We start from the raw sequence: 1,142,947 nt of genomic DNA on the forward strand, positions 1-1,142,947 counted from the left end.
TTAGCATAATGCTCTCCAGTTCCATCCATGCTGTTACAAATGGTAAGAGTTCCTTCTTTTTTACAGCAGCATAGTATTCCATCGTGTAGATGTACCACAGTTTTCTAATCCATTCATCTACTGATGGGCACTTAGGCTGTTTCCAGATCTTAGCTATGGTGAATTGTGCTGCTATGAACATAGGGGTGCATATATCCTTTCTGATTGGTGTTTCTGGTTTCTTGGGATATATTCCTAGTAGTGGGATCACTGGGTCAAATGGGAGTTCCATTTTTAGTTTTTTGAGGTAGCTCCATACTGTTCTCCACAGTGGCTGCACCAGTCTGCATTCCCACCGGCAGTGCAGAAGAGTTCCTTTTTCTCCACATCCTCTCCTGCACTTGTCGTTTGTTGATTTGTTGATGATAGCCAGTCTGACAGGTGTGAGATGGTACCTCATTGTTGTTTTGATTTGCATCTCTCGGATGATTAGTGACTTTGAGCATGTTTTCATATGTCTCTTGGCTTTCTGAATGTCCTCTTTTGAAAGGTGTCTATTTAGATTCTTTGCCCATTTTTTGATTGGATTGTTTATCTTCCTTTTGTTAAATTGTATGAGTTCCCTATAAATTTTGGAGATTAGGCCCTTATCAGATATGACATTGGCAAATACGTTTTCCCACACAGTGGGCTTTCTTGTTGTTTTGTTGATGGTTTCTTTTGCTGTGCAGCAGCTTTTTATTTTGATGTAGTCCCATTTGTTCATTTTCTCTTTAGTTTCAAGTGCCCTAGGAGCTGTATCAGTGAAGAAATTGCTTCGGCATATGTCTAAGATTTTGTTGCCTTTGGATTCTTCTGGAATTTTTTCTTCAAATAGGTTTTCAATATCTTGCTCTCTCTCATCTTCTGGCACCCCTATAATTCTGATGTTGGTACGCTTGAAGCTGTCCCAGAGGCTCCTTACACTCTCCTTGCATTTTTGGATTCTTTTTTCATTTTGCTTTTCCGGTTGGGTGTTTTTTGCTTCCTTGCATTTCAAATCATTGACTTGATTCTTGCACTCCTCTGGTCTGCTGTCGGGAGTCTGTATAATATTCGTTATTTCAGTCCGTGTATGCTTAATTTCTAGTTGGTTCCCCAATATAACATCGAGGGTCTCATTAGTTTTCTTGTAGATCTCATTAAGTTTATCGGCGGCTTCTAAACAGTTCTTGAGAGACCTTAAAAGTGTGGTTCTGAACTCTATATCTTCCATTGACAATTTTGTCCTGTTTCTTTTTATAGTTAAACCTTGATTGTTGTAGCTAATACCAGGGAGGGTTTGACCTCCAGGCCAAGTGGCTATGAGAATCAGCTGTGTCTGCAGTGAGAGAACTTCTGTCCTCTAGGGAGGTGCTAATCTAGCCTTTGCCTGAGGCTATCCGGCAAATGCCTCTGTGCAGGGCTTGGGCTGGGCGGGGCGGGTCGCACAGGATCAACAGGGTGGGCCGGAGAGAGCAGTTGTGGCGGCTCTCAGTCCTGTCCCCAGGGGCTCTGCCTCTCTGAGTCCCAGCACCCGCTGCAAACCTCGGAGAGAAAGCTGCACTCGCTCTGACCGAAGCCAGACAGTCCCGCTTCTCCCGTTTGAGTCTGGGTCCCTAAAGGCTCGCCCGTATCTGGAGCTCAGAGTCTGCGACTCCCTCCCGATTGAAAACGCCAACCGCGCCCTCCGCCGCCAGCCCGCTCCGCGCACTCCGCACCTCAGAATTTGACTTCAGCACTGCGCCTCCTCTGAGTGTCCGTATGCGTTTCTCTTTCCTCCTAGTTGTAGGACCTCCACTCAGCCAGCGTTCCCATGGTTCTGGGTGATGTCCCTTCCGTTTTCTGGTTTCACTTTTGAAGTAGTTGCTCAAGGCAGCAAACTCCGGCGTTAACCTGTGCCGCCATCTTGGTTCCCTCTCCAAACAGGACATTTTAAAAAAGAATGTAGCCGACTGCTGGCTGCCACCTCCTGGCGCCTCCAGGAGCCATGTCCACCTTGTTTCCCTCCCTCTTCCCCATGGGACCGACACTGTGGTTGACTCTGGGTCAGCCTGTGTGGAAGAGACAGCGCTGCCACAGCAAGAACAGCAGCACAAGCCTGGCTCCAGAGCCCCGCAGAGAAAGACACACCTGGGACCTATTGGCAAGCCGGCCTCAGGTCACTATGATGATGAGGAAGAGGAGGATGAGATGATGATGAGGATAGTGAAGAGGACTCAGAGGATGATGAGGACATGCAGGACATGGACGAGATGAATGACTCCAATGAGTCACCTGATGATGGAGAGGTCAATGAGGTGGGCATGGAAGGCAACGAACAGGATCAGGACCAGTGGATGATCTAAGTAGACAAGGCAGGGTGGCCTCAGGGAGATTCCAGGCCAACCCAACCTACCCTGTGACTCCTGCAGAACCAGCTGATCACCCAGTGCCTGAAAGTTCACCCTCAGGCACCTCCTCAGCTGCTGCCAGGACTTGGTCTCCTTGGCCCCTCCCAGGCCATCAACCTACCCTTGAATCCCCAGGACCTGAGTCCACCCCACCTTTCTAGCCAGAATCTCACCCCTTGAGGTGTACTTCTTTCTAACTCTCTTTAATAAAGACACAGGACTGATTCCTCCCTCCCGCCAAAAAAAAAAAAAAAAAAGAATACAGCCAACCAAGGGGGCGCTCTAAGGAAAGGCGCGAGCAATCCGCTTCCCCATTCAATCAATGCAGATTCAACCTCTTTTATGTCCTAGATATTAAAAAGGAAATTATTGGGTACTTATCTATTAATTATTGTTTTTCGTTGTTTATTGTTAGTTTATTAAGCATGACTTTAATTTAATTTAATAAGAAAGAAATGATAGATGGCCAGGCCATTGCTGAGTTTTCCCAGAACAAAAAAGAATGCAGGAATGGGGAGAGAAAGAATATGAGTAGTACACATGGCCAATAATACAGGTTATAGAAAAATTCCCTAGACAAAGGGAAGTAATTAAAAAATTACTAGGTCTCTTGGCGATCCTGTAAAATAGGCACCCACTCTCAAGAGTGTTATTAAGTCTCATTTTTGCCATGTTTTTATTTCCCAGTCCGTCATTTGAAATTTAGACAAATGAAACATTTCCCAGAATTTGGGGATGCATCTGGGGTTTCTGTACCCGTGAATAGAAAAGCAAGCTTAAGAAAATGCGCACGCTCTCCCCGACTTCAGGTGACTTCCTGAGCCCCAATCTCTTCACGGATACTACAGAATAACCCAGACTGTGTTTTCTTTAAAAAGATGGCCAAAAAATGACACAAAGAAAACACACAGGCTATGTTTGGACAATAGGATTAATGTTTCCATAATAATAGGTATTTTTAAAATAATAATGTACCACATTCCAAGGTTGCCTCCCAAATCTTGGGGCACTCCTGTTTTTCCACAAAATAAAAATAAAATAAAATATAATAAAATAAAATAATACTTTAGCACTGAAGCCACTAAGAGTCCACACGTTACCTCTGTTACAAAATTTGCCAAAATAAAATGCCTTGGATGGTAATTGGCTTTGAAATCTTAAAGTTGTTAGAACATAAATAATAAAAATAACTAAAATAAAGAATTTGTGGTAAAGCTTTTCAGTAATAATATATTAATGATAAAGGGCCATTCACTCTTCTCCCTGTGAAAGCAGAGAAGCCAGCGGTGGCAACAGAACCCTTACCTGTTATCTCTAAAAAAAAAAAAAGTGGTAATTTTAAAAATTCCCTTTCCCCTGTCTTTTCTCCAGAATCATAGTATTCCAAAGCCTTCAGTAACTTAAAACTTTAGAACATTGCTGAATTAAATAATAAAAATTATTAGATATCTGGATATTTTAAAATAAGATACTAAAATATTAATCTAAACTTAGCCAATCTAATATACTTGAAATCACATGGAAAGCTTTATCAAATAAAAATTAATAACTAGCCCTAACTGGTTTGGCTCAGTGGAGAGAGCATCGGCCTGCAGACTCAAGGGTCCCGGGTTCGATTCCGGTCAAGGGCATGTACCTTGGTTGCGGGCACATCCCCAGTTGGGAGTGTGCAGGAGGCAGCTGGTCAATGTTTCTCTTTCATCGATGTTTCTGACTCTATATCCCTAGCCCTTCCTCTCTGTAAAAAATCAATAAAATATATTTTAAAAAAATTAATAACTATATTTTACTTATATACATATCTTTTAAATGTTATGAAGGTTTTGGCCTCTAAGAAGGCCAAAATACAGTAACAATATATTTCTTAAATATACCCAAATTTTTCAACAGCAGAATTTTAAGACAGAATTTTAAAAGACAAAAGCCTCTAGCCACTTGCATTTTAAATAGGCTGGAGGGGGGACAGCGTCTGTGCCTTGTGAATCAGACAGTTTACTAAGTTTGCTTGCTTTACTTTTTCTATAAAAATACCCACTTTAATTACTTAAATAAATTAGCTTTTTAAAATATAATCAAGGTCTCATATAAATTAAGTTATATGAGAAGCCAATATTTTTTTTTTAAATATATATTTTATTGATTTTTTACAGAGAGGAAGGGAGAGAGATAGAGAGCCAGAAACATCGATGAGAGAGAAACATCGATCAGCTGCCTCCTGCACATCTCCCACTGGGGACATGCCCGCAACCCAGGCACATGCCCCTGACCGGAATCGAACCTGGGACCCTTCAGTCCGCAGGCCGACGCTCCATCCACTGAGCCAAACCGGTCTCGGCAGAAGCCAATATTTTTATAAGCAAACTGGATCCTAGTAAAGTCTTCTAAGAAAATTACTGAAACCTCCCATAATCCCTCTGTATATGCAAATTAACCAATATCTTTAAAAATGTAATTCTAAGCTTAACAAAAAGGAGAAATTTTTAAATTTTGAAATCTCTTCCACTACTATTTACGGAGTAAAGTATAAATTATTGTTCAAGCATTAAATCTCACCATTAACGAGACACCATAAATAAAAAGAAAGTTACTTTTGCTTGGAACGTATGCAAGGCAGCCTTGGCCAGCATCCAAGAAGCAACAAGTTCCTAAATGCAGCTCAAACATCACTCTGGGGGGAAATAAAAGGAAATGCTCTTCAGATATTTATAAACTGTAATTAAAAGTTAATATATTAGACCTTAAAAAGTAAAAATACAAAAAGAATTGTCTTAAAACCTTAAAATGACTTTCAGAAGTTATTCAAGGACATTAAATTGGTTAAGATCTTATCCAAAAACCTCTATGGAAGAAATGACAAGTCTGTTACTCAATGACCAATGACAGTGACACAAGCTGTCATTTCCAGCAATTTTGTAAAAAGTTGAAAATTCAGCACACTACAGAATTTCCAAAAGCCTCTTAATATTTAAAACAAAAAAGGGGGATTATGGAGAAAACGCCTATAAGTAGACTACACCAAGCCTTAATTACTTTAAATTTTTTCACTTGTGATGCCGATGGCAAGACACCCATGGAAATACACTGGTGTCAAAATAAGCCAACGGAAAATGGTTTGGGCACAATGGAAAGAAAGAATCCAAGTCTAGTTTATAGAAAAGATTCCTTTATTAACCTTTGGTCGAGAATATGTTTGTATATTTCCAGAAAACTCCTCCAAGCCAGTGTGGATTCCTGCAACAATGAATCCCTGAGAGGAACTGACCAGACTGCTCCAGCCACAGAATAGCAGTAGCCCCCAAACAAGACGCTAAAGACAAGAGGAGAAACAGTCCAGAGATGGAAGATGGTGAAGACGCCTTGCCATGCTAGAAGTCAGCAGCTGTGCGTCGCTGCAGGTTGCCCAGGACCAAGCCAGAGAAAGTCGGACCTGCATTGCCACCGCTTGTCCACCGTCCAGAACTAGAATGTCATTGCTGGCATGGACACATAAAAAACTGTTGGACATTGGAAGGAGGATTCAAAAAACTGCTGGCCCAGAAAGAAACTTACTACGGACCGATTCCTCGGGTGCCTGGCAGCAATTTAAAAAGGACATGAAAGAATTTAACCCCTTCCACTGGATCTCATTACGTTTGCCTCTCAGAATAACCACTATAGCAGTGATGGCGGACCTATGACACGCGTGTCAGGGGTGACACGCGAACTCATTTTTTTGGTTGATTTTTCTTTGTTAAATGGCATTTAAATATATAAAATAAATATCAAAAATATAAGTCTTTGTTTTACTATGGTTGCAAATATAAAAAAATTTCTGTATGTGACACGGCACCAGAGTGAAGTGAGGGTTTTTCAGAACGCGGACACGCCGAGCTCAGAAGGTTCCCCATCGCTGCACTGTAGCTTGTCTCATTTTTGTTCGCATATGTTTATGTCTAGTCTGCAGATGCAGAATGAAGAGTCTTAAAAGGACTTGAACCCCTCAGGCGGCATTCACTTTTTAGGACTTACTAAGGAAAAGAAACGGGGGAGATGGGGGAAGCCAGCCATTGTCTCCACTATCAGAGAAGTGTGAACAAGGAACCTTGAGCCCATGGCAAGGGCCAGAGCTATGCACCGATTGTCTAGTCCAGACAATGGGGGCTCAAGCAATTTCCTGACCAAATAGTCTCAGAGTAAATCCTTCTAATATTTACTGGCTTTTAAGATAGTCTGTCTGTTACCGCAATTACCTGCCTAAGGGCTAGATGTGTAGCCAAAATTGAATAAAAGTTTGGTGAGGCCTGGGCACCAGTGGAAGTCCTTTCCCTTGTATTAGGATTCCCACCTGGCCCCCAATATTTCCAAATTATTATTTCTTGTCTCCTCTCTGTCATTTGCACACGGCCCTTCTCCAGATCCCAAACCTTGAACCATGCAGGACTTGGATGCGCATGGCCCGCAGCTTGCACTTGGCAAAAACTCAAATCTGAGGCAAAGGGAAGAGTGGGGAAGCTGGAGCAGAGCAGGGAGGGGTGTGACATAGTCAGTGAGATGGAGCATATTTGCTCCCCACCCTTGGAACCAAGTTTAGGGGGTCTGTCGAGGGCAGGGTATTTGTGGGGGTGGAAGGGCCACACACACAAAAAAAGAAAGACAAAAGAGGGAGGCCCTCGGTTCAGTCCTGACTATGACTTTCTGGGCCAAGGCCGGCACGGCACACCTGGTCGTCGCCACCAGTGTGTGGTCTGTGGTTTCCAGCCAGGAACCCTCTGTGGGCCGCTGGGAGGGCCCTATGGATCACAAGGCAAACCCGAAGGAGGACAAAGTTCGGGATGCCTAACTCACGTCTGTCCGTTTCTACATGACGCAGCCGTCCATAGCGCCCAAGTGATGCAACCTGCATTTTTCTTCTTTTTTAAAAATACATATTTTATTGATTTCAGAGAAGAAGGGAGAGAAAGAGAGAGATAAAGACATCAATGACGAGAGGGATTCATTGATTGACTGCCTCCTGCACACCCCCCACTGGGGACTGAGCCCGCAACCCAGGCATGTGCCCTTGACAGGAATCAAACCTGGGACCCTTCAGTCTGCAGACCCAAGCTCCATTCACTGAGCCAAACCAGCTAGGGCGGCCTGCATTTTTCATGTCTGAGAAAGAAGTTTCCATTTCAGGTGCTGCTATGTGTTGTTTAACAATGATGTGTCTCCATGCACAGAAGGAACAGTGCTAGTGTGAGGAGCTCTGCTGCTCCTCTAGACTGCCTGCCACTCACTCCCCCGGCGGCTGACGGCGCCCCCCGTTTCCACCTGGCTGTCAAGGACGGACTCCCCCACAATGCGGAGGAAGAAGGGCTGTTGGTTAGACTTTGAAATTTCATCTGTGAGAGAATACAGGGCGATTTAGGAATTTCCTTGAAGTGAACACGCCCCTTGCCGCCTCCGCCGCCACCACCACCTGGAAACATCCCTAAAGATGGTAATAGAAACAGGAACGATAAGCATTGCAACGTGTTTTCTGGGGCTTTGTTTGTTTTAGAGACCTACAAATTTATAACTCTGTGATAAGCTTGCAACTTCACCAGCGCATTGTAAGCTATGTAAATGTGGAATCATGACAAGAATGTACTATTGTATGCAGGCTGCGCATTAAAATGAATGAATGAGTGAGTGAGTGAATAAATGAATGATTGAATGAATGAATAAATAAATATTCTGTCAACTTTATTTGCCCTTCTGCCCTGGCCGGAAGTGGGCACCTTATCAGAGGGCAGAGCCTCTTGATAGGTCGGAAAGGGGTAGCTGATCAGGAAGGCGGGGCCACATTATACGCCAGAAGTTATTTGGTGCAGTTATTGCTTCTCAATGTATAACTTCTCAATGTGAGGAAAGTGTGTAGAAAAATGTTTGTACAATGTGGGGAAATCCCTATCATAGCCAATCACTTCTCAAATAGAAAACAAGTGAAAATCATCTTTGAATGTGAGGAAAAGAGTGTAGAAACGTGTTTGAGAATGAGGGAAATCCCTTCAATACAGAACTAAGCACACTATAGCACAGTGTCAGAAACCACTGGGAAGTCACTGAAAAGCAGCAGTAAACTGTACGAAATAGTTGGAAAACAGGTGGAAATCACTGCTAAACATCAGGAAAGAGTGCAGAAAGCCGTTGTACAATGCGGGGAAAACCCTGGGAAAGAGCCGAAAGCACACTATACCACAGTCTTAGAAACCACTAGGAATTCACTAAAAAGCAGCAGTAAACTGGACAAAAGAGCTGGAAAACACGTTGAAATAACTTCTCGATGTGAAGAAAGAACATAGAAAAGTGTTTGTACAATGCGGGGAAATACCTGACACCACAGCACAGTGTTTGAAACCACCAGAAATTCACAGAAAAGCAGATATAAACTATACCAAATAGTTAGAAAATACTGGGAAATCACTTCTAAACATCAGAGAAGTATGAAGAAATGTGTTTGACCACTGGGGGAATGCACTGCTAAAGAGGAGTAAGTGCACCATAGTAAAGTGTTTGAAACCACTAGGAATTTAGTAAAAAGCAGAAGCAAACTGTACCAAATCATTCTAAAACACTTGGAAATCACTCGGAAATCTCAGGAAATATTGTGGAAATATATTTGACAACTGGGGGAAACCCCTGCTATCGAGCACTCTGCACATAGAACCCAGTGTTGGAAACCACGAGGAATTCAGCGAAAAACAGCAGTAAACTGTAAGAAACAGTTAGAAAGCAAGTAAAAGTCATTTCTAAACCCGAGGAAACAGTATAGAAGGATTTTGTACAATGAGGGGAAATCCCTGCTATAGAGCACTCTGCACATATAGCCCAGCGTCAGAAACCACTAGGAATTCACTAAGAAGCAGCAGTAAACTCTACAAAATAGTTAGAAAACTCTTGGAAATCACTTCTAAACATCACAAGTGTAGGAAGGTATTTGACAACTGGGGGAAATCGCTGCTAAAGAGCAGTAAGCACACTACAGCGCAGTGTTAGAAACCACTGGTGATTCACCGAAAAGCAGCAGTTAATTGTATCCAATAGTTTAAAAACACTTGGAAATCACTTCTAAAAATCAGGAAAGAAGGTGTTTGACAATGGGAGAAATTACTTAAACATAAGACGGGAAACCATAAAAAATATTAGAGGAATCCACAGGCAGCAAAATCTCAGACATATGACATACAGCTCCAAGGGCAATGGAAACTAAAGAAAAAATAAACAAATGGGACAACATCAAAATAAAAAGCTTCTGCACAGCAAAAGAAGCCATCAGCAAAACAACAAGAAAGCCCACTGCATGGGAGAACATATTCGCCAATGTTATCACCGATAAGGGCTTAATCTCCAGCATTTACAGGGAACTCATACAACTTAACAGAAGAAAGATAAACAACCCAATCAAAAAATGGACAAAGGACCTAAATAGATACTTTTTTAAAGAGGACATAAGGAAGGCCAAGAGACATATGTAAATATGTTCAAAGTTAGTAATCATCCAAGATATGCAAATCAAAATGACAATGAGGTACCAACTCATACCTCTCAGAATGGCTATCATCAACAAATCAACAAACGACAAGTGCTGGTGAGGATGCGGAGAAAAAGGAACCCTCGTGCACTGCTGGTGGGAATGCAGACTGGTGCAGCCACTGTGGAGAACAGTATGGACTTTCCTCAAAAAACTAAAAATGGAACTCGTATTTGACCCAGTGATCCCACTTCTAGGACTATATCCCAAGAAACCAGAAACACCAATCAGAAAGGATATATGCACCCCTATGTTCATAGCAGCACAATTCACCATACCTAAGATTTGGAAACAGCCTAAATGCCCATCAGCAGATGAGTGGATTAAAGAACTGCGGTACGTCTACACAATGGAATACCACGCTGTGTTAAAAAAAAAAAGTGGGGGGGGGGGGATTCTTACCATTTGCAACGGCATGGATGGAACTGGAGAGCATTATGCTAAGTGAAAGAAGTCAGTCAGAGAAAGATAAATATCACATGAACTCACTCATTTATGGAATATAATGAATGCCGGGGTTCATGTCACAGCATCATGAAGAATTCAGGAATCTGGAAAAGGCTGTGTGTAGATGACAGAGGAATCCAGAGACTAATAAAGAGTCCGGAGACGAGATATAATTTTGAAAGGCATTGGGGGTCAGAGGATCTTCAGCTAAAGGAACTGAAGACTCCCTCCTTGTCTAGGACCCCTGCTTTTATTAACACCATTTGTCCTAAGGCAAGTGGAGATAATACACTTCAAAGGGTAAGGTTTCAAAAGGTACAGAAGCATTGTCAGTTTGGGGAATTAGCCCACGGCTGCTCAGGTGTTTGGCCAGCAGGAGGCAATACCATGTAGATTAAGACGCCCTTTAACTGTCTGGCAGCCACAATCAGTTTCCTGTTCAGGTTTGGGGAAATGCCTTCAGCCATTCCCAACAGGTGACTACATGTGTGACTCAACCCTGTTGAGTCCCCAAGTTTCATCATCCTTTTGATGAAACTCTTGAAATTATGACATGCTGGCATTGGTCTACGGCGAATGAACAACATAAACTGATGAACAAAAACAGATCCAGAGACAGAGAAGCATCGATCAGACCTTCAAACCTCAGAGGGAAGGTAGGGGAGGGTGGGGGTAAAGGAGAGAGATCAACCAAAGGACTTGTATGCAAGCATAGAGGCCTAACCAATGGACACAGACAACAGGGGGTTCAGGGCATGGGGGGGGGGGGCGGGCGGGCAATGAGGGGGATAAGGACACATATGTAATACTTTAATTGATTTAAAAAAAAAAAAGAAGTATGTCAGGAACGGGTAGTTGTATTGGCTGGGTGTAAAACATGGGGAATTCTGGGTCTCAGGAAAGAGACCTCTATTCTCGGACCCTTAAAGCAATGCTCAGAGCTGGAGGGCGCTCTGTTAAGCATAGTCAGACTCTTGCTTCTTAAGTTTTGTTAATGAAACTCGCCCTTGGTTTCCTGAAGAGGGAGCCCTCAACATCCAACCCTGGGAAAAGGTCGGAAAGCAGCTGCGTGACCGATACACAGCAGAAGGTCCGGAGAAGATCCCTGTTCCCTCACGCCGTGGCATTTAGGGCGTGACTGCTGACCCGGCGCGCGCGGGCGGGCAGCGTGCGGCCATGTGTCACAGCCTGCAGGGGGCGCGCGAACCTCGAAAACACCACCTCCGCCGCCCGCCACTCCTGCGACCAGTCAGGAGCCCGCCTGATAAAGTTTTACCTCTTAATTATGAGCGGGAGCTAGAGTTTGAGGTGGAACAGGACGAGCATCACGGCGAGAGGGGACTCAGGGAGTGAGAAACGTTTGCTTCCAGCCGCGCAGCCTTCGAGGCTGGACTGGGCGCAGCCGGAGTGAAAGTGACTTCCGCGCTGACGGTCTCCGCGCCGCAGACCTTACGGGGGCAAGGCGGGCGCAAAGCACAGTTCCCTTTGCTGCAGGCTCAGGCTCCCCGTGGCGGCTGAACCTCCTCGAAGGGATTGAAAGAATTTCCCAGCAGCTGCCAAGAATTCTTCTTTCTCTCCCTCCCAGGCCACCAGGAACTCTTAGCCAGTGAGACTTCTGTGTGTCTGTATTGTAACTTTAATTTGCTTTTCTCTGATTTATGATTTTGCTGTACTCAGTTAAAATTTTAAAATTCTAAGATTAATTTGAAAGTGTAAAGTTTGTAAAGGTTGAAACCCAGGGAAGTTTAAACAAAGGCCAGCTAATTCCAAGTCTACCTGTATTAACAAACCATTATTTTCCCCACCTGAGGCAAAATGGGAGGGAAGAAGAAAAAAAAACGAGGGCCATTTTACTCTGAGCAAAAAAGCCCCCGAGGTTTCAGGTTCTAAAAGTTGCAGAATGAGCCGTAACCGGTGTGGCTCAGTGGATAGAGCGTCAGCCTGCGGACTGAAGGGTCCCAGGTTCGATTCCGGTCAAGGGCATGTACCTTGGTTGTGGGCACATCCCCAGCGGGGAGTGTGCAGGAGGCAGCTGATTGATGTATCTCTCTCATCGATGTTTCTAACTCTCTATCTCTCTCCCTTCCTCTCTAAAATATATTTAAAAAAAAAAATAAAAGTTGCAGAATGAGAGGGGATACTTGCCGAACTCAGCAGGGTGGAGAAATTTGCAAAGCCCCCCCACCCCCCACCCCCAGCATCATGTCCATTAAATATCCAGTTGGCAGCCTCAGTATTAAGGGGACCAGACTGGACCAGGGACCGGGTGGTCTGGTGCCTGACTGTGACATCACAAACATGCACAGGCCAGCCCTAGGGACACAAAGCAAGGGAATGGACAGGCAGTAGCTGTGTATTCCAAGCTTTTTCTCTACAATTCAAAGTATAGTGTGGAATTATTAAATTACTAGAGGTCTGGTGCACGAAATTTGTGCAGGGGGGCGGGGGGGAGGGTCCCTCAGCCCGGCCTGCACCCTCTCCAATCTGGGACCCCTTGGGGGATTTCCACTGCCGGTTTAGGCCCAATCCCTTCGGACATCCCTCTCACAATCCGGGACTCCTGGCTCCTAACCACTCTCCTGCCTACCTGCCTACTTGTCGCTAACTGCTTCTGCCTGCCAGCCTGATCGCCCCCTAATCACTCCCCTGCCGGCCTGATGGCCCCCAACTGCCCTCCCCTGCTGGCCTAATAGCCCAAAACTGCCCTCCCCTGCTGGCCTGATGGCCCCCAACTGCCCTCCCCTGCTGGCCTGATGGCCCCCAACTGCCCTCCCCTGCTGGCCTGATGGCCCCCAATTGCCCTCCCCTGCTGGCCTAATAGCCCAAAACTGCCCTCCCCTGCTGGCCATCTTGTGGCGGCCATCTTGTGACGACGTCACACGCTGCCACCTAGGCTTTTATTATACACTAGAGGCCTGGTGCACAAAAATGTGTGCACTCAGGGGCATCCCTTGGCCCAGCCTGCCCCCTCTAACAGTCGGGAGCCCTCACAGGATGTCCCACTGATGTCCCTGTGGGGAGCGGGCCTAAGCTGCAGTCTGGCCTCCCTCTGTGGAAGGCAACTGGCCGATCAGGTATATAGATACTTTCTGAAGGCAGCACAGACTCCTTCCTTATTTCTTTCCTCTGCGGTTGGAGAATAGGGGACTGAAAGGTGGACACAGAACTGTGGCCGGGCCTGGGCCTCTTGTCGGCAGCAGAAAGGAGAGGGCGGGGGAAAGTCTAGACACGGTTTTCTTCAATTGTCCTCCTTCCTCCGGGCCCCTCGCTCTGTTCTCTCCGTGTCGTGGTGGACGCTGGGGCCTCGGACTGACAGGAGCCCAGCGATGGTGGAGCTCAGCCCCCTCACTTCTCAGCTGAACATACAACCGCCTCGCATTCCAAGTGGAGCTGTTTTCAAGTGGCTACAGTGCTGGCAATTCATGCCTCCGGCCTTTCCCCTCTCGGGCTTCCTCCTTGGGTCAGGTGCAAACTTCACCGAGACACCGGAGCAACTCTGCCCTGGTAGTTCTGCACTGGTCCCTACCAGGGCCCGGCCGGGCATTCTTCCTTGAGGTCTCTGGGTCCACAGTCTGAGCTCAGGGAGGTCACCCAGAGCCCGTTCCCCCGGACAGGCGGGGCAGGGGGCTAGCTTGAAGAGCTGGAGGAAGTGGCAGAGTAAGAGTTGGTATGAACCAGCGCCTGCTTAGCCAGACTTCCTAAGCTCCCCACTAGGCCCAGGCCGGGCCCCTTCCCCACACCAGGAGGATCCCAGCTGAGGTCCCCTCCCTGAACCCAGCGCTCTCCTCCCTGTTCTACCACTGGGGGAAGGGAGCAGCTCACCTGCTCTGGACCCTGCCAACCTGGCAGGCTGAGGCACAGGCGGTACAGCCTAGGGTGCTGGTGGCTTCGAGCCTTCTCCCCCTCCCTGAAGCATGGGGTGGGGTTGCAGCAGCTCACAGCCGCCCCTGGGCACCATGCATGGAGATACCGTTATCCACTGAGCCACCGTCCGCCCAGGACCCGTGGGGGTTGGGGTGGCCTTGGGCTCCCACTGGCCCCACTGAAGCCAGACTTGGTTTGGCCGGCCACCCCTGCCACCCGAGGGCTGCGCATGCCCCATGGGCCTCATCGCCCTCATGAATCGCCGTGGTCCGGCTGTCCCATCCCAGGAAGTGGCCATCCCGATCCCCATGGCTCACTCCCCGGTGCAGTTGGGCCTGCCCAGCAAGCATGTAGGCAGGAGCTGGGCCTCTGAGGGGAAGGAGGAGGCATGCGTGGGCCAGGGCAGAAGTGGGGAACTTGGCGATGTAAACACAGCCGCCCCCCCCCCCATGTCGTGCCGGCCCCTCGTGCTGCATTCCCAAACCCCTGGGTGCCCCTGCCCAGCGCTGTGCTCTGGGGCCTGGGGTGGGGGTGAGGGACCTGGAGCTGCGGCCTGAAGGCAGCCCTCGCTGGCTTGGAATCACAGTGGTTGATCAGGGAGGGATACGGGGTGCCAAATTCCACCTCTCTCTCTAAATCTCTACCACCCGCCCCTCAGAGTGGGCCCCGCGTGTCTCCGGTGGGCGGGCGAGGGCTCGGGCGAGGCGATCAGCACTGCTTGCCTTTGCCCCCGCCCCCGCCCGCCCCCTGGTCACACACGGGGGCCTGGATGGCAGCTTGCACTGTCCTACCCTGCCTGCAGTATGCAAATTAGCCACCATCTTTTTTGGCCATTAACCACCATCTTAGTTGGCAGTTAATTTGCATATCGCCCTGCTTAGCCAATGGGAAGCATAGCGAAGGTATGGTGAATTACCATGTTTGTCTATTATTAGATTAGATGATAACAATTTATTAGCCAGATTGAAAAGAATTAATTCAGTGGTCCAAACTTGATGGCCGGAAGTAGACAGGTGATCAAGGGTGGGGCCACGTGATCATTCCAGGGCGTGAGAGATGTGGCCACGGTGGTGGGTTGGCATCAGGGACTTGTACCAGGTGGCACCCGGGAAGAGCCACATCTCAGAGAGCGAATGCAGGGAGTCAGCCAGTTTGTAGACCCCAAATCAATTTGTTTTTGAGGTAAAACAAAATCTGCCAGGGGAGGCAGCCGGGGGAAGCCAGACACAGGGAAAAATATGGTACTTTGGAATCTAAGCTACAGGGTGGGAGGGGAGGCCAGGTGCTCTACACACAAAGCCCAATGCAGGGGGACTGCATCGAAGTTACCAGCTGGGAGGGAGCCCGGGACAAAGAGAGCAGCGCCCAGAGGCAGAGGTGCAAATGAAGGAACTCTGTCCCCTGGGGATGAAGAAGGGAGCTGGGGGGAAGGGTGGAGCCCATCAGAGCAATGGCCGCAGGGTGAGGGTGCTTACCCGGAGGTCACAGGTAAAGGATTTACAGGCTGTGGGCAACCAAGGGTTCCAATTCTAGCTCAGTCCTTTGACTGCTGTGTGCCCATAAAGAAGTCGCTCTCCCTCTCTGTGCTGCTGTAGCCTCACCTGTACAATGGGCCACAGCTGCTGCTCCTACTGCCCCCCTTGGCTTGAGGGCTTTCCGCTTCCCAGTCAGCACACAGGCCTCCCCACTCTCCCCTCCCCCAGCTTTCCTGGGCACTGCAGGACCCTCTGGACCTCTTCCATGGACCCTGGACAAGCCACTGCTCTCCTGTCTCCTTTCCGATCCCAGCCGTCAGAGTCCCACACGAAAGAGAGAGCAAGCAGGAAGGATTTTGGGAGAGGACTTTGGCAAAGGGACTGTTGACAGGTTGAGAGCAGGGGCAGACTGCCAACCAGGGAGATGGCACCAGGGAAACAGAAACCATCCAGTGTTTCAAGGGTTTGAGTCCAGGTGGTCACACCTGAGTGGGCAGGAGAAAAAGGGTGCCTGGCCACGTGTTAGGCAGGACGTGTGCACCTGATCAAGGGGCGGAGCCACCTGATGGCCGGAAATGGGCATGTGATCAGGGGTGGGGCTACATGATGGCCTCTAGTGGGCACCTGATAAGGGGGTGGGGCCAGGTGACAGGCAGGAAGCAGGTAGCTGATCAGGGGGGTGGAGGAGAGATACCCACTGTCCCTTAGTCACAGGGAGTCCCGCGGCCTCAGGTTAGTGGGCCTCAGGGCTTGCCTCTGTCTCTCTCCAGCAAAGCCCTGGGCTGGCCGCTCTGCTCTCTGGATCTGAAGTGCGCAGTTGGGTTAGGACCTGGGTGGAAGGAGAGGCCTGCTCCTGAAATGCTCTCCTTCCCAGGGGCCCCTGCCCCAGCCCCTTCCAAGTGTGCGCGGCGCAGACGACAAGGACTTTGAATATTTGCTTCATTTTTCGTTTGAGAAAGAACAGTAGTGTGAATGTTGCTCTCCTGGTGTTCACACTGACAATGAACTGTGAGCTCCTAAGATCTAGTCACGCTGTTTCTGTCGAACCTGCGCCTTCTCTGCAGGTACTTCCTGCTCTGCTGCTGGGCGTCCTGTGTCTGCAGGTCTGCATCGTGTGCCTTCATCCCTGGGGGAGGCACGGCTGACGGTGAGCAGTTGTGGCAAGGACTTCAGACCCGAGGGTCCCCAGTGCGGGCCTTCTCATGTCCGTGGGGAGCTGGTGCCACACTCTCCCCGCCCCCACCCCGCAGAGGGCCCTGTGCCAGGGTGGTGCCCAATCAGCCCTACGCGCTGGCAGGCACGATGGGCAGCTTAACCCTCTGAGGACATTTAGGTGTAGAAAGTGGAGCTGGAGGCGAAGCAGCGACACATGGGGCGGGGGGGGGGGGGGGGGGGGGCGTTGATGTGAACGTTCCTGATGCCTCATTTCCGTTCCTGTGCGACCTCCTTCCCAGTTCCCGTGGAGGCTGTTCAACACCATGTGACTCCTCCACGGTTGACTCTGAGGGGAGATGCCTCCTCACACTCTCCTCTGGCCTCCAGGCTTCCTTCCTTCCTTTGCGGCAAGCGCCCCTGATGGAAAGGGCTGGACTAGGAAGTCCCGCAGGTGGCTGCTTGGGGAGTTTCACTTGTTGGCTTTCTTCCCCTGGGTGTGGTCCATACATTCATCCTTGTTTCTTTGCATTTCTTGTAATTTTTTTTCTTAAAAATGGATATTTTTTAAAATATATTTTATTGATTTTTTTACAGAGAAGAAGGGAGAGGGATAGAGAGTTAGAAACATTGATGAGAGAGATCGATCAGCTGCCTCCTGCACGCTCCCCACTGGGGATGTGCCCGCAATCAAGGTACATGCCCTTGACCGGAATCGAACCTGGGACCTTTCAGTCCGCAGGCCGATGCTCTATCCACTGAGCCAAACCGGTTTCGGCAAAAATGGATATATATATATATTTTTTTTATATTTTTTATTTTTTTATTTTTTTTAATTAAATCTTTATTGTTCAGATTATTACATTTGTTCCTCTTTTTCCCCCCCCCCCATAACTCCCCTCCTCCCAGTTCCCGCCCCACCCTCCGCCCTCACTCCCCACCCACTGTCCTCATCCATAGGTGCACGATTTTTGTCCAGTCGCTTCCCGCATCTCCCACACCCCTTTCCCCCCCAAGAATGGTCAGTCCATTCCCTTTGTATGTCCCTGATTCTATTATAATCACCAGTTCATTCTGTTCATCAGATTATTTATTCACTTGATTCTTAGATTCACTTGTTGATAGATGCATATTTGTTGTTCATAATTTGTATCTTTACCTTTTTCTTCCTCTTCCTCTTCTTAAAGGATACCTTTCAGCATTACATATAATCCTGGTTTGGTGGTGATGAACTCCTTTAGCTTTTCCTTATCTGTGAAGCTCTTTATCTGACCTTCAATTCTGAATGATAGCTTTGCTGGATAAAGTAATCTTGGTTGTAGGTTCTTGGTATTCATCACTTTGAATATTTCTTGCCACTCCCTTCTGGCCTGCAAAGTTTCTGTTGAGAAATCAGCTGACAGTCGTATGGGTATTCCCTTGTAGGTAACTGAGTTTCTTTCTCTTGCTGTTTTTAAGATTCTCTCTTTATCTTTTGCTCTTGGCATTTTAATTATGATGTGTCTTGGTGTGGTCCTCTTTGGATTCCTTTTGTTTGGGGTTCTCCGCGCTTCTTGGACCTGTAAGTCCATTTCTTTCACCAGGTGGGGGAAGTTTTCTGTCATTATTTCTTCAAATAGGTTTTCAATATCTTGCTCTCTCTCATCTTCTGGCACCCCTATAATTCTGATGTTGGTACGCTTGAAGCTGTCCCAGAGGCTCCTTACACTATCCTTGCATTTTTGGATTCTTTTTTCATTTTGCTTTTCCGGTTGGGTGTTTTTTGCTTCCTCGCATTTCAAATCATTGACTTGATTCTTGCGCTCCTCTGGTCTGCTGTCGGGAGTCTGTATAATATTCGTTATTTCAATCCGTGTATGCTTAATTTCTAGTTGGTTCCCCAATATAACATCGAGGGTCTCATTAGTTTTCTTGTAGATCTCATTAAGTTTATCGGCGGCTTCTAAACAGTTCTTGAGAGACCTTAAAAGTGTGGTTCTGAACTCTATATCTTCCATTGACAATTTTGTCCTGTTTCTTTTTATAGTTAAACCTTGATTGTTGTAGCTAATACCAGGGAGGGTTTGACCTCCAGGCCAAGTGGCTATGAGAATCAGCTGTGTCTGCAGTGAGAGAACTTCTGTCCTCTAGGGAGGTGCTAATCTAGCCTTTGCCTGAGGCTATCCGGCAAATGCCTCTGTGCAGGGCTTGGGCTGGGCGGGGCGGGTCGCACAGGATCAACAGGGTGGGCCGGAGAGAGCAGTTGTGGCGGCTCTCAGTCCTGTCCCCAGGGGCTCTGCCTCTCTGAGTCCCAGCACCCGCTGCAAACCTCGGAGAGAAAGCTGCACTCGCTCTGACCGAAGCCAGACAGTCCCGCTTCTCCCGTTTGAGTCTGGGTCCCTAAAGGCTCGCCCGTATCTGGAGCTCAGAGTCTGCGACTCCCTCCCGATTGAAAACGCCAACCGCGCCCTCCGCCGCCAGCCCGCTCCGCGCACTCCGCACCTCAGAATTTGACTTCAGCACTGCGCCTCCTCTGAGTGTCCGTATGCGTTTCTCTTTCCTCCTAGTTGTAGGACCTCCACTCAGCCAGCGTTCCCGTGGTTCTGGGTGATGTCCCTTCCGTCTTTTAGTTTCACTTTTGAAGTAGTTGCTCAAGGCAGCAAACTCCGGCGTTAACCTATGCCGCCATCTTGGTTCTCCTCAAAAATGGCTATTTTAAATAAAATAAAATGACAGCCCTGCGGATCAGAGTCTCAGCCTCCCAGGGTTCTGCTGTTGTAGCTTCGTCACAGCAGCAGTTCGTCGTGACTTTTCTAAGCCAACTCTGTGAACTCTGCTGTCGCTGAAGCCCGTGGGGTCACAGTGTTGGGCAAGGGTGGCCCAGTGTGGCTCCAGCTTTGCTGGAGGGGCCCAGCCCCCACTGTCCCCAGCCCTGCCCACCTCGGCCTGAGCCGCACTTCCTGCTTGCTCAGAGCCTGGGGATCAGCCAGACGGGAGAGTTCTGAGTCTTTTCCTGTCTTTCCTGAGCACCCACCCAGCCCTGTGCACCGTGTGCCTTTCTGGATCCCAGGGAGGCGGGAGCGTACAAAGGCTGGCACCTCGTGGCCCAGCTTCTCCTTTTACTCTTCTGCCCACTGTGCCCCCAGCTGTTACCACAGCCTCAGGCAGCTGCCAAGTTAATACATTGTCTGTAAGAGCCCTGGCTGGTGTGGCTCAATGGGCAGGACATCAGCCTGTGCACCAAAGGGTTTCGGGTTTGACTCCTGGTCAAGGGCATGTACCTGGGTTGCAGGTTCAATCCCTGGCCCTGGTAGGGACATGTGTGGGAGGCAACCAATTGATCTCTCTCTCTCTCTCTCTCTCTCTCTCTCTCTCTCTCTCTTCCTCTCTCTCTCTCTCCCTCCCTCCCTCCCTCCTCACTCCCTTCCACTCTCTAGAGACCAATAGGAACAATGCCCTCTGGTGAGGATGAGGAGCATTGTGTTAATTGTCTGGAATTGCTTTCAATAAGTGTCCGGGGAAAAGGCTTTCACACCAGCCAAGCCCTCACGGGTCAACACGGGTAGCTCAGGGAGTGGGTCCTGCAGAGGAACTTGCGCAGACCAGATGGGGCCGTGCTGGGGGAGGCCAGCCGGCCCAGCCCTCCCCGCCCGCCCAGGCTCCCGCTGGCTGTGCTCACTGTGAACACAGGCTGCCACGTAGAAGAGAGTGAAGATGGGCTGGTCGGAGAAATGCCACTCAGCTGGTGGCTCTCCAGGATGTTCAGCCATCTTCCTTCAGTGCAAGTTCCCAGATCGCGGCAGGATTGGCGATGCCCGCAGCTCAGGGAATGCCGACCGGCCGTCCCGCCCGTGCCCGCCTGCTTTCAAGAAGAGGGTTTTGGAGGTTCTTCCCCAAACACTGTTGCTGATGCCACTTAGAGATGTTCCTTATAACAGCACATTTTAAACCACACACGACTATTGAGCCTCAAACACTTGCTTATTTACATCAGAAGAAGAGTTCAGAAGGCCATGCATGCCTTGCCTGCGTATACACTGACAGCTAAGCCATGTCCACACCTAACAAGGGTGTGGCCCCAGCATATGCTAAAGGCTGACCCTGCCACCCCAGCCTTTCCAATGTCATCCACGAAGTGTAAACACCTCCGCAGGTCGCTGCTGGCCACTCCCACCGAGGACTCAGGAAAGTCCCGCTTGCAGGGATGGAAGGTTTGTGTGGAGCCTCACTCCTCTGCACGCATGTTCACGGCTCCGCAGTGCTTTACCCTCCTGTGACATTTTATGCCGCATAGTCTTTTATTGATCAATTAGTGTATACAAATTGGAATGTATATTTCCCCCAAATTTTTCTGGTGCCATAAGGTTCTAGGTATTAAAGAATGTCTTCTGGCGCTGGCCTGTATGGCTCAGTGGATAGAGCGTTGGCCTGTGGACCGAAGGGTCCTGGCTTGGATTCTGGTCAAGGGCATGTACCTCAGTTGCAGGCTCCTCCCCGGCCTGTGCCTGGTCGTGCAGGAGGCAACCAATCGATGTGTTTCTCTTACATCAATGTTTCTCTCTGTCTTTCCCTCTCCCTTCCATTCTCCCTAAAAATTAATGAAAAAAATATCCTCAGGTGAGGATTAACAAAAAAGAATGTCTTCTAGATTGAGTTATGATTACAACTATTAGTAGTACATAATTGATCAAAACATAATTATCAAACTGAAGTTTTTAAATGAAATTGCCTCCATTAATGAGCTTGATGGCTTGGACCACCATCAGCCCACTTGCCTTCTGCTGAGCATTCCTATTGCTAGAATGTGACAAAGCCTTCTTCAAATATGCAAGTAACTCATGAAGCAACAGTCTCCTTTAAAAGCAGTGCATAAATCGATATTTTATGAGTGGAATTATATTGCTTAATGAGCCAATCTATTATTTAAAGATTTTTGTTTTTTTACAGTAAAAAGCCAGCTGCAGTCGAGGTGTCAGCCAGGGTCTCATCTGAAAGTGGGCTGGGGAGGAATGTGGTTCTAAGCTCAGGGGGTGGCAGGACTCAGCGCCTTGGACTGTTGGACTCGGCGCTGCAGGTTCCTGCTGGCTCTCGGCCGAAGGCTGCGGGAGTTCCCAGCTGGTTGCTGGCTGGAGGCCACTCCAAACTCCTTGCCGCGTGCTTCATCACAGCCACAGAAAGTCTGCGGCAAGAAGAACGTTGCCGTCTTATGTAATGCGAACAGGAATCGGTAGGTTGTCAGCTTCACAGGACTCTGTTGGTTAGAAGCAAGAGGGAAAGGCAAGGGTGCTAAGGAGAAACATGTGGACTTGTTTTTGCTTCAGATCTTTTAAATCCATTGGGACTCTGCTCTGTTCACATGAAATGGGGCAGCTCACCCCACACATCTCTTCCCTTTCCATTTTATTGATATTGTACTGAAAGGGTTCGGTACCTGTTGTTGCATCTCATAGTCCCGGATTGCAATAAATGTGACTCTTTAATTCGACTTCTTGAGGCATCCTTCTGTGATTCGTGGGGTACATTACAACAATATGAATGCCCTCAGCCCTCCTTTCTTCCCGTTAGCTGTTGGGAACCATTAGAGATATTGGCCTAGACAAAGCCATCTTAAGAACAATAAGTTTCTGATAGGAACTCCTAGTTACCAGAAACCACCTATGTCCTGAGGTTTGGTCAGCAGCTAAAGATAATTATCTCATACCCTGAAGCAACTACCGCCACAACCGGAGCCTGCTACAACCCTGTTGATAAGCTAATAGACTTCTCCACCCACCCCCCATCCCTAAAACAGTATATATCCTGCCCTGGAAGAATAAAATTTGAGGCTTGATCAGGATCTTGTCTTGCCTCCATTTCTTCGCGTCTCCTATCCTCTCATTCCCTTACAGGAATCGTCACGGTACCCACGTTGCATGCCCTGCGGGTCGGGGCAGTTAGCCTTTGGTTTAGAAGTAGAGAACTGTGGAATATTAATATGTCATCTAGTCTTGCATCTCCCACAAAAGGTAACTGAATGCTTTCAGATGGTATTAGATTCTGTGACGAACAGGCTTCAGGAAGGTCCGTTCAGAAAGTGGGCTAAGAGCGTCACAGTGGGTCTTCTCAGAACGTGTAACAGGCCGATGACTGTGAGACTCTCCAAAGGCGCGCAGTGGACATGGTGTTGTTGGTGTTGTTGTTGCTAATCCTCACTGGAGGATATTTTCCCATGGCTTTTCAAAGAGAGTGGATGGGAGGGAGGAAGGGAAAGAGAGAGAAACATCGATGTGAGAGAGACACATTGATTGGCTGCCTCCCGAGCGCGCCCCGATGGGGCCGGGATCAAGCTCACAACCCAGGTATGTGCCCTTGGCCAGGAACCAAACTTGAGACCTTTCGGTGTGTGGGCCAATGCTCCAACCACTGAGGCACTGGCCAGGGTGAGAGTGGGCACTGTTAGCACAGCTCATTGAGCTGTCCACTTTTTTCATGTGACATGGTCTAGGGCCATGGTTGGCAAACTGCAACTCGCAAGCCACATGCGGCTCTTTGGCCCCTTGAGTGTGGCTCTTCCTAAGCCTTAGGAGTATCCTAATTAAGTTAATAACAATGTACCTACCTATATAGTTTAAGTTTAAAAAATTTCGGTCTCAAAAGAAATTTCAATCGTTGTACTGTTGATATTTGGCTCTGTTGACTAATGAGTTTGCCGACCACTGGTCTAGGGCCCCTGTTCTGCAGGGCTTGACCTTAGCCAGGCCTCTGTAACCACGGCTGCCCCAAGGGGCTGTGTGGGGGCTGCCCTCCTGTTCTTTCAAATGCTTCTCAGAGCACCTGGTCCTTGGCCTCCCTGAGCCAACTCTCTGTCCTGAGGGCAGTGCCCTTGGTCCTCGCACTCACTAGGCTGTGCTTCTGCTCCACATGTTCACACGTGAGCCCCCGGTGCAGGCTTCCCCACTGAGCACCCTTGTCACACACATTTCTGGCACACGCGAGTCCCCACACCCACACTCCAGAAAAGTGTGTGCACAGATTCTACGTTAGAGCCATACATTTAAGTAGAATGTGTTCCCTGTAAGAGCTGCATATGGAATTTAAAATTTTCTAGTAACTGTATTAGAAAATTAAAAAGAAAAGGTAATAATGTTAATACTATATTTTTACTAGAGGCCCAGTGCACAAATTCATGCACCGGTGGGGTCCAGCCAGCCCAGCCCCAATCAGTGCAGATCGGGGCCCACCCTGTCGGTAGGAGGAGAAAGCAGGAGGTTAGCTAGCAGGCCCCACCCCCTATTGAGTTGGGGGGAGCCAGTTGGGGGCGGGGCCGGCCATGGGAAGGGCCTTGGGTGGTGAGCTGGCCAGCTCCACCCCCCAAATGCGGGTGGGAGGATATCAGGGCTTAGCGGCTGGGGGAGGGGCTATGGGAGGTTGGTCAGCCAGCCCCACCCCTGACTGGTGTGAAGAGGGCTATCGGGGGCAGAGCTGGCTGCGGGGAGGGGCTGTGGGACAATCGGGATGGTGGGGGCCCATTGGTGGTGGAGCCGGCCATGGGGAGGGGCTGTGGATGGTGGGCCAGCTGGCCCCACCCCCAAATAGGGGGGCCAATTGGGGGACTGGTGGCCTGGGGGAGGGGCCAAGGGTGGCTGGCCAGCCAGCCCTGCCCCTGATCAGAGTTGGGGGGCCAATCGGGGACAGAGCTGGCTTGAGAGAGGGACTGTAGGCTGATTGGGGTGGTGGGAGCCCATCATGGGTGGAGAAGGCCACAGGGAGGGGCAGCAGGTGGTTAGCCAGCTGTCCCTGCCCCTGATCAGGATAAGGGGGCCGATCTGGGGTGGGGCCGGGTTGGGGGAGGGGCTGCAGGAGGTTGGCTGACCTGTACTGCCCCCTATTGAGGTAGGAGGAGGAGATCAGGGGTGGGGCCGGCAAGGGGGAGGGGCTGTGGGCTGATGGGGTGGTGGGGGCCCATTGGGGACAGGACTGGCTGGGAGGAGGGGCTTCAGGAGTTTGGCCAGTTGCCTTCCCCCTATTGGGGTGGAGGGGAGCGATCAGGGGTGGGGTAAGCTGGGGGGAGGGGCTCCAGGAGGTTGGCTGGCTGCCCCCACCCCTAGATTGGGCCAGTTCACTGGATACAGTGGGCGTCATAGCAACTGGTTGTTACAGCGTTCTGGTTGCTGGTTTTTTTATATAGAGAGACTAGAGGCCCAGTGCACAAAAATTTGTGCACTCGGCGGGGGGGGGGGCCCTCAGCCTGGCCTGTGCCCTCTTGCAGTCTGGGACCCCTCGGGGGATGACCACCTGCTGGCTTAGGCCCGCTCCCCAGGGCATGGGGCCTAAGCTGGCAGTCAGACATCCCTCTGGCAGCCCGGAACCCTTGGGGGATGTCCACTTGCCAGTGGGGAGCCGGCCTAAGCTGCAGTTGGACATCCTTAGTGCTGCTGAGGAGACAGGAGAGGCTCCCACCACCACCGCTGTGCTGGCAGCTATCAACCTGGCTTGTGGCTGAGCAGAGCTCCCCCTGTGGGAGCACAGTGACCACCAGAGGGCAGCTCCTGCATTGAGCATGTGCCCCCTGGTGGTCAGTGTGTGTCATAATGACCAGTCATTCCCAGTCTTTCTGCTGTTAGGGTCAATTTGCATATTACCCTTTTATTATATAGGATAGAGGCCTGGTGCACTAGTGGGGGCTGGCTGGTTTGCCTTGAAGGTTGTCCCGGATCAGGGTGGGGGTCCTGCTGGGGTGCCTGGCCAGCCTGGGTGAGGGGCTGAGGGTTGTTTACAGGCTGGCCACATCCCCATCAGGGTGGGGGTCCCCACTGGGGTGCCTGGACAGCCTGGGTGAGGGGCTGATGGCTGTTTGCAGGCTGACCACAGCCCCTTCAGAGTGGGGTTGTCCCGGAGGGGTGCCTGGACAGCCTGGGTGAGGGGCTGATGGCCATTTTCAGGATGGCCACAGCCCCTTCAGAGTGGGGTTGTCCTGGAGGGGTGCCTGGCCAGCCTGGGTGAGGGGCTGAGGGCCGTTTTCAGGCTGCCCACAGCCCCTTCAGGGTAGGGGGATGGTCCCACTGAGGTGCCTGACCAGCCTGAGTGAGGAGCTGATGGCCATTTTTAGGCTGGCCATGATCCCCGGCCACCCAAGCTCCCAGCCTCTCCTTTTTTTCTTTTTTTTTCTTTTTGTTTTCAGCGCCTCCTTGAGCAGAGGCCAGAGCGGGCTGGAAGCAGGTATCTGGGATTTATTTATCTTCTATAATTGAAACTTTGTAGCCTTGAGCGGAGCCCAGGGCCGGCCAGGGCAGGTGGGAAGCTTGGCTTCCTCCATCACCGGGGGCAACCCAAGCCTCCTGCTCACTCCAGCTCTGTGGCTGCCACCATCTTAGTTGGGTTAATTTGCATACTCACTCCTGATTGGCTAGTGGGCTTGGCTTGTGGGTGTAGCGGAGTGGCAGAGTGAGGGTTAATTTGCATCTTTCTCTTTTATTAGTGTAGACTAGTGGCCTGGTGCACAAAATTCATGCACATTAAAAGGGGATTAACTAGAGAAAATATTTTAATATTGCTATTTGCCCTTTCTCTATAATAGAAGTGTCAGAGATGAAATAAAATTAGTAAAATGTATATGAAAATCTTCCTCCTGTCAGAGTCTGGGGCGCACTGTGGGACCCAGAGTCAAGTCCTCAAACACCCGTGAGACCCATATCCAGCCGGCCCTACCCACAATGGGCGAGATCCAGACCCGGCCGGCCTCACCCTTGTCAAGCCCCGCCAGGCAGGGGGTGCACCCTCAGGTCCCCCAGTGCACCCTCAGGTCCCCCGGCTTGGCACTGCAGCGGGGGGCGCGGCCTGAGGTCCCCCGGCCCAGGTCAGGGGGCACACCTTGAGGTCCTCTAACCCATGCCAGGGAGCATGGTCTGAGGTCCCCCATCAAGCCCCGCCGGGCAGGGGGCATGGCCTCAGGTCCTCCAGCCTGGCACTGGGATGGGGGGCGCAGCCTCAGGTCCCCCCTCAAGTCCCCCCAGGTGGAGGGTGCAGCCTCAGGTCCCCTGGCCTGGCACCAGGGTGGGGGCACAGCTGGAGGTCTCCCAGCCCAGCACTGGAGCGGGGGGTGTGCCCTGAGGTCCCCCATCAAGCCCCGCTGGGCAGGGGGCATGGCCTCAGGTCCTCCGGCCCCGGCACCAGGGCACGGGGTACGACCTGAGGTCCCCCAGCCTGGTACCAGGGCAGGGGTGTGTGGTCTGAGGCCCCCCGGTCCGGCACTGGGGCAGGGGACACAGCCTGAGGTGCCACAGCCCAGTGCCATGCAGCCTCAGGTCCCTGCTGATTGCTTATTAAGGCTCGTTACCAGAACTTGGCCTCAGCTGTGGGTGTAGCTATCTTGACCCTTATGATGTGATGGTCAATTTGCATATTCCCTCTTTATTAGATAAGACAGCAAAATGTATATGAATTCAGTTCAGGTTGCCATGTAAAAGCTTACCTAATCATGAGTTCTTTTTCTAAAACAAGATTTGCTGACGGAGGCCCCTGCCTGATCCCCTGTGATGGGCTAGGAAGAGTGGGTGGGCTGGGGAGCCCACAGCCAGGGCGGGGCTCCGGCACAGTGGGTGCGCGGACAGTGCTCTCAGAAGATCCTGAGGAAGGTCAGGTGGCAGCGGCCTCTGCAGGCGCCACTCACAGGACAGCAGGATGCCCACACAGGCTGTGCCTGGGCCATGCCTGAGGCGCAGGCACTTAGAACTGGACACCTGAAACCTACATAATTTTATCAACTAGTGTCACCCCAATAAATGCACTAAAATAAATTAATTAATTAAAAAATAGGATTAAAAAAAGAAAACAGGGTTGAATGAAGAGCTTGTTGACAGAGGCATGGGCAAAGTCAGACACAGCCCCAGCCTGTGAAACACCCAGACGAGCACAGAGGAAGCTTTCACCCCCATAGCAGGGGCCAGACTGGCCTTCCCGATGGGGCCGTTTTGCCCTGAGAAGACTCTGAGGGTGTCCAGAGACGACTTCATTTTGGGGGTGGAGGCCAGGGATGTTCGGGGCGCCCCCACCACAGAATGGTCCTGCCACACAGACAATGTGGAGGCTGAGCGGGCGGCAGAGAGAGGTCCAAGGCCAACCTTTGTGAAAGCCCAGCCCAGAGGGAGCGCCCCTCCCCCCGGGGCGGGTCTGAGAGACAGGAGGGGTCCCGCCACCAGAGCTGGGCGGGGTCCTCTTTGTGGATGAGAAGAATGAATTAAAAACGGAAACTTTTCGGTGGGGCCAGAGCTGGTTTGGTGGCCGACCAGCTGCCTGCTGCTGGGCCCACTGTTCCTGGGGCCACGCCAACAGGCAGGGCCAAGGAGATTCCACAGAGAAGCTCAGCTGCTTACAGAGCACAGACAGCCGGGGTTGGGAGGTCTCATTGGCTCTGCGAAGTGGCTATGAGCTGGGCTGTTCTGTCCAGAGCTGGAAGGGGCTGGAGAGGCTGCGAGTGGGAGGGCTTCTCCGCTGGAAAGGGTGGGAGGGAGTGGAGAGAGGTCCTTTCGCGTCGGTGGTGAACATGCAAGACATACAGACCATGTACTACAGAGTGGATGCTGACCCGTATAACTTAGTAACCTATGTCACTCCAATAAATTAAAAAAAAATAAAAATAAATTTAAAAAAGAGTGGACAATTTCAGGCAAGCCCACCTTCCTTTGCGGGATGCCAGGGAGTTATCTGGCAGATGAGGAAATTCCAGGAGGACTGCTTTAAAATTTCCTGGAGAGGCTGAGCTGGGCCCAGGTGAGGGATTAAATCCTGGTGGGCTCAGGCAGGAGGCAGGACCCTCTCTGCTCCCACTGACCCTCCCTGGCCCTGTGCTGGGTGAGCTTCTCCAGGAACTCTTTCTGAAGTTACTCCACTGGGGTCCTTGGCTCAGGCCCTATCCTAAGACCCCTTTCTTTACCTGACCTCACACAAGCCACGCCTCCCTGACCATGCCTGGCACCTGTGCTGAGGCCACCACAGGTGGCAAGGAGAGCAGCCCTGAATGACCTGGGCTGTGAGGAAGGGCTCACCTGTCCAAATGTCACCTGGTGGCTGGGAAACAGACGCATGGTGACATAAGACTGACTAACACTCTGGAGAGCAGGCGCCCATTGTACAGGGGCAGGATCACAGCCTGTTCGTTCAGTCCTTGCTCCGGCTCCTCATTGGCTGAGGACTATTAGGACTGTTTCTTAATAGGTCGCCCAGGTCTTGCTATCTCCCATTGGGGTGTTTTTAAAAAATGTGCTGGGGCCTTTTCTAGTCACCTCCCCCTCCCTTGGTCTAGGGCCGGGGTCTGCAAACTGCAGCTCATGAGCCACATGCGGCTCTTTGGCCCCTTGAGTGTGGCTCTTCCACAAAATACCGACTTCTGCGCATGGGCCACGAAGTTTCCATCGCACTGGACGTGCGCGCCTGCACGTGGTATTTTGTGGAAGAGCCACACTCAAGGGGCCAAAGAGCCGCATGTGGCTCTCGAGCCGCAGTTTGCCAACCACTGGTCTAGGGCAGTGGTCGGCAAACTCATTGATCAACAGAGCCAAATATCAACAGTACAACGATTGAAATTTCTTTTGAGATCCAAATTTTTTAAACTTAAACTATATAGGTAGGTACATTGTTATTAACTTAATTAGGGTACTCCGAAGGCTTAGGAAGAGCCACACTCAAGGGGCCAAAGAGCCGCATGTGGCTCGCAAGCCGCAGTTTGCTGACCACGGGTCTAGGGGAATCTTCCTAAGACGTGTGCTGACGGCCATGTGCACAGCTCACACCTTCTCCTCACCCCACACCCTGTCTGTCTGGGGAGACTCAGTGGCCGCCTGGCCACATGCTGTCTCTCTTCTATGAAGATAAAACAGAAGCACGCTTCCTCCAGGACCGGGGTAGCTCCATAGAGCGGAAGAGGAGGGACGAAGGGAGCCAGGCATTGAGAAGCTGGTCCACCAGGAAGCTATAGCTTGTGCACACTCCCCGGGGAGCCGTGGTCATCCCTGCGCTGCTGGGAGAAGGATGGAGCAACACAGGGATGTCCTCTGGAAGCCAAGGGACCAGGGGAGGTGCTCCTACTCCATCTGCACAGTAGGAACAAAGACTGCGTCCATAGGGGGTGGAGCTTACTATGGGAAAAGGATTGGATTGGATAAGGGATACAGAAACCCCCAGAAGACCTAGGATATGGATTGGTTAGGGGGAAGGACCCAATGCCAGCCCTCCAAAGACTGGGAAGTTGATTGGTCCTACCCATAATATAATCCCAGCTTAACAAAAAAGTTCTCTTTCATTCTCTTCTCTCTCTCCCTCTCATTCCCCTCTCCCCTCTCTCATTCTCCTCTCCCTCTCTCTCTTTCTCTCCCCCCCTCTATCCCTCTCATTCTCCTCTCTCTCTCCCTCTTCCTCTCTCTCTCTTTCTCTCCATAATGTCCATGTGGCCTTACTTGGCCAGCGGCAGATGCGTGGACTCCAACTACGGGCCTGGACACAGTGCCGCCACAGCGCAGCAGGGAGCACAGCCTAAGCCAGCGGGCCCGGTGGGACTGATTTGGATGGACTGATGGCACAGAAGGTTTGGATACTGGCACCATTTCTTGGCCTAAGGAAGACAAGGCTGGACTTCTTTCAGGGCAGGATAGAGCTGAACCTGGGACAGTCCAGCTTCAATAAACCGTACAACTTCCCCTATGTGCGTCTCCGAAATGTTTTTCTCAGGGCCCAGTGAACGGGCCTCATTTCCACTAGCAACATCTCTGGCTCAGCTGGGTCCACCTGGGCCTGGGCCACTGGGAAGTGCCCTCTGAACTCTGAGCCCTTGGGGCACAGGGCCTGGAGGGTGTCAGCCTCAGGCAGAGCCGATCAACACAGAAGCACGATATTAGGGACATAATCAAATTAGTGGGTGGAGCTAGCAGATCCATCCAACAGTAAGAAACGGGACTCTGTCCTGGTTTGGACCCTGAGAAACATGGAATCACTAAACAGATTCCAAACAAAACCCAATGGCATCCTGGGAAGTCACTGATACTGCAGTCAGCCCGTGGCTGCGGGGGAAAAGCAAAGGTCCAGAAACACAGACTAAGGTATGAAATGCAGGGCACGCCAGTGCTGAGGCCCTGGTCGCCGAGGACGTGAGTGGCGAGTGCTGGGCTGAGGCCCGAGGCGGGTCCTGACCAGCAGCCCTGTCTCTCAGTCCACCTGAGAGGAGCCACGCAGCCGCCCGCGGCTGGTGCATTAACATAAAGCTCCACTGCCGGGTCCTGCTGCTCAGAGTTCTCAGACCCACTCCTGTCCCTGAGCAGCTCTGTGCGCACCTCAGACGTGTGGCCCGTGCTTGAAAAGACGGACACGGGCGCGAGGCCACTGTGCCCGGGTCCAGGGAACTTCGGGTGCAGTTCAGAGCTTTCAAATAGCCCCTGGATGAAAGCATGGCCTGGTGCCTAGCACAGGGACAGGGGAGGTTTGCAAACGTTCAAATACTGGGAGTCAATGTGAACATATTGTGAAGGCTTCTTCCTTTGCACGTGAGACATGGAAGGATTTTGGTTATTATTTAGAGCAATTCACAATTTATAGTCAGAGGAACCTGGGGCAGCTGCTACCTGGCCTTCTTCTCTCCAGCTGGGAATTTGCAAGAAGGTCCAGATAGTCTTCCTATGTCAGTCATAACTGGGTGCAGCACCTTGTCAGCCAGAAGAAAAGAGCAAAGTGAGAAAGATCTCTGCCCATAGCCTTCACCTGTTCTGCTCCTCGGTGTCAGAGATGCCGGAGCCGGGCCCAGCTGGGTCACTGTCATTAACTTTAGGCCAGTGGTCGGCAAACTGCAGCTCGCGAGCCACATGTGGCTCTTTGGCCCCTTGAGTGTGGCTCTTCCACAAAATACCGACTTCTGCGCATGGGCCACAAAGTTTCAATTGCACTGTACGTGCACGCCCGCACGTGGTATTTTGTGGAAGAGCCACACTCAAGGGGCCAAAGAGCCGCATGTGGCTCGTGAGCCACAGTTTGCTGACCACTACTTTAGACAAGTCCCTCCTTCTCATGTCCTTAACTTAAACTAGGGAAGTAATAAAGCCCCCGGCTTCATACAGTGGTTATGAGGGTTAGAGCAAATGAGTTCATTAATGTGCAGAGAGTACCCAGTATGTCAAGCACCTAATTAATTCTTAATAAGTGCATCCTGCTGTCACCACCAGCTCCATCACCATCGCCATCGGCCCTCAAGTGTTATGCCCAGATTTCAAGATCCCCCAAAGGACATCACCAGGGAGCGTGGAGTCCGATGCAAAAGCATAGAGTCTTTATTCAAGCCCGGGGCTTGGTCCCTCTGCCTCCCCTACCGACGCAGAGATAGGGTGCAAGAGAGCCCGGAGTCCCAAGAGAACAAAGAATTTATAGGGCTTGGGGGGGGGGGGGGCGGGGCACACTCGGACCACTGATTTGGCCGATTCCGGTTGGTTGAGTGAGGGCTGGGGGCTAGTGATGCAAGGGCAGGGTGCAGCTAGGGTCTGGTTACACAAAGACAGGGGGGGGTGGCTAGCATACTTTTGGCCTTGGGCTAGTTTCCCCCGCTTTCCCATTGGCCAAGATAAGGGCAGGCTGAGTAACTGATACATTCTGCGGCTTTTTCTTGGAAGAGGGGTTAGGGACACAGCTACAGTCCTGTTCTGTCCTTTCACAAGCACTTCACAGGCAGCAAGGCGTGGGGCTCAGAGGGGATGGGGGAACGAGTCTTCTACAGCGTCGTGCTTATGGGTGTGTCGTAACAGCATTTAAACTAAATTTCCTCAATTGTTTCCTGGAGATATGGGCCTAGAAATCAGAGTTCTGGGTTAAAGAGTCTATGATTTCTTTCCAAAGCTTTCACTCTGCCCTCACAAATGGTTCTACAGAAAGATTCGCACCCATGCTCACTCATGTTCACTCACACTCTCGCCAATGCTGGATGTTACTTTATTACCAGGGATTTTCCATTTTCATATCCAAAAAAAGAAACCATTTTTTAAAATGACATTACTTCTAACATTTTCAATAGTTTTATTTTAAACTACAAAGGAGAAATAGCACACCAAGTAAAAGCAAACTAAAGTAAACATCAAGAAAACATGATTCATGTTAATTCTAGAACTCCCAATGCATTACCACTATTTTTATGTAGATAAACATTTCAGACTCAAAGCTAAGCTCAAGGCTTTTAAGTCTGAAACATGTTTTCTTGACTCGAGGACATACTTCACCCTTCCAGAGCTCGGTGCCGAGGCTCTCGGCTTTCGGAGCGGCGCCCCTGCCCTTTCCTTCTCCGTTTTCCTTCTAAAAGCCCCTCAGTGCTTGGCTCTTAGTCACTGAGTGCATCTCAGGAAAAGGCAGACACTGTTCACACACAGAAAGTGGTTCCGGAAGCACCTCCGCCTTAGGAAAGGTTGTGGGTGGCTGGGATTTGAAGTATAATCATTAAACACCTGAGCAGAAAGCAAAGGAACTCCCAGAACCAAGAAACTCCAAGTAACCAGAGGTGGATATTTGAACGTATGTGTTCACAACCTTTAAATAAGAAACCTTTGTAATATATTTTAATGCCTACTCTTCCCTCTTGTAATTTAATTGGTTCAAACCTAAAGCACAGATTACTCCTTGAGAATTCTCATTCCCAAGCTGTCAAGAAGCTTGGAAAGTATCTTGCCTTGACAGTTTAAAAATATAATTTCACATCACACAACACTTTCTCAGCCCCAACTCCAGCCGTGACTGAGACGTCCTTTCTTCTCGGGCATTTAAGTCTCATGAGACAGACATCATGTGCCCAGGTGAGGAAGATGCTAAATAAACCTTAGGTACGGCGTGCGCGTCAGGGCAGCAGAGACCAGGAGACTGTACTGAGAACATCTTGAGGTCAAGAGTAGGGCCGGGAGGTCCTGTAGGTCCGGGCTTCAGCCTGTGCCTGGCCCAGGGCCTGGTGCCCATAGCGGGCGAGGAGCCGGCACACCCGCCCGCGCTGAGCGGTGACGGAGACACCGCGCCTCCTGCACCTGGAGCGGCGCCAGCAGGCCCGGGAAGCACGCAGAGCTGCCCTCGGTCTGGCCTCCTCCTGCTGAAGATCGGAAGACGAGTGGAGAAGCTGGACAGCTTTCCGTGCTTGGTGTGTCTGTCAAGCATGTACACATCGACTTGTCCATCCCAAAGGCATCAGATGGTCAAGTGCCCTGAGAAGATGGAAATCAGGGAAGTGACCAGGCCTCCAGGCCTTTCCCCCTGGGGTCACTGTGGGACTGGCCAAAGCACTGGGAAGCCTCCTGGGTGGGGGGTGCTATGGTCTGCGGCCCAGTGGGGGGGCCTTGAGAAGCCCCCACACTGAGTTGGGGCCAGAACAGGGTGACGGACGTGGGTCCGGCAGACCACCTAGTCACCACTGAGCTGGCCCCGGAGAGCTCCGGGCCCTGGCAGGACAACCCCACAGGAAGCCAGGAGGCAGGAGGCCCTCCCAAGAGTCAATTCTCCTGCAGCCGACGGACACGTGTTCTCAGCATGAAAACCACCACCATATTCTGGCCACGATGGGATGGGCGACATTGGACTCATTGTCCCACCTCAAACTGATAAAGAGAAAAGCTGAGTAAATACTCCAGCCTGCTCTGTGCAGGCCTTTGACAACAAGCAGCCTGTGGTCCAGAAGAGAAGAGACGCACACACCAGGCTCACGGCATCCTCGCTTTCTCCAGAGAGCATCTTCCAAACGCCAGCTCCGCGCGGAGGCAGGAGGCTCTCTGGCCAGAGGGACTAGGGCCAAAGCTCAGGGACTAAGGAGCCAGCCGTGGGCGGGTGGGCTGCTGCAGAGCTGAGAGCTGCGGGCAGGTAAGTCACAAAGTCTGCGTGCAGCCCCCATGTCCCTTGGTTTACTCTGAGCCTCAGACACACAGCGTCCTCTGAGGAACCGGCACGGGAGGCACGCGGAGTAGAGGTCAGAGGTCAGAGGTCAGAGCACGCTGGGGATGTGTGCCCCGCCAAATGGGAGGACTTTGGTGAGCACCTGGGCATTCAGGAGGGACCCCGGATGCAGCAAGCACCCCTGGGTGTGCCACGGGGTCGTAGGGACCAGCGATCTTTCATTACCAACTGTCAGTTTTTATTTTAGACACGGAGTGAACTTCGTGCCATTGAATTTTCTATGGCAAATGATCACTTTTCTCCTTCAGTGGGATTTTCTTTATGTTTAAAAATTGAATCGTAGTTATTTTGTTCCATTACCATGGTTTCGGCTGATAGGAGAATGTGAACAATCCTGTTTGTGCGTGTGTAGGTACCACAGATACACCTGAATGCAGCAATTCTAGGTAAATCGCAGGGACTTGAACCGGCTGAGTTTAGAACCAGAGTCAGAATCAACAGCACTGTTTTCCTAGACTTTGAGCTGAAATCATCAGGTTGGCATAAGGTCACATGTAGCTGCACAGTCTTCAGAATGAGAGAGACCGGGTTCAAATCTCAACTTCGTTGTGGACGTCGCTGTGTGACTCCAGGCAGGTCACTCAGCTCAGCCTGCTTCTTCACACAGAACGTAAGGGGAGGGACCTTTTCAAATGTCTGTAAAGCACAGTGTAAATGCTCAACACATGGCTTCTATAACTTTGGCTAAAATTATACTTGAAACCATGGATATACAATCTAATTAATTAGTGCACGTCAAAATTGAAACTTTATATCTAGTTATTTGTTCGTTTATTTGTTTATTTATTTTGACCTCTGACCTCTACTCCACGTGCCTCCCATAAGTTTTGTTTATCTTTATTGTTGAAAGTATGGCCTGGGTTCCCCTCCCTCAACTCTTAACCTCCTCCAGCCCGCCCCACCCCCATCCTTATTTAAAAACAAGTCCCCGGAGGCAGGCTGCCTGAGCTGGCAGAGCCCAGAATAGCAACGATGGTCTAAAACAGCCGTGGGCAAACTACGGCCACAGGCCGGATCCAGCCATTTGAAATGAATAAAACTAAAAAAAAAAAAAAAGACCGTACCCTTTTATGTAATGATGTTTACTTTGAATTTATATTAGTTCACACAAACACTCCATCCATGCTTTTGTTCCGGCCCTCCGGTCCAGTTTAAGACCCATTGTGGCCCTCGAGCCAAAAAGTTTGCCCACCCCTGGTCTAGAAGCTCACCTGCTTCTCCTGTTCCCGTTCCAAGCCTTTCCAGCTTATTAAAAAATATCTCCCTTTTTCAACACATGGCCACTTTTTAAAAATCCTCACCAGAGGACATTTTTTAAAATTGATTTTGAGAGAGAGAGAAACGTTGATGTGCAAGAGAAACACCTTCAGTTCACCCCGCCGCCTTTTTGGTATAAAAGATGATGCTCCAACCAACTGAACCACGTGGCCAGGGCCCTACATTGCGCTTTTCACACATTGATCACTTTATCTGTAAACAATTGTCTTTTCCCAGAAGTCAGCCTCAGGTGTGGCCAGTCTGGGGGAGACTTCTCTTGCTGCCTCCTGTGTGGGCTTTGGTGTCTGTCAGGAATGTCTGAGATGAACAAGGGAGGAGAGCATAACTGAAGTGGGCGCTGCTCATGTAAGGACAAAGGACAGTGCAGAGAACCAGCGGGGGGCGGGGGGGGGCACGCCTGGACCGCCCTCTCCCGGAGAATTCCCCGCTGGGCCTGTGCACAGCGCTCCCAGCCCCGCAGAGAGGTTTTCTTACAAGAGGACAGATTTCTAAGACAAATAAAACATCCTCAACCCAAGCTGTCATTTGCAAGTATCAAACTTATTTATTCGAGATACAGTATTTTGCATGATTTTTTTCCTCTTATCAAAGCCTTTTCTTTATATTATGATTGTGCACTACAAGGGGCTCCCTTTCATCCTAGGGTTATTGTGCAGAAGATATGATACATTTGAAAGTCTTTAATCATTTATTGTAGAGCACTAATTTTTATATTTACAAACACATTCACCCTTTTTTCAGAAAGAGGTCAATCTCATTTTTTGTTCAGTTCATTTTCATATTTGGAAGTCTTTCTTTATTTGAATCATGTGAAAACACGGTGTTTACACGAGTCTTGCTTGTACCTTTCACACGCAGCAGCACTGGGCCCAGAACAGGGTGGGTTTGTTCTGGTTCCGCACGGAAGCAAAACAGCAGATTCCAGTCACTGTGACCCCAGGGCGGGCCATGTTTTGAGTGATCACATCATGGTTTGAACCCTTCTTACCCGCCTCTCCTCAGAAGAGGTGTTCACACTTTCTCAGCATCTATGTCTGAAAATCAGACAGCCTGAGAGTTTGTATAACAGTCTCTCTTGCCCGCAAGCACGATGATTCTCACAGTTATCTCCAACAGGCAGCTGTAGCACCATTGAAAACTAAAAACTGCTCTTTGTGGACAGTATTTACATCAGAAATGCCAGCAAAAACAAGAAAAAGGAATAAAACGATCACATGACTTCAGGCCTCTGTGCCCGCCCCTGGCCCGGAAACTCCTTTCATGCTGTTTGCCCGCCCCCCCCCCCCTCCCCCGTGGGTCTGATCATTTTTCTGTGAAACCTGAGGATCGGGAAGAGCAGTGACAGTGACTGGGCGGGACTGCAAGGGAAGAGGGCAGGGCCGGTGTTGGCCTCGGGGGCGTTTTTCACTTCAGCTGCGCCCCCCACCCCCACCCCCAGGGTCCGGCTCCCAGGAGCAGCCGCCCTCTCCTCAGTGTCAGGGCTGCCGGTGGCCACTGATGGCAGCAGCTGGGCCCTCAGGCTGCCCACGCTGACTGGGCACTTTGAAGAAGAAGCCAGCCGTGTGCGCGCCCAGCACTGAACCAAATGCTCCCCTGTCCCCAGCGGTGGGCCTGGAGGACAGCGGCCCTCCCGTCCCCAGGAGTCCCAGCCGGGCCAGAGCCCTGAGACCTGGAAACATCACCCCGGGGACGCCAGAGCCTGCCGTGGGGGCAGACCCTACCCTGTGGGCTGAAGCACAAGGCCAGGCCTCAGAGCTGCGCCATGTCAGCTGGGACCTCAGGGTCCGCCACGGCACAGGCTGGTGGTGATGCCCCCTGCTAGGAGTGAGTGCCCCAGCTGCCACAGCCACATGGGAAAATGGCGAGTCCCTGACATTGACGTTTGGGACCTATTTGCTCTGTTTAACAATGGACAAGTTACTTTGATTTTCTAAATTGTATAAGTCATCCCATTCAATTGAATGCCTTATCGATTGTAACGTGACTATCCCATTGATTGTGATCTGACTGGTTATCGAAGCATTCTTCTGTACCTGGGAAACAGGACAGCACAATTACTCTAAATTACCTCGATTGCTCTATAATGAGTTCCTGGCAACCCAGTGGTCTCAAGACCCGAGGGCTCTAGATAAGGTGTTTCTGTCAATTCAGTGACCCCGAGACCCAAAACTGTAATTAACATGCTTAATTCTGCTTCTGTAAACTGCTTTTTTGCAAACCAGGTTCCTCATTCCAAACCTTGAGATGTAATCAATACCTTTGTGATTTTTGCCTATATAAGTCTGGTTTTGCCACCATCTTATAGCTATGAGATTTGGGAATGACCCCTCATAGTCCCAGATTGCAATAAATGTGACTCTTTAATTTGACGTCTTGAGGCGTCCTTCTGTGATTCGCGGGGTACATTACAACAACATGAGGGACAGGAGAAAGGGGGAGCCCAGGGCAGGGAGAAGGGGGGCCCAGGGCAGGGGGAATGGCGTGCCCAGGGCAGGAGGATGTATCCCCAGGCCACCAGGAGGGGAGAGGAAGCGTTAGCTGGGTGGACTTACTATGTTTGGTAAGAAGGGTAATCTGTCTGGTGAGAAGGTAATTTAAACTTTAGAACATTTCGATCCACTTTTGTTTTTACAATTTAATTTTAAAAAAAAGAAAGTAGAAGTTACAAAAATATGCTGGTGATAAAGATTTATATTTGTGTGGGCGAAACACATGTCCAGGGATCATGTATTACAGATGGATCGGTTTGTTGTCTGAGTCTAAGCCCAGGACTGCCGCGCCCCGCGCAGCACTTACATAAATAGTAGCGTGTGGCCAGAACGGCGTGGGAAGATGGAACACAGTCCGCGAGGGCTGATTTGTAACCCTGAACATAGGGGCAGGAAATAAAATAAATGTGGTCAATGGAGGTCAAGTTGGTTTCCTTGGCGAAGTTTTTGTAGCCCTGCCATTGCTATGCGTTATCATATTTTCAGGGCCGTCCTCACCTGATCTTGCTCATGGCCAGTCATGAACGCGTGCAGGCCAGACCCCGCATGGGCACCTGGGACCTTCGTCCCGCTGTGTGAGCAGAAGTGAGTCCATAGTTTGCAAGACTCAGACCTCCCACAGCTTCCAGGTAATGGCGCGCTGGGCCTCTCCACAGAATGGAAACAGGCCTCCGACTCAGGCCGGCCTGGGCCTGCAGTGCACTCGCCGGGCCTGTCCTCTGGCCTGCTCCTGTGGATAAAGGCCCCCAGGAGCACGGGGACGCCTCCAGAACACAGCCTGCTCCATTGCTTGTCTGAGCACAATTGGTGTCTCCGGCCGTAACTTCAAACCCTCGGCAGAGAGCGCTGCCTGGCCTCACTGTGCGGGGAGGTAACCATGAGTCGAGTTCACAGAAGAGCCACATCCAGGTTAGCTGTTTCCCAGCTTTGCTGCAACACTTTCTCTTCATTGTTAGTGACCCTTCAGAGTAAGCTAGAGCTAGAAATTAATCACTTTTTACTTCACATTTCATTGCCAAACCCAATCCTCTGTTGGCAAATTAACATATAATTGGAATTTCCCAAATCTGGTTTTCATAGCAAAAGTGAGTCTCAGCTAACAAGTAAGTGCTAATTCTTCTTACCAAAGGAAAAGGGCACAATGGCAGCATCGGTAAACTGACCATCAAGAACGCTCTTCCGACCATAACCAGTCTGGCTCAGTGGATAGAGCTTCGGCCTATGGACTGAAAGGTCCCAGGTTCAATTCCAGTCAAGGGCACATCCCCAGTAGCCGGTGTGAAGGAGGCAGCTGATCGATGTTTCTCTCTCATTGATGATTCTAACTCTCTATCTCTCTCCCTTCCTCTCTGTAAAAAAATCAATAAAATATATTTAAAAAAAAAAAAAAGAAAGAAAGCTCTTCCATGGTTCTTCTCTGTTGTAAACATTAGCTGGCTTTGCTGTTTTTGTTTTTTTTTTAAAAAAAAAAGCAAATATAGAGAATGTACCCAGCCACCCACTCTAGCTTCCTCCCGAGCTGCTATCTAGATAATCCCTAAATATGCAAGACATAAATACTCTGGGAGCATCACGAGGTACCATATTTCTCCGTGTACAAGACAGTTTTTTTCTGAAATCTTTAGACTGAAAGACCAGGGGCGTCTTATACACGGAAGTCAGCTGAGGAGGGAGCCATGTGGGTACGTAGCTGCCCATACCTTGTCAAACAGGCTTCCTCCAATCATGAGCCTTATTGTTACTGATGTCAGCTGATGCCGTAATTGGAGGTGGAGGGTGCGCAGTTGCAACAGGGACCAAGCATTCTGAGCCCATAAAGATGTCAGAAATAAAAAGATAAATACTGTAAGCGATTATCTTACTCTGCAAAATTCAAACTGAATGTAATTAGCTGTGCAAAAGAGCATGGAAATAGAGCTGCAGAGAGACAATTTGGACCTCCTCCCACTGAGTGTATGATCAGACAGTGGAGAAAACAGGAAGAACAACTCCGTAAGATGCCAAAAAGAAGAAGGCCTCAAGAGGAAAACCAGCAAAATGGGCAAACGTGGAGCAGAGGCTTAAGACTTGGATTATGGAGCAGCGCCAGAGAGGCTTGTGCATGTCAACCACGCTTATTCAGTGTCAGGCAAGGATGTTTGCCAGCGAAATGGATGTTGTTGGTTTTACAGGAAAGGCAAAGTGGTGCTTCAGTTTCATGAGGAGAGAAGGGTTGGCCATGAGAACACGAACAGGTTAGCTCAGAAAATGCCACCAGTTTATGAGGATGATCTCACATACATACACAGTGACTCAAAGACAGCAGTGACACAATAGAAGTTGGAGAAAGTGATGTGCCTGGAACTAACAGTGATGAAGAAGAGAGCAGTGATGCAACAGAGGCTGAATAAAGTGGTATGCTGCATAATAAAGTACTGGTATGTGAACATCTGCGGTAATTACTAAATAAAATGTGTTCTGTTTTATGTTTAAAATATTGATTTCTTAACTTGGGTTTGGAAAAGTGGGGGTCGTCTTATACATGGGGCATCTTATACACGTAAAAATAAGGTAATTTGTTTTCTAGAGCAAACACATGACATGAGAAGATATTGAATCTCTTGGGGGAAATGGGGTCTTGTCTCAAGTTCGTGGATAAAGCAGGCTGACCCGCTGTGGAAGCCTCATTTGTGTGGGCCAGTGACTCTCTCATGTGACAGGAACAGAGGACAGCCAAGGATTTGGGCTTCAGCAGACAGCCTCTCGGGATCTTTGGGTTGGCTGCCCAGAAGTTTTCCATTTCTATTCTCTGAGAAGTTGACTGAATTATAGGATTCTGTGCAACTTTCCAATTTATCTCTGTCTGACAGCCAGGAAGTCCATGATTCCTGGAATTTGTTGAACAAAATGCTCCAAAGCCACCTAATGTCTATTTGTCTACTTTAAGTCAAGTTCAAAATTGACCCTTCTCTGGGGAAAAAAGAGCAGGTCCCTGCTATTGCTCTGTTGTATTGAACATACTTGACGAAGCATGTAGTGGCCACACTATAGAGGCTCAGGCTAGCACAAACCCCAAATAACCCTTTTGCTCTTCTGCATCACCAGCACTAAAATAGTCTGAATTGGTCCCTGAAAGCTGATATGTGCTTTGAGTGAAATGGCTAGAATCCCACCCCAGAGCTGAGTGGAAATCAATCATTTCCCCATCTGTAACCTGGTGATAAGAATGCTACCTGCCTCTTGGGGTCATCATGAGGATGGATGACATGATACAGGCTCTGTGCCAAATCTTGGACAAGCTAATTGAATTTAAACAAAGAAAAGGCAGCTACATATATCAGAAATTATCTTTTAAACTAGAGGCCTGGTGCACGAAATTCGTGCACGAGGGTGGGGGAGGTTCCCTCAGCCCGACCTCCACCCTCTCCAATCTGGGAGCCCTTGGGGGATGTCCAACTGGCAGTTGGACATCCCTCTCACAATCCAGGACCTCTGGCTCCTAACTGCTCACCTGCCTGCCTGCCCTAACCACTTTGCCTGCTTGCCTGATCCCCCTAACTGCCCTGTCCTGCCACCTGATCCCCCTAACTGCCCTCCCCTGAAGGCTTGGTTGCCCCTATTAACTTTTTTTTTTTTTTAATCTTATCCCCTTCACACACAATTGTATTTGACTTCCTTATTGGCTTCTCCCTGTCACACAATTTTTCTCTCTCCTTTATGTAACACTTTTCCCTACAGACTCATCATTTATAAACTTTTCTTTCCTCCTTATTTCCTACTCTGTTCATCATCTTTCTTCCCATCTTTCTCCCCCCTCCTTCCCCCCCCCCCCCCCCGACATTCCTTCTTTCCCTGCCCTTCCTCCCCTTTCCCTTCCTTCCCACCTTAATTTTTTTCTTCACTTCCTCCCTCGGACCTGCTTTGCTCCTTCCCCCATTTCTTCCTTCTTCCCATTCTCCTTTTAAGCTCTATCGGCTCCCCTTTAAAACTTTTCTTCCCTCCCTCTTTCTCTCTCATCCACATTCTTCTCTACTTACTTCCACTGTTTTAATATCTATTTATCTACTTGCCTAATTATTCACTATTATTTATCTTTTTTCTTTACTGATTCCTACTTTTAAAATCTGTCCCCAGTACACAACTATACTTGATTTTCATTATACAGTGGGGCTTTGACTTACGAGTGTCCCGACTAACGAGTTTTTCGAGATACGTGTTGTCTCTTGGCCAATTTTTTGCTTTGAGTTGCGAGCTAAAATTCGGGTTACGATCCAGCTTCAGATACCCCACTGCTAGTTGGTGCAGTGAACGTCACAGTGAACGCCACAACATCAGCCCAGCATCACGCGTCTCACTCGTTCACTTTTTGATTTGACATACGAGTAATCTGAGTTACGAGCTCCATCACAGAATGAATTAAACTCGTAAGTCAAGGCCCCACTGTAACTCCTACAGTTCACTCACACATCCTCTTTCCTTTTTTAAACTCTGCTGTCTACTGACTCCTTTCTAAAGTTATTCCCTCTCTCCTTCCCTTCTTAAAGCTTCCATGTGGGGGGGGGGGCATTAACCCCTAGCCCAGGGCTCAGCCCTGGCCAGGTGTTGGCCGCCCCCCATTCCCCAGCCTTCCCACTGCTGTCCTGCTCCCATTCCCTGCCCGGATACCCGGCCCAGCGAGGGTGGCCGAGGCCCGCGCAGCCTGGGTGCTGCTGCTGCAAAGCAGGAGCACCTCCGCCCAGAAGGCCTGGGATTGTCCTCCACTCTGCCCCGGACCCATGGGCACCCCCCAGCCAATGACCGACACTGCCCTCCTCCTACATCTGGGCAGGGTTGACTGCACCCAGCCCCTCTGCCTGCCCCCCACCCCACCCCCCGTGGTTGCCACCCCCTTCCACATGCAGTTTCCTTCTCCTCCTAGTGTACCCTATCCTACCCTGGGCCTTGCAGCTGCCTGAGCAGAAGGCAGGGACGCAGCCTGTTGGTCCAGTCGTGACCTGTGACGCTGTAACAGACAAATTTGCATATTCCTCTATTATTAGATTAGATAAGTGGACCATCTTGGCGGGGGGGAGGGGGGCGGGGGAAGTTAATCAATTGGTGATTTCACTTAAATGGAAATTTAACAAACTTCAGTGAAACTAAGAACTATGAGTGGAGTTTTCAGCTCGCAACTCAAAGCAATTCTCCATGGCTATAGAATATCTAGGTATTCCTTAAGAATTGTTTCTGATTTATTCTTCTTCCTAAAATGTCCTGACATTGATTTTTTTAATGTTGAAATGACTAGAGACTCATAACAAGCTGCAAATATAGTAATGAGAGGCCCTGTGTACTGTAGTTAAATATCAAAACCAGAAAAAAGGACCTCAGTACATGTGTGTAACTCCCAGCCACGTCCTCACGTGCACAGGGAAACTCCTGTGACGCCACCCCATACGGGATGTCTCAAGTGCTCTCCTCACAGGGAGTGGCTGCCTGTGGCACCAGGGCAGCTAGGTCATTGTCTAAGGCCACGAGGACTGTAAAGTGTGACATCAGAAGCCTGCAGCCAGCCACTTTCTACTAATTTTTCTCACTTAAAATGGTTGGCTGCCCTGGCCGGTGGTGCTCAGTTGGTTGAGCGTCATCCCATGCACTGAAGGGTCACCAGTTCCTGGTCAAGGCACTCACCCAGTTTGCTGGCTTGGTCTCTGGTCGGGGCACATGCGGGAGACGGCTTAGCAATGTTTCTCTCTCACATTGATGTCTCTCTCTCCCTCTCCCTTCCTCTCTCTCTAAAATCTATAAAAACATATTGAACTTATGTGCACATATGCATAACCCATGGACACAATAGTGTGGTGAATGCCGGGGGGCGGGGTGCAGGGTGGAGGGAATCAATGTGAAAACAAGGGGGCATTTGAAATACTTTCAACAATAAAAATAAATTTTAAAAACATTTTAAGTGTTAAAATGGTTGGTTGTGGTGCATATTAAATGGCCTCACATGAAAGTCCTTCATGAAGCAGAACAGCATCAGGATGCCAAGCACTGCGGTTGGCTGGTGACCAGAGGCAGGAATAGAGCCCAGAATCCCTGAACCTCAGAGAACCTCATTTCTGTCCAAAGGAAGGGAGCCCAGGACAGCGGCAGGACACAGGCTTGTGGGTTTCTAATAAAATGATGCGGACAATAATCATTATTTTTAATTTGTTTTTATTGATTTTTCAGAGAGAGAAATGGAGAGGGAGAGAGAGATAGAAACATCAATGACAGAAACATCTATTGGCTGCTTCCTGCCCCCACTGGGGATGGAGCCTGCAACCCGGGCCTGGAATTGAACTGGCAACCTCTTGGTGCATGGGTCAGTGCTCACCCACAGAGCCACAGGCCAGGTACAGACAGTCTTTATTGAACAGAAGAATTTTTAAAAATACTGTCAGTTCAATATTTTTTAAATACTAATGTGTAACAGATGTGGCAGTGTTTTATAAAAATATAAAGCTTGCAAAAATGTACAGTGGCACAATATGCTTAATAATTATTTGGAGAAGTTAAAGGCGGGGAGAAAACCTGGACGAAGCCGTATCTGCCCACAGCTGTGCTCTGGGCCCGTCTGAAAGGAGCCGCAGGTCCCGGAAAGTGGCCACACTGTCCCATGAAGACAGGGGCCCAGGGACTGGTGTGGCTAATTGTCAACATTTGTGAGACTTGATAAAGATACTCTTTCCGCTACTCACTTGCTTCGGAATGTGCCCTCCCCCAGCCTGGGTGGGTCTCCCAGGGCAGCTCTGAATGTGCAAGTTCAGGCTCAAGAAGCAGAAGGAGCCTCTCTGCTCTGTGTTTACACTAGAACAAAGCCGCGGTCCCGGCCACCAGCACCTGCAGGGACCGAGTGCAGCTCTGTCCCTACACTCACGGCTCGTCACAAAAGCAGCCGAGTCAACAATTCCTAGGCCAGAGCAAGACAGAGGTGGGCCAAGATGCCTTCAAGCCAAAGCTCTGGTTTCTGAAGAAAAAGATTTATTTCACTAAAATTAGAATCTTTCCAAACTAGATTATAATCTGTAAGGCATTTGCTGTCCCAGCCTGAGAAGCAGGGCTCAGCGAGAGGTGGTCAGCTCTCCTCAAACACTTACCCAGGTTTTGTTGGACCATTGGATTTGGACAGACTTTCCACCCATCATACACTCCTAAAAAGAAAGTTCAGAAAGGTCTCAAGCACTTTCTTTTTTAAAACATTTAATTAATTAATTTAATTTATGTATTCTAATTTATTTTTTTATTAAATGTACTTGGGTGACATATATAAAATTACATAAGTTTCAGGGGTACAGTTATATATACATCATCTGTACATTGTATTGTGTGTTCACCACCGCAAGCCAAGTTTCCTTCTTCATCACCGTTTATCCACCTTTTTCTCTCTCCTACCTCCCCCAACCTCCCTTGCCCTCTGGCAATCACCGTACTGTTGTCTGTGTCTTTGAGTTTTCTTCTTTACCCTTTTCGCCCAGCCTCCCTACCCCTCCGCCCCCGACAGCTGTCAGTGTTCTCAGTATCAATGAGTGTGTTTCTATTTTGTTTGTTTACTTTGTTCATTTGATATCCCATATAGATGAAATCATATTGTATTTTTCTTTCTCTGACTGGCTTATTTCACTTAGCATAATATCTTCTAGGTCCCTCCATGCTGTCTCAAAGGGTAAAATGTCCTCCTTTTTCACAGCTGCATAGCATTCCATGGTGTAAATGTGCCACAGCTTTTATCCACTCACCTACAGATGGGCACTGGGGCTGTTTTCCCATCTTAGCTGTTGTAAATAACACTGCAATGAGCATAAAGGTGCATACATCCTTTCGGGTTTCTTCCGATGTATCCCCAGGAGTGGGGTCCCTGGGTCATAGGCAGAGCCATCTTTAATTTTGTGAGGTAACTCCATGCTGCTCCCCCCGGGGCACTCCCTCCAGCAGTGCACGAGGCTCCCTTCTCTTCACATCCTCACCACCACTTGTCGTTTGTTGATTTGCTGATGGCAACCATCCTGGCAGGTGTGAGGTAATATCTCATTGTGGTTTTAATTTGCATTTCTCTGCTGATCAGTGACTTTGAGCATCTTTTCATGTCTATTGGCATCTGTATGGCCAATAGAGAGAGAGAGAGAAAGGGAGAGGGAGAAAGAGAGAAAAACAACGCAGGCACGTGCCCTGACCAGGAATTGAACTGGCAACCTTTTGGTACATGGGGCAATGCCCAACCCACTGAGCCACACCAGCCAGGGCTTTGCCCATTTTTAAATTGGATTTTTTGTCTTCCTGGTGTTGAGTTTTATGAGTTCTTTGTAAATTTTGGATATTAACCCCAATCATTGACAAACATGTCCTCCCATTCAATAGGTTGTCTTTTCATTTTGTTGATGGTTTCCTTTGCTGTGCAAAAACATTTTGTTTGCTGTAGTCCCACTTATTTTGTTTGTTTGTTTGTTTGTTTGTTTCCCTTGCCTGAGGAAATGCATCAGAAGAAAATATTGCTAAGAGAAATGTCTGGGATATTACTGCCTATGTTTTCTTCTAGGATTTTTATAGTTTTGAGTCTAACATTTAACTCTTTGATCCATTTTTATTATTATTTTTTGTTATCCTCACCAGAGGATATTTTTTTCCTTTGCTTTTCAGAGACAATGGAAGGGGGGGGGGGGGAAGAGAGGCAGAGCTACAGAAAGAAACATGGATGTGAGAGACACGTGGACTGGCTGCCTCCCGCACATGCCTGAAACAGGGGCGGAGCAAACTGGCAATCCAGGTTTGTGCCCTTGAGGGGGAGTCCAACCCGAGACCCTCAGGTGCACAGGCTGACACTCTATCCACTGAGCCATCGGCTTCACCTCATCTATACCCAGCGGATTCCAGGAGTCCGGGCCGTGGCAGACACCCAGCGGTTTGCTTGTTTGGTATTTTGTCTGAGTTGACGTGCATCTATTTTTGGAACACAGAACAAATTTTGGAAGCATTCTGGCTGTTCAGACAAATCCCATTCAATGGGCCAAATTCAGAGGCTGGTGTGGGGCCTGAGGAGGCGGCGGTCCCTCTGAGCCTCAGCCCAGGGACCGTCTCCAAGGAGCCCAGTAAACACCCCTCGGTGGAGGCCAGACTGTCCTGCCGCAGCCCCGAGCTCAGCTCTCAGAACTCAGCCCCGTAGGGTCGGGGGCCTGCTGCCCTTGGAATGTGCTGAGCCCGCTCCTGGGTTCGGCCGTTCCCGTGCCACAGGCCGCGTGCCCTGGGCCTGCAACAGCCTTCCAGGGAGGTTTCAAATCCCGGGCGTATCTCCCTTTGGAGGGACGTTGCCATGGGCCACGAGGGCATCAAGCTGACACCGCCCGCCTGAAGCACCGTCTTATGTAAAAGCTGCTGTTTGACATTCTAACGCTGCATCCTGGCTTCTGTAGATGCTTGCTGGCTTAAATAATAAGGAAAATAAGACTACTCCCATTCCAGAGAGGCCATTAAACCTTCCCCAGACGAAGTTATCAGTGCTGGCGCCAGGCCAAGCCTTTGGCTGAGGTCTCAAAGCCCCAGCACATAGGGGCTCATTAAGAACTTGCAAAGGGGACCAGAAAACCCCATATTTGGGAGACAAAGAGGGTAAAATGGTATAAATACAGGAAATTTCCTGTGTGACTTTGCCAAGAATCCTAGAGACATTTTCCTCTGGACCCGCACATAATAATAATAAATGTAACTCCATCTCTCTAAGCGCTGCTTGGTTCTTCTCCGGTTTTCTGTAACAAGCCAATGGAGACGTCCCTAGTGCGGTCCAGGCCACACCCGCACCTCACCCCCCCTGCAGGAAAGGCCGCATCGGTGAAGCTCAGCTCCCACACGTCTTACAGGAAATGCGGCGCCTGGTTTAGTCCCATAAACTCATGAACTGCAGCCGAGGGTGAAGGTGAGGGAACGGGGGGCAGGGAAGGAACCAGATGGGGCACAGCCAGGAGGCGGCGGAGCCCGGGCGCTGCAGGGAGGGGAGTGAGGAGCAAGGCTGGCACACGTGGCCGGGCAGTCATCCAGGTGAGGCCAGACTGGCCCTCTGGGCAGGGACTCAGGTCCTCATGCTGAGACCCAGGACCAGGGCAGAGCCCAGCTTTGACAGAGGGGACGGTTCTGTCCCCAAGCACAGCGGCCAGCACCGGGTGAGTCTGAGCTGGACTCGTTGTGAGATCACTTGGCGCAGCTCCAAGTCAGTGAGGACGCCTCACCCCGCAGTTCCCGCAGCCAGGCCAGCGCGCGCCCATTCCCGCCCCCACCCCCCGCCCCCCTAGCCCCACCCCCACCAGCACACAGAGCCCGGCCTCCGCTCAGGACTCAGGAGGGACAGGACTTGGTTCTGGACACGCTGCCCTCTGTCTGGGAGGGACACAGGTCATCAGCGTCAGCAGCAAACAGGGCAGAGGCCACCTGTGCTGGGCTGTCGCTCCTGGTCACGGCTCTGCTGGCAAGCGTGGGGTGCGCAGGCAGCACGACACTCTTTTGGGTAAATTAATTTGAAAAGAACATTTTAAAGGAGCCCAAAACATAATCACAGAGTGAAACAGGGATGAGGGGTGTTGTCTCCAGTAGCTCAGGGTGCCAGCACCTCTGAACCCTCAGAGAGACAACAGAGCGACATGCGGGACCCGGGGGCAGCTGCTGCCAGGAAGCCGGGCACCAGGAGGGTTCAAGGCGGGAACAGCGAGGAAGAGCAGGCAGGCGCGGAGCCGGAGGTGAATGTCACCGTCACCGAGTGGCTGAGGGGCGGGCCCGTGCTCCTGCTCGCTCACCTGAAGGACAGACGCCTGAGGGAGGTGCTGAGCGGTAGGAAGTCCTGGTGCCGGGGTCAAACTCGCGGCCCCAGATCTGCACCTGCTTCTCTGAGGCCTGTGTCCATCACAATGTTTGGCAAAACGGTGACCACTGCACAAGGGAGCCGGTTCCCGACGTGACATCCTCAGCTCCCCGCGGACACACCAGCTGCAAGCAGCACCTGAGCGTCTGACTCTGGGGGTCTGGGGTCTGAGAACATTCTTTTCCAGCAGGTTCTGGTGATGCGGGCGATGCCCCATCCTGGGAACCACCTGGGAAGGGCGTGCCTGTGGCGAAGGAGCTGACGGGCGGCCAGTGCAGGGGACGCGGCTCCCAGCCATTCCGGCACCACGTACCGAGAAGACGTCTGTACCTGTTAACAAAACCGTGTTCTGGGGGCACAGGCGTCACCTGGGCGTCGCCCTGTTGGTTTCTTACGTTGTGTAGAAAAGAGGCCAATGTCCGTCCGGCGGGTGGCTCCCCGGGCACCACTTGCTGGGAGCACTGCCCCTTCCCAGCGGGAGGGCGGGCAGCGTGGAGCAGCTGGCGTTTACAGAGAATGGGTTCTCCGCCCTCCTGGGGGTGCCACACGGCTTAGAGGTTCTGCCGCTGCTCACACCTCAGTAATGGGCTGATGGGGCGAGGGCGGTCGGGCTCCCTGTGGGGAGCATGAGGAATAATGCTCTGTCTATCTATCGACGTAGGTTTATAGCTTCACTCCTGTGTTGTTGGGTTCTTCTGAATATCTCTCATTACGCTACATATTTTCATCAACTTCAAGTTCACAAACTTCCTGTCTTCAAACACTATTCTGTTTTGAAGGGAGAATATGTTCTAGTCAGGTTAAAAGTTCAAAAAGAAAACAACCGTATGCTCCCGCCCCAATATTGTTAGTCTTTTGTTATCAGGAAACTCGTTTCGAAGAAAGTGAGATGAGGCCCAATCTTTTGTTAATAAACAAGGCATTTGGTGGAACACGGCCGTGGCAGGAAGCTGGGCTGTGAATGTTTGTGTAACATCAGTTTATTCCCTTCATTCAGTGTGTAACTATTGTGTGAGCTACATGCTGGGAAACGTTCTGAGGACAGACTAATGAAATAAAATGGGCAAAAACCTTGTTTGTTTGGGAGAATATGTTCTAGTGAGGAGCCATTCTATATATATAAAACCCTAATATGCAAATAGACCAAACAGTGGAACAACCGAACAACCGGTCACTATGATGTGTGCTGACCACCAGGGGTGCATGCAAAACATGGCAGGTGTCAGCAGCGCCCATCATGGTGGGCGTCGGCTGTGGAGGGATGGTGGAGCAGGTGAGCGGGGGCGCCAGACCAAGGCCAGTCGCTGTCATCTGGGTGAGCCTCTGGTGGTTACTGAAATTCTTTGCACCCGCGTGCTGTGGTCCCCCCGGCACTCACACCTGCTGCCGGCACCCGCCCCCGCTCACACCCGCTGCCGGCACCAGTGCCAGTCACGATCACTCGGCGCTGTCAGCGGGTGCGAGCTGCGCCTCCGGCCCCGATCGCCCCTCAGGGCTTCCCCACCTCCCCTGCTCCTGAAGGGGGATCAGGGCAGCAACTGCTGTTTGTACATGTTGACGTTGCTGGCCCCTTTCGCACCCGCTGCTGGCGCAGGCCCCAGTCACTCTGCACCATCAACAGGTGCAAGCCGGGCGGGAGCCCTCAGTGCCTGGGAGCGGCAGCAGCTGGAGCGGGGCTGCGGGCAGACAGGGGACCGGAGCGGCGGGAGGGGCCAGGTGGGGGCGCAGAGGCTGGGGCAAGACCTGCCCCTGTGCCCGCAGCAGCCTCGAGGCCCACAGTTCCTTTCAAGGTGCTTAATAAGAGGAAAGGGTCCCACGCACCTGCCAGAGCACAAACTTGCCGTTCCCAGAACACGGGCACTTGGTAAAGAGGCCAGTTCGTGCTCGTGTACCCGCGTGGCTGGCCTGGCAGCCAGCCTGTCTCACCGGAGGCATGTTCTTGGCACAGCTGCCACCAAAAAGAAAATAGTCATTCTGTAATTGCGGCATATAACCCTTTCACCTCTGCAGGCTTACTAAATAAAATGTGATTGAGCAATATGTAAAGGCAAGGTTTTTTTGTGATTTTGCTTCCAATTTGTTTCAGAAAATGTTTTAGGAGCTCAAAACCGGCAAACCTTTCCACTGAATCGGTAGAGCACGGCCCCTGGGCCATCACGCGCTCCCGGCCACCCGCACACTTTGAGAAGCAAAACGTAAAGAGAAAACTATGAACTGTGGAGTCAGGCCGTGTCGGAATTCCAGAAATGCCACTTTTATTTCCTCTGCGAAGTGGGAAGAACTCCTCTTGGTATTAAATGGAACAAGCGGTGCAGAAAGCAGAGTCTGGCATGGTACCCAGCAGTCAGCGATCAGTAAGTGGCACCGTCACTTACTCCTGAGCCGTGTTCGCCGCGCCTCCTTCCTGTCAGCACCGGAGGAGCCTGGGCGGCCGCCCAGGGAGGGGTTTCTAAGACGCTCTCTTTGGGAGACGAGTTAACGCAGGGCCGGACAGCGGAGAGAGAACAGTGTGCTTTCCTCTGATACGTTTCCGAGCCGCTGTGGGAAATTTTGATCCACTCTTAACGCCATATTTTTTCCATCATCAACATACTTCCATCCTCATCTTTTCGCCCAGTGTCCTTCTCCCTCCCCTCACCCACACATTCCCCTTTTGTACCTCAGCCACGCGATCTGGTCCCCGCTGGTCACGTTAGGTCTGAGAGGCAGGTGTGGCGTGGGGCCCTGTCCCTCGGCTCCCTCGCTCTGGAAGCGGCGGAGGGCCACGCGTGGCGAGTCCTGCAACCTTCCGCCGTCCGCAACCCCGGCCGGCGGCAAGAGGGGTCCCAGTGACCCTGGCATTCCAGCCTGAGACCCACGGCGACGATGGCAGCGCATGTTTATCGGCATCATGGAAACGCCCGGGCGGGGCGCTGAGGCCAGCCTGGCCAGTGCTCACCCTGCTGCAGCGTCAGTGTCTCCTCTGTGAAACGGAGACACCAGAGCTGTCTGGGCGCCAGCAGGCTCTGTGGCCATCTCCCCTGCTTCTCTGGACTGGCTCTGGCTGCTCCGCCCTATTGCTCACGCCACCATGCTTCCTGCCCTCACCTTAATTTTTCTCTGCCACGGTCCCTACTGTGCCTGACAGTGACCTGAGCATGGCGTTCCGGGTGCGGCCTTGCCCCTGGAGAACTCAGGTTCCTCCAGGAGGTCCCGTCCTCCACCTGCACCAGCACGGGGTGGGGAGGGGCTGCCCAGGAGGCACCCACGCAGCCAGCCTGCTGGGCCTGCAGGTAGCTCTCCTTCTGGCCTCGGGGCCTGTCGGTGGCACCGGGCTGGGGGAAGGTGGGGGTGCAGCCTTGTCACCTTTCCTCGGTGAAGCCACAGCCACAGACGGAGCGCCCACCTTCCCATTTTCCGTCCGCACAGGCCCAGGACGGTGCTTCTGCCGCAGGGAGCTCGGGAGCGCTGCGCTGCTGGGGCTTAACGCTTCAGACTTGCTGTTTTTACCAGGATCTAGTAGATTTTCTTGAATGTCTGGTTCTCCATTTTCTTTATGGCCTTAGGACAATTTCCAGAGATTTTAAATGGTTTATTTCTTTATAATTTTCACCAGTGAAATGGTTGTTTTGCGGGGGAGAGGGTCCTCTGAGCACCTTATTCTCTCGTTCCAGAATCCCCCCGGCTGTTCCGGAAGGGCACCTTCTCCGGCTCAGTGAAGGTGGCCACGGCGCACGCCTGGCAGCGGCCTCCCAGCTGCAGCCGCTGTCCGACCAGCAGTGAGCTCTATGTGGAACCAGGCTGTGAATTGAGGTATCAATTATGACCAAATTTTTAAAAATAATAAACCATATTTGGTCACATTGCTTTCACCAAAATTACTATTGAGTGAGAGCAAACTATGTTTACACTGTTTATAAAGAAAAATTAAATTACTTTTTAAAGTGCCTATTGCTATTCCATCGCTATTTAAAATGCATTTCATGTCTTAAAATGGGCGTCCGTCCTGGTGCCACAGCAGATAAAAGCTAAACGAGCGAGCACGGAGTCCGCTTGGGCTGTGGCGCCGGGTCAGGCCCGCTCCGCAGGCCGCAGCCCACACACCACTGCGTGCGGCAGGCGTGTGTCACGGGGGCGTCGCGGGTGGTAAACAGGGCTCACATCCAGCGACACCAGGAGCCGCTTGACGTGTTTCCCAAAATGCCGGGCCCTCTGGGATTTGTTTCAGAAGCTGAGGTGCCCTGGCCTCCAAGAGCCTCCTCCCAGGAAACGTAAAACTTGGCCAAACCGTGGGGTCAGGGCGGCCTGGCTTGTGCTGCACTCACCTTTTGCTGAGTGACAAACGGGCCCTCACGCTGCCGTGTGAAGCATAAGCACGTGGCCGTGGACTGTGGGCTCAGCTGGGAACCTCCAACACGGCCCCTGACAGGCTGGGAGGGGGCACCTGGCACCTCTTCACTCCAGGCTGAGCCGACTGCCTGGCGAGGGCCCCTGCCATGTGCCGGCCTCTCAGCCAGGCAGCGGGGCCCTGAGCGAGGCCAGCAGGCGGCCGGCGCTCTGTGGCTGCCCTGAGGGGCACAGAGCTCATCCCGCTGAGTCCTGGGCAGGACGGCCGAGAGCCTGCTCAGACGAAAGGGGAGGGACGTCGGCCCACTTCCTCACTCGAGCAACATGAAAGAGCTTGTGGCCATCGTTTACGCAACACGAATTTCCCTGGAAAATGACATTGTGACTTCACATGGACATAGTGCAGAGAAGAAGCAGTTTTTCTATCACTTTGGCCAATGCTAACTGAGGCTCAATCATAAACTGTGGTATTAAGAACTTTCCAACGACGCAGAGGGCAGCTCGCAGCTCGCATTTCCTAAGGAAGCGGCGCAGGGCAGGTGCGCTTGTCGGGGCAGCAGAGAGCGGAGGTGCTCCCGGGATCACGGGGCACCAGGAGGGCATGGGTCCCACGAGGACAGGGACCCCAGGGCCCAGTGCCCTGCCTCCTAACTGCGCCCATGGCTGACTGGGAATAAATCAAGAATCCCCTGAATTCTTGGGCCAAAGTCCTGCAAATGTGAAAAAACTAGAAGTTCTTTTGTCTGGAAAATAACACCATACATCCTGGCCGTGCAGTCAGCCCACTCGCAGGAGAGGCACATTCGCTGCGTGGAGGATTGTCCCGGTCAGGGTAGGCCACGCGGACTCATTTGCGTCAGCTGAACATCACTGTAAATGTTATTAGCGTGCGCAGGAGTGAGTCCGTGGTGGGACTGCAAGTCATCTCGCGCCGTGGAGGCTCCTCTAGGGGCACTAGGCTCGAGGGCTCATCAATTCCTTTCCACTTAGCATTACAAGAACCACCGGAGGAAATATGCAGAGACATCAGTGCAGCTGCGGTTCACAGGGTTTATTACTCACACGGGGACCTTACAGACTCCTGGTGCCCTGGGCGCTGGCTCAGGGGACCCGCATGCTGTTGTGGGGCGGGCGTCTCTGGGTGCGGCTGGAAGGGCTCCGGTTCTGGAACAGGCTGTGCCTCCTTCCCGAGGGGCGGCTCAGCCAGCAGGAGCGGGCGTCCGACCCTAGAGACCTCCACGAGGCGCCAACTCGAGGGAGCGTTCCTGTCCCCCGGCCTCCGCAGGTGTCTTCCACCCAAGGGCTGAGCACAGCGGCTCAGGACCCCCAAGGAGAACTTGTGTGCGCTTCAGGTCCTCTTTTGTCGCCGGTTTGCTGGTATTGCCCACAGCAGCCCAGGCCTCCTCTGGGGGAACAGACGGTGCGGCCGCGCCCTGTGCCGTGTGTGGCCGGCCTGCTAACTGCGGCCTGTCAGACTTCACTCAATCCTAGAGCGCTTCCCAATGTTGAGGTTTACACTCTGTTACAATCCACACTTCAAATTCATACAACGTATCACTCTGTAATCAGATGGATTATCAGGGTCACCAGAAGCCGCGGGCTGAGCGACGGTTGCTGGAACACACTGCTCCCGGGGACCCCCCAGAGGAGACAACCCCGAGCCCAGGCCCCAGCGTTCCTGCCAGGCCCAGGGGAGCAGAGTGAGGACTGAGCCCCAGGCTCCGCCGGCCAGCGCCTCCACCTGTGAACAGGGCGTGGGGAGGCGCGCCCACGCGGGAACTGCTGAGGTCCTGGGCTGGAACGCAAGGGCGTTTGCGCTGAGCGGAAGCTGCTGGCACAGGGCTGCGCAGGAGAGAGGTCGCCGAGGCCATGGTGAGCACTGGCAAGGTCAGCGCCTCCTGTCCCCACGCACTTTCCTGCAATCGTGTTTATTTTCCTTTTTTACTCACTTCTTTGCGTTAAATCCTTGGAAGCTGATATAAAAATAAATAAATAAATAAATAAATAAATAAATAAATAAATAAATAAATAAAAGAAGGTCACCCGAGGGACTTCTCACATCAAATCGTGACGCACCTGAGCAGCTGGAGGCTGAGCGCTGTGCCGGGTGGAAGCTGGCCCTGCAGAGGAAGGCTCAGGAAGAGGCAGGGAGCGGGCAAGAGCAGTGGTGCGAAGGCAGGTGCCGCCAGGAGCCGTGAGCCCCACGGAGGCCACCAGTGCCTGGAGCCCATCTGCACGACCTGTGTCCATTACATTATTGTTCTCCTCACCATGTGGGGGGGGGACTCTCCACCTCCGAAGGGGAAGAAGCACCAGGACCGGACCTGCTGGGGACGCCCAAGTGGTGCTCCGGGCCACACGGTTTCCCCACTGCCAGCTCCAGCAACGGCTGCTCCCGGAGGAAAGCCTTCATGAATGATGCAATGCCATCAGCAGGCCGGGGAAGAGTGCAAACTCATCTGCGCTAACTAGAAAGTGTACCAGGGCCAGGCTTAGAGCCGGATCCCTGCTTCGTATGTCTGCTAGACCTCCTCTGTGCCCTCCAAAGTCATCCCGGCTGGTCAAGCCTCCAGCTGCTCAGTGACAAGGTCAGCTTGGGAACCAGGAGCAAACATCTTCCAGGGCCAACACCACGACCAGCCCCACACGTCTGGACCTGGGCCTGAAAGAGTAAGTCAGAGCGGCGACTTACATGTTTGGACCTTGGCCACACGCACCCCCAGGAAGGCCTCTCCTGCATGTATTTGGAGGCTGAACTGAGTTTTGGCTGCAAGAACCACTATAGAAAAATTTAGATTCAATAATTGAATCTAAAAATCAAAATAAACAAAAAAGAAATCTAATGAACAGAATAAACTGGTGAATAAAATAGAATAAGAGGCATGGAAATGAAACAGACTGACAATTCTCAGAGGGGAGAGGGTGGGGGTGGGGGTGGGAAGAGATTAAACAGAGACCTCATATGCATATATGCATTACCTATGGACACAGACAATAGTGTGGCAAAGGCCTGGGGTGGGGCGGGAACTGGGTGGAGGGCGGTAATGGGAGTGGGGGGAAGAGGGACATGTGTAATAAAGGGACATCTCAATAATAAAGATATTTTTTAAAAAGCACCATTGAGTTGAATCTGGAAACATCATTTCCCACACGCACGCCCCCTCTGCTCCGGTGGGTCACAGTGAGAAGACAGTGAGACGGGTGATTCTCGCAGGCCCCCCTTCTTACCTGTAGGGTTTGTATGGTTTTCTCCTGGCATCCAATTCTGGAGGATATTTTCTATCCAGTATTTTATTTTTTAAATCTTTATTGTTGAAAGTATTACATATGCCCCCTTTTTCCCACCACTGACCCCTTCTAGCCTGCCCCCACCCCACCCCCCAGGCCTTCATAGACCTATTGTCTGTGTCCATGGGTTGTACTTATATGCATACAAGTTCCCACCCACTCACCTTCCCCCCTTCCCTCTGGGATTCCACACTCTGTTCCATGCTTCCACGTCTCTGCATCTGTTTTGTTCATCAGTTTACTTTGTTCATTAGATTCCACATATGAGTGTGATCATGTGACTCTTGTCTTTCTCTCACTGGCTTATTTCACTTAGCATGATACTCTCCAGGTCCCTCCATGCTGTCCCAAAGGATAAGAGATTCTGCTTTTTTACAGCTGCATAGTATTCCATGGTATAAATGTACCACAACATTTTAATCCACTCATCTACTGATGGTCACTTGGGCTGTTTCTATATCTTAGCTATTGTAAATTGTGTTGCTATGAACATAGGGGTGCATACATTCTTTCTGATTGGTGTTTCTGGTTTCTTAGGATATAGTTCTAGAAGTGGGATCACTGGGTCAAATGAGAGTTCAATTTTTAATTTTTTGAGGAAACTCCATACTGTCTTCCATAGTGGCTGCACCAGTCTGCATTCCCACCAGCAGTGCACGAGTGTTCCCTTTTCTCCACATCCTCTCCAGCACTTGTCATTTGTTGATTTGTTGATGATAGCCATTCTGACAGGTGTGAGATGGTACCTCATTGTTGTTTTGATTTGCATTTCTCGGATGATTAGTGACTTTGAGCATGTTTTCATATGTCTCTTGGCCTTCTGTATGTCCACTTTCAAAAAGTGTCTATTTAGGTCCTCTGCCCATTTTTCATTGGATTGTTTATCTTCCTTTTGTTAAGTTGTATGAGTTCCCTATAAATGTTGGAGGTTAGGCCCTTATCGGAGATAACATTGGCAAATATGTTCTCCCATGCGGTGGGCTTTCTTGTTGTTTTGTTGATGGTTTCTTTTGCTGTGAAGAAGCTTTTTATTTTGATGTAGTCCCATTTGTTTATTTTCTCCTTAGTTTCCATTGTCCTAGGAGCTGTATCGGTAAAGAAATTGCTATGACATATGTCTGATGTTTTGCTGCCTATGGATTCTTCTATGATTTTTATGGTTTCATGTCTTATGTTTAAGTCTTTTATCCATTTTGAGTTTATTTTAGTGCATGGTGTAATGTATCTGTCCAATTTTCCCAACACCGTTTATCGAAGAGACTATCTTGACTCCATTGTATGTTCTCACCTCCTTTGTCAAATATTAATTGAGCAAAATGGCTTGTGTCGATTTCTGGGTCCTCTGTTCTGCTCCATTGCTCTATATGCCTGTTCTTGTGCCAGTACCAGGCAGTTTTGAGAACAGTGGCTTTGTAATACAGCTTGATATCTGGTATTGAGATCCCACCTACTTTGTTCTTTTTTCTCAAGATTGCTGCAGCTATTTGGAGTCTTTTTTTATTCTGTATAAATTTTTGGAGTGTTTGTTCTAGGTCTGTAAAATATGCCGTTGGTATTTTAATGGGGATTGCATTGAATCTAAAATTGCTTTTGGTAGTATGGACATTTTAATGATGTTGATTCTACCAATTCATGAACACGGTATATTCTTCCACTTGTTTATGTCTTCTATCTCTTTTTTCAATGACCTGTAGTTTTCTGAGTACAGGTCTTTTGCCTCCTTGATTAAGTTCATTCCTAACTATTTTAATCTTTTTGTTGCAATGGTAAATGGGATTGTTTGTTTAGTTTCTCTTCCAGAGAATTCATTACTGGTGTGTAAAAAAGCCATCAATTTTTTGGTGTTGATATTGTATCCTGCTACATTGCCAAATTCATTTATTAAATCTAGCAGTTTTTTGATTGAGTCTTTAGGGTTTTCTATGTACAATATCATATCATCTGAGAATAATGAGAGTTTTACTTTCTCCTTTCCAATTTAGATGCCTTTTATTTCTTCTTCTTGTCTGATCACTGTGGTTAGGACTTCCAGGACCATCTCTATATATAAAAGCCTAAGGGACCAAATGACCGGAATGACTGGAATGACCAATCACTATAATGCACACTGACCACAAAGGGCAGATGCTCAATGCAGGAGCTGTACCCTGGTGGTCAGTGAGCTCCCACAGCAGGAGTGCTGCTCAGCTGACCGACCCATTCTGGTGGCCCACCAGCCCCAGGGGCAGCAACTCACTCCCTCAGTAGTCCTGCAGGTCCAATCTCTGGAGAACAGGCCAGGCACCAACAGACCAGCACCGCCGGCATGATCCTGACAGTGTTGCCAGCATCCTGGAAGTTGCCCTCGGGCACTGCGGCCACTTCTGCTCCCTAGATGCTCCACAAGGAAGAAAAACAATATAAAGTGGCTGCCAGGTGGCTCCCAACAACCAGCGCAAATGTCAGCAGGATGGATCTAGATCCCAGGCCTGCAAGGGCGTCCCACAGCCCACCCGGAGGGCCAGTCGTGTCCTGGCCCTCCTCCCACCCCATGGGGACCCAACCTGTGCACAAATTCATGCACCGGGCCTCTAGTGTTGAATAAGAGTGGTGAAAGCAGACATCCCTGTCTTATTCCTGTTCTTAGGGGAAATGGTTTTAGATTTTTCCCATTGGAGTATGATGTTTGCTGTAGGTTTGTCATATATGGCCTTTGTCATGTTGATATATGCTCCTCCTATTCCCACTTTGCTGAGAGTTTTTATCAAAAATTAGTGGCCCAATGCACAGATTGGTGCACATTGAAAGGAAAATAGTTAGAAGAAATATTTTAATATTGCTATTTGCCCTTTCTCTGTAATGGAAGTGTCAGAGATGAAAGACAATTAGTAAAATGTATATGAAAATAATAAATAAATTTATTATTAATAAGTAAACAATAACATGATAGAACAACAAAGACATGATATAAAAAGAACAAAAACATGATATAAAAATAACATTGATAAAAACAATGACTGATAGATTGATTAAACTTATTCTAATATCTCCCTGTACACCACATTAAGAGTAAAGACACTTTCAGAGTGCTTGACTAATTTCCCTTGTGATGAAGTATTTACAACTTTAACATCACATGCTCTTCGAACTCAAGAGAAAGCAACATATAACTGACCATGTCTGAAAACGGGTTCAGGTAGGAATATTCCTACTCTGTCTAGAGTTTGTCCTTGTGATTTATTAATAGTCATCGCAAATGCTGGCATCATGAGAAACTGTCTTTGAATTAATTTAAATGGGAGGCCAGTGTCAGACAGGGACAAATCAGTTCTTAGAATCAGAACAACCTCTCTTTCTGCAGATCCTGTCAATAGTTCAGCCTCGATTATGTTAGGTCGCAATCTTCCTATATAATAAAAACCTAATATGCTAAGTTCCCGGTCATCTGTTCAACCAATCAAAGCATAATATGCTAATGATATGCTAAGGCTGCTCAACTGCTTGCTATGATGTGCACTGACCACCAGGGGGCAGACAGTCGACCAGTTGACCAGTCGCTATAAGGTGCAATGGCCACCAGGGGGCAGATGTTCTGACCAGTAGGTTAGCTTGCTGCTGGGGTCCAGCCAATTGGGACTGAGTGAAACAGACCAGACATTCCCTGGAGCCCTCCCACAGCTCCTCCCCAGGCCCAATTGTGCACCGGTGGGGTCCCTTGGCCTAGCCTGCACCCTCTCGCAATCCGGAACCCCTCAGGGGTTGTTGGAGAGCTGGTTTCAGCCTGATCCTGCAGGCCAGGCTGGGGGACCCCACCAGTGCACGAATTTGTGCACCAGGCCTCTAGTGTGATAATAAATCTAGTATCAAAGACCCCATTTACTATTAAAATTTCTCAGTAGCATGATGATTGCACCTACTTTCAATTTTAATTCATGACATGGCATTCCCAAAGGAGTAATTCTATTAAGAAATTCAATGGGAAAATTTCCCTTTTCAGCATCATCCGTTGAATTGATGGAATCATCATTCAAATCGGTATGAAAATCTCCATAGAGTATATCCAAAATTTCTTCATTTAATTTATGAACATGCTCATTTTTAGGACAAAGAATCGCATGTTTAGATATATTTTTAATAGTATCTATAGATATACTATCTCCAAAGGTAGCTTCAATAATAGGTCTGTTACAAATCATTTCACAGGGAATTTCAATAATATCCATTCCTAAATGAAAACTGCTATCAAGTTTGTCATTTCCAAGTTTTACTAACCATTCACTATAAGCAGAATCCTCTGATCCCATATTTGCTTTAAGAGACAACTTTCTGAAACATCCCCAAACATTGCAGTACTTTAAACTCGTTTGTACTATGGCCGATCGCATAGCATGCAGCACAACACTGAGACATTGTCGAAAATCCCCTCTGAGAAGGAGAACTTTCCCACCAAATGCAACATTCAAATTCATAATTTCTCTTAGCAATCTATCCATGGTGTTTATAGCATGACTGGATGCCATGGTGCATTCATCAATAATGAGAAGTTGGGCCTTTTCAATCGTTTTAGCAATTTCACTCTTTATATCGAGTCTAGAAATTTGTTTCATTTAATGGAATTGGTAATTTATATTGGGAATGAAAGGTGCTTCCACCGAGAAGTAAATTTGCAGCAATTCCTGTAGACACTGTGGATAAAATAGTACCGCCACGACCTCTAATATAATGTATTAAAACTTTATAAAGATATGCTTTTCCACTACTGCCTGGACCATCCAAGAAAAAGCAGTTGGGGTGTACAGTTTGATCTTCGATGGCGGAAGTTATAGTCTGAAAGGCTGCCAACTGTTCATCATTCAGAGAATTTATCAAAACCTGTGCCTGTTGTCGCTCGTACGATTCATCACATGTATTTGTATTCATTAATAAAGGATAGTCCGCAAGTTTGAAATGGGAACATTTCATTCCATGCAATGTGAATACTTCTTGAACTTCGTTAAGGGCATGCATTTCACAGTTCACACAGACACCTGCTCTTCAGTGTAATTTCCAACAGAAATCTTCAATAAAATGAGATTTATTCTCATCCCATAATTTGTCTGCATCAGAAGGACATCCAAACACGCATATATATGCAAAAAGTTGCTGTAGTTGTTTGGCATATTAAGGATGATCACATCATCAATCGTATCTTTCCAGATAGTGTCATCGATTAATAATCCTCGATGTTTAGCAGCTTCATGAAAAGTATCATAAATTACACCTCCTACAGTTTGCAGATCAGCAAAACTTACTGCACCTTTCACATGCAGAAGCAGAAGTCTAAGGTAATACCGTTCTGGTTCTCTAAAGCTCACCATGAACAGTCTACCCAATACTTTTTGGCATTTTCTCCATGAAGAATTATTAAACACATAGTGCTGTGGAATCTTCCAATAATAATAATTACGCAAGTTGGAATCTTCTCTATTCAATAAGAACCAAGCCATCAAAGTCGAATTATGCCTTCTAGTCCTATCTATAACTTCAGCAAAATCATTGCTATGAAAATACAAATTCTTGTCATTTGGCAAATGAATAGCTAATCTTCGCATTGCAAAAAGTCTCCAAACAGCCTCAGGTGTGCTCACATACCTGGAGTCAATGAAGTCCTGTACTTCGTCATGATTGATGTTTTTCTCAGAAATTTGAATATTTGCACAATTGTGCCCTTCATAGATGTATTTAAATAAATATTTGATACTTTTAATTGATGCACAGACTTCAACATTTATATGACAGTTATATTTAAGGCACAAATATGGGTTGTAAGAGACAATCCAAGTTATCAACAACTTTATTTCCAGTAGACATGGTGCTACCAGATCTTCGTTTGTATTTGGGATCTCCATCAATAGTTCCAATGGTCACATTTTGAAATTCTTTCGGATGTCCCTTTGAATATTTTCCATACATAAACTATTTGGATTTTGGATTCCATGTGGTCCATGTACCATATTTAATTTTACAATTTGAAAAAGTCGAGGACACTGGTCTTCATTTGGAATTTCTGCCTTAACTATACGGCCAATGTCATCTTCTGCTCATAATTGGATTCACTGAGCGTGAGGCAGTCCGTGTTTCTGAAATTCAATGACATGAATTTTAGCTGTAACTTTGCCAAATAAATCAAATTTACATATATTATTGAAAAGAGCATTCAGCTTAATATTAAAAACCCTGGCTACCAAGTCAGGTCTGTTTTCAACTTTTTGCCAAGGTTGTAAATTATTTGTAACTAGAGGCCTGGTGCACAAAATTTGTGCTAGCGGCTGCCAGCTGCTGGCTGCCGGCTGGGTACTCCCTCCCTTTCCCTAGCCAGCCCACCCCCTGGTCGAACTCCCAGAAGAACTCCATCAAGGGTACAATTTGCATACTATACTTTTATTATATAGGATATCTGCCCATTTGGGGTTGCATGTCATGGTTATGATTAAATTGGGCTTGCCATACTTCATTACAATTGCCATAGCATCCTGATATTGCTGCTGCATATTTCTGGGGCTACCCTCAGAAGATGATGGAAGTATTATTTTACCAATCAGCACATTGTCATTTTCAGATCTAGAGTGAGATAATCCATCAAACCACTGTATTTTTCAACTCTCAACTTAGATTGGTTTGCTTTCATGAAATTTATCCAATTGGCTTCCTTTTTAAAAAAAATATATATATATATATATATATATATATATATATATATATATCTTATTGATTTTTTACAGAGAGAAAGGGAGAGAGATAGAGAGTTAGAAACATCGATGAGAGAGAAACATCGATCAGCTGCCTCCTGCACATCTCCTACTGGGGATGTGCCCGCAACCCAGGTACATGCCCTTGACCGGAATCGAACCTGGGACCTTTCAGTCTGCAGGCCGACGCTCTATCCACTGAGCCAAACCGGTTTCGGCTGGCTTCCATTTTTTAAATATGAATTGAGAATATACTGTTGAGTTACTTTTCCTGCATTTAAAATAGGATTGAACGTGTCCCAGACAGAGAGATGAAATCCATAATACTGCATTTGTGTGACTCACGTCCTTACATTTTGTCTAGTATTATTGTTGATTACACTATTACCTCTGAGTCTTAATACAATATCTGTTCCCCAGCCTTTTTCACCATGTTGAAAAAGAATAGGATACGGCCTTGCATCTAATGTAGGAAACAGGATACTGATTTGTTTCATTTTAGTGGCATTTGGATTATTGGGATCTGGTTTACAATGAATGAGCAAGTCTCTTTCAAAAGGAGGTTCTCCGTCTTCGTTTCTGAATATGACAGCAACCTTGGTTACATGGGGAGAATTATATCTACCTGGGTCACTGTTACGATCGTATTTAATCGCCATTGTTACTTCTGTGGGAGAATACCTTTTGCTGCTGCTTCAGATTGGGCTTCCTTTTCTACCTCATGTAGCATCTTGTACAATTTTGTTAATTTATTTATGTCATGCATGAGGTTGTTGACGTTGATCATGAGTCTTTCTGAGCAGCCCTGGTTTTCTGGCACTGCTAATCTTTTACTTGTCGCTTCGGCTGTATCCCAAATATAGAGTTGAGCAAACTTCCGAGAAACACCATCTGAAGGGTATAAGGTCCCGGAACGGTGATAAACTGGTCCCTGTATTCTAAAACAGTATGGCCCATATCCTGATGGCGATGCGATATTAGCACCCATGGAAGCAAAAGCAAAAGAACTATTTATGGGATGAATATTTTCCATCAAATTTTTACTGTCAGAATCTTTGTTTATCATTAATTTTTTAAAAATATGCCAGCTATTCTAGAAAATTTATATCATTTGGACAAACTTTGCCTTTGCTGCAACATCGAGTAGATTTTTCATCAGATGGTTTTTCATCAGAGAAATTTAGTGATAGACAAAATTGACATGTAATAGTCATTCCACCACAACTATGTTCAATAATTGTATCCTCATTTACTTCATTTTCGCTGTGAAGGCAGTTCCTACCAGTGTTGCAGAAGACCGGGTTAAAAACCACACTTTGAGAAAGGGAGTTACATTTTATTTATAAATCCTGCAAAGGCCCAGAGAAAAATGTGTCTTTCAAATTCTGGGCTCCCAACATGGAGGAAACTTCTCTATTTATACTTTTTCCAGTCTTTTGTCTCCCAAATTTGGAATGAGACTTCCGGGCCTTCTGAGAAAGAAGGCCTGCGTGCTGGGAAGGGGCCATGAGACCATATGTCAAGGCCTGGCCTGGTGTCAGCACTGACAACTCTGTCTGGGGCATAGTTTACGGCCTCTCTGGAATGGGAGTAGTCTTATTTTCCTTATTATTTAAGATAGAAGCCAAAATAGCAGGGTTAAAATTTCAAACCGCAGTTTTTATATAAGATGGGTGCTTCACCAGTACTGGTAGTATTTGTCGCTGATAGTTTTTTAGACATATTCTATCAATGACGACACTTTTTCTTGTCCGCAGAAGTACATTGTGCCAATAGTTGATCTTCAGACATATTCTGTCCACAATGCCGGCTTCTTTCCGCTTCAGATGTACAATTGGGGCTGGATGGCCAGGGAGGGACCCCAGGAGATTGCCCTGCCTGGAAGAGATCGCAGGAGGGCTTCAGGGAGTGTCCAGCCCTGTCTTGCCCATTCCTGATTGGGGTGATTGCGGCCATCTCGCCCAGTCCCAATCAGAGCAATCGGGACTGGAAGCCCCAGCTCGCGCCCGCAGCCTCACAGCCCAACAGCCCCACCTGGCACCCTGCCTTGGCTTGGTGCCGCTCCCTCAGCTGCTCCACCATCCCACCTGCAGGGCGATTGGCAGAGTGATAAGACGGGCTCTCTCAGCACCTGGAAGCCAGGTGGTGGTCCCGCCCCCCGCCACTGCCACTGGTCGCAGTCTGCTGTGGGGCAATCAGCAGGGTCATGGGGCCCCCACCCGGCTCCCTCAGTTTCCCACTCGCACCCGCCTTGGCCTGGCACTGCCAGCTCACCTGCTCCACCATCACACTGTGGTCACGCTCTCATCAGAGCCCATCGTGGTAGGCAGCGCCTCCACTGCTGCCCAATGCCAGCGCCCCATCACCAATACCTGCCATGTTCTGGGCCCCCCCCCACCCCCCAGTGGTCAGCACACATCATAGCGAGTGGTTGGACTCCTAGTTGAGGGAACAATTTGCATATTAGACTTTTATTATATAGGATGGGTTTTGGATTTTGTCAAATGCTTTTTCTGCATGTATTAATATGATCATGTGATTTTTGCATTTCAATTAGTTTATATGATGTATCATGTTTGTTTATTTGTGAATATTGGACCAGCCTTGCATACCTGGATTAATCTCACTTGATCATAGTATATAATCTTTTTAATATATTTCTGGGTCTGATTTGCTAATATTTTGTTGAGGATTTTAGCATCTGTGTTCATCAGGGATATTGGCCTGTAGTTCTCTTTGTAGTGTCTTTATCTGGTTTTGGAATTGGGATAATGCTGGCCTCATAAAAGGGGTTGGAAGTGTTCCTCCCTCTTGGATTTTTTGGAATAGGTTGAGGAGTTTAAGTGTTAGTTCTTCTTTGAATGTTTGGAAAAACTCCCCTGTGAAGCTGTCTGGACCTGGGCTTTTATTTGCTGGGAGTTTTTTGATTACTGCTTCTATTTCATCTGTTGTTATTGACCTAATCAGGTTTCCTGATTCTTCCTGATTCAGTTTGTGGAGATTGTATTTGTCTAGGATTTTGTCCATTTCATCCACATTGTCCAGCTTGTTGGCATATAATTTGTTCATAGTATTTTTTACATAGTATTTATATTTCTGTGGTGTCAGTTGTTAATCACTGCTTTCATTTCTGATTTTATTTACTTGGGTCCTCTCCCTTTGTTTCTTTTTTTAAATATATTTTTATTGATTTCAGAGAGGAAAGGAGAACGAGAGAGAGATAGAAAGATCAATGATGAGAGGATTCCCTCATTGATCAGCTGCTTCCTGCAGGCCCCCTACAGGTGATTGAGCCTGCAACCCAGGAATCGAACCTGGGGCCCTTCAGTCCACAGGCTGATGCTCTATCCACTGAGTGATATTGCCTAGGTCTCTTTGTTTCATGATAAATCTAGATAAAGGTTCATCAATCTTGTTTATCTCTTCAAAAAACCAGTTCTTGAGGACAACCAAGACGGCGGCATAGGTAAACACCTGAATTTGCTGCTGGGCACAACCACATTAAAACTACAACTAAAAGGCAAAACAAATACCATCCAGAACCACAGTAAGGCTGGCTGAGTGGAAATTCTACAACTAGAAGAAAAGAGACAAGCGCATTGAGTCTGGTAGGAGGTGCAGAGGTGTGGAAGAGCAGAGGTACGGAGGTGCGGGAAAAAGGGGCTGGCAGCTGGATACTCCGTTGTCTTTTTCAATCGGGAGGGAGAAACAAGCTCCCAACTGCTCTGAACTCCAGTTCCGGGTGAGAATTTGGGGACCCAGACTCATACAGAGAGAAATTGGACTGTCTGGCGTCGGGCCAGAACGTGAGGGCGGCTTTCTCACAGACGCGCTTGCAGTCATTGTTCCTGCACAGGGCCGCAGGACACAGACCCCGGGACCTTTCTGAGGCAGAGAAGACTGGCAGACATTGCGGTTTGCTCCTCCCTGGTGATTCCCTGAGACCCCACCCCACCCAATTTACAACCCCACTGAAGCTGTGCACAGAGGCTTTTGCATATGAATGGCCTGGCTTTTCTCCGCCTAAAAACTTGGGCAGACTCAGTGAGCACCAAAGCCCCACTGAAGCAAGTCCTGCCCCATAAGGGTGTCTCCAGCACAGAAGTTCTCTGACTGTAGACACAACTGGTCCTCACAGCCAATTGGCCTGGAGGTCAATTCCTCCCAGTGACACAAACAGCAATCAAGGCTTAACTACAACAAGACTGTGCATACAGCCCACAAGGGGGTACACCAAGAGTGTCCACCTCAGGTAATTAGGGAGGCTGAGCCACTGGGCCCTATAGGACACCTAGCACACAAAGCCACTCTATCAACACAGGGAAGCAGCCAAAATGCAGAGACAAAGAAACAGGTCACAAATGACAGAAATGGAGGAAAGCAAACTACTGGATATAGAGTTCAAAACCATGGTTATAAGGTTACTCAAGAATCTTCTAGAAACCTCTGAGAAATATAGTGATACCCTCAAGGATATGAAAAAGGACCAATTAGATATTAAGCATACACTGACTGAAATAAAGAATAATATACAGAGATCCAACAGCAGACTAGAGGATCCCAAGAATCAAGTCAAAGATTTGAAATACAAAGAAGCAAAAAACACCCAACCAGAAAAGCAAAAGAAAAAAAGAATCCAAAAATGTGAAGATAGTGTAAGGAGCCTCTGGGACAACTTCAAGTGTACCAACATCTGAATTATAGGGGTGCCAGAAGATGAGGGAGAGCAAGATATTGAAAACCTATTAGAACAAATGACAGAAAACTTCCCCTACCTGGTGAAAGAAATAGACTTACAAGTCCAGGAAGCGCAGAGAACCCCAAACAAAACGAATCCAAAGAGGATCACACCAAGACACATCATAATTAAAATGCCAAAGGCAAACAACAAAGAGAAAATCTTAAAAGCAGCAAGAGAAAGAAAGTCAGTTACCTACAAGGGAGTGCCCATACGACTGTCAGCTGATTTCTCAACAGAAACTATGCAGGCCAGAAGGGAGTGGCAAGAAATATTCAAAGTGATGAATAGCAAGAACCTACAACCAAGATTACTCTACCCAGCAAAGCTATCATTAAGAATTGAAGGTCAGATAAAGAGCTTCACAGATAAGAAAAAGCTAAAGGAGTTCATCACCACCAAACCAGTATTATATGAAATACTGAAGGGCATTCTTTAAGAAGAGGAAGAAGAACAAAAAGGTAAAGATACAAATTATGAACAACAAAGTGACAAATATATATCTATCAACAAGTGAATCTAAAAATCAAGTGAGTAAAAAATCTGATGAACAGAATAAACTGGTGAATATAATAGAATCAGGGGCATAGAAAGGGAGTGAACTGACAATTCTCATGGGGAAGAAGGTATGGGGAGGTGCAGGAAGAGACTGAACAAAAATTGTACACCTTTGGACAAGGACAGTGGGGGGCATAAGGGCAGAGGGTGGAGTGGGAACTGGGTGGAGGGGAACTATAGGGGGAAAAATAGGAACAACTGTAATAATCTGAACAATAAAGATTTATTTTACAAAACAGTTCTTGGTTTCATTGACTCTTTTGTTTTGTTTTTTGTTTGTTTGCTTGTTTTCTTTTTTAGGCTCTATGTTATTTATTTATGCCCTAATCTTTATTATTTCCTTCTTTCAACTTACTCTGGGCTTTTCTTGTTGTTCTCTTTCTAATTCTTTAAGTTTTAGAGTTAAATAGTTTATTATTAATTTTTATTGTTTGTTGAGGTAGGCCTATTGTGCTGTGAATTTCCCTCTCAGGACTGGTTTTGCTGAGTCCGTGAGATTTGGGGTTGTTGTGTGCTCATTTTCATTTGTTCCCAGGAAGGTTCTGATTTCTTTCTTGATCTCATTGGTAACCCATTCATCCTATATAATAAAAGGGTAATATGCAAATTGACCCTAACAGCAGAACGACCAGAATGACCGCTCAACCAGTCACTATGAGGTGCACTGACCACCTCTCCGTTCCTTTCCCCAGCCTGAAGGCTCCAATTGCCCAATGGCAAACGGGGATCTGGGGGTGGGTGTCAGGGGATGCGGGTGGTGCCAGGACAAGGCCTCCGCCCTGCCAGTCACCCCACACATAGAGGGCAACCCATGGTGGGGGTGGGAACAGCCAATCTCTCAGTCCCTTCCCCCAGCCAGCAGGCTCTGATCACCCAATGGTGAATGGGGAATTGGGGGTGGGTGGCGGCGGGGAGCGGCGCCGGCTGCAGACAGCCGGGAAAGATGGCCCTGATTACAGGCCAAGCCTAGGGACCATGCCTGCACATGAATTTCATGTGCCGGGCCTCTAGTTGTTTAATAACATGCTACTTAGCCTCCATGTGTTTGAATGTTTTTGAGTTTTTTTACTGTAGTTGATTTCATTCCATTGTGATCTGAGAAGATGCTTGACATGATTTCAATCTTCCTGAACTTTTAAAGACTTGTTTTGTGTCCTAACATGTGGTTTATCTTTGTGAATGATCCATGTGCACTTGAGAGGAATGCAGATTTGGGGTGAAATGTGCTATAAATGTCAATTACATCCATCTGATCCTTTAGAGTCACTGTTTCCTTGTTAAGTTTTTGTTTGGAAGATCTATCCAGTGAAGTCAGTGGGGTGTTAAAGTCCCCTACTATGACTGTGTTGCTGTCGATCTCTCCCTTAAAATCCTCCAGAAGTTTTTTTATATGTTTAGGTGCTTCTATATTGCATACATATATGTTAACAGGATTATATCCTCTTATTGGATCGATCCCTTTAGTACTATGTAGTGACCTTTGTTGTCTCTTGTTGATGGCCTTCATGCTATTCCCTGCCGACCTGTAGAGTTTCTGGTGAAAAATCAGCTGACAGCCTTATGGGAGCTCCTTTGTAGATAACCAATTGCTTTTCTCTTGCTGCTTTTAAGATACTCTCTGTCTTTAATTTTGGGGATTTTAATGATGATGTGTCTGGGTGTGGGCCTTTTTTGGATTTTTCTTCTTGGGGTTCTCTGTGCCTCCTGCACTTGTGTGACATTTTCCTTCGCCAGGTTAGGGAAGTTTCCTGCCATTGTTTCTTCAAACACATTCTCTACCCCTTGCTCACCTTCTTCCCCTTCTGGCACACCTGCTATTTGAATATTGTTACGTTTCACATTGTCCCACAGCTCCCTTAAGCTGTCCTCCTGTTTTTTATTTTCTTTTTGGTTCTCAAACTGAGTGATTTTTCCTGCCCTGTCTTCTAATTCACTTATCCAGCCCTCCGTTTTCCCTAATCTCCTGTGCGTTCCTTCCAGTGCATTCTTTGTTAGTGCTGTGCCATTCTTCATTTCCAATTGGTCTTCTTCCAGACTTACTATATCTTTTCTCATGCTGTTGAGCACAGGAAACTGGGGTTGCTGCCTTCCAAGCTCAAACCCTAGAGCCTCCAACCCTGGATCTGCTCACATAGCTCTAGTCCACTGTGCCCTCCCTCTGCTGGAGCCCAAGGTGAGTGGCTGCACCTGAAATTTTGGGCATTGGCCCTTTAATAGGGTGCCTGTATTTCCAACTGTCTTTCGCTGGTAGACAGCAACTCTGCTGCTTTTCACAGCCAGATGTTATGTGGGCACCTTTTTTCAGTTCTGGTGCTCTGTGCTGGAGGGCCCAGTTTTGGGTTTAGACCCTAGAGTTCTCAGTGGTAACTTCCACAGCAGAGATATCCCTCTGAAACTTCAGCTTGTTTCTGTGGGAGCCCAGCCAGCCCTTTCACACCTCCGCCCCTCCTACCAGTCTCTGTGTTTGGTTCTTATGGTGCTCTCCAGCCAGTCTTCAGTTGATTACTCAGGATGGTTTTCCTGTATTTTAATTCTAATTCCAGATTGGTCCTGGGAGAGTGTCAGTGTCTCTATCCAGTATTTTAAATTCAAAGGCTAATGAAGTAATTAAATATGTGGAAGATGAGTTTTGCCTCTGATGTTTTTTGAACTCTTCTTTGTCCCTCTTGCAGGAAAAGTGTTGAAGTCCCTGCTGTTTCCAGAGTGAGGCTGAAGAAAACATGTCCACTTGTGGGAAATTGTTTATTGCCTTCACTATCTGATAAGCATAGACAGAGAACCCCCCGAAGTCTGGGTGCCTTTGAAGCCCTAGCAAAGGTCGGAGCTAGGCGCCACCTCTGTTTGTCCAGACAGTGGTAGCTGAAACTACTCCCCCAATTATTATTATGTAAATCCTTGCTGATGGGCTAGCCAGGGGTCACCTGCCTAAGGGCTATGCTATGGGTGCATCCCAGAATCAATAAAAGCTTGGTGCGGCCTGAGCATGGGAGGAAGTCCTTCCCCTTGAGTTGGACTTGCCCGCCTGGTCCCCCAATATTTCAAATTATCTCTTGTCTTTTCATTTTCATTTGTGTGCGGTTCTGCTTCCAGTTCCTGAGCCCTAATCCATGTGGGATGTGAGAAGGAAACACACAACATCTGGTGCCCAAAACGGGAAAACTGGAAGTGAAGGTTTCGCTAGAGCGAAAAAAGGAAGTTTCACTGAAAAAGGCGAGGGAGAAAGAATTCACCGAGAAAAGGTGTGAAAAAGTCACCGAAAAAAGGTGGGGGAAATTCACCGCACACAGTGCCCAGGATCAACCTCAGAAGTTGCGAGCTACAAGTAGGCTGGGAACGTTTTCTTTTGCCAGGCTAACGGGGCAGGATTTGGCTTTAAAAAAAAAAAAAGTAAGATACTTTATTATAGACTTTTGATTTGCATGCTTAAGGAATTAAAATTTTAGAGGGTAATCTCTTACAGTTTTTGCATGTTATTATAGAACAAGGGTGGGCAAACTTTTTGACTCGAGGGCCACAATGGGTTCTTAAACTAGACCGGAGGGCCGGAACAAAAGCATGGATGGAGTGTTTGTGTGAACTAATATAAATACAAAGTAAACATCATTACATAAAAGGGTACGGTCTTTTATTTCAATAGTTTTATTCATTTCAATAGGGCCAGATCCTGCCCGTGGGCCGTAGTTTGCCCACAGCTGTTATAGAACATAACCCGTGGTTTCTTGAAAAAGGTACATTAGACCTTAGAAGTTTGCCAAAAAGTTAATCAGAACTTGCCAAAAATTGTTTCCCCTTGTGGAAAACGGTATTTCATTTGCTAGAGCCTTTAGGAGAGGTCAAGGAGGATAAATCTCCTCCCCTTGCACCCCCCGCTCCTTAAGAGGAGCAGAAAGAAAAGAAAAAATGGGAGGAATGGCCTTCATGGCTCCCTCCACCTCCATGTCCTAATCCTGAAATGTTTAATTCTCCGTGAGTAGAATCACCTGTGCAAAAAGGCCAAATTATAAAGAAATTGGAATATTAAAAGGTACTCTTTTAAATCAGGCTAGAAAAAAAAAAAAAGAGTGCCATGGTCATCTTAATGTGGTATCTTGTCCAAATTAAAATCTTAATTTGTATTTGGAATCTAAAATCTGTAATAAAAAATGAAATCCCGCTACCAAATCCACCTCTGGTGTGGAGAGATTCAAAGGTGGCAAGAGAGAGCAGAGTTATAAGCTCTCCCACAATGATATTACTTAATGTTCTGTTTAAAAATTACCGGAGAACATGTTTGGAACACCTAAAGTTGGCTAAGATAACCTTGGGTGTGTGGACGGAAGGGGCCACATGCCACCCTGACAGCTCAGGGGAGGCCTGCATGGCGGTCTTGCAGACTCGGAGACCTAAAGTAACCACAAAGGATGGTCTGAAATTAAACCTTAACTAAAAGCAGTTATGGTGGGCAGTTCCATCCTAAGCCGATTATCTTCACTGATAAGGTCAACCTTTATGGTAACTGAGCCTATCTGTCTTTTTGCATCTGTGATAACATGTCCCTGGGATGTCTGGGTAACTTGTGACTTCCCTGTATCTGGAGCCCCTGGGGCACAGCCAGGTGTGCTGGGCCCAGGACAGATGCTGCAGATTCTTTCATTTATCATGTTAATTGTTCCTGCACCCACCTAAGTCTGTGGCCATCATTTTACTTTTTATCCTATCACAGAGGTTTCCCCGCTTCGCTTAATCCCACCTCCTTAAATCTGTCACCAATGAATTTCATGTATAAATACGGATGTAACCCCGCCATTCTCCAGACCACTATCTCAATTCGTTGAGGTTCTGCTTCCCGGCATATGTCGACAGTTTGGCTCAAATAAACTCACAAAAATTCTTTACAGGTTTCAATGGTTTTTTTACGTTAACATTAATTGGCATAGTCGGCAGGATTCCAAAGAGGCTCACCCAGGACCATCCCTTGGACTTTGACTCGGTGCTAGGATCCAGCAAAGGGCCTATGGAGCCTGCCGGTTCTCCGCCCACTGGATGAATGTGGGTGAGTTTTCTCTTGGATCTAGAACCTTCCCTTCCTTTGGTCGAAGGTCGGACTTTATTTGAGCTGTTTTAAAATCCTCGAGGTGGAACCAGGGTTGCTAAGACCCCAGGTTAAGGGTTCACAGCGGAACCCAGGGTAAGGCAGGATTGGAGGAAAAATGGGAGGCTGAGTTTGATTTCGGCTTTTTAATTAAAACGGCTTTTTGAGAGTCTGAGCAAAAAAGAAAACCTTTGCTGTATAAATGGCTTATCTAGGGGGCCACCTTAAGGCTTGGTCTGCCCAGGCCCTACACCTTTCCTGTGGTTTTAGACAGCCGGGAGAGAAACTGAGGTCACATTTGACCCACTGCATAACATGTCTAGAAAGTTTGCTCAGACTACAGATATTCAATTAATAATAAAAAAAATTAACATGGGAAATTGTGCCTCCAAGGCCAGAAGCTCCCGAGACACCAGCCCTCATTTAATACTCCTGATAGGAAGCCTTTACTTGCAAGTACTTTAAAATATTAACTGAGAAATGGCTAAAATGCAGTTTGTTTGTGGTACCTATGTTAATATTTTGCATGCAGAAATTAGAAAATGCCGGCTCTGAAATTAAACTGAATGAGTACATGGGAAGCATATCTTAATTTGGAAATTAGAAGCTTCTAGAGAAAAGCATAGGAAAAATTTATTCTAATAAGATGGAAATTAATAAAATTTTAGAGACTGTCTCAGAACTATTCTGAAGTTAATTAATGTCTACACCTTGTTTTTCCTTTAGCCCATTGTTTGTTTGTTTTTTGAATAGTCCATTGGGAATATACTGAAATTCTAGAGAGGGGAAGTTCCTGAACCAGGGACAAAAGACACTGCTTTGGTAGTTTCTAATGCTGGACATTCTTTGCTGTAAACTTTAGTGTGTTCTGTGCACCTTGATGTTTTTGTGTCTTTGTTGTAGTGAAATAGGAAAAAAAAATTTAAATGTCTTTCTATTAATCATGACTTTGGAAAAAATACGCCATTTGAGTCATTTGCTGAAACTTCCCCAAAGCAGGATTTGGGGAAGGAGAGAAAGGAACACATGGCGATCCAATATGGACGCCTCCTCCCCAAGTATTCTAATTTAAAGTCTCCTTGTAATTGAAAGTTTTATAAAATTCAAAAAAAAAATGCGTCTGATACTTCTGTTCATATGTAAAGAGAAAAGCTAGTTTAAAACTAATGTGCGCAATTGTCCTGTTTTTGGACATTTAGATAGAGTTTTGAACTGGAGTCTCTTCACACATGTACAGAATAAAACCCAAGACTGATTATTTCCTAAGAAAAATGGCGAATTTTACCCAAGGAAGGAATACAGGCTGGTCTAGCAACAAGATTGGTATTTTTCCATAATAAAGTGATTTTTGAAATGTTAATGAAGCCTGTTCCAAAGTTAACTCTAAGACCTCCAAAAGAAAAATTCGGTAAAATTGTCTCTGTTACAAAAATCTGCCAAAGTAAATGTCTTAAAATAATAATTGGATTTGAATCTCAAGAAATTATGTAGCTACAAGTTTGCTTCTTGACTTTCCCCAGAGAAAAATGGTCGTTTTAAAGTCAAGGGCTGGGCCAGGCCTGTTTGCCAGCCTCAGGTATGGTTTTCCAGAGCTGCTGGGAACTTGAGACCTTAAAGTTTACTGAATCAAATGATAAAAACTTATGTCTATGCATTTTGAAGTGACATAATACATAATATTGATCTGAGTGTGCCTCGTACGAAATCTAGAGGGTAGAATTGAATCTGTTGGTTGATTGTGTCTTATATTTTTGAAGTTTATTCTTAAAAATGTTACTGATTAAGAAATGCTAAATATTTGATTTGCCAACTAAAAGTTTAAGGTTCGGATTGAATTGGGAGAAATTGTGTAGTTGTGGTATTTTTAAAAAAATAATTTTGGCTTTCTCTGAAATAATTAGGAATTCAAAATGTGCTACTTATTGGTCTGATTTTTAAAAAAAGGATTAACTCTGTGATCTCAACTGAAATTTTAATACAAAAACCAGTTTAAATTTAATTGCAAAGAATAGTGTAGAAAGCCACCACTTTTGGCTGCGTGACTTGGCAGCCGCCATGTTGGCCACATGGATTGCCGCTCCCCCGGGGGCCGCCATCTTGAAACAGCAAAGGCCAACCCCTCCCTTTGAATTAGCCAATCAGGCAGAAGGAACTTGCAGAGCTTCAGAGCCAAGTTCAAACAGGAAACTCTCAATGGAGTAGGGTAGCATGTGTCCCATTAGGGACTGGGCAGCCAAGAGTCAGGATCCCCGTGGGGGCGTCTGCCAGTGATGCTCTGGCATTTGCTTTGCACAGATTGGAAGTTTATGAATTATTTTCAATGCTGAAAACACTGCTTGCAATAAGTCATGTGCCTCATTTTAAAATCCTACATATTATTTATTCTTTATGTGCTGAAATCCTAATTGAGTCTAAAGGCATACAAATTTTATATTCTCCATGTCATTGTACAGAGATTATTAGTTACCAAAAAAATTGTTGTCTTGGAATGTTAAAAGCAAAGTTTTTATCAAATCTATAACCATGCCACTTTTAAATTTTGTCATTTGTGGACAGTTTTATTCTGATGCATTTGTAGGTATATTATATGTTTGGGGAAAAAATCCAAAGGACTCTGACTTAATCTAAATTGCAGGCTTGTAAGCAGGTCATATTTTTGAACTGGATGAAGATTTATAGAACTTCAAGGAATAACTAAATTCAAAACCTACTGGCAAATAATCAGGATAAACAAAAATAACTATGGGACTAAATGAATCAAGGATAATTATTCTTATGACTGTTTAAAATATTGTTGACTTTTAAATCTTTTGTTTCCCAAATATAAGGAAAAGTAAAGAGCAGACATTCTGCATTGTAGGAACTAACAAATTGGTAACAGATTCATTTCACAGTGCACTCCCGGGTGATGAAGATTTCAAAGATCATGGCTTACAACCAGGAGATTTGGTGTATTGGAAAAGACACCAAATAAAAGAATCTCTCCAACCTCATTGGAGGGGACCTTACCAGGCACCTGACTGTGAATGGACATCTACTCCCATCTCTGACACCCATCTCCATCTGGAGCGCAGATCAAAGACTTTTCAAGGACGAGAAACAGCAGAGGTCTTTCAAGGATGAGAAGTTGCTGACCACGGAGGCAGACAGCTATCCCAAGATGACTTCAACAAGGCCTGTATACTCACACACTGATATTGCTTGCTGTGGTGATTCAAAGTTTTTAATGGGGAATGTTATCTGTCTTTATTCTTTAAATATGTCTTTGTTTTAAAATTATTTAGCTAGTGAAATTTCTGTTTGTGTCTTAAAAAAATATGAATGTATTGCTAATCTGAGGAATGTTAATTATTTACATGTCACCTAAAAATTAAGGCTAAGAGTCCTAACTAGCTGGAAAGCATGGCTTAGGTGTGATGGAGGAAGGTAAAGAGAAATACTTAATGGAAGGTCTGAGGCATGGCTATGCATTTTTGAAGGACACAGACAGAAGATTTGAAGGCTAATTTGAAAGTGTGAAATTTGTGAAGGTTTTGTATGTGATGAGAAAGAAAAGAGAAATGTTGAAAGAAAGTTGAATACATGATAGGCCAGTAAGCTGGAACAAGTAGAGTAGGGAAACTGAGCAGAAATCCTATCTTCCCTAAACCAAGGACACTGGGGAGTAAATGATCTGCACTTGCCTCCCTAAACAAAGGTTAAATCGTTTATGTCAATCTGATTAGCGTCAATTGCTGTCCACACCCAAGGACAAATGAAGTTAGAAAATAAGCCTTATTTTGATTAGTTCTTTTAGAATGTATGTTAAGGAATTTTAAAATTGCTCAAACCTTGCTGCCTTGGGTCCGGTTCTGCGTGTGTAAGAAGGGACAGAGTGAGGTTTAGCAGCAGGAGTGAAGAGGCAGGCAGGGCAGGAGCAGGCCAGAAGAAGCTGGCAGGGCCATCCAAACCACCCAGCCGCTACAGCCAGAGCCGCCTGAGGCAGGCCGCCTCGGACTGGCAACAGCTGACTCTGACTAGGACAGACTGGGCTCTTTCCAACTGGGCCCCCATGAGCCGATGGTCAAAATGAAGATCGGGGGCCAGACTGTGAACGTTATGGTTGATACAGCGGCAGAGCACTCGGTAGTTACTCAGAAGGTAGCTCCCCTCACCATTATTGGAGCTACCGGGACCACAGCTGCAGACTGTTCTGCCGCCCCCGCTGATGTCAGTTAGGCGGCCACCAGGTGGTTCATGAATTCCTGTATTTGCCAGAATGCCTGTACCCCTTTCTTGGACGTGATCTCTTACAGAAACTACAAGCCACCATATCCTTTGAGGGGGACGGAGCACACTTCACCGTGGATCCAAGGAACCCAGGCCCGGACCCATCCTCCCCTGGCCGCATTCTTCTAACCTGTCCTCTCTCAGTTGAATATCTCTTGCAGGAAAGGGCCACGGTGACTGCTTACTTGGGGAAATTACGTCTCTTTCCCATGGTTTGAGCAGAAAACAACCCCCTGGGGTTAGCAAGTCATCAAGCACCTGTAGTGGTCCAATTGCAAGCCGCCGCCGCTCCAGCCCGGGTTCGGGAATTCTGAGGGGCAGTTGGATGCTGCCGCCTGTGGATACCGGGGTTCGCGAGATTGCGGAACCTCTGTGCTCACGTGCTGGGGAGGCGCAGCCGTGAAACTGGACCGGAGTGGAGCAACGGGCCTTTGAGGAGCTAAGGAAGGCTCTCGTCTCAGCACCTGCCCTAGCTTTGCCAGACGTCAGGAAGCCCTTCCGCCTCTACGGGAGTGAGGTAAGGGGCATTGCCAAAGGGGTTCTCACCCAGACTCTAGGTCCCTGGAAGAGACCTGTGGCCTATCTGTCTGAGAGACTGGACCCCATGGCAGCAGGATGGCCAGCGTGCCTCCGGGCAGTGGCCGCCACAGCATTGCTGGTAAAGGAGGCAGATAAGCTGACTCTGGGCCAGGATGAATGTACCCAGTACCAAGCTCTTCTCCTGGACCAGCCCTGCATCTCATTCTGTAAGACACTGGCCATCAACCCTGCCAGCCTGCTCCCAGATGATGATCCAGGGGAGCCATCCATAACTGCATAGAGGTAACAGACGCAGCTCGCCCAGACTTGACAGATGTCCCGTTATCATCACCGAACAAGGTACTGTTATGTACAAGATGGGACAGTGGGAGGTGGTAGTCAGCCTAGACTGCCCAAGGAAACCGAGCTGCAGACCAAGCTGCCAAGGAAGCCGCCCCAAAACCAGTGGAGCCTTTACAAGAGAAGGTATTGGCAGAACAGAAGCATGCTCCCAGAGGACCAAATGGTTGGTGGACTCTACCAGATGGCAGGCTGTTGGTCCCAGAGGCTCTAGGTCAGACTTTAGTTGCCCAGTTACACCAGGCTACCCACATAGGTGTCACCAAGACTTCTGAACTTTTGTGAGGCAGGTCACAGGTAAATGCAAGGTAAAGAAGGTCCCCCTGGGAATTCAGGCCTGGGGAAACTCCCCAGGAGAGCATTGGGAGGTAGATTTCACAGAGATTAAGCCACCGACATCAGTGAACAAGTACCTGCTAGTTTTTTATAGACTCTTTCTCGGGATGGGTTTAAGCCTATGCCACCAGGACAGAAACTGCCTATACCTAGATTTGGGCTATCAGCAGTTATAGGATCAGATAACAGCCCCGCCTTGTAGTCAAGGTATCTCAAAGTACAGCTAAGGTCTTAGGCATAAATTGGAAACTCCATTGTGCATACCGGCCACACATTCAGGGCAGGTATGAACAGGACTCTAAAAGGACTTTAACTAAATTTATCCCAGAAACCGGTGAAAACTGGACCAACCTCCTACCCTTTGCCTACTTGCAGGCCAGGTGTACCCCCAACCGGGAGGGGTTCTCTCCTTTTGAAATCATATTTGGTAAACCTCCCCCTATCCTACCAAAGTTAGGGGAGAAATTAAAAGTTAAAAGTCATAACCCTTCCTTGCTCAAGTCCTTGCAGGCTCTGCAGTATACCCAGAGAGCCACCCATAAGCTTGTTCGAGACGCCCTGCCAGTGCCCACCTCAGACCCTGTACATCCTTTCCAGCCTGGGGACTCGGTGTGGGTAAAGAAGTTCAGGACCCAAGGACTCACCCCAACTTGAAAAGGACTATACACTGTTGCCCTGATGACGCATCCAGACCTGGCTACACCACTCCCAGCTCCTGCACCAGGAAACGGCCTTGATCCCGGCAGCCAGCGCCTCACCCGTGAGATCCCTAGCCTGGGCTCCACGCAGGCCAGGAGGAGGCTCGACGCCGCAGGAGAGGAACTGCACTTCGGTGAGGACAGTACTGACAGGGACCGTGGCACGAGGGCACTTGGTAACTGTAAGAACATGTTTTTTCTAGCCAGTGAGAAAGTCCAGGGACAAGTGGGGCTAGAAGCACAAGGGGACAGAAGAGCAGGAACAGAATAGAGAATGCCCCTAAAAGAAGTGGGGTGAGTAAATAAAAATTAAATGTGCCAAGCTGGCAGTTTAGAAAAATTAATTCGGTCAAACTACTTGTAGTTAGGGGGCAGTACCATCCCCTAACTAGTAAAGATGAGTCCATGATTTGACTCATGTACATAAAACCAGTGGGGAATGAAGTATGGTACCTATTTGCTTTGCTTAACAGTGGAAAAGTTATTTTGATTTTCTGAATTGTATACATCATCTCATTCGATTGAATGACTATCCCATTGGTTGTTATCTTACTGGTTTTGGAAAGCACATTCTTCTGTACCTGGGAAACAGGACAGCGCAATTATCCTAGGTCGTTTTAGTGACCACAGATAATGCATTCCAGTTGACTCAATGGTCCCAAGGCCAGGGCAGCGCAATTACTCTAAATTTAATGAGTTCCTGGCAACTCAGTGGTTTCAAGACCCAAGGGCTCTGGATAAGGTGTTTCTGTCAATTCAGTGACCCTGAGACCCAAAACTGTAATTAACATGCTTAATTCTGCTTCTGTAATCTGCTTTTTTGGGAGCCAGGTGCCACATTCCAAACCCTGGGATGTAATCAATACCTTTGTGATTTTTGTGTTCATGTAAATGTTATACTAGATGCAGAAAAAGCAAAACTTAAGACAAACAGCAAAAAGACTCGGATCATGATGGCTCAAAATTAGAAATGATCCAGAATACTTTTTAACCAGGACGTATAGGACCTGACTGCCTCCCATTTACCTGCCCTTTTTTAAATAATAATAATAATTCGACCTTAAATGCCATCTAAGGTTACGGTCTTGCCCCATCCCCAGTGGTCCACCTATTCAGCAAGACATGCTGACAGTGAGACATCCTAGGAATGAGCCTTCCTAGCACCGCGGGACTCCATTATCTAACCAAAAGTTTGGTCATCAATGCATCCTTTGGGTTGATTTATGACCAAAGGGGGATGTGTGGACGGAAGGGGCCACATGCTGAGCTGACAGGCTCAGGGGAGGCCTGCATAGCAGTCTTGCAGACTCAGACCTAAAGTAACCACAAAGGATGGTCTGAAGTTAAACCTTAACTAAAAGCAGTGATGGTGGGCAGTTACGTCCTAAGCCGATATCTTCACTGGTAAGGTCAACCTTTACAGTAACTGAGCCTCTCTGTCTTTTTGCATCTGTGCAATCGTACTCTTTAGTATTTACCCAAATGAACTGAAAACTTACGTCCGCACAAAAACTGCTCATGAACGTTCAGAGCAGCTTTATTCATAACTAGAGCCCTGATGCACGAAGATTCATGCAAGAATAGGCCTTCTTTCCCCTGGTTGCTGGCACCGGCTTCCCTCCAGCACCAGGGGCCCAGGCTGCTTCACTCCAGCCGCTGCCGCCACCCACCAGGACCCGGCTGCTTGGTTCCTGCCACTGCCAGGCACCCAGGCTGCTTCACTCCAGCCGCTGCCGCCACCCACCAGGGGCGTGCTCTGAGCCACGCTCCCAGCCATGATGTGGCCGCTAGGAGCACGCCCCCACCCCCTGGTGTGTGGCCGCTGGGGCTGGGGGCAGCACCGGTCCCTCCCGCCTATCTGCAGGCACAGCTCCTCCCGGGCGGTCCTGATGCCTGACTAATTTGCATATTACCTGTTTATATACTGTATATAGATTGTTAAGACTCAGAAGCAACCAGGATGTCCCTCAGCAGGTGATGGAGAAATGGTGGTCCTTTCAGGCAATGGAATAGTGTTCAGCTCTAAAAACAAATGAATAATTGAGCCACGAAAAAACATGGAGGATCCTTACCTGTATATGACTGAGTGGCAGAAGCAGAAGTGACCGCAGGCTGCGTACTTCACTGTGGATTCCAACTCTATGACAGTAGAAAAGACAAAACTGCCGACGGTACACCATGAGCCTGAGTTAGTGACAACACAGGCTCGTCAGCTTTAACCACATGTCTTCATGCGGAGTGTGAATAAGGGGCAACTCGGGGAGTGGGTACAGGAACCCTACTTTCCACTCAGTTTCGCGGTGGACACGTAACTGCTGTAATAAAGTCGATGTACGAAGCCACGGTTTCCCACGCATCTGACCCACCACCGCCTTCCTCTGAGGACCCTGGGGGACAGGTCTCTGCAGTTTCTGAAGGCCTCTGGCCGGGGCGAGGTTACCCAACAGAACATCCAAGGCGCTGGGTGGCTGTGTCGGCATTTGGCCCACAGGCGAGCACAGCTCTGATTAAATCCAGGGTTGCCTGCCAGGTGGGTTTGGAAGTTTGGCCTGAGTGCTCCTGCTGGGGGGCTGCAGTGACCCTTCAGCTGGGCCTGGAGAGGAGCTGAGCTCCCAGCAGGCTGCCTGCTTGGCCAAGCACAGGGTGGGTGTCATTTTCATGACACAGATGTTGGCTCGGCTTGAAGGTCTTTCTCCCAAGAGGCCCATCTGGACAGGGAAGGTGATCCCAACAGGAGAGAACCTGTGGGAGCTGCAGGCACCTGGAGGGGCACCCCTGCAGGTAGGGTGCCCAGCAGCACTGGGTGGAGAAAGGGGCCTGGCTGTGCCAGTAAGTGGGGCTTCCTGACCCTCTCCTAACCCTGGAGGTGGAGCAGGCAGAGACCCTAAGCTACCGCTGTGTCGGCCCCTAACCTGGTTCAGGGCCCCACACAGGACTGGGCTGGGGAAGAGCCTTTTTGTTTAAAGGGAGCAAGCGCTCTGCTGTCCCTTGGTGCCGGCAGTTTAAGATCCAGAAGAGAGAGCATCCCAGAGAAGGGCTCAGGACTGGGGCTTGAAAATAGGAGGGGCTGGAAGCCACTGGGCGGACGTGCCCTGACGGCGCTGACCTGCGGAGGCTGCGGGCGGCATGGGCGTCCCTCCTGCAGGCAGCACAGAGCAGGGCACCCCGGGCTGCACTTCGCTGTGGATGTAGGAACGTTTGCGAAGGCTTCCCACGGCACGCAGCGTGTCTCCAGGACCACCTCGAGCAGCAGGGCATATTGCTAGGAACTCCTGGGCCATGCGGTCGAGGCGACAAGCAGCCCTGTGCACAGAGCACCCGAGAGTGGGGACTGCCAAGGTGCCAGGAAGCTGGGCGCTGTGGGAACTGGGAGCACAGAAGACAGGCTCTCAGATGCTTCCAGAGCCCAGGAGGTACGGGGAGGGGGGGGGGGAGGCAGACGGGGTTCCAAGCGTGTTCCCTTGACCACCTGCTGACACCCCCTCCCCCGTCACAGCTGTGAGTGGGCAAAGGACCCCACGCTGCCATCCCCTCCGACACCCAGGCTTCTTGTGGGGAGAGGAGCAGAGCGCCCAGCCTTTTAAAAACCACCGGCAGGAGAGCCAGGCCGGTGGCGAGTCCTTCACAGGCGCAAGTTTTAAATGGCCTCACGGGGTGTGGACACGTCCCCTCCATCCAAGCAGATGTGGTCCCCAGAGCTCTTCATCCAGTGGGGCAGAGGGGCCAGAGGGCCTCAGAGAGTCGGTTACAAAGTGACGCTGCAGCGCCCTCGCTGTCCAGCCCCTGGCTTCCAGCTGAGCCCCGGCCCGGGCAGCACAGGACCGAGGCCACTTCCACCACCAGAGATGCGCTCCGTGCGCTCAGCCCAGGTGTGGCGTGCGCTCAGCCCAGGTGTGGCGTGCCAGGAGAGGGAGCTGGCCCGAAGCCCTCCCGCTGCCTCAGCACGCGGCTCAGGGCTGAGTGCAGGTGTGGTCAGAGTGAGGGGAGCTGGTGGGGCCTGGAGACTAGAGCCTGGCCGGGACCTTGCAGCATCTGAGGGGGGACACGGCCACACCAGCACCCCGGCCCTGAGGACACAGGCGCCCCTGCCTGCCAGGGGAAGGGGGGACTCCTGAAGAATGGTCGTGTACCCCAAAGAGACAGTCACCTTCAGTGACAAAGGTGAGTCCGCCCACCCCAGCAGCCGCGGGCTTCTCAGGAAGGTGGGGAAGGCAGGCTCTACAGAGCGTGCGCTGTCACTACCCCGGGCGCTGCGGTGCTGGGTGTGCCCTCTGTGAGGCCCAGTGACCTCCCATTCGTTCGCAGGCCCCTCCACACTCCCGGCACTCAGCACTGCCCTGCCCCATCCCTCCTGCCCAGGGCTCCCTCCCAGGACGCCTGCAGGCCAGCCTGGGTCTCATCAGCATCAGCGGTCCCTCCCGGCACTCACTCCGCCCCCCTCCTCCGCCCGCCCTGTACCCCATTATTTCACACGTTTCCTGGCGCTGCCCTGTCTGCTGGACCACGGACTCCACAGCGAGGGTCCTGTATCTCCTGAGGTCAGGGCAGCCTGTCAATCACCCTGACTCTCAGCTCCCTGAGGCGGAGGATGGGAATCGCATGGACAGACAGACAACCAGCTCAAAAGAGCTCCGTGGCTGGTCCAGGGAGGAACTGTGTGTAAAAGAAATGTTTGTCCAGTTGAACCCAGTCAGTGCCAGCTTCCAGGCCCCAAGCCACATACCTGGAGTTCAGACCTTGGCCCTGAATGCTGTTCCCACCAGACAGACAGGTAGATGACACATAGATGGACAGACAGACAGACAGGTAGACAGATGATAGACAGATATGGATGGGTATTTAGGGGGTAAGTGGTCACAGAGAACAGAAGTGATACTCGGTGAGGGGAGCGCTCACAGCCCAGTGGGGATAAAGACAGAGGGTGCTGCTGTGCTCATCTTGTTCTAACTGATGTGTAAGTTTGAAATTGTTTCCAAATAACTTACAACCATAACAAAAATTACCTGTTTTGTTTTTCATTTATGGTGATTTTCATTTCCTGGATAACAAATGACCTAGTTACAAAGCTACACGGATCCTTCCAGCGTTCACCTGTGCCAGCCCTGGAGGCAGGTCCCGCCCCGCCCACCCACCTCTGGGCCCAGGTCTGGAGTTCTGCAGGGACAGGACAGAGACCTGCCACCACGCTCAGCCCCCCCCACACACACACACAGACACACAGACACACACACACAGACACACACAGACACACACAGACACACACACAGACACACACAGAGACACACACACAGACACACACACACAGACACACACACAGACACACACAGACACAGACACACACACAGACACACACACAGAGACACACACACACAGACACACACACACAGACACACACAGACACAGACACAGAGACACACACAGACACACACAGGCACACACAGAGACACACACAGACACAGACACACACACAGACACACACAGACACACACACAGACACAGACACACACACAGACACACACAAAGACACACAGAGACACACACAGACACACACAGAGACACACACAGAGACACACACAGACACAGACACACACGAACACACACACACAGAGACACAGACACACACACAGACACACACACAGACACAGACACACACACACACACAGACACACACACACACACACAGACACACACACACACACACACGCATCCAATTTTCTTAATTTTCAGTTGCCCCAACACAACCTCACGGGTTCCGCAGGCAGCCCACCATCCTAACTGGGTTTCTGCGTCTTTCTTGGGTGTCTGGGCTGTTCAATGAGGAGCCTGCAATAGGCACATGTCCTCCGCGGTTCCGCCCGGCTGGCTCCCTGTCCCAACGGGGTGGAGGTGTCACTCCCAGCCGCTCTCTCCGGACCTCTCCGCTCCGACTTGGCGGCAATGCGCGCCCTTGGCCACCGGTGCGCGTTCCTCACCTGCTCCCCGGCTGCTGACCAGGGGGAGGGGGGCCTCGGGAGAGGGAGCGCGGGGTGGAGCGGGGGCCGTGGGGCGGGGCGCGGGCCAGGGGCGCGGAGGGGCGGGACCAGGCGCTCAGGCCGCGGGCGGCAGCTGCGGGGTGTGCGGTCCAGGGAGCCGCGAGCTGCGCGCCCATGTCCAAGCCGCGGAGCCGAGATGAGGGCGCCGGCGCTGCTGCCGCCCGCGCTGCTGACCTGCTGCGGCTGGCTGCTCGCCCCGGTGAGTGCGCCGCGCGCCCGACCCCCGACCGCCGCCCCGCTCCCGGGCCCCCCCGCCACTCACCCCTTCGCCGACCCCCGACCGCCGCCCCGCTCCCGGGGGGCCCCCCTCCCCACTCACCCCTTCGCCGACCCCCGACCGCCGCCCCGCTCCCGGGGGGCCCCCCTCCCCACTCACCCCTTCGCCGCGCCCTCCCGAGTCCGGGCAGCAGGACCCCCGGCGCCGCGAGGAACCGGACAGGAGCCGGGCGGGAAGCGGTGACCGCCTCCTCCCTGCCGCCCTCCCGGACCTGCGGGACCGGGACCCCGTGGGGCCGTGCGTGGGGATGGGCTGCGCCGCCGGCGGGCGCGCGTTTCGGAGGGAAAAGGGGGTCTCCCGCCCGGGAACCTGCTGCTGGTTTTGCTGTTTTCGTCTCAGCGAGACGCGATGGGCCCAGGAAACTTTCCTGTTGGAATTATTCTGCTTTGATTTTGTTTATTATTATATAAGAGCAGGAAATGATACACTGAGCTGAAATTTGTTCAATCTGTGCATTATATTACTTCTCAAGAATCGTCCTTTTCTTTGAAGACCTTTTAAAAAAAGCTGTAAGCTGCACTGCCCGGGGGTCACAGCCGGGAGGGTGGTCTCTAGCACCTTCTTAGCGCTAAGAAGCTGGAATTGCCAGACATTTTGGGATTTAGGGGTGTGAGCCTACACCCCCTGTGCTATAAGGCATCCATCCCCGCCCCCCAGTACTCAGTAAAAGCGGAATTTTGTTCAGACGTCCCCAGCCAACCCTGTGAGTACTGGGGACGCGGGGAGGGGGGGCGGCGGTCGGCGGTCGGCGGTAAGAAAAGAGAGAGGCTGGGCCGCTGCGCAGAGGACCGCTGTCCAGGTCAGCGCTTTGGAAAAGGCAGTTGCTTGGGTGGGAGCACAGCACCGGCACAGAGGAGGTGCCCTACAACTGTGCGCCTGAAACCTGTATAATTTTGTTAACCAGTGTCACCCCAATAAATTTAATAAAAAGGGGGAGCTAGTGTTAAAAGTACCCAGAATTATGGCTAATGCTGCTTTAACTTCTCAGATGCCCCAGAATAAGTGATCGCTCTGCATGTTCCACAAATGTCAGGCATTATGTCTTTTAATGCCTTAACAATTTTTTTTTCTTTTTTAAGTCAATAGAATGTCCCTAATCCTGAAATTTAAACCCACGACTGTTTACATGGGAAAAGCGTGGCCGATGGGAAGCCAGGCCTTTGTCCAGCTGGTGGCTGCCCAGTGCTGATCCTGGGGAAACCAGCTTCGGGCTTTTTTAAAAGATGCAGATGGACATGCTGAAAGCATCAGCATTCAGTTTCCTGTCCACTTCTCTTAGGGACCTTGTTCCTGGCGGGAAGCTTAATGGACTCCTTTCCATAGGGTTATCAGCAGTAGGGTAACGAAGCAAGTGGCTAGAGCAGCCGCGGGCAAACTACGCCCGTTTGAAATGAATAAAACTATTGAAATAAAAGACCGTACCCTTCTATGTAATGATGTTTACTTTGAATTTATATTAGTTCACACAAACACTCCATCCATGCTTTTGTTCCGGCCCTCCGGTCCAGTTTAAGAACCCATGGTGGCCCTCGAGTCAAACAGTTTGCCCACCCCTGGGCTAGAACGTGCCCAAGCGCATGACTTTCTTTAATAAAAGCAGAATTCTGTTCAGACGTGGGAGGGGTGCCCAGCCCCGGCCAGCACTGTGAGTCCTGGGGCGGAGGGCGGGGGGCCTCTGCACAGACGGAGCAGCCGTGTCTCAGGACAGAGGCCCTTAGACAGCGCGGCCTCTATCTGTGTCACGTCTCCGCTCCTCAAGGTCGTGTTCAGTGGCAGGGATGTGACTGTCCACCTGCCCTCTGCCCACCTCCCCTCTCATCTTTTTTGAAAAGCTCCTGCAGGCCGAGCGCGGAGGTGGAGTTTCTAACGTGGCCTGCGGCCTCAGGATGAGGTTATCCTGACGGGCCGTGCTGTGGCGGGAGGCGGCCCTTATCCACGGCTGCCGGCTGCTCGGGTGGTCTCGCCAGTGGACACGGATTCACTGTCAGTAAATCAGGGCCACACCACGGAGGACATGAATATTGAAAGGTCATTGGGTTAGAGAGCTCTATTGCCACCTAATCATACACTAACAACATGCCACGCGCTCTGTGAGTTGCTTCCTGTTCAGAAGACGTGCTGTTAGGTTTTATATCTGTGTTATGTTTCCTTCACAAAGGAAACAGTGTAGCTTTTCAAGATAATGCTGCCAGAAACATGCAGGTGATCGCTTTCAAATGAGTGTTAGTTTGGAAGCAGTTTAACACTCCAGTTTGGGGGTTTTTATGAACATTTGCTTGAGTGTCCGCTTAGGGTGGAATTTTTACTTATTTCTGTTTTTTTAAAACCTTGACCAGGTGAACAGCATTCACCCCGAATGCCAAATTCATCTGGAAATACAGGAGGAGGAAACAAAATGTGCAGAACTTCTAACGGCTCACACAGAGACACACAAAGGTAAGGCGGGCTCGGCGAGTGAGGTGCCCGTGATGGGCACCCGGGCAGGCAAACAGCTCACACCTCACTCTGCAAACAGGTGTTTCAGGTCACCTGTATCTTTTTTAAAAAGGTCTATTTTCACGCTTTTTAATAAACTTCTGGTAAAACTCATATGGAGGGGAAGTCTTTCACAAACTTTTAAAAAGAAAGCTTAAGTCCTTAACAGAAACTGTTTCCATGGTTTGAAACAATAGCAACTGTTACTAAAATAATTTCATGGATGTAGCCATGCTTTATAAAAGCAACTCCGTTTTCCAGGAGTGTTTATCTGATTTCTTGTATTTTAAATTCTTAGTGGCATCACAGATAATTTTGGTCCAGTTAAAAGCAATGGAAGCTTATCAGAACTCAAACAGGAAAAGGAGATTTTTATTCTCCTGAAGACAGGCCTAGTGTCAATGCAGTGAACATGGTGGTTTTATTTCCTTCCGGTCAGAGCAGAGATGCCGGGGCAGCAGGCCCTGAGCTGGCACATGCACACGGTGTAGCCTCAGAAGGTCTGGCGTGACCACAGGTTATAAACAGTAGCAAGCCCTTCCTCCTTTGGCTTTCCTTCTCTCTGGTCTGTGTCATTAGTTTATCCTCTTCAAGGAAAAAATTAAAGTCAAAGTAAGGCGATGTATTAGAACAGCCGGTGGGCTGGGAGGGCTCCGTGCAGACCGGGCTCCGTGCACACTGGGCTCCGTGCAGACCGGGCTCCGTGCACACCGGGCTCCGTGCACACCGGGCTCCGTGCACACCGGGCTCCGTGCACACTGGGCTCCGTGCCGACCGGGCTCCGTGCACACTGGGCTCCGTGCAGACTGGGCTCCGTGCACACTGGGCTCCGTGCAGACTGGGCTCCGTGCACACTGGGCTCCGTGCAGACTGGGCTCCGTGCACACTGGGCTCCGTGCACACTGGGCTCCGTGTAGACCGGGCTCCGTGCAGACCGGGCTCCGTGCAGACCGGGCTCCGTGCAGACCGGGCTCCGTGCACACCGGGCTCCGTGCAGACCGGGCTCCGTGCCGACCGGGCTCCGTGCCGACCGGGCTCCGTGCCGACCGGGCTCCGTGCACACTGGGCTCCGTGCACACTGGGCTCCGTGCCGACCGGGCTCCGTGCACACCGGGCTCCGTGCACACCGGGCTCCGTGCACACCGGGCTCCGTGCAGACGGCCCTGCCCAGTAAAAACAGAAGAGGAGCCACTTGGGTAGCTTTGGATTTTCTAGGGGCCACATTAAAACAAGTAAAACGAAACACATGCGATTAGTCTAACAAACATGTTATGTGCCCAAATATGTCTAAATTGTTACCATTCCCACTGCTGATGAATATGAAATGTTAAGGGGAATTTTTACATTTTCTTTTGTGTCACGTTGGGACCTGCCGCTTGTGTTGGTGCCGGCCTCGCTCGGGGCTCCTCGGCCTGAGGACGGGTCCACATCCTGCGGTGCCGGCGGCCACGCCTCCTCGGGGGCTCGCTGTGTCCAGGGAAAGGCTGATGGAGCGGCTCAGCTCACAGCAGACAGGGACTCGGTCCTGAGCAAAGCCACGGACGGACCGTCGGTCCTACAGGATCAGAGACATGGGTCCCGCCAGCTGGGGCCTCGTGACAAAGCAGTCGTCATGTCCACTGGGTCCGCTCCCTCAGTGGAGTCCCGGAGATGTAGGAAGAGGACAGACTGAGAGGAGACAGAGCCGGCGGTTAGAATCATCTAGTTCGTGGCCAGGGACCCCACCTCCTCTCCCCACACCCCAGTGCCGGTGGCGGTCGAGGGTCCGGCAGAACCCTCCTTCCTGTAGGTGAGCCAGGCCCTTTGTGAAGCCCCAGGGGTGGGGCGCCCCCTGACAGCAGCTGAGCTCCACAGAAGGCGGGGAGCTGCCCACACACGGCATGGATTTGCCAGCGCAGCCGTGAGAGAAACTTCTCCGCCCGGGCAAGTGTTTGAGTCCCTGCAGCCGCTCCCGGACACACCGCCCAGGCCCGTTCAGCTGGACACAGCCACGGCGGAGACGGCAGGCGGGGTGTCGCCGTGCCATCGCAGCCCGCGGGAGGCAGTTTTATGGCTGGTAAACTCAGCACACGGTCGAGCCCTCAGAGCTGGTGCAGGGGCTCCTGGGAGAATCTCAGTGTTTCCTTCCTCGTTTCTCTGATCTCCCGCCTTCAGCAAGCACATCTGGTCAACAGTAGTGCATTGTCCCCACGGGGGGCAGAGCGATGCCCAGGACGGTCCCTGAGGACACCTCTCGGAGGGGTCAGGTGGATGGGCTGCTGGTGAAAGCCTGTGCCATTGACGCCGGTCAATGCAAGAGACACTTGAGTTCTGGCCGCCTTGGTTTCTGGTTGGCGCGTGTGGATGGGTGTGGCATGCCGCTAACCTGTGACTCTGTGGGGAGCACAGCTGTGAGCCCGGGGCTGTGGCCAGCGGTTCAGGAGTGCGGGCTGTGGGCACAGGGCCAGGCGAGGGCTGCTGGCCCAGGAGGGGAGGGGAGGTGGCGGTGTGCGGGTGGGCAGGGGAGCCGACGGGGGCGAGGGATGTGGTGCAGGGGGGACAGGTGCTCCTCAGCCCGCGCTCATTACTCTGAGGAAATGCAGGCACCAAACTGTCCAGCTTCCACTTTCAGAAAACGTTAGAAATGCAAACTTTACATAAAATATTCCAAGCTCTTAAACGTGTGCAAGCGGCACTTAACCAGCTCTGTGAGCGGGTGGCAGGCAGGCCTGTGTGGCTGCGCCTCCCTGGTGCAGGGGACCAGCCTGCAGTCGGCTCAGCGCCTTCCCTGTCCTCACGCCCACCTCCCCAGCCCCCCAGCCCCCGCCTCGGGCACCGGCTGGGAGGCTTCGGCCTTCTCACAGTGACAGGCCAGTCCTTGGGCATTTTCCTAAGCGAAGGCTCTGTGCATTGAGGCTGGTGCCGCAGCGGAGGAGGCATGTGCAGCTGACCCACCTTCCCGCCGGCAGGAAGGGCATGAGAGCAGCTCAGAAGGACGTGGGTGCAGAACTGCTTTTCTTCTTTCACTGCTGACACTGTGCTCAGCCCAGATGCCAGGGGCGGCAGCAGTTCGGACCAGAACGGAGACCCTGGAGGCAGGAAGGCAGCCCCCGGAGCGGTGTGTTCCACGCCCGCGTAACACTGCTGGATGGATGTCCTGGACCGATCCTGGACGTCGCCAAGCCCTGACATAAATCTAGGGGAGATTACCCGTGAACACAGGGGGGGCCTGCCCCCATCCCCGCCCCCTCCCCCTCGGAGTCCCAGCCTCTGGGCCCCACTAGGCCTCCGCGAAGCTCCCCAGCACCGCCCACCAGAGTTCCTGTGACACAACCGAGTCCCAAGTCGGCATGGACGTGGGAGGGACGGTTTTGAGAATCTTCACTGTATTATCAGGAAGCAGGGATGGATGAAGGTGACACAGCGAACGTCCTGGGGTGAAAGGCACACGCGTCCTGGAAGCAGCTTGTACCTGCTCAGCTTCCTGAACAGGCGGTTGCGCCCCAGGCCCCCCGAGGTGTGTCCTGCAGCGCAGGCCTGACCGGGGCCCCACCACAGGCTTCATCGCGTCTGCTCGGCACAGCTCCTCAGCACATTTGGATGTTCAAGGTTCCTTGCACTCAGGGTGTTCTTCAAACAGACAGGTTCAAACTGGTTCCTCTCTGTTCCTATGAAAACCCTTGGCTCAGGGAGCAGCTTCCACGTCAGTTCCAGTCCCAGGACATGCTCCCCACAATAAGCCTTGCCACCTGCAGACTCGAGCCCTGAGGTGGTCATGCGGCTGCTCTTTGTAGCGCCCAGGGGAACGGGCCCTGGTCTTTCCTGGGAACTAACCACTTGGGGGTCCAGGAATGGTCAGGTGTTGAGGGGTCTCTCAGCAGAGAGTCAAATTAGCCAGTGTGTGCACTGCCCTGTGCAGGCCCAGGGCAGAGCGGGCCTGAGGCGGAAAGCCCAGGAGGACATGGGGTGGGTCTACAGCAAGCGTGGCAAGCTCAAAGGCTAACATGGCCAAACATACAAGGTGGAAGTGTGTGTGGCCACATAAAAACAGAAGCTTCAATTTTTCACAGAAGCATAGGTTTATTTCAAAAGAGACATGCTGAATACAAAGGGCTGAAATAAATGAGTCAATGTTAACATAAAATAATAGAACATTTTAATAAAAATTAATATTTTTTGAACGACAAATACACATCTATCAACAAGTGAATCTAAAAATCAAGTGAATAAATAATCTGATGAACAGAGTAAACTGGTGAACATAATAGAACCAGGGGCATAGAAAGGGAATGGACTGACTATTCTTGGGGGGAAAGGGGTGTGGGGGGTGCAGGAAGAGACTGGACAAAAATCGTGCACCTATGGATGAGGACAGTGTGGGGGGTAAGGGCAGAGGGTGGGGTGGAAACCGGGTGGAGGAGAGGTATGGGGGGGGGGGGGAAGGAACAACTGTAATAATCTGAATAATAAAGATTTAATTTTAAAAAAATTAATATTTTTTCTTGAACATTAACTTACCAGACACTGAATAACTGCACAAATTAATAAGCATAATGCAAATAAACCTATTTTTCTTATTCTCCGAAAGCAAATTATTTCCTGTTGTGCACACGAAACAAGTCAGTACAAGACTAAGGAGAGAACCAAGATGGCGGCATAGGTAAACACCGGAGATTGCTGCCCCGCACAACCACTTCAAAAATACAACTAAAAGACAGAACGGACATCAGCCGGAACCACAGGAAGGCTGGCTGAGTGGAAATTCTGCAACTAGAAGGAAAGAGAAAAGCACACTGAGACTCAGAGGAGGTGCGGTGCGCAAGTAAAATACAGAGGTACAGAGGCACATGCGGAGAGGGCTGGCGGCTGAGGTCACAATTGTCTTTTTCAATCGGGAGGGAGTCTCAGGCTCTGAGCTCCAGTTCCGGGCGAGTCTCTGGGGACCCAGACTCATACGGGAGAAACAGGACTGTCTGGCATCGGTCGGAACTAGAGGGCAGCTTTCTCTCAGGGGCCTCTGAGGACAGGCCTGAGAGCAGCCACACTGCTTGCTCCACCCACCCTGTTGATCCCTGGGACCCCCGCCCCGCCCAAGCCGTGCACAGAGGCTTTTGCATATGAAAGGCCCAGCCCTTTGTAATCTGAAAATTACTTAACAAACTACAGCTGCCCCAAGGCCCCAGGGCAACTTGCATTGCTTTACAGCTGGCTTCTGCTGGGTAGCCTCAGGCAAAGGCTAAATTAGCACCTCCTTAGATCCAAGAGCCAGTGTACCCAGTGGTCAGAGTGGGACCATCCAATTACAACTCCACAGATCCATAAGGGACACACTCAGGGGGCAGACTCAGTGAGCACCAAAGCCCCACTGAAGCAAGTCTTGCCCCAGAAGGGTGTCTTCAGCACAGAAGTTCTCCCACTGTAGACACAGCTGCTTCTCACAGCCAATTGGCCTGGAGGTCAAATCCTCCCAGTGATACCTATAACAATCAAGGCTTAACTACAACAAGACTGTGCACAAAGCCCACAAAGGGGTGCACCAAGAGTGTCTACCTCAGGTAATTGGGGAGGCTGAGCCACTGGGCCCTTTAGGACACCTAGCACACAAAGCCACTCTTTCGACACAGCGAAGCATAAAAAATGCCGAGACAAAGAAACAGGACACAAATGACAGAAATGGAGGAAAGCAAACTACTGGATATAGAGTTCAAAACCACACTTTTAAGGTTTTTCAAAAACTTTCTAGAAACCGCCAATAAATGTAGTGAGATCCTCAAGAAATCTAGTGAGACCCTCGATGTTGTGATAAAGGACCAACTAGAAATTAAGCATACACTGACTGAAATAAAGAATATTATACAGAGTTCCAACAGCAGACTAGAGGATCGCAAGAATCAAGTCAAAGATTTGAAATACAAAGAAGCAAAAAACACCCAACCAGAAAAGCAAAAGAAAAAAAGAATCCAAAAATGTGAAGATAGTGTAAGGAGCCTCTGGGACAACTTCAAGTGTACCAACATCTGAATTATAGGGGTGCCAGAAGATGAGAGAGAGCAAGATATTGAAAACCTATTAGAACAAATGACAGAAAACTTCCCCTACCTGGTGAAAGAAATAGACTTACAAGTCCAGGAAGCGCAGAGAACCCCAAACAAAACGAATCCAAAGAGGATCACACCAAGACACATCATAATTAAAATGCCAAAGGCAAACAACAAAGAGAAAATCTTAAAAGCAGCAAGAGAAAGAAAGTCAGTTACCTACAAGGGAGTACCCATATGACTATCAGCTGATTTCTCAACAGAAACTTTGCAGGCCAGAAGGGAGAGGCAAGAAATATTCAAAGTGATGAATACCAAGAACCTACAACCAAGATTACTCTACCCAGCAAAGCTATCATTCAGAATTGAAGGTCAGATAAAGAGCTTCACAGATAAGGAAAAGCTAAAAGAGTTCATCACAACCAAACCAGTATTATATGAAATGCTGAAAGGTATCCTTTAAGAAGAAGAAAAAGGTAAAGATACAAATTATGAACAACAAATACACATCTATCAACAAGTGAATCTAAAAATCAAGTGAATAAATAATCTGATGAACAGAATGAACTGGTGATTATAATAGAATCAGGGACATAGAAAGGGAATGGACTGACTATTCTTGGGGGGGAAAGGGTTGCGGGGGATGCGGGAAGAGACTGGACAAAAATCGTGCACCTATGGATGAGGACAGTGGGTGGGGAATGAGGGCGGAGGGTGGGGTGGGAACTGGGAGGAGGGGAGTTATGGGGGGAAAAAAAGAGGAACAAATGTAATAATCTGAACAATAAAGATTTAATTTAAAAAAAAAAGACTAATGACGTGGCCATCGGCTGCTTAAAATATTCGTTGCTAGTATTAGTGGAGAGAAATGGTGCACCTGTGCGTAAGGGAAATGAATGCAACATGATTATAGTAATCAATCATTAGTGAATGTTGTAGTTTATTATTAATAACTAGTGGCTCGGTGCACAAATTTGTGCACAGTGAAAGGAAATTAATTAGAAGAAATATTTTAATATTGCTATTTGCCCTTTCTCTGTAATAGAAGTGTCAACCAAATTCACGATCGGCAATGGCAGATGGAAACACACATGTGCAATTGGCGCCAGCAAGAGCATTATATGTGTCACACATGCTCGAGCCTTTTATAAATATAGAATAAACTTGCTTAATTAGACCTGTTTTCTAATGTAGCTAAACTTTTTCCAGCTCAGTGAAGCACCCCAACAGGTAATTGCCAGCAATACAGCAGTAAATATCAACATGAAGCAGATTATTATTGTAGATCACCCAGGGAGAACAAAGGGTGAAATATTTAACTGCAACAGTGTTTGACTATATTCTATGCAGTGAGAAAACCTGAAGTCATTTTCAAGGTCCACCATTTCTTATTTCTTTTCAGTTGGGTCAAGTTTCTAAGCTTTCTAAATCTCTGTTTTCCGGCTAATGAAAAGAACATAGGATTCCACTGAGTCTCCTATCTACCTACTCCAGGACTTCTGTGAGGATCAAATGAGATGAGGCACAGGAAATGCTTCACAGACATTTGGTTAAAGTGTAAAATGTTTCCACCTGGCTATAAAGCAAATCATGTTCCTGGGCTGAAGAAACTGCAAGGAGGCTAGTTGCGAGGGAGAGGAAACTGGGTGTTGCTATGTGATGTCATTACTGTTTCTGGACTGTGAGCTGCATTTTGCACCATGGGGTCTGGGCAGCGTCGGATGCAGTTTGGTGGGCTGTTGCTCTGGGGTGGTGGCAGGGCCTTTGTCCCACTTGGAGGAAGCCGAGTATTGCTTTGTGGGCACCAGGTCCACAATGCCATTTCTCTGTGTGTGTCACGGCAGCTCCTGCATTGAGCATCTGCCCCCTGGTGGTCAGTGCACGACATAGCGACTGGTCGACTGGTTGATATCTGCCCCCGGTGGTCAGTGCACGTCATAGCAACCAAACGGTCAGACACTTAGCGTATTAGCCTTTCATATATTGCTAGAGGCCCGGTGCAGCAAATTCATGCAAGAGTAGGCCTTCCTTCCCCTGGCTGCCGGCACTGGCTTCCCTCTCAGCCCAGGCTTCATCTGGGAGGTCATCTGGAAGAATGTCCGGTCTAATTAGCATATTATGCTTTTATTATTATAGATAGATTATGTATAATGGGTATTGTAAAAATTAAGTTATGAAATTTTTATTAAAATGTTTCTTACAGACTGTTATATTGGCTTTGCTACAAAATATTCGTTGTGGGCTGCATGAGGCCTGCAGGCCATGAGTTTGACATGCTTGGTCTATAGGCCCCGAGGCCCTGAGGGAGATGGCTGCGCAGGGCGCACGGATCTCCTGCGCAGGAAGAGGTCATAGAACAGGGCACCCTGTCTGTGGTCTTTGGACACCCGGTGCCCACTAACCTGGGGCATCTGCTGTGAGGGGTGCATGCTGTCCCGCTTCCCAGCCCCGGGCTGGAGGACAGGCCTGTGTTTACTGCTCTGGGCGCCTCCCTGAAGGGACAGGGCAGCAGACAGCACCTCCTCCAGGCCGCCTGCATCCTCCAGCAGCGGAGTCTGCTTGGCTGGGAGTCAGGTTCCAGCAAATGGCCAGGTTCACGGGGAAGGACATAGTCGCTTTTTAAAAAGGAATTTGCCAACCCCATTGGTGAGTCACTCCATCTGGCTCTGAGGCCTTTAGGTCGGTGGCAGGCTGGGGTTCTGGGACAGGAAGCAGCCAGAGGCGCTGACCAACCTGGAGGTCACTCATCTTTCTAAAGACTGTCAGGTCGGAGGACCTTGGGCATCTCCTTGTTCAGCCCCTGGTGGGCGGAGAGGAGGCCCCTCTGCTTCCATCCACAGAGGGACTCAGACCCCAGCCATCCAGACCCGCCTGGTGGCAGAAAGCGTGTGGGAACATCTGCTCAGCTTTGCTGCTGGTTTTTATCCGATTCAGGTTAAAAGGACGGAGGTGACTGAGACCAGCAGGCAGAGGGGCCAGCTGGAGGCCTTGCTGGACCGCGCGCGTGGCCCTGCAGCCCAGCCTCACTCGCCTCCCGGAGCCACCTCGCTCTCTCTGGGCCCTTCACTCGTGGCCTCCGTGGCCAGACAGGCCTCCCTCGGGGGACTCTTGGGACACCGCTCTGCGATTTGGATGTGACTCCTTAGGGAGGACGTCCTCACTGTCGCTCCCACCACACGTCCCACGACGGCCCCAAAAGCTGTTTGGTCCCTCAGGAGGTAGTGGTCCCCGGATGCTGACTGTAAAGCTGTTTTCCTGTGCAGTCGGCGGGGGGTCTGGCGCGGCCGTCACTGTTAGATTCTAGTTCACACTTTACTCTCTGTTGGCGAGTCATGCCTGGGTTTACTTCACGACTCACCATCACACACTGTCGGCCAGCATTCATGGGAGGGGCCTTCCCTTATCGCTGGACAAGGACAGGACAAGTCCAAGCCCTGGGGCACCTGTTAAGTCTGAATAACTAGACCCCCAAGGAACTCCCAACACTGTTTATGTCACAAATATTCTGGGTGTTGGTGGCTTGGAAATGGGGGTAATTGTGCTGAATCCACACCATGGAATATCAGGAAGCCTTTAAACATGAAGGTGCGCAGCATGAAAACACGTGTGACTCATTGTGAAGCAGGAGCAAGAAAGAGGTTGGTGCATACAATGCCCTGCTTTGTAAAAACTTCGATGTGTACATGGCATATAGCATGTCATAACGGCCCAAAGACAGGTCCCTCCCAGAGCTGGGACCAGGCGCCCTGCACTGGGGCGAGCCAGGGTCACTTCCCCAGCGGCCCCCCACTGGGGAGGGGCGGCTGGGAGGGCTGTTTGTGGAGAGGGTTTCTGTGGAGAGAGGGTTTGAAATGTTGCCTGTGGTTTATCACAACTCAGCAACTGGGCTCCTCTTGGGACTGTACTCCTGGCTTTGGTCAGGGCCTGGCCGTGGTCACCTGGACGGAAGTATTGGGGTTGCCGGGTGTTTACGAGTAAGTGCCTGCAGGTGACCGGCCGCGCCAGGTCCTGCACAGGAGGGAGCTCCTCGTCAGCCCTGCTGTTTGCAGGCGGGGGCTCCGGGAGGGGCGCTGTAGTGGCGAGGCTCGGGGCACCTCTGCACCCCCTCCATCCCCCCCACCCCGAAACTCTGCTTGTGGTTCTGGGTGGAGGGGTACTGGGGCATTTGCTCTTAAAAGTGGCCTGACATCTTGGTGACAGAAACAGGCCCAGGGGACCCTGAGCCCCCAAACCTGAGACACAGAGATGCCTATTTGATCACATCAGCAGGAAACATTTACTAATTCTATTGACGCTCAGAAGGACTGTGCGGCTGGCTCACTCGGGACTTCCTACCACGGACCCAGTGGTTTTGCAAAGCCAATGAGAAGGAGCACACAGCTATGGCTATTCTCAGTAATATCGTTGGTGCATGTTTATTTCACAGAAAAATAATTTGCAAGATAATTATCTAATGAACGGGCTTTCTGTTTGCAAAGCATTTGCACAGACCCAACCCTCTGGGGCCACTGTGCCTCTGCCCCTCACCCCCCGCCCTGCAGCCTGCAGCGGAGTCTGGGACAACCTCACGTGCTGGCGCCCCGCAGACATCGGCGAGACCGTCACGGTGCCCTGCCCCACGGTGTTCAAGGTGTTCCGCAGCCTCCACGGAAAACCAGGTACTTGGTCCGTGCGTGTCTGAGGGGCGCCTGGCGGTCGGCTCCTCCTTCCCTGCGGCCCCTGGGTTTAGGCGCAGGAGAGCTTCCGGCTGGGTCTCCCTCAGAGCAGCCTTAGGGGGAGGCGCCAGACCCAAGGACCAGAGCCCTGGAGTGGGCGTGGGGCAGGCAGGGGAGTGCAGTAACCTTGGCCATGACCCTGGAGGGAGGGAGGGAGGCGCGGGGCGTGAGGCTGGATGGCAGCGGCCTCGGCCCTGAGCGGGCTCTGAGACTCGAGCACCTGCCTCCCCCTGAGTCTCCAGCACCTGGGAAGGTGCCTCCAGGCTTCCTCGCTGCACGGCCTCTGGGCTGCTCCCCGGAAGGGGGTTTGGTTTGGCCTCATCTTAAACGGCCCAGATTTTAGTAACATGAAGAAATCTGTCTGGAAACATAGACAAGAGAAGAGCCCTGGAGTTGGGAGGCTGTGGGAACCTGCTCTCGTCCTGGGCAGGTGTTCAGGGTATAGACTCGGAGAACAGACCGCTGGCGCCTGTACAGTGTGTGTGTTGTGGGGGGGGGGGGGGGGGTTCGGACGCCGGCACTCTACCTTCCAGGGAACATCAGCAAGAACTGCACGAGCGCGGGGTGGTCACAGACCTTCCCGGACTTCATGGACGCGTGCGGCTACCGTGACCCCGAGGACAGGAGCCAGGTGAGGCCGAGGCCCCGCTGCCTCTGAGGGACCCTCTCCTCGCCCGGCAGCGCTGCCTCTCCTGGGCCGGACGCCAGGTCGCCCGTGGGTGGGGGCAGGAGAGGCAGCTCTCTCCACTGGCAGCCGTGCTGGGCGGCTCCACCTGCCTGAGATGAGCCCAAGAGCATCCTCTCGGCCACGGGGTTTCTCTGCCGGGTTACCCTCCTCCTCATGTGGGCGGTGAGAGCCCTGAGCGGCACGGAGACAGATCCCCCGTGGCATCTCTGTCGCCTGGAGGCTGAGTCTGTCCATCCGCTGGGTGGCTGCATCCTGGCCCGTCCCCTCTGCAAGCACCACAGGGCTGCACAGGTCCGGGGGCCAGGAGGTGGGAGCACAGGTCACAGGTCAGGGAGGCAGGAGGGGAGCACGGTAGCCTTCCTGCGGTCCTGTGGCCTCCTAGCACCAGCACCGGTCTCCCCCTGGTCCCACTGTGAGGGCGCCCCCAGCAAGACTGTCTGTAACACGGTGGGGCTCCTGAGGCCCTGCCTCGTGAAGCCAGGGCGTCCAGCTGGTGCACCCCATCCAGCTTGAAGAGCTGTTTTCTTCTTAAACATTTCATAGATTCTGCAAATTTCATGAACACACAGTCCCTGACGGATTAGAAAGTCCAAACAGTTTAATGTATGAAAGTGGAGAAAACGATGGCCCCAAACCAAAGCGATTGATTTTCTCCTGATGCAGCCTCCGTGGATGCTTTGAACACATGGCTGTTTGGGGCATCATTTCAAATGTGAAATCTGTGAGGTGCGTTCGCCCCGGGGCCAGGCCGATCCAGGGCAGGGGCGGGCCTGTCCGTGCCCGCCGGCTCTCAGTCCCCCTCACCTCACCCCTCACTTCTTCCCAGACGCAGGATTTCAGTAGGTTTCCTGCTCACACACAGCCAAACTCTGCCCTGGGTGTTTCGTGTGCAGTCTTTGTTGGGTTAATTAAGTTCAAGGGAAAACAAAACAGCTTCTCCAAAATCCCTCAGGGACAGCAGGCCCACAGCACGCGGGCACCTCTGCGGGCGTGCCAGGCGGTGCTCCCGGAGGCTCTGCAGTGTGTATGAGTTGCCACGGCTCTTGACTGAAGAACACATCTGCTAAATTTAGCTGAGAGCTGTCTGGCATTCCAGCCGACCCATGCATCAGGCGGACACATTTCTTCCATATTATGCCATAACCCTAAAAATACGGCCGCTTGCTCCCCGCAGCTTCCAGACACTGCCGTGACTCCCGCTCACCGCCACTGTCCCCTCCGGAAGGCCCCTCCCTGACCTGGAGCACACCACCCGCACCTGTGCTCTGTGTCCCCACGGGGCCCTTCGGGACGCGCCCGCCGGTGCCCAGCCGCCCGTGCGGGAGGCGGGAGAGGGCGGACTGGAGTGTCCTCGGACCTCACGTGGCTTCTTGCGGTTGCCGAGCTAGCTCAGCCATGGCTCAGGCAGTGTCTCTGCTTCGCTTCACGGTGAAGGCAGAGGAACGGCCGGCCCGGTGCGAGGGCCAGTGAGCGCTGTCCTCATGCGCGGCTCCTCCGGGCGGGGTGGCCGGGAGGGAGCAGGGACCGGGGGCGGACAGGACAAGGCCGGCAGGCGACTCGGATGGGATGGGGGTGGTGTCCGCGAGGACCGGCCTGCACAGAGCCAGTGTTCACACTGCCCGCTGCCCGCGCCGCACAGCCTGGCCCCCCGGGAAACAGCCGCCAGGCCCAGGCGGAGACCTGGCCAGCACGCGAGAAACAGTTCAGAAGAGTCAGGAGGCGCCATCGTGAGCCACGCCAGTCTGATTTCAGTGGAGCCAGAACAAAGACACCCTGGACTCGCCTGGAGGAAGGGCTCTTCCTCAGCTGGAGAGACTCGCCGCCCCCAGGATGGGGGGGCAGGCGTCCCATGGAAGGTGCTCGCCCAGGAGGGAGATGGAGGCCCGAACCAGAGCTCAGCCTCGCCAGGCGGGACTGCGCACGGAGCGTGTGCTGAGAGGGTGCAGGGAGGCCCAGGGGCTCAGCCACTGTGAGGGGACCCTGAGGGCACAGCCACCAGCGCCCCACTTGGACCCAGGCTCCCCTCCTTGGCTGGAGGCAAGGGAGCCAAAGCTGAGCCCAGAGCCCAGCTCTGGGGGAGCCCCACACTTTTCGGGGTGGCGTCGGGGGGAGCCGAAGGCTGGGCTCAGGCCTCTGGCAGTTTGTGATGCTGGGCCCTCGAGGTGCAGACCGGACGGAGGCAAACCTGGGCCTTCAGGGGAGAAGGGCTGTGACAGTCACCCCAGGGCTGGAGATGCTGGCCGCTGCCGCGTCTCGGGGGAGGGCGCCCCGGGCAGGACGTAGGCTCATGCAGAGTCCATGATGGGGACTGGACGGGGACTCAGTGTGGGGTCAGGCAGGGCCTCCGTGGGGGCTGGCAGCGTGAGGGGACCGGGAGCCCATCGCAGGCGCCCCTGCAGCCGGGAGGGCTGAGGAAGGAAGCAGCCCTTCCCCGCTCCCCACCTGGGGGTGGTCCTAGGGGGCGCATCGAATCAAAGCTCACACATGGAGCCCCGAGAGCGTCTGCCTGGCAACGCGGTGCGTGATGAGGACCCGCCGGGAGCCCGGACGTCGGGAGCCCACGGGCGCCGTCAGGCCCACACGCTTTCCGCACGTTCACACCCTCCCCTGAGCCACCCGGTGTCTGTGTGGCCTGAGCTTAAAGTGAGGCCTGGCTTTAGGAAAAGGACACATTAAAAATAGAGAATTAAGCATAGAAGTAAATGTTTGCTCAGGATGGCAAATAAGTCACAGGTTATGGGGCGTCGAGCCCAAGAGCCCTGGCTGAGAGCCCGCGGCCACTCGCTCTCTCCCCAGCGCGTGTTGCTGGCGTGGAACCCGGGGCCCGGCGCCTCCTGCTCCGGCTTGGTTCTGATCTGGCGGCTGTTTTGGGCCGGAATTTGTGCCGCAGGTTTGAGAAGAGGAGACGCCTCGGTCTGTCCAGTGGAGGAGAAAACAGTGGGTGTTGGGGTGTCACCTGCTCGGGGACGACGGGGCCTGGGTAGTTCAGAGGCCGCGTCCTTGGACAGTTGTGTCTGCGGAGAGCAGGCAGCAGCCGCCGCCCGACACACGTGCCGCGTGAAGGAACCAGCTGCTAGTCACAACCCCTCAGTCAGAAAATAAAGGGAAAATGGACAAAAACCTAAATTAGAATTTTAAGGACATTTTCCGAACCCTCGCCCGTCATCTGCTTTTCTCCTGAGACAAAGCTGGGAAGCAATGCAGCCAGGACGTCAAAGACTGACAGCTCCCCCACCCGTCACCTGGGCGGGAAGGCACCTCCTAGGGCTCCCACAGCCTCTCTTCTCTGCCAGGACCGAGTCCCGGGAAAAGTAAGGGAGAGGAGAGCACACATATGTTCACACTCACTCACCCACACAGTCACTCACACACCCACACGCTCACACACACACACAGTCACACACACACACACAGTCACACCCACACGCTCACACACACACACACAGTCACACTCACACACCCACACGCTCACACACACACACAGTCACACACACACACACAGTCACACACCCACACACTCACACACACACACCCACACACTCACACACACACACACAGTCACACACACACACACAGTCACACCGACATGCTCACACACACACAGTCACACACACACCCACACAGTCACACACACCCACACGCTCACACACACACACAGTCACACTCACACACACACACTCACACACACAGTCACACTCACCCACACGCTCACACACACACACACAGTCACACACCCACACGCTCACACACACACTCACACAGTCACACTCACACACCCACACGCTCACACACACACTCACCCACATAGTCACACTCACACACCCACATGCTCACACACACGCTCACACAGTCACACTCACACCCACACTCACCCACACAGTCTCACACACACACGCTCACACACACACTCACACCCACAGTCACACCCACACGCTCACACACACACTCACCCACACAGTCACACTCACACCCACACAGTCACACACACCCACACGCTCACACACACACACAGTCACACTCACACACACACACTCACACACACAGTCACACTCACCCACACGCTCACACCCACACTCACCCACACAGTCACACCCACACGCTCACACCCACAGTCACCCACATAGTCACACTCACACACCCACGCTCACACACACACACTCACCCACATAGTCACACTCACACACCCACACGCTCACACACACACACACCCACATAGTCACACTCACACACCCACACGCTCACACACACGCTCACACAGTCACACCCACACCCACATGCTCACTCACACACACATGCTCACACACAGTCACATGCTCAGACACACTCACAGTCACATGCACACTCGCACACACACACTCACAATCACATACATACTCATGCTCACACAAAAACACGCTCAAACTTACACACAAGCACACAGACATGCACATTCACACACCCACTCATGCACTCACACGCTCAAAAACATACGCTTACACAGACTCACACACTGACAAGCACACACACTCGCACACTCACACCCACACACTCATATATACATTCACACACACACCGTCACACACACATGCACACACACCATCACTCTAATGCACATTCACACCCACACACTTGTGCTCACACAAACTCACAATCACACACATCCACACTCAAACTCACCCCCCCACTCACGCACTCACGCACAGTCACACTCATGCACACTCACACTCACCCACTCACACACATGTGCACTCACACACACACAAATTCACACAATCACACTCACACACATACACACAATCGCATGCACATTCACACTCACCACATACACACGCACTCACACGCTCACACACAATCACACTCAGTCACACTCATACACAATCACACTCACCTTCATATGCTCACACACCACAGTCAACACTGACATGCGCACATAGTCACATGCACACACACACTCACATGCTCACACAATCACACGCTCACACAAACTCACACACAATCACACTCACACACATACTACAGAACATAGAAAGAGGAACATTTTCTTCCTCCCTGGTTTCTAATTGGAAATTGGAAATGGGTCATTGCTGTCAGTGGGTGGGCTTGGGGAAGAGTATGGGGTTCAGCCATGCCCCCCGCCTTTTACTGCTGGGTTCTCCTCTCTGCCTTTGGTATGAGTCACCGCATTTCAGAACCCTGTGGTCACCGGAGCGCTTGTATATTCCTGAGGTTAAAATGTTCACTTGGAGCTGAACATTTTCCTGTTGAAAGAAACATTGAAAGCACAGCAGGTGTTACTCCGGAGTGCAGACCCTGTGGGGACAGGGCTGGGCCGGGGGCCCCAGCCTGGGGTCTCCTGGAATGCCCTGCACACCCCTTGCTGTCCCTTCGGACAGACCTGCTTTACAGAACCATCCCAAGTCACCCACCGTGAACTTAAGGGAAAGGTGGTGTTGGAAGAGGAAATGTCACCTTGGGGTGGGATGGAGGTGGTTGGGAGGAGGGCAGCTCAGGCCGTCGGCAGCCGAGAGCAGTTCCTGAGCGAGCAGCGTCCTTGGCTGGGAGCTGCCCGGCCCCGCTCACAGATGCATGTCTGTCTTTGTAGATCACGTTCTATGCTCTGGTGAAGGCCACCTACACCCTGGGCTACAGCGTCTCTCTGGCTTCCCTTACTACAGGAAGCGTGATCCTTTGCCTCTTCAGGTAAGTAGCACAAATGAGCAATTCTGCGGGAATAGGAGATGGGGTTGTCCGTGTATGACAGCTGAGCCCATCTGGGGAGGAGAGGAGGCCACGGCCAGAGCACTCTGTGCTGAGCCCCGGCAGCGCCCGCCGTGCCGGAGTGAAAGGCCATGCCAGCGTCTATGGTTTTATTTCACTCTCCTGCACTCCTTCCACTGGCCTTCCACCGGCATTATTACCAAATACAGCGGCTGTGCAAATGCTGGAAAAAACAGAAGCAGCACTTGCCATTGGGCTGTCAGTGTTCCACTGACAGACACTGTAATGTGTTTGAGAATAAAAAGGTGGGTCCAGATTGCCTGGGTTCAAATCCTGGGTCCGTCTCTTAGCAGCTGTGTGACCTTTGGCACATTACTCAACCTCTCTGTGCATCTGTAAGCATGGGTTCCAGTGGAACCCACATGGCATGTGGCAGGCTCTCTACATTTGGCCTGTGTTTTCCATGTAGTGTGGCACCATCTAAACCTCTGCAGCCTCGTTAGTGGCGAATGGCATATGTTGTTTGTCAGGGTGTAGGGCAGGGACTTTGGTCCTACAACAGATGCTTCTGTCTAGAAAACGCTACCAAGTGTATTTAGGGTTAAACCCATGTCAGGCATCATTGGCATGAAGCAGAAGGAATGATATTGAGCTTATTTTAACAGGGTTTCGATCGTCACATATCTGATGACTTTTTGCTGAGATACAGTTCACATATTGAGATGAATACATGATATAACAAGTGGAACGTCTTTAGAACCTCACACACTTGATCAGATCTATGCTTGCCAGTTAAATAAGTGAATGAAGAATAGAGCTGCGGCATCAGCAAATGGCACTAAATGGTACTTACCATTTTTCAGGCCTCTCACCTATATCAGGTGGCTGGTAATTCTCAGAAAAAAACATGTACTTCGAAAAATGTGAGCAACATCTATCATATTCTAGTTCTTTAAAAAAAAAAAAAAGGCTGGTCCACATGAGCCTTTGTGTACTCTCTTCTATGTTTTACTACATATATGGATACATTTCTAAATCTTCATTGTTGAATGTATTACATACGTCCCCTTTGTCCCCCCATTGACCTCTTCCAGCCGTTCCTCCCAGGCCCTCACCACCCCATTGTCTTGTCTGTGTCCACGGGTTATGCGTACGAGCGTACAAGCTCATTGGTTGATCTCTTCCCACCCACCCTCCCCCTCCTTCCCTCTGAGGCTCAACAGTGTGTTCCATGCTTCCATGTCTCTGGGTCCATTTTTGTTCATCAGTTTCTTTTGTTCATTAGATTCCACATGTGAGTGAGATCATGTGATACTTGTCTTTCTCTGACTTAGCATAATGCTCTCCAGGTCCCTCCGTGCTGTTGCAAACGGTAAGAGTTCTTTCTTTTTCCCAGGCGAGTAGTACTCCATGGTGTAGATGTACCACAGGTTTTTATCCACTCGTCTGCTGCTGGGCACGTGGGCTGCTTCCAGACCTTAGGGGCTGTAAATGGTGCTGCTGTGAACATAGGGTTCAAATTCTTCAGCATAAAAAAGAAAGGGAAATGTTAGGAAAGGAAGCTGACTCAGGGTAACAAACTAGAAAGAAATATTTCCACCCTAACTGGTTTGGCCCAGTGGATATAGCGTCGGCCTGCAGACTGAAGGGTCCCAGGTTCGATTCTGGTCAAGGGCACATATCTTGGTTGTGGGCACATCCCCATTAGGGAGTGTGCAGGAGGTAGCTGATCGATGTTTCTCTCTCATCGATGTTTCTAACTCTCTATCCCTCTCCCTTCCTCTCTGTAAAAAAATCAATAAATATATATTTTTAAAAATAAATATTTCCCCTTATTTTCCAAGAGCTGAACAACCCCATGTTTTTGTCGTCTGTGGTTGCATTCAGATTGGCCTGTGTGGGGTGTTTACTGAGCCAGACTCCCAGTGTTTGGGAATTATCAGAAACATGGAAGTGACTCTTTCAGAGGCTGGAAGTGGCTTTATGCTATGAATCAGCCCTCTGTGCATGGCCATCGGCAGTCCCTGCTGTGAGACCTCTTGGTTACACAGACGCGAGCCGTGGCATCCTCTGCTGCTAACAGGGCCACGACTGCTAGAAACGGCTCCCAGGGCTGAGCAGACTTCAGCTCTGCCCTGGCCTGGGCATGGAAATGCTGTTCCCTCCCTGTCTCCATCTGCCGGATGGATCGGAGCCACTTCCCTGGACAGCTGTGGGAGAGGGGATTCTAAACTCCCAGAAAGAGAATTCTGTACTCTCTATCATAGCCCCACACACATCAACCTACCACCTCCTGGCTTTATGCAGAGAGAATGGGGGCCACTTCCCAGGTGCCTTGTAGGCGTGGGTGCAAGCACAGGCCTGGCCCTCGCTGGGGTCATGGCAGCGGCTGCCCTGAACGTGTCCTGTGGTCCAGGCATTTGACTTGACAGCTCTGATCCCCACCGGCCCACAGTAACAGCCGCGATCGCCAGTACGTCCTGCACGCTGTTTACAGGTGTTTGCAATGCAGTCCTCACGGCCTCCACAGCCAAGCGCGCCCAGTGCCCGGTGGCCCCACTAGCGGAGGAGGCCGTGTGCCCGTGCGGAGGCTGAGCGCGGCCTCCCCGCGTGGTGGGCGCGGTCTCCCAGTCCGCTCCAGCGTCACGGAGGAACAGGGCGCAGCCGGCTTATCTGGAAGCCACACTTTGCTCTCGTGTGTGTTGTTTTTAATATGTTTTTATTGATTTCAGAGAGGAAGGGAGGAGAGAAATAGAAGCATCAGTGATGGTAGAATCCCTGATCGGCTGCCTCCTGCACGCCCCCCACTGGGGACTGAGCCCGCAACCGGGCATGTGCCCCGCCTGGGAATCAAACAGTGACCTCCTGGTTCTTAGGTAGACGCTCAGCGGCTGAGCCACTCCGGGGTCCATCCGTAGATCCGAACTCAGAGGTGACATGTTTAGATGAGTGATGAGTGACAAAGGACGGAGCTCGGCAAATGGGATGTGTGTGCATGCTCGGTGACAGCGATAAACCCACACCCACTCGGTGGGAAGAAACAGGCGAGAGCGTGGGCAGGAGGAGAAAAGGAGAAGAGGCAGAGGAGGCAGTTTGGAGAGACGAGCGTCACCCCCGCCCCAGAAGCCCCGGGAACAGCAGCATCGCTGTGGGGACTTAGCCTTGGGGAGTTGGGCCCACAGCAGTCTCCTCGTGAGGGGCAGCTTCCGGGTTGCCCTGGAGACACCCAGAAAACTCACTTCGTACTCAGCGTCCTCACTGACGAAGGTTCCACGGAGTTTTGAGCCTCCGGGGAGTGCGGGGCTCCCGGCAGCTCGGCCTCTGCGAGCGTGCGCCCAGGGAGAGTGGACGCTGGTCGCCAGGAGCACCCTGCGGCGGGGCCCAGGCCAGCGCCCGAAGCAGCTCAGCCGGTGCCTGTGGTGCTTTGTCGCTCTGCGAATGGGTGTTGGAGTCATGCAAAGAGCACTCCTCTGTCTGTGGGTTCTCTCACCTCTTACAGGAAACCCATCCATCCTAAGTGCACACCTAAGATATGTGTTGTTTATACGTGTACACACTTACGGCAATGCTTACTTCACACGAATGCTACATGCACTGGTCGTAGACTATGCATGGGTTCAGTCTCTCTAGATCCTGCCCACTGATTTCCCAAAGTGGTGGCCTCAGCCATGCCCACCAGCTCGGGGGAGACTTCTATTCACGCCGCATCCTGTCGCCACCTCTCACCATCAGTTTTAAAACTAGCCGTCCAGGTGGGTCTATAATCATAACATAAAATCGTGTGTTAATTTGCATTTCCCTGTGGTAATGAGAGCATGTGTTTGGAAATCTTTTCTGTGCGCACTGTTTGGCGCTGGCTCGTTTGCATTCATGGTGTCTCTTTGTAAACGTGCTGTTAGGAGGCCTGCAGCAGGTCCTGTCCGACGCGGTGCTGGGAGTGTCTCCCGTCTGTAGTTCGGCTTTACACGCTCTTACTGGGTCTTCTGAGGAAGAAAAGTTGTTGGTTTTGACGTAATTCTTTGTTGGCTTTAGGTCGGTGCCCCACGTCCTGTTTAAGAAATCGTGGGCATATTCTTTTGTTATGAAAGAGACATTTTATTCTCACTTCTCATGGTGAGGTTATCGCCCGTCTGCCATTTGGTTTAGCGTGTGGCATGAGGCGGGGTCGGTCCTGCTTGTCTTTCCAGAGGCCCGTCAGGGTGTCCGAGCGCCCAGTGCAAACGGCCAGACGCTGGGCTGTGCCTGCGTCAGCACCAGCAGGCCCGACGCCCTGCTGTCCGCTTGTCTCCCCGCCCGTCCCTGCCGTCGACGCTGTGATTCCTGCGCCTTCACCTGAATCGGGATCCTGCTGGTGGGAGCCTGTCACCTTCCTTGTTCATTAGGGAGAGTTTGGCCGTTTGCACTTAGGTGTGAATTTTTAAAAATCAGCTTGTCAGTTGGCATTTTAAAAACCCTCTGCAGGGCTCATTCTGATGGCATTGAATTTATCGATCAGTTTGGATAGACTGGTTAGTATCTTTATAATTTTGAGTCATTCAATCTGTGATAATAATAGATCCTCCTATTTGTTTAATTTTCTTTCATTTCTTTCAGTAATGTTTTGTGATCTGAGGTAACGTCTGCCTCTCTTTTGATAGCCATTTGTAGGTATTTGTTTATTTTGTTTTATGTATTTTGTTAGATACCATTCCATTTCTTTTTTTCTTTTTTTTTAAATCCTCACCCGAGGATATTTACAGAGAGAGGGAAAGACAGAGAAATATTGATTGGTTGCCTCCTGCATGAGCCTCGACCAGGGCCCGGGCCGGGGAGGAGCCTGCCTGCCACTGAGGTACATGCCCTTGACCAGAATCGCACCTGAGACCCTCTGTCCTCAGGCTGACGCTCTACCCACTGAGCACACCGGCCAGGGCTTGTTCCATTCCTGGTTGCTTTGGGGAGGAGCTGATTTCTGCAAGTTAATCCTGCTCAGCAACCTTGCTGTGCCCACGCAGGGGCTCTAACATTCCTGCAAATTCACAAAATCCATGTCTGAGCATCTCCCTCCTCCCCACAGGCGGCTGCACTGCACCCGGAACTACATCCACCTCAACCTGTTCCTCTCCTTCATCCTGAGGGCCGTCTCGGTGCTGGTCAAGGACGACGTGCTGTACTCCGGCTCCAGCACCCTGCACTGCCCCGACCAGCTGGCCTCCTGGGTAAGGCCGTCCGGGGGGTCCTCAGAGGGAAGGTGGCCACAGCTGTCGGGGACCATTCGTTTGCTGGTTTCTCTTTACTTGCTTGTCTCTTGTGAAGAGAGGACAGTGGAAAAGAACAGAGAGAGAAGGGAGGCTGAAAATGGGACGAGGTAGAGGAGGCAGAAGGCAGGCAAGGAGCTGGGGCCACACATGCCCGCAGCTCAGGGTTCAGGCTACTGTCTCTGGGGGACTGCATGACACCTGCCATGTTGTGTCACCTTCCAGTGAGCTCTGTGCGCGGGCCGGGATGCGAGGGCCTCTCTGTGAGATGCACCCGCCGTCTGCGCCTCTGCTGCGTGTCCTGCTTCCTTACACGAACGCGGGGTGGGGGAGGGGGGGACGCTCTGTGTCCCACGGCGGCTGTGCCCGCCTGAGTGTGTGTCTCTGAACGGGACGTGCTCTCTTGCTCTGACGTTCCAGGTGGGCTGCAAGCTGAGCCTGGTGTTCTTCCAGTACTGCATCATGGCCAACTTCTACTGGCTGCTGGTGGAGGGGCTGCACCTGCACACCCTCCTGGTGGCCAGCTTCTCCCCCGGCCGCCGCCTCCAGGCCTATCTCCTGATCGGGTGGGGTAAGGCCGCCCCGCCCTCCAGCTGCTTGCCTGCGTGCCCGGCGCCCCTCAGCTGCCCACGAGCTCTCCAGGTCCTTGCTCCTGTCCCCTCGGGAGACACTGTGCTGCCCCATGAGGTGCCCCTCGGGCCACATGAGGAAGAGCTTTGCCAGGACAGCGAGGTCCCTGCAGCCAACGTCTCCAGGGAACCAGGGCCGAGTTAGGCTGGCCACGTCCACTGCTGAGCAAACCCGATGTGGGAGCCAGACAGGACCCTGAGGAGGCACACCTTTAGCAAGCCGGCCCCAACCGGGCTCAGGAAGGCGGTCAGGCCAGAGGACACCCACTCAGAGAGGGGCACCCCTCCTCCAGCCTGTGGGCACGTCTCCGTCCACCACACTTGCCAGGCATACTCACATGGGTCAGGCCGTGCAAGGTCAGCTTTCAGACATGTATGGCGTGACCGCCAGTGCGTAACAAGGAACACGCATGAACCCGTACGGGCTTGTGAGGAGTTTCTGCCTCATTTCCTGCGGACAGCCCTGGTCCTGGGCGGCCAGGCAGCGAGGGGCTGTGGGTAACGGGCGTGTTTCTGCAGGCATCCCGGCCGGATGCACGGGGGCGTGGGCCGTGGCCAGGCTCTGCTTGGAAGACACAGGGTGAGTGCTGGGCCTCTCGCTGGGAGCAGCACGGACGGTTCGCACTGGGCGCCACCTCCCGGTGTTGCTCACTGACCCCGCCTTGACCCACATGTCATGGGATTGTCGTGGGACTTGACCCACCCCTCGGGCTCCTGTGTGACCCTTGGTGTCACCTCTAAACATACAGCCGTGACCCCGCACGGGCCTTGGCAGCAGGAGGGACGGACAGGCCGGGTGGCGTCTGTGGGGAGGGCCACTGTCCTGCTGCTCCGAAGAGGGCGTCCCCCGGGCACGCGTCCTTGCGGCTCCATGGACAGACTCGGTGGCGATGTCATTTTCCTTCTCTCCTTCCTGCAGTTGCTGGGATACCAACGAGCACAGTGGCCCCTGGTGGGTGATCCGAACCCCAATTCTAATCTCAATTCTCGTAAGTAACCTGGCACGAGGCAGCAGCCGCCCTCGGGGGGGCCACACGGGCAGGGCCAGCCAGGCCTGCGCGGCCTGGAAATGGCTGTCCATCGGCCTTCCAGAGCCGCTCACAGGAGGGGCTCCGCCAGTCCTGGCCTCAGCGTCCCTCAGAGGGAGGCCTCAGAGAGCCTCCTGTGTCCTCCCGTGGGGGCCGCTGGGGCCACAGCCTGACCAAGGCCATGTCAGGGAGGAGCTGGTTCCGTTAGTCCTTTCGCGTCTCCACGTTAATTTACGTGCCTGGCTGCAGCCGGGTCGGAGTGCAGGATGCAGACAACAGACCGTGTCCGGCGGGACCTGGGGCAGCTCCAGGTGGGCAGGGCTCTGGCCCCAGCCCCGCCTCCGGTGCGAGAAATCGAGAACAAACGTTTGTCTCTTTTTGTGCAGGTCAATTTTATCCTTTTTGTGAGTATCTTACGGATTTTACTGCAGAAGTTGACGTCCCCAGATGTCAGAGGCAGTGAGCAGTCACAATATAAGTGAGTCTTGTTTCCATGGGCCCAGCTTCCCTCAGGGTCTCACAGCCTGGAAACCCAGAGGGAGGGGGCAAAGCCAGTGTGTGGGGGGCAGAAGAACGGGCCCCAGGCACGGAGTCCTGGGTCTGGCAGCCCGCGGTGGCCGGCCGGGCAGCTTGCCAGGGCAGGGCTTCAGCGTGGAACCTCAGAGCCCGCGCTGAGGTGTTTGCCACTGGCCTGTTTTCCATCTGACTTTTCTCCGTGGTCACACTGCATTTGTATTTTATGTCTATCTAGGCCCAGTGCTTGAACGCGTGCACGGGTGGGGTCTGGCCAGCTCACCCAGATTGGGCGGAACAGGGCCAGGCCTGCCGGTGATTGGCTGGTGGGCCCTGCCCCCGAATGGGGTGTGGGGGCCAAGGGGGGACCAGCAGCCTGGGGGAGGGGCCGCAGGGGGTTGGCCAGCCGCCCTGTCCTCGGCTGGGGTAGGAGAGGCTGATCGGGAGCGGGGCGGCAGGGAGAGGGGCCGCGGGAGGCTGGCCGGAGGTTCGCTGGCCGCAGTGGGCATCATAGTGACCGGTCACTCCGGTGGTCACGGCATTCTGGTCACTGGCATATGTAGACTCTTCCTCCCCCTCAGACCACAGGCTGTGCTGGCACTAGTGCCAGGCCTCACACTTCACAATGCAGATGATTCTGTGAATTCCTGACGAGAACCGGTGAGGGAGCCTGAAGTGCCCACTGGTGTAGTGCGGGCCCAGCCGCCGGCTGAGGTCAGGCGGGGGCTGGCAGTGCAGCTGAGAGCTGGGACCCTGGCAGCACCGCTGGCCAGGGTGGGCCTCACTGGTCTCCCTCCAACCCGGGGCGCGGAGCCCGATGGGGTGCACACCGCTGGAGCCGGAGGGGAACAGTTGTCACGAAGGTGGTGAGGGCTCAGCGCGTCGGGGAGAGTCCTCCAGGGCCGTCGCCGGGAAGTGCTGCGAGCGTGTGTACAGACACTGGGTGTGCCGGGTGGACAGACCGAGGCATTCCTTCTCTGCTGCCCCCCTGGCGCTGGGCTTCCCCGTGGGACAGTGAGGGGTCAAGGGGCGTCGCCATGGTCACACCCGGCCCCGCCGGCCCTCTGTCTGCAGGAGGCTGGCCAAGTCCACCCTGCTGCTCATCCCGCTCTTCGGCATCCACTACACGGTGTTCGCCGTGCTGCCCGCGGGCGCCTCCTCCAGATCCCGGCTCCTGTTTGAGCTGTGCGTGGGCTCCTTCCAGGTGCGTGCGGGCGGGGCCGCGTCCCTCCGTCCTGCCGCCCGCTGAGGTGGAGGCGCTGACCACCTTTCTCCCTGCAGGGCCTGGTGGTGGCCGTTCTCTACTGCTTTCTCAACAGCGACGTGAGTCCTGAGCTCCTCAGGGGCCAGTCCACACACGCGGGTTGTAAGGGGTTCCCTAAAGTCCCCCCAACCTGGACACTGCCAGCGACTGCGCCAGGCCCGTGGCCCGCCCCCTCCCCCACCCCCCCCACCCCCCGCCCCAACAGCCAAGGCCGAGCCCTCCCTCTGCACCATCTGAGCCCCTCCTTCTTGGCGTGGCCTCCCCACACCGAGCATCGACGACACCGTGAGCCCAGAGCGGCAGGGCGGACCCACCAAGGGCACCTGCTCCCTAAGCGCCTGCCCAGGGCGTGTCTCTCAGGCGGCCCTGCCCCCTGCTCTGTCCCGGAATGTCAATCATTTCCATGCTCCCTAGTGACACCTGAGCTGCGGGCACCTTCCCAGACTGTCCCATGGCCCCCCTTCCCCTCCCGTGAGGACCCACACTTCCCCACCTTTCTGCCAAGTTCCACGTCCTGAGTCCCCACCCAGCCACAGCAACGGGGGTGACAGTTTCGGCCAGGCCACCCAGCTCCTGCTCTTGAACCCCCCTCTCCGTTCACTGCTGCTGTGGCCCCTCTGGGCTCTCCAGTTCTGCAGAGGGCAGAGCAGGCAGCCGCCGAGCCCCCAGCACTGAGCCCCTCAGAGAGGGTGGCGACTGCCGGGGGGCAGGGGTGCAGGCAGGGCTCACACAGCCCCAGGCGCTGGGCCCTGGCCAGCCCAGCCCTGCCTCCAGCTTTCTCCTGCTGGTGTGGAGGGCCCAGCACTGCGCCTCCCAGAGCCCAGCCATGGTCACCTGCTCTCCCCGTCCTCACACCTGCCGGCCCCTCCACACCAGCCTCCCCTGACACAGGCTCGCTGGGGCTCCGCCCACACTCCCATGGGCCTTTGCTGAGGGTCTAGATTGCTGTCTGGGGTCCGGTGGGTCCACCACTGTCAATGGACTGACAGCACCTGAAACCAGCTCCCAGCCGCGGCTCCCACAGTCAGGACTTTCCTCGGCCCCGGGTCGATGTCCCCTTCCCTGTCCGCCCTCTCCCTGAGCCTGTCCCGTGTGTCCGTCTGAAGGGACATGGAGGGATGGCACCAGGAGGGGCAGAGGGAGAAGTGTGTTCTGCGGAGGGCACCCCTGCCTGGGTGCACCCTGAGCACCTCCTGACTGGCTCCTCTTGCTTTGCCCGGACCCCCAGGTGCAGAGCGAGCTGAGAAGGAAGTGGCAGAGCCTGTGCCCACGCCAGCCCTCGGGGTGGGGCGACCGGCTCCACAGCCTGTCCATCTCCAGGAACGGCTCGGAGAGCACCCTGCCCTCCCACCGCGGCTCCCACTCCCCGTCCTTCCTGCAGACTGAGACCTCGGTCATCTAGCGCCGGCCGCCCGCCCGCGAGCCGCAGCCACGTGGGCCGGGCGCCGGGGAAATCAGCACCGGCTCGGCACCCTGCCCTGCGCCGGCCCAAGTGGAACCGGCCGCCTCCTAACTGGACGGGCCTTAGATCGAATCCTCGTTAAACTCCTGCATTTACTAGTAGCTGGCTTTGCTCATCACGTTGGGCTGTGCAGATGGACCCGTTTTCAAAGAGGATAGGGGACACCGAGTGACCCTGAGCGAGATGTGCTGGCCCCACCGCTGTGGACGGCTCCCGCCTGGATGTCTGTCCTCGGGGAGCCGGCCCTGCAGGCCCGGCCCTGCCCCACCCGGTCCCCGGGCTGCGCTGGGCTGCGCTGGGCTGCGGACTCAGGAGCCAGCGAGGACTTCCCTGAAGCGGCCCTGCAGGCCCGGGGGACCCCCTCTCCTGCTTCGAGGCCACAGCCGCGGGGAGCAGCGTGCCCCCTCAAGGCGTCCTGCTTGAGGAGGCCCCTCAGCACTAAAGGGACACCGTGGCGTTACTTCAGGCCCCTCACCCAGCGGCCCCTGGCCATCGGGCAACACCAGAAACACGGAGAAGCCTGGTCTCCTCATGGACGTAGCCGGACTGCCCTCTGTGTAAGCGGAGAATTGTTTCCTGCGAGAAGTGTCCGGAGCACCTCTGTGCGATGCTGGCAGATGCGGCCCTGGCTGCCGGTCCGCCCACCTGGTGAACTTGGGGGCGCGTCTGGGGAGCGGCGGCCACAGGGCAGAGGGCAGAGGACTGTGCGACCACCCCCAGCCCAAGTGCCTGGCCTGCTGTGCGCGTCTTCACCCCGTTTACCACGCGGCCCCCTTAGCATGGAGGCTGTGGATCCTTCCCATGCATCCCAGACCTGTGAGCACGCGGCGACTGGGATGATGGTGGGAGCGGCCGGGAGGCCGCAGGGATGCCCCTGGGCTGCACCCAGACACCCTGCGCCGGGCCCCTCTCAGCCGTCCGGTGTCACAGACGGGTTTACCTGGAGCCGGGCTGCGCCCGGTCACCGGCTGGCAGTGTTTCCCTCAGCCTCCCCGCGGCCCACAGAGCCGCACAGGGCCTCTCGCCCGGGAGCGGGAGGGCGCTTCACTGACAGTCGGCAGGAGCGCGTGATCAGCCCCTGTCTCGTTTTAAAACGTCGTCAATGTGTATGTGGCCCTGTGCAAACAGCTCAATAAACCTGATGTCATATCTGTCCGCGTGTCAGAAGCCGCTCAGAGCCCGGGGGCCTCACACAGAGGACGGACCACCGCCCGCATCTGAGGCAGCGCTTGGACGAGGAGGGAGCGGTCGGGGGCACGCGCCCCGCATGGCCGTTGGAAGCAGCCCTGCCGCCCCCGAGCTGGTGCACCTGGCAGGGCATCCTGCTGGGCGGGTGCTCAGCCCTGGCCCTCGGGCTCCCGGTCATCTTTGGTCTGCGTGTAGTCACCCCTCCACAGAAGTCAAGCCTGTGAGTGGACGCAGGTGAACATGTATGTCGTGTGTGTGCACATCCGTATGTGTGCATGTCTGTGTGCAATCCGTGTGTGTGCATGTCTGTGTGTGCACATGCGTGTGTGTACATGTGTGTGTGCATGTCTGGATGTGCACATCCATGTGTGCATGTCTGTGCACATGCATGTGTGTGCACATCTGTGTGTGCGCATGCCTTGAATAACCCCTAACCTCATTTCTGCCAGAAGCAGAAAAAAATCTATTTCTAAAAAACTCCATGCCCAACCAAACTGCTTCATTTCAAATTGAATAGTGCCCGCTGCTAAAACTTAAATGGTCAGGAGAGGGTTAGATGTGAGTGGATGGAGCAGCCGCTGTGATTTCCCCAAGAGCAAAGCAGGTGGGAATAAGGAGAGAAGGCGCGGTCCAGCCTCGCTCCGGCCCCTGCTGATCAGCACTGTGTGAGCAGGAGGCACCTGGTGGCGGGCAGAGCGGGCAGCCTGGCGCCCTGCTCATAGGAGTGGCAGGTGGTTGTGGCTTTGTCTCCACGTTACCGATTGTACCGAAGAGGCTCACGCCTCAGTTACTACCGAGAGGGGGGACACGCTGAGTCCGCCCTGCCACCCGCCTCCCTCGGCAGGTAAGTGCTGCGAGTGACCACACTGCTCCCAGGGCGTCCCTCGACATCCGTGCAAACCTCTCCCTCTGTCCCTCTCCGTATCCTTTTTCTTCATGGAAATTAGGTCATGTTGTATAGAAATTTCGGCAACCAGCTTTCTCAGTTAAGACGAATGGTGTGGGCCGTGCCTGCACCGGCTGCTCTGCTTGTAACAGCGGCACAATATTCCACAGGGACTCGGCTGCGCCCCGTCCCGCCCGCTCTGCCCGCCCCGGTGACAAACATCTGAGTTGTTTTACCAGTGCTTTGCGTTGGCCCACCTGTTCCCACAGAGCAAGCCCGGAAGTGGACCCGTCACTGGGCATAAGCGTGGGCTCTGGGCGGTGCACCACCCCAGGCTGCAGTGGCTCCTCACCCTGACACCGCGCCCTGTCCCCGCACACGCGGCCGCCATCTGCAACCCTGAGGCATGGAGCCTCCCAACGCAGCCTTCGCTCCAGCTCTGGCCTAAGGATTAGCCAGGGGTGGGCAGACTTTTTGATTCGAGGGCCACAATGGGTCCTTAAACTGGACCAGAGGGCCGGAACAAAAGCATGGATGGAGTGTTTGTGTGAACTAATATAAATTCAAAGTAAACATCATTACATAAAAGGTACGGTCTTTTATTTCAATAGTTTTATTCATTTAAACTGCCCGCGGGCCGTAGTTTGCCCACGGCTGGATTAGACTAAACTGAGCCCCACCTGCTGCAGGTTCTCTTCCTGGGAAACGGGACGCAGCTCAGAGAGGCTGCGACGTGCGTTCTCGCTGGCCCCCGGCCGGCACGCTTCGCTGTGGACGTTACAAAGGATTGAGGGCGCCTTTTATATGAAAGTGTCCTTGGGAAGATGGAAAGAAAAAGACTCTCGCTTCCTTTATCTTCTGAAAAGGTTCAGCAAGGACAGTGGGGAGGAGGGTGGAGGGGCGGGGGCGCCTCCCGCTGGAAACAGCGCCGCCCGCACAGCAGGCCCAGCAGGGGCACCGAGCCATTGTTGGGATCTTTTCTGAGCCGACGTCCAACACCTGGAACCGAGGAACAAGGAAATAAACTGTGGTGACGTGGTCAGAGCAGTGGAGACTGGCAGGTCAATCTCTCCTTTTGAGGTTAGGGTTTCTCACATGTTGTGCTGCTTGAATCTAAGAAATAGCACAAAAACTCAGGCTTTCGTGGTTTAAATCATTACAATTATGTCTCTAAAATATGCAAGGTTGGTGATTTTCAAATAACATAATTCCAGTCCTCTCAGATATACTAGTAAAAACTGTCACACCCAGGAGTCCCCTTACAGAGTGGCTCACAATTCTGCAGGGGTTTTGTTGTTATGGTTAATCCTCACCCAAGGATATTTTTTTCTATTGACTTTTTTTGAACTATATTTTTATTGATTTCAGAGAGGAAGGAAGAGGGAGAGATAGAAACATCAATGATGAGAGAGACTCACTGATTGGCTGCCTCCTGGATGCCCCCCACTGGAGATGGAGCCTGAAACCCCTACATGTGCCCTGACCAGGAATCTAACTGTGACCTCCTGGTTCATAGGTCAATGCTCAACCACTGAGCCACACTGGCTGGGCTTCCATTGATTTTTAGAGAATGTGGAAAGGAGGAAGAGAGAAAGAGAGTGAAACAGCGGTGTGAGAGACACATTGCCACACACCACAACCCAGACTGGACCAGCCTGCAACCCAGGTGCGTGCCCTTGACCAGAAATGAAACCTGGGAGCCTTCAGTGTGCAGCCAACCTCCAACCTCTGGGCCCCGGCCAGGACAGCGCTGCAAATTTGACAGAGCAAGTTCCCCCAGGGAACCAACCTGCAGCGAAACCTTGGCTCCACCTGTTCTCAGCTCTGCAGAGGCCGAGACGTGTCCGGCACGGTCTGCACGTCTGTCCGACGCACACAGGAGGCGTGGCTGGCGCTCCCGGCGCTCAGGTGCCCACCTCCTCAGGAGGGGCGCCGTCCCACCGTCTCCCCCTCCTCCAGGGCCCGCGGGTCGCTCCAGGCTTGTGGGGAGGCCTGGCAGGAGGAGGGGGATGGGGGCCTCCCTGGGGGGGATGGCAGTTAGCAGATGGCACAGGAGACAGCGAGTCTCCCACAGACAGTGGCCTCGTGTGAGCAGAAAACACAAGTGGAAGACTTGCGTGCCTTAGTTCCTATGATGCTGGGCTTTGCTCTGTGGGTCACGGGGAGCGCTGCCTGGGTCCGAAGCGGCGGGTCATGGGTCGACTGGCACATCGGGCTCGCTGTGTGTCTCCTTACCTGTCCGTGTGTCCGTCTAACCTTGGGCTGCACATGGCCTTGCAGGAGACAGGCCCGGGATCAGCCAGGAAAGAAGGGCTTCAAGGAGAAGGTCTGGGGCTGAGGGGTCACAGGTCTGGCGGCTGGGGTCCTGGGGCCGCGCTCGCCTCAGCAGCCAGGCAGCCCAGCACTGGGAGCAGGGGAGCCGGTGGGCCTGGCGAGCGCCCAGGGCCTGGAGGCGGCAGGGCGTTTGCACGGAGAGGCCCGCAGCCGCAGGACAGGTGCAGCGGCCGGGCCGGCACTGTTCACGGGTGGAGACCCTGGGTTTGCTGACCACAGGCCAGACCACAGCTGTGGGCCTGAGAGGCGCTGCGAGCTCAAGCAAGGAGGGACATACCCACTGACCCCCAGGCCAGGACTATTATGCTTTGGGCTTATTTTCTTGAAAAATACATTGGAAAGTATTTAATTCTATCAGAGAAAAAAACTAATTTAAAATGAAGAGACTCCTATTTGTCCAGCAAGTGGCTTGGGCTCCTCGCAGAGGTGTGGTTGCCATAGCAACCAGCATGGTGCCTGCCTTCTCCCTCAGGGAATCTCTGCTTCTGTTCTGACCAGGTCTGTTCATGGCTGGTTCTGTTCAGCACCGCCAACGTCAAAGGAAGCACCTTCCCAGCCAAAACGCCCCCCCCCCCGCCCTCCCCCCCCCCCCCCGCCCCGGTCCCTCGTAACCAGCCACCGAGGGTGAGGTGGGCCGCCCCTCAGGGTCCGAGCTGCTGGACTGGAGCCCTGGGCAGACCTGGCTGGGGTCAGCGGCCCAGGCCCGTCAGGCCAGACGTCTCCTCACTCAGGCTCATCGCCATAGGCCCCAACTCCAGGCCCCGCCAGCCATCTGGGGGCTGGGCTGCGAGTGTGCGGAGGGACTGAGTGCTCCCCGAAGCCAGGCCTCCCGGTAGCCCACACGAGGCCCCGCCCCTACCAGGTGCTCATGGTGCCTGGCATCGCCAGCAGGGTCTTGAGGCTCCTTGGAATGGGGAGGGAAAATGATAAAAATTCATCCTTAAAACCAAAAAGGAAAAAAGAATGAACAGATGCTAGTACTTCACATTGTAGATAATATAAATCTCAGAGCGATTGAAGAGTTAAAATACACTAAAACCAAAACCAGAGATATTCGGAGGGGTGGGCCTAGGAGAGAAGGTAAGTCCTTCTTTCCTGAGTTGAGAAAGGTCTTCACCACACAAACGCTTCACCGCCCTGCACAGCGATGAAGGCCGCACACTGAACAATGGCGGAGAGAGCAGAACAATCTGTGAGGGCTAAGAAAAGGAGTTGCTGTTCCTGAGGCCCGTCCACGAGGGAACGCCCGGCTCCTCGGGAAGGAGCGACTTACACGGAGAGCCACGCCGCCCTCAGGCACGCAGCACTGCTGCCCGCTCCGGATGCCCACGCGCTCCATAAGACCTGGCGAGTGATGCTGGGTTCTGCCGCGCGTCCCAGGGCGGGAGTGGTGCTGACAGGATGCAGCTGGTCCAGAATTTCAAGGGAGCAGCTCAGTGAACACAGCAATGACTAGGAATGCTGTGGCCTCTGAGGAGACACTCACTCAGAACCTGTCCCGGGAGGCAGCGCAGCGTGAGCCCTAACTCTCAACTCCACCCCAACACGCCCACTTACTGGGGTGCAGCTTGACCAAAGACATTTATGAATTTTTTATGATAAAAGATAATATTTAGGAGATTAAGTTTTTAAAAGCACTCACATTGTATCTAGAATCCTTTGTTCATATAAAATGCATTGCAAATACCAAAAACAAATACACAAAAAGTTAAAGGGATTCTCCCTGGGGAGGGGTATTATTCGTTCCCATGATGCTCCTCCTCTTTCTAAGATGTAAGTTCCCGAACCATGTGCTCAGCGGTTGAGCTGCGAACTATGAACCAGGAGGTCACAGTTTAATTGCTGGTCAGGGCGCATGCCCAGGTCCCCAGTAGGGGGCGTGTAGGAGGCAGCTGATCAACGATTCTCTCATCATTAATGTTCCTAACTCTCTCTCTCTACCTTTCTCTCTGAAATCAATAAAGATATATTTTAAAGAATAAAAATTAAAATGTAAGTGCCTTCCATGGAAGAGGCAAGGTCCTTGAGCTCTGGGAACAGAAAAGTGGACAAAACCAAGAGCCTGCTGTGCTGGGCTGCATATCTGGTACTTTGGCCAGACAGGTCATATTGTGTTGTCTGTTCCTAAAACACATAGATAGGAAGGTACTGACACCAGGCCAGGCCTTGAGATATGGTCTCATGGCCCCTTCCCAGCACGCAGGCCTTCTTTCTCAGAAGGCCCGGAAGTCTCATTCCAAATTTGGGGGACAAAGGACTGGAAAAAGTATAAATAAAGAGAGTTTCCTCCATACTGGGGGCCCAGAATTTGAAAGACACATTTTTCTCTGGGCCTCCACAATATCCTATCTAATAAAAGAGAAACATGGTAATTAGCGTACGACCGCTACCCTTCCCATTGGCTAATCAGGGTGATATGCAAATTAACTGCCAGCCAAGATGGCAGCCGGCAGCCAGGAAGCTGGAAGCTAACATGAGGCTTGCTTGCTTCAGTGACGGAGGACTCCAACGTTCCCCGCCTGCCGCTGCCGGCCTCTGAGCTGCAACTCTAAGCAACTATGTTTCAAATATAGAAGCTAAACAAAACCCCAGAAACCTGCTTTAGTTGCCGGGCTTCAGCCAGCAGGATAGCAACATTGTTTCAAATACAGAAGGTAAACAAAGGCCAGAAACCTGCTTTCAGCAGCGGAGGCTTAAGAGCTGGAGCCTCAGAGCTAAAGCTGGCCCAGAATTTCAAAAAAAAAAAAAGAAAATAAGGAGCGGTTGGGAGCTTCAGTCACCCACCAGCCTGAAAACAGCCCTCAGCCCCTCACCCAGACTGGCCAGGCACCCCAGTGGGGACCCCCCACCCTGAAGGGTGTGTGACCAGCTGCAAACAGCCATCATCCCCTCACCCAGGCTGGCCAGGCACCCCAGTGGGGACCCCCACCCTGATCCAGGACACCCTTCAGGGCAAACCAGCCGGCCACCACCCGTGCACCAGGCCTCTATCCTATATAGTAAAAGGGTAATATGCCCCCCGGCACCGGGATCAGCGGAGCCGCGAGGCCTCCCGGCACAGGGATCAGTGTGACAGGGGGCAGGGCCCAAACCCCCTGATCGCCCTGCAGCTCTGTGTGACAGGGGGTGGGGCCACAACCTCCCTATCCGCCCTGCTCTGTTCCTGATAGGGAGGTGCTCCCCAACCCCCTGATCGGCCCTGCTCTGTGTGTGACAGGCTGCGGCGCCCCAACCCCCTGATCGCTCTGCGGCTCTGTGTGTGACAGGGTGCGGTGCCCCAACCCCCCCCCCCCCCCCCCGACGGGCCCTGCTCTCTGTGTGATGGGGTAGAGCCATAACCTCCCCATCGGCCCTGCCATGAGTGTGACAGGGTGCGGCACCCAAACCCCTGATCCGCCCTGCTCTGTGTGTGACAGGGGCGGTGCCCCAACTCCCCTGATGGGCCCTACTCTGTGAGTGGCAGGGGGGAGCTCCTCAACCCCCTGATTGACCCTGCTCTGTGCGTGACAGGGTACGGAGCCCCAACCCCCCTGATGGGCCCTGCTCTGTGCGTGACAGGGGGTGGCACCGCAACCTCCCCATCGACCCTGCCTTGAGTGTGACAGGGGTGGCGCCCCAACTCCCCAATCGGCCCTGCTCTAAGCCCGACCAGGGGCTGCACCTAGGGATTGGGCCTGCCCTCTGCCACCCGGGAGCAGGCCTAAGCCAGCAGGTCGTTATCTCTTGAGAGGTCGCAGACTGCGAGAGGGCACAGGCTGGGCTGAGGGACCCCCCCCCCTTCCCCTGGAGTGCACAAATTTTTGTGCACGGGGCCTCTAGTTTAATATAAAATGTAACTCCTATAGTCTGGGCTGCAGTTCAGCCTCTGCTTCGGCAGGGTGCTGTAACTGTAGTCAGCTGGCCAGCTTAATAAAGGCTCTTAAATTTAAATTCTGACTTGGAGGTCTATCTTGCTGAGTGAACCCACAACATTTGGAGGCCCCAGCGAGATCCCGGCAGGGGTGAGAGGGACCCCCTATTTAAGGCAGGAGGCTCTCCCCCATTTATTGCCGGGCACGCAGCGAGATACCCCACATCCCTGTGGGGAACGACTACCAAGGAGGCCTCCAGTCTCCGTCCCGGGTTCCAGGGAGGCGGAGGAGACTCCACCCAAAACTTTCAATTCAGAAACCGAGCCACCTGGACTCTCAAGAGAGGTAAGGAAGACCGGTCGTTAATCTGGAATTGGGACGTCCCACGGAAGGACCTATACGGAGGGCTGGACGCAGCAGTACTCCTGGTCCTGACCCGCGGCCACAACGGTGGCCAGGGTCTCTGGTTCGTGCGGCTGTAGGCTGCACCGGGTTTGTCTGTCTGGTGTTTGTTGTCTTTGTTCTTTGTTGTCTTTGTCTTTGTTAAAATGGGTCAGGGGCAGTCGTCTTTGTCGACCCCCTATCAATCTGGCCCACTCCAAGTGAGTGGAAGGGGAGCTTGATCACTTCCCAGGAAGCCATATAGCTCCCTTAGGCAATTAGTCAGGAATTGGTTAGATTGCTTAAACTCTGAGTAAACATTTGGTAGAAGTCAAAAAACTCAGACTGTCTGGTGTATGAATGTAAGTGTGAGAGTCTGTGTAAAGCAAAAGCTACTTTGTGCTGTCTGGCTGTACACATGAGAGTATTTGTTCTCTTTCTGTTGTTTGTTTAAAGATAGGGCAAACCCTCCTTTAAGGGGAAGACAGTAGAGAACTTTTAATTGCTTTGCTCTGATGTATGATTTTGCTGTGTTAGGTTAAAATTTTAGAAGTCTAAGGTTAATTTAAAGGTATAAGGTTGCAACCCAGAAAAGTTTAAACAAAGGCTTGTTAGGTTAAGATTAGTACATTTTCTCTTTACAGTAGGTCTCTGTTGGGGACAGCATCCGCTCTAACTGGGGGAGGAAGAGAGCTGAAGACTGCTCTGGAGCAGGTATGAGATGGGGTAGTGGCAGTAGGATTCGCTAGATAGGGTGGTAGGCTCTCAGCCTGCTGAGATGGAGGAGCCCTGGGCTGGTGGACAGGAGGATAGTCAGAGAGGTCAAAAGTAGTAGAAGAGGAGAAGGATTTGAGCCTCTGGGGCTTAGTGTAAAGAAGGAAAAATGTAGGAGGGAGAGCAGCTAAGGAAATGGTTAATGCAGAAAAGAGGGGGGCCATCGGCAGGGAAAGCAGACCAGAAGTTTTGTTGATTTTTACCTATCTGAACTATGCTGGACTCAAGGCTGCAAGCTGCTACTAAGCACAGTAAGTTTTTCTCTGTCCTGTTTTGTTCTCTTTAACCCTTCCAATACTAAATTAGACTGATACAGTATACTTGAAATTGCATAGGGAAGGAAGCACCTGCTCTTAGTAATCTAAGAAATACTGGCTGTAAAGGATTGAGGTTTCTAAGAATAAGGAATTACTGAGTAGAAGGTCTGAGGCATGGTTATGCATTTTTAAAGGACATAGAAGGTTTAAAGGCTAATTTGAAAGTATGAAATTTAGAAAGGTTGTGTATGTGATAAGAAGGAGAAGAGAAATGTTGAAAGGAAATTAATCAAATGGTACAGGCCAGTAAGCCAGAGAGAGTAAATAATTGCCAAAGTACTTAGGGGGGACTGATAAAAGAAATCCAACAGTTACTGTTTTGTTATAACTCTGGAGAGTCCTTAAAAAGGACTGACAAGGAAAATCAGAAGATCTTAAGGCACGTCAGTGGCTTTTTCTCCTTATGTAATTCCTCCAAAATTTGGCAATGCTAAGTAAGTCATGGAAATACATTTCTTAGCATAAATTCAATAATACTGGTTTCCAATAGTGGTTTTATTGACCAAAAACTTTGACTGGAGTATCATATTTTAAAGAGCCCTGTCTGAGCTCTGAAGACTTGAAGACAATAAGAGTGCCACAGAGAAAGCCTGGTATCTTGCTTGGGAGCCCTGAAAATAGCTGGCGCTGGAGCGTCAGGCCCATGCCCTACCATCACTGGCGGTTGGTCAGAGTAGAAGGGGAGCACGAAACCCCCACACACTCTGGGCCATGACGAGTAGGAGGGCTATTAAGATGGGTCTTAAAGCAAGGACAATGGGCAGCAGATACTGCAGGCAGGCCTGATGGCGGCTGTATGGCTTGGCTTCCTGGCCCTATGGGGCACATTAAGATTCAATCATGAAATTCCAGCAAAGGTAGTCAGTTACCATTCTTGTTGTGTTTATGCGAACAATCAGGCCAAACTGAATACAGTAAATAAGTTAGCATTTTAATAAACAGAGGGATAATTTTAAGGAGAAAAATTCTATTTCAATGGAGGTTATTAAAACTGAAATATTTTCTTTCCCTCCCACCAGACCATTTGTTACAGTTTGTCTCTGCCAGGTCACAAGCCCACCTCCTTCTGTGCCCAGGCCTCATCACCCCTCTGACAGACAGCAAGGATCTCTTGGTTCTGAGAGAAACTTCTGACCCTCCTCAGCATGAAGCAGTTACAGAAGAAATTCAACGCCCATTTTCCCTGAAAGAATTCAGAGCCAGGATCCTTGAGGTAATATAATAGGCAGTTAGACAAACATGAGCAGAGCAAGGACGATGGGCCAACTGGCACTGCCAGATGTAACTACGTCTTTCCACCTCTATGTATGTAGGACAAGGGAACTCCCCAGAAGCAAGAGGGAACTAGGCTGCAGACGAAGCAGCCCGGGAGGCTGCCCTAAAACCAGTGGGGCCTTTACAGATTCTAGTGACTCTTCCAGACCCTGAACTACTCATCTCACCAGTTTACTCACGTTCTTTCAGGCTTTACAGTCTACCCAGAAAGCAGACCAGAAGCACGTCCGAGATGCTCTGCTTGTATCCGGTTCATCCCTTCCAACCTGGTGACTCTGTTTGGGTGAAGAAATTTACCACCCAAGGACTGACTCCTGCCTGGAAAGGACTACCCCCACAGCAGTCAAGGTCGACAGGAACCTGATGTGGCTTCATCACACCTGGCTTAAGGCAGCCCAGGCAAAATAGAGAGTCCAGGACTCTTCAGACCCTCTGAAGATTACTCCTGGCTTTTATCTTATAAACAGGTGCACTGACTTTATTCGGCAAAGAATAATTCTCCTCAGGGGTCAATATAACTCCCTCCCAAACAATGACCCAAAAGAGTCAATGATTTGACTCATGTACATAAAACCAGTGGGGAATGTGCTGGGCTGCATATCTGGTGCTTTGGCCAGATGGGTCGCGCTGTGCTGTCTGTCCCTAAAACACAGAGATAGGAAGGTACTGACATCAGGCCAGGCCTTGAGATATGGTCTCATGGCCCCTTCCCAGCACGCAGGCCTTCTTTCTCAGATGGCCCGGAAGTCTCATTCCAAATTTGGGAGACAAAAGACTGGAAAAAGTATAAATAAAGAGAGTTTCCTCCATACTGGGGGCCCAGAATTTGAAAGACACATTTTTCACTGGGCCTCCACAATATTTAATATAAAATGTAACTCCTGTAGTCTGGGTTGCAGTTCAGCCTCTGCTTTAGCAGGGTGCTGTGACTGTAGTCAGCTGGCCAGCTTAATAAAGGCTCTTAAATTTAAATTCTGAGTTGGTGGTCTATCTCGCTGAGTGAATCCACAACACCGTCCTCTGAGAGACCACAGTGACAGGAACACAGTGCCCCGAGTCGGGGCGTCCACGCTCCCTGTGCCATCAGAGGCAAGGAGGATGGAGGCCCCCGCCTGATATTATAATCAGAGAGAAGAATACAGTGAACATTCCGGAAATGAAAATTCACGTGAGCTGCAGGGTTTTGCTGCAAATCTCAGCTCCTCAAGGCCACAGCACCCTGCCCGGGTGTGGCTGTGCCCGGGACAGGAACAGAGAGCAGTCGATCATATTCATCAAGATATGCATGCAGCAGTCGTGGCCCTCTCCTCGTAGTTTAAGTGGAAACGACAGCTTATCATTTTGATCAACAGAACTTGTCTCTTATGAAGTGATTCCCACCCGGAGCTAATCCCAGGCACTGGCTTTATTCATGCTCCACAGCCAAGCCTGTGGGGTCTGCCCCTGCACGCATCCCCACGCAGAACGGAGGCTACGCTCCAGCCTGAGGGAGTGGCAGGTGAGGGTCGAGGGAGGGGAAGAAGGGCAAGCTCCTGACTTTAGTGATAAATAAAGCGTTTGTTCACCTTAGGTCTGTACTCACATAGCATCCCTGTGATACTTCATGCACGTGGCTTCAGGGAGAGGAGCGCTCTGTTCCAATGGGGCAGGGATGAGCAGGTAATTTTGGAAATAGTAACCTATGTATTTTCTCACAGTCGAATCTCCTTCATATCATTCAGGTTGCCATCCATTAGATTTTGTGACAATTCAGATAAAAACTTTGTGGAGAGTATACCTGGCCATAGTCATTAAACTTTAAATCACTCCTCTAAATTATATCGACTTTTTGTGAATTAAAATACTTCTAAAAGCATTAAAACAAATTACATTTAAAGGCCAAGAATCAAGCTATCCTCAAATTTCTCTGCGAAACTATATCCAGATTTTATACCCAGCCAAAGTCTTTCTCCTGTGTGAAGACAGAGACGATATAAACATTCAGAAATATAAACGCAGATGCCCCCGGGACTCCGGTTTCTTTTTTAAGTGAAGATGTATGCCGGCAGCCTGACAAATGCAGAAAATGGAAAATCTCAAGAAAGTAATGGTATTGAAAAAACCCTGGCCAGCACCAGGTCAGCTCAAATAGAGAAGACCTGGATAATTAAATTGTGCTGTTAAATTAAATGTAAATGTGAAAACAGTCTCAATGTTGAATTACATTAGATTCTATAAAATAACAGCCGTGATCCTTTAAACAGCAGCTATTACCCAAGCGCTGGGCAGGGAGCAGGGACGGGCGCAGTGAGACATGCGCCTCCGGCAGCCGGCACAGGGGACCTCACTATGGACCCTGTCGCGGGGGAGCACAGACGGAAGGATGCCTTTAAAAACTAAAAGTCACCCCTGCTAGGTGTTGGTTACAGTAAATATTGCATGGAAAACACAGAGAAAACTACAGGCAAGAAAAGCCAGTCCACACACACAGAAGCCGCCCGCAGCCTGGTGGAAACGGTGGGAGCAATTAGAGCAGCGTGACTTTAAATCACTAATTGGTCAGTTTCTCTGTGGAAGAATAAACTTCAGATTGCATCTAAAAACAAAATCCAACTATGTCCTATTTTTAAAAATCACACCAAAGTAAACAGCATGAAAGCACCTTGGCAGAGTGCAGGCACATGCAGCGAGAAGTTCTTCAAGGGTGGACTCGGGAATGAGGAGGGTGGACACAGCGCGGGGGGAGTTGCTCCCTTACAACCATTTCCTAGTGCCTCCCGCACACGCACCCTGTATTTCTGAGAGGCCCCAGGGGGAGCTGCTGGCCCCCCAGTTTCACCTGCTGACCCGCAGCAGCTGGGCCCGGGGCCCTGTCGGGACTAGCACTCGAGTGGCCACTGCTCCGCTGGGCGGGTCAGGTCTCCGCGCTTCCCACCACTGAGGACGGGGCCGGGGGACCAGAGGAAGAGCCACTGGCTGGACCCGTTCCCTGAACACACCCACCCCGGCAGCGGCTGGCTTCTGAGCAGGGCGCCTGGAGGAACGCCAGGGAGGGTTCTCGGGAAGGAGGGCGACCTTGGCTGCTGTGGGGGGGAGAGGGTCTGGTTTCCGCGGGTATTTGGTGGGGGTCAGGCAGGTGACCACAGCTGGCGAGACCTCCCGAGACCCTGTCTCCCGAGCCTGCTCTTGTCTGAGAGTGTTTACTTTAACTGCTAGCTGAGCAAACTATTGTTCAGATAAATGGATTTTCAGGTGTTTGAAGCAAGCCATGCAGCTACTTGCAATTTCATCTTCCCAGGCGGTGTTCCCTGGGAAAGCGGAGTCCAGCTGCGGCCGCGCTCTGCCCGGGGCTCTGTCTCACGTGGGCTGGAGCCCGTTTCTGACCCCGTTCGCCCTCCGCGCAGCCCCAGGTGACCTGGCGCAGGGAGCACGCAGGAGCAGGTGGAGGGACCTGAGGAAACGCCCTCCGTCTCTGAGGTGCTGCCGTCAGCTGGGACAGACCCTGCCCAGGCCTGTCAGGTGCAGACACAGGTGGCGAGGGGCCCTCAGGGCCACCCAGGCTCCCTTCCTGGTCTGTCTTCCTGCTCCGTCCACCCCGTGGCTTCTGGGGCTGCAACTCACTGTCCGCAGTGGTCTCTGCGTGTCCCCTGGTCAGAGAGAGGCCGGGTGGGTGTGTGGTCAGGAACCACAGCTGGGCTGGCCCGGGCTGCTATTTGCAACAGCGCAGAGCCCGGCTGGCTCCTAAAGTGGGGCCTGTGTGCTGTGGGGCCCAGATGTGTCTGCGCTGGGTTCTCACAGAGAGAGCACGGGCTGTGGCCATTTAAAGAAATGCCCGAACCCGAAGCAGAGGGCCTGGGACAGCCTCAGCCTGACACACCTCAGTGTGGGGGTGGGGGTGAGAAGAGATAAACCAAAGCACTTATCTACACATAGAAAAGCCTAAGTGACCCAATGACTGAACGACCGAATGACCAGTCGCCATGACGTGCACTGACCACCAGGGGGCAGACGCCCAACGCAGGAGCTGCCCCCTGGTGGTCAGTGTGCTCCCACAGCAGGAGCACCGCTCAGCTGACTGACAGGGGCCAGACACAGGGCTCACTATGGCGAGCGCCCTTGGGCAGCGTGAGCCTCTCCCTCGGGACTGACGGTGGGAGCCTGCGGCAGGGGCGGCGGGCTGGATGGGCGGGAGCTGCGCAGCACCAGGCCTGGGCTCGGGCTCGCCCGCCGCCTGCTGCGGTCCGATCCCTGCAGGCCTCGCTGAGAGACCCCACCGGTGCACAAGCCCGTGCCTCAGGCCCCAGTATCCTTACAAGCATAGTCCATGGACACGGGCTGGGTGAAGACCTGGGGTGGTCGGGGCTGGGGGGAGGAGGGGCGGTGGGAAGCGGGAGTATCTGTGATACTAGCAACAATAAAACATACATTTAAAAAAATAGGAAAAATAAAGAAATGCCGGAATCTTCTCAGGGGAAATGGTGAACTGTGCAGAGAAACAGGGTGTGGCCCCAGGAATGCATTTGTTTTCTCTGAATTCCGGAGTCCAAGGGGACACACTGAATTTGTAGACACAGAGCAGCTGCCGGAGCAGCTGGTCCCGCAAGTCCAGCCGGGCCGTCCCTCTTGGAAGCCTGGCAAACCGCAGGCCTCCGTCCGGCTGGCGAGCAGCTGATGGAGCAGATGCAGCCGGTCCTGCACCGCGATGCCCGAGGGGCCGCAGGCCGGTGCTGACGGGAGCCGGCACCCAGCACCCACAGGAACAGGCGTCAGTGCAGCTGAGGTGGCCGCACACAGAAAACACATTCATGCCGCCCTCCGCCAATCACCCCACAGCCTGGACGGAAGGTGCTATCATTAACCCCCTTTCACAGACGAAGAAACCAAGGCTCAGAGAGGGCAGGCAGCTCTCCTGGGAGCGCCCAGCACATGCGTCAGCGGGGAGCTGGACCACAGCGTCTCGTGGCGGAGAGGGTGCGTCTCGCTGAGACACAGGTACTGGGTCAAAGGCTTTGCTTTGAGGTCGGGACTCCCGTTGCAGGGAGCAAGGGCTTTGGTGAAACGGCCCATTTTCACAATGGCGGCATAGTAAATATGGACATCACTCTTCACCATATTTCTGGGCTGCTGGGACACCCCACCCAGTCCTAATGAGTGACTCAGCCAGCACACACTCCTGGCGAGAGCGACCACCTGCCTGTCTCGCCCCTGGCACCCGTGCCGTTGGGGGCCCAGGGTTGCAACTTCTAACAAATGACCCCCAGCTCCTCGGGCTTTGGGGACACCCAACCTGTAGGGGGGCAGGTGCCTTGCTCTGAGTCTTCTCATCAGAGTGAGAAGCACACGAACTTTTCTCCAGGATTTATGGGGCCACCAGGAGGCTCTGGCCTAGTGCCCTTCCTCCGCTTCTGCCTGAGAACTGGTGCGGGGGTGCTGCCCGCTCGCTCAGGCAGCCCTCTGCAGGGGCCTCGCCGGCATGACCCCGGGGGACGAATGATGTCCCTAATTTTCTAAGAAGCCATCTGTAATTAAATCAAAAAGGCAATTCTATACTCAGCAGAAGTGAATTCTGGGCCAGCAACTTGGAACTACAAAATCATTTCAAATAAAACCAAAAACCACCCCAAGATGTGTCAGCGGCTGGGGGAGCCTGAGGGAGGATGAGCAGCTTGGAGCGAGAGCCGTGCGTGTAGACTGGCTGCCCCGGCTGCTTTTCTCTGCTTGGCCTACAGGGGGCTGTGCCATTTCCTGGCTTAAAAGTGGCCTCTCTGCCGGCCGGTGTGGCTCAGCGGTTGCGAATCAGCCTAGGAACCGGGATGTCATGGTTCAATTCCCCAGCAGGGCACAGGCCTGGGTTGCGGCTCGATTCCCAGGAGGCAGCTGATGGATGATTCTCTCTCATCCCTCTCCCTTCGTCTCTGAAATCAATAAGAATATATTTTTTAAAAAGGGGGGGGGCCTCTCTGAGAGATCACGGGAAGGCTCAGCTCAGCCATGACTCCGCCCCCTGCCTGGAGGTCACACGTGCCTTCTGGGGACTCACCCCCAGGAGCAGGGCTGAGTCAAGGGAAGTCAGCCTCACGGAGAAGCAGGCTCAGAACTCAACCTGTCAAAACGCCCAGGAAACATGCAAACGTGCAAGTCGCTCTGCCCGTCAGTTAGTGATGAAATAACGTCCCGTCTGTGCGACCACAGGCGGCAGAGAGGAGGGAGGTTCAAACTCCTCTCTCGTCTCCACAAGGGTTTTCACGTTTGACACCCTGCCTTCCTGGTGCCCTGGACACTGGGCTGCCCACCCACAGGAAACTGACAAAAACCTCACACTCTGCAGAGTCCGAGTGCGACAGAAAAGAGCCAAGCCGTCTCACGAAGGTGGCTCATGAGTGCGGACCAGTGAGGGTTAGTGTCAGCACAGGGAGCTTCCCAACGAAGGAACAACAGGACAATACGTTTCTTGGAGGCCACGGGCCCCCGTTTGGGCGGGAAGGTTGGCCACTACAGCGAGCGCTGCAGCCCTGCCCTGATGACCTCATGCGAGGCCCGGCTGGCTTCCCGTCCCTCAGAGGGGACACTCCGAACGGAAGGGCTACATCTGACACCCGGCTTTGCAGGCCCTGCCCCTCCGCCCCCACAGGGTCACAGCCCCAGGTAAAGGGAGGGTGTGACGTCACCACCACCCACACACCCGCTTTGGGGAAGCAATTTGAAATGAAGCGTTTACCAGACAGTTTCTTCGTGAAGGAAACTGTGATGCCTTGAGCCGGCTTGGTCTGCCCGTCAGACACTTCTTGAGAGCCTGCTGGCCACGCGGGCACGCTCAGAGCCTAAAGCCAGTGGGACTTCAGGGGCTGCCATCCTGGCCTAGGGTTTCTGGTTTCCGTGGCCATGAAGGGCTGTGGGCCCTGTTTGGTTCCTGCGCAGATCTCTGTCTGCCCCTCTTACTGGCTCTTCCTGCGCCTGCCTGTCCAGGGCACTGATCTCATTGGGGGGGCCCATCCTCATGACCTCATGACCTCCAGCGATTCTCAACCTGTGGGTCGCGAACAATGAAAATACATCCTGCATATCAGATATTTACATTACGATTCTTAACAGTAGCAACATTACAGTTATGAAGTAGCAATGAACATAATTTTATGGTTGGGGGTCACCACAACATGAGGGACTGTATTAAAGGACCGCGGCATCAGGAAGGTTGATAATCACTGTGAGTCGGACAGTGTGGGGGCAGCGGCTCCAGCAGAGGGTGCGTCCATCACACGTTCTGCTCCTCTTCAGGGCGAGCACTCCCCCCGGCTTTAAAGTGAGCCACGTGGCACTTCGAGCGGTGAGGGGACACCTTCGGGCGGGGCACCCTTGGGTGGTGCAGGGGCACCCTCGGGTAGTGCAGGGGCACCCTCGGGTGGTGCGGGGACGCCCTCGGGCGGTGCGGGGACGCCTTCGGGTGGTGCGGGGACACCCTCGCGCGGTGCGGGGACGCCCTCAGGCGGTGCAGGGACACCTTCGGGTGGTGCAGGGACACCCTCGGGTGGGGCACCCTCGGGTAGTGCAGGGGCACCCTCGGGCGGTGCGGGGACACCCTCGGGCGGTGCGGGGACACCTTCGGGTGATGCAGGGACACCCTCGGGCGGTGCGGGGACACCCTCGGGCGGGGCACCCTCGGGTAGTGCAGGGGCACCCTCGGGCAGTGCGGGGACGCCCTCGCGCGGTGCAGGGACACCTTCGGGTGGTGCAGGGACACCCTCGCAGGAGCTGTGCACGCCTGGCTGTCGCTGAGGCACGAAGCGTAAAGAGCTGGAATGATCTCTCCCCAGCCAGGGCGGAGGGGCGGGGCGGGGTGCAGGCTTGTTCCCCAAAGCGCTTCCCACACTCAGTGTCCTGCGCTTGCGTCCTTCCCATCAGGTGGATGAAAATGGCGCCTTGTTTATTTGGCAAATTTCCCAAAATTCTAACAAGTATTTCTTTTCCTGACTGTCCTGCCAGCGTCGTTCTGATTCTGGAGGAGTTTGTTCATCTCCTCTAGGCCAGAGCATAGTCTCAATGTAAGGAAACACACTTTTCATCTCACACGTTGCAGGTATTTTTCATCTTAGCCTTTGTCTTTTCATTTTATTTTTGGCATTTTTGTTGCACTGAGCTATTTTCGTCAGGGTTTCTGTCATTCTTAGATGTGATTTTACCACATATCAGAAAATGTGTTCTTCCAGTAATGACTTCTCTCTTTATGTTGAGGCCAGTGGTCAACATTGAATGCGTTTTGATGTACGTAGGGATGTAGGTCCCAGTTTACACTCAGAGGCACCCAGGAGGTGCCCGGCGCCTCCCAGCAGCACCGGTTGTGTTTTGGAGTCAAAGGCTCAGAGGCAGCGAAATGTAGGCTTTCTCTTCTGGGTCTGCGTTAGGGTAACACCTGCAAATGCGGAAGGGACGTGCACGGACTGTGTTCCCGAAATTCATGTGCAGAAACTAATCCCCCAGATGATGGTATTTGGAGGTGGGGCCTCTGAGAGGTCATGAGGTCATGAGGGTGGGCCCCCACAAATGAGATCAGTGCCCTATGAAAGGGCCCCAGGGGCCAACTGGCTCTTCCCAACCTATGGCCCTGGATCTCAGATGCCCAGCCTCCCACACTGAGAGCAACACATGTCTATTGGTATGTGCTGGGTCCGTCTGTATTGGTTACAGCCGCAGAGCAGACAGATGGTGGCTAGATGTTTAGCTGCGGTGGTTTCTACACCAGCACAGGAGTACCCCGACATGCCAACGAGCACCTGCCACGGCTAAGGCGTACCCCGACAGGCCGACGAGCACCTGCCACGGCTAAGGCGTACCCCGACAGGCCGACGAGCACCTGCCACGGCTAAGGCGTACCCCGACAGGCCGACGAGCACCTGCCACGGCTAAGGCGTACCCCGACATGCCGACGAGCACCTGCCACGGCTAAGGCGTACCCCGACAGGCCGACGAGCACCTGCCACGGCTAAGGCGTACCCCGACAGGCCGATGAGCACCTGCCACGGCTCAGGCGTACCCCGACATGCCGACAAGCACCTGCCACAGCTCAGGTGTACCCCGACATGCCGACGAGCACCTGCCACAGCCCAGGCGTACCCCGACATGCCGATGAGCACTTGCCACGGCTCAGGCGTACCCCGACATGCCAACAAGCACCTGCCACAGCTCAGGTGTACCCTGACATGCCGACGAGCACCTGCCACAGCTCAGGTGTACCCCGACATGCCGACGAGCACCTGCCATGGCACATGGCCCTGATGCAGAGATGGAGCCAGGCTTTTACCTGGGAAGGATCATAAGGTCCTGGAAGGCAAACAGAACCGCATGGCGACCAGCAGCGCTGCGCACGCACGCAGACCCGGAGACTTCCCGGAGACGGTCAGGGGGAGGCACCTCGGCCTGGCCAGCCGCCCGCCACCTACCTGCTTGCTCGGAGGCGCTGAGTCACTGAGCCTTTTCTTTTCGCATTGTTGTATTAGAATACAGAAATGTTTTTAAAAGTCTAAAAAGTGTTTAAAAAGGTCTTAAAATGTTTGAGTTAACTTTCTTGAAAGTTAAAGTGTGATATTAAGGACACAGTCCCCACTGCCCTGAAGCGTGTGTACCCATAGGTAAGGATTTGAACTTCAGTTACTGACTCAGAGTGACTGGCCAAGATAACCATTTGTGTGAGGGAGGTACTCTCCCCAGATAACCCCATGTAGCCCTCGCCCTGTTTGCGATTAACATGTGCGCACTGACGTAATTCACTGATAGCCACCTGAACTGCTGCGGGTGCGAACAGGCTTTAAAAATGGGTCCTGACCAGCCAACAGTGCTCGCCTGTCGAGACAGCCACAAAAGCACGTCCTTTTGTCAGTCCAGCAAGCGACACCACTCCACGTACTCTCTCTGCCAGACGACAGAAGAACAGCTAGTACCTCCTCATTGAGGCGCTACCAAGCTCTTGGGTGAGTAACACCAGCCCCTGCCTCCGGACCGGACCGGACCGGCCCAGCTGCCAGACCCCAGAGGACAGCACCACCGGGACCCCACCAAGCCTGACCCGCAGCATCAGGAACTGTTGTGAGTGATAAGGTGCTGTGTGATTTGCAACTGCATGTGTTTCAAGTGGTGTAATTCCTCCGGCAGTTAGGTGAATCATTTTGCGTAAGCTTAAAACTGAAATTTAAGCTTCTGGTCTTTTGGGTCCTAGGCCTGCCCTTGGTCCTGCTTGCGTAGCGTAGCCTCTTTCCTACCAAATACTTGGATGTCCCAACACCTGCAACGGTTAACGTTTATCTCAAGGGGCGCCTCAGATAAACACCCAGATCCTCTCCCGGGACCTCCTTGGGACACACATCTACACTGTGGGACAGTGTCCGCCCAGCGGCAGCTCACTGCTCCCTGAGGCACCTGGGATTGCTCTTCCCACCTTGAGCAGAAAGTGGCGTTTCGAGGCTAAATTTTCATTAGAACTTTAGAAAACTGGGGGGAGACGAGCGCCTTGTTCTGGTCACGCAGCCACAGAAGGCTCCGTCTCAGCGTGAAGAGGCCCCACAAGGAGCATCGCCGAAGCCACCGCGGGCCGGAGGGCAAACCCGGGAAAGGGCAGGCAGCTCCGGCCAGACGGCTCTCGGGGTGGTTCCTGAGTCAGGGAGGGGCCGGGTGAGGGGAGAGCAGGAGGGCAAGGAGTGCCCCCAAACCTGAGGTTCTGCTTGAACTTGGTGCCCAGTTCTCACCCTCTGGCTCCTGCCAGTCATGGAGAGATGGAGTCAGGCTCACAGACCCCAGAGGCGAGGTCTCCTCCAGCACACACAGACCCCGCCGGACGCTCCCCCCCACCACCACCATCCTGGCTGGCATCTGCGAGTCAACCTCACCACCACTCCATGGCCGTCGCTCGGCCGCAGGGGTAGTTCTGGAGAAAGCCCAGCACAGCTTGTGGGTACACAGCCAGATGCCGCTGACCTGGCCCGGGAGCAGCGCATCTTGGAGGGAAAGCCGAGCGCGCAGTGGCCCCCAAACGCTGCCAGAGCCTTCCAATGGCATGTTTACTGTGAGTCCCTCATTAAACTTAACATTCATTTTTAATTAGAGGAGGACATTGAGGTTCCAGCTGCCTGGGCGGGTTTGTGGACATGTTTTCTGAGTAATGAAAATCCAGGCTTCATTTCCAAGGACTTGAATCTGAGTGCCGCCTCATGGACAGGATGAGCCAGGGCTGTCCCGAGAGGGGCCAGCTTCGGGGACCGGGGACTTCCTGTGTCCAGCAAGAGCCGAGTTCTGCCCTGGCCTCAGGCCCATCTGGAGGGGGGTGGCCCTGCGGTTTCTGGGCTGACTGCTCGGGCCTCTGCTGCCACATTCGCATCGTGATGAAACGGAGGGAAAACGCCCCGAGGAGGGTGCGTGGGGAGGCCGCGCGGGAGGTGTGGGCGGAAATGCTGTCCTGCCAGCAGTGAGCCGGGCCTTCCTGGGGGAGGGGCAGGCAGCTGATGGACAGTGTCTCAGCGTCTGAACCCTGGGAAGACCCCCGTAGTAGCCGGGGCCTCGGGCTGAAGTGGGTGTGTGGCCTCGGCTGGCCTCGGGGAGACTGAGGACACTGAGTGATGTCCCTCTGGGGACATCGGCCTCCGAGGATGCCCTCCCCCCCTTCCATCCTCTCGGTCCTGCCTAGAGGGCAGTGGGGATGGTTTGGGAGTGAGGCCGTGCCACCCAGGGTGCATGAGGGGGGCGCTCTGTCCACCCACATCCATGCCAGGTGCACTGTTTGCTTTTGCCACGTCAAACGTTGGGTCCTTAAGGACATGCCCGCTGAGTTTCCTCCCAGCACGGCCAGGCCCTGTGGGCAGCAGGATGTGTTGACAGGGAGACAGACAGACGAAGGGCTTCCGTCCCTGAAGAGCTCGTGTCCACGCAGCGTCCGCCTCTTCCCTCTCAGAGGGATGCTCTCCTCCGTCTGGGCCCTGGGATTCCTCCTGGGTTTTCTTTAACATAAACAAAGAAGCTGTCGCTCTTTGCTGTGGGGCTTTGGGGCCAGTCGGCCTGGGGTCCACGAACGGCAGTGTGGAGGGCCAGCGCTTGGCGGCCCCACGCTGACGGGGGCTGTCCACCAGGGGCCCACAGCCTGCCCCATGTCTCACTGGGAAGACTGACAAGTTAACCCAACCTCTAATCCCAGCGGAGTGTGCGCACAACGCTCTGCAGGGCCTCTGCCACCACCATGAATGGGGGCGCTGCCCGGGTGTCAGCAAATGGGCCCTGGCCTCAGCTCTGCCCCGCTCCCAGATCCTTCCTAGCAGGAAGTCTTGAGCCAGGTGGCCACCCAGAGCACCTAGTATGCATCACCCACAGCACCTGGTGTGTGTCACACACAGCACCTGGTGTGCGTCACCCACAGCACCTAGTGAGGGTCACCCACAGCACCTGGTGTGCGTCACCCACAGCACCTAGCGAGGGTCACCCACAGCACCTGGTGAGGGTCACCCACAGCACCTGGTGTGCGTCACCCTCAGCACCTAGTGAGGGTCACCCACAGCACCTGATGTGTGTCACCCACAGCACCTAGTGTGTGTTACCCACAGCACCTAGTGTGTGTTACCCACAGCACCTAGTGTGTGTCACCCACAGCACCTGGTGAGGGTCACCCACAGCACCTAGTGTGCGTCACCCACAGCACCTAGTGTGCATCACCCACAGCACCTGGTGAGGGTCACCTGGACAGGTGGCTTTCCCTTCAGGTCTGGGCTGGCTGGGGGAGCCAGAGGTGCTTCGGCCCACCAGGAAGGCACTGGGTTGTGCAAACACTGAGCCACTCCTTCCCTCAAGGCCCGAAACACCCCCCCCACACACACACTCCTGCTCTGCACCCCAGGCCCACTGCTCAGCACCGATGGGGCCAGGCCTGACCCCTTTGTCAGGCCAAACCTGGCTGCAAGCTCAGGGGTGCCATTCGCAAGTGCTCCCTCTCGGGGCTCATGGAGTTCCCTGCGCCGCCCTTCCCTAGGCCCCTGCTTTCTCTTACAGCTGGGGTGACGGCTCTGGAAGGAAGCTCTTGGCAAGACACTCACCATGGTTTCCATGTGAATCTGCGTCAGCCTCTGTAGTGACTCCTGGGAACCTCAGTGGGAAGGTCAGATACTTAGACCAATTATCAATGTTCTGTTGTTTGGTCAGAGAGCCACAGGGCTGGCCACGGGGGCTGAGGCGCCCACAGAGGAGGCCCCCACGGAGGAGGCCCCCCCAGGGCAGGCCCCCCATGAGGAGGTGCCCATGAGGAGACACCGGGGCCCATGTCCTCAGGGGAACCTGTGGGGCGCGGCTACAGCGTTTGGACAGGTTCAAGCCTCGGACTGATGAGAGGGCACAGTCCTCTCGTGGCAAAGCCACGTGCCAGTCCCAGCTTGGAGGGCAGAGCCCGCCCAGCACAGTTATAGCCAACGGCTATGGCTGTGAGCTTGAACCTATGGTCCGAACACGTGGCCCACGTGCCTGAGTGACGCGGGCTTGATAGAGCTCAGGTGCATGTAGTTGAGTAGGATCGAAACCCAGGAGAATGTTGTGAACATGTTGGCCACGCCCTGACTTTGCCCCGTGGCATCTGCTATAAAACAAAGACACGGCTGTGGGCCGTGGTGCTCTCTCCATCAGAGGGGCAGCGTCCCACCCAGCCTCAGCTCTATTCTCGTCTGCCTTTTCTAATCCTTCGCCGCCCTACTCGGTTCACCCGTGGCCGTGCGGGCGCGGCACAGAACCGAGCTGTGGAGGAAGGAGGGTGGCAGAGGCGGGTGTGAGGCTGGATCGCCCTTGGCGGCAGCAGGGAACCTACCATCGATCCCCGTCTGTACATGAACTTCCAGTCTTCAAGAGCCCATGAGTCTCAATGGTGGCCCTGGAGGTGGTGAGCTGAGCAGGACGCACGCAGCCCAGGAAGGAACGGGGCCGCTGGAGCCTCGGCTGCAGAGGAGAGCAGGCTCCCCGTGGCCCTGGTCCCCCGGAACCCATGGGAACCTGTCCCTGCGCACTGACAGCAGGAGGAAAACCCTGGTGGATTTGGGGCAGCGTGCTGGCAGGGTCTCCAGCTTTCCTTGCCAGCACTGTCCTGCGACCAGCTGTCCCTTGCTGGAGTCCCTGGCTGCCAGGACTGCCATCCGGGGGACACCTGCTGCCGTTCACGCTGTCGTCCTGCCACACAGGCCCACCCTGCAGGCTGACCTCGTCCACCCAGGGCCCTCCGAGCTCCCATGTTTACGCCCGAACAATGCCTGGCCTAGAAACACAGCCAGAGACTTCACTGAAGTTTTGTTACCTTCTGTGATAAAAGGCAAATAAATGTTCTGTCATTTTAGAAGATGAATCCAAGCTGATGAGCCTAGCAACATGGGCAAGCCATGCAGTGGGGAGCCGCCCTGACCCGTGCTGGGCTGGCTCAGTGCCCGGTGGGCTAAAGCATTAGGCACACAAATAAGCTCGGAACTATGTAGGGAAGCCACGCAGTTCAGAATGGACTCTCTCAGCTCCGTGTTTTTAGGGACTCCTGAGAGGGACGCTCGCAGAATCGCAGACCAAATTGCCTGGTGACTCGAAGGGAACTCACAGCCACCAAGCAGACAGAGATGTGCCTCCGTGCTGGGCTGCGCCCTCGCCTGGTGTCCTCCTCTGGGTGGCGGGTGGCATTGTTTCCTGTTTCCTCTGCTTTCTGAGGGAAGATGGCCTGTCACCAACCCCCTGGAGGAGAGCAGACCCACTGGTGCGATGTGACCAGGACTCACACCTGAAGGGCCTGAGGGTGAGGCAGGGCAGGGATAATGGGCTAAATACAGAAACCTCACTCGCGACTTCAAGTCTAGATCCCAGCACACGGCTGTGTGACCCAAAATGCACTTGAAATTTTAGCAAAAAGTCACCTCCTCGGCAGGATTTGGGAGCCTTGCAGGCCCCTGGACCCCACATAGCTCCCTCCCTGGGCACATCTCTGGCTGCACCCCTACCTGGCACCTCCCAGAAGGATGACTGCAACCACCTGCACCCCCAAGGGCTCCGACCTTTCCTCAGAACCGAGCACACACTGGAGCCGCCAGAGGTGCCACTCACAGCAAGCCCTGCCGCTGTGGCTGGGGGCGGGGCCTGGGGGCATGCTGCAGCTAGCGCCTCTGAGCAATGTCAGGGCCCAGCGCCCAAGCACTTACCTCCCAGGAAAAATGAATCAAACAAAAGAACAGGGTGTGGAGCCACAGTGGACAATCCCTGAGACTTCGTGGGCACAAACACAGGAGGTGCAAAGAGAGAGGGACGAATGTAATTCTAATTTAAAGCAGAATCTGACAGTGAAACACCTACAACTCATGCCCACCTTTAAATAGCCCAGACCAGTCTCTGCGCAGGTTACAGGGAGCAAAGAGCGGGGGTGACCTGAGGGCTCCAGGCACCTGCACGCCCCTCTCCTGTCTGGAAGCGACTGACCGCGAGCGTTACGGATGCGGGGGGAGCCCAGTCCAGCGCTGCCTAACAAAGACCCACCGAGCGTCCCCTGAAGGCCAGGCTCTGCAGCAGTGCTCGGGCTCGAGGACCCCCAGGCAGGGAAAGGCCTGCGCCCTGATGAAGTCCCGTCTCATGCATGACTAAGAGAGCAGCTCATGGGAACACATGTTCATGGTGGACTGTTTACAATCTGGCAGTAGCCCAGCCGGTGTGGCTAAGTGGCTGAGCATGGACCTATGAACCAGGAGGTCATAATTCAATTCCCAGTCAGGGCACAGGCCTGGGTTGCAGGCTCGATCCCCAGTGTGGGCTGTGCAGGAGGCAGCCGATCAATGATGCGCTCTCATCTTGATGTTTCTCTCTCTCTCTCCCCCTCTCCCTTCCTCTCTGAAATCAATAGAAATAAATAAATAAATAAATAACCTACAGTAGCGAATGGGTAATATTTTAAAGCTGGTCTAAAAATAAGCAGAAATATTCTCAGGAAAGAGTGTACTGAGCATGACTGTATTTCCTTTGAAGTTCAGGACACACTACAAATGTTTCCATTCAAAAATAGTAATTTATTTGCCGAAACCGGTTTGGCTCAGTGGATAGAGCGTCGGCCTGCGGACTGAAAGGTCCCAGGTTCGATTCCGGTCAAGGGCATGTACCTGGGTTGCAGGCACATCCCCGGTGGGGAATGTGCAGGAGGCGGCTGGTCGATGTTTCTCTCCCATCGATGTTTCTGACTCTCTATCTCTCTATCTTCCTCTCTGTAAAAAATCAATAAAATATATTTTAAAAAAAATAGTAATTTATTTACTGGGAATATACCTGACATCCTGCAAAGTGAACTAATTATGTACAGAATACATGTGTTCTACTGCACACTACACACGCACATGGGTGACAGGCCCCTCTTGGACTGGCCCTTCACGTCTGGGTCCCCATGTGCTGTCCCCGACAACGCCAGCTGCTCACCCCCTAAAGCGCTTTCTGCAGAAGCAGCCGCAGTCTCCTCTGCTCATCCGCCACGGGGGTCGCCCACTTCCGCTTCAAGAACTGGACATCCATGTGGCCAGAGGCTCTGGCCAGCACCAGGGCCAGGAAGCCGCCGCTGGTCCTCTCTGGCTCGCCCACGACCGCCATGGCCACCAGCCTGGAAAAGAGGCCGCATGACTGCGAGGCTCCTGGGGCGTGAACGAGAGTCTAACCGCCGCCATGAGTCAGAACGAACGTCAGAACAGAAGCCAGCACAGGGAAGCCTCTAAAACCCATTTTGAAAACTCACTCCTGAACGAGAGGCTTGCTGCACGACCGCTGGTCACCGTCACTGTGAAGCATGAAGGACTTGCTCCCTGGACAGGCAAACCCACAACCCTGGGCTGCAGGCAGCCCTGCCCTGAGACCAGACCGGCGGCGAGAAGCCTGCAGCCCCCCCAGCAGCCCCATGCGCCCGCGTCCTTCCCATCCCCATCTGTCCAGGCCTCAGAGACAGTCTGGTCCTTCTGCTGGGCCCCAGGTCGAGAGCCACCGCATCACTGAGGGGCAGGGCAGGGAGGATGAAGCCCTCCTGAGCCCACAAAGGAACAAATCTTGAGAATTCCCACCCCTGAGTGTGTTAAGGCTGCTGCTTGGTTATTGCCACAAGCCGGGAACTCCGGGAACGATGCAGCAGGGGGAGGCCAGGGAGCCGGGAGAGCTCGAGGGCAGCACAGCAGCTCCCCCTGAACTCCGCAGACATGGTGAGACCCAGGGCGGAAAGGCCACGCAGCACTCCCAGGCCCGCTCACTATTTGTTCTTAATCTTCACCCAAGGCTATTGTCCCATTGATTTTTCTCCAGGGAGAGTGGGAGGAAGGGGAAAAGAGTGAAAGGGAAAGAGAAACATCGAGGTGAGAAAGACATCAACTGGGTGCCTCCCGCATGTGCCCTGGGAGTGAGCCTGAAACCCAAGTGCCTGCTCTTAACCAGGAATCGAACCCAAGACCCTCTGGTGCTCAGGCCACCGCTCCACCCACGGAAAACACTGGCCAGGGTTGTCAGAGCCAATTTAATGCGCTTTGAAAAAACATTACAATAAAATGTGCTTCCGATCTGGGAGCCGAACAGAATCCAGGCAGAGAGCAGAAAACCAGGCAGCGCCCGCAATAGCCTGAACTGAACTCTAAAAGGGCAAGTGCTTCCCTCTCTCAGCTCCTGCCCTTCAAACTCTAGGCCAGCGGTTCTCAGCCTGTGGGTCGCGGCCCCTTGGGCGGTCGAACGACCCTTTCCCAGGGGTCGCCTAAGACCATCCTGCATATCAGAGATTTACATGACGACTCATCACCGTAGCAACATGACGTTATGAAGTAGCCACGAAAATAATGTTATGGTTGGGTCACAACATGAGGAACTGTATTTAAAGGGCCGGAAGGTTGAGAACCACTGCTCTAGAGACAAATAATTGGGCACTTTCTTTGAATATTATCACTTCTTTAACTTAAACACTGCTTGCTGCTAACCTCTGAGGCAGGCGGTGTCTGGGAGAATGTTCTAGATCACGTCTGCCTTTTCTCCACTCCCTCGGTCTGCGCTGCTCCCTGCTGGCAGCCTCAGCCCAGCTGACTGACTGACCACCAGCCATGTAGGAGGGGGGGGTTCAGGTTCGGGTCAGGCGCAGTCGGCCCCAAGACCCCATGTCCCGAGTCTCTGCCAGACTTCCTCCTGCCCACCCAAAGCCCTGCCTCCCTCCGGCGCACACCTGGCCGTGCCTCCTCGTTTCTCCCACCCCCCTGGAACCTCATTTATTTTATTGTGTTTCTCACCCATCTGGCCCCTCAAGGATGTGAGCCCACTGACTGGTCCACCACATACCCTGGTGCCAGGCGAGCAGCAGGTGCTCAATAAATATTTGTTTTATTAAGTAACTGACAAGCCTTTTGGAATAAATGACATGCATATTATGTGTTTAGAAGTGAATCGCAGTCTGGATTTTGATGATGTATTTTTTTTAAATAATTAGAATAATGTATATACCTAGTGCATTTCAGATCTTATCAGTGTGTCCCTCACACCCAGCAAGCAATTCTGTCTCAGTCACTCTCCAGCTGGGTGGTCCCCGCCCGCCCCGGGCACCTAGAGCCGTCGCCGTCAGGCAGTTACTAACGAGAAATACAAAATCTCAGGGAAATAGTGAGCAGACAAGTGGGTCAGGAAAGAAGCCTTCACAGAGAAGGCTTTAGAAATAGTTCTAGTTCCCATGAATAAAACAAGACCATGATCATCTCCACGTCACCGGGTCCACACAGAGGCCGCACGCTGGTGTGACGGCGCCCCACTGTGGGCGGCAGAATGCGTCCACGCGACAGGGTGTCAGTGACGGACTCCCAGGCACGGATGCGGGACACTAGATGGAGGGCGGCCGGCGGCACATACGGAACCCGAGAGCATGACTAAGGGGCCCACACGTTTCTTCTTCTCTTTACTGAAGAGCAAGGATGGGGAACTGGTGCCGTGTGAATTCTTTAATCCACAGACTACTCTGGACTAAACTGAAATCAACATACCTTAAAGTGGTTTGTAAATTATCACTTAAATTGATACTACAGAAGCATTCCTTAAACAACAGAACACATGCTAACGTCACTACCGGGCAGCTCTGCAGGGGGGACTGGCGGCCAGCACGGTCCCTCAGACGTACCTGTCCGGAGAGATGGGCTGCTTGGCTACGGGACCCAGGTCGCTCTTCAGGAGGTCCCAGATGTAGATGCAGGAAGTGTCGTCCTGGACGAAAAACACCGCTGGCCGGGTCGGGGACCACTGCAGGCCGGTGACGGCGCGGCCCGCGGTGCCGAGGCCCCACTGCAGCACCGGCCGCTCGGACGCCAGCTGGTGGAGCCTGATGCTCCCGTCGCAGCAGCCGGCCTGCGGGCAGGAAACCAGGTCACAGCTGCTTCCCTCCAGCCAGCCTCACGGTGGGAAACACTTCCAGAGCGCCAACATTTTTCAGTTCGTGCAGCAAAAGTATCTTTTTGTTTTTGAAACATAGAATTCTAACATTAAATCTGTCCTAACAAATGACAAAGATAAGAATTCACCTGGGAGGTTCTGGGACATTTTGTACTCCTTTCCCTTCCCAAAGTGGCCAATAGGCAATGAATTCCGTGAATGTACAAGTAGGTGTTTATTTTTAGCTAAGTTGGATCTCAGTGATTCAAACACAGGGCATTAAGATTGGCTCCATGAAAATCAATAAGGCATCTTTAAAAAGATATGCATACATTTGCACCAATAATATACTGATACATCCCCTTGGGTTGAAATTTCCATAAAATAAAACGTAGCTGGTTTAGTAAAAGACCAACATTTAGCTAAAAAGAGAAGCTTGTGCTCTATATACTAAGTCAGTCCATAAACAAGGCAGAGGTGCGGACGGCATCGCGCGAGGCTCAGGGCGCTCGGGGGCCTGCGCACGTGGCCTGCGGTCGGTGTGTCCTGCACAGCGAGCACTTCTCACTGCCCGGGTCTTGGCCTCCACGTGTTTTGTCCTAACAGGAGCCGGGACTCCCTGGAGAAAGGGCTGACTCCAGGAACTTACTACCCCAAAAAGCAAAAAGGGCTCACAGAATGATGCCAGAGAGCAAAGGACCAGCTCCAAGGACCCCCCAGGGATGCTCTGAACAGAACAGGGGCAGCAAATGGCTGTAAGCCACTGAGGAGAGTAAGGAGCCATGTGCCCACACCTGCGTTACACATACATGCCTCCATACATAGCAATAAACATGCCTGCCTACGTGTACACCTAACATACATATTTACCTACTCCTACATAGCAGAAAAGACAGATAGCAAACTAGTAAACATGGAATTACCTACAGGATGCAAAGCCACCCTCGGAAATCACCAAATTCAGATGTCAGCGAGGATCATGAATGGATGCAGGTAAGAATGTGAGCACATAGATGTGGAAGTGAGGGTGCAGGTGAGGATGGAGGCAGGTGAGGCCCTGAGGCTGCAGGATAGGATGGGTGCAGGTGGGGAGGGCGCAGGTGGGGAGGGTGCAGGAGGGGAGGGTGAAGGTGAGGAGGGTGCAGGTGTGGAGGGTGCAGGTGGGGAGGGCGCAGGTGGGGAGGGCGCAGGTGGGGAGGGTGCAGGTGTGGAGGGTGCAGGTGTGGAGGGTGCAGGTGGGGAGGGTGAAGGTGGGGAGGGTGCAGGTGTGGAGGGTGAAGGTGGGGAGGGTGCAGGTGTGGAGGGTGAAGGTGGGGAGGGCGCAGGTGGGGAGGGCGCAGGTGTGGAGGGTGAAGGTGGGGAGGGCGCAGGTGGGGAGGGTGAAGGTGGGGAGGGCGCAGGTGGGGAGGGTGCAGGTGTGGAGGGTGAAGGTGGGGAGGGCGCAGGTGGGGAGGGTGCAGGTGTGGAGGGTGAAGGTGGGGAGGGCGCAGGTGGGGAGGGCGCAGGTGTGGAGGGTGAAGGTGGGGAGGGTGCAGGTGTGGAGGGTGAAGGTGGGGAGGGTGCAGGTGGGGAGGGCGCAGGTGGGGAGGGTGCAGGTGGGGAGGGCGCAGGTGGGGAGGGTGCAGGTGGGGAGGGCGCAGGTGGGGAGGGTGCAGGTGTGGAGGGTGCAGTTGGGGAGGGTGCAGGTGTGGAGGGCGCAGGTGGGGAGGGTGCAGGTGTGGAGGGCGCAGGTGGGGAGGGTGCAGGTGTGGAGGGCGCAGGTGGGGAGGGTGCAGGTGTGGAGGGCGCAGTTGGGGAGGGTGCAGGTGTGGAGGGCGCAGGTGGGGAGGGTGCAGGTGTGGAGGGCGCAGGTGGGGAGGGTGCAGGTGTGGAGGGTGCAGTTGGGGAGGGTGCAGGTGTGGAGGGTGAAGGTGGGGAGGGTGCAGGTGTGGAGGGTGAAGGTGGGGAGGGTGCAGGTGGGGAGGGCGCAGGTGGGGAGGGTGCAGGTGGGGAGGGCGCAGGTGGGGAGGGTGCAGGTGTGGAGGGTGCAGTTGGGGAGGGTGCAGGTGTGGAGGGTGAAGGTGTGGAGGGTGCAGTTGGGGAGGGTGCAGGTGTGGAGGGTGCAGGTGAGGAGGGTGCAGGTGGGGAGGGCGCAGGTGGGGAGGGTGCAGGTGGGGAGGGCGCAGGTGGGGAGGGCGCAGGTGGGGAGGGCGCAGGTGGGGAGGGTGAAGGTGTGGAGGGTGAAGGTGGGGAGGGTGCAGGTGTGGAGGGTGAAGGTGTGGAGGGTGCAGTTGGGGAGGGTGCAGGTGTGGAGGGTGCAGGTGAGGAGGGCGCAGGTGGGGAGGGTGCAGGTGTGGAGGGCGCAGGTGGGGAGGGCGCAGGTGGGAGGGCCCAGGTGGGGAGGGCGCAGGTGGGGAGGGTGCAGGTGGGGAGGGCGCAGGTGGGGAGGGTGCAGGTGGGGAGGGCGCAGGTGGGGAGGGCGCAGGTGGGGAGGGTGCAGGTGGGGAGGGCGCAGGTGGGGAGGGTGCAGGTGGGGAGGGCGCAGGTGGGGAGGGCGCAGGTGGGGAGGGTGCAGGTGGGGAGGGCGCAGGTGGGGAGGGTGCAGGTGTGGAGGGTGAAGGTGTGGAGGGTGCAGTTGGGGAGGGTGCAGGTGTGGAGGGTGCAGGTGAGGAGGGCGCAGGTGGGGAGGGTGCAGGTGGGGAGGGCGCAGGTGGGGAGGGCGCAGTTGGGGAGGGCGCAGGTGGGGAGGGTGCAGGTGTGGAGGGTGAAGGTGTGGAGGGTGCAGGTGGGGAGGGTGCAGGTGTGGAGGGTGCAGGTGGGGAGGGCGCAGGTGGGGAAGGTGCAGGTGGGGAGGGTGCAGGTGGGGAGGGTGCAGGTGTGGAGGGCGCAGGTGGGGAGGGTGAAGGTGGGGAGGGCGCAGGTGGGGAGGGCGCAGGTGGGGAGGGTGCAGGTGGGGAGGGCGCAGGTGGGGAGGGTGCAGGTGGGGACGGCGCAGGTGGGGAGGGTGCAGGTGAGGAGGGCGCAGGTGGGGAGGGTGCAGGTGGGGAGGGTGCAGGTGGGGAGGGTGAAGGTGGGGAGGGTGAAGGAGGGGAGGGTGAAGGTGGGGAGGGTGCAGGAGGGGAGGGTGAAGGTGTGGAGGGTGCAGGTGTGGAGGGTGAAGGTGGGGAGGGTGCAGGTGGGGAGGGTGCAGGTGTGGAGGGTGCAGGTGTGGAGGGTGAAGGTGTGGAGGGCGCAGGTGGGGAGGGTGCAGGTGGGGAGGGCGCAGGTGGGGAGGGCGCAGGTGGGGAGGGCGCAGGTGGGGAGGGCGCAGGTGGGGAGGGCGCAGGTGGGGAGGGTGCAGGTGGGGAGGGTGCAGGTGTGGAGGGTGCAGGTGAGGAGGGCGCAGGTGGGGAGGGTGCAGGTGTGGAGGGCGCAGGTGGGGAGGGTGCAGGTGTGGAGGGTGCAGGTGAGGAGGGCGCAGGTGGGGAGGGTGCAGGTGTGGAGGGCGCAGGTGGGGAGGGTGCAGGTGGGGACGGCGCAGGTGGGGAGGGTGCAGGTGAGGAGGGTGCAGGTGTGGAGGGTGCAGGTGTGGAGGGTGAAGGTGGGGAGGGTGCAGGTGGGGAGGGTGCAGGTGGGGAGGGCGCAGGTGGGGAGGGTGCAGGTGGGGACGGCGCAGGTGGGGAGGGTGCAGGTGTGGAGGGTGAAGGTGGGGAGGGTGCAGGTGAGGAGGGCGCAGGTGGGGAGGGTGCAGGTGGGGAGGGCGCAGGTGGGGAGGGTGCAGGTGGGGACGGCGCAGGTGGGGAGGGCGCAGGTGGGGAGGGCGCAGGTGGGGAGGGCGCAGGTGGGGAGGGCGCAGGTGGGGAGGGCGCAGGTGGGGAGGGCGCAGGTGGGGAGGGCGCAGGTGAGGCGGTGATGAGTGGCAGGAGCGTAGCAGAGCATCCACTCGTCTCCCCGCGGAATGGTCATTATCAGAAAGGGGAGACAGCGCCTCCTAGTGTTCCCACCTTACCCAGGAGCCATCAGGTGGGCGAAGACGGACAACGGAGTCTAACTCGCACACACTCAAACTGAGGACCCCGTTCAGGTTGTGAGAGACTGAGGAGGCGCAATAGCAGAGGAGCCGCGTGACCGGGGAGGTTACTGCAGCCACTCCCACTGGGGGGGGGGGGGCGGCGCTGCACTGGCTTCCTGCTGATGCGGCTCTGCCACTTAGGGTGGGAGTCCCGCCTGCACCTCTGGGAGGACTTCAGGACTAAGTGCACCCGCAGGAGAGGGCCGAGCCGGGAGGCAAGGGTGTGCCTGTGGGGCACCCACAGGCTGGGCAGGCAGGGACCCCCTGCTCCTCCTGGGAGTCCCCTGTAACACTGAAACTAGGCCAGAACGCCAAGTGTCAAGACCTGCACAGCTGGGAGGGGCTTTCAGGAAACCTGCGGTGACACGCGCGGACCGGCCGGCGGGGACTGTGGCGCAGTGAACAGCTGATGCTAAAAGCCGATCCGTCCCTGCAGGGCTTTGCTGCCCGGATGGAACCGGTGCTGAAACACAGACTCCTCACCAAGAACGCCGGCTCCCCAAAGGGCGAGAAGTCCACCGCGGTCACCTTCACCGGCCTCTCGCCGTGCTGCTGGGGTTTGAAGAATCTGGGAAATACCCTCAGGTCCTGTCTGGAGCCATGGCCGACAAAACCCTGGTGATAAACATACAACAGTGACGAAAGCCAAGGGCAGTACAAGGGTGGGTAAAGCTGTCTTCTCAAAACAGCTGAAGCAACATTGTAAAAGCAGTGAATTCATCTTTAGTGACGACACTGATCAAGCAACTCTAGGAAAGAAGAAGGTTCCAGAATGAAGTTTAGAATATTCCTCACCATGTTGGTGCCGACAATAAAGTGATTAGGATCTGAAGGCAAAAATTTAACATTCAGTGTTTGTGCAGCTCCCCAGCGTCCGCCGCCTTTGTGGGAAAGGCTGGAAGAAACAGCAGAGGTGAGCGGACGGGCCGGAACCGCGGGCCATGACGGCGCAGCACACGCATCACACATGTCCTGTGGCTGCTTCCCATGTTCTGTGCTCTGGAGAGTCTCCTCAGATACGTCTCACATGCCATGCTACTCCACATTCCCCTCCTTCATTCTCACGGGTCAGTCTCGCGTCTAGAACTCTCTCAGATGGTGCCGTTAGCTCCGCCTGCGAACCCGCGGGCTGTGCAGCAGGGTCTGTAGCCTCTCCTTCGGCTGCACTGGTCAGGCCTGTGATGCTGGCGCCTCAGCTGCGGACTCTGAGCTTGGGGTTTCAAGTCTCCTCCTCCGCCATCTCCTGGGCTGGGGCGGGGCTTTCTGGGTTCTCTCTCATGAAGGGACAGGAACCCCAGTGCTGTGCGGGGGTCCAGCCCCACCTTCCAGCCTCGGGCAAGCCCGCAGCACGCAGCCCGGCACGGGTGGAGCCACAGCAGCAGCGGGGCCCAGGGGCCCAGCCTCATCCTACACACACACACACACACACACACACACACACACACACACACACGGGCTGCCCCTGGCTCCAACCTCCACCCTGGACCTGGCACCGACAGACATTCCTCTCATTTAAAGACTTGTGTGCATAGTTGTAACAGCAGAAACCGCTCTGCCTGCGCCAGAAGCAGGAATCTGGCCACGGTCTCTCTCACCCACACTCAGGACTGCAACTGTCAAACGCACACCCTCCTATCACTCGCAGAACAGAGCTGAGCCCGCCCCTGCCCCCCGCCCGCCAGGCTGCCCAGATCCTGCCTCAGATCCACTCCTCCTCATCCGTGTGGGACCTGGACCCTGAGCCAGGCACTGGAGAGGGCAGGGCCTCCCTCTCACCATTCCCACGACCTTAGCTGAAAGGCACCCTCATCCCCATGACGGCTGCCGGGCCCTGACCCTGACCTTCCACACCGATCCCTGGATCCCTGCAACAGCCCAGGCGTCTCCGCTCCAGTCCCCGCCTCTGTTCCACACTTTCCCTCTAAGGCCCGAACACTCCCGATCGCCATCAGGAATGGAGGACCGTGGAAACCCTCATGCAGCAAACACTGACTCATCCTTCTCTGGACGGCAAGCCTCCGGGTCCTGCCCTCACTGTGTCATGGCCTCATGCCCTGGCTCCACGTCCTGCTCCTGCTGATCAGACACTCCTGGTCCACCTCCCACCTCAGGGTCACCTCTCCAAGAAGTCACCAGTCACCCCCACCATCACTCTGAGCTCCCACAAGCATGTGCACGTCCCACAGAGCGAGTCACGCATGTGCCATACCCATGGTGGACGAGGAGACATGCCGCCACCCAGGGTCACTCCCTCCTCAGACTCCCGAGTTCAGTGACGGATGGGAGAGAGGGCACAGGACCTGGCAAGGACACTCGGGAGCTCCCGGGCCAGGGCCGTCTGCGTCTGCGGGACAGTCACCTGCCCCTCACGGCCAGGTCTGTGCCTCTCCCCTTTGTAGGCACGGGTCCCGGGGGACCACCATGAACACCCCTCTCACTGAGCGCTATTCCCCTGACACAGGGAGCCCGCCTCCGTAACCACAGGGACTACGTGACTGCGTGCTTACAAGAGCCCGGGGTCCCACCAGCCCAGGGGCCACCCTGGGCATGAAGGACTGGGGTCTGCGACCACCGGTCCTGTTTGACTTCATGGTTGTATTAACACTGAGTGAAAAGCAGTCACATCGCACCGATCTGTACGATGGACCAAATTTTGATCAAAGAAAAGCAGGTGGCTCTCCATTTGCGATGCGCCTTTACACTGACTCATGAATGACCAGGCATTCGGCCACCATCTCCGTCGCCTCCCCATGTGGGACACGGGCCTGTGCTGAGGGGCTGCCTCCCGGGGGCACTTACCTGTCGCTCAGCCGAGTCACAGAGCTGTGCACCAGCTTTATCCTCCCTCCGGGGATGAGCCCTAAAAGCAGGGAGACGGGGACAGATGTGCCTCTGAGGACAGGCGGCCGGTCCCTGGAATCACGCTTCACCGCTCCACACCTGCGTCAGGGGCAGACCAGGAGGCAGGAGGCCCCCGGGGGCAGGTGCGGCTCCTGAACGCCCTCGGCGCTCAGCCAACAATAAGGGTCTGCAGTCAGAGCCTGGGGAAGGGCTGTGAGTCACGGCCAGGAAGCCCTTGCCTCTCAGACCTGATCCGGCAGCACGCTGAGCGGAAGACACACGAATGAAAACCAGCCTCAGCATCCCCCGCGCCCTCGCAGCAGCACAGGCCGGGCGCCCCCCTCCGCGCCCCTGCCTCCTCCCAACGACTCGCACACCACCCTTCCCTCAGCGCCATCATGGCCACAACCTGCCCCTCAGCCAAGCGGTGGCTTCGCTTCCTGTCTACTCCCAATGCCACCTTCCCGTTTGTCATTACTGCATCTGGAACCCAAATTCTGGGCAAGGCACTGCCCTCAGTGTGCCCATACGTAAGCTCAGCCCGCAGCCGAAGCCAGGAGACTGCCAATGCTGCCGTCACAGGTGGGAAGCCAGCCAGGCCCGGACGCGCCCGTCTGACCTGAGCCCCGGGGCCCTCAGCCCACACTCCCCATCCACTCACCTGCTTCCTGGCACCTGGGACGGGACCAGGTTGCTCAGAGAAGGCTCATCAGTGCAGGACTGGCTCCCACCACAGTGGGTGCTCTCTGACCGGCCCCCAATCTAATGCACGAGCTAGAGCCTGGACCAGACACTGGTCCCTGATGTACAACATAGGGATTCAAGGGACACAGACGCCAGGGCACGCACGCGCTCGGCCTTGCCGCCAGCACCCGGCCCGCACGCCCTTCCTCACTGCGGCCGAGTTGCTCACACAGTGGCCGATGAGGTTGCAAGACACGTGACCTTCATGTCCACCTTCCAGGTAGCCAACCGCTTATTTTCCAAGCAGTTAATGCTGTCTTTAATCTCTCATTTTCAGCAAACACTGACAGAAATTCATTTTTTTCATTTAATAGTTACCTAAATCACTTATCGAACCTGCAAGATCTGCCTTTGGTAATTCAACAACCACCTAAAAACAGAATATTGAGATGACCATTAACACATTTTCTAATGCGGGAGCCATCTAAGCACAGCACAGGTCTCACAGACACCAGCTGAGCGGGTGCTGGAAGCGTAACCGCCAGGCAGAGGGCCTCGCTTCAGAATCATCCCCGCGACGCTGCCGGCCCTCCCGCCCTCGCCCCTCCCTGACGTCCGGCCAGGGCCTCGGAGCCTCGCACATCCTTTACCCTCATCCCTGACAGCCCATCCCTGGTCCACGTGCGTCCGCGCCCACAGGACCCACAGCTCCTGGAACACTGCCCTGCCCTGCCTCCCCGTCACGAGGCCCTGGCAGCCTTCTCCCCAACAGCCACACTCTGCTCCCAGAACCTGGGAGTGCAGGGGCGCAGTGCCCGTGTGCCCCACTCACCCACACGTTGAGAACCCCACTCTCGTCCAAGGAAGCGATGTGGAACGACAAACCCGACATTTCTAACAGAGAGAGAGAAATGGCTCAGCGAGGAGCGCACAGGCCACAGCCTGAGTTCGGGGTTCGAGGGCGGTGCAGGGTCGCGTACCTTCCTGAGCAGAAAAGGGCGAGAGGACGAAGCTCTGTTTCCTGTGGCCAGACGCCGCGACAGGCTCGATGGCTTGCAGGGGACTGCGGTGGTTCACAGGGGTGAGGACGCCATCTGGGGAGGCACGGGCGCCAGGGAGCGATACGTTAGAGACACGCTGCCGTCGGGGAGGGGCAAACACAGGTGCTTCTGAGACACATGCTCCCCACGGGACCACGCGGAGGCTCCCCGGGGCCACTGCCTTCCGCATGACCACGGAGCAGACCACAGCCCCCAGCCACCTGTGAGAGGAACAGCACATCCCGCCTGCGGGTGGAGGGCCCTGGGACTCCCTCCCAGGGGGTGTGGGTCTCAAGGACGGACGGAGACCAGAGAGACAGCTCAGCTCCCAGGGCAGCCACCTGACGGGCAGGGCAGCCTGGAGCTGCTGCTTTGGGAGGGAGGGGCCACAGAGGCGGCCATGGAGGGGAGTCCGGGCAGACTCACCCCAACCCTGTCAGACCCCCAACACCTGCACTGACTACAGCCCCGGCCTACACACTGTCCAGGAGAAACAACCAAAGTCCACAAGGGCTCCTGTAAAAACAGCCAAAGCATTTCAGCCGATGAAAATTCTCCCCTGAAAACAGGCAGGAAACAGAAAACACAAACTCTACCCTGCATCTCACCTCCTCAAAAAGCACGTATGTAAAACAAACACACACACAGAAACGCCTGGAATCAGAAACTCAGAACAGAAATTTTAACAAAACGAGCAAGAAATAAAGAGAGAGCTGGGGCTGAGCTCAGCAAAGATGACGCATAAACGACAGGTCTGGAGCCGATGGGCAGGACGCAGGCGGTGCCGAGATGTGGCTCGGACTTCTCCTGAGGTCCATGGACCCCTCACTCCCCGGAGCCCACTGAAGCCTCGTAGGTTTGGGGATAGGACATGGTGGTGAACTCAGAGGTTAACCAGTAACATGGGCAGCACATGTGAAAGGTGTCTATTCCAACAGCATCACACTGACGAGGATCCTATTTTCCGCCAAGGGCTGTTTGGATATTAATAACATCATCTGTGGGCCACACCAGATCATCCACTTAAACATCAGCTGCTGTATTGGGTCAAGCATTTAATGCCTTGGCAGGGCCAGCCCAAATGATTTCACGGGCCTTACACGGCACATGGGCTGGAGGTTCCCCACCCATGCTATAGACTCACACATTCTCCCTCAAAGGGGCAAAAATTGGTTGTTAGGAGACAAAAAAAAAAAATACTTGCTCTTTTTATGTATAAAACACAGACACACATACAGTAAGATATGCCATGCATGTGTGGTGCTGACTCTCCTAGAGGGCTGAGCAGGAAAAGGAGTGTGAGAGAATGAGAAGACAAGCCCTAGCAGGGAGGAAATACTTGTGAAGACACATCTGATGAAGGGCTGGTGTCCAAAATGCACAAAGAACCCTTACAACTCAGCCATGAGAAAGCAATGAATCCATTTAAAACGTGTAAAAGACCTGAACAGACATATCTCAGACAGAAAGCAAGCAAGCACCTGAGGCGCTCCACACCCCTTGTCATCCGAGAGCCACCGTGAGAACAGCGGGAGGCTGCCACACGCCTGTCCGTGGGCAAAAACACTGACAGCCGCATGCCGCCCGGTGCAGACACCCAGAGTGCCTGCGAGGAGGCCATGTGGTGTGAGCATGCGGAGCCCACAGAACCGACAAAGCGCCTGGTGTTTCCTGGAGGGAACGGCCGCTCAGCAGCGGGAGCTGAACTGGGAGCTCACAAGAGCACAGGGGAGCCACAGAGACGCGACACGAGGAAAGAAGCCAGACGCGAGGGCGTATGCTCCACAGGGCCCTCGCACCTTCCATCTGGAGAAGCGGGACAGAGACAGAACGGACCAGTGATGGTGGGGAAGGGGGAAGGGCGTCAGGGTGGGGACAAGTGAGAGTGAGGACAATCGGGTGAGGTCCTGCGAGTGGAGAGCCCTCATCTCTGAGCAGCAGCGGTGGAGGGTGAGACGGCATTGAACACGATGCCTGGGAAGCACTGGAAAGAGCCCACACACAAGACTCTGCCAAGTAGTGGGGTGCTGCTGAGTGACTGGTTGGTTTTGATTGCAGTTGTGCTTGTTTGCCTGTGGTTATGGTTGGTTGTTTGTGGTTGGCTAGTTGTGGTTGTGTGGTTGTGTGGCTATGGTTAGTTGTGGCTGGGTTGTTTGGTTATAGTTGATTGTGGCTGTAGCTGGTTAGCTGTGGTTGCTTGGTTGTGGCTGTATTGGTTGGTTGTGGTTGCGTGGTTGTGGCTGTGTTGGTTGGTTGTGCTTGTTTGATTGTGGCTGTGTTGGTTGGCTGTGGCTGTGGTTGCGTGGTTGTGGCTGTGTTGGTTATTGTGTTTGTTTGTTTGTGGCTGTGTTGGTTGGTTGTGGTTGTGGCTGTGTTGGTTGGTTGTGGTTGTGGCTGTGTTGGTTGGTTGTGGCTGTGGTTGTTTGGTCATGGCTGTGTTGGTTGGTTGTGGTTGTGGTTGTGGCTGTGTTGGTTGTGGTTGTGGTTGTGTTGGTTGGGTGTGGTTGTTTGGGTGTGGCTGTGTTGGTTGATGGCGGTTGTTTGTTTGTGGCTATGTTGGTTGGTTGTGGTTATGTTGGTGTGGCTGTGTTGGTTGGTTGTGGTTGTGTGGTTGTGGCTGTGGTTGCTTGGCTGTGGTTGTTTGTGGCTGTGTTGGTTGGTTGTGGTTGTGTGGTTGTATTGGTTGTTTGTAGCTATGTTGGTTGGTTGTGGTTGTGTGGTTGTACTGGTTGTTTGTAGCTGTGTTGGTTGATGGTGGATGGTTGTGGCTGTGTGGTTGTGGCTGTGTTGGTTGGGTGTGGTTGTTTGGGTGTGGCTGTGTTGGTTGATGGTGGTTGTTTGGGTGTGGCTGTGTTGGTTGGTTGTGGTTGTGGCTGTGTTGTTTGGTGGTGCTTGTGGTTGTGTTGGCTGGCTGTGGTTGTGTTGGTTGGTTGTGGCTGTGTTGGTTGATGGTGGTTGTTTGGGTGTGGCTGTGTTGGTTGGTGGTGCTTGTGGTTGTGTTGGCTGGTTGTAGTTGTGTTGGTTGGTTCTGGCTGTGTTGATTGTGGTGGTTGTGTAGTTGTATTGGTTGGTTGTGGCTGTGTTGGTTGTGGTGGTTGTGTAGTTGTATTGGTTGTTTGTGGCTGTGTTGGTTGGTTGTGGTTGTGGCTGTGTTAGTTGGTTATAGCTGTGTTGTTTGGTGGTGCTTGTGGTTGTGTTGGTTGGTTGTGGCTGTGTTGGTTGTGGTTGTGTTGGTTGGTTGTGGCTGTGTTGGTTGGTTGTGATTGTGTGGTTGTGGCTGTGTTGGTTGGTTGGTTGTAGCTGTTTGGTTGTGGCTGTGCTGGCTGGCTGTGGTTGCTTGGTGTGCTCACAGTTATGGTTGCAGCTACAGCTGCCTGGCATGAAGTATTCTTGGGATCCAACCAAGGATGCTGCAGGTCCTGTTGTTCCAGTTCCTCTCGTCCCCCCTGGTGGAGGTAACTAAGCCAGGAGCACACTTACCAACATGCCTTAAGCTAATTTAAAACTAGAAACGTCATCTCACTGAGGATTTGGAATCCACACATTAACAAGAAAGATGTTATAATCTGTTGGCCACAGGCTAACCGTGGCCTGGGGGCATTTTTGTTTTCCTTTTTGTCAAAGGCCTCTTTTGCTCATAGGTCAGACCCCATCCTGTGGGGTAACCAGAACCATAAATGCCAAGACATTTCAGACACTCCTGGAGTCTGTCACACTTGTCTAGACACCTAAGGCCGGCGGGCCTCACTGACCAGTGGAAAACGTGGCTGTCCTGAACGTCCAAAAGCAATCGCTCAGCTTCACATAACGATGCATCCGAGAGTCTTCTCTCAGGTCCCACACGATGACCGAGCCGTGCACGGTTCCAGCAAACAGCAGGAAGGCCTTGAAGGGGCTCAGGCAGCAACAGGTGACCTGGGAGGACAGAGAGCTCTGCTGCCACGGCGCCCGGGGCCTCCCCGAGAAGCTGCAGACATGAAGCAGGTCTGGGTGTGTCTGTGTCGGCTTTCTTAGTGTGCGCCAGGCCCCACTCAGCCCCATTAGCAAAGCCATTTCTGTCTCTCCATTTACAGCCTGCATCACCAAAAGTTATCATCAAGCCCCAAAACTGACATCAGTAAAAGTTATTGTTCTCTACTGTTTTGGTGAAATCAATGATTCTGAGGTCAAGGAGCATGTAAACAGGGTGACCTGTGTGGCCACCAGACCACGGCCTGTGAGCCAGGGGCCAGAAAATGCATGAGACTACAGACTCAATCTCAAGCATTAAGAAACCTCTACCATGTCCAGGACCCAGACAGCACAAGCAACAAGTCCACTCTGAACCAGAGCCGTGCCCAGGGGCCGTGTGTTCACTCGGCCTGGAGCCCTAACTGATACCCAGTTCCCACAGTGTGTGCCAACCAGGCTTCACGCTGTGGGTTTCTTCTGAACTTAAAATTTTTAGAGTCAAAACAGACCCGCTCATGTCCTGTCATAGCTGCACAGACAGAGCTGAGGGAGGCCGGGAGGAAAGAGAAAGAAGCTGACAAGTCCCACCCTCCTGCTCCCTGTGGCCCAGCAGGCGCCCACCTGCCCGCCCTGCTCCCAAGTGATACCTGCGACTCGCACACCAGGACCTTCTGCGGCCCCGAGGGCTGCCAGATGTCCCACACGCAGAGCAGGTGCCTGCGGTCCAGCGGGGGCGTGCAGGCCTGGTCAGGAAGCCCGTGAACGGACACCACTTGCCTCTGTGCCGGAGAGGCGTGCAAGCTGGACACGTTGCGATCTGGGGACAGAATACGGCAGTGCCGCAGCATGGGAGGGTCTGCCAGAACCAGGTCAGATAACACACAAATGTCAGTGCATTTCAGCCTCATGAAGCAGCAGACATGGCCTTTCAAAGCTCCACATGCCTGAAATGCGGGTGGTCAACGGCCACCGCTCTACAAGAAAACTGTCAAAGCTGACATGTGGTTTTGCTAAAAAGTGATCCTTCAAACTCGGTACAACGCCGCCCGGAGCCAGGCCGCCTGTGGGCCCCGCAGTCCCCGAGGTGTCACCCCGCCAAGCAGCTCCGTCAGGGGCCCTGCCCCACTTTGTTTTCTCCCAAGAGCTTGTCCAGTTCAACCTACTGCACACGTCACTCATTTAGCAAGTTCACAGTCTGACCCACAAGGACTTCTGTCCACTGCTGACTCTCACCAGGCCCGGGACACTGGACACACGCTGCACATGGGCCAACGCAGGAACGAGGGGCGCCGGCACCACGCTGCTGCGCGGGCGAGCATTCCTGGGCGGCGGGAGCATCACTCCTTCCGAGGCCTCCTCACAGGTGTGACCAGCGAGCCCCAGACACCTGTCATCCATTCTCCCTTCCTCTGTCACCTCCGAGTTCATTTTACCAAAACGCAAACCCATGAGGAATCCCTCCCTGTCCTCAGGAGGGTCTCCCACGCCCCCCAGAGGCCAGTCCTGTGAGGACACGCATGCTCCTGTCCCCCACGAGGGACTCTTATGCCAGTGGCACTTGTACCAGCGCCTCCAGGCCTGCCGGTGCGTCACTGGGCAGCTCCGGGAGAAGAGGTGGTGTGGTGCGTGCACACCTGTTTTGAATTCCACAGATACAGTGATTTACTATTTCCCGACAGGATAACTCATATCTTTTAAAAATAAAAACACCGCCCCAAAACACAAGCTTTTTAAAGCTAAAATGCCATTTTTGTTTATGTGAAACCCCACGCAGCGACGGACAGAAGCACCCCCCGACTCGCCGCATCCCTCCTGCGCGGCCGCCTGTGGCCATCGTTCCACAGCAGAGCAGTGACCAGCCTCAGGCACTGACGGACTGCGCAAATGCAGTTTTTAAAACGGATCTAAACCATTACATGTGACCACCCTTCACGTCTGACAAACGTTTTGTGCTTTGAGGCCACGGGCTACCTGTGGGTCTACGGAGCGGAGCCGGCGCAGGCCGTGCGGCCTCTCAGCGCTGCGCTGCTCGGGTCTCAAAGGAACCAGGCGGCGCCGGAGCAGGGGCGGGTCCTGGCGCCGCCTCAGCAAACACGCACACCCGCACACAGGCACGCGTCTCAGGAGCGACTGTCACCCCCCCAACCCCCCGCCCCGCACGCGTGGGGCAGCGGAGCTGCAGGCTGAGCTCCGCCCGGCTGCACCTCACGTCACACAGGCGGCCCGAGACCGCGACGTCAGCGTCACGCGTGGTCCCACTTAGGCACCGGCAGGAGGCTCTTACGCTGGAGGAAGGGCAGGCTGGTGTTCAGCTGCCAGGCGCTGTCGCTGAGGGGCAGGGTGCTGTCCTGGGCCCCGGGGTCCCGGCTGGGGGCAGCTGCCATGCGGTCCTCTTCCAGCAAAACTGCAACCACCTTCCAAAGACAGTGAGTGCCCGCTCATCTCCCCCGCATCTCACAGGAGCGGCCCCCCGCCAGGCACCAAGGAAGAGACAGGGTGCAAGGACCCTGTCCTGCGGGCACAGCAGGGGAACAACTCCTCAGGAAGCTGGGATCTCAGGGCACACGCCACTGTTTATGGCAGAGACTCTGCTAAAGCACCAGGATGAAGACACGTCCCACGCAGGCCCCACGGTGCTCTCCCTGCGCTACGGGGACCCAGGAGGCGCAGGGAGCCAGCCACCGCTGCCCAGCCGCCTGCCGCGCCGCCCTGCGCTGCCGGCCCTCAGCCTCCCGGACTCACACCGGAGAGCCGCCCTCAGCGTGTGGAAGCCGGACTCCCTGGAGAGGGCACAGGGGGCAGGCCAGCCCGAGCCCCGCGCCAGCTGCTTTACGCCAGCGGAGACACGGGGGGCCAGGAACACAGACTCCCGACCCGGGGGCATTCAGAAGAGCAGGAATGTGGGTCCTTCTCTTTGGAGACTCAGAGGCTCGCGGGCCGTGTGGGCACTGCCCGTTTCACAGCAACAGGGAGGGTCTGTGGGGCTCAGAGGCGGCAGTGCCCGCGGCCTGCAACTGCGGAGGCGCCTCAAGTCCTCCACGTGCTCCCTGTCTCTCATGCCGCTTGACGTTTCCATGGCCAGTTTAAAAGTCATAAGTTTCTTAGTTTCAAATACTCTAGAGCTGTGGTCGGTAAACCGTGGTTCACGAGCCACATGCGGCTCTTTGGCCCTTTGAGTGTGGCTCTTCCACAAAATACCACGTGCGGGCGCGCACGTACTGTGCCATTGAAACTTCGTGGCCCATGCGCAGAAGTCGGTATTTTGTGAAAGAGCTGGTATTTTGTGGAAAAGCCACACTCAAGGGGCCAAAGAGCTGCGTGTGGTTCACGAGCCGCAGTTTACCGAGCGGCAGTTTGCCGACCACTGTGCTATCCCAGTGGTTCTCAACCTTCTGGTTCTTTAAATACAGTTCCTCATGTTGTGACCCAACCATAAAATTATTTTCGTTGCTACTTCATAACTGTAACGTTGCTACTGTTATGAATCGTCATGTAAATATTTGATATGCAGAATGGTCTTAGGCGACCCCTGAGAAAGAGTCGTTCGACCCCCAAAGGGGTAGCGACCCACAGGTTGAGAACCGCAGCCCTAGCGCTATGTCTGCCTTGCCAACTTCATTTGTGTTTTTCAGTCGTTTTTTATGTTAGTTGGTGGTGACCCAGGTGACGGGCCACATCCCAGGCACCTACCTGGCAGGCCGCCCGGAGGAAGCTGGACAGTCTCAGCGTGTCCACCTTGGGCACAGGCGCTGCATCCGAGGGCTCCCTGCTCTCACGCCCTAAAAAGTCACAGAAAACCACCAGGTGGGCTCTAAGCAGCCAGGTCAGAGTGCAGAGGCCACATGAACATTAGGAAGCGGGAAGCGGAGCTCAGGAAGTCCACGTTTACTCTGGATCTTCTCTAAACTGCACCTGATGGAGGAGGCTCGGCGATGAGCACACAGGTGCTGGGTCACAGCACCGCTCACCTGAAACTCGTCACCTCGTGAACCGCTGTCCCCAATACATGTAACTGAGAAAACCCACCGCATCTTGTTTTACATAAAGTCTGTGAACGGAACCCTACTTAAAGACGTTAAGGAAAGCACAGGTGGACAAAAGTAGATTGACAGCTGTAACACAAATAACCCACTCATCATGAGTACTAATACAAGAAACTCTGTTTTGCGTGCTCACAACTGTAAACTGCCTTTGCCCACCCCTGAGCTCCCGGCATCGGTGACGGTGTGAGTGTCACATGTCGGTGCCTGATTTCTCAGGGGGAGACTTCCTCAGAATCAGCTGCAACAGGAAGGGGACGTGGAGCACACAGGTCACGGAGGAAAGCCGCGAGCATGGGGCCCGCCTCGGGGACCTGCCATCTGTATTGACGCCACGTATCTGCAACCACACTCGTGTAGAAAATCTCTATTGTCAGCTGGTTGATTCCCAGAATCAAGAGTTTGCGGTTCGATTCCCGTTTGGGACACAGGACCGGGTTCTGGGCTCAATCCCCGGTAGGGGGCGTGCAGGAGGCAGATGAGTGATAATCGATATTTCTCTATCATCGATGTTTCTATCCCTCTCCCTTCCTCTCTCTCTAAAAATCAATGAAAAAGACATTTTAAAAAAATTAAAAACAAATCTCTATTAAGGAGGACAGATTATCCCAAGTCAAAAGCAAAGCGCGCTCGAAGCGAAGCCCTCACGAAGCTGCGTGTTTGGAGGGGACTCTGCCCTGCTGACCGGCCCAGCTGGTGCTCAGGCCGCTGGTTTGCCCCACCGAGAGGGCGTCCCCCGGGAGAAAGGCAGAAGGAGAAAGAACAAGCGATGCACTGAGCATAGCACCACAGGCGACGTGAAGAACCCGGCTCTCAGCGGGGAGCCCCTGCGAGCTGCTTACCCCCCGACGCGGCCGCGCCTTCCCCGGGGTGCTGAGTCCACGCCTCCCTGGTCTCCATCTCCTCTGTCTGGATGTCTCGCTCCACAGTCCCTTCATTGCACTGGACGTACGCCTTCAAAACCAAGGGCTGTGTGAGCACTCGACCGCAAGTAGTGCCTCGTTACTGACAAGAAAAGCGTTAGTTCTCAATGGCAGTCTTCTTGCTCGTCAGAAATAACTATCACGGCATAGATACCATCAAGCAAAGGCAGTCTGGGTCTTAAAAGTTTGCTGTGTTTACTAGGCCTGACTTTCTAAAGGGTTTTAAAAAAGTCACATCAAACAATTCAGCTTTGGTGTAAAAAACGACTGAGGAGCCCACCACCATCTATTTTTTTAAGAACATACTGACTTTGCAAACCAAAGGCAATCTAGCCCTAGCGGTTTGGCTCAGTGGATAGAGCATCAGCCCACGAACTGAAGAGTCCCAAGTTTGAATCCAGTCAAGGGCACCTACCTTGGTTGCAGGCTCGATCCCAGGCCCTGGTCGGGACACATGCAGGAGGTAACCAATGGATGTGTCTCTCTCACATCAATGTTTCTCTCTCTCCCCCTCCCTTCCACTCTCTCAAAATATCAGTGGGAAATACCCTGGGGTGAGGATTAGCAACAGCAAAACAGGTGCAGTAATGCGTGTCGTTACGAGCAGCTCTGAGATGAGGAAAGGGGCAGAGGAGAGTCAGCAGGACTCGCCCAGCAGTTCCTGCAGGGCCATCCCGTGACCTCCTCCTATTGTCACCGACTGAATGGACCCAAGTATGTGCCCAACGGCACCAACAGGACATAAGAAAATGCGAGAGACAATCCCTGCCTTCAACTTCAGGAAGGGAGGGCGAGTTAGTGACTGCAACACAACAGGGAGTCGGCTGTGTGGCACGGAGGTGGCGGCTTTGGAATAAGAGAGCTCAGTGTAAGTCATGAGGGAAGGCTTCACCTCAGGCCTCGACCCAGGTCATGGACAATGCGAAACACACGTGTAACAGGAGGGCTAGGCTCGGTGACAGAGAAAACACAGGTCAGTGACGGGGGCCTCGCACAGTGAGAGCGGGCACACAGGCAGGTGAAGGGACTTGGCACAGTGAGAGAGGGCACACAGGCAGGTGAGGGGGCCTGGCATAGTGAGAGAGGGCACACAGGCAGGTGAGGGGGCCTGGCACAGTGAGAGCGGGCACATAGGCAGGTGAGGGGGCCTGGCACAGTGAGAGCGGGCACACAGGCAGGGGACAGTCAGGGCATACAGGGGGAGGTGCAATGGAACAGAAAGGATGGGACGAGGGTGAATCACTTCAGGGGGAGCATGGGAATCACTGGGTGCACAGCACTGGGAGGCCCTGCACTATGACAGTCACACCCTCACTGGGACCCGAGCAAGGGATCCAGGGGACATTCTGCTCCCCATGCAGCCACACTGGGAGCGGGGAGCCGCCCTCCGTGTGGGCTTGTGGACACCTGCACACCGTTCAGGTTCACAGGCACCACGTGGTGAGTGAGGGGCCCTTCTCCCTCCCTCCTCCTCCTCCGCACATTCCCTGCCCTCAAGGTCCAGAGCGCAGTCAGTACCTGCTGTACTCACCTGCTTGGTGTTTTTTCTCCCGAAGTTCCTGATGTACATGTCATACTCATTTACTGGCGGCAGATCCAAGAAAGAGAATGTGAATGAAAAGTCCAGGTCAATGAGTCGAAGCAACTTCGTGCTGCGTGTCCTGGAAAATAAATTGGAAACAGACAAGTTAAACTGAGCAATGCACAGGGGCATGCGGGGAGCCTTTGGTGAGACAGAGCTGCTGTCCAGGACTCACCTGTCAGTGTCTGTCTGAGGCATTTAGCAGTCATGCGCGGACCAACGTGAGAGCATCATGAACCATGCTTCCCGAGTCAACACAGAACCATGTCAGGCTACGTCCCTAGAACTGTCACGGAAAGCAATTCACTTCACGACTTCGTGGGCCTGGACCAGCACTGCCTTTCTGTGATGTCGCTGTGCTGTGGTCTGAAAGGGCGTGTCATGTTCGTGCCGCCCACAGTCCTTGAAGCGCACACCTGTGTCCCACGGGACTGGACCATGCAGTCGCCTACAGCCAGCCGCCCTGCTGCCCACAGGCTGCCCAAACCCTGCACTTGGTCTTCCTCGGCTCACAGACTCCTATTCGACCGCCGGGCTGGTCTCCTTTCCTTCCGGATGCTAATGCCGGCGCCAGGCTCCCGGGCACCCCATCGCAGCAGCTCTGCTCTCCTCCCAGCTGGTGCTCCACCCACAGGTGTCCTTCCCACTCACTCAGGGTCATTACCCAAACCACCACCTTCCCGTCACCTTACTCCCTAGCCACCATCCCATCCTCCCAACTTACAGCTCCAGTCCGCCATCCCCACACATCTCCCACCACGGCACCCCCAACAGATGACCCACGGCTCACGCATGTAAGCCTTCACGGACATGAGTTGTCCACAGCGCCATCTTTTACCCTCAGTGTTGGTGGTAACGGCCTTTCCATTCCTGCTGTTGAGTCTTTGTGTCTGGCTTTCTCTTTTCCCTTAAGTCAGACTTCTTAGGGCTTATAAATTCTATGAATGTTTTTAAAGAATTTCTTTTGGCTTTGACAGCTTCCAACTTTATGGATTTCTGACATTATCTTCTATTATTTTGTTCCTTCTCATCTCTTACTGTCCTTTGCCTATTGAGATAGGTATGTGGACACTGGTTTGCAGCCTCTTCCATTTCCAATGTGTCTCAGAATAGCTTTAACTGCATCCCACAGCTTTCAAATGCTGTTTTCCATTATCTGTGGAAAACAGTTTCTAATTCCCATTTGACTTCTTTGACCCACAGCTTTTTGGAAGTATAATACTTGATTTTCAAACTTTGGGGTATTTTCTAATTACCTTTTTATTATTGATTTCTAGCTTAATTGCACTGTGGTCAAAACACATCTTCTGTATTTTTTCAATCCCGTGTCCAGAACATACGATTTTTTGAGAATGTTTCTCTGTATTCTTCAAAAGAACATAAAAATTGCACTTGCAGGTATGTGTGTTAGATGTAGTTTAACCACGCACTCAAACCTTTGTGCCTCCACTAAATTTCTATCAGCTGCCAAGGGACATGCACTGCCAATGCCCACCTGTGTCTGAGGCACCTGTGTGCTGCCCAGTGTGCCCTGTCCACTCTGTGCTCCAGCACTGGGTGCATTCAGGCCGCCTGGCAGGCTCATCTGCTGAGCTGACCCTCTCATTGTTATGAAGTGACTTTCTTGTGCTCTTCCTGCTTTCAAGTTTTCTTTGAAGTTAGTGACATCAGCATTGTCTAGTTAGTGTTTGCTTGGCATATTTCCTCTGTCCTTTCTCAACCTTTCTGTGTCCTGATATGTAAGGTTTGTCTCTTGAAAGTCACATATCTGGCAGGTCCCATTCAACATCTTTGCATCACACCCTTGAGACACCACAGGGGCCTGACTCTTCTCCATCTTGACGAGCCTGTGGGAACTGGTTTCCTTACACGTCATTTCACTCAAGTCACAGAGCTACTGATGATGTGAAGTGAGGCGGTACTGTGCTGAGTGGTTTTTCTCCAGTTCATTAATGTGTTAGGCAGGAATTTGTGGTTCTGGTTTAATCTCCCATCTTCCTGTTGTTGTCTCTGTTCCATGACCTTTGTTCCTTTGTTGCTCCTTTCCTGACTACTTTTAAAAAAATATATGTATACATATTTTTATTGATTTGAGAGAGGAAGGGAGAGACAGACAGAAATATGAATGATAAGAATCAGTGATCAGCTGCCTCCTGCACACCCGCTACTGGGGATCCAGACGGCAGCCCGGCATGCACCCTGACTGGGAATCAAACCATGACCTCCTGGTTCATGGTCGACATTCAACCACTGAACCCCACCAGCTGGGTTCCTGACTACTATTTGATTAGCCACATGTTGTTGTTTTTTATAATTCCATTAACTCTTCTACTTGCTTCTTAGTTATACATTTTTCTCATTATCTCTTAATGGTTACCCTAGACATTTCAACAAGCATTCCTGACCTATTAAAGTCTACCTTAAATTAAATACTTTTACCTCTTCCTGTCGGGACCTCATCACGATTTATTGTCGCCCTTCCCCTGCTCCAGTTCTTGGACTACGTCAAGGTAATTTAGTCCCATACACCTTTCAACCCCACGTGCAGTGACATGAGTTCCTACTTACACCTGCTGACCTTTCTTTTGCCACTGTTTCCTAGTTGAACCCGTGTGTTATAGGCAAGCATTCCTCTGCATTCTCATCACATAAGTAGCATCAGTTTTTAAAACCTCGCCTATTTCTAGAGAAGAAACTTACCACATTATTGTTTGAATAGCCACTTCTCTGACTGTTCACAGATGTAATTTATAGTGTGTGTGTGGGTGATTGAGGGACAGTTAGATCTTGCAGGAGTCTCAGGGACTGGCAGGTCAGACTCTCACGGAAGGGGAGCCCCTGCTACTGCCACAGGCACTCCCAGGCCAGATGTAGCTTTGGCGTAGAGCCCATGCTTCTGATAGAGGGGAGCAGCAGAGGCCAGGAGCGCAGCCACACCGACACCAGGACTGGCTCAGACACCATCCCGAGTCAGCGCAGGGAGCTGCTCACCAGCCATAACCCATGTGGGCCCACCATCACGCCTCGGCGTGAGTGGCATGGTACCGCGGACTCCCAAATGTCTGCAGTGAATGCACAACAGAGAGGCTTCCTGCGCCGTATCTCCTTGCTTGCGCGCCCGGACCCTGCAACCCAGGACCCTGCACTGTGAGTACAAGCCAGGGGGACCATGGACCCCACCATGCTGCCAGTCTGACCCAAAGCTGCCTGACACACACCCCACTCCGAGCCCCAGGAGAGCACTGCCGCTGCAACCTGGAACCACATGGAGGGCTCAGCCCAGGTCACAGGTCAATGCTATCATTGCAATCCGGAGACACTCGGCACATGCCCACCCTGGGCCACAGGACTGTGCTGCCGGTGCAACTCAGTGTGCCCAGCCACTGGTCCCAGGACCACATTGGAAGTGCACTGCCAGAGGGACCTAGGGCGCCACACTGCCGCAGGTGCCAGGGTGGCACAGTGAATTGCACACCAGAGGGCTCTGGCCCCCACAGGGAGTCACACAATAGAGGAACTGTGCACGTGCCCCCACAACCCAGAGCATCTGCAGCAGACAACTGAGGGACCAGGACCATGGTAGAAGTGGGTACAGCTCAGAGCAGAGACAATAAAGGCATGAGGCTCAGGCAGACCCAGCCTCTGGGCTAACAAGTTCCAGACCATTGGACCTCTAGGGACTTTAACCTCTTGGACCTCAATCAGGGTGCCCAGGGCCAGAAAGAGACAGCAAAAATGGGAGACAAAGAAACAATCCCCAAAGGAAAGAAAAGGAGAACTCATCAGAAAAGAAACTAAATGAAATGAAGGCAAGCAATATGTCACAGAAAGAATTCAGACCAGCCCTAACCAGTTTGGCTCAGTGGATAGAGCATGGGACTGTGGACTGAAGGGTCCTGGGTTCAATTCTGGTCAAGGGCATATATCTTGGTTGCGGGCACATCCCCAGTAGGGGGTGTGCAGGAGGCAGCTGATTGATGTTTCTCTCTCATTGATGTTTCTAACTCTCTATCCCTCTCCCTTCCTCTCTGTAAAAAATCAATAAAACATATTTTTTTTAAAAAATAATTCAGACCAAAGGTTATAAAGATGCTCAACCATCTGGATGAGAAATTCACCAACATGTGTAAAAATCAAGAGGAAATGAAGAATGACATCGCTGCAATGAAGAACACAATGGAAGGTTTCAACAGCAGACTAGAAGCAGCAGAGGACTGAATCAGCGAGTTAGAAAATAGCATAGAAAAAACACCCAATCTGAAAAGCAATTGTAAAAAAAAGCAGGAGAGTTTAAGGGAGCTTTGGGTCAACATGAAACGAAGCAACATCCTCATAATAGGGGTGCCAGAAGGACAAGAGGAGGAGCAAGGAATAGAAAACCTATTTGAAGAAATGACAGAAAATGTCCCTGACATGGGAAAGAAAAAAATCACACAAGCACACAGAGTCTCAAACAAGATACACCCAAAAAAGACCACACCAAGACACATCACAATTACAATGGCAAACGTTAATGACAAAGAAAAAATCTTGAGGGCTGCAAGAAAAAAACAGAGAGTTCCCTACAAGGGATTGCACATTAGACTATCAACTGATTTCTCAACAGAAACACATCAGGCCAGAAGGGCATAGAATGGAGTATATAAAATAATGCAAAGCAAGGGACTGAATCCAAGAATACTCAATCCAGCAAGGCTATCATGCAAAATTGAAGGGAAAATCAGGAGCTTCACAGACAAAAAAGGCGAAGGGAATTTATTACCACCAAGCCAGCAATGCAGGAAATGCTAAAGAGAATGTTGTAAAAATAAGAAATAGACAGGGAATAAGGAAAACAGGAATAGAAAATAAAAATGGCAACAAACTACCTATCAATAATAACCTTAAATGTAAATGGATTAAATGTTCTAATCAAAAGACATAGGGTAGTTGAATGGATAAGAAAACATGCCCCATATATAAGGACTCACACAGACTGAAAGTGAAGGAGTGGAAAAAAATATTTTAAGGCAAAAGGAAATGAAAAAAAAAATTGGAGTAGCAACACTTATATGTGACAAAAATAGATCTCAAAGTGAAGGCCATAACAAGAGATAAGGAAGGTCACATCATATTACTAAAGGGATCAATACAACAAGAGGATATAACTCTGGTAAACATATATGCACCCAATACAGGAGCACCAAAATACATTTAAAAAAAACTTCAGGAAGATATCAAGGGAGAGATCGACAACAATATTATCACAGTAGGGGACTTTAATACCCCATTGACATCACTGGATAAATCTTCTAGACCAGGGGTCCTCAAACTTTTTAACCAGGGGGCCAGTTCACTGTCCCTCAGACTGTTGGAGGGCTGGAGTCGGAGAGTGCGGCGCACATTCCACACATGTGCACTACGGACCTGGGACGAGTTGGCTGCTAAGCAACAGGCAGCGGCTGCAAAAACACCTGGTGGGCCAGATAAATGTTTTCAGCGGGCCACATGTGGCCCACGGGCTGTAGTTTGAGGACCCCTGTTCTAGACAAAAAAAAAATTAACAAAGAAACAGCAATCCTAAATGACTCACTAGATCAAATGGAACTAATTGATATCTTCAGAACATTTCACCCCAAAGCTATGGAATATACATTCTTCTCAAGTGCACATGGGACATTTTCAAAGATAGACCACATATTAGGATACAGGCTAAACCTCTTCAAATTCAAGAAGACTGAAATCATATCAAGCATCTTCTCAAATCACAATGGCATAAAATTAGAAATCAACTATAATAAAACCAATAAAAAAAAATCAAACACTTGGAGGCTAAATAACATGTTATTAAACAATGATTGGGTTACCAAAGAGATCAAAGAAGAAATTAAAAACATCCTGGAAACAAATGACAATGAAAACACAACAATCCAAAATCTATAGGACACAATGAAAGCAGTTGTGAGAGGGAAGTTCATAGCTATACAGGCCTACCTCAAAAAACAAAAAAAATTAATAAATTATCTAACCCTACAACTTAAAGAGTTAGAAAGAGAGCAACAAGAAAAGCCCAGAGTAAGTAGAAGGAAGGAAATAATAAAGATTAGAATGGAAATAAATGACATAGAGACCAAAAAATGATACAAAAGATCAATAGAACCAAGAGCTGGTTCTTTGAAAGGATAAACAAGATTGATGAACCTCTACCCAGGCTCACAAAGAAGCAAAGAGAGAGGACCCAAATAAACAAAATGAGAAATGAAAGAGGTGACCGACCCCCCAGAAATACAAAGGATTGTAAAAAAAAAATACAACAACTCTATTCCAAAAACTAGACAACCTAAATGAAATGGACATATTCCTAGAAAAATACAATCTTCCAAAACTCAATCAGGAAAAATCAGAAAATCTGAATAGGCTGATAACTACTGAGGAAATTGAAGCAGTCATCAAAAAGCTTCCAGCAAACAAAAGCCCTGGTCCGGACAGCTTCACAGGGGAGTTTTATCAAATATTCAAAGAAGAACTAACACCTATACTCCTCAAAGTATTCCAAATAATCCAAAAGGAACACTTCCAACCTCTTTTTATGAAGCCAGCATTAACCTAATCCCAAAACCAGATAAAGATGCAACAAAGAAAGAAAATTATAGACCAATATTCCTGATGAATAAAGATGCTAAAATCCTCAATAAAATATTAACAAATGGCATCCAACAATTTATTAAAAAGATCATGCACAGTGACGAAGTGGAATTTATTCCAGGGATGCAAGGATGGTACAATAGTCACAAATCAATAAATGTGATACATCACATAAACAAACTGAAAGACAAAAATCAGATGATCATATCAATAGATGCAGAAAAAAAAATTATATAAAATGCAACACCATTTCGTGATAAAATACTCTCAGCAAAGTGGGAATAGAGGGATCATAACTCAACATAATAAAAGCCTTATATGACAAGCCTACAGCAAACATTATACTCAACGGGCAAAAACTAAAACCATTTCCCCTAAGAACAGGAACAAGACAGGAATGTCCACTTTCACCACTCCTGTTCGACATAGTACTGGATGTTCTAGCCATAGCAATCAGACAAGAAGAAGAAATAAAAGGCATCTGTATTGGAAAAGAAGAAGTAAAACTGTCATTATTTGCTAATGACATATTGTACATAGAAAAATCCTAAAGACTCCATCAAAAAACTACTTGATTTAATAAATGAATTTGGCAATGTAGCAGGTTACAAAATTAACACTCAGAAATCAATGACATTTTTATACACCAATAATGAACTTCTAGAAAGAGAAACTAAAAAAAAATAATCCCATTTACCACTGCAACAAAAAAATTAAGATACCTAGAAATAAACAACTATAGAGGTAAAAGACCTGTACTTGGAAAAATACAGGAAAAAAGAGATAGAAGAAGATATAAACAAGTGGAAGAATATACCGTGTTCATGGATTGGTAGACTCAACATCATTAAAATGTCCATACTACCCAAAGCAATCTATAACTTCAATGCAATCCCCATTAAAATCAATGGCACATTTCACAGATCTAGAACAAACTCTCTAAAAATTTATATGGCATAAAAAAAGACCCAGAATAGCCGCAGAAATCCTGGGGGGAAAACAACAAACCAAAGTTGGAGGGATCACAATACCAGACATCAAGTTATATTACAAAGCCACTGTTCTTAAAGCACCCTGGTACTGGTGCAAGAACAGACACATAGACCAAGGGAACAGAATAGAGAACCCAGAAGTCGACCCAAGCCATTATGCTCAATTAACATTTGACAAAGGAGGCAAGAGCATACAGTGGAGGTATGCATGGGGCTGGACTGACCTGAGAAAATGTCTGGATTTCTAGAAGGCTTGAGATGCTCAGAATGCATTGCGGGGGGGGGGGGGGGGGGGGCGGGGGGGGGCGGGGACACACAATACTATTGCTTCCATTGCTGCTGGTGTTCTATTTTTTACAGGCCGGTGGATGATCATAGACGCAGCTGTCATTTACCCCACAATGGAAGAGTTCAACCATTCAACCATCGCCTTCCTAATGATTAACGCAGTATCGAATGGACAAGTCCGAGGAGACAGTCACAGTGAAGGTGGCCTGGGTCAAACAGGTGCTCGCATTTGGCTGTTCATTGGTCTCATGTTGGCCTTTGGCTCTCTGATTGCATCTATATGGATTCTCTTTGGTGGTTATGTTGCTAAAGAAAAAGCTGTAGTATACCCTGGAATTGCTGTATTTTTCCAAAATGCCTTCATCTTTTGTGGAGGACTGGTTTTTAAGTTTGTCTGCACTGAAGACTTGTGGCAGTGAAAACATCTGACTTATTGCTCCTGTACAACAGCCATGAGTGGGTTTGTTCTGTTGTGTTTGTTTTTTATTTTTAATAGTCACTCCCAATCTTTTGTAATGACATTTTCTAAACTTATTTCTGAGTGTAGTCTCAGCTTACATTAGTGTGATACTAAAATCATGAGAAATCGCTATTTAAACAATAACAACGAAACTCTATTGTGGTATGCATTTGATTAACTTATCAAATGTTAAGGAAAAGTATTCCACGTGAGTAAGTTTTGTTAAGTTTTATCATGGTATAATTGTAAAAATAAAAATAAATTAGAAAAGAAAAAAAAAAGAGCATACAGTGGAGTCAAGAAAGTCTCCTCAATAAATGTTGCTGGGAAAATTGGACAGATACAGGAAAAAAATGAAACTAGACACCATCTTACACCATACACAAGAATAAACTCAAAGTGGATAAAAGACTTAAATGAAAGATGGAAAACCATAAAAATCTTAGAAAAATCCATAGGCAGCAAAATATCAGACATATTTCATGGCAATATATTTACTGCCACATCTCCTGACCTAGGACAATGGAAACTAAAGAGAAAATAAACAAATGGGACTACATCAAAATAAAAAGTTTCTGCACAGCAAAAGAAACCATCAACAAAACAAGAAAGCCCACTGCGTGGGAGAACATATTTGCCAATGTTATCACTGATAAGGGTTTAATCTCCTAAATTTATAGGGAACTCATACGACTTAACAAAAGGTAGATAAACAATTCAATCAAAAAATGGGCAAATGACCTAAATAGATACTTCTTGAAAGCAGACCTACAGAAGGCCAAGAGACATATGAAAAAAATGTTCAAAGTTACTAATCATCCGAGAGATGCAAATCAAAATGACAATGAGGTACCATCTCACACCTGTCAGAATGGCTATCATCAACAAATCAACAAATGACAAGTGCTGGAGAGGATGCGGAGAAAAAGGGAACCCTCGTACACTGCTGGTGGGAATGCAGACTGGTGCAGCCACTGTGGAAAACATTATGAAGTTTCCTCAAACAAGTAAAAATGGATCTGCCATTTGACCCAGTGATCCCACTTCTAGACTATATCCCAAGAAATCAGAAACACCAATTAGAAAGAACATATGCACCCCTATGTTCATAGCAGCACAATTGTTCATAGCACACAATGGCTAAGATTTGGAAACAGCCTAAGTGCCTATCAGCAGATAAGTGGATTAGAAAGCTGTGGTACATCTGCACAATGGAATACTATGCTGCTGTAAAAAAAAGAAGGAATTCTTACCATTTGCAACAGCATGGATGGAACTGGAGAGTATTATGCTAAGTGAAATAAGCCAGTTGGAGAAAGATAAATATCATATGATCTCACTCATTTGTGGAACTTAATGAACAACAAACTGATGAACAAAAATAGAGCCAGAGACAGAGAAGCATCGAACAGACTGTCCAACCTCAGAGGGAAGGCCAGGGAGGGTGGAGGTGGGGGAGAGGGGGATTAGAGGGGGTAAGAAATCAACCAAACAACTTTGTGCATATGAGCATAACCAATGGACACAGACAATGGGGGGAGGGTGAAGGCTGTGGCTGGGGGGCTGGGGGAGGTTGTGAGAGGACAATGGGGGGAAAGGGGCATATGTAATACTTTTAACAATAAAGAATTAAAAAATATTGAATGAGATAACATATGCAAGGAATGTAGCACAGAATTTGCCTATAATAAACAATAAATAGAAAAATAAAGAAGATGTAACTTATTTTCATACATTTAATGACAGCCTAGCGTTTTCTACTGTGTCCTCACCATCCTGGGTCCCTCTGGTGGAGGCGGGGAAGCAGGTATGGGAATGGGCCGCTGTTTCTCTGCCCTCTCTGGCTGGGGTGGCTGCCCAGCCCAGCTCCTTGTCCTGCAAAGGGGCCCACAGTCCTGCTTAGAGGCTCAGTCTCAGCACCTGTGTGGTCACCTGCGTCACACCCTCACGTCAGTGCTCCGACGGTTCCTGTTTTCCTGCCTGGATCTCCAGTTGAACTGACTTCTAGTGATATTCAGCTTTGTATACTCACTTATTAAAACAGTTTGTGCATTAGGGATAGTAGACCCCTATCATTTTGCAAATATATTTTCCCAATTGGCCAATCACCTTTAAATTTGGTCAAGTTTATGGAGTACTGCACCTTACAGAAATTTAACATTTTATCTGCTTTTTAAAAAATATATTTTTTTATTGATCTCATAGAGGAAGGGAGAGGGAAAAATAGGGAGAAACATCAATGATGAGAGAAAATTATTGATGGGCTGCCTCCTGCACGCCCCACACTGGGGCTCGAACCTAACAGCCCCGGCATGTGTCTTGACTGGGAATCAAACCGCGACTTCCTGGTTCATAGGTCGATGCTCAACCACTGAGCCTCACTGGCCGGGCTTAATTTTCTTTTATTCTCAGAAACTCCTTTCCTGTCACTGAGAAAACCGCTATGTTGCCTGTGCTCTTTTATTCACTTTCCTCTTTACCTTTTATCCATTTGGAACTGGCCCTGGGGATACTGTAGGGCAGGTGGCTCTCTGCCTTCGCGTTGCTAGTTAATGCACTAAACTGACATCGAGTGGCATCAGCGCTATGCAGTTTGGATTCTTCTCCTCTGTGCCTTATTCCCTTACAGCACGATGACACACATCGATAAAGTGTCCCTACATTTTCCTCAAAAACTCTTAAATTATTATTTATCATTAAGCTATTCATGTTTCAGCCTTTGATTTTTTTTTCTTTTTCAATCTTTAATATGATTTTTGACCCAGAATAATTCATGATACGCATGAGTGGGATTCTGCCTCGGCCAAACTGGGTGCCTCCCGGTAAGCGCAGATCCCGCGCGTTAGAAGCTGCGCATCGGGACACAGCGCACCTGCGCTCACATGACGGGCGCCGAGAAGCAGCGCAGATAAAGAACGTGCAGTCAGCAGTGAGACAAAGCTCCGTTTTAAAAGTGTACTGAAGAAAAACACTGCAACTCCACAGACTCCGCCAATCCCCCAGGACACCTACTTTTGCTTCAGGGCCTGAGTCCGACTCTTTTGGCGTTGTGAGGCGGTTGCAAAATCCACAAAAATTCCACACACAGGGGCTCTGGAAGGTGAACTGTTTGCATCTGTACAGAAAAAAAACAACAATTTTTTGAAACAAATATTTCAAGGAAAAAATGTCAAGTCTAAAATTTTGAGAAGCATATTTAGTAATTGTAGCCCATGACTGACATTACTGATAAACACTGTTCACGAGCACTGAAGAGACCGCCTCTGCTACTTTCATGTAAACTTTCAGTCAACGAAGCACAACTTAGTGTGTGTGCGCCAGTCACACAGGGAGGGTTAGCAATGGTTCAGAACCCCCGCCATGCAGTCTACACTTCTCCCACGCCCCGGCCCCTCCAGGATGGATGCCCTCATCAGGGAGCTGGGACATGAACATACAAGCAGTGAAAACAGAGACGGAGGCAAGTTAATGTTGACCCTCTAGAGCAGTGGTTCTCACCCTTCCTGACGCTGCGACCCTTTAGTACAGCTCCTCATGTGGTGGTGACCCCAACCATAAACTCATTTTCGTTGCTACTTCGTAACTGTGATTTTGCTGCTGTTCTGAATCGTAATGTAAATATCTGATATGCAGGATGTATTTTCATTGTTACAAATTGAACATAATTAAAGCATAGTGATTAGTCACAAAAACAGTATGTAATTATATAGGTGTTTTCCGATGGTCTTAGGCGACCCCTGTGAAAGGGTCGTTCGACCCCCAAAGGGGTCGCGACCCACAGGTTGAGAACCGCTGCTCTACAGGCGCAAGTCCAGGGCAGGGCCCAGACTGAAGGGCGGTCTTGGTGGGAGCTCCTCCCACTGCCCTCCTCCCCCTCGGCCCTCCAAGGATTTCCGTGGTTTCCTGTGCAGATTTACTGCCACACTTGTTTGTTCAAATGTTTATTTCAATTGCATCTCATGCCCTCCAGCCGTTTTATCGGATCCCTGGGGCCCATGGGCGGGAATGCGCGGGATCTGGGTTGGGAGTCCTGCCGGTCACCTGCTGTGATCATGAGCAGGTTGTTCGCGGCCCCTTTCTCCTGTGCTGTGCGACATCCACACAGGACAGCACGGCACGAGGGTGAACGCAGGCGTGTGGACGAGCGCGTTCCGCTCGCTGTACCACATAGATGCCAGGAGCCTCCTGAACAATGAGGAGACTGGACGATGTTTCACGGCACAGGGTTAAGACGGGAATGAAGGCATCTTGCCACACGGCTCACAAATGCCAGGTGTCAGCACCCTCACCAACCAAGTACACAGTTCACCTTTCAGAGGTTAGAAACGCTTTCAAATGCCTCGGCATAACCTCGTGCCCTGGAAAAAGGTATTTACTGAACGGTTTCCTACTGCCCTGAGAAGGGGGCGAATAGGACCGTCAGCTCAGGCGCAGCAGGCAGTGCTCCGCAGTAACGCCAGCTCAGCTGGGGCTGGGCAGCAGGACACAGGGAGTGACCCCTCTCTCAGCCCAGGTGGTGGTGGCTGTTAGCACTAACAGTCACTGTGCTGAAGACAAGCACCTTACATGTACTAGCTTATTTAATTAACTCTCACAGCCCTAAAGAAGGCCTTGCCCTTATTTTGCAGGAAGGAAACTGAAGCACAGAGAGGGTAAGGTCCCACTCAAGACCACACAGCTAGTGACAGAGCCAGTGCCATTGAGGCCACTCCACAGCCCCTACCACAGGCAGGAGGGCGCTCCGCTGGGCCAGGCTGGCTCAGTGTTAAATGGGTCCTGGAGGGCAGCGCCACCTGTCTGGGTAGCAGTGTAATCATAGTGAATAATTCTTTCAAATAAAAAAATACAACAAAAATAATGTCTTAATGGGGGTTCTAAATTCTTGTAAATCAAGCTATTAAAGCCCACAGTGCCCGGAACAATAAAGGACATGAATAAAATTTTTAAAAAAAGGTAATTCAAAGGTCTGCTAAGAAAACCAGGAACTGCAGAACAAAAGCTCGCAGGCTCTCAGCCACACCACAGCAGGCCCCCAACCCACACCTGCTGCTGCACAGCGAGCGTCACCACCGCCCCAGGACAGCTGCTCCGGCTTCAGAGACACAGTTTAGCTGTGCATTTGGAGAACAGTCCATAATACTCAGGTTTTCTGCCTCTACAACAGGCACAGATGTGAGGGTAATAACCATTCTGTTCGACCTTCACTGGATTATTGCATCGCATCAACTATTAGTCATAATGAATTGTACCTATTACTTATGACTTATTTTACTAGATAATTTAAAGTAGCATACCATCCAATAATTTTAATATTGTCCTAGTTGACATGTTGTGTTAACTGTAGTATAAATTTATCAAGAGGCTACAGTTTTTCCCTGTAATTTAGAAATATTTACTCCTGCTCTTATAAGTATCATTATTATAACACAATGCCAAGAATTTCTGAGCAAAACACACTCTAACGTCACAAAGAAACCTCCTGAAACACACTCAACAGGCCCCATTCTGAACCTTTCCCACTGCGCCGGCTCTGCGGGTGCGCCTGAGCCTCCGGTGGACACGCGAGGTCGGTGGGCAGACTGACAGGTGGGCAGGACGAGCAGGATGTGACCCACGTGAGCACCTCTGCACTGACTGTGCACAGCCACGCTCCGGCCCACCTGGCCCGGGCCCGAGCAGAAGGCTGTTGGAGCTCCCGCTGCAGACGCCCCGCACACTGGTCTCTGAGTGCCGCCTGACGGGAGTCGCAGGGACGAGGCCCAGCTCCGGGGGCACAGACAGCAGCCCCGCCACGTACCGGCCCCTGGCTCCCTCTCCCGCTCCGGTCGACCTTGCTTCTGAAATAGCTTCGACGATAGCTCGCCAATCCTTTCATTTTCTGCATTGATGGCGTTTTGAATTTCTTGTATCTCCTTTTTTCTGGCTGGAGGAAGTTCTTCCATTTTCTCTCTTGGTTCTGGCTCATTCGTGCTATCATCATCACAAACCTCAAAGTCATCTTCATAGTCCTACAAACAATAATCATGTTTTCGAAAATGTAAGACAAATTGACTTTAAAGAACACAAAGCAAAAGGTGCAATTTATCATTTAAAATAGACAGTCGACATCAGCTTCCTGGTGGATAAAGAAGACCCCTTTGTTTGTCTCTCCCCTTACATTTGTCAGGCAGACATCTCTAATCCAACCTGGCTCCTCTGCCAGCTCACTACATCTTCAACTACGAGATATTTTTTTAAAAAATATTTTTTATTGATTTTTTTACAGAGAGAAAGGGAGAGAGATAGAGAGTTAGAAACATCGATGAGAGAGAAACATCGATCAGCTGCCTCCTGCACATCCCCCACTGGGGATGTGCCCGCAGCCCAGGTACATGCCCCTGTCCGGAATCGAACCCGGGACCCTTCAGTCCGCAGGGCGACGCTCCATCCACTGAGCCAAACCGGTTTCGGCCAACTACGAGATATTTTATACAAACCCATGGTAACCACAAAACAAAACCCAGAGCTGGGGCCAAAACATTAAGAAAGAGGAAATGAAGAAAAACATCACAGAAAACCATCTGACTGAAATAGCAGATAGAAAGGAAAGGGAAAAGAAACGGAGTCACAGAGCGGCCAGGACACAAAAGGTGAAAGGGCTGCAGGGAGTCCTCGTGTATCAGGCCTCACCCCAAGCGTGAATGGCTGAACTCGTGGATTAAAAAACAAGACCCACCAATATGCTGCCTTGCAGAGGCCGTCACACCTGCAGCCGCAAACTGGCTTCCAGTGAGGGGAGGCGACACTCCCAGCAAACAGTGTCCGGAGAAAGGCGGGCCGAGCCACATTCGTATCAGACAAAACAGATTTCAAGACAGAAAAGATAACAAGATGAAAAGATGGACATGTATACCGATAAAGGGGACAATCCATCAAGAAGACATAACGTTTACTAATATATATGCACCAAAGATACTTTCAAATGATACTTCCAACAAGGATTACTATCCAAAATGTATAAAGAACTCAACAACAACAACAAAAAATCTGCTTGAACAATGGGCAGAGGATCTGAATAGACATTTTTCCAAGAAAAACACACAGATGGCCACAGCCATATGAAAAGATGCTCAATGTCACTAGTCATCAGAGAAATTCAAATCAAAACCATGAGATACCACCGCATACCTGTCAGAATGGTTCTATCAAAAAGACAAAAAGAACAGCTGTCGGTGAGGATGTGGAGAAAAGGGAACCCCGTGCACTGTTAGGAAGAATGCAAATGGGTGCAGCCGCTGTCGAAACAGTGTGGAGTTTCCTCAAAAAACTAGGACTAGATAAACCATATGACCCAGCAATCCTACTTCTGGTTACTTATTTAAAAATATGAAAACACACTCATACATCTATGCACTCCTATGCTCGTTGCAGCATTAGTCACAATAGCCAGGACACGGGAACCACCTGGCCATCGGTAGGTGATCGGGGAAAGAAGACGTGGTGCACGTACACAAAAGAATGGACTCAGACATAGAAAAGATGGAACACTGCCATTTGTGACAACATGGTGGCTCCTGAATGTGTCATGCTAAATGAAACAGGCCAGACAAAAAGGACAAAAACCATGTGCTTTCACTCCTATGTGAAATATAAAACAAAAAAGTAACAAATGAACTAACAAAACAAACTCCCAGGCCAAGACTACGAGGACGTGTGTATTATATATGCTCTACATATACACACACATACAAATATGCATTCATATGCATACATGTATACACCCCTGTATACATGCATATACATATATATATATGTTTGGATGCAGTGCACTTAACAATGAATTATAATGTCATTCAATTACATCATATTGGTAAGCATTAGTAGACATATAACAAACTTTTTATAGATAACAGACCTAAATCAAACAGATATGGAATCTTAAGAGTAGTAAAGAGAGAAAAAAAACTGTTATTATACTTTAAGGACAAATTATGTTAAGCCAAGAAAAACTTAAATGTTTATACATACTTCAAAATCATCTTCAAAATTGGCCATGTAGTCAACATTTTCTAAGTCAATGTCTTCCTTTTCAATTTCCTATAGGTAAAAATCACACATAACAAAAAAGTCAATCATAAATTTGAATTTTGCAAATAGGTTGGGAAACCACATGTTGTCTGAGATTCACTTGAAATCACTAACTTAAAAATGTATTTATAAAACTAACAACCTACCTCCAAATTCTTTAAGAATTTGCGAACTAATTAATTAGTATGACCAAAAAGAGAAAGCAGTTAATAAACATATCCTTTCTGAGAAACTTTTGTAATTCTGATGGCTAAAGAAAAAAAGTTTTATACAAAGAAATTCCAAACTTTAGCACTGCCTCTCCCTAGTCTATGTCCTACCCATGAGCAGATCCCTGTGTTTGCAGTCAGGAGCACACTCACGCACGCACGCACGCACGCACACTCGGCAGCCCGTGTGAACTGCCGCGTGCTCCCGTGACTGAAATACAAGAACGAGCTCTCCAGTGAGGAGCTTACTCGGCACGCCCGCGCCCCCCTTCCATCAGGGGAGACAGGCTGCCCTTCAGCACCAACTTCAGCACCTGCAACTCGGGGATAAAGAGGGGGACCGGCCGGTGGCGGTGTGCTCAGTCGTGTCCTGGAGGCTGCACAGTCACCGGAAGGCCACCTGGTCTGGGTCTTGAGGATGAGCAAGGGCTGCAGGAATACCTCAGTCCCCGGGCTGCGGAGAGTTACCTAGAGCAAACAGTTCAGAGGAACAACTGCCCCACGAAAAGGTCCTCCCGGCACATGGTCATGTGCACTCACTACACTGTAGGGATGGCACACGACACTTACTGCACAGTAAGTAGGACGCCTGCTGACGGTCAGACACACCGGAGCCAACACCAGGCCCAGCACTGCCCTGCTGACCCACCGTGTGCAAGCTGTGTGACCCGCTTGCCGGCACCACGTCCGACAGTCTGCGCCCAGCAAACACGCAGTGCCCACCACGTGCCAGGCCCGCTGCCAGGGAGGACAGGTGACATCTCACTTTGCACAGCTAGAACCAGCTGGGGACAGTGACAAGACGGTGCCATCACAGGAGTCTGCCACGTCGGCAGTGCTTCCCCGTCAGTTTTGGAAAGAACTTCTGTGATCGGTCCTTGCGGTAAGAGGGCATGCCACTGCTGTGGTCCCTGGAGCAGCATCCATTTCCCAAGCGACCTGTGACCTGGAATCTCTCTCCCTGACATGGCCTGAATCTCATGTTTTGTGATGTCTCAATTCAGTTGCTTCAATTCTCCACAAACTTTTGAACTTAAATGCAGAGCAAGGATGAGGAGGCTGGCCACTCAGGCTTCCTGAACCTGTTCCCTGCTAAGCGCTGTGCAAAGCCTGTCCCGGGCCTGCGGAGGAGGGCCCCGCACTCAGCAAGCCCGTCTCCCCTCGAGCCCCGAGACCAAGGCTGCCTGCGACCCGCCGGAGGATTCTCAGACAAGCGTGAACATGAAGGTCATGCTCAGACCTCTCCCCCCTTCGTTCTCGTCTTCTGCCATCCAGAGGAGCACTCACGCCCCTAACGAAGTGATGCTGGGAGCGAGGGAACACGAGGGAGGTATGTCGGCCTCACAAGACGCACCCCTTACCACAGTGCCCTCACCTCCTGGCCTCGAAGCCAGCTTCCACACGGCGGGGCCCTCATCGTGGCTGTGCTGGGGGACAGAGCACAGCCAGGTCAGCAGCCAAGGGATGGTCTCCTGGGCACCCCCAGGCCCACCTGCTCCCCACCTCCCTGGAGGGGCTGCCCTCAGTGGTACCGTGCCTCGGTCTTTTCTCTCGGAAGTGAGGGGATGATGGTGCCTACTGCCCAGTGCCAGTGTGAGGGGCAGTACAATGAGACTGCCCAGCATGGCAACCGCTGATGGCCAGCTCTGCTGTGGTCACTGGTACAAGGAAGACAGGACTCCAAGCACCATAGCCCCAAACTACTCAGTGCATAACACTGGGGCCGCACAGTATCACCAGGAAGGAAACAGAGAGCTTCCATGCAGCTCTCTGCAGGCACAGGCTCTCTGCACACACAGGCTCTCTGCAGACACAGGCTCTCTGCACACACAGGCTCTCTGCACACACAGGCTCTCTGCACACACAGGCTCTCTGCACACACAGGCCCTCTGCACACACAGGCTCTCTGCACACACAGGCTCTCTGCACACACAGGCTCTCTGCACACACAGGCTCTCTGCACACACAGGCTCTCTGCAGACACAGGCCCTCTGCACACACAGGCTCTCTGCACACACAGGCTCTCTGCAGACACAGGCTCTCTGCACACACAGGCTCTCTGCACACACAGGCTCTCTGCAGGCACAGGCTCTCTGCACACACAGGCTCTCTGGAGACACAGGCTCTCTGGAGACACAGGCTCTCTGCAGACACAGGCTCTCTGCCGACACAGGCGTTCCCCAGGAGGCCAGGCAGTGCCACAGACACAAGACTCCCAGCCCAAGGAGCTGCCCAGGTCTCCAATGTCACTCCTGCAGGCTTTAGGTCGCTCTTCCGGTAAAAAGAACGTAAATGTCTCTCTGATCATTTCTTATATTGATTACATGTCAAAAGGATAATGTTTAAGAAATAGTGGATCGTGCTGAAATCGGTTTGGCTCAGTGGATAGAGCGTCGGCCTGCGGACTGAAAGGTCCCAGGTTCGATTCCGGACAAGGGCATGTACCGGGGTTGCGGGCATATCCCCAGTAGGAGATGTGCAGGAGGCAGCTGATCGATGTTTCTCTTTCATCGATGTTTCTAACTCTCTATCTCTCTCCCTTCCTCTCTGTAAAAAAATCAATAAAATATATTTAAAAAAAAAAAAAAGAAATAGTGGATCGCTCTTGTCGGTTCGGCTGTGGGGACTGAAGGGTCCTGGGTTCGATTCCAGTCAAGGGCACATGCCCAAGTTGCAGCTTGATCCCCAGTAGGGGGCGTACGGGAGGCAGCCAATCAATGATTCTCTCTCATCATTGATGTTTCTCTCTCTCTCTCCCTCTCCCTTCCTCTCTGAAGTCAATAAAAATATATTTAAAAAAATAAATAGTGGATCATATATTATTAAAACTAATTCTGTTTCCTTTTTAGTTTTTTACTGGGACTACTAGAAAATTTTAAATTACAAATGTGGCTCATATTATAATTCCAGTGACCCACACTAATCTAGAGCTTACCAAAAACTTGGGAGACATAAGGAAAATATTAAATCTATATGTTTTCATCCAACAACTCTACTTCAAGAACTTTATCCACAGAGAGTATGGGGGGCTGTGCCATTAGAAATGGAGCTTTTCCACATGACTGGGAGGAACAGCCGGCTACATGGGGGGTGAGAGGGCAGGTGAAACAGAAAAAGGTGCTAAGGTCCCAAATACACAACAACATGATTGAAAAGGATTTCATGAAAAAAAAGATCCTATGGGAAGAAGTGTGGGTCAGGCTAACTTTTCCTCAGGTGTGGTCATAGCTGGAGAGTGAGTGACCCCCCACCCCCAAAGGGCCCACACGCTGCACAAACTAGTTCATGTAAATTGTGTGTTTCTGTGTACATGCATGAAATAACAGAGGCCAAAATCTGCCATATTATCTATAACTAGAGGCCCAGTGTACAAAATTCATGCATGGGTAGGGTCCCTAGGCCTGGCCGGCGATCAGGGCCCATCAGGGCCTTCTGGCTGCCGGCCAGGGCCTCCTTCCCTCGCAACCCGCACGCTGCCGCTGCAAGGGAAACAGGAGGCAGGGAGGTGGGGAGGCGGGGAAGCAGGGAAGCTGATCATCGGCCAGGCCTAGGGACCCTACCCGTGCCCAAATTTCGTGCACTGGACCTCTAGTATATAGACAACAAAAAGCCTAGGAAAAATGGCTTCATGGCATTACAACTGGCGCACCACTGCAGCTACAGTAATCATGACGGAAACTGCTCCGTGTCTGCTCTTCTGACGGCACCAACATGGAGGACTGGGGAGGCCGTGGTCTCTGTCCTCACCGTGCTGATACCACATGACAAGGGAAGAACGTCACTCCCAGGAGAAACGGGCCATGAGGTCACCTGACCTGGGCTTCTCTTTGGGAAGACTTCCGTTTTTAAAAAATATATATTTTATTGATTTTTCACAGAGGGGGAGGGAGAGGGACAGAGAGTTAGAAACATCGATGAGAGGGAAACATCGACCAGCTGCCTCCTGCACCCCACCCCACAAGGTACATGCCCTTGACTGGAATCGAACCCGGGACCCTTCAGTCCGCAGGCCGACACTCTATCCACTGAATCAAACCGGTCAGGGCAAGACTTTCAACATTAATGCAATTTCTTACTCACCATAGGTCTGCTCAGACTTTCTATTTCTTCTTGAGGCAGTTTCAATAACTTACACCTTCCAGGAATGTGTCCCTTTCACCTGGCTGTCGGGCTAGACTGGAATGCTGTTGCTGCATCCGCTAGTGAGAGTGGGTGCTGCAGTCTCAATGACACACAATTTTCTATTTCTCCCTTTAATTCTGTCACTTTTGCTTCCTGTATTTTAGGGCTCTTTTGTGAGGTATGTGTTCACAGATAATTGTTAACCTTCCTGCTGAGCTAATTATTTCATCCTTATGAGACGTCCCTCCACCTCCTGATACTCTGTGTCCAGTCCCTTCTGTGACACCAGCACAGCCACTCCAGCTCTGTGACAGCTCCTGTTTGATGGCTTCTTGTCCATCTTCTTGCTTCCAATCTCTTCCAGGTTTTTAATCTGGAGTGTTTCTTATGTGCCTCCAGGAGCCACATTCCAGTGACCCATGAGGCAAACCAAGTGTCCAGCTAGCCTTACTGCACAGAGAGGTCGGCATGACATTCTTACCTTCCTTCTCGAGTCTTTATCTTTCCCACTGCTCCTCACTACATCCTCTGCATGCCTAGAAAGAAAATATGATCAAAACCAAAATTAATTTTAAAAAAATAGGTCGCTTTAGATGTCAGCAAAGGCTCTTCTCAATATTTGACAAGATGAAGTACTACTGTAAATGGCGAGTTTTCAAAGTGTGCTTTATCAGAACTGCAAACACCAAAGTGTTCCTAGCACTTTTACTATTTCAGGAGTAATCTAAAACACAAAATATCTTCAGGGGAGAGAAGAAACTGGGTTTTAACAAACTTGTGTATGAATCTCCAACCTTATACAAGTTCTAGAAAATTCCTATAATTTTATTAGTCAATCCCAAATGTTATTTTATGCTTAATATAATAGTTGGATTTCCAAAAGAAAGATTTACCTTACAATATTCTATTTGTTAATCATATGCTATATGTTAGTTGGGACCTAAAATTAAGGCTTTCAAATTTTCAAATTAATTCTCAATTTTCGGAACTTACATTCACCCCAGTTTGCTGTAGCATATGGTCGAGGAGGCCCACAGCTGAGCACAGCTTCCCTGTGTGTTCCAGCAGACTGGCAGCACAAAGGCCAAGAATTTGCACACCTGGGTTTAAGTGCTAGCTTTGCTCAAACTTGTAAAAATTTGGGCAAGGCATTTAGCCTGCATTTTCCTAATCTGTGAAAACGAATTGTCAAATATGGCTGCCATAAAGAACAAACTAAAATCTACAGCTTATATACAAAATGAGGTGATACATAAACTCTAATCTGTAATCTTCACAAAACCCACACAAAATAGGTATCATTTTTGTGAAGAAAAGGCTCTGAAGGGCCCCCAACATCCCAGAGAGAGGCAGACCGGCCACTCCTGCCGACTGGTGCCAACAGCCTTGCTCTAATTACTGCAACCACAGACCTGGGGCTGTGGATGGGGGGCCTCTCACATGTTTATCGGATGAGGACCAAGAGCCGTCCTGCAGACATTCTTCCCTCCAGGCTGGACGGCCCCCCATGGAAGGGCCATCTTCCAAATGAGTTACTCCCCCAGAGTGAGTTCTGATTCTCTAGCTTTGATGAGCAAATACAAAAAGGCAGAATAAGATCTATAATTTGTAGCAAGTTTCCAGTTCCCTAGTGTACTTCAGGTATGATTTGGAGGACTGAGTAAGTAAAGTATGTCTATCACTTATCGCCATTTCCTGGCTATAATTAGGCCCAATAAGAAAAATTCAGCATTCATCGTGTTATCTATACTAATAATAGAGGAATATACAAATTGTCTGGGATACTGTCACAGTAATAGTAACAACCGAACAGCAGGCTGCGTGGGGCAACCAGGCCAGCAGGGGGGTTAGTGAGGGACGACCAAACGACTGAACCAGGGGTGGGCAAACTTTTTGACTCGAGGGCCACAATGGATTCTTAAACTGGACGGGAGGGCTGGAACAAAAGCATGGATCTAATACATCCATTGTGTGAACTAATACATGATAACACCGCTGCTGGTGAAGGAGCGGAGGGGAGAGCAAGAGAACCCTCCGCTCTTTCGGCTCCGCGGGCCGGATAGAACAGCCGAACGGGCCAGATCCGGCCCGCGGGCTGTAGTTTGCCCACGGCTGGACTGAACAGTAGGCTGTGTGGGGCGACCAGGCCGGCAGGGAAGGCAGTTGGGGGCAACCAGGCTAGCGGGTGGGGGGGGGCTGTTAGAGGAGACCAGGCCGGCAGAGGGGGGCAGTTGGGGACAACCAGACCGGCACGGGGAGCAATAAGGGGCAACCAGAATGGCGGGGAGCGCAGTTAGGGGTGACCAGGCCGACAGAGGGGGGCAGTTGGGGGCAACTAGGCAGGCAGGGGGCGGGGGTAGTTAGGGGTGATCAGGCAGGCAGGCAGGTGAGCAGTCAGGAGCCAGAGGTTCCGGATTGTGAGAGGGATATCTGACTGCCGGTTTAGGCCCAATCCCAGGGATCCCCCGAGGGGTCCCGGATTGGAGAGGATGCAGGCTGGGCTGAGGGGACACCCCCACCCCCCTGGCCTGTGCATGAATTTCATGCACCGGGCCTCTAGTGCATAATAATTAGCCAAAGAACACGTATTCCTTACTGGCCACCAGTAACATCTCTCTTTGAACTGCCACCCTGGTTTCTGTGTTCAACATTCTGTAAAAGAAAAAAATTTCATAACCATTAATTAGTACATCAAAATGAATGGACTGTAATTAATAAACTGTAAAACAAGTATGGATTCAAAATTTAGCAGCAGTAGCTATGCCATACGTATTTTTAGTCAGTTAGGTAATTAAGAGGGATGAACAAAAGTAGATATATTAAAAGGTGATTATATAGTAGCTCAGTAAGTAATTGAAAGTTATACTTATCAATTTCATATTCTTTTTAGAAAAGTAAGACTAGTTCCTTACACTGCTTAAAATTAAACTTTCAAATATATGGAATGTGGCTATTTCACAGATCTATGCACCTGTAGAAAAAGAATTTTAATGATCTTCTCTTACATTAACAAATGGTTTAAAATAAAATGCATTAGATTGTAGAAATGGCCAAGGATAGGCAGGCTGACAGGGGGCCCTGGCCGATGTTGTTCAGTAGTTAGAGTGTCGGCCCACGCACCAAAGGGTCAATCTCTGGTTGAATTCCCGGTCAAGGGAATATATCTGATTGCAGGTTCGATCCCTGGCCCCAGGGAGGAAACCAATCAACGTTGTGTTTCTCACATCGATGTTTCTCTCTTTTCCCTCTCCCCCTCCCCCTGTTCCTTGCACTCCTTCTAATAATCAATGGAAAAAATAACCTCGGGTGAGGAATAAATAAATAAATAAAAAATATCAGCTTCCTCTGTTAAATTTCAAAATTTTATGACAGATCTCTGAATGTGTCAAAAATGCTTCCTACCTCCTAGGCCAGGAATCTCTATGTACTGACCATGCAACACAGACATGAACCATGTCTTACACGGTGATGACTCAGCACAGTCCCGCCGGGCTAGTCAGCCGTGCTCCTGCGACAGGGTGCCAGGGCAAGCAGCACCAGGACACGCACCTTGAGCTCTCTTTTCCTATGCTCCTCTTTCGATGACCTCTCTTTTCTGTCCATGCTACCTCGGTGCCTCTCGTCATCAAAGTGAAAGCCTTCTTTATGTGCTTTCTCTTTGTGTCTTCTCTCCCCTTCATTTTTGGAGAGCGAGTTGCTTTTTTCTTTTGAGTACTTCTCTCTCTTTTCCCTGGTGCTGCTTTTATCACGATGCTTCTTTCCTCGGTCAGCCTCTTTGTGCCTCCTGTGTCTTCTTTCACCCTCCTCTTTATAAAGCCAGTAATTAAGGGGGTTGTCCTTGCTGTCACCGTACTGCAACTATGAAAGGACACGGGGAAGGTGCATGAGCACAGGAGACGCACACACTGTCTTTCGTGCATGTTCTGACGAAGGCGAGGAAGGCCAAAACACACTTCCCGCAGCCCTCTCTCCTGCTGCAGGGACCTTCCACACACTCCCTGATGACACGACACGCTCCACAGAGAAAAGCCGCTGCTTCCCTGGCTGCCCACCTGCAGGGTGGCACAGCCCTGCAGCCCACCGCCCTCCTCCTGATGTGGGGACAAGACTCAAATCCCTGTACATCCAGACTTCTCTATGGGCCCCTCATCAATCTGTCATCCCCCCAACTCCAGCACATCCAGGCTGCACCAAGAGCAGGCTCTCCTGTGACAATCGCTCCATAGGCTGCCCCACAGGCTGTCTCTGAGGCAGTTCACACCCCTGGGCCTCACACACGGGGACATTTAAGACCAGGCGCCGTGGTTTCGCCATCACTGTACCTCAGACCACGTGGATGCTCAGTGGTAACATGACGCCCACCTCCGGCCGTGGTTGCTGGTACGCAGGACATGTTGTCAGTGTGTAGTGTTTGGGCTCAAACTCCCAGCTCTGGGAGCACCATGACCCCACAAACCTCTGCTCACACCAATTAGCACTCCCTGGTCGCCTGCTCCAGGTCCAGGCTGTTGACTGTGTGGCTCCCCCTCGTCCCCATCCCCCATGCTTCTCTCCTCTGGTGGTCGCTGGCAGTCCCCATGCCTCCACCCTGCTCATCTCCAGGGGACACGCTTTCCAAGAAAACATGCAGATAAGCCCTGGACAAAACTCCTCAGTTTCATCAATCAGACGCCTGATTGATGAATAAATTCTATGGGATTAAAGATTCAAGTGCTAAAATAATTATAAGGACCCAAAACAAAACACAGGTGACTATTCAATTATAAGGACTCAAAACAAAACACTTGGTGTGGGGAAGGTGCACTATACATCGATCACTTCATAACTTTATACTTAAAGTGTGAAAATTCCACAAACGAAATTCAAAAAACACAAAGAGTAGTGACAACAATGAAAAGCAGAGTTAATCCTTAAAGTGCCCTGAAATGAAAAGGACTTGAGATTAAAATGGAGGCGGAGTAAGTAGATGCTGCACAGACACACTCTCAAGACTAAACTGGAATTACAACTAAAATCCAAAAAGCTTCCTGAATAATCAACAGAAGAGACACAGGAGAGAACCCTGATACCTGAGGATGAAAAGCGGAGAGGGCATAGAGACTGGTGGGAGGGGCAGAGACTGGTAAAAGGGCTGGACGGGCACCCACAGACAGCAGATGAAGTCCCAGAGAGATATCTCAGCTGTGGGGGGAGCCACTGAGAACTCTGGGGTCTAATCCCCAAGCTGGGCCCCCCAGCAGAGAGCACCAGAACTAAGAGGGTACCCACCTAACATCTGGCTGTGAAAAGCAGCGGGCTGCTGTCTGCCAGGAAGAGAGCTAGAAATTCAGGCATTCCCTTAAAGAGCCAACGCACAAAATTCCCTGTGTAGCCACCCACCTTGTGCTCTGGCAGGGGGAGGGCGGACTGGACTGGAGCTGTGCTAGAAGCCAGGATCAGGGGCTCTGGGCTAAGAGCTCAGAAGGCAGACACCCCGGTTTTCTATGCTGAGTCACTCCCTCATGCTATGGAGGTCATCTTTCTCAGGAAGACATTTGCTATACAGATGGCTTTGCCTGGGGGAAGAGAGTTGACCCACCCTATTGGAAAACACCTTGCCCCACAGAGCAGAGAAGAGACTGAGAATAACAACTATCCTCCAGGTAGAAGCAATTGCCCCACCCTGTTGAACAAAACTCTCACCACACCTGTAGACAATTGCCTGAGTGCAATTCAAGACAAAATCCTATCAATCTGTAGACAGAGGCAATCTCTAGAGCAGCGGTTCTCAACCTGTGGGTCGCGACCCCTTTGGGCTCAAACGACTCTTTCACAGGGGTTGCCTAAGACCATCAGAAAACACATATATAATTACATATTGTTTTTGTGATTAATCACTATGCTTTAATTATGTTCAATTTGTAACAATGAAAACACATTCTGCATATCAGATATTTACATTAGGATTCATAACAGTAGCAAAATTACAGTTGTGAAGTAGCAACAAAAATAATTTTATGTTTGGGTGTCACCACAACATGAGGAACTGTATTAAAGGGTCGCGGCATTAGGAAGGTTGAGAACCACTGCTCAAGAGGCTTTGAATCTTTGCCTGATCTAATTAGTAAGAAATGGTGTTTGACACTGTCCTGCACTAGAGATTGAGAGGAGAAGCAGATCTACCTAATACATAGCCACAGGCAGCCAAAATGAGGAGACAAAGAAACAACCCTCAAATGAAAGAACAAGATAATTCTCTAGAACAGTGGTTCTCAACCTTCTGGCCCTTTAAATACAGCTCCTCATGTTGTGACCCAACCATAAAATTATTTTCATTGCTACTTCATAACTGTAATGTTGCTTCTATTATGAATCGTAATGTAAATACCTGATATGCAGGATGGTCTTAGGGCAGTGGTCGGCAAACTGTGGCTCGCGAGCCACATGCGGCTCTTTGGCCCTTTGAGTGTGGCTCTTACACAAAATACCACGTGCGGGCACGCATGTACAGTGAGACTGAAACTTCGTGGCCCATGCACAGAAGTCGGTATTTTGTGGATGAGCCACACTCAAGGGCCAAAGAGCTGCATGTGGCTCGCGAGCCACAGTTTGCCGACCACTGTCTTAGGCGACCCCTGTGAAAGGGTCGTTCCACCGCCAAAGGGGTCACAACCCACAGGTTGAGAACCACTGCTCTAGAAGAAGAGATAAATGAAATGGATATAAAATATTTATCTGATATAAAGTTCAGAGTAATGATGATAAAGATGCTCGGTAGTATGAGATAAGATATAGTAACCATGAAAACAGAAATAAAGAATGACATAGCACAAATAAAGAAGACATTGGAAGGAATACACAGCAGATTAGGGGAAGCTGAGGATTGAATCACTGAATTAGAAGACAGGGTTGAAAAAATCTATCAGAGAACCAAAAAGAAAAAAAAGAATTTAAAAACAGGAGAACAGCTTAAGGGAGCAATGGGACAACATGAAACATAGCAATATTCAAATAGCAGGTGTGCCAGAAGAGGCAGAAAGAAAGAGATATAGAACATGTTTGAAGAAATAATGGAAGAAAACTTCCCTAACCTGGTAAAGGAAAAAGTCACACAAGTTCAGGGGGCACAGAGAACCCCAAGCAAGAAGAACCCAAACAAGCCCATGACCAGACACTTCATAAAGAGAGAATCTTAAAGGCAGCAAGAGAAAAGCAAAATGTTACCTACAAAGGAGTTCCCATAAGACTGACACCTGATTTCTCATCAGAAACTCTACAGGCCAGAAGGGAATGGCATGAAGTACTCAAGGTAATGGAAAGCAGGGATCTGAAACCAAGATTATTATATCCAGCAAGGCTATCATTCAAAATAGACAGTCAAATAAAGAGCACCCCAGACAAAAAAAAATTTAAAAAAAGGTTAACAGAGTACATCATCAACAAGCCAGCATTAGAAGAAATGCTAAAGGGATAGCTGTAGTGAGAAGAAGAAACAGAGAAAGAAATCTAGTCATACAGAATTAAAATGGCAATAAATAAGTACCTATTAACACATTGTACGCGGGAAACGTATTTATATGTTTTATGTATTTATACATTCTATCAGTGTAGTAGAGCGTGGGACACGTATTAATACGTTTTTTATAGACTAGCGGTAGAATGCGGGTAATGTATAAATACGTAAACTAAAGTTATTGTAATTTTACTGAACGTTGCCATTTGCACAAAAAATTAGCAAAAATGGCCCGCGCCACCTGTTAGCGCGCGATGAAAACTACCCGCAAACAATGTGTTAATAATAACCCTAAATGTAAATGGATTAAATGCTCCAATCAAAAGGTATAGGATAGCTGAATGGATACAAAAACATGATTCAACTATATACTGTCTACAAGAGACCCACCTCAGAACAAAAGACACACACAGGATGAGAGTGAGGGCTGGAAAAAAGTTTTCCAGGAACATGAAAAAGAAAAAAAAAGCTGAAGTAGCAATACTCAGAGCAGACAAAATAGACTTCAAAATGAAGGGTATCACAAGAGACAACAAAGGTCACTACATAATACTAAAGGGATTGATCCAACAAGAGAACATAACCCTGGTAAACATCTATGCACCCAATAGTGGATCATCCAAATATATAAAAAAACTTCTAACAACAATACAGTCATCGTAGAGGACTTTAACACCCCACTGACTTCACTGGATAGATCTTCCAGACAAAAAAAAAAAAAAATATATCAATGAAACAGTGACTCTAAAGGACACACTGGATTAGATGTATTTAAATGACATTTATAGAATATTTCACCCCAAAGCTGGAGGATATACATTCTTCTCAAGTGCACATGGATCATTACCAAAGATAGACCACAAGTTGGAGCACAAAACAAGTCTCTACAGGTTCAAGAAGACTGAAGTCATATCAAGCATCTTCTCAGATCACAGTGGAATGAAATCAGAAATCACCTACAGTAAGAACACCCAAAACATTCAAACAGATGGAGGCTAAATAGCATGTTATTAAACAACTAGTAGCCCGGTGCACAAAAATTTGTGCACTCGGGGGTGAGGGTGAGGGGTGGGGCCAGACCCCTCAGCCCGACCTGCACCCTCTGTCCTGTTCTGGGACCCCGGCCACTCCTGGACTAGGCACAGGCCTACAGGCTTGGGGCGGCCTGGCTCCTGAGGCCCCATTTTATCAAGAGAACAAAGTCGGTGTTTGTTGGGGGCGAGATGTAAGCTGGCAAGGTCCTTGCACCTGCAGGGGCTAGCAAGGCTGGGACCCTTGCCCACACAGTTTTCCCAGAATTGTTTGGATGGCGATTATCAGTAGAATAAGAGCAACCTTTGTAGAATGAGAACAGCCTTTCATGGCTTACCAAGAAGTCTGTAACTATTTACTGAGATATGCTGTACTGAGAACTTGTCCTTCTGCTATGTCCCTCCCTTAGAGATTAAGAGGAACAAAGAATACATTCCTCTTGACAGACCTCCTATTCAGTGTGTTGTGTATAAATAGGATTGTATAGCTAATAAACTCACTTCAGTTCATCAAGAACTGGAGTCCTCCCAACCCCGCTTTCCTGTCTTTCTTTCTTTTCTCATTTCCCACCTCTCTACCTCAGCCCGGCTCAACCTGTCAGGCTGGCCCTGACAGGTGTTAGTTACAGCCCTCACCGAACCCAGTACACTGCATCTGTGCATACAACTGCCTCGTTCATGTGCCTGCTTCACCCTACTGAATTACTAACATCTTGAGGACATAGCTCTGTCTTATCCTGCTTCACCTTCAGTGCTTGGCCTGATGCCAGGGACCTGAGAGGGTTTGCTGAGTGAGTGAATAATGAGTGAGTGAATGAGCGAATGAATGAGCGAGTAAGTGAATGAGCAAGCAGCTAAGGGGCAGGAACTTCTGCCACGTTGCCATGGCAACGTGGCAGAAGTTCCGCCCCACCCCCGGCTGCCTGAAGCCCACCCCGGGAAAGTTCCTGCCCTGCTCCCAGCAGGGCCTGGCGCCCCTCTCCTGGCTGCATACTGAATTACTAACATCTTGAGGACATAGCTCTGTCTTATCCTGCTTCAACTTCAGTGCCTGGCCTGGTGCCAGGGACCTGAGAGGGTTTGCTGAGTGAGTGAATAATGAGTGAGTGAGTGAGCGAATGAATGAGCGAGTAGGTGAATGAGCAAGCAGCTACCGGTCGGGATAGTTCGCACTCCACTCTGGGCTGCCTGACGCAAACCCCGGGAAGTTCCCGCCCTGCTCTCAGCGGCCCAACTCCCCTCTCCCAGCTGCATAGTTCATGCAGGGCAAAGGCGGCCCGGGTGTGCGTGTTGGCAGATCAGTGCATTAGCACCTGCCAGCCTCGGATCCCTGCGGGAGGGCTGTTCGTGGGCGTGGCCGGTGGCGGATCTGTGCTTAGCACCCACCAGCCCGCGATCCCCACAGGAGGGCGTGGTCGGTGGCAGATCGGTGCATTAGCACCCGCCAGCCTTGGATCCCCACAAGAGGGCCGTTTGTGGGCGTGGCTGGTGGTGGATGGGTGCATTAGCACCTGCCAGCCTCGGATCCCTGCAGGAGGGCCATTTGTGGGCATGGCCTGTGGCGGATCGCTGTGGTCTCGCCCGCCAGTCCTGGGTCGGGTCCCATACGGGCCGCCTGCCGCCTGGGTTGCAGATAGCAGGCCCAGATGGCAACGGGGCAGGCAGGATGGCACTGTCCCGCCCTGCCTGCAGTATGCAAATTAGCCGCCATCTTTGTTGGCGGTTAACCGCCATCTTGGTTGGCAGTTAACTTGCATATCGTCCTGATTAGCCAATGGGAAGCATATCGGAGGTATGGTTAATTACCCTACTTATCTTTTATTAGGATGAATGGGTTACCAACAAGATCAAAAAAGAAATAAAAAACTTCCTAGAAACCAATGAAAATGAGCACACAACAACCCAAAATCTCTGGGACACAGTGAAAGCAGCCCTGAGAGGGAAGTTCATAGCACTACAGGCCTACCTTAAAAAACACGAAAAATCAACAATGAACTATTTAGCCCTACATCTTAAAGAACTAGAAAGAGAACAATAAGAAAAGCCCAGAGTAAGTAGAAGGAAGGAAATAATAACGATTAGAGCAGAAATAAATAATATGAAGAGTAAAAAAAAACACAAATAAAAAAATCAATGAAACCAAGAACTGGTTCTTTGAAAAGATAAACAAAATTGATGAACTGTTAGCCAAACTCATCTAGAAACAAAGAGAGAGGACCCAAATAAATAAAATCAGAAACGGAAGCAGAGAAGTAACCACTGACACCACAGAAATACAAAGGATTGTAAGAAAATACTATGAACAGCTATATGCCAACGAGCTGGACAATGTAGATAAAATGGACAAAGTATTAGAAAAATACAATCTCCCAAAACTGAATCAGGAAGAATCAGAATACCTGATTAGTCCAATAACAACTGATGAAATAGAAGCAGTAATCAAAAAACTCCCAGCAAATAAAAGCCCAGGTCCAGACAGTTTCACAGGGGAGTTTTACCAAACATTCAAAGAAGAACTAACACTATACTCCTCACTCTTCCAAAAAATCCAAGAAGAAGGAACACTTCCAAACTCTTTTTATGAGGCCAGCATTATCCTAATTCCAAAACCAGATAAAGATACTACAAAGAAAGAGAATTACAGGCCAATATTCTTGATGAACATAGATGCTAAAATCCTCAACAAAATATTAGCAAATTGGATCCAGCCATACATTAAAAAGACCATGACCAAGTGGGATTTAATCCAGGGATGCAAGGCTGGTACAACAGTCACAAATCAATAAACGGGATACCTCACATAAAGAAATTGAAAGGCAAAAATCACATGATCACATTAATAGATGCAGAAAAAGCATCTGACAAAATCCAACACCCATTTTTTATAAAAACTCTCAGCAAGTCAGAATAGAGGAAGCATATCTCAACATGATAAAGGCCATATATGATAATACTACAGCCAACATCATACTCAGTGGGCAAAAACTAAAACCATTTCCCCTAAGAACAGGAATAGGAAAGGGATGTCCACTCTTATTCAACATAGTATGGAAGTCCTAGCCACAGTGATGAGATAAGAAATAAAAGGCATCCAAATGGGAAAGGAGAAAGTGAAACTATCATTATTCACAAATGACATGAATACATAGAAAAACCTAAAGACTCCACCAAAAAACTACTAAATTTAATACATGAATTTGGCAATGTAGCAGGATACAAAATCAACACCCAAAAATCGATGGCATTTTTATACACCAACTAGAGGCCCAGTGCATAAAATTTGTGCACAGATAGGATCCCTAGGCCTGGCAGGCGATCAGGGCCAATTGGGGCCTTCTAGCTGCCGGCTGGGGCCTTCCTTCATTCCACGCCCCACCCATGGTCAGCATAAGTCAAGCAAGTGATTGAACTCCCGGTCTCCCAGTCAAACTCCTGAGGGAACACTTTGCATATTAGCCTTTTATAGATAGGAGATATGAATTCTCAGAAATAGAAAGTAAATAAGCAACCCCATTTACCATTGCAACAAAAAAAAATTAAATACGTAGGAATAAACTTAACCAAAGAGGCAAAAGATCTGTATTCAGAAAACAGATCTTTTTTCAAGAGGTTGAAAAAAGAGAAAGAAAAAGATATAAACAAGTGGAAGAATATACTGTGTTCATGGATTGGTAGAATCAACATCATTAAGATGTCCATACTACCCAAGGCAATCCACAGATTTAATGCCATCCCCATTAAAATACCAACAGCATATTTCACAGATTTAGAACAAATACTCCAAAAATTTATATGGAGCCAAAACAGACCCCAAATAGCTGTAGCAATTTTGAGAAAGAAGGACAAAGTTGGAGGAATCACAATACCAAATTTCAAGTTAAACTACAAAGCCACCTTAATCATAACAGCCTGGTACTGGCACAAGGACAGGCATATAGATCAAATAGAGGCCCAGTGCATGAAATTTGTGCACTGGTAGGGTCCCTAGCAGCTGCCAGCTACCATCGGGTACAACCTCTCTTGCCCCGGCCGGCCCCGCCCCCTGGTCATCATACTCCCAGAAAAACTTCTGGTCAGGGGGATAAATTGCATACTATACTTTTATTATATAGGTTGGAATAGAAGCGAGACCCCAGAAATTGACCCAAGCCAATATGCTCAATTAATATTTGACTAAGGAGGCAAGAGCATACAATGGAGTCAAGGCAGTCTCTTCAATAAATGGTGCTGGGAAAATTGGACAGATACTGGCAAAAAAATGAAACTAGACACCATCTTACACCATACATAAGAATAAGCTCAAAATTAATAAAAGACTTAAATGTAAGTCATGAAGCCATAAAAACCCTAGAAGAAATAATAGGCAACAAAATCTCAGACATCTCTCATAGCAATATGTTTACAGTACAGCTCCTAGGGCAAAGGAAACTATGGATAAAATAAACAAATGGGACTACATCAAAATATAAAGCTTCTGAACAGCAAAAGAAACCACCAACAAAACAAAAAAGGAGCCCACTGTATGGGAGAACACATTTGGCAATGATACATCTGATAAAGGGTTAATATCAAAAATATATAAGAAAGTCATACAACTTAACAGAAGGAAGACAAACAACCCAATGAAAAAATGGGCAAAGGACCTAATAGACACTTCTCCAAAGAGGACATACAGAAGGCCAAGAGACATATGAAAAATGCTCAGTCACTGATCAGCAGAGAGATGCAAATTAAAACCACAATGAGATATCACCTCACACCTGTCAGAATGGCTACCATCAACAAATCAACAAGGGACAAGTGCTGGCGAGGATGTGGTGAGAAGGGAACCCTAGTACACTGCTGGTGGGAATGCAGACTGCTGAAGCCATTATGGAAAACAGTATGGAGTTTCCTCAAAAAATTAAAGATGGAACTTCCATTTGACCCAGTGATTCCACTTCCACGAATATATCATAAGAAATCCGAAACACCAATCAGAAAGAATATATGCACCCCTATGTTCATTTATACTAATGAAAGGGTAACATTCTAATTAGACCAGGTTGACCAGACATCTTCTGGTTGTCAGTCCTCCTTCCGGACAAAGCCATGGTGGCGGGGTCCAAGGCAGAGGCAGTTAGGGGCGATCAGGCCAGCAGGGGAGCAGTTAGGGGCGATCAGGCCAGCAGGGGAGGGCAATCAGGTGTGATCAGGCCGGCAGGGGAGGGTGGTTAGGGGCGATCGGGCCATAGGAGAGGGCGGTTAGGGGCGATTAGGCAGGCAGGCAGAGGGGTTAGGGGGTGATCAGGTAGGCAGGCAGGCAGGTGAGGTTAGGAGCCAGCAGTCTAAACCGGCAGTCAGACATCCCCCTACGGTGCCCGGATTGGAGAGGGTGCAGGCCAGGCTGAGGGACCCCTGCTCCATGCACAAATTTTGTGCACTGGGCCTCTAGTAGCAGCATAATTTACAATAGCTAAGATCTGGAAACAGCCCAAGTGCCCATCAGTAGATGAGTGGATAAAAAGCTGTGGTACATTTATACCGTGGAACACTCTGCAGCAGTAAAATAGAAGAATCTCTTACCCTTTGAGACAGCATGGAGGGACCTGGAGAGTATCATGCTAAGTAAAGTAAGTCAGTCAGAGAAAGACAAGTGTCACATGATCTCACTCTTATGTGGAATCTAAGTAACAAAATAAACTGATGAATGGAGTGGATCCAGAGACATGGAAGCATGGAACAGAGTGCAGAGTCTTTGAGGGAAAGTCGGGGAGGGTGGGTGGGTGGGAGGTAATCAACCAAGGACATTGTATGCATATATGCATGGCCCATGGACACAGACAATAGGGCGGTGAGGGCCTGGGATGGGCTGGAGGGGATCTATGGGGGAAAAGAGGACATATGTAATATGTCAAAAATAAAGCATTTTTTTTTTTTAAAAAAAAAGGACTCCACTAGAAAGGGAACAAATGCAGCAGGTGGGTTTGCCACAGGTATCAGACATCAGCTTGCAGGACACACCTGCCACAGGAGTACAAATGCCACGCGCCTGTCCTCCTGAGTCAGGACACCACCTGGGACACATCTGCTGAGGACACAGGGACAGGACCCTGAGGACATAAGTAACTAAAGCCTTTATGTAAGGCAAATGGGGGCGTCTACATTTACCCCGATCCAGCAAGTTCGCTTCCAGAAATGATCATAAGGACATAATTATGACTTAATGCAGAACTTACCCCCTGGGTGTCTTCCCAAGCCCCAAAGTCTATGTTACAAAATTTCCCCAATGCCTCTAACACTGACATGTCATTGCTGTGCAGTGTTTGGGGCCTGGTATGCATACCTTCCTTTCTCGGTATCTTCTTTCTCTCTCTTCATCTCCTCTTTCAGAGTTCTCATCTCTCCTCTCATTCTCGTCAGTTCTTACTTTACTTACTATAAAAAGAAAACATACTTTTATTGTTTGTTTTTTGTTGTTAATCTTCAGCAGAGGACATTTTTCCATTGATTTTTTTAGAGAGAGTGGAATCGAGAGGGAGAGACAGAGAGAGGAACATCAATGTCGATTGGTTGCCTCCCGCATGCGTCCCAACCAGGGCCAGGGATTGAGCCTGCAACCGAGGTACATGCCCTTGACTGGAATCAAACCCAGAACCCTTCAATCACAGGCCGACACTCTATCCACTGAGCCAAACTGGCGAGGGCAAGAAAACATACTTTGAACATTCCCAAACTTCAGACAACTTGCTGCAGTCTTTGTAAATACTGCATTACAAAATTATGTATTAACACATGAAAACATATTCTTCTATTAGACCACATTCTACAATCTCAAGAATGGAAAGTCCTGGAATCTAAACTAAAAATGAATCTCAGAGAGACAACAGGGGTGGGTGGGTGGCTAGGAAGAGATTAACCAAAGACCTTGTATGCACATGTGCATACCCCCTGGACACAGACATAGTGCGGGGAAGGCCAGAGGAGGGGTGGGGGGGCTACAAGCGGTCAATGGGGAAGGGAGGGGGACATCTGTAATACTTTCAACAATAAAGATAAATTAAAAATTAAAAAATCACATACAAAAATGGAATAAAGGAGACGACAGTGGCACCTGCTAAGGAGGCAGCCTGGCAGGTGCAGCCTCGCTGCTGGAACTCGGAGGCACCGGCCCAACGCACGCACCTTCCAGCCCTGTGTCGCCAACAGAGGTGCTGGGGCAGCACAGCGTCCAGAAAAACACCCGCTGGGCGGACATTCCCGCCAGTGCTCAGCTGCAAGAGTCAATGCGACCTCTGGACGAGTGGAGGAGGGCGCCACCTATAGCCGGTCACTGCCCCCCCACCTGTGAGAGGCCAGAGACCAGCAGAGCCCCACACACCCGGTGACAATACACACAGCTCCCTCCAATAGTGAAAAACTAGACTTTCACTTTTGAATCTGCCAAGACAAAAGTCATTAGGCTTAAAATGAAGAGAATCAACATTTTCAAAGATAAGGACAAAATTAAACATTCGGACAAACTGTTAAATATTGCTTAAAATAAAACTGATACTTCTGAGAAATTCCTTTACCAAAGAGCATAATGTTTGTTTATCTACAATGTGGATTGAGATTTACGAAGATAATTAATCGGGAATATTTCAATAGTAAAGCTCTAGCACATGAGAAAATCGTTACTCCTTTCATTCACTGAAATGAGTTCTAAAATACCCAAAAGGCAACCATCTTGCAAAGCACACAGTTCAGCAGGGGCACAACCGAACGCAAAGCCAGGGCGAGGCCGACGTGGGGAGTGAGCCCCGCAGAGGGGCTCGCCCACATGCCTGGCCCCGGGACGGCCACAGCCCAGACACGCACCTGACCGCATCCTGTGCTCAGGCCAGTGGTGCCTGGCCGCAGGCTTGGGCTCCTCCCTCCGCACCCGGTGCTCTCCCTCACGCTCCCGGCCCCGCTCCAGGTCTTTGCCTCGGCTCTGGTGCTTCTCTGTGTCATGCTCTCGGGCCTTGTCCCTCAGCTTCTCTCTGTCCAGGTCCCGGGCGTCCCTTCTCCTCTCCCGTGGCTTCTCCTTGTCTCTGTCCCCACGAGGATGCTCCCTGGAGCCATGGCGGTCTCTGTCTGCCACCCTCTCCCTGCGCTTGGCATCCCGGTCTGGGTCCCTGGGCTTCTGCTCCTTGGACTCTGGGGCATCCGTTTCCAAGTCCTTATGTAGCTTCTTTTCCTTGTGTTTCTTATCTTCTCTAGGAAGTGTCGACTGTGCAGCCAAAGCAAGAAAAGGAAGGGTTTTCTGAGCGTGACAGCCTCCAAACCACCAGCTGCCACGTGTCCTGCTCTCCCGCCAGCAGGAAGGGCAGGAGAAGCCCCCACAGCCACAGAGGTGTCATACTTCGCATTTCTATGACTGCAGACCAGCGCCCACTTGGGAGACACATTCCCATGTGTTGTCAAGTCAAACCTAAAACACTACCCAGATTAGAAAGAAACAGGATACTGAAGGGGGGAAAAAAGAAATAGCAGAATAAATATGCAAATCAATGACTAAATGGCACACAGGAATGGCTTGTGGAAGCCCTGAGGTGAGCCTTGAGAACTCACAGCTTCTTTCAGTTTAGATTTTCATAAAGAAAAAAACATAGAGAACAAGGTACTGAAGCTGTGCCACAGTCTCTGAGACTAGGCCCATCCAGGTCCTACTCAGGAACAAGGACCTTCCTTATAAAACTCTCAGGGGATCTCTCTCAATCCCCAAGCCTCTCTCCACGTACGTACACACACGCACACAGAAACGCACCATGCACACACCACACATGCACACACACAGCCTAGGCTCTGAACCATGAAAGAAGCCAGAGTTGGGGGCATGCAGGCTGGGCTAGGAAACCCTTTCCCACCACAGGCCCAGAGCCACTAACCACATGAGTCGAGAACACCCCTGAAATGAGACACGTGGGAGCAAAGTTGTGTAGGGCTGAGAACCAGGAGAAACTCTCCAATCAGACCCCAGCTCAAATCTTTGAAATACATTTACCCAAAGGTGTTTTCGGAGGTCATCTGCTGTCCATGTTTCATCTTTGGTTCTTCTCTAAAAAGGAAAGTATAAAGTTGGAATTTTCCAAGTTTAAAATAATCATTTGGCAAGTTCTAGTAAGCTGCTTTTCATAAGGCCATTCTAGTCAATGGCAATTAGTCCTGAATACGCAAGAATTTACTGTCTATCGACCAGAATAAATGGTAACAGATATACAGAGTTTTAAAAAGTATTCACTAGTCTAAAATGACCTATAAATTATTACGGAATGTGTTTCTTTGGCTACTTCACAACATAAATGTCCATTCTGCCTCAAGGCTCTGCATAAGCATAGGCAACACAGTCCCCCCTTTTCCAGGCCCCTCTGGGGCCTGTCAGTGCAGTCCCAACACTCAGAAAGCTTACTTTAAGGAGGCTGGTGCTTCATTCATAAATATGAAGGGTCAGGCAGGCATTTAAGTAAATAAAGCTAACGATAAAGTTGGAGAAATCCCCCTAATATATCTATATTTTTAAAAAGGCAAAGAGATGGGAAATACAAGCCGCCAGTCCAACACTTAACGAGAGACTGAATCAGAGTTCTAGAGAGAGAGGACGGAGGGAATAAAAAGGGAGGGGTGGGGGGAGAGAGAGAGATCCCCGAAGTGAAGGTAAACGAGAGCTTTCCTTTGGAAAGTGATCATGAAATGTCAACAACAATGACATTCTCGGCCCCATCACACGTAGGTCTGCAGTGGATCCTGCGCATGTAATCATATAACATGATTGGTTTTCAGATTTAAAAATCAACCTACTAACAAATCACAGGAACCTGACGCTACAGGATAACTTAAGAAAACGAGAGGGGAAAGGACAGAAGACGGAGGTCGGGGAGCCCGTGCACGTTAGGCGCTGGGGAAAGGAGGCGGGAAGCCGCACACGGACCCCGGCCCATCCGAGTCCCCGAGGCGAAGCGGTCACGGGAGTCCGGCCCGAGCCCAGGGCCGCCGGGTGCCGGGACACTGGGGGGCCTGGGCCAACTAACCAGGGCCCGCGAACTCCCCAGAGCCCGTGCGCACCCACCTTCCCCGGCTCCATCGCCGCTCGCAGGGGCGTCGCCGACTCCTAGCAACCAGCGCGCTGCGACCGGAGCGCCAGCCACCGTTGGCCCGGCCTGCCCCGCGGCCTCCCCAGCGCGCATGCGCGACGCGGCTCGGGGCACCCGGGAGGCGCGAGCAGCGGAGCGCAGAGCGATCGCTGGCTGGGCCCGCCTCGGCCTGTGGCGCCCGGTCAGATGCCCGAGGAGCGGGGCCGACCCCGCTGCGGCGCCGGCAGGAGCGGGGCGAGAAGAGAAAAAGGAGGCTCGGCTGCCGGGTCAGCTGCCGCTCCACCGAGCCGGTGGCCCTGGGTCGTCGGAGGCCCCGGCCTGGCTCCCGGAAAGGCGGTGTGTCCGGGCTGGGGAACGCCGGGCCTCTCCGGTCTGCCGTCCGGGATGGAAAGGGCCGTTCCTCTGCGTGAGGCTTCGCACTTTACAGGCCGTTTCTCCGTTTGTTGTCACTGATAAAACACTTGTAAGAATGGCAGGAGTCGATGCATTTGAAAAGGCAGTCGTGAAAGGATGGCTTTTCATGCGACACGAGAGGCGAGAGCTGAATCCTGAAGGCGAGCGGCCTGCCTCTCGGGTTTATTCTCTCGTGCGGGACGGGGCGCGGCGGGTCCCACTCCCGTGAGGGGCCATGTAACGCACACCCAGCTGTTCCAAACGCTGTTTTCCACTTGTTTAGTATACAGATGATGCTTGCAAAATATTACACTTAATGCTCACACACACGCACGCGCGCGCGCACACACACACACGCACACAAACACGCGCGCGCACACGCACACACTCACACGCACACACACGCGCGCGCACACACTCACACGCACACACACGCGCGCGCGCGCGCACACACGCACACAAACACGCGCGCGCACACACACTCACACGCACACACACGCGCGCACACACACACGCACACACGCGCGCGCGCACACACACACGCACACAAACACGCGCGCGCGCGCACACACGCACACACACGCGCGCGCACACGCACACAAACACGCACGCGCGCACACACTCACACGCACACACACGCGCGCGCGCACGCACACACGCACACAAACACGCGCACGCACACACGCGCGCGCACACACACTCACACGCGCGCGCGCGCGCGCGCACACACGCGCACACACACACGCGCGTCAGTTCTCGCCCTGGCCGGGCAGGTGACGGGCAGAGCAGGGTGCAGACACTCGAAGTTCCGGGCTCAGTCCCCGCCCAGGGCACACACCAGAAGCAGCCATGAATGCATGAAGAAGTAGGACAACAAATCGATGTTTCTCTCATCTCCCTTCCTCTGTCTCTAAAATCCATAAATAAAAATGTTAAAAAAGAGTAAACTTGAAAATCATGTGTTAAGCAATACTTCAGTCTGTACTTTTGATATGGTTTTTCTATAGATACAAATTTTATTTTTCAGACATTGTATTTTTTAGTTATATACTATTATGAACCGGTTTACAGTTTTATGGACCCATCTATGTGTTCCAGATACAAAGGCCGTTTACTCAGTCCCTTGCCTTAGACAAAGTAACAGATCCATTAAGCCTTTTGTATTTAATTATACTCTGGATTTTAACATACCACTCCTACCTTTTTCATTTCTACTCATCCGCACTTAAGAAAGAACATAGAAGGAAGTTAGGAAAGGTAATCTTGGTGATAGCTATGATTTATTCAGGGACTGCTCCAAGTGAGGCATTTAGTAATTCATTCAGTTCTCCTAGCATCCCGCAGGAGCTAGGCATGTTACAGCTTTTCAGAGGAGAAGTCTGAGGACCAGAAAGGTTAATTTGCTTGCCTGAGGGCACACAGCTAGGGTGGTGGGAGATCTGACGCTGAATCATTCTCTTAACCACTGTGTCCTTCCGTCAACAAGAAAACAGTGGATACTGTTTCCACCTACACCCATACTGCAAGAATGACCCTCCTCCCTCACCTCCCAAGTGCAATCGCTAACTCTTGTCAAGATAATATGTCTTTGTCAACATTTTTTCATTCTAGCCCCTACCAATCCATCCTGCATTGCAGCCAGTCATCTAGCACATGAATCTCATGGCACTCCCTGCCTCTATCTTTTTCATCACCAAACAGGACAACTTATAGAGTCACCCAAATGCACCATATTCACAGGCTTTGCAAATGCTAGTTCCTCTTTCTCACTATCTCCCCCGTGTTTGCAAAATAAATGCCTATAGATGAAGATAAAACAATGTTTCCTCAGACTTCTTAAAACAATTATTTTCTAAATAACTCACTTGCCAATCAAATATTACATTTTATCTTGTAATATTATCTTTATTCAGGGGATACCTTACTGAGTTCATGTGATGACGTGGGACTATAGAGTGCTAGAGATAGTTAGTTAAAATACAGCCTGAGCCTCCAGGAGCTTGTAATTACTAGGAGAGAGAAATATGCACACAACTACCAAATAATCTGAATGAGAGTCAGAGTGCCTTGCACCTCTACAATGAAACCTCTGTAAGGGTGTAGGGGATGCAGCTGGGACAGGGAGAGGTAGACGAGATGGACAGAACAATTGATAAGGCCCAGATCTAGGCAGGAGGGGATCTACAACAAAGTGGAAAGAATTGAACTTAAACAGAAGGCAGCACTTTTTAAAATATATATATCTATTTTTTATTGATTTCAGAGAGGAAGGGAAAGGGAGAGAGATAGAAACACCAATGATGAGAGAGAAGCATTGAACGGCTGCCTCCTGCATGCCTCCTTCTGAGGATCGAGCCCGCAACCCGGGCATAAGCCCTTGCCTAGATTTGAACCCAGGACCCTTCAGTCCAGAGGCCGACACTCTGTCCACTGAACCAAACCAGCTGGGGCCAGAAGGCAGCACTTTAATCTGAAACCAGAAAGGATGAGAGCAGAGGCTGAACTTCACAGCTTGGTGGTGGTGGTGGTGGTAATCCTCACCCAAGGATATTTTTTCCATTGATTTTTATTTTTATTTTTAGAGAGTGGAAAAGGGGGAAAGAGACACAGAGAGAAACATTGATGTGAGAGACACACATTGATTGGTTGCCTCCCACAGGGCCCAGGCCCGGGGATAGAGCCTGCAACCGAGGTACCTGCTCTTGACTGGAATTGAACACACGACCCTTCATTCTGTGGGTGTACGCTCTAACAACTGAGCCAACCCAGCGAGGGCCACAGTTTTGTTCTAGAACGTGCACAATGATGCTCCCCTTTCCTCTGAGAAACCAGAGCCTTTCATTGGAAAACTGTTTGCAAAAAGAGAAGGAAAGAGGTAACATGAAGGTCATGGAGATTGAGGCGTATAAAGAATAAAATACTAGTGAGGACCTAGGGGCTGAGCTGGGCCTGTTATTGACTCGGTGCAGACAGATGTGTTCTGCCTCTGGTGTGACCACATGCAGGGACGTGGGCTCACAAAGGCAGCTGAGGCCAGGAGGCTGATGGACACTTCTCTTCGATGTATTTTACATCCCTAGGCCCCGGTTCAAAGACTTCATCGCAGACGTGCAGGATTCCTTATGTGGCTTGTGTTCACACAAGTCTTATCTATAGGATGTGATTCTACAACTCTTTAGAGAAAAGGCTCACGCTCCTTTGTGTTAACAAGGCAATTGCTGGTGAGGTCACAACTGAGTCATGAGTGGAGGGTGGCATCTGAGCATTAAACAGTTGCATAGGAAGAGAGTCGAGACCCACCACTTTACACATAGCGATGAGCAAAAGTAGGTTGACAGTTTTTCATATGGAAAATAGTGCAATAATCCTATATAATAAAGAGCTAATCTGAAAATGGTCGTCATGCCCTCACATCCTCACGCCATCACTCCGTAACTGCTCAGACACTCAACACTTGGGAGAGAGGAATGGGGACCAGCCAGGCTGCAGCCCGGGAGAGGGTCAAGCCGTCCGCCCATGGTCCTCTGTGGCTGCGGCCGGCCCAAGCGAAGCCGGCCCTGGTCCTGGGTGCCTGCGACTGGCTGGAGGAGGGAATCCTGGGTCTCTGGTGCAGGGCAAGGCAGAGGCGGTTAGGGGTGATCAGGCCAGCAGGGGAGCAGTTAGGGGTGATCAGGCAGGCGAGCGGTTAGGAGCCAGCAGTCCCAGATGGTGAGAGGCAGTCGGACATCCCCTGGGGGGTCCCAGATTGGAGAGGGTACAGGCCAGGCGGAGGGACACTCCCCCCACCCCCGAATTTTGTGCACCAGGCCTCTACTCTTCTATATAATAGCCTAGGTCAGTGGTCGGCAAACTCATTAGTCAACAGAGCCAAATATCAGCAGTACAATGATTGAAATTTCTTTTGAGAGCCAAATTTTTTAAACTTAAACTATATAGGTACGTACATTGTTATTAACTTAATTAGGGTACTCCTAAGCTGTCCTTTGCTAAAAACGTCCTCAATCTGATTGAGGTACGTTGGCTGAGGTCGACCCCTTCCAACTCCCCCATCCTCAACGCCTGCATGAATCGCACGCGCCTGCCCCGCGCTGCGTATCCCATTGCTGGACTGACCAACACCCCCCACTTCTTCTAACGCCACTTCTTCAAAATAGACTCGCCCAGGCCGAAAACCGACTTCTGCGATGGGCCACAACGTTTCAATCGCACTGTACCAGCGCGCCCGCACGTGTTATTTTGTGGAAGAGCCACACTCAAGGGGCCAAAGAGCCGCATGTGGCTCGCAAGCCGCAGTTTGCCGACCACTGGCCTAGGTGACCGTGGGGCCCTCATGCTGTGATGCCCTCGTGCCCTCCCAACCCATCAGCAGGAGGCTGCCTGCGCAGCGGGTGCGCGCTGGCGGGGGCTGTGCGAGGAGGCCCTCGATGTCAGGGAGGGGTGGGACCTGAGCGCTTGGTGTGGAGGGAATAGGACAGGCTCCCTGGGAAGGAACACAGGGTGGAGCTGCGAGCAGAGCTGGTTGTGTTCAGGTGCAGCAGCCTGGCTGAGAGGGAAGGGGCGAGCAGATGCTCTGAGTGCAGTCCCCCTGGACCACCCGGATGAGGGGCCTCCTGCCAAGGCCTGCCGCCTGAGCAGCTCGGAGCCCTCGCAAAACGAGGGGCTGCTGCTGCCGCCGCCTCCGCCGCCACCACGGCTCCTGCGACTGCCCCTGCCTCCACTGGAGCAGCGCCGAAGCTCAGCGGAAACGGAAGCGGCACAGGTGAGGCTGACCGGAAGGGGATGGGTTGCGCCTCACTCTCCCCCGCCGCCCCCCTGTCATTCTGCAGGAGGGGGGAGTGCGCGCACTTCACCCTGGGTGCCAGGTGTTGCTACTGGGATCCTGATTTTGAGTCTGGGTGTGGGGAGGCGCCCCCTCCCGCCCAGAGCCTGGAAACATTCTCTCCCGAGGAGGTTGGGGAGCGGGGAAGCCTGGAGATGGGCATTCAGGTTACGGAGCCGGAGCCATAGCCCAGCGGCTTTGGTGGAGAGGCCCTAGACACCTGTAGCAGAGGGGGATGGGAGTACCAGGTGTTAGCCGGTCTACAGGGAGAGGAAGAGGCCATTATCATAGTGGAAGATGACAGAGAGGAGGTGAAGGAGAATGTGAGGAAGAAGAGGAGGAGGAGGAGGAGGAGGAGGAAGCAGAGAAAGAGGCCTGGGGGGCGGGGGGGGGGGCCTGCGGCTCCAGCCTACCTCTTTGGGGCAATCCATCGAGGAGCCCCAGGGTCCCAGGTCTCGCGCGATTTTGCTTGTCGGATTACTAGTTAATAACTAATAATACAAGAACAAACTGTTTCTCGTCCTCACAACTGTAACCCTTCTATTGCCCATCCCTGTATTTACAGCTTACATAATGTACTTTAGTGAAGAGCAAGAAAGGGGAAACTACTTCCTTTGTTTGAGATTTAGTCCCCTCCACTGAAGTTGTGTTCTAGACCCTAGAGCAGCGGTTCTCAACCTGTGGGTCGCGACCCCTTTGGCGGTCGAATGACCCTTTCACAGGGGTCGCCTAAGACCATCCTGCATATCAGATATTTACATGACGATTCATAACAGTAGCAACATTACAGTTATGAAGTAGCAACGACAATAATGTTATGGTTGAGTCACAACATGAGGAACTGTATTTAAAGGGCCAGAAGGTTGAGAACCACTGCCCTAGAGCAAGGTTTTTATGAGAAATGTATTTATGTCTCCATAGCAACACATACACATGCACACATAATTATATACAGACTCACAGATGAAGGGAGGAGAGGTTTATTCATTCAGTACTTGCTATGTCAGGCACTGTGCCAGCCTGATGATATGCTGATAACCCTAATAAATATGATTCTTGTCCTCAAGGAACTTAATGCCTAGTGGAATTACTAATGAGACTTTGGCAAAGAGAAATGCATGCCAATGCTTCCCCCCACCTCAAATTCCAGTTAGGAAGTCTGACGTTAGCTGGGGCCGAAATTCCCGTGTTTAACACTCAGGTAAAAGGGCCCCATCCTGTTGAGTTTTTCTCATGTCTTAGCTGGCTGCGATTTCCAAAACAACACATCTTGCCCTCGCTGGTTTGGCTCAGTGGCTAGAGCCTCGGCCTGTGGACTGAAGGGTCCCAGGTTCCCAGCTCGATCCCCACTAGGGGCCTGCATGAAGCAGCCGAGCCATGGTTCTCACTCATCATTGATGATTCTCTCTCTCCCTCTCCCTTCCTTTCTGAAATCAATAAAAAAATACATTTTAAAAAACACACAAAAACAACACATCTTTATGCTGTGGCATCATCCGCACGACTAGAGCGGTAACTGCTTTGCTTTACGTTTTTTAAACCTGTTAAAAGTCTAAGAAACAGCTAATTCCCCAAACCTGCAGGTGGAAGGAACACGCAGGAGCGCGCACTTCTCCTTCCACACCAGCCCTCCAGGAGCCGCGCCCTGGACGATCCACCGGGCTCCGGCCCCCCAGGCAGGCGACAAAGCCGTCCCCAAGCCCAGGGCGCTCCGCAGTAGCCGGTGCCGCAAAGGCCACTGCCACGCCGCCAGCCCGGCCCGCAAAACTGCTCCGCAGGTTGGCAGCCGGACACCCCGGGCGCCGCCCGCCGGGACCCGGGCAGTGAGTCCCACGCTGGGCTCCGCCCACTCCCGGAGGCGGGCCCACCACCCGGTGAAGACCGAGCGGCCAGCCCCTTCAGGGCCGCCCACACCGCCCCGCCCACTCAAAGCCCCGCCCACATCTGCCTCACCGGCGCGACGGCCTCACGCACCGGCCCCGCCCACCCCAGGAGTGACGTGCCCCCAGCCCGGGCCCCTCCCGCCGAGGCCCCGCCCCATCGCCCTGCGCGCTGACGTCGCACGCCGCCTGCGGGCGGAAGCGCGCCCCGGCGGTAGCGGAGGCGCTGTGCCCACAGAGGGGCGCTGGCGCTCGGGTGGAGGCACCTCAGCTGGGACTGGACGCGCTGGCAGCGCGGCTGGGCGGCAGACGATGGGCGACGCCGGGGGCCCGGGCCCGGTGGCCGGCGCTGCACGGGCCGAGCCGGCTGGCTCGGCGCTGAGCGTGGACGTGGTGGGGCTGTTGGCGCAGCTGGCCCGCAGCTTCGCGCTGCTGCTGCCGGTGTACGCGCTGGGCTACCTGGGCCTGAGCTTCAGCTGGGTGCTGCTGGCGCTGGCGCTGCTCGCCTGGTGCCGGCGCAGCCGCGGCCTCAAGGCCACGCGCCTGTGCCGCGCTCTGGCGCTGCTGGAAGACGAGGAGAGCACTGTGCGCCTGGGGGTGCGCGCCTGCGACCTGCCGGCCTGGGTGAGTACGGGAGCCCGACCCGCTTCCTTCCCCACCTCATTCCTGCCCTGACCCTGCTCCTACGCCCATTCCTGCCTCCGTCTGGGGTGCGCGCCTGCGACCCGCCGGCCTGGGTGAGTGCCGGCGCGGGTCCCGCCCCGGACCCAAAGCTAGACTCGGCTTCCTTGCGGGCTCTAGTGCCCGCCCGGCCCTGCCCGCCCCCTGCTGACCTGTCCGGTCAGCTGTGCGCCACGCCTCTGCACCGCTGTCACCGGGGTGACCTGACCACCGCCTCCTCCCGGCCTGGTTGCGGCCGGTGTCTGTCCGGCTCGCTGTCCTCGCGCCCGCCGGGTATGAGCCGGCGTCCGCGCCTGTGGCCCCGCTGTCCCCATCCGCGCGGGCGACCCGCAGCCCCTCGCGGAGGCGCCTTCCCGCGCGACCTCTGCCGCTGCCCTGGGTCGGGGGAGGAGCCCTCGGGGCGGCGGGGAGCGGGGTTCCCAGGAGCCCGGCCCCACCTGCGCCGGGCGGAAAGGGAGTGGCCGCCGGTGCCTCCGGAGAAGTCGGTTTTCCTTCTTCCCCTGGAGACTCATTTCTTGGGTGTTTCAGACTAACTGAAGAGCAGTGTGGGTCTCCCCAAAGTTGCTGATGTTAAGATAATGGAAAGTTAGTTCTTTTGGAAGTAGCATTGCAAGACAGCACTTCATGGAAGGTGAACTGGGTCCAGGGCGCAAGGCGGGAGTTTGGGGAGAGCTGCGCTACTGGGAAGCGGCAGGGTATCGATCGGTGTTATTTTTACCTCGGGCCATTCTCTGCATAAGCTATTTATGCAGAATAGAAACGAATGGGGTTGGTTGGCTTCCTCGTCTTTTTCTCCTGTTTCCTAATGCTTTCCTAACCATGAGTTGGTGGCACGGTTTCAGACTTCCCGGAAATAGCATTATTTTAAGATGAGTAATGCTCACATCAGGGCTGGGGTGAACTTCGTGTGGAAATGGCCAGCCGGTGTGTCGGAACAGTCGTTTCCTCCGGGAGGAGAAAGGGCTCGGAGACCAGGCGTGAGCCCGAGGCGGGGCGGTCGGAGCCGCGGTGCGCAGGCCGCAGGGACCGGAGCTGCGGGGGGAGTCCCGTCGGGGCCCTGGGGCGGCGGCCCGGGCGCAGCATTTTGGAGAGTCAAGTCACTAGAAGCAGGAAGGAGGGGGCGCCCTGTGGATATGCGGGACTCTCAGATGGCGTCTAGTATCTGTCACACCTCCTTAGATGATGCCAGAAAGAAGCTAAATATAGAGAGTAGGTAAATCACCCAAACCCAGGCCTAATCGGGCTGAAGTTCACAGGAACCCATGTGCTGACTTTCATAAGTCTTTGGTCATCGTGCTGTTGGCTAATATCAGTTGGCTTATAAAAATCCTTGGGAAATGCACACTGTTTTCACATACGGAATGAACAAATACAGTTGCTACTACACTGGGGGCAAGACAAGTTCTGGAAGGGAGGGAGGGAGGGAGAGAGGGAGGGAGGAATTTATATTTTCTCGAAGATTTTTCACTTGTTTATTCCAGATTTGCATTTGCACTTATATCATAAATGCACACACACACACACACACTTAAACATACATGCATTACTTAGAAAACTTGTGGAAAGATTCACACGCAACTTGACAGCGAACACATGCAAGAAAAGCACTTAGGAGTTTGGAATTTGAGGGGGATTTTTTTTTAAGGGAAATAGTTTGATTCATAGCAGGGTTGGAAGCAGAGGAAAATATGAATCGATGTGGTACCCACTTCCCACCCCGCTTTTGGGTATGTTCACTTACAGTTTTTCATTTTATTTAGTAAAATAAAGATTTACACTGGATATGAAAAATGAGATAATTACTGTAAGAAAAAGTATATATTGTTTTGAATTAAGGCTACTAGGATGTGAAAACTACCTCTCGTTTAACATGTGATAATTCTGTAAGACTTTGGTCCTGCAGCTTCAGTGTAAACTGTTATTCATTCATCACTCCTTTTTTTTTTTTTTTTTTTTTAAACTCACAAATGGAGAAGGCCTGGCAGGTTTGGATTGATGGGTTGAGCACTGGCCTTTTTTGTTGGACATACCAGTGTCTAACCTGTGTTGTAAAGTTAGGACTGTAGGTGAAAAATATTCTTGAAGAGTTTTTGTGGAGATACATAAGAACAGTTTTCCACTGGTATTTTCATTTAGTTGGAAAATTAGAACTTGGTAGGGTGCAGTCTGCCCCTTTCCTGTTTTTTTTCTGCTGCCAATAAATGCTAATTCTATGGCTGCAGGTAAGTAGAGACCCGAGCCTGTCCTGTTAGTATTACTCAGTTGTTTTGATAGTTGGTCTCATTCTCTCATACTTTGATGATGGCGATTTAATGCTCTTCTATACTATTGTGTACAAGCTCTTCTGTGGAGGGAGCTTTCTTATCTGCATTCTGTGATGTTCAGGAGACTTGAACTCTAGCCAACACTGAATATGTATAGTCTAAGAACCAAATGAACAAAACAAAAGAATATATTCTGGTCTCATGTCATAGAAGGACAAATATTTGCTATTATTCTCAGTGTTAAACATTGACTTACACTTTATGGAAATTTTGTGAAGACAAAATAGTTGATGTAGCTAAATCAGGAACCAGTTTAGCTATTTTAAACTTGGTTGCAACTTTACTACTTAGATCCTAGAGCAGCCGTGAAATGAATAAAACTAAAAAAAAAAAGACCATACCCTTTTATGTAATGATGTTTACTTTGAATTTATATTAGTTCACACAAACACTCCATCCATGCTTTTGTTCCAGCCCTCCGGTCCAGTTTAAGAACCCATTGTGGCCCTCGAGTCAAAAAGTTTGCCCACCCCTGTCCTATAGTGATAATGTGCTTTGAGAAAAGGTTAGAGTCCTCCTCAAGGCTGTGAAGGGGACACGGATGCTCTTTGGATTTCTTGTTCACACACATGCTGCTGCTGTAATTCAGAGAGGGAGTGACTGAGTGTTGCGTTGCCATGTGGTCTAAATGCTTCATTAAATTAAAAAAGAATTCCCCAAGGTTGCTTGACATAAAGCAGTAAATATCTGCCTCACTTTACATTTCAAGATGGGAGAATATAGACCTAGGACTGAACTATAAATAATTTAAATAAATATGAGTTGAACACATGTAACCTGTTTAAACTAGAGGCACGGTGCACAAAAATTTGTGCACTGGGAGGGGGGGGTCCCTCAGCCCCGCCTGTGCCCTCTCGCAGTCTGGGACCCCTCGGGGGATGTCCACTTGCCAGCGAGGAGCAGACCTAAGCTGCAGTCGGACATCCTTAGCGCTACTGAGGAGGCGGGAGAGGCTCCCGCCACCACCGTTGTGCTGGCAGCCGTCAGCCTGGCTTGTGGCTGAGCAGAGCTCCCCATGTGTGAGCGCCCTGACCACCAGAGGGCAGCTCCTGCATTGAGCGTCTGCCCCCTGGTGGTCAGTGTGTGTCATAGTGACCAGTCATTCCCAGTCGTTCTGCTGTTAGGGTCAATTTGCATATTACCCTTTTATTATATAGGATTAACATATTACATTAATTATCCTAATATATAAAAAGCCATGGGCCCTCACGACCAAAACAACCGGGTGGACAACCGCGTGCTGCATGGGGCGACAAGGCCGCAGGGGGGTTAGTGAGGGATGACCAAATGACTGAACAGCAGGCTGCATGGGGCAACCAGGCCGGCAGGGTGGGCAGTGAGGAGCAACCAGGCCGGCAGGGTGGGGCAGTAAGGGGTGACCAGGCTGGTGATTGGGGGCAGTTAGGGGCAACCAGGCCGGTAGATGGGGGGGTAGTTAGGGGCAACCAGGCCGGCAGGGGGGGCAGTAAGGGGCGACCAGGCTGGTGAGGGGTCATTTGGGGGGGCGACCAGGACAGTGGGGGGGGGCAGTTGGGGGCGACCAGGCCAGCAGGGGGGGGCAGTTAGGGGAGCTCAGGCAGGCAGGCAGGTGAGCAGTTAGAAGCCAGCAGTCCTGGATTGTGAGAGGGATGTCTGACTGCTGGTTTAGGCCTGATCCCAGGCAGTCAGACATCCCCCGAGGGGTCCCAGATTGGAGAGGGTGCAGACTGGCTGAGGGGACCCATGCCCCCCTCCTGTGCACGAATTCCATGCACCGGGCCACTAGTATATTTATAAAATATAGATATCAATCCTGTGAAGAACCGACTATGAAAACCCGACTAGTATTCACTAATAATTTAGTGTTCTTGTTAGGCCTCCTGTACCTCTTTTCTATACTTTTCATGATTTCTATGTTGGTCAGAGCATTGAACCTTGAATAGACATTGCGACTACTAAAAACTATCGAATTGTATGCTTTAATGAGTGAATTATATAATATTTGAATTATATCTTAATAGCACTGTTAAAATGTAGGCATTGGATTTCTTTTAAAAATAAAGTGAAAAGGGTGACCAACTGTAGTTCAAAGAAAGCCACACATACCTTCTTGCTCATAGAATTCCAGCTAAAACTATTAAAACTTTTAAAAATTATTATGCTGCCCTGGTTTGGTAGATCATTTGGTTAGAGCATCTATTCTGTCCGATACTTCAAGGCTGCAGGTTCAATACCCGGTCAATGCACATGCAAGAATCAACTAATGAATGCATAAATAAGTGGAACAACAAATCGATGTGTGTGTGTTTTTCTCTCTCAAAAAAAATTTATTGTTCCAACTTAAATTTGGAGACATTTACATTTTAGAGAATATTTAAGGGGTGGGCTTATGAATTAAAAAGTAAGTAAATATTTTTACCTTAGACCTAATGTTACTTTAAACATTATTATATTGGCTAAACAAACAAATTCTAATTGAATAACAATAGAAATCATGCTTCGTAGATATAAACAGCCTAAATGTGTGTGTGTTTTTCTGTGAGTTATTCTAAACTCTTACCTTTAATTCAAGGTTATAAGTACAAACTTATCATGTCTATTTGAGAAATTGGTTTGTTTTATATTAGATACATTCGAATATAGCATGATTTTAGAATGCACTGTTTGTGGTCTTTTGCATTTCATTATGTTTTGTTAAATGGTTTTGTAGTTTCCACAGCTGTGCTGCCTCAGATGAATTTTCTTCCTGCATTTAAAGATCTGTGGAAGTACAGAGGTCCTCCTGCCCTCAGTGTACTAGCCCTCCCCACCACCACCCTAGTGTGAGGGGTGCATAGAGACACATTTGCGGACATATAAGAATAGAAGGGCATGAAATTCTACTAGGATTGAGAAATCAGAGGCATGTGCCAGTATTGCATGAGGCTCGGGACTTACTCTGAACCCAGGGCTGAGGAGTGGATGTGCCCAGACTGGCAGCCCTCCCAGTTCACAGGGAGCCCGCCCTGGGCATGAGTATAGAAGCTACTCTTGAGTGGTGGAATGGAGTCTGGTCATTGGAGGAGGAGAGAGAGTGACGTCTTCAGAACTAAGCTTGTGAAATCAGAAAATGGAAACTCCTGTGCAATGCAGTAGAGTTCTCATCTTGCTTCAGTTGCCAAAAAATTTGCAGCCAAGGCTGTTGCCAGATGCTGTGCTCTGTATCGTTGAGGTATCCGGAGGCACAGCCACCTTCCTGCCGATACACTTTTTCCTCCTGGGCCTTAAACAGAGTCACCTGCTGTTCTTTTGGAAGTGGGTGGAGCATAGTTCTTACACAAATAATGTTCATGGAAATACCTTTCCACTTAACATGTTTTATTTACAAGTTTTCTCTTGGTCTTTCTCTCTGCCGCTGATTTTTCTTCCTCATTTATTTTTCTTAAATAAATCAAACCACCCTTTGATTCATCTATTCACTCAGCCAACATTTTTTAGGCGCTTGCTATGTTCCAGGTATTGTGATAGGTGCTAGAGACACAGCATGAGTAAGACAAGGTGTTAAAGTCATAATTTACCAGCTAGCAATAATACAAACCTTAGGCCTTTCAGTTGATGTAATGGTGTGTTCATTTTAAAAATTATGACATTTAGAGCATTTTATACACTTACAAAGGTAATAGCCCAACTCTTTAAATCAGCCTATTATAAAAATAGATTTTGTTGCTGAGGATTAAATCTTTTCTTGGGCTTGTAGATCTAGCTATGCATAAGAGTCCAGTTTCATGCCCTGCTATCTTTGCCTCCTTTGTGAAAGGCACTTTATTACTGCTCTATGTGGACGACTCTGAGCCCTGAGTTCCCTGTTTCATGCTTTTTAAAAAAAAAAAAAATTTTTTTTTTGATTGATATCAGAGAGGAAGGGAGAGAGAGAGGGAGATATTAGCAGAAACATCAATGATGAGAGAGAATCATTGATTGGCTGCCTCCTGCACACCCCTACTGGGGATCCAGCCCGCAACCCAGGCATGTGCTCCAACCAGGAATCAAACTGTGACCTCCAGGTTCATAGGTCGATGCTCAACCACTGAGCCATGCTGGCCAGGCCTCATGTTTTGTTTTTTTTTTAAATCCTCACCCGAAGATACTTTTCCCATTGATTTCTAGAGAGAGTGGAGAGGGAGAGAGACACATAGATGGTTGCCTCCCGCACGCACCCCAACCAGGACTGGGTAACCTGCAACTGAGGTATTTGCCCATGACTGGGTATCGAACCCAAGACCCTTCGGTCTGCGGCTGATGCTCTAACCACTGAGCAACCAGCCAGGGCTGTCTGATGCGGTTTTAGTGGCGCACAGAAGGTTGTCTGATGACAGTATCTATGCAAAGTAGCAGCACCTGTGTGCCAGCAGGATTTTCCATTTTAACGCATTTCTGTGCCTGGGGACACACTGAGCGTTAGTGATAACCATGTATTTGTAAACCTGCCATAAAAGCTGGGCTTTTGAACTTTTTGTTTGTTCAATCACTTAGTGAAGTTCCCCTTATCTTTCTATTTTTAATGAACATGCAGTTGGATTTTTCTTTATTTCTTATGTTATAGCTAGACAGGTTTTAAAAACACTTTTTCCCAGTATCAGAAGAATGTATGCTCATTATATAGAATGTTTCAAGCTTTGGAGAAAAATAAAAAGTCACTAACTAGTAATAAGCATTGTTAACATATTGGTGATTTTCTGAATCTTTATGTGGATGCACGCACGTGTGTGTTATGTCCAGCTTCATTAAGCATTACATGTGGACATTGCCATTCTTTAGAAATATGACTTTGTTATTGCAGTATTATCCACCTTACAAGAGGCAACCAATGGATGTGTCTCTCTCACAGAACAAGATTGTTAGATATTCCATGCTCAGAAAAGATATAACTATAGAGTTTGAGATATTTAATTTTCTGCTCTTTCAAGTTATGAAAGATTATTTGCTTGAGCTAGTATTCATAGTATTCAGATCTGTCCAGGATATAGGAACCATTTTTGAACTCATGAGTAGCATGATAATTTTATAAGCAGAAGTCTAGCTTTGGAGGGCAGTGTTTGTTTGTTTTTTGTTAATCCTCACTCGATATTTTTTCCATTGATTTTTAGACAATGAAAGGGAGGGGAGAGACTGAGAGAAACATCGATGTGAGAGAGACACATCCATTGGTTGCCTCCTGCAGGAGACCAAGCCTGCATTGGAGGCATGTGATCTTGATGGGAATTGAACCTGGGACTCTTCAATCTACAGGCTGATGCTCTATCCACTGAGCCAAACCAGCTAGGGCTGATTTGAATGGTATGGTGTTAAAATGGGTAGATATATCCAGACCTCCTCTGATGTAAGTCATCTTTAGAAGAAAAGCATTCCTCCTGCGCAGACTCACAGCTTTAATAGCTTTTCTCCCTCTGCACTGAGTTGGGATATTGAAGTTTATTAACAGGAGAAATATCTCACACTGAAGTAGCGCTGTCCTAACTACTTTGCAGATGGCCTAGAGCAGCGGTTCTCAACCTGTGGGTCGTGATCCCTTTGGGGGTCGAACGACCCTTTCACAGGGGTCGCCTAAGACCATCGGAAAACACATATATAATTACATATTGTTTTTGTGATTAATCACTAGGCTTTAATTATGTTCAATTTGTAACAATGAAATCGGGGGTCATCACAACATGAGGAACTGTGTTAAAGGGTCGCAGCATTAGGAAGGTTGAGAACCTCTGGCCTAGAAGATAGTAACTCCCGCCTGGTACCAGGCTCACGCCTGAGGGCATCACTGCGCGGGCGCACACTCCGGAGCTGGCTCTGCATCTGCTGGGTGGAAGTTTCTGTCTGAGCGCCCCCTTCCTGCTGCCTGTGCTCCTGTTGGGCAGTCACACCTTGTAGACCCTTAGCTTGCTTCTCATTAGCGAGGCATTGAAATGAGCCTGTCGGGGTGAGCTTCTGAGGCTGGGCCAGCTGGCCCTGGGCCACAGGGCTGGGAGTGGTGCCTCCGGCTAGTGCTCCCTCTGCGTTTCCTGGTGGTGCTGCCAGCTTCCTGCTCCCCTGCTTCTCTTATCCACCTCACGGCTCCTGCCCCGCATTGCTGCTATTACACATTATTGCCATGACTGCCTACTGAAAGCGTATTCGTGCTGTTAACATTTACTAGGTGTACCAGTTAATAATGCGGATTCTTTTCAATGGATGGAGTTACACAGATGTTGAGATATATATATATGTATGCGATCTGATATGTATGCTATTTTGTGGTATTGACAGCAAGCTTCAAAACTTCACATGTCAAATTTGCTAAAGGTGTTAACATCATAGATATTTTTACGCTTAAAAATGTCAAATTTCATGCCCAAAAAAGAGCATTTGCGGGAAGTTTTAATTCATTACTTTATTTTGAAGAAAAAGTTATCGTATCCTTCGGGAAGCTTATGGTGAACCTGCTCCATCTCAAGATACCTGTGAGCGCTGGTTTAAACGCTTTAAAAGTGGTGATTTTGATGTGAAAGACAAAGAACGTCCAGGTCAACCGGAAAAGTTTGAAGACCAATGTCCCAATTATGCCCCAACTGATTAATGATCTGTCTAGTCTAGGGACAAATGCAGGTGACCAGGAGTCAGCAATAATGGCCTATCCCCTGGTACTTAAATGTCGAGCCGAACCAGAACACATAAACACACAGACAGAATTAGTATGCAGTCATACAAGGTTTATTTACCTATTCCTAGTGGGTCCTAGGCTCCAGCAAAGGCCACACGGCAGTGCACACCGAAGACGGACGACGAAGATGGAGACGGACAGGCGGCCGCAGTTGGGTCAGGCTCACACAGCAGGGCAGTCAGTCGGGCTTGTCTCACGGAGCGACATGGAGTCCTCCTCTCATCAGGCAGGAGACGTCCACTGGGGAAAATCTGGTCTTATATAGCCGGTGGTAAACAACTTGTGTCTTATGTTAGGAGCAGGGTGTTTACACTTTAAGGGCTTAGGGCATTCACATCATTTTGTGAATAGTGGGGCATTCACCACATTTTGGAAGTTACAGAGCATTGGGGTCTTCACACAGCAAACATTTCACACATTAATCATTTCACACAGTAATTATTTCCACACATTAGAGGGGTTTCCTTATGACCATAACATTATTATAACAACCAACAATGACAAGCATTATTGGATGAAGGTGCGTGTCAAACTCAAAAACAACTTGCAGAAAGATTAAACGTTGCTCAGCAAATAATTTCTGATCGTTTACAAGCAATGGGAAAGATTTTAAAGGAAGGAAAATGGGTACCACATCAACTGAACGAAAGACAAATGGAAAACTGAAAAGTCATCAGTAAAATGTTGCTTCAGCAGCATGAAAGAAAGTCCTTTTTGCATCGAATTGTGACTGGCAATGAAAAGTGGATTTATTTTGAGAATCCCAAACGCACAAAATCATGAGTTGATCCAGGTCAGCCATCAACATCGACTGCAAGGCCAAATCGCTTCGGAAAGAAGACAATGCTCTGCGTTTGGTGGGATCAGGAAGGTGTGGTGAATTATGAGCTTCTAACACCAGGTGAAACCGTTAGTACTGATCACTACCGACAACAAATAATCAATGTGAACCACGCTTTGATCATGAAACAACCAGAATGGGCCAGAAGACACAGCAAAGTAATTTTGCTTCATGATGACGCACCATCACACATTTCAAAACCAGTTAAAGACACGTTAAAAGATCTTGCCTGGGAAGTATTAAAACCAGTTAAAGACACGTTAAAAGATCTTCCCTGGGAAGTATTAACCCACCCGCTGTATTCACCAGACCTTGCTCCTTCAGATGACCACTTGTCCCGATCGATGACACTCGCACTTTCTGAGCAGCACTTCAAAGTGTACGAAGAAATGGAAAATTGGGTCTCTGAATGGTTTGCCTCAAAACAAGAAAAGTTCTATTGGGAGGTATCCACAAATTACCTGAAAGATGGGGGAAATGTGTAGCTAGTGATGGGCATTACTTTGAATAAAGCACTTATGATGTTTCTCTTGAAATTATCGTGTTTTCTTTGATTACAAATTCTGCCATTATTAACCAGTACACCTGGCAAGTGAATTCATAAGATCTGTTAATACTTTCTAAGTTACCGAGGACTGGGTTTTTTAAACCAAAAACCCAAATGTAATCCAAAACAAAAATGACAGTACCACTTCTAGGTACTTTTCACATACATTAAGATTTTGAAATCTATCCAGTAGCTAATAGAAAAGGTTGATTTTTACTCAATAGTTGAGTCAGATTTTGTGTTTTTAGAAATTTAATTAAGTTTTAAAAAATCCTCACTTGAGGATATGTTTATTGATTTCAGAGAGAGGCAGGGGAGAGAGAAAGAAACATCAATGTGAGAGGGAAACATTAGTCAATTGCCTCATATGCGTCCCAACTGGGGATCGAATCCGCAACCTCAGTATGTGCCCTGACGGGGAATCGAACCCAAAACCTTTTTGGTGTACAAGGTGATACTCCAACCAGCTGAGTCACCTGGCCAGGGTCTCAGATTTTAGTTTTACATTGGGGGAAATAAGGGCATGAACTTTGCTGTGTGTACAAAGGAGTTTTCAAAGGAATTGCCTGTAGATTGTAATTTCACAGTGAATGGAGCAAAAGGGGAAAGATTACAACCTGTCTTTGCTTGCTGCCTGCACTAGGTCCACTGTAACAAAATACCACAACTCGGTGGCTCAAAAAACCACCAATTGATCAATTTTATCAAAAACCAAAAATTACAATTTGGGAGGCCAAAAGTTTGAAATCCATCACTGTGGGCTAAACCAAGAAGTCTGCAGAGCTGTGCTTACTGTTTTCAGTATATCCACAAGACTGTAATTATTACCAGAATCTAATTTTAGAACATTTGTATCTTCCCAAAGACTCCATCCATCCCTGCTACACTCACTGCCCATTCCCTTCACATTTCTCACAGCAGCCCTGGACAACTGCTGAGTCACTTTCTGTCTTATAGATGTTCCTGTTCTGGACATGCCATGAAATGAGTCAGGTAGTCTGTGGTCTTTGTGACTTTGCTTGTTTGATAAACAGATGACAGAGAGATGGTAGAGAGATAGACGATCGACAGTGAGAGCTGTTAACTGACAGGTGGATGGATGGTGGTCGTCTCCCTGCTGCGATGCTGTGCTGTCATCGTGTCAGATGTGGCCATCGGCGGCTGCCGTGTCTGCCTCCTGGCTGTGATGTAGTGTATGATTACAGTTAATGACAAATCAACATCAAGGGGTATGTACTGAAATCTTGTTCCCAAAATCCAGTAAAGGTAAATGATTATATTCAGGAAAAAGTCCTAATGTTTTAAAATGCCTGGTTACCTATTGTTCTTCATGTATACAAATAAAAGGAGAAACAAGTAGATTTTTTAAAAAATATCTTTTTATTGATTTTTAGAGAGAGAGGAAGGGAGAGGGATAGAGAGAAACATCGATGAGAGAGAAACATCAACTTCCACCGGCTGCCTCCTGCATGTCCCCCACAACCCGGGCATGTGCCCTGATCAGAATCGAACTGGTGAGCTCTTGGTTCTTGGGTTGAGGCTCAACCACCGAGCCACGGCAGCCGGACACAAGTAGATTTTAAGTTGGCAAATTTCTCTGACTTAATTCTTAAAAGTCTTGAGATATTTACTGTCTGTGTGCAAGGATAAATATTAAGCTCTTATAAATATCATACAAACTGATTTTTTAAAAATATTTTTTTATTGATTTCAGAGAGGAAAGGAGAGGGAGAGAGAGAGAAACACCAGTGATGAGAGAGAATCATTGATGGGCTTCCTCATGTTGGCCCCCTACAGGGGATTGAGCTTACAACCCAGGCATGTGCCCTTGACCGGAATCAAACCCAGGGCCCTTCAGTCCACAGGTCAGTGCTCTACCTACTGAGCCAAACCATTCAGTACTAAACTGATTTCTTAAAAATGAAAAATTTCACTGTAAAATTTGAAACATGTGACTTCTGAATCCATGTAGGTGTTTGGTATTCCCGTTGGTTCTGTAATGCTAGAGGATTTTAACCCCAACTTCAGTCTCATATACGTAGTTTCTATTCTTTATAGTAGAAGAAAGCTGGCTTAATTTCACACAATATACAGAACATGTGTAATTACTTCAATGCTACAATTACACATCTGTCTTGTATTCCTGCAATTTTCAACCAATGTGCTCCAGGAATTTTAAAATGCATACCTGACCAAAAGGGCACTGACCTTTTCCCCTGAGATTGTCAGATTAAAAAATGACAACAGCCAACACAACAATAACTGTCTGGTGTGAATGCCCTGTCTTGAACCATAAATATGAAAGTCATATAATAGTGTTGCATCTTATTGGTCATATCACATAATAAGGTTGCATCTAATTGGTTAATTCTTGGTCCTAGAAATCCTTATACAAGTGTAGGCACCTGACTTTTTTATTTTTTGGAGCCAAAAGGGTAGGTAATTACTGTTATTCTTTTGTAAATCAATCAAAATGATACCTATTTTTTTTGTGTGAGATTGGCAAAAAGTATGTTTTTCAGTGTGCCACAGAATTTTAGTGATTTGCTTATGTATATCATGAGATGAAGAAGGTTGAAAATCACTATTTTAGTTCGTTCCAGTTAAAACATAAGTATGGAAATTTGAATAGTAGCATTTGATTTGGATTTAAAATGACAAATGACCAGATTGTCTTACGTGTTTCAGTAAAGGAGATGAGAAGGCATGTTTCCTATTCTTGGACTCATTTTAATTTGTGAGATAGATGAAGCTCATGCCAGAACCTCACCTTTAAATCAAGACTGTCAAATAATTATATGAATTTTCTTTCTTTTAGCAGTTACAGAATGTCTAGATGACTTTAGAATTTTAAAAATATGCTTCCAGTCTTAGAAAAATATCTGTAGACATGCATCTTTAGTAAGGTAGTAAGTCTCTCTCTTTTTTTAAAAAAAAATATATTTTATTGATTTTCTACAGAGAGGAAGGGAGAGAGATAGAGAGTTAGATGAGAGAGAAACATCTATCAGCCGCCTCCTGCATATCTCCCACTGGGGATGTGCCCGCCACCCAGGTACATGCCCTTGACCGGAATCGAACCTGGGACCTTTCATTCCGCAGGCCGACGCTCCGTCCACTGAGCCAAACCGGTTTTGGCGTAAGTAAGTCTCTTGACCTTAGTATTGTGATAAAGGGATGTTGATGGTTCTGTCGGGTAAAGTTAGGATGTGTCCCTGTGTTTACGGTGCCATTGAATGTTAGTCCTGGCGTAAGCTCCTTCCACACATACACTGAAACTTGAACCACCCTTCAAAAACAAATGGACACCCATCCATCTAACATAGAGTACATCTAACATAGCAGATACATTATCTGAAATTATAGAAGGCCTCCATAGAATTCCTTAGAAGTGTCCATTCTTTTAGAGAATTAGAAATAATGGCTTGTCAGATCATTCAGACAGCTTTGTTACTTATGGGAGATATGCTGGAATAAATACGCCCTAGTTTTAAATTTTCATTTTACTCTTTCCCAATTTAGAAAAATAGGTGGGGTCATCATATAACAAAGAGACAGTAGTGAATTATTTAAGTTGAACACACTTCAAACAAGTGTTTGTCAGAAGCAGCACCTAAATGTTCCCCCCGCCGCTCCTGCCGCCCTGAGCCAGAAGGGGCCTCGCGTCCGTGGTGGCGTGTGTGGCCGGCACGCTCTCAGCCAGCTCTCCGTCAGCAGCCGGTTCTGATTTTGAACGGTTAGTTTGAGATGACAGAAGAAAGCATCAAATGTACCCTGACTGGGAGCTTTGTGGTCAGTATATAGAGGGATCGTGGTCACTACCTGTGGTCTCAGACAAGACTGCAGGGATGTTAGTGCTTCTTCAGATTCCCTAGTGCAATTTCTTGTTTTTTTCTCACATAAAAGGCACCTAGGAGTTTCGAAAGTGTTGCTGGTAGGGAAACCTTTACACAGACGGATTTGCAGCACTGGCACTGTATTCAAGGTCTTTGTTTCCATGGTTGGTGCTGTGTCTTCACAGGTACAGAGCAATCAGAGTTCTGGTGAGGCTGTCACAAACCATTGAGAAAATGATAACTGAATTTTGAAAAAGATTAATTGCTTTATTTAGTCTTTGAATTGATTGTCTACTTTTATGTAGACTTGAAATAGAGACACCTAGTTATTTTGTGTAATTTCTTTTTGCCATACAAAGCAGTAATTTGACCATCTGTTAACATTTTATTCCAGGATTGACAGGTTCTGAGAGAGACATTGTCTCCTACCCTTTAAACCTTGAATACTTTCTTCTTTATAGAAGTAGCTGTTAGGAGAAAGCATCCCAGTATCTTAGGGAAAAACACGGTATTGAGATTTCTTGACCCTGTTTTTCCACTTTCCTTGTGCCCTGAAGCTGTGGAAAGGTGAGAGGGGCAGGCTGGGATTGGGGGTTTTGAGGAAAGAGAGGGATGGCTTACCTCACTCCTGTGGGAAATGGGTAAAGAAGTTTAAGTATAAAAAGGTCAGAAGGCACAAATTTATGTTGGTACCAATTTACATTTGAGTCCTTTGCTCCTGATACTCTGTAACAGCGAACCTGTGGGCATGCTCAGAGCTCTCCCCTGTGTGCCACAAAGAGGTAGCATGCACAGTGCCAATGGCTTAGACTTAAAATTTTAAAAAATCCTTTTATTTGAGGGTTTGGGCCAATGTCATTATTTAATACACATAATTACACAATGTGAAGAAATTGTAATGAGTTTCTCCAGGTCCCCTCCAGCTTATCTCAGCAGGCCACACACCTAATGCTACCTGTGTCTGTGTGCGTGGGAAGCACCGGTGTGGAGAGCTGTAGGTGTCTCACTGATCTGAGGCAGGTCCGCGAGCCAGGACCAGAGGCATGGGGCAACAGACAGGCAGCTGAACACGCTGGCCCAGCAATTGCAGCGGGTACAGAGGTCACCTCCCTAGAGATAGTATCTAGGCCTCAGTGGTATTTCAGTTCCAGGCCCAGAAACGCAGCAGAATCAGGTGGGCAACACCAGGACCAGCTGCAGTGACTCACGAGGCCCTGCCCTGGCACCGACCAATCAGTAGAGACCACGACCTGAAAGAGCACCCCTGGAAAACTGATGAATCTTCTGCTGCAACACTGCCCGAAACCTCCCCTAAGATCCCCGTCTGCAAGAGAGAAAAACCCTCCAAAGGACCCAGCACGTGCTCTCCTTCTGGGGAACACGCCCATGCCATTCCCTTCCCCTGCTTCTTCCCCCATCTTTAGGATGCATGTCCTGAACTCTGAGGGACCCCATGAGACTTGCAACCAGGGGAGCAGTGAGCAGTGGCAGCACATCCTGCTCCATAAGTCAGTGTGTTGACCTGTGTATAACTCACTTTGTGGCGTAGGAAGGTTGGTGTTTGGGATTGATGATGAGCGGACAATCCCCCTCAGGTGTTCTGGGTGGCGGGTGAGGCAGAGCCCCTGAACCTAGAGGGCCTCAGGCCCAGCTGACAGGTGGGTCTGTGTTAGTTGGGACCCTATCCCCAGCCTCAGAGGACACAGTTAAAATTGCTGTGCCAGGTGAATTGAATTCCTCTTTCCTTCTCCCCAGGATAGTGAAAGAATTCTTCCCCAGGGAGCTGATCATTGTTCCACTAAGAAGTTGGTGTTCATTTGTTTTTTTGGTTAATCCTCACCTGAGGATATTTCTAACATTGATTTTTAGAGAGAGTGGAAGGGAAGGGGAGAGACAGCGAGAAATATAGATGTGAGAGAGACACATCAGTTGGCTGCCTTCCGCACATGCGCCTCCAGGCACCAGGGATCAAGCCTGTAACGGTTTGTGTCCTCGATGGGATGGAACCCGAGACCCTTCAGTCCTTGGGCCCACACTCTAACCTCTGAGCAGAACCAGCTCTTCGTTTATTTTTCTTGGATGAGCACCTAAAGACCCATGCAGACGTGAGCAGAGCTCAACTCCTTCTTGGAACAAGGAAGAATACGAATAAATGAACTTGATATTGATAGACCAGTTTATTATGGAGGTTTAATGACATTTGGTTTCTAAAGTGATCATTTTATCCATTTTTCTTTTAAAAGTATTAAATCGTTAATGCTTCAGGTGTAAGAGATAATGTATCTTCATATTTTCTCAGACATGGATTGCCTTGTTCTAGATTTTGTTGATGAAGGAATGCATGGACAGCACAATTCATGCTGCAGGGAGGTTCTTAAAGGCTGCCCACGCCCCGCGACAGACCTGCTGTCCTGCCTGTAGCTGGAGGTGCTCAGTTAAGTCCACACAAGTGCTGTTGACATCGTTTTCAGGGGGGTGCTGTGTGAAAAAAGACAGTTCCTTTATTTAATTTTAAATGTTACCCCATATTATTTTTTAATGTTGAGAAATGGGAAACATGATTTCATCAGAAAATATTACTTAGGTGTAAGTTTGTCTCATCCTTTTACCTCAGCATGGTTTAACAGGGGGGCCTTAGGGCCTCGGGTCTGGTCCACTTATTTCCCCTGTGACTGAACAGATTTATTTCCTTATCTATTAGATGAGCCGCTAATTGTTCAGAGGGTTGTTGTGAGGATGAAACAAGATATTGCATGTAGAGTTCCTGGCATACAGTTAATGTTCTGTCTTTGCATATTTAATTAATCTTTTCTAAGCAAAACAACTTTGGTAATATCAACATATTAGAATCCCAAATATGCCTTTGTTCTTCTTAAAGATAAGATTTAAAAGATTTCTTGGGTAGTGTCAACTCTTAAATATAATCAAAACTTGAACAATCAAACTGATTACTTCTATTTTGTGGAGCCAATATAAATAAATATGAAAACTTGTTTTATAAGTGGACTTACAAGGGAGATTTAGTGGGGGGTTTTGTTTCTTTTTTTAGTTGAAAGATTAATATTTGAAACTAAGTGATAAGTGTTCATGCATTCCTATATGATTTAGAAACATTTTCTATTTCTCCTGTATATCCCAGTCTTTGTGATGTTTTTACTGTTTTAAATTCTGTTTTGTGGAACGTAAGCTGATGTTTATGCGTATATATTAGTGAGAAGTTGATTTTAAACATAGTTGAACAGAATTAAGGTTTGGTAACAGATTTACTTTCTTCAGTTTCCATATACTCTGTCTTTGGCGCTTCAAAACTTATGAGAGTTGAAGGTCGACTAGGTTCCATTCCCTAACTTACATACTTGTCTCTTCTACCACGTCCTCTCCCTCCCCAAGGTAAACAGTGTTTTAAAGTTTTTGTTAATTTTTTATTTTAAAAAATTACAAGCATGCTAGTGTATTAATACACACACACACACACACACACACCCTCTTCCCCTCTTGTGACGTGAATGGTATAGCCAATTGTATATGGTTTTCTCCATCTTGTATTTTCACTTTAAAACAGGCCCTGGAAATTATCCCATAGCGTTATCCAAATAATCCTGCAAGTGTGATGATGGAAGCCTTCCTCATTCCTTCCACTGCTGGCAGTACTTCGTCGTGTGTGTGCATAACAGCTTGTTCAGCCGGTCCACTGTTGTGGCTGCTTGGTCATTTCTGGCCTTTGCTATTACAAATGGCGCTGCACACACGTCATTTCATATTTCTGCCAGTCTGTTTCTAGGATAAATTCTTAGAAATGGGATTGCTGGGTCCCAGGGTGAATGCATATGGAATTTTGCTATTACTATTTAGTTATCATAGCTCTTTCATGTGAAGGAGTGGGAATATTAAGTAAAACCAGTCTTTACATCCTTCTCTTAGTCTTGGATGAAATATTGGGTCTGATAACAGTGGTTTAATGTGAATTGCTATTATGTTTGCTGGGCTTTTTCAGCTATTTCAGGACTTGTACTATATTTAACCTCTAGAGTCTAGATAAATAGATCACTATTAAACACAAAATTTCCTACTTCTGGCTGTCACCAGAACCTCGTACAATTTAAGGCATGCCATCTGAGTTTCAGGCTTCGCTCTTTGATTGGCGTGTCCCTGTGAGAACGTGGTGGGCTCTGTGGACTGTCTGTCTCCACAGCCTTGCCACGGGCTCAGTAACAAAGTGGCCGAGAGCACGGGCACACAGGGCTGGCCTTCATCCCCATTCTGTCACTGAGCAGGTGTCCTGTGAATTGTGGATACTGTTAGTTCCTGTGTGTACATTGTGAGAATGAGTGAGCTCAGATAATGGACGCGACAGAACCTGCACATGCCTGCGGTACACTCAGAAAATGGTCACTACTTTTAATATTTCACACAGTACAGTTGGGTGTGAAGACTCGTTGCCCTCGCTGGTCTTCCAGGAAGCTGGTCTCTGGTCAGCCTTCCCACGTCTTCTTCTGCCCCTTTTACACGAGAGGCTTTGAAGAGCTCAGCCTTACTGACCACCTGATGCCATGACTTTAACCTTCATGGTTTCTGGACCCTGTTGACAATCTAATGGTTTGGTCTCTAAGCGGTTTGCACACACAGTTTCTGCATGTGGGTTCCCAGACAAGACCCAGTCTGAGCCTTGCTTGGATTTGAAGTGGGTAGAAAACCTGGGCCAGTCCAAGCTTTCTCTGTGTGAGCACAGCACTTAGCATACCGGTTATGGGCTTTCAGGAGTGAACCAGAACCCGGTTCTTCAGAGAAACTAAGGCTGCTCTTCCGGTAGGGTATGACTGATACTGCCTAAGGAGATGACCCCCGGCCGTGTCCAGGCTCCCCTGGCAGTGTCCAGTCCCCCTCACCAGCAGTGTCCAGGCTCCCCTGGCAGTGTCTGGGCTCCCCAGCAGGTGTGATGCTTCAGCACATCTGTGGTCAGCCGTTTGCCAGACTTGTGAGACCACCTGTTCAGTCGTGCGCTATCAAAGGGCACTAGGGCACTCACTGCTCTTTCTTCTACTGCATCCAACAGAATAAACTAGAGCAAGTAGGGAAGGAATTGTTGAGAGCAGCACAAATCTTGAAGGAACCCAGAATAGCTGTCCAGCACAAATCTCTATAGAAAGCGTTCCATTACAGTGAAAAGCCTGAATGACATGCCCGCACCCTCCCGTCCAACCTGATCAGTTTGCCGGCTGAAAACAGTACCCCTTTTTAATGTGACGAGTGTCCCCGGGGAGCATGCCATGCAGTGACCACTGCATCACTGGAGGAAGAAGCCTTGTTCTGAATTAAAAATGGTCCTGTAGAGCTTCCTAAGCAAAAGCCATATACTGAAATTGGAAGTTAAGATTGATCCGTCGATCATGGGTGGAGTGATTGTTCGTACTGGAGAGAAATATGTTGATGTGTCTGCAAAAACCAATGAGCTGCAGACTGAGGGACAGCCATTGTTTTCACATGGTTTTTCAGTTGTTTATTGGGGATAAGGTAAACATGGACATATTCTGTTATTTAATAGTACTAGAGGCCCGGTGCACAAAAATTTGTGCATTTGTGGGGGAGTGGGGGGATCTCTCAGCCTGGCCTGTGCCCTCTCGCAGTCTGGGACCCCTTGGGAGATAACGACCTGCTGGCTTAGGCCTGCTCCCGGGTGGCAGAGGGCAGGCCCAATCCCTAGGTGCAGCCCCTGGTCGGGCTCAGAGCAGGGCTGATTGGGGAGTTGGGGCGCCGCCCCCTGTCATGCACAGAGCAGGGCGATCGGGAGGTTGCGATGCCACCCTCAGTCAACGCTCAGGGTAGGGCCGATTGGGGGGTTGGGGCACCGCCCCCTGTCACACTCAAGGCAGGGTCGATGGGGAGGTTGCAGCGCCACCCCCTATCACGCACAGAGCAGGGCCCATCAGGGGGGTTGGGGCTCCGTACCCTGTCACGCACAGAGCAGGGTCGATCAGGGGGTTGGGACTCCGTACCCTGTCACGCACAGAGCAGGGCCCATCAGGGGGGTTGGGGCTCTGTATCCTGTCATGCACGGAAAAGGGTCGATCAGGGGGTTGGGGAGATCCCCCCTGTCACACACAGAGCAGGGCCAATCGGGGTTGAGGAGCTCCCCCCTGTCACTCACAGAGTAGGGCCGATAGGGGAGTTAGGGCACCACACCCTGTCACACACAGAGCAGGGCGGATCAGGGGGTTGGGGCGCCGCCCTCTATCACCCACAGAGCAGGGCCGATCAGGGGGTTGGGGCGCCGCCACTGTCACACTCAGGGCAGGGCTGATGGGGAGGTTATGGCTCTAGCCCATCACACACAGAGCAGGGCCCGTGGGGGGGGGCGGGGTTGGGGCGCCACCCTCTATCACCCACAGAGCAGGGCCGATCAGGGGGTTATGGCTCTACCCCGTCACACACAGAGCAGGGCCCGTGAGGGGGGGGGGGCGCCACATCCTGTCACACACAGAGCAGGGCTGATTAGGGGGTTGGGGCACCGCACCCTGTCATACACAGAGCCTTAGGGTGATTAGGGGGTTGGGGTGCCTTCCCCTGGCACGAACAGAGCAGGGCGGATAGGGAGGTTGTGGTCCCGCCCCCTGTCACACACAGAGCCGCAGGGTGATCAGGGGGTTTGGGCGCTGCCCCCTGTCACGCTGATCCCTGTGCTGGGAGGCATATTACCCTTTTACTATATAGGATAGAGGCCTGGAGCACGGGTGGGGGCCTGCTGGTTTGCCCTGAAGGGTATCCTGAATCAGGGTGGGGGTCCCCACTGGGGTGCCTGGCCAGCCTGGGTGAGGGGATGATGGCTGTTTGCAGCTAGTCACACACCCTTCAGGGTGGGGGTCCCCACTGGGGTGCCTGGCCAGTCTGGGTGAGGGGCTGAGGGCTGTTTTCAGGCTGGTGGGTGACTGAAGCTCCCAACCGCTCCTTTTTTTCTTTCTTTTTTTATTCTGGGCCAGCTTTAGCTCTGGCTCCAGCTCTGAGGCCTCTGCTGCTGAAAGCAGGTATCTGGTTTGTTTGGGTTCTATAATCGAAACACTGTTTCAACTCCAGCTCTGAAATCCGGGCTGGCTGAAAGCAGGTTTCTGGGGTTTTGTTTAGCTTCTATATTTGTAACAATGTTTCAAACTGCAAGCTCAGAGGCCGGCAAGGCAGGCAGGGAACATTGGAGTCCTCCGTCACTGAAGCATGCAAGCCTCATGTTAGCTTCAAGCTGCCTGGCTGCCGGCCGCCATCTTGGCTGGCAGTTATTTTGCATATCGCCCTGATTAGCCAATGGGAAGGGTAGCGGATGTACGGCTAATTACCATGTTTGTCTTTTATTAGATAGGACTAGAGGCCTGGTGCACGAAATTTGTGCCTGGGTCGGGGGGCGTCCCTCAGCCCAGCCTGCACCCTCTCCAATCCTGGACCCCTCGGGGGATGTTTGACTGCCTCTCACAATCCAGGACTGCTGGCTCCTAACTGCTTGCCTGCCTGCCTCCCTGATCACCCCTAACCACCTCTGTTTGCTCCCCTGCTGGCCTGATTGCCCCTATCCATCTCTGCCTGCCTGCCTGATCGCCCCTAACTGCTCCCCTGCTGGCCTGATTGCCCCTAACCGCCTCTGCCTCGCCCCACACCCAGAACCCAGGATTCCCTCCCTCTGGCTGGCTGCAGGCACCCAGGACCTGGGACGGCTTCACCCGGGCTGGCTGCAGCTGCAGGGGACTGTTGGCGAGCTGGCTGCATGTGCCCAGGACCACGGGGCGGGTGGCTTGGCCCTCTTCTGGGCTGCAGACGTAGGTGCTGGCTCCCGGGACCGCGGGGCGGGCGGCTTGTCCTTCTCCTGGGCCGCAGGCGTAGGCACAGGCGCTGGCACCCAGGACCACAGGGTGGGCAGCTTGTCCCTTTCCCAGGCCACAGGTGCAGACGCAGCCGCTGGTGCCCGGGACCACAGGGCAGGGGGCTTGTCCCTCTCCCGGCCGCAGGTGGCTGGTCCCCATTCCTCTCTCTTCAGTGTTGAGTGTCTGAGCCGTGATGGCGTGAGGGCATGATGACCATTTGCATATTAGCTCTTTATTATATAGGATAGGATTTTCGGAGAAGAAAAGGATCTGAAAACAGGTAAAAGGAAGGCTTTCATGGCAGATTAAACTCATCTTTCTGTAATTCTATCAAAGGGCTCTTGACATTTGGGATATTTCTTTACGAAGTAGAGTAGGAGTTTATGTTTTCTGGAACTGATGTCATGGACTGCCTTTGGGGCCCTCTTGTCCAGTGGCCCTGTTCTCTGTACCTGTGGCAGAGGTGGTCAAACAGTGTCTCCCTGTGATAGTGTTTAGTGTGCAGTGACAGCACCGCAAACTACCCTGACACTGTGCTGAGGCTGTAGACTTGGGTTGACTTTTACAGTAGCGCCCAAACAGTAACTATAGTAATACTAGAGGCCCGGTGCACGAATTTGTGCACGGGTGTGGTCCCGAGGCCTGGCTGGCAATCAGGGCCAATCAGGGCTAGGCGGATCTGGGCCTGCTTCCCAAGGGGAGGGATGGGGTGTGGGAGGTTGGCCACCGGCCCTGAGGAGGGAGCCGCCCTCTGCCCCCCCACCAAAGGGGCCACATCCACTGCCACCCGCCCCCGGTTCCCCGTCCCAGCCTGGGGCCAAAGGGAGTGAGACGTGGGCAACAGCAGCATGCCTGTGGCTGGGGTGGACCAAAGGAAGGCAGAGGGAAGGTGGGGTTTTGAAGGCTTTGGTCTAGGTCTCTGGAACACGGGGCAGTGCTGAGCCCCATGGGAAAGCGATCGTGTAGAAAGGGCTCCATTTGAAATGCTTGTTGGGAAGGTCCAGGTACCCATGCACATTCCTCTGGACAGCAAGGCTGTGGGAAGGGCCTGGGGCATTTGCTGACATTCCACGCTTCTGCTTCAGGCTGTTCTTAGAATATAAATCAGAGAGCCCCACGGCCAGTGTCTCCTCCGAGGCCATTCTCCAGGCTTCAGGGCAGGGTGTTTAAAGAGGCTTTATGTAAACAGCAGGCCTGCAGTGAGAACATACGGGCCTACGTGACAGTCAGTCACATCCCTGTGCTTTCCTCTTAGGTTCACTTCCCAGACACGGAAAGAGCAGAATGGCTAAATAAGGTAAGAGCAGTGTCCCATTCCCGCTGCAGTGGGGCTGGGGCGGGACGCACCCTCCATATTTGGGAGTTGGGAGAGTGACACTGTGTGAACTCCTTTGGATTTGGCTTCTGCTCCCAAAAGAGCTCAGTCATAAATGAGACGTTACTTTCCTTTTCTAAACAGTGAAAACTGTCTTAGACGTGAGAAAAGTAATAAGCTATTCATAGTCGTATCTTGATCTTCTGTCTTCTTTCCCCATCGTCCATCCACTGCTCAGGTCTATTTTATGATAGTCGTACACAAAAATGTTGGAAACATTATTATGAAGAATGAATAACTCCCAAGAATTCTAGTAATAGATAATTAGCTAATTTTTTTTATGAAACTTCTGTTTTTAGATCAGTCTAGTTTGAAGTGAATCTCTGTCCCCTCACATTTTTTTAAAATATATTTTTATTTATTTCAGAGAGGAAGGGAGAGGAAGAGAGAGATAGAAACATCAGTGATGAGAGGGAACTATTGATTGACTGCCTCCTGCAGGTTGGACTGAGCTGCAATCCAGGCATGTGCCCCCAACCAGCATTGAACCTGAGACCCTTTGGTCCGCAGGTCAGTGCTCTATCTACTGAGCCAAACCGGCTAGGGCACCCCTCACACTTTATGTAATATCCTCAGAGCTGTGCAGGCAGGGATCACCTTGTAGCACGGGAAGGTAGTCCATCACTGAGGAAAACTCATTCATGTTTATTAAAATCTCTACAGTTTTAGCAGTTTATTTAGCAATGAGTTGAAACCACAGGGTTTTCTGATTTTTTTTAGCAATCATTAAATGTGCTGAGAATAACTAATTCCTGCAATATATGGTTAATTAGTAGTTTATTGTTGTGATACATTTTAAAATTTAAAATTTTATTGATTTTTGCATAATAAAAAGGCCCTCCCTTTAATTTTTAGAAATTCTGATAAGCTGAAGGGGCATAATTTTTACTATGACTTAAGTGCAATGTGTATTAAAATGTTTTGTCTTACATGAGTTCTTTTTCCTTTCAGACTGTAAAACATATGTGGCCTTTCATTTGCCAATTTATAGAGAAGTTGTTTCGAGAAACCATAGAGCCAGCTGTGCGGGGAGCAAACACCCACCTTAGCACCTTTAGTTTCACGAGAGTCGACGTGGGTCAGCAGGTCAGTTTCTTCTTAAGTATCCTTACATGTGTGCACAGTCAGATTGCTGTGGAAATTAAAAAGACACGTTAAACTACTCCCTGCTATTTCCCTGGATGGTCTTGGGGCGGGTTGTGCAGCCACTCCAGGTTCTGCCTCTCACGTGGTGCCCTCGCCTGGTCTGTCAGGGGTCCTCACCTGCCCTCACCTGTCCAAGGCGGCCTTTTGGCCAGTTCAGGTTCCCTGGGGGGACTTCCCTTAATTCCAGCGTGTCTTTCTCCCCACACTCTTCTGTCAGAATTACCTTTGCACAGTTTTCAACAATCCGTTCTGTTGGAAAGGAGTTTGACATGTGAACTCACACTGAAGGTTCAGAAGTTGACAACAGGCATGAGGTATTTACCCTCAAGTTGTTTAAAACAAGTAAAGACTCCAGTGCCAGTCTTGTAGGCATCACCTTAGTCACACAGGTGAAGGGATAGGTAGGTGTTGTTACTGGAACAATGTTACAGGCATACATCACTGTGTTGCTCTTTGCTTTATTGCACTTTGCAGATAGTGTGAGTTTTTTTACAAATTGAAGGTTTGTGTCAGCCCTAAGTCAAGCAAGTCCATCGGCACCAATGACAGCATGTTCTTAAGCAAAAAGTATTTTTGAATTAAGGTATATACATTGTTTTGTTTCGTTAATCCTCACCTGAGGATATTTTTTCCATTGTTTTCCAGAGACAGTGGAGGGGGGTTGGTGAGAAACTTCTATATGAGAGAGACACATGTAGAACTCCCGAACTCGCCCCGACAGGGGCGGGGAGTGAACCCACAACCCAGGTACGTGGTCTGGACAGGTATTCGAACCTGCGACCACATTCCTCATGTCTGTGGTTTCACGGTAACCTTGTCTGCATTTGAGGAACTGTGAGATAACTCGCTGATAGCGAACCGATCGGTGCACCACGAGGGCAGAGTTGTGATTCCCGTGGCCGGTGCCAGAGCGTGTCTCCTCATCTCGGTGCCGCCTGGTTGTTTTGCCATTTGGTTGTTGTGTTGTTTGTGTTTTTACCGTCCCTGCATTGAAAATAAGCCACTTCTCGCTCCAGCCCCTCAGGATCAATGGTGTCAAGGTATACACTGAAAATGTGGACAAAAGACAAATTATTTTGGACCTTCAGATTAGGTAAGTTTTCATTTGTGTCCTGCTTGTGTCCTAGTTAATGGCGTACAGTGTCACGTAGCTATTCCCGTAGGTGGATATACCTGATGTCGGTGGGTTTGACTGAAATCTTGATGAAGACCCAGATGTTGTGCTCGGGCGCTTAGACACTCTGTGCACTGCTCAGCGGGCCTCCGGCAGACGCTCTCAGGCAGGGCGAGACCTCCTGCATCTGGAGCCCAGGGTTGGGGGTCAATTCATACAGATTCCACCCAAAAGGTAGCTGCCATTTCATGGTTGTTTTAAAAACAAATGCAAGCCCTGGACAGTGTGTTCAGTGGTTAGAGCATTGGCCTGCGCCGGAAGGGTCCCGGGTTCGAGTCCCAGTCAAGGGCATGTACCTGGGTTGCAGATTTGATCCCCAGCCCTGGTCAGGGCATGTGTGGGAGGCAACCAATCAATTTGTCTTTTTCACATCCATGTTTCTCTCTCTCTTTCTCTCTCTCCCTCCCTTCCACTCTCTTTAAAAGTCAGTGGGAAAAATAGCCTCAGGTGAGGACTAAGAAAAAACAGCAACAACAAAAAACACAGATGCAAGTCTTACATTCCACATCACACTCATTCATGTTTTTCATATTAATGATTGAAATGTCTTTTTTTTAAAGTATTTTTTTTATTTCAGAGAGGAAGGGAGAGAAAAAGAGAGATAGATACATGAATGATGAGAAACATTGATTGGCTGCCTCCTGCATGCCCCTCACTGGGGATCCAGCCTGCCACCTGGGCATGTGCTCTGACCAGAAATCGAACCCATGACCTGGAGGTTCATAGGTCAACACTTAACCAATGAGCCATGCTGTCCAGGCTGAAATGTCTTAATCAGTGAGAAAAATGATGCCTCAAACAGATACGGTTTTATACGCTTCTAATCTTTTTATCCTCACCCGAGGATATTTTCCATTGATTTTTTTAGGGAGAGTGGAAGGGAGAGGGAAAGACAGGGAGAAACATTGATGTGTTTAGAGAAACACATCAATTGGTTGCCTCCTGCAACGAGCCCCAACTAGGGTCCAGGCTGGGGAGGAGCCTGCAACCAAGGTACATGCCCTTGACTGGAATCGAACCCGGGACCCTTTGGTCTGCAGGCCGACGCTCTGTCCACTGAGCCAAACTGGCTAGGGCTACGTTCCTAATCTTCACGACAAAGTCCATGAGCTCTGTTAGTTCTCTCGGGACTGGGGAGCAGATAATCTTCACTTTCTTGTTTTAAACAAGCATAGGTGTTTATAAAGCAAATGAAAACTACATTCCATCAAGGTGCTGCTCTGGCCTGCACGTTGGAAGGGGTATTTGTAGCAAACCCTTGGTCTGCAGGAGGCCTCCCAGGAGGTGTGTCTGCTGCCCGGCAGGGAAGTGGCCCCGCCACGGGGCACTGTGCCTGCAGCCTGTGCTGATCACTTTACTGTTTATTATTTTAGTCAGATTATATGCCTTGCAGGTCTGTGGTGATGAGGAGAATGTAATACAGAACTTTTTCTTTGCTAGTTTTGTAGGAAATTGTGAGATTGATTTGGAGATCAAGCGATATTTTTGTAGAGCCGGTGTGCAAAGTATACAGGTAAGGTTTTTTTTTTATTTCAGTCCTCTAAAATTTTCCATGCTCTCTTTGAAAAGAAAGTGACGAAGCTTTTATTAACCGAGGATTTCTTTGAAGTTAAGTATTTTTCTGCAGGTCCTACCTGGTGCAGCACTGGGCCGCCTGCGTCTCCATCCTGCATCAGGGACTGGCTGTTACATGTCTTGGTTTCCGTTTGCACTTAGATTCATGGCACAATGCGAGTAATCCTGGAACCGCTGATTGGAGACATGCCCTTAGTGGGAGCCTTGTCTATCTTCTTCCTGAGGAAGCCAGTAAGTTGATGTTTATTTTGTGTCTGTCTTCCTTCTCACTGACAAGCACATGACCATATTGGAGATATACACAGTGAAGGAGCAGTCCTCTCCTTAGCTCACTTCTTCCCTCTGATGTGTGAGTCCTGTAAGTTCCTACCTCTTTATGCCCTAGCGGAGGTTTCGTCTCTTCCCATAGACAACTTCTTTTCCTGACTATAAAAAGAATATGTTTGTTACAAAAATTTGAAAATAATAGACTGGTTTTTTTAGTGTGGGTTTGTAATTAACATTGTCAATGAGTACGATTTGTAGGTGTTTGCTCATTGACGCCTCATTCTCCATAGTGAATACCACATAGTTTCCATTTACTGACCAGGAATTGAGTCTAATCTTTCCAAGACCCCAAACCAGTAAGTCCGGGAGCCTGCACCCAGCCCAGCCTGCCGACAGGCTGCTCTCACCGTCCTCACTGCTGCCACAGGCAGAGCTGCCATCACGCTTGGCACTGCCTGGCCCAGAGCCTGCTTATGAACTGCAGTTAGTGCATGAGGGCTTAAAGTCATAGAGTCTACTTTTTTTAATAAGAATTGTCTCAGGTGTTTTGTTTTATTTTTAATATATTTTTATTGATTTAGAGAGGAAGGGAGAGGGAAAGAGGGTTGGAAACATCAATGATGAGAGAGAAGCATTGATCAGCTGCCTCCTGCACATCCCCCACTGGGGACCGAGCCCGCAACCCAGGCATGTGCCCTTGACCAGAACTGAACCCAGGACCCTTCAGTCTGCAGGCCAACGCTCTATCCACTGAGCCAAACCAGCTTCCGGCATAAAGATTCTTTTTACTGAATTATATTCTAACACTTGGATAAACCATAATAAATGTTATCACTTCACATGGTTAGATTTGTATCTTAATCCATTTTTTTGTTATAAGTAGTTAATACCTATTATTAGCCACAAAAATAAGACAACAAAAATATCATTCCTATCTAGGCTCCTCCTCACCTCAGCTCCTCCTCCTTTCACTGAGGCTCCTCCCTTCACTGAGGCTCCTCCTCTTCACTGAGGCTCCTCCCCTCCTGGAGGCTCCTTCCCTTCACTGAGACTCCTCCCTTCACTGAGGCTCTTCCTCCTTGCTGGGCTCCTCCCTTCACTGAGGCTCCTCCCTTCACTGAGGCTCCTCCCTTCACTGAGGCTCCTCCCCTTCACTGAGGCTCCTCCTTTTACAGAGGCTCCTCCTTTCACTGAGGCTCTTCCCTTCACTGAGGCTCCTCCTTTCACTGAGGCTCCTCCTTTCACTGAGGCTCCTCCCTTCACTGATCCTCCTCCCCTTCACTGAGGCTTCCCGTCACAGAAGCTCCTCCCCTAATGGAGGCTCCTCCCCTTCAGTGAGCATCCTCCCTCTCCTGGTGACTCCTCACCTACATGGCTCCTCCACATGGGTCCACAGCCTCCGAAAGGCATTCGACTTAGCTCTGTCCTCAGTAGGCTTTGCTCACCACTAGGGCTTCTTCCCAAGGTGCAAACTGACCACAGGGGGTAGTCTCTCGGCAGACAGTTATTGTGGTCTAGGTGGGGTCTCTGTCCTCCTTTCCTGGCACTGCCCCATGAGGATCCAAGTTCCAACCACAGGAGCACTGTAATGGGGGAGAGTACAACCCCTTCACCCCTCATCACCTCCCTCACCTGTCCTTCTCCAGAACGCTGCCCTCTGCCCTGGGCTGTCCCTTTCCAGTACAGAGGTGGTCAGTGTCCTCCTCACGCCTACACAGTCCTGTGCAGGTAGTGCACTGCTTGTGAACTGTTGGAAGGCACAGCCATGTCTGTCTCCACACAGCTCAGTAAGCATCTGATGGATGAATTGATCTGTTTCTCAAATAGCTCTTCACAAATGCTGCTCTGTTACCTTAGATGAGCTCTTTTGCAGGCACCATTGCTATCATGTATTGTTTAAAATGGGAATCTTTATTGTATAATTTGATGCAAATAACTTAATACAAATTGTTGTTGGGTTTATCTAGACAAATTATAAGTGGTACTTTTTTTGTATAAAAACACAAGAAGAATTAAGTATCTTCACTTTCTATTTCCACTAACATTATTATTCTCACTTGCCTTCTATTGCTTAAATAATGGGCTTATTTTGAATGTATTGTAATGACTATAGTCCCCCCTTATCCACAGATTTACTCTCTGTGGTTTCAATTACCTGTGGTCAACCTTGGTCTGAAAATAATTAAATGGAAAATTCCAGAAATAAACAAGTCATAAGTTTTAAATTGCATGCCATTCTGAGCAGTGTGATAAAATCTCATGCTGACCTGCTTCGTCCCACCTGGGACATGAGTCATCTTTTGTCCAGGTCTCCAGGCTGCATAGCTCTCCACCCGTTAGTCACCTGGTAACCGTCTCAGTGATCAGGTCAGCTGTCATAGTGCCTGTATTCAAGTAATTATTGTTGTTAACCTCTTACTGTGCCTAATTTATAAATTAAACTGTATCATAGGTATGTATTTTTTTAATCATCATCTGAAGGCATTCTTAGAGGAAGAGAGAGAGAGAAAAAAAATTGATGTGAGAGAAACATTGATTTGTTGCCTCCTCGACTGGGAGCTGAGCCCACAGTCCAGGTACGTGCCCTTACCAGAAATAGAACCTGAACCTGTATTTACATACAGGAAGAAAACATAGTATATACAGGGTTCAAAACTGGCCACCTTTCGGCGCACGATACAGCGCACCACCCAGCTGAGCCACCGGCCGAGAAAACAGTGTGTATACAGGGGTCAGTGGTAGCCACACTTTCAGGCATCCACTGGGGGTCTTGGAACGTAGTCTCCTCAGATTAGGGGGAATATGCACAGAACATGGTGAAATTCAAAAGCTACTAAGGAACTTTTGTGTTAAATTTTAATTTATTAAAATTTTGAGAAATGAAATCCATAAAAGATTTTATATCCATGTTTTTTTCACATACAAATTGTATAAAAGCCAGTGTATTTAAGAAACTTTCATTAATAAGTATAAAATAAAACACCTAATCTTTAGCAAATTGCTGAGTATTTTTAATTTACAAGGAATTTTTAACAATTTAATGAAGGGCTCCCTTTTTTTATTTTAAATTTCCAAATCTTTAAATCTCCCTCAAAACTTAGTAATACTCTTCCTTAGTGTGGATATTCTAGGTGTGTTTACCTTAAAAATAACATCATAGTATTAACTTCCAAGCGAAATTCTAATGCTGAGAGAAGGAAGAGGCTGTGAAAAGTCAAGTTACTCATTTATAATAATAAAAGCATAATATGCTAATTAGACCAGACAGCTGAACGACCTTCTGGATGAAGCCACCAGAGATGGTTAGGGGCAATCAGGCAGGCAGGCAGGTGGTTAGGGGCAATCAGGCAGCCAGTGGTCCCGGATTGGGAGAGGGATGTCTAACTGCCGGTTTAGGCCCAATCCCAAAGGGTTCCCCGATTGCGAGAGGGTGCAGGCCATGCTGAGGGACACACACCCCCTGCATGAATTTCGTGCACAGGGCCTCTAGTTTCCTTATATGGTGAGTAAAGTCACCACACATGCTTTGGAGAGAGGGAGTGTATTTTCAGTTACTTTCAGCTGGAAAATATGGGAACAGAATTCACTGCCTGCTGCCAAGTAATTCTTCTCACCAGGGGCAGTCCAGCCAGAGAGATTTGGGTTTCTGATTATCGAGATGATTTAGACTCGAAGTGTCAGAGAACCTTACGACGCCTTTGCACATCTTCCTGCTTGTTGGTTTCTTTGGACTAGTTTGGATAATGTGTTGCTTGTTCCCAAAAACTAAACAAAACCATGAGGTGCTGAGCTGTGGAGCACAGCTGTCTGATGGTGCAGCCAGCGCGGCCTTCACTCAACCTGGTTTTCCTCTCCTGGTTCTTTCTTTTCCCACTTTGTGCTTTGAACAACTGACTCATTTCTCTAAGCCTCAGTTTCCCCATTTGTAACAAGGGGATCACAGTAATACCTGTGTCACAAGGTTACATGTGAAGATTAAATGAATGTCAGTGGATGTAAAACATGTAATACAGTGCCTGGCCCATACAAGTTCTTGGATTTTTAAGAAATTACACACATTCCTACATGTAGGTTTAGCATTCTGGTGGGGTCCTGACATCAGAGATCAAGTACTGGTAAGCACACGCGCTTGGGTGAAGGTTCTGGTAGGAGCCAGAACAAGCCAGTGTCTACCCCTGCGCGGATCCGTGGACCTGGTGGCCACTCCCTCCTGCCATGAGGACCGTTGTCGGCATGGCCCCGGCACGCTCGTAGGGTGTTAGAATCCTCAGGTCTGTGGCCCCTGTCTCAGGAGGACTGATCAGACTAGAGTGAGTCCAGAACGTGTCCAGGAGACGGTTCATGTGCTCTGCGTGTGTTGACCCTCAGGGGGCTCCCGGCCAGCAGAGGGTGGGCCTCCCATGTTTGAACCAGAGGTTCCTTTCTTCATCTGCAAGATGAAAGTGACATCATTCTTTCAGAGTGAGCGGGAGAAGAAGTTGAGTCCCATTAGCTGGGACTCCAGCAGTTGAGGTGCCTTGAGCAAAAGAGGGGCTTTCTTTCACACGGTAGCCTGTATTGGGTCTCAGGAAGCCTCCGCAGGGGCTGCAGGTGGAGCCGTATGACATCTCCCCACCCATGTTCCACCTTCGCTCTGTTCTCTCCCGCTGAGGCCAGCGGCCTCTGGTCGCCAGTCCACATGCCACAGTCATGGCTGCCAGCGCTCCCAAGAGGCAGTGAGTCTTCCCACCTCTTTCCCTCCGTCCTTCTCTGCTGAGCAGGTCAGACACGGGCCCTAGACCGACGGGAGTGGGAAGGTTGCAGTTGGAAGCCAACCCTACAACCCTGGGGAGGAGGCAGCAGTGAGGTGGAGGGCAGGCCAGGCAGACAGACCCATGGGAATCCCCAGGCCAAGAGGGTCCTACCCACCGCTCACACTAGGTCCTGGGAGCATTGGCGGTGTGGGTCTGCCAGGGTCTGAGCATCTGGGTCTGTGGTGCTGACAGCTCTCACGATGTGGACAGTCTGGCCCCATCCAGTGGGGGGTGGGAGCTCCGCATTGTCCTGCCCGTGTTGGCTCTCAGGCTGGTGTCTCTCAGCGACTCTGCCCTCCTCATGCCGTGTCTCTGGGGGGGCATGTGCAGGTGGGTTTGCACATGTTGGTCCAGCAACATGGGACCTCTGGCGGGCAGGGCCTGCAATGGTGTCCTAACCTCCCCAAGGCACACATATGTCTTCTCTTTCCCTGTCCCCCAGCTGCAGGGGGCCTTACCTGTGTGTCCCTCCCCTGTGGCTTCTGCTTCTTACAGTGGAAAGTGGGTGCTGTCTTTCCAGCAGTGGCTGCTCCCGCCCCACCTTACCCCTGCAGCGAGTGTCGCCCGGGCCCCCGGCTCTGCAGCCAGCACACTCTGTCGCTCCGAGTGCTGGCACATGCCCTGTGTCTGGATCTCAGAGGGTTACACTGTCTTACCCACACTTTGCCTTTAGCACTTAAGATCTAACTGGAATAGTCCACCTCAAGCTGCCTGTGAGGAAGGGTTTCAGGCTGGCTGGCACCTGCCACCTCAGCTCCTGTGCATTGAAGAGTGATGCTCTTTCTGGTTTTCTGTATCCCAGGTGGAAGCTGCAAGTCCTGGGAGCTTTAAAACATAAGGAAAATATTCTTGACCTTTACCACTAGCCAAAACCCACTAATTCAGAAACACTGGAGAAGGGCGGGAGCCACAGTCTGTATTTTTAAGGGACTTCCCAGGTGATTCATAGTCTGTACCACAGAAATAATTCACGTAGGACGCCTGGTGTACAGTAAGTGCTGAAATAAACAGTTGCTATTGTCGAACTGCGTCCATAGGTTCAGGAGATGGGAGAGCAGGGGGCGGCGTGTCTGTTCTTGAAGCTCGCACATGGCTGTCCTGTTGCAGGTGAAGCGTGGCCGCTCACTGCTTGTTCTGTGTCTCGAGGAAGGGCCGCAGCAGCCCTTGGCGGTTTCCTCTCTTGGAAACACGACTCCCTGGCTCTTCAGTTTCCCGAAACAGCTCTGAGTCATCCAGGCTCGGGGGCGAGGCACTAATTTTAGTTGCTTGTCCCTCCTTGTGGGTTCCTCCTGTGTCCCTGTGTGGACTCTCCAGCCTCAGCTCTCAGACCTCTCACACTGGATCCCACACGCACTCACACTCATTCTCGCTCCCTCACACTTGTCCTTACACACTCACTCGTCCTCACTCACTGCTCCCTCCTTTATCCTCTCTGGGCCCTCCTGTCCCCAGCTCCCCCTTGCTCAGGGGCTTGTCAGCTCCCTCTTCAGGGCCTTGGACAGGGGCCTTCTGTCTGCACACAAATTTCTCTTCTCAAACCCGCTGAGCCCTGTTCCTCCACGAATCCTGCACTGCCGTCTGGCGTTCTGTTTTTCTGAACTCGGTAGCGTTTACACAGGCGCATCTCATCGTTTTGACAAGGGTCATGGGGTTCGGCCCTGTGTGGCCTGAGGAGTTCATCTCTCGGCCATCCTGCCAGGTGCCCTGCCCTTGACAGGGCCTCTCGTTAGCCGTTAGCTGTTAGCCGAGGAGCGTTTCCTGCTTCCTGGTTCTACCTGGTGCCCTGGGCCTGGAACGGCTGTTCCTCAAATCCCTGGTCCTCTTAGTGGGAAAGGCCTGTGGTGATGAGGGTGGGGCAGGGTGCTTACGCTGGCGTTGTTTTGCTTCTGGGCCTCCGGGTGGGGACGAGGGGAGCATGATCTTTACTGCTATTAGCCTTGCGAGTTTACATCTTGTTTCTCTTCTGCTGAAAAATCTCCGTCTTTCAGGACTTTTAAAACTAGTTGCTTTTTAGTTTGGTCTTTTCAAGAGAACCTGGACTCCTCTAGTTCATGCTTATTTAAAACCACTTCCCAAAGGGATTGGAGCCAGAATGCGATACTCCAGCTATATGGGTAATGAGATCATGCAGTTTCACTCAGCTTTCCCCCACAAATATAAAACACAAGTAAGTGCAGTATCCATTTTGATAGGAATAGTTTCTAATCAATAGTTTTTACCCATCCCCATCCACCTAATGCGGTGATTCCCAAAGTGGGCGCTGCCGCCCCCTGGTGGGCGCTGCAGCGATCCAGGGGGGCGGTGATGGCCACAGGTGCATTTGTTTTAACTTTTTTTGTATTACCTTTCTATTCTGAGTTCAATAAATAGTTTCATAATTTCAAACTTCAATGTTTCTAATTTACACCTTTCTTTACTATATTTTACGAAAAAGGTAGAAACATTAATACATATATCTTTCTGTTTAATTGCTATTAAAATTAAAAAAAAATTAATTTCCAGGGGGCGCTGAGTAATATTTTTTCTGGAAAGGGGGCGGTAGGCCAAATAAGTTTGGGAACCACTGACCTAATGGAATCATAGCCAACTGTGTAGGAATTATTGTAAGATAAATATCCACTAAAAAAATGAGCAAAACCCCCCCAAATGTTGAATGAATGGAACATGCTCCACTAATATCAGGAAAATGCAATTTGAAACAGTGATAAAGTACCATTTTTTAACGGCCAAATGGATTGATTCTTTTTTAAAAATATATTTTCTTGATTTTTTTTTACAGAGAGGAAGGGAGAGGGAAAGAGAGTTAGAAACATCGATGAGAGAGAAACATCGATCAGCTGCCTCCTGCACACCCCCTACCCGCAACCAAGGTACATGCCCTTGACCAGAATTGAACCTGGGACCCTTCAGTCCACAGGCTGATACTCTATCCACTGAGCCAAACTGGTTAGGGCTGGATTGATTCTTCTTTTTTTTTTTTTTTTTTACGATTTTTTAAAATATATTTTATTGATTTTTTACAGAGAGGAAGGGGGAGAGATAAAGAGTTAGAAACATCGATGAGAGAGAAACATCGATCAGCTGCCTCCTGCACATCTCCTACTGGGGATGTGCCCGCAACCCAGGTACATGCCCTTGACCGGAATCGAACCTGGGACCTTTCAGTCCGCAAGCCGACACTCTATCCACTGAGCCAAACCGGTTTCAGCTGGATTGATTCTTAATATCTCTTTTTGTTGAGGTTATGAAGAAGAAACATTTTCATACACTTCTGGTGGGAATATAAGTAGGGATAGCCTTTCTTTATGGTAATTAGGTGGCACTATCAAATAACAAAGTGAATATGTATCTTTGACCAGGACATCTACTTTTTTTTAAAATATTTTTTATTGATTTTTTACAGAGAGGAAGGGAGAGGGATAGAGAGTTAGAAACATCGATGAGAGAAACATCGATCAGCTGCCTCCTGCACACTCCCTACTGGGTATGTGCCCGCAACCAGGGTACATGCCCTTGACGGGAATCGAACCTGGGACCCTTGAGTCCACAATCCGACGCTCTATCCACTGAGCCAAACCGGTTAGGGCTGGATGTCTACTTTTTAAATGCCGGTTTGCATGCACAAATCAGAACATGATGTAAAAAAATATTCACTGAATATCCTAAGTGCCCATCCACAGGAGGGTAGATGTATAAATTATTATATGATTTTACTGGAGAAAACTGTGACATCAAAAAATAAAACAATAGGCAGCTCTCCATGTACCCACAGGGCACAATGGCCTTGATGGTTTACAAAGTGAAAAGCAAGGTGTAGAACAGTGTAATGAAACAAATCTCTGCCCTCGCTGGTTTGGCTCAGTGGATAGAATGTTGGCCTGGGGACTGAAAGCCCTGGGTTCGATTCCAGTCAAGGGCACATGCCTGAGTTGTGGGCTTGATCCCCAGTGGGGGCGTGCAGGAGGCAGCCGATTATGATTCTCATCATTGATGTTTCAATCTCTCTCTCCCTCTCCCTTCGCTGAAATCAATAAAAATATATTTTTTAAAAAGAAAGAAATCTCTGTGATTTGGTTTGATTTGATAATTGGAAATAACTTGGATAACATTTTTTGCCCTGCTTTTAAACAGCTTTTAGAAATCAACTGGACAGGACTGACTAACCTTCTGGATATCCCGGGACTGAAGTAAGTATGATGCCACTTGCTGTGTTAGTTTACTGATGGCGAGACATGCCTCTGGGCTCAAATGCTCTGATGCAGAGGGTCGTAGGACTTCAGACTACATCATTCACCCTTCCGTTCACCTTTTGTTCATCACAAAGCTGCCTTTCAGTATAAGTGTTTCAGAGTAGCGGCAGCCTTCTAATATCCCACAAATTAATTTTTAAATTTGGTTTTTCTTTTCCCAGAAAAGTAAAGACAACTTAAAAAGCGAATGAATGTTTCAAAACTAGCCCTTTCTGAGTTCTTTCAAGCTGTGGCCACGCCTCCTTGGGGGTGGATGTCCGTCCTGGGCCTGGGAGCCAAGGGGGAGGGAAAGCCTAGGTTCCGGCGTCATCCCTGGGAGTCCCTCCCCTCACTGGTAGCCATGCAGGGTCTTAGCGGGAGACTTGCCACATGAGCACGGAGTCCGTCAGCCTCACGTCCCTCCTGGGAGAGGTTCTGCTTGGGTCACATCCATCCGTCTTACCTGGTGGGAGGTGGCTGGCCATAGGACGTGGCCAGTGTGCAGCCCGACCTCAGCTGGGAACTGTGGCACCTACTGTGATCTCAGCCAGCCATCCTGTCTGTACTGACAGATCTCTGCCAAGCTGGATGGGCTGCAATTAGAGCCTCCAAACCTGCTTCTGCTGGCTTTACTAAGGGGGCACCATCAGGAGGTTAAAAGTGCCTTTCTGACATGTTAGAGTGGCCCCATGGTCCTCAGGTGAGCGCTCTCATCACTGCCCTGGACACCCACCTGGCGTGAGTGCTGCACTATTGCCCACTGAGTGGTGGTGGTGTTCCTGCTGCCCAGTGGGTGCTCTTATAGGTACAGTTACTTTACATCTGAGAAGTGGGATTCTCTTAGCACCTAGTAGGCCCAGAGGTGACTTCTGTCGCAGGGATGCTCACTTGTGTAGGTTGCAGAGGCATGCACATGCACGTTACCTGATTCTCACATTTACCCCAAAGAGTAGACAAGAAACATACTAAAAGTGTGTTTGTTTCTTTAGCCTCCACAATTTATTCAAATCCCTGAGTTCTCTGTGCAGTGTATATAGTATTTCAAAATTATTACAGTATTGAACCTCCAAATGCAGTGTGAAAAAAATCTGTAAATTTCTTTACTTCCCTGGGAACTATGCATCTACTTATATAAAAACCCTGGGTGTAACATCATGGCCAGAAGCGCGACCAACCGGAATGAAGTCAGTCCTGCAGGGGTCGTCTTGGAAACGGCTGCGCCCTCCCCCAGCTGTTTCCTGGAGGGTGAGGTTTCAGGCAGGAACCCGCCCTCAGAGCGGAGTGTGGAAGTGAAATGATTTTTAATGGATCTATTATTGAAGCTACCTTTGGAAATACTATATCTATAGATAAGTAGTTCTCAACCTTGGCTGCACATTAGAATCACCTGGGAATCTTTAAAATCCTGATTTCTGGGCCTCATCCTCCGGAAATTCTGTTTCTTTTTTTTTTTTAATATTTATTGATTTTTTACAGAGAAGAAGGGAGAGGGATAGAGAGTTAGAAACATCAATGGGAGAGAAACATCGATCAGCTGCCTCCTGCACACCTCCCACTGGGGATGTGCCCGCAACCAAAGTACATGCCCTTGGCTGGAATCGAACCTGGGACCTTTCAGTCTGCAGGCTGACGCTCTATCCACTGAGCCAAACCGGTTAGGGCCGGAAATTCTGTTTCTTTGTTACTAATGTTGTGGCCCCAACCCATAACAAAGAAACAATTTCCGGAGGATGGGGCCCAGGAATCAGAATTTTAAAAAGATTCCCCTGCCAAAACCGGTTTGGCTCAGTGGATAGAGCGTCGGCCTGCGGACTGAGGGATCCCAGGTTCGATTCCGGTCGAGGGCATGTACCTTGGTTGCGGACACATCCCCGGTGGGGGGTGTGCAGGAGGCAGCTGATCGATGTTTCTCTCTCATCGATGTTTCTGGCTCTCTATCTCTCTCCTTTCCTCTCTGTAAAAAATCAATAAAATATATTTAAAAAAAAAAAGATTCCCAGGTGATTCTAATGTGCAGCCAAGGTTGAGAACCACTGCTATAGATAATATTAAAAATATATCTAAATGTGCAATTCTTTGTCCAAAAAATGAGCATGTTCAAAAATTAAATGAAGAAAATTTGGGTATACTCGATGGAGATTTTCACACATATTTGAGTGATGATTCCATTGATTCCACAGATGATGCTGAAAAGGAATTTTTCCCATTGAATTTCTTAATAGTATTACTCCTTTGGGAATGCTGTGTCATAAATTAAAATTGAAAGTGGGTGCAATCATCATGCTATTGAAAAATCTCAATAGTAAATGGGGTCTTTGTAATGGTACCAGATTTATTATCAAAAGATTACAACCTAACATTATCAAAGCTGAAGTATTAACAGGATCTGCAGAGGGAGAGGTTGTTCTGATTCCAAGAATTAATTTGTCCCCATCTGACACTGGCCTCCCATTTAAATTGATTTGATGATGGTTTCCCGTGATGCCAGCATTTGTGATGACTATTAATAAATCACAAGGACAAACTCTAGACAAAGTAGGCATATTCCTACCTGAACCCATTTTCGCACATGGTCAGTTATATGTTGCTTTCTCTTGAGTTTGAAGAGCATGTGATGTTACAGTTAAAGTTCTAAATACTTCATCACAAGGGAAATTAGTCAAGCACTCTGAAAGTGTTTTCACTCTTAATGTGGTGTACAGAGATATATTAGAATAAGTTTAATCACTTTATCAGTCATTGTTTGCATCACTGTTGTTTTTATATCATGTTTTTGTTTTCATATCATGTTTTTGTCATTTTTATATCATGCCTCTGTTGTTCTTATATCCTTTTGTTACTGTTTATTTATTAATAAATTTATATATTATTTTCATATACATTTTACTAATTTCCTTTCATCTCTCACACTTCTATTATAGAGAAAGGGCAAATAGCAATATTAAAATATCTCCGCTAATTAATTCCCTTATTTTAAAAAATATATTTTATTGATTTTTTATAGAGAGGAAGGGAGAGGGATAGAGAGTTAGAAACATCGATGGGAGAGAAACATCGATCAGCTGCCTCCTGAACACCCCCCACTGGGGATGTGCCCGCAACCAAGGTACTTGCCCTTGACCAGAATCGAACCTGTAACCCTTGAGTCTGCAGGCTGATGCTCTATCCACTGAGCCAAACCGGTTAGGGCAATTAATTCCCATTTAATGTGCACAAATTTTGTGCACTGAGCTACTAGTATCCTATATAACAAAAGAGAAACATGCAAATTAACCATCCCTCTGCTACGTACAAGCCACACCCACAAGCCAATCAGGAGCGGGTATGCAAATTAACCCAATTAAGAAGGTGGCGGCCACGGAGCTGGAGAGAGCAGGAGGCTTGGGTTGCCGCAGGCAATGGAGGAAGCCAAGCTTCCCACCTGCCCTGGCCGGCCCTGGGCTCCACTCAAGGCTACAAAGTTTCAATTATAGAAGATAAATAAATCCCAGAAAAAAAGGAGAGGCTGGGAGCTTGGGTCGCCGGGGGGCGTGGCCAGCCTGAAAACAGCCATCAGCCCCTCACCCAGGCTGGCGAGGAACCCCAGCAGGGCCCCCCTACCCTGAAGAGGCTGTGGGCAGCCTGATCATGGCCCTCAGCCCCTCACCCAGGCTGGCCACACACCCATGGGGTGAGGGTCCCCCCTGGGGGGCTTGGCCAGCCTGAAAACGGCCCTCAGCCCCTCACCCAGGCTGGCCAGGCACCCCAGCGGGACCCCCCCCACCGTGAAGGGGCTGTGTTTGCCTTCAGGGCAAACCAGCCGGCCCCCACCCATGCACCAGGCCTCTATCCCAGTGGTCAGCAAACTGTGGCTTGCAAGCCACATGAGGCTCTTTGGCCCCTTGAGTGTTGCTCTTCCACAAAATACCAACTTCTGCGCATGGGCCACGAAGTTTCAGTCGCACTGTACATGCACGCCTGCACGTGGTATTTTGTGGAAGAGCCACACTCAAGGGACCAAAGAGCCGCATGTGGCTCGCGAGCCACAGTTTGCTGACCACTGCTCTATCCTATATAATAATAGGGTAATATGCAAATTGACCCTAACAACAGAATGACCGCTGGACCAGTCACTATGAGGCACACTGACCCTACCCCTCTTGGTCACTTCCCCTGGCCTGCAGGCTCCTATCGCCTGATGGCCACCTGCTGCGGGGGTGGAGCCGGTGAGCAGGCGAGAACGGCCAACCTCTTGGTGCCTTCCCCCAGCCATCAGGCACCGACGATCACCCAATGGCAAATGGGAACTGGGGGTGGGTGGCAGGGGGGATGGGGCTGGCTGCGGGCAGCTGGGGAAGATGGCCCTGATTGCAGGCCAGGCCTAGGGGCCATACCTGCGCACAAATTTCATGCACCGGGCCTCTAGTATATTATAAGAGAAACTTAATGTAATAAACATAGATGGAGTAAAAAGATATTATAGTATTCTCTTAACTTTTATGGATGTTTGAAATATTTTATGTTAAAGAAATTTAAGGAAACATATTAGTTACTCAGTATTAAATCAATGGTAGAATTATGTAGGAAATGTTATTTAGGACTTACAAAATGTAGCCAGGTGCTGCCTCTGTCCTCAGAATAAACCCTCCATAACTGCGGTGGTAGCACCGCAGCTAATGGACTGACCTGCTGGTTTTAAACGTGTTTTGGGGAAGAGACCGCTCGTACCCTGTAAATGGGGGGGGGGGGGGGGGGTTGTTGTATCACGTTTGTGGTGTGTTTACTGCAGAAGGTGCTAACGAGCATGGAAGTGTCTGATAACGGACTGTTCTTTTTCCTCCACCTCACAGCGGTTTATCAGATACCATCATTTTGGATATAATATCAAACTATCTGGTGCTTCCCAATCGAATCACTGTTCCTCTCGTCAGCGAAGTTCAAATAGCCCAGTTGCGGTTTCCGATACCAAAGGTAAGTGTGTCCTGGCCTCCGTTACCACTTACACATAGACGTACCCTCCCACCACTTCGCACTTCCTCCTCACAGCCCCTGGCACGCGGATCGTGGTGCAATAGGTTGCTTGTCGCACACTTCGTAGGACGTGGCCAGTGTGCAGCTCGACCTCAGCCTGGAACTATGGCACCTACTGTAATCTCAGCCAGACATCCTGTCTGTACTGACAAATCCTAACAGCTTCGTCTCAGTGATGGGGACGGCTTCCTCTCAGTCTGAGAGGTAATGAGGAGCACGGTAGAAGATAAAAACGCATACCTTCCTGTGCTGACAGCCAGGAATATGACCCAGCATGTTCTACAGAGGGCTCTTGGGGAAAGGCTGCCCTACCAAAAGGTGACCTTCCCATCTTGGTTTGCCTTGAAAGAAATGAGTGAATATTTCATTTTATCAATTAAACATTTTAGGAAAAGAGTCTGTGAATAGTGTGTATTGCAGAGTTTCAGTTTCCTGTCTACAAATAGGGTTAATGACAGCATTTCATAGGGTTGTTCTAAAAACAGGACAAAGTAATCTGCACATCACAGCTTGGGCACAGGTCTGACCTCCTGTAACGTAGTGTCACTTATGTGGAGTCAAAGCAGGACTGTCCTGTGGCCCACGAGGCCTGTTTGATCTGACTGCTCTGACCCCGCTCGGGTCTGGAGCGCAGTGTCCCTCGGGGCCTCTGCAGAAGTCGCTCACCCACTCCCCCCATCACTGGCCTCTTGTCTGAGGGGTCCCACCAGATCCTCTGTCCTGCCTGCTCCGTTTTCCCGACATGTCACATAGCTGTCAGCTCCGCGCTGCGCTCCTGGAACGGACGGCCAGCACCAGCCGTGTCCTGTCTGATGACCCAGAGAGCGGTGGCACTCTTGTCTTTTGCAGGGTGTTCTAAGGGTGCATTTCATTGAAGCTCAGGACCTCCAGGGGAAGGACACTTACCTGAAGGGACTTGTCAAGGGAAAGTCAGACCCCTATGGAGTGATTCGAGTCGGCAATCAGATCTTCCAAAGCAAGGTCATCAAAGAGAACCTGAGTCCAAAGTGGAACGAGGTGTACGAGGTAAGGCCTGCCTTGGCTGCCACGGCTTCATCCTGACCCGCGCTTCCACTCCCGTCACCCAGGCTATAGTTCATCTAGGTGGCGATTTAAATTCTCTTTGCTTCAAATTCCCATCTTTAAAAGGTATTGCACCTTCTGTCTTCCCCACACTACATTCTTGTCATACCAACACTTAACATTTTAGATCTTAATTACATAAAATGATCACAGTGAGTAATTGGCAAAATTTCTCATAATGTGAATGTTTTATGTTGTTATTAACACATACATACGCAAAAATGAGATTAGGTACTGTCTTGTAAATTATCATTTAACACCTGAACATTGATACATGCCAGTGAATACAGACAGACCTGTCCCTAACTGGTTTGGCTCAGTGGATAGAGCGTCGGTCTGTGCACTGAAGGGTCCCGGCTTTGATTCCAGTCAAGAGGGTGTACTTCAGTTGCAGGCTACTCCCCGGACTGGACCCTGGTTGGGGCTCATGCAGGAGGCAACCAATTGATGTGTTTCTCTCACATCGATGTTTCTCTGTCTTTCCCTCTCTCTTCCACTCTCTAAAAAATCAATGGAAAAATATCCTCAGGTGAGGATTAAATACACACACACACACACACACACACACACACACACACACACAACAACTAGTGGACCTGCGCACGAATCCGTGCGTGAGTAGCTAGCTGCTGCTTGCCTCAGCTGGCCGCCCTGCTCACCATCACTCATAGCCCACCCCCCTGTAGCTCTCCGCCTGCTGCCCTGCCCCCCTGTAGCTCTCAGCCGCTTGTAGCTCGCTGCCCTACCCTCCTGCTGATCAGTCATTAAGCATCGCAGTGTAACAACCATTTGCATATCACCTCTTTATTACATAGGATGTATATATATTAGTATGCTAAAGGCCCAGTGCATAAAACTCGTGCACTGGTAGGGTCCCTAGTGGCTGCCAGCTGGGTTCTCCCTCCCTTCCCCCCAGCCAGCCCTACCCCCTGGTCGAACTCCCAGACGAATTGTCTCCCGGTCAAGGGGACAATTTGCATACTACACTTCTATTATATAGGATAGAAACAGACCTGACTTACAATAGCCATTCACTGAGTAGATGCTGCCATTTCTTTTCCTGGAGAAAGCTCAGCTGCTAGTTCAGTAGGTACCTAACTGGTGCTGTGCAAGTGTCAGCCACCTTTCCCCAGGCAGAGCTCCTCAGCGTGGAACTGTTGCACCACAAGCTACACGTGCTGGAAGCAGAGCGACCCCCAGGTTTAGTGCAGGTCACGCTCCACCAGCCCCAGTCCTGCCTGTCGCCGAATTCCTTACCTCCGAGTGGTGCTTGTGGTGGTTGGTTACCCGAGGACAGCGTCTGGGTGGGACCTGCACATCTGCAGGCCTGTCCTATGCTGGAGCCATTGACCTCGGCCCCCTGAGACGTACCCCACCTGAAACAAGCACAACGGGCTGGCACTATGTGGGCGCACGTTTCCATGTGGGGGATGTACTCGGTTTACACTGAGAAAAGGGAAGTGCTTCCTGAGGACGTACACTGGGGCAGACACGGTGCTGTCGCTGTGACCGCCGTGCTCAGTGGGTGACACTGTTGGTAAAATGTACGTCACTGCCGTCACTAACCTTCCAGGCCTTGGTCTACGAGCACCCTGGGCAGGAACTGGAGATTGAGCTCTTTGATGAAGACCCAGACAAGGATGACTTTCTAGGAAGGTAAGTCCTTCACGACTGAGCAGAGCGCAGGTCACGCTTTGTTTTTAAAAATCTCTTAAAACTACCTTCACTAACAGATTTGTGTACATGTTGTGTGGGTTTTTAAGTGGCTGTTAGATATACCATTTGCCTCACTTAGGCTTCCTAACATGTTTAGGGCCTAACAAGTTCTTGTGTGAGTAAGAGAAGGCAAGCTTCTAGCTCTGTGTCCGTCAGCAGCCACCAGCATAGACAGCCAGTTCCGTTAAACTGACTGAAGTTAAACACAATTCAGAAATCGCTTTTGTGGTTGCACTTGCCCATTTTCAGTGCTCAGTAGCCCCGTGTGACTTTGGCCCTGCAGGCCAGGACAGCTCTCTGCACCAGACAGGCAGCCTTGCTGGGGCTTGTAGGAATGGGTTTTCAAACATTATTGTTAACGTAAAAACATTCAAATCTGTAAAGAATTTTTGTGAGTTTATTTGAGCCAAACAATTGCTGGGAAGCAGTATCTCAACAGATTGAGATAATGCTTTGGAGAATGGCCGGTTTTCATCTATTTTTATACATTGCAATCAAAGGAGGGGATTCAGGTGGTTTACATGCAATCCGTTGGTGGTAGACTAGAGAGGCAGGAGAAAACAAGGTGGGGTGGGCGGGGGGGGGGGGGGGGGGCGGGGGAGACCTCTGGGATCGGATACAAAGTAAAATGATGGGCACATCCTTAATGGGTGCGGGATAGCCAGCAGTCTGCTTCTTGATAAACTGTAGCATTTTGTTGCGTTTCTGAAGTCCTTTTTCATAGACAAATGCCTAAGGTCATTGGCTGAAGAAGTGTGCTTCTCTGCTCTGAAGTTGTGTGTGTTGTTTCTCTAGTCTCATGATCGATCTGACCGAAGTGGAAAAGGAGCGCCTTCTAGATGAAGTAAGTTTTTGCAAGTCTTGTTCTACTTGCTGAGCACTGGCTGTTTCCTGCCCCACCCCATCCTGAAAACAACATTTGCCTCTCAAATAGGAGAACTTAAGCTTGTTCGTAATAGCAAAGTAAAAGAAAAGGAGTTTAAGAACCAAATCTTAGCGTGCGTATGAGCACCTACCACACACGCTGGACCTTTCCTGCCGGCAGGCGGTGCTGTTCCTGGGGCAGGGCAGGCCGGCAGCTGTCAGGTCAGGCGCGTTTTAAAGATGCTGGCGCCACAGCAGGTGGCGCTGTGCTGTGATGGGAGGTCGTCATGTGAAAGTGCCTGTGAAGGCAGGGACTGCAGCGAGCAGATGCCCCTCAAGCTGGATATTGCTATTGGAATAAAAGTATGAGGGAGGAGGGTTTGTGGTGCTTGTAAACGGTGTGTGAGATTGGCCAAGGAAAGCGTCATTCACCAAGTCGCGCTGCGGTCAGAGTGGCCGAGCGCTCGTGGCCATCGCCCACCAGGGAGCGCGAGCTGCCTGTGTGTGCAGGGCCTGGGTCACGGCGGCTCTTCGAGCACAGGGCCTCAGCTGCCTTTGGTTCATTGCTTTGTGGTTTTTAAGCTGAAATAACTGTGTACTATTTTGCTATTAGTATATAGTAATGAATAAAAACAAACATGTTAACTTGTTTGATATTGAAATTCAGCATTTGGGTTTGATGTTATATTAGGCCCATAAGTTCTAGAAGCTGATGGAGCTGATAGACATTTGAATCCCTGCATATAAATTAGGGTGAAAGTTACCTCACAGGGCTTTGGTGGTATCGAGGAGTTAGTGTTTGTGAAGCCTTGAGATGGTCCCAGGCAGCAGGCAGGGGTGGGGGTGGGCCACATGCCTGTGGAGAGAGCTTGGGGCTGGGTGTGGAGGGTTCCGTCCTGGGCTTCCGCGAGCCGTGTTGGTGCCGCAGGCAGTTGCCTCTTGGGACATTATGCAGACTGTTGACTCGAGTGTCGATTCAGGAGAACTGCTAACCCTGCACCGTTTGTCTTTAGTGGTTCACCCTGGACGAGGTCCCCAGAGGAAAGCTGCACCTGAAACTGGAGTGGCTCACACTGACGCCACACGCTGCTCACCTGGACCAGGTGTGTGACGCGCTCCTGCCGGCTGAGACCCGCGCCTTTCAGAGGACTGCAGCAGCTCCTTGGCTGGTTGTGCTACAGTCACTGCAGTGGCCTCAGGGATAAATTAAAGATGATGGCATTTTTTAAGAGATTTGAAGGCCATTTACACCTGTTTTACAGGATCTTCAAATCTTGTGCTTGATGCGGAGCCGGGGTTTGGAGGGCCACAGAGCACTGGTCCTCCCTTTGATTTGTAGAGAATCTTTCCCACTTCCACTCTGCTTGCACGTATTGGGGTTCTCTGCTCCCTCCCTCCCGTTTGCTGGAGCGTTACAGCCATCATTGGGTAGCAGAAGTCTAACCATGTGGAAATGTGCCTGCTGAGACTCTTCTCCTCCCTGGTAGGTGCTGACAGACATCAGGGCTGACAAAGACCAAGCCAACGACGGCCTTTCTTCCTCCTTGCTGATCTTGTATTTGGATTCAGCGAGGAACCTTCCGGTAGGTAGCACTGTGGGAACTCGTGTGTCCTGGTGTCCACACTGTCACCCGTTCCTGTTGCTGTGTCTTCTCTTCACCCCAGCCCAGAGCGGTGTGGCGTGGGTGGTGCAACAGTGTGTTAAACTCCTTTTTATCATCAAGATGGCCCTTTACTCTGACATGTTTTATGAATAAATCTTCAATACAGAGGAGATTCATCCAACTCCCTAGTAGTTAGGGAAGAGGATGTTCTGTAGGAAATCACTGAGTAGTGACATTTCATTCTCTACTTGGGGTGGGAGTAAAATGAAGCAGCTCTGATGACAGACCCAGATTCATCCTGCAGCTGCCTGGCCAGATGGCGGCAGCCCAGTGGTGGGAGGACTGAGCACTGAGTGCCCTGGGTGTGGGGACACACTGCCTGGCAGGCAGACACGCACTGCCCCTGGCGGTCTCCTGCCGCACACGTGGCTTCTGCAGCCCAGAACAGTGCACCTTGTTAGCATCGGAATTGTTTTGCTCTTAGAAAAAACCATAAAGTACGGTTTTTATGAGTAATGACTATAACTTGGAGAAGAAAAACCATATACATTTTCAGTCGTGGGAGGCCTGCTCTGATCCCCCACCACCATAGTCTGACCCTACTGTTCATTATAAATGTCCTATTGCTTTGACATATTTCTTAAAATATATTTTTATTGATCTTAGAGAGGAAAGGAGAGGTGGAGAGAGATAGAAACATCAATGATGAGAGAGAATCTTGATAGGCTGCGTCCTGCACGCCCCCTACTGGGAATGAGCACGCAGCCTGGGCATGTGTCCTGACCGGGAGTCGAACCATGACCACCTGTCTCAGGTTGATGCTCAGCCACTGAGCCACGCCAGCCGGGCTGTTTTGGTAATTTTTTGAGTGCCCACCACTTGTTCAGTGGATGGCCATTCTTGCTTTCTTTCATTGTGCTGAAGGCCAGTTTTGTTGACAGAAAGACGGCTGCTCCCAGATGCAGTGCCCCCTCCCACGATGCTGATAATGCTCACCCTCCAGGTCATTAGTGTGTCCCCGTCCCTTCCCGTGGACACGCAGGGAGCAGCGTGCCGCTCGGCCCTTAGCTGCACCTCAGGGTTTCACTTGGCCTCCATTCTGGTCTCAGCTCAGCGGCTGGACGGTGTGTCCTTTCCTTCATGAAGTCACACACCTCATTTCAGGTAGGACCTCTCAGGGTTCAAAACTGTGCATTACTTGGGCTTTGTGCCACAGCACAGTCGTGTACTCAGTGTATCAGGACGCTTTATTTAAAGCTTTCACAATTACAGTCTGGTCAGTCATCTATTTTTTTTTCATATTGGGAACATGTAATTGAACTCTGTCTATGTCATTGTATATATAGTTGGCCCTTGACCACCATGGGGATGAGGGCTGCCAACCCCACGCCGAAAACCCACGTGTGGCCTAATCCTCCGCTGACGAGGATTCCCTGCCCCGACAGGAATCAGCGTCCCGCGCAGCCCGGGCGTGAGCACCGGCCCCGCAGCTGCTCGGGGCCAGCTGTCCTGTGTTCCTTGGACAGTTTCTTTACCGATGTAGCTCTGACTTTCTCTTAAAGTGTTCACCTTTTGGCCTGTCTTCCAGTCTGAAGTCGGTGGTTTTATCTGTTCTAGTTTCAAATTGAGGGAAGTTTCATTATTATTTAACCTTTCTACAGAATTTCTTGTATGGTAGAATTTTTTGTTTTTAACCACAATAATGTTTGTTATCAAATCTTTATCATGCCTGATGGAAATGAATGTGATATATTTTAGGATATACAGAATAGTGTATCAGAAGGGACTAGGCTGCTCTTCAAAACTGTGTTTTATTACATTAAATTAAAATTTGAATGATGTCACAGAAGCAAAAGAAGCAAGTGAATCTATTAACCTCTGTTAAAGGGCACTCTGTGCGTGAAGCGTGCTCTGGCCAACGGGCAAAGGGCCTCCGCGGCGCTGCTGCTGCTGGGGTCGCTCCCCGTCCGTGGCTCTGTGGCTGCCCTTTGCACTCCTGTTACTGGTGCTTCTTGTGTGTGTGTTGATCACAACCCACCATTCTTTGCTTTCTCCTCCCATTTCCACTTCCTAAGAGTATCTACGAGGGAAACTTTGGGTGTGGCCACTTAAAAGAGAGGCGGGCGTCGGGACTCGTGTTCTGTGAGAACACTGCCTCCGTCTACAGAGCACTGTTTGTGAGTCCCCCATGCCGTCTTCCTCGTGTGCTGGTGGAGACTGCGAGAATGCGGCTGCAACTCCTAGTGCTCTCCTCGGTGGGGGAATGGCGTGGCATGCGTTTCACTTTTCTTGCGTGATTTCGGTGACTGTGTGTGCTTGCTTGGTGCTTGTTTTGTAAAATGTGCCGCGCTGTGACTAACATTGGTGACTACATCTGATGATGAGATGAACAAACCTCAGTCATGAGGAAGCCCAGGAAAAAATAAAATAACTCTTCCATGGAAAAAGTGAAACCACAGCGATTCATTGGGTTTTCTTGTGGTTCATCTCACTGTGAGATGGAAATTTTCTTTGCAAGCTTTCAGAAACCTCCCTCCAGTCTGCTTTCTCCTCCTGACCAAGCAGAAGCCTTAGAACTTGGCTTTCTTGGAGCCCCTCTGTGCCCTGGGTGGTCAGTGCAGACAGACGTGCCCTCGGTACCCGAAAGCATGCTCTCCCTCTTGCGAGCCAGCTCCTCGGGGCGGACAGATACTGAGTGCGTGACTCAGATCCTCTTGGGAACGGAAAGCATTTCCTGGAGCGGACAGTGCGCGTCTGACCTTGCTTGGGAAGCTGATCTCGTTCTGTCTGTTTCCCAGGGTCTGGCTGTAGCACCTTGATTCATGGCACTGTTCTTGGTGCCTTTAGCAAACACTTATTTTAGTTTCTTCGGGGTAAAAGGAAGCCACCCATGGCTTAGTTACTAGTCCAGAGGGTCACCCTTTCTTGGCTAATCACTGACTTACTAGCAGCTCAACAGCTGGTGAGACTCTTCGAGTCATTGGTCCTGGAGGCTGATGGGGTCAGGCTTTGCAGCTGTGAGGAGTTCTCATTTCTGTTTCCACATGAAAAAGAGGGGCAGGCAGAACGTCAAGAACAGGTGTATTGTCAGTGATGGCGAACCTTTTGAGCTCGTCGTGTCAGCATTTTGAAAAACCCTAACGTAACTCTGGTGCCGTGTCACATATAGAAATTTTTTGATATTTGCAACCATAGTAAAACAAAGATTTATATTTTTGATATTTATTTTATATATTTAAATGCCATTTAACAAAGAAATCAACCAAAGAAATGAGTTCGCGTGTCCCCTCTGACACGCATGTCATAGGTTCGCCATCACTGTCCTAGGTCATAGAGGAGGAAAGTCAGGACCTCAAGGGGTGGGCGAGGTTCAGGCACCCCGACAGTATGCGCCCCTCCACCTGCACTGTGACCCACGGTGGTGCTCATGGCACCTATTTTGCACCTCTCTTGAGTAAGAGTTTTCTGTGGCAGAGCTCCAGGACAGCTGCGGGGCCGGCTGCGTGATGGCGGCGCCTCCGCCAGCGACCTGTGCTTACGTCTTTTCATTCTGGAAACGCTCTGCCCTGCGTCAGGGCTCTAGTCGCTTTGTCAGGTTCTGCTGTGACCCTGCTCCGTCATCAACACTGCTTTCCGCCTCCACTGTCACAACCACACGCTCTGCTTTGTGATTCCGATGTTGGCGGTCACAGGGTGCTCTGTGAACTAAATTTGAACAAAGTGATTGTATTTTTAGACCCATTGGTTTTCACTGTGAAGGTGGGTCTGTGTTTTCTCAATTTCCCTCATGCCTGAGCCCTTTCCTGTTTCTAGGAGAGGCCTTAGCTGCCTGCCTCTCTCAGTCCTACCTCCTACCTGCTCAGAACACTCTTAATTTCCACGCGTAAGTGATTACCACTTGGGACCCCCTGTGGAAGCTCTAGAGCAACAGGACTCTGTCCAGACGAGATGGCCCTTCCGTTGCTGCCTGGAACTCTGCTCTCCTCCTTTTGGTCAAGTCCTGGGCTGCAGTTCAGAGGGACGCCATGGTGCCCTGTGACTCCTGGGGGTCCCCTCTAGTCCTTTGGCTTCCTGAGAACTCGTGTCTGCACAGCACTTGCCAGGGGTTCTACGTGCACCGCTCCCTTAGGCTCAGGTAGGAGACAGCAGGGAGCTGAGGGACTGAGGTGAGAGCCAGGGTCCTGGCTGGTGAGTGGCAGAGCTGGGGGCTGAGCTGGCATGTGCCCTCCCTGCGCTCCGTCCTAGTGTGAAGGGGCCTCTAACTCGGCTGTGGACGGGGTTTACCCGAGATGGCGTTCACGCTCATGCCCACTGCCTGGGAAAATGCCAGCTGTAAGGTGGAGCCGGGGGGGTGGGGGGGGTTGAGGCTTGTGCTTCCTCACTAACGGGCACAGGTGGCAGCGCTGCCCTGTTTAAGATGAGTGGCCCAGGTGGAAGGTGCCGTCACGTCTGGAGGCCTCATGCTGGGCCCCTGCCTAGTGCACCTGGACAATCCAGCCTGTGCCACCCCCAGGCCTGTGCAGCTTCCACGACCTCACACTACTCCACTGTCTCCCACCCCACCCCACCACCTCTGGCCCCGCTTTGCCAACATGGATGCAGGTTAAAGTGATGTGTACATTTTGTACGCAGCCCACTGTCTAGAGAACTTCAGGGAGGTTCTTGTCATCCCTCACACCTCAGGGCAGCGGTTCCCAGCCTCACCTGTCCAGACTCCCCCCAGAGATGCACCTGGTGGGTCCAGCGCCCTAATGCTGAGCAGCTGGCCGCCCGGCCGAGGCTGGCTTTCACGTCCCATTCATTCCTCTTGGCCAGATGCTCGACCTCCTTGCCCGGCCCAGCCTGCCACAGTCCCATTTCTTCATTATAAAATCTACTCTTTATAAAAAAATAATAAAATTCAGTTTGTCACTTGAAGTTAATTACAATGAAAATGATAAAATTTTTAATCTTACATGTTAGTCTTTGAAGGAGCTTGCAAAACAGCTCAGTCTTGTCCTTTTGAGGGCCAGAAAGTAATGAATTTACAGACTAATATTTAATAAAAGCAGGACATCAAAACTTTAAAGCCAGGAGAAACTTGATGAGCTAAGCTGCCTCCCCGTTTATACTTGGGAAGGAAGGAGGGGCGAAGCAGAGAAGGCCCATCTCTGCTGTGGGCCGGCACAGAGAAAGGAGAAATGTGGCAGCTGCTCTTATAGGATAGAATTTGGCTTGAGAGTAATCTGGGCATCTATGGCCCATTGGTTGATATTTAGATAAAACCCAATTATAGATATTTTAGGGGTTCATTCAAGCAAAGGATAGTAAATAGAACCCTTTCTTAAAGTAGCACTTGGATTTTTCAATCCCGAAGTTCAGAGGAATAGTAACCACAGAGGAGAAGCACATAGGTTTGTTACTGACAGATTAAAGGTTCCTTCTAAGATAAAATCGTGAGCATACAGAAAAATTTTACAAATGGTTTTTTTTAATGTTTCTGTGTAATTCTTGCTGGTGTTTTTTGTTTAAAGATATTTTTGTTCGTTTGCATAAGTTTTCATGTCGTTAACCTTACATAATCTCCTCATTGCATGTATGATTAACCCTTGGTGTGTTCATCTTCTGCGGGAAAGAGTAACCCGTTAGGGTGTAACCCCGGTGTCTTGAAGAAGACTGCAGTTCAGAAAGCTTTAAAGGTAAACAAATGGCTTCCCTTTGAAAGTTCATGAAGACATATTGAAAGAGATGATGCTTCAACCCTCGTGGTGTATTACTAATTAGTAATTAGTGGTCGTTAGAGAGAGCCTACTTTTGTTGACCAAGAATTAGTAGAGAATTTAAGTCAGCTCTGAAGAAAAATTTTATAAAGTTCCAGTATGATAAATTAGCCATCGTCTTGTTGACCTTAGGTAGCAATATCTAAGGTGGTTTTAAATGACCTGTTTCAGTTGGATTTGAATTTGTGAAAATGATGAACTAGAAGTTCTGTCTAAAATCTTACCCTGTCTTCAGACCTGGTTGGCAGGTGCCCCTTGTCACCGTGGCTGTCTGTTTACACATCACCTCTGCCAGTATGCTGAGTCAGGCCGGCTCCGCGGGTGGCCTGGAGCTTCTGGCGCTGTGGCCCGGGGCCAGGTCTTTGGAGAAGCTTTGCATTTCATTCATGATGGCTACTGAAAACTGAACTCCTCTCCCTAAAACCCCGGGAACATGTCCTTTCTGGCTAAATTGTTGAAGTTTTCTATGACTTACGATGTTTTATTATTTTTTCTTTGATTTCTTTGAACATTCTAGACTTAAATATTTGAGGGGAGAGTTTAAATGTAATTATTTTAAGAAAATTCCATATAAAGGAATCAGGAATGTTTTTAAATCAGTTTCATCTGGAGGATAAGTTAAATTTCAAAAGGGGGAAACGCTAATAAAGCCTGTTTTGTTTTGTTTTTTGATCCTCACCCGAGGGTATTTTGCCACTGATTTTTAGAGAGAGTGGAAGAGAGAGGGAAAGACAGAGAGAAATACCGATATGAGAGAAACACATCGATTGGTTGCCTCCTATACGTGTGCCCTGACCAGGGCCCAGGCTGGGGAGGAGCCTGCAACAGAGGTACATGCCCTTGACCGGAATCAAACCTGGGACCCTTCGGTCCACAGGTCGATGCTCTATCCACTGAGCCAGGCTGCCCAGGGCAGATAAAGCCCGCTTTGATGTAGCTCTTATTAAGTCCTTGCTGCACCTTGTTCGCAGTAGCTGAAACACTGCCCCTAAAACACTGTAAGGAGTGTATCAACAGGCTTTCCTCCCATTTCTGTGTTATGGTTGGAACAAAGCTGAGAACTGAAGATGGCTTGGGTTAGAGTCCAGCATGAATTAATAATTTATAGGACGGAAGTGACAGTGTCTTCTTTGCTGGAGTAGTGAGTACGTTAAATGAGATCATGCATGGAAAGGATTCCATGCAGCTTGTCCAATATGTTCATTTTAATGGTTATTACTTCACCTCATTTACGCCTAACAGCTAGCTTCTGGAAATGGTATCATGCCCATTTTATAGAACTGAGAACCAGGGTTCAACTAGATGAACTGTGGGTCTCACTAATCAAGGGGTAAGGAATTGAGCTGTAAGTTCAGGGAAGTCGTGACTTAGCTTCATGATATCTGTGTCTCTGAGTTGTGCCAAATGTGGAATCATAGTAGAAAACTTAGTGATTTGGAATCTAAAATGTCATTTATTTTAAGATACATCATTACTTTACGTACCACAAAGAAAGAAAACATGTCAGTAAAGGTTTGTTAGTGTTTATTTCATACTTATTAAAGACTTTTTAGGCTTAGGATACACAGATTTCCACCATGTCACACACATGCACGCACAGAAGGAAAACGGAAGCAAGCTAAGTGGGCCAAGGAAGTAGCCATTCCCCCAATACCTCGATTTTCCCAAAAGCAGGCACATAAAGTCAGCAATTGTGAGTTTCATTGCTTTCAAAGTAGAAAGTTTAAAAAAAAAGTCTTATAAATATTATAAGTTTTTAGGAATGAATGGCTACTTTTTCAAAGATGAAGTAAGTATATTAGTTAATATACTCAGCTTCTGAGTCAGATTCAAGAGAAGTTTTGGTTTCAGCAAGAAGAGGTAACTTCCCTCCAGCATTCCAGAATCTGGCAGGAGCTCTGCCTGCTCGCTACCTCCATCCAAAAGGGGGTCCCTGGGAAGGGGCGGGAGATGCCTCCCCTTTTCAGGCCAGACTGCACCTGCCACACCTGACTGCAAGGGAGGTTCAGAAATAGAAGCTTTGTTTGCAGAGGCCTGGGCCCAGTTCACATGCCAGGGTCCTATCGTCCAGGGAAGAGGGAAAGTGGACTTAGGGGGCAAGCGGCATCTCTCCCACGGTAGCCTGTAGCTTTTGAATTGTTTAACAGTATTTATTTCGTTTTACAGAATTCATTCACATCAAAAAGATGAACCAGAAAATAGATTATCGCAGTAGGTGTGGGCTAGTAATATTTTATTCCAATAATCATGAATTTGATGCTTATTTTTATCTTTGCTGCAGTGTTGTGGATTGACTTTAAAATTGTTTAACTAAAAACATTTTTGTGATCTAATTAATTTCCACTAACAGATATTTAATTGAATCTTCTGTGAGACTAAGTTATAAATAAACCTCATGTCCCATATAGTTGTGTTTTACTATGTTTTCTTCTATCAGCTAAAATATATGCTTCTTACAATTTTTAAAATTATATTCATACTGCTTAATTTAATGCAATTCTAGATTGCTGTTTATTCTTCCAGTCAAAATTACTTAGGCGCTGGCCAGTGAGACTTGATATCTGATAGCTACATGTTTGAACAGAAGATACTAAGTTTAAAATGTGAAAACATGTTTCTGACACTTTGTAGTATTTTTATTATTCCAACTAGAGAACTGTTCTGCATTATATACTCTTTTTTTTTAAATATATATTTTTGTTGATTTCAGAGAGGAAGGAAGAGGGAGAGAGAGATAGAAACATCAATGATGAGAGAAAATCATTGATAGGCTGCCTCCTGCAAGTCCCTCACTGGGGATCAAGCTTGCAACCTGGGCATTGTGCCCTTTCCCAGTTACTCCCAGATAGTCCCTGTAAACTGCAGTCTCAGAAGCAAATAGCAATGACTTAGTGTAGCCAATCGTTTCATGATCAGCAGCCTCTGTCAGGGTATTTGTTACTGATTTTGTCTTTTTGTTTTTGGATAGTCTGGGAAGAAAATAAACAGCAGCCCCAACCCGCTGGTGCAGATGTCAGTCGGTCACAAGGCCCAGGAGAGCAAGGTGAGGCCTTGTGTGCTGACCACTTCCTGTGACGTCCCTGTCACTCTCGCCTGTCAGGTGGTGACCCGCGTCAGGGGATGGTGCAGGTGTTGAGACCCCCATTTTCCATATCTTTCTTTTTTCTCAAATCAGTCATTTCATAGATTACTAGCTACTTAATTTGGTAACAAATATATTGTTCACTTTAAAACACAACATTAAAAATATCATGAATATGCTTTTGCTTGATTTCATGGGTAGGGGAAAGTTTTCTTCGAATGTTCTATAAATATTTTGTTTAAAATGTAACAAATGCAATTCTGTCGGGAGTTGTTGAGAGGACATCGCCGTTGCTGCAGTAGGTCCCACTTTCCTGATGCGAGAGAAGCATTTCAGGAACTGTTTAAAGTTACAGGCCTTTGTTCACACTCACCTGCTCACAGTTCGTTAGAGAAGCTTCCTGAATGCAGAGCTGTGCAGCCACGGGAGCCCAAGGAGGGCCAAGCCACACAGGGGGCCTTTGCCACTGGGAGGGCACACGGCTGGGGTCTCTGGGGCGCTGCCCGGCACACTCTAAAAGCTCGGGACTGTCTTTTGCATACTTTCCACAGCTGATACATAACAGCACGTGCTCAGTAAGTATGTGTCTTGGAGTTAATTAAAGTCATCCCTAGCTTCCAAACACATAAACTGATAAACACAGAAAGGAGCCACAGAGCTAAAAGCTGATTGGGGGATATTTCTTTCAGATTCGGTACAAAACCAATGAACCTGTGTGGGAGGAAAACTTCACTTTCTTCATTCACAATCCGAAGCGCCAGGACCTTGAAGTTGAGGTATTTTATTTGCATTCTTAAAAGATTTATTGAAACATAATTAACATGCAATGAACTGCACATATTTAAAGTGTATAATTTATGGACCCATCACCATAATCAGTAATTTTTTTAACTTCAGACTGTTGATGGAATGTTACTGGTATCTAGAAATGCAGTTGATTTGTACGCTGGCATCATATTGTCAGCCCTGCTGAACTTACTAGTTCCATAGTGCTTCCGAGGATACTGCAGGATGGCCTTCTACACAGGGAGTCCTGTCGTCTGCTAAGAACGACACGTCTGCTTCTGTGTTTCCATCCCGCTGCCTCTGCCTCCCTTGTCTTGCCTCGCCCTTCCGGCCTCGGGCCTCCCTGTGAGGAGCCCCCTCTGCCTCCTCGGGTCCAGGGGAGCCTTAGACCTGCAGCACGAAGCCTGAAGTTTTAGGGCGTTTCCTTCTCCTGCCACTAGATTGCTGAGAGTTTTGTCATAGTGAACGTGGAATTTTATCAGAGGCTTCTCTGCAACTGCTGAGGTGTCATCTAGCTTTCCCAAGTTTGTAAATATGGTGACTTTCAGACGTTAAATAATGCACACCTTTATTTGGTTTTCAAGATTTAACATTAGGGAACCTCACAAGCAAACCTTTATTAGGGGATGAGTTCACTTGGTCATCACGTTGTATCCTCCTTATGGATCTATTTAATTTGCTAAAATGTTGTGAAGAATGTTTGCACCTGAGTCCAGAAGGACACTGATCTATCATTTTGTTTCTCCGGCTTGTGGATCAGGATGATGATTGTAGAAAGAGTTGGGAAGTTTTCTCTCCTCTTTATTTTTCCAAGAGTCTATGCAGAATTATAATGCCCACCTGACGAGTTGATTACTTTATCATTATAAAAATTTCCTTTACGGTTCAATTAAATGATATTCTTTACTCTGTAATCGACTGCTTGATATTAGTATAGCTATCCCATCTTTCTTTTTATTGAAGTTAACATGCTTATTTTTTTCATCTTTTTTTAAACCTACTTGTAATTTATATTTAAAGGTGATGTCTTATAGACAGCATACAGTTATTGTTGATGTGGTTGGATTTAAATCTGCTACCATGCTATTTGCCCATTTGTTATCTTTGGCTTTTTTAATCTGATTTCTTTGGGAGTGAGCATTTTGTATAACTGCACTTTACCTCCTTTTTGGTTTATCAGCTGTAGCTCTGTGCTTGGTGTCGCGTGAATTAGTGATTGCTCTAGGGTTCCGGTCCCTCTGTTCCACACACTGGCCTCCAGAGGTATAAGGACCTTCCAGGGCATGCTTCTGTTTCCACTCTCCCAGAATATATTTTATTATTTTTGCCTTAAACAGTCAATTATATTTTAAAGACCTTTCTGGAAATCTAGAAAGTAGTTCTTCCTATTTAGCCACATATTTGCCACTCAGGTTCTTGCTCTGTTCCGGCAGAAGCAATTTCCCTTCTACCCAGGCCCTGTCACTGTTCCTGCAGGGCCAGTCAATGGGCTCGTCCAGTTCTTGTGTGCCTGGAAAGTCTGTTTCGCCTTCATATTTTCACAAGATACAGCATTTTGGCTACCTGTTTTTTTCTTCCACTTTCTGCCCTCTCACATTGTTTCTGATGAGGAGCCTGAACATTCCTTCTCCCATTTTTCCCCTCAAATGTCTCACCTGTCAGCCCCATCCTGTGTATTGTGGCCTTCCCGGTGTTCATCTTAGAAGCTGAGTTTGGATCTTTAGTTTTCCATGTCTTTCCTCTGCCTTCCTGCGTGTGTGTAGCCTGGGTGTGACAGCTTCTGTGCATGTCACAATCCCATTGTCTGTGTGGTTGCTGGATCTGTGGATCAGATATGACTGCTTCTTTTTTTTTTTTTTTTTTTAAATAAAATATATTTTATTGATTTTTTTACAGAGAGGAAGGGAGAGAGATAGAGAGTCAGAAACATCGACCAGCTGCCTCCTGCACATCTCCCACTGGGGATATGCCCGCAACCAAGGTACATGCCCTTGACCGGAATCGAACCCGGGACCCTTCAGTCCGCAGGCCGACGCTCTATCCATTGAGCCAAACCGGTTTCGGCAATGACTGCTTCTTTGGTTGCCTGGTAATTGTACATGTTTGCGTGCGGGGTTAGTGTGTCTTTAAATATTTTGGAGCTCTATTCTCATCTGGAGGGAAGGTACTTGGGAATACTTGGAGCTTTATTAGGCAGCCCGACAGCCTCTAGCCTTGGGATCTGGGGGCCCTAATCTGATGCCCCACACGCCACCAGGTTTTCTGCAGCCCCACGTGCTCTGGGATTGTCCTCTGCTCCTCCTGGGCTTGCGTCCTCCTGTGGTTGCTCCCTCGCATGTGCCCATTGGCTGAGATGCAGGGGTCCTCGGGGCCTCCAGCTCTCTGGGGCTCCCCCCTCTCTGGCACCTCCTGCTCTATGACTGCTTCTCCCTGTGTCCTCAACACAGGGGGACCGCTGGCCTCTGTGGGATCCCCATCCCGGCACCATGGCCTGGACTCTCTAGGCCAGTGGCTCCCTACTGCCCCCTTTACTCAGCGCCGCCTGGAAATTAATTTTTTTTAAATTTTAATAGCAATTAAACAGAAAGATATATGTATTAATGTTTCTACCTTTTTCGTAAAATATAGTAAAGAAAGGTGTAAATTAGAAACATTGAAGTTTGAAATTATGAAACTATTTATTGAACTCAGAATAGAAAGGTAATACAAAAAAAGTTAAAACAAATGCACCTGTGGCCATCACCGCCCCCCTGGATCGCTGCAGCGCCCACTTTGGGAATCACTGCTCTCGGCAGTGACCAGGTCAGTCGTCAGGCTCACCTCACTTGTTTTTAAGCTGAGGTGGGATGGTGAATCGGTTCCTGTTACTCCATCATGCAAAGCAGAAATCACCTCCAGAAATGACACCCTCAGGAGGAGCTGGCGGGTGCTCCTTGGATCCCGCCTGCAGCCCCAGGCTGTGTCCGTCCTCCTCTCACCTCACCTTAGCATAAAGGACAGGGGGTCACCCAGCTTGCACGGTCACCCCAGGGGCAGGCGCACGAATACCCAGGCTCGGCTATGCTGGCTCCCGTGTTTCTTTTTGCAAGGCCTCCTTTCCAACCTTCAGGCTTTGAGAAGTTGAAGGGCCTCTGCTGTTATCTTGTGCTGCTCTGATGGGTTCCTCAGCCCCTGAGACCTGAGGCCCGAGGGTCATGTCCTGCCCTGGGGGCCTCACGTCTCCCCCACAGAGTGCCTGGTCACTGCCGTGTTCATTGTTCTCTGCGTGTTTTATGTTTTCAAATTCCCCCCCCCCCTTTTTTTTTTTATAGAAGAGAGGTTTTATTTATTTTTGTTATATTTTTATTGATTTCAGAGAGAAAGGAAGAGGCGGGGAGAGAGAGAGAAACATTAGTAATGAGAGAGAATCATGGATCGGCTGCCTCCTGCACGCCCCTTACTGGGGGCGAGCCTGCAACCCAGGCATGTGCCCTTGACCGGAATCGAACCCGGGACCCTTCAATCCATCCACTGAGCCAAACCAGCTAGGGCCACATTCCCTTTTATACAACATGTATCTGTCTAGCTAATTTTTGTATTTGTTTAGCTCCTTTTTCCTTCATAAGTTGCACCATCCTTAAAACAATCTGTATTAACTGGATCTTGAATTTTAAAAAATAGCTTTTAAAGTTCAGTAAACAACATCACAATTATTTCTTTTTTAAAAACTATTTTTATTGATTTCAGAGAGGAAGGGAGAGAGAGGTGGAAACATCAATGATAAGAGAGAATCATTGATTGGCTGCCTCCTGCATGCCCCCTACTAGGGATTGAGCCTGCAACCTAGGTATTTGCCCCAGGAATCAAACCATGACCTCCTGATTCATAGCTCAATGCTCAACCACTGAGCCACACCAGCCAGGCCACAGTTATTTCTTTTAAAAATGCTTTTAGCCTTGACCAGTGTGGTTCAGTTGATTGGGCATCATCCCATATACCGAAAGGCCACCGGTTTGTTTCCTGGTCAGGGCACATGCCCAGGTTACGGGATCAATCCCCAGTTAGGGTGCATGTAGTAGGCAACAAGTCAATGTTTCTCTCTCCCCCTTTCCTTTCTCTATAAAAATCAATAAAAACACATTTAAAAAATAAAAAAGCTTTTGGATTACAGGTTATAAAGAAATTAGCAATCAGGCATCTAGGTTTTCATCTTAGATAACTCCTTTGACCGTCTCATGTAGCCTGTGAAGGCTCTTCCTCTGTTTGGTTATGAACTGTTTTGTGTCTCTCTAGCAGGAGCGGTCTAGCAGGAGCTGTTCCTGCTGCAGAGGTCATGCCGCAGAGCATCGCTCAGGAGGCAGGAGTTGCCCTGCATTTAAAGGAGACACTATAAATTTTCTAAACCAGGGGTCCTCAAACTTTTTAAACAGGGGGCCAGTTCACTGTCCCTCAGACCGTTGGAGGGCCGGACTATAGTTTAAAAAAAAACTATGAACAAATTCCTATGCACACTGCACATATCTTATTTTGAAGTAAAAAACAAAACGGTTGGGGCGAAGCTACCATCTGTGGGATTATGACTGAACGCCTCTAAGTCAGAATCCCGCCCAGGCGGAACGATACGGCAGCGCCGCGGGAGCCTCGGTTGGCCTCGGATAGCTGGTCCCCCGCTCGTCCCCGCTGGTGGGCCGTCGCCCCCACCCCCACCCCCCCCCCGCGGGCGCGGTGCACCCCCGCCGCGCGTGGGGACCGGGGTCCGGTGCGGAGAGCCCTTTGTCCTGGGAAGCGGGGTGCGGCCGGAAAGGGGGCCGCCCCCACGCCCTTCACGCAATGCACGTTCGTGGGGAACCTGGCGCTAAACCATTCGAAGATGCTTCTGGGTCGGGGTTTCGTACGTAGCAGAGCAGCTCCCTCGCTGCGATCTATTGAAAGTCAGCCCTCGACACAAGGGTTTGTAAAAAAAACACACAAAAAAAAAACGGGAACAAATACAATATTTGTATTTGCATGTGGCCCGTGGGCTGTAGTTTGAGGACCCCTGTTCTAAACAAATGTGTAGATTTTGAATAGAGAAGGCTTAAAAAATACCAAGAAATTTTTTCTCCATAAACAAGTGTCATCAGTCAAACTTGACACATTATACAAATGTGCATGGTCATCATTTTCACAGGGTTTAAGACGTTTCTTTCTATTCTTCGGGTTTGTTCAGATTGCTGCCTCTTAACTAGAGGTTCTCCTAATGGACTCCTAACCATAGTGTCCTTTTTCGCTCACAAATGTGTGATGAGGAAGTGACAGACACATGTGGCGCAGATGCAGTGTAGCATCACTCATTCCAAGGTGCCCTGTCTTCCCAAGGAGGTTTTCTGTTATCATTTAAGGAAACACTGCCTAAGGAAATGGTTGAAGTGTGTTTTTAAAGACTGGATTTGGACCTTTCTACGTGTGTCTTTACCCGCGGAGGTCAGTGTGTTCTGTGGTGTGTTTCCAGGTCAAAGATGAACAACATCAGTGTTGCCTGGGGAACCTGAAGATCCCACTCAGCCGTCTGCTCACCAGCGATGACATGACCATGAACCAGCGATTCCAGCTCAGTAACTCAGGTCCAAACAGCACTCTGAAGATGAAGGTCGCCCTCAGGGTACTGTAGTCTCCCAGGGGAGCACGGGGTGCACGGGCACAGGCTACCATGGCAAAGCTCTCAGGTGCTCTTCCACAGTGGACAGTACAGCCACAGGGCTTAGGACAAGGTAGACATGGTGACAGCCATGGGGCTCAGGACAAGGGTGGACAGTGATCACAGTGACAGCTACGGAGCTCAGGACAAGGTGGACGGTGATCACGGTGACAGCCACAGAGCTCAGGACAAGGTGGACGGTGATCACGGTGACAGCCACAGGGCTTAGGACAAGGTGGACATGGTGACAGCCATGGGGCTCAGGACAAGGGTGGACAGTGATCACAGTGACAGCTACGGAGCTCAGGACAAGGTGGACGGTGATCACGGTGACAGCCACAGAGCTCAGGACAAGGTGGACGGTGATCACGGTGACAGCCACAGGGCTTAGGACAAGGTGGACATGGTGACAGCCATGGGGCTCAGGACAAGGGTGGACAGTGATCACAGTGACAGCTACGGAGCTCAGGACAAGGTGGACGGTGATCATGGTGACAGCCACAGGGCTCAGGACAAGGTGGACGGTGATCACGGTGACAGCCACAGGGCTCAGGACAAGGTGGACGTGGACATGGCACAGGGGAGCATGGATAACACTGCCCATGTGGGAACTCAGGGAGATGATGGAGGCCTGGACTCGACTTCCAACAGAAGCAGAGTGTCCTGGTGGCTTGAGCAGCCCAGGGGTCCGTTCGCCTTCAGGTGGGTGTAGTTGACCGCATTTTAGACTTTGGTCCAGAAAGTATGCTATCGGGGTCAGCAGAGTTTTCTGCTAAGATTAAATCTTCAATAGTCATTCAGAAGAGAATTTAATAAAATTCTACAAGATGGTAGAAATTACCCCAAATTTTTTGTCCAAAAGATAATAATTCATTTGTAAGCATCTAAGGAAGTATCTAATCTAATAAAAGAGAAACATGGTAATTGGCGTACGACTGCTACCCTTCCCATTGGCTAATCAGTGAGATATGCAAATTAATTGCCAGCCAAGATGGTGGTAACCGCCAACAAAGATGGCAGTTAATTTGCATACTCGCAATGATGAGAGGCAAAAGGGGAAGGACTGAAGAATGGTGATCAGCAACCCAGGCGGCAGGCAAGAGTTGGGGGGTAGGCAAAGGCCGCCTTTCCCCACCCCCCAGGCGGTGATCGCCATGGGAAAGCTGGGGTTGCCGGCTGGCCTGCGGCCCTGATCGCCATGGCAATTGGAGGGCAGGAGGGCCGGAGTGCAGGCCAGGTGGCAACAGACCCCCGCCATGGCTATCAGAGGGTGGAAGGGCTGGGCGCAGGCCAGGCATCAACCCCGGACCCCGCCATGGCAGTTGAAGGGCGGGAGGGCCTGCGTCCCTCGATTGCCAGGGCGATCGGAGGGAGGGTGGGCCGTGTTGCAGGCCAGGCAGCAACCGCGGACCCCCACCATGGCAATCGAAGGGAAGGAGGACGGGGCGCAGTCCAGGCAGCAACCCCGGACCCCCACCATGGCGATCAAAGGGCGGGAGGGCGGGGTGCAGGCCAGGCATCAATCCCGGACCCCCACCATGGCAACTGAAGGGCGGGAAGGCCTGCGCCCCTCGATCGCCATGGCGATCCGAGGGCAGGAGGGCGGGGCACAGGCCAGGCCGCAACCCGCACTCCCGGAACCTCTCTTAAAGGTTCTCTTAAGGCAGTTGGCAAGGGACCTCGGAGAGCCCCAGGGGGCCCTGGTGCCAACAAAACTGAGACCTGGGGCGGCTCTCCCCAGGAGGTCCAGAGAACAGCCACTGCAGCCCGCCCCCACCCCAGCGCAAGGCATGGCATGCTGGGCCCGAGGACCCACCCCCTCCCAGAGGCCTCTGGCTTGCTCATGCAGCCCTGGTCACATCACCAGAGCAGCTATAAGGCACAGAAAGCACCATGGACAGCCGCTTGCTCCCACTTGCATTTGCAAAGACAAGGCCGGAGGGTGTGAGGGCCGCTCACATCTCCTTCTCCCTCCTTTTGCTCCTCCTCTGGCTCCTTAGCTCGCCCAGCTTCTTATCCAGGCTCCTCTGCAGCTGGGCCCACTTGGCGGGGTCCAGGGACTGGTCCTTGGCCCCACTGCCAGTGAACAGCACTCCCTCCCAGCTGATTCTCTGCGGGGTGTGGGCGCGGGCCCTCTCCCCACAGCCATGGATCTTGGGCAGGCAGTGGCTGAGGCAGTAGCGGTGGCTGCAGTGTGGGCAGAGCTGTCCCGGATTACGAGAGGGATGTCCGACTACTGGTTTAGGCCCAATCCCTGTAAACTGGCAGGACATTTTTCAAGGGGTCCCAAATTGGAGAGGGTGCAGGCCAGGCTGAGGAACACACCCTCCCCCGTGCACGAATTTCATGCACCGGGCCACTAGTTAAAAATAAAACTGGCAAACATGAGAGAATGCTGAAACTCACTAATTTTAAAAATGCAAATTAAAATGGAGAACCACCTTTTTAAGGAATTAAGACAAACTTGGTGTGTGGGGTGCTGTGGAATGTGCTCCGTGGTCCCAGTCAGGACCTGGTGGGCACAGCCCCTCCTGACAGTGTCTCCAGGCCATAGGTCACAGAGCCCTGGGGCCAGACCCCCTGGAAATCGGACTTTCAGTTAAAATGCACAGTGTGGGGAGACCATGAATATGAAGCTGGCTGCTGCAGCTTTACTTTGTAAAAGCAGGAAAAACTTCTAGCCATCACAGTGACCGCAGAATGCAGGAGCGTATGGAGTCTAACTCTGCTCAGTGGACTGTTGTGTATGTTAAAAGTAAATATTAAGCCCAGTTTGGCTCAGTGGATAGAATGTCGACCTGTGGACCTAAAGGTCCCGGGTTTGATTTTGGTCAAGGGCACATACCTCGGCTGCAGAGTCCTCCCCGGCCTAGGCCGTGGTCAGGACTCGTGCAGGAGGCAACCAATTGATGTGTTTCTCTCACATCAGTGCTTCTCTCTGTCTTTCCCTCTCTCTTCCACTCTCTCTACAAATCCATGGAAAAATATCCTCGGGTGAGGATTAAAAAAAATAAAGTAAATATTAAAAACTAGCAAAGTGAATGTGGGCATGGGCTGCTCCCCCATCGATGCTAGGAATTTGGGGTAATTTTGCTGGGTAGAGGTGTCCATGACTCTCATCCTTCCCCAGGGTTGCTGGTGGAGGCGAGACTATTCCACCTGGGTAGGACGAGGGACCAGGCAGTGCAGGGCAGCAACTCAGGCTCTTCCAGTGATAACATCACCCACAACTGTGCAGAAATTTGTGCAAATGGAAGAGGCTGAAGAGAATACACAGAAATGATGTGTACATCATAGAAGTGATACTTTGACCACTTAAACTTTGTTTTTTAAAGCTTTCTGTAACATCGTATTACTTTAATAACAGAACAGGTGAACAGGTAGACCAGATTGTCCATATTGTTTTATGCTAAGTTTTAAATGAATTGGCAAGTGAATAGATCTAAAGCATTCATGTATCAGGCTATTACCAGTGTCACTGATTTTAACTTATTTATTTCCACCTCTAGGTACTCCACCTCGAAAAGCAAGACAGGTCTCCAGACCACCAGCACTCAGCTCAAGTAAAGCGACCCTCAGTTTCCAAAGGAGGGAGAAAAGTATCTGTCAGGTCTCAGGTGTCCATGTCACCAGGCGCTGGGGACAGCAGCCCAGCCCCGTCCACTCCAGTCCTTGGAGGCGGTGCGAAGTCCAGCGTGGAGGACAGAGCCCAGCCTGCGGAGACCAGCCCTCAGGGGCCTCGAGACCTGGGCAGAAGCGCCTCTAGCCTCCATGGCGGCGGCACCGGCTCCCCCAGCCACATCTTCATCAAGGAGCCCACCCCCAGCATAGCCTCGGACATATCGCTGCCCATCGCCACGCAGGAGCTTCGGCAGAGGCTGCGGCAGCTGGAGAAGTAAGGAGATGCTCTCTTGCTCTCACCCAGGCAGCGCACGCCCATGTGCTGTGAGGCTGTCTCAGCAGCTAAGAGGCTCAGGGGCGGCACCCTTTCAAAGGGGAGCCTGCCGTTTTCCAGGCCTCCCTTCGGCTCATTAACGGTTAGATGGCGATGGGGTCGCGGGTCCCCTGAACTGCAGAGGCTCTAGTGCTGCTGCCCTCAGGGCAGGAAGGCAGGTCCAGAGCTGAGCTGCCCGACAGTGGGAGCAGGCTCTATTCGTTCCGGTTTGCTCAGCACCCACTGCTGGTCCCCATCGCTTTTGATTTCTTACTTAAGCCCCACGATCCCTAGATAAGGAGGAAAAACAGTCTGCAGGCACCACAGCTTCAGATGGTAGTCTTGTCCCCTCAGTGGAAGGAAGGAAGGTGCCCTTGAGGTGAAGCATGTGTTCTTGGTGTCGGGAAGCAGGCATATGTGTGGCCTCTGTGACATGCTCAGTGCACTGGTCTCCTTCGCACCTTCTCACTGCCACTTATTTTTGAGAAAAGAAATCAGTCCCTCCCCTTCTCTTGCTCTAAAAGGAAATAGAATTTTAAATAAGAAACCGCTTTTTCACCGGAGCTGGTCTTGGGGGACCCTGAGCCAGGCAGTCATTGGTTACCTTAGAATCTGTGCTTTGACCTTGAGAAGCAGAAATTGAGGGGGGTGTTGTGATGTCACCGATGCCCTGTCGGCGAGCATCAGAGCCAGGATGAGGGGTTCTGAGAAAGGACGCGTAGATGTGGGCAGTGACGGGCCCAGAGGCCACAGCATCGGGGTTTGTAATTAGGAGACGACCATGCCTCCTTTTGCTTTGGACCTTAACTGAACAAGCTCTCAGTTTTTAATTATTAAGTTATGTTAACCTCAGCTGAGTAGGATTTGACTGGTTGATTTGTCCTCAGGTTCGGTGTGTCCTCTAGTCTGCATGAGTGAGCTTGGCTTTCCTACCGAGTCGGAGCGGTGACTCGGGGAGTAGGTCCGGGCAGAGCTGTGACTTCCCGCTTTGTTTCCTCAGTGGGACGACGCTGGGACAGTCTCCCCTGGGGCAGATTCAGCTGACAATCCGGCACAGCTCGCAGAGGAACAAGCTGGTGGTGGTCGTGCACGCCTGCAGGTGAGCGGCGCTCCCTTGGGGGCCTCCCTCCAGGGCCTCCCAGTGCTCGCAGTTGGATCTCCTGTGCCCACTGTTTATTCCTTCTTCCTTCTCAGTATTGCTTCCTAAACATTCATAACCACTGGGTTGCTTGGCAACACACCCTGGAACTGTGGGTACGTTGCTACTCCCTGCTATGGGTGTTTAGATGGTCTAAATACTGAGTACACTCAATAATGAATGTATTTTCTTTTATTGAAGTGTTCTTTGAGGGTTACATTTCTAGGAGTAAACTTATAAATTCAGAGGACCTAGCAATTGATGGGTCATGGTCAGTTTTGCCGTAGTCTTTCCAGGAGACCTGGGCACCGAGGGGCTTGGCTTGCCTTTCCCCCGTCAGGAAGGGGTGTGACGTGAGGTGACAGTGTGACTAATGATGATGGTCGGGAGCTATTTATGTGACTTGCCTGTCTCTGTAGTAGTTGTGATGTAAGTGTGTTTACATAAATATTTGATTCTTAAAAAGCTGTTAGAAACAGAAAAATAAAATGAGTGACATTAGGAACATGACTATATCGCTGTGGAGCTCAGCTCAGTGCGTATGTGTGCAGCACCTTCTATGTTCTCCTACTGAGATCACCACTGGGAAACACAGCCAGGAGCTGGGTTAGAGGACGCCAGCCCAGTCCCTGCCTAGATCCTCAGGTCTGTCAGCAAGTGGATAAGGTGAAGAGGCTGCGTACAATTGATACAAACAATAGTCAAGTTCCTGTGGCTTATTGCTGGTCTTAAAAACATCACCAAAGTTCTAAACAAAGACCCAAAACACTTCTAGGAAGCATTGAGATAAATGTGAGCTCTACACACATTTACGAAAGATGAAAAAAGTGAGATCATTAATTTCCCAGCCCGCTTATTCCAGTTTCAGGTCATGAGTGACCACATTGCCTTTCCTTGCAGCTCAGGGCACAAGGTGGGCACCAATCCTAAGCAGGATGTCCCTCCATCTGGGGGCCACTCACACCTGCACCTGTGCTCACTCAGACACGTTAGAGAGGCCACTCACACCTGCACCTGTCTCACTCAGACACGTTAGAGGCCACTCATTCCGGCACCTGTCTCACTCAGACACGTTAGAGGCCACTCATTCCGGCACCTGTCTCACTCAGACACGTTAGAGGCCACTCACGCCGGCACCTGTCTCACTCAGACACGTTAGGCCACTCACCTCTTGTGCACATCTTTGGGATATTGGAGGAAACCAGAGTCCCCGTAGAAAACTTATAAGACACAGTGCAAGCTCCACACAGTTCTACTGAGGGAATTTTTTTCTCGGGAACTTAACAGAACAACAGTCCTCGAGGACCTGCTGTAGAAAGTATGATGTGATGCTAATTGTCATCTTCCTAGAGTATAATGCCTGCTGTTCTTTGGTTTGTTTTACAAGAAACCTCATTGCCTTCTCTGAAGACGGCTCTGACCCCTACGTCCGCATGTATTTGTTGCCAGACAAGAGGAGGTCAGGGAGGAGAAAAACACATGTGTCCAAGAAAACACTGAACCCCGTGTTTGATCAGAGGTATGGACTTCACTTACCTGGGGCAGGTGTTGGTGTAAGTTAGGAGGGCCTCCCAGTGACGAACCATTGGCACACACCCAGCACTGAGAAGTGGAAACTCAGATTAGTAGGCGCGAATACTCTGAATTTCATGCAGAAGTGACAAGTTGTGAACATGGATGGCGAGACTAGTGATTAGATAAAGAACTGAGTTATACATCAAAGCCGAGAATATTAAAATGCATATATTTCTCAAAATAATAAACCTCTATAACATCTTAAAATATAACATTCTTATGAAAACAACCAGTTTCCAAAACAATTTAAAAAGTGAAAAGAATGGCATAATTGTTTCAGATTTGCAAATCTCTTTCATGGTCTGGCTTAACAGAGGCTCATATCTGCTTCTGTGGTCAGTCTGACATGGCTGCCCCTGAGAGGTGCTCAGGCACTTAAAGAGTCTCCATCTGCAAGTTTGGTGTCTTACTCAACAGTCCTGTAGCTCAAACCACCAGCATTTGGGGAAATAAGATTGCATGGTATTGATGTCTGCTAATTCAGTTTACACTTCCCCTTTAAAGGTACTAGACCCGTGGTCAGCAAACTGTGGCTCGTGAGCCACATGCAGCTCTTTGGCCCCTTGAGTGTGGCTCTTCCACAAAATACCACATGCGGGCGCGCACGTACAGTGCGATTGAAACTTCGTGGCCCATGCGCAGAAGTTGGTATTTTGTGGAAGAGCCACACTCAAGGGGCCAAAGAGCCGCATGTGGCTCTCGAGCGCAGTTTGCCAAGCCGCAGTTTGCCAACCACTGTACTAGACACATCATATTTTTACTGACAGGAACACACCAAATGCTGATGTGGGCACCTTGTATTTGTCAGTCTTCTTACTCTGCGGCAGCAAAGAATTTGAGATCCACGTGCAGCTTTGGGTCTCTAGCTGCCGTGGCGCCGTGGCAGCACCGGCCACGTCTTTGCCAGAGACCCTGCCTCATGCGAACCACACACACTGCTTCGAGGACCTGCCTCCCTGAAGGCATTTTAGTTTGCGGCCTCTCCCTTCAGCCCCTCATGAGGCTTAGAAGTTGCTCTCCTTTAGGCTTTAGGGAGAGGGAGCCTGGCCTTAGCTGTTGAGTCGAATATAACATCTGTGATCCCACATCCTAGCTGCCCACCTTGTGCATGGGAGCTGCAGGCCAGAATCTTCTCTTACGTTCTAAACCAGCCGTGGGCAAACTACGGCCCGCGGGCCGGATCCGGCCCGTTTGAAATGAATAAAACTAAAAAAAAAAAAAGACTGTACCCTTTTATGTAATGATGTTTACTTTGAATTTATATTAGTTCACACAACACTCCATCCATGCTTTTGTTCCGGCCCTCCGGTCCAGTTTAAGAACCCATTGTGGCCCTCGAGTCAAAAAGTTTGCCCACCCCTAAACCCTGGAAAATACTTTGATGTTGTGTTTTTATGAAATGCAGGCCCCAAACATCTAGCACAAGAACCCTGTTTTATAATAAGAAATGTGACATTTGGAGTGGTCTCGTAGGCAGGAGTGTCATGCTCAGTTACGGGAAACTGCAGCAAGATGATGGAGAAATTGAGGGAAGGGCCTCTTTCTCTGTCAGCTTTGAGTTCAGCGTCTCGCTACCGGAAGTGCAGCGGAGAACGCTGGACGTCGCCGTGAAGAACAGTGGCGGCTTCCTGTCCAAAGACAAAGGGCTTCTTGGCAAAGTAAGTCTGAGCGGACCCCTGTGAGACCTCAGCCCCTCCCCCTGCGCCTGGTAGACCATAGTACATAGGTAGGCGGGGTGAGCGTGCTCTGCGGTTAATAGTAGACCAGGAAGACTGCATCAGCTAAGATGTCAGTACATTGTGAAGACATTTTAACTGATTCTGTTGTTTTTACTCATTCATGTTATTGGCTTATTAGTCATAGTAATACCATGAACTTATAGTTGAAGAAAAGGTTATTTTAAAAATATTTTTTCAAGTATCACAGTGAAAGCAAACCCAAAAGGAACACATTCTCTTCCAGTTCTACCTCCTGACGAACCAGCTGTGGTTTTTCCTAACAAATAATTGGCTTTATTTCTTTGAATTTTTTTTTAATCCTCACCTGAGGATATTTTTCCATTGATTTTTAGAGAGAGGGGGAGAGAGAGGGAAAGACAGAAATACCGATATGAGAGAGACACATCGATTGGTTGCCTCCTGCACATGCCCCAACCAGGGCCCGGGCCGAGGAGGACCCTGCAACCGAGGCACGTGCCCTTGACCGGAATCGAATCCGGGACCCTTTAGTCCACAGGCCGATGTGCTACCCGCTGAGCCAAACTGGCTAGTGCCCTTTGAATTTCTTTTAGTCTTTGTCCATATCCACATGTAATTGTTGCATAAGAATGTACATTCTTTAATAATGTACACAGAAATAAGTTAGGGAAGAGAAGGTTTGAATTGCAGGTGCCATTTGTGGCCAGTGCACATCACCTTTAGTGCCTTCACTGGCCGTGCACCTCTGTCCCCGCAAAGGATCTCCCCTGAGCTTTCCTAATAACCTAATGTTAGACGGGTGGATAAGGCAGACTCTTGGGTAGGACCCCCCATCCTGGGGTGAAGCACACTGAAAGGTGAGAGCCTCACACTAAAGGAGCACACAGTGCTGATGAGACAGGGAGCTGGGCGAGAGCAGAGGTGCGGGTCCGAGGGAACGCCCCCACCTCTGACACACTCCCTCACCCACAGGTGTTGGTTGCTCTGGCGTCTGAAGAGCTCGCCAAAGGCTGGACCCAGTGGTGAGTGTCCTTTCACAGGCCACAACTGATAGACTGACTGTCTAAGGCCGCCACCCTGACCTGTCTGTCACTTCCTGTGCCCTCAGGTATGACCTCACAGAAGACGGGACGAGACCCCATGTGGTGACGTAGGCCACGCTGGTCAGGGAGCTCCCTGGGTATCTGCCACCCTGCGTGCTCGGAAGGCGCCTTCCCCACACACCAGTGCTATTTTTATACTTCATGTTCTTCGCTTATCGTTTTATATAACGTGGACATTTTAATCATATTTGGCCAATGTTACTGTTAACTTTTGTATGTCTGACTTCCTGTAGTATTTCAGCAGTTATCACTGTGTACAATAGGACGTAGTCACTGCGGTGTTGTGCTGGGCTGTGTCCAGGAGGCAGGTGTGTATATGCTTCGTTGTTACCTTGTTTTGTGTGTCACTGAGGCACACTGTGCCATGTACATAGACTCTATTTTTTATAATCTCTATAAACTTGTTTGAATTCAGAAAAAAATGGTTTAAGGAAATATATATTTTTTCTTCTAAGTCTTATTAAATTCTTATGACAAATAATCATTTTTGTCTTTGCAAGAAAAGTTCTCAGTGACTTATTTTGCGCTGTTTCTTTTTTAAAAGAAAAGCTGAAAGATTATTAAATATTTGTATATCTCTATCCATAATCAGTGAAAGAAAGTATTCAAAAAATTAACTTTCATAACTGTAAAATGTGTTATTGAGAAGTTGGTTGAAGTGTTTATAAGAAAAAATGTTATATATCTAAGTTGCATAGACTATTAAGAGAATTATCACGGTTCATTAATCATAGTGTCCTAATTTGAAACTTCTTACACCCATGAAAATGTCAAGTTTTTTTTTAATTGCTTGTTGTAACTTATTCATGAAATAGTGCACATAAACACAATTATACTTTTTCTAAAATATAATACAAATTTTCAGTGTTAGCTGTTAGGTCATTGTGAAATAGTCTATCATGAACTTTGTGGGTTTTCTGTGTTTCCCAGCCTGTAAAGAAAGACAAGCTTATGTTGTCACCATAAAGGTTGCGAGGTAAATCGGGGTGAGGAGATAGGAAATTGCATTAAAAGCCGATCCCTGGTTCATGCGTTCGTCAGTGTGACATCGCGCAGGACAGAGGTCTGAGCTGGTCCTCGGCTCCATTCTGCTTTGACGGGCCGCAACCAGGGTGTCAGCACAGCGGCGCTTGGATGAGAATCGCCATTTCCTGGTTTCCTTACTTCATGCCATGACTGACCTCAATATTGGAATATTGTGACACAATTATTTTGGAATATATTTTTCTTCTTAGATTATTAAAAGCATGTTTTATATCCTGAAGCGTGTCCTTGGGGGTCACGACTGTGTCGCTGTGCGCAGAGGCTGCGCTGTGCAGAGCAGGTGTGAGTGGTATGCGCTGCAGGAGCAGGTGCCTCCTTAGCTGTGTGAACATTCTAAAATTAGGCATAAGCATCTCGGGAAAGAGTTTGGTGGTTGAAGTGGGAGATCTCACCACAAATCCCAGGGGCCCTAGGTGGCTCAGGGGACCAAACATCAAAGTGCCTGTGGTGGATGCTGATGGTCCCTTCGCCCACACCTGCCTGTCAGTGGACTTTGCTTGCTTTACTTCACACACTGATCCATGGCTTTATTTATAACTAGAGGCCCGGTGCACGAAATTCATGCAAGGGGCTCAGCCCTAGCAGCCGCAGAAGGACATCCAAAAGGTCATTTGGTTGTCTGGTCTAATTAGCATATTACACTTTTATTATTATAGACTAGAGGCCCGGTGCACAAAAATTTGTGCACTCGGGGGGGAGGGGGGTCCCTCAGCCTGGCCTATGCCCTCTCACAGTCTGGGACCCCTCGGGAGATAACAACCTGCTGGCTTAGGCCTGCTCCCGGGTGGCAGAGGGCAGGCCCAATCCCTAGGTGCAACCCCTGGATGGGCTCAGAGCAGGGCCGATTGGGGAGTTGGGGCACCGCCCCCTGTCATGCACAGAGCAGGGCGATCGGGAGGTTGTGATGCCACCCTCAGTCACTCTCAGGGTAGGGTCGATGGGGAGGTTGCGGCACCACCCCCTGTCACACACAGAGCAGGGCCAATCAGCGGGTTGGGGCACTGCCCCCTGTCATGCACAGAGCAGGGCCCATCAGGGGGTTGGGGCTCTGTACCCTGTCACGCACAGAGCAGGGCCCATCAGGGGGTTGGGGCGCCGCCCTCTATCACCCACAGAGCAGGGCCGATCAGGGGGTTGGGCACCACCACTCTAACACTCAGGGCAGGGCCGATGGGGAGGTTATGGCTCTACCCCGTCACACACAGAGCAGGGCCCGTGGCGGGGAGCGGGGGGGGGGGGGGGTTGGGGCGCCGCACCCTGTCACACACAGAGCCGCAGGGCGATCATGGGGTTGGGGAGCTCCCCCTATCAGGCACAGAGCAGGGCTGATCAGGGGGTTGGGGCGCCTTCCCCTGTTACGAACAGAGCAGGGCGGATAGGGAGGTTGTGGCCCCGCCCCGTCACACACAGAGCCGCAGGGTGATAAGGGTGTTTGGGTGCTGCCCCCTGTCACGCTGATCCTGGTGCCGGGAGGCCTCGCGGCTCCACTGATCCCGGTGCTGGGAGGCATATTACCCTTTTACTATATAGGGTAGAGGCCTGGTGCACAGGTAGGGGCCTGCTGGTTTGCCCTGAAGGGTGTCCTGGATCAGGGTGGGGGTCCCCACTGGGGTGCCTGGCCAGCCTGGGTGAGGGGATGATGATTGTTTGCAGCTGGTCACACACCCTTCAGGATAGGGGTCCCCACTGGGGTGCCTGGCCAGTCTGGGTGAGGGGCTGAGGGCTGTTTTCAGGCTGGGGGTGACTGAAGCTCCCAACTGCTCCTTTTTTTCTTTTCTTTTTTTATTCTGGACCAGCTTTAGCTTTGAGGCTTGGCTCCAGCTCTTAGGCCTCCGCTGCTGAAAGTAGGTTTCTGGCCTTTGTTTACAATGTTGCGATCCTGCTGCCTGAAGCCCTGCGGACTAAAGCAGGTTTCTGGGGTTTTGTTTAGCTTCTATATTTGTTACATAGTTGCTTAGAGTTGCAGCTCAGAGGCCTGCAGCGGCAGGTGGGGAACGTTGGAGTCCTCCGTCACTGAAGCACGCAAGCCTCATGTTAGTTTCAAGCTGCCTGGCTGCCGGCCGCCATCTTGGCTGGCAGTTAATTTGCATATTGCCCTGATTAGCCAATGGGAAGGGTAGCAGTTGTATGCTAATTACCATGTTTCTCTTTTATTAGATAGGATGGAGTCCATAGCTTCACAACACAGTTCATGTAATCTGTTTCCCACTGGAGGAAGTTTACGAATATATTGATAAAACATGTGAACATATGTGCACACAGAGCACTTAACTGTGATGTTTTAGTAGCATGAGAAAGACAGGATACTGCGTACTAAATCTAGTTGCTGCCCATGACATTTGATTCATTGAAGATATTTTAAAAATTAGGTCTGTTGAAGGGCTTCTTGCATAATCTATAACAGAGAAGAAACACTCACTGAAATTTAGTCTGCCAATAGTTTCTGCTATCATCTTAAACTTTTGGCTTTTGCAACATGTGCTTCACCTATTCGATGTGTATTTTACTTGATGGAACACTTTATTTGACCATCAGGCCAAGTGAAGTGATGGAAAGCAAAAGGCCCCTGCAAAGCTGTGTGCCACTCGATGCCCCGCTCCTGACACAGTGACCTGCCTGCAGGTGCCCAGGCGACTCTCGAGGGGAGGAAGCAGTAGGGGTGGTTCTCAGGGCACTGAGACCCCTCCCGGGTGGGAGTCTGACTTATTGTGGCAACATGAGTGTTCAAGGGAAAACTCTTCCTCTGTGGGTCGTGTAGGACTCACCCTGGAGACCAGGATCAGCATGCCAGGGCCCTGGCGATGGAGGACACTGGGAGTCTAGTTCTTCATGATCAACATCTAGGAAAGGGGAACTTGAACTTTTATTCTACATGCAGCCAGACCAGGGGAGGGAAAGTCACTTAACTGAAGTTGAATTTTGTTGGTTTGTACATGTGTTGTGCTTGCCCTCTGCCTTACCGTACAAGTGTAACGGCGTTTGCAGCTTCCGATGAAGACAGGCCTTGTAGAATTGACCTTCTGCCCTGAGAGGCCTTCTTAGGGTCTCTTCACCCGGAGCTCAGCCCTGCTTTTTCAGGAACCGCAGCCAGTGCGGGGCTGAGTCTGCGTTTAACCGGCGGTCACCCTGACCCGCTTCCAGCGTATCCCCGATGCAAATGGAGCCTGCAGAGGGCCTTACAGAGAAGGCCCTGTGTGTTCCCTAACCTTACGCAGCGTGGCGTGTTTATTCAGTAGGCGTTTATGTTTGCTTGCTGGTGATTTGCTCCTCCTTGGCCTTTGAAAATTCTAATGTGGGACCAGATGACCTGAAAAGTAAGTAGAGGGTACTTTATATTTGCTCTTTGTGAATTCTTCCTTTTTTAAAAGCACTGCATCTCCCTGGCTGGTGTGGCTCAGTGATTGAGCACCGAGCTATGAACCAGGAGGTCACGGTGCGATTCCCAGTCAGGGCGCATGCCTGGGTTTGGGGCTTCAAGAGAGATCATCTCATACCTTGTTCATTTATTCAGAAAACATTTTCTTCCAGCATCTCAAATGTGCCAGAGTTAAGAGGCAGGCCCTGGGGAGACCCAGTGCGGGCCATGGTCCTGGGAGGGTGGAGCTGAGGGCGTTGGAGGAGGCTGGGAATCACAGTGCACTCAGGGACCCTAGGCACACTGCCTGCCCTGCATTGTGTGGCTGACAACAGTGAGGTGCAGAATCACTGAGTGGCCTGTCCAAGGTCACAGGGCAGCCGGGTCTCCCAGGCATTGTGGCTTCAGAACCCACCTTGTTTAATCAATTTCTTACCCAGGAACAGAGGCAGCGGGTAGAGGTAACTGAATGAACTGGGATCAAAAGAGTGGAAGAGATGGGATTCAGCAGAGGGAGGGGCAACTGCAAGATGGAAGTGGACACCAGGATGAGTGACAGCGCTGCGAGTGGAAGGTGGGCGGGACCTGAGGGGTGTGAGCTCAGGGATGCAGGGGAGGGGCTAGGCGGGGCCTGAGCGCGGGCGGGAGGGCGGGGCGTGTGTGCTGGGACCGAGCGTGGGCGGGAGGGCGGGGCGTGTGTGTTGGCCCTGAGCGCGGGCGGGAGGGCGGGGCGTGTGTGCTGGGACCGAGCGCGGGCGGGAGGGCGGGGCGTGTGTGCTGGCGGGGCCTGAGCGCGGGCGGGAGGGCGGGGCGTGTGTGCTGGGACCGAGCGCGGACGGGCGGGCGGGGCCTGTGTGCTGGGACCGAGCGCGGGCGGGAGGGCGGGGCGTGTGTGCTGGCGGGGCCTGAGCGCGGGCGGGAGGGCGGGGCCTGAGCGTGGGCGGGGCCTGTGTGCCGGGACGGAGCGCGGACGGGCGGAACGTGTGGACCGAGCGCGGGCGGGGGGGCGGGGCTCACCCCCAGTGGCCCCGCCCAGGAGCGTTAGGCTCTCGCGAGAGTGGCGTGGTGACGCGCGGGCGGGAGGATCGGGTTGTGGCGCGGGCGGGCGGGCGGGCGGTTTTGAATCTGCAGAGCGCGGGAAACGGCGGTTCCGAGGACGAGGTGAGCGGCGGGGATACCGGGCTCGGGACCAGGGGCCGAGAGATGGTGGGGGTCGGGCGGGTCATGCCCCAGCGACGCATCCTCCGCGTGGGCCGCGTTCGAACCCACGTCCCAGCTGACGTCTCTGAGGAGGCGCGACCGGCGGGCACCGGGGCCTGGGCGCTCGACAGCCGTGCTCCCTGGGACTCCAAAGGGCAGAGACGCCCGGGCCCCCAGAACATCCCCAGCCCGGGCCGCTGGGACTGATCCGGGGAGCAAGGACCCTCGCCCGTCCCCCCGAGGGCTGACCCCACAGAGCACCCCGGCCCGGCCCTGCGTCTGATCCCAGAGCAGTCCTGGTTTGCGTGCAGGGGAGCCTGCTGTCAAGCACCCCTTAGTTCTAAGATGAATGGCTTGCCCCACGGGGGCTCTGTTCTTGGGGGTGAGGGGCCCCGCACCCTGGAAGCCGGGAGGGGGATGGCTGGGTGGGGACGTGGGGGGCGGAGCGGCCGAGTCCCGCAGAGGCGCCGCGGGAGATGGGCTTCCTGGCGCTCGGCGACAGCTCTGGGGTGTTGCTGGCGTGCGGGCAGCCGCGGCCCCCGGGAGGCGGGAAGGGCCAGACTTCGCCGCACTTATGTGGGAGGTTATTTTCTACTTCCGCTGGTTTGGTGTAGACCCTCGGGTGTGGGACCCTGTGCTCACTGGGCTCTTCGTGCCCGGAGTGGCTGCCGCTGGTCCCAGCGATCTCCCTATTGCTCTGGGGGGCCATGCAGGTTTTCATGCATTTGTAAAGGGAGGAGCGCTGTGGCTTGTACGGGGTGGGCAAACGTAGGTTGAACGTGCCGTTCTTTGAGTTAGTAAAGCTATTTTTAAAATATATTTTATTGACTGTTTACAGAGGAAGGGAGAGGGATAGAGAGTTAGAAACATCGATGAGAGAGAAGCATGGCTCAGCTGCCTCCTGCACACACCCTGTAGGGGTACTGGGGATGTGCCCGCAGCCAAGGCACATGGCCTTGACGGGAATCGAACCTGGGACCCCGCTCTATCCACTGAGCCAAACCTGTCCGGGCAGTAAAGCTATTGTAATAATCATAGCCTGGTGTCTTTCCATACAAACAACTGTAAACGCACTTTTTGCCCACCCCTGTAGGTTGGCTGTGACTTCATCTCTGGGTTGGTGTTTCAGACAGGGCAGGGCTGTTTCGATGGAAAACACGGCTTATTGGGGGACACAAGCTGGGAAGGAGCTGACACAGCCCTAGTCCTTTGAGCTTCGGTCCCCACAGGGGCGGGAGCAGCGTGCTGGGCTCGGGCACACCTGCTGCTCACGCGGACCGCTCCCAGGGGACCCTCTGCCACACTGAAAAACAAGCGGCTGTGACTGGAGTCTTCTCGAGGCCCTCGGGAAGGGAGCATCTGCAGCATTGAGCGCCGGGATCTGCCCGAGCTTCGCTGAGCTGCACACCGGTGCCCACCTTGCAGAGGTACTGGGGCCATGTGGGTTTCTCTTTCCTTAGTTGGCAATTTCATGCACAATGTTATGTCGAGACTGTCCTCAGTGATGAAAATAAGGAAATTAATTTTTAGATATGACTTGTTTTATGTCAGAATATTGTTAGACGCTGTCTACCATAGGTATAGAGGGGTTTCTTTGCAGTTTTGGGTGCTAGCACCAAATTCCATTGTGCAGGAGAAGATGGAATTGCAAATGCAAGTGTCCATGTGCTGTGTTCTCCCCTAGGGTTACAGGATAAATGCACGGTTTCATCTGTCATGGAAAAACGCGAACTATTTGTTCAAGCTGTGTCTAAGGAGCTGATTGGAGAATTTTTGCAGTTCATTCAACTTGATGTAAGTTTTAGGTTTAGCATTATTGTGATTTTGACTGTTAATGTAAAACATTTTCCTAAAATTATGTCCATAAATGAAATATAGTCATTTCAGTGAATCCTTAGGGACCAAGATTTATTTAAAAAACCAAAGTCTGCTAATACAGACCTGTGGATGGATAGCTACTCACAAATTGTATTTCCTGCTTTCCTGCAAGAGACGCTGAAGGGTGCTCAGGCAGGCAGTGCACTGTGCTCTGTTTACTTACATGTTTATTGCTGTTTCCTGCGTGCCTGGTGGCATGGTGAGGAAGTTGTGAGCAAGACAAGATACTTCTTTGTCCTCAGGTTAGTCACAGTGGATCCAGGTGTGAACACAGCAGAGGAAGGGACGAGGATGGGGGATGGGGCAGATCCAGCAATGGGCTACTTCCCATCCCCTTGGGAAGGCTCTGGAAGCTCAGCTCTGGACGTACAGAGAAGCTAGCCATCCGTGGTGCATTGGGTTTGAGCAGGAAGGTTCGGTAGGGGTAGAGCACAGAAGGGCAGTGCGGGGCGGCAAGAGCTGAGCCCTGACTTTCTCTACCATGTGAAGGAGTTGAGACCCTTCCTGAAGGCTGGGGGCTTTCAGCTCAGAGTGACCTGCGTGCAAGAGAGCAAAGGGAGAGAGGACGAGTGGGCAGAAGAGAGAGACAGAAAAGTCGGAGCTGCCCTTTGGAAATGCCTCTTTGGCTGCACGTGGAAAATAAATTGGAGGAGAGGTACATAGAGGCGGAGAGCAGTGAGGAGCTGTGCCCTTCACCGTGGTGGTTGAAGTAGGACATGAAAATGGGAAGTGTGGCCAAAACCGGTTTGGCTCAGTGGATAGAGCGTCGGCCTGTGGACTGAAAGGTCCCAGGTTCGATCCCGGTCAAGGGCATGTACCTGGGTTGCGGGCATATCCCCAGTCGGAGATGTGCAGGAGGCAGCTGATCGATGTTTCTCTCTCATCGATGTTTCTAACTCTCTATCTCTCTCCTTTCCTCTCTGTGAAAAATCAATAAAATATATATTTAAAAAAAAAAAAAAAAAAAAGAAAATGGGAAGTGTGGGTGTCCTTTTGAGCTGGCGGGGGGCAGTGGGGGTGCCAGCGCTGTGGATTGATTGGACATGGGCCGGAAAAGGGCCCAGCGGGTCCTTGCTTTCTGACTTGCAGAGCCATCCGTGAGGTTGTGAACATGGGCAGAGGGCAGGTTTGGGGGAGAAGATGGCTCAGTTTTGGATGTGTGGGATGACTGCCGGGGGGACTTGCACAGGACATGTCCAATGGGTGGATGTAGTGTGTTTGAAGCCCGGGAAAGGCCTGGGCTAGAGGTAGTTTGGGTGTCATCAGGTCCAGTGGAAGCTGAGTCATGGGCGGGTGTGGAGCCCACCACCGGCTCTGAGGAACCCCAGCGTATACGGCACTGGCTCTAAATACTGTGACCTTGGACAGAAGAGGCACGTGTGGCTAGAGACCATGCACTGAAAATCAAATCAGTGATAACTCAGAGAGGAATCTAATAAATTTGTTGCTAGTAAAGATGTATGAAGTTATTTTTCTTTATGAGAGAAATGAGCTTATAAAATGATTTTGTGTTATAAAATGATGCCCTGTAAACTTAAAAATAACCAGCAGAAACTAGGCCACACTTCACCACCGAGGTGTCCATAATGGCAAACTGGGTAGATGTTCCATGTCTGGCTTAGCAGGAGGTAGGTGATTTGTCCGAGACGAGCAGCCCATGAGTGGTTTGAAGTCCAAGATTGTTGTTGCAAACAGTGCACCATAGTGTTAAATAAAACCATAAACTAAATTGATGATGATGAAGCTAAGTCAATATTAATTTAAAATCTAAAGGCAAAAATTAACAACATCTGGGTAGCATGGTGGCCGCAGGGTCACCCTGTGCTGTGATGACGAAGCATCGTTCCAGCTCCCCCGTCGTTCTGGGGAGCCAGGGGAAGAAGGGAGCTGCTTGGTGGCCTGTTCTTACGTTTGCCTTTGTTTAATGGTCTAGTTCCGTGGTTGCCAAACTGCGGCTCGCAAGCCACATGCGGCTCTTTGGCCCCTTGAGTGTGGCTCTTCCTAAACCTTAGGAGTATCCTAATTAAGTTAATAACAATGTACCTACCTATATAGTTTAAGTTTAAAAAATTTGGCTCGCAAAAGAAATTTCAATCGTTGTGCTGTTGATATTTGGCTCTGTTGACTAATGAGTTTGCCGACCACTGATCTAGTTAAATTGACTGGGAGTTTTGGCAGCAACGTGCCAGGGAGGCCCCATTATTGGTGCTGTAATTTTGTGACTTAGGGTGGGTATCCCAGATTTCTCCACTGAAGCTTCGCAATTAATAAGTAACCTGCAGGAAGTACTGAGACTAGGTAACCACCTGCTTCTCAACGGACTTGTGCACACTGGGTTTGGCACCCATTGACGATTCTTACATGAATCAGTTATTACTATAAAGGCACTAAAATTGTGATTTTTCCAACCCCATGTTCCTTCTGTATTTTTCCATTGGCATTCTGTAGTGTGCCAGTGCTGCTAGTTATTTGTGTGTGTATTATCAGTGTGGCCCCATGGATTCTTACTCTATTCATACACACTAAGTGGCCAGATTATTATGACCACGTGACGTTTGTAGGCACATTAGCCGTACACTGCATCGTATGGGATATGGAAGCCGAAGGCCTGTTCGAACACCTTTGCTGTCTGCAGTTACCAAGATAAAATGTCCCCAGGCCGCACAGGAACACAAGGATTGGACAGTCGAGCATTGGGAAAAAGTCATGTGGTCCGATGAATCACGTTTCCAGTTGCATCATGCAGATGGCAGAGTGAGAATTTGGGGGAAACAGCATGAAGCATGCACCCCACATGCATGAGTACAACCCTTCAAGCTGGTGGAGGCAGTTATGGTTTGGGGCATGTTTTCCTGGCATGATTTGGGCCCTTTAATTTGTGTGGAACAATGTGTGAATAGCACAACATACCTAAGTATCGTTGTTGATTAGGTTCATCCTGTCATGTTGATGGCGTAGCCCAATGGAGATGGCTTCTTCCAACAAGACAATGCGCCATGCCATGGTGCTCATGTTGTGCAGGAGTGGTTTCAAGAACATGAAGGAGACTTTACCTTGCTTAGGTGGCCCCCACAATCACCAGGTCTCAATCCAGTTGAGCATTTGTGGGATGAAGTTAAAAGAGCCATCAAGCAGCTGGTTCCACAACCATCAAATCTCACAGAACTGGACAGTGCTGTTCATCGGGCATGGTGTCAGATTCTTTGCATCACCTTTCAACATCTCGTGGAGTCAATGCCAAGAAGAATCGCCGCAGTATTGAAGGCAAAAGGTGGCCCAACGAAGTACTGATGGGGTGGTCATAATAATCTGGCCACTCAGAGTGTGTGTGTGTGTAAATAAAATACTGTCAGATTGGCTGATTGGCTACAGGGAGTCCCTCTAAGCTGTACTCTCTGTCCTTTGGTGATGGCCTCTATTTGCTATGTCAAAGAGGAGGTGAGGTCATCTGCTCAGAGTCAGAGGAAGTGGTGGTTGGATCAGCGGTTTTATTTATTTATTTATTTATTTATTCTTTATTAGTTAAGGTATTACAAATGTGTCCTTAAAAAAAAAGCATTTGGGTTAGCAGTTACACTTTTTCTTTGATGCCATTATGAAAAGGCTAGAACTAATATTTTGTGTTTGAAATGTAACACTTGCTATTTATTTTACAGGAAGATGCTTCTGACCCTTTCAACCTAAACGAATTACTAGATGAATTATCAAGGAAACAGAAAGAAGAGCTATGGCAGAGGCTCAAGAAGCTGTTAACAGAAGTGCTGTTAGAAAGCCCAGTGGAGGGGTGGCAGGCCGCGGAAGCCCAGGGAGAGGGCAGTATGGAAACAGACCACCATTCAAAAATGGTAGTATCGGCTTTCAGAAACAAATCAGAAGTCAAGAAGAGTATTGGAAGATTGTTTATTGTAGTTTTACCCTCTTGTAATCCTCCATTATTAATCTCGTAGTCAGTGTTGCTGCACTTTATGGATAACTGACTTGTTTATATTCAACTTTAATTCACTTTTTAGAATAAGCTAAAAGTGTGGCTTGAATTTTACATTGATTTTAATTCACTCATTTTGATTTTTTTTTATTTATAGAAAAAAACTCTAGAAATAACCCATGCAATTACAGCTGTGATTCTTGCTTCTGTGTCTGTAATAAATGAGAGTGAGAACTATGAGGCCCTACTGGAGTGTGCTGTTATATTGAACGGTAAGTTGCCTGTTGCCCTGAGGCATGTGTAGAAGAGGCGTCTAAACCAGTGGTCGCCAGCCGGTGACCTGCGGACCGCTGGTGGTCCGTGAGGGCTGGGAGGAAGCAGCGATGCTGAAGCAGAGTGGTGCTAGGCACCATGTTGCACTCAGGCTCTTTTCTTCATGCAGGAGCAGAGTGTTCTTTCAGTAATTACGTTAATTAACCTGCATGTAAATGTTCCACATGGTGCAAGCAAGCGTAGTTGAGCTGCTGACTGCTGCTGTGTGCCGGTTTTAAGGAAGGTCTCACCTGGTCTCCAGGACCAATGATAGGAGCTGATTAAGGGGAAAAGGTCTGATTCTGAGTGTCTCAACTGGTGATTCCTGCCTGATAGTTTAAATTTAAGCAAACAGTTGTGACATTGCACTTTTTTCTTTAAATATGTATGACCGTGTTCTTAGGAATACTGTTGACTCTTATGGGAGTTTTCCTATACTAAAATTTATATCATGGTATTTCTCAAGTTTAACTAAACTACAAAACTATAGTTATTAGTTTAGGAGGAATAGTGGGCTAAATTAAGGAGAAGATGTGATTATAAAATCTATATTATATAAAGAGGTAGTACGCAGATTTGTCTGGGACACTGTAACAGTCACGACTGGCTCGGGAGGACACTGCGTGCGCAGATGGCAGAGAGGGGACTGGTGCGCATGAGGCAAGCCATGGATGGTGCAGGCGCGCAGATAGCAGGGTGGAGCAGGCCTGCAGGGAGCAGGGCCTGCCAGTCGCCGGGGAGGAGCAGGGCCCGCAGGGAGCAGGGAGCGGGGCCTTCTTGTCATCTTATCGATAATGTCACTTTAACGAATGAGAATGAGCCGGGCAGCTCCATCTCAGCACTGATTGGCCAGTTTGATGAGACCAGGGATCAAACTAACCTCACAGTTGTTTCTCATCTTCATGGCACCCATATGAGGTCAGACTATCCTCCCTTGCCCACCATGAACCTAAAAATGCCCTTCAAGCATGACTTTCCTAAGGGAAAACCCAAGGCATCCTTACTCTGCTCAACGACTTCACTGTCAGCGCTTGGGCTGCCTCACTTTCCCGGGGGTGGAGTTGCTGACAGACAGGCCATATCTCCTACTTCAGCCAAAGTTGGGGGCGAGCAGGCTGGCAGAGTGGTTAGGGGCGAGCAGGCAGGCAGGCAGGTGAGTGGTTAGGAGCCAGCTGTCCCAGATTGTGAGGGGGATGTCTGGCTGCCGGTTTAGGTGCGATTCCTATGGGACTGCTGGCTCCTAACCGCTCACCTGCCTGCCTGCCTGATTGCCCCTAACCGCTTCTGCCTGCCAACCTGATCACCCCCTAACTGCTCCCCTGCCGGCCTGATTAACACCTAACTGCTCTCCTGCCAACCTAATCGCTCCTAACTGCAATAGTTGACAGGGACAATTCTTCCATCTTTGAAAATATCTACATCAAGTCTGTTTACATAGATTTTTCATCTGCATAATATAACACATCCTGACAAGACCACCACCACCAATGTGGTCAGTGTTGTGCCGATAAATGTTTAACAACTGGCTCTCAATCAAAGAAAATAAAACTCTGATTTATACTATTGGCCAATTTCTGTGGCATAAATTCTCCATCCATGGCTGATTTCAGCTGCTAATGTGATGCCACTAAATGCAGAGCTGAGGAGAAACATGCAGTAATACACTGTTACCAGAAAGACCCAAAAGACATAAATAATGTCAAGAGTCAGAACAGTAAAGTGTAGTAAATAATTGAGGAGTGATGAATTTAGAGTATGTATTACCTTCGGTTTTAATGTAATTTATTCACTTTTAAGATTATATAATTTAATTTTTAATAATGAACATGTTTAACAACCAGCTTACAAAATTCCTGAAAATTTGTGAGCCAGTAAGAGCAGGCTCTAGCACAATACTGAGTGGAGTGTAACGGTTAAATGGCATGGCTCATGGATTTGAAATGAGACTCAGCGACTTTCAGGTTTTACTGGTCAAGTTACCTGATCTCTCTGTACCTCAGTGTCCTCATCTGTGTCATTATAGTACCTACTGCATGGAGTTGTTGCAAAGATACAATGAAATCTGTGTATGACACAGCACAGTACCTGAAACAATAATTCACTCAGTTTTTTATAAACTGTTACTGCCTCAAAACGTTGTTAACAAAATTACTCATGCTGAAAGAATGAAATTTTATTGATGAGAAAAATGCCTTATTTTGCAATCTACATGGAGACAGTAAATTTTACCTCCTAAGCAGTAGATGGTAATCTATTAGAAACTGCAAGGGGAAAAATGACCTCAATCAACATGATTGAGGCAATGTATTATTAGCTGGATCATAAAGCAGAGAGGATGCCATACATTCTGGGATACATCTGCAGTAAGAGGCTTCACCTCAGGTATTAATTCTGATCAACTAAGCATCAGACTTGAGATGAATGGTGAGAAGGATTCTGAAGCTGCTTCTAGACTTAGAACTTTAATACATAAGCAACAGTTACTATGGTTAATGATGGCAAGAAAAAACACACCATGATCTATACTAATAAAAGGGTAATATGCTAAATAGGCTGCACGTCTTCTGGACGACCATCCACATATCCTTCCTGACGAAGCCGGGCCTGGGCGAAGCCACCTGCTGCAGTCCCGGGCACCAGCACCTGTGGCTGCAGCCAGCCTGGGCAAAGCTGGCCCAGGTCCCGTGTGCCTGTGGCTGACCAGAGGGAGGGAAGCCCAGGTCCCAGGTGCCTGTGGTCGGCTGGAGGAGGGAATCCTGGGTCCCGAGTGTGGGGCTGAGGCAGAGATGGTTAGGGGCAATCAAGCCAGCAGGGGAGCAGTAAGGGATGATCAGTCTGGCAGGCAGAAGCAGTTAGGGGCAATCAGGCAGGCAGGCAAGTGGTTAGGAGTCAGTGGTTCTGGATTGTGAGAGGGAAGTCCAACTGCCGGTTATCCCCTGAGGGGTCCCAAATTGGAGAGGGTGCAGGCTGGGCTGAGGGACACCCCCCTCCCCCCCACATGAATTTTGTGCACCGGGCCACTAGTAAACTAATATTTGCTTAGCAAACCTTTATAAGTCATCGTACTCTATTCCAGCGATTTTCAACTGGTGTGCTGCAAAAATTTTTAAAACATGCAGTACCTGACTGTTTAGTCAGGGACCCTGACTGCTTTTCCCTGAGATCTGGGGTGGGGAATATCTGGCCCACGGGCCGTATAAGGCCTGCAAAATCATTTGGTCTGGCTCTGCCAAGGCAACCACAGGCGGGAATCAAAATTCAATAAATCTAGGAGCTTTTTTCATAGCAACATAAATTTATATTAAGTGAATTATATTAAGCACATGATGTTATAAGTATACAAATGGCCCTTGGCAGGAAAAAAGGTTCCCCGCCCCTGCCTTAGATTGTCAAAAAAAAAAAATGACAATAGCCATCTAGTATTAATGAATCAGAATGACACCTGTTTTTTGTTAGATTGGCAAACAGTATTCTTTGGCGTGCCCCAGGATTCTAATGTTTAGTTTATGTGCCATGAGATGGGAAGGTTGAGAATCACTGCTGTACTGTTGAGTCTGAACCAGCATTGATTTTCCTTACCGATGGAACAGTTACTGGCTCTCTTAGGTATTTTGTACGCACTGCCTGAATCGGCACGAAAGCTGCAGAGCTCCATCCAGGGCTTGTGTGTGACGTGGTGGGAGAAGGGCCTGCCTGCCAAAGAGGACATGGGGAAGACTGCTTTCACCTTGCTGCTCAAGAAGAGCCTCCTGACGAAAACTGTATGTTTGCTTGTTTAATGTGTACTTGACTGAAGGGGGATGGCGGGGGGTGGGTGGGGGAGGACTGTTTCAGCCTGCAGCCCAGGTCTGGGGACCTACAGACAGTATGTTTGAAGGTTGGATATAACTTGGCTCTTTCTCATCCTGTAATCTTTGGTATATAGTTCAGAAATCCAGAAAAAGACACCCAAATCAGGAAAAAAAATGAGGAAATAAAAATCACCCATAATCCCACCACCAAGGTGATCATTGTTGTGTTGGGGATATTTAGGAATTTCTAGAAATGAAGTTGGTAGGTCCCTGGATTTGAACTCAGAGCTCTTCATGCACATTGCCAACAGTTTTCTAGAAAGCTCAGGCCTACGCTCGTTGCTCCGCCAGTGAGTGGCCTCCAAGGAGCAGCCAGTTTGATGACAGGACCCTCAGCCAGCTACAGAGCTTCTCCTGCTGCCCTAGGAGTGATGAACAGCCCTGTGCATGGCCGAGTTATCCTTAAGCCATCATCGATTTTTTTTTTAATATGTTTTATTTATTTTTTACAGAGAGGAAGGGAGAGGGATAGAGAGTTAGAAACATCGATGAGAGAGAAACATCGATCAGCTGCCTCCTACACACCCCATACTGGGGATATGCCCGCAACCAAGGTACATGCCCTTGACTAGAATCGAACCCGGGACCCTTCATTCCGCAGGCCGACACTCTATCCACTGAGCCAAACCAGTCAGGGCTGATTTATTGTTGGTTTTTTTTTTTATCTCTTTTCCAGCCATTTTTGTTTAGCTTTTAAATCACATCTTCCTAGTATTCGACACCTTCCCTGTTCACTGTGGTTGCCAGTAGTCACATGGGGCTATTTAAATTTAAAGTGAAGAAAATGAAAAGTTTGGTTCCTCAGTTGCACTGGTCACATTCCAGTTGCTCCATAGCCTGATGGGCTAATGACCCTCGCGCTGGACAGTGCAGACATGTTTTCACAGTCGCAGGAAACATGGGCAGCACTGGGCATCAATGTCTCTGCTGGCTTTTGCTTGTTTTAAAAAAGTGTTCTCTCGCTCTGGCTGGGTGGCTCAGTTGGTTGGAGTGTTGACCCACGTACCAAAAAGGTTTTGGGTTCGATTCCTGGTCAGGGCACATACCTGACCCGGGTTAGGGGTTTGATCCCCAGTCAGGGTGTGTAGGGGAGGCAATGGATTGCTGTTTCTCTCTGAAATCAATGTTTCTCTTTCCCTCACTTCCTCTTTCTCTAAAAAAAAAAAATCAATAAAAACATCCTCTGGTAAGGACTTAAAAAAAAAGTGTTCTTTAGAGTTGCAAGTGACATTTGCAAATTTTGGGGGGGGTTTCAGTGAACAGGTTTGATTTTTTTTTTTTGAGGGGGCCGTTGAGTGAGGCATTTGCAAATTTTTAAGTCTGTTTTCTTTTGTCATTCTTCCTTTTTGATAAATAATCTAGAATTATAATTATGATATAAAATATGTTTTGTTAACTTGAAATGTGACCTTACTGATTATTGAAAAACTCTACCGTTTTTCTTTTTTTGTCATTCCTAGGGTGCAGACATAACCCGGCTTTGGCATGTTCATCAAGCTCTGTATTGCTTTGATTATGATTTGGAGGAAAGTAGAGAAATTAAAAATATGCTACTTGAGTGCTTCATAAGTGTTAATTATATCAAGAAAGAAGAGGTAAATAGGATTTTCTTTTCTGGTATATTTGTGACTGCTTTTTTTTTAATATAGATATTTTTAATTGATTTCAGAGAGGAAGGGAGAGAGAGATAGAAACATCAATGATGAGAGAGAATCATTGATTGGCCTCCTCCCTCATGCCTCCCACTGGGGATCGAGCCTGTAATCCGGGCATGTGCCCTGACCGGAATCGAACCCAGGACCCTTCAGTCCGCAGGCTGACCCTCTTTTCACTGAGCCAAACTGGCTAGGGATATGAACTGCTTTTAAAATGGATGTTATCTCTAAGTTCACCTGATTGTTGTTATTACTGTGCCCAGTGTTTTAATGAGTCATCTTAGCTATCGGGAGCTATTTATTGCACAGTGTTTTCACTGTATGGCAGTACTAAGCAAACATTTTACAAGTCATTGCTTATTTAGTCATTGTATCAGATAGTAGCAGGGGCTGTCTGCAGAAACCATGGTTGCATTTTAAATCAAGAATGATTAAAAATAAGGTTGAGAAAGCACTTCCCCATGGATTAGGTCTGACTCTTCTCTCACTTAATTCCTAATTGGCATATACTCAAAACTGTCATTACAGTATTTTTTTATTTCTTTTTTCTGCCCATCTAATAATTCCAAAGAGAGGCTCTGCTTTGGCCCTCTCACTGTCCATTTTGGTGGTCATGCCCATGTGTGGCTGCTGAGCATGTGAAATGTGACTAAACTGTGGTCTTAAGTGTAAAATACAAATAGATTCAGAATTTAGTATGAATTATACCAACACATGGCCAGTCTTGTTTCCTCTGTATTCCTACCACTATCCACCCCAGTCTGGGATTGATCTGAAGCAAATCCTAGATGTCGACGTAGAATAGTGTTTTTTTTTGTGTGTGTGTGTGTTTTTAATTAAATCTTTATTGTTCAGATTATTACAGTTGTTCCTCTTTTTCCCCCCCCATATCTCCCCTCCACCTGGTTCCCACCCCACCCTCTGCCCTTACCCACCCCCACTGTCCTCATCCATAGGTGTATGATTTTTGTCCAGTCTCTTCCCGCACTCCCCGCACCCCTTTCCCTGAGAATAGTGAGTCCACTCCCTTTCTATGCCCCTGATTCTATTATATTCACCAGTTTATTCTGTTCATCAGATTCTTTATTCACTTGATTTTTAGATTCACTTGTTGATAGATGTGTATTTGTTGTTCATAATTTGTATCTTTACCTTCTTCTTCCTCTTCTTAAAGGATACCTTTCAGCATCCTATCTAATAATAGACAAACATGGTAATTGACCGTACCTTCGCTATGCCTCCCATTGACTAATCAGTGAGATATGCAAATTAACCACCAACAAAGATGGTGGTTTATTTGCATACGTAGGCGCAAAGTGGCAGAGCGAAGACTGAAGGTGGCTCCAGCCGGAGCGAAGGCCTGGGTCCCGGGTGTCGGAGGAAAACCGGTGCCAGCAGCCAGGGGAAGGGAAGGCCTATTGCACGAATCTTTTCATGCAACAGGCCTCTAGTTTCATATAATGCTGGTTTGGTGGTGATGAACTCCTTTAGCTTTTCCTTATCTGTGAAGCTCTTTATCTGACCTTCAATTCTGAATGATAGCTTTGCTGGATAAAGTAATCTTGGTTGCAGGTTCTTGGTATTCATCACTTTGAATATTTCTTGCCACTCCCTTCTGGCCTGCATAGTTTCTGTTGAGAAATCAGCTGACAGTCGTATGGGTGCTTCCTTGTAGGTAACTGAGTTTCTTTCTCTTGCTGTTTTTAAGATTCTCTCTTTGTCTTGGCATTTTAATTATGATGTGTCTTGGTGTGGTCCTCTTTGGATTCCTTTTGTTTGGGGTTCTCTGCGCTTCCTGGACTTATAAGTCTATTTCTTTTTATCTTCATATTTTTGGATTCTTTTTTCTTTTTGTTTTTCTGGTTGGGTGTTTTTTGCTTCTTCGTATTTCAAATCTTTTTTTTTTTTTTAAATATATTTTATTGATTTTTTACAGAGAGGAAGGGAGAGGGTTAGAGAGTTAGAAACATCAATGAGAGAGAAACATCCATCAGCTGCCTCCTGCACACTCCCCACTGGGGATATGCCCGCAACCAAGGTACATGCTCTTGACTGGAATCGAACCTAGGACCCTTGTGTCCACAGGCCAACACTCTATCCACTGAGCCAAACTGGCCAGGGCCGTATTTCAAATCTTTGACTTGATTCTTGGGATCCTCTAGTCTGCTGTTGGAAGTCTGTTTAATATCCTTTATTTCAGTTAGTGTATGCTAATTTCTAGTTGGTCCTTTTTCATATCCTCGAGCGTCTCACTAGATTTCTTGAGGGTCTCACTAAATTTATTGGCAGTTTCTAGAAAATTCTTGAAAAACCTTATAACTGTGGTTTTGAACTCTGTATCCAGTAGTTTGCTTTCCTCCATTTCTGTCATTTGTGACCTGTTTCTTTGTCTCCGCATTTTGGCTGCTTCCCTGTGTTGGTAGAGTGGCTTTGTGTGCTAGGTGTCCTATAGGGCCCAGTGGCTCAGCCTCCCCAATTACCTGAGGTGGACACTCTTGGTGAACCCCTTTGTGGGCTTTGTGCACAGTCTTGTTGTAGTTAAGCCTTGATTGTTATAGGTATCACTGGGAGGAATTGACCTCCAGGCCAATTGGCTGTGAGAAGCAGCTGTGTCTACAGTGGGAGAACTTCTGTGCTGGAGACACCCTTCTGGGGCAAGACTTGCTTCAGTGGGGCTTTGGTGCTCACTGAGTCTGCCCCCTGAGTGTGTGTGTCCCTTATGGATCTGAGGAGTTGTAATCTGGATGGTCCCACTCTGACTACTGGGTACACTGGCTCTTGGATCTCTAAGGAGGTGCTAATTTAGTCTCTGCCTGAGGCTACCCAGCAGGAGCTATGGCGAGATCTGCAGATTGCTTTTCTTTTTTGGGGGTTTGGAGGTGCCCAGATGAGGCCCAGCTGTGAAGCAATGCAAGCTGCTGTGGAGCCTTGGGTCTTCTTTTGGAAGTTCTGGGTCTCTCTGACCCAGCTGCAGTTTGTTAGGTAATTTTCAGATTGCAAAGGGCCAGGCCTTTCGTATGCAAAAACCTCTGCGCACAGTTTGGGTGGGGTGGGGTCTCAGGGAATCAACAGGGTGGAGCAAACAGCTATGGCTGATCCTACCCTAAGAGGCCCCGTGTCTCAGTGTCCCGGTAATGGCTGCAAGCACTTTTGAGAGAAAGCCGCCCTCTAGTTCTGACCGATGCCAGACAGTCCAGTTTCTCCCCTTATGAGTCTGGGTCCCCAGAGACTCGCCCGGAACTTGAGTTCAGAGCAGTTGGGACCTTGAGACTCCCTCCTGATTGAAAAAGACAACCTTGTCCTCAGTTGCCAGCCCTTTCCACATGGGCCTCCGTACCTCTGCACTTCACTTCTGCACCTCCTCTGTGTCTCAGTGTGCTTTTCTCTTTCCTTCTAGTTGTAGAATTTCCACTCAGCCAGCCTTTCTGTGGTTCTGGATGATGTCCGTTTTGTCTTTTAGTTGTATTTTTGAAGTGGTTGTGTGAGGCAGCAATTTCCGATGTTTACCTATGCCGCCATCTTGGTTTCTCCTCTCTAGAATAGTGTTTTTAAGGGGGTTTGGGGGGTGGGAGTGACGCAGCTTCTGTGATTGGTGATCTCATGTGGAAAGCTTTGAAAACACTTGTGTGACATGCTGGCTCTTCCTGCTCTGTGGGCTCCTAAATGAATGCTATAGCTGTGTGACCATGTGTGCCTATGCTGCACACAGCGCTGCAACCGCTGGGCGGCCCATCTGCTTTCTCCCTGCCCTCACGTGGTCACAGCCGCTCTAGTGCTCTAGCCCAAGCCTCTGGAGCAGGAGAAAGCAGAGAGGGGAAGGGCCTGTTGGCACTTCTACCTAATGTCGTCCCTCCGGGCTGGTTAAGTCACTGGTCCAGACCCCATTGTTAGATAGGGACACTAAAGGGAAGGAGAAAAGGGAAAAGGCTCTGAGATTACTGTCTCTTTACATTTGATTTTCAATTAAGAGAAAAAAATAATGAAGGTGCTCAAAGACTTCAAGGTGAAGTTTTACAAAACACACATACTTTATCAATCAAACCTAGGCCCTGGCCGGTGTTCTTAGCGGTTAGAGCATTGGCCCATGCACCAAATGGTCTCAGGTTCGCTTCCTAGTCAAGGGCACATTCCTGGGTTGCAGGTTCCTCTCATGTGTGGGAGGCAACCAATCGCTGTGTCTTTCGTATCGATGTTTCTCTCTACCCGTCCCCCCTTCCATTCTCTCTAAAAATCAATGGAATAAGGACACATATGTAATACCTTAATCAATAAAGAAGAAAAATAAATAAAAATCAATGGAAAAAATATCCTCGGATGAATATTAACAAAAACTTACTATGAAAAAAGGATCTAAGATGTCTCAATAATTTCATTAGTTGTTATATATGTAAATGATAATTTTTGGATATATTGGCTTACATAAACATTAAAATTAATTCTTTTTCACTTTTATTACAGTGGCCATTAGAGAATTAAAAGCTACGGAGTGGCTTGCATAGTTCTGTGGGACAGTGCTGACTTGCTTTCTCTGGGTCTTTCCATCATTGTTTATTCAGCTTTGACTGTGTGCCCTTGCTAGGGGTGCAAAGAAGACTTGCTTGTATTTAGGATGCAGCCTTTGCATTTGGTTACTTATGGCCCGGCAGGCATATGTTGGTGGCAAAGGAGGAAGTCGTCACTCCTCCCTGAGTGGGGTGGGAACAAACCTGCAGGAGGAGGAAGGGCTCCAGGTCAGAAGCTCCTTCATGGAGAGTGTGCTTGAAGCCTCGGCAGTCAGTGGGAGAGACAGGGTTTGACGCAGCCTGCCCCTCGCTGCAGCGCACCATCCCCGCCAGCCAGGTGCCTGGGCGGTGAGCGATTACTGACCACACTGACCAAGATCTTCGGCTTCTGGGGTCAGAGGGGCTGTGCTCAGATCCCTGTTTGCACACTTCCTGAGGGCGGGCCTTGATCAGACCACTCTCAGCCTGAGTGTTTCTTTCTGTAAAGTAGCGATAGTAGCTGTGAGGCACCGGCCGCGATGCATGGGGAACCTCCGCCAGCATCGCAGGTGCTGAGCTCGCGGTCGCGGGAAGTGCTCCGATGGTGCTTATTGCTGTTATCGCATCGCCTTCCTGTGCCTTAACCTCCAGGATTGTTAGGAAACTGGGAAGAGTAAAGAAGCTGAGAGTGGATTCAGACCATCAACTTTGTTTCCATTGGCTTACACATAGGAGTTGATGAGTTGCCTTTGTCTAACTTACATATGTATGTGTATGCATGTGTATGGCATAGACACACACCCGAGTGCTGCAACTCTTAACTGATGTGCCCTTTTGAATTTAAGATATCTAAACTTAGTTTCCTGATAATCATTCATTTGTTTAGGTCAGTTTTTAGTCATTCTAAACAAAACATATCTTGTATTCTACTGACAATGATAAGTATTTTAGTAAATACTTTAAAAAAACCCAAAAAACTAACTTGTTGCATGCATGGTTCCCCTGCCATGTGTGTGAAGGTGCTGCTTGGCTGTAGTTTCCATAGACTGCGTGCTGGGAGCAGTGAGGGGTGCTGTTCCTCAGGGAGGTTTTTGGTGGGTGTGTTCTATGCACTCTACGGAGGGTGAATATTCTTGCTTTTTAGGTTCATAGGTATAACCTAGTAACGTGAGTATAGTTAACACTGACTGTGTGCCCATGCTAGGGGTGCAAAGAAGACTTGCTTGTATTTAGAATGCAGCCTTTTGTGCCATCTAACTTGGGGACTGTGTTTATTTGAAAATTCTAGCTTAGCAGCTACTTAGCCTCTTAAATTTATAAGTCCTCAGTTTTCTCATTTATTAAAGATAAAATGGCATGGCCGATGTAACTCAGTGATTGTCGACCTATGAACCAGGAGGTCGTGGTTCAATTCCCAGTCGGGGCACATGCCCGGGCTGTGGGCTTTGATCCCCACTGTGGGGCATGCAGGAGGCAGCCGATCAATGATTCTCTTTCATCATTGGTTTTTTTCTCTCTCTCCCTCTCCCTTCCTCTCTGAAATCACTAAAAATATATTAAAAAAAAAAAAAAAAAAAAGATGAGCCCTAACCGGTTTGGCTCAGTGGATAGAGCATCGGCCTGCGGACTGAAAGGTCCCAGGTTCGATTCCGGTCAAGGGCATGTACCTTGGTTGCAGGTACATCCCCATTTAGGGGGCGTGCAGGAGGCAGCTGATCGATGTTTCTCTCTCATCGATGTTTTTCTCTATCCCTCTCCCTTCCTCTCTGTAAAGAATCAATAAAATATATTTTAAAAAAAGATGAAATGAACTAATATTCGATTCCATTCCCACCCCAAGTGGGAGATTTTGAGCATTCTTTACTTTAGGTTATGTGGACATCTGTGACAGCCAGGTGAGATGTGTATGGAATCCTTCGCTCCCCTCGGAGCCCTGAGTTGCTGCCTGTCTGTCATCCTGCAGTCGAGCAAGGGAGGAGCTCGGTGGTGCTGCTGCCACGGCGGCACTGCAGGGCTCCCTGTGCCCTGCCCGCACTGGAGGGGCCGCTCCCCAGAACAGCTCCCGTCTGGGCTCCAGGTTCGAATTGCAGATGCTTCCTGGTTGGGAACAGCAAACTTAAGTGTCATTAAACAATCAAAGAATTGTTCTTTACTTGCTGGGAACTTTTTATGTGGTTTCAAATTTATCATTATATCCTATTTTCTTAACTTGTAGGGAAGAAGATTTCTTAGTTCTCTCTTCAGTTGGAATACAAATTTTATTAAAATGATCCATGGAACCATTAAAAACCAGTTACAGGGATTACAGAAGTAAGTATTAAAGGTAATATTTTGTGCTCTCTTAATCTGGTTTTGAAAGTTTTGACCTGAGTTTTTGAAGTTATATTAATCTTTTGGAAACTGTAGAAGTTACCTCTTATTTATTACTAGAGGCCCGATACACGAAATTCATGCAAGGGCAGGCCTTCCTTCCCCGGCTGCCGGCACGGGCTTCCCTCGCAGCCCCGGCTTCATCCGGAAGGACATCGGGTTGAATTAGCATATTACGCTTTTATTATTATAGATGATCTGTTTTGTAACTGGGTAGTATTTTCCCCTGTACAGGAAATAATTCCTTTCAGTAATGACTTAAAATTAAGATGTTAATTTGTGGTAGTTCTTTAAATAGTCAGATTATTCCCAGTTAAATCTCAGCCTTAGTCACAGTAAAGCCTGTCTCACTAGCACATCTGCTACCATTTGAACGTCAGGTCTGCTCCTCACTCACTAAGCACTGAATTACGTGGGGGCGGAGCCCTGAAGGGAAGAGTGCTGAGACACAACCAGCCAGTCCCCCCCCCCCACTCCCCCAAACACACACACACACTCTGCGTTGCTCAAGGTGAGGGCTGTTGTCTGCGGCTGCAGGACCATGTTGGCGCTGCTCTGTGCTGGGCGCTAGTCTGCATTTCAGAATCAAACCCTCAGCCTCTAGAGGTGGCTTGCTGCTGCCTCCCCTCTGCCAGGCAGCAGTGTGAGTGCTGGGCTCCGACACACCTCACCCTCGCCCTGCTGAGCTCCTGCCACTTCTCAGGACGCATTGTTTCCTCATTTGCAGAATTTTGGGTTGAACCAGTGGAGTCCTAATTATTCTCTAAAGCAGCGGTTCTCAACCTTCTGGCCCTTTAAATACAGTTCCTCATGTTGTGACCCAACCATAAAATTATTTTTGCTGCTACTTCCTAACTGTCATGTTGCTACTGTTATGAATCGTCATGTAAATATCTGATATGCAGGATGGTCTTAGGCGACCCCTGTGAAAGGGTCGTTCGACCACCAAAGGGGTCGTGACCCACAGGTTGAGAACCGCTGCTCTAAAGTCATCTCTGGTATTTTAGGGAATTAGTAGCCTAAAAGTTTTGAAAATTTTATGTAGTTTTAAATTTTATTTAGATTTAGAAATTTAGTTCTAGGCTTATGTTCCCATAGTTTCCCAGAAAACAGTCAAGTTCTGGGGGAGCCTTGATTGAGAAGGAAGAACATAGTTTGATACTAAGCTCTCTTCTTTTTGTAGTTACTGCTGTGGGTAGCTAGCAGCTCTCCACAGTTACTTCGCAAAGCACTCCCGCGCCGACGCTCTTCCCTGGGGTAGGCGAGTTCCTAGAGCGATGCACATTAAAAGTGTAATTCTTTGCATTAAATTTTTTTTATTTTTAAAATAGATCCTTGATGGTACACATTGCAGAAGTTTATTTCAGAGCTTGGAGAAAGGCTTCCGGGAAAATATTGGAGGTATTTTTATTTTATTAAATGTTAACACTTGGTTACGTTCTCCTTGGGAGAGTGATTCAAAGCCTGTGCTGGAAAAAATGAAAATCCTGTGCTGAGGCTCTGTCAGTATTGATAGTTTGGGCATACATTGGGTTAAACAAAACATTGTTACAATAAATTTACCTGTTTCTTTTTTCTGTTTTTAATGTGGCCACTAGAAAACTTAAAACTGCACTTAGTCTCACCTATTTCTGTTGGATAGTGCTGCGTGGGAACCTCAGCCACTTGTTGTAGTTGCATTATTTTCCAGAATTTAAAGATATTCATTTTGAATGTGGCTCACCTTTAACGACTGTATAATATCTAAATTATGAAGGTATGGTGATATAATTCATAATCACAATTAAGTATTCAAAAATACCAAAAAGTATCTGTCTTATATCCTTTATATTTTTCTCATACTAGGTTTTCAAATGTGTTTTCTTTTCCTCTGAGAGTAAAGTTTTTGCTTTAAGTAAAAAAGGGGTCTTTCCTTTGGAGGAATGGGCCCTGAGTTAGTGGGTGGGGGGCCGGTTTGCAGGCAGAAAGGGAGGGTGCCTGATGCTTAGAGTTGATTTCTGTCTACTCTGCTCTGTGCCTGCTTATGCTCGGTTTATGTGGCTCACCAACTTCTACTTCTAGAAAACAAAAGATTATTAACTTCTGGAATAGTTTTATAGCATAATTTTTTGGAGAAAGGGCAAAACCAGGGCATTGTTATGCATTTTTTGCATTGTTTTATTACCACATGAAACTTACAGGAAGTAATATTTGTTCCCTTTTTCTCCAGTAATGGTTTAAAACATAGAAATTTATAATTAAGAACTTAATTGTTTGACTAGGTCTGTGCCAAATTAGTACCAGATAGTTCTGTTTCTGCCCTTCCCCTCTCCCTCCAAGTTTTTAAAGCAAATTCTGAACATTCATTTCTTGTCTATGTTCTTCACTATCCCTGTCTAGATAGGTTTATATGGTGCCATTGTCGCATGCAACAAAATTAACAATTCCTGAGGAGTCTTAGAAATAGTTAAACCATATTTAAATTTATCAGCTTTGTTTTAAAAATGTCTTTAAAAATTATGTTATAACATTTCCATTTTTAATTGATTTTTTTAAAGAGAGGAAGGGAGAGTGAGAGCAAAACATTGATGTGAGGGAGAAACATCGATCAGTTGCCTCCTGTATGCACCCTGATGGGGGATTAAACCCACAGCCTAGTACGCGCCCTGACTGGGAATCGAGCCCACCACCTTCTGGTGTATGGGACAACATTCTAACCAACGAAGCCACACTGGCCAGGGCCCAAAAATGTCTTTTTACAGTTTTTTCTTTTTTGCTCCAGCAAGTCTCCCAATGGCATTTGCTGGTTGTGTCATTTCACTCTCTGAGAGCATTGGTCCCTCCCTCCCTTTCATCTGTTTGATCCTGTGCCATTGGTATATTGAAGAAACCCGGTCATATTCTGGTTGTTGGCTTTAAAAGCCCAGAGCCCGTGAGGTGGAGCCAGGGATCTCCTATGTCATCACAAGTCGGCAGTGAGTGGTTGGTTCCCACTTATGACTGAGATTTGTTAGTGGCTTCAGGTGAGGAAATAGTTTCAAAGATGATGGAGAAGAGGTTAATACTAGCAGGAGGCTTCCCTTATATCTTTCCTGAAGCCATGGCATTTGGAGGACCACGGCTGCTCCTGGCATCTGGCCTTGCCTCAGTCTCCCCACTGGGGATCCTTGGTGCCCTGGGCTCCCAGGAGCTTCCCACAGCCCGTCTTGCCCGCCCCCTCCCTGCAGCAGCTCCGAAAGACCTTGTTTCAGTCCCTTTGGAATCCGTCCATCCCTTAGAGGTAGGTCAGTGTCGTTTCGGAGGTCCTTGGAAAAAATCCAGCCCTCTGAGGTTATCAGGACTACTCAGATGAGGGCTCCCAGCCTCACCCAGTCTTGGAGCCGGCTGGCTTGAACTGCCATTCATCACAAGTTAGTATCTCATCAGATAAGATCGAGGAAGCTAAGTGTCCTCTGGTGAAAATTAGAGAGCGGTGTCCACTTAAAACAGACGCTCTGATGGAAGGAGCCAGGTTCCTTCCTTGTGAGATGGAAGTTTGTGCTGGCACTGCTGCTCTGCCGGTCCTGCTGTCTGTCTGGAAACGCACACTCCGTGTCACTCCATCCGCTTGTTGTTCCAGACGATCGAAAGTGACTGCATCCAGGACTTCATGTACCACGGGATCCACCTCCCGCGGAGGTCTCCGGTGCACTCCCGAGTGCGCGAGGTGAGCAGGCCCTGGCGCGTCCACTGTCTCGCTCTTTCCTTTTGAGATCACTGTTTTTGTTCAGTTTAAAGCTGAAGTTAAGCCTCGGTGGCTCTCAGTTCTGGGGGAGTTTTCAGAATCTCGATATTGGTATCTGGCAGTTGTATCCTGCCACCAAAGCTCTAATTAGTGAAGCAAAGCAATGCTGTTACGGTGCCAGAACTTACTGAGGCCGCCTTAATTAAATTCTTTGACATAAATATGTCCAGAATCATCACTTTCTAATTTCCACTGCTGCTTTTTTCCCAGAACAGATGATAGTTGAGACTAATTTTATTATTTACTTTCATACATTTATATTCCCATTTTGGTATTCTGCAGACTATATGGGATAGTGTTTTGTTAGTTTCTCTTGGTAAGATTTTGTTTTTAAAAAGTCATCTCAGAATTTATATCTGAATTTTATCTTTATACTGGAGGCCCAGTGCACGAATTTGTGCATGGGTGGGGTCCCTCGGCCTGGCGATTGGGGCCGCTTGGGCTGTCTCGCCTAGTCCGGGGGGAGGGACCGTGGGAGGTTGGCTGTGGGAGCACACTGACCACAAGGGAGCAGCTCCTGCGTTGAGCGTCTGCCCCCTGGTGGTCAGTGTGCGTCATAGCGACCAGTCAACCAGTTGTTCAGTCCCTTAGGCTTTTATATATATAGATTGTCAATGGTGTGATTGAGTAAGGCTTGCTTGTCAGTGCCCTTGCCACACTGGTAGGTGCCTGGTGATGGTCGGACTCTGGCAGGAGGGCTGAGTCCCCTTTGTTATGTTGATCAGCTGTTGCTTTTGGCACCGAGTGTCAAGAAGCTAAGTGGAAAAGGTGCACTCTTTCCTTTGTGAACAGTGAAACTGCAGTTGTTTGTAGATTGTCAATATACTAATTATATAATGTTTGAATGGGTAAGGAAACATTTCTTTACGTTATTGATGATTTAGTTTGAGTTATCCAAAGATAAAGAGCCCAGAGATAACCCCCTCTCCACCCCCATCCCAGTGTGTTCCTCATTTAGGTGTGATCACACGTGTAGTTTGGTGTCTCAGGTTCTGTTTAGTCATAGGAGTGGCATCATGTTAAACTACAGATTTGTGACATGGGTGCCTCACACTCTTGGAACCAAATGACTAAAGACTCCTTTTCATATCTGTTTTTCCTGCTGTGGTCTCTGAGTAATTAAAATATTATGAGTGTAGATAAATTTATGGGAAAATGCACAGAAAGAATTAAAAGGAAGAATATTAGATTTTCCTTTTCAAATGAAATACATTCCTGGACTCTAAGTAATTGTTCTTGCTGCTTATAACACATAGTTTCTTCTTAAAATTCTTTTTTGGATAAACACTATATTTATATGATAAATTATTTTATCGATATGTTGAAAGAATCTTTGGGAAATGCTTCGGAAGTCTTCAGAAAGTAAAAGTCCCTGTATTAATGATGAAAGTCTTCTAAAACTGCATAGTAGCAATGGTTGGTCAACTTTGAATATACTAAAACCGACTGAATCGAACACTTTAAAAGAGTGACTTTTTTGGTATATGAATTCTCAATAAATCTGTTTACAAATGTTTCTGTGAACAAGTATACCTTGATACCAAAACTTGATAATATTGTATACAAAAACAGACTATAGACTCATATCACTTATGACATCAGTAAAAACTAAGTAAAGATGAACAACCAGAAAAATTAATCTTTAGACTGTAGTTCTTTTAGGGTAAAGATGAGTCAAGTTCACTTAAAGCACAGGCTGTTTTATAGCCTGTTTATTTTTCACTTTTTACCTATGTAATCAGTCCCCTAGAGTTGTGAATTAAGGAAGTGAGGCAGACTTGATTGTTGTTGGGGACAGGAGTCTGTGAGGAGTGGCAGAAACGCCCTAGCCAGGTGGCTCAGTTGGTTGGAGCGTTGTGCCTTATACCAAAAGGTAGCAGGTTCGATTCCCAGTTGGGGCACATACCTAGGTTTTGAGTTTGATCCCTGGTTGAAGCGTTTACTGGGGCAGTTAATCCATATTTTTCTCTCCCTTCTCGCTAAAATCAGTAAACATATCCTCCGGTGAGGATTTTTTAAAAAAAAAGTGGCAGGAAGATTCTGGCTGGGAAAGAAGGGAGCAGAAAAAGAAAGGCAGAGAAGCTCAAAGAGCAGTTGTTGCTGGGTGTTCAGAAGCACTTGGTGTCTGAGCTCAGTTCACGCTGTGCAGGACCCTGAGCAGCGGCACTCACCTGCAGGGACAGGTGGGCCTGTGCTGGGGGTCCAGCAAGGCCCGTAGACACAGCAGAGCTGTAGCCAGTCCGTCTGTACCTGGAACGCTGTGGAGACCATGTGCCTGACGCTGTTCTGTTTTACCCGGAAGGGTATGAGGTGTGTGGCTGTTGGTGGCGCCTTGCTCTGTACTTGTGCTGTGGGTTTCCTTCGCATGTGGTGCGGTCAGTGTGTCGGCGTTTGTCATCCTCCGGGAAGTCGGCAGACTCTCAGGCCTGGCTGCCTGTCCCGGTGGAGAGGGCCAAGCTCTGTGTTGGTTCTTCCAAACAGGATCCTCGATTCTTTCTACAGAATGACATGGCCTTGGTGTCCTTCTTTCTTGGCTCCAGGTGCTGAGTTACTTTCACCATCAGAAGAGAGTTCGGCAAGGCGTGGAGGAGATGCTCTACCGACTGTACAAGCCCATCCTCTGGAGAGGCCTGAAGGTGCCCAGGCCGCTGTCTGTCGGGCTTCGACACACATTCCAAACCGCGGGAGGGCAGCAGAAGCAGGCCTGGGAGGGGCTCGTGACATTTGGGATGAGTGTCCTTCTTGCATTGAATCAGACTGATCTGGGTCGGTTTAGTGCTGACCAACCCAGCCAGGAACCTGCGAGTGGGAGGGGAGGGGGGCTGTGCTCAGGAAACCAGCAGAGGTGGGGGCTGCAGAGCTGGGCAGGGTGTCCTGGTTCCTCAAGACCCCCTGCTGAGACTGGGCGCCAGGATGACAGCGCTGGGAGCATTCCAGTCTCGGGATTGCAGCACAGGGGACGTGTTGGGGTGGGACGTGATGTCAGTGTGTCTTAGTGACGCAAGTGGGCTTTGAGCAAGGAAGCGGTCTTCCATCTGAGCACTGAGCTGAGCTTGGCTGAACCTAAGGAAGGTCTCAGGGCGGTCTGTTTAAATTGTCTTTAATTCGTAAGTCAGTCTGTGCTGAGATGCCAGGAGCTTTTCTCAGACTCTCCACTGACGCCTTCTAGTGCCGTCCTCTCGGTGGGCCCTGACACACTCTTCCTTCATTATTACAGGCCAGAAACTCTGAAGTTCGCTCAAATGCTGCCCTGTTGTTCGTTGAAGCATTTCCTATTAGGGATCCAAGCTTCAATGCCATTGAAATGGACAGTGAAATTCAGAAACAGTTTGAAGAGCTCTACGTACGTATTCGTGTAGTCAAGCTCCTTATCACTTCAGCTCTGTCTGGCCTGGTGTGCGTCCCAGCTGTCCCCCGCATCTGCCTGTCCCTCCCCGCCCCCCTGGCCCCCATGGCAAGCTTTCCGGATGCTGACATTCTTCAAGGAAATCCATCCTCTTCCCGGTGACATTGTGGGTTCATAGTGCCCTTTTCTCTTCCTCTTCATCTCCTTTGGAACATTTCATTATTGCTTCATATAATTTTAAATGTTTTAAGTGTATTCTTATCTCTCCAGCAGAGAAGTAGTCTATCATAGGGGTTAAAACACCCCCAGGTTTGACTCCACCTGTGTAACTTTGGGTGACACTTCTCTGTCTTTTCACCTGTGAATTGTGGGTGGGGATACTGCCTACTGTGGAGTTGTGGGTCGTGTGTCTAAGGCAAACCTACAGGTAGTACCTGTTGCAGTTGTTTTTCCAGGTGACTGGGTTTTCAAATGAGGCGTTAGGACGTGAGGTGTGACATTGTTTCCTGGGTGCTGTGGCTCTTCCTCTCCTTGCTGGAAAGTGCTGCCCCTGCTCAGTTCTCCACACTTCCGCACGCGCAGGTTCCTAGCACAAGTAAAAACGTTAGTTTCCTAGTTAGTAGAAGAAAGTTATAGGCAGAAATAGGAAAAAAAAAAGCCATGATAATGATGGTTACCCATGGCACTCTTAAATACTTAATTTTGTTTGTTTTCTGACTAATTGTGAAAAATCTCAGACAGAAAGTTGAAATTATAGCCCTAGCTGGGTTGGCTCAGTGGATAGAGCCGTGGCCTGCAGACTGAAGGGTCCCAGTCAAGGGCACATGCCCAGGTTTCGGGCTTGATTTCTAGTGTGAGGCATGCAGGAGGTAGCTGATCAATGATTCTCTCATTGATCTTTTTTTTTAAATATGTTTTTTTATTTATTTCAGAGAGGAAGGGAGATATAGAAACATCAATGATAAGAGAGAATCATTGATCAGCTGCCTCCTGCACGCCCCCGACTGGGGATCAAGCCTGCCACCCGGGCATGTGCCCTTGACTGGAATTGAACCCGGACGTTCTATCCACTGAGCCAAACGAGCCAGGGCTCATCATTTATCTTTCTCTCCTCCCTTCCTCTCTGAAATAAATAAAAATATATTTAAAAGAAAGCTGAAATTATAATAGGATGTCCCTCTCCAGAAATCTCTCTTTTTATTTTTATTTATTTATTTATTTTTTAATATATTTTATTGATTTTTTACAGAGAGGATGGGAGAGAGATAGAGAGTTAGAAACATCGATGAGAGAGAAACATCGATCAGCCGCCTCCTGCACACTCCCCACTGGGGTTGTGTCCGCAACCCAGGTACATGCCCTTGACCGGGATCGAACCTGGGACCCCTCAGTCCGCAGGCCGACGCTCTATCCACTGAGCCAAACCGGTTTCGGCATCTCCTCTCTTTTTAAGCAAAATATATTTCTATTGATTTCAGAGAGGAAGGGAGGGAGAGAGAGAGAAACATCAGTGATGAAGGGGAATCGTTGGTCGGCTGCCTCCTGTATGTCTGCAACCCAGGCATGTGCCCTTGACCAGGAAGTGAACCATGACCTCCTGGTGCATAGGTCGATGCTCAACCACTGAGCAAGGCCAGCCGGGCTCTCTTTTTTTCCTTGCTATTTTTTGGTTGTTGAAGATGCCAAATTAATTCATTTGTTCCCCAGAGTCCTGGATTTACAGAACCCATCCCTACAGTGTCATTGGTGTGTTCCTCTGCCCTCTGTCTTTCCTGTGAATTGGTAGTTAAGTTTAGAGTTGAGGAGTCATGGTTTTGCGGGTTTTGCTGGTTGTGTTGGATTCTCCAGGTGCTCTCTTTATTTCCATCAGATACATAGGACCATGGTCTGGATTGAGTCATTGCAAGCAAAATGACTTTATTTTGGGCTCAGTGCATTTCAGCGCTTGGAGAGCTCGGGAGCGGTGTGCAGAGGCAGTGTCTGGTAGACTGGTGCTCAGGCCAGTGCTCTCAGCAGCGGAGCAGCCTTGGAGGCCCTGCGTCGGCCACGTCCTGTGGGCGGGATTGTCAAATCAGGCCCCGTGAGGGCTGCAATCGTCAGCTGTGGAAATGACACTTGACCAAAGATTGTGGGTCTGCGTGACCTGTAGTTCTGTAACTTGGAACATTGGATGAGTTGTGAGTGTCCAAAGTGCTTATGTGTAAAGCAGATGTTGATAGAAAGGGAACTGATTTAAGATTTTTAAGCTGTTTTCCCTCCTACTTCTAGAGCCTTTTAGAAGATCCATATCCAATGGTCCGTTCTGCAGGGATCCTTGGTGTTTGTAAGATAACTTCCAGATACTGGGAGATGCTGCCTCCGACAATTCTCATTGACCTCCTGAAGAAGGTGACCGGGGACCTGGCGTTCGATGCAAGCTCGGCCGATGTGCGCTGTTCTGTCTTTAAGGTAAGATTTTAAGTTATATAAGCGATGTTTATTTATTGTAGGATAGTTAGACAATACAGAGGGAAATATCTTAAAATATAAACATCATAATATCACTATTGACATTTTTTTGTATGTCCAAGGTAAGGTTTTACCAACCAAATTATCTACTTGAAATGGTCTTTCTTCAATGTGTGTGTGTGTGTGGGGGCGGGGGGGGGGGGGTATATACTTTTCATAAGAATCTGCAAAACTGTCCTTCCTCCGTTACTAGGACATCTCCATCTCGTTTCATCTGTAGTCCCACCCACTGTCTCCTAGAATTCCTTTGGAGCAAATCCCAGACATTGCATAATCTCATCTGTAAATATTTACCTATGACCTTTAAAATATAGATGTCTTTTAAAATAAGAAACCCATTTTCCTAATAACTGAAAAGAGAAGGTGGCGGGGCGTATCAGTCTTCCGACAAGTCGGTGCCTGGACTGAGCTTGGGCAGGTCATTTGGTCTCTATCTGAGGAGCTTGGGTCCTGCAGGGTGGAGTCAGGAGGTGCAGAGAAGGTGAGGGCTGTTTTCATGGATGAAGGACTCTATGGTCTAAGCTTTGGACACCACTCGACCAGCAGTGGTGCTGTGTTTCTTTAACTCAGAAGATTATTTTAAAGCTACTCTAATCTTGTTTGGGTGAAACAGTGGAGGAATAATGGTCAGCCTTTGAAACCATACTAATTCATTGAAAGTGTGTGTTAATGTGAGACCGTTTAAGAAAGTGTTATTTTCTACAGGTGTATTTACTTATTTCACCAGTGGAACCAGATGTTTTCTCACCTGAACCTTTTTAGTTTATGTTCTAATTTGAATCTTGTCTTTCTCCTTTCTTGCAGTGTCTACCGATAATTTTGGATAACAAATTAAGCCACCCATTATTAGAGCAGCTTTTACCAGCACTAAAATACAGTCTCCACGACAATTCGGAGAAAGTGAGAGTGGCTTTTGTGGAAATGCTGTTGAAAGTTAAAGCCGTAAGGGCTGCCAAGGTGGGGTAAATAGGGTTTTTCCTATTTAAGACATGAAGTAAATAAGTACATTTGTTTTCATCCACAAAAAGACAAAATTCAGCATTTGGCTAAACGTTAGTTATAAGGGTCATCACTATGGTGTGGTGTTATCTGTGAGTTTTTCCTTCCACACAATGGTTCTCTGAAATTTACTTTCAAAAAAGCTGTTTCCACAGCATTGGGGGAAGAGCTCACACGCCCTTCCGTGCAGGTCCGCCGCACAGCCCTGGGTGCGCTCGTGCAGTGACATAATGCTGTGTGGCCGTGAAAGAGTGAACTACACAGAAACAACTCTAAGATAGAAGAGGAAAAGCAAGCGTAGGAGCCAGCTGTTTGAAATGGGGAACACAGCATTACAGCCCATATTTGCTCAGATACAAATAAAACACCCTGGGAGAGTCAGGACGTTAGTGACAGCTGCCTGCGAGCAGGGATTGGGTGTCTTGGGATGGGGATCTGGGAAGGCCTTGTCACTGCTTAGGGTGTGTATTTATGCTTTTCAGATTTTGACCTGAATATTTTTATGTTTTAAAAAATAGTATATTTTGTATGACCTGCATAGTAAGAATACCTACATCATCCCCATTCTCACTACCTTGGTACTTGTGCTGCAAATCAGTTGATGGTGTGGTCTGTTTCTGGACTTGCTCTGTCTAGCCTTCCTGCTGTCTGTGCTGGGCCGGGGCCCCACAGCGGCCTGGGTGCGGAGGGCCCTGAGTCTGGTGTGTGAACCCCTAGCGTCCTCCTTCAGAGCCCTCTGCTGCTTGGGCCCGCTGCATGTCCATGACAATTTTAGAATCGGCATGCCAGTTTCAATAACAAAGTGGGGTGCAGTTTTGATTGGCTTTGTTCTAACAGCCTGTTAAAACGAGATTCTGAGTCTGAAAGGGAAGTGTTTGGCTTACTGTTGTTTGAGCTGTAAATATGCTTGCACAGGGTTCTGGAGGTGATGGCGGAATCGAGAGGGCGGTTGTTTCTGCTTTCCTAGTGAGTCTCCCCACGAGAAGGGGAAAGACCAGTAAGACAGAAAGAAGGCCTGGGACCGGAGTCTGGGCTTTGTCTTAATGAGGTGCTTCCTTTGTCTTGATCTTAGCTGGCTCTTAGAGGGAAGGCAGAGAGTGGCTCAGTGGTGAGGTCTCTGAAAGGTTTGTTCTTGAAAATCAAGGTCAGAGGTGGATGGGCCTGTGGAGAAGCAGCTAACAGGAATGGGTGATTGTCACCCAGTGGAATGGGGGGCAGCATGCCGCTGTCTGCTGCAGGTGGTGCTGGCACAGGCGCGGGTCTCCTGCACCCAGCTGGAGGAACATCTAGTTTCTTTTTTATTACGCTCTGGAAATTTTGCTTAAAACGTTAAGGTGACAGGAACCATTGATAGGTTCCCACTTGGTGCTTTCACAGTTTTGGAAGATCTGCCCCATGGAGCATATTTTGGTTCGTCTGGAATCAGATTCCAGGCCTGTGTGTCGGCGCCTGGTGAGCCTCATCTTTAACTCTTTCCTGCCCGTGAACCTCCCGGAGGAGGTGTGGTGTGAGCGCTGCGTCACGCTGCTGCAGATGAACCATGCTGCTGCCAGGAGGTTCTACCAGCACACCCACGAGCACACCGCCTGCACCAACATAGGTATGCATGCCAAGGAGCCTGGCCGTAAGCTCTGTGCTTGAATGCATTGCTGAATGGTTTCCCTTGGATGGCACTTGTAGTTATTTGGGATTATATTTTACTATTAAAAGGCAATTTTGTTGAAGAAACATGTGAACAAACTATTGGTTATCTTCAACATTATAGCAAAGCTGATTCATGTGATTCGCCGTTGCTTAAATGCCTGCATCCGGAAGGCAGTCCGAGAATACCAGGAGGAGGACGAGGAGAGGGAGAAGGAGAACGTGAGTGTAAGTAGGACACGGGGGCCTCGAGCCCTGGGCCATGTTACCCCTCGTTTCCATAGGCTGTGATGTGAGTGTCCGGGCCCAGCACAGGCCACCCCAAAAGATCCCAGTGGCTGAAGTTAGGAACCCAGGGCCAAAAGCCTTGATAAACAAACCGTGTTACCCCTTTACCAGTTACCAGCCAAGTCCTAACTTGTTTATGTTTCTCACTAAATAGCACCCAAACCTAAGTGTCTTTGTCCTGTCAGTTCTTCACAAATTTATTGTTTCTTTGTCTAAAAAGTATAGAAAGCTGCTGGTTCATCATTTTAAAGAGACCCTGTTGTGCACACATATTAAGTTAATCTGGTTTTAGATGAGTTTATTATTTGTCCAGGAGTGGGGGAATTCTTCCCAATCCCCAACTTTAGGAACATTTTGTCTATTCTTTTAGTATTGATATTTCAGCTAATTATTTTGGAGAATCATAATGTTTTTGAAAGAATTGTTGTACATCCTTTGTAGTTCATTGTGGAATTTGTGTAGGAGTTAATGCAGAGGAAATTTATTATTAGTAACACCCCGTCCTAGATTTTCTTCGCCTTAAGCTTCTCTGTATATTTTTCTGTCTGGGGGTGGCATATGCATACTGTATTTTAGTTAGGTGGTAGAGCTCTTAACCTCTGCTGTAAGATGCTACTGAAAACATTATGGGGTCGAATTTCTAGGACTCAGTTTTATTTAGAATTCTCTTAAATAATTTATCAGAAGTGATTTAACCCTGACCAGTGTGGCTCAGTTGGTTGGACATTGTTGTGTGCACCAGAAGGTTGCTGGTTTGATTCCTTGTGTGGGCACCTGCCCTGGCCGTGGGCTCGATCCCCGGTATGAGGCATGCAGGAGGCAGCCAGCTGATTGATGTCTCTCATACAGATGTCTCCATCCCTCCCTCTCTTCTTTTTCCCTCTCTCTCCCTCTCCCTCTCCCTCTCCTTCTCCCTCTCTAAAATCAATTAAAACATTTATATATATATATTTTATTGATTTTTTACAGAGAAGAAAGGAGAGAGATAGAGAGTCAGAAACATCGATGAGAGAGAAACATCGATCAGCTGCCTCCTGCACATCCCCCACTGGGGATGTGCCCGCAACCCAGGTACATGCCCTTGACCAGAACCGAACCAGGGACCTTTTAGTCTGCAGGCCTACGCTCTATTCACTAAGCCAAACCGGTTTTGGCCATTTTTTTTTAAGTAATTTATCAAAGAGATTGTTTGGCTGCTATTTCTTCAGAGCATAAGAAGAGAATGTTTAGGGCTTGGACACACTACTTGTCGGCACTGTCTTCAGCTTGTAACCAAACTTGCGTGCTCACAGACATTGAAAGTAGAATCTTAGGGCAGCTTTGAGGTGCTCATCTAGGTCAGAAGACTCGCCTAGTTTACACTGTTGCAGCGACATGGAACTGTGTGCTGGCCCGAGGCGAGCCCTGGCGCCGGTCCGTCTTGCCTTGCTCCTGCCCTGTGTCCACTCTGATACAGGCTGACAGGTTGCTCAGGGCTCCAGTGTGGCTTTGCTCAGTCCTTGGTCTCAGGCCTGTGTGGCACCTCCCCACCAGCCTTGTCCCTGCCCCAGTCAGGGACTGCAGGTGTGGGACAGAGAAAGAAGAGGGCATGAGACAGTGGGGCTGCATCGCATCGGAACAGCTGGCCTGAGGAGCGGCCGCATCAGTTCACAGGCCTTTTCAGCCTGGATTTGGGAACCCTCCGCTGAGAGCATTCAGACCTGGCCCTGCTTGGTGTCCTGTTGGGATTTGAGTGCCTCTCTTTAGGGCTTTTCCCTCCGTGTATGGATTGGGTGGGCAGGATTCTTCAGGAAAGTGATTCTATTGCTGCTAATCTTCAGAAACCTTAGCTGAAGATGCCAGGACAGTGAGCACCCCATCTGCAGGGCAGGGGCTGCCAAGTGTAGGTGGGCACCGTGAGGGGCCTGAGCAGGTGTGTGCTGCGGAGTGCCAGGGCTTCTGGGCCAGCCTCAGACTCATGCTGATGGTGGGGATGGTTTTGCAAAAGAGCAAAAGCGTATTTTATGAGGTAATAATAGTTGAGACTGTTACATTTTTTAAATATTGAAGGAATCCTCCAGGCTCATTATTAATAATTTAGACGTTAATGAGAGAGCTTGCATTTTGTAATATTTTAGATCATTTTCTGTACCATCAGAAAACACAAGGGTTTAGAAATAAGTAGTTCCATCGTGAGCTATGCTAGAAAAGAAATACAATTTGTCACATACATATTTTAAAAATATAAAGCTGAAAGCAAAAGGTTTTGAAGCTTTTAACATTTCCTCTTTGCTGTCTATGAAAAATCAAAGCTATTTCTGCTAAAATACAAAGTTGGCTTCCTCTTTTTTTAAAAATATATTTTATTGATTTACAGAGAGGAAGGGAGAGGGATAGAGAGTTAGAAACATCGATGAGAGAGAAACATCTATCAGCTGCCTCCCTCACACCCCCCACTAGGGTGTGCCTGCAACCCAGGTACATGCCCTTGACCGGAATCGAACCCGGGACCCTTCAGTCCGCAGGCCGACGCTCTATCCACTGAGCCAAACCAGTTAGGGCAACTTCCTCTTTAATGAGATCTCACTTGGGAATTTAGCACATTTTTGTAAGAAGTGATGGTTTCTGTGAGGCACCCGTGATAAGGCTGCAGAGCAGTAAAACATAGAATTAAATACAGAATGAAGTTTTGTTAATTTGTTATTTGTATTGTTCTCATAGTCGGCTTTGGTAGTTTTATTGCTTTTTAAATGTGACTGGCCATGCCTCATTCAGGGTATTAAGTGCCCATTGAAAAACGTCACTATATAGAAACGACTTTTGTCCTTTCTGTGCGCCCTCATTCACCAAGCTTACTTTCCGTCAAACTTCAGTAGAGAGCACAGCAGTACCAACACCTGCAGTGAGTCCACCGTGGCCTCTCCTGTTCCTGCAGGTTCTCCAGCTGTCTGCTGCAGCCGCCACAGGACTTGGTCCGTGTGTCTGCCGGGGCGCATATGTGCAGCTTGAGGCTATGGCAGGGGAGAACTTATTAGAGCCTTTGTGGTTCAGGCCCACATTCAGACGATAAACAGCAGCCATTATGGCTTGCTGCCAGCCTAAGTTGGGAAGTGTCAATGCGTATATTAATTTAAAAACAAGTTGAGGCCGAAGCCGGTTTGGCTCAGTGGATGGAGCGTCGGCCTGCGGACTGAGGGGTCCCAGGTTCGATTCCGGTCAAGGGCATGTGCCTGGGTAGCGGGCACATCCCTGGTGGGAGATGTACAGGAGGCAGCTGATCCATGTTTCTCTCTCATCGATGTTTCTGACTATCTCTCGCCCTTCCTCTCTGTGGAGAATCAATAAAATATATTTAAAAAAATTTTTAAAAATAAATAAATAAAAACAAGTTGAGGAAACCCATGAGGAGCAGGGTCGGCGTCACACCTTCCAGCCTGTAGATTGAGCAGTTCGTCCCTGAGTTTTAGTGTAATCGCATTGAGTAATCAGGTTTTACACCTCCCCACACGCACAGTCTGTTCACGTCGAGGTTTGTGATGAGAAGTGACATCCTTTAACAAATCAAAAGGTACAGTAAAAGAAAAAGCATGCTTTTTACTAGTGTGTTATGTCCCTAGGTGATGACAATAGGTTATACATTTTGAGGATTTATAATTCATGTAAATTGTTGATTGAAAGGATATAGGGTTAACGTAGAATGAGTTATTTCTTGGGTGGGCTTTTAGAAACCAATTTACTTCTGAGAGATTCTCAAATACAGAATAAACTCTTTTTCAATAGACATGAAAATAGACTTGATATTCTTTACATTTCTGCTTTTGTTCTAGAATTCTGAAGGGTGCTTTCAAAGACAGTGTTATTATCTTAGTAGTTGTTATGATTTGATTCTTTCACAGTAAAATTATTTGCTTCTTAGGTTCTGGATAAAACCCTATCAGTCAGCGATGCTGCCTCCATGGCAGGTTTGCTAGAGATCATCGTGATTCTCTGGAGAAGCATCCACAGAAGTCTGGAGAAGAACAGAGAGGCCAGGCTCTACACCGTTGACAAGTTCGCCGCTGTGCTCCCTGAGTACCTGAAAGTGTTTCAGGTGAGATGGCCACCTGCAAGCAAGCGTACTGAGGTGACGGGAGCAGAATTAGCAGAAGTGCTCGACACGTCTGCTTCGCCCTGGCGCCTCGTCTGTAGCAGGAGGGGCTCAGCCAGTTCTTGCCTGGAAGGGGGGTTGGCCACTAGCCTTCTGGGGGTGGAGGCCACATGCCTTTCAGCTTCATGTCCCCAGCACTCAGGGGAATGTCAAGGGTAAGCACTCGATTTTTCTGTCTCTGCTGGTCTGTGGCACTCCTTTAGAATCCAGTTTGCTTTCCAGGGAATTGAGAAGGAGGAGTTTGTGAACATGAAGGAGCGGTAGCACCTAGGCTGTGTGGGCAGCTTCCAGCATTTGATGCCGCACGAAAAGCAAATGGGAAGTGTTTGAGTTGTGTCTGTTATCGGGGCAGAGAGCCAGGGGTGTCATTACTTCTGTTTGGGTGAAGGAAGCCTTCTCATTCCTTGACTTTTTAATTTACTTCTGAAGGGAGTTCATATTCAAAAACAAATGAAAATAAGATCAATAGTTAAAAATGCAAATTATCCCCAATTATAAAGAGAGCATGGTCTGAGTGACGAAAGATCATAGGTCTTGGGAACCCCATTCTCTTGGAAAATGTACTCTTGGCTCATCTGTGAGCTGTTTCTGTGACTGACACGCCTCTGAAAGGCAAACTGCCCTGTCCATGAAAAGCCAGCAGCCTAGGCTGCCAAAGCTACCAGCACATTTAAAAGTTCAAGTAATTCCGTTGTCCTGAGACACCAGCATTATCTCGAGAATCTCAGAAGATAAACATAGACACCCAGAGGACCCTGGATGAGGTGGCAGCAGTGTGGCTGGGGTGCCTAGGAGCCCAAGGAGGCAGTTAATTAATTCCCTTTATTCCAAGTGATGGCGGCAAGAGAGCTTCTCTACCTGCAGGAGCTCAGAGGACCCGTGGCCACCTGCAGGGAATGAGTCAAGGGCGTTTTGTGTGGCGTCTAAGTGCTCGGTGGTGCAGGCGCTGCAGAAGTCTGATGTGTTTGCCGCATCAGCTCTCCCCACGCCTTTCCCATTAGCTGGCGGAGTCTGATTGGGAGGGATTAGGTATTGGGAGGCAGCTCCAGCAAACTCTTTTCCACATTTCCCATCACACTATCTCGTCTTCCTACAGAGACTCTGGATATTTTATTTAAAAATTTTCTCTGGTTTCATTCTCTTGAGTTTTATGTTCAAGATACCAAGCGTATACAGATAACTTTTTTTTCCTTTTATCAGCAATGTTTTTACAGCAAAAAAATTTGTTATTCTGGTTACTGATATAGCCCCACGTTCTAGATTGTTGCCTGGTACACAGTAGGTGCTTAATAAGTATCTGCAAAAAATGAATACATTACAGAGCAGCGAGGTGTTGTGTGCACTTTGAAAATAGTTGTCAAACATGAGGCTTTCCAGAAGGTGTAAGTTCCTGCTGAGCCACTTTGAAAATAGGAAGTTAAATGGGGAGCTTCCAGAACATTGTGGTGTTTAAATACCCTTTCTCTTTGTCTTCCTTTTTGTGCTTTTAGGATGACCGCTGCAAGATCCCTCTCTTCATGCTGATGTCCTTCATGCCGCCTTCCTCCGTGTCTGCCTTCAGGTACTCCACTCAGGGCAGCGGTGCAGGGGGAGCCCCATGTCACTGTGCTTGTTGTCACTGACGCTCAGCAGGCTGCCCCCCATCAGCTGTGACTTCTCAGGTGCTGCTGCTCGCTGTGCAGGGGACAGGGGGCAGCTTCCCGGGGCTCTTGCGTTGTCCAGGAGCCCGTGGTGACTGCGCGGAGCTAAAGCCTCTGAGCCTCTGAGCCTCTGAGCCTGAGTCGGGCACTTGTCAAGCCGACATGCTGAGACGCTAGCGCTGCGCTGTGTCCACGGTGACGCGTTGGCCAGTGTGGCTGCGACATGGGCAGCATGGCCTCGGGCACTGTGCTGTGCTGCAGACCCACGTGGACGCCGCGCCTCGGTGTGAGAAGGATATAAATGTCTCTTCAGTAGTTTCCTTTATTATATCTTTAAATGATGTTGTGGGGAGATTGGATACATTATTGAAATTAATTTTACCTGTTCCTCTTTTTTATTTTTAATGTGGTGACTACAAAATTTAAATGACTGACGTAGGGGCCTGTTTTTGTGTCTCACGTTTTATTTTTTATTTGATAGTGTTGGTTATTAGCTCAGTAAAAATTACTCGTTTTTATTCATATTTATGATACAATTAATATTTTGATGCTAAGCAAACATCGTTACCCCCAAATTTGGAATCTGCTCTGGAGTCTGATGGAGATAACAGGGAAACGGAGGGTGGGTTTATGTGGCATGTCAGGGAGGACTTGACCCTGAACCTGGCGGCACTGACGCTCCTCTTCCTAAAGCTGCTTCCAGTTGTCCTCGCCTTTTTTTTTTTTTTAATATATTTTTATTTTTTACAAAGAGGAAGGGAGAGGGATAGAGAGTTAGAAATATCGATAAGAGAGAAACATCGATCAGCTGCCTCCTGCACACCCCCTGCTGGCGATGTGCCTGCAACCCAGGTGCATGCCCTTGACTGGACGCAAACCTGGGACCCTTCAGTCCACAGGCCGATGCTCTATCCACTGAGCCACACCGGTCAGGGCTGTCCTCGCCTGTGGACAAGCGGGAGGTTGCCGTGGCAGCGTTTGGTCTGCTTTTGTGTCTGTGGTCTGTTCAGCTGCAGCGTGATTTCCACACTGAGAACCCGAGAGGAGGGGGCTGCGGAGAGGAGCTACTGCACGCTGCTGGACTGTCTCTGCTCCTGGGGACACGTGGGGCACATTCTGGAACTCGTCTGCGACTGGCTGCCAGAGGAGCCCCCCCAGGGAAAGGTGTGCTCAATCCCGTCTCTTTAGATCTGCTGGCGAGGGTGACTGTCAGAGCGGACGCTCTCCTGGGACAAGTGTGTCAGTTTGTGCTCTCCTTCTCTCAGACGAGCTCGGCATCTAAGCGGAAGGTGCAAGTCCACGCCCCGCGCCCCTTGAAGCCTGAGCTGGCATTGGTTTACGTAGAGTACTTGCTGACCCACCCGAAGAACCGGGAGTGCCTGCTCGCTGCGCCCCGGAAGAAACTAAGCCACCTTTTGAAAGCACTTGCAATGTCCAAGGTAACTTTATAGAACAGACACAGACCTGTGAGAGTTAGTGACGCGCGTACTAGCAGGAGTGACAAAGTCAGGTCTCAATGTTCGTATTTATGTGGAAGTTTTCCCAGCTGAGAAGGAGGGGGGAGCTGTCTAGTCCCCCCTCTGTGTGCAGACAAGGACATGAGGCGTGGGTGACTGACAGGCTTAGGAGGCGGGACTGCCCGTGGGTTCCAGGAAAAGTAGGGGAGTGTCCCCGGCACAAGTGACAACTGGCTCTGCCCCCATGACAGGCTGGAGGGACGTCCCTTCCCTCTGTGTTGCTGCCGCCAAACGGCCCTGCTCCTGTTAGGTGCACTGTCGGGGAGTCCAGCCTGAGGTCCCACCCTGCCCGCGGAGGAGAGCCATGTTCCCAGGGAACTGCTTTTCTCTTTCTTCTCTGTGTTGGTTGGTCTGTCTTGACAGGGCTATCTTTGCCCCTCCCAGAGGGCAGGTCAGAATTTACCCCGGGGCAAAGGCTTCACCAGGCTGAAGCAAGAACTTACAAGTGATGTTCCTATCCCCTCGTGGGAGACTGTGGGGCAGAGGGAGGGAAGGCTGCATTTCTTGGACAGCTTTGCGAGTTGCAGAGTCACCTCTGCTGCTCAGGCTCCCCCTCCTGGTGCAGTTATGTCAGGTGCTTCCCACCGTCCTCGCCATGCGTCCCCAGCGGGAACATGGCCACAGGCATTTTATTTTGCAGGTGGATCTGGAATCAATTCTGCAGCCGCCTGGTGGGAAAGCTGAGCACTTCAGTGAAACAGCTGCCCTGCGGGCCTTCAGCCTGCACTGTCGGCTGAGCATCCACCTTCAGCACAAGGTGTGTCCGTCTCCACCCCGGGCCAGAACGAGAAGCACCTCGCCAAAGCCGCCCGTCACTAAGTTCTCTTCTTGTCGTTGGGCAGTTCTGCACAGAAGGAAAAGTTTACCTGTCTACTTTGGAAGACACCGGGTTTTGGTTAGAAAGCAAGGTCTTATCTTTTATTCATGATCAAGACGAAGACTATCTGAAACGCCATCGGCTTATTTATCAGCAGATCATCCAGGTTAGCCTTCTTCACACAGGCCTTCCTCCTTCCGGGCCTGTCAGGTGCTTCAGGACTACGTTTCCTGCTTTCAGGCGGTAACTTGAGATGGCGGTGTTGCTCTCAATACTTACGTTGGCCTTTGAATGTCTACAGTTTATTCTTTTCAAAACATAAACGCTGCATAATTTTAATGTAATTTTATGCATTACATGTGATAGGTGTTTACTAATGTTTATGGCATTACATAAAATGTAATTAGATTTCCTATGGAAACATGAGAGTTAATGTATCTTTATGGCAGTTCCTTTATGAAACATCTTTGGAGATACCTGCTGTGTGTTCTAACTGGCAGTCCATCTGCTGTGGGGAGCTTTGTGGGCTGGGCTACCTCTTTGCTTTCTCTGGACTTTGTTGGTGAGTCACGTCTGCACATCTGTCTCTTACAGACCTACCTGACTGTGGGCAAAGATGTGGTGATGGTCGGCCTTGGCGATGGCAAGTTTCAGATACAGCTTTTACATTGGAGTCTCAGGATCATGCACACAGGTACCGCCATTCCGTAAAGGACTGGTTGGGACAGTTAATCAAAACCCGTCCCTCTCCCCACCTCACTGTGCTGGTCAGGGCTGTGGCTTTAAACAGACAGATACAGAACACGAGCAAGCTCACACCAAAAAAGGGATTTACAGGCTGATGCAGCCAGGGAGTTCAGAGGTGTTTTTAGCGTCAGACGTCAGTAACTGCAGTGTTTCTGACGAGGTCTTGGGGGAGTCTCCTGGCTGGGCTCGCCCGTTGTTGGGTGGCTTTGCTGTGTGTGGCTGGGCATTGGCCTGGCCGCCACGCCATCTGCTCCTCCCTGTTCTCCAAGGCAAGGTCACAGAGTGCTCGTCATCTGTCGGCCACAGGGCCTGTGAGTCGGTTGTTTCATGCCCCCCAGGACCACTGGGAAGTCGCCGTTTCCCCAGGGACTGGTGCACCTAGGAACGTATACCCCCACCCCACAGCCTGGGGAGCCACGTCCTGTGTGGACTGGCTGTGAACTTCTCCCTGTGCACCGATGCTACACATGCTTCCTCCTGAGATCTGTGGAAACTTGGGGATTGGCTTCTCAGTTTCTGTAAGCCTAAGTATTGCTGGAAATATAGAAATGAGATTATCATGTAACAAATTCAATATTGTGTTTTGAAAATTAGATTCAGTGAGTCTGTAACTCAGTCGACATGAGCTGCATGAGTCTTGACCCCATGCTGCGGACCCTGTCCTGCAGGGCCTTGTCCCCGTGCCTCCGCCACTGAGGTTGATGCTCGAGCTGCAAGGCCACTGCTGTTCCAAGCATGTTTCCTTAGATGAACCTGAATGACAGAGTATACATTGTGTGTTTAAAAGAGCCAAACTTAGACTAAATATTAAGTAGGACAAATATTATTGCTTTTAAGTTTATAATTTCTTTTATTAATTTGAGAGAGAGAGAAACATGGATCTGAGAAAGAAACATTAATCGGCTGCCTTGCACATGCACCCAGTATGGGATCGAACCCGAAACCTGGTATGTGCCCTGACTGAAATCGAACCCATAACTCGTATTTTCTATTGTGAAAATAGCATTTTAACCTTATGCTTAATCATTGAAACACTAAAAAAAATTTTACATTTTTCAAACTTTTTTTTCACTTAGGAATTATTTTAAAGCACTGAATCTATTTTTAGTATTCATAAAATTTACTTTTCTGAGGCGTTAACAAGAATTTTAGGCTGTGTATAAAGAGTAATTACAGGTAAATAGCAGGTACATTATAATTAAGGCACTTATCAAATTGTCTTTGTTCTTTTTAAGTTTCAATAAAGGTCAGTTCTATATTTTTTTTAAAAAAGAACTTTAGATCCTCCAGTGTTGCCAGTTTCACCATGAAGAGGTGTGTATTCCCCCAAACAGAGCCCTAATTTAGCGATTTTCAAATGGTGTACCAAAATAATTTTTAGAACATGACTATTAAGTCAGGGGCACTGACCTCTTTTCCCTTAGATTGTCAAATAAAAAAAAAATGACAACAGCCAACACAACAATAGACATCTAGTGTGAATTAATAAAAATTATACCTATTTTTATTTTTATTTATTTATTTATTTTTTAAATATATTTTATTGATTTTTTACAGAGAGGAAGGGAGAGAGATAGAGTGTTAGAAACATCGATGAGAGAGAAACATCGATCAGCCGCCTTCTGCACATCTCCTACTGGGGATGTGCCCGCAACCCAGGTACATGCCCTTGACCGGAATCGAACCTGGGACCCTTCAGTCCGCAGGCTGACGCTCTATCCACTGAGCCAAACCGGTTTCGGCCCTATTTGTATTTATGATGGGCAAAAAAATATTTTTGGTGTGCCGCAGAATTTTAGTAATTATTTTATGTGCCAGGGGATGCAAAAGGTTGGAAATCGCTGCTCTGAGCTACTGATGTGACTTCTGATCAACAGAAATGGTATTTGTACTTGAGCAAAGATTCTTACTTATCAGGATTGCCCAGAGGAGAGTCAGCTCTGTGGTCATTCCTGCAGTCCTGTCACAAGTGGCACTGTGCTGAGCAGTTTAGCTGTTCACTGAATTAATGAAATATTTTAATTAAAAAAAAGTCACCCGCCTGGCCGGTGTGGTTCTGTGGTTGAGTGTTGACCCATGAAGCAGGAGGTCACGGTTCAAAAATTTCCTGTTGGGGCACATGCCGGGTTGCGGGCTCAATCCCCATATCAGAGCATGCAGGAGGCAGCTGATCAATGATTCTCATCACTGAAGTTTCTATCCCTCTCTCCCTCTCCCTTCCTCTCTCTAAAATCAATTAAAAAACAACAACAACAACAAACATTTTAAAAAAGACACCTGTCACCCAAATATCCTAATATATAAAATCCCTGGGTCTGTCACGACCGGAGGCTCGACCAACCGGAAGTCAGTCCTGCAGTCAGCACTGGGTTGCTGTGGCGACCCAGCTCTGACTGCTGGGGCTGCAGGCACGGTGACCCAGCACTGACTGCTGAGGGACTGCGAATCAGGCCTGGAGAGAGGCCTGAAGAGAACCTGGGACTGATCCGTAGCCTCTGTGGCAGCTATTGATCAGCACTTGCCTCTCTCCAGCAGCGGCGCCTCCATTTCTCTCCAGGCCTTCACCAGGGCTGCTGATCAGCCCCACCTTTTTGATCAGGCCCTGTTGATAGGCCCAGAGATGCTGACTGGCATAGAAACTGACCAATCAGAACCAGGCCTGTAGGGAAGGGCAGTTGGGGGCCATCAGGCTGGCAGGGGAGGGCAGTTGGGGGGGGACCAGGCTTGCTGGGGAGGGCAGTTGGGGGTGACCAGACTGGCAGGGGAGGGTAGTTAGGTGCCATCAGGCCAGCAGGGGAGGGTAATTGTGGGTGAGATCAGGCTGGCAGCAGAGGGCAGTTGGGGGCAAGATCAGACTGGCAGGGGAGGGCAATTAGGAGCTATCAGGCTGGCAAGAGAGCAATTAGGTGTTAATCAGGCTGGCAGGGGAGCGGTTAGGGGGTGATCAGGTTGGCAGGCAGAAGCAGTTAGGGGGCAATCAGGCAGGCAGGCAGGCAGGCGAGCAGTTAGGAGCCAGCAGTCCCACAGGGATCGGGCCTAAACTGGCAGTCGGACGTCCCCCAAGGGGGCCCAGATTGGAGAGGGTGCAGGCTGGACGAGGGACACCCCCCCCCCCCGCACGAATTTCATGCACTGGACCTCTAGTTACTAATAATTAAGCATGACTTTCTCCAGGCAGCAGTGTGTCTTCCAGAAGAGATGTCCTAAAGCACACATCACCCAGATGTGAAAGTCCGAGCTCACAGAATCACAGGGCCTTCTGCAGTGACCAGCCTGCATCCTCCTGCAGTTAGGCAGTGACGGTGACGGGCTGTGGGGCAGCATGAGAAATGAGTCCTGCAGTCCCTAATTATAGTAGGGAAGGAAGGCTGTCTTTCTAGTAAAAGTTATAGCAAACACACAGCATTGTCTTGCATGGAAGGGGAAGGGCAGGAGTGATGGCGACCATGGCCCTGTGTGGAGTTGGCTGTGCCAGTAGGACCAGGTGTGTCTGAGCTCGAGGCTGCTGGTAACCAAACTCACAGTCAGGCTCATGCGCCCTGCCTAGCAGTGGCCTGAGTGGTGCACTGCAGGGCAGCAGGGGCGTCCTGTGTCTTCTGTCGCCCACACTGTGAATTCTGGCTATCTCCAGGACTTTGTCCTATTTACTGAACTGCTGTCTATGTGTATTTGGTTCTAAGGCATATACTGCTTGAATATAATGAAATCACTTTGAATTAAATTTGTAACTTCTCAGGTTTTTGTCAGTAATTGAAGGTATGAGTTAAGTGTGTGGCCGTCCCCACGCCCCAGGACTGCAGTGGCTCTACGGACAGACACTCCTCTTTTCAGGGCCCTGCAATCTCGCACACCGGCCGCTTCTGAGCTGTTTGTACTTCATTTGAGAGCCTCGGTGCTCCCTTCCCGTCTGTTCCCTGGACTGACTGACAGGCGTGGAAAGAGTGTGCCCCTTGCCTCCGTTTATTTATCTTTTAACCCTCACCCGAGGATATTCTCCCATTGATTTTAGAGAGAGAAAGAGAGAGAAAGAAAAAAATATCAATGTGAGAGAAACACATCCTCTGGTTGCCTCCTGCATGAGTCCTGACCAGGGCCCGGGCCAGGGAGGAGCCTGCAACCGAGGTACGTGCCTTTGACCGGAATCGAACCTGGGACCCTTTGGTCTACAGGCCAACGCTCTATCCACTGAGCGAAACCAGCTAGGGCCCTTGCCTCCTTTTAAATAAAAGAGGTTAGTTTCTTGAAAGTTTCTACTATATTTTCAAAGATGGTAGAAACTTGGTTGATTCTGGTAGTGCCAGAGAGACTTCTTGAACACAGTTGTTTCTTATACCTACTTTAGCAGATAGTAGCTTCTTACCTATCTCAAGTAGAGCTTGCAGTATCCAAAATGGAGGTAAATTCAAGATCTCCAGGGTGTGCTGCAGGATTAGGCGAACACTTGGAAAACATTTTCCCAAATCAACATTGCACAGTGAAGTGATTGGAAAGAGAAAGACAACCAATACACTACAGGTGTTAGAAATGTAACAGTTGGCCTGCGAGAGTGTGCCGTCAGTCATATTTTGAAAGCTTGTGGGCCATCGTCTCGGACTTGTGCTGTGGACCTGGTACTGATTGGGTGTCGTGTTAGAGGAGAAATAAGACACATTCTCTAACCAGGTATCCAAGGCACACCTGCCCATGTGTGCAGTGAGCACGGTTCTCGGTGCCTGAGTCAGCGATACTGTTCTTGAAGGTGTTGGTCTTACTGGTATCTTTAAAGGAACAAGTTTCATCTATTGAAATTTAGATTAATCTGATTAACCTGCTTTTGGCTTACTAGGGACAACTTCTGTAAAGTCACCATAATACACAATTATTAAGTAAGAATGTGTAATGTTTTCAACTAAATTATGTGATTAGATAACTGATTTTTCCAATTTTCTTTCTAGTGAAGGGATTCTTTTATGTTTCATTGCTTCTTGGCATTCTGAAAGAGGTAACTGAAAGTTCCTTAAAGCAGAAAACAGATTCGGACGAAGAAGTTGCAACGTTGTTTGATATGGTCCAGAAAGTCTTTCAGAAAATGTTGGAGTGTATGGCCTGGAGCTTTAAGAAGAAACCGGAAGAAGGCCTGCGGGTACTCACGTCTTCACAGGGTGGGGTGGTTAGACATCAGGTGGACCTGCTGAGCTGGCGGGAAGGGGCATCTGCTCTCCTGCAGGCTGTGAGCACTTGCTGTCACTGGGCTGCTGGGTTAGGTGCCGCGTGGCGGAGGAAATAGTGCTCGCTGCCACCTTAGGTGTACTTGCCACCCATCACAGATGAGCGTGGCACACTCTGGTATGCGGTGTGAGCCAGGTGTGACTGTCAGCTTTGGTACAGGTGTTCCTGCGTTGAGGGCACAGGCCAGCAGTGAGAGCTCACCAGCCATTCCCTGTAGATGATAAGACTTTCCCTGGTAAAATGCTAAATTCCACCTTAGCTCCCCCCTCTTGCAGCTCATACTCCTTCGGCTGTGAGAGGCCCGAGCTGGCAGGGCCGGCAGCTCCCTTTGCTGATTGGGTGCTGAGTGGCCTAGAGCCAGGTTTGCGTTGCTCCCAGAGTCCTGTTGTCATGGAGAGCACCTTGTTTTTCTAAGTACAGTAGCGGCTAAAAACATGGATGAGCTACTTTTTTTTTTTAAATCCTCACCAGAGATATTTTTCCATTGATTTCTAGATAGAGATGGAAAGGAGCGGGGGAGAGAGAAACATCTACCTGAGAGGCCTGCACATTGGTTGCCTCCTGCACGCACCCCTACTGAGGACGGGAGTCAGACCTGAGGTCCTTTGGTCTGAGGGCCAGCACTCCACCCACTGAGCCCACTGGCCAAGACTGAGCTACTTTTTAATGAAGATTTTAAAAATGTTTACGTGGGAGGGCGTTTATGAAATGTTGAAAACTTCCAGTTTCGTTCTGGTCCCAGCTGAGAGAGGTAACTGAAGGTTGGTGGCGATATTTTCTCTAGCCTGGTTTTTATTTGAGTTACATCGAAAGGTTTCTGTTTTTGATGAGTTGGTTCTAGTGTCGGTTGTGTAGTGTGATGTGTGGTAAGACTTTCCACATTCTCACCAAGCCTGTTACCATGGCTGCACAGCTTCATCCGAGCACATAGCTGATGTTGCGTTCAATGTCAGTGATTTTTCTTCACCTTTTCTTTCTTTCTTTTTCTTTTTCTTTTTTTTTTTTTAATATATCTTTGTTGATTTCAGAGAGGAAGGGAGAGGGACAGAAAGATAAAAACATCAATGATGAGAGAGAATCACTGATTGGCTGCCTCCTGCACATCCCCTATTGGGGATCAAGTCCACAACCCAGGCATGTGCCCCCGACCAGAATCGAACTCGGGACCCTTCAGTCCGCAGGCTGACGCTCTATCCACTGAGCAAAACCAGCCAGGGCCACCTTTTCTTTTTTCTCTTTTGATATTATTGATACTTTTGTTCTTGGAGGTTTTTTCTCTGCTTTGGGGCAAACAATGGCAGGCAGATAATTGCTAATTGCAAGTGGGCTTCTGCCTGGTCTGTCATCTTCTGGTCGCGAACTTAGCGATGTGAGTCAGCAGCCAGAAGGAGAGGCGGGTGGACAAAGGGCAGCCGGGGTGGGCACACTGCACCTGAGGTGGGGGGGTGGGGGAGGGCAGGGTGGCTCCCCTGGAAGGGCCTATTCTCTAATCACCGAACTGCCGATGTGCTTTTCCATAGCTCCTGCACTCTGTTCAGACTCCTCTGCATGAGTTTATAACAACAGTGCAGTCTTGGCATGTGGGCACACCCGTTCACCGCGGCGTGCTTTCCACGTTGATGGCGGCGTCTGTCGTTGAAATAAGTCACCAGCTGCGAAAGGTGAAGCCCATGGTTCTGAGACTTCTGTGTTTCTTGTTGACTATACCAGGTGCTCTTTTCTGCCAGCAGCGCATTTTATGTTTTAACTAGAAGCCAGGTGCACAAAAAGTTGTGCACTCGGTGGGGGGGGGGGGGACCCTCAGCCCAGCCTGTACCCTCTCGCAGTCTGGGACCCCTCGGGGGATGACCACCTGCTGGCTTAGGCCTGCTCCCCAGGGGATTGGGCCTAAGCTGGCAATCAGACATCCCTCTGGCAGCCAGGCAGCCCTGGGGGATGTCCACTTGCCAGCAAGGAGCAGACCTAAGCTGCAGTCGGACATCCTTAGCGCTGCTGAGGAGGCAGGAGAGGCTCCCACCACCACCGCTGTACTGATGGCTTGTGGCTGAGCAGAGCTCCCCCATGTGGGAGCACACTGACCACCAGAGGCAGGCTCCTGCATTGAGCGTCTGCCCCCTGGTGGTCAGTGTGTGTCATAGTGATCAGTCATTCCCAGTCGTTCTGCTGTTAGGGTCAGTTTGCATATTACCCTTTTACTATATAGAATAGAGGCCTGGTGCATAGGTGGGGGCCAGCTGGTTTGCCCTGAAGGGTGTCCCGGATCAGCGTGGGGGTCCTGCTGGGGTGCCTGGCCAGCTTGGGTGAGGGGCTGATGGCTGTTTGCAGCAGGTCACACCCCCTTCAGGGTGGGGGTCCCCACTGGGGTGCCTAGCCAGCCTGGATGAGGGGCTGAGGGCTGTTTTAAGGCTGCCCGGCGACTGAAGCTCCCAGCCTCTCCTTTTTTTCTTCTTCTTTTTCTTTTTTATTCTGGGATTTATTTACCTTCTACAATTGAAACTTTGTTGCCGTCACTGGAGCTGAGAGCCAGCTCCTGCTCGCTCCAGCTCTGAGGCCAAGGCTGGCTGAAAGCAGGTATCTGGGGTTTGTTTAGCTTCTATAATTGAAACTTTGTTGCTTTCAGTGGAGCTTAGAGCTGGGCCGCGGCAGGTGGGGAACCTTGGCTTCCTCCATCACTGGAGCAAGCAAGCCTCCTGCTCTCTTCAGCTGCGTGGCTGCCGGCCGCCATCTTGGTTGGGTTATTTTGCATATCGCACTGATTAGCCAATGGGAGGCATAGCGAAGGTACAGTCAATTACCATGTTTGTCTATTATTAGATAGGATAAGTATTTTTAAGAGCTCACACTTTAGTGGGGGGTTTGCTTCTCCAGCTCTTGGACTGCGTAGGTAGGATGTTGTCTTTCTTGATTATAACCAAGGTATTCCTTTGGGAAGGGGAGGGAGGGAGTGAGAAAGAAAGAGAGAGAGAGAGAGAGAGAGAGAGAGACAGAATGAGAACATTGATGTAAAAGAGATATTGACTGGTTGCCTCCTGCATGCACCCTGACTAAGGGGCGGGGAGCAAACCTGCAACCCAGTACATGCCCTTGACCGGGAATTGACCCCAAGATCCTTCAGTGTCTGGGCCGATGCTCTAACCACTGAACCACTGGTCAGGGCGAGCTGATACATTTCTTAAGATTCCTTTCTGCTGATGAGGCCAAAGTCATGGTTGGTGGTGAGCAGGTGCTGGACTCCTGGACACGGTTGGAGTAGTGCACAGGTGCCCCTGACTTTTCTAAGCACAGGAAATGCAAGCTCTGGCAGCAGCCTGGACACATGATGATTCGTTTCTACTCTTGCAATAGGCTGTTTTATGTAATTAGCCTGTGTGCTGAGAGATTGACATAATCAGGGTGATAATTTAACTCAAAACAAAAAGTGCTGTTTTTCTGGGTGGATTTGGTGGTGTTGAGGAAGGGCACGAACAGGGACTTGAGAAGATAGGTTTTCTCAGCCACAGAAGGTGGGATCTGATAGGCAACACCATTGTATATGAATGTAGACATATGGCATGTAATCTTGTATTATAAGATCATGAATTTTAAAAAAGTTAACTAAATTTTAAAACATTAATAGAATTTAAGGCCCTCCTTAAAACTTGAAAGGAAGTCATACATAGAATAAGAATTACAACTTATTTCCTCCAGTGCCTAGTAGCTAACAGTGATAAAGAAATTAGTGACTGGCCAGGTTTGGCCCACCCTCTGCTTTTGTAAATAAAGTTATTTTGGAGAACAACCACCCCATTCTTGACCTATTTTCTGTGGCTGCTTTGTGCTACAAGAACAGAGGTGAGTAGGTGTGAAGATGGTTTTGCCCACAAAGCTGAAAATATTTACTAATCTACTACTTTAGAGAAGGCGTTTACGGACCTCTGCCCTGTGCCCCCGCTGATTTTGTCCACCTGCCTGTCCTCAGTGAAGGTCAGCGCTGTGGACTTCCCTCTGTGTGCCCGGGGGCGTGGTCACACCGCGCATGCGCCCTGAGACTCATCTTGAGGGATTTGTCTCGGTCTCTGCAGAGCATCACAGTCTGGGCCCTGTGTTTCTCATTCCACACCACAGATCCACATGGGGGCTTTTTCCCATCCAGTCTTGTAATCTCTGCCTTTAAGTTGGGTTGCTTAATTCATTGACTTTAATGGAGTTACATATATGCTTGGGTGTAAGTTGACCATTTTGATGTTTATTAGTCCCCCTTTTTTTCCTCCTTTCCTGCTATTTGTACGGTTCTGTCTCCTCTGTTGAGTTTACATTATCACTTGTGTGTAATATTTTGCAGTTGCTCTGCATTTTGCTGCCCCTGCACTACAGTGTCCTCCGACCAGGCTGGTCATCCTTGTAGATCTGGGTGTGCTCAAATCTCCAGACACGTGTTTATGTTAACCAGTCATTTGTGTCATTGTATGCGAAATGCATTTACAGCAGTTAAGATGTAATGCATTTTCATGAGAAACAGTGCTATTTCATATGTAAGAGTGTCTGTAGAGGAACCCTGGGAGGCTTGTCAGGAGTGCTGTCTGGTTGTGCCGGAGTGAAATTCCCTAAGGCAGCCTCGAAATAGGGTAAGATAATGGTGATTGACATGGGGCAGGTGGGCGTGTGCACACATCACCTGCAAGGGCCTGGATCGAGACTTCCCCAGGGCCATGTGCACAGAGAGCTCACCACCAGAAATAGGTGACTTTAAATGAAAGGTGCTGATGGAGGCCAGAGGTCCAGACCTGAGGTCCTCACTGCTCCTCCAGAGGACATGGGCCACGTCTGCACATTTTTATTTTCACAGCCAGGGAGAGCTGCTGGGTGGAGGCCAGAGGTGCTTCTCAGGGCCTGTGGGGCACAGGGCACCCATAACAAGGAATTCACTAGCCCAAAATGTTAATAATTTTGAAATGGAGAAAACCAGATCTGTACTAATAAGAACATGTGTTAAATTTTCCCAGCATAAAACATTTACAGAAGGTAAATTAGAGACGACTGACAAAAGGTTTGTTGAGTGACATTATCTTTTTCTTTGCTCTAACTAAAGACATCATGTATATAAAAATAGATTAATCAAGGTTCTTGTAGAAATTTAGAGTTTCTGGAAAGCCTTTCTCAAGTTGAAGATAACCCAAAGCTGTGTAAAATAAGTTATGTCTCAGTCTCAACTGATAAATTACTGACTCCAAACTTTTTTTTTTAGGTTTCTGATGTAGAAGAGCTTTCCCCTCCAGAGTATCTTTCAGACCTGCCCCCATTTTCAAGGTGTTTAATAGGAATAATCATAAAATCTCCGAATGTGGTCAGGTAATCATTTTCACTGTCTGATACTCTTCCCGTGGCTGTGGCTCAGCTGGCTGTGCTGTTCCTTTCACTCTCAGAATTTCTCAGAACTGCCCTCTTTCTTTGACAGAAACATAGATTTTTTTCCCATTTTATCAGTGATTAAAGATATTTACATTAGATTATACATTATATTTACACTAGAGGCCCAGTGCACGAATTTGTGCACAGGTGGGGTTCCTTGGCATTGCCAGCGATCCAGGCCGATCGGGGCCAGCCAGCCAGGGGGAGGGACCACAGGAGGTTGGCTGTAGGAGCGCACTGACTACCAGGTGGCAGCTCCTGCATTGAGCATCTGCCCCTGGTGTCAGTGCACGTCATAGCGACTGGTCTACCGGTCATTCGGTCGACCAGTGGTAACGGTGCTTAGGCTTTTATATATATAGACTACACTGAAACACATTATACTGTACACTTGTATAGTATACTAATACATTGTAAATATTATATAAAATACCTACATTATACTTACAGACCCATTCTGGGGCTGTATAAGTATATATAAAGTAGAATTTCTCTAACTTTCTGTAAAATATATTCATCCAAATCTGGTTGTGCTTCTCATAACTAAAATTCACTTAGAGGGAGACATTTAGAATGTTAATGTGTTTTATAAAATGCTTGTTACTCTGGGTGAGGCATCAACGTGGCTTCCGCTCGTCAGCACACACCTGCATATTTCTCCAGCCACTTCATTCACCTGATACCCTAGGCTTGGCACATACAAGACTGAAGGGTTAAAGAAAGAATAGTTTTGCAGGTGCCTGATACCTGTGAAACTTTAATAGCAGATCAGTTCAGTGAGAAATTTAAAAAGCATCGTTTTTAGCTGCTGTGAATTACCTTTCAGAAACATACTAAGTTTTGTGGTGTGTATTGGGGCATACAGAGTAGCTTCCTTCACTTCACCAGACGACCCATTCTGATGGAGTGTCTCACCTGTGGGATTGGCATACCAGAGTGAAAGTGTGGGAACTAGAATTCACAGTGGTTAATGAATCTTACCTGTATTTGTCTTTCTACCAAGTATTAGGGTGCATGTTCTCAAGTAATTTCAGATGTTTGTTTTTTGCAGGTCATTTTTAGATGAGTTAAAGGTGTGTGTTAATTCTGACGATATTGAAGGAATTGTGTGTCTCACGGCTGTTATGCATATTATTTTGGTTATCGATAAAGGTTGGTTAAATTTCTATCACTTTGTTTGGGCTGTTGCTGGCCCTATCTTAGAACTGTTCTGGAACTTCTAGGAACTCAGCTCCCGTGTTCCATGATCCCCTGCTCTGATACTTATCTGCCCAGCTCCCTCTACTTGGCTGAGCCTGCACTGGGGGTAACCTGGCCTGAGCTTCCTTTTTTTTTAAAATATTTTATTGATTTTTTACAATAAAAGGGAGAGGGATACAGAATTAGAAACATCAATGAGAGAGAAACATCGACCAGCTGCCTCCTGCAAACCCTCCACTGGGGATGTGCCCGCAACCAAGGTACATGCCCTTGACTGGAATTGAACCCGGGACCCTTCAGTCCGCAAGCCGAACCTCTATCCACTGAGCCAAACCGATCAGGGCTGGCCTGAGCTTCTTAATGCACTTCCTGTCCCCATCACCTTTCCCCCCTGGACCCAGTACGTAGCGCTCCTGTGCCTCAGAATTAAATTTATTTGGTTTGTCATATATTACCTACTAGAGGCCCAGTGCACGAATTTGTGCACCAATGGGGTCCCTCGGCCTTGCCTGCGGGATCGGGCTGAAACCAGCTCTCTGACATCCCCCAAGTTGTCCCGGATTGTGAGAGGACACACGCCAGGCCGAGGGACCCCCTGGTGAATGATCGGGTTGGGGAGGGACGCAGAAGGTTGGCCAACCGGGGAGGGATCAGGGGAGGGCTCCAGGCCGTGTCCAGCCCGTCTTGCTCAGTCCCAGTTGACTGTACCAGTCGGAGGGTCTGCCACCTGGTGATCAGTGTACATCATAGCAACTGGTCGACTGGTTGACTGCCCCCTGGTGGTCAGTGCATGTCATAGCGAACGGTTGAGCAGCCTTAACATATCATTAGCATATTACACTTTGATTGGTTGAACGGCTGACCAGTCTATCGGGCACTTAGCATATTAGGTATTTATTATATAGGCTGTTTAAAAATCTGAATATATTTTGCTAATGATGGTATGTTTCGGTGTTAATATTGAATGTATCTGCTAAATGCTTAAGCCTTAGTTTTGCCTGTTGTGACTGTCCCAGCCAATTGCAGTAGTACTGGGAAATGCCTGGAGCTGCCCTAAAATGCTTCCCTCAGCGTACAGTACAGTAACACCCTGCAGTGCATTACCGTTAACTTTCTATGTTTTTGTTCAGTTTTAATAATGTCAAAATTATTAGGTAACATGTTATATCTAGAGAGTGCTCCTAGGACAATCTCCCCCATAAGCCCGAGTCTGCAGTCTTATGATAATGTTCGGTAACTGGTTTGCCTGAGGCCAGGCATCAGAAAAGCCTCCCCTAAGGGTGTGTCCCTAGTTGAGATCTGCAGGTCGAGGGGACCTGCTCTGTGTGGAGGGTGTGAGAATGGAGTTGGGTTGCTGATGAGCACCTAGGACTTCATAGGTACTTACGTATTTGCCAAGCCAGTGGTGGCGCTGCGGTGTGGTCGTTGTCATTCTCACGGAGGCACAGATAGGCACGCACTCGCTGGTGAACAGACACCTGGGTCACCTTCATCGGAGCTCTCTGCCTCAGAGCTGCGGGCAGCTTCGCCAGCATTGGACCCTCACGTCCTGTCGGGGGTCAATAAGTGGGCCAGCGCTAGGGGGTGGTGGGTGCTCCGTCGTGTTGAAATGGTGCCTGCATTGATGGCAGACATATTTTGTCTTTAACATACTTACAGGTAAGCATAGAAGTTCCAAAGTGAAGGATGTTGCAGCTGCCGTTCACAGAAAGCTGCAGACCTTCATGGAGATTACTTTGGAGGAGGACAGCAAGGAGAGGTAAAGCTTGGTCTGTGGCGGGCGGCCCTCTGGAAATGCTGGTTGTTCCACAGGTGCCTTTTACATCACGTGGTCCCTCTGCCCACAGCCAGGGGGTTAGGAAACGGGATTGTAAAGATAGAAACATTTTGTTGGCAAAACCCTTGGAACATATGTTTAATCGATTTCTATGTCTGTCTTCAAAAACAAAAAACTTTATTTGCAGAGTATTGCTCTAGAAAAGTGTATATGAACTTATCTTGTAGATTATTATCCTATCTAATAAAAGAGAAACATGGTAATTAGTGTACAACCGCTACCCTTCCCATTGGCTAATCAGGGTGATATGCAAATTAAATGCCAGCCAAGATGGCGGCCGGCAGCCAGGCAGCTTGAAACTAACATGAGGCTTGCTTGCTTCAGTGACGGAGGACTCCAACGTTCCCCGCTGGCCTTGCCGGCCTCTGAGCTTGCAGTTTAAGAAACATTGTAACAAATATAGAAGCTAAACAAAACCCCAGAAACCTGCTTTCAGCAAGCCCAGGATCTCAGAGCTGGAGTTATACATTGTTTCGATTATAGAACCCAAACAAACCAGATACTTGCTTTCAGCAGCAGAGGCCTCAGAGCTGGAGCCAGAGCTAAAGCTGGCCCAGAATAAAAAAGAAAAAAGGAAAAAGGAGCAGTTGGGAGCTTCAGCCCTCAGCCCCTCTCACCCAGACTGGCCAGGCACCCCAGTGGGGACCCCCACCCTGAAGGGTGTGTGACCAGCTGCAAACAGCCATCATCCCCTCACCCAGGCTGGCCAGGCACCTCAGTGGGGACCCCCACCCTGATCCAGGACACCCTTCAGGGCAAACCAGCCAGCCCCACCCGTGCACCAGGCCTCTATCCTATATAGTAAAAGGGTAATATGCCTCCCAGCCCCGGGATCAGCGGAGCCGCGAGGCCTCCCGGCACCGGGATCAGCGTGACAGGGGGCAGCGCCCAAACCCCCTGATCGCCCTGCAGCTCTGTGTGTGATGGGGTGGGGCCACAACCTCCCTATCCGCCCTGCTCTGTTCGTGACAGGGGAAGGCGCCCAACCCCCTGATCGCCCTGCGGCTCTGTGTGTGACAGGGTGCGGCGCCCCAACCCCCCCCACCACCACCACCACCACGGGCCCTGCTCTGTGTGTGATGGGGTAGAGCCATAACCTCCCCATCGGCCCTGCCCTGAGTGTGAGAGTGGCGGCGCCCCAACCACCTGGTTGGCCCTGCTCTGTGGGTGATAGAGGGCGGCTCCCCAACCCCCCCTCCCCCCCGCCACGGGCCCTGCTCTGTGTGTGATGGGGTAGAGCCATAACCTCCCCATCGGCCCTGCCCTGAGTGTGACAGTGGCGGCGCCCCAGCCCCCTGATGGGCCCTGCTCTGTGTGCCAGGGGGCAGCGCCCCAGCCCCCTGATGGGCCCTGCTCTGTGCATGACAGGGGGGAGCGCCCCAACCCCCTGATTGGCCCTGCTCTGTGCGTGACGGGATGGCGCCGCAACCTCCCCATCAACCCTGCCTTGAGTGTGACAGGGGGCGGTGCCCCAATCCCCCAATCGGCCCTACCCTGAGCGTGACTGGGGGTGGCATCGCAACCTCCCGATCTGCCCTGCTCTGTGCATGACGGGGCGGCGCCCCAACTCCCCAATCGGCCCTGCTCTGAGCCCGACCAGGGGCTGCACCTAGGGATTGGGCCTGCCCTCTGTCACCCGGGAGCAGGCCTAAGCCAGCAGGTCGTTTATCTCCCGAGGGGTCCCAGACTGCGAGGGCACAGGCCAGGCTGAGAGACCCCCCCCCCTCCCCCAGTGCACAAATTTTTGTGCACCGGGCCTCTAGTTTTTTTATAAGAAAGTTCATTTTTTTTAAAATATATTTTATTTTTTACAGAGAGGAAAGGAGAGGGATAGAGAGTTAGAAACATCGATGAGAGAGAAACATGGATCAGCTGCCTCCTGCATACCTCCTACTGGGGATGTGCCCGCAACCAAGGTACATGCCCTTGACTGGAATCGAACCTGGGACCCTTCAGTCCGCAGGCTGACAGTCTATCCGCTGAGCCAAACCAGTTAGAGCTGTAGATTATTTTTGATGGTTTGCTTTGCCTTTGAAGCCATGGGCATTCTAAGCTGGACTGTGCTGGTACGGGTGCTGGCTGTGACCTGCCCATGCTCCTCGGAATTGTGTGGACTCTCGGATCAGCCACAGAAACCATGTTTTTCCTGCTGTTTTGTCAACTTAAGTTTACAGAGCTCTGCACTAGGTAATCAGTTTTGTACATGCCTGGGAAAGTAGCCATTCTCTCCTTTGGAGAAAAACTTTCAAAATCCTGACTTGCTCATGAATGAGCGAAGACAGTTTTGTTTCCCCCTCCCAGTCTGTGTACCTCTCTTGCCCTTTCCTGCCTGACCGCATTAGCCAAGACTTTGGTTCACACGCTGAAAAGGGTGGCAAGAGGGCACCTCCCTGCCTTGTTCCTCTCTGAGTCTGAAAGCTTCTACTTTCTCAGAATTAGGTGTGATGAGAAGCCGCGGGTTTTATACACATTCTTTATCAGGCTGATGAGCTCCGCTCATGAGTTTTCAATATGAGTGATGGGTGCTGGATTTTTCAGTAGTTTTTTCTGCATGTATTGATCTGACCATGTGATATTCTTCTTAGCCTGTTGATGTGATGGATGACAGTTGATTTTTATGTGTTGAAACATGCTTCTGTCATCACCAATAGTGTGGGTAATTAAAAACTATGCATAAATATGACAGCTCTTTAATAAAAACATACATTGTTTCTTACATCGTTTTCTCCGAAAATTATTGCCTGCCTCGCTGTGGCTGTGGCTGTGGGGTGTTCTCCATCACGAGGGCACAGCCCGTGGGCAGTGGGACCCCCCCACCCCCGTGGCCGTGGCTGTGGCCGTGGCTGTGGGGTGTTCTCCATCACGAGGGCACAGCCCCTGGGCAGTGGGACCCTCTCACCCCCGTGGCCATGGCCGTGGCTGTGGGGTGTTCTCCCTCACGTGAGCACAGCCCCTGGTAGTGGGGTTGCAGGGAGGCAGGTTGTGAAGACTCACTCGGTTTCTGCCTGTGCTTAAAGACGTTTTGACTCGGGTCAAGTGTCTTGACCCACAGGAGAAGCCTGGCCCAGGGTTTAATTTGTCTGAGGTTTGCCCCTGTCCCTTCCAGCTCTAAAATTCCACATTTCATTCATTTTGTTCTTTAATATCCCTATTTCTTTGGTGTACCTAGTATAGTGAGCCTTTCCCCAGGCATTAGGAGAGTGAGTAAAATAGAGCTGAATGTTTTCAGTCTGAGGCTCCTTAGGAGTCAGGAGACAGACAAGCGGGGTTCGAACCCAAACTCTGCCCTTATCTGCTGTTTGCCTTGGGCCTGCCGGCCCTGGGTACCTCGCTTAGGACAGGAGCATGTGCGATGCCAGCGGTCTGTGTGTGCTGGCTCCGTCTCGGTCCCGGGGTGACGCAGTCATGTCTGTGCTAGTCTAGACGTAGGTCAGCGTGAGTGGCTGATGCCTAGAGTTAATCAGCTCTCCTGCCAAGGTGCCTGAATGCTTTTCCTTCTGGTCTTTTAAGGCCATGCTCACTTAAGGAGACAGTATTTTGAGTAAGTGGAGTGTTGGTGACTTGGTGTGTCCTGTGTCCCTGTCTCAGCTCCTGGGGGTGAGAGAGGGTGCTTTTCTCTCCCAGGCCACCAGGGATCTTGGGTCTGGCTAACACTGTCCCGGTCTCTGTGACTGTCCTGGTCTCTCTAAACCAGCGGTTCTCAACCTGTGGGTGGCGACCCCTTTGGGGGTTGAACGACCCTTTCACGGGGGTCGCCTAAGACCATCAGAAAGCACATATGTAATTACATATTGTTTTTGTGATTAATCACTATGCTTTAATTCTGTTCAATTTGTAACAATGAAATTGGGGTCACCACCACATGAGGAACTGTATTAAAGGGTCGCGGCGTTAGGAAGGTTGAGAACCGCTGCTCTAGACCCTAAAGAACTGACCTGGGTGGGAGGCGCTATCTTTTCTGTCACCGGGGCTGGAGGCCTTGGAGAGCTGAGGGGGCATCAGAGTGTTCTGGTGTTTCTTTTGGGGGCCAAGAGCCTGCTCACTGCTATGGCGGCAGCTTCCATGGCCTGCGCCTCTCACATCACCGTCTGTTTCCACCTGAGTGTCCACAGGACACAGACAAGAACCACCACACATGGGGTGGCCCAACAGTTAGAGAGGAACAGTCAGAGCCCACAAAGCATAGCAATGCAGCACTCAGGAGAGACGTCACTGCTGACTCCAGACTCCAGATGGGCAGAGGGAGCACATCGGAGGGATATGTCAAATTTTGTTGTTTCACTAAATTCTGGATGGGATTGATGACAAAAAATCACATCCAAGTGTTAGTAAAAATTCCTGAATTCCAGGGATAAAGAGAGAATTTTAAAATGTTTCTAGATTTGTGCTGGCCCCTATGCCGGCCACTCATCCCTCCTGGACACTGAGGACTCAGAACGTGAGTCAGCTGCGCTGAGCGGGGCATGGCAGAGAGTGCACACCGAGGCACGGGGACAGCATGGCCATGACTGTGTCGTCGTCAGCAGTGAAGCGGGGAAGGGGGGAGAGAAACTTTGATATGAGAGACACATCAATTGGTTGCCTCCTGCACGTGCCCCAACCAGGGCCAGGGATCGAACCTGCAATCCAGGTACAAGCCCTTGACCAGGAATCAAACCTGGACCCCTCGATGCTCTGGCAAACTCTAACCACTGACCCGCCCTAGCCAGGGCTGTCAGCAGTGTTTTTATATTGATGGTCGATTGCTGTCTTCTGGGTGTATTGAGCTAAGTAAAACGTTAAGATGCACGTCACCGGACTCTTTTGACCTCTTACTGTAGCTGCTAGAAAGCGCGGCTACACCTGTGCCTGCACTGACGCTAGAAGGGCTGTTGCGGGCCCTGCGGCGGGCCATCTCCACAGGGAGCAGCATGTGGCGCTCTAGCTCAGGAGACGGCATTTGTGGTAAAGATCGATATCTGTGTCTAGGCAGGAACTGAGAGCTTAGCTGGCTCGTGCATCCTCTGAGGGGAGTGCCGGACCCTGGTGGCATTTGGCAGCGAGAAGGACGGGCGTGTCTTTAAGGCTCGGAGAGGGGGTGCACCTGGCATGTGCGCGCTGCCCAGTCGGCTCTAGACCTGGAATTGACTGTGGTGGTCTCTCCAGGGCCTCCAGCCCCAGTGACAGAAAAGATAGCGCCCCCTCAACCCCCACCCAGATCAGCTCTTTTGGGTCTAGAGCAGTGATGGCGAACCTATGACACGCGAACTCATTTTTTTGGTTGATTTTTCTTTGTTAAATGGCATTTAAATATATAAAATAAATATCAAAAATATAAGTCTTTGTTTTACTATGGTTGCAAAGATCAAAAAATTTCTATATGTGACACGGCACCAGAGTGAAGTTAGGGTTTTTCAAAATGCTGACACGCCGAGCTCAAAAGGTTCACATCACTGGTCTAGAGAGACCAGGACAGCCACGAGGGACCCTGCAGGGCTTAGGTGAGGTCCAGCCCACATCGGCTGGGTGGGGCAGGCAGGGAGGGGGGGAGGCACGGGGAGGCCTGTCTACAGGTCTCAGGTGACGGAGCCAGTGGCTGCCATGTGGTACTGCATCCCCCTGTCCTTGTTTCTGTGTAGAAGGGAAAGCTCGGGATGCAGGTGCCAGAGGGGACGTGCACGCATGTGGTGGCGTCCGCTGAGTACCGAGTCACGGGCAGAGCCTCCCACACGCGAGCACCGTCAGGGAGGAAGCCGTCTCTCGGAATAGGTTGACTGACTAGTTTGATTTGTGTGGCGGGATCCTTGGGGACCCTGAGCTGCTGGCTGTGGGGAGTGATGGCTGCTGTGTTCACTGACGCTTGTCCACATGCTGCGTATCCGCTAAGACAGTGTGATTCTTCCTTCTCTGACGTACGTGCACTGGTCAGCGGGCAGTGACTGCTTGTTTCAACTTTCTTTTTAAGTGTATTTGGTTTTTAGATTTACTTTGTGAAAATGTACATTTGGACAATTTGGTCACTTATATTTATAGCTAATTCTTTCTTTCCTTGTGTTTCAGATTTCTCTACGAATCATCATCAAGAACTTTGGGAGCATTTTTGAATTCATAACCGAGCCAACATCTTTGGTTACGTAAAAATAGAGAAAAGGGACTGACAGGAAATGAAATGAGTGTGTATTTCCCTCGTGTTTTCAATATATCCCATGTAATAGGAAAGGTGGGATTTGGGGAAGTGTGTGTAGGAAGCTCAAAGTTCTTAAATGTTTGCCTAGTGCCTGCAAAATAATATAATTAATGTAAAGGGCTCAGGAAACCCGGTGTGCAAAGAAAAAGTCACCTTTCTAGCACCCCTGGTTGTTTTAAAAATGATACATGTATGTGTGTGTATATATATATATATATATATGTATATATTAGTGCTTGCAGACTGTAATAAAGCAAAGAAAACACGTATTCTGGGGAGCCTGTCTTCTACCGGACGGTGCTGTAGCGGAACCATGGCCGGGCACGGGGGGAGGGCCACGCGCAGGTCCTGGAGCCGCCACCCTGCGGTGGAGGTGGGCCTGTGGCTGCAAATACGAGCCCTTCAGTTGAGCTGAACTGTTAGTTGATCTTTTCTAACGGCGAGCTGTTCCATGCCCATAGATGGCTGGCGCCTGGCTTCCTGGCTGCATTGTCCATAGCCCTCTGTGCCCGTCCCGGTTACCAGGAAGTCACCACGCTCATCCCGGATCCCTGTTGGCTCCGGGTCCTAAGTTGTGGCCAGTCAGCACCTGCGGCCTGAGAGGCCACCTGGTGACAGGTGGGAAGGGAGACCCTCAGGCATGTGTGCATTCTGTCCTCAGACCCGGCGAGAGAGTAAAGCCGTGCCTGTGTCTGCAGGCCCCGGTGTCCCTGAGAAGCACACGGACTGCGCACTGTGGTTGGGCTTGAGGGCCAGGCTTGGTGCAGGGACCGCCGGGAAGTGAGGTGGGGCTTGTTTTAGGAGCTGTGAACACACTCGTATGGCTGCCGTATTTTGCGTTGGGTACTCGTCACCGTGGGCCTCAGGCTGCTCGTCTGAGTAAGGCACCTGGGCCAGGCTCGACCCCAAGAACGCAGGTCGGCAGGCTGTGGGGACTGGAGCTGAGCAGAGGCGCCTGCCGAGCCTGGAGAACTCGGGTGGAAGAGCTGGTTTGTGTGCAAGGCCTGGAGCCTGATGACATGCACCCTCCTCAGGCCCCTTCCTGCCACTCGCTTGCATGGGAGGCAGGAGACCTGGGAACCCAGAGGCCTCGGACAGCAGAGAGCCTCCACATTCAGGTGTGAAGAGAAACCGCACGGACTTCGCAAACTCATCACTCTGAGCCCATGCACAGTGTCGCCGCGGGAGCAGCTGTGCACCGTGTGTGACGGGCTCCAGGGTCGTGCCCAAGGGACGGGCTGGTGCCGGGAGTGGGGAGGTGTAAGCCAGGAAACATCCCTTCCTGGATAAGACCCCCCACAAGAGGCCGCACACGGACAGAGCCCTAACGTGTCAGGAGCAGAGGTGACACATCTGCAACAGCCTTTTTCAGAAATGCCCTTCGTGTTCAGGAATGAGCTAGAGGGTTTATGAAGTATGTTGGCCCAATAAGAATGGAATTACATTTTTTTCAAAAATTGGATTATTTCACCCTTTAAGACACAAAAGAGAAAACCTGACTATCCTAAAAACTCGTGCGTAACTGAAACTAATTACCCTCTTTCCACAAGGAAAACACCCACTCGGGTTTGGAGGCGAGTGGTCCAGCTGCCCCAAGGAACTCCTGTCTCAGGAGCTCCTGGGATCTGGAGACACCTCCGTGCGTGCCAGGAGGCTTGGCTGGTCATGAAACCGACTCACAAGGGCCAGGGCAAAGAAGAAATATAATGTGAAGTTTAGGATCTTGAGTTGGGGTTCATGCTGTGTGGGTATGTCCTAATGCCATCACATGACCTTGTGAGGGGCACAGAGGTGAAGGTGGGCACTGTAGGAAGCCATGGAGGTCCCCTGAGCCTTTGGGGGGTGCGGCCCTACCCTGCCTTAACTGTGACTGTGGCATCGTGGGCTTTGGGCTCTAGAACCGGACAGAATAAACTAGGATCAGCCCCATCCCAGCCAGGCCTAGACAGGGGAGGCTCTTAGACACGGGACAGAGGTATGGAGCGGGGGGGGGGGGGGGGGGCGGACTTTTTAGGGAGGGCAGTAGCTGCTGGGGACACAGCATCAGCGATGAGGGGAACTGGGGACATTGAGGGTCAGTAATCAGTTCTGACTATAGATGGACTGGGCTGAGCCATGACACTTCGCTGTCACCCCCACCCCAAAGCCTGCCCAGGCCAGCCTTGTAGGGGCAGGAAAGAAACCCAGTTAACGGCTATGAGAAGGCCGGCTGATGAGGGCCAGACACCAAGAAGTGTGTAGGGCTATGGGACAGGCAGAGTAGAAGTGAAGCTGACATTGGGCAGATGGACCCACAGGGTCAGAGCAAGCTCAGGCCCCTGCCAGATGCTGAAGCAGGTGGGATTGGGGCACAAGATGGGGAAGGGAGAAGACAGGGCTCTCTGGCAGGGCCATAGGATAACGACGATGATGATGGAGGGGTTAGGAGGTGAGGAACACACTCTACATCCTCACACACATGCACATGGCACACCACACCCCTCACACACATGCTCATGGCACACCACACCCCTCACACACATGCTCATGGCACACACTCCACACCCCTCACACATGCTCATGGCACACCACACCCCTCACACACATGCTCATGGCACACACACTACACCCCTCACACACATGCACAGAGCACACCCCTCACACACATGCTCATGGCACACACTCCACACCCCTCACACACATGCACATAGCACACACTCCACACCCCTCACACACATTCTCATGGCACACACTACACACCCCTCACACACATGCACATGGCACACACTTCACAGACCTCACACACATGCACATGGCACACACTACACACCCCTCACACACATGCTCATGGCACACACTCCACACCCCTCACACATGCACATGGCACACACTTCACAGACCTCACACACATGCTCATGGCACACACTACACACCCCTCACACACATGCACATGGCACACACTTCACAGACCTCACACACATGCACATGGCACACACTACACACCCCTCACACACATGCTCATGGCACACACTACACACCCCTCACACACATGCTCATGGCACACACTACACACCCCTCACACACATGCACATGGCACACACTCCACACCCCTCACACACATGCACATGGCACACACTCCACACACTCCACACACATGCTCATGGCACACACTCCACACCCTTCACACACATGCACATGGCACACACTCCACACCCCTCACACACATGCACATAGCACACACAGACCTCACACATTCGCTCACAACATATCCACGTTTGCTCTGATACACGCAGCTGTGCCAGGTCTTCAGGACGTAGTCTCCTGGGGCGTGCACGAGTCCTCAGCGCCCTCCCAAAGCCTGGCCAGTGGCCAGCACAGAGCCAGGCCACAGGGAGGAGGCAAGCCCCGGCAGGGCCCACCCCCACTGGGAGTCCTGACCCCTGACAGGAGCCCAGAGCTCAGGAGTGGCTTCCTGGCTCCAGCTCCCATTTCCAGATGATCTTCCAGGTGAGGATCCCACTAACCCCCACCCCTTTCCAGGCTGAGGACTCCCCTCCCCTCCTCCTCCCGATGCTCAGACCATGCACAGCCTGAGCTCCAGGAAGCCCTGACATTACCTGCTTCAGGTGAGATTCAGACCCAGGCGACTGCCAGGCACACATTTTTTGTCAGCCTCACCCAAGGATACTTTCCTACGGGATTTTAGAGAGTGGAAGTGGGGAGGGAAGAGAGGAAAGAGAGAAACATGGGTGTGAGAGACACACATGGATTGCTTGCCTCCTGCAGGCGCCACAACCAGGGTCAAGGATGGAATCTGTCCCCCCCCACCCCCCCCAGCGCCGGCCTTCGCTCTAACCACGAGCTCTGGCGGCCAGGGCACCGGCCACACTTAGGTGCTGGCGGCAGTAGCCGGTGGTCGGCAGAGAAGGGCCCCATCCATCCAGGGACAGGGTGCGGCGGGCCTTCAGGCACATCTAGCGCAGCCAGTGACGCCCTTCACCCCCACCCGGACCCTGGCGGGCGGGCCGGGCTTCCACTGGGGTCAGAGGGGTGGGAAGGGCGCGCGGGTGAGGCAGGGGTGGGGTGGAGGGAGGGGTGCGGGCTCGGGCCGAGGGAGGGACAGCGCGGGAGGCTGGGCGCCCACAGGTGGGGGGCCGAGGGCAGGGCGGTGGCGCGGGGACCGCGGGGTCGTGGGGGGGCGGGGCCGGGGCGGGGCTGGCGGGCGGACGCGCGGCGGGGGCGGGCCGGGGGCGGGGCCGGGGCGGGGCTGGCGGGCGGACGCGCGGCGGGGGCGGGGCCGGGGCTGGCGGGCGGGCCGGGGGCGGGGCCGGGGCGGGGCTGGCGGGCGGGCCGGGGGCGGGCCGGGGGTGGGGGCGGGGCCGGGGCGGGGCGGGGGCGGGGCCGGCGGCGCTGTCCGGTGCTGAAGCGGCGGCGGCGCGGAGCGGGGAGAGGCCGCCATGGACCGAGCCGCCAACCTGGGGCCGCCGCTCGCGCTGCCGCTGCTGCTGCTGCTTCTGCCGCTGCTCCCGCCCGCCGCGCCCGCGCCCCTCGCCCGGCCGCTCGCGGGGCTCCTGGGTGAGTGGGGGACGCGGGGCGGGGGTCCGAGGCAGAGGGGCGGGGAGGGTCTGCGTGGGGGGGGAGGGGCGCCGGGCAGGCGGGACGGGCTCCCGGGGCGGCAGGGGGTCGCGGCCCAGCGTCGTCGTCCCTGCCCGAGTCGCCCCCGCGGTCCGGGTCGCCCTGTGCGCTGCCCTTGCTGGTGGCGTGGGTGCGCCCCGCGTGTTCGTGCCGCGTGCGCGGGGAGGGCACGAGTGTGGGTCCCGCCTGGCACCCGGCTCCTCTGGCGTGGTCACCGCGCGCCGGCCTCCCTCCTTCGTGGCAGCCCCGGGGGGACAGGGCGCCCGAATCAGCTGGGCGCTCCCGGGGTCGGAGCCGGCAGGGCGCGGGCGGCTCCGGGAGGAACTGGGGCGCGCGGCGCAGCTCCCCGCCCGGTCCTGATGGGGCCACTGGGCTGCCCGGGCCCGGGCCCTGGCCGGGCGCCCGTGGCTCACCTGGAGGGAAGCTGGGGGCGGGGGAGGCCGGTGCTGGCGGGCAGGGGGCACCCCCGCGGGTCTGCACCGGCCCTGCCGGCTGGGGCCTCGCCACGCCGCCGGCCCTGCGCCCTCCTTTCGGGCTCGCGTCACCCGTGAGCTGTTTGTTCAGCGGCCGCCACCTCCACGCACGCAGCTCGGGCCGCCGCTGACGCAGCCCGGAGCCTCCTCGGAGCGGGGGCGGCGCCCTGGCGGGAGGCCGGTCCGGCTGCTCTCCTTCCGGCAGCTGCGGGTCAAGCATCTGCGAATCCGCGGCCGGAGAGGAAGGCGAGGGGGCGGCGGCGGACGTCCGGGCGGCAGTGGTGCTCTGAGTCCGTCCCCTCCATTCGCCAGGCTCCCCAAGGGGCAAGGCTGGGCCCAGACCTCGTTAGCAGGACCCAGCGCCTGGAGACGGGGACCCGCCAAGTCCCTGCAGGTGGGAGGGCGCACAGCGCAGCTCAGCTCCCTGCCTCCTGCCCGCCAGGCAGCTGCGGCCTGAACTCAGAACCCAGACCCGGGCTCCAGGAGGGCTGGGAGCCCTGGCACCCAGGAGAGGCACACGCTGCCCTCTCCCGTCCCTCCCCGCCCCCTTCCCCTCCCTCCCTCTCTCCCTCTCCCTCTCCCTCTCCCTCCTCCTCCCCCTTCCCCCTCCTCCTCCCCCTTCCCCCTCTCTTTCCCCTCCCCTTTCCCCTCCCCACTCTCCCTCTCTCTCCCTCTCCCTCTCCCTCTCCCTCTCCCTCACCTTCTCCCTCTCCTTCTCCCTCCTCCTCCCCCTTCCCCCTCCCCCTCCCCCTCTCCCTCCCTCTCCATCTCCATCTGGATCTTGTTTGATCACCATCACACCCTCATTATCCAAACAACAGCACAAATGAGAGCTGCACTTAGACTTGGCCCAGCCAGGCCCCTCATGACCTGCATGCGTGGCCATCGACACCTGGCTCCCTCGGTGAGGCCTGCGGAACAGCCGGCCCAGAGGCCCACGCTTCCAGTCCGGGCCCTTCCTGATCCCCGCCGCTCCCTTTCCCCTTTAATCCCTTTAGCTTCCGGCCCTGGCACCACCCAAGCGCCCATGTCTCTCTGGTGCACAAGCCTCCCTTCACAAACGCAAACAGTAATGCTCACCGAGCAGAACAGGGCGGGACAGGCCAGGGAGGTGCCATTCAACTTTGCTGGTGGCCCACATCCCACCCCAGGACCCGCAGCGGGCTCGTCCCTGCCCTCCGCCTGCCCGTGGCTGCTGGCAGGGCGGCCTTTGGTTGGTGCTCACTACTTTCTCCCTAAACCTGCCAAGGGCCAGCCCTTGTCTCCAGGCTGTCGGTTGCAGGAGGCCGGTGCCAGCCCGAGGGCGCTCACAGGAAAGACCCTCTTCCTTTGGGGAGAGGGGCCACTCCTTTCCTACACATGCTGCTTGGGGACCTACAGTCGCACCTCGCCGAGCACCTGTCTCCGAAGGCGGCTTCGTGTTTAGTTTGCTCCTGTTTGGCCTCCTGATTCGCTCACACATGCGTTTCACGCACCGGCAAGCCCTGGCCGAGGGGAGGGGGGCCGGCAGGAGCCCTGCCTTTGTGACCTCGGCGGCGCGATGGTTTATTTTTAAATCGAAGCACCCTTCCTCCTGCACAGAAGCGCAAAGCCATCTTTGCTTCTTGGGGCCCAGAGCCCGGGATCTTCCCTGTTGGTTGTGAGGAATGAGAACCGCCTGCCCCCGCTGCTCCCAGCCTTCGCGAAGGCAAGCCTTTCTCTGCCTGTGTCTCCTCCTCAGGGCCGATGGGCCTGTGCAGGGGCTGGGGCTTGGAAAGCCCTGGGCTTTGGGGAAAGGGAGGCACAGACAATGGGCTCGCCCACAAAACCAGGTGCGTTGGGTGGGACTCTCGACCTTCTCCTATGTCCAAAGATGGCTGTTCAGCGTGTCATCGTGGGAGGACCTGCGGGGATCACACAGGTGTCAGGTGGCTCCTCTCTGCCAGGTCAGCGAGCTCAGCGTCTGGCAGCTCTTATCCTGAAAGCCGTCGGCCTCACTCTGCTCACGGGCTCACCCTCCTGGTGCCGCCCGCAAGGAGGGCGCACTCTGCGTTCCTCCGTTCCTCCGTGGGGTGCTGGCCCCGCACTGGCACGTGCCCCAGGGGTTCCCACTCACCGAGCGTGGGCCTGTTGGGCGCGTGGGGGCAGCAGTGCCAGTGAAGCAGACTTTGGGCTGGCGCGGAACCCCAGCTCCTCACCCCAGGGCGTGTGAGCTCTGGGGCCGCCATCCATGGCGTCTCTAAAAACTTCTGCATTCTGGGTTCATTTTGCTGTGTTTTGAAGGCAGTATTACCTAATTTGTGAATGTGGTTATCCACCCGTTTCTGTTTGGATTTTTGAGAGCTAGGACCTGGGGAGAGGTATGTAGGAGAGATGGGCCGCTGAGCTGTCAACCTGCCGGGCTGAGTGTGGGAGGGTTTCCAGCCCTGGCCCATGTGGCTCAGTGCTTAGAGCACCAGTAGATCTCGGTGTCGATTTCCAGTCAAGGGCACATACCTGGGTTGCAAGTTTGACCCCGAACCCCAGTTGGGCATGTGCAGGAGGCAACCAATCAATGTCTCTCACTTTGTTTCTCTCTCCTTCCCTCCCTTTCTCTCTCTCTAAAAAAAAAAAAAAAGAAAGAAAAGAAAAAGGAAAAACATCCTGGGTGAGGATTTTAAAAAAAAGGTTTTCTATTAACATGAGCCCTTAGAGCAGCGGTTCTCAACCTGTGGGTCGCGACCCCTTTGGGGGTCGAACGACCCTTTCATGGGGGTCGCCTAAGACCATCGGAAAACACCTATATAATTACATATTGTTTTTGTGTTAATCACTATGCTTCAATTATGTTCAATTTGTAACAATGAAATTGGGGGTCATCACAACATGAGGAACTGTACTAAAGGGTCGCGGCATTAGGAAGGTTGAGAACCGCTGCCTTAGAGCATTGCCTTAGAATTTAAACTCCCTTATGAGAAGGTGTTTGTAACTAAATGCGGCCCAAACTAAAAAAAAAAACACCTTTTGAGCTTGGGTGGCCGGTATTTAAGCTGCCTGGGTATGTGCAAAATTGCTAGTTCAAGGATTGCTTGTGTGTGGAAAGGCACAAAGCTTAAGAAGTGGGCAGGAGTGTTCATTCAGAGGCACCCTGTCCTGAGGTCGCTGGCGGGCGCGGCGCGGCTGCGGAGACCTGTCCTCTCCACTTGCCGGGAGAGGGCACCCTGGGCGCCCATAGGCGCCTGCCAGCTGTCCTCACAGGTCGACACTGACCTGGTGGGCGGACACCCAGCTGGACGTGTGTGTTTCATCTTGGTTGATCGGAGGCCAGAACGGGGAGCCCTTTGGGCGCCTGGAGGCAGAGGACGCATCTTCCCCTCTGGCCGCTCCAGCGACGCCCCAGCCACTGCTTAAGCCCCCACAGGACGCGGGAAGGGGTGGTTCTCCTGCAAACACTTATGTTCACACAGGAAGTTCCGTGTTTGCTGTCTGCGTCTGTGTGGACAGGGCGTGACAAGGGAACTTTGGCCTGAGGTGTAGGTGTGTGAAACTCCAGGCCCAGCTGCCTTGCAAGTGTGAGCAGAGAGGGAGCCGTCAGGGCTTTGCGATGACCAGCTGGTGCTGGCACTCCTGCAGGAGGTGGGTGGAGGGTGTTTGACGACTTTATCTGTCCCCTCTGATCTATGGCCGGTGACTCCCTGTCAGCACGTGGGTCCTGGCGCCGGTGCCGGGCCGGTGCGGGGGACGCGCTAGTCGCTATAAAACGGAGTGCGGAGCTGTCTGTCTGTTTCAGTGGAAACTCTCGCTCGGTGAAGTGATCTGTGTGTGTACTGACCTATGCGTGGATTCTGGTGACAGGAGCTAGAAGCCCGTCACCCACACTCCTCTGGGCAGCCTGCCCGTCCGTCCCCTCAGCCCCGGCCACTCCGAGAGCTTTCTGCCTGGTTCCATGTACTCCCCAGAGTAGCGTCGATGGGCAGCATCCTGTCTGTTTCACAGCCGGAAGACCGGAGGCCGGAGGACCCGGGCTGGGTGGGGCCCAGCCTCTGGCCCCCGAGTCTCCCTTTCTCTCCCAGGAAGGGGGGCCAGCTGTGCAGGGTTCTGCCGAGAACAGGCGGCGGCTCGCGCTGCCACGGGACAGAGGCCGTTTCCACTCGCCACGCTGCCTGTCTCCACGGAGCCCCAGGGCCTGTTCTGGAAAGTGAGGAGCTCATTGGCCTTGGCCGCGCTTTCCCACGTGGGCTGTTCTGCGTGTCGGAGGCCGGCGTTTGGTTTGCCTCTGAAGGAACGTTGCTGTTTGGAGGGGAGGCTGTGTGGCACCGTCAGCCTCCTGCGATGCAGGGTGCAGGGCGCAGGGCGCAGGGCGCAGGGCGCAGGGTGCAGTGCCGCGACCGTGGAAGCTCAGAAGCTGTGGGCCCCCCGCAGCCCTCGGTCTCTATGGGCCTCTTTCTGTTTTGCTTTGTTTATTCATTTGTTCTGTTTTTAGACCCACATAGAAGTGACATCACACGGTATTTGTCTTTCTCCGTCTGATGCATTTCACGGAGCTTCCTACCCTCTCAGTCCGTCTCCCACATCGCCTGTCCCACTCAGCTCAGGCACCTCTTCTGCGTCCACATCTTGACAATGTAGTGAATGCTGCGATGAGCGTGTGGTGCAGGTATCGTTTTGAATTAGCATTTTTGTTTTTTTCAGGTAAATACCCAGAATGGAATTATGGGTTGTGTGGCAACCCATATGAGGGATCCCTATTCTGCTTCCCACGTGGCTACAATAGTTTGCACCCCACTGCCAGGCTCCGTCCCCACATCCTCGCCATCCTGTCGTTTGTGGATGTGCCGATGGCAGCCGTGCTGACAGGTGTGAGGTGACACCTCAGCGTGGCTTTGATCTGTGTCTCAGATGATCAGTGACTTTGAGCATCTGTTCCTGTGCCTGTTGGCCCCTGTGTGACTTCTGCCCATTCCTATGATTTATCTATTTATTCAGTATACTTTTTATATTGTTGGCACTATTACAGATGTCCCCCACTTCTCCCCTCTTTATCCATCTCCACCCAGCCCCCACCTACCTCCTCTGGCCTCACCCAGAGGAGGTGCCCATGGGCTATGCCAGGGGTGGGCAAACTTTTTGACTTGAGGGCGACAATGGGTTCTTAAACTGGACCGGAGGGCCGGAACAAAAGCATGGATGGAGTGTTTGTGTGAACTAATATAAATTCAAAGTAAACATCATTACATAAAAGGGTACGGTCTTTTTTTTTTTTTTTTTTTTTTTTTTTAGTTTTATTCATTTCAAACGGGCCGTAGTTTGCCCACGGCTGGGCTATGCCCATTTTTAATTGGATGGTTTGGGGTTTTTTGGTATTAAGTTTCATAGGTTCCTGAACTATTTTGGTTATTAGCCCCTTATTGAATACATCACCCAGAGAGGTCTTCTCCTTCTCAGCGCTGTCTTTTCATTGTGTTGTGGCTTCCTTTGCTGTGAAAAGCTTTTCAGTTTAAAGGAGCAGACTTGTTACAACAAAAAGCCCACTTCAGAGTGGGGACGGCAGCCGGTCGGCGTGGCGTGGGTGGTGGGGCGTCACCCCCTGCACTGAAAAGTTGCAGGTTCAATTCCCAGTCAAGGACATGATTTCCGGTTGGGGCACGTACAGAAGGGAACTGATGAATGTTTCCTCTCTCCCCCTTCCTCCCTCTAAGCATGCCTTTGGGTGCAGGAGGGGTTGCTGTCCTAAGAAAAGTTGGAGAGCAGCGGCAAACGGGCCACGGAGGCTCAGTGCAGTGCCGCCTCTTCGTGTGAGGTGTGCTGGCGGGTGAGAGGATGGCGCTGTCTCTCCCGTGATGCGGCCGTTCCGTGTCACCACGCGGTTCTGGAAGCTCATGTCGGCTTCGGGGGCAGTGCCCTGCACACAGCGGACGGCCGGGGTTTGGAAATGGTGTTTGGTGAGAGGCTGACCTGGTTTCCAAAGAGAAAAGGACTTGATATTAATGGTGCCGGTCAAGTCTGCCTCCAACAGCAAAATGCAGTCCACGTGCACGTGCATGAAGCCGCCGGTGGCGCTGGCGGGAGGCCAGGCTGTTCCTTCGGGCTGTGGCTTCAGTCCAGCTGAGAGCAGACACCCTCCTGTGTGGCGGCGGCGTGCGGCTCAGCGTGTGTGTTCTCTGAAGCACGCCTGCTGGTGTTCTAAAATAGACATGTATACATTTCTATTGATGTCAGAGGGGAGGGGAGGGGAGAGAGAGACATCAATGATGAGAGAAAATTACCGATCGGCTGCCTCCTGCACGCCCCCCACTGGGGATCGAGCCCACAACCTGAGCATGTGTCCTGACCAGGAATCGAACCGTGACCTCCTGGTTCATAGGTCGACGCTCAACCATTGAGTCACGCCGGCCGGGCTACTTGCTGGTATTTTAACGGCACCAGATGAGACATCCCAGGGAAAGTGCGGCTCTTCGTGGCTGCCAGGCACGGGGCTGGTGAGGAAGCAGCTGCAGGGCCTCTACAGGCCTCCCCGCCCCAGGTCCCCTCTGCCCTGCCAAGGCTCCTCGGCTTTTACCAGAACGCAGTCAGGACTCCTTCAGCCTTGTCCTCTGCTTCCGCCTGGAAACAGGCCGCCATCTCCAAACTCCCGTTGCGTTAGTGGCGTGAGAGCGGACGCAGGCACGAGTGAAGCCTGAGGGCGCGGCCGCTGGGGGCTCTGTCCCTGGGACCTGGGCTCTGTGGCCTTGCGCCTGCTCACCGGGCTCAGTCCTGGTTCCATGAGACAGTCAGCCTGGACAAAAGGAGGCTCCAGCACAGCCGAAACCCGGGCGACTTCCAAACGCAGGCAGAAGGCAGGCTGTGGGCCCGCAGACAATTCAACTACCAGGACCCGCTCAGTGCCGCTGGCGGGCAGGCGGGGCCCGTTCTTTCCAGCTCCATCATCGGCACCCCCAGCCGCGCAGAGCACTGCCGCTCCCCTCTGACCTCTGAGTGCGCGTCCTCGGGGCTGGGGGGGTGGGGGTAAGGGGCGGGGGAGGCCCTGCTGCTCCCAGAAGCCCAGGCTCTGTGCACAGTGTTGCGGGGAGGCCAGACAGGGCGGAACACGGCGTCACTGCAAATCATCTCACTTTGGAGGCTCCGGGTCTTAGCTGAATTTTTGCAGAAGAACGACCATTCGATTTTATTTTTATTCGTTTGTTTTACTTTTTACCTTTGATTTTAAGTAGTGACATCATTTATGTGTTTCTATTGATTTTTTGGGAGAGAGGAAGGTGTGTGTGTGTGGGAGAGAGAGAGAGAGAGAGAGAGAGAGAGAGAGAGAGAGAGAGAGAGAGAGACATCCCTCAGTTGCCTTCTGCACACGAGCCCTGACGGGACCGAACCCGCCACCTTTTGGTGCACAAAGGTGCATGGGAACGATGCTCCGACCACTGACAGCGCGCAGGGCTGAGTCGCGCTCTAATAAGCATATTTAACTGATGCAGCTAATCACATGGCAATAGCGAGGACGACGGTGATGACGCTGTCTAGAGTTTATCTCCTATCACCCCTCTTAAGAGCTAACAGCCGTGGAACGAGAGAGGTAGGGCTGAGGCCTGGCCCTGTGGCTCGGTTGGAGCGCCATCCTGTGCACCGAAGGGCGGCGGGTTCGAGTCCCACTCAGGGCACACACCCAGGTCGCGGGTGTGATCTCTAGCGGGGGCGTGTGTGGGAAACAACCAATCGGATGTTTCTCTCTTTCTCTCAAAATCAGTGCAAAAATATCCTCAGGTGAAGATATAGGGCTTAAATAAGAACCCTACGCATTCTCACACGCTGGAGTGGAAAGTGGAATAAAAGAGAATACACACCCTTTCTCAGACACACGGGTCACTTTCTTTTAAACGTGTGCCCTCTGACGAGGCAGCAGCCAGAGCACATTTGTCAGTTCGTCTGCCACGCGAGGCTGCAGGTGCTGAGGTGCCTGGACGTGTCTGTCACCGAGGCATGGAAACCATTTGGCGAGAGAGCGAGAGGATGCCCACACTCCGAGGAAGTGTGCAGGTCAGCAGTGCCAGCCGCGGGGCCGTGCCCGGGACGGCTGCTCGGAACGCCAGCCCTGACCTTGTGCCTGGGCCACGCCGGCAGCACCCTCCCGCCCAGCCCTGCGCCCGGGAGTGAGTGAGGCAGAGCCGCGCGCCTCCCGCCAGGGCTCCCGCAGCCCCCTCGCCCCGGGGCCTGGGGTGTGCGGACACCAAGGGCCTGCCCCACGCTGTCTGTCGGAAAAGAGGACCCGCCGTGGCTCCCTTTCTGACCTGGGGCTCAGGTCAGGGGCCCACAGGACCGCCCCCTGCAGGGAGGGGCTCTGACCCCCAGCGCCCCCCCGGGGTCCATGCCCCCACAGCCTCCCCTTCTGCTCGCCTGTGCGGCATCCGTCCCCCCAGTGCCAGTCCTGGCTGCAGGCAGATGTGGTCCGAGAGGGTACATGCCCGGGCTCCTGGGGGCTGCCGCTCCCGTCGATGCCGATGCCTGTGGTTCGCTCCGTAGGTCCCATTTCTGCCCAGCGGCCTTTTGCTCAGAGGACGGACCAGGGGAGGCACCGCCCTCCTGACCTTCCCAAGGCTCCTCGGGTCCTGGGACCCGTTTGTGGGGAGGGAGGGTCCGGAGTTAATGTGCACCCTCTGCCAGGGCCACCAGCTCTGACGTCCGAGTCCTCGATCTGCCCTTGTTGCTATGAAGGTGGCTCGTGTGGGAGCCTGTCACCCCCCAGAGAAGCTCCTGTTGTGGGTGGGAGGGCCGTGAGGCCCTCTTGCTGGGGGGGGGGGGGGCACACTCCGCGGTTTGCCCAGCGAGGACTCCACGTTCTGGCCCCTAATATCTATTTCACACCTGAGACCTGGAAGGCACCTTAGGACAAAGGCTGTGTCAGAGTCCAGCTGAACAGACAAACTGTGATGTCAGAAGCAAAACCGCGGAGACGCTCATTTCTGCAGGACCCACTTCGGACGGACGGAAACCCTCCTCTGGCCGGACACACCTGCCCGCGCTGTGTGTCACCGGGCACACGGCTCCCTCTCTGTGACCACACCAGGCTGTGGGCTCTCGTTTGCGTTTGCCTTATTTGGGGCAAAAAGCAAGCCCTTTAAGGGCTTCATCAAGCAAGGAGGATGAAAGCCCAGGAGATTCTCTGTTACAGGAGACTCCCGCTGGAGTCTGTGCCGGAGGAAGCCTTTTTAAGAGGAAAAAATGCTTTTCAGAGTCAAGATTAGATTCTGAGTTTAGTCCTCCAAGAAGCAGGGTCTACTGGCTTTCTCATTTCTGTGACAGCTTCCAACAGTCGTCTGTTCCCAACAGAAAAGGAACTAGGTTTCAGTGGGCCTCGGCACAGAGCGGGGCCATGCGGAGGGGAGGGACCCGCAGTGTGAGTGGCATTGCTGGTGTGCACAGAAGAAGCTCACGTGACAGGCAGGTGTCTGGGAGAACGGACCAAGGCAATATCAAAACGACAGTTTGGGAATGAAAACTTTGTTCGTAAAAAATATGGTGGCTTAACAAAATACGGGAGGTGTGTACGGGACTAAAAGGACATCAGTATTTGGTAATGAAATTAGATTCTGCTCGGCTGTATCTCTGGGAGTAAGAGGAAATTCTCAAAGAACATCTCCATGCAGGGCTGCTCTGGCAAGATGAAATGCGCAGTGAGGCTTGAGGTAGTGACACAGACGTCGCATCCACTGCAGGGCACACAAACTATGTATTGACACGTCAGTACATCCCTTAAGAAGGCTGTCTGTGATGTGAAAAGTGGTATGTTTAGTCTAGGTTGGCACTGCTGAAGGATGCATAGCATTTGTTTAGTGGTTAAATGTTTTCCTTAGGAAACCCGAAAGGACAGGTATCGTGGGCAAACTTAAAGTCAAGCATTATAGGACAAAGGGTGTTTGAGACCATTAGAGTTGATCTCACATAAAATAACTCCCACAGACTGTGTGTGAAATGGATACTAATTCCAAACTCAAAGTCTCCTTTGCCCAGGGCTGGGTGGGTTGTCACCAGGCCCCAAATGCTGTACTGATTCCTCCAGAACATCAGCAGCTGCTGGGCAGCCCCTCCTGTTGGACAAGGCTGAGGGGCCTTGGGCTGGACGCAGAGCCCTCCTGCAGGAGGCGCCGCGGGACAGGGTCTGCTCCCATCGCTGACCAGGACCAGGCGGCACGGCACGCGGAGGGAAGTCCAGGTTCTGACCTTTCCCGTTGCCTCTATGCTCACAGTCAACAAAGAGTTTCCGTTTTCCACTGAACTACACGACTAGCTGGGTAGCAAAGCCTCTGGTCAGGACAAGGGGCTGGGCACCTACTGTGTGCCAGGCCCTGCACCAGGCACTGGACATGCCAACATGAACAGGACCATGTCCCTGCCCTCTAATTCCCTCCCTGCCTTCCAGAACCTTCCCTGTGTCTAGAATCCCCCCTTGACTTCTAAAACCTTCCCTGCTTCTAGAGCAGTGGTTCTCAACCTGTGGGTCGCGACCCCTTTGGGAGTCGAACGACCCTTTCACAGGGGTCGCCTAAGACCATCGGGAAACACCTATATAATTACATATTGTTTTTGTGTTAATCACTATGCTTTAATTATGTTCAATTTGTAACAATGAAAATACATCCTGCAATCAGATATTTACATGACGATTTATAACAGTAGCAAAATTACAGTTATGAAGTAGCAACGAAAATAATTGTATGGTTGGGGGTCACCACCACATGAGGAACTGTACTAAAGGGTCGCGGCGTCAGGAAGGTTGAGAACCATTGCTCTAGAACCCTCCCTGCCTTCAGAAGCTCAGCAGGAACTTTATCCCATGGGTCCCTAGTGCTTGTCCTATAACGGAATTTCATTAAGTTAATTCACTTAACCCTGGAGAACTCGGTTCAGGAAGCTTTCCTGCGTCTCCATATGAGAAGACTTCGGTGAATAACGCTGCAGTTCCCGTGGGTATTTATTTTGTTTCCGAGTTCTGGCCAGGAAGTGGAAGTGGCACCTGTGAGCTTGGCTTTTGCCGGCGGGACCTTACGGAGTCGATGCTTTTCATTAGCTGGGCCTTGTTGACAATCCCACCTGCAGAACACAGACCCCCAAGCCTGCAGCTGGAGCGGCATGGGAGGGAGCGGAACTGGAGCCCAGGTCCAGGGGCGGCCGCTGGCTTCCTCCCTCCTCCTCCTCCTCAGGGTGTCTGTGACTTTGCCGTCCAGGGCAGCTGTTTGGTCAGAGAAGAAAGCTCTTGTGTAAACCCCTAAAAAGACAAAAGCATCGCACAATGGACTCCTTAGCCAGGAGCTGCCGGCGACCTCCACCCGCCGTCCCAAAGGCCCGCGGGCCAGCGCCAGGGGCTGCACGGCCAGAGGCTCTCTGCTCCTCGCTGTGCTCGCTCGGCTGTGTTGGCATCTGCGGGCTGGGTCACCAATTACCAGGAGGGAAGGCAGGAGGTGGGGTGCGAGGAGGGCCGTGTGGGAGGTGGCGAGGCCCTGTGCCCCGGGAGCGAGGTGGCCCGGAGCCCAGGCGCTCAGACGCCCTCTGCTCACTGCCTCGGGGTGTTTCCGATGCGCCAGGTTGAGGGGGCAGCACCCTGTGTCACGCCTGGCGGAGCAGGGGCCGCAGCAGCTAAGCAGAGGGGAGCAGGCCAAGGGCTCCAGTGACGGAGAGGGGAGACCCTAGAGGCGGGCTCACGGGGCACCTTCTAGGAACATCGCCGAGCAGGTGCGCTGGCCTCTGGCGGCGAGACTCCCCCCCAGGGATCCCCCGTCTCCCACCCAGAGCTCCCCCCTCCCTCCAGCGCCCCTCGCCTCGCCCAGGGCTCCCCCCCTGCCGCCCCCGTCCCCCCCTCCGCCCCCCCCCCTTGCCTGCCTGCCCCTTCCAGGGCTCTGCACTTCTGATGGGGCAAGAGGGAGGTGGTGGGGTGGTGGGGTGCTTGCTGGGGTGCCCTTAGAAGCTCAGAGGGAGGGGGGAGGGAGGCAGTAGCGGCAGGAGGCCCACGCTGGGAGCGGGGAGGACAGAGCAGCCCTCGAGGGGAGGCCGCGTGTCCGTGGGTCCTGAAGGTGCGGTGGCCGCTCTTCACAGGAGGACGGGGTGTCTGCGCGGCCTCGCCCGCCTCCCCCTGGCCTTTCACAGGGAGGCCCGGCCTGTCTCTGGGCAGCGCGGCGAGGTGGACACGTGTGTGCCGGGCGCCCTGGCTCTGGCCGCTGGCGGCGCGGCTCGTCCTGGTCGGTCCTCGAACGTCCTGGCTCTGGGAGCCCCGACTTCATCCTTTCTGGGCGCAGTGAGGGCGGGCCCGCACCAAGGGGTGGCTCCCCCGGCGGCCAGGGAGCTCCGTGGGGCCCCGCCCCAGCGGTGACGGGGGTTGTGGGGTGCGGGGGGATGGGGGGTGGGGGGGTGGGGGGGTGGGAGGGATGGGGGGTGGGGGGATGGGGGGGGGGACCTGGCGAGGAAGCGGCTGGCGGCTCCATGCGGAGGGCGCAGGGACCTGTCTCCATGGCCGGGCGCAGGCACCTTGACAGACTCTTTTATTTTTATTTATTCATTTTATTTTATTGCTTAAAGTATTACAAAGGGTATTACATATGTGTCCTTCCCCCCCCTCCCCAGACTCTCTATGTTCTTTTCCCTTCCCTTTCTTTCCCCGCCCTGCCACCCCGCCCTCTGCGCCCCCCGGGAGCCCCGCCCCTGTAGCCCCGCCCCCTGGAGCCCCCGCCCCCTGGAGCCCCGCCCTCTGCCGCCCCCTGGAGCCCCGCCCCTGGAGCCCCGCCCTCTGCCGCCCCCGGGAGCCCCGCCCCTGGAGCCCCGCCCTCTTCCGCCCCCTGTAGCCCCGCCCTCTTCAGCCCCCGGGAGCCCCGCCCCTGGAGCCCCGCCCTCTTCCGCCCCCTGGAGCCCCGCCCCGGGAGCCCCGCCCTCTGCGCCCCCTGGAGCCCCGCCCCCTTCCGCAGAGCGCCTCCCGCAGGACCGCTATGCAGTGAGTTGCCCGCTGTGGGGCTGGGTGGGAGCGGGTGTGGGTGCCGGAGAACGAGGGTCCTGCAGGCCTCAGGGCCCGGGCGCAGGCTGGGCCTTTCCCGTCCTAAGGAAACGCCTCCACCAGCAAATGCCGCCTGGCCGTGGGCCCTCTGCGTGGCGGGTGCGGACGAGTCGCAGGTCCGAATAAACACCATAAACACCGGGCTCACCGGGAAGGCAGGGCGAGCTGCGGCCATGCGTTAGTGGTCGAAGCCGTTGAGCTCCCTTCGATTTGGGGCCATCTCTGTGGTTGTGCTGCTTGCGAACAGTCCCGCCATCACGGCGTTGGCCCCAGGGAACCTGGGACACCCGGAGCTGCCCTGGGCCCGGGGGCTGCACCGCTGTGGACGCGGCCACTGGGGTGGCCCCGGACGGCCATGACGGGGGCGGGCTCTGTCTCCCCCAGGCCTGTCTGCACAGCTCCCGCCACACGCGGTCCCTGAAAGCCGTCTGTGCGCTGAGTGTGTCCTGGAGCCCGGGAGGCCTGCGTGCAGGGCCCCCTGAAGTCCACCTCGCAGGGTACCGTCTGCCCTGGGGCCTGCGTGTGCGTGGCTCTCTCCCGGGAGCCTCCTGCTGGCTTGTCTCCTGGCCTCTCCCCCACAGTGTGGTTCCCAAGCCAATCGGCTTCCATGAGCCGCGCAGAATTTGCACAAAAGCAGCACCAGGGACAGGGTCTCCCTGCTGTTTCTCCTGAAAGCAGGTCCCACTAAGAGAGGGGCCCTTGTCCCAGGGCCCATTCTCCCTGTCCCAGGCCCCGTCTCCCCTTGTCCCAGGGCCCATTCTCCCTGTCCCAGGCCCCGTCTCCCCTTGTCCCAGGGCCCATTCTCCCTGTCCCAGGCCCCGTCTCCCCTTGTCCCAGGGCCCATTCTCCCTGTCCCAGGCCCCGTCTCCCCTTGTCCCAGGGCCCATTCTCCCTGTCCCAGGCCCCAGCTCTCCCTGGGTTTGCTCCAGAGGCCTTCACTCTCGTTGGTGCTCCTGCTAGTGGCGGCCACAGGGCGGCTTTCCTGGGCGGACGGACTGATGGCTGCTGGATTGGCCAGGCTCTCTCAGCCTCACCCGCTTTGCAAATAAACACGTGCCACGTGAACCAAAAGCAAAGGGGTCTAAACCCACCAGGACACTGAGGCTCCGTGGGGGGCGCTCAGGTGGCTGCGGCTGGGCGGGCCGGATCCCGGCTCCTGCTAATGCCCCTCTGGGTGACCAGTGAGGGCACGGGGGGGGGGGGGGCTGACGAGGGTGTGGGCAGCCCCACTTCCATGCCCTGGTGGTGGGAGTAGCGTTACCTCCTCTTCTTACGGGGCGAGTGGCCGTGTCCCTCACAAAACACAAACCTCTAAACCTGAAGTCCCACGTCCAGGAATTCGCCTCCAACCTTCCTGCCCACGTGTGCAAGGTGCTTGCCCAGAGCCGGCGTTGCTTTCGTCTGGCCACTAGAAACAACTCATTTCTGTGTGACAGGGACGGTTACACGCATCACTGCGCGCCTATATGGGCCCCGGAGATGCACAGACGGGACCCGCCTCCAGAGGCGGTGCCAGCACCGAGCTGCGGCTGTTGGCGGGGCTGCCCCCCTTCACTGTCCGGCAGTGCTGTGAGGTGTGCCCCGTGGGCTCCCGCAGGCCTCTGTGACAGATCCGCTCTCTACTGGCAGGTGACGAAAACCGGCATGTGCTCTGTAAGTAGGAAAGAGCGTTCGTTTGTTGAGGGAAAAGAGGAAGGAAGGTGAGATGGCCGCGAGTCCTCTGGGCGTCTCCGGCCCCTGCTGTCCCAGGGTCAGGCCTCACTGGGCCTGGGTCAGGCCAGGGTTTGCAGAAGGGGGTGGGCCTGACCCGGCCGCAGCACGGGAGGGGGACAGGCGGAAGCCGAGTGCTGTGTGATCAGCTCCGTCGGGGAGAAGCCCAGGGCCTCGTAATGAAGCCACGTTGCCAAGGTCTGTGGTCCAGTTTCCCCGCTGGTGCAGCTGGGTGCTGGCAGGGGCTCCTCCTGCTTCAGGTTAGGAAGCGTCATCGCCAATTTGCAAACTGCTGCGTGAATGAGACCTGCCTTTCCTAATGCTCTCGGTCTGCTGCCACGCGGCCCGCTCCGTCCCACCCTTCCTGTGTCGGACCCCAAGCAAAGGCCTTCGGAGACTAGTTCATACCCATGGCCAGACACGATGCTGCCCACCGCACCCCACGCCCCTTTAGGCTGCTGCCTCGCCTGGGGGCAGGGCTCTGCTCTGGGTCCCCCACGCAGGAGGCAGCGAGCGGCTCTCTGGGCAGCAGGGCTTGGCCACAGTGGCGGAGCCTGTGCAGCCAGCTGGACACTGTCCAGGGAGCACTGCTGCGTCTCTGTGCTGGGCGGTGGGGACGGCCGTGCCTCTGAAGGGCTGCTCGCATAGAGAAGATTTTACATCTTGGGTTGGTATTTAGTTAACGCGCTTCTGCCCGCGTGTGAGCAGAGCGGGGCCCATTATGTTTTGGCTCGGGTCCCGTGGCGTCGCCACCATCGATCCGGATTGCCGGCGTCCAGCCCGTAGCTGAGGCCGGTGGTGCGGCAGAGGCGGCGGCTCAGGAGTGGTTAAGGCTCCGCTCTCACGGTCTGTGACTCAGCACATCCTTCCTCGCCAGGCTCAGAGCGGGTATGGCTCAGGGTGTGCTCTCAGTGCTAAGTGGACTATTAATCACAGGGAACTTGACGCCGCGCTCGATGTGGGAGGCGGGGGCCTAACACGCAGCCTGGCTCCCTGCGTTGACCTGACTTACTCTCCACAGTGGCTGCTGATCTGATGCCACGTCCCAGGCAAAGGGAAGGAGGGCTGTCAGCCCCTCTCCCCAAATCAGAGGACCCTCTACTGGCACCGGAAGAGCTCAAGCACTGGCTTCTGTGCCGGCCCGCTCAGCGCCGGGGGTCTCCCTGTTGAAATGTCTAAGGCAGTGGCTCTCAACCTTCCTGATGCCGCGGCCCTTTAATTCAGTTCCTCATGTGGTGACCCCCAACCATAGAATCATTTTCATTGCTACTTCATAACTGTAATGTTGCTACTGTTATGAATTGTCATGTAAATATCTGATATGCAGGATGTATTTTCATTGTTAGAAATTTAACATAATTGAAGCATAGTGATTAATCACAAAAACAATATGTAACTATATATGTGTTTTCCGATGGTCTTAGGCGACCCCTGTGAAAGGGGTCGAACGACCCACAAAGGGGTCGCGACCCACAGGTTGAGAACCACTGGTCTAAAGGGACTTGCCTCACGGGAGGCGGTGTGGCCTCGGCCCAGGCATCTGCCCAGAGGGCATCCTTGTCTGACACACGATTCTCACATCAGGGCGTGACCGGGTGGGTCGGGTGTGAGTTAAAATGCAGTTTCAGGGTCAGATTCCGGCCCTCATTCTGCATGTCTGGGTCCACACTGAATCCGCATGAGGTGGAGGGACTACGCGATCAGCCCCCTGAGGTTGGGCATCAGGGAAAAGTGTCGGCTTGAGTTACAGCCTTTCAGTGCACGTGTAAGACTATTTAGTCTTTTCACAACGTCTCCTGTACCCAAAGAAAATGTAGAGATTGGCGACTGCTGTGGCCAGTGTCCATGTCGTGTCCACATCGTGTCCACGTCGCACGGGGAGGGCTGTGCTGGGCCCCGCCCCAGGGCTGACCGGGCTTTTCCGCCGCAGCAGGTGCTGCGAAGCGGGGATTTAGGAAAATGTCCTCAATGTTCATCAGAATTGTTGGGTTGTTACTTCTGGAACCTTTGGGAAGTTCTGGCTTCCAGGAACTGAGGGACAAATGCCCGAGCCACGTGACCTCTGACGTCTGAGATTTATTTACGTGTCAGGTTTGCGAGGGGGGGATGTTAGCAAAACGAGGACCGGGCCGTGCAGCGCTGCCATTCAGAGTGCTGCTTGCGGGCGCAGGACGCACCGCTGGGCAGACCAGCCGCCTGCCGTGGAGGGACCCGGGACCGAGGTGCTGGGCAGACCAGCCGCCTGCCGTGGAGGGACCCGGGACCGAGCGCGTGCAGCTCCGGCAGGTCTCCGTGCGCAGACTCCCACCTGTGCGGAGCTCTGGCCCGGGAGGCGGGAGGAAGGGAGGCAGCTGCCTTCTCTTAAAGACATTCAAGTGGAGTTGCTGGTCCTTTCTTGGCGAGCCGGGTTATTTTCGGCTCTAACTGAACAGTGTGTGCCTGTCGGTTTCTGTTCTCAGAGCTGTGTCTTCTCTCTCCGCACCTGGTAGGGCTCCTCATCGAAAGTGAGGCGAGTGGGCGTCCCTGCATCCGAGTCAGTCAGAGTTAGACGAGGCCACCCCGGCTGCATCGGGGTCGGTGGTCGCCGTGGTGACCGGATACACTCAGAGGCTGTGCAGGTCGGTGAGGGGAGCAAGGTGGGCTCAGGGCACCAGGCACCTTAATTTCACACGATTTGTGTCCTGCACCTGGAGGCTCCCCTCCTGTCTGCCCACCACGGAGTAGTAGCTGGTGCCAGCCCACGGGCTGGGCACGGTACAGAGAGGCCCTGGGAGGCAAACCCTCGCCCACAGCAGGTGCGCCCGCGCCCACCGGCCCTCCGAGCTTCCAAGGTGGTGACGTTTCAGGCTTCTAATTGTGATCTCAGAGAGGAAGGGAGAGGGAGAGAGAGAGAGGAACACCAATGATGAGAGAGAATCACTGCCTCCTGCACGCCCCCTACTGGGGATCGAGCCTGCAACCCGGGCATGTGCCCTGACCAGAATCGAACCTGGCTCATGGGTTGGCACTTCCACTGAGCCCGTTGGCAGGCACAGCCTCTGATACCGACCGCGGGGAGTGGTGCCCAGACCGCCGGCAGCTGTGAGCACGTCCTCAGAAGCAGCTGTTTCTGTCTGTTAGATGCCTCAGTGCCCTGAGCATTGTGCCCGGAGATGCCTTCATTCCAGAGGGGCACACAGGGCCTGGGGCTCTGTGCAAGTGGCAGGTCCCGAAGCCGACATCTGGCGGGTGGGGTTGCCATGCAATTTGTCTTTCTAATCTGGCTGCTTCTGGGAGCAAAAGAGGTCAGGCCTGAGGTCAGACCCGCCCCTGGGAGGGTGCAGTGCCCCGGGGCCCGCTCCCTCCACGCAGGTCAGTGGGAGCCGCCCTTGGGAAGGAGGGCGCTCCCTCAGCCACGAAGCCCCGTGGCAGCCACAAGGACGGCGGGTAAAGCGGTGAAGCCTCCACCGGGAGGAGCCGCATGCCTGCCAGCAGGTGACGGGCCACCCCCGCCTGTCAGGGCCGCTCCTGTGGTTTGTTTACTTTGCTCTGAGGCCACAGCTGGTGCAGAGCGAGCGTTTTCCTGACCAGGAGGACAGCCTCCCAGGAACAAAGCCCAGAAGGCAGGCACCTGCTGGAAGCCACCCAGGGCCCGGGCACACACCATACGCCTGTGGTTCGGTGTCCCCCCGGGCGAGCTGGCCACCTCCTCAGCCTCCCTGGCAGTTCTCGTGGGGACGCTGTGTCCGTCCCAGAGCTGGACAACTCCCAGGACCTCTGGTGTGTGCACAGGGCCTGGCCTCCGTTCAGAGGCCGCCTGCCAAGCGGGGCCTCGCTCCGGCTGTGGCCGGGGCTGGAGCAGAGCATGGGGCGGGAGGGGCGGCCGAGGGCTTGGGCCAGATCACAGCTGCATCCTCTCGCAGGTGTTTGGAAAGGGAGCCCTCGCTGAGCCCCACGGAAGGAGCCCCTGCATTCAGAGCACCCCGGCACCTGCCCTGGCCTGCGGGGCTCACGCCCCTGTATCTTGTCTGTCCCCAGCGCGGGCTGCGCTACCGGGTGTGCAGGCGCCGCCCTTCCTCTGGCCAGTGGCTTCGGATGCAGAGGCCACAGCAACGGCTCCTGCCGACTCCCCGACTCCCCGAGGGAGACTCGTGTCCCGCTCAGGGTGAGGGAGGCCGGGGTCCCTGCTGAGCGGGCTCTGCTCTTCCCCAGCACAGGCCTGGGTCCCCTGGGACTGTATTTCCCTTGTTTAGTTAAGGGGTGTTTGTTTAATTAAGGGGTGTGCTCCGCTTCGGCTCAGAAGCAGCCATATTAGGGGTGCCGTGTCCTCCCCTGCCCCCCACGTGAGGGAAGCCGCAGATGGAGTTGGGTCTGTGTAGAGAGACAGGAGGGTCTTTCTGAGTTGCCATGGAGACCACACAGCTCTCGCCCACCTGCTGCCTCTCCAGGAGTTCCCATGGGGCTGTGGGGTTCCAGGGGCATTTCCAGGGGCGTCGCCTCCACGTGTGGTTGGCGGCGGCTCCATCAGGATGACACTGGAGCCTCAGTGCCAAGTGGGTTGGGGTGGGGTTTGGTGTCTGGGTCACCTGGTGCCAGAGGGGCCTTATGGGGACCGGGGTCCACAGGGGCCGGAGTGGGGAGCGGCCATGTCTAGGGTGCACTGACCACAGCCTCCCGGGGCCCAGGGACTGTGAGCCGGCGCTCAGTTTGCCAACTTTTAACCACCGCTGTGGCTGTGCTGGCCTTGGACCCCTGTGGGCTCCGCGTGGGTTTGGCCGACCGGCAGCGGCCGTCCTCCCGGCACCCGGCAGCACTGGGGGGTCGTCTGCTGGTGTCTGCGCGGCCTCGGATTCGGCTCGATGCTGTCGGGTAACGGACATGGCTCTGCTTTGTGCCTCTGGTCCCTTCTCCTGACCTGCGGGCCTGGGGGCCTGGGCCCCGCCGCCCTTGTGTTATTTACGGAGGAACTGGATCCGCAGGGAAACCTCCGGGGGACGAGGCCCTGGCGGTCCGTGTCTGCCTCCAAGTGCCCGCGCGGCTCTGCAGCGGCTCTCCGGGGCCAGGGTGTCCGGGTTGCTCCTGGCCTTGCCCTCCGGGTGGCTCAGGCACAGGTTCCACTCACGTAGCCAAGGGCTGGCACAGTGCCCCCCTCGCTGGGCACGGGGTTGGCTGACACGTGCCTGGCTTCCCCGGACGGAGCCCTGGCCAGTGTCAGGGACCCACTCGGCGACTGTGGAGGTGCCCGGGGTCTCCTTGCGGAGTAAGTGAAGCGAAGTCAATAGCGAGGAGAGGTGAATTCCCTGCACAGAACTGAGTGCCATGGGGCAGACCCTGGGTGTGGTGAGGGGTGAGATGGAGGAGGTCGGAGCCGGGGAAACGGCTTCATGGGGCCTTGGGCACCTGCAGCTTCAGGCCGTGGCCATGCCCGCGAGGTGTGTGTGTGCTGGGTGTGTGCTCCTGGGCAGGCCTGTGGGGGAAGGGAGCTCCCAGCCCAGACACACCCGCTGGGCTCGCTGCTCCCAGGCCTCAGGCGGAGGCGGCAGAGCCGCGGGGGAAGGAGCATGGAGTCTGGTGAGCGGGGCTGTGTGTTGAGTGTTTCCTTCCCACGTCCCGCATGGGTCAGGGTTCAGGAACTGGAAGCAGAGCCGCACACAAATGAAAATGAAAAGACAAGAGATAATTGGAAATATTGGGGGACCAGGCGGGCAAGTCCAACTCAAGGGGAAGGACTTCCTCCCGTGCTCAGGCCTCACCAAGCTTTTATTGATCTGGGATGCACCCATAGCATAGCCCTTAGGCAGGTGACCCCCTGCAACAGGCAGACTAGCCCATCAGCAAGGATTTACATAATAATAAATGGGGGAGTAGTTTCAGCTACCACTGTCTGGACAAACAGAGGTGGCGCCTAGCTCCGACCTTTGGGAGGGCTTCAAAGGCACCCAGCCTTCGGGAGGTTCTCTGTCTACACTTATCAGATAGTGAAGGCAATAAACAGTTTCCCACAACTGTGGTGTGAGGGACAGTGCCCGGGAGGGACAGTGCCCCTGGGGGACAGTGCCGAAAGGGACAGTGCCTGCAGGGGACAGTGCCGTGAGGGACAGTGCCCTGGGGGACAGTGCCCGCGGGGGACAGTGCCGCAAGGGACAGTGCCCACGGGGGACAGTGCCCGCGGGGGACAGTGCCTGCGGGGGACAGTGCCCGCCGGGGACAGTGCCGTGGGGGACAGTGCCGCGGGGGACAGTGCCCGCGGGGGACAGTGCCGCGGGGGACAGTGCCCGCGGGGGACAGTGCCCATGGGGAAGGGCTGTGCGCCTGACAGACCCCCAGCCGGACGTTCCCACCTGACTGCCCTTGGCAGAGGCCTGGGTGGCTCAGGAGGAGGGGAGACTGGTGTTCAGGCTGAGGATCAGGTGAAGGACACGGGACCCAGCCCTGGGGGAGTGCCAGTCGCTTCCTCCGTGCCGGCCCCGCCCTGCGTGGCTGGTAGACACCGGGGCTCACACACGCCTGCCTGTCCCCAAGGCAGAGACTGTGATTCCAAACGTTCTGCCATCTTGGCAGGAGTTAAAAATGTCTTCATTTTTATTTTTAGATGATGCAGTCACCCCTCCTGCCTTTTTGTCACGTGCAGGGCATTTTAGTTGCCATAGAAGGAACACACAGCCCCCGAGCCCGGGCGCAGGCGGGCGCAGGCCTGGCAGAGGGCTTTGTGAGACCAGACCAGCCGTGGGAGGCGGGCCTGTGTCTCCATCCCTGCCCCGTGGCCTCCGGTGTGAGGGCGCTGGAGGCCTGGCCTTCCCTGCTGGGCCGTGAGCTGCTGGCTGGCAGCCAACAGAGTGGTTAGCAACACGTAGCAGCACTGCATACAACAGTGCCTAACCGGAGGCCCGGTGCACAAAATCCACGCCAGAGCAGGCCTTCCTTCTCCCGGCGGCCGGCACCGGCTTCCCTCCGGCGCCCCGGCCCTGGGCTTCCCTTGCAGCCCCTGCTTCGTCCAGAAGGTTGTTGGGTCTAATTAGCATATTACCTTTTTATTATTATAGATACTTGACATGCAGAGGGTAAATGAATATTAGAAGAAGACAGAAAGATTTGCAGGATTCAGACAGATTGTGATCATTAGGCTGAGAAGGCAGGAGGGCTGAGGGCTGCTCCGCCGTCAGCTGGAGGGTGCCGTGGGCAGACCCTGCCTTTGCTGGTGGGTTCGCCCCCCACCCCCAGCAGCCCTGCAGAGCCTGGAGTCGCCGCCCCCTGTGTGTGCACTGCTCTTTGATGTCCCAGAGAAGAGGGAGAAATCAGTACTGAATATGAAAATAAGGGTCCTGGTTTCTTGGAACGAATGAAAAATCTAGAAAACAGACCCAGTTTTATTTTTTAAAGAATGTGACTGCAGCTACAGAGACACACTCTGTCCCCTGTTCTTCCTCAGGAATCTGTGCCTGTGAGTGATTAGATCTGAGCTGGCGGTTGTCAGTGAGGCTGTAATGAAGTGCAGCTGTGGTCTCGGGCATCAGCCAGGTTGTGTGCGATGCCCTGCTCAAGCTGGGCTCGGCTGTCGCTCTGCCTCCGGGCCCTGCACACCCCCCTCCTGTGCCCTGCAGCCCTTTCTGGTTCTCACCCCTGGAACCCTGAGCGAGTGTTTTGATTATCTCCCGTCCACCTGGCTGGCCCTTAGGAGAATTCACTGAAGCTCACAACTTGGTAGCCAGACTGCACAGAGCTTGTGCGCTGGCAGCCAGACGTGGACCGAGCGTTTCCTCCTGGGAATCGAGGCAGGTTTTCGGTCCCGACGCTGTTCCCTGTGCGTGCCCACCTCGCGGGGCCCCGTGCCCCGTCTGTGGAAGTGCCACTCATGCCCAGGACAGAAGGCGCCGAGAGGAGGGTGCCCGACCTTGGGTGGCAGGGCCGGGGCCAGGACGGGCAGGTGTCCACGGAGTCACGGTTGCCGCGCGGCATTCGGACTTTCAGAAAACGCTACCTGCTGCCGGCAGGCCAGACCCAGGGGCCACCGGCTGTGGCAGCAGAGTCCTCAGAGCAGCAACAACACCAGACAACACCAGCCGCTGCTCCCTCCCAGTGAGGACTTCCGATCACAGGGATCACAGGGCGCGGGGAGCCCGGGGCCAGGAGCGCCCTGACACCCACACTCACATGCGCGCTGCGCTCCCCAGCCGGGGCAGCCGCACTGACCCACACGGAAGCCGGAGCGCAGGCTCCCACAGCCTCTCCTGGTCTGTCCTGGCCACGTGGTCAGGATCAGACCTGGATTCGAATCCCACCCCGTGACTGGCTGTGCAGCCTCAGGCAGATCACGTAACCTCTAGCCTCTGTGTCCTCATCTGTAAGATGGGGGTCTCTGCCTCGCAGGCTGTTGTGAGGATGAAATACGGGCATTTGTGGAAAGCCCCTTCGTGGTCGGAACCCGGCCGGTGCTGGTCATGGGACATGTCGCCGGATGTCAGGGACCGACACTGAAGGGCCCCGGGAGGTGCGGGCCCAGGACACTCACTGCTTTCCCAGCGGAAGGAACCGCGCTCGGATTTAAGGGTGGATGAGGCGTCAGTGGCAGCGGGTGTGTCCCCTCTGCTGGGAGGGGCCCCAGAGATGCCACTGCCCCAGGTCCCAGGGCTCAGGGTCACCCCCCCCCCCACCCGGCGAGAGGGAGCCAGCCCCTGAGGGGAGGGGAGAGGCGGGTGGGGGAAGGGGGACCCTACTGGGAAACCGTACTTTCTCCAGGCACCAGAACGAAGGAGGACACCCAGCTGCCTCCAAGGCCCCTTCGCCAGCAGGGCCCCGCCCAGGCTCCCATCCCCAGGCCCAGGCTCGCCGCCCCCCCCCCCCCCCCCCGCAAGGAGCCTCCTGAGGCGGCGAGGAGGCCAATCAGGCAGCGCCAGGACAGTGGGCAGGGGACACCACAGCCTGGCTGTGAGGATTCCCAGACCAATCCAGCCTGGACCAGCCTGGACCCTCCCCGGTGGGTGGCTCAGCAGGGAGCTTCCCCAGGGGCCTGGGGCCCTGATACAGACAGACAGCGACAGCGATGGGCTCAGCCCGGACAGACAAACAAGTGAGCTTTGCGGGGACGACAGACGCGATGGCTTACCCTGAGCCGGAGCTGCCGTGTGTCACCCAGTGAGCTCACCCTCTTCCTCCAGAAGGCCCGCCCGCGCTTCTCTCCCTCCCAGAGGCTGGAGCCCAGGGGACGAGCTCTCCAGGACACACGCTGGGGCCTGCCATCGAGACCCTGGGGGCCGGGCCGGGGCTGGGCAGGTCCAGCCGCTCTCACGGGAGCAGCCCCGCGGGCGCTGAAAGGCAGCGCGGCCCGTTGGGGGTAAACCCGTGCTAATGAAACATGCGCAACCAGCCTTACTGTGACTTGCTGCGTATCTTCGATGTGGATGAGATAGTGAATCCACACCTTAGCGCATTTCAGTGTCAATTTCATAAGATTCTCAGGCTCCTTTGAATTCACGGTCCTATTTTTAGAGGAATTTGGAGAAACAGTTCCCTGGCTCGTCACTCGTCTGCATCTCCGCAGGGTCCGGCCGCGGGGGAGACCCGCAGGGAGCATCCTCTCCTGCGAACCTTCTGAGCCTGCAGTTTATTCTCTCAGAGCTGGACCTCCAGAGGGAGGCAGGTGCTCCCCGGCTGTGTCGCAAGGACCGCCCTCGGCCCCCAGCTCAGGTTTGGGAGTGAGCCCTGTGGGTCCTGCCCCGGCCTCCCCACCAGCCCTGCAGTTTGGGGAGGGAGGAAGTGGGTTAGGAGGAGGGGAGTTGCTCAGCTGGGAAATGGCAATGAAATGCCAAGTTCACTAACTGAATTACGGGACGATGTGCAGCACTGCACTCCGGGCGCGCCCCGAGCTGGTGTCCAGGAATGTCTGCCCGCGTCCTCCGTGGGGGACCCGCCGTGGGGAAAGAGGCTTCGACAGCAGAGGGCGCAGCCCGTGGCCTCGCTGCGTGGGGCGTGGGGATTCGTCTCGGAGGAATTCTAGGACCTGCCACGCGTGCCAGAGGCCCTATAAAGCCATCGCTCTGTTGGTGGAGGCGTAGGTGTGAATGTGCTCCCGGCCACACCAGAGCCATAAAGCAGGGCCACCTGCTTGCTCTCCGGAAGCTGGCCACTAGACCCTAATCGGGAACAGACAATGGAACCAGGACTTGAGGCGACTTGAGACTGCCCGTGAGTGGATTTCCACAGACTGACAGCCCAGCAAGGAGGCAAGGCGCTAGAGAGAAACCACGGAAAATCAATGTTTATACTTTTGCTCTCAATTATTTGATAAACCAAAGAAGAGTCTAGAAACTTTCAAAATGAGGTGCAGTTCCCAGACCTGGCTGCATGCTCCGTGGGGCAGCCTGCGGGGAGGCCGGAACTGCCTGCACCGAGTTGGACAACCCCTTGTTCTCCCCCCGCCCGGGAGTGTGCCCAGGGTGCCTCCTCCTCCCCTGGGAGTGTGCCCAGAGTGCCTCTCCGCCCCCCCCCCCGGGAGTGTGCCCAGAGTGCCTCTCCGCCCCCCCCCCCGGGAGTGTGCCCAGAGTGCCTCTCCCCCCCCCCCCGGGAGTGTGCCCAGAGTGCCTCTCCCCCCCCCCACCGGGAGTGTGCCCAGAGTGCCTCTCCCCCCCGCCCCCCCGGGAGTGTGCCCAGGGTGCCTCCCCCCCCCCACCGGGAGTGTGCCCAGGGTGCCTCCTCCCCCCACCCCCCGGGAGTGTGCCCAGGGTGCCTCCTCCTCCCCCCCTCCCCGGGAGTGTGTCCAGGGTGCCTCCCCCCCCCACCCCCGGGAGTGTGTCCAGGGTGCCTCTTCCCTCCCCCCCCGGGAGTGTGTCCAGGGTGCCTCCTCCCCCCACACCCCCCGGGAGTGTGTCCAGGGTGCCTCCTCTGTGCTGTGTGTGGGAAGCTGAGTGTTTCCAAAGCTGGAATAAATATTTTCTCTCACCAGCTCTAAAATGATGGCTTTTCTGTGTTTTCAAAAGCAGTTCTACTAGAATTTGAAGAAACTAATTAAATTTATGAGCTCAAGGTGGAACTAGCAAACATTACAGGAAAGAACTCTCGTTATCAGGGAGCTCAATGGGAGCCATGCTGTGCGCGCTGATGGGTCCAGGGCAGAGCAGGGTGAGGCCGTGTCAGGTGTCTGCACAGGAAGTGGAGCTGGGGAGGAGCCGGAGCAGCAGGTGGCTTTGCTGGGCCGTGGCCTGGGCTCACTGTCCTCCTCCACTGGCTCAGGCTGAGGCTGGTCTCTCATCCTGTGGTCTGGCTGCTGTCTGCTGGCGATGGGGTCACCAGGGCGTTGGGGAGGAGGGAGGATCGGGGAGGACCGTGTGGGCGTTGGGGAGGCGGGAAAATCAGGTTCCTTCCTGGGCTCCCTCCTGCGGTGATGCCTCCAGCTGGCTCTGTCCCTGTCCCCTGGGCCTCACCTTAAGACTGTGGGCCTTGGCTGCTAGCTCCTCACAGACCCAGGTTCCTCACACCCTCAACACTTCCTGTCCGTCCCACTTCCTGGCTGCACACAGCTGCCCACTCGCTGATCCTGCCCAAGTGGTGGAGGGAGACCAGGCAAGCCCTCAGGATGAGGAGGAGGAGGGAGGGAGCTCTGAGCCTGGCTGGGAGGTGGCAGGGCCTGCCGCTCTGTGCGTGGGGGCTTCTGGCTCCTGGGGGGGCACTAGTGTGTGTGGCTTGGGGGGCTGCAGGGCTCGGGGACTCATTGTGTTGAGAGCCTTGTTCCATCCCACTGACGGGCACAGAACCTGACTGCCCGCGGGTCCGCGGCCGGCTCGCTGCCTCCTCAGGCTCTCCGGCCCTCGCAGGGCTCCGGGCTGCTCCAGGTCCAGAGAGGGGCCTGGGGTGCGGCTGGCTCCTGGAGGGCGTCCTGGGGTATCTCCTGGAGCCCAGCAGTCTCTGGGGTGACAATTTGGTCCTGCCTCTCCTGCCCCTGATGGCGAGGCCGGGCAGACGGGTAACTTTCTCACGGTCACTGCTTTTGGGGAACAGAGGGGAGCGAGTCTCCCCCACGGCCCCCGTGCAGCTTGCCTGTCGGTTGTTTTCCCTTTTCCTCGTCACCCTCTGGAGGGCTGTGGTCACCAGGAGAAGGTGGCGGGGGGACGCGTGGAGCTGAGGCCCTGGTCGGTGCGGGGGTGACGTAGGTGAGGCGTGTTGAAGGGAGACTGAAAAAGGAAACGCGATTTCCAGGAGAGCACGTTGTTCTGGGAAAATGGAGCTGTCGCTTCAAGTTGTGGGGAGTCTTGCTGGATGAAGAGGCGCAGTCAGGCCGCCGCCAGCGCTGCAGGAAGCTGGGACTTCGGTGGCCCCGGGCCTCCTGGGCGGGTGTGAACATGGGTCAGGGCCCGCGGCCTCACCGCCGGCTCCCCCGGGGGATGCACACTCCCCCCTCTCTGCCTCAGGATGCCCGGGGGAGAGCAGCCTGCGTTCCCGCAGGAGACTGGGAGTGGAACTGCCGTATGGGCCGGCCGGTCGCTGCTGGGAATTTATCCGCAGAAACCGCAAACGCTGATTGGAAAGAACCTATGCACCCGTGTTCAACACAGCGTCATTCACAACAGCCGAGGTCTGGAAGCAGCCCGGTGCCCCTCCGCAGGCGAGTGGATAAAAGCTGTGGCACATCTACACATGGAACACTCTGCAGCAGTAAAAGCAGAATCTCTTACCCTGTGAGGCAGCATGGAGGGGCCTGGAGAGCATCATGCTAAGTGAAATAAGTCCGTCAGAGAAAGACAAGTGTCACATGATCTCACTCTTATGTGGGATCTAATGAATAAACTGAACTAACAAGCAAAATAGAGACAGACTCATGGACAGAGAGCTGGCAGGCAGCTCTGGTGGGGCTGTTGGGAGGGTGGAGGGTTGAACATAAAAGAAAGGAAGAGAAAGAATCATGGACCCAGACAGCAGGCGGGGAGGGAGGGAGGAGGGGGAGAGGCGGGGGATGAATGGTGATGGGGCGAGGATGGACTAGAGCACAGGACAGGACGGCCGCCGCCTCTGACGGATGCCCCCTGCATAGTGGTCCCTGGGGGGATCTGCACCTGTCTGTCTGTCTGTCTCTCCTCTGCACACGTGTCTCCCTCTGCCTCCTCTTTCTATGCTTGGAACAAGGCAGGCGTGTCTGCATGGGGCGTGCACACGGTGGGCGGGCGGGCACAGGAGGGCCTGTGGGTGACGGTGCCCACAGAGCCCCGCAGGCTGGCCCCAGAGGCTCCGCCAAGAAGGTGTCTGCGGAGAAGGTGCGCCTCACGCCCCCAGCTGTCCCCTGGAAGGTCCCGGCAGATGGCCGGAGGGACGGGATGTGTGCGTGGGCCTCGCATCCACTGGCCCCGGCGCTCTGGCTCCCAGATGACCTGCGTGTGCCGGGAGCGGAGGCCAGCTCACAGCTGCTCCGAGGCCTGACCCGCTGTTTTCTGTCCCCCCAGGGTGCTCGCTGGAAGACGGCCTCTGCAGACGGTGGGAGACCTGTGTCCACGGTGAGTGGGCGGCGGGCGGGCCTCCCCCACTACGAGCCCAGCCGCTCCCAGGGCCGGCGGTGGGCGGTGGGCGGGCCGCGCAGGTTCATTTCGCTTGGCGCCCGAAGAGCCGTGGAGCGAGGCCTTGCGGACACGCTGAGGGCGGACGCGGAGGGCTGGTGGGAATGAGCCGCTCCTCCTGTGCTCCTGTGTCTGTGTCCACGTGTGTAAGGCGATTCCAGACGACAGGCGGTGACTCCGGAGCCTGACAGTGACGGGAACTGCCTGCCGCTGCGCCCTGGCCGCGCCTCGGTCCCCTGAACCCCCTTTGCTCTGCCAGCGGGAGGCTTCGCTTCCTCTCGTAGGAGGAGGAGAGAATGTGGGCGCTCTGTGCGGTCCGGGAGGCACAGAGGTGGGGCCCGGGATACTGGGCGGGAGGCCCCGCAGCCGGCCAGCTCCCGCCCTGTGAGCCCCGGGGGTGAGCTCAGGACTCGCCTCTCAGAGGAGGAAAGCTGAGTGTCCTGGCCATAGGAGCCAGGGAACTTGATGGCTGCCCTTCAATTGCTCAGGGGAGGGGCCAGGACACCCACAAAGGAGCCCAGGCCAGGCAAAGGCTTTCCCTAAAGTCAAACGGGTTTGTCCCTGGGACCCGGCCCTGGGAGGCCCCGAGGCGCGGATTCTCTCCTCGCTCCGTCCTTAGTTTATGCTGCGCGTCTTGAGATCCATCCTGGATCTCGGGCAAACCTGGTGCCAGGGCACAGCCGATTCTCAGAGCCCCCTGATGCCGGGACCTTCGCGCAGGGTTCAGGCTCTGAAGGAGGGGCCGACACACAAATGAAAATGCTGGACAAGCAATAAGAATTTAGAAGGCGTGGGGGCCAGGGGGAGCCCCTTTCTTGAAGAGACTCCCTGACTTCTGGCCTGGTCCGCCTTTCATTCGCGGGAATACACATTTGCCCTTTAGCAATGCACACAGGCAGATCCAGGTGAAGTTTGGGAAACAGTGCAGAGATGAGCAGGCTGGGAAACCGCCTCCAGACTAGCGATCACAGGGGGGGGGCTGACTGCGGAGCCCGCTGGCCTCCCGGCGTTTCTTCGCTGCTGTTTGCAGCTGACTTCTCTGCCTGCACGGAGCCGGCCGGGCTGCGTGGCTGATGAGGGAGGACAGCAGTGCTGCCTGGATCCGTGTGGCCGCTGTGAAGGCGTGCAGCCTGCCAGCGGGCGGGCAGAGCGGGGTGGCGGCCATGGCGTGGAGTCCAGAATGTTCTGTGGTCAGACACTGGGTTCCTTTCTCTCTGTACTCTGTTCTTTTCTTGGGATGTAGGTAGAAATATATAATTTTATTAACCTCATATGTGTTTTTAAAAGCCCAACAGAACAACAAGTGAAATGCGTGGGATAAGATCCCGTGTCTGCAGGGATTGGCTCTGGGCCCCTGGGGAACCCAAATCCCAGGAGTCTCAAGGCCCTGCTATAAAATGGGGACAACATACAGCTGCTCTGCACCCATGACTCCCAGCATTCCCGCCTGCAGGTGGAAATACTGTTTCCCACGCTGGCGGGTGAGCTTGGTGGTTAGAGACCCAGCCCATGTTCTGAAGTTAGTCAGGGCAACACCTGGGTGTAGGTTCGGTCCCGGCCCCAGTTGGTGTGTCTCTCACATCAATGTTTCTCTCTCTCTTCTACCCCCTCCCTTCTATTCTCTCCAAAATCAATGGAAAAAATACCCTCGGGCGAGGATAGAAAGAACATGCTGTGTCCGATCAGTGGGCGGAATCCTCAGCTGGAAGCCAGGGATACAGGGGGCGACTGTGCACTGAGACAGAAAACCTGAGGCCGCGCGCGCCGCGCAGCGCAAACCGTGCTGCTCAAGGGCCGGCGGTGCTTTGTGAGGGTCGGGAGGCGGACGCAGCCCCTCACCGCGGGGCTGGCTGCTGTAACAAAGCCAGCAGACAGGCACTGGCGAGGGGGTGGAGACGGGACCCTCGCACACAGTGCGTGAACGTAAGACGGCGCAGCTCCTCAGAAAGGTAGGTGTGAAGTGACCATCTGTCCTGGGAGGCTCTGAGGATACAGTTGAACGGGCAGAGAGCAGGATGCAGGGACATTGCACCCGAATTCACGGCGGCATTACTCACGGGCATGGGCGGCAGCCAGTGCGACCGGCAGGTGAGGGGATGAGCTACGTGGTCCATGCACGGGTGGGTAGAGAGAGGGAGAGAGAGAGAGAAACATCAATGATGACAGAATCACTCCTCGGCCGCCTCCTGCATGCCCCCCACTGGGGATCGAGCCCACAACACTGGCATGTGCCCTGACAGGGAATGGAACCCTGACCTCCTGGCTCAACCACTGAGCCTCGAGGCCAGGCTGTGTCCTGGATCTTGATGGCAGTCTGCAGTCTGCCCTCCCCCTGCAGGGCCCGTGGTGTGTGCCCTCCCCCAGAGGGCTCCCCCCTCCCCCCTCCCACGGGGGTGCGCCTTCCATGTGGCCTCTGAGGAGTGCACCAAGGCAGGGGCTTTAAAAATATATATATATTTTATTGATTTTTACAGAGAGGAAGGGAGAGGGGTAGAGAGCCAGAAACATCGATGAGAGAGAAACATTGATCAGCCGCCTCCTGCACATCTCCTACTGGGGATGTGCCCGCAACCAAGGCACATGCCCTTGACCAAAATCGAACCTGGGACCCTTCTGTCCGCAGGCCGATGCTCTATCCGCTGAGCCAAACCGGTGAGGGCAAGGCAGGGGCTTTTGTGAGAAGGGAAGGGGTCCACCACCCTTTAGGCCCTTCATGTTCTACTTCCAAGTGGATCATGCAAATAGCATGTGCACACATTGTCATGAGCAGCACTCAGCCGGGAGGCGTGTAGAACAGAAGTTGCTTACTTCCTTCGTAGGCCTGCACCCGTGACGGCGACCGCAGCTGCGTGTGCCCTGCACAAGGTCCGTGCCCACTCACTCAGGCATGGGCACTGCTCGTGGCATTCGATTCAGGAGATCCGGCAGCAGCAGGAAAGGGCCCGCCTCCTGGCACCGTCCTCTGGGGAGTTAGCAACAGGCTGTCGCCCACGCTGCCCTCACAGGGGCAGGGCACCTCGCTGAGGCTCAGAGCCAGGGTGCGGGGCTGCCACGCAGCCTGACCAGGAGGCTCATTAGACCTCTGAGAGGCAGGGGGGGTGGCTCCTGAGCTGAGGACTGGAAGCGCCGTGAATGGGCCTCTCAGGAGAAGAGGAACCGGTCCTGAGCCTCCCTTCGTGAAGGGGAATGAGAGGCAGTGGGCCTAGCTCCGCGCACACACACACACACACACACACACACACACGTGTCCAATGCGTGGGCCTCACTGCAGGGGCACCAGGCTTGGCATGTCCTTGGCTCCTGTTACTGCATCTTGGGCTCTATGGTCGGGTCACGCGTCACACTTCTCAGCCTCGGGGGTGGGGCGTGGTCTGCATGACGGGCGCGCAGGGCAGGGCCCCTGAGTCAGGAGAAACGTGCCCCCCCTCTGAGTGGCTCTGGGCCCTGAATTCCCGTGGAGTCACCAGCTGATCCTGCCTGCCTCTGGGTGGACACTGCCAACCGTTAAAAGGCTGAGGACTGCTTTTGCGTCTTCTGGGGCGTAGGACACAGAGCCCTGTGCCACGCGGGCGTCGTGGATGCGACCTGCGCTTGTGGCTCCCGGTGGCTTTGTAACTGCTGGTGCTGGAGGGACTGCGAGTCGCTGTGAATAAGCAGGGAGAGGAGCGCAGCCGGGAGCACTCAGCAGGCCAGAGCCCAGGCGTCCGTGGGCAGGTGTGCATGGCTGCTCGGTGCGTCTGGGTCGAGCTTCCTCCCCATCACAGTGCGCGGAGGCAGGAGCTCTGTACTGGCTGCGCCAGGCCTGCTGTGGTGGCCGGGAAAGACCCCTCCCTGCAGGCTTCCTCTCGCTGGCGGCGGGGGCGCCCCTGCAGCGCTGAGGACCTGGGCAGGGTTTTGCCTGGCGTGTTCAGGCGGCGGGCCGGCGGACTGGCTGTCAGTCTCCTGTGTCTGGTGCCCATCACTGGTTCCAGCTAGTAATCTGATCGGCCCGGCTGGTCTTTGGCCTTTACCCCTTGAGCCACGCGTCTCCTACTGGCCCAGTCAGGTCGGGGTCAGGGCCTCGAGCTGCTCTCGCCAACTTCTCAGCGGGCCGCAGGCCCCTCCGCCACAAGCGAAGGCGCATCGACACTTTGTTTGGATTCTTCACTCTTTAAAAGAATCACAAACAGAACAACTAGGCCCAAACTTTAACGTTTGTTTGGTCTCTTCATTGTGGGTTGTTTTCATTTTCTTAATCTGAAAGCTTGATGTCATTGATTGGTATGTGTGTGTGTGTGTACGTGTGTACGTGTGTGTGATGTGTGTGAACACGTGTGCATGCATGCGGCGATGAACTCTGTGGTACAAACCTATTGGTTTGGGAGTCAGGAAAGTGGGGGCCGGTATGGGCTCTGCCACTGGCTGTTTTCTTGACTTCTGTTCCGGTCACTTCTCCATGGAAGGTGCCAGATTTCCCGCCTGTAAATGAGGAGTGTGGCCATATGCGTGGTTGCCGACCATGGCTGCCCATTGGAAATACTAGTATCTGTGCCAGGTGCTGCCTGACTGAGTCGAATCAGAATCTCGGGGCAGGGGTGGGAGTCAGGCCCCAGCCTCCTCCTTCTTCCTTCTTTCCTTCTCTTTTTAAAGCCCTCTGAAGGGGCTCTGCTGTGTGCTCCTGGCTGAGAACCGCGGGCAGCTGACCACTCACAGCTTCCCCCCTAAACATGCCATGGCATCTGCACCAAATGCCAGCTGTGCTTGTGCAGCAAACAAAGGGGTGTGAGGGGGGATTCAGCCTCATTGCTTCTACGGTTTGTTAGCGAGAACATCATTAGCATAAATTATATTTCTCTATGGAGATGCAAATAAATGCTAATGACTAATTTGCCATTTAAGAAATTGCAGGTTGCCATGCAAAACGGTCTCAGGTAAACAACCCCCTCCTAATTGAGTGGCAGCATTCTGTGTTTCGTTATTAAAGATATTAGCCCAAGACACTGAAAGACTGAAAAATGCTACCAATTATTGCTGATGCCTTTGCTGTTTTACAGTTTGTGGGAGATTCATATGCTTTATTTCAATTGAGCCACACAGTTCTGGGGGCGCTGTAGACTGGCTGCTCGCAAGGCTGTTATTTTGTCGGGAGGAAAGGAGAGGGCGGCAGGACCAAGAAGCGAAAGGCAGACAGTAGGACAGGTGCTGGCCGGCGCAGACTTTGAACTAAAGAATGGCGATTAATATGTTCAGAACAATGGTTGGCACATGGAGAATTTCAGAGAAGTGTCATCTATAGGAAAGAACCATGTGGAAATTCCAGTTCTGAAAAACACATGAACTGAATTTAGGAATGACGCTGGTGGGTTAGCAGCAGATCAGACACAGTGGGAGTGGGATCAGAGAGTGCGAAGGAGGCCAGAAGACCAGCTCCAGAGGTCAAGGAGCGATGGGAAATACATGGAGAGGGAGGGACATGTGGGCCTGCGTCAGAGATGGCACACTGTGATCGAAGTCCGCTCGGGAGCAGAGGGAGTGGCAGGAGCAATGTTGACGAGTTTCCAAAATGTATGAAAGACATCAAGCAGAACTCAGGAAGCACCATGGGTCCCAAGAAGAACATGCATCCACCTGGGACTTGGGAACAGGATGTGAAGTTGTTGAAAATACAAATTTAAGAAGCCCACAAGGGGTCAGAGCACAGGCGGCACCGAGCCTGCAGGCGAGACGGGCACAGGCGCAGCCCTGGTGTGCATGAGCCCTCCCGGCCTCCACTGGACCTGCCTTCTCTGATGCACCTTGGCAGCTGGATGAGGGTGGAAAATGGGGATTAATCCAGAGGTGCTGGCCCCGAAACTGAGAACCTCCCTGCCCCTCTGACATGATCATGCAGACATGAGCCAGCCCGCGGGCCCGCAGGAGGAGGAGAGCCACGGGGGCCGGCCTGCTCACAGTCAGCAAGAGAGAGTGCCCGGCTGTGGTTTCACACCCATGAGTTTTGGGGGTGGTTCCTTATGCAGTTGACAGACAACTTCAACAGGATTGGAGGCAGCTCAAAGGTCATGGAATTTAAGCTTTAAAGAACTGAAAGACAATCACTGCCAGCCGTTCTATACCCAGAGGAAGTATCTTTCTAACAGGAAATGGAAATAACACTTCCAGGCCACCAAAAATGGAAAGAATTTATCGTAGCTGCCCCGACTAAGCAAACAGTACCAGGAGTCCTCAGGAAGAACGGCGTGGCCGCCGGGAGCCAGTGGAGAGGCCGGAGGAGAGGAAAAGGAGGCACACAGCTCCCAGTCCCGGCACGAGGGCAGCCGGGCAGCGGTGTCCAAGGCAGCGGGACCAATACTGTAAACACATCAGTTCCCTCTGCATTAACCTTTATGTCTAGACCGGGGGTCCTCAAACTGCGGCCCGCGGGCCGCCTGCGGCCGCCGAAAGCATTTATCCGGCCGCCGGGTGTTTTTGCCGCCGCTGTGTGCCTAGGAATTCGTTCATGGTTTTTTTTTAAACTATAGTCCGGCCTCCAGCGGTCTGAGGGACAGTGAACTGGCCCCTGTTTAAAAAGTTTGAGGACCCCTGGTCTAGACAATCACAATGAAACATTCACCATTATTGTTTTGTAATTAAGCAACTAGCTTTAAAATGCATGAGGCTGATAGGAGGGTTCTGAACGGAAACCGTGCGGTGTGGACTGACACTCCCGGCTGTGGAGCCTCATGAGATGGAATATTGCAACCCGAGTGGCTGTGATCACAAAACAGATTGAAGGAAAAGAACAGAAAGTCTAGAAATAGACCGAAATGCATATAGGATTTTAGTATATGATAATGATATTTTAATCAGTGGGGAAAATGTATTATTCAATAATGATTTGGGGACAACTGGCCAGACATTGGGGAAATATATAGCTAGATCCTCCCAAGCTCCTTACCCCAAAATAATATCCAGGTGGCTCCAAAACTTGAAAGAATATGGGATTTTATAAGTACTAGAAAACTTGGGGAGAACTTTTTAAATAATTTTGAGAGAAAATTAATGTTTTTAAGCAAGACAAGAAAACCAAATATCTAAGAAAATTTAAAGTGCATACTTTTAACTCACCGTGTCCACTTGTATAAAATTATATGATGAATATGCTTAAGCATATGTGTAAAGAATCCAATGTAAAATGATTCTTTGAAACATTGGAATAGACAAAAACACGAATATCCTAAATGTTTTTTAAATTATGGTTCTTCTTCAAGATGGAATTATATAGGTGCTGATAGAGAAAGATCTCAAAACATTTTGGATGAAATTTGAAGATGAAGAACAGCTGTGATCCATATTAGAAAAAAATGAAATTAGATCTAATTTCTTTCAGAAGAAGCAACTATACGTTTGAAAGGCAAAACTATAGCCCTAGCCAGGTGGCTCAGTTGTCATCCCAGTGGTTGTGGGTTTGATCCCTGATCAGGGCACATCTAAGAATCAACCAATCCTATATAATAAAAGCCTAATATGCTAAATGTCCGGTCAACCATTCAACCAATCAAAGCATAATATGCTAATGATATGCTAAGGCCGGTCAACCACTTGCTATGACATGCACTGACCACCAGGGGGCAGATGCTCTGACCGGAAGGTTAGTGTGCTGCTGGGGTCCTGCCCATTGGGACTGAGTGAGGCAGGCCGGACACGCCCTAGAGCCCTCCCGCAGTCCCTCCCTGGCTGGCCAATCTCCTGCATCCCTCCCCGGCCCCAGTCGTGCACCAGTGGGGTCTCTTGGCCTGGCCTGCACCCTTTCCCAATCTGGGACCCCTCAGGGGATGTCAGAGAGCCGGTTTCGGCCCAATCCCATGGGCCAGGCCGAGGGACCCCACGAATTCATGCACCAGGCCTCTACTTAATGTATAAATAAGTGGATCATCAAATCAATGTTTCTCTTTATCTCTAATCAATAAATAAAAATTAAAAAAGAAAATAAAAACTATAAAGATTTTTTAGAGCAGAATATAACTTTTTCATGACCTGAGAGTAGACAAAGATTTTGAAACAGGACATAAAAAGCACTAATCACAAAGGAAAAGATTGATAATTTCATCTCCTCTATTAACATTGAGACCGTCTCTTAATAGGAAACACACTAAGGAGAAAGTTAAAGGAGCAGAGGCAGAATGGGAAAAGATATTTTAACACGCATAACCTACAAATTATTTTTAAAAAGACAACTAAGAAAAAATTGGCAAAAAATTTTAACAGGAACTTGGAAGAAATCCAAATGCCTGAGGACTATGCAAGGCAGTGCTCCATCTGAGGGTTAAGTCGCAGGCGTGGCCGGAAGCCCCTGGAGCGCAGGGGGAGGCTCTCAGGGAGAAGTGCGGAAAAGCAGAGCATTCTTGGCAGCCTCCGTGCAGAAGAGACAGAGCTGGACTCGCAGAGCCTCTCAGAAGGGGGCGCATACACCGCCCCCCCCCCCGCCCCCGTTTCAATGAGGTCCCCGATGAGTTACACCCTGGGTGTGCAGGTGAGCCAGGGAGAGCGCCCTATGAGAATGCGCAGGGCAGCCTGGATGGGAGGCAGGGAGCTGAGGAGGGAGGGGAGCCGGAGCCCCCAGCGCTCCTGCGGCGTCACACACGATGCCTGGCACTCGCGTTCTGTGGTCACGAGTGAACGTCCAAGACCAAGACATGAAAATAGTCAGAAGTGAGTCTGCAGACAGCTGTGGTACTTGTCACACATACATTGTGACAGAGCTGTGATTAATATGTCCTGGACGTGCAGGACAAGAGGGAAATGTTACCAGAGAAATGGGCTCTGTGCTCAAAACAATGAAACGGAAGGACCATCACTAGGTGTAGGGGTGTCAGGATGGAAGGACAGAGATTGGACATGGCAGAGGGAGGGCTGGTGACCTGGAAGCGGGTCAGTCGGAAGCAGCGCGCAGTCACAGCAGAGCTGGCAAAGCTGCAGAGAGTGCGTGAGGCCCGGGGTGCTGGGGCGAGTCCCTGCGTCAGGAGCTGTGGCCCCCGAAGAGGGAGAAAATGGTGCGGAAACAGTGCCTGGGATTTCTTTCCAAAACTGAAGAAAGACACCAAACCTAGGACTTGAAAAATTTCACAAAATAGCTGTTTGTAGGTAGAAAAGGTTTCCTGCTGGCAGTTTTATGTGGTTCAGCGTCATGGATTGAATTCAAAGAGAACCACCCCCTGAACTTCACAGGGAAATCGGGGGCACCCGGAGCTGGAGACAGACCTGGGACCCAGCGTTCCCTTTGCCAGAAACCGGGACAGAAGCAGAGGCTCGGCCTGGGGCGTGGCGCTCGCTGAAGTGAGTGTTTGGCTTTGAAGGTGAAATAAACCCACAAGACGCCATCAAGAGAAGAGTGTCCCTAAAACACGAGGGGCAGTTGTGCTGACAGATGGAAAGTAGCCACAGGGAGCCAGGAAACAGGGGATGGAGAGCGGGCGGGCAGGGGGTGGACACGGACCTGCTGGCGCAGGCGGCGTCCTCAGGGCCACACCGCCCGGGGTGAGGTGGCTGCTGCCCTGTGACAAGTCAGGGAAGATGACGTAATTACTGGGGTGACCACAAAAAGAGGAGCTAGCAAGCTAACAAAGGAAAAAAACAATAAAAATTCCAAAAGAAGGCCACAAAGGAGAGAAAAGAATAGGCGCAGCCCTGGCCGGTAGCTCAGTTGGTTAGAGCGTCATCCCCATACACCTAAGTGTGGGTTCAGTGTCCAGGCAGGCACATACAGGAAGCAATCAATGAATTCATCAATAAGCGGAACAACAAATCGATGTTTCTCTCTCCCCTCCTCTCTCTAAAAAAAAATCAATAAAAAAAGAGTAGACATAAAGCAGATGGGACAAATAGAAATCAGTGATAAGATGACAGGTGCAAGCCCCAGCGCACCAGCAATCCCAGGGAAAACAAAGAAGATCGCCGCTAGGAAGTCAGCCTTGTGATGTGCTGCTTACGAGAGGCCGCTGACCTGTCGGGACAGGAGAGACAGGAAACAGGAGGACAAAGGCCACAGCATGGCGCACCCACCCTGGGAGGGCTGCCGTCATCACACACCGGCGGCGCAGCTGCCGTCATCACACACCGGCGGCGCAGGGGAGCTCTGCTCCGAGCAAATCGACTCTGAGGACGCCTTCCGGGCACAGGACTGGTAAGCCGGTGCCCCTGAAGCTGCAAGTCCAGCCCGCACACAGCCAACGCCGAGAGAAAACAGCCCAGTGTGAGACGTTAGCATATCTCACTAAAGAACTGATAGAAAAACTGTCCCCAAAACACTAAAAACAAACCTGTAAACATGCAGCAGCTGTGAAGAACGAGATGCGCACCCTTCGCCGAACCGACACGGAACACGGCGGCCGTCCGAACCGAAGCTGCACGCTCTCCAATGTAAACGGAATATTTGCCCAAATTGATTATGTGTTGGGCAAGAGAATTTCTAAAGTTGACATCATCCAGAATGTTTCTATGGCTTAAGAAATTAAGGTAGAAACCAATAAAGACAAGATAACTACAAAATCTCCAAATGTTTGGAAATTACTCCCCTAAATACCCAATATATCAAAGAAGAGATCTCAATAGAAATTAGAAAATATCTTGAATCGGGTGACCATGACAACATGACATTATGGAATTTGTGGATACAGCTAAAGCTATGGTTGGAAGGAAATGGTTATCTTCAGTGCTTTATAGGAAAGAAGAAAAGTTGAAAACAAATGATTCAAGTATCTGTCTCAAGAATTTAGAAAAAGAACAGGAAACAAAGAAAGAGGAGGAAGGAAAAAGAAAGAGCAAAAAGGCTGTAGTAGAAACCAAATGTGTAGCAGAGGGATGAACAAAACCAACCATGGCTCTTTAGAAAAGATTTTAATGTACATTTCTGGCAAAACTGATCAAGAATAGAAGAGGGAAGGACCAAGTCACCAACACCAGGAATGAAAAGCGGACATCACTCAGACCCTGCAGACATCAATAAGACAGGAAAGGAACGTTATGGACAACTTTAGCCCATAATTTGCTACTGCAGAGAAAGCAGCAAATCTAGGCACATATACTTTTTCCTTATGATTCAGCAATTTCATCAGAAATGCACACTTAGAAATACAAAGGATGTTCCCAGCAGCTTGATTCACATCTGTGAAAGCGGAACAAATTCATTTATTGTGGTCCAACAATTCCGCTCCAATTGTATACCCAACAGAAACTCATACTTAGGCCCTAACTGGTTTGGCTCAGTGGATAGAGCATTGGACTGCATACTGGAAGGTCCCAGGTTCGATTCCGGTCAAGGGCACATGCTTGGGTTGCAGGCTCGATCCCCAGTAGGGGGTGGGCAGGAGGCAGCCGATCAATGATACTCTCTCATCATTGATGTTTCTATCTCTCTCTCCCTCTTCCTTTCTCTCTGAAACAATAAAAATAAAAATTAAAAATTAAAAAAAAAGAAACTCATACTTAGGTATACAAAAAAGAATGCCTAAGAATTTTCCTAGCAGTATTATTAAAAACAGCCCCAAACTGGAACTAACATATGCATCTATCACAAAGAAATGCGTGATTGTGGCATGTTCATACAATGAAATACTGTAGAGAAAAAACATCCTCTGTGGTTATAGAAACACACGCAAACCTGCTGAGCCAGGAGCCGGTGGAGGACACAGCGGGGAGTGACCGCCCGTGACTGGGGCCGGGGCCTTGGGCTTGGACCTGTGTGGAGGGCTGCACACTTCTGAGTCTCCTCTGTGGAGTGCTCGTGGTGTTTCAATAAAGCGTTTATAGAACAGCATCTCTACAGCCGTGCCTGTTCTAACACACATCGTCTTAGCGATCCAGCAAGGCTCTGGGGAGGAGGCTCCCAGCATTCTGGGAGTGCTTGTCCCCTCACCAGTGCGGGGTGGTCTGAGCCAGGCCCAGCGCCCCGATCCAGTTCCCGCCCCCTCCACACGGCCTCAGAAAGCAGCTCTGCGGGCCGCTCTGCCTGCTTGGGTGAGGGACATGCTGTTTCTAGTTTCCTGAGGGAGGGACTCCCTTCTGGACAACCTGCTCCCTCTCAGGCCTCACCAGACAGGACGAGGCCCCCCTGATTGATGTGCTAATTCCTCTCTAAACACCTTCACAGCCACGCCCACAGGTGTTTATCACAGGGCTGGGCAGCAGCCTGGCCAAGCACAGGCATACTGACCATCACGACCAGACCAGCCGTGAGCCCGAGCCAACAGGGACTCTGCTACAGGCGGGGCGCACGGCCTGTTGGAGGGTTGGAGGCCGGGGGTGTCACTAGGCTCTCCGCTCTAGTGACCAGGGTGGCAGGTGCCTTAGCCCTGCCCTTCGACCTGATGGCTCATGGTTGCTCATGTGTGTGCAGCTGTCCCGTGTGCTCACCATTGCGTAAGTTCAGCAGAGTTACGAAGGAGTGACTCAGGAGGGCCTGCCTTTTCTGTGAATCCTCACTGGAGGATAGTTTTTCATTGATTTTAGAGAGTGGAATGGAGGGGGAGGGGGAGAAAGGAGCAAGAGAAGCATCAGTGTGAGAGAGACACATCAATTGGTTGCCTCCCCCACACTCCCCAGCTGGGGTAGCGGGCCTGCACCCAGACGAGCTCTTTTTTATTTTTTTATTGTATTTTAATTTTTTTTATTTTTTATTTGTTTTATTGCTTAAAGTATTACAAAGGGTATTACATATGTCTCCTTTTTTTCCCCCACCCTTGACAATCCCCCGGCCTCCCCTACCCCCCAGTGTCTTATGTCCATTGGTTATGCTTATATGCATGCATATAAGTCCTTCAGTTGATCTCTTACCCCCCTCCCTCCTGCCCCCCTACCCTCCCCGGCTTTCCCGCTGCAGTTTGACAGTCTGTTTGAGGCTGCTCTGCCTCTGTATCTATTTTTGTTCATCAGTTTATAATGGTCTTTATTATCCATGAATGAGTGAGATCATGTGGTATTTTTCCTTCATTGACTGGCTTATTTCACTTAGCATAATGCTCTCCAGTTCCATCCATGCCGTTGCAAAAGGTAACAGTTCCTTCTTTTTTACAGCAGCATAGTATTCCATCGTGTAGATGTTCCACAGTTTTCTAATCCATTCATCTACTGATGGGCACTTAGGCTGTTTCCAGATCTTAGCTATGGTGAATTGTGCTGCTATGAACAGAGGGGTGCATATATCCTTTCTGATTGGTGCTGGGGTCCAACCCCAGCAGGTCCAGGGGTCCCCAGAGGTGTAGACGGAGTCGGCGAAGAAGGAATGACACGGAGACAGCGTTCAGTTGATCAGCAGCCTAGCCAGGATCTCTAGCCAGGATCTCCAGCCAAGTTCTGGTCTGGATCTCCAGCGAAGTTCTGCCTAGGATCTCCAGCCAAGTTCTGTGTCTAGGTTCTCTAACCAGGTTCTGAAGCCAGGTTCTCTAGCCAGGTTCTCCAGCCAGGTTCTCCTGCCATGTTCTCTCGCTAGGTTCTCCAGCCAGGTTCTGTCCAGGTTCTCCAGCCAGATTCAGTCACCAGGTTCGAGTCAGGTTCTCTTGCCATGTTCTATCCAGGTTCTGTAGCCAGGTTCTGTCTCTAGGTTCTTCAGCCAGGTTCTCTTGCTAGGTTCTGTCTCTAGGTTCTGTGGCCAGTTTCTGTCCAGGATCTTTTGCCATGTTCTCTCCAGCAAAGTTCTTCTGTCTCTAGGTTCTGTGTAGGTTCTGTGTCTAGGTTCTGTCTAGGTTCTGTAGAGCTGTTGTTACATCTGTATTTATACCAGTTGATTCCAATCCTATCAATCTCTGTTCCAAAGGTTAGGGCATTTCTTATCTCCATTCCAGGGAGTAAAGATTATGTACCTTAAGCATGATTGTTTGTAGTTAAAGTGATTAATTACCCGCCTGGCACTTAGTTAAGGGGTTGTATTCCCTCCCTAACTTCAGGGGAAAATCCCTCCCTGGGGAAACAACCTTTCTCAGAGAGGTAACCTTGGTTAAAACACATAGTGCCAAGAAGGTGAGCAAACATATTAAGAACAGTATGCCATATATGCCAGGTCCCTTGAAACAGCAAGGATGGACCGGCTCCCGGCAAATTCCCCCTTTTTTATTTTTTAAAAGCAGGCATTAAAAAGAAAAACCCCAAATGCTCTCTTGTATCCATTTTAAGAGTAGGATTGGCGCTTTCCGCTATACCTGAGTCCTGATCTATCACCCCAGGGAGAGCTTGCCAATCCTGCACTTTCCCCGGGGTGGAAAGGCTGCAATGGGGTTAAGGATAAGGCTCCTTGGGCCTACCTCCTCCCATGCCTTTACATTTACCTTTCCTTCCTCAGAAAAGCATGGACATATTTCTTGTATAAAACGTTCTGTCTGACTGGGAGTAACCTTAATTCCTCTGCTAGCAAGCATATGTGTTAAAAGATCAATACAGAGTCTTCTTTCTTTGGACTCAGTATGGCACATCTTCTCAATCTAAGTTCTGTACTATCCACCTTCTTACCCTACTTATCCTCTATAGGGGGGTCTGCAGTACCCTGGTGGAGTCCTATCCGTCCCGAGTGTGGGGTTCTCAATGGGAGGGGGGGCTTACCTAGGGGAATCCTGTTTCAGGAGTTTCCAGACTATCCACCCTCTTCCTACGGTGGAGTCTGCCAGGGTCCAACCCCAGCGGGTCCAGGGGTCCCCAAAGGTGTGGACGGAGTCGGCGAAGAAGGAATGACACGGAGACAGCATTCAGTTGATCAGCAGCCTAGCCCGGATCTCTAGCCAAGTTCTGGTCAGGATCTCCAGCGAAGTTCTGGTTAGGATCTCCAGCCAGGTTCTGTGTCCATGTTCTCTTGCTAGGTTCTCCAGGTTCTCCAGCCAGGTTCTGTAGCCATGTTCCCTCGCTAGGTTCTCCAGCCAGGTTCTGTCCAGGTTCTCCAGCCAGGTTCAGTCACCAGGTTCTAGTCAGGTTCTCTTGCCAATTTCTGTAGTCAGGTTCAGTCCAGGATCTTTTGCCATGTTCTCTCCAGCGAAGTTCTTCTGTCTGTAGGTTCTGTGTAGGTTCTGTCTTCTTAGTTCTGTGTTCAAAGTTCTGACTCTTGCTGTCTTATTGCATCTGTATTTATACCAGTTGATTCCAATCCTATCAATCTCTATTCCAAAGGTTAGGGCGTTTCTTATCTCCATTCCAGGGAGTTAACATTATGTAGCTTAAGCATGATTGTTTGTAGTTAAAGTGATTAATTACCCGCCTGGCACTTAGTTAAGAGGTTTTATTCCCTCCCTAACTTCAGGGGAAAATCCCTACCTGGGGAAACAACCTTTCTCAGAGAGGAGACCTTGGTTAAAACACATAGTGCCAAGAAGGTGAGCAAACATTTTAAGAACAGTATGCCATATATGCCAGGTCCTTTGAAACAGCAAGGATGGACCAGCTCCCGGCAGGAGTCCTATCCGTCCCGAGTGCGGGGAACTTACCTAGGGGTCCCTGTTCAGGCGCCAGATGCTGGGGTCCAACCCCAGCAGGTCCAGGGGTCCCCAAAGGTGTGGACGGAGTCGGCGAAGAAGGAATGACACGGAGACAGCATTCAGTTGATCAGCAGCCTTGCCAGGTTCTCTAGCCACAATTTCCAGCCAAGTTCTGTGTCCATGTTCTCTTGCTAGGTTCTCCAGCCAGGTTCTTCAGGTTCTCCAGGCAAGTTCTGTGACAAGGTTCTCTAGCCAAGTTCTATCCAGGTTCTCCTGCCATGTTCTGTTGCCAGGTTCTGTTGCCATGTTCTCTCACCAGGTTCATTTGCCATGTTCTCTCGCTAGGTTTTCCAGCCAGGTTCTGTCGCCAGGTTCTGTCCAGGTTCTCCTGCCAGTTTCTGTAGCCAGGTTCTGTCCAGGATCTTTTGCCATGTTCTCTCGCTAGGTTCTGTCTCTAGGTTCTTTAGCCAGGTTCTGTCTCTAGGTTCTGTGGCCAGTTTCTGTCCAGGGTCTTTAGCCATGTTCTCTCGCTAGGTTCTGTCTCTAGGTTCTGTGGCCAGTTTCTGTCCAGGATCTTTTGCAATGTTCTCTCCAGTGAAGTTCTTCTGTCTCTAGGTTCTGTGTTTAGGTTCTGTGTCTAGGTTCTGGGTAGGTTCTGTGTCTAGGTTCTGTGTCCTGTTGTCTTGTTACATCTGTATTTATACCAGTTGATTCCAATCCTATCAATCTCTATTCCAAAGGTTAGGGCATTTCTTATCTCCATTCCAGGGAGTAAAGATTATGTAGCTTAAGCATGATTGTTCGTAGTTAAAGTGATTAATTACCCGCCTGGCACTTAGTTAAGGGGTTTTATTCCCTCCCTAACTTCAGGGGAAAATCCCTCCCTGGGGAAACAACCTTTCTCAGAGAGGTAACCTTGGTTAAAACACATAGTGCCAAGAAGGTGAGCAAACATATTAAGAACAGTATGCCATATATGCCAGGTCCCTTGAAACAGCAAGGATGGACAGGCTCCCGGCAGATTGGTGTTTCTGGTTTCTTGGGATATATTTCTAGAAGTGGGATCACAGGGTCAAATGGGAGTTCCATTTTTAGTTTTTTGAGGAAGCTCCATACTGTCTTCCATAGTGGCTGCACCAGTCTGCATTCCCACCAGCAGTGCACAAGTGTTTCTTTTTCTCCACATCCTCTCCAGCACTTGTCATTTGTTGATTTGTTGATGATAGCCAGTCTGACAGGTGTGAGATGGTACCTCATTGTTGTTTTCATTTGCATCCTCGGATGATTAGTGACTTTGAACATGTTTTCATGTGTCTCTTGGCTTTCTGAATGTCTTCTTTTGAAAGGTGTCTATTTAGATCCTTTGCCCATTTTTTATTGGATTGTTTATCTTCCTTTTGTTAAGTTGTATGAGTTCCCTATAAATTTTGGAGATTAGGCCCTTATCAGATATGACATTGGCAAATATGTTTTCCCACACAGTGGGCTTTCTTGTTGTTTTGTTCATGGTTTCTTTTGCTGTGCAGAAGCTTTTTATTTTGATGTTGTCCCATTTGTTCATTTTCTCTTTAGTTTCAAGTGCCCTAGGAGCTGTATTAGTGAAGAAATTGCTTCGGTATATGTCAGATTTTGTTGCCTTTGGATTCTTCTAGAATTTTTATGGTTTCTTGTCGTACATTTAAGTCCTTTATCCATTTTGAGTTTATTTTTGTTTATGGTATAAGTTGGTGGTCTAGTTTCATTTTCTTGCATGTATCTGTCCAATTTTCCCAACACCATTTATTGAAGAGACTATCTGGACTCCATTGTATGTTCTTGCCTCCTTTGTCAAATATTAATTGAGCATATTGGTTCGGGCTGATTAATGGGCTCTCTATTCTATTCCATTGATCTATATGTCTGTTCTTGTGCCAGTACCAGGCAGTTTTGAGAACAGTGGCTTTGTAATACAGCTTGATATCTAGTATTGAGATCCCACCTACTTTGTTCTTTCTCAAGATCGCTGCAGATATTCGGGGTCTTTTTTTTATTCCAGATGAATTTTTGGAGAGTTCGTTCTAGATCTGTGAAATATGCCTTTAGTATTTTAATGGGAAGTGCGTTGCATTTATAGATTGCTTTGGGTAGTATGGGCATTTTAATGATGTTGATTCTACCAATCCATGAACACGGTATGTTCTTCCATCTGTTTATGTCTTCCTCTATCTCTTTTTTCAACGTCCTATAGTTTTCTGAGTAGAGGTCTTTTACCTCTTTAGTTAAGTTTATTCCTAGGTAGCTTAATTTTTTTGGTGCGATGGTAAATGGGATTGTTTTTTTAGTCTCTCTTTCTGAAAGTTCACTATTGGTGTACAGAAATGCCTCAGATATCTTGGGGTTAATTTTGCATCCTGCTACATTGCCAAATTCATGTATTAAGTCTAGTAGTTTTTTGATGGAGTCTCTAGGGTTTTGTATGTATAATATCATGTCGTCTGCAAATAAGGACAGTTTTACTTCCTCTTTTCCAGTTTGGATGCCTTTTATTTCTTCTTCTTGTCTAATTGCAATGGCTAATACTTCCAGTACTATGTTGAACAGAAGTGGTGAGAGTGGGCATCCCTGTCTTGTTCCTGTTCTTAGGGGAAATGGTGTTAGTTTTTGTCCATTCAGTATGATGTTGGCTGTGGGCTTGTCATATATGGCTTTTATTATGTTGAGGTATGATCCTTCTACTCCCACCTTGCTGAGAGTTTTTATGAAAAATGGGTGTTGGATTTTGTCAAATGCTTTTTCTGCATCAATTGATATGACTATGTGGTTTTTTTCTTTCAATTTATTTATGTGATGTATTACGTTTATTGATTTGCGGATATTGTACCATCCTTGCATCCCTGGAATAAATCCTACTTGGTCATGGTGTATGATCTTTCTGATGTGCTGCTGGATCTGATTTGTTAAGATTTTGTTAAGGATTTTGGCATCTATGTTCATGAGGGATATTGGCCTGTAATTCTCTTTCATTGTGTTGTCTTTACCTGGTTTTGGTATTAGGGTGATGCTGGCTTCATAGAATGAGCTTGGAAGTGTTCCTTCCTCTTGAATTTTTTGTAGTAGTCTGAGGAGGATAGGTTTTAGTTCTTCCTTGAATGTTTGGTAAAACTCCCCTGTGAAGCCGTATGCCCCCGGGCTTTTGTTTGCTGGAAGCTTTTTGATGACTGCTTCAATTTCTTCCATAGTTATTGGCTTATTGAGATTTTTAGATTCTTCCTGATTGAGTTTTGGAAGGTTGTATTTTTCTAGGGATATGTCCATTTCCTCCAGGTTGTCTAGTTTGTTGGAGTAGAGTTGTCCATAGTATTTTTTAACAATCATTTGTATTTCTGTGGGGTCTGTTGTTATTTCGCCTCTATCGTTTCTGACTTTGTTTATTTGGGTCCTCTCTCATTGCTTCTTGGTGAGCCTGGCTAGAGGTTTGTCAATCTTGTTTATCCTTTCAAAGAACCAGCTCTTGGTTTCATTGATTTTCTGTATTGGTTTTTTTTTTGTCTCTATATCATTTATTTCTGCTCTAATCTTTATTATCCCCTTCCTTCTGTTCACTCTGGGGTTTTCTTGTTGCTCTCTTTCTAATTCTTTGAGATGTAGAGTTAGATGATTTACTACCATTTTTTCTTGTATTTTGAGATAGGCCTGTAGAGCTATAAAACTTCCCTCTCAGGACTGCTTTCATTGTGTCCCATAGGTTTTGGATTGTTGTGTTTTCATTGTTATTAGTTTCCAGGATGTTTTTAATTTCTTCTTTGATCTCATTGGTAACTCAATCAATATTTAATAACATGCTATTCAGCTTCCAAGTGTTTCAGTATTTTGGGTTGTTTTTATTGTAGTTTATTTCTAATATTATGCCATCGTGGTCTGAGAAGATGCTTGGTATGATTTCAATCTTCTTGAATTTGGGGAGACTTTGTGACCCAATATGTGGTCTGTTTTTGAAGATGTCTCATGAGCACTTGAGAAGAATGTATATTCTGTGGCTTTGGGGTGAAGTGTTCTGAAGATGTCAATTAGTCCAGCTGATCTAGTGAGTCATTTAGGATTGCTGTTTCTTTGCTGATTGTTTGTCTAGAGGATTTATCCAGTGATGTCAGTGGTGTATTAAAGTCCCCTACTATGATTGTATTGTTGTCGATCTCTCCTTTGATATCTTCCAGGAGGTTTTTTTTCATGTATGTGGGTGCTCTTGCATTGGGTGCATATATGTTTATCAGGGTTATATCCTCCTGTTGTATCAATCCCTTTATGAAGTGGCCTTCATATTATCTCTTGGTATGGTCTTCACTTTGAGGTCTATTTTGTCCGATATAAGTATTGCTACCCCAGCTTTATTTTCATTTCCATTTGCCTGAAAGATATTTTTCCATCCCTTCACTTTCAGTCTGTGTGAGTCCCTTCTAATGAGGTGGGTCTCTTGTAAACAGCAGATGTATGGGTCATGTTTTTTTATCCATTCAGCCACTCGATGTCTTTTGGTTGGAGCATTTAGTCCATTTACGTTTAAAGTTATTATTGAAAGGTACTTGTTTGTAGCCATTTCTTTTTTTGTGTGGCTGTTTTCTTTCTGAGCTAAGTATTTCTTCTTTTTACACCTGTCCCTTTAGCATTTCTTGCATTGCTGACTTGGTGGTGATAAACTCCCTTAGCCTTTTTTTGTCTGTGAAGCTTCTTATTTCTCCTTCAATTTTGAATGATAGCCTTGCTGGATAGAGTACTCTTGGATTTAGTCCTTTGCTTTGCATCACTTTGTAAATTTCCGTCCATTCTTTTTTGGCCTGATGTGTTTCTGTTGAGAAATCATTTGATAATCTAATGGGAGATCCCTTGTATGTAACTTTCCGTCTCTCTCTTGCAGCCTGTAAGATTTTCTCTTTGTCCTGAACATTTGCCATGGTAATTATGATGTGTCTTGGTGTGGGTCTTTTTGGGTTCACCTTGTTTGGGACTCTCTGTGCTTGTGTGGCTTTTTCTTCCCCACCTCAGGGAAGTTTTCTGATATTATTTCTTCGAATAGGTTTTCTAATCCTTGTTCCTCTTTCTGTTGTTCTGGCACCCCTATTATTCGTATGTTGTTTCGTTTCATGTTGTCCCAAAGCTCCCTTAGGCTCTCCTCCTGTCTTTTAATTTTTTTCTCCAATTGCAGTACATTTTGGGTGTGTTTTGCTTCCTTGTCTTCTAATTCACTAATTCGGTCCTCCACTTCTCTTAGTCTACTGTTGATACTCTCAATGGTGTTTTTTATTGCAGCTATATCGCTCTTCATTTCTTCTTGCGTCTTACTTAAGTTGTTGATTTTTTCATCTGTTTCTTCTTGCTTCTTGCATAAGCTGTTGATTTTTTCCTCCATCCGGTTTATGCACTCTAGGACCCTTATTCTGAATTCTTTTTCTGTCATGTTGCATGCCTCTGTATCACTTAGCTGCTTTTCTGGCGAGTTCTCCTTTTCTTTCCTTTGGGGGTTTCTTTGTCTACCTATGTTTGATCTCACTGACAAATCTAGATGTTGAGTCATTCAGTGGCTGCTCCCTGGGTGGCAGTGGCTTTCGAGCTGTGGTTGCTGCTCAGGCAGTTGAGGTAGCAGCTGCTCCTCAGTTGGCAGCAGCTCCTCTGGTGGGTGCTGTTCACAGCTGTGGTGGCTTTTCTGGCTGGTTGGGGGAGGTTTCACGTACAGCTGCTGTTCCTCAGACAGAGGGTGTGGTGATCAGGAGGCTGCTGTTGCTTGGATCTGCTGTGTTGATTTAAAGGCACAAAATACAACTCAACAAGGCACAACGTACCAGGCACTGAACACAAATGTATTCACGATATTAATAACCCCAAATAAAGGTGACCACCCAAATTAAGAGAATTAGGGGATAAGGAAGAAAGAAGAGAAAAAGATAAAAGAGAAAAAAGAAAAGAAAAAAATAAGAAATAAAGGAGTGCAAACATGAAATTGGGAAAAAGGAGGGGGAAAAAAAGAAAAAAAGAGCGAAAAGAGAGAATGAAGTAGAAGAGGGGAAGAGACTATTTATATGAGGAGAAAACTCCGATAGAAGTGCCACTAATCCCAACAAATTCCAGCAACAGTTCCCTGGAGATGAATGCAAACTACAAACAACCAATAATATCAAGTGAGGCGAAGGAAAACAGAAGCACAAAATAACTGGGGAGGGGGGGAAGAAAGGGAAAAACCAGCAGAAAAAAATAAAAATAAAAAGCAAAACAACCTCACAACCAATCCTAAAACAAAACAAAAAAACCCAATATACTCAACAATCAAGCAAACAGCAACAAAACAATAGAAAGATAAAAGAAGAAAAAAAAATTTATAGAGAAGAAAGATAAGGGAGAGGTGTATAAGGATTTAGAGCAGTGGATTGGAAATAGGATATATAAGTAGGGTGAAATTTTGACAGGGGGTAAAAAGAAGGAATAGGGAAAATCTAAAGCAGGAATAGGGTAAGAGAAACAGGACAACAAAAGGGGAAAAGTGAGGTAGAGGGTTTTAGCATAGAGGTAAAATTGAGGTAGAGAAAAATGATGCTAAAGGAACGATGAAAATAGAATGTAGAACACTAATCCCAAAATAAAATAAAGAGAAAATAAAATGGCACTTTAAAAAATGGTAAAATGGTAGCAGTAATAATACTGGTTAAAAATTAAAATGTAGTAATTAAAAGGGTAAAATCAGGTGATGGAAAAAGAAAAAAAATTGGTTTCTTAGTTAAAAGGTGAAAAAAGAATAAAAAAAAATTTTGCAGTAGTGAAGGTCCTTCGGTTCTTCTACTCTTCAGTCTGGCTCGCCTTAGTCCTGCCAGATATTCAGGAGAATGTTGAATTTCCCTGCGATACACTGTTCCTCCGTGTTGTAAACCACAGTCCTGATTTTAAAGCAGGCCGTATTTGTGTCCCGGACTGCCTTAATTTGTGTTTACCTAAGAGTCAGTTTGTGGCTCAGCCTCTGGGTGGCAGTGTTTTTGGATTGGCCTCTGAGGCTATACAGCCTCTCTATCCAGTAGCAAGGGTTTATTTTCTCTATTGCACTTAAAACTGGTTTGGGGAAGTCCACTGCCTAGAGCTGGTTCTTTAATTGTTACCCTGCTCTGTGTTGTTGCTGGGACTCCCAGACGGGCTCTTGACCAGATGGAGCCTGAGACCCTTCGCATTGTGGGGCAGTGCTCTAACCACTGAGCAACTGGCCAGGGCAGGAGGGTCGTCTGTCCTTGATGAACTTCCGTCCCCGCAGTCAGGCCCCCTGCCTTCCACATGCACTCGGAGCCAGCCTGTCCCCGTGCCAGACTTCGGAGCAGTTTCTGAAATGATGCCGCACGTTGCTCTGCCTGCACTGCCTCCAGCTGAGAGGTAGTGGCGTCTGTTTCATCAGGGCTTCCCGGCTGCTCGGCGTCGTCGAGCCAGAGTGGAGAAGGGCTGCCCGGGGAGAGTGGACGATGCGTCCTTCTGCAGCCGGGGCCTCGGTGCCCACAGGCGGGGCCGTATGCCCGCACAGGCCTCCTGGACCCCCTGGAAGTGTGGTGCCTGTTCAGATGCCTCCCATCCTGGGCGGGAAGCTCAGCGGTGTCTCCATCCTCAGGTCCTCCAGTGTCGAGTGCAGGGGGTGGGCACCAAGTGAGCTGTGGCTCAGAGTACAGCGTGCAGCAGCGTTTCTGTGGTTAAAGCCCATCCCCAGTTCTCTGACCTGTGACAGTCCTGCCAGGCCTGTGCTCTGCCATCGCTTCTTCTAGGGGAGCAGGGAGCCAGCCGACCATCACCAGAGCCCCAGCTTCCCTTTAGGCTCAAACATATGTGCCCTGACTGGGGATCGAACCCGCAACCTTGGTGTATCAGGACGATACTCTAACCAACTGAGATACCTGGCCAGGGCACTCCTTTGCTATCTTAAAAAGTGACAGTATTTGAGCCTACTCAGTTTGGCTCAGTGGATAGAGCGTTGGCCTGCGGACCAGAGGGTCCCGGGTTCGATTCCAGTCAAGGGCATGTACCTTGGTTGCAGGAGGCAACCAATCGATGTGCTTCCCTCACATTGATGTTTCTCTGTCTTTCCCTTTCTCTTCCACTCTCCCTAAAACTCAATCGAGCCCTAGCTGGTTTGGCTTAGTGGGTAGAGCATCAGCCTGTGGACTGAAGGGTCCCAGGTTCAATTCCAGTCAAGGGCACATACCCGGGTTGTGGGCTCGATCCCCAGTAGGGGGTGTGCAGGAGGCAGCCAATCAGTGGTTCTCTCTCATCATTGATGTTTCTATCTCTCTCCCTTCCTCTCTGAAATCAATAAAAGTATATATCTATAAACCAATGGAAAAATATCCTCGGATGAAGATTAAAAAAAATGTGACAGTATTTGAGACAAATTTGCATTTTCAATATTTTTCTTTAATATTCACCTGAGGATTCATTTATTGATTTTTAGAGAGAGGGAGGGAGGAAGAGAGGAGAGAGAAAGAGAGGAACATCGATCGATTGCCTTCCATATCTGCCCTGACCAGGGCTCAAACCTGCAACCTCTTGGGTGTAGGGGATGGGTGCCCACCACGGGGCTGATTTTGCATTTTACAGTCCTCCCCTCAGGTTTTCTTGTTGCCTGTGCTCACTGTGGGGGAAACAACTCTGGGGCCTGAGGTTCGATGAGGTGGTCCCCCCAGGACGCCAGCTTGGCCCCACACAGGCCTCACCTCCTCACCTTCTGTGGACAGTGGACAGCAACTCCCACACTGGTTAGTCTTTCCTTCATCTCTGCCACAGAGAGTGGGTTGGGGTGCACGGAACTGCATTGCCTCTGGCTGGGGAACTAGGAGTGGCCCTGCTGCCAGGTCCCACTGGAGCTCCCATCACAGGCCCCGTGCTGTGTGGTGGGCCCCACGCTCCGTGGTGGGCCCCGCACTCTGTGGCGGGCGTCTCGCTCTTTGGTGGGCCCCACGCTCGGTGGTGGGCTCCGTGCTCTGTGGTGGGCTCCGTGCTCTGTGGCGGGCGTCTCGCTCCGTGGTGGGCTCCATGCTCTGTGGTGGGCTCCGTGCTCTGTGGCGGGCGTCTCGCTCCATGGTGTGCTCTGTGCTCTGTGGCGGGCGTCTCGCTCGGTGGTGGGCTCCGTGCTCTGTGGCGTGCTCCGTGCTCCTTGGTGGGCTCCGTGCTCTGTGGTGGGTGTCTTTCTCCATGGTGGGCTCCGCGCTCTGTGGCGGGCGTCTCGCTCCGTGGTGGGCTCCGTGCTCTGTGGTGGGCTCCGTGCTCTGTGGTGGGTGTCTTTCTCCATGGTGGGCTCCGCACTCTGTGGCAGGCATCTCGCTCCGTGGTGGGCCCCGTGCTCTGTGGTGGGCTCCGTGCTCTGTGGCGGGCGTCTCGCTCTGTGGTGTGCTCCATGCTCTGTGGCGGGTGTCTCGCTCCATGGTGGGCTCCGTGCTCTGTGGTGGGCTCCGTGCTCTGTGGTGGGTGTCTTGCTCCGTGGTGGGCTCCGCGCTCTGTGGCGGGCGTCTCACTCCGTGGTGGGCTCCGTGCTCTGTGGTGGGCTCCGTGCTCCTTGGCGGGCATCTCACTCCGTGGTGGGCTCCGTGCTCTGTGGTAGGTGTCTTGCTCCATGGTGGGCTCCACGCTCTGTGGTGTGTGTCTCGCTCCGTGGTGGGCTCCGTGCTCTGTGGTGGGCTCCGTGCTCTGTGGTGGGTGTCTTGCTCCGTGGTGGGCTCCACACTCTGTGGCGTGCGTCTCGCTTCGTGGTGGGCTCTGTGCTCTGTGGTGGGTGTCTCACTCTGTGGTGGGCCCCGTGCTCCGTGGTGGGCATCTCACTCCGTGGTGGGCCCCGTGCTCTGTGGTGGGCATCTCACTCCGTGGCGGGCGTCTCACTCTGTGGTGGGCCCCGCGCTCTGTAAAGGGCGTCTCGCTCAATGGGGCACCCCCACTCTGTGGCGGGCATCTCGTTCTGGCAGGCCCCGTGCTTGATGGTGGTGTCTCGCTCCGTGGCGGGCTCCACGCTCCAGGTGGGCGTCGTGGTGTTGGAGTGGTATCGGCTGCTTTGGGGGCAGCAGAGTCCCCGGTTCCCTCGTCCGCCTCATTCTTTGGGTTCACTGTTGGAGTTACACGAGAACGAGTGGCCTGGGAAATAGGACCTGGCGGACCAGAGCTCTCAGCTCAAGCACGTCTGGCCTGTAACCCAGGAAAGCTGGTGGTGTTTGGGGGGTACTGTTGGTGGTTTGCCTCCCTCCCACCCACATGTTCCGAATCTCCAGCCAGCGGCTCTGCCCCCGCGCCGCCCGGGCTGTCTCGGCAGCTGTGCACATCCCCTGGCTCAGTGGTCGCCAGCCTTTTGGACCTCACGGACCACCGGATGGCGACCGCTGCTCTGGCGGAAGCCTGCGTGCCGTTGGGTTGTTACCGCCCAGCCCCGTCCCAGCGCCCTGTCCTGGCAGACACAGAGCCTGCGAAATCAGTGATTCCAGCAGAACGGCGTTTGGATGGGGTGTTTCTGCAGGAGTCCCCGAGGCTGCGTGTTGGAAGTGCTTCCACAGGGAGCCTTGATTGAGGGCTAACGGCCACCCCTGCCGGCCGCCGGTCTCAGGTCGGCACCTGCTGGGACACACAGGTCTGGAAGGGAGGGGACCGAAGCGGTTTGGGGTTAAGACAAACTTTACGTACTTTTTTTATCCCACGCGTTCAGGGTAATAGCAATTCTTTATTTTTCCCACCAGTATTGACGAGTATGTGGCATAAATGTTTGATCACTACGTTTACTTTCATTTTAATTAAAGAATTTTAAAAAATTATTGATTTTAGACAGAGGAGGAGAGAGAGAGAAACATGGATTTGTTGTTCCACTTACTGTTGTTCCACACTCATTGGTTGACTCTCATATGTGCCCGACCAGACATTAAACCCACAACCTTGGCCTATGGGGACGATGCTCCAACCAACTGAGCCACCCGGCCAGGGCTGGTGGCAACTTGAAAAAAATCTTATTTATTGATTTTATTAAATGTATTGGGTGACATTGGTTATTATGATCATACAGGTTTCAGGTGTGGGTTCTATTTGCAAGATCTATATGTTGCACCGTGTGCCCACCACCCGGAGGCAGAGCTCCTGTCACCCTGTATTAGGACCCCTTCCCCCCTTCCCTCTGGCAACCACTACTCTCCCGTCTGAGTCCATGAGCTTCAGTTTTCCAGCCCACATATGAGTGAAATTGTGTGGTCCTGAGCTTGTTCTGACCGACTTCCTTCACTCAGCGTATGCTCTCAAGGTCATCCCCGCTGTTGCCAATGGCGTATTTCATCCTTTCTCGTGGCCGACTAGTCCACTGTGTACACGGACTGTCTTCTGCATCCAGTCTCCCTCGATCGCAGGGCATTTTGGTTGTCTCCATGTCTTGGCCACTGTGATCACTGTGATCACTACTTTTTATATATATATATATATATATATATATATATATATATATATATATATATATTATTGATTTTTTTACAGAGAGGAAGGGAGAGAGATAGAGAGTTAGAAACATCGATGAGAGAGAAACATCGATCAGCTGCCTCCTGCACATCTCCTATTGGGGATGTGCCCCCAACCCAGGCACATACCCTTGACCGGAATCGAACCCGGGACCCCTCAGTCTGCAGGCTGACGCTCTATCCACCGAGCCAAACCGGTTTTGGCTGTGATCAATACTTTTAAATGTAAATAGTTTAAATTTCAGTCCATCCCATCGATATCAAAAGAAACATCCGGCTCTCGAAGCAGCACAGGCCCGTTGGCGGGAAAGCCAGCCATTTGCTCCATTTCTCAGCCTCACTTTCCTTTCGCACTCATGGAACCGCAAGATAGTTCTCGTGTTTCAGCTCAAACACGTTTCTGAGCAGAGTATGTCCCCCGCTGTCCTGAAGCCACTGCTGTCGCTGTTCACACGTGAGCCCCCATCCTCCTCCCGCTCCTCTTCGAGGCATCGCACGGAGAGCCGCCTCTGGACGTATCCCCTTGGAGAAGCCACAGGGGAAACCATGCCCGCAGCTCGGTGCCGCTGGTCGGTCCCCTTGCGGGGGGTGAAAGCAGCAGCCCCTCAGGCTGAGAAGCCCAGTGCTCATTTCTCCGATTTAGAAAGTACCTGTGAAGCCTCCAAGAAACACAGCTCGTCACATTTCCTGGCGAGGCGGCCCGCGCACGGGCTCCGTCTTCCCTCCGCGCGTCCGGCCTGAGGACTGCGGCCCAGCAGGCGCCCGGGAGTGTTGCCTGGGAGCCCGTGGAGCAGCGCAGACATGGCGTTCACGACTCACTCATGACAGCCGCGTCTTTGGGAAGGAAAAGAGCTCAGAATGACACCCACACGTGTGAACGGATGGGGCAGTGTTCATGAGGCCTGTCCTTGTTGGAAATGCCTCTTTTTTAAAAAGAATGTTTTATTGATTTTTAGAGAGTGAGGAAGGGAGGGGAGAAAGAGAGAAACATCAATGATGAGAGAGAATCATTGATCGGCTGCCTCCTGCACACCCCCTGCTGGGGATCGAGCCTGCAACCCAGGCATGTGCCCAGACCGGGAGTCGACTGCGACCTCTCAGTGACCCCTCAGTGTCCTGGGGCGCACGCCAGCCTTGCAAACGTCTGCCGTGATGAAGTGGGAAGAAGTGCCGACGCCTCTGCTGGAGGCCCCCTGGGCCCCGCCTCCAAAAAGACAAATTCGACTTCTGAGAAGAACCCCCACGCCAGCCAAAGGCGAGTGCTGGGAGGGAGCCGGCAGCACCCTCACCGAGGGCTGGGTGGCTCCCGGGCTCCCAGGGCGCAGCCTCCTGGCGGCTGAGCGGAGCCCCGGGAAAGGCCATCTCCCTGAGATGAACCCCCTGTTTCCCGCTTCGGGAAGAAAACAAACAGTAGTCGTTTCGGGAGAGAAACCGCTTTCTCTATTCTTTCCTCATTTACCGAATTGTGTGGACGGGAATGCGGCAGACACGTCATAACACGCTTCTTCCCACACGGCTTCAAAGTCACGTGCACAGGAGCATAACTACCAACAAATTCAATGTTTGTTACATAAATAACAGTGGTACTGCCCGGCCGTGGCTCAGTGGTTGCGTGTCAGCCCGTGCACCGGGAGTTCACAGTTGGAGACCCAGTCAGGGCACAGGCCCAGGCTACAGGCTCCATCCTCAGTAGGGGGCGTGCAGGAGGCAGCTGATTGATGTTCTCTCTCATCAAGGTTTTTCTCTCTCTCTCCCTCTCCCTTCCTGTCTCTCTAAAAATCAATAAAAATCATAATAATAAAAGGCCAAGAGGCGTCATGACCAAAACAACCAAACAGCCGGTCACTATGAGGGAACCTCCTCCCCCCCCCCCCCCACGACTGGGGGCGTGGCCGGCCTGCAAACCACCGGCGGCTCCTCGCCCAGGCCGGGGCAGCGCTGGGAGCCGGGCGTGTGCGGCACAGTCTTTTATTTTATTTATTTTATTTTTTATTTTTTAAAAATATATTTTGTTGATTTTTTACAGAGAGGAAAGGAGAGGGACAGAGAGTCAGAAACATCAATGAGAGAGAAACACCGATCAGCTGCCTCCTGCACACCCCCCACTGGGGATGTGCCCGCAACCAAGGTACATGCCCTCAACCGGAACCGAACCTGGGACCCTTCAGTCCACAGGCCGACGCTCTATCCACTGAGCCAAACCAGTCAGGGCGGCACAGTCTTTTAGAAATAAAGAAAGATCCACTGGCGATCCGAGGCACCTACTGGCACTGGCCGCCCCGCCTCTACCCCCCCCCCCCCCCGCAGAGCCCCAGGCCCCATGGGGGTGGAGAGGTTCGCAGCCGTTGTTTGCTGGGGAGTCCGAATTGGACTGAATGGACTGCAGCTGGCGGTGCCGGCCAGGTTAGGCTCCAGGAAGGTGTGTTGTAAGCAGAGCGGGCAGCCTGTTCTCCCGGCGCAGTTCCATCACTGAGCGGGATGTGGAGGCCGCCTCCAGAAGCCACACTTTACGTGGCCGAGCAGGAGAAGAGCACTGCGGCTGCTCTCTGCTCTTCATGGGTCCATGCGCCTCCCGCTACCGGCTGGCACGCGTGCTAGCGGGGGGAGGACGCTGTCTGTGGCCAGGAGGCTGGCGAGGTTTGCCAGGGAAGACAGGTTGGCAGACCCATCGCGTGACCACAGCAGTGGCGCCTACAGGGCTGTCACTTCGTAGGCGTGCCCGGATGCGAGTGCTTCGGCCCAGTGTATAGTCTGTTTTGCCAGAGCCTTGAAGTCTGTGGAGGTGTACAGCGCCTGCAACAACGGCAAAGCCTGGAACCCCAGGGCCTCTGCCCCTCCCGCTGCACCTGAGGAACGTGCTCACCGGCTCAGGAAGGCCCTGGGCTATGGCAAGGGCTGCAAATACAACCCCACGTCCAGCGAGCCTGTGTGTGGGCCAGGGACACCTGCCCGCAGCATGGAGAGGGGGGGTTTCTCCAAGCAGAGGCGATGCTGACTCTGAGGCTCTGACAGCAGAAGGATGTTACTTTCCTTTCTTTCTTCTTCTTCTTTAATAGGAACGGCCAGAAAGAGAGGAAATGGATTGTGAAGTTGGTTTCCTGGTAAAAGTTAAAACAGCCCAACTTTCTGTGCTAGAAATTTGAGAGTTTCTTGAGTGGAGGCACCGCTGCTTCAGCTAAGTGTGTGATGCTGAACTGTGTCCATTTGCACTCTACAGTGGTCATGGGTATGGACGTGTCTGGCAGCTTTGTTCAATGAAGTAATGTTCTAAGGAATTACCTATTTTGTCATAGTATTTAAATCATAGTGTCCTTTCAGAATTCAGTTCTGTGAAATATTTTATTCGCTTTAAAAATGTATATTCTGGGTAGTTTTAATTGGTAAAAAATGTAATGGTGATTTAAGGTCTTATGAGCCAATGAAACTATTTCAAACTAAAAAACAAAACAAAAAACTTTGAGGCCGGTGGGGCTCTGCGTGTTCCAGGGCAGCCTGTTTATGCCGGGACCCGGGTGCACGGCCGCACACACGCGGTGGGCATGTGCTGGGAACGCGGCGCAGGCATGATATGGACGTCTGTGTGTGAAAAGGTGTGCACACACCTTTGTGTGCATAAATACCTCTGTTTCTCAGAAGCGTGCGTACCTGGAAAGGCGCTTTATCTGTAATAGCAGTTTTCAAAATGTAACCCAGAGCAAGCGATCTGTAGCAGAAACACGCCCACAAGGAAAGGCTTTTGATACCAAACACAGAGCTGTAATGGAAGTGTTTATGCGCAAATGCTCTGTGAATCAAACAGATGGTGATATTGATTGTCTGGTGGGTCTGCTTGAAAGGTTTGGTCGATCAGTTCTCATTTCACAAAAATAAGATAATGTAACTAAGTGATTACTAAATATACACTTCCAAGACAGAGTAGTTTACGCGCTGTGTGTACTTTGTGCTCCTGTGAGGCACATCAGGGCTGTTCATAAGTGTAACCTGGATGAAGTGACAATGGGGGTGGGGAAGGGGGTGTGGCCGGCTGTTTTAAAAATTAGGCACCTCACAGCTTTTAAGACAAACGTGTTAACGTACAATCCTCAGAGGGCAGGGCAGGGTCTTTGAAGACCTTTGTACAGGCCTCAGACATAAAATAGCAACTGCCTTTTAGGATGTGGCCTGAAAGAAACCTGCTATTTTCAGTTATTACTGTCTTCCAAGTAAAATAACATTTTGCAGCCTTTTTATGTGCTGCTTTTTTTCATACTTTCATTACAATATTTGGAATAGGTGTTGTCGTTATTTGAAAGCAGTAGTTGTTTCCTCTCAGTGTCAGAGACCTGAACTTTCACACACACACCCCAACAATGTTTATTTGCAGTAACTGATGCGTCTGGACTCCGGTGGCCTCATGAGCTCAGTGATTAGGCAGCTGCTTTTATGGCCAAGGTCAAAGGCTCTTTCCCCGATTAGCCCTGGAGAGGGGGCAGCCAGAGGCCTCCCTGACCAGCATAGGGACAGGGGGTGGGGCAGGAAGACCATGAGAGGAAAAGGAATAGGACGGGAAACTCCCTCCCAACCACCCTTGCGAGCAGCGGTGGGCGAGTGGGCAGGGCACGCGGGTGGGCGGGCGGTGGACTACTACGCGATTTCGGGCGCTGGGCCTCTAGTATTAAATAATAATGATAGCGGCACTGAACCCCTGACCCCGCTTGCACCAGGGTCCACCAGGGAGCTCTCGGTGTGAAAGCAGCTGTGAGGCCTCCACCTTCAGGGTGGCCTTTGAAAGAAAGGCGACTCCTGCGCCTGGATTTGGAGATAACGACACGCCAAGCTTCTCAGCACGTGGAGACGTGCTTCACACTCGTGGGGCCCTCTGGTGGTGCGTGTCGGCAAGAGTGAAGCAACCCGGCCTGTTCACCAGACTGTCCCCTCCCAGTGCCCAAGGCAGATGCGCCCCGTTCCGGCGGGCAGTGCACGGCTGCCGCTGGGCGGAGCGGAGGGGGAGGTGTGTGCCAACCATCGCTCTCCCCAGGAATGTGTGTGAAGCTGTGCATTTGGAGTCGTTAGGGCCCCACAAAGCGCTGGCTGGAGGCTTCCACGGACGTCCTGCGTCTGGTCAGTAATTAAAGCAGCGCCGGGAGCTGGCTGGTACTCCATGTGTAGTGTTTGCACAGCAGCCACTTCCCACTCTGCCCTATTGGCCACACGTGCTCATGTGGAGACACCTCGCCAGGCCGGGCTGTCTCCGTGTATCTCAGGAAGGGGCACAGGGGCGCATCGCCGTCTGTCCCCGGGGGCCGCGCTGCCTGGGCTCCGGGCTCCATGCCCACGGCCTCCCCGCGGCACTGGCCGAGGCTGTGCGCAGAGGCCTCTCCCGGCGCCAGTGAGGGTGCCCTCTGCCCGGAGAGGGGGCTCCAGGGGCCGGGCCCCGCCCCCGCGGGGGGACTCCAGTGGTTCCGTGGCCTCTAAAACGCGTGTAAAACCATCAAAACTCCCGGTGCTGTGAGAAACGTGGAGGGGACGCACCCAGCAGCGACGTGACAGACGGACGGACGGGCCACTGCGACCTGGTGGGAGGCAGCACCAGCCTCAGCCGCAGGGACAGCGGCCTCCCGCGCCTTCCCCGGCGAGGAGCGGCTCCTTCCCTCGCGGGGCCTCGGCCTGGGCCCGCCCCGCCTGTGTTCCTTGCACCGCGAGGTGTGAGCTCCCAGTGCCCTTCAGTGAAGGGGTATTTTTGCCAGCGTCACCTCCCCCGCCTCCTCACAGCCACATCCCTCCGCTGCGCAGACAGCACCTTCTCCATGTCGCTGCGGCCGCAGCCTCCTCGGAGGGCGCCGGGCACCGCGTCACTGCCCTCCCTGGTCACTGCTCCTGCCTTTGCTGCACTCTCCTCTCTCCGTCAGTGTGAGTGTGTATGTGTGTGCATGTGAGTGTGTGAGAGTGTGCAGGTGCATGTGTAAACATTTGTGTGAGTGTGTGCACATATGAGGCTGTGTGCGTGTATGTGATGTGTGTTTGTGTGAGAATGTGGGTTTGTATGTGTGGTGATTACTAGTATGTGAGTGTGCAAGAGTGTGCATGTATGTGAATGTGTGTGAGGATCTGTGTGTGTATGAGTGTGTGCATGTGTGATTATGTGAGTGCGAGAGTGTATGTGTGCGTGTGTGCGAGACTGTGAACCATCTCAGGACAACGGGTCAGGCTGGCAGAGGCTGATGTGCAGGATCCATGACCCACTCCCTCATCAGTGGGAGGAGGGGTGCTGCACACCACCGGCAGGGCTGCTCCCAGGGCCGCCAGCTGGGGCGAGCCATGGGGCGTGGGCCCTGTGGGGGGCCCGGGGCAGCGGGTGGGACCCAGGGCAGTGTGGGTGGCCAGGGGCAGTGTGGGGGGCCCGGGGCAGTGTGGGTGGCCAGGGGCAGTGTGGGGGGCCCGGGGCGGTGTGGGGAGCCCGGGGAAGTGTGGGGGGCCCAGGGCGGTGTGGGGGGCCCGGGGCAGTGTGGGGGGCCTGGGGCGGTGTGGGGGGCTCGGGGCAGTGTGGGGGGCCTGGGGCAGTGTGGGCGGCCCGGGCAGTGTGGGGGGCCCGGGGCGGTGTGGGGGGTCCGGGGCGGTGTGGGGGGCCTGGGCAGTGTGGGGGGCCCGGGGCGGTGTGGGGGGTCCGGGGCGGTGTGGGGGGCCTGGGCAGTGTGGGGGGTCCGGGGCGGTGTGGGGGGTCCGGGGCGGTGTGGGGGGCCCGGGCAGTGTGGGGGGCCCGGGCGGTGTGGGGGGCCCTGGTGGTGTGGGGGGCCCGGGGCGGTGTGGGGGGCCCGGGGCAGTGTGGGGGGCCCGGGCGGTGTGGGGGGCCCGGGCCGTGTGGGGGGCCCGGGCGGTGTGGGGGGCCCGGGGCAATGTGGGAGCCAGCTCTCCAGCCGCAGGGTCTCTGGCACCGCCTCCCCCCCTCTGAAGATGGGATAGAGGCATTTCAGAAACTGCTCCCCAGTCGCCGATTGTGAGCGAATGCAGTCGGTCACCTGATTTGCTTATTTTCCGTCAGCCTTCCTCCTTAGGATGCCACCAGGACCACCAGCACTTGACCAACGAGCCCCTTTGGGACCTTTGATGAGGGCCTCCTCCTTGGGGGGGATGCCACGGGGGCTGCCAGGAGTTACCCTGCGGGCGCTGTGGTGTCATTTGTGTCCGAGGAATGGGGGTGGGGCCCAGGGCCTCCTGCTCAGATCCCCGGGGAGCTTTCAATTCCGCCGCCGCCTGCCCACGGGTGCCTGAGGCCACAGGAGGCCCGGCCCCTGGTGGGAAGGTCCGGTCGCCCAGTGCAGCCAGGGGAGGAGGTGCGTTCCTGGCTATGACCCGCCGGAGGGTCTGTCTGTCTGGCCTTCACTCGCTGGACGCCAGCTCTCTGCGGCCGGAGCTGCCAGGGCAGTCATGGGAGAGGAAAACGAACTGGGCCCCGGGGCCCCGGCTCGGCCGTGTGAGAAGGGGACGCTGGAAGCAGCATTAGCTTCAGGGCCGCGTCCGTGGCCGACAGCTCTTCCTCCCCTGGACTGTGGGTGACTGCGAGCATTTTCCTCCCAAAAAACCCGCCGTCCAATTAGTTGATGGATGGGAGAGGAGCGGCCATCACCGCCCCCCTCCGCCCCCAGGGCCCCGGGTGTGAGTGGGAGCCGGGAATCAGGTGTGGACAGGGCGGGCAGACACTGTGCTGATTTAGGGCCTGGGAGAAGCTTTGTGGTCCTGTGTGGTGTGTGTGTGTGTGTGTAAGGTGTGTGTGTGTGGTGTGTGTATGTGGTGTGTGTGGTTTGTGTGTGTGTGGTGTGTATGCAGTGTGTGTGTGTGGTGTGTGTGTGTATGGTGTGTGTGTGGTGTGTGGTGTGTGTGTGTGTGTGTGTGGTGTGTGTGGTGTGTGTGTGTGTGTGGTGTGTGTGTGGTGTGTGTGTGTGGGTGTGGGTGTATGTGGTGTGTGTGTGTGGTGTTTGGGGTGTATGGTGTGTGTGTGTATGTGGTGTGTGTGTGCTGTGTGTGTGTGTGTGTGTATGTGGTGTGTGTGTGGTGTGTGTGTGTGGTGTGTATGTGGTATGTGGTGTGTGTGTGGTGTGTGTGTGGTGTGTGTGTGGTGTGTATGTGGTGGGTGTGTGTGGTGTGTGTGGTGTGTGTGTGTGTGGTGTGTGTGTGGTGTGTGTGTGTGGTGTGTGTGTGTATGTGGTGTGTGGTGTGTGTGTGTGGTGTGTGTGGTGTGTGTGGTGTGTATGTGGTGTGTATGTGGTGTGTATGTGGTGTGTATGTGGTGTGTATGTGGTGTGTGTATGTGGTGTGTGTGTGGTGTGTGGTGTATGTGTGGTGTATGTGTGGTGTGTGTGTGGGTGTTTGGTGTGTGGTGTGTGGTGTGTGGTGTGTGGTGTGTGTGTGTATGGTGTGTGTGGTGTGTGTGTGGTGTGTGTGGTGTGTGTGTGGTGTGTGTGGTGTGTGTGGTGTGTGTGGTGTGTATGTGGTATGTGGTGTGTATGTGGTGTGTGTGGTGTGTGTGTGTGGTGTGTGTGGTGTGTATGTGGTGTGTATGTGGTGTGTATGTGGTGTGTGTGTGGTGTGTGTGGTGTATATGTGGTGTATGTGGTGTGTGTGGTGTGTGTGGTGTGTGTGTGTGTGTGGTGTGTGTGTGGTGTGTGTGTGGTGTGTGTGTGTGGTGTGTATGTGTGTATGTGGTGTGTGGTGTGTGTATGTGGTGTGTGTGGTGTGTGTGTGTGGTGTGTGTGGTGTGTATGTGGTGTGTATGTGGTGTGTATGTGGTGTGTGTATGTAGTGTGTGTGTGGTGTGTGTGGTGTATATGTGGTGTGTGTGGTGTGTGTGGTGTGTGTGGTGTGTGTGTGTGTGGTGTGTGTGTGGTGTGTGTGTGGTGTGTGTGTGTGGTGTGTGTATGTGGTGTGTGGTGTGTGTGTGTGTGGTGTGTGTGTGGTGTGTGTGTGGTGTGTGTATGTGGTGTGTGGTGTGTGTGTGTGGTGTGTGTGTGTGGTGTGTATGTGTGTATGTGGTGTGTGGTGTGTGTGTGTGGTGTGTGTGTGTGGTGTGTGTGGTGTATATGTGGTGTATGTGGTGTGTGTGTGTGGTGTGTGTGTGTGGTGTGTGTGTGTGTGGTGTGTGTGTATGTGGTGTGTGGTGTGTGTGTGGTGTGTGTGTGGTGTGTGTGGTGTATATGTGGTGTATGTGGTGTGTGTGGTGTGTGTGGTGTGTGTGTGTGTGGTGTGTGTGTGGTGTGTGTGTGGTGTGTGTGTGTGGTGTGTATGTGTGTATGTGGTGTGTGGTGTGTGTATGTGGTGTGTGTGGTGTGTGTGTGTGGTGTGTGTGGTGTGTATGTGGTGTGTATGTGGTGTGTATGTGGTGTGTGTATGTGGTGTGTGTGTGGTGTGTGTGGTGTATATGTGGTGTATGTGGTGTGTGTGGTGTGTGTGGTGTGTGTGTGTGTGGTGTGTGTATGTGGTGTGTGGTGTGTGTGTGTGGTGTGTGTGTGTGGTGTGTATGTGTGTATGTGGTGTGTGGTGTGTGTGTGTGGTGTGTGTGTGTGGTGTGTGTGGTGTATATGTGGTGTATGTGGTGTGTGTGTGTGGTGTGTGTGTGTGGTGTGTGTGTGTGTGTGGTGTGTGTGTATGTGGTGTGTGGTGTGTGTGTGGTGTGTGTGTGTATGTGGTGTGTGTGTGGTGTGTGTGTGTGTGGTGTGTGTGTGGTGTGTGTGTGGTGTTTGGGGTGTATGGTGTTTGTGGTGTGTGTGTCTCTGTGTGTGGTGTGTGTGTGGTGTGTGTGTGTGTGTGTGTCTGTGTGTGTGTCTGTGTGTGTGTGGAGGGGGGTGGGCCCGGCTTCCAGCACGTTCACAGCCCCGAGCCGGCTTCTTTCGGGGCCTCTCCGCGGCCGGCCCTGGAGCTGACCCTGGTGCGGGGTCCCCTGCAGTTCCCTTCCCCCCGGAGCTGCCTCGCGGACGGGGTCCCGGAGGGCGTGCTGAGATCTATGCTGAAGGGATTTCTTTTCTCCTCCAGGGGCGGGGAGCCCTTGCTCACACCCTGCTACTCCCGGCTGTCCCGGGGCTTTCTGCCCCGGCCGCTCAGGTGCCCTTCCATTTCTCCCAGGTGGGCACATGCTGAGCTCCTCGTCGTCACCCGTGGGTGCGCCCACCTCCTTGCTCCCTGCCGGCCCCGCTCCGGGCGCTCAGGACTCAGCAGCCGATTCTGTCCATTTAAAAGCCCTGGTCTCCCCCAGGCCACCGGGCAGTCAGCCACCTGTGGGCCTGGCTTCACACTGAAGTGCTGGCTGTGCCGGGAGCAGGACATATTGGGTGCGGAGCACCGGCTGCCGGTGCCAGTATGCCGCGGCGGGCCCGGCAGGATCCCCCCGTTTCCAGGCCCCCGCTTGGCTGTGCAGGCTGCCTGGGTGGGCCGTCACCTCCAAGGCTGGTTACGGCTGTGTTTTCAGTGAGCGCCCTGAGCTGGTGAGAGCAGGCACTGCCCGTGTGGGTTTGCAGGGTGCACGGTGGGGGAGTCAGGGGCAGGGGAGAGAAGCAGGGGCCCTGACACTGCTGGCCCCTGTGGTCTCTGCTGCCATCCCGTCGCCCCAGCAGAGGGGCAGCGGGCGGGTGGCTCACGGGCCGGGAGGCAGCAGGCACAGCCTCAGGAACAGAAGACCCGGCCTCGTTGGGCGCAGGGCGACTTGGCCTTGGTGGCTGGCGGGTCCCAGGGGCCTCTGCAAGGACCAGGCCCCCACTGGGTACTCAGGACCTGCAGGACAGCCCGTGCCGACCATGGACAGAGGGGCAGGCCTCGGACAGCGCAGCGGCCAGCAGCCGGCTCGCGGGGAGCAAGCTTCGTGCTCCCTGCAGAAGGCGGGCCTTCGCTGGGGGTGGGCGAGGCCGGCAGGCGGCAGGTTCTGAGGGAGAGGAGCACACAGCCCCTGAGGCCTCTTCTGGGGCAGGAAAGGGAAGCTGGGCTCACTCACCCTGGAGACCCCACTGCTCTTCTTGAGATGCCGTTGCGTGCTGTGGCATTAGATTAGATTGTGCGGATGGTGAGGGCGATAAGCGTGACTACCCTCTGATGCTTGTTAAAAAAATTAAAGGGTAACGTTATTACTAGAATGGGTGGCAAATACGGGGATTAACTTTGTATCTTAAAATAACGTTTGCAGCCCTGGCCCAGGTGGCTGGGTTGGTTGGAGCGTCATCCATACACAAAGGGTCAGGGGTTTGATTGCTGGTCAAGGTGCATGCCCAGGTCTCAGGTTAGACTACCTGTCGGGGTATGTATGGGAGGCAACCTATCAATGTCTCTCTCTCTCTTCCTTCCTCTCTCTGAAATCATGAAAAAAAAATAAAATGAAATAACGTTTGCAGGAACATAATTGCGAATTACATCAAGCAAGCAAATAGAAACATTGCCGGGGAAGCTCAGGTCCATGTTAGTGTTATTACGTATGAACATCTGTGACCTGGGGTAAAACGTGCAGTTTGGACCGGCCCTCCTTCCCGTGGCACCTGTCCCACGGAGGTCAGAGGGCAGAGGGCGGCCACATGCTCAGGCGTGTCTGCAAACACAGGGAACACGTGGATTTTTCCTGGGCTCATTGAATTACCATTTTATTAATTTAACTCCGACACACTCAGTATTAACCCTAATTTTGCAGAACAAGTAGTGGGTATGGCTTTGTCCAACGCCACGCAGAGCGTAGGAGGTGCTTCTGAGCATGCTGAGCACTCGGCCTACTGGCTCTTTCATGGAGTGGGCAGCGGGGCCGGGGCGGTTTCGGCTTCCGCTGCTTTTTACAATTCTGTGTGAGGGAACTGCTCCAATCTGCCCCTAAAAAGGTGTGGCCCAGAAAGAGGAAACTATGCTTTATTCTTTTGGTTTATTAAAATTAAAAATATGCATTGAGAAACCAAGATGGCAGCATAGGTAAACATCGGAAATTGCTGCCTCCCACAACAAATTAAAAAATACAACTAAAAGACAAAACAGACATCATCCAGAACCACAGGAAGGCTGGCTGAGTGGAAATTCTACAACTAGAAGGAAAGAGAAAAGCACACTGAGACTCAGAGGAGCTGTGGAAGTAAAGTGCAGATGTATGGAGGCGCACGCGGCAAGGGCTGGCAACCGAGGACGCGGCTGTCTTTTTGAATCAGGAGGGAGTCACAAGACCCTGACTGCTCTGAACTCCAGTTCCTGGTGAGTCTCTGGGGACCCAGAGTCATACGGGGAGAAACTGGACTGTCTGGCAGCGGGCAGAACTCGGAACTCGAGGGCGGCTTTCTCTCAGAGGTGCTTGCAGTGATTACTGGGACACTGAGACTGAGGATCAGCCATAGCTGCCTGCTCCACCCTGTTGATTCCCTGAGACCCCGCCCCACCCAAGCTGCAGCAGAGGCTTTTGCATATGAATGCCCTGGCCCTTTGCAATCTGAAAATTACCTAACAAGCTGCAGCTGGGCCAGACAAACCCAGAACTTCCAAGAGAAGGCCCAAGGCCCCACAGCAGCTTGCATTGCTTCACAGCTGGGCCTCATCTGGGCACCTCCAAACCCCAAACAAGGAAGGGGAATCTGCAATCTCTTTGTAGCTCCTGCTGGGTAGTCTCAGGCAGAGGCTAAATTAGCACCTCCTTAGATCCAAGAGCCAGTGTACCCAGTGGTCAGATTGGGACCATCCAGATTACAACTCCTCAGACACACTCAGGGGGCAGACTCAGTGAGCACCAAAGCCCCACTGAAGCAAGTCTTGCCTCATAAGGATGTCTTCAGCACAGAAGTTCTCCCACCGTAGACACAGCTGATTCTCACAGCCAATTGGCCTGGAGGTCAATTCCTCCCAGTGATACCTACAACAATCAAGGCTTAACTACAACAAGACTGTGCACAAAGCTCACAAAGGGGTTCACCAAGAGTGTCCACCTCAGGTAATTGGGGAGGCTGAGCCACTGGGCCCTATAGGACACCTAGCACACAAAGCCCCTCTACCAACTCAGAGAAGCATAAAAAAAATGCGGAGACAAACAGGTCACAAATGACAGAAATGGAGGAAAGCAAACGACTGGATATAGAGTTCAAAACCACACTTCTAAGGTTTTTCAAGAATTTTCTAGAAACTTCCCATAAATTTAGTGAGACCCTGAAGGATATGAAAAAAGACTAACTAGAAATTAAGCATACACTGACTGAAATAAAGAATAATATACAGAGATCCAACAGCAAACTAGAGGATCCCAAGAATCAAGTCAAAGATTTGAAATACGAAGAAGCAAAAAATACCCAACCAGAAAAGCAAAAAGAAAAAAGAATCCAAAAATATGAAGATAGTGTAAGGAACCTCTGGGACAGCTTCAAGCGTACCAACATCCAAATTATGGGGGTGCCAGAAGAAGAGAGAGAGCAAGATATTGAAAATCTATTTGAAGAAATAATGACAGAAAACTTCCCCTACCTGGTGAAAGAAATAGACTTATAAGTCCAGAAAGTGCAGAGAACCCCAAACAAAAGGCATCCAAAGAGGACCACACCAAGACACATCATAATTAAAATGCCAAGGGCAAAAGACAAAGAGATAATCTTAAAAGCAGCAAGAGAAAGACAGTCAGTTACCTACAAGGGAGTACCCATACGACTGTCAGCTGATTTCTCAACAGAAACTTTGCAGGCCAGAAGGGAGTGGCAAGAAATATTCAAAGTGATGAATGCCAAGAATCTACAACCAAGATTACTTTATCCAGCAAAGCTATCATTCAGAATAGAAGGTCAGATGAAGAGCTTCACAGATAAGGAGAAGCTAAAGGAGTTCATCACCACCAAACCAGGATTATATGAAATGCTGAAAGGTATCCTTTAAGAAGAGGAAGCAGAAAAAGGTAAAGATACAAATTATGAACAGCAAATACATATCTATCAACAAGTGAATCTAAAAACCAAGTTAATAAAAAATCTGATGAACAGAGTAAACTGGTGAATATAATAGAACCAAGGGCATAGAAAGGGAGTGGACTGACAATTCTTGGGGGGATAGGGGTGTGGGGGTGCAGGAAGAGACTGGACAAAAATCGTGCACCTATGGATGAGGACAGTGGGAGGGTAAGGGCAGAGGGTGGGGTGGGAACTGGGTGGAGGAGAGCTATGGGGGAAAAAAGAGGAACAACTGTAATAATCTGAACAATAAAGATTTAATTTTAAAAACAAAAAAATATGCATTGAGATGTTCATATTAATTTCTTCATTACATATATATTTTAACATATCTTTACTGATTTCAGAGCGGAAGGGAGAGAGAAAGAGATAGAAACATCAATGATGAGAGAGAATCATGATCGGCTGCCTCCTGCACGCCCCACACTGGGCCTGTGCCCTGACCGGGAATCGAACTCTGACCTCCTGGTTCCTAGGTCTACGCTCAGCCCCCGAGCCCTGCTGCTGGGCTTCTTCCTTTTTTCGTTGGTGTTGCGCACTGCCTCTGGTGGTGTTTGCTTTTAATCCCAAGGAAAGTGTAGAGGTGTGTTCTCGTGAAATGCGTGCTCACAGAATCAGCCACAAAAGACCACCAGATGTCAGTGTAACGTCACAGATGAGACAGCCAGTGCGCCTCTGTCACAGTCTGTCACCAGGCTGCTTCCTGGCTTCAGCTCCCACCCGGAGGGGGTGGGGATGGGAGGGGTAGGAGAGGTGGGGAAGGGGGGACATACGCCCGCCCGCAGACTCAGCTGTGAACTGTGGGAAGTGTCTCACGCCTCCACTCCCTGGCAGGTTTCCCAATGAACGCGTTGCTACTTCCGCCTCAGGCACGACCGCTTTCCTGGGCAGTTTCTTTTCTTTTCTTTTTTTTTTTTATTGCTTAAAATATTACAAAGAGTAGTACATTTGTCTCCTTTTTTTCCCCCTTGACAATCCCCTGGCCTCCCCTACCCCCCAGTGTCTTGTGTCCATTGGTTATGCTTACATGCATGCATACAAGTCCTTTGGTTGATCTCTTACCCACGCCAACCCCCCAACCCTCCCCAGCCTTCCCGCTGTAGTTTGACAGTCTATTCGAGGCTGCTCTGCCTCTGTATCTATTTTGGTTCATCAGTTTATAATGGTCTTTATTATCCATGAATGAGTGAGATCATGTGGTATTTTTCCTTCATTGACTGGCTTATTTCACTTAGCATAATGCTCTCCAGTTCCATCCATGCTGTTGCAAATGGTAAGAGTTCCTTCCTTTTTACAGCAGCATAGTATTCCATCGTGTAGATGTACCACAGTTTTCTAATCCACTCATCTACTGATGGGCACTTAGGCTGTTTCCAGATCTTAGCTATGGTGAATTGTGCTGCTATGAACATATGGGTGCATATATCCTTTCTGATTGGTGTTTCTGGTTTCTTGGGATATATTCCTAGAAGTGGGATCACAGGGTCAAATGGGAGTTCCATTTTTTGTTTTTTGAGGAAACTTCATACTGTCTTCCATAGTGGCTGCGCCAGTCTGCATTCCCATCAGCAGTGCACGAGTGTTCCCTTTTCTCCACATCCTCTCCAGCACTTGTCGTTTGTTGATTTGTTGATGATAGCCATTCTGACAGGTGTGAGATGGTACCTCATTGTTGTTTTGATTTGCATCTCTCGGATGATTAGTGACTTGGAGCATGTTTTCATATGTCTCTTGGCTTTCTGAATGTCCTCTTTTGAAAAGTGTCTATTTAGGTCCTTTGCCCATTTTTTGATTGGATTGTTTATCTTCCTTTTGTTAAGTTGTATGAGTTCCCTATAAATGTTGGAGATTAAACCCTTATCAGTGATAACATTGGCAAATATGTTTTCCCACGCAGTGGGCTTTCTTGTTGTTTTGTTGATGGTTTCTTTTGCTGTGCAGAAGCTTTTTATTTTGATGAAGTCCCATTTGTTTATTTACTCTTTAGTTTCCAATGCCCTAGGCCTAGGAGATGTATCGGTGAAGAAATTGCTTCGGCATATGTCTGAGATTTTGTTGCCTTTAGATTCCTCTAGTATTTTTATGGTTTCCCATCTTACATTTAAGTCCTTTATCCATTTTGAATTTATTTTTGTATATGGTGTAAGTTGGTGGTCTAGTTTCATTTTTTTTTTTTTGCACGTATCTGTCCAATTTTCCCAGCACCATTTATTGATGAGACTATCTGGACTCCATTGTATGTTCTTGCCTCCTTTGTCAAATATTAATTGATCATATTGGTTCGGGCTGATTAATGGGCTCTCTATTCTATTCCATTGATCTATATGTCTGTTCTTGTGCCAGTACCAGGCAGTTTTGAGAACAGTGGCTTTGTAATACAGCTTGATATCTGGTGTTGAGATCCCACCTACTTTGTTCTTCTTTCTGAGGATTGATGCAGCTATTTGGGGTCTTTTTTTATTCCAGATGAATTTTTGGAGAGTTCGTTCTACGTCTGTGAAATATGCCGTTGGTATTTTAATGGGAAGTGCGTTGAATTTATAGATTGCTTTGGGTAATATGGACATTTTAATGATGTTGATTCTACCAATCCATGAACATGGTATGTTCTTCCAACTGTTTATGTCTTCCTCTATCTCTTTTTTCAACGTCCTATAGTTTTCTGAGTAGAGGTCTTTTACCTCTTTAGTTAAGTTTATTCCTAGGTATCTTAAATTTTTTTTGGTGTGATGGTAAATGGGATTGCTTTTTTATTCTCTCTTTCTGTATGCTCATTATTGGTGTATAGAAATGCCATGGATTTCTTGGCATTAATTTTGTATCCTGCTACATTGCCGAATTCATTTATTAAGTCTAATAGTTTTTTGATGGAGTCTTTAGGGTTTTTTATGTACAATATCATGTCATCTGCAAATGAGGACAGTTTTACTGCTTTATTTCCAATTTGGATGCTTTTTATTTCTTCTTCTTGTCTAATTGCAATGGCTAGTACTTCCAGTACTATGTCAAACAGGAATGGTGAGAGGGGGCACCCCTGTCTTGTTCCTGTTCTTAGGGGAAATGGTTTTAGGTTTTGCCCATTGAGTATGTTGTTGGCTGTGGGTTTGTCATATATGGCTTTTATTATGTTGACGTATGATCCCTCTATTCCCACCTTGCTGAGAGTTTTTATCAAAAATGGGCGTTGGATTTTGTCAAATGCTTTTTCTGCATCTATTGATATGACTATTTGGTTTTTATCTCTCAGTTTGTTTATGTGATGTATTATGTTTATTGATTTGCAGATATTGTACCATCCTTGCATCCCTGGGATAAATCCTACTTGGTCATGGTGTATGATCTTTCTGATGTAATGCTGGATCCGATTTGCTAGGATTATGTTGAGGATTTTGGCATCTGTGTTCATGAGGGATATTGGCCTGTAATTCTCTTTCATTCTGTTGTCTTTATCTGGTTTTGGTATTAGGGTGATGCTGGCTTCATAGAATGAGCTTGGAAGAGTTCCTTCCTCTTGAATTTTTTGTAGTAGTCTGAGGAGGATAGGTTTTAGTTCTTCCTTGAATGTTTGGTAAAACTCTCCTGTGAAGCCGTTGGCCCCGGGCTTTTGTTTGCTGGAAGCTTTATGATGACTGCTTCAATTTCTTCCATAGTTATTGGCCTATTGAGATTTTTAGATTCTTCCTGATTAAGTTTTGGAAGGTTGTATTTTTCTAGGAATATGTCCATTTCCTCCAGGTTGTCTAGTTTGTTGGAGTAGAGTTGTTCATAGTATTTTTTAACAACCCTTTGTATTTCTGTGGGGTCTGTTTTTATTTCTCTTCTTTCAATTCTGATTTTGTTTATTTGGGTCCTCTCTCTTTGTTTCTTGGTGAGCCTGGCCAGAGGTTCATCAATCTTATTTATCCTTTCAAAGAGCCAGCTCTTGGTTTTGTTGATCTTTTGTATTGTTTTTTTTTTTTTTTTTTTTTTTTTTTTTTGTCTCTATGTCGTTTATCTCCACTCTGATCTATATTATTTCCTTCCTTCTGCTTACACTGGGCTTTTCTTGTTGCTCTCTTTCTAACTCTTTGAGTTGTAGGGTTAGGTAATTTATTATCATTGTTTCTTGTTTTTTGCGGTAGGCTTGTAGAGCTATGAACTTCCCTCTCAAGACTGCTTTCTCTGTGTCCCATAGGTTTTGGATTGTTGTGTTTTCATTGTCGTTTGTTGCCATGATGTTTTTTATTTCTTCTTTGATCTCTCTGGTAACCCAGTCATTGTTTAATAGCATGCTATTTAGTCTCCATGTGCTTGCTTTTTTTGGATTGTTTTTATTGTAGTTGATTTCCAGTTTTATGCCATTGTGATCTGAGAAGATGCTTGATATGATTTCTATCTTCTTGAATTTGAAGAGACTTTGCCTGTGACCCAATATATGGTCTATCTTTGAAAATCACCCATGTGCACTTGAGAAGAATGTATATTCTGTGGCTTTGGGGTGAAATGTTCTGAAGATCTAAATTAATTCCATCTGATTTATTAAGTCATTTAGGATTGATGTTTCTTTGCTGATTTTTTGTTTAGAGGATTTGTCCAATGGTGATAGCGGGGTATTAAAGTCCCCTCCTATGATTGTATTGCTGTCAATCTCTCCCTTGATCTCCTCCAGAAGTTTTCTTATGTATTTGGGTGCTCCTATATTGGGTGCGTATATGTTTACCAGAGTTATTTCTTCTTGTTGGATTGCTCCCCTTAGTATTATGAAGTGGCCTTCCTTATCTCTTTTTATGTCCTTCACTTTGAGATCTAATTTGTCAGATATAAGTATTGCTACCCTGGCTTTTTCTTCTGCTTCCATTCGCCTGAAAAACCTTTTTCCATTCCTTCACCATCAGTCTGTGTGTGTCTTTTTTCTGAGGTGGGTTTCCTGTAGACAGCAGATATATGGGTCATGTTTTCTTATCCACTCAGTTACCCTGTCTTTTATTGGGGCATTTAATCCATTTACATTTAAAGTTATTATTGATAGATACTTGTTTGTCGCCATTTTTATTCTTTACCCCTGTGTTCCTTCTTTGTTTTCTATTTTTTCTTTTTACAGCAGACCCTTTAGCATTTCTTGCATTGCTGGTTTGGTGGTAAAAACTCCCGTAGTCCTTTTTTGTCTATGAAGCTCCTGATTTCACCCTCAATTTTGATTGATAGCCTTGCTGAGTATGATATTCTTGGATTCAGACCCTTCCTTTGCATGACTTTGTATATTTCATTCCATTCCCTTCTTGCCTGATGTGTTTCTGTTGAGAAATCAGTCGCTAGTCTGATGGGGGATCCTTTGAGAGACTTTCTGTCTCTCTCTGGCCGCTTTTAAGAATCTTGTTTTGTCGTTGGTGTTTGCCAATTTAATTATAATGTGCCTTGGCATTGGTCTTTTGGGGTTCATTTTGTTTGGGACTCTGTGAGCTTCTTGGATTTGGGTGAGTTTTTTCTTCCCTATATCAGGGAAGTTTTCTGTCATTATTTTTTAAAACAGGTTTTCTATTTCCTGCTCAGTTTCCTCTTCTTTTGACACCCCTATTATGTGGGTGTTGTTTTGTTTCGTGTTGTCCCAAAGTTCTCTTAGGCTCTCCTCCTGCTTTTTAATTTTTTTTTCTAGAAGCTGCTCTGCTTGGGTATTTTTTCCTACCTTGTCTTCTAGCTCACTGATGCAGTCCTCTGCTTCTTCTAGTCTACTGCTGATGCTTTCTATTGAGTTCTTTACAGCAGTGATGTCATTTTTCATTTCTTCTTCGTTCTTCTTCATTTCCTCTTGGTTCTTACACATATTGTTGAATTTGTTTTCCATTCTTTTCATCCACCTGATGGCCATTTCTCTGAATTCTTTCTCTGACAGGTTGCTTGCTTCCATTGCCTCCATTTTATTTACTTCCTTTTCTGGTGATGCCTGTTTATCCTTCCTATGTGGGCTGTTTCTTTGTCTCCCCATGATCTCTCTTCTCCAGGTATTTGGTTATGTAGTTCTCTCTCTGCTGCATTGATTTAAAGGCACAAAATACAACACAACAAGGCACAACGCACAAGGCACTGAACACAAATGTATTCATGATACTAATAACCCCAAATAAAGGTGACCACCAGAGCAAAGAGAATTAGGGGATAAGGAAGAAAGAACAGAAAAAGAAAAAAGAGAAAAAGAAAAAAAAGGAGTGCAAAAATGAAATTGGAAAAAGGAAAAAAAAGTAAGAAAGAAAAGAAAGAGAATGAAATAGAAGAGGGGAAGAAACTATTTATATGGGGAGAAAATTCCAATAAAACAGCCACTAATCCCAGCAAATGCCAGCAACAGATCCCTGGAGATGAATGCAAACTACAAACAACAACTAATATCAAGTGAGGCGAGGGAAAACAGAAGCAAAAAAAAAAACCGGAAAAAAGCAAAAATAAAAAATAAAAAGTGAAACAATCTCACAAACAAGCATAAAAAAACCCAAAATAATCAACAATCAAGCAAACAACAACAAAACAACAGAGAGAATAAAAGAAAAAAAATTTGGATAGTGAAGAAAGAGAAGAGAGAGGTGTATATGGATTTAGAGCAGGGGGTTGGAAATTAGATATATAAGTAAGGTGACATTTTAACAGGGGGTAAAAAGAAGGAATATGGAAAATTTAAAGCAGGAATAGGGTAAGATAAACAGTACAACAAAAGGGGAAAAGTGAGGAAGAGAGTTTTGGCATAAAGGTAAAATTGAGATAGAGTAAAATGATGCTAAAGGAAAGATGAAAATAGAATGTAGAACACTAATCCTACAATAAAATAAAGAGAAAGTAAAATGACATTTTAAAAAAAGGTAAAATTGTAGTAGTAATAATACTGGTTAAAAATAAAAATGTAGTAATTAAAAAGGAAAAATCAGGTGATGAAAAAAGAAAAAAATTAGTTTCTTAATAAATAAAAGGTGAAAAAAATAAAAATGTGCAGTAGTGAAGGTCCTTCACTTCCTCTACTCTTCTGTTTGGCATGCCTTAGTCCTGTCAGGTATTCAGGAGAGTGTTGAAGTTCCCTGCGATGCACTGTTCCTCCGTGTTGTATACCACAGTCCTGATTTTAAAGCAGGCCGTATTTCTTTGTTTCCCAGACTGCCTTTATTTGTGTTTACAGAAGAGTCAGTTTGTGGTTCAGCCCCTGGGTGGCAGTGTTTCTGGATTGACCTCCGAGGCTATAAGTCCTCTCTAGCCAGTAGTTAGGTTTTGTTTTCCCTATCACACTTAATACTGGTTTGGGAGAGTCGACTTCCCCAGAGCCAGTTCTTTGATCATTACTCCAACTCTGATTCCCAGGTTCCACAAAAACAACTTTCCCCTGCAGTCTCTGTGAGTGACCCCAATTGGGCGATCCTATCTATTGGGTTTAATAATCAAACGCAAAGATTTAAGGAGGAAAAAAAAAAAAAGAGCCTGAGTAGGTGCATGAGCTCGCAACCCTCCACTATCCAGCTCTGTGTGCAAATCTCCCAAAGTCTCTTCTGCATGTCCTCCCCGCCCCCCCCCCCCCCCCCCGGCACTAAGCAGCCGGCACACTGGCAAAATCCGAGGCTACCTTTTTGCACCCAGTCCAGCTATGGGCTGATTTTCAGAGTTCCCTTCTGCCAGCAGCCCTGCGGGACCCCTTCCACACTCGCAGATCACGCTGGCCCCAATGGCCGCGGACTTTGTGGGGCACAGACTTCACTCACGCACATTCCTCTCTCCAACCTGAATTACAAACCGCACCTGTATCTAGGCAAAATCTGACCTTTCTGTGAGGAGGAGCAGGGCTCGTCTGAGTCCTCGTATTTGCGCTGCTTGAGATCCGGTGTTCCTGGGTTCGTAGCTGGTTCCTGGGTGCCGTGGTTGCAGGGTCTCTGGATGTATATGCTTCCGATACCAGCCACTCAAGATGGCGCGGTCTCCGCTGCTGAGCCAGCCGCTCCAGGAGAGATATCAGCAGCAGTGGAGGCTGCCTGGGTAGGGGAGCCCGATCCGGAAGTCTCCAACAGTCCCCTTTCTTTGGGAGTCCTCTCCCTGCGCAGTTTCTTTGACCCACCGGTGGCACAAGACGCGGGCCTGGTGGTGCTGCTGGGCTCTCAGGGTCTTTCATCTGAATTTGGGGCCCGGGACCCGGAGGGCTAAGCTTGTCCAAAGTCTGATCTCTGGTGCAGAGAAATCTGCCAGTTTCCGTCAGGATGCCTGGTGGGCCTGCTTCTCAGGCCCGAGGCCGAGCTGACCAGGGCGAGGCCTGCACAGGGTGCAGCCTGTCCTGTGTGTGTCCGTGTTGTAACATTCCCCGTGCCGCAGGGGAGGGAAGTCACTGAATTTGCCTGCGGTCACCGTTCTGTCCAATTTGGCAGCCTGTCGTCCAGGCTGATTGCTATCAGGTGAGAAACAAAACCAGCTGAAGCACAACCTGAAACAAGAAATGACAGTCACTGCCCGGCCTGCGTGGCTCAGGGGTTGAGCATCAACCTATGCACCAGGAGGTCACGGTTTGATTCTGGTCTGGGCACAGGCCCGGGTTGCGGGCTCGATCCCCAGTGTGGGGTGTGAAGGAGGCAGCCGATCCATGATCCTCTCTCACCATTGATGTTTCCCTCTCCCTCTCCCTCTCCCTCTCCCTCTCCCTCTCCCTCTCCCTCTCCCTCTCCCTCTCCCTCCCCCCCTCCCCCTCCCCCTCCCCCTCCCGCTCCCGCTCCCCCTCCCCCTCCCGCTCCCTCTCCCCCTCCCCCTCCCCCTCCCCTCCCTCTCTCCCTCTCTCCCTCTCCCTCTCCCTCTCCCTCTCCCTCTCCCTCTCCCTCTCCCTCTCCCTCTCCCTCTCCCTCTCCCTCTCCCCCTCCCCCTCCCCCTCCCCTCACTCTCCCCCTCCCCCTCCCTCTCCCTCTCCCCCTCCCTCTCCCTGTCCCTCTCCCCCTCCCTCTCCCCCTCCCCCTCCCCCTCCCTCTCCCCCTCGCTCTCCCCCTCCCCCTCCCTCTCCCTCTCCCTCTCCCCCTCCCTCTCCCGCTCCCTCTCCCTTCCTCTCAAGTCAATAAAAATATTCTTAAGGAAAGAAACGAAAGTCAGGAACATGATTTGAGTGTGGAAGGTGCTGGTGGGAAGGGGCCTCGGAAGCAGGGCCCCAGGTGACGGTGGCTGTTTAAAGGTGGAGGACAGGGCAGGCGCCAGAGCAGGAGCCGGGCTCAGACATTCATGGAGTCAGTCACATATGGCGGTGCCCGGCGGGAGTCTGTCCCGGACGCCAGAGGGTCCTCTGAGGGAGCTGCTGCCATCACTGCCAGGCAGCGATGGCCCCTCAGGCGCCCGGGCGCACCCGACTCCCTTGCTGTGCCACCAGGGGGCTCGCTGGTCACGCGGGTCAGGTTCTAAGCATTTGCTTGAACTCAGAAAACTGCTCTCTGAGCACATGCGGAGGACACGGCTCTGCAGAGCTCGGGAGCTCACATCTGCAGCGGGGGCCGCGTCGGTAAATCGCCATTTGTTAGGAAAAGCCTCGACCTCGCGGCTTGCTTCCTGCCCGTTGGGAGGAGGAGTGACCGGCGGCGGGCGCTTTGTGCCCCATGAGAACAGCAGCCAGGCGGGCTGTGAGGGTCAGGTTGCAGCCCGCAGTCCTTCCCGACCCAATCAAGTGGTTTGCAGGGTTGGCCCTTGGCCTGCGCCACCTCCAGGACCGCGCCCAGCCTCAGCTCCTGGCGTCCACACTGCAGGGACCCAGGGATCCTGGTGAACGGGACACGGTGCCCACACGTGGAGGTTCCAGGTGCCACCGCGTCCAGGTGGTGAGGGCTGGGCTGGCTTGGGCTGCCTACCTTCCTGGGACAGGCTCCTCATGCGGTCACAGGCCCAGCAGAAACCTGGCTTTCAGGAGCCTTGAGTGGGCTCCCCTGGGAGCCCCATTCTTTTGTGGCCACAGACCCTCTCCTGATCCGCAGACAACTGGCAAAGGAGCCGCGTCCCTGCTGACGCGGAGGGGCCTCCTCATGAACAGATCGTGAATTGTCCGCGCTCTCAGCCCTGTGGGCCGCGGCGTCCACGGACGGCCGCAGCGGCTTCTGTCTGTGCCGCTGAGCGCAGCTTCCTGTCCCCGCGCCCAGGGTCCTTCATCACAAACACCGGTGCGCCCCCTCCCCATGGCTGCCCCATCTCGGCTGCGCCCCAGCGCCCGGCCACACATCCTGCGTCAGAACAGCCCACGTGAGCGCTCTTGAGGGACAGCGCCCCCTGATAAGTGAATTTTATAAAAGCGCTATTTCCTGTCATGGAAATGCTTATGTTACGGGCAGAGAACCCACTAATTAATAGGAAGACACGGCCGCTGTGACCTCGCCCAGCACCTGACTCTGCCCCCGTGTGTCCCTCAGCACCTTGTCTGGGGCACGGGGCTCACAAAACTGAGCGCACAGTGAGCTTTGTGACAAAACCCGTGGGGGACATTTTAGTCCCTCGATTGGTTGAATTTTTGTTAACCTAAGAGGTGAAGCACCTGTCCATTTGCCCCCTTCCCGTCACTGATGGTTTTCCAAGCGGTCATCCTGGACTCAGCACCTGGGAACCGAGAGAGCCTCCGTCCCACGGCCTTTCGGGTCCAAGCCAGTCTGAGTCCCAGCCCATCCACACTCCCTCATGAGGCGACACGTCCACACAGCCCCCACCCGGTGACATGTCCACACAGCGCCCACCCGGTGACATGTCCACACAGCGCTCACCCGGCGACACGTCCACACTCCCTCACCCGACGACACGTCCACACTCCCTCACCCGGCGACACGTCCACACAGCGCTCACCCGGCGACACGTCCACACAACCCTCACCCGGCGACATGTCCACACAGCCCCCACCGGGCGACACGTCCACACAGCGCTCACCCGGTGACACGTCCACACAGCCCTCACCCGGCAACACGTCCACACTCCCTCACCCGGCGACACGTCCACACAGCCCCCACCCGGCCACGTGTCAACACAGCCCCCACCCGGCGAAGCGTCTACACAGCCCTCACCCGGCGACACGTCCACAGAGCCCCCACCTGGCGACACGTCCACACAGCCCCCACCCGGTGACACGTCCACACTCCCTCACGAGGCGACACGTCCACACAGCCTCCACCCGGCGACACGTCCACAAAGACCTCACCCGGCAACATGTCCACACAGCCCCCACCCGGCGACATGTCCACACTCCCTCACCCGGCGACACGTCCACACTCCCTCACGAGGCGACATGTCCAACAGCCCCCACCCATAGACACGTCCACACAACCCCTACCTGGCGACACGTCCACACTCCCTCACGAGGCGACACGCCCACACAGCCCCCACCCGGCGACACGTCCACACAGCCCCCACCCAGCGAAGCGTCCACACAGCTCCCACACGGCGACACGTCCACACAGCCCCCACCTGGCGACACATCCACACAGCCCCCACCCGGCGACACCTCCACACAGCCCCCACCCGGCGACACGTCCACACAGCCCCCACCCAGCGACACGTCCACACTCCCTCACGAGGCGACACGTCCACACAGCCCCCACCCGGCGACACGTCCACAGAGTCCCCACCCGGCGACACGTCCACACTCCCTCACCCGGCAACACATCCACATAGCCCTCACCCGGCGACATGTCTACACAGCCCTCACCAGGCGATGCGTCCATACAGTCCCCACCAGGTGACCTGTCCACACAGCCCTCACCAGGTGACCTGTCTACACAGCCCTCACCTGGAGACGCATCTTGTTACGTCTCTGTGGAGACTCTCACTCTCAGGAGTTCGGGCTGAACTTGCACTTTCTTGGCCCCTGGATCGGAAACCGCTGCCAGGACCCTGGCGGGTAGGTCCCTGCCAGGCCTCGTCCAGTTGCCTGCACATCCCATAGCAACCCGCAGCCTGTTCTATGTTCAGCTGGGATGGGGAGGCACTGCTCTGGGTCCCACCGGGAATAATGTTTTTAAGGATCTCACAGGAAGGGAAATTCCCTGACACTGGTTTCTGTGTAATTCGCTGCTTTAGGCTGTTCACTTGGCCTCCTGGTGAGGGGCCCTGTCAGCCAGGTTTCTGAGCCTTGGCTGGGGCAGGTGCCTTCACTGGGTAGGTCTGCCTTGCAAACATGCCATGAGTTGAACCTGCATTCTGCCTGGTTTGCCAGCCACGTGCACATTGTGAAGGCATCATGATGCCTTTACGGGAGGTTTAGCCAAAACCTTCAGCTGCCTCCAGACCTTCCTCCAAGTTGCCTCACTGCAAAGGGTAAACGCCCATATGGTGCCTGGGGAAGGCTCGTGTGGGACATCCTGGGCGTGGGATGCACGTGGGCAGTGGAGCAGCTGGAAATGGAAAGGGTCTCCTGTGTTAGACGGAGAAGCGTAGGGCCAGGAGTGGCACAAATAACAAGTGGGCCGGCAAGCAGCTGTGGCTACTTTTCAGGTTTCCTGGGCTATGCTCTGCCATGGGCTGACTTGTGCCTCTTTCCAAAATTTCTGTGTTGACTCCTTATTTGCAGGTAGGGCTGTTGCACAGGTAATCAGTAAGATGAGGCCATTGCGGGGGGCCCTCATCCAGGGTGATTGCTGTCCTGATAAAAAGCAGAAATTTGGACACAGAGACAGAGGGACAACCACGTGCAGACACGGAGAGACGACCCGCCCACACCTTGGTCCTGGCCTCCCACCTCCAGGACTGGGATTCAGGCATTTCTATAGGCTAAGCCGCTGGGTGAGTGGGCCTGTCATGGCAGTGCCAGCAAACGCACACCGGCCTGCCTCCTGGCTGGGACTCAGCCCTGTCCATTTGGGGTTGTTGTTCTACCTCTTGCTTCCCTGGAGTTTACATGCCACTCAGCTGCATCCGATCTCTGAGCCCACACTCACTCCTTTCCTCACTCACAGCTCTTGGCCTCCTGGGCCCTGATCCAGAGAACTCAACTCTCCATTTGCATGTTAGACGAAAAAATGCTCATCTGGTTATTGCCCAAAGCAGCCTCCTTTTTTTAAAAAAAATTCTATTTAGTCACTCTTGAGTGAAAAGAACAGGCAAAACCTGTGGACTTCTCTCAGGAGCAGACATGCCCATTCTGGTCTGAGGGGAGCTAATCTCTAGAGGATGTAAATAGATGTGTGCAGAGGCATGGATTTAAGAGGGAGGAGGGGCAGTAGGGGAGGGGCTGGGTTGGACGAAAAGCACATGCTGTCTATGAGAGACTCACCCAAGGAGTCTCTGCCTGATCCAATTAGTCAGAAACAACATATGACACTGTCCTGCCCTAGAGACTGAGAAGCAAAGATGAGCTACTTAACACATGGCCACAACCCAAACAGGCAGCCAAAACGGGGAGACAAAGAAACAACCCACAAATGAAAGAAAAGGAGAATTCTCCAGAAGAAGAGATCAATGAAATGGAGATAAGAAATTTATCTGATATAGAGTTCAGGATAATGATGAGAAAAGATATAGTAACTATGAAAACAGAAATAAAGAATGACATAGCACAAATAAAGAACATATTGGAAGGAATACTTAGCAGATTAGGAGAAGCTGAGGATAGGATAAGTGAATTAGAAGATAGGGTTGAAAAAATCACTCAGTCAGAGAACCAAAAAGAAAAAATCAATTAAAAAACAGGAGGACTGTGGAGAGTGGCTATAGTGTTTGGACAGGTTCAAGCCTCGGACTGATGAGAGGGCACAGTCCTCTCATTGCCACGTGTAAGTCCCAGCCAACAGCTACAGTTGTAAGCTTGAACCTATGGTCTGATCACGTGGCCTGAGTGATATGGGCTTGATAGAGTTCAGGTGCATGGAATTGAGTAGGATCAAAACCCACAAGGATGTTGTAAACATCTTGACCATGCCCTTACTTTGCCTCGTGGAACCTGGCTATAAAATAAAGACATGGCTTGTGGTCCGTGGTGCTGTCACTAGCTCTCCATCAGAGAGGTTCTCCATCAGAGAGGACAGCATCCCTCCCAGACCCAGCTTTCTTCTCTTGTCTGTCTTTCCTCACTCCTTCACCACCCCCTCTCAGGGTCACCGAACCTGGCTGAGCTGGTGTGGCACATAAGGCACCCTGGGGCTGACTATGCCATGGCCGTGCTGTCTCACCACAGAGGACAGCTTAAGGAAGCTGTGGGACAACCTATATATATATAAAAACCTAAGTGACTGAATGACTGAACAACAGGTCGACCGGTCACTATGACACACACTGACCACCAGGGGGCAGACACACAATGCAGGAGCTGCTCCTTGGTGGTCAGTGCACTCCCACAGCCAACCTCCCCCTGGCTGGCCAACCTCCTGTGCCCCCGCCGGCTGGCCCCCATCAGCCCTGATCCAGGAAAGGCCGAGGGACACCACACATGCATGAATTCGTGCACTGGGCCTCTAGTGTGAAACATAATAATATTCGAAAGGCTGGTATGCCAGAAGAGGCAGAAAGGGAGAAAAGGATTGAGAATGTGTTTGAAGAAATAATGGCAGAAAACTTCCCTAACCTGGTAAAGAAAAAAAATCATACAAGTTCAGGAGGCACAGAAAACCCCAAGCAAGAAGAACACAAAGAGGCCCACACCCACATACATCATAATTAAAATGCCGAAAATTATACACAAAGAGAGAATCTTAAAGGCAGCAAGAGAAAAGCAAACTGTTACTACAAAGGAGCTCCCATAAGGCTGACACCTGATTTCTCATCAGAAACTCTACAGGCCAGAAGGGAATGGCATGAAGTAATGGAAAGCAGGGATCTGGAATGAAGATTACTATATCCAGCAAGGCTAGCATTCAAAATAGATGGTCAAACAAAGAGCTTCCTGGGGGGTGGGGAGGCAAAAGGAGTACTTTACTACCAAATCAGCATTACAAAAAATGCTAAAGGGACTACTGTAATGAGCAGAAGAAAGAGAGAAACCTAGCCACACAGAAATAAAGTGACAATAAATAACTACCTATCAATAATAACCATAAATGTAAATGGATTAAATGCTCCAATCAAAAGACATAGGATAGCTGAATGGATAGAAAAACATGACCCAACTATATGATGTCTATAAGAGACCCACCTCAGAACAAAAGACACATGCAGGATGAGAGTGAAGGGATAGAAAAAATTTTTCCATGCAAATGGAAATGGAAAAAAAATCTGGAGTAGCAATACTCATATCTGACAAAATAGACTTCAAAATGATCAAGAGACAACAAAGGTCACTACCCAATACTAAAGGGACTGATCCAACAACAGAACATAACCCTGTTAACATATATGTATGCAATATAGGAGCACCTAAACATATAAAAAAACTTCTGGAGGACTTTAAGGGAGAGATCAACAACAATACAGTCATAGTAAGGGACTTTAACACCCCACTGACTTCACTGGATAGATCCTCCAGACAAAAACCTAACAAGGAAACAGTGACTCTAAAGGACACATTGGATCAGATGGATGTAATTGACATTTATAGAACATTTAATCCCAAAGCTGAAGAATATACATTCTTCTCAAGTGCACATGGATCATTAACAAAGATAGACCACATGTTAGGACACAAAACAAGTCTCTACAAGTTCAAGGAGATTGAAAACATATCAAACACCTTACCAGATCACAATGGAGTGAAACTAGAAATCACATACAGTAGAAACACCCCAAAACATTCAAACACATGGAGGCTAAATAGCATGTTATTAACAATGAACAGGTTACCAATGAGATCAAGAAAGAAATAAAAAGCTTCCTGGAAACAAATTAAAATGAACACAAAACAATCCCAAATCTCTGGGAAACACAAAAGCAGTCCTGAGAGGGAAATTCATAGCACTAGAAGCCTACCTCAAAAAAAAAAAATTAATAATAAACTATTTAACCCTACAACTTAAAGAACTAGAAAGAGAACAACAAGAAAATCCCAGAGTAAGTTGATGGAAGGAAATAATAAAGATTAGAGCAGAAATAAATAACATAGAGGCTAAAAAACATATAAAAGATCAATGAAACCAAGAGCTGGTTCTTTGAAAGAATAAACAAGATTGATGAACTGTTAGCCAGAGTCATCAAGAAACAAAGAGAGAGGACCCAAATAAATAAAATCAGAAACAAAAGCAGAGAAGTAACTATTGACACCACGGAAATACAAAGGATTGTAAGAATATTCTTTGAACAACTATATGCCAATAAGCTGGACAATGTGGATGGAATGGAAAAATTCCATTAGAAAAATACGAATCTCCCAAAACTGAATCAGGAAGAATCAGAAAACCTGAATAGGCCAATAACAACTGATGAAATAGAAGCAGCAATAAAAAAACGCTCAGCAAACAAAAGCCTGGGTTTGGACAGTTTCACAGGGGAGTTTTACCAAACATTCAAAGAAGAACTAACACCTATACCCTCCCAAACTATTTCAGAAAATCCAAGAGGAAGGAACACTTCTAAGCTCTTTTTATGATTCCAGCATTATCCTAAATCCAGAACCAGATAAAGACACTACAAAGACAGAATTACAGGCCAATATCCCTGATGAACATAGATGCTAATGTCTTCAACAAAATATTAGCAAATTAGAGCCAGAAATATATTAAAAAGATCATACACCATGACCAAATGGGATTTATTTCAGGGATGCAAGGCTGGTACAATATCCGCAAATCAATAAATGTGATACATCACATAAAAAAGTGAAAGGCAAAAATCACATGATCATATCAAAAGACTCAGAAAAAGCATTCGACAAAATTCAATACCAATTTTTTATAAAAATTCTCAGCAAAGTGGGAATAGAGGGAGCATATCTCAACATGATAAAGGCCATATATGACAAACCTACAGCAAACATCACACTCAATGGCAAAAACTAAAGTCATTTCCCCCAAGAACAGGAACAAGATAGGGTTGTTCACTTTTACCACTCTTATTCGACAGAGTACTGGAAATCCTAGCCACAGTGATCAGACAAGAAGAAGAAATAAAGTCATCAAAATTGGAATGGACAAAGTAATACTCTCATTATTTGCAGATGACATGATATTGTACATGGAAAACCTTAAAGACTCCAGCAAAAAACTACTAGATTTAATGAAAGAATTTGGCAGTGTAGCAGGATACAAAATCAACACCTAAAAATCAATGGCTTTTTTAATATACCAATAATGAATTCTCAGAAAGAGAAAGTACACAAACAATCCCATTTACCATTGCAGCAAGAAATTAAGATACTTAGGAATAAACTTAACCAAGGAGGCAAAAGACCTGTACTTGGAAAACTACAGGACACTGAAAAATTAGAAGATATAAACAAGTGGAAGAATATTCCGTGTTCATGTATTGGTAGAATCAACATAATTAAAATACATACTATCCTTGGCAATCTATAGATTCAATGCAATCCCTATTAAAATCCCGAAAGCATACTTCACAGATTTAGAACAAATACTCCAAAAATTTATATAGAATAAAAAAAGACCCTGAATAGCCGCAGCAATCTTGAGAAAGAAGCACAAAGTTGGAGGAATCGCAATACCAGATCTCAAGTTATACTACAAAGCCACCGTAATCAAAACTGGCACAAGAACAGGCATATAGAGCAGAACAGAGACCCCAGAAATAGACGCAAGCCATTTCACTTAATTAATATTTGACAAAGGAGTCAAGAGCATACAATGGAGTCAAGGCAGTCTCTTCAATAAATGGTGTTGGGAAAATTGGACAGATACATGCCAAAAAAAAAAAAATGAAACTAGACCACCAACTTACACCATACACAAGAATAAAATAAAAATGGATAAAAGACTTAAATATAAGTCATGAAACCATAAAAATCCTAGAAGAATCCATAGGCAGCAAAATCTCAGACAGCTCTCATAGCAGTATGTTTATGGATACATCTCCTAGGGCAAAGGAAACTAAGGAGAAAATAATCAAATGGGACTATGTCAAAATAAAAAGCTTCTGCACAGCAAAAGAAACCATCAACAAAATGGAAAGGGAGCCCAGTGTATGTGAGAACACATTTGGCAATGATACATCTGATAAGAGTTAATATCCAAGTTATATAAGGAACTCATACAACTTAACAAAAGGAAGACAAACAACCCAATTAAAAAGTGAGCCAAGGACCTAATAGACACTTCTCCAAAGTAGGCATACAAATGTCCAAGAGACATGAAAAAACTAGTGGCCCAGTGCATAGATTTGTGCACATTGAAAGGAAATCGGGAACCCGCGCCTGCAGGCCTGGGAAGTTTCCACATCCTCGTGAGCTGCTGGGAAGTCGTGTGGGGAGTCTGTCTTCCTCCCCACAGCTTCCTGAAAAAAAATATTTCCAAGTGTCCCTTCTGCGGCCAGGGTCACGCCTTGCTGGCCGGGAGGTCCGCAGTGGACACCTTGGGCCATGCTGGACGCTTTCCACTGTTCAGAGCCGGATAAGAGACGCCCGAGGTGAACAATACAAAGTTGGGGATATTGGGGGGGGGGGGCCAGGGGTGCTCTGTTGCCCATGCCTCCACCCTTCAGATCCATCTCTCTTTCACTTTTACCCTGATTGTCAGTCGCCACCTTGTGGCCACTGTTATATTTCTACCTTCATCTGTAGCTCTTGGGCAATGGGTCAGGGATGAGATTAAATCTCGATGCCTGAGGCAGAGTTCCAGGAACCCTGCAGTGTTATCAGACCTGTCCTGGTTACTCTGAGTGTCTGCACTTCAACCATTCTCCGGAGATTGTAACTGCAGGCTTATGGGGTACGAGGGATGTAACAGTGTGCTAAGTGGCAGGCAGCTGAGGAGGAGCCTGAGCCCTGGCTGGGCACAGCACCACTCCCGCTCACCCCAGCCCCGCTGTGCCTGCTGCTGCCTTCAGTTGGTAGTGCTGCTGCACTCACCAGCCGTGAGCCCAGCTTCTGGCTGAGCGGTGCTCCTGCTGTGGGAGTGCACTGACCACTAGGGGGGCAGCTCCTGCGTTGAGCATCTGCCCCCTGGTGGTCAGTGCACTTCCTAGTGACTGGTCGACCAGTCGTTCTGGTAGTTTCGGTCGTTCGGTTGTAACAGTTGCTTAGGCTTTTATATATATACTAGAGGCCCGGTGCATGAAATTCATGCACTCTGGAGGTTCCCTCAGCCTGGCCTGCACCCTCTCACAGTCCAGGAGCCCTGGGGGGATGTCCGACTGATGGCTTAGGACAACAGGGAGTGGGCCTAAGCCATCAGTCGGACATCCTTAGCGCTGCCACAGAGGCGGGCTTCTAGCTGAGCAGTGCTCCCCTGTGGGAGTACACTGACTACCAGGGGGCAGTCCTGTGTTGAGCCTTTGCCCCCTGGTGACATCATAGCAACCAGTTATTCCGCCGTTAGGTCTATTTGCATGTTAGCCTTTTATTATATAGGATATAGATGCTCAAAGTTACAAGAGACTCATCCGAGATCCAAAAACACAAACAGGCGCAGGACTCACACCTACTCTCAGAAACCAGAACACAGGTGTGGGTGATGATGTGGAGAAGTTGGAGCCCTTGTGTACTGTTGGTTGGAATGTAAATGGTGCAGTTGCTGTGGAAAATAGTAAGGTGGTTCTTCAAAATGTAAAGACTAGAACTCCCATCTGACCTAGCAATTCAGCTTCTGGGCATGTATATGAAGAAAATGAAAATTAACTCAAAAAGATATATGCATCCCCATGTTCATCACAGCATTGTTTGCAATGGCTAAAATGTGGAAGTGACCCAGGTGTTCAATGAGAAATAAACGGATGAACAAAATGTGGTCCATCCATACAATGGAACATTATTCAGCCTTAAAAGGGACATCTACAATATGCCACAATGTGGATGAAACCTGAGGGCGTCATGCTTAGTGACATACCCAGTCACAAAGAGGCAGTTAGGGCAGTCAGCACTGCAGAGAAAGAGAGCGGATGGTGGCTGCCAGGCGGGGGCGGGGGTGGGGGGGAGGTTAGTGTTTAGTGGCACAGGTTTAGTTTTGCAAGAAGCCAGAGTCCAGCGAGGGCGGTGGTGGAGGTTCTACGTGTGAATGTAGGTAATGCCACTGACTGAACCCTTAAAAGGGGTGAAGATGGTGCATGTTATGTCCTGTATATTTTAATACAATAAAAACAACAAAATCAATGGTGCCTTTGTAAGGTATTGCGATATTTAGGTTTTGAGAACAGATTTTGATGAATTGCAAAGGCAACAGTCATTAGGGAGGAATCAATTTATGCTGCTTAATCTGACACAAGAATCTTCGCTAAAATGGTCTTAAATAGTCTTGAGTGGCTTGTCATTCGTGGGCAAACATATGGACAGAGAGGAAGGGGAGCAGTGAGATGGCCTCGTTAGCGCTGATGCTGGCCGTGGACAACGCGGGGCACACGCACGTCATGGTTACACGCCTGCATGCATGTGCCCTCTCTTCCAGGAGGGACCTTGTACTTAGAGCTCCAGAGGATTTATCTGCAGGCGGGGGGAGGTTACAGAGCAGGGCCAGTCGGCCTCGCCTCCCTGTCAGTAAACGGAGTTAATGAGACAGAGCTTCAGGCCGCCTGTGCCCAGGTTCCCGCTCCAGCATCTTACTAGCAAAGGGGAAGGAGTTTGCCTGTGAAAGCACCTGCCACCCCCACCCCCACATGCAAACCTGCTGCACCCACGCACCCCACATGCACACACACTCTCACACATGCCTGCTGCACCCCCACATGCACACACACTCTCACACATGCCTGCTGCACCCCCACATGCACACACACTCTCACACATGCCCACTGCACCCCCCACACGCACACACACTCTCACACATGCCCACTGCACCCCCCACACGCACACACACTCTCACACATGCCTGCTGCACCCTCCACATGCACACTCTCACACATGCCTGCTGCACCCCGACATGCACACACACACTCACACATGCCTGCTGCACCCCCACATGCATACACACTCCCACACATGCCTGCTGCACCCCCACATGCATACACACTCCACACATGCCTGCTGCACCCCCACATGCACACACACTCTCACACATGCCCGCTGCACCCCCACATGCACACACGAACACATGCCTGCTGCACCCCCACATGCACACACACTCCCACAGCTGCCTGCTGCACCCCCACATGCATGCACACTCTCACACATGCCCGCTGCACCCCCACATGCACGCACACTCTCACACATGCCTGCTGCACCCCCACATGCACACACACTATCACACATGCCTGCTGCACCCCCACATGCACGCACACTCTCACACATGCCTGCTGCACCCCCACATGCACACACACACTCACACATGCCTGCTGCACCCCCACATGCATACACACTCCCACACATGCTTGATGCACCCCCACATGCACACACACTCTCACACATGCCCGCTGCACCCCCACATGCACACACGAACACATGCCTGCTGCACCCCCACATGCACACACACTCCCACAGCTGCCCGCTGCACCCCCACATGCATGCACACTCTCACACATGCCCGCTGCACCCCCACATGCACACACACTCTCACACATGCCTGCTGCACCCCACATGCACACTCTCACACATGCCCGCTGCACCCCCACATGCACATACTCACACATGCCTGCCGTACCCCCACATGCACACACACTCCCACAGCTGCCCGCTGCAACCCCACATGCATGCACACTCTCACACATGCCCGCTGCACCCCCACATGCACGCACACTCTCACACATGCCTGCTGCACCCCACATGCACACACTCACACATGCCTGCTGCACCCCCACATGCACACACACTCCCACACATGCCTGCTGCCCCCCACATGCATTCACACTCCCACACATGCCTGCTGCACCCCCACATGCATTCACACTCCCACACATGCCTGCTGCACCCCCCACATGCACACACTCACACATGCCTGCTGCACCCCCACATGCACACACTCACACATGCCTGCTGCACCCCCCCACATGCACACACACTCTCACACATGCCTGCTGCATCCCCCACATGCACACACACTCTCACACATGCCCGCTGCACCCCCGCAACATGCACACACACTCTCACACATGCCTGCTGCACCCCCACATGCACACACACTCTCACACATGCCTGCTGCACCCCCACATGCATGCACACTCTCACAGCTGCCTGCTGCACCCCCACATGCACACACTCAAACATGCCTGCTGCACCCCCCACATGCACGCACACTCTCACACATGCCTGCTGCACCCACCACATGCACGCACACTCTCACACATGCCTGCTGCACCCCCACATGCACACTCTCACACATGCCTGCTGCACCCCCACATGCACGCACACTCTCACACATGCCTGCTGGACCCCACATGCACACACACACTCACACATGCCTGCTGCACCCCCACATGCACACACACACTCACACATGCCTGCTGCACCCCCACATGCACGCACACTCTCACACATGCCTGCTGCACCCCCACATGCACACACTCACACATGCCTGCTGCACCCCCACATGCACACACACTCTCACACATGCCTGCTGCACCCCCACATGCATACACACTCTCACACATGCCTGCTGCACCCCCCACATGCACGCACACTCTCACACATGCCTGCTGCACCCCCACATGCACACACACACTCACACATGCCTGCTGCACCCCCACATGCATACGCACTCCCACACATGCCTGCTGCACCCCCACATGCATACACACTCCCACACATGCCTGCTGCACCCCCACATGCACACACACTCTCACACATGCCCGCTGCACCCCCACATGCACACACGAACACATGCCTGCTGCACCCCCACATGCACACACACTCCCACAGCTGCCCGCTGCACCCCCACATGCATGCACACTCTCACACATGCCTGCTGCACCCCCACATGCACGCACACTCTCACACATGCCTGCTGCACCCCACATGCACACTCTCACACATGCCTGCTGCACCCCCACATCCACACACACTCTCACACATGCCCGCTGCACCCCCACATGCACACACACTCTCACACATGCCTGCTGCACCCCCACATGCACGCACACTCTCACACATGCCTGCTGCACCTCCACATGCATACACACTCCCACACATGCCTGCTGCACCCCACATGCACACTCTCACACATGCCTGCTGCACCCCCACATGCACGCACACTCTCACACATGCCTGCTGCGCCCCCACATGCACACACACTCTCACACATGCCTGCTGCACTCCCACATGCACGCACACTCTCACACATGCCTGCTGCACTCCCACATGCACGCACACTCTCACACATGCCTGCTGCACCCCCACATGCACACACACTCCCACAGCTGCCCGCTGCACCCCCACATGCACGCACACTCTCACAGCTGCCTGCTGCACCCCCACACGCACACACACTCCCACAGCTGCCCGCTGCACCCCCACATGCACACACTCCCATAGCTGCCCGCTGCACCCCCACATGCACACACTCACACAGCTGCCTGCTGCACCCCCACATGCACACACACTCACAGCTGCCCGCTGCACCCGAGCACAGGCATGCCCTTTGCAAAGGCCACCTCCAGGGGGGAAGTGGGAGGTGCGGAGCCTCCCACAGCTCACCGTGGGAGCAGCCCAGCTTCCGAGAGCTTCGCTGGGGAGCCAGCGCTGTGCTGGGTAAAGGAGGACAGACCGCCGTTGCCTGGAAAGCTGGAACCTTAACTTCCATGGGGCCGGAAGCTGCCTGGGCAGGGAGGCTCGCTCTCAGCTGCCGGGTTCCCGTGGAGCCGAGTCCATCAGCACATCACCAGTGTGTGAAAGCCAACAGCATACGGAGCACCTGCCCATCCAGGGGGCTGCCCAGCCCGGACAGGCCCTGCGACGCCAGCGGGGCTCCTGTGCTTCCCACGCTCCTCTCCACCAGCTCAAAAGGCCACCGCAGTCGGCAGGCCCTGCTTGTGGGGAAGGGCACCTCCAGCCCTCACGTGATGAGCCTTGGGGCCCAAGTGCAGTTTGGAGGGGATCAGTTGACTGCCTGCTCAGCTTTTACTCAGAGACAATCCTGGGCCCCAGGCACCGTCCGAGGCCAGGGGAGCGCGGGGAGGACCTGAGGGGCTCCCCACGGCGGGGAGCACCGGACGGTGCGGCAGGGAGCAGGGCACCTGCTGTGTGAGCCCCTGCAGGACGTAAGGCCGGACTCGGAGGCAGCTTCCCGGGGGACGAGAAAACACGCCCGTCGCCCCGCCGCGGGAGAGGGGCCTTCCCTTGGGCTTCACGGGAGCCAGAGCCCTTGGCTGCGCGGCAGCTGCTCCGATGGCTCTGCGTCCGGCAGCGCGTGCAGTGGCGGCTCCTCGCGTCTCACAGCGCGAGCCCGCTGGGCTTACGGCTCACTGTGTTGGATACAAAGAGCCTCTCCCGTCAGGTGCGAGGGGAGCTGCCTGCCTGGCGAGCATCCAGCGGTAAATCAAAGCCAAACCAAACATCAGCACCAGCCTCGCGTGCGATGAGAGGAAGCCCGGGGTGTCTGCAGGGCCTGCTCTGCCCTACAAAGTCCCGTAACAACGCGACCCGCTCGTCAAAGGGGACCTGGGCATTGGCGTCAGAGGAATTGTTGATCGGTTGTCTTTCCTTCTGGCAAAGCTGAGGAACTTGGGGTAGTGAGGCGGCAGGTAGGTAGAGTGCCTAAGCATGAAGTTCCAGGCTAGGGCAGCAACGGGTACTCTTTTGGAATTCCTTCCTGTGTGGCTCTTTGCCTCCCGGGTTATTTATGTAGAAGTTCCTACGTGAAAGAGGCACTTCCTTACCTTCCTTAGCCCTTGATAAGAAAGGCTGGGCAGGTGCAAGGCAGGCGTAGTTTTGTTTTAAGTGAAGTGTTACAGTCAGAGCCTGTCTCCACCACCACAGGCCGCTGCCAAACCAGCAGGGTACCCGTCTGGCACACGCGGCCCCTTCGGGACATGCCCACCCTGCGGTCCTTTGGTTTGGCGCCTTTGTGAAGCTGAACATGCCCCTCCCTTCCCTCTCATGACAGGAGCCCCAACCGGCGGCGAGGGAGGTGTGAGCACCGCAGCCTCCACCGGGCGATGGCTCTTGCTGCATGGTCAGTTTGGTGCCCAGTTTCCCCAGGTTAAGCTCTAGACACCCACAGTGCCTTCCCCGTGTTCTCCAGCTCAGGTCTCAAGCGGCTCTGGGGGAGGGCAGGGGGGCCTGCCGACCTCATGGGGAGCAGTTCCAGGACACCGGGCAGGTCCCAGCAGCATGCCAGCATAGATGCATGCAAGGTCTTTGGTTGATCCCTTCTCACCCACCCACACTCTCCCCCCTTCCCTCTGGGATTCCACACTCTGTTCCATGCGTCCATGTGTCTGGATCTGTTTTGTTCAGCAGTTTATTTTGTTACTTAGATTCCACATGTGAGTGTGATCATGTGACACTTGTCTTTCTCTGACTGGCTTACTTCACTTAGCATGATACTCTCCAGCTCCCTCCATGCTGTCTCACAGGGTAAGAGATTCTGCTTTTTACTGCTGCAGAGTGTTCCATGGTGTAGATGTTCCACAACTTTTTATCCACTCGTCTACTGATGGGCACTGGGGCTGTTTCCAGATCTTAGCTATTGTAAATTGTGCTGCTATGGGTATAGGGGTGCATACATTCTTTCTGATTGGTGTTTCAGGTTTCTTGGGATATATTCCTAGTAGTGGGATCACTGGGTCAAATGGGATTTCCATATTTAATTTTTTTAATATATATATTTTTATTGATCTCAGAGAGGAAGGAAGAGGGCGGGAGAGATAGAAACATCCATGATGAGAATCATGGATTGGCTGCCTTCTGCAAGTTCCCCACTGGGGATCGAGCCCACAACCCGTGCATGTGCCCTTGACTGGAATCGAACCGGGGACCTTCCAGTTCGCAGGCCGACGCTCTATCCACTGAGCCAAACTGGCCAGGGCCATATTTAATTTTTTGAGGAACATCCATACTGTTTCCACAGTGGCTACACCAGTCTGTATTCCCACCAGCAGTGTACTAGGGTTCCCCTTTCCCACATCCTCGCCAGCACTTGTTTGTTCATTTGTTAATGGTAGCCATTCTGATAGGTGTGAGGTGATACCTCATTGTCATTTTAATTTGCATCTCTCTGATGATCAGTAACTTGAGCATTTTTTTCATATGTCTCTTGGCCTTCTGTGTGTCCTCTTGGGAGAAGTGTCTATTAGGTCCTTTGCCCATTTTTTCATTGGGTTGTTAGTCTTCCTTCTGTTAAGGTGTATGACTTTCTTATATATTTTGGATATTAACCCTTTATCAGATGTATCATTGCCAAATGTGTTCTCCCATGCAGTGGGCTTTATTGTTGTTTTGTTGATGGTTTCCTTTGCTGGCAGAAGCTTTTTATTTTGATGTCGTCCCATTTGTTTATTTTATCCTTAGTTTCCTTTGCCCTAGGAGATGTATCTGTAAACATACTGCTATGAGAGCTGTCTGAGATTTTGCTGCCTATGGTTTCTCCTAGGATTTTTATGGTTTCCAAACTTACATTTAAATCTTTTATCCCTTTTGAGTTATTCTTCTGTATGGTGTAAGTTGGTCTAGTTTCATTTTTTTAATATATCTGTCCAATTTTCCCAACACCATTTATTGAAGAGACTGTCTTGACTCCATTGTATGCTTTTGCCTCCTTTGTCAAATATTTAATTGAGCAAAATGGCTTGGGTCGATTTCTGGGGTCTCTGTTTTCTGTTCCATTGCTCTATATGCCTGTTCTTGTGCCAGTACCAGGCTCTATTGCTTACATTGGCTTTGTAGTATAACTTGAGATCTGGTATTGTGATCCCTCCAACTTTGCTCTTCTTTTGTTTCGTTTTGTTAATCCTCACCAGAGGATATATTTTTCTTTTTTTAAAAATATATATATTTTTATTGATTTCAGAGAGGAAGGGAGAGGGAGAGAGAGAGATAGAAACATCAATGATGAGAGAGAATCATTGATTGGCTGCCTCCTACACACCCCACACTGGGGATCGAGCCTGCAACCTGGGCGTGTGCCCTTGACTGGAATCGAACCTGGGACCCTTCAGTCCGCAGACTGACGCTCTATCCACTGAGCCAAGCCAGCTAGGGCAAGAATATATTTTTCCATTGATTTTTAGGGAGAGTGAAAGAGAAAGGGAAAGACAGAAAGAAATATCGATGTGAGAGAAACACATCGATTGGTTGCCTCTTGCATGAGCCCCAACTAGGGCCCAGGCTGGGGAGGAGCCTGCAACCAAGGTATATGCCCTTGACTGGAATCAACCCAAGACCCCTTGGTCCCAGGCCAACGCTCCATCCACTGAGCCACACCAGCTAGGGCAAACCTTGTTCTTCTTTCTCAAGATTGCTGCAGCTTTTCAGGGTCTGTTTTGGTTCCACATAAATTTTTGAAATATTTGTCCTAGATCTGTGAAACATGCTGTTGGAATTTTAATAGGGATTACCTTGAATCTGTAGATTGCTTTGGGCAGCATGGACATATTAATGATGTTAATTCTACCAACCCATGAACACGGTATATTCTTCCACTTGTTTATATCTTCCTCAATCTCTGTTTTCAACATCCCATGGTTTTCCAAATGCAAGTCCTTTACCTCCTTGGTTAAGTTTATTCCTAAGTATCTTAGTTTCTTTGTTGCAATGGTAAATGGGACTGTTTTAGTTTCTCTTTCAGATAATTCAATATTGGTGTATAAAAATGCCATCAATTTCTGGTTGTTAATTTTGTATCCTGCTACATTGCCAAATTTTTAAATTAAATCTAATTTTTTTTGGTGGAGTCTTCAGGGTTTTTTATGTACAATATCATGTCATCTGCACATGAAGAGAGTTTTACTTCCTTCTTTCCAATTTAGATGCCTTTTATTTTTTCCCTCTTGTCAGATCTCTGTGGCTAGGACTTCCAGTGCTATGCTGAATAAGAGTGGTGAAAGTGGACATCCCTGCCTTGTTTCTGGTTTTAGGGGAAATGGTTTTAGTTTTTGTCCATTTAGTATGATGTTGGCTGTAGGTTTGTCATATATGGCTTTTATCATGTTGAGATATGCTCCCTCTATTCCCACTTTTCTGAGAGTTTTTATCAAAAACTAGTGGCCTGGTGCACAGATTTGTGCACATTGAAAGGAAATTAATTAGAAGAAAGATTCGTGCGGTAATTACATTACTGCAACAAATTACATGTCAAAATAGTATATATAATATAGTATTATAAAGTTAAAATACAAAATATTTTAATATCTCTGTTTGCCCTTTCTCTTTAATAGAAGTGTCAGAGATGAAAGAAAATTAGTAAAATGTATGTGAAAATAATATATAAATTGATTAATAAATAATAACAACTTGATATAAAAACAAAGACATGATATAAAAATAATAAAAACATGATATAAAAACTATAAAAACATAAAACAACATTGATAAAAACAATGACTGATAAATTGATTAAACTTATTCTAATATCTCCCTGTATGCCATATTACGAGTAAAAACACTTTCAGAGCGCTTGACTAATTTCCCTTGTGATGAGGTATTTAAAACTTTAACTTTAACATCACATGTTGTTCAAACTCGAGAGAAAGCAACATATAACTGACCATGTCCGAAAATGGGTTTAGGTAGGAATATTCCTACTCTGTCTAGAGTTTGTCCTTGTGACTTATTAATAATCATTGCAAATGCTGGCATCACGGGAAACTGTCTTTGAATTAATTTAAATGGGAGGCCAGTGTCAGACGGGGACAAATCGATTCTTGGAATCAGAACAACCTCTCCTTCCACAGATCCTATTATTACTTCAGCTTCAATTATGCTAGGTCGCAATCTTTTGATAGTAAATCTAGTACCATTACAAAGAACCCATTTACTATTAAGATTTCTCAGTAACATGATGATTGCACCTACTTTCAATTTTAATTTATGACACGGCATTCCTGAAGGGGTAATAAATACTATTAAGAAATTCGATGGGAAAAATTTCCTTTTTGTCATCATTCACTGAATTGATGGAATCATCACTCAAATAGGTGTGACAATCTCCATCCATTATATCCAAAATTTCTTCATTTAATTTATGAACGTGGTCACTTTCGGCTTCAGAGGTACGTTGTGCCAATAGTTGGTCTTCAGATACATTCTGGCGTTGCATGCAATTGGTGCCAGCGAGAGCTTTATATGTACCCACATGCGCAAGTCAATGTTTATTTTTAAACTAGAGGCCCAGTGCACGGGATTTGTACACTGGTGGGGGGCATAGCCTGCAGGGATCAGCCCGCTGTGGGAGCGGCACTCATCCTGGTCTGAGTGGCTATGGACCCACCCTCTGAGCATCTGTTCCCACTGTGGGAGTGCTGCTCATCCTGGTCAGCCAAGTGGCGCTCCCACTGTGGGAGCGCACTGACCACTAGGAGGCAGATCCTGCATTGAGCATCTGCCCCCTGGTGGTCAGTGCATGTCACAGTGACTGGCCGACTGGTCATTCTAGTCATTGCGCTGTTTGGTCGCTGGGCTTTTATTAGTAGGATTGTCAGTGTGCGTCACATGTCCTGGCCAGTCACTGGTGCATAAAATTCGTGCACGGGGTGGGGGGTTGTCCCTCAGCCCAGCCTGCACCCTCTCCAATCTGGGACCCCTTGGGGGCTATCCCTTTCACAATCTGGAACTGCTGGCTCCTAACCACTCTGCCTGCCAGCCTGATAGCCCCTAACTGCTCCCCTGCCAACATGATCATCCCCAACTGCCCTCCCCTGCCAGCCCGATCACTTCCAACTGCCTTCCCCTGCAGGGCTGAGGGGACTGGGACTCGGGCTTGATGAGGTGGGGCTGAGTGCCACCATCCTTTGGCTGGGGGCGCCATCTTCTTGTGAGGGAGTGACAGTCAATGAGATTATTCCCTCTTTATTGGCTGTGGGCACTAACATCTTCTGAGGGCATGATGGTCAATTAGCATATTCCATCTTTATTAGATAGGATAGTTGTTGGATTTTTGTCAAGTGCTTTTTCTGTGTCTATTGTGTCATGTGATTTTTGCCTTTCATTATGTTTATGTGATGTATCACGTTTATTGATTTGCAAATCTGGTACCAGCCTTTCACCCCTGGAATAAATCCCACTTGGTCATGGTGTACACTCTTTTTAATATATTGATGGATGCGATTTGCTAATGTTTTGTTGAGGGTTTTAGCATCTGTGTTCATCAGGGATATTGGCCTGTAATTCTCCCTCTTTGTAGTGTCTTAATCTGGTTTTGGGATTAGGGTAATGCTGGTCTCATAAAAGGGGTTGGAAGTGTTACTTTCTCTTGGATGTTGTGGAATAGATTGAGGAGTTTCGGTGTTAGCTCTTCTTTGAATGTTTGGTGAAACTCCCCTGTGAAGCCATCCAGACCAGGGCTCTTGTGTGCTGGGAGGTTTTTTGTTTGTTTGTTTGTTTGTTTTTCTGCTTCAATTTTATCAGTAGTCATTGGCCTATTCTGGTTTTCTGATTCTTCCTGATTCAGTTTTGGAAGATTGTATTTTTTAGGAATTTGTCCATTTCATTCACATTGTCCAGCTTGTTGGCATATATTTGTTCAAAGTATTTTCTTACAATCCTTTGTATTTCTGTGGTGTCAGTTGTTATTTCATTACTTTCATTTCTGATTTTATTTATTTGGGTCCTCTCTCTTTGTTTCTTAATAAGTCTTGCTAATGGTTCATCAATCTTGTTTATCTTTTTAAAGAACCAGCTCTTGGTTCCATTGATTTTTTTTGTAGTTTTTTAATCCTCTATTACACTTATTTCTGCTCTAATCTTTATTATTTTCTTCCTTCTACTTACTCTGGGCTTTTCTTGTTGTGATTTGTTAATAGTCATTGCAAATTCTTTCTAATTCTTTAAGTTGTAGGGTTAAGTAGTTTATTATTAATTTTTCTTGTTTTTTGAGGTAGGTCTGTAGTGCTTTGAACTTTTCTCTCAGGACTGCTTTCACTGTGTCCCATAGATTTTGGATTGTTGTGTGATCATTTAAAAAAATTTTTTTTATTGGTTTCAGAAAGGAAGGGAAAGGGAGAGAGAGAGAGAGATAGAAACATCAATGATGAGAAAGAATCATTGATAGGCTGCCTCCTGCATGCCCCACACTTGGAATCGAGCCCACAACCTGGCATGTGCCCTGACCAGGAATTGAACCGTGACCTCCTGGTTCATAGGTCGATGCTCAACCACTGAGCCATGCCAACTAGGCTGTGTGATCATTTTCATTTGTTTCCAGGAAGTTTTTTTATTTATTTCTTTATCTCATTGGTAACCCATTCATTGTTTAATAACATGCAATTTAGCCTCCATGTGTTTGATTGTTTTTGGGGTGTTTTTACTGTAGTTGATTTCTATATTATTTCACTGTGATCTGAGAAGATGCTTGATATGATTTCAATCTTCTTGAACTTGGAGAATTGTTTTGTGTCCTAAGATGTGCTTGATCTTTGAGAATGACCCATGTGCACTTGAGACAAATGAATATCCTGCAGCTTTGGGGTGAAATGTTCTATAAATATCAATTACAGCCATTTGATCTAGTGTGTCTTTTAGAGTCACTATTTCCTTGTTCATTTTTGTCTGAAGATCTATCCAGTGAAGTCAGTGGGGGTGTTAAAGTTCCCTACTATGACTGTGTTGCCTTGACCTCTTCCTTAAAGTCCTCCAGAAATATACATATATATTTAGGTGCTCCTATATTGGGTGCATATACACTAAGTGGCCAGATTAGTATGACCACCTGACGTTTGTAGGCAAATTAGCTATAATTTCGTGCTGAAGTTGCTAGAGGGCCAGACCATTATAAATAGGGAAGCAGGTGGTTTACCACGACAGTAGAAGTGATTTTTTTTTCTGAAGATATGGGTAAACAATGCGATTTAACATTGGATATACACTGAGTAGCCAGATGATTATGTCCACCTGATGTTTGTAGGCAACTTAGCTATAATTTCGCGCTGAAGTTGCTAGAGGGCCAGATCATTATAAACGTCTGAATAGCACAACATACCTAAGTATTGTTGCTGATCAAGTTCACCCTATATGTTGATGGCATATCCCAATGGAAATGGCTTCTTCCAACAAGACAATGTGCCATGCCATGGTGCTCATATTGTGCAGGAGTGGTTTCAAGAGCATGAGGGAGACTTTACCTTGCTTAGGTGGCCCCCACAATCACCAGACCTTGATCCAATTGAGCATTTGTGGGACGAAGTTAAAAGAGCCATCAGGCAGCTGGTTCCACAACCATCAAATCTCACAGAACTTGACAGTGCTATTCATCAGGCATGGTGTCAAATTCCTTGCATCACCTTTCAACATCTCGTGGTGTCAATGCCAAGAAGAATCGCTGCCATACTGAAGGCAAAAGGTGGCCCAACGAAGTACAGATGGGATGGTCATAATAATCTGGCCACTCAGAGTATATTTACCAGGCTTCTTATATCCTCTTGTTGGATCGATCCCTTTAGTGTTATGTAGTGACCTTTGTTGTCTCTTGTGATGGCCTTCATTTTGAAGTCTATTTTGTCAGATATGACTATTGCTATCTCAGCTTTTTTTTGTTTCCATTTGCATGGGAAATTTTTCCAACTCTTCACTCTCATCCTGTGCAAGTCTTTTGTTCTGAGGTGGCTCTCTTGTAGACAGCATATGGTTGGGTCATGTTTTTGTATCCAGTTGTGATCAGAGCATTTAATCCATTTATTTTTAAGGTTATTATTGATAGGTACTTATTTCTTGCATAAAATATTCTTTATACCTATGTTTCTCTATGTATTTCTTCTTCTCAATACCCTTTAGCATTTCTTGCAGTGCTGGTTTGGTGGTGATAAACTCCTTTAGCCTTTTTTGTCTGGGAAGCTCTTTATTTGACCATCTATTTTGAATGATAGCCTTAATGGATATAGTAATCTTGGTTTCAGATCCTTGCTTTCCATTACCTGGAATACGTCATGCCATTCCCTTCTGGCCTGTAGAGTTTCTGATGATAAATCAGCTGACAGTCTTATGGGAGCTCCTTTGCAGGTAACAAATTACTTTTCCCTTGCTGCCTTTAAGATTCTTTCTTTGTCTTTAATTTTCAGCATTTTAATTATGATGTGTCTGTGTGTGGGCCTCTTTGGGTTGTTCTTGCTTGGGGTTCTTTGTGCCTCTTGAACTTGTGTGACTTTTTCCTCTACCAGGTTAAGAAAGTTTTCTGCCGTTATTTTTTCAAACATGTTTTCTAGCACTTTCTCACTTTCTTCACCTTCTGGCACTCCTATGATATGGATATTGCTGTTTCATATTGTCCCACAGCTCCCTTAAGCTGTCTTGTTTTTTAATTCTTTTTTTTTTCTTTTTGGTTCTCAGATTGAGTGATTTTTTTCCTACCCTGTTTTTAGTCTTCTAATTCACTTATCTGATCCTCAGCTTGCCATAAAGTGCTGTGCATTTCTTCCACTGCGCTCTTTATTAGTGCTATGTCATTCTTCATAGTTACTATATCCTTTCTCATGCTGTTGAGTATCTTTGTCATCATTATTCTGAACCTTATGTCTGATAAATTTCTTATCACCATTTCATTAACTCTTCTTCTGGAGAATTCTTTTGTTGTTTTATTTGGGGCTTGTTGTTTTGTCTCCCCATTTTGGCTGCCTTTTCGGGTTTGTGTCTGTGTATTAGGTAGATCTGCTATGCCTCCCAATCTCTAGTGAAGATTTGTGACTGACCCTGAGTACCCTGTTTGGAGCTATCAACAGCCCATGGCTTATGGCTCCCTCTGCTGGGGCTGGGATCCTTTGGAAAGGACCAAGATGTGCACCAGGGTCTGCTTTTCCTAGCCTCGGGTCCCAGATTAGATCAGGCAAAGCTCAAAGCCTCCAGAGACCTACCTCTTCCTGCAGTCCCATTGACACTCAGACTTGCTTAGTCTCAGGCTGTTGACCACAGGATGGGGAGAGAGGTCTTCCAACAGGGTGGGGCAACTGCCTTCCCCTCAGGCAAAAACCACCTGGATAACAAAGGTCTGTTGGAGAAAGATTTCCTCTGCAGTGTGAGGGAATGACTCAGCACAGGAAACTGGGGTAGCTTCCCTCCAAGCTCCAACCCCAGAGCCCCCAATCCTGGCTTCTGCTCACACATCTCCAGTCTGCTCTGCCCTCCCTCTGCTGGAGCCCAAGGTGAGTGGCTGCACACGAAATTTTGTGCATTTGCCCTTTAAGAGGGTGCCTGCATTTCCAGCTGTCTCTCCCTGGCAGAAGCAACCCTGTTCTTTTTCACAGCCAGATGTTATATGGGCACTTTTCTCAGTTCTGGTGCTCTGGGCTCAGCTTGGGGATTAGATCCCAGAGTTCTCAGAAGCAACCCCCCACAGCTGAGCTATCTCTCCAGACCTTCAGCTGCTGTCTGTGGGAGCCTGGCTGGCTCTTTCATGCCTCTGTCCTTCCTACCAGTCTCTATGTGTCTCCACTTTCTGTCCTTGGTTATCAGGGCTCTCTCCAGCTAGTCCTCAGTTGATTTTTCAGGGTGGCTTTTCTGTATTTTAGTTGTATGTCCAGTTTGGTCCTGGGAGCGTGTCAGTGTAGCTTCCACTTAGTCTGCTGCCATTTTGGAATCTCTCGGCAGGCCCTGCCTTTGGAAGTTGAGGAGCTGTCTCTGGCCCAGGATTTGGTCAGCAAGTTTCTAAATCTTGTTGGGTTTGAGAATTATGCAGGCAAGAAGGAAAACGCCGAAATTTAAGTTTGGAGAGTACAGGCACAGTGCCATCCCTTCCTAATCCTTGAAGAGGATGGAGGGCAAGCCGTCTTCGGGAGGTGGGTACCTGCAGGGGCATGGCTGTTCCCAAACACCGAGAGCCGAGTCTTCCCAAAGGTCTCGTCTGCCTGTACTTTCCTCTTTTCTTGGGAGTTTCAGCTTATGGGGGCTGTTTTGGTGGCTGCTCTGAGTTGTTTGGCATTATCACAGCTGTGAGGGCTGAATCTGGGTGTTGATCTTCGGCCTCTGAAATTTGGGGCAACGACACACATGGCCAATTTCAGCTCTTACATCAGAACCGTCTGTATGCATTTCTGAAGGACTGTTTGCTGTAGTTCATTTTGTGTGGTTGGAAGAAAATATATAGAATAATTATTATGATACTTTTGTTTCAAACAGCTTCTTTTTTTTGGTGAAAATGCTCAAAAGATCTTTGATGCTGTTGGTGAGAGTACCAGCCCTGGTACAGAACAGCACCTTCCCTGGGAAAGATGCCCTCAGCCCTGAGGGCCTCATGATCTGCACGTGCCCGAGCTGTGTCCTCGAGCTGTGTCCCCGAGCTGTGTCCCCCATCTGTACCCAGGCTCTGAAGGGGCAGCATCGGCCTCCTCTTCCACCTGAGACACGGCCAGATCTGTCCTGGTGTGTGGAGTCCACAGCCAGCCTGAGGGCAGAGTGTCTGGGAGGGAACTGCCCACTCAGCACTCACCTTGGACTCATGGTCACTATCTGAGCAGCTTGAAACGGTCCCTTCCTGAGTCCATCACAAGAGGCTCTGCCTCGTGGTTGGCGGGTCAGTGGTGGGAACCTGCCGGCACCCGGTGAGAGGGCAGAGGCAGGAGTTGAATTCCTTTCTACCCGCAGCCCTGGGGCTGGGCTCTGGGAGAAGCGGCCCTGTGAGTCCCACACCCACTCCCCTTGTCCCACTGGGACCAGGGGGACCAAGGGGCAGGGTCACCTGGACCCATGGGGCTGGGGCCACGCTCACTCCCCCCACAGGTGTGCTGGACCTTACCTGGGGTTTGGGACAGAGGCCTCTCTTCGGTGCCATTCTGCATCCACTTTGTGGTATGGCAACCCTCCAGCCTTCTGGGCCGCCCTGCAGGGCCCTGGTCCTGGGTGGCTCCCATCCTGTTTGAGAAAACTGGGCTGAACTCCATTTCTCAGAGTGTGAATTGAGAGCGTGCCAAGTACACCTGGCTGTTCTAAATCATAAGCACAGCATTGAGGTTTCTTGGGTGTTTGCAGAAATGTCAAACTCGGATCTGGGAGTTAAAAGAAACTACTGGGGTGAGGGGGAGGGGTGTGGACCGCGTTAAAACTGTGGCATCGACTGCTCCGAGTTCTGTTCCCTTTCCACTCCTGGCTCCCTTCTGACCCGTCAGTCAGTGTGACCAGGCCCCCTTTCTTAGGAGGACCCTTCCTTCCTCCTCTTCCCGGTTGTTTCCAAAATTACAATGAAGAAGTGGCGGAGGGGGGTGGGGGCGGCGGGGCGACAACTGAGGCACAGGAGGAGCTCAGGACGAGAGGCCGTCAGGGCCCCGGCTCAGCACATTAGTCATCTGCTCTGCTGTCCTTACCGTTGCCACGGATGGGTCCTGGCCGGCTGAGTCCTGAGGTCCCTGTGAGGCAAGTGAGGGCTCCTGGGACTCTAACCGGCTGTGGGTGTCTGTCCTGGGCCCACTGTGTCCTGTGGAGCCATCAATTCCGCGCATGGGGTTCCCCTCTGTCCCCTGAACTGATTCCTGGGAACCCACTTCTGGTAGAAGGAGCACTGCCCCAAGGTGACCCCCACTGTGTTAGTGGCTGTGCTTGGGGTGCAGCCCACCCCTTACGTCCACACCCACCCTCCTTTTCCCTCCCGCCCTCCTCCTGCCACCTCCAGAGCAGAAGGGCCTCACGCCTGGGTCTGCCCCCTCCTGCCCCACGGCCCCGGCACTCACTCACCGCGCCCTCCCTGGTGGTTCTTGGGGAGGCAGCGCCTTCAGCACTGCACCTTGGTGGGAAGTGTGGAAAGTGCCTTCTCGGGGGTGCTTGGGTATTCTAGTCATAGAATGAGCCATTTTACGCCTGGCGGGGTGATTTGGAGCTGCAGAAAGGGGGGCGTCCTGCAGTGGAGGAGCCCTTTCCCAGCCTCCCAGCAGTCACAGCCAGGCTCAGAGGTCACGGCCGGGCTCAGAGGTCACAGCCGGGCTCAGAGGTCATGGCCGGGCTCAGAGGTCACAGCCGGGCTCAGAGGTCATGGCCGGGCTCAGAGGTCACAGCCTGGCTCAGAGGTCATGGCCTGGCTCAGAGGTCATGGCTGGGCTCAGAGGTCACAGCCTGGCTCAGAGGTCACGGCCGGGCTCAGAGGTCACGGCCGGGCTCAGAGGTCACAGCCTGGCTCAGAGGTCATGGCCTGGCTCAGAGGTCATGGCCGGGCTCAGAGGTCACAGCCTGGCTCAGAGGTCACAGCGGGGTGGTCCACTTTGGGACCAGCAGCGGCAGGACTGTCTCCTAGATGGGAGTTGAAGTCGGGAAGACGGCAGTGCAGCCAGTGTTCGGGGTGTCTGGGGTGTGCCCCACTGGCTGGGATCTCAGCCTTAGACATGCACACAGGTCATGGCTGCGTTGGGCTGTCTGAGGACCCCACCTGTGACTGGGCTGGAGGGGGAGGTGTCTGAGGGACAGGCGTCTCCACGCAGGGCCCTAGGGCTGAGCCAGGGCGAGTGGGCAGCTCCCACAGCCTTTCCCTGGGTTTTCAATCTCCTGTTCATGGTGTCGAATGTTAACGTGACTCTTGCGTGTGGGTCCTGGCATCACACTGTGGGAGGTCGTTTGAGACGGTGAGGACGTTGGTGTGGCCAGGGGACTGGCGGCTCTCAGGGGCCGAGCAGGGTGGGCCCGCGGGATGTGGCAGGGATGCCACCCCGTCCCCAGAGCAGCTCGGCCAGACGGGCAGCGTGGGCCCCGCTCACCCCATCAGGAGGGGCGCTGTCTGGGCCCTCAGTGCAGTGCTCCCCGCTCTGAGGTTGTTAGTGTGAGTGGATCACACAGGGACAGAGGGTCCCCATCCCGTGGTCTTCCTCTCTTCTCCCCCCGCCCGCCTGCTGGTGGTTCCACTTTACCTTTCGGGGGAAGGCAAGTCCATCTTCACTCAGACTCTCCCTGGACGCTGCCTCTGGAAGGCTTCTCGGGAAGACCCGGCAGCCCCAGGAGGAGGCTTCCCTCGCGCTGCGGGCCAGGCTGCAGGACACGGGGACACGGCCCCGGACGATGTGCGTGGAGCCCGGTGACGCCGCGTTAGACATGCGCAGCGCACGGGCAGCGGGTGACAGGGCGGGCAAGGAGGCCGAGGGGGGCAGGAGAAAATGGGCCTGAATGCAAGTGGCTGAGCCCCTCTCAGGCCCCCTCGTCTCAGGAGGGGCGTGCCTGAAGGTCGACATCACCAGGGCCTCCCAGAGGGAGGACAGCGACTCGCAGGCAGGTGCTGCCCGCGGGCCCGGGCCCGGCTCCTCCCGAGGAACCTCACAGCCTGCCAAGGGCTGGGACCCGCACCGCTTTCATCTGTGGAAACGACGAAGATGGCCCGGCGCCTGGCTCAGTGGCTGAGCGTCACCTATGAGCCAGGGGGTCAGGGCTCGATTCCTGTCAGGGCACATGCCCGGGTTGCAGGCTCAGTCCCCAGTGTGGGGCGTGCAGGGGGCAGCCGATCAATGATGCTCTCTCATCACTGGGGTTTCTATTTTTCTCTCCCTCTCCTTCCTCTCTGAAATCAATTAAAAAAAATATTTTAAAAAGCAAAAAAAGCAAACAAGAACAATGAAGAAGCTAAGGCAAGGAAGGGAGCAGGAGGGAGAGCAGATTGGCTTCCACTGAGCCTGTTTCCATCCTGGGAGCTATCAGCCACAATCTATAATAATAACAGTGGGATATGCTAATTAGACTGGACATCCTTCTGGATGAAGCCGCGGCGGGTGGAGGGGGAAAGGAGGGGCTGAGGCAGAGGAGACAGAGGGCCCTGGCTGCCATGGCGGCAGGGGCCGGCCGAGCCCCTTGCAACAATTACGTGCATCGGGCCTCTGGTCTGTAAATAATAGACTGAGTATTTACATATTTATTTATTTTTAATACTAGAGGCCCGGTGCACAAAAATCTGTGCACTCGGGGGGGAGGGGGTTCCCTCAGCCCGGCCTGTGCCCTCTCGCAGTCTGGGACCCCTCGGAAGATAACGCCCTGCTGGCTTAGGCCTGCTCCCGGGTGGCAGAGGGCAGGCCCAATCCCTAGGTGCAGCCCCTGGTCAGGCTCAGAGCAGGGCTGATTGGGGAGTTGGGGCACCTTCCCCTGTCATGCACAGAGCAGGGCAGATTGGTAGGTTTCGATGCCACCCTCAGTCACGCTCAGGGTAGGGCCGATTGGGGGGTTGGGGCACCGCCCCCTGTCACACTCAAGGCAAGGTCGATGGGGAAGTTGTGGCACCACCCCCTGTCATGCACAGAGCAGGGCTGATCAGGGGGTTGAGGAGCTCCCCCCTGTCACTCACAGAGTAGGGCCGATAGGGGAGTTGGGGCACCGCCCCCTGTCAAACTCAGGACAGGGCGGATCAGGGGGTTGGGGCGCCGCCACTCTCACACTCAGGGCAGGGCCAATGGGGAGGTTATGGCTCTACCCCATCACACACAGAGCAGGGCCCATGGGGGGAGGGGGTTGGGGTGCCGCACCCTGTCACACACAGAGCCGCAGAGCGATCAGAGGGTTGGGGAGCTCCCCCCTATCAGGCACAGAGCAGGGCTGATCAGGAGGTTGGGTGCCTTCCCCTGTCATGAACAGATCAGGGCGGATAGGGAGGTTGTGGCCCCGCCCCCTGTCACACACAGAGCCGCAGGGCGATCAGGGGGTTTGGGCGCTGCCCCCTGTCACGCTGATCCAGGTGCCGGGAGGCCTCTTGGCTCCGCTGATCCCGGTCCTGGGAGGCATATTACCCTTTTACTATACAGGATAGAGGCCTGGTGCATGGGTGGGGCTGGCTGGTTTGCCCTGAAGGGTGTCCTGGATCAGGGTGGGGGTCCCCACTGGGGTGCCTGGCCAGTCTGGGTGAGGGGCTGAGGTCTGTTTTTAGGCTGACGGAAGCTCCCAACTGCTCCTTTTTTTCTTTTTTTTATTCTGGGCCAGCTTTAGCTCTGGCTCCAGCTCTGAGGCCTCTGCTGCTGAAAGAAGGTATCTGGTTTGTTTCGGTTCTATAATCAAAGCAATGTATAACTCCAGCTCTGAGATCCCAGGCTTGCTGAAAGCAGGTTTCTGGGGTTTTGTTTAGCTTCTATATTTGTTACAATGTTTCTTAAACTGAAAGCTCAGAGGCCGTCAAGGCAGGCAGGGAACGTTGGAGTCCTCCGTCACTGAAGCAAGCAAGCCTCATGTTCACCTCCAGCTGCCTGGCTGCCGGCCGCCATCTTGGCTGGCAGTTAATTTGCAAATCTCACTGATTAGCTAATGGGAAGGGTAGCGGTCATACGCCAATTACCATGTTTCTCTTTTATTAGATAGGATATTTTTATTGATTTTGTTACCAAGAGAAAGGGAGAGGGATAGAGAGAAACATGGATGAGAGAGAAACATCGATCAGCTGCCTCCTGCATCCCCCTACTGAGGATGGAGCCCGCAATCAAAGTACATGCCCTTGACCAGAATCGAACCCAGGACTCTTCAGTCCGTGGCCGAGGCTGTCTGCTGAGCCCCCGGCAGGCTGGGCTGTGTGCACAGAAACAGTGCAGCCCCCACTGGGAGCCAGGCCCGAGTCAGGCTGGTGACTGTGGCGTCCCTGTAAATGGGTTTTCTTCTGTATCAACCCCTCACGGGCCCTACTCTTTTTAACTGATGAACTAGAGGAGCACTGGTCTCACAATCCGGACCAAAGCCGTGATGACGCGTGCACGTTAGAGGCCTGGGGGCCAATGCTTTCTGTTCCCCAGTGACCAGAGAATCAACCGAGGCGCCGCCGCAATGCGCCCCTTGCGGCCGTGCATGGACCTTCAGCCCAAGCACTGGGTGCCGTGGCCCAGGCGCATCTCCTTGGGTGGAGCGCGTGCCGCGAGGTGTCCTCAGGCGCTTGCCGGCGTGCACAGTCATCGGAAAGACAGCTTGACACCAAGGAGGCGTCTGGCCTGGGCCTGCTGCGCACTCAGTGACTCCCTGCCGCCCGCCCACGTTCGGCAGCGTCCTCGGCCGCCCGGTCCCTCAGGCCGGGCGAGAGCCGCTTCTGTGGGGTCTGGCCACCCCGGGGTAACCCTCCTTCAGGGAGGTCCCGGCCGAGCTCAGCGCCGAGACCTGAGAGGAACACAGAAGCCCAGCAGGTCCTGTGTGTGCTACGTTGAAAAGATAGGTGCGGTCTCTTTTTGAATTAACAGACCATTTTTTTAGAGAAGTTTAGATTCACAGCAAGATCCGCGGACGGGGTGAGTTCCCACACAGCCCGCCGGCAGCAGCCAGCCTCCCGTGCACCCTGGTCTGCGTCGGCGGACTCACCTCCCAGGCACCTGTCAGAGCCCACAGAATGAGCAGGTGCAGGGTGAGCCTCAGGCGGGCCTGGACCTGCGGATATTCTGTCTTTGCCGTGGGCTCCTGTTCAGCACCTGCCAAAATGCTTGGGCTCTGAGTGACAGTTAAGTGTCCCTTGGATGCTAATGCAATGGCCCGTGTCGGCGGCCGGGCTGGCTTCTGATGGTCCCAGAAAGACCACGGCATGATTAGAGGGTGGGACTCCCAGCCTACCCTTGACCTCCACGGAGGGAAGAGGGGCTGGAGGTGGAATCGGTCACCAATGGCCAGTGATTTAGTCAACTATACCTACACAGTAGAACCTCCATAAAACACCAAAAAGCCCCTAAACCACAGGATTTAGAGAGCTTCCTGGTCGGTGAACATGTGGGTGTGCCGGGAGGGCGGGGCTCCGGTGATGGGTGTGCCGGGAGGGTGGGGCTCTGGTGCTGGGTGTGCTGGGGGCCTGTGCTTGGTGGTAGGAATCCACAGTGTGGACACTTTAAAGAGCACTGAACTCTGGGAGCAGATTTTTGGTAGGAAGTAGGTGATCTGAATTTTCATGAGAATGGCCTCAATTTCCTCCTTATTTTCTAATATAATCCAAGTCTCTCCCTGTCTACGGTGCATACCTGAGGAAATTGGAACAAAGTTACCTCTCATTTCATGGTCTGGGGTCTCCTGGGGAGTTGGGGACACCCCAGACATCACCACGCAATAGCCAGCATCACCTCAGCATGTTGGGCCATCGTTTTGGCCACTGTTACCCTGAAAAGGACATTACCTGAAACTCGTATATTAGCGATGAAATGATTGGCATCTCAGTCACAGAAAACGGTTAAGGCCTTGAAGGCGGCAGCTCTGATGTTAGTTAACTCGGAGTCTGACGTTTGCCCGTGAATCTGGTTTCCATTTGATCGCCTCCAAATAGCTCTCCCTGGTTGCTATGCGACAGGCTGTCCTTCAGGGGAATGAAAATAGAAGGCAGTTCTGTCTTGCTTGTTTTGTGTTTACCTTTGGTGTTTCTTCAAATGCCTTTAAAGCTGGAATTCCATCAGAGCAAATTTTCATGGGTGCCGGTAAAAAATACATTCTCTGGGAATGTTCTGCTGGGGCTGTGCTGGCGGGTTGGTGCGGCGACCATCCCTGCGCAGCCGCACGCCACGGGGACCTGAGCTGGCGGGGACGCTGGAGATGCCTCCCGAGGACTGTTCCTCCGTGCTGGTCCCTTTGGTAGCTTCCCAACGCAGGCATTTTGCAGAGTTGGATAGACTAGTTTTTTTGATAAATTAACTTTGTTATAAGCCTCCTGGAGGGCCTCACTGATGCACATGCAGTTAGGGTGGTTTTTGATAAAGTAAAGCTCTCCTTTGTCCCACTAACATTTTTCTGGCTGCACCTCCTCTGAAGTCAGGCCCTGTGTCCACAGCTCGCGTGATGCGTCCCCCGGCCCTCCCAGGACCCTGCACGCGTGGGTCAGCTGCAGAGCCCTCTGTCGGAGCCCGGCCCTCACGCAGGTGACGGGCTCCCGTCCGTGTGCAGCTTCAACTCATCTCACCCCTTTTCAGAAAAGGCGCCACTGCTCTACAGTCCAGTCCAGGTGTTTCTCTGGCGTGTGGCCTGGCAGCGTGGGTACTAGCTCCTGGTGGCCCTGTCTCATAAGCTCGTGCTGCGGGCCACGTGGTGGGACTGGCCGTCACACAAAGTCGCATTGTGCATGGTCCATCACGCAAAGTCGCGTTGTGCACGGGCGGTCACACAAAATTGCACTGTGCATGAGGCCATCATGTGAAGTCACACTGTGCATGGGCTGTCACATGAAGTCGCACTATTCACGGGCTGTCACACGAAGTTGCACTGTGCACGGGCTGTCACGTGAAGTCGCACTGTGCACAGGCTGTCACACGAAGTCACACTGTGCGCGGGCTGTCACTGTGCACGGGCTGTCACACGAAGTTGCACTGTGCACGGGCCGTCACGTGAAGTCGCACTGTGCACGGGCCGTCACGTGAAGTCGCACTGTGCACGGGCCGTCACGTGAAGTCGCACTATTCACGGGCTGTCACACGAAGTCGCACTGTGCACGGGCTGTCACGTGAAGTCGCACTATTCACGGGCTGTCACACGAAGTCGCACTGTGCACGGGCTGTCACGTGAAGTCGCACTGTGCACGGGCCGTCACGTGAAGTCGCACTGTGCGCGGGCCGTCACACGAAGTCGCACTGTGCACGGGCCGTCATGCGAAGTCGCACTGTGCACGGGCCGTCATGCGAATTCGCACTGTGCACGGGCCGTCATGCAAAGTCGTACTGGCTTGAACGTCTGGCTCTTCTGTGCCTGGTCGCTCCCAGCCCCATAGGTACAGAGCCCTGCCCTCCTTCCCTGTGGTCCGCATGCAGCGCAGGCCTGCATCCCGGGAGCTCGGTGCTGTGTGCTGAGGAGGAGTGAACCGACCCTGCAGACGTGCCGGGCCCTCGGGGTGCCTGGCCCAGGGCCCCTCCAGGAGTGAGTGTGGCTTTGGTGGGTCAGGAGGACGAGAGCCCTGGCGGTGCATGCCCCGTCCGTGTGCTCTGAGCTGTGGCCGGAGGGCAGCCTCAGTGTCCAGAGCAAGTGACCCCAGGACAGCGTGGCCGCTGGGACCTGGGCGGAGGGCTTCCCAGCCTTCCTCTGCTCACCGAGGCCCTCCCAGGCACCTGCCTCGGCTGGGCCTGCGGCCTTCCTCAGGAGCATGAGTCACGCCCGAGGCCTCAGACAAGAGGCCGGCAGGCGTGTGCTTCAGGGCGACCGGCGGGCGTGGTTGGCAGCCCCCGCACCGAGGCTGTGGAGCGCAGCGTTCAGCGCAGTAGGAGCAGGGTCCGTGGTCGCTGCACGGAGAGCTCTGCAGGGCAGCCTCGCAGTCCCGCGTGTGGAGCCTGATGTGTAATCGCCTGTCCGTCCGTGTCCGTGTGAACGCGGTGCTGAACTTACACGGGGATCTCTGCCTCTTCACTTCCAGGCCCAGATCGTGGGCCCCACGTAAGGCTCATCGGCTGTTATAAACGGGAAGAGGAACACTGGCTCCGACAGCCAGGTGCCAAGGTCAGGTGGCCGCGGGCCGAGGCCTGTCAGGGCGGAAGGGAGCAGGTCTTTCGTGGCCTTAGTTCCCTCTGCAAACCCTGGGACCAGGGTCAGCAGCCGTCGCCTTCCGCTGCCGGAGAGCCCGGCGGGGTGGGGCTCAGGGCCCGCGAGAGTGCGCTCTGTCGTCGCAGGTGTCACGTGTGTGTCTGTCTGTGTGAGTTTCTGTGTGCACATCCGTGTGTCTATATGTCTCTGTGTGTCTGTGTGTCTCTCTGTGTGTTGGTGTCCATGTGCATGTGTGTCTCTCTCTGTGTGTGTCTGTGTGCACATATGTGTGTCTGTGTGTATCTCTGTGTGTGTCCATGTGTGTGTCCCCGTGTGTGTCTGTGTGTGTATCTGTGTGTGTCTGTGTATTTCTCTGTGTGTCCCTGTGTGTCCCTGTGTGTGTCTGTGTGTGTATCTGTGTGTGTCCCTGTCTGTGTCCCTGTGTGTGTCCTCGTGTGTGTGTCTCCATGTGTGTGTCTGTGTGTGTCCCTGTGTGTGTGTGTCCCTGTGTGTGTGTCCCTGTGTGTGTGTCCGTGTGTGTGTGTGTCCCTGTGTCTGTGTGTGTATCTGTGTGTCCCTGTGTGTCCATGTGTGTGTCTGTGTGTGTCCGTGTGTGTGTGTGTGTGTGTGTGTGTGTGTATTCCCTCCCTGGTCTCATCAGAGGCCGCTGCTATCTGACAGTCACACCATCTTGGTGACGTGTCCTTCTCCTGACCTCCCAGGTGGCGTCTGTGGCGCCCAAACACAGCGCCCGCTCCCGCGTGAGGCACAGGAGGGAGCAGACAGAGGCCCCCGCTCCCCCAGCGGTGCTCACCCACCGGGAAGGCCGCGACCAGTCACGCGCATCCAGGGCTCCTTAGGGCGCTCCTGTGGGCCTGTGGGCCTGGGCTTGAGTCTTTATTTATTTGAGGCAAAATAATATTAATTTAACAAGTAACACAGAAAGTGAGCAGAGCCGCTCGGGGGCCTGCCGTTCTGTCCGGGGTGGGGCACACCTGCAGGAGGGGACCCGTGCTGCCCGGGGGGGAGACCCCGCTGGGAGCCCCCAACCGCACTCAGAACCGAAGCACAGGGGCCGCTGTTTGGGAGCATTTTCCTCCTCACAGCCTGTCGCTCACGGATCAGACACTGAGGATGTTTTCTTCCTTTTTCTTCAATTAACTGTTTTGGCTGGTCACCTCTTCTGCATCATGCTCAGTCCATCTCCTGGCCTCTCTCAGTGTCCTGAGCCTGCCTGTGGGTGGACACAGTGCCCCCTCCGTCCTGCCTGTGGGTGGACACAGTGCCCCCTCCGTCCTGCCTGTGGGTGGACACAGCGCCCCCGTCCTGCCTGTGGGTGGACACAGCGCCCGCTCCGTCCTGCCTGTGGGTGGACACAGCTCCCCCTCCGTCCTGCCTGTGGGTGGACACAGCTCCCCCTCCGTCCTGCCTGTGGGTGGACACAGCTCCCCCTCCGTCCTGCCTGTGGGTGGACACAGCTCCCCCTCTGTCCTGCCTGTGGGTGGACACAGCGCCCGCTCCGTCCTGCCTGTGGGTGGACACAGCTCCCCCTCCGTCCTGCCTGTGGGTGGACACAGTGCCCCCTCCGTCCTGCCTGTGGGTGGACACAGCTCCCCCTCCGTCCTGCCTGTGGGTGGACACAGTGCCCCCTCCGTCCTGCCTGTGGGTGGACACAGTGCCCCCTCCGTCCTGCCTGTGGGTGGACACAGCTCCCCCTCCGTCCTGCCTGTGGGTGGACACAGCGCCCGCTCCGTCCTGCCTGTGGGTGGACACAGCTCCCCCTCCGTCCTGCCTGTGGGTGGACACAGCTCCCCCTCCGTCCTGCCTGTGGGTGGACACAGCCCCCTCCGTCCTGCCTGTGGGTGGACACAGTGGCCGCGGAGGCTGCTCTGTGAACGTGTGGACAGGTTGCCCCTGGCGCTCTACATCGAGGGTCTCCAGGGCCCTGGGTCGGAGAGGATGTGAGCATCTGTTAGTGCGTCTGCTTTGTATTCAACTCGCCAGGGAAGGAGTGGCCGGCCCCAGGGAGGGAGCAGCGCGGAGGCCCTCCTCGGCTCGGCTCTGCTCAGGCTGCCACTCTTCATCATGTTTTAATTTTCAAATAAATTGCTTCCATTACCCTTCAGTTCACAGCGCCGCGCGGGCCTCCCTGCTCATTAACGGCTCCCGGCGCTCGGCCGCCGTCGGCTTCTCCACTGTGGCCGCGGCCGGGCTAAGGGCCATCTGTGCGGTTTGTGGGATGAGTGTTGTTGAGTCTGTGAAAAAGCCGCCGAGAGAGCTGCTGAAATGGGTGCTTTGATGGCAGCTCGCGGCGTCTGAGGCCTGCGGCCGTGACTGCGGCTGGAGGAGGCCTCGCTGCCCCCAGCACCTGGCAGAGGGCATCTGGGGTCGCAGGGCTGGGGGCGTTCTCGGTCACTGCAGCCCCGCCAAAGCCTCGCCAGCACAAAACCAAATGCCAGATTAAGCCGTATCTGTAAGAACACTGTTTAAAAACACATCTCGCCCTGGCCGGTGTGGGTCAGTGGTTCGAACGTCAGCCAACACCGAAGGATCTTGGGTTCGATTCCCAGTCAAGGGCATGGACCTGGGTTGCAGGTTCGATCCCCAGCCCTGGTCGGGGTGTGTGTGAAGCAGCCAATCCATGTGTCTCTCTCACATCGATGTTTCTCTCTCCTCCTCCCTCCCTCCCTTCCACTCTCTGGTCTGCCCATGGACGTTAAAAATCAACGAAGAAACATCCTGGGGTGAGGAGTAACAAGACAGACGGACAGACAAGCCAGCCAGTCCCCGCCTCCCCGCCCAGAGCTGACGTACGGCACCAGAGCCGGCGTGGTCTCAGTGCAGCGATGACGCCTCCGCCGGCTGTGCTTGTTTCCAGGGACGCGCTGGGGCCGATAATGCGCCTCAGCCCGTGCCTGGGCCACAGGGGACGGGCAGAGCCGCCCCTCCGGGCCCGAGCCGCCGGCCCCTGCGGACTGTCTGCCCCGCGCACACCCCAACCGGCATCTCCCACGCCACTGCTCACGTTTGCTAAATTTCCCGCTTTTAAACCTGTAGTAGCGCACGCAGCACAAACCTTTCCCTTACTCACTTCAGGTGAGCAGTGCAGTGGCATTAAGCCCATCACCTCCACCATCTCCCAAAATTTGTCACCTTCGCAAGCAACCTCTGCCCAGGGACCCCGGCCCAGTCCCTGGTCACCTTCACTCCACCGCCTGCCGCTGCGCCCCCCTCTGGGCCCCGGGAGCAGCTGCACAGCACTGGCTCCAGTGCCCGGGGCCGCACGGAGCTCTGCCCTCCTTGTGTGGCTAATCGTCACCCGAGGGTATTTCCCATTGACTTTTAGGGAGAGTGGAGGGAGGGAGGGTGAGAGAGAGAGAGAGAGAGAGAGAGAGAGAGGGAGAGAGAGAGGGAGACATGTGAAAGAGACACATCCATTCACGTGCCCCAACCGGGGCGTGGATGGAACCTGTGGCCCAGGTGTGTGCCCTGGACCTGGCTGGCGACCCTTCGGTGTGTGGCTGACTCTGACCATTGAGCCACGCTGCCGGGCACAGCCTTCCTCTTTAAGGCTGAGTCCGAGTCCAGTGTGTGGAGGGACCACAATTGCTACCCAGTCCCTGGCACTGGAGCCGGCTGCCTCCCGACGGCCAGGAATAGCGCTGCAGGACCCGGCACACGTGTCCCCTCGAGTCCCTGCTTCTGATTTTGTTAAATTCTTGCTGAGTCACATCCGTGGGCCCAGCGCTGTGGGAAGTGGGACTTGCCCTTCCTCCACGAGGAGGCGGCTGGGCAGGTTCTGGGCACCAGCGGGTCAGGGACTGGGCGAGGGGATAAACCCGGCCTGGGATGTGGGGGCGCGGCAAACAGGAGAGGGCCTTCTGCCCCCCTCGCCTGCTCCACACGGGGCAGTGCACAGTGGCTGAGGCAGTGGACAGACCAGCGGCGTGCGCACCCTGAGTTGTCTCCAGGACGGGTGGGCTGAGTTTCTGGGTGCTGCTGGACCCCGCGTCTTGGAGCCGCCTGATGCCCCTCCAAGCAGGGGCAGGGACACCCACAGAGGGCGGGATCCCTGTGGGCCAGAAGGTGGGCCCCCTGCAGGCAGGCTCCGGCCAGGGGCAGGGTCACTCTGGCCTGGATGCCCCCACCAGTTTGAGAACAGAGCGGCAGACAAGGCGGGCCTGGGTGATGGGTGGGGGTGTCCTTCTGAGGTCCGTGCAGGAGCAGCCCTTTGGGGTCCCAGCCTCAGGGATGTGGGGGCATCCGGCCTGCCAGACGCTCAGCTGTGCCCACCTGGGCTGGAGGGCATGTTTGGTATCAGAAGGTGGGGCCTTCCATCCTGAGGGCTGCCTTAGGCTGAGTGCAGAGAGCTAATGGGACAGGGAGAGAGGGAGGGCGCAGGAGAGGGAGCCCACCTAGAACCTGGTTATGAACAAGGACCCTCCCTCCCTCTCCCCCTCCTTCCCTCTCCCCTCCCTCCCTCTCCCCCTCCCTCCCTCTCCCCCTCCCTCCCTCTCCCCCTCCCTCCCTCTCCCCCTCCCTCTCTCCCTGGTAGGTGAGCGAGGCTCTTCAGTGGAGGAATAGGATAGTGCGGACAGTGATGGACGGCTGGTTTTGAGTCCCTGTCGCTGTGCAGATAAGATGAGGCTAACAGATTCCCTTGTCCCTCATCCCCGTAATGTGCCATTTTCGTTCAGTGCTGCTTAAGGCCTTGGTGCCAGGCCTTTCTATTCTCGTCTGAATAGTCAATGGAACGTTTGGGGCTGATAAGAGGAGAGGCCCTGGTTACTTGGCAACGGCTGGAACAAGGGCTGCTGAGGGAGATTGGCTGCTGGAGATAGCCCGCCTTTCTCTTTCCCGCGGCTTATCTCCGCGTCTGCGTCCTCGCAGACTGCGCCCCACACTGCGGAGGGGGGTGGGACCCCAGCTCCTGGCACATGGAGTTTGCTGGGTGCCCTGGAGCGGCCTCGGTCGGATGCTGTCCCCTGTCCTGGGTCTGGGCGCCCTGGCTCCCTGGTGCTCCCGTGTCTGGACGGGAGGTCAGGGCTGGCATACCTCGCTCGGAGATGGGCAAGGAGCCTGTCACTTCATGAACAGAAGGGAAAACAGCACTGAAATGGCCAAGGTGTTGCCAAGGTGCCAGTCCAGGCTGGACCCGGGGCCTCTCCTCGGGCGAAGGCAGGTGGCAGCAGCCGGGCACTAGAGGCTCACAGGGCTGCTTCCTGGTCTTTCCCCAGGAACCCCTCCTGCAGGTGCAGTCCCTGGCTGGGGGGGGGGGGCGCTGCTGTGCTGCTGGGAGCCGGTTCCCCCCCCCCCCCCCGCCAGCCCGAGGGCTTTCTGCCGTCCCCCCACCCCTCACTCCCCCGCCGCCCGAGGGCTTTCTGCCACCAGCAGCAGCAGCATGGGTTTGGGTTGGTCCCACCAGTGCGGTCCCTGGTCAGTTTGGTCTGGTTTCCCGTAGCAAATGCTAAGACAAATGTGGTCATTAGAAACTGTGCTTTCTTTAGCATTTCTTTTATCAATTGTTCACATATCTGGCTCCTTAAATAAAATGTGAGTACCTAGCAGACATGAGCTGTGTCCTTTATTTTTTCTTTAAATATATTTTTATTGATTTCAGAGAGGAAGGGAGAGGGGAAGAGAGATAGAACATCAATGATGAGAATCATGGATCAGCTGCCTCCTGCACGCCCCCTACTGGGGATCAAGCCCACAACCCAGGCCTGTGCCCTGACCGGAATCGAACCCGGGACTTTTCAGTCTGCAGGCTGACGCTTGATCCACTGAACCAAACCGGCCAGGGCTGCTTCCTTTTTCCTTTGTATTTTCTTCTGTGCCCGGCGCACAGCACGGCTTCTGGACCACAGTGCCCAGGCAGAGCAGCCTGCGTGTCTGAGCGTTTGGAAGGCAGCCTCGGGCATCCGCCAGCGACGCGCTTTGCACTAACCGGTGGGGAACGTCAGGCCAGAGGGCTGTGTAAGGCCTGCGAAATCATTGGGCCGAGCCCCGCCAAGGCATGAGGGTGAGTGAATTAACGTTTGGCCAGGTAGATCAGGCTCATTGCTAAGTTGGTGACTCTGTATGGACGCGAGGGGTGTTGTCAGTGCCCTGGCCTTGGTCGGAGGGGCTGGCCCGGGGGATTGCTCTCCTGTTGGAGTTAAAGTCAGCCCCTGGGCCCAGGGCCCGGGCCCCCCTGCAAGGCAGCCAGGCATGTGTCAATATCCAAAGCGAGAAGTGAAAGTCCAGCAAGGGCGCAGCTGGTGCCTTCCCTCTCCCTGAACCGGGCGGCCAGGCCTTTCTCGTGGCGCGCCAATCCGGTGGGAGGCGACTCGCTGGCTCCTCCCGGGGCACGAGGGCCCTGCTGTGAGGAGGAGAGGATGCGAGTGAGCCGCTCAGAGGCGGGAGAAGGAGCCACGGAGGTCCAAACTAGCTGTGGCCGCTGCGCGAGGAGGCGACCTCCCGCTCCCCTGGCCTGGGCTCCTGGGAGGTGCTTCCTGGGGTCACCCGTGGCTTCACCGCACTTTCCCCGCTGGTCTCCCTGTGCTTGCGGAATGGCAGGTAAGCAGACTAAGGCTCCAGGAGCTGGCTGGCTTGCCCAGAGCCACACGGCTCAGCAGAGGCAAAGCCAGGCGTTTGCACCCATGGGCTCGTGTGTGAGCAGCTGGGTGAGGCCGGTGAGCAGCCGGCCCTCGGTGAGGATCTTTCTTTATGAGTCGAGTCCCCCCCCCCCCCCCCCACCCAACCCTGCGCCTCTGGGATGCGCCCCTCAGCCTCTGCAGCTCCTCAGGCCTGAGGCCCTTCACTCTCTCTGAGGCCCGGACACTGGCTCCGATTCCTAAGGGCACCTGGTCCCTCCGACCTGGAGGCTGGGGCGTCAGACGCGTTAGCCTTTCACTCTGCAGACCAGGGCGCCGAGGCTCCGAGAGGGCTGGCCTGCCAGAGGCCATCCAGGGAGTTAGTTCCTGAGCCCGGTCGGAAGCTGAGAGCACTGACCTGCAGGCCTAAAGTCTTCAACAGCCTAGAACCCAAGCCCAGGGGAGCGGAGGACCCAGGCCCAGGGAGGAGCAGGGCTGAGGGGCCCGGAGCCAGGACGGCGGCAGGTGGGAGGGAGACGTCTGCTCCGCCGGGCGAGGCTGGGGCCAGGCGGCCCAGGCCCTCAGGCCTCCGTGTCCTCTGTGAAGAAAGCAGAGGCCGCTGCTCCTTCTGCGGAACCCGGGTTCTCCTAGAGCAGCGGTTCTCAACCTGTGGGTCGCGACCCCTTTGGGGGTCGAATGACCCTTTGAAGGGGGGCGCCTAAGACCATCGGAAAACACATATATAATTACATATTGTTTTTGTGATTAATCACTATGCTTTAATGATGTTCAATTTGTAACAATGAAATTGGGGGTCACCACAACATGTGTTAAAGGGTCGCGGCATTAGGAAGGTTGAGAACCGCTGGCCTAAATGGTTCCAAGAAGCATGTTCTCCTGCAGGAAGGGCCCAGCGGGGGGGGCTCAGGTGGGATCCGTGTTTGCCAATCAATGTCGCGCTCAGGGTTGCTGGCCGCCCCGCGCCCGCCAGAAAGCTCTGGCCCCCGCGCCCGAGCCACCAGCCCTGTCTCCAGGGCCCGGAGCCAGTAGAAGCCGGGACGCAGCGGCAGGAGCAGCCACGCGCAGCAGACCAAACCCGGCCTCGGCTCCCGGTTGCTACGAGGAGGAGGTGAAGGGGCCGTTCTAGTCGCCGCCGACATCTTTGGAAAGCGCTGCTCGCAGCTGGCTGTGGGGCAGTGGGAGGAGCCTAGTGGATGCGGCTCAGGCTGCGGCGGGGAAGCAGGTGTCTCCGGCAGCGGCTCTGCCACCCGAGTCAGACCACGGCTGGCCGCAGCTTCGGTCAGGGGCCCGCCACGGGTCCCCGGGTGGTTCTGAGCGGGCGGTGCGGGCCTGGCTGCCCGGGCGCAGCTCGGCTCTGCAGGGGGCCTTGTGGAGCGCGAGGCGAGGTCCCGCTGGCCCAGCCCGGCTGTGAGCGCTGCCTCCCGGCTCCCGCCGCGCCCCCGAGACCCCTCGGCTCAAAAGAGTGGGAGGCCCACGGCAGGGCCCGGAAGTACAGTTTGGGACACGTGGATCCGGGGAGTGGGGTTTCTAGACCCAGGGGTACAGCTCGCACCTGAGCGTGGCTGGGCCGTGGCGGGCTGGCCTTTATCTTGGTCCCCAGCTGTGCGGGGAGGAGGGCCGGCGGCCAGCAGCCAAGTGAAGCTGGAGGAAGGCCCTGTCGGTCTGGCTGTGGCCTCGACAGGCCCGCAGCCCAGAGTGGCCCTCTGACGGGGCCCGCCTCCCGCAGACCCGACCCGGATGGAAGGTGTGTTGGGGGAGGCACAGAAGCCTCTGCACTTGACCGGTGCCTTTGTCCTGCTGACCTGTGAGAAATGTACCACCAAGGGGACCCCAGCACAGCCCGAGACCCAAGCTTCCAGCCGCGCAGCCCGCTCAGGGGGTGGCCTCTTGCTTCAGCCGGGCTCTCCCACCTCACCCGGCGCCGTCCCCTGGGAGGCCGTGGAGGCAGAGGACTTCCAGGAAGGACGGTTTCCGGCGGCGAGTTGGCGTGGGGCAGGCAGGACATTTCCCTTCCCGCGTCTCAGGCTCCTCTGGGCTCCGCCCCACACCCCCTGTGGGCGCTGAGGGTCTGCTCCCTGCTCCCAGGTCCCGGCCGGCCGGCCGTCAGGGCTCGCGTTGCCTCTGGCGGAGCAGCTGTCCTTCCTCCCAGAGCCTCTGGTCTTCACGGTCACCGATTCCAGACCCAGCGGCGCCCTGCCCCATGTCGGCACCACCTCCACGGTCCTGCTCGGCCCCAGAGCTTCTTGCCTTACATCCCAGGGCTGTAGTGAGCATTCGAAACCCAAGTGCGAGCCCTGCCGGTGACGTCGTCCTGTGCGCCCAGGCTGTGGGCTCCACCCTGGTCAGGGCACATGCGAGGATCAGCCAGGGATGCAGCCGTACATGGGACGGCAGACTGGTATCTGTCTCTCAAATTAATAGAGACAAACCCAGCTGCAAAGCGCTGCAGGAGCCACAGAGCAGCGAGCACGTAGCCACGGCGAGGGAGGAGATGCACCTCGTGGGGTGACGTGAAGCGGTCCTACCTCTGCGGCAGTGGGGCCAGGGCGCCCCTCTTGGACGTCCTCGTGGCCAGCCTGCCCCTTCGCGTGCCTCCCCGTGACTAAGTCCGTCCGCGACTCCTCCGCTGGCGTGGAGGGCAGCCTCGACCGAGCCCCGGGCTCACAGCTTCACTCTTGTCCTGTGGGCCGGGCCCCTCCGCTGTCTGCAGCTGCTCAGCCACAGCGCAGCCCTGGGCCGCCGCCTCCAGAAAGCCTTCCTTGGCCGGCTCAGCCTCTCTGCGGCGGCAGGCCTGTGTCGGGCCTTTGCTCTGAGCCCTGGCCCTGGCACCGTGCCTGTGAGTGTCTCATCTCGCGGAGGAGAGGGTGGTGTGTTCCCGGGTGCGAACTGCTGAGCTGGAGTTTGTGGACAAAGTAGACACCAAATGTGTGTCACCGGTCTAAACTCCTCACGAAGCAAAGGCACGTGTGCACATTGCAAACATAGAACTGTGTGCGTGTGCTTGTGCCTGTGTGCACACATGTGTGTGTGTGTGTGTGTGTGTGTGTGTGTGTGAGCATGTGCATGTGCTGATGTTGGCCTCACTGGGGAGCAGCAAATTCATCTCCTCTCTGGAGCTGGCACTGGGCACACCTGGTGGGTCTGGGGCATTTCTGGCGGCCAGGCATCACTGTCCTGAGCTGACCCGAGCTGTCCTGAGGAGGTCTGGCTCTGCGGGGAGGCCAGGAGGGGCCCCTGCTGCTGCTTGGTCTGTGCCGCTGCCGGGGCCAACGCTGAGGCAGGGCGAGGTGCTTGGGAACCAGTCTATAGACCAGTGATGGCGAAGCTTTTGAGCTCGGCGTGTCAGCATTCTGAAAAACCCTAACTTAACTCTGATGCCGTGTCACATACAGAAATTTTTTGATATTTGCAACCATAGTAAAACAAAGACTTATATTTTTGATATTTATTGTATATATTTAAATGCCATTTAACAAAGAAAAATCAACCAAAATGAGTTCGCTTGTCACCTCTGACACGCGTGTCACAGGTTCACCATCACTGCTATAGAGTGTGATGTGGATCAGCAGGTCCTGGGCTGATGGGCACATGAGCAGGTGCCGCCCCCGGGCTGGGGGTGGGACTGTTCCTCCTGAAGGCAGGCTCAGGGCCGGGGCTGGGGCCGGCCTGGGGGTGGGTTACATTCCTGAGCACCCAGGCCCGGTGCTCAAACCTGTACTCAGAGCCGCTGCAGACAGACCATGTGGCTCCTTTTGTCCCGGAAGGTCTGGCTGCTCCCTCGGTGGACGCATGCCGTATGTTTACTTGTACAGTGTTTGGAGGCCCCGAATGCATGTCCCAGGCCACTGTCCACGTCCACAGACTCCCTGCCCCCAGTCCTCATGCGTGCTGCCCCCACGAGGAATTCTGCACATGGGTGAATTAGGTCACGTCTCTCCTCTGCCCCATAGCAGTCCAGGACCCCGTTTCCACGCCCTCACCTGTGACGGCTTTATAATCGTGGCACCTTTTCTGCCTCTCTTCTCACTCCAAAGTCAAGAGCATTGTTTTTGAGGTTTCCAGGGAACGGAGATAATATGGCTGCACATGCACATTTTTTCCATGAATAAGCCATTTGCACACACTCTTGAACAGGTGTAAGCAATGCAGTAATTCCTAACTGTGCTCTCGAGTAACGACCCCACTTGGAACATCTAAGGGGTCAAGTTATGTTTATTAATTCCCCAGTCCCGTTACCTCTTCCCAAAGAGATAATGGAGAAATGCAAAAAAAGACATAAAAATAAAAACAAAAGATATTAGAAAAAGAAGAAAAGAGGGTAAAATATCCTGGGTGCAGAAAAAACGGTTTCATTGCTACCCCACCCGCCACTGACACCACCAGGCTGAGCAGCTGAGAGAGGCTCGGCAGGAGCTGCCCGTGGCCGGGGCTCCTCCCGAGGGCGCTCACGACGGACGCGCTGATGCCAGGTCCCGCGGGCGCTGCTCTCGGTGCCCGTTCACGTGAGCGGAGGCGGATCCCAGGGAACGTCCCCATAACCGTTCTCTCGAGGGGAGACCCAGACTGACTTGCTCACGCCCGGGGCTCCCTGACCAGCTGGCTCTGGTTGTTCTCGGAGATGCCTCGCGCCTGGCAGTCCCAGAGCCACAAGTCAGAGTCTAGCACGAGGTCCCTTCCCAGAGCAGGCCCGCCTCCCCAGGCGTGAGGCTGGGAGAACCAGCCTCGGACCCGGGGCGGGGAGGAGGGTGGGAGAAGGTACTGGGCTTGCTGGGGAAACAGACACATGCACCTCGTTGGCAGCCTCCGGCGTGAGCCTCATCTGTCTCAGGAGCCCCTGGCCCTTCGCCCCGGCTCACCTGCTAGGGTTGAAGACTCCTAAGTTTATGTGGGATTCCAGCATGTTGGGATTCTAGCTGATGATGCTATAAATTTGTTATAAGTTTATCTTTTAGGCAAATGGAGAAGCACCAGTTAAACACCCACAGATTTTTATTTAGTCCCTGGGGGCTGCAGAGCGTGGTGTCGGGGCCCTGAGCTGAGGGTGCTGGTACCGAAGGGGTGAGGGGAGAGGAGCGGTCCTGTGTGTGCATGTGGGACGGAGCGCGTGTGCATGTGTGTATCTGTGAGTGCAGGCACATGTGTGTGCCATGGAACAGAGGGCACTCAGTTCCACGGACGAAGGGGACGTGGTTTGGGCCTGGACGTGGGTCCAGCAGCCCGGCTCTTGGACAGACTGTGTCCGTGTTTGGGGGACAGTGATGTTTATGAGTGAAAATGGCTTTGCCGGTGGGAACACACAAACGGACCAGGTAAACAAGCAACTTTTCCCCACATTCTTCAAAAACTCCGGCAAAACCCCTTCCTCGTTCCCTCCCCAGTTCTGGATGACAGCTAGCGGCGCGTCCCTGCCACAGCCTGAGCAGAGGCGGCAGCTGGGAGGTGGCCTTCTCTTTCTGTCTGTAGCACCATCCCCTGGGGTCCCCAGAGGCAGTGGGGACCCAGTGTTCTGCTCTGCAAAATAAAGGCGGGGTGCCTTGCTAGAAATTGGGTTTGGGGACAGCCCAGAGTCCACTGAGTTCTCCAACATTTAGAGTTTTACGGCCACGCCATGCGTGTGTGGTTGCTGTGGTAGTACCCACGGAACTGGACGGTGACCGTCCCACAGAAGAATGCGGACTTGCTCCCGGGCCTGTGGGGGCAGCGGTCAGGGCCCGGGGGCAGCGGTCAGGGCCCGGGGCCATCAGGACACGGCCATGTCCCGTCTCCAGCCAGCAGGACGGCTCTGTTACTGCTTTGAAGAGATTCACTGTCTATGGGCCGTCCCTCAGAACATTCCCCGGACCCCGAGCCCCTCCCTGCCATGCACACACAGAAGGGGCCACCTGCGGCTGGCCACCCTCGGCGTCCTCTCGGTTCACCTCTGAGGAGGCCAACACCCTCACCGAGCCACCCTCCTCTGAAAGGACAGCTCCCTTCACCCGCGGCTCTGGCCCCGGGCCAGCCCTTCCTGCCGGCCCCCGGCTCCTCCTGCCCTGGAGAAGGTCGGCGCCTCTGCGCTGTGCTCAGGGCCTGCGTGTCACCCACCTCAGTCACGAGGGAATCTCCACGTGGCACAAGTCTGGGTGCCCTTGAGAGAGTAGAGTCTGTTTTTGCCCCAGTGTGTGGCCCCCAGGGCTGTTTTGCCCACCCATCCTGCCCGCCCACCCAGTGGGATGTTAGAGCAGGCGTCCCTGCATTTCCCAGGTCAGGGTGCGACGCAGTGACATGCATGGATGGAATCTACCCCTCACAGGGAAGGGGCTTTGCACACGCTTAGCAGGTGTGGGGACAGGAGTGTGAGAGGTGTGCTGAGTGTGCTCAGTCCCCGGGGACAGAGCAGAGGCAGGTGAGTGGACCCGGTTTCTGTCTTGGGGATCCCTGTCTCCTGGGTGAAGAGATGAGTTTCAAACAGCAGCATCCTTGGGTTTCCATGGTGAGTGTGGCAGTTAAATGTTAGAGGCGTTGTATATGCGCACACACATGTATATACACATGCGTGCAGACACAGAAACATGTGTACATATATGTGCACACATAATACACACACAGATGCACACACTACATATAAATGCTGCACACATGCACGCCCAAGCACATGCATATGCAGCAATGTGCATGTGGCATAGAGACATTCATGAATGGACACACATGTATACATGTAGGCAATGGCACACAAAGGCAACACCCACCGACATACATGTAGCCACACATACGCACACATGTGTGCACATAAAACACACATGCACACACAACAGATATATGTGGTCACACCCCACCCCCCTGTGCACACACCTGTGTGCAGACATGTGTACACATGCACACAGGTAGACACACAAATACATCTATACACATTCACACACATATGTATGCACATGTCTACACACAGACTATATAAACAGCCCATACCAATCAATGTGTTTCTGTATACTTCAGAAGGGAGAGAATTACCGGGACCTTCCAAAATAGCACATGTCATCGTTGGCATTGGTGGTATAGTGGTGAGCATAGCTGCCTTCCAAAATAGCACATGTCTGGCCATTTTCCTCTGAGACTCTGAGTGACTTGGTGCATTTCCTGAGGGAGGTGATTCTTGGTTCATCTCTGGCAGCATGGTCACCACGAAGGTTTGGGATCCAGTAGCCTGACTTCTCTTCCTCGTGGTCAGCTGCCAGCCCCCCCCCCCCCCAGCCTCATGGTCAGCTGCCAGCCCCCCGCCCCCAGCCTCGTGGTCAGCTGCCGCCCCCCCCCCCAGCCTCGCGGTCAGCTGCCGGCCCCCCATGGCCTCGCGGTCAGCTGCCGGCCCCCCATGGCCTCGCGGTCAGCTGCCAGCCACCTTCCCAGCCTCGCGGTCAGCTGCCAGCCCCCACGGCCTCGCGGTCAGCTGCCAGCCCCCTCCCCACGGCCTCGCGGTCAGCTGCCAGCCCCCCCCCCCACGGCCTCGCGGTCAGCTGCCGGCCCCCCACGGCCTCACGGTCAGCTGCCAGCCCCCACGGCCTCGTGGTCAGCTGCCGGCCCCCCCGCCAGCCTCGTGGTCAGCTGCCAGCCGCCCCCCCCCCCAGCCTCGTGGTCAGCTGCCAGCCACCCTCCCAGCCTCGTGGTCAGCTGCCAGCGCCCCCAGCCTCATGGTCAGCTGCCAGCCCCCCCAGCCTTGTGGTCAGCTGCCGGGCGCCCCCCATGGCCTCGCGGTCAGCTGCCAGCCCCCCCACGGCCTCACGGTCAGCTGCCAGCCCCCCCCCCACGGCCTCGCGGTCAACTGCCGCCCCCCCTCCCTCGGCCTCGCGGTCAGCTGCCGCCCCCCCCCCCCAGCCTCGCGGTCAGCTGCCGCCCCCACGGCCCCGTCCCCACACTCCGGCTCGGTTTCCCCATCTATACCATGTGGGCTGGGCGGTCTCAGTGCTCTTTCTGGTCCCCACAGTACGATTCTACTGTCACAATATTTCCATTTGACAAGTAAAGCGAGAGCTTCCAGGACATTCTGAAGAGAGCATTTCCCCTTTGCCCTCTTTCTCCCACCCCTATCTGTGCCCCCCACAAGCACACCACCCACAGGCACGGAGTCCTTGGCACAAAACCAAACCAGGAACCGGACACTTGTGGGGTGTGTGCTCGCCGCAGACAGGCCAGCGTGCTGGCGGCGTGGGGACGAGACCCTCCCTGTAGGCGCTGTCACCACCTCTGGGTGGGTGGCGGATGCGTGAATTGTGGACCGGCAGACGGTGCACTCCTCCGTGCACTGTGGTTAGAGGTGTGCTGAGTCACGGGGCTTTGCAAAGTCCCACAGAAGTCCCAGTGGTGCGTGCGACACTTCAGAGGACTCTGCTAAGGACAGGGTCGTCCGTCCAAGCACATGTGCGCCCCCGGCAGTCGCGGCTGCTCATTGGACTTGTGCGAGTGAGGCTTTCTTCAGCTGCCCCGGCAGGGACGCGTTTCCATCCGGCCGAAGCTGCAGATGGCCACCCTGTGTGGGCAGCACGGTCCCCATTGGGCCTTTGGGTGGGGAAGGTGGCGATTTGAATGTGTGGAGCCCTGCAGGAAGCTTGTCTCACAGCCAGTGGTTCCAGGGCCCGAGGAACGGGGTGTGGCTGGGAGGGACGCGGAGGAGCGGGTCCTCCTTCGGACAGAGGGACGGGCTGCGGGATTGTCCCGGAATGCGCCCTGCTCGGCCAGCACCTCTGCTGGGTTCTCAGAAAGCCCTCGCCCTGGCTGGTGTGCAGGCCACCCCACGTCAGCGCCTCCCGCGTGGCACTGTGGGAGGCATCCATGGGCCTTGTGGCTTCTGCAAGTTAACATTATACTTCCTGGGGGTTCTGTTCCTCATCTGGAAAACCAGTCCTGAATGTCACTGCCTGGAAGTTACAAAAGTGAGGGGTGGGAAGGTGGGGAGGTGGGGAGGTGGGGATGGGAACGCGAATAAAAAACCCAAGTGGCACTGGGTTCCTGAGCCTCTCTCCAGCTCTGCCTTTGTTCCCCACAGCCCACGGCCCAGGTCCACGGCCACGGCCCACACCCACGGCCCACTCTCACAGCCCATGGCCCATGGTACACTGTCCTTACTCAGACAAGCCATTGCTCTCCCAGTGCCCTGACATCCGAGAGCTGTGATGATGATGCTCTGAAGCCTTGCGAAGCCTGGCATGGTGCAGGGAGGGTGTAATGCCTTCCTCCTCTCTGAAAAGGAAACATCACTTTCTCTTCTCTGCCTCCCTTTTTCTCACAGACGGAGTGTTTGGAAGGTGCCAGAAGGTTCCGGTGACAGATGTCTACCACTATGAGGTGTCTCCGGGGGCCCAGCAGCATCTGAGGGCCGCCCTGCTGCAGCTGTCCCGCGCAGGTAGGCAGGAATGAGCCGGGGCTCCCGGGCCCTGTCCCCGCAGCGCTCAGCGCTCAGCGCCACTCTGCTTCTCCGAATTCTGAGGGTCGCGAGGAAGTAGGACCGACTCAGTGGCTCAGTGGCCGGGAGAAGAGGCTGGAGCAGCGCAGGGGGAGAGGCGGCGGGGGCTGTGGTGTGCAGATCCACATTCGCGCTGCAGCGCTTCGCGGGCGAGCGGGCGCCGGCGGGCAGGTGGGGGCTGCTCACCGGTGACCGTCCGGCCCCACCGCCCACCATGGAGGAAGCAGTCACCTCTCTGCCGCTGTGGGCAGATTGTCGTCCTGCAGGTTTTCACAGGGGAGTCCTGTTAACTGTTTGCTCAGATCATTTTTAATTTTCAATAACTTGAACATTATGATGTAGAACTGTTATTTATAATTCACATATGCACGAGCCTGGACCAGAGGCTGACCCAGCTCAGCGTGGCGGGGAGAGGGCCTCAGGCCGATCCAGCTCAGCATGTAGGGGGGTGAATATTGATTAAATATTCACCCACTTTTGATTAGATTTGGGCTACACAGAATTATTTGTATTAATAGCCATCAGATTAAATATATGGTTTATGCACTCAGTTCACTTCCTAGCTCAGCGTGTGGGGGGCTCAGGCCAACCCAGTTCAGCGTGTGGGGGGCTCAGGCCGATCCAGCTCAGTGTGTGGGGGGCTCAGGCCGATCCAGCTCAGCGTGTGGGGGGCTCAGGCCGATCCAGCTCAGTGTGTGGGGGGCTCAGGCCAACCCAGTTCAGCGTGTGTGGGGCTCAGGCCAATCCAGCTCAGCGTGTGGGGGGCTCAGGCCGATCCAGCTCAGCGTGTGGGGGGCTCAGGCCGATCCAGCTCAGCGTGTGGGGGGTTCGGGCCGATCCAGCTCAGCGTGTGGGGGGCTCAGGCCGATCCAGCTCAGCGTGTGGGGGGCTCAGGCCGATCCAGCTCAGCGTGTGGGGGGCTCAGGCCGATCCAGCTCAGCGTGTGGGGGGCTCAGGCCGATCCAGCTCAGCGTGTGGGGGGCTCAGGCCGATCCAGCTCAGCGTGTGGGGGGCTCGGGCCGATCCAGCTCAGCGTGTGGGGGGTTCGGGCCGATCCAGCTCAGTGTGTGGGGGGTTCGGGCCGATCCAGCTCAGCGTGTGGGGGGCTCAGGCCGATCCAGCTCAGCGTGTGGGGAGTGATGGGAGGGGCTTGTGGGGTGAAGCCTCGTGTGGTGGCCAGGCCTAGAGTGGGGCCTCCATGCCACTGTGGGTCCTGGGCTCTCGCGAGCTGTGTGTGTGGCTCCAGAGGAAGACGTGTGTGGCCCAGTGAGTGAGGGGAACAGAACTCGCTGGGCTCCCCCGGCGGTGTCCGCAGTGCGCGTGGCTTAAGGGCCGGCAGTGCTGAGTGGCCGGGCTCAGCAGAAGCGGGTGCACTCAGGTCCTGTCCGTGATTAGCTGCGGGCTTGGCCGCCACAGGTGGGGGAGCCACTGAGTGTCTCAGCCAGGCTGTGGTCTGCGCCTGGGCCGGAAGTCTGCAGGGCAGGCCGCGGGGGACTGTGGATGAGGCGGGCCATCCAGGACAAGGAGGGTGGGAGCACCGAGCTCCTGCAGAAGCCAGCCTCACAGGAGCTGGGGAAGCTGAGGGTGAGGCTGAGGCTGAGAGGGTGAGGGTTATGGTGAAGGGTTATGGTGAAGGGAAGGGTGAGGGTGAGGCTGAGGGTGAGAGGGTGAGGGTTATGGTGAAGGGAAGGGTGAGGCTGAGGCTGAGAGTGAAGGTGAGGGTTAGGGTTAGAGTTAGGGTTAGAGGGTGGGGGTGAGGGTGAGGGTTGGAGAGTGAGGGTGAGGTAGGTGGCCAGCTGCTGGCAGGGTCTGTGGGTCAGAGCGCGTCGGCTGCGGAGACCCGTTTCCTCCGCTCATGGCTTGGGTCGTGCAGAACCATAATAACCCAGTGAAGTCGCTGGCAGCTGGGTGGGTGCCGTCTCGTGCTCAGTGCCTGTGAAAGTCTGGTGCAGGCCAAAAGCAGTTTCTTCTTTTCTCAATCCTCCCCTGAGGATGTGTTTTTATTGATTGTTTTTTAGAGAGAGAGAGGAGAGAAACATCGACTGTAGAGAGCAACCTAGATCGGTTGCCTCCTGTACACGCCTGGAACACCGTCCCCGTGTTTGACAGGGACTGGGGCTGGCCCGGGGTCTGTGTGTTCAGTGAGCACCGGCTGACCCAGCTGGCGGTGTTAGGCCACCGGCGTGTGTCACCCCTCCTTGTGCGGCTGTGTGCGAGGACTCATGGTCTGGTGGTGCCCGTGTGTGGGACAGGGCCCACGCTCACCTGCATGTGAGCGTGAAGGTGGGTGGTTTGGTGTAATTTAGGTTCTGCACTGCTGCTCCCGATCTGCCTGTAACAGTCCTTACTGTGAGAGCTCTGGCGTGCCGCCCTCAGAGCCTGCTGTCACTGCTTCACTCCACATACGCACACACATGCATATGCACACACAAATGAGCACGCGTGGACAAACACACACACCTGAACAGATATGTGCACACTAACACCAACACACATACATCCATGTGCACATATATACAAACACACATCCATATGCACACATGTTCAGCAACACAGGCACCAGTGTGCACACAGGACCGCATGTGCACACCCACATATCCACCCATGTGCATTCCCCCACATCCATGTACATGCACACAGATGCACACACACATTACCACACATACACCAAGGTGCACACATGTCGCATGCCTACAGACATACACATGCACATGCGTACAAACACACAGATGTGTGTGTGCCCACGCCCTTTGGGGTCCCTCACCTAACACAGTGTTTCCCACGGAGCTGTCATCACATTCCCTCCCCTGTGCTCCCTGCTCTCTGCCGCACTGTCGTCTGCGTCTCTGTTCCTCCTGGTCGTGATGCTCAGTGGTGGGTGACACCTCGAGGTGTGGAGGAGTCTGTCTCCTCCTGACCTCGGCTCACACGACGTGGCGGGCTTGGGGAAGGGGGTGTTTTCAGAGCCCCTGTGGTCACTGCATTTGCCTGGCTGTGGCTGTGTCCCAGTGTGTCCTGGACCCGGTGTGGGCGCCTCCTGTGGGCGCGTCTCCGCGATGGGAGCGGCTTCCTCCGTAGAGTCTATGTGCTGACGAGGGCAGTGCGCTCACTATTTAGCCACGCTCCCACAGGAGGCTTTGCTTCATGGAGGACACATTGTTCTCTCATGGACTAAATTTTAAAAATACATTTCACGTCTTCTGACAAGCCATTGAAATTCCGTGTATAGTGTCATGCATTGGCATGTGCCTTACTTCCTGGCGGGAACCTCCCAACATATTGAGCTGGATGTCAAAAGCCAGAAAGTAAAGCTAAGGAAAATATCTAGCGCAGTATTGTAGCTCCTTAAAGGAGAATGAGAAGGATCCCAAGGACAGGGAGCAGGGCAGAAAGCCAGTGTCGCCAGGAGGTTGTAGAGCTGGGCAGGGGCCAGTGCTGCGACCCGGCTGCTCTGCCTGAGTGTCTGGAGCCGCGGCTCAGTGAGGTGGCCTTGGCTTCTGGGGTTCCCTCCGTGGGTGGCTTCTGCTTGCCGTCCACCTGCCCCTTCCCACCTGCACCTGCCCACCTGCACCTGCCCACCTGCCCCTTCCCACCTGCCCCTACCCACCTGTACTTGCCCACCTGCCCCTACCCACCTGCACCTGCCCACCTGCCCCTTCCCACCTTCCCCTTCCCACCTGCACCTGCCCACCTGCACCTGCCCACCTGCCCCTACCCACCTGCCCCTTCCCACCTGCCCCTACCCACCTGCCCCTTCCCACCTGCCCCTACCCACCTGCCCCTACCCACCTGTACTTGCCCACCTGCCCCTTCCCACCTGCACCTGCCCACTTGCCCCTTCCCACCTGTCCCTTCCCACCTGCCCCTTCCCACCTGTCCCTTCCCACCTGCCCCTTCCCACCTGCCTCTTCCCACCTGCACCTGCCCACCTGCCCCTTCCCACCTGCCCCTTCCCACCTGTCCCTTCCCACCTGCCCATTCCCACCAGCCCCTTCCCACCTGCCCATTCCCACCTGCCCCTTCCCACCTGTCCCTTCCCACCTGCACCTGCCCACTTGCCCCTTCCCACCCATCCCTTCCCATCTGTCCCTTCCCACCTGCCCCTTCCCACCTGCCTCTTCCCACCTGCCCCTTCCCACCTGCCCCTTCCCACTTGTCCCTTCCCACCTGCCCCTTCCCACCAGCCCCTTCCCACCTGCCCATTCCCACCTGCCCCTTCCCACCTGTCCCTTCCCACCTGCACCTGCCCACTTGCCCCTTCCCACCCATCCCTTCCCATCTGTCCCTTCCCACCTGTCCCTTCCCACCTGCACCTTCCCACCTGCACCTTCTCACTTGTCTTCTGCTGCACCTTGGAAATCAGGGTCCTGCCTTATTGCTAAAGTCTGGCCGAGCTCACCTTCCCCAACTCCAGGTGGATGAGTGCTGTGGGGTGGAGTGTGGGGATGTGCCCATGGTAGTCAATGCAGTCACAAAGCTGCTATTCAGGTGGACAGTCACACATGTGGGGAGATGGCTAAGGGCGGGAAGTGGAAGGTCATGAAGGGGCTGTGAGTGGCAGACAGTGGTCCACTGTTTCCAGTACCCACCCTCCCCACCTGCTCCAGGGCACTTCCAGCTTCTCCAAGTCTGGGGCATTTCTGCGAAAGGAGGTGCTGTTAAAACCACCTGGCACCATGCTTTCACCGCAGAAGTGTATGAGGCCAGATGTGAGGAAAGGGGGCTGGAGGCAACACCATGGACTTTGGAGAACCAGTGGCATCAAAAGTCAAGCCATCTGTCTGCTTATGCATCTGTTGCATTCATTTATCTGTGTATTTGCTGACATGTCACTGTGCGGGGAGGGAGGCTTGAGCAGAGGTGAGGGAAGAAGAAGTCCTGGTTGGACTTTTCAGGAGAAGACTGGAAAGTAAAGTAACATTTGGGCAGAAGGACAGGTGCAAGTGCAGATACAGCCCAGAGGGTCATTCCTAGTGGGGCATCTTCCTCTTGATAGTCCTCAACTGACTTGAGTTCTGGACGCTGCTGATAATGAAACATGGCCGATGTCATCAGCTGCACAGAGACTCTGCTGTCACTCACCTATGCTCACTCTCAGCCAGCAAACCTCTGCTGCAGATGTGCTGTTCAGCCAGACAGACCCAGGACATACCCCGCCTCCCTGGGCCCACGCCTGGCAGACAGACCCTAGGCCCCAGGTCCCCATGGAAGCTCCTTTGTCCCAGAATGGATGCAGGTAGCCAGCCTGCTGCTCACCGCTTGGGGCTTGGGCTTGAAAAGCAATTTCTTTTTTTTAGCCCTGTCTAAAAAAAAAGACAGAAAACTTCCCTTACACAGTGAAAGCAATAGATTTGCAAGTCCACGGAGCACAGGGAGTCCAAAACAAAATGAACCCAAAGAGGCCCACACCAAGACATCATAATTAAAATGCCAGAGGTCAAAGACAAATAGATAATCTTAAAAGCAACAAGAGAACAGCAGTTAGTTACCTACAAGGGAGTGCCCACACAACTCAGCTGATTTCTCAACAGAAACTTTTCAGGCCAGAAAGGAGTGGCAAGAAATATTCAAAATGATGAATTGGAAGGACCTGCAACCAAGATTACTCTACCCAGCAAAGCTATCATTTAGAACTGAAGGTCAGATAAAGAGCTTTCCAGGCAAGAAGTTGATCGCTGGCAAACCAGTATTTCATGAAATGTTAAAAGGTCTTCTTTAAGGAGAAGAAGAAAAAAAAGGATAAAAAATATGGCAATTAAATGGCGATAAATACATATCTATCAACAATTGAATCTAAAAATCAAAATAAATGAACAAGGAATCTAATGAACAAAATAAACTGATGAATAAAATAGAACCAGAGGCATGGAATCATGGAGCAGACTGATGTATCTCAGAGGGAAGTGGGGAGGGGGGCAGGAAGAGATTAACCAAAGAATTTCTATGCATATAATATTCATTCCTATGGACACAGACAATAGGGTGGTGAAGGCCTGGGGTGGGGAGGGATCTGGGGGAGGGGAGTAATGGGGGAATGAGGGGGACATCTGTAATACTCTCAACAATAAAGATTTAAAAAACACCATCTTATATAATAAAGAGCTAATATGCTAAATAGACCGGATGGTGGAATGACCTTCCAGAACAACCTGCTGGAATGTCCATTGGGCAGGGGGCAGGGCCAGTGAGCCTGTGCTGCCAGGCCAGCCATAGCGGTCCTGGCGCCCCCCTCTTTCCACAGAGGCAGTGGGAGAGGCAGCGGTGCAGTCCCAGTCCTGGCGCTGCACCTTCCGCATAGGTGGCTGCAGGGTAGTGGGCCTAAGCTGCAGTTGGACATCCCCCAAGGGCTCCCGGACTGCCAGAGGGATGTCTGACTGCGAGCTTATGCCTGATCCCAAGGGGAGTGGGCCTTAGCTGGGAGGTAGACATCCCCTGAAGGCTTCTGGGCTGCGAGAGGGCTGGGCTGAGGGACCTGCTGAGTGCACAAACTTTTGTGCACTGGGCCTCTAGTAAACAAATAAAAGTGACTCAAAAAGGTATAGAAAACTTGAAAAAGCCTTTAATCATTAAAAATTTATATATGTGCCCTGGCCAGTGTGACTAAGCAGTTAGAGCATCGGCCTGCACACAGGAGGCTCCTGGGTTTGATTCCTGGTCAAAGGCATGTACTTGGGTTGTAGGTTTGATCCCTGGCGTATGGGAGGCAACCTGTCGATGTGTCTCTCTCACATCAATGTCTCTTTCTCTCCCCCCTTTTCTTCCCCATGCCCCCTCCTTCCTCCCTTCCACCTTCTCTAAAAATATCAATGGAAAAAATATCCTTGGTTGAAGATTAAAAAACAATTATGGACCTAAATTTTCAAGAAGAAGTTATAATTTGGTGAGTGTGTGGTCTGCACTGGTGGTGGGAAATCCTCCCAGTCTCCTACAGACACATGAGCCATGGACTTGGAGCTGTGTTACCCCAGGCCCGGTGTGAGCTGTGTGCGCACAGCATCTCACACTCTGCTAGGCTCTCATGTGACTCCACATGGAGCATCATCTCCTATTTGGGAAAAATCGCATGAACTAGGAAAATCCCCTGAACTAGGTTCATATTTGCTCTTGGCATCTCCTCATTGGCTATAAAGGACCCTCTTTCCTGTGGGTTTTACAGCCAACGAGTAAATGAAGGTCTTCATTAAAAGAAGATCTTTTCCAAGACAAACCTCTCTCTGCCTCGAACAAGTACAAAGAATAGTCAGGGGAGCTCACAGCACGTGGGCCGAGCGTCTCAGAGCTGAAAGGAGATGCAAAATCTTCCACACGCTGAGGCTGCCTCACCCCTCAGCTTTCTGGGCAGGCGCGCTCAGGACCCAGATCCCTGCCTCTCTCAGAAGTGGTCTCCCAGCTCCTGCTAAGGTTGAGGAGTCTGAACTGGAGGGAAGACAGTCCCGTAGTTAGAACAAAAAATAGGGTAGGTTCTAAGCTTTCCTTCCCCGGATTTTATAGTCGTGTTCCAGAAGCCTGCGTGCTCCGTGCCCTCGGTGGCAGGACCCTGCGAGAAGGAGTCCTAATTTGCACGGTGAGTCTTCACCACCCTCTCGCGAGGAGCAGTGGACCAAGGAAGATCGACGTCTTTGCATGGAAAGACTCCTGTTCTCTCAGCTGTTCAAGGACTTTCAGAATGCTGGCCTGTCCCCTACCTGGCCCCCAGAGCGGCCTCCTCGTGCCCAGCATGTGTCTCCAGGAGCCTCTGTGTCCGCACACCACGTGCTCTGCCACATCCGCCGCCTCAGAGACTGTTGGTCCAAGGAGGCTGGGCCCAGAGGGCTGGATCCATCACACAGACTCACCTTCTGTTTATTTAACTATCTAACCACCACACACAGGGCATCTGAGAACGTGGCCAAGAAGGCCCACACCGTGATGGCCGACAGCGGACAAGGTTATCACGAGCAGCCGGTGCCGGTGAGCAGGGTACGTCTCTTCTTCCCCCAGTGAGCCGCACGAGGGGGTGGACGTCGCATGTTCGGTCTCCACTCCCCCAGGTTCCGGTTTCTTCCTGGAGCGCCTCCCCTGCCCTTCTTCCCTGGTTCTCAGCTCTGCCACCTCTCCGTCCTGTCTTGTCTCTTGCCTCCCATGGTTCATCCAAGCGCAGAGGTGCTGTGAACGTGTTTCTGATGTTGCAGTTTGTTCTTTGGGGGCTGGGGGCGGGCAGTTGCATGGCTTGTGCTCAGAGCAGAGCAGCTGCCGAAAGCAGACTCTGTCTTCCAAGCTGATGCCAACAGCTGATACCAGAGCAAACCTCTAATTGCACGAAAGACGTCAAATAAGGAACCAGACATGAAAGCAAGGGCCTCCCACACAATTTCCTCACTTGGGGGGGCAAACCAAAGTCTCGTTTATTTCTATGTGTTTGAGGATCACATTTTTGTCCTTCAAAAGATGTGTAAAGCCCGGCTGGCCTGGCTTAGTGGTTGAGCTTCGACCTATGAACCAGGAGGTCATGGTTCAATTCCCAGTCAGGGCACATGCCCAGGTTGTGGGCTTGATCCCCAGTAAGGGACGTGCAGGAAGCAGATGATCAATGATTGTCTCTCATCATTGATGTTTCTATTGCTTCCTCTCCATCCCTCTCTCTCAAAAAAAATCAATAAAAACATTTTTAAAAAAAGAAGATGTTTAAGATATCTTTGTAGGTTCCAGAAATACTACCCTTACAATGAAAACTATATGCCCTTCTCTAACTTTGACTGCTTTAAAAGCTTGCATTTTCCCCTGAGGCAAACTACAGCCTTGACTTCTAATTGTGCAGGATATGGTCAGGTTAGTCCTGTGAGAACTGTAGCTGACACCAGCGTCAGGGCATGCGTAGCGCCCATGGAGCACTGGGTGGGGCAGAGGCAGCATCTGTCTTGGGGATCCTGGGCGTCTGTTTCACTGAGGCTTCATTTCAGACATGATGGAGAGTTGGGCATGGACAGAGGAGGAAATGGAGACCCAGAGAGACCTGGGAGCTCCCATCTTCGCAGAGAGGCAGGAGGGGAGGACCCGTTTATGGGCTGTGTGGGATGTAACCTTGTCTGAAACCTCAGTAAATGCTACCTAGGTCATAGAGACGATCACTTTTTTCTGTGAAGTAATTCATATTATGGCTGTGTGTGGTACTTGCATCCATCTACACTAATAAAAGAGAAACATGCAAATTGGTGTCACTCTGCTATGCCCACCAGCCAATCAGAGTGACTATGCAAATTAACCCAACAAAGAGGGCGGTTAATTTGCATATGCAGGTATGGAGCGAAGACTGAAGACTGAAGACTGAAGAGGCTTGGCTTCTCCGCTGCAGCTGCGGAGAAGCCAAGCCTCGCTGCGGCCACAGCGGAGAAGCCATGCCTGGCTGTGGTTGGAGGGGAGAAGCCAGGCCTCGCTGTGCTTGGAGGGGAGAAGCCAGGCCTCGCAGTGGCTGGAGGGGAGAAGCCAGGCCTTGCTGTGGCTGGAGGGGAGAAGCCAGGCCTCGCTGTGGCCGGAGGGGAGAAGCCAGGCCTCACTGTGGCTGGAGGGGAGAAGCCAGGCCTCGCTGTGGTTGGAGGGGAGAAGCCAGGCCTCGCAGTGGCTGGAGGGGAGAAGCCAGGCCTCGCTGTGGCCGGAGGGGAGAAGCCAGGCCTCGCAGTGGCCGGAGGGGAGAAGCCAGGCCTCGCAGTGGCCGGAGGGGAGAAGCCAGGCCTCGCTGTGGCCGGAGGGGAGAAGCCAGGCCTCGCTGTGGCCGGAGGGGAGAAGCCAGGCCTCGCTGTGGCCGGAGGGGAGAAGCCAGGCCTCGCTGTGGCCGGAGGGGAGAAGCCAGGCCTCGCTGTGGCCGGAGGGGAGAAGCCAGGCCTCGCTGTGGCTGGAGGGGAGAAGCCAGGCCTCGCTGTGGTTGGAGGGGAGAAGCCAGGCCTCGCAGTGGCTGGAGGGGAGAAGCCAGGCCTCGCTGTGGCCGGAGGGGAGAAGCCAGGCCTCACTGTGGCTGGAGGGGAGAAGCCAGGCCTCGCTGTGGTTGGAGGGGAGAAGCCAGGCCTCGCAGTGGCTGGAGGGGAGAAGCCAGGCCTCGCTGTGGCCGGAGGGGAGAAGCCAGGCCTCGCAGTGGCCGGAGGGGAGAAGCCAGGCCTCGCAGTGGCCGGAGGGGAGAAGCCAGGCCTCGCTGTGGCCGGAGGGGAGAAGCCAGGCCTCGCTGTGGCCGGAGGGGAGAAGCCAGGCCTCGCTGTGGCCGGAGGGGAGAAGCCAGGCCTCGCTGTGGCCGGAGGGGAGAAGCCAGGCCTCGCTGTGGCCGGAGGGGAGAAGCCAGGCCTCGCTGTGGCTGGAGGGGAGAAGCCAGGCCTCACTGTGGTTGGAGGGGAGAAGCCAAGCCTCTCTGCGGCCACAGCAGAGAAGCCAGGCCTCACTGTGGCTGGAGGGGAGAAGCCAGGCCTTGCTGTGGCCGGAGGGGAGAAGCCAGGCCTCGCTGTGGTTGGAGGGGAGAAGCCAAGCCTCTCTGCGGCCACAGCAGAGAAGCCAGGCCTCACTGTGGCTGGAGGGGAGAAGCCAGGCCTTGCTGTGGCTGGAGGGGAGAAGCCAGGCCTCGCTGTGGCTGGAGGGGAGAAGCCAAGCTTCACTGTGGCTGGAGGGGAGAAGCCAGGCCTCACTGTGGCTGGAGGGGAGAAGCCAGGCCTCGAGGCTTGGCTTCTCCACTGCGGCCGGACCAAAGCCTGGGTCCCGGCGCTGGAGGAAAACCAGTGCCAGCAGCCAGGGGAAGGAAGGCCTATTGCGCGAATCTTCGTGCAACGGGCTTCTAACATATATATACACATACAGTATTAAAAGGGTAATATGCTAATTAGACCAGGTGTACTGGCCATCTTTCGGATGTTTGCTGGGGTCCAACCCCAGCAGGTCCAGGGGTTCCCAAAGGTGTGGACGGAGTCAGCAAAGAAGGAATGACACAGAGACAGCGTTCAGTTGATCAGCAGCCTAGCCAGGATCTCTAGCCAAGTTCTGGTCAGGATCTCCAGCGAAGTTCTGGTTAGGATCTCCATTCAGGTTCTGTGTCCATGTTCTCTTGCTAGGTTCTCCAGCCAGGTTCTGTAGCCATGTTCCCTCGCTAGGTTCTCCAGCCAGGTTCAGTCACCAGGTTCTAGTCAGGTTCTCTTGCCATGTTCTATCCAGGTTCTGTAGCCAGATTCTGTCTCTAGGTTCTTCAGCCAGGTTCTCTCGCTAGGTTCTGTCTCTAGGTTCTGTGGCCAGTTTCTGTCCAGGATCTTTTGCCATGTTCTCTCCAGCGAAGTTCTTCTGTCTCTAGGTTCTGTGTCCTGTTGTCTTGTTACATCTGTATTTATACCAGTTGATTCAATCCTATCAATCTCTATTCCAAAGGTTAGGGCATTTCTTATCTCCATTCCAGGGAGTAAAGATTATGTAGCTTAAGCATGATTGTTCGTAGTTAAAGTGATTAATTACCCGCCTGGCACTTAGTTAAGGGGTTTTATTCCCTCCCTAACTTCAGGGGAAAATCCCTACCTGGGGAAACAACCTTTCTCAGAGAGGTGACCTTGGTTAAAACACATAGTGCCAAGAAGGTGAGCAAACATATTAAGAACAGTTTGCCATATATGCCAGGTCCCTTGAAACAGCAAGGATGAACCGGCTCCTGGCAGATGTTCGACTTCATTCCAGACAAAGCCATGGTGGTAGAGGCCAAGGCAAAGGCTGTTAGGGGCGGTCAGGCCAGCAGGGGAGGCCAGTTGGGGGTGAGATCAGGCTGGCAGGGGAGGCCAGTTGGGGGCAACCAGGCCAGCAGAGGAGGGCAGTTGGAGGCAAGATCAGGCCAGCAAGGAAGGGCAATTAGGGGTTATCAGATAGGCAGAGGCAGTTGGGGACGAGATCAGGCCAGCAGGGGAGAGCAGTTGAGGGTGAGTTCAGGCCAGCAGGGGAGGGCAGTTAGGGCGATCAGACAGGCAGGCAGAAGCAGTTAGGGGTGATCAGGCAGGCAGGCAGGTGAGCGGTTAGGTGCCAGCAGTCCCAGATTGCGAGAGGGATGTCCGACCGCCGGTTTAGGCCCGATTCCTGTTGGATTGGGCCTAAACCGGCGGTCAGACATCCCCCAAGGGGTCCCTGATTGGAGAGGGTGCAAGCTGGGCTGAGGGAACCCCCCCATGCATGAATTTCATGCACCAGGCCACTAGTATATATATAAAAGCCCAGTGACCAGAACGATGGAATGACTGGAATGATCAGAATGACCACGGACAAAACAACCCCTCACTATGATGTGCACTACAGCAGCCAACCAGCCCAACCAGGGCCTCAATCAGCTGTGGCCCCTCCCCCCAGCTGGCCCCACCCCCGATTGGCCCTCCCCACCCCGATTGGGGGTGGGCCTGCCAGACTACAGGCTTTATTAGGGGAAAGAGACCTGCTGGGCTGCCTCATAAGGGGAGAGCAGCAACCCTGCAGAGGTGAGCACGCCTTTTGAGGGCCGGAATGGGAAGGAATGGGGGCTTAGTGTACTCTCGCTCGAGCTGATTGGTGGCTTAATATATGGTCCATATAGGAACAAGGGCTTAGGGTATATGGCAGGTGTTGATTAGTGGTTCAATGTATAGTCCACATAAGGTACATGGTTAGTCACTCAGGTATTTCTGGGCTGCAGGTTACATCATACTCTGCCCACCAGTTGGGGGAAGGGAGGATCTATCATTGGGGGGAGGGGGTGCGTTGGGAGGGGAAGGTGTGCGAGTGAGGGGACCTGGTCTGGCCTGGAGGCTGCCGTCTTCTTCCTCATGGACAACCAAGGGTCCAGGCACTTTACTTGAGCCAGTTCAGCAGAGACAGGTAGAATCCTGTATGAGCCTCAATTCCAGGCCTGCAGGTAGCAGGGAGAACAGCAGGTCAGCCACAAGTCTGCTCTCTCCCCACCGTCAACCAGCTGCTTTTATTGGACAGAAGGACAAAGATTACACGGGGCAGTAGGAATCACAGGCGGGGGAGGGGGGAAGGTATAATGGTTATAGGCAATAGGGCTGGGCGGTCACAAAGGGCAGGCAAAGGGCGACGCCCCTGGGACCGGATTGTGTCAGCTGCAAGGCTGTCCCTCTTCCCATGATGATGGCCGTTCTGGGCAGGAGGATGGGCTGCCCTCCGATGGCGCTCCCGCGTCGCAGGGCGCACAGCTCCCAGCGGGAGGCCGTGCTTTCTCTCTCAGAACAGAACCTCCGCGGCTAGCGGAGCACCAGGAGTACTTCTGATCACTGTCGCTCGTCCCGCTATCCGATTTCTGTCCCCAACACTCAGCGGAGCCCAGGGCCGGGCACAGCCTGGGTCATGCAGCACCTTGCCATTCATTGCAGAACAAAAATTGCTTACAATTACACAGAATTAGCAATTTTAAATTATTAATGGTGGTGAAATAATGTGTCTATTCAACAAGTAATTTGTTGTAATTTTTAGTAATTGAAAGTAATTTCTAGCAATTAAATCCTAATTCAGCGCATTTTCTGGGCGCTGCCTCTATTCCGGGGCATTGTGGGTGCTTTGCCAGGCACTTTGTTCAGTGAGATTTGCCAGCAGGGTGCCTGGGGGCCAAACAGCCAGACTCTTGGAAGTGCAGAGAGAGAGCTTGGTCCAGGCTGGCACAAAGGAGCTGCTTTTTTGGAGATGCAGCCGAGACTGCCAGCTGCCCAGGCCCCCGGTCCCCTTAAGGAGCCGGTGTGGGGAGGGGCTCCGGGGAGCACCTTGTCCAGGCCGAGGGGCCTGGCGCTGGGGTACAGGGTGCACAGGGGCTCTAGTCAGCCTGATTCCCCTTTTCCCTCAGCTTCCAGAGCCCAGGCAGGGGGCAGGCGCCCTGGGGGAGGGCTGGGCTGGGCGGGGAGTTAACCTAATCACGGTGGATTTGCATATGAAAAGCAGCCCTGACTGACTTTGTCTCCCCAGGGGCATCTCCTGGGTGAAATCTGTCATCTCCTTTGTCAAGTAGCAAATAAATATTCTGACTAGAAATGGCTTGGCTTTATCTGGGAAGGGGCTTTATTCCCCTTGCAAATTAGTCGTTTTAACTCCACAGGGCTTCTCCTGCTGCCTGGGCCATAATTGAAACTTCAGTGTGGTTAAGGCCTTTCCATTTTTATTTTCTGTTGGAAAGGTGGGCTCCTGCAGCCGTAGACACTGAGACAAAGGCAGATGGGGACCCGGGTGACTCCCCGCCCCTGGCAGCAGCCTGTTCAGTGTGGTGGTCGGGGCCCTGGACTGTGAGGGGCAGAAACGGGTGAGGTGACAGCCACGGGGGTAAGAAATGTGAATCATTCTGCTCCCTGTGCTGGCTCTGTTCTGAGAGTGGGAGCTGTGCGCCCTGGGCCATGGAGTCACGTCGGAGTGTGGCCCATCCCTCTGTCCCGAGAACTGCCTGTCACTGTGGGAAGATGTACAACCTCGAGGCTGAGACAGTCTAGTCCCGGAGGCACCTGCTCTTTACAACCCCGGCCGAGTGACTCATAGCCTGTCACCACCGTCCCTGCCCACTTCCCCACGCTTGTAATCCCACTTCCCTCGTCATCTTTGTGCTTCTACCCGATGCAAGCAGCGGGCTTATGGGGAGGGACAGAGCAGCTGTTTGTGGGTGACTGCTGCTGTCCATGCTGCTGGCAGGATTGGAATCAACGCTCATGTAGGATTCAACCCTGTCTCTGATGAATTGGCTCAAGTAGTGCCGGGCGTCCAGACCCCTTGGTTGCCTGGTTACAGACACACTGTCCCCGGGCAGTCCAAGGAGGCCGTCAGCGGGCACAGGTGTGAATCGATGTCGTCCACAGGGTCATACGTGTGCCCAGCCTTTTCCCGCTGTGTCTTCCTCCGGCCCCTCAGCCTCCAAAAGCCCTTCCTGGCCCCGCTGCTGAGTCTGAAAGGCCCTCTGCGACCGGAAGTGAAGTTAATAAATCATAGGGTCGCCAGCACATGAGGATTTAAAAATGGGTGCAATGCGGTGGTAAAGGCCAGTCGGCAGAAGAGTGAGCCATGAGGACGTGTGTGCCGTGCAGGCGCCGCTGAGGCAAGACCGAGGACTGAATCTTAGAGACCAGCAGCCCCAGTGCAATGGTGTCTGTGCTGTGGCCTGGCCCCTGAGTGACAGCGGGCACCTCTGTGGGCTGTTGTTATGGACCAATGTTCGCGAGAGTAAGACCACCAGCTCCAATGTGGTCTTAAGCAGCAAGTGAGGATTTATTGAAAGCTGGCCCGCGACTGCCTTAGGTGTTTTCTCCTACGACAGCGCCGACCCTGGTTCTGGGCCAGCCTTTTATTCACTGAAACTATACAACGGTTGGCTAAACACACACAAAGTTACCTGGGATATAGACACAAAGTTACTAGGGCTACATTAATCAACTGCCCCGTTACCAAGGTAGTTATTAATCAACTTGCCCAGTTGCTCTAGCTACTAATATCAACTTGCCCCGTTGCCCCGACTACTAATGTTAACTTGCCCCGTTGCCTATACTACCCTCGACCACAGTTGGTTCCATTTCCCCAGTACAAGAGGGGCTTAACTGTAACACTGTATCCAGGCTGAGCGCCTGCCTCGCGCCCAGCGGGCACCGGTCTCACCCCTCTGCCCGGGCCTGCTGTGTGGACTGCCTGCTCCGGCAGCGGCCGGATGCCCAGCGATCGGTGCTGTGGCCGGGCTTACGGAGCCAGTCTGTTTGGTAAATTCTGTGGCGAGGAGCCCCGGTGTGGGCCGCTCCTGCTGGTTTGTTAGGGGCACTTCTGTGTGGTGGGCGCTGATTTGGTCTTTCTGGGTGGAAACAGGCAGGGTCCCCGCCAGCCTCGCTTCAGGCAAAATGGTTCCGAGAGGGGGGAAGGGCAGGGGCGCCTCCCGCACATGAACCAGAGGACGCAGAGGTGAAGCGGGAAGGCCAAGCATCAATCTAAACAGCAAAGAAGAAAAGAGGCGGTAACAGCTCCTGGGACAGGCCCAAGCCTGGGACCCTTCCCCCAAGGGAAGAGGACAGCAGGGCCCACGTCCGGGTAATATATGCCACTGCCTTCGTGGGCCGCGCTGGCCCCCGGGGGCGGGGCTCTCAGTTCCCAGCCCTGGTGCCAGGGGCCAGCTGCGCCCAGCGCTGAGCGACAGGGACGTAGCAGGTGTCCGTTGGCCCTGGCTCTGCTCCAGGCTGGACGTTTAAAAGCCTGCCCGCTCTCCCTGGGCCCAGTGAGCACAGCCTCGCGGTGGAGGCAGAAGCGGCGGAGCCCGTGTGTCAGCTGCTAAGTGTTGGGGTTGTGCCTGTAGAGCCACCCCCCGGGCTGACGTGGAAGCAACGCCGCTGTGCGGTCCCGGGGACGGGAGCGGGGCGCGCACAATGGTGTAAAGTGAGATTTTAGTGAGGCCGACATGCAGTTAACTCCATAGCAGCATATGGCTCGCCCCTGAAAGGGCCAAAGTGCCCGGAGACCTCTGCACGCAGAGGACTAAGGAAGTCGGTAAAGGCGCGATGGCCACCGCACAGTGAGGGCACGTGCCGACGGGGGAGCTGCAGCCACGGTGGGAGGCAGCGTCCGAGCTCAGGGCCAGCTCCTGTCTTCCCACATCAGCCAGTGTCGCGGGGCAGAGGGCAGAGGGCAGAGGGCAGAAGGCCAGGAGCGGGAAGAGGCGTCCATTCAGGTTAGTGCTTTTACAAATGACAGCTCTCCTCCCCACTCTGACTATCCCCTGATCTGGAGCCCTTGGGAGGTTTTTCCTGGGCAGTTTTAAGAGTCATCCCGGCTGGCGTGGCTCTGTGCCTGAGCGCCGACCCATGAACCAGGAGGTCCCGGTCCGCCCCCGGCCGGCTGCAGTGTGCCCGCAGCCCCCTTGCCGAGTCCCTGCAGCCCAATGGGCCTTCCTGTGTGAGGAGGCCCCGCCCTGTGCTCGGGCAGAGGCCTCTGTGGACACATGAGGGGCTCAGGTGGAGAGAGACCAGCTCTCTGGTCGTGGCTGCTGTGCGCTCGGGGGGAGTGGGCGGGGGGGACTGATGACAGCCGCACCCCTGGCCGCCATCTGACTGAGGCTCCTCCCAGAGCAGCAGCCTCTGGAGCACAGCACGGTGTCAGCATTACTGGGCCTCTTCCACCAAAGCACCCACTTCCTGGGTGCTGGGGCCACGGCAGGCGTGCGTGTGTGTGCAGCGTGCATTCAGGCCGCAGCTCCTCTGCCCTGAGCAGTGAAGAAAGAGGGGTTGGGGGAGCAGATGCCTGACCCAGTGACCAGCTGCTGTCCACCGCTCCCAGCCAGCACCTGACCAGCACCTGACCACACCCTGACCAGCACCTGACCACACCCTGACCACACCCTGACCACACCTTGGCCAGCACGTGACCACACCCTGGCCAGCATCTGACCACACCCTGGCCAGCACCTGACCACACCCTGGCCAGCACCCTGACCAGCACAGCCATTCTAATATGCCACCCTCTTCATAACAGTTCAGCCTATGAATAATTTTTTTCATCTGGCACATTTGAACTCCATTTTTTGATGGTGTCAGACAATGACATTTTGAGTTATTAAATGATGAGTTCAGTCTCCAAAAGTAACAGGGCTTCCACTCCGCGCTGATGGAGAGCAGACTGTCCCCTCTCGGCCCCGTCTGCGAGGTCCTCAGTGGCCTGCCTCCTGGGCTGAGATCGGCACTGCCTGTGGTCCCTCCATTCATGGTTTCCTTTGCCCAACATCACGCTGATGGGCGCTGTCCACAGTCCCTGGGACAAGCCAGCGCTGGGCCCTGCGTCTGAGGCTGACCTGTGATGGGGTAGAATGTCCTGGCTTTCCCCATGTCTTTTCTCCTCCCCTTCTCTCTGGGCGTGGGCACTGCTGGGGTGGAGCTGAGGGCCGCAGCCTGTGCCCGGGGTGTTTACACGGCGCCTGGCTCAGGGGCCACGGCTGTGACCACGTGACAGAGCAGCCGCTGCCTCCACCGCTCCCGGACGCCCCGGGGCGGGAACGCGGGCACCATTGGAGTGGGCACAGCCCTTGGACCCTGTTCTAACTGGTTGTGGCTGGTGAAGGTCTGCAGGGTGGCGTCCATGGACATCCAGGGTGAGCTCAGTGTGGGGTTGTCAAGACAAGAAAAACCTGGTTTAGTGAACAGTCCCAGGCCGATCACTTTCTTTGTGATGGGCCAGGGGGTGGGTGAGGAGGAAGGTCCTACCAGTGCCCTGGCACCGGCTCTCGGAGCAGTAGGGGCCAGGCTGGGCCTGGGACGGGGAGGAGGCAACGGTGTGCCGTGGCAGTCGGGCGCGCTCGCACGGAAGTCTCAGTTGGAGCCCCCAGAGGGTTTCTCGCCTCCCTGCTCCCGGATCTGTCCCGCAGGGCCATGCCCCTGCCATACTGACGGCGTCCTGGCCACAGGCCCAGCTGCCCCACACCCTCCATTGCCCGGCAGCCAGACCTGGTCTCTCCTGGTCAGACACCTGGTGGTGGGCTGCTGCCTTCAGCCTGGAGCAGCCCAGCAGCCCATGACCACCTGGAGCCCATGACCACCCAGAGCCTGTGACCACCTGGAGCCCGTGACCATCGGTAGCCTGTGACCACACGGAGCCCGTGACCACCTGCAGCCCGTGACCATCTAAAGCCCGTGACCATCTAAAGCCCGTGACCATCTAAAGCCCGTGACCATCTAAAGCTCGTGACCATCTAAAGCCCGTGACCACCTGGAGCCTGTGACCACCCGGAGCCTGTGACCACCCAGAGCCTGTGACCATCCGGGGGCCATGACCATCTAAAGCCATGACCATCTAAAGCCCGTGACCACCCGGAGCCTGTGACCATCTAAAGCCCGTGACCATCTAAAGCCCGTGACCATCTAAAGCCCATGACCACCCGGAGCCTGTGACCACCCAGAGCCTGTGACCACCCAGAGCCCGTGACCACCCAGAGTCCGTGACCACCCGGAGCCTGTGACCACCCAGAGCCCGTGACCATCTAAAGCCCGTGACCACCCGGAGCCTGTGACCACCCAGAGCCTGTGACCACCCGGAGCCTGTGACCACCCAGAGCCCGTGACCATCTAAAGCCCGTGACCATCTAAAGCCCGTGACCACCCAGAGCCCGTGACCACCCAGAGCCCGTGACCACCCGGAGCCCGTGACCACCTGGAGCCCGTGACCACCCGGAGCCTGTGATCACCCAGAGCCCGTGACCATCCAGAGCCCGTGACCATCCAGGGCCCGTGACCACCATCCGGAGCCTGTGACCACCTGGAGCCTGTGACCATCTAAAGCCCGTGATCAGCTGGAGCCCAGGCCGGGAAGCTGTCCTGTCAGACCTGCCAGGCGTGGGGCAGGCAGGAGTGAGCTTTCCACACTGGCTCCTCAGGTCTGTGTCCCTCTAAACAGTGAGTGGGTTTGGGACACACACATGCCCCTCAAAGAAAGGAAAAGGGCTTGTGACCAGCTGCGGAGCTGGTCCCTGTCCGAGGCTGTTCCGGACCATCCCACCAGGACACAGGAGGCGGCAGGGGACGCAGTCCCTCCTGGCCAGAGCTCTCAGGACATCTGGGAGGCTCTGGAGGCGGCCAAACCTCGCAAGTGTCTCCCCTCAGAGGGGTGCCCCTGCTCCGAAAGTGGAGGACGGTGCTTGGCTGGGGAGTCAGGAGCTGCTCCTCTTCAGAGTTTGGAGAAAGAAACCGCATCTGCCCACATGGCTTCCGTGCACAGGGGGAGCCTGAGCGGCCTGGCGGAGTCAGCTGGTCGGTCCTCCACGGGCAAAGCGTAGAAACACTTTGTATTGCGTGTGTCTGTCTGCGGGGTTCCAGCCTGATTGCAGCGTCCGAGCGCTGCAGGGTGTGCCCCATGGCTCTGTTGCTACTGGGTGGTGGGGCAAACAGTTGCATTCCATGGTGTTGCTGGACTTTATTCCAACAGAACGGCCTCAGAAAAAGTCACTTCTGCCGAGTCCCAGCTTCCTAACCATGAGGATGAGTGTGCGCAAGGCTCTCCATGACCTGCAGGTTACTGACAAAGCAAAGTTTCATGTCTAAACTCTTATTTCCCTGCGGATTACTGAACGCATTCGGGGCTGTGTGCTGAGAAGGCAGTCTGGCAGGCACTGCGATGAAACGCTTTGTCAAGCAGCAGGAGAGACGACGACAGCCAGGGCGCCGGCCTGGCTCGGGAGCCTCAGTGGATAATTTGCTTTGCTTTGCTGGGTTTTAGGATGTCTGGTGACTGTGCTGATGTGCACCTCCAAGCCCCATGAACTGGCAAACAGCATCTCGTCTGTTAGGTACATAGATGTTTAGCTACTCATGTGTGGGCTAGAATCCCCTACCCACGTGTGCACACACAGATGCACACACATGCATGTATACACATGCACAGATACATGTGCACACACATGCACAGACGCAGACACAGATGCACACATACACACAGATGCACACGCATATGCACAGATGTATCGGTGCACAATGCACACACAGAGGCACACAGATGTACACAGAGTTGCACGTACATGCACAGATGCACGCAAACACACAGCTGTAGAGATATACACATAGCTGCACATATACATATGCACACACATACACAATGCATAGGCACACAGATGGTACAGTTGCACACACATGCACACATGCACACACAGAGGCACATAGATGTACATACAGTTGCACATACATGCACAAATGCACACACATGAATGCCCTCACATACACACAGAGGCACACAGTTGCACCTGTCCTTGGCCAAGGTTGAGGGGTGCATCCTGAGGAGCTGGGGTCCACAGGGAAGGAGTGATCCCCCTTTGGCTCTTGTCGGCAAGTCCCTCTCACCAGCCTGCCACGTGGGAAGTCCTATGTGTTGTGTCATTTTCAAGGTGATGAAAACTCACTTCTCCAGCTTCGTCCTCAGTGCCGACAGTCTCAGGTGCACGGCACAGAAGCCTGTCAGGCTCTTCCAGCAGTTTCCCCTCCCCATAGCCGTGGGGGCTGCAGGAGCCGAGAGGGGCTGGGACTGGTCCTTGCCCGTGAGGACTGCGCCCTTCCCACACCTCCTCTGCCTGCTTGCCCAGCACGTCAGCGGCCACGTGTGTCCTCAGGCCACCGTGTGTCACTCACTCAGGCCGCCAGAGTCTACCTGGAGCTTCCTTACAGGTGGAAGCTTCTCTGTGGCTGTGCTGCCACCTGAGTGAAGTGGGCCCCGTTCTGACTGATAGAATTGCCCAGTGTTGGAGGGGGTGCCCGGAGGTCCCCGGGGCTCCTGTCTCGCAGGGTCTCCTCATGAGACGCGAGGTCGGGACACTCACAGGACGTGCCACACTGCCTGGTGCCTGTGTGGGAGGCCTCCCATGGCGTGGCTTCTGCTTCCAGCTGTCCTGTGAAACCACGCCTCAGAGTGTGTTCCCAAAGCTTAACAAGATGAACAGCAAACAGGCCAAAACAGAGTCAACCCAAAAGTCAGGAAATCGCTTATGGTGCTAGCGAAGCTGGCGCTGGCTGTGATGAGAAAGCACACGGGAGTTCTGAGAGTCCACGAGAATCCGTGGCACGTGGGCCTGCTCCCAGGCCTCTCCCTGCTCTGTCCAGAGAAAGGCTGTGGAGAGAGAAGCCAGGGACGAAATCCTCACAGTCTCCAGAGCCCGTGGTGGTTGGGACGGGAGCGGGGCCGGGGGGGGGGGGGGGGCCTGGAGACGATGATCTCACGGAAGTCACTCCTCATCCTCCCAGAAACAGGGCGGGGAGTCGAGCTGCCACTGGGGGGTGTCCCTGGGTGCAGACAGGAGTGCAGCAATAAATGGCAATTTAATCCGACGGTAACCGCAGGTGGGCCCCGGGGCTGGGACACCGTGATGGATGAGGGACCGCAGGCACGTGGCTGAGTCTCATCCTGTCACTGTGGACAGCGAGTGCGGATGATGATGCTTCAGAGGTCGCAGGTGCTGAGATGGGACAGACAGGGGCCCTTCCAGGTTGGAGGAAGGGAGAGGCTGTGGGCTCCCCGCATGGGTCCAGGCCAGGCAGATGCGGGTCCCCAGAGCTCAGGACGGAGGTGCTTCTGTCCTGCGGCGCGCTTCCCCACAGGCCTAAGTGTGCGGCAGCACCGGTCCCTGGCCATGACCTGTGAGGACGGACAGCGCTCTCTCGGCCTCAGGACAAGGTGCTGCACGGTCCCGTGGCCTCCCTGCCCCCACACACCCAGCCCAGCCCAGCCTGGCGCACGCTGCGAGGGCGGCGTCTCCGCAGCCAGCCGTGGGTCAGTTATTCCCTGGGTGTCTTGTCCTTAAGAAAGGGGGTGGCCCGGGGCAGGATCTCCAATGCAGGTGGGGAGCAGCCGCGTGGGTTTCCCCTGGCGGTGAGATGGGACTCCAGGCGGAGGCCAAGGGCAGGTGTACAAGCTGGGCCCTGGCTCTGTGGCAGCACCGTCTCTGCTGTGTGCACGTTCCACGTGAGGGTGGGAGGCAGGGGGCCCGCACAGGCTTGGGCAGCCGGCGGGTGCCGAAGGGTGGCAGGCCCCTGAGAGCACCGCCACTGAGCAGACCTCCCATCCCTGTGGCTGCAGACGGGACCTGATTGCACTTCGGCTCCTGTGGGTCCTTGGGGCCTTCGTGACCTGGGCACTTGGTTTTGGGTGGAGGGAGGTCGGCCTGTGGCTCAGTGAGCGGCGTTGGTGGTGGTCTGCGGGGTGATGAGGCGAGGGGGTCGCCTACTGCTCACTGTCTAGTGCAGTGATGGCGAACCTATGACACGCATGTCAGAGGTGACACGCGAACTCATTTTTTTGGTTGATTTTTCTTTGTTAAATGGCATTTAAATATATAAAATAAATATCAAAAATATAAGTCTTTGTTTTACTATGGTTGCAAATATCAAATAATTTCTGTATGTGACACGGCACCAGAGTTACGTTAGGGTTTTTCAAAATGCTGACACGCCGAGCTCAAAAGGTTCGCCGTCACTGGCTAGTGCGTCACTCAGACCGCTTCATGTGGGGGTCTCAGAGTCCCACGTGTGTGCTTAAACCTCTGCTTGGAGAGCAATGGGCACCCACCCGTGGTTCACCGCCAGCCTTCTGGCCACCGTGTCACAGGAGTGTCGTGTGGCACCGCCCTCCTTGGCGATGTTGTGCTGCTGTGCCTCTGCAGACAGCCCAGCCCATCCTCGCTGGGGACCGAGTGCCCCCGTCCCCTTTGCCCTCTCACACCTGAGGCCACCGAGCAGCAGGGCCCAGATGCCTCCGGAGGAGAGCGCTGAGCCTCCGGCCACCAGCCAGCTCACACCCTGCACAGGAGGTCACTGTGGGCCTTCCAGTCCCGTGCCCGAAGCAGGAGATGCAGCAAACCGCCTGCCGCCGCCACAGACAGCAAGGAGTGGACTCTGGGGGCTGGTCCCCAGCAGTAGGTAGGGAAGCACCGTTGAGAAGTAGGGACGTGCAGGTCACTGTCTGGCACGCTCTGGGCAGACATGCTCTCTCTGCTGCTCACTTGGGGCAGATCTGTCGTGTGGGTTCTCACAGGAGACAGCGGTGTGTGTTGGAGCCCTCGCCTCGCCTCGCCTCGCCTCACCCCGCCCCGGGGGTGGGGGTGGGGACATGTTTCCAGGGAAGCTGCCAGGGCAGTTAGCACCACCCTCAGAAACACCCCAGTGACTGCACGTCTCCCCCTCAGGAGTTGCCTACAGCTTCCTTTTGTGTTTGGAAGCATTGTGCCGAGAAAAACATTTTTGTGGTCATGCCATTGACCCAACGTTACTTTCTCAGGCACAGGCAGATGATACGTGCGTGTGCATGTTAACAACACTTCCGGTCAGTCAGTCAGTGCATCTCCACATGGCCACACAGCCGTCTGCCTTCAGTGGAAGCCACCCAGCCTGTTGGATGTAGGAGCGGGTACTCAACATTTGTGCCCAGACAGCAGACCTGGGGACCCTGTTCACAGCTGGATGTAGCGTCACCAGCGTGGCATCTGAGCGGGCATGTGGCAGAGCGGGCTCAGTGAAGAGCAACTTCCATGATGTGTGCCCCCTGTTTGTGATGGGCTCCTGGCGCTGCAGTAACATGACAGAGATTGAAGCCTGCGGTGGGGGCAGGACCCGGGGAGGTGGACTCGGGGGAGGGCTATCCATGTGAGCAGAGCCAGAGATGGTGACGGTGACGGTGTTGGTGACGGTGATAGTGACGATGATGGTGATGGTGATGGTGACGGTGATGGTGACGGTGATAGTGGAGGTGATGGACACAGTGATGGTGATGGTGACAGTGATGATGATGGTGACGATGATGGTGATGGTGACGGTGATGGAGACGGTGATGGAGACTATGATGGTGATAGTGACGGTGATGGAGATGGTGATGGTGATGGTAATGGTGACGGTGATGGTGACAGTGATGGTGACGGTGATGGTGACGGTGATAGTGACGATGATGGAGATAGTGATGGAGAAGGTGATGTGATGGTGATGGTGATGGTGACAGTGATGGTGACGGTGATAGTGACGGTGATGGAGATGGTGATGGAGAAGGTGATGGTGATGATGGTGACAGTGATGGAGATGGTGATGGTGATGGTGATGGTGATGATGTCGCTGGAGGGGGACAGGAAGATGGGAGGGAGTGTTTTGATGGGTCTTGAGCACAGATGCTCTGACCTGAGACAAGAGCCCCTGCCGAGTGGGACGTCCCTAGGAGAGGACAAAGGCTGAGCCCCTGTCGGGGGAGCAGCCCCGACCACCTCTTTGCTGAGTGAATGCTGCTCCTGGGAATGTTTGGCAGAATCTCCCAGAGCAGGGCAGGCTGGGCTCCCCGAGGCTGGACCTGTGGCCACACCCCTCTCCCCTGGATTCAGACGACCCAGCAGACACCACGCGGGACAAGACTTGACATCTGTTTTCCTCAGTGTCCTCCTGCTCTTTGTGGCATTTCTCACTGGACCCCTTACAGCCCGGTGAAGCCAGACCCTGCCCTGCCATCTGCCCCTCAGAGATGCCCTGTAACCAGTGGCAGCGCAGGAGGCAGACTCAGCCAGCCAGCTGCCCTCTGCTCACTGGGTGGGGTCTGCGGGCCACTCCGGAAACAGGCCGGCCCCTGTGCCTGGGCTCCAGTAACACTGGGTTTTGTTTGGGTTCTTTGTAAGAGCCACACCTGTGGCCGGAACCACTGGGACCTGCTGAGAATGGGAACAGGGTGGCTTTCGCTCAGCGGATCCGTCCCTTTCCAGGGAGCGACCTAAAAGAGAGTCTGCGGTCTTACTGTCCTGAGAGCGGAATGGGCTTAAAACGAGCCGCTGACCGGCTAGCCAGCAGCTGCACTGCAGGCCGGACCCATCTGGTCTCGAGCTGGGTCCGCAGCGGCTTCCAATGTGTGTCCGAGTCCAGGTTACTTAGAAAGCGAACCCGCAGATGGATCTGAAATCTGGTCATTGATTGGAAGCAAACACTCACTAATTTTAAATCCTCGCGATATCTGTGCTCAGCACGCACTCCGGCGCTGAGAGGGTCTGGTCTGGTCGGGCAGTTAGTCCAGTTGGGACCAGCACCTTTGTCTCCAGGTGCTGGGTTCACGAGGGAGAGATTGTGGCCAGTTGACTCTTATGTAGCCAAGTTCAGGGAGGACAGACAGACCCGCTGAAGACAATGGTCCCGCTGGGTGGGGGCGGGCTTGCTTTCTAGCATTGAATCTGTGTCATCTCGGCACCCAGATGGTGCTGGGATGGGGTGTAGGGAGGAGGGACCCATCCTGTCCCTTCTCCTCGGGGAACCTGCCGTTGTGTGTGGCCTCTGACACTCGATTTATCTGATTCACTGTCCAGCCGGGGCGGTGACCACCACCTCCAGGCCTGTCTTGTTCTGGGATGCCTGTGCCTAGACAGGTGGGTGGGACCTGCTGCCCAGGCTAGGATGGCTGGGGATGTGTTTCTTGTCTGCCCGTAACCAGGGGGCATGAGGTGGGAGCAAAGCAACACTCTTTGGGCTCAGGGAGTACCAGCCAACAGCACACAGTTCATTGAGCAGCACTGGACCCGGATCTGCCCATGCAGACCTGCTTCTGTGCGTCTCCAGCGGCCCAAATGGTGCACCACTCACCACCGGGAGGGTTCGTTTCTCCAAGTAATTGGCACCAGGAGACCTGCCTGCCTGGCTCAGCATGGAGCCCAGTTCCGGTTCCAACTCTGCAGCGGACGTGAGGGGCTGTCAGGCCACGGGGGCCCTGCCACGGGCTCCCACCGTGTGGAGAACTGGGAATGCCGGTCGCCATGGCAACCAGAGAGGCAGGCTCTTCAAGCGAATGACAGGGACCTTCGCTTTTCACCCAGCTTTTATTTTTAGGGAAACAGTAGTGCCGTGAGAGGTGACTGGAGGCCCGACTTCACTGAGAAGGGTGTCGGGTGCGACGTGGCCCAGCTTTGATTCACCGTTGGTAGCTCAGCTTTCTCACCCTTCCCCCAGGTGCCCCTTTCCACACGGTTATGGGTGTAGCCTGAACAAGGAACTGCCGGTCTTGGGTCCCAGCTGTGGCACCAGAGTCCCAGGAGTCACACGTCTGCTCTGCGTGTTGATCCTGCTCAGAGTTCATACATGTCTGCAGGTCGATTGCATGGGAGGTGACGCTGCAAGACAGTACACCAGTGAGGTGTAGTGAGGTGTACTGCGTGCACCAGTGGGCATTGTAACCAGGGGAATGGCTATTCCTGCAGGTGTGCACAGTACACCTCACCGCGCACGGATTTCCCCGCAGGTGCGCACAGTACACCTCACCGCGCACGGATTTCCCCGCAGGTGCGCACAGTACACCTCACCGCATGCGGATTTCCCCCAGGTGTGCACAGTACCCCTCAGTGCACACGGATTTCCCCGCAGGTGTGCACAGTACCCCTCACCGCGCACGGATTTCCCCGCAGGTGCGCACAGTACACCTCACCGCATGCGGATTTCCCCCAGGTGTGCACAGTACACCTATCCGCGCACGGATTTCCCCGCAGGTGTGCACAGTACCCCTCACCTCACACGGATTCCCCGCAGGTGCGCACAGTACACCTCACCGCACACGGATTTCCCCGCAGGTGTGCACAGTACCACTCACCGCACACGGACTTCCCCGCAGGTGCGCACAGTACCCCTCAGTGCACACGGATTTCCCCGCAGGTGTGCACAGTACCCCTCACCGCGCACGGATTTCCCCGCAGGTGCGCACAGTACACCTCACCGCACGCGGATTTCCCCCAGGTGTGCACAGTACACCTATCCGCGCACGGATTTCCCCGCAGGTGTGTACAGTACCCCTCACTGCACACGGATTCCCCCGCAGGTGCGCACAGTACCCCTCACCGCGCACGGATTTCCCCGCAGGTGCGCACAGTACACCACACCACACACGGATTTCCCTGCAGGTGCGCACAGTACCCCTCAGTGCACACAGATTTCCCCGCAGGTGTGTACAGTACCCCTCACCGCACACGGATTTCCCTGCAGGTGCGCACAGTACACCTCACCGCACACAGATTCCCCCGCAGGTGTGCACAGTACACCTCACCGCACATGGATTTCCCCGCAGGTGTGCACAGTACACCTCACCGCACACGGATTTCCCCGCAGGTGCGCACAGTACACCACACCACACACGGATTTCCCCGCAGGTGCGCACAGTACCCCTCACCGCACACGGATTCCCCCGCAGGTGTGCACAGTACACCTCACCGCACATGGATTTCCCCGCAGGTGTGTACAGTACACCACACCGCACACGGATTTCCCCGCAGGTGCGCACAGTACACCTCACCGCACACAGATTCCCCCGCAGGTGTGCACAGTACCCCTCACCGCACACGGATTTCCCCGCAGGTGTGCACAGTACCCCTCACCTCACACGGATTTCCCCGCAGGTGTGCACAGTACCCCTCAGTGCACACGGATTCCCCGCAGGTGCGCACAGTACCCCTCACCGCACACGGATTTCCCCGCAGGTGTGCACAGTACCCCTCACCTCACACGGATTTCCCCGCAGGTGTGTACAGTACCCCTCAGTGCACACGGATTCCCCGCAGGTGCGCACAGTACCCCTCACCGCACACGGATTTCCCCGCAGGTGTGCACAGTACCCCTCACCGCACACGGATTTCCCCGCAGGTGTGCACAGTACCCCTCAGTGCACACGGATTTCCCCGCAGGTGCGCACAGTACACCACACCACACACGGATTTCCCTGCAGGTGTGCACAGTACCCCTCACCGCACACGGATTTCCCCGCAGGTGCGCACAGTACACCTCACCGCACACGGATTTCCCTGCAGGTGCGCACAGTACACCTCACCGCACACGGATTTCCCCGCAGGTGTGCACAGTACCCCTCACCTCACACGGATTTCCCCGCAGGTGTGCACAGTACCCCTCAGTGCACACGGATTCCCCGCAGGTGTGCACAGTACCCCTCACCGCACACGGATTTCCCCGCAGGTGTGCACAGTACCCCTCACCGCACACGGATTTCCCCGCAGGTGTGCACAGTACCCCTCAGTGCACACGGATTCCCCGCAGGTGCGCACAGTACCCCTCACCGCACACGGATTTCCCCGCAGGTGTGCACAGTACCCCTCACCGCACACGGATTCCCCCGCACGTGTGCACAGTACCCCACAATGCTCTGCCTGTGCCTAGTTACCCTTTCTGTGCATCAGGGCTTTAATTTCAGCCTAAATGTGGAATTGTCTCCTAACTTTATTTTTATACATTCCCACCAAGATTTCAGTAGCACTTAATCCCTGTCCTTGTTCTAATCATGTCAAAATGTATTTAAGTCACTGTCCATGGTGTTAAATGTTTTTATTTTAGAGAGCTTTCCCACAAGCACTTCAAGAACGGGTGAATTGCTATTTTTTTTCCTGCCACAGAGCAAAGTAACCTAAATTGTCTTCCATAACACAGTTGAGGAGGCAAATTAACACCTGGTTGAAAATGCTGTCAAATAAACCTGGCAACATGCTAAACATGAATTGATACCAATTTGACAGAAAACATCAGGAATGTAGCTCAGAAAGTAGAAGTGTTTTGTGTCATATCCAAAAACAGGCAAGAGAGCGAAAATTGTAAGAATTTGAGATTCATTATAAGAGATAAAATTCTCTTTTAAAATTATCGTGTTTTTTTCCTCCAATCCTGTTTCTCTTGTTCTCTCTGTGTTGGAGCATGTGTGTGTGTGTGTGTGTGTGTGTGTGTGTGTGCTGTAGAAGTCAGAAACTGCAGGCTTTCAGGCTAACCCACCTCGTGAGTGTTGTGCATGGCTGTTTGGATATACATGGGTGCATATGTGACACACGTGTACATGTGTGCACGAGCACACACGTGCATATGTGAAAATGTATGCAAGCACACACGTACTCAAATGTGTGTATGCTGTGCATAAATGCACAGGAACATGTGTGCGTGTGCACATATGCATGTGCACACACAGACATGTTTTGTTTTACGTGTTAGGTCTTACACAGTGTTTTCCTTGTAAACATTTAAAATCAGGACCAAATAGAAACCCACGTGGGTTCTCTGGAGAGAGAAAGGCGTGTCTCGTTTGGGGCGGTCCCACCACTCCCTGCGGACTGTCTCTGAGGCAGGGGAGCTGGCGCCCAGCTACAGGGCGCTGGCGGCTGGGCCCTTTCTCAGAGGACAGCGAGGTGGAGACTGAGCAGTGACTTCAGCCTGTGCTTCCGGGAGTAAGGCCTTGAGCTCCCAGACGGAAGAGGAGGGCGCGCTGGGAGAGCGGTTGGGCGGGCTTTGGACGCAGACCCAGCATGTCGTCGGAAGCAGGGTCCTGCCCGTGCTCCTTGCCGCAGGAGGGCGGAGCTCAGGGGCAGGACATCACTTGCTTTCTCCCATGTCCAGTGGACTCCCTGCTTCTCTCCCCTTTGAAATGATGTGCTGTCATTCATCAGGTAACTGTTTGGTTCCCTTACAATAGTAACCGTGGCGATAAACACACCCTCCCTCCTTTCCCCGCCCACCCTTGCCGAGCGGCACCGGGGCCATGCGAACACAGCGGAGCCCATGGTCTTGGGCGCTCTCGGTCACGGGCCTCTCAGCAAGCAGCTGTCTCTGTGTCGTTTCCCTGTCGGATGGTCCCTGGCTGCCGTGTGAGGTGTGGGAGCGATGCCTGGCCAGGGTGGGGCTGCTGGTGGGAGGGATCGGATGCCGGTGGAACTGGTGTCCTGAGTGGTTGGCCAGCTCTCCTCACCGACCCCCTGGCATGTCCTGTTTTCTTAGAGACGTTCCCGTGGCTGCGGGCTCTCCCCTCTGCCTCACCCATAGCACCTCCCCCAGAAAGGAAGCTCTGCCACGCATGGACACCCCCCGACAACACGCCCTGAGCTTCCCGCCTCAGCCCCGACCCGTCTCGGCCCCGGACGGGGCTTGGCATTGGCCCCCGAGGCTGCTCAGCCCCCCTGCCTGCCCCGGAGAGCGTGTCCCCGTGCGGCCTGGCTGACAGGCGTCCTGTGTGGTGAGAGGCAGGAAGGATGCTCAGGGGCCATAGTGAGGCGGTCCAGGCGGACACGTGCGTCACATGTGTCCCCAGCTCCTGCTGGCCCTGCTGCCCGTCCCCTGGGAGCAGATGGTGTGGAATGTCGGAGCCAGACCTGCCTGCTCTCCGCACCCATGGCAGCGCCTGCCGGGAGCTCTGCGGGTTGGCGACTAGTGAGCCACACTGTTTCGGTCGCGATTCTTCCCCATGTGAGTCCTTTAACAAATGGAAAGGGAAAGGTGAGTGTTTAGGACATAGGCCGTGCTGCTTTGAAAAATCCGGTGAGCAAGGGTGATCATGCCCCAAAGTGTGAAACAGCCACACCTTCAAGTCCCACCCCGAGTCCCGCGTGGCCCTGCTGGCCGGACAGAGACCCTGTGGAGGTGACCCTTCCTTCCTCCGGACGCGGAAGCCAGCTGGCAGCGAGCGGGGCCTCCTTCCTGGCCTCAGGGTGGAGAACCAGACTCTGAGGGTGAAGGACGTCGCCAAGGTCAGAGATGACGGTCCGACATCCCTAGCCCCTGTCTGTCCCCTGCCGCGTGGCGGATCCCACCGCCTGGGCAGGACCGGCGGACCTGGACAGCACACAGTCCTGGGGCCAGAAGGCCAAGGTCAGGTGTCGACTCGGTTCTGGCGAGGCCGCTGCTGCTTGCCCTGCGGACCGGGTGGTCACTGTGCAGAGAGGGAGCTCCCAGGGCCACCGCGGGCCATCCTCATGGCCTCACGAACCCGAGTCACCTCTCTAACACCCTCCCCGCTGCAGCGAGGCCTTCAACACGTGCGTTTGGGGAGGCACGGGCAAGCCACCCGCATGGCTGCCTGTCTGTCTCTCCGCCTCTCACGGGAAACAGTGCTCTGTCATTCCCACAGGGCCTGTCCCTCCTGCAATGCCGGCTTTAATTTAGGCTTCGGAGAAATGTGGTTTCAATAAGTCCAATCAATCAACCAATCAGCCTGTGAATGCACCTGAGCCCAGAATAGCCATTATTTTAAAAATGAAATCTTTATTGTTGAAAGTATTACATGCCCCCTCTCCCCCTTTTGACCCCTTCGTCCCCTACCCCTGGCCCTCACCACTCTATCCTCTGTGTCCATGGGCCATGGGTATATGCATACAAGGTCTTTGGTTGATCTCTTCCCACCCACCCACCCTCCCTCTGAGATTCCACTCTGTTCCAAACTTCCATGTCTCTGGATCCACTCCGTTCATCAGTTTATTTTGTTCATTAGATTCCAGACATGAGTGAGGTCATGTGACGCTTGTCTTTCTCTGACTGGCTTATGTCACTCAGCGTGGTGCTTGTTTTTGATGAGTCGTGATATCACACAGCCTGTGGTCACCAGAGGGGACCTCCTGCAGAAGTCGTTGCAGATGGAGAACGCGCCTCAGAGAGCCCTCCGCTGCCAGGACGTCCCGACTGGTGCCAGGACGTCACTGGGGGGCCGATGAGTGGACACCGCTTTCCAGGGCAGGCCTCACAGTGGGAGCCGGGGGCCCAGTGCAGGGCCATCCTGGCCCCGGGTGGACAACAGTGACCCCCGGGCGCCAAGGACTCGCTGCTTGAGCCCCGTGGGCCAGTTGTCACCGCAGCGGCGTGGCTCTCTGTCTGTTTCGCAGCTTAGGAGACTCACCGTCACTGACCTGGTTGTGTGGCGCTCCCCTCACAGCCACCCAGTCAGTCCAGCCTGAGACTCCCCTCAGCCCGTTCATAAGGGGTGCTCGTCCTTCTAAGGGGGATTAGTTTTATATCAAGAGGTCTGCTCGGATGAGGCCTCTGCTCTGACATGGGGGCGGCACACGCTCGCGACACGTGGCCCTGAGCGCCCGCCTCATGCCTAGGATGGTCAGCGGGTGGCTGCCGTCTCACTGTGGACGAGGCGGCTGAGGCCGAGGGACAGACCCTGTGCCTTGGTGCTCGGAGCTGCAGGTGCCTGCCCCACAGGACACTCCTGCCTGCTGCACCGGAGCGGGAAGGGCAGCCGCCACCTGGCAACAGGAGCTTGTTCTGTGCAGCTGCCCAGGCCCTAAAGCAGTGGTTCTCAACCTGTGGGTCGCGACCCCTTTGGTGGTCGAATGACCGTTTCACAGGGGTCGCCTAAGACCATCCTGCATATCAGATATTTACATGACGATTCATAACAGTAGCAACATTACGTTATGAAGTAGCAACGAAAATAATGTTATGGTTGGGTCACAACATGAGGAACTGTATTTAAAGGGCCAGAGATTGAGAACCGCTGCCCTAAAACGTGGTCACAGGAGCACGAAGTGCCGCAGACATCACTCAGTGTGTCCTGTGCCCTGGAGATGGACGTCTGAGCGGGAACGAGTGTGGTGGAGGGAGCGTGCAGCCCCGCAGGAAGGCGGGCTCACCCGCGGTGACCGGCGGCCATGAAAATGGGGAAGAAAGCGTCCTCATCCTCCCCGCACATTGGAAGGCGAAGGGAGGCGGAGCGATGGCCAGCACAGGGTGCGGGGCGCCTGGCGCCGGCCGCACAGGAGCACCTGGCTTCCGGGCGAGACGAAGTGTCAGACGACAGGAAGAGAGAAGCTGTGGGCACTCTGGGTCCGCAGCTCCTCATGGCTGCATGCGGGATCCTGGCAGCGCAGCGTGTGTGTCTGTGTGTGCATATGTGTGTATACACCTGTATGTGTGTATACATGTGTGTGTGTGTGTATGCATGTGTGTGTATGCTCGTGCACTCTCCTTGGAGAGCGATTCAGGAAGCCAGGGCACAGCCAGCACATTTCCCCTGTGAGGTCTCTGTGACATCCTGGGGCTGGGACACACCCCAGGGGGACCCCCTGCTCTGACCCCCTCAGAGAAGGTGGCAGGCCCGTGGCACTGCTCAGGACCGACGTGGCACGTTGCACCTCAGCTGGGCGGACTGAGGCCCGGGTGTCAGCCTGCCTGGCTCCTGGTCCCTGCTCCCCACCACAGCTCAGGGCCCCCAAGGCAGCCCGTGGCCAGGGCAGAGTGGCCCTGCCTTCATCCTGCAAGCCTGTCATTGGGTTCCTGATTTTGGCACCTCTTCAAGGGACCTTCAGTTGCTCCTTTTAAAAAGATTATATATATATGTATGTATATGTATATATATAAATATATATGTATGTATATATATTTGATTTTAGAGAAAGAAGAAGAGAGAGGGAGAAACATTGATTAGCTGCCTCCTGCATGCCCCGCCCCCCCCCTCCCTCCCCCCCCTAGGCAAGGATCCACCCCTCAACCCAGGCATGTGCCCTGAGCGGGCATCAAACTGGCGGCCTCGGTGCACAGGGTGGAGCTCAGCCAGTGAACCCCCCTGGCCAGGACCCTCCTTGTCCAATCGTGTGTTTATATTTAGCGAGTCTCCCCCATTAGAGTGAAATCCCATCGTGAGAGCCAGAAGCAGACCTTCCTTCACAGCCACCCGCACAGGCTGGAGGCCTGGGGACGTAGCTCCCTCTGCACTGCCAGCTTATTTCAGGTGTTTGGCGAGTTCCCCCCACGCGTACAGCGCTCTGTATCCCCAGGAAGCAAAGCAGCAAAGCCCGGCGTCAAAGCCATCGGACCAGCCACAGCCCATTCCATCGCCTTAAGCCTTAAACCCGCAGGGCGGTGTCAGGCTCCCTGGGCAGAGGCGGAAGTCCTCGCGCATAGGAACCAAGTTTACTCACGCGGTCTCTGCTTCCAGCTTTCTTACAGTGAAGGTGTGCTCAGCGCTGCCCCAGGGTGTCCCTTGGATTTCACGTCCATTTGCATTCTACCGCCTTAAACTAAGCGGGCGGAGCTGCCGGACAAACAGCTTCCCGTCTGACTTCACTGATGCTAGACTTGCAGACGCGAGACGTGTCCGCCAGGAAGGCCACGCCGCCCGCTCTCGGCCACGCCGGCCCGGGTGCGGCGACCAGGCCTGCGCGCTCTGTGCAAAGTGCACATTAGGGCGGGGCCTGGGCGGTCGGAGCGCGGAGCGCAGCAGCATGTCTTCCTCCCGGAGCACCGGCCTGGGGCCGCGCAGAGCGAGTCTTCCTCCCGGCCTCGCCGGGTGCTGGGCTCCGGCCGCTCCCCTGGCGGGGCTCGCGGCTCCGGCTCCGAGGCCGCCTGGCACCAGGAGGATAGATCAGCGATTTACAGCCAAGTCACTGAGTCAGTGATCATCACACTGTCTTCCAAGGGAGAGTAAAGTCGCTGTAATGACAAGGCGGGCGGTTCTTCTTGTGGCTTGTAAGCATTTTTTAACAGGCGGAGAAACCACCCTGACCAATGGCGCCCTCTTTGAAAGCCTTGGCGTGTGGTTTCTGGCGGACAAGGAAGTGGTCCCACTGCCGCAATGCCGTGGCTTCTTCCCGGTGGGACTTGAGCTGCACCCACTCCGACCCGAGGCTGGGCTTGGGGTCCAGCGCGGAGGGGGGGGGGCGTGGGTCGCCCTGTGGTCCAGGTCTCACGTGGCTGAGACATCCTCCGCCGTGGCCGCCCCTCCCGTCTTGTCCTCATTCCTGCTCCCCTCTGGCTCCTCTCGGATTTCCCACCCCCGCCACCGGCTGGCAGACACCTGGCCTCCTGTTGGGGCTGTCCCTCCTCTGTCCCGCCCAGGAGGTCTGTCCTGCTTAAGGCATTTTCTGAGGCTGCCGAGGCTGGCCCACTGTTCACGGGCTTGTTTGCCACCTGTGTGTCCTCTCTGCGGAAACGTCTCCGTCTTTTGTCCATTCTGGTTGCATGTTGCTGTTTGCTTTTGAGAGCTCTGCTTCAGGCACGCCCGCTGGCCGGCCCTGCGGTCTGAGCTGCCGCCCCCGTCCCTGCGCCCCCCGAGGGGGCTTCTGCAGAGAAAAGCTTCCACTTTGCGGAGGCCCGGGCAGCAGCTTCTTTTCTGTGGGCGGCGTTCAGTGCCGAGTCCGAGAACCTGTGGTCCGCGCTGGGCCCGAGGCTGTCCGCTGTTTCCCCTGAGAGGTCGGCCGTCAGCCGCTGTGCACCCGCCTGCGCTCCCGCTGAGCTTCTGTGTCAACGGTGAGACACGCGGAGGTTTTCACCTTCGGATAGTCGATCGCTCCAGCGCCATTTGTTGAAAAGGCAGTTTTCCAACCAGTCAGTTGCTTTTGCAGCCGTGGGGTCTGTGTCGGGGGCCTGTGTCTGTCCGTGGGTCTGTCTGTGTACCTGCCGCTCTGACCGGTCACGGTGCCCGCACGGTGAGACTATGGGCATGCAGTTATGAGGTCGGAGGATTCCTCCTGCTTTATTCTTTTTCCAAATTGTTTAGCTGCTGTGGTTCCTCTGCTGTCCCATATACATAGGTGCCTGTGTCCATAAAGAATCTTGCTGAGCCCTGGCCTGGTGGCACGTCATCCCAATGCGCCAAAGTTGCAGGTTCAATCCCCGGTCAGGGCACATACATGCATCCACCAATGAAGGTAGAAATAAGTGGAACAACAATTCAGTGTTTCTGTCTCTTTCGCTCCCTTCTTCTCTCTCTAAAATCAATAAGTAAAATTAAAAAAATCTTGCTGGGATTTTGATAGGGATCATGTTAAATATGTACATTAATTTGGGGAGAGCTGACATGAGTATGTTGGGACTTCTGATTTATGAACATGTCCTATCATTTATTTAGATATTTGATTCCTTCATCAATATCATATAGCTTGTAGCACACAAGTCCTGCACATGTTTTGTTAGATTCACACCAAAGTATTTAGTATTTTATTTTAATTTCAGGATCAGTATATTCATAGCTAGTACCTAGAAAAATAATTTATTAATTGTAGGAGGTTTTTTTGTAGATTCATTGAGATTTTCCATATAGAACATCATGTCATTAGGAAAATAGGTACTTTTTAAAAAAATATATTTCTTTATTGATTTCAGAGAGGAAGAGAGAGGGAGAGAGAGATAGAAACATCAACGATGAGAGAGAATCCTTGATCGGCTGCCTCCTGCACACCCTGCACTGGGGATGGAGCCTGCAACCCAGGCCTGTGCCCTTGGCTGGAATCGAACCCGGGACCCATTGGTCCGCAGGCTGACATGCTATCCACTGAGCCAAGCCGGCCAGGGCTGGGTACTTTTTTTTGAATCCTCACCTGTGGGCATGTTTATGTTGACGAGAGAGAGAGAGAGAGAGAGAGAGAGAGAGAGAGAGAGAGAGAGAGATCAGTTGCCTCCCATACGCTCCCCAACCAGGAATGGAACCCGCAAGCTCCTGGTGGACGGAAACACTCTGAATTCTGGCCGAGGCTGAAAGTGGGTGCAGTCTCACCCCTCCCTTCGAGCCTGCATGCCTTCCAGGGCCGCGTGCTCCCTGCTGCGTGGGCTGCGGCTCCGCTCTGCCGCCCTCCTCGCCTGGCCGGGAGCTCCGTGGAGAGCGGGCTCCGCCCAGTGTGCAGCTGCAGAGCCCGCGGTGCTCACGATCAGGGTGATCCCCATTTCCACGGGAGTTTCCATCACGAGTGGGTGTGGGATTTTCTCAAATACTTTTTCTGCATTGATCTGGTCATGTGCTATTTTTCTTCTTTAGCCTCTCAATCCCGTGGGTGACACTGATTTGTTTTAGAATATGGACCCCGCCCCGCACCCTGGGAACGAACCCCCTGACGAGTGATGAGTTGGACATGTTGCTGGATTTTATGTCTGTGCTCAGGAGGGTGTTGGTCTGTAGGCTCCCTTTTCTGGTCCTGTTTTCACCTGCTTTTGGCATCAGGTTAATAATAGCGACTTAACATTAACTGGGAACTATGTTTTCTTCCATTTTCTGGAAGCGGTTGTGTACAATTGATGTTAATTCTCCCTTAAATGTTTGGTAGAATTCTGCAGTGAGATCACACGGGTCTGGAGATTTCTCTCTGGAGATTCCCCCACCCCCACGCCCATACATGGCTTTCGCTGCATCTTTCAAATATCGCCAAGAAGCCTGAGGACGCACTGCTTCTGCAGCTGGACAGCTTAGCTCGTATTCACGGGCCGCTGGACGGTTCCTTTCTCAGAAGCAAAGACGCCGCCCTCCCCTCCCGCTAGCCTGGTGTTCACTGTGGGCCCCTGGACCTGAGCCGCCGAACCGACACCAGTTCAGTGGCAAGAACCAGCTCACCTTCTGGGCTTGCGATGCTGAACGAGGGATGCCTGACCTCATGGGAACCTGCGAAGTGTTTTTCACCCAAGAAACTCCTGATTTTAGCAAGAGAACCGTTTTTCAGGGAAGGGAGTGTCCCAGGCCCCATCTCTTAAGGGTGGCCGTGTGACACCTCGACCACGTCTGCACAGGCCTGCGGACGGTGCAAGCAGCAGCTCCTTTCATTCCCCGCCACACGGCAGCCCCAGCCTCTGCTTTCCCTCCCCAGGGGGCAGCTCTCCCTCCCCAGGGGGCAGCTCTCCCTCCCCAGGGGGCAGCTCTCCATCCACAGGACGGCGGTCCCTCCGCAGGGGCTCGGGGCCTCCCAGGAGCTGAGTCCCTCGGGTGATGGCGACGAGTTCTGGGGTGTGGACAGCCGGGTGGCCGATGAGGCCTTTGCCCTCACAGCAGATGCCAAGGAGCTTGGTTTGGGGGATGTTTTAAATATGAATTATTCCTGGGCACCAGACGCCTCGAGTCAGACGGGACGGGCAGCGTGGCTCGTGATTGTGGGGAGGGTCTGGTTCCCAAGCTCCGTGCTCATGTGTTTGCTTCCGGTGGGTCTGCAGGTGTATCCACCTCCCGCTTGATTGCTGATTTGGGTCGTTTGTGACTGGTCTCTCTTCTTTGTCAGTCTTGCTAGAGATTTGTCAATGTTGCTAATCTTTTCAGAGAACTGGCTTTTTTGTTTGTTTTCACTTTCTCTATTTGTTTCTGATTTCAATCTTATTGGCCCTGCTCTTTATTACTGCTTCCTCGGCTTGCTGTGGCTTCACTTTGCTCCCTGGAGCCTTTTCCCGCGAGGATTGGGTGACTGGTTGGAAACTTTCTCTAAGGTGAGCATTGGCAGCAGAGCTGCTCTCCGTGCAGTCCCACTGCTCCAGCGCCTCCGGCCTGTGGCCTTTGCTGCCGCTGCGGCTACGGACTGTGCCCTGGGGCCCCTCACCCGGTTACCCAGAGTGCGCTGTTTCCTTTCCCGCTGGTGGAGACGTGCTTGTGATATGCTCTTCGCTTCCAGGCGGGCTGCATGTGAATGGAGCGCAGTGATTTGGACCCCTTTCCTGTGCTGAGGTCTGTTTTCTGACCCAGGACACGCCCCAGGCCCTGCCCATGGGCCCGTGGCGGGGCCTGGGCTCTGCACTTGCTGCCCAGGGTCCTGTACAGGCTGGCAGACTGTGGGCTGGCAGCACCGTGGGCTGTTCGCCAGCTCTGCACATTCCCTCCCTGTGGTGGTTGGCAAAGTGGGCTGAAGTCCCAGCTGTAGCTGCGGTGTGCCCGTTTCCCCGTCGGTCAGCCTGTGCGCCCACACCTGCCGTGGGGTGTGCTGTGTACGTTACGAAGGTGCTGGCCCTCGCTCGCATCCTCACCCTCCCTGTCCTCGCACTGGTTTGCTCCGAGGACGCGTGTGTCCGCCGTTCCTGTAGCCAGTGCTGTTTTGAATGACATTAATTTCCTGCCCTTTTCCTCCCAACCTGCCTATGGTGTTATATTTGAAGTGAATTTTCTATAAATAGCATATTGTTGAGTTGGACATTAAAAAAAATAATTCTTTATTGATGAAAGTGTTACATATGCCCCTTTTTCGCCTCCCATGGGTCCCCTCCAGCCTGCCCGCTCCTCACCTTCACCGCCCCATTGTCTGTGTCCATGGGCCATGCTGCATACAATGTCCTCGGCTGACTGTCTCCCACCCACCCACGCTCCACTGCCTTCCCTCTGAGATTCCGCACTCTGTCCCATGCTTCCGTGTCTCTGGATCCACTCCGTTCAGCAGTTTATTTTGTTACTTAGATTCCACATGTGAGTGTGATCATGTGACACTTGTCTTTCTCTCACTGGCTTATTTCACTTAACATGATACTCTCCAGCTCCCTCCATGCTGTCTCACAGGGTAAGAGATCCTTCTTTTTACTGCTGCAGAGTGTTCCATGTGTAAATGTGCCACAGCTTTTTATCCCAACCTGCTGGGCACTGGGGCTGTTTCCACATCTTAGCTATTGTAAATTGTGCTGCTATGAACATAGGGATGATACATTCTTTCTGATTGGTATTTTGGGTTTCTTAGAATATATTCCTAGAAGTGGGATCATTGGGTAAAATAGCAGTTCCATATTTAATTTTTTCAGGAACCTCCATACTGTTTTCTATAATGGCTGCATTCCCACCAGCAGTGCACAAGGGTTCCTTTTTCTCCACATCCTCGCCAGCACTTGTCGTTTGTTGATTTGTTGATAGTAGCCATTCTGACAGGTGTGAAATGGTACCTCACTGTCGTTTTGATTTGCATCTCTCTGATGATCAGTATCTTGAGCATTTTTTTCATATGCCTCTTGGCCTTCTGTGCGTCCTCTTTGGAGAAGTGTCTATTAGGTCCTTTGCCCATTTTTTCATTGGGTTGTTAGTCTTCCTTTTGTTAAGGTGTATGAGTTCCTTATATATTCTGGAAATTAACCCTTTATCAGATGTATCATTGCCAAATATGTTTTCCCATACAGTGGGCTCCCTTTTCATTTTGTTGATGGTTTCTTTTGCTGTGCAGAAGCTTTTTATTTTGATGTCGTCCCATTTGATTATTTTCTCCTTAGTTTCCTTTGCCCTTGGAAATGTATCTGTAAACATATTGCTATGAGAGATGTCTGAGATTTTGCTGCCTATGGTTTTTTCTAGGATTTTTATGGTTTCATGACTTACATTTAAGTCTTTTATCCATTTTGAGTTTATTTTTGTGTATGGTGTAAGTTGGTGGTCTAGTTTCATTTTTTGCATGTATTTGTCCAATTTTCCCAGCACCATTTATTGAAGAGACTCTCTTGACTCCAATATATGCTCTTGCCTCCTTTGTCAAATATTAATTGAGCATGATGGCTTGGGTCGATTTCTGGGTTCTCTGTTCTGCTCCATTGCTCTATATGCCTGTTCTTGTGGCAGTAACAGGCTGTTTTGATTACGGTGGCTTCGTAGTATAACTTGAGATCTGGTATTGTGACTCCTCCAACTTTGTTCTTCTTTCTCAAGATTACTGCATCTCTTCAGGATATCTTTTGGTTCCATATAAATTTTTGGAATATTTGTTCTAGATCTGTGAAGTTTTAATAGAGACTGCATTGAATTTATAGATTGCCTTGAGTATGGACATTTTAATGATATTGATTCTACCAATCCATGAATATGATATATTCTTCCACTTGTTTATATGTTCTTCTATCTCTTTTTCAATGTCCTGTAGTTTTCTGAGTAAGGTCTTTGGCCTCCTTGGTTAAGGTTATTCCTAAGTGTCTTAATTATTTTGTTGCAATGGTAAATGTGATTGTTTATTTAGTTTCTCTTTCTGAGAATTCATTATTGGTGTATAAAAAAGACATCGATTTTTGGGTATTGATTTTGTATCCTACCACATTGCCAAATTCATTTATTAAATCTCATAGTTTTTTGGTGAAGTCTTTAGGGTTTTCTATATCATGTCATCTGTGAATAATGAGAGTTTTACTTCCTCCTTTCTAATTTGGTTGCCTTTTATTTCTTCTTCTTATCTGTTTGTTGTGGCTAGCACCTCCAGTACTCTGTTGAATAGAGTGGTGAAAGCGGACATGCCTGTCTTGTTCCTGTTCTTAGGGGAAATGCTATTAGTTTTTGTCTGTAGGTTTGTCATATATAGCCTTTATCATGTTGAGATATGCTCCCTCTCTTCCCACGTTGCTGAGAGTTTTTATCAATAATGGGTGTTGGATTTTGTTGAATGCTTTTTCTGTGTCTATTGATACGATTGTGTGATTTTTGTCTTTCATTTTGTTGTGATGTGTCATGTATATTGATTGATGGATATTGTACCAGTCTTGCATCCCTGGAATAAATCCCACTTGGTCATGGTGTATGATCTTTTTAATATATTGCTGGATCCAATTTGCTAATATTTTGTTGAGGATTTTAGCATCTATGTTCATCAGGTATATTGGCCTGTAATTCTCCCTCTTGCTAGTGTCTTTATCTGGTTTTGGAATTAGGATAATGCTGGCCTCATAAAAAGAGCTTGGAAGCGTTCCTTCCTCTTGGATTTTCTGAAATAGTTTGAGGGGTAGAGGTGTTAGTTCTTCTTTGAATGTTTGATAAAACTCCGCTTGAAGCTTCCAGACCAGGGCTTTTGTTTGCTGGAAGTTTTTTTAACTTCTATTTCATCAGTTGTTATTGGCCTCATCAGGTTTCCTGATTTCTCCTGATTCAGTTTTTGGAGGTTGTATTTTTCTAGAATTTTTCCATTTCACCCACATTGTCCAGCTTGTTGGCATATAGTTGTTCATAGTATTTTCTTACAATCCTTTGTATTTCTGTGGTGTCAGTGGTTACTTCTGTACTTTGGTTTATGATCTTATACATTTGGGTCCTTTCTCTGTTTCTTCATGAGTCTGGCTAACAGTTCATAAATCTTATTTATCCCCGCAAAGAACCAACTCTTGGTTTCATTGATTTTTTATATTTTCTTTTAGCCTCTATGTCATTTATTTCTGCTCTAATCTTTATTATTTCCTTCCATCATCTTACTCTGGGCTTTTCTTGTTATTCTCTTTTTAGTTCTTTAAGTTGTAGGGTTAAATAATTTATTGTTGATTTTTCTTGTTTTTTTGAGATAGGCCTGTAGTGCTGTGAACTTCCCTCTCAGCACTGCTTTCACTGTGTCCCATAGATTTTGGATTGTTGTGTGTTCATTTTCATTTGTTTCCAGGAAGTTTTTAAAATTTCTTTCTTGATCTTGTTGGTAACCCATTCATTAATAACATGCTATTTGGCCTCCATGTGTTTGAATGTCTTTGGGTGTTTTTACTGTAGTTAATTGCTAATTTCATTCCACTGTAATCTGACAAAATGCTTGATATGATTTCAATCTTCTTGAACTTGTAGAGACTTGTTTTGTATCCTAACATGTGATCTATCTTTGTGAATGTTCCATGTGCACTTGAGAATAATGTATATTCTGAAACTTTGGGGTGAAATGTTGTATAAATGTCTATTCAATTCATCTGATCTAGTGTGTCATTTAGAGTCACTGTTTCCTTGTTAATTTTTTTATCTGGAAGATCTATCCAGTGAAGTCTGTGGGGTGTTAAAAGTCCCCTACTATGACTGTATTGTTGTTCCTCTCTCCCTCAAAGTTCTCCAGAATTATTTTTATAAATTGAGTGCTCCTATCTTGAGTGTATATATATATATATATATATATATATATATATATATGCCGGAAGCCGGTCCATCCTTGCTGCTTGACACAGTCGCTGCAGGAAAGAAACATCTGCACAGCATATGTTTCAAGGGACCTGGCGTATATAGCATACTGTTCTTAATATGTTTGCTCCCCTTAGCGCTGTGTGTTTTAACCAAGGTCACCTCTCCGAGAAAGGTTGTTTCCCCAGGTAGGAATTTTTCCCTGAAGTCAGGGAGGGGATGCCTCTCCTAGAAAGGTTGTTTCCCCAGGTAGGAATTTTTCCCTGAAGTCAGGGAGGGGATGAAACTCCTTAACTAAGTGCCAGGCGGGTAGTTAATCACTTTAACTACAAACAATCATGCTTAAGCTACATAATCTTTACTCCCTGGAATGGAGATAAGAAACGCCCTAACCTTTGTAATAGAAATTGACAGGATTAAAATCAACTGGTATAAATACGGATGTAACAAAACAATAAGCAGCAGAACCTCTCTGGAGATCGAGACCAGAACTTGGCTGGAGATCCTGGCTAGGCTGCTGATCAACTGAACGCTGTCTCTGTGTCCTTCCTTCTTCGCCGACTCCGTCTACGCCTTTGGGAACCCCTGGACCTGCTGGGGTTGGACCCCGGCATATATGTTTACCAGGGTTATATCCTCTTTTTGGATCGATCCCTTTAGTATTATGTAGTGACCTTTATTGTTTCTTGTGATTGCCTTCATTTTGAAGTCTATTTTGTTGGATATGAGTACTGCTATTCCTGCTTTTGTTTGTTTCCGTTGGCATGGAAGAAATATTTTTCCCTTCACTCTCATCCTGTGTGAGTCTTTTATTCTGAGTTTGGTCTATTGTAGGCAGCATTTAGTTGGGTCATGTTGTATCCATTCAGCTACCCTATGCCTTTTTATTGGAACATTTAATCCATTTACATTTAGGGTTATTATTGACTAGATGCCCAGTGCACAAAATTCATGCATTGGGGTGGGGGGAGTCCCCTCAGCCCAGCCTACACCTTCTCCAATCCAGGACCCCTTGGGGGATGTCCAACTGCTGGTTTAGGTCCATTCCCGGGGATCAGGTCTAAACTGGCAGTCGGAATCCCTCTCACAATCTGGGACCTCTGGCTCCTAACTGCTCCCTGCCTGCCTGCCTGGTTGCCCCCAACTTCCCCCTCCCTCTGGTCTGGTCACCCCCAACTGCCCCCCCCCCCCAAACCAGCCTGGTCGCCCCACACAGCCTGCTGTTTGGTCGTTATTATTACTGCAACAGCGTCCCAGACAATTGGCACATTCCTCTATTATTAGTATAGATAGGTACTTATTTATTGCCATTTTAAATCTGTATGGCTAGGTTTCACTCTCTATTTCTTCTTCACATTACAGCAGTCCCTTTAGCATTTCTTGTAATGCTGACTTGGTGGTGATGTACTCCTTTAGCCTTTTTTTCTTTTTGTCTGGAAAAAAAACTTTATTTCACCTTCTATTTTGAATGATAGCCTTGCTGGGTATTGTAATCTTGGTCTCAGGTCCCTGCTTTCCATTACCTTGAGTACTTCATGCCATTCCCTTCTGGCCTGTAGAGTATCTGATGAGAAATCAGGTGTCAGCCTTATGGGAGCTCCTTCGTAGGTAACAGCTTGCTTTTCTCTTGCTGCCTTTAAGATTCTCTCTTTGTCTTTAATTTTTGACATTTTAATTATGATGTGTCTGGGCATGGGCCTGTTTGGGTTCTCTATGCCTCTTGAACTTGTGTGTGACTTTTTCCTCTCCCAGGTTAGGGAAGTTTTCTGCTATTATTTCTTCAAATACCTTCTCTATTCCTTTCTCCCTTTCTGCCTCTTCTGGCACACCTGCTATTCTAATATTGTTATGTTTCACATCATCCCTCAGCTCTCTTTCGCTGTCCTCCTGTTTTTTAATTGTTTTTTTTTTCTTTTTTGATTCTGTGAGTGATTTTTTTCAAACCTGTCTTCTAATTCACTGATTCAGTCCTCAGCTTCCGCTAGTCTGCTGAGTATTTCTTCCAATGTGTTCTTTATTTGTGCTATGTCATTTATTTCTGTTTTCATAGTTACTATCTCTTTTCTCATGTTGTTGAGTATCTATACCTCATTGTCCTAAACTCTATGTTTGATAATTTTCTTCTCCATTTCATTTATTGTTTCTTCTGAAGAATTCTCTTGTTTTTTCATTTGGGGGTTGTTTCTTTGTCTCCTCATTTTGGCTGCCTGTTTGGGTTTATGACTAGGTGGTAGGTTGATTTGCTACACCTCTCAATCTCCAGTGCAGGACAGTGTCAAACACTATTTCTTACTAATTAGATCAGGCAATCACTCAAAGCCTCCAGAAATTGCCTTTGCCTGCAGACTGATAGGATTCTGCCTTGAATTACCCTTAAGCCATCGTCCACAAGTGTGGCGAGAGTTTTTTCCAACAGGGTGGGGCAATTGCTTCTGCCTGTAGGCTAATTGTTTTTCTCAGTCTCTTTTTTTTTGTTTTTTTTTAATTAAATCTTTATTGTTCCGATTATTACATTTGTTCCTCTTTTTCCCCCCATAACTCCCCTCCTCCCAGTTCCCGCCCCTCACTCCCCACCCACGGTCCTCATCCATAGGTGCACGATTTTTGTCAGTCTCTTCCCGCATCTCCCACACCCCTTTCCCCCCCAAGAATAGTCAGTCCATTCCCTTTCTATGTCCCTGATTCTATTATGATCCCCAGATTATTTATTCACTTGATTCTTAGATTCACTTGTTGATAGATGCATGTTTGTTGTTCATAATTTGTATCTTTACCTTTTTCTTCTTCTTCCTCTTCTTAAAGGATACCTTTCAGCATTTCATATAATACTGGATTGGTGGTGATGAACTCCTTTATCTTTTCCTTATCTGTGAAGCTCTTTATCTGACCTTCAGTTCTGAATGATAGCTTTGCTGGATAAAGTAATCTTGGTTGTAGGTTCTCGGTATTCATCACTTTGAATATTTCTTGCCATTCCCTTCTGGCCTGCAAAGTTTCTGTTGAGAAATCAGCTGACAGTCGTATGGGTATTCCCTTGTAGGTAACTGAGTTTCTTTCTCTTGCTGCTTTTAAGATTCTCTCTTTGTCTTTTGCTCTTGGCATTTTAATTGTGATGTGTCTTGGTGTGGTCTCTTTGGATTCCTTTTGTTTGGGGTTCTCTGCGCTTCCTGGACCTGTAAGTCTGTTTCTCTCACCAGGTGGGGGAAGTTTTCTGTCATCATTTCTTCAAATAGGTTTTCAATATCTTGCTCTCTCTCTTCTTCTGGCACCCCTATAATTCTGATGTTGGTACGCTTGAAGCTGTCCCAGAGGCTCCTTACACTATCTTCGTATTTTTGGATTCTTTTTTCATTTTTCTTTTCCAGTTGGGTGTTTTTTGCTCCTTCGCATTTCGAATCTTTGACTTGATTCTTGCGCTCCTCTGGTCTGCTGTTGGGTGTCTGTATAATATTCTTTATTTCAGTCCATGTATGCTTAATTTCTAGTTGGTTCTTTATCACAACATCGAGGATCTCATTAGATTTCGTGAGGATCTCACTACATTTATCGGCGGCTTCTAGACAGTTCTTGAGAGACCTTAAAAGTGTGGTTCTGAACTCTGTATCCTCCATGGACAATTTTGTCCTGTTACTTTGTCTCCGCATTTTTTATGTTTTCTTGGTGCACCCCCTAGTGGTCTTTGTGCGCAGTCTTGTTGTAGTTAAGCCTTGATTGTTGTCGGCAATAGTGGGGGTGATTTGACCTCCAGGCTAACTGGCTATGAGAGTCCGCTGTGTCTGCAGTGGGAGAGCTTCTGTGCTGGATCTCTAGGGCGGTGCTAATCTAGCATTTGCCTGAGGCTATTCGGCAAATGGCTCTGTGCAGGGCTTGGGTGGGGCAGGTCCCTGGGGATCTACAGGGCAGGTGGAGCAAGCAGTTATGGCTGCTCTCAGTTCAGTCCCTAGGGGCTCTGCCTCACAGAGTCCCAGCAACTGCTGCAAACCTCGGAGAGAAAGCTGCCTTCGATTTCCGACCGAAGCCAGACAGTCCCGCTTCTCCCGTTTGAGTCTGGGTCCCTAGAGACTCGCCCGGATCTGGAGCTCAGAGTCTGAAACTCCCTCCCGATTGAAAACAACAACCGTGCCCTCCGCCGTCAGCCTGCTCTGCGCGCACTCCACACCTCAGTATTTCACTTCCGCACTGCGCCTCCTCTGAGTCTCGGTATGATATTCTCTTTCCTCCTAGTTGTAGAATTTCCACTCAGCCAGCCTTCCTGTGGTTCTGGATGATGTCCATTCCATCTTTAGTTGTTTTTTGAAGTGGTTGTTCGAGGCAGCAATCTCCGGCGTTAACCTATGCCGCCATCTTGGTTTTTTCCTTCTCAGTCTCTTATTGGGCCTCAGAAACTCACACCATGGGGCAAGGTGTTTTCCAAAAGGGTGGGTCAACTCTCTTTCCCCAAGGCAAAGCCACCTGTATAGCAAATGTCTGTGTGAGGAAGATGGCCTCCATAGTGTGAGCAAATGAATCAGCATAGAAAACCAGGGTGTCTGCTTTCTGAGCTCTAACTCTAAAGCCCCCATCCTGGTTTCTGCTCACACAGCTCCAGTCCACTCCTCCCTCCCTCTGCTGGAGCACAATGTGGGTGGCTCCACAACTAGTTTTATGCATTAGCCCTTTAAGAGGGTGTCTGAATTTCCAGCCGTCTCTCCCTGGCAGATAGCAACCCTGCTGCTTTTCACAGCCAGATGTCATGTGGGTACCCTTCTCAGTTGTGGTGCTCTCTGCTGGGGGGCCCAGCTTGGGGATTAGACCCCAGAGTTCTTAGCAGCTCCCCCCACCCCCAGTTGAGATATCTCTCCAGGACTCAGCTGCTGTCTGTGGGCACCAGCCCAGCCTTTGGTGCCTCTGCCCCTCCCACCAGTCTCTGTGCCGCCTCCACTTTCTGTTCTCAGGCATCAGGGTTCTCTCCTGTGAGTCTCCCACTGGTGATTCAGGAAATTTTCTGTATTTTAGTTGTAATTCTAGTTTGGTCCTGGGCAGCATCCACTTACTCCACCACCATTTTTAATCTTGAGTTGAACATTTTTAATCCACTCAGTCAATATCTGTCTTCCTGGGTATATTTAACCCATTTACATTTAAGGTATTTTTTTTAATATCTTGGGGCTTAAATTTCTTACGTTATTTTTTGTTTTGTATTTGTTCTATTCTCTTTTTCCCCCATCCCCCTGTATTTCTTTAGGTCACATAGGCATTCCATTTTGGCTTATGTATAATGTTTATATATTTACTAGAGGCCCGGTGACAAAAATTTGTGCACTCGGGGGGAAGGGGGGGTCGCTCAGCCTGACCTGTGCCCTCTAGCAGTCTGGGACCCCTCGGAAGATAACGCCCTGCTGGCTTAGGCCTGCTCCCGGATGGCAGAGGGCAGGCCCAATCCCTAGGTGCAGCCCCTGGTCGGGCTCAGAGTAGGGCCGATTGGGGTGTTGGGGTGCCGCCCCCTGTCATGCACAGAGCAGGGTGGATTGGGAGGTTGCGATGCCACCCCCAGTCATGCTCAGGGTAGGGCCAATTGGGGGGTTGGGGCACCGCCCCCTGTCACACTCAAGGCAGGGTCGATGGAGAGGTTGCGGCGCCACCCCCTGTCATGCACAGATCAGGGCCAATCCAGGGGTTGGGGCGCTGCCCCCTGTCACACACAGAGCAGGGCCCATCAGGGGGGTTGGGGCTCCTTACCCTGTCATGCACGGAGCAGGGTTGATTAGGGGGTTGGGGAGCTCCCCCCTGTCACGCACAGAGCAGGGTCTATCAGGGGGTTGGGGAGCTCCCCCCTGTCACGCTCAGAGCAGGGCCCATCAGGGGGTTGAGGAGCTCCCCCCTGTCACTCAGAGAGTAGGGCCGATAGCGGAGTTGGGGCACCGCCCCCCATCACACACAGAGCAGGGAAGATCAGGGGGTTGGGACACCGCCACTGTCACACTCAGGGCAGGGCGGATGGGGAGGTTATGGCTCTACCCTGTCACACACAGAGCAGGGCCCGTGGGGTGGGGGGAGGGGGGTTGTGGACCCACCCTCTATCACCCACGGAGCAGGGCCAATCAGAGGGTTGGGGCGCTGCACCCTGTCACACACAGAGCCGCAGGGCGATCAGAGGTTGGAGTGCTCCCCCCGTATCAGGCACAGACCAGGGCTGATCAGGAGGTTGGGGCACCTTCCCCTGTCACAAACAGAGCAGGGCGGATAGAGAGGTTGTGGCCCCGCCCCCTGTCACACACAGAGCAGGGCCCATCAGGGGGGTTGGGGCTCCTTACTCTGTCATGCACGGAGCAGGGTCGATTAGGGGGTTGGGGAGCTCCCCCCTGTCACACACAGAGCAGGGCCCATCAGGGGGGTTGGGGAGCTCCCCCCTGTCATGCACAGAGCAGGGTCCATCAGGGGGTTTGGGCGCTGCCCCCTGTCACGCTGATCCCGGTGCCGGGAGGCCTCTCGGCTCCGCTGATTCCAGTGCTGGGAGGCATATTACCCTTTTACTATATAGGGTAGAGGCCTGGTGCATGGGTGGGGCTGGCTGGTTTGCCCTGAAAGGTGTCCTGGATCAGGGTGGGGGTCCCCACTGGGGTGCCTGGCCAGTCTGGGTGAGGGGCTGAGGGCTGTTTTCAGGCTGGCAGGTGACGGAAGCTCCCAACCGCTCCTTTTTTTTTTTTTTTTAATTCTGGGCCAGCTTTAGCTCTGAGGCTCCAGCTCTTAGGCCTCCGCTGCTGAAAGTAGGTAATCGAAACAATGTATAACTCCAGCTCTGACTCCAGCTCTGAGATCCCAGCTTGCTGAAAGCTGGTTTCTGGGGGTTTTTTTAGCTTCTATATTTGTAACAATGTTTCAAACTGCCAGCTCAGAGGCCTGCAGCGGCAGGCGGGGAATGTTGGAGTCCTCTGTCACTGAAGCGAGCAAGCCTCATGTTAGTTTCAAGCTGCCTGGCTGCCGGCCGCCATCTTGGCTGGCAGTTAATTTGCATATTGCCCTGATTAGCCAATGGGAAGGGTAGCGGTCGTACACCAATTACCATGTTTCTCTTTTATTAGATAGGATTGATTGATTTCAGAGAAGAAAGGAAAGGAAGAGATAGAAACATTAATGATGAGAAATAATCATTGATTGACTGCTATCTTCACGCCCCCTACTGGGGATCAAGTCCACAACCCCTGACCAGAATCAAACCCGGGACTGTTCAGTCCACAGCTGATGCTCTATCCACTGAGCCAAACCAGCTAGGGCCGTGTATAGTATTTTTGAGTGACTCTCTTGCTAATGTTTTCAGTGCTTGGTCTAGATATTACACTATCTACACATGAGCTCACTGGGGGTTTCATTTTACCAGTTTGAGTGGCATATGCTGGTAGGATGCGTACCTCCCTCGAGGACAACTCCCTACTATTTGTTACAGTTGTTTTAATTATTTCCTCAGCATATTTTTGGAAGCACATCAGACAGTATTATTGCATTTGCTTCCACTGCCAAACAAAGTCTAGAAAACTCAAGGGAAACTGAACCGATTTCATTTCCTTTGTCTCCCGTGATCGCCTTTCCTTCTGAACACCCCCGGCTGCTTCTCCTCTCTCTGCTTAGACCTCTGCTCAGCGGTTCTTGCAGGGTGAGTCTTCTGGTGAAAAACAGAACTCTCATCCCCCCTCTGAGACCGTCTTGATTTGCTGTCATTCCTTAAAGACATTTTCACCGGGTACCTGGATTGGCAGGTTCCCAGGGTTCTGGTGGGCAGCTCTTTCCTCAGCCCGGGGAACGTGCCGTGGGCTTTCCCACGGCCTCTGAGGCTCTCATGAGAAGTCCTGTGTCATTGGATCCCTTCCCCGGCAGGAAGGTGCTGTGTTTCTCTGGATGCTGTAATCGTTTTACTTTGTGTTTAGTTTGCAGTAGGAGCGGATTTGGGCGTCTCCTTTTGGTGTGTCAGCTTCTGTAGTCTTTGGGTTTCTATCTCTTGCCCAAATGGAAAGGGTTCACCACCCGTTTTTTGAGTGTCTTCACCCTGTGAGTGCACCCTTCTCCTCTCCATCTGGGACTCTGGCGGCAGGAACTGGGGCCTTTGGTTGTAGCCCCACGGTTTCCCCGGGCCACATTCTCCCTTTGTGGGAACGGGGTGGTTTCTGTGTCTCCGTCTTGCAGCTCACAGACCCCCCACTCCCCGTCCCACCGCCCTCCAATCACCGGCACCTGCTCAGCTGTTCATTTTCCCATTACAACATCTGCATTTGGTTCTTATTTCGTTTATGTTTCTTTGCTGGGCTTCCTGTTCACTAGTCTCAGGTGCGTGGGTGCCTGTGCACGGATGGAAGCGTTTCTGTCCACTGCTTCGCAGTCCTTGTTGGGCCCTGCTCGCGTCTCCGTCATCTCAGGTGGGTGTCCACGGGGCCTTTTCATTCCGTTTGAGATCTCTCTGGTTCTCAGGATGACTGGTTTTCAGTTGAAACCTTAGCACTTCTGTATTCCATCACGAGACCCTGGATCTCAGTGAACCTTGGTTAACTGGCCTTTCCTGGCACCGCTCTGCTGGGTCGGGTTCCCCACCTGCTGACACCCAAGAGCAGCTCTTGTCCATCCTGCTGGGCAGGGGCGTGTGGGTTTCAGCTCCCCACGTGGTCCCCAGTGATGGTGGGCAGTTCCCACCTGGCAGGGTCCCCGGAGGTGGGGGCTTCTTTCCAGCCTTTGGGGAAGGGCACCCAAAGGCCCTTGGCCGTGGTGGGGGGGTGCTGTGGTCTGCGCTTTGTGGTGTGGGCGGGAGTGGAGCTGTTTGTGTAACATGTGCTCAGTTGCTCCTTCCTGCCCTCTGGCCGGGGGAGGGAGGCGCTAGAGTTGGGCCCTGCGCCTGCTGTGTTCCTAAGGATTGGGCGCTGAGCCAGACGACCCCGCACATTTCCTTCCTGGGGCCAAGGTCCGGAGTCCTCGGGCTTCTCTCCACCCTCACAGCCTCAGCCGGAAGACTCTCTGGGGTCATCAGTGGTACTCAGTGGGGATAGGAAAAGTGTGTCCTGTCCAGTTTCCTGGAAGGGGCTTCTACCCGCCCAGGGTGGCAGCTCCTCCTGTGTGCCCTGGGAGAGGGCCTGGGGCACCGGAACCCTTGGAGAGATGCGGTTCTCGTGTGTAGAGCGAGGCCCAGCGCCCGCCTGCTCCCGGAGAACTGCGGTGCCTGGGCGGGTCCGGGCTCCCCTGTGCCTGCACAGAGCCCTTTATCCATCGGCAACGGCGGTGCCTGGCCGGGGTCCGGGCTCCCCTGTGCCTGCACAGAGCCCTTTATCCATCGGCAACGGCGGTGCCTGGCCGGGGTCCGGGCTCCCCTGTGCCTGCACAGAGCCCTTTACCCATCGGCAACGGGGGTGCCTGGCCGGGGTCCGGGCTCCCCTGTGCCTGCACAGAGCCCTTTATCCATCGGCAACGGCGGTGCCTGGGCGGGTCCGGGCTCCCCTGTGCCTGCACAGACCCCTTTATCCATCGGCAACTGCGATGCCTGGGCGGGTCTGGGCTCCCCTGTGCCTGCACAGAGCCCTTTATCCATCGGCAACGGCGGTGCCTGGGCGGGTCCGGGCTCCCCTGTGCCTGCACAGACCCCTTTATCCATCGGCAACGGCGGTTCTGGAAGGATCGAGCCCTCTTCACAGGCCCCGGAATCAACACCCTCGACTTCCGTGCTCCTTCGATAGGGAGTGTTATTGAAATTCTGTTATTTAAATTAATTGTTTCCTGGGAAGCTCCCTTTGAGTCTCGATTGTTTTCCTGTTTCCAGGTAGATGTTAGCATTCAAGCCACGGGAGCAGCATGCGTATAGCTGTGCTCACTGCTACGCGAATATCACATGTGTGCTCTCCGAGCCTAGGCTGGGCTGGGACCAATCGCAGCCACGAACACAGGGCTTGCAGCTGCGGTGGACAGACTTGCAATGATTAGGATGTTAGTCCTGGACCAGGTACCGGTGGCCTGGCGGTCCCTGCAGGGCCTCTCCTCTCACTGTTACGCCCTGACGGAGCCCTCAGAGCAGGCTGCCCCCCAGGCGGCGAGGCTAGCTTCCCGGCAGCTCCCCCTTGTTGTGTTGTCAGGCTTCAGGGCTAGAATCGCGCCGCTGTTTGAATGTTGCCATTTGTACATTTTTTAAAATGTCAGAGTTGCATTTCAAACAAGTATTAAAGAGTGCCCGTGAGGGAGCTTGTGTCTCCTTAGCATGCTTTCATCCAGCCCGGAACGTGTGATCTCAGCAAGTCTGGGTCTCCTTGCATCGCACACACACATACACACAAATGCACTACACGTACATGCGTACCCATATGCATGCACACACAAATGCACTACACATGCATGCACACACACCCCATCCACATGCGCACACACTCACACAGCATGGAGCTGTCCGGATCTGAAGGTGGCAATGGGTTTTTGCACAGGGCATAAAAATATCTCTGTAATTACATGATACTTAGTGATGAGGTAATTATGGATAATTGCATGGGGTAGTTGTAAGTGCTAACATGTTACCATAAGATCTAAAATGTACAAATTGCATAATAATTATTCCGGGGCGTTATTTGGTAATTTCGGGCGTAATTATCATGCGATCAGCAGCGCGTGTAATTAATGCACAATCACATGGATTTCGCCTCCATCACCACGTCGCCCTTGTTATAAATAAGGCTTTGTCATAACATTTGAGTACAAATATAATGTAACCGGTCCACTGAGCCCCAGGGTGATTGCTTTCCCAGCAACAACGCCCCTCATTTCGTCCCGAGCGCGGGCTCCAACCAGCTGGGGCTGGAGAACCAGCCACCAGGGGTGGGGGTGAGTGGGCAGCTGTGCGCACGGTGAGACCGTGCCACGACTGCACCAGCCTGTGTAGAAAGTGTTAGGGTAGCTGAAGGAGGAACACACGAGGTGAGGGATTATACATTTATTAGGTCATCTAGCTACCAGATGGGTTGAACCCCAAAATGGCGCCAGCACCCAGGGATGGGGAGTCAGAGGTTTTGAAGGATTCTAGGCAGCTTTTTCTGGGCCTAGCATTCTCTGGGCAGGTCCGGACCCTGAGAAGGTCCAGAGGGGAAGGATAATGGTCTGAGCAAGTAGAATGTGGGCTCAGTGAAAGGGAATGTCCGTTCGTCCGTCTGTTGTGAAGTGCTAAAGGCCAGCTCCCAAGGGAGGGTGTGGATTCAATGATTTGATCAGACCTCACAGCAGGTTTGCCTCGCTCACAGAGGGCAGCCCTCCCTTCCCACCGAATGCTCAGCCCGAGTTTCCTGCAGAGCAGAGCGCCTGCTCCCCCGCATCAGTGAGGCGCAGGGGTGGGGAGCCTGGCTTCCCTGCTGGGGACAGGGTCCCTCATGACACTGAACAAGGGCTTTGGCTCCACTCCCAAGTTCATATGAGGCTCTGCATCTTCCCCACAGGCTTCGCGTGGCAGGATGACTACACGCAGCACATGCTGGCCCGGGAGCTGGCCCACGTCCCCCGAACCCACTTGCGACGTCCTGATGCTGCCCGCCTGGCCAGGTGAGTCGCCTTGATTGATGTCTCTGCGACCCCACAGCCAGCACCTGTCAAGCCTATTTCTCTTTAACGTTGCACCCTCAGTCTTCCTGGTGTAGAGTTTCCTGAAAGTTTGGGTGTCTATGAGGAAGAGGGGTGCTCCCTTTCTCCACTGTATCAGCCCACGGAGGAGGGTGTGCAGGTGACCCTACTACAAGGGCAAGCCCAAGGTCCCCCAGCTCTGCCCCCGGTGCCTGAGATCTTTGGAAAAGTCCCGCAGCTCCAGAATGAACCTTGGTTGCGTGCAGAGAAATCAAGGATTCTCATTGTTCAGAAACAAGTAGAGTTCACCTTAGTATAAAGAGCTGAATTACCCACAAGCCTTCCTGTTCTCCCAACACAACACTATACTGAATGGATATTTAACTCCAACCCCATTTCCACCCTCTGCTCACTGCCAGGTGATTGTGGAGGTCTCCCCTCATCTGAAGTTGAGCCAAGGGAGGGAGCTGAGATGCAGGGAGGGAGCTGAGATGCAGGGAGGGAGCTGAGATGCAGGGAGGGAGCTGAGCCCAGGGAGGGAGCTGAGCCCAGGGAGGGAGCTGAGATGCAGTGGGTTGAGGACCCAGTCCAACTCCGGCCTCAGGGAGGCTTGCTCTCTCCTTGCTGAGCTCCTGCCTGCTCTTCCTGTTGGTGAAAGTGGGCAGGCCCTTCCCTGAAGACTGTGTGGAGCCTGAGTGCTGGAGAGACTCTCCCACACCCACAGCCTCTGCTCAGCAAGCCTGGGAGCGGGAAGGTGGTGCCTCCATCTGACAAGAAGTAGCCCACGCCACCAAAGAAGCCGGTTTCCAAGACCCTCAGGGGTGAGCACGAGACCCATACCGAGTGTGGACGTGCAGGAGTTCTCGGTGTCTGTAAGACTTTTCGATTAAAAAATAAAATAAAACTTAGGCCAAGCTGTCTTGAATGAGTTCAAACTCTTGACACTAATCATTAGTTAGTTAGTTCTCACCTGAGGATACATTTTCCATTGATTTTTAGAGAGTGGAAGGGAGGGAGTGGGGGAGACACACAAACACACACACAACAATTGGGTGATGGTATCAAACCTGCAATGCAGGTCCATGCCATTGACCAGGAATGAAACCCACTGCCCTTCAGTATGGGGGCTGATGCTCCAACCACCAAGTGCACTGACCAGGACTTGACATTGGTCTGTAAGTTACATTTGGGCATTTAAACGCCAACCACTTCTCTTTCCTTCCTTCTGGAGACTCACCTGTGCAGCGTGAACCATCTCAGAAACCTCCACTGCACCGGGAGGCGGGACGAGGTGCAAGAACATGGGCCGGGGGGCTGGGAGTCCTGCAGGAGCCACTCCTGATGCAGCCAGAAAGGCCACGAGTATGATGGAAAAGTACAGCCGAGGGGGAGAGTACAGCCGAGGGGGAGAGTACAGCCGAGGGGGAGAGTACAGCCGAGGGGGAGAGTACGGCCGAGGGGGAGGGGGAGAGTACAGCCGAGGGGGAGAGTACAGCCGAGGGGGAGAGTACGGCCGAGGGGGAGAATACGGCCGAAGGGGAGGGGGAGAGTACGGCCGAGGGGGAGAGTACAGCCGAGGGGGAGAGTACAGCCGAGGAGGAGAGTACAGCCGAGGGGGAGAGTACAGCCGAGGAGGAGAGTACAGCCGAGGGGGAGAGTACAGCCGAGGGGGAGAGTACAGCCGAGGAGGAGAGTACAGCCGAGGAGGAGAGTACAGCCGACGGGGAGAGTACAGCCAAGGGGGAGATTACAGCCGAGGGGGAGAGTACAGCCGAGGGGGAGAGTACAGCCGAGGGGGAGAGTACAGCCGAGGGGGAGAGTACAGCCGAGGGGGAGAGTACAGCCGAGGAGGAGAGTACAACCGAAGGGGAGAGTACAGCCGAGGAGGAGAGTACAGCCGAGGGGGAGAGTACAGCCGAGGGGGAGAGTACAGCCGAGGAGGAGAGTACAACCGAAGGGGAGAGTACAGCCGAGGAGGGGAGTACAGCCGAGGGGGAGAGTACAGCCGAGGGGGAGGGTACAGCCGAGGGGGGGAGTACAGCCGAGGAGGAGAGTACAGCCGAGGGGGAGAGTACAGCCGAGGGGGAGAGTACAGCCGAGGGGGAGAGTACAGCCGAGGGGGAGAGTACGGCCGAGGGGGAGGGGGAGAGTACAGCCGAGGGGGAGAGTACAGCCGAGGGGGAGAGTACGGCCGAAGGGGTGAGTACGGCCGAGGGGGAGGGGGAGAGTACGGCCGAGGGGGAGAGTACAGCCGAGGGGGAGAGTACAGCCGAGGGGGAGAGTACAGCCGAGGGGGAGAGTACGGCCGAGGGGGAGAGTACGGCCGAGGGGGAGAGTACGGCCGAGGGGGAGAGTACAGCCGAGGAGGAGAGTACAACCGAAGGGGAGAGTACAGCCGAGGAGGAGAGTACAGCCGAGGGGGAGAGTACGGCCGAGGGGGAGAGTACGGCCGAGGGGGAGAGTACAGCCGAGGGGGAGAGTACAGCCGAGGGGGAGAGTACAGCCGAGGGGGAGGGTACGGCCGAGGGGGAGGGTACGGCCGAGGGGGAGAGTACGGCCGAGGGGGAGAGTACAGCCGAGGGGGAGAGTACAGCCGAGGGGGAGAGTACGGCCGAGGGGGAGGGTACGGCCGAGGGGGAGAGTACGGCCGAGGAGGAGAGTACAGCCGAGGGGGAGAGTACGGCCGAGGAGGGGAGTACGGCCGAGGGGGAGGGTACGGCCGAGGGGGAGAGTACAGCCAAGGGGGAGGGTACGGCCGAGGGGGAGGGTACGGCCGAGGGGGAGAGTACGGCCGAGGGGGAGAGTCCAGCCGAGGGGGAGAGTACAGCCGAGGGGGAGGGTACAGCCGAGGGGGAGGGTACGGCCGAGGGGGAGGGTACGGCCGAGGGGGAGGGTACGGCCGAGGGGGAGGGTACGGCCGAGGGGGAGGGTACGGCCGAGGGGGAGGGTACGGCCGAGGAGGAGGGTACGGCCGAGGAGGGGAGTACAGCCGATGAGGGGAGTACAGCCGAGGGGGAGAGTACAGCCGAGGGGGAGAGTACAGCCGAGGAGTGGAATACAGCCGAGGGGGAGAGTACAGCCGAGGGGGAGAGTACAGCCGACGGGGAGAGTACAGCCAAGGGGGAGATTACAGCCGAGGGGGAGAGTACAGCCGAGGGGGAGAGTACAGCCGAGGGGGAGAGTACGGCCGAGGGGGAGAGTACGGCCGAGGGGGAGAGTACGGCCGAGGGGGAGAGTACGGCCGAGGAGGGGAGTCCAGCCGAGGGGGAGAGTCCAGCCGAGGGGGAGAGTCCAGCCGAGGGGGAGAGTACAGCCGAGGGGGAGGGTACAGCCGAGGAGGAGAGTACAGCCGAGGGGGAGAGTACAGCCGAGGAGGGGAGTACAGCCGAGGAGGGGAGTACAGCCGAGGGGGAGGGTACGGCCGAGGGGGAGGGTACGGCCGAGGAGGAGAGTCCGGCCGAGGAGGGGAGTCCGGCCGAGGAGGGGAGTCCGGCCGAGGAGGGGAGTCCGGCCGAGGGGGAGAGTCCAGCCGAGGGGGAGAGTCCAGCCGAGGGGGAGAGTCCAGCCGAGGGGGAGAGTCCAGCCGAGGGGGAGGGTACGGCCGAGGGGGGGATTACGGCCGAGGGGGAGGGTACAGCCGAGGGGGAGGGTACAGCCGAGGGGGAGGGTACGGCCGAGGGGGAGGGTACGGCCGAGGGGGAGATTACGGCCGAGAGGGAGAGTACAGCCGAGGGGGAGAGTACAGCCGAGGGGGAGAGTACAGCCGAGGGGGAGGGTACAGCCGAGGGGGAGGGTACAGCCGAGGGGGAGGGTAGAGCCGAGGAGGGGAGTACAGCCGAGGAGGAGAGTACGGCCGAGGGGGAGAGTACAGCCGAGGAGGGGAGTACAGCCGAGGGGGAGGGTACAGCCGAGGAGGAGAGTACAGCCGAGGGGGAGAGTACAGCCGAGGAGGGGAGTACAGCCGAGGAGGAGAGTACAGCCGAGGAGGGGAGTACAGCCGAGGAGGGTAGTACAGCCGAGGGGGAGGGTACGGCCGAGGGGGAGGGTACGGCCGAGGAGGAGAGTCCGGCCGAGGAGGGGAGTCCGGCCGAGGAGGGGAGTCCGGCCGAGGAGGGGAGTCCGGCCGAGGGGGAGAGTCCAGCCGAGGGGGAGAGTCCAGCCGAGGGGGAGAGTCCAGCCGAGGAGGAGAGTCCAGCCGAGGGGGAGGGTACGGCCGAGGGGGGGATTACGGCCGAGGGGGAGGGTACAGCCGAGGGGGAGGGTACAGCCGAGGGGGAGAGTACGGCCGAGGGGGAGGGTACAGCCGAGGGGGAGGGTACGGCCGAGGGGGAGGGTACGGCCGAGGGGGGGAGTACGGCCGAGGGGGAGGGTACGGCCGAGGGGGAGGGTACAGCCGAGGGGGAGAGTACAGCCGAGGGGGAGAGTACAGCCGAGGGGGAGGGTACGGCCGAGGGGGAGGGTACGGCCGAGGGGGGGAGTACGGCCGAGGGGGAGAGTACGGCCGAGGGGGAGAGTACGGCCGAGGGGGAGAGTACGGCCGAGGGGGAGGGTTCGGCCGAGGGGGAGGGTCCGGCCGAGGGGGAGGGTCCGGCCGAGGGGGAGGGTACGGCCGAGGAGGGGAGCACGGCCGAGGAGGGGAGTACGGCCGAGGAGGAGAGTACGGCCGAGGAGGGGAGTACAGCCGAGGAGGGGAGTACAGCCGAGGGGGAGGGTACAGCCGAGGGGGAGGGTACAGCCGAGGGGGAGGGTACAGCCGAGGGGGAGGGTACAGCCGAGGGGGAGGGTACAGCCGAGGGGGAGAGTACAGCCGAGGGGGAGAGTACAGCCGAGGGGGAGGGTACAGCCGAGGAGGGGAGTACAGCCGAGGAGGGGAGTACAGCCGAGGGGGAGAGTACGGCCGAGGAGGGGAGTACGGCCGAGGGGGAGGGTACGGCCGAGGGGGAGAGTACAGCCAAGGGGGAGGGTACGGCCGAGGGGGAGGGTACGGCCGAGGGGGAGAGTACGGCCGAGGGGGAGAGTACGGCCGAGGGGGAGAGTACAGCCGAGGGGGAGAGTACGGCCGAGGGGGAGGGTACGGCCGAGGGGGAGGGTACGGCCGAGGGGGAGAGTACAGCCGAGGAGGGGAGTACAGCCGAGGGGGAGAGTACAGCCGAGGAGGGGAGTACAGCCGAGGGGGAGAGTACAGCCGAGGAGGGGAGTACAGCCGAGGGGGAGAGTACAGCCGAGGAGGGGAGTACAGCCGAGGGGGAGAGTACAGCCGAGGAGGGGAGTACAGCCGAGGAGGAGAGTACAGCCGAGGGGGAGGGTACAGCCGAGGGGGAGAGTACAGCCGAGGGGGAGAGTACAGCCGAGGAGGGGAGTACAGCCGAGGGGGAGAGTACAGCCGAGGAGGGGAGTACAGCCGAGGGGGAGAGTACAGCCGAGGGGGAGGGTACAGCCGAGGGGGAGGGTACAGCCGAGGGGGAGGGTACAGCCGAGGGGGAGAGTACAGCCGAGGGGGAGAGTACAGCCGAGGGGGAGGGTACAGCCGAGGGGGAGAGTACAGCCGAGGGGGAGAGTACGGCCGAGGAGGAGAGTACGGCCGAGGAGGAGAGTACGGCCGAGGAGGAGAGTACGGCCGAGGGGGAGAGTACGGCCGAGGAGGGGAGTACGGCCGAGGAGGGGAGTACGGCCGAGGGGGAGAGTACAGCCGAGGGGGAGAGTACAGCCGAGGAGGAGGGTACAGCCGAGGAGGAGGGTACAGCCGAGGGGGAGGGTACAGCCGAGGGGGAGGGTACAGCCGAGGGGGAGGGTACAGCCGAGGAGGAGAGTACAGCCGAGGAGGAGAGTACAGCCGAGGGGGAGAGTACAGCCGAGGAGGGGAGTACAGCCGAGGGGGAGGGTACAGCCGAGGGGGAGGGTACGGCCGAGGGGGAGGGTACGGCCGAGGGGGAGGGTACGGCCGAGGGGGAGGGTACGGCCGAGGGGGAGGGTACGGCCGAGGGGGAGGGTACGGCCGAGGGGGGGAGTACGGCCGAGGGGGAGAGTACGGCCGAGGGGGAGAGTACGGCCGAGGGGGAGAGTACGGCCGAGGGGGAGGGTTCGGCCGAGGGGGAGGGTACGGCCGAGGGGGAGGGTACGGCCGAGGGGGAGGGTACGGCCGAGGAGGGGAGCACGGCCGAGGAGGGGAGTACGGCCGAGGAGGGGAGTACGGCCGAGGGGGAGGGTACGGCCGAGGGGGAGGGTACGGCCGAGGGGGAGGGTACGGCCGAGGGGGAGGGTACGGCCGAGGGGGAGGGTACGGCCGAGGGGGAGGGTACAGCCGAGGGGGAGGGTACAGCCGAGGAGGAGGGTACAGCCGAGGGGGAGGGTACAGCCGAGGGGGAGGGTACAGCCGAGGGGGAGGGTACAGCCGAGGGGGAGAGTACAGCCGAGGGGGAGAGTACAGCCGAGGAGGGGAGTACAGCCGAGGAGGGGAGTACAGCCGAGGGGGGGAGTACAGCCGAGGAGGAGAGTACAGCCGAGGGGGAGAGTACAGCCGAGGGGGAGAGTACAGCCGAGGGGGAGAGTACAGCCGAGGGGGAGAGTAAAGCCGAGGGGAAGAGTACAGCCGAGGGGGAGAGTACAGCCGAGGGGGAGAGTACAGCCGAGGGGGAGAGTACAGCCGAGGAGGGGAGTACAGCCGAGGAGGAGAGTACAGCCGAGGAGGGGAGTACAGCCGAGGGGGAGAGTACAGCCGAGGAGGGGAGTACAGCCGAGGGGGAGAGTACAGCCGAGGGGGAGAGTACAGCCGAGGAGGAGAGTACAGCCGAGGAGGGGAGTACAGCCGAGGAGGGGAGTACAGCCGAGGGGGAGAGTACAGCCGAGGAGGGGAGTACAGCCGAGGGGGAGAGTACAGCCGAGGGGGAGAGTACAGCCGAGGAGGAGAGTACAGCCGAGGAGGGGAGTACAGCCGAGGGGGAGAGTACAGCCGAGGGGGAGAGTACAGCCGAGGAGGGGAGTACAGCCGAGGGGGAGAGTACAGCCGAGGGGGAGAGTACAGCCGAGGAGGGGAGTACAGCCGAGGGGGAGAGTACAGCCGAGGGGGAGGGTACAGCCAAGGGGGGGAATACAGCCGAGGAGGAGAGTACAGCCGAGGAGGAGAGTACAGCCGAGGAGGAGAGTACAGCCGAGGGGGAGAGTACAGCCGAGGAGGAGGGTACAGCCGAGGGGGAGGGTACAGCCGAGGGGGAGAGTACAGCCGAGGAGGAGGGTACAGCCGAGGGGGAGAGTACAGCCGAGGAGGAGAGTACAGCCGAGGGGGAGGGTACGGCCGAGGGGGAGAGTACGGCCGAGGGGGAGAGTACAGCCGAGGGGGAGAGTACAGCCGAGGGGGAGAGTACGGCCGAGGGGGAGGGTACGGCCGAGGGGGAGGGTACGGCCGAGGAGGGGAGCACGGCCGAGGAGGGGAGTACGGCCGAGGAGGAGAGTACAGCCGAGGAGGGGAGTACAGCCGAGGGGGAGGGTACAGCCGAGGGGGAGGGTACAGCCGAGGGGGAGGGTACAGCCGAGGGGGAGGGTACAGCCGAGGGGGAGGGTACAGCCGAGGGGGAGAGTACAGCCGAGCAGGGGAGTACAGCCGAGGAGGGGAGTACAGCCGAGGAGGGGAGTACGGCCGAGGAGGGGAGTACGGCCGAGGAGGGGAGTACGGCCGAGGGGGAGGGTACGGCCGAGGGGGAGAGTACAGCCGAGGAGGGGAGTACAGCCAAGGGGGAGGGTACGGCCGAGGGGGAGGGTACGGCCGAGGGGGAGAGTACAGCCGAGGGGGAGAGTACAGCCGAGGGGGAGAGTACGGCCGAGGGGGAGGGTACAGCCGAGGGGGAGGGTACGGCCGAGGGGGAGAGTACGGCCGAGGGGGAGAGTACAGCCGAGGAGGAGAGTACAGCCGAGGGGGAGAGTACAGCCGAGGAGGGGAGTACAGCCGAGGGGGAGAGTACAGCCGAGGGGGAGAGTACAGCCGAGGAGGGGAGTACAGCCGAGGGGGAGAGTACAGCCGAGGGGGAGAGTACAGCCGAGGAGGGGAGTACAGCCGAGGGGGAGAGTACAGCCGAGGGGGAGGGTACAGCCAAGGGGGGGAATACAGCCGAGGAGGAGAGTACAGCCGAGGAGGAGAGTACAGCCGAGGGGGAGAGTACAGCCGAGGAGGAGAGTACAGCCGAGGGGGAGGGTACAGCCGAGGGGGAGAGTACAGCCGAGGAGGAGAGTACAGCCGAGGGGGAGAGTACAGCCGAGGGGGAGAGTACGGCCGAGGAGGAGAGTACGGCCGAGGAGGAGAGTACGGCCGAGGAGGAGAGTACGGCCGAGGGGGAGAGTACGGCCGAGGAGGGGAGTACGGCCGAGGAGGAGAGTACGGCCGAGGGGGAGGGTACGGCCGAGGGGGAGAGTACAGCCGAGGAGGAGAGTACAGCCGAGGAGGAGAGTACAGCCGAGGAGGAGGGTACAGCCGAGGGGGAGGGTACAGCCGAGGGGGAGGGTACAGCCGAGGGGGAGGGTACAGCCGAGGAGGGGAGTACAGCCGAGGAGGAGAGTACAGCCGAGGGGGAGAGTACAGCCGAGGAGGGGAGTACAGCCGAGGGGGAGGGTACGGCCGAGGGGGAGGGTACGGCCGAGGGGGAGGGTACGGCCGAGGGGGAGGGTACGGCCGAGGGGGAGGGTACGGCCGAGGGGGAGGGTACGGCCGAGGGGGGGAGTACGGCCGAGGGGGAGAGTACGGCCGAGGGGGAGAGTACGGCCGAGGGGGAGAGTACGGCCGAGGGGGAGGGTTCGGCCGAGGGGGAGGGTACGGCCGAGGGGGAGGGTACGGCCGAGGGGGAGGGTACGGCCGAGGAGGGGAGCACGGCCGAGGAGGGGAGCACGGCCGAGGAGGAGAGTACGGCCGAGGAGGGGAGTACGGCCGAGGAGGGGAGTACGGCCGAGGGGGAGAGTACGGCCGAGGGGGAGGGTACAGCCGAGGGGGAGGGTACAGCCGAGGGGGAGGGTACAGCCGAGAGGGAGGGTACAGCCGAGGGGGAGGGTACAGCCGAGGGGGAGGGTACAGCCGAGGAGGAGGGTACAGCCGAGGGGGAGGGTACAGCCGAGGGGGAGAGTACAGCCGAGGGGGAGAGTACAGCCGAGGGGGAGAGTACGGCCGAGGGGGAGAGTACGGCCGAGGAGGAGAGTACGGCCGAGTGGAGAGTACGGCCGAGGCGGAGAGTACGGCCGAGGCGGAGAGTGCAGCCGAGGAGGGGAGGGTACAGCCGAGGAGGGGAGTACAGCCGAGGAGGGGAGTACAGCCGAGGGGGAGAGTACAGCCGAGGGGGAGAGTACAGTCGAGGGGGAGAGTACAGCCGAGGGGGAGAGTACAGCCGAGGGGGAGAGTACAGCCGAGGAGGGGAGTACAGCCGAGGGGGGGAGTACAGCCGAGGAGGGGAGTACAGCCAAGGGGGAGGGTACGGCCGAGGGGGAGGGTACGGCCGAGGGGGAGAGTACGGCCGAGGGGGAGAGTACAGCCGAGGGGGAGAGTACAGCCGAGGGGGAGAGTACGGCCGAGGGGGAGGGTACAGCCGAGGGGGAGGGTACGGCCGAGGGGGAGAGTACGGCCGAGGGGGAGAGTACAGCCAAGGGGGAGAGTACAGCCGAGGGGGAGAGTACAGCCGAGGAGGGGAGTACAGCCGAGGGGGAGAGTACAGCCGAGGGGGAGAGTACAGCCGAGGAGGGGAGTACAGCCGAGGGGGAGAGTACAGCCGAGGGGGAGAGTACAGCCGAGGAGGGGAGTACAGCCGAGGGGGAGAGTACAGCCGAGGGGGAGGGTACAGCCAAGGGGGGGAATACAGCCGAGGAGGAGAGTACAGCCGAGGAGGAGAGTACAGCCGAGGAGGAGAGTACAGCCGAGGGGGAGAGTACAGCCGAGGAGGAGAGTACAGCCGAGGGGGAGGGTACAGCCGAGGGGGAGAGTACAGCCGAGGAGGAGAGTACAGCCGAGGGGGAGAGTACAGCCGAGGGGGAGAGCACGGCCGAGGAGGAGAGCACGGCCGAGGAGGGGAGTACGGCCGAGGAGGGGAGTACGGCCGAGGGGGAGGGTACGGCCGAGGGGGAGGGTACGGCCGAGGGGGAGGGTACGGCCGAGGGGGAGGGTACGGCCGAGGGGGAGGGTACAGCCGAGGGGGAGGGTACAGCCGAGGGGGAGGGTACAGCCGAGGAGGAGGGTACAGCCGAGGGGGAGGGTACAGCCGAGGGGGAGGGTACAGCCGAGGGGGAGGGTACAGCCGAGGGGGAGAGTACAGCCGAGGGGGAGAGTACAGCCGAGGAGGGGAGTACAGCCGAGGAGGGGAGTACAGCCGAGGGGGGGAGTACAGCCGAGGAGGAGAGTACAGCCGAGGGGGAGAGTACAGCCGAGGGGGAGAGTACAGCCGAGGGGGAGAGTACAGCCGAGGGGGAGAGTAAAGCCGAGGGGAAGAGTACAGCCGAGGGGGAGAGTACAGCCGAGGGGGAGAGTACAGCCGAGGGGGAGAGTACAGCCGAGGAGGGGAGTACAGCCGAGGAGGAGAGTACAGCCGAGGAGGGGAGTACAGCCGAGGGGGAGAGTACAGCCGAGGAGGGGAGTACAGCCGAGGGGGAGAGTACAGCCGAGGGGGAGAGTACAGCCGAGGAGGAGAGTACAGCCGAGGAGGGGAGTACAGCCGAGGAGGGGAGTACAGCCGAGGGGGAGAGTACAGCCGAGGAGGGGAGTACAGCCGAGGGGGAGAGTACAGCCGAGGGGGAGAGTACAGCCGAGGAGGAGAGTACAGCCGAGGAGGGGAGTACAGCCGAGGGGGAGAGTACAGCCGAGGGGGAGAGTACAGCCGAGGAGGGGAGTACAGCCGAGGGGGAGAGTACAGCCGAGGGGGAGAGTACAGCCGAGGAGGGGAGTACAGCCGAGGGGGAGAGTACAGCCGAGGGGGAGGGTACAGCCAAGGGGGGGAATACAGCCGAGGAGGAGAGTACAGCCGAGGAGGAGAGTACAGCCGAGGAGGAGAGTACAGCCGAGGGGGAGAGTACAGCCGAGGAGGAGGGTACAGCCGAGGGGGAGGGTACAGCCGAGGGGGAGAGTACAGCCGAGGAGGAGAGTACAGCCGAGGGGGAGAGTACAGCCGAGGGGGAGAGTACGGCCGAGGAGGAGAGTACGGCCGAGGAGGAGAGTACGGCCGAGGAGGAGAGTACGGCCGAGGGGGAGAGTACGGCCGAGGAGGGGAGTACGGCCGAGGAGGAGAGTACGGCCGAGGGGGAGGGTACGGCCGAGGGGGAGAGTACAGCCGAGGAGGAGAGTACAGCCGAGGAGGAGAGTACAGCCGAGGAGGAGGGTACAGCCGAGGGGGAGGGTACAGCCGAGGGGGAGGGTACAGCCGAGGGGGAGGGTACAGCCGAGGAGGGGAGTACAGCCGAGGAGGAGAGTACAGCCGAGGGGGAGAGTACAGCCGAGGAGGGGAGTACAGCCGAGGGGGAGGGTACGGCCGAGGGGGAGGGTACGGCCGAGGGGGAGGGTACGGCCGAGGGGGAGGGTACGGCCGAGGGGGAGGGTACGGCCGAGGGGGAGGGTACGGCCGAGGGGGGGAGTACGGCCGAGGGGGAGAGTACGGCCGAGGGGGAGAGTACGGCCGAGGGGGAGAGTACGGCCGAGGGGGAGGGTTCGGCCGAGGGGGAGGGTACGGCCGAGGGGGAGGGTACGGCCGAGGGGGAGGGTACGGCCGAGGAGGGGAGCACGGCCGAGGAGGGGAGCACGGCCGAGGAGGAGAGTACGGCCGAGGAGGGGAGTACGGCCGAGGAGGGGAGTACGGCCGAGGGGGAGAGTACGGCCGAGGGGGAGGGTACAGCCGAGGGGGAGGGTACAGCCGAGGGGGAGGGTACAGCCGAGAGGGAGGGTACAGCCGAGGGGGAGGGTACAGCCGAGGGGGAGGGTACAGCCGAGGAGGAGGGTACAGCCGAGGGGGAGGGTACAGCCGAGGGGGAGGGTACAGCCGAGGGGGAGAGTACAGCCGAGGGGGAGAGTACGGCCGAGGGGGAGAGTACGGCCGAGGAGGAGAGTACGGCCGAGTGGAGAGTACGGCCGAGGCGGAGAGTACGGCCGAGGCGGAGAGTGCAGCCGAGGAGGGGAGGGTACAGCCGAGGAGGGGAGTACAGCCGAGGAGGGGAGTACAGCCGAGGGGGAGAGTACAGCCGAGGGGGAGAGTACAGTCGAGGGGGAGAGTACAGCCGAGGGGGAGAGTACAGCCGAGGGGGAGAGTACAGCCGAGGAGGGGAGTACAGCCGAGGGGGGGAGTACAGCCGAGGAGGGGAGTACAGCCAAGGGGGAGGGTACGGCCGAGGGGGAGGGTACGGCCGAGGGGGAGAGTACGGCCGAGGGGGAGAGTACAGCCGAGGGGGAGAGTACAGCCGAGGGGGAGAGTACGGCCGAGGGGGAGGGTACAGCCGAGGGGGAGGGTACGGCCGAGGGGGAGAGTACGGCCGAGGGGGAGAGTACAGCCGAGGGGGAGAGTACAGCCGAGGGGGAGAGTACAGCCGAGGAGGGGAGTACAGCCGAGGGGGAGAGTACAGCCGAGGGGGAGAGTACAGCCGAGGAGGGGAGTACAGCCGAGGGGGAGAGTACAGCCGAGGGGGAGAGTACAGCCGAGGGGGAGAGTACAGCCGAGGAGGGGAGTACAGCCGAGGGGGAGGGTACAGCCGAGGGGGAGGGTACAGCCAAGGGGGGGAATACAGCCGAGGAGGAGAGTACAGCCGAGGAGGAGAGTACAGCCGAGGAGGAGAGTACAGCCGAGGGGGAGAGTACAGCCGAGGAGGAGAGTACAGCCGAGGGGGAGGGTACAGCCGAGGGGGAGAGTACAGCCGAGGAGGAGAGTACAGCCGAGGGGGAGAGTACAGCCGAGGGGGAGAGTACGGCCGAGGAGGAGAGTACGGCCGAGGAGGAGAGTACGGCCGAGGAGGAGAGTACGGCCGAGGGGGAGAGTACGGCCGAGGAGGGGAGTACGGCCGAGGAGGGGAGTACGGCCGAGGGGGAGGGTACGGCAGAGGGGGAGGGTACAGCCGAGGAGGAGAGTACAGCCGAGGAGGAGAGTACAGCCGAGGAGGAGGGTACAGCCGAGGGGGAGGGTACAGCCGAGGGGGAGGGTACAGCCGAGGGGAGGGTACAGCCGAGGAGGGGAGTACAGCCGAGGAGGAGAGTACAGCCGAGGGGGAGAGTACAGCCGAGGAGGGGAGTACAGCCGAGGGGGAGGGTACAGCCGAGGGGGAGGGTACGGCCGAGGGGGAGGGTACGGCCGAGGGGGAGGGTACGGCCGAGGGGGAGGGTACGGTCGAGGGGGAGGGTACGGCCGAGGGGGAGGGTACGGCCGAGGGGGGGAGTACGGCCGAGGGGGAGAGTACGGCCGAGGGGGAGAGTACGGCCGAGGGGGAGAGTACGGCCGAGGGGGAGGGTTCGGCCGAGGGGGAGGGTACGGCCGAGGAGGGGAGCACGGCCGAGGAGGGGAGCACGGCCGAGGAGGAGAGTACGGCCGAGGAGGGGAGTACGGCCGAGGAGGGGAGTACGGCCGAGGGGGAGAGTACGGCCGAGGGGGAGGGTACGGCCGAGGGGGAGGGTACAGCCGAGGGGGAGGGTACAGCCGAGAGGGAGGGTACAGCCGAGGGGGAGGGTACAGCCGAGGGGGAGGGTACAGCCGAGGAGGAGGGTACAGCCGAGGGGGAGGGTACATCCGAGGGGGAGAGTACAGCCGAGGGGGAGAGTACGGCCGAGGGGGAGAGTACGGCCGAGGGGGAGAGTACGGCCGAGGAGGAGAGTACGGCCGAGTGGAGAGTACGGCCGAGGCGGAGAGTGCAGCCGAGGAGGGGAGGGTACAGCCGAGGAGGGGAGTACAGCCGAGGAGGGGAGTACAGCCGAGGGGGAGAGTACAGCCGAGGGGGAGAGTACAGCCGAGGGGGAGAGTACAGCCGAGGGGGAGAGTACAGCCGAGGAGGGGAGTACAGCCGAGGGGGGGAGTACAGCCGAGGGGGGGAGTACAGCCGAGGAGGAGAGTACAGCCGAGGAGGAGAGTACAGCCGAGGGGGAGAGTACAGCCGAGGGGGAGAGTACAGGCGAGGGGGAGAGTACAGCCGAGGGGAAGAGTACCGCCGAGGGGGAGAGTACCGCCGAGGGGGAGAGTACAGCCGAGGGGGAGAGTACAGCCGAGGGGGAGAGTACAGCCGAGGAGGGGAGTACAGCCGAGGAGGAGAGTACAGCCGAGGAGGGGAGTACAGCCGAGGGGGAGAGTACAGCCGAGGAGGGGAGTACAGCCGAGGGGGAGAGTACAGCCGAGGGGGAGAGTACAGCCGAGGAGGAGAGTACAGCCGAGGAGGGGAGTACAGCCGCGGAGGAGAGTACAGCCGAGGAGGGGAGTACAGCCGAGGAGGGGAGTACAGCCGAGGGGGAGAGTACAGCCGAGGAGGGGAGTACAGCCGAGGGGGAGAGTACAGCCGAGGGGGAGAGTACAGCCGAGGAGGGGAGTACAGCCGAGGAGGAGAGTACAGCCGAGGAGGGGAGTACAGCCGAGGGGGAGAGTACAGCCGAGGAGGGGAGTACAGCCGAGGGGGAGAGTACAGCCGAGGAGGGGAGTACAGCCGAGGGGGAGGGTACAGCCGAGGGGGAGGGTACAGCCGAGGGGGAGAGTACAGCCGAGGAGGGGAGTACAGCCGAGGAGGAGAGTACAGCCGAGGAGGGGAGTACAGCCGAGGGGGAGAGTACAGCCGAGGAGGGGAGTACAGCCGAGGGGGAGAGTACAGCCGAGGGGGAGAGTACAGCCGAGGAGGAGAGTACAGCCGAGGAGGGGAGTACAGCCGCGGAGGAGAGTACAGCCGAGGAGGGGAGTACAGCCGAGGAGGGGAGTACAGCCGAGGGGGAGAGTACAGCCGAGGAGGGGAGTACAGCCGAGGGGGAGAGTACAGCCGAGGGGGAGAGTACAGCCGAGGAGGGGAGTACAGCCGAGGAGGAGAGTACAGCCGAGGAGGGGAGTACAGCCGAGGGGGAGAGTACAGCCGAGGAGGGGAGTACAGCCGAGGGGGAGAGTACAGCCGAGGAGGGGAGTACAGCCGAGGGGGAGGGTACAGCCGAGGGGGAGGGTACAGCCGAGGGGGAGAGTACAGCCGAGGGGGAGAGTACAGCCGAGGAGGAGAGTACAGCCGAGGGGGAGGGTACAGCCGAGGGGGAGAGTACAGCCGAGGAGGAGAGTACAGCCGAGGAGGGGAGTACAGCCGAGGAGGGGAGTACAGCCGAGGGGGAGAGTACAGCCGAGGAGGGGAGTACAGCCGAGGGGGAGAGTACAGCCGAGGAGGGGAGTACAGCCGAGGGGGAGAGTACAGCCGAGGGGGAGGGTACAGCCGAGGGGGAGGGTACAGCCGAGGGGGAGGGTACAGCCGAGGGGGAGGGTACAGCCGAGGGGGAGGGTACAGCCGAGGAGGAGAGTACAGCCGAGGGGGAGAGTACAGCCGAGGGGGAGGGTACAGCCGAGGGGGAGGGTACAGCCGAGGGGGAGGGTACAGCCGAGGGGGAGGGTACAGCCGAGGAGGGGAGTACAGCCGAGGGGGAGAGTACAGCCGAGGAGGAGAGTACAGCCGAGGAGGGGAGTACAGCCGAGGAGGGGAGTACAGCCGAGGGGGAGAGTACAGCCGAGGAGGGGAGTACAGCCGAGGGGGAGAGTACAGCCGAGGAGGGGAGTACAGCCGAGGGGGAGAGTACAGCCGAGGGGGAGGGTACAGCCGAGGGGGAGGGTACAGCCGAGGGGGAGGGTACAGCCGAGGGGGAGGGTACAGCCGAGGGGGAGGGTACAGCCGAGGGGGAGAGTACAGCCGAGGGGGAGAGTACAGCCGAGGAGGGGAGTACAGCCGAGGGGGGGAGTACAGCCGAGGGGGAGAGTACAGCCGAGGAGGGGAGTACAGCCGAGGAGGGGAGTACAGCCGAGGGGGAGAGTACAGCCGAAGGGGAGAGTACAGCCGAGGAGGGGAGTACAGCCGAGGGGGAGAGTACAGCCGAGGGGGAGGGTACAGCCAAGGGGGGAGTACAGCCGAGGAGGAGAGTACAGCCGAGGAGGAGAGTACAGCCGAGGAGGAGAGTACAGCCGAGGGGGAGAGTACAGCCGAGGAGGAGAGTACAGCCGAGGGGGAGGGTACAGCCGAGGGGGAGAGTACAGCCGAGGGGGAGTACAGCCGAGGGGGAGAGTACAGCCGAGGGGGAGAGTACAGCCGAGGGGGAGGGTACGGCCGAGGGGGGGAGTACGGCCGAGGGGGAGGGTACGGCCGAGGGGGAGGGTACAGCCGAGGGGGAGGGTACAGCCGAGGGGGAGAGTCCGGCCGAGGAGGAGAGTACAGCCGAGGGGAGAGTACAGCCGAGGAGGAGAGTACAGCCGAGGAGGAGAGTACGGCCGAGGGGGAGAGTAGAGCCGAGGAGGAGAGTACAGCCGAGGAGGGGAGTACAGCGGAGGGGGAGAGTACAGCCGAGGGGGAGAGTACAGCCGAGGAGGAGAGTACAGCCGAGGAGGAGAGTACAGCCGAGGAGGGGAGTACAGCCGAGGGGGAGAGTCCAGCCGAGGGGGAGGGTACAGCCGAGGGGGGGAGTACAGCCGAGGAGGAGAGTACAGCCGAGGGGGAGAGTACAGCCGAGGGGGAGAGTACAGCCGAGGGGGAGAGTACAGCCGAGGAGGGGAGGGTACAGCCGAGGGGGAGAGTACAGCCGAGGGGGAGAGTACAGCCGAGGAGGGGAGGGTACAGCCGAGGGGGAGAGTACAGCCGTGGGGGAGAGTACAGCCGAGGGGGAGGGTACAGCCGAGGGGGAGGGTACAGCCGAGGGGGAGGGTACAGCCGAGGGGGAGGGTACAGCCGAGGAGGGAAAGTACCACCAGGGAGGAGAGGCCGAGTTTTGCCAGCGGAGCACAGAGCTTCCAGAGAGAATTTCGTCAGCCAGCGAGGGCACGCACACACCAGTGCTGGGTGTCACTAAAACTCCAATTTTATTGTGAAAAAGGTGCTTTTTTATGTTTTTATTGCAAGTCAGATCATAACTTTTAAAAAGCGGGATCTCTTAATATTTTGAACAATATAGATAAATTTAAATATATATATACACATTGGAAATTACAGTTTTCTTCTGTATGACTTTCCCCATTTTTCCCATGGAGAGGTAATATTGGTCTATTTCGGGTTGGTTTCTCTCCATATAGAGTCGTTATAGTCAAGGCTACTGTCCGGTCTTCATGTTCCGTAGACGGCTTTCTGCCTGTGTCTGGGCAGCACTGGGGACAGCTGCGAGCGGGCGTGAGCTCGGCCCTCTGGCTGCGTTTCTAATTCTCTCCTTGAGTGAGCTGAGTCTAAAAATCCCATCATCCAGCTCCCAAAGCAGAGCTCCTCGGGGAGCCCTGACCGGTCTCCCCCATGCCCCACCCCACTCGGTCACAGGAGCCCTGGCCGGTCCCTCCCACCCCCTAACCCACCATGTCACAGGAGCCCTGGCCGGTCTCCCCCACCCCCACCCCACCCAGTCACAGGAGCCCTGGCCGGTCCCCCCACCCCCACCCCACCCAGTCACAGGAGCCCTGGCTGGTCCTCTCCACCCCCCCACCCCCCACCCTGGGGGGCACAAGCCTGGGGCAGGAAGAGCAGCACAGTGCCCTCTGCCCGTGCTGCCTCCTGACTGCCCCTGGCTGCTCAGCATGCTGCCCTGTGAGTCCGAATGAAACTGCTCCATGTCCCGCCCCTGGGCCGGTGTTCCTCTCCGGGCCTTTCGAGGAGACACTGTGGTCTGGTCTGTGGAAGGACCACCGCGGCCTCACCCTCGCCCTCGGCCCCGGCCCCAGGTGGGCGTCAAGGTGATGGGATTGTCCCAGCACAATCAGACACGTCTCGTCTCCTTCTTTTCATGAAACTTCTGCCAGACGTTCCTTAGCGTCAAGGCGATGGGCTCCCTGGTGTTTCACCGGGATCTTCTCTGTGGGTGAACCCATGGCCTCCCCTTGTCTCCTGAGTCTGTGAGGAGCACGTGCCCTCCCTGGCTGCGGGTGTGGGCGCTGCCCGAGGGGGAGGTTGGTGGGGGCTGCGGCCGCTCCGCTGGCCCCTTCACCGGCCCCTCCGGCCCCGCTTCCCCGGGAGAAGGGCGCTCGGGCTCCCCCTGCGCCGCGGGGTACTGTTCTTTGTGAGTGGCGGCGAATGGCACAGTTTGTTCATGTTCGTATTTGTTCGTTTTTAAAATACTCACTTCACTCATTCCCGCGAGTCTCTGCCTCTGCTTCTGGGCCTCGCTGGGGCCCTGCCTTCGTGCTGTTCCCTTTGCTTTTGTTCAGAATTACCTGTGTGCCATTTTGTACCTGTGGGAGCAAGAAGTGTTTGCATTTTAAAATATTACATGTTGTTTTGAAACTTTAAATTAGTGTCTTTTACTGCGTTTTAGTCAGAGAATGTGACTGGTCAGTTTTTACTCTTCAGAAACATTGAGGTTTTCTTAGTGGCTGAGTTTATGCCGTATTTTTAGTAATTTTCAATAGTACTTCAAAAAGCTATGGTATCCACTCTTTGCAGGGCATAGGTTTTCATATACAGTTTATATACATAATTATATATAAACTAGAGGCCCGGGGCACAAAAATTTGTGCACTGGCCGGGGGGCTGTCCCTCAGCCCCACTTGTTCCCTCTCACAGTCTGGGACCCCTCGGGAGATAACGACCTGCTGGCTTAGGCCTGCTCCCGGGTGGCAGAGGGCAGGCCCAATCCCTAGGTGCAGCCCCTGGTCGGGCTCAGAGCAGGGCCGATCAGGGGGTTGTGGTGCCGCCCCCTGTCACAAACAGAGCCAGCCGATGAGGGGGTTGGGGCACCGCCCCGTCACACACAGAGCAGGGTGGATCAGGGGGTTGGGGCGCCGCCCCCTGTCACCCACAGAGCAGGGCTGATCAGGGGGTTGGGGTACTCCCCCCTGTCACAAGCAGGGCAGGGCCGATGGGGAGGTTGCAGCTCCAACCCGTCACACACAGAGCAGGGCCCATGGGGCGGGGGGGTTAGGGCACCGCACTCTGTCACACACAGAGCAGGACTGTTCAGGGGGTTGGGGAGCTCCCCCCTATCAGGCACAGAGCAGGGCCGATCAGGGGGTTGGGGCGCCTTGAACAGAGCAGGGCGGATAGGGAGGTGGTGGCCCCGCCCCATGTCACACACAGAGCCACAGGGTGATCAGGGGGTTGGGGAGCTCCCCCTTATCAGGCACAGAGCAGGGCTGATCAGGGGGTTGGGGCGCCTTCCCCTGTCATGAACAGAGCAGGGCGGATAGGGAGGTGATGGCCCCGCCCCGTGTCACACACAGAGCCGCAGGGCCATCAGGGGATTTGGGCGCTGCCCCCTGTCACACTGCTTCAGGGGCCAGGAGGCCTCGCGGCTCCGCTGATCCCAGTGCTGGGAGGCCTGGCGTCTCCGTTTGACACAGGGGCAGTGAGGCCTCGCTGTTCCGCTGATCCCGGTGCTGGGAGGCCTGGCAGCTCCGCTTGGCACAGGGGCAGTGAGGCCTCACAGCTCCACTGATCCCGGGGCATGAGGCCTCGCGGCTCCACTGATCCCGGGTTCAGGAGGCCTCGCGGCTCCACTGATCCCGGGGCATGAGGCCTCGCGGCTCCACTGATCCCGGGTTCAGGAGGCCTCGCAGCTCCGCTGATCCCAGTGCTTGGAGGCATATTACCCTTTTACTATATAGGATAGAGGCCTGTTGCACGGTGGGGGCCAGCTGGTTTGCCCTGAAGGGTATCCTGGATCAGGGTGGGGGTTCCGCTTGGGTGCCTGTCCAGCCTGGGTGAGGGGATGATGGCTGTTTGCAGCTAGTCACACCCCCTTCAGGGTGGGGGTCCCCACTGGGGTGCCTGGCCAGTCTGGGTGAGGGGCTGAGGGCCGTTTTCAGGCTGGCGGGTGACTGAACCTCCCAACCTCTCCTTTTTTTCTTTTTTTTTTATTCTGGGATTTATTCACCTTCTATGGCTGTCACTGGAACTGAGAGCTGGCTTTAGCTCTGAGGCTCGGCTCCAGCTCTGAGACCTTGGCTGCTGAAAGCAGGTATCTGGGCTTTGTTTAGCTTCTATAATTGAAACACTGTTGCAACTCCAGCTCTGCCAGCTGGCTGAAAGCATGGGGTTTGTTTAGCTTCTATAATTGCAACATAGTTGCTTAGAGTGCAGCTCAGAGCCCAGCAGTACAGGCGGGGAACCTTGGCTTCCTCCTTCACTGGAGCAAGCAAGCCTCCTGTTCACTTCAGCTGCCTGGCTGCCGGCCGCCATCTTGGTTGGCAGTTAATTTGCATATCGCCCTGATTAGCCAATGGGAAGCGTGTCGGAGGTATGGGTAATTACCATGTTTGTCTATTATTAGTTAGGATATATATTTTTATTATGACTCAAAGCCAAAATATCCTTATTTATAATTGACTTAACTGACATTTCTCAGACAAACACAGTTTCCGTGCATTTCCTTCTGTTGCTGACATTCTGCTTTGTACTCGCGGTTCTGATGCCAGCCCCCCAGGCCAGGCCATCCGCCTTCCTGGTGCAGTGCCCGTGGTGCCACATGGTGCCTGTGCGCCGGAGTGCTTCTGGCCAGGGCTCCCCTGTCCGCGGTCAGCTCTGCCCTGGGCCCCGGGGACATGCAGCACCGGGAACCATATTGTAGCCTTTCTCACGTGGGTCCTGTGCCCAATCATAGTCCTCTGTGGACCGTGATGGGTCGGCTTTGTGACTCTGAGTCTTATTTTCAATGTGATCTGCGGCAGCTTCTAGTCTTCCAGGTTTTCTCAGGTAGCAGGTCTCTGTCCTTGTCAGTGGACAGAGCCGCGTCTTCTGACTCCTGTGCTTGAGGGACAGCAGAGTGTGGGGTTGCGATGAGGAGCTTGTTAAGGGTCCGCCATCTCCACCTTCCCCCCGACCCTCCTGGGCGGCCTCCCGGCACCTGCTGGCCTTTCCTGAGCCAGTCTCTGTGGCGTGAAGGGAAGGAGTGTGAATAGTCCTCACGCTGCTGAGATGAGTAAGCACACGCAGGGGCCCTGCCGGCGCCTCCCTCCTGCAGGCACCGCGCGGGGCCCGGGCTCAGCGCGTCTGCCAGCCTCCACCGCCGACCCGTGCTCAGGTCCTCGGTCTCATGCAAGACAGCGGAGGCCAGGAGGCCCAGCCTCAAACCAGGGGGCCGGGCCGCAGAGCTGACTTGGAACGCAGTCTTCGGGCGCCGCGTGGAGACTTGGCCACGCGCTGATTCTGGAGGGAGTGGAGCTGGGAGCAGAGGGGACGCCGAGGACCTGAGACCCCGAGGACCATCTGCGAAGGCCCCTGGAAGCAGGATGTGATGAAGCAGTTACGCCAAGGAGGGGAAGCCGCGCGTCAGGTTCTGTGACTGACGGGGCCCCAGTGGCCAGTGCACCAGGTCAGGGTGAGTGAGGAAAGGGCTGAGATACACTCCCCGTGTCCTCTGCCAAGAATTTCTGTATAATTTGGGTGACGCTTAAAGCATCCCACGTTACTGGGAACCTGCAGGTCGGTGCCTCAGAGTGGGAGAGGGAGTCGTGGAGACTCAGGTGTGTGCGGATTTAATCCTGAAGTCGAAGGTATGTACTTACAAAGTTTTGACCTGCTTCATGCCAGAGGAGGGGGCAGGAGTCAGTGTGCAAGTTGATGGCTATAGTGTTGCTCAGCCCAGTGACAGACACTCTCATCGTGGGATACAGTGTTACAACAATCCGTGGAGGACTCGGGAAGATGAATATGACAGTTTAAAGGCACCTTTTGGGAGCGGCTCTGTCTGCATTGATTAGCAATCAGTGAGAAAAATGGACACAGTACCAGAGGAGTAAAGTGACTTCAGTTAAATTAGACTCACAGCACGGGACATGAGATTTCATCCATTAAAAGCTGGTCAGGAAACCTATAGCCATGATTTGCGGTGCAGAGAACTGTAAAGCTCTTGATAATTTATCTGCCTATTAAGAGCAAGCCAACAGAACTTACAAAGTCATTAGAAATAGAAACAGGACAGTTTTATCAATGGGGGCAACGAAACACAAATATGAAGTTGTGCTGAGCCCGGCTTTTATGAAGCACACGTGGCCGCACACCCAACACCAGTGCCCTGCGCCGGACTCGGACGCCCCCGTGGGCACACGGCTGAGCCTGCTCTCCGGCACCTGAGGTCGGGCCCCACGACGCGTCACACACTCACAGCGGAGACCCTGTGTGAGAACAAACTGTCCTGTTCACATGAAAAGTCTTCGAAACGTTTTCCCGTCACTAAACGTGGATACAGATATTAGCAAGCGGGTCCTTTGTTTGCAGTAGGACAGCTCACTCAACACCTACAAAACACACACACAAATATATACACAGACACACACAGACACACAGATAGACACACACATATATACACAGACACACACATACACATAGACACGCAGACACAGACGCAGATACAGACACACACAGATACACAGACACACACAGATACATACATAGACACATGGACACATATATACACAAAGGCACACACAGGCAGACACACACATACACATACAGATACACACGTACAGATAGACACATAGACACACATGCACAGACACGCACAGATACACACATAGACACACATATATACACAAAGACACACGCATACACAGGTACACATGGAAACACAGACACACACAGATAGACACACATACACATGGACACACATAGGCACACAGACACACACAAATACTCATACACACATATATACACACAGAGACACACAGACATAAATACACAGACACACACATACATACACACAGAGACACAGACACACACAGACACACAGGCACACAGAGACACACGGTGTGGGTCTCACCCTGTGGTCGCGGCCACATCTCTCATCAATGAGAATAAGGAGCTTCCCTGCTGCTCTCAGGGACGGGCTGGAAGCCCGCGTCCCCGGCCGGTGGGAGGCGTCGTGGTCCCTGGAGAGGCGGTGGTGAGCAGGTGGCAGGTTGGCCGCAACCAGGTGCGCATTGCCCGGCCCATGACCCCAGTCCTGAGTCCAGATTCCAGACCAGGAAGCAATCCAGTTTCGGGGACACCCAGAGTTGGCGTCCCTGTTTTACCAGGCCGGTCTCCTGCCTGTGGAACAGGGTTGAGGTGCCTTCTGCTGAGGCTGCTGGGGCGTCTGGACGGGTCACACCCAGGCAGGGATTCTGGGCACCACGTGAGAAGACAAGCTAGGGGGGCGGCCCCGGAGGGCTGGAGGGCTCCCTGCAGCCTAGCAGAGGCCTCGGGCCCTGACTGTCCTGGGGGCGGGTGCATCTTCGGAGGTGCCCAGGCCGGGCTCTGGACAGGCCCTGTGGATGCTGTGATAGGAAGGCGCCAGCCTCACAGACCCAGCCACCCACACGGCTCTGGGGCCCAGACTGCCCAGGGCTGGACGGGAGTCCACGCCTTCTCGGGGGGACCAGCTCCCCAAAGTCTTGCCTCCTGTCCCTGCATCCTCGCCTTTCCCAAGTCCATCCTGTGCAGGGAGTGGAGGCTAACGTTTCGGCATCAAACACCTCATCTTCTGAAATTAGCATAAACTTTGTCACATTTGGCTCTTTAAGTACAAGTGAAAATCACCTTATTACTTAAAAGCCAAATACTAACCCGGCAGAGAAAGGAGGGGACAAAATGAAAGGAAATCAGGGACACGCCCCCTCCCCCGGCGCCCCCTCCCCGTGGGCCATGCTGACATCTCGAGTGGTCCTGGGTGTGGAATTTCCTGTGCAGCAGCAGCGGTACTTCTGGGAGATGATGCAAATGACACGCTTTGAAACCCACTATTTGCTGACATGAAGACCAAGTGTATTTCGTGTGCAAGCCCTGGGGCGTGGCTGTGCCAATGTCAGGAACAATCACTCAGTTATTGTTCTGCAGTTGCTGCAGCCTTGGGCGCCATGCTGCAGAGGCTCCGTGCGAGGCGGTGCCGTTGACGGAGAAACGCATCCAGTTCCTTCTGTACAAACAGCATCTGTGGTTGTTTTTATAGAATTAAATTTTTTTATTTCCTTACAAATTTTATTTCCACAACATGCACTGCCCACTTGCCCTGAGCCACCGGCTCTGTTCCCGCCTCGCTTTGTCCTCATCGGGTTTGGTTTCCCGGACACGAGTCCAGCCCCGGGGAAAGGGCCGTCTCACAGGTTACTGGTGTCAAATCCTGGCGGCCGAGCTCGCTCTGCAGGAACCCAGAATTTCGTGGACGAATTAAGCTCATTTATTCAGTCAGCACATATTTTTTCACTGCCTCCGGGGAGTTGGGCTCTGTTGTAAACTCTGGGGTGAGAGCCACAAACGGGAAATACAGACCAATGTGCTTCCTTCTCTCAGGCAGCCTGCATGCTAGCGCGGGCTGTCCAGCAATAAGCACGTGCGCCTGTACGGAAAGAAGGGCCTGCCAGCTCATCATAGATGCTAAAATACTAGAGGCTCTAATGAGCCGTGACGGACACCCCTCAGATCGGGTGGTCGGGAGGCACCTTCGAGCTGAGATGTGAGTGACAAGGGAACCAGCATATGGTTGGCATTTCTAGCAATAAATCTGTTTACTTTTCCCAAATGTCCGGGTGGATGGGAGCCGGAACAGCTGACCTGGGGGTGCATTGGGAACAAAGATGAGCTCGGCTGTGGGGTCGACCTGAAGGCTGTGCTGACGCGCAGGCACCGGGCAGGGGCAGCCAGTCAGGAACTCCCTCACGGACCCACAGGCCTGTGGCCTCGCAGCCCAGTGGCCAGTGGCGCTGCAGCTATGGTGCTGTGGGCGCCCCACATCCGCCCCATGCTGTTCCCACGGCCCAGCAGGTCCAGCAGGGCCTGGCGGCTGACAGACCGCTCGTGTGTGGTGGCTCAGAGCCTCTTTTTCTTTTCAGGAGCTGGAAGCTGAGAGCCGAGGACGAGAGGAGGCCCGGTGTGCAGGGCGACCACGTGCTGGCCACGGCCCTGGAGCACTCCCTGCTGTCCCTGGAGGCCCTGTCCCCGGCCGTGGCCCTGGACCTGCTCCCAAGGATGCAGCAGAGCGGGCGGGCAGTCCAGGTGACGTCACAGCTCTGGGTTCTGGGCTGGGTGTCACCTAAGGGGTGAGGAGGGGAAATTCTTTCTCTTTGAGATTTAAAAAATGTATTAGGGTGATATTGGTTAATGGGATCAATAGGTTTCGAGTGTATGTTTCTATGGTACGTGGCCTGTACGTGTGTGCCCACCACCCAGTCAGTTCGGGTCCCCGGGTTCACAAGGAGCACCTCCTAAGTCCTCAGCCGCGTCTCCTGTTTCTCCCACATCCGTCCAGATGGTGGGCGGTGTGTGAGGGGAGGGGTGTATGCACAGAGCGTCCCTGGGGTCGTGGCAGGGTGACCCCTCCCCAAGTCCAGCAGTGGCTGCCTGCGCCCTTCGATGCTGAGCCCGAGGGATGGGGCCCCCAGGGTGTCCCCCGTGGGACAGGCCCGTGGCCCGAGGAAGCCTCCCATCGATCACGCAGCAGGACACCAGGGCAGCCGGAGTGTCGAGTCCACCACGGGGAAGGGCCTGGGACGGCAGTGGACGCTCCCTGCAGGAAGGACACGGGAACCTTAATTTGGCCGGGATTGGGGGACCAGGGGACCCACTGCCCAGACCTGTCCCGGGGAGACCCTGCGGTCTCTCCTCTTGCACCCTGCCCTCTGCGGGCGCCATGTAGGTGCTGGGTCTGGGCACCGCGCTGGCCCCGGGTAGAAGCTCACTTTGTGTCAACAGGGAACCCGCTCTAGATCCCTTTCAGGGGCAGAGGAGGGGGTGGGAGGCACTCCCGGGAGCTGCTGGGGGTTCCAAGGGCCCCCGCGCCTCTGAGGCCTGGGACGAGCAAAACGGGGGAGGCAGGTCTGTGGTGGAGGCTGCAGGACGGGAGACAACTTGGCATCACTCTGCTCAGAGAGCCCTCGGGGCCAGAAACCAGCAGCCCCTGCAAAGCATCGGGATCCTCAGAGCCCAGAGCCCAGCCCGGCAAGAAAGTTTCTGATCCTGCTCTCAACCAACGGCAGCCGGGAGACTCGGCCACAGTCAGCGCCCACCTCGCCACAGATCACGTGGCCTCAGCACCCACCTCACCACAGATCACGTGGCCTCACCGCCCACATCAGCGCCCACCTCGCCACAGATCACGTGGCCTCAGCACCCACATCAGCACCCACCTCACCACAGATCACATGGCCTCACCGCCCACATCAGCGCCCACCTCGCCACAGATCACATGGCCTCACCGCCCACATCAGCGCCCACCTCGCCACAGATCACCCGGCCTCAGCACCCACATCAGTGCCCACCTCGCCACAGATCACGCGGCCTCACCGCCCACATCAGCGCCCACCTCGCCACAGATCACGTGGCCTCAGCGCCCACATCAGCACCCACCTCGCTATAGATCACGTGGCTTCAGTGCCCACGTTAGCAGGCTGGTAGAGCAAGGCCTGTGCATTGTTCTGGGGTGAATGGTATTTACTTCATTCTCTGTTGCTCTTTCATACAAAATGTCAGCATCCAGTCAGACTTTGGGGAAGGTGAAGGGAGAAGAAAGAAGATGGGCCTCATGGTTGAGAGAGGAAAGGGGCAACAGAAGTAAACCCAGGTGTGACTCGTGTTGCGACGATGGGAAAGGGCCACGTTCATAATGAAGACGAATGGACTGCGGGCTGAGTGGACAGGGGGATGCTGAGTGGCAGTGGGAGCTGCACACAGCGGAGGCAGCGCAGAGCCCACGGAGGCGGTGGGTCAGGAGCAGCTTCTCTGGCGGGTTCGGTGAAGAGGCGTCCCTCAGCTTAATTACCGCGTTGTTCAGAACGAGATGCTGAGGCCGGGAGACGAGAGATGGCCTGGGATGTTCGACGCAAACCCTCAAGTGGGGGCTGAACCTGGAAATTCCTGTCCGGCTTGTTCATGTTTATTTTTGAAGCCCAAAGCAAGATCGCCAAGTCCCCCCTCCAAGCTCAGCTGAGCACAAGTTGTGTTGTCTTCCACCGTGGACGGCAGATGAGGCCATGGTTCCCGTGGCCCAGCCCGAAGCAGATGCCAGGGGCCGCGCCCGGCTCTGCTGCCTGCCTGCGGGACCTCGTGCCTCGCACCCGAAATGGGGAGCGTGTGTCCACACCGCAGGGTGGTTTCAGGGCCAACAAGGATGCGCACAGGCAGAGCCAAAGCCCAGCCTGGCCGGCAGCCATAGCCTGGCCTCGCGGTGACCTCGCCAGCCCGAGGTGCGGACACAGCTCTGCTCCGGCCGCTCCCTGGTCCCGGGCTGGGTCCGGGCTGCGGGTGCAGCTTCCGGTGAGGACGCGTGCCAACCAGGGTGAGCGTGGTGAGGAGGCAGGCGGTGCAGAGTGGGGGGCGGAGAAGCAGCCCTTCCCCTGGGCGTGTCTCCTCGCAGCGGTTCTCAACCTGTGGGTCGCGAACAATGAAAATACATCCTGCATATCAGATATTTACATTAGATTCATAACAGTAGCAACATTACAGTTATGAAGTAGCAACGGAAATAATTTTATGGTTGGGGGTCACCACAACATGTGGAACTGTATTAAAGGATAGCGGCAATAGGAAGGTTGAGAACCACTGCCTCAGAGCAACCCCAGGCTACGTGATGCAGTGTCCTGTGCAGAAGGCCACGGCATATCTGACTGTCAGATTTCTCAAAATTCATCGGTCCTGTGGCCTAGAACTCAGCCCCTCCGGCCGCAGGTGCTGGGAACCCCCGAGCTGTCGGGGACTGGCCGCCTTCTGTGGAGAGCTGTGTCTCACTGCAGCTGGCCGGCCGCCTTGTCAAAGCGGGACCAGAGTGAGGCTCTGAACAAGGATGTTTCTTTTGTCCTGATGATGGCGCTGTCGGCGGGAGTGACCCCTCCAGTCCTCACCCCTGCACGTGGGTGGGCACCTAGAGCCTGAACACCATTAAGCACTGACAACCTTTTCACTGTGCTGAAAGGGAGAGAGAAGTGGGTGGAGAGGGAGAAAGTCAGAGAGAAACAGAGAGACAGGGACAGAGACAGTCACACACACAGAGAAGGAGAGAGAGAGAGAGAGAGAGAGAGAGAGAGAGAGAGAGAGAGAGAGAAAGTTGCCAGAGTTGCCCCATGGCCTGAGAACAGGAAGCCACGGTGAAGTAGCCCTGACTCTCCGGTAATGAGCTAGAGGCAGGGGTTTCTGAACTCCACCAGCTCCCAACTCTCACCGTTGTCCAGGGCTATTGCGGGCCAGCTCATTAGGAGGCCAGTGAACAGCCCCACCGCCGTGCGCTCTGTCACGCCAGCCGCAAGCACCTCTTGATCAGTGTGCTTGTCAGCGCTGCCTCCGGGCATGAGGCAAACTGGAGAAAAGGTTTGCTGTGGTCAAAAGATGGCCCAGTCTGGGCTCCTAATTTGTTTTGGATCCTTGACACTAGACAGTATGTGATGAGCATGCGGGACCAGGGTATAGACAAACGTCTCATCCGCTCAGTGTTTGCTGGCACTGGGCTGCCGGCCTCCAGGCCTTCCTGGCAGTCTCTGTCTGTAATTGTGCAACCTGGGGCTGGGAAGTGACATCGGGAGAGGAGGGAGGCCTGACCTTCAGCTCTGGGACCCTGGCCCAGGGGAATCTGGGAGCAAGGGGGTCCACCTCAATGAGTGTCTTGCTGGCTGGGAGGCAGGGGATGCAGTGCAGGTTTTAGTCCAGGATGTGTGTCACATGGCTGCAGGAAGCTGCCCTGATTCCCAGCTGAATATAACCACTTCCTTCCCAGGAACCTCTTTAATAATATACCTCCAGTTGTACCTACTAATGTTTATGACTTAACTTGCATTTCAGTCTGCAGGCTGTTTGAAGACAAGTCCATGTTTGAGTTGTTCTTCCCTCATTGAATATAGTCCAGAACTTGTCACACAGTAGCAGTAGTGGTCGTGATGCTGCTGATGGTGAAGATGGTGATGCTGATGGTGATGGTGAAGAAGGTGGTGATAGTGATGGTGGTGGTGATGATGCTGATGGTGATGGTGGTGGTGATGGTGGTGATGATGATGATGGTGGTGATGATGTTGATGGTGATGGTGATGTTGATGGTGGTGATTATGGTGATGTTGATGGTGGTGATTATAGTGATGTTGATGGTGGTGATTATAGTGATGTTGATGGTGGTGATAATGGTGATGTTGATGGTGGTGATAATGGTGATGTTGATGGTGGTGATGGTGATGTTGATGGTGGTGATAATGGTGATGTTGATGGTGGTGATGGTGATGTTGATGGTGGTGATTATAGTGATGTTGGTGGTGATTATGGTGATGTTGATGGTGGTGATTATGGTGATGTTGATGGTGGTGATTATAGTGATGTTGATGGTGGTGATGGTGATGTTGATGGTGGTGATTATGGTGATGTTGATGGTGGTGATTATAGTGATGTTGATGATGGTGATGGTGATGGTGATGTTGATGGGGTGATGGTGGTGATGGTGATGATGTTGATGGGATGATGGTGGTGGTGATGATGTTGATGGGATGATGGTGGTGGTGATGATGGTGATGATGATGATGGTGGTGGTGGTGGTGATAGAGGTCATGATGCGGGATGACGGTGAAGCACACCTCTCTGAGCTGTGTGCTAAACTAGGGACCTTTACCCATACTCTCCCTGATCCTCACAGCTGCTATAAGAAAAATTATTTTCCAAGTTTTGCAGGTGGTAAAAGTGAAGCTCAGAGAGGTGAGACTTCTCCCCAGGGGTGCCAGTGCAGAGCTGTGCTGGCAGGTGGCCTGGTCTGAACAGCCTCCCACCCTGCTGGCGCTTATTCAGCGCATGCGGTGGGGTTTCGGAATGTGCTCAAAGCTCTTCCATCTTCGTGGGACGTCAGGGCGCCTCGGGGGCGGTTCTCAGACGCTTGCCCTCCGTGGATCATGCCACAGTGCCCCACTGGGTTCCACTGACACATCGCGTGAGGAGGTAATGTGCCGGAAGTGGCGGTGCCACGTACGGACAATTGGCGGATCTTCATGCCGTTAGGTTTCTGGTTTCCACATTTGGGTAAATGCAGTCTTACAAATTATTCACTGTTACCTTGAGAAACCCAACACCATAGGTTTGTTGAATTGAGGCTTTAAACCGTTTTCCAAACACAGGGTTGAACATGGGTCCTGGAAGGTTAAACTCAGCTGAAAGTGGTGGGCGGGCCGTTCTCGGCTGGGCTGGGGACTTCCTGACGCTTTAAAGAAAATAAAGTGGGAGCTGTGAGGTAAAAGTACCAGCGATAGTGGCCGTAGCCACCAGCACTTCCGAGAGATCCCCAGTCACAGGTGATGGAGGTGTTAAGCACCTCCCCCAGCAAAGGCCACTGGCCCGGAAGCCTCAGGCGGAGACCCACCTGGGGGCTGCCCTGCCCCAGACCCACTCTGTGTGCTGTTCTCCTTCTCTCCGGGACAGAGCCACCGGAGGAAGCAGCCATGAGCTCCGTCTCACCTTCCCACCCCCAGGCCCTGCCATGGGCGGACACCCTCACCGAGGCCATCGCTCCTGCGGGCACTGCCCTGCCGCACCGTTTGCAGGGAGCCTGGTGTGAGGACCGCGGGGTCCTGCTCCACAGCCCCTTGCTTGTACCGCCTGCCACGTGCTCTTTCCCCTTCTTCACCTTAATGGGGGTCAGCGCATACACCCCCCAACAGAGGGCTCATCCCCGAAACACTCTGCTATGATTCGCCGTGGGCTGCGCCCAGCCCGGGGTCCTCCGCCACGGCCTCGTTGGCTCTCGTCAAAGGCCTCGCGCAGAGACGGCAGGTCGGCTGCATGTGGGGGCGAGGAGAGACGCCGGGGCACGTTAATGAGGGGCCGGGATGGCGGCCGCGCTGGCCTGGCCAGGGGTGTGGAGACAGCCTTCGGAACAGGAGCCAAGCTGAAGATGACTTTGTGCCCAGTGTGTGTGCCCTGGAGGGACGCTGCGGAGACTTCCTGTTTCTCTCTCGTGACTCTCAGCTGCCCTTTGCTAAAGGGAAAGCAGCTCATTTCAGCTGGTACTTAGACAAAATTAAACAATCTGGAGGACAGCTAAAGTCTCATCATTACAAAATGAACAGTCCCGGGAGAATGTCCAGGGTCCTTCTGTGACAGAAGAGAATTGAGTCTCAGAAGAGTCAGGTGATTCGCTGAGTTCAAACGTGAGAAGCAAACGGCCACCGCCACATCCTGGCCTCGCTCGCACCGACCCGCCGAGCCTGGCCCCGACGCTTGGAAACAGCCAGGCCAGGCAGGCGGAGCCTCGTCTTCAACCCAAGGCCGTGCCCAGGCCTCAGCGTTCCCCATGGTCCGGGAGGCTCGAGCAGGAAGCCCACGGGCGAGGGCTAGGAGCGGCTGTGGCCGCCCGCATCCTCCGGGAAACCAGAGCGAGGAGGAGGCCCGGGCTCCGGGAACGGCCGTGCTGCCCAGGCCGTGGACGTGACACGCTGTGTCGTTAGCAGCCGGGTGCCTGGCATTTCCCTGGGTAGGAGGTGCTATCACAGGAGCAGGACATGACGTGATTCGATACCCAGTCTGACCACTGCCCAACCGCTGGGCTGGTTGGAATGAAAACAGCGTGAGCAGCTGAGGTGGAGCCTGGAACCCGCTGCTGGGGGCGTGTGAATGCGCAGCCGCTGGGAGCCGTGGGACGAGAGAAACACATGCCCACAGACAGGCCCCCGGCACCCACAGACAGGCCCCCGGCACCCACAGACCGGCCCCCAGCACCCACAGACAGGCCCCCGGCACCCACAGACAGGCCCCCGGCACCCACAGACTGGCCCCCGGCACCCACAGACTGGCCCCCGGCACCCACAGACCGGCCCCCGGCTTCCCACAGACAGGCCCCCGGCACCCACAGACTGGCCCCTGGCACCCACAGACAGGCCCCCGGCACCCACAGACAGGCCCCCGGCACCCACAGACCGGCCCCCAGCACCCACAGACAGGCCCCCGGCACCCACAGACAGGCCCCCGGCACCCACAGACTGGCCCCCGGCTTCCCACAGCAGTGCATTCAGATTGGCCCCAAAGTGGGAACAACCCCACGTCCAGCAGCTGGTGACCGAGTAAGCACAAGGCGCTGCACCCCTCCCGGGTTAGTCTTCAGCTGAGGAAGGGGTTGCGGCCCGGCACGCAGCAGGGTGCACCCTGAAAACTGCTGCAAGAGAGAAGTCAGACACAGGCCCCGTGGTGGGTCCCTCGTGGTGGGTCCCTCCGTGGTGGGTCCCTCCGTGGTGGGTCCCTCCGTGGTGGGTCCCTCCGTGGTGGGTCCCGTCTCGCAGCACCTGCAGCCAGCAGAGCCCCAGGGAAGGAAGGAGAGGAAGGAGGGGAGGAGAGGGCGATGGCCAGGGCTGGGGTGGGAGGAGTCGGGTGCAGGGTCCTGTTTGGGTGACTAAGATGCTATCCGACAAGTGACGGTGGAATAGTGTGTGGCCTTTGCCCAGCTCTGTGGCTGCACCCAGAACAGCCGAGTTGAGTGAGTTCCTGGCGTGTGAATCACCTCAATCAAGTTGTTGTCAACGACTAGTGTCACGACCAGCGCAGACGGGAGTTGGGTCCCTGATCGTGCGCACTGTGGGCACGTTGGGGGCCGGCTGCTGTTCGGTGCCTTGAGAATCCCGACCGGGGCCATCCTGGTGGGCGGCTGAGGACTGAGACTCAACCGCTGCTGTTTTGTCTCCCGCCCCTGCAGGGTGAGGGCCCCCAGGCCGACAGCGTGCTGACCTCCGCCCCCGCCTCCCGGACCAGGCACCCCATGGGCCACCCTCTGCAGACCCTCAGCCGGCTCCCGCCGGGCGAGCTCAGCCCTGAGGGGGGCGGCGGGGTCCAGAAGCGGACTCTGCTCAGGCAGCTGATCGCCTACTTGGCCATGATAGCCCCCTCGCCCACCCCGGCGGGCCCCCTTGCGCCTGGTGACCTTCTGCGTGTGCCTTGGAGGAAACACGGGAAGCGGTTTTCGCCTTCAGAAGACTCCACCGAGCCCCTGGACACCAGCGATGGTAAGTCAGCCCCACCCCCTCTGGGGTCATTTGTTGTCAACTCCGTCTTCCCAGCACCTGCTTCGCTGTGTGTGTGTGTGTGTGTGTGTGTGTGTGTTGGGGGCGGGGGGAGCGGGGGGCGCTGGGAGGAGGGGCGGACGCCAGGCACCTGTGAGGAAGGTGCCTTCGGGTGCTCTTCCCCGTGTGGCTGGTGGAGGGAAGGTGGCCATGCCCACGCCGGATGGACCGGGTCGCAACACTGTCCCTGCTCACACCCCTCTCTGCGGTTTCATGGTTTCCTGACTTTACTGAAGAGGATGAGGTTGGCGGGGCCCTGGCCAGCCCCAGCCCCTCGTGGTGAGGGCCACACAGGCTCTGGAAGGGGGGCTACGGATGTGTTTACTCCGTCACACACCCCATCACTGCTGTGGTCACACGCGCCCAGGTCACATGGTTATGCGTATTTGTCCCCAAAGCCTCAGGTGAGACAGCGCCACTCACAGCACCATGCTGGCACTGCGTGGCCTTTCCCGCGGCCAACACGCAGCGCTGGGCTCGCCGACATGTGAGTTATGCCTATGTGACGGCCGGAGGGAGAGGGGCCGTGCCTGCTCCTCCGTAACGCAGAAGGCTCTGCCCACTTTTATCCTCAAGGCCTTTCCCAAGGCCATCGCACTCAGCGAGTGCTGATAAAGCAGCCTTCGCCTCTGAAGATCCCACACCCAGACCCAGCAGGGGACGGTGGTGATGACACCTGCCCGAGGGTCGCGGAGCGCCCTGCTTGTGAGTGTCTGCACTCGCCGCTGTCCAGGGAAGGCCCTCTCCCCCATGCAGCTGCTGCGGCTCCTTTTAAATCGGGTGGGGAACCTTTTCCTGCCCAGACCTTCTGGACATTTATAACATCACTCGTGGGTCACACAACATTATCATCTTAACGATTCGCTGTTCTATTTGGTCAAACATTTAATTAACTCACCTCAATGCTTGGCAGGGCCCGGCCCACTGATTTCTGGGCCAGATGCTCCCCACCCTGTTTACATGAGAGAGACGCCAGGCTGCGGTGAAGGGACGGAGCGGAAGATGTGCGCTGTGCACCTGGCTAAGCCGTCGCACAGAAACACTCCCTCCGTGGGGTTGGCATTTCCACGGGCTGTGCCTGGGGGAGCCCATTCCCACCAGCTTTTTCCTTTGGTCTGGTGTTCTCTGCTGGCTGCTGCCTTCTCCGCTCAGATGCGTCTCTGCCTGTTGCTCTCTCTCTCTCTCTCTCTCTCTCTCTCTCTCTCTCTCTCTGTCTCTCTCTCTCTCTTCTCCCTCCCCTCCCCTCCCCTCCCCTCCCCTCCCCTCCCCTCCCTTCCCTTCCCTTCCTCTCCTCAGTATTTATTCACCTCCCGCTCTGCACCTGCCATGAATGCCTTGGGAAGGTCCCTCCCCGCCGGTCAGCCTCTGTCCATGGTGCTGACCCTTCGCCGTCCTCTCAGCTTCGTATGGCTTCTGTATGCGATGACGCTGGGATGATGCAGGGCGCCCTGTCTTTAACGCCCTCCCCTCCTGTGCTATCTTCCACAACTTAAACATCTCCCAGTGGACGCCTGGGTCCTCCCTGCTGGAAGAGGGAAATACCGCTGCCCACTCAATCCTCCGAGCGCCCCCTGGTGCCGGGCAGAGGTGACTGCTCCACGTGTCTGCTGGAGCTGCACCGCTCAGAACCCTCCCCACGTGTCACCTCCCACTCTCTTCACTGTCCCCTGCCCCTCTGAACTGGTCTGCGTTGCAAAGTTGGTTATAGTTTTACAGGTAGCATCTTCCCAGCTGCCCGTGTGCTTAGAGGAGTCGCGTAAATGTCCACCATGAAGCAGAGAGAGTGTGCGATGAGCCGCACACCCAGCCCTGGCCCCTCCTGCTGCTTCCCCGCCCCCTCCCCCGCCCCCGCCCCCTCCCTGTCACCAAGTGATCCACCATGGGATAGCAGCATTGCTTTGCCGAGAGATCGGACTTGCCTGAGCCTGACCCGCAGTTCTGTCCTGGAGTAAAGTCGACGGCAGTGTTTTCAGGGCGTCAAATAGCAGTCAGCACTCAGATCGCTCTGTTGTCATAGCTTTCTTTACAGTTGGTTCTTTTTTCATTCAAAATACAAAGAACGTCCACTGAGTTGGTGGCTACATCTGTGAAGCCCCTTTTATTTTTATTGTTTTAAATTGTTATTTGTTAATTTGAGAGAGGAAGAGGGAGCGAGAGAAGGAGAAGGAGAGGAGAGGGGAGGGAGAGGGAGAAAAGGAGGGAGAGAGGAGAGAGAAGGAGGGGGGGGGGAGGGGGGAGAGAGAGAGAGATCTATTTGTTGTCCCACTTACTGGTGCATCATTGGTTGACTCAGTATGTGCCCCATGTGCCCCGAGCAGGGATCAAACCCACAACCTTGGTGTATGGCCGACGCTCTAACCCACTGAGCGACCCGGCCAGGGCTGGCCCCTTTTCATCCTCAGGTTTCTCCTCCCTCTTTTCTCTTTCCTGGCAATTCATTACGCAGTTTATTGTAGAACTGGCTCGCTAGCTCACTTGTCTCGCAGAGTTTTTCACTGTCTGGACTTTGCTGGTGGCCTCCTAAAGACAGCATGCAGCTCCCTATCCCCGTGGCCCAGGCTCCTGTAGAGACTTGGCCCTTCGTGTTCGGTGTTCAGCAAAAGGCGGTGATGTGCCTTCCGTCGGGGGCGCCTTCCAGCCGTGCCCCATTTTACCACGTCAGCAGCACAGCCGCTCCACTTCTGAGCAGCGTTCACCTTGACTGTCGGAAAGGTGCTCAATCCCCCCCCCACCCCAGCCACCCCGCCCCACCCCGGGCTGCGCCTGCCCTTCCTCCCAGGACTTGCCACACAGTGCCGATCCCACGGTGATAGCTGGTCGGTGCCCGTCTCCTGTGGGCTGGCAACGTGCCTCTTTCTCCATTTGCACCCCAGGGTCCAGCAGGTGCCACTCTTCCACATAGAGGGTCCAACCTCAAAAGATGGTGCTGTTTCCAGCCTCAGTTTCCTGACGAGGAAGCAGCAGCTTGAGGGTGGCTGGTGGCTGGCCCAACCTCGATCCCGTGAGGCCCAGTGGGAGTTCTTAAGAGCCAGCTGTCCGAAAGGCAGATGTGACTACAATAGACCTGTCACTGTGGCTAATTGGTCCATTAATGTTCTAAGTGGCCATTTAGCTCCAAATTCTAGCTTTCTCTGACTGCATTGTGTGCAGTGCTATGTTGAGCCTGTAGGGGGCGCAGAGGCACAGGTGAGCTCACTGGGATCCTGGAGGGAGCGGTGTGAGCCAGGGGAGGGATAGACTGTGGCCTTCTGTGTTTAAATGAAAATGGACAAGGAAAGACCAACTTCTCCCTAAGTTTGTGGTCTAGGGCCTTACAGCCCCCACTTCCCCACCCATCCCCCCACCCCCCACAGAAGTCCACAGTCATGCCCAGGGCAGAATTCCCATGAAGGCTCAGGGCGCCGCAGCCTCTCCACGAAAACTATGTTCCCCTTCAAATAACCTTGAGGGAGGCCAGGAAAGCCAGAGGGGTGGGCAGGTGTGCCCTGACTTCTCAGGGTGGCCGCCCAGAGGGCTGCCTGCCAGGGCAGGGAGGGAGGGGCCTGTGAAAATGGCCATGTGACTCATGACGCTGGCCTTCAGCAGCTCCAGGTAAAGCTCCAGGAAAACCCACCCCACGTGCTTCCAAGGTGATGGACGTGTCAGGCCTGGCTCCTGCGTGTGGCCGGTGTCCGTGACGGAAAAGAGACCGCCTTCCTCCTCTATTCATTGTTTACACCTGTCCCCTTCCAAGCTTTAGGGCAGAGGTGGGGAACGTCCCGCCCGCGGGCCAGATAAGGCCCAAGAAATCATTGGGTCTGGCCCTGCCAAGGCATTGGGGTGAGTTAATTAAATGTTTGACCAAATAGAGCAAGCTCATTTTTAAGTTGATAATTTTGTATGGCCGGAGAATGATGCCACAAATATCCAAGTGGCCGTGGGCAGAAAAAAGGTTCCCACCCCTGCTTCAAAGCAACGTAAAACTCAGAGGCCTACGTGAGGCAGGCGTGGAAAGGACAGAGGTCACAGCGAGCGGGTGTGGCGGTGCTGTGGATAGACGTCGGGGTCCAGCGCCCCCGCAGCAGACCTGTGTCCCGGGTCACCCCCAGGCGGAGTGCCCCCTGCTAAAAGGTTAGCCTGTCGTTTTGTGACCTGTTCGTTACGGGAAATAGAATTTGTAAATGATTATTTGTTCCTTTTTACCAGTTATATATGTAATAAATGGTTACCACGCGAAACCTGAACACTAGACACAAAGGTAGACACACACAATTGCCAAGACCAATGCTACCGTGTGGGGTGTCCTGCCCCTTGGGCTCCCCGTGCGACCGTGCCTTGCATGAAGCAGGGCCACCGGGGGCAGCGGCAGCTCTGCACCCTCCCTCTTCTGTCCCATCAGTGCCTCATGGGCCAGTCCTCCTGCTACTAGGGGCCAACACACAGGCCCAGCCTGTGACCTTGCCACTTTTAGGCAATGAAAAGTGCCATGTCCACTTTTTGTATTTAAATGTTTAAATATTGTGGTAAAATACACTTTGGGTTGATCATAAATTGAGTTCCTAGCTGCAGATGTATGTAAACCATGCACATGGGCCATCCACCTTCTAGAACTTTCCTACTCACAGGAAGTCCAGCAGCTGGCACTGTCCTGAACTCGTTTCTCTAAGTCCAATCCCCGTGCGCTCCTGGTTCAGCCCATCCCATTAACGGAGACGGGTTTCAGTGCCACACACAGCGGCCCACCTGGACAGTTGATACTCCAGCTTGGCGTTTGCCACCAGCCCGCGCCCAGCTCCTCCCCTGCCATTGCTGGTGGCCGTGCTGAGCGTGCGCTCCTGTTTATGTGCCTCTCAAGGACATGTTCTTTGGAAAGCAGCTGAGTGCCACGCCTGCCGCCAGCCGAGTTACACAGTTAGCGCCAACACTAACTGGGCAGCATTGTCCTTTGCCTGCCTGTTGCATGTAATGAGGGAGAGGTGGGCTGGGTGCAGGTTCTGTGAGACCAAAGCTGGCAGCCCACCTGGGCAGGGCGCCTGGCACCAGGTGGCAGCTCAGCTCAGCGCCACATTCAGCCAGTGAGCAGTGCACACCGCTCAGCTGTCAGACCAGGCCCCTGGCTGGAAGGAGAGCACATTTTACCGTTCCCTTGTTGCTCCCAGTGAAATAGACAGGAAGCTGACATAGGATTAAGCCTGTGGCTCCCAGATGGAGGCCCAGTTGAGGACAGAATAAAATAATAAGCTCCTCTGAGTATGTCTGAGTCACTGCAAACACCTGAGGGTTGGTCTCCAGAGATTAAATGAACTATATGCTCTCTAAACAAAAGAGACACAGTAAATTCCTCATTATGGTGATGGTTATGGAGGTAGTGGTGATGATGATGGTGGTGATGATGGTTGTGATGGTGATGGAGATGGTAATGATGATGGTGATGGTATGATGATGGTTATGATGGTGATGATGGTGGTGATCATGGTGATAGTGGTGGTGATTAGCTTAGCTCTTTTTTAATATATATATTTTTTATTATTGATTTCAGAGAAGGGAGAGGGAGAGAGAGAAACATCAGTGATGAGAAAGAATCATTGATCAGCTGCTTCCTGCACGCCCCACACTGGGGACCAAGCCTGTAACCCGGCACAGGCCTGACCGGACATCGAACCGTGACCTCCTGGTTCATAGGTCCAATGCTCAACCGCTGAGCCACACTGGCCGGCAGCTCTTTTTTTTTATAATGTGAAAGTATCTTTCACTCTTACATTTGAAGGGCATGTTCACTGGACATAGACCTCTGAGTTAAACATTATTCCTTTGAACACTTCAAATATGTCATTCATATGCATGTTATCAACTATGTAATTGCATATATTACATCAAATAGGTCATTCTTGTGAGATACCGACCTGTCTGTGACCTCTGCTTTTCTTAAGAAGTCAGCGCCCACTCATCCATTTTGCTCTGCGTATAATCTCTGCTGCTAAGACTGTCCTCACTTTGTCCTCAGCATTTGGACTGTAAGTGCCATTGTGCCCACGCTCGTGTTTATTCTTGGAGTTTCCTGAGCGCCTTGAATCTCCAAGCTAATGCTCTGCACTCATTTGGAGGGTTTGGGGAGCTTTCGTTCTTTGGCCCCATTCTCTCCTTCCCTCTTGGATTCCAGTGGCAGCGTCATGTCTGGCACTACCTGCAGGCCCTGGGTTCCATTCCATCTTTCCCGCCTCGTCGCTCTGTCCTCTAGTCACAGGACCACCGGCCTTCAGGCTCACAAGCCCTTTCTTGTCCCCCAGCCACACTCACCGACTTGTGTGGGAGGCTTCCCATTTCAGGGTGTTCCTGTCACCCCCAGAATCTCCTGTTTCTCACTGGGTTTGCTGGGTGCTGCTGCTCTGCCGTGTTTACAGCATCTTCTTGCGGTCCTTGTCCCTCCCTGATGTTGACTCCTTTTGTCTTGATTGCATGTCCCGTTTTTCTGATTCTCATATGCCTGTTGCTGTTGTTGCCCCCTGGACACCGTGTGTGTGGGACTGAGAATGTGTCACCTCCACCTGAACGGAGTTGAGTGGTTGCTTTTTGCCTGGAAGCAGTGCAATTCTTGGAGGACGCTTTGATTTGCATCCTGTCGGGTGCTTAACTTTGCAGGGAGATGAAGCTGCTCAGGCTCCTCCCCTGGCACGTAATTCCAGCTGTTTTATCTGAGTCCCTACTTCCATCCTCCTCTCGGGTCCATGAGCTTGGTCATAGGTCCTTCATGGGTCCACGTCCATTTTCACTGTTTAAAGACACCAAGCCTTGGTGTAACCGGAGAGTCACACGGGACTCAGATTCAACAAACAACACGTGTTTCTGCACGCCGCCTGTGCCTGTCGTCAGCGGGAGGGTTGCCATAGGAGGCTCTGTGTGTGCCCTCTAGGAGCATGGATTCAGCACTTCCTGGAGGACCCAAGAAAGGACCAGGTTGCTGTGGAGACGCTGAGCCCCCCGGACCTGGACAAGATGGCCGGTGTGATTGCCGATGCCGCAGACGCGGAGCGGGCATGGGAAGGCCCCCGAGGGGCTGGAGGAGAGCCCGGGGAGCCGGCGGACAGCTCTGAGGCAGCGCTCGCGGACGGCGCCCACGGCGGGGGTGGAGCGCAAGGTGAGCGCCTGTCCCTGGCACTCACACTGTGGTGGACGGGAAGGCCCCAGCCACAGAGCGGTGGGCACCGGCCTCCCGGGAGCGGCCGCAGAGCAGCCGTGCTGGAAGACAGCCTGCCCTCTGGGGGGAGACGGATTCCTCTGCTGAGGTGCGGAGTCAGAAGCAGCCTGATGCTAGGAAGTGCTTTTGTTTGGATCGTGTGTTAGTGAGCAAGTCAATTGTTCGACTAATACAGTGAAAGGGGATCATTTGAATGCCTGCCTGAGGCTCACCTTCCAGGCTGCTCCAAGGAGAGAGCAGAGGCCCCCGGTACTCCAGCACACACATGCACACATGCACTCACACATGCACACATACACACACATGCACACACACATGCACACACACATGCGCATACACTCATTCACACACGCACACATACATTACACACACACACCCACACATGCACACACATGCACATCCATACACACACGCACATACACTAACACACGCACACCCACACTCACACATGCACATACACTAACACGTGCACACCCACACATATGCATACACTCGTCACACACGCACACCCACACTCACACATGCACACATACACGCACACCCACACTCACACATGCACACATACACACACTCACACATGGACACACACATGCACATCCACACTCACACATGCACACATACACTCACACCCACATACATACACACACTTGCACACCCACACATGTGCATACACTCGTGCACACACACATACACTCACCCACACTCACACATGCACACATACACACACATGCACACCCGCACATGTGCATACACTCGAACACACACACCCACACTCACACCTACACACAAACATACACACATGCACACCAACACGTGCATACACTAATTCACACATGCACACATACACTCACACACGCACACCCACACTCACACATGCACACATCCACGCTCACACATGCACACACACTCACACATGTACACACATATACTCACACGCACATACACTGACACACATGTGCATGCACTCATGCACACACACTCACACATGTACATACACTCATACACACACTCACACATGCACACGCAGTCATACACACACACACACAGGGCAGCTGGACCTGTGGGTGGGCTCAGACTCCCCTGACAACTGGCCTTCTCTGTGCGGTTGCTTCTCAGAGTCTTTGGAGCCACATTGCATCGTGCAGCTCAGTCCTGCACATAGTAGGCGCGCAAAGAATGTGCCAGAAGCACGGTGGAGGGTGAACGTCTGTCTGGGGGTTGGGACAGAGGCTGGTGTGGAGCAGACACTCCACTCGATGGTAGCAAGGGCTTGTGGAAGATACTGGAACTCCCCGGGACAAGGCCTTGCGAGGCAGTGGGCACTCAAGGATTGACACCCACTCTGAGGGCTGGGGGGTCCAGAAAGTCCTGGGGGGTTGCGGGGCGTCAGGAGGGCGCGGTGAGGGGTGCGCTGGGGGCATTGCAGGCAGGATGCTGGCTTAGAGAAGTGACCGCCACAGCGAATTCCGCGTCCGCATGTTCAGGAGACACCTTCGCAAGGTTTGGGTTGGACGCTCCGCTTCCCCTTTCACAGCCACAGCCTGTCCCGCGGGGCGGTGCTGCCGGTGTGAGCCACACGGCACACGCAGGTCCGGGGAGCGGGGTGGCTGTGCGGCGACCACGCTTCCCATTTAGCTGCAGCTCCCCCTCCGTCAGTGTGCGGGCAGCGCCTGCGCCCACGCGGGGGGTGCTGCTAGGAGACGGGCGCCGGCCTCTCGACGGGAAGGGCCCGGTGGCGGCGTGCGCACTGTGACCCCGCGGTGCCGCTCCTGCCCGGGACTTCGGTAACACTCTTGTCTTCCACAGGCACCAGGGCACGGGGCGGCGGAGCGCACGGCCACGGGGAGGTAAGACACACGCCTCTCAGCTCGTTTCGCGCTAAGCGGGACTGCCGGCCTTCTTTTTGTTCATGGCTGAGAGTGTTTCTGAAATACAAAGGTTACTTTTGTTTTGCTTTTTTAGGAAAGGATGGAAAACCTCATAATCCCCAAACTGAGAAAACTGTAGACAGTGCGTGCAGATCGTGTATGCTTAGATACATGCTAGTGTATATTTTCAGATTTATAGTAATCCCAGAGGCCTGATGCACAAATTTGTGCACTGGTGGGGTCCAGCCAGCCCACCCCGATGGGGGCCATCAGAGGTGGGACTGGCCAGGGCGTGGGACCATGGGAGGTTTGCCGGCCGGCCCTGCCCCTGATCAGGGTTGGGGTGCCCACTGGGGGGTGGGGCCGGGCAGGGCAAGGGGCCACAGGCGTTCTGCCGGTCAGTCTGTTTACATATTACCCTTTTATTACTATAGGATGGGCACATTGTAGAAATATGAAAAATGGTTACTACAAAGAAGAAGGTTAGCATGCCTTAGGGTTTCCCCATCTGGGGGTGTGGTAACACGATCCCACTGCAGCATACGTGTGTCCCGTGTGCTGACCTCCCAGGCGCATCGCCTGGGCACACTGGCAGCTTCACCTTCACCGAGCAGTGTGGCAGCCACCATCCACGTATGGCTGCTTGACCTTGAAGTCACTAAAATTAAGCAAATAAAAAATTCAGTTTCTCTTGCATGTGCCCCCTCCGGGATTGAACCCAAAACCTAGGCATGTGCCCCGACTAGGAATTGAACCCAAAGCCTCGGGTGCACAGGCCGACTCTCCACTGAGCACATCAGCCAGGGCAACACGGTTATTTTTAACATATAGATGCTGACAGCCTGTGCTGATTGCGCAAGCTGAGATTTAACGGGTGTGTGTGTGTGCACGAGAGAGGGAGGGAGGAAGAGAGAGGAACGCTATGACTGACTCTGATGTGCACCCTCCACTTGGTTGAGGACCTCTCATCTGGATGTGGCTCTAGCACAGGCTGTGCAGCCCTGCCTCATCAGCTCCGCACGCCCGCGGCCGTCCTCACCCACAGGATCCCTCACAGCCTCCCCTCGTGGGCACGTGGACAGCCTTTCTCCTGCTTGTCCTCTCACGTGGATTTCCTTCCCACTAGGTAGGCCCTGCGAGCCTCAGCCGCGGGGACGACCTGCAGGGCCCGGGGTCTCGACGCCCACCTGGAGCCCCACCTGGAGCCCCTCCTGCCGCCGGGATCGAGCAGGCAGAGGGCCCTGCGGCTGCCTTGTCTTCGGAGGAGGACACCGCGGGGGTGGAGAACGTGAGGAGCCGGACCTACTCCACGGAGCTGCTGGCGAGGCCGCGCTCGGAGCCCAGGGCCCACAGGCTGGGGGAGCTCCCGCGCTGGGTCCCGGGGGCCTCGCAGGAGCAGGAGGGCCCCGGCCATGGCCTGCGGCTGGAGGTCAAGTCTCCTGAGGAGGCCTATGGCTACATCGTGACCGAGAGCGAGTGAGTGGAGCCCTGGCCTGGACCTGCTGGTGCCGGGACCCTGGCCCCTCCCTGGAGGGGGAGTCTCAGGGTGGAGGTGCTTGGGCTGCCCTCCCTGTGCCCAGCAGATCAGAACCGGAACCTCGGGCAATTCCCCGAGGGATGAAGTGGCCTTGTCTCCAGGCCCGGCTGGCGCTGGCGGGGGCACTGGGAGGAGGAGGCCTGGGCTGTGAGCGGCGCTGCTCCGGGGAGGGGAGGTGGGATCGGGTGCTGGCTTCACCCGATAAAACACCAAACTCATTCCCCCTTTCACACCAGAGTGGTCCCCGTTGGGCAGCACACCCTGTCCTCACGCTTGTTTTGACCTGAGGATCACAAACATCGTGTACCCAGCCCGCGACAGGCAGTCCCCTTGTCCAGGTCACCTCACTGACGAAGCTGGCATTTGACGCTCAGCTTTGTACAAATGTTGTTTTCTTCAGGTGATGAAAGCGTGTTTGGAAGGAAGCGTTATCTGTGTGGCCGCACAGGTGTGTGTGCGTGTGTGTGTGCGTGTGTGTGCAGGTGTGCGCTGCCTTGCATCCCAGTGGCCCCCTGTCCAGGTGTTGCTGCGTCGGGTCGCAAGCGATCATGGCTCACGGGTTGTTCTCAGTGGGGGAGGGCTGCCCGGCAACTGGCCCCCGATTCTGCAGGCTCACGCCGTGCCCAGAGCGGCAGCGGCTGTGGTGAGGGCAGCAGGGCGCATTGTGAGAAGCAGAGCAGCAAATCCTTTGTTCTGAGCGGAACCACAGGCACACGTCAGAGCCAGGCTAAAGCCGAAGACCATTCCCAAGAGCGACAGCGTTCTCACTGTGTTTCCAGAGAAGTCAGCAGCGCGGCCTCCGGCTGGCCCAGCGCGGGGCGGGGCCACTCCGTCTCCAGGCCGTTTGCCAGCCGCGTGGGTCCCTCCTCACCGCTGCGCCTGGCTGGTCTGTCCCAGGTGGCCCTCTCTGTCCTCTTCCTTCCTGACGACTAGCAGTCCCCGGGGGTGTCCGGCCTTCAGAATCCCACCCAGAAACGGCAAGCGGGCACCTGCGGGAGCCTGCAGAAGGCGGGCTCTGCCAAGAGCGGAGGTGCCGAGGGGGGCAAACGTCCACAGCCTGGCCTTCCCTGTAGTGTCAGCCACCCGAGCGCAGGTCTTCTCTTCCTTGGAAAACATCCTCGTGTTGTGTGTGCACTGTCTGGGTGTGGAGGTAGGTTTATGTCTCTGTGGATGTGTGTTATGTGTGGATGTGTTATGTGTACATATGCGTATGCGTGTATATGCCGCCTATATGTATAGTGTGTTTGTGTACTGTGTCTGCATGTGTGTAGTGTGTGCATGTGTGCAGTGCATGTTTATTGCTGCGTGCCGCACATGTGTGTAATGTGTCTATGTAGTGTTGCTGTGTGCACATGCCATGTGTTTGTGTGCAGTACATTTATGTGCACTGTATGCATGTGTGTACCACTTGCATGTGTGTTCTGCGTAGTGTGTGTATAGGTGTGGGGTTGTGTTGTATGTTGCATGTAGTGTGTTGTTTGTGCACATCATATGCATGTGTGATGTGCTTGTGCACAGTGCATGGATGTGCACATGTACATATGCAGTATGTTTATATGCAACATGCCATATGTAGAGTGTTTAGCATGTTGTGTGCACGTGCATAGACACATGTTGTGTACATGCATGTGGGTGTTGTGTGTCACATGTGTGCATGCAGTGTGGTGTGTGTGCATTTATGTGTGCTATGTACCACATGTGTATCATGTGCATATGTGCATGTTGTGTGTGTGCGTAGTGCATTTATGTGTGCTATATGCATGCGTGTTCGTGTGCATACATGGTGTGTAGTATTTTTATGTGTGCTGCGGTGTGTGTGATGTGTCGTGTGTGTACATGTGTGTATGTGTTGTGTGTGTGCGGTGTGTTTACGTGCACTTTGTATGATGTGTGCATATGCATTGTGTGTTTAAGTGTGATGTGTATATAGCATACATGTGTATTGTGTGCATGTGTGCATATGTGTATTTGTGTGGTTTGTATCATGGGTGTGCTGATGTGTGGGGTGTGCATGTGTGTACTGTGTGCGTGTATGTGGGTGTGCATATGTGTAGTGTGTTTGTGTGTGATGTGTGCATGTGTGTAGGGTTGTGTGTATAGTGTGCGTGCTGTGTGTATGTGTGCACACATGTGTGTATGTGTTGTGTGTTTGTGTGTATTGTGTATCGTGTGTGTTGTGTGTGTTGTATGTGTGGTGGTTGTGCATGCATTTGGTGTGTTTATGTGCGCTGTGTATGTGCATATGTGTGTATGTATGGTGTGCTTATGTGTGCTATGTATCATATGTGTGCTGTTGTGTATGTTGTATGTGGTGTGTGTGTGTGGTTTGTGCATATGTTTAGTGTGTTTGTGTGTACTGTGTGTATGGGTGTGTGCACGTGTGTATCTGTTGTGTGTTTATGTGTACTGTGTATCACATGTGTGCTGTTGTGTATGTTGTGCGTGTGCTGTGTGTGTAGGTTGTGCATATGTGTAGTGTGTTTATGTGTACTGTGTGTATGAGTGTGTGTGCACATGTGTGGATGTGTGGTGTGTGTTTGTGTGTTGTGTGGGAAGTGTGTGTGTCATCACTGATGAAGCCTCCACTGTATGGCTGCTCAGGGAACCTTTCCTCCCCCAGGGCATCCGTGCCCTGGCCTGTCCCGAGGGCTGGTGCCCATGGGAGACGCTGGCTGTGTTTGCCAGGAGCCTTTGGAGCAGGACAGTCCGCCCCCTGGGTGTCAGCACTAGGGCTGGCGCAGAGGGAGTGACTGCTCGTGAGCCACCCTGAAGGCCCTTCGGTCGGGCATGTTCTCCGGCTCTGGCCGAGGTCCTGCAGGAGAGGCAGTGTGACGTCGGGCTTGTCCCGGCTCAGTTAGTTCCCTGTGAAGCACCCTGGGTGCCACCTGGGGACCTGAACACTTACCCCGGCACGGGGGCCAAAACCGTCCTTATCTTATTGTGGCTGCTGTCCCCTCTTTGCTGCTTCAGCGAATTAAATGTTCCAGGTGCGATGCCCACTGTCACCGGGCATCGCGTACGGAGGCTACGCCTCCTCCCTCTCATGGACGGAGCAGTGGGCTCTGACTCTGTTATCAGAGTAGTGGGTAACTGGGGATTCTCTGGGGTGAGATTTCACCAGATCTCCACTACGTCTTCATAGATCAGCTGTTAATTGACAAGAGTCTCATTCTATTCTCCTTTTAAAGGCTTTTGTATATGCAGTTGTCCCGTAAAAGGAGAAGGAAGGTGACTTCTAGCTCAGTGTTATGTCATTGCCGACGTGTGCGCCCCACCGACATTCAGACAGGTGGGAATGTGGCTCAGCATGGCCGGCACCCTCCTCTCTCACCCTTGCTGACAGACAGGGTGCACTGTAATCCTAATCACTCACAGCTTCGTCATCTGCACAAGCCAGGTGGATTATCTGAGACTGGATGAAAGGCAGCACAGCCACTCCGTCCTCCACGGACGACTAAACATTAGTTGGCAGGAAGAGAGTACGGCTGGACGGCGGGTTGGGTGCGAAGGGGCCCTTTCCCTCCCAGGAAAGAAGAGACCCCTCCAGGTCTGACGACAGAGCTGGTTACACGCTGTCCTGGTTCCCTGTCTGTCCTTCACAGAAGGGACTCACCTCACAAGTCACACGGATCCCTTGGCATCATCAGTGTCAAGTCCATGTCAGAACTTGCAGCTCATTTGTTTTCTAACGCAGCATCCGAACAGCCCACCGTGTGCCCAGCTGTGACTGCGGCCGCCGGCTATGCCCTCTGCTGGGCTGGGGCCTCCGTGATGTGTGGCCTCCAGGGCCCAGCACTGGCTCAGAGTCTAGAACTGGAGGGTATTGCAGCCTCGTCTGGCCTCCAGCCACTGCGGGAAGGAGAAAATATGTCCCAGTGCGATGGAGGCGCGAAAACAATGTCACTGCATCCGTGGCCCCGCGGGTGCCGAGCCAGCGTGGCTGTCAGAAGGTGCCTGGGGGCACAGCTTTGCCCGGAAGGGCGCCTCGGTGGTCGCTGTCAGTGACCATTGGATCTTTCTCCTGGGCCGAGGATGAGACCTGTTTTGGGGGAGGGGCAGGGCAGGGAGGAGAAGGAGGTGTTGGAACAGCCCGGCCTGCGACCCTCCCATCAAGTGACTATGTGTTTCTTGCTTGTCTGGTGGGTCCCTAGAAGCCTCCTCATTCATCGCGATTCAACAGCGGCGGTGACATGCTTGGGCTCAGAGTGGAGATGCCCGAGACAGGAGACAGGAGACAGGAGACACTGCCTGGCTGCCCAGGGTCCTCCCTGGGAGCTGTCCCGTCACCAGACCCTGGCCGGCAGCCTGGCGCCCTCCTACCCCCAACCCCAGCTCTGACTGAGCCCAAGCGCCCACGACTCCCTCCCTGCAGGCAGCGCTGCGTGTCCAGGCGGTCGCGGTGACAGCGCTGTGGGCAGATGACGAAGCTGCGCGGCCCTGTCCACCCACTGGCTTTGGAGATTCGCTCCACCGCTTCCTGAGGAAGTCCAGGCTGCGCTGTGTCTTTTAAACAGAAAATAGAGATGACCACATGCGCATTGTGAGCACGAGCACCGTCCACCTGTCCCGCTCTCTGCCTGGGCCTGACCGCTGGGCAGGAGGACAGGGACCCGGCGTGGCGCCACCGTCCTGTGACCCACGATCCGCTGCCGCCCCTCATCGCGACCTGCGAGGCTGCTCTGGACGATCGCGTGCGGGTGAAGGAATGCGGTGACGGGCAGGCGGGAGGCTGACTGTGGCCGGGCTTCCTGAGACCGTCTGGCCCAGCCCAAATGGATTGCCCCTGGGGTGTAAAACCCCCAGAGAAGGGAGGTCCTGGAATCTGGTAACAAACCGGCAGGTGGAAGCGGCAGGTGCTCAGTGGGGGCGGGGCTGTGGAGGGACAGAGACAAGGTGAGGTGCGAGCAGTTTGTGGGGGAGGCAGCCTGGAGGCCATGAAATGAGCACAGACCTTTAAGCCAAGCGCGAGCAGGCTCTGGCCTGACCTGGGTGAAGTCCGGCTCCTTCCAAGGAGGTCAGTGTAGAGGTCAGGGTCGCCCGGGCCCTGTCAGCCTCGTCAGCCAGTCTCTGGCTAGGCAGCACTTCCTGGTGGCCTGCCCTGGGAGGCGTGGCCCCAGGAGTGACAGCTACCGCCTGAGAGAGCGAATGTGAGCAGGGCACAGCATGCCAATGATACATATGATAAAGGTTTAATCTCCAAAATATACAGGGAACTCATACAAATTAACAAAGGAAGATAAACAATCCAATTAAAAATGGGCAAAGGACCTAAATAGACACCTCTCCAAAGAGGACACACAGATGGCCAAGAGATATATGAAAAATGCTCAAGGTGCTGATCATCAGAGAGATGCAAATTAAAATGACAATGAGGTATCACCTCAGACCTGTGAGAATGGCTACCATCAACCAATCAACAAACGACAAGTGTTGATGAGGCTGTGGAGAAGAGGGAACCCTCGTGCACTGCTGGTGGGAATGCAGCTATTATGGAAAACAGTATGGAGTTTCCTCAAAAAAGTAAATATGGAACATCCATTTGACCCAGAGATCCCACTTCTAGGAATATATCCTAAGAAACCCAAAGCACCAATCAGAAAGGATGTATCATCCTATGTTCATAGCAGCACAATTGACCATAGCTAAGGTCTGGAAACAGCCCCAGTGCCCAGCAGCAGACGAGTGGATAAAAAGCTGTGGTACATCTACACCATGGAGTACTACTCGCCTGGGAAAAAGAAAGAAACTCTTACCATTTGCAACAGCACGGAGGGACCTGGAGAGCATTATGCTAAGTCAGAGAAAGACAAGTATCACATGATCTCACTCACATGTGGAATCTAATGAACAAAATAAACTGATGGACAAAAATGGACCCAGAGACATGGAAGCATGGAACACACTGTTGAGCCTCAGAGGGAAGGTGGGGGAGGGTGGGTGGGAAGAGATCAACCAATGAGCTTGTACGCTCGTACGCATAACCCGTGGACACAGACAAGACAATGGGGTGGTGATGGGAGCGGCTGGAAGAGGTTAATCGGGGAAAAGGAGGACCTATGCAATACTTTTAACAAAAAAGATTTAAAAAAATAAAAATTTAAAAGATTAAAATAAATGAAGTAAAAATGTGTCTGTTTTTTAAAAATATGGTCTGCTTTTCAGCATTTGCTTCTGTCTCCTCTCTCATCCCCCTTCCCCTCCGTATCCTGTTTTCATTGAGGCTGCAATGAGCCCGTTGCTGCGTCAGGGCCCCTTACACACCTAACAGTCCCCTTGCACAGAACTGTTTGTCTGGTTGCTGGGAAGCAGGCGATGCATCGTGGCTGACAGCTCCTGATGCCGGTGGCCTGAGAGCCGCGCACTGTGACAGGATGGAGGGGCTGTGAGAGGCCCGGGTGGGGGAGCACTGGGCCCTCAGCTCCTCGGGGATTGAGAGTCAGTTCCATGTGGTGACGCTGCCCTTCTCTGCTCCTCCAACAGCCCCCTGAGCCTGGAGAAGGGGAGGCAGCTGCTGGCGGACGTCGCAGGCCTGCTCCAGGTGCCCACGGGCGTCCTCGCAGACACCGAGTGAGTGTGGGCGCGGGGGCTCCGGGTTCTGTTCTTGGCCGCGTTTCTCAGGCTCCGTTTCATAAACTGGTTTGCGAGGGAGAGCTGTGCCTGTGGCTCCTGCTAATCACCCTGCCGGGAAGATGCCTCAGGAAGACAGGAAGGGAGAGCCTGGGGCTGGTGAGTTACTTAGATGAGCTGTAAGGGATGTGGTGATAAGAATTCTCATCAGCACTGGCCAACCGGGCGTGGTTCCAGCCTGCGGCTCCAGAATCGCCCGGAGGCTCCCTGCGTTCCTCTGTCCTCGCCCGCCCCCCTGCATGCAAGGTGGAGCCTTCAGCGCATTCTCAGTCAGCACCTGTTTCCTGGGAAGTGGGGGGCACTGAGGAGAAGCACCGAGTAACAGAAAGTGTGATGGGGTCACCGGCACAGGTGCCGACGGCGGCGGGCCCAGCTCAGAGAGCCGAGCACCGGCAGTGCTGGCGGTCGCCACGCAGGCGCTGCTGGGGACTAGAGGCAACGCTGAGCTGAGCGCCTGTCGATGGGACGTGACGCGGCGTGTTCACTGTGGCCCGCAGCCACCAGGTGTCCCTGGGGGCCAGGTGTTTATTGAGTGCCCTCTGTGACCTGGCCTTGTGCTAGGCTGGGCCCGTGGGGCAACACCGCCCTGCACAAGACCTTACCACTTCCTGGGAAAGGCAGATGCACGCGCAGGCGGCTAGCACGGAGGGCACACGAGATGGTATGGGGAAGCACCTCACCAGCCGGGGCCGGAAGCTTCTGGAAGAGGAGAGCTGAGGACAGGTAGCAGACAGGCAGTGCACCCCCAGTGCCGGGCAGTAGGACCACACAGTGAGCATTCTGAGTGTAGAACGTACGCTGGCCCAGAGCCACAGTGGGCCGGGGAGCTGCCTGCGCTCCCTCATCTGGGTGCACACACCTGGCCCACACACCTGGGCACACACCTGGGCACACACCTGGTGCACACACCTGGGCACACACACCTGGTCCACACACCTGGGCACACACACCTGGCGCACACACCTGGGCGCACACACCTGTGCACAGGTTGGCTGTGCAGGTGAGGAGTGCGAGCGAGGGAGAGAAGGCGGACTGTGCACTGGTGATGAGGAAGAGCAGCTACGAGGCTCGGACAGGATAGGAGCACAAGGCAGAGGGCATGCAAAAACCCAGTGAGACAGGGATGGAGGACCTGGTGTGAGGTGGCTGCCGTGGCATGTGGCAGATGGGCACAGGGACACAGGTGAGGGCAAGGGCAGGACTGAGTGACAACCTGCAGGGCCCCACCGGCAGCTCCCTCTCCACAGTCAGAACAGGCTGTGGGGCAGCAGCTGTCCCAGCAGAGAGAAGTGCTTCGGCGGAATCCCCTTCCGGCAGAAGTGAAGGGAGGAAGGCTGCAAGCTCTGTTTGCCCAGAGGTGGCCCAGGAACACCGGACGTCCCCTCTCTCCTCTCGGCGTCCCCCACCCTCACGCCAAGATCTCTGCCCACCCCTCTCCCCGCCGTCCCCGCCTGTCTCACGTGACCAGCTGGTGGAGTCCAGGTCCCGCTTGGGCAGGGCTGCCCCACGGGCTCAGGTGCCTGTGAACAGGGCCCAGCCTGTCTGGTCTCCCCAGCGGCCATCAGGGTGGGAGCCCATGAGCCCTGCAGCGCAACCGGGCCTGTGTCCCCTGGGACGGGGCAGCCGTGCTGGAGGCCCCGGGGCTGCTGGCGCGCACAGCTGGGACACAGGAGATGCTGAGGGAACACAGCTCCAGAGAGAGGCCGTGCAGGAGGCGGGCTCCCACCCAGCAGGGAGGGCCTTTGCTGCTCTGTCTTGTCTGCCCTGGTGGCTGGCGCTGCAGGACTGCAGGAGGTCCTTCCTTCCCCAGAGAGAATGGGACCAGTTCAAGGTGGGGCGGGCTCAGTGCCCGGGACACCAGGGGTCTCTTCCCATCAGGCCCCTGGGGCTCTGCTGCCTGCAGCCTTCCCCCCATTCCTTCCCCGGCAGGGTGGGCGAGGTGACTTCACTCAATGCCCTATCCTTCTCCCCAGGCCCAACCAGACGTCTCCTCAGCCTCTCATAACTCTCAGCCAAGTGCAGGGCCTTCAGTTGCCAGGGCTCTGGGAGGGGCAGGGGCAGGAGGGGCTTCAGGTGGGCGGGGCTTCAAGTGTGGGGGGAGGGGCGGCAAGAAGGGCTTTGGGTGGGAGGGCTGGCAAGAAGGGCTTTGGGTGGGAGGGGTGTTGGCTGAGAGGGCTTCAGGTAGGCGGGGAGCTGGCCCAGAGGGGCCGGGTGCTGGTCATTTAGGTGGAGAGCTGGCTGGCCCTCTGACCCCCTGTCCTCCTGCCCCTCGCAGGTGTCAGGTTGGCTCCTTGCCCCTGTGCCTGGAGCAGGAGCCGGAGGGCCCTCTCAGGAGGGGCCGAGCTTGCCAGCTGCTCAGCGCGGACAGCGCTCTGGGAACATCGCCCGCGGTCTCTCCCTGCTCCGGAGACTGGGGGCTGCCACTTCCTGCAGAGCCAGGCGACACCCGCCTGTTTAAGTCTCGGAAGCGGGCCCTCAGCTCTCCTGTGAGCACACTCCGAGCCCTCCGAGGGCCCCTGCTCTTGGTCGCCTGCTTGTCCCAGAGCTGCCGTCTGGGCTCTGGGTGCAAAGGCTTCTCTGAAGACCCCGTCGTGGCCAGTTCACGTCTGCGCTGCGCCAGGGCCTTGAATTATTGTCCGTGTGAGCGCACGCGGGGGCCGCCTGGGCACCGGCAGGGACCCGCTGGCCGCGTGGCTCTGCGGGAGGAGCTGTCCTCGCGGAGTCGTTACCCAGCGGAGGGAGAGGCCGCCAGCTCCGCGCTAGTCTGTGTTTGTGGGAGCACTGGTTATGCCTAATATGCTTTGTTAATGGCTGTGTAGCTGTCAAGTAAATTCCATTATTCCTTATTACATCATTAGAGACCATTAAAAAGGCATTAGCATGCTGATGTAATTACGCAGCAGACGCGCAACGGCCGCAGTTATGCCTTTATAATCTAATCACGGCTGTCCGCGCTGATGGATGCGGGCTGCTGCGGGCGCCCCGGCGTGGGCGGCGCTGCGGGGGGCGCGGGGCGGCGCGGTCAGCCTCCTCGCCACCATCTTCCGTGTTCGCGGAAGAGACAGCGGGTTCCCTGTGCTCACGCGTGGGTGAGCCCAGAGCTCCTGCGCTCCTGGGCGCCGGGCGGCGCTGCCCGACTTAGCGCCACCCATGACATGCCCGCGGCCCAGGTCCCGCCCTCCGCCGGGTGCCCCTCACCCTCCCACCCCTCCTCCTGCGAGAGAGCCCCGGGGAGTCTGGGGCCCCAGAAAGCGTGCGCTAGTGTCTGGGGGCAGAATTGTGGTCACTTCCCTCCTCATCTCGTCTCCCTGGTGTGTGACGACATTTCATATGAAGCAGGAGTGGGGGCACGGCCTGTAGCCCACGGGGTGGACCCTGTGGCTTGCCCTGTAGCCTAAGTGACTATAAGTTGGGTTGCGCGCCGGGCACCGGAATCAACAGCCGCAGGTTATGCTCAGGTGTATGAACATCGCTCACAGCTAAGAGCCTCCAGCCGTGAACCCTGGAGCCCACAGGAGGGCTTGCAGGTGCGCTGCCCCCACCACTGCTGCTGCTCGGCGGCCCGCCTGGCTCCGGATGCGCTCAGTGGCACCCCTGGGGCCCGTGTGCCTGTAGCAGGAGCAGGGGCGGGGCCTCGGCACACGCGAGGCGGGGAGGCCTGGCTGGCATTGCCCGTGAGGCCTGGAGTGCAGGGGAGAACCTGGCCGAGGCCTCGCCCTGTCTAGGCGAAGGTGAGGTGGCAGGAAGGACCCTGTGCGTTCACAGGTCAGTCTGCTTGAGTGAAGGCGCCACCTCTCGCTCTAAGCCAATCCCTTGCTCTGCTCAGGGCGTTGGTGCTGAGAGCGGGGGCTGAGCTTCCTCTCCCAGTGTGAGGGCATCGCCTCGGAAGAGCGGAGTCACTGAGCCTTCCTAAGCCTCAGTTTCCCCACCTGTAACATGCAGAGTCGGGGCCTGGCATGGGCCAGGGGGCCCACTGGGTTCAGTGCAGCTCGGAAGCACCCATGGGTATCGCAATAAAATGACACGCAGACTTCATGTCGAATTAGCTCCCAGGGTCACAAAACAAGAATGGGGAAGAAGGCCAATCCCACGGTGCCCGGGGCGAGAGCTGCCCTCCGGTGCCCGGTGGCCAGGCCGTGGTCCTTTCGGGGCTTCCCCTGCAGTGGGTGAGTCACCCCTGGAGCCCTTCACCTGTTATTCAGATTGAGCCTCGTGTGTGTGTGTGTGCGGCGGGGGGGGGGGGGGGGGGAGTCTGGCACTTCGGGACTGTGGGTCCACGTGTGTGTTTACTCGTGGGACGCCTCCCCGAGGAAGCCTGTGGTGGGGACGCATGGGACCTTACTTGGATGTGGTTCGTGGCCTCTGCACCCTGCCCTCCCTTCCTCTTGCCTGGGACTCTGCCTGGCATTGGCAGCATCACACAGTGACTTGTCACAGGAGAGCCAGACTCCAGGGCCAGGACACACCACTCCATTTTACAGCTGGGTAAACTGAGGCCTGAGAGGTGACCCTCGTGCAGACTGGCAGCTGAGACCTCTGTGTAGAGACTTTGCATTGTGGAAGCAGGAGCAGCAGGGGTTGGGAACCAGGCTGTCTGGGGTCAGTGATGTGAGGCTGTGCTGGCCCCTCGTGAACCTAAGAAAAAGCATGTGACCAAACCTGGAGCACCCCCAGTGTGGGTGTCACAGAGGCTCAATGATGATCAAGCTGACACTAGGGCGAGCTTCCCTATACCATGTGCCCCAGGGGCCACGTGCATCTCCGAGTGGCAAGGCAGTGATGTGGGCGCCCTGAGAGAAGGCCGTGGTGTTGTGCCATCTGTCTGCTGGGCCCCCATGGGGGGTGGCAGGTGGATGGCAGGCCTCTGCCCATCGCAGGTGAGTGAGTGGGCATCTACGTGTCTCAGAGAGCACTCGGCCCTGGGGGAGCTGTGGGCTGAGGGAGTGGGTAGGTGAAGTGCTGAGAACCACAGGTAACCCTGGGGTCCCGAGGCTGGATGGGACCCCGTCCTCCTTACCCCCAGATGCTGCCTTGGCTGCTGCCTGGGCAGGAAGCCCTGGGCGAAGGCGCTGCCCAGAGCCCATCCTCAGGATGTGCACGCCCCCTCTGGATGTGCAGGCCCCCTCGGGATGTGCAGGCCCCCTCGGGATGTGCACGCCCCCTTAGGATGTGCAGGCCCCCTCTGGATGTGCAGGCCCCCTCGGGATGTGCACGCCCCCTCGGGATGTGCACGCCCCCTGGGGATGTGCAGGCCCCCTCGGGATGTGCAGGCCCCCTCGGGATGTGCACGCCCCCTTAGGATGTGCAGGCCCCCTCTGGATGTGCAGGCCCCCTCGGGATGTGCACGCCCCCTCGGGATGTGCACGCCCCCTTAGGATGTGCAGGCCCCCTCTGGATGTGCAGGCCCCCTCGGGATGTGCACGCCCCCTCGGGATGTGCACGCCCCCTGGGGATGTGCACGCCCCCTCGGGATGTGCAGGCCCCCTCGGGATGTGCACGCCCCCTCGGGATGTGCAGGCCCCCTCGGGATGTGCACGCCCCCTCGGGATGTGCACGCCCCCTCGGGATGTGCAGGCCCCCTCGGGATGTGCACGCCCCCTCGGGATGTGCAGGCCCCCTCGGGATGTGCCCGCCCACTCGGGATGTGCACGCCCCCTCGGGATGTGCAGGCCCCCTGGGGATGTGCAGGCCCCCTGGGAATGTGCAGGCCCCCTCGGGATGTGCAGGCCCCCTGGGGATGTGCACGCCCCCTGGGAATGTGCAGGCCCCCTCGGGATGTGCAGGCCCCCTCGGGATGTGCACGCCCCCTGGGGATGTGCACGCCCCCTCGGGATGTGCAGGCCCCCTCGGGATGTGCACGCCCCCTCGGGATGTGCAGGCCCCCTCGGGATGTGCACGCCCCCTCGGGATGTGCAGGCCCCCTGGGGATGTGCAGGCCCCCTCGGGATGTGCAGGCCCCCTCGGGATGTGCAGGTCCCCTCGGGATGTGCACGCCCCCTCGGGATGTGCAGGCCCCCTGGGGATGTGCAGGCCCCCTTGGGATGTGCACGCCCCCTCGGGATGTGCAGGCCCCCTCGGGATGTGCACGCCCCCTCGGGATGTGCACGCCCCCTTGGGATGTGCACGCCCCCTGGGGATGTGCACGCCCCCTCGGGATGTGCACGCCCCCTGGGGATGTGCACGCCCCCTCGGGATGTGCACGCCCCCTGGGGATGTGCAGGCCCCCTCGGGATGTGCACGCCCCCTCGGGATGTGCACGCCCACTCGGGATGTGCAGGCCCCCTTGGGATGTGCACGCCCACTCGGGATGTGCACGCCCCCTTGGGATGTGCACGCCCCCTGGGGATGTGCAGGTCCCCTCGGGATGTGCACGCCCCCTCGGGATGTGCCGGCCCCCTGGGGATGTGCAGGCCCCCTTGGGATGTGCACACCCACTCGGGATGTGCAGGCCCCCTGGGGATGTGCACGCCCCCTCGGGATGTGCAGGCCCCCTCAGGATGTGCACGCCCCCTCGGGATGTGCACGCCCCCTTGGGATGTGCACGCCCCCTCGGGATGTGCACGCCCCCTCGGGATGTGCACGCCCACTCGGGATGTGCAGGCCCCCTTGGGATGTGCACGCCCCCTCAGGCGCTTAGTTCTGGGAGTGGCCGCTGTTGTCAAGAGCTGTGAGGAGGCTGACTGAGTGGGCGGGGCAGAAATGGGTTGTCACCGCCAGGGGAGGACACATGGCGGGTGACAGGCGGAAGTGTCATTGCACCAGACCAGAAGCGACCTCCAGCGGTGGTAGAGCTTGGCAGGACGGAGGGTTGGGTATGGCTGGGTCACTTCAGACACGGGGGCCTGTGGAGGCCACGGGGCGGTCACCTGACATGAGCAGCGCAGGCCGCCCGGTGGACCGAGGCCACGGAGGTTCCCGGGATGTGCCTCTGGGCTCCCCAGTCGCGAGAGCAGGACGCAGGGGTGTATGCCGGGACACAGCTGGCTGGAACCACCCCAGCAGCAGCCCCGCTGGCATTTTCGCGGTCTCACAGAACTCGGGGACTGTCTGCACAAAGAAGCAAAGGGACCCGCCCACACGCTGCACCGTCGGCCTGAGCGGAGCTGTGGGGACAGCGGCAGGCGCTGACTCAGGGGGGTCAAGCTGACCGGGAGGTGACCGAGGCTGCTACAGGGTGGTGGGGATGGTGACGCACTGCCCCCCACTCAAGGGGTGCGCACAGTGGGCTGGCGGCCGGGCGGAGCGGAGCTCCCATGAGCAGCAGGACGTGAGGCCGAGACCCAGCGCTATGAATGGAGGTGACACACTGAATCCACAGGGACTCGGAGGTGCTCAGGAGACTGTGGGGTGTGAGGTCACAGCACTGGCAGCAGGGGCTCATCCCTGGACAGGTGCCTGGGAGGAAGGCGTGGCCTGGGGGAAGGCGTGGCCTGGGGAGGCGTGGCCTGGGGGAGGCGTGGCCTGGGGGAGGCGTGGCCTGGGGGAAGGTGGGCGGGAGATGGGGTGGGGAGGTGGCAGACTCATCCAGTGGGAATGCTTAACTCAGGGTGTGTGCATTTCTGAGGCAGTTGTTCTAATTTTTATGTAAGGTCTCTTGAGCGTGTTCTCATTATTCAGTGGATTCTCGCTCTTATTACCCCTTTGCACCATTCTTACTATTAATGCCTTTGAAAATGATTTTATCATAAACAATGAAATTAGCAGAATGGAGAGGAACAGGGGGGTGGCTGGTTAGAAGGTGCCAGACTGTGGGCCCTGCAGGTACCGTGGCAGCATCCCCTCCTCTTCCCACCCTCCTCCCTCCTCCTCCCCCTCCCCGCCTCCCCGCCACTCTTGTTCGTTTCTAACTTTTCAGTGCGGTCCCTTCTAGGCATTCTAGCTGATCTTTCAAGAAACAAATGGAGGAACTTCGTGGCACATTTGGCCAGAGCGGGATGCTTGGGCGGGGACTGTGCGGAGTTCAGGAGCATAGGAGGCGCGGCTCCTGGCGGGCGGTCCTTCCCCAGCAGCGGGGGGCTCTGCCTGGACGGTTGCCTGCCGTTGAGACCGACCCTGCAGTCCCGCTCCGGCTGGAGAGGGCTGCATGTGTACCGTGTTTCTAGAGTACATGCGGCTTCAGGGGTCAGATTGTTTTAAAAAGTGATGTGTTCTTTTTAAAATCATGTTCAATATAGTGTTTAAAAGCTTTGGAAAACTTGGATAATTCCTGTCTGCCAATTCCCTGCCAGTTATGTTTATACTGAATGTTTCTTAATGTTTGATACGTTTTTGAACATTGCTGTCAGAGAGGTTTTTAAAGACTCCTCTCTCCTTTCTGCCTTTGACGCACTCTGCTCCCTTGGGAACCAGACACTAAAATCTGTTTCCATAACAGCTTTTCCCTCGCAAGTCTGTGGTTGGGCTGTGGGCTGAATTTTTTATAAAAGCTCTGCGTGTGGCTTAGACAAGCAGAGCCTGTCGCTGGAATCCCTGGAAAATGGAAACGAGGAAGCGTGTCAAGAGCACGCTCACCCGTCAGAGCGGTGGCCTGGGTCCACGCATAGGACTCGGAGGCCTGTGAGGTCTCCTGCGGGGAGCCCCGGCCCTGGCTGCGTGTCTCGGCCTGTCGTGCTGTCCCGCACTCAGACAGGGCGCTGTGTGCTGAGCCGCACTGACCCTTTCCGCATGGTCTCTCCCAGGGTCCTGGGACCAGCTGTGACCTTCAGAGTGAGCGCCAACGTCCAGAACGTGACGCCTGCAGATGTGGTGAAGGCAGCAGGTAAGGTTCTTTCAACACAACTACACACGCGCACACACATGCAGGCACCAGGTCGGGAGGACAGACAGCCTCTCTGGCACGCTGGTGCTGGTGGGGAAACAATGGGGCAGTAGTGGGTCAGCTTACATGACTGCGGGTGGACGCACAGCAGCTCCAGGTGGCGGGCGCCGGTGCGGGGGGTGGGGGCAGGGGGGGGGGAACTGGGAGAGGATGGGAGAGTGGGTACCGGTGGGGGGGCAGGCGCGGGTGCAGGAGGGGCACAGGTGTGTGTGGGGGGGGAGAGGATGGGAGAGTGGGTACCGGTGGGGGGGCAGGCGCGGGTGCAGGAGGGGCACAGGTGTGGGGGGGAGAGGATGGGAGAGTGGGTACCGGTGGGGGGCAGGCGCGGGTGCAGGAGGGGCACAGGTGTGGGGGGGAGAGGATGGGAGAGTGGGTACCGGTGGGGGGGGCAGGCGCGGGTGCGGGGGGTGGAGGAGGACACACCAGTGTCGGGAGTGGGTGCGGTTCCACATTTTCACCAGCTGTGGCCTCGCGTCCATGCATCGCCCACGGAGACGTGCGCAGGAGGCAGGTTTCAGCAGAAAGCTGGTCATAGCTTCGCAGGGAGGGCCCCGCCTGGGTCCGCTCACCGCCGGAGGGTCTCGGAGGGAGAGCCTGTGGCCGCGGCGGGAGGGGCCGGGGGACGGTTCGCGTGCCGCACGGGCCCTGGTTTCACTGGTGAGAGCTTTGCTGACTGTGGCGGGGCCTTCGCCTCATGAGACTCAGGAGCCACCGCTGCACCGGGCCGCGGGCCCCAGGCTCGGCTCGGCCGTGGCCGTTATTGTGAGACGTAGGAACCATTTTAATGAGGTTTACACCTTTCCTTCCAGTGTAAATGGGGCAAGATATCCCGGCTGGAAGAGGTTTGGGTGCTTGGCTCTCCTTGGTTGAGGCATCAGGCGTTGACCTCAGTGCGCTCAGTGTCCGTGGGCGGGTGTCCGTGGGCGGGTGTCCGTGGGTGGGTGCCGAGCCGGCCGGGGGCGCGGCTCTGACCTGCCCCGGTTGGCCCGGGTTCAGCGCCGGGAACTCTGGTCCGCGGTGCCCCTTTGCTGGCCGTGGTGGACGGGGCCAGTGCTCTCAGTTCAGGAAGGTTCGTGGCCCAGCGGACAGCCCTCGGGCCTGGCGGTCCCGCTCGCAGAGCCGGCGCCCCACCTCCTCACGGGGCAGCTCCCCCAGCAGCAGAGCGAGGGGGCGTCGGTGTGGGCGGCGTTGCTCGCTCCGCTCGTGGCCGCAGGCTGTCTCCTCCCGGCGCAGTGTCCCCTGGACGCTCGGGCCCTCGGGGCAGCGGCCGGTCACGGAGCGCATCCCAGAGGTCGGCCGGGCGCCAGCGTGGACGCAGAGGCGCAGGAGAGCCCACTGGGGGAGCACGCTCTGGGGCGGGTCTGCTCTAGACTCTGCGAGTGGACCAATGCGAGTGAAGTGTGTTTTTAAATCCTCCCCAAGACATGTCCACTGATCTGGGGAGAGAGGGGAGGGAGGGAGGGAGAGGCGGCTGCCTCCGACACGCACCCCAACGGGGGAGCGAAACCTAGGCCTGTGCCCCGACCAGGAATCGAACCTGTGACCCTTCGGTGCATAGGATGTCTCTTCAACCAACTGTCGCACAGGCCGGGCAAAGGCTTTTCCAAAAAATAATGACAATACACGCACCGACAACGTCTTTTGTTGATTTGATTGCTCTGGGAAACAGGCGGCTGTTTGAAACCTCGCTTCTGGTCTCATTGGTTGTGTGTGCTGCTGTGTGCTGCTGCGTGCTGCGTGGGTGCTGCGTGCTGTGTGCTGCTGCGTGCGTGCATGCTGTGTGCTGCGTGCGTGCTGTGTGCTGCGTGCGTGCTGCGTGCTGCGTGCGTGCTGCGTGCGTGCTGCGTGCTGCGTGCTGCGTGCGTGCTGCGTGGGTGCTGCGTGCGTGCTGCGTGGGTGCTGCGTGGGTGCTGCGTGCTGCGTGGGTGCTGCGTGCTGCGTGGGTGTTGCGTGCTGTGTGCTGCTGCGTGCGTGCATGCTGTGTGCTGGTGCGTGCTGCTGCGTGCGTGCATGCTGTGTGCTGGTGCGTGCTGCTGCGTGCGTGCATGCTGTGTGCTGCGTGCGTGCTGTGTGCTGCGTGCTGCTGCGTGCGTGCATGCTGTGTGCTGCTGCGTGCTGCTGCGTGCGTGCATGCTGTGTGCTGCTGCGTGCTGCTGCGTGCGTGCATGCTGTGTGCTGCTGCGTGCATGCATGCTGTGTGCTGCTGCGTGCTGCTGCGTGCGTGCATGCTGTGTGCTGCTGCGTGCTGCTGCGTGCGTGCATGCTGTGTGCTGCTCTGTGCTGCCTCGTGCGTGCATGCTGTGTGCTGCTCCGTGCTGCTGCGTGCTGCGTGCTGCTGCGTGCGTGCATGCTGTGTGCTGCTCCGTGCTGCTGCATGCTGCGTGCTGCTGCGTGCGTGCATGCTGTGTGCTGCTGCGTGCTGCGTGCTGCTGCGTGCTGCGTGCATGCTGTGTGCTGCTGCGTGCTGCTGCGTGCGTGCATGCTGTGTGCTGCTCCGTGCTGCTGCGTGCTGCGTGCTGCTGCGTGCGTGCATGCTGTGTGCTGCTGCGTGCTGCATGCTGCGTGCATGCTGTGTGCTGCTGCGTGCGTGCATGCTGTGTGCTGCTGTGTGCGTGCTGCGTGCTGCGTGCATGCTGTGTGCTGCTGCGTGCGTGCATGCTGTGTGCTGCTGCGTGCGTGCATGCCGTGTGCTGCTGTGTGCGTGCTGCGTGCTGTGTGCTGCGTGTTGGTTCAGGGAGAAAGCAGGCGCGAAACACACGAAACACACGAGCGTCCGTCCGGATCCTGCGTTCGCTGCTGTACCCGCGCATCACGTCACTCTCACGGCCGCTTCTCACGTGTGGAAAATCGGTAACGCACAGGCACGGTCACCATTGGTCCCTTTTACATCCAGAATAATTTTAACCTGTTACGGACATGCCTGCTGCTGTGTAGGAAAACGAAGTTTGGGCCGCGAGGACCTTCTTGGGGCGTAAGATACCCCGTAGAAGCGGCACCCGCCACCCCTGCCCGCGGAGCCTCGAGGGCAGCGTGCGGGGCGGCTTGCGCGCCAACGGGCAGAGTCGTGAATGCGAATGGTGGTGCCGGTGGCTCCTCCCTCGGTTGGCAGCAGACCCGCGGGGGGGGGGGGGGGCGCACCCTGCGCCCGCTGCTCTCGCGCCCTGTGACCGACGCAGCCCGGCAGCTGGAACTGGCGGGGCCTTCATGCTGCTCATTTTATACAAAATGACGTGAACTAAGGGAGAGGCGCGAGGCCGTCGGTCCGCGAACATCGCTGGAGAAGCTGCGATGGCGGTGGGTGCTGTGCCCGCGCGCAGACTCTGTTCCACGGAGATCCTTCTGGAAGCCCCGCGCTCTGGGGTGGTCCCGGGATTGTGGCCCCCGCCCGGCCCTCCGGAAGCCGCTCCAGGAGTTGCTCTGCGCTCGGCTGCGAGCCCAGCACCAACCAGGCCCGGCTGCCTCTGCCAGGGCGGTGCTGGCACCCCGGTGGGTTCCTGCGTGTTGCGGGGGGCCCGGGGGGGGGAGGGGGGACTCACTGGGGACCCTTCAGATGTGGCCCCGCTTCCCGGCCCCCTCCCTTGCTCTCATGCCCTGGGATCACAGCCACTGGCACCGCCCTCCCTCCCTCCCTCCCTCCCTCCCTCCCTCCCTCCCTGCATGTTTCTGTTGATCTGAGAAAGAGAGGGAGAGGGAGGGAGAGAGAAACAGCAGTGAGAATCACTGATGGGCTGCCTCCTGCACGCCCCCCACTAGGGATCGAGCCCCCCACCCGGCCTGTGCCCTGACCTCCTGGTGCAGAGGTGATGAGCTAGCACCCAGCCGCCAGCTGGGCAGGGAATGCTTTCAAGACACGGGTCAGGTGCAGGCCCAGAGCGGGGGTCCTGGCCCTAATCGCAGGGGGTGAGCGCTGCCCAGCCCTCCTGTGTTCACCTTGAAAGGGGAGCCGGAGCCAGAAGGGGAACGTGTCCCTGACGCTGCTCAGCTCAGCCATCGAGCTCTGGCCCCTCACGTAGGTTCCTGCTGCGCCTCGCTGTGCAGGCCCCAGGAGATCAAACACCTAAGGACCCCCCGAGGGGCCCTCCCGCCGGCCGGAGACGTGGACACAGAGCCCGAGGCCAGCGAGGAGCTTCGTTGGACAAGACCACCCCTGGGGCAGGGACGCACTGGCATTCCAATCTGGGGCCGTGTCCTCAATATCCACCAGATGCATGCCCTTGGCTTGACCTTGACTGTAGCTGGAGAGCCAGCGCTGCCATCCTGCGACCAGAGGCATGGCTGGTGGCCCAGGGGCCGGGCCTGTGGTAGGAGCCAGGTGGCCACCAGGTGAGGGGAAGAAAGGGCCTCATTGCAGCCTCTCCCCGCCCCCCCCCCCCAGCCTTGGCCACGTTGGCCACACCCTCCATTCCCACCATGGACGGGCCGTGGGCTGTGTCCGCTGGGCCGGCTGATGCCTGGATGTCACTGCCCTTTCCTGGAACATCAGCGGAACCACTGCTGTGGACGAGGAGAGAGTCGACTCTTGATGGGAAACTCTGAGGCTGCTCTGGAAATGCTCGCAGAAGTCCCCTGCGGGGAAGCAGTTCACCCCAGGCACTGAGACACCTGCCGGGAGCTGAGCGGAAGGGAGAGTCCGAGGATTTCCGCTCTTCTCCGAGGGGAAGTTAGAGCCAAGGACATTCTGGACAGCGTCCTGGTTCCTTCCTCGCTCGCGAGACAGAGCACTCGGGCAGGGGCCACAGGGCGCCTCAGGGGGCTCGGAGGCTGGGACCTGCCTCAGTGGGGGGTCCGAGGGCCTGGTGACTTTTCCAGAGGCACTGGCTGCTGCTCAGAATTAGCATCTGTGGTCCCCATCGCGGTGACAGCGGCCATGTCCTCCCGGCAGGTTTCCAGGCGAGGGCCCCCCAGAGCTCAGCTGGCCTGCGGGGTCTCCCCATTGGGCTGCCCGTGGGCACAGGGAGGAACACTTGAGCCAGGAGTGGGAGAAACATGGAGAACAAAGCCTCTGAGAGATGAGACGTGGAGAGAAGACAGGCGCCGTGAGTGGGGGAAGGAGGCTGTGCTCAGACCGCAGGGACTCACCTTGGCCGTGGCCTCTGAAAGGGTGATTCTGACCGAACACGCGCCTGCAGCTCGGCCCGGCCTGGCCTGTGCTCTGCACGGACGGAGCTGTGGGCAGACTCTCCTGTCCCGCCGTGGGGTTGAGCAGAGCGCCCTCAGGGGAGTTTGGTGCAGGCGCTGCCCTGAGGAGCACGACTGTGTCTATGAAGATGGGAGTCGGGAGGGAGTGTCAGAGCAGGTGGGGGTGGGTGCTGCAGAGCCGCTCCTCCTCCTGGGCCTCAGGAGGGGCTTTGGGCAGAGGGGAGGCCGGGCGTGGCCTGGGGGGAGGGAGGCCAGGCTCCTGTGCGCAGGGGTGCTTCTGTCAGCCTCGGGACCCGGGGTGGACAGAATCCGGTCCAGGCCGGAAGTTTGGGGATGGGAGTGTGGCCAGGCTGACGCCGGGCTCCTGGGAGCGGCTGGGGGGCCTGGGGTCAGGGTGGTGATGGTGATGGGTGGCCCGAGCTCGGCTCCCACACAGATCGCAGTACTGGATGGTGTCCTCCTTGAACCACATGCTCCCGCAGAACCAGGAGTAGAAGATGCAGACCTATGGGCGAGGAATCCCCCCAAGGGCTCCTGCAGGTCTATGGGCTCTGAGGTCGGGGTGCTTGGGGGTCGGCTTATACCTGCTGGAGGTGCTGAGTGGCAGGCAGAGCTTGGCTGGTCAGGGTGGCCTGTGTGGGAGCAGGATGAGGAAGTCAGCTGGGGGCAGTGTAGTGGGCTGTGATTTCATACGTTGTGTTAATACATGACGTGGTGCACAGCGCTACTGTGTACGTGGTAAATGCCATGTAGTGTGGCATGCTCTGGTCTGTGCAGTGTGGCCGGATCACTCGCATGACGGCGGCAGCTCACTGCGCTGCCCATCAGGAGTGCCCGTGCTGATGGGGGGGACTGGAGGTGGGAGCTGTGGAGCAGCAAAGAGTGGGAGCTCAGAGCCTCCCCAGTGAGGTGGGGCCACACTTGTGTGCAGGACAGTTGGGATGCGTCAGTGACGCCAGGTGAGAGTGGGAAGTCCGCATCCCAGGTCCTGGCCCCTGGGGTGGCTCTCTGGACCATTATAGCATCTCCCAGGGGCCCATAGGGTCATTCTGGCCCACAATCTCCCCTCCCCCTCTCTCAGCTCCATGTTGGCCGTGGAGGTAGCTCAGGGCTTCCCTACACACAAGGCTAGGCTGCTGGAGCCGAGTGTGCAGGGCAGGCTTGCCTGGCGTCAGGTCTTGGGGGTGGGTGAAGATGGGGACAGGGACGGAGAGGCTGCAAACACCGAGTCTGGGTGACCTTGAGATGACCTTGAGAGCACAGCAGGCAGAGAAGGATGGGGCCAGTTTGTGGTCAGGGCACAGCTGGCTGCCCGTTGGTGACTGACACCGTGCTGGGAGGTGAACTGCTTGTGGGAGCTCAGGTGGCAGCTGTATCCAGTGATGGGCACGCCCCTGGGTGCCAACCGGCATCAGACCCCAGCCTGGCAGTGACACTCAGAAGTCACTGCTGGCCGTGTGCCTGTAGCTCTTCTGCATGGTCCAGGCCAAGTTCCAGGGGGCGGGGTGCCTGCGTGTCATCGTAGGGTCTGCACGGGGACATTGCCTCTCTCATCTCAGCGTGAGTTCATGGTGCCGTGGTGCCCAAATAGAAGGGGACTCCTTTTGAACGCAGGGCTGCGGACACACAGCTTTTAAAGACATTGCTTCAAGATGGGCACCTGAGCGAGGAGCAGGTGGGCACCTGGGCAGTGAGCGAGGAGGGCCTGGTGTGTCTCCCCCATCCACAGCCGTCCCCCTGTGCCCGAGGGGCTGGCTGAGCTGAGAGAATGCAGTGTCTGTTGGAAGCTGCCTCCTGGGATTCCCTCAAACACCAGTTCCCATGGCAACCAGCCAGCAAGTGAGAGCAATGCTGAGATGAGGGTTTCCAGTGGCTGCTGCAGGCGGGCACAGGTTCGGCAGAACCAGGGTCATACAGGCCTGCGTGGGCACTCCCAAGCCCGGCTGTCCCCAGGGCCTGTCCTGCAGCCTCTGGAGCATCACGGGTGGCAGGCCTCTCTGCAGGCGGCAGGCCTGCAGGCCCAGGGCGGTGGCACCGGCGTTGTCCTGATGTGATGGTCTGCAAGGCTCGACAGCAACAACCACTCAAAGACTCCCCAGGGCCCAGTGTCTGCACTGATCGCCCCCGGCAGGTGGTGCTGCCTCCGCCCTGCTCCCCAGCACCCCAGCTCATGGCTGCTGCACCCAGGTGCCCAGGTTAGTGAGCGGTCACCTGGCCTGGGCTAGGGCTAGGACCCTGTCGGCTCTGGCACTTGGTCTGTGGGAGGCTTGTGGTCAGCAGCCCTTGCTGGTTGGCAGGCACCGGCACCTCTGCCGCGTGCGGGCTTGTGCTCCTCCCACTGCCACGTGTCCTCTAGCACAGGATGCCGGGGCCCTGAGTGCCTCTCAAAAGTGAACCTGCTGATTTGCACAAAGCTGGCTGCCTGGCCCCCCGCTTCTCCATGAGGAAGTGTGTGGAGGGCACCAGGCACACACTGGAGGCCTGCGTGGGGGCACCACTCCTCAGTAACGGTGTCAGTGCAGCCCAGTCCGAGGGAGACGTGGGTAGTGTGGAGGCCCAGCCTCAGCAGCCCGGGGGGGGGGGGGGGCGGGGGGCGGGGAGGGAGTGTGCTGAGAGCAGCAGCATCCTGGCCTGCAGGCCAGCCCTGGCCCGTTCCAGGTGGCAGGCTGTCGTGGGTCAGCCCTAAGTGGTGGAGGTCCCAGACCTGTCTGGGCGTCTGCTCCAGTGGGTCAGGGCACGGGATGGGGACAGACACTGTGAAGGAGCGGGCAGGGCGGGGGTGGGGGGACTACGTTTTTAATCCTCACCTGAGGCCGTGGTTGTTAAAGTCTGTGGTGCACCAGAAAGCACATCGTTTGCTGATCTGGCATAAAAGCAGGTGTAACTGATTTGTTCACACTGGGTGACTATGCCGTTGGCCGCTGTCATTTTTTATTTGATGATCTAAGGCAAAGGGTCAGTGCCCCGACTCAGTAGTCAGGTACTGCATTTCTAAAACTCCTCTCTGGCCGATTGCCCAGTGGTTAGAGCACCGGGCACTGAAGGACTTCAAGTTTGATTTCCGGTCAAGGGCCCTTGCGCACCTGGGTGACGGGATGGGTCCGCGGCCCTGGTCGGGGCACATGTGTCCTGGGGTGTTTCTGTTTGTTCCTCTACCCTTAGACCTGTTCTTCCCTGCAAACAAAATAGGCCTCAAGTGCCAAAGGCAGGGCTGGGGAGCTCAGGAGCGCGAGAGCGCAGACGGTGTGCGCAGGCGCAGCCGGGCCCTGGCGGCCGTGGGCAGGTCCGCGGTGGCCTGGCAGGCGAGTCTGGGGCGGGCATTTGCTTCTCATGTTGAATTTTTGCGGACCCGAGCACAAAGCATGTTACCCTTGCCTCCTCGCCATGTGGTACAAACTACTAGGTGGGACGATTCTAATTTAACAACCAGAGTGGAAAAGAAACTTCCAGAAGGGCCATGTGGAAGTCTTGAGGGGGACCCAGTGGTGTGGCTCCTTTCCTGAGGACCCATCCTCCGAGAGTCACCCCGTTAGAACAAAGATGTCCTGTCCTCCTTGCCACCCAGGAAACGCGGGGGTTGGAGGAGCCTGTGCCCGGAAGCGGGGACAGAGACCAGGCCCCGGGGACGCCATGGCGGGCGGCCTGCGGCACATGGAGGCCTGGGGCTCTGGCACAGGCTGGTCCGGGTGTGGGGCTGGGGAGAATGTCACGTGACTGGCCCTCTGAGGGGGGAGGTGCAGAGACTTGGGTAGGCACCGATGCTTCGCCCTCCTGAGAGGAGGTGGCGGCTGGTGCAGCAGGACAGACAGCTGTCGCTGACCTCCGCCCGCTGGGACCCTACGCAGGGCCTCGCCGGGGGCTCCGGAGGCTTGTGCAGCAGGATCAGCCCTGGGGGCCCAGGAGGTTGGTGCCCCCCAAGGGGCCCTCGGGCACGGTTCAATGTGCCAACAAGGAGGCAGCACAGTGCGCTCCGCACCCGGCTCACTGTCAGGGAGACGCACCAAGGGGCCCGCAGACCCTCTCGGAGGCCCATGACGTGAGTGCGCCTGGCTGAGCGGGAGGCGCAGGGTCAGGCTGGTTCCCTGGGCCCTGGCCTGGGTGGCCCCTGATGGCTCGTTGTCCTGGCTGGTGTGGGACAGTCCTGAGGGCCACGTCTGATAGCTTAACCTGCAGGGGTTTTACACAGACACTCGGACCATCGTGGTGCCTGAAGTCCAGGCTGTGTCTTCCTTGGCTTGTTTCTGCAAGTGCCCCGGACAGTCCTGCCTGGATGCATCTGGGCTCACGTCCGAGCCTCCCTGGGAACGGCCCTGCCGCAGGCAGTGGCACTGGGCTGTCATCGAAGGCTGGGCGCTGCCCCAGATGGGACCCTGGCGCTGCATCCTGCGGTCAGTGAGCTATGGCTTGCCTCGCCTGCACTCAGTGACTCAGCTCAAGACACGCTGAAGTCGAGTGAGTGTTCTCCCTGATGATGGAGGAGCCTTCAGGAGAAGAGGCACTGTGAGGGGGACGCCCCAAGGTTCACAAGGCAGTGAGTTCTCAGCAGCCCATGCCCAGAGGAGGGAAACCTTCCTGCCAAGACCGGAGTTCTGGGCCCCTCACCTGTCGGATCCTGCGCAGCCCGAGGTCAGGGGAGTGTGTGGCCTACCCAGCCATTGCGAAGGCCAAGTGTGACACCATGACCAGGTGGGGCACCGTGACCAGGTGGGGCACAGAGACCAGGTGGGGCACCGTGACCAGGTGGGGCACAGAGACCAGGTGGGGCACAGAGACCAGGTGGGGCACAGAGACCAGGTGGGGCACTGTGACCAGAACCAGGTTTGGAGTCAGGACGGAAGCTGAGTCAGCCAGCAGAATGGGGTCTGAGCCCCTCGGTAGCCAACACTGAGCGTGTGCAGACGGCAGGCCACCAGGACCCTCACTGCAGCACCCGGCGGGGGAAGGGGTCTGAGTTGTGCATCAGTTACCGGTGTGCATCCTCTGGACTTCTGACGTTCTCTTCGTTGAGGTATAAATTTTACACACTCACCAGCACCCTCAGTCAGGGTCTGGTGCCCCCTGGCTAGGGCTCTTCTGTCCTTGGCCGGTGTCCTGTGGCTCTTTCCCTCCCGCTGCTGTGTGCACTCCAGGCATTTGCACTGTTTTCCATGGTAATTACTGTGGCTCGATCATATCCACTCTTTCCTGACATCTGCTGTGACTAACCGAGTAAATACAGGCATTTAAACCAGGGGAGCCCCGGGCTATGGCCGGTGGGGAATTCAGGGACACGCAGAGGTGGTCAGGGCGGAGGCTCATGGTAAGGAACGTGTCTGTGAGCCTCTCTGTCTTGGTGGCGCGGTGACTGGCAGTAGAGTCGTGACCAGGTGGGCAGTGCAGCAGTCCCAGGTGAGAGGTAGTTCTGGGTCACAGGGAGCCACCTGGCCATCGGTGGGGTGGAGGGGAGCAGAGCGGGCGCCCACAACAGGAGCAGCAGGGAGGAGGGTTTGCAGGGAAGGGTGCCACCTGGAGCGTGAGCCGTGGACCCAGCAGCCCACCAGCCGACATCACACCCAACCACATTTACCTCCAAAGTGGTCCTGGGGTCAGGGCCCGCCCCCTGGCTGCCAACCACATCCCCCCTGCAGGCCCCGCTCACGGGCACCCCGGCCCTCAGCCCGCAGCACACCCTGTGGACCTCCCGCGGGCGGCACCCACGGCCCTCTGAGAGCGAGCGCCTGCGTTCTGGCGCCTGGTGTGTGGCGTGGAGATGCGTCGAGAGCCCTGTGCTGTGCACTTGGGCTGAGAGGGGCTCCTGCCCGTTCTCACCAAGAGAAAGCAAGTGGGTGACTCCTCGAAGCAGCAGGTGCTCAGTGTGACTTGGGGGCCCTTCCCCGGTGTGTGCACACGCCGGGTCCTCGCGCCGCTCCCAGCAAATGCATTGCAATGCGGTCTGCCAGTCACACCTCAGTATAGTGGCGGTGACATGGGGATGAGGGAAAGGTGTCGGGGACACCACCTGCCTGGCGCCTCCACCTGGTCCTAGGTTCCCCTGCGCCCACGGGGCTCCCGCGGGACCAGTTGCCTGGCTGAGCGGCAGGGCTCATGCTTCGCACCCAGCTCTTGCCTGGCCGCCTGGCTGTCAGTCACTGTCTGCATGTGAACACGAACTGAAGCAGACTTGGGGCCGCTCATACAGAAATGAGACAAAGAACATGAGTGTTTGTGGGGGACTTGAAAACCAACCTCCACGTGGCCCCAGCCCTTGCACAGCTGCTCCGCAGGCCGGCGCTGGGCTGCGAGGCTCTGTGGGGTGGCACCTCTCTCCCGTGGAGCCACAGACCAGGCCAGAGACCCTTGGAGCCTGGGCCTTTGTCCTCACCCGCTGCTGGGTGGTCCCCACCTGGCTGCTGCACGGACCGAACCCTCAGAGCCTCTTGTCTCCCTTGCTGGAGGACGGCGCTTCGTGAGATGTTTCTAGTCGGGAAATCAACTGAGGCCAATGATCAGGGCCCTTTCTTCTCCAGCGGCTCCTGCGGGCCATGCCTGTGAGAGCTGGGCGACTCCCGAGCACACCTTCCTATAATTTTAACGCAAAAAGATACTCTTCCAGAAGCGCCCCTCTGCCCTTTGCTGGAGTGTGTGTTAACAGTATTAATCCAATTTAAGGGGAATTACTCTGTATTGCTTCCCACAGACATGCACACGTTCCCTTTTAAGACAGGAAGGCTGTGCCGGCGCTGCCCCCGCGGCAGAGATGGCCGGCTGCTTAGTGTGGGTCAGTGATGGGCCGGCAGAGCCCTGTGGGCGGTGCCTCTCCGTCACCATGTACATGATTCGTTTCACCTTGTAGCCGAGTCTCTGAAAATGCAATTAACAGTTTCATATTCAGCAGCAGCAGCTTTTATTCCTGCGCAAGCTGCGCAGCATTTGCATCATAAAAAACTAATTGGTAAACACAGCCTCGCCAGCTCCTCCACCGGCCGCCCAATTCCCTCCCGCTAATTGGCTCGGCTCCACACACTGGGTGGAATTTCAAAGGCCCGCAGATGAGAGAGCCTGCAAGCCCTGTGTTCCACAGAACCGACTCCAAGGAGACGGGGGAGACTCGAAATTAATGCCAAATTGCAAGCGACGCGCTTGTCCAGCCGTTGCCATGGAAACCACTTGGTCTGCTAATCTGATGGGGGTGGTGTTTATTGAGATTCGTCCTAATGACCTTCGGAGGCAGTGAGCTTTGTGGGCTCTCCGCCCTGGTCAGCAGCCACTGCGTGAGGCCATCCTGAGCTCCCCTGGGCGTTCCAGCCTGGCCCTTGCCATCCCCTTCTCTGCCCAGCTCAGTGCCCAGCACATCGACCCAACCTGCCTGTGTGTGTGTGTGTGTGTGTGTGTGTGTGTGTGTGTGTGTCCCCAGGGGCAGGGGTGTGAAGCTTACATGTTCCATGGGAGAAATTGGGGCCTGGGAAGTGTGGGCCTTGGCCAGTTCTCCACATGTGTCCCACAGAGCCAGCCCTCCACCCGTCCTCCTCCCCCTGCTCCTCCTCCCCCCGCTCCTCCTCTTCCTCCTCACAGTGACTCAGTGTAGCTGTGCCCACAGATAAGCAGTTTCCTGTGATGAACTGGTGAGCTCTGGTTTGCCAGGTGTTGGCCTGGAAGTGGTTCTTGCTCCGGAGGGGTTAACGCCCGTGCCATCTGTCCAGCGTCTTCCGTGGAGGCTCCTGAGCCGGGAGAGGCTGTGCAGTGACATGCCCCACCCGTGCTCAGCTGTTTCGTGTGACGTGAGGAAGGAGACCCAACTTGTTCAGTGACAGGACAGGTTCCACCGGCCAAAGACTTCTGTTCTTTCCCTCCTTCCTCCCCCCCCCCCTCCCCTTCACCCTCCTCCTAGACACCAGGTTCCCTAGTGTTTAGCATGGGAACGGTCGGACAGTTATAATACACACATCTGTGTATTTGTTTTGAACTCATATAAAGTTATTTATTCAATGCAAAAAGGGAGGGGGTGGAGAAAGACCTTATATATTCTATGCTAGTGGCAAAAAAAACCCAGCTCTCTTTATTTAAAAACAAGGGGCCCAGTGCACGGATTCATGCACGGGTGGGGTCCCTCAGCTTGGCCTGCGCCCTCTCACAATTTGGGACCCCTGAGGGATATAGCAGTGCCGAGGTGGCAGGTGGCCAGGGAGGAGCCCCCGCCAGGGCCGGGCACAGCTCCACTGCCACTCATCTTGGCCCTGCTGTGCCTGCTGCCACTGTGGCTGTGGCCGCTGCCACCGCTGCAGCTGCACTAACCAACCCTGAGCCCAGCTTCTGGCTGAACAGCGCTCCAGCTGTGGGAGCGCACTGACCACCAGGGGGCAGCATCAGTGCATGTCATAGCGACAGCTCGACCAGTCGTTTGGTTGTAATGGTCACTTAGGCTTTTAGATATAGACTAGAGGCCCGGTGCACAAAAATTTTTGCACTCAGGGGGGAGGGGGGCCCCCTCAGCCCGGCCTGTGCCCTCTCGCAGTCTGGGACCCTTTGGGAGATAACGACCTGCTGGCTTAGGCCTGCTCCCGGGTGGCAGAGGGCAGGCCCAATCCCTAGGTGCAGCCCCTGGTCGGGCTCAGAGCAGGGTCGATGGGGAGGTTGCGGCGCCACCCCCTGTCATGCACAGAGCAGGGCGGATCATGAGGTTGCGATGCCACCCTCAGTCAACGCTCAGGGTAGAGCCGATTGGAGGGTTGGGGCACAGCCCCCAGTCACACTCAAGGCAGGGTCGATGGGGAGGTTGCGGCGCCATCCCGTCACGCACAGAGCAGAACCAATCAGGGGTTTGGGGCGCTGCCCCCTGTCACGCACAGAGCAGGGCCCATCAGGGGTGTTGGGGCTCCATACCCTGTCATGCACAGAGCAGGGCCCATCAGGGGGTTGGGGAGCTCCCCCCTGTCACGCACAGAGTAGGGCCCATCAGGGGGTTGAGGAGCTCACCCCGTCACTCACAGAGTAGGGCTGATAGGGGAGTTGTGGCGCTGTTCCCTGTCACACACAGAGCAGGGCTGATGGGGAGGTTATGGCTCTACCCCGTCACACACAGAGCAGGGCCCGTGGTGGGGTGGGGGTTGGTGTGCCGCACCCTGTCACACACAGAGCAGGGCCGATCAGGGGGTTTGGGCACTGCCCCCTGTCACTCTGATCCCGGTGCCAGGAGGCCGCTCGGCTCCGCTGATCCTGGTACCGGGAGGTCTCACGGCTCCGCTGATCCCGGTGCTGGGAGGCATATTACCCTTTTACTATATAGGATAGAGGCCTGGTGCACGGGTGGGGGCCGGCTGGTTTGCCCTGAAGGGTGTCCTGGATCAGGGTGGGGGTCCCCACTGGGGTACCTGGCCAGCTTGGATGAGGGGATGATGGCTGTTTGCAGCTGGTCACACACCCTTCAGGGTGGGGGTCCCCACTGGGGTGCCTGGCCAGTCTGGGTGAGGGGCTGAGGGCTGTTTTCAGGCTGGCGGGTGACTGAAGCTCCCAACCACTCCTTTTTTTCTTTTCTTTTTTTTTATTCTGGGCCAGCTTTAGCTCTTAGGCTTGGCTCCAGCTCTAAAGCCTCCGCTGCTGAAAGCAGGTATCTGGTTTGTTTGGGTTCTATAATGGAAACACTGTTTCAACTCCAGCTCTGAGATCCAGGCTGGCTGAAAGCAGGTTTCTGGGGTTTTGTTTAGCTTCTATATTTGTAACAATGTATCAAACTGCAAGCTCAGAGGCCGGCAGTGGCAGGAGGGGAGCGTTGGAGTCCTCTGTCACTGAAGCAAGCAAGCCTCATGTTCGCTTCAAGCTGCCTGGCTGCCAGCCGCCATCTTGGCTGGCAGTTAATTTGCATATCTTGCTGATTAGCCAATGGGAAGGGTAGCGGTCATATGCCAATTACCATGTTTCTCTTTTATGAGTGTAGATTAACAAAATGAACCACTGGTAAGTAAAGTGGAAATGGCAGTGCTTTCTTTAAAAGTGGATTTCAAATACGTAGGTGGATGGAGGAAGCGAGATGGCCCAGGGAGCAGGTGAGGGTCAGAGAAAGCGGGATCTGGGGCCATGTGGTCGTGGCCACCAGCCTGGGACAGAAAGGCCTGTGAACTCGGTGCTTCTGGATCAGACTGCTCACGGTCATGCCCTGACTTTGCACCCTCAGACATATTCTCTTTCTCTCTCATTTGCTCCAAATGAGATAATGGATGGATGATGAGAGGGTGGGTGGGTGGATGGATGGGTGGACAGACAGATGGACAGATGCATGAGTAGGTGGATGGATGAATGATGGGTGGTTAATGGATGGATAATGGACGATGGGTAGATAGATGATGGGTGGGTGATGCATGGTGGATGATGGATGAATGGAAATTTTTCAGTGGCAGCCAATACCCCTATACACCCAGCCTCATGGTATCTTGGAAACTTGTGTAAGCCCTTAGGGGGCTAACTGACCGAGAGGGAAGGCAGGGCTGTGGCTGTGCGGCAGGAGTGTAGGAGCAGTGTTTGCCTCGGGGAGCACGCTGCTCAGCTGACGGGAGCCTTGACCAGCTGGAGAAAAGTCATCGCGGGCGAATGGGTAACATGACCTTTTCTCCTGGATGGCTGTGTTTTCGCCACCCGCATGCATTTTCTCCTGTTAGTGGAGCAGTTCCCCAGGGGGGATAACAGGTCCAGATCTTGATTGTAGGCATCATGCCTTTTGGTCGTGGATTGAAGACGCAGGTGGTATGAACATGGGCATTTTCTTCAGATTCCTTCTGAGTGACGTGTGACAGTGTAGACATGTTGGCTCTGTCTGTGGGGAGCAGACGGCACACGGGCTGGTGCAAACCTCAGTTGCTGTGGATGAACGCCGGCGCCAGGTCCCAAGCGCTGAGACCTTAGCCACGATGCTGTGTGACGCTGCGTGCCACGTGGTGTGGCCGTTGGGAGGTGGCTGGGTCTCTGGGTGGAGCCCTATGCTGAGGCCAGTGCCCTAGGAGAGGAAGAAACACAGACCTCTCCCTCCACCTCGCGCAGGCACGGTGAGCAGATGGCCCCTGCAAGCCAGGGGAAGGCCTTCACCACGCGCCCCCCATGCTGCGCCCGACCCTGTACTGCAGCCTCCAATATGTGAAAAGTGAGCGTCGGGCCCGGTGCCAGGTCTGAGCAGCCTGAGCAGACAGAGACGCGGTCCTGCCTTTACTGCCCCCCCACCTGGTGCCACTCCCATGCACACCATGAGTGCTGTCCTCCATGCCCAGCAGGTTCTCCTTCCTGCCACAGCTCCTTCCTGCCACAGCTCCTTCCTGCCACAGCTGGCTCTTCCTGCCACAGCTCCTTCCTGCCACAGCTCCTTCCTGCCACAGCTAGCCCTTCCTGCCACAGCTCCTTCCTGCCACAGCTCCTTCCTGCCACAGCTCCTTCCTGCCACAGCTGGCCCTTCCTGCCACAGCTCCTTCCTGCCACAGCTGGCCCTTCCTGCCACAGCTCCTTCCTGCCACAGCTCCTTCCTGCCGCAGCTGACTCTTCCTGCCACAGCTCCTTCCTGCCACAGCTCCTTCCTGCCGCAGCTGGCCCTTCCTGCCACAGCTCCTTCCTGCCACAGCTGGCTCTTCCTGCCACAGCTCCTTCCTGCCGCAGCTGGCCCTTCCTGCCACAGCTCCTTCCTGCCACAGCTGGCTCTTCCTGCCACAGCTCCTTCCTGCCACAGCTCCTTCCTGCCACAGCTAGCCCTTCCTGCCACAGCTCCTTCCTGCCACAGCTGGCCCTTCCTGCCACAGCTCCTTCCTGCCACAGTTCCTTCCTGCCACAGCTGGCTCTTCCTGCCACAGCTCCTTCCTGCCACAGCTGGCTCTTCCTGCCACAGCTCCTTCCTGCCACAGCTCCTTCCTGCCACAGCTCCTTCCTGCCGCAGCTGGCTCTTCCTGCCACAGCTCCTTCCTGCCACAGCTCCTTCCTGCCGCAGCTGGCCCTTCCTGCCACAGCTCCTTCCTGCCACAGCTGGCCCTTCCTGCCACAGCTCCTTCCTGCCACAGCTGGCCCTTCCTGCCACAGCTCCTTCCTGCCACAGCTCCTTCCTGCCACAGTTCCTTCCTGCCACAGCTGACCCTTCCTGCCACAGCTCCTTCCTGCCACAGCTCCTTCCTGCCACAGCTGGCCCTTCCTGCCACAGCTCCTTCCTGCCACAGCTCCTTCCTGCCACAGCTCCTTCCTGCCACAGCTCCTTCCTGCCGCAGCTGGGTCTTCCTGCCACAGCTCCTTCCTGCCGCAGCTGGCCCTTCCTGCCACAGCTCCTTCCTGCCACAGCTCCTTCCTGCCGCAGCTGACTCTTCCTGCCACAGCTCCTTCCTGCCACAGCTCCTTCCTGCCGCAGCTGGCCCTTCCTGCCACAGCTCCTTCCTGCCACAGCTGGCTCTTCCTGCCACAGCTCCTTCCTGCCACAGCTCCTTCCTGCCACAGCTCCTTCCTGACACAGCTGGCCCTTCCTACCACAGCTCCTTCCTGCCACAGCTGGCCCTTCCTGCCACAGCTCCTTCCTGCCGCAGCTGGCCCTGTCTCTTCTGTAGCAGTGGACCCATGCCACCGCCTCCCTGTCACCCAGGTGTGCCCATGGGCTGGTTAGTGAGACTCATCTGGAATGTTCTTCCCGCCCTGCGCTACTCTTCCTATCCCTTCCTCACTCCTGCTCCCATGACACGACCTGGGCGGCAGGGTGGGGTATCTGCGTGCTCAGTGCCGGATGGCCCTGTACTTCCTGTTTCACACAGAAAGACGCATCTACCGCGTGGGCGACGTTGTTCCGCGTGGGGTCGTTCCTGCGACTCACAGTGAAGTCAATGCTGCGGAAAGTGCGCCACTCGGAGTGGGTGCTGATGGGCCTGCTCACCCCATCCCTAGGGAACTGCTCTGCACGTCTTAAAAACACTTCCTTCTACATTTTGTGAATTTTGGTCATTCCTCCCTGTGGATTTCCTATGATGGTTTACCAAACACCAGAGATGTTTTTATTTGAAACGATGTGCTAAGAGTTGCAGCTGCTCGCGCTGCCGCGGTGGCACTCACTGGGGCTGAAATCGGCGGCTGTGCCCTCTCACATGCAGCCTCCAGGCAGCTCCCCCTCGTCTTTGCCTGCTCGCCTAGCAGATAGTTTTAAACATCTGCTCCATGTACATTAAACACTAGGAAAACTGCAAAAATGATGACGTTGGGGGCCCAGCCCCTACCGGCCCCGCCCACCCTCCTGGCCCCGCCCCCTCCCGGCCCCGCCCACCCTGGCCCCGCCCCCATGCTTTTTGACCTCTCAGAAGCCACTTGGAAACTTGCTTTCTGTCTGAAGTGGCTTTTTATGTCAGAGCCTTGGATTACTGAATTCCAAACCACCTGAGGCTCCCTTGTCTTCTCTGAATTTTTTAGGAGAAATCAACAGAAAAACAAAAGTAGCCTTTCCACACCCATTAGCATAAGCTGTGCGGACCTTCAGGAGGAGGCCAGGCCGGGCCCCAGCAGGAAGTTGTGTGGATCCCCATTTTTCTTCCTTCTCTTTGTTCATGTAACTATCAGCACTTAGCTTTTCTACATTTTATACTCCAAAAGGCTTTAAAATGACCCGTCCTGTATATCACCATTGTTGCAAGAACAGAAATAAGCATTTTAAAGGTACAATTGGGCAGAATGGAGGGTAACCCTTTGAAACCCATTCTTTGAAAATAAACTCAGAGTCATGGAAGTGAAATTCACTTGCTTGAAGGACATGGCTTATCAAACCTACAGGAATTAGATATTGTCACAAATTTCTTAGAAATGGAAACAGCTTTAAGCAGAGCAGTGTCCAAGGGTAATATTTCTGAAAACTAAACCATGAGAAGCAGACAAGCCTGCCTGTTTCTACCATCTCGGTAATATCACATAAACAAAAGTAGCAAAACCATAGCAGAAACCAAGCTTAATTTTTTAATTACCTTTCCTTTTGTTGTTGTTGTTAAATAAGGCATTATCCAGTGCAAAGGGATGTGTCTAATCCTTTACGAAGTCCACCCAGGATGGGCCTCGGCACCTCAGACAGTCCCTGCAGCCCAGCCCTGGGGGCCCAGCCCTGGCGGCCCCACGCCTGGAGGCCCAGCAGAGACCAAGGAGCAGCCCTTTGCAGCAAGCTGCTCTTAAAATCAGCCGTCGGCTCCGGGAGGGGCGGGCTCATTCTGTCCTTCACGGTCGGTCCGTTAGTCTGGCTGCATCACTGCGCTTCCCAGGTGCACCTGCTGCTTGGACGTCAGGACAGTGTCTCTCTGCCGAGGGTCTGGTGTCCTGCGTCTCCTCACCACTGAGCCTTCCCAGGGGAGAGGCCATCATAGGCACCGCCGTCGGCACCTGTGGCCGCTCCGGGCTGGGAGCCGCCTCTGTGATGGCGGGCGCTCAGCGGATGGACTGACTCTGGTCCTGCCCTAAGCGGCGCTCAGTGACTGGCCCAGGAGTGACGCCGGCGGATCATTTCCCATGAATGACGGAGGCGGGACCGGGACCCCCCAGGCTGCCGTGTGCCCTCTGTGGCTGGCATCCTTGGCTCAGAGGTCATTCCTTTGTGTGGGACTCGGTGCAGTCCTGGTGTTTGGAGGCGGTGGATCTGTTTGGGCTGCAGGAAGGGATTTCTGAATCGCAGTGAAGAGCGCTTGCCTCCAGATGGTCTCCGATGCGCCGGCGCCAGCCCCAGTGCGTCTGGTTCTGGGTGAAATGCTGTGAACAGAGCAAACCCAGATCTCAGGCGCAGCTCTGTGCTGTCGAGCTTTCTGAGGTTAAATGCATGAAAAGTTTTCTGCTCTTTGAACGCAGTAGCTGTGCTTCCGGTATTGATGGGCAGTGTGTCCTGAAGAGTGACGGAAAGAGGGGAGCGGCCTGGAGTTCCATCAGCACATCACCCGCGTCTGTTTACACCGCGGGAGCCCTGGGGGTTGGGCACCGAGTCCCGCTCCGGCTGTGCCGTGGGAGGGAAGGGCGTCGGCAAAGGGGGGGAGACAAAACGGCCACCAGCCAAGTCTTCGCATCAGGACCTCGCTGAAGCCGATGGAGCCCAGAGGGCGTCTTAATCATATTTTTGAAGGATCGTCTAACTTTTAAAAGTTTTTAACTCAAACTTGAGTAGGTGCCAGAGGAAGCAGGTTTGGGGTTCCTCTAGTGTCATGTGGGGGCAGGCAGTCCCCCTGCCTGTCAGGGAGGGGCCTGTGAGGAGCCCGAGAGCTGCTGCCCTACAGGATGTGGGTCCAGGCTCAGGCCCTGGGGTGTGTTTGGTAAATGCTCACTGACCTGAGACGGGCAGTTTCCCAGCTCGGAGCGGGTGTCGGCCCAGCTGTGGGGCCCCTTTGTGGGGAGCGGGGGGAGCACTGCGGGAATCTCTGGAGAGGAAGTCACGGATGGATTGGGTCTGTTCTGCTGACTTCAACACAATAGATGGGGACCGGAACAAGCATCAGGCAGGCACTGCTTCTTGCCAGTTGTCACCGGCATGTGGGCCTGAGGCAGGACAGGACCCCGGCGTGTGGCGGCGTGCGGTGTGCTCACCGGTGGGTCTGGCCAGGGGGCCTGGGACTGTCACCTGGACTGGCTCTCCCACTGGCCTTGGGGACTTTCCGGGGAACAGGCCTCAGGTGCAGACCTTTCTGTCCACGCCTACGTCCCTCAGCCCCGTGCTGGGTCCTGGGCCTGGCAGGGAGGCGGGGCCCATCCTGCGTGGGGGCGCGGGCACAGCATCTCTTGGTCAGCGACCTCTGCACCGTGGGCTGCAGGGATGAACACACACCTGTCCCCCCTGAGCCCAGGCCCCTGCTGTGCGCCCCCTGCCCGCCCCCCACCCCCGCAGTCCCGTCCCGGCGGATACGTCGTGGAAATTGCTTTTCTGAAAGGAAAGGAAGATTGGCCCTTGCAGGGGCGTGTTAGTGCCGACCAAGTGCAGGGCGGACTCGTGGGTCTTTCTTCCCGCGGATGCTTGTCGCTGCTTAGATACTAAATTTTTAAAAAATTTCATCAAAGAACCCCTTTTCCTCTTCTGCCCTTGGACTTCATCTTGGCACTGACACGGGAACCCTGCTCTTCAGAGAAATCTGAATCTATTTACATTGCGATAGACAGTTCTTTGAGCAGCCCCTGGTGTACTGTGGGAATTGAGTTGGAGCTGTAGCCATGAGAGGGGGTTGCAGTGCGTGGCCGGTGGAAGCAAACTGCCTGGCAGTGACCTCTCGGGAGCGGGCACCAGACACGGGGGCGGGGGGCCTGGGCCGAGCGCCCCGGGGACGGAGCCGCCTGCCCATGAGGCAGGCCTGCGGGGGGCTGCTGCCTTCTGGCCTGCAGGGGGGCTGCTGCCTTCTGGCCTGCGGGGGGCTGCTGCCTTCTGGCCTGCAGGCCCTCCGAGGCGCCTGCGCGGGTGGAGCAGGAGGCACTTCCCATCGCTTCCCAAGGGCGGCAAAGGACCTTCCGTGCGGTGTTTGTTTGTCCTGACGTTTAGGTGTTTGCGACATTAAGTCTGGGCTCCAGGGACGTCTCAGAGACTGTCTGGGAGCCACGGACATGGTGGCGCCGGCCGGGGCCTGCAGGCTCCTGGCCCGGCTCCGCCCCCATCTCCTGCCTCGGCCCCTGGGCCCACCCCTCCCAGAGCCCCTTGGCCCTGGGCTGAGAGCTGAGCCCTGAGAGGTGTTCCCGCTGGTTTCCAGGAGGAGCGCTGTGCGCAGCTGTTCCCATGGCCCGTGCGGGCCGTTAGCATGTTATTAGGAACACGGCTGCAGCGCTATCTGCGTGAGGTGGTGCCAGAGGCCGCCAGAGCCTCCTCCCATTTTACTTTTATAAGTTTATTTTTTAAATATATTTTATTGATTTCAGAGAGGAAGGGAGAGAAAGATAGAAACATTAATGGTGACAGAGAATCATTGATCGGTTGCCTCCTGCACGCCCCCCACTGGGGATCGAGCCCGCAACCCGGGCATGTCCTCTGACCAGGAATCGAACCCTGACCTCCTGGTTCATAGATCGACGCTCAACCACTGAGCCACACCACCTGGGCCCCTGCCTTTTTCCACGACTCACCCTCAGGTTGGAGCCCTCCCAGCCCTTCCGTGAACCCTTTTCTACGGAAATGGAGAGAGCCTGCGAGTGGCCAGGGTCCCTCTGTCCAGCCGCACCGCCCAGGGCCCCTGGGCTTGCACTCTCGGCTTCTCTCATCAGCACTCGTGTCCTCTGTCACATTCCCGCTCAGTGTCCCTCAACAGGGCCTGGGCCTGGGCGATTCCGGACGCGGCTGGTGAAGTCAAGCAGGAATTGTCCCGGCAGCCACAGGCGCCCGGCCTGGTGCTCTGCTCGGTGTGGCACGGATGTCCCTGCGTCCGCGCCAGGAGCTGGATCAGGGCAGTGCCCGGCAGAGGGGAGACGCGCTGTGCCCCGCACAGAGGAGCCTCAGAGCGGACGGAGGGGACAGGCCCTGAGCCCAGGGAGACGGTGACGGAGACGGTGATGGTGACCGCGCCTTAACCCCACGCGGACCCCTTCCCGCCGGCCCTCTCCCCTCTCCTCTCCGTGCTCCGGGCCACGTCTCCTTCCTGAGTGACACCGTGTGATACGTCTGCTGACAACTAGAACAAATCCAGTAATGCGGTCACCTTGGGCCTGCATTACGGTCTGGCTGCTGCTTTCCATAGAAATTATTTGTGGAAACGCTCCACGTGCTCAGAATACCGTCCTCCGCCAGGGCCTGGCGCCCACGCGCAGGCGGTAAACCTGCTGGAGACAACGGCGCTGCGGCTTCGTGGTTCCGGCCGTGCCTGGCTGTGAGGAGGCGGCTGCTGGTTTCAGCACAGGGAGAGTGGCTGCGGGTACGTGACTTAGTTCCTTCGGATGTGAGCTCTCTGTGCGAAGTGCAGAGAGGTTTAAAGTGATGGGACTCAGACTGGCCTGTCGGTTTTGTTAAAGGGAGTTTCCAGTGAGCGCATGGGTTTCTGGAGTTGTGGAGGGTTAGTGTCCAGACAGTTGGTGTGAAGGCTTGTGGGGCAAAGGGAAGGTGAGGTGCGTGGGCAGGTGGGTGGTGCCTGGAAGGTGAAAGAGGTGTGGGGCTGGAGGTGCGAGCAGGTGGGGCAGGAGGTGTGAGCAGGGGGCAGTGGGGAGGGGGTGCGAGCAGGTGGGGCAGAAGGTGCGAGCAGGGGGCAGTGGGGCAGGAGGTGTGAGCAGGTGGGGCAGGAGGTGTGAGCAGGGGCAGTGGGGCAGGAGGTGCGAGCAGGGGCAGTGGGGCAGGAGGTGCGAGCAGGGGCAGTGGGGCAGGAGGTGTGAGCAGGGGCAGTGGGGCAGGAGGTGTGAGCAGGGGCAGTGGGGCAGGAGGTGCGAGCAGGTGGGGAAGGAGGTGTGAGCAGGGAGCAGTGGGGCAGGAGGTGTGAGCAGGGGCAGTGGGGCAGGAGGTGTGAGCAGGGACAGTGGGGCAGGAGGTGTGAGCAGGGGGAAGTGGGGCAGGCGGTGCAAGCAGGGGCAGTGGGGCAGGAGGTGTGAGCAGGGGGCAGTGGGGCAGGAGGTGTGAGCAGGGGCAGTGGGGCAGGAGGTGCGAGCAGGGGGCAGTGGGGCAGGAGGTGCGAGCAGGTGGGGCAGGAGGTGTGAGCAGGGGCAGTGGGGCAGGAGGTGCGAGCAGGGGCAGTGGGGCAGGAGGTGTGAGCAGGTGGGGCAGGAGGTGTGAGCAGGGGGCAGTGGGGCAGGAGGTGTGAGCAGGAGGTGTGGGGCAGGAGGTGTGAGCAGGGGCAGTGGGGCAGGAGGTGTGAGCAGGGGGCAGTGGGGGAGGAGGTGTGAGCAGGGGCAGTGGGGCAGGAGGTGTGAGCAGGGGGCAGTGGGGCAGGAGGTGTGAGCAGGGGCAGTGGGGCAGGAGGTGTGAGCAGGGGCAGTGGGGCAGGAGGTGTGAGCAGGGGCAGTGGGGCAGGAGGTTCGAGCAGGGGGCAGTGGGGCAGGAGGTGCGAGCAGGGGGCAGTGGGGCAGGAGGTGTGAGCAGGGGCAGTGGGGCAGGAGGTGCGAGCAGGTGGGGCAGGAGATGTGAGCAGGGGGCAGTGGGGCAGGAGGTGCGAGTAGGTGGGGCAGGAGGTGTGAGCAGGAGGCAGTGGGACAGGAGGTGCGAGCAGGGGGCAGTGGGGCAGGAGGTGTGAGCAGGGGGCAGTGGGGCAGGAGGTGTGAGCAGGGGCAGTGGGGCAGGAGGTGTGAGCAGGGGCAGTGGGGCAGGAGGTGCGAGCAGGTGGGGCAGGAGGTGTGAGCAGGAGGCAGTGGGGCAGGAGGTGCGAGCAGGGGCAGTGGGGCAGGAGGTGTGAGCAGTGGCAGTGGGGCAGGAGGTGTGAGCAGGGGCAGTGGGGCAGGAGGTGTGAGCAGTGGCAGTGGGGCAGGAGGTGTGAGCAGGGGCAGTGGGGCAGGAGGTGTGAGCAGGGGCAGTGGGGCAGGAGGTGTGAGCAGGGGCAGTGGGGCAGGAGGTGTGAGCAGGGGCAGTGGGGCAGGAGGGCAGCCCAGGTGGGGCAGGAAGCCAGACACCAGCGCTGCACCTGCCACGGGTGCTCTGGCCGCTGTTGTCGGAAGGGGTGACCCACGGGCTGGGAGTGGAGGCGTCAGCGGCGTGCTAGGAAGATACAGTGTCAGGAGACCTGCTCCCGCACAGGGCGGGTGGAGAGGGCCTTGTGCTGGGGTCAGGGCAGCCACTGCTGGGAACGGGGCTGGAAGTCAAACCCCAGCGACGTGTCGGTGGCACAAAGAGCTGTCAGAGTGCAGCCTTTGCACTGGCCCGGCGCACGGATCCCCAGCAGGACCGCGGCCGTCTTCGTGCAGCGCAGGGGGAGGCCACAGAGGTGGGGCTGCTCCCCAGGGGAAGCCATCCTCACCCGGGGCAGCCTTCCACCTGCGGAGGGAGAGAGCCACGCAGGAGCGTGGGCTGCAGCGCTCTCCACGGCTGACCCAGTGAGGCCTTCTGTCTCTGTACTTTGACGCGCAAGTGCACGTACGCACGCGTGGCTTTCTGATCTCGGAGGTGCCTACTGCGGCTCAGGAAAGAATAGCCTGGCACCTGGGAGTGGTGTCCCAGGAGGCGGGAGAGGCGCCACGACATCCATGTCTGAGTGTCTGCGCTGTTGGCCTGAGGGCCACGCCAGCCCCGTCGAGTTAAGGAACTTTATGTCCAGTTTCCATTCACAACCAGGCCCACAGCTGCCCGGGGCGAACATGATCAGTACAGTGACCAGCCTGTGTCCTGTCTCCGAGCACACACGTGGGCACACGCACGAGCTCACACACAAGCTGAGCTTCCTCCGGCCCGCGGGGCTGGCTGTCCCCGCCGCCTGCTGCGCGGAGCCTGCCCCGGCCCGGCTCCCTTTGAAGGTGGTGAACAGTGAACGCAGGTGCCTGGAAGCAGCGGGGCCACAGCGGGGGCTGAAGCAGGAATGTCCCCCCGTAAGAGCCAGCAGGTTCGGGCCCTGTCTGCGTGTCTGCGGCTCCTGGTGAGGCCTGTCTGCGCTACACTCGGAGAGCCATCGCTTTCTGAAACCCTGAACAACGCTTCATTTGATGGGAGGGCCACAGGTACATTCATCTGAGGTCCTTGCCGTCGAACGCGTTAATAGGTAACGTGGAAACGGGTCCCTCCAGGCCCGAAGGCAGCCCTGCAGGGCTTGCTTCTGGATACAAGGCCGTGCTGAGCGGATGGTGAGCTGGAATCACTAACTCATCCGGCACATGGAAATTTTTAACTTGGTCAACTGAATTATTAACAAAGAAACTAGAAGAGCTGCCTGGTTAAATAAAGTCAAAGGGAAAACTTCCTTTTGAAACAGGAAACGGATTACTGTTCACAAAGCCACCCTCTGATGGAGACTTTGAACGTATGAGCGGCTGTTTCACTGGAGTGCGTCTCCCCGCCCTGGAGCAGCCTGGGCGCCCTTCCGGCCCATCCGCACAGTCTCAGGGCCTGCAGGCGGGGCCGCAGCTCCACCCGGGACCTGTGGGGTCTGAGAAGAGAGGTTCTTTCAACGCGGGCCCCGGGGGAAAGAGCTGTGTAAGCACCGGCTTCGGGGTGGGAAAGCCTCCTGCACGTCACTGGCCCGGGCTGGTGCGCGTGCCGGCGGCCTCTGCCCAAGCTGGGAGTGGCTGGGAGTGGGAGCTGCCTCTCCCTCCATGAAGTCGGTATTGCACGCGCTGCTCAGGGTGGCTCATTCGTGGGAACAGGTTTCCCTTCGGGGTTGTTTGTACCCGTGGGGCTGGCACTGCATTCGTTGGAGGGCACAGTTCCGATGAGGACAAGCGCCATTCCTTCTGGGGCTGGCCTGCGGCCCTGGGTGCAGGAGGGGAGGCCGCCTGGGGGTGGAGGGAGGCTGCCCGCAGGGCCGCGGTGGGCACCGCGCTGCCTGCCTGGGACCCAGGCGCTCGGTGCCGGGACTCCTCTTCCTCCTCCACGGCAGCATGTCCCTTGGGAAAACATGTCTGATTTCTACGAGCCATGGAGAATGTTGGCCCTGGAAGTGGGTATGAGGAGTGGATGGTTTCAGAGTTTTCTGACCCAGAGGCAGAGACACCGTGAAACCCTTAGTGTCAGTCTAGCCGGTGCGTTCAGGAGTCCAGGCCACATGAAAGGACAGCCGGGCCAGTGCCGCCGGTTCCCTCTGGCCGAGAATACCCGTCCTTGCTGTCAGTGCTGGACTTTGGCTCAGCTACCAAACCCTGCTGGCCACCAACCCGCTCTGAGATTGGGGTCACCTGGCAAAGGCTGAGGAATGTTCAGTGATAACCACCATAAAAATTGCTGCAAGTTCTTCTCAACCGCTAGGGAATATACTTTATTGTTGTCTGGTGCCACCCATGGTCCTCCCACACCTGCAGGCTGCACGGCAGCGGCGTCTCCTGGGAGTGTCCATGGCTCAGCGTGTCCTGGGAGTGTCTGTGGCTCAGCGTGTCCTGGGAGTGTCTGTGGCTCAGCGTGTCCTGGAGTGTCTGTGGCTCAGCATGTCCTGGGAGTGTCTGTGGCTCAGCGTGTCCTGGAGTGTCTGTGGCTCAGCGTGTCCTGGGAGTGTCTGTGGCTCAGCGTGTCCTGGGAGTGTCTGTGGCTCAGCGTGTCCTGGAGTGTCTGTGGCTCAGCGTGTCCTGGAGTGTCTGCGCTCAGCGTGTCCTGGGAGTGTCCGTGGCTCAGCGTGTCCTGGAGTGTCTGTGGCTTAGCGTGTCCTGGAGTGTCTGTGGCTCAGTGTGTCCTGGGAGTGTCCGTGGCTCAGCGTGTCCTGGAGTGTCTGTGACAAGCCTGGAACAGCCCAGGAGCTGCCAGGCTGCATGGTTCTGGCTCAGACTCGGGAGCTTGTCATTGAAGGGCAGCCTGTACTGGAGGCTGCTATGCGTGAGTGGCTGGGGCTGTCGCCGCTGTGGCGAAGGTCTCTGGCCCTCTCCACGTGTGCATCTTTGGAAGGATCTCCATGACAGGGGCGCCCCTGGGCCAGGTGAGAGAGCAGGATCTGGGAGAGGAGGAGAGCTAGCAGGAAATTGTAGCCCTTTATCCCCATTTCATTCTGTCCACTGGACAGAGTCCTACAGAGCAGCCCACTTTCCAGATGCGGGCGTGGATCGCCTCCGACGCTGACCTAGAAGGGAATACCCTCTCCGCCAGGCTGCCTGGGCTATGGGGCTGGTGTTTCTACATATTAATTAAGTGGCCTTATTAGACAAGTTACCTCAGTTTACCCATCTGTAAAATGTGGGCTATAGTAGGACCTCCCTCAAAGGATTTTGAAAAGTTAAGTATGATGTAAGACCTTAGAGTAATAACTAGTACATAGCAAACACTCAGCAAAAGAGTGTTGATCACCATCTCCACAACTATCACCATCATTGTCATAACTGTCATCTTCATCACCGCCATCATCACTATCGTCATCATCACCATATCACCTCCTTCACCATCACCATCACCATCTTCATCACTGTCATCACTCTCACCACCTTCACCATCACCATCTTCATCACTGTCATCACCCTCACCACCTTCACCATCACCATCTTCATCACTGTCATCACCCTCACCACCTTCACCATCACCATCACCATCTTCATCACTGTCATCACCCTCACCACCTTCACCATCACCATCACCATCACCATTGCCATCGCCATCACCATCACTCAACAATTGGGGTGAGTGCATATGAGGAACAGAGAAACGAAGGAAGTGGGGAGGGTTTTCGCCCTTCACGGTGCCAATCTGTGGTTAGCTTATCTACCAATTGCACCCTCCCAAGCCCCATCTCTACCTAGGCAGGTGCTCACCTGTTCCCGCTTGCCAGAGCCCTGCCTGCCTGGACCCTTTCCAGGACTTTCTTCTCCATCATCTGCCCGGTAGATCTTCTCTCGATTTCTGCCGGTGCCTCCTGAGGTCGGAGGCCCGATCGAAACAAGTCTCTGGGGCCAGAAGAAGGACCGTCTCAGGGTGGAAGAGCGTCAAAATCACCGCTGCAGGGACACCTGGTCAGCAAGGGCTCCATCCTGGCCGGACACTGTCTCCTCCTCTCAAAGCCCGTCCTCAGCCGGCTCCTCCCGCTGCCCCAGGGAACTGCAGGCCGATAGGGCTCCTGTTTGGAATGTAGGACTTTGCACCGAGGGGAAGGCCCCACAGGGAGACGTGAGGCAGGCGGAGCCTTCCCCATGGACCCTGGGCCGGGCTGCACGGCCGTCCGCCTGCAGCCTCCGGGCAGAGCACGGCCCTCGGACTCCACTGAAGCGTGTCTCAGGGCTCACCGCAGAGGTGCCGGCGCCCCTGACCCTCCTGGGCAGCTGAGGGCGCCTGACATGCACTCCCAGGACGCCCGGCAGCGAAGGGCCAGTTCCCGTCTCCACATCTTCTCCAATACACCTTTTCTCCTTTTTGATTTTACAAGCGATTTTAAAATAGATGTTTACACCTCACAACAGTGTTTTACGTCATCTTATAAACCCCACGTTGCCCATTACCTGAAAACTGGGCATAGGGTTTAAGGCAGCGTCAGAGCTGGAGGGAGGCCACACCAGGGGCCCGCCTCCCGCTGGCTGTGCCTGCCGGTCCAAAGGCTCTGACGGGGACTGCCCCTGAGGCCCTTTCCCAGTCTTCTCCATGGAGCCTCTGATTATCGCACCAGATTACTCTAAATAGTGATATGAACATTGGAAATCGGTTCCCCCCATTAGGAAAATGATACAAGAAGTCTGAGATCCGCCCGGCCAGAGCGGCGCAGTTGGTTGAACAACATCCCGTGCATCACAAGGTTGTGGGTTCGATTCCTGGTCAGGGCACACACCTGGGTTGTGGGTTTGATCCCGGATTGGGGAGCGTACAGAGGGCAGCGGATCAATGTTTCTCCCTCCCCCTTCTCCCTCCCCTCTCTAAGCGTCCTCAGGTGGGATTGTTAAGAAGGCTGAGATCGTGCGCGTTCTACCTGTTAAAAGAGTATCTCATGCGTTTTCATCTCTTCCCACCGTTCCTCCCTCGGTGCTGCCCGTTATTTCACATCGCAGGCTCTCCAGGGCGCTCTGCTCAGCCCTCAAGGTTGATGCTATGAGCCATTAGCCAGAGGAGGCAGTTGGGACTGTGTCCTCTGAACCAGCCACAGGCTGCCCAGCCCCAAGGCCTGAGAGCGCACATGTCCCTCCCCAGCCACCTGCCTGTCGCTCTGTACCAGGCAAGCTCCCGCCGGGCGGGCGCATGGCCAGGTGCTCCCATGGCTCCGTGTTGGTGCTGGTGCTCAGCTACGAGTTCCAGCGTTTCCCTGGAGGGAGCACAGCCCATCTGCTGCTGCGAGGGGCCAGCCTGCCGAGTGGAGGCTGCAGTCTGCCCAGGACGCGCCCATCCCTAAGATCCTGGTGTCTTCCTGGTCGCAGGTGCCTCTGCTCTCCCGTCATCCCCAGAACGCAGCGGGTCTGAAGCAGAGAAAAATATGGGTGACTGACATGACTTTTGATGTGGTTTCTGGCGAGACTTGGCGTTGCCGTTTGCTGGAGAACCCCCTGTAACGAACGCCTTTTATTCTTGCAAGCTGCGCCGCCACCGGCTCCCTGCCGCCACCTCCGGCTCCAAGTGCCAGGGGCCTGGGGAAGGTGAGCGCGCCATGCCCGCCAGCAGCTGCGCGGTTACCTGGTGGCAGAGCGCGCTCCCTGCGCCCGGGGTAAGCGTGCCTGTGAGCCCTGCCTCCTCGGCCTCGCTCGCCCCGCACGTCCCTGCCAGGAGCCGCGCCCCCTGGAGGGTGAGTGGCATTTCTAGCTGCCTCTGCACCTGCAGTTAACGAGGTGTGGCAGGGCTTCCAGCCACCTCGGGAGACCTGTTCCCCGCTCCCGTGGTTGCGTCTTAATCACAGTGTGCGCGAGCCGCACTGCGTTGTGAGCCAGGAGACGCTCTCGCACGGCGGCTCCTCACGGCGGTTCCGGGACTGCCGGCGGCCTCCTGGCTTCCTGACCCCGAGTGGCTGCGGTGACCACTGTCACCTGGGGAGCACCCGAGGAATGGTGATCATCGGCCTTTAGGGCGCCTGGTGCTGAACACCCGGGACCCCACTCACTCCAGCAGGAGCTCGAGACTCCAGCTTCTCTCTCCTGGTGTCGGACGGGACTGGCTGTGTCGCCAGACTCACCAATTGATGTCTTCGTTTCCATTCATTTTCCTTCTAACAGTCTTCAAATTTGGGTTTATGAGGGTTGGGAAAAAAATCTTTATTTGTGGAGTTAATGGTTCAAAAAATCACCTGTTCCTTCCAAACAGTGTCAAGTACAAATACGAGTGTGAGGCGCGGGCCTGCGTGGGCAGAGGCCTCCCTGGAGCGCGGGGGGCGCCCAGGACCGTGTGTGTGGAAGCCGCCTGGATGCCGGGGGGCAGGCCCCGGGCCCACTCACAGCGAGAGCGGCGGAGAACACAGAGTGAAGCAGACGCACACCGCTGCCCCTCCCCCCGCCGGGCCACCGGGTGTCCTGGGCACCGGAGCGGGGGGCACCGAGAGGGATGAGGTCCCTGTGCGGGGACAGCAGCTCCCGGGAATGGACGGGGCCAGAGCCCACGGGACGGGACGGGTGCGGTGTGCTGTGGGAGCCGAGTGCCTGCAGACGGGACGCCCGCGTTGGTGGGCGTTTCCCTTCGGGCTGTCACCCGAGGGGTCTCCGTGGAAGCCGGTCAGGCTGGGTGTCCTTGATGGTGGCGTGCGTGGCGCTTGTCTTTCTCAGACACTGTGTCCCCGGACGGGAGTGGAGACGGGAGCCTCCCTGACCAGCGGTTGGACCCAGACGTCCGCTGATCCTTCCCCGGGAGGCCCGGGAGGGGGGCCGTGACCTAGCGAGGGGGCGTTGCTGTCGGCGTGGCAGCTGGGCGTGCAGTGTGCACACCGATCCTCGCAGGTGTCCCGGGGAAGGTGCAAGCGCACTGACATTTCCCGCCAATTCCCGTCCCACCAGCTTTGCCCAGCGGTGATCAGGGCTGAGCTGGCTGGGCCTCACACGGAGCATTAACTCGGTGCATGTTTCCTGGGCTCCCCTGGCCGAGCCCTGGCCTGGCCCTGCCTCTGCAGCCACAGCTGGGCCGGCCTCTGGGGCTCCCCCACATCCTCCTGGGCCCTGCTGGGGCCTGCTCCTCCCAGAATCCTGCCAGCCTCCCCACCCGCTGCAGGTCTTCCCCCAGGCCTGCCCACGCCCCCCCACCTGGGTCTCCCCCAGCCCCACCCAACCCCCCACGGGGCCTCCCCAACCCCCATGCGGGGCCTCCCAAGCCCCCACGGGGCCTCCCCAAGCCCTGCCCACCCCACCCCCACAGAGCCTCCCCAGCCCCCTGCCCTGCGGGGCCTCTCCAACTCACCCCCATCCCCCACCACCCTCCCTCCCTCCCCCCCCCTCCCCCCCGTGGTCCTCCCCTAGCCCTGCCCACCCATTGTGGTTCCTCCCACAGACCCTGCCCTCCCGCTTTGGGTCCTGCTGGTGCTGGGTCTTTTTCCCCTGGCTACTTCCTTAAACAGCCCCCACGCTAGCCCTGGGGTGCAGGGCCTGCCCCCTAGCCATGGCTCTCCAGGCCTCCCGCCTCTCAGGCTGTGGCTGCAGGCCGTTAGAAACATATCTGTGTGGCTGCCTCCCTGCCACATGTGGCCATATTTGCCCCAAACCAGGCTCCCCCCCGCCCCATGCCCATCCTGGGTACCTTTTCCATCCAGCTGAGCCAGGCTCAGCCTCCCCGCCTCCACCACCTGCCAGGACTCAGTCAGGCCTTGCTATTCATGCCTCCTGGTTTCCATGGTTACCGGGTCCCTGGAGGTCTGGGAGGTGTGAGGAAGCGCAGACTGGCCAGGCTGGTCGTCAGCCTCCCCACAGACCCGCTGTGGCTTCCCACCAGGATCCGGTTCAGAGGGAGGAGGTGGGGAGAGTGCCAGCGTGATGCTCTGCGCTCCTGGGAGGGCAGACTCCCATTCGGCTACGCTAAACGCCTAAACACAGGCCACTCAGGAAGGGAGTGACTCTCAGGGGCAGGGCGGCCCCTTGCTTTTCCTCCAAAGCCTCTGTGAGCCCAGGACGGGAATGGCGCCGTGTCCAGGGTGCGGCCTGCACAGCACAGCGCTGCTGACGGGGCGGTCTGACCGCAGTAACTGACCGGCAGAGTGGAAGCTGCACCTCCAATCAGGTGAAAACCAGATCCCCGCCCACCCGTGTCCTCAGCTTTTACGCCTGGACTAGGTCCCCGGCTCCTTCTAGAGTGCCTTTCCTTGTGGGCCGGCAGCGATCTTAGCATCTTCCATCGACCCAGGAGGCCCCTTCCGCTGCTCTTCGGAGTCACTGGGAAGATGTATGAAGACTGATGGCTGCCCAGGCCGGTGTGGCTCAGTAGGTTGGGTGTCGTCCCATACACCGAAGGGGGGTTACGGATTTGATCCCCAGTCGGGACACATGCCCGGGTTCTGGGCACAATCCCCAGTTGGGGTGCATGCGGGAGGCAGCCAGTCGATGTTTCTCTCTCTCCTCTCCCCTCCTCTCTCAAGTCAATAAAAACATGTCTAAATAAATAAGTAAATAAATAAATGTTGAATTCCGGGCCCACCCAGACTAAGGAGCCAGACTCTGGGCTGGGGTCCAGCTTCCACCCCCAACATTCATGTGACCCCACTGTGCATGGAGGGCCGGGCCCTACAGAAATGTGGGGATCCCATGAGCCCTCAGCACTCCTTCACCCCATGTCCCCCAAGTCCCACGGAGATGGGGTCCCGGTCAGGGTGGGTTTGTTGGCAGTGAGATTTCCCTTAACAGCCTCCTGCAGATGATGGGGAAGATCTGTGGGAGATCATCTTCATGGAGGAGATAGGTGGTTGACATTAACTAGGACCAATACACATGCTAGGGTTTGCTGATGGAAAGTGCATTCCATCCATGTGGCCACCACTGCTGCTACATTGAAGGCAAGTGCAGGCCACTGCGCGGCCGGATCCATTCCGATTGGGCCCCTGGCAGGAGGGGCTAAGCTGGGGTCGTCTCTGGGCCGGCGCTGGGGGCCTTGGGGATGCATAGGCGGACCCGCAGCGGAGCTCACTGCCGGGACTCCTGGCCCACGATGGAATGTCTCCGCCAAGGCCGGCGGGCATCGTGGGAGGCTGCCTGTGGGTGGCTCTCGGAGAAAGTGGGGTCATTAAACCCAGGCCAGGGGCTCCTTAGCAGCTGCACTGGTGTCTGTAACACATAAGAACCAACTCTCAAGCACAGCCATCGCGCTTGGCGACAAATAAAACCAAATCTATTCTTAATTACCCCAACCCTGGAACACAGGGATGCTTTCAATAAAACCCCAGGCCGCGCAGAAACCTTGTGCCTGTACCTGTCCTCAGTCGCAGTGCTCTGCTCCCCACGTCTCCCGGCGATGGCGCTGCTGCTTCCTGCCTCGCCCTCCCTCTCCACGGGGGACGTGGCACGTGGCTGGCCACGGACGCCGTGGGGGGAGGCGGCTATTGACTGGTCGCGCGTGAGCGGGGCAGCCTGCCGGGGTTTGCAGGTGTGAATGCGTTCGTTCCTCCGGCCGTCTGTGAATTGGGTACCTCGTCCCACTTGAGGGAGGAACTGCAGTGAGCCCCCACGTTCCAGGGCCCAGCAAGGACGCGTGGCCCCTGCCCGAGGTGGGCTGCGCAGGACCCTCGAAGGAGCGGGTGGTTGTTGGTGGACAGACACCCGCTTCTCCGCCTTCCGACGGCTCTGAGGCACCAGGGGGGCGCCTCGCCTGCGCCCTGGGGTCGCCTCCAGGCAAACTACTTGTACCCGCGTCCTCAGTCCATGGTCTGTTTGGGGGGAAAATCCAAACTAAAGCAACTCTGCCTTCAGAGCGTCCGATCCGGCCCTGGCGTTGGCACGGGCCTGGCGTCCAGGTGCCTGTCGGCAGTGTCAGCCGCAGGTGGGAACAGGTGCTCAGGGTTGGGACTCCCGCTGGCTCTCAGCCTCAGCGCCTGCATCTCCTGGCAGAGTCGTCGGTGCGGACGGGAAGGTGGGGGCCCGTGTGGGCCGGTGTGGAGAGAACCAGGATTTCTCAGCCCTCGTGACTTCGGTCGTGAGTAAGCAGCACTTTCCCTCTGCATTTCCCGGCCCGAAGAGCCGTCGCTGAGGGCCTCCTGGGTCTTCCTCTCTGTCTGGCGTGTCTTCTCGGGAGACAGATCTGTAAACACTCCCACGAGGCACAAGCAGCCGGGCCTGCTGCCGGCAGCGGCTCTGGTTTGACACGGAAAGGAGTTTGCCACGTCCCCTGGAGTGGGTTTCGGAGGTTGGGGGTCGCCACCCTCTCCTTTCTGCTGGCTGCTTGCTGGGGCCGGGAGCCAGGCGGCCTGCAGGTGCTGCAGAGCCAAGCCCTGGTCTGTGGTCTCCCGGGGCTTCTACTCGCCCCAGCCCTGGGCCCACCCAAGACCCTTGAGCAGGGCGTGGGGCAGACAGGCTTTCTGGTGGCTTTTCCAAACGTGGCCATAACACGGGGCCGAGTGAGGGCTGGTCTGCTCTCCCGCTGGCTCGCACCCCTCCCGCCCCCATGCCCTCGCCCTCCTGGCCGGCTGCTGTGCAGGTGCGGCTCGGGGCACACGGTTCTGGCTGGCGGTCGGCTCCGGCTCTGCAGAAGCTGCGTGTCGTGATGTGTTTCTGACAGGAGCCCCCAGAGCAGAGGCCCCCAGAGCAGAGTAGACCTGGGAGCACAGCTGAGCCGTGTTCACAGGGAGGGAGGGTGAGCTCCGCTGTGAAGACTGTCCGTCCCCTCTGCCACCTCCAGACAGGGCCCAGGTGGGGCCAGGCGTGGGCATCAGGGGTCCCACCGGGCCTGGAGGAGCTTGGCCGGAACCTTACTCTCAATAAGCCAGCCCCCGAGGCTCAACTGCGGGGACTCGGGGGTGGACAACGGAGGGGGCGGAATCTTCAGGAGCCCAGGCAAGGCTCCTCCTGCATGCCCGGTGCCACCGTGTCGGGTCTGCGTCCCTCACCCAAGCCCCTCCTCGAGCCACCCCAGGCCCCGCCGCCCCATCCTGGTACTGCTGGTGGGACCGGGGCAGGAGGGGTGAGCAAGAGGCCCTCGCGTGGGAACTGGTGCATCGGTGAGCGAGGCGGAGTCTCTCGGGGCCCCAGCAGGGTTTCCTCCTCCCCCGCCGGACCTGGAGCGCAGGACCAGCACCGCCTCAGTCCCACCCACTGTCCGCACGGTGAGCGGGTGGTCCGGGCCCCGGGAGTGGTCCCGCTGCTCACCTGCTGTGGCCCGTCCCCCCCATGGCGCCCTCCGGTCCCCCGCGCTGCCCCTGCGCAGTTCCCGTCCGTCCTTAGGACTGGACAGCAGTCCACCACGAAGGGGCAGGTCCGGTACCCCCTCGCCTCGGCCCACAGACAGGCTGCCACGTCTGGGCCGCGGGGATGGCGCGGCAGGAGCAGGGGCGGGCGCTGCTGCAGCTCCTCGGGGACGCACCCAGCGTGGGATCCCGGGTCACAAGTCGTTGTAGTTTGTTTTCTGAGGCCCCTCCGCAGGTTGTCACGGCGCTGCACCAACTGCATCCCCACGGCTGCACACAGGCGTGTCTGCGCGTCCGCGCCAGGCCTGCCAGCTCACTGCTTCACAGGAGCCGTCCTCACCGGGGTGAGGTGTACAAACATTTTATTTTATTTTGTATCCTCACCTGAGGGTATTTTCCCCACTGATTTTCAGAGAGAGAGTGGAAGGCAGGGGAGAGACACAGACACATCGACTGGCTGCCCCCCGCACGCACCCCAACCAGAGCTTGGGGTTAAACCTGCAGCCCAGGTGCATGCCCTTGACCAGGAATCGAACCTGAGACCTTTGGTGCTCGGCCGACACTCTCACCACTGAGCACACCGGCCAGGGCTGCCAAAGAGAGACTCCTCGTCCTCGGTGAGCCCACTCCTGGCAGTCAGCGCGTAGGACGCCCCGGCCTCTTGTCCCCACGCACCTCAGTGACAGGCCGCCCCGGCTCTCTCTGCCGCCAGCATGACAGCCACCAGCCACATGAGGCTGCGGACCCTCCACAACTGCTGGTGTGATTGAGGAACTTGCTTTTGTTGAACTGGATTTTATTCCATTTACCTGATGCACGTGGCTGCCAGGACGGACGTGTGGCTGCCAGGATGGGCGTGTGGCTGCCAGGACGGGCGTGTGGCTGCCGTGATGAGTGTGTGGCTGCCATGACAGGCGCGTGGCTGCTGTGACAGGCATGTGGCTGCTGTGACAGGCATGTGGCTGCCGTGACGAGCGTGTGGCTGCCGTGACAGGCGCGTGCTATCATGGCGGGCACACAGCTTTGGAGGGCTCAGGTTGCACCTGCAGGTGAGTGTTGCCGTGGCCTTTGGCGCCACGTGACCATGTTATTAAGAACCCTCCGTTTCATTATCAGAAGTTAGATCATTCTGCACAGATGCTAAGCCCCCAAATAGGTGGCTATTTTCACTTTAAAATGATCATGTTTAGTGCATCAGAGAGCTTGATTTCATATTAAATAGCACTTTTGAGAAAACAGTTACCCATGATTCCACCCCAAACCTACCCTGCTGCAGTCAGCATTCTGATGAGCGAGGTCCGTCACTGACATGGGGTCTTTGGTGGGAGACACGGTCCTTCCTGCCTTCGGTCCTGCTGCTGGCTGCGAGGGCGACGCCCCGGGCCCTTTCCCGTCTGTGAGGGAGCGGCTGGCCCAGCGCCAGGCCTGCACGTGGCGGGGGTGGCTGTGCCCGGTCTGTCACGTGGTGGCTGGGTCTCGCCTCTGCCCTGCCCCCTCCCGAGCTGGCACGGCCGAGCGGTCACCCAGGCAGAACCGTGCCCCGAGGACCTGACAGGTGACACTGTCTGCTCAGCCGACACACACACCGTCCCAGCCCGGCCCCTGGTTCAGCTGCCGTTTCCCCTGCGTTTCCCGCTTTCAGTTAACGTGGGATTTTCACCCAGCGGGTGCCCCACTGTTTTTCAAACGGCAAAGGAAACCTTTTATCGGACACGACCAGCAGGTGCACTTGGCAGCCCCGGTCTCGATGCTCGCTCCACACCGCGTGCCTCTTCCCTCAGAGCGGCTGGGTCGGGTCACACGCAAGAACACGTGAGATGGCATTTTTCTGATCCGAATGGCTCCCCATGTCACCCGTGTCCAAAATTTAACTTGGCTTTGTCAGAGGAAATGCAGCGAGAAAGACAGGCAGGGACGTGTCGGAGGTTACTAAGTCCCCAGTCACGGCGTGGGCCCTGGCGCTGCGGCCGCAGAGGGTCGCTGGGCGGTCACGGGCGGAGCGGGGAGGAGAGACGAAGGAGCTGACGGTGCTGGTTCCGGGGCTCCCGCCCGCGCTGTCATTAGCCCATCTGTCTTCCTCTGTCTCTGGGCTGTTAGGCAGCCGGCCGTTTTCACGCCTCGACTCCGCTGGAAACTCAGAGGCGGGGCGCCTGGTTCTCAGAGTGAGCAGACCTGGTGACAGTCGGGGGACCTGTGACTGACGAGTCCAGCTCCTCTCTGGCTTCCAGCCCCGCCCCCGCCCCTGTGCAGAGGTGAGATGGGCAGTTGGGTGGGTCCTCACCCAGTTTCCCTGGAGCCTTAATCAGAAGCGTGAAGCCAGTGGGGTCTGTAGAGGTTTGTTCTCTCCTCGAACAATCAGCTCCAAAACTGAAGGCGAGCAGCATCTCATAGGTTTCCATTTCTTCAGGGAACTTCTCAGTCCCCTCATGCCCAGCAGGGAGGCCCCGCGGCGCCCTCCAAAGCCGTTTCGGATGGAGTCATCGATCTGTGATTAGCTCCGGATCGTGCTGACTCATGCCGGGGCGTGAGACGCTGATGCAAAGAACCCCGCTCCCTGGACAGGCCAGCGCGCACGGCCTCCCTTCGGAACCGCTGCCCTCGGGCACAGGGGCAGGAGGGCTTCCTGGAGAGGCACCGGGTGGGCTCTGAGCAGGGAGGGGCAGGAGGCTGGCAGGAGGGCGGGGAGGGGGAAGACCGCCTACAGAGGCAGGTGTGTGCAGAGGATACCACGTGCATGGGAAGGGCCATGCTGTAGGAAACGGGGAATGTGCAGGAGGAACGTGAAGGACAGGCATCGCGGGAGCTTCTGGCACTCGAGGGGCCTGGGAGCTCCTCACAAGGGGATGGGAGCCTTTGAAGCGTCGCCATGGGTGCTACCAGCCAGACTTGCATTTTGGAACGTCACTGTGGCCTCGGAGAAGAGGAGCTGTGAGAATGCGAGTTGGGGGAAGTAGTGGGGAGCCCGGGGCGAGGAGCCAGGTCGGCAGGGTCCCCTCACGGGAGAGAAGGGGCGGTGACTAGAGGGCCTGAGTGGGCGGCTCGGTGGGATTGGGGAAGGGTTTCTGCCCGTGGCTCCACCCACGGTTTCTGTGAGATTCCCCGTCAGCCCTGCAGGCCCGCCTGGCCCCGTACTGAGGCCGGCGCCGCCTGTCCTTCTCGTCTCTGCCACGTGTCAGCACCAGTGCAGGCCCGGGCTCAGTGCAGGGCCGCCGAGCTCGGCCGCCACCCTCCCCGTGGCCGTCTCCTGGCTTCTGAAAAGTAAGCGCCCGGGTGAGAGCCAGACCCAGAGCACCCGCGGTTGGGTTGGAAAATAATCATTGTTCCTTGAAATTCTGACGTCTCCTCTGCAGCAATAGCCTTTGCACAAGAGGAGCCCTTCGCCTCGGGTCCTGACAGCACTCCAGCTGGCAGCCTCCCAGCTCTGCTCCGTGTGTAATATGTTTATTGATGTCAGAGAGGAGGAGAGAGGGAGAGAGAGAGAAACATCAATGATGAGAGAATCATGGATCGGCTGCCTCCTGCACGCCCCACACTGGAGATCGAGCCCGCAACCCAGGCCTGTGCCTGACTGGGACTCAAACCCTGACCTCCTGGTTCCTAGGTTGACACTCAACCACTGAGCCACGTGGCCGGGCTGCTCGTTATGTTTTTATAGACGTGCTTCTTAGAGCAGTTTTACATTCACAGGAAAATGCAGCAGAAGGTCGAGTCCCTGTGCCCCCTCCCTGCCCACGGCCCCTCCCTGAGCTGCTGTGGCAGCTGACAGTGCACAGCAGCTGTTGAGCCGATGCTGGTACAGTGATTGGCTGAGGTCGTGGCTCACCACGGGCTCCCTCTTCTTGGTCGTAGGTATCTGTTGGTTCTGATACCCACGAGGCGTGGCGGTACCCACTGTCGTGTTAGCTGTCATAGAGAGCCTCCCTCCCGCCTGAAACCCTGTGTCCATCTGTCTGCCCACCCTCCTCCCTCTGCCCCCTGGCAGCGCCACGGTACCCACTGTCGTGTTAGCTGTCATACAGAGCCTCCCTCCCGCCTGAAACCCTGTGTCCATCTGTCTGCCCACCCTCCTCCCTCTGCCCCCTGGCAGCGCCACCTCCTCACTGTCGCCACGGTGCTGCCTTTTCCAGAATGTCCTGCATCGGATCCTGTGGTGTAGCCTTTTCCAGGCTGGCTCCTTTCGCTTGGTCCCGTGCCTTTCAGCTTCCTCCAGGCTTTTGTGGCCTCATAGCTCCTTTCTTCACTGTGTGGAGGGACCGTCGTGTCCTGACCCATAACCTGCTGACGGCCATGCTGGCTGCCCCCAGGGCTGGGTGATTATGAGTAAGGCACATCTGACAGTCCAGGGGCAGGTCTCTGGATGTCAGCCTGCGGGTCCTTCGGGTGATCACTGGGTCGTCTGGGAAGCATATCTTAGTTTTGTAAGAAACTGTAGAACTGACTCCCAAAGTGTCTGACCATCGCGTTCCTGCCAGCAGCGAGTCAGCGCGCCTGCTGCCCAGGTGCTCGGCAGCACTTGGTGTTGTCGGAGCCTGGACTGTGGCCGTGCTGAGGTGGGCGGCGGTATCTTGTTACGGTCTCAGATTGCATTTCCCTGATGACTTAGGACGTGGAGCATCTTTTCATGCTTGTTCACCTTGTTTGCTGAGGTGTCTGGTAAGGTCTTTGGCCCAATTTTAACAGGTCATTAGTTTTCTTATTGGTGAGTATTAAGAGTTTTTGCATCTGTAGGTAATAGTCAGTTGTGTCTTGCACATATTTTCTCCCAGTCTGTGGCTTGCCATTTACTCTCTTAACAGTGTCTTTGCAGGACAGACGTTTTTTTTTATTTTAACGAAATCCCACTTATCAATATTTCCTCTTAAAAATTATGCTTTCGGTGTTGTATTTAAAAAGTCACCTCCATTTGCTCCTATATTATCTCCCAGACCTTGTGCGTGTTGAGCTGTACACCCAGGTCTGCCTTTGGGTTACCGTGAATGGTGCACGCTCCGTGTCCAGACGCACTTTCTGTCCCCGGGTGGGGCCCATGTCCAGCAGCACCTGCGGAGGAGACGCCGGCCCCTTGAGAGTCGGGTGAAACCGCTCCCACGGCGACCGACTCTGGCCTCTGACTGAGCGCCGGCCGGAGGCTCTGCTCACCTGGTGCCGGAGGTTTCAGCAACGTCACGTTCAAGGGCAACACCATCCCACCAGGCCGCTCGGCCTCAGCGCGGAGGCAGGGTCCTGCGGCTCCGACTCCGGCCACAGCCACACCCCGCCAGGAGCCCGAGCTCTGAGGGCGCTCAGCCTGGGGGCCACACGCGGCTGTGAGCCGCAGACTGACGCGGGGCATTCGCCGCTCCCCTTGAAGGACAATTCTTCATCAATCTTTCCCATTTCTCTGCAGGCATCCACTCGGAGTTCTGTTGTCCTTATTTGCCAGTTTAGTTATGTGTATTTTTTGTTCATAGTTCAATTCCTTAAGAGTTCAAATTGTTACTATTAGTGGTTTTTTCGTTCGTAACTGTTAAATTTCCACTGGAACTGTGGCTGTTTCCTTTGCCACTATTAATTTTGGGTAACTTTGGGATTTGGGGTGTGTTACTTTTTCTTTATTAGACCTGGTAAGGGTTTATGTATCTAAAATCAAGCTCATGGGTTAGCCATCAGTTGTGCTTCCCTTTCATGGTTTGTTAACTTGTGTTTGGACCATGTGTTTTGATTCCTTCTCTTAAGTTTTAACTAGTTTACTTCTGACTCCTCGCCTTTTTCTCCTGTGACAATGAAGCCACCGGGATGCCAGGTGGCAGGCTGGGGCCGGGCACAGCCTCCTCACACCGGCGCCAGCTGGCACTCCAACCACAGGCCACCTTCTTCCCTGCTCTGCGTGCGCACTATCACAGGGTGGCCGTGTGTGCCCAGCTGCCGGCAGGGTCTGTAAGCTGTGGTTTTAGTTTCTAGTTTTATTAGGCCATGATCAGAGAATGCAACCTGTAAGGTTTTACTACTGGGAGATGGTGGAAGCCTTCTTCAAGGCCCACATCTGAGGAGTGTGATTTTGTTTCTAGAGATTGGTCAGTTGCTGCTGAATAGTCCTTAGAAGTTGTCACGACTCTGCATGTTCCCATGTGGGTAGGGAGACTCATGTCAAATCCAGTCTGACCAGCTTTGTGACTTCATTTTTTAAAACTTGATTTCAGAGAGGAAAGGAGAGGGAGAGAAACTTCTATGATGAGAGAGAATCATGGATCAGCTGCCTCCTGCACGCCCCCTACTAGGGATGGAGCCCACAACCTGGGCATGTGCCCTGACCAGAAATCAAACCGTGACCCCCTGGTTCCAAGGATGGCACTCACCCACTGAGCCACGCCGGCGGGGCGCGGCGGGACGGTTGAAAGTGCCTGGGCCGCAGGTGCCGGGAGGCGGCCCCGGTGCTGGTGGGCCCAGGTCCAGCAGCGTGACCCTCAGTGCTTCTGCCCTCGAGCTTTGAGTCTGTACTGCCACGTCCGCATGTCCTTTCTTCTTCGTAAAGTTCAATGGCGTGTTTTCTTTCTTGGCACATGGATGCTACGCCTTCATTTTGGTACAAATAACTTTAACGTTGTGTATTGTCATTGTGCCAACACCGTGACCTTCCCTTATTTCTGTCTGCATTTACCTCAGTCACTCCCTCTCCATGCTCAGTCCTGGTGAACTGCTTTGTGTGGGATGAGTTTCTTGTAGGCCTCGGTGAGTTTGTCCTGACAGGATAATATAACCTATTCGCTTTTATTGCAACTAGAGGCCCAGTGCACAAATTTTTGCATGGGTGGGGTCCGCCGGCCTGGCCCCTGATCAGGGTGGATCAGGGCTGGGCCTGTCAGGAGGAGGAGATGGCAGGAGGTTGGCCGGCCAGCCCACTCCGATCAGGGCCTGATCAGGGGCCAGGCCGGCTGGGGGAAGGGACCACGGGAGATTGGCCAGTGGGCCCCACCCCTGATTGGGGTGGGGGTGCGATCAGCGGTGAGGCGGCCAGGGGGAGGGGCTGCAGGCCTATCATGGTAGGGTGGGCTGATTGGGGATGGGGCTGGCTGGGGGGAAGGGAAGGGGCATTTGACTAGCTGGCCTCACTCTTGATCGGGGTGGTAGAGTCTGGTCAGGGGAAGGTTGGCAGGGGGGAGGGGCGAGGGCCGCCCACGCCCACCAGGTGTGTCTGTCTGCACCTGCTCCCACCTCAGCACCTGCATTATCCCCACATAGGTAATCTCATCACTGCACTGGCCTCTGTGGGAACAGGGCATCACCACTCTGCCCTCTCACTGTCATCTCACAGGTGCCCACCCTCAGCACCCAGAACACCCAGACACTCTCCAAAGGACATGAGCGTGCTGGCGGGGACATGCGCACATCCTGTGGGGGATGTAGGCATGCTGGGGTTGATGGAAGTGTGGCGGAGGGGCGGGAGGAACTTGCACGCATCTTGGTCTGGGACTGTTGCAGGGACGCAAGGGTGACAGCGTGCTGGGGGAGCGTTCGCACACTAGTGCGGGAGGAGAGGATGTGTGCACTGGAGGCCTGTGGCTTTGCAGATCCACAAACCCCCGTGGTGTGGCCAGGAGGACATCAATCTGGCCCACGACGGTGACTGTCCCTGCAATCGCACACCTTCTGGGCCAGGAGATGGGACTTGCACAGCCACTCCTCAGCACTGATGGCTTGCAGGTGCTACTTCAGCTCAGCCCGCAGGCTCTGCTTGGTGTGCTCACAGCTGCCACCGCCGCCATTTGGGGAGACAGGCTGCCCTCCGCCAGCTCGCATCCCTTGCCCAGAGGCTCACCACACACGCTGCCCACAGGCCTGGAGCAGCCTGGGCGGGGCGGGATGCCAGCATGTGCTGCTCACCTGCCCGCAGCGGACAGGGCAGGGCAGGGTGGAACGCCTGCCCTCAGCCACTCGGCACCTGTGCACGTGCGTGCTGCCCACAGGCCTGCCATCTTTGTCGGGTTAATTTACATACTCACTCCTGATTGGCTGGTGAACATAGCGGAGGGACGGTCAATTTACATGTTTCTCTTTTATTATATAGCAGTGGTTCTCAACCTTCCTAATGCTGCGACCCTTTAATACAGTTCCTCATGTTGTGGTGACCCCCAATTTCATTGTTACAAATTGAACATAATTAAAGCATAGTGATCAATCACAAAAACAATATGTAATTATATATGTGTTTTCTGATGGTCTTAGGCGACCCCTGTGAAAGGGTTGTTCGACCCCCAAAAGGGTTGCGACCCGCAGATTGAGAACCGCTGTTATATAGGATAATTACGTGTAATTTTATTTATCCTATTTTATTTTCCTTCCTATTTCTTTTGTTGTTTACCTTCTGCCATGTAGATAATATTCCAGTTTGGTTTTATGGGGCTCAGAGATAGGTATATTCACTGTTTCTAGCTCTTCAGGCTTTTCAGAAAGAATTCTGACCTGCATATTTCTAATTACACTTCAAGAATGAGACTAACTCTCTTGACTTAGAAGGGCAACTGAAGAGGTCTAACTTGTTCCATGTTTTATAATGTGGAGACCTAATTTAAGTTCATGGTTGCTTTTATAAAAGGCATGTGTTTACCAGAATCTGTACATATCTGAAAAAAAAAAGTCTGACAGGGAAGAGAAGGATCTTTGGGACAGCTTTGAGGCCTCATCTCTGAAAATTGTCAGAAAATGTGTCATAGAATATGGCTGTTTATTCAGACACCTTTTAATTAAAAAAATATATCAGATGTCCCTGAAATTTGCATTGGGAACACCAATTGCACAGTGAAAGCGGGCAGCTCTTGTTATGCACAGTGAAAGCGGGCAGCTCTTGTTATGAGCTCCTGGCCATGGCCTTGCTGTCTAGAGATGAATGGCAGGAGGCGGATCCACTTCTGCGAAGCCAGGCGCCTCCTCTTGTCACTCGCAGCAGCGGCTCCACGCAAACGGGACTAAAATAAACACTGCATTTAGATGACCCCAGGCCGCCGGGCAGCCAGAGTCACTCACAGAAATGGGAAACCGAAACGCTGATACCAGATATGAATTAATGGAAGTGGGACTGAGACAGTGTCTAATGAAAATAATTTGAAAAATGATTTGGAGGTTGAAGCTGGTGTTCCTTCCCGGCCACCGCCCGCCGCCCAGCGCTCTCAGGGCCTCGCGGAGGCCGGCAGAGAAAAGGCTCATTTGGGTCCTTGCCTGTGGCTGGGAAACTGGACAAAGGGCTTTTCGTGGGAGCCCAGGCCTGCGTGCGGCAGGCTGGCCTCCCAGCTCCTGGGGCTCTGCCCACTTTGCCGTGGAGGCTGAGGCTGTGCTGCCTGCCCCTCACACAGCGTGTGGGAGAGCAGGCCCGGCCGGCCAGGTGTGGGCAGTATGTGCAGCCCGGCCCCGAGCTCCCGTGGGGGTGGGCAGGGGGCGCTCTGTGCAGGTGGGCAGGGGCCCCGAGCTCCCGTGGGGGTGGGCAGGGGTGCGCGTGAAAGGACCCCGGAAGCTCTCTGGCTGCCAGACGCCAGCCAGGAGCGCGGAGGTGCATGGAAGGCCCCGGCCCCTCTCAGGATGCAAATGTGCGGCCGGAGGTTTCTCTCTCAGTCCCGCTGCGTCCGCACCGTCCTCGCTCACATCTCTCTTTACGAGTAAACGATAATTAACGGGAGCGGCTTGTCATGCTGAGACACGCGCTGCTTCACAGTCTGAGGTTTTGTGAAGCAGAACCTGGCTCCAGTTCAGAAGGGCCTGCCGGACCTCGCGGCGGGCGGGAGCAGGCGTGTGGGCGCGGCCTCCCGGGGGCTCGCTCCGCTGGCTGCTCTGCGCTGGGAAAGCAGCGAGCGCTGCGGGCGGGAGCGCGGGTCGGGTCGCAGTGAGCCCGAGCGGGTAGCCTGCCGATCTCCACCCTGACCACGAGCGCTCAGCCCCGCACACAGTGCTAGACTCCTGCCTGCTTTACACACTTCGCGTGCAGCTGCCAGATGTTTGGCTCAGACCCGCCAATTAAATAAGTTGCACCTCCAGAAGCACAGAGCGCTGGGGGAGGCCGCTCGGGGGGCCTGGGCCTCTGGTTCTCCCCGTGCGCTGGGAGAAGTAGATGCCGGGACTGGCCGTCATTTAGAAAATAACCGAAAATGCTAGAATGTGAAGGTGCAGAGATGCACTTTGCAACATGTCAGCTGTTGGGAGACGTTGGATTTCTAGGAGATCCCGAACCAAGTGAAAGCAGGACCCTAAATGGACATTGACGACCTTCTCTTGAGGGCATTTTCCAAACATTGGCATTCACACCTCGCAGGCTGTGGGGAGGAGGCAAGGGGGGTCACCTCAGAACAATGGCAAGCACCCCCACTGGCCCCGAGGGCTTCCGTGCTCAGCACCAAGATGGGGAGATGGGGAGCGGGTTCACACCAGGGCTTTGAGCACAGTCGGCCTCACAGGAACACGCTGCCCACATGCACCCCACGTGGCCCCTGAAACCCAAGCGAGGAAGTTAGCGTAGGGAAGGAAGCTCACGTCCTCACTGGAGGAACCCGCCGTGTTCTCCGTCCTCAAAGGGCTCCCACAGTTAAAATCCCAGGAGTTTACAGCGACATGCTGGAGAGGAAGGAGCGTGAGCAAAGGGCGGCTGAAAGGATGGACAAGTAAACCCGGAGGGTCCAATGACGAGACCTAGAACATAAGTTTAAGTATTTTCATCTGCTTAAAGGAATCTACAAGAGGGAGGTAAAATATGAACCAGAGATTAAGAGCCTCAAAAATATTAAAACAATAGAATTTTTAGATGGAAGATAAAATAGAAAGTTTAAACTCAAGAAATGAGTATAAAAGCAGATTAGAAATAGTTGAAGCGGGAATGAGTGAACTAAAAGGTAGAACTGGAGAAATGTCCAGAATGCAGCCTAGAGCAGTGACGGCGAACCTTCTGAGCTCGGCGTGTCAGCATTTGAAAAATCCTAACCTAACTCTGGTGCTGTGTCACATATAGAAATTTTTTGATATTTGCAACCATAGTAAAACAAAGATTTATATATTTGATATTTATTTTATATATTTAAATGCCATTTAACAAAGAAAAATCAAGCAAAAAAGTGAGTTCGCCTGTCACCTCTGACACGCGTGTCATAGGTTCGCCATCACTGGCCTAGAGCGATAAAGAAAAGAAATGCATGAATTTTAAAAGTAAGGAGTCTTAGAAGACAAGGCACGACCACCTCATATACATTTAACAGGAGTCCCGGGCAGGACAGGTGTCGAGAGGCGCTACCTGAAGATACAACGGCTGAAAATGTATGTCACCTATGGAAATACCTATTCTCAAACTCAGTACGTCTATTGGAGTGACACATTTCCAATCTGCGTCCATAACAGACAGGCCGCGCAGACAAGGGAGGGTCTTAATGCAGGCGAGGCGAGGGGACGGCCATCCAGCTGGAAGGAGCGGGCCTGGGTGGGCTCCCAGCGGCCGAGTGAACCAGACGGTGGGGAGAAAAGCCTTCCTACTTCTGAGGGGAAATAGTTGTCAACCTAGAATTACACTGAGAAAATGTCTTTCAAAAATGAGGACTTAAAAAGAGTTGAAGCCGAAACCAGTTTGGCTCAGTGGATAGAGCGTCGGCCTGCGGACTGAGGGGTCACAGGTTCGATTCCCGTCAAGGGCATGTACCTGGGTTTTGGGCACATCCTCAGTGGGAGATGTGTGGGAGGCAGCTGATCAATGTTTCTCTCCCATCGATGTTTCTGACTATCCCTCTCCCTTCCTCTCTGTAAAAAATCAATAAAATATATTTTTTAAAAAAAGAGTTGAATAAAGATACTTTCAAAAAAAATGAGCTTGTCACCAATGGATCCTCATTTAAGTTCATTCAAAAAGATTTCCTACAGACAAAAGAAAAGAAGCCCCGAAGGAAGATGTGAGATGCAGAAGGAACAGTGAGCAAAGGGAGCAGCCGCTGTGGACGTGGGTCCAGCCCGCGATGCCCGCGGGGTGCGCTCCGTGGAGGCAGCCACCGCCATGCGGCGGGCCGGCGGCAGGACGGGGCTTGCAAGTGGGGCCTCGGACGAGGGCTCGCTTCTTGTGGACGAGCGGAGAAAAGGGTTTCCTGAGGTGGGATCCGCTCCTGGCGAAGACGGGGTGCAGACGGGAAACAAGGACTGAGCCTGCGAGGCTCAGGGGGAGCAGCAGGGCGCGGGGGCCTGGGCGGCAGGGGCGCTGCTGCGGGAGATGCTGGCCAACAGCGTCCGCTGCGCCCCCCGCACACACCTAGAATTATACTGAGAGAAAAGGGCTTTCAAAAACGAGGACTTAAAAAGAAGTGTTGAATAAAAATACCTCGGCAGCCGCCACCCTGATCATCCGCAGCCACCACACCGTCGGGCCCTCCTCCAGCAAAAAGAGTGCCATTCGACGGAGGCCCGGGTGGTGTCAGCACTTTACAGCAATAAAGTATTTTTCATTAAAGCATGTTGACTGTTTTTCCGACACGATGCTGTCGCACACGTAACAGAACACGGAGTGTAAACATAGCTTTGTACGCACCGGGAGACGGAAGCGCCTGGGACTCCCTTTTTGTGACACCCGCTTAGTTGCGGAGGCTGGACCCGGCCCGGGGATCTCTGATGCACACCCAGAGCGCAAACCTTACACAAAATGATGACTTAGACCTTATTGGAATTTTAAAAAGCCGAACCACAAATTGCGATGAGGTCGTGGCAGCCCGTATGCCGACAGTGTTCGTGGGGGGTAATTAAAGCAACAGGAAGAGCCAGCCCAGCAGAAAAGCGGGCAGAGCAGAGGAGAATGCCTGTGAGAGGAAGCCGAGGTGAGCAGGGTGCTCGCCTGGTTAGCAATGGAAAGGGGGCAGGGGAAGCCCCAGGAGATACAATGCCGCATCTACCAAGTTGGCAAAGGTGATTGAGTCTGACAGTGAGGCTCTGGGCGATAGAAACTCTTAGAGAAACTCAGGGACATGGACAACAGGTGTGCTTGCCTGGGACGGACAGGGACAACAGGACTGCTTGCCTGGGACGGACAGGGACAACAGGACTGCTTGCCTGGGACGGACATGGACAACAGGTGTGCTTGCCTGGGACGGACATGGACAACAGGTGTGCTTGCCTGGGACGGACAGGGACAACAGGTGTGCTTGCCTGGGACGGACATGGACAACAGGAGTGCTTGCCTGGGACGGACATGGACAACAGGTGTGCTTGCCTGGGATGGACATGGACAACAGGACTGCTTGCCTGGAACGGACATGGACAACAGGAGTGCTTGCCTGGGACGGACATGGACAACAGGAGTGCTTGCCTGGGACGGACATGGACAACAGGAGTGCTTGCCTGGGACAGACAGGGACAACAGGTGTGCTTGCCTGGGACGGACATGGACAACAGGACTGCTTGCCTGGGACGGACATGGACAACAGGAGTGCTTGCCTGGGACGGACATGGACAACAGGACTGCTTTCCTGGGACGGACATGGACAACAGGAGTGCTTGCCTGGGACGGACATGGACAACAAGAGTGCTTGCCTGGGGAGGGGCGGAGGGTAAAGGGGGATAAATGGTGATGGACCCGGACTTCACTTGGGGTGGCGATCACACAATATAGTGTCAGGTGATGTGTTCTTAAACGTGCACCTGAAACCCGTGTAATTTTGTTAGCCAGTGTCACCCCAATACATTCCATTAAAATAATCAAATGCATCACTTTTTTAAAGAAACACTTACAAGCTGACGGTTGGAGGGTCACTGATGTCATCACTTTGGGACTCTGTGTCCAGGGGACTCCACGGGAGGAAACCTCCTGTGTGGGCCCGAGACGGCAGTCCCTGGACAGGCAGGAAAAGGAGAAATAGCCCGGTGTCCACTGAGCCGGACAGCTGGCTGGTAATAGCCACGCGGCGTGGACACGACACCCACAGGGACATTCTGAACAAAGGAGCCCCAGACACAGGTCGGGGGGGAGCCAGTCAGAGAGGAACATGCTTAAGTTCAAAATAAGCAGCAGACACGGGTGAAAAGTCCAGAAAAAGAACCGATCTACCCAGAATTCGGGGTGGGGAGTGAGTGGGGCCACAGAGCTTGTAGTGGTCGGCAAACTCATTGGTCAACAGAGCCAAATATCAACAGTACAACGACTGAAATTTCTTTTGAGAGCCAAATTTTTAAAACTTAAACTATATAGATAGGTACATTGTTATTAACTTAATTAGGGTACTCCTAAGGCTTAGGAAGAGCCACACTTAAGGGGCCAAAGAGCCGCATGTGGCTGGCGAGTCGCAGTTTGCCGACCATGGGTAGGGTATCAAATGTGATTGCTTTTTTATTATTGAATTAATTGAGATGAAGTACAAATGTAATTATGTTTCATTTCTTTTTCAGAGTGTGGGTATCATGGGCATTTGTTGTCTTATTCTTTGTAACCAACACATATTTTATAAGTCCTCCTCGGTATCTAATATTTCATTAAATGCAAGTATAAATTATATATTTGAATTACAAATTAACAAGAAAAATTCTCTAACTATCAAGAGGAAGTCATGGTGGCCTTGGCTGGGTGGCTTAGCTGGCGGGAGTGTCATCCTGTGCACCAAGAAGGGTGTAGGGTTGCTCCCCGGGTGGGGCGCATATAGGAGGCAACTGATGGGTGCTCCTTTCACGTTGATGGTTCTCTCTCACTCTCCCTCTCAAATTAATAAAAGACAGGTCCTCAGGTGAGGATTTAAAAATGAGAGAGAGAGAGAGAGAGAGAGAGAGAGAGAGAGAGAGATTCATCGTGAGTTGGCCAGGGACATCCTCCCAGGAGCACGATATGTATTGAATTGAATGGTGTTTTATACACATGCAAGCAAATGCACATTTGTTTTTTCTACCAACACGACTTTGCTGTATCTCAGCAGAGTGGGCCTTGGTTACTTGTGTTGCTGGGTTGTTGTAGGAGCTAAGGTGGCCTCTTCAAATGGGGCTCCTCCAGGTGGGGTGGCTCTGCATGGAGGCTGCTGTCTGCCATGACCTCCCTTTGATGGTCAGAGGGCACAGCACTCAGGGACACGGTGGTCAGAGGGGTGAGCCAGGTGCTGGGTCTGCGGGGTGAGCCGGGTGCTGGGTCATGGTGTGAGCCGGGTGCTGGGTCATGGTGTGAGCCGGGTGCTGGGTCATGGTGTGATCCTGGGGACCTGGTTTCTGGGCCCAGACTCACTGCTGCAGAACTCACCATCCTCTTGCCCATGTGGGGGCATCGTTCTCGGAAAGCCCTCCTCTCATCCTGTGTCAGAGGCAAACTAGGGAGGATCTGCCAAAGCTGAATTGCGAGAGGAGAGGGAGGCACCCGACTCCCAGGAGGGCCGGTCATCGGGCCTGGTTCCCAGTGAGCATGTCATGAGGACTGTCATTTTGTTCTAAAATAAGACCTCGCTGTTGGCAGCCACATCCCATCATTTCTCCCAGCAGGTCTGGGTCTCCTGGGACGGCACCTTCTGCCTGGAGCGGGGAGGGGGGCCGGTCCTCAGGGCTCCCTCTTGTGGCTTGTGCCCAGCGTGGCGCTGGGACTGGGGTAGCGCAGGGAGGGCACGCCGTGTCCAGCAGAGGACAGGCCCCGCGCTAACCCTGTGCTTCTTCTTCCCGACAGCCAGCAACAAGGACAAACTGGAAAGGTCGTCGGGGCTGCGGATTCTTCAAGCCGGAGTGGGGTCGGTGAGTGGCGGGGGCTGCCCTGAGACGCGCCGGTGCGCGGCGTGCTGTCGGCGTGGAGGCCTGCGTCGCGGCCAGGGTGGTGGCCCCGTAACGTCGCGTGGCTGGGGCGGCTGGCTGGCTGGTGCCAGGTGAGCCGTCCGATGGTTGAGATGCTGGTGCCGGTGCCGGTGCCGGCTAATGTGACTGTTTTGGTGGCCTCTGAGGAAGCAGTCGTGAGTAAGAGAAACAGTGAAACCGTCAGAACACGCATACCTCCTTGCTTCGTCCACTGTGCACTAGTGGGCCGGGGAGGTGCCCTTCCCTCGGGGCGGGGGCGGGGGGGGTACTGTATCTCAGCCATTTTGGGATGTGTCTGTGGGGAGGCACTACAGGGCCGCGCTTCCACAGTAGGATGTGAGTCCGGGCAGCTCCGGCCAGGCGCGCTCCGCTGGTATCGGAAGGAGGCGCTTGACCTGACACTGGGTCAGCAAGTGCAGCTGACAGCGCCCGAGGCCCGCGGGGCGCGTCCTGGTCTCCAGGCAGCTGAACTGACTGCAGACGGAACAGCGCTGCTCCCTCTTAGAAGGGGTGTGGCCACTCTGAGTCCGCGTGGACCAAACCGGCCTTTGCCGTCGCTGTAGAAACTAGATTTCATGGCCTCGCCGTCTCGGACAATTGGCCATCGAGCAGCTGCCATGAGGGCTCCTGCTGATGGCTGAGACCCGCCACTTTCTTGGGGGAAATCTCCCCGCAGCCACAAGTCCTGCTCCCACACGAGAGCCTGTGTAACTGGCCGTTTTCACGACCAGCAGCTCCGCCCTGACGGGGAGCAGGCGTGCAGGGGCGGCTCTCGAGCAAGCACGGCGCCTGCCGCTTGTGCTCCTGTGACAGCGGGGACTGACAGAACCCGTCAGAGGAGGTGGGAGGGAAGGGGCCCCGGGACCGCCGGTGCCCACGGAAGGGCTGTTTCCACAGCACAGATATTTCTGGTGTCCAGGGCAGGCTAGGAGTGTGTCTGGATGTGAGGCTGGCCCTGCCAGGGAAGGGCAGGACTGGCAGGGGGTAGAGAGGAACCCATCTGGCAGCTGAACCGGGAGGGCCTCTTCTGGCTGGAAAGGAGCTCCCCTGCTTCTCAGGGGCTCGAGCAGTGGTTCTCAACCTTCCTAACGCCGCGACCCTTTGTTGTGGTGACCCCCAATGTCATCGTTACAAATTGAACATAATGAAAGCATAGTGATTAATCACAAAAACAATATGTAATTATATATGTGTTTTCCATTGGTCTTAGGCGACCGCTGTGAAAGGGTCGCGACCCACAGGTTGAGAACTGCTGCCCTAAAATGTCCAATCTGTGCTCACACGCTACCCTCAGGTCTGTGTGAATTTGTCATGCGATGTGCGTGGCGGTGGGCAGTGTGGCTCCGTGCCACGGGCACCATGGGAATGAGGGGCGGGGGCGGGTCCTAGTGGATGCCTGGGCACAGCTCCGTTTCCTGCCGGGCCCCACGTGGTCCTCTCCTGTCTGTGGGAAGATGCTGAGAGCGTACATGGCTCCTGTCAGAACCGGAATCCGGGATTTGGCGCTTTGCCGACAAGAACGGCTTTCACGCAGGCATGGGCCCGGTTGGTGCGCAGGGAGTGTGGGCAGTGATGGCCCCCTGACCGGGACTCCCACAAAGTTGGCTGAGACAGGTAGCCCGGCTCAAATGGTGCTGGTGGCCTGCGACCTGCCCGAACCCCCGGGGCCTCCATGGGGACAGCTGGGATTTCTGTAATGAAGACCTACTTTTAACCAGCGGCTGGCGGCAGCCTCCATAGCTTTAAAAACACATCTCGCCCTCCCACTCAATGTCACACTCCCAGAAGTTTATCTCAAGGTTCACCAGGCAAGAGAATGGGAAAAACGCAGCTTTGGGAAAAGCCCAAACTGATCTAAATGTAAAAGCATAGTAAGGTAACTAATCACATTGTATTAGCCAAATAAACGGAATTCAATGATTCTGGTAAAAGTCGGATGAGGCCCTGGCCAGGGCACATTCCAGGTGGCAGGTTCAGTCCCCTGTCAGGTGTGTGCAATGTTTCTCTCCCACATTGATGCTTCTCTCTCTCCCTTCCCCTCTCTAAAATCAACAAAACAATAAACTATAAAGAAAGACGTCTGAACCATAATGGCAAAGGCAGCCACGGAAACTGTCCACAGCGATGAGGCTCAGTCACCACGCCCAGACCTGAGGCTGGTCCTGGGGGGGTGGGGGGAGGCCAAAGCAAGTTCTCTCCTTTTCTAATATTTTCTTGAGCATATTCTTTACCTTTTCATTTTGAAATCCTTATAGACTCACAGGAGGCTGTGAGCGCGGTGGGTGTGCTGTGAACACTGCCCACAGCACCCCCAGGGCTCGTGCCCGTGACGGGGCGATCGGCGTGTGCGGTCTGTTATTTATCTTTAATGCCACTTTTAATAAAAATCGTGCAACCAAAGTAAATCAGCACATATTCAGGTTGACACACTGAGGATGTGAGAGGAACCCCGCCCTGGGTGGGAGCCCCGGCCCAGTGGGCAGAGCCATCTCCTCCCTCCCCTGAACTGCCCTGTCCCTGAGAGAACACCCGCAGTCACCTCAGCGGGCTCTGATTTCCGGCCTGAAGGGCACCGGCAGACGTGTAAGTGACCAAAGATCCCTGGACCTTAGACCCGCGGCCCATCCGGGAGCTGAGGAGCTGGAGCTGGGTGTGGACGGAGAGTGGACAGCGGCGGAGGGCAGCTCTGGGCCAGAAGGTGGCGGGAGATGGAATGAGACAAGGTGACGCCATGGGATGTGCCCACAAGGGCCTGGAAACCTGTGGAGAAGGAGCTGCGGGACGGGCACCTCCCTGGTCACACCCAGGACCCTCTGTGCCACCCCTGGGTGCTCCCACGGCAGCACAGGACACCAGCAGGCACAGATCCCCTGATGCCCAGGAAACCATGGGACAGCTTCCCAGAAACAGGCACATTGGATGCATCCCAGGTGGCCCCCAGTTCAAGACGCTGACGGCACCCCACCCAGGGCCCATCCAGGGACCTGGCGGCCTCGGCCAGCTCCGAAGACAGAAGAGCCGCCTGCTCTGTCCTAGCCCCTCCCTCCGCACCGTGGGCTCCATGCTGTGGGCTTCACACGTGGGCTCCATGCCGTGGGCTCTGCACTGTGGGCTCTGCGCTGTGGGCTCTGCAGTCTGGGCAGACCCACTTCCCCTCCCTGTGCGTTGCGCAGTCACCTTTATTGTACTCCAACCTGCATTTCTTGACGGACAAAACTGAACCTGTTTCTCCTAAACGCAGAACATGCACCTAAGGGAAGCTGGTTCCTGTGCTTTAAGAGGCAAATCTGCGTGGAGCTGCGTTAAAATATTTACAGCCGCCACCCTGGAAGGTTCTATGCTCACCCACCGACGTCTCCCATGGGGAAGGCAGGCCAGGGTCACTGAGACCCTGGGTCACTTCTGACCTTCGCTGGAGGGGTGTCACTCTGTTTTCCTGTTTCTCAAAAGTGAAGAAAATCACACCAAGTATGTTGGCTGTGATGAACTGCCTCGCCACGCCGCGACCGTGACTTTATTGGGAGACACTGAGTGAGGCCCGCGCCACGTGGCTGGGGTCTCTGTGCAATACCTTTCTGTGACTGGCAGGCAGGAGGGCTCTGTGGGAGGCAGCAGTTGCTATAGTGACAAGTTCCATCTTATTCAGCATCAGAATAAATGGCCACGTAAAATGAAACGTGATGTCTGCACCCCTGCCCGCCCAGCCCTTCCTCGCATCTTCCCCGGTAGTTTACAGAAACACGCAGCAGGCATGCCTCCCTCCGGCCCGGCTGCGCCTGCCTGGGACTGGGTGGTGCCCGAGGACCCGAGGGACGTCCCAGCACAGTGAGCTGGTTCCCGCCGCCCACAGAGCCGGCGGCTGCGGGCTGGGGGGCGCTCCAGACGCCTCTTCCAGCTCTTCGGCCCTACGACCGGGAATGGCTGGGGGTGAGGAGCGCGGAGGGCATGCGCTTCTGAACCAGCCAGGGCCGGCCTGGCCCCCGTGAGGCAGACGCAGTCGCAGACCAGGACACACACGAGAGGCTGAGTGACGGAGCGGGCGTCCAGCTCGGGCCGTGCCCTCGCCCTAAACTGCCCCACGCAGGCTTTGGAGAGAGAAAGGCCGTGAGCTCTGCCTCATGGAGGCTCCCGTCACTGGAGTGGGACTGGCTCCAGGTGGTGGGTGCAGCCGGGGGCCGGGGGACCCAGGCAGGGCCAGCCCAGGAACAGGACCTCCCGTCCCCAGAGACTAAAGGTGGACAAGCCCACGCCTGGGGTGTGTCCTCCAGGTCCGACCGCACTTCCTGTTTCAGAGCACACTTTGTAATCCCAGATCAGGGGCGCCTCGGAACCGCCTGCAGCGGGAGCCCCCTTTGCCCATGCGACGGCACCTGCTCCCGGGCGGGGGGGCGCGAGCTGCTGAGGTCAGCTTGCAGACACGGAGCTGCACCCTGTGTCTGAGAAGAGGACCTAGTTACATGGCTGATGAGGCTTCTGTGGGTACAAACCATTGGATGGCAGCACCAGGGTTTTTGAGAGCAGAAAGCAAAAGGAATATTTTTAAGAAATAACTTTCTCCCCTTCACAAGCTCTCAGAATTAATGCTGCACTAAAATATCGGACTCTCTCCTGGGTGGCACCAGGCACAGCCCTGCGCTCACAGGAAAGGGCTCACCTGGGGTGACTGGCGTGCAAAGTCCGCCCTGGGTCCCCGCGTCTCCCACCGGAAGCCATTCTCCTCCAAGTTGTTCACGGAAAGTGTCTTGGTTGTCGAATGAAGCTCCGGTTCTCAACCAGAGAGTCCTCTCGTGCTGAGCCTGTGTGGTCAGTCACAGCCTCGCAGGCCGTAAGCAAAGGAGAAGGGGCGCGTGTGAGTCAGCTCACCGGGCCGGCGGCCCAGGGACGTGTGCTGCGGCTGTTCCCCGAGAAGGTCCCCGACAGAGAAGCAGCGAACCGTGCGCGTCACCTGTGGGCCTCGGCGCAGTGTTTCACGTGGGCCGGTGTTACAGCGCGGGCGGCAGCCTCACGGGCGGGCTCAGGGAGCTGAGGCAGGTTCTAGTGGAGCAAAGAGACAAAGGAGAGAAAGAACCGCAGACGAACAGCTACCTGGCGCTTTTATGGACGGGACTCCCTTCCGAACAATAACATCCCCCCCGTGCCTCCGTGCCCCTGGCCCCATCCCTGCTGCCCCACCCCCACCCCTGTCCTCCCACCCCCGGCGCCCCCGCTCCTGTCCCTCCGCTCCAGACTCAGCCATCAGCAGCTCTAGCATTAAAGGTAAGGTCTAGTCACGCAGGGGTGGGCAGACTTTCTGACTCGAGGGCCACAATGGGTTCTTAAACTGGACCGGAGGGCCGGAACAAAAGCATGGACGGAGTGTTTGTGTGAACTAATATAAATTCAAAGTAAACATCATTACAGAAAAGGGTACGGTCTTTTTTTTTTTTAGTTTTATTCATTTCAAACGGGCCGGATCCGGCCCGCGGGCCGTAGTTTGCCCACGGCTGGTAGTGTGTACGTAAACTTTTCCTTTTACTGTACATTTCATTTCCTTTGTGAAATGGTCATTTGCACGTCATGTCCTTTTTGCTTTTAAAGTGTTGTTTATAGATGAAACAGTGCGTTAGACATGGACTGTGCATAAGAGGGGAAAACAGGGACCCTGTGAGTTCTGGGGCGGGCTCGTTCATGACATCACATCTACGAGAGCCAGGGCCCACTGCACGCGCTCGTTTCCTACGCCTCCTCCCAGGGACAGCAGACAGGGCTCGCAGCGGACATGCCCCTCGCAGCCTGGAGGCTGGGCGTCCGGGTGGGTGGCTCATTCCTCCCAGGCCTCTCTCCTGGGCCTCAGACAGCCACCCTCTGCCTGGTCCGCATTGGATCAGGCCCACCTGGCAACCTCATCAGAGTAATCACCTCTGCAAAGGCCCGAGCTCGGCCCCGGCCTGTGCGCTCAGTGGTTAGAGTGGTGGCTGCACGCCCATGGACTGCAGGTTTGACCCCCAGCCCCCGTTTGGGGTGCATACGGAGGCAACCAATCACTATGTCTCTCTCACATTGATGTCCCTCCCTCTCTCCCTTCCACTCTCTTTAAAAAGCATTGGGAAACATATTCTCAGGTGAGGATTAAATAAACAAATAAGTAAATATTTTTAACAGGCCCCATCTCCAAAAGACAGTTTTGCATTTTGAGGTGCTGGCAGCTTGCACTGCAGCATACGGATTTGGGGGACACAGGCAGCCCACAGCACCGATCTCGTGAGGCCTGCCTGTCAGTGCCTCCTCTAAGGCTCCTCTACCATCGGCTCCAGGAGACAGTGCGTGGACAGCCACCTTCTCAGAAATACACTCTGTCAGACGACAAGTGGGAAAGTGAGAAGCTCTATCAGGCCATCCAAGGAGATAAAAAACGAACAAGCAAACAGAAACATAAAACTTAGTGTACAGCTGTAGAAGCATAACGGGACCGTTTTGTCCAAAAGACCATCAAATCCATGGTTTGATCTGCAATAAAGTAAAAATTACACACCATGTTCAGGTGAAAGGCCCTGGCCGTCCAAGGAGCAGGGAGGTGGGCCGTGGCCGCTGACCAGATCCCCTTGAATGGCTGTGTGTGTGTGTGGGGGGGGGGGGTGAGCCAGCTCCTCTGGCAATGGGAGGTGATGGCCTGTAGCGTGGGGTCCCTAGAAAAATCCTTGGCATTAAAACAACATAAATGGTGTTGCGATTTTATTGCTTGGCAAAGGGTTGTGTGTTTCTCTGCAGCTTACTTGTGAGGGAGCCTTTTCATCTTGGTGGGGCAGGTGGGCTAATACATTTATTTTAGAAGCGTCCGCCCACAGCAGCATAGAAAGGACTGACTGTTGAACTGCTGATTCACAGATCACCTCTAAGCGAATGCAGGCAAATGCTGGCCCTCAAAGCCCTGCGAATAGACAATGTTCAATTTTTAATTTCCATCCCATCCCAGATTATGGGGATGAAAAACAATATTTAATCCCTCGTTAACACATGAATAAGCGGAAGCCATAATTTTCAACCAGACAATAACAGGATTATCTCAAGAACTGTCAGTTTATGTGAAAATAGTATGTTGCCCAAATTTTCATAAAAATTAGCAGCGGAAAATATTCAAGATCAGAGCGATGGGAAGAGGAAAGCCGGCCTTCCTGGTAATAAATATTCATATTTGTCTGCTCAGGAGATGAAAATCTAATCAAGGGGCTATTGATGCGCCGGCTTTTTTCCTTTCCACCCAAGATGTTTCATCTAAATCGGGTTGGATATGGAAATTAGTCTCACGGGCCTCAGGCCGCGGCCGGGTGTCCCCTCAGATGTCGTCCTGGCCACCCCAGGTGACAAGCTCCCAGATGTGGGAAGATACCCCTCACTTCACTCAGTGTCCTAAGCGTTTCACGGGATGGAGCATTTGGGGCCCTGCTTTTTTTAAATGGAAAAACAACATCATTTCATGCCAGTTAACTCCTAGCTCCTGCAGAGTTAAAATCATCTGTGTTTCTCATTTTGTTGACAATTACCATAAATCAAAAGATACTCTGCATGAAGCTTAATGAAATATGTATGATTTTAGAAAGAAAAGATGATGAAGGCAAGATGTTCCTATTTCTGTGTGTGCATCCATGTTGTGTATGTGTGTATATATAACATGTGTATATGTACACGTGTGTATGTATGTACATGTGCATTGTGTATATATGTGTACGTGTGTTTACACGTCCAGGTGTGCATCTGTATGTGTGCATCCATGTGTGTACATGCTTATGAGTATGTGTTTGTACGTCCATGTGCATGTGAGTGTGTGCATGTGTGAGCATGTATGTGTGTGCCCGAATGTGTATGCATGTGTGTGCAAGTGTGCATCCATGTGTGCATGGGTGCTTGTGTGTGTGTGTTCCTATTTCTTGAAGGCTGTACTTTCCCTTCACATCAGCAGGCGTTTGAGACACAGCTCCACGGCCACTCATTCGTAAACAGGTGCAGGAGGCCCATCCAGGTGCTGTCCTTAGGGCATGGAAGTTCCAGGTCTTGAGAATCCCCTCGGTGCTCAGGGCCTGCAGGCTGCCAAGGGGAGTGGAGCCTCCTCTGGCTACACATACAAATTCCCTGAGAGCAAAAACAAGACCTGCTCGTCCCTGGCCCGCAAAGGACCAAGTGCAGCAGCCGCACACCAGCCACGGCACCGCGGCGTGGCCTCCCTGCAGACACATCCTGTCCGTCCGCTGCTATGTCTGAGCAGGACACTTACACTGCCGCGCATGTGCAGGTGTGGCCTTCTGTCCATCACTTTATCCCCAACACCATGGCGCTCATTATGGGATGGTCTGGTCATTTTGGAAAAGCACCTGGAAATATTTGCTTTCTGAAGACAAAGCTTTCTGGATAGAAACCCTCTCCCGGCTCCTCTGGTCCGGCGGGGGCTGAAGGCCAGAGAAACGGGGCGGGCCTGGCGTTCCTCCCCTGCGCATTGTGCTCACGCGCACGCTCAGCATGTGTGGCTGGGGCTGGCGCTGAGGCCACACCCTCCTGCCCACGTCTCTGCACCAGCCAGCCCTCCCATTTGATACCGGGCCCAGAGACACCTCCTCCCTCCGGGCGGCGCCGGGCAGTGCTGAGACAAGGGACAGAGGCAGGAGGCAGGCGCCCGCGCAGAGGCGGAGCTAGCGTGTCTGTTGGGAGGAGACAGTCCTGCAGGCCGGCTGGCGCATCCCTCGGCCGCTGTCCTCTCTGGGCCCTGACCGCTGTCCCTCTGCCCGGTGAGACCTGGGAGAATTGCTCTGTGCGCTGCACTGCACCTGCCCTTTGACCCCGCCTCTGCTGCCCTCCGGGGCCTGGGGTCTCCAGTGCACGTGCAGTAAAAGGAGCGAACCCTGAACCAGCCATCAGGCTCTGGGCCCTCATCCCGGTGCTGCGCCAGGGCTCCCGAGGGCGGCCGCGCCCAGAGGGTGCAGAAACGGCGGAGACCACAGGGCCTTGGCGGCTGAGATGGCCCACGGGCTGCCCTCTGCAGGCTGGCGGCCTGGGAAGCTGTAGTGCAAGTTCAAGTTCAAACCCAAAGGCTGAGAAACCAGGAAGCCGACGGGCCCCAACCCGAGTCAGAAGACCAAGCACTCAGCGCCCTGATGGCCAAGAAAGAGAAGGTGCACGGCCCAGATCAGCAGAGAGCGCCCCACACCTTTCTCTTCTGCTCAGCAGGTCGCCGAGGCCCACCATGGGAGGGTGACCCTCCTCACTTGTCTGTGGATTCCAGAAACACCACAGACACCCCCAGAAATGATGCTCACCAGCCACGTGGGCCCAGTCATGGTGACACAAAATTACCCCTCACCTCCCTGACATTGCCTTTCCTCCAGCTGCCTGTCCGTCAGACGCTCAGAGACTTTCTTGCTTCACCAGGGAGAAGGGTGGGAACTTGGATCCGATCTCATGCTGGGCTGTGTCCACAGCGGGCTCCAGGCTGGTGAGCTCCAGGGAACGTCCCTGTGGAGTGAGGAATGGGCTCTGAGCCTGAGGGAGGGTTTCCTGTGGCCTCCAAGGTGGTCTTTTTGGGAACTTGCTAACTTGCCCACGTTTCTGGGTTTCTGCAAAGAGTTTCCCCACCCGCCGTGGCCCTGCTCCCAGTGGCAGACGCAGAACAGCTTCTCCAGGGGAAGAGGCCCAGGCAGCCACTCAGGGGCAGTAGGCAGGGTGAGGGACCAGAGGACGAGGGCCTGGACCACGACTGGAGCACCATCTCCTGGTGACAGCGTCCATCCTGGACCATACCCAAGAGTGCCATCTCCCTGGTGACGGCGTCCATCCTGGACCATGACCTGAGCGCCATCTCCCTGGTGACGGCGTCCATCCTGGACCATGACCTGAGCGCCATCTCCCTGGTGACGGCGTCCATCCTGGACCATGACCTGAGCGCCATCTCCCTGGTGACGGCGTCCATCCTGGACCATGACCTGAGCGCCATCTCCCTGGTGACGGCGTCCATCCTGGACCATGACCTGAGCGCCATCTCCCTGGTGACGGCATCCATCCTGGACCACGACCTGAGCGCCATCTCCCTGGTGACGGCGTCCATCCTGGACCATGACCTGAGAGCACCATCTCCCTGGTGACGGCATCCATCCTGGACCATGACCTGAGCGCCATCTCCCTGGTGACGGCATCCATCCTGGACCATGACCTGAGCGCCATCTCCCTGGTGACGGCGTCCATCCTGGACCATGACCTGAGAGCACCATCTCCCTGGTGACGGCATCCATCCTGGACCACGACCTGAGAGCCATCTCCCTGGTGACGGCATCCATCCTGGACCACGACCTGAGAGCACCATCTCCCTGGTGCTGAGACGGGTGCAGTCTCCAGGGTTGGCGCGACTGTGGCACCTGAGAGACCTCGGCACAGAGAAGATGCAGTGTGATTGGCATTTTCTACACAAAGAGACAAAGAAGGACTTGACTCCCTCGGGCCTTCATTCCCGGGGTCTCCGTCAGGGGAGTGATGAATGAAAGGTCCCACAGGCAGGAGCAGGGACGGTGGCGGTGGGAGCTCCTGTTCAGGAATCAGGGTCGTAAATTCTGACCCTTGTCGAGGAGCTTGAGCAGAGCCAGCCAGAGAACTAGCTCAGCGAAGCTGGCCTGATCCAGCTGGAAGCCCCAATGGACCCCCAGCCAGACCCCCTGATAGACCCCCAGCCAGACCCCCTGATAGGCCCCCAGCCAGACCCCCTGATGGGCCCCCAGCCAGACCCCCAGCAAGACCCCTGGCTGAACACTACAGCTGGTCCCCAACCAGGCCCCAGAGTAGCTGTGCCCTCCTTCCTGGGGACCCGCTCAGAGGGCACCTCCTGACCTCAGGCAGGACACATGGCCAAGATTGCTGTGTCCGCTGTAGCCACTAGGGGTCACACTTACATCTTCTCCAGAGCTCATGGGATCCTAAATTAGGGTGTCTCCTCCGACCAGGATTGTCAGGAATTTGCTGGGATTTAAAGGATGGGTGGGAATGGGCAAGAAGAGGAGACACAGACGCCTAAGTCCCTGGGTGACCTGCACTCCAGGATCCTGCTCCCCAGACTTCAGTGACAGGATTAGCCGTGACTGTTTCCTAAGTCACACCGGAATTGGAATGTTCTCTCCCACATCAGGAAGATGACTGCAACCTGGAGCAAGGTTCTCCGAAAGGTGTTTCCCACCTGCTGCTGTAGTACCTGCAGCCAATGGGCCCCCTAGGACGCCTGTCTGCCAGTGTGCATGTGTGTGCTCACAGTGTACGCATGTGATCTTGTGTGAGCACTTGAGCCTGTGTGTGCATGAGCCTGTGTGTGTATGCCTGTGTGCATGTGCCCATGAATGTGTGTATGCAGGTGAGCCTGTGAGCATGTGTTGTATTTCAGCACGTACGTGTGTTGTGGTGAGCCTGTGAGTGTGTAAGCATGTGTGTGCCTGAGCATGTGTGTGCATGTGTGTATGAGCGGGAGCAGCTGAGGGGGACTGTGGGGATCAGTAGCAGGGGAGTCATAGAAGGGTGACTGAGAGTATGGATGCCCAGGTCGGGACATTCTTAGCATCTCAGAGTCCAGGCTGGCCTGTCCCCGTCTGGAACATCAGCCATCCATCTGCAGAGCCTCACGGAGACCGGCTGTGAGGTGTTCTTGAAGGTACCCACTCAGAGGCTCTACCGTGGGCAGATGGCGCCACTCAGGGGACCAGAGGAGGGAGTGCCAGCAGGCGGAAGGCTGGCTAGAGAGCAGGGCTGTCCCCCCTCTCCACGCTCCTTTTCTGAGTTTATCCCATACCCAGAGCCATCATCTAGGTTTATGACATGTGTCTACTCATCAAAGGAACACGTAAACTTTTTACTTACTTTGGCACTAAGTGTAGAGCCATGGAACACTCTTTTCAAGTGAAATACTTCGCAGGATTCTATAGAAAAAGTGACAAAGTGAGAGGCTCCGAGTCCATGGGCCCAGGGCCTTCCCTCCCAGCAGAGGCTTTTGCATACCTCCCGCATGTCAAGGGGCCATGCTGGGTGGCCCAGCCGGCACACTGAGTGCTAATTTGGGGGCCTGGCAAAGTGGAGGCACCAGGAAATGTTTGTAGGAACAACTGGATATTTCAATTCAAAATCATCTTGGCATCAAGGGGGAAATCAGAGCTTTGACTTCCTCACACTCATTTTGAAAGTCAATACTTAATAATGTTTAATTGCATGCAGTAGTGTGCTTAGGGGGTCTTGGGAGGTCTGTAATCTTTATTTGAAAGGCCTTTATTAATCTTAATTTTATGCTACATGGAGCCTAGTCTGAAAATGACTGGTGTTGTGGCAAGAATGGTGGATAAGTTGTTGGGAGGCCTGGCCTCACTGTTAACTCCCTGATAATTTTGAACTAGTCACTGACTCCTGCTTGCATCAATTTCCTCATGTCTGAGATGGGAACACTGGGTGGATGATACTTAATAACTCCTCCAGGTGGAATATTTATTCTCCACCAACATAGGAATCCTGTTTGTCTCAGATGTCTTTGTATCTTGAGCATCCAGTGCAATGACAGATGGATGGATGGATGGATGGATGGATAGATGGATGATGGATGGATGAATGATGGGTAGATAGATGGATGGACATATGTATGGATGATGGATGGATGGATGGATGGATGACGGATGGGTGAATGGATGGATAGGTAAATAGGCGGATGGATGGATGGATGGATGGATGGACAGGTAAATGCTGGGTGGATAGATGAATGATGGAGGATGGTGGATGGATGTATGGATGTATGGATGATGGATAGATTATGAATAGATATGGAGGATGATGGATGATGGGTGGATGGATGGATGGATGATGAATGGATGGATGGATGAATGGATGGATGGATGTTGGGTAGATTATGAATAGATAATGGAGGATGATGGGTGATGGATGGATAGATGGATGGGTGGGTGGATAGATGGATGGATAATGACTAGATTATGAATAGATAATGGAGGATGATGGGTAATGGATGGATGGGTGGGTGGGTGGGTGGATACTAGATGGTGAAAAAAAGCATTTTATGTTGGATGAGACAGCCTGGGCTCTTTTTTGCCCGGGTATCTATTAAACCTTCATTCATTTATCCCATAGTATTTTGTTACCTTCAAAAATGAGACGGAGAATGGAACATGGTTCTTTTTTTTTTTTTTTATCCTCACCAAGGATATGTTTAGAGAGAGGAAGGGAGGAAAGGTGGGAGGGATCAAACCCAGAAACGAGGTATATGCACTGACTGGGAATCAAACCAGTGAACTTTTGGTGTATGGGACACCGCTCCAGTCAACCGAGCCACCCGGCCAGGTTTCAGAGGGAGCACAGCCTCTCTGATTTCAGATGTGCGGCCTCCAGACCCTGAGAGGATAAGTGGCTGTTGCTTTAAGCCACCCAGTTTGCGGTGATTTGTAATGGCAGCCCCAGAAAATGGCTCCAGTTGGGCTGCAGACTATGTAGTGTCTGAGAGAAGAGATGGAAGGAAACCACAAATCCCCTGTGGGCTCTGGGGAAGCCGAGCCTGGAGCCACGGGCTGGTTCGAGGAGGTGGCCGGAGAGCAGGCTCCAGAGGCCAGGAAAGCCACACTCAACCAAGTCAGGAGCCAGGCAGGGAGCTCATGACGATCAGAGCGAGACACAGGGCTGAAAGGACACATGGTCCCTCGTCAGCCATCCAGCCACTAGACCTGCTCCCTATGTGACCGGCCTCCCCTCCTCCCTCACTCATTGCAGAAACCAGGACGCAGGTGTCTAATCTTACAAATTCCGCTTAAGAAGTTTGAGGACTCAGCTCTGGGACCTCACAGGGCGACATCACCACGAGCCACACACAGCGTTCCACCACCAGCACCTCCCCCGCGGTGGGAGCCTGGCGCTCCTGTCCCATGTCCCACACCCTCTGCTCTCCCCGCCCTCGGCTCCTCTCCTGCCCCTTTAACAATGGAGGGCCCTGGTTCCCTTCCCTCTGCAGCTCTCGGAACGAGCCACGTCGCTTTCATCCTCCTCCCGACTTTTAATAACCTCTGGGCTGTCCAGCTGTGCCTGTTCTAGACTCCAATTTTGACAACTATTGGCTGAATTGCCTGGTCAGTTCCATGAAAAAATAAAAATGAGCCCAACCAGCCCATTGCTGATGGAATCTACCAGCCAGTGCCATTCAAAGATCTCTCAAGTGGCCTGGTGTGGAGGGGCCACAGATGCAGCCATCATGTCTTATTCAGACCATGTGCTTTGACATCAATGTAGGAGCTGTCTGCTCCCTGCACAGAGCGACTATCTAGCTCCATCCCCTAATTACCACCACAAGTTCAGGGAGGGAGATATGAAAGCAGAAGATTCGAGATTAAAAGGCATCAGTAAGGCACAGGAACGAGATTTGCATAGAGTGACATCTAATTGCAAACCAGAAAGGCAGCCCCAGAGCTCATGGGGAGGGTCCCGGCCTGCTCGGAAGCACCCATACAGAACAAAGGTGAAGTCATGTGTGCCCCAAAGGTGAGCCCTGCCACTTGTAAAACATGCGGTGTGTGGATCTTCAAAGATGTTTGCTGACATAGCAGACATGGGATTCTGTTTGAAAATGGAGAGAGAGCAGGAGGGGTTGGGCAGCGCTGCTGCTCTGGGGTCATGTCCAGGTCATCTCCGGAGACATGCTGGCGGTGCAGGGCCTGGGTCTCCTGAGTTCAATCTTTTGCAGCTTGACTGTGTAAGCTCGACTGTATGTGTACAGCCCGACTGTATGTGTGCAGCCCAACTGTGTGCGGTCTGGCTGTATGTGTACAGCTTGGTTGTATATGTGTGCATCCCGACAGTGTATAGCCTGACTGTATGTGTGTGGCCTGGCTATATGTGTGTAGCCTGACTGTATGTGTGTGCCCTGGCTGTATGTGTGTGGCCTGACTGTATGTGTGTGGCCTGGCTGTATGTGTGTAGCCTAACTGTATGTGTGTGGCCTGGCTGTATGTGTGTGGCCTGGCTGTATGTGTGTAGCCTGACTGTATGTGTGTGGCCTGACTGTATGTGTGTGGCCTGGCTATATGTGTGTAGCCTGACTGTATGTGTGTGGCCTGGCTGTATGTGTGCCACTCAACTATGTGTGGCCTGACTGCAGGTGTGCAGCCCAACTGTGTATAGCCCGTTTGTGTGCAGTCTGACTGTATGTGTGCAGTCTAACTGTATGTGTGCAGTCTGGCTGTATGTGTGCTGTCTGGATGTATGTGTGCAGTCTGTGTGCAGTCTGACTATATGTGTGCAGTCTGACTGTATGTGTGAAGTCTGACTGTATGTAGCCTGACTGTATGTGTGCAGTCTGTATGTGTGCAGTCTGGCTGTATGTGTGCTGTCTGGCTGTATGTGTGCAGTCTGACTATATGTGTGCAGTCTGACTGTATGTGTGCAGTCTGACTGTATGTAGCCTGACTGTATGTGTGCAGTCTGACTGTATGTGTGCAGTCTGACTGTATGTAGCCTGACTGTATGTGTGCAGTCTGACTGTATGTGTGCAGTCTGTATGTAGCCTGACTGTATGTGTGCAGTCTGACTGTACGTAGCCTGACTGTATGTGTGCAGTCTGGCTATATGTGTGCAGTCTGACTGTATGTGTGCAGTCTGACTATATGTGTGCAGTCTGACTGTATGTAGCCTGACTATATGTGTGCAGTCTGACTGTATGTGTGCAGTCTGACTGTACGTAGACTGACTGTATGTGTGCAGTCTGGCTGTATGTGTGCAGTCTGACTGTATGTGTGCAGTCTGACTGTATGTAGCCTGACTGTATGTGTGCAGTCTGACTGTATGTGTGCAGTCTGACTGTACGTAGCCTGTATGTGTGCAGTCTGGCTGTATGTGTGCAGTCTGACTGTATGTGTGCAGTCTGACTGTATGTAGCCTGACTGTATGTGTGCAGTCTGACTGTACGTAGCCTGACTGTATGTGTGCAGTCTGGCTATATGTGTGCAGTCTGACTGTATGTGTGCAGTCTGACTGTATGAGTGCAGTCTGACTGTATGTAGCCTGACTATATGTGTGCAGTCTGACTGTATGTGTGCAGTCTGACTGTACGTAGCCTGACTGTATGTGTGCAGTCTGGCTGTATGTGTGCAGTCTGGCTGTCTGTGTGCAGTCTGACTGCATGTAGCCTGACTGTGTGTGCAGTCTGACTGTATGTGTGCAGTCTGACTGTATGTGTGCAGTCTGACTGTATGTAGCCTGACTGTATGTGTGCAGTCTGACTGTACGTAGCCTGACTGTATGTGTGCAGTCTGGCTATATGTGTGCAGTCTGACTGTATGTGTGCAGTCTGACTATATGTGTGCAGTCTGACTGTATGTAGCCTGACTATATGTGTGCAGTCTGACTGTATGTGTGCAGTCTGACTGTACGTAGCCTGACTGTATGTGTGCAGTCTGGCTGTATGTGTGCAGTCTGGCTGTCTGTGTGCAGTCTGACTGCATGTAGCCTGACTGTGTGTGCAGTCTGACTGTATGTGTGCAGTCTGACTGTATGTGTGCAGTCTGACTGTACGTAGCCTGACTGTATGTGTGCAGTCTGACTGTACGTAGCCTGACTCTATGTGTGCAGTCTGGCTGTATGTGTGCAGTCTGACTGTATGTGTGCAGTCTGACTGTATGTAGCCTGACTGTATGTGTGCAGTCTGGCTATATGTGTGCAGTCTGACTGTATGTGTGCAGTCTGACTATATGTGTGCAGTCTGACTGTATGTAGCCTGACTATATGTGTGCAGTCTGACTGTATGTGTGCAGTCTGACTGTACGTAGCCTGACTGTATGTGTGCAGTCTGGCTGTATGTGTGCAGTCTGGCTGTCTGTGTGCAGTCTGACTGCATGTAGCCTGACTGTGTGTGCAGTCTGACTGTATGTGTGCAGTCTGACTGTATGTAGCCTGACTGTATGTGTGCAGTCTGACTGTATGTGTGCAGTCTGACTGTATGTAGCCTGACTGTATGTGTGCAGTCTGACTGTATGTGTGCAGTCTGACTGTACGTAGCCTGACTGTATGTGTGCAGTCTGGCTGTATGTGTGCAGTCTGACTTTATGTGTGCAGTCTGACTGTATGTAGCCTGACTGTATGTGTGCAGTCTGACTGTACGTAGCCTGACTGTATGTGTGCAGTCTGGCTATATGTGTGCAGTCTGACTGTATGTGTGCAGTCTGACTGTATGTGTGCAGTCTGACTGTATGTAGCCTGACTATATGTGTGCAGTCTGACTGTATGTGTGCAGTCTGACTGTACGTAGCCTGACTGTATGTGTGCAGTCTGGCTGTATGTGTGCAGTCTGGCTGTCTGTGTGCAGTCTGACTGCATGTAACCTGACTGTGTGTGCAGTCTGACTGTATGTGTGTAGTCTGACTGTATGTAGCCTGACTGTATGTGTGCAGTCTGACTGTATGTGTGCAGTCTGACTATATGTGTGCAGTCTGACTGTATGTGTGCAGTCTGACTGTATGTGTGCAGTCTGACTGTACGTAGCCTGACTGTATGTGTGCAGTCTGACTATATGTGTGCAGTCTGACTGTATGTGTGCAGTCTGACTGTATGTAGCCTGACTATGTGTGCAGTCTGTGTGCAGTCTGACTATATGTGTGCAGTCTGACAGTATGTAGCCTGACTGTATGTGTGCAGTCTGACTGTATGTGTGCAGTCTGGCTGTCTGTGTGCAGTCTGACTGCATGTAGCCTGACACTATGTGTGCAGTCTGACTGTATGTGTGCAGTCTGACTATATGTGTGCAGTCTGACTGTATGTAGCCTGACTATGTGTGCAGTCTGACTATATGTGTGCAGTCTGTATGTAGCCTGACTGTGTGCAGTCTATGTGTGCAGTCTGACTGTATGTAGCCTGACTATGTGTGCAGTCTGGCTGTCTGTGTGCAGTCTGACTGTATGTAGCCTGACTGTATGTGTGAAGTCTGAATGCATGTAGCCTGACTGTATGTGTGCAGTCTGGCTGTCTATGTGCAGTCTGACTGCATGTAGCCTGACTGTATGTGTGCAGCCTGACTCTATGTAGCCTGACTGTATGTGTGCAGTCTGACTGTATGTGTGCAGTTTGACTGCATGTAGCCTGACTGTATGTGTGCAGTCTGACTATGTGTGCAGTCTGACTGTATGTAGCCTGACTATGTGTGCAGCCTGACTGTATGTGTGCAGTCTGACTATATGTAGCCTGTGTGCAGTATGACTGCATGTAGCCTGACTGTATGTGTGCAGTCTGATTGTATGTGTGCAGTATGACTGCCTGTAGCCTGACTGTATGTGTGCAGTCTGACTGTATGTAGCCTGACTGTATGTGTGCAGTCTGACTATACGTAGCCTGACTATGTGTGCAGTCTGACTGTACGTAGCCTGACGGTATGTGTGCAGTCTGACTGTATGTGTGCAGTCTGACTGTATGTGTGCAGTCTGACTATATGTGTGCAGTCTGACTGTATGTAGCCTGACTGTATGTGTGCAGTCTGACTATGTGTGCAATCTGACTGTATGTAGCTTTACTGTATGTGTGCAGTCTGACTGCATGTAGCCTGACTGTATGTGTGCAGTCTGACTGTATGTGTGCAGTCTGACTGTATGTAGCCTGACTGTGTGCAGCCTGACTGTATGTGTGCAGTCTGACTGTATGTAGCCTGACTGTATGTGTGCAGCCTGACTGTATGTGTGCAGTCTGACTGTATGTAGCCTGACTATGTGTGCAGTCTGACTGTATGTGTGCAGTCTGACTATATGTGTGCAGTCTGACTGTATGTAGCCTGACTGTATGTGTGCAGTCTGACTATATGTGTGCAGTCTGACTATATGTAGCCTGTGTGCAGTATGACTGCATGTAGCCTGACTGTATGTGTGCAGTCTGGCTGTCTGTGTGCAGTCTGACTGCCTGTAGCCTGACTGTATGTGTGCACTCTGACTATATGTGTGCAGTCTGACTGTATGTGTGTAGTCTGACTATATGTGTGCAGTCTGACTATATGTAGCCTGACTGTGTGCAGTATGACTGCATGTAGCCTGACTGTGTGCAGTCTGACTGTGTGCAGTCTGACTATATGTGTGCAGTCTGTATGTGTGCAGTCTGACTGTATGTAGCCTGACTGTATGTGTGCAGTCTGACTGTATGTGTGCAGTCTGTATGTAGCCTGACTGTATGTGTGCAGTCTGACTGTACGTAGCCTGACTGTATGTGTGCAGTCTGACTGTACGTAGCCTGACTGTATGTGTGCAGTCTGACTGTATGTGTGCAGTCTGACTATATGTGTGCAGTCTGACTGTATGTAGCCTGACTGTATGTGTGCAGTCTGACTATATGTGTGCAGTCTGACTATATGTAGCCTGTGTGCAGTATGACTGCATGTAGCCTGACTGTATGTGTGAAGTCTGACTGTGTGCAGTCTGACTATATGTGTGCAGTCTGACTGTATGTGTGCAGTCTGACTGTATGTAGCCTGACTGTATATGTGCAGTCTGACTGTACGTAGCCTGACTGTATGTGTGCAGTTTGACTGTATGTAGCCTGACTGTATGTGTGCAGTCTGACTGTACGTAGCCTGACTGTATGTGTGCAGTCTGACTATATGTGTGCAGTCTGGCTGTCTGTGTGCAGTCTGACTGCCTGTAGCCTGACTGTATGTGTGCAGTCTGACTGTATGTGTGCAGTCTGACTGTATGTGTGCAGTCTGACTGTATGTAGCCTTACTGTATGTGTGTAGTCTGACTGTATGTAGCCTCACAGCAGTAAGTGGCATCGGATGGGAAGAGTTCTGAATGCAGAGTCGCATGAAGCAGGCAGTTGCCCCGGCACCTCTGCCCTTCCCGCTTCAGCAACCAATTAGCATCCTGTGCCTTAAACCTGGTCCCTAAACAGTCAACTGGAGATGAGACGTCTTTAAACTCTGTGCACAAGACAGAGCGCTGTGCTTGTCGCACATTGTGCGCGGTCAGCAAAGATCCCGAAGGTGCTCCGGTCCCTTGCTGTGCGTTCCTTGGCCTCAGGCAGCGCCTGCCATCAGGGGGTTGCCACCCCCTCCCATTGCCTTCCTCCCACTGCCTCCCTCTGCTGTGCCTCACGGTCTCACCAAGGTGCAGAGAAGGCGGCTCCGAGGACAGGCCCCCTCCCCGCCTGCTCCTCTGGGCGCAGCTGGAGGAAGGCGACCCGGACAGGAGCACACGCCCCCCCATGGATGGTGGACTCACTGTGGCCCCAAACCAGCCCTGGCTATTGTCTGCTGATTGTACCCCCTCCCCGCCTGCTCCTAAAACATTAATTGCATGATTAGTTTTATGAGTTCTTCTGATTACCCATTAAGTCACCTCCTCGTGTTCCCGCGTGCCATTAGCGCTTGCCATGCGCGGCTTTCATTTCTCACCCGGCAGGGCTCACGCACCACTGAGTTACCTACTCAGTGAGCAGAGGGAGCTTAATTTTCCGTGTCAGGTGTTGGTGTGGACTTGGGAGGAGGATGCTTCAGATGTTATGCTATCGAGGGCGGCATTTAATCTTGCAGGGAAATCCTAGTTTTCATTGTCAGAACGATGCTCACAGAGCGAGCTTCCGGAGCGTGGGGACCCGCAGGCTCGCAGGCACGGCCCCTGCTCTGAACAGAGCCTGCCAGGCCCGCGGGCACACCTCCACGTGCTGTGCGGCCCGAGGCAGGTGGGGTGCCTGTCGGTGGAGGCCCCGACATCTGAACGGCGGTGGTTCTTCCTGGAATCCCGGCAGGTGCACACCTCACAGGTTCCAGAAACGTGTGCTTCTGGGGTCGGGTCAGCAAGCCCCGTGCCAGGCTCCTGAGCTGCTCGGAAGTGCCACCCGAGCCCTGGGCCCCTCGCGCAGAAATCCCCTCCCTTCCCCGGGAAAATAAGAGCAATAGATATGTAATCGAGAGACAGTCAGGTGGACAGTTGCCTGACGGGGGCACGTGAAAAGGCCCCAGTAAACCTGGGGATGTGCGATGTGGGAGCATCGCGCCCAGTTTCCCAGGTTCTGTTGGGGCGGAGAGCTTCCTCAGTTAAACTGTGTGTGGTCCGAGGCTCTGCCACAGCCGGAAGGGGAGCCGGGATGGGGGGGGGGCGGGAGCCGGGATCGGGGGGCGGGGGGCAGGGGGCGAAGGTACTTTTACTTGGATGTGGCTGTAGAAGGAGAAAGTTCCCATTTCGATGTTGGTGCTTCAGTATTAGCCACGAAGCTCGGTATTCTGGTGGGTGAGCAGGAAGGAGCCGTCCTGGGCCCCACGCCGTCCCATGGCACCCGCAGCAAAACTGAAGGGGGTCCCAGATAATCCCAGACACCACTCTGGCGCCCTAAGCACTGCATGTTTCATAAGCAGTAGGAAAAGCAGTAGGGTCTTGAGTAACCTTTATTTTCTACACTTGCCTTTTAAACTACACTTTTTCTTTTTTAAGCAGCTTCATGGTCCCGCGTGCTCCTGAGTAATGTGTGCGCAGGACATGCGACCCGTGGATGCTAAGGTTCCGGGTCCCAGGCGGCCGTGCTGGGTCTCCGGCCTGGCGGAGGCCCCCCATCCACCCCCACAGCCTCGGTCGTTACTGTTCCCGCCCTGGCTTATTGTGTCTATTTTTAAGGCTAATTTAGGATTTATTTAGGGGAGATTTAAAAGCCAGCACGTGGAGTGGGAGGGGAAGGGGGCGTTTCATTTAAAATCGAACAATGTTGTAAGTTAAACAAAATCTATGAGGAAGAAGGGGCAGTCTTATTGGCCACCTGGGAGCGCGGCTGCAGGACCTGTCCAGGCGGCCCCTGACCGCTCACCTCGGCCAGTGCCAGGGTCCCTGCGGTGAATATGGAGACGATGCTTGGGCCCCTAGTGCCTGGTCCAAAAAGCATCTGAGTGAGCGCCACAGCTCGGCATTCCCCCGGCGGGCACTCAGTGGCTAGCACACCGGTCCTCACACCAAAGGGTTATGGGTTTGATTCCGGGTCAAGGGTATGTACCTGGGTGGCAGATTTGACCCCTGGCCCCAGTCAGGGTGCCTGCAGGAGGCAACCAGTCGATGTCTCTCTCTCACATCAGTGTTTCTCTCCCCCTCCCTCCTCCTTCTCCTCCCCATCTTCCACTTTCTCTAAAAATCAACGGAAGCCCTGACCGGTTTGGCTCAGTGGATAGAGCGTCAGCCTGCGGACTGAAGGATCCCAGGTTCGATTCCGGTCAAGTGTACATGCCTGGGTTGTGGGCTCATCCCCAGTAGGGGGTGTGCAGGAGGCAGGTGATCGATGTTTCTCTCTCATCGATGTTTCTTACTCTCTATCCCTCTCCCTTCCTCTCTGTAAAAAATCAATAAAGTGTTTTTAAAAATCAACGGAAGAATATCCCCGGGTGAGGACTAGCATAAAAAGGAAGACGGGTCCCCCGTGCCCGTCCTGCTGGCAGAGCTGTCTTCTGCAGGAGGATGGACGGCGTGGAACGTGTGCTCTGTGGTCAGCCCTCAACTTCGCTCCCTGCAGGGCAAGCGGCCCCCCACCGGCAGTGGCCGCACAAAGGAGCAAGCGGCCTGGGTGAGCAGCAGCACCCCACGGGCCCCCCAAGAGTGAGTGGCGAGGAGACGTAGATCCAGCCTGGCTGCTCCCCCCAGCACGTCTCCTCTCTTCCCCAGGCCCCACGGGTTAGGATGGGCGAGCACAGCCTGAGCCTCGCCTTGGACCCGTGCTCCCCAACACAGTCCCCACGCCCTCACCTCAGGGACAGGAAGCACTTCTGACGTGGGAGGGGCTCTGACCTCAGCCCTTCCAGGGCCGCACTCCTGACCCAGCAGGTCCCCGGGGCCGGGCTCCCATTGCAGAGCTCCGGGCCCCCAGGGCTGGGTGGGCCTGGGTAGATGGCAGTACCAGCCTTTGGTCATCACATTTGTCTGCAACTGTGTAGCCTCTTCCAATGGAATGTCCCTCTGAGGCCCGGAGACTGTCTCCAAGGCCCCTTTGTCTCCCAAGGCCTCTCCCCTCCTGGCCCCCGGCCTGGGGGGAGTGTGTGCAGACACCCACTTTTCCTGGCCTGGAGCAAGCCTGTGCCCCGAGGAGCTTCCGAAGGAGGGCCCTGCCATCACGGGCACACACTCCCTCCACAGACGCAGTCACACAATTAAATGATGAAAGAGCCGTTAGGCCCACCTGGTGCTGAATGCAAGGTGCTGGCTTCTGGAGGTGCGACCAGATGTGATGTCGGAGGCTCCTTGGTAGCTGAGAGGGATCAGAAGAGTCAGGATGGAGGAGGAGGGACGTGCCAGGAAAAAGACATTCCTTTTCTTGGCAAACATCGTAGCAGTGATGTGTTGGAGGTGAGGCAGGGAGGTGTACGGTGTGTGGGACCCAGACCCCATGTCAGACAGTCCCAGGCTAACAGGCGGGAGAGACGTACCCTCATGGCTCAGCGCCGAGGGCCGCCTGCCGAAGTGTAGATGCACAGGAGGCAGCGTCACCATGTCACAGAGCAGCGCGGTGCTGGGTCTCTGTGCTGGGTCTTGGGGTTGTAGCAGTTTTCTGAGAAGGCAGGCACAGGAGGACATATGCAAAGAGCAGAGAGGTATAAACCCTGGTTTCCTCAGGGGCTGTGGGTGCTAGTTGTTATGCCCAGAGCTCGGGGTCCCCAATAATCCATCACCAGGGAGCCTCCTCCGATGCAAAAGCAACGAGTCTTTATTGATCAATTCTAGAATTGGCTCCCAGCCTCTATCCGACACAGCGGTGAGGCGAGAGAGCGTGTCCCAGGAGAACAAAGGTTATATAGGGCTAGCTATTTGGGGTGGGCTTTAGGGGTGGCGTGAGTTACAGAGATTGGTCAGGGTTTTACAGCATAAGGGTCAGGAAGTGACCATCACATTCTGAAGGTTGGAGCCGTCCTCCACTATAGCCTTATTAGGACCTTAGCTACATTTCTGGAGCTTCATTGGTCCACTCAGGTGGGTGGTTGGGAGAGTTAGGACAATACCAGCATTCTTTGTGGTCACTCTCGGGGGGGGGGGGCGGCTTGGGCTGAGGGCCCAGCCTTGCAAGACAAGATAGTGGAGAGGGAGAAGAGTATGTCCTTGCTTCGTCCTTGAAGAGGGAGGAGGGTGCATTTCTGCTTAGTTCTGCTTAGTTCTTTCAAGTTCCGTTCTGTCCCTTCACTAGTGATGTGCCTGTTTTGAATGGGGGGGAGCATGGACAACCTTCTACAGAATTGGCATCTGGCCCCAACTCCCATGGCACCCTCTGCTCAGCCACCTCAGGTGGCCCTGCATTGCTGTGGCCTCATTTTTCTCCAGCATTCATCTCTGCATCCCCCAAGGACAAACATTACTCTTAGCCAAACTTAAATCCCATTAGGACATCCTTAAACCTGTCCCACGTACATTAAAAATAATAGTCTGGTTGATTGGATGGTTGAGTGGATGGATGGATGTTGGATGATGGATGGATGGATAGATAGATGGATGATGGATGATGGATGAATGGATAGATGGTGGGTGGATGATAGATGATGGATGAATGATGGATGGATGGATAGATAGATAATTGGATGATGGATGGATGGATGGATGGATGGATGATGGATAATTGATGGATGGATGATGGATGGATATGGGTGGGTGATAGATGATGGATGAATGATGGAACGATGGATGGATGGATAGATAGATGAATGGATGATGGATGGATGAATGAATACAAAAATGAATTTTGGATGATATATGGATGAATGGATGGATGATGGATGATAGATGCAGGATGGATGGATGGATAGATGAATGGATGATGGATGGATGGTGGGTGGATGACAGATGATGGATGAATGATGGATAGATGGATAGATGGATGAATGGATGATGGATGGATGAATAGATAAATGAATGTTGGATGATGGATGGATGCATGGATGATGGATGGATGATGGATGGATGGATGGATGGATGAATGGATAATGGATGGATGATGGATGATGTATGGATAAATGATGGATGGATGGTGGGTGGATGATAGATGATGGATGAATGATGGTTGGATGGATGGATAGATGGATGAATGGATGATGGATGGATGAATGAATAGATAAATTAATGTTGGATGATGGATGGATGGAAGCATGATGGATTATGGATGATGGATGGATGGATGGATGGATGGATCGATAGATGATGAATGGATGCATAGATGGATAGATGGATGGATGATAGATGATGGATGAATGATGGATGGGTAGATGGATTAATGGATAATGGATGGATGAATGAATATATACATGAATGTTGGATGATGGTGGATGGATGATGGATAATGGATGGATGGATGGATGGATGGATGGATGAATGATGGATGGATGGATGATGAATGTATGGATGGATGGATGGATGGATGGATGATGGATGGATGGATGGATGGATGGATGATAGATGGATGGATGATGGATAATTGATGGATGGATGATGGATGGATGCTGGGTGAATGATAGATGACGGAAGAATGATGGGGCGATGGATGGATGGGTAGAAGGATGAATGGATGATGGATGGATGAATGAATAGATAAATGAATGTTGGATGATGGATGGGTGGATGGATGGATGGATAGATGATGAATGGATGCATGGATGGATAGATGGATGGATGATAGATGGATGAATGATGAATTATGGATGATGGATGGATGGATGGTGGGTGGATGATAGATGATGGATGAATGATGGATGCATAGATGGATGAATGGATGATGGATGGATGATGGATGGATGAATGAATAGATAAATGAATGTTGGATGATGAATGGATGGTGGGTGGATGATAGATGATGGATGGATGATAGATGATGGATGAATGATTGGTGGATGGATGGATGCATAGATGGATGAATGTATGATGGATGGATTAATGAATAGATAAATGAATGTTGGATGATGGATGGATGAATGGATAGATAAATGAATGTTGGATGATGGATGGATGGATGGATGGATGGATGATGGATAATTGATGGATGGATGATGGATGGATATGGGTGGATGATAGATGATGGATGAATGATGGAACGATGGATGGATGGATGGATGGATGGATGAATAGATAAATGAATTTTGGATGATATATGGATGAATGGATGATGGATGGATGATGAATGGATGGATGGATATGTGGATGAATGGATGATAGATGGATGGATGGTGGATGGATGATGGATGGATGATAAATGTTGGATAGACAGATGGATATATGGATGAATGGATGAGGATGGATGAATGAATAGAGAAATGAATGTTGGATGATGGATGGATGGTGGGTTGATGGATGGATAGATGATGAATGGATGGATGGATGGATGGATGGATGGATGGATGGATGGATAGATGGATAGATAGATGGATGGATGATAGATGAATGGATGATGGATGATGGAAGATGGATGGATGGATGGATGGATGGATGTTGGATGGATGGATGATGGATTGATGGATGATGGAGGATGGATGGAGGATGATGGATGGGTGATGGATGATTGTTGGATGATGGATAGATGATGGATGGATGGATGGATGGATGGATGAATTACAGATGATGGATGGATGGATGAATGGATGGATGGTAGATGAATGATGGATAGATGAATGGATGATGGATGATGGATGGATGGATGGATGGATGGATGGATGGTAGATGAATGATGGATAGATGAATGGATGATGGATGATGGATGGATGGATGGATGGATGAGTGGACAGATGGAATGATAGATTGGTGGATGGGTGGGGGGATGGGTGGTCAGGGGGAAGAATTTCTGCACATAGAGAGGGTGGCACTACCAGAAAGTCCTGTGTGAAGATGTGAGCCACAGGTAGCCTTCCTTTTCAGAGTTGGGAAATGCATATTTCTGTTAAAATGCTTGTTTTCTTTTATTGAATATGTATGTGGAAAACATAGAAAATGAAGAACAGTAAGATTAAAATCACTAAGAATTCTGCCACCTGGATTTGCTCACTAGTTGGTATTCCTTTTAGAACGTATGTATAATTTGCACACTCTGCTTTATCTTGCTCTTACTTAGCACGTGTGGCCATGTCAGGTTGACTGTAAAATCGTATCCCGAGGAGCACACAGGTCTTCCCGTCGTGTTGCTGTTGCCTTTGTCCTACAGAGGTTGTTTCCAGAACTGGCTTTTTAAAATCTTGCTGCGGTTACTACCTTTATACGTAAATTTGATCTATTCAGCTTATTCCTGAAGGATACATTCCTGAAATGTAATTACCATGCCAGGCGCTGAGAGTCTCTGAGTCTCCCAGTTCTTCTACTCCACTGACCACAGTCCACTCCCCGTCCCGGATGGCTCCAGGCGGTGTCCCTGCCACACTGAGCATGGCCCTGGGGAAGGCGACACTGAGCATGGCCCTGGGGAAGGCGGGCACTGAGCATGGCCCTGGGGAAGGCGGGCACTGAGCATGGCCCTGGGGAAGGCGGCACTGAGCATGGCCTTGCGGAAGGCGGCACTGAGCATGGCCCTGGGGAAGGCGGGCACTGAGCACGGCCCTGGGGAAGGCGGGCACTGAGCACGGCCCTGGGGAAGGTTGGACACTGAGCATGGCCCTGGGGAAGGCGGGCACTGAGCATGGCCCTGGGGAAGGTTGGACACTGAGCATGGCCCTGGGGAAGGCGGGCACTGAGCATGGCCCTGGGGAAGGCGGGCACTGAGCATGGCCCTGGGGAAGGCGGGCACTGAGCACGGCCCTGGGGAAGGCGGGCACTGAGCACGGCCCTGGGGAAGGCGGGCACTGAGCACGGCCCTGGGGAAGGCGGGCACTGAGCACGGCCCTGGGGAAGGCGGGCACTGAGCATGGCCCTGGGGAAGGCGGGCACTGAGCATGGCCCTGGGGAAGGCGGCACTGAGCACGGCCCTGGGGAAGGCGGGCACTGAGCATGGCCCTGGGGAAGGCGGGCACAGAGCATGGCCCTGGGGAAGGCGGCACTGAGCATGGCCCTGGGGAAGGCGGGCACTGAGCACGGCCCTGCGGAAGGTTGGACACTTTATAGCAAATGATAGCAACTTGTCATTGACTCCCCTGCAGCCTAGATTCCTTGTGAGCACAGTGTGATGCTTGGCCATTTATTGCTTTGCTTTGGGATCTCTGTCCCTGGAGCTCCCTGTCTCCTGCGGCCGGTGCTCTGCGGGTGGTGGCCCAGTTGCCTGCCGTGCTCTCTGAGGTTCAGCTTTGGTTTCATCCAAAAGTGGCTGTCGTTTCCGTTTAGATTCCACCAACCGCGCTCCTGGTTACAGAGTCCTTCAGGGTCCCGCGATCAGTCCAATCGTCCTTTTCTTTCTTCAGTTTTCTGTGGTTCATACGGTTCCACTTAATCTTTCCATTCATCTGGGCCGTCTTCGGTGGCTGTGTGCTGGGAAGTGAGGGACACACACCTTCACGATCACAGTTTCCCACGACGTGCCATGTCCCCTGAGCCTGTCCTTCGCTTTGCCTGCAGCACAGCTTCCCTGCAGAGAGCCGGGCTGCGTCTGTTCGTCGAGCCTGGTGATGAGCAAACCAGCATTTTCTCCGACTGCGTGCGCGGCCACCGAGTGCATGCTGACGGCCTCTGTTGCTCCGGCTCTCCCCCGGCACCTGTCCTCCCGGCACCTTGCTGACCAGCTATTTCGAGCCAGAGCTCCCAGCACCGCTCCTTTCCTTTGAGTCCTTTTGGCAGCCGTGGCTCTCGCTTCCTGTTCCGCAGACCAGTGCTTCGTTCTCCAGCCGTAGCTCAGTGCAGACACGCTGCTGTCATTATCGTGGTGAATAGGGTGCCAAGAACAAGAGAAGGCCTTAAGGCGGATAATATAGTCTGTGGTAACTTTTTGCCTTCACCCATATAGATCTCAAAGTTGCAAATATAGCCACTCTCACTTTCACAAGCGCCCTTCCTAAAATTCCATATTTTATTATAATTGCCGGATTATATGTCTTCAATCTGATGGGCCTCTCCATGGAACCACTGCTATTTTGGCACCAAGATTTAAATCTGAGATAAAGTGGCCTGCAAGGAGTCTGGCCCGGTGAAGGCGGCCGGTGTTACGTGTGGATTGTGAATTATCGCTCAGATGAAAGATCCGCTCGAGCCTCTTTGCAGTCATGGTTTTGGAAATATGGGTGACTCAAGTGAAGGATTGGTTGACCAGTCATCTCCCCATCTGGCTTCTTCGTTAGCCTCATTAGCATAATTAAACCGAGAAACATCTTTACATCCATGACGGTAACACCGTTCCCCGGTGAGGAGCAGGCAGGGGTTCTGTGGCATTCCCCTGTGGCGATGGTGTAAATTGGTGTGAGAGGCAATAGATGGAAAAAATCTTTATCAAAAAATGAGTCGGTTCCTTCACCCCCACTGTGTGGTCTCCACACTGCACAGGCGCTGAGATGTCGGCCTCGGCTCCAAGGCGGCGGAGCGTCTCCTGCCCGTTCTCCCAGCGCCGGCGGCCGGCCCGCAGTCCTCTCTGCCTCGGCGCGCGGACGCCGGGCTCACCGCTCTCCCCAGCGCCGCCTTCCAGCCAGACACGGTCACCGGCCGGCCGGTCGCAGGGTCTGCACAGAGCTCACTCACACGTTCTCTGCGGAGGCTGTTGTTTAAAAAAATGTTTCCAAAATAAAAGACAGTTGGAAAGAATTTGCTGTATTGCTGGTCACATCTCTGGAAATACTGACTGACCAGTTAAGAAAAAGACCCAAGTTCACTCCTGACCGGTCAGCAAGGGGTTAAGCTGAGCCTGTGTCCTGTGACATGCATCTCCGTGGCAGACTGCCCCTGTGCACTGGCCAGAGGGCCAACGAAGTAATGAGAAATGTGTTACACGCATGCACATGCACTCAATGCTAACGCTCTTTTCCTGGCACGGGGGAAGCAGCGGCCACTCCCGCCACGGGCAGTGCACCTTGTTTGTGAAACACCCCGGCTGTTCCTCTCATGGCTCTTTCCTCTGAGGTGGGTCTGGCCAGGGCGGCTTATCCCTGCCCCGGCCACGCCTGTCTGAAGCTGGACCCCGCAGGCCTGCCATCTCCCCTTCTCTGACACATGTCACTCACCATGTCCTCATCCTCTGGCTCGTGTCCAGTCCTGCTTCTCAAGGGGGTGTAGCTCTGCCGGTCCACTGGTCCGTCAGGTGGACAGTGCCACAGCTGACGGATGGCGGGGGAGAGCGAGGCTGCAGGTGCCAGGATGCTGGAGAGGACCTGCCGCTCCTGCTCGGGGCCCAGGCGGACCGAGACACCCGCTGTGGTGCTGACGGTCTGCAGACACCGCAGAAAACAGACCATAAAGCCAGCTGACCACGCCCCACCCCGATTCGCCTCGGAACTCATGCTGGTCCCCGCAGGTGCACAAACGGTCAGTCCTAAAGTCTCCATGTGAGAAGGAGTTGTGATCAGAGAAATGCAAAATATTGCCAAAGGAAACCCAAATATTCTGGGTGGTTTACTACCTCCCCACGGACCCGCTCAGTCCTGAGCCCGGGGCACGTGCCTGGGCTCACGCCTCTCTCACTGTATCCGCAGCATCTGTGGTCACTCTCCCGCCGTGTCCACCATGTCCGTGGTCACTCTCCCGCCGTGTCCGCCATGTCCGTGGTCACTCTCCCGCCATGTCCGCGGCATCTGTGGTCACTCTCCTGCCGTGTCCGCCATGTCCGTGGTCACTCTCCCGCCGTGTCCGCCATGTCCGTGGTCACTCTCCCGCCGTGTCCGCCATGTCCGTGGTCACTCTCCCGCCATGTCCGCGGCATCTGTGGTCACTCTCCCGCCGTGTCCGCCATGTCCGTGGTCACTCTCCCGCCGTGTCCGCCATGTCCGTGGTCACTCTCCCCCGTGTCGGCCATGTCCGTGGTCACTCTCCCCCCGTGTCCGCCATGTCCGTGGTCACTCTCCCCCCGTGTCCGACATGTCCGTGGTCACTCTCCCGCCATGTCCGCATTGTCCGTGGTCACTCTCCCGCCGTGTCCGCCATGTCCGTGGTCACTCTCCCGCCGTGTCCGCCATGTCCGTGGTCACTCTCCCGCCGTGTCCGCCATGTCCGTGGTCACTCTCCCCCCGTGTCCGCCATGTCCGTGGTCATTCTCCCGCCATGTCCGCCATGTCCGTGGTCACTCTCCCGCCATGTCCGCAGCACCCGTGGTCACTCTCCCGCCATGTCCGCAGCACCCGTGGTCACTCTCCCGCCATGTCCGCCATGTCCATGGTCACTCTCCCGCCATGTCCGCCATGTCCGTGGTCACTCTCCCGCCGTGTCCGCGGCATCTGTGGTCACTCTCCCGCCGTGTCCGCATTGTCCGTGGTCACTCTCCCGCCATGTCCGCAGCACCCGTGGTCACTCTCCCGCCATGTCCGCCATGTCCATGGTCACTCTCCTGCCATGTCCACCATGTCCGTGGTCACTCTCCCGCCGTGTCCGCGGCATCTGTGGTCACTCTCCCGCCATGTCCACCATGTCCGTGGTCACTCTCCCGCCATGTCCGCAGCACCCGTGGTCACTCTCCCGCCATGTCTGCAGCACCCGTGGTCACTCTCCCGCCATGTCCGCAGCACCCGTGGTCACTCTCCCGCCATGTCCACCATGTCCGTGGTCACTCTCCCGCCGTTTCCGCAGCGTCCGTGGTCACTCTCCCGCCGTGTCCGCAGCATCCGTGGTCACTCTCCCGCCGTGTCCGCGGCGTCCTTGGTCACTCTCCCGCCGTGTCCACCATGTCTGTGGTCACGGTGTGCTCCCACGCTCCAGACTGTCTCTATCCTCCTTTCTCTGAGAGTCTGGTGACCATGGGACCGTTTCTGCCTGGTTGTCCGCTTTCCCGCTGCATAAATGACTGCGAGAACGTCCCTCAGGGCCCATCTGGAGGCAGCCTGGCCAGCCCTCCGGCAGCCTGTGCTCCAGGAGGGAGAGCCGCTCCTCACAGAGCCCTGGGCCGAGCCTGCAGAGGCAGGGTCCCCTCCGCCTGGACGTCGGCCCCAGATTCCTGCGCCAGAAAATCTGTGGGAACTGGCAGAGGTGCGTTTCTTTCCTTCTCACCCCACACCGTTCATCTTCGTGGTTTTCTACTTCTTTACCCCTTTTCAGTGGTGACCCTGTGGCATCCGGAGGCAAAGGCAGACAGGGCTGGCATCAGGAGAGCCGTGTTCACCAGCCGCTGCAGGAGGAGCTGGATCCTGCTGCTCTGTCAGCTCCCGCGAGCCCCTCGCCTCCCACTTACATAAAAACAAAGGCTTCTCTCTGCAGTGGACAAAGGTGCAGCCGTCCTTCACCCACCGAGGCGCTTGGAGCCCACTCTGGCCACGCCACACGGACGCGAGGCCTCTCTGCACCGGTCATTTGCAAAGTGCGGTCGCCCCAAGCACCCTGAAGCAGCCTCCTGTCCATTCCACAGGACACGGGCACAGCCCGGACCCACCCAGTCCCGCTGGTGACGGTTTTAGGTGCCACCCCCGCCTGGCTGCCCGGCAGCGGCTCTCAGGGCTGGTCCCTTGCCCGTCTGCCCTCACGCCCTCCCAGGGTCACAGGGCCCAGGGAGCCGCTTCCATCCTGGGACTGTGGAGACACTGGGCTCCGTGGGCACCGTGAGTCCCGCTGTGCAGGGACCACGGTCCAGTTCCTACAGAAGTGCCAGCAAACACGCCCACCCTGTCTGCCCACAGCCCAGCTGCGCTTCAGGGCTCAGTCCCAGCTCTGCCCCGACACACAGGCCCCATCTGCCTGGTGGGCGCGTGGTGGGGTCCGGGTGGGAATGTCGGTCATGGGCCTGGGCTGCGTCAGCTTCAGGCAGCTCCGCCAGCCCAGGTGAAGGCACCCAGTTCGCCCCCCTGCTCACCCCATCCCTGCTCTGCACCCCTGGCCTCCAGCCCCCGACTGCTCACCTCTCCCCGGTACTCAGGGCAGCAATGGGGGCTGCAGGGCTCTGCCCCGTCCCGAGGTGGCCCTCCCGACACCCTGCCCTGTGCACACCTCCCCGAAGCCCTGGCGCAGGAGAAGGCCCGCCAGCCGGCCCCTGAGGCCCCAGTGAAGCAGCCTGTTCCTGCGCAGCCGCTCTGTGGAGGCCGCACCGCCGAACCATCCCTCCGCACCAGCCTGGAAGGCCTGCTTCTGGCTTTAAACGGCTGCTCTTGGTAGAGGAAACATATTATCAACTCGTGAAAATACATGCCTGAGGAAACAAAGGTAGCCGTTCGTTTTAAAAATGTATCACATTTTTCAAAATTGAACCTGCTGTGTGGTGAGGTCCGGAACGCAATGCGGAAGGAACCACTCGGATGCGTTGAAATTAAAACCCAGAGCAGCGTCAGGTGGGGCTGCAATCCGACCTGAGAGATTATGGAAACGGGAGGCGTGAAGAAACAGGGACACCCCCTCTTACTGAAGTCATGGCTCCCCACGACTGATCCTGGGTGATAAATTTTTCAGGGGCTGCACCAGTGACACCGAGTGGCATCAACAAGTTCACACGGCAGGACCCCTTTCCACCGAAACCGGCCTGTTCGGGGGCCCGCGGCCCAGACAGGTGCCCGGAAATCTGCCATCTGTTGGCAGGACGTTGGCAGGGTCTGGCTGGTCCGTTTAACTTCTCACAAACAGATGTCCGACGTGCTCACTCACTTCCACGGCAGCAGCAGCTCCGCAGGCCTCTTCGCGAGCCGATGGAGCGCCCTCTTGGTCCTGACAGCACGGCCACGGCCACGGCCCGGCCGCCCCGCTGAGGGCGCAGTGACGGCGGGAGCCTGCGGCCCGGCGTGCCCTCCACGCACCGGCCTCTGACCCACTCAAGCTCTGAAGCGAGTTGCCCGCTAAGCCCAGCCCAGCATCGACCCAAAGACAGTCCAAGGCGAAGGGAAGCAGCCAGCACCACGCGGCAGGTCAGGCGGCCGTGCCCAGGGGAAGCCCCCGCCCGCCTGGGCACGGGCAGGTCAGGGACACTCCCGGGCGGCCCCACCCAGCTCTGCACAGCGCCCCCCTCATCATGGACGCCTATGCTCCCCACGAGGCCACACACGCCTCCGGCCAGGTCTGCCTTGCCTATCACTCCACCTCGAGTGGCTCACCCGAGGTGTCCCGGCTCAGAGGAGCTTAACAAAGGATTTACGGCGAGAAGGATGAGGAAGGACCGCATGAATTCTGTCTTCTGGATGGAGAGAGAAGGTATAAGTAGGTCCTCCGACTCGTCCAGTTCCCGCCATGACGCGAACGCTGGGAGGGGCCAGCAGATGCCTGAGTCCAATGTCACACTCACCTAGCGCCACAGGCTCCGCCACATCCACACGTGCTCCGCAGCCAGGTGCGTGGCTTTAGAAACCGGCTCAGAAGCCACCAGCGCGGCCGCAGGCCTTTCTGATCCTAATGTCAGTGTCTCTGAGATCAGGCCGCCACGAGACGCCCTAGGAGCCTCTGGCTCACACCCCTGCACCCTCCTTTCCCCTGAGCACGCGCACCGTGTGTCCGCACGTCCGCAGCCCGCGCTCAGTGGCACCGCCCGAGTTCTCTTCTAGACCCTCCCGAACGGCATGAAGATACGCCCTGTCCCAGATGCGGGACCCGGGGCTGAGGGGGCCCTGTCCCAGATGCGGGACCCGGGGCCGAGGGGGCCCTGTCCCAGATGCGGGACCCGGGGCCGAGGGGGCCCTGTCCCAGATTCGGGACCCGGGGCCGAGGGGGCCCTGTCCCAGATGCGGGTCCCGGGGCCGAGGGGGCCCTGTCCCAGATGCGGGACCCGGGGCCGAGGGGGCCGCGTACTTGCTTGTGCTCCCTGGGGAAGCAAAGTGGCCATGTGGCCGTCACTGTAGGGTCTCACTCTGAGAACCGACCAGATCCGAGTTTCTTGCCTGGATCCCACCCCTCCCCACAGGGTCCAGTGCCTTCCTCAGCTCTGACGTCGCGAGACCACTGCTGGGCGGCCGGGTCTGATAACATGGCCATACGGGTCCTGTAGCGGGAGGAGGGGCGGGCACCACGGACGCCCATGTTACACTCAGGAGGCGCCGGTGGGGGACGCGTGCTCTTCCACATCTCACCCCCTCCCTGCAGGCGCGTGGGCTCCTGGCCGGCAGGGACCTGCCTCAGCTAACTCGCTGTCGCCGGTCCGGTCCCAGAGCAGAGCTCCCCCACTCCTGGGACCCGGTGCCCCCCCACTGCGCAGGACTCCCGCCCCCAGGAGGCAGGCGGCGCTGAGGAGCGGGCTCCTGGCCGAGGCCTGGGTCCGCGCACCCACGCGGTGCAGTGACCGGAAGGCTCACGCAGGCGGGAGTGCCTGGGAAGCAGAGCTTCGTTCGGGGTGGTGTGTCCGCCTAACCCAGAGCCAGGCAGGCGGGGAGCAGGGCAGGCGGGCGTGGAGCCCATGCTGTCCTCGGCCAGGCTGCCCTGAAGGGCCGGATGGGGTGTCAGGGCCGTGCTCCTGCCGCTCGCTGGCTCAGTGCTTTTTCAGTGCCTTTGTCTCCACCCCACTGTCGCTGGCTCTGGGGGTCACAGGGTCAAGGGTCAGTGCTGGTTGGGGTCACTGGAGTGGCCATTCAGTGTCACAAGCAAAACCCTCCCAGCAGACAGGGCCGACCCGTCTCAGCCTCTGCCCTGGCGCCTGGGAGGAGCCTGGCTCCTGGTGGGCAGAGGCCAGACCAGGGCACTGCTGGGGTCTCCCCGGCCCTGGTTCCCGAGGGCCGCTCAGCCATCAGAGCTGCCTGGTGGCACACCACGGGGCTGGGAGGACACGGCCTGCGGCCACCGGGGGCCTGGGGTTCTCAGAATGGGAACCAGCTGGGGAGGCCAGCGTCTGTGTGATGGGACCCCTGCTCTGGGCAGCACTGAGGGTGAGGACAGACCACCTTCGGGGCACTGCCCGGGAGCCGGGTGGAGGGCGCCGGTCTCCTCAGGCTCCCCCAAAAGCAGGGGACTGGACAGGGACTCCAAGTTCGGGGCCTCAAGAGCGAAGGAAGACTTTGGGAGATGCAGACTGGGGGGCGCAAGGGGCATCAGGAGCTCAGCTCCGGAGGGAGGGGGATGAGCAGCAGGGACTGGAGTGGGGCGTCAGGAGCAGTCTTGGCGGGTGGCAGCCCTGCAGGGGCCCAGAGGCAGGAGGGGTGGGTGCAGGGAGGGACGGGATCCAGGCTGTGTTTTGCTGGCTTGTGGGGCCGGTGGGGTGCGTGCTGAGCATGGCTTTGCTGAAGGACTTGGTGCCGGTGGAGACACGGGGGAGCCCCCAACGTGCCAAGTGTGTGCGGCTCACGGATCTGAGGAAAGCCCCACCTCGAGCCCGTCGCCGCCATCATCCACAGACACAGGGCGGGCGGGCGAGGGCTGACGCAGGAGAGCAGGGTGCCCGCGTTCCCGCCAGGACCACGCCTGCAGCCCCTGCACTCGCTCCCGCAGGTGGAGGACGGGGTGGGGGTGGGCCTGCGCCTGAGCCGCTCCTGGAGCTCGGTGCCCTGAACTCACTCAGAGGTCTCCTCCCAGGGTCCCGCTGGGGCTGCGCACCGGCCTGTCCTCGGGACACTTGGCATCAGGGGTCATGTCTGGGCCTCGAGGCACGTGCCCTGCATAGCGGCTGGCGCCTGACACCAAACCCTAATTTACGGGCTGAGGTCACTCGGACGTGGCTGCCAGCCACGTGCACCGTCCTGCTCTGAGGCCCTGAGCTCTCCAGACACCAGGCCTGCCCCGGAGCACTGTGCCAACCAGCACAGAGGGTACACAGTGAATTTAAACACAGAGCAGGTGGCAAAAACCCACACCCATTTTTAAGATAAAAGATGGGACCCCAGCCTGGCCGGCATGGCTCTGTGGTTGAGCGTCAACCTATGAACCAGGAGGTCATAGTTCGATTCCCGGTCGGGGCACATGCCTGGGTTGGGGGCTCAGTTCCCAGTGTGGGGCGTGTAGGAGGCAGCCAATCAATGATTCTCTCTCATTATTGTTTCTCTCTCTCTTCCCCTCTCCCTTCCTCTCTGAAATCAATAAAAACATAAAAAGTAAAAAAGTAAAATAAAAGATGGGACTTCAAAGACACCTGCCTGCTGTTGGGCCTTGGAGCCGAGACCTGGCCCCTCATCGCGCTGCCCCGGGCAGGGCTGGTGTCTCCTTCGGGCTCACTCCTGCCCCAGTCCTTCTAGAACTTGGCCGTCCAGCTGCAGGGGTCGGCTAGGGTCCCCAGCACCTCCCACTGGGGTTGCTGAGGCAGATGTGTGCTGCCCCTGCCGGGCCCTCCCAGGCCCGGGTCTGCGGTCACCTCTTACATGTTAACGTGGCCCTGCCGCCCCGCCCCCACCTGATAAAGCAGTCCTAGCCCCTTAAAAGCAGAGGCTGTGGTCGGAGGCTTGGTCCTGCATCTGATTTTCCTCTGTCCATTTAAATTCTTCGCATGTTTCAAAATCGTGTTTCTTTCTTCCCCACCTCCCTGACTTTCACTCTCACTTAATTTACAAGGAAATGTGCTTTGAACTTGTAACTAGGACGTGGGAGAACAAGCCCCTGCTCTCTCGGTAAGCTGGCATCCTGCCTTCGCTTTAAACCTCCAATTGCTGACGAGCATATATTTTTTCTTTGCTTCTTAAAGAAACAGCAAGATCTAAAAAAGACATCCAAATGCCTAATATAAAAGTGCTGTCAGGGAAGGGAATTATCAATTATTATTCTTCTCAAAGAAAAGATATTCCTTAATTCTTCCGGGATTTGCAGTTTCCGGTGTTGGTGGAAAGCGTGTCTGAGGGGGCAGGTGGGGGTGTCTGTGGGGACCTGTTGTGTTTGTGTGGTTTTCAAGAGCTGAAAGGAACCTTCTAGGTTTTTAGTGTCCGTCCCCCCCCCCCCCCCCCCGCTGCGAGCTCTGTGGGCTGGCGCATTGTCCTGATATGCCAAGTTGTAGGTTTGACCTCTGGGCAGGGCACACACAGGAATCAACCAACGAACACAGCAATAAGCAGGGTCCCTCTCTAGAAGTGACAAAGGCCATGGGACGCCCATCCGTTCCTGGGGAGCCCTCATTGGGTGAGACCTGCACGAAAACCCAACAGCCTCTAAAGCAGGGGTGGGCAAACTTTTTGACTCGAGGGCCACAATGGGTTCTTAAAGTGGACCGGAGGGCCGGAACAAAAGCATGGATGGAGTGTTTGTGTGAACTAATATAAATTCAAAGTAAGCATCATTACATAAAAGGGTACGGTCTTTTATTTCAATAGTTTTATTCATTTCAAACGGGCCGTATCCTGCCAGCGGGCCGTTGTTTGCCCACGGCTGCTCTAGAGTGTGGGCGGAGCCAGAAAAAGACAGAAAGTGCCTCTGCCGGGGGCCGGGGCGCAGTGACCTTATTTCCCTGCCAGGAACTGGCGGACAGAGCAGAGGGGCCCGAGGTCACAGACGCTGGGACAGGTGGGGGCGCCACAGGCAGCACCTTCCTCTCAGGCGGCCTCCAGGGACCAGGCAAACTCCCCGTGGAGAGTGTGCCCAGAGCGACGGAGGCAGGTGAGCGCCTCACGGAGGAGCGGGCCCCGGGCAAGGCCAGTCCTAAATCGCCACACTCCTTCCTGAGTTCAGGCTGTGAGACGACTTCCTAGAACATCAGGGCGTGTTGAAGACATTTACAAGATCTTTTTTATATTCTTGAGGGAAACAAAACTGTGGGTGCAAGTTAAGTTGCCTTAGAGCTGGTTGAACAGCCAGTGTCCAAATCCACGGCTGAAAGTCCCTCTTCGCGCCGGTTCCGTGGGCTCGTCCCAGCTCGGGCCTGCCGACCATCTCATGGCGGACGCGGAGGGACCTTTGCCACGCGTGCTCAGCAATCGGAGTCCTCGGGGGAGGAGCGGCGCGGACGCTGCTCAGGACGCTGCGACCTGTGCCGGGTCCTGTCCTGGTCGAGGAGGCTGCTCGTGTAACTCAGGGGGAATTGGTGGCACGTGGTTGTCCCCCGCTTCACACGACAGCCTGTCTCCCGGGCCGGGACGTGCGTGCACCCTGCACTGTCCGGCCACTCCTGCAGCTGGGCAGGCCCTCAGCCCCGCACCCGCCCTCCTCCTGTGCGGATTACCTGCCCGTCTCCATCTCCGTCCTGGTCGTTGGGTCAGGACGTTCAGGAGGATGGGGCCCTCTGTCACGTGGCCCTGCGGGCCGATGCTGTGTTGTTTCCTGCATCGGGGTGCTCTCCCCTAGCAGGACCCTGCCGAGACCCCCGAGAGCCAGGTCCTGGTCCGCACAGGTCCCGATCCTCCCCTCCTGGGTTCGCTGGCTCCTAGGGGCCGGTGGCCACCAGAGGACGGCAAGCTGGCACAGGGAGCTGGAGAGTGCGGTCCTGAGCCCACGCCCTGGACCTGAGGCAGGTGGTCCCTCATCCTTCCTTCCTGCGATGATTTCACCCTGAAGATGCTCCCTGAGAAACCCCTGAACTCGCCCTCTGCTCCGGCACGGGGGCGCCCAAGTCCCACCGTGTGTCCTCCGTCCTGGGAGACGGCGTACCCACGGACTGGCCCTGGCAGGACGTGGCCCCTCAGACCAACCCGTGACTGGCATCCCAGGATGCCCTCGGGTGCGCCCTGCCGGCCAAGGGCCCGGGCGCACGCACCCTCCCCGTGGCCCTCACCTGGCCCAGGGCTCTGCTATAGGGATTCCCCGGGCCTTTCCTTTGAAAACTCGGGGTTGGCATCGGTAAAGGAGGAATTGCCTTGTTGTTATTAATAGCCCGAAATCGCCTGGCACCAGGCAGCCTGAAAAAGCGTGAGGTCAGTCTCAGCCAAGCAGGTCTGGGCCACACAGAGCCTGCGGGGGGGGGGGGGGGGGGGGGGGGCGAGGCCCCGCTGGTGGGGCTGGGACCGCACCCTGGGCAGTGCTGGGCGCCAGGAAAAGTGAAGAGTTGAGGTCTCCACCTGGACTAGAATTTTCAGGGACACCCCTCACTAGGCCGCCCCCTGCTCTGCAGCCTGGGCGCTGCTGGTGCTCCGGCCACCAGGTGGGCCGGTGTGTGAGCAGGTGAGCACACCGCACAGGTGAGCAGGTGGGCACTCCTTCGTGAGAAGACCAAGAAGACCGTGGCGGCCGCGAGCTCCCGCCGGGCGGTGAGCGACGTACACGTTGCGGACCAGTAGTTTCATTGCTAGCGTCACCCAGTGGCCAGATAAGTGTCTATTGAACGAGTACAAAAAAGGATTTCCATAAATGTTAAAGGCGCGCTTTAAAATTAAACACCCATTGCATTTTGAAGCGATTTATTACGTGCTCTTTTTAAAGTGGGACACTTGTAAAGCGCTGTGTACTAGGAAGGGGGATCCTCGGGATCCGTCTGCAATGTGTCAAGTGCTGTGTGAGAGGCTCCTGGAAGGCAAGGGGGTCCCAGCACCCACCCCAGTTTCCTGTCCTTTCAGCCTCCTCCGCCACTTTGGAGTAAATGACGATAAAAACAGAAAATGCATCGGAACCGACTTTACCTCTGACGGTTTCCCGGTGCCCATGGAGCCAGGGGCCAGCACAGGTCTGGCCTTGGGGAGGGGCCGAGCGCCACGGAGACACACTGGGTTTGACACCCGGACCTGGCTCCTGGGGACCCGTGTCCTCGAGGCGCGGCCGTTCACAGGAGCCTGAGGCCCCACAGAAGCCCTCGCCCGCCTCCCGCATGCCAGTGTCTGTGGCTCTATCCCCAAGGGGCGTCACGAGGATTTCACGTGGAGGAGACCACCAGCCCCCTCCCCACCTAACGGGGACGCTGAACGAAGGGGTCGGGCTGGGCAACCCCTCCTGCCCCACATTTCTGTGTTCTGTGATTACCCCCCATGTGGAGGTTGGAGAGTGGAATTCCCTGCAGAGAAAGGCGTGTCTGCCAGGCCGGGCGTGGGGGCTGGGAGCCCCTAATAAACCTCCCACCGCCGCCCTGGCTGGACCGTGCCGTCTGAGTGTCATGGAAAGAACCAGCGAAACTTCTCTGTGAACCTGTGACTTTCGCTTTGAGCACAGATCCAGCCCCAGAGACGGCGGGCAGGCCCAGTCCTCCCGGCACCCAGCCACCAAGGCTCCCACTGGCTGAGGGGAGTCCTGGGAGGTCTACAGAGAATGTATCTCCTCTCTTTAAGCCATTGCTGTTGATTAATCCCAAACCAAGGTCCAAGCCGCTGCTTTAGGAAGGGAGGTGGTTTTAAACTGCCATCCGTGGCCGCGGGAGCAGGACAGAGAAACGGGTCGCCCGACGCCCTCCGAAGTGATAAGGCAGCGCCCACCGGTCTCGCGTAGAATGACCTCTAGAGGAGGGCCACTCCCGGGACACTGCTCCGTGAGCGCCCGGCGTCCACAGGGCCTGCCGGGTCCTCCGCGGGCCGGGCTTGGGAGGAGCGGCGCCATCCGGGCCGCCCTGGATGTGAGGAAGTAGGGCCGGACCCACTCCAGCCCCTGGGGCCCGCCTACGCTGAAGGGCAGCAGAAACTCCTAGAATAATAGTTGTGATTTTGGGGGAAATTGAGAATTGTTAAAGTTCAGACAAAGGTATATGAAGCCTCTTTTTGTCATCAGATCTATACAAAAGCCCAGAGGAGGGTCTTGGTTACAAGGATGATTCTAGGAAAATAAGTAGCCCCCGTGGAGTGGCCCCTGTCCGTCTTACCCTGTGCGTGGGGTCAGTGAGAGGAGGAAGAAGTGGCCTCGGCCCCGGCGGGCGGCCTCAGCCCTCGCTCACCCCGCCCGCGCTGGGCGCCACGCCTGCTCCTCCCGCTCCCAGGACCCGCCCGCACGCTCGGTGGCCTTGGTCTTTACTGCCCAGGGCCAGGCAGCAAGGGAGCTTTGTCCTCATTCAGAAACATAGAAACCACAAACAGGAGGGAAGATGGGCAGAGCCCTCCGCCCAACTCGCGGCCTCTGCTGAGAAGGGTACAGGATGCCGAGGGTCTCACCGCCTGAGCCTGGAGCGGAGGGTCAGGCACCCACTCCCATGCCCACTCTCACTCTCGGACCCAGTCCTGTCTTCTCTTTAAATGTGAAATTGGCGGTTGCCTATTATTCCATGATTTGCTTAAAACCGGCGATTTCAGCCAAAGTGCTGCAGGAATGTTTAACACACACAGTCCCTGACACGCAGTCGGGGCCCTGACTCCTTTCCCGAAGCTGTTGCCACGGCAGCCACAGCGTCTAGGCGAGGGAGCCAGAGCTGCGCGGGGCATTGCGGACGTCACAGCTCACAAAGCCCCCGTCCATAAAGGACAGCCACAGTGCTGCGTGCCTGCTGGTGTGCTGCATGCCTGCTGGTGTGCTGCGTGCCTGCTGGTATGCTGCGTGCCTGCTGGTGTGCTGCGTGCCTGCTGGTGTGCTGCGTGCCTGCTGGTGTGCTGAGTGCCTGCTGGTGTGCTGCGTGCCTGCTGGTGTGCTGCGTGCCTGCTGGTGTGCTGAGTGCCTGCTGGTGTGCTGCGTGCCTGCTGGTGTGCTGCGTGCCTGCTGGTGTGCTGCTGCATGCCTGCTGGTGTGCTGCATGCCTGCTGGTGTGCTGCGTGTCTGCTGGTGTGCTGCGTGTCTGCTGGTGTGCTGCGTGCCTGCTGGTGTGCTGCGTGTCTGCTGGTGTGCTGCTGCGTGTCTGCTGGTGTGCTGCATGCCTGCTGGTGTGCTGCATGCCTGCTGGTGTGCTGCATGCCTGCTGGTGTGCTGCGTGTCTGCTGGTGTGCTGCATGCCTGCTGGTGTGCTGCGTGCCTGCTGGTGTGCTGCGTGTCTGGTGGTGTGCTGCACGCCTGCTGGTGTGCTGCTGCGTGCCTGCTGGTGTGCTGCGTGTCTGCTGGTGTGCTGCATGCCTGCTGGTGTGCTGCGTGCCTGCTGGTGTGCTGCGTGTCAGCTGGTGTGCTGCATGCCTGCTGGTGTGCTGCTGCATGCCTGCTGGTGTGCTGCGTGCCTGCTGGTGTGCTGCATGCCTGCTGGTGTGCTGCGTGTCTGCTGGAGTGCTGCGTGCCTGCTGGTGTGCTGCTGCATGCCTGCTGGTGCTGCAGAAAGCCAGTCATTAGTTTGTGTGCCAGAAGGTTGAAAATCACCAGCTTAAAACACGTAACAATAAAAATAAAGTTAAATAAATAATAACAATAAAAAGTTTTTTACTAATTCAAGTGAGAAATAAAAATGCTTAACAGTGTAGCCGGCTTTCTCAGCTGGAAATGACACAAAACATTGAAATACCCTCAGCGCCGCTTGTCTCCTCTGTTGCTTGCTGTTGCAGATGATGCCGGAGTTACTTTCTCACCTGGATATGTGCAGTTATGTTGTAACTTTTATAATGAGGTGACAAGACATGGGGGTTTTGCTCATAGAGAATGTGCATTTTCATTGCCAAATTCCCCTCCAGAGGGCCTTTACCCGTTTATGCCCATAAGAGCAGCATATGGAAAAAAAGTAGCGTGTTTTTTGCCAATGTGACAGGCTAACTATTGCTTAAGTTTTTTATTTTTAATTGTCACAAAGTCGGACAAGTTTTCATGTACTAATTTCCACCTGCATGTCCTCTATGATTTCCCTGAGTCTATGCTCATTTTTCTTGTATTTTTTCCTTACTGATTTGTGGGAGCCATTTGTATATTGGAAGTACTAACCTTTTAAGATGTCTGGGCTTTAAAAATCGCTTAGAATTTGTGATGATCTGGTTGCCAGATAAACATACGTTTCCTGTTTCCTTCTGATCACTCATGGTCCACTGTCTTTACGTTTAGGTCTGGCTTTCATGTGGGGCCTGGTAGGATGGCGTCCCACTTCCCAGGTGAATTTATTTGTCCTTTACCAGCGGCAGGAGGGGCCCTCACTCCCAACACCGTTCGGCCAGCGCAGCCTCCGACAGCTCACTCCCCTCGCCGCCAGCCTGAGGCCGCCTGAGTGGCATCAGATAGTTTATATCCACAGGAAGCTGCTCGTCCTCTGTCCCCAATATCTGGCCTCCTGAATCTCATTCTTCCCAGACCTGAATCCAGACGGTCTTTAAACCAAATTCTCAAGTCAACACCTATGCACATGTTTGCACTCACTCACACACACACACACACACACACACGCACACACACACTCAGACACGCTGTGACATGTCCTGCTCACGTGATTGCATAGACCCCTCGTCACCTGCTCTCCTCTGATTCCACTCCTTTATTTGTAATCCTCATCCCACTGATTTTAGGGAGAAAGGAAGGGAGAGAGAGAAACACCGACGGCTGCCTCTCATAGGCACCTCCACAGGGAACAGACCCACGCCCCAGGCCTGTGCCCTGACCAGCAATGGAATCCACAACCTCGCAGACCCAGGAGGCCGCTCCGGCGGGTGGCAGCAGTGCTGGGCACGGGCGCCTCTCCACCCATCTTCTCATCTAAGTTGGGAATATTAACAGGAACGACATCCTGAGAATATTGAGGCCGCTTGTGAGGGGAGCGTGCCAAGTGCTTAGCAGCGTGCCTGGCAGGCGCGGCGTGGGTGTCCCACACGGAATTGGTCAGCTTGGTCAGGACTGTCTCTGTCCATCGGAATCCAACATATCTGCAAGGCATGGAGTTTCCCCAAGTCTCCTCAGAGGGAATTCCCCACCCCCCGTCTCTCTGTCTCTCCCTGTCTCTGTCTCTGTCTCTCTCTGTCGCTCTCTCTCTGTCATGTCTTGGTCACAGCCTGTGGGGCAGGGCCTCTGTGAATCCAGCTCAGCACCCTGCCAGGCACCTAGTGAGGGGCCGTGGATTGAGGTGGGAAGGTGGCCCTCCCATGGCCTACCTGTGGCTGCGTAACGAACTGTCCTGAAGCCCAGGCTCCCGGAACAGCTGTTTTGTCACAGATCTGTGGTCTGGGCAGGGATGGTGCGATGGTTCCCAGGCGGCTCATTCTCACGGCCAACACCTGGGGCTGGTTGGCTGGGAGCTTGGCCAGGGCTGCGGGCCTCAGCCTCAGGCCCATCGTACGGCACCTCCTCGCAGAGTGGCGGCCAGTGCCCCAGAGCAGGAGTCCTGGGAGATGGTGGGTGTCTCCCCGCTGGGCCAGCAGGCACACGCACCCCTCGGCAGGTGTGTCCGGCGGTGGGTCCCTGTAGCTGGGCGGGGCCACCTTCGGGGCACAGGGAAGCACTTGGGAGAACGTGCTTTCTGGGTCATTGGGAAGCTCCCCACGCTGAGCGCAGGATTTCATCCTCACCTGAGGGTATTCCCACTGCTTAGAGAGAATGGAAGGGAGGGAGGAGGAGGGAGAAGGAAGGAGGGGGGACTCAGAGCGAGAGAAACATCGATGTGAGAGAGATACATGGACTGGTTGCCTCCCACATGTGCCCCAACCAGGGCCAGGATCAAACCTACAATCCAGGTATGTGCCCTTGACCAGGAACTGAACCCTCAGCCCTTCAGTGTGCTGGCTGAGGCTCTAACCACTGAACCACTGGCCAGGGCTTGGACTGCACAACTTTTTAATAGAAATATCTGCCCGAGGAGAGAGCCGGAGCATGCATTTGGAAAGCTCACGGCGCCATCATTTCATTACAGGAAATGAGAGAAATCAGCTCTCGCCTTCAGAATTCCATGTCCTCTGGGGCAGAGCCCACAATGGCGGGAGCCTCTGAGTCAGCCAGGGGGGTGGGTGGCGGGAGGGGCACTGAGACCTTCTGCGGCAACACTGGCTGGGAGCTTGGTTTCTGTGTGTGTGGCTGCGAGGAACACACGGTCACGTGGTCACCGATGCTGGGCCTGCCCCCGGCCTGGGACTGACCCGCAGGATCCTCCCGTCGCATCCTGTCTGCACACTCTCCGAAGCTGAGCACAGCCCCCGGATGCTCCTGAGGAAAATCTATGGACTAAACAAACACAGTGAAGGCACCAGAGTGTCACCTCTAAGTTACATGCAGCGTGCGGGCACTAGAAAGAGTGTTTTTTTTCTTCTACTCCCACCCCCAGCACATGCCCTCACCCCCCTGGTGTCTGTGTCCATGGGTTATGCTCATATGCATGCATAGAAGTCCTTTGTTTGATCTCCCCATCCCACCCTCCCTGGCCTTCCCGCTGAGGTTGGACAGCCTGTTCGATGCTTCTCTGTCTCTGGCTCTATTTTTGTTCATCAGTTTATTTTGTTCATTAAATTCCACAAATGAGTGAGATCATGAGGTATTTATCTTTCTCTGACTGGCTTATTTCACTTAGCATAATGCTCTCCAGTTCCATCCATGCTGTTGCAAATGGTAGGAGTTCCTTCCTTTTTTACCGCAGCATAGTATTCCATTGTGTAGATGTACCACAGCTTTCTAATCCACTCATCTACTGATGGGCACTTAGGCTGTTTCCAAATCTTAGCTATGGTGAATTGTGCTGCTATGAACATAGGGGTGCATATATCCTTTCTGATTGGTGTTTCTGGTTTCTTGGGATATATTCCTAGAAGTAGGATCACTAGGTCAAACGGGAGTTCCATTTTAACTTTTTTGAGGAAACGCCATACTGTTCACAGTGGCTGCACCAGTCTGCATTCCCACCAGCAGTGCACGAGGGTTCCCTTTTCTCCACATCCTCTCCAGCACTTGTCGTTTGTTGATTTGTTGATGATAGTCATTCTGACAGGTGTGAGATGGTACCTCATTGTTGTTTTGATTTGCATTTCTCTGATAATTAGTGACTTTGAACATTTTTTCATATGTCTCTTGGCTTTCTGTGTGTCTGCTTCCAAGAAGTATCTATTTAAATCCTTTGTCCATTTTTTATTGGATTGTTTATCTACCTTTTGTTAAGTTGTATGAGTTCCCTATAAATGTTGGAGATTAAACCCTTATCTGAAATATCATTGGCAAATGTGTTCTCCCACGCAGTGGGCTTTCTTATTGTTTTGTTGATGGTTTCTTTTGCTGTGCAGAAGCTTTTTATTTTGATGTAGTCCCATTTGTTTATTTTCTCCTTAGTTTCCAATGTCCTAGGAGCTGTATCAGTGAAGATACTGCTTCGGCATATGTCTGAGATTTTGTTGCCTTTGGATTCTTCTAGAATTTTTATGGTTTCCCATCTTACGTTTAAGTTCTTTATCCATTTTGAGTTTATTTTTGTGTATGGTGTAAGTTGGTGGTCTAGTTTCATTTTTTTGCAAGTATCTGTCCAATTTTCCAAACACCATTTATTGAAGAGACTTTCTTGACTCCATTGTATGTTCTTGCCTCCTTTGTCAAATGTTAATTGTGCATATTGGTTTGGGTTGATTTCTGGGCTCTCTATTCTATTCCATTGATCTATATGTCTGTTCTTGTGCCAGTACCAGGCAGTTTTGAGAACCGTGGCTTTGTAACATAGCTTGATATCAGGTATTGTGATACCTCCAACTTTGTTGTTCTTTCTCAGGATCGCTGCAGCTATTCGGGGTCTTTTTTTAATTCCATATGAATTTTTGGAGAGTTTGTTCTAGATCTGTGAAATATGCCGTTGGTATTTTAATGGGGATTGCATTGAATCTATAGATTGCTTTGGGTAGTATGGACATTATAATGATGTTGATTCTACCAATCCATGAACACGGCATGTTCTTCCATCTGTTTATGTCTTCCTCTATCTCTTTTTTCAATGTCCTGTAATTTTCTGAGTACAAGTCCTTTACCTCCTTAGTTAAGTTTATTCCTAGGTATCTTAATTTTTTTTGTTGTAATGGTAAATGGGATTGTTTATTTAATTTCTCTTTCTGTAAGTTCATTATTGGTGTATAAAAAAGCCATAGATTTCTGGGTGTTAATTTTTAGAAAGACTTTTTAAGTTGCCAAACTTTTTATTTTATTTATTGATATTTTTAGAGAGAGAAAGGGGCAGGGGAGAGAGAGAGAGAGAGAGAGAGAGAGAGAGAGAGAGAGAGAGGCATCGATTTGCTGTTATACTTATTGATGCATTCATTGGTTGATTCTTGTATGTGCCCTGGCCAGGATCAAACCCGAAACCTTGGTGTATTGGGAGGATGCTCTAACCTAGTGAGCTACCCGGCCAGGTGAGTTGCTAAACATTTTCCCCAAAAGTAAAGCCACAAGCGCGCAGCCTGCACAGACCCAGGCGGAGGGCTGTTTTAAATGCACTCTCTGAAGGTGACTCATCTTCCCATCCCTTCAAGCTCAGTGCCCTGCTCAGATGTGGGCAGACGGCCTCCCGGCAGCAGCTTGGCCCCCACCCACCACGGGGTGTCCGCCTGTCCACCTTTCTGGGGACCCGCAGTGCACCCCACAGGAAGGGCCAGCACGGCCCAGGACCACGGAGCTGCTGATGGGGGCAGGTGGCCTCCGCAGGTCCAGTGTCTGTGGGCCATGGGGGTGCAGGCACCACCCCCAAAGCAGCAGGAACCACCGCGGGGTGAGCGGGAGGCAGCACAGGGGTAGGGTTTCCCCCTGTCTGGCTGGTGGTGGTCAGAATCATAGGGGGGCAGGCCCCTGGGGTCTCCACAGCGTCTGGTGAACTTGTGGCAGCGAGAATTCAAGTTGCGGGGCCTTCAGGGCCTGGGGGCGGGAGGCAGGAGAGGGGACCTCAGCTCCCACAGCCCTAGAAGGGGGACAGAAATCCAAGGAGAGGTGTTAAGTGTTTACAGAACGGAGGCCGAAGCCATGCTTTTGCGCCCCACGTCTGCTAAGGACTCGGGACGCAGACTGCCCTTGCCCGGCCCTCGTGGGGCTGCGGCAGGACGCCCCCTCGCCTTTGCAATTGTGTGTTCACCTCCTGATGTTGCTGTGATACGCAGTGGAACTGACAGTCTCCATATTTGCTGAGTCATCCATCCCGGACACCCCAAACTCCGCACAAGGTCCTCAACCTAGGGGAGGGGTGGGGTGGGAACGGAGCTGAAGGGTGGTGGGGAGCTGAGGTGGGGGGGAGCTGAGGAGTGTGGTGGGGAGGGGAGAGGAGGGGAGGGATGGGTTGGTGTGGGGCGGGGATCCCGGTGGCCGCCTGCTGCCCACCAGCCAGCGGCTCACCAGCGCGGCCCCACAGATTAGCAGTAATTAAACTGTGAAATCGGACCAGCGCCCGGAGCCCGGATGCCGTGCCAGGCTGTCAGGAGGGGTCTCGGGGGACAAATAACTGCCGAGCCCGCACCCCCCTTGGCACGGGCGCGGGGCAGAATAATGAGCCGTTCAGCCTCCTCTGGGTGGACGCTGGCAGCAGCTTTCTGCGTTGCCATAGTAACGACAGGCCCGGCTCTGGTTAATGAAGATGGTCGTGAAAAATTATGCCAATGTTAAGGCCACTGCTTGTGAGCGATGGCACAGGGGCCCCCCGCCCGGCGCCATGACAATGGGGAGGCGACGGGACCCGGCGGGTGACGGGGCCTGGGGAGGTGACGGGATCCGGGATGCGCTGACAATGGGCAGAGGGGCCGGCGCCTGACTCAGGACATGGGTGGCGAGTGGTTTCTCCCTGTGGCTTTGCTCCCTAAACCCTCGGGGGTGCCCACCGCCTCGGGTCGCTTCTCCTTGCTTCCTGAGGAGACACCCTCAGCGAGGGAACGAGCTGAAGGAAATCACTGCTGATCATCTCCAGGTGATAGCTCCGTGGGTGACCTTTGTAGCTTATTTGTTTAAAACTGCTTTTCTCTCTTGACTGAAATTTTGGAGAAAGGTGGCTGCCCCTCCTGGTGCGTGGGCCCCTAGTGTCTCCATGGACACGGTGCCTGGCCCGCAGCGGGGCCGGTGGTCCGAGCATGAGCCCTGCCTCCCTCCACGGCTCAGGCTGCACAGCCAGGGCCCCGAGGAGCCGTGTGGCGTGTGACCGTCAGGGTCTCCCTGGGCCCTGCCCCATCTCCCCGATCGGCACTGGAAGCCCCGCAACTTAGAGGCCGGGGGGACGTGGGGGCTCTGGCCTCCTCGGGACCCGCCCTGCCGGCGGCCAAGGGGTCGGGTCGGCGGCGCCGCCTGCGCTTGCTTCGGGTGGCGGGGCGGCTCCGCGGCCGCCTTGAGCTCGGGCCTCAAGCTGTGTCCGGTGCTTGGCCTCAGCAGTGAGGGCTGTGGGGCCGCGCCCCATCCTCGGGGGTCCCCCAGAGCCTGCTGCCCGCACATGGGCTCCGGAGGCTGCTCCCCGGGGTCGGGCTCCCCGTCATTGAAGAACGGAAGGCGGTTTCCCCGGGAAGCAGACGGGGGACGCTCAGTCGAATGTCTCACCACAAACGCTGGGGAGAACGTGTGCAGGGAGGGTGGCCGGGTGAGGATTCGGCAGGCAGCACCCAGAACGGGGCTTTGGGGGTGGCCGGGTGAGGATTCCGCAGGCAGCACCCAGAACGGGGCTTTGGGGGTGGCCGGGTGAGGATTCCGCAGGCAGCACCCAGAACGGGGCTTTGGGGGTGGCCGTGTGAGGATTCGGCAGGCAGCACCCAGAACGGGGCTCTGGGGCCGGGCCGGGTGCTGGACAGCAGAGGCGGCTCAGGCCTGAGGCACCAGGCCCCCCGACCTCCCAAACCCCCGAGCTCCTCCCCTTCATTGCACATGGCGACAGCACTACATTCCGGCCGCCACAGAGCCCAGTGGGCAGGAGGGAGCTGGGGCCAGGGTGGGTGAGGAGATGTGGGCGCGGTGGTTTCTCTGAGGACGGGGTGGGGTTGTGAGCCCCGGGTTGTGCCAGGGGTGACCAGCACTCCCCAAGCCAGCTCGGGTGCCAGGGAACACACCCCCGGGACCTGCAAGGCACCTACACCACAGCCTCCCAGCCAACCATGAGGCCCTCCCTCCCCCGGGCCTGCAGGGCAGTGGCTGCTGGGCCCCCCAGATGGTGCCCAAGGCCTGCTCCTCCCCTAGCCATCAATTGGGAACCACGGGGTCCACCCCCTCCTTCCCTGCACAGACCTAGCCTTTGCGTGGCTCCTGGCCTTACTGCCTCAGCAGACCCTTGCATGGGACCATGTGGGAGGAGGACCCGCCACAGCCTAAGGAAGGAGAGGTGACCAGGGAGGCACGGGAAGGCTTTAGTCTGCAGGCCAGCAGCCGCCACGCAGGCGGCTCAGGCAGCATGTGGGGGACCCGGCCCGGAGGAGCCTCGGGAGCCATTGCCGAAGGGAGCCCAGGGATGGACCCTGCTCTGCCTGAGGAGTGTGCTCCGGGTGGCGGGGCTGTGGCCTCCGGCCAGCTCCTCTCTCGTCTCAGAGCTCTGAGAGCAAGCATCCGCCACCATCGTTACCTCCATGCTCTAATGCACCAGGACACGGGCCACACTGGGCAGTCATGGGGAGGGTGTCATTGCAGGGATGTCTGAGGGGACATTGGCCACGTGCCTGGAACCTCCCACCACACACACACTCACACACTCACACACACACATATACACATTCACACACACACACTCACACACTCACACACACTCACACACACACACACACATTCACACACACTCACACACACTCACACACACACTCACACACACACATATACACATTCACACACACACACTCACACACTCACACACACACATTCACACACACACTCACACACACACATTCACACACACTCACACACACACTCACACACACACACACACTCACACACACATTCACACACACTCACACACACACACTCACACACACTCACACACACACACTCACACACACACACACACTCACACACACACTCACACACACTCACACTCACACACACACACTCACTCACACACACACACATACACACACACTCACACACACACTGCTCACTAGTCACTTATTTGGTCCCTTAAGAGTTTTCAAACTCCGGAGGCCGCTCCTTCCCAGAGAGGCCGGACGTTAGATTCAGGGCGTCCCCGTTCTGCAGGAGCAGCCCCAGGGCCCCCAGCACCACCCCGCACGCTGGTCCCCAGCTGCTCCTCTTAGCTTTGGTGTCTCTTCACTGGAAACAGCACGGTCAGGCGCTGAAGGACAGGCAGGCAGGATTGGGGACGGGGGACCAGCTGGTGCGTGGCTCTGGGGAGCATCCGGCCGCCCGTGGCCTGGAAGCTGAGTCTTGAGCACATCAGAGCCTCTTGGGTCAGGAAATTGGCCGGAACCTCGCACAGCGGTTTCCAGCAGGACTAGGAGTCTCGGTGGCCGGAAGCGCTACGTGGTCCCGTGCAGACACAGCAGGTGCCTCCTCTCTCTCCGTCCCCTTCCCTTCCTCCTGCCACCTCCAAGCCAGACCGCTCGGTGTAGAAAGGGTGTGTGGGTGTGCCCGGGCCCCCACTCGGATGCCCAGGCAGGCGGGCTCCCTCCTGGGAGCCGGAGCCGCTCCCTGAGACAGTCAGGGGAGAGGAGGGAACTGCCCTCAGCACCATCCCATCTGGTCAGCAGCCGCCATGTCACCCTTACAGGGACCTCCGACGGCCTTCTCCTCAGGCAGCGGCCGGGCTCAGCAACCACCGCTGAATGCCTGCACCCCCTGCGCGATGCCTGGCAGCTAGACTGTCTGACATTTAATTTAAATGCACGGCACTTCCATTCAGCAATAACACAGCCACCCTCGGTGCTCCGGGTGGGCCCCTCCCTCGCTGGCTGCCCCCGCCCGGTGCAGCTCACGCAGACTGGACTCCAGCCTCACTCTGCCCTGACCACCCCATGCCCCACCCCAGGGTGGCCCTTTGCCTGTCAGGGCGTCTCCATCTGCAGTTTGTAACCAGGAAAGAAATCTATTTCTCAGCGAGGCACTTGCATGCAACCCCAGCCCATTAGCGGGCACTGTGGCCTCTCCCCTCACACCGGCCCACCGCCCGCCCCGCAGGCCGATGCTGTTCCCAGAGGGCAGGATGCTACTGGCCGTCCTTTCTTTCGGGAGCCTCTGGCCCAGGAGCCCTTTCCGTGCCGACGGAGACTGGCCGGAACCCTCCGGCCTGAGGTGAGCCTGGCGGCAGGCAGGACCGACAGACGCCCCCACCCCCCAGCCCTGCACCACCGGGGGCTCTGTACGTTGCATTCCGTTTGGTCTGCTCCTCTCTGAGACTCCGTAGGACCTCGGTTCCAGCTGCTTCCGTGTAAGCGCCCGGGACCGGGCCTGGTGCAGGGGGGAAGCTGCGGGCTGGGGTTTGGTGCTGGTTTGAACTGCCAAACCCATATTCAAAAGAAACAGACACACGCGGTGAATGTCCCAGCCACAGGGGAGGGTGAAGTCCAGGCCCGCCCGCCTCCCCGCCTCCCCGCCACCCCCCACCCCGTGCGGTCCAGGGGCACCAAGGGGGGCTGGGTCCGCAGCACTGAGGGAGCCGGGGCCGGGGGGCCACGGGGCCTTTGCAGCGGGCAGTGCTCCTCGCCCAGGGCCTGGCCACAGGCCTCACCTGCGAGCACCGTGACTTCCTCTCCGGCACTCAGGGGACCCATCAGCAGGCAGGAGCCCTCAGGCCTGTCCAAGCTCAGCGCTCAGGGGGGCCTGGTGTGCCTCCCCAGCAGACACAGCGGTGCCTCCTCTCTCTCCTTCCGGGGAGCCCGGGTGGGGAGCGGATGGCCTGGCCATGGCCATTCAGCAAGTACATGTGGGGCATGTGGGTCTGGCTCCTCCCAGACTCACGTCCTTTCTCTGCCAAGCTCGACCGGCCAGAGGGCCCCCTCCCGCCCCCACCTCCCCACCCATCCCTGCTGCGGGCCCCTGCACCTCAGCACCCGGAGGTGGGGATGCCCACACCCTACCGCCTGCTCCAGTGCACGGAAGGGCTGGATGTGTCACCTTTTCATGACCCTGGAGTCCCACCTGAGATTTCCCCGAGATCCTTTGGACCCCGGAGCCCCAGCCCCCAACAGGCCCCTCTGATCTGACCACATGGGCATCCTGGGTCCAGCGGAACCAGCTCCAAATTCCAGTCGCGGCACGGAGTGGCTGAGCCCCGCCCACTCGGCCCTCACCTCGGTGTCCACTCTGAATCCCACTTAGTGGGTCACCTTTCCCACTATCACCTAGGGCCACAGCTGCAGGGGCCCACACGCGTGTGGCCACACACAGAAGCCGACCTGCTGCCCCCCGCTAACCCCCTGAGGGGCCACAGCTGCCAGGGGCCCACACGCGTGTGGCCACACACAGAAGCCGACCTGCTGCCCCCCGCTAACCCCCTGAGGGGCCACAGCTGCCAGGGGCCCACACGCGTGTGGCCACACACAGAAGCCGACCTGCTGCCCCCCGCTAACCCCCTGAGGGGCCCAAGCGCCCAGGGCAGGTCACAGCAGGGGCACGGTGCCCACCACCCTTGCAGCTCATCTCCCCACAGGGACCCCTGGCCCGCACCTGCCCAGGGCTGGGACCGGGGATGTAGAAACGCATTTCCTGAGCGCCTGTCGTGACCATAGGGTCACTGCTGACTGGGAGACGGGGTGACGGTCCCGTGTGCTCATTCCCAGCAGGTGAAAGGGATCCGCCCCACACGGTTCCCTCCCCAGGGCAGCGCTCAGAGGCACAGCTGGCCTCCAGTCTCAGCCCCAAGCCAGGCCTTTTCTATGGGGGATGGCAGGCCAGCTGCCCAGCTCCTGAGGCCACAGGGGCCATTCATGATTCACGAGTGTGAAACCCATTCACCTCCCTCCCCCACCCCCTCCACCTGCCGACCCCGTCCCCCGTTCCTGCGGAGGAGGGATGTTTAGGTCTTAAAGGGGCGGTTGGGGGGCCAGGCTCCTCACCCCGCAGATGAGTCCCAGGGCACCCGGGGGGAGGGGAGGGGAGGGCTGAGGGACAGAGGAGAAGGATTTGGGATAGGGGGCCGTGTCCAGGGCCTCCCAGGCTCTGCCACGACCCTATGGGCTCTTGCGTTCCTGCCTCCCCTTCTGTCCCCTGCAGGGTCCTGGCTGCATCACTCCCGGGGCTTTCTGGTCTCTAAGTCCTAGTTCCCCTCCGGCAGGGACAGCACCGGGCCAGCCCACCGGTGAGGCAGAGTGGACACCGCGGTGAGCGGCGGAGTGGGCGGGGCTCAGTCAGCTCCGAGCCGTGACCGCCAGGAGCCAGGGAGGTGCTTGTCCCCTGGCACCCAGCACCGCCCTGAGCAGGCTGTGCTGGCGCCGTGTGGCGCTCACGGCGGAGTCGCCCTGGGAATCGTGGCCAGTGCTTCAGTCGGGACACAGGAAACTCTGAATTACCTCAAAAGCAATGCTCACTACGTCCTGACCACCGTTCCAGGGAAAAGCAGGTGCCCTTTGTCCCTCTTCACTGGGGGCCATGGAATTGGAATGGAGACCCCGGGGCCCTGAGGGGGAGGCAGAAGGCCTGGTGGGGCACCTGTGCTTCACAGGTGCTGGCCAGCAGGGAGTCCACGAGGCCAAAATTGGGGTGACTCAGTTTGCCAGCCTCCCCCCAAGCACAGTCCCCCCCAGGCCGACTGCTGAAGGGGAACCTGTAGGAAGACAAAAGCAGCGAGAGAGTCGGCCCCGGTGGGCAGATCAGGTGGTTGCAGTGCGTCCCGGACACCTGAGGCTGTGGGGCCGGTTCCCGGTCAGGACACACCCAGGCTGCAGGCTGAATCCTCGGTCGGGGCGAGTATGGGAGGCACCGATGGACGTTTCTCTCTCACTCTAGTATCAATACGAACACATCCTGGGGTGCAGACTGAATAAAAACCAGGGAGAGATGTACATGTGTGCTGAGGCTCGGGAACTGCCTGGGAAATTGACTTTTCAATCAATGAGCGGAGGGCACAGCTGGGCCCAGGGCCTCCGCTGGCTGGTGTTTGTCCGAGACGCCGGGGTCTTGCTTGCGAAGGTTTCTTCTCGCTGAGAAGGCCGCTGCCCTGGGCCCCCCACCGCCTGGCCAAAGAGCGCCAAAGCCACAGCCTCTTTATTCTACCCTTTGAAAATGTCACGGCCTCTCCCGCGTGCAGGGGGCGCTGCCCCGCCACGGCCACGCACCTGGCCTGGTGCTGGAGGGCTGTTGGCTCTGGTTTTCTCTCGGAAGGAGGGGGCCGGGGGGCGGCGGCCGGGGCTGCATGGGAAGCAGGGAAAACGGCACCCTGTGCACGAGCACAGGGACCCGAGGCCACCATCCCAGCCCAGGCTCTCCCTCCCGGAGCGCCGGCCGGCTCGCTCTATCTCCATCAGCTCGGCCCGCGGGCAGGGGCCTCCGAGGCCGGTGCTTGCCCTCAGCATCTCCCCCTCGTCTTCTGAGGACACCAGTCCCAGCAGACGGGCCCCACCCTTAGGACATGGAGACTTCATTATCTCCAGACAGTCACGTAGGTGGGTAGGGCCTCAACGCGCCTATTTGGGGGACAGAGTTTAGTCTGTAATACCGCCTACAACGGCACGGCCAGAGGGAGAGCCTGCGCTGCCCAGGGTCGAGCCTGGGACACGCTGAGGGTCCACTTCCTCTAGCAAAGGGGGGGCAGGACAGACCAGGGGGGTCCCTCTCGCTCAGTGGGATCCCGGGCCCCCTCACACTTAGCACAACCGTGTGATCCCCTCACACTTAGCAGAACCACGTGATCCCCTCACACTTAGCAGAACCGCCTGATCCCCTCACACTTAGCAGAACCGCCTGATCCCCTCACACTTAGCAGAACCACCTGATCCCCTCACACTTAGCAGAACCGTGTGATCCCCTCACACTTAGCAGAACCGCGTGATCCCCTCACACTTAGCAGAACCGCCTGATCCCCTCACACTTAGCAGAACCGCGTGATCCCCTCACACTTAGCAGAACCGCGTGATCCCTTCACACTTAGCAGAACCGCGTGATCCCCTCACACTTAGCAGAACCGCCTGATCCCCTCACACTTAGCAGAACCGCGTGATCCCCTCACACTTAGCAGAACCGTGCAGCCCCCTCACACTTAGCACAACCGCCTGATCCCCTCACACTTAGCAGAACCGCCTGATCCCCTCACACTTAGCAGAACCGCCTGATCCCCTCACACTTAGCAGAACTGTGTGGCCCCTCACACTTAGCAGAACCGCGTGATCCCCTCACACTTAGCAGAACCGTGTGATCCCCTCACACTTAGCAGAACCGTGTGATCCCCTCACACTTAGCGGGCTCCTGCAGTTTCCCGCCTGATCTGAGAAACATGGGACAGTGCAGCGGGCTGTTACCCATTACGCAGGTACAGTGGGCACTGGGCCTGACCCATCAAACGAGGAGGTCGCTCCATTTCCCCAGAACACGCTCCCAGGGCTGAGGGTCCTCACTGTCTCCATCGAGCCGAGACTCAGCCCTCACCTCAGCCCTGATTCAGCTTCCCTCTCAGACTGCAGGTGTGTGTCTGGCCCTCATCAACCCATGCTGGGCCCCAATATCCCCAGAGTCGGTGTGATCCACTCGCTTTGGGGAATTGGCTCAGCATTCGCTTCTGGGACAAACAGGTGAATGGAGGATCCCTCGTCCCACACCTGCCGTGCGCCCTTCCCCTGACGCACTGCGCTGGGCGCCACACCGGCCTGTGTGCCCGCGGGTCCGGCCCAGGAAGCAGATGCGTTGGCTCGGCCAGCTGCCCCCGGGAAAGCTCCCTCTGCTCGGAAGACCTAGTTCCCCTGAGGGCGACTCAGCCTCGCTCTCAAATGAGCTCGCTCTGGCTCCTTGGCCGCCTGGCCGCCTGTGAGCCGGTAAGAGGCTGATTGTCTGGGAGAGCCAGCCGCTCAGGGCCCCTCACATGGCCCGGGGCCCGGACAGACAGCACTCAGAGCCACAGCCAGGGTAGCATTCGCCCGGTGGACTCATCGTCCCGCCACCCTGACCGATGGGCCGCCGCATCCGGCCCCACGCTGACTCTATGCAGACAGCCGGCCAGTGGCGGGTGTGATGTGGGTGAGGGAGCCCTGAGCAGCGGCCACAGGGATCGGCCATTCCAGGGCAGGGCGGCCTGAGTCTGTCTGCCAGGCCATCCACAGTGAGGCGCCCTGAGACCAGAGTCCCGAGGGCTGGCATGGACACGGCCCGTGCACCGCCCACGGACACAGAAGCACTGCGCAGTCGCGATGGCTGGGGTATCCACACTGCAGCTGGGACGCCTCTCCCTTCACGGTGGGAACAGGGTGCGGAGGTGTCGCCCAAGAGTTCCATGCGGCCCCCACGCCCACAGTGGCACAGGACCGGCTGCAATGCCCAGGCGCTGGGCCGCTCGGCCTGCCTCTGCCCAGCTGGCTCTCGGTCCATGTTCTTCATCCACAGTGGGCGGCGGGGTGTGACCGGCCCGGTGGCTCTCGGTCCCGCACAGCCAGGGGAGTGGCCGGTCGGTGGCTCTCGGTCCCGCATAGCCAGGGGAGTGACCAGCCGGTGGCTCTCGGTCCCGCACAGCCAGGGGTGTGACCGGCCCGGTGGCTCTCGGTCCCGCACAGCCAGGGGAGTGACCAGCCGGTGGCTCTCGGTTCCGCACAGCCAGGGGAGTGGCCGGCCGGTGGCTCTCGGTCCCGCACAGCCAGGGGAGTGGCCGGCCGGTGGCTCTCGGTCCCGCACAGCCAGGGGTGTGACCAGCCGGTGGCTCTCGGTCCCGCACAGCCAGGGGTGTGACCAGCCGGTGGCTCTCGGTCCCGCACAGCCAGGGGAGTGACCAGCCGGTGGCTCTCGGTTCCGCACAGCCAGGGGAGTGGCCGGCCGGTGGCTCTCGGTCCCGCACAGCCAGGGGAGTGGCCGGCCGGTGGCTCTCGGTCCCGCACAGCCAGGGGTGTGGCTGGCCAGTGGCTCTCGGTCCCGCACAGCCAGGGGAGTGGCCGGCCAGTGGCTCTCGGTCCCGCACAGCCAGGGGAGTGGCCGGTCGGTGGCTCTCGGTCCCGCATAGCCAGGGGAGTGACCAGCCGGTGGCTCTCGGTCCCGCACAGCCAGGGGTGTGACCGGCCCGGTGGCTCTCGGTCCCGCACAGCCAGGGGAGTGACCAGCCGGTGGCTCTCGGTTCCGCACAGCCAGGGGAGTGGCCGGCCGGTGGCTCTCGGTCCCGCACAGCCAGGGGAGTGGCCGGCCGGTGGCTCTTGGTCCCGCACAGCCAGGGGTGTGACCAGCCGGTGGCTCTCGGTCCCGCACAGCCAGGGGAGTGACCAGCCGGTGGCTCTCGGTCCCGCACAGCCAGGGGAGTGGCTGGCCGGTGGCTCTCGGTCCCGCACAGCCAGGGGTGTGACCAGCCGGTGGCTCTCGGTCCCGCACAGCCAGGGGAGTGACCAGCCGGTGGCTCTCGGTCCCGCACAGCCAGGGGAGTGACCAGCCGGTGGCTCTCGGTCCCGCACAGCCAGGGGAGTGGCTGGCCGGTGGCTCTCGGTCCCGCACAGCCAGGGGTGTGACCGGCCGGTGGCTCTCGGTCCCGCACAGCCAGGGGAGTGACCAGCCGGTGGCTCTCGGTCCCGCACAGCCAGGGGAGTGGCCGGCCGGTGGCTCTCGGTCCCGCACAGCCAGGGGAGTGAGGGCAGACAGACCACCTCCTCGGGAGGGTCATATGATCGCTGCCCAGCCACCAGGATGACGCTGAGATAGGGGCTCACGGCGGGGCTGGAAGGCGTTGGGGTGCGTTTGCCTCCCTCCTTCCTCGTTGGGAACCCAAGGAACTGAAGTCGTGGCAAAGGTGTACCTACTGCGCGCAATACCGTGCGCCGGTGCGGACGAGAAGCGAAGCCAGTGACGTGGTGTCGCTGTCTCCGAGGAGCTCCTCCGTCCACGCAGTCATCCCGCCAGCCAGTGTCCTCGCCGCGCGCGGGTGCGGCTTCGCGGCCCCACAGTCCACACTGCGGGGGAGCAGCGTGTCCATGGCCACGCGGCCGGGAGTTCTCACTGGGCTCAGCGGTGGGCAGGGCCTCCCGGGGCGCAGGACGGAGTGACAGTGCGTGTGTCTGGAAGGGCTTTCTGGGCGGGACCCTGCCAGGGTCAGCGCCGCGATGGCGCCATCACAGGCCGGCCTGTCAGCTCAGGAGCAGAGGCCACAGGGGCTGCATTCCAACAGGACGACCCGGGGAGGGGGGGCCCGCTCAGGCAGGACTGGGCAAGGCCCGCCTCCAGGTCCACGGGGCGGGGGGGGGTGGGGGGGGGGGTCCAGGGCATGTCGAGAGCAGCGACACAGCCACTGAGTGGTTTTAGCTCAAAAAGTCACATGAGTAGACAGCCCCGGGTCACCTGGGTGAGGACTGCGGCTCCCGGTGGTGGAGGACGCCTCACCTCCACCGCCTCAGCTCTCCTGCCGCCCGGAAACTTCCGAGAGCAGGGCCGTGACCGAGCGTCACCCCGGCCGGCTCCCCCAGCGGGCCCCCGCCGGGCGCAGGGCCGATGGGCGTGGCCCTGGGGCTCCGAGGGCCGGGCTGGCTGGGTCCCTCCTTGTGGTTCCAATGTCGTGGGCCTCCTGGGAGAGGCAGTGAGCACAGACTATACGAACCCGGCCGCCGGGACAGGGTGCCGGCGCGGCTCCTGTCCTTCTCACGCCTTCAGAGGTGTCCTGGGGATAAGACGCGACGTGCGCCCTCAGTTTGGCTGAAACGTGTTAAGACTCTGTGTTTCCAAAATCCAGTTGGAATGAGGCCTGGGCTTTACGGCTGTGCTGTCTGTCCACTGAACCGAGGACACTGACGGTGACAGTGCCCCTCCCCGGACCCGACCGCGTGGCCTGAGAGTCCTCTGGTGGCAAACACACGCCTTCAGGGAGCTGTAGCGACGGCCTCTGCTCAGCAAAGGCTGCTCGGAGCTCCCTTCCCCCAGGCCTCCGGGGCCTCGTGGCTGCCTGGCCTCCCGCCCACTGCGCCCCGCACAAACCCCCCCCCCCCGCCCCCGCCGCCACTGGCCAGGCATGGAGATGCTGGAGCAGAAAGAGCACCTTTCCCCCGTCAGCTGTGCCCTCGCCTGGCCTCGGTGCTGCGCGGGGTGCTGGGTGCCGTCTGAGGGGCTGCTTCCTTGAGGAACACTCCCTGGTGACTGCTGGGTCCCAGGAGCCACACGGGACCTGTGAGGGCTCAGGTAATGGACAGAGTGAGGCCTCAGGTGTGGAGAGTTAGGGGTTCAGGTGTAGAGAGTGAGGGACTGGGGACTGTGGGTGACGATTCCCAGTTGAGAGGAGAGTCTGTATCAGGGCACGTGGCCTGGTGCCAAGGGAAGGATACCTGCTGGGTACAGGTATGTCCCGGGACTGGAGACCTGACCCAGGGGCTCAGGGACAGGAGTCAGAGCAGCAGCAGAGGGGGCCATTGGGCGGGCAGGTGCCAGGTGCCAACCCCTTTCTCCTGGTCCTCCCCTCACCTGTGGCCTGTGATCTCCCACCTGTGGCCTGTGATCCCCTCACCTGTGGCCTGTGATTCCCCACCTGTGGCCTGTGATCCCCTCACCTGTGGCCTGTGATTCCCCACCTGTGGCCTGTGATCCCCTCACCTGTGGCCTGTGATCCCCTCACCTGTGGCCTGTGATCCCCCACCTGTGGCCTGTGATCCCCTCACCTGTGGCCTGTGATCCCCTCACCTGTGGCCTGTGATCCCCCACCTGTGGCCTGTGATCCCCTCACCTGTGGCCTGTGATCCCCCACCTGTGGCCTGTGATCCCCTCACCTGTGGCCTGTGATCCCCCACCTGTGGCCTGTGATCCCCTCACCTGTGGCCTGTGATCCCCTCACCTGTGGCCTGTGATCCCCCACCTGTGGCCTGTGATCCCCTCACCTGTGGCCTGTGATCCCCCACCTGTGGCCTGTGATCCCTCACCTGTAGCAGCTGTTCTGATGGGCGTGCGGCGGCCTCTGCAGGTTCTGGCTGCGTGTCCCGCTGACCCTGGGCCAGCGCTCTGAGGGTGGCTAGCTTGGGCTCTCTTCTGGTTTCCAGCTGAGTTTCTGAGGAGAACACAGTTTGAATGCCTCCTCAACCGCGATTAGGCACCACAGTTTCCACATGTGTCCATTTGTAACTGCCGTTATGTCCCAAACTTCCAGATTCCTGCAGGCAGCTCTGTCTGGGGCAGGGTCGGGCTCCAGAGACCACGCCCTGCCTGAGGGACAGAGGAGGGGCCTCTGTGCCCCTAAGCCCCCGGCAGCCCGGAGCCATGGCTCATGGGAACAGGAGTGAGTCTGGGCCGAGAGGCCCTGGGGTGGGTGACGGAGGGAGCGGAGCCAGGAGGGACGGACAGCGCCCGGAGCAGCAGCAGGAGCCCCCTGGGGACAGGCTGGGGGAGGGGCTCGGAAGCCTGGCCGGCACCGGCCGCGGGCTCTGGCGGAAAAGGACCAGAGGCAAACAGCCCCTCGGTCGCCTGGACTGGCCATTTCCCTCGGCTCCGTGGAGTAAATGTCACTTCTCGGGACTGTGATTGCACCACCTTTTCGGTGACATTTGCTGAAAATGGAAAACCACGAGGATTTATTTCTGAGAAGCAGAATTGAAGGCATTAAACCACTTCCTGTGACTATTGTTTTCCAAGTCTTGGGAGGAGCCGCCTCTCCAGGCTCGCCCTCACCCCGGTGCCCGCGCGTCCACGGTGGCTGCCAGCGTGCATGAGCAGCTCGTTGTCCCGTGAGTGCGCAGCACTGAGCCGCGCCGGGCACAGCGGCTGGGCCGCGAGTGCGAGTGCGAGAGCGGGGCTGAGGCCACAGGACCCGAGAAGGCACCTGCCCTACGACCGAACCTCCCGAGTCCGCGGCTGTGGGCGGCTTGTAGGATAAGCTCCTGGAGAAAGTGCTGGTGTGAGCGCCCCAGTTCAGCACAGACCGTGGGGCTTTCAGCAAGTTTCCTAGCAACTCCACGCCTCCGCCTCCTCGTCTGGAAGTGATGGTCATCATTCCTGCCCCCGGGGGGGGGGGGGGCGCCGGAGGCCCCCAGGCCTCATGCTGGGCGGGCACACAGGCACAGAGCCGGGCACCGGCAGGGCCTTGCCGGGCCGGGCGGCCAGTCGTGAAAGGGCTGTGCTTGGACATGCAGGCACTCGGGATGCGCGGCGCCTGTGCTGAGCACTTAGCGGTTTCAGGGCCAGAGGACAGGTTCTGCTTTGAAGGCAACAAGAACAACAGAGCAGGTGCAGGAGCCACACAAACGCACAGCGTGGCCACGCGCCCGACTGCGGCTGCCTGTCCTGCGCTTTCCCGAGAGGCACTCGCCAGCGGGACACGGCCAGCCCCTCCCTCTGTCCCTCCCGGGGCCGGCCACGGGCGTGGGCCAGGGAGGCCGCAGTCCGGCCCTGCGGCAGCTCAGGCTTCCTGCTCAGACCGGACGTTGGCGGGCGCCCTCAGGGGACAGTTTCTCCTCTTCATAGTTATTACTGAACTGCAGCCTCTTAAATGAGAGCTTCAGCGTTTGTCTGGAAACTGAATTTCTTCTGCTTCATGGCGTGAAGGTGGAGAACACGACGCAGAGAAAATGCGCCAGACCCAAGACCCAGTGGGGCGACCTGCTGCCTCACTCTGTGCCCCGCTCTGTGCCCCGCTCTGTGCCCCACTCTGTTCCCCGCTCTGTGCCCCACTCTGTTCCCCACTCTGTGCCCCACTCTGTGCCCCACTCTGTTCCCCGCTCTGTGCCCCACTCTGTGCCCCGCTCTGTGCCCCACTCTGTTCCCCACTCTGTTCCCCGCTCTGTGCCCCACTCTGTGCCCCGCTCTGTGCCCCACTCTGTTCCCCACTCTGTGCCCCACTCTGTTCCCCACACTGTGCCCCGCTCTGTGCCCCACTCTGTGCCCCGCTCTGTTCCCCACTCTGTGCCCCGCTCTGTGCCCCACTCTGTGCCCCGCTCTGTGCCCCACTCTGTGCCCCGCTCTGTGCCCCGCTCTGTGCCCCGCTCTGTGCCCCGCTCTGTGCCCCACTCTGTGCCCCACTCTGTGCCCCGCTCTGTTCCCCGCTCTGTGCCCCGCTCTGTGCCCCACTCTGTTCCCCACTCTGTTCCCCGCTCTGTGCCCCACTCTGTGCCCCGCTCTGTGCCCCACTCTGTTCCCCACTCTGTGCCCCACTCTGTTCCCCGCTCTGTGCCCCACTCTGTGCCCCGCTCTGTGCCCCACTCTGTTCCCCGCTCTGTTCCCCGCTCTGTGCCCCGCTCTGTGCCCCACTCTGTTCCCCACTCTGTTCCCCGCTCTGTGCCCCACTCTGTGCCCCGCTCTGTGCCCCACTCTGTTCCCCACTCTGTGCCCCACTCTGTTCCCCGCTCTGTGCCCCACTCTGTGCCCCGCTCTGTGCCCCACTCTGTGCCCCGCTCTGTGCCCCACTCTGTTCCCCGCTCTGTTCCCCGCTCTGTTCCCCACTCTGTGCCCCACTCTGTGCCCCACTCTGTTCCCCACTCTGTTCCCCGCTCTGTGCCCCACTCTGTGCCCCGCTCTGTGCCCCACTCTGTTCCCCACTCTGTGCCCCACTCTGTTCCCCACACTGTGCCCCACTCTGTGCCCCACTCTGTTCCCCACACTGTGCCCCACTCTGTGCCCCACTCTGTGCCCCGCTCTGTGCCCCACTCTGTTCCCCACTCTGTTCCCCGCTCTGTGCCCCACTCTGTGCCCCGCTCTGTGCCCCACTCTGTTCCCCACTCTGTTCCCCGCTCTGTGCCCCACTCTGTGCCCCGCTCTGTGCCCCACTCTGTTCCCCACTCTGTTCCCCGCTCTGTGCCCCACTCTGTGCCCCGCTCTGTGCCCCGCTCTGTTCCCCACTCTGTGCCCCACTCTGTGCCCCTCTCTGTGCCCCACTCTGTGCCCCTCTCTGTGCCCCACTCTGTGCCCCGCACTGTGCCCCTTTGCCTGGTCCCTGCAGGGAGTCCCCTTTTCCAAATGAGGAAACTGAGGCCAGGTCACAGGGTCAGGAAGGGGCAGAACCAGGGTTTGAGTCTCCTCTGGGTTCAGTGTTGCCTCCAGCCTATGATGCAAGCGGAAGTTTCTCAATGGGCAGCGCGAGCAAGGTGTCAGGACAATGACACAGGTCATCTCGCCCCTCACAGGGCAGCAGTGGGACCCGCGGGCTCAGCCTCGGGGAGACCCTCGGAGGACGTTTCCCAGCACCGCCATCGGAGGGGCCACGGGCTGCGACTGGCCCCCCACGAGGCTGACGGCTCAGTGGACACACTGGTCACTCCCACGGGAACCCCTGCCTCGGGAGCCGGCCCTCGCTCGGGTGGCCTCGCTTGGCTGGGATGAGCGCGGGCCTGGAGGACGGTCCACGGGGCACCGAGCTGTCCTCTCCGGAGCTTGACTCTGCGTCAAGGTCGTTCCCAGCTCTCTGTGGCCCTTCGCCTGCGGGTCGGTGTTCCCTGCGGGCAGGTCCTGGCCCAGACAAGCTGGCGTCCGTTCAGGGTCTCCCATTGGCTGCGGCCCAGCTGTCAGCTCTTGGCACGGGGTCTCTGCCAGAGCAGCTACCTCTGGGCACCGAGTTCTTCACAAGGAAGACTTGCCACCCATCCTGGAAGGGGCTTCCCGCCACCCGCCACCCGCCACCTGCCCCTGCCAGACCGCCTCGCCACGGGCAGCCCACGCAGGCCACCAGCACACCAGCACCGCCCACACACGCCAACCACTTTGCCAGGAGCTGGGCTCACGAGTCTATTTTATTTGCCCGTTTTCCAAACTTTCTGTAACACAGGTGTGTTCTTCTTAATCCCACCAAGGGCCCTGTCTCCAAAGGAGCAGAAGCCAGGAGCAGCTGTTCTGGCCACTCAAGTGTCAGGGCCCCTTCAGACGTCTTGTGGACCCCCCTCCAGGAGACAGGGACCAAGGTGGGAGCCAAACCCACCGCCCCCCAGGTAACCAGCTAGCGCCTTGGCAGGGCGGGCACCCAGAGGGGCCGTGACATGAGGACAGCAGATACTGCGGAACGGCACGGTCGCACTTTTCTGGATGTACACACTGCCATAGTCATAACCAAAGTCTCGTTTTAAAACCACAGACACGTGCAGCTGATAAGATGAATCAAAGCCATTATCTTTTCCGAAGACAATTATTATTATTAAGTTGCTGTTCAAATATATTAGCTACTCTTGTTATGGAGGCGTGGAGGACCTGCTGGAGGTTAGGGAGGCCCACCCCCCTCAGGAGGTGCTCCCACTTCCCTGGATTCCCCACAAGTCTGCAGCTAGAAACCGAATTCTCCCCTGAAAAACGGCATGTGTGTACATGTGTGTGCAGATATTGTGTGTGCTCGTGCATGTATGTATTTTGTGTGTGCATGTATTGTGTGGGTGCCTTGTGCACTTGTGTGTGTATTGTGTGCACACATTGTTTGGATACCTGTGTGCACTGTGTGTGTGTGTGTATTGAGGTTCTAGCAGCAATGAGCGTGGGACTCGTACTTTACATCTCAGACTGTGGTTGTCCCTGTGAAACTGGGCCCAGATGCCCAGGCCCTGGGTTTGCTGTGAGAGTTCCTTGAGACAAGCCTGGCACAGTGAGAGCAGAACACGTCCCTGCAGCCGCGCTCAGTAAGTGTGCAAAGTATGTTTGTGTGTGACATTATGTGTGTGCATGTATGTGAGATGGTCAGGACATGTGGGGATGTGTGATAAGCACATGTGTATATGGTGTGTGCTGTGTGTGCACACGTGTGTGGATGGTGTGTGCACACATGTGTGGGTGGTGTTTGTGTGGTGGTATGTGCGCCTGTGAGTGGGTGGTGTGTGTGTGCCTGTGTGTGGTGGTGTGTGCACACATGTGTGGGTGGTGTTTGTGTGGTGGTATGTGCGCCTGTGGGTGGTGTGTGTGCCTGTGTGTGGATGGTGTGTGCACACATGTGTGGGCGGTGTTTGTGTGGTGGTATGTGCGCCTGTGGGTGGGTGGTGTGTGTGCCTGTGTGTGGATGGTGTGTGCACACATGTGTGGACGGTGTTTGTGTGGTGGTATGTGCGCCTGTGGGTGGATGGTGTGTGTGCCTGTGTGTGGTGGTGTGTGCACACATGTGTGGGCGGTGTTTGTGTGGTGGTATGTGCGCCTGTGGGTGGATGGTGTGTGTGCCTGTGTGTGGTGGTGTGTGCACACATGTGTGGGCGGTGTTTGTGTGGTGGTATGTGAGCCTGTGGGTGGGAGGTGTGTGTGCCTGTGTGTGGATGGTGTGTGCACACATGTGTGGGCGGTGTTTGTGTGGTGGTATGTGTGCCTGTGGGTGGGTGGTGTGTGTGCCTGTGTGTGGATGGTGTGTGCACACGTGTGGACGGTGTTTGTGTGGTGGTATGTGCGCCTGTGGGTGGATGGTGTGTGTGCCTGTGTGTGGTGGTGTGTGCACACATGTGTGGGCGGTGTTTGTGTGGTGGTATGTGCGCCTGTGGGTGGGTGGTGTGTGTGTGCCTGTGTGTGGATGGTGTGTGCACACATGTGTGGGCGGTGTTTGTGTGGGTGGTGCATGGATCTAGAGCATGTGGATATCCTGGAGGCCAGGGACTGAGCACTGGGCTTCAAGTACGTGAAAGTGCTGAGCCCCAGGCTGGATGGGGCCTCGATGAGGGCTGGGCCTCCCGCAGTGGCTCTGTCTCCTGTGGGCCCTGGGCCCACGGACATGCACGTGCTGCCGGGGAAGGGAGTGGCCTCGGCGCATTGCAGGAGGACTGGGTGGAATTCGTAGTGAGGGAAGAGGGGCCAGGTGGTCGAGGTGGGGACACGGGTTTGAGGGCTATGCACTGAGGAGACAGGACCCCGGGACGCTCTTGTTTCTGCTGAGGGCCATTGGATGTTTGTAACCCATTCCCAGGCCATGCAGAATTATCCACTTAACCACTAGCCTGCTCTATTTGGTCAAACATTTAATTAACTCACCCCTAATTCTTGGATAGGGCCAGGCCGAATGACTTCTCAGTCCTTATATGGCCCACGGGCCTGAGGTTCCCCACCCCTGCTCTACATGAACCCCCAGGAGCACAGGTGGGGGCCAGGAGTGAGCCAGACGCGCAGAGGCCTGAGGGCAGTGACAAGGCCTGATCCAAAGAGGGCCAAGGATGGGAGAGCCCCACTCACCCCGAGAGGGACATTCAGACGGAGGCCATGGTCGTGGGCCCCAGGAAACACAATGGAGGAAAGGAAATGGCTCTATTCTGAACACGCCCACACCACGGTGCCCCTCCCTCCTGCGTCCCCACCGCCGTCCTGGCTCACGCTTCTTGCATGCCTTAGGGGCAGGCGTGACCTTCTTTAAAGGTTCATCTTATTCTGAAAAGTGCTCCAGAACCATTTAGAGATGAGGACGGTAGTTCGGGTTAAGTATTCAAGTTTTGGGGGAATCAGAAGTTTAAAAAATCACTAGAAAGTGATTCGATCTCTCGTTTTGTGTGAGCGTATCTCCAGGTAATTGTAAACGGGGACTTTTAGAGACGATGGAGAGAGATTGAGAAAACACCTCTCATCCTGAAGCATCCGAGTTGAGAGCTTCGGGCTCCAGGTAACGGAGGCTTATAGGCCGCTGAGGCACGCTCACCCTTTGAAGATGATACACTAATTCGTTCCCCAGCGGCTGAAACGCCAGCACGCATCGCGCAGCCGCGGCAGCGGAGACGGACGCTTTCCACTGGGTGGCTGTGGGGCAGTCCAGGCGGGTTGTGTGGTCCTGAGGCCCTGGGTGGGGTTTTCAGAGACCTCCCTGCCTCCAGGTTTGCCCCCATTCACTCTAAGTCTGAGGGCACTTACAGGGTGTCCCCAAAAATGTATGCGCGCTTCAAATGATCATAACGTCGGTGTTTATTAACATATAGCGCATTTTCAAAATTGAGAAGGATCTACAGAAATGAGTCATTGTTTTGTCAACGCCTGTTTCCAAACTGGTGACCGTTCTGTTCTGGTCCAGGCTCTGCTGAGAACGCGAAGCAATGGAATCACAAGCATCAAGAATCGTTTCATTGGGTGTTTGTGCGCCCTCGATTCACTGACTGTTGCCGGTTTTGCACCGTACACTTCCCCTTTTATGTACCCCACACAAAGTCTAGTGGATACATTTTCTTTGTTCAAAGCTTAGTCTGGCCTCACCCATCATTTCCTACCAGTTAGACCTGAAAAGGAGGGAAAGTTCAGGGTGGCAGGTGGGCCTGTTCTGGGGCGCCCTCTATCGGCCGGATAAAGTCACAGCGGCTCCTGCGCGGCTGTGGCCAGGCCGGCCCATCACTGCCCGGGCCCTGTCCAGGCTCTAACACCCACATGGGCACTTTCCCCAACGTGTGTGAGCGCTGCCAAGCTGGGTCATGTGGTCGTGCAAGAACGCTCACTTTCACTGTTGTTCTACGTTTAATTCCAAAGCGATTTCGGGGGAACACTGTTCCAAACAGTGCTAATGGGCCTGTAGCATGCGGCGGACAAAGTCCGGGCAGGAGCTTCGCACCGGCTCCTCGCAGCGGCACCCGCTCCCTCGCCGCTGAGCAGGGGCGCTGCGGCCATTTCCCAGAAGACTTAGACCCCGCTCACCTGCGGGTGAGCCCCGGCAAGCATCACACGAAGGAAGTTCAGCTCCGTTTTGTGAAGCAGAAAACCTCGCCGTGCGCAGACAATAGCGACGTGCCGAGCATCAGCTTTACATACGCACGTTACGGCATTATTTGGTAAATCATAAAGGCCTATTTTTATTATTTTACAAAGAGGCAGACTGGATGTAACGCATCTTCTCACCTCTGGGACCTAGAGTACAGCCGCCCCGCCCCGCGGGGAGGTTTCCCGAATGGGCGGCGGTAGCAGTGAGAGCGAGGCTCTGAGGCCCGTCGTTGCAGGAGTTGGAATTTCTGGGTGTGGAAAAGCCCCGCCGTGCCCCCCTGGGCCGCCCCAGCAGCGATTCCTGCCGACACACCGTTTGCTGTTAACAGAACGGCTTTCTGTGGCCGCAGGAAGCCTTCCGAAGGGGCCTCAGCTCTGCGTCATCACGGACCCGACTGGGGGACCATGAGCCGGTGCGAGCAGTAGTAATAACGTCTGGGTTATGTTGGTAATTTTTTTTTCCTGAAACAAAAAGCTAGCTTTTTTTGTTTCAAGGGGAGAGCTCACATTTTTCTTGAAATAAAGTAAAATATTTGAACCAATAATTTCACCTTTTCTCAATTCCTCTCCATTTCAAAGTGAGGGCAACGATTTAATAGCAGCATCTTCAAGTTGGTATCAGGAAAAATACAGCAAAACCTTATCCTGGCAGTGTCCTCGGACAGTAACATGTCTTCCCTGTGGAGTCCACGGAGAGGGCGCTGAGGGACCTACCGAAGGGCAGGTCCCCACGCTGGTGGTGCAGTGGTTAGAGCGCCGGCCTGTGCACCGATGAGGTGCAGTTCGCTCCCCAGCCTCAGTCCAGGCTCCGATCGCTGTGTCTCTGTCACATTGGTATTTTTCTCTCTCTCTCTCCCCCTCTCTCCCTTCCTCCCTTCCGCTCTCTCTAAAACTCAATGGAAAAAAATCTCCTCTGGTGAGGATTAGCAAAATAGAGAAAAGCAAAATGCAGGCCCCATGATGCAGACGGAGGGGCACACTCTCCCAGACCGTGCCCTTGACAAAGTAGCTATTTATTGACAATTGATGGCTTTCGATTTAGAGGCATTCAGACTGGCCTCTACGTGTGCCCTCTTTTTAGAATTATCTTGGTGCCAATCGCTGTGCTGCACTCAAAGGCTGACCAGTGAAAGTCACCAGCTTTTCACAATTCACCAGCTATAAAATGTTATTTTCCTTAACATTATAAATGTACGAAATGCAGTATCACTTACCGACACTGTTCAAATTCATGTTTATAATTTACAATAACCTAATGGGTTTAATAATCAAAAGTATATTTAATCAAAAGTATTTTCTATACAATTTATATCCCATTGTTATGAGTTATTGTTTTATTTTTAAAACAGAATTGGTTCAAATTTTCTGAAATTAAGCAAGTATCTATAAACTATTTTTATCATTTTCTCTTAGCAGGTCATTTAAAATCTCTGAAATAATCTTTTGCTTTAAAATAATCATGTTTTCTCTGACCATCTTCTCTGTTTTGTTCAAAAATACATTTTCCTTGCCCTGGCCAGTGTTACTCAGTAGTTAGCACATGGCCAGAGCACTGAAGGGTCATGGGCTCGATTCCTGGTCAGGAGCACGGAACTGGCTACAGGTTCCATCCTGGCCCCAGCCTCTCACACTGATCATCGATGTTTCTCTCTTTCTCTCTCTCTCTTCTCTTCCTCCTCCTCCTCCTCCTCCTTCCCATCCACTCTCTTTAAAAATCAATGGAAAAAATATCGTCTGGTGAGGGTTTTTAAAAATACATTTTCTTTGATAACTTAGTACGTTGGAAATTTATTCTAATCACTTGAATATGTGATCTATAATAGTTTGGTGTTCCCTAAATTGAAAATGGGATGCTTAAGTTTTACACAAAACAAATGTGACCTGCACTTTTAAAGAAGTATTAGCAGGATCAACAAATAATCTTAAACAGTATATATTATTTAGATATTTCATAGGTCTTGGTGAATTTTACATATGCTACATTTCTTATTCAGTAGCCAAACAATCCTAACTTCTATGTGAATAGTATTCCCTTTTATCACATGGAATGATCTCTATCCACATGCCTCTCAAATCAGGTTGGGTTGTGTTTACAAGTTTCCTCTGAAATGCCATTGAAATCGTAAATGGAAATTTATTATTAAGTTTGGCCTAAGAGCTCATGACAGGGGCTCCGAACATCATTCTTCAAGATATTAGCTGAATCCAGCTTTACATTATTGTCACATGCTTTTCTGAAGTATTTTCAAGAATGAGCCGAAACCGGTTTGGCTCAGTGGATAGAGCGTTGGCCTGCGGACTGAAAGGTCCCAGGTTCAATTCCGGTCAAGGGCATGTACCTGGGTTGCGGGCACATCCTCAGTGGGGAGTGTGCAGGAGGCAGCTGGTCGATGTTTCTCTCTCATCGATGTTTCTAACTCTCTATCTCTCTCCCTTCCTCTCTGTAAAAAAACTCAATAAAATTTATTAAAAAAAAAAAAAAAAAAAAGAATGAAAAGATAGGGAACATTCTTTCCTGCCCTGGAAATAAGAAAGGATTCTATATAACAAAAGCCTAATATGCTAAGTGTCCGGTTGTCCAGTGACTGTTCAACCAATCAAAGCATAATATGCTAATGATATGCTAAGGCCGCTCAACCCTCACTAGATGTGCACTGACCACCAGGGGGCAGACAGCCGACTGGTGGATCAGTCGCTATGATGTGCACTGACCACCAGGGGGCAGACGCTCCAACCAGTAGGTTAGCTTGCTGCTGGAGTCCAATTGATTGGGACTGAGTGAGATGGGCTGGACATACCCTGGAGCCTTCCAGCGGGCTCTCCTTGGCTGGCCAACCTCCCGAGTCCCTCCTTGGCCCCATCATGCAACCGTGGGGTCCCTCGGCCTGGCCTGTGCCCTCTTGCAATTCCGGACCCCTCGGGGGATGTCGGAGAGCCAGTTTCAGCCCAATCCCGCAGGCCACTCCCCTCAGGAGGGCACCAGATGCAGGGCTCACCCAGAGGGGCCCCACCCATGCACGAATTCGTGCACCATGCCTCTAGTTTTAAAATAAAGGAAAATGGGCCTGGCCAGTGTGGCTCCACTGAAAGGTCACCAGGTCAGTTCCATTCTGGTCGGGGAGGCAACTAGTCAATGTCTCTCTCTCCCTTTCCCTTCCTCTCGCTCTAAAATCAATAAAAACATATTTTTAAAAAATAAATAAAGGGAAATAGAATGCAAATCTGGTGGGTGGGTTTCTCAGTGTCTGAAACCGTAGATGAAATGGATCAGCACCTACAAATATGTTCTTTTAATGGCTCCCTGGCAATCCTATGGTAAAGCTTGGGTCAAACAGCCCCGTGGAGGTGGGCAAAACGGAGGGGAGGGAGTGGGGGAGCAGGAGAGACACCCCACAGAGAGCACACCTGCGCCGCCCGCCAGGCTCCTGGCAAGATGGCTTCCCACTTACGGAGAAGAGGTTCGTGCCCATGGGACTGTTTAAAACGTGACCTGACAGACTCAGATGGTGTCACCTCCCTCCCACCCTCCTGGAAACACTAGGAAGGCAGCGGGGCCCTGGTTTGGATGGACCAGGGATGTGGGCTTTGGTGCTGGGATGAGAAAGCCTTGGGGCAACTGGGAAATTAGCTAAACAGTCAACTTTTCTGTATTTGCTCATTTCCATGTCATGTGTGTGCAGAAAGCAAAACAGCCTGTCGAGCCTGGGGCTGCACCCCGACTGGTGCTCCAGCTTCTCTGGGTCGCCCCAGGACCCCTGGACAAGGGCCAGGGTCCGCCTCAGTCTGTCGTAGAGCCAGGGTGGCCACGCAGGGTCCACCCCGCCTTGGTGTCTGAGAGGCTGGCCAAGCAGACAGCCAAGGGCACCCTGGGCGCCCCTTGGGCCTGTCCCTGCCCAGCTGAGTAGGGTGCTCACACCTGGCAGTGGCTCCTAGTGGTGGAGGTGAGAAAAGAGGGGGGCACGCAAGTAGTGGGCGTGCCAACAAGAAGGGTGACCGTGGTGGCATCTTGGGGACTGGACCTGCCACTTGCAGGCTCCCAGGCACTGGCTAACACAGTAAGGTGCTCGCCCTGGTTTCCTTCTATAGGAGACAGCCAGACAGGGCACTCCCCAAAGTGGATGGGATTTCTGGCTGCTGGGCTGGCCCCTGCGCCCCAGGCGGACCACAGCCTGGCCTGCCGCCCCTGTCCCGACCCCCATGTTTGCCTAGAGGGGGCGCTGCGGAGGACTGGAGATGGAGGCGAGGCTGCAGCGGCCTCCCCACCACCCGGTGCTGGATGGGTCCCCCCCCCACGACCCCCCTGACGTTCCAGGTTCTGGTGACCCTGCAGGTGGGCCCACAGCAAGCCGCCTGGTGCTCCAATGGCCCAGCGCTGGGCCAGGGCCGTCCCCCACCCCCACCCCCGCCTTGTGTCCAACCGGGTGTCCCCAAACCTAAGGCAGCCCCCAGCTTCTCAGAGGCTGGCTCTCCTGTCTTGGGAGGGGGGGGATTCCCTATGCTCCTCCCGAGTTGTGTGATGCCCCCCCACCCACCCAGGACTGAGATGGCACAGGAACCACCCACCGCTGGCGAGCCTGGCACTACACTCTCACACGCGCGCGCGCGCACACACACACACACACACACACACACACACACACACACACGAACGCGCGCGCACCGGCGCAGGCCGTTGCTAAGGAGAGGCGGGTTACCAACGAGGCTGAGGGCGGCCTCCCTCCCTGCCTCCTCCCTCCGCCTTCCTCCCTCTTCGCCCTGCGGGGGGCTCCCGGGTCCCTCCCCCTCTGCGCCCCCTGCCTGCCGCCACTACCCCTCCTCCTTCCCCACCCAGGGAACTCCAGGGCGAGGCGGGTGGCAGGGAGGGGCAGGAACCACTGCCCCTCGAGTCTTTGCCCGAGGAGGTCCCTCAGAGGGTGGCCCCGGAGGCAGCGCTGGCGTGGGCACCGGGTGGGAATCGGGACCCTCTGGAGAGGCTCAGCCCGCGGGCGGAGGGGAGACCGCGGCGCCGCGCCCCGGGCAGGGTTGCAGGGTCGACAGGCCCTGTCCTGGTGCAGGGCGCAGGGAGCCGGGTGCCTTCCTGTCTCCCACCTCCTGGGTGTGGGGGCGGGTGCTCTAGGGGTGAGGACCCCAGGGAAGCCGCAGTCTCCCACTTGGACCTCCCCCGACCCTTCTGCCCTCGCGCTTCTCAAAGCCGAGCAAAGCGACCAGCAGGCCTCGTGCCCCGCGAGCTCGGGCCCGCCAGGTCCAGGAGCCGGGCTCGGAGGCCTGGCCCCGCCCGCACCAACTAGAAGTGGGCCTCGGCCTAGGTCCTGGCGAGGAAGCCAGTCCTCGGGGCGCCTTGGACTCGGCGAGCACTTCGCAGGCACTCACACGCCTCCGTGGGCGACCTGCCCCCCTGCCCCCCACCCTCCACCCCCACCCCAGCCCGAACCGGAGTTTCAGGGCCTCCGCTTCCAGAAGGGACACTGCGGCGAGGCCTCGCTCAGGGCAGGTCCGGGGCAGAGGCGAGTGGGAGGGAGGGGGAAGGGCAGCGGGGCAAGCTCCACCCAGTCCGGCTGGCGGGGACGGGGACGGGGGGGGGGGGGGGGGCAGGGGGGCGGGGGAACTTGGGGTTTGCCCTGGAGGGGCCGAGCAGGCAGGACCGCCGCGGGTGGGGCCGGAGGGGAGTCAGGTTAGGAGGGGCCCCTGCCTCCAGCTGCCCCGAGCGCGGGAACAATGGGGAGGCGGTGGGAAGGGGGGCTGGGGGAGGGCGCCAGGGTTTCCAGAGCAGGAGGAACTAAAGAGCCCTCCGCAGACTGTCATCTGCATGTGATAAGGCCCCCACTCCTCCTTTCTTCCCCTTGTTCCTGCAGCTGTGGCCGCGGAGGGCGCATTGTGCGCACAGATGTTGGGCTTCAGCTCTCCACTCTTCACTGCTCGGCGGGGGTGCCGCGCACCAGGGGCGCCCGAACCTGCGGCTGCAACCCGGGCTCTGGGGTTTAGGGAGGGAGAGTGGGGTCAAGGAGGGGCGGGGGGCGCCCTCAGGGCCTACAGGCCGCGGGACACCCAGCGCGGGTCGACCTGCCAGGCCGTCCCCAGACTCTGGCTCGGCCTTGAGCCCCGCCCGAAGGGCTCTCAGCCGGGCCGCGCGGGGCGCAGGGAGCTCCCGGGGGTTCGAGAGACGAAGAGCGCGGCCCCATCCCCCATTCTGTTCCTCCGTCCGCGGGGCCTGTGGCCCGTGGAGGCGAGGACACAGCTCCATCCTCCGTTTGCACCGTGGCCTGTCCGGCGTTTGGGGCTGTGCACCGCAGTGCGCCTGGCCCGCATGGCGGCGAGGCCCTCGGTGGTTCCCGCGACGGGCGCTCTGTGCGCGCAAGTGAGACTTGAAAACTTGAGTGGATTCATGGCGGGTCAGGGCACCGGGGGCGTGTGCGCTGCGTCCTGGCTGCTGCCCTTGGGAAGGGGAGCAAAGGGCTGCCGGCGGCCGAGTGGGGACCCAACTCGAAAGGGCGGTTTGCGGGGGGCTCTTCTCTGGCAAAGGGTTGCGACCCCCCCCCCCCCCGCAGAGGAGCCACAGCAGGGCGCGCGGGGTGATGCCTCTCGCCCAGGCCCCTCTCCCCTTGGCGCCACCCTGAACTTGCCCAGAATGAAATGCGGCTCAAACGACGAAGGGAGAAAGGATGGAAAGAAAGAAAAGGCGAAGGCCCCAAGCTGTACAAATGACTGACACGGCCCATGTCCATTCATAGTCTCGGGCGGGAGAGGGTGTACGGAGAGCCACGGCCCCTTAGCCAATTGCTGTCAGCAACACGTGGGGGGGGGGGGATATCTCTATAGCAACCGGTGGCTGGGCCGCGAGCCGCGCCGCCGTCGGCCGGGTGCGCGCCGGGCAGGATATAAGGCGGGGCGCGGCGGCGGCCACGCTGGAGGGAGCAGCGCGCGGCCCGTGGCCCTGAGGGGACCGTCCCGCGCCCAGACCTGCGTCGGTCCTTACCGCGCCCCCGCCCCCCGCTCCCCACCCGCGGCGAGGCCTGGGCGGAGCGCGCCGAGCTACGAGCCGTGCGGAGCTGCCGGCGCCCGCGGCCCGGAGCCGCCGCCGCCACCGCCGCTGCCGGAGCCTCCGCGCGCGGCACCTTTGTCTCGCCAGCCTCCCCAGAAGTTTGTGGTCAGAGGCAGGACGGCTCCGCGCACCTCTGGCTCCAGTGCAGGGTCTGAGCTGGCCTTGGCGATGGCACTGCCGCCTCCCGCGGCCACCGCGCCCCCGAGGCCGCTCGGCCTGGAGCACACCCCACCCTCCACCGGCCTGGGCGCCGGGCACCGGCCCCGCTGCAGGTAACCAGGAGCGCCCAACTCAGGCGCGGGGCACGAGTGGGCTGTAGAGAGAAAGGAGAAGAGCTGGGGTAGTCGAGGGAGGGAGGGAGGGAGCAGGTGAGACCCACAGAGGGCATCGCCGGGCTCAGAGGCTGCTGGGCGAAGAAAGGAAGCCTGGGAAGGTAGAGGGTGCCCATGGGGGGGGGGGGGATTGGGTGGGCAGCCTGGGCGTCAGAGCCCAGTTCAGGGCTGACTCCCACTCGCAGCAGGTTGCCTGTCAGTGGCTCTGGCTAGCAGGGGCGGGAGGTCTGCGTCGGAGGTCATTCCACTCCTGGGTCTGGGTGGGCATGCACGGTGGTCCCGTGGGTGGCACCGCTTATTGGGCGCAAAGGTTGAGAGGGATGAGAGCTGCTCGAGCCCCAGCGCCCCCGGGAGACAGCTGGATTAGGCTGAGGACGATGTGTCTCTCCCCCCCCCCCCACCCCCACGCCACACACACATACACACACACACACACACTTCTCTTTCCTCAGCCACTGGGGCACTTCAGGCCGTCAGGGGAGAGGGCGAGGGGTGCGGTGAGGAGGAAGAAGGGGAGGGTGAGGATGGGGTGAGCAGCCAAGATCGAAAGGAGCCTCCTGCAGGCATTGCCCCCAGACCATTTTGGGGTGCTGTTTGCCCTCCTGTCTCGGCTGGGCTGTGCCTGGTGCCCTGGGGTCCCAGTTGGAGGGCACCGGGCGGACGCGCAGGAAGAGCGCCAGGGGCAGTGGGGTGGAGAGTGACTGCTGGGCCCGAGCCCCCAGCTGCTCGAGAGATGCCTGGGAGCCTCCACGCCCCACACAGAACCAAGCGAGGGGCGCGAGCTAGAAAGAGAAACTTCTGGCTGGAGCTGAGCTTTTGAAGGAGGGGCCGCTTCCTTCCCTTCATCCCGGCGGCTCTGCCTTGGCCCGCGCCCAGGTAGAGGAGCCTGGTCCCGCGGACCCAGCATCCGGCGGAATCCCGGGCAGAGTGGGCTTTTAGCGCCGGAGAGAGTCTCCCGCCTTTTTCGGTCATCGGTCATCAGAGCGCGGAGCTGACGACCTCCAGGCTGGACGCTGGTGGAGGGGGCGGGGGGCTGTCACCGTCGCCAGTGCCCACTCACACACCCCACGCAGCCCAGAGGGCGAGGAGGACTCCGCTCCCTCCGGGGCGTCGCTCCAGCCGCTGCCCCCGGGCCTCTCACTCGCGCTCCCGTCGCTAAGTCCGCAGACAGCGGTCCCTACGCGCTGGGGCGCCTCGTCCCGCCTGGGTCAAGGGCAGAGCTGCCCACGCGGCCTTAGCCGAGCCAACCTTCCCTGAATTCAGACTCGAGCTGGGAGGTGACGGGTGTGCGCAGCGGGAGCTTTATCCACACGGAGGACGCGCCCCGCCCGGCTCCGCGCGCCGCTCGGCTCTGGAGAAGGGATGGCCCCGCCGGGGTCGCGCACCGGGAGCCGCGCCGCCGAGTGTGCAGCTGCGGGCGTCCCGGGGAACGCGGCGTGTTGGGGGCGTGGGCCCGCGCTCTGGGCCGGCTGCTTCGTGGTGGGGAGGCCCGGCTGGGCTTGGTCCCGCGGGGAGGGCGCTGGGGCCTCGGAACCCCTTGCTGCCGTGAATACCCAGCTCCCAGGCACCTTCGCCCCTGGCGCCAGCGCCGGCTGCCCCTCCGACCTCAGTGGGACCCCGACTAAACCCTGGGCGGGACTGGGAGGCCCGGGAGCCGGCGCCGGGCCTGGGGCGGGGTGGGAGCCTAAAGGCCCTGCGCTCCCGGGCAGCCCCCTCCCCCCCGCGCCCCCCTGTCCCAGCGGCGCCCGGCCGGGACGCAGGCCCGCGAATCTTTAGGACCCGTGGTAGCCTCGGCAAGACCGGAATAGAAACCCCAAACCCGGGCAGCTTCGGCGGCTGCGAGGGGACTCCTCCTCCGAGACCAGGGGTGCCTGGGAGGCGCGTGTGTGCTGGGGCGCAGGCCTCGCAGCCACGGCGCGGCCCTAAGCGGGCGCCGGGCGCAGAGGACGCTCGGCGGTCTTCTCGGGGTCCCTCCACTTCGGGCTGTTCTCAGCGCGGCGCCGGGCGGCTCCCAGAGCCCATCTGATGTTTGTTCAGCTCCACTGAAAGCTGTTCACGCGAGGGAGTTCCCCTTTCACACGTAAATACCTGACATCTCCCCGACATCTTAAGGCAGAGCGATTCCCCGCACGGGTGTGGGGCTGCTTCCAGGCGGCGAACAGGCCACGCACCATCTTTTGTATGTTTACCTTTATGCCTGTGCCTGCGCCTGGGGACCCTCCATACGTAGCCTGTTAAACAGTGCGTCCCACCTATTTCATTAAAGTTTGTTTGTAAGAATAATGATTCCTTGGAGTCTTTTCTTTGACCCAGATAGGCTTTTTCTTTTTGATACTTGAATGGCAGATTAGCAAGTACAATTTCATCTGCAGGGAACAATAGCTTTCAGTTGCACAAAGGGTTTCTCCCACCCTGACTTCAGCCGCAGTGCCTCTTGCTGATAATAGCTTCTGGAAAGATTCTGTAATGCAAAGAATTAATACATGATTATTTCTGCCTGGCTTCTCTCATTTATTAGAATTCTGTGGCAAATTCCAAATTAAAAATAGTTCAGTTAGCAGCTTTAAAAATGCTTTTAAAATATTTTAAGACAACCCCCTCCCATATTTTTAAGTTGGTCATCCCCATGGATTGATAACTGTTAAAAATTTTTTGATTAGCTTTAACGTAATAGTTACTACATTTTAGTAAATGTGTTTTTGTAAATTTACCATGAAATTTCCAAATAATTCTAAGATGATTCATCTGGGAAACCAAAAACAGATTTGTTATAGCAACTCATGAGCAGCATCTAAACTAATTTCTAAATTTTTCAAGGGCAATGGGCTTCGAGTTATAGAAAAGTGAGAGTGCAAAGGAACAGTGCTGGGTTTGCAAAGCAGATTCCTTAGGAATGAAGCAAAAGGAACATCCTATATTAGAAGTTTAATGTTCATGAAATTGAATGCCTGTGTCCATATGTTTTTATACAAGTGTGTTTCAGAACTGAAGTCAGTTACTTAGATATAAACTGCTGTTAGCTGGTTACATGCACAGCCTTGGGGAATGCTACATTTTGCTACCTGTTACCATAAAGTTTCCTATTTATGTGGCTCCCTCAGTTCTCACAGCCAAGTTTGGATATAGAATGTTCTTTTTTTGTCTCACTTTTCTTTTAAACTTACCACATGGACAGCTAAAGCTATTTTTTGAAGATATTTTGCCATAAATTGCTCAGAAGATAATGTAAGGGAAGCTCGCGTACCTTCGCCTCTAAGCACAAATCAAAATAGTTTAACTAGGTCAGGACAATATCTGTAGATGCTGATCTTTAAGAGCAACTGCTCAAATTATCTCTCTGGTCACATCTATTTGAATCGCAGCTTTTGTAATACTTTATATTCTAAATTCAAGAGCTGCAGGGGGAGATGGTCGCGTGGAAGAAGTAAGCAAATTGTACCTCTAACCTGATGTAAAGCTGACTTAATTGTTCCTGATTCCTTTAGATGAGCCACTTCCCCTGCATCTCAACATTTAGCAGTAGTGCCTGTCTGCCTCCTCCACCCAGGGGTCCACAGACCCGTGTTCCCTATGGCCAGGCCTTTCTCCTCAGGCCTTGCTTCTTCCTCCTGACCTCCAAACTCCCAGCGAAGCCAGCTGCCTCTGCACAGGAGCTGTTCCACTTTTAAAAGACGCCTGACTGTAAATGTCAAAGTCATAAATATTTAAACATTATTTTCTTTCAATTTCAAGTCAAGACTGGCAAGATGCCTCTAATTAGTTGTGGGCGCTCTGCAGGGCTCCGTGCGGGCGAGATTGCAGGGAGCACCTGCCGTTCAAGTAGCTCAGCCTTGGGGAGCAGGGGCCCATGAGGGGGCCTGGGCCCCCCACATCACACCCGGACAGGAGTGTGGACCAATCTCAGTGAAGCTGTTAGCAAACTAATTTCTTTCTCCACAAGCTCCTGGTTAGTAGGAGTTTGAAGTGGTTGGGGTTTTTTAACTCCACGAAAAGAAATAAATAATCGTAAAGTTATTGAAACTCAATCACTATGCCTAGGAGGGGAACTCACACTCTTTAATTTAAAAAAAGAATTTCTGTGAATGTTTATTCCTTCCGTGATTCTTCAGACCTGACTTGCAATACTTCCCGCCTCCTGGCCCTGGGCGCAGCACTAGGTAGGGCGTTGGAGCCATTGGGGGAACCCAGGGTAACTTTTTGGGTTCCGGCTGAGTTGTCTGCCGACCACCCAGTGCAGCAGAAGGTTCCCGGCCAGGCCCAGTGGAACCCGCAGACCCTTCCTGTCCCTCCCGGCGGTGCCCACTGTCACCAACTGGTCCCCTGTGCAGACTACCAGCCCCACCAGAGACCCAGTGTCCGAAGTCTGCGGCCTAGCCACCCCGCCCCTGGTGCAGGACGGGCTCTCTGCTGGTGGGCTGCTGTAGGCAAGGGGGGCTCCCGCCCCGCCAGGGGACCATTGTCACCCTTTCTCTTCCGGACAGCTCAGGCGCAGGCAGCGGGAGCCGGGAGACCATAGAGAAAGGACTCCAGGGCCGGCATCTCGCCCCTTCCCGCCGCCCTCCCTTCTACTCCCCCCACTTCTCCTTCCCCCCTTCTCCCCCCCCCCCAACCCCCAGCCCTTCTCCTCCCCCCTCCCTTCTCCTCTGAGCCACTGGGCGGCTGCAGGGCGAGGGCAGCGGGGAGGGGGAGGGCGGCAGGAGGGCCTGGGCGTCTGGGCAGTGGCTCTACTTGACATTTTTCCTTGACCTCTGAGTAAATTCCAGGCGCTGCGGAGGGGCGGCGGCTGGTGCGGTAAGCTCCCCGCTCGCCCAGCGCTGCGGGCGCGGTGCCTGCGGTTTCCCACGACCAGGACCCGCCGCAGGGACTGGCGCTCCCGGCGGCTCAGCGGGCCGGGGGCAGGGGACAGCCTGTGCCCGCGCACGGGAGCGGCCGCTTGGTCCCCGCGTGGGCCCCCGCGGCCGGTGCACAGCGAGCGTCCGCCCCACACCCGACGCCGCGCGTCCCGTCCCCTCGGAGTCGCCGCGCACCGCGCGCCTGGGCCCTCGCGTCGCGGGGCGAGAAGGTTCGGGGAGTCCTGGTTCCAGGCGCAGCCGGCGGCTCGGCGCGCGGGTCCTCCGACGCCTGGGCGGGACCCCAGGTGGCACCGCGGGGACCCCCGTCGCCTGCGCAGGGACGCGGTGGGTGGGGAGCACCCGGACCCCGGCGCCGGCCATGCGCCTCCTTTGTTGCGATTCGGCTCCGGCTGCCCAGGCCCGTCCCACTGGCGCTGGGAGGGTGGGAGCCGCCCCGCAGGTGTCCTTGGGGCCTCCCTCTTGGGGGCGACAAGCTCCCCCCCAGCCCCGGGCCCCGGGCCCCGTCCTCACCCCGACCTGCCCCCGCCCAAGGCCAGACCCCCGCCATCCCCGCCGGGCGCCCCGGGCGCCAGTGACCGGGCAGGTGCGCCTTCAACCCGCCGCCCTCGGGCCACGACCCCTTGGTGCCGGCTGCGCCCCGCAAGGAGTGGGGGCCGGCGCGGGTGGGGCCGGGTCTCCTGCTCCCTCCTCGCGAGGCGGCTGCTGGACCCGCTGCACAGCCCCTCCCGCCTCCCGCCCCCGGAGCCTCCGTTCTCCCGCCGCTTCCAGGCGAGAGTCCGGCGCCTCTTCCCGTTTCACCCGCCTTTTCATGGACGCGTCCCAGCCTGGCTGGTCCGCCGCGAAGGCCACGGGGCTCACGAAGGAGCAGCCCCTCCAGCCGCGCGGGCGTGGGCGCAGGATGGACGGCCCGACCTGGAGGCCCGCGTCCGAGCCGGAGCCGGAGCCGGAGCGCGGCGCTGGGCCGGAGCAGGCCCACTCGGGGAGGGTCCGGAACCGGCGCCGGCTCCTGGGGGCGATGCGCTTGGTGCCCCAGGAGGGAGAGTGGCTGACCGTCACCGCGCGGCTCCGGGAGGGGCGCCAGGCGGGTCTGCTTGGGGACCAGCGGAATGTACCGCAAGGGCCCCGCCCCCCAGGAACCGTGAGCGCCGCTGGCCTTCCGCTCCTAACTTTTCAGGCCGCCAGAGGAGCTCCTGGCCACGGTCCCCAAAGGCCCGCGGAGTCCAGTGTGCGGACGACACCAGGGAGGGCGCCTGGAGGCCGGCGGCCCGGGCAGGACACCCCGCCCAGCCCAGGAACCTCCGGCCGGCGCTGCTGCAGGCGCCGCCCCCCCCCCCCATGGCGGGCTGGGGGGCGGGGGGCGGGCCCCCATGGTCCTTCCACCCACAAGCGGGATGCACTCTGGGAGGCTGTATCCCCCCCCACCTGTTCAAAAGAAGGGGTGTCCTGATTTTACTCAAGGCACCAAACACTGTTTTGTTAAATCTGAGAAATGGCCACGGTGATGGAGCAAGACCCTGCCCCTGGCTTCCCCTCAAGCACACTGCAGCCCTGAGGGGCGCCTGCTGCCGCTGACACGGGCCACTCATGGAAAGGGAGGTGTTTGGGGGCCGCTTCCTTGAGGACTGACAACCCTCTCTCTCGTTCACAGAGAAGCAAGCTCAAGCTCCCACCGCGCCCCGCTGAGCAGGAGGACTCGGCCAAGTTCCTGGTGCTCACGCTGCTGTCCATTGCTGCCATCCTGGGCGTCTTGCTGGCCTCGGGGGTCATCTACTGCCTGCGCCACGACTCTCACCACCGGCTCAGGGAGAAGCTCTGGGGCCTGGCGGGCGACCCGGGCCCTGACGCCACTGCAGCCTACCAGGTAAAGGGCCTCCTGCCCGCGCTGCCCCCTCTGTGAACAGACAGGTCACACATAAGGCCTCGCTCCCCCCACCCCACCCCCAGCAGTTCTCGCTCCTAGGCGCCTTTCTGAGGACAGTTTGACACTCCCTAGCGTCCTGGTAAATACCTCGGAACCTCGGCCGCCCTGCTCTGTAATAGATAGTCTCGCATTAGCCAGGAAAGCGGGTCGCTCGGGTCGCTCGTTAGAAACGCGGGGAAAGCACAGTACGGGAGACATCTGGTCCTGTTCTCCATTTGGCCGCTGTTAATGAGAAATGTCAGACTGCAAGAGAGATCGGTTCTGTGGGTGTTTGAAGATGTCCCCACGTCACGGACTTCCTGGGTGTTTGTATGAAAAGATCCTCGGCCTGTTCCGTCATCCTGCTCTGATTTGGATAAAGTGGAATCTAATGCTGAAAATGGCAAGTAAACGACGCTGTCTCCATGGGGACCGTCTGCAGCTGTGTGCTGGGGGTGCGAACACATAGGGACGCCAGGGAGGATGCCAGGAAGGCAGGTGCAGACCAAACTGGACCTGCACAAGTTCACAGACATTCCAGAAACCGTATCGTGTACACATCCACACTTAGCCACCTCCTGGAGGAGCTGAGCCTCCCGGCTGAGCAGCAGTGCAAGCCCCAAATATAGACAAGTTAGGGCACCTGATTTCTTTTCACATAAAATACCATTTCACTCCACGTATATTCCCCACTCGGGAAAGTAATTTTCTTAATCATCATTGAGAAAGTCTAATCAGGGTACACTTGGCAAAGATTTTCTCCCGTTGGACTAGCCTGTGTTTTCTCTAATCACATGACTATGACGTGTAATGTGCCTTATAAGTAACACGACCTACTTAGAACCCTGTGTGTTAGTTATTATTCTCCTATCATCAGAGTTCCATGGGAAAACGCTCCCAACCCCTGTCCTTCAAGGCCCTCTGAGCCCTCTGAGTGCCTGGGCCCTCCCAGGACAGTGGCTGAAGTCATGAAATCTCTAGGCTGGCGGGGCCAGGAGGGAGCTGTTTCCATTTCCAGACTCTTGGTACTGTCTTGGCGTGGAGAGCCCGCTGTGTTTCTGGAGGGGTCACAAGCCTGGCCACCTCGGTCTCACAAAGAAACAGTGACGCGGATGTGTGGGTGGGCGCCTCCGTTGCCCATGCAGCTCTGCTTGAAAGCAAAAGAAAAATCACGTTTGAAGGAGCCTGGCAAAGAGGCCACAGCAGCTCCCGAGCCTTTACCCGGAGAGCGAGTGGAGGCACAGCATCCCTGGAGGACGCGGCTCGGGGCCTCCTGTGCTCGGACATAAATAAATGATCAGAAGGCGCTCTTCCACAGAGAGAGCCCCGCGTCCTTTGATACACTTTGAAATTCAAATATAAAACATTGATAGAACGGAAAGCTTGGACTCGCATGCAGAAAAGGCTAATTTTGACCAAAATGCAGGTTGAAAATGCATACTTAGAACTGAATTTGTGACAATTAAAAAAAAATTGTCCCAGTGACAGCCCTAATTAATAGTATCTGTGATGAAAATCAGGCCCTTCCAGCAGGAAAAGTGTTTGAATTTCTCGGGGCGACCTTTCCGCTCTTCTTGAGGGCAGGGTGGTTAGGTTGATATTGATTCTATAATGAGCCTGGTTTGCTTAATAAGAACAGACAATAAATGAAACGTGTGCATGTCTTCAATCCAGAATAACAAAAAGAAAACAATTTTTTCCTTTAGAAATACAATCTAGGAAAATTTAGAGATGAAGTTATGGTGAAGACGTTTCTGGTGGCTGAGGGTTGAACTCGCTACAGAATCCCTTGCAGGGAAGCACCGTGACAGAACATGCAGGTCGCCCCGCGATGGGTCCGTTTACTGGAGGAAAGGCCAGGGTGGAGCTGTGACGCTGTTCGGTTGTCTGGCAGAGCAGGATCCGCAAATGAGGCTACGGATTTCATGATTTCGGCTCTAGACTTAGCCGAGTCATGCATTAAGGACTCACATAGTGTACAGTCAACCCCGAACAACACAGGATTGGGGCACCCATGCTGTAAAAAACCCACATGTAACTTTTGACTCACTAAAACCTCAGTCTTCCCTCAGTACCCACGGGGGATTGGTCCCAGGCCCCCCGCAACACCAATATCCACAAATGCTCAAGTCCTTTATATAAAACTAGAGGCCCAGTACTTGTGCACTGGTGGGGGAGTCCCTAAGCCTGGCCTGCAGTCCGGGAGCCCTCAAGGGATAGCCGACTGACAGCTTAGGCCCGCTCCCCAGAGCAGGCAGTCGGACATCCTTAGCGCTGCCATGGAGGCGGGAGAGGCTCCCACCACTGCCGCTGTGCTCGCCAGCCATGAGCCTGGCTTCTGGCTGAGCGGCGCTCCCCCTGTGGGAGTGCACTGACCACCAGGGGGCAGCTCCTGTGTTGAGCGTCTACCCTCTAGTGGTCAATGCACATCATAGCAACTGGTCGTTCAACCGTTCAGTCAATTTGCATATTAGCTTTTTATTATATACTAAAGGCCAGTTGCAGGAGGATTCCTGCAAGAATAGGGCTTCACTCCCATCTCTGCGGCTCCTATCCCGCCTGTCTCTGTGGCTCCTACCCCGCCCGTCTCTGTGGCTCCTACCCCGCCTGTCTCTGTGGCTCCTACCCCACCCGTCTCTGTGGCTCCTACCCCGCCTGTCTCTGCCGCTTCTCTCCCACTCAGCTCCGTTGCTTCTACGGTGTTTTCAGTCTTCACTCCCAGCCGGCATATGCAAATTAGCCACCATCTTTGTTGGCAGTTAATTTGCATATTGCACTGATTAGCCGGTGGGAGGCGTAGAGAAGTTACGTTCAATTACCATGTTTGTCTATTATTAGATAGGACTAGAAGCCCAGTGCACAAAATTCGTGCAAGAGAAGGCCTTCCTTCCCCCGGTTGCCGGCACTGGCTTCCCTCTGGCACCCGGGACACAGGCTTCCCTCACAGTCCCAGCTTCGTCCAGAAGGACATCTGGTCTAATTAGCATATTATGCTTTTATTATATAGATGATAGCCTAAAACAATGCATACAGTCAGCCTTCCAAATCCACAGATTCACAAACTTGTATCAAAAATACTATTTTGGCCCTGGCCAGGTGGCTCAATTGGTTAGAGCGTCATCCCGATATGCCAAGGTTGTGGGGTTCAATCCCCGCTCAGGGCACATACAAGATTCCACCAATGAATGCATAAATAAGTGGAACAACAAATTAATGTCTCTCTCTCTCTCTCTCTCCCAAAGCAATCAATAAAATTGTTTTTAAATGCTGTTTACTGTCCTGGCCAGGTGGCTCAGTCGGTTGAAGTGTCGTCCTGTACACCAAAATGTTGCAGGTTCACTTCCCAGTCAGGACACATGCCTAAGTTTCAGGTTTGATCTTTGGTTGCAGCAGGTACAGTATGCAACTGATCGAAGTCTCTCTCTCTAAAATCAAAAACATATCCTTAGGTGAGGAGTTTTTAAAATGCTGTTTTCTATCCACGTGTAAGTGGGCCTGAGAAGTTCAGATCGAGTCTTTCAAGGGTTGGCGGTAGAGTCCATGCATGGAGGGGTTCGCGTGTGCCTGGAGCAGGTATTCATCAGGAATCCACGTCTCATGGGGTTTCTGCAGCTGCATTGAGACCCCTTCAAGTTTCAAGATGTGTCTGGGAAGTTTTAAAAAATATATTGCAAACCTAAAACAACTATTTCAGGAAAAAACATCTTATTGCCTCAATGCTTTTATTTATTTTTTATTTTTTTAATAGTCACTGGATGTGGATTCTTATTTTCCTTGCAAGATCAAAAGGTTCTTTAAAATCCTTCAGCCACCAATGAAATGATCAGACAGGAGAAAAACTTGACACAGGAATCTTGTCATCAAAAATAAATACAGTTGCATGAGGTGATCAAGATCTGACCAAACGAAAAATGGGAAGGCAGGTTACCAACCCTCCCACCATGGGCCGTCCCTGGGCTGAGGGAGGCGGGCAGGAGGCCTGGCCATGCCTTCTCAGTGCGGGAAGCCCGGTGGTCGGGTCAGATCTGCTTCTGGTTATATGCAGCACCCCACGATGACAGGAGCGGAGTCGAGGGCAGGGCGGGACCTACTGCTGCAGCTCCTTCATCCTGTTGAGGGCCCTGCCCGCGCAGAACCACTCGATCTGGCTCTTGTTGAAGGCGTGGTTCAGGAGGGGGTCTCCTGGGAGCCGTTGGGGTGCTTGATGATGCACGTCAGGGGCTTGCCAGGGGCAAAGTCCTTCAGGCCCTGGATGGTCAGCTTGTCCACAGGGTGAATCTTGTTGTAGTTGGCTGGGTCAGCAAATGTGAGGGGCAGCAGGCCCCGCTTCTTCACGTTGGTTTTGTGGATCTTGGCGAAGCTCTTGGTGATGATGGCCGACCCCCAAGGTGGTGGGGCTCCAGTGCCGCATGCTCCTGGCTTGAGCCCTCGCCATAGTTCTCGTCTCCAATCACCACACCAGATGCCATGTTTCTTATAGTAGCAGGCAGTGTCAGGGACAGGACCAAATTCCTGGGTGACAGTATTGCACACAGAGTTGGCCTTGCCATTTTCAATGAGCAAGTTGTTGGAGATGTTGTCCAGGTGCCCACAGAACCTGAGCCAGGGGCCGGCAGCTGCGATTTGGTCAGTGGTACACTTCCCTTTGACCTTGGTAAGGATTTGAAGGTCCTCCAGGTCTTTGCCATCCCATTTGTCAAAAGACTCAAGGAGCTGCAGACGCTGGCTGGTGGGGCTCATGTCCACCCGCTGCCCACTGCCACCCTTGGGAGGGTGCTGTAGGTGTCCTGCCCAGGGTTGAAATTCATGTGGGGAAGCTCATCTGTATCAGGAGCCTCCAGCTTGAACTTCTTGCCATCCTTGCCTGTCGGGAAGTCAGTCTTGGGGTTGAACTTGAGGGTGCCAGCAATGCCCGGGGCTGTGACAATCTCTGGGTATGTGACGAAGGCATGGGTCTCAGGGTTCGCGTCCTTGTGACCTGTGAAGTTCCTGTTGTAGGGGGTGACAATTGTGTTCTTCTCCCCCTTCTTGGTGTCCTTTCTGTCCCACTGGCCAAGGCAGGGGCCACTGGCATTGGCCAGAACAATGCCACCCACATCCCTCAGGACCTGTGCACAGCGTCCCACTCATGGTGGCATGGATCTGCTCAGAGCCAGGTGTGATGGTGAACTGGGACTTGCACTTGAGTCCGTGAGCCAGCGCCTGCTTAGTCACAGCTGCTGACCGTCCCATGTCCTCATAGCTGGAGTTGGTGCAGATGATGATCAGACCCACCCTGATGTCCACAGGCCAGCGTTCCTTCTCGGCCACAGCACCCACTTCTGTCACGGAGTGAGCCAGGTCAGGGGTGAAGGGCCCATTGATGAGTGGCTTCAGCTCATTTAGGTTAATTTCAATCACTTGGTCATAGTGGCAACCAGGGTCAGGTACCAGGTGATCCTTGAACTCCTCAGGTAGGTTGGCAATGTCTGTCTGGCCTGTCTTGTTCAGGTAAGTCTTCATTCTGTGGTTGTAAGGAAACACTGAAGTTGTGGCCCCGATTTCTGCGCCCATGTTGCAGATGGTTGCTATGCCAGTGCAGGAGATGGAGTCTGTGCCAGGCCCATGGTGCTCCACAATAGTGCCCATGCCACCTTTCACTGTGCAGGTGCCTGCACCTTTAAGATCACATCTTTGGGTGAGGTCCAACCGGGGCACCTTGGGGCACTTCCGCTCCCAGGGAATCGCAGCCATGACGTCCACGGCATCAGCACCCCTGACTCCAATGCAGATGGCCCTCAGGACACCGCCACTGGGGATATGGGAATCAGTGCCGATCAGAAGAGCCCTCGGATATGCATCGTTTTCCAGGATGATCTGGTTAATGATTCCAGAGCCAGGCCACCAGAAGCCCATGCCATACTTGGCACCTGCAGTTGCCAGGAAACTATACACCTCCTGGTCTGTGTCCTTGGCCCAAAGAAGGTCTTTCTCACCCCGACCTGGGCCTCGATCAGATGGTCGCAGCGGATGGTGGGCGGCACGGCCACCTTGGGCAGCCCACTGCTGACAATCTGCAGCGTGGCCACCTGGGCCATGGCGTCCTGCACGGCCACGCGGTCCGGCCGCAGCTGCAGCCGCAGGTACGTCTTGCCCGCTCGATCGCCTGGTTGGCTGGGTCATCCAGGCGTCCATACACAAGCTTCTCAGAGAGGGTCAGAGGCCGGTTCAGTCGTTTGCGAACAATGTCGATGTTCTTCTCTAGCAGGTCATAGCGGATGTAATCATCGGGCTCAAAGTGGCTCATGGCCACCTTGGCCCGTTGGCACAGGACTGAGGCCACATGGTGCTGCCGCACACCCAGGGCTTTCTGCAGCCGGGTCACCAGGAGGCTGAAGGCGCCATTTTGTGCACTGACAAAGATGAGGTCGCATCTCAATGCTTTATTTTTAAGTCACTGAACTTCTGCACTGTGCTGATGCTATAATACGAATGAGGTTATGGACGAACATCATCGTCTCCCTTGTCACTGGGTCCCAGGGAGAATGGAACAGGTTAATATTCTGCTTTATTTCATGGGGTGTGATGGAGTCACTCGATTCATTTTACGAAGTTTCTGAAAGAGAAAAAGATGATGGTGTTGGTTAGGTTAGAAGTCAGTGCCCTAAGAATGATAGAATGGTAGTTAGTATCAGGACATAAAGTGGCTTTTTATTGTTTTTTATCCTCACCCGAGGATATGATATTTTTTTGAGAGAGAGAGATTGATTGGTTGCCTCCCGCATGCACCCCAGGTACGTGCCCTTGACCAGGAATCAAACCTGAGACCCTCTGGTGCTCCGGCCGGCGCTCTAACCACTGAACCAGCAGCCAAGGTGCCAAGATTCTTTAAAGGAAAGAGCTGGTGTCCTTCTGCAGGACGGGTTGTGCAGGCCTCCGAGGAAAGACGGCACCTGACCTCTGACCTCTGTGTGGAGGGCCCTTCTTCCTGGAGAGTCGGGGGACCCACGTGTCCCCCCAGAGAGCGCAGTGGCAATGCCACCCCAGACACCCCCCAGGGCTGCCCTCACGCTGCCTTCAGGACCAACCCGTCTCCCTCGCCCTAATGCAGGCCTCCTGGCATCCATCTCACAGCCCCGGGCAGCCTGCGCAGGTCCCCGTGCTCGTGGGCCTGCTCCCGCGCGACCCATGCACTTGGCTTCAAAGCGTCCAAAGCTGGGAGCCCAGCCGTCCCTCGGCCTGCGGGAGCCCACTTACACGTGCGTCCTCTGCAGTCGACACGCCCACAGTCGGGCCCGCCCCAGGTTTCACATCTGCAAGTGGGTAAAACGGCACTTCCTGTTCTCCGCAGGACCTGGGGCTGAGAGCACAGACTGTGGCCACTGTTTGGGGCCATTTTATGACCATCAGGATTGGGGGCAGCTGTAACCACCCCACAACCACTGAGGGGCGACTGTAGCGACGTCCCAGCAGCACAGGGCGAGGCGTGGGGCTCAGGGCACCCATACTTCGTATTATTAGATCATAACGCAAACTTGTTATAGCCTTTTTTTTCTTCCTCAAAACAGAAGTCTTTGTAGACAGACTCTAAATCGGAAAGCTCTCCTCGTTTGCACGTGAGTGCGTGACACGTGGTTTGCTTTCCCTCTTGGAAAACCAAGCCTTTAATGATGAACTCTTATCCTTGGACCCTAACAGGATGTCCAGGTGTCACCAGGGCATCTGTCTCCGCTCGCTCTGCTCACACGTGGGAGAGTCGGGCAGACTAACTTTCAGAAGAATCAGAATCCGTTTGTAAAGGTCATTTTTTAAAATGAAATACTGCCACCAAACTTTCCTTCACTGTTTTAGTAAATGTTATTTTTTTCTTCAAAATACATGAAACATAATCTATTTGGTACATTTGTACTTCATTATCAAAAACAGCCAACTTCTGTATTTTCTTTTTTTTTTTATTGCTTAAAGTATTATACAGGGTATTACATATGTGTCCTTTTTTTTCCCCGCCCTTAACAATCCCCTGACCTCCCCTACCCCCCAGTGTCTTATGTCCATTGGTTATGCTTATATGCATGCATACAAGTCCTTCGGTTGATCTCTTACCCCCCTCCCTCCTGCCCCCCAACCCTCCCCGGCCTTCCCGCTGCAGTTTGACAATCTGTTTGAGGCTGCTCTGCCTCTGCATCTATTTTTGTTCATAAGTTTATAATGGTCTCTATTATCCATGAATGAGTGAGATCATGTGGTATTTTTCCTTCATTGACTGGCTTAGTTCACTTAGCATAATGCTCTCCAGTTCCATCCATGCTGTTGCAAATGTTAGGAGTTCCTTCTTTTTTACAGCAGCATAGTATTCCATTGTGTAGATGTACCACAGTTTTCTAATCCATTCATCTACTGATGGGCACTTAGGCTGTTTCCAGATCTTAGCTATGGTGAATTGTGCTGCTATGAACAGAGGGGTACATATATCCTTTCTGATTGGTGTTTCTGGTTTCTTGGGCTATATTCCTAGAAGTGGGATCACAGGGTCAAATGGGAGTTCCATTTTTAGTTTTTTGAGGAAATTCCATGCTGTCTTCCATAGTGGCTGCACCAGTCTGCATTCCCACCAGCAGTGCACGAGTGTTCCTTTTTCTCCACATCCTCTCCAGCACTTGTCATTTGTGGATTTGTTGATGATAGCCATTCTGACAGGTGTGAGATGGTACCTCATTGTTGTTTTTATTTGCATCTCTCAGATGATTAGTGATTTTGAGCAAGTTTTCATATGTCTCTTGGCTCTCTGAATGTCCTCTTTTGAAAGGTGTCTATTTAGGTCCTTTGCCCATTTTTTGATTGGATTGTTTATCTTCCTTTTGTTAAGTTGTATGAGTTCCCTATAAATTTTGGAGATTAGGCCCTTATCAGATTTGACATTGCCAAATATGTCTTCCCACGCAGTGGATTTTCTCGTTGTTTTGTTGATGGTTTTTTTTGCTGTGCAGAAGCTTTTTATTTTGATGTAGTCCCATTTGTTCATTTTCTCTTTAGTTTCAAGTGCCCTAGGAGCTGTATCAGTGAAGAAATTGCTTCGGCATATGTCTGAGATTTTGTTGCCTTTGGATTCTTCTAGAATTTTTATGGTTTCCTGCCGTACATTTAAGTCCTTTATCCATTTTGAGTTTATTTTTGTGTATGGTGTAAGTTGGTGGTCTAGTTTCATTTTCTTGCATATATCTGTCCAATTTTCCCAACACCATTTATTGAAGAGACTTTCTTGGCTCCATTGTATGTTCTTGCCTCCTTTGTCAAATATTAATTGAGCATATTGGTTCAGGCCAATTTCTGGGCTCTCTATTCTATTCCATTGATCTATATGTCTGTTCTTGTGCCAGTACCAGGCAGTTTTGAGAACAGTGGCTTTGTAATACAGCTTGATATCTGGTATTGAGATCCCACCTACTTTGTTCTTTCTCAGGATTGTTGCAGCTATTCAGGGTCTTTTTTTATTCCAGATGAATTTTTGGAGAGTTTGTTCTAGATCTGTGAAGTATGCGGTTGGTATTTTAATGGGAAGTGCATTGAATTTATAGATTGCTTTGGGTAGTATGGACATTTTAATGATGTTGATTTTACCAATCCATGAACACGGTATGTTATTCCATCTGCTAATGTCTTCCTCTATCTCTTTTTTCAACGTCCTGTAGTTTTCAGAGTAGAGGTCTTTTACCTCTTTAGTTAAGTTTATTCCCAGGTGGCTTAATTTTTTTGGTGCGATGGTAAATGGCATTGTTTTTATAATCTCTCTTTCTGAAAGTTCACTATTGGTGTATAGAAATGCCTCAGATTTCTTGGAGTTAATTTTGTATCCTGCTACATTGCCAAATTCATGTATTAAGTCTAGTAGCTTTTTGATGGAGTCTCTAGGGTTTTGTATGTATAATATCATGTGGTCTGCAAATAAGGACAGTTTTACTTCCTCTTTTCCAATTTGGATGCCTTTTATTTCCTCTTCTTGCCTAATTGCAATGGCTAATACTTCCAGTACTATGTTGAACGGGAGTGTTGAAAGTGGGCATCCCTGTCTTGTTCCTGTTCTTTGGGGAAATGGTGTTAGTTTTTGTCCATTGAGTATGATGTTGGCTGTGGGCCTGTCATATATGGCTTTTATTATGTTGAGGTATGATCCTTCTACTCCCACCTTACTGAGAGTTTTTATCAAAAATGGGTGTTGGATTTTGTCAAGTGCTTTTTCTGCATCAATTGATATGACTATGTGGTTTTTTTCTTTCAATTTGTTTATGTGATGTATCACGTTTATTGATTTGCAGATATTGTACCATCCTTGCATCCCTGGGATAAATCCTACTTGGTCATGGTGTATGATCTTTCTGATGTACTGCTGGATCTGATTTGCTAAGATTTTGTTAGGATTTTGGCATCTATGTTCATGAGGGATATTGGCCTGTAATTCTCTTTCATTGTGTTGTCTTTACCTGGTTTTGGTATTAGGGTGATGCTGGCTTCATAGAATGAGCTTGGAAGTGTTCCTTCCTCTTGAATTTTTTGTAGTAGTCTGAGGAGGATAGGTTTTAGTTCTTCCTTGAATGTTTGGTAAAACTCCCCTGTGAAGCCGTCTGGCCCTGGGCTTTTGTTTGCTGGAAGCTTTTTGATGACTGCTTCGATTTCTTCCATAGTTATTGGCCTATTGAGATTTTTAGATTCTTCCTGATTGAGTTTTGGAATGTTGTATTTTTCTAGGAATTTGTCCATTTCCTCCAGGTTGTCTAGTTTGTTGGAGTAGAGCTGTCCATAGTATTTTTTAACCATCATTTGTATTTCTGTGGGGTCTGTTGTTATTTCGCCTCTATTGTTTCTGATTTTGTTTATTTGGGTCCTCTCTCTTTGCTTCTTGGTGAGTCTAGCTAGAGGTTTGTCAATCTTGTTTATCCTTTCAAAGAACCAGCTCTTGGTTTCATTGATTTTCTGTATTGTTTTTTTAGTCTCTATGTCGTTTATTTCTGCTCTAATCTTTATTATCTCCTTCCTTCTGCTCACTCTGGGGTTTTCTTGTTGCTCTCTTTCTAATTCTTTGAGTTGTAGAGTTAGCTGATTTACTACCATTTTTTCTTGTTTTTTGAGATAGGCCTGTAGAGCTATAAACTCCCCTCTCAGGACTGCTTTCATTGTGTCCCATAGGTTTTGGATTGTTGTGTTTTCATTGTCATTAGTTTCCAGAATGTTTTTAATTTCTTCTTTGATCTCATTAGTAACCCAATCAATATTTAATAACATGCTATTCAGCTTCCAAGTGTGTGAGTATTTTGGGTTGTTTTTATTGTAGTTTACTTCTAATATTATGCCATCGTGGTCTGAGAAGATGCTTTTTATGATTTCAATCTTCTTGAATTTGGGGAGACTTTGCTTGTGACCCAATATGTGGTCTATTTTTGAATCTGTCCCATGAGCACTTGAGTAGAATGTATATTTCGTGGCTTTGGGGTAAAGTGTTCTGAAGATGTCTATTAAGTCCATCTGATCTAGTGAGTCATTTAGGATTGCTGTTTCTTTGCTGATTGTTTGTCTAGAGGATTTATCCAGTGATGTCAGTGGTGTATTAAAGTCCCCTACTATGATTGTATTGTTGTCGATCTCTCCTTTGATATCTTCCAGGAGTTTTTTTTATGAATTTGGGTGCTCCTGCATTGGGTGCATATATGTTTACCAGGGTTATTCTTCTTGTTTTATTGATCCTTTTAGTATTATGAAGTGGCCTTCCTTATCTCTTGTTATGGCCTTCACTTTGAGGTCTATTTTGTCCAATATAAGTATTGCTACCCCAGCTTTCTTTTCATTTCCATTTTCCTGAAAGATATTTTTCCAGCCCTTCACTTTCAGTCCGTGTGAGTCCCTTCTAATGAGGTGGGTCTCTTGTAGACAGCAGATGTATGGGTCATGTTTTTTTATCCATTCAGCCACTCGATGTCTTTTGGTTAGAGCATTTAGACTATTTACGTTTAAAGTTATTATTGAAAGGTACTTGTTTGTAGCCATTTCTTTTTTTGTGTGGCTGTTTTCTTTCTGAGCTTTTTATTTCTTCTTTTTACACCAGTCCCTTTAGCATTTCTTACATGGCTGGCTTGGTGGTGATAAACTCCCTTAGCCTTTTTTGTCTGTGAAGCTTCTTATTTCCCCTTCAATTTTGAATGATAGACTTGCTGGATAGAGTATTCTTGGATTCAGTCCTTTGCTCTGCATCACTTTGTAAATTTCCGTCCATTCTTTTCTGGCCTGATGTGTTTCTGTTGAGAAATCATTTGATAATCTAATGGGAGATCTCTTGTATGTAACTTTCTGTCTCTCTCTTGCAGCCTGTAAGATTCTCTCTTTGTCGTGAACATTTGCCATGGTAATTATAATGTGTCTTGTTGTGGGTCTTTTCGGGTTCACCTTGTTTGGGACTCTCTGGGCTTGTGTGACTTTTTTCTTCCCCACCTCAGGGAAGTTTTCTGATATTATTCCTTCGAATAGGTTTTCTAATCCTTGTCCCTCTTTCTGTTGTTCTGGCACCCCTATTATTCGTATGCTGTTTCGTTTCATGTTGTCCCAAAGCTCCCTTAGGCTCTCCTCTTGTCTTTTAATCTTTTTCTCCAATTGCAGTACAGTTTGGGTGTGTTTTGCTTCCTGGTCTTCTAATTCACTAATTCGGTCCTCCGCTTCTCCTAGTCTACTGTTGATACTTTCAATGGTGTTTTTTATTGCAGCTATATCGCTCTTCATTTCTTCTTGCGTCTTACTTAAGTTGTTGATTTTTTCATCTGTTTCTTCTAGCTTCTTGCATATGTTATTGATTTTTTCCTCCATCTGGTTTATGCTCTCTAGGACCCTTATTCTGAATTCTTTTTCTGTCATGTTGCATGCCTCTGTATCACTTAGCTGCTTTTCTGGTGAGTCCTCCTTTTCTTTCCTTTGGGGGTTTCTTTGTCTATCCATGTTTGATCTCACTGACATATCTAGATGTTGAGTCATTCAGTGGCGGCTCCCTGTGTGGCAGTGGCTCCTTGGGCTGTGGTTGCTCTTCGGGCGGTTGTGGTAGCAGCTGCTCCTTAGTTGGCAGCAGCTCCTCTAGTGGGTGCTGTTCACAGCTGTGGTGGCTCTTCTGGCTGGTGGGGGGAGGCTACATGTACAGCTGCTGTTCCTCAGACAGAGGGTGTGGTGCTCAGGAGGCTGCTGTTGCTTGGATCTGCTGCGTTGATTTAAAGGCACAAAATACAACACAACAAGGCACCATGTACCAGGCACTAAACACAAATATATTCACGATATTAATAACCCCAAATAAAGGCGACCACCTGAATTAAGAGAATTAGGGTATAAGGAAGAACGAAGAGAAAAAGATAAAAGAGAAAAAAGAAAAGTGGGGAGGGGGGTAAGGAGTGCAAAAATGAAATTGGGAAAAGGAGGGGGGGAAGAGAAAAAACAAGAGCAAAAAGAGAGAATGAAGCAGAAGAGGGGAAGAGACTATTTATATGAGGAGAAAACTCCTATAGAACCGCCACTAATCCCAACCAATTCCAGCAACAGCTCCCTGGAGATGAATGCAAACTAGAAACAACCGAAAATATCAAGAGAGGCAAGGGAAAACAGAAGCACAAAAATAACGGGGGGTGGGGGGGTGGGAATTGGAGGGAGGGAAAAAATCAGCAGAAAAAAAGAAAAAGTAAAACAGCCTCACAACCAGTCCTAAAACACACACACACACACAGACACACACACACAAAAAAAAACAACAACAACAACAAAAAAAAAACAACAACAATATACTCAACAATCAAGCAAACAACAACAAAACAATAGAAAGATAAAAGAAGAAAAAAAATTTTTGGATAGTGAAGAAAGATAAGGGATGTGTGTATAAGGATTTAGAGCAGTGGATTGGAAATAGGATATATAAGTAGGGTGAAATTTTGACAGGAGGTAAACAGAAGGAATAGGGAAAATCTAAAGCAGGAATAGGGTAAGAGAAACAGGACAACAAAAGGGGAAAAGTGAGGGAGAGGGTTTTAGCATAGAGGTAAAATTGAGGTAGGGAAAATTGATGCTAAAGGAACAATGAAAATAGAATGGAGAACAGTAATCCCAAAATAAAATAAAGAGAAAATAAAATGGCACTTTAAAAAATGGTAAAATGGTAGCAGTAATAATACTGGTTAAAAATAAAAATGTTGCCAAAACCGGTTTGGCTCAGTGGATAGAGCATCGGCCTGCGGACTGAAAGGTCCCAGGTTCGATTCCGGTCAAGGGCATGTACCTGGGTTGTGGGCACATCCCCAGTGGGAGATGTGCAGGAGGCAGCTGATCGATGTTTCTCTCTCATCGATGTTTCTAGCTCTCTCTCTCTCTCCCTTCCTCTCGGTAAAAAATCAATAAAATATATAAAAAAAAAGAAAGAAAGAAAGAAAATATCTAAAAAAAATAAAAAATAAAATAAATAAATAAATAAAAATAAAAATTTAGTAATTAAAAGGGTAAAATCAGGTGATGGGAAAAGAAGAAAAAGAAGAAAAAAAATTGGTTTCTTAGTTAAAAGGTGAAAAAAGAAAAAATAAATTTGCAGTAGTGAAGGTCCTTCGGTTCTCTGGCTTGCCTTAGTCCAATCCAGAGCTGGTTCTTTAATTGTTACCCTGCTCTGTGTTGTTGCTGGGATTGAAAATCCCTCTATAGGCCACACCCTGTTAACTCCCAGGGACTGATCAGATTATTTTAATCCTTGATCTCGTTCAGGGTGGAATCTGGATGTGGCTGTGCTCCTTGCCTGGTGGCTAGGTGGAGGAGTCCCACCCTTGGAGAGAATGGCTGCCCCAGTCCTGGGCCCAGGGGTGTCTCAGCACTCAATTCGCTGCCACCTCTCCCGGCCCCCCTCTCTCCTCAGTCTCTCCCCAGATTCCACTCGTCCACACCTTCTCCCTCTCTTCAGCACAGGTGAGTGTCTGTATCCAAAATGTCTTATGAACAGGGTTCAGTGAAAACAAACAAACGCTGGCCGTGGAAACAGGGAAGGCTGAGTCTCTGTAAGCTCTTCTCTTACCGGCACTGCATGGTCTGGTCAGCTCTTCAGGCTGCCCCCTTTAGGCTCAGTCCTCCGTGATCACAGAACCCAGATCTCAAATCCCCCGGCGCCAGGAATCCCTCGGATCTCCTTTCCCCAGTGAGGGGCTGTGCCTGTCCCAAGAGACGCGGCTGTCTGCCACGCGGGCTCCCTCTCTGTATTTTCTTTTCCCCAAAAATTGTCGTGTCATCTTATAAATAGAATGTATACTGCTGACCTCGAGTAACAAGATCCCAACCCCATGCCGGCAGAAATCTGTGTCTTGCTTTTGACCCCAAAACCTTAACAACTAAGAGCCCGCTGCTGCCAGAAGCCTTACCAATAATAGTCAGTTAACACATGTTTTGTTTGCTGTGTGTTGCATACTGTATTCTTACAGTAAAGTAAGCTAGAGAAGAGAAGGTGCTGTTAAGAAGATCATACGAAGAGAAAATACATTTACCGTATTTACTGAAAAAAATCCACGTGGGAGTGGACCCTGCGTGGAAACCCATGTTGTTCGAGGATTGGCTGTCTATGTGTGTACATGTGTGTGTACATTTACACATATGCTCACTGAGAGTAGTGCACAGGCCCTACTGTTGGTGTCGGCGCCCTCACGCATGCCACGTGGGCGTGCGCCTGTGCCCTGGCCGAGCGGAGCTGCAGGCGGGAGCTGGTGCGGGAAAGCCTCTCCTTCCAGTGTCTTTGGCTTTGATGTGGCACTAGGTCCTGGAGGCTCTGACCGCCTCGCAGCACACATTCCGGGCTCGCCAGCCCCAGGGACCCTGCGGATCTCACAGTTCTCGTCTGTGGTGACCTCACAGCACAGGTGTCCCTGTCACCAGGAGGCCTCGGGTCCTGGCCCAGAGGAGAGCGGGCGTCTGGGTGGTGGGACACCGGGAAACAGCCACTCGGCGCACACCAGTGGGACGCTGCCAGTCAGGGCGCTCCCGGTCGGGGTGCTCCTGGTCGGGGGCTGCCGGTCAGGGGCTGCCGGTCAGGGTGCTGCTGGTCGGGGCGCTGCAGGTAGGGGTGCTCCCGGTCGGGGGCTGCCGGTTGGGGTGCTCCCAGTCGGGGGCTGCCGGTTGGGGGCTGCCAGTCAGGGTGCTGCTGGTCGGGGCGCTGCAGGTCGGGGTGCTCCCGGTCGGGGGCTGCTGGTTGGGGTGCTGCCGGTTGGGGTGCTGCTGGTCGGGGGCTGCCGGTCGGGGTGCTCTCGGCTCAGGCCCATGCACCTGGTGAGGGCCAGCTGGGCTCCCACGGGCAGGACAGGCACACGTTGGCTGACTGTCCTGGCTCTGCGTTAAGGACCTGCTGTTCCTAGGCGGTTAGTGTGACCAGTAGGCACAGAAGTGACGTGAGGGCAGGACGTCCCGATTCCGTGGAAAGTGGTTCCGTGGAAAGCGAGTCTGAAGGAACCCTCCCCTTCGTCAGCTGTGGTCTCAGAAAGGCATTCCTTTGCTTTATATTTAAACTTTTGGGTCAAAATCATTTCTTTTGCAAATTCCCAATAAGCAAATCTGTCCTTAGAAATGGAAGGACGCCCTAAGCAGCCACAGGAGGGCATTTCCTCCCACTCCCATGAGTCCGCCCGAGGCGCGGGCTGCCGTCGCCTTTGCAGAGGCCGCCGCCAGCCGCAGTCATAGGTAGAGTGTCCTGAGACGTCCATGGACCCACGTGGTTCTGCGAGTGAGGGCCTCGCTTCCTCGAATCCAGGCCAGGCCCGCCAGGGTGAGGGCTCGCCGCGGCTCCCTGCGTCCCAGAGGCCCCCAAAACAGCGGACGTCGCTGTGCTGCCGCGGGTGCTGACTCGGCGTCTCCAGAGCCTCCCGCAAGGGCGGACTGTTTTCCGGAAGGCGGCGTTCACAGTGTGGTGTCCCATGACCCCTACACGTTCACACGCGCCGTCCCCAACAGCAGCGGCCACAGGCTGTTCGCTGGTTTCTGGGCAACGTGATTTCTCAGAGAATAGCTCCCTCGACGTGGGGGCGTCTAGCGGAGGCGAAGTCTGGAACATCACGCAGGTGTGTCTACACAGGAGAGTGAAGAGGGGCAGCCCTTCCTGGCGAGACAGGAACGGCCAGGCCAGGCCTAACCGCAGGCAGCAGGCCCTCCGCCGTGTGGAACGGAGGTCGGGGTCTGAGGTCACGGCTGGGTCTGAGGTCACGGCTGTGTGCTCCCGTCGGCAGCCACTGGCAGGCCTGGTTTTACTGGAAAACCGTTTCGCGAGGAAGGGCAGGAAGTGGCTTGGGGGGGAGTGTCAGCTTGGCCTCCATGGCCCCCGTTCTCCCTTCCTTCCGGCTCTGCTTTGATGACTCTGTCCGGTATCACCCGGCCTCAGCAGGAGCAGCCGAAACGAAGAGACCGCGTGTCCGTGGTGTGTCCTGGTCTCCGTGGGTCCTGCCTGGTCTGGGAGGCCCGTCGGGACATTCTGTGGAGCTGAGCTGAACAATCCTCCTTCAGAGCCTCACCCTCAGGCAGATGCCAATGGCAGAGCTGGTTTCTCCTGCGCCTGGAACCTGTGTGGAGAGACCACACTTTGGAGCCGTCACCTAGGCCAGCGGTCGGCAAACTCATTGGTTAACAGAGCCAAATACCAACAGCACAACGACTGAAATTTCTTTTGAGAGCCACATTTTTTAAACTTAAACTATATAGGTAGGTACATTGTTATTAACTTAATTAGCATGCTCCTGAGGCTTAGGAAGAGCCACACTCAAGGGGCCAAAGAGCCGCAGTTTGCCGACCATGGACCTTGGGTTCCAGGTGATGGGGGCAGCCTGGTCTGAGAAGGAAGCCCAAGGCACTGGCAGCACCCAGGTCCGTGGCTGCCCACTGGGCCCAGCGGGCGGCGCTGACTACAGCCTCCGTTCTGTGCTCGGTACCTAGGACGATGGAAAACAGACAAAACTGATGTCCGTTCTCAGGTTTGGGAGGCAGTGTCACTGAGGGGACCGCAGGGGGACAGAACAGCCCGCTGCTCTCAGAGACCGAGGCGAGAGCCGGCAGGGCGGGCGCAGAGCCGGCGGGAGAGGTACCCTCTCTCCTGCTGCAGACTCCTCGGAGTCCTGGGGTGGGAAGAGTGTGGAAAATTGCTTTCCCTTCTCTTCGTTAAACTGTGTCTATATCGTTAGGCTTTATTTTGAGAAAACATCTTGCAAAATGGGGAAAATTACTCACCACTGCTTGGCAAACAGTGTTTATCACAGGGCTGCTCCCCAGCTTGTGCAGGGGGTGCGAACACAGCACTTGGCGTGAAGCAGCTGCACACACAACGCGGACATGGGGGAGCAGCCAGGGTGGCCAATAGGGTGTCGGACATGGGGGAGCAGCCAGGGTGGCCAATAGGGTGTCGGACATGGGGGAGCAGCCAGGGTGGCCAATAGGGTGTCGGACATGGGGGAGCAGCCAGGGTGGCCAATAGGGTGTCGGACATGGGGGAGCAGCCAGGGTGGCCAATAGGGTGTCAGGTGACGAGGAGCGCAAGGGCCCCGAGGGAAGGTCAGAACGCAGTGGCCCTGGACAGTTCTCACCGGCGTAGGCATCACTGTGCATGCATGTGTGCCTGTGCGCGGGTCCACGTGTGTGCCTGTCCGTGTGTGTGCCTGTGTGCACGTCTATGCCTGTGTGTGTGTTCGTGTGTATGCCTGTGTGTCCGCGTGTGTGCCTGTGTGCATGCCCGTGTGTGTGTGCGCATGTGTATGACCATGTGCATGTGTGTCTTGTGCATGGCTGTGTGCGCATGGCCATTCATGTGTGAATGCATGTCTGTGTGCCCTCGTGCATGTGTGTGCATTCATTTGTTCACGTGCGTGTGTGCTATCCCACAGTTAGGTTTAAACGTTATTCAGGTGTCACTGAAAAGCCATGGGAGGAGGTGAGGCAGCCCCTTGGGACACTTGGTGAGACGGGGCTGTGGGCGAGCCCCTCTGGGACAGGGCTGCTCTGCCCATGTCAGGCCCAGGCTCACCCAGGACGGGCGTGGCTGCGACTTCTGTGGGCAGAGGATGGAGGGTTCCTGTTTCCCACCCAGGAATGGCCGTGGCCCTGTGGCCCCAGCCTCTGGTAAGGATGCTCCCAGGCCCAGGGCACAGGGGCCCTCCTGGCACACACCCCGTCTTGCCCACAGCCACACCGACCAGATGAGCTGTTTGCAGTGAGGGTGTGTGTACAGAATCACTCCCCAAACCGCAGCGTAAGCCCCGCTCTGCTCCCAGCAGCTGCGCTGGCCTAGCCTGCGAATGGCTCCTTCTGGAATCTGCTTCGATGACAAACAATCGGCCTGAATGACACCACGGAGGACAAAGAGGCTGATCGATCCCTCAGGACGCTGATAATCGGGCCATTGCTCCCCTGCTTTTCCCCGCACATGCCTTCTAAGCACTCCACTTCATTGCCCTCACAGTCGGTGTAGAACGTTGCCTGTGTTAAGCATCTGTGTCCTGGTGGCCGCAGCGGAGGCCCCGTCACCGCAGCAGCGTAACTGCCTTTCAGACTTCCTCCTTCGCGTGCGTCTGCTCTGGAGCCGACTGCTGGGCCACACTCAGCGTCGCCCTGTGGCCACACCCCAGCGGCTCCACCGGACGGTCCCGGGGGCTGCTGGCAGGTGCGGGCTTCGCAGGCTTGCCGAACTCCGGGTGCCCTTGGAGCAGGCGACGGTCCCTGCCCAGGAGGCCGTCCCTTCAGATGCCTCTGGGGTTTACCCGGCTGCAGGGAATGGCCTCGCCCCCGCCCCGTGAACCACTTCGCTTCCTCCGGCCATGGTGGTGGCCTCGGTTTGGCCCTGTGACCGCTAATGACGGCCGCCCTCTGTGGGCACTCCCAGCCCTGCTCGCTCGCTCGCTCGTCCCCAGAAACGGCAGCGGTTTCCCGGAGCCTTTGTCGTCTTGGTCTCTCTTTCCCGCGTGCGGAAGGACAGGACTTTTCTCTCGGAGTGAGTCCCGCTCCGCAGCCCCTGGCATGCAAAGGTCTGAGAAGTGAGATGTTCGCATTATGTGTCAGGATGGATTTCTGCCCCCAGAACCCTATTTGACTCATTTTGCAGGGGGGGCTCTAAGGCAGGCAGGCTCTGCAGAGGGGCTCGGCCGGCTCGGCGGGCGGAGGGAAGCGGCATCTCACAGGGAAATGAGGCTGGAGCCCTCGGGGAGGCTGCACCCAGGGGAGCTGCGTCATGGGGGCGGGGGGAGGGCTGTGTCTTGGGGGTGACCCTGCTTCTCAGTCTGAATCCTCGCTCTGAAAATGAGAGGCGTCTGGGCTTAAGTAAATCCTGTGCCCGGTGCCGGGCGGGCAGGGCCGGTGCCCGCGGGGCCACACGTGCCGGAGGCAGCCGAGGGCTGCAGAGCTCCATTCTTGCACTTTCCTGGTGGGGAGTCTGCGCGCCCGAGCAGGCGCCCTGGTTCCTGTTCTTGACAAGCAATATGCTGTTTGGCTATTTTTAACAACGTGGCACAAACGTCACGTGTCTGATTCTTCTGTGATTGAGCATTTACATTCGGGGACTGCAAACCAGCTGCTCTTTTCTTCCTACAAACCCCGCTGCCCTCGGGAGAGATCCTCCTCCTGGGGACTGAGGGCTCGCCCTGGCGCAGAGCCGCGTCCGGAGGGGGCGGGGCTGGGCCCAGGCCGCCCTGTCACCTCTGCTCCTCTCTCCCTGAGGAGGCCTGGGACCCTCGGCCCAGCTCAGTGCCCGCGCGTTCCCCACGTCCGGCATGTCGGGCCTTCCCGCACATTCACCCTCCAAACCCCCTTACCTCATGCAGCGGTGTAATCGTCCCACTTTACGACAAACTGAGTCAAAGCTGCAGAGCTGTGAGACAGGCCAGGCAGCCCGGCCCGTCCCTGCCTTCGGCCCTGGCCGGCCGTGTGGACGCGCGTCTGTCGTGGGCTGTTTTCCCTCCACAGACAGTGGGCTTCCTGCTCCTGAGACACAGTGACTCCCGAGCACCTGCCCCCCAGGAGCCGCTGCGCACGGACGCTGCTCCCTGGAGAGGCACCTGCAAGCCTGTCCCTCTCCCCGTGGGGCCTGCCCTTCCCTCACAGCGTCCTCAGCACCGGGCGGACCCTACGCCGAATGAGGCGCAGAGCAGGCGCAGGGGCGACGGCGCATCTCCCGGGAAGGCGTCCTGGAGACACGTCGTGCCGAGGCCAGAAATGAGTGCTCTCCCTCCGCGCTCGGGGGAATGCACTGGGGGGGAGGGTGCTTTACTTCACGCACATTGGCTTTCTCCCTCCTGCAGGGCAGGCACTGGGGCCCGGGTAGTGGCCCAGTGGTTAGAACATCAGCCTGCACACCGAGGGGGCGCAGGCTCGATCCCGACCCCGGTCCGGGTGCAGGCGGGAGGCAATAGTCGATGCGTATCCCTCACAGCGATGCTGCTCTGCCTGTCTCTGTCTCTCTCTCAATATCAACGGGAAAAAAACATCCTCGGGTCGGCAGTGGTCAGCCTCCTGGTGGGAGTGACCCATGACCTTGGATGACCTGTGACCTCAGTGTCGGGAGGGCGCCCAGGTAGGCCAAGGACCCAGCCCGAGTACGGGCGGGTCTGCGGGGGACAGAGGACAGCCCAGCAGAGCCATTGAAGGGACGCGGGCGCCGGCTGAGCCCACGTGTGGGTCTGTCTGTCACCAAAAGCTTCCTTTTGTTGAACCCCCTTCTCCTCCCGCAGTCACGCCTCACGGTGGCCGTCCCCGCCTGACCCCGCGAGGGCAGCGACTCTTCTGTAAACGCGAGGGCCTCCGCGGGGCTTTCCTGAGCGGCGCTGTCTCGGCTCCCACACGCCCCTTTCTGTGAAGGGAGTTGGTCTGGATCGCAAACGTCGTCTAAGATTCGTTTAGACAAGGGTCTGCGGCCTGCACTCCTGTGCAGCCGAGGGCGCGACAGCCAGGCCACGCCAGGGCCGCCGAGCGGGAGCGCGGGAGCCCCAGGAAGCATCGCGGGCGCTGACCGCCAGCCCCTCGGGCAGCCTGTAGCCTGTGGTTTCCTTTCTGTGTCTCCGGAGCCTTCACCCGGGACTTTGTGTTGGTTTTGCCCCTTTGGTTGCTGCCAGGATTATAAATTGGGAAAATGTGAAACGGAGCCGACCTGTTTCCACGTTTCCTCGGCCTGTGGTTTTGCTGTTGATTCCGCAGCTGCCAGTCACCTTTGGCTCCAGTGGGACGTTCTCCACAGGTGGCCCGGCCCTGCGTTCCAGGCTCACTGAGCAGAGCGTCACACAGAGCAGGCACCTTGGCGATGGCAGATCTCACCGCTGTGTTTCCTTGGCAGGGAGCTGGGCAGGGTGACGGCAGCTGTGCCCAGGCGGGAGCAGTGCCGTGAGCCTCAGATCACCTCAGGGTGTTGGCGCCCAGCCCACGCATTCGGTTGTTGCCAGGGGTCAGAGGGTCACGCCTCCATTTGTCACCCTGTGGACTGCGATTGCCTTTCAAGGACAGACGGCACCCTTAGGCTGGCTGTGGTCCTCACTGGCCCCTTCGGGGATGGGCCCAGCCTGAGCTGTCCAGTCCGCTCACACCAGTCGCAGAGGTGCGGCTGCAGAAGGCCATCTCTTCACAGAACCCGGCCCAGGGAGTGCCGAGCCCGCGCTCCACCGTCTCGGCTGGGCAGACAGGGCCAGCCTATGTTGTTCTCTGTTTTAAAGACAAGTTAGCTTTTCCTTAGGGCTCACGTCCAAGGAGCAGCACAGAGGAAACACGGACATTCTGGTATCAATCCACAAGCTATAAGCAGCAGAGGGCCTCCCTCTCTCCGCCATGCTCACAATGACCCCAGAAGACAACGCGAGCCACCGGGACACCTGAAGGCAGAGGGACGGCTGCTTCCCGCTGCACCCCTGGGACACCTGAGGTGCCGGTGACCGTCGGGGAGGGCCGTGCGGCAGAGGGGAGGGGGCGCGGCTGTGTCCCAGAGGCGGGCCTGCCGCGTGGAGGGACTCTGTGCGCTGCAGGCCGGATGGAAGAGCCGGGGAGATCCCCATCCCATAATAATGCGGCGTTCAAAGTCACAGGCTCCGAGGCCCCCCGTTTGTCACAGACAGACAGCTGTGGCCTCTGTGTCGGCACCAGGTGGCAGGCCCTGGGCCCCAGCCAGGTGTGCAGCCGGCCTCCGGCACTGTTACTCTGAAGCCAACACAGGGAGTGGTTGCTGCCGCCTCTCCTGTGCCTGTACCATGCTCATGCCACTGCCCATGACAAGGATGAGTGTGTTGTCCCTTCCCATGTCCCAGATTAGGGCGACAAGGCAGCGGAAGCCCTGGCACAGGGGTGGAAAAGGGCATGGCCGCCTGCTGTTGTCCCACCTCGGGTGCTCAGAGCCTGGCCTGGAGGCACCTTGTTCTCACGAAGTCCCAGGAAGCTCAGCCCTAAGCCCCCAGCCCAGGCAGCAGCTGGGCTGCACACAGGTGCAAACCACAGAACTTGAACACAGAAAGCCGTCCTGCGGGTGACCACGCTGTCCCTGGACACGGAAAGCCCATCATGCAGGTGACCACGCTGTCCCTGGACACGGAAAGCCCATCATGCAGGTGACCACGCTGTCCCTGGACACGGAAAGCCCATCATGCAGGTGACCACGCTGTCCCTGGACACGGAAAGCCTGCAACCCAGGCATGTGCCACATCCGGGGGCACGTAACCTTTTCTTGACAGAGTTTAACTTTGCCAGCCCCAGTCACGTGATGCCTTCCCGGGCAGAACAGGGAGTTCACGGCACGGTGTTAGAATGCTTCCAAAGGCCCTGTTGTATGGAGACGTGCTGGGCACTCGGCTAGTGGCCCGCGAATCTGAGCACTATAGGCCGGTGCTGTGTGGGCCACATCGTCCCCGCCACGTCCTCTCCGCCACGACGTGTTAGGGTGTCACCTGTGGACAAGACACGGAGTGAGCTGACTGGCGCCTCTCAGGCCCCACCCTGAGATTGCCCCTTAAACAATGGACACAAACTTTCCCGTCAGCCGTGCACTTTCCTTCCCACGCGCCTTTACTCACTCTCTCCTGTGTGGGCTTTTATCCGTTTGGTGGTGTTTGGGGGGAAAGGGAAGACCCGAAAAGAATTGTGTGTTTTTCCTGAACCCCTGACTCAGACCATTTTCCATATCTCGGCCCACAATGCAAATCCCCACCCCCGCCCCGGGCCACGTCCCAACAGCAAAGGAAAGGCGTCTGCACGAAGCATGGTTGTGAGGCGAGTCGGGGTGACCACAGCGCTGGCTGGGGCCCTTTTTCTGAATCTGTGTGTGCGTGCAGTGTGTGAGTATCTGGGTGTGTGTGTATCGCTATGGATTGTGCATTGTGTATGTGTATATATCTCTGTGTGTATGAATCTGTGTGTGCGTGTAGGTATGTGAGTATCTGGGGGGTGTAGCTGTTTGGTCTGTGCAGCGTGTATGTGTGTGTGTGTGTGTGTGTGTGTGTGTGTGTGTGGTCTGTGCTGTGTTTGTGTGTGTGTATGGTCTGCAGCGTGTGTGTGTGTGTGTGTGTGTGTGTGGTCTGTGCTGTGTGTGTGTGTGGTCTGTCCAGGTGGCACTGACGCCCGTGTCTCCCACTGTCTCCCAGGAGCTCTGCCGCCAGCGCATGGCCGTGCGCACCTCTGACCGCCCGGAGGCCCCACACATGTCGCGCATCAACAGCGTGTCCTCGCAGTTCAGCGACGGTCCAATGCCCAGCCCTTCCGCGCGGAGCAGCACCTCGTCCTGGTCCGAGGAGCCGGCGCTGCCCAACATGGACATCTCGACCGGCCACATGGTCCTGGTAAGGCCCAAACCCGCTCCGCGACCCCGCCCACCCCGCCTGCGCGTCCTGTCGCGTCATGATGGTGGCTCGGGGAGACCCTAGCTGGCTGCGCAGCCGATGAGCAGGGTGTGGCCCTGCATCGGGCTCCTCTGCTGGGGCCTCTGAGTGAGTGGCCAGTGTGACTCCGTGTCCTGCTCCTGCCCTGAGTGCCAGCCCCACGTGCGGACCCGAGAGGTTCTGCAGGTTACCGGGTGGGGAGGGCGTGCATTAGCGCCTACTGTGCGCTGCTTTCTTAACCTCCAACTAACAGACAGCACTTGCCCCTCCCCCAGGCTGCCCAGCATCCTCGGGGTAAGTGAATGTCGCTTGCATGCTGCTCATGCCGCACAGGGACACTGGCGGAGGGGAGGGCGCAGGGCTCAGCCTGGCAGGAGGCCTGTGGGCCAGGCCGTCTCCGTGAGGACCCGCCATCGGCCTCTGCAGGGTGGCCTGCTCCCTGCCCACCCGCCCAGCGTGCCTTCCTCAGCGGGACATGCGTGCGTGGCCGTGTCCTGCCACTGGCACGTGATTAACCCCGCCTTACTAGGAGAGACGTTCAGAGCTCGGCCCCCTTCGCTGCCATCTCCATCGGGCACCGGGTCCGCTCGCTGCCAGGTCGCAGCCAGGCTCCTTCCTGTCTGGCGCGTGTTCGGTCATTGCCCAGACCCGGTCTTGGTGATGGTTAAGCGCTTCCCTCTGTGGGGACGCCCCGACTTGTTTACTTAATGCCAATGGAGACGGAGGACCTCAGACAGCAGGTCCCAGTGTGTCCGCGGCTGTGACAGCACCACAGGCTCCCGAGGCTGGCGTCGGGTGGAAGGCCTCCCACTCTGTCCGCCATGGTAGAGGGGAGAGGGCCCTCTGGGGTCCCTTTCACTAGTACAAGGGCACCATTCTGGTCACGAGGCCACCTGGTGACCTCATCGCCCCTCAGTCCTCACCGTCAGCCGCCATCTCGTGGGGGGTAGGTTTCAACATATGAATTTGGGGGACACAGGAAATCGCATTTTCACTAAAAAGTCTGACTGCAGAGCCCGGAGATGGGGCCTGGAGAGGCCCTAAGGCCCCGACAGGCTATGGTGTCACCGGTGTGTCCATTTTGGGGTGCACCGGGGGACGTCTGTCTTGGGTGCCCGGGTCTGCAAGCAGGAGCCCAGGATGCCGGGCCGTTTGGACGAGATGTGGGGACGGATGCACCATGCGGCTGGGGGGTAGCCTGCAATGAGGCCAAGACCAGCAGCCCATTGTCCAGCCGCTGAGCTGGACACACACATCTTTGCTCTGCCCCGGGGGTGGAGGACGGTCCACTGCGCCCTCCCCTCTGCTGCGGCTCCAGGGATGGAGGACACCCTGGACAGGGCCACCTGCCTTTACACACTTCCTCACAGACGTATGTGGCCGGATAGTGAATCCACTAAATTGTTTTCAACAATATTTGTCCCTTTTAGAGAAGGAAACTCACCGCAGGTCAGGTTTTCAGTCGCTGCCGCGCTGGGCCGTGTGCCTCCGCCACACTGGCTGGAGGGTGTCGAGGCTCCTGGTTCCACATCGTGTCCGATTTCAGCCGCGCTTACAGCCGAGGAGGTCTCAGGCCCAACGGGACATGGAAGCACTGCGCTTCCCACGGAGAACTGTGGCGTGGCATCACAGCGAGTACACGCATGGCAGTTAGTTCTCCAGGGAAATGCACGCGCCGCACACGCTGACCTAGCCTTCACGTGGCCGTGGCATTGCCACGCCTAATGGGAGGTGTCCCTGCAGAAGGTCACCGACTCTGAGCCCTGATGCAGTGAGAGGCCGAGTGCACCTCCACCCTGGCCCCCCGTCACCACGCGGATGCGCAGCGCAGACTCAAGGCCTGTCTCCTGAGCCAGCACTGTCTCGGGGGTCCCTCGGGCCTGGGCAGGAGCCTGGCGATGGAGCGGGAGTGTGCGCACCGTGGATGTGCCACGTGGGCCTGCAAGGGGGCCGGGCCTTCCTTGAAGGCCTGTCCTCACTCAGGGTCCTGGCCGTCTGCCCTTCTGCTCACTCTGCCGGCCAGTTCAGGCGCTCTCCCCACCCCATGGCTGTCCTCACACCAGGCCTGTCCCTCGCCTGGAGTGGAGAGGCCTAGAGATGCCACACACCTGAGCCCCACGAAGCATGTTTGCAAAACACCTCACCCTCTGCACGCAGGTGGCAGGGCTCAGCGCTCAGCTCTGGACTCACAGGCCGTGTGCAGGGCTAAGGCTGCAGCATGTGGTGAGTGGACCAGAGCTGTGTTCAAAGGGCACGTGAGGAAAAACCAAGATGGCAGCATAGGTAAACACTGGAGATTGCTGCCACGAACAACCACTTCAAAAATACAACTAAAACACAGAATGGACATCACCCAGAACCACAGGAAGGCTGGCTGAGGGGAAATTCTACAACTAGAAGGAAAGAGAACAGCATACCGAGACTCAGAGGAGGCGCAGTGCGGAAAATACAAAGGTGCGGAGGTGCCCGGAGCGGGCTGGCGGCTGAGGGCGCGGTTGTCTGTTTCAATCGGGAGGGAGTCTCAGGCTCTGAGCTCCAGTTCCAGGCGAGTCTCTGGGGACCCAGACTCAAACAGGAGAAGCGGGACTGTCTGGCATCAGTCGGAACTCGAAGGCAGCTTTCTCTCCGAGGTTTGCAGCGGTTGCTGGGACTCTGAGAGGCAGAGCCTCTGGGGACGGGACTGAGAGCAGCCATAACTGCTTGCTCCGTCCGCCCTGGTGATCCCCTGGGACCCACCCTGCCCAAGCCTTGCAGGGAGGCATTTGCTGGTTAGCCTCAGGCAGAGGCTAGATTAGCGCCGCCCTGGAGATCCAGCACAGAAGTTCTCCCACTGCAGACAAAGCTGATTCTCATAGCCAGTTGGCCTGGAGGTCAAATTCCCCCCAGTATTACCTAGAACAATCAAGGCTTAACTACAACAAAACTGTGCCAAAGACCACAAGGGGGTGCACCAAGAAAGCATAGAAAACGCGGAGACAAAGGAACAGGACAGAAATGGAGGATATAGAGTTCAAAACCACACTTTTAAGGTCTCTCAAGAACTGTCTAGAAGCCGCTGACAAATTTAGTAAGGCCCTCGAAAAGACTGGTGAGACCGCCGATAAATGTAGTGAGATCCTCAAGAAATCTAATGAGACCCTCAATGTTGTGATAAAGAACCAACTAGAAATTAAGCATACACTGACTGAAATAAAGAATATTATACAGACTCCCAACAGCAGACCAGAGGAGTGCAAGAATCAAGTCAAAGATTTGAAATGCGAAGAAGCAAAAAACACCCAACCGGAAAAGCAAAATTAAAAAAGAATCCGAAAATATGAAGATAGTGTAAGGAGCCTCTGGGACAGCTTCAAGCGTACCAACATCAGAATTATAGGGGTGCCAGAAGATGAGAGAGAGCAAGATATTGAAAACCTATTTGAAGAAATAATGACAGAAAACTTCCCCTACCTGGTGAAAGAAATAGACTTGCAGGTCCAGGAGGCACAGAGAACCCCAAACAAAAGGAATCCAAAGAGGACCACACCAAGACACATCATAATTAAAATGCCAAGAGCAAAAGATAAAGAGAGAATCTTAAAAACAGCAAGAGAAAGAAACTCAGTTACCTACAAGGGAGTACCCATACGACTGTCAGCTGATTTCTCAACAGAAACTTTGCAGGCCAGAAGGGCATGGCAAGAAATATTCAAAGTGATGAATACCAAGAACCTACAACCAAGATTACTTTATCCAGCAAAGCTATCATTCAGAACTGAAGGTCAGATAAAGAGCTTCACAGACAAGGAAAAGCTAAAGGAGTTCATCACAACCAAACCAGGATTATATGAAATGCTGAAAGGTATCCTTTAAGAAGAGGAAGAAGAAGAAAAAGGTACAGATACAAATTATGAACAACAAATACACATCTATCAACAAGTGAATCTAAGAATCAAGTGAATAAATAATCTGATGAACAGAATAAACTGGTGAATATAATAGAATCAGGGACATAGAAAGGGAGTAGACTGACTATTCTTGGGGGGGAAAGGCGTGTGAGGGGGTGTGGGAAGAGACTGGACAAAAATCATGCACCTATGGATGAGGACAGTGGGTGGGGAGTGAGGGCGGAGGGTGGGGTGGGAACTGGGAGGAGGGGAGTTATAGGGGGAAAAAGAGGAACAAATGTAATAATCTGAACAATAAAGATTTAATTTAAAAAAAAAAATGGTCACATGAACTCCGACAGCCTTAGGCGCCGAAGCTCCAGGACGGTGACCACTGTGACCAGAAGCCGCAGTCGGCCAGCGCGCACTCCCTGAGCCGCCCCGAGGACTCGGAGGCCCCGATAAGCCTCGCCAGGCCCGCGCCATGCAGGCCCGGTGCAGGGGCGCGTCCTACCTGGAAGGTTCAAGGGGACACACAGCCAGTGGGAGTGAAGCAGACCCACAGCAGAGGGAGGAGTGGCCAAGGCATCAGAAAATGTAACTGGCACAGCGACCTTCCCGAGGGCAACACGGGAACGTTTCCTGTCGCAAAGCACAGAGTCATCGTTACAGGAAGGAGTGGCGGAGGACAAACCATCACCCTGCAGCCTGGGGGCTGGTCCGGGAGCAGCCTTCGCCCTGTCTTCGTCACTGTGCCCACAGTAGCGACACGCATGTGCTGTGACCTCATGCCAGGAAGCCATGGAAACAGAATCTCAGCGAGGAGACAGCGGCCGGCGAGACTGTGCCCGGAGGGAGAGGAGTCTGCCGGGTGACGGAGGACGCAGGACACAGGACGCAGGCCCCACACAGGTGACGGGACCACTGATGAGATCAGTGACCCAGGCGATCCAGGTGGTCTTCGGGGCACCAGGTAACCAGGGCTCAGGGCGAGAGGCCGGCCAGCGCTCAACTAGGGAGGGAGGGTTCCCGGGCAGCTGTGGAGAGGACGTGCGGACAAGCGGGCTGCCCTCGAGAGCCCAGCACATGGCGTGGACAGCACAGACTTGGATCCAATGAGCTTGGCTCAAAACTGGGACCTCCTGCATCCCGGACGCACCTCAACCTGCATCTCACCTGCAAAGCGGCTCTGCATAGGCCTCCTCCAGCCCCCCCGCGGCCTCCAAGCTGCACGCGCCACCTCGCTGGCCTCCCTCGCCCACAGTTGTCCTTACAGACGCCACAAGGGTCGCCACAAAGAAATGGGGCCAGGGCTTCCCCCAAGGGAGGACGTCGCGGCCCAGGACCCGGCAGCGGGCAGGGTGAGGGCTGTCAGGGGCCCGTGGGGCTGGGCAGCCCAGGACAGGTGGAAGGGGTGGGCTGGATCTGTGCCAGCACAGGGCCTGATGGGGAGGGGTGGTTCCCGTGTTTGCAGGGACAGAGGATCTGGGCAGAGGAGTGGGAGGCTGCCAATTTCCCACCTGGTCGTGTCCTCGAGGCCTTGTCACACCTGCCCCGGGACACTCCAGGGCCTGGTGACAGGTGTATGGCAGGGGCCCCGGGCAGGCGGCTTTGCACAAATATGTGAACGTACTGTGTGTACATGCATGGGAAACCCACTGCATCCCTCCAGGAGGTCAAGGGCCCCTGGGAACCCACCTATTCCTGGAAGGCTGGCACCCTCAGCGAATGTCGGGAGCCAGTCCCGCGTGAGGGGTGCCAGGGTCAGCCGTGCAGGCAGTGACGTGGATGGAGGAGCCCAGGGCACGGCCACCGGTTGGCCCCGCGGGTCCCCTGCTGTTCAGGCTGAGCAGCCCGAGCTCAGGCTTTGGGGATGTGACGAAAAACGTTGACTTGATCCTGTCCCCCTTCGGGCAAAGCGCAGAGGACTTCACCAGGACAACGGCCTGCAGAGCCTGCCCGAAGCAACCGCGTCCACGGGGAGGGGTGTGGACCCAGCGCCACACGTGCCCTCTGCCCCTGGAACATGAGGCCTGAGCAGCTTCTGGCGCCCCTGAGCATGTGTATGTGGCGGCCGCTGTCCTCAGGAAGCCTGGGGAATGGACGTCACAACAGGGAGGGACCCCAGGCTGCGCGCCACAAAAGGGGAGCTCCCGCCGCCACACTGACCTGGCGTGGGCGTGGCAGACCCACGGGTGGGGGGCGTGTCCCCGAGCTGACACAGGCACCGCCGCACGTCGGTATACCTCCCCCAATGGACGCGCGGCCTCCACCACCGCGGCTCCACGCGCCTCGAGTCTCATTAGGAGCCTGTGTTCCCACGTGGCGCCTGGCCGTTCTCGCTCACAGCCCGTCTCTCCACCACACTCCTGGCCTGAGCGCACTCACCTGGACCTCCCGTGTCGGCCAGCTGCTCACCCAGGAGCCCTCAGAGAGTGTCCTCAAGGGGAAGGTGACAGGCCACCCAGAGGCAGCCCCCCCCCCCTCGTCCTGCTCCCTCCCTGACGCGGCTCCACTCCTCGGCGTGGGCCTCCCCTCGGGGGAGCTCGTCTACACATGATGTGACGTCCTCTCTCACCCTGACGTTCACACAAAGGCCTCCTGGGCGTGAAAGGCCACAAATGCCTCAAGGGAGACATGCCGCTCGCCCGCACGTGAAGCAGATGTGAGTCGCCTGCTGGGGTCCTCCTCCGTGGGCAGCCGTGGGCAGCCATGGGAAGCTGGCACACGCTGCGTCATGTGGGGCTCCGTGGTGGGAGTCCTGGGCTGTGTTGACTCTCAGAGCAGGAAGATGGGGCCAGGGGCCAGGGGCCAGAGTCAGGGTGACAGGGACGGACAAGTGTGAGGACAGGGGCTGCTGCTGGCCGGGAACCTATCGCTGGAGTCCGTGAGGTGGCGTGGGTGACCTCTCCGCCGCGGCCGTGGAGTGCGCGGCTAACGCCTGGGGCGTGGGTGGCTTTTCAGAGCCTCCTGGGTCTCATCCCAACCTGTCCTCCGGCTGCCATTTCCCACCTGGCGTGTCCTCGAGGCCTTGTCACACCTGCCCCGGGACACTCTCAGGCCCGAAACCAACCCGTGCCCGCTTCTCACGCTCCAGGAAGAGCCAGTCAGCCCCACAGGACCTGTGGGCGCAGTGCCCAGTGTGTGCCTGGCGCACAGTAGGTGTTAGTCACTGATCAGCAGGCCCCGCCCTCTCCGCCTCACCCTTGAAGGGGGCTCATCCAGCTGCCTCCCAAGTGAGTGAGTCCCAGCTCTGAATGCGGCTTCTGTTCAGAGCCCGTTTGCAGGACCTGCACCTGCGCTGAGCGCACACACAGCAGGCTGTGCCTCGCCTTCCGGCTTCGTCTCTCAGCGTCCGCGCAGACGGAGTGCTCGCTCCCTCCGCTCGTCCTCGGGCGCCGTCACAGCTGAGCAGGTGTCCTGGTGGGTTTAACCTTGACCAGGTCAGAAGTTACCGCCTCTGCCTGGCTCCCAGGTCACTGCCGGGTCCCTCTCACTCTGTTTACCCTTAAAGTAACCATTTTTGAGGTCAGCACTTGTGGAGACTGACTTTCTTTTTTAAAATTTTTTGTTAATCCTCAGCTGAGGATATTTTCCCATTGATTTTTAGACAGTGGAAGGGAGGGAGGGAGACAGACAGACAGACAGACACATCCATGCAACCGACACATCGATTGGTTGCCTCCTGCACACACTCTGTCCAGGACAGGGGATCTAACCTGCAACTCAGGCACATGCCTTGACCAGGAATCGAACCCAAGACCCTTCAGGGCGTGGGGCTGGAGCTCTAACCGCTGAGCCCCCCGGCCCACGTGACGTCCATTTTAACAGGTGTTTTTTGTTTCCTTCACCATTTCTCCTTCATTCTTGTTTGGGATAAAATTTATTTGTTTTTCTACCTGAAATATATCCTTTTTCAGTCAGAAAATCTCCCAAGCTTGTGTCTGGAAAATTCTTCAAATGATCCTCACACTTGCATAGCCGAGGAGCCAGGATCAGATTCCCGTTGCTCTCCTCTCGTCGCTTTGAAAAGACTTTTCCTGCTTGGGGGCCGTCGCTGCGGCCGGTCGGGGCCCTTCTGCGTCAGGCACACTGTCCCCTCGGTCTGCACCTCGCTGGCCCGGGGTTTCCTTGTGCCCGGACGGGGCTGATTTCATTGTCCTTTTAGCCCTGGTCTTTCTGTGGCTTCTGAACTGGGGAAGCCTGCATGCCGTCAGCGCCAGGAAACACCACACTGTGTGCGGTTCCACGACTCTCCCACCCTCCCAGTTCCCTCGGGGAGAGGTCGGGCCCCCTCCCCGGCCTCCCGGGGGCTGTCGCTTGGCCTCCTCAGTGGAGTCCGGTCCCTGGGGCCCCCCGGGGCGTTCCCCCACTTCAAGGGCTACGTTTTCACTGTAGCCGTGCCGTTCCTTCTCTGTGAAGTCGCTGCTGTGCTCTGCTCGTCATGTTGTTGGTTCCCGTTCCAGCGTCCTCGGCCATTACGACGCAGCCCCTCACCGAGACCCCGGACAGCCACCTCTGCGCTGTGAGCCTCCGTCCTCTGACCAGCGAGGCCCATGTGGAGTCCCTGGGGAACCCTTGCGCTGAGAGGGGGCCTGCTGAGGGTCCTGGTGTGTGGGCTCACGGCCAACTCCTGCCTCCGGCAGGCAGGCCCCGTGGCCCCTCGAGCTCAGTGACAGCCAGGCCTTACCCCTCCCCCAGGGCCTGGGCGTCTGCGGCCACGTGGCTCCCGCCGTGGTGTCCGCACCCCTCTTCTTTCGGATTTCTGAGGGGTCCCCTTAATCTTGTGAGAGGCTGGCCTGCCACTGGCCCAGTGCCTCCCAGTGTCTTGTGGGGGAGGGTCTTCAGGTGACCCCGCCTTCTACTGCCTGGGAACATACGTCCACGGCCAGTCAAACCAAGAGAGCACGGGGCCTGTGGCACGTAGGTTCCCACCACCTGCCGGTCCACCCGCGGACCGGCCGCCTGCCGACCGATGTCACGTCCTGCGTGATAAAGAAAGGCGTCCGAGGGGCCGCCTCTGAGCGCGGGCTCCCCGCTCACCTGTCTGTGTGCAGGCGGGCCTGACCGCCCTTCGCAGGCACCGCGCGTCACTGAGCCTGCTGCGTGGGGACTGGAGCGCGGTCGGCAGGCGGGGGCAGGTGAGGGCCCTGCAGGGGGAAACCCGGGCGCACACGTTGGGCGAGGGTGACCCGGCTGTTGGCGGGCAGGCTCCGGCTGCGCGAGCTGGAGCAGGAGGGCAGAGGGTGGCACTGCACCCCCACCCCTCGCAAACGCACGGGGCGTCATTCCTGCAGTCGAGCTGAAAAAAAGATGGAAAATATCTTGGATAGTCTCTTCTCTACCTTCACCCTAAGCAGTGAAAATGGCTTTTGATAGGTCACCTTTCTTCTCTCCTCTCCTTCGAACTCCTCATCTCAAAGCAGTTGGGTGAGGAATGTTGGCCGCACGCTCAGTGGCTGTGGCTGACCCTGGAGCCCACTGTCCCTTTCTCCGCAGGGTGGCAGCTGTTCCGCGCTGACAGGAAGGCCGGGGCACAGGCTCGGCTCCAGGCTCTGCTCCCTCTTAGCACGTTTGGCTGGTGAAGAGAAGATACATTTTTGAGTCTTGTGTGAGCTGTTCCAGTATTGGTGACGTTTCTCTCCTCCTATTCTTATCTTATTGCACATTAGGAATTAAAACCCAAAGTACTTGGGCTGGCTGGGTGCTCAGTGGGCTGGAGCATCATGCCATACACTGAAAGGCTGTGGGCTCGAGTCCCGGTCAGGGCACATCGCTGGGCTGTCGGTTTGATCCCCATCTGGCGCACGTACAGCGGCAATGGATCGCTGCGTCTCACAGCGATGTTTCTCTATCCCTCTTCCTCTCTCTAGAATCAATAAACATATCCTCGGTGAGGATTAAAAATAATAATAAATATGAAAGAGAGAGAGAATGAAGGAGGGAAGGAAGGGGGGAGGGAGGAAGGGAGGGAGGGAGGGAGAGAGGGAAGGAAGGAAGGAAGGAAGGAAGGAAGGAAGGAAGGACGGAGGGAAGGGGGAGGGAAAGAAGGAAGGAAGGAAGGAAGGAAGGAAGGAAGGAAGGAGGGAGGGAGGGAGGGAAGGAAGGAAGGGAGGGAGGGAAGGAAGGAAGGAAGGAGGGAGGGAAGGAGGGAAGGAAGGGAGGGAAGGAAGGAAGGAAGGAAGGAAGGAAGGAAGGAGGGAGGGAAGGAGGGAAGGAAGGAAGGAAGGGAGGGAAGGAAGGAGAGCGAGAGAGAGGAGGAAGCCGGGGCCCCATGAGCGCCGTTGGAATCCCTGCCGGTACTTTCCACTGTGTGGACCTGGTGCTTCCCATCCGGCACGGGAGCGGGAGCGAGCTCCTGCCGCCGACTGTCTCCTGGGCACCTCACACCACTCACTGAAATTCCTTCTTCCTAAAAACATCATCGGGAAATCATAATGAGCACATCACAGGCACAGAACACAAAAGGCTGTTCTAAGAAAAGATCTGGGCTTTGTGATGGGGGAGAAGCCGTCTGCGTTGCTAGGCAACCGTTCCTCCTCTTTCCTGGGCCTGAAAGGTCCCCGTGATCACCATTGTCGTCATCTCCTGGGCTTCTTCCTGTCAGTCGGGTGACGGTGCGGGTGTGGGGGTCCGAGACCGTGGCCTGGAATTGGCCGTTTGAATTTTGTAGGTGCCCTTCAGCCGAGGAGGGTGGGGTGGCCATTGAACACAGGAATCGGCTGTGGCGCACACGCAGAGGCCGTCACTGACGCCTGCTGGGAAGCCCGCCCCAAAGATGCGGGCACCGCGGGCACCGCGGGCACCGATGCCATCGCTGCAGCCAACCGGAGCCCCCTTCTTCATCACAGCGCTGCCTGTCCGTCCCCCGGCCTGGCGCCTGGGCGCCAATGCTGCCGGCTCGGGCCGGTTCCTCCTAGAATTTGTTGGGCCTGGAGACTGCTCCGGCGGGTGCCTGGGTGCCTCCAGGCTGCGTGCCAATCTCCCCCTTCGCTTCCCTCCGTCCTGCCAGCTCTCGAGAAGCCCCGCTTGGTTTGCAACTGGCTTTTGTACATAAACGGAATTTCTAAGAAACTCTGGCTTCAAGTGTATTTCACATGTCAATGCACATGGTGGAGGCAACATCCACATTTTATTTCCTCACTTAATAAGGCCTGTGCAGTCACTTACAGCAGCGGTTCTCAACCTGTGGGTCGCGACCCTTTGGCGGTCAAACGACCCTTTCACAGGGGTCGCCTAAGACCATCCTGCATATCAGATATTCACATGACGATTCATAACAGTAGCAACATTACGTTATGAAGTAGCAATGAAAATAATGTTATGGTTGGGTCACAACATGAGGAACTGTATTTAAAGGGCCAGAAGGTTGAGAACCACCGACTTACAGTAATAGCAGTTGCTGTAAAACAAATACATGCAAATGCATCATCCCTGCTTCTGTCATTTATAAGAAGGAGACAGAATGGGGCGTTAGCGGGGTCACCGTCCTGATGTCTACTCCATGTCAGAGTCTCAGAAACGCTCCCTTCCTTGTACGGTGAGTGGCAGTCTCTGTGCTAAAAGTTCACAAACTCAACGATCCACGGGAATGAGGGGCTTCATTACCGCCAGGCATAGGTGTGACTTGGGTGAGAACAGGATGAGGAGAGTGTAGTCCATTCAGAATGATCTGATGGGCCTGCTGTGTGCTCAGTGGTTAGAGCGGCACCTGACCTGCCAAGGTTGCAGGCTCGACCCCCAGTCAGGGCACATACAAGGAGCAACCAATGAATGCGTGAATAAGTGGAACAACAAGTCCATGTTTCTCTCTCTCTCCTTTCCTCTTTCTCTAAAATCAATTGTTAAAAATTAGAATGATTGGATTTATCTCTTCAATTTTTATGTGGTGTCTTCCGACTTTTCCACTATTTCTCACTTACCTTTGAAGGAGAACAGATCATTGGTAGAAACAAGACACCTTACCTGTAATGTCTTTTTGTTGTTAATCCTCACTCGAGGAGACTTTTCCCATTGATTAGAGAGAGTGCAAAGGGAGGGAGGAGGGAGGGAAAGAGAAAGAAACATTGATGTGAGAGAAACACATCAAGTGGTTGCCTCCCGCACACACACCAGCTGGGCTGGGGATCAAGCTTGCAACCCAAGTACGTGCCCTTGACCGAGAATCAAACCTGAGACCCTTCAGTGTGCTGGCCGGCGCTCTAACCACTTAGCCACCGGCCAGGGCATCACCTGTAATGTTTTGTCTGAGAAACAGCTAGTTTAGGAGTTTGAGATGCCTTGGGTAGATATTTTAAACTTTTAAAAGGCAAAAATTAGCCCCGACCGGTTTGGCTCAGTGGATAGAGTATCGGCCTGCGGACTAAAGGGTCCCGGGTTCAATTCCGGTCAAGGGCATGTGCCTTGGTTGTGGACACATCCCCAGTGGGGAGTGTGCAGGAGGCAGCTGATGGATGTTTCTCTCTCATCAATGTTTCTAACTCTCTATCCCTCTCCCTTCCTCTCTGTAAAAAGTCAATAAAATATATTTTTTAAAAAAGGAAAAAATTAGTAGAACTAACATAAAATCTAATTAATTTTTCTTCAGACATGCGTTCATTGAAGCAGCTACGACTCGCATTTAAAACCACGACATTGTCCATGGCGGTGGGTTTTTGTCTGGACCAAGTCACAGAAGGAAGCGAGATGCAGGAGGCGTGTTGTGAGGCGGTGGCCTGGCTGAGGTGGCTCTCATTAGCACGCGTCCCCTTAGTAACTGTGTAATTAATTGCACGCAGCCCAGGGAAGCCGTGGAAATTGCATTCTGAGATGTATCAAAGCTGACTTATGCTTCAGACGTCCATGCAATTTACCATTAATGAAGCTGAGATGGAAGCCCCGTCTATAATTATTCCTCACTATTTGAATGACAAGCAAAGAATTTTATCAGCAGACTTTTAAATGAAAGGGGATTAGCAGCTAATGTGGAAATTGTTCAACTTCTTAATGAAAATAATTCTGAAGAAAATGTTTAGTGGAAAGAGAGGTTTGATGAAAGCATTTGCCATTAAAATAGCCATTTTAATGAGTCTCCATATGACTTTGTCTACGTTTGCCAGCAGGGTGCAAATATCTCTGAAAGCAGATGAATATTTTATAGGATCTGAGCTGCTCGTGTGTCCCAGGAATGGCTCGTGCAGTATTCCCACATAGCCGGCGAAGGTGAGAGAGCCACGAGCCAAAGCTAGAAAATGTTAAATGCATAAGAATATTCTAGAAGAAATCACAGTTTGCTGATTAGCATAGGAAGCTGCCTTTCACCCTCTGAGTGCTCATGTAGTGCTATAGACAGTAGATGCCGTTAAAGAAGACCTGTTAATGAAGCACTGGTATCCATTCGTCCAAAATGGTCCGTTTGCATCAATGCTGTGGCTCAGAGTCTCACCTGCATTTCCAGTGACCCTGACCTTACCTTCACGCTCGTGTCTGACACGGGGGACACGTGGCCATCGAGCTGCCGCCCGTCCTCCAGGCGGGGCCAGGGGCACACTCTGGGTTCATTCAACAGATATTTCCTGGCACTTCAGGCCAGCCTTTTGGAGCCTGAAAACACATCCCATGTTTACTTCTGCGTCCTGATTGTCCCCTGAGTTACAAGTGCGGACTGAGTCCTAGGCTGACGGCCGCTTGTGGTTAGAGCTCCGCGGCACTGTGAGCGGGAAAGGCACCATCCGGTTTCCGGCAGCTCCGAGCCTGGCCTGGAGGAACGGCACTTCTAGGGCAGTGCATGTGTGTGCCAGGCCCGGCTGGACTGGAGGTGCTGCTGCCACAGCCGGCCCCGCTGGGCTGAGGGTCTCCCGACGTCTGAGCCCCCACACCGGCACCCAAGCAGGTTCTATACATGGTGCAGATGTGCAATCTTCATTTCTTAGCAAGTTTGTTTTCTCAAGCCTGATACCTGATTGGTATCAGCCCGAATGGGTCTGGTTGGTCTCAGCCCGAATGGGTCTTAGGACACTGAACCCACCAGCTCCCGCAGTGACAGAACTATTCCAGGTTAATTGAGTTTGGGGTTAAGCTATTGGCTAATAATTTTCTCTGGTATTTGGGCAAATGTATCTTCCCTGAGATCCATGCACTGGCTAAGATGACAGAGATCGAATGTCCAGACATGCTGTCCACGTGACAAGGCGCGGAGGCTGTTGGCGCTGGCGGCGGGCAGTGCGTTTCTCGGTGCGGATGCAGGCTTTTGGCTTTGGGTGAGCTAAGGCTGTGACTGAGACCGCGCCTTGCTGTGGCTGTCTGAGGGATGAAGAGTTGAGACAATTACAGAATATTTTACAAGCTAAATGGTTGCAGAAATTTGGAAGTATCAAGAAGAACAGGTGAGATAAAGAAATGAGCTGAATCTACATTAACTAAGTGAAAATCTCATTTGCTCTGTTAGCCAATCCCAGCGGCTCTACCCACTTCTCCCCTCACTCCATCCCCAGCCTCAGCCGCTGGGATCCGTGTGGATGGTCCCGGCTCATGCATCGACCCTGCCTGGAGCCAGTGACCTTTTAAAAGTATCTTGTCATCATGTGCCTCTTACCTTAAACCTCGCCATGGCCTCCCTTTGCTGTTAAAGTAAATGTTACCGTAAAGGCATCCAGACCTGGGAGGGGGCACACAATAGAATATACAGATGTCATATCGTAAAGCTGTGCACCTAAAATTTATATACTGTTACTAACCAATGTTACCCCCATAAGTTAATTTTTTTTAAAAAAAACTTCAATACCTGGCCTATGTAGCTCACTGGTTGGAGCATTGGCCTGAGCACTGAAGGGTCTTGAGCCTTTCTGGTCGAAGGCACCTGTCTGGGTTGCAGGTTCAACCCCTGGCCCTGGTCGGGCCCCATGCGGGAGGCAACCAATCAATGTGTCTCACATCAATGTTTCTCTCTCTGCCCTCCCTCCCTTCCACCCTCTCTCTAAAAATCATGGGGGGGAAATACCCCTGGGTGAGGATTTAAAAAAAACCTCCAAATTCTCCCCCAGCAGCCTGGCCGTCTCTGTTTCTGGACCATGCAGGTCCATTCCCACCCGGGCCCTTGCCCCGCAATCCGTGCCCTCTGAGTCCTTTGCCCCGTCTTTCCTGATGAGCTTGGGAGCAGTCCCTTCTCCATCTCTGTCTACATCTTCTCACGGGTGCTGCCATCTGAAGTTGTCTTTCTAAATTATGTTTATTTGCTTATATGTGGTCTGTTCTCAGATAAAGAAATCAGCCCCAGGAACACACAGAGCCCCTGATGCAAACAATATTCTTAATAAAATCAGTTGAATGAATGAATAAACGACTAAAACCAACACGTGAGCAGGAATCTAAGATAACTTGCAACTCTTTTTTATATACATATTTTGATTGATTTCAGAGAGGAAGGGAGAAGGGAGAGAGATAGAAACATCAATGATGAGAGAGAATCACTGATCGGCTGCCTTCTACACACCCCCTACTGGGGATTGAGCCTGCAACCCGCGCCTGTGCCCTTGACTGAAATCAAACCTGGGGCACTTCAGTCCACAGGCCAATGCTCTATCCACTGAGCCAAACCAGCTAGGGCGATAACTTGCGACTTCTACAATAAGTCTTCTACAATAAGAGGAGGGATCCAGGCTTTGCTCACACTATCAAGCAAACCTCTTCTGCCGTAAATTTAGATATTAATAGTTGTAGGCTTATGGAAAATATGGTATAATTCTCTTCATTATTTTGCATTGCTTGTAAGTATTCATCTTTGTATTTTACCTATGTTCACATAACCTTCATTGTTACGATGTTCTGTAAGATAATGAGATGCGCACAGTTCACTAGAAGTCCTGAGCTCTTCAGGAATGGCCGCCCGGAGGCAGACATGCCTCTGAGCTGTCACCATCATCACTGCTGCTGAACAGCTGTTTCTCCGTCTTCCTCAGGAGACCTTTGTCTCCTGTCCTGCACACCCACTGAGCACCACCTCAGGCTTCTGTTTAGGAAGAGCAGGTACTGAGGACAGAATTACTCACTTTTTCAAGTTATTCATCCACACGTTTCTGGAACAGAATATGGGTGTCACTGACATTTCCCCCAGGTTCCAGCTGTGAGTCTGTGTTGGAACTCTGTTCCTTCATCCTGCTCCACTGCGTGAACGGTCGGGCCCAAGCCCCTTTGTCAGGGGCTGGACCTTCTCGGACACAGGGTATCTGACGGAGAAACCATGAGAAGTCGTGGGTGTATAAGAGAGTCTTTATTGTAGAAGCCAGTGGCCATGTGGCCATTGCTAACAAGGAGCCAGTAGACAAAACAGTCCTTCAAAGCAAAGTCCCACCAGCAGGTAGCTGCACACAGCTGGGTAACAATCGGTCTTTCCACACAGCAGCAGCCTCTGTCCCCATAGCAGCAGCCTGCTGGCCAGTAACACATCTTCCGCATAATGCAGCCCCGTGCTAGCTGGTCAGTAACAACTTTATCCGACTTAGACAAGGAGGCTGCTTTCCAAATAGTGACCTCGGTCTTTTGGGGGCTAGAAGGGCATGCTTGCCCAGTGCACAGTGCGATAGCTGTGGCCTTGCTGTGCACCTGCGTATAGCAACCCCACCTTGGACACTCTAATTAAGACTCCCACACTCAGAGGGGCCTTGTGCCTGGGGCGTACTCTGAATAGGGTCCCCACAGTCTGTAAGACTGTGCTTTCTGTCAGTCACTAGAGTGCAGGTCATGGAAAGTCACAGCTCCTCTGCACTCTGCTCGGCTGAGATGCGGGCTGGGCTGATCGCCACTGACCCAGGGACCTGCTCAGCGCTTGCCCATCAGTTTTGGCTTCTCATGACCCAGGACTCATCTAGGTAGGGCTCCCAAAACCCAAATTATAATAAATCCCACGAGCTAGGCTCCAGCCAGTAAAGTTCTACATCTTCCAGACTTAGTTTCACAACCTCCTGAGTCACCTGTACAAAGAGCCGCCTCTCTCTGTGCATCCGTCACCATGTAGCACGTCCCCTGGGAAGCTGGAGTCACCTCCAGGGCCTGCAGCAGAGCCTTGAGAAAACGTTTTCTTTAGAGCTTCTATGTGCTTCCTCAGTCCTCCCAAGTGTCGTATTTCTCAATTGCAAAAAGGGTTTTAAATAAGATAGACAGTTCCACGCCTCATCAGCACCAGCGTGGTGTGTCCCGCCCCCTCTGCCCCTCGCTTCTGCCGTGGGCATTTGCTCACTCCCTTCTCCACCGGGACAGGTGGGAGGTGGGAGGTGGGAGGTGGGAGGTGTGAGGTGTGAGGTGGGAGGTGGGAGGTGGGAGGTGGGAGGTGTGAGGTGTGAGGTGTGAGGTGTGAGGTGGGAGGTGGGAGGTGGGAGGTGGGAGGTGGGAGGTGGGGACTTTCTCTCAAAGCCCCAAACGCTTGGAAGTCTTTGAATCCACGTGGGCTCAGTGAGCCCGTTGGCTGCTGGGATCTGTAAGGGGACCCCAGCACCATGGACTGGGGTGCCCACACCCTGTTCCCATCATTCAGAGACAGGAGGGCAGTGGGTGTGGGGCTGACCAGGGACCCTGGAAGCTGATCTCAGGTGTTGACACCAGTAGACGGTGCCCGTGACGTCCCGGGGGACGGCGTGACCTCGGGGCGGACTCGGAAGTTCTCTCCACCCCAGAAATCACCTTCGTTCGTCAGCAGCTTGCTTTCGGTCGTAGCAATTCCTCCTCTCACAACAGTGATAAACAAAGCAAACACACGGAGGGCAGCGACGTGCTGGGCCGTCCCTGGTTCCACGTGGAGTGGGCGCCGACGCCGCGTGCGACACGGTCACATGTGGGCTGTGCCAGCACCAGGCGGAGGCTGAGCTTGTGGGAGAGACCAGCTTCCCCGTCAGCGGGATGCGATGCGAAACGCTGCCTTGGTGTCGCTTGTTACTGTCCCGGGGGATGCGCGATGCCGTCACACGGGACGCCTCGCGGAGGCACCTCCATAGCAGGGCACTCCTGTGACCGCCCCCTGAACCCTGCGTTCCCGCTGCGGTCGGTGGGACTTTAGGTGCCACATTTCCTAGTGGCGGGTAAATGGCCCAGGACTGCAGTACAATCAGGCACAGGACACGGGAGGGAATTTAAGGTTCCTTCTCTTTCTAGTGAAAGGCTGAGACCCACCACGACCTCCTCCCTTCCACTTGTCCTTCCCATTCGAAAGGCGCACGCCCTGGACAGCTCCGCCGGCCAGCTTCACAAACACGGCCCTCCCAGTGTATGAAGCCGGGAATGACGGGGCGGCGAGAGTAGATGCTTTGCCCCAAAGTACGCGGTGAAGAAGCGCCACGTGGGTCCAGCCCTTTTCGCTCCTTGCGCTCTTTCAGCAGCAGCCAGTGCCTGCCCGGTTGGTTAGGGCTGCGCCATGAGGCGCCGGGGAGGCTTCTGACAGCGGTCACATGACCTAGCAGGAGCCGCAGCTCCCGGGTGCTCCATAGAAATCGCTCTCCTGTCCTCGGGGGCTGACAACCCGATCAGAAAGTATTTAGGCCAAATCAGCACATGCGGGCGCGCCTCGTCTTAGAGCGGCAGCGACACTGTTCCCAGGCTGCTGTGGAATGGTACTGTTCGTGCGGAAGCCAGTCGCTCTGTCTGCCCAGGGAGACTGCTTTCTGAAAAGTCATCCAGAGGCAAATAGTGCTTGTCACCAGCGGCTGTTCCTAGTCCTGCCCTGATGGTCTGATCATGTGGGCGAGAGACGGGGCACCGGAGGGAGGAAGTGCTCGGTTGGGTTAATAGCTCATAGAATAGGGCTCAGGAAAACGGACATTATCCTCAACAGGCAAAGGAAACAAAAACCTCAAAGAAACTCAAGCACTGTGGCCTGCTGGAGGAGCTGACGCCCCGCAGCCTGAGGCCCACACTGCGTGCTGGTCCCTAACTTGGAAAACCCAGATTCCAAAACCTTGGGGTTCTCCCCAGCGGTGTGATGCACATTGTAAGCTGAGGCCTCGCGTGTCTGTGAGCCATGGTGTCCAGGTCCTTGGCAGGAGGCAGGACTCAGGCGCAGCCCTCTCCACTCGGCATCGCAGCATCGCGGGCGCTGGTTCCCGCCGGGCTACACAAATGTGAAAATGGCGAGTTCTGCCCCCAGGATCCCCTTTCAGAACCTCGGCCTGTCCCGCTGGATGCGAAGAGTGTGGAGAGCAACTCGCAAAGGTGAGAGGCAGGCTCCCTGCACCCCAAGGGCAAGCAGCAGCCGCTCCAGTTACCTGAGCTCCTCAGCTAGCGCTGAGCACCCACTCTGAGATTCGCATTCTCAGAACGTGGTGTGAGGTCACTCCTGCACCCGGCCGGCTCCTGCACCAGCACCCAGCCGGCTCCTACACCCAGTCGGCTCTTGCATCAGCACCCAGCCGGCTCCTGCACCAGCACCCAGCCGGCTCCTGCACCAGCACCCAGCCAGCTCCTGCACCCACTCGGCTCCTGCACCAGCACCCGGCCAGCTCCTACACCCAGTCAGCTCCTGCACCAGCACCTAGCCAGCTCCTGTACCCAGTCGGCTCCTGCACCAGCACCCGGCCGGCTCCTGCGATACTGTTAACAGCACCTGCCATGTACAACCCAGACGTCCTTCCCCAAAGGAGGACCATGCAGAGTGATGCACATTGGTCTAAATGAGTCCCCAAGCACCAGGAGCTCACAGCCCATTGGGACGACGGTTCTAGAAATGTCCAGCTCCTTAACTGTGACAGCACGTTTACATCCCAGCGAGGGGCCTTCCCATGAGCAGGAGTGAGCAGGACCCTGAGACGTAGGGACAGGCCATGCCCGGCCAACTCAGGGGAGGTCCAGGCTTGGAGTGGAAGAGCCTGGGGAGAAGGCTCCTGAACGCTGTCCCTGCATCAAGGCTGGCGTTCGAATGTGGCCCCACCTGCTGGGCATGTCAGGTGCTGCTTGCATCACCCAGAAAGGAGGAGGTCGAAGAGGAAACAAGGAAACAAAACCCTGTGTTACTTTCCTGAATGATTCTTCCAAATTTCAAAAGATCTAAAAGCAAATTCGTTTGGATACTCATCATGGGCATAAAGTTTTTCGCTGTGATTCCAATTACTTAAAGATTTCCAGGCTGCAGTCATTCCACAATATGGACCACATGCCCAAACCACGTGCTGAGTGAGCCCCATTCGCAAAACAAGTGACGCCCGAGAAGAGGAAGATCCTGACGCCCAAGGAGAGCGTGACGAACGTCACAGAGACAAGGTTTGAAGCAGTAAGTGTCTGGAGAGGAACCAAGATGGTGGCGTACGTAAGCGCGTCTCCCACAACCACATCGACATTACAACTGAAATACAGAGCTGCCATCATCCAGAACCCACCTGAAAGCTGGCTGAATGCACGTCCCACTAGAGAAGTAAAGAAGAAAGTGCATCGAGGCTGGTAGGAGGGCCGGAGACAGGGAACAGGGAACGGGCTGGCCCAACACCCATGCGGGCATTGATTTTTGTGCGTGGCATGTTTTTAATCGAGAGGGATAGTGTGGCTACAGAGGCTTCCCGTGAGGAACAAGGGGCCCCAGCCTCACACCAGACCCAGGGCCCAGGATTCCAGTGCCAGGAAGAGAAGTCCCTTTAATTTGGGCTGTAAAAACCAGTGGGGATTGTGGCTGAGTAACACGGAGGCTGCTGGATACCCAAGCAGTTCCTTTTAAAGGGCCAGTGCACAAACTTACATGGTCCCACTCCCTCTGAGCTCCAGTGCTGGGGCAATGGCTTGGAGAGAGCCAGGAACTAGACTGTCTGGCAAAGGGCTAGGAACTAGGGGGCAGCTTTCTCCCAGACAAAAGTGCTGGTAGTGGTCATTGTTCTTGTTCTGTGACCTCCCCCATCACAGAGCTGACTAGTAGCCATATCTGAATCTCCATCAGCCTGGCTCACACTGTTCGCTCAGCCCTGGTGATTCTTGAGACCCCGCCCCACCCAATTGCAGCTTCACCCAAACTGTTTGCAGCAGCTTTTCCATCTGAATGGCCTATCCTGCCTCAGGCTTCAGATTTCCTAAAATCTCCCAAACAAACAGCAGTTGGACTAGGTGTGCTACATACCTATCAATAAGAGGCCCAAGACCCCGCACGAGCACCAGCCTACCTTGCTTCACACCTGGGCCTCACCTGGGCATCTCCAAACACAACACAAGTAGCAGCCATCTGCGGATTGCTCTATAGCTCCTGATGGGTGGCCCCAGGCAGTGGCTGACTTTGCACCTCCCTGGAGATCCAAGAGCCAGTGTACCCAGTGGTCAGTGTGAGACCATCCAGATTACAACTCTACACATCCACAAGCTACACACTCAAGGGACAGATTCAGTGAGCACCAAAGCCTCATAGAAGCAAGGCCTGCTCTAGAAGGGTGTCTCCTACACAGCAGCTCTTCCACTGTAGTCACAGCTGGTCTTCACAGCCAATTGGCCTGAAGGTCAACTCCTCCCACTGACACCAACAGCAATCAGGGCTCAACTACAACAAGACTGTGCACACAGCCCACACAGGGGTGCACCTAGAGGGCCCAGCTCAGGTGACTGGGGAGGCTGAGCCACTGGGACCTGAAAGACACCTACTACACAAGGCCACTCTACCAACTCCAGGAGACATAGCAGCTCCACCCAACACATAGAAGCAAACACAGGGAAGCAGCCAAAATGTGGACACAAAGAAACATGTCACAACTGAAAGAACAGGAGAAATCTCCAGAAAAAGAACTAAGTGAAATGGAAGCAAGAAAACTATTAGATACAGAGTTCAAAACAATGGTTATAAGGATGCTCAAGGATCTTAATGAAAGCTTCAGGGGACTTAGTGAGACTTTCAAGATCTTAGTGATTATTTTAAGGATCTTAGGGAGAACATAAAAGACAAGAAAAAGGACCAGTCAGAAATGGAGGATACACTAACTGAAATGAAGAATAATTTACAGGGAACCAACAGTAGAGTGGAGGATTCCAAGAATCAAATAAGCTATTTGTAATATGATGAAGCAAAAAACACCCAATCAGAAGAGCACAAAGAAAAAAGAATCCAAAAATATGAAGATAGTGTAAGGAGCCTCTGGGACAACTTCAAGCAACATTCACATCATGGGGGTGCCTGAAGGAGAAGAGAGAGAGAGCAAGATATCGACAACCTATTTGAAAAAATAATGACAAAACTTCCCCTACCTGATGAAAAAAGTGAACTTACAAGTCCAGGAAGCAGAGAGTCCCAAACAAGAGGAACCCAAAGAGGCAAGACACATCATAATTAAAATGCCAAGGCTTAAAGAAAAAGAGAGAATCTTAAAAGCAGCAAGAGAAGAGCAGTTAGTGACTTATAAGGAAGTTCCCAGATGACTGTCAGCTGATTTCTCAACAGAAATTTTGCAGGCCAGAAGGGAGTGGCAAGAAATATTCAAAGCGATAAACAGCAAGGACCCACAACAAAGATTACTCTACCCAGCAAAGCTCTCATTTAGAATTAAAGGTCAGAAAGAGCTTCACAGACAAGAAAAAGCTAAAGAAGAGGGTAGGTGTGGCTGGGAGAGGTCAATCAGGGGGGAGAAGAGACATATTTAATACTTTAATCAATAAAGAATAAAAATTTTATAAAAGGAAATGCTAAAGGAGTTCATTATCACCAAACCAGTATTACATGAAATGTTGAAAGGTCTTTTTTAAGAAGAAAAAGAAGGAGGAGGAGGAGAATGAGGAAGAGGTAAAGGGGGAGAAGGAGGAGGAGAAGGCAGAAAGATAAAAAATATGAACACACACACAAAAAAGAAAAAAGATATGAACAATATGGCAATAAATACATATCTATAACAATTGAATCTAAAAATCAAAATAAAGGAACAAGAAACCTAATGAACAAAACAAGGAATCTATCTATATAAAACCTAAGCAACTGGTCGACCGGTCGCTATGATGTGCAACTTAGCCAAAAAGAGAAACAGGCGATTGAGTCTATGAAAGATTGCAAGCAGGTGGGGCTGAGCTGCAGTTCACATTGAGAGGCCAGGCCATCGGCCCATATTCCACCACTCCAGAGGCATGGCGCCCCCGGCCCCCATCAACCCTTCTGGCCATATCCTCCCTCGGGCAGCTGGGACTGAGGGACAGAGGGAGGGAAAAAAGAGACCATGAACTCTGTCCCTAATGCCTGCCTCCTCCTATCAGACTGGAGCCATCCCAGGACTTACAGGATGGTATGCGAAGTGGGCAGCCTTGCCATACAGCAACCATGACTCCCTGGTCTGCCCAGGGTACCCCTCAGGCACTCATCCCACTTCTCGAAGTCTCAATCTGCACCCCTAGTGAGTCCGCGGGAGCTCTGCCCTAGGGACTCACTTCTCCATAGCTGGGTGTGACAGACCAGGAGATGCAAAGGGCAGCAGTGGAAGACAAGGGCAGAAGCTCAGCTGACCAGAAGGAGCGGGAGCGGCTCCTCCCCAGCCGCCTGCAGCTCCGCGCACTACTATATCCCTTGGGAGATGTTGGATGCCAGTTTCAGCCTGATCCTCACAGGCCACACAGAGGGACCCCACCAGTATATGAATCCATGCACCGGGCCTCTAGTCAGATGAATAAAATAGAACCAGAGGCATGGAAACATGGAACTGACTGATGAATCTCAGAGGGGGTGGGGTGGGAAGAGGTTAACAAAGAACTTATATGCATACTAGAGGCCGTTGAACAAAAATTTGTGCATGGGGGGCGGGGGGGTTCCCTCAGCCCGGTCTGTGCCCTCTCGCAGTCTAGGACCCCTCGGGGGATGACCATCTGCTGGTTTGGGCCCACTCCCCAGGGGATCGGGCCTAAGCTGGCAGTCAGACATCCCTCTGGCAGCCTGGGAGCCCTTGGGGGATGTCCACTTGCCAGAGGGGAGCAGACCTAAACTACAGACATCCTTAGCGCTGCTGAGGCAGGAGGGGCTCCCACCACCACCACTGTACTGGCAGCCATCTGCCTGGCTTATGACTGAGCAGAGCTCCCCCATGTGGGAGCACACTGACCACCAGAGGCAAGCTCCTGCATTGAGCGTCTGCCCCCTGGTGGTCAGTGTGTGTCATAGTGATCAGTCATTCCCAGTCGTTCTGTTAGGGTCAGTTTGCATATTACCCTTTTGCTATCTAAGATAGAGGCCTGGTGCATGGGTGGGGGCCGGCTGGTTTGCCCTGAAGGGTGTCCCGGATCAGGATGGGGGTCCCGCTGGGGTGCCTGGCCAGTCTGGGTGAGGGGCTGATGGCTGTTTGCAGCTGGTCACACCCCCTTCAGGGTGGGGGTCCCCACTAGGGTGCCTGGCCAGTCTGGGTGAAGGACTGAGGGCCGTTTACAGGCTGGCCACACCCCCTTTAGGGTGGGGGTCCTGCTGGGGTGCCTGGCCAGCCTGAGTGAGGGGATGATGGCTGTTTGCAGCTGGTCACACCCCCTTCAGTGTGGGAGTCCCCATTGGGGTGCCTGGCCAGCCTGGGTGAGGGGCTGATGGCTGTTTGCAGCTGGTCACACTCCCTTCAGGGTGGGGGTCCCCACTGGGGTGCCTGGCCAGTCTGGGTGAAGGGCTGAGGGCCGTTTTCAGCCTGGCCAAGCCTCCCCAGTGACAGAAGCTCCCAGCCTCTCCTTTTTTTTTTTTTTTCCCCCTGGGATTTATTTACCTTCTATAATTGAAACTTTGTAGCTTGGGGCCAGGGCTTGGCTTCCTCCATCGCCAGGGGCAACCCAAGTCTCCAACTCCGTGGCCACTGCTGGCTGAAAGCAGGTTTCTGGGTTTGTTTAGCTTCTATAATTGCAACATTGTTGCTTAGACTGGAGCTCAGAGCTGGGCCTCAACAGGCGGGGAACCTTGGCTTCCTCCATCACTGGAGCAAGCAAACCTCCTGCTCACTTCAGCTGTGTGGCTGCCGGCTGCCATCTTGGTTGGGTTAATTTGCATATTCTGCTGATTAGCCAATGAGAAGCGTAGCGGAGGTATGGTCAATTACCATGTTCGTCTATTATTAGGTAATACTAGAGTCCCGGTGCACAAAAATTTGTGCACTCGGGGGGAGTAGGGGGGTCCCTCAGCCCAGCCTGTGCCCTCTCGCAGTCTGGGACCCCTCAGAGGATGACCACCTGCTGGCTTAGGCCTGCTCCCCGGGAGATTGGGCCTAAGATAGCAATCAGACATCCCTCTGGCAGCCCGGCAGCCCTCAGGAGATGTCCACTTGCCAGCGGGGAGCAGGCCTAAACTGCAGTCTGACATCCTTAGCACTGCTGAGGAGGCAGGAGAGGCCCCCACCACCACCGCTGTACTGGCAGCCATCAGCCTGGCTTGTGGCTGAGCAGAGCTCCTCCCCTGTGAGAGCACACTGACCACAAGGGGGCAGCTCCTGCATTGAGCGTCTGCCCCCTGGTGGTCAGTGTGTGTCATAGTGACCAGTCATTCCCAGTCCTTCTGCTGTTAGGGTCAGTTTGCATATTACCCTGTTACTATATAGGATAGAGGCCTGATGCATGGGTGGGGGCCAGCTGGTTTGCCCTGAAGGGTGTCCCGGATCAGGGTGGGGATCCCACTTGGGTGCCTGGCCAGCCTGGATGAGGGGCTGATGGCTGTTTGCAGCTGGTCACACCCCCTTCAGGGTGGGGGTCCCCACTGGGGTGCCTGGCCAGTCTGACTGAAGCGCCCAATCTCTCCTTTTTTTCTTTTTTTTTTTTTATTCTGGGATTTATTTACCTTCTATGGCTGTCACTGGAGCCGAGAGCCAGCTTTAGCTCTGAGGCTCGGCTCCAGCTCTGAGACCTTGGCTGCTGAAAGCAGGTATCTGGGCTTTGTTTAGCTTCTATAATTGAAACACTGTTGCAACTCCAGCTCTGAGGCCCAGCTGGCTGAAAGCAGGTTTCTGGGATTTGTTTAGCTTCTATAATTGCAACATAGTTGCTTAGAGTGCAGCTCAGAGCTGGGTGGCAGCAGGCAGGGAACCTTGGCTTCCTCCATCACTGGAGCAAGCAAGCTCCCTGTTCGCTTCAGCTGCCTGGCTACAGGTCGCCATCTTGGTTGGCAGTTAATTAGCATATAGCCCTGATTAGCCAATGGGAAGTGTGTCGGAGGTACGGTTAATTACCATGTTTGTCTATTATTAGATAGGATATGCATTACCCATGGACACGGACAATAGGGTGGTGAAGGCCTGAGGCAGGGCGGGAACTGGGTGGAGGGGGATAATGGGGGGAAAAGAGGGACATGTGTAATAATCTCAACAATAAAGATTTTAAAAATCAATAAGTAAAAAAGTAAATGTCTGGCCCTGGCTAGCGTGCTCAGTGGTTAGAGTGGTGGCCTATTGGACCAAGGGTTCAATTCCTGCTCAAGGGCACATACCTGGCTTGCAGTTTCAATCCCCGGCCCAGGTTGGGGTATTGCAGGAGGCAACCAATCAATGTGTCTCTCTCACATCAGTGTTTCTCTCTCTCTCTCTTTGTCTCTCTCTCTCTCCCTCCTTCCCATCCACTCTCTCTAAAAAGAATCAATGAAAAAATTTCCTCAGGTCAGGGTTAACAAAAATAATAATAAATAAAATAACAGTAAGTGCCTGAGGTGGGGGGTAAGTAAGGCAGATCAGACAGGTGGTGACAGGCATGTCCTGGTCAGGCTCGAGAGGAGGAGGCTCGCTGGCACTGACCTTGACCTTTGGACAGATTCATTAAGGAGGATCAGCATGAAAAAGGTGCGGAGGGTGGGATGATTGGGGGAGGGGTCCAAATGGGGGAAGGTTTTGTTGGGGCGGAGAGTCTAGGTCATTTGGACAAAGGCCAGGGATCATCTAGGCACTGCGGGTGGTGCTCCTGGGTGGAACCTGAGCTGGATAGCTGGCCGCCCTGTGAGGGAACCAGGAGGGTGCTGGCAGCGCACAGTGAGCTGGCTGCGCACAGCGGGTGAAACGGCGTTTCGGACACTGAGTCGAGCCCTGCGGCCGTCCTGGCTTCTGGGGACTCTGGGAGCCCAGAAGAATCAGGTCTTGGCGGAGCAGGGGGGTCGGAGTCTCTAGTTCTGCTGGCTTTGCTTTTGTTTTTTGTTAACACCACCTGCTGTTTAATATTTTGCACGCGGGCAAGCAGCTCCGTATCTTAGATGCATCACACCCAGGGGGTTCAGCAAAGGAGGCCAATTACCGGGGAAATGACTTCTGTGCATGGAGAGCCTGTCCCTGGCTCCCGCCCTGGAGTGAGCACACGTGACTGACAAACGCCCACTAACATCTGCAGGAATGCGTGGGCCTCAGGGTCAGGGCGGGGGTCCCCCATCCCTTCTGTGCATTGTTAGCATGTGCCCCAGGGAACAACAGCTTCATGAAATGACAGCCATCTGTCTGCTCAGGTGGCAGGAGACACGCCTGCCTGCCCGCCGGCCACCGTGCATGCTGCCACGCCCCGGGGTCCCTGCCACCCCCTCATCCCTGAGGTGCTCTCTGAGCTAGCGGCCTCAGCGTGGCTCCAAGGGGACACACGAAATGGTTTCAAGCAGTGTGCTGTAGACTTCAGTGGAACAATCCTCTGTGATAAAAGCGTAGTATGCAAACTGTCTGTTCGACCAGGGGCAGGGCCGGCCCGGGGAAGTGAGGGAGGCCCGAGCCAGCGGCCGGCAGCTGCTAGGGACCCTACCAGTGCATGCATTTCACATCTCGTGCACTGGGCCTCTAGTCTCAAATAATATTGCAACATCGTATCTGTTTGTAGCCAGTGGTTCTCTGAGAAAAAGAAAGTGGCTTTCATTGCAAACATTTACTGAGGCACCTTCCCAGGCTGCAGTGTGTCCGCGGTTGGGTGAATCCTGGCTTCTTAACCTTCCACATGGTGTCCCCGTGGGACATGAGCTGTTTTGTGCAGCGGTACACGTCCCTTCATTGGCAGCATCCTCCTGTTTCCCAGCCCAGACCCTGCTCCCAAACCTTCCGACACCCCAGCCAGACATCCAGAGCCCCGCCCCCTGCGCTTCGCTCCCCTGGCAGACACGCCTGCTTCCAGCTGCCCCTCCTGACCTGCATAAGCCCGTCCCCTTCAGCTTGGCGCAGGGAGCCTCCCTGAGGCTCGAGCCCCACTCGCTTCCTCCCGGCTGGACACGGTTTCCGTCCAGTATCTGGTAGTTGACCAGACCTGTCTGCCCTGTGCCTGGCTCTCCTGGTCCTGTCCTGACAGAGAGGGGCGGCGGCCTGGGCTGAGTCTGCACAGACAGACCCCTCTGACCCAGCCCAGGGTGCGAGCTCTGTGTCCGCACGTGCGCCTGGCAGCCTTGCCCTTCCAACTGGGCCTGGTGGGGGCCTGCGCCCTGACTGTGCACACAGGGGATGTGGGCCCCATGTCGCACGCCCTGACTCTGGTTCCCGTTGCAGGCCTACATGGAGGACCACCTGAGGAACAAGAACCGGCTGGAGAGGGAGTGGGAGGCGCTGTGCGCGTACCAGGCGGAGCCCAACAGCTCGCTCGTGGCCCAGAGGGAGGAGAACGCGCCCAAGAACCGCTGCCCAGCAGTGCTGGCCTGTACGTACCGCGGGGCGCCACCGGGAAGGGGGGACAGGCTGTGCCTCTGTCCTCATCGTCCCCCCTGTCATTCTCATGGCTGGGAAGCCCCTCTCCTTCCCAGCCCCACCCCGCACCCTCTCTGCGGCAACCTGTCCCCCACTGTGAAGAGCGGTGTGGATGCCCCCCGTGAGGCTGTCCCAGCCTAAAAACGCAGAATCCGTGCCTGTCTTGGGGTCCGGGCACAGTCCTAAAACCCCAGTGGGGACAGAGGTGCCTGCTGCCTGCGCTATCAGGCGGCTTTCATGGTGCCATTGGAGACTTGCTGCTACGCCCCTCAGAGCCTCTTCCTCTGCAGCTGGGAGCATGCAGTTGCCCTGGCAACCTGGCACTGGGAGGGTTGGAGGGGATGAGCATGGTGCCGGCCGTGGGCCTGGGGTGAGCAGCCGTCAGCAAGGCAGCATCCACTGTGGACTGCTACCTGGCCAGGAACCACTGCCAGTGGAAAAGCAGAAAGAAACGTCCAACCAACAGTTTTTTTTGTTTGTTTGTTTTTTGTTTTTTTGTTAAATATATTTTATTGATTTTTTACAGAGAGGAAGGGAGAAGGATAGAGAGCTAGAAACTTCGGTGAGAGAGAAACATCGACCAGCTGCCTCCTGCACACCTCCTACTGGGGATGTGCCCGCAACCAAGGTACATGCCCTTGACCGGAATCGAACCTGGGACCTTTCAGTCCGCAGACCGACGCTCTATCCACAGAGCCAAACCGGTTTGGCCAACCAACAGTTATTTATTAAGCACCTGCTATGTGCCAGGGACTCGTGACAGAGACACCGGTGAGCCACGTGCTCAGGACCAGATGGGGAGCAGTTGGGAACAAGCAGACCTCAGGGGCGCTCGCTGCACGTCCCCGAGGTCAGGTGCAGGCTGGGCCGGCAGGTCTTGTGGGTGTTAGCCCAGCGCCCTTCCTGGGCACCCTCCCCGTGGGACCAAGACACGGCGGCGGAGGGCAGTGCCATCCCTTCCCTGCGCTGCTCAGCCCTGCTGGGCAGGCTCAGGGCCAGCGGCAGTCCGGTCCTCGGCCACACAGGGACCAGGCCCGGCTGTGGCGACGCCGCCTCTGACCAGAGCCGGAGCCAGGAGCCACCTTCTTCCTGGGACTTGGGGACTGGGAGTTGGAAAGGCCACGGTGCTGACCCGGCCGTCCGCAGCTGGGTGGCCCACCGTGGGGCGTGAGGAGCACGCTGGTGGGTGGGAAGGGCGGTGGGGGCAGCGAGTCCACGCTGCTGGGTCGAGTGGATAAGGTCCCCCGAGCACAGGCGCATCCCTCCTCCGTTCACAGCCACCTCCTCCGCGGGAGGGAGACCCATCAGGATTGACCTGCACCCTTCAGAGCGGGGACCTGGGGGCGTCTCTCAAACGCTGGCTGGTCCTGCCACGTCCACGCGGGTGAGCCTTGGAGTGAGTGGATGGGACCGGCCTTGGGAAACACGCCCAGAGACGCACGCGGCCTCAGACGGCGGTGCCTCCCCTCATGGGGTCTTCTCGTCCGCCAGGTGTGAGTTTTCCTTGAGCAGTGGGCGTGCTCTGTTGGCTCGCTGAACTCGGGTGTTCCTGCTGGGAGCCCGACGTGGGCCCAGCCCCTCCCCGGCTGCACCAGAGCTCGGCTGCGCCGTCCTGCGTGCACCACCTGGGAGGTTTTCATCCCCAGCTCCCAGCTCCTCCGGCTCCGCGCTTTGCAGCCACACAGTCTATAAGCCCAGTTACACCTTCAGGTCATTGATAAAACCCTCGACAGAGTAACCGCGGGCGGGGCCGGGAGCAGCGTCTGGTGGCCGTCCCGGCAGCCGGGCTCTGTGTCCTCGAGGCCCTGGCGACCCTGCAGCCACCAGGCGCGGAGAGCAATGCCACCGGCAGCGTCCCTTCCCCCCATCCCTGGGCGGCGTGGAATGTCTCCACATCGGTGCAGGCCACCCTCCTGACCCCAGAGGATCTGACACCGGGACCGGCGTGGGCCCCGCCCAGAGCCCTTTGCAGAGGAGAAATGCCGCTGGCTTGGCACAGCCCTCACTGCCGTGCTGACATTCACACACAGTCGGGCTGCACCACAACCCACGGTCAACTGCACACCCGCTACCTGGACTCCACAACGGCTCCTCAATGGTGGGCCGTTTTTGCATGGTGTGTGTGGGAGTGTGTGCGCGTGTGTGGGAGTAAGTCTGTGTGTGACAGTGTGTGTATGTGTGTGTGTGTGAATGGGTGTTTATGTGAGTGTGAGTGTGTTTGTGTGTGTGAGTGAGGGAGTATGTGTGTGAGGGAGTGTGTGTGTGTGAGTGTGTGTGAGTGTGTGTGTGTGAGACAATTGAGTGTGTATGTGTGAGGGAATGTGTGCATGTGTGTGTGAGAGTGTATGTGAGAGTGTGTATGTGTGTGTGAGTGTGTGGGGGTATGTGACAGAGTGCATGTCTGACAGTGAGTGTGTGCATGAGAGTGAATGTGTGTGGGGATGTGTGGGGGTGTGAGGAAGTGTGTGTGACTGTGTGAGAGTATGAGTGTGTTTGGGTGAGTGTATGAGGGAGTATGTGTATGTGTGAGTGTATGGGTGTGAGTGTGGCAGTGTGAGTGTGTGTGTGACAGTGAGTGTGTGAGTGTGAGTGTGGGAGTGGGAGCGTGTGTGTGTGACAGTGAGTGTGAGTGTGGGAGCGGGAGTGTGTGTGTGTGACAGTGAGTGTGTGTGTGTGAGTGTGGGAGTGGGAGCGTGTGTGTGTGACAGTGAGTGTGTGTGTGTGAGTGTGGGCGTGGGAGCGTGTGTGTGTGACAGTGAGTGTGTGAGTGTGAGTGTGGGAGTGGGAGCGTGTGTGTGTGTGAGTGTGGGAGTGGGAGCGTGTGTGTGTGACGGTGAGTGTGTGTGTGTGAGTGTGGGAGTGGGAGCGTGTGTGTGTGTGTGTGTGTGTGTGTGTGCTTTATTTATTGTTGTCGGAATTGCCTCACAGTGAGTTCCAGGCATCATGCCATCTCACCACTGCAGCCTGCGTCTCCTAAAAACGAGGACGTGCTGCACCCTCGCAGCCCCAATGTTAGGACTGAGAACATTTGCAATCGTCTCTAACATCCTGTTTCAATCCACCGATGCTCCCAGAATGCCAGTGATGTCCTTACCACAACTTTTGGTGTGTGTTTCTTATCCAGACGCAGGCACATTTGTAGCTGTAGTTTGGATGTTCCACTTTATAATGTACCTGGTTTTACACTCGCCTTTGCTTTCTGAGGGGACCTCCCAGGGGCCCTCTCACTGGCCCAGTCCCAGACCTACTACACGCCGTGTTCTAGCCACACCCCTGCCACAGAGGCTGGGCCCTGTCCGCACCCACCTCGCCGGCGTTACCAGCGCCTCATGGCCTCAAGGGGAAGACCGTGGCCGCCGTTCCCACTCACCTGCCCGGTGACCAGAACCTCGACAGCCACTGCTGCCCTCCCGTCCACCAACTCCACCTCCTCTCTTCCTTGGAGGTGGAGGCGCGGAATGCTACCTGTTGGAATGCTCTGTCTGTAGGACGAGAGGTGGGCACCTGCTGAGAGCTTTTGGTTGAAATAGACACAGGACAGATGCTCCTGTGGCCCCGCCGTCTACACCAGCAGCCTCTCAGAGGCCTTTTCTGGGGGGCGGCGCAGAGGGCGGCACCAGGAAGTCACAGGCTGTCCAGCAGCTGGACACGGGCCTCAGCACGGCAGTGCTTGCTAACCTGGCTGAGGAGGGTGTCAGAGGGGCACCCACTCTGCCATGGGCATCAGGAACAGGTCCCAGAGCTCCTGTGGGACTCAGTCTCTGGCGGGCTGCGCTGTGTCATTTTGCTGGGTGTGGCGGCAAAACAATGGCCTTCGAGGTGCCCTCGTCCCAACCCTTAGAATCGTGACTACGTTACCTGATGTGGCAAAGGCTCGCATTCCACATGCCCTCACAGGAGACAGTCATCCTGGGTTACCCTGGTGACCATATACGAGGGAGGCAAACAAGCTGCGAGAAGCCACAGGGCCCAGAAGGCCGGGCAGCACCTGGAAGCCAGGGCCCAGGCCCCCCGCCCCCCAGTCTCCAGGGGAGCCAGCCCCACCGACACCTGGGCTAAAGGACAGCACTGCCCACTATAAACAGTGGTGTCTACGCCGCTGGGTGTGTGGACGCTCCCTCCAGCAGCCACAGAACCCGCACACCCCGAGGCCAAGGATGCACTGGTCAGTGTGAGCTGGCCAGTCACGCGTGCCCCCAGGATCCGTCACAAATCATCATCTCTGCCACAGTGACGGGAAACCGTCTGCAATGAAAACATCTCTTTAGCTTCTCAGAATCCAGAAACAAACATAATATAAAAATGTATCGCTTCGCCCTGGCCAGGTGGCTCGGCGGGTTGCGTGTTGTCCGGGGCACTAAATGGTCACTGGCTGGATTCCCTGCCAGGGCACATGCCCAGCTTTTGGGTGCGGTCCCCAGCCGGAGTACCTGCGGGAGGCAACCAGATGTTTCTCACCTCAATGTTTCTCTCTCCCTCTCCCTTCCTCTCTAAAATCAATTAAAAAACATGTTTTTAAATTCATTGCTTTGCATCAACTACAAGTCCCAATCAGTAAAGGCATTTCTGTGTGTGTTGGCGGAACCCTTAGGCCACCGTCTGGCCTCACCGCGGAGCCGATGGTGTGGGAGAGCCTTGGCTGTGGGCTTGCAGAGCAGAAGCCGCCCATGGACCTGCGGCCCCCACGCCGGAACTGCTTATCCCAGGGCTCGGTCTACATGAGCGACTCGGAACTGACCCTCCAGACACGCCCCGGCCCATCCTCTGATACACACCACACCTCTACGGCCACAGCTGCAAAGCACGGCCAGTGGCGTCCGGCCAGCGTGATGGTTTCATCTAAATCACAAAGGAACATTGCGACGGTGCGAGTCCTGGCTGACCACTGGACGGCCATGATCCCGCGGACTCCCGACCCCTCAGCACACCAAGGTCTGCACCTTCTAGTGAAGGACCCACCCCATCACGCACTGGGTCAGTGAGTCACTCACCAGCTGTGGAGAACCGTCCGTAGAGATCCTTGGGATCTGCGGCCAGAGGCCTGGCACCCTCTCCGCAGGTGGGCTCTGGCGGCTCGTGTGGTGCATGGGACAGGCCGTGCCGGTGCAGGTCCGCTGACCGAGCTGCAGCGACCCCCACAGGACCCTCGCTTGTCTACCTGCAGGGTTCTGTGCCCTCATCGCACACAGTATCTCCTGTTGGCATTTATGAAAACCATCTTCTACTTCGTGGCAACGCCATGCGTCCACCGTCCTAGATACGTGTGTCAGTTCTGTGGGCTTTTCACCGGTGAGGTGTGTGCACCTATAATCTTGACTTTGTCCGTAAGCCCCTTGCTACATGATTACAGTGCCTGCTTTATACACACCATTTGCCACAACATGCCTGTGAGTTCAACATCAGTATCCCACACTTTGGATGACAAATCCGACACTTTAAAATACTGAATAATTGACCCAGACATCCCCTGGCTGCCAGGTGCAGGATTTGACCTCAAACCTGGGCTCCTGGCTGTTGGCCATGTGGCGTCTATCAAGTCATTCACTGGGTGTTTCTGGGCCTTCATTTTTCAGCTTAAAATAGGAGAATAGTTCCCGTTCTGTCAATGGCATGGTGCGGTGGGAAGCAGGCAGGTGATATATGTGAGTTCTGTTTAGAACAGACAGAATGCAGGAGAAATTAGAAATCTTGTTCTTGCATCAGGCATTGGTGCGGGGTCAATGCTCAGGAGTTCATTCAAGCGTCTTTTTTTTAAGAATATGTTTTTATTGAGATACTAGAGGCTTCGTACACAAAATTAGTACATGGGGGGAGAGGTGTCCCTCAATCTGGCCTGCACCCTCTACAATCTGGGACCCCTCAGGGGATGTCTGACTGCTGGTTTAGGCCCGATACCTGTGGACATCCCTCTCACAATCTGGGATCACTGGCCCCTAACCGCTCGCCTGCCTGCCTGCCTGATTGCCCCTAACTGCTTCTGCCTGCCAACCTGATCACCCCCAACTGCCCTCCCCTGCCAGCCTGATCGCCCCCAACTGCCCTCCCCTGCCGGCCTGATCACCCCCAACTGCCCTCCCCTGCCGGCCTGATCACCCCCAACTGCCCTCCCCTGCCGGCCTGATCACCCCCAACTGCCCTCCCCTGGAAGAAGAACCAAGTTGGCAGCATAGGTAAACACCTACACTTGTTGCCTCTCACAACCACATCAAAACTACAACTAAAAGACAAAACATCAATCATCCAGAACCAAGGGAAAGCTGGCTGAGTGGAAGTTCTACAACTAGAAGGAAAGAAAAAAGCGCATTGAGGCTGGTAAGAGGTGTGGAGGTGTGGAGACGCTCACGAAACAGGCTGGCAACTGGGTGCACTATTGTTTTATTTCAATCAGGAGGGAAATACAAGCTTCTGATTGCTCTGAACTCCAGTTCCAGGCGAGACTCTGGGGACCCAGACTCATACGGGGAGAAACTGGACTGTCTGGCATTGGGCCGGAATATGAGGGTGGCTTTCTCTCAGAGGTACTCACAGCAATCATTGTTCCTGCGAAGAGGCGTGGAACATGGAGACACGGGGACCTCTCTGATGCAGGGCTGACTGGCAGCCATTACTGTTTGCTCTGCCCTGATGATTCCCCAAGACCCCGCCCCACCCAATTTACAACCTCACCCAAGCTGTGCACAGTGGCTTTTGCATATGAATGGCCAGTCCTTTCTCAGCATAAAACCTAACAAACTGCAGCTGGGTCAGAGAGCTCCAAAGCTTCCAAAAGAAGGTCCAAGGCTCAGCAGCAGCAGCCGGCCTTGCTTCACAGCTGGGCCTCACCTGGGCACTTCCAAACCCCAAACAAAGAGGAGGAATCTGCAGATCTCTCTGTAGCTCCTGCTGGGTGGCCTCAGGCAGTGGCTGACTTTGCACCTCCTTAGAGATCCAAGAGCCAGTGTACCCAGTGGTCAGTGTGAGACCACACCAGATTACAACTCTTCACATCCATAAGTGACACACTCAAGGGGGAGACTCAGTGAGGACCAAAGCCCCACTGAAGCAAGTCCTGCCCCATAAGGGTGTCTCCAGCACAGCAGTTCTTCCATTGTAGACACAGCTGGTCTTCACAGCCAATTGACCTGGAGGTCAATTCCTCCCAGTGACACCTACAGCAATCAAGGCTTAACTACAACAGGAATGTGTACCCAGCCCACAAAGGGGTGTAACTAGAGTGTCCACCTCAGGTGACTGGGGAGGCGGAGACACTGGGCCCTATAGGACACCTACCACACAAGGCCACTCTATCAACACAGGGAAGTAGCCAAAATGTGGAGACAAAGAAACATGTCATGAATGAAAGAAATGGAGGAAAGCAAACTACTGGATATAGAGTTCAAAACCATGGTTATAAGGTTACTCAAGAATCTTCTGGAAACCTCCAAGAAATTTAGTGAGACCCTCAAGGATATGAAAAAGGACCAATCAGAAATTAAGCATACACTGACTGAAATAAAGAATAATATACAGAGGGAGAAACTAAGATGGTGGCATAGATAAACACCGGGAAATTGTCGCCTCCCACAACAATTGAAAAATACCGCAAAGGAGAGAGCAGACATCACCCAGAACAACAGGAAGCCTGGCTGAGTGTAAATTCTACAACTAGAAGGAAAGAAAATCACGCTGAGAGCCAGAGGAGCTGCTGAGGTGAAGTGCAGAGGTACGGCGGCGCGCGCGCGCAGAAAGGGGGTGGCACCTGAGGACGCGGCTGTTTTTTTTGAATCACAAGCTCCCGACTACTGCTCTGAACTCCGGTTCCGGGAAGTCTCTGGGGACCCAGGACTCATACAGGGAGAAGCTGGTCTGTCGGGCAGCGGGCGAACTTGAGGGAGGCTTTCCCTCAGAGGTGCTTGCAGCCATTACCGGGACACTGAGACGTGCGACTCTGGGCGGAGAATCACCATAGCTGCTTTCACCGCCCTTTGACTCCCTGAGACCCCGCCCCACCCAGGCTGCGGCAGAGGCTTTTGCATGTGAATGTACCTAACTGCAGCTGAGCCAGGCAGACCCGGAACTTCCAAGAGAAGGCCCAAGGCCCCGCAGCGCTTGCATTGCTTCACAGCTGAGCCTCTTCGTGGCTCCTGCTGTGTGGCCTCAGGCAGAGGCTGAATTAGCACCTCCTTAGATCCAGGAGCCACTGTACCCAGTGGTCAGAGGGGGACCATCCAGATTGCAACTCCTCAGATCCATAAGGGACACACTCAGGGAGCAGACTCAGTGAGCACCAAAGCCCCACTGAAGCAAGTCTTGCCCCAGAAGGGTGTCTTCAGCACAGAAGTTCTCCCACTTCAGACACAGCTGATTCTCACAGCCAATTGGCCTGGAGGTCAATTCCTCCCAGTGATCCTACAACAACCAAGGCACCAAGAGTGCACCAAGAGTGTCCACCCCAGGTCACTGGGGAGGCTGAGCCACTGGGCCCTACAGGACACCTGGCGCGCAGGGCCACTCTATCAACACAGGGAAGCAGCCAAAATGCGGAGACAATGAAACAGGTCACAAATGGCAGAAATGGAGGAAAGCAAACGACTGGATATAGAGTTCAAGGCCACGTTTATAAGGTTTTTCAAGAATTTTATGGAAACCGCCGATAAATTTAATGAATCCCTCAAGGAGTATAGTGAGACCATGGAAGACATGAAAAAGGACCGACTAGAAATTAAGCATACACTGACTGAAATAAAGAATAATTTACAGAGATCCAACAGCAGACAAGAGGATCCCAAGAATCAAGTCAAAGATTTGAAATACAAAGAAACAAAAAATACCCAACCGAAAAAGAAAAAAGAAAAGAGATTCCAAAAATATGAAGATAGTGTAAGGAACCTCTGGGACAACTTCAAGCGTACCAACATCAGAATTATAGGGGTACCAGAAGGAGAGAGAGGGCAAGATATTGAAAACCTTTTTGAAGAAATAATGACAGAAAACTTCCCCCACCTGGTGAAAGAAATGGACTTACAAGTCCAGGAAGTGCAGAGAACCCCAAACAAAAGGAATCCAAAGAGGACCACACCAAGACACTTCACAATTAAAATGCCAAGAGTAAAAGACAGAGAGAATCTTAAAAGCAGCAAGAGAAAGAAACTCAGTTACCTACAAGGGAGTACCCATACGACTGTCAGCTGATTTCTCAACAGAAACCATGCAGGCCAGAAGAGAGTGGCAAGAAATATTCAAAGTGATGAATAGCAAGAACCTGCAACCAAGATTACTTTATCCAGCAAAGCTATCATTCAGAATAGAAGGTCAGATAAAGAGCTTCACGGATAAGAAAAAGCTAAAGGAGTTCATCACCACCAAACCAGCATTATATGAAATGCTGAAAGGTATTCTTTAAGAAGAGGAAGAAGAAAAAGGAACTCTTACCATTTGCCACAGCATGGATGGAACTGGAGAGCAGATAAATACCACAGAATATCACTCATTTGTGGAATATAATGAACAACATAAACTGATGAACAAGGGCTGATCCAGAGACGGAGAGGCATTGATTGGACTGTCGGGCCTTGGAGGGAAGGTAGGGGAGGGTAGGGGTAAGGGGGAAAGATCAACCAAAGGACTTATATGCAAGCATATAGGCCTAACCAATGGACACGGACAACGGGGGGGTGAGGGCATGAGCAGGGCCGGGGGTGGTGGTAGAGGGTAACGTGGGAACAAGGACACATATGTAATATCTTAATCAATAAAAAATATATTAAAAACAAAAAGAATAATATACAGAGATCCAACAGCAAACTAGAGAATCGCAAGAATCAAGGCAAAAATTTGAAATATGAAGAAGCAAAAAACACCCAACTGGAAAAGCAAAAAGAAAAAAGAGTCCAAAAACATGAAGATAGTGTAAGGATCCTCTGGGGCAACTTCAAGCATACCTACATCCGAATTATGGGGGTGCCAGAAGAAGAGAAAGAGCAAAATATTGAAAACCTATTTGAAGAAATAATGACAGAAAATTTCCCCTACCTTTTGAAAGAAATAGACTTACAAGTCCAGGAAGTGCAGAGAACCCCAAACAAGAGGAATCCAAAGAGGACCACACCAAGACACTTCACAATTAAAATGCCAAGAGTAAAAGACAGAGAGAATCTTAAAAGCAGCAAGAGAAAGAAACTCAGTTACCTACAAGGGAGTACCCATACGACTGTCAGCTGATTTCTCAACAGAAACTTTGCAGGCCAGAAGGGCGTGACAAGAAATATTCAAAGTGATGAGTAGCAAGAACCTACAACCAAGATTACTCTACCCAGCAAAGCTATCATGTACAATTGAAGGTCAGATAAAGAGCTTCACAGACAAGAAAAAGCTAAAGGAGTTCCTCACCACCAAACCAGTATTATATGAAATGCTGAAGGATATTCTTTAAGAAGAGGAAGCGGAAGAAAACGGTAAAGATACAAATTATGAACAACAAAGTGACAATGAATACATATCTATCAACAAGTGAATCTAAAAATCAAGTGAATAAAAAATCTGATGAACATAATTAACTGGTGAATATAATAGAATCAGGGACATAGAAAGGGAGTAGACTGACAATTCTCAGGGGAAAGGGGGTGTGGGGGTGCGGGAAGAGACTGGACAAAAATCTTACACCTATGGACGAGGATGTTGGGGGGCGGGGTAAAGGCATGGGGTGGGGTGGGAACCGGGTGGAGGGGAGCTATGAGGCAGGGGGGAGAGGAACATCTGTAATAATCTGAACAATAAAGATTTATTTTTAAAAATAAATAAATAAATAAGACGAAATTCTATCACCTCGAGGATTTAGCTGTTTGTAGATGACAAAGCCTGAGGTATTGAGTGGTGCCTGATAGCTTCCTCTGCATGTCGACATTTATTTACTATGTTGCTGAACATGTGTAAAGGTCAACTCTATAAATGTCGCAAATAACCTTGGTGTCTCCAGGTTGTACCAGGTGGGACAGAGTCAGGTCCTCGCACAGCCTGATTCTCCTCTACAGACGGTGACGGGAGTAAATGGGGAGGAGGGGCAGAGCACCCTGAGCTCCGTGGGAAGGGCTGAGCACTCGGAGGGGACGCCGCCTGCCGAGGACAGCACAGGGCCCTCGCGGCATCGCTGCATGCGCACTCCTGGGCGGTACGGGCTGGCACAGACCTGACTCTCTGCTCTGGACCTTTGCAGATGACCACTCCCGGATCCTGCTGAAGCCGGAAAACAGCCACAGCAACTCGGACTACATCAACGCCAGCCCCATTGTAAGTACTGTCCCCACGGAGGGCGCCAGCCTTTCCCAGGGCACCACGTGGGCAAGCCACGTGAGGTTGGCATGGAAAACATGCCCTGCCCTGCTCCCAGTAGAGAGCTGATAATTAGCCTCAACTGGGTAACTAGCCTCAACCAGTAACCAGCCTTAATCAGGTAACTGGTCTCTACCAGGTAACCAGTCTTAGCCAGGTAATTCGTTTCAACCAATAACCAAATAAGTAGTCTCTACCAGGTAACTAGTCTCCACCAGGAACCAGCTTTAACCAGATAACTAGCCTCTACTAGGTTACTAGTCTCCACCAGGTAACTAGCCTCAACCAGGAACCAGCCTTAACCAGTTAACTAGTCTCAACTGGGTTCTTAGTCTCAACCAGTAATTAGCCCTAACCAGGTAACTAGTCTCAGCCAGGTTACTAGTCTCAATGAAGTAACTAGTCTCATTCAGCAACCAGCCTTACCCAGTGAGCCAGGTGACTGTGTCCTGGGCAGGGAGCAGTGACCGGGAGGGCCAGCACCAGTGGCCTGAAGGTTTACCCTTTCCTAGGCCCACTTGTGCCCGATTCATTCCGGGGAAATGGGAAAATTAGAGCCATGCCTGGCACTTGTGAAAGTGATCCCTGGCACTTGGCTGTCTGGAGGGGTGCAGGGTGCTGTGCCCTCTGGGAGGTGGAGCTGAGGACCAGACGAGGGAAAGGGGTCTCTGTCACCCCCTGACCCCTCACTGTCAGGTCCCTGAGGCCAGCCCACCCTCTCAGCTTCTGGGGAAGTCCTCCCGCCCACAGCTGCCTGGGCTCGTCCTGCCTCCTGTCTCACTGCGTGCGGCCCCTGCGGTCCTCTTGCCCTGGGCAGGGGGGCAGCGCCTGGGGGTCTGCAGCCACGGGGAGAGGGCTGTGTGCCTGCAAGCAGAGGCCACAGGAGTGCGGTCGAGGGCATTTAAGCCGGCAGCAGAGAAGGGCTTGGTGTGGGTTTATGAGGGCGAGGGGCTGAGGTGGCCTCGATGTAGACGTGTTTCTCCACGTTGTCTTAGGGGAGGTGTCCAGACGTCTCCCCGAAATCATGATTTGCATCCAGTCAAGGACTGTGTGTGGGGGTGCTGCACCGGCTGCTATTCCAAGGCAATGACTTTACAGGTGACAGAGGTTTGGGTGGGACAGGGGTCTCTGGACTCATGAAAGGCACCCCATGTGCTAGCAACCCCTGGCTCCCCAGTGGTGAGCTGTCCAGGAGAGCATCGCCATGTGACTCCAAGCAGCAGCTGCTGGCGGTGGGCCACGGGGGCCACAGTGGCTGGTTCCACTCATTCCAAAGCGCCTGTTGTATAAACGCCTCTTGTTGAGGCTCCACGTGCCTGGGCCACCTCGCGCTTCCCGACCCTTCTCACCGCCGGCCCAGCACAGCGCAGGGAAGACCGGCCGGTGTGCCTGCCTGCCCGGCCGAGCCCGCCCTGGCCTGTGGCCTCGTGGAAGAAGGTTGTCCTTACCTGGTCCTCCTGCAGGTGCCTCCGGACCTCGGCCCCTGGCTCCCAGGTTCTCCTGTGGCCACTCAGTCCCTCTCCAGCACATTGTAATGTGCTTGGATTTTCTTGTTGGTTCTGATTCAAACAATCAAGGCAAAGCCGCACTGGTGGCCGCCCGTCCCCGCTGTGAGCGGCCTGTGTCCGGGAGGCGAGCCTGTAGTTGCCTGGCCCCGGCCTGCACAACGGACCATGGCGCTGACCCCAGACCCTTGGAACAAGGAGAGTCACGTCCTTCTATGACTCCTGGTCCCTGGGAGGACCCACGAGAGAACTAAAGGAGTCGTTCCAGGTCCGAAAGCCATGAGGGCGTGTGTGCAAGCCCCCGCGTCCCCTGTGTGGGGCCCCGAGTTCCAGCGCCTGCGGAAGCCCAGCGTCAGGGTGGGCACAGCTGCTGGTGTAGAAACAGCATCATCCGGGAGCAGCTCCCGCAGGGACTTGGGTCTGAAGGCAACACCGAGGGAAATAAGTGCTTTTGTTGTGCTCCCTCCTTTATTCAACACCACAGTTCTTCCTTTCACTTGAGTCGGAACGGTGAAGGGAAGCCCGTGGGGCGTCTTCCTCTGAGATAGCGGAGGCCAGGCAGCTGCAGCCGGCAGCTGAGTAAGAAGCGCCGTCAGGGCTGGGAGCCTGGCCATCCGTCACCGCGGTTGTGCTCAGCCCGCATTAAACTCCGCCACCAGCCATGAGCGACAGTGGGCAATCTTTGCTTTTCATTGGAGGTCGTGAACGTAAACCAAGGCCCTGCTCTCCCGCACAGTGTCCGGGAGAGGCCCCTCGGGCGGCGGGCACTGGAGCGGAGGCTGAGCCTGTCAGTCACGTGGCAGTTTTGTCAAAACTGCACATTTCACAACAGGGACAGGCTGAAGTCTCCATCAGCAGGTGCGGATCACCTCCCTCTTTATTCTGTAGTATATTAAGGGAGGAAAAATGTTTAAAGTTTTAATCCAGTGTTCCTGGATTGGTAAAATCAACATCATTAAAATGTCCATACCCAAGGCCCTCTACAGATTCAATGCAATCCGTATTAAAATACCAATGGCATATTTCACAAATCTAGAACAAATACTCCAAAAATTTATATGGACCAAAAAAGACCCCGAATAGCTGCAGCAATCTTGAGAAAGAACAAAGTTGGAAGGATCACAATACTAGATCTCAAGTTATACTACAAAGCCACTGTAATCAAAACAGCCTGTTACTGCCACAAGAACAGGCATATAGAGCAATGGAGCAGAACAGAGACCCCAGAAATCGACCCAAGCCATCATGCTCAATTAATATTTGACAAAGGAGGCAAGAGCATATAATGGAGTCAAGACAGTCTCTTCAATAAATGGTGCTGGGAAAATTGGACAGATACAGGAAAAATGAAACCAAGCCACCAACTTATACCATACACAAGAACAACTCAAAATGGATAAGGGACTTAAATGTCCCTTAAATGAAACCATGAAAATCCTAGAAGGCAGAATAATCTCAGACATCTCTCGTAGCAGTATGTTTACAGATACATCTCCTAGGACAAAAGAAACTAAGGAGAAAATAAACAAATGGGACGACATCAAAAAAGGAAGCTTCGTCCTAACCGGTTTGGCTCCGTGGATAGAGCATCGGACTGCAGACTGAAGCATCCCGGGTTCGATTCCGGTTAAGGGCATGTACCTTGGTTGTGGGCACATCCCCAGTAGGGGTTGTGCAGGAGGCAGCTGATTGATGTTTCTCTCTCATCGATGTTTCAAACTCTCTATCCCTTTCCCTTTCTCTCTGTAAAAAATCAATAAAACATATTTTTTTTAAAAAAAAAATGGAAGCTTCTGCACAGCAAAAGAAACCATCAACAAAATGAAAATGGAGCCCACTGTATGGGAGAACATATTTGGTAATGATACATCTGATAAAGGGTTAATATCAAAAATATATAAGGAACTCATACAACTTAACAAAAGGAAGACAAATAACCCAATTAAAAAATGGGCAGAGGACCTAAATAGACACTTCTCCAAAGAGGACATACAATGTCCAAGAGACATGACAAAATGCTCAAAGTCACTGATCATCCGAGAGATGCAAATTAAAACCACAATGAGGTGTCGCCTCACACCTCTCAGAATGGCTACCATCAACAAATCAACAAATAATAAGTAGTGGTGAGGATATGGAGAAAAAGGAACCCTCGTGCACTGCTGGTGGGAATGCAGACTGGTGCAACCATTATGGAAAATAGTATGGAGTTACCTCAAAAAATTAAATATGGAACTCCCATTTGACCCAATGATCTCACTACTAGGAATATGTCCTAAGAAACTCAAAGCACCAATCAGAAAGAATGTATGACCCCTATGTTCATAGCAGCACAATTTACAATAGCTAAGATCTGGAAACAGCCCCAGTGCCCATCAGTAGGCGAGTGGATAAAAAGGTTGTGGTACATTTACACCATGGAATACTATGCAGCAGTTAAAAAAGAAGAATCTCTTACTTTTTGAGACAGCATGGAGGGACCTGGAGAGCATCATGCTAAGTGAAATAAGCCAGTGAGAGAAAGACAAGAGTCACATGATCACACTTATATCTGGAATCTAAGTAACAAAATAAACTGATGAACAAAGTGGATCCAGAGGCATGGAAACATGGAACAGAGTGTGGAATCCCAGAGGGAAGATGGGGAGGATGGGTGAGTGGGAGGTAATCAACCAAAGACCTTGTATGCTTATATGCATGGCCCTTGGACACAGACAGTAGGGTGATAAGGGCCTGGGGTGGGGGTGGGGGCGGGCTGGAGGGGTTCAATGGCGGGGAAGGGGACATATGTAATACTTTCAACAATAAAGAATTATTAAAATAAATAAAGTTTTAATTCAGAATGTGTTTAACTGATTTATCTAGTATCAGAATGCATTTGTCTAATTAACTAGTACAAATTGATTCCTTAGAGGATGATGCCCTGAATAGCATAAGAAATTGGCCAAATAAGAGAGCCAGGCTTCAGGACACGCTGAACACTTCCTCCTTAAGATCACTTCTGAAAGGACACTGGGGAAATTATTGCGAAATTTTTCATGCACATTAGGGTTTCTAGGGAGAAAACCAGGCAGTCACACTTATTTAATAACTAGAGGCCCTGTGCATGGATTCATGCACCAGTGGGGTCCCTCAGCCTGGCCTGTGCCCTCTCACAATCTAGGACCCTCGGGGGATGTCAGAGGCCCAGTGCACAGACTCGGCCCAATCCCTGCAGGCCAGGCTGAGGGACCCCACCAGTGCGTGAATCTGTGCACCAGGCCTCTAGTCTATACTAATAATCTATACTAATAAAGGGGTTATATGCTAATTAGACCAGATAGACCAAGACGTCCTTCCTGACAAAGCCGGGGGCATGGGTGGCCTGCAAACCACCCGCAACCCCTCGCCCAGGCCGGCCCCGCCCCCCAGCGGGGACCCTCCACCCTGACTCAGGGTCCCCTTCAGGGCAGGCCAGCCATGCACCAGGCCTCTATCCTATATAATGAAAGGGTAATATGCAAATTGACCCTAACAGCAGAATGACTAGAACAACTGCTGGACCAGTCACTATGAGGCGCACTGACCTCCTCTTGGTCCCTTTCCCCGGCTGGCAGGCTCTGATCGCCCGATGGCCTCCCATGGCAGGGGCGGGGCCGGCGAGCAGGTGGGAACAGCTGACCTCTCGGTCCCTTCCCCCGGCCATCAGGCACCGATCACCAGATGGGGAACAGGGAACTGGGGCGGGGGACGGGGCCAGCTGTGGGCAGCTGGGGAAGATGGCCCTGATCACAGGCCAGGCCTAGGGACGGTACCTGCCCATGAATTTCGTGCACCAGGCCTCTAGTATGCATGTAAGATCTTTGGTTAATCTCTTCCCACCCTCTCCCCTCCCCCTTCCCTCCGATTCATCAGTCTGTTCCATGTTTCCATGCCTGTGTGTTGAGCATCTGCCCCCTGGTGGTCAGTGCATGTCATAGCTTCCAGTCGAAAGGTCCACTGGCCCAATAGTCGCTTAGGCCTTCCTATATATAGGAAGCTGAAGGCAGATCCCAGGCTGTTCGCCTGTGCACTGAAGGTTCATAGGAATGCTCCATGCTGGTGCCCAGGTTCACCCGGCGTCTTCACAGACTCGTCACCCTGTGGACAGTGGGTTCTGCTTCACCTTTTCTGAAAACTCCCGGGGATCCCGGGGTTGAAGGGCATCAGACCTCGTGCTGCCCACATCCCTCCCCTCTCAGGTCTCACAGACACAGGGCCGGGGTCCAAGCAGACTCTCCCTTCTTCCGCGGTCACAGAGCTTCTGGTTGTGAACTTGGCATTTGTACAAATAAAAAGTTTCCCACAAGATGTGGGAAGGTGAGCGAGAACGGAGAAGATGCTGTTCTCCCACCAGGAACCGGAGGCAGGACACACGTCCACCACGCTGAGCTCGTCGGCCGCCTGGAGTGCTTCCCGGAGAAGGGAAGGGGCGTGCCTGCCTCCTCTCCTCGCACTTGTCCCGCCCTGGAGATCAAGCGGAATGAGGCTTCTGTCCGCATCCTTGTCTGCTGTACTTTCATGCACTGAGGACGCCGCGCCCCCTCCTCCGCCCGGCTCTGAGGCGCGGCGTTGGCTGCTCGCATCGAGTGCTCCTGCCCGGGATGTCGTCTGTCCCACAGGGGTGCGTGGCACCGCCGTCATTTGCTCAACGGAGGACTCATTTCCCCACTGAGCCCTCTAGGTGTTCACGGCCTTCTGCGCGGCAGCCACGCGATAGCGAGGGGGATGGCGAGTGTCCCATCCTCTATGGTCTTGGGGACAGTAAGTGAAACACCACAACAATTGAGGCCTGTGACAAAAGGTGGCCTTATTTACTCTCCTGAAACCAGTCCAGATTTTCACATTTCTCATTTTGAAAGCAACTAAATGCTCATTTGAACATCGTAACAATTCAAAACCGGGCTGCTCTCTAAATTGTTTTGGGCAAAAAAGCATGTTGGGCAGGAGGTGGGCTATGTCACCCCAGCACTGCGCATCGAAAACTCCTGTTCCGTCTGGTGGGGGCAGCTGCTGGGGCCGCCTCCTCCCCAGGACGCCGACCGTGCGTGACTCAGCCGTGCCTGAGCCTTCGTGGTAACAAAACAAGCACCCCTGTGGGCGGTGGCTCTTTCCAGAGGCAGATGCACTGCGTTCATGAATGCTTCCGGGCGGGGGGTGCTTCGCCAGGAGCGGGGCCCTCACTCAGCCGGGAGCAGGGCTCGCCTCGCACCAGCCTGGGCCCACAGGGCTAACACCGGCTCGTGGCCCGACCCTGACTCTGCACGCACCCTGCTCATGCCAACCCGCTCTGGGATCCGGGGAAAGGCCACCCTGCTGGCGGCCTCACCCTGCAGCCCAGCCTGTGTAGCGGCTTCATTGATTGGCGTCTGAACCTCACTTCTTTTTTCTTTTTAATCCTCACCTGAGGATATCTTTCCATTGATCTTTAGAGAGTGTGGAAGGGAGGGGAGAGACAGAGAGAGAAGCATCGATGTGAGAGAGACACATCCATTGATTGCCTCCACATTCACTCCCTGATCAGGGCCAGGGATCGAGCCTGCAACCCAGGCATGTGCCCTGGGTCGGAATCGAACCCAGACCCTTCAGTCTGCAGGTCAATGCTCTATCCACTGAGCCACACCAGCAAGGGCTGATCCTCACTGATGATGCTGCTCCTGTCCCCTGCACAGCAGTCAGGAGTGGCCGGCATGGGGCGTGTCCTGGTGGCAGTCGGTGCAGGGTGCGACCAGCACTCCCTGTGGCTGCTGTGTGACTTCCTCGTTCGTGACCATTTCCGAGCTCATCACTGTGAACCTGTCTTGCAGATGGACCACGACCCCCGGAGTCCAGCTTACATTGCCGCCCAGGGACCACTGCCCGCCACTGTGGCTGACTTCTGGCAGGTGACTCTTTTTTATTATTATTATTGTTTTATTGCTTAAAGCGTTACAGAGAGTATTACATATGTCTCATTTTTCCCCCACCCTTGACAATCCCCTGGCCTCCCTACCCCCCAGTGTCTATGTCCATTGGTTATGCTTATATGCATGCACACAAGTCCTTCGGTTGGTCTCTTACCCCCCTCCCCCCCTTCCTGCCCTCCAACCCTCCCCGGCCTTCCCGCTGCAGTTTGACAGTCTTTTCGAGGCTGCTCTGCCTCTGTATCTATTTTTGTTCATAAGCTTATAATGGTCTTTATTATCCATAAATGAGTGAGATCATGTGGTATTTTTCCTTCATTGATTGGCTTATTTCACTTAGCATAATGCTCTCCAGTTCCATCCATGCCGTTGCAAATGGTAAGAGTTCCTTCTTTTTTACAGCAGCATAGTATTCCATCGTGTAGATGTACCACAGTTTTCTAATCCACTCATCTACTGATGGGCATTTAGGCTGTTTCCAGATCTTAGCTATGGTGAACTGTGCTGCTATGAACATATGGGTGCCTATATCCTTTCTGATTGGTGTTTCTGGTTTCTTGGGATATATTCCTAGAAGTGGGATCACGGGGTCAAATGGGAGTTCCATTTTTAGTTTTTTGAGGAAACTCCATACTGTCTTCCATAGTGGCTGCACCAGTCTGCATTCCCACCAGCAGTGCACGAGTGTTCCTTTTTCTCCACATCCTCTCCAGCACTTGTTGTTTGTTGATTTGTTGATGATAGCCATTCTGACAGGTGTGAGATGGTACCTCATTGTTGTTTTGATTTGCATCTCTCAGATGATTAGTGACTTTGAGCATGTTTTCATATGTCTCTTGGCTTTCTGAATGTCCTCTTTTGAAAGGTGTCTATTTAGGTCCTTTGCCCATTTTTTGATTGTATTGTTTATCTTCCTTTTGTTAAGTTGTATGAGTTCCCTATAAATTTTGGAGATTAGGCCCTTATCAGATATGACATTGGCAAATATGTTCTCCCATGCGGTGGGCTTTCTTGTTGTTTTGTTGATGGTTTCTTTTGCTGTGCAGAAGCTTTTTATTTTGATGTAGTCCCATTTGTTTATTTTCTCTTTAGTTTCCAATGCCCTAGGAGCTGTATCGGTAAAGAAATTGCTTCGGCATATGTCTGAGATTTTGTTGACTTTGGATTCTTCTAGTATTTTTATGGTTTCCTGTCGTACATTTAAGCTCTTTATCCATTTTGAGTTTATTTTTGTGTATGGTGTAAGTTGGTGGTCTAGTTTCATTTTCTTGCATATATCTGTCCAATTTTCCCAACACCATTTATTGAAGAGACTTTCTTGACTCCATTGTATGTTCTTGCCTCCTTTGTCAAATGTTAATTGCGCATATTGGTTTGGGTTGACTTCTGGGTTCTCTATTCTATTCCATTGATCTATATGTCTGTTCTTGTGCCAGTACCAGGCAGTTTTGAGAACAGTGGCTTTGTAATACAGCTTGATATCTGGTATTGAGATCCCACCTACTTTGTTCTTTCTCAGGATTGCTGCAGAGTTTGTTCTAGGTCTATGAAATATGTCGTTGGTATTTTAATGGGAAGTGTGTTGAATTTATAGATTGCTTTGGGTAGTATGGACATTTTAATGATGTTGATTCTACCAATCCAAGAACATGGTATGTTCTTCCATCTGTTTATGTCTTCCTCTATCTCTTTTTTCAACGAGGTGACTCATTTTTAATCAGTTATTTTTCTGAAAGTGAGTTCTTACTTTGATTGTGATAACACCTTGGGTGCAATTAAGCCAATTCAAACTTATTTATAGGGTTTGTCAAAAGTTTCATGATTTCAGAATTTATTGGGGGCCTTTAAGATATATATTTTTTTGTAATCCTCACCAAGGATATTTTTTCCATTTTTTTTTCGACAAAAGTGGAAGGGAGGGAGGGAGGGAGGGAGGGAGAGAGAGAGAGAGAGAGAGAGAGAGAGAGAGAGAGAGAGGAAGCATCCATGTGAGAATGACAACGTGGCTGGTTGCCTCCCGCACGCGCCAGACCAGGGCCGGGATTGAACCTACAGCCCTCCAGGCTACAGCCGATGCTCTAACCACTAAACCACCAGCCAGGTGCCTTTAATGTGTTTATGATCAATTAGATTTTCAAAACTGAGTCTGAAAAAAAATCCCTTCAAGAGATTTAATGTTTTAAAGACACTTTTTAAAGCCACTTTACAATTTCATTTTTTGAAATACAAAGAAAATTAATCAGTGTTTTATTTTATCAAAATGTCTCTTATCTATTGTTTAATCTTATGATCCTGAGCACTGAGCGGGGCTCGGACATTGAGGATGAATGTTGACATCAGCCACCCAGAGCAAAGTCGGGGGCCAGGGTCCCCGCCTCCGTTTCCCTCACTGTCTCCGACCCTCTCTGCCTTGGGCCCTCAAGTAAGAGGCAAATCGGCTAACCATCAGCCCTCACTCGCCACATAGCCTGCATGCTTTCCCGCCGCCCGTCAGCCCCCCGACTCTCCGCCTGAAGGAGGGGGTGCTCCGGCCTCACAGGGGGTCCTGGGAAGAGGCCTGGGGCGGCCACCAGCCCCTGCCTTGTCAGTGTCTGCACATGCAGGCACCTGTCCCTACTTTGTGGGCAAGGTGAGCGACTGTGCGAGCAAATCCTGCAAAAAGGGAAGGCCCTGCACCCCGTGTTCCCTGGATCAAGGGCGACGCCATGGCGCGGGACCCCGAGCTTTGGCGCTAGGACACGCTGCCCCGGCCGGACACTGAGCTTCCTCCGCTCGCACCTGCCCAAGGTGCCCACGGCCCTGGGACAGCCGCTCACGGAGGAAGGCCCACCACGTGCGGAGCCGCTCCTGGGAGGGAGTTTCCCTTCTAGCCTTGCCCCCTGGACCAGCAGCTGCGTCAGAGCCTCCCCTGGCACAGTGAGGGGTCCCCTGGTGCAGTGAGGGGGTCCCTGGTGCAGTGAGGGGTCCCCTGGTGCAGTGAGGGGTCCCCTGGTGCAGTGAGGGGTCCCCTGGTGCAGTGAGGGGGTCCCTGGTGCAGTGAGGGGTTCCCTGGTGCAGTGAGGGGGTCCCTGGTGCAGTGAGGGGTCCCCTGGTGCAGTGAGGGGGTCCCTGGTGCAGTGAGGAGGGTCCCTAGTGCAGTGAGGGGTCCTTGGTGCAGTGAGGAGGGTCCCTGGTGCAGTGAGGGGATCCCTGGCACAGTGAGAGGGTCCCTGGTGCAGTGAGGGGTCCCTGGTTCAGTGAGGGGGGTCCCTGGTAAGGTGTGGAGGGTACCTGGTGCAGTGAGGGGGTCTCTTGCACAGTGGGGGGGTCCCTGGTGCAATGAGGGGTCCCCTGGCACAATGTGGAGGGTCCCTGGTGCAGTGAGAGGGTTCCTGGTGCAGTGAGAGGGTCCCTGGCACAGTGAGGGGGTCCTCTGGTGCAGTGAGGGGGGGCCCCTGGTACAGTGAGGGGTCCCTGGTGCAGTAAGGGGTCCCTGGTGCAGTGAGAGGGTCCCTGGTGCAGTGAGAGAGTCCCTGGTGCAGTGAGAGAGTCCCTGGCTCAGTGAGGGAGTCCCTTGTACAGTGAGGGGTCCTGGTACAGTGAAGGGGTCCCCTGGTGCAGTGACGGGGCCCCCTGTCGCAGTGAAGGATCCCCTGGTGCAGTGATGGGGCCCCTGGCACAGTGTGGAGGGTCCCTGGTGCAGTGAGGGGGTCACTGGTGCAGTGAGGGGGTCACTGGTGCAGTGAGGGGGACCCTGGTGCAGTGAGGGGGTCCCTGGCTCAGTGAGGGAGTCCCTTGTACAGTGAGGGGTCCTGGTACAGTGAAGGGGTCCCCTGGTGCAGTGACGGGGCCCCCTGTCGCAGTGAAGGATCCCCTGGTGCAGTGATGGGGCCCCTGGCACAGTGTGGAGGGTCCCTGGTGCAGTGAGGGGGTCACTGGTGCAGTGAGGGGGTCACTGGTGCAGTGAGGGGGACCCTGGTGCAGTGAGGGGGTCCCTGGTGCAGTGAGGGGGTCCCCTGGTGCAGTAAGGGGGTCCCCTGGTGCAGGGAGGGGTCCCTGGCACAGTGAGGGGTCCCCTGGTGCAGTGAGGGGGTCCCCTGGTGCAGTGAGGGGTCCCTGGTGCAGTGAGGGGGTCTGCTGGTGCAGTGAGGGGGTTCCCTGGTGCAGTGAGGGGGTCCCCTGGTGCAGTGAGGGGTCCCTGGCACAGTGAGGGGTCCCTGGTGCAGTGAGGGGGTCCCTGGCACAGTGAGGGGGTCCTCTGGTGCAGTGAGGGGTCCCCTGGTGCAGTGAGGGGTCCCTGGCACAGTGATGGGGTCTCTGGTGCAGTGAGGGGGGAGCCCGGAGCAGGGGGGGAGCCCAGAGCAGGGGGGAAGCCCCGAACAGGGTGTGGGTGGGGGAGCAGGGAGCAGCGGGAAGCCCTGAGCAGGGTGTGGGTGGGGGAGCAGGGAGCAGGGGGGGAGCCTGGAGCAGGGAGCAGGGAGCAGAGGGGGAAGCGGGGAGCAGGGTGTGGGTAGGGGAACAGGGGGCAGAGGGGGACCCCGGAGCAGGGCGGGGAGCAGGGAGCAGGGGGGAAGCCTGGAGCAGGGAGCAGGGAGCAGAGGGGGAAGCGGGGAGCAGGGTGTGGGTGGGGGAACAGGGGGCAGAGGGGGACCCCGGAGCAGGGCGGGGAGCAGGGAGCAGGGGGGAAGCCCAGAGCAGGGTGTGGGTGGGGGATTAGGGAGCAGGGGGGGAAGCGGGGAGCAGGGTGTGGTGTCGCGGGCCTCCCCTGTCTCAGCAGCAGGCGCCCCCTGTCTCCCTGGTCCCCCTCTGGGACATCCCTGCCTCCGCAGACGCAGGCCCACAGGAGCAGGACCCCGTTCCGTGCCAGGTGCCGGGACAGCACGGGCGGGAGGGTCTGCGTCCCTCAGAGCACCAGGAGCCGTGGGCCTTTTCCCACAGGGGGAGGCGGGTGCCAGTCACTGCCGGTTCGCCCCTCCACTGGCTGCTGGGCCCCGAGCAGGTGCCCCTCTGCCGAGCCGGTGTTGCTCCGAGCTCCCTCTCTCTGCCTGTCACCATGAGTGACGGGGCGGGGGGTAGGTGGGGGCGTGGGCCCAGGCGGTGGCCATAGTGTTCCAGCAGCTGAGAACCTGTGCGGACACTCTCACAGGACCTGCGCCCCACCGCACCCACGCCGCCGTGTCTGCTGAAGGGGGCACCCTGCCCCGCAGTGCTGGCCGAGGGCACCCCGGCTGCCGTCTGTCCGTCTGTGGCTGCCCTCTGCGCACACAGTGGCCTGAGAAGAAATATGCCCCGCGATGCCGTGGGGTCGCTGCTCCCGTTAGTTTCACTTGGGTTTCATCTTATGCTGCCTTCGGGGAGCCGGGCCCTGAGTGGGCGCGCCCGCCGGCGGCGTCCCTGAGCAAGGGGAGGGCTCCCCAGGGCCACTCGGGGGCGGCCGAGCGCTGGGCGATCAGCTACGCCTTGATCGTTGCGTGTTGATTACACTCATAACCCTGCGTTTCTCCTCGTTTCCGTAATGGCCTCAGGGACCTCCGCCTCGCCAAGGCCCGTTGCCGGGTGTGTCGCGGGCCCCACCGCGTGGCCACACGTGCACGAGGCCGTGTGTGGGCCGCAGCGTGACTCGCCTGTATGGGTGGGCTTCTCCGCACACACATCCGCAGGTTCCATTAAACTCCAACATGAACGGCACACGGAGTGCCCGTGAGTGTTGACATCACCGCCACGTAGGAACATAAATCAGTATTAAAAGAGGAGAACATCATGCGGTGTCTGATTTTTATTTATGTTCTTGTAACTATATTTTTATTGATTTCAGAGGGGAAGGGAGAGGGAGAGAGAGAAACATCAATGATGAGAATCAATGACCGGCTGCCCCCTGCACGCCCCACACTGGGGATCGAGCCGGCAACCAGGCATGTGCCCTGCCCGGGAATCGAACCCTGACCTCTTGGTTCCTAGTTCGATGCTCAGCCAATGAGCCAGGCCAGCTGGCCTGATTTTTAGATTATAGTTTGGGGGGGGGGGGAGGATAATATCATGAAGAGAAAGCCTTTTATATTTGAGATTTGTGGATGTTTTAAGTAACAAGATCCTAATGGATAGTTATGGGGGTATTTAAAACAAGCAACACTCTCCTGCTCAGCTTACGTCTGAGCCTGTGTGCGAGCTGAGCATGGCCGCTGCAGGAATGGGGCTGGGGGCCTCGCTGGGAGACGCAGAGACGGTCCGGGGGCCGGGGACCCGGCAGCTGGGTGTCTGCTTCCGCTCACCCCGGTGCCTGCTCCCCACCCCACCCTGACATTGGGTTGTGGGGTGCGTCTTTGGCGATTTTGCCGTGTGCTGTGTGTGTTCGTGTGTTTGCTGGGTCCCGGGGCTGTTTGAAGGCGGTCGTTAGGAATGATCAAATCCGTTTTGAGTGTGTTTCCATTGCAGCAGCATTGCTGACCTCGGGAGAGTGTGGAATTCCCGTGGTGAGACGTGGCTTCTCGCGGCACACGGAATCGGGGCAACCCTGAAGAACGGGCGTGCCGCCCACCGAGCTGCTGTGGGAGGGCGCGCCGTTCCCTCCGCTCGATAGGGCCAGGCCCCGGCGGGGTCTGTGTCTCTTGGTGGGAAGTTTCTTTCAAAGAGCAAAACTGGGCATCGCACGGGCCCCCGAGAGCCGAGGGGGCTTTACAGGCACAGATTTGCCGATTCTTTTCCTACTTCATGGAACGTGCAGAACCTGATCGCGGGCTCAGAGCCGCGAGCACAGGGTGTGTCGATGACACGGCTCAGGTCCTGGGAGCGCGTAACCTGGCCTTTCCTCTACAGATGGTGTGGGAGAGCGGCTGTGTGGTCGTCGTCATGCTGACCCCGCTGGCGGAGAACGGCGTCCGGCAGTGCTACCACTACTGGCCCGACGAGGGCTCCAACCTCTACCACATCTACGAGGTACCGGCCACCATCCCCCTGAAGCCGCACCTGCAGCCAGGTCCCCACAGGGGCCAGCCCCTGGGCCAGGTGTCCCCTGGGCCCCATGGTCAGTGACACTCAGGCCTCCAACAGGCTGCGCCCTGAGACTCAGACTGGGCCTGGGGCTGGGACTGGGGCTGGCACTGGGGCTGGGACTGGGGCTGGGACTGGGGCTGGGGCTGGGACTGGGACTGGGACTGGGGCTGGGACTGGGACTGGGACTGGGCCTGGGGCTGGGGCTGGGACTGGGACTGGGCCTGGGACTGGGACTGGGACTGGGGCTGGGGCTGGGACTGGGACTGGGACTGGGGCTGGGACTGGGCCTGGGGCTGGGCCTGGGACTGGGACTGGGGCTGGGACTGGGACTGGGGCTGGGGCTGGGACTGGGGCTGGGCCTGGGACTGGGACTGGGGCTGGGGCTGGGACTGGGACTGGGGCTGGGCTAGGACTGGGACTGGGACTGGGACTGGGACTGGGGCTGGGGCTGGGACTGGGACTGGGCCTGGGACTGGGGCTGGGCCTGGGACTGGGACTGGGGCTGGGGCTGGGGCTGGGGCTGGGCCTGGGCTAGGACTGGGACTGGGACTGGGACTGGGACTGGGGCTGGGGCTGGGACTGGGACTGGGCCTGGGACTGGGCCTGGGGCTGGGGCTGGGGCTGGGGCTGGAGCTGGGGCTGGGACTGGGGCTGGGGCTGGGGCTGGGACTGGGACTGGGGCTGGGGCTGGGACTGGGACTGGGACTGGGACTGGGCCTGGGACTGGGCCTGGGGCTGGGGCTGGGGCTGGGGCTGGAGCTGGGGCTGGGACTGGGGCTGGGGCTGGGGCTGGGACTGGGACTGGGGCTGGGCCTGGGACTGGGACTGGGCCTGGGGCTGGGGCTGGGGCTGGGGCTGGGACTGGGGCTGGGGCTGGGGCTGGGGCTGGGACTGGGGCTGGGCCTGGGACTGGGACTGGGCCTGGGGCTGGGGCTGGGGCTGGGGCTGGGGCTGGGGCTGGGCCTGGGACTGGGACTGGGGCTGGGGCTGGGGCTGGGACTGGGACTGGGCCTGGGGCTGGGGCTGGGGCTGGGACTGGGACTGGGCCTGGGGCTGGGGCTGGGGCTGGGGCTGGGCCTGGGACTGGGACTGGGGCTGGGACTGGGACTGGGGCTGGGCCTGGGACTGGGACTGGGCCTGGGGCTGGGCCTGGGGCTGGGGCTGGGGCTGGGGCTGGGGCTGGGGCTGGGCCTGGGGCTGGGGCTGGGGCTGGGGCTGGGGCTGGGGCTGGGCCTGGGGCTGGGGCTGGGGCTGGGGCTGGGACTGGGACTGGGGCTGGGGCTGGGGCTTGGGCTGGGGCTGGGGCTGGGGCTGGGGCTGGGGGTGGAGCTGGGGCTGGGACTGGGGCTGGGGCTGGGACTGGGGCTGGGGCTGGGGCTGGGGCTGGGACTGGGGCCTGGCGTGAATGGCATGGCTCTCACGGTTGACGTTCTAAAATGCACAGCGAGGACGAGGAAGTGGCCTCACGGGTGCTGTGCCAGCCAGGCTGGGCGAGGCTGTAGGGTCCGCTTCTAGACAGACCTGCCATGGCTCTCGTTGCTTCCTGACCCCCCGCACCAGGGTCCCCACCGCCCTGTTGGCCTTTATATTCGAGGGGGACGTGCTGGCAGCGCACTTCTCTTCCTGGGTTTCCAGCCCACGCCCGGGACCGGGACGGAGCCGTAAACTTGGCAGCTCAGCCAGGCCCTCCCTTGGCTCTGCCTTGCATTGAACTCAGAGTGCTCGGTCCCGGGGGTCCACGTCGGAAGCAGAGAGATGGACCCTGGCTCTCCCTCGTGGCTCCTGGTCACCGAGGGCGTGAGCCCCAGCCGACCCCAGGGCCGGCCTCGGCTCCTTCAGGCCCGGGATGCCACCTGCCACGGGCGAGCTCGCGTGGACCCACGGCCTTTCTGTTCAAGTGGTGATTTTTTCTGGAAGCTTGTGTGACTAGGAATACAAAAGACACCCTGGAGTGGCTGTGGACTGTAACACGTTTTCCAGTTGTTTGAGCACTATGCCCCTATGGCATCAAAAACCAACAGCCACGGTTACTTTTTGTACCAACCAGGATGGCATTGAGACAGGGGCCCGGCCTGTGGGCCGCGATCTCTGTGTCGCCGACACCTGCCTCCCCTCCCGCCCCGCCCGCTGTCCCACAGGTGAACCTGGTCTCTGAGCACATCTGGTGCGACGACTTCCTCGTGAGGAGCTTCTACCTGAAGAACCTGCAGACCAACGAGACACGCACGGTGACGCAGTTCCACTTCCTGAGCTGGTATGACCAGGGCGTGCCGTCCTCCACGCGGTCCCTCCTGGACTTCCGCAGGTAGGGCCCGGGGCCCCGCGGGGTAGCGCGCCTGCGCCGGAGGCCGAGGGCAGGCTGCCTGGGCCGCACGCCGCCGCTGTGAGGCGGACCCTCCGTCTGATATGCACGGATTATAAGTGCGTTTTATGTAGGGGAGACGGCAGAGGAAGGGTTATGTTGAGGCTATTAATTACAAGAGGCTTTCTTATCTCAGGTGTGAAATCGTGAGGGGGACGTGGTATCTTAGAATTGTAGGGAAAATGGTCTTTCTGTTTTTTAGGGGTTTTTTTAGAATTTTGTTTATTTAATCTTTTTATTGATTTCAGAGAGGGAGGGAGAGGGAGAGAGATGGAAACATCAGTGATGAGAGAGAATCATGGATGGGCTGCCTCCTGCACGCCCCCCGCTGGGGATCGAGCCCACAACCCAGGCACGTGCCTGACCAGGAATGGAACCGTGACCTCCTGGTTCATAGGTCGATGCTGAACCACTGAGCCACGCCGGCCGGGCGGTGGTTTCTTAATGACAGCTGACATTCGCGTTGTTTTTGTTAGTTCCGTGGATACAGCATTGTGGTTAGACAGTTATATAATTTGCAAAGCGACCCTCGGGTGCCTGGTGCCCGCCGCCGCAGTCACTGGTCTCGTCAGCCCTGCTCCGGGCCGCGCGCATGCGCCTCCTCCAGGCGGTGGAGGCCCCGGAGCGTCCACCTCAGGCTCCCGGCATAAGCCCAGCCTGTTGGTGTGGACACTTGTCTGGTTGGGTCTGACAGCCTCACAAGAACGCGTGGGCCCGGGTTCTAAAGTGGGTCGCCTTGGCGGGACGCCGGGGTACCGTCGGCACGTGACTGTGTGTTTTCAGTGCAATTTTGAAACTGACAGCTTTAAAACATCCAGGCTTTAGTTCACGCTCTAGTCACCCAGGGGGCTGTCTTGCTTGAATGTGCACTAACTGAACGCTGGGAGGGATGTGAGGTTCCATCCCTCCGGCAGGAAGATGTTGATGCAAAAAAAAAAAGCAAAGGTTCCTTGTGCATCAAATGTGATGACAAGAATAGGTGAGCATTGGCTCTGTAACGGTGGTAAATGAACAGTGACAGGGAAGATGAGGCTGAGCACCATCGGTCACTAAGTCCACAGGTTTGCAGAACCTCAGGTGCTCACCCGCTGGCCTCCTGCCTCCCAAGGAAGTCAGATAACTGACCAGGAAGGGTGTGTCCGGCATCACACAGCCCCTGATGGCTTCCCAGCCTCAGGCTACACCCGGATTCCTTGATTTGTGTGTTAACAGATTCTTAGGTTCTGGTGTTACTATTTCTCTTGCCTTTTAGTCCACTTTGGAAAAATAAATTTCTTCCTGTGACTAGCTCTTTGGACCCTGTAGCATGTGAGAGCTGGAGGCGAGATGTGCATTTCCTCGTAAGCGTGGCCACAGGTGCGCCCAGCGACCGCTGCCCCCGTCCCCTCCTGCAGGGGCGGGACACTGTGAGCCCCAAATGACCACGCAGCCTTCCTCCCCGGCCATCACAGACATCTTCTTAACAGGGACTTATGTCTAAAGACAGGCTATCCAAAATCTTACCTGGGGGTCCTCAGACAGTGGACAATCCTGGCAGGGGGGTGTGGCTGCAGAGAGGGAAGCCCGCTCTCATCGCCTGTGTGTTCATATGTGCATATGGGCCTATTTCTGAGTCCGTGTCTACATATGGAATTAACCACACAGCCCACCGTCTGCACTTTCTGTCAGGAAGGAAGACTGAAAGATTGGACTCTCCAAATTCCCTCTCTCTGGTCCTGGGTGCTCAGGCTTGAGCAGGAGTTGGTCACGTGGACGGGAGCACACGCCCACACACAGTTTTGAAGCCTCGTGAGAATGGACAGCTGCCCGGGCTGGCCTTTTGTCTGCCCACAGGCCCGCTGAGGCCGCGTCCGCAGGCACCGGAAGGTCGGTGTGACTAAGCGCACCCTCGGGGCGCTGGCCCACACCCAGTGGAGGCGGTGTGATTCTCTGTGCAGATTAGTAAACAGCACCCACATCCCAGGCTCCGGAAGGCGGCTGGAGACTCCGGCCACCCCCACGCAGCAAGAGCAAGGTGTTCCCTTCCCGGGAGTAGCAGGCAGCTCCCGCCAGGGCGCCAGGCAGGTACCGCGAGGCGTCACTGAGCACCTCTGGAGCCCAGAGGGGCCTATTTGCACCTTGAGGGAAGCTGCTCGGCTCAGAGGTCAGTGGCGTCACAGGCACGGGCTTGGCTCTGACACCCTCCCTCCTCTCCGGCACGTGCGCTCCCTCACGCTGCTCGCGGTAACTGGACAGACCCTTACCTTGCCAGCTCATTAGCGGTGGCCGGTGTCATTTTTGTGGCGTTGCAGCTAGTAATATGAGCCCAGTTGCATAGTCACAAAAGTGATCATTGGAAACTGTGACTCTACTGCAGGGCAGTGCGGGGACCCTACCGAGCCTCTAACGACCTCTGGCCCTGCTTGCTGTGCCTTCCGCTCGGGGACCGAGGGTTGGTCTGTGTCACTCACCCTTCCTCCGAGAAGCCCTCCTGTGTCTCCACACGCGGCCTCGCTCACTGACACTGGGTTCCGATGGCGTAAAAGGAGGCGGCCTCGCGTGGCTCGTCTTAGCGGATACTCTGCCTTGACTTGGGTCGACCAGATGAACGCTTCTGTTGCCTGCGCGATGTTGTTGCTCTTCTGTTGTGGTGTTTTACTTCATAATGAACCAAGCACCTGATTCTTTGTCAATAAAATTCCACAGCGTAGCAGCACCTTGTACTTGCACTGGCATCTCCTGGCCCTTTGTCGATAGGCTTAGCACGGGCGGCTGGAGGGATGTTACAATTACAACGAGACCTTCCAAGGTGCTGCTGAGCGGGCAGCCAGCACGCGTTGGCGGAAACACCTCAAGTGTATCACAAAGCGAAGACGGGAGAGCACGTTGAGCCCCGGGAGCCAGGGAGGTTTTCTGGCTACGTTTTGCCAATGTGCTGACCAGCCTTAAAGGGGCGCTGTGCAGCGACACCCCACACCCACGTTTTCTGAACCCCCAGTTTAAGGAAGGACATCTGGTTATATTTATTTCCTTTTTCAGTGTCCATGTTTTGTGCTTGGGCCCATCAGAAAAAATGACCAAGGCCTGTGACTGACCAGTGTGTGACCGTGGAGATGTTGAGTGTCCTTACAGATGAGCCTGGGCTGTGGAGCGAAGGAGGGTGTACAGCTGAGCCAGCAGCTGAGAAAGGAAAGGGAAACAGCCAGAGACAGAAATTTCCAGTAAAACCTTCTGTCTGAACATTGAAGACCTGTAGAAATAGTGCCACCTAATTGTGCCCAACCACTGAGCTTGCTTGATTCTGCACACGCACACAGGCACAGTGCATGCACACACATGTACAAATACAACACATGTACCAACACACACATGCACAAATGCACATGAGCATGGTGGACAAACATGCACACATGAATGGATACATGTGTGCATGTATGTGCACAAGCCTGTGCCTGTGTGCATGTGCATGCACATGTGTGTGCAAACACAGACGTGTGTGCACAATCGTGTGTGTCGTACAGACATGTGTGCGCCCATTTGCAAACATGTGCACACATGGGTGGACAAACGTGCTTGTATACGGGCACACACCTGCACAAACACACGTACTCACCCTTGGGGTACGAGGTCTGGCATAGGTTTGTTAGCGGTGATGCTCACGTTGCCTTTGCATCTCGAGTAAAAAATGGGAGGTTCAGGAGAAATGAGTGGGTCTCCTTTCCACCTGCTTTACTCTCAAAGGGCCAAGACCCTAAGGCAGTGATGGCAAACCTTTTGAGCTCAGCGTGTCAGCATTTTGAAAAACCCTAACTTAACTCTGCTGCCGTGTCACATATAGAACTTTTTTTTATATTTGCAACCATAGTAAAACAAAGACTTATATTTTTGATATTTATTTTATATATTTAAATGCCATTTAACAAAGAAAAATCAACCAAAAAAATGAGTTCGCCTGTCACCTCTGACACGCATGTCATAGGTTCGCCATCACTGCCCTAAGGCATCTGGCTCCCATGTGCTGCGGGTTTTAATGCATTCACCGTGACTTCCCACCACTCCCGAGGTAACGTTGCAATGTGCACCCAGAGCAAGGAGGTTCTGGCAGGAATGGAGGTGTGGCCCTGGGGACACTGGGCAGCTGGTTGCCCTGCGTTCCTGAGGCTCCTCATGGTTAGGCCGCCTTTGGAGGGCCTGCAGCTTTAAACAGCGTGTTCGGAGGCAGCAGCCAAGTCCCAAACTGCCCAGAGCGGGTGGGTGCATGCTGTGCAGGGCGCATCTTGTGCGTTCAGGGCTGTCAGCCTCCCTGAGAAGTCCCCCGTCTGTTCACTCCCTAAAGGAGGCAGGAAAACACAGCACGATGCTCAGGCTGCACAAGGTTAACCAAGGTTTTGTCATGAACCGGTCACCCACCGTCCCCCGATCCTGTCCTCTCAGCTTGTTGGGTTTGTACCAGAGCAGCCAGTTGATTAAAACTTTTATTGATTTTTAGAGAGAGAGGAAAAGAGAGGGGGAGAGAGAGAGATCAATGTGTTGTGAAAGAGAACCATTGATTGGCTGCCTCCTGTACATCCCCTACGTCCCCTAGTCGGGATCAAACCCACAACCCAGGCATGTGCCCTGACCAGGAATCGAACTGGCAATCTTCCGGTGCAGGGACGATGCCCACTCAACTGAGCCACTGTTTCTCGCTGAGCCAGCAAGCAAAGAAGCGTGGCACTTCCCCGTTTCAGGACGAGGAACAAGACTGGCCTGTTACCCTTTTCCACCTTTGCCTCACGTCCCTGCGGTACAAGTTCCAGACACACCCTCACCGTTCCTTCCAGGACCCAGACCCGCCTCTTTTTCTCTTTTTCTTCATTCAGAGCCATCCACTGAGCAGTTTCATGCCCTTTCTAAACAGGCTGGCTTGTCTCACTGGCTTAAACAATTTTGGAGTTTGCACAGTGAATTTCAGATGAGCCTCTGTCTTGATGTAGTTATAAAATCTCAATCTATGCTTATTGTTGATTTTCATAAATTCTGACCTAAAATCTGCACAATGAAGTTGTTTCCAAACATCCCCACATTTACTGAAATGGGAAACATGGAAGGTTCTCCCTTTCCCGCGTCCAGCGCTGCTAGAGAGCGGTCCGGTTCCTGAGTAGGAGCGGCTGGAGATTGAGAAAATGAAAGAAAGAGACAGACACAGAGATGGAAGGAAAAAGCTGGGGCCGAGTGGGACTGCTGCCCTCTTCAGATGGAGAGACAGGGACCCAGCACCCAGCGTGCTTATTTTATACCCAAATACCAGGAAGTTTCACCAAAGGTCAAGACAAAGGCGACCATGTGCATTCTTAGATGGGCCCGCGTCCTCTTCATTGCTGGTGCTTGGCTGGATTTACCTGAGAAAACCCACTCCCAGGCACCTGGGCAGAAATGAAGGTCAAGCTGAGAACACTTCTGCCTTTTTGGCAAAATGCGCATCCAAGATGCCTACCGCCCTGGATTCAGCTGACAGTTTATTAAAGAAATTCCCATGTGCCTTCCCAGGGGCTCTCTACAGGGAAGGCTTGTCTTGAATGCGGTTGCGGTTTCTCCTCATTAGACACCCTTTCAGAGCCTCATTTCCAAAGGGACCCTGTAAGGCGCTGTCGGAGACAGAATAATAGTGTTCCGTTCCGACATGATGTCTAGATTGTAAGGGATTTTGAGCAGATATTACAGAACTCTCACATTCAGGGAGGAGTCTGGGCACCCATCACAGTTTTTAAAAAGGTGAGATTAACTGTAGGGACGAGAGAAAGGGGCCCGGTGGCGGCGCTGCTGCCCCTCGACCTGAGGCCTTGAGTTCATGCGTGTAAAGGGGAAAGGAACAGGGAACGTGCAAGAACTGTTTGACTGTTTCTAAAGCTGTTTATCACTGAATATTGAAAAGAAAAAGAAACCTTTGAAAATGAGTGTGTGATTTCGATTTCTTTGTCGAAACAAGCTGCCGCAGACGGGCGTCCCGCTGCGGTGTGTGCTTTGATTTAGCGGTGGTTTGGCTAACGCGGCGGAGATGGCGCAGTGCGTAACTGTAATTCCTGTCTCTTTTTATTTCAGAAAAGTAAACAAGTGCTACAAAGGCCGCTCTTGTCCAATAATTGTTCACTGCAGGCAAGTACAACCTGTCGCGTGGGTCCCCGGCGCCTGCTACTCCCCAGCCAACTGCAAAGACAGGGTCGAGCTTTCTGGTGGCTCCGCGGTCACGTCCGCCTGGTGCAGGTCGCGAGACCAGAGAGAGACGCGCCGCCCTCAGCTCGCGCAGCCGTGCCGCGGGGGCCAATGCCCTGTGCGCGCACGTGGCGAGCCGCTGAGCTGGGCACTAGTCTGTCGCCACCGGGTTTTCTTACCCCCGGTGGAGCCACCACATGGCATCCGGGGCGGCGTTTCCGATCTGTCGCACTGTCTTGGCCGAGCTGGAACCTGTTGCCAACGTGAGGCGCACAGGGCGGTTGTGAGCGGGACAGAACCTGTGATGGCACAGGAGTGTCCACTGCGCTCCCGGCGTGAGCCCGGCCTTTAGGTGGAAATTCCAGGCTCGGGCCCTCCTGCAGGCCATGCCCACTGGTCAGAGCTGGGAAGATGCAGCCACCTGCCTCGGCGGGAGCCACACCACTTCCTGCAATGACCTTGGAGGCTCCTTTCCACCAGGAGACGCGTCTCAGCATCAGACACCATGCCTGTCAAGACCTGTGTGTGCACGTGTGTGTGTGCGTGATGTGTGATGCATGTGTCTATTTCTGTGCATGCCTGTGTCTCTCTGTGTGTCTGTGTGTCTGTGTGTCTTGCATATGTATGCCTCTGTGTGTGTCTGTATGTATCTGTGTGTCTGTGTGTCTGTGTCTGTGAGTGTCTGTGTGTGTCTATGAGTGTGTGTGCCTGTGTGTCTCTGAGTGTCTGTGTGTGTCTATGTGTGTCTGTGTCTGTGTGTGTCTATGTGTGTCTGTGAGTGTCTATGTGTGTCTGTGTCTGTGTGTGTCTGTGAGTGTCTGTGTGTGTATGTGAGTGTCTGTGTGTGTCTATGTGTGTCTGTGAGTGTCTGTGTATGCCTATGTGTGTCTGTGAGTATTGTGTCTATGTGTGTCTGTGAGTGTGTATGTCTATGTGTGTCTGTGAGTACTGTGTCTATGTGTGTCTGAGTGTCTGTGTATGTCTATGTGTCTGTGTGTCTGTGTCTGTGAGTATTGTGTCTATGTGTGTCTGTGAGTGTCTATGTGTGCTGTGAGTGCCTGTGTGTGTCTGTGTATGTCTGTGTGTCTGTGAGTATCTGTGTCTGAGAGTGTCTGTGTATGTTTATGTGTCTGTGAGGGTTGTGTCTGTGTGTGTCTATGTGTGTCTATGTGTGTCTGTGAATGTCTGTGTGTGTCTGTGTCTGTGTCTGTGTGTGTCTATGTGTGTCTGTGAGTGTGTGTGTCTATCTGTGTCTGTGTCTGTGTCTGTGTGTGTCTATGTGTGTCTGTGTCTGTGTGTGTGTATGTGTGTCTGTGAGTGTCTATGTGTGTCTGTGTGTGTCTGTGAGGGTTGTGTCTATGTGTGTCTGTGAGTATGTGTGTCTGTGTCTGTGTCTGTCTGTGTATGTCTGTGAGTCTCTGTGTGTCTATGTGTCTGTGTGTGTGTGTGTATGTCTGTGTGTGGGTCTGTGTGTGTGGGTCTGTGTATGTGTTTGTGTGTGTCTGTGTGAGCCTGTGTGTCTCTGTGTCTTTCTGTCTGTGTCTGGGTCTCTGTTGGTCTGGGAGGAGAGGAAGAGAGCAGAGACGATCTGGTTTCCTCAAAGCCAAGAACGGACCTTACCCACGTGGCCTAGCCAGCAGTGGTTGGAGATAGATCTCACACACTCGTGTGAAGTTTGTGTGGAAGAGAAGTGAGCAGACCTGCTGAGGGAGGGGTCCCTGGAGGGAGGCCGGGGAGAATGGGGGGGGGGGGTGTCACCTTCCCAGCCGCAGCTTTTTCAACCATTTGTTTGAGGAAACATGTCAAAGCCAAACACAGTGGGTCTTGCTACCGGCTCACGGTGACTCCTGGGATCCTGCCATTCTAACCCGAGACCAAGAACGTGATTTCTCCTTTAGTCATGGGACTCCTCAGGTCTTTTCCTTAAAGTCGCCTTGGTTTTGCCAGGAGTATCCATGTAAATCCTGCGTTTGAAGCCGCTCGGGGTGGCACATGCCTGGGACAGGAGTGGTCCCGCGTGGCCTGAGAGGAGAGGGTGGGGTCTGGCATCCCATGTTCCTCCGTGTGCTGTTGTGAGGCACCATTCAAACATGTTCCCGCCTGGTCCGGGTGTGCATTGCCCGATGGTTGCTGGGGGTGAGGAGCGGGTGAGCGGAAATGTGAGGAGGACGAGGGGCTGTCCCTCTCTGCCAGGAGCCCCGGTGTCCTGTGTGGTGGGGCCACCACCCCACCTGATGCCAGCACCGGCATCTGCCGCGAGGCTGTGTCAGAGCTCAGGGCATTCGCCCTGCACACAAATGCATCTCCTGACCCTTTATTCGTTCTCCTAGACAAAATTTACCCCCTCTTTGAGGAACCAATCTACACAGGCACATTGGCTAATCCATGTCGCTTCCTGCTTCCTTCCCCCTCTCTCTCTCCCTCCCCCTCCCCTTCCCCTCTCCCCCTCCCTCTCTCCCTACCCCTCCCCTTCCCCTCTTCCCCTCCCTCTCCCCCTCCCCCTCCCTCTCCCCCTCCTCCTCCCCTCTCCTCTTCCTCCTCCTCCTTCTGCTCTTTGTCCTCCCCCTCCCACCCTGTGATGCCTCCTCCCCCATTTCCCCTCAGAGCCCTCCCCCCCCCCCAGCACAGGAGGAAGTGGCTGGTGTTGGCTTGGCTGGTGTGGGGGGGCCAGGACGGGTGGCGTTCTCACCTCTCTCCTTCTGTCAACAGCGATGGCGCGGGCAGGAGCGGCACCTACATCCTGATCGACATGGTTCTCAACAAGATGGCCAAAGGTAAGGCTCCGCTTAGCGGGGACTTGGAGCGGGATGTGTTGCTATGGCAACCTGCACTCCCAGAGGCCTGGGGAGATGAGCGTGCGGTCCCTTTTCTGAGTTGTGTGAAGCTGTTTGCAGCGGCGCCGTGATTCCTGAGCTCCTCCTTTGTCCCCGGGTCCGTGGGTGGACACGGGGGTTGGCGCACAGGGGGCGCTGGGGAGCGTTGCAGAGCAGGCACAGGCGGCCTCGGTCCCCTAGAGCTGCAGCGGCTCAGAGCGGCCTTCAGGCTCTGCCCAAACCATCCCTGTTATGAGCTGTATTTGCAGGAACATTCTAGAGTCACAGACCTTTGGTGGCGAGATTGTCACACTAAACCACTTATTTCCCGCAAAGCTCTGCACCCGCTTCCGTGCCAGGGGAGATGTGCGGGCGTCTCCTGGACAAACGGGGTGTCTCCCTAGGAGCCAACGCTCACCCTCCCGGGGTCGGTGCCGACAGGGCTGCACCAGCGCACACCGGGGCCTGAGGGGGGGCTTGTCTCAATTCCCTGACCAGCGTTTCCCAGCCGTGCCTGGAGGGCACCGTCCTGTGGCCCCGGCAAGAGCCCAGGCAGCTCGGGAAGGACCCTGAGATGGTGACGCGATGGTCTCTTTTCCCCGTGGATAAACCGTTCTATCGCAGCACATGCGTGCACACACACTCACACAATGCACTTACACACGTGCACATATGCATGCACTCACACTCATGTACACGCGCATGCACGTGCACACATATACACGCAGTCACACATCCATGCACTCACACGCGCATTCACACATATGCATGCATGCACACGTATGTCTGTCAAGCCTCCCACCTCCTTGAACATCCCTGCATCCATTGCCCAGATTCCGATTACAGAGATGAATGTCTACACATGTCCACACAAGGGCCAGCAACTCTCAATTAGGCATTTTCCTTTCTCCTTTTTTTTTCTGGTTAAAAAAATGAATGGAACACATTTTTAGCCCAAGATAGAGGTGGGGAGATAGAATCGTAGCCTATTGTTTTTAGTATGAGGACTGGCGAGCTTGAGTAAGTTGCCCAGCGCCCTGCCGCCGCTGGGGAGAACGGACCTGGTTTTCGCCAGCAAATGTTACTTCAGCCCTGAGCGAGCTCTGGCTGGCAGCAAGCAAACAAACAACTGGCACAGAACCTGCTCTCACCTGCGTGTGGCAGCACCTTCATCCTAGAGCCTAGACCAGGGGTCGGCAAACTGCAGCTCGTGAGCCACATGCGGCTCTTTGGCCCCTTGAGTGTGGCTCTTCCACAAAATACCGACTTCTGCGCATGGGCCACGAAGTTTCCATCGCACTGTACATGTGCGCCCGCACGTGGTATTTTGTGGAAGAGCCACACTCGAGGGGCCAAAGAGCCGCATGTGGCTCGCGAGCCACAGTTTGCCGACCACCTAGACCATCACACAGCCCAGCCTTCAGGGGAGGGGCTCGCTCCTGCCGCCAATGCCACTGCGTCTCATCAGACACGTCTTGTCCTGGGAGCCTGCCGCCTAGGACTCGGCTCTCGATGGAGGCACGGTTCCTTCCCGGTCGTCGCCCCTCCCCGTCCGCCTCGTGCCTGGGGTCTGCCTTCTCTTCACCAGCTACTTCGGAAGAACAGGCACTGGCGTGAGGAGATGCCGCTGTGTTTGTGAGATGGGGACACAGACCCGCGGGGCACACGGCTGCGTCACGCGGAGCCTGGCCGGTCCGAGGGAAGTTGCCGACTGTGGGACTCGGCTGGCGTGGGCTCGGTATTTGTGGGGAGAGCTGGGTTTGAGGGCGCAGGTCTGCTGCACGGAGAAGCCCGGGGTAGGGCTGGCCTTGTCTTCACGGCTGAGGAGCCATTGGCTCCGGGCAAGGTCAGATCCGCCCAAGTGTGGGCGGCTCCTGAGATCCCTCCCCCATCCTGTCCCTGACCGGCCCCCTCTGCCTGGGCCTGTGGTGTCCAACCCCCTGACCAGGCAGCCGGGCTCCGGAGAGATCAAAGGGCAGGCGGCCGAGCCAAGGGCCTTTCCCAGGGCCACACTGCGTGGCCTCTGGGTTTTGTCCGGACGCAGGCCGGCTGGCGCCTTTGTCCTCCTGAGACGCTAGAGGCCCGCAGACCCCGTTCATCAAACGATCAAAGGCCCAAGCCCGGACGCGAAACCTTTCTTCCCGTGTCCTTTTCTGAAAGAAATGAATTGCACGAGGACCAAAGAATGCCTTTGCAGAGCCTCCGCACCAGCCGGCGGCGGGCCCTGGCTCGGCCTTCGCTGGGCTGGCGGCCCGGGGATTAGGCTCCTTTGGGGGCCTTTGGGAAATAAACTGGGAGTCGCTGTCTCCTTTATGAGCAGCTGGAAGCCAGGACTAGCTCAGGGCCGCACAAGTTGTGGCGGGAGAACCTGCACCAGCAGGGAGCCTGTGGCCCTTTTATTTCGTGGCTGTGGACGTGTTTCTAACCCTGCATTAATGTTGGATCGGGACCCGTGTCAGGGAGCGTGTTTCTCTGTCCTGGAGACTCACCCACGTGCAGCAATGCCTCTCAGCAGCGGCTGCTAGGCTGTGTCGCCAGGGCTCCTCTGTATGCAGGGGTTTGCTTTGTTCTGTTTCAACAGGGCTGGTGTGTGCGTGTGCGTGCGTGCATGCGTGTGTGTGCGTGTGCGTGTGTGTGTGTGTGTTTTCAAATAATGGACAGTAGTGGAGCTTCCTAAAGATCTCGCTTGTGGGTCATTCAGGGGGCACTGCCCGCCGTTCACCCAGGGCCGCCCCTCACCCCCACCCCCCAGCCGCTCTCTGGGTGCCAGCAGCCCAAAGGTGGTGGGGAGGCAGTTTCTTTTGCTGGCAGGGGCCCAGGGACTGGAATTTCCTTCAGGGTGTGAATGAGCCAGAGTTTCCATTTAAGCTTAGGCTGCTGGGGGTGCTGCTGCCCTGTGGAGGGGAGCGGGCGTGCGGGCCCACACGGCCTCCGTCCAGCTCCCTCCCCTCTCTGCCCGCTCTTCTCTGCCCCCGCTGCACCTCCTGGGGGGACGGCTGATCCCCACCCACTTTCCACCTCTGTGGGCCTGACGCCTCCCACTCCCTCGTGTGAGCAGGACCGCGCAGAGCGTGTCCGCCGGGGTTGGGCTGACAGAGTGATGTCCTCAGCCCGCCCCGTGGCTGGGACAGAATGCCCTTCCTTTTTCTTTTTTTAAATATATTTTATTGATTTTCTACAGAGAGGAAGGGAGAGGAATAGAGAGTTAGAAGCATCGATGAGAGAGAAACATCGATAAGCTGCCTCCTGCACACCCCCCACTGGGGATGTGACCGCAACCAAGGTGCATGCCCTTGACCGGAATCGAACCTGGGACCCTTGAGTCCGCAGGCCGACGCTCTATCCACTGAGCCAAACCGGTTACGGCTGCCCTTCCTTTTTAAGACCAAATGGTACCCCACTGTGTGGATGGACCCCCTGCCAGTGGACCCCGGGCGGCCTCCACCTCCTGGCTGCCGGGACTGAGGCCGTGCAAACATCTCTTTAGGGTCTGCTTCTCCTGCGGGGTCTGCCCAGGAGTGGAATCACTGCGTCGCAGGAAAGTCCCGTGGGTAACTGTCTGAGGAAGCCCCCCACTGTTTCACCATTTCACGTCCCACCCACGGTGCAGGAGGTCCCGGCTGCTCCCTCCCCTCCCCGTGCGCTGCTCTGTCCCCCCAGTCCCTCTCCTGGGCTCGGGTCGAGCTCACTGCGCTCAGACCTGTGCTTCCTGCGGGCGGGCGCTGGGCGCTCCCCGAGTGCTTGCTGGCCATTTGGGTGTCTTCTGTGGAGAGACATCTGTTCATGTCCTTGGCTCATTTGTTGTGGTTGTTAATCCTCAACCAAGGATATGTTTCCACTGATTTTTAGAGAGAGTGAAAGGGAAGGAGGGAGGGAGGGGGAGAGAGAGAGAGAGAGAGAGAGAGAGAGAGAGAGAGAGAGATGTGAGAGAGAGATGTGAGAGAGACACAGATGTGAGAGAGACACAGATGTGAGAGAGAGAGATTGGTTGCCTCTCACCTGCACCCCAACCGGGACCAGGGATCGAACCTGCCACCCAGGCCCGTGTCCTTGGCCGGGAAGGGAAGCCAGGACCCTGGTGTTTGGGCCGACGCTCTGACCACTAAGGCAGCAGCCGGGCTGGATGTTAACTGCTGTTCCGTGTTGTTAACCCTCACCCGAGGGTAGTCATTATTTTTTAGGGAGAGTGGAAGGGAGGAGGACAGACAGAAACATCCATGTGACAGAAACACATCCATTGATTGCCTCCTGCACAAGCCCCAACCAGTACTGGGGCCAGGGAGGAGCCTGCAACCAAGGTATGTGCCCTTGACCAGAATAGAACCCAGGACCCTTCAGTCCGAAGGCCGACGCCCTATCCACTGAGCCGCACTGTGGGCCAGGCATAGATGCTGACTTCAGTAGCAGGTCAAGGCCGCAGCTGGGCCAGGCTTTGGGAGCCAGTGAGCCCGCCTGCGGGGCCCCGCCCGCTGCCCCTGCCCTGCGCCTGGACATCTGCACCGCGCGCTGCAGCCGGGACACGCGGGCACCATGGACGAAGCTCAGTTCCTCACTCACAGGGGCCGCGCCAGGGGCCGGAGCTCTCCCGCCGCCGCCTGGTCCTCCACGGGGTCCAGTTGGGGGGCGGCGGTCGGAGAGCTCCCCGCGCCCTCGCGGCCCCTCCCTCCTGCACAGGACGCGGCCTTTCAGGTGGGAGAGAAGGACGAGCGCCTCACAAGGTGCCTGCGCTGATGACGGTCCTGTGAGCGCGAGTGAGGGCCGCCGTGCGGACGCCGTGGGCAGACAGACTTAGGGGAGTCTGGCCTTGCGCTCAGCCAGCAGCGAGCTCCACGCAAAATCGGCAAAGCTGACAGCACCGTTGTCCCTCCACCTCAGTCACTGTAAGCCAGTGGTTCTCACCTCCGCTGCACAGGAGAAGCACCTGGGAATCTTTTCAAAATCCTGATTTCTGGGCCTCATCCTCCGGACATTCTGTTTCTTTGTTATGGGGGGGTGGGGTACGACATTAGTCACAAAGAAACAGAATTTCCGGAGGATGAGGCCCAGAAATCAGGATTTTAAAAAGGTTCCCAGGGGATTCTCATGTGCAGCCACGGTGGAGAGCCACTGCGTAAGCAATCGTTTCAATACTAACGCTCTTCTCAGGCGTGCTCTTCCGTGGTTGACGAGCTAAGAGCCGCTGTGGCCTTCCGTGGCCCGTGAGCTGGGGGCATCGGCCTGCACACTGCAGGGTCTCAGGTTCAATTCCCAGTCAAGGCCAGGTACCTGGGTTGCAGGCTCAATCCCTGGTCCCGGGTGGGGCACGTTTGGAAAGCAACCAATGCTGTGTCTCTCTCACACCGAAGTTTCTCTCTCCCTCCCTCCCCCTCCCTTGCACTCGCTCTAAAAGTCAATAGAAAAAATATCCTCACGATGGCCAGTGTGGCCCAGTGGTTGAGCATCACCCTATGAACCAGGAGGTCAGGGTTTGATTCCTGGTCGGAGCACAGGCCCGAACTGCAGGCTCGACCCCCAGTCGAGGCAGGAGGCAGCCAATCCGTGATTCTCTCATCATTGATGTTTCTATCTCTCTCCCTCTCCTTTCCTCTATGAAATCAATAAAAACATTTTCAAATGTATATATGTCCTTGGGTGAGGGACCGGCACACAGCTCTGGCCCCCTCGCTCGCAAGCCACCGCTGACTGAGAAAATTTGTTCTCAGAGCAGCGGGTTTCTGCACATCATTGTTCCTATGGTTACAGGTGTGGCGGGGGGCTGTGGCAGGGGATGGCCGGGGGGTGGGGGTGGGGGGGGATGGCTGGAGGGGTGGCTGTGGTGGGGGGTGACTGTGAGGGGGGTGGCTGTGGTGGGGAGTGGCTGTGGTGGGGGGTGGCCATGGGGGGATGGCCATGGGGGGGTAGCCGTGGGGGGGTGGCCGTGGGGGGGTGGCCGTGGGGGGGTGGCTGTGGGGGGGTGGCTGTGGGGGGGTGGCTGTGGGGGGGTGGCTGTGGTGGGGGGTGGCCGTGGGGGGTGGCCGTGGGGGGGTGGCTGTGGTGGGGGGTGGGGGGGGTGGGGGGTGGCCGTGGGGGGGTGGCTGTGGGGGGGTGGCTGTGGGGGGGTGGCCATGTGGGTGGCCGTGGGGGGGTGGCTGTGGGGGGGGTGGCTGTGGGGGTGGCTGTGGGGGGAGTGGCTGTGAGGGGGTGGCTGTGGGGGGGTGGCCATGTGGGTGGCCGTGGGGGGGTGGCTGTGGGGGGGGTGGCTGTGGGGGGGTGGCCGTGGGGGGGTGGCTGTGGGGGGGGTGGCTGTGAGGGGGTGGTCGTGGGGGGGTGGCTGTGGCTGGCGGTGACCGTGGGGGGTGGCTGTGAGGGGGGTGGCCATGTGGGTGGCCATGTGGGGTGGCCGTGGGGGGTGGCGGGGGGGGGGGGGGTGGCCATGTGGGTGGCCGTGGGGAGATGCGGAGGCAGATTGCACCCCGGGCTGTCGGTGGTGCCCGGCGGCTTCTCTCTTGGCGGTCCCCCCTTTGGCTGCAGCTCCCCCGTCTGCTTCGGGCGGTGTTTAAATCCCGCCGTGGCCGGCACCTCCCAGCTCACCAGCTGCGGGGCCACGAGGAGCGGGGGCTGTTCTGCTGGGATGAGCTCCTCCGAGCTCCCGGCGCCGCTGTCCCAGGGGGCTCTCCTCCTGTGAGGCCCGGCGTCCGCGTGGGTGGGGTGCATGGTGTCCCCACACCCACGCCTCGGTCCCCGGGAGCTCCTGCCACGCCCACACCGTCCCCACAGCCCGGGGCGGCCTGCGCGCCGTTGTTCCGCGAGGACCCTGGCCTCCCCGGGCGGAATGTGTTTCTCCTGGACCCTCGCCCCCCGCCCCCCGCCCCCCGCCCCCCCCCGCCCCCCGCTTTCTTTCCCGCTGCTGCCGCTCCGACAGGGGCGCCGCGGCTCAGGCCCCCGAAAAGCCCTGAACCTGGGACTCAGGGCGGATGGGGCAGGGCCCCGGAAAGGGCGCCGCTCAGTCTGCCGAGTCCGTGTCTGAGACGCGAGTGGGCTGCGCCCCGGGGCCTCTCCTCCACGTCCGCGGGGACGCCCTGCGCCTGGCGGTCCGGTCCGATGGGCCGCCACCGCGTGGGACGGGCTGTGACCGGAGGGCCGGGTGCCGGGCTGAGGCTGACCCGCCAGCGCGGCCTCCGCCGAAGCCGCCCGGACCCGGCGGGCGCTGCCCGGACCCGGCGGACGCTGCCCGGACCCGGCGGGCGCTGCCGGGAGGAGGCTCGGGAGCCCGGCGTGGGGGCGCGCGGCGTGTCCAGGCCGGTAAGGTGAATGTGACGGTCTGGTTGTTCATTTCTCACATAAAAACCTGCGCGCCAAGAAATAAAGCCTGCGCGATGTCTGCGATGTGGGGTGCCCTCTGAGATGCGTTTGTTTCCGTGGCGATGGCCGGCGTCGGTGGGGTCTTCAGCCCGGGTCCCCCAGTTCCGGGGGCTGTGTCCTGGGAACCCCGCTGCGGAGGGTGCGCGTGGCCCTCGGAGCCCGGAGGGACCTGGGCGCCGGAGAGGGGCCGCGCGATGGTCTGTCTCCGGGATTTTCCCGTCTGAACTCGGCTGTTGGTGTCTTGCAGGCGCTAAAGAGATCGACATCGCAGCCACCCTGGAGCACCTGAGGGACCAGAGGCCAGGCATGGTCCAGACCAAGGTACCCCCGGCTGTGGGCGCGGGGCCCAGGGGCCCCCAGAGGAGGGAGGAGGCGCGGCACAGCCCCACCCGCCGCCGGACTGTCTAGGCCCCAGAAGTTGGGGAGCTGGGGAGACGCCACGTTTTTATAGAAAGAGGTCAGAGCTAGCCCCACACCCTGGCAGGGGAGCTTCCAGATTCTGCCCAGTCCCAATTCCCAGCTCCCACAGCCACAGCTCTGGGACGGGCCACAGAGTGTCCCAGGGTGCACTGGGGTCTCCCAGCACCCCTAAATAGCTCCTGTGCACACTCACGGAACAGGCCGAGTTGGCAGCATGGGGGGTGCAGACAAGACCACGTTGCCTCAGGGGAACCAGGACGAGAACCAGGTGAAATGCATTCCAGAAATGACCCCCCACCACAGCCCCACGCCCGCCCCCCCGCCGCGCCCTGGCTGGGTGTGCCCGGCCGCTCTCGCCCCTGGTGCCCACAGGTGGCTCCCGCCTGAGAGAAGCCTTTCCACGCCCCTGCCCGTCCTCAGGACCTGGTTGTAAAGGTGCTGCTGTGACATCAGCCGCCAAGATGCGGGCAGGCGGTGCCTGGAGCTGGCGGCCCAGTCCTGGGACAGGGAGCCATCGCCCCCGCCTTGCGTCCCCCGGAAGTGAGCGTGGCCCTCGGGCCTCTCTCTGGCCGTTAGGGGTTAAGCTGGACCGTGCAGTGTTTGAGCTGGAAGGGAGAGAGGGCGGTGGAGTCCCTACCTGGCAGGTCACTGCGACCACCCCGCCCGGGGCGGGCGGAGCGGCCGGGATCTTATGTGATCAATAGGGAAGTAGCCGCAGTGCGACACACACTTGAAGTTTCTTCAAAAGACATTTTTTATTTAAAATTATAAATTTTATTTTGAAACTATTTTACATCTGGGAAAACATTGCAGAAATGATACGTATCACGTACAATGTACATATCACGTCCCCATGCCTCAGCTCAGGTCATCCCAGGGCAGGGGGCAAGGGTAGGGCAGGGGGTTGGCTGGTTCCTGCAGCTGGGGTAACTGCCTGGCAGGGGCTGAGGGCCGGATCCCCGCCGGTCGTCACTGTGACTGTCCTGCCCCGTCTGCCCTCACTGTCCACCCCCCTCAGCGGACCTGCCTGTGACGCACGCCCCCTCTCGTCCCGCAGGCGCAGTTCGAGTTCGCGCTGACGGCGGTGGCCGAGGAGGTCAACGCCATCCTCAAGGCCCTTCCCCAGTGAGCGGCCCGCAGCCCGGCCGCCCGCCGCGGGCGTCGCCGTGTCACATACGCGTCTCCAGCGTAACTGCCTAGTAACAAGGCCCCCAAACCCGTAGGCACTACAGCTTAGCAGCTAAAAATGTGTGTTTTTGTTCAATTAAATAATAACGAAGAGAGGTTTGTGGGATCGTCCGGTTTGGGGGGCAACCTGTCCATCTATCCTCACCGTCTTGAAAAGAATTCCATTTTCCTTAAAGCTCAGTTCTCACTCTCAGTCGCAAATACTATTGTTTCTACCGCGCGGCTCACGTATGTGTGCTCCTGGGACGCGGCTTGTGGCCTGTAACTTCCCGGGTCATCGGCCGCGGGGAGGGCGGGGTGCCGCTTGTCATTAGGAGGCTCCTCCAAGGAGAGACCAGGGCCTGTCAGGAGCGAGATGGGCAGAACTGGTGACCTGCAGCTTTGGGACCAATAATAACGAAATTGTCCCAGCATCCTTCCTACTCTGGGCGGCTGCCCTCCCCTGAGCACTGCTCACCACCGCCACCCTCCACCGCTGCGGGGGGCAGGGCCCCAGGGGCAAGCACTTCCCAGCCACGCAGGGGGTGACAGGTCGCCTCGGCAAGGTCATAAGTGAGCCCCAACCTTGGGAGCGTTTTCAGCTGTAGAAACGGGTTTACACACAGCAGACACTGACAAACACTTTCCTGCGGGAAAGCCTACATCAGGGGACCGATCGGGTGTGGGGCCCTCGCGAGGTTCCCAAAGAGCCCACGTCCCATCAGCGCCCCTCTCATGGGCGCCCTGGAGCTGCTGGCGTCCAGAGACCGCGCCGCCCCCCACGCCTCTCCTCTACGTGAGAGCAGAGCAGCTGCGAGCGGAGACTGCCAGCGCCTCCCGGCAGGTCGGACCCAGCCGCTGAGGTTGGCCACTGCTGTCACAGACAAGCCGCTGGAGGTGGCGCAGGTTTGCCAACATGGCCATGAGTGTCAGCCTGACTACCCCCGTGCCAGAGAGAAGAATCGGAGTCATTAACTCAGGACAGCCAGGTCTGAGAACGGCGGCGGCACGCGCAAGTGTCATCCTGGGGTTGGGTGCAAAGGGCAGTGTGGCCCCGTCCCCTCCCGCACCTGCCCGGCTCCAGCCCCAGCAGATGCCACAAGACTCGAGAAAGTGACCTGCCGAACGGGAGAAAGATGCCAAAATATCGTTTGTGTCTTTAGTGTCGTGTGTGCGTGTGCTGTAAACTCGCTGTAATTCCCCAGAGCTATTTCTCTATCTGGAAATCTACATGATTCACAGAGGCTAACTTATCTGAACATAAGGAAGCATATACCAGCTGTAACTCCAGCTTCTGAGGCTCCCAGGGCACCTGCGCTGGGGGGGGTGTATACACCCAATTGAGCCACATTAAAGTGCCGCTTCCGCACGCAATGGTCTCTATTTGGGGATGAGAGCGGTTTTCTTACCCATCTGTCCGTTCCTGGCGTGGGCTCAGGCTGCAGAGACCACACATGTCTAGCATGTGGGGCCTGGGCGGGTGCCCCCTCCCCGCCTCAGTCCTGGACGAGGAGGTCCCACCAGAACCGCTGGCCCAGCGAGTCCAGGACGGGCCACAGAAATGCGCCTCCAGCTCACAGGCCAACGTGTTGGGCCGTGTGCACCCCGACCGGGGCCTGGGGCCGTGTGCACCCCGACCGGGGCCTGGGGCCGTGTGCACCCCCACCGGGGCCTGCGGACTGGCTGCCAGTGAGAGGGGAGGCGGCAGAGCAGGCTGATCAGGGTTTCAGTGATTCCTGAGCGGCGCCCATGGAGTTGAGGGCCGTGGGCGGTCACTCCTGAAGAATCTGCTCCCGACCTCAGTACCGCTCGCGGGCTCAGTCCTTCTGAGCCGCTCCCGCCCCACGCAGCTTCCTGCCGAGCGGCCGCTGTGCGGCCACTGTGTCCCTGAGCACGCCACACGGGTCTGTCTCCTCGTGTTAAATTCGCATCCGGCAGAGGCCCCTCCGGCCACGAACACGTGGGACACTGGACTGCAGGTCCTTCAGAAACAGCCCAGCAGCTCCGCAGGGAGCCGGGGTCGGTGGGCAGACACTCCCCGAGCCTGCACAGCCGGGGTTCCGAGCGGGAACACGCGCGGCCAGTCCACATGAAGCCTTACCTGCCACGGCTCCTGGCTCCACGCCGGGGCTACTGGGCCTGGAGACGACCGGTGCTGTGGGGCCCACTGGAGGCCCAGCACTCAGGCCAGGCCAGGTACGTCCTCCAGGGGCACTGGCCCAGAGCCTGAGGGAAGGCACAGGCCACACCACACAAACACACGCACACATGCACACGCATGCACACTACGCACACACACACACCACACACACATCACACACACGTACACGTAAGCACACCACACACACAGGACACACGCACACCACGCACACCACACACACACACCACACACACGTACACGTAAGCACACCACACACGCACACCACACGCACCACACACACGTACACACCACACACACGTACACGTAAGCACACCACACACACAGGACACACGCACACCCCACACACACACACCACACACACACGTACATGTAAGCACACCACACACGCACACCACACACACACGTACACACCACACACACGTACACGTAAGCACACCACACACACACACCACACACACACCACACACACACGTACATGTAAGCACGCCACACACGCACACCACACACACCACACACACAGGTACACGTAAGCACACCACACACACACGTACACGTAAGCACACCACACACGCACACCACACACACACCACACACACACACCACACACACGTACACGTAAGCACACCACACATGCACACCACACATGCACACACACAGGTACACGTAAGCACACCACACACACACACCACACACACACGTACACGTAAGCACACCACACACGCACACCACACACACACCACACACACACACCACACACACACGTACACGTAAGCACACCACACACACACCACACACACACACACCACACACGCACACCACACACACACCACACACACACACCACACACACACGTACACGTAAGCACACCACACATGCACACCACACATGCACACCACACACGCACACCACACACGCACACACGTACACAAGCACACCACACGCACACACCACACACACCACACACACACCACACACACCACACACACCACACACGCACATGCACATGCACGCACACCACACACACCACACACGTGCACACATGTACACATGCACATGTACACACCACACATGTGCGCACACATGTACACACATGCATACACGCACACACCTGTACACACACAAAAAAAACTGTTGAGCCCAAACCCCCCAAGATCTGGCCCTGCCCCTTAGGCCATCACAGCAGGACTCAGCTTCCCCCTGGAGCTCCCACACTGTCTGCGGCCCCCCACAGCTGACAGCCCCCCCATTTTGCTGATGGGCCACAGAGACCTTCCCTCCTGCCACTGCCGGGCCTACACCTTCTGGCCGTCTCCCCTTTCAGGGAAATCAGAAAGGCCTCCACCAGCATCTGGACAGGCCAGCCCTGCAGAGCTGCCCCTGCATCCAGCTGCCCCTGAGCGGCTCCCAGGGCTGGGGCCGTCCACCTGGAGGCTTTTCCTGGAGACCAGGTGTCCCCAGCGTCCAGGAGGCAGGAAGCGCCCCCAGTGCCCCCCGCGTGGCCGCCCAGAGCCGCGGGCCGGCAGGGCAGGAGCCGGCCGGCGCCGGTACAACCTCTTGTGAAGGCTGGGGTGGAGCCCGGTCACAGACAAGGGGCGCCGGACAGGGGCGTCCGCAGGACACGGCAGTGACCTCCCCGTGCTGCCCCCCCGCACCCCGCTCACAGGCGACGGTGCTGAGGCGGAAGCGAGGGAGAACATGTGGCCACAGGAGAGGGCGCAGGCGGGCGGGTGTGTACGGGGCACAGCGGGCCAGTCCCTCTGCCTCTGGTGCTGGAAAACAGAGAACAGAAAGAAAAAGCCCCCCCAGAGAATGCTGGATTTTTAAAAAATATGTCTTTATTGATCTCAGAGAGCACGGGTGACGGAGAGAGAAACATCCATGATGAGAGAGAACCATGGATCGGCTGCCTCCTGCACGCCCCACACTGGGGATGGAGCCTGCCACCCGGGCACGTGCCCTGACCGGGAATTGAACTCTGACCTCCTGGTTCATAGGTCGATTCTCAACCACTGAGCAACACGGCCAGGCGAGAATGTCCGACTTTAAGACAGAAGTCGGACGTCCAGACGGTGACTGCCTAGGCCGCCCGGCCACACAGCACCTGACCCCGGGCTCCCAGGAGCAAAGGACTGTGAGAAGCACTGCTCTGCTGGGCTCCGACGCGGGGCGCCGGGGCTGGCCTCGGGGGGGGCTCCGACGCGGGGCGCCGGGGCTGGCCTCGGGGGGTCTGGGGGCGGCCGAGGGCTGAGAGCCCAGCCCGCGTTCGGTGGTGTAGACGTGCCTCAGCCACACCTGGGCCTCTGGGGTCACCGACAGCCCCTCAGTGCCCCGCTGGGCTCTGTGCCTTGGTTTGTCAGGCGGGTGGGCACCGAGGGGGTGAGCGGGCGGGGAACCGGGCGTGGCTGCTTATCTTCCATGATTCGGGGGCTGTTCCTGGTTTACACCGTGGGAGACAGTCCCGGGTCCATGGTGGAATCAGTATGGAGACCGTGGTGACGTCCCACCCCCGCCAGGTCCTGGCACTTTCCCACCAGCGAGGGCGTGGGAGGCGAGGCCTGGGGAGGGAGCTGGGGAGGGCCCAGTGGACACAGCAGCAGCGCCCGCCCCGGGGACGTCACCCCGGGGGTCACCGCACCGGGCTCCCCGCGGCTCCTGGGCGGGAGGGGAAGCGGGAGCAGGGCTGTGGGGATGGCTCTGGGAGTGACAGGGATGACGGACGCGGCTAATAAGCCGGGGCCGGGCCGGAGCGTCCCGCCCTTGCCGCTCGCCGCCTCCCTCTGTCCCCTCCCCGTGAGGAGGCTGCCCCTCGAGCTGAGCCGACCTGCCCGCCTCACCTGCATTTTCTTCCCGTCCCGACCTCCTGAGGCCACCGAAAGCGCCCGCGGGGCAGGGCTGGCAAGGGCTGCCCCTCCTGCCACCCCTGCAGCCGCCAGCCCCAGCGGACAGACGGACAGACGGCGTGAGCGGCGTGAGTCGATGCTGCCCCCAGGCCAATTCTCATTAAGACAACACCTCATTCTGGGAGGAAAAGGTTTTCAAACAAGGGAGGGCTCCTTTGATTGTGTCACCTTCTGGGAGCAAAGCGTGGAACTGGGAACAGTGGGAACCTGACCAAGGAGCAGCTCTGCCGGGGAGGCTGCTGCCGGACAGACAGGCGGCCGCCAACGCGTTCTGAACACCACGGCTCTTCCAGGCGCGGGGACATTCGTCCCAGAGTAGGAAAATAAGTCCGGTGTTTCCCTCTCCCTTCCTCTCTCTCTGAAATCAATTAAAGCAGATTTTTAAAAAACTAAGGCAGGAGATCAAGAAGCAAAAAAGTACCAAAGGACACAGGAGTGCAGCGAAGGGTGTCCCTGTGACGCGGGCCAGGAGCAGGAGGGAGACGGGAGCTTGGGAGTCCTCCTTGCCTGCGGCCAGCGCCCCTTGGTCCCCCCACCTCCATCATCACCTGAGGCTCCCCTGCACCCCTCGTCTCCTCTCTTTACAGGGACACCAGTCACGGACAAAGACATCCATGTGGCCTCATGCTGGCCGCACACGTCTGAGGGACCCTGTGCCAGGCACCAGTCGGGCGTCTCCCGGAGCCTCAGGGCTCGGCCTCCCGCTCTCCCGGAGGTGGCCTTCTCCATGCGGCTGCGGCTGCGGCTGTGGCTGTGGGGACGGACAGGACGCGGAGGGCGCTGGTGGCCTGAGGGAGGCGAGTGGCCTGGCTCACCTCACCACCGACCCGCTGGCTCATGTCCTGACCATGTCCTGCGCTGTCTGCTTTGTTTCCATTGATTTCTTTGTTTAACTGTTGGAGCTGTTTGGGGTTTTGTGTGAAGATTTTCGTGACAAACACTGACATGCAGGTGTGCTCTGCTGATGCAGTGAAAGGGCCACTCCCTCCACCCTGGAGGCTGCCTGCTGGGTGCTGTAAGGGTTAAGATGGAGAGAGACAGCCCCCCTCCACCCCCGGCACAAGGGCCTGGGACAGGGATGCCCGGGGTTGGGGATGCAGGGGTTGGGGGCGCAGGGGTTGGGTGCGCAGGGGCAGGGACGGGGATGCCTGGGGTTGGGGATGCAGGGGTTGGGGGCGCAGGGGCAGGGACGGGGATGCCTGGGGTTGGGGGCACAGGGGTTGGGGGCGCAGGGGCAGGGACGGGGAGCCCAGGGTGGGGGCACTGGATGTCCAGGAGCAGAAAGAATGCAGGTGGCCCCCACCCCAGCCGACTGACAGCGAACCCTCAAGGCTCCAGCTCCCGAGAGGAGACTCTCCGCTAGAGCCCACCCCCCTTACCCTGCCTTTGCTTTGTGTCTGCTGTCCTGACAGACACGGCCTCATCCCGCCCTTTCCTGCCCAGCACCTTCATCTTCCATGTGGGGCAGGTTCCTCTCAGAGCCCAGACCAGCCTCCGGCCTGGGGCGGCCCGGGCTCCCCTCCCACCGAGTCGCCTCTCCGGCTGACCCTGCCCCAGCCCGGCCTGTGGGGCCTCAGAGGAAGGGGAGGTGGGTAAAGCAGCAAAATGAAGGGCTGACGACGAGGCCAGAACTCACTGGACAAGGGAGGAAACGAGCCCGACTTGCCTCGGTGCCGGGAACGACAGGGACCCAGCAGTTACAGTTCGAGGGGCCAGGCTTCCCCCGGGCCCTGCTGCTCACACGCAAGCCCATCTCCATGCTCATTACGAGGCGTCGCGCGACTGGCATTTGGTGCCCCGTCCCCGACACCGGGGGGCGCTTCTGGTGTCAGCTGATCGTTTCATCATGTCTTTCGGGGTCAGCCGGCCGGACCCCGACCTCACGCTGTCACTCACCGCAAGTGAATTTATCAACACGTATGTAATGAACACGCAGGGGAGTATTAACTGTTTGCATGTGAAATTACTTCATTCTTCATGCTTCAGGAAAGTCAGTTTTGCATAATAAATTATGGTGAGGGCAGCTGACAAGCCTGTCCAGGGGGAGCGACAGGAGGAGGTGAGTGGGACCTCATTGGTTGTGGTCTGTCTGGGGCTGTGGTCTGTCCCAGGCTGTGGTCTGTCCGAGACTGTGGTCTGTCCGAGGCTGTGGTCTGTCCGAGGCTGTGTGGTCTGTCCGACACTGTGGTCTGTCCGAAGCTGTGGTCTGTCCGAGGCTGTGGTCTGTCCCAGGCTGTGGTCTGTCCGAAGCTGTGGTCTGTCCCAGGCTGTGGTCTGTCCGAGGCTGTGTCTGTCCCAGGCTGTGGTCTGTCCCAGGCTGTGGTCTGTCCCAGGCTGTGGTCTGTCCCGAGGCTGTGGTCTGTCCGAAGCTGTGGTCTGTCCCAGGCTGTGGTCTGTCCGAAGCTGTGGTCTGTCCCAGGCTGTGGTCTGTCCCAGGCTGTGGTCTGTCCGAAGCTGTGGTCTGTCCCAGGCTGTGGTCTGTCCCAGGCTGTGGTCTGTCCGAAGCTGTGGTCTGTCCCAGGCTGTGGTCTGTCCGAAGCTGTGGTCTGTCCGAAGCTGTGGTCTGTCCCAGGCTGTGGTCTGTCCGAGGCTGTGGTCTGTCCCAGGCTGTGGTCTGTCCGAAGCTGTGGTCTGTCCGGGGCTGTGGTCTGTCCCAGGCTGTGGTCGGTCCCAGGCTGTGGTCTGTCCCTGGCTGTGGTCTGTCCCGGGCTGTGGTCTGTCCGGGGCTGTGGTCTGTCCGAGGCTGTGGTCTGTCCGAGGCTGTGGTCTGTCCCAGGCTGTGGTCTGTCTGGGGCTGTGGTCTGTCCCAGGCTGTGGTCTGTCCGAAGCTGTGGTCTGTCCCAGCCTGTGGTCTGTCCGAGGCTGTGGTCTGTCCCAGGCTGAGGTCTGTCCGAAGCTGTGGTCTGTCCGGGGCTGTAGTCTGTCCGGGGCTGTGGTCTGTCCGAGGCTGTGGTCTGTCCCTGGCTTTGGTCTGTCTGGGGCTGTGGTCTGTCCGAAGCTGTGGTCTGTCCGAGGCTGTGGTCTGTCCCAGGCTGTGGTCTGTCTGGGGCTGTGGTCTGTCTGGGGCTGTGGTCTGTCCCGAGGCTGTGGTCTGTCTGGGGCTGTGGTCTGTCCCAGGCTGTGGTCTGTCCCAGGCTGTGGTCTGTCCGAGGCTGTGGTCTGTCCCGAGGCTGTGGTCGGTCCCAGGCTGTGGTCTGTCCGACGCTGTGGTCTGTCCCAGGCTGTGGTCTGTCCCAGGCTGTGGTCGGTCCCGAGGCTGTGGTCTGTCCGACGCTGTAGTCTGTCCCAGGCTGTGGTCTCTCCGAGGCTGTGTGGTCTGTCCCAGGCTGTGGTCTGTCCCAGGCTGTGGTCTGTCCCGAGGCTGTGGTCTGTCTGAGGCTGTGGTCTGTCTGGGGCTGTGGTCTGTCCCAGGGTGTGGTCTGTCCGAGGCTGTGGTCTGTCCCAGGCTGTGGTCTGTCTGAGGCTGTGGTGTGTCTGAGTCTGTGGTCGGTCCCAGGCTGTGGTCTGTCCGAAGCTGTGGTCTGTCTGAGGCTGTGGTGTGTCTGAGGCTGTGGTCGGTCCCGAGGCTGTGGTCTGTCTGAGGCTGTGGTCTGTCCGAGGCTGTGGTCTCTCCCAGGCTGTGGTCTGTCTGAGGCTGTGGTGTGTCTGAGTCTGTGGTCGGTCCCAGGCTGTGGTCTGTCCGAAGCTGTGGTCTGTCTGAGGCTGTGGTGTGTCTGAGGCTGTGGTCGGTCCCGAGGCTGTGGTCTGTCTGAGGCTGTGGTCTGTCTGGGGCTGTGGTCTGTCCCGGGCAGTGGTCTGTCCGAGGCTTTGGTCTGTCCCAGGCTGTGGTCTGTCCCAGGCAGTGGTCTGTCCCAGGCTGTGGTCTGTCCCAGGCTGTGTGGTCTGTCCCAGGCTGTGGTCTGTCCCAGGCTGTGGTCTGTCCCAGGCTGTGGTCTGTCTGGGGCTGTGGTCTGTCCCAGGCTGTGGTCTGTCCCAGGCTGTGGTCTGTCCGAGGATGTGGTCTGTCTGGGGCTGTGGTCTGTCCCAGGCAGTAGTCTGTCCCAGGCTGTGGTCTGTCCCAGGCTGTGTGGTCTGTTCCAGGCTGCGGTCTGTCCGAGGCTGTGGTCTGTCCCAGGCTGTGGTCTGTCCCAGGCTGTGGTCTGTCCGAGGCAGTGGTCTGTCCGAAGCTGTGGTCTGTCCGAGACGACACAGCAGCCGCTTGCCCTTGTGTCCCTTCCCTCCGTCCCCAAAATCCTGGTCCTTTCAACATCTCTTTGACCCTGAAAAACCCGTCAGTGCCCGGGAGCTGGGCACCGTCCTGTCTCCCCCGAGTGCAGAGCTTCATAAATCCACCCCAGAAGGACCTACCTGCCGCTGACTGAAACCCCCGTCAGAATCCTCCTCGTCCATTTGTGGCCTCACCAGTTCTGCTGAGTGGAGACCTGGCCAGTCCATTCTGTGGGGTTCCCCACGGCGCGGTTCCGGCATTTGCTGCGCTGTGCAGGCACAAGGGGGACCCCACCCTCCCAGCCGCCCCCCCTGCTAACGGGTGTGACACCACGGCCCACAGACTTGACCACTGATCTATGACCATGCTCTGTAGACATGAGCTGTGTGAGGCGCAGGACCCACCCCGAAACGCTGTGTCTGATGGGAGCGCCGCGGAGCCTGCGCTGGTGAGTACCTATCTCTGCCAGAATTGTCACCAGATGGGTCAGTGTTCTGGGTGAAGTTTCCTTGGCTTTGGAGGGGTTTTTGATCTCATTGTTTTCATAAGAAGAAACTATTTGGCAGAAAACATGCTTTAAAAAACATGATTTTCCATCCGGCTGGTGTGGCTCTGTGGTTGAGCGTCTATCTATGAACCAGGAGGTGGCAGTTCGATTCTGATCCAGGGCACAGGCTGGGTTGTGGGCTCAGTCCCCAGTGGATGGCGTGCAGGAGGCGGCGGATCGATGATCTCGCTCATCTTTCTCTCTCTCCTCCTCCCTCCCTCTCTGAAATCAATAAAAATCTATTTTTAAGAAAGCACATCATTTTCCAACCAGCTGCATCTGCACTGGATGGCCCCACATAGACCCCTCCGCCTCCTCTGACACTGGGGTCGCCTCCTGTCACCCGTGCCCTGAGAGCCCAGAGCCCTGGCTTCTGTGTGGCCACGGCCATCCTGGTGCCGGGGGCTGGGCGCTTGGGGCTGGGCGGTGTCCGCACTGCTGCTCAGGGGGCGTGGCTGATGGCTCAGGGCGTGGCTCAGGGCGTGGCTGAGGGAAGGAGAAGGTCCCTGAACCTTTGCCTCAGTTATCTGGTCTCTCCTGCTTCAGCCAGTTCTGGCCTCCGTCTCCACATCGCCTGACAGGTAGATACCGGTGGCGTGGAGTCCTCTGGGCTTTTTATTTTTCTACTAGAGGCCCGATGCACGAAATTCGTGCAAGAGCAGGCCTTCCTTCCCCCGGCTGCTGGCACCGGCTTCCCTCTGGTACCCAGGACCCAGGCTTCCCTTGCAGCCCCAGCTTCGTCCAGAAGGTCCTCCGGAAAGATGTCCGGTCTAATTAGCATATTATGCTTTTATTACAGATATTTTAAATTCCAAGATGATCAGCATGGCCCTGAGCAGAATAGGTAACCCATGGCCCTGGCCGGTGTGGCTCAGTGTTTAGAGCCAGTCGGGCGTGTGCGGGAGGCAGCCAATCACTGCTCCTCTCTCTCTCTCTCTCTCTCTGCCCCCCCTTCCACTCTCTCTAAAAACCAGTGGAAAGAATATCCCCAGTGCACCTGGGCCGGGCAGGCAAGGCGGCCTCTCCTGGAACCAGGCAACTCCGAGCCCCCAGGGGTGTAAGGCCCTGGATGTTGGGTTCCCTGCCCCGCCTCCTCGCCATCACCCTCCCGCTGACCTCACCCATCAACCTATTAACAAGACTAACCATGACGGACGGACTGCTCCGGTCCCCCGCACGCCACAAATTTGGGGGGCAGAGTCCCCCCAGACTGGCCGGGACCCTGGGGGATGTAGTGGCTCATGTGGCCTCAGCCTGTCCCCACCCACTGCCCACTACAAGGACCCCTTCCTTCGCTGGAACATCAGTGCCAGCGCCTCCCCGTCCCCGCAGGTGGCCCTGGACCGAAGACGGGGAGCCTCTGAAACGGGTTCTTCTCCTCGCCTGGCTTTCCTGCCCCACGCGGGTCTCTCCGCGGGGGTGAGGGGGCCGCTGGCCGTGGCGGCCCACCCGAGGGGAGCCCGGAGCCGGCGCTCAGTCCCCCGAGGCGGCGCGGAGCCCAGGGGCGGGCCGGTGTTTGTAAAGCTTGAAGGTGCCTCCGGCGATCTCCACGGACTAGGCCGCCTGGGGCTTCCTGGGGCGGGGCGGGGGGGGCGCCCTCACGGGGCTGAAGCCCGGAGCTGCCCGAAGCCCCGGGGAGGCCCTGCCCGCCTGGGGCCCGGTGCCCGGGGGGGCTGGAGGGCAGGCCCCGGCGAAGGGCGGAGGGGAGCCCGGCCTCCGTCCCCACTCGGGCCGCTTCTGCCTCTGGCGGAGGTGGGGGCGGAGGAGACGCCGCCAGGCCCTGCCCACCGTCTCTGCTCCCACGGAAGGAGCGCCCCAAGGTCACAGGGGGCACCGAGCCTGGCAGGCTTTTCCGGCGCCAGCAGCTGAGCTCCGGCCGCCCCGCTCGGGCACCCGGGACTCGGAGATGCGGCTCCTGACGGAAAACTCGGGGTTTTTCCCCAGAAGCGGGGGGAGGGGGGCGTGGCGCTCATCTGCATCGCAGATCGCCGCTCGGAGCACGTGGGGCAGCCATAATTCATGGCACGTGAGGGGGCGCCTCCTAGCAACCGAGTCCTGGCAACCGTGCGGCCAATCGGGCGCCCCGACAGCCGCGTGGGCGTCCAGGCCCCGCCCGGGCTGCTGCCGCGGCGTCCGGGGGGCGGGGGCGGGAACGCGGCTGGGCGGGAAACGGGGCCGATGTCCGGCCGGCCGCTCCCCAGAGCCCGAGGCTGCGCCCCCACGTGGAAGCCCTCCCCCTCGCGCCAGGCCGCGGGCCCTCCGTGGCAGCCCCGGGAGCCGGCTCTGCGGGCCTCGGGCGCCTGGGGAGCGGCTTGGGACCCCAGCTGGGTCCCCGCAGGTCCCCTCCGTGGCAGCCCCGGGAACCAGAACCACTCGCCCCTCGTCCTGCGCAGCCGTGCGACCAGGACGCGCGCGCGCACCCACGGAAAGCCCCTGACATTCGGGGCGTGGGGGGGTCCTGCTCGTGAAATACTGAGGCGCTGTGCTTTCAGGAAGACTTGACAGCCACCCCGACACCCGCCGTCCTCGCGGTTCTCCAGAAGGAAAGGCCTGTGGCGCCCCGAGGGTCCCGGGCGCCGGGCAGTGAATGTGGCGTCGGGTCTAGCGGCTCTGACCGCCCTTTGCTCCTTTGAGGGGAGGTATTGGATGAGTTCTCTCTGCTGGAGCCCCAGCATCCAGGGCCCTGCTGCCAGCACCCTGATGGACTTACATGGGAGCCTGCACCCCCAGGCCAGTGCGCTCAATGGTTAGCGCAAGGCCCTCGCACCAAAAGTCAAAGGTCACAGGTTAGATTCCCAGTCAGGGGCATGCATGTACCTGGGTGGCAGGTTCGATCCCTGGCCCTGGTCGGGGCACAAGTGGGAGGCAGCCAATCCATGTGTCTCTCCTGCATCAATGTTTCCCTCCCTCTCTCCCTTTCACTCTAAAAATCAATGGGAAAAATATCCTCCTGTGAGGATTAGAAAAACAAGGGGTCTGCACACTGCTTTATTTTATATATATATATATATTTTATTGATTTTCTACAGAGAGGAAGAGAGAGGGATAGTGAGTTAGAAACATCGATCCTACTGGGGATGTGCCCACAACCAAGGTACATGCCCTTGACCGGAATCGAACCTGGGACCCTTCAGTCTGCAGGCTGACGCTCTATCCACCGAGCCAAACCAGTTAGGCCTGGCCATTCAGTTTAAACCCCCTGATCTTTTCTCCCTAACAATTTTATTTTGCCAAGGGGGCAATGTAGGCGCTGGGCCCCTCCCTCCAACTCATTTCAGCCTTGATTACGTAAGACCGACTCATTTACTGTGTGTGTGCATGTGCCCGTGTGCGTGCATGTGGTGTGCATCATGTCTGTGCCCATGCCTGTGTGCGAAGGGGTGGAGGCAAGTTTCCTGACCACAGTCCTAGTTTCTTGTGTGGAGGCGCCCTCTAGTGGCCGCAGGAAAGACTGCACCATGAAATGCCACCTTGCCTGAGGACTCACCCATGTTCATGTTATGGAAATTTTTCAGAAAATATTTTATTTGGGATTTGAAAAGTTGGGACACCAAAATATTAAGGCAGGCGCCTGGGCACAGTAGCAAGTCCCACACACAGGCTTGTCCTGAGTCAAGGACAGAGACCAAGGTGCCACCCTGCTTTTGCCCCCCCCCCCCCCCGCCCCCGGCCTACTCTGCTCTCGGGGGCCCCTTCTCTGCAGTGTCCTGCTAGGCGGCACTGAGGACGGACTGTCTGTCCGGGGGTTAGTGAGGTGCTGCCTTCTCCCAGGCTTACACAGCGTGGGCTCCTACCGGTGCTCCCTGAGGCCCGGTGGGGGGTGAGGGCCAAGAAGGGGCACATTACCTGGTGTCCATGGGTCCTGACACCAAGGGCGACCTGGCAGGTGATGAGTGACCCATCAGGTGATGGACAGCCCACGGGTGCTTCTCCGCACTGACCATCACCCCTGTCGACAACCTGCGTCCACCCTGGACACGGGGCCACGGCCCAGCCAGTGACCAGCGGCTCCAGCTCCAGGTTAACCTCTGCCTTTGATGTGGCACAGAGGCTGCGAACCCCTTCTTCATAATCAAACCCCCGGCGGGCGAGGGCGCTTCTTCCCAGGGGAAGCAGGTGGAACAGTGGTCATCGCACTCGCCTGTGGGTGTCCGCAGCCTCCGCAGCAGCCACCACGGGGAGCGTCCCTGTGGGCGAAGGGTCCCCGCAGAGACCAGCTGTGCCCGGGGCCAGGGTGCAGCATTTTATTTTGTCTTTATTTTTAATATTTGTATTGATTTCAGAGAGGGAGAGAGAGCAACACCATGGATGGGAGAGATCACTGATGGGCTGTCTCCTGAGCCCCCCTGGGGATCAAGCCCACAGCCTGGCATGTGCTCTGACCGGGAAGCCATGACCTCTTGGTTCCTAGGTCAACGATCAACCACTGAGCCACTCCAGCCGGGAAGGGGGTTGGGGTGGAGCGGGAGGAGGGGGGCCCAGCAGGGGAACTGGGCATGGTACTGGGTCAGACAAGGCCGGTGTGTGCTGTGTGGGTGAGCAGAGGAGGATGTGGCAAGGGCAGGATGACCCCAAGAAAGCCCCCCAGGCTAGAGACCACAGGGAGACACAGCAGGCCCCTGGGACGTGGGCAAGGGAAGTGGAGACAGTGAGGTGACGTCCCAGTGCCCCACGCCCTTGCAGGAGGCGGCTGCTGCCTCAGGACTGGTGGCCGCTTTGTCTGAGCACAGCCGGTAGGGTCACTGCCACCTGTAGGGTCACTGTCGCCTATGGGTCATCTATCACCTGACAGATGGTCTGAAACGCCATGTTCCTGGGACACAGAAGAGAGGGCGACGGATGCCAGACCTTCCAGGCTGCGCGCCTTCTCCCACACCGTTAGCACGGGAGACCCGGCGTGGGGGTGGCACAGGGTCATTTAAATGTCATCGTCACAACTATGTCTGCAACCGCCTCGTGCGTTTATTCACATGTACAACATGCTCATAAGCACTGAAATGAGACAAACCCAAAACCAGCAGGAGCCACCCTGGCCAGTGCTCAGTGGTTAGAGCGTTGGCCTGCGAACCAAAGGATCTCATACCTGGGTTGCATGCTCAATCCCTGGCCCCGGTCGGGGCACATGCAGGAGGCAACCAATAGGTGTGTCTCTCACATCAATGTTTCTCTCTCCCTCCCCCACTCCCTCCCTTCCATTCTCTAAAAATCTATGGAGCCCTAGCTGGTTTGGCTCAGTGGATAGAGCGTCAGCCTATGGACTGAAGGGTCCCAGGTTCAAGTCCAGTCAGGGCATATGCCTGGGTTGTCGGCTCGATCCCCAGTGTGGGGCGTCCAGGAGGCAGCCAATCAATGGTTCTCTCTCATCATTGATGTTTCTCTCTCTCTCCCTTCCTCTGAAATCAATACAAATATATCTTTTTAAAAATAATAAAAATAAAAGGAAAAGGAGAAAATATCCTCGGGTGAAGATTAACAGCGAAGAAAAGCAGCAGGGGCCGCTGCGAAGGAGGGTGGGCGGGCCTTGGGGGGCGCGGCCTGAAGCGGGCGGTGTGTAGGGTTCACCAGCCTCGTGCGGACACCAGGTCTGAGGCCTATGTGACTGCAGGGCCACTTCACACTGAGGCTTGGGAACATACACGTGGCCCAGGGCCCATGTTCTCAACTGTGGAAGGACAGTGACACGGCCAGGCTTGGACACAGCCGTGGTCACAGCACCGCCCAAGCCGCCCGAGCCCCACGTGCCCACAGAAGCCCATGCTCCCCTGCTCCGCCCGCCCCCTGGGCTGAAGGACAGGGTGTCAGTGGTGCCCCTGGGCAAAGGACCCAGCGTGTGCCCGGGACAGGCAGTGTTTCTGAGGTGTGGGCGGTGGACTTGGGCTGACTCCAGTGCACCCAGGCCACTTTCTCGGGCGGGAAGGGTTATGGAGCCATCATCGGAGCCACCTGGGCTACTCACTGTACGATGGCTCCTTGTGAAACAACTTTTATGACATAAAAGCTGGATTTCATTTGTTCACTGAGAATGAATGCACTCAAGCGAAAGCCTGGGCGCCCAGGGGCAGAGGCTGTCACTGCTGCCGCAGTGTGAGGTCACCGTGCCCACCGAGGCCCTTGCGGGCGTCAGGAGCAGCAGCATCAGAGGCCAGGATAGGCCGTGCCCAGGGGACCCTCTGTGGATGGCCAGTTCCAGGGGGACCTGTGAGGGCTAGAGGGACAGGGAGGATGAGGGCTGAACCACGGAGGCTGGGCACGCTGGGTGACGTGCTTGGTGGCTGACACCCCCCACATCCACTCCTGCTCTTGTCCCCGCCTCCTCAGCCACCTCAGGGCTGAGAATGCCCTGGAGGCAGTGGGGACGGATGTGCGTCATGTCCCTGAAGCACACACTGGGTCTGTCTGGTGTATTTACACTCCCCTCCCCCCGCCCAGGCACAGCTTAATGCGTGGTGAGCCCGTGCACAGGCTGGGATCGGGGACCTGCCCACACCTCTTCCCCCCACGAGGCCAGTCATGCAATTCCTGTCACTCTTTTCTTCAGAAGAAATGACCTGAGCAGCCACCGTGTGGGGTTGGGGGACGAAGGTGCCAGCACACCACGGGGCGCCCGCTGCCGGGCGCAGCCATGGCTCTGGCTCTCACCTGACCTGGCAACAGGAGGAGGCACTTCCAGCTGACAGGAAGCCATGCTGGCCTGTCACCTGGCTCTCAGGAGCGCTCTGATCCGGGAAGAGTCCCCCAGGGACCTGGCTGCCTATGGACAATGGCAAGTTCTGGGAAAGCCCTCTCGGCAAACCCTCGAGGCGGAAGCTGGCAGCCTGGACATCCGGGTAGAATACTGAACCTTCGGGCCTGGGCTCCACCAGCCAGCTGTCCAAGGGAGGGCCTCACGGAGCCGGCACGATGGAGCCTGGGGACCATGCAGGCCCTCCGTCCGCATGCGGTAGCCATGAGACTTTCCCACACCAGGGCGAGCGCGGAGGCGGGGCTGACACACCCCTCGCTGACTGTCCTGACAGCCCCAAGCAGGGGGCAGACGCCCGGAAGACATCGTGCCCGCTCTGTGTTGACCGTTGCAGACTGGAGTCGGGCCAGCATGGCGGGCAATGCTCGCTGAGCCGCTGGTCAGCTATGGGCCAAATGGCCCATCAGAGCCCAGTCCCGTGTGCTCCTGTGGGCAGAGCCAGGCGGGGCAGAGGTGGAGGGCCCGCCCAGCAGGTGTGGGGAAGGTCTGCCCTGGGCAAGCCCGCCCGACCAGAGGTGACATGAACTTAGATCCCACCCACTAAAACCTCATTTTGGCAAAAAGAAGATCAGGTGTGACCGCTCGCCCCTGTCACGGCCCCACCATCTCCAGGCTACGAACAATGTTTGAGGGTTTCCCGTGTCCTGGTTTTGAGGGGCCCTGGGGGGAGGGTACAGGGATCTCTAGGAGGACTGTTTGTGCAACTTCCTATGAACATGTGTGCACTTCACAAGTATGGTTGGAGGTTTTGCAGCCTTTAATCCTCCTAACACAGGCCAAAAGCTCTGTCCCCAAGCGGGAGGTAGAGGGCAGCACAGCGAACCCCGCGGTGCCCACCTGAGCCCGGCAAGTGTGGCTGCGCCTCTGCTGCGTGGCTGCGCCCTGCTCACCTGTGAGTGGACCCACCGAGTGGCCCTGGGCCTCCCCAGCTCACTGAGCCAGCCCCGCGGTGGGCAGTGAGGCCCACGGCTGCACGAACACTTGTCATGTTGGGGCTTGAAGCACGCAGGGCCCTGACACCACCCCCGACACTGCTCCAGGGTGACCGGCCCCCAGGGACAGTGAGGGACAAGTGCCAGGAAACCTTCCCTCCCGCTGCCCCCAAGAGGCCCCCGAGTGACAGGGCGAGTCCCACTCAGGACAGATCCACCTGGACCTGCATGGGCCACCCCCTCGCAGCGAGGCCCGGGCCTCAGGATGCAGCCGACGGGCCACGGCCAGGACACTCACTCGGGAGATGTCCCTGCACTGGCCCGTGTCCCAGGAGGCTGCTGGCCTCATGCTGTTCAGCGGGGCGTTACCTCAGAATCCAGCCTTTTGCCCCAAAACATCCACCCCCGGAACTGAGACGGCACACGGCTGAGACCATGCGGGCTGAGGCGGTGAAGGAGGCCGGAGCCGGGTGGTGCTCACAACTTTATTTCCGCGGTGGCGCCCAGGTCAGGTCACCGCGCTGGCCGTTCCCACAAGCACACCCGGCCCCGCCCGCAGCCGCGCCCCCACCCACACAAGAGCAGCGCCCTGTGGCCGCCATATCAGACCACACACCACACCAGACGGCGGCACAGGCCAAGCCAAGTCGCCGGCTCCGCGCCGTGGGTTTGAGTTGCTGGCATTTTTACGTCACATCCACACTTCTCACAATTCCCTGGTTTCCACGGGGGCGAGGAAAAGGCGGGTGGCAGCAGGCTCTGGTGTTAGCGGAGGTGTCGTCGCCACAGGGGGCAGCTGGGCGCCCCGACCACAGCCGGGGAGCAAAGCGTTCGTTAGGCAGCGGGTGGTGCAGAGAAGGCACAGAGGCGAGGCTGGCCACACGGGAGCGCAGTGTCCACAAACGAAACAAGCTCGTGCCTGCTGGCACCCGCGTGCCAGGCAGCCGTCTGCTTCCTCGCACCCTCAACTCGGGCCCGGGCTGTTTACGGAGCAAAGCTCTGTGGCGTCCCCTGCACGAGCTTCGGGGAGCGGTGATGGGTCGGGAGGAAAGGAAGGACTAGCGCTAGTCACAGCACACTTGCCATCGGCCGCTTCCACCCGGAGGTCAGGTTTACAAGCTCCATGACGTGGCCGCCAGGAACGGGGCCACGACAGGTGCTGAGGTCTGACCCCGGGACAGCAGGCAGCACCTGCGGCCCCGCTCAGGTGTGACGTGTGTGTGACCTGGAGTCGCCCACACTCACTACCCTCCGATTCCCAACGCCGGCCCCGCGAGGAGCCACCTGCTGCCTATCTATCCGTCACGCCCCTAAAGCTAGCGCTGCGTCAGGGGTTCGCACGGCGGCCGCACCGTCAAGAACAAGCGAGAGCCCCGACCGCTGCCCAGGAATCGCTATCTTAGTGGTGGGCTGCGGCCAGGGCGGGCGCTCACGCCACCGCCCGCTCATCACCCGCCGCCTGACTGGCCGCCCGTCCGCGTCCCGGGGTGAGGAGGTGACGGGGCGGGGAGCAGGCGCCCTACCTATCGCGTGCACACACCACACAGCGCGACGCCGCGGCGGCCGGCGCTCTAGTGCTGCCCCTTGGTCGACTTCTTCTTCTTGGACTCGTCTCTGTGCTTCTGCTTCTTCCTCTTGCCACCTTCTTTGAGTCCTAAGGAAACACGGCTTGTGAAACACTGTGCGGCAGCTGGTCTCCCCCAGCCCCCGGGCCCAACCATGTTCAACTGTCCCCACGTTAACAGCACACATGACACAGGAAAGCCACGCCTCCTCACGTGCCCATGGCCCACACTTAAAGCTCAACAAAAGGCTCTTGGCTTTACCACCACGGCCGCCGTCCGGGGCCCACCTGGCAGCGACGTTCCACAGCCGTCTCCAGTCCTGACTCAGCCACCCACTCTGGGGACACAGCTCAAATGACACTAGCAGGGTCACAACCCCGTGGGCGGGTCCCACAGACAGCCCCGTGAGGCAGCCGCGCCGCCTCCTGCCCCAGTGCCCGGCTGCCGGTGGGAGCCAGGCTCTCACTGCATGGCGCACACACACAGGCTCCAGCCCCTGGGTTCTCGGGGTGGCATTCTGCCCTCGCCCCTGGCAGGAGGTCCGCGACATTTGCAGAGGCCGCAGCACCCGAGGTGAGGGCGGGCGCCCCTGCTAGCAGGGCCGGCTGTGGGGACACGGGCCTGGGCCCTGGCAGAGGACCTGACAGAGGGAGACAACGGCCTCCGAGGAGAAACGTGGGACCAGAGCCACGGAGCCTGCGGTGTGTCCCCCAACGTGACTGCAGGGAGTGGGAGGAGGTGGCGGGAGGCGGCCGCGGAGGGCCCACCTGGGTCACGGTGAGAGGGGCAGGGAGGCCTGTGGCTCTGGGGGGCCGGATACCCACCAACGTGAGGAAAAGGGGAAGGACTCCTCACTCCCATTCTTATCAAGCATGCATTTCTAAGTTTAAGAGCACAGGAAACCTGGCTGGGGTAGCTCAGTGGTTACACAACAACCTAGGAACCAGGAGGTCACGGTTCGATTCCGGCCAGGGCACATGCCCGGGTTGCGGCTCTATTCCCAGTAGGGGGTGTGCAGGAGGCAGCCCAACAATGATTCCATCTCATCATTGATGTTTCCATCTCCCTCCCTCTCTGAAATCAATAAAAATATATTTTAAAAGAATAAAGAGCACAGGAAAATTACCTTGGACTCACAAGGGTTTTAAAGAGAGATGGTGCGTGTTTGACTGGCGCAGCCACACACACACCCCGCATGCCTCTCTGGGAGGTGCCTGCCCTGCATCTGGGGCCCATCAGAGCCCCGCAGCCCAGGAGCTGGGCAGTCTCAGACGCAGACCCGTGGTCTGGTTGGGAAATTTCTTCAAAATCGTGTAAAGAGCCCTGCGGGTTTGGCTCAGTGGACAGAGCACTGGCCAGCAGACTGAAGGTCCTGGGTTTGATTCCTGGGTTGCAGGTTCTATTCCCGGCCCTGGTCAGGAGGCAGCCAATCGATGTTCTTTCTCTCTCTCTCTCTCTCTCTCTCTCTCTCTCTCTCTCCCCCCCCCCCTCCCCTCCCCCTTGCTTCCCTCTCTCTAAAAATCAATGGAAGAAATTTCCTCAGGTGAGGATTAATTTAAAAGATGGTTTTAATTGTGTAAGGAAATGGATGTGTGATGGGAACGGTCCTCCTCTGATTCCAACAGGCCAGACCTGCAACCACATTTGGGTCAAAGGATTCAAATCCAGGGGAGCACAGCAAACAAGCTGGTGATGGGCACCGGCTCCGCCACAACGGGTGGGGGGAGGGTTGGCCTCCGGGCTCGAGGCATGTGGACACTCAGATCCCGCCACCACCTCCCATGCCCCTCGGCCTCGCACCTCACCCAGCCTGGCCCTGCAGCTCCACCCACAGCCCCAACCAGCGGTGACGCTGGCAGGAAAGTCCTTCCTGACGCGGAGTCTGGACTGGAAGGAAGCACTGTGCAGGCGAGTGAGGGCAGGCCCTCAGGTTCCTTGTAAAACAATTCCTCTGCTAGTTCCTGAAAATGCTCAATGTTTACATTAATTTAAAACAAAACAAAGCAATAAGACGTGGGCCGCCCTGCCAGCGATTTCGAGGGGACACGTGGGGGGGCCTGGGAAAGAGTAGCTGTGAGCCTCACAGAGAAGCGCAGGCGAGCAAGTCGGTTTCACTGCAAGACAAGCTCCCCGCCTCCCGCAGACCTGCCCCACCCCAGCCCAAGCCTTTAGCCCGCAGCCAGGGCGCGTCTGCAGGGCCCAGTGCAGAGTTAAGGGCCATCCTGGCCAGTGGCTCAGTCGGTGGCTCAGTCGTTGGAGTGTCGTCCCAGGTTGTGGGTTTGATTCCCAGTTGGGGTGCGTGTAGGAGGCAACCAGTCAACATTTCTCTCACTCGCTTTCTCCCTTCCTCTCTCTAAACATAAATTTAAAAGTTTTTAACAAGAGTTAAGGGTGGAGGCCCCTCGTTCCTAAGTGTTCCCTGTGCAGGAATTCTGATGTCCTTCCCAGTGGGCGCACCTGCGGGAGCGCGACTCACGCAAAAGCCCGACCCCTCAGTCTCCTGGCCACTTGCTGGTTCTTGGGCTGTGCAAGGACACACGGGCGTGACGTCAGAAATGAGCCGGCAAGCTTTACGGGTTAGAGTGGAAGACAAGGCACGTTAAGAAGTCAAATGCGCCTTCACTGGTTTGGCTCAGTGGATAGCAGCGGTTCTCAACCTGTGGGTCATGACCCCTTTGTAGGTCAAACAACCTTTTCACAGGGGTCGCCTAAGACCATCAGAAAACCCATATATAATTACATATTGTTTTTGTGGTTAATCACTATGCTTTAATGATGTTCAATTTGTAACAATGAAATTGGGGGTCACCACAACATGAGGAACTGTGTTAAAGGGTCGCAGCATTAGGAAGGTTGAGAACCACTGGGATAGAGCGTCGGTCCCAGGTTTGATTCCGGTCGAGGGCACATGCCCAGCTTGCAGGCTCAAACCCCAGTGTGGGGTGTGCAGGATGCAGACGATCGATGATTCTCTCTCATCATGGATGTTTCTCTCTCATTCTCTCTCCCCCTCTCCCTTCCTCTCTGAAATCAATAAAAATATTAAAAAAAAAAAAAAAGCCAAATGCCAGGAACTGAAGCCGCTTCCCTTCCCCCTGCTGCCCGTACCAAGGCCTGGTGGCCCAGAGCCAGGGCCAGGGCTAAAGTCACCCCACCGACCGCCAGGCCCCTTCGTGCATCCTGCGCCCATACGTGAGCTGCGACTGTGGGACCTGTCACTTCAGCACTGAGTTCATTAGTTTTCATCTAAATGAGCCACTTGCAGAAGCTGCCACTGCCTCCAGGTGGCACTGTCCTCCAACCCCAGGGCATCTATGTCCCGGGTAACCAGGTCCCTTCCATGTGCTTCTTTTAAAGGAAAATTACTCAGGACTTGGAATATGGCGGGACGATGACCAGGAGATGCCGCAAGGCCCGGCGCCGCAAGGCCAGCTTAGTGAGGGGCCAGCATGAAGGGGGCCCATGGCCAGCATGAAGGGGGCCCAGCCGTGGACGCTGCGGAGGGAGCAGCTGCCCAGGCAGCAGCGGCTCAGATTTCCTCGCTGCCCCTTCTTGCATCCTCCTCCAGGGCACTTCCGCCCTCCATGACGCGAGCTCGCTGCATGTTTGTGGGAGAATCATGCCTTTAATTCATGTGACGCCACTCAGTCTTCTCAAGGTCTCATAAATTGATTTTTAAAAAGGAAACAACAAATGTTTGACTCCAACATTCAGAAATGCTCCCAGGAAGGCTGGGTTCCCACAGAGCCCAGGGGGCTCTGGCCAAGGCAGGCGCCACCCCCGCAGCCACAGAGAGGACTCGTGCCGGCGCTCACAATGAGGTGTCCCCACTCCATCGCGGGACCGATAGGGACCCAGTGGTAGAAACTGACAAAGGCACGTGGTTTCAGAGAGAATGACTCCGTGTCCTCTGCTAATGCTGGCGTTCCCGGGTTCTCCGGCACGTTCCCCTGTTCTCGGGAGGGGGGGCAGGGGGGGCTGTCCCAGGTTCCGGGGGGTCTTTCCCAGGTTCCAGGAGGTCTGTCTGCCTTCCACTCCACAGGCACATCTGGGACGCAGGGCCTGGTGCTGAGCTCAGATGCGGCTCCGGCCGGCCAGTGGGCGGTAGCCCTGTCCTGGGAGACTGGCCAGACCACACGCCTCCCTCCCAGGAACTGGGACATCTGACCCAGGGGGCTGAGGTGTCCCTCCAATCAGACGACGCACCCATTAAATCACTGTCGAGCAATGCTCGTCCCGGGAAGTGGAGCCTGCAGCCCCGCCCTGGCCGAGGCCCCCGGGCGTCAGGGCCCCTTCCCTCACCGCCAGACCCCGCACCTCCAGGAGGGGGCAGGGAATCCTGGCGAATGTCCATTCAAGGCCAACGGGTCCTTCCTGGTCACTCGGCTCTTCCAACTGCCCCTTTCCGTTACCCACAGAGGCTCCTCCCCAGCGGCCAGCGGCGTTGTTGGCATGGCCGGTCCCAGGGGTGGGGCTCCATGCAGGGGGTTGGGGGGCGCGGATGGGACACTTGTTTCTGCCTGAACAGACTCCCAGAAGGACTCCAGGGACAGATTTCGATAGAAAGCTCTGGGAGATGAACTTACTTCTGAGATAACAGCTTGGCCCTAGGTCCACGGAGTTAACCTCATGCCGCTGTGGGACACAGAGGACCAAGGGTGAGCCTTTTCCTCCCACCCAGCCTGCAGCTCCAGGGGCCAAACCGGCAAGGATGGCTGTACCCTCAGAGACCCCCAGAACCTGGAACAGCCCGCCCGGGACCTGCGACAGACCTCCTGGAACCTGGGAAAGACCCCCCGGAACCTGGGACAGCCCCCCCCCCTTGGACCTGGGACAGCCCCCCAGAACCTGAGCCAGACCCCGCTCCTGGAACCTGAGCCAGACCCCTCGGAACCTGGGACAGACCCCCCAGAATATGAGACAGACCACAGGCCTGGGAGCAGGAAAGGGCAGCACCAGGAGGCCGCTGAGGCCGCCAGGCCCCCAGGAAGATCGTGGCTTGGCACCACCCAACCTGACAGAGCCTCCGGGCGGCCTGTGTTACTTTGTATTTAACCAAAAACAGGGGCAGGTAGGCTGAGACAGCACTGCCTGGGGGTCAGTCAATCCAAATCCTGAGACCTCAGTTACAAAAGGAGCACTTAGGGTAAAAGCAGCACCTGGTGACTGTGGCATCGGCATCTGTGCCGAGACAACACACTTCATACAGAAGGTGGCACCCCGTTTTAATTGTGGGGTTTCCGGAAGGTGCCTCCCCTACCTGCCAGGTCAGCTGACCAGCCGCACCTGCCCACCCTGCCCATCAGGTGAGGACACAGCACAGCAGTGACTTCTGTCCTCGCTGGCCTTGGGCAGGACGGGGCGCGTCCTTGGGGGGGCGCTCTGCCTCGAGAAGGCGGAGGGGTCCCAGTGGCTGGCGGCCCGATGGCGGCCCGGGTCGTCCTCGTCCTCGTGCTTGGGTGGTGGAGTGGGCCTGTGCGACCTCAGAGGGCGGGCGCTGGTGCTGGCGGGCTGCTCGGGCAGCGCGTGCTGGCCTCGGAGCTGGCAGGCCTCCCGGAAGGCGTCCTCGTCGGCCACACCTGCAAGGACAGACAGGGTCGCGTGAGCGGGCACCGTAGGTGCCACCCTCGCTCAGAGCAGGAAGGCTGCCCACTCCTCAGGTGCACAGTGGGGGCTGCACGTCACTCTAAGAGAACGGCCATGGGAACGCCCACTGTCCCCAAGGCCCAGGGACTGGAGGGCACCTGCTAGAATCCGTCCTTAGACTCAGCCCCGCGGCCCAGGTCCCGCCTCCGACTCGCTCTCCGCACGCTGACTCCAGAACCTGCGCCCAGTCCCTGCCCGCCCCCAATGCTGCAACTGGCCACAGTGGAGGCGCCTGGAGGCCTGTCCCAGTCCCACCCACATCCACCTGCGAAAACCCACAGCACTGGCGTCAGTTACGCTGGATGCACGCCCACTCGGGACAGCCCCCCCACCCGCGCCCAGAGCTGTATTCCTCTGGGCTTTTAAGCTGTGGAGGCCAGAGGCTGTGGCAAGCAGTTTGGATGAAGTCACGCACCCTGGTAAGAACTGCTGGCTCCAGAAGGCCCTGAGGTACAAGGTGCTAGGACAGACCGGAGGCCTGAGGCCTGGGCAGTTAGAGCTGCTGCCGTGGTGCTGGTGGCTGAGCACCTGAGCCCCGGGCAGTGCTGGGAGGCTGGTGGCCAGTCCTCGGGGCCTGAGCTGGGAGGACAGTCCGATCGATCCTGGCCGCGGGGCCCGGCACGTCCTCCACAGCAGGGCTGGCCGAGGGGCCGCGCCCTCCCACCCCAGGCACAGCTTTCTGGGAAATGCTGGGATCTCAGGGGCCTGCCTTCTGGGTTTGCATTTTAGAGGATTTCCACGAAGTGTCCAGTTCCGTTCATTAAACCCCCAACCTGCACAGCCCTGGGCGCGGCTGCAACCCACAAATACGCACATGGGCTTTACAGCTGGGGTCCAGCTCGCGGGACACGCCCTCGGTGCCCACCCTCACCCCTGCACCCGTCACATCACCACCTGTTTCCCCAAGCAGCTCCTGCAGCTCACAGCTGCCCCACCACCACCCCCCTCCACCAGGCTCCTGTCAGATCCCTTGCAGGTGAACTGGGCGGTCGGCTGGTGTCAGACAGCCCTCCCCTCGAGGACCCGCGTGCCCACAAGAAGGGTGTCAAGACCCCCGCCCCCAACAGTGGCTGCTCCCTGAGGCAAGCAAGCAGCACCAACTGCCCAGGCCTCACGCTCAGGCCGAGACCAAGTGCACGCTGTGGGCCCCTCTCCACGGGCGCTGAACTCCTGGCGCTCACACGGGAGCACTTGGGCCAGCCACTGGGAGCGGGTGAAGAATCAGTCATGTAGTGGCTTCAACAGCCTCGCCCGAGTGGAAGACGAGGCGCTGGTGGGGACACAGTGGCCAAGGCACCCTGGCTGTGTCCTGTGCTCAGGGCCCATCACTGTGCCGTCCAAGGCAGGCAGGCACCAGGAGAAACTTACACACACCCTGACCCAGGTCACACCCTGGGGACAGACAGCGGGCGCCCCACGTGGCAGCCGAGGGTCAGGCCCCCTGCCTGCCTGAGACCCTCACGACGGGTCACCCCCACCATCCTCACAAGTGTCCCTGGCCACCCGAGGGTGACATCATGTCAGGTCTGAGTCTGCCCCGTGAGGCTGAGCCTGGGCTGCACAGGTGGGGGGGTGGGGGGAGAGTGCGCGTGGCGGACCCCCCCGGAGCATGTCCAGTCCCACTTACCTCGCCAGCAGGGTTCCGCTCCTCAGGGGGACTCAGGACCCAGTCCACCCTGCAGCCCTCAGTCCCAGGAAGGGAAAGCGGTGGTGGCACTGCCGCACACCGCGGCGGAAGCCCATGTCCAGAGCACTCATCACCGTGTCCGGGGCAGCACATGGGCGGGATCGGGCAGGGCCAGGACACGTGCCCCTCTCAGATCCAGTGCCCAGGCAGGAGGGCCAAGATGCGTGCTCCCCCGCCTCGGACCCAGTGCCCAGGCAGGAGGACCAGGAAGTGTGCCCCCCACCCCTGTGGACCCAGTGCCCAGGCAGGAGGGCCAGGACGCATGCCCCCCTCCCCCGGACCCAGTGCCCAGGCAGGAGGGCCAGGACGCGTGTCCCCCCTCGGACCCAGTGCCCAGGCAGGAACCACAGGGCAACTGCATCAGCCAGGTCCTCCCACTGTCTGGATGAGACACACCCACTGGGTCGGTGGTGACACCACCTATCGCCTTGCTCAGCCGCCTACCACGTGGGCTGGGACACTTCCAGGGCCACTTGGTATGTGTCTGCTGTTTGGAAAAGTCACTAAGATCTTCAGCTTGATGCTCTGAGAACAAACACCTCAAATGCAGAAACACCAGACCCTCTCTCCGCGTTCCCAGGAGCCCGGCCTGGGGGCAGGGGCGGGACACTGGGAGGGGGTGGGGGATATGCACACAGCCCTTCCCAGCAGCCTGCAGATCCTTGCAGAGTCCCTCACCCCTGTACCTAGGCCCTGCCCCCACCCCACCTCCTCGCAGCCTGCCTAGCGTGTGGCCCTCCTGCATGTCCTAGGGTCAGTTGGAGCCTGCAGCCGGGCTGAGCTGGGCCTGGGGGCCCAGCCTCCACATGAACCACAGGAACGGGTGGGACACACCACTGAGCCCAGTCTCGTGCGAGTCCGACGGACTTACCTGCATGGTCAACCTGGAGGACACGTGACCTCTCGGCGCCCACCCCTCCCAGCCATGCTATGGGGTCCAGGGTCCAGGGTCTGGAGCAGGGCCCACAAGGTCCTTATGAAATGCTAGTGTCTCAAGTACCAGGAAAAACCACTTGAAGGCAGGAAATAGTGGAGAGTGAGAAGCAAAGACTACTCATTTCTCCGCTCACCCACAAGTTCTCACTGGGGCCCTGCTCGAGGCCACACAGAACCCCAAGCCCCCTTCATCACTGTGTGCACATTACTAGGCCACCACCCTCAGAGCAATATTGAGCTGTAGGTGACACATTCACACCATTTGAGTTTGAGGAAAGGGGTCTTAAAAAGAACAATCCTGCCTTGGCCGGCATGGCTCAGTGGTTGTACATCCACTGCCCACTCCCGCCTGCGAACCCAGGAGTCACGGTTCGATCACAGCCAGGACACATGCTCAGGTTGTGGGCTGGTCCCAGCGGAGGGCACGCAGGGGGCAGCCGACCAATGATTCTCTCATCATTGATGTTTCTCTCTCTCCCTCTTCCTTGCTCTCTGAAGTCAATAAAAGAGAAATTTAATAAGGATAATCCTGACAATGCCCACTGTCTCCATCCTCCAGGCGCCGTGCTCTGCCCCAGCTGCTAACAGAGACACCCCTCGGGCCTTTCGATAACAGGTGTGGTCAGAGCAGAGGCTGCTCCCCCTCCGGGCCCCGCCGTGCTCATCTGTCCCCGGTGACGGGGATGTCAGCACAGGCGGAACCCTGCCCACCGCCCACTCCCGCACAGTGGGAGGCGCTGACTGCTGGACGCTGCACTGGGGGGATCGTTCGTGCACAGCAAGGACCACATGAAACACAGGCCTCCCATGGCCATGCCTCGGTGGCAGTGTGTGCGGGAGGGGGGGCAAGACGCACTGGACTCTCCAACATCCTCCTCGGACTGCACATTGTGCGCTCTGTCATGTGCACTGGCTCAGGGGCCCCCTTCTGTCCCTGTGAGCCGACCCGCCACCCTCCAAGCACAACTCTTGTGGCCTCCCACCCACATGCCCCTCGCCTGTGTGCCCGTCACCCGACAGGCTTGCAGGGTCTAAGGAATCTGCTCCACTTGGAGGCAGGTTTCTGCTTTGGTTCCGAGGACACAGCCTGTCTTCTTGTGGTGGGGATGCCCCAAAACCACAAGGGGCCCCAGGAGCTGGTATTTGACAAGCAACCATGCGGTTGTCCCAGCCCTGCTGGCTCAGGTGGTGTGATGGAAGCTTCCAGAACAGGGCCTGAATTGGAACCTCCCTTTGCTTGTATTCCTTTGCCCCCTCCAACTTAGCATGCAGCAAAGCCCTCATAAATTTAGGACGCATCTACTTTTCAACTGCACGCTGGGACCCTAGGGTGAGTGACAGACATGCAGGCCACGGAGGGGGCAGGGGGGCACACATCCCTTTCAGGACACAGGGTCCCTCAAGAAGACGAGGTGGGTCCTGACTTCAGAGCACACAGCGAGGACCAGGCCTGCACCAGGTGCCAGGGGCGGACTCCGAGCTGAGCGCTCACTCCACGTTGACAGGCACCTATCCACCTGCACGAGAGACAGGAGGCTCCCAGGGGCAAAGCCCTGCCCAAAGGGGGACAGCTCTGAACCAGACATACCTGCGGCCCCCCCCCCCCCCCCAAGAAAGTATCTGTTCACCAGCAGCCCGGGCCTGCAGGGCAATGCCACGCCCACTTTAGACCTGAAAACACTTTGTTGTTGTTAATCCTCCCCTGAGGATCTCTCTTCTCATTGATATTTTTTTAAAAGAGAGAGTTGAAGGGGGGGGGGGGGGGGGCATCAATAGATGATGATTTGTTGTCTCCTGCAGGAACTCCGTTGAGGGCCTAGAATCCAACCTGCAACCCAGGTACCTGCCCTTAACAGGGAACCAAGCCCCTCTGCAGTGTGTGGGCAACGCTCTAACCAAGGGCACACTGACCCAGGGCCTGTAAGAAATGTAACACCTTCATGAGGGAACCCATAACATCCAAGGGCATTTTCTCATTAGAAGCTCCTTGCTATCAACCTTACAACCTGTCTTTCAAGTTAAATGCAGTGGACATGCAGCAAAGCAGATATCCCGGGGGGGGGGGGGGGGGGGGGGCACCCCAGCCCCAAAATCACCCAGGAGGATATAAGCCAGGTCTGTGGCTACACTGCGCCCCCCGCCACTGCATGCTGGGGGGTCAGCTCGCAGAGACAGAAGGGGACCCCCGAGCCAGTGCACATGGGGGAGGGGGGTGTCGGCTCACAGGGACAGAAGGGGGCCCCCGAGCCAGTGCACATGGGGGAGGGGGGGTGTCGGCTCACAGGGCCAGAAGGGGGCCCCTGAGCCAGTGCACGCTGGGGGTCAGCTCACAGGGAGGGGGCACGGGCCTCTCCCAACAGCTCCTTCCCCTTTAAATTCCCTCACCAAAAACATGAAAGAAAAGCCAGCCTTACTAAGCCTTATGAGCACTCCACACCCTCACAGCGCTCCCCTCCCAAGCTTGCCTAGGAGGGACAGGCGTGGTGGGGAGGCACTAGAGGAGCACACCGCTGTCCAATGGTTAGGAAAATTGAGCTGTAAAAAGGTGAGAGAGCCTCTGGCACAGGGGCACGGGAGGGCTCACTAGTCTGCATTTTGAGACAAAGGACTGGACCCCAAGCCCCTCTGGGGAATGCCGACCAGGCTGCCCAGCTGAGTTTTAGCACCACTGAAAACTCACACCTTGTCATCTGACTGCACGTCCAGGAAGAAGACAGGGACAAGGCGCCTGCAGCACCGTCCTCTGCATGCAGCGGTCTTCCTTGCCCGGTAAGACAGCCGGTGAGTAGGGGAGAGCTGCTGCTCCCCAGACTGGAGCAGCACTGCAATAAAGGCTCATGTATAACTCAGCCTGATCTCTGCTCAATTGGGCTTTCGTGTCATTTCAAAAGTACTGCACATTTCTTACACCAGCACAAGGACTTGGCCTGGCAGTGTGGCCCGGCATTTAGAGCATGCCCCGACACCAAAGGGTCATGGGTTCGATTCCTGGAAAAGGGCACATACCTGGGTTGCGGGTTCAATCCTGGCCCGTCAGGGCGCATTCGAGAGGCAACCAATAGATGTTCTCTCTTACATCTCCCTCCCTCCCTCTCTACCAAAAAAATTAAAGGGAAAAATATCCTTGAGTGAGGACTAACAACAAAAAAGCACAAGGACTTGAAAAACTATGTTATAAATGCACCATATTTCAATGTTCTTGCAAAAAACTGCCCTCTCCCTGCAGGCCCCACCCCAGGGGAGAGGCTGGGCAGGAACTTCTGAAACTCTGCACTCCGGCCCCAGCTCTTCAGCTGACAATGACCTGCCAAGAAATCATGACTCCGTGCACACGGTGCCTCTCCTAATACCCTGATCGCTGCCACACCTGCCACCACACTGTCCGCAAGCCAACCAGCTTGGGCTCCTATTACAGCCTTTTCCAATCTGTCCACACTGTCCCAGATTACTAAATCTATGAAAACTTATCGTTAACTTAAGTTTGAGGTTAGCAATCTGTACTACGTCCAGGCAACACATTAGAAGAATAAGCCACATCTAAGTCTACATCCCACACAGAACGTGCTCTCTTGGTGTCAATTCTGAGCCTTTTCCTGTGCAGAACCAACAATCAAAACCTGTGACATGGCCGCTGGTTAGGACCATCCCCGCATCCTTTTCATCAGGAAAACTAAATATACCAGGAAACATCCTGCCCCGGAGCACCCCGCTAAATTTAAAAATAAACACGTGATCTGCCGTGGCCAGGCCAGAGCACTGGTCACCGAGAAAACACGAAAGGAATGTCCAGCAGCCGCCACCCGTGCTCGGCCACGCACCCAGCTCATTCCTCCCCCAAACGGACCTCAGCGCAGTGTGGAGCCCAGCTGAGAACATGCAAGTGAAAACAAACTTCCAAAAATAAAGTCACTTTTCCCAAATATGCACAATCCTTGGTTGTGGATGGTTCTCTGTACTTTGGGAGAAGGAGGGTCAGACCCTGAGTCCCACCCACACTGAGGTTACTCAGTGTCCAAAAATGCGTCTCGGGCCCATCAGATGCGTTCACATACCGAGGGCCGGCAGAGCGCCGCACCCGGGGTCCCGGCCTGTGTCCACGCACACACAGAACCCAGTGGCGCTGACTGCGGGCTCTGCACAGACTGGCGGCCAGAGGACACAGAGGAAACGAAGCCGGGGCAGGTGGCAGCATGCGCTGCCAGGGACACAGCACAGAACGAGATGTGACTTGGACACAGTGACATGAAGACGTAGGCATGAGGTCAATTCTGACATGTCTCACAGGACAGGGGAGACGAGCCATTTTAACAGGAGGGCAACCAGACGGTGGACTCGACGTGGTGATGATGACGGAGAAGTCAGAGCAGAGTGGTTAAAAGCGAAGGCAGGTGCCACGGCCACGACTATCATCAAAAGCTACTGACAAAGGGATGGAAGGACCAATGCTCGGAACAACTGGAGAATGATCACATGGAAGTTACAGGAAGGGAGACCAAGTCCAAGTGGTGCCAGGCCCTGGAAATGGGTGGTGGTGCTAGAGGCAGATCAGGAGGGACATGGAGGATGTAGGAGAAGAACACAAATGAGCCCTGGCCAGGTTGGCTCAGTAGGTAGAGCTCTGGCCCATGGACTGAAGGGTCCCAGGTTCAATTTCTATCAAGGACACATATCTCGGTTGCAGGCTCAATTCCTGGCCCTCCCTGGTTGGGGCGTGTGTGGGAGGCAACTAATTGATGTCTCTCACATCAATGTCTCTCTCTCTCTCTCTCTCTCCCCCCCACCCCCCACTCTCTCTAAAAAAGTCAATGGAAAAATATCCTTGGATGGGGATTAATGACGACAAAAGCAGAAGCTGAAATCCTCCTGCCCAGGCCCCTCTGCACCTGCAGAAAAGCAGTAAAACCCATGCCAGGGCCATAAGGAGGCAGGCCACAGGCTTCCCCACCAGTGCCGTGGCTTAAGTCAAGTGTCACTTTTGTTAAGCACCCAGGACAAAACACTTAAGACCCGTCGTGGGCATTTGCACACAGGCCTGTGTGACCCCTTGTCCACATCTGAGCAGAGGACAGCCATGTATGTCATGGGCACGCACACAGCCAACGCTTATTGGCGGGAAGGCAGGCAGATACTGGTTGTGAGAGGGACCCAGCATGACAACTTCCTCCAGCACAGAAAGGTACTCCTCAGGGCGTTCTAGAAACAGGCCTGGGTGGGGACATCCATCAACAGCCTCCTGAGATGAGGAGCGGGCAGGCTCTGACAGGGCTGGGTCCCAGTTCCGTGCCTGCTGCCTTGCCCAAAAATCTGGTGTTACATCTCCACCTGAGGGCTGTTGTGCTAACCAAGGTATCAGTGCCGAGAGCGCAGGCCACCAGCCAGCATCTCATCTCCACATGCTGGGGGCAGGGATGGTTGGTTTGAGGGGAGCACAGAGGCACGCCAGCCTCCACTTTCTCCATCCGCCTGCAGAGCCTGGCACTGGACTTGTCTCAGGCCCCCAGCTTCGGGCCTTGCTCTGTCCCACCCCCACCCCACCCCCACCTTCACCCCCCCAGCAAACCCAGAGGCAGCAGTAAAGCCCTGAGACCATGCTGGGGCTCAATCTCACACCCCATTCCCACAGGGACCTTCCTGTGGCCTCGGGGCCACTCATCCCTACTTAGGAAAACTTGGGGCGTCAGGTCAGAATCAGGATTCCTTTAGAGCAGCGGTTCTCAACCTTCCTAATGCCGCGACCCTTTAATACAGTTCCTCATGTTGTGATGACCCCCAATTTCATTGTTACAAATTGAACATAATTAAAGCATAGTGATTAATCACAAAAACAATATGTAATTATGTATGTGTTTTTCGATGGTCTTAGGCGACCCCTGTGAAAGGGCTGTTCGACCCCCAAAGGGGTCACGACCCACAGGTTGAGAACCACTGCTTTAGAGGAAGGGGTGGGAGGATTGTTGCAGACCAAGGGAAGAAAAACTCCAGTTCCTGCTGAGCCCCTGAGCTGAAGTATACAATTCACATCTAAGTGGCCCTGCAACCACAGGACACCCGCTGGCCCAGGCTGCCAGCTGCTTCCCTGGGGGGTGTCCCAGCTGCCCACAGCGAAGGGACTGGGACTGTGCCTGAAGCACCATGTCATCAGGATGGCCCGAGGCTGTCCCATAATTGAAATACATCTTGAAAGAACAGCGTCACAGGCCCATAACATCTGGCTGAGACACACAGCTGAATCCGCATGAAATTTTCATGACAAGTGTTTCTTCTAAAGTTCTTCAGGCTTCTTTGAAATATGAGCCTATTATACATATTTTTTAAAAACCTCTAGGCTAGGCACGTGCCAAGTAACTCTTGTAGCTGTTTCAATGAAAGTGACCCAGCAGAGGGGAAACCCCTAGTGTGTGCTGGTGGGAATGAGGCTGGCGCAGCCACTGTGGAAAACACTGTGGCTTCCTCACAAAGTTAAAAATGGAACTGCCATTGACCCGGAGATCCCACTTCTGGGAATATATCCTAAGAAACCTGAAATACCAGTCAGAAAGAATGTACGTACCCCTATACTCATAGCAGCACAATTCACAATAGCTAAGATGTGGAAACAGCCCAAGTGCCCATCAGTAGACGAGTGGATAAAAAGCTGTGGTACATCTACACCATGGAACACTCTGCAGCAGTAAAAAGCAGAATCTCTTACCCTGTGAGACAGCATGGAGGGAGCTGGAGAGTATCATGCTAAGTGAAATAAGTCAGTCAGAGAAAGACAAGTGTCACATGATCTCACTCTTATGTGGGATCTATTGAACAAAAGAAACTAATGAACAAAAAAGAATTTATATACATATATGCATAACCAAAGGACATAGACAACAGTGTGGTGAAGGCATAGGATGGGGCAGGGGGAAGAAGGAGGGGGACTAAAGGGAGGCGGGAGGGAATTAGGGAACATCTGTAATACTGTCAAAAATTAAAATTTTTTAAAAAGTGACCCACCAGGAACAGACTGTCCTCATTGTCACCCTAGTCGTCACACATAGTCACTACTGGACACTGGGGAGCCCAACACTGTGTTCATAACCAGAGTGACCACTACTCACCTAATAACATTCCTATGAAATCCTCTTCAAAACTACAAGTCCAATAAGAACATCATGAATGTCCACTACAGGTTTTACACTTGGCATTGCTGCATGCCACACCGTAGGCTGAGGGTTTCCTTCAAGTACCAAGACGACCCAGGACACCACCCCCAGAGTGCTGCTCATAAAACTCCACCGTGTGACTAGTGGGAACACACAGCTCACTCACACCTGCAGGTGAACAAGGTACACATCTTCCTTTGACATGTTAAGGGTTAGGGTACTCTTACCCTAGCTTTGAAAATCAGTCCTTAACAAATTATTCACTAAGAGAGAACCTGATAAGCTGCCTCCCAAAGAAAATAAAAATCCAAAGACAGGCCAATTACTAAGACATCACTCACAGGTCGGGGGGCAAGGGCAAAATACCCACCCAAATGGTAGGACGGAGAGTAGACGCCATGCCTCCCTCCAACGCTCTAGCGGGTTAGTATTCCCAGAGCAGCAGCAATGTCTAACCAAGGCAGAAGAGAAGCAAGCTCACAAAACTGACAATGCAAAACTTACGGCTCCTGAGCACTTCATTCCAAACAACACATGTCCATGGGCCCAGTTTGAAATGAAAATTAAAAATACAACTGACTTAGAAATCAACAAAATGAAGGTTGTTTTCTAAGTCAAACTCAAAAGCAATTTTTGAAACTCATATTTGTGAGCAAAAGGCTGCAGATAACCTGCAGAAGCGCAACTAACAAAGAGAAGGAAGAAAAGGGGTTAAAATTAGATACTGGTTAATAAAGAGGCTTGAAAAATGCAGAGATACTGCTTGGAGAGGGACCACAGAAAACACAAGACGAGCACCTGAAACCCTCCACAGAGGACAAGTGTAAAGAAGCCAGAAATCCAACCAGACAGAACCTCTCGGGTCCCCAGCAGGACGCCATGTCAGGTTGAAACAGAACTTACTAAGCTGATGACAGAGAAAACCTGCACAAACCAGTCCTAACAGGCCATTTTTAAAGCCATCAGTAAGGAGACCAGGTGCCGAGGCCAGGAGACTTGAGACAGGACAGCTCAAGGCTTCCGAGGCATGTTTACGGCCCGGCCCTCCTGACACAAGGAGGTCCTGAGTGTGAACTCCAGCGAGAAACCAGCAGGGCAAGGGAGGTTCCTTTTCCAAAAAGAAAGCCAAGAGCATGCCCCCAATGGCAACCACTGCCATCAGCCTCCTGGGGAGCGAGGGAGAAAGCGCCTAGCACCGGTACTACTGACTAGGCAAAAACACGGGGATGTGGGGACAGTGTGCCCTTCCCAGCTATAAAAACCTCTCCCCCTGGTGACATCAACGCGTAGACTGTTTCCAGCCAGAGCTGCGTTCAACACTGCCCCAAGGACCCAGCATGTTCCCAAACGGGAAACCAACCATCACAGAGCAGACAGGACTTCTTCACGTCTCCCTAAGTCCCTCAGGACTGTGCAGCCGCTCCATCAAATGGCTCATCCCTGCCCTGCCCGTCCCACCCCCCCACCACCCCACCACCACCCGCCCCCCGGCCCCGGAAACATAAAACCCTGAGGTTCAAGAATTTCCTCGGTTTTCTCACGTGACAGAGAAACTGTCTATCCTACCAGCATCAGTGAAAAGCAGGCCTTCTGTGATGCATTTTAGTGATACCGGGCATTGCAACCCTTTCCCGAGTGGGACGAGCACACCTCCCGTGTCCAAAGGTGCTCAGGCGGAGAGCACGCACACAAGCATCTTCACTGTTCCTTGAGCTCAGCTGCCTTTGAATGCTCACATTAAACTTGTGATGCTTTACTTCTAGTTTCTATGCTATTCTAAAATACTTTCCCTTGTCTTCCGTAACAATCCTCACATTCTTACCAAGTGAATGGAACCAGAGCAACTTCCATGGGCTTTCCCATGAAGCCTAAGGGGAAAACCCTTACCAACTCCTATTCTAACAGCTTTCTTCCTGCATATTTCCAAAACAAAGCTGAGTGGGGTGGTTTCCATCCGATCCAAGACTTACTTAACATCCCTCTGGCTGGGACCCTCATGCAGGAAATGGGACTCTGTGATCCATCTCCAGCAGAGTCACCTTTTAGCCAAAAGGGTTGCTGAATTTCCTCAGGACAAACAGAATGTAGGGAGGGAAGAGGACATAAGAACAAAGAACTGTGGCCGTGAGCCAGCTTCATGGTGGAAAACCCCTCCCCCCAGGCACCCACCTCAACTAGACTGGGGGAGGGGGAGGCACCTAGAAAGGCCTCAGCCCTTTTTTATTTAAATGGCCCAATGGGAGACAGCAAGAACTAGGCGACTATGACAATCTGTTAAGCAGAGCCTCAGCCAATGAGGACCGAGGAGGGACACTTGCACCCTGGGGAGAAATGAGCTGTGATCGCTGTCCCAGGTGAGCCTGCACAACCAGGGGGACACACGCCACCGAGAACCTATTCCAGGCCTTGTTGTCGCCATACCTCTGTCTCGAGTCCATTACTTAAATGCAGACAGGTGAACATTTTTCACACTAGGTTGGTGATGGGGACAGATTTTACAGACTGAAAATCAAAAGCAGCACCTTTTGGCCACATCTGCATCACTCCATGTCGTTACCGTGCAGTCTTGATGGAGCTGGCGTCAGACATACCTCGTAGGCGTGTCACCATATTAAAATGTTCAGTAAGTTGCTAGTCATTATTTAACATACACAGGAAATCTGCACACACTGTCCAAATAGCCTGAAGAAAACGAGCACAGGTTTGGTGAAGGTGGCACCCACCTCAGTGCACAGGACGGACAGTCAGGAAGCGACAGAGGCCCAGGCACAGAATCACACAGACACAGGAGGCTGCAGCCCCACTGGGAAAGAATGCACCAAACACATCGCATTTATTTTCTTTTTTTTTAAAGCAAATAACAAAGACCCATTTTACCAGCTTTACTTTTTAAACCTAAGCTTAACATTACACATTTAAACAATTGTCAAAACTTACTAAGTTGCCAGCATTCATGCACAACTAGAAAACATCCTCAATTTATACTAAACCAGAAATGTATTACCATTGATGCATTAGTACCTTTCACTACTCAACACTCAAAGACGGAAACTACTCTGGGAGGCGCGTCCTGGCAATGTTAGCTTCACAGCAGGCCGCCACTGCTTGGCTCATGTTTACACACAATGGAAAGCAGGTCCGTGCTGGTGTTAGTGTATGAAGTCACGGCCACCCTGGATCACGTTTAATAAAAAGCAAAGTGCATACAGAGATTTACAACAATTGTAAAGACCAAAAAGAAAAGGTCCTATCATGTGGTCCCAACAATAAATCAACAGTCTGACAAACAGGCTCCGATGAGCGTGTATAAATACTTTAGATTAGGGACAGTTATACTGAAAGTCGAGTTCGTCTGAAATCTTCAAAAAAATGTTCCTGTTAATCCTCACATGGTGCTTGTTACAGTTAACATCTCTGTTACATGCGTGCGTTGAATTACTTGTTATCCAAGCGTAGCAGCTGCTCCTTACCATTTATTGTCAAGGACTTTAACTGGCCGTCTTCTTCAACTTCTACTCTTTCTTGACCGTTCTCGACAATTCTGGAGGATAAAATGCATTTTTAAACTTTATTTCTTGCAGTAAATGTATGTGTTTGTATAGATGCATTTGGAAACCAGGACTGCCACAGACGAACATGAAACCACAGACCCTAGGGCTGAGAACCAGCTGAAGCCACCCAGGGCCATCTTTCTGAAAACAGACCGATTCTGACAGACAACACTATACCACTGACCATGACCTACATGTGGACACCAAGAATCAAATGGTCACGGTTTCAGGGAGCATCTGAGATCTTGCTCCCAGGCATACGTTGTCAGACTGGCTAAAAAAAAAAAACTCATAAAAATTAAAATATGATAAAGCTTTTACTACTAATGGTGCTTTCCATTTTGTTATCCTAACAGTGCCAGCAAACCAATTACACTATTATTACAGCACTGCACATTAAAAATGTCTCTAGCTCTCGCCGTTTGGTTCAGTGGATAGAGCATTGGCCTGTGGACTTAAGAGTCCCAGGTTTGATTCCAGTCAAGGGCAACCTCGGTTGCAGGCTCATACCCAGCCTGGGCCCTGGTCGGGGCTCGTGCAGGAGGCAACCAACCGATGTGTTTCTCTCACATCGGTATTTCGCTCTGTCTTTCCCTCTCCAACTCTATCTAAAACACAAAAAAAGGAAAATTATCAAGTGAGGATTAAAAAAAAGGCTCGCCCTAGCCAGTTTTGCTCAGTGGGTAGAGCAGGGGGGGGGTCCTCAAACTACGGCCTGCGGGCCACATGCAAATACAAATATTGTATTTGTTCCCATTTTGTTTTTTTACTTCAAAATAAGATATGTGCAGTGTGCATAGGAATTTGTTCATAGTTTTTTTTTTTAAACTATAGTCCGGCCCTCCAACTGTCTGAGGGACAGTGAACTGGCCCCCTGTTTAAAAAGTTTGAGGACCCCTGGGGTAGAGCATCAGCCTGCAGACTGAAGGGTCCCAGGTTCGATTCCAGCCAAGGGCACATGTATGGACTGCAGGCTCAATCCCCAGTGGGGGGCATGCAGGAAGCAGCCAATCAATGATTCTCTCGTTGATGTTTCTATCTCTCTCTCCCTCTCCCTTCCTCTCTGAAATCAATAAAGAAATATATTTAAAAATAGATTAAACTGTTAAAAAAAAAAAAGGCTCTAAATGAAGAGGGCTGTTAATAGGTAACATTAAACAAAATTTAAAAAGAAATGCCCTAAATTCGGATATTAAGCTTCTCAGGTGCCCAATTTAACGTACACCCTATACTTCACGCTCAGGGGTAGGGGGGTGGCACCCATAAATTATTACACCTACTTATTAAAAACATGAAATATGGGAGAGAACTGTACCTCTTTGTAGTGATTTTTCTTCCGTTAACAATTTTGGTAGAAGTCGACACGGACTTGAAGTTGCCCATCCCACTACCACCAAATGACGTCGAAGAGAATGAAGTGAGACCTCCATGACCTATTGACCCGAAGGAAGAAAATCCTGTAAGAAATAAAGGGAAAAAAATATCAGAGACTAGTATGTCTGGCATTCAGTGCAAAAATCCCCAAATGTCAAATCCCATAGCAGACCTCTCCTGTAAGCAGGGTGCTGGCAGGGCAATGCTGGGTCCAAGGGACTCCTCTGAATCAAGGGGCAAGACAGCAGGCTCCTTTCACCTCCCCTCCCACCCCTACTCCTGCTGGGCCGGGCCTCGTTGCATTTTCTGTTTATGGAGGGTCCACTAAGCATCTAGCCTCCTGGAGGGACTAGGATGGCCGCACACGCTGCATCTCACAGAAACAAAGTGACCACTGCTGACAGAATGGCAGACCCAATCCGCTCACCTTCCCCTTGCACTGTGACCACAAGGGACAAAAATCTGAATTATTAGAAATCTAAAGTAATTTTAGAACAAATTCTAAAATAATTACAAGTATGGCTCTGTAGTTCATGTACAACATTCTCAATCACATGGACATTACGCCCTGATGGCCACACATCACCCTGAAGCTGGCTTCCTTGTTCATTACAACAAATACCCGCACTCCCTACACAGGACTCAGCCCTCCAGCTCTAATACTGTCTAAACCAGCAGTGTCCAACAAAAACAGAATGTGAGCCAAATACGTCATTTTAATTTTGGCCCCACTAAAAAATACAAAGTGGCAAAATTGACTTTAGCACTATTTTTATTTAATCCAGAATATCCAAAATATTATCTTATGCAATATAAAAAAGTTGAAATTGTTCGGACTTAAATATTCCATCTTTGAAATCAGTGTATGTCCCACTTGTAACGCGTCGGTGTGGACGGACCACATGACGAGGCTCAGCAGCTCCGCGTGGCTGTGGCCACCATCCAGGACAGCACAGGGCTAGAGCCTGGAGCCACAGGACCCTTTGCAAGGCCCCGACCAGGAAAGACTGCACTTCTCTAATGATTTCTACCAGCTGTTTCCCCTCTCCCTGAAACTTGAGCACTACCATAAGCACAATGCATGGTATCGGAGGATCTGCTGGAGAAAAGCCCTGGCATAGTGCTCTGTGGAAAGAGCTCCCCAAAGGAGCCTCTCCTAGCTGCTATCAGCATGACCCTTGCAGGAGGGACCTTCTGACAGTACCATGCAGGCAGCCTGTTTAACAAAGCACTGCAGAGTCTTGGCAGAGCATTTAAGACAAAAACAAGACCCAAAGACAGCCCTAGCTGGTTTGGCTCAGTGGACAGAGCGTCGGCCTGCGGACCAAGGGTCCCAGGTTCAATTCCAGTCAAGGGCATGTGCCCGGGGTTACGAGCTCGATCCCCAGTGGGGGCGTGCAGGAGGCAGCCAGTCAATGATTCTCTCTCATCATTGATGTTCTCTCTCTCTCTCTCCCTTCCTAAAATCAATAAAAATAAAATAAAAAAAGACCCAAAGACAGCAGGAACTAGGTGAGCGTCCATGGCAAGAGTCTCCTTCTTGAGGTAAAACAATCTGTTAGGCCACCACCCCATCCCTCGAGCTGCTGACCTGCTTTACCAAGGGCTAATGCCAACACTGTGCACGTGGCTGGGCACCCCCACAGCAAGCACACATCCCTCGTGGCCGCAGCAGGCATGGGTGTTATTACTGCCCCTCCTCGGCCTCCATCAGCGGACTCAGGGCCTCCTTGTACTAAACTACCCAGAAGGTTAGATAAACGAGGACTTAGTAAGACTAAGTGCGTTATTTCACAATTACCCCAAAACACCTTACTCCCTTAACCAGGAGTATTTACTAGTAAGAGCAGAGATGGATTTTCATGTATAACGTTCTTGGGAATGAGTAAAGATGACTAGGGAATCTACAAGACTGTTCTATCAAAAGGAACACATGTTTCAAACTATTTACCAGTTACCAGAAGTAAAATCTTGGGATTTGATACCTGTATCAAAAGACGGAAACCCTCCGCCGAAAGCCGGGAACCCTGTGAAGGCGGAGAAGAACGAGGTGGTTCCCCGGTTCCTGCTCCCACGCGGACCCCGCCGAGTCCCAAAGAAGTCGTCAAATGGGTCTTCTGGAAACAAACACATGCATTTTGTAAAATTGTGTTCCATGTCCTGTTTCATGGGAAAGCTGTAATAGGGGAGCAGGAAGCCTTGGAGAAGTCACGGCCAGAGCTCCTGTAACGCAAGCAGAGCCAGCCAGAGGCATCGGGGACAGACCCAGCCTGCCCACCACGCAGCCTCTGTGAAGGGTCAGCAAGGGTTCATTCACTCAGGTACTTAGGAACTCACACTCCCTAAGGTCTGAGTTGTCTCCATTATTCAGAAATAAAAACGGGGGAGAACCAAGATGGCGGCATAGGTTAACGCCGGAGTTTGCTGCTTTGAACAACTACTTCAAAAGTGAAACCAAAAAACGGAAGGGACATCACCCAGAACCACAGGAACGCTGGCTGAGTGGAAGTCCTACAACTAGGAGGAAAGAGAAACGCATACGGACACTCAGAGGAGGCGCAGTGCTGAAGTCAAATTCTGAGGTGCGGAGTGCGCTGAGCGGGCTGGCGGCGGAGGGCACGGTTGGCGTTTTCAATCGGGAGGGAGTCGCAGACTCTGAGCTCCAGATACGGGCGAGTCTTTAGGGACCCAGACTCATACAGGAGAAGCGGGACTGTCTGGCTTCGGTCAGAGTGAGTGCAGCTTTCTCTCCGAGGTTTGCAGCGGGTGCTGGGACTCAGAGAGGCAGAGCCCCTGGGGACAGGACTGAGAGCCGCCATCACTGCTCTCTCCGGCCCACCCTATTGATCCTGTGCGACCCGCCCCGCCCAAGCCCTGCACAGAGGCATTTGCCGGATAGCCACAGGCAAAGGCTAGATTAGCACCTCCCTAGAGGACAGAAGTTCTCTCACTGCAGAAACAGCTGATTCTCATAGCCACTTGGCCTGGAGGTCAAACCCTCCCTGGTATTAGCTACAACAATCAAGGTTTATAAGACTGCGCACAAAGACCACTAGGGGGTGCACCAAGGAAGCATAACAAAATGCGGAGACAAAGAAACAGGACAAAATTGTCAATGGAAGATATAGAGTTCAGAACCACACTTTTAAGGTCTCTCAAGAACTGTTTAGAAGCCGCCGATAAACTTAATGAGATCTACAAGAAAACTAATGAGACCCTCGATCGTATATTGGGGAACCACCTAGAAATTAAGCATACACGGACTGAAATAACGAATATTATACAGACTCCCGACAGCAGACCAGAGGAGCGCAAGAATCAAGTCAATGATTTGAAATGCGAGGAAGCAAAAAACACCCAACCAGAAAAGCAAAATGAAAAAAGAATCCAAAAATGCGAGGATAGTGTAAGGAGCCTCTGGGACAGCTTCAAGCGAACCAACATCAGAATTATAGGGGTGCCAGAAGATGAGAGAGAGCAAGATATTGAAAACCTATTTGAAGAAATAATGACAGAAAACTTCCCCCACCTGGTGAAAGAAATGGACTTACAGGTCCAAGAAGCGCGGAGAACCCCAAACAAAAGGAATCCAAAGAGGACCACACCAAGACACATCATAATTAAAATGCCAAGAGCAAAAGACAAAGAGAGAATCTTAAAAACAGCAAGAGAAAGAAACTCAGTTACCTACAAGGGAATACCCATACGACTGTCAGCTGATTTCTCAACAGAAACTTTGCAGGCCAGAAGGGAGTGGCAAGAAATATTCAAAGTGATGAATACCAAGAACCTACAACCAAGATTACTTTATCCAGCAAAGCTATCATTCAGAATTGAAGGTCAGATAAAGTGCTTCACAGATAAGGAAAAGCTAAAGGAGTTCATCACCACCAAACCAGGATTATATGAACTGCTAAAAGGTATCCTTTAAGAAGAGTAAGAGGAAGAAAAAGGTAAAGATACAAATTATGAACAACAAATATGCATCTATCAACAAGTGAATCTAAGAATCAAGTGAATAAATAATCTGATGAACAGAAAGAACTGTTGATTATAATAGAATCAGGGACATAGAAAGGGAATGGACTGACTATTCTTGGGGGGGAAAGGGGTGTGGGAGATGCAGGAAGAGACTGGACAAAAATCGTGCACCTATGGATGAGGACAGTGGGTGGGGAGTGAGGGCGGAGGGTGGGGTGGGAACTGGGAGGAGGGGAGTTATGGGGGAAAAAAAAGAGGAACAAATGTAATAATCTGAACAATAAAGATTTAATTAAAAGAAGAAAAAAAAAAGAAATAAAAACAAACACGGACTATTCAAACATTCATTTTAACACACAGGGAGGAGTAATTCTGGGCCTCGGATATAAGAGCTCCTTTTAAATTTTCTGTAAACTTGACATCTCAAAAATATTTTTTAAATGGTTAGTCAAGGCAAATCTAAAAAAATGTGAATTGCAGACATGACATTTGTGCTCCAATAGGAAACTACTAGATCAGTGATGGCGAACCTATGACACGCGTGTCAGAAGTGACACGCAAACTCATTTTTTTGGTTGATTTTTGTTAAATGGCATTTAAATATATAAAATAAATATCAAAATATAAGTCTTTGTTTTACTATGGTTGCAAATATCAAAAAATTTCTATACGTGACACGGCACCAGAGTTAAGTTAGGGTTTTTCAAAACGCTGACACGCCGAGCTCAAAAGGTTCGCCATCACTGCATTAGATGAATAGGCATTGTCTTGCTAGTGAGGATATCAAAATACTCCTGAAAATAAGACCAACCACGAGTTTAACTCCGATTATTAATGAGTTACTAAAAACACAAATCATAAAAACCTTATAAAAAATTTTGCTAAAGTTATATGAAATTAGTCAGGTAAGTAGGAATTCTGTGAGAAACAGAAAATGGACGGACTTATCAGGAATCCTACAAAAGCTTGCAGGGAAAAAGAAAAGCAACCCATTACAGAGACTACAGAATTAATCTGGCACACCTGGAACACAGTAGCGGTGACCAAAGTGGGGAAGAGTGACAGGAAATAGTGACACACACACACCCGCCAACGACCAGCACGAGACCTAGGCTGCACTGTCCTGCATACACCAAGCATCACACTGAAGCACAAGGTCTTGTCCTGAAATGGCCCACTGGCGAACCTATGACACGCGTTATGTCTTTAGGTTAACAAAGCAACTAAATCCTCATATGCTGTCTGCCCATGGGACACGATACTCCAGCTAAATCAAGCATGTCAAGCTCAAAGGCTAACATGGGTCAAATAAACAAGGTTAAGTTTATGTGGGCTACAAAAAACAAAAGCTTCAATTTTCATAGGAATGTAGGTTTATTTCGATAGAGACATGCTGAATACAAAAGGCTGAAATAAATGAGTAATTGTTAACATAAAATAGAACATTTTAATAAAAATTAGTATTTTTTTCTTGAGCATTAACTTACCAGACACTGAATAACTGCATAAATTAATAAACGTAACGCAAATAAACCTATTTTTCTTGTTCTCCAAAAGCAAAATCTTTCCTGTTGCACACACCAAACAAGTCAGTCCAAAACTAATGACATGGCAATCGGCTGCTAGAGTATTTGCCGCTAGTATTAGTAGAGAGAAATGGTGTACCTGCACATAAGGGAAATGAATGCAACACGAGTATAGGAATCAGTCATTAGCGAATGTTGTAGTTCGCTATTAATAATCTATACCAGCCATGGGCAAACTACGGCCCGCGGGCTGGATCCGGCCCGAGGAGCCAAAAGAGCAGAGGGTTCTCTTGCTCTCCCCTCCGCTCCTTCACCAGCAGCAGTGTTAACATGTATTAGTTCACACAAACACTCCATCCATGCTTTTGTTCCGGCCCTCCGGTCCAGTTTAAGAACCCATTGTGGCCCTCGAGTCAAAAAGTTTGCCCACCCCTGATCTATACTAATAATCTAATAAAAGGGTAATATGCTAATTAAACCAGATGTCTTCCGGACAAAGCCACGGTGGTGGGGCTGAGGCAGAGGTGGTTAGGGGTGATCAGACCGGCAGGGAAGAACGGTGAGGGGCGATCAGGCCCGCAGGGGCGAGCGGTTAGGGGCTATCAGGCCGGCAGAGGAGAGCGGTTAGGGACTATCAGGCTGGCAGGGGTGAGTGGTTAGGAGGTCAGGTTGGCAGGGGAGCAGATAGGAGCATCCGGCAGAGGCAATTAGAGGCGATCAGGCAGGCAGGTAGGTGAGCAGTTAGGAGCCAGCGGTCGGGGACTTCAAGAGGGATGTCCCAGATTGGAGAGGGTGCAGGCCCGGCTGAGGGACCCCCCACCCCCCACCCCCACCCGTGGACAAATTCTGTACACTGGGCTTCTAGTTATACAACAGGATATTGTAAAAATGAAGTTACAAAATTTTTATCAGAATGTTTCTTACTGTTATAAGGGCAGGGCCGCAAAAATATTCATTGTGTGCCTCAAGTTTGACATGCTTGAGCTAAATGAAGACTTCTATCACTATAAAATCACCTTATTGAAAAACTACTTCAAAAGTTGGGTTACAAGTATGTTAGGAAAGTAAAGTAAGTGGCTTTTCAGTGACATTTTCTTGCGCAGGAGTCAGCCGATCCATGTTTCTTTCTCATCACTGATATTTCTATCTCTCTCCCTCTCCAAAATCATTAACACACACACACACACACACACACACACACACACACACACACAGCTCATCTCAAACAGAGATAACTTACTGCACTAAGAGTTCAAAATGTTATAGTGAAAGTTGAAAACCCAAATTTCCAATAAAGGAGATAAAGAAATGGGGTATTTTAAATGCAGATTTTTACGTGAGCATAGCATTTAAGCTTTAGTAAAAGGCAGAAGAGAACATAAATGGACAGATCACAGTTTTAGTAACTGAAAAATGTTAGCCAGTGCCTTTCAACTGGGAGTAAGACAAAGGCCATTCCTTCCCGCCTCCTTTCTACTCATTCCCATGTTCCTAACTCTTACACAGAGTACACATCTTATTTTTAAGGTTAAAAAGGATAAATATCACACAATATTTCAAAAATAAATTTGAACAAGACACATGAAAATGACCAAATGTGCTGCCATGTCCTCTCCTCCCCCACTGTGTACAAGATGCCCTGCCCCGCCCACCAGGGCAAGGGGAGCTTGTTGGAGGAGGAAGCAGCTCCCACACCAGCTGCACCCATGGGACCGACACAGAAACGAAGAACTAACTGCCATGAGCTTCCTTCCTGAGTTTGTCAGGAATGTAGTTTGTGCAAACATATCAGTAAATAAGAAGCAAGCATCTTTGTTTCCCTGCCTGTCCCCTGTATGGTGTAAGGCACAACACAGACCTGATATCATACAGCCACTAACGGGGAACCAAGGGGAAGGAAGACGGAAGTCAAGGCCCCACCTCCTACTGGGGCAAGGTCAGTGCACTCTAGGTGTCTGCAGGACAGATGACCTTGCCAGTGTCTTTACATGGTGGCAAGTACAGTTTAAGGAGATGGTGAGCATGGATGCCAAACTGACAGGGTGGACTTGTAATGGTAACTTTGCATGTCAAGTTGAGGGTGTTTGGGATGAAATTGATATTTAGATCAGCAGACTCATCAGAGCAGATTGCCCTCCCCAATGTGGGTGGGCTCACCCAATCAATCAGCTGAAGGGCTGATTAGAACCAAAGGCTGACCCTAGCCTAGACTCTCCTGCCTACAGGCTTCCTAACTGCAACCCCATCTTCCAGCCTGGTGGTCTCTGGACTGAGTTGGAACCTCAGCTCTGCAGGACCCAACCTTGTCTCCAGATTGTGGAAAGCCGCCTATAAATTGGGCACAATGAGAAATTAATAACTAAGAACAGTTGTAATGATATACTGTAATACAAGTATTGTGTACGGTCTCTCTTAGAATGTCCAATGTATGTAGGACAGTGTGGACATGCTGACCGAAGGGGTGATCCGTGTCCCGAGTGAGACCGACCGTTTCTCTAAACGGCATGTGATTTAAAACTTAGTAATTGTTTCTGGAATTTCCCAGAAAATGGTAGCTGAAGCAACTTCCCCACCAGATGGTCTGATAAAGATAGTCTGGTCTGCTACTGGAACTTGCCTGCCTAAGGGCTATGGGTGAATCCCAAACTGAATAAAAGGATGGCCTGAGCACAAGTGGAGTCCATTCTCTTGGGTTGGGCTCTCGCCTGGCCCCCCAATTTCCAAATTATTATCTCGTCTCATCTCTTCCAGATCCTGAACCCTGAACCACGCGGGACGTGGGGGAATACACACATCTACACATCTGACGCCCGAAGGAAGAGAAGGGGGAAAACACATACACCAGATTCATGGGAGTCAACTGCTTCCACTAAATGTCTTCAGAGACAGAGACCCTTTGTTCTCACTGGAGAACCCTGATACAGAGTCCAGGGGGAGAAAGTATTCTTGATCATTTCACAAGTTTCCTTAGTAATGATATTATTCTGGGGCCCATGATATTAGCAAAGTGTAATAATCCCCCCCCCACCTTTACCTGAGGTTTTGCTCTCTTTGGTTTCAGTTTCCCACAATCAACCACAGCCTGAAGATTTAAAAGGGCAATTCCAGAAACAATTATTAAGTTTTAAATCACATGCTGTTCAGAGAAACATAATGAAATGCCGCTCTGTCCCACTCGGGACACGGATCACCCCTTCGGTCAGCATGTCCACACTGTCCTACATACATTGGACATTCTAAGAGAGACCGTACACAATACTTGTATTACAGTATATCATTACAACTGTTCTTAGTTATTAATTTCTTACTGTGCCCAATTTATAAATGAAATCTTACATATAGATAGGATGTGCATGTATAAAAACAAAAGCATGGTCCATATAGGGTTTGGTGCTGTCTGTGTTCAAGCACCCATGGGGGTTTGGGAACGCATCCCCTGCAAATAAAGGAGGATAGCTGTACTAAACTAACTGACAGCCTAAGTCAAACTTCTGACAAAATCTAGACTGAGCTGAATGGTATGAAAAAACTAGGCACAAAAGAAAAATGTTTACATAAACACATACACACAAAAATCCTTAAAAAAAAAAACCTCTATGAGTGAAAGATGTTTCAACCCATCCATACATTTTCTAAAGTTTTACCACAATTCAGTATTGGAGAGCACTGAAGAGAAACCCACTCTTATCAGGTGCTCTAACCCACACCAAGTAGGAGCACCACTGTCCTAGCAGACAAGCCCGCAGGCGTGGCTTCAGGCCATGTGGCCCACACTAGGAACGCCCAGCACAGAGCACTGGCACAAAGGACAACAAAACAATCGAACAGGAGAGCGATCCGCCTATTCTCGAGTCTCAAAGCTGAGCTACACAGCAACCTTCAGAAAAGGCAAACACCTGAAATTCTAGACTCCCACGAGCTCTCCCAGCTAACCCCAGCAACCCCCGCTAATGCCAGTAACACCAGCTACAAGTACAACTCATTTTTCAAGTGTCCTTTCTTACATATTCAGAAGCAGAGAACCTGTCTGGAAGAAATGTAAACAAACAGAAATAGAAGCAAATCCAGAATCAGCCACTCATTGGAGCCCCAGGTGACTGGGCCCAGGGCTGCCTAGCGCTTAGCAGCAGGCTCAGTATTGGCAAACAAGTAAACCCACTTCCCGCTTCCCATAGCGCCTCTGTTACAAAGCAGAGATTCTGGTTATACCCTAGGTCTGGCTGCAGCACTGTATTTTCTAAGATTTGCAAAAATCTATCCAAGGAACCAAGATGCAGGCGCTGGACCCAATGAGCTCCATGAACTTGACTCCCACAGAAATGACCTCCTCACAGAAGGAAAACCATGTATCTCATCTTGTGGGTGCCCTTTCTGTCCCCTCCTCCTGCCCTCGCATCTACCTTCACCCTGTACCTGAGCCATAGGACACCTACACCACCTTCCAGAAGGAAGTTGCTCCCTCGACCAGAGGGACCAAAACTCCACTAGAGACATGCGTAAAGCCTACCTACAAGGGACTCAGGAAAATTGTGACGCCAGGGTCACCTGCAAACTACAGAAAAGAATGAGGACCAGCCCTAGACCAGTGCTGGCTCCCCCCAGGGGAAACGAAACAGCAGAAGGCAGAGGGCTGGGCTGGCCAGAGACTCAGACATGCCTGCTATGCTCTGGGGTGGCTGCCCATTCTGATCCCGCGGTCCAGGAACCAGCCAGCCTCTTCTCAGGAGAGACCTTTTCCAAAGAAACATCCCTCTCCTTATTTGGGGGAGAAGGGGAGTGTCAAGGGAGCGAATGACTGGGAAACATTAGTGCACACTGACAACTGAAAGGCAACTGAACATCATCCGCACAGCATCCACCCTCATTTGCCAGCATAATCTTAATTGAAAATTAACTATTTTCAAACACAGCTCCACATCCTCACATGTGCAACCTTCTTTCTGTTGCTAGGCCTACCCCCACCCCACAAGAGAGAGAAACAGGTGAGGGCACTGCTCCCCCTCATTGCTCCTCACTCACGACCATGGACTTCGCAAGAAATTCTTTCATTTTAACACTTCTCCTTGGCCTGTGTTGCACTGCCGTCTTCCACGCGTGTGTCTCAGACGGGGCCACGCAGGTACAGGTCACTCCTGAGCTTCCTTCCCCCCACTGTGCCCATGTGGGACTGCCTTGGCTCCCGATTTCTCTCAGCAGGTATAACTTGAAGCATTCCCCTCCATCTCCTTTTCAATCTGCTGCTTCTGAGTTGAACACTGTCAGGAAGACAACATTCTAGGCTGAACTCCTGACACCAGAATCGGTAAGGTCACCTCACTTGGAAAGGTCATCAGGGTGGGCCCTCACCCTTGTCACCAGCAGCCTTATTCAAAGGGGAAATCTGCAGAGACAAACCTGCAGAGAGGAAACATGATGTGCAGGCACCTACATGCCGAGGACGCTGAGGCCACCAGACACTACAGAGACCTGGTGGGGACTCCCCTCACAGCCCCCCCGCGGGCCCTGATCTTGGGTGCCCAGCCCCCGGCACTGTGGTTCTGGCCCTGGGGCCCTGGCACCAGAAAAGACCCACGTACAACAGCCGCTCCCAGACCCCCATGGCCCCCCACGTCTCAGTTGTCACCACACCAGCGCCGTGGTGTCTGACCAAGGACCCAAGGATGTGCTTCAACCACACAGCAGTAGCAGAAACTCTTTATTCCAGGTACACTTTCCAGGGCCGGCCCTCTGTGAGCTGGCCGTCCCATCCCGGGGTCGCCAGCAGCACCTCAAGCTCAGGACCGCTGTCCTCGCTCAACAGCTCCTCGCAGTCCTCGCTGAGCTGCTCCTCCTCGGCCCTGAGGCTGGCCTCATCCTCCTCGCTGGATAGGAACTCCAGCTCCTCACTCGGGAGCTCGGCCTGGCCCCAACTACAGCCCTCGCTCAGCTCATCTTCACTGACGCCCTCGAGCTCCTCACTGGAGATCACCTCCAGTGTGTCACTGTCCCCCTGGCTCGGGGCGTGCTCCGCTGGCTGGTCCCCGCCAGGCTGCTCCAGCTCCTCCCTGGGCTCCAGCTCCTCACTGTCCACCTCCTCGAACCCTGGAGAGCAAAGTGACGCTCACTGCACCACCCGGGCACCGGGCTCAGCGACACAATTAGCTTCCTCCAAAGGCTAAGTTCCCAGGCCTACAGGCCGTATTACCCTCCACTAGCCTTTTCATTCAGTAGGGCTCGTCACAAAGACAAATGTCAGCATGCAAGGAAAATATGCTGACATGAATAGGCTCTGGAAACAGTTTTGCATTTTCAAGTCTGGCCTTGGCTTTCCGACATGAGAATGCAAGCAAATGAATGTCAGACTAAACCCAGACAGATCTCCCAGACACTGAGTCCTGCCGTGACTTCTCTGTGAGAGCATCAGTTTACTGAGTGCCCTGTAAAAAGAAATAAAGATGGTCCCCAATCAAGAGCTCCTCCTTGGGCCAATTAACGCTCTGGTAGGGCTGTCTCTGTGACCGTGCATGGGGAGAGCTGCAAGTCGGTGCTTCAGAAGTTGGGCTGCACCGCCTGTGCATGCTGGTTTGAGTCAGCCTCCACCTCCTCTCCCGGGAGGACGCCTGCCCCTCCAGGAGGGTTCGATGCCAGCAGGACCAGGCCCAAGCCCTCCCTGTCAGTGACCATCCTTGCAGCTTGGTCCTCAGGCACAGAACTGCTTATAGCCTGTCCAACACCCTTCACCCTCCATTCTACCTGGGATGTCTAAGTCACACGTGAGGTCTAATAAGTGACAAATAACTTCAGCTCGGAATGTCTTATAATAGATCTTGATCTACTATTTTGGAAGCCAGAACAGGAGAGAAAAAGTCATGTGAAAATTGAAACAAAAAGATAATGTGCTGCTATAAATGGGCATTACGACAGAGCCGAGTCCCCAGGAGGCGGGTGCTGATAACCATCTATGGCCGTGCTGTCCGCCGCACGTACCGCCAGCAGGCCGCAGCGTCACTCCGAACATGCAGCAGCCGTGCAGCAGCTCCTCCTGCGTGTAAATCCTGACCGCCTGAAAGTGGAAGTCCCCTAGGACACCTATAAGAATGGATTGAAGAGGTGTCACTGCCACCCCACACATGGGAACCCGGCAGTCCTGGCATTAGCATGTGAGCACTGCCTAAGAGTCCAGAATGGCAATGGGACCGGCCACCTCCTAAACTAGGCTGACACCCACAGAAGAAATTGCCACCAAAATGTGCCCCGTGTCCACAATCTATAACCCGTCTCAATGAAACACACAGGCACATAAAGATTTCTTTATATACACAAATCTCACAGTCTGGAAGATGTAAGTCAGGAGATTAAAACAGCTATGGTGGGTAAAACGGCATGATACTTATTCACATCTAATTATTATCTCTATATCTCCTTTCCCCTAGAAAGAACTGCTCAGAGAAAATCACGTCAATGAGGAAGCTTGGACTGGCCTATCAGACATTTTCCCAAGGAGAACCCAATCTCCTTGTGATCACACTTCATTACCACAGGCCTCCTCCCTTCCACTCTTTTCTTTAAAAAATGAGACATAAAAAATAAAATAAAATCACGAAACACAAATCGTGCTGTAGAAGTCCCAGGCTCATAGGGTCCTTCCTTCTCTGCTGTATCCACCTGGTACACCTGGTGTACCCAAGCCCACGGTGGAAAAGGGCAGGCCCAGCCCTAACACAGGATGTCACCCAACACTGCCTGCTCCCCAAAATACATCTGCTAAGGTCTGTGCTGATACACAGAGGATAATTACATTCACCTAAGGCAGGAGTGGGGAACATCAGAACCGCAGGCCACATAAAACCCACCTCATCATTTGGTGTGGCCCTGCCAAGGCATTAGGGGTGAGTTGATTAAATATTTGACAAAATAGAGCAGGCTATTTATTTCTTATGAGGATAATTCTGTATGGCCTGAGAATGATGTTATAAATATTAATGGCCCTGGGCAGAAACAAGGTTCCCCACCCTTGGCTCACAGGGAGGCAGTCCAAGCCACATTTGATAGTTAAGATAGCAGTAACTACAGCAAGTCTTCAAAAGAACCACACCGTGGGCCCCACCTCCGAACATTCCTCTGCTTTGCTTTCACTGTTCCATTTGTCAGTCAAAAGGCTCCTAAGTAAACGTTTCTACAGACATCACTTAAGCTACCTTCTTACAAGCAGCCACATCACAGCAGAACAAGGAAGTCTCTGTGAATCCCCATTGGCCCTGCACCTACCAGCCTCAGCAGCGAGTGGCTCCAGGGCAGGCAGGGGCTGTTCGGTCCCATCAACCAGGCTCCAGGAAGAACGGGGTTCACACAAGATGTGCTTCCCCCTCAATGAGCCAAAAGAAAATGACAGTGGAGGAAGTGTGCCCTGCCTCCCGGTCACCTAGCCAGCACTCCACCACACTGGCTAACAAGTGTCCCCAGCACCACCTGGGTCTCAGACACTCCTGGACACAGAGATGATGGGACAAGCCACCCTCTGTCTCTGAAACAGCAGGAACAGCCCGGCTCCTCTAGAAACACCATCCTCTGGACGAAGGTCGCTGTGCAGTCCTGACTCACCACCACACACCCCACACACCGCACTGAGAACATGAGCCAGCAGAGATCAAAGGTCTTCCTTCCACACTGGGCGCTGTGACTCGGATTTCCATCAGAACCACACTCAAGAGTTCAGTTCCCACGAACAGAAGAGCGTTTCCAAGCCCGGGCACCTGCGCACAGACCACTGTCTAATTCAGGCGGCAAAAAGAAGTGAATTATGAAAGAATACATAAAAACCTTCGTTACGTTAACGTGCAAGGTAAAAATTCAGAAAAACCCCCGAAAAGAGGAAAGAGACCATTAGAATTCCTAAATGACAAGTTAGATGATGAGATACAACAGTGTTAAACAGAAAAGGCACCACCAGTCCTCCTGTGAGTCATGGTGACACCAAGTAGACAGCAACCCTGACAATAAACTTACCAAAGAAGTCGAATGAAAACGGGTCCCTTCCACCAAAAAATTCCCTGAACACATCATCTGGGTTCCGGAATGTGAAGCCGAACTCGAACGGGTTGTCGAAGTTAATTCCACCTGCACAAGCACAGCATACTCGCTTATCAGTTCGTGTTCGGGGCAATCACTTGTCCACAGAACATTCAAAACCATAGCCCCGCCCTGACTCGGTGACATGTGTTTGGACTTCAGCGTTCCAGAAGGTCACATCAGCAGTGTGCCTGCCCTTCCTTTTCCACCTTCTCTCACTGTGTCATCAGCACATTCTCTCTCACCAGGTTTATTTTTTGTTGGGAACTTCATGTAAACCAAGTGTGTCCACATTTACTCTCAACCTTTCTAGGGTTGGTTTGGAGCCTCAATTTCCAAATGTACACCACAGACGATTACAGAAACTTTTCATCTAAAATATACCTGTCTAGCGCTAGCCAGGTGGCTGTGTCGGCTGGAGCATTCTCTCATACACCAAAAGATGACAAGCTGATTCCCAGTCAGGGCGCATGCCCAGGTTCTGGGTTTGATCCCTGGTTGTAGCATGTAAAAGAGGCAACCAATAGATGTTCTTCTTTCTCTCAGGTGAGAATAAAAAAACACCTGTCTAGCCTTACCACCAAAGCTAGTGATTTTGGTTTTCCAGTAGATCTATTTTTAATCCCTAAGGATATTTTGACGTAAAGCAGGTAATGATGTGGGTGTATAAACTCACAATATAATATTTCATGTCTGGTCTAACAAAAGCCTCCCAATAGGCTATGTAAACGCTGTCAATATGTCCTTCCGCTCCCACTCAGCCCAGGGGGCGTCATCTGTACTTATTGAAACCTGACTCTTTCCCGGCGAGCTAACAAATTCCAAACCTTTTGTTGCCAGAAAGAAAAATCAACATTTACATACCTCCACCTCCACCTCCACCATTTAATCCTTCTTTGCCGTATCTGTCATAGATGTCCCGTTTTTTAGCTGTAAATTTAAAAAGAAAAGTCAATAAAACCAAGTTCCCGTCCCATCCAAATCCAATAGATAAAGTTTTCCAAGTTCCAAGTAAAAAACCAACACAATTCTTTGTTCACTATGAGAGATAAGGATTTGGGACCAGCTTACTTTAAATGACAAGGGGGGGTACAGGGAAAAACCTAAGTACATCTCTCCATACTCAGGAAACTAATAATTATGAAGTTTAAAGCATGATTATAAACATTAAATATGTCCCTTTACCACCCAGAAAGACCACATGTGATACATTATATCATATCACCACCAAGTTACAAAATGATTCCTAGAAGTGATGAAAGCAAGAAAAAGAATCTGCCCTGACCGACAACGCAGCCAAGGCTTTCATGACATGCTGCTTTCCTGTACTCATCACCTTCTAGGATGAAAAGAATGACAATGTAGCCCTATTTACACAGCAACCCTGCAGGTTCTTCTAATACACCACCACGTGTTCTCCAAAATGGTGCAGGGAAATGCAGGGCTGTGGGGAAACCAGGCACAGGAGCAAACTACTCCCAGCCAGGTTTGGGAACCAGAGTCCTGGTAAGAACAATAACTGTGCCTGTGAAGACGGCTCCCAGCAGCCTGGCTGGGGCTCAAGGCTGCATAAGAGACCATGAAAACTGTACACTCCATAAAAAAAAAAAGGGAGCAACAAGCCCGGCTGATGTGGATCAGTCGCTGAGCCTCGACCCATGCACCAAGAGGTCGCCGGTTCAAGTCCCAGTCAGAGCAAATACCTAGGTTGCATGCTCGATCCCTGGTAGGGGCCATGCAGGAGGCAGCCAATCAATGTTACTCTCATCTGTGTTTTTCTCTCTCCCTTCCTCTGTCTCTAAAAGTCAATTTGCGAGGGGTGGTTGTTAATTTTTTTGTTATTGATTTCAGAGAAGGGGGGGGAGGGAGAGAGACAGACAGACAGACAGACAGACAGACAAACAGACGGCGGGGGCATCAATGATGAGGGAATTGGGGATCAATGCCGCAACTGGGCATGTGCCCTTGACCGGAATCAAACCCGGGACCCTCCCTCCAGTCTGCAGGCCCACACTCTATCCACTGAGCCAAACCAACTAGGGCTAAAAATCAATTGTTTAAAGAAAGAAGCATTAGCCAGAACCGGATTGGCTCAGTGGATAGAGCGTCGGCCTGTGGACTCAAGGGTCCCGGGTTCGATTCCGGTCAAGGGCATGTACCTTGGTTGCAGGCACATCCCCAGTGGGGGATGTGCAGGAGGCAGCTGATCGATGTTTCTCTCTCATTGATGTTTCTGGCTCTCTATCCCTCTCCCTTCCTCTCTGTAAAAAAATCAATAAAATATATTAAAAAAAAAAAAAAGAAAGAAGCATTAAAAAATAAAAGAGGCCCGGCTGGTGTGGCTCAATAGTTAAACAACAGGGCACATGCCTGAGTTGTAGGGTCGGTCTGTTTCTGCCTCTCTCCCCTTTTCCCTTCCTCTCTGAGAAATAAAAAGAGGGCAACCAAGTTTTTACGGGGGTTTAAAGATTCTCTTTCTGCGAATTTTGAGTTTGAGCTCAATACTCACTGTCTAATGTTCCTGGCCTAGGAAACCCACAAGTCTGAGCGGTCTGGGTTAGCACACAAATGAGATACAGGTCTCCTGTGTTCATGTTAGTCCAGCTCAAAAGCTGGACCATCAGTTTAAGACCTTAATGCTGCATTATAAGATGACTGACAGGCATCCGTGTTCTTGTGCTTTCATAAGTAACAGAAGTTACTTGTGAAATTACATGCCTGGGCCTTCCTTTAAATAAAGAAGGGAGACACTAATGGACACAACAAAGTGCTCCCATGTCAGTAACTGCTGACATGGTTGATGGCAAAATGGGGTTTGTTCCAAAATAAAAAATGACTTTCAATAGTGACCCTGACCTATGCAGACACGTGGAGCAGGCATCCACCCCGTGGTCAGTGAATCAGCCTCTACCCTTTCAAATGCCTCCACCTTGACTCACACTAGGTTATCTAGTATTGCTTCCTCGCAAGGTTGACCAGTGGTTTTCTGGCTTCCTTACAGAGCTCCACTACCCCAGAACCCAGGCACATCTCCTCTCCACCAAGAACTGTGAACTGGATTTGGTTAAGCTTTAGCATGACTCATGAAACCAGGCGAATGGACCTGAATTCCATTAGCACTCAATACCTATGCTCTCGACCGACTGGGGTCCAACCTTATGAGGAAAGTCAAACGTCGTCTTCTTGGGCACCCAGTGCCCAGTGAGGTCTCGCCCTCGGGTCACTTACCGTCGGAGAGCACCTCGTACGCCTCGGCTACTTGTTTGAATTTCCTCTCCGCTTCTTCTTTATTCTCAGGATTTTTATCTGGGTGCCACTTCAACGCCAGTTTCCGATACCTTCAAAAGAGTAAAAAGGTATTGATCACAACCAAAGCCCAAAAATCCAATAGGCTCTGAAACAGAATGAGACAAGAAAATGGCTTCAGAGCTGCAAATTCCCCTTTTCATTCAGAACCAAATTAATTAGCTCCAAAACCGAGAGAACGTCATACACACTATATCGGTTGAAAAGTGTTAACTGTGCGAGGACAAAGTGTGCACAGCGGGGCTCAGATGTGAGGCTGAGAAGAGCACGTGTGAAAGGCGGCCCTGCTCACTGAGCACTAAGAGGCTGCCGCATGACTGTCCCCCTGCCCTCACATTCTCGTTCCTCACAGGGAGGCCGTCTCAGCCACAGCAGTCATGAAGTCCACGTCTTCCTCAGCCATCCCATTCTGAAGGCGAGCCTATGGCCAAGGTCACACAGTTCCAAGGGGTCAAGTAACATGAAAATCATGCACTTTTTAAATTTTAAAATATCTTGCCCTGGCAGGTGTTCTCAATGGTTAGAGCACATCAGCCTGCAGATGGAAAGGTCAAGGGTTTAATTCCAACCAAGGGCATGTACCTGGATTGCAGGTTAATCCCTGGCCTCAGTCAGGGCATGTGCCAGAGGCAACCAATCGATGTCTCTCACATGGATGCTTCTCTTCCTCTCTCCTTCCCTCCCTCCCTCCCTCTCCACTCTCTCTAAAAATCAATGGAAAAATATCCTCAGGTGAGGATTAACAAAACAAACAAACAAATCCTAACTAATACTAGCTAAACTGTAAGTAGCATATACTTAGTTAGTATGAGGACATTAAATGGGGAGGGAGCATGCCCTTTAAAATCTAAGACTAGAGCCCAGCCGGGTGTGGCTCAGCGGTTGAGCATTGACCCAGGAACCAAGAGGTCACCGATTTGATTCCCGGTCAGGGCATATGCCTGGTCGTGGGCTCGATCACCAGTGGGGGGGGTGCGGAGGGCAGCCGATCAATGATTCTCTCTCATCATTGATGTTTCTATCTCTCTCTCCCACTCCCTTCCTCTGTGAAATCAGTAAAAATACATTTACAAATTAAAAAAAAAAATCTAAGACTAGAACAAGAACCTGGTAATCCTCTTAACATGTGGCAAGTTATTAACATGAGGCTTTATTCTCACAGCACCGTGGATCTGATCATGGAGAAGCAGACCCATCCCTTTAAAGGGCTTCAACCCTCCATAAGAAATGACAGCGCACACGGAGAACTGGAGAGAAGAGCTGAGTCAGCCGTGTGCGGATGAGAAAATGCACCCACGCAGGTGGGCTCAACTGCATGTCAAGTCAAGGCCTACGGAGTGTCCAGTGTCCTGTGTTTCCACTTGGATTTCAGGCGTCCCCACCTGGGCTTGAGCAGCAGGGCAGGGCCACCACGAGGAGGGCCTGTGAGCACACACAGTGCTGTGGGTTTTCTCAGGGGGAGGACAGCCACACACCTGTGAGCCTCACACAGAAGTTTTCCCAGTTGTCTCACATGAACGAGGATGAGTTCTAAGAATGGACTGTTCTAAGAACATGTACCACCCATGGCTGTACTTTTCCTCATTAAAAATAAATGAGGCTAGCCCCAGCCAGTGTGGCTCAGTGGACAGAGTGTCAGCCTGTGGACTGAGGGGTCCCAGGTTGATTCCAGTCAAGGGCACATGTCAGGTTGTAGGCTCAATCTCCAGTAGGGGGTGTGCAGGAGGCAGCCCATCAATGATTCTCTTTCTCATCATTGATTTTTCTCTCTCTCTCCCCTTCTCCCTTCCTCTCTGAAATCAATAAAAATATATTAAAATAAATATGGCTAAATCAAGTCTGTCAATATTTATTCATTCAACTGCATAGCACAAAATGGGAACATCTTGTTCCTTTTGAAAGTACTAGCATTTTCTAAATTTGTATCTGTCATCCTGGGACCCTGACGTCCCATGCTCATAGGCAACGGAACCTTTTACGTTAACATCTATGATACCCTGGCCGGGGGCTCAGTTGGTTAGAGCTTCGGCCTGATATGCCAAGATTGTGGGTTCCTCAGGACGCATACAAGTAGCAACCAATGAAGGCATAAGTGGAACAACAAATCGATGTTTACCTCTCTCAAAAAAAAAAAAATCAGGAGCATTTTTCTCAATCCCTTAAGATTTTGCTTCCCAATAATCACTGTCAGTTTCGCTCAAATTAGCTCACAAAAATTATCAAAAACAACAACAGAACATCTAATGAATCAATTAGATCCAGGTCACGGTCAGAGGTGCAGGCTGCGGTCCCCAACGATGGGGATTTTCAGACGACCCCACAGGATGCTTGTGGCACCACACTCCAAGTCAACTCCATTTCAAAGTCCAATGCCAGGCTCTCGGGATTATCTCACATCCTCAGGAAGGTTCTGACCCACTTAAAGCAGAAACAGAATCCACTGCCCCAAGGGAAGAAAGAGAAAACCATGCGACCTAATCCCACCCTCACCCCCAATCTGGGCATGCAAACAAAGACTGTTGTACTACACTGAATGCCGTTTTATAGACAATACAGAGTTATACTGTCCAACCGCACAGACGATTTCAGAGAGACAATTACTTACGCCTTTTTAATGTCCTCGGCGGAGGCATGTCTCTGCACGCCTAGAACTTCATAGTAATCCACCATGTTTTACAGGCTGCTGGAACGAGCCCTGCTATTAGAAATCCAGGGTGAGTGACATCAGAGCAAGGAAGAGCGATTTCCCAACTTTTTTACCTCATGGCACATAAACAAATTACTAAAATTCTGCAGCACACCAAAACATATTTTTTTGCCAACGTGACAAAAAAAATAGGTGTAACTTCGATTCATTCACACTGGACGGCTATACAGTTTTGGCTGCTGACATGTTTTTATTTGACAATCTAAGGAAAAAGAGGTGAGTGCCCCTGACTAAATAGTCTGGTGTTGCATTTCTAAAAGTTTTTGCAGCACACCAGTTGAAAATCGCCAACCTAAACAAAATAAAACAGGTGATTCGTCAGAGACATGGTGCCCACCTGAGCAGCAGCTAACAGGCCCCTGGCAAGCATCCTGCTTTCTCACCTCAACATACTCAGAAGCTTGTTGCCTCATTGTGTCCTGTGTCAGGCACTGGGCAGCACACTGGGGCCACCAGGAAGAAGAGTGCCCCTCCCAGAAGATCCACAGCATGGAACCACACACCTTGGCCTCCCCACATCCCGGGAGGAAAAAGGGGGCCATCTTTAAGGGCCATCAGTGTGAACAACTAACGTGAAATTCAGAAAAGAATGTATAACCTCAAATACACTAATGAAAGTTCCAAATATTAAATGGTTAAACTCAGTAACAGAACAGACTATAAATTTGCCACTTATAATACTAAAATATGGCCCTCACTGGTCTGGCTCAGAGGATAGTGTCGGCCTGCAAACCGAAGGGTCTGGGTTTGATTCTGGTCAAGGGCACATGCCCGGGTTGCAGGCTCGATCCCCAGGAGGGCGTGTGCTGGAGGCAGCAGATCAATGGTTCTCTCTCATCGCTGATGTTTCTCTCTCTCCCTCTCCCTTCATCTCTGAAATCAATAAAAATGTATTTTTTAAAAACAGAATAGTAAAATATTTCTAAAGTAGAGTCCAAGGTTGTTCACTATAGTTTTTTCCATTTTTTTAATATGTTCAACATTAGATATTAGGGAAACTGTTTTAAATGCAATCAGTTAAGAGATATGGAGTGAGCCAACAATTATAAAAGTTTTTCTCACTGGTAGTTACATCATTCAAAACACAGTGGTCAGCAGTGAGAACGTTAAGTTCAACCTGGAAATGACTACCCACACAAGAGGTAGCCAGTTCTTATGACCAGAGGCACAGCAACCTGAAATCTTCAGGAACTAAAAACATGGCCATCAGCCACAATAGTGCAACAGCCGCTAGAAGCAGCAGAAAACCAGCATCCCTTCAGCTCTGCTCCAAGGACTAAGGAGACACTTGGCTGCGTTAACTTGGAGCTGTTGCTGCCACAGGTCTGCCGGCCGTCTTAACAGTGACAGACAGGGAATGATGCCAGCCCACGGTCACAACAGGAGAGAGACCTCTGCACAAACCTCCCACTTCCTAAGCTGGACCATCACCTGAGCCACATGTGGTCAGAGGTCATCTGGTGTGTCAAGAGGCCATGCTTAGGTATTTTTGCTACCATTTCAAAGCCCAGACCCAGGTTCTCTAAGTCCCAATGGTTCCCATATCTACACTAAAAGAGAAGCATGCAAACTGGTGTCACTCTGCTACGCCCACAAGCCAATAAGGATGCGTATGCACATTAACCCAACAAAGACAGCGGTTAATTTGCATATGCAGGCGCAGAGCGAAGCCTGCAGGCTCCGGCCTGAGTGAAGACTGAAGACTGAAGAGGCTTGGCTTCTCCACTGCAGCCGGAGGAAAGGCCTGGGTCCCGGGCGCCGGAGGAAAACCGGTGCCAGCAGCCAGGGGAAGGAAGGCCTATTGCACGAATCTCTTCGTGTGACGGGCCTCTAGTATTTGTAATAAGCACAATGTCTGTGCAAATGATTATGGTCTATGGCAGCCAGATCCTCAAGGCAGTCAGTAGAGCCATGGGAAGATGGGCAGAACTCAGAAAGCCTTGCATAACAGGTGGTGAGTACCTGATTGCTCAATCACCAACCAACCCCCTTGGGAGATTCCTGCCCCAAGGGACTCCTGTGAACATGGTCAATTGGACACAGGCAGTCCCCCAAGGCTGGTGCTATTCTTCTTCCTAAACGAAAACCACTCCATGAGGAAAATTCAAGTGAACTCAGTAAGACCCATTGTCGGTTGAAGAGTCCAAAATCGCACCCTGCTACCCTTTTTGCCAATGCTGACCCTTCTCTACGGCTTTGTCCAACCCTGGCCAGCTCCCACAACACCTGAAGCATCCTCTTATTTAAAGTCAAGAGCCAGCCTCTCCCATTAGCATCCAAGAGACATTTTCGGGGCTTGTTTTGTGTGACTTTCCAAAACCCTAAACACACTGGGATTTCTGGTCAAGGCAGTCTCTGGTCTGCCTTTCCTGCCAGCTCACTTCCCTCAAAAAGGCCTGCTGGGAAAGCTCGGGCACTCCCATTATTCAAATAGCATATATTTAGCAACTAGAGGCCCGGTGCACAAAAATTTGTGCACTGGGGGGGAGGTCCCCTCAGCCCGGCCTGTGCCCTCTCGGAGTCTGGGACCCCTCGGGGGATGACCACCTACTGGCTTAGGCATGCTCCGGGGGGGGGGGGGGGGGGGGATCGGGCCTAAGCTGGCAGTCAGACATCCCTCTGGCAGCCCGGCAGCCCACGGGGGATGTCCACCTGCCAGCGGGGAGCAGACCTAAGCTACAGACATCCTTAGCGCTGCTGAGGCAGGAGAGGCTCCCACCACCACCACTGTACTGGCAGCCATCCGCCTGGCTTGTGGCTGAGCAGAGCTCCCCCATGTGGGAGCACACTGACCACCAGAGGCAAGCTCCTGCATTGAACATCTGCCCCCTGGTGGTCAGTGTGTGTCATAGTGACCAGTCATTCCCAGTCTTTCTGCGGTTAGGGTCAGTTTGCATATTACCCTTTTACTATATAGGATAGAGGCCTGGTGCATGGGTGGGGGCTGGCTGGTTTGCCCTGAAGGGTGTCCCGGATGAGGGTGAGGGTCCCGCTTGGGTGCCTGGCCAGCCTGGGTGAGGGGCTGATGGCTGTATGCAGCTGGTCACACCCCCTTCAGGGTGGGGGTCCCCACTGGGATGCCTGGCCAGCCTGGATGAGGAGCTGATGGCTGTTTTCAGGCTGCCTGCACCTCCTTTAGGGTGGGGGTCCCCACTGGGGTGCCTGGCCAGTCTGGGTAAGGGGCTGAGGGCCGTTTTCAGGCTGGCCTGCGACTGAAGCTCCCAGTCTCTTTTTTTCTTTTTCTTTTTTATTCTGGGATTTGTTTACCTTCTATAACTGAAACTCTGTTGCCTTCACTGGCGCTCCCAGCTCTGAGGCCACGGATGGCTGAAAGCAGGTATCTGGGCTTTGTTTAGCTTCTATAATTCAAACTTTGTTGCTTTTGGAGCTGTTGCTTTCGGAGCTTAGAGCCAGGCCACAGAAGGCGAGGAACCTTGGCTTCCTCCATCACTGGAGCAAGCAAGCCTCCTGCTCACTTCAGCTGTGTGGCTGCCAGCCGCCATCTTTGTTGGCAGTTAATTTGCATATCTCGCTGATTAGCCAATGGAAAGCACAGCAGAGGTAGTTAATTACCCTTTTTGTCTTTTATTAGATAGGATGGTTCCCCAACTGTATGTCCAATCCTAGGTCTCTCTTGGGCGCATCACATTAATAGAGACAGCTACTTGACTTAGCCATCTGGACATCTGACAGACATCTCAAATAGAACATGACTAAACCTAACTGTCGACCGCCCCCCAACAGGTCCCACCTTGTCATTCTCTAGCAAATTCTACCTTGAGCTTCCAAGCTGCATGACTGGAAATATCACCAGCACCACCACTGCTACACCTCCATATACAAAGTGAATTAATTCAGCTTTGTCTAGTGTCCAGCAAACTATCTCAAACACCTCCCCTTTCCTCCATCTTCAATGGCACCAGAATCACCGCCCTGACACACTGCAGGTGCCGGCTGATTTAAGCGCACCTGCCCCTCTCAGTGGAGGTGAGCTGCTCAGATAATAAGCAGACACATCACCCACAGCACTGGACAAACCAGCTGCCCTGCGAGTGCAGGACTCCAGTGCTCCCTGCTGCAAGACAGTGTGCACCTGAATGTCTCTCCCTTTGACTGGACATGTTACCTGCACATGTTACCTCTGGGGCAGAAGAGATACAAGAAGAGTCTAGGACATGGGTCAGGCAAGGAAAGAAGCTACAAAAATTACAGGCCTGGTCAAGAGACACAAGGAATGACTGAGGAAGTGTACCAGCATGGAAGTGACTAAGAATAGACTACTAAATGCCATCTGGCTCCTAGAGCAGGAAAAGGTCATTCATGAACACTTGATGGGATATGAATACAGTCTGTAGTCAACAATCCAGTAGCGATGCTAATTTCTAACATAAGCTGATGTAAGGAAAGCTGGGTGAAAAGGCACACAGGAAAACCCTTGTACCATCCTTACAACTCCTCTGTAAATCTAAGATATTTCAAAGTGAAAAATTAAAAATAAGTCAAAACAAACAAGTACAGCCATGTCAAAAGGACATGGGGCCCTGAGGGTATGTCTCGGTTGAGTGTTGACCTATGAACCAGGAGGTCTCGTTTGATTCCTGGTCAGGGCACATGCCCAGGTTGTGGGCTCAGTCCCCAGTGTGGGGCATGCAGGAGGCAGCCGATGTTTCTTTCTCTCCCTTGCCCTTCTCTGAAATCAATAAAAAATATATTTTTAAAAAAGAATAAGTGAATGAAAATAACATCTTTCACCCTGGCAGGTGTTGTTCAGTAGTTAGAGCACTGGCCTGAACATCGAAGCATCTCAGGTTTGATTCCTGGGTCAGGGCTTGTGCGGGAAGCAACCAGTCTCTCACATCAATGTCTGACCCTCCTTCCATCCCTCCCTCCTCCTTCCTTCCTCTCTCTGAAAAGCAATGGAAAAAATACCCTCAGTTGAGGAGAACAAAAAAGTAAAATCTTTTTTTATTCCTAATTGATCAGCAGGTAACAGTTCACGCAAATAATAACAATTATTCGATTATATAAGTTTGCGTGCGCGTCCATTTGCTTGTGTGTAACTGAAATGAATGACAATGACAGGCAGGGAGGGAGGAATTAGGAATATCTACTTTTAGAAGATACTTTGAAGGAAGCTAGTGTTCCGTCCATGAACACTCCATTGGTGCAAACTGACAACCACGTAGAAGTTTAAGAAGTCCATTTCATTGTGCTGTTTCACATCATAGTGCTTCACAGATGTGTTTTTTGTAAGCTAAAAGCAAGACCCTCCACAGCAAAAAGATTATGCTCCCTTTACTGTGGTGGTCACCTTACTGATAACCCTGATATCTCAGGGTCTGCCTGTGTAACAAATGCTAAGGACAAAAAATAAAATCATATAAAGTGTTCAGTTAAAGCCCGAAAGGCAGAAAAAAGGTGTAAGACAAAAATAGCAACAAAGAACAAGGGCAATAGGTAATAACAGTATGGGAGCAATTAACCCAACTACGCAATCTTTACTTCCTATGCCAATAGTCTGAAGCCTCCTAACCACAGCTCCTAACCACAGCCACACCCACCAGGATCTCCTATACTCTGCATGCCATCCACGTCACCCCACTCATGCAGCTGACCACATCAGAAACCTAGGCATGGCTAAGATCTGCCCTTCCCCGCAACCTCCATAACCAATTACCTGTTAATCATCAGCTTCCCGTGCCCTGGTTTAGACCCTGACATCTGTCAGCCACACCACTGCCAAACAACTCAACACCACACATTAGGCAAGTCAGTTATTCAAACCCTCCAATTCCCTACAGTTTAGTAGGTTTTACCAATTTCTGGTCTGATTCTTCCTCTACATGCTTATCTCCTTTACTATTTTTTACATTTTAAAAAATGGATTTGTTAATGGGCACACTGTAAGACCCACAAAAGTCACAAATTACAAATGCTAGTTATTTTTACTGCAACAATGTGGATTAAAATAAACTTCCTTAGGGTGCTCCCAAAACTACTACATATTGCACCTTCCAAGGACAGACTGACTCTTCTGCAGAGAATCAACACCCCACTCCTCCCACACCTTCCTGAGTGTAAAAGGGTTCCACCACCTGCAGACTCCACACAAGGCAATGCTCTGATCCTCATCCTGCCTGGAATGCCTCCCCAAGCACCGTGTACCTTCCCTTATGTGGACTCTATCTTATAAATGCCTCCAGTATAATGGTCATACCTCATCACACATGACAATGGAGTTTTTTAAATGTTTTTAGCACAGCTGGTGTGACTCAGTGGTTGAGCATCAACCTATGAACCAGGAGGTCACAGTTCAATTCCAGGTCAGGGCACATGCTGGGGGTATGGGCTCGATCTCTAGTAGGGAATGTGCAGGAAGCAGCCGATCAATGATTCTCATTGTTTTTTCTCTCATTCTCTCTTCCTTCCTCTCTGAAATCAATAAAAATATATATTTTTTAAAGGCCCATCTGTGCATCAATGGCCATTTAGGTGTATGCTGTACTCAGCACTGTAACAGTGGTGCACGAAGACTTTATAGATAGGCCTTAAGTCTTCCAAAGGTTTTCCTCTTTAGAAGGCTTTAGCAAATTTATGAATATTCGGGTTGAACTGTTCTTGCTGTTTATCACCATAACCATTATTCACTCTGTTAGTCAGTAATTCTCTATCAGGGCTTCTATGGAAACCATCACTACCTACTGGCCTGGTGGTCAATTCTTTGGTCACTATCTGAAACGTGCTTTAAAGTCATTCTGTCCATGTTTTCTGTTCAGTCATAAAGATACTACACAACTTGAATCAGTGAAGTAATGAACTTAACTGGAGTCATTTAAGTTAGTATTGCTCTTATTTTTTCAACTTTTGGTAGAGCAGGAAAAGTTAACTTTGGTAAATAAATAACATATGAAACAAAAAATACACAAAAACGTAATTGTGCGACATTAAAGGTATTAGCTGAACTCTTGTAGTAATCATGCTGTGGTATACAAATGTATCAACCAACATGCTGTGCACCTCCAGCCTCCAGTGTTGCATGTCAAGTATACTTAAATAGAAAAACAAAGAATGTAAGATTAAGTTATCAAAATAAAAAATACATATATACACTCAAAAACAAAAACAAAAAATATGAGAGCAGAGACGAGATAATTGGGGACTGGAAAGTAGGTACTAGACCAGTGATGGCGAACCTATAACACCCGTGTCAGAGGTGACACGCGAACTCATTTTTTGGTTGATTTTTCTTTGTTAAATGGCATTTAAATATATAAAATAAATATCAAAAACCTAAGTCTTTGTTTTACTATGGTTGCAAATATCAAAAAAATTTCTGTATGTGACACGGCACCAGAGTTAAGTTAGGGTTTTTCAAAATGCTGACACGCCGAGCTCAAAAGGTTCGCCATCACTATACTAAACCAACACACCCAACTTACACTGCAGAAGCCCTCGAATGGCTTAGGAATTGGCAGGGCAATTTCAGAAAAAAATAAAGACCACAATTTCCCCCTTTAAAATGACAAATATTCCATGGGGCAGAGGGCATAGTGAATGTTCGTGTCCTGACATGGCTAATACTTGAGCCCTTACTATGTCACCGTGTCGAGTACCAGCCTGAGCACTGAGTGAATACTGCTGTCTGTCCTTTCTCCCCGGAGAAACGGGAACCCTGAGGCCCAGGCGCGGGCTATCAGGTCTAGCATTACAACAGTGGGGAGCAAGGAGCCCATACAGACAGACTGACCTAGGCACTCCAGTGCAAACTGCCCTCTTCATCACTATAGGTAAGCTGTAGAAATTTATGCATCAAAAATGTAAACATAGCCCTGGCTCACTTGATTGGGCATCATCTCATGCACCCAAAGGTTGCAGGTTCCACTCCCAGGTCAGTCAGGGCACATGTGAGTTCAATCCCAGGCAGGGGGCACTGAACTGCTCACATTCATATTTCTCTCCTATACCCCTTCACCCCCGTCTCCCTTCCTCTCTCTAAAAATCAACTTTTTAAAATGTACACATCATTTTTAAAAAAAGACATTGCCTACCTGTGGTCTGAAGATTGCACTAATTCCCATTCTGGCCAATACTGTTAGCCTCAAATTCCTGGCCTTCAGAAACCATTACTGACCTGGGCCTGATCTGACTGTCCTACAATTCCTCATGTTCAAGTGCTTCCTACAAACTGCTTGCTGATCGTGGTCCATTTTCCATCTAACTGTTGGCCTTTCTGAATTTTTTTTTTTTTCAACCAAACTTTACAAAGACTTTGTTGGGACCAGTGAAAGCCAAGCATTAACTGTGTCTACTCATCAGCCTTTGACATAGGATGCCCACTGGACGTCATATGTTGCTAGGGCCAGAAAAGAGTGTTAAGTCAATATACTGCTTCTACCGACATTACTGAGAGCAACTCAGGGCTCTGTAAGGGCTCAAGGCCAGCACAGAGCAGGCCCACAATCTGCTAGGGTGAGTGCTGTGAGCCTGGGCTCAGAGAACACAGGAGCCCGTACAAGCACAACCTACCAAGCACAACCTAATCGGCAGTCTACCGATTAGTAATGCTCATGAACTTGTGTAAAGGAGGATTCCTAGGCCATTTGAAAAAAGGCTCTTTCACCCATTAACCTGTTAGCCTATGCATCTGCATCTGAAACAGGCACCTTGCAGTCACTTAGAAAGCAAGATAAATTTTCAGTAACCAAGCCCAATTATCAAAGCAGTAAAATGTGACTGCACACCAGTAACTGCTAGATTCTACAAACCCTAATCTAGTTTCCCCTCCAGGAGATGCCCGCAGCCATTCACTGTCCCCACAATGAGCATGGACTGGTTTTCCTTTGAGTTCTATTTCAGCCTCAGACTGCGGGTGCAGAGAAGTCTGTCCTCTCAGCAGAGCTGACTCACCAAGCAGGAAGCGCTTCTCTTCCCAATCTGCTAGTCAATAATCACCCCTCTAACTCTTAGGGTCCACCCCTGCCCATTCAAACCTCACATTCTCCAAATAGGTATGTATCTACACTAATAAAAGAGAAAAATGGTAACTGGCGTACAACCGCTACCCTTCCCATTGGCGAATCAGGGTGATATGCAAATTAACTGTCAGCCAAGATGGCCGCCCGCAGCCAGGCAGTTTGAAACTAACATGAGGCTTGCTTGCTTCAGTGACGGAGGACTCCAACGTTCCCACCTTGTTCCCACCTTCCCCGCCGGCCGCTGCAGGCCTCTGAGCCTGCAGTTTCAAACATTGTAACAAATACAGATGCTAAACAAAACTCCAGAAACCAGCTTTCAGCCAGCTGGGATCTGAGAGCTGGAGGTGATACAGAGTTTCAAGAACAGAAACCAGATACCTGCTTTCAGGAAAGAAGACCTAAGAGCTGGAGCCTCAGAGCTAAAGCTGGCCCAGAATGAAAAAAAAAAAAAGAAAAAAATGAGCAGTTGGGAGCTTCAGTCCCAGCCTGGAAACAGCCCTCAGCCCCTCACCCAGACTGGCCAGGCACCCCAGTGGGGACCCCCACCCTGAAGGGTGTGTGACCAGCTGCAAACAGCCATCATCCCCTCATCCAGGCTGGCCAGACACCCCAGTGGGGACCCCCACCCTGATCCAGGACACCCTTCAGGGCAAACCAGCCGGCCCCCACCCGTGCACCAGGCCACTATTCTATATAATAAAAAGGTAATATGCCTCCCAGCACCGGGATCAGCAGAGCCACGAGGCCTGCCGGCACCGGGATCAGCGTGACGGGGGGCAGCACCCAAACCACCTGATCACCCTGTGGCTCTGTGTTTGACAGGGGATGGGGCCACAACCCCCTGATCGGCCCTGCTCTGTGGGTGATAGAGGGTGGCGCCCCACCCCCTCCCCCCACGGGACCTGCTCCCACAGGACCTGCTCTGCGTGTGATGGGGTAGAGCCATAACCTCCCCATCGGCCCTGCCCTGAGTGTGACAGTTGCGGCGCCCCAACCCCCTGATCGGTCCTGCTCTGTGGGTGATAGAGGGCGGCGCCCCAACCCCCTGATCCACCCTGCTCTGTGTGTGACAGGGGGCGGTGCCCCAACACCCCTATCGGCCCTACTCTGTGAGTGACAGGGAGGAGCTCCCCAACCCCCTGATGGGCCCTGCTCTGTGCGTGACAGGGGTTGGCGCCACAACCTCCCCATCGACTCTGCCTTGAGTGTGACAGGGGGCGGTGCCCCAACCCCCCAATCGGCCCTACCCTGAGTGTGACTGAGGGTGGCATCGCAACCTCCCAATCCACCCTGCTCTGTGCATGGCAGGGGGCAGTGCCCCAACTCCCCAATTGGCCCTGCTCTGAGCCCAACCAGGGGCTGCACCTAGGGATTGGGCCTGCCCTCTGCCACCCGGGAACAGGCCTAAGCCAGCAGGTCGTTATCTCCCAAGGGGTCCCAGATTGCGAGAGGGTACAGGCCGGGCTGAGGGCCCCGGCCCCCCCGAGTGCACAAATTTTTGTGCACCGGGCCTCTAGTATATATATAAAAGGCTAATATACAAATTGTCCCTGGGAAAGTTCGACCAGGAGACTGGATCGACAGGTATGCACTGACCAATGGGGGGGGGGGGGGGGCGGGAGGGGAGGGCAGCTCCGAATAAAGGAAGGCCTTATTCACCAGCCAGGCCTAGGGACCCTACCTGTGCACAAATTTTGTGCACCGGGCCTCTAGTCACAAATATGATGATGAGCCAGGGTGCACACACAGTACCTAAGATGTTCTGTCAGGGGAAGGCTAGAGTGCACACACCCACTTCCCTCCTGGTGCCTGCACTGTAGGTGTGGACCATGGCATCAACACCTGGCATAGAAGTGCTGACTCCCAGAGCTCTATCAGCTGGCATACTTCCTCTGCAGGTGAATTAAATTGCTATCACTTACATTTAAACACTTTATCACTAGAGCTCTTGAAGGTAGAATTCTGTGTAAAATAAGTCTAGGTCACCGAGAAAAAAAAAGTGCCTAGATCCCCCCCCCCCAGAAAACTGCCATCACTAACTTCTATTCCTGTGTTATCACTGAAGTACTAGAAAAGCACTGTGCAGAATCCCTAACCTCTTGGTTACCTTCATGCCTCCCATGTTCTTTTTTTTTTTTTTAATATATTTTTATTGATTTCAGAGAGGAAAGGAGAGAAAGAGGTAGAAACATCAATGATGAGAATCATCAGGGGGCTGCCTCCTGCACACCCCACACTGGGGATCAAACACCAAACCTGACTGCACCCTGACCAGGATTCGAACCATGACCTCCAGGTTCATGCTGATGCTCAACCATTGAGCCACAACAGACAGTCCGTGGTCGTGTCACTCTCTACCCCTCCCCCCGCCCAATGTTCTTAATGAAACAAAAAAATACAAAATGTGCCCAACACAACTGTTACTAACATACCACTCTAGGCGGCCTGGCAGAGTCCCTGAACTCCTCAGACGCAGTGTGGGGACTTAGACACCTCCTGAGGCCTTCTGCTACTCTATCTTGGTCATTCACAAAATAAGGTGTTACTGAACAAAAGTGACCATATCTTTCCACCCTCAAGACCTTTCTCAAATCTCTCCTTGAATCAAAGAAACCTTACTCTGCTTGCAAAAACACCAACTCCTTACTCCTTTCCAATTGTAAGACTCCACTTTGAAACTGGAGGTGAAGCAGGGGAAAGGGTCCTTCCTTCTTCCAGAAAGCCTTTCACTATTACCCACCCACAGGTTTTTACTCATTATATGTTGTTGTAAGTAATAATTCAAAAGGTCCTATGTCCACTGGACACAGTCCCTACCTTTAGCTTAAAAATGGCAAATCAAATACATATTACTGCTATTAACCCAGAAAATAGGCAATTTTAAATAAAATATTTTTAAATATTTAATTCGTGTTGTGGCATCAAACTAATTGGTTACAATACTACTGGAATGGAAGCAGGCAAGACGTTGAAAAGAAACTGGCAAAGCTGGAGCAGCTTCCCAGGGGTCCTTCATTTCTGAGGACTTCCTAGAACAAGTCCACAGATGGGAGAAACAAACAGCCCATCCACTTAAATATTTTGTTCTTAACCTCATATCCCCTAGAGCAGCGGTTCTCAACCTGTGGGTCGAGACCCCTTTGGGGGTCGAACGACCCTTTCACAGGGTCGCCTAAACCATCAGAAAACACATATATAATTACATATTGTTTTTGTGATTAATCACTATGCTTTAATTATGTTCAATTTGTAACAATGAAATTGGGGGTCATCACAACATGAGGAACTGTATTAAAGGGTCGCGGCATTAGGAAGGTTGAGAACCACTGCCCTAGAGCTTTCCTAAAACACACAAAGGGCCCTAACTGGTTTGGCTCAGTGGATAGAGCGCCGGCCTGTGGACTGAAGGGTCCCAGGTTCGATTCTGGTCAGGGGCATGTACCTTGGTTGCAGGCTCATCCCCACTGGGGTGTGTGCAGGAGGCAGCTGTTTGATGTTTCTCTCTCATCCATGTTTCTTACTCTCTATCCCTCTCCCTTCCTCTCTGTGAAAAATCAATAAAAAATATTTTTTAAAAAAAACACACAAAGGGAAGTTTTTCCTCTATGACTCAGGATGGACACCACTGTCACCTATTAGATTCCTTCCATTAAAATAAAATAGAACACAATGGCCAACACTGTCCCTAGTACTTGTGAACTCAAACTGTATGCTATGTGTATACTTTTCAACTTTCCTAAACTCTGGATCCCACCATTAACTGCAGAACAGGAATCAACGCAAACAAAGTAGAAGGATCCAATTCAACCAGTACTTTCTGAGCACTCTGGCAGGGACAATGCTACAGGCACAAAGGAACACATCAAGGCCTACCCTGAGGAATGCACAGGGTTGCCCAGCACCCGCACACAAACACAGGCAAACTCTAAATGCCTCTGGGGGAAAGGTAGGGTGAGAATTTTAAAGGGCACAAAACCACATTCTTCCTTGAGGAAATCACTCTTCCAAAGACAACTGACACTTGCAACTGAGCCTGAGCCTAGACATGGACAATCTAGGTGTCCACCCAGAGATGGATGGATCCAGTAGTGTAGACATACAATGGAAAATTGCTCAGCCACAAAGAATGAAATCGTTGCCATATGTGGCATGTAAGGACCTAGTTAGTGTGTATTGTGCTAAGAGAAATAAGTGCCCTAGTGGTTTGGCTCAGTGGACAGAGCGTCAAACTAAGGGGACCCCAGGTTCGATTCTGGTTAGGGGCGCGTGCCCAGGTTGAAGGCTCGATCCCCGTTGGGGGGCATGCAGGAGGCGGCCGATCAGTGATTCTCTCTCATCATTGATGTTTCTGTCTCTCCCTCCCTCTCCCTTCCTCTCTGAAATCAATTTAAAAAAAAAACAAAACTAAAAAAGGGGGGCGGGGAGGGGAGGAGAGAAATAAGTCAGACAAACACCAAAGGATTTCACTTATATGTAGAATCTAAAAACCAAAACAAATGAATAAACAAAGCAGAAACAGTCCCATACAGAATGGACCGAAGATTATCAGCACCCTAACAAAGCTGGAGTATTCGGATATACTAATAGTTCTATAGCCTCGCAGCCATAAGCAACAGTTGCCATTGTTTTTCATTTACAATGGCAAAAATTTCTTACAAATTTCATATAAGGTAAAAAAAAAAAATGTGAGCAAACCAAGCCTAGATAAAATAAAGCTTCTGAAATAAGGTACCAAGGGTAAAGGACACAAGGACAGAACCTTCTCTACTTTGACATATACTGTAAACCTTAGAAATGTAACTATTTGTATTTTTCAGAAATTAATTTCCCCTCCTTAAAAACGTTCTTTAAATTTACTTCTTATGTAGGCTATGAAAACAAAAGGGGTCAGCTGTGATTTTTAAGTCCCCCTAAAAATACAAAGTTTATGGGGGGTGGGCGGGCTAGAAGGGGTCAATGGGGGAAAAGGGAACACATGTAATACTTTCAAGAAAAATTCTTTTTAAAAATACAAAGTTTGGAAAAACACTTTATAATCAAAACAAAAAATCATCAAATGTTTGCTACGTGGCTTATGCAGTGTCATTTTTCCAACTAGGCTTTAAAACTGGCTTTCCATTTCTAGCACTGTTCTTACCTTCGACCACTTGCTCTTCTTATTTAGCCCTTTTTCAAGTTTGAAGTTTTCCCAAATTCTATTCAGAGAAACTACAGGATTTGTTCAACCTTGTCACTAGCCCTCCCCCCATCCTAGTTCACTAATAAGCCTGCAGTTACCTGCCTTGCACCACGAGGTGGTGTCCTGGACAAATTTAAAATCAAACCAATTTTTAACACACCAGCATCCTAAATTCTAGACCAGCCGTCGGCAAACTACGGCCCGCCCGTTTGAAATGAATAAAACTAAAAAAAAAAAAAAAAAAAAGACCATACCCTTTTATATAATGATGTTTACTTTGAATTTATATTAGTTCACACAAACACTCCGTCCATGCTTTTGTTCCGGCCCTCCGGTCCAGTTTAAGAACCCATTGTGGCCCTCGAGTCAAAAAGTTTGCCCACCCCTGTTCTAGACTCATTTCCTAGGAAGTGAAAAGGCAAAAAGAAATAAAGTTCTTTTAAAATCCTGGTAAAGTATCAACGTACAAGGGCTGATTCTGCTCACTTACTGCTCAGCACAGCCACCAGAAGTGCTGTGCAATCACCCAGAAGAATTCACCAACATAGCAGCTGACCTTTACCCCCCTGGAAGGAACCAGTCACACCACTAAGGTGACATGGGGAGGATTACAGGGACCCGAAAAAAAATGAATTTAAAATATCTGCCAAGTTTTAAAGTGCCCTCTGAAGTTGTAAAACACACACATACACGCACACACCATAGACCAAACCTGGTTTTTGAGTTTGCTAGGTAGAAAGCTGTTGATACTGGTGACCAGTAGAACTGTAGATTTGAAACTATCCAAGAGAAAATATTCTTGGTTCTACCACTTAAAAACAATGGGATTGCTTAAACAGGAAAGCTATTGTATGACTCTTAGCTGCAGGTATCAGACAAGTTCCCTCACCAGCACTCAGTGCAGCGTATTACTCAACACTCCCCACCCTGTCCTGCAACCAGGAATACCTCCCAAGTACAGTTTTCAAATCCAAAAGAACAGACATATGTTTTGAAGAGAACACTGAACTCATCTGACATTCTTTTTTAAAGACTGAATCCCCCCACTTTCTCATCTTCAGTTCCACACTCAGCCCATTTCTTTCCCTCCCACTTCCTGTCAAGTCATCCACACCTCCCCAAATGCATGTTTTGCATAATCGGAAAGAACCCCAGCTCATCAGATGTAAATAAAGGTGCACTCGCCTTTTCATCAGAGTGCACACAGCCCCTAACCCCACAGCACCCGAAATCTCATTGGAAACAAGAAAAGTTGCATGAAACTTCCCAGAGAACCAGGGGGTGGGTGAAGTAATTTCTTAAACATTTATCTTCACAATTATTTTTTAAGAACTGTGATTACACCTAAAGGAGAATCAGCAAACATATTTCAAATTATGGGTTTATATTTCCCTTGCGGACTAAAAGGGGCCACATACTAAACCTGACAATTCAGGGGAGACCTGTGTGGCGGGCAGCCTTACAAACTCAGAGAAATTAAAACTTTTTAACTAAAAGCAGTTATTAGTGGGTAGTCATGGCCTAGAGCAGTATTTTTCCCTAATAATTTTTTTTTAGTATTTCTTTGTTGATTTCAAAGAAAAAGGGAGAGGAGAGAGAAACATCAATGATGAGAGAGGATCACTGGCTGCCTCCTGCGCGCAACCCGCCCCGACCTCAACCGGGTGGTTCATATAAGTGGACGCTCAACCACTGAGCAACGCGGGCCCGGCCTTAAGAATCTTCACCTTAACTCAGACCGCGTTGTCTTTTTGCATCTAGGATAAAAAACCTGATAAACAAGCCATTGCAATAAGAAATTTCCTTTATCTCTGGTCCCCTCCAAGTGCACGCACAGACCAGAGCAGAGTCCACAAATCCCCTCATTGTTTTTATTAACCAGTTAACAATTGACTAACTATCCCGTACCCATCTAGGTAAAAAGTGTGTATCATTTTACTTCTCATCCAATCCCATGGTTCCCCCACTTTGCTTTCTCCCACCTTCCTAATCTATGGCCAATGAATTTCAAGCAACCCAATTACATCTCCTTTTTGACTTTAATGTATAAAAAAATAAGGTGCAAGACTGGCATTTTCCGGAACATTTTCTCAATCTGTTGAGGTTTCTGCTCCAGCCATTGTCATCAGTTTGGCTCAAGTAAACTCATAAAAATTCTCTACAGGTTTGAACGTTTCTTACGATGACTCCCTCTTTTGGTCATTGAACTTTTCAGTCAGCTGCCTTAAAAGATCCAATAGGCCCGGGTCACAAAATCTCCCTAGGAATCCACAGCTGAAATGCAAACGTTGAAACCGCAGGCAGCCCCCCCGGGGGAGGTGTGACCTCTCCACCCCGCCTCCTCCCCGCGGCAAAGCCAGCGGGCGGGGAACGAGGGTGGCCTGTGGGACCGGGACCCGCACCGGCACCGGCTCCGAGAACCTTTTCCGAGGCGACACCAAGTGTCCCTTTTGCACCCCTTGCATCCTTCCCATACTTGGGCAAAAATGGCACAGCTTCAGTTACATAAGCCGCGGTACGGAGAAGTGAAACGGGCGTTGTTGTGCTCAGGGACAAACTTTTCAGAAGCCCGAGGAGAGTTCTGGAAGCGTCCCCTCGCCCCGCCCGCCCGCGGTGCGCCGCGGGCACACGGACCCCGTCCCCGCTTTAGGAGAGTCTACCTTCCGGGGCCAGAAAAGGGGGAGAAGCCGGCCTCTCCCGCCGCAGGCCCTCGGCCGCTCCTGGGAGGGCACGGCCGGGCCGGCCGGACGGGGGCGGGGGCCCGGACGACCGCCCGCACGAGTCCCGCCCCCCAACCGCCGGCGCGGGTCGGGACCCCGAGACAGGACGAGACCGGCCTGGAATCAGAACCGTGCCCGGCCCTCCGGCCCTGGCCCCACACGGGTCCCCGCCGGCCTTCTGCCCCCGGCCCCGACCCTAGCCCCGGTCCCCGGCCGCCGTCCCCAGCGCGGCCTCACCAGCACGCGGAGCCAGCGGCGGGAAGGCGGCGGGGCGGCAGCCCGGTCTCTTCGGCTTCTGAGCGGCAGCGCTGGTGACGGCGGCGGCTCCTCGCGCTTTCCTTTCTCCTTTCTCCAACAACAAACAGGAAGTGCGTCACGCGGCGGCGGCGTGCCGCGTTCACTTCCGCCCGGCCTGAAGCCGCGCATGCGCCTCGCCCGCCCCAGCCTTCCCGAAGGTTCTCGGCGGCTGGGCCGCGCTGCGCCGCGGAGGGCTGCTTCCGGCCGAGTCCCCGCCCCCGGGGGCCTGACGGCGGCGCCCGGAAACGCGGGGCGCGTGCGCTGTAGGCCGGTGGTCTCGGGGTCGTGCACCTGGACCTAGGGTGGCGCCACGCGCCTGTCCCTCAGTCTCTGCGCCGCCTGCGTCACCACCGGTCCCACAGGGGACACTTGCGCGCAGCAGGCGCAGGTGGGGCCGGGCTAAAGAATGAACCTTGACCCGAGGGAGCCGGGGTGGGACTGGACGCCGTGACCCTGACCCCGTGGAAGGGGCGGGGGGGGGGGCACTGGAAGCTGTCGCCAGGCCCCAGGAAGTCCGTGCGATGGTGTCAGCGCAGAGGCGGGGCCTGAGCTCGGCTCCGGGCCCGGGTGTCTGCTGTTCCCCCCGCGCGTGACACCACGAGCACCCTCCGCCCTAACCAGGCCCCTTAGGAGATGAGGGCTGCGGGGTCCAGCCCTGCACCCTGCGTGCTGCCTGGGCGGGCCCGCGCCCTGGCTCGCCGCCACCTTCCCAGCGAACCACCTGCTGGGCCTCACCCTCTGTACGGAGCGGGCACCGCTCCACGGAGCTGGCAGGGCCTTCAGGTCCCAGGCCCGCGTCGGCGGCGCTGGCATGGCCTTGGTTCTGGTCCAACCTACTTCAGAACAAAAGGTCGCTCATTGTGTTGCCACCTGAAACTGATAGACTGTATGGAAAATAATATTTTTAAAAGATTGCTTCATATTGTGCGTATTTATTTCTCATGTTTCTGGAACCCTTCTTGTATTATGTCGTTTTTTAGCAGATGACCAGTTAGCACAGGAAATTTATTTTTCTGAATCAATTCTCTAGGTTTGTAAATGCCTGGTCAAAAAGAAGGAATAACACTATCAGGTTTCAGTATGGACATCTCACGATAAAACTGAAGATAATTTCAGCAGAGGCTGGAATTTCATTCAGATCTATGCAGTTTGGCACCGTCACATGTCACCATATCTGCCAGCAAGTTGATGGAGTTTTATTTCCCTTCCAGTGTTGACAGTACTATCATGTGACACTTTGCATTTAAATAAGTCCCGACAGCAAGTGTGAGCTAATCTTGAAATACAGACAGCACAGATGCATGAATTTTAAATAGTAAGTGGTAAGCTAGCCACAAATAACTTCTTCCTCCCTGAAAAAATAAAAGATTTATTGAAGCGTCTGTCAGTGTGGTGAACTGTACGAGAAAAACCGGCTAGTACGAAACAAGGCACCAGTACTGATGGACACAGTGGCATCCTGGGGAGCAGAGGGTAGACACCTGGAAAAACGGAGGTATTTAAGGAGCTCTCTGTGGGACAGCACACAGCTCTTTCGAGTAAGATTAAGGATTTATTCCAAAATTCATGTCTGCACAGATGGTGATACTGGAAGCTCTAGCTCAGAGGACCATCACTCCAAGTGGAACAGCAGGACTTGAACAGGAGGGTCCTGGGTGGTGTGCTCAGTGGTTAGACTCGCAGGGGTGGGCAAACTTTTTGACTCAAGGGCCACAATGGGTTCTTTTTATATATATATATATATATATATATATATATATATATATATATATTTTATTGATTTTTTACAGAGAGGAAGGGAGAGAGATAGAGAGTTAGAAACATCGATGAGAGCGAAACATCGATCAGCCGCCTCCTGCACATCTCCTACTGGGGACGTGCCCGCAACCCAGGCACATGCCCTTGACCGGAATCGAACCTGGGACCTTTCAGTCTGCAGGCCGACGCTCTATCCACTGAGCCAAACCGGTTTTGGCTACAATGGGTTCTTAAACTGGACCGGAGGGCCGGAACAAAAGCATGGATGGAGTGTTTGTATGAACTAATATAAATTCAAAGTAAACATCTACACTAATAAAAGAGAAACATGGTAATTAGTGTCACTCCGCTACCCTTCCCATTGGCTAATCCCCCTGTCACTCACAGAGTAGGGCCGAGATATGCAAATTAACTGGCAGCCAAGATGGCGGCCGGCAGTCAGGCAGCTGATGCGAACAGGGAGGCTTGCTTGCTTCAGTGATGGAGAACTCCAATGTTCCCTGCCTGACTTGCCGGCCTCTCAGCTGCAACTCTCAGCAACTATGTTGCGAATAAAGAAGCTAAAAAAACCCCAGAAACCTGCTTTACTCAGATGAGCTTCAGCCAGCCGGACCGCAACATTGTATCAAATACAGACGGTAAACAAAGGCCAGAAACCTGTTTTCAGCAGCCGAGGCCTCAGAGCTAAAGCTGGCCCAGAATAAAAAAAAAGAAAAAAAGAAAAAAAAGGAGCGGTTGGGAGCTTCAGTCCCAGCCTGAAAACAGCCCTCAGCCCCTCAGCCAGACTGGCCAGGCACCCCAGTGGGGACCCCCACTCTGAAGGTGTGTGACCAGCTGCAAACATCCATCATCCCCTCACCCAGACTGGCCAGGCACCCCAGTGGGGACCCCCACCCTGAAGGGTGTGTGACCAGCTGCAAACATCCATCATCCCCTCACCCAGACTGGCCAGGCACCCCAGTGGGGACCCCCACGCTGATCCAGGACACCCTTCAGGACAAACCAGCCAGCCCCCACCCGTGCACCAGGCCTCTATTCTATATAGTAAAGGGGTAATATACCTCCCAGCACCAGGATCAGCGTGACAGGGGGCAGCGACCAAACCCCCTGATCGCCCTGCGGCTCTGTGTGTGACAGGGTGCGGCGCCCCACCCCCCCAACCCCCACGGGCCCTGCTCTGTGTGTGACGGAGTAGAGCCATAACCTCCCCATTGGCCCTGCCCTGAGTGTGAGAGTGGCAGCGCCCCAACCCCCTGATCGGCCCTGCTCTGTGGGTGATAGAGGGCGGCACCCCAACCCCCTGATGGGCCCTGCTCTGTGCGTGACAGGGGGCTGCGCCCCAACCCCCTGATTGGCCCTGCTCTGTGCGTGACAGGGGGTGGTGCCGCAACCTCCCCATCGACCCTGCCTTGAGTGTGACAGGGGGCGGTGCCCCAACCTCCCAATCGGCCTTACCCTGAGCGTGACTGAGGGTGGCATCACAACCTCTGGATCGCCCTGCTCTGTGTATGACAGGGGGCAGCGCCCCAACTCCCCAATTGGCCCTGCTCTGAGCCCGACCAGGGGCTGCACCTAGGGATTGGGCCTGCCCTCTGCCACCCGGGAGCAGGCCTAAGCCAGCAGGTCGTTATCTCCCAAGGGGTCCCAGACTGCTAGAGGGCACAGGCCGGGCTGAGGGACCCCCCTCCCCCCCAGTGCACAAATTTTTGTGCACCGGGCCTCTAGTCATTACATAAAAGGGTACGGTCTTTTTTTTTTTTTTTTTTTTTAGTTTTATTCATTTCAAACAGGCCGGATCTGCCCACGGGCCGCAGTTTGCCCACGGCTGGATTAGAGCATCATCCGAGCACCACAGGGTCTCAGGTTGGATACCCAGTCCCGGTCCAGGCGACGGTGGAAGGCAACCAATCGATGTGTCTCTCTCACATCCTCTCTCTCTCTCCCCTCCTCCCTCCCTCCCACTTTCTAAAAAAATCAAAGGAAAAAAGTATCCTTGGGTGAAGATTAACAAAAAAAAGTGGACAGGTCCTGTGTGGAGCCCAACAAGGGAAGCCCAGCAGTGACACATCAGATCCATGGGAGGCTGGACAGAAGCCGGGAGACTGACTGCTTCGTAAAAGCAGATAACAAGCTGGACGTGCAGGCTGGTGGCAGGTGCTTCCCTAGGTGCCTGGCACAGCCTCCGGAAATAATAGCTCTTCGTGCCACGCCCCTTTGGAAACTGATAGAAGCTGCAGGCTTCTCTCCAGCAAAATGTGCCAGTGATACGAGGGAGGCTGCGGGCACACGCGCACCCTGCCAAGCCCACGCAGGAGTCCAGGAGCCTCCGTTTGTTGGGGACTTTGGAACGGCACTGGTGTTAGACCCATGGGTCACACTGGCCCCGGGTTCCGCAACCTGGGTACTTGGGTTCTGGCGAGGCAAGAATTCAGAGCCAAGACCCAAACTGTACGTGAACATTTATTGGGTAAGTCGTAGAGGTGGGAAAAGTAACTCCTAAAAGAAATGGCTTAGGAAACAGGTTACAGAGGTAAAGGAAGGGCCCTTGGAGCTGGGGAGTGAGGAAGCGAATGGTCAAGTGCGGGGGCGGGGGGGGGGCGGGGCGGGGCGGGGGGGCGGGGCGGGGCGGGAGGGGAGGGAGAGCACTCCAGGTCCTCCACCCTGAGGGTTTTAAGGGTGGAGATTTTAGGGGTGGTCCCAGGAGGAATATCTCAATAGAACATTCAGCAGTTTCCCAGGTGTATTCTTTCAGGGTTGGGGTCTCCATTGGTTGAGTGGTGGGCTGCACCAGGGCAAGGGGTCATTCATTATTCTATGCAGCTGTCCCCGAGGGCAGCCATGGGGTCTCTGCTCTGGTTTTGGTGCTCTTCTGGACCTGGCGTGGTGCTGACATACAGCTGAGGCCTAGATGTTATCAGGAGAAAACATTAGGCGGTGCAAAGGGCAAAACCAGTGATGTGCTGGGGAGGAAAGGTCACCTGGGCAACGTCCACCTACAATTCATCGTCAATTTCTAGGCACCGGGCTTTCCGCCCCGGTGACCTGTCCCCGGCTCATCGTCCTTGCTCTGCTCACCTCTAACTGCCTCCCACGAGGTGAAGGTCCTTCCTGAATGACAGCTGTCAATCTTTATCGAACTGTGAAACTTGCCTTTGATCCCAGGATAACGTTTACAGACATTTGCCCTAAGACAGGAAATGCAGTGTTACGGAGAAAAACCACAGGCCCACAATGGCCTCGCTTGCACTAAACCCATGACACCGAACTTAGACCTGATACCAGACCTCCGTGAGTGCTGCTTCAGCCTCTCCCAGAAGCACAGTCTTAATTAGGCAGTCTGGAATTTTCTGGCCTTGCATGATAATACCCTGTCCAGTCCCTTCTCTCCAAAAGATGAGTTATGGTCTAAAAATAACGCTTTTTTTTCTTTTGCTCCTTTGTCCGACCCTTCTCCCTGTACAGACTTCCATTTTGGACTGGGACAGGACAGTAGGAAGCTGGGACAAGTGGGACAGGGATACTGAGACGACAGTTAAACAGCAGCTTGGAGCCATCTCTGCCTGGCCGGTGTGGCTCAGCTGGTTGAGCATCACCCCCTGAACCAGGATGTGGCTGGCTCCTGGTCAGGGCACAGACCTGGGTTTTGGGCTCAATCCCCAGCAAAGAGAGTGCAGGAGGCAGCTCTCTCTCATCAATGTTTCTATCTCTCCCTCTCCCTTCATCTCTCTGAAATAATTTTTTTTAAAAAACCACACACACATTGAAAAAACATCTAGAAAATCCTATCTTCCCTAAACCAGGGAAACTTGGAATAAATGGTTTGCACTTCTCCCAGCCACGGACAAAAGAAAGATGCTGGGTGGGAGAGGTCTGATTTTAGGCAAAAAAGGGGTGACAGCCCAGCTGGTATGGCTCAATGGTTGAGCATCAACCTATGAACCAGGTAGTAGTTCGATTCCTGGTCAGGGCACTTGCCCGGGTAGCGGGCTTGATTACTGTTAGGTCGGAGAGAGCCCAGGATCGGATACTTGCAGACGTGTGATGAGATAATGGACTCCCCCTGGAATTTCTAACAGATCAACGTGCCAGACACAGATACCAGCTTCTTCTCCCTGAATCAACATGACCCCGACACAGACACTGACTCCTTCCTGAATACCCTGCCGACCCCCTGCAGTGGAAACTTCCTCAGCTGAATACCTCAGCTCATGTCCCCACCCCTCACCCAACCGCAGTATAAAAAAAGCGCCCCCCTCCCTGTTGGCACGAATCCACGTGCCCTGTCTTTGGGGTCTGTGGGTCGCCCGGAGACGCAGAATAAACCTTTCCTTTTGTTTCTTTGACTCGACTCTCTTTATTTCCTATGCCGCCTCCTGAGCCACCCAACCTAACAATTCCCAGTGAGGGGCGTGAAGGAGACAGCCAATCAATGATTCTCTCTCAGCACTGATTTTTCTCTCTCTCTCTCCCTGTCCCTTCTTCTCTGAGATCAATAAAAATATATTATACTAGTATATGTGAGGAAGGGCTCACCTGTCCAAACGTCAAATGGCGAACTGGGAAGCAGAAGCATGGCGAACATAAGACTGAATAACACTCTTGAGAGCAGGCGCCCATTGTTCAGGATCACAACGTATTTATTCAGTCCCTCCTCTGGCTCCTCATTGGCCGAGGACTATTTGGTCACCTGTTTCTGTCTCCCATTGGGACATTTAAAATATTGGGCTGAGACCTTTCTAGCAGTCTCCACCTCCCCCTGTTAAGCCTGGGGGTTCCCACCATTTGCTGGCCCACTTGCGCAATTCTTTGTTCCTACATCCTCTTCTCTCCTCCCCACATTCTGCTTGCCCTGAGGAAATTCAGAAAATTCCATCCGAAGCCGACCATGCTGGAGATGGATCACACAGGAGGTGGTCAATGGGGAGGGGAGGGGACATATGTGATACTTTCAAAAATAAATAAATAATAAATAAAAGCCGGTCATGGCAGGTAGTCAGGTTCTAGGCAGGCATCTTCCCTGACAAAGGTCAACCTTTACCTTAACTGAATCTTCTATTGTCTTTTTGCATCTAGGATAACAGACTTGGGATGTCAGGGTAATTTCCTCTCCCCTGCCCCCACTCTTCAGGGTGCAAGCAATGCACCAGAGCAGAGACCACAAATCCCATCGTTGTAATTGCTATCCCATTAGTGACTGTTAACTATCCTGCACCCACCTCTGTAAAAGAAGTATATGGGGGGGGGGGGGGCAACGGGGGAAAGGAGCATATGTAATACATTCAACAAGAAAGATTTATTAAAAAAAAAAAAAAAAAAAAAAGACGTGTATGTCTATTTGTTTTACTTTTTATTTAATCCCAGAAGTTTCCCCAGTTTGCTTTCTCCGGCCTCCCTGATCTCTCTCCAGTGGAGTTCATGTAACTCCTTATGCTTCCTTTGACTGTAATGGATAAAATAAGGTGCATTTTCTCAGTCCATTGAGGTTTTGCTTCCTGGCAATTGTCATCAGTTTGGCTCAAATAAACTCATAAAAATTCTTTCAGATTTGGACATTTCTTACTTTGACATAAGTAATGAGATTGTTTGGCAGGTTTCTGTTAGGTCCATGAAGGAGGAAGGACCAGGCCAGAGAGGTGAGGGATTACGAATTTACTCGATCATCCACACACCAGGTGGCTGAGCCTGGATGGCTCCAGCCCCGAGTGATGGGAGCCAGCAGCTTTTAAAGGACTTTTGGCGCCTTTTTTCTGTGCTTTACGCAGACTTCTTTACGCAGACCTGGAGGGGAGAGAGTGGAAGGGTGACCACCTGGGGTCCTCAGGAGAAGGGCACAGTGACCGGGAGGGACCTGGACTTCTTGCCGCCACTTTATTAGGAGACACAAATTATTTTATTAGACAACTAAAGGAAACGGTGACTCTGAAAGCCTTGGGAACATTTCAGGGTTATAAAAAAATATTGAGAATCTCCATCATTAGCTGCGATGGGTGAAGAAAAGGAAGAGAGTGAGACTCAGTCCACCGGGTTGTGGTTGGGCCGGCGAGTTTGCTCTACAGACATGGTAGTCAGAGGAAGAGGCAGGCTGGTGGGAGGAGAGAGTGGAGATCCATAAACAGAATCCTCATCTAAATGGGAGTCGGCCTTTCCTCTCTGAAAACACAGTCCTCTCCTTTTGTTTTTGGTGGAAGTGGAGTTCTTGGAATTTGGGGATGGAAAGAATTTCCTGAGACCCCCACTGGAGGATGGGGTTTCATGGAAAGCTGTATTAATGATGTAAAATTCCGGGTGTTTCCCTCCAAGGGCCCATCTCTGACTGTCTTGCTATGGAAGAAATCCAATCCTGTCTTCAGCAGGACCAGAATAAAAGCCACTGCCCAGAATTCCTGCTCCGTATTACAGTCCAGTCCTGCATCTGCCAGCTTAGCTTGTGCTCCCAGCTAAGTCCATTGCGTGTGGGGTCTGCACAGCCATGGGCCATGCAGCTGCTTAAAACAACTTGGCTGTGGAGGTGAGCACACAGGCGAGGGGGGGTCATGGAGCAAGAGAGCAAGAGGGGAAAAGGGAGGGGGATTTTAACTTTCCAAGGTTTTGCACGGTTCTGATGGGGTCCACCCCCAGCCAATCGATTGTTCCCCAGGCTAGACTGACTGACAAGCACCTTCCACACTTCACCTGAATTCACCGAGCATGCGCCCATCTCCTCTTCAGTTCGACCCCGCCCTGTGATCTGCAGGGAGTGCATGGCGGCTCCCTCGGAGCGGGAGGGGCAGCTTGCCGCCAGCTGACCATGCTTATAATGTCTGGCCTCCCCTTTGCTCCCTTCCTACTGTCGGTGTTAATAACCAGCTACTGACAGTGGTAACACTTTGTCCTGTGGACTGGGTGTGGTTTGCCATTAGACCACATATCTAGAACTGCCACTCTTTTTTTTAAATTAAATCTTTATTGATGAAAGTATTACAGATGTCCCTCTTTTTTCCCCATTGACCCCTTCCATTCTGCACCCGCCCCGGGCTTCACCACCCTATTGTCTGTGTCCATGGCTTATGCATATGTGCGTACAAGCTCTTTGGTTGGTCTCTTCCCAGCCACCCTCCCCCATCTTCCCTCTGAGAGCCAACAGTCTGGTCCATGTCTTCATGTCTCTGGATCTACTTTGTTCATCAGTTTATTTTGTTCTTTAAATTCCACGTATGAGTGAGACCATGTGATATTGTCGTTCTCTGACAGCCCAGGTGACCATGCTTATAATGTCTGGCCTCCCATTTGCTGTCTTCCTATTGTCAATATTAATAAACTAGCTACTTATGATGATAATACTTTGTCCTGTGGACTTTGGTGTGGTTTGTCATTAGAGCACATATCTACAACTGCAATTCTTTTTTTTCTTTTTTTACCTTTTAAAAAAATATGTCTTTATTGATTTTAGAGAGAGAGAAAGGGAGAGAAACATCGATGTAGGAGAAACATTGTGTCCTGCAACGCCCCCTACTGGGGATGGAGCCCACAACCCAGGCATGTGCCCTGACCGGGAATCAAACCGTGACCTTTTGGTGTACAGGACCATGCCCAACCAATTGAGCCACACCAGCAAGAACTGCAACTCTTTGTTGTTCCTGAATAAACCCATTCGCGGGAGAAATAATCTGGCTGTCTATTTGTGTGAGGTGAACAATGTTGGCCACAGGGAGGGGGAGGTGATCATGGGGAAAAACTAACACACGGGAAGAAATACAATCTCTAGGGAAGAAAAGCCAAGTGCAGGCTTGGGGTTTATCTGGTTTCATTTTGCTGTTGTTTCTGGTTGTGACCTCAAAGACACTCCCACATACTTCTCATCAAATAGCAGGTGGACAGAAAAGGAATTGGAGACGCCAGAGAGAAAAGTGATCCTCACAGGAGTCGGCCTCGGAGGAGGTCTGGAGCTTCGGGACTAAGACAGAGGAACTGACTGAAGAGGAGGGATTTACACGTCTCCCTTCAGAGCCGACAGGAGGTGGAGGAGGGTGGGGAATGAGCAGGCTGGCCGCGATGCTCCTGTCTGCTGGCCAGACCTCAGCACAGGAGGCTGGGGAGCATGGTGTTCGGGACAGTTGTGGGGGTGTTTGGGCTGGCAGACACAGCTCATGCCTAAAATCAAGCAGTGGAGAAGGCCCCTAACCTGCTCAGAAAAAGGAGCCAGGAGGAACGCATTGATCTCGACTCCACCTGCCGCCTCCGAACCCACGTTCCTCAGAAGGGGGGCAGGGCAGGCTGCATGGGAAACCCTTGTCCCATTCTTGGGGGGGTGGGGCGAGAGGCCACAGAGGGAAACCAGCTGCTTTTTTTAACAACTGGTAGTCAATTTATTAAAAAGGTTGATTTAAGCACCTGCGATGGTGACTTCCACCTCGACTCCTGCTCCGTCCGGATGGAGGTCATCTGCTCCAGTCTCAGAGGCTGTGCAAGCCAGGGCGTGGCTGTGGGCCCTGGTGGGGAGCCACCCAAGTCTTAGCGCCGCCCCTCAGCCTGATTTTCTTGGTCAGAGATAGACTGGTCCTTCCACCTCGAGATTCTCTGCCTTTGGGCCTCAGGTCAGGCCCGCGCACACCTTCTCCAGGGGCGGCGCAGCGTTAGACGATTCCAGTCCCGCGAGGCGCCACCTCGGGCTCCACCGGTGTCTTTTTGTATCTCTCACGGCTGCGGCTGCGGCGTGGCTGCTCACCTGACCTACTCGTTCCGCAGAGCGGGTCTTCCTCGGAGAGCGAGCCACCTGCTGCGAGCAGCGGCAGCGGCACCGGCCCAGGCACGAACGGCCCCCAACACCCGATAAAATGCCAGTGTTGCTGCCACAACTTTAACCGCGCACAAACCTCGGTTTCCCTGCCTGTAAAATAGGAATAGCAGTGGCTACTGTGTCTCATATGGTCATTGGGAACAATTAGTTCTCTGCGCTCCCCAGATAAGAGGTGTGGAAGCACATATTCTATGAGAAATGGGCTGTTTCACATATTCACAAATATTGAAGATGTCTCTCTAATGAAAACACTGCCTCCCAGTCTCAGAGAAACATGTTAATCACAAATCTCAGAGGCACCAAGATTTCACAGAATTCTACATCTGTGAGTGGTTTATGTTTTAGCTTTCCTGCCTTCGAAACAAATTGCCCAGCTCTGGCCGGGTGGCTCAGTTGGTCCCATACACCACGGATGCAGGTCTGATCCCTGATCAGGGCGCATGCAGGCATCAACCAATGAATGCACCAATAAGTAGAACAACAAATCTCTCTCTCTCTCTCTCTCTCTCTCTCTCTCTCTCTCTTTCTCAAATCAATACATAAAATTAAAAACAAACCAATTGCCCAGAATTGGTATCAGAACCAATTGGTATCATTCTGATAAGTCAGAACACAGTCACTGTGTTCTCGTCCCACCTACACACACATTCTCACCGCAATTCACTTCAAGGCACATTGCTAAGCGGGGACAGGCACGGTGTGGGGCAGTGTGCACCTTATGCTGTCTTTTGTGTAAAAGGGGGGAAAATGATGAATTTTTGGACTGGGACCCAGATTCTTTGTCCGCCGGAATCAAAGAATGAATCCACGGACAGAAAATGGTATAGCAAAGGTGGAAATTTATTGAAGAATAGATACAGACTCCCACGTGGGGGAGAGGGAAGAGTCCCACAGAATGAACGTAGGGAGGGAGAAAGGGTCCCACAGAATGAACTCCCACGGAGGGAGGGGGAAAGGGTCCCACTGAGTTCCTTTTCCCTATGGCTTATAAAGGCTGCAGTGCCTGTGTCCTGATATCCCCTCTGATCGGTCAATATTCCCCTTGAATTGGTTACTATAGTGATTCCTAAGGCCCTCCTCCCTCATAGTCCTTCCATTTCTCTGGGCTGTCTTCTTTTCCATCTGAATGAAGAGCTTCCTTCTCTTTTTGTAAATACAGACCTTTTCTGGTACTTCCAGTTCCCGTGTCTTATGTAAATGCCACTGGTGCTGCTCCCTTGTCTTATGGAGATGTGAGTGCACCTGCTTCCTGTGTTATGGACATGTGCCTTCTCCCAGGCTGCAGTCCCATGCTTTTCCATGGACCCCAATTCCAAAAATCCCTAAGCCTGCCTATACCCCGCTAAAATTCCTGCCTCAGTAACAATAATTTTGCTTTCATACAGAACTCTGACATTCCACCCGGTTGTGCTGGGGGCACAACCGGGAGGTGAGGGGGGACAGGGGTAAAAATGAGACTTTTCCCTATTACAGTGTCAACTATGTGAATGTTATTGATGGAAACTGTTTCCAAATTAATTTTACAAGAAAGCAGTAGAGAGGTGGACCTGTACATAGCAAGTGTGGATGAAAGGGGCCACATGCTGACCTGACAGCTCAGGGAAGGCCTGCATGGCAGTCTTGCAGACTCAGAGACCTAAAGTAACCACAAAGGATGGTCTGAAATTAAACCTTAACTAAAAGCAGTTACGGTGGGCAGTTCCGTCCTAAGCCGATATCTTCACTGATAAGGTCAACCTTTACGGTAACTGAGCCTCTCTGTCTTTTTGCATCTGTGATAACATGTCCCTGGGATGTCTGGGTAACTTGTGACTTCCCTGTATCTGGAGCCCCTGGGGCACAGCCAGGTGTGCTGGGCCCAGGACAGATGCCACAGATTCCCTCATTTATCATGTTAACTGTTCCTGCACCAACCTAAGAATGTGTCCATCATTTTACTTTTTATCCTATCACAGAGGTTTCCCCGCTTCGCTTAATCCCACCTCCTTAAATCTGTCACCAATGAATTTCATGTATAAATGCGGATGTAACCCTGCCATTTTCCGGACCACTATCTCAATTCGTTGAGGTTCTGCTTCCCAGCATATGTCGACAGTTTGGCTCAAATAAACTCACAAAAATTCTTTACAGGTTTCAATGGTTTTTTTACATTAACACAAGGAAAGGGGCCGCTCTTGGGCCTGCAGAGCACAGGGTGGCATTAGTGGGGTGACACTTCACAGAGGTCCGCGTGCTGGGAAGGCTTCCTCGCACCCCACACACCGCTTGGCATGGCTGTGAATGCCACAGAAAGAAACCACAAACCACCCCTAGAGCCTGTCTGTTAACGTAAAAAATCCATTGAAACCTGTAAAGAATTTTTTGTGAGTTTATTTGAGCCAAACTGTCGACATATACCGGGAAGCAGAACCTCAATGAATTGAGATAGTGCTCCGGAGAATGGCGGGGTTACATTTGTATTTATACATTTGCAATCAAAGGAGGGACGTAGGTGGGTTACATGAAATTCATTGGTGATAGATTAAGGAGGAGGGATAAAGCAAAGCAGGGAAACCCCTGGGATTGGATAAAAAGTAAAATGATGGACACATACTTAGGGGGTGCAGGATCAATTAACATGATAATGAAGGAATTTGTGGTATCTGTCCTGGCGCCCAGCATATTTGGTTGTGCCCCAGGGGCTCAAGAAAAAGGGAAGTTACAAGTTACCCAGACATTTCAAGGGTATGTTATCTTAGAGGCAAAAAGGCAAATGGGCTCAGTAAGGATCAAAGTTGATCTTGTCCGTGAAGATACTGGCCTAGGACATAACTGCCCACCATCACTGCTTTTAGTTAAAGTTTAATTTCAGACCATCCTTTCTAGTTACTTTAGGTCTCTGAGTTTGCAAGACTGCCATGCAGGCCTCTCCTGAGCTTGTCAGGTCAGCATGTGGCTGAAAGGGCAAGGGCTACGCCCTCTATCTTACTCCGCATCACACCGACTTGCGCCCGGCCAATTGGCAGGGCCCACAGTCCTCTCTCCTCCCCTTACTCCAACCCCCCTATTAAACCCCTCTTCCCACGGGGCTCTCGTGCTCTCTCGGCCGCTTGCCGCCTGGTCTGTGAGTGTGGCTGACGGGGGGGGGGGGGGGGGGGGGGGGGGGCGGGGGGGTGCAAACTAGTTTGAATAAAGACTCTCTGCTTTTGCATTGGACTCAGCTGGCTCCCTGGTAGTGGTCTTTTGGGGATCTTGAAATCTGGGCATAACATTTGGGGGCTGGCCCGGGACCCCAAGACCCTCGAGGGACCCCCGATCTGGAGAGTCTAAATGGCTGCGGTAGATGTCTGTGTGTTGTGTATTCTATTCTGTGTGTTTGTGTGTTCTGTCCTGTGTGAGCTCACGGGGGACGTGTATTCCCCCCACAAGGGATGTGTATTCCATTCACGAGGGATGTGTATTCCCCTCAAGGATTTGAGACGAGGCGGGTAACTCCCACCGGTTTGGTGTAAGGCCATCATCTAGCTTTCGGTTTGGCTTCTGCAGAGTCGGAAGGTAGTTTTGGTTTTGCTTCCATGGAGTTGGAAGACTGTATTTTCGGGCCCTTTTAGTTGTCTGTGTTTGTATGTTTTTTCTGTGGACTTACTGGATGGACATTATGGGACAGACTCAAACTACTCCTTTAAGCATTATGGTCGTTTTAAAGTCAAGGGCTGGGCCAAGCCTGCTTGCCAGCCTCAGGTGTGGTTTTCCAGGGCCGCAGTGAGCCTTGAAGCCTAGGGCACAGGCCTGGGTGGAGCCGCCGTAAGTGCAGATCTTGGTGGTAGTAACAAATAATTTAAAGTCCTTCTTGTAATTGACAAAATTTAAAAATGCATCTAGGATTTCTGTGCATGTATAAAGAAAAAAATGGCTTAAAACTAATGCGCGCCGATTTTGGATAGAGTTTTGAGCTAGAGTCTCTTTGCAAATGTGCAGGATGGAGCCCAAGACTGATTATTTACCCAAAGGCTAAAATAAAGGCTGGCTAGATTCTAGCAGCAGGATTGGTATTTCCATAATAAAGAACAGTTTTTAAACACTAATAAAGATTGTTAAAAGGTTAACTTCAAGGCCAAAAAGGAAATTCAGTAAAATTGTCTCTGTTAAAATAATAATTTGGATTTGAATCTCAAGAAAAATCTAAATAGCCCAGGTAAAAGATGGCTATGCCCTTTAATGAAGGCTGGCTTCCCAAGGCAATTTCTAATGGAGGAAGGGCTAGCCTCTCTTCCCCCAAAAGAACAAGCAGGTAGGCAAAAATTTCCCACCAGTGGCAACTTCTAAAGACAGGTTTGCTTCCCAGTTTCTCATCCTTGGGAAAAAGAATGTAACTACTTTGCATTTTAATGGTTACCTGTTTCCAGTCAATGGCAGCCCAAGGCTTTGGGAGTTTGCTAAATTGAACAAATGCTAAAATGTCTTGCATTTTTGAAGTTTATTCTTAAAAATGTCACTAATTGAAAAATGCTAAATATTTGACTTGCCAGCTAAAAGGTTAAGGTTCAGATTGAATTGAAAAAAATTGTGTAATTTTGGTAACTAAATGCCTTTGCTTATCGGTCTTATTCTAATGAGATTTCTGTTTGTCCGCAATACAGCCACATGACTTGCCGCTCCCCTGGGGGCCGCCATCTTGAAACAGAAAAGGCCCCTCCCTCTGATTTAGTCAATCACAGAAGGAGTGTCTGCTCATTGAAGCAGGCTGGGATTTCAAGGGTAGAGTTTTAAGGCGGAGTTTTACTACAGAAATGTAAATAGGGCAGGAAGTGGGCTTGCCTCACGGATTTATTTAATACTATTTTTAAGCTAATCCCTTAAATCTAAAAAACCCTGCTTTCCTTAGACTAAGGACAATTAAAGATTATATGTTCCCTCCCTAAACAAAAGTTATGTCAAAGTCTTTAAAAGGGACTGATAGCAGTAATCCAATTTCTAAAGTGAACTATGGTAACAATTATTTCAGGTAAAAACTGTGGTTTCATACTGATCTTAAAGGGCACATTTTTCCTTTGCCTGGGAGGGACAGTGCAGCTGTCCCAGGGTCGGAGGGCTCCAGTTAACTTATCAACTCAATGTTCTGGAAACCCAGGACATGCCTCAGTTTAACCTAGATTACCCAAGGACTCTAGATAATGTGTTTATCCAAAACTGTAATTTAGATTGCATGCTGCCTCTGCTTCTATAAATTGCTTTTTTTGAAAACTAGGTTCCTCATTCCAAACCTTGAAGTATAGTCAATACCTTTGTGATCTTTTTGACTGCCTCTGTTCAGGAATTCAAACTTTTTAATGGGAAATATTATCTGTCTTTATTGTTTAAATATGTATCTTTGTTGTTTAAAATAATTTAGCTAGTGAAATTTCTGTTTATAACTCCTAAAAATATGAATGTATTGCTAATCTAAAACTATTTGTTTTCTAGGGACTTTAATTTGCTAAAAGGTATTTGTGGCTTTTCTAATCTGATTGGAACATTTAGGGGTGGGACTCACAATTCCCCAAGGCAGAAATTTTATGGACCCCTCCCTATGCTAAATTAAATAATATAGTCCAGAGTCATTTGGTTTACTGGTTAAAGGAAAGCAACGGGCCCTGGAATCTGTAAAAATGGCTAGAAATGAAGCTGATTAAATGTATTGAAAGAATTCGGTACCTGTTGCTGCTAGCAGAGAAGGGGCTGATATCCCCTTCTAGTGCACTCCCTTAAAAGAGGCCTGATTGCTGCTCTGCCACAAAGAAAACTGGTAGAAAGGCAAAAAAGCAGGGCCCTGTAACTAACAAACAGGGTTCACAAAAGGGCACTCTCCCTAGACCTGGGAGCCATCGGGACTTTGGAATTCTCCAAGGGAGAGGGAGTCTGGCTTGGAGATTGGCCGAGGCATCACTGGATTGGAAGAACCGGAGGCTGCGTATTGAACTTGTAGACTGCAGTTTGCTGGGCAGAGGCCCAGGCCCAGTGGTATAGGGGTCAAGCTACCAGTGTACAGCAAAACAACCTTCTCCTGTGACAGACTGTGTTTATCACTAGAAAAAAGAACTGGCCGCAGTGCACAGCCCTGACAGTAATCTGCAAAAAACTATATAAAAAACTCAAATAATGCCTCTCATGAACATGGCTCCAAAGAGGCAAGAACAATTTTGCCTTATATCGGAAACTTTAGTGTCACATGTTTAGTAGCAGAAAATTTGGCTGCCTGAAGCGGCCACGGTGCCAATATCATGTTTCATTGTATTAATATGTTATATTAATCTTCAATTCTCTTACAAATTTAAATGTAGCTGTAGCTGTGGACCGGTAATGGTCTACAGTCCTTAGTAGTCTTTGGAAATAACTGGGAAGTATCCAGTCTCCCACACTGAGAGACAGTGTTATAGCTATGTGTTAGCTATCCTGGAAGGGGACTATATGGAATAAACCCCAAAAATAAAAGGTGTCTAGCTGCCAGGAGGGCAGGTGATCAACTAGACAAAAAAAAATACCCATCAGATTTTGATCTCTATTGAGAAACAGTTGACAGTTGGCAGCATGTATACTGTCTTGCAGGCCTGCATAACTATGCCCATGTCAAGGATAATACAAACCTCAACTGTAGAAAGCTGGGAAAGGCCTATTTGGAATAGAAGGTTTGAGACATAGTTATACATAAAAAGAAGATTTAATGCCAACAGTTACTGTTTTGTTATAACTCTGAAAAATCCATAAAAACAAATTGGCAAGAAAAATAAAAAAATCTTAGAGCAGATCAGTATGTTTTTCTCCTTATATAATTCCTCTGAAATATTGGCAATACTAAATAAATCATGGCAATACATTTCTTTGCATAGATTCAATAAAACTGGTTCCTAATAATGATTTTATTAACAGAAAACTTTAACTAAAGTATCATGTTTTAAAAAGCCCTGTCTGAGCTCTAAAGACTTAAAACCAATAAAAATACCACGAAGAAAGCCTGATATCCTGCTTGGAAGTCCTGAAGATGGCTGGCGCTAGAGCGTCAGGCCCATGCCCTACCATCCACTGGCAGTTGGTTATAGTAGAAGGGGAGCAATAAGGATGCCTCTGCATCCCTGCAGAACCCCCACTCACTCTGGACTACAACAAATAGAAGGGCTACTGAGATGGGCCTTAAAGCCTAGAGCATGGGCTCAGGTGGAGTTGCTACAGGTGAGGGATTCACCTAACTCAGCAGATACTGCACGCAGGCCTGATGGCAGCTGGATGGCTTGGCTTCCTGGCCCTACGGGGCACATTAAAATTCAATCATGAAATTCCAACAAAAGTAGTCAGTTATCATTCTTATTGTGTTTATGCAAACATCAGGAGATAAATTAGTCTTGATTTGGCTTTTTGATAGCCATAGAAAAATTTTTGAAAAAATCCTATTTCAATAAAAATTATTAAAACTAAAATGGTTTCTTTCCCTTCCACCAAACCATTTGTTATAGTTTATCTCTACCAGGTCACAAGCCCAGCTCCTTCTGTGCCCAAGACATCAGGGAACCTAAATGGACAATAACACCCGCTGCCAATCACCCTCAAGAAGAGAGCAGAGATCTAAGATCCTGTAAGGTCTGGCCCAGTTTAAACCTTACACGTGGGCCGAGACCGGTTTGGCTCAGTGGATGGAGCGTCGGCCTGCGGACTGAAAGGTCCCAGGTTCGATTCCGGTCAAGGGCATGTACCTGGGTTGCGGGCACATCCCCAGTGGGAGATGTGAAGGAGGCAGCTGATTGATGTTTCTCTCTCATCGATGTTTCTAACTCTCTATCTCTCTCCCTTCCTCTCTGTAAAAAATCAATAAAATATATTAAAAAAAAAACTTACACGTGGGAGAACCAAGATGGCTGCATAGGTTAACGCCAGAGTTTGCTGCCTCCAACAACCACTTCAAAAATACAACTAAAAGACAGAAAGGACATCATCCAGAACCACAGGCTGAGGGGAAGTTCTACAACTAGGAGGAAAGAGAATAACATACCGAGACTCAGAGGAGGCGCAGTGCGGAAAATACAAAGGTGCGGAGATGCGCGCAGAGTGGGCTGGCGGCTGAGGGTGCGGTTGTCTGTTTCAATCAGGAGGGAGTTTCAGATTCTGAGGTCCAGATCCGGGCGAGTCTATAGGGACCCAGACTCAAATGGGAGAAGCGGGACTGTCTGGCTTCGGTTGGAACTCGAGGGCAGCTTTCTCTCCAAGGTTTGCAGCGGTTGCTGGGACTCTGAGAGGCAGAGCCCCCAGGACGGGACTGAGAGCAGCCATAACTGCTCACTCAGCCCGCCCTGTTGATCCCCTGGGACACGCCCTGCCCAAGCCCTGCACAGAGCCATTTGCCAGATAGCCTCAGGCAAAGGCTAGATTAGCACCTCCCCAGAGGACAGAAGTTCTCTCACTGCAGACACAACTGATTCTCACAGCCACTTGGCCTGGAGCTCAAATCCCCTCTAGTATTACCTACAACAATCAAGGCTTAACTACAAGAAGACTGCGCACAAAGACCACTAGGGGGTGCACCAAGAAAACATAAAAAAATGCGGAGACAAAGAAACAGGACGCAAATGTCAGAAATGGAAGATATAGACCTCAAAACCACACTTTTAAGGTCTTTCAATAATTTTCTAAAAACTGCCGATAAATGTAGTGAGATCCTCAAGAAATCTAATGAGACCCTCGATGTTGTGATAAAGAACCAACTAGAAATTAAGCATACACTGACTGAAATAAAGAATATTATACAGACTCCCAACAGCAGACCAGAGGGGCGCAAGAGTCAAGTCAAAGATTTGAAATGCGAAGAAGCAAAAAACTCCCAACCAGAAAAGCAAAATGTAAAAAGAATCCGAAGAAAATACGAAGATAGTGTAAGGAGCCTCTGGGACAGCTTCAAGCATACCAACATCAGAATTATAGGGGTACCAGAAGATGAAAGAGAGCAAGACATTGAAAACCTATTTGAAGAAATAATGACAGAAAACTTCCCCTACCTGGTGAAAGAAATAGACTTATAAGTCCAGGAAGCGCAGAGAACCCCAAACGAAAGGCATCCAAAGAGGACCACACCAAGACACATCATAATTAAAATGCCAAGAGCAAAAGACAAAGAGAGAATCTTAAAAGCAGCAAGAGAAAGAAACTCAGTTACCTACAAGGGAATACCCATACGACTGTCAGCTGATTTCTCAACAGAAACTTTGCAGGCCAGAAGGGAGTGGCAAGAAATATTCAAAGTGATGAATGCCAAGAACCTACAACCAAGATTACTTTATCCAGCAAAGCTATCATTCAGAATTGAAGGTCAGATAAAGAGCTTCACAGATAAGAAAAATCTAAAGGAGTTCATCACCACTAAACCAGTATTATATGAAATACTAAAAGATGTCCTTTAAGAAGAGGAAGAGGAAGAAAAAGGTAAAGATACAAATTATGAACAACAAATACACATCTATCAACAAGTGAATCTAAAAATCAAGTGAATAAATAATCTGATGAACAGAATGAACTGGTGATTATAATAGAATCAGGGACATAGAAAGGGAATGGACTGCCTATTCTTGGGGGTAAAGGGGTTTGGGGATGCAGGAAGAGACTGGACAAAAATCGTGCACCTACGGATGAGAACAGTGGGTGGGGGGTGAGGGCAGAGGGTGGGGTGGGAACCGGGTGGAGAGGAGCTATGGGGGGAAAAAGAGGAACAACTGTAATAATCTGAACAATAAAGATTTAATTTAAAAAATAAAAAATAATAAGAAAAAAGAAATCAATAAAATATATTTTTTAAAAATAAAAATGTTATGTTGCCCTAAAAAAAAAGGGGGGGGGATACAGAGGCAGAGCAGCATTGAGCAGACTGTCAAACTACAGTGGGAACCCTGGGGGAGGTTTGGGGGGAGTAGGAGATCCACCGAAGGACTTATATGCATGCATATGAGAATAACTAATGGGCACAAGATACTTGGGGGCGGGTGGGGGGGAAGCCGGGGGAATGTCAAGGGGGAAAAAAAAGGAGACATGTGTAATACTCTTTGTAATACTTTAAGAAATAAAAAAAAGAAAAAATATCACTTCTACTGTCGTGGTAAACAACCTGCTTCCCTATTTATAATGGTCTAGCCCTCTAGCAACTTCAGCATGAAATTATAGCTAATTTGTCTACAAGCGTCAGGTGGTCATAATAATCTGGCCACTCCGTATATATATGTAATTGATATCTACGCTAATAAAAGACAAACATGCAAATTGACTGTACCTTCACTATGCCTTAAGCCATGCCTACCAGCCAATCAGAGTGACTATATGCAAATTAACCCAACTAAGATGGCAGCTGGCAACACGGAACTGGAGCAAGCAGGAGGCTTCGCTGCTCCAGTGATGGAGGAAGCCAGGCTTCCCGCCTGCCCTGGCCAGCTCTGAGCTCCACTCAAGGCAACAAAGTTTCAATTATAGAAGATAAATAAACCCCAGATACCTGTTTTTTTTTTTTAATTCTTAATGAGTTTATTTGAGCCAAACTGATGACATATGCTGGGTAGCAAGATCTCAAATGCTCCTCAGAATAATAGTTTTGCAGTTTCTTTTATACATTTGAAATTTATTTTATTTTTTTATAATTTTTATTTCTAAGAGTATTACATATGTCTCCTTTTTTTCCCTCCCTTGACATTCCCCCGGCCCCTACCCCTGCCCCCCGGTGTCTTGTGTCCATTGGTTAATCTTATATGCATGCATATAAGTCCTTCGGTTGATTTTTTTTTTTAATATGTTTCATTGACTTTTTACAGAGAGGAAGGGAGAGAGATAGTTAGAAACATCGATGGGAGAGAAACATCGATCAGCCGCCTCCTGCACATCTCCCACTGGGGATGTGCCCACAACCCAGGCACATGCCCCTGACCGGAATCGAACCTGGGACCCTTCAGTCCCCAGGCCAATGCTCTATCCACTGAGCCAAACCGTTTTCGGCTCAGTTGATCTCTTAATCCCCCCCCCCCCAAACCCTCTCCAGGCTTCCCACTGTAGTTTGACAGTCTGTTCAATGTTGTTCTGCCTCTGCATCTACCCCTATTCATCAGTCTATACTGGTCCCCATTATCTGTCCCAACCTCACTGGAGCAGTCCCAACCTCACTGGGGCCGTCTCAGCCTCACCGGGGCCGTTTCAACCTCACCGGGGCCATTTCAACCTCACCGGGGCCATGCCGACCTCACCAGGGTCGATTCAACCTCACCGGGGCTGTCTTGACCTCACTGGGGCCGCTTCAACCTCATCGTGGCCGTCTCGACCTCACTGGGGCCGTTTCAACCTCATCGGGGCCATCCCGACCACACTGGGGTCGTTTCAATCTCACCGGGGCCATCCTGACCTCACCGGGGCCGTTACAACCTAACCGGGACCGTCCCGACCTCACCGGGGCAGTTTCAACCTCACTAGGGCCGTTTCAATCTCACCAGGGCCGTTTCAAACTAACCTGGGCCGTCCTGACCTCACCGGGGCCGTTTCAACCTCACCGGGGCCATTTCAACCTCACCAGGGCTGTCCCAACCTCACCGGGGCCATTTCAACCTCACCGGGGCCGTCCCGACCTCACTGGGGCAGTTTCAACCTCACTGGGGCTGTCCCTACCTCACCAGGGCCATCCCTACCTCACCAGAGCCGTTTCAACCTCACTGGGGCTGTCCCTACCTCACCGGGGCAGTCTCGACCTCACCAGGGCTGTCTCGATCTTTCCGGGGGCATCCCGACCTCACCAGCGCTGTCCCGGCCTCACTGGGACCGTTTCGACCTCACCGGGGCCGTCCTGACCTCACTAGGGCCGTCCCAGTCTCACCAGGGCCGTCCCAGCCTCACCGGGGAAACACGAAGTTTGGCCCTCTGTCCCCTGCTGGGCGGCTCCCCGCCAGACAAAATCTCCAGGGGTTCCTGGTGGCTGAACACCCAGCACACCTGCTCGGACCATGCCCTCCTCCAAGTGCAGAGACTGCCCATCTGCTGTCCCACAGCGCCCCACGCGAGACTGGAACTGGTGAGCATGTTTATGCGCCTGCTGGTACAGCGGTTCCACAACACCAGCCCAGCCGGGCCCAGCCCCGGCCTGCCCCGAACCCGACTCCGCCCCCTGATTGCGTCCCTCCCGGATGCGAGGAGCTGAAATCTGCAGCCTGCTGGGTTGGGCTCTGTACTTGGTGCCCCTGCACATCCTACTCAGTCTCAATGCTCTTCTTTCTATGCGAGGAGCTGAAATCTGCAGTTTGTTGGGTTGGGCTCTGTACTTGGTGCCTCTGCACATCCTACTCAGTCTCAATGTTCTTTCTTTCCTTCCAGTTGTAGAGCTTCCACTGGGCCAGCTTTTCCATGGTTCCATATGATAGTTGGTAGTTTTGATGTTGTTGTGGGAGGCAGCATGCACAGGTCTCTTCCTTACTCCGCCATCTTGGTTCTCCTGGGTCTGCTTCTTGAGTGTGTTTCCCATGGCTGAGCAGCTGAAGTCTGCAATTTGTTGGGTTAGGCTGCAAAAGCGCAGGTGGATCTTTTTGTGCACCTGGCACAGCTTGGATGGGGATGTAAATTGATTAGGGCTGGGTCTCAGGGAGTCGCCATGGCAGAGCAAATAGCACTGGCTGCGTCTCCGTGGCCCCTCGCCTCTCCAGGACACCGGGGTTTTGTGTCCCCCAGTGCTGGCGAGCAGCTGTGCGACAGAGCCTCCCTCGCTTTCTGACCGCTGGAAGGCCGTGCCGTCTCTCCCGTGGGGCCTGGGGCCTCAGAGACCCGCCCGAACTAGCTCAGTGGATTTGAGAGTTTGTAAAAGCACAGACATTTCCTCTTGTGCCTCTGGCACAGCTTGGATGGGGATGTAAATTGAGTAGGGCAGGGTCTCAGGGAGTCGCAGGTGTGGAGGAAATAGCAATGGCAGTGTCTCCGTGCCCCTCGCCTCTACAGGACACCAGGACTTCGCGTTCCTCAGTACCGGCGAGCAGCCGCACGTCAGAGCCTCCCTCGCTTTCTGACCGCTGCAAGGCCATGGCCGCCTCTCCCCGTGGGATCTGGGGCCTCAGAGACCTGCCCCCAGCAAGCCCAGAGGATTCGAGGGTTCGTAACCGCTTCCGATTGAAAAACCCCACAAATCCAGTTGCAGCCTGCCTGGCGTGTGACTGCGTACCTCTGTTTTTGGCGCCTCTGTAGCTCCCTCTCAGTCCCACTGCGCCACTTTCTTTTCTGCCAGTTGTAGATCTCCCACTGGGCCAACTTCCCCGTGTTTCTGAGTGGTGGTTGTTTGCCTCATAGTTGTTAGTTTCAATGATGCTGGGAGAGAGCAGCACGCACAGGTCCCTCCCTACGCTGCCAGCAGATACCTGTTTTCAGCCAGCAGGAGCCTTGGGTTGCCCCTGGCAATGGAGGAAGCCAAGCTTCCTGCCCGCCCTGGCAAGCTCTGAGTTCCACTCAAGGCTACAAAGTTTCAATTATAGAAGGTAAATAAATCCCAGAATTAAAAAAGAGGAAAAAAAAGGAGAGGCTGGGAGCTTCCATCGCCAGGGCGCTTAGCCAGCCTGAAAACAGCCCTCAGCCCCTCACCCAGACTGACCAGGCACCCTAGTAGGGACCCCCCACCCTAACGGGGATGTGGCCAGCCTGAAAACAGGCATCAGCCCATCACCAGACCTGCCAAACCTCCATGGGGTAAGGGTCCCCACTGTGGGGGCTGGACCAGCCTGCAAACAGCCATCAGCCACTCACCCAGGCTGGCCAGGCTCCCCAGTGGAGACCCCCACCCTGAAGGGGGTGTGACCAGCCTGCAAACAGCCATCAGCCCCTCACCCAGGCTGGCCAGGCACCCCAGTGGGGACCCCCACCCTGACCCGGGACACACTTCAGGGAAAACCAGCCAGCCCGGACCTGTGCACCAGGCCTCTAACCTATATAATAAAAGGGTAATATGCAAACTGACCCTAACAGCAGAACAACTGGGAATGACTGGTCACTATGACACACACTGACCACAAGGGGGCAGATGCTCAATGCAGGAACTGTCCCCTGGTGGTCAGTGCACTCCCACAGGGGCAGCTCTGCTCAGCCACAAGCCAGGCTGATGGCTGCCAGCACAGCAGTTGTGGCGGGAGCCTCTCCTGCCTCCTCAGCAGCACTAAGGCTGTCCAACTGCAGCTTAGGTCTGCTCCCTGCTGGTAAGTGGACATCCCCCGAGGGCTGCCGGGCTGCCAGAAGGATGTCTGACTGACAGCATGGGCCTGATCCCCCAGGGAGCAGGCCTAAGCCAGCAGGTGGACATCCTCCGAGGGGTCCAGACTGCAAGAGGGCATAGGCCAGCCTGAGGGACGCCCCTGAGTGCACAAATTTTTGTGCACTGGGCCTCTAGTATATATATAATCAAACCTGCAACCCAAGCAGGCACCCTTTGGTCCACAGGCAGACGCTCTATCCACGGAGCCAAACCAGCTAGGGCCGTCCTGTAGTTTTCTAGAGTACAGGTCTTTTATCTTCTTGGTAAAGTTTATTCCTAAGTATCTTAATTTTTTTGTTGTAGTGGTAAATTATGGGTTTTTTTGTTTTTCTTTTTAAATACATTTTATTGATTCTTCACAGAGAGGATGGGAGAGGGACAGACAGTCAGAAACATTGATGGAAGAGAAACACGATCAGCTGCCTCCTGCAAACCTCCTACTAGGGATGTGCCGGCAACTAAGGTACATGCCCTTGACCGGAATCAAACTCAGGACCCCTCAGTCCGCAGGCCAATGTTCCATCCACTGAGCCAAACTGGCTAGGGCGAGGGTTTTTTTTTTTAGTTTATCTTTCAGAGAGATTGTTATGGGTGTATAAAAATGTCATTGATTTCTGGGTATTAATTTTGTATCCTGCTACATTTCCAAATTCATTTATTAAATCTAGTAGTTTGTTTTGGTGGAGTCTATATGGTTTTATCTGTACAATATTATGTCATTCATGAATAATAAGTTTTACTTTCTCCTTTTCAATTCAGATGCCTTTTATTTCTTTTTCTTGTCTGATTGCTGTGGCTAGGACTTCTAATACTATGTTGAATAAAAGTGGTAAAAGCAGACATTCCTGTTTTGTTCTTGTTCTTAGGGCAAATGAGTTTAGTTTACATTGAGTATGATGATAGCTGTAGTTTTGTCACATATGGCCTTTATTATTTTGAGGTATGCTACCTCTATTCCCACTTTGATGAGAGTTTTTATAAAAAGCTAGAGGCCCAGTGTACGCAATTCATGCATGGCTAGGGTTCCTAGGCCTGGCCGATGATCAGGGCCAATCAAGGCCTTCCGGCTGCCAGCCAGGGCCTTCCTTCTTTCCACGCCATACCGTGGTGGTCAGCATACATCATAGCGAGGAATTGAACTCCCAGTCTCCTGGTCGAACTCTCAAGGGGACAATTTGCATATTAGTCTTTTATATATATAGATGGGTGTAGGATATTGTTGAATACTTTTTCTGGGTCTAATGATATGATCATGTGATTTTTGTCTTTCAATTTGTTTATGTGAGGGATCACATTTCTTGATTTGTGAATATTGTACCAGCTTTGCATCCCTGGAATAAATCTCACTTAGTCATGGTGTATGACCTTTTTGATATATTGCTGCATTTGATTTGCTAACATTTTGTTGAGGATTTTAGCATCTATGTTCATTAGGGATGTTGGCTTGTAATTCTCTTTTTAGTGTCTTTATTGATTTCAGAGAGGAAGGGAGAGGGAAAAAGAAACATCAATGATGAGAGAGAATCATTGACTAGCTTCCTCCTGCACACCTTACACTGGGGATTGTGGAGCCCACAAACCAGGCATGTGCCCTGACTGGGAATTGGATTGTGACCTCCTGGCTCATAGGGCCACACCGGCCAAGCTGTAGTGTCCTTATCTGGTTTTGGAATTAGGATAATGCTGGTCTCATAAAAAGAGCTTGGAAATGTTTCTTTCTCTTAGATTTTTTTGGGATAGTATGAGGAGGATAGGTGTTAGTTCTTCTTTGAATGTTTGGTAGCCTGTGAAGCCATCTGCATCAGGGCCTTTGTTTGCTGGGAGTTTTTGATTACTGCTTCAATTTCGTTAGTTGTTATTGAACTATTCAGGTTTTCTGATTCTGCCTGATTCAGTTATTTTCTAGGAATTTGTCCATTTGGTCCAGGTTGTCCAGCTTGTTGGCATATAGTTGTTCAACATATTTTCTTACAATCCTTTGTAAAGGGTGTCCCAAAATTTACGCAAGAAGTAATTTTGATAGAAAACACAGGTTTATAATTAAAAATTGTAAATTTTTTATTGATTTATAAAGTATACAGTATAAGGTTATGTATGGAATAGCATATCAGGTAAATGGCCTCCACAGTTTTGCTGGCACATACGCACTCTTTTGTTGAAATTTTCCATGACCGTTTTGCATAAATGTGGCTGAATTTTGTTAATACAGCGCTCAATTTCCTCCTTCAAGCTGTGGGTGTTCGTGGGCTTGTTGGCATAGACCTCAGACTTTAAAAAACCTCAAAGAAAAAAAGTCCAACAGTGTTAAGTCGCATGATCTGGGCGGCCAATTCTGATCACCAAAACGGGAAATTACACGACCAGGAAATGACTCATGCAGTAATTGAATTGTTTCTCGGGCTGTATGGCATGTGGCACAGTCTTGTTGAAATCACATGTCGTCCACATCCATATCTTGAAATTTAGGAACAAAAAACTGGATTATCATGTCGTGATAGCGAGCACCATTAACTGTTATTGCCTGAGCAGCCATATTTTTGAAGAAGAATGGTCTGATGATGCCTCCAGCCCAAAATCCGCACCAAACAGTGACACATTGTGGATGCATTTGTTTCTCAACAATGACTCGTGGATTTTCTGAACCCCAAATGCAACAATGTTGTCGATTAACCAAGCCATCAAGATGAAAATGAGCCTCATCGCTGAAGATTATTTTGTTCAAAAAATCAGCATCCACTTGTTGTTGTTCCAAAATCCATTCAACGAACTCTATTCGCTGTGCGTGGTCAGTATATGCTAGGGTGAGGAACTGTGGCATGGAAGGGTTACAGAATGTTACAGAATGTGCTGGGAGGGGGGACTGACGTATGGAGGATTGTGTCAGGGTTAGGAACCATAGAAGAAAAATTGCTAGATTGTCTTAGAAAAACAATGTGTTATGATATGCTCCAGCCAGGTGTGACTCTGTTTACCCCCCTTTTGTGCTTATGAACTTTCTATGAACTTCTAAGGTAACACTGTTTTGCTATAAAGGATCATACTGCACCCTTGATCTCTGCCACATGCTCCGAATCTCCCAGAGGGGGAGATAGGCGCTGTGGTCAGCTGGCCAGCTTAATAAAAGGCTCTTAAATTTAAATTCTGAGTCAGTGGTCTATCTCGTTGAGCCAACCCATAACAAGTAGGCTTCATTTCTTGAGTCAGTTGAACTTTATAAGCATGAAGATGCAAATCTTTCGTGAGAATATGCTGTAGAGAGCTTCTTGAAATGTCCAATTCTTGACCACGGTGCCCAATTGATGTCCCTGGTCGTATAATTTCCTGTTTTGATGATCAGAATTGGCCGCCCAGATCATGCGATTTAACACTGTTGGACTTTTTTCTTTGGGGTTTTTTGAAGTCTGAGGTTTATGCCAACAAGCCCACAACCACCCACGCCTTGAAGGAGGAAATTGAGCGCTGTATCAACAAAATTCAGCCACATTTATGCAAAACGGTCATGGAAAATTTCAACAAAAGAGTGCGTATGTGCCAGCAAAGCTGTGGAGGCCATTTACCCGATATGCTATTCCATACATCACCTTATACTGTATACTTTATGAATCAATAAAACATTTACAATTTTTAATTATAAACCTGTGTTTTCTATCAAAATTACTTCTTGCGTGAATTTTGGGACACCCTTTATTTCTGTAATGTCAGTGGTTATTTCACCTGATTTTATTTATTTGGTTTCTCTCCTTGTTTCTTGATGAGTCTGGCTAACAGTTCATCAATCTTATTTATCTTTTCAAAGAACCAGCTCTTGGATTTATTGTATTGTTTTTAGTCTCTATGACATTTGTTTTTTATCTGATCTTTATTATTTCATTCCTTCTACTTACTCTGGGTTTTCTTGTTGTTCTCTTTCTAATTCTTTTAGATTTAGTGTTAGATAATTTTTTTATTTTTTATTTTTTAATTAAATCTTTATTGTTCAGATTATTACATTTGTTCCTCTTTCCCCCCCCCCATAACTCCCCTCCTCCCAGTTCCCACCCCACCCTCCGCCCTCACTCCCCACTCACTGTACTCATCCATAGGTGCACGATTTTTGTCCAGTCTCTTCCCGCATCTCCCACACCCCTTTACCCCCCATGAATAGTCAGTCCATTCCCTTTCTATGTCCCTGATTCTATTATAATCACCAGTTCATTCTGTTCATCAGATTATTTATTCACTTGATTCTTAGATTCACTTGTTGATAGATGTGCATTTGTTGTTCATAATTTGTATACAAGTCCTTCGGTTGATCTCTTCCCCTTACCCCTGCCCTCCCCTACTTTCCTTCTGGGGATTGATAGCCTGATTGCTGTTTCTCAGTCTTTGGGTCTGTCCCTTTTCATCAGTTTATGTTGTTCTCTATAATCCACAAATGAGTGAGATCATGTGGTATTTATCTTTCTCTGACTGGCTTATTTCACTTAGCATACTGTCATTATTTCTTCAAATAGGTTTTCAATGTCTTGCTCTCTCTCATCTTCTGGCACCCCTATAATTCTGATGTTGGTACGCTTGAAGCTGTCCCAGAGGCTCCTTACACTATCTTCGTATTTTCTTCGGATTCTTTTTACATTTTGCTTTTCTGGTTGGGAGTTTTTTGCTTCTTTGCATTTCAAATCTTTGACGTGACTCTTGCGCCCCTCTGGTCTGCTGTTGGGAGTCTGTATAATATTCTTTATTTCAGTCAGTGTATGCTTAATTTCTAGTTGGTTCTTTATCACAACATCGAGGGTCTCATTAGATTTCTTGAGGATCTCACTACATTTATCGGCAGTTTTTAGAAAATTATTGAAAGACCTTAAAAGTGTGGTTTTGAGGTCTATATCTTCCATTTCTGACATTTGCGTCCTGTTTCTTTGTCTCCGCATTTTTTTATGTTTTCTTGGTGCACCCCCTAGTGGTCTTTGTGCGCAGTCTTCTTGTAGTTAAGCCTTGATTGTTGTAGGTAATACTAGAGGGGATTTGAGCTCCAGGCCAAGTGGCTGTGAGAATCAGTTGTGTCTGCAGTGAGAGAACTTCTGTCCTCTGGGGAGGTGCTAATCTAGCCTTTGCCTGAGGCTATCTGGCAAATGGCTCTGTGCAGGGCTTGGGCAGGGCGTGTCCCAGGGGATCAACAGGGCGGGCTGAGTGAGCAGTTATGGCTGCTCTCAGTCCCGTCCTGGGGGCTCTGCCTCTCAGAGTCCCAGCAACCGCTGCAAACCTTGGAGAGAAAGCTGCCCTCGAGTTCCAACCGAAGCCAGACAGTCCCGCTTCTCCCGTTTGAGTCTGGGTCCCTATAGACTCGCCCGGATCTGGACCTCAGAATCTGAGACTCCCTCCTGATTGGAAAAGACAACCACGCCCACAGCCGCCAGCCCACTCCGGGCACCTCCGCACCTTAGTATTTGACTTCAGCACTGAATTTCCTCTGAGTCTCGGTATGTTATTCTCTTTCCTCCTAGTTGTAGAACTTCCACTCAGCCAGCCTTCCTGTGGTTCTGGATGATGTCCGTTCTGTCTTTTACTTGTATTTTTGAAGTGGTTGTTCGAGGCAGCAAACTCCGGCGTTAACCTATGCCGCCATCTTGGTTCCCCTGTTGAACCTTCTTATTTTAGATCTTGTTCTAGTCAGATTGCTCTTGGCAATTTAATTATGATGTGTCTTGGTGTGGTCCTTTTTGGATTCCTTTTGTTTGGGGTTCTCTGTGCTTCCTTGACTTGTAAGTCTATTTCTTTCACCAGGTAGGGGAAGTTTTCTGTCATTATTTCTTCAAATAGGTTGTCAATATCTTGCTCTCTCTCATCTTCTGGCACCCCTATAATTCTGATGTTGGTACGCTTGAAGCTGTCCCAGAGGCTCCTTACACTATCTTTGTATTTTCGGATTCTTTTTTCACTTTGCTTTTCTGGTTGGGTGTTTTTTGCTTCTTTGCATTTCAAATCTTTGACTTGATTCTTGCGCCCCTCTGGTCTGCTGTTGGGAGTCTGTATAATATTCTTTATTTCAGTCAGTGTATGCTTAATTTCTACTTGGTCCTTTATCACAACATCGAGGATCTCATTAGATTTCTTGTACATCTCATTACGTTTATTGGCAGTCTCTAGAAGACTCTTGAAAGACCTCAAAAGTGTGGTTTTGAATTCTATATCCAGTAGTTTGCTTTCCTCCAGTTCTGTCATTTGTGTCCTGTTTCTTTGTCTCTGCATTTTTTATGCTTCGCTGTGTCAATAGAGTGGCTTTCTGTGCTAAGTGTCCCAATTACCTGAGGTAGACACTCTTGGTGCACCCCTTGTGGTCTTTGTGGGAAGTCTTATTGCAGTTAAGCCTTGATTGTTGTAGGTAACACTGGGAGAGTTTTGACCTCCAGGCTAATTGGCTGTGAGAATCAGCTGCGTCTGCAGTGGGAGAACTTCTGTCCTCTAGGGAGGTGCTAATCTAGCCTTTGCCTGAGGCTATCCTGCAAATGCCTCTGTGCAAGGCTTGGGCGGGGGTGGGGGGGCGGGTCCCAGGGGATCAACAGGGTGGGTTGAGCGAGCAGTTATGGCTGCTCTCAGTCCCGTCCCCAGAGGCTCTGCCTCTCAGTGTCCCAGCAACTGCTGAAAACCTCAGAGAGAAAGCTGCTCTCGAGTTCCAACCGATGCCAGACAGTCCCGCTTCTCCTGTATGAGTCTGGGTCCCTAGAAACTCGCCCAGAACTGGAGCTCAGAGCCTGAGACTCCCTCCCGATTGAAACAGACAACCGCACCCTCAGCCGCCAGCCCACTCCGCGCGCACCTTCGCACCTTAGTATTTCACTTCCACACTGTGCCTCCTCTGAGTCTCGGTATGCTCTTCTCTTTCCTTCTAGTTGTGGAATTTCCACTCAGCCAGCCTTCCTGTGGTTCTGGGTGATGTCCGTTCTGTCTTTTAGTTGTATTTTTTTTTTATTTATTTTTTTTATTTTTTAAATATATTTTATTGATTTTTTACAGAGAGGAAGGGAGAGAGATAGAGAGTTAGAAACATCGATGAGAGAGGAACATCGATCAGCCGCCTCCTGCACATCTCCCACTGGGGATGTGCCCGCAACCCAGGTACATGCCCTTGACCGGAATCGAACCTGGGACCTTTCAGTCCGCAAGCCGATGCTCTATCCACCGAGCCAAACCGGTTTCGGCTTTTAGTTGTATTTTTGAAGTGGTTGTGCGAGGCAGCAATCTCCGGTGTTTACCTATGCTGCCATCTTGGTTTCTCTCAGTGTTAGATAATTTATTAGAGCTCTTTCTTGTTCCTTGAGGTAGGCCTATAATGCTATGAACTTCCTTTCAGGACTACTTTTGCTGTGCCCCATTGATTTTGGGTTGTTGTGTGTTCATTTTTGTTTGTTTCCATGAAGTTTTTTATTCCTACCTTTATTTCATTGGTAACCTATTCATTGTTCGATAACATGATACTAAGCCTCCATTTTTTTAATGTTTTTGAGTATTTGTGTTGTAGTTGATTTCTAATTTCATGCTATTCAGATCTGAGAAGATGCTTGATATTATCTCAATTCTCTTGAACTTGTAGAAAGTTATTTTGTGTCCTAACATGTGCTCAATCTTTGAGAATGTCCCATGTGCACTTGAGAAGAATGTGTATTCTGCAGCGTTGAGATAGAATTTTCTGTAAATGTCAATTAAATCCAGCTGATCTAGTATGTCATTTAAGGTCCCTGTTCCCTTGTTAATTTTTGTCTGGAATATCTATCTAGTGATGTCAATGAGGTATTAAAGCCCCCTACTATGACTGTATTGCTGTCAATATATCCCTTAAAGTCCTTCAGAAGTTTTTTTTTTCTTTTTAATACCTAGGGCTTCTATATTGGGTGCATATATGTTTATCAGGGTCGTATCCTCTTGTTGTATTGCTCCCTTTAATATTATGTAGTGGCACTGTAGCCAGTTTGGCTCAGTGGATAGAATGTCAGCCTGTGGACTGAAGGGTCCAGAGTTCGATTCTGGTCAAGGGCACATAGCTAGGTTGCAGGCTCCTCCCTGGCCCTGGCCCTGGCCCTTGGCCAGGGCTCTTGCAGGAGGCAACCAATTGATGTGTTTTTCTCACAGTCATATTTCTCTGTCTTTCCCTCTCTCTTACACTCTAAAAAATCAATGGGAAAATATTACTGAATGAGGATTAAAAATGTATATATATATATACATTATGTAGTGGCCTTCTTTGTGTCTTGTTATGGCCTTTGCTTTGAAGTCCATTTTGTCAGATATCAGTATTGCTACCCCTGCTTTTTTTCATTTCCATTTGCATGGAAACATTTTTTCCATCCCTTCACTCTCATACTGTGTGAATCTTTTGTTCTGAGGTGGGTCTCTTGAGGCCAGCATTAATATGGGGCATGTTTTCTTATCCATTCATCTACCCTATGTCTTTTGATTGGAGCATTCAATCTATTTACATTTAACGTTATTATTGATAGGTACTTATTTACTGCCATTTTTTCCCTTTATACCTACCTATGTTCCTCTCTATATATTTCTTCTTCTTCCTAAAACACTCCCTTTAATATTTCCTGCAATGCTGGTTGGGTGGTAATGTATTCCTTTCGCCTTTTTTTTTTTTTTTGGTCTGGGAAGCTCTTTTTTCCCCTTCAATTTAATTTTGTTATTATTAAAAAATATTTGTATTGATTTCAGAGAATAAAGGAGAGGGAGAGAAAGACAGAAACATCAATGTTGAGAGAGAATCATTGATTGGCTGCCTCTGGGGATCTAGCCCACAATCCGAACATGTACCCTGACTGGGAATTGAATCATGGCCTACTGGTTCATAGGTCAATACTCAACAACTGAACCACACTAGCCAGGCTCCCCTTCAATTTCATTTTATTTATTTACTTATTTTTAAAGAATATAAACTTTTATTTTATTATTTTCTGTTGTTGTTCATCCTCACCTGAGGATATATTTCCCTTGAATTTTAGAGAGTGTGGGAAGGAGGGGAAGAGACAGAGAGAGACACATTGATTGACTACCTCCTGCAAGCACCTTGACCAGGACCAGGGATTGAGCCTGAAACCGAGGTATGTGTCCTTGACAGGAATCAAATCCAGGACCCTTCAGTCCAAGAGCTGATGCTCTATCCACTGAGCCAAATCAATGAGGACTGGATTCATCTTGATTGGAACTTTGTGCTTCCTGAACGTGTGTGACTTTTTCCTTCACTAAATTAGGGAAATTTTCTGCCATTATTTCTTTAAACTGGTTCTCTATTTCTTGCTCACTTTTGTCTCCTTCTAGCTTTCCTGTAATGTGGATATTGTTATGTTTCATGTTGTCCTAAAGTTTTCTTAAACTATACTCCTGCTTTTAAATTCTTTTTTCTTTTTGCTGCTCTAATTGGATGTCTTTTTCCTACCTTGTCTTCCAAGTTACTGATTCAATCATCTGCCTCATTTAATCTACCTTTTATTCCTTCCAGTGTATTCTTTTTTAATATTTTTTTATTGATTTTTTTACAGAGAGGAAGGGTGAGGGATAGATAGTTAGAAACATGGATGAGAGAGAATCATCAATCATCTGCCTCCTGCACACTCCCCACTGGGTACGTGCCCGCAACCAAGGCACATGCCCGTGACCGGAATCGAACCTGCGACCCTTCAGTCTGTAGGTCGATGCTCTATCCACTGAGCCAAACCGGTTAGGGCTCCAGTGTATTCTTGATGTCAGATGTTATTCTTCATTTCTAATAGACTCTTACTTATGGTTTCTATTTCTTGTTTCATGCTGTGTAGTTCCCACTAAGTTTCTTGAACTTCTCATTAAATTCCTTGAGCATCCTTATAACCATTACTTTGAGTCTATAGTTGATAAATTGCTTTCCTCCATTTCATTTAGCTCTCTTTCTGGAGTTTCCTCCTTTTCTTTCATTTAAGGGTTGTTTCTTTACCCCCCCCCCCCTTTTGCTGTCCTTTTGTTTTTGTTTCTGTGTATTAGATCGAACTGCTATGCCTCACAGTCTCTGTGGGTGGCCTATGTAAGGTGTTCTCTGGGACCCAGGGGTGCAGTCTCTTAGATCTCCTGAGCTGGGTGCTCTAGGAATGTCTCTTGTGTGAGTTATTTGGACTCTCCTGTTGTAATTGGGTCTTGCATGTTGTTGTTCATGGGTGGAATCTCCTCTCAGGCAGGCTGACTGTAAGGCTCATCCCTGACCACATCATGCGAGCTATTGTGCAGGTGCTGTCAGAACAAAACTAAACAAGAAACAAAACATACACAAGACCCCTATAACAACAACAACAACAAAAGCAATCACAAAAGGAGAGAGAATTAGGAAGGAGAAAAGAGAACAATCTTATATTATAAAGAGGTAATATGCAAATTGACCCTCACACCCTCACATCATCACAAGGTGGCCGCCCCCACAAGATAGCTGCCATAAGGAGGTGATATACAAATCAATCCTCATGCCCTCGCATTATCTCAAGATGGCCACCCCATGTTGTCACAAGATGGCTGGCAGGGGAGGGCAGTTGGGGCCATCGGGCCAGCAGGGGAGCAGTTAGGTGTCAGTCAGGCCAGCAGGGGAGTGGTTGGGGGCTATCAGGCAGGCAGAGTGGTTAGGGGCAATCAGACAGGCAGGCAGGCGAATGGTTAGGAGCCAGCAGTCCCAGATTGTGAAAAGAATGTCCGAGGGGTCCCAGATTGGAGAGGGTGCAGGCTGGGCTGAGGGACACACCTCCCCAGTGCACAAATTTTGTGCACTGGGCCTCTAGAAATAGAATAAAAGAAGAAAATATGGAGAGAAAAAACGGGGAAGAAAAAGGAATATGAAAGGGCAGAAATGAAAGAAATAAAATAAGAATAAAGAACAGGGGAAGGAAATGTTATAAAAGAAAAATGGAGAAGAAAGCTGATAGACAAAAATTAAGAAAAGGAAAAACAAAGAGAAAACAAGAGAAAGAAGAAACAAAATAGGGTAAGAAAAGGGAATTGAAAATTAGATCTATGAAAGGAAAAAGAGATTAATAGCAAACCCATGAAGCAGAAAACTGAAGAAGATAAGGAGAAAAGTAGAGGGGTGCTCACCTCGCCGAGCTGGTGCTCCTGGGCGCCCCCTCCGAGCCTGCTCTGCTCACTGCGGCGACTGTTCTCCTGCCAGTGCTGGGCCTCCTGGGAGCTGCTGTCCTTTGGCTCTCAGCAACCTGTTTGAAGCTGCAGCCGAACGCAGGTTGCGTCTTTCTCCACAGGATTTGGCTGTGCACCCAGGGGCCACGTTGCACTCTAAGGCTGCTTTGTTAGAGCTTGGGCCCAACCTTCCCAGGTCCCCCGGCTCCGCCTCCTCCTCCCTTCGCCTCATATCAGCTGTCAATCTTTTTTTCTTTAGGCACCACTGCCAGCAGTCAATCTTAATCTCTCTGTTTCACTGGCCACTGGTGGCAGTGCCCACTCCTGCAGCTGTGGCTCTCCAGGTGCTGAACGGAACTTGAAAAACAGGTGTGAGTTCTTAGGAAGAAACCCCTAAGATGGCAATTTAAAACACAGGGGGCCCTTTATAAAGGCCTGTGTCTAATGGGCCGACACCCACAGGAACCCGTGAGCTTATATGAGTCCAGTTCAGAATCATCAGTCAGTTCAATCCAGCAAATATCTTCAGATGTTAAGGAGACTGTCTTATGCTTAAGTGGAGTGGAGGCGTCCTGGGGATGGGGGACAGGTAGGCTAGGGGGCGGGGGACAGAAAAGGACTGGAAGGGACAAGGGAGATGGGGATAGGAGGAAACAGAAGGGGACAGGAGGGACAGGGGGGCACAGGCAAGGATGGGCATGATGGGAGGAAGAAGAGGGGACAAAGAGGGCAGAAGAGATGGGGACAAAAGGGGACAAGAAGAGACAGGAAAAGATGCGGCAGGAAGGGATAGGAAGAGAAGGGAGGTGATGCCCTGAACACCTGCCCTAAGCCGAGGTCGTTTCTGCCCCTGCCTGTGCCCCCGCTGGGCCCTTCTCCACGGCCACGGCTGGGGCCTGCGTCCTGGGAGTTCCCTCTGTGAAGAGGGTTCGGAGCAGGAACCTGATCCAGGCCTTGACACCCACAGGCGTTGATTTCTAACTTGCTTCTCTGCTCTTAAATCTGTGCCATTGACCTGGCTGCTCCTAACCCTGTGAGCTGGTCAGTGCACTGTTTCCTGAGTTCCGAGCTGGTCAGTGCACTGTTTCCCGAGTTCCGAGCTGGTCAGTGTGCACTGTTTCCTGAGTTCCGAGCTGGTCAGTGTGCACTGTTTCCCGAGTTCCGAGCTGGTCAGTGTGCACTGTTTCCCGAGTTCCGAGCTGGTCAGTGCACTGTTTCCCGAGTTCCGAGCTGGTCAGTGTGCACTGTTTCCCGAGTTCCGAGCTGGTCAGTGCACTGTTTCCCGAGTTCCGAGCTGGTCAGTGTGCACTGTTTCCCGAGTTCCGAGCTGGTCAGTGTGCACTGTTTCCCGAGTTCCGAGCTGGTCAGTGTGCACTGTTTCCCGAGTTCCGAGCTGGTCAGTGCACTGTTTCCCGAGTTCCGAGCTGGTCAGTGTGCACTGTTTCCTGAGTTCCGAGCTGGTCAGTGTGCACTGTTTCCCGAGTTCCGAGCTGGTCAGTGTGCACTGTTTCCCGAGTTCCGAGCTGGTCAGTGTGCACTGTTTCCCGAGTTCCGAGCTGGTCAGTGTGCACTGTTTCCCGAGTTCCGAGCTGGTCAGTGCACTGTTTCCCGAGTTCCGAGCTGGTCAGTGTGCACTGTTTCCCGAGTTCCGAGCTGGTCAGAGCACTGTTTCCTGAGTTCCGAGCTGGTCAGAGCACTGTTTCCTGAGTTCCGAGCTGGTCAGAGCACTGTTTCCCGAGTTCCGAGCTGGTCAGTGTGCACTGTTTCCTGAGTTCTAAGCCGCTAGCAAACTCATCGAACCCCAGAGGAGGCGTGAGAACTTCCAGGCCATGGCCCCTTGGTCAGCACAGGTGACAACTGGAACCTGAGACCGCAGCTGAAGTGGGGTGGGGGCAGGGAGATAGAGTCAGAATTGAGTTAAACTGGTCGGCCACCCAGCTGGTGGCACGGAATTGCCAATGTGGAAACTCCACACACAGCTGGGGACCAGAGTGTTGTGAGGTGGCATCGTAGACCGGCCCGCAGTGCGCAGGGTGTTTGAAAGGCAGTTTTTCTTCGCAACACTAGTCACTCTAATCCAGGATGACCTCATCTTTTTTTAAACGCACTTGTATTGATTTCAGAGAGGAAGGGAGAGGGAGAGAGCGAGAGAAACAGCAGTGATGAGAGAGAACCTCTGTCGGTTACCACCTGCATACCCCCGTCCAAGGATTAAGCCTGCAACCCTGGCCTGTGCCCTGACCAGGAATCGAACCCTGACCTCCTGGTTCATAGGTTGATTCTCAACCACTGAGCCACCCCGGTCAGGCCAGGATGACCTCATCCTAACCAATTACATCTGCAAAGTCCCCATTTCCAAATAAGAAACCATTCTGAGGCTCTGGGGGGACATGAATATTGGGATCACTGTCAACACCATCAGAAGTCACCATCTACCCTGGCTGGTTTGGCTCAGTGGATAGAGCATCGGCCTGTGGACTGAAAGGTCCCAGGTTCAATTCTGGTCAAGGGCATGTACCTTGGTTGCGGGCATGTCCCCAGTGGGAGGTTTGTAGGAGGCGGCTGATCGATGTTTCTAACTCTCTATCCCTCTCCCTTCTTCTCTGTAAAAAAATCAATAAAATATATTAAAAAAAGAAAAAGGAGTCACCATCCACCTGAGCCCACGTACGGAATGTGCCGGGGCCACATAGTCTTGTGTCTGTTAAACAAGACGCAAACGACGTGTTCTTTCGTGAAACTCCGGAGGCCAAATACACTTGGAAGTTCAGAACCATCCTGAATGGAAAAGGGATGAAGTGCACCTGTGGCACCCAGGGCCGTGCGGGGAGCTGCGGGGACCTCCCCACGGCCTAGAAACCACCGGGTCGGGTTAGGGCTCACAGCCTGTTAGGAAAACAACTGCTTGTTGGAGCTGTTTGCATTTCCAGTTGGGGTGCAGATCATGGAGCGGCGCCTGCACACACCCCGAGCTCAGAGGAGCATGGAGATGGCGATGCAGCCTGCCCAGCACCCAGCACCCAGCACTCAGAGCCCTGCCCAGCACCCAGCACCCAGCACTCAGAGCCCTGCCCAGCACCCGGCCCAGCACCCAGCACCCAGCACTCAGAGCCCTGTCCAGCACCCAGCACCCAGCACTCAGAGCCCTGCCCAGCACCCAGCACTCCTGCCCAGCACAAGGCGCCCAGCCCAGCACCCGGCACTCCTGCCCAGCACCCGGCACTCCTGCCCAGCACAGGGCGCCCAGCCCAGCACCCGGCACTCCTGCCCAGCACCCGGCACTCCTGCCCAGCACAAGGCACCCAGCCTAGCACCCGGCACTCCTGCCCAGCACAAGGCGCCCAGCCCAGCACCCGGCACTCCTGCCCAGCACAAGGCGCCCAGCCCAGCACCCGGCACTCCTGCCCAGCACAAGGCGCCCAGCCCAGCACCCGGCACTCCTGCCCAGCACAAGGCGCCCAGCCCAGCACCCGGCACTCCTGCCCAGCACCCGGCACTCCTGCCCAGCACAGGGTGCCCAGCCCAGCACCCGACACTCCTGCCCAGCACAGGGTGCCCAGCCCAGCACCCGACACTCCTGCCCAGCACAGGGTGCCCAGCCCAGCACCCGACACTCCTGCCCAGCACAGGGTGCCCAGCCCAGCACCCGGCACTCCTGCCCAGCACCCGGCACTCCTGCCCAGCACAAGGCGCCCAGCCCAGCACCCGACACTCCTGCCCAGCACAGGGTGCCCAGCCCAGCACCCGGCACTCCTGCCCAGCACAGGGCGCCCAGCCCAGCACCCGGCACTCCTGCCCAGCACAGGGCGCCCAGCCCAGCACCCGGCACTCCTGCCCAGCACAGGGCGCCCAGCCCAGCACCGGGCGCTTCAGTAGAACAGCGGGGACACTGTGTTGTCACCACAGGGATGGCGCCGACGGCTCCTGGGGAATACCGGCATTTACAAACCAGTTTCTCACTGGTAGACACTTCAGCTGTTTCTAAATTCCCCCTTATAATATGTTGTACCTCCCACAACCACGGCGTGTGCCCTGACCAGGAATCGAACCGGCAACCCTTTGGTGCATGGGACACTGGCAAACCAACTGAGCCACGCTGCCCAGGACCTCCGCCTTCTCAAGTTTGTAAGATCATAGCTGCCGGAGATATTGGAGCCCTGGCTGGGTTAGAAAAAGCTAGGAGACCACTTCATTTAAAGAAGCAGCTTCCTGGCCCTTTGGCTCCGTAGGCTGAGTGGCAGGCACCTTGTCCACTGGAGGTCACCAGTTCAATTCCCAGTCAGGGCACGCGCCCAGGTTCCATGTTCGATCACTGATTGTGTGTATGTGGGAGGGAACAGATCAATGCTTCTCTCCCTCTCTCCCTTCCTTTCTCTCTAAAAGCAATTAAAAAAATATTTTAAAAGATAAATAAATTTTAAAAAATGAAGAAGAAAAGATTGTAAAAGGCGTTGAAATGGTGGAAAGTGATTACAGGATGCCCTGGACCTCACCTATCATATATTCATGCCTCTCATTGTCTGTGCACTGTATTGTGACTCTATAATTGTAACAAACTTTCAATGTGCCCCACTCGCGTGCTCAGTGGCTGACCATCGACCCATGAACCAGGAGGTCACGGTTCGAGTTCCGGTCAGGGCATGGATTGTGGGCTCTATCTCCAGGGTGGGGTGTGTCGAGTATGACTCCCTCCACGTTCTGTGTGGAGTAGGGTTCGGTATCTGAAAGAGGAGCCGCACAACAAATGAGAGGAAAAGACACGAGATAATTTTGCAATATTGGGGGACCAGGCGGGCAGGTCCCCAAGGACTTCCACTGATGCTCAGGCCGCTCCAACCTTTTATTTGGTCTAGGGTAGCCCTAGGGTGAGGAGGTTTGTTTGGGGTAGCCCTAGGGTGAGGAGGTTTGTTTGGGGTAGCCCTAGGGTGAGGAGGTTTGTTTGGGGTAGCCCTAGGCTAAGGAGGTTTGTTTGGGGTAGCCCTAGGCTAAGGAGGTTTCAATGACACAGGGATCAGCGGACAAATTCCAGGAATAGACTAAGTATCTGATTAGCTCATCAATAGTTTTCCGGGAGTAGGCAGGGTATCTGATTAACAATAATCAACAAGAATCTACATAAGTATCTAAGGAATTAAGGGAACTAAGGTGGGGATGCTTCAACTATTATTACCTAAATTAACTGAGTGGTTCCTAGATTAACTGGGTGGTGCACAGCCCTGACCTTTGTTAGGACTTTCAAGCCCTGACCTTTACTAGGACTTTCAAGGGCTACTAGCTTTTGGGGGAGGTCTCTGTCTAAACTCAGCTAGTGAAGACAATGAATGGTCTCCGGCAGGGGTGTGCAGGAGGAGGCCAATCAGTGATTCTCTCTCATCATTGATGTTTCTATCTCTCCCTTTCCATTCCTCTTTGAAATCAATAAAAATATATTTAAAAAACAAAACTCATAATGCAAAGGATTTGTGTCCATAGAAATGCAAATTAATTATTCCCAGTGGGGCCTGGTTCCTGGAAGCCCTGGGAAGCAGCTGCAATGTCTTAGTGAGCTGGAGGCAGTCTGGATGCATTAATTCCATGCCCCTGTGAGTCACAATTATATCTACCTCCTACTCTCTCCTAAGGATAAATCCCTAAAATAGAGTCTTGGGGCCGTCAAACAGGTACCTTTTGGGTTTTAATACACTGAGTTGGGGTGCCTTCCCTCACAGGTTCTAATTTACAATCCCACCAAACGCATGGAAAGCCAGCATCCTCACACTCTCAGCAAAACTCAGCTGCTGCCCTCGCTGGTTTGGCTCAGTGGGCAAAGCATCGGCCTGCGGACTGAATGTGCTCTGTGAGGATGGCGTGTAATCAGCCGCGTGAGCCCCTGCCTGCTCTTGGCTGTGTGCTGGGGGGTCCTGGGATGCTGGGGGTCCTGGCCACCCAGCTCTGTCCCTAAGCCTGCCTGGGCCCAGCTGCCAGGATAGCTCATGCTTAAGAGGGGCACTTTGGCGCCGAAGCCGGTTTGCTCAGTGGATAGAGCGTCGGCCTGCGGACTGGAAGGTCCTAGGTTCGATTCTGGTCAAGGGCATGTACCTGGGTTGCAGGCACATCCCCAGTGGGAGATGTGCAGGAGGGAGCTGATCGATGTTTCTCTCTCATCAATGTTTCTAACTCTCTATCTCTCTCCCTTCCTCTCTGTAAAAAATCAATAAAATATATTTAATAAATAAATAAATAAATAAATAAGCTCTGCTCCCATTTAAAAAAAAGAAAAGAGGGGCACTTTGGCATCGTGGGAATTGAAGTGCCCACCGCCTCGGTCCCCAAATCCCATTCCGCCATTTGTCATGCCAGTGGCCTCTGCAGGCTGTGACAGTGAGCACCTGGCAGCCACCGCAGGCAGGGCAAGGTGAGTGAGCACCCGTGATGGAGGTTACCGACGGCTCTTAAGGAGCCCCGCCCCCCCCTCCCCCCCTTGCCAGGCGGTGCCCTGACACTGCCCCACAGGAAGCTCAGAGCCCGGCAGAGCCGCGAGGCTCCTGGGAGCCAGAACCGAGCAAGCATCTTCCTGCGGGAGCCCCAGATGGCTGATGGCGTCTCCACCGAGGAGATGCGCGGCCCATTCACGCCCCTGCAGGACCTTCCCTTTTCGAATGATATCTGGTGTGGACGAAAGGGGCCACACGCTGACCTGACAAGCTCAGGGAAGGCCTGCGTGGCGGCCTAGCAGACTCAGAGACCTAAAGTCACCACAAAGGATGGTCTGAAATTAAACTTTGACTAAAAGCAGTGATGGTGGGCAGTTATGTCCTAGGCCGGTATCTTCACGGACAAGATCAACTTTGATCCTTACTGAGCCCATTTGCCTTTTTGCCTCTAAGATAACATTCCTTTGAAGTGTCTGGGTAACTTGTAACTTCCCTTTTTCTGGAGCCCCCGGGGCACAACCAAATGTTCTGGGCGCCAGGGCAGATACTACAAATTCCTTCATTATCATGTTGATTGATCCTGCACCCACCTAAGTCTGTGTCCATCATTTTACTTTTTATCCTATCACAGAGGTTTCCCCCCCCCCCCCCCCCCCCGCTTCGCTTAATCCCACCTCCTTAAATCTGTCACCAATGAATTTCATGTATAAATACGGATGTAACCCCGCCATTCTCAGGAGCACTATCTCAATTCATTGAGGTTCTGCTTCCCGGCATATGTCGACAGTTTGGCTCAAATAAACTCACAAAAATTCTTTACAGGTTTCAATGGTTTTTTACGTTAACATTAATTGGCATAGTCGGCAGGATTCCAAAGCAGCTCACCCAGGACCATCCCTTGGACTTTGACTCGGTGCTAGGATCCAGCAAAGGGCCCATTGAGCCCGCCGGTTCTCCGCCCATTGGGTGAACATGGGTGAGTTTCTCTTGGATCCAGAACCTTCCCTTCCTTTGGTCGAAGGTCGGACTTTATTTGAACTGTTTTAAATCCTCGAGGTGGAACCAGGGTTGATAAGACCCCAGGTTAAGGGTTCAGAGCAGAACCCAGGGTAAGGCAGGATTGGAGGAAAAAAATGGGAGGCTGAGTTTGATTTCGGCTTTTTAATTAAAACGGCTTTCTGAGAGTCTGAGCAAAAAAGAAAACCTTCGCTGTATAAATGGCTTTACTAGGGGGCCACCTTAAGGCTTGGTCTGCCCGGGCCCTAAACCTTTCCTGTGGTTTTAGACAGCCGGGAGACAAACTGAGGTCACATTTGACCCACTGCATAACATGTCTAGAAAGTTTGCTCCGACTACAGATATTCAATAATAATAAAAAATTGACATGGGAAATTGTGCCTCCAAGGCCAGAAGCTCCCGAGACACCAGCCCTCATTTAATACTCCTGATAGGAAGCCTTTACTTGCAAGTACTTTAAAATATTAACTGAGAAATGGCTAAAATGCAGTTTGTTTGGGTACCTATGTTAATATTTTGCATGCAGAAATTAGAAAATGCCTGCTCTGAAATTAAACTGAATGAGTACATGGGAAGCATATCTTAATTTGGAAATTAGAAGCTTCTAGAGAAAAGCATAGGAAAAATTTTTTCTAATAAGATGGAAATTAATAAAATTTTAGAGACTGTCTCAGAACTATTTTGAAGTTAATTAATGTCTACACCCTGTTTTTCCCTAAGCCCATTGTTTGTTTGTTTTTTGAATAGTCCATTGGGAATATACTGAAATTCTAGAGAGGGGAAGTTCCTGAACCAGGGACAAAAGACACTGCTTTGGTAATTTTTAATGCTGGACATTCTCTGGTGTAAACTTTTAGTGTGTTCTGTGCGCCTATATAAGAGTGTTGATGTTTTTGTGTCTTTTTGTAGTGAAATAGGAAAAAATTTGAAAATATCTTTCTATTAATCATGACTTTGGGAAAAATATGCCATTTGAGTCATTTGCTTTAACTTCCCCAAAGCAGGATGTGGGGAAGGGGAGAAGGGAACACATGGCGATCCAATATAGATGCCTCCTCCCCAAGTATTCTAATTTAAAGTCTCCTTTGAAAAGTTTTACAAAATTTAAAAATGCGTCTGGTACTTCTGTTCACATGTAAAGAGAAAAGCTGGTTTAAAACTAATGCGCACAATTGTCCTGTTTTTGGACATTTAGATAGAGTTTTGAACTGGACTCTCTTTACAATGTACAGAATAAAACCCAAGACTGATTATTTCCTAAAGAAAATGGCGAATTTTACCCAGGGAAGAAATGCAGGCTTGTTCTAGCAACAAGCCTCCAAAAGAAAATTCAGTAAAATTGTCTCTGTTACAAAATTTGCCAAAGTAAATGCCTTAATAATAATAATTGGATTTGAATATCAAGAAATTATGTAGCTACAAATTTGCTTCTTGACTTTCCCCAGAGAAAAATGGTCCTTTTAAAGTCAAGGGCTGGGCCAGGCCTCCTTGCCAGCCTCAGGTATGGTTTTCCAGAGCGGCTGGGAACTTGAGACCTTAGAGTTTACTGAGTCAAATGATAAAAACTTATGTCTAGGTATTTTGAAGTGACATAATACATAATGTTGATCTGAGTATGCCTCGTACGAAATCTAGAGGGTAGAATTGAATCTGTTGGTTGATTGTGTCTTATATTTTTGAAGTTTATTCTTAAAAATGTTACTGATGTTAAGGTTCGGGTTGAATTGGGAGAAATGTGTAGCTGTGGTAGCTAGATGCCTAAAATGTAGAAATTTTTGAGAAAATAAATTTTGCTTTCTCTGAAATAATTAGGAATTCAAAATATGCTGCTTATTGGTCTGATTAAAAAAAAGAAAGAAAGAAAGAGGATTAACTCTGTGATCTCAACTGAAATTCTTAATGCAAAAAAACAGTTTAAATTTAATTGCAAAGAACTCGCAGAGCCAGGTGCAGACAGGAGGCTCTCAATGGGGTAGGGTAGCAGCTGTCCTGTCAGGGACTGGACAGCCAAGAGTCAGGATCCCCGTGGGGGCGTCTGCCAGTGATGCTCTGGTGTTTGCTTTTCACAGATTGGGAGTTTATGAATTATTTTCAATGCTGAAAACACTGCTTGCAATAAGCCATGTGCCTCATTTTAAAATCTTACATATTTATATTATAGAAAAGCAAAGTTTTTATCAAATCTATGACCATGCCACTTTTAAATTTTGTCATTCGTGGACAGCTTTATTCTGATGCATTTGTAAGGTATATTATATGTTTAGAAAAACCCATGAAAAGGACTCTGACTTAATCTAAATTGCAGGTTTTTAAGCAGGTCATATCTTTGAACTGGATGAAGATTTATAGAACTTCAAGGAATAACTGAATTCAAAACCTACTGGCAAATAATCGGGATAAACAAAAATAACTATGGGACTAAATGAATTAAGGATAATTATTCTTATGACTGTTTAAAATATTGTTGACTTTTAAATCTTTTGTTTCCCAAATATAAGGAAAAGTAAAGAGCAGACATTCTGCATTGTAGGAACTAACAAAATTGGTAACAGATTCATTTCACAGTGCACTCCCGAGCGACGAAGATTTCAAAGATCATGGCTTACAACCAGGAGATTTGGTGTGTTAGAAAAGACACCAAATAAGACTCTCTCCAACCTCATTGGAGGGGACCTTACCAGCGGAGATCAAAGACTTTTCAAGGACGAGAAACAGCAGAGGTCTTTCAAGGATGAGAAGTTGCTGACCACGAAGGCAGACAGCTATCCCAAAATGACGTCAAAAAGGCCTGTATACTCACAAACTGATATTGCTAGCTGTGGTGATTCAAAGATTTTGGTGGGGAATGTTATCTGTCTTTATTGTTTAAGTATATGTCTTTGTTTAAAATTATTTAGCTAGTAAAATTTCTGTGTCTCTTAAAAAAAAATGAATGTATTGCTAATCTGAGGAATGTTAATTATTTACATGTCACCTAAAAATTAAGGCTAAGAGTTCTAACTAGCTGGAAAGCATGGCTTAGGTGTGATGGAGGAAGGTAAAGAGAAATACTTAATGGAAGGTCTGAGGCATGGTTATGCATTTTTGAAGGACATAGAAAGAAGGTTTGAAGGATAACTTGAAAGTGTGAAATTTGTGAAGGTTTTGTATGTGATGAGAAGGAAAGAGAAATCTTGAAAGAAAGTTGAATACATGATAAGCCAGTAAGCTGAAACAAGTAAAATAGGGAAACTGAGCAGAAATCCTATCTTCCTTAAACCAAGGACACTGGGGAGTAAATGATCTGCATTTGCCTCCCTAAACAAAGGTTAAATCGTTCATGTCAATCTGATTAGTGTTATTTGCTGTCCACACCCAAGGACAAATGAAGTTAAAAAAAATTAAGCCTTATTTTGATTAGTTCTTTTAGAATGTATGTTAAGGAATTTTAAAATTGCTCAGACCTTGCTGCCTTGGGTCCGGTTCTGCGTGTGTAAGAAGGGACAGAGTAAGGTTTAGCAGCAGGAGTGAAGAGGCAGGCAGGGCAGGAGCAGGCCAGAAGAAGCTGACAGGGCCATCCAAACCACCCAGCCGCTACGGCCAGAGCCGCCTGAGGCAGACCTCCTCGGACTGGCAACAGCTGACTCCGGGTGGGACAGACTGGGCTCTTTCCAAATGGGCCCCCATGAGCCGATGGTCGAAATGAAAATCAGGGGCCAGACTGTGAACTTTATGGTTGATACAGGGGCAGAGCACTCGGTAGTTACTCAGAAGGTAGCTCCCCTCTCAGGACAGGAAGTCACCATTATTGGAGCTACCAGGACCACAGCTGCAGACTGTTCTGCCGCCCCCGTTGACGTCAGTTAGGCGGCCACCAGGTGGTTCATAAATTCCTGTGTTTGCCAGAATGCCTGTACCCCTTTCTTGGATGTGATCTCTTACAGAAATTACAAGCCACCCATAAGCCTGTTCGAGAAGCCACCTCGGACTCTACATCCTTTTCAGCCTGGGGACTGGGTGTGGGTAAAGAAGCTCACTACCTAAGGACTCACCCCAACTTGAAAAGGACTATACACTGTCGCCCTGCTGACGGCATCCAGACCTGGCTACACCACTCCCAGCTCCTGCACCAGGAAACGGCCTTGATCCCGGCAGCCAGCGGCCTCACCCGTGAGAGCCAGGAGGAGGCTCGACGTCCGCAAGAGTGGAACTGGACTTCAGTGAGGACAGTACTAATGGGGACCGTGGCACGAGGGCGCTTGGTAACTGTAAGAACATTTTTTTTCTAGCCAGTGAGAAAGTCCAGGGACAAGTGGGGCTAGATGCACAAGGGGACAGAAGAGCAGGAACAGAATAGAGAATGCCCCTAAAATAAGTGGGGTGAGTAAATGAAAATTAAATGTGCCAAACTGGCAGTTTAGAAAAATTAATTCGGTCTAACTACTTGTAGTTAGAGGGCAGTACCATCCCCTAACTAGTAAAGATGAGTCCATGATTTGACTCATGTACATAAAACCAGTGGGGAATGAAGTATGGTACCTATTTGCTTTGCTTAAGAGTGGAAAAATTATTTTGATTTTCTGAATTGTATACATCATCCCATGCGATTGAATGACCATCCCATTGATTGTGATCTTACTGGTTTTGGAAAGCACATTCTTCTGTACCTGGGAAACAGGACAGCGCAATTATCCTAGATCATTTTAGTGACCACAGATAATGCATTCCAGTTGACTCAGTGGTCCCAAGGCCAGGGCAGCACAATTACTCTAAATTTAATAAATTCCTGGCAACTCAGTGGTCTCAAGACCCGGGGGGCTCTGGATAAGGTGTTTCTGTCAATTCAGTGACCCCGAGACCCAGAACTACAATTCTGCTTGTGTAAACTGTTTTGTTTTTTTTTTGTTGTTGTTTTTTTTTGCGAACCAGATTCCTCATTCCAAACCCTGGTATGTAATCAATACCTTTGTGATTTTTGTGTTTATCGTATGTAAATGTTATACTGGATGCAGAAAAGCAAAACTTAAGACAAACAGCAAAAAGACTCGGATCATGATGGCTCAAAAATTAGAAATGATCCGGAATACTTTTTAACCAGGACGTATAGGACCTGACTGCCTTCCATTTACCTGCCCTTTTTTAAATAATAATAATTCGACCTTAAATGCCATCTAAGGTTATGGTCTTGTCCCATCCCCAGAGGTCCACCTGTTCAGCAAGACATGCTGACAGTGAGACATCCTAGGAATGAGCCTTCCTAGCACCGTGGGACTCCATTATCCAACCAAAAGGTTGGTCATCAATGCATCCTTTGGATTGATTTATGACCAAAAGGGGGATGTGTGGACGGAAGGGGCCACACGCTGACCTGACAAGCTCAGGGAAGGCCTGCGTGGCAGCCTAGCAGACTCAGAGACCTAAAGTCACCACAAAGGATGGTCTGAAATTAAACTTTGACTAAAAGCAGTGATGGTGGGCAGTTATGTCCTAGGCCGGTATCTTCACTGACAAGATCCACTTTGATCCTTACTGAGCCCATTTGCCTTTTTGCCTCTAAGATAACATTCCTTTGAAGTGTCTGGGTAACTTGTAACTTCCCTTTTTCTGGAGCCCCCGGGGCACAACCAAATGTTCTGGGGACCAGGGCAGATACTACAAATTCCTTCATTATCATGTTGATTGATCCTGCACCCACCTAAGTCTGTGTCCATCATTTTACTTTTTATCCTATCACAGAGGTTTCCCCGCTTCGCTTAATCCCACCTCCTTAAATCTGTCACCAATGAATTTCATGTATAAATACGGACGTAACCCTGCCATTCTCCGGACCACTATCTCAATTCATTGAGGTTCTGCTTCCCGGCATATGTCGACAGTTTGGCTCAAATAAACTCACAAAAATTCTTTACAGGTTTCAATGGTTTTTTTACATTAACACTGGGCACTACTGGTCCAGGCGGCTTGAGGACCCTTGGGAACAGCGCTGCTCCAGACAGGAGCCAGCTCCTGGGCATCACCGTCGCGACAGGTCTTGGCCCTGCCCCCAGCCATCCTGCCAAGGTTTGCAGGGAATATATTACCTTCACTGCAGGTACCATGGGCATTGCACGTCCATATCTGATTATGACAGTGGTTCTCAACCTTCTGGCCCTTTAAATACACTTCCTCATGTTGTGACCCAACCATAAAATTATTTTCGTTGCTACTTCATAACTGTAATGTTGCTACTGTTATGAATCGTCATGTAAATATCTGATATGCAGGATGGTCTTAGGTGACCCCTGTGAAAGGGTCGTTCCACCGCCAAAGGGGTCGCGACCCACAGGTTGAGAACCGCTGGACTATGAGAACCACATTTAATACCCAAAATTATCATGGCCCCTCAGGTAGCAGCATTATAATCTGATTATTTATTGATGAAGACAGTTCCAAGGGGCCCAAAACCTCTATTAATTCAGTAACATTTAAAAATGAGTTTGGCCCAGCTGGTGTGGCTCAGTGGTTGAGAATCGACCTAGGAACCAGGAGGTCAGGATTCAGTTCCCGGTCAGGGCACATGCCAGGGTGGGCTCGATCCTCAGTAAGGGGCTTGCAGGAGGAGCCAACCTATGATTCTCTCTCATCATTGACATTTCTATCTTTGTCTCCCTCTCCCTTCCTCTCTGTCTAAAACCAAGTTAAAAAAAGAAAAGAAACGAACCTGTGATTGGTTCTTGGGGTTGAATTATGTCCTTCCCACAGAAATATGGAAGTACATGTGCCTGTGAATGGGGCCTTATCTATCTATCTATATAAAGAGCCAGGGTTCGTAACATCCACAACAACCAAAGGCTCCACCGAACACCAGAAGTCAGTGCTGGGTCGCCACCAGCACTGACTTCCGAGGGGGCTGCGGATCAGGTCCAGAGAGAGGCCTGCAGAGAGAGGGGCAGGCTCTGATCCATAGCCTTCGTGGCAGCTGTTGATCAGCTGTTGCCTCGCTCTTTCTCTCCTGGCTTCACCAGCAGCCATGCCTGTTTCTCTCCGGGCCTGGGGGGCGGGGGGGGGGGGGGGGGGGGGGTGCTGCTGATAAGCCCCGCCTCTTTGATCAGGACCAGAGATAGGCCCAGAGACGCTGACTGGCATAGAAACTGACCAATCAGAACCAAATCTGGGTGAAGTGCCAGGAGCCAATGGCTGCCTAAGAGGTGGAGCTTTTGATGCTGACTGGCATAGAAACCAACCAATCAGAACCTAATCTGGGTGAACTGTGACAGCAGAATCTAAGGTGAGGGCTGAGGAGGGGTTTTAAGGGCAGCACTGTTTGGTGTAAGACCGTGGTTGGCAAACTGCAGCTCGAGAGCCACATGTGGCTCTTTGGCCCCTTGAGTGTGGCTCTTCCTAAGCCTTAGGAGTACCCTAACTAAGTTAATAACAATGTACCTACCTATATAGTTTAAGTTTAAAAAATTTCGCTCTCGAAAGAAATTTAAATTGTTGTGCTGTTGATATTTGGCTCTGTTGACTAATGAGTTTGCCAACCACTGGTGTAAGGTATAAGAAAGTGCTACGATTTGCCAAAACCGGTTTGGCTCAGTGGATAGAGCGTCAGCCTGCGGACTGAAAGGTCCCAGGTTCGATTCCGGTCAAGGGCATGTACCTGGGTTGCGGGCACATCCCAGTAGGAGATGTGCAGGAGGCGGCTGATCGATGTTTCTCTCTCATCGATGTTTCTAACTCTCTATCTCTCTCCCTTCCTCTCTGTAAAAAATCAATAAAATATATTTTTTAAAAAAAAGAAAAGGGAAATAAACCCAACTATTTAAAAAAAAAAAAAAAGAAAGTGCTACAATTTTTTAAAATATGTTTTATTGATTTTTTACAGAGAGGAAGGGAGAGGAATAGAGATAGAAACATTGATGAGAGAGAAATATCGATCAGCTGCCTCCTGCACATCTCCCTACTGGGACCCTTCAGTCCACAGGCTGACACTCTATCCACTGAGCCAAACCAGTTAGGGCAGTGCTACAATTTTTTAATGACCGGTTTGGCAGTATAGTGCATATGGCTGGCTATCAGTCCAGATATGTTTTTGTCTGCCAAGAGCATCTCCTCCTGCTGAAAAAGGCTCCCCCCCCACTTCATTTAAGCAATCTTATCCTATGTAATCTATACTAATAAAAGGGTAATATGCTAATTAGACTGGGTCGACCGGTCATCTTACAGACGTCTGACTTCCTTCCAGACAAAGCCATGGTGGTGGTGGCCAAGGCAGAGGCAGTTAGTGGTAATCAGGCCGGCAAGGGAGGGTGGTTGGGGGCGAGATCAGGCCAGCAGGGGAGGGCAGTTAGGGATGAGATCAGGCCAGCAAAGGGGGGGCAGTTAGGGGCGATCAGGCAGGCAGACAGGTGAGCGGTTAGAAGCCAGCAGTCCCAGATTGTGAGAGGAATGTCCGACTGCCGGTTTGGGATGGGGCCTAAACCGGAGGTTGGACATCCCCCAAGGGGTCCCTGATTGGAGAGGGTGCAGGCTGGGCTGAGAGAATCTGCCGGAGTCCATTCATTGTCTTCACTAGCTGAGTTTAGACAGAGACCCCCCAAAAGCTAGTAGCCTTTGAAGTTCCAGCACAGGTCAGAACTGCGCACCACCCAGTTAATCTAGGAGCCACCCAGTTAATTTAGGTAATGGTAGTTGAAGCATCTCCACCTTAGTTCCCTTAATTCCTTAGATACTTGTGTAGATCCTTGTTGGTTATTGTTAATCAGATACTCTGCCTACTCCCGGAAATCTATTGATGAGCTAATCAGATACTTTGTCTATTCCTGGAATTTGTTTGCTGATCAGTGTGTCATTGAAACCTCCTTACCCTAAGGGCTACTCTAGATCAATAAAAGATTGGAACGGCCTGAGCATCGGAGGAAGTCCTTCGGGACCTGCCCGCCTGGTCCCCCAATATTGCAAAATTATCTCGTGTCTTTTTCTCTCATTTGTTGTGCAGCTCCTCTTTCTGATACCGAACCCTACTCCACGCAGAACGTGGAGGGAGTCTTACTCGACAGGAACCCCTCTCCCCTCCATGCACAAATTTCGTGCAATGGGCCACTAGTCTATGTATCCAAAAAGCCAGGGACTGTAACGCTGTAATGACTGTAATGACTGGTTGCTATGACGCCCACTCTGGCCAGTGAACTGACCTGATCAGGTACATATGGCTCCTTTTTTTCCCATTGACCCAGGAGCTCTCTATGTGGTTTGCTGAGGCTGATCTCTGGCCAGCATTGCAGCTTTACTTATTCCTTTGCTCAAACCTGCTCTTTTCCCATTCTTTCCAGTTACTGTTCTCAAAAGTATCCTTTAGTAAGTACTGCCCACTACCAGGATCTCCCACCCCGATCAAGGGTGGGGCCAGGCAGCCAAATGCCCCACCCCCTTCCCCCAGGCCAGGCCCACCCCCAATCGGCCCACCCCACCATGTTAGGCCTGTAGCCCGTCCCCCTGGCTGGCCCTGCCCCTGATTGCTCCCCTACCCTAATAGGGGGCAGGGCCAGCCAGCCAACCGCCCATAGCCCCTCCCCTAGGCTGCTGGCCCCCAATCAGCACCCCCCACCCCATTTGGGGGTGGGGCTGGCCAGCCAACCGCCCACAGCCCCTACCCATGGCCGGCCACACCCCCAATCGGCCCCCCAAACGCCAATCAGGGGTGGGGCCTGCCGGCCAATTGCCCACGGCCCCTCTGCTCAGCCAACCAACCTGCCATCTCCTGTCCCACAGGCCCAGCCGTGATCCACCCGGATTGGGGCTGGGCTGGGTGGACCCCACCCGTGCATGAATTCGTGCACCTGGCCTCTAGTTTAGAAAAAAGGCCTTTGCAGGTGTGATCAAGTTAAGAGGGTCATGCTTAACCCAGGGACGGTGGCCTGATAGGGAGCTTAGACACAGGGACACAGGGCGTGGCCCCCTGGCAACAGAGGCGAAGTTGGCGTGAGGGGTCTGGCCACCCCCAGAATCTAGGAGACAGGCTGGGAACAGCTTCTCCCTAGAACCCCAGCAGGTGCCCACCCACAGCACCCCAATTCTGGCCTTCAGGACTCTGAGGGAACCAAGTCCTGTGGCTTCAGGATACCAGTCCTAGGAATATAGTGCAAAGGTTTTGTGGGTTTTGCTTTTTTTATTGCAATAAGTGTAGGTTCACATGCAGTTGTAAAAAAAATCACACAAAGCCCTGGTCATTTGCTCAGTGGATAGAGCATCGGCCTGAGGACTGAAGGGTCTTGGGTTCGATTCCGGTCAAGGGCATGGACCTGGGTTGCAGGCTCTATCCCTGGTCCCAGTTGGGGCTCATGCGGGAGACAACCAATCGCTGTGTCTCTCTCGCATCAATGTTTCTCTCTCTCTTCCTCCCTTCCTCCTTCCACTCTCTCTAAAAATCAATGGGAAAATATCCTCGGGTGAGCATTAACAAACAAACAAAAAGAACAAAGCAAAAGTCACACAGAGATCTTTGCCCAGTTTCCCCCAATGGTGACATCGTGCAAAATTATAGCTCAACGTCCCAACCCGCCCACCTGAGCCAGGCCCCGGCCCCGTTTACCTGTATGAGCGCTTCACCAGGTCCTTCGTTTGATCTCTTGTAGGTTCACGTGTCCACCACAGGGAAGATGCTGCGTCCAGCACCCACCGCCTCCCCACCCCCGCCCCGCCCTCACCCCTGTGCGCCCCCATTCTCACTCCATTTCCCCAATGGCGTCATGCCAAGCGCTTTGTGGAAATGGACTCCACGGTGTGTAGCCTTTGGGGAGACTCCTCCTGGTCATCCTTTGGGTCGCCGAGCTGTGGCCGCACCGACTGGCGTCTGCCCCCGGCTGCAGGCTCGGCTGGGTCCAGGTTCCGGCTGAGGCCAGTGAAGCTGCCCGTTCCTCTGCCGGCGTGAGCACCGCGGACGGACGGACGGACGGCCGCCGCACCGCTCCCGCCCGCCGGGCAGCACCGTGCCGGGCCGCGCCGCAGGACCGGTCCCCCCGCGAACCAGGCCTCTCGTCACTCACCCTCTTCCTCGCTCATCTGGTCGCCGGACAGCGTTTCCTGCACACGGCGCGCGGGCTGTCCGGCCACCTCCGGCAGAGGGCTGCGGCCGCGGGGAGCAGGCAGCACGCCCCGCGCCACCCCGCGGGCACAGGTGGAGGCGACGCGGCAGCCGGCCCGTGACCTCTGCCCCCGCGGGCCCGTCGCTCAGCGGCTGCATTCACTGCCGCCTTCGGACACCGGCCCTGCCCATCGCGCCTCCCGGGCCGCCGGCTCGGACCGCAAGCGCAGGCGCCGGCTCTGTCGGGCCCAGGGCAGGAGCAGTTCGCGTTTTCCGTCGGAGGGCTGGGCTGGGCGGCCGGGGCTGTGGGCCCCGCGGGCCGAGCACCACCCGGCCCGGCCCTCAGCTCTGGGGGCCCGCAGCCCCGGCCACGGCTGTGCTGCCCACGTGAGGCCCGCACAGGGCGGCGGAGACGCTGAGAGGGTGCGGGAGCACCGCATGTGCAGCCGGCGCAGCGGAGGTGCGGGGACGCTCACCCGGCAGTGCGGCGCGGCGCGGCGTGGCGTGGGGAGCGAGCCAGCAGGTGGGCGTGAGGCAGCACCGCCAGGGGTGACCCGGCCCCGCCTGTCCGGCCGCGGAGCCGCAGGCGCCGGGCCCCGCAGCGCAGGGCCAGCGCACAGCGCAGCGGAAGGTCCGGTCTGGAGGCCCAGGCCCCGCTTCCGGTGGCCTCCTCCCGCGTCCCCCTCACCTTCGCTGCTCGCCGTGTCCGCAGGTCCCTTCCCACCGGGACGCGGTGGGCACAGCGTCAGGGCCGCGCGGGAGACCCAGCACCTGGTGGCCCCCCGGTCACCTCCGGGGACCTGCCTCCAGTCCCATCCCGAGGTCAAAGGGTAGGCGTCCAAGGGGACAGTGTGGGGACGGGGTCCGCCCTGCCAGGCCTCGGGGGGGGAAGTGGGGCTTTGCTTTAGGAGGGAAGCGGGGAGCCTCCGAGTCCCGGGAAGGGGCGCCGGGCAGCGGCCCTGGGTGCGGGCGGGCCGAGGAGGTGGGCCCTGCGGGGACCCGATCTCAGCCTTTCCCGCCAGAGGCCAGCTCTGCGGCCCTGGAAACAAACCACAGTCCGCAGAGCCTGGCGCCCCCGCCTCGCGACCGCGGGTTTTAAAGGGGGGTGGAGTGAGGGCAGGAGAGGGGACTGTGGGCCCCGCCGATTGGCCAGGCGAGAGTCGGTACAGGATGTGGTCATAGTGATGGCGTGCACTTCCCTTGATTATTATTGGTCAGTCCAGAGAAATCCTGGGTGTGGCTAGCAGCGGCTTCTTCCCATGAGGAAGCACATGGCACCGTCCCAAAATGGAGGACCCAAGGCAAGATGGAAGGCGCAGTCCTCGCCCCCCCAAGGGCGAGCTGAGCCCAGGCTCCAGGGGCCTGTCCGGTTGCTGGGGGTCCCACAGATCGACCAGTTCCAGCCCAGACAGGAAGTCCACGTCCTCCGTCTCGTTCCCGGGGCCACTGGCGATCGCCTCCTCCTCCATCTCCTCGAGCGAGGGCACGCGCCCCGCCCTGCCGCCACCGCTGCTGCTGCTGCTGCTGCGTGGGTCTGGTCCCGGGGCGGCAGGCGGGTGGCAGCCTGCGCCGGGCTCCCACCGTGGGCTGGGGAGTCGGTGCCCGAGGCCGCCAGCAGCGTGGTCAGGCCCGGCGATGATTCGCCCTTTCAGGTGACACGCCAACCACTGAGAACACTGGCCAGGACTCAAGTGCCTTTTTAAAAAATATATATTTTTATTGATTTCAGAGAGGAAGGGAGAGGGAGAGAAGACAGAAACATCAATGAGGAGAGAGAGTCATGGATCGGCTGCCTCCTGCATGCCCCCGACTGGACATCGAGCCGACAACCCAGGCACGTGCCCTGACTGGAATTGAACCCAGGACCCTTCAGTCCGCAGTCCCATGCTCTATCCACTTAGCCACACCAGCCAGGAGCTCAAGTGCCTTTTCTATGTTCATTGATCACTTGTATTTCAAATTCTGTGATGAACTAGATTTTTGCGTATTTGACGAGCGGGGAAGCTGGCTAAGCCTGACTCGGGGTCCGTGTGTGTTTCCAGGGCCAGGCCCCAGCGTCCCTGCCGCGGGCTCCTGCCTGCCGCGGGCACCTGCCTGCCGCGGGCTCCTGCCTGCCGCGGGCTCCTGCCTGCCGCGGGCACCTGCCTGCCGCGGGCTCCTGCTCCTGGAGCTCTTCCTCGCGGGTTCTCAGCCCACAGGACCCCCTCATCCAGGGATGGAGTCCGCCTTGCTCTGGGCCTCTCCCAGGATGTCCTGGGCCCTGGTGTGAGGGTTTCCACGGCCCTAACCTTGTCTAGTATGTTCTGGAATGTGTTGGAGTGTCTCTGAGCCATTCCGGGCAAGGACAGACCAGGTTCCCACAGATTTTAAGTTAGTGTTGCCGACTTCTCTTAGAAACACACATCATTTCAGTTGCAGCATCTCTAGAAAATGTTTATTAATTGGTAACACGCATTCGGAGCGGCAAGTGCAGATTCTGGGAGGAGGGGGGTGGCCGGTGGGGAGTGGTGCCCACACAGCCCCTGGGTCAAGGGGGTTATGAGGCCTGGCGACGACCTGCGGACTTGGGGGTGTGGGCGCCCAGGGCATGGGGAGAGGGACACTGTCTTCATGGGCTGAGCTCCTGGCACCCGCAGAACGAGGCCAGAAGTCAGCGGCCCTGGGGTTCCCCCCGCCCCCCGGCTCCTGGCCTCCCCGCCCCCCGGCTCCTGGCCCCCCTGCCCCCCCGGGCTCCTGGCCTCCCCGCCCCCCCGGGCTCCTGGCTCCCCCGCCAGTCCAGGGCAGGAAGCTGCCGGAAGCCCGGTGTGGCCTTCAGCCTCCTTAACCCTCGGAGGTGGCTCTCCCTGTCTGCAGGCGCAGCGGGTTCCTGATGCTCGTCCCTGCGCCACGGGGCGTGTGGCCACGGGGCCTCCACCTGGCTCTCCTGGAACCCCGCGGCACCTTTTCTGGGAATGGCTTCTCCCATGGCCCCCGTCCCACCAGCCGTCTTCGCCAGAGGCTTCAGCCTGTGAGTTCACGAGACAATGAGCACGGACTCCACCCCCACATTCGGTGTCACTGGCACCCGAGTAGGAGGAGCTTCTCGCCACAGGAGAACAACAGGCCAGGAAGACGCAGGACCCCAGGAGTCAGACCCCACGAGGACCCGGGACTGTCCTGAAGGCGCCCGTCACACACCTGCCTTCCGCCCGCCTGCCTGCCCAGCTCAGCCCAGGCCGCTGAGGACTGTCCCGCCAGCCACCGCATGAGGAGCCACCCCCGTCGGGGCGGCCAGCATCGCCCCCGGGTCCCCTTGGCTCAGTGCTATGCCGCCCTTCCCTTTGGATGTCCCATCCCCATCCTCTTTCCCTAAATAAATTCAATTTTTCTTTATCCACCAAAAAATAAACAAAACAAAAAACCACCTCAGAGATGGACGCTGGCAGCTCAGACCCTGTGTTGGCGCCATGCCCGGCTCCCACAGCATCGACAGACGCTCGGGCCTCCCAACACTACCACCCACTCAAGCCTCTAAAGGGGGAACATTCAGAATGGAAGGGACTCCAGGTCTCGGCTGGTCTGGCCAGCGGGCAGCTCGCCCCGAAGGCAGTGTTGCCCTGTGGCCCCCATCAGAGCCGCCTCCTTGCTGAGCTGCTGGCTGGGGGCTGTGAAACGGGGCGGGGGTGGGGATGGGGGGCATCTCCCGGGCTCTCTGCAGGGTGTGGCCATAAACCCTGCCCTGCCCCTGAGCTCAGGCTGAGCTTACTGGGGAGGAAAACACGTTCCCTCTGCCCTCGTAGGTTCCGTCCCTGACCTGGGAGTTAGCCCCACGACGGACAGGCCCCAGGGCAAGGCGCTGAGGTGATTGCTGTGCTGTGGGTGGTGACTTGGTGATGAGTGACTCACAGGGCCGGGCAGAATGGGGGCTTACTCCAAGGTCACAGCTGAGGGGGAACAAGTGACTTTTTGGAAAGATAAATGGTTTTGAGGAGAATGAACAGGTGAGAGAGTTTGGGAAGTCGTCTACAGGTCTACAGGTCTGAGTGGCTTCCATCTCCTTCAAGTCCGTAAAACTCCCTTGGAGAGAGTGTTTCTGGTCTCGTCTCCCGAGGCCCCATTTTCTTGCGTCTTCTTTTTAAAAAATATATTTTTTATTGATTTCAGAGAGGAAGGGAGAGGGAGAGAGAGAGATAGAAACATCAATAATGAGAGAGACTCATTGACCAGCTGCCTCCTGCACGCACCACACTGGGATGGAGCCCACAACCCGGGCACGTGCCCTGACTGGGAATCGAACTGTGACCTCCTGGTTCATGGGCTGACACTCAACCACTGAGCCACACCGGCCAGGCTTCTTATGTCTTCTGATTCTCAAATGTCTTCGGCTTAACCTGATCTTTTTCCCAATGTGTCCTGTTTGGGTGGGTGTATTCTGATCCCCTCAACCTCCATCTGGGTCCTGAAGCAATTCTGGGCCTGACCAGCCCACAGACTCACATCCCGAGGGGCTATCTTGGGCCAGTCATGCGCCCCCAGCAGGAAGAGGCCAGAAACGCACATTCCCAGGCTGCCCCGCACCTGCTCAATCAGTCCTGTGGCCACAACCCTCCGGTGATTCCCGTCGGCCCCAAAAGAGAGTCTGGGGGAGCCCGGCCAGTGTGCTCAGTGGTTAGCCGGCCCGAGCACCAAAGGGTCTTGGGCTCAATTCCCAGTGAAGGGTGCGTACCTGGGTGGCAGGCTCAATCCCCAGGCCCTGCTAGGGCTTGTGCAGGAGGCAACCAATAGATGTGTCTCTCTTACAGCAATGTTTCTCTCTCTCTCTCTGGCTCTTCTCTCTCCCCTTCCCTCACTCTTCCACTCTCTAAAAATCAATGGAGAAAATCTCCTCAGGCGAGGATTTTTAAAAAGTACAATAATCACATCACCACCAATAGGAATAAAAATAACGTTTGCCAAGTGATATAACCAAGTGGTACTTTTCACCTATCAGCTTGCTAGAGATTGAAGATAACCAGTTGGGTCTTTTAATTAAAAATATTTTTATTTATTTCAGAGAGGAAGGAAGAGGGGGGAGATAGGAACTTCAATGAGAGAGCACCACTGATCGGTGCTCCTGCATGCCCCTACCATCTTTCCGAAGGGAGACCTGCCCCCAGGGAGCCCTCGCTCTGCCCTTCCCGCCCTGCTCCCGCGGCCCCAGCCATCTCTGGGTCTGACTCGGTCCTCACTCCTGGGCGCACCCCACGGCAGCCTCGCCCTGTGGCTGGCCAAGCAGGAGCGCTGTCCGCGGATCACCCGCTTGTCCTCGCTGGCCCTTCTCCCATGTCCTTCCCTGGCCGCCTGGCACGACCACCTGCCAAGCAGGACCCCAGAGTCCTTGCTGGCACCTGTCTCCTTCACCCCCGCCCTCCCCACCCCCGGAGCTGGGCCCGCCGCCTCCCTCCCCGACTCGGCCGAAAGCAGCCGTGAAACAAGGCAGGGAACGACTCCTCCTCGCTCCCCCGGGCTCAGCCGTTACCGCCCTGCTCCTCACAGCACCTCACTGAGGGGCGAGGAGACAGGTCCTGGGGTGACAGCCTCGGTTCCACAGGTGCAGGGGGTCCCCTCTCCCAGGAGCCGAGACCGTGCAGGCCCCAGCCTGCCACCTGCCCCTGCCCCTGCCCCTCAGGGACTCTGGGCACCACCGCTGCAGGCGCTGCAGGCGGCCGGGGTGAACCTGCCTGGTTGGCTGGCACCTGGAGCCTCTGAACCCTTAGTCCCTGTGACTGACATGGTTTCAGGCACAAGGCCCTCAGGGCTACAGCTGGGGGCCCAGGCTCCTTCAGGGGAGCCATCTGCCAGCCGGCACACCTGCGGGCCGTCCTGCCCTGACTCACAGCCACTGCCCGGCTCCACCCTCCTTTCCTGCCCTCCCCGTCGCAAACCAGAACTGCTGGGCCCTGCGTGACTCACCTGAGCCCTCCAAGCCTTCCGGGCAGCCACCCAGCAATGCCAGCTCATGAGATGTCTCCCAAGTGCCTAGAGCAGCGGTCGCCCACCGGAGGTCCGCGGGCCCGGAGGACCCTCCCCAGGGCCGGCAGGCTGGAGGGGGCTGCCAGTCGGTCAGGCATCAGTGAGAACGAGCAGCTTTGCCCATTCACGGTCCTTGGCGCTGGAGGAGCGGGAGGAGCTGGAGGGTGTGGGACGGAGCCCCTGGTTTCCCAGGGGAGGGCGGGGGCGCGATGAGCGGCTGTTCTTGGGAAACAGCCCTGTTGTGTGTGCTGCCCTGACCCCGAGGAGAGCCCCGCTGAGAAGGACTGCAGCTCCCCTGCGAGTCGGAACCTCAGCATGGACCCCCGTGCCGTCAGACGCTGGAGAAGACACGGGGGAGGGGCGAGGTCCGGGGGCCCGGGGCAGTGAGAGGGCCGGCGGGAGTGGTGACGGACCGTCTGCCGGGCGGTGAGTCAGCCTGCACAGTGCCGGCAGGTCCTGCGCCCACACCTGCAGGTCCGGACGAGCGTGCCGCAATGCCAACGGCCGGCAGCCCGTCTGTGCTGGGTGCTGACTGGCTGGTGGATGGAGTGTCGCCATGTGAGTGGCACCCAGTGGGGTTCAGGTGTCGGGCCCGGGCTAAGGGTCCTCATAAGCACTACGAAACCCAATTGTCCTTATGAAACAACATTTTATTTTCTAACAATATATTTTTATTGATTTCAGAGAGGAAGGGAGAGGGAGAGAGAGAGAAACATCAATGATGAGAGAGAACCATTGATCGGCTGCCTCCCGCATGCCCCTCACAGGGATCGAGCCCGCAACCCGGGCCTGTGCCCTGCCTGGGAGCTGAACCGCGACCTCCTGGTTCACACAGGACGGTGCTCAACCACGGAGCCGCGCCGGCCGGGCAGGACGCAACATTTCTGATATGAATGCAGATGCTGAGAAATGCTGGGAGTATTTCAAGAAAGATAAAATCTACCACCTCGCGGCCAGAGCTGCTTTTGATCACAGGGAACCCTGGCTCAGCATCACATCTTTTTAAAACAGAAGAGCCCAGACTGTGAGCATGACTCTGGCCCAGAGAAAACGGTCCTCTTCATCGTGGGCCATCAGCCTGACTTAGGACAGGCACATGAGGTGATGTCAGGAACTGACCATTCCTGGGAATGCTGACTTCTCATTCCCGAATCCCCAGACGCACCCCTGTCCGGCCTGGTGACTAAGAACCACCCACGTCACCCACTCCATTTCCTCTGCTGACTGCCCCTCCCCCCACCATTACAGGCCTCTTGTTCATTCAACAAATTTTTCTTGAACTTCGCCAATGTCTGGGGCTGGGTGGGGCCCTGGGATGGGTGCCCGTGGCCCCGCCCTCCAGGAGGACACACAGGTGGGGTGGCAGCGACCAGGTGGTTAGAACAGGACATGCCAAGTGTCTGCAGGGCGAGGCGGGTCAGAAAGCTGTGGGAGTGAAGCCCCAAGGACACCGACCTGGGAGGGAGGGTGTCCCCAGCACGGGGTGGGTGTCCTGGGCACGGGGCGGGTGTCCCGGGGCACGGGGCGGGTGTCCCGGGGTACGGGGCGGGTGTCCGGGGCACGGGGTGGGTGTCCCGGGGTACGGGGCAGGTGTCCCGGGGTACGGGGCGGGTGTCCCGGGGTACGGGGTGGGTGTCCCGGGGTATGGGGCGGGTGTCCTGGGCATGGGTGGGTAGGAAGAAGGGGCAGAGGCCGGGTCGGGCAGAGAACCTCATGCCCAGGAGAGCCCCTCATGTCAGCAGCAGCCTTCCAGAGGGCTGCCTGTTCTGGACGCCCACCTCCTGCACGCCTCCCCCCTCCCCCCTCCCGCCCAGTCAGCGTGGCAGAGGGACTGAAGCCAGTGCCATGAGGTCATGGAGTCCTCGCCCCACCCGGCCAACCTCAGCCCTGACTCCGTGAGCCGTGCCGCCCACTTTGCCTGCAGGGTTCCTGCCCGGTCCAGAGAGGCTGCGGCCTTTCGATACGGCACAGCCCTGTGTGCCGGCGGTCAGCGTGGGGGAGTGAACGGCCCAGGCTCAGAGCTGGCAAGCGTGTGGACCCCAATCCTGTGGGGAGTGTGGCCTTCAATGCAGCCACCCTTCCGACCCCCCCAACAGCCCTTCCCCAGCCCCCACTGCCCCTCCCTGGCCCCCCCCCGGCCCTTCCAGCCCCCCAATGCACCTCTCAGAAGGGGGCCCCCCACTGCCCCTCCCGGTTTCCCACTGCCCTTCCCCAGCCCCCACTGCCCCTCCTGGCCCCAGGGTCCCTGAGGGCACAGCCTTACCCTCGAGGACACTGCCAGGAGCCATCCAGGACCCTGGCGTCTGCCCCCACAGGACTCTGGCATCGCCCTCCGAAGGAGTGGCTGTGAGGCCTCTGGGTGCTCAGCACACAGGCAGGACACAGTGCCACGTGTGCGGGGACCGCAGGGACGGCTGGGCCATCTGGCCCCGGTGCTGCCCTGGACTGGCCTCGGCTGCAGGCGGGACTCTGGGTGTCCTTGCTGTGCCCCCCACTTTGGCCTCCAGGTAAAATACAGGACATGGGTGAGGTGGGAATCCCAGGTGAATGCACTGGGCTAACGGGTTTGCCTGAAATCCCCATGTCACTGGCTCAGGTTCCTTGGGCCTGGGTGGCCCTGACTGACCACGGTGCCTGGGACCCAGTGGGCACACCCCATGCCTGTGACCTGTGAGAAAGTTGTGGGCTCCAGGCTGTGCGGGATCCCGGGCCCCAGGAGCAGAGAGGCTCCGGAAGCCACGCTGGTTCATGCAGCCTGTGATGGAGAGAAGGTGCCCCACCAGGCCCCGTCCTGGTCCACGGCTGTTCGCACAGACAGCAGAGTCCTCATACGGCCCACGGCTTTGCGAGGGAGGAAAACAACTGAAGCCACATCTTAAATTACGGAAGGATTAGATGAGTTTTATTCTCCCACACGACCTGGCCTTGCGGCCTGTTCATGAAACTGGATGCTTCTGCATCCGAGAGGAGCCCCCAGACCAGATGGGGCGGGGGGGGGGGGAGGTGCAGCAGGGGGCGCTGAGGCCCGGGATTTAGGGACATGGGGGGTGTGGGGGGGGCGCTGAGGCCCGGGACCCAGGGGCGTGGGGGGTGCAGCAGGGGGGCACTGAGGTCCAGGATCAAGTGTCTCCAGTAGACAGTCACCCAAGTTCATGCCTCAGGAACTGCGGGAACTGAGTGCAGTCCCAGCCCAGGGCAGCCCCGGGGTGACCGCTCTGCCCTGTAGAAGATGCCCAGCACCCTGGCTTCCACCACCACGTGCCAGGAGCTATGCCCCTCCCCCGTGTGACAACCCAAAGTGTCTCCTGATGTCCCTGGGGCCACGCCCATCAGAGCTTCTGCAGGGAGAGCCTGGAGGGAGGCAGTGGACTGTGGCATTGCGGACTCTGCCTGAGAGTGGAGATGCCGCCGTAACGGGTCGGGGAGGCCCGGCGGCTGGGCTGGTAGGTGCCTCAGAACCAGACTGAGGGACACCGTCCCCAACAGGCCGGCCCTCGCTGGCCTGGGAGGCCACCTCCAGCCCCACCAGGAGCAGCCGAGGTACTTGGTTCCCAAGTCCCTAAAGCACTGGAGGCGGCGGCCGGATGCCCGCCTGGCAGGCGCCCCGCGTGGCCCGGGCAGCCATGCCCATGTGGCTGGCTCCCTTGAGTGGGCACTAAAGAGGTCCTGTTCCCGGCACTTGTGGGTCACTCAGCTCTCTGGCTCGGTTTGCTCATCGGTCAGCGCCGATGTGGGTGGCGCGCCTCAGGGGCTGCCCTGAGCAGTGAGCAGTGAGCAGCGCTGGACCCGCCTCTGGCCGGGGCACCGTGGGGTCCTCATCTCCTGACCGGTCCCTCTGCCTGTCCCTGTCTCTCCCCACCTGCTGTCCCCCCGCTGGAGCCAGCGCATTCTTAGAAACGCCAATCTGATGCTGGGAACCCTCCCAGGCCCTCGGCCACCTGTGCCACCACATCCTGCCTCAGGGCCGGGGTCCCCTGCCCTGCGCAGGCTGTCAGTTGTTCCCCTTTTTCGGGGCCTCATTTGCAGAAGCAGCGGCTGGAAGGCTGGTGTCCCGTCCCACGTGGAGGCCTGGGCAAGTGAGAATCCCAGACCAGCAACAGGCCACCTGCTGTGAAAGCATTTCCCAGAGGTCGCAAGCGACAGGCTCCGAGAGGTGACCTCCCGGCCCGCTGAGCCCTGCCTGAGCGCCTGCCCTCTGCTGGTTTGGGAAGCACCTTGGCCCCCATGTTGGTGCGGTTCCTTTTATTAAGGGGAAAAGGAGTCCCACACGCGTGAGGTGCTGGGAAACGATTTAAAAATTAAAACCACTGAGTGTCGTGACACCAACAGAACGTAAGGCGTGGGGACCTGGTGTGGACAGCGGTGCCGGCCACGGGCTCTCCTTCCCACGGGGCTCTCAGGCCAGCAGCGCCGCCTGCAGCCCTGGCAGGTGCTGGCCCGCCTGGCTCCTCCACACAGCGGGGCTGAGGGCACTGAGGCAGGATGGTCATGGGGCCCTTGGAGAGGAAGCAGAGGGAGACAGGACAGACCGGAGCAGAGGGTGGGCGCGGCCACCAGCCCAGGCCCGGGCAGGAGGGGCCGGAGGACTGGCTTCCCAAGCCCCGGAGGGAGTGGGCGGGGGTCTGGACTGTGGTCCCAGTTGAGGGGAGGAGACACTTGGTGTCTTCAGCACTGGGTCCATGGTTCGAGCTACAGTGCCAGGGGCAGACAGGCTCAGGGAAGACAGTAGAGCCGCAGGACGGGGCAGCCCAGGGCTGGACAGGTGTGCCTCCCCACACCCCCTAGGGCTCAGGACACAGAGGACGGGATTCTGCTCCATCCCAGCATCCCGGCAGACTCAGCGTCCGTGGCGGGGCTCCTGAGTACGAAGCTGGGGGAGGGCCTGGTGGCCCTGCAGGTCTGACCTCGCTTGTAAAGGCCGGGCTGCACTCCCAGTGTCTCGGTGAAGCCACACTGGCCCTGTGTCCTGGGTCCCAGGAATGAGCCTCCCCTGCAGCCTGTCTACAGTCACTCCTCCCCCAGGTTCCACCTGCACCTGCCGCCTGTCTGGGTCTGCAGGTCTGGGTCCCTGTGCTCACCACCACCCCATCCGCAACCTGACATGGCCGCCCTGCAAGTCCGTCTGACACTTCCACCTCATCAATGCACAGGGAGCAGGTGTGTGCACACGTGTGTATACGTTTGCTTGTGTGCGTTTGAGGCATGTGTATGTGATGGTGTGTATAGGAACGTGTATGTTCATTTGGGGGGCATGTGTGTATATGCATAAATGTGTGCATCTGGGGTGTGTATATGTGTAAGTATGTGTGTGTTGGGGGCATGTGGCCTGTGTGCAGCCCCAGCGCTGTCTGCTGGCTACATTGGGGACTGTGGTGTGTGCGGCGCCTCCGCTGGGTCCGGGGTGGGGTGGTGGTGGCAGCGGTGGGGACAGGTAGGCTGGGTCTCTGGTGCAGACGACTCCGGAGTCCCTGTCACGGCTCTTCCTGCTCACGGTGGTTCGTACGTGAACAGTGCCGCATGCACGCTCACCCTTCCCCTGGCAATCAGCAGGTGAGTCCGGGTTACTGGGACCCCCCCCATCCCCCCCGGCTTCCTCGAAGAATCCCCGCCATCCTGGTTAGCCCCTAGAGCTGGGACGACGCCCACCCCTTCGGAGCCCGCGAGTTCCTGGGACAAAAGCTGTCTGTGGTGGCCCAGGCCCTCCACGCAGCTTCTCTCATCTACAGACTCCCCATCACCCTTGCCGCCCTCCCATCCTGTCCTGTACTGGCCGCCGGGTCCCATCAGCTGGCCCGTGGGCCTGACCCAGGGGTGGATTCCCAGTGTTTCGTGGTCCCCCACTCCAGCGGGACCCAACCCCATGGCCCCAGGGACACACCCTTCTGCTCAACCATCCGGCTCCGTTTCCTGTTCGTTTCCCTCAGCCCATGACCGAGCTCCCAGCACCCAGTCGTCAGGGCGGCTCGCCCGGCCACCAGTCAGGGCTCAAGGCCCGCAGAACAGGCTGTGGGCTGTGACCAGAGGCAACCCCACAGGAGGTGTCTGTAGGTGGTCGTTCTCCTGAACCTGAGACATTTCTCCCCATGTGTCCCCAGTCCTGCCATTTCCTTGACCTCTGCGCCTCCTGCGGGGGCTTTGTTTCCTGGAGACCCACACTCACCTGCTTGCTGAACCCACACACCTGCGAGGCCCTCCAGGTGCGCCCCCCTCAGGAGCCTGGCTGGTCTCCTGGCCTCAAAGGCCGTGGCCCTGACACCTGGCAGCTCCGAACCTCCGCAGAGGCCTCTGCGCCCGAGGCGGGGCCACCGCTTAGCCGCTGCCCAGGGGTGTCTGGCAGGGCAACCTGGGGCGCGGTGCACAAGGTGCCCGACCCAGCAAAGCCCCAGGCGCAGGGCTCCCCCCCTGCTGATCTAACAGCATCTCCCACTGTCCCCACTGCAGCCGAGTCTGGTGAGTCATTGAGTGGAGGGTGGTCCCCGGCAACGGGGATGGGGAGGGAGTCCCGAGAGTGGCCTCAGCGTCAGGGTTGGCAGGAGGAGGAGCCCGAGTGTGGTGGAGTCTGAGAGAGCACATGGGCGCACATGGTCTATGAAATACAGAATTCCCCGACCCAGATGGCCGGCAGCCCTCATGGTGACCCTTCAGGAGAAACAATACTGTCATTTGTTTGATTCATACAAACGTCAAATAAAAGTTTCTTGTTTTTACTCTGTGAGGTTTTCTCACCCACTCGCCCTCCCACCTGTCCTCTCCTGGGAATGTCGCGCAGGCCGGTGCTCAGCGCACCCAGCCGCCCTCCCGTCTTCGTGGAAAAGCGTCCGGTGAGGTCCCATCCATTTGTTCGCTGCCGAGTCCCTGTGCACACGGGGTCCACCCGGTGGGACGGGCGGGCAGTGTTCCTGGTGCTTGGTGACAGCGGCTGCTAAAGAAACTCCTGCCTGAATGACACTGGCTCTAGTGCAGGTGGGAAGACTATGTGTGAAACACATGAACTAGACAGACTGTGCCCCAGAGGACATGGGCGAGGAAGGGTGGGGTGCTGGGACAGGGGTGCAAGGAGAGGCGACCCCAACCAGGAAGGGCCTGGGGCAGCCTGGGCACTGGAGACCAGGAAGCAGAGGGCCTGTCAGCAAGGAGTGGTTGGATCGGGGTTCTGCTCTGTGAGGAGCAAGCTCTGCCCACAGGACAGGGGGCTGAGGACACTGGCTCTGCCCAGGGAGGCCGGGCTGGGTGCAGAGCAGGCGGGCGGGTGAGTGTGTGAACCACTTGGTGGGTTACACATGACGCACAGGCCACCGATGCAGATCCAGTCCCCCAGGAACAGCGGCCCGCATGCACCACGAATCCCCCTCTGAAACAATGGGGTGCGGAGAGGGGAGCGCTGAGGGCGCCGGTCCCTGCCCGGCTCTGTGAGGGAAGGGTGCTGGGCACCCTGGGGCATGGGCGGGATTTCAGGGCTGCAGTGACCTCTGCACCCTGTGACTCAAACCACACAGTAAGGACATCCTGTGCAGACCGAGTATCTGGTGCCTCACTTCACACACGTGCAAGCAGAGGCACAAAGTACTTGGGCTTCTCACTCGCCCCCAGAATCTTCTGGAAGCAGAGATGCACAGAGCCTGCAGCCAGCTCATTCCCCTCCTTCATCTCCAGACAGATCACCACACATGGGTCACCACGCTGCTGCAATGCCCGCTGACCCAGGGGATAAGTTTGGGAGAGCTGATGGTTTTACATTTGTTTTTGGGGGACTGGCTGTAGGAATCAGCCATGAGCTGTGGTTAGCTTATTTGAGGCTCCTACCTAGGCCCCGAGTTCCTATTTTATTTGCATTATGTTCTGTTAGCTGTTGTCTTTCTTCAGTCTTAGCAGCTTACAGGCTAGTTGTACCTGCCCTCACCCCCTCAGGAGCCCCCTGCACGGTACCCCAGCACCCGCCTCGGTTGGGTGGCTAAAACCAACAGTCAATAGCATACTATGCAAAAAGACCCATTGGAAGGCCAATGGACTTTGATACTCAGCAGGGCTGAATATTGCCCTGCTGTGGGCTCAATGGCTGAAGGCAATTCCCTAACCCGATAACCCTTTTACTGTTGACCAAACACTACCTTTGATATGCCTGTATGCATTCCTAAAGGGCAAATGTGTATTTAAGTGAATAAAAGCTGACAGGTCCAGGGTTCAGCGAGCTTCTGCACCAGAGGGAAGTTTCCGCCTGGCCCCCATGTCTTCTGAATTCAGATTTCTTGTCTAGTGTTTTCATTTGTGTTCAGACCCTGAACCCTAGCCGTAAATGGATGCGGCACCGAGCACCCAGGACACCCAGCAAATACCTATGTGCAGACCACAGCGTGTCAGACACCGGAACAGCCTCCCTTCACTTGGCACCCGGCTCTGAGCACAGCACCAGCAATGAGAGTGGAACAGCAGGGAAGGCTAACCTCTGTGAGGGTGGGAGACCCCTTCAGACTCACTGTCCTCAGCACCGGTGCTGTCCGATGAGAGGGGGGGGGGGGAGTTGATGCCGGATGAGGGGGGGTGCTGCCAGTCCTGGCCCAGCCCCCTCAGCGTGCCCACAGGTAACAGAAGCTGTGGTATTACTAGGGCAGAATAGAACCAACTACAACTATTTGGGGTATGACTCCAACACAACCTTGGGAAAAAACATTTAATGCAAATATTTAGCCATTGGAACATACAGATAAATAAATAAGCTCAGAATCACTGAGAAAAAATCAAATAAGTATAATTGCCCATTTCTTTTCAATCCCAGGTATTTTCAAAATACTGAAAATAAAATGTACAAATTAACTGGTAAGCAAAGAGGAAACAGAACATTCGACATAAAACAGCCTGAAATAAAAATAAAACCGACAAGGACAAACCCTAATTATTTTATTTCTGTGTGTATCAAGACTACAAATAGCATTTAACACTTAATTTATTATTCCAATTAAGAAATTACACGTTTTGATAATGGTCATTGTTTTAAAAGTGTCATTCAGTCCTGCACGTGAAAGGATATTGCTAACCGGGTCAGTTCAGAGGGACAGCCCGGAGCCCAGGGCGGTGCCCCGCGGAGAGCAGCCCGGAGCCCGAGTCCGCCATCAGCGAGGAGGCCCCGCTCTCACAGCCGCCGCGCCAGGACGCCACCGCGGGGTCCTGATAAAGTGCCGACTGCGCGGGAACCGCCCACACTCCTCCCCTCGCGCGCGTGTGGGGACTGTCCCGCCTTCCAAGCAGCACCGTTGAGGAAGTGGAGGGTGCGGAGCGTGGCGGGTTACCCCAACATCCAGGGCGACGCCAGCTGGCCCGGGACGGGGCATTTGGTTCAAGTGACTGGATCGAGCTCAGTGTCTGCTCCCACGTCGTCACTTACTGTAGGTCACAGACCTTCTCCCGAAAACTCTCCAGACAGAGTGGAGACACATGGGAAAGAACGGAGTGCCCTCCCCGCACCCCACAGCAACAGCCAGGCCACCGTGATGAGGTCGATGGTGCGCCCTAAGCAGGCACGCTACCACACGACCACGTATCTCTTCTCCAAGCCTCGCCCTCGGGGAAAAGGCAGCAGGAAAAACGCCTGGAGTTTGAACAATCAGGCTTGTAAACAGCTCAGCCCACAAGCAGCAGTGCCCCTGAGTCAGCACCCAACCCACAGTCAGTGTGAACAGCAGCAGCGCCTGGAGCCTGCCCAGGGCACCTCAGCCCAGGGGCGCCCAGTCCAGAAGCCTCGCCCAGGGGCACATCAGCAACGCCAAAGCTGTATCTTTGGTTAATTTCACTGAGTTGCCACTAGTCTTAAAACTGTGTTCTTGGCAAATTTACTGAATGAGCCACATGGCACCTAACATGTTATTTTAAATGTAAGTTACTTGAAAAGCAATGCCCTTCTGAGTGACAGTGACTGAAATCATGTAAAAAATGAAGGGGCAGGAGAGCGGTGGGAGCCCAGCCTGAGCGTCCTCGTGGGCCTGGGAGGAGCTACTTACGAGGAGGCCGCGCAGCTCCTCCGCAGAGGTCGCCGCCCGCCCGGGGGGCTCAGCTCAGCTCGAAGCCCGCGGCGCACTCTATGGCGTAGAGCAGCTTGCTGCGCAGCAGCGCCTCGTCCTGGAACTCGGGCAGCTTCAGCAGGTTCATGCAGGTGCTGGCCGTGGGCAGCCGCTCCAGGTCGGAGCCACCGTTGTGAATGCAGAAGGCGGGGTACAGCTCCTGAAAGACGCCAGCCAGCATGGCCTTCAACCAATTTTAAAATGCCAAACATGACACAGCTTACCGCGGGGACGTTACCTGCATCCACACACACCCACCCAGACAGATGACGACGCCCGCTGACCAGCATGGCGAGACCAGAGAGCACACTGGGAGCCAGGCCCCACTCTGACAGGGCACCAGGGTGAGGCCCCGCCACGGCCTGAGCAGGACAAGCCCGGCTGACACTGCACATCAGCCATGCTGCCCCGCGTGTGCGTGAACTCAGCACACGTTCTATGACGGGCAGGACATGGCAAGAGCACAGCCCACAAACATGCTTCTGACCTCGGACCTCTGTGCGTTCACCACAGTTACATTAAGCTCCATTTAAATAACACAAGTGGCATGTGAAATGGGCTAAAAAGTGTCTTTTTTTTCTAATTATAGTTTGTACACAACTTTAAATGTCTCTCACACAGGTCAGCACAGGCGCTGAGAGAGAAGCAGAAAGCCTAGGACCGCACCACCCTCCCCGAGCTTCCGAGTGCACCCGCTCCAGGCCATGCTCTCAAGTGCCCGAAGGGAAACCAGGCACCTGCTGAGAAAGGACTGTGCAGGCAGGCAGTGAGCGCCGGGTAAACACGTGGTCATGTGACTGGGTGAAGGCAAGCGTGAATTTATTTTGCAGCTAAATGCCACGTCTCAGCGTTTCTTTCCTAATGCTAATCGAATTTCCTACTTGGAGTCTTAAAAGTAGGAAAAATGAAGTTCTGCACTGAAACTGGAGTCAAGGGCAGCACCTCACGCATAATTAAGCAGTGCCTCGAATTGGCATTAATTCAGAGTGAGGAGAGCTTCCATTGATCATGTGGCCTGATAGCAACGTAACAATTTTCTATTAGCACTTTAATGATTTTTTGTCCGCAATAATCACAGTCATTGAACATATTAAACTTTAATTAGCTTTAGCTGATGTTTCTGCTCTCCCATAACCTGGCACTAGGGTCTCAGGGCGTAAACTGTGCGTCTGCGTCCTCCTACCAGGGTCTCGCTGCAGGCAGCCCTCCTCCCTCCTCCGATTCGGCCTGCCTGCCCGGGAAAGAATAGGAATAAACAGGAAGGTGATTTTCCCAATGTGAAGTCGAACTTATGACAGCTGCAAAGACCTTTAAAAACTCTTAAATTCCTTGTAAGTGGCTTCTGGTACTTCTCACAATAAAAAATTTATTTTGAAGATTTTTTAAAAAAACAAAAACAAAACAAACCCTCTTAAATTCCACATGTAATATATTTTAGTTCATTGAAAAGACCTAGAACAGGAAGTCTATCTCAGGGTTTCCCAAACAGCATTTTTCAGAATACAATGCACTCAATTATGGCTGCACAGGGATCAGCAGGGACAGGCTGGGAAGGCTGGTCCCCATGGATGGACTCAGAGGCTGCAAATCCCGGCACCGGTTCTCCGGAGCAGCACCTGCCCTCCAGCTTATTGCCAACACCGTCGGCTTCGACAGACCAGGCGCCGGCAGAAATCTCTGGGGCTGAATTTTGCTTAATTTTCATATTTGTAGGTTAGGTGTTGTTTTGAAATCAGAAGATACTGGAAGCCTGGTCTGTCATAAAAACTTTCCTGGGAGGAACCAAGATGGCAGCACAGGTAAACACCTGCATTTGCTGCCTCCCACAACCACAGCAAAACTACAACTAAACACATAACAGCTCTCATCCAGAACCGCGGGAAAGCTGGCCGAGGGGAAGTACTGCGACCAGAGAGCAAAGAAGAAAGCGCACGGAGACTGGGGGGAGGTGCGGAGGCGCGGAGCGGGCTGGCACCTGGGTGCGCCGCCTTTTTAATTGGGAGGGAGATACAAGCTCTGGCTTGCTCTGAGCTCCAGCGAGACTCTGGGGGACCCAGACACACACGGGGAGAAACGGGACTGTCTGGCATTGGGGCAGGAATGCGGGCAGCTTTCTTTCAGATGGAGGTGCTGGCAACAGTCATGGTTCCTGCGCTGGGACCTCCCCCAGTGGAGGGCTGACTGGCAGCCACTGCTGTTTGCTCCACCCTGGAGATTCCCTGAGACCCCGCTCCACCCAATTTACAACCCCACCCAAGCTTTTGCATATGAATGGCCTGTCCTTTCTCAGCCTAAAACCTGTCAAACAAGCTGGAGCTGGGTCAGGGAGCCCCAAAGCTATCAAAAGAAGGCCAAGGCCTCACCAGCAGCAACCTGCCTTGCTTCACAGCTGGGCCTCGACTGGGCACTTCCAAACCCCATACAAAGAGGAAGAATCTGAAGATCTCTCTGTAGCTCCTGCTGGGTGGCCTCAGGCAGTGGCTGACTTTGCGCCTCCTTAGAGATCCAAGAGCCAGTGTACCCAGTGGTCACTGTGAGACCACACCAGATTACAACTCCTCACATCCATAAGCGACACACTCAAGGGGCAGACTCAGTGAGGACCAAAGCCCCACTGAAGCAAGTCCTGCCCCATAAGGGTGTCTCCTGCACCACAGCTCTTCCATTGTAGACACAGTTGGTCCTCATAGCCAATTGGCCTGGAGGTCAATTCCTCCCAGTGACACCAACAGCAATCAAGGCTCAACTACAAGACTGTGCACACAGCCCATAAAGGGGTGCACCAAGAGTGTCCACCTCAGGTGACTGGGGAGGCTGAGCCACTGGGCCCTATAGGACACCTACCACACAAGGCCACTCTATCAGCTACCCAATATATAGAAACACTGGGAAGCAGCCAAAATGCGGAGACCAAGAAACATGTCCCAAATGAAAGAAATGGATGAAAGCAAAATAACTATATATAGAGTTCAAAACCACAGTTATAAGGTTACTCAAGAATCTTCTAGAAACTTCCAAGGAACTTAATGAGACCTTCAAGGATCTTAGTGAGAATGCCAAAAAAATGGAAAAGGGCCAGTCAGAAATTAAGCATACACTGACTGAAATAATGAATAATATACAGAGATTCAACAGTAGACTAGAGGATCCCAGGAATCAAGTCAAATATTTGAAATACAAGGAAGCAAAAAACACCCAATCGGAAGAGCAAAATGAAAAAAGATTCCAAAAATATGAAGATAGTGTAAGGAGCCTCGTGGACAACTTCAAGAGTACCAACATCAAATTATAGGGGTGCCAGAAGAAGAGAGAGAGCAAGATATTGAAAACCTATTTGAAGAAATAATGACAGAAAACTTCCCCTACCTGGTGAAACAAACACACAAGTCTAGGAAGTGCAGAGAACCCAAACAAGAGGAATCCAAAGAAGCCCACACCAAGACACATCATAATTAAATTACCAAGGGCAAAAGACAAAGAGAGAATATTAAAAGGAGCAAGAGAAAAGCAGTTACCTACAAGGGAATACCCATATGACTGTCTACTGATTTCTCAACAGAAACTATGCAGGCCAGAAGGGAGTGGCAAGAAATACTCAAAGTAATGAGTAGCAAGAACCTACAACCAAGATTACTTTATCCAGCAAAGCTATCATTTAGAATTGAAGGTCAGATAGAGCTTCATAGATAAGAAAAAGCTAAAGGAGTTCATCACCACCAAACCAGTATTATATGAAATGATGAAGGGTATTCTTTAAGAAGAGGAAAAAGAAAAAGGTAAAGATAAAAAATTATGAACAACAAAGTGACAACAAATACATATCTATCAACAAGTGAATCTAAAAATCAAATGAATAAAAAATCTGATGAGCAGAATACATTGGTGAATGTAATAGAATCAGGGGCATGGAAATGGAGCACACTGAGGGTGAAGGGGGTGTGGGGGGGTGTGGGAAGAGATTGGACAAGGATCTTTTTAAAAAAAATATATTTTATTGATTTTTTACAGAGAGGAAGGGAGAGAGATAGAGAGTCAGAAACATCGATGAGAGAGAAACATAGATCAGCCGCCTCCTGCACATCTCCTACTGGGGATATGCCCACAACCAAGGTACATGCCCTTGACCAGAATCGAACCCGGGACCCTTCAGTCCGCAGGCCGACGCTCTATCCACTGAGCCAAACCGGTTTCGGCTGGACAAAGATCTTATATGCATGTATGCAGTACCTATAGACATGGACAGTGGGGTGGCAAGGGCCTGGGGTGGGGTGGGAACCGGGTGAAGGGGAGCTATTGGGGGAAAAAAGAGGAACATCTGTAATAATCTGAACAATAAAGATTAAAAAACAAAAATCAAAAATCTTTCCTGAAATAATTACCGGATGGCAGTCCGGCCGTGTGGCTCAGTGGTTGAGCATGGTTCAACCTATGAACCAGGAGGTCACGGTTTGATTCCCGGTCAGGGCACATGCCTGGGTTGTGGGGGCTCAGTCCCCAGTGAGGTGAGTGCAAGAGGCAGCCCATCAATGATTCTCTCTCATCACTGATGTTCCTGTCTGTCTGTCTCTCCCTCTCTGAAATCAACAAAAGTATTTTTAGAAACATCACCCATGGCACGGAACCCTCCGTGCTAAGAATGTAATGGTCGCCGCTGTCTGTCACTGGGTGATAGAGGTTCTGCTGAAACCCTTCCCGCAGCCCCTTTGTCTGCACTTGCACGTTTCACTCGGTCTGCCCTTCGCTCCAGGTCCCCACACAGCATCACCTCCAGACCCAGCCCCTCCCCAGCGCCCAAGGCACTAGACCCGTCAGTAAGGGGGACCGTGCTCCTGGCCGGGGTGTGGCCTGCACAGCGGTTCCTGAGGCCTGTTCTCCAAACAGACAAGATCTTCTGTGGACGTCACCGTGGTGACCCGCACGTGTCTGTGCTGTGGCTGAATGTGAACCTGTTTCTGGGTCGTGTGTCTCGTGCTGCGTGCCTCCTCTCCCTACCCCCTCGCAGAGTCTGACTCCTCACCAGCCCTCAGGTGGCTGAGGCCGTGGCAGGAGCACAGGTGCGGGTCGCCCCGCCCCCTCTTCCTCTGGTAATTCAGCTGTGGTTATGGAAAGGGCTTGTGTTTTGGGGAATCAGCAGGAAAGATACTTCCTCAACTTACCCTCAGTTCAGGACAGAAACATACAGAGATACTAGAACAAGGGTGGCAAACGTAACAACTGGTAACTGTGGTTACGGTGTCCTCTGCCCAATTCTTACAAATACTCTATAGATGTGAAGTAAGGCCAGGTAACAAAATAGGCCACAATGGGCACCTGGGAACAATGTGCTTCTGCTCGCACACCTCTCCCCAGACGCAGCCTCCACTTTCACCCTGCCTCCCTCAGCCGGGCTGCAAATAGCCCAGGACACACGACAGACCTGGAGGCAGTAGCGGTGACAGCCAGTGCAGTGGACGAGGTGTGCCCGCCGGCTCACAGCCACTGTGCTCACCGGACCACCAGCAGGCACCGTGGGGCACAGTGGACGCAGCAGGAGACAGAGGCCCAGTGGGCAGTGCTCCCGACGCAGCACAAGGCCACACACCTGGTGCCACCTATCACTGCACATCAGTGCCACTTCCCCGGACTCCAAGTGCCCCGCCACCAGAGCCCCACATGGTATCCCACTGCCTTTCTCGGTTACAAGGGGTTTTAAAGCAAATGCACAAAGCAGTACCTTAAACCCCAAAAGAGGGGGCCGGGAGCAGCTGGTGACGAACTTGAGCAGTTTGCGCTTCTCCTCGTCTGTGAAGCCCTCCACGACGCGCCAGAAGGCTCGGATCACAGGGTGGTCGGCAGAATAGCCTCCTAACAAAGTGACACGTGGTATGAAAAAGCAGCGGTGCACAGTGGGGTCCCCAGGGCCCCACCACAGGGCGCTACAACGTCACCACGTGGTGGTGGCAGCTCCTGGCAGACGGCCCTCTATCAGCACCTCTTAGGCCGGCCCCGGGTGACGGCACGTTCAGAGGAACAGAGCCTCCGGAGGGACCCGTGTCACAGGACGACCGCCGGGGTCTGAGCTCCGGGAGCTGCAGGAAGGGCGCCTGCCGCAGGGCAGGCCTGGGCTTTTCTGTGACAGGCAGAGCTGCTCGCCTGCATGACCTGTGTCCACTCGCTTTATCACCTGTCCCGACTGAGGCACAGGCGTGGCTGACAACTAGACCACTATTCTAAAGTGTGCCATCTGCTACTTACAGCTTTTAATCTGCTTAAGTGCCTCCTAAAACTGAAATAATGGCCTTATATTGTTCCCTCATTGTTAATATACTACAGAAATAACATCAATAAAATATCTTAAGTGCATTAATTGGCACCAACATGAATAGGATGCTATTTTAACCCTATTCATGGGCACAACTGCCATTGGCGAAGGTGTGAGCTGGGGAGACACTTCCTGGCTGGCCTGGCTTCTCTAGACTCATGATCCGAGTGGGGACAATGTGCCGTCAGATTATTTCCTTCACACACACAGGAGAGTTCAAGTTCAGAGCAGTGGGAATTCATTACAGAGGGGAGACACATGCACACATTTACAAGTACATGAATAGACACACGTGTATCTATATAAATAAATGATTTTAGCAAATTTATAGATTTTGCAGCCACCACCACAGCCCAGTTTTAGGACATTTCCAGGAACCCCACACGTGCCCTCAGGGTTACTTCACATGGAATTCCTCCCGCAAGAGGAGAACCTTCCGCACGGTCCACTCCCAAAACCCTTTCAAGTTACCCTGGAGGAAGGCCGAACGGCATTCAACAGAAGAGCGGCGGCGAGGCTGGTTTCGCTTTTTAAAAACCGCAGTAACAAAAAACTCACCACTGAAGCCCTCCTACGTGTACAGGTCAGTGGCGCTCATGCGGCCGCTGCTGATTCTAGCCAACACTGCCCGCCCCTGGCCCCTCCCGCCCACTCCCAGGGTCTCGGAATGTGCCGGTCCTAGGCACTCTGTCGTTTGGTGCATGTGGCTTATTTCACGTGGCATACTGTTTCCAAAGGTCGTCCTGTTTGAACTTCATTTCCTTTTAAGACAGCGCTCTCCCACTGTGTGCACAGACCTTTGCCTATTGTGAACAGTGCAGGTTTGAACCTTCCAGAGCACGCACCTGTCCGGGTTCCTGCGCCTGACCGCCCGGGGAACACGCTAGGAGTGGGGTGTGGGCTCACACAGCAGTTCTGTGTCTAGATTCCGGGAACCACTGAACCACCAGCACAGTAGCCATTTCCTGCACGGGTATATTTAGAACGCTCTCTCGCAGTCTTGCCTGCCTTTCCACTTCTGAGAGGCAGCTTTTGAAACACAAAGGCATTCATTTCGAGAAACTCCAATTCCCATCAGCATTTTTCTGGACTGCGCTTTGGTGCACATCTCTGCCTAATCCAAGTCAGGAGATATTCTAAGGTATGCTAGAGGCTTCCCTGTAGGTCAGCAATCCGGTTGTGTCGTTTCTGCATATGGTGAGGAAAGAGCTACATTCACACTTTTCTACGTGGATATTTTCCCTGCATCATTTTTATCTTTTATTTTTTTTAAAAGATATATTTTATTGATATTTTACAGAGAGGAAGGGAGAGAGATAGAGTTAGAAATACAATGAGAGAAAAACATTAATCAGCTGCCTCCTGCACACCTCCTACTGGAGATGTGCCTGCAACCAAGGTACATGCCCTTGACCGGAATCGAACCCGGGACCCTTCAGTCCGCAGGCCAACGCTCTATCCACTGAGCCAAACCGGTTAGGGCATCCCTGCATCATTAAACAGGCAAAAATCAAATGAACATAACAGGAGGACACGCTCTGAGCTCCATGATGGCCCCGCGTCAGCGCCGCTATGGGGGCTCTGAACAGAGTCTAGGCTTCAACTCTGCCAGACACAACTGTTTAGGCTGCTACAGGCCCTTTACATTTCCACATACAATAGATGAGCTGCTGAGATCTGATAGGGGTCGCATTGAATTTGTAATTAATTTGCAAGAATTGCATCTCGACAACACTGAGTCTTCCAATCCCTGAGAACGGACTGTCCCCCATTTTTTTAAGTCTCCTGTAAACCATGAATAAGTCTGCGTTTACTTTGCTAACTTGTATTTTATTCTTTTTTGATGCTCCTTTGAATACATTGTTTTATAATTCCATTCAATTGTCTATCGGAATAGAATTGCTTCCTGCACATGGAGCTATGCTGCAACCTGCTGCCCTTGCTCTTCAGCTCCCACGGCCTGTCTCTGGTCACTGTCCTCGTGAAGTTTTACTCCTTTCACTTTCCTTTTCCAAGCTGGCTGTTTCTCTCCTCCCTCCCCCCTCCCTGCCCACCGAGACCATTCACTGCACTAGCTGGAACCCCCAACACAATGTGGGGTAAAATAACAAAAGAAAGTGTCTTTGCTCAGGGAAGCACTCGGCTCCACCGCGCTGCCGCATGATGGCAGTGGTGAATGTTTCACAATGTCCTGTATCAGGTTTAGGAAGATCCTTCTATTCCTCGTTTCCTGAGAATTTTTTTCCTGGGAGGAGAGGCTAAGATGCTCAAAAGCTGCAATTACTTTTTTCTTTGCATCCATTGCGATGATGATATGGGTTTTGTCCTTTGTATTACCAATACATCAACACATTTTCAGATGCTAAATTAACCTGATATTCATGGGATAAATACTCCTTGATTTAATCATTTTTATGCGCTGCTGGATTCAGATTGCTAATATTTTGAGGATTTTTACATCTATGTTCATGAGGGACATTAATCTATAATTTCCTTTTTTTTAAAAAAGTTTTTATTTATTAAATTGATAGGGGTGATGTTGGTCACATGAACATATAGGTTTCAGGTGTGGGTTCCTATATTACAAGATCTGTGTATTTTCTCTGCCTTTGATATCACACTAATAGTGATCTTTGTGGAGAAAAACTCCTCCTCACTCCACCATACATCTCAGGACCACACAGGATATGCTTCTATGGCTTAAATATTATTCTTTTTTTTTAAAAAAGTTTTTATTTATTTCAGAGAGAGGAAGGGAGAGGGAGAGATAGAAACATCAATGATGAGAGAGAATCATTGATCGACTGCCTCCTACATGCCCGCTACTGGGGACAGAGTCCACAACCCAGGCATGTGCCCTGACTGGGAATCGAACCATGACCTCCTGGTTCCTGGGTCAACACTCAACCACTGAGCCATACCAACTCAGTTGGTTAAAGCATCGTACCGATACACCAAGGTGGTCAGTTCAATCCCTGGTCAGGGCACATACAAGAAACAAACAATGAATACATAAATAAGTGGAAAAACAAATCAATGTCTCTCTTTTTCTCTAAAGTCAAGCAATCAATACAATTAAATAATAAAACAGAAAAAAAGTACAATGAAGAAAAACCACCCGTAATTTCATTACTTATAAATGACCACTACTATTTTATAAAACTGAAATGGATTAAGTTTTGTTTTGTTTTTTTTTAATATATTTTATTGATTTTTTTACAGAGAGGAAGGGAGAGAGACAGAGAGTCAGAAACATCGATGGGAGAGAAACATCGACCAGTCGCCTCCTGCACATCTCCCACTGGGGATGTGCCCGCAGCCCAGGTACATGCCCTTGACCGGAATCGAACCTGGGACCCCTCAGTCCGCAGGCCGACGCTCTATCCACTGAGCCAAACCGGTTTTGGCAGTTTTCTTGGTTTTAAAAAGTAAATTATGCAGTGTATAATCAGAGAATAGAGAAAGGGAAACAAAATTTTAAAGCAGCAAAAATGACATAATCTCAGGACCACTTACTATATTACTTTTATCTTATTCAACTTTAATAAGTTGAATATAAGTGGTATTATGACATGTATTTTCTGATATATGAAATACTTTAAGTGTTCATGCACACGATAAAGGCAGTCCCAGTGGCTCACAACTGAAATCATTAAAAAAATTTTTTTTTTATTGATTTCAGAGAGGAAGGGAGAGGGGGAGGGAGAGATAGAAACATCTAAATGAGAGATGCATTGACTGGTTGCCTCCAGCATGCACCTCTATAATGGCTGGGGAACCTGAAACCGAGGTAAATACCCTTGACAGGGAATCGAACTCATGACCCTGTGGTCCTTGGGCTGACGCTCTAACCACTGAGTGAAAACTGGCCAGGTCCACGAGGTTAAATTTTTGTTGTTATTGTTAATCTTCACCCAAGGATATTTTTTCCATTGATTTTTTAGAGTGGAAGAGACACACTGAGAGAAAAACACTGATGTGACAGAGACACATCACTGGTTGTCTCCGTCCCTGCCTCCTTCACTCCCTCCAACTGCGGACGGGGATTGAGTCTGCAACCGAGGTAGGTGCCCTTGACTGGAATGGAACCGCAACCCTTCAGTATGTGAGCCAAACCAGCTAGGACCATGGAGTTAATTAAAAAGAAAGAAAGAAAGAAAGAAGTTTTATTGATTTCGGAGAGAGGAAGGGAGAGGGAAAGAGACACAGAAACACCAGAGAGAGAAACATCAATGGTTGCCTCCTCACTCCTTACTGGGGATGGAGCTTGGCCCCCGGGCATGTGACCCAACCAGGAATCAACTGGAGAGCTCGTGGTGCATGGGGTGCTGCTCCGCCGAGCCACACTGGCCGGACAGCACGAGGTTAATTTTTTAAAAATTTACAAATGCCCAAAGGCCACCAACTCCCACTCTGAACAACCTCCTTATGGTTTTAGTTTGATGACTAAGGCTGTTGAGCATCTTTCAATGTGCTTATTGGCCATCTGTGTATCTTCTTTTTGGTTTTTCATTTTCATGAAAAGCAGAAACATTTAAGTTTAATTTAATAAAAAAAATAAATTCCAACAAGGCCCAATTTTTAGTTTTTCTTTTCTTGTTGGTGGGTTTTGGGCTAGCACTGCTCTTAAAAGGAAAAGACTAGAAGCACCCAATGCCCGTGAGTAGAGACTTAAGAAGAAGGTTCTGAGGAGGAAAGCCCCACACAATGCAGAACGGTGGCGTAAGGATGAGGGAAATGGAATGGAATTTGCGTGTAAACACACAAAGGTACCAAGAAGACTCATGACTCATGGTGGGAGGGGAACGGAAGACAGGTCAAGAACAGGACTGTTGCTGTGGGCCCCACTATACACTTTGGGTTTTAACCCACATTGTTAAAAATGTGTTAGCTACAAAAAAGTGTACACTGACAACCACTGTGGGAACACGGTCGTCGGGGACATCTCCAGGAATAAACAGCGGGTGGCAGTAACGTACCTGAGTAGTTGGTAAAGGACTTCAGGTCCTCCAGACTTATGGGAACTTGTGCACCAGAAATCAGTACCTGAAACAAAAATGTAACTCATAAACCTGGAGGAAAGCCGTGTTACACCAGGCCCAGTGCCCAGGTGCCTGCGGGCACAGACCTGAATCTCCTGCTGGTCGAACATACGCAGCCACTCCAAGTTGACCACGTTGGCCAGGCCCTGCCGGAAGGCCAGGCAGTGCTGGCGGATCTGCCTGTTCAGCCTGTAGTCGGCCACCAGGTGGATGTATGCGATCCGGTTCGCGCTGGTGACAGGGATATCCTTTCCGCCACATTTCAGTTCTACTACCTGTGAACATCAAAACCAGGGGTCAAAATTCACACCCAGAGCCAGAGAGAACAGTCTCTGGAAATGGGCTGGTGCTGCCGGTGAGTGGGTCTCAGCAGCAGGCATGCACCCGGCACCCCGCCCCCTCCACGTGACTGTGGGCCCAGGCTCTGCGTCTCAGCCCGGCATCAAGGTGACTGACCACCCTGCTGTCTCCACAGCACCGAGGACTGAGGCAACAGCTACCACGGCCTGTTCATTTAGACATGAGAAGTCACACAGGGCCAGGACACGAACCACATGGCCCAGAGAAGCCAGGGACTCATTTTGGGGAAACAGCTTCAGGAACTATGGCCACAATGAAGCGATGACTCGCACTGGCACCAGGGCGGCACCCGCTTCTCCATCTTCCCCAGGTTCCTCTTGCTGCTGCTGAACTGGGACGGAGAGGGGAACCTCTCTCTCTGTGTCTGTGAGCAGAACCAGGGAGAGCCACTTCCTGTCGCTGCACAAGCGCACTCGCAGGCCTGCAGCCCCGCGCTGGGTCAGGAGGCACCGTGACAAGTGCTGAGCCGTGGAGCGCCGGTCCTGGCTCTGGCTCCTCACCCCAATAGGAGGCTTCACACGGCATCCCCCCAGCTTCTTGTCATTAATAAATGGTGACACTGCTTTGCCTATCTTGGACTTGTGATTACATAAGCTCATATAAAAGTGATTGACAACTATAAACACCTAAACCTAATTTCCAAGCATGTATGTGTATGTGTATATATATATATTCTTTTATTGATTTCAGAGAGGAAGGGAGAGAGAGAAACATCAGTGATGAGAGAGAATCATTGATTGGCTGCTTTCTGCATGCCTCCCACTGGGAATCCAGACCGGGCATGTGCCCTGACCGGGAATCAAAACATGACCTCCTGGTTCATAGGTCGATGCTCAACCACTGAGCCACGCTGGCCAGGCTCCAAGCATGTACTTTTAAACTCCTTGCTCACTACCACTGAAACAAAAGAAGCACACTCTTGGTGCAGTTGAATGCTGCAGCCTATGCCAAGGACGGAGAGTGCAGTAAATCCACGCTCAGTGCGCAGTCACCGGAGTGACACCACCGAGCAGGCTTCCGCACCCACAGAGATGTGAGCCTGGAGGTGGGAAAACCATTCACCAGCGCTGTCTTGGTAGCCATTCTCCTGCGAGGAACAAACACCACCTTCCCAGTCCCCACAGAAAGGCTGCTCTCAAGTCTGCTGGAAGGCTTCCCTCACCTAAGTCCCAATCTCGGCTACATCAGATTCCAAGCCTTAGCTCTCACTGTGCTCCTGGCTAAGCCCCGAGCCGCTCCCAGGGGCTGCCCCGCCCTGACGGCCACCTGTGCCAGCTGCCCCTGCTCTCCTTCAGTCTAGGAAGCCCACCCTCCCCCAAGTGGATTAAGGTGACAACTGCTGGGGCCCTGGTGACTGGGAAGACAAAGGACCCCTAAAGACCCGCCCTCCCCACCCCATCAACCGGCACTGACGTTCCTCAGAACTTTCATGTGGTCACACTCCGTCATGTAACTCAGGCTACACAACTCAGGAGGTTTAACGTCGTCACACTTGTCCCAGGATGTCTGTGTGTGGGGCATGTCGCCTGAATGTGCGGCCAGCCCAGCTCCAGACACGTTTCCCAGGGGCTCAGAGGCTGGGCTCTCCCCATCCTCGGCTCAGCCACCTCCCTCCGCAACGCCCCCCCACCGCCCCTTGAGCTGGAGGACGGCCTCTGACTGGCCCAAGGTCACTGCCACCAAGGTCTCCTGACTTAAGTCCATGTTTTCCTACACAACATGGGCCCCTCGTAAAGCCTGAGCACTGCCCCAGGGAGGCGTGTGTAAGTGAAAGTCTGAACCGCCAAGGAGGGAAACAAATGTGAGTGCAGGCCCACCGCCTTTAAGTCAGGATGGCCCACAGCTGAGCCTGCCCCGCCAGGCTCTCCCCCAGGCAGGGCTTTACCAGTGACTTCCTTAAACTTCCCAGTTAGACACGTCAGTGTCATTATTCTTATGCACTATCATCTATAATCTTACTCGGGGAATTTCCATGAGTAACTGGAACATCTTACTGCCACCCGTGGCTGTGAACACACCCAGCGCTCCTGGCGCTTCAATGGAATGCCCCCCCACCCCCATTTCAGAAGAAGGAGCTGCTCCCATTAGCAGGCCTCCCACTGCCCTAAGGCTTTGGTGCCCTGTTGAGTCACCCCCAGGGGGAGCAGTAGCCCTGTGTCCAAATGTCCTTAGGACTTGACAAATCTCACCTTTAAAACACACCTGGATGCTGCATTGTTGGGAATTCAGCTCTATGGCATGGAAGAAAATGAAACAAAAGCAACAAAGTTGCAACCAAATAAAAACCGGTTCTGTCTTCATCCTTCCTTTACCTTACAGCGTTGGGGTCTGCTCCTCAAACTGCCTCGAGATGACCGCGTGGCGGGAAGGGGAGGCCGTGGCAGCACTGTTTCCCTTATTCCTACTTGGGCTAACCCATACCCACTTCTGCAATACGAGTAGGCTAAGAGACAGACTGAACACTCAGGGACCACAAAGATGATCGTTTAAACCGCCCCAGAAAGCTCAGACACTGGGATGTGGAAACCTCCACGTGCCTTTTAGTTCAGTGTGGAAGGCATCACTCTGGCGTGCACAAACCCGAGTAAGGTTCTGCTGAGGGAGGAAGCCAGTTCAAAGACAGGAGTCGCTCATTTCTGAGGGAGCGCGAGGCTCCACCCCTCAGCACGGCTGTCATTTGAGAGAGAAGAAAACAAGGTGCTGACCAGGATGTGGCTGGCACAGGGCCCTTGCGCACTGCCACCTGCCCAACGTTCCCCATCTAGGCGGCTAGCCAGGACCTGCAAGCATTTACGCAGCCATGTTCCTGGTGGTGCATCCCTGACTCCTAGATAACTGATGCCCATCGGCAGCTGAGTCAGCCTGGCACAGGCAGGCACGGAGGACCGCTCAGCCTCAGTGGAATACATTCTGGTACCTCTTGCTTCATGGCAAACCTAGAGGACATTGTGCTCAGTGAGAACCTGTCACAAAAGGACAAATGTTGTGATTCCAGCTGGACGAGGGGCTCCAAGCGTGGGGTTCAGAGACAGGCAGTGGGTGGCAGGGCCAGGGACTGTGCAGTTAGTTCCACAGTCCTGCCTGCCCACCCCTCTGACACTTCGTTCAAGACCCTGACCTACAGAACGTGACGTAAGTCACAGGCCTCTGATTCCGGGAACCACGGGACCCAGAGGACAGCCAGGCTGCTTCCAGATCCCGCCCTGACCTCGCCGGAGCTGTGTCCCTGTGCTCACTGCCTTGCCAGGTCTGAAATGCATCTGGGGCTGCATGCTTGTTTGTTGTTGTTAACCCTCACCTGGGAGGGAGGAGGGGAGGAGAGAGAGAGGGAGAGAGACTGATTTAAGTGAGAGAGAAAGACACGTTGGTTGATTGCCTCTCAGGCTCTGACTGGGGCCAGGGATCGAAACTGCAACTGAGGTGCATGCCCTTGACTGGGAATCGAACCCGTGACCCTTCAGTCTGCAGGCCACGCTGGCCTTTCTGAGTCTCATGCAGGCCCAGGCACGCCGCAACAGCTGTTGAAGGGACACTGGCTTTCTGAGCCCACGGCCTTCAATGCTTCTCCATGAACCACAGGCTAAAGCCCAGACGTCTTGGCACCCACCTACCCACCTGCTACACACCCTCTCGGTCTGCTCACCCACCCGGACGCCTCACGCGAGTGTGCTCCCGTCCTCTGCGGGAGCTCACCTGAACTCTGTCTTGCCCCAGACACCTGCCCTTGGCGCCGGCGCTCCCACAGGCCCACCTCCTGCAGCACAGTGGCTGGCACAGGGCGCCGTGCCTGTCCCCTGAGTGAATGAGGACATGAAGCCGAGGCCCAGTGCATGTAGGTAACAGGATATGCAGAGAACGGAAATGGCATGACCCAAACGTGTGCGGCGTGTCCAGCAGTGTGACGCGTGTGCCGCCCCCGGGAGCGGGGCTGAAGGAGGGGAGGACCTGTGCGGGTCATGCCTTTGCAACTCTGAGTCCACCCAACACCAAACCTATTTACTGTGCAGCTGCTTTAACACTGGCCAAGCCGATGACCTCTGCAGCCTGGATCGGAGGCCAAGTCACAACAAAGATCCAGAGAAAAACATTGCAAGACAACCATCTTTTTGTTGTTAAAACACAATGGCTAGATTCAGAAGACTATGGGTTGACATAAGAAGAGTCAAATACCTCTTCCCTGGAGACACATTTGTCTGAACACCAAACGAAAGTTAGAGAAGCCCAGAGGTGACCTGGACAGTCCTCCAGCCACGGGACCTGCCTGCGTGTGAACCCTGCGCACGCCGGCGTGTACCCCAGCAGCGCAGAAGCCTCGGCCCAGCCCGCCCGCACCTGGGCCTCCCCGAGGTCGTTGTTCACCACGGTGAAGTTCAGCCCCAGCTCCTCCACGTCGCCCCCGTAGCTCTTGAGGAACAGCAGGTTCCGGTAAACCTCTGGGTCCAGGGAGGCCAGGTGGTGGATGTCCACGTCGGCACTGGTGCCCAGCAGCTTGGACAGGAAGAAGCCCGCGAAGGGCAGCTCCACCAGCATGTTTTCGTAGAGAGCCTGCAACGGGACAAGGGCCAGCGGTCAGCCTCACGGTTCTTTCACGCGCCCTAAACACAAACACCACGTCCAAACTGCTATGCGACAGGCTCCTAGGGCGCGCTACTTGGCGAGCGGTTAATGTCCAGGGGCCAGGCCAGTCTATGCATGCAATGCTTGCATTCAGTACATGAAAAACTCTAGAACAGACTATCGAAGAATTTAGGGCTGAAATCATAGAATGTTAATACCAATGGGGAGTTTTACATTTTTAATCCTCACCCAAGGATATGTTCATTGATTTTAGAAAGAGAGGAAGGGAGAGAGAAACATCAATCTGTTGCCTCCTGTACGTGCCATGATGGGATGGAACCTGAAACCTAGGTATGTGTCCTGACAAGATGGAACCTGCAATGTTTTCGTGTACGGGACAATGCTCCCACCGAGCTACCCATGGGGCACCAGTCGGGATTTTTAAGGGCCAAACCTGCCCTGGCTGGTGTGGCTCAGTTGGTTGGGTAGCATCCCTGCCCCAAAGGGTCGTAGGGGTGTGTGCAGCAGGCAGCCCATTGGTGCTTTGCTCTTACATCATGTTCCTCTCTCGCTAAAAAGAAAGAAAAGAAGAGCCAAACCCTCCTGCCGCCAGAGGCTGGCGAGCGTTTTCCGGAAAGGGCTCTGCAGGTGTATTGGTCTCCTAAGCCTGCCGTAACAAAGCACCACAAACAACAGAAGCGGCCTGTCCACCCTTCTGGAGGCCAGAAGCCCAAAGCCAAGGGTCTCAGGGCCACGCGGGGCCCTGAAGGCTCAGGGGAAGGACCTCTCCTGCCTCTTCCAGCTTCTGGGGTTGCTGGTGTCCTCAGCGAAGCCTGGCTAGTAGCTGTACCCCTCCATCCCCGCCTCTCCCCAGGGCTGTCTTCCCTGCGTGTCTGCCGTGTTTGAAACTCCCCTCCTCTTATAAAGACGCCAGGTCCCTCATCTGAGCTTGACTACACAGTGAGGTCACGTTCACAGGTACAGGGTGTTAGGGCTTGAGCTTATCTTTCTGGGGGGGGGGTATAATTCAACCGTCTCGGCCCCCCACCCCCGAGCCTTTGGAGCACAGTGTGAGGACAAGTGAGGGCACCTGGGCACCAAAGTTCATGTAACTTCCAATTGAAGAAATACTCTTCTTCTTTAGATGTGTTTTTAACCACCGAATGGAAAAGCATCCTCAGCACACTGGCCATAGGAGCAGGGGCAGGCTGAGAGCACAGGCTGGCCTTGCCCGCCCCGTCTCAGCTGAAGGAGCCCTAGGACCCGGGAACTGCCCAGATAGTATGAGTCAGTAGGTGGCAAAACTGGTACCAAAACTCACCTCTCCTGATGCCAGGCCTATGGGGTTTCACTCTTAACCCTACCAGACGGCTGTACCGATTTTTCGGTAATTTCCACACAAAGGTGGAATTGGCGCTAGATGAAAGGTAGACCTATTTTCTACAATGTCTCCAAGTTCCACCTTATTCTAACCACTTGTTTGCATGTAACTAACATTTTTCTATATCATGTTGGTTTTTCCTTTTTAATGCTCAGGAGCCCAGGTACAGGGGACAGTTAGGTTCAGGGCCTCAGGTCTGGTAGGATGAAGTTACTGTCTACCTTTATGTCTAAGGACTGCAAGGCGAAATTATTTTTGCATCTATTTATAGTCAAGTATATTACATATGGTAAAAAAGTACAACTGACAGCAGCTGTGTAACGACCCCTCCGACGGAGACACAGAACACCCCCGCCTCCCACACACCCGGCAACACCCCAGGCCCGGCCCAGCCTGTGCAGCCACAGGCGAGTTCTGCCGGCTGCAGGGCTTCATCAGTGGGACTGCCCAGCACTCGTTCTTCGGCGTCTCCTCAGGCGCAGCCCTCACCTGCCCGGGCCTGCGGCTGCTCTGCGGCGGCCGGGTGAGCAAAGCTGTGAGCAGCCATGCGCCCGAGGGCCTCTGCTCTCACTCACGCCTCATTAGTCCGCACTGAGAGAAGGTCTGTGGACGGGGAAGCACTAGGAAACGAGGCTATTTTGGAAAATGCAAGGAGTTTGTCCCCACGACGGCAACGTGGGAAGGCTGCACCTGGTCCTCCTCCCAGTGGCCAGCAGTGCTCGCGGGCTTTCGCCTGGCCTGGCGGCGCGGTGGGTCTCCCCGTGGCGTGGCTTGAGTCTCCCTGACGGCCTGTGGTTCTGGGTGCCATGGCATGTGGTCCTCTAGCACAGCAGGTGGGAAGGAGAGTCTGCGCAGCGCTAGGTCCCCTGAGGCCCACGGCGGCAGAGTGCGAGGAACCAGCCACATCACAATTTCCAGACCATTCCGATTATCTCCCTCGGACAGAGGACTGCCTGGGGAGCCACAACACATCTCTCTTGTCAAAAATGTGCTAACGGAACAGCTTCTCCTCCCGAGTGCCAGCGGGTGCCAGGCTGCCACCCGCCGACCGCAGGCTCCCAGGGTTCCTCCACGATCCTCGAACCCTCCACCCGCCAGCTGAGAGGAGGTGCAAGGGTCCTACCTCACCTGGTCAGCGGGGCTCTGCACTCAGACGATCATGAACTCTGTCTGGGGGCAGCTGTGACCCTTGCCTGAGACAGAGTGACACCAGGACAGACAGAGGGGGTAAGGAGTGCCCGAGCCCTGCCTTAGAAAGGATGGTGTGAGGGCTGCTGAGTGGGGTTGTGGCGAACTTGCAGACTCCTTCCCACCTGCTGTGCTAGATGTACGCACACGTCAGGCCGCTGCTTTAAGATCGATGCTACTGCACTGCACACAGCATCCAACATTAAAATCAGCACTTGCCCTGAGGTAACCCTTCACCATGAAAACGTCAGAAGTCACTCTTCCTTCCACATACACGAAATGAAACACGAGCTCAGCGAGTCAGACGTGTGTGAACTCACTAACGCGGCTGCAGCTTGCCTCCTCCAACCCCCAGCAAAGAGGGACGGCTCAGCCGACACAGCATCCATCTGGGTCCAAGTGAGCCGTGTCCTCAGTCAGCTCCCACACAGGCACAGTAGGCAGCTGTTTCACAGTGGATAGTTACCCACTTCCCCCGACCCCGGAGCTGCTCACAGGCACCGGGACCTGCCTGTCCGCCTCCCCACTAGCAGGACCGTGGGACCCTGCACTGGCGGGTGAATGACACCGCTTCTGGTTCCAGACAGGCTGTGGCCAAGGAACTCCGACGCACCTGTCAACTCCGGACTCCACACAGTCCCCTCAGCTGAGACCTCAGGGAAATGCCAGTCCCGGCTTGTATTTCTGACTAAGGATGGCCCAAGTACTTTTGAAAAGATGGCAGAAAGGGATTTCTTCGTGGAGACTGTGACAGCATGGCCACCGAGCCTGCAGAGTGGCCCAGTCTGCTCAGGTGCGTGGCTCAGACAAATCAGCAGCACTTCCAGGCCCTACACTCCAGGCCACGGCTGCAGAGCCATGGAGCCCACCCTGCAGGGACGAGCTTGTCCCCGGGCTGAGGAAAGCCTCATCTGTTCCAGGGACTGGAAGTAGCTGCAGGTGTAAATCACCAGATGGTCAATACATAAGGTCATTGTTTGCCATTTCTGCATTAGTAACAATAAGCCAGTGAAATTCATTAAACACATTCGAGCTACCTGAATTTTAAACAGAATCCCACTGTGACTCATAAAATGTAAATGCTTAGGTATAATTTTTTACAGAAGGCAGCTTTAAACCTTCAGAGCATTTAATATACAAGCACTAATAAATGATAGTACTAAAAACTATGATTGCATCAGCTAAATGGATTATAAATTAAATTTCCATAATGTATGCAACCAATACAAATGTAAGCATAAATCAAGGTATTTTCTAAACACAGGTTAATTATACAACTTCAAAAACTGTCTATTTTTTATGCAAAGAATCCACTTAGCATTTTTCATCTTGGCCTTCATGGCAGCCAGCTGACCATGCTGGCTCCCGCGGCCATCAATAACCACCTGCCACGGGAAGTAGCGGTAGGTATATGGAAAAAGCCTGGAACGGATTTTTCAACTGTCTGTCTTTTATGAGTGTTTATAGCTAGAAATTGTGCCAAAATGATCTGAAATAAAAAGGATTAATTATCATAGAAGCCTTTTAATATAAGTGAGTGCAGTTTAGTACAATTAATGCAAACTGTGGCACCATCAGGAGAGCAGATGCGAACCTCACCATGGGCGTTTCTGTTTGCTGCCAAACGACGCCGGTAATTTACTACATTAAGAATCAATAAAAAAATAATGCTTTTCAAATGCATCTTTATCAATCTTCAGGTGGTTCTAAAGTGAACATTTATAACTTAATCTAAAAACTATATCAGAGATGTCTTTTTTAAAGGCCCCCTAATTGAGCAAGAAGAAAACTGTATTTCAGACCATGCAGCCCTTGGAATGTGAAAGATAAAGAATGTAAAGTAGGGAGGCGTGCGGGCAGTGTGCTCGCTAGAGCGCCCAACTGGACCGCAGCTCCTGGAGGCAGCAGCTTGCCCACTCGAAGGACGAGCCCGCACACAGTACCTGGCGCCCATCCATTTAACAAGCACTGACTAAGGCCAACTGGGGGACCACCACACACCCTGGAATGCTGCATCCATGGATTTGTTTGCAGAAGAACATTAATTCTCTTTGGGGACCTTTCAGGTTATGAAAACGACCTGTCTGGATTCACTGCAAATCTGTGGCCTCCAAAATCCAGCTCCAGAGACACGCCCAGGGTTCACCCTTGACCCCCGTCCGCACAGCCTGCATTATGGTACTCCGTGTAAAGACCTGTATGATGGCAGCGTTGTTTCCACGGTCCCCGTGTGCAAGCACCCAGGACCACGAGGGGCCCGGCCATGCCCTCCGCCCTCCCCGCCCTGACAAACCAGGCCCCGGCACACTTGGGCACTCCAGTGTTTCTTTAAACATAGACAGAGTTTCTACTGGTGTGACAGCAGGGTCCAGGGTCCTGGAGTTTACTTGAGGGACAGGCACCACCGGAGGCCCTGAGGCACCCAGGAAGCTGGCGCTGCCTCCCAGGAGGCTTCCTCCTCCCGAGAGGCAACAAGCGCTCTCCTCTGCGACCAGGAGCACGAGTGGGTGGAGGGGCTACATGGCACCACCTACTCCCCCAGCAGGGAGGCTCCAGAATGAGGGCTGTCCCTGGTTCACTGCAACTGACAACCCACACCTTTGGTCTGACAGCGCTGTTTCTAAAAACAGCTCTTTCACTTCAGAAATCTCTGCGGGATGCTGATGGGAGAAGGCAGTTCAATTGTCAGGGTCCATTTTCCTGGTGGGATGTCCAGAGCTCAACACACAGGATGGAAACACTGTCCACCAGCCAGAGCTGCCCCTCACAGAGGACAACCTGGCCTCCTGCTCCGCCTACCTACCCACCAAATCTTCCTATAGGGTTAGCCAGTGAGGCGTGTCCACACGAAGGACTGGGGGGATTTTAGAACAGCTGGTAAGTCCCTGCTCTGGAAGGTGCGAGAGTATAAACTCACGAGGTCCAGTTATGTACCCCATAGCCAAGAACTACTTCAATAATTAAAAAGGAACACTTTTCAGGCCTGGCTGGTATGGCTCAGTTGGTTGGATCATCATCTTGTGCACTGAAGGGTTGTGGGTTCAATTCCTGGTGAGGGCACATACAAGAGTGAACTGATTAATGTTTCACGCTCTCAAATCAATTAAAAAAACCCAAATCAAAACATATCTTCAGGTGAGGATTATGAAAAAAAAATTTTTTTTTAAGAAAACTATGCCCTTGAATAACAAGAAAAATAACCTCCTGATCTGATTGCTTGTTTTTAATGGAAAAGGACATAAATCATTATTAGGATGCTATAAACACAGGCACAATTCTCAGAAGGTGTAAGGCTCAAATCAAGTAGTCATCCTATATAATAAAAGCCTAATATACTAAGTGTCCAGTTGTCCGTTTAACCAATCAAAGCATAATATGCTAATGATATGCTAAGACCGCCCAACCACTCGCTATGATGTGCACTGACCACGAGGGGGCAGACACTTTAACTGGTAGGTTAGCTTGCCGCTGGGGTCCTGCCGATCAGGACTGAGCCAGACAGGCTAGACATGCCCTGGAGCTCTCCCGTGGCCCCTCCCTGGCTGGCCAACCTCCTGCGTCTCTCCCCAGCCCTGATCATGCACTGGTGAGGTCCCTCGGCCTGGCCTGTGCCCTCTCACAATCCAGAACCCCTCAGGGGATTTCGGAGAGCCGGTTTCAGCCCAATCCTGCAGGCCAGTCCAAGGGACCCCACTGGTGCATGAATTTGTATACCAGGCCTCTAGTTTGTAAGTATTGATCTTTGATTTTTCTGCTTCCAAAAAAAGTTGAAGGTCAATAAGAACAAGCTGCTAAGGGTTCACCCACAGCCAGAGGCACAGCGTGGGCATGCGTGTGAGGTCTGCGACAGCTAAGTGACACATCTTAACGCTGGTGAAAAGGCTTGTGCTAAGCACAGAGCCATCAGCTATTTGCTGGGTGTCACGTTTAAAAACCCGGAGGGAAAAGATACGTTAACTTTAGAGATCCCAGCACTGAGTCTAGTGACAATCAGGTGAAGCGGCCCAACTTCGCTGACCTGTCATGAGTCTGAGAGTCAGAACGGAATGAGAGAGAAGCTTTGCCACTTGAGGACCAAGGCACTTAAATTACTAACACGCACCTCCATCCACAGCTCTAAAGCCTCAGCGAATTCAGTGAGCTTTTTTTTTTTTTTTTTTAAATATATTTTATTGATTTTTTTACAGAGAGGAAGGGAGAGAGATAGAGAGTTAGAAACATCGATGAGAGAGAAACACCGATCAGCTGCCTCCTGCACATCCCCCACTGGGGATATGCCTGCAACCCAGGTACATGCCCTTGACCGGAATCGAACCCGGGACCCTTCAGTCCGCAGGCCGACGCTCTATCCACTGAGCCAAACCGGCTTCGGCTCAGTGAGCTTTTATAAAAGGACACTAGTGATACTGAAGAACACATCTTCCCAACCCTCAAAACTCTCAGGATAAACTGCTCACTACTCTGTATGAAACATAAGGGCACACCGGTTCTAACGCACAAAATCATAAACTACACTGACGGTTCACAACCTGCTAATTCGAAACCTGAAATATATAACCAAGATTTTATCAAAAAAATCTGATTTATAGGCATGCTGATCCAATTAAATCAATATTCTAAAGCAAGGAATAAAGAGAGCCATTTTCAAGTAGAATTCAAATATGATAAAAGATTTCCTTCAATAAATATTCTGAACTTAATTGGCTTAAATGGACCTAGGTGCTTCTGTCTGTAAAAAAAAGTTTGCGATGACATTACCACATCCTTGAGCTGTTTATTTATCCCCTGCCAGGGCTGATTTACGGGCGATGAATGCAGGCCCGACGCGCACCAGGCCCAGGAATCATCTGCTAATGGAACTCCTAATTGAGGAGTGACCGCGCCATGAGGCAACTCTTCCCGCGCAGGACTGCTCCTGAGGACCTCACTGCACTCCATCACAGCAAACAATCACTAACATATGCATTAGGGAAATTTAAATACATTATGACCCAATAAATACCATAATCCATCAGTACACAATTTCTCCTCTTAGAGATTTAGAGTTCAGGCATACCACTATGAGTGCCGGCCATTCACTCACTCGGGCCGACAGTCTGACACGTGGGGACACGTCTACCCATTTGTGATCAGATGATCATCAGAGAAGGGTTAGAAGCCAGCACTCCGAGGAGTACCCATGCAGAAAATTATGTCAGTCTCAAACATGTGGGACCACAAGTGAACCATCCTCCTCAAAGGACTACAGTTTAGTTACTGGTTTTGTCTACATATCATTATTTTAAATAGCTTCACTGAGATAGAATTTACATAAACTTCATTGTTGGAAGCAAGGCTGAGACCCCAAATTCTCCTGCCTGGAACCTGGTGTAAAGGGAGAAGTGAGAAGCACCCACCGTCCCCCGAGTCCAAGGCCCCCCGAGATGCCGCCTTCAGCACCACTGCAGCCTGAGCCACCAGCAGTCACCAGTGGGCGTCACTCCGCACCACGGCACAGAACAAGCAGCCACCTGAGGCTACAGTGAACAGGGCCATCTAGCTATCTTGTCTCTATAGTAATCAAGATGGGAGAGCAGACACATTCAGGAAGGAAGGTAATACATCGCTTCCATCAGATTGAATTCAGGAAGTACGATGACCTACCTGCTGCCTCTCACTGCAGTGTGAGAACCACCGCATTGGGGAGTGTTTCCGGGGACTCTAGCAGACTCAGAGCTCCCCTTACGTAAACGGATTTTATTACTATTAACTTAGCAGGTTCTGGGGCTTGCCTTAGCAGAAAGAACTATGACGCATGAAACTGCAGAGGTTCTCACGCAGTGAGCTCATGAAGCAGGCGTCCTCGGGGCAGATGAGGCGAGTGTGAGGGACTGGCAGGAGCAACGATCTGCTAGGCACAGACCCCACAACCAGCACACGGCTCCAGGCATGAGAGAAAGGGACCTGCTGGGAATTCATGCTGAATAGTCCAATGCTGGGCCCACGTCCAAAGTTTGCCATGGAAACCTAAAGTGGTAGGAGGTGAGCCCGGAGGAAGACGCGTGGCAGGTCCAGGTCAGGCTGGAGTCCATCACAGCGTCGAAGAACAATAAACCCCAGCAAAGCAGCAACGTGTGGAATCTGAGTGGGTGCACAGGACCTGGGCCCATGACGATGCATCTCACAGACACACGCATCAAGGGGCAGTGCTCGTCCCCAGGATGTGCTGCTTCCCCCGCTCCCCTCTGCTTTGGGAGGCTGGGCTTCAGGACCACCTGCCATTGACAATCTGCACCCAGCACACTCCCACAGAGCAAGGATGGCAGGGAACTCAATGTTGTAAGCATTTACAAATTTTTGATACAATAGCCTAAGCCCGTGGTCGGCAAACTGTGGCTCGCGAGCCACATGCAGCTCTTTGGCCCCTTGAGTGTGGCTCTTCCTACCCTAATTAAGTTAATAACAATGTACCTGCCTTATGTTTAAAAAATGTGGCTCTCAAAAGAAATTTCAGTCGTTGTGCTGTTGATATTTGCCTCTGTTCACTAATGAGTTTGCCAACCACTGGCCTAAGCAATGAAAGAACTAAAAACCCTAACCATCTATAGGAGAAATGCAGAGCTATGTGAAAAGTATAATCTATAGGAATATATAATCTATAGGAATATAATATTTTTAATGAATAGCATAAAATACCCCCCCCCCCCCCAACTAATTCCATTTACTTTTTCTTTTTTGGTTCATCCTTACCCGAGGATATTTTTCCATTGATTTTTAGGGAGAGTGGAAGAGAAAGGGGAAGACTGAAACACATTGATTGGTTGCCTCCTGCATGAGCCCCTTGGGTAAGGTATGTGCCCTTGGCCAGAATCGAACCCAGGACCCTTTGGTCCTCAGGCCAATGCTCTAGCCATTAAGCCAAACCAGCCAGGGCGGAGCACACATTTTTACTTTTCATGAATTCTGTATTTTTTGATGTTGTTGCCTGTGATTTTGGTGTCTTATCAAAGAAACCATTGCCTAATCCAGTGATGGCGAACCTATGACACGTCATCAGAGGTGACAGGCGGACTCATTTTTTTGGTTGATTTTTCTTCGTTAAATGGTATTTAAATATATAAAATCAGTATCAAAAATATAAATCTTTGTTTTGCTATGGTTGCAAATATCAAAAAATTTCTATATGTGACACGGCACCAGAATTGTTAGGGTTTTTCAAAATGCTGACACGCCGAGCTCAAAAGGTTCGCCATCACTGGCCTAATCCAAGGCCACGAATTTTGCACCCGTGGGAAAAAACCCTCCCCTGTATGATGAACTCATTCTCCACGAGGGGCCAGGGCAGGCTTCGCAGTAAATGGTGCTGGGACGAGGGGGACCCATGCAGGAGGAACCTCCCACCATCCTGGGACTTGCTCTTTCTAGAGGTGCTCTCTGCTTCCCTTCACAGCACACCTTCTCCCAGGGACCCCCCGGGCCTGACACTTTCCACTCTAACCCTAACCCTCCAGGCCTCTTCCTCTACCCTGGGTGCTGCAGTGATAGAAACTCCCCCAAGGACAACCCCACAAACCCACCGCTGGGTAAGTGAGGCTGTCTGACAGGGAGCCTGGCAATGAAAGGGGTGAAGTAGTAACACCTTACAACTCAGAGGGTCCTTGGAGCAGGCGTGCTGAACAAGCCAGCCACGAGGCCACAGCTGCCTGACACGGTTTATGTGAACTGTGCAGTGGGTGCTTCACGCGGACAGAAGGCAGGTGAGCACTGGTCAGGGCTCGGGGAGTCAGGGGACCCGGGCGGTGAAAGTGTTCCGGGGTGCATGTGGCTGTCTGTGAATGTACTGAAACCACCTGGACCAGGTGAGCTGCATGGTGTGTGAACCATGTCTCAATAAAGCTGTTGTAGCCCTCACTCGCCTGCACCACAACACCGCCGCAATCCAGGCCACCACCGGGTGGGACCAAAAATCCAATCCTCTGCTCCCCTCGGGACCAGTCTTCTGAAAACGTAGAAAGTCCATTATCTCAGCCATGACCCATGGGATGACGACCTTACTGCCCACCGTGGAACAAAGGCCCTAGGAGCACACGTGAGGCGCTGCTGAACTCTGCCGGGGGGGGGAGGTGGGGTGGAAGCGGGCGGCGGAAGCAGCCTCAGATCATTTGTTGATCAGGCCCGGCTGCACTTTAGTAAAACATTTTTATAAAAATACAGGTGGGTGGATTTGGCCAGTGGCTAATAGTTGCTGCCCTCCATTCCCGAGTGTCTGTCACCTTTGGTCACACCTTGACTTGCAGAAGCCATACTGATTACAATCCTTGTTACAATCTAGCCGTCTCTCAAAAGGTGTGGACAATAAATACACTGAAACTTCTTTTCCCAAACGCCCCCCAACAGTTCACGCCTCAGCCTGACAGCCCTTGCATGCTGATCCCTGTGTGGTCGGTCACGCACCTCTCAGGTGGCAAACCAAGGAGAGAATGTGCGGATATGGTGTGTGAACCATGTCTCAATAAAGCTGTTGTAGCCCTCACTCGCCTGCACCACAACACCGCCGCAATCCAGGCCACCACCGGGTGGGACCAAAAATCCAATCCTCTGCTCCCCTTGGGACCAGTCTTCTGAAAACGTAGAAAGTCCATTATCTCAGCCATGACCCATGGGATGACGACCTTACTGCCCACCGTGGAACAAAGGCAGTCTACCACTGTTAACATTTTAGGATGTGCTGTGATTATTTGTGTGTTTGTGCTTATAATTACTGTGAAATTTTTATTCTTTACTGTACATTTCCTTTCCTTTTTGTTAGATTTCCATTTACATTTCATGTCCTTTTTTTTTTGGATCTTCACCTGAGGATATTTTTCCATTGATTTTTAGAGAGAGTAGAAGAGAGTGGGAAAGAGAGAAATATCGATGTGAGAGAAGCACATTGATTGGTTGCCTCCTGCACAAGCCCCAACCAGGGCCTGGGCTGGGGTGGAGCCAGCAACTGAGATACATGCCCTTGACCGGAATCAAACTCAGGACCCTTAGTCCACAGGCCAACACTCTATCCACTGAGCCAAACGGGTAGGCCCTTTTTGTTTTTAAAGTTTTTATTTATAGATTAAACAATACAATAGACATATAAGAAAGGTTAAAACAGGAAATCATTTGGGGGTCTGGAACAGATGAATTCAATTTACATGATTTCTAATGGGAAAAAATGAATTAAATATTCCCATTCCACTATTCTGTAAATATATTTTTGTTTTTAAATTGACTTCAAAGAGAAAGGGAGAGGGAGAGAAACATCAATGATGAGACTCCTTGATCGGCTGCCTCTTGCACGCCCCCTACTGGGGATTGAGCCCGCAACCCGGGCATGTGCCCTTGACCACATAAAATTTGGGAACCTTCAGTCCACAGGCCAACGCTCTATCCACTAAGCCAAACCAGCTAGGGCTTAATCCACTATTTTCAACAGGGGAAATAGCCTGGCCGGTGTGGTTAAGTGGTTAGCATTGACCTGTAAACCAGAAGGTCATGATTTGACCCAGCCAGAGCACATGCCCAGGTTGCAGGCTCCATCCCTATTTGGGGGCATGCAGGAGGCTGCCAATCAATGATTCTCTCTCATCACTGATGTTTCTCTCTTTCCTCTCCCTTCCTCTCTGAGATCAATAACAATATATTTAAACTAGAGGCCCCTCGACCTAGCCTGCAGGATCAGGCCAAAACCAGCTCTCTGACATCCCCCAAAGGGTCCTGGATTGCGAGAGGGCGCAGGCCAGGCTGATGGACCCCACCGGTGCACGATCGGGCCAGGAGAGACGCGGGAGGTTGGCCAGCCGGGGAGAGACCATGGGAGGGCACCAGGACGTGTCTGGCCTGTCTGGCTCAGTCCCGATTGGACAGACCCCAGCAACAAGCTAACCTATTGGTCGGAGCACCTGCCCCCTGGTGGTCAGTGCATGTCATAGCGAGCAGTTGAGCGGCCTTAGCATATCACGCGCTGATTGGTTGAACGGCTGACCAGTCAACCGGGCACAGCATATTAGGCTTTTGTTATAAAGAACAGGGGAAATAAAAATATATTCCCAGACCATCCAAAAACCCTAACGAATTTCCCCACAACACCATGAAAAATGTGTTTTACTTAGCTATAAAACAGCAAGGCTTCTTGGGTAGCAGAGACGCTGAGCTTTACTGACAACAGTCTCATGGGTGGATGTGCTGTGTGTACGGAGCAATGCTACTGTGGAGCCGAGACACAGGCTACTCCTTCCTCTACGCGGCAGGAAGCCTCCCCAGTGAACACAGAGGAGGCAGACGTCTCCAAACTGGCGCTCCCGAGCTAACCTGGCCCTGGGAAACTCCAACTGCTGCCTGCTGGCGCGCTCCTCGCCCGTGAGGGAGGGTCTGGCGCAGGGCTCGCTCCCACCGTCACTAGAACTGCTGAGATTGGTATTCTTCCCGACTGGCTTCTGTTGGGGCCTACTCGACACTTGTCTCAGTCTCCTTAGTGCAGGGCAAGACGGGCTGCTGAGTGGCTCTGCGGCCCAGGGCTGCAGACTGCGGGCTGCGTTCGATGCCCCCTGCTACTGCTGGGCTGCGTGGAAGACAGAGCCACTCACCTGACAGAATGGAGCCACCTGCACCTGTGGAAGGGCATGCCCCGCCTCTGGGAAAACAGGACATCTGCAGGGTGGGTGCATTCCTTTTCCTCGGGGGAACCTCTGGGTCCGCAGGGCCTGTGGTGGCCGTATCTCCCCGGTTAGGGTTGTGGGTCTCTTCCCCTTGCTATTCCTCTGTGCTTGTAGCCAATACTGCATCCGGGGCCTGAATGCACTGTGCTAATGCCCTAACCACCCAGGTCTGCTACTAGAAAACTGGCGCGTAGACTGTGAGGTGAAATGGGTGATAGCGGGGTGGAGTGTAGGGTCAAGCAAGGATATGGCCCACTTCTCCTCCCTCCTAGTCAGTGGAATGGTGTCCGTCTGGCCAGCGGTCACAGGAGCAGAGCAGTTCAGACCTGAGTGTTTCCCACATCTTTGACGACTAACAAGCCTCACCAGACTCCCTGTTTGGTCTTGGTCTGCACACAGGCCTCCCTAGCACGGCTCCCTCCCTCTCCCCTCTGCTAGATAAGCCCCTAGCCCACCCTGGCCAAGTGCGCAAATCCCCCCTCCATCAGCCGCCATTGGGGACCCCATTGTGTCAGTAATAAAGGCTATGACTCTTCCCTGTGGTCCCCGGAAAAACAGTGTGGCTTCCCTGGGTTGGAGCTCCTACAAGACAACATCATGCCAGGATTAGCAATTACCAACATTAAAATTAGTTAAAGTGCACAAAGCAAACAAAATAACCTTGCATGTTTCTCATTACTAAAATGTCAGTAATCAATGAGAAAGAAAAGAAAAACCCCGCCCAGCCAGTGTGACTGAGTGGTTGAGCGTCAACCTATGAACCAGGAGGTCACAGTTCGATTCCCAGTCAGGGCACATGCCTGGGTTGTGGGCTTGATGCCCAGGGAGGGGCATGCAGGAGGCAGCTGATCGGTAATTCTCTCTCATCACTGATGTTTCTATCTCTCTCTCCCTCTCTGAAATCAGTAAAAAAGTTAAAAAAAAAAAAGAGAGAAAGAAAAAACAACAACAAACTGCTTTTCCTGGCATGGAATTGACCTGGGGGAAGCAGTGAGACACCTGATGGAAATGACTTCCCTCCTCCTGCTTCCCACATGGCACACCCACAGGCTGCACTGTGGTCCGAGTGACTGCCCCCCAAGTTCATACACTGAATCCTAACCCCCAGGGTGATGGTCTTAGGAGGTGAGGCCTTTGGAGGTGATGAGGTCATGAAGGTGGAGCCTAGGAACAGGGTCAGCGCCCTCATGAAAGAGGCCCTCCCCCCACCGCATGCGCACACGAGAGGGTGATGGTTATGAACCAGGAAGTGGCCCCCACCAGACGACACCATGTGGCACCCTCGTCCAGGCTTTCAGCCTCTGGAACTGCAAGAAGTGAATTTTGGTTGTTTCTAAGCCAGCCAGCCTGCAGCATTTCAATCCAGTAGCCTGGACCGGCCCACAGAGGTCAGTGAGGAGGAGGCCAGCATTGGGAAAGACCCTGACTTGTTCTGACTTTAATGGGAGGGAGCTTCCGCTGGGCTATGTAACCCTTTCCTTCCTGTTACCATCCAGCTGCCTTTTAGGGTGGTCGGCAGGTGTAGCCCCGGGGCTCCTCAGGGGCCAGTGTTCATAGAACTGCATACAGCACATGCAGCACGAACCACACTGCACGACGACGGTCTCCCGTCCCACACACTGTGAAATTATTAGAACCTGACAAGGATCATGTTCACACTATTATCAACCAGACCCCAGGAGAAGATGCCATGTGCGGCACACACCACTGCGGGTCTTCTACAAACACAATCATATGGCATGTTTCCCATGCTTTCAGCACCATCCCAATAATTCCCCTTAAGTAACTACTGTGCATGTCAAGTACAAAGATGAGCTCTAGTTATTAGTGGAAAGTGCTCTTCAGGGGTCATCAAAATCACGTAAGAATCCTGAATGAAGGTCTCCACAGAAACCATCGGCCACCATGCAGACACAGAGAATGTCACCCTCCTGGTCAGAGACCGTCCCCACGAGCGCGTTACCTTTCCAAGCATTCTGCCCAGGAAGTAGTAATGTCTGGCGAAGGAGTCCCCCACGAGCATTTGCGCGGCAGGGTTGGGGTACAGGAGGCCCTCGTTCGTCGTCTTGAAGAAGCCCTGGTTAGGGTTGAAGCCCGACTTCAGCAGCTCGTTCAGGAACTCCCTGAAGATGCCGCCACCGTCGATACCGGCTTCGTCCAGGCCGTGTGCATTGAGCAGGTGGACGCGGATGCGCTTCTTCAGGTCGGGCTCTGGGGGGTGGGAGCAGCAAGAACAGTAGAGACACTTTAATGCAGGTTCTACACACAGGGTCCCCAGAGCCCTCAACAAAGGGGGAAGTCCCTCTGCATCCACAGCAGAGCGAGGTCTGCAGTGGGGAGATGAGGAACAGTCATCAGCTTATTCCCAGGAGCAATGCAAACAAAGATGCCCAGAGAGGAGGGAGTTGGAATTAGGGCATGAGGGTAACACTGGAACAGAGATTATTACCAAGAAGGTAAAAAGGTAAGTGAATAAAGATACCTGTGAAATGAACGACCCTGTGACTGAGGCCAGTGCCACAGGAGGGCAGAACACCAGAATCTACACCACCACTGAAAACTGATGCTTGGCTGAAAAGGAGGACTTTTTTGGGATAGAATGAGAGGAATCCCCACACAGCTCTCCTAAGGACAGCACCACCTGGGGAGGACTAACGCGTCCCGACAGGCCGCCAAGAGCACAGCAGGCTTCCATCCAGTGCCAGATCCCGGTACCCACCACAAGCCCTTCCCGCTTCCCTCCTGTGTTCTCCAGGTGCTGTGCAGAGGAGGGAGGGCAACACATGCACGAGAGCCTCCAACCCCATGATACACAGGTGTTGGTACTTCTGAAGTCCAAGAACCTGGTGTGAATGTTCCATAGTGTTTTGAACATAACTTCCAGTGTGGCCTACAGTCTGGGCCCTCACACACAGCAGTTCCCACTGTCTCACCAAACGGTCACCTAACCCACCAGCAGGCACCACAGCTGCACCAGGTAAGCCCGGCGAGCTCCTCCTTAAAGCCCACATGCTACTGGGGAAGGCGAACCCAAACCACCCTCCCACGCTCCGCAAAGGGGCCCACACTGAACGCCCACCCTGAGCTAGATCCGTCCCTTCAGCTCCTCTAACCACCTTCTGGGGTCAGACCCCTATTCTGCGGCGAGACGACCACAGGCCAGCGGTCCGCCTGACGACACCGAGTGAGCACACGGGCCGCGCTGCACCTTGGAGCTGCGCCTGCTCCCTGCAAGCAGAGGCTCTTCTCTACTCAAACACAGTCTTTCACTTTTAAAATTTCACTCCACTTACAGAAGAACATGCTTTCCACTGACGATCAAGTTCCACAAATAGTTATTTGTTTCTAGTATTTTGATTGATATTACAAAATATGTCCAATCTCAAGTTCTAGTGAAATGCCGAAAGCACCCAAGCAGACAACCACGGCTGCCGCACAAAGCTGCAGCCGGCCTTCTCACCTTACACATCCTCATAATGCCCAGGCCAAGGGTGCCCAGCCCGGCCAGTGTGCTCAGTGGCTGAGCGTCAACCAATGTTCCAGGAGGTCAGAGTTTGATTCCCAGTCAGGGCATGTGCCAGGGTTGCAGGCTCGATCCCCAGGAGGGGGCGTGCAGGAGGCAGCAGATCAGTGATTCAGGGATGTTTCTCTCTCTCTCTCTCTCTCTCTCTCCCTCTCCCTCTCCCTCCTTCCCTCCCTCTCCCTTCCTCTCTGAAATCAATACAAATATATTTAAAAAACAATAATATACTTTAAACAGGGATGAACTATTGCATCCTTTACCTGGGTATTATGAGGATGTGTCATAGATAATATTTCTCAAGATCATTATCATTGTCAGCAGTTAGCAGGTTTTTTTGTAAAAATTGTAAGCATGAAAATTTTGTAGGTGAGAAATGTTCAACCACTGTCCACCTTACGCTGCGGGACTAAGATTCACGCTACAGGACGCTGTTCTAAGGAGGTCGCTGTCTCTGAGACGCAGCACCATCCACACACATTGCCCTCACAGGCTGAGCTGTCTGCAGCTCCCGTCAGCCACCCCTGTGAACAGCAAGACCACAGCCCAGCATGTGCTCAGAAGGCAGCGTCTTCTAGGGGCCATGCCACCACGTGTTCCTAAGGACAGACTTAGAATATCTACGCACACAGGAAGGCTTTAGTGAGGAAAGCCTCAGTGCGCGGTTACTTTGATTTTAGTTTAGTACCCTTTCTTCTTCAGGAAAACAATGCAATAAATCCTGCCCAGTAAAGAAGTAACACTGGAAAGCAGGGGTGAGCGAGGCTCTTGGGAGAAGACATGGCACAGGTCAGCCTGCCCCAGCCACCGTCACCATGACAATGAGGACGTCAGGAGCCACTGCGTTGCCATCCCGACCCTCCGAACAGTCCCCACACTCTCCCATGGGCAAGGCCCAGCCCACACTGTCACCGTGGGAAGTGCTGCGATGAGGTCCCCTGCCAAGGCCTGTGTCACTATTTGCTCAGCGCCCAACTGCGGAGGGAAGCCACTCCACTTCTCCGAGCTCCACCCGGCCAACCTGCAGGGGCCGGGGGCTGGTACCCACACTGCAGAGAACGGTCCTGAGATGGAATGAGATAACCGCTATCCATAAAGGATGGATCTGCTTTAATAACTAGATGATATATGGGGTAATCATATTAACTGATTATATGTAAATGATCAGTCAACAGAGCACTTCAAACTGATTCACTAAGTGAATTAAACATTCTAAGATAATATTTAATTTTACTAATTTGCCTAGTAAAATACTAAATAATTTTAACACATGGTTTAAAATTTCGTACTAATTAGAATTAGAGAACATCCGTAAAGATTTAAAGCATTATAATGCATATTACATGTATTATGAGAAGATTTTTCCCAATCCATTAAACTGAATGCAATTATCAGCTTGCACTTATGAGGTGGAGTATCATCAACTCTGAATAATTTCTAAGTTTAAGGACACAGTAGGCAATTGGGGTTTGCTATAATTGGGCAATATTAATGTCTTAAAAAAATCACCTACATGAAGTAGTTTTAAAGCCAAACTCACAGTAAGCACACACACTGACTTGGGGTGAAGCGCTCACACGGGCTGCACCTGCAGAAAGCCCAAGTCTACCATGTGCAGGCGTGGTGGCCTGGCTGTCCGAGCCTTGCTGTACCCTCACCTGTAGACCTGTCTCCTGTCCCTGAGTCCTAGGTCAAGTCCCGCCTCTTCATAAAGCTCGCCACCATCCTCCACACTCAGCTCTGCTCTGCACTCTAGGACAACACAGCTGACTCATCATTTCCTGTATCTTCTCCCCAGGCTCAATCACAAATCCAACCACATCCACCGCCGCCAGCTGTGCACTGAACCAAGGGTTCCCCCCCAGAACTCCACGGCTTTGACTGTGAATACAATGCGACAACCACAACGGACTCATGACAGCCTGTGGGTCCCAAAGGAGGAAGAACTTTCCCCCGCAAAGTATGTGAGACAAGGAGTCAGAATACCTGAATCCCCCTCACTCATACCTAACACAGAACGTAAGAGCCCAGGCAAGAGTGACCCATCTCAGCTCATGGCGTCCGGCCCGAGGTCTGCGGCGCAGACTAAATGGGAAAGGGAACGACACCCAGTGCCCCTGCGCGCAGCGCCTGGGCCAGAGCTCGTGGCCTGCGGTGTGACCCTCCTCACTGTTCCCACAGGACAACCCCAGCTAGCTCTTTACGGAAAAGAAAAAACAAAAAACAAGCAAACAGAAAACCACCTAAATGAGAGGTTTTGCTTTCCTGGCAGAGAATTAAATTGCTCCTCGTAAGAAAAGGTGCTGTCATTTCCCACCGGACCTGTGACTGGGTCCTACCAGCGTTCCTTTTCAATCTCCTGCATTGATTTAACACAATATCATGGACTCCACATTCTGAAGCTAAAATGATTCATATATAAATTAATATCAAAAGTTTTAACACTGGGTGTCAATCACTAAACCAAGACAAAATGTGTCACTGGCCTCTACATGCTGCCCAAATCATTGGTGCATGTAACTCTCTTATCTCTTAGTACTGCCCTCAAAGCACACTGCTTTTTTAGATGTCTGGATTGCAACGGCTTTTATTCTAGTGTATTTAATTGGGCTGACAATTGATAGCATTTACATAAACAGGTAATTGTATACAAAATACTGCCCATCCCACTGGGGGGAGCGGGGGCCAACTCAATATCTGAAAGGCTTGTGTGGCAATCATTATTTGCCAATCCTAGCAATCTTATTTGATGATATGTACCTCCCAAATATGAACCCCTACATTTCAGTTTTAAAAAGTCACTGCAGGACAAGATGATGGACACTCGTTTTTAAATGATTATCTTTTTCTAAAATAATCCCCCGGCCCCGCTGCCACATGCATACATGACACAAAGAGAAGCATACATACCATTTTCTGGGGAAAGTTTGTCATAAGCATCCTCATAAATATAATTCCTTCTTATTGTGACATTAATTCCATCCAGAAATGGGCCATCTCCTTGAACTTCTTGCTTGTCTGCATAAATCAACCTTTGAAAGATCTAACACACAGGGAAAATTACAAGGTTATTTGACAAAACAGAATTTTTGTTATAAACATAAGCAAACAAAAGAAAACTGCTAAATAAATCTTAACTTTTGTATTCCCATAAATCTAAAACCAATTTTAAAGTATCAAATATTGATTTTATGCCTTATCTACAAATGGTAATATTTATTCATGTGTAACATTGCTCCTTTACCCCATTTTACAACAAATTTTAAAAATCCAACCCTATAGTATATATTCAGTACTTTCTTTTGTCAACCCTTCATAAACATCCAGGTGGGAGGAAAGAAGGAAGACCAGCTCCGTACAGCTGTATATGAACATTAGTAAGAGCTCCATAATGATAAAATGTAAGCAGTTCTTTAAGCAAAGCTCCAGCAGAGGGAGCTCAGGAGCCATGCACTAGCGGTAGGCGTGCATGTCTCCAGGAAGCAGCACTCGCTACAGAAGGAGCACATTCTGTTCACCTCAGAGAACCGCCAGCAAAGCCTCCAAAAGCAGGTCAGTGTGAACAAGTTCTGTGCATTAGCCAACAGTCACCAGATATAAAGCGCACATCTCTATAACACCATGTGCAGAGGTGTAGCTTTTAAAAAAAATGGTGTTTTAAAAAATAATGCAACATTTACTAGACAAAGAGTACTATACGGCTCCCTTTATTAAGAAACTAGAGGTCTGGCACACAGATTCGTGCCCTGGTGGGGTCCCTCAGGCTGGCCTGCGGGGATCAGGCCAAAACTGGCTCTCCAGCATCCCCCGCGGGGTCCAGATTGCGAGAGGGCAGTTCTCAGGTGATGCACCCTGGAATCGGGCTCCCTCCTCTCTGGTTCCGGGTCCGTCACCTGAGAACCACAGCTGCCAAGTCACCCCAGCTTGGCAGCCCCTCCTCTGAGCATCTGCCCCCTGGTGGTCATTGGGTATCATAGCTACTGGTCAGACGGTTAGACGGTCGCTTAGGCTTTCATATATTTAGATGATAGCCTAACAGGCTTTTTAAGTAGTTACAACTAAAGAAAAAATATTTCAAGTTTGTATGGACACATCTGGTTGGATTACACATTTATAAATCGCTGTTAACTATTGCAATCTGATGCAAAAAATATAAATTGTACTATTAGCTAGGCACTAGGCCACTTCAGAGACTCTTTCATTTGTGTTCCTTTTTCACACTGAAATGATATGAAATACTGCACACCCTCTCTGGAGAAAGTCAGCCTACCTTTACCCGCTCTTCAAATGGAACCACGAAGGGCAGCTCCGTCAGGATGGCGAGCTGTCTTTCCTCAGATACAGACAGTGGAGGTGACTCCAAACCCACTGCAACACAGTGCAAACCTGTGTTAGGTACACATACCCTCCTGTCCAGGCCCCCAAGGATACGCACTGTATGGTTCAACTTACAGACATTCCAGAAAGGACAGAGCTATGGGACTACCAGGAACTCAAGGCTGCTGGGGGAGAGGGGCTGGGACTGGGCTACGAAGGAGCTCGAGGTGGTGTGTGGTACATGTTCAACCAGAATCACAGAAGAGGACATGGAAAAGATGAGTTCCATGGTCTGTGAATAACTCCCCTTGGCCCGAGGTTAGAGAGCGCTCACCATCCAGGGTGGACTGCAGGGGGCCGATCCTCCCCATCCGTCGGAACCTCCACACGTGTCTGGCAGCTGGCACGTACAGCTGGGTGACCTAGGGGATCAGCAACCCTGCTTAGTGCTGCCCGCCCCCCTCCCCCCCCCCCGTCCCAGGTGAGCTGGTGGCCATTTTATGTTTACTGGAGTAGGCTAGGTCCCTCTCTGACCTCATGTCCTTTTCAGACGACCTGCTTATGCCCTCACACACTTACTGTGTGACTGTTTTCTTTTTTTTATGTGCCTCAGGCATGAAACAGCTCTGGCCACCGACACAGGCATCAAGCTAGGATGAACTAAGGACTGTACATCTGCTTTGCCCCTGACTGATATAAGAGCAACACCACCAAACAAGTTGTCTCCTTGCCCACTGCCAGGGGGTGTGACTGTTTTCTCTAACACATCCCAGGGACATCTCTGCTGATGTGTAACACCGTGACACACTAACCATCACCCATACGACTGCTCCTCCCTCCCTCCCTCCCCTCTCCCTCCCCCTGTCTCTCAAAATCAATGAGAAAGATAACCTCTGGTGAGGATCAGCAACAACAACAAAAACAGTGGGGTCAGTCCTTCGCATTTACCAAAGTGGCCGGTGCAGCTCTTTTTCTCTTTAGGCTCAGGAGCTCGTAGGCTAAGCACATCTGATATCTGGCCCCTGGCCCACTGCACCTGTTCTGAGTGATGTGTGTTATCCCCCCCACCCCCCGAGGGAGATCCTCAGCTGCCCCTGGCTCTCCCACACTACCTTCTGCACTGCTCAATCCTCCAGCGACAAAGCACCATCTTGTCCGGGGCTTCCCAGACCTAGGACTGACCCCCGGGCTGACAACTTCCTTTTTAGGGGGAGATGCTGTTCAGAGGCCCCACCCTGGGCCCTGGCCATGCTCACTAGCACAGGACCTGTCATGGTTTCAACCTGGCCAGTGGACAGAGCCAGAAGCCACGTGGTTAACTTAATTAAGTGGGGACAGAGTAATGGAAAAAGCCATTTTCTTTAGCGTTTCAGTAGTGCCCCTGTATCTCCTGTATCCTCCATCCCCAAGATTCTGAAATGAACCTAGTCATGCCTTTTTCTGACAAAAATGACATCTCATGTCCTTTATTAATGTTACTTAATTTTTTAAACTATAGTATTGAATCAACTTTAGCTCTAAATGTCAGTAATATTCAAATTTGTCTGTTCCTTTACAAAACCAAGGACAAGCTCCATTTCCTTTAAGTCTTAAATCTATACCGATGACACCAGTAAAAGCAAAATCTTCTTCCACCCCAACAGAGAATCATCAGGGTTCAATACAATTTGTGGTTAAAAGAGCAAATTACCAGGGGATTGTCAAGGGCAGGGGAAAAAAAGGGACACATATGTAATACCCTTTGTAAGACTGTAAGCAATAAAAAAAAAAGGAAAAAAAAAAGAGCAAATTAAAATGAATAAAATCAGAATGCATATTTTAGTCAATGAAAATGCTCTGTATTCCATCAATGACCTAAGAGTTACAATGAAAACATTCACGGTTACTATTCAGTTACCTATATAATAAATTAAACAGTTATAAAGGACAAATGCTGAAAGGCCGCCAGTAACACCTTATCTGCTCGGATGTCTTCCTGCTCTGACAGCCAGTGGTTTGGGGGACAGAAGTTTCTCCTCGTGTCTCTGGACTTCAACATCTTCACCAGATTGGTGATGACCTGCAGAGGAAGAGAGGACCACGTCACACAAGCCCAGCACGGCCACCAATCAGAAGTCAAAGGACTCCAAGAGCATGTGGCTTGGCGATCATGACCTGGCCGAGGCCACCGGATCAGGCCACAGGAAGGTCTCATTTCGTGACCACAAGAGTGAGCTTTAGGTACAAAGCAGCCCGTTATCTGCCAACAGAGAGAGAAAAACTAACATGGGCATGCCCAAACGCTGATTTTAAAGAACGAGGAAGGCAGTAGGAAAGTTTTTCTCTGTCTCAGCCTCTGGAGTTAGGTCTACTTCCCACAGCAGCTCCACACGTCTTAGGTCTTTCTTTTTAAAAAATACTTTAAAATTTTTATTTATCTTTTTGTTAATCCTCACCCAAGGATATTTTTCCATTGATTTTTAGAGAGAGTGGAAGGGAAGCAGAGACAGAGAAACACTGTTATGAGAGAGACATCAATTGGTTGCCCCCCTCCCCGCCCCCATACCCCTACCAGTGCTGGGGATTTAGCCTGCAACTGAGGGACGTGCCCTTGCCCGGAATCAAACCGAGGACCCTTCAGTCCGAGGACTGGCACTCAATCCACTGAGCCAAACTGGCCAGGGCAAGTGGTCTAACTTTCTTCACAAAGCTTCTTCCCCGACTGCCCCGCCCAGCCACGCCCTCCCTCGCCGCAGTGTCGTCCTGTAGCACTGGGTCCTCGGTGCACTAGCTTCCTATGAACACAGCCCAACCAGCTACTGGAAACCTCCATAACTGACTTGGGATCAATAATAAATTGTAAGTTTTATAACATATAACTAATAAGATCTAATGCCACTGTCTATTTAAAAGACCTAAAGTTCTATATTAAGTAAAAATGTATTTTGTGATAAACAAAGATAAAGCAGCATAAAATTGTAAATCCAAATTTCTAAACTTTTACCCCCAAGATTTGACATACAACTATTCTGTAGTTAAAGTTAAGACTATAATGGTGTTTTCTGAAAAAGTGAGCCTGTCTTTTAAGTAAAAGGTAATTTGCATAAGGAATTAGGATAAAATATAATTTGGATAGAACGGTAAATTAGGATAATGTGATAAGTTTCCAAATACATCCACCAGACAAGCAAGATCGCATCATCTCAATAGTTAAGAGATGTCCCTTTAACACCCACTCGTCAGCATCGGGGGCACAGACACTTCTTTCACGACGCCATCCCAGAAGCTCTGTGCCATGAAAGTGCTGAGACAGGGTCTGTGGTTGGGACACCTGGATGACATGCCCACAGACAGAGAAGAAGCCATCCCTGACCATTTGGCCATGCAGACCCACAGCACCAGTAAAAGCCTCTCAGGAACTAGAGCACAGCTTAACCCACTGATCTGTGACACCTGGTGGCATTTGAAAGCCTCCCTTAGTACCCTGGTGACCGCCTTTCTGAACCAGCAGAAATGAGCCGCCAGATTCCTTCACTTTGGCCGGCTGTGCTGGGGGTGCTCAGGGAGTAGGTCACACAGAGCAGGTTTGGGGACCACTGCCTTCGCGGGTGGCTCAGAAGATGAAGACACCCTAGATTTGGGTTCCACCTGGTTAACTGCTGGACAGAACGAAATATGGTCGTTGCCCACGCACCTAATTCGTGGAAATTCTGCTCTGCTCCCTTGATCTGGGGCCCAGATCAGGCCACAGGGAGCCATGCGCTCCTGCGATGCAGGCAAACACAGGCTTCCTGGATGAAGCACAGTGTCTTACCTCCCCAATTTCACAGCCAATTACATTGGTACTTTATAAATTCAAATTTAACAGATGTTGTGCTGAAATTTAGCCGTAATATGCCACAACTATTAGCATCTTAAAGACATGCTTTCTGAAAAACATTTCGGTGCATTTACTCCATTATTCCTTCTGGCTTCCACGTACCATCCCTGGAGTCTTGGCACCCTCATGAATTTATCGTCCCCACTGTACAGCAGAGGAAGCAGCACCTGGGGATAGGGCCATGCTCACAGGCACACCGGGGCAGCGCCAGGCCTCCTAACTCCAGGAAACAGTGTCCCCCACCATCTCCTGGCATTCGTCTCCACCAAAACCATGTTTACGAGAACATTTATTGTATATAGGTCACTAATATCATTAAACTACCTGTGGGCAATTAATGTCATGCTTTACATTCTTCCTTTACATTATTGTGAAATTAAGCATCACAAAGTTTCAATATAGGGTATTTATTTTCTTTCATGTTTCACACTGTAAATGTGAAAAAAGAACTAATCACATATTACTTAAATATCCTAGATTATTTTTCCTCTTTCCAAAAAAAAAAAAAGGAAGCAGAGGGACTAAGAAAGAAGATACAAAAGTGATTTAGGCCCTAACCAGTTAGGCTCAGTGGATAGAGCGTCGGCCTGCGCATGAAAGGTCCTAGGTTCAATTCCGGTCAAGGGCATGTACCTTGGTTGCGGGCACATCCCCAGTAGGAGGTGTGCAGGAGGCAGCTGATCGATGTTTCTCTCTCATAGATGTTTCTAACTCTCTATCCCTCTCCCTTCCTCTCTGTGAAAAAAAATCAATGAAATATATATATTTTTAAAAAGTGATTTAGCCTAAGAGTGTATATCAAGGACGGGATGCCAAGACGGAAGTCACTGTGGAAAAGCATCTCCACAAGCGGAAGGTGACAGGGAGCCTGATGTGAGGAGGACCCTGCGCAGCCTGCGGGAGGCACTGCACACCTAGTGAGTCTGAATTTCTGACAGGCACCAATTACGTTTTTAGTATAAGTATGTCCCAAATATTGCTTTATTCAAAGTATAAGACTACCTAAAATATTACACAGGACATGTCTATATTTAAAAGCGCATTTGTTATCTGAAGTCAAATTTAACTAGGTGAAACATATCTGTGTACTAAGTCTGGCAGTACTAGCTCTGGACCACCCAGTCCAAAATACTTTTGCAGAAATGCCGAAGCTCTTATCTTAAATGCAACAGGGACCACTAACTTCTTCGTTAAAACTATGTTTCGTCTAAGTTTCACAAAAAAATACAAATTTTAAGAAACCATGAAAGTTAACTCGTTAAGCGCCCAGCCTGTTTTGTCTTCCAGACGGTGACCGACAGGGCGCTTATTAACTGGGTCCTTTTTATGATGTCAAAACACCTCTATGCACATTCATTTTCTCTGCATTCATTTTCACTATCACAAATATTTGATACTAAAAAAGAAAATTTATGGAGGTAACCATGAAAAATTACATAAATTGATTAAAGATGGTGAAAGGTAAGAAAAGCTGGAGTAACAATTTTAAACTGAATCAGAGTTCTCTGTAAGTAAAATCAAAACAACTTAGGCAAGTCTTACAAAAAATTCAATACAAAGTAAAGGATACATAACTTGCAGGGACTTAGGTGTGGCAAATATGTAATATGGTAAAATATGTCAAGTAGGAAATTTGTAAGAAGTTGATTTCATAGCGAAGAACACCTAAAAATGAAACATAAGAACCGCCAGAAAAGCCCTGCTGGGCGAACAGGACTGTGGAGACCAAACGCTGGGTCTTCTTGGAGTCAACTGAGCTGCAGGAAAGACCTGTGTTGCCCCCACCTGTGAGCTCCAGGCACCGTTTCCGGGCTCTGTCCTATCTCACTGGGATTAGCTGGATGTCTGTCCTGTCTCACTGGGATTAGCTGGATGTCTGTCCTATCTCACTGCGATTAGCTGGATGCCTGTCTTGTTCACTGTATAAAGAATGACACTGAAGGCCAGGGACTCAGTCTGGCCTTAGTTACGACCCCAGCACGGGCGCAGTTACCGTTCCTGGGGTATTTGGACTGTGACAGTCAAGACACCCTCACCTGTAGTCATAGAGCATCTGACGTGGACTCCTGCTGCCAGAGGCTCCCAGAGCTTGTCCAGCCCTTGGTCACCACTTGCTAAAATGGGTGTTTTTATAAAGACAACAGTGTTCCCAGCACATTCCCATTCTCCTTCCTAGTAAAAAACAAAGCGAATAGTCTCTTAAAAGACAGGAGGATGTGGCATAGCTCCACCAGGACACAGGCCACTGCTCTGCGCCCCTCGGTTAACATACAGCTGCCGGTGGTGTGTTAGGGTCACAGCTAGGGTCTGTCTGCTGTTATTTGGACTTAACTTTTAAAAGTCTTTTTGAAATGGAAAAACACAAGTCAACACCAGGACAGTGAAAATCCCTCGTACTGTGCCCTCTCTGTCCAGCCAGGTGTGGCAGGCAGGGCACGAGTCCCTCCTGCCCCCCCACTTCTCCTCCTGTGGGGGAGCTACCCACGTGCATGTCGTCTGAGAGTGCACATGGGCTAAAGCAATCAGAGCTATCGATGACATGCCAGGAGGGGTTTATGAATTTGATAAATGCATAAACTGTTTTAGCAGTGTCAACGCAGGCCTTAGAGATTGACCCCAGTTCCCACAGTGATGAAGAAAGATGACTCTCTCCACTTAAAGCACTATTCTGTGACCAGCCAACAGCCGCTCCAGAAGTCAGCGCCAGAGGCCCGCGTGGGCCTGAAAAGGAGAACGGCTGGCGGTCAAGGGAGTCAGGTCTCATCACTGCAATTCTGTCCATTAACGAAAGGCAATGCTGCTGCCTTCTTGGTTGATTCTACCTTGAATTCTTCAACTCAAATGTGGCGCTGCAATATATAACAAATGCCAATCGTTTATTCTGGTTCTCCCCACCCACTACCTGTGCGACCAACTGTAACACGGAAAAACGGAGTTACTGTCCTTAGAGTCAACACATTAAGTCCTTTAACCCTTTTCGATCCAACGTCGAGGCTGACTCGACAGACCAGGTGCTAGAAGCAGGTCCAACGTTGAGGCTGAGGTCGACACCGCAAACCGGTTCAACATTCAATCCCGTCAATTAATTTGGACCAGACTGTTTGAATTCCAAAAATAAAATTGGACCGCAAAGGGTTAATACTCAAAAAGCTCTCAGAATACTGTCCAGAACACAGTGTCCACTGAGGGGGATTCTTGTTATTTCACCTTATGGAGCATCTTTTCTATCTTAACACCATGGGAACATCCTTAAGGTAAAGAAAACCTATTAGTCCAATAAATATTCGACAAAGGAGGCAAGAGCAAATAATGGAGTCAAGACAGTCTCTTCAATAAATGGTGTTGGGAAAATTGGACAGATACATGCAAAAAGATGAAACTAGACCACCAACTCACACCATACACAAAAAGAAACTCAAAATGGATAAAAGACTTAAACGTAAGACGGGAAACCATAAAAATACTAGAGGAATCCACAGGCAGCGAAATAGCAAACTATGCCGAAGGAATTTCTTCTCTGATACTGCTCCTAGGGCAATGGAAACGAAAGAGAAAATAAACAAATGGGACTACATCAAAATAAAAAGCTTTTGCACAGCAAAGGAAACCATCAACAAAACAACTAGAAGACCCACTACATGGGAGAACATATTTGCCAATGATATCACCGATAAGGGTTTAATCTCCAACATTTACAGGGAACTCATGCAACTAACAATAGGAAGATAAACAATCCAATAAAAAAATGGGCAACGGACTTAGACATTTTTCGAAAGAGGACATACAGAAGGCTGAAAGACATATAAAACATGCTCAAAGTCACTAATTATACGAGAGATGCAAATCAAAATGACAATGCGGTATCATCTCACACCTGTCAGAATGGCTATCATCAACAAATCAACAAACGACAAGTGCTGGAGAGGATGCGGAGAAAAGGGAACCCTCGTGCACTGCTGGTGGGAATGCAGACTGGTGCAGCCACTGTGGAAGACAGTATGGAGTTTCCTCAAAAAACTAAAAATGGAACTCCCATTTGACCCTGTGATCCCACTTCTAGGAATATATCCGAAGAAACCAGAAACACCAATCAGAAAGGATATATGCACCCCTATGTTCATAGCAGCACAATTCACCATAGCTAAGATTTGGAAACAGCCTAAGTGCCCATCAGCAGATGAGTGGATTAGAAAACTGTGGTACATCTACACAATGGAATACTATGCTGCGGTAAAAAGAAGGAACTCTTGCCTTTTGCAACAGCATGGATGGAACTGGAGAGCATTATGCTAAGTGAAATAAGCCAGTCAGAGAAAGATAAATACCTCATGACCTCACTCATTTGTGGAATACAGAGAACTGCATAGACTGATGAACAGGGACAGATCCAAAGACAGAGAAACAGCGATCAGACTATCAATACCGAGGGAAAGTAGGGGAGGGAGGGGGTAAGGGGAAGAGATCAACCAAAGGACTTGTATGCAGGCATATAAGCCAAACCAATGGACATGGACAACAGGGGGATGAGAGCATGAATGGCGGGGGGGGGGGGGGGGGGGAGGGGGAAATAGGGGGTTAATGGGGGGGGGGGATGAGGACACATTTGTAATAACTTAACTTATAAAGAATTAAAAAAAAAGAAGAAAACCTAATAGCAGCTGAACCCTTTCTACTCAAAGACTATACCTTGATTTTATTTTTAGGCCTTGGCTCAATGAACATTTTTCCCCCAAAGAACAGAAATCATGTTAAAAAAAACTGCAAACTATTCTGTTCTAAACTCAGAAGGTCTTTGTAACAACTCAATTTCAAACCTAAAATAATCCTTTACCCAAAATAGTGAACTTTCACCCTAGTTTTCAAAAAACCTCAATCTATAATAAAGTGGTAATAAGTCATTTTGAGGCATAAAAAAATTCACTATGAAATTTCCATTTAATATTTAAACAAAATAAGTAGGGCCAAGGGGAAAATACACAGTATTATTAAAGTCAGCGATTCCTAGGTTCAAAAGATAAGCCTGTCATATGAAAATTATTGAATTTTCAATAGGTGCTATAAAATAATGAGATTATCTGATACTGTACACAATACCTTATATCTACAAAATGGAAAGCTTTATTAACAGAGATTCCAGAGCTTAATTAAATACTTAAAGGAAAACACATATGCTACCATAATACTCATATCCAGGAAATGTTTACATAAGAATTATGGGTTTTAAACAGGTACATGGCTTATTTTTAACTTAGAAAAGTTGTAAAATTGTCAATCTTTAAGAAAGGATATATTAAGGGCTCAACAGGTGACCTTCAAAGTTTATCTGGGAATATAGAAATAAGTAATAAAATAAATTATGCAAACATTTATTACATCCATCTGCACAAATTATAAATTCAATGATGCATTAGGACTGTATTCAGTACAATCAAAACATTATCAGTTACTCTCTCTGATACTAATGCCCATGCTCATAAGTGAAATGCGTTGTAAAATCAGGCCCAGCAGGCTGGATAGAGACTGTCATGCACTCGTAGGATGAATAAGCAGTCCTTAATTAGCCCATCAGGTTAAGTGCAAGCATTAATGGGCCTTTCCTAAAGTCTAGCTTGACATCTTTCTCCAAACATGGCCAAGAAGAAAATTCCATTAGCAATATTAATACAAGCTTAGTTGATCATTTTCATTCAATTAACTTCTTTCAATTAAATAGATAGCTTGACAAAAGCAGTGATAAAAGACCTGAAGGGACAGCTGATGACTCGAATTGAGCATTAGTGCGCGAGAGGTCACCAGCATTAAACGGACTGTAAATCTAGCATTCAATCTGGAAAATGCATTTCTTCTGCTCTCACTCCTTTAATGAGCAATTTTAGCTGACTAGATGTGTTTGCTGCAGAAATTTCATGGGAAGTCAAGCGCCCTTTTGCTTTTCTTTTTTTCTACCCCAATAGTTACAGTCTCTCTCAGTGGTGGCAGCTTCCTGCCAACATTCCAGCCAGGGAATCTCCTAACTGCTCTTTCTGCGTGGTTAAAGACGGAGATGGTTTAAAATAATTTATTTATTTATTTTTTTAAATATATTTTATTGATTTTTTTACAGAGAGAAAGGGAGAGAGATAGAGAGTTAGAAACATCAATAAGAGAGAAACATCGATCAGCTGCCTCCTGCACATCTCCTACTGGGGATGTGCCCACAACCCAGGTACATGCCCTTGACCGGAATCGAACCTGGGACCTTTCAGTCCGCAGGCCGGTGCTCTATCCACTGAGCCAAACCAGGTAGGGCAAGGTCGTTAATTTAATGGAAGTTGAATATAAAGGCCGAAACCGGTTTGGCTCAGTGGATAGAGCATCGGACTGCGGACTGAAATGTCCCAGGTTCGATTCCAGTCAAGGGCATGTACCTTGGTTGCGAGCACAGCCCCAGTGGGGGGTGTGCAGGAGGCAGCTGATCGATGTTTGTCTCTCATCGATGTTTCTAACTCTCTCTCCCTTCCTCTCTGTAAAAAATCAATAAGATATATTAAAAAAATAAATAAATTGACGACCTTATTCCACTAATGTTATTTCTTAAAAGATTAAGAAAATAAAAATCTGTAAGAGATCTTTTAGTGCAAAATAAAAATGAACTCATTACAAATTTTATTTTTATTTTACCTTGTCATCAAAAGTACTTAGTGCAATTTTATTTTTCTTTCAAGCACAATTCTATCTTAGTGCAATTTTTAACAGATGCATTTAACAATGTAAAAACGAGGTTTTAAAAGAAGGCAAATGTCAAGGGCCGGGGTAGAAAAGGGCAGAGAGAGCCAAATATATGGTGATGGAAGATGATTTGACTTTGGGTGGTGAGCACACAATGCAATATGCTGATCATGTATTACAGAAATGTACACTTGAGCCCTGGCTGGTGTTCTCAATGGTTAGTGTCAGCCCGTGCAGTGAAGGGTTGAGGGTTCAATTCCTAGTCAAAGGCACATACCTGGGTTGCAGGTTCAATGCCTGGTCCCAGTCAGGACACATGCCAAAGCAACCAATCAATGTGTCTCTCTCGCATCAATATTTCTCTCTCCCTCTCTTCTTGTGCTAAAAGGCAATGGAGGAGTGACATCAGAGGAATGGCGCTGTGACAGCACACCTTGTCCTTTCCCCTTGAAATTTCATCAGCTTAACCAACTATAATTCAACAAAGAAATCCCTGCTCAACACAGATGCACACCTGAGACCCACGCACTGAAACATCTAAAGGTGGGCAATCAGGAATAAATGGGGAGATGAGAAGGGAGGAAACGCAGATGGCCTGCAGACGTAGCCCTGCAACCAGGAGCTCGAAGCTTGGCCGGGAAAGAGGAGAAAGCCTGTGGCAGCAGGCACTTCCTTTGGCCAGGAGAAACAGAGAGCTGCAGGAAGCGGGAGGAGGTGGGGGTGAGGGGTGGTGGTGTGTGCGTAGCTCCACAGGGCAAAGCGGGGAGGGAGCAAACAGTATCTGAGTCAGCAGAAGTCTGACAGAGCAGGGGGTTCTGCTGTGCAGTTCTCCACTGTCAGGCTGGCAGTGGTGTTTCAGACAAAGAAATGGAACCACAGAGCCCTGCCGCCACTTGGACTCCCAAAACTTGCCTCCTGTTGCCCTTGGAGTCGGGTCCAGGAGCATATTATTTGTAAACCAAGAGCTGCTGCAGTAGAACCACTATTTTCCTCTGTGACTGATCCCTAGGAGGTGTGCTTGAGGCAGTACCCCATGGAGATCAGGGGTCACCATTATGGTGAGGGCAAAACAAATGCTATCCCCAAGCAGTGTTGGCTATACTCTCTTAAGGAAGTTGTGGAAGTCAAGAATGGGAGATCACAGAGGTAAAAAATCTTGCAATTCACCATCTACTGAAACATAGCAGAAAGACCCTATTCAGAGAAAGCTGCTATATAGAAGGCCATTAATAAAGACAGGTATTCATGCCTAGGGAAAGGAGAACAGCAAATACCATGAATAACCACAGTAATGAGGATGAGCAGAAAGAAAATGAAAAATCCCCAGAAAGCAAGCTGGAACACATGGAAATATGTGATATAAATGACAGATTTCAAGATCACAGTTCTGAAAATCCTCAACAACACAAGAAAATACAGACAAGCAATTCAGCACACTCAGAAAACAAATCAATGAACAAAACAGGTACTTTATGAAAGAGATTGAAACTTTAAAAAAGAACCAATTAGAAATCCTGGAAATGAAGCATGCAATTAAGATTAATAGTGAACTACTGGACATAGAAAACAGAGCCAACCAGACGGAGGAAAGAATTAGTGATATTGAAGATAGGAATCAAGAAATGACGCAGAGGGAAAAAGAGAGAGACCTAAGCATAAAGAAAAATGAAAGAGTGCTACAAGAACTATTTGACTCCATCAGAAAAAGCAGTATTAGAATTATAGGCATTGCAGAGGAGGAGAGGGAGTAGGCAATGGAGAGTCTACTCAAATAGAAGATGAGAACTCCCCAAACCTATTGGAAGAACTAGGTCCTCAAATCCAAGAAGCAAACAGAAAACATAGTTGTCTCAATCCAAAGAGGCCCTCTCCAAGGAACTTGGTATTAAAACTGTCAAAAATTAATGACAAAGAAAAAATTATCAGAGCAGCCAGGAAAAGAAGGGAGTGATCTACAAAGGAAAACCCATCAGAATTTCATCCTTCTCAGCAGAAACTCTACAAGCCAGAAGAGAGTGGAACCAAATATTCAAACGTCTGAAAGATAGAGATTACCAGTTATGAATAATATATACAGTAAATTTACCCTTTAAATATGGAGGAGAAATAAAGATGTTCCCAAATATACAGAAGTTGAGAAGTTTATTACCAGAAAACTTCCTTTTCAGGAAATACTCAAGGGAGTTATTTTACCTGAAACAGAGAATATAAGGTCACAACACTATGAGTAAGATCACCAAAAAACTTACAGCATAAACAGGGATTATTTGTGACAACAAAAACATAAAAAGGGGGGTAAAAGTCTGAACTGGCAAAGGAGAATGAAGATCAGATGCACTCAAAAGAAAAACAACTATGGTACATATGCAACTTTATTTTTTTTATAAACCTAACTAGGGGCCCGGTGCACGAAATTCGTGCACTGGGTGGGGGGGGGGGGGTGGGTGGGAGGGAGTGTCCCTCAGCCCAGCCTGCCCCCTCTCACATACTGGGAGCCCTCAGGCGTTGACCCCCATCACTCTCCAATTGCAGGATCGGCCCCTTGCCCAGGCCTGACGCCTCTGACAGAGGTGTCAGGCCTGGGCAGGGGACCCTCATTTCCCCCCATCACTGGTTCTGCCCCCAGCCCAGGCCTGATGCCTCTGGCCCAGGCATCAGGCCTGGGCAGGGGACCCCCAGACCCCTCTGATTGCTGGCTCTGCCCCTTGCCCAGGCCTGATGCCTCAGCCAGAGGCGTAGACTCCCATCACCCTCTGATCACCTGATCGGCCCCTTGCCCAGGCCTGACGCCTCCGCCAGAGGTGTCAGGCTTGGACAGGGGACCCCCATCTCCCCCCGATCACTGGCTCTGGCCCCTGCCCAGGCCTGAGGCCTCTGGCCCAGGAATCATGCCTGGGCAGGGGACCCCCCTCTCCCTCTGATCACTTGCTCCACCCCCCGCCCAAGCCTGACGCCTCTGGCCCAGGCTTCAGGCCTGGGCAAGGGGACCATCATATCCCCCCAATCCCCGGCTCAGCCCCCTGCCCAGGCCTGATGCCTCGGCCAGAGGAGTTGACCCTCATCACCCTCCGATCACCAATCACCGGATCGGCCCCTTGACCAGGCCTGAGGCCTCTGGCAGAGGTGTCAGGCCTGGGCAGGGGACCCCCAGCTCCCCGCGGTTGCAGGCTCCGCCCCTACCCAGGCCTAACGCCTCTGGCTGAGGCATCCGGCTCGGGCAGCGGGGACCCGCAGCTGCAGCGGCCCCGCGATCGTGGGCTCCGCTTTAGGCCCAGGCAAGGGACCCCTAGCTCCCGGGACTGCCAGCTTCGACCGTGTCCAGCTCCCATCGCTGGCTCCACCCCTACTTCCTGCTATCACTGGCCAGGGCGGCAAAGGCGCCTGATTCTCCGATCATGGCTGGGGGGCAGGGCAAAGGCGGCCCCAGGGCCGCCTTTGCCCTGCCCCCCAGCTCTTAGCTCCCCCCTGGGTTTCAGATCACTGTCAGTGGCAGGGGGCTTCTTCCTGCTTTCCCTTTCGCCTCCCTGCATTGTGCCTACATATGCAAATTAACCGCCATCTTGTTGGCAGTTAACCGCCATCTTGTTGGCAGTTAACTGCCAATCTTAGTTGGCAGTTAACTGCCAATCATAGTTGGCAGTTAATTTGCATATAGCCCTGATTAGCCAATGAAAAGGGTATCGTCGTACGCCAATTACCATTTTTCTCTTTTATTAGTGTAGATGATAACCACACACAAAAATCCCCAAATCAGGACATAAAGCTTTAAAAAAAAGAGGAAAAAAGTATGAAATGCCACCAAACAAAAACAACAGACAGAAACACAAAGGAAAAGAACCAATGGAGGCACAGAGCTATCCTCAAACATCAATTACCCTATATGTAAGTGGTCTGAATTCACCAATTAAGAGGCACAGAGGGAGTGCACTTCTCTTTTCCATCAAAGACTGAAGACTGAGCTAAAACACTGAAGATGTCTCACTGGAGCAGAGCAGACTGGCACAGAATGGAGAGCAAAGCACAGCGATGCAGACCAGTGAAGAGCAAAGCAGACATTGAGGCGCAGAGCTGTCTACTGGGGAAGGGTCTGGCTCAGGGCTGCCAGACATAATCAATCCCAGTATCTTTCTAAATCTCTCTCTTCTCTTGGCTTCTATGCCTACTTTGCCCCAAACCACACTCCATATTTTTCTTCTTACCTCCCTGGCAGCTCACACTCAGTCTCCTGTGAAAGGCTGCCTCCTCTTCGCCCCACCCCACTGATAAATGTTGTCATGTCCTTGGCCTCCATCCCAGACTCTACGTTTTTGCCATCTACACCCTCCCCCAAAGGGAAGTCATCCCTTCCCATGGCTTTAAACATCACAACATGCTCAGGACTCCTAAATTCCTCTCTCCAGCCCAGACCTCCCCTTCACCCCGGACTTCCAGACACAGCCATCCAACGGTAACCAGGCTTTTCCAAGTGGGTGCATCATAGACATCTCAAGTTGGACACATCCAAAAGAAGACCTTTTGTCTTTCCACACCAAATGTGTTCCCTTCTGTCTCCTCATCAGTATATGCTACCACTATACCCCCAGTTGCTCAAGACCCAAACCTAGGGGTTATCTTAGATTCCCCCCTTTCTAGCACCTCTCTACTTCCAGCCTCTCAGCAAGTCTTCTTGGCCTTTTCGTCTCAGTAGACTCTGTATCTGTCCACTTATCACCCCTTCACTGCACCACCCTAGTCATTCTCTTTTCTTCTTCAGACTATGGGAAGAGCCTCCTAATTGGCATCTCTATTTCTAGACTTGCCACCCCTCTCCCCTCACCTTTTCTTTGAGAACTCTTTTAAGGCCATAAATAGAGTATTCACTTCTCTGCTTAGAACCAATACTGGCAAAAAAAGAGGCACCGAGCAGCAGAGTAGATAAAAAAAACAAAACCCAACCATATGCTGCCTACAAGAAACACATCTAAGCTGCTAAGAAAAAGGTATTTGCAAAGTAAAAGGGTGGAAAATGATTCTCCAAGCAAATAACATCCACAGAAAAGCACATGTAGCTGCACTTGCATCTGACAAAATGGATTTCAAGATAACAAAGATAAGAGACAAAGATGGAACTTTATAATGATAAAGGGAACACTGCATCAAGAAAACATAACACTTCTTAATATATATGCAGCCAACCAGAGAGCACCAATGTATATAAAACAACTACTCACAAAGCTAAAGGGAGAAACAGATCAAAACACAATCATAGTTGGAGACCTTAATACTCCATTGACAGCTCTAGACAGATCAACCAAACAGAAAGTCAATAAAGAAATATCGGCCTTAAATGAAACACTAGACCAAATGAACATAATTGTCATTTACAGAACCTTTCATTCCAGAACATCAGATTATACATCCTTCACCAGTGCACATAGAACATTCTTAAGGATAGACCATATGTTGGGTCACAAAACGAGCATCAACAAATTCAGGAAGGTTGAAATGATACCATGCATATTCTCTGACCACAATGCCTTGAAACTAGGAATCAACTGCCAAAAGGAAGTAAAGAAACCCACACATACGCGGAGATTAAACAACATACTACTAAGAATGACTGGGTTAAAGAATAAATAAAAGATGAGATCAAAAGATATATAAGTGAGAATGACAATATGACATATCAGAGCTTCTGGGATGCAGTGAAAGAAGTAACAAGAGGGTCATTACAGGCCTATGTCAAGAAACAAGAGAAATCCCAAGTAAATAACCTAACATCACATCTTAAAGAACTAGAAAAAGGAGAATAAAAGCAACCCAAAGTCAGGAGAAAGAAAATAATAAAAATTAGAGCAGAACTGAATGAAAGAGAGGACAAAAAGACTTTACAAAAAAATTAATAAAACAGCCCTAACTGGTTTGGCTCAGTGGATAGAACCATCTACTGGCAAAAAAAAAAAAAAAGAGGCAAGAGGCAGGCGATCAATGATTCTCTCTCATCATTGATGTTTTTTCTATCTCTCTCTCCCTCTCCCTCTCTGAAATCAATAAAAATATATTTTAAATAAAAGAACCCCCCACCAGAAACCTATGTTCATGTTGACCAATGTCAACCCAATAAATTTAATAAAAAATAGATAAATTAAAAAAAAAATCAATGGAAAAAATATCTTCAAGTGAGGATGAACAAAAAACCAAACAAGCAATAAGAAATGTACACTTGAGCCCTAACCGGTTTGGCTCAGCGGATAGAGCGTCGGCCTGCGGACTCAAGGGTCCCAGGTTCGATTCCAGTCAAGGACATATACCTTGGTTGCGGGCGCATCCCCAGTGGGGAGTGTGCAGGAGGCAGCTGATGGATGTTTCTCTCTCATCGATGTTTCTAATTCTCTATCCCTTTCCCTTCCTCTCTGTAAAAAAATCAATAAAATATATTAAAAAAAAAGAAAAGAAATGTACACTCGAAACCTATATAATCTTATTAACCAATGTCACCCCAACAAATTTAATTAAAAAAAAAAGAGAGACCTAACCGGTTTTGCATGTCGGCCTACAGACTGAAGAGTTGTGGGTTCAATTCCAGTCAAGAGCACGTACTCAGCTGCAGGCGCAATCCCTGGCCGGGGTTGAGATGTGTGCGGGAGGCAACCAATCAATGTGTCTCTCTCATATCAGCGTTTCTCTCTCTGTCCCTCCCCTTTCCTTCCACTCTCTTTAAAAATCAATAGAAAAAATATCCTTGGGTGAGGATTAACAAAAATAAATAAATAAATAAATAAAAAATAAGTAAAAAAAAAAGAACTAAATACACAACATCTAAAATAGCAAAACAACAACCCCCCCCAAAAAAACCAACAACAACAAAAGGCAAACAAAATGACTTAATTTAAAGTTTGGGACTGCGAATCCCGCCTACTGACGCGGGAAGGAGAGCGCCCTGTGTTGCATCTGACCTTGAACAGCTGGATCCACCGCTTCTGCTCCATCTGGATGCACTGCTGCATCTCGGCGCTCGTGGTCACCCCGATGCTCTGAAACGCGGTGACGTACTCCTCCCGGACCTCGGGCTTGGTCTCCGGGTAAGCTAGCTTGATGATCCCGAGGCAGGCATCGCGGAGGCAGCGGGACAGCACCACCAGCTCTTCCAGAGTGAAAGGCATCAGGGATGATTGTCTCTGACCTGCGGCTGGAAAACAAGCCAACTCCCATCACAATTTTAGGAAAGTTCTCACACACCGACAGACTTAGAAGAATGAAGGCTTCCCTGTCCTCCATGGGGTTGGAGAGGTGAGGCCAAGGGGCCAGCAACAATTGGATTCCTCAGGTCTCACCTTCTATGGGGTCCCCGAAGAATTCATTATCATGTATGGAGATCAGAGAGTGACTAAACAAGGAGCTGAACAGGTAGAAGAGCGGGATGATGCGGCTGGAATCTTCAAAGGACATGGGAGAGCCCCTTGATATCACCTGAAGCAGTGGCACCATCGACCTGAGTGGGGAGGAGAGAAGACACGACACCAGACAAACACAATCAGAGAACTTCACATTCATGGGAGCAACGAATCTACCTCAAGGAAAGGTGAAGTCCTTCTAACAATGTAGGCTAATAAACAACAGACTAAAACCCAGGAACCAACCAGCCACTCAACTGCAGGAAGAAAGTCTCCCCTTCTCAGCCCTGGGCCCTGTTTCTATTGTCCAAGTTCATCACCTAGCTCTGTTACTGCTTCTGCTTTTACGAGCAGTCACTGACCACACAGAGCAGTCTAAGGTGAGGGGGTCCTGAGAGAGGTTTGGAGTCTCCTCACCTGTCAAGGGCTGTAATGCCCTTGACACGAAGGCACTAAAACAGGACCCTCCTTTCTCTGCAAACCACATTGAAAAGCTCGAGGTCAGGATCGTCAACACGAGACGCCTAGCCCATCTAATACATCACACCTAACCACAATGCCAATGAAGGCACACTCAAATGCTGGGCACTCCACCTCACCCCCCAAACATTCCTTCTTTCAACTTCTTACCCTCACCTCCAAAGATGCCAAACAACAAAAGAAAATAAAACAAAAAGAAACACTCTTCTTTACTGTCTGGCCCTAAACCTGGGCCTTCCTCTCATTCTTGTGGGCTGGCTCCCAGCTGGGCCCTGGACGAGGCTGTATCTCCAGGGAATGAGCCTCACAAGCAGGTGCATCCTGAGTTCTGTCCCCAGTAAACTGAGTCACACATGCCACCTTTCTGCATGACAGTGTGGAGGGACCAACTTAGACCTCTGACAGAGGGGACGTTCCTTATGGGAATAGCCTAAGACAGTTTGCATGAACATTCATTTCTCTACCTGTTACTCATTCAGTTTCAATATGTAAAGATTCTTGCCTTCAAGTGACATAATGATTCAGATAAGAAAAATTAAATTATTTCAACATAAAGTTTTAAAAACCAACTTCTACAATATTTGATATCTTTTAATATTTGTAATGGTACTAAATTTGCTTCAGCTTGGCCAGTGTGGCTCATTGGTTAAGCATTGAATTATGAACCAGGAGGTCACAGTTCAATTCCCGGTCAGGGCACATATCCGGGGTTGGGTGCTCAATCCCTAGTGAGGGGCGGCAGGAGGCAGCCAATCAACGATTTTCTCTCATCATGGACGTTTCTATCTCCCTTTCCCTTCCTCTCTGAAATCAATAAAAATGTTCAAAAAATTTGCTTCAAATCTGTATTTTCAATCTCAAAAGCACAGGCAAGTCATATGGAACAAAGAAATGTCAAGTCTCTGTTTTCCAAAAATGACTGAGTTTTAAGAGAAATTTACCCTCAGATAAAGCCATACTCCTAATAATACAGATGAACTGATGTAAAATTGGCACTGGTTACTTCTTTTTATGAAATTGAGAGCATTTAGAAGTTATCTTCTAATATGAAATAAGCTAGATATAAGTAGTACTTAAAATACTATACAGTAATTTTTTATTATTTGCTACTTCCTTAAGCTCAATTTCTAAATCTGTGGGATACATACCCTGTGATCATCTGCGTTGTCATTGAGGATATGAGAACCCAAAGGTGCCTCAGAAACCTGGCATTAAAGGCTAAGCTGTAGAGAAGCCTAAAAAGGAATGGGGGAAATAAGAGTCAGTAAATACTTGCTCAATATGTTTCTTCCAAAAAGCAGCGAGCTGAGGAAACTGTACAATTTGGAATCTGTCTGTATTAACTCCTCAAATGCATGAGCCCCACGCCAGGCTGCAGGGACCCTGCCCACTGCTCCTGAGTGAAAACCCCAAGCTGCCAGAGATCCCACCATAAGACAGCTGAGTTTGCTCCTTCTGAGGAGATGTTGCAGGATGTGAATATACTAGAATAGTATGCATTATACTAGAGGCCCAGTGCATGAATTCATGCATGGGTGGGGTTCCTCGGCCTGGCCAGCAATTGGGGTGATTGAGGGCATCTCACCCAGTCCTGATCAGCTGGCCTGGGGGAGGGACCACAGGAGGTTGGCCAGCTGGCCGGGCGGAGGGACCATGAGAGGTTGGCTGTGGGAGTGCACTGACCACCAGGGGGCAGCTCCTGTGTTGAGCGTCTGTCCCCTGGTGGTCAGTGTGTGTCATAGCAACCAGTCGATCGGTCGTTAACGGTTGCTTAGGCCTTTATATATTCACTAGAGGCCCGGTGCACAGAATTTGTGCAGGGGGGACAGGAAGGGAAGTGTCCCTCAACCCGGCCTGCACCCTCTCCAACCTGGAACCCCTTGGGGGAATGTCCGACTGCCGGTTTAGGCCCGATCCCAAACGGGCAGTTGGACATCCCTCTTGCAATCTGGGACCACTGGTTCCTAACTGCTCGCCTGCCTGCCTGATCGCCCCTAACCGCCTCTGCCTGCCATCCTGATCACCCCCTTACTGCTCCCCTGCCAGCCTGACTGCCCCCAACTGCCCTCCCCTGCCGGCCTGATCGCCCCCAACTGCCCTCCCCTGCCAGCTTGATCGCCCCTAACTGCTCTCCTCTGCCGGCCTGATCACCCCTAACCGCCTCTGCCTCAGCCCCTGCCGTGGTTTTCTCCAGAAGACGTCCGGTCTAATTAGCATATTACCTTTAATATTAGTATAGATAGACTATAGAGGCCTGGTACACAAAATTAGTGCATGGGTAGGGTCCCTAGGCCTGGCCAGCGATCAGGGCCGATTGGGGCCTTCCAGCTGCCGGCCAGGGCCTCCCTTTGTTCTGTGCTTCCCCCTGGTGGTCAGCGCATGTCATAGCGAGCAAACTCCCCATCAAACGCCTGAGGGGACAATTTGCATACTAGGCACATGTGTATATATGTGTATGTACATATATTAGAGATTATTACTGCTAATATACATTTTAAAAACTTTAAATACTTAGTGACTGATTTTAAGTCACCATTTAAAAAATATAATTTTTTATTGATTTCTGAAAGGAACAGAAAGAAGAGATAGAAATATCAATGATAAAAGAGACTCACTAATCAGCTGCCTTCAGTATGCCCCCTAGTAGGGATCCAGCCAACAACCCAGACATGTGCCCTGACCCCGAATTGAACCCTGACCTCCTGATTCATAGGTCGACGACATTCTACCACTGAGCCACATCAGCTGGGCTAAGTCACCATTCTTGAAATAACACATAAAAATTGGTGTTTAATGTTAACTAATCTCTAAAATATAACTTAAATCTAAAAATATATTTTAAAGGTAAGAAGCCCTCCTGTATAATCTCAACTTCATTACAAACTAAGGAACTCTGTGGCTCCTTTAAATGAGCTCTGTGTACACTGCATTTCTGTAAGAGGACACACTTTGGAATCACATGTTACAGCACAAACATCTAGGAGTGCAGGTGTCAGACAGGAGACTGGGGACAGCAGAGAAGGTGAGGTCAGGGTAGTGGGGAGTGTGGCCTGAAGTGTACAGCTCTTGCTTTAGAGCTACCCTAGAACAGTCGGGAAAACCTCGGGTCATTCAGTCCAACGCCACTGAGCAACGTTCTCATGAGAAAAGAAGGGGCCGAACCACTTCAGCTCTAAGGCCTTCCCAGCTCAAACATGTGGTGATTCTACATAAAGTGTACCACACAACCCACGGCACGCTAACTGGACGAGTCTCAAAATTAGGTTGAAAAATTTAAAAATCATTGGAATAATGAAAAAAGAATTACAGATAACACAGTAAGTCACAGGAGATCAGCAAAATAAACCATGTCACTGAGCATGCAAAAGCTCTGTCATGAATGTCCTGGCAAATCCCACCTAAATTCACTTCAGAAAGACCACCCCCTACCTCCTCCTCCATAACACCAAACACACCCACCACACACCAAGTAGATAAATAATGTGTGCTCAAATTTTAGTTTTCCTGACTCTATGGAGTTTTACATGCTAGACAACTACACAGAAAATAAGAAAAAATTGCATTGAAAAATACGAACTTTCAACATAAGAGAATTCTAGAAGGTAGTATTTCCTTGCCTTATTTCTCTTCAGAAAAGAAATTTTGAGTTCTTTTTAAAAAATGTATTATGTAGTATAATTTTATAAATATCAGGATTTCTTAAAACTATGGTAAATATAAATACTAAAATTTAGCACCTCAAAAATCTGAAAACTCACATATTTCGGTAAGTGTGCTGCTTTTGCTCTTTCTAAAAATAATACAACAACAAGGAAAAAGAAAATGAGCCATATTTCATCCCATCCTCCGAGAAAAAACCAGAATTAATACCTTGGTGTAAATCCTACATACAGATATTTCGTGTACATGTGCAAACAAAATGGGCTCCCTAACATACTCCCTTGTCACACACCTTTCACAAAAATTACAATTAACATCTTTCTACATATATCTGAAAGACGATTTTAATGGCTACACATTTCCAAAGCTATATTTCAAGTTAACTTTGAGACAATTACATTTCCTAAATTAATCACTCAATAGACAATAAAACAAATTTACTAAACAGGTCTATAAATTAGTGAAGGTTCTTTACATACTCTGGGACATATTAAAAACCACCCACTAAGATCCCACTTTTAGGAACATATCCTAAGAAATCCGAAACACCAATCAGAAAGAATATATGTACCCCTAAGTTCACAGCAGCGCAATTTACAATAGCTAAGATCTGGAAAGAATCCAAGTACCCATCAGTAGTTGAGTGGGTAAAAAAGCTGTGGTACATTTACACCATGGAATACTATGCAGAAGTAAAAAAGAAGGATCTCTTACCCTTTGAGACAACATGAAAGGATCTGGTGAGTATTATAAGCAAAAAAAGCAAGTCAGAGAAAGACAAGTATCACATGATCTCACTCATATGTGGAAGCTATTGAACAAAATAAACTGATAAACAAAATAGATCCAGGGACATAAAGGCACAGAACAGACAGTCCAATCTCAGAGGGAAGGCGAGGGAAGGTGGGTGGGAAGAGATTAACCAAAGAACTTGTATGCAGAGAAAGGAAGGTGGCAGAATAGGTAAATGACCGTAATTGCTGCCTCCCACAACCATATCAAAAGTACAACTAAAATACAGAACCACCACCATCCAGAACCAATGGAAAGCTGGCAGAATAGAAGTCCTACAATTAGATAAGTAAAGAAGAAAGCACACTGAGACTGGTAGGTGGTGCGGAGGCATGGAACAGACTGGTCCGGGACGCACGTGTGCCGCTTTTTTAATCGGGAGGGAGATCATCTCTGCGAAAGCCACCCAAAGGAGCAAGGGGTCCCAGCCCCACACCAGACCTCCAGTCCAGGATGCCAGAGCTGGCTAAAAGAAGTCCCTACGGGCAGTAAGAATTACAGGCTGTAAAAACCAGTGTGGACTGGAGCTCAGTGACACAGAGACTGCTGGAGTCCCAGCTGTTCCTCTTAAAAGGCCAGCACCAGGAACTGATCTTACAAGGTCCTGCTTCCTCTGAACTTCAGCACCAGAGTGAGGCTCTGGGGGACACAGACACATACAGGGAGGAACTGGATTGTCTGGCATCAGGGCAGGAACTCAGGAGCGGCTTTCTCCCAGACAGAGGTGCTCGCAGGGATCATTGTTCCTATGCTGGGATCTCCCCGGTTGCAGGGCTAACTAGTAGCCATTTCTGTTTGTTCCACTCAGGTGATTCCCTAAGACCCTGTCTCATCCAATTTCCAACCCTAAACTACTAGTTTGCCATCTGAACGTCACTTTAGACTAGACTCAACTGTAACATCGGGTGCAGAAATGTTAAAAACTCATGAATTGTGCAGTCGCTTTTGCGTATGAATGGCCTGTCCTTGCTCAGGCTAAAATCTCTCAAACAAGCAGCAGTTAGGACAGGGAGCCCCAATCCTATCAATAAAAGGCCCAAGACCTGGCACTAGCACCAATCTGCCTTGCTTCATAGTTGGGCCTCATCTGGGCACTTCCAAACCTGATATAAAGAGGAGGAATCTGCAGATCTCCCTGTAGCTCCTATTGGATGATCAAGGCAATGGCTGACTATGCACCTCCCTGGAGACCCAAGAGCCAGTGTACCTAGTGGTCAGTGTGAGAACATACCACATTACAACTCTACACATCCATAAGCGACACACTCAAGGAGCAGACTCAGTGAACAGCAAAGTTCCAATGAAGCAAGTTCTGTTCCATAAGGGTGTCTCCTTCACAGCAGCTCTCCCACTGTAGTCACAGGTGGTCCTCACAGCCAAATGGCCTGGAGGTCAATTCCTCCCAGTGACACCAACAGCAATCAAGTCTCAACTACAACATGACTGTGGTCACAGCCCACAAAGGGGTTTACCTAGGGTACCCTGCTCAGGTGACTGGGGAGGCTGAGCCACTGGGCCCTACAGAACACCTACTACACAACACCACTCTACCAACTCAAGGAGACATACAGGTCTACCCAATACATAGAAACAAATACAGGGAAGCAGCTAAAACACAAAGACAAAGAAACATGTTACAAATGAAACCAATGGAAAAAAGCAAACTACTGGATATAGAATTCAAAACCAGTTATAAGGTTACTTAAAAATCTTCTAGAAAACAGACATTGGAGGAAGGGAGGAGGCCAAGAGCCAAAGAATGCAGCAACCTCAAGGAGTTGGAAGAGCCAAAGAACATTCTTCTCAGGATCCTCCAGGAGGTGCCAGCACTGCCGTCCCTCGATTTTAAGTCCCAGAAGACTTATTTCCAACATTTGACCTTCAGAACTATTGCCTGAAGAAAAGCCAAAGAAATTGTCTTACTTGCTCGTGAGGCCAATGATGGATGAAGGAAAGACAGATGGACAATTTTCATAGCTGCACAAAGATGGGTTTCATCGTAAAATGTTTAGAAACACCATAAAGTAATGAAGAATCTATCTGTGACAATATAAATGAAACTGGGAGGATTAAAAATGGCAGCAGAGTAGGAGGATGCTGCACAGACATGCTCCCAGGAACAAGCTGGAATTACAACTGAAATATGGAAAGGCTTTCTGAATAATCAATGGAAAACTCACAGGAGAGAACCCTGATACCCAAGGACTGAAGGTGGTGACTGCAAGAGAATGGTAAGAGAGGTGGAGGCGTGAATGGGCTGGCCGGGCTGGCATCTGCAGAGGCAACTGAAGTCCTGGAGAGATATCTCAGCTTCGGGGGGGGGGGGGTGGGCGCGTGTGGTGGTGGTGGTGGTGGGAGGAACAACTGAGAACTCTGGGATCTAATCCCCAAGCAGGGGGGGGGGGAGTGGTTAAGAAGGGGAGGGTAAAGTGGACTGGAGCTGTGCGAGCAGAACCTACGACTGGGGTTTTGGGGGATAGAGGTCAGAAGGCAGACACCCCCAATATCCTGGGCTGAGTCATTCCCTCACACAGCGGAGGACATCTTTCCCACACAGACATTTGCCTTGCCTGGGCGATGACAGTCAACACCTCCTATTAGAAAACACCTTGCCCTGAGGCCACTTAAGAGACTAAAAAACTCTCACCACACATGAGGAGGATTGCCTGGGAACAATTTCAAATTGGAATCCTAACAGTCTGTGGACAGAGGTGGTCTCTGGAGGCTTTGAGTCTTTGCCTGATCTAATTAGCCAGGAGCAGTGTTTGACACTGTCCTGCACTAGAGATTGAGAGGTGTAGAGGATCTACCTAATACAGAGTCACAAACCCAAACAGGCAGCCAAAATGAGGAGATAAAGAAACAACCTCCAAATGAAAGAACTAGTGAATTCTCTATAAGAGGAGATAAATAAAGCAGTGATAAGAAATTTATCTGAAACAGAGTTCAGAGTAATGATGTTAAAAATGCTCAAGAGTATGAAAAAGATATAGTAACTATGAAAAAAGAATAGTCTGAGATAAAGAATGACATAACACAAATAAAGGACACATTGGAAGGAGTACACAGCAGATTAGGGGAAGCTGGGATCGAATCAGTGAATTAGAGGACAGTTGAAAATATCACTCAATTAGAGAACCAAAAAGAAAAAACAATTAAAAAACAGGAGGACAGCTTAAGGGAGCTGTGGGACAATGTGAAACGTAACAATTTTAGAATAGTAGGTGTGCCAGAAGAGGCAGAAAGGGAGAAAGGAATAGAGAAGGTGTTTGAAGAAATAATGGTAGAAAACATCCCTAAACCCGGTAAAGGAAAAAGTCACATAAGTTCAGGAGGCACAGAGAACCCCAAACAAGAAGAACACAAACAGACCCACACCCAGACACATCATAATTAAAATGCCAAAAATTAAAGACAAAGAGAGAATCTTTTTTTAAAATATATTTTATTGATGTTTTACAGAGAGGAAGGGAGATAGTTAGAAACATCGATGAGAGAGAAACATCGATCAGCTGCCTCCTGCACATCTCCTACTGGGGATGTGCCCACAACCAAGGTACATGCCCTTGACCGGAATCGAACCTGGGACCTTTCAGTCCGCAGGCCGAAGCTCTATCCACTGAGCCAAACCGGTTTTGGCCAAAGAGAGAATCTTAAAGGCAGCAAGAGAAAAGAAAACTGTTACCTACAAAGGAGTTCCCATAAGGCTGACACCTGATTTCTCATCAGAAAGGCCAGAAGGGAATGGCATAAGTACTCAAGGTAATGGAAAGCAAGGAGCTGATACCAAGATTACCATATCCAGCAAGGCTATCATTCAAAATAGACGGTCAAATAAAGAGCTTCCCAGACCAAAAAAAAAAAAAAAAGGCTAAAGGAGTTCATCACCACCAAGCCAGCATTACAAGAAATGCTAAAGGGACTGCTGTAAGGGATTCCTGAGAAGAAGAAACAGAGAGAGAAACCTAGCCATGCAGAATTAAAATGGCTATAAATAGGTACCTATCAATAATAAACCTAAATGTAAATGGATTAAATGCTCCAATCAAAAGGTGTAGAGTAGCTGAATGGATACAAAAACGTGACCCAAGTATATGCTGTCTACAAGAGACCCACCTCAAAGCAAAAGACACACACAGGATGAAAGTGAAGGGATTGAAAAAAATTTCCATTCAAATGGAAAATAAAATAAAACTGGTGTAGCAATACTCATAGCTGACAAAACAGAGTTTAAAAGCATCATGCTAAGCAAAATAAGCCAGTTGGAGAAAGATAAATATCATATGATCTCACTTATTTGGAATATAATGAAGCCAATAAACTGATGAACTAAAATAGAGCCAGAGGGGGGGAAATATTCTAGAATGTAATCCTGTTATTTTCAGATTTTTAATATTTCCTACAACTTTTGTGATATTATACTATGTTAGTATAATTTTCATAATATTATTATACTTAAAATCTTTTTATTCTTGAAATATTGTTTACTGCATGTAATATTATTACATGTAAGGTCATTTTTCTTGAATAATTGGTGTTTATTGCATGTAACATTATATTTAAGATCATTTTTCTTGAAATATTAAGGTTTACTACATGTAACTTTAAAAAATAAAAATAAATAAAAACAAAACAAAACCAACAACAACAAAAATCTTCTAGAAACCTCTAACAAAATGGAAAAGGACCAGTCAGAAATTATGTATACACTGACTGAAATAAAGAATAATATACAGGAATTCAACAGTCGAGTAGCGGATTCTGAGAAATCAATGATTTGAAATATAAGGAAGCAAAAAAGCACCCAATCAGAAGAGCAAAAAGAAAAAAGAATCCAAAAGTATGAAGATAGTATAAGGAACCTCTGGGACAACTTCAAGATTACCAACATTCGTATAATGGGAGTGGCAGAAGGAGAGACAGCACAAGATATTAAAAACCTATTTGAAGAAATAATGACAGAAAATTTCCCCTACCTGTGAAAGAAATAGACTTCAATGTCCAGGAAGCACAGAAAGTCCCAAACAAGAGGAACCCAAAGAAGCCCACACCAAGACACATCATAATGAAAATGCCAAAGGTTAAAGACAAAGAGACACTTTAAAGTAGTAAGAGAAAAGCAGTTAGTTACCTACAAGGGCGTGCCCATACGACTGTCAGCTGAATCCTCAACAGAAACTTTGCAGGCCAGAAGGGAGTGACAAGAAATATTCAAAGTAATGAATAGCTAGGACCTACAACCAAGATTACTCTACCCAGCAAAGGTATCATTTAGAACTGAATGTCAGATAAAGAGCTTCCCAGACAAGAAAAAGCTAAAGGAGTTTATCACCACCAAACTAGTATTAATGAAACTAGAGGCTCAGTGCATGACATTCGTGCACTGAGGGGGAAGGGGTCCCTCAGTGTGCCGACCTGTGCCTCTCACAGTCTGGGACCCTTCAGGGGATGTCCACCTGCCTCAGAGGCAGGCGAGGCTCCTGCCACCGCTGCTGCGCTCGCCAGCCGTGAGCCCGGCTTCTGGCTGAGCAGCACTCCCCCTTTGAGAGCACAGTGACCAGTTGTTCTGCCATTCAGTCGATTTGCATATTAGTCTTTTATTATATAGGCTGTTGAAGGGTATTTTTTAAGAAGGGGAAGAAGAAGAAAAGAAAAAGATAAAAAATGTGAACAAAATGGCAACAAATACATACCTATCAACAACTGAATCTAAAAATCAAAATAAATGAATAAGAAATCTAATGAACAGAATAAACTGGTGAATAAAATAGGATCAGAGGCATGGAAATGGAACAGATTGACAATTCTAGAGGGAAGGGATGAGGAGTTGGGAAAGAGATTAAAGAAAGTTCTTGAATGCATATATACATTACCTATGGACACAGACTATAGCGTGGCGAAGGCCTGGGGTGGGGCGGGAACTAGGTGGAGAGGGCAATGGGGGGAAAAAAGAGGGACATCTGTAATAATCTCAAGAACAAAGATTAAAAAAAAGGACTTGTATGCATATATGCATAAACCCATGGACACAGACAATAGAATGGTGAAGACCTGGGGGGTAGGTGGGCTAGAAGGGGTAAAACAAAGGGACATATGTAATGCTTTTGACAATAAGGGTTTTTTGTGTGTTTTTTTAAGTAAAATAATGCAATAAAGACATCTGGTGGAACAACCGGTCGCTATGATGTGCACTGACCACCAGGGGGTATGAGCAAAAAATGGCAGGCGTCGGCAGCAGGTGGCTGAATGCGGAACATGGTGGGCGTTGGCCGCAGTGGGATGTTGGAGCAGGTGAGCGGGGGCGCCAGACCAAGGCTTCTCCACCTCCACCTGCTCCCAAGGGGTGACTGGGGCTGGCAGCTGCCTCTCGCACCCGCTGCTTGTACCCACTGCTGGCCCTGATCGCTCGGCACAGTCAGTGGATGCGAGCGGTGGCTGCCAGCCCTGTCAGTGGATGTGAGTGGTGGCTGCCGGCCCCAATCTTCCCTGAGGGCTTCTCCACCTCCCCCTGCTCCTGAGGGGCAAATGGGGCAGCAGCTGCCACTTGCACCCGCTGACGGCGATGGCCCCACTCGCACCCACTACTGGTGCCAGCCCCAATCTCTCTGTGCCATCAGTGGGTGTGAGCGAGGCCAGTGCCATCAGCGTGTGGGAGCAGCGGTGGCAGGAGTGAGGCTACCAGTAGACAGGGGATTGGGAACCGTGGCAAGAGGGGCCCACAATTCCTTTCAAGATGCACGAGTTAGTGCACTGGGCCCCTAGTTAAAAAATAATACTAACAAACAAACAAACAACTACCCACTAGGTTTTGTTTGACTGAGACAAGCCCATGAGTAATCAGTATAGGGCAGTGATGGTGAACCTATGACACGTGTGTCAGAGGTGACACGCAAACTCATTTTTTTTGGTTGATTTTTGTTAAATGGCATTTAAATATATAAAATAAATATCAAAAATATAAATCTTTGTTTTACTATGGTTGCAAATATCAAAAAATTTCTCTATGTGACACGGCACCAGAGTTAAGTTAGGGTTTTTCAAAATGCTGACACGCCGAGCTCAAAAGGTTCGCCATCACTGGTATAGGGCAATGCTGTGAGGACTGTTTCTAACTCAGGCCACTGCCTGCAGGGACCACTAAAGTTATTAAGAGACATGCAGAGGACAGCAGCTTGCACACAGGCAGGAAAGGTGGGGACAGCAAGGCATCCTGAGCTCCCTGTACGCAGGTTGTCACAGGTACAAGAAACGGGACAAGCCAGCCACCCAAGGCTCCTCCACTCCTGCAGCTACAGATGCAGTCCTGACCCAGTGATCTCCTGCTGCAGATGTCCTTTGCTGGGAAAGCAACATTAAAATGCATTTCACCTCTCACTAATGCAAGATGAAAAATAAATTCCAAGTTTCCTTAATGACAATAAAAACTTTAAGACATATTTGTTACAGGCAACTTGCTAAATACTTTTATTTCACAGACAAACTAGCAGTTAGACTAGAAGATAAGTTTTAGACACACAGCTGTGTTAATTGAGCATTCCAGCGCTAAATCCACACCCAGTTTAAACAGATAGCACCGTTTCCCTGACAACTGAGTGCCTTTCACTTTAAGATGAACAGACACAGACAGGAGCTGTGCTTAGGCTGCAGGCTGAGCTAATGGGGAAGTAGCACTCACCACCTGTTGCTTCCCTAAGATTTCCCCCCTTACTTTGTCTTAACATGATTTTTCAAACAGAGTTTAAATTGCCTTTGTGTAGGCTTTTCCAAGGTTTACGCGCATTTCCTATGAAACAATTATTCACAATGTTTAGAAGTTCTGAGCAGCTGAAAACTCACTACAAACTATATGCTGAGTCGGCTTCCTAAGGAGCAGGGCGTCAGCAGCTACCGCCAGTTTGCCATCTGAATGTGACTTCCAACTCATGAGCTGGTCCTAGTCGGTTTGGCTCAGAGGGTAAAGCGTTGGCCTACAGACCAAACGAGCGTGGGTTTGATTCTGGTCAAGGGCACATACCTTGGTTGCAGGCTCCTCCCTGGCCCGGTCCCTGGTTGGGTCTCGTGCAGGAGGCAACCAATCGATGTGTTTCTCTCACATTGATGTTTCTGTCTGTCTTTCCCTCTCTCTTCCACTCTCTGAAAATCAATGGAAAAATATCCTCGGGTGAGGATTAACAACAACAACAAAAAACAAACAAAACCCTTATGAATTCTATTTGACCTATCAATACAATGCAAATTTTAACATAAATCAAGAGCCAATTAAATCTACTGATTATACTGAGAATATCACTGATAATAAAAGAAAAAATAAAATCACAGGCAAAAAAGCAACTTTCTCTCTATAGGTACCTCCTCAGTATTTCTTCTAAAACACTATAAAAATGTGTTTACAGAAACGTAAACAGGAAACATAACCCTGTGTTTGCCTTCACTGAAGTAACCTGCACAATCATTCTGTCCCCAACGACTGAAGCTATGGACCGGCACACTGAGAGCGCAGAGCCCGTTACCACCGTTCTTCCCGGCGCTGAGACAGCAGTGGAGTCCCGCGCAGCCCCAGGACACACACTGTCTACATCAGAGTGACTGACTGCTCACAGGTAAGTTGGCTCATTCCATTCATTTTTGGTAGAAAAATCAAGCACATATTGTAATAAAATGATTTGTGATGCCTCAAGATGTGATGTATTTACAAGAAAACTATAGGCAAATCGCTATATATCAACCGCTCTGATCCCTAAAACACTACCTTTAAAAGTCTAAGTTTTTTGACAACAGAACAAAAGAGCCAACCCCCAAAGAACATGCCCATCTACCCACCTTAAATGTAAAGCGTAACTCCTTAAAATCTTCCCTCTAAAAGGAAGTCCCTACCATAAAATGACAATTTCACTGGATAAGAGAGGAGCGATCTAAAAGGAAGTCCCTACCATAAAATGACAATTTCACTGGATAAGAGAGGAGCGATCTCAGTCTATAAACTTAGGAAGGCTTCTGAAAGATGGTGACCTGAGCATGAATCTACAATTGGGCCAAGAAAGGTGAGATGAGGAGGAAGAAGGTGCATCTTGGACAGACCAGTGTGGGAACAAGGAGAGAGGCCGGAGCCAGCACCTGGGATCAGGAGAATGCAGTAAGGACGCATGGCCAAGACAAAGTATTTTATGGCTAGAAATGAAGTTAGAGAGTTCCCAAATGCCAGTCGGGAAGGCTCTCCACATGTCAGTGAGCTAAGGAGTAGGAATGCTCCCCTGGATGCAAAGGGACTTGACTGGTTGGTGTCTAAGCAAGAGTGAAATAATTAGGGTTATATTTTGACAAGACAGTCAGGCAAAACGTGACAGAATGTGCAGTACTCACGTGTCATGGTGTCTGAGCGCATGCCAGGAGTCGCTGAGGGAGGGTGCCTCAGCCTCAAGGCCAGGCCAGCACTCCAGCAAGATGTTCTGTAACGATGACAATGGCCTAAGCCACCGCCACACTGACTACTGGGTATGTGGAATATGGCAAATGTGACCAAGGAACTGGGTTTGTGCTCCGATTTTAATTAAAGTGCAGTGGCCATGTTCCCAGGGGCTCCCTATACCAGCCCCAGCATGACTCAGGCTGGGGAGAGACTGGTTAGTCCTGGTGTGTGCAGGGGTCTGAGGACAGGCCCTGTGACCCAGGCTGGGAGAGACTGGTTAGTCCTGGCATGTGCAGGGGTGTGAGGACAGGTCCTGTGACCCAGGCTGGGGAGAGACTGGTTAGTCCTGGCATGTGCAGGGTCTGAGGACAGGCCCTAGTAGCAGCTTAGAGGAGTCTAAGCCCAAAGGGGGAGGAAGCCACATGTGAGAGAGAGATCACCCAGAGAAGGAAACACTGACACAGTGCCAGAGGTTGCCTGCAGAGGAGCCATGGAGGAGCAGCCAAGGGGTCGAGGAGAACCTCATGAGAATGGGGTCTGTGGGGGTGACAGGTGCGAGGGGTCAGGAGGGCCAACATCATGGAGTGTGGGGGACCATGGAGTCATGGCTGGGTGCTGGGACTGTTGGCAGCCTGTGGGGCATCTCCACAAGCTAGGTGTCCAGGTGAGACAAGGAAGACAGAGCAGTGTGAACAGGGACAGACACAGTCCCCCTTTCCCCTTTCTGACACAGAAAGTAGGCTACTGTTCCCAAGGTCCGGATCTCCCTTTCTTTTACTTAAACACACACCTTGGAAACTGTTCCATATATATATGTATATAAACATATTTTTAAATTTCTTAATCCTAACCTGAAGATACTTTTTCCACTGATTATTAGAGCATGCAAGGGAGGGGGAGAGACACAGAGAAAGAAACTGATGTGAGAGACACACGGATTGGTTGCCTCCCGCATGGGCCCCGACCAGGGTCCGGGATTAAGCCTAAAACTGAGGTATGTGCCCTTGACCAGAATTGAACCTGCAACCTTTTAGTCCAAGGGACAACACTCTAACCCAGGGGTGGGCAAACTTTTTGACTCGAGGGCCACAATGGGTTCTTTAAACTAGACCGGAGGGCCGGAACAAAAGCATGGATGGAGTGTTTGTGTGAACTAATATAAATTCAAAGTAAACATCATTACATAAAAGGGTACGGTCTTTTTGTTCAATAGTTTTATTCATTTCAAATGGGCCGAATCTGGCCCGCGGGCCATAGTTTGCCCACGGCTGCTCTAACCACTGGGTCAAACCAGCAAAGGCCACTGATGTGTTGTGTTGTTTTTTTTTAAAGAGAGAGTGGGAGAGAGGAGGGTTGGAAAGAGAGAAAGAGAGAAAGAGAGAGAAACATCGACACGAGAGACAAATTGATTGGTTGCCTCCTGCGCACACCCAACCAGCGCGGGGGCTTGAGCACACAACCCTTCAATGCATACTCTAACCACTGAGTACACTGGCCTGGGCTGTTCCACATTTCCTCATACAGCCTAACAATCAGTGTTAAACAGAGATTAAAACTGTAAATCCCAACCCTGGAAATAGAGGGATGGAAGTGAGCCTGAAAGGACTCGAGAGAGAGTTATGTGCCTGAGAATCTACTAACCCTGATTTAAACACTTTTTTTTTTTAAGTATTGTTATTGAGTTTTTAAAGAGGAAGGGAGAGGGATAGAGAGATAGAAACATCAATGATGAGAGAGAATCATTGATCGGCTGCCTCCTGCATGCCCCACTGGGGATCAAGCCCACAACCCGGGCATATGCCCTGACCGGGACTTGAATTGTGACCTCCTGGTTCATAGGTCGATGCTCAAACACTGAGCCACACTGGCCAGGCTAAACACCTTTTAAAAGAGTTGACCCTGGCCGTTGTGGCTCAGTTGGTTGGAGTGTCATCCATACACTAAAAGGTCTCAGGTTCATTCTCGGTCAGGGCACATACGTAGGTTGCGGGTTTGGTCCCTGGTTGGGGTTCGTACAAGAAGCAACTGGTCGATGTTTCTCTCTCTCTCTCCCTCATCCTCTCTCTAAATCAATAAACATATCCTTGGGTGAGGATTTTTTTTAGAAGTTGAAAACAGCTCTTTTCCTCCCTGGCTGCTTGAAGATCAACCTTCATCATGAATGACACGGTAACCATCTGGACCAGAAAGTTCATGACCAACAGACTACTTCAGTGGAAGCAAATGGTCATTGATGTCCTTCACCCTGGAAAGGCAACAGAACCCAAGACAGAAATTCAGGGAAAACTAGACAAAATGTATAAGACCACACCTGATGTCATCTTTGTGTTTGGATTCAGAACCCACTTTGGTGGTGGCAAGACCGCTGGCTTTGGCATGATTTATGACTCCTTGGATTACGCAGAGAAAAATGAACCCACAGACTTGCAAGACATGGCCTATATGAGAAGAAGAAGACCTCAAGAAAACAGAGAAAGGAACGCAAGAACAGAATGAAGAAAGTCAGGGGGACTGCACAGGCCAACGTTGGTGCTGGCAAAAAGTGAGCTGGAGCTTGAACTACAGAAGGAGTAAAGATTCTTCGGTGACTTTATCTGTGATGGTTGTGCAGATTTTTCATGAGACGATTAATAAACTATAAACTTTTGTGTGTCAATAAATAAATAAAAGTTGAAAGCAGTTAAAATCTACAGCCATTAAGGTAAGCCTATTTGCTCTTTCATGAGCTATGAAAAACATTCTAAATACTTAAAGCCTAATATAGTTAAGCCATCCATAGGTTCCTGGAGCAGTTTCTTGGAGGAAACAGGTGCTGTACTTGTAAACCAGGACCACACATAAGCCCACTGGAAGGAGGCTCACTCTGGACCCAGAGCTAGTCACCCCTGCCTGCACCGGTGGACTTTGTGCTACAAAAAAACACAAGTGACGCTCAGCGCCTGCCCTCAGATCTCACATCCGGCTCTAACGCAATTAGCCCTGGGAGCTAATCACCTAATGGAGGACCACAGCCTCCTGGCATCAGACTCCCTCTGCAGTAATAAACGCCAGCCAGCTAAGACAGCACCTAGTTAGCTGGCCACATCAGTGTTTACATGGCAACTTCTGCAGCCGATGTCCCTGCACACACTCCACTCCAAAGATGCTTTCCTCACCGCGGCAGCAGCTCTTTCCAGTGTAGGTGAGCACTTTATAAAGGTGACATACATCACCTGACACCAGCCCAGGACCCTTGCAGGTCACCTGGAACCTGTCCCTCACTTCCTAGATCTGCACATATTTTTGCACTGTATTGCATTAAATAACTTTCTGTTAAGTCCCTAAGAAACCGCTAAACTGTCCCTTAAAATGGAGGAGGGGGGGGGAATAGTTCAAGACTACCGTCAGTTATCTTAGCACAAGTTAGCCATTTTAATTTGTATGCTTTGTTCCTCTCAAAAGTTTTATTTCAGCCCTAGCCGGCTTGGCTCAGTGGATAGAGTGTCAGCCTGCAGACTGAAGGGTCCCAGGTTTGATTCCAGCCAAAGGCACATGCCTGGGTTGTGGGCTCAATCTCCAGTGGGGTGCATGCAGGAGGCAGCGATCAATGATTCTCTCGCATCATTGATGTTTCTCTCTCTCTCCTTCTCCCTTCCTCTCTCTGAAACCAATAAAGAAATATATTTTTTTTAAAAAGTTTTATTTCAAAGTTTTGAAAACCAAAAATCTCAAAATGCCAGAATAAACTGTCAAGGCAACCTGATAAAAAGAGTAGATGAAAAAGCTGAAAAAGATGTCATATATTACGTCTATAACTGCAGGCATGAGCCCAACTTTTAAAATGAGTGGCTAGGCCCTACCAGTGTTGCTCAGTGGTTGAGCGTCGTCCCATGCACAAGAGGTCACTGGTTCTATTCCTAGTGAGGGCACATGCCTGGGTTGCAGGCCCCATCCCCAGTAGGGGTGTGAAGGAGGCAGCCAATTGAAGTGATGTCTCTCTCATCAATGGTTCTCTCTCCCTTTCCCTTCCTTTCTCTCTAAAATCAATTAAAAAAAAGATTAAGCCAAAACTGGTTTGGCTTGGTGGATAGAGCGTTGGCCTGCGGACTCAAGGGTCGCAGGTTCGATTCCGGTCAAGGGCATGTACCTTGGTTGCGGGCACATCCCCAGTGGGAGGTGTGTAGGAGGCAGCTGGTCAATGTTTCTCTCTCGTCGATGTTTCTAACTCTCCCTTTCCCTTCCTCTCTGTAAAAAATCAATAAAAATATATTTAAAAAAAAAGATTAAAAAAACAACACAGCAACATATTAAAATGGGTGGCTAGGACTGTACTCCCCTTTCATATGATAGAAAAATGATTTCATCTCTGAACATGTTCCAGAACACCTCAGAGCCTCACAGGACAAGAAAAGGACTCAAACAGTCCTAACTGGTTTAGAAAAGAAAACTGGCTTTCATGTTCCATGCAATGCTGCGACAGTAGACTATCCTGAACCACATGCTACAGGAAAACAGCGATGGATCAGCAGACTCAGGCCAAGCAGAGACAGGACGGGAACTGCAGAGCTCATCAGGGCCTGCACCAAGCGCACGTGCCTGACGCGGGGCACCATCATCCGCTGCTGCACCATGAGCGTGTGGCAGATGCAGGCCATCAGCGTGAAGGCCTCCTCGCTGGCCGAGTCCCTCCACACCAGGTTGAGCAGCGTGTTGGTCTGCTGCTTCGTGTCCAGCTTTTTCAGACACTCCTCTGTTATGTATGGTAACGACAGCCTCCCGTCCGCCTGAAACACACCCGAAGTGACTCCACGTTAGTGATGCACCACGAGAACTCACCTCTACACGACAGACACACAGGAAATCTCACTTTCGTCCAAATCAAAGTACAAGGCAGGCAGTATCCAAAATTACCCAATCACTATGAACACACCAAGATCTCTATCATGTATCCATTAAAGGAATCTGAACACCCATAGTCACATCTGTATTAGGGACCAATTTTGACCAGCATAACAACAGCACAGGAACTGTGACTATCCAGTGTTGCCTACTGATGTGACAGTATTTTCAGTATTACATTTCAAGAGAAATTCATTCGCCTGGCTGGTGTGGAGCAGTAGTTGAGCATCAACCTATGAACCAGGAGGTTGCGGTTCAATTCCTGGTCAGGGCACAGACCAGATTTTGGGCTTGGTCCCCAGTATGGGGTGTGCAGGAGGCAGCCAATCGATTATTCTCTCTCATCATTGATGTTTCTCTCTTCCTCTCTCTGAAAATCAATTTTAAAAAAATTAGAAAAAGCATTTCATATGTTTAGATTGCATTGTACTAAGCACATACCTGTGAAAATATATTGATAGAATTTCTATTTTAAATTATTTGAGAGATCAGCTTAAGCAAAACAGAATATTAAAGAACTTATTTAAAAGAATGAAATAAAATACATAAATCTATTCTTTTATATCTTGATTTCTCTAAAAGATCTGATTCACTGAATAAAACCTGAGCTAATGCTCTGCACAGTTACCAAATTGGGGTATTAACCAAAGATGTACACATACTTTATATATGTGTGTGTGTGTGTATGTGTGTGTGTGTGTGTATATATATATACCTATATAAATATAAGCATATACGGGGTGACCCCAAAAATAGACACATACTTTAACAGCTGATAGCTCAATTGATGTTTCTTTATTTTCATATTTAACCTACTGGAATGAATAATTATTCAAACTGTACATACATTTTTTGGGACACCCTGTATATATAAAAGATTAGGCATTGTTGACTGTATTGTTTGAAAGCTTGGATGGATATACTAGTAACTTATAATAATCTACCTAATAAAACATTATTTTAGAGATAAAAGTAATACATTCTACCTGGCTCTTTAAATAAGATGTACCTAATAAAAATGCTAGAACAAGAGTGCTGTATCAGTGCTACTGTTCTGTGTGGGCATTTTAAAAGCACACTCCCACAGATGTAACACCGCACACTGCACTTGGTGAGTGTCAGACGTGTAAGCACGAGCGGCAAGCCTGCTGCTCTGTCTGTGCACAGTGAGGAGGGGCTCTCCACCAATATGCCACAGCCTCTTCCTCACGGGGATACAAAGTACTTTGCACGTAAATAAAATGATAGTTTCCGGGATTCTCCAGAAGGTCATTAAGTATTAAAAAACTGTCGTCTAAAAATAAGTTTATCTACAGCATCTACAGGATCCCAATTCATTTTGGACCACACAACAAAGTTCATTTTGGGGTGCAGAGTTTTGAGTCTGGACAGATGCCCCTCATCTATGCCCTGACCCACCCTCCTCGTACCCTTCCTGAGATTAGGCTTCATAGTAACCTAACAGGAAAAGATGCAAAGCCTACTAGAGCCATACCTCAAGCATTTCAAGTGTGTAATTAGGAGAAAAAGAGGTCGGTGGCAAACATATCATAGTAAGACACAAATTATGTGTATGTAATGTATAGCTTTTTATCCCTTGAAAATACATAGTAAACAGTGCTGGGTAAGAAATGGGAGGTAAGTGTGACAATGAAGTTAAAGTTCATTTTAGGGTAAATTATCACATTTATTATCTATAAAGTTGGCAGAAATGGCCAAGACATTGATTGGTGTTCACCAGATAGGGTAAGAAGAAACATAACCTTTCCCCTCAGAGGGGCTGGGGATTAGGGGACAGAGAACGATGCTAATGTCAGGGTTTCTTTCTGGAAGGAGGAAATGTTCTAGAAGCGGTCATGGTGAGGGCCGCCCGGCACTGCTACTACACGGAAGGAAACATGCACTCAATTGTACATCACTTCAAAGGGTGAATATTATGGAAAAGTGCATCTCAAAAAAGCTGTTATTAAAAATTCGTATAAAAACAGACAAGTGCCTGGCACCCAGCACGTGTACCTCCTGAGCACACCCTCTCGCCCAACCATTTCACCTCTGGCAATAACGAAATTCACATGCAGCCCAACCCTACTGGGCACAGACTCCGAGCAGAGCCCCGCCGCCATGAGGCCTGTTCGTGGACTTCTAACCCAGGACTGCCACGTCTGGGAAAGGAGTGCGATGCCGTGGAGGCGAGGGACTTGACCTGGACAGTCTGAGTGCTTCATGCACACACGCCCTCATGGACCGAGCGAAAGAACTTTGTAGCCCACGGCCCGCAATGCTCACCGGCGTGCTCCTCCGCTGGTCGCCCTCCGCACCCTCCTCTTCTGAGTCGCTGCCGGAGTCCTGGCAGCTGGCCCCGGCAGGTGCGACGGGTAACTGCGCAAGGAAGGCCTGGAGGACTCGCAGGTACACCAGCAGGCCGTCCTCGGAGAGGGTCCCTTTGAGACAGTCCGGGAACAGTGAATTAACGCGGAGCCGGAAGAAACTGGAAACCAGGTATCCCTTTTCTTACGCTCCGCGAGGCGTGGCTAACCATAACCTCCTGAAAGACTAACATTCATGGCAGAAGTTTGTAGAGAGGAAGGTGCTATAATCTAGGACATTACAAGTTTAGCACACAGGGAGCTACCGCGAACGCACATGCTTCCCGAATAGACTTGACACCAACGATCCTGGTAACCCGTGTGCCTTACAAGTGTGGGCCCTGCCGTCAGGGCCGTGCGGGCACTTCCCCCGACACTGTGCAGGGCAGCCCTGGGCACGTGCACCTTCCAAGGAGTTCCCACCGCAGCGGCCACAGCGCCCTGCGCCGCCCTCCTGGCCCACCCTCCAGCACTGCCCACGCAAGCGCGCGGGTAAACGGAGCTGCGCTTCATACCCAGGTAGTTTTCACCGACGGTGAGGACAAAGTAGAAGAGCCAGGGTGCCTGCCCACGGGCCCTGGCGCCGCTCTCCGCCGACAGCAGCGCGTCCAGGAAGGGCTCAAAGGGGAAGGCGGCCTGGGTGTCCGCCAGCGCGGGAATGACAAAGTGGAAGATCTGGTCTGTGAAAGGGGCCGCCAAACACTCCTCCGTGAAGGCCGCGAACACCTGCTGCCTACAAAGTAAAAATGTGCGCTTTTTAATAAAATCGCAGCACGCTGCTCATAAAATCCAGGGTTACAGCTAACCGAGGGTCAATTCCAAACCAGCCTGTTGTTACTCTAAGCCAAGCACTCTAGGCCCAGCGGACCGTCTGCGTGAACTCCACGCGGTGTCTTCCCTGTTCAGGAAACGCTGTCACCACTTTGTACCTCTGGCAGCTTCCAGAAAGCGGGAAAATAACCAGGTCTTCAGAACGATCAATTCACGTTAGGGTCCAGGCCAGAGAGAAGTACATTTTTCTTTAAACTGAGTCACATTAGTAAAGTAAAAATCTGACTTCCAAGTCTATTATTCAAGATAGCACCCTGTGTCAAAGTTACAGTTAGACACAGATCTTGTGAAATCACGAAATAAAAACGATCCCGTTCTTACCTGGCGCCCTCCGGACAGGAGTTGTAAGTAAAGTGCAATGGTTTTAGGACATTCTCTAACAAAACTTTTGCTATAGGAACTCGAGATAAGTCAGAATATTCAATACTTGATGGAAGCTTGCTGTTAATTAACAAATAGAGAGATCTATAATACCCTAAAAAAAAAAAAAAGGAAAAACACATATTTAAAATGTGGTGCTTTTTCTTCTATGAGGAAAATAACATGTCAGTTTTTAAATGCTTTTTACAAAACTCTAATCAGTCCAAATTTTAGTGAATTCTTCAACATTACGGAAAACTTTATAAACAAGTACGTAAGTTTCTGAAATGATATAAACTCCATGCACTGTTGATTGTCCAGCATTAACGATGGTCAACCCATCCATCAGGTAGCCTCCACCCATCGGAAGCAAATCCAAGACATGACCGTGTCCATGTGCTGCCAAAGATGAGGACTTTATTTTTCTTAAAAATACCATGATCACAGCTAAAATGAATTCACAGCAATTCTTTAATATGAAAAATAGCCAGTGTTCAAGTCTCATGCTATAAATTTTATTTAACTAGTTTGCTTGAATCAGGATCCAAGTAAGAGCCATATACTGGGATTTAAAAAATTTGTCTCTTACATCCTCCAGGTAGTTTTGTGGGTTTTTTAAATATAAATTTATTTTATTGTTAAGCCTTACAGATGTCCCCATTTCCCCCTTTACCCATCTTCTACCCCATTCCAGGCCTTCACCTGTCTACTATCTGTGTCCATGGGCTATGACCAGTTTGTACTTCTAAATCCCTTCACCTCCTTCACCCACCTCTCCAACCCCCCTTCAATTTGGCACCTGTCAAAATGATCAGTTTCTATGAGTCTGTTTCTATTCTGTGTGTGTGTGTGTGTGTGTGTATATATATATATAAAATATAGATTCTTCTTTCTTCTCCTCCTTCTTAAGAATACCCTTCAACATTTCATGTAATACTGGTTGGTGGTGATGACTCCTCCTTTAGCTTTTTCTTGTCTGTGAGGCTCTTTATCTGACCTTCAATTTTGAATGATAGCTTTGCTGGGTAAAGTAATCTTGGTTGTAGGTCCTTGCTTTTCATCACTTTGAGTATTTCTTGCCACTCCCTTCTGGCCTGCAAAGTTTCTGTTGAGAAGTCAGCTGATAGTCGTATGGGTACTTCCTTGTAGGTAACTGACTGTTTTTCTCTTGCTGCTTTTAAGGTTCTCTCTTTGTCTTTTGCTCTTGGCATTTTAATTATGATGTGCCGTGGTGTGGGCCTCTTTGGGTTCATCTTGTTTGGTACTCTATGCTTCCTGGACTGGTATGGCAACTTTTTTCACCAGGTAAGGGAAGGTTTCTGTCATTATTTTTTCAAATAGGTTTCCAATATCTTGCTCTCCCTCTTCTTCAGGCACCCCCATGAGGCGCTTGATTGTTCCAGAGGCTCCTTACACTATCTTCGTATTTTTGGATTCTTTTTTCTTTTTGCTCTTCTGATTAGGTATTCTTTGCTTCCTTATATTCCAAATTCTTGATTTGATTCTTGAAGTCCTCTACTCTACTATTAATTCCCTATAAATTATTCTTTATTTCAGTTAGTACAGCCTTCATTTCTGGCTGATATCCTTTTTTATGATGTTGATGTTCTCACTAAATCCTTAAAGCTCTCATTAAGATCCTTGAGCGTCCTTATAACTATTGTTTTGAACTCTGTATCTGGTAGTTTTCTTGCTTCCATTTCATTTAGTTTTTTTTGAGATTTCTCATCTTCTTTCATTTGTGACATTTTCTTTTGACTCTGTATTCTGGCTGTCTCCCTGGGTTTGTTTCTATGTATTAAGAAGATCTGCTGTCTCCTGGGCTAGGTATCCTGTAGGACCCAGTGGCTCAGTCCCCCAGTTACCAGAGATGGGAGCTCTAGGCGCACCGGTGTGAGCTGTGTGCACCATCCTGTTGTAGTTGAGCCTTGGGTGATGTTGGCATCGAGAGGAATTGACCCCCCAGGCCACTTTGCTGTAAGGAACAGCTGCAACTATAACGTAAGAGCTGCTGTGCAAGAGCCATCCCTGTGGAGCAGGACTTGCCTCAGTGGGGTGCTGGTGCTCACTGAGTCTTCACTTGGCATGTGTCACTTGTGGAGGTGGTAGGCTTGTAATCTGGTGTGGTTGAAGCTGTCCACTGGGTGTACTGATTCTCAGGCCTCCCAGGAGGTGCAAAATCAGCCTCTGCCTGTGCCCTGCACAGGGCCACTCAGCAAGAGCTGCAAGGCAACCTGCAGATGGCTGCTACTTGTGTTGGGCTTGAAGGTGCCCAGGAGAGACCAAGCTATGAATCAGAGTGGGCTGCCGCTAGTGCCATGCCTACAGCCTCTTATTGAGAGGTACGGGGCACGCTGAGGCCAGCTCCTGCTTATTTGAGAGGTTTTAGGAAAGTTCAAAGCATGAGGCAAGAGAGACCAGGCGTATCGAAAAGCCACTGGAGCCTGGCCAGTGTGGCTCAGTGGTTATGTGGTGACACATGAACCAAGAGTCATTGGTTCAATTCCCAGTCAGGGAATAATGCTGGGGTTGGGGGCTTAATCCCCACTTGGAGGCATGCAGGAGGCAGCCAATTAATGATGTTTCTCTCTCATTGATATTTCCCTCCCTCTCTCTCTCCCTACTCTCTCTTCCTCTGAAAAAAAAGAAAAAAAGTGTTCCTATCTTTCTATCCCTCTCCAATCCTCTCTAAAATCAAAAAAAGAAACGAAAAGCCAATGGAATTGACTTAGATGAGCCTGCAAGTAGTGGGGGGGTGGGGGCTGGGGCGGGGTTTTGGAGCATCACCAGCACAGGGTGAACAGTGTGGGCCAGGCTGATGGAGGTTCAGATAAGGTGCCTGTCTCTCTGCAGTGTGGCAGGGAGGGCTCAGCAGAGGAACACCTGGGAAACAGCCATTGCTGGCTTTGCCCCCTGAAAACAGTTGGACCCAGATGTGCACTCAAGTCATGAACACCAAGCAATGACCACTCGGTGCTCTGTCGCCAGACCCCCTTTGTTAACCACCTCACAGACAGTGGTGACCAGTGAAATGCGACTGCTAAGATTTCATAGAATAATGTCAGAAAGTAATTTACCAAAACAGCTGAAGAAAGGCTATGGTACAAAGAAGCTAGAAGCAGCAGCTTCAGTGCATGATTTTGAAGCATTTCCCATTTCTAGACACATTCCAAACTAATGCGTATTTTAGTTTTCATTATATTTTTAGAAAACAAGAAAAGTAAAAATTCTAATTAAATGATTATTCTTAAATCAATATACTAGATACACCAATGAAAACAATGGACCATTTCAGATTATCAATAATTAGTTTTTTAAAAGATCAAATTCCATCAATTTCAATTTACTTTTTAACTAATTCCCTAATCTTATAGCAAACTAAGAAGGGTGTCTTTTTTTTTAAAAAAAAAAAAAAACCTAAGCCAAACAGTAAGGTTGAGATGTATAAGACTTTAAATTAATTTTTACAGTTTTAACATCAGGATTAAATTAGCTAGATTTAATCCAGATTAGTCCATCACTTCAAGCAAACAAAAGCAAACTTACTTATGCTTTATCAGCAAGAACTACTTTCCAGAACTTATAATACATATTTTTAATGCTAACTAATACGCTGGAGTCCAAGTCCTGAAGTATTTGACTTTCTACCTGAGGAAACACTGGGAATCCGATTTTTAAATTGCTTTATTTTATACTATTTAATTTGATCATAAACCTTGTAAAATCACATGCATTTCATAGTCTTTCTCCAAATGATGTCACTGATGTGTCCCCAGGGCCATCCTCTTCAGAGCATCAGTGCAAAGCTGTCCCAGCAGGCTGGGAAGAAAATAAAAGACACCACATGTCTTCCTCTCCTCTATGAACTAAGGTGGTGCCTCAAGACCGCGTCGCAGTGGGACAGGTCCCGCTGGCAGATCTGCCCGTCCCAGTGCAGCAGGCCATGGAGGGCTGGCCACTGCACCGCAGACAGCGTGTGACCAGTGTGCCCAGGAGGACGGCTGGCAGCAGATGTACACTATCTTGCTTCACTTACAAGCGATGGGAAAATGCAAGTGAAGAGACTGAACACATTTCCAAATGTTAGGTTGGGTGGAGACAGGGCAGATGTCAGGATCTGCGACCACCAGCACATGCTCCCTCAACTGTGCCAAGTCCCAGGCGATGCTCAAAGAAAGTGTGCTCACCTCACCCACGGCCAGCCCCAGCTCAGCCCAGCTTGGACCCGCCCACCACTTACCATTCTGAATCATGTAGTGCAAAACTTGCTCAATTACTGACACCACATAGCTAGCATCTTGTAAAACAGGTAAGTAAGTCTTCTCGGATGAAAACACCTCAAGCATTCTCATTGGAAGTGCAACATTCAAACTGTCATCATTACAGTTTTGCAATAACCTGTAAAAAGGAAAAAAGGGATTCACATACTTATTTGATAGCACACATCGCCGTTTCCTCAGGTTGGTGCTCGAGCCACTCTGCTCTCCTACCGGAATGTCCTTGGAAGAGGCCGACTCAGACAGGAAAATAAGCAAATTTTCTGTCATTCACACTTTTTTTTGAATCCTTATTACGTGCCAAACAGTATGTTGGCACTGGGCTTACAGAGATGAAAAGTGCACCACCACTAAGAGACAGGCAGGAAAGAGTGTGGACCACAAACGCAGCGTACGAACTGCTGTGGTCCATGAACTGCAGCTAATGCAACGCAGCGAGGGCCTCTTCTCTTTAAAGGGCCTGTTATCTCCTTCAAAGACATCAAGACTTTCCATCCTTGCAATGTCCACTCTGCAGAAAAGTTAACCTATATTCTGGCCCTAAGTCATCTATTATTATTATTTTTAAATATATTTTATTGATTTTTTACAGAGAGGAAGGGAGCGTACACTGACCATCAAGGGGCAGCTCCTGCGTTGAATGTCTGTGCCCTGGTGGTCAGTGCGCATCACAGCAACCAGTTGTTCCACCATTCGGTCAATTTGCATATTAGGGTTTTATTATATAAGACTTGAGGCCCGGTGCACAAAATTTGTGCACGGGGGCTGGGGGGGGGGGGGGTTGAGGTCCCTCATCCCCGCCTGCACCCTCTGCAATTTGTGACCCCTACACCTTTTTCTTATCTAGCTAACCTCTTCACATTTAAAAAAATTAACTGCAATACCACCTACTCTAGGAAATCCTCTTTGAACAAATCTCTTTACAATCTGTATTAAGTATTTTATAGTATATCATTCTTTTTCTTTAACAGCAGCTTAGAGTGGATGCAATGTGCTTCTCATTCTTCCATCTGATTTTTTTCTTCTTGCTCTTGTAATAGCAAAGCTTATCCAATTTACATTTGCCCTTCAAGGGCTTATATTTGGTTCAGTTTCTAGTTGGCTCCCTGCTTTTTTTTTTAAGCAATAAATTTGGGTTGTGATAGTAAGCCTCACTTATAATCAAGCCTGTAGGTCTCCCTATCTGAATATTTCTATAATACCTATCACTTTAGCATACCAGAGATTGTGCTCATTTATAGAAAATAACAATAAATGTCACCTGATCATTTGCTCTTCTAGTAATATTTTATAGCAAGCTGTATTATTCCAGTAACTTAACTATTACAAAACTGAGGTGTGCAGAAATAATTCACATTGAACAATAAAGAATGACTCAAATATCAAAGCATAGTACAGTTAGGGCCTCCCCTTGTCCTGTGCCTTAGATATCACAGCATATTACACAGTTCACATGGAACTCAGTTTCCTTTAAAATAGGAAGGGATCCCATACTCATGAAGCAGCTACTTCCACACACATTTTTTTAATTTAATTCACAGCACATACTCTTTGTACTAATTGTTGGAAAATCATCATAGCAATTGCCTCTGTTCTTCTCTGTATTGTTGCCTTACATTCTGATGTCATTACTGTGCTTTTATCATCCACTCGCTCTAATAAGATTGTTAATTACTTAAGGGCAAAGATCATGACTTGAGCTTGTGTGTTCCCTGTCATGGTGCCTAGATAAATATTCAAATGCCATCCAGTCCAAATGACTGTGATGACAGAGGCCACCGTTGCTGGAGACCTCTGATTTTGATTTAAGGGGCCTCACCTGTTCTGCACCTTTACAGAGGAGTAGTGGCTGAGGGAATTTGAGAAAACCCAGACAGAATTCTTCTCCTAAAAGATTTTGCTAAGCTGGCGTCCGGGAACGCAGGGCATTTGTCCAATTAAAACCCGGACACATAGCAATAACAAAGGCACTGGTGTCCTACTGCTAATGCCTAGGGATCAAACCCCAGCCTGCAGGAACTCGGCCCTGCAGTCAGGACCCGGCGCTGGGAGGACCTGGGCTGGTGCTCCTAACTCTGGGGAGAGGGAGTCTTCCCGTGGCTGCAGGCTAGAGGTCCCAGACTCGGCGCCACCCACCCAAACACGTCCATAGCGCAGACTGGTCAGAAGGGCTTCTTCGCCCGGGATCGTGGGGAGGCGTGCCTGTCCTGTTCGCCCACGATCGATCGTGGGGAGGCCTGTTCTGTTCGCCCTGCGAGCAATTACAGGGAGGGCTGTTCTGTTCGCCTGGGTATCCATCGTGGGGAGGCGTGCCTGCTCTGTCCACCCTGCGAGCAATTACAGGGAGGCCTGTTCTGTTCACCCTGCTATCGATGAGGGGAGGCCTGGCCTGTTCACCCTGCGATGGGCGCTGGGCTGGGGGGCGTGGACCCGGGCTGCCGCTTGGTGAATTCGCAAGCAGCCACCGGGCAGGAACATCCGCTTGGCGCCTGCGCCCATAGGCCCAGAGGCGTTCTGGGACCCCGGCTGTTCAGGGCCTATGTGCGGGTCTACAGGCCAGGAGTGGCCTGGGTCCCAAGGATGTTCCCAGGACCCAGGCCGCTCGGCGCCTGTGTATGCAAATTAACCCACCATCTTTGTTGGGTTAATTTGCATACTCTCCTGATTGGCTGGTGAGCATAGCGGAGGGATGGTCAATTTGCATGGTTCTCTTTTATTATATAGGAGGATTCTTTCAACTACTGTGGGTGTTAGAAATTTTTCAAAACAAAAAGTTGGAAAGGAGAAATTATATTTTGATACATCATCTATTGAAATTACTTTCTAAATGATTATCTTTCAAAAGCATGTTAGGCCCTGGCTGGTTTGGCTCACTGGTTGGAGTGTCAGCCCGTGGACCGAAGGGTCTGGGTTCGGTCAGGTATGGCATATTTTCAAACTTCTTGTGGCACACCGGTTGAAAATCGCTGCTCTAGAGTATGGTGCATATAATGTATTTTTCAAAGTAAAAGTTTCCAAAAAACACAAGGCATTAGGAAAAAAAATGGAAATTCTTGGGATTTGTGGTCCTCTGGGTTCTCTCGCTTTTATGAGGTTCTCTACTTTTTGGATCAGCTAAATATTTTGGGAAAGTATGTTAACCCCTAGAGTGCCAGGGAGCGCGATTGCGCTCCTCCTATCTTTTGCCAAAAGTGCCGGGAGCGCTATCAAAGCTTCGAAATGGCGTCCAGTTCTAAATCTGCTTTTATTAGTGATGATGATATTGCTAAATATGTCAATGTAGTAAAGGTTTCCTTAAGTTTTTGAACATGTAACCTCACTTACTTGCGATTCATAATTTTTTCCCCCTAAACTGCTGTAAAATCAGCAAAAATGCCTTGGCAATTTTAGCATAGTTCCTAGGATATTGGTTGGCACTCAAAGGGTTAATGAGGCCTAGTTCTGAGAGGAATCCTAAACAAGCTTTTCTAATGCAGCCTCTAGAAAATTAACTGAAATTGTATCTAGGCTCAGAATCATTTGAAACTTCTGCTACTGCAGATACAGCAATTGTATAAAGATGGCGAAAATACTAACTTGCTCTTTCACTTAGGTACTAACAGTTCACATCACTTAAACATGGGATGATGCAGACTGAATACAAGCAAGTCATGGAAATGGCTTACTTCAGGTTCATGCATAAGTCACACTGAGAGCCTGGCAAAAGGCTGGCTTCAAAGTCAGAGGCCCTGGGAGAACAGAACTGTTCTCACCGCAGGAGGCCTCGCTATTGGCCAATCCATTCCCTAGTAACCAGGTGTGGGAATGATGCCAGACGCCAGATACTCAAGGCCTTGTTGATAGTACGCTGGATGGCCAAGGCCACTCTAAACATGGGAATCTGAAAGAGAATGTTCAAGACTAAGATACCATTTGCAGGTGCAAGCAAGGCCACAGCGATCTCACGGTACACTGTGCCCTTCTATAACCCAAATGATGGATGTAACTACTGGAACGAGGCCTCTTTTGTCTAAGTAGCATTAAAGTACTAGTGGCCCGGTGCACAGATTCATGCACATTGAAAGGAAATTAATTAGAATATTTAAATATTGCTATTCGCCATTTCTCTATAATAGGAGTGTCAACCAAATTCACAATCGACAATGCAGATCAAAACACATGTGTGCGATTGGTGCCAGTGAGAGCTTTATATGTATTGCACGCATGTGCGAGTCAACTTAGCCTTTTATAGCTATAGAATAAACTTGCTTAATTAGACCTGCTTTCTGACGTAGCTAAACTTTTTCCAGTCCAGTGAAGCACCCCAACTTCTCTTTCAGGTAATTGTCAGCAACACAGTAGTAAATATCAACATGAAGCAGATTATTATTGTAAGTCATGCAGGGAGAACAAAGGGTAAAATATTTAACTGCAGCAGTTTTTGACTATATTCTGCGCAGTGAGAAACCCTGAAGTCATTTTCAAGGTCCACCATTTCTTAACTTCTTTTCAGTCAGGTCAGGTTTCTAAACGTTCTAAATCATTTTCAAGCTAATTAAAAGAAAACAGGATTCCACTGAGTATCCTGTCTACCTACTCCAGGACTTCTGTGAGTATCAAATGAGATGAGGCATGGGAAAACGCTTCACAGACATTTGGTTAAAGTGTGAAATGTTTGCACCTGGCTATAAAGGAAGTCATGTTTTGGAGCTGAAGAAACTTCAAGGAGGCTAGTCGTAGCTAGGTGCTGTTTATTGTTAAATGGCCTGTCGCAAGGAAGAGGAAGCCGGGTGTTGCTATGTGACGTCATTACCCGGCGCCCACAGCGACCATTTCCGGGCTGGACTGTGAGCCGCATTTTGTGCCATGGGGTGGTGGTGGGGCTTGTGTCCCACTTGGGGGAAGCCGAGTGTTGCTTTGTGGGCGCCAGGTCCGTGGTGTCATTTCTCTGTATGCGTCACAGCAGCTCATGCATTGAGGTCTGCCCACTGGTGGTCACTGCACACCAGAGTGACCGGTCGGCTGGACACTTGGCGTATTAGCCTATTATATACAGTAGGTCCTCGGGTAACATTGGAGATCCGTTCCTACAGCACGACGTAACGCGATTTTCGCTGTAAGTCGGAACCCACCTACATAAGCACCTACGTCACTCACATGGAGCACATACCCAGCAGTAATGAAGTGCAACAGTAAAAAAAACTTAAAAGAAAGATAACAATTCCTGACCTTTACTTGTGGTAAATAAATGATAAAAAACATAAAGCACATATGTACATACATCGAAATGACGGAACTTTTTTTTTTTTTAAATAAATAAATGGGAGATAGCAACGTAACCACGAAACGACATACGTCGAGTCCGACAACCCCCGAGGACTGTTTGTATAGATACTACTAAGGCTAGTGAGCTCAGATGAGGCAGATGAAGCTGAGAGCCAGTGCTGCTACGATGAAAGGCTAAGAGCTCATGGAGAGCTCAGATATGGCTACCATGTAAAGCTAGTATGCTAAAGAGGAGAGAGAGGCTGGGGAGGCAGGAGAGGCTACTGAGGCCAGAGAGCTCAGGTGCCAATATTATGTGAGGCAGTGAGTCTAAGGGCAGTGTGCAGCTGCTCAGATAATAGCTGTGGGTAGAGAGGCTAAAAATGCTGCCTTTGTGGGAAAGATATATTTGTTCACCAGCCAGTGTGTGGCTACCTGTATGGGACTGCTGTGAAGGACTGTTTTGTATGATGGCTCTATGGCCACTGGCTTCTATAATAAAGGCTTCCTTATATACACCCAGAACTTCTCATGGCTTCTCGATCTAAGACCTAGTGTCCAAGAGGTCCAGTCCCTGGCAGAGGGGCTCAGACCAGACAGTTAGTGCAATGAGCAGGGTTCGAGAAGGAACCTGCCCTACAGCTGGCGTAGTTGAGCAGAATTCAGAACAATATATGGGCTCAGAGCAGCAGTGCTCTAGCTGTTTCTGACACCAGGCCTCTGGCGGATCACAGTTATCCCAGGGCACACTTGAAAGAAAATATCCCCTGGATGGTACTTTGACCTACATTTTAATGTCTACAGGCCATGTTCACCACAATTAAAAATTTTAACACACAGAATACTCCATCGTATCAAAAGCAAACAAAAAACCCCACTGTCACAGGTACTCGTCCAGATATTCAAAGGGATCAGCACATTTACACACGCTGCCGATGATGAAGAGATTTACCTGCAACAGAGGCTCATCAACCTCTTTAAATGAAATAAGCATGTAAGTCTGTCGGATCCATCCAACTGCTGGACAAACAGAGAGCTGTGCTTAATGAGGTTCTGATACATCCATATCTGAAACAGCAAAACACACAGATTACAACTCTCAATCCACAGAGCTAGTTGTGACAAATCACCAACATTTCAAATCCCCTCAGGTGGTAAACAGACATGTAACCAACACTAATTGATCAGGCATGGTGAGAAGTGACTCCTCTGGGTCAGGTTTTATTGAGCGGTATACACATGCTGTCAATTGTCCCTTAAAATGGCACTCCGGCAGTAAGCTAAATTACTAAATTTATTACTAAAACAAAGTACACTTAAAACTCATGTAAATCTGAAACAGAAACAGTACATTTGAAAAATGAGCAATCCATACTACAAATACAGGCGACCCCAATGATGAGACTAGTTACACAGGGCACGTGTCCCCAGCACCCTCTCCTGCTGCGTGCTCCAGGCAGCTCTGGCAGGAAAGGCACTCAGGCCCACTGCTCCCAGCAGGCGCTCAGGTGTGTGATGCTGAGGTGATAGATGTGCTGTTCCTCAACTAGGTGGCAGGAACCTTTCAGTGTTTATGTACACAGAATCATCATGGTGTACACTTTAAATATCCCACAGTTTTATTTGTCAGTTGTGTCTCAATGCAGCTGGGGAAAAAGTCAGGATCACAGAATCACCTCAGTGAGTTCAGCAAATATCAGATAGATCTCTAACTCGCATCCTGTTTGTATGGATGCAGCTGCCACAGATGACTCTGAAAACTCAATACCTAATGAGGAATCGCTTCTACTTTATTTGTAACACAGATCACAGGTCAAGTCACTGAAATAAACAAAGGGAGGGGGTGAGGATGGGGAGCCCTATGCTTAGTCCTGCACAGAGCGCCTGACACACGCACTGGAAGTCAGGGAATCTGAAGACTGGCCAGGAGACTTCCCCACGTGTAACTGATTTACTGTGTTTATATTTTTGTTTGCAAACTGAATATCAAGTTCACTCGTCACATTAACCAGGTTTGACGGCATTTAATTCTACTGATTCAGACTCTGCACAGGAGGCTTGGCCTCGTATTTGCTCAGGGCCTGGAGTCAGCATGCGCGTTCCCCCCCCCCCCCCGCCCCCAGCTCTCCAGTTGTGCCTGCTGCACTTGTGGAACCCCTGGGAGAGCAACCAGATTTTATAGCTGGAGGAGGCAGGAGCAATTCCTAAGGTAAGGGTGCTCGGAGACAACCGGCTGACGGCCCCTCGCACCGCCTGTCAGCTCGTGGTGGTCCTCCCTCTACCAGACCAGAGTACATGGAACCGGGAAAACCTGCTGTGGTACTTTCCTGAAGCTGCTTCCTCTAAACTCAGAGAGACGCCTGGAAGGGCCAGCACTCAGGAAGTCCAGAGCGTAGGGTGGGGGGTGAGGGGTGGGGGGGAGGGGGTAGCCACTGGCACTGCCCCCTAGACCGGCTCTAGTTTATGGCGTTCTTCCCACGGTCCAGCCCAGCTCACTCAGGAGGCAGGGCTGGGACCTGCAGCCAAACGCTGGCCAAGCTGGAAGGCGTGCCTTTGTCCCCTGCCCCGACTGCTCATTTGTGCTCCCTGTGTGCTCCCGCCATTAACTCACACTGCCCCTCATCACCGACAGCAGAAGCCTAGCCCCGCGGTCGGCAAACTGCGGCTCGCGGCCACGTGCGGCTCTTTGGCCCCTGGAGTGTGGCTCTTCCTAAGCCTTAGGAGGACCCTAATTAAGTTAATAACATTGTACCTACCTATATAGTTTAAGTTTAAAAATTTGGATCTCAAAAGAACTTTCAATCGTTGTACTGTTGATATTTGGCTCTGTTGACTAATGAGTTTGCCAACCGCTGGCCTAGACAATTTAAGTCGTTCAGTTATCCAATTATATTCTGGTTGTTTTAAGAGACCCTGTAATTTGGGATTTAGACTAAATAACTTACTGATAACAGGCTATGATATTTATGATTCCCTTCACAGTGATCAAAGGCACAGGTGTGGAGGGTTCTGTATGAAACCAGGTGTCAATGACTGTCCTGGGTATGTGGTGGATGGCTCAGCACACTATTCTACTTTTTCTAATATTTGAAATTTTCCATATTAAAAATTTACATCGATCTTTAAGAGGTAAAACATATCACCACAAAGACGACCTACTCCCGCTGAGGAAAAGTTCATGAAGATGAGACAGTGGAGGGTTATCTGACTGCATTTTAGAAACTGGAGATTCTATAAAACTAGGTTAGTGAAAACACCGTTAACACTCACCAAACGTTTTGAGTCTTCGTTCTGTTTGTAAAAAAACAGAAGCTGCCTCACCAAAAGGGTCAGGTTGGGGCCATTGGCAATGGAAAGCGTGCCCCCAGCCTGGGACGAGTTAGCACAGCGGTCAAATGCAGTTCTTTGAATGGCGTACTGAAACAGAACAGCGCACAGTCAGCACACAGGCCGCCACTGCGATGGGCAGTGTACATAAGTGTTCTCACAGGACTGGGTAAACGGGCAATTATCCTGCCATTGCCGTGGAGTTATGGGTAGCAGGTTAAATAAAACCCAAACACCTGGAATGTAATGGCAGACCCTTCAATACCCACTAAGACAGTCTTCCACCACTTTCTCCTCTTTAGATTTTTACCTGTAGTTTGGCATGTTTGTATTTTACTATTTTAAGAAACCTCACCTACCTATAGATCTTTAGGTAAATCTAAATTAATAAAAAACTAGTTACTAGGGGAAATACTATTATCAACATTAACTTTCACTAAACAGGCATACAGAAATACATACAACATAGATTCCACATCTAGGAATCCAAGGTCATTACTAGAGGTCCAGTGCACGAATTCGTGCACAGGTGGGGTTCCTCTGGGTGGCCTGCAGGGATCAGACCGAAACCCGCTGTCCAACGCCACCTGCAGCTCCTACCTGCCGCTCCTGCTCATCCTGGCCCCACTGTGCCTGCTGCAGGCTCGTGCCCAATCAGTCCCGATTAGGAGAGGCTCCCTCTGCCAAGGCAGCACATACCAGCCATGAGCCCTGCATCTGGCAACCTCCCAAGGGGAGTGGCCTGCGGGATTGGGTTGAAACTGGCACTCCGACATCCCCTGAGGGATCCCGGATTGTGAGAGGGTGCAGGCCAAACTGAGGGACCCTACCTGGGCATGATAGGGCTGGGGAGGGACCACAGGAGGGCTCCAGGGCATGTCCGGCCCATCTTGCTCAGTCCCAATCTGCTGGACCCCAGCAGCAAGCTAACCTACTGGTCGGAGCATCTGCTCCCTAGTGGTCAGTGCACATCATAGCGAACGGTTGAGCAGCCTTAGCATATCATTAGCATATTACGGTTTAATTGGTTCCATTTTTCTGCTGTTTGGTCTATTTGCATATTACCCTTTTAATATATAGGACTAGAGGCCCGGTGCACAAAAATGTGTGCACTCGGGAAGGGGGGGGGGGTCCCTCAGCCTGGCTTGTGCCCTCTCGCAGTCTGGGAACCCTCGGGGGATGTCCACCTGCTGGCTTGGGCCTGCTCCCCGGGGGGATCGGGCCTAAGCTGGCAGTCAGATATCCCTCTGGCAGCCAGGCAGCCCTTGGGGGATGCCCACTTGCCAGTGGGGAGCAGGCCTGAGCTGCAGTCGGACATCCTTAGGGCTGCTGAGGAGGCGGGAGAGGCTCCCACCACCACCGCTGTACTGGCAGCCATCAGCCTGGCTTGTGACTGAGCAGAGCTCCCCCTGTGGGAGCACACTGACCACCAGGGGGCAGTTCCTGCATTGAGTGTCTGCCACCTGGTGGTCAGTGTGTGTCATAGTGACCAGTCATTCCCAGTCGTTCATCTGTTAGGGTCAATTTGCATATTACCCTTTTATTATATAGGATAGAGGCCTGGTGCATGGGTGGGGGGCCAACTGGTTTGCCCTGAAGGGTGTCCCGGATCAGGGTGGGCGGGGGGGGGGGGGTCCTGCTGGAGTGCCTGGCCAGCCTGGGTGAGGGGCTGATGGCTGTTTGCAGGCTGGCCACAGTCCCCAGCCACCCAAGCTCCCAGTGGAGGCTGGCTGGAAGCAGATATCTGGGATTTATTTTTCTTCTATAATTGAAACTTTGTTGCCTTCAGCCGAGGCCAGAGCCAGCCAGGGCAGGGGGGAAGCTTGGCTTCCTCCATCGCAGGGGCAACCAAGCCTCCTTCTTGCTCCAGCTCCGTGGCTGCTGGCCGCCATCTTGGTTGGGTTAATTTGCATATAGCCGCTCTGATTGGCTGGTGGGCGTGGCTTGGGGTATAGCAAAGGTATGGTCAATTTGCATATTTCTCTTTTATTAGACTAGACCAGAGGCCTGGTGCGCAAAATTTGTGAGGGGGGGAAGGGGGGTAGTCCCTCAGCCCAGCCTGCACCCTATTGCAATCCGGGACCCCTCGGGTAGGGTCCCTAGGCCTGGCTGGGCCTATTGGAGCTTTCCTTCCCCCAGCTGCCAACAGCTGGCCCTGTCCCCACCGCTGCTTACCATATGTGCAGCACTGCCACCCTTTCCCCCTTCCACCGGTTGCCTCCCTCTGCAGGCAACAGGTGTGGAGTGTGACCGCTTGGCTAGCCTGGGCCTCCCTCTGCAGGGCGATCATGGGGCAATGGCCGGGCCCCCTTACCAATTGCATCTCACTCACCTTGGCTGGCCTGGTGCCAGTGCATGTCATAGTGTGGTCGTCCGGATGGTAATTCTGTTTGGTCATTTGGTCAATTTGCATATTATACTTTTATTATTATAGATAAGCACTCATATGCCTTTCTGACCATTCTCAGTTTATAAACAGACTTACTTGCTGTTTTCTGTCTCGATAGCCTCGAATAAATGACTGAATAATTATTGCGTTTTTCAATCTTCGCCTTTCTTCCTGAATAAAGGAGGAAGGAGGGAACAGTCGGTCAGAATCAGTGAAAATAACATTTAGTTAGTAAAGACTTAAAAATTACAGCTATATAATTCACATAGCACAAAATTCACTTTTTAAACTATACCATCACCAATTTTTGATATATTCAAATTTGTGCAACCATCTATCTAATTTAGAACACTTTCATCACCCGCTCCCCAAAATAACCATGTACCTATTAGCAGTCACCATCATTCCCTGTCCTGGCTTCCCCTACTTCCATGCCCTTGGCAACCACTTGAACTTTCTGTCTGTACTCTGGCTATTTCATATAGTGAAATCACAGAGTAAGTGGCTTTTAAAAAATATATATCTTTTTATTGATTTCAGAGAGAGGACGGAAGAGGGAGAGAGGGAGATAGAAACATCAATGAGAATCATTGATTGGTGCCTCCTGCACACCCCCTACTAGAGACTGAGCTGCAACCTGGGCACGTGCCCTAACCAAGATTCAAACTAGTGCCCAGGATGATACTTAACCAAGCCACACTGGTCGGGCTGTGGCTTTTTCACTTGGCATGAAGTATGTTTGTTGTAAAATAATTTATTTTTTATTTTTTATTTTTTTGAAGAAGCATGGAAGAGACAGAGAAACATCGATGGGAGAGAGACATATGGATTCTATGCCTCCCACACACTCCCCAACCAGGACCTGAGGGATCAGGAATCAGAGCCTGCAACCCAGGTATGTGGCCTTGATGGGAATCGGACCCAGAACACTTTAGTACATGGGCTGACACTCTATCCACTGAGCCAAACCAGCTAGGGCTGGTATGACGTTTTTTAAGGTTCACCCACATTGTATCACATATCAGTCTTTCAGTCCTTTTTATGGCCAATTAATATCCACTGTATGGTTGCCTCACGTTGAGTTTACCAGCCAATGGACATTTGTGCTTCCACTTTGGGCTACTATGAGCAATACTGCTATGGACAGTCATGAACAGTTTTGCATGGACAAACGGTTTTCATTTCTCTTGGGTGAATACAGGAGTGAAACTAATACCTGAGGAACTGCGGACTGTTTTCCAGAATGGCTTCACTATTTTACAATCCCACCAGAATAGTGACTTTTTTTTTAGGATTTGGCTTTAAATATTAAAAGAATACAGACAGGCAATACAAACACCTATTTTAAGGGTCACATCTTTGTTTCAAAGCAGAAAACTCCGATTTTTACTGACTTAAGACTGTCTTCAGTGACCTAGCAAAATAATGTATTCATCATCATTAAAGCATTGTAGGCACCACGTTTGACAGCCTGCTGTGCCAGCCCTAAGAAAGACCCTTCACGTGCACCTGTACAATAACCTTCCACGTGAGAATTTCTCTTGTTTTAAAGATGCAGAAACTGAGGGTCAGCAGTCAAACTCAGGCTGACACTAAACTGGGTACTCCATCTCCCACGTGGTACGGCTTCATGCCTTTTAGGAATGCCGCATAATCCACAGACCGCCCTTTTGTCCATCTTTCCTACATTGGTGTCAGGATAACTGCTTTACTGTAAAATCCAACAAATCCAGAAATGTTTCTAAAGCTCAATATATACACGTAAGTATACATATAGTCCATCACACTGAACACACACACACACACACACACACATATATACATATCTATATATATATAAAACAGTAAAACCCAGAATTTAAAAATACTTATAGACGATTAAAAAACTGTTTTTACCTCTCTTTTTCTTCTTTCTTCCTGAGTACGATGTAAAAGAGAAGCCTTTTCTTCCTAAACATAAAGAGAAAAATTATAGAATGTTTTGACCCAAAAAGGATTCTAAAGATCATCCAATCAAACCAACTGACTTAGCGAGAAATCTGAGGCACAAGAGGTTAAATGGTTTTCAGAGGTCACAAATCTAATTAAAGTTAGTACTTCAGTAGTTTCCTAAGAACAAAACCTATTTCTTCACACACAGTGAGTTCGAGTGAAACAGGAGATATGAATGAGATTGGTCACTGTATCAATGCCAATACCCTGCTTGTGACAACGACTACTTTGGCAAAGTACAGCCCCCAGGGGAAATGAAGCAATGTCAAGGAGGGAACCTTTCTATATTATTTCTAACAGCTGCACAGAAGTCTACAATTATATTAAAACAAATTTCAATGGAAAAATCAATTTCTTTATGGTTATCAAATTAACAAATTTTAATGTTTTTTCATCATAAATAAAACTGCATTTTGAACAAAGTTACTCAGTACATAGAAAAGACTAAATAAGTGGGACAATTAAACATTTCAAATAGAATAAAAATATCCTCCCACCTGGCCAGTGTGGCTCAGTTGAGAGTCAATATATGAACCAGGAGATTAAAAATAGTGGCAGAGTAAGTGGATGCTGACGGACATGCTCCCAGAAACAAACTGTAATTACAACTAAAATACAGAAAAATTTCCTGAATAATCAACAGAAAACTGGCAGGAGAGAACCCCAATACCAGAGGACCAAAAGTGGAGACGGCATAGAAACTGGTAGGAGGGGCGGAGGCGCGAAAGGACTGGCCGGGCCGGCACCCACAAATGGCAACTGAAGTCCCGGAGAGATATCTCAGCTGTGATGGGGAGCCACAGAGAACTCTGGGATCTAATCCCCAAGCTGGGCCCCCCAGAAGATAGCACCACAACTGAGAAGGGTACCCTCCTAACATCTGGCTGTGAAAAGCAGCAGGCTGCTGTCTGCCAGGGAGTGACAGCTGGAAATTCAGGCATCCTCTTAAAGGACCAACACACAAAATTCCCTGTGGAGCCACCCACCTTGTGCTCCAGCAGAGGGAGGGCAGAGTGGACTGGAGCTGTGCAAGCAGAAGCCAGGACTGGGGACATGGAGGTTAGAACTCAGAAGGCAGACACCCCCAGTTTCCTATGCTGAGTCATTCCCTCATGCAGGGGAGAACATCTAACCCACACAGACATTTGCCTTGCCTGGGGGGTCAGACAGTTGACACACCCTTTTGGAAAACACCTTGCCCTGAGGACACTTAAGAGACTAAAAATAACAATTAGCCTCCACCCAGAAGCAAGTGCCCCACCTATTAAAAAAAACTCTCACCACACTTGAGGAGGATTGCCTGGGAGCAATTTCAAATTGGAATCCTATCAGTCTGTGGACAGAGGTGGTCTCTGGAGGCTTTGAGTCTTTGCCTGATCTAATTAGCCAGGAGCAGCGTTTGACACTGTTCTGCACTAGAGAGATTGAGAGGTGTAGAGGATCTACCTAATACAGAGTCACAAACCCAAATAGGCAGCCAAAATGAGGAGACAAAGAAACAACCTCCAAATGAAAGAACTAGTGATTCTCTAGAAGAGGAGATAAATAAAGCAGTGATAAGAAATTTATCTGAAACAGAGTTCAGAGTAATGATGTTAAAAATGCTCAAGAGTATGAAAAAAGATATAGTAACTACGAAAAAAGAATAGTTTGAGATAAAGAATGACATAACACAAATAAAGGACACATTGGAAGGAGTACACAGCAGATTAGGGGAAGCTGAGAATCAAATCAGTGAATTAAAGGACAGTTGAAAATATCACTCAATTAGAGAACCAAAAAGAAAAAAACAATTAAAAAAACAAGAGGACAGCTTAAGGGAGCTGTGGGACAATGTGAAACGTAACAATATTAGAATGATAGGTGTGCCAGAAGAGGCAGAAAGGGAGAAAGGAATAGAGGTGTTTGAAGAAATAATGGTAGAAAACGTCCCTAAACCTGGTAAAGGAAAAAGTCACATAAGTTCAGGAGGCACAGAAAACCCCAAACAAGAAGAACACAAACAGACCCACACCCAGACACATCATAATTAAAATGCCAAAAATTAAAGACAAAGAGAGAATCTTAAAGGCAGCAAGAGAAAAGAAAACTGTTACCTACAAAGGAGTTCCCATAAGGCTGACACCTGATTTCTCATCAGAAACTCTACAGGCCAGAAGGGAATGGCATAAGTACTCAAGGTAATGGAAAGCAAGGAGCTGAGACCAAGATTACCATATCCAGCAAGGCTATCATTCAAAATAGACGGTCAAATAAAGAGCATCCCAGACCAAAAAAAAAAAAGGCTAAAGGAGTTCATCACCACCAAGCCAGCATTACAAGAAATGCTAAAGGGATTGCTGTAAGGGATTGCTGAGAAGAAGAAACAGAGAGAGAAACCTAGCCATGCAGAATTAAAATGGCTATAAATACGTACCTCTCAATAATAAACCTAAATGTAAATGGATTAAATGCTCCAATCAAAAGGTGTAGAGTAGCTGAATGGATACAAAAACGTGACCCAAGTATATGCTGTCTACAAGGGACCTACCTCAAAGCAAAAGACACACACAGGATGAAAGTGAAGGGATGGAAAAAAAATTCCATGCAAATGGAAAAAAAAAAGCTGAAGTAGCAACACTCATATCCGACATAATAGACTTTTAAAAAATCATGCTGCCCTAACCGGTTTGGCTCAGTGGATAGAGTGTCAGCCTGCGGACTGAGGGTCCCAGGTTCGATTCTAGTCAAAGCCATGTACCTTGGTTGCAGACACAACCCCAGTAGGGGGTATGCAGGAGCAGCTGATGGATGTTTCTCGCTCATCAATGTTTCTAACTCTCTATCCCTCACCCTTCCTCTCTGTAAAATAATCAATAAAATATATATTTTTTAAAAACACAAAAAACATCATGTTAAGCGAAATAAGCAAGTTGGAGAAAAGATAAATACCATATGATCTCACTCATTTGTCGAATGTAATGAACAACATAAACTGATGAACTTAAATAGAGCCAGCGGAGGGAAAAATATTCTAAAATATAACAGAAGTAATCCTGTTATTTGCAGATTTTTAATACTTCCTACAACTTTTGTGATATCATTCTATGTTAGTACAGTTTTGGTAGTATTATTATACTTGAGTCCTTTTATTCTTGAAATATTGATGTTTATTGCATGTAATATTATATGTAAGATCATTTTTCTTGAATAACTGGAGTTTATTGCAGGTAACATTATCATGTTTAAAATCGTTTTTCTTGCCAAAAAAAAATCACTCAATCAGAGAATCAAAAAGAAAAAACAATTAAAAAATAGGACTACAGCTTAAGGGAGCTGTGGGACAACATGAACGTAACAATATTAGAATAGCAGGTGTGCCAGAAGAGGCAGAAAGGGATAGAGAAAGTCTTTGAAGAAATAATGGCAGAAAACTTCCCTAACCTGGTAAAGGAAAAAGTCATATAAATTGAGGAGGCAGAGAGAACCCCAAGCAAGAAGAACCAAAACAGGCCCATGCCCAGACACATCATAATTAAAATATATGAACCAGGAGGTCATGGTTCGATTTCTGGTCAGGGCACATGCCTGGTTGTGAGGTCAATTACCAGAAGGGAGCATGCAGGAGGTAGCTGATCAATGATTCTCTCTCATCACTGATATTTCTTATTTTTTTAAAATATATTTTTATTTATTTCAGAGAGGAAGGGAGACGAAGAAATAGATAGAAACATCAATGATGAGAGAGAAATCACTGATTGGCAGCTTCCTACACCCCCCCCCCCCCCCCCGGGGATTGAGCCTGCAACCCAGGCATGTGTCCTTGACCATAATCAAACCCGGGACCCTTGAGTCTGCATGCCGATGCTCTATCCACTGAGCCAAATCAGGTAAGGCTCATTACTGATATTTCTATCTCTCTCCCCCTCTCCCTTCCTCTCTGAAATCAATAAAAAATGTGTTTTTTTAAAAAAACCTCCCCTCCCCAGAACTGTTCTAGACTATAGAGCATAGACATTTTATTTTTGTAAATTTAATACAAAATAAAGTCAAAGGTCAAAGATGTTATAAATGAATTCTTAGAAAAATCAGTACACTTAAACTTTTTAACAAAAATATATACCCTATTAAAAGACTGTTGGAAAACAAGTAATCACTAATTTAAAATTATACATTGAGCCCAGCCGGTGTGGCTCAGTGGTTGTGTGTAGTAGACCCATGAAACAGGAGGTCAGGGCTCATTCGATTCCTGGGGTTGTGGGCTCAATCCCAAGTGGGGGCATGCAGAAGGCAGCCGATGAATGATTATCTCTCCAGATGTTTCTATCTCTCACCACTCTTCCTCTCTGAAATCAATAAAAAAAATTTTTTAAAAGAAAAAGGAGGGGAATGGGAAATCTAGAGTATAAAGTACAAAGTTATGTTCAGAACTATGGAAAGCTTACAGATAAAAAGTGTCACATTTCTGGTCATTATCTTTATTTATGAACAGAACTGGTTGGTATGTTTATATCAACAACTAGAGCCCCAGTGCACGAAGTCATGCACAGGTGGGGACCTTTGGCCTGGTCTGCGATCAGGCCAATAGGAGCCGGCCAGTCAGGGAGGGACTGTGGGAGGGCTCCAGGGCATGTCCCGCCCTCTCGCCTAGTCCTGATGCACTGGACCCCAGCAGCAAGCTAACCTACCAGTCGGAGTGTTTGCCCCCCCCCCTCCCCTCCGGTGGTCAGTGCACATCACAGCAACTGGTCAAGCAGTTGACTGAACAGATGACCAATCAGTCAGACACTTAGCATATTATGCTTTTATTATATAGGATTTATTTTCCTTCTATTTCTATTTGTCCAAATTTAATGTGTTTTCATCATTTGATCATAACTAAAAACCTCGGATTTCCTGAAATAGTATACTCTGTTATAATTACAAAAAACATACTTAATATCTGAAATTTAATAAACCAACACTTTACCTTAAAAAAAGGTACATGCTGGCCAAAGTCACTAAATTTACTTTCACACACAGATGAGCTTAGTCATCACTAATCTAAAAGTTCAGAGCTCATGCGCTTTGCAGTACCACGTCCCTGTCATCTGCTTCAATGTCTGGTACATGTAGGTGCTCAATAAATATTTTCACAGTGAGAGAATGAACATTTCCCTAAGTAAAACAAAATAGTCTAATAGAAGGAGGAACCATACCATTGCAATATTTTCAAATCAAAATAGGTACTAAGTATCAAAAAGCTTAATTGAATTCTAATCCAACACTAGACTTTCTCAGGAATTTTGAGTTTGAAGCCCAGTGATCTATAACATAAGCCTAGAGTCAGTTATAGCAGAAACCAGTGGGAGTGGGACACACTGGTGGGAACAAAAGTCACGTGCGCTACACTTTATGCAGCAATGAGGGCACAGAGGATGGAAGGTCAGGGAGGACCATTTACCTTAATGCCCCTGGAGAGGGAGGGAAGAGAGCAGGAAGGGTACTCCTGGGCCTGGAGACCTCCCTCCTCCTCCTCCTCCTCCTCCACCAGGTCTCACAGGTGGCCCTTTGCCATCTCCACAAGGTCTACCAAACCTATACTATCTGTACCACTGACTTCTGAAACTTTTATTTTTAATTTTAGACCAAAAAAAATTGCAGAATGATCACAAGAGTTCTCTTATCCCTTCTATCTTTTTCCCATTCCCCCTCCATAACTGGAGTAAAATTAGAAAAAATAAGAAATTAACACAGGTACAGTATTACTAACTACACTACAGACTTTGTTAGAAATTCACCAGTTTCCCACTGATGATTTTTACCTGTTCTAGGATCCCATCCAGATCCTCACTGGACTTACTCTTTCTCCTTAATTCCCACCAATCTGAAACTCCATCTCTGTCTTTCACATCCTGGACTCTGTCCTTGATTTGGGTTTTTCCGATATTCTCTCACAATTAGTGATAGCTCTGAATGTTAATCATAGAGTAAAATATATATCATGACTCCAGTTACATAAACAATCAAATACATATAGGAGAGAAGAAAAACCTCTTCCTCAGAATTTATTCAGTTAATGAATGTAGAGGAACGAGGCATACAGCCTACTGCCCTGTGCTAACGCTAGCAGGCCAAGGCCTGAGCAAAAACAAGAGCTTCCTGATCTGAGTGTCTTCCTCAAGACACTTAGTAACTAACCACCAAGAGAAAGACAGTAGGAACCCAGAAGACACCAACCACCTGACCAGGCGAATCTCACCAGGAATAAGGTACAAGGCCATCAGGCACCACCATTGGATAGAGGCAAAGGATACAAAACTTTTATCTTGACAAAAGACTCCTTTTCAACTTAATTATATTCCTCTCAAGAGGAACCTTGCATCGCTCACTACACTAAATATAAAGCCTGTAACACTGACAAAGTATAAAGTACATACTCCTGAAAATAAACACAATGAAGACAAAAGTGCAGTTACATTTTAAATTAACTAGATTAAAAAATAAACACTGATTACAACAAAACATCATACATTTATTTCTGAAAAGCCCCATCTGGAAACTAAGTTTTTTAAAGCAAAGAACTATGAGGAGCTATGTAAAATTCAAGAGAAACGCACTGGCATTAAAAAAAAATTTTATATTAAAAACAGATAATGCTAACTTCCATGTTTATCATTAGCTCAAGCACCTGGTATTTAACACCCTTCTCTGACACAGCTGGATTCTTAAAATGAATCTATAACCAAAACACTAAGTGTGATTTTGGTTTAACAAACTTTTGTTTCAAGAAGGCATCAAGGGTCTGACCTTTTGAAAGTGGCCTTCTATCCAGTACTGTTCTCGGTGATTTTTTTTAAAGGATGTGGGGCTTGTTTCTATCCATTCACCATACTCATGGAGCTTACTCTTAACTTTATATATGTGGGATGCAAAATACTTTGTTCAAGCTTTTCACAATTCTTTCCCCATGGTTCCAGGTCAAGGGGAGACCTTCCTGTTTCCAGCATAGGGGACCTGCCCATATCTTCACAAAGCTGGAGGATGAAGGCCACTGCCTTGAACAGGGCGATGCATTGACACTCATAGGTACTACTCTTTTTATATATATGCTAGAGGCCCGGTGCACAAAAATTTGTACACTAGGGGGGAGAGTGGAGAGGACTGTGCCCTCTCACAGTCCGGGAGCCCTCAAGGGATGTCCCCATCCTCTGCCTGCTGGCACTCGCCTTGGCTGGCCTGGCACCGCCTGCTTGCCGGCGGCAGCCCCGCCCCCCGCCAACTGGTCATTCCATCGTTCAATCAATTTGCATATCACACTTTTATTATATAGGATATATTATTGATTTCAGAGAGAAAGGGAGAGGGAGAGAGAGAGAAATAGAAACATCCATGATGAGTGAGAATCATTGATCAGCTGCCTCCTGCATGCCCCCCACTGGGGATCGAGCCCGCAATCCAAGCATGTGCCTTTGACCGGAATTGAACCCAGGACGCTCCAGTCCGCAGGCCAACACTCTATCCACTGAGCCAAACCAGCCAGGGTGGTACTACTCTTAACTAGCCTCTCATTTGTGAGATTTACAGGACTGCCTTTGGATACGAAGGTCATTTCTGATGGAATCACTGACATCACACATGTGTCTATGTTACTGTTTGTCACAAATTCACCAACATATTTTAAAAAAATTTCCTCTAGTTTATGAGATAGACAGAACATGTCCTCGAGGGCTTGTCTATTCAAGCCCTCATGTTTGTCAAACAACAAAGGGTTATTGCAGTTAAACGTATCGGAGACTCCTCAGTTTGCAGTGAGCAACAGCAACCCCGTCTTCCCTGGTGGACAACCAGCTGCCCCAAATACCTGGCCTAGCTATACGTAGACAAGGCACTTAATTATCAAAAGAACCTTACCGATATGCTCTTGGCTGTCACTTGTCATCACAACTTTTATGCTTTTGGCCACCTGGCAGCTCCAGACTGCAGTCAGATACAATACCACAGATAAACTGACTTTCCAATTGTAATTCCCCTGTCATATGGGGACTTGCTTTCAGGCTGTTTAGGAGACTTTCCTGTTGTTCCCAAAAGTTTAACAGTTTGCCTTTTCGTTTCAATATAAAGCTTGAGTGATGGTTTCTTACTGGAATTTTGCTCATAATGAGATAGCTTCACTCTCTCAGATTTCAAAATCTTCATTACATTTTTGTTTTTGTTTTCTATGAAGTCAGCAAGTTTACAAGACTAAAAGCCCGTTCTAGTGGGTCATTACTTCGTCCTTATTTTATGAAGACAAATGGCAACCATCTATCCTTGGCTCTCTCCCTCCCAGGAGCATGCCCACACCTTCCCTTTCCCGGAGGTGCTTTACCTCTACCTTTCTCCCTCCTAAGCTCCAACGGTCCTTGTTTTGCCTCCGAACTTGCTAAATAAACTTCGTCTTATTAAAGATAAAATTATGCCCGATGGTGTGGCTCAGTGGTTGAGCATCGACCTATGAATCAGGAGGTCTCAGTTCAATTCCCGGTCAGGGCACATGCTGGGATTGCAGGCTGGATTCCCAGAGGGGGTGTGCAGGAGGCAGCCATCAATGATTCTCTCTCATCACTGATGTTTCTATCTCTCTCCCTCTCCCTTTCTCTTTGAAATCAGTAAAAATATAAAATAAATAAATAATCATAACTATCCTTAGTACCTTACTTTATAAGGCAACCTTCACCTTTAGGCTTTCAAAATGATACTGTTTTTCATTAACCCCTAATCCATGTCAGACTCAGAAAAAATAAAGGCAGAGTCATGATCCTAAGTCAAAATTACGAATACCTACACGTGGCGCACACTAGCAAATAGCTGTCACCTTCTGAAAGTGAAAACTTGCCATGCTGCTAATAAAAATGAACAACCAAACCTACAACAACACACAGGAGAGCCAGCATATAGGGATCCACGCTAGCGATACAGACCAGGGCTACACAGAGCCCATGCTGTGCCTGTACACACAGATGCAACCACGGAAGCTGATGATGCCTGCACCTGGCTCACCACAAAGCTCCCCAGTTCACCTCACCATCAACAGGCATCTCAGGGAAATCACAGGTTTCATATCCTAGTTAGGTTTCTACTGACACTGAAATAAATACTACTAAATTTTAAAGATGTTCCTTCATATACCACTAAATCATCACACACAATACTTTGGGACAGACAATGACCTACACTAACGAGGTCAAAGCATGAGTAAACAAGTCAATGAGATCTCCAGGGAGGAGCAAACAGAAATGGAGGTAAGAAATAGAAATCTAGCCCTAACTGGTTTGGCTCAGTGGATAGAGCGTTGGCCTGTGGACTCAAGGGTCTCAGGTTCGATGCCAGTCGGGGGCATGTACCTTGGTTGCGGGGATGTAGCCAGTGGGGAGTGCAGGAGGCAGCTGTATGATGTTTCTTTCTCTCGATGTTTCTAACTCTCTATCCCTATCCCTTCCTCTCTGTAAAAAATCAATAAAATGTATTTTTTAAAAAACAGGAATCTATAGAGAAAAGTGTATTACTCAATAGTGTTGGGCAACTGAGTAGCCTAAACAAATGACGTCGTATACCTAGTCTTCACATCAAAATGGCTTCCTAATGAACCTAAGATTTATATGCAGACACAGCACCATACAATATGGGAAGATAATGTGGGAATAAAATAAATCTCAGAGGAAGAAGACTTTCTAAGAAAGATATCACATATTAAGTCTATGTTACTGTTGTCATTAAGTTATTTAAGCTCTTAAGTCACTTAAGAATGATGAATTTGACCACATAAAATTAAAACTTTCTGCACAGAAAAATATCATAACCAAGGTTTAAAAAAGTGACAAAGTGGTAATAAATATTTGTAACACTGCAAAATGAACATTTGTAAAAGCTCAATAATAATTTTAAAAGATTAACAATCAAATAGGAAAATTAGCAAAAGTTATAAATAGTATATAGGAAATAAACAAAAATATCATTTAAACATAGGAAATTAATTTTACTCATTTTTGGAAAAAATGCCATAACACAGTGAAATTGGCTTTTTCACCTATGTAATCGGCAAACGACACCTCAGGACAGGCTGTGAGGTGCAGACAGAGGACAGCAGCTACGTCCATGCACTGACATAACCCTTAACGGGCGATCTGGAAATATCTACAAAAATTCAAAATGTACACAGCCATTGACCTGCACTTTTAGAAATCCAAACTCACATATGATAGACACATGACAAGGATATCCACTGCAATGCTGTTTAAATTAGCAAAACACTGAAACCATCTAAATGGCCATCAAAGACATGACAACTAAATAAGCTGAGACATTCATTCTTTACATGGAGTGTCACGCAGCTCCTTATGAGAATGCAGCGCAGATGTGTATGGACCTGGAACTATCTCCAGGGGAAGGCAAGAACATGCTCCATCATGTGTTTAAACCAGAGGAGTGGACACCCTTAGTGAGTCTATGTGCAGAAAACAGCTCTGTGAGGACAGTGAATCTGGTAACAGTCCGACTAAAGAGGACTGGGTTAGGGGATCCTAGTAGGAGCGAAAGGCAGGGCGACTTTTATTATTGTACTTGAATCTGTATTTTCTACTGCTTGAATTATTACCCATGTACATGTAATACTTTCTCACTTTTTTAAAAAATATATTTTATTGATTTTTTTTCAGAGAGGAAGGGAGAGAGAAACATCGATCAGCTGCCTCCTGCACATCTCCTACTGGGGATGTGCCCGCAACCCAGGTACATGCCCTTCACCAGAATCGAACCTGGGACCTTTCAGTCCGCAGGCCGACGCTCTATCCACCGAGCCAAACCGGTTTCGGCAACTTTCTCACTTTTTAGAACATAAAACTAATGAAGCTATATGAAAACATAATTTTAAAAAAATCTCAATATAACCAAGAATTTATGTTCTCTCTATATAAAAACCTAATATGAAAATAGACTGAACAGCGGAGCAATTGAACAACTGGTCACTATGACGTGCACTGACCACCAGGGGGCATGCAAGGGACATGGCGGGCGTCGGCAACAGGCCAAAGAGTGCGGAACATAGTGGGCCTTGACTGTGGCGGGATGGTGGAGCAGGTGATCAGGGGAGCCAGACCAAGGCAGGGCACCATTCGCTGTCACGGGGCAAGACTCTGGTGATTACTAAAAATTCTTTGCTTCCGTGCACCAGTCTCACAGGGTGCTCGCACCCGCTGCCAGCGCCGGCCCCGCTCACACCCACTGCTCGCACCCACTGCTGGCACCCAGCGCCGGCCCTGATCGCTCAGCACTGTCAGTGGGCGCAAGCAGCAGCTGCCAGCCCCGATTGCCCCTGAGGGCTTCTCACCTCCCCCTGCTCCTGAGGGGCAATCGGGGCAGCAGCCACCTCTCGCACCCACTGCCAGTGACAGCCCCACTCGCACCCGCTGCTGGTGCCGGCCCCAATTACTCCGCACCATCAGCAGGTGCGAGCGGGGCTGATGCCGTCAGCGCGTGGGAGCGACAGTGGCAGGGGTGGGGCTGCCAGCAAACAGGACCAAGGGCCGAGACGGAAGGGGCCAAGCAGGGGTGCAGAGGCTGCCACCACAGCCTCATGGCCCACAGTTCCTTTCAAGGTGCATGAATTCGTACACTGGGCCACTAGTAAGTTCATAAATGAGTGGCTCGGAGGAAAAGAACAATAGGTGTCAGCAACAAGCACATTTAGATTTTGTTAAGTTTTTTTGTTTCAAATTATTACACTTATATTTGAAAACATCTTTTACCTTTTAAGTTCTACAGGCCTAGAAAAGTTAGGGGTTCCTAGGAACAGTTAGAGACCACTTTCAGAAAGTGTTTTGGATGACTAAGCCTATTGTTCTCAGAGCACCCTCATCACTTCCCATGCTAATCTCTCACCTCCACAGTTGTGGCTCTAAACCTATTTATTCATCAATATGTAAATAACAGTAAATGACAGCATACGTCTCTATTTGATAGTTGAGATTTAGACCCATTATCTTACCTCCTCTGAAAATTAAATATGATCAAACTTCACTAACAGAGATATTCTTATATGGGGAAAAAATGCTTTCTTCATGCAAATAAACTTAGTGGTAACAAAAAGAAGTTTTTAGAAAAGTCAGTCATATGTAGTTTAAATTAGATAGGAAGATTAGATTTCATTAACCATCAGAATAAAAAAAATTATGGTAAAAAATGAGTATATATTGAAGTAAATTTATATAACATGACAATTTCCATAAAATCAAATGCTCAAATTAACTGCTAACCATTTATAAAAAAAGAACTGTAGCATGTTTATTGATATCTTGATTTAAAATAAAACAGCTATGAGGTTTCCACTGTTTCATCTATTTGGGTTGTCATTAGCAATTTCCTCCACTTAACAATGTAAACAAATGATCAGTTTACATCTGCTTCAAGTTAGTATTTCCCACTCTCAAGCACTGACATGACACTAAAAGTTCTACACAATTCAGCTGAAACCGGTTTGGCTCAGTGGATAGAGCATCGGCCTGCGGACTGAAAGGTCCCAGGTTCAATTCCGGTCAAGGGCATGTACCTGGGTTGCGGGCACATCCCCAGTGGGGGATGTGCAGGAGGCGGCTGGTCGATGTTTCTCTCTCATCGATGTTTCTAACTCTCTATCTCTCTCCCTTCCTCTCTGTAAAAAATCAATAAAATATATTTTAAAAAAAATAAAAATAAAATAAATAAAAGTTCTACACAATTCAAAGAATATTTAAGTAAAACCCTTTCTTTTGAGTTAATTACAGTGGGAGTAGAGGTAAGATGGAGGATGTGCAGGTAAACGGCAGAGGACTTTCAGGGTGAGGAGCTCCTCTGTCTGATACTGTAGCACTGGACACACATCACTATACATTCATCAAAACCCACAGAAAGTACAGCACAAACAGGGAGCCTAATGTATCAATATTGGCTCACTAACTGTAACAAATGAACCACACCATTCAAGATGCTAATCACAGGAGAAATGTAGGTGGAGGGAAGGGGGAATGAAGAACTCTGTTTCATCTGCTTGATTTTCTGTACACTTAAGAAAGCTCTAAAAAATGAAGTCTATTAATTTCTTTTAAAATATTAAAGAAGTATTAATTCTACTGCCACGTACACCTCAACTATCTGGAAAGTTGGAAGGAATTTACTTTCCTTCCTATCTATAAACTCTCCTGTGTCCACATCCATTTCTTTCCTTTAAATCTAAAAATATGACCCTCTTCTTCTCCCTGGATTCTTCGCACTGTTGCTTCCACCAGGCCCCGACAGCCTGAAACCCCCAGAGTCAACGGAACGCAGTGAATACTAAGTCCATGCACATCCTTCCACCTGCTGGGATACCCCTTCCTGTCCCTGACCTATCCCAATCCCACTCGTCCTTCAAGGCTAAGCCCCTGCCCGGCAGGCATGGCTCAATTGTTGAGTGCTATGAACCAGGAGGTCACATGATTGATTCCCAGTCAGGACATTTGCCCAGGTTGTGGGCTCGATCCCATGTGGGGTGTGCATCATTAATGTTTCTATCTTCTCTCCCTCTCCCTTCCTCTATATTAAAAAAAAAAAAGAAAGAAAGAAAAAGAAAAAAAAAGACTAAGCCCCAACCAACTCTATCCTTTCCTAGACCAGTCCCAAGGGAGACTCAGATGTTGTAACTACTCTCTATCGTAATTTCATCTTTACCTGTTTAAGGCTTATATTCCTAACAACATTATAATGAGGGCACATCCCTAGCCGATTTGGCTCAGTAGATAGAACGTCGGCCTGCGGAGTGAAGGGTCCCTGGTTTGATTCCGATCAACAGCACCTGCCCAGGTTGCAGGCTAGATCCTCAGGAGGGGGCGTGCAGGAGGCACCCGATCGATGATTCTCTCTCATCATTGATGTTTCTACCTCTCTCTCCCTCTCGCTTCCTTTCTGAAGTCAGTAAAAGATAAAATCCTATATAATAAAGAGCTAATATGCAAATGGTCATCATGCCCTCACGGTGTAATGGCTCAGACACTCAACACTGGGGAGAGAGGAATGGGGACCAGCCAGGCACAAATGAGCTCACGAGAGAGGAAAAGGGACCAGCCTGGCTGTGGCTTGGGAGAGGGACAAGCTGCATGCCCCTCAGTCCCGGGCGCCAGTGGCTGGGGCTGTGGCCCAGGAGAGGGACAAGGTGCCCGCCCTGTGGTCCTGAGTGCCAGCACCTGCGCCTGCGGCCTGGGAGAGGGACAAGTCACCCACTCTGCGGTCCCAGGCGCCTGCGGCTGCAGCCCAGACAAAGCCACCTGCCCACGGTCCCCTGAGGCTGCAGCTGGCCCAGGCGAAGCCGGCCTGGGTCCTGGGTGCCTGCGGCCAGCCAGAGGGAGGGAAGCCTGGGTCCCAAGTGCCTGCGACCAGCCGGAGGAGGGAATCCTGGGTCATGGGTGTGGGGCAAGACAGAGGTGGTTAGGGGTGATCAGGCCAGCAGGGGAGCAGTTAGGAGTGATCAGGCAGGCAGGCAGAGGGGTTAGAGGCGATCAGGCAGGCGAGCAGTTAGGAGCCAGCAGTCCCAGATTGGAGAGGGTCAGGCCGGGCTGAGGGACTCCTCCCGCCCCCGCCCATGTATGAATTTTGTGCACCGGGCCTCTAGTAAAATAATAATGAGGGCACAATGTTTCCTTACAGTTTCAGATCCTACACAGAGCCCTCAGAAATAACCACTAAAAATGCTCATTTATATTGGGGGAGGAGAAGTATGTATTTATTCAAAACGTTTCCCACTAAGCTCAAGAAAAAAGGGACGATGTCAACTAATTTAACAGAAAGATCATTATAGCTTTTGTCTTTTAGGTAAGGGTTAGGCCGTAATTCAGCTAAAGAGAATTAAGGAGAATAAGCATGTGTAGGTAGGTGTTCAATATAAGGAAGCAAAATCAAAACTACAATGAAACTACATCCCCACCAGAATTGCCAAAATTAAAGGGACTGACAGTACTGTTAGTAAGAGGTGGAGGCACTGACTCCCTCACCCGGCAGGTGTGGCCCGAAAGGGAAAGTGGAGTGTGCTCAGGGTGAAGCCGGCATCTCAGTGCGTCCCCCCGAAGAGAAGACCCACACACAAGTGCCTGTAAAGAAGAATGGTCACCTGGCAGTGTGCTCAGTGGTTAGAGTGTCGGCCAGCGCACGCAAGTATCACAGGTTGGATTTGGAGTCAAGGGCACGTACCTGGGTTGCAGATTTGATCCTGCCCTGGTAGGCACTCATGCGGAGGCAACCAACTGATGTGTCTCTCTCACATCGGTTTTTCTCTTTCTCTCTCCTCACCACCCCCTGCTCCCTCCCACTTTCTAAAAAGCAATGGAAAAAATATCCTCCAGTGAGGATTAAAAAAAAAGAGTGGATCCACTGTGTCACACAACGGGATAAAACCAGATGGGTGATTCCACCTCTCAGAACTCGGAATGTGCCAAAGACGCCAGAGCCAACAAAATGGCAAACTGTATGAGACTCCATTCACAGGTCATTCAACAGGGAAAACTTACCTGTGGTAACAGAGGTGGGAAGACAGTTATCGCTGGGGAAACGCGGGGGGGGGGGGGGGGGGGGCAGGAGGGAGCCTGGGAACGCTGGGAGGAGGGGTGGCCACGCCGCTGCGTTCACAGGTGAAATCCTTCAAGCTGAACCTACTCGTTCGGATTCCTCCAGGAGCCAGTGCACCCTCCCCTGCACCGCAGGCCACTGCTGCCTCCTGGGTGGGGGGGGGGGGGGGGGGGCTGGCACCTCCCCCAGGGCAGCCTGCTGCAGTGACTGACTAACAGGGGTGTACAAGGCGCCAGCCTTGCTGCGAGTTCTGTCCACACCTGCCCTCTCCCCAGCCCGCCTCAGGCCCACACGGAGGGGCAGGTTGCGACCCTGAGTGACGTCAGCTCCACGCCTCCGTCAAAAGTAGTAGAAAATGGCAATTGTGTGCACAGCTAAAAAGCGAGACCTGCCACTCCTCTCCTGGGAGCAGAGGGTTGCCTGGTGGTAACACCCGGCCAGGCCGAGCGGGTGTGCCAGGGCGCCTGTCCCCGGCCCACGCGAGCAGGGCGCGGGCTCGGGCGCGGGGCCTGTGCTGGCTTCCTGTCCACCCTGGTTCTCAACGATTATAAGAACCGTAGCAGAAAAGCCCTAGATTCTCTCCAGAAATACGCTTCCGGGGGCTGGAAAAGCATAACTCCACAGGCTCGCCCCAGCCATGGGCGCGACCAACACGGCCTGTGCAGTCCCTCGGCGAAGGCCCCCCGCGCGCGGCGCCGGAGGAGGGCTGCCCCGGGGGGAAGGCTGCCCCGGAGGAGGGAGGGCTGCGGGGGGCGGGGGGGGGAGGGCTGCCCGGGGGGAGGGCTGCCCCGGGGGGAGGGAGGGCTGCCGGAGGCCGGGGCGACACAGTAGCGCGGCCGGTTCCGGAGAAGAAACACTGTGTCCTTCGCTACGGACAGAGGAGGCTGCGCCTCCCGCCTCCCGCCTCCCTGCGCGGGCTGGAGCTGGGCGAGCGGTGACCGCGGCCCGCACACCTGCTGGGGCGGCGGGCGGTGACACAGCACCCGACCCTCGGTTCCCGCCCCCGGAGGCCCGGACGCCGCGGCACCGGTCGCGCTTACCTTCCTGCTCGCGCCTCCGAGGGACACTTTGGGCCTCGTTTTAAAATCCCCTTCAAAGCTGAACATCTTTACAGCCTAGCCCATCGGGGAGCGGCCCGGGCCTGAAAGCGACGGCCAGGCGGGCGGCGGGGAGCGCCGGGAGGGTCCCGGCGGGGAGGACGGCCGCGCCGGGGAGCGCCCTCGAGCCCACCCTGTGCTCTGCCCGCCGGGCCGGTCCTCGCGTGGGGGGCGGCGACACGGAGGGGGCTCCGCCTCACTCCCCCTCATCCACGCCTCCCGCTGCTCCGGCCCCGGCCGAGGGCGCCGCAGGGAAGCAGACCCGCGCTCGCGCCCGGAGCAGCGGCCGGGAGGAAAGATGGCCGCGGGTCGCTGCCGCCGTGCGCGCGCCCGCCATTGACGCCGCGGCGCCCTCCGACGCCCCGCCAGCGTGCGCGCGCCCGCCGTGGACGGCGCGTCAGAGGGTGGGAACCTGACGCCGTGACCTGGTTTGGACCCAGGCGCGTAGATCGGGGGCGTGGCCTAGCTCGTGGGCGGGACCAGGGGCGTGGCGCGGTGGTGGGCGGGGCCTGGGTCATGGACGCTTTGGCCTCTGAGTTGGACTTACCTGTCAGTTGTGCACCTTTTAGGGAAGCAGGCTGGGAGGTCTCCATAAGATGCCAAACGACCCATCTGAGAAAAAAGGATCAGATACTTAGTGCCTGTAGGGAGTGCGTACCTATCCCATCATGACCTGGCTAGCCTCTGTAACGTAGTCTTGTACATACACACACACACATATCACATGCACACACATATACAGAAATGTATATCAAGTACACACATATGCATAAATATACATGTCACGTGCACGTGCATTATAAATATATAATGGACACATATATACATATATTATACAAATAGATATCACATAATTCACACAAATGTATGTAATAGACACATGCATATATATTATATACACATGACTGAAACCGAAATATATTTTTAAAATGTTTATTGTTGAGATTACAGAAATCCCCCCCCACAAGTGCTCCCCTCCACCCAGTACCTGCCCACCCCAGGCCTTCACCACCCTATTGTCTGTGTCCATAGGTTATGCATATATGCATATACCGCAAGTTCTTTGGTTAGTCTCTCCCAGCCCCTTCTCTCCCCTTTCCTCTGAGATTCGTCACTCTGCTCCATGTTTCTTGCCTCTTGTTCTATTTTATTCATCTGTTTACTTTGTTCATTAGATTCCTTGTTTGTTTATTTTGATTTTAAGATTCAATTGTTGATAGGTATGTATTTATTGTCATTTTATTGTTCATATTCTCCTTCTTCTTCTTCTTCTTCTTCTTCTTCTTCTTCTTCTTCACCCTTCAACATTTCATTTGTTCTAAATACTGGTTTAGCTTTTTCTTGTCTGTGAAGCTCTTTATCTGACCTTCAATTCTAAATGAGAGCTTTGCCGGGTAGAGTCATCTTGGTTGTAGGTCCTTGCTATTCATTAATTTGAATATTTTCTGCTACTCCTTCCTGGCCTGCAGTTTCTGTTGAGAATTTAGCTGGCAGTCACATGGCTCTCCCTTGCAGGTAACTAACTGCTTTTCTCTTGCTGCTTCTAAGATGCTCTCTTTGTCTTTAACCCTTGGCATTTTAATTATGATGTATCTTGGTGTGGGCCTCTTTGGGTTCGTCATTTTGTTTTGTTTTTATTTCAGAGAGGAAAGGAGGGTGAGAGAGAGGAAAGAAAAAACAGCAATGATGAGAGAGAATCATTGACTGGCTGCCTTTTGCACACACCTCCCCCCCCCCCACTGGGAATCGAACCCACAACCCGGGCATGTACCCTTGACCAGAATCGAGCCTGGGACGCTTCAGTCCACAGGCCGACGCTCTATCCACTGAGCCAAAGTGGCCAGGGAGGTTCATCTTGTTTGGGACTCTGTGCTTCCTGGCCTTATTTGTAAGTCTATTTCTTTCACCAGGTAGGGGAAGTTTTCTGTCATTATTTCTTCAAATAGGTTTTCAATGTCTTGTTCTTTATCTTTGCCTTCTGGCAACTCTATGATGTGAATGTTGGTATGCTTGAAGTTGTCCCAGAGGCTCCTTACACTATCTTCATATTTTGGGATTCTTTTTTTTTTTTTCTCTCTCCTAATTGGGCGTGTTTTTTTGCTTTCTTATATTTCAAATTGATGATTTGATTCTTGGTGTCCTCTACTCTACTGTTGATTCCCTGTAAATTATCCTTCGTTTCTGACTGGTCCTTTTTCATGTCTTTGATGTTCTCCCTAAGATCCTTAAAAGTCTCACTAAGTCCCTTGAAGCTCTTATTAAGTTCCTTGAGCATCCTTATAACCATTGTTTTGAACTCTGTATCTAGTAGTTTGCTTGCTTCCATTTCATCTAGTTACTTTTCTGGAGATTTCTCATGTTCTTTCATTTGTGACATGTTTCTTTTTGTCTCTGCATTTTGGCTGCTTCCCTGTGTTGGTTTCTGTGTATTAGGTAGAGGTGCTATGTCTCCTGGAATTGGTAGAGTGGCCTTGTGTATTAGGTGTCCTGTAGGGCCCACTGGCTCAGTACCCCGTCACCTGAGCTGGGCACTCTGGGTGGGCCCCTGTGTGAGTGTGTGGACAGTCTTGTAGTTGAGCCCTGATTGCTGGTGACATCACTGGGAGGAATTGACCTCCAGGCCAATTGGCTGTGAGGACCAGCTGCAGCTACAGTGGAAGAGCTGCTGTGCAGGAGACACCCCTATGGATCAGGACTTGCTTCAGTGGGGCTTTCATGCTCACTAAGTCTGTCCCTTGAGTGTGTTGCTCGTGGATGTGTAGAGCTATAATCTGGCATGGTGTAAAGCTGACCACTGGGTGCACTGGCTCTGGGGTCTCCCAGGAAGTGCAAAGTCAACCACTGACTGTAACCTGCCTGGGGTCACCTGGCACAAGCTACAGAGTGATGTGCAGATGGCTGCTACTTGTGTTGGGCTTGGAGGTGCTCAGGAGAGGCCAAGCTGTGAACCAAGGCAGGCTGCTGCTAGTGTTGGGCTTGAGGCCACTTATCCAGAGGTATGGGACATGCTGAGTGCAGCTGCTACTTGTTTGAGAGATTTTAGGAAAGTCTGAAGTGTGAGCCATGACAGGCCACTCATATGGAAAAGCCACTGCAAACAGTTTGGGTGGGCTGCAAATTGGGTGAGGAGGTGTCTCAGGGAATCACCAGAGCAGAGTGAACAGTGAGGGCCAGGTTGATGGAGACTCAGATATGGTGCCTGCCAGTTGGCTCTGTGACTCTGTGATGGGGAAGGTCTCAGCACAAGAACAATGACCTCTGCGAGAACCCTTGTCTAGGAGAAAGCAGCCCCTCCAAGTTCTTGCCCTGATGTCAGACAATTTAGTTCCTTCCTATATGTTTCTGGATCCTTTCAAGCTATTGCCCCAGCACTGGAGCTCAGAGGAAGGGAGTCTAGGTAGTAGTAAGTCCGTGCACCAGCCCTTTCAGAGGAACTGCCTGCGTTTCCAGCAGCCTCTGTGCTACTCAGCCACAATCCCTGGTTTTTACAGCCCAAAGTTACAGGGTCTTCTCTTCCAGTACTGGAACCCTGGGCTGAGGGGTCTTGTGTGGGGCTGAGACCCCTTGCTCCTCATGGGAGGCCTCTGCAGCCAAGATATCCCTCCTGATTCAAAACACACCACATGTGGGTGTCCAACCAGCCTGTTCTGCACCTCTGCCCCTCCTACCAATCTCAGTGCACTGTCTTCTTTACTTCTCTAGTTGTAGGTCTTCCATTCAGCCAGTTTTCAGGTGGTTCTGAATGATGGTTGTTCTGTATTTTAGTTGTAATTTTTATGTGATTATGGGAGGATGCAAGTACTGTGTTTACCTCTCTGAAGCCAAAATTTTAAACACTAATATATATCATTACTCTGTGGGATGCACTGATGTTTTGTTTTTATGATTTCACAATCCACTAATGGATTTCAATCCCAGAAAAATCCTGCCCCCCCCCCCACACAATGTGTGTGTGTGTACTAGCATATCCTATCTAATAAAAGAGAAACATGGTAATTAGCCGTACCTCCGCTACCCTTCCCATCAGCTAATCAGGGCAATATGCAAATTAACTGCCAGCCAAGATGGCGGCCAGCAGCCAGGCAGCTTGAAGCGAACATGAGGCTTGCTTGCTTCAGTGACGGAGGACTCCAACGTTCCCTGCCTGCTGCTGCCGGCCTCTGAGCTTGCAGTTTGAAAGATTGTTACAAATATAGAAGCTAAACAAACTCCAGAAACCTGCTTTCAGCCAGCCGGGATCTCAAAGCTGGAGTTGAAACAGTGTTTCAATTATAGAACCCAAACAAACCAGATACCTGCTTTCAGCAGCCGAAGCCTCAGAGCTGGAGCCAAGCCTAAGAGCTAAAGCTGGCCCAGAATTTAAAAAAAAAGAAAGAAAAAAGGAGAGGTTGGGAGCTTCAGTCACCAGCCAGCCTGAAAACAGCCCTCAGCCCCTCACCCAGACTGGCCAGGAACCCCAGTGGGGACCCCCACCCTGAAGGGGGTGTGACCAGCTGCAAACAGCCATCAGCCCCTCATCCAGGCTGGCCAGGCATCCAAGCAGGACCCCCACCCTGATCCAGGACACCCTTCAGGGCAAACCAGCCGGCCCCCACCCATGCACCAGGCCTCTATTCTATATAGTAAAAGGGTAATATGCCTCCAAGCACCGGGATCAGCGTGACAGGGGGCAGCGCCCAAACCCCCTGATCGCCCTGCGGCTCTGTGTGTGACAGAGGGCAGGGCCACAACCTCCCTATCCGCCCTGCTCTGTTCGTGACAGGGGAAGGCGCCCCAACCCCCTGATCAGCCCTGCTCTGTGCCTGATAGGGGTGAGCTCCCCAACCCCCTGATTGCCCTGTGGCTCTGTGTGTGACAGGGTGCGGCGCCCCAACACCCCGCCCCCCCCCACGGGCCCTGCTCTGTGTGTGACGGGGTAGAGCCATAACCTCCCCATCGGCCCCACCCTGAGTGTGATAGGATGCAGTGCCCCAACCCCCTGATCGGCCCTGCTCTGTGTGCGACAGGGGGCGGTGCCCCAACTCCCCTATCGGCCCTACTCTGTGAGTGACGGGGGGAGCTCCTCAACCCCCTGATCAGCCCTGCTCTATGCGTGACAGGGGGGGAGCTCCCCAACCCCCTGATGGGCCCTGCTCTGTGAGTGACAGGGGGCAGCGCCCCAACCCCCTGATGGGCCCTGCTCTGTGCGTGACAGGGGGCGGCGCCCCAACTCCCCAATCAGCCCTGCTCTGAGCCATACCAGAGGCTGCACCTAGGGATTGGGCCTGCCCTCTGCCACCCGGGAGCAGGCCTAAGCCAGCAGGTCATTATCTCCCGAGGGGTCCCAGACTGCGAGAGGGCACAGGCCAGGCTGAGGGACCCCCTCTTCCCCCCCACCCGAGTGCACAAATTTTTGTGCACCGGGCCTCTAGTATATATATACACACAATATAGTGTATATTTTATTATAAGTCAGGATCAAAAAACTTTGAAAACCACTGGTTTATTGTGCTGTTTCCATTACCATACATCTACTCTAAAATGTCAAGAAAGCCTTGATTCATCAAAAATGTTCAAATATTACCAATCTTGAAATCTTATAGATTTTTTAGAAATATGTTTTTATTGATTTCAGAGAGAGGAAGGGAGAGGGAGAGAGACAGAAACATTGACGAGGGAGAAACATTGATTGGCTGCTTCCTAGATGCCCTCTACTGGGGATCAAACCTGCAACCTGGGCGTGTGGCCCTGACTGGGAAGCGAACCAGGTACATGAGACGATGCTCAACCAACTTAGCCACACCAGTCAAACAAAATCTTGCAGATTTTGTAAATAAAATGTCATGCTTTTTTAACCTGTCATATGGGCAAAGATTTAACTTACTGTATTGGTAATATCCATTATGTACTCTAGTAACTGGTTCTGCTCTGAGGTCTTAGATTTTGCCTCAAATAAATTCTTCTGAGATCTAGACCAGGAGTGAGGCGCGGGGAAGCCCCATGGACTGGACCGCCAAGCCCAGCTCTTCATGTCAGCCATGCTGGTATGGCGGCGTGGGGTCTCCACTGCTGGGGTGCTGTTCCTGCTGGCTAGGAACGTGGGCGGGGCCGCAGGGCTGTTTCCTGGGCCTCTGTCCTTGCGTCTGCTCTGTGGGTGAGCATCCCACTCTCACCGCAGGCCATTTTGCTTGGCACTCACTCCACTGGAGAACTAATAACCTGCCCGCAAGCTGGAGGGAAGACTGGCTTATCCAAAAAGTGTGTTCTCTAGCATGATTCCTACGGAAAGATTTCCAGGGATTTTAAAAACATTTTAATAGAAAATTTCAAACCGAATAATTCAGAAAGAGTAGTGTGACCTCGCTTCAACGGCCAATTCTGAGTAATGTATACACCACCCATTCTTCCTATTCCTTTGCTGCAAATGAATCTAACGTAAAATATGAAATATATTCTTATTGTTTTTGGAAGCTTGTGAGACCTTCTCAATTTATCTGAAGATTCTAGCTGAAATCAGGAATTGCTTCAGAAGTTCCTTGCTGCCCTGGCCGGTGTGGTTCAGTGGATAGAGCATCGGAAGGGTCCTGGGTTCGATTCCGGTCAAGGGCATGTGCCTTGGTTGCGGGCACATCCCCAGTAAGGGGTGTGCAGGAGGCAGCTGATCGATGTTTCTAACTCTCTATCCCTATCCCTTCCTCTCTGTAAAAAATCAATAAAATATATTTAAAGGGGAAAAAAGAAGTTCCTTGTAACATGCAGGAGCGAAAGAAAAGAGCTACTTCCAACAGGAAACCATTTATTAATTTTCTTCTTTCTTACTCTCGTCTTAGTTACCTCACAATTCAAACATTTGGTAAGAATTGGTTGTATTCTTACTGTAAGAATTTGTTTAGAATAGTAATGCATGTTAACTTTTAAGAAAAATCAAAACAATACCAGCATAGCAAAGTATGAGACACTCTATCAGCCCTATATAATCAATCTAATCTATCTATCATCTGTCTATCTGTCATATATATCACCTATATGTCCAGCTATTTATCACCTATGTATCATCTATCATCTGTCTATCTACCTATAATCTATCATCTATTTTGTATCTATCTATATCTATCATCTATCAACTACTTATCATCTATCTATAATCTATCGATCACCTATCTATCAATCACTTATCTATCTTAGTTTTCTGTCACTGTTGCAACAAATTACCACAAACTCAGTGGCTTAAACCACAGAGATCTATCACCTTCAGGTTGTGGCACTCGGAAGCCTCATGAGGCTATAGTGAGGGTGAGTGCTGAGCTGTGCTCCTAGGAAGAAGGTGCCGGTTCTGACTCAGAAAGCAGGTCCTCACCAGACACCGGACCTGCCTGCACTCAGCTCCCAGCCCCCAGAGCTGCTGGTCATTGCCCCCAGTTTGTGGTGTCTGTTAGAGCAGCCCCAACTTGGAGACAATGAAATTTCCTTTTCTAAAAGAAATTCAGCATTCAAATGATACATACAGAAAGTGTATTAAACATTTATCTACATTTTAAAGAACAATGCCAGCTCACGCCCCCTGGAAAGACACAGGCTGAGAAACAATGTTGCCAGCACCCGAGCGGCTCCCTCCAAGACCTTTCTGGTCATGACGAATGGCCCCAGCCCTCCCAACTGTGTGATGTTGGGCAAGTCATTTAACTTCCTCCACTCCATCCGCCACGCAGGCAGAACGCCTCCCTGGGCTGAGGCCTAGGCCTGTCCCTATGGCCCTGGAGATCGGCATTTTGGGGATACAGACGTATTGAATAAGCCTGCTTGTTTTAGACTGCATTAGCACTGAACATCTGTCCTTGAAGGGCATTTTGCTAAGTTCATAGGCCACAAAAAAAGTTCAACAATGAGCACTATGAAAGAAAACAAGTACTGAAAATAGGCTGTTAACATTCTGCTGGTACTATGTTTATGCATCACCATCATCCTGGTTTTAATTATTTTAAAAGGTTAGACAATTAAGAGTGGGTTTGGCCGCCAGTCAGTGTATGGGAAGCAGGAGGCCAAACCGCAAATGTCCCGGATCTCCGGGGACTTCCACGAGCTGCCCTCCGTCAAGGGCAGTCCTCGGCGCACAGGCTCCCAAACGCCATCGCCAGCGCCCTGGCTCTGGAAGGACAGACTCACACTCTGCTCAAAGCCACCCAACAGCGTAGTGCGGGAGGGTGCGTGCCGAGGCACTCACAGCTCCTGCTTCCCGGGCGCCCCTTTCTGTTCGGCCAACGCCGTACACTGCAGTCTTTGCTTCCTTCTCACAGCGAACCTATCAGGTAAATATATTTATCCTCCACTTTTTTTTTAAGCCTCACCTGAAGATATGTTTTTACTGATTTTTTTAGAGACAGAGGAAGGGAGAGAGAGAAAAACATTGGTGCGAGAGAGAAACATCAGTGCATTGCCTCCCGTACCACCCTGAACGGGGATCAAACCTGCAAACTGGGTATGTGCCGAGATCGGGAATTGGACCTGCAACCTTTTGGTGCACAGGACCATGCTCCAACCAACTGAGCCACCCAGCCAGGGCCATCCTCTGCATTTTTATTGATTTCAGAGAGGAAGAGAGAGGGAGAGGGAGAGAGAGAGAGAGAAACATCCACGATGACAGAGCATCACTGATTGGCTCCCTCCTGCACGCCCCCACTGGGGATTGAACCCGCAACTGGGGCATGTGCTCTGACTGGGAATCAAACCATGGCCCCTGGTTCAACCCCTGAGCCACGCTAGCCAGGCTGTCCTCTGCGTTTTACAAATGCAGAGACTGGAGCCGAGAGAGCAGGTGAACGGGTATGACAGCCAGGACCCAAACCCAGGGGTCTGTGTAACCAAGCCCCGAGTTTCCCTCCTAAGAACCGTTGCTTCTTGATCGACAGCCGGCCAGGGTTTAACTTCTGGCGATGTGGGTGAGGCTTTGCTTCAAATATGTGTAGCTCAGTGGTTAGAGCATTGCCCTGTGCACGGAAGGGTGGAGGGTTTGGTTCCCAGTCAGGGGCACACACCTGAATTGTGGGTTCTCTCCCCGCCCCCTGTTGGAGTGAGTGCAGGAGGCAACCAGTTGATGTGAGACCTCTCTCTCTCTCTCTCTCTCTCTCTCTCTCTCTCTCTCTCTCAGAAGCAATGGAAAAAAATATCCTCAGGTGAGGATTAACAAAAGCAACAAAGATATGGCCAAATGTGCCATATTCTGAGGACAGCCTTTCCTCTCAAGACACAGCCCAGGCCTGGGATGAAGCCGGTCCCTCTGTCACAGCAGCGTCCTCCGCAGAAAAGGGGGCGCGCCCGCGGGGTCACCCTCCTCTCCATTGTTGGGGAGGCAGCTCCTTCTCTGTCCCAGCAACCCGTCTGCAGGGTGACAGGGACTTGGCTGAGAACCAGGGAAGGGAGTTGCTTAGACTCGCCCTGGCTTCGCATTTCAGGGGAGACGGTGTCCTGGAAACCCGCGCCTGCTGTGAATGGCTGGCCCCCTGCTGGTGGGACCTGGGCGTCCTTCCCGCTTGAGTGGCACCGCGCTGGGGCCCACCACCAAGCTGCCCGGCACCCTGCCTTCCCCGTCCACCCAGCCTGGCCCGTGGCCCAGGATGGTGAGCCTGGTTACCTCAGTTCCCTCTCCACACCCCCCCCAGGGCCCCCTTTCAGGGCGCTGAGCCTGCCTCGCCTTTCTGCCCCTCGCAACATGGAAGAAACGCTCTTGACTGGCGAACACGGCAAGCCCGGAGCTTACTCAATGGACCCAACACATCTCACCTAGCAGACGGCTAGCACACAGCTAGTAGACAGCTGGTAGACAACTAATAAACAATTACTAGACCTCTGGGAGCTAGTAAACAACTGGTAGACAGCTAGTAGACAAGCGTCTCCTTCAAAATAAGGGATTCTGTCCTAACTTCTACCTGCTGTTATAATCTAACTTAAAAGCAAGGGGATTCCCAGTGGCAAACGATGGCTATTACAGCCCGTCTCACACAACAGAGTCAGGGCAAGGCCCCGCCCCGCCCGCTGCTCCCCTTGCGCATTAGATGTGGCGAGTGGGGTTATGATTACATTTTTCTGGAGGGAATGTGCTTACTTGGAAATATTTTATGTATTTTTGAGATGCAAAGACTGACATACAGGTATGAACGAGATCGATACTGAGCAGAACGAAGACAGATAGCCATGGATGTTGTCCAAACCCTCATGTTACAGATTGCAAAACTGGAGCTCCGAGGCGTCAGGAAAATGACCCAGTGGATGCCATTTCCAGTTCTCATTTTTTACATTAGCATCATGGTGCCTTGTTTATTACCCTAAAATCAGCTCGGCCACGCTCCAAAGAGCCTTTCCCTTTCAGGCCAGGCCTGGGAGACACTGAGAACAGCACAGCCAGGCCGGCCCCGCAGGCTGCCGGCTCCCCCTCACGGGTCCTGTCTTCCCAGCACCTCCCAGCCGCCGCCCAGCCGCCCAGGCCCCCGAAGGCCCCCCACTCCCCCGCGCCCCGCAGTATCAGCTTCTCCTAGCAATGCCAGCTAAGTCCTCTCTTCCTGCACACCCGGCTCCTGGGTCCCAGCCTTGGCTGCTGACCCGAAAACGAGTGGCAGTGAAATACTGTTTCATCTGCCCAGGTAACATCATGGAATTTTTAAAATATGTTTTTATTGATTTCAGAGAGAGGAAAGAAGAAAGAGAGAGAGAAACATCAACGTGAGAGAGGCACATTGATTGGCTGCCTCCCGCACGAGCCCAGACCAGGGTGGGGAATCAGACCTGCAACCCAGGCACATGCCCTTGACCAGGAATTGAACCCTCCACCTGTCCGTGCCCAGGCCAACTTTCTAACCACTGAGCAACACCAGCCAGGGCAAACAATTTACTTTCTAAAAATATATATTTTTATTGATTTCAGAGAGGAAGGAAGAGAGAGAGAGAGAGAAACATCAATGATGAGAGAGAATTAATGATCAGGCCTCCTGCACACCCCCCACTGGGGATCGACCCAGGCATGTGCCCTGACCGGGACCTGAACAGTGACCTCCTGGTTCAGAGGCCGATGCCAGCTGGGCAATAATTCACTTCTGAAGAGAGCAGGCCTTTGTCCGGAGAGCCGGGCTGCATGTCGCACAAATGCAGGTGCAGGCGAAGCGTTCCTCTGGGAACAGCATGCCGCTGGAGGCCTGGGTGGTTCCGGCTCCCACTGTGGGGGGTCCTCCCCGAATGGCGTTCCAAGGCGGTTGCCCTGTTGTCCTGCAGTCACCCCTGCACTCACCCATCGTCACAGTCGGGTCCCTAACCCCACAAGCAGCTTCCCAGAGGGTCCTGGTCCGTGGGCTCCAATCCACTCCCACTTGGCTCACTAGGAAGAGCTTCTGGAGGGAACCCCCCCCCCCGAACTTGGTACCATGTCTGGCAGGAAGGAAAGGCTGGGTGCGGTTCTTCACCTTACCCGCAGCTCTGCAAACCCGCTCCCGCACTCCTCACACCACAGCCACAAAGAACCCTGGCCCCAGCCCTTCTCCCGCAAGGCAGCTCAGCCGGCCTCTTTCCCCACGGGCCACACTGAGCCGGTAAGGGGGGTTGGGGGGGCAGGCCTGGGAGGGCCTCATCATTAGAGGGTTTTGACCTGGGGGATGGTTGGACTTGAGGGCTGAGGGCTCCCTGAGAAGAGCCACACTTGGTGGCCTGGAGGGCCAGCTCCCTGAGGACAGGGAAGCCGCCCGAGAGACCTGCCCCGCCTTGCCCAGTGTCCGGCCTGTGGCTGGTTCTAAGCTCCATCCTTTCGCTATAATGTAACTGAATCATAAGTAGAGCGCTTTCCAGAGTCCTGTGAGCCTTTCCAGTAAATTTTGGAACCTGTGTGAGGCCCTGGGAACCCCAGAAGTTGCAGCCAGCTGGTCAGGAGAGAGGGCAGTCCTAGGGCCCCCACACTTACCACTGGGGTCTAGCTAGGGCAGCCAGGGTCCTGCTCCTCCAGTCTGTCCAACTGGGTCCCAATGAAGGTTTTTTCTTTATTTAATTTTTAAGTGTCTATGTGGCATTTTTTCTTTTCCTTTCTTTTTTTGTTTTGTTTGTAAATCCTTAGCCAAGGTTGTTTTTCCATTGATTTTTAGAGAGAGTGGAAGGAAGGGGGAGAGACAGAGAGAGAGAAACATTGATGTGAGACAGATGCATCGATTGGTTGCCTCCTGCACGCACTCTGACAGGGCCGGAGCCTGCAACTGAGGTATGTGCCTTTGACCGGAATCGAACTCAGCACCCTTCAGTCCACAGGCTGATGCTCTGTCCACTGAGCCAAACAAGCTAGAGCCCAGTGAAGGTTTTTAAATTTATTTTGAAAGGAGAGGGAGAGAGATAGAAATATCCATGATGAGAGAGAATCACTGATTGGCTGCCTCCTGCATGCCCCCTACTGGGGATCGAGCCCACAACCTGGGCATATGCCCTGACCAGGAATCAAACCCAGGACCTTTGCAGGCCGACACTCTATCCACTGAAACATTTCCCACCCTTTTTATTTTTTTAAATGTTTTTTAAAAATATATTTTTATAGATTTCAGAGACAGAAACATCAATGACGAGAGAGAATCACCGATCGGCTGCCTCCTGCACACCCTCCCACTGGGGACCGAGCCAGCAAGCTGGGCATGTGCCTTGACTGGGAATCAAACCCGGGACCCTTCAGTCTGCAGACACTCTAACCACTGAGCCAAACCAGTGAGGGCTTAAATGTTTTTTTATTATTGATTTTTAGAGAGAGAGGACGAGAAGGTAAAACAACTACGTGAGAGAGAAACATTGATCAGTTGCCTCCCGTACTCAATGGACGGGGGACAGAACCCACATGGGTATGTGCCCTGCACCGGCGACCCTTCATATCGATGTTTCTCTCTCTTTCCCTCTCCCTTCCTCTCTCTCTAATATCAATAAAAACATATTTTTAAAAAATACTTTTGGTAGATTTCAGAAGCACAAATGGGCTTTGAAGGAAGAAGACACCTCGCCCCTGTCTGGCCGGCCGGCTTCCCCGAACCGCCTGGAAGGGTCACTGGCCCTTTTCAAAAGAGTTTCATTCTCAGAAATTATTTTTAAAATCCGTGAGCTTTTCTACGAGTCTGAAAGCATAAATCACGCCTTTCAGGAAAACCCATAAAATACACTCCGCCTGTGAGATGAAATGAAATCAAGACAAACCTAACCTTTACAGCTGGGCCTGCGCTCCTGGATGAGCAACTCATAAAGCACAGTAGCACCCTCGCCGGGTTGTGGCTCCGGAGCAGCGATTTTCCGCCTTTTCCATCTCACGGCACATAAACTAATCACTAACATGCTGTAGCGCACAAATATATAGATAGCCAACCTGACAGAGCACAGGTGTGTTCTGATTCATTCCCACTGCGCGGCTGTTGTCATGCTGGCTGTCGCCATTCTTTAAACTTGACAGTCTGCGGGAAGCAAGCCAGTGGCCCGACTCGGGAGCCAGGTGCTGTGCGTGTCAAACTCCTTGCAGCCCCAGCCAGCTTGGCTCAGTGGCTAGAGCGTTGACTTGTGGACTGAAGGGCACATACCCAGGTTGTGGGCTCGATCCCCGGTGTGGGGTGTGCAGGAGGCACCCGATCAATGATCCCCTCTCATTGATGTTTCTACCTCTCTCTTCCTCACTGAAATGAATAAAAATATATTGTCTTTAAAAACCTCCTTGTGGCACACTGGTGTGCTGAGGCACCACGGGTGAAAATTGCTGCTCTAGAAATTGCCATCCCTACACCTTGGAGCTGTCCCTGCTCTCTGGGACACGTCTGCTTGCCACACCTGGGATGTGTCTCACTGCAAAGCAAGTGTCACCTCATTTCTTATTTACACCATGCCAAGAATTTGTCCAGGCCTAGCTTATAACAATTTGAAAGGTGCTTTGTCACCGAAGCAGTCCTTGTTTGAGACGTCTCCATAGTATTGTGATCAGGAGTGGCACAGCCTGGCACGGTGCTACTCTCCTGCCCAGAGAAGCTCTGGTGATAGCCGCTAGATCGGGCGTGTGGTGACGGTCACCCTGTACTGCAGCCGGAGTCCGCACTGACAGGGCTCCGCGCCTGAGCATGCGACACCCCGGGACTGTCTCAAGGAATGCAGAGTCTGAAACACAAGCTGGAAAATTCTCAAGATTATAAAAAAATGTCAACTCTCTTTGGCTTAAAGTAGAAACAACAGCTTACGTGGCTGAGTGAGAACATTGAGTGTATCGTAGAGGTATATGGAATTGAAAACAAAAAGTATGCAAGGTTGCCCAGATGATGAGCCCTTTGACCCAGGAGGTCACAGGTTCCCAGATGGATCCCCAGTAGGGGGCGTGCAGGAGGCAGCAATTGATGATTCTCTGTCATTGATGTTTCTATCTCTCCCTCTCTCTCTTCCTCTCTGAAATCAATAAAAACATATTTTTACCAAAAAGTATCCGATGTCACAATCCAAGAGCAGGGACTGCGCCATCTGCACTGCCAGTGGCTTCGCTGTCGAGTGGCCGATCGGTTAGGTCCATATTAGGACTCTTGAGCTGGCTCGGGAGTTGCTTCAGTCTTAGAATAAACAATGGAATAACTCACAGAAGCCGTTGGGGCTTCCTCCGACGGTGGAGTCTGATAAAGTGGCTAAAGACAGAGCCTAAGAGGCGACAGGTTGCGGGTGGAGATCGCCTTCCAGGTCCTCAGCTGGTCTGTGCCTCGGGGCTGGTGGCGGCAGGCGCCTGCCGCTGGCTGCTCTGTTCCCTGAGCTGCGAGGCCATCACTTCCCAGGGATTCGGGGCGCACTTTCTTGATTCTGCTACACTTTGCTCTCTGGAGCAAGGAAGGCTTGGGTCTCCGACCGCAGGAGGTGAGGCGGTGCTGCTGGATCGGTGTCCTATGATGGCGGTATCAAATCACCGCAAACTTCGCTGCTTGAAAACACACAGCGTGCTGTTAGCCTTCTGAAGCGCAGCGTCCAACTGGGTCTCTGGGGGCTGCAGTGCGCCTCAGTGGTTGAGCATTGACCTATGAACCAGGAGGTCAGGGTTCAAATCCCAGTCAGGGCACATGCCCAGGGTGCGGGCTTCATCCCCAGTGGGGGGCGTGCAGGAGGCAGCCAATCAATGATTCTCTCCCATCATTGATGTTTCTATCTCTTTCCCTCTCCCTTCCTCTCTGAAGTCAATAAAAATTTATATTAAAAAAAACGACAAAACTTTTTTTTCGAAATAAAATGTTACCCCGCAGCAAGAGGAAGCCACGCATTCCTCCTTCCTCCAGCGCAGTCTGGGACGCCTTGAACCCAGGCAGCTCTGGCCCAGGCCTAGAGCATATCCCACCCCCAGGTTCTGACCTGCCTGCAGCCACAGGACTAAGGGCCCCCTGTCAGTGGGCTGGGCGCTCTGTGCAGCCCTCCCGGCAAGTGCACTCCCATCCTAATGACAGGCGGGATGCCCGAGCCATGGATTAGCGTGTGCACCGCCTGTGGGACCACAAAGGCAGAGGAGCGACAATTAGTGGGTTTAGTTTCCCACGCGGGGGCCTCGAAGTCCACGTGCTGGGACGCCCACTGGCCTTCTCATCGCTCTTCCATGGCGCTGACGCCCAGGAAGATGCCACAGCGTGGCCCCTAACCGCTCCCTTCGTGCTGGTGAGCGTCCTGATGGGCAGCATGGTTTTGATGAAATCCAAATTTATGAGGTTATTAAAGTCGTTGATTATTTGGCACCATCGAGATTTCATTGGCTTCATCCTTAATGAGCACTGACAGCTTTATGTTTTCGGTGTAAAGAGTGGAATTTCGTTTATAATGCTGCCTGCCCTGTTCCGAGGGCTGTGGCTCCCACCTTCCCCCATCTCCCCTCATTCCTACCCCTGGCCTCTGCTCCCCCTGCTCCCCCTGCTCCCCCTGCTCCCCTCTGCTCCCCCTGCTCCCCTCTGCTCCCCCCTGCTCCCCCCTGCTCCCCCCTGCTCCCCCGGCTCCCCCCTGCTCCCCTGGCTCCCCTCTGCTCCCCCCTGCTCCCCCCTGCTCCCCCGGCTCCCCTCTGCTCCCCCCTGCTCCCCCTGCTCCCCTCTGCTCCCCCCTGCTCCCCTCTGCTCCCCGTGCTCCCCCTGCTCCCCCCTGCTCCCCCTGCTCCCCTCTGCTCCCCCCTGCTCCCCCTGCTCCCCCGGCTTCCCTCTGCTCCCCCTGCTCCCCTCTGCTCCCCCTGCTCCCCCTGCTCCCCTCTGCTCCCCCTGCTCCCCCGGCTCCCCTCTGCTCCCCCCTGCTCCCCCTGCTCCCCTCTGCTCCCCCCTGCTCCCCCTGCTCCCCCGGCTTCCCTCTGCTCCCCCTGCTCCCCTCTGCTCCCCCTGCTCCCCCTGCTCCCCTCTGCTCCCCCCTGCTCCCCCTGCTCCCCCTGCTCCCCAGTACTGATGTGTAGCTCTTTCCCTCGACAAGTGGGTACCCAACCCCAGGACGTTTCCTCCAGCAGCCTCCACCTGAGAGGGGCGCCCCTCCCCCACGCCTCACCTGGGCAAGGAGGGGTCACCTCCACACGCTGCAGTTCAGCCAGCGGCCTGGGCTCTGCTCCCACCGCGCTTGGCAAATGGGGGGTGAATATTGTCGGGGCACCTGATCGCACTCGCGCTCGGGCTGTGGGCTGCGGGCTGTGGGCTGCGGTTCTGTGGTTCTGTGCTGAGCCGCCTCTCCTAGTTTTTCTCAGGGACAGCGCACAGCGGACAGCGGACAGCGGACAGCGCACAGCGGACAGCGGACAGCGAGGGGATCTTAGTGCAGGAGCCTGAGGTCAGTGTGAGGACTTCCCGGGCAGTGTGGGGGGCAGAGCGGCTCCGAGGGCTCAGGACCACCGTTCCCGCCAGCTCACCCCGCTTCACCCCGGGGTCTGGAAGCACCAGAGATTCCAGACGGACTCACAGGTCCTGACCGGGCACTTTCTGACGGGCGCTGGCGCGGCAGGGACGGCAGGGACGCGGGGTGGGCGCTCTCCACTATAATTAGAAGTTGATTCGGAGAAGGTGGGGAGCCGGGGAAGGAAACCCTAAAACCCGGCAAAGCTCTATGTGCAATCATTTCCCACCTGCTGAAGTGCAAACTTAGCGCGTGGCCTCTGTGCAGGCAGGTGGACGGGCACAGCAGCGAGAGCAAAACGACACTTTCAAAGGAAAAAATTCCCTCTCGTTGTCTTTGTAGGAAAAAGGAGAGAGTGAGAGGAGTTGTCGGTAGCATCTGGCAGAGGGCACTGTGAGGAAGGAGAGTCTGAATCAGGAGGCTCAGCCCTGACTGAGCCCAGGCTGGGGTGCTTGTGCGTGCGTGTGAGTGTGCGTGTGAGTGTGCGTGTGAGTGTGCGTGCGTGTGAGTGTGCGTGCGTGTGAGTGTGCGTGTGTGCGTGTGCGTGTGCGGTGAGTGTGCGTGTGAGTGTGCGTGTGAGTGTGCGTGTGAGTGTGCGTGTGTGCGTGTGCGGTGAGTGTGCGTGTGCGAGTGTGCGTGTGAGTGTGCGTGTGTGTGTGCATGTGTGTGCGTGTGAGTGTGCGTGTGTGCGTGTGAGTGTCCGTGCATGTGTGCGTGCGTGTGTGCACAGCATGACTTTCTTCCTCTCCTCCCACAAATGATCAGGAGGCCTATGGTGCCCTTGACCAGAGGGACAGTCTCTCCAGTTCAAATGCAAAAGGCCGCAGGAATGGGGTTGCATAGGATTACCTGGTACACCAGGATTTCTCAGCCTCGGGAAGAAATCAAACTGAAACGTTCCAGAATGTTCGGGGATCTTCAAGCTTGTAGCACACTGGCCACAACAGAGCATCTTGGGGAAGGCGAAAGTCCGGGAGAGGAACCCAGGTGCCTGCGACAGTCCCAGGCACCAGGCACCGCCCAACACGGGGCTGGCACGGGCGGGCTTGCCTTGCCGCTGGTGACCAGACTCGGGAACTAACCACCACTGGCCACCAAACCGCCAGCGGCTGAGGGCGAGCTGGCCTCTGCCAAGCGCTGCCCCTCAGGCGCTTCTGCATTGGGAGCCCCGCCCGGTCTGGTCCCTGGCAGGTCCACGCCAACATCAGAAAGTGCATGGAAACACCTTCCCGCCACCGCAGGCCAGTGGCTCTGAGACAGAAGCCAAGGGCTAGAGAGCAATTTTAACTGTTTTCATCTCATGGCACATAAACTAACTGCTGAAATGCTGCAGCACACCAAAAAATGGATGGGTTTTTTTGGTTTTTTTTTTTTTTTTTTTTTGCCGATCTGACAAAAAGATTAGGTATAATTTTGATTGATTCACACCAGACGGCTAGTGTTGTGTTGGCTGCTGTCATTTCTTTTTCTTTTTTCTTTTTAAATATACTTTTATTGATTTCAGAGAGGAAGGGAGAGAGAGAGAGATAGAATGATGACAGAGAAGCACTGATTGGCTGCCTCCTGCATACCCACTACTGGGGGTTGAGCCTGCAACCCGGGCATGTGCCCTCTCCCGGGATTGAACCTGGATCCCTTTGGTCCACAGGCCAGTGCTCTATCCACTGAGCAAAACCAGCTAGGGCTGGCATTTCTTTATTGGACCATCTAAGGGAACAGTCAGTGCCCCTAACTCAATAGTCAGGTATTGCATGTCCTAAAAATTCTTGCCCACACAGTTGAACATAGCTGGGCTAGATCAACATGTAAATGCAATTTCTCTGCTTATTCTCAAATACCTGTATATGTTGTTATACCAGCTTAGAAGAGTCAAGAAGATAAGTTAGATGTAAATGTAAGTGAAAACCTAGTTCTGGGTTTTACTATGGGTGAACAGTGGGCCAAATCCAGGCCACGACTGCGTTTCTTTGTCCTGTAGAGTGTCCCGTCATCCCACCTGCTATTTTGTTGTTGTTAATCCTCACCCGAGACTATTTTCCCTTTTTTTAAAGAGAGAGAGTGGAAGGGAGGGGGAGAGACAGAGAGAGAGAAACACTGATGTGAGAGAGACACATCAACTGTTTGCCTCCCGCATGTACCCCACGCTCTGGCCCAGGACTGAGCCTGCAACCAAGGCATGTGCCTTGACCCTTCAAACCTGAGGCCTTTCAGTCCACTGGCCAACGCTCTGTCCACTGAGCTGAAGTGGCCGGGGCCACAGACAACCGAACAAACACTACAGGACATACCTAGATTCACCAGTTACCATTTTGTCACATCTGTTTTTTCCCATGAACGTGGGTGCCTGTGTGCAGGCATGGTATGTACCTGTGATATGTGTGTGTCTGTGGATGTGTGTGTGTGAGTGTGCGTGTGTCTATAATTGTGGGTGTGGGGTGTGTATGTGTATGTGTGAATGTGGGTGTGTGTCTGTAGATGGGTGTGTGTGTCTGTGGATGTGTGTGTGTGAGTGAGTGTGTCTATAATTGTGGGTGTGGGGTGTGTATGTGTATGTGTGAATGTGGGTGTGTGTCTGTGGATGGGTGTGTGTGTCTGTGGATGTGTGTGTGTGTGTGAGTGAGTGTGTCTATAATTGTGGGTGTGGGGTGTGTATGTGTATGTGTGAATGTGGGTGTGTGTCTGTGGATGGGTGTGTGTGTCTGTGGATGTGTGTGTGTGAGTGTGAGTGTGTCTATAATTGTGGGTGTGGGGTGTGTATGTGTGAATGTGTATGTGTGTCTGTGGATGGGTGTGTGTCTGGGTGTGGATGTTTTTGTGTGGGTGTGTGTCTGTGGATGAATGTGTGTGTGCGTGTGCCTGGATGTGTGTGACTGTGTGTCTGTGTGTGGGAGGTCTGGCAGAATTCATGTGGCACAGCTGTGTTTACACTGAAGTGTCTGTGGGAGGCGCTGGCAGAGACAGTGCCCCCAAGTTTGTGGGCGGGGCCAAAGCCCCCTTCCCCTGGCACCCAGTGGCTGGCCTGGGCGGGGACACACAGCCTGGTGCTTTCTCTCCTTGCAGGGGGCGTGGCTGAGTCCACACCCCCACACCGACCCCTCCGGAGGCCCCCAGCCCTGATGGCCCCACAGTTGGGGGTTCCCAGAAAAGCCACGGAATTCTGCCAGATCTCCCAGGAACCTCAAACGAGTCGCACAGGACCTAACTTCTATGTATAACCCTACATTTCCTACACATCTGCTCACACACTCATCTTCCAAACCACCCCAGGAGGTAAACAGTGAGTCTCGTTTACTGAGGGGTCAAGCCACCGGGTGGCAGTGGCCTCCCAGCGGTGGGGACGGAGCTGCGCGGACACGGGGCAGCCTTCACACGGATGTTCACGTGACAACGTCCTGAGGCCATCCATGTACAGACAAGAGAAAGACCTTTCTAGATCTTCCTACATAGATCTTCCTAGACTGGACGTCAGCCTGGCTGTGTTGACGGTCACCTGGAGGAGCGCGTTCAGCCCCAGCACAGCCACGAACAGCGGCGAGGGCCAGGCGACAGGAAGGCTCCGGCAGCGCCGACGGCCAGGACCGCGGGACGGTGCTCGGGCGGCCGCAGGGGGACGGTGAGCTCTCTGCGGCCTGAACTGAGGCCGGTCCGCACGTGAGTTACCTGTTCACCTTCACGGGAAAGAGAAAAGGGTGGGGGCAAGGGGAGGACCAGGCGGCTGTGGGCAGCACAGACACATGTCGATCCACCTCCCGATTTCACCCTGTCCGTCCCGCATACAACAAAAATCCAGCCTCGGTCTACAAAGAGGTCACAGGAGCCATTCCCACCCAGCGAGTCCCAGACGATAACCGTGTTAACCTTGACCAGCTCTGGGGTCAGGCTGAGAGCGTTGGCCTGGAGCCTGAGGGTTAGCACCAGGCAAGTCGGGTCTGAGACTGAAGCCGGGGCAGGAGGGCAGGAGGGCAGGGGGCAGGGGGCAGGAGGGCAGGAGGGCAGGAGGGCAGAGGCAGAGGCAGAGGCAGAGGCAGCCTGGACTCCGCTCGGCCTCACCAATGCAATGAGAGCAAGGAACGTGTTCGCGTAGCTTAGCTGTGCATTTTGTGATAAATGGAGAACCTGGGAAATTAATTCGATGTGATGTTGAGGTAATTGGGTTTGCGAAAACAACAGCAACAAACATCAGGTGGAATGTGTGCCCTGCTCCACCCCACGGAGGCCAGGTTCCCAGGTTCCCACCTGCCGTCTGGGGGCAGGGGCCTTGAGGCCCTCCCACGGTTCTCAATTAGGTGGAAATTTTAGGAGCAACAAAAATTATGGGAGCAATGTAGCTTCATCAGTCATTTTCCTGCAAGAACAGTGGCAATTTGAGGAGTTTTAGCACTCTGAAGGTCAAGATTAACACCCCCGTCATTTAACCACTGATTTAGAGATTAACGTTGTGCCAATTAATCAATTACTCACTGTGATGAACTGACAATTAATTGACATTCCAGTTCCCACCTGGCAAAGCTTTTTGGTTTCCACAGTGAATCATATACAAATCTCTAAATTGAAAGGGTTTCTTCCAAGATCAAAAGGAAAAGGAATGAGAGAGAATACATAAGAGTCACTGTCACAAAACTGTAAAATATGAAATCTCTCTCGTTGCCTCACCGGGAGGAGGTCTGTCTCCACACACCAGCCTGAGCGGCCAGGACCCGCTCCTCCTGCGACTGTGCTTGTCTGGGTCGGTCCTTCAGGTGAAGCCTGGAGCTGATGTGCGTGCCCCGCCAGCCCCCCCCCCCCCCCCCGCCACGCCCCACACCGCTGCTCCAAGAACCAGGCCCCTGCGGTCATTGGAGTCACCGCCAGGCCAAGGGCGGGACAGCCACATTCTAGCCGCCCAGCCAAGGTCGCGCTGCTCCCTCGGGGTGGACAGCGTGTCTGCAGCTGACCAGGTGAGGGTTCTGAGACCTCGGCAGGTCACAGTCAGGACCAGAGCCAGGGGCTGCAGTGCCCGCCGGGAGCCGGCGAAGCTGAGTCTCAGCAGACAGGCAGGCTGTATCCAGAAGGTCACGTGAGAAAGGGAGGCGCAGGGAAGACCCGGGGCTCGGAAAAGACTTGCCTCTCTTCCCCGGCTCCGGGCTCCCTGCCTGCCCCCGCCACCTTGTTCCTGAGCTTGCCCGGCAATGCCTGTGTGACCTCTTTGGCGCCTGACCTCGACTTGGCCGAGAGCCTCCCGGCCACAGCATCTCAGTCCTGTCTCCCACCTCAGCCTAGACTCGCTTCTGCTCTTTATTGGCAGGAAGTGAGGCCCCAGACCCTGAAGAGGAGACGCAGTGGGGCTGGTGCGGGCGCAGCGGGCAGCCGCCCTCGGGAGGCAAGGCGGGAGGAAAAGGAGCGAGGCCCAGCAGGCCTTGCCCCAGAAAGCCGTCACCTGGGAACCACAACCGGAATGACATTCAGCTTCCAAGAACCCGAAGTCCAAGAGCAAAGGGCCGAGTAACTCCACTGCAGGGAAAATTAAGTTCTTGATAAAAACAGCAGGTAGGTACAATGGGGAGGCACGTTTTTCAATGTGCCCTGCAGTCAACACAGCCCTCCCACCCTCCCGCCTCTGCCAGCGAGGACACCACAGCCAGCGGCCAGCAGCCCTCGGCCCCTCAGCACTCTGCTCTTGTGGGCTCCTTCCTTTCCTTGGGTGAGCTCAGCAGAGCAAGCCAGCTCCCAGGCCTCGGCCTCGGGAGGGAGGAGCTGCAAGAGGTGCTCCTGGTTAGTGGGCGCAGCTCCGAGCCCGGCGGCGGCTCCCTGGGGCTTCTGCTCCCTCTCTCACTTCTTCTCAGTCCACAGCTTGGCCTTCCCACGGCTTGGCTGCCGGGGAAGGCAGAGATGGGGCCGCCCCTCCCTCAATAACACAGAGGGGCTGGCGCAGAGGCTGAGGCAGGAGCCCAGGAGGCGATGCTGGGAAATGGGAGAGGCCCTGGCGGCTCCGTCAGGGGCTCAAGAGGCCAGTTGCTGGCAGGCAAGCTTGGGACAGGGTGACCAGATAGGAGGACTGAAGGCCACGAGAATCACGTTTGCAGCAGAGCCCTGGACGGTTTGGCTCAGTGGATAGAGCGTTGGCCTGTGGACCAAAGGGTCCCAGGTTTGATTCCGGTCAAGGGCACGTACCTGGGTTGCAGGCTCCTCCCTGGCCTGGCCCCTGGTTGAGCGTGTGCAGGAGGCATCCAATCAATGTGTTTCTCTCACATGGATGTTTCTCTGTGTTTTTCCCTCTCTTCCATTCTCCCCTAAAAATCAATGGAAAAATATCCTTGGGTGAAGACAAAAAAAAAAAAAAAAAAAAAGATTGTAGCAGAGTGGACCCTGGCTGCTACTGGGTCCTGTGTCTTACCCGGTCATGTAAGACGGCCACTGTGCATGCGGCCCAGGTCTCAGCCCTGGCGGTGTGGCTCCGGGGTTGAGCGTTGTCCTGTGTGGCTCCGAGGTTGAGCGTTGTCCTGTGCACCAAGAAGTCATCAGTTCAATTTCAGTTCCTGGTCAGGGCACATGTCTGGGTTGCAGGTTTGATCCCCATCCAGGAGGCAGCTGATTGACAGTCCTCTCTCCTCAATGTTTCTCTCTATCCCGAAACCGTGGGACTGTCTCATGTTACAAGAGGCAGGGGCGGGCACAGGTGCGGCAGCTCAAACGTGCTGCCAGGACTTGGCTCTCTGTCCCTGCTCCTTCCTCCCTAATGTGGGAGGCCCCAGACTCAGGCTTCTCACCAGGGGTTTCACGGTGCAGGTGGCCTGTCCACAGTGCATCTGCCGTCCTGCCAGGCAGGAAGAAGGGCGGGGGTGAGGACGGGGCAGGAAAGGGAGGGAAGGAAAGGGAGAAATGAGTGCTTTCTGTCAGGTGGGTTGAACTTTGCCAGAAATCACACCCATACTTCTCCTGGCATCTCATTGGTCAGATCCATGTCACATTGTCCCCTGAAATTCCCCAGAAATCATACCCATAATTCTTTAAAAAAAATTTTTTTTAATTTTATTTCAGAGAGGAAGGGAGAGGGAGAAAGAGACAGAAACATCAATGATGAGAGAGAATCACCAATTGGCTGCCTCCTGCATGCCCCACACTGGGGACCTAACCCGCAACCTGGGCATGTGCCCTAACCAAGAATCGAACCCTGACCTCCTGGTTCATAAGTCGACACTCAACCACTGAGCCATGCCGGCTGGGTGACACCCATAATTCTTGCATCTCATTGGTCAGAACTGTGTCACATGGTTCCCTGAAGTTCTCCCAAGATTACATCCATAATTCTTGCATCTCACTGGTCATGTGGTCACTAAACTTTCCCAGGAGTCTCCTCCTTACTTCTGTTCACATCCACTGGTCAGTGCTGTCACATGGTCACCATAGCTGCAAGAGAGGCTTTGCAGAGCTGCTGCATTGTTTGGGCACCTTCTCCTCCTTCAGACTCGAGCTCTTTCTGTAAGGAAGGACTTGGGTTAGGTGTTCTGGAATTAAAGAGCCTGGCTAAAGCTTGCATGGGAGGCAGGAGGAAGTTACAGAGGAGAGGCAGAGACACGCAGCCGGCGTGTGTCCCTCCGGCTGCTCAGCATGCGAAAGATCTCAGTCATTGCCCGGATGGACTGGGACCTGGGAATTCTAAGTCTCCCCGGGACGCTTAGCTTCTAGATCAAATTGTTCCTCAGGCAAATTAGAGATGGAGGCCAATTGCATCATTTCTCTTAATTAGCAAATCTCTTTCAGAGACTGAGAGTCCAAAAGTGAAATCTGTCATTCCAAGTTCTCCTTCGGCTTCCTCCCCAAGCAAAGAGGGGCCGTATGGATGTGCCGCCACCACCCTGAGTGCAGCACAGCTCCTGGAGGCGGGCGGCATTAGCGTTTCCACGGCCTGGTGATGTCTGCAAACCCCACGGCAGCAGAACAGCCATAAAGAAGCTCTTCAAGTGTGCTGGAGGGTGTCCATAAGGAGGATATAATGAAAAGGACTGCCCGAGTGTGCAAGGATAATATAGTTAATGTATTACTCCTTTTATTATTTTATCATCTTTCATTAATTGCTGGCGGCGTGCCTGCAGGAGCTGGTTCTCTGGAAGGGCTTTTAGTTAAATGTCTTCAATGAAGCGGCCACTGAGAGCCTGCCCACGAGGGTGAACCAAGGTTCATCGGCTTCAGTAAATCTTGTCGGGCTGGAGGCTCGCGGAGGGGCGGGTGGGGCTCATTCTGGGACAGCCTGACAGGGCAAGGGCTTGGACACCCCAAGCCGCTCAGGACTGACTGCCTCCAGATGGGAAGTACAGAGGCCTCCCCACCATGGCTCCAACCCGCTGTGTGGCCCTGGAGATGCGACTTGCAGTCTCTGAGCCTCAGTCTCCTCGGGTCCGCACCTCACTGACACCAAGCCAATTAACCAGCTATTTAAGGGTCACCAGATCACCGTTAATTAATGGGAGGCTGGAGTGGTTGGGGAGGGACATGGGGTGTCCCCCTAGACCAAAAGGCGACCCCAGAACATGGATGCGGCTGCTCAGGACAGCCAGCGATGCTGTCCCTAGCGCCCACGCCGCCCCTGTCCCCCATGTGCTCCAGCGCCTCTGTGGACAGCAGGGCTCCAGGAACTGGGCACGCCCTCCGTGCCAAGATGCTCCAGCCGCCCTGGACTTTGTAACCTAGCAGCTTCCTCTTCCCACCGCCTGGAAAAATGTATAAAAATGCTGCCAAGTCCTAATTTCAGCAACTTAACACTCCCCTCTTTGCGCACATCTTGGATCCAGCTCCTTTTCATTTAAAGCAAACATCTCTGCAGCGGCCTCATGCTGGGAGGGAGGAGGAGGAGACAGTTGCAGGCAAGGGGGTCGGGCTGGACCCAGGCGGTGGCCATGAAGGGCGGGCGGACCCGCGTTGGCTTGTCAGGAGGTGGAGGTCACAGCCCCATGTGATCCTGTAGCAGAGGCGGTGGAGGGAGAGGAAGGGCCCCAGGATGCTTCTACTCACTTCTCCGCGCTTGGCCTCTGGGTCTGCCGGACATTTCCCCTCGGGTGTCCCGTAACGCCACCCGGGCCAAACTGAATGACCGACTTTCCCCCCAAAAGTAACTCTCCCCAGACATTCCCACTTCTTCCAGTGGCACTTGAACTTCCTTATTCACCAGCCTTCCGGTGCGCCCTAATCTCTGCCCCCATCCCACCAGCTCATCCACACACGGTCACAAGGAGGATGAGGTCACAGGAGGGACTAGTGGTGCAGAGAGAGAAGCCCAGGCTTGGCAGGGGTGACCTCAGGGAGGATCAGCACCCAGGCCTTCAGGCCCAGCCCACCCTCCCCGCCCCCCAGGTCGGCTGGCCCCCATCTTCCCTGCACCTCCCCTCCCCCACAACACTCTTGTCCTCGTTCCCCGCACCGAGTTCATGTAGGCTCAACCCCATGAAGACTGGCAGCAAGGGGAGGAGCGGGGGTGAAGCGTCCCAGGCACTGCAATGCGAACACCTTCATCATGGTAGCACAACATTAAAACCAGGAAGTGGGCGCTGGTACAACCCACAGAGCTTGCTCAGATGTCACCCGTCACACGTGCACTCGTGGGTGTGCTGCACGTGTGTGTCTGTGTGATTTTATCACATGTGTAGCTTTATGTAACTACCACCAAGATATGTAACTGGGTCATCATCAAAGACCCCTTCATGCTACTGCCACATCCTCCCTCCTCCTAACCCTGGAAACCACTGAGCCTCACAAGCATGTTTCACAAGCATTAGCCCGCCATGCAACACAACTTCATCAGGTTCAGCTGTCAGCCCAGGTATCACAGTCTGCTCCTCTTTGTTACTAACTCCTGTGGCTTGGTAGGCATGGGCCAGCTGTGTAGCCTTTCTCCTACTGAAGGGCGTGCAGGGAGCTTCTAGTCTGGGACTAACACAAAAGGAGCTGCTGTAAATGTTTGTGTACCAGTCCCTGTCAGAAAATAAGTGTCCGTTTCTCGGGAGCTATGCCCCAGGGTGCCAGTGCTGGTCTGCAGGGAGGTCCACTTCCCATGTTAGAGGAACCACCAAGCTGCATTCCCCAGTGGCACTCCCATCAGGAGTATATGAGCGGTCCAGGTTCTCAACGGCCCCGTCATGATTTGGTTTATGACAATTTTTATTTTCTGTTTATCCTCACCCAAGGATAATTTTTCCATTGATTTTTAGAGAGAGTGGAAGAGAGGGAGGAAAAGCTAGAGAGAGAGAGAGAGAGAGAGAGAGAGAGAGAGAGAGAGAGGTGGATGTGAGAGAGACACGTCGATAGGTTGCCCCGACAGGACCAGGGATTGAACTTGCAACCCACGTACGTGCCCTTAACTGGGAATCAAACCCAAGACCTTTTGGTTCCTGAGCTGAACTCTAACCACTGAGCAATGCTGGCCAGAGCTTGATGGCAATTTTTTATCTCAGTCGCTCTGGCAGGTGTTCACGGAAATCTCATTGAGGTTTTCTTTTCTTTCTTTTTCTTAAAAATATTTTTTGATTGATTTCAGAGAGAAAGGGAAAGGGAGAGAGAAAGAAACATCAATGATGACAGAGAATCACTGATCGGCTGCTACCTGCACGTCCCACACTGGGGATCAAGCCTGAAACCCAGGCATGTGTCCTGACCAGGAATTGAACTGTGACCTCCTGGTTTATAGGTCAACGCTCAACCACTGAGCCATGCCAGCCAGGCACTCATTGAGGTCTTCATTGCCACGTCTCCGATGGCTGGTGATGTTGACCAACTTCCCACATGCCGTTTGCCACCTCTACATCACACGGATGGATTGTTTGAAAATGTGTACACATCACTGGGACATCTCTGCCCCTGCCCCCCTCCCCACCCTCCTGCAACTGGTGCAGCCACTGTGGAATATCGGTTGGCATTTCCTTTTAAAATTCTGGATCTTGGGTTTCTTTCTTCTAAGGTCATCAAATGACTTCCCGTTGTCCTACCCTCTCCCACCGACCCCACTTCTGCCCAAGCCCGCCCTTGCCCCTTGGGGAGCCCAGGTGAGGATGAGCTGCTGGTTGTACCTGAATGTGGCTCATAGATTGGCCAAGGTCAAATTCGTTCAGTATGTGGGCAGTATGGACCTGGACCTGGATTTCTGTTTCTCTTTCACAGACAAATGTCCCTGGGACCCCGAGGAGGCTCTGGATGCTGAGGTCTCTTGTTCTGAGGAAAATGAGAGGAGCTCAGAGGGCGCCTCCAGGGCGGGGTCCACCCTGGACCCTCCAGAACCTGGGAACTTTTCTGACAGTGCTGAGGTTAGCAGGGGGGCTGAATTCCCAGGTAGCCAAAGCGATGCAACCATCTTGCCGATGCCTCTGCAAGGTGTCCTGACCCTGCACAGACGTTGTTACCCCGATTTCTTCCCCGGTGTGGCCAGCCAGCAGCGTCTCGGTGAGAGCCACTCCCATCGCTCCTGCCCACGCAGAACAGGAGTAATAATTGAGGGGGTTCTCGGGGGAGAACCAGCCCAGACCCCGAACTCAAGGTTAACTCCCTGTGCTCGTCCCTCCTGGCCCAGAAGCCCGAGAGGTGACATTTCCGAAGTGTCCGATTTATGCAGCTGAAAACTGGGCCAGGCTCATTTGTTTGTGCGGTGTTGACCGCCAGCGGTTAATCACCAAGGGTAAGTGCAGGCGTCATTCCTGTTCATTTGCAAATGGAAATCAAATGAGGACTGAGCTGAAATGCATCAGCGTTTTCCCTTCCAAAGGAACGGGTTTCAGCAAGACGGCTGACCTTGGGCGCCTGGCATGCAGACCGCTCAGGGCGCGTGGCTTCTCCAAACACACTGTGCCACTGGCCCGGAGGCAGACCTACTTAGTTTGGAAAGTACGACGCATTTGGGAGGCTGTGATTTCGTATGTGCCTCTAGCAGCCACTTCTTTTTTTATCACTGCAGAGACCTGGGGATGTGTGAGGAGCCTTAGCATGGAGGGTATCAGGCAGGAGGGAAAGGGTCAAAGCAGAGAGTGTGGGGGACCTGAGGACATCGGCCACCTCCCTCATGAGCCAGCCCCAAACAAACGCTGCCCCCTCCTAACCGACAGGCGGCAGGGCCTCGGACCCCGTGCGCCAGCCGCCCTGGCCTAGTGACCGGCTCGGAGGATCCCACTGCCAGGGCCACCCCTGCTCCTTAAAACCACATTTTCTCCGCAGTTCACCTTGAGTTGCTCATTCACACAGCCCTTCACTGAATGCCAGTTACCTGGGGTTTGACTATAAGAAGCAGGAGCTTTGGTTAACTGAGCAAAACAAGTAATTTATTGGAAACATATCAGGTAGCTCCAGAGGCCACAGGAGGCTCCAGAACAGGTTCAGGAAACAGCAGGAAGCTGACGAGGCCACAGAACCCTGGCCAGTCAGGGGCAGGGCTGGGCTGGGCTGGGCTGCTCGTCACCCCAGGATGCTGCTCTGTGAACGAATCCTGACCTGTCCCTCAGTCATTGTGGCACCTCCACCAAGCTCAACACACCTGAGAGCATCCGTTGGACCAGCCTGGGCATGGGGCTGGGAAGAGCAGGGCTGGACCTGGGGGGCTCCCACAGGGCCAAGGGGAGCCCTTCTCCCCCAGACCCAGGAGGGTGAGAACGCAACTACAATACAAGTGTGGAGCATCCGAGCTCGGCCCTCCTGTGTACAGGTCTGGAACATCATGGTCCTCCCTGGCCATCGCACCAATACCTGTGTGGTGCTGGGGGCACAGACACTGGGGAGGGAAGAGATGAAATCATGAGAGGTGCATGGAGCATCCACCTGCTGGCAGCCGGACGGAGGGTGCAGTGAAGCGGGGGGGCCTGTGTGAGTTAGCGTTTGGCCCAGAGCCGTGGGATTGATGCCGGGGTTCCCTCCTCTTATCTGTTTTACAAGCCAGCTCTTGGCTTCCCGGTTTTGTAAGAATCACAGCTTTACATCAATTACATTTCCATTAGTGCAGAGATACGGCAGGATGGGCTGAGACACAGTGTCCATCGCCTGCGCTCCTTCAGGCTTCCTGCGGCTCCGCGCCTGGAGGCCGCGTCTGTCAGCACGCCCGGCTGCAGATGTGCGACCTGGCGCGTGGCCGAGGAGCGGATGTGTCCGCCTGACCTGAGCGACCTTCTCCCCACCACAGGGACTAGCACCTGCCACGGAGGTCACGTGGCTTTTCCTCTGCCGACTCCGCTGCCTCCCTGACTGCAGTCAGAAAGCGCTCCTGTGGCCCTGGCCCCATGGCTCTGTTGGTTAGAGCTTTATCCCCAATGCACCAAGGTTGCAGGTTCAATCCCCGGTCGGGCATATACAGGAATCAACCAATGAATGCATCAATAAGTGGAATAACAAATTAATGTCTCTCTCTCTCTCTCTCTCTCTCTCTCTCTCTCTCTCTCTCTCTCTCTCATCAATAAAGAAAAATTCTAAAAGTGCTCCTGTAAATGACTAAGGAAGAGAGATGACAACATTGGGTCGTAGCCAGGGACTCCATTTTTGCCTCGTGTTCGATTCTTGACCTGCTCTCCCTGTGGTTGGAATCAGCTGCACCCGTGGAACAGCGATCGGAAGAGCCTGCCACTGCCATCAGCCACACACAGACGCCCTCTGACTTCCTCAGACAACCCAGCCAGCAGCTCTGTTTCTCACTGAGTCCATTGTATGAGCACCAGTCTTTGTAAACAAACAAACAAGATTCTTCTTAAAATACTGATGTATGTTTTAAAAATAACAAAATTAAATAGCAAATGAAAATCCAGGGAAAATATTTGCAACATATCTGATCATGAAAGGGTAAGGTTTTCTATATATAAAGAGCTTTTATAAATCAATAAAGTTGAACATTCCATGGGGGAGAAATGGCAAGACATGTTACCTGAGAATGAGCTTTTTAATCACAATTTTTTTTTTTAAAAAAGAGTGAACTATTGACACATGACACAACATGGTTGAATCTCAAAATAATTAGGTTGAGTAAAAGAAGTCAGACAGAACGAAGTCCAGACAATGCCAGCTAATCCACAGGGGCAGGAAGCAGGGAAGTGATTACCTGAAAGGGGAGGGGGAGGCAGGGCTGTCAGGGGAGCATAGCACACAGGGTGACATGTATGTGCATTATCTTGTTTGTGGTCATGGTTTCACCACATAAGTATACCTTGGTCAAAACTCATCAAATTGTACACGTTAGCCGAAACCGGTTTGGCTCGGTGGATAGAGCGTTGGCCTGCGGACCGAAAGGTCCCGGGTTCGATTCCGGTCAAGGGCATGTACCTGGGTTGTGGGCACATCCCCAGTAGGAGATGTGCAGGAGGCAGCTGATCGATGTTTCTCTCTCATCGATGTTTCTGACTATCTATCTCTCTCACTTCCTCTCTGTAAAAAAATCAATAAAATATATTTTAAAAAAAATTGTACACGTTAAAGACGTGCACTTATTGTGTGCAAACTATAATGAAAAAAGCATAATATGTTAATTAGACAGGATGTCCTTCCGGACGACCTTCCAGATGAAGCCCGGTCCTGGGTGCCAGAGGGAGGCTGGTGCCTGCAGCGGGGGAAGGAAGGCCTGTGCTTGCACGAATTTCGTGCATCGGGCCTCCTGCGCCTTAATAAAGCTCTTACAGAGGAGCGGAAAGGCATTCTCTAAGAGAAAATACAAGTGGCCAGGATGCACATATTTTTAAATTTTTTTTTTTTTATTAAATCTTTATTGTTCAGATTATTACATTTGTTCCTCTTTTTTCCCCCCATAACTCCCCTCCTCCCAGTTCCCGCCCCACCCTCCGCCCTCACTCCCCACCCACTGTCCTCATCCATAGGTGCACGATTTTTGTCCAGTCTCTTCCCGCATCTCCCACACCCCTTTCCCCCCCAAGAATAGTCAGTCCATTCCCTTTCTATGTCCCTGATTCTATTATAATCAACAGTTCATTCTGTTCATCAGATTATTTATTCACTTGATTCTTAGATTCACTTGTTGATAGATGTGTATTTGTTGTTCATAATTTGTATCTTTACCTTTTTCTTCCTCTTCCTCTTCTTAAAGGATACCTTTCAGCATTTCATATAATCCTGGTTTGGTGGTGATGAACTCCTTTAGCTTTTCCTTATCTGTGAAGGTCTTTATCTGACCTTCAATTCTGAATGATAGCTTTGCTGGATAAAGTAATCTTGGTTGTAGGTTCTTGGTGTTCATCACTTTGAATATTTCTTGCCACTCCCTTCTGGCCTGCAAAGTTTCTGTTGAGAAATCAGCTGACAGTCGTATGGGTATTCCCTTGTAGGTAACTGAGTTTCTTTCTCTTGCTGTTTTTAAGATTCTCTCTTTGTCTTTTGCTCTTGGCATTTTAATTATGATGTGTCTTGGTGTGGTCCTCTTTGGATTCCTTTTGTTTGGGGTTCTCCGCGCTTCTTGGACCTGTAAGTCCATTTCTTTCACCAGGTGGGGGAAGTTTTCTGTCATTATTTCTTCAAATAGGTTTTCAATATCTTGCTCTCTCTCATCTTCTGGCACCCCTATAATTCTGATGTTGGTACGCTTGAAGCTGTCCCAGAGGCTCCTTACACTATCCTCGCATTTTTGGATTCTTTTTTCATTTTGCTTTTCCGGTTGGGTGTTTTTTGCTTCCTCGCATTTCAAATCATTGACTTGATTCTTGCGCTCCTCTGGTCTGCTGTCGGGAGTCTGTATATTATCCTTTATTTCAGTCCGTGTATGCTTGATTTCTAGTTGGTTCCCCAATATAAGATCGAGGGTCTCATTAGTTTTCTTGTAGATCTCATTACGTTTATCGGCGGCTTCTAAACAGTTCTTGAGAGACCTTAAAAGTGTGGTTCTGAACTCTATATCTTCCATTGACAATTTTGTCCTGTTTCTTTGTCTCCGCATTTTGTTATGCTTTCTTGGTGCACCCCCTAGTGGTCTTTGTTCGCAGTCTTATAATTAAATCTTGATTGTTGTAGCTAATTCCAGGGAGGGTTTGACCTCCAGGCCAAGTGGCTATGAGAATCAGCTGTGTCAGCAGTGAGAGAGATGGACATCGGGTTTTTTCTTCCACTTATTTACCCATTCATGGGTTGACTCTTGTATATGCCCTGACCAGGGATCAAACCCCAAACTTGGTGTATCAGGATGATACTCCAACCAGCTGAGCTACCCAGCCAGGGCAATGTACTAGTGTGTGTGTGTGTGTGTGTGTGTGTGTGTGTGTGTGTGTATTGTTAATCCTCACCCGAGGATATTTTTTCCATTGATTTTTTTAAGAGAGTAGAAGAGAAATAGGGTGGGGGGGGGGGGAGAGAGAGAGAGAGAGAGAGAGAGAGAGAGAGAGAGAGAGAAGCATAGATGTCAGAGAGACACATCAATAGGTTGCCCTGACCGGGGCCAGGGATTGAACGCGCCCTTGACCTGGAATCAAACTTTTGACCCTTTGTTGTGTGAGCTGGTGCTCTAACCACTGAGTGCACTGACCTGTACATTAAAAAATATGTCTTTCTTTATTGATTTCAGAGAGGAAGGGATAGGGAGAGAAAGATAGAAACATCAGTGATGAGAGAGAATCATTGACTGGCTGCCTCCTGCATGCCCCCTACTGGGGATCGGGCCCATAACCCGCACATGTGCCCTGACTGGCATCGAACCGGGACCCTTCCGTCTGAAGGCTGATGCTCTATCTACTGAGGCAAACCAGCCAGGGCTGTATATATCTTTTTAAAGTTCCACATCTTTGGTAAGAAAAGACAGAGAAAACACGGAGCTCCTTCCTGTTGCTCACCATGCTGGCGGGGGCTCTGCGCCCCATCCAGTTCGGGTTGGCGTGAGCTCCAGGGGCGGCAGGCCTGCAGGAGGCTGAGCTCTCCTTCCCATGAGGCTCCCACACCCACAGGAGGTGGCCAGTGCAGCTGGTCACCCTGGTGCAGGGCGCGGGTCACATGGCCCGAGAGTCGGCTGCCTCCGGGAGTGGGTCAGGGTCGGGCTGTGCCCCAGGAGCTGCTTCCCAGAGCAGAGGAAGGTGCCCGTCATCGACCCCTGGGAGCTCCGACCCTGGGTCAAGAACCCCAGGCAGAGCAAGGACATTTGATGCGAACCCAACAAGCATCAGAAAAGCAGCCCGGCTCTGTGCCCCTTTACTCAGCAAGCCTGACTTCAAGGAAACGAAAAGTCACTGCCTCCTAGCACCTTCTAGCACCTTCTCTGCCACCGTCCATGAGGCAGCGGGAACAACAAAGTATGACTTTCCCGCCCAGTAAGGATGGTCCAAAAGAGCCCGCCAGCACAGGCACGGCCACTGCTTCAGGTCGCACGGACACAGACAAGGTCCCACCTCAGCCGAGCAATTCTTCAAGGACCGGACCCTCTCAGCCATCGAGCCGGACAACGGAGAAATGACGACAGTGACGTTGGCAGCCTCACTAACAACGATAAATACACGCGGGGCCCTTCTGATAAATGCTCGTGGCACCAGCGGAGGCAACTGCAGCCCACACGCTCTGCCCGCTCCGAGGCCTCTCTGCGGAAATTGCCAATTAACAGAGTGCCCGCGAGCCGTGCTTGGCCTGGCTCCGCGGCCTGGACCCAGCGTGTCTGCCAGATGCCAGCGGAGCAGCTACTGACCTGCTTCTGACCCCGGGGCGCCTCGTGGGGAAATGCTTGCTCTCCATCCCGACCGGCAGCCTCGGTGCCAGTGTGACCGCGGGCTCACAGCGTCCTCCCGGCCCGGCCCCGGCAGCTACCCATCTGTCCGCACAGTGAAGAGCAGCCCCCTCGCCTAGAGGCGCCGCCAGGGCAGGACTGTGCACGCCAGGCCCCGTGCATAGGGGACACCCACCACCACCTCTAACCACCATCTACGCCCACATAAGCCGGGGCCACCCAGGCCCCAGGACGCCCACCCACAGCAAAGCCCACGCAGCCAAGCCTCCTGCCCAGCCCTGGACTCCAAGTGTTAACCTCCAGAGAACAAAACCTCGCGAGCTGGAGACCAGGTGCGCTCCCCTTCTGGGGCTGCTGGGACAAACTGCCCAAACCCAGTGGCTTCAACAACAAACATTTATTGTCTCCAGTTCTGAGGCCAGGAGTGTGAGGCCACGGGGTCAGCAGGCCACGGCCCTCCCACGGTGCCAAGAACCAGACTGCCCCTGGCCGCTCGCAGCCCCCAGGACCCCCGGCCTGTGCCTACGCGGTTTCTTCCTGTGCACGTGGCCGCGTCCAAATGCCCCCTTGCCCTGGGGACACCAGTCATGTTGGATTAGGACCCGCCCTAAGGACTCACCTTCACTTGATCACCTGTCAAGTTCTGCTTTCTAAATAGGTCACATTCTGAGGCCCTGGAGATAGGGATTAGGATTTCAACAGATCCATTCTATTGCAAAAAAAAAAAAAGCAATACGAAATGGAACAGAGTGAGCCTGAACCACTGAACAGTGCAAACTGTAGACATGTTTTGTTTGCTAATCCTTACCCAAGGACATTTTCCCACTGATTTTTAGAGAGAGTGGAAGGAAGGAAGGGAGGAGAGAAAGAGAGGGAGAGAGAGAGAGAGAGAGAAACATGGGTGTGAGGAAGACACATTGATTGGTTGCCTCCTGCATGAGCCCCCACAGGGACCCAGGATGGAAACTGCAACCCAGGTCCATCCCTTTGACCAGCAATCAGACCTGAGACACTTCAGTGTGCAGCTGGCACTCTAACCACTGAGCACACTGGCCAGGGCCAAACGGGACACTTTTTTAAAAGAAACACAACGTGTTATAATCCAGATGAATTTCATGGAGAGGATGAGCAGGCTACAGCATCACGCAAAGGTCAGCCAGAGTCCATGTTCACAGAGTGTGCTGGGCAGGCCGGTGCCCCGTGCAGACCTCCGAGGATAGCCAGACAGACACGCCTCAGCCCCACCCAGCAGGTTCGCTCACAGAATTGAGGTCATCGATTAGCTTTGCAGCTTCAGGAAAGCTCAGTATTAAACTGTCATTTTGTCAATAAAACGTCATTTCATCAACATAACGTCTGTGCGCCTGAATGTTTCTGCATAATTAATTCTGCAGATGCATTAAGGAATGTTATACACAATATTAATCAAAAAGTCGTGTCGATGGACAGGTAATATATAAGCCCAGACAGAAAGATTACAAACCTCCCTGAAAGCTGTCTTCCCACCGACACACTTCTCGTCTAGAGATATGTAGATCTTTTTTGCATAAAACTGCTATTTAAAAAATTAGCCAGTCAAGGAAAAGCAATTCAAGTAACATAGAGAAACCTCTTGGGAAATTAATATTTTACCAAACATTTTTTAATAAGTTGCATTTAGTGTTTAGAAAGTCCTCTGAAGGCCAGGGCCCTGAGACACCCAGGATGTCTGTGTGCAGAGCTCCGGTGCCTGACGCCCCATCCCGGCCGCACCCCCAGCCACGCTGACCCTGGAGCCTTCCTCCTCCAGCTGCTTCAAAACAGACCAAGTGTTATCACCTTCAGAGGATCCTGAAGGCATCTTCCATCCCAGTCTGAGGTCAAGGTCGAATGCTAAGCCCCGAATGTCTCGGCAGGTACCTGGAAAACGCCCCAACTTGGCCACTGGATCCTGCCCAGGTGACAGGAAACTGTGAGGAAGAAGCAGCCCAACCCCACACACAACTGGCCCCGTGTGTCCCCTCCTTGGCTGGGCTCCCAGCTCCTGACTCCATTAACCTCTGCCAACCTGCCTCCTGTGCAGCTCTCCGCGGCCACAGCTCCGCCAGGTCCTCATCAGTGCGCGCCGGACCACTGCTCAGAGAGCCGCGCCCTCACCTGGAGCCACCTCGGGCAGGAGGCGGAGTGGGGAGTGAGACCAGCAGGCACGCAGAGGCCCTGCTCAGAGCTCCCGGTGCCTGTGTTCTTGGTTAACACATCATTAATGCCAAGGCCCCATTCTGGCCAGGCCAGTGTGACACCATCAGAGCCCCACCCGGCCAGTGGGACCTGGAACTGGGTCTTGCTGCTGCCAACCCAGCCTTCCCTGGACACCTGTGGCCCGAGGGCCATGGCCTTCCCTGCCATCACTGCTTCCCGGCCAGGACCAGCCTGATCAGACTTGCAGATACTCACCGTGGGACAGGCGGCACCCTGTGCACCCCTGCTTCTTGGAAGCTCAAACCAAAGAAAGGAACTCCCCCAAAGTAACAGTTTGCAGGTGGCACAGCCGGGTCCAAACCCAGGACGGAGGAATGTCATCAGCACCTCAAACGGTGCTTGGTGCAGCGAGCGTCACCGGCGCTGGCCATCCTTTGGGTCGGGGCTCAGACACCCTGATCCAGCTCTTGCTCCTCAAGTCGCTCTGGGGACCCACTCGCTCCTCAGGAAACAGAAGACTGTGCTGCTCACGGCCCATTCCCGCCCTGGCTCTGCCCCCCACTGCCCTGTGGCTGGGACCGGTTACCTCTCCAGCTGCTCAGCCCAAGGGAAGTGTTTGCTGTGACTTTCTGGCCTTGGAGAGGGTGGAAGGTCATGGCCAGCGGTCAGCTTCCTGAAGATATGTTGCCCTGGGGTCGGCTCCCCGAAAAAGATGCGCAGGGACGTGCTGACTCGGGATCACCTTCCAGTCACACCTGAATGGCCAGATGTGGAAAGGGAGGCTCAGGCCCACCAGAGCGGGACGCCCCCTGACCTGCCCAGGCCCCTTCGTCTCCAGAGGCAGCCCGACCCTCCCATGGACGCTCCTCCGTAGGCCTCATCACCTCCCTAGGCCCACGTTCACCCCATCACGCTGCGTTAGGGCTTCAACATGAACGTTCAGTCGGTAACAGGTGCCCACACTCATGCCAATTCCGCAGCCTCCCTGGTCACAACTAGTCAATACCAAGTAGCTCACGTCCCAAGGGCCGGCCTGTGCTCCACCTCTTATGTGGCAGAAGCTGTAGGGGAGCTGTGTGTGTCCTGTTGACAGATATCATTGTCCCCATTTTGCAAATAAGGAAACTGTGGCTGAGAAGGACCAAGTGACACTCCCAGGATCACAGTAGCAAGTGGTCTGGAGGCGCCCTAAAGCCAGGCCCTTACAGTAGCCCCCCGCCTCCCGGCGACCCACTGCTACATGCACACATTACATGTGAAGTACATGTATCCGTTTTCTGAACTGACATGTCACTGGCTTGTCAGACCTGCTCTCAAATGCTTTAACACAGCCCTGGCTGGGTGGCTCAGTTGGCTGAGCATGGCCCATGCATCCAAAGGTTGCCAGCTGGACTCCCGGTCAGGGCACATGCCCAGGTTTTGGTTTCGAGCTCGATCCCCAATCAAGGTGCCTGCAAGAGCCAGCCGGATAATGTTTCTCACGTCAATGTTTCTTTCTCTCCCCCCCTCCATTCCTCTCTCTCTAAAATCAATAAAAACATATTTAAAACAAAATAAAATGCTTTAACATAGATATGATATTTGTACCTTTATTTTGCCACAGATCCCTAAAATTTAAAATGCCCTACTTTATGGACAATTACATAACATGTTTCAGCTACGACAGTCAAATAAGGATATTGTCATGAACTATTTCATTTTTTTCTTCAATTCTTTCAGAGATGATGTTTAAACACGTTTTAATCTAAAGTTAATGCTGCATTAATAAAGGCAGGTAGGTGGCCCAATACGGTCTTTGAAACCTCTTTAGCTGACAAGACGAATATTATGAACTGTATATCATTACAAGGCCTGTGTTTGAAGCAAATAGTTCTTATTAATTTAATTATTTAACCAAATTTACAATCATTACAACCCCTTTCCAAAGAAAACTTGTATTATCAGTAACTTTTCCATGCGTCTTCCTAGGAGCTTACTATTATCCACAGACATATGCATGCTCTGAGTGCTGAACATTTCATTTTCTTCGCCAGTGCCCTCTATCACCCAAAGGTGTTTTATAATAATTTGGGAAAACCGAACTCTCTCGCCCTCTTAAGTGGTAGGGCTCGGGCCACAGGAAAGCGAGGTTGACATATGTGAGGCTGCGTCGTTCCTGTGCAGGAGCCCAGGCAAGCACTTCCTGTGTTCACGTGAGTGTGAGGGAGTCACTGAGCAGAAGTAAGTGTGGCTCGCTGGTCATTTGAATGATGTGGGGAAATGGAAAGGTTAGGGTGATGGTGATGCTGAGGATGAGATGATTAATGCAATGAGCCCCAAATCGCTCTCGTTAACAAAATCCATAAATCCCAACCTAGAAACTCCAGGTCCCCAGGCCTGGAAAGAGGGAGTCTGGGGGGAGAGGGCATGCCTTCCGATCATTTCCTTGAGGAAGAGTCTACAGTAACCAGCATGTCCTCCCCACGAGGCTGCGTCCTCGAGGCGTCCCAGCCCCTGCGGGGAGCTGACCGCCTCAGCTCACCCACTCTCCTGTGGACTGGAAGCGCGCTATGTATTTGACGAATTCGAAGGAAAGGAAGTGCATTGTTTTTTTAAACAGTATGTTATTTTAAATACAGTTTGGTATACAAGGATAAGGTTTACAAGGAGCTCTCGTATGGCAAAGTGTAAGAAGCAACGGACTAAATAAATGATAGGGAGGTTATTACAGATAAATCTATGAAAATAGATGTGTAATGAACACACCGAAATGCTCAGATGAAGCCAGAGGAAAGGAATGCGCACCTTTAAAAGGACCAACTAACATGGGCCGTTTGAGTAGGCCCTGTCCTAGCAATCACTGTTCGGAAAAAGCGGGCTGACACCGACAGGTGGGGCAGCATCAGAATAACACCCTGTAGGCTGTTCTAGACTCAGAATAACACCCGATAGATAGTTACAGAGAAGACTGTGACTCTAGTCTAAAAGAGGCGCTCCCAGGATGTGTCACCATCTTCTTCCTTCCTAGCAGCCTTAAAAAGAAGGGATGCCCTGGCTGGTGTGGCTCAGTGGGTTGGGAGTTCTCTTGTGCACCAAAGGACTGCTGGTTCGATTCCGGGTCAGGGCACATGCCCAGGTTCAGGGCTCGATTCTTGGTAGGGTGCGTGCAGGAGGCACGGATTGATGTATCTCTCTCACATGGATGTTTCTCTCTCCCTTTCCCTTCCTCTCTTTAAAAATCAATTTTAAAAATCTTTTAAAAACAAATAAACAAAGGACAGCACAGAGAGACTGAAATTTGCCTTAAAACTCTGCCCCATGTCCACCGCACACGAGAAATGAGCTGAGCATTCAGAAGGAAGGAGAGATGATGGCTTTAAGAATCTCCTGTGTGATTTCACCAGCAAAGGGGACCAGGCTGTGAGAGGTGGTCCCTGGGCACAGATGCCAAGGCCATGGGCCCCGTGATTACCTCCCCTGAGGATAACCTTCTAGCTTGTTCTGCAACCACAGGAAGCCTAAAGAGAATGCACGTCCATAAGGACCTACTGGGCTGTTTAATGGCTCAGAAGTTCTTCGCATAATTCTGAACTCTGTGTCCCAGAAGCTAAAGATGAAACCGGCCTGGCCAGAGTGGCTCAGTGGTTGAACATCGACCTATGAACCAGGAGATCACAGTTCGATTCCCAGTCAGGGCACATGCCTGGGTTGCGGGCTTGATCCCCATTTGAGGGCCTGCAGGAGGCTGCCCATCAATGATTCTCTCTCATTATTGACGTTTCTCTCTCTCTCCCCCCTCCTCCTTCCTTTCTGAAATCAATAAAAATATATTTTCTAAAAAATGAAAAATAAAGTCAAAACTGCCAACGCAGTCCCTGGCTGTCTTCTCTAGCTTTCTCACATCCCCTCCTCACCAGGTGGTTGAGGCTGACAACCTGGTGGCTTCAGGTGAAAGGCAAAGTTATGCCAGGCTGACTTAGCGCACTATTGACTGTTGATACGACACTGAAACTGCCCATGACGGATGAAAAACGACTTTCCGATCTCAGGGGAATAAATCAGGGCCGACGAGTGAGTCTACTTAATAGTTAACTGTAGCCAGTAAAATATTACACCTGTTATTATTCAGGGCAAACACCACTCCTTCCATTTGTTTATTGAGGAGGCAATTTATTTGAGGACATTTAATTGCAACAGTGAAGCCCAGCTTGGGGGTTAATCCCGGTTTATCGATGCAATTAAAAGCAGTGCGCGCGGCGTGCGCGTTTATTATCCCCGGCAGTGTGGACACAACGCTGCCGGGCGGTTCTGCCCTGTCTGTGCTCCTGCACCCGTTTGCATAGTCTAATTGAGGCAAGGCTTCTAATTTGATTTTGCTTGGAACAATAGGGTTCAAATTGCCGCATAGATCCAGCACTGTTTGCTTTCTCGTCAATGGCATGGCCTGGTAACGGCAAACAGCTCGTCCTCACACCTCTGGCAGCATTCCACAATGACCTGGGCCGCGGTCCCCCCCCTCCTCCTTTCCCATCTGAGGACCTAGCGCCCCTCAGATCTCACTAGCTCCGGCCTAAGTCAGCTCCTGGGTGCCCGCCCCTCTCGCTGGCTGACAACCTCCCCACAGCTTGGAGGGACCTGTCTCGCAGGGAAATGCCCTAAGTGGGGAACAGGGAGCCCACAGCCCCCTCATTCCACTGGGTCCATCCTGAGACATGGCCAGAGGAGGCACTTTGAACATCTTACTTACTCTTTTATTTTTTTTGTTAATCCTCACCTGAGGATATTTTTTCCATTGATTTTTTTGGGGTGTGTGTGGGGTTTTTAGGTTTGTTTGTTTGTTTTTCAGTCTGGAACGGGAGGGAGCGGGGGAGAGAGAGAGAAACATCAATGTGTCCATGGGAGAGAGACACAATGATTGGTTGCCTCCCACATGTGTCCCCCCCCCATGGGGACCAAGGATCTAACCTGCAACCCAGGTCTGTGCCTTTGACCTGGAATTGAAACCCACACCCTTCAGCACATGGGGCAACATTCTAAGCGCTGAGAACCACCGCCCAGGGCATGACATCGCTTTTTCCCCATTATTGGCTATGATTTTCTTCTGGTCATATGTCTGTTGCTTTTATTTAGACTTTTTAAATGTTCTCTTTAATTGTCACTATGATTAATACAGGGTGTCCCAGAAATGTGTATACACTATAAGAGGTGATAGATCAATTGAAACCAAATAGGGTTCAGATTTACCCATTGGATTAACAATGGCAGCCAAGGTGTGTGTCCAGTTTTTGGGACACCCTGTATTTGGCCACCTGTTCGGGAACCGTTTCTGGAAGGGCCTGGAGACTCTCTCTCTTCTCTTTTCTTTCTGACGGTCTCCTCCCCACCCAAGTGTATCTTCACCACCCCTCTGGTGCCTCGGGCAGCCCTGGCACCCGGCTGTGCCTCTGCAAGTGGTCGCTGGTTGACATCGCACCCTTTCTGTGTCCACACTCCCCCTGGCTCGGTGCCGGAAGGGGTGCTTGAACTCCAGCTCTTGAGGGACAAAAGACTGGCTGATGGAGCAGCGATGTTTGGCGTTTCATCAGAAATATGAAACGTCATCTCACTCACAGGCCAAACCCTCCCGTATGGCTAGTGTCCCGCGAGCTCACAGGCTGAAGGTGGGCTTTGGTCGGGGAGGTATTGGTGCCCCGCCCCCGGCTGCTGCAGGAATAAGAGGACCGGGAGAATCTCAGGCCACGCCGCTCTGAATTCAAATGATGCCTCTGCCACTGCTGGGTGTGTGATTTGTGGGCAAATCAACCAAACTTCCCAAGCCTCCCTTTCCTCCCTGTAAAATGGGCACAAGATCATAGCTGGAAGCTGGCCTGCACTAGGTCCCCCAACGGTTTAAATGACCCCTTTTCCGCTGATGGCAAAATGACATGTTCACAGACATGAAACTGAGACCCAAGGAAATGAATCAAATGGCCCAGGTGATAGAGAAGGTGACAGGGCAGCTGGAACAGGACTCCTCCTCTGTCGTGTGACAGAAAAGTAAGATTCCTGTTGGCTGTTTGTGGCGAGCCTGGGGAGCTTTTCCTGCAGGAGGATCAGGGAGAGACACCTGTGCTACCCCACGCGTGCACGTCCAGGCCCGGATGTAAGTCTGACTGCACGAAGCATGGCTCCGTCCTTGTTCATGCACGCACCACACGTGGCCTGGCGTGCCCTGCTGTGTGTGCACGTGCTGTTTGTTCCTGGAGTATTGAGCTGGTCAGCAAAGCAGCTGAGAAGTACTTGCTGACCTGCATCCTGTTAAACAGCCTGTGTGGGACCAAAGGGCCAGAAAAGGGCCTATGGGTGTCACTCCCAGCTGGGGAAGGGACGCTGAATTCTCCCCCCAGCCACAGGACGACATGTGCCCACACGGTGTTTCACTCGTCTGGCAGGTGACCCACGGGGAGCCTGTGGCTCTGGGGCCTTTGCCTCCTCTGGCCCAGGCCATCGCTCCGACCATGCTCACTGACCATGCTCACTCTGAGCAGCGGAGAGGGAAAGAAGGCCCATCCCTCTCCCCCGGTGGTGCATCCTGACCGCAGGCGCACAGGGAGCCTGGCTGGCGTTGCTTCTGGAGCGCTCTCTCATCGCTTACCCTGCCCCTCAGTCCTAGCTAATAACCAGAGAGAGGAGGTGAGCCAGCTTGGATTTGTCCTGCAGGCGGGGTCAGGGTGAACATGAGCCCACCTGCCCATGTGTCCCCTGGGGAAGCGCCTGTGGCTGGGTTTGGCTCAGAGGTTCTTAAAGTTGAAAAGTGTCACTCAGATTGCAGGGTCCCCCTGCCCTCCTGGCCACAGGTTGGAAGGAATGGGCTGCCTGCGTCCTGGACCCCAATCCTCTTCTCCCCAGAGGGTTGCATGCAAGACCCGCCTTCCCAGCGGGCATTCTCTGCAAGGGGCACATTTCCCCTGGCACCAGCTGGGAGCCTCAGGCAGGTCCCCACCTGCCAGGACCCTGGGCAAGACCTGGTCTTCCTGTGCCCTGGCTCCCTGGGCATTTAAGGTCCTGACTTAAAATTTAGCTAAAACTTCCCCCTCTTCCCCAAACCAGCCCCACCTGTATCAGTGAGGGGCCTGGAGACCAGGGCAGGGGGCAGGGTCGCTTAGCGGGACAGGGGAGCCGGCTCCTGCAAAAGTGGAGGAGCTGGCACATCACAGCGCCCCGCCAACCCCCAGTCATCCCGCCTTCCCACAGCGAGGGCGCAGGCTGCGCAGGAAATGTCCTAGGGCCGGGGGACAGAAACCGGGGTGACCTCCCCACTGCAGGGAGTCTGGGGAGTCTGGGGAGGGAAGGGTCAGCGGCTCCGCAAGCCAAGCATAGGTTTACCACTTCCATCGGCTGGGAGCCGGGGTTCTGGCTTCTAGAAACAGCCCCTGGCCAGTGCGAGGCCGGGGCAGGTGCGCCAGGGTCCCACTCGGGGAAGGGCTGGACGCGAATCGCATCAGGCTCTGACCGCCTTGCGGGGTGCCAGGGCCCGAGCGACTGACACTGGGGGCAGACGAGCGCCACTCGGAGCAGGGACTGCGGGACCTGGAGGGGGAGTGGCCGCCGCCTCCACCCCACCCCACCCCCACCCCGGCCCCGCACCCGCTTCCCCCTGGTGGAGGTGAGGGAGTGGGGTGGGGCAGGGGCGGGTGCCAGCACAGAGCAGCGGCCCCATAAATCTTACCGAGAGGAATTAGTTAATTTGTCAATTAAATAAGGAAAGGGGGGCGGTCAGGCTGCGGAAGCCCCCCGCGGCCCCAGAGCGCAGGCCACCTGGGGGGCGGGGCCCCCTCTCTAGACAGGGACTTGGAGGAGGGGGAGGAGGAGGGAGGGGCCGGGGAGGAGGGGGTGGGGGAGGGAGGGGCGGGGAGGAGGGGGTGGGGGAGGGAGGGGCGGGGAGGAGGGGAGGCAGACGGTTCGGAAGCCCGCCCCGCGCCCCCTCCCCTGGGCCCCGGAGCGCCGAGGTGCGGAGTGGAGGCCGGTGTGCCGTCTCCGCGGCGGCTCGGGGCGGGCTCCTCGGCGGGGCCCCTCCCCCGGAGCCTCCTGCTGGGAACAGATTTTTTAACAGAAAGAATCCGCGAAAACAGGCGGGGCCCGCCCGCTCCCGCCGCTCCCGCCCGGGCCCGGCGAGGACCGCTGCCCGCGAGCGGCTGGAACCGCGTTAGCCGCTCCGTCGGGCGTAAGGCTGCACGTGCCGACCCATATATTCTAACTGGAAACGGACTCAGTCACTTAAAATATGGCAACGTCGATAGGACTAATTAATTGGAAATAAGAAACGAAAGAATACAATTAAACGAGAACAGAATCATTTTCTAATTTAATAGAGGGACATTTATAAAGATCACAAGCTAAAAGGCATCGAATGATTCTATCGACATGCTATTAAATCAGCCGCTCGGGCAGAGGGGGCCGGCGTCCAGGGCGCTGGGCGGGTCTCCTCCCGCCCCCACCGGGCCTGCGCGGGGGTGGGGGGCGGGGGGGGGCGGCGGGCCCCCCCGCAGACCTGCCTCCCAGCCCGCCGCTCGGCCGCTGGGCCGGTCACTCCCGCCCAGCCCGGGGCTCCCAGCCTCTGCCGGGAGGCCGGGTTCGCAGATATATTACAACAAAATCACTAATTGGAAAATGAAATTGTCAATAAAGCACAGCCTCCCCCTCCCCATGTATACAATATCCTTAAATATTAAGATATTTTATTAGGCCCATTTCCTAACAATAATTTATTGCAATAAAACAGACACCACAGGTCCCCTTAAATTGTCTTTTCATAATGAATAAATTTAAGCAGGCTAATTAATATATAAACTAGCCCAATTTGTCAAGTTGATTTGTATTTTAGTTAATTGTGAAAGTAATTACCACACGGTCAAATTAACAGCTTTCTGGAAATGACCGAGCCTGACGTTTTATTTCCTTCCTGGGTGAAGAAAATTCATTTTTCCAAGCTCTTGATGTGATGAATAAAAGTCATAAATCTGGGTGATTGGTGCAGGCAGAGTCTAAATGGCTTCATATTTCATTTTAGGTTTAATAGAAATATTCATGCTCTGTTTTAATGAAATTAAATTGAGGGGGGATGGGGCCAGGAGGTGGCGGTGACCGGGGCTTAAAGGGACAGAGCACATTTTCCTCCCCTGCCCTCGGCGGGCAGGCAGGACGCCCAGGTCACCTCTACGCTCCTGTGCCAGAGTCCAAGGCCCGAGGCCAAGGCCTGGCCAGGGAGGTGGAGGCAGCAACTCAGGAGCCCCAACCCAGGTGCATCCCAGGGCGGCCAGTGCCTGCGCCCCACGCCTGCTGAGGCCACTGACAAGGCCAGGTCACCTGGGGGCTGGGCAACGCTGCCTGTTGTCATAACTCAGGCCTGAGCTGCAGGTGGGGGGGGGGCAGGGTCAGTCTCCTTCTGTTGCCTGGTGGGGACGCACAGGAGGACATGCAGCCTCAGACAGATACTTTGTGGGGGCCCCCAGGCCCCTCACTCAAACCCTCTGCTCTGGCCCCCTGCAACTTCCCGCTCAACGCTGCTGCAGAATCCACCTTGCCTTGGAGGTAATCGGAGTGAACGAGACCGCCAGGGCCCAGGACAATCACCCCAAACGAGACCGACAGTGCCCAGACAGTTGCCCCAAAGCCTGGGTGGCAGAGCCCCCCACTTGGTCCTCAGGAAGGCTGTCTTCAGACTCAGAAACTTTGCTGTATCTGTTCTAATCACAGTTGGGGGGTACATGCTGTCAGCCACTCTGGGCACCTGGTGGGGGGAGTAGGGGGTCCCTCAGCATGCCTGGGTCCCCCGACTGTCCTGGCCCCAAAGCCCCTTAATGGAGCTGACCTGTGACTTGTTGATTTCCCCTGAGCAAATAAGGCTTTGATGCAGTTCCAAGCAAGAGTAGTTAGCTGATGAATTGACAAAAACTAATCAGCTTTATTGGGAAACAGGTTAAGGGCACGGGCGTGTCAATAATTCTCAGCCTGACCCGCTCATCCATTAGCCGGAGCCGGCTGATTGGAGTAAGAAGACCCTCTCACATTTTGCTCTGAAATTGCTTTCATAAACTCGCCATTATTAGCAGCCGGTGCGAGCAGCTAATTTAGAGAAGACATCCCAGGCATGTCACATCTATCATCCGGGTTTATGTATCATTATCTCATTTACAGAATGTCGCAGTGTAATATGTGTTTTTGGCAATAGGCTTGGCCGGGTGCCTGGGCTGCGGCTCTTTTTAGCAGCACAGCGGGAACCTCCTGCCCCCTTTGCCACCACCAATCCTGGGGACACGGGAGGGCGTGGGCCCCAGCTGAGGACTCTTTCCTCGTGGGCAGGGACAACTGGGTCCACGTGCACACACACACACTCACAGACTGTGACACCCTCGCGCCTGCTCCCTCTTGCGTGGCCCTGGATCGAAGCCCAATGTCAGGATTTGTTCCACCTGGGAGCTGGCAGGATGTGAATTCAAGATTCTGCCCGTGCCCTAGCCGGTTTGGCTTAGTGGCTAGAGCGTCGGCCTGCGGACTCAAGGGTCCTGGGTTCGATTCCTGTCAAGGGCATGTACCTTGGTTGCGGGCATGTCCCCAGTGGAGAGTGTGCAGGAGGCAGCTGATCGATGTTTCTCTCTCATCGATGTTTCTGACTCTCTATCCCTCTCCCTTCCTCTCTGTAAAAAATCAATAAAATATATTTAAAAAAAAAGATTCTGCCCGGGACCCCCTCCCCGGAGCAGGGCAGCAGCAGGTGGTGGGGTGTGGTCCGCATCCCCTACTCCAGGGACCATGGTCTCACTGAGCACCATCCAGGCCCACCTGGGGGCCCATGGACAACCGGGGGACAACCCACCACCAGAAGGTCCTGCTCCGCCCTCCCCGGCTCCCTGGGCGGGGAGCCTGACCTTCCCTGCCTGGGCCGACACTGTCCTCCCTGTGGGCCTGGGTCTGCAGCCCAGACGCGAGGCCACCGGGAGTGGCCACCTGTTCAGCTTTAATTAGTTTAATGTAAAGGCCCCTCCCGGGGCTCCTGCAGTGACAGCCTCGAGGAGCCGCTGGCCTTTCAGTGGAATTTCCCAGATGGGCTGAGGGGAGGCCAGGGCGGTCACCAGGGGCCGGTTAACGAGTTCATTAGCCAAATTATCTTGCCCTCAGCACTGGGCCCAGGAGAGAGGGCGCAGGGGTTGGGAGGGGGTCTTCCCCACCCCACCCTATAACCTCCACCCTCTACCCCCACCCAGCAAGGGGTCCGTGTGCAGGCGAAGGGAGGAGACACACACCGACACACGCACACAGGCACGTGGGTGTCAGGAGGAGGGGACCGGACCCAGCGGTTTCAGCTGCCATTCCCGCCTCCTGTCACCTGAGCTTCCTCAGCAGGAGCCCAGCAGGGCCAAGGCCATGGGAAACAGTGCTTAGAATCACGCAAGGAGGAGATGATGACAAGTAAGGAGACCGTGGGACCTGAAGTCAGAGCCTGGGCCTGGCATGCTTTCTGCAGGTGCGGCTGCTGGCTGGCACTGTATGGGAAGGCCCATGGAAACACTAATGCGGTGACCAACCGCTGGGGGCATCCTGGGGGGTCCCGCAGCTTCCCTCCCCTCCCCACTTACTATGTATGTGTTTGCCGCTTCAGGGTCTCAGATTCCTCTTGGGTGAAGTCCTCCCTGTTCAAATGGGGGGGGGGGGGAGGGGGCATCAGGGGGCTCTTGACAGACCTGCCCCTTCTGCCCTTCAGACCCCACTCCCCACCAGCCCCAGGAGGAATGAGGACCCTGGCAAACCAGCCAACGCTTGCATATAGGGACCCTCCCAGGTCCACCCCCAACCTGAGATCTGTCCCTGGGCCTGAGTGTGTATCTGTGGGAAGAGGCAAGGGCAGGCCTGGAAGAGATGAACTTGACCTCTTTTGCCCATCTCAGGAGGGATCCAGTCCCAGTCCCCCTTTCCCGTCCCCTTCACTCGCCCCCTCTCCCTCCCTCCTCCCTTCCGCAGCCACTGCTTCTGCCACCTCAGCAACTGCTAAATAGACCAATTAGCAACGACTTCCTGCCATTACCCGCCGCGGAGTTGCACATTAGCGCGACCATTCGGCCATAATTTCGCGTCAGACGGCACTAAAAAGTTCAGGCACTGAGGCGCGAAGAGGGCTGAACCTCGGCGGCTGCTGTGTTTCTTCCCAGCCTGCAGCCCAGGCCACGCTTGGCGACCGCCCTCCTCCCGCTGGGGGTGCGGGTGGGGGACAGAGAAGCGCCCTGCACAGGCTCACAAACGCCACCCTCAGCCAGCATTTTCGGCTGCTGAGGCCCTCGGAGAGTGAGTCCTGGGTGAGCAGACGGTGTGCTGTCCTTGGTCTTAAAACAAGACGCGCCCCTCGACAGTCCAGACTCCCTCGGAATTGTAGGTCAGAGTGGGCGCTGGGGAGAGGGCCGTGCAGCTGCGGCGGCTGAGCGCCCCGACCTGGGTGGGTGTTGGACACCTTGCTCCTGACAGCGAGACCCTGCAGTGACAGTAAATTAAATTAAAATCCTGCAGCAACAAGTCTTCTCCCGGGAGTTTCCAGAATTCTTGGGGGGACTTGGGAGCCGTGGCTGGGACCGCTTTGGGGCTCCTGGGTCAGAAGGAAACCTGCAGACGGTGGGTGCTGCCTCCATCCCAGGGGCCCAGCGCCAGGCCTGCCCCTGCCTGTGTGTCCAGGGAAGCAGGGCGCCTGCCCAGGGTCTGAGCAGAAAGCAGATGTTTTGTATCTGGAGGAATTTTCCAAAAATAGAAGGCCCGTAGATGGCTGGGTTTTTGCATCTAAATCCCGCAGCATCCACCAGCCCCAGCAGCGAGCCCCGTTGGGCTGGCTGTCTGCATCTAGGCCCGGGCCGGGCAGAGGACAGGCCCGAGACACCGGGACCGCGGTGACCCGAACCCAGGCGCCAAGAGCGAGGCCGACTAGAGGGGGAAGAGGGAGTGGAAGCGGCGGGTTGGTGCGCGGGTCTGCGGGCCCCAACCTTCCCAAACCTTTTAGAAGCCCAGCGCCGCGGGTCAGGGAGGAGGTCAGCAGATCAAAGCGCATCGCTAACCAGGTGGTACCTCTGGCCCTCCGGGCGATGGGGCGGGGACACCTGCGCGGACCTGCCCCGCCCCGCCCGCCCCCACCCCGCGGGCGCCTTCCGGTGACCCCGTCCTCCGGGCGCGGAGCGGCCTCCGCCGTGCAGCCGTGACGCGGTTCCCCGCGCTCGCCTCCGCCCGGACGGAGCCAATCCGGACCCGCAGGCCCGCCGCGCCCTCAGCCAGCATTTTCGCTGGTCGCCCGGCTGCCTGGGGTCCAGTCCCACCGCCGCCCTGACCCCAGGCCGGTCACGGAGCGCCCCCGCGCCTCCGTTCCCCGTCGCAAGCCCGAGAGGGTAAACTGCAGTCCATGAATCACACCTCCCCACGCCCGGACAGGGCTGCGGCAGGTGCGGGGGGCCCGGGGTTCGGGTGGGGAAACCCCCGCAGGGGAAGGTGAGCTCTGCCGAGGAGCCTCTCCCCGCCCCGGGCCTGGGGGGCCTGCCTGTTAGGGCCCGGAGCCCCCACGCCACGCGGAAAGAAGCTGGTACCGCGGTAACGATGGTGCCGCCCCCATCCTCTGCGTGAACGTGCGCGTCCTATGCCCAACTTCACACAGATGTGTATTTATCTGGACGAAATTTCCAAAAACAGAAGGCTCGTAGGTTGCTGGGTTTTACACATTTAAATTCTGCAGCATCCCCCTGACCTTTAAAAAATATAAATATAAATATAATCTTTCCAGACAGGAATAGGCGCGGATTACAACAGTTTTTCTTTTGCGATTGTTTGCATAAACCTTCCCCTTTCTGAGCAGCGGAAGAAAGGGCGCTGCCGGAGACACGGAACCTCAAAGGAAGATGGTGGGGAGAGGAGGAGGCCAGGCCGGGAGCAGGCGGGCCGGGGACTCACAGGGGAGGGCCCAGGGCCGGGATGGGAGCCGCCCGCCCAGAGGCTGCCCTGAGAGAGGAGGCCTCGGCCCTCCCGCTGCAGCCCTGCTCCGAGGCCCGAGCCTTCCTCAGAGCAACGGGCTGCGCAGTGCAGGTGCTGGACACCAGACAAACCCCGCTCCCCAGAGCTGCCCCTCCCACAGCGGCCTCCCACAGTGTGTCCTTACTCTCCACAGGCGGAGATGTGGTCACGTTAACGCCCCGTAGCACCGGAGTCCATTGGTCCCAACGCCACCAACTTCTCCAGACAAAGAAACACACATTCACCTAAACGGAGGAGCGGCCTGCGGTTAGCCTGCAGCTGGAGGGCGGTCAGGCCCCCGGAGCAGGCTGGGCACCACCACTGTGGCCTGGGTTGAACCAGATGAGCCTGAGCTGTGGCCTCCTGACGTGCTCTCAGCTGGACCCAAGGGTGGTGGGGGAGGGTAACGGGAGAGAGGGGATTTGGGGGGCTGAGAGGGAGGTTACTAGGAACAAGCAGGGTGAAGGTATTCCTCTGGGAGTCACTGAAACACTGGCTTTGTTGAGGAAAGGGGTGTTTGGGGAGTGTAGACTGCACACCCATTCCCAACTGAATCGGCCCAAGAGTGGGTGTTTGGGTAGGAGAGAGGGTGGAGAGCTCCAGGCTCAATGGGGGGGGGGAGGGTACTTAGTTGGCAGTCACCCCACCCCAGCCCCGGAATCTGTGCCCTTGGGACCGATGACCCGTCTCAGCAGGTGGAGGAGAGGGGAGGAGAAAGGCCCTGCCTTGGAGCTAAGGCCTGTCTGAGGGCTCCCACTGCCCTCTCCAACCTGGGGGGCAGGGAGACACTCTCCCTTGAGAGTGAAGGGTGTCCTGCCCAGAAAGGGGAGCTTAGAACCCCAAAGGCAACAGGTAGGAGGAAAGGGGGGCAGGGATGGGGACACTGGAGGGCAGAGGCAGAAATGTGTGGCCCCTGCTGTCAGACCTGGGCCCAGTCCCAACTCTGAGGCTGTTACCTGTGGGGGATGGTTACCTGTGGGGGACGGTTACCTGTGGGGGATGGTTACCTGTGGGGGACAGTTACCTGTGGGGGACAGTCTCAGCCTCTTGAAGCTGGACTCTGTGAAACAGAGGTGGCAAACCCTTCTAGTGTCCTAGTGAAGATGAAAGAAGATCACTGTAGACCGCTCACTGCCTGTAGCAG

At 53.0% G+C, this 1,142,947-nt stretch overlaps 8 protein-coding genes and 4 pseudogenes across 22 annotated transcripts; 7 read left to right on the top strand and 5 right to left on the bottom strand.

The window, feature by feature from the left end:
- The first annotated feature begins 1,987 nt into the window (after positions 1-1,987).
- On the top strand, positions 1,988-2,416 carry LOC308527411 (anaphase-promoting complex subunit 15-like; annotated as a pseudogene). Its single transcript has one exon. The product of its transcript is annotated as an anaphase-promoting complex subunit 15-like (transcript).
- Positions 2,417-86,411: 83,995 nt separating this feature from the next.
- On the top strand, positions 86,412-116,217 carry VIPR2 (vasoactive intestinal peptide receptor 2; the record flags this gene model as incomplete). Its single annotated transcript, XM_081101855.1, has 13 exons — positions 86,412-86,474; positions 88,889-88,988; positions 99,586-99,702; positions 100,293-100,390; positions 106,029-106,126; positions 111,201-111,342; positions 111,802-111,952; positions 112,530-112,590; positions 112,930-112,999; positions 113,425-113,516; positions 114,626-114,755; positions 114,833-114,874; positions 116,044-116,217. 13 exons carry the CDS (start codon positions 86,412-86,414, stop codon positions 116,215-116,217), a joined length of 1,338 nt encoding a protein of 445 aa, XP_080957981.1.
- On the bottom strand, positions 107,609-206,167 carry DYNC2I1 (dynein 2 intermediate chain 1). 6 transcript variants are annotated; one of them, XM_081101853.1, is made up of 25 exons: positions 205,091-206,167; positions 204,029-204,082; positions 202,861-203,254; positions 201,347-201,438; positions 190,048-190,356; positions 189,095-189,150; positions 186,980-187,034; positions 182,108-182,176; positions 179,898-180,108; positions 177,113-177,215; positions 165,686-165,815; positions 164,074-164,185; positions 162,882-162,970; positions 161,476-161,605; positions 159,839-160,008; positions 158,993-159,155; positions 155,181-155,294; positions 155,033-155,094; positions 154,579-154,630; positions 153,475-153,535; positions 151,471-151,570; positions 151,159-151,290; positions 146,398-146,621; positions 143,697-143,874; positions 107,609-107,666 (listed from the first exon to the last, which is right to left on the bottom strand). In XM_081101853.1, exons 1-24 carry the CDS (start codon positions 205,103-205,105, stop codon positions 143,700-143,702), a joined length of 3,072 nt encoding a protein of 1,023 aa, XP_080957979.1. In that variant the 5' UTR covers positions 205,106-206,167; the 3' UTR covers positions 107,609-107,666; positions 143,697-143,699. The 6 variants fall into 6 exon arrangements, 4 of the variants coding, with proteins under 4 accessions (XP_080957979.1, XP_080957980.1, XP_080957977.1 ...); XM_081101851.1 differs by lacking the exon at positions 107,609-107,666 and adding an exon at positions 118,932-119,350; XM_081101852.1 differs by lacking the exon at positions 107,609-107,666 and adding an exon at positions 138,291-139,240.
- Positions 173,585-174,059, top strand: LOC308527227 (transmembrane protein 50A-like; annotated as a pseudogene). The gene has a single exon. The product of its transcript is annotated as a transmembrane protein 50A-like (transcript).
- A 6,239-nt stretch (positions 206,168-212,406) lies between the features above and the next one.
- ESYT2 (extended synaptotagmin 2) lies at positions 212,407-285,757 on the top strand (the record flags this gene model as incomplete). Of its 2 annotated transcripts, XM_081101857.1 has the most annotated exons (24): positions 212,520-212,831; positions 236,185-236,226; positions 237,256-237,390; positions 238,467-238,543; positions 240,065-240,137; positions 240,341-240,430; positions 249,391-249,446; positions 254,318-254,438; positions 255,348-255,524; positions 257,155-257,237; positions 258,093-258,141; positions 259,175-259,264; positions 259,649-259,744; positions 261,841-261,942; positions 265,381-265,443; positions 268,493-268,567; positions 269,296-269,382; positions 274,863-275,012; positions 278,558-278,943; positions 279,983-280,081; positions 281,508-281,639; positions 283,248-283,353; positions 284,365-284,414; positions 284,501-285,757. In XM_081101857.1, the coding sequence occupies 24 exons, from the start codon at positions 212,520-212,522 to the stop codon at positions 284,544-284,546; spliced, it is 2,697 nt and encodes an 898-aa protein (XP_080957983.1). In that variant the 3' UTR covers positions 284,547-285,757. The 2 variants fall into 2 exon arrangements, with proteins under 2 accessions (XP_080957982.1, XP_080957983.1); XM_081101856.1 differs by lacking the exons at positions 261,841-261,942; positions 265,381-265,443 and having other exon boundaries at positions 212,407-212,831; positions 284,501-285,752.
- A 4,188-nt stretch (positions 285,758-289,945) lies between these two features.
- NCAPG2 (non-SMC condensin II complex subunit G2) lies at positions 289,946-350,017 on the top strand. The gene is made up of 29 exons (XM_081101858.1): positions 289,946-290,055; positions 291,188-291,521; positions 291,779-291,888; positions 295,629-295,817; positions 296,055-296,169; positions 299,816-299,970; positions 301,521-301,655; positions 308,412-308,506; positions 309,898-309,967; positions 312,165-312,251; positions 314,870-314,965; positions 315,547-315,672; positions 317,944-318,123; positions 318,988-319,140; positions 320,560-320,782; positions 320,948-321,051; positions 325,007-325,180; positions 326,728-326,798; positions 327,888-328,041; positions 328,143-328,316; positions 329,035-329,151; positions 329,237-329,377; positions 329,806-329,905; positions 334,893-335,080; positions 336,687-336,827; positions 340,391-340,494; positions 341,606-341,706; positions 343,414-343,513; positions 349,631-350,017. The coding sequence occupies exons 3-29, from the start codon at positions 291,811-291,813 to the stop codon at positions 349,680-349,682; spliced, it is 3,423 nt and encodes a 1,140-aa protein (XP_080957984.1). The 5' UTR covers positions 289,946-290,055; positions 291,188-291,521; positions 291,779-291,810; the 3' UTR covers positions 349,683-350,017.
- Positions 350,018-354,146: 4,129 nt separating this feature from the next.
- PTPRN2 (protein tyrosine phosphatase receptor type N2) lies at positions 354,147-831,903 on the top strand. Its single transcript, XM_081101859.1, has 23 exons — positions 354,147-354,311; positions 382,946-382,996; positions 484,050-484,163; positions 538,400-538,502; positions 563,441-563,603; positions 571,246-571,552; positions 578,499-578,723; positions 580,590-580,630; positions 581,778-582,127; positions 588,669-588,755; positions 597,494-597,573; positions 649,093-649,157; positions 732,224-732,436; positions 757,072-757,266; positions 785,519-785,666; positions 796,905-796,978; positions 804,351-804,428; positions 811,239-811,358; positions 813,554-813,720; positions 819,838-819,891; positions 822,658-822,722; positions 830,350-830,423; positions 831,580-831,903. Exons 1-23 carry the CDS (start codon positions 354,194-354,196, stop codon positions 831,649-831,651), a joined length of 2,964 nt encoding a protein of 987 aa, XP_080957985.1. The 5' UTR covers positions 354,147-354,193; the 3' UTR covers positions 831,652-831,903.
- Positions 736,563-738,969, bottom strand: LOC308526973 (aconitate hydratase, mitochondrial-like; annotated as a pseudogene). The gene is made up of 2 exons: positions 738,945-738,969; positions 736,563-738,888 (listed from the first exon to the last, which is right to left on the bottom strand). The product of its transcript is annotated as an aconitate hydratase, mitochondrial-like (transcript).
- Positions 831,904-849,650: 17,747 nt separating the features above from the next.
- Positions 849,651-908,890, bottom strand: DNAJB6 (DnaJ heat shock protein family (Hsp40) member B6). Of its 4 annotated transcripts, XM_081101860.1 has the most exons (11): positions 908,753-908,871; positions 891,540-891,632; positions 888,857-888,966; positions 886,493-886,558; positions 885,566-885,676; positions 873,059-873,190; positions 871,015-871,156; positions 869,619-869,689; positions 856,130-856,322; positions 850,702-850,832; positions 849,651-850,198 (listed from the first exon to the last, which is right to left on the bottom strand). In XM_081101860.1, the coding sequence occupies exons 2-11, from the start codon at positions 891,602-891,604 to the stop codon at positions 850,143-850,145; spliced, it is 1,077 nt and encodes a 358-aa protein (XP_080957986.1). In that variant the 5' UTR covers positions 891,605-891,632; positions 908,753-908,871; the 3' UTR covers positions 849,651-850,142. The 4 variants fall into 4 exon arrangements, with proteins under 4 accessions (XP_080957986.1, XP_080957989.1, XP_080957987.1 ...); XM_081101863.1 differs by lacking the exon at positions 849,651-850,198 and having other exon boundaries at positions 850,606-850,832; positions 856,128-856,322; XM_081101861.1 differs by lacking the exons at positions 849,651-850,198; positions 850,702-850,832; positions 856,130-856,322 and having other exon boundaries at positions 868,958-869,689; positions 891,540-891,629; positions 908,753-908,890.
- LOC308526674 (uncharacterized protein) lies at positions 882,264-885,330 on the bottom strand. 2 transcript variants are annotated; one of them, XM_081101865.1, is made up of 3 exons: positions 885,161-885,330; positions 883,547-883,648; positions 882,264-882,661 (listed from the first exon to the last, which is right to left on the bottom strand). In XM_081101865.1, exons 2-3 carry the CDS (start codon positions 883,575-883,577, stop codon positions 882,276-882,278), a joined length of 417 nt encoding a protein of 138 aa, XP_080957991.1. In that variant the 5' UTR covers positions 883,578-883,648; positions 885,161-885,330; the 3' UTR covers positions 882,264-882,275. The 2 variants fall into 2 exon arrangements, with proteins under 2 accessions (XP_080957991.1, XP_080957992.1); XM_081101866.1 differs by having other exon boundaries at positions 884,828-885,191.
- A 68,938-nt stretch (positions 908,891-977,828) lies between the features above and the next one.
- On the bottom strand, positions 977,829-1,091,496 carry UBE3C (ubiquitin protein ligase E3C). Its single transcript, XM_081101867.1, has 23 exons — positions 1,091,112-1,091,496; positions 1,074,409-1,074,462; positions 1,072,609-1,072,683; positions 1,070,067-1,070,213; positions 1,067,749-1,067,864; positions 1,061,516-1,061,673; positions 1,057,237-1,057,390; positions 1,056,600-1,056,817; positions 1,056,005-1,056,159; positions 1,053,416-1,053,603; positions 1,036,131-1,036,217; positions 1,034,443-1,034,600; positions 1,034,065-1,034,297; positions 1,018,517-1,018,621; positions 1,016,897-1,016,984; positions 1,016,516-1,016,613; positions 1,015,156-1,015,288; positions 1,010,689-1,010,936; positions 995,262-995,474; positions 990,656-990,844; positions 990,507-990,573; positions 984,940-985,070; positions 977,829-979,386 (listed from the first exon to the last, which is right to left on the bottom strand). Exons 1-23 carry the CDS (start codon positions 1,091,175-1,091,177, stop codon positions 979,216-979,218), a joined length of 3,252 nt encoding a protein of 1,083 aa, XP_080957993.1. The 5' UTR covers positions 1,091,178-1,091,496; the 3' UTR covers positions 977,829-979,215.
- Positions 1,050,965-1,051,487, top strand: LOC308526676 (small ribosomal subunit protein eS24-like; annotated as a pseudogene). The gene has a single exon. The product of its transcript is annotated as a small ribosomal subunit protein eS24-like (transcript).
- Positions 1,091,497-1,142,947: the final 51,451 nt, after the last annotated feature.

The sequence above is a fragment of the Myotis nattereri genome (assembly GCF_964212035.1).
Source record: "Myotis nattereri genome assembly, chromosome: 11".
In the NCBI taxonomy this organism is placed as follows: Eukaryota; Metazoa; Chordata; class Mammalia; order Chiroptera; family Vespertilionidae; genus Myotis; species Myotis nattereri.

Coding starts and splice junctions, on each gene's coding strand:
- DYNC2I1 (XM_081101853.1), bottom strand. Junction 159,156..159,838: donor TCCTGGTGTGCGAGTCGCAG/GTATCACTTGGG, acceptor CTGTCCTCCCAG/GTCACCTGTTGCTGCCTGAG. Junction 143,875..146,397: donor CAGCCCATCTCTCCGGACAG/GTACGTCTGAGG, acceptor CCTCTTTTCCAG/GCTGGTGGCCATGGCGGTCG.
- NCAPG2 (XM_081101858.1), top strand. CDS start 291,811: ATGGAAAAACGCGAACTATTTGTTCAAGCTGTGTCTAAGGAGCTGATT. Junction 301,656..308,411: donor ATTATATCAAGAAAGAAGAG/GTAAATAGGATT, acceptor CTTAACTTGTAG/GGAAGAAGATTTCTTAGTTC. Junction 309,968..312,164: donor CTTCCGGGAAAATATTGGAG/GTATTTTTATTT, acceptor TTGTTGTTCCAG/ACGATCGAAAGTGACTGCAT.
- PTPRN2 (XM_081101859.1), top strand. CDS start 354,194: ATGGACCGAGCCGCCAACCTGGGGCCGCCGCTCGCGCTGCCGCTGCTG. Junction 484,164..538,399: donor GCTGCAGCTGTCCCGCGCAG/GTAGGCAGGAAT, acceptor TCTTCCCCACAG/GCTTCGCGTGGCAGGATGAC. Junction 582,128..588,668: donor TACATCGTGACCGAGAGCGA/GTGAGTGGAGCC, acceptor CTCCTCCAACAG/CCCCCTGAGCCTGGAGAAGG.
- LOC308526674 (XM_081101865.1), bottom strand. CDS start 883,577: ATGTTCGGAGTGACGCTGCGGCCTGCTGGCG. Junction 882,662..883,546: donor GACGCTGCGGCCTGCTGGCG/GTACGTGCGGCG, acceptor TTTGCTCTCCAG/GGTTCGAGGAGGTGGACAGT.
- DNAJB6 (XM_081101860.1), bottom strand. CDS start 891,604: ATGGTGGATTACTATGAAGTTCTAGGCGTGCAGAGACATGCCTCCGCC. Junction 888,967..891,539: donor GCCGAGGACATTAAAAAGGC/GTAAGTAATTGT, acceptor ACTCTTTTGAAG/GTATCGGAAACTGGCGTTGA. Junction 856,323..869,618: donor AAAGTCCTTGACAATAAATG/GTAAGGAGCAGC, acceptor CTGTCCTTGCAG/GTGTGGCCGACGAGGACGCC.
- UBE3C (XM_081101867.1), bottom strand. CDS start 1,091,177: ATGTTCAGCTTTGAAGGGGATTTTAAAACGAGGCCCAAAGTGTCCCTC. Junction 1,067,865..1,070,066: donor ACGAAGACTCAAAACGTTTG/GTGAGTGTTAAC, acceptor TTGCTGTTTCAG/ATATGGATGTATCAGAACCT. Junction 1,016,614..1,016,896: donor CCTGCAGTCCACCCTGGATG/GTGAGCGCTCTC, acceptor ACTGTGTTGCAG/TGGGTTTGGAGTCACCTCCA.